This window comes from Pelophylax lessonae, assembly GCF_965119305.1.
Source record: "Pelophylax lessonae genome assembly, chromosome: 9".
NCBI classification, from domain to species: domain Eukaryota; kingdom Metazoa; phylum Chordata; class Amphibia; order Anura; family Ranidae; genus Pelophylax; species Pelophylax lessonae.
The window spans coordinates 80,689,326-81,755,582 of NC_138776.1; the positions used below are offsets into that span (position 1 = coordinate 80,689,326).

General features: G+C 43.6%; 5 protein-coding genes and 1 pseudogene across 9 annotated transcripts in view; 5 read left to right on the top strand and 1 right to left on the bottom strand.

The window, feature by feature from the left end:
* Positions 1-90,778, bottom strand: part of LOC309563305 (alpha-2-macroglobulin-like) — a 233,640-nt gene extending 142,862 nt beyond the window's left edge. The window contains exons 1-9 of the mRNA XM_082267704.1: positions 90,626-90,778; positions 89,204-89,288; positions 88,695-88,815; positions 83,590-83,704; positions 82,352-82,461; positions 81,413-81,580; positions 70,196-70,426; positions 67,059-67,125; positions 39,533-39,678 (exon numbers count right to left, since the gene is read on the bottom strand). Coding sequence (XP_082123830.1) covers positions 39,533-39,678; positions 67,059-67,125; positions 70,196-70,426; positions 81,413-81,541 — 573 coding nt within the window. The 5' untranslated portion in view covers positions 81,542-81,580; positions 82,352-82,461; positions 83,590-83,704; ... (1 more) ...; positions 89,204-89,288; positions 90,626-90,778. The remainder of the gene's footprint in view (positions 1-39,532; positions 39,679-67,058; positions 67,126-70,195; positions 70,427-81,412; positions 81,581-82,351; positions 82,462-83,589; positions 83,705-88,694; positions 88,816-89,203; positions 89,289-90,625) is intronic.
* A 135,380-nt stretch (positions 90,779-226,158) lies between these two features.
* Positions 226,159-373,389, top strand: LOC309564232 (alpha-1-inhibitor 3-like; the record flags this gene model as incomplete). The annotated part of the gene is made up of 25 exons (XM_082268859.1): positions 226,159-226,267; positions 237,262-237,407; positions 238,785-238,940; positions 239,076-239,144; positions 244,195-244,332; positions 251,839-251,950; positions 280,748-280,826; positions 282,690-282,915; positions 293,123-293,243; positions 296,453-296,574; positions 298,999-299,050; positions 301,322-301,405; positions 301,492-301,668; positions 309,017-309,092; positions 314,218-314,368; positions 317,423-317,485; positions 322,219-322,384; positions 329,858-330,039; positions 334,458-334,673; positions 342,103-342,227; positions 342,827-342,917; positions 347,571-347,639; positions 368,209-368,311; positions 371,298-371,339; positions 373,264-373,389. 25 exons carry the CDS (start codon positions 226,159-226,161, stop codon positions 373,311-373,313), a joined length of 2,925 nt encoding a protein of 974 aa, XP_082124985.1. The 3' UTR covers positions 373,314-373,389.
* Positions 373,390-392,528: 19,139 nt separating this feature from the next.
* LOC309563584 (alpha-2-macroglobulin-like protein 1) lies at positions 392,529-955,044 on the top strand. 4 transcript variants are annotated; one of them, XM_082268048.1, is made up of 37 exons: positions 392,529-392,653; positions 394,523-394,706; positions 410,514-410,673; positions 420,464-420,516; positions 448,984-449,004; positions 453,229-453,385; positions 836,457-836,541; positions 840,471-840,624; positions 842,361-842,475; positions 842,551-842,657; positions 848,508-848,669; positions 851,057-851,299; positions 859,556-859,628; positions 868,283-868,428; positions 873,152-873,307; positions 876,594-876,722; positions 880,888-881,005; positions 883,380-883,449; positions 887,750-887,975; positions 889,440-889,560; positions 893,210-893,331; positions 894,461-894,512; positions 898,311-898,394; positions 898,480-898,656; positions 909,145-909,220; positions 916,214-916,370; positions 918,734-918,799; positions 920,253-920,415; positions 924,182-924,363; positions 928,426-928,641; positions 930,853-930,977; positions 934,697-934,787; positions 940,583-940,651; positions 951,756-951,858; positions 952,792-952,833; positions 952,984-953,112; positions 954,929-955,044. In XM_082268048.1, exons 1-37 carry the CDS (start codon positions 392,586-392,588, stop codon positions 954,997-954,999), a joined length of 4,473 nt encoding a protein of 1,490 aa, XP_082124174.1. In that variant the 5' UTR covers positions 392,529-392,585; the 3' UTR covers positions 955,000-955,044. The 4 variants fall into 4 exon arrangements, with proteins under 4 accessions (XP_082124174.1, XP_082124176.1, XP_082124177.1 ...); XM_082268050.1 differs by having other exon boundaries at positions 880,888-880,996; XM_082268049.1 differs by having other exon boundaries at positions 392,530-392,653; positions 880,888-880,996; positions 883,377-883,449.
* On the top strand, positions 557,331-714,044 carry LOC309563586 (alpha-2-macroglobulin-like). Its single transcript, XM_082268053.1, has 20 exons — positions 557,331-557,464; positions 563,715-563,826; positions 568,879-568,957; positions 571,930-572,155; positions 580,950-581,070; positions 583,254-583,375; positions 619,628-619,679; positions 643,632-643,715; positions 643,802-643,978; positions 645,848-645,920; positions 654,733-654,883; positions 655,656-655,715; positions 668,325-668,490; positions 678,460-678,644; positions 680,508-680,723; positions 694,336-694,460; positions 695,765-695,855; positions 707,636-707,704; positions 709,745-709,847; positions 713,951-714,044. Exons 1-20 carry the CDS (start codon positions 557,456-557,458, stop codon positions 714,019-714,021), a joined length of 2,292 nt encoding a protein of 763 aa, XP_082124179.1. The 5' UTR covers positions 557,331-557,455; the 3' UTR covers positions 714,022-714,044.
* LOC309563307 (alpha-2-macroglobulin-like protein 1) lies at positions 813,897-833,836 on the top strand (the record flags this gene model as incomplete). Its single annotated transcript, XM_082267709.1, has 6 exons — positions 813,897-814,055; positions 818,572-818,755; positions 823,612-823,771; positions 825,291-825,343; positions 827,334-827,354; positions 833,666-833,836. Exons 1-6 carry the CDS (start codon positions 813,988-813,990, stop codon positions 833,834-833,836), a joined length of 657 nt encoding a protein of 218 aa, XP_082123835.1. The 5' UTR covers positions 813,897-813,987.
* A 50,182-nt stretch (positions 955,045-1,005,226) lies between the features above and the next one.
* Positions 1,005,227-1,066,257, top strand: part of LOC309564233 — an 83,409-nt pseudogene continuing 22,378 nt past the window's right edge. The window contains exons 1-2 of the transcript in view: positions 1,005,227-1,005,333; positions 1,052,897-1,053,080. The product of the transcript in view is annotated as an uncharacterized misc_RNA (transcript). The remainder of the gene's footprint in view (positions 1,005,334-1,052,896; positions 1,053,081-1,066,257) is intronic.

Below are 1,066,257 nucleotides of genomic sequence, written 5' to 3' on the forward strand. Positions count from 1 at the left end.
ATTTAATTGATCCCCAAAGGTTTTAATTGAATAGCGGAATAGAAAATATGATCAAAAAGAAAGTGTATGTATCTCACACGTACACCACCACACTAGGCCCCAATTATTATTGTTTGTACCCCTAAAAGGATGGTTGAGGAGTAGGAGGAGGAGTATGGAACAGGCAGCACCCTCAAATCTTCAGAAGTATGAGATAAACCCCAAAAACTTGGAAAGGTGGATCTCACACGTACCGACACAGACTATCACGCAATTTAATTGATCCCCAAAGGTTTTAATTGAATAGCGGAATAGAAAATATGATCAAAAAGAAAGTGTATGTATCTCACACGTACACCACCACACTAGGCCCCAATTACTATTGTTTGTACCCCTAAAAGGATGGTTGAGGAGTAGGAGGAGGAGTATGGAACAGGCAGCACCCTCAAATCTTCAGAAGTATGAGATGAACCCCAAAAACTTGGAAAGGTGGATCTCACACGTACCGACACAGACTATCACGCAATTTAATTGATTCCCAAAGGTTTTAATTGAATAGCGGAATAGAAAATATGATCAAAAAGAAAGTGTATGTATCTCACACGTACACCACCACACTAGGCCCTAATTACTATTGTTTGTACCCCTAAAAGGATGGTTGAGCAGTAGGAGGAGGAGTATGGAACAGGCAGCACCCTCAAATCTTCAGAAGTATGAGATGAACCCCAAAAACTTGGAAAGGTGGATCTCACACGTACCGACACAGACTATCACGCAATTTAATTGATCCCCAAAGGTTTTAATTGAATAGCGGAATAGAAAATATGATCAAAAAGAAAGTGTATGTATCTCACACGTACACCACCACACTAGGCCCCAATTACTATTGTTTGTACCCCTAAAAGGATGGTTGAGCAGTAGGAGGAGGAGTATGGAACAGGCAGCACCCTCAAATCTTCAGAAGTATGAGATGAACCCCAAAAACTTGGAAAGGTGGATCTCACACGTACCGACACAGACTATCACGCAATTTAATTGATCCCCAAAGGTTTTAATTGAATAGCGGAATAGAAAATATGATCAAAAAGAAAGTGTATGTATCTCACACGTACACCACCACACTAGGCCCCAATTACTATTGTTTGTACCCCTAAAAGGATGGTTGAGGAGTAGGAGGAGGAGTATGGAACAGGCAGCACCCTCAAATCTTCAGAAGTATGAGATGAACCCCAAAAACTTGGAAAGGTGGATCTCACACGTACCGACACAGACTATCACGCAATTTAATTGATCCCCAAAGGTTTTAATTGAATAGCGGAATAAAAAATATGATCAAAAAGAAAGTGTATGTATCTCACACGTACACCACCACACTAGGCCCCAATTACTATTGTTTGTACCCCTAAAAGGATGGTTGAGCAGTAGGAGGAGGAGTATGGAACAGGCAGCACCCTCAAATCTTCAGAAGTATGAGATGAACCCCAAAAACTTGGAAAGGTGGATCTCACACGTACCGACACAGACTATCACGCAATTTAATTGATCCCCAAAGGTTTTAATTGAATAGCGGAATAGAAAATATGATCAAAAAGAAAGTGTATGTATCTCACACGTACACCAACACACTAGGCCCCAATTACTATTGTTTGTACCCCTAAAAGGATGGTTGAGGAGTAGGAGGAGGAGTATGGAAAAGGCAGCACCCTCAAATCTTCAGAAGTATGAGATGAACCCCAAAAACGTGGAAAGGTGGATCTCACACGTACCGACACAGACTATCACGCAATTTAATTGATCCCCAAAGGTTTTAATTAAATAGCGGAATAGAAAATATGATCAAAAAGAAAGTGTATGTATCTCACGCGTACACCACCACACTAGGCCCCAATTACTATTGTTTGTACCCCTAAAAGGATGGTTGAGGAGTAGGAGGAGGAGTATGGAACAGGCAGCACCCTCAAATCTTCAGAAGTATGAGATGAACCCCAAAAACTTGGAAAGGTGGATCTCACACGTACCGACACAGACTATCACGCAATTTAATTGATCCCCAAAGGTTTTAATTGAATAGCGGAATAGAAAATATGATCAAAAAGAAAGTGTATGTATCTCACACGTACACCACCACACTAGGCCCCAATTACTATTGTTTGTACCCCTAAAAGGATGGTTGAGGAGTAGGAGGAGGAGTATGGAACAGGCAGCACCCTCAAATCTTCAGAAGTATGAGATGAACCCCAAAAACTTGGAAAGGTGGATCTCACACGTACCGACACAGACTATCACGCAATTTAATTGATCCCCAAAGGATTTAATTGAATAGCGGAATAGAAAATATGATCAAAAAGAAAGTGTATGTATCTCACACGTACACCACCACACTAGGCCCCAATTACTATTGTTTGTACCCCTAAAAGGATGGTTGAGGAGTAGGAGGAGGAGTATGGAACAGGCAGCACCCTCAAATCTTCAGAAGTATGAGATGAACCCCAAAAACTTGGAAAGGTGGATCTCACACGTACCGACACAGACTATCACGCAATTTAATTGATCCCCAAAGGATTTAATTGAATAGCGGAATAGAAAATATGATCAAAAAGAAAGTGTATGTATCTCACACGTACACCACCACACTAGGCCCCAATTACTATTGTTTGTACCCCTAAAAGGATGGTTGAGCAGTAGGAGGAGGAGTATGGAACAGGCAGCACCCTCAAATCTTCAGAAGTATGAGATGAACCCCAAAAACTTGGAAAGGTGGATCTCACACGTACCGACACAGACTATCACGCAATTTAATTGATCCCCAAAGGTTTTAATTGAATAGCGGAATAGAAAATATGATCAAAAAGAAAGTGTATGTATCTCACACGTACACCACCATACTAGGCCCCAATTACTATTGTTTGTACCCCTAAAAGGATGGTTGAGCAGTAGGAGGAGGAGTATGGAACAGGCAGCACCCTCAAATCTTCAGAAGTATGAGATGAACCCCAAAAACTTGGAAAGGTGGATCTCACACGTACCGACACAGACTATCACGCAATTTAATTGATCCCCAAAGGTTTTAATTGAATAGCGGAATAGAAAATATGATCAAAAAGAAAGTGTATGTATCTCACACGTACACCACCACACTAGGCCCCAATTACTATTGTTTGTACCCCTAAAAGGATGGTTGAGCAGCAGGAGGAGGAGTATGGAACAGGCAGCACCCTCAAATCTTCAGAAGTATGAGATGAACCCCAAAAACTTGGAAAGGTGGATCTCACACGTACCGACACAGACTATCACGCAATTTAATTGATCCCCAAAGGTTTTAATTGAATAGCGGAATAGAAAATATGATCAAAAAGAAAGTGTATGTATCTCACACGTACACCACCACACTAGGCCCCAATTACTATTGTTTGTACCCCTAAAAGGAAAGTTGAGGAGTAGGAGGAGGAGTATGGAACAGGCAGCACCCTCAAATCTTCAGAAGTATGAGATGAACCCCAAAAACTTGGAAAGGTGGATCTCACACGTACCGACACAGACTATCACGCAATTTAATTGATTCCCAAAGGTTTTAATTGAATAGCGGAATAGAAAATATGATCAAAAAGAAAGTGTATGTATCTCACACGTACACCACCACACTAGGCCCCAATTACTATTGTTTGTACCCCTAAAAGGATGGTTGAGCAGTAGGAGGAGGAGTATGGAACAGGCAGCACCCTCAAATCTTCAGAAGTATGAGATGAACCCCAAAAACTTGGAAAGGTGGATCTCACACGTACCGACACAGACTATCACGCAATTTAATTGATCCCCAAAGGATTTAATTGAATAGCGGAATAGAAAATATGATCAAAAAGAAAGTGTATGTATCTCACACGTACACCACCACACTAGGCCCCAATTACTATTGTTTGTACCCCTAAAAGGATGGTTGAGCAGTAGGAGGAGGAGTATGGAACAGGCAGCACCCTCAAATCTTCAGAAGTATGAGATGAACCCCAAAAACTTGGAAAGGTGGATCTCACACGTACCGACACAGACTATCACGCAATTTAATTGATCCCCAAAGGTTTTAATTGAATAGCGGAATAGAAAATATGATCAAAAAGAAAGTGTATGTATCTCACACGTACACCACCACACTAGGCCCCAATTACTATTGTTTGTACCCCTAAAAGGATGGTTGAGGAGTAGGAGGAGGAGTATGGAACAGGCAGCACCCTCAAATCTTCAGAAGTATGAGATGAACCCCAAAAACTTGGAAAGGTGGATCTCACACGTACCGACACAGACTATCACGCAATTTAATTGATCCCCAAAGGTTTTAATTGAATAGCGGAATAGAAAATATGATCAAAAAGAAAGTGTATGTATCTCACACGTACACCACCACACTAGGCCCCAATTACTATTGTTTGTACCCCTAAAAGGATGGTTGAGCAGTAGGAGGAGGAGTATGGAACAGGCAGCACCCTCAAATCTTCAGAAGCATGAGATGAACCCCAAAAACTTGGAAAGGTGGATCTTACACGTACCGACACAGACTATCACGCAATTTAATTGATCCCCAAAGGTTTTAATTGAATAGCGGAATAGAAAATATGATCAAAAAGAAAGTGTATGTATCTCACACGTACACCAACACACTAGGCCCCAATTACTATTGTTTGTACCCCTAAAAGGATGGTTGAGGAGTAGGAGGAGGAGTATGGAACAGGCAGCACCCTCAAATCTTCAGAAGTATGAGATGAACCCCAAAAACTTGGAAAGGTGGATCTCACACGTACCGACACAGACTATCACGCAATTTAATTGATCCCCAAAGGTTTTAATTGAATAGCGGAATAGAAAATATGATCAAAAAGAAAGTGTATGTATCTCACACGTACACCACCACACTAGGCCCCAATTACTATTGTTTGTACCCCTAAAAGGATGGTTGAGGAGTAGGAGGAGGAGTATGGAACAGGCAGCACCCTCAAATCTTCAGAAGTATGAGATGAACCCCAAAAACTTGGAAAGGTGGATCTCACACGTACCGACACAGACTATCACGCAATTTAATTGATCCCCAAAGGTTTTAATTGAATAGCGGAATAGAAAATATGATCAAAAAGAAAGTGTATGTATCTCACACGTACACCACCACACTAGGCCCCAATTACTATTGTTTGTACCCCTAAAAGGATGGTTGAGGAGTAGGAGGAGGAGTATGGAACAGGCAGCACCCTCAAATCTTCAGAAGTATGAGATAAACCCCAAAAACTTGGAAAGGTGGATCTCACACGTACCGACAAAGACTATCACGCAATTTAATTGATCCCCAAAGGTTTTAATTGAATAGCGGAATAGAAAATATGATCAAAAAGAAAGTGTATGTATCTCACACGTACACCACCACACTAGGCCCCAATTATTATTGTTTGTACCCCTAAAAGGATGGTTGAGGAGTAGGAGGAGGAGTATGGAACAGGCAGCACCCTCAAATCTTCAGAAGTATGAGATAAACCCCAAAAACTTGGAAAGGTGGATCTCACACGTACCGACACAGACTATCACGCAATTTAATTGATCCCCAAAGGTTTTAATTGAATAGCGGAATAGAAAATATGATCAAAAAGAAAGTGTATGTATCTCACACGTACACCACCACACTAGGCCCCAATTACTATTGTTTGTACCCCTAAAAGGATGGTTGAGGAGTAGGAGGAGGAGTATGGAACAGGCAGCACCCTCAAATCTTCAGAAGTATGAGATGAACCCCAAAAACTTGGAAAGGTGGATCTCACACGTACCGACACAGACTATCACGCAATTTAATTGATTCCCAAAGGTTTTAATTGAATAGCGGAATAGAAAATATGATCAAAAAGAAAGTGTATGTATCTCACACGTACACCACCACACTAGGCCCTAATTACTATTGTTTGTACCCCTAAAAGGATGGTTGAGCAGTAGGAGGAGGAGTATGGAACAGGCAGCACCCTCAAATCTTCAGAAGTATGAGATGAACCCCAAAAACTTGGAAAGGTGGATCTCACACGTACCGACACAGACTATCACGCAATTTAATTGATCCCCAAAGGATTTAATTGAATAGCGGAATAGAAAATATGATCAAAAAGAAAGTGTATGTATCTCACACGTACACCACCACACTAGGCCCCAATTACTATTGTTTGTACCCCTAAAAGGATGGTTGAGCAGTAGGAGGAGGAGTATGGAACAGGCAGCACCCTCAAATCTTCAGAAGTATGAGATGAACCCCAAAAACTTGGAAAGGTGGATCTCACACGTACCGACACAGACTATCACGCAATTTAATTGATCCCCAAAGGTTTTAATTGAATAGCGGAATAGAAAATATGATCAAAAAGAAAGTGTATGTATCTCACACGTACACCACCACACTAGGCCCCAATTACTATTGTTTGTACCCCTAAAAGGATGGTTGAGGAGTAGGAGGAGGAGTATGGAACAGGCAGCACCCTCAAATCTTCAGAAGTATGAGATGAACCCCAAAAACTTGGAAAGGTGGATCTCACACGTACCGACACAGACTATCACGCAATTTAATTGATCCCCAAAGGTTTTAATTGAATAGCGGAATAGAAAATATGATCAAAAAGAAAGTGTATGTATCTCACACGTACACCACCACACTAGGCCCCAATTACTATTGTTTGTACCCCTAAAAGGATGGTTGAGCAGTAGGAGGAGGAGTATGGAACAGGCAGCACCCTCAAATCTTCAGAAGTATGAGATGAACCCCAAAAACTTGGAAAGGTGGATCTCACACGTACCGACACAGACTATCACGCAATTTAATTGATCCCCAAAGGTTTTAATTGAATAGCGGAATAGAAAATATGATCAAAAAGAAAGTGTATGTATCTCACACGTACACCACCACACTAGGCCCCAATTACTATTGTTTGTACCCCTAAAAGGATGGTTGAGCAGTAGGAGGAGGAGTATGGAACAGGCAGCACCCTCAAATCTTCAGAAGTATGAGATGAACCCCAAAAACTTGGAAAGGTGGATCTCACACGTACCGACACAGACTATCACGCAATTTAATTGATCCCCAAAGGTTTTAATTGAATAGCGGAATAGAAAATATGATCAAAAAGAAAGTGTATGTATCTCACACGTACACCACCACACTAGGCCCCAATTACTATTGTTTGTACCCCTAAAAGGATGGTTGAGCAGTAGGAGGAGGAGTATGGAACAGGCAGCACCCTCAAATCTTCAGAAGTATGAGATGAACCCCAAAAACTTGGAAAGGTGGATCTCACACGTACCGACACAGACTATCACGCAATTTAATTGATCCCCAAAGGTTTTAATTGAATAGCGGAATAGAAAATATGATCAAAAAGAAAGTGTATGTATCTCACACGTACACCACCACACTAGGCCCCAATTACTATTGTTTGTACCCCTAAAAGGATGGTTGAGCAGTAGGAGGAGGAGTATGGAACAGGCAGCACCCTCAAATCTTCAGAAGTATGAGATGAACCCCAAAAACTTGGAAAGGTGGATCTCACACGTACCGACACAGACTATCACGCAATTTAATTGATCCCCAAAGGTTTTAATTGAATAGCGGAATAGAAAATATGATCAAAAAGAAAGTGTATGTATCTCACACGTACACCACCACACTAGGCCCCAATTACTATTGTTTGTACCCCTAAAAGGATGGTTGAGCAGTAGGAGGAGGAGTATGGAACAGGCAGCACCCTCAAATCTTCAGAAGTATGAGATGAACCCCAAAAACTTGGAAAGGTGGATCTCACACGTACCGACACAGACTATCACGCAATTTAATTGATCCCCAAAGGTTTTAATTGAATAGCGGAATAGAAAATATGATCAAAAAGAAAGTGTATGTATCTCACACGTACACCACCACACTAGGCCCCAATTACTATTGTTTGTACCCCTAAAAGGATGGTTGAGGAGTAGGAGGAGGAGTATGGAACAGGCAGCACCCTCAAATCTTCAGAAGTATGAGATGAACCCCAAAAACTTGGAAAGGTGGATCTCACACGTACCGACACAGACTATCACGCAATTTAATTGATCCCCAAAGGTTTTAATTGAATAGCGGAATAAAAAATATGATCAAAAAGAAAGTGTATGTATCTCACACGTACACCACCACACTAGGCCCCAATTACTATTGTTTGTACCCCTAAAAGGATGGTTGAGCAGTAGGAGGAGGAGTATGGAACAGGCAGCACCCTCAAATCTTCAGAAGTATGAGATGAACCCCAAAAACTTGGAAAGGTGGATCTCACACGTACCGACACAGACTATCACGCAATTTAATTGATCCCCAAAGGTTTTAATTGAATAGCGGAATAGAAAATATGATCAAAAAGAAAGTGTATGTATCTCACACGTACACCAACACACTAGGCCCCAATTACTATTGTTTGTACCCCTAAAAGGATGGTTGAGGAGTAGGAGGAGGAGTATGGAAAAGGCAGCACCCTCAAATCTTCAGAAGTATGAGATGAACCCCAAAAACGTGGAAAGGTGGATCTCACACGTACCGACACAGACTATCACGCAATTTAATTGATCCCCAAAGGTTTTAATTAAATAGCGGAATAGAAAATATGATCAAAAAGAAAGTGTATGTATCTCACACGTACACCACCACACTAGGCCCCAATTACTATTGTTTGTACCCCTAAAAGGATGGTTGAGGAGTAGGAGGAGGAGTATGGAACAGGCAGCACCCTCAAATCTTCAGAAGTATGAGATGAACCCCAAAAACTTGGAAAGGTGGATCTCACACGTACCGACACAGACTATCACGCAATTTAATTGATCCCCAAAGGTTTTAATTGAATAGCGGAATAGAAAATATGATCAAAAAGAAAGTGTATGTATCTCACACGTACACCACCACACTAGGCCCCAATTACTATTGTTTGTACCCCTAAAAGGATGGTTGAGGAGTAGGAGGAGGAGTATGGAACAGGCAGCACCCTCAAATCTTCAGAAGTATGAGATGAACCCCAAAAACTTGGAAAGGTGGATCTCACACGTACCGACACAGACTATCACGCAATTTAATTGATCCCCAAAGGATTTAATTGAATAGCGGAATAGAAAATATGATCAAAAAGAAAGTGTATGTATCTCACACGTACACCACCACACTAGGCCCCAATTACTATTGTTTGTACCCCTAAAAGGATGGTTGAGGAGTAGGAGGAGGAGTATGGAACAGGCAGCACCCTCAAATCTTCAGAAGTATGAGATGAACCCCAAAAACTTAAAAAGGTGGATCTCACACGTACCGACACAGACTATCACGCAATTTAATTGATCCCCAAAGGATTTAATTGAATAGCGGAATAGAAAATATGATCAAAAAGAAAGTGTATGTATCTCACACGTACACCACCACACTAGGCCCCAATTACTATTGTTTGTACCCCTAAAAGGATGGTTGAGCAGTAGGAGGAGGAGTATGGAACAGGCAGCACCCTCAAATCTTCAGAAGTATGAGATGAACCCCAAAAACTTGGAAAGGTGGATCTCACACGTACCGACACAGACTATCACGCAATTTAATTGATCCCCAAAGGTTTTAATTGAATAGCGGAATAGAAAATATGATCAAAAAGAAAGTGTATGTATCTCACACGTACACCACCATACTAGGCCCCAATTACTATTGTTTGTACCCCTAAAAGGATGGTTGAGCAGTAGGAGGAGGAGTATGGAACAGGCAGCACCCTCAAATCTTCAGAAGTATGAGATGAACCCCAAAAACTTGGAAAGGTGGATCTCACACGTACCGACACAGACTATCACGCAATTTAATTGATCCCCAAAGGTTTTAATTGAATAGCGGAATAGAAAATATGATCAAAAAGAAAGTGTATGTATCTCACACGTACACCACCACACTAGGCCCCAATTACTATTGTTTGTACCCCTAAAAGGATGGTTGAGCAGTAGGAGGAGGAGTATGGAACAGGCAGCACCCTCAAATCTTCAGAAGTATGAGATGAACCCCAAAAACTTGGAAAGGTGGATCTCACACGTACCGACACAGACTATCACGCAATTTAATTGATCCCCAAAGGTTTTAATTGAATAGCGGAATAGAAAATATGATCAAAAAGAAAGTGTATGTATCTCACACGTACACCACCACACTAGGCCCCAATTACTATTGTTTGTACCCCTAAAAGGATGGTTGAGGAGTAGGAGGAGGAGTATGGAACAGGCAGCACCCTCAAATCTTCAGAAGTATGAGATGAACCCCAAAAACTTGGAAAGGTGGATCTCACACGTACCGACACAGACTATCACGCAATTTAATTGATCCCCAAAGGATTTAATTGAATAGCGGAATAGAAAATATGATCAAAAAGAAAGTGTATGTATCTCACACGTACACCACCACACTAGGCCCCAATTACTATTGTTTGTACCCCTAAAAGGATGGTTGAGCAGTAGGAGGAGGAGTATGGAACAGGCAGCACCCTCAAATCTTCAGAAGTATGAGATGAACCCCAAAAACTTGGAAAGGTGGATCTCACACGTACCGACACAGACTATCACGCAATTTAATTGATCCCCAAAGGTTTTAATTGAATAGCGGAATAGAAAATATGATCAAAAAGAAAGTGTATGTATCTCACACGTACACCACCATACTAGGCCCCAATTACTATTGTTTGTACCCCTAAAAGGATGGTTGAGCAGTAGGAGGAGGAGTATGGAACAGGCAGCACCCTCAAATCTTCAGAAGTATGAGATGAACCCCAAAAACTTGGAAAGGTGGATCTCACACGTACCGACACAGACTATCACGCAATTTAATTGATCCCCAAAGGTTTTAATTGAATAGCGGAATAGAAAATATGATCAAAAAGAAAGTGTATGTATCTCACACGTACACCACCACACTAGGCCCCAATTACTATTGTTTGTACCCCTAAAAGGATGGTTGAGCAGTAGGAGGAGGAGTATGGAACAGGCAGCACCCTCAAATCTTCAGAAGTATGAGATGAACCCCAAAAACTTGGAAAGGTGGATCTCACACGTACCGACACAGACTATCACGCAATTTAATTGATCCCCAAAGGTTTTAATTGAATAGCGGAATAGAAAATATGATCAAAAAGAAAGTGTATGTATCTCACACGTACACCACCACACTAGGCCCCAATTACTATTGTTTGTACCCCTAAAAGGATGGTTGAGGAGTAGGAGGAGGAGTATGGAACAGGCAGCACCCTCAAATCTTCAGAAGTATGAGATGAACCCCAAAAACTTGGAAAGGTGGATCTCACACGTACCGACACAGACTATCACGCAATTTAATTGATCCCCAAAGGTTTTAATTGAATAGCGGAATAGAAAATATGATCAAAAAGAAAGTGTATGTATCTCACACGTACACCACCACACTAGGCCCCAATTACTATTGTTTGTACCCCTAAAAGGATGGTTGAGCAGTAGGAGGAGGAGTATGGAACAGGCAGCACCCTCAAATCTTCAGAAGTATGAGATGAACCCCAAAAACTTGGAAAGGTGGATCTCACACGTACCGACACAGACTATCACGCAATTTAATTGATCCCCAAAGGTTTTAATTGAATAGCGGAATAGAAAATATGATCAAAAAGAAAGTGTATGTATCTCACACGTACACCAACACACTAGGCCCCAATTACTATTGTTTGTACCCCTAAAAGGATGGTTGAGGAGTAGGAGGAGGAGTATGGAAAAGGCAGCACCCTCAAATCTTCAGAAGTATGAGATGAACCCCAAAAACGTGGAAAGGTGGATCTCACACGTACCGACACAGACTATCACGCAATTTAATTGATCCCCAAAGGTTTTAATTGAATAGCGGAATAGAAAATATGATCAAAAAGAAAGTGTATGTATCTCACACGTACACCACCACACTAGGCCCCAATTACTATTGTTTGTACCCCTAAAAGGATGGTTGAGGAGTAGGAGGAGGAGTATGGAACAGGCAGCACCCTCAAATCTTCAGAAGTATGAGATGAACCCCAAAAACTTGGAAAGGTGGATCTCACACGTACCGACACAGACTATCACGCAATTTAATTGATCCCCAAAGGTTTTAATTGAATAGCGGAATAGAAAATATGATCAAAAAGAAAGTGTATGTATCTCACACGTACACCACCACACTAGGCCCCAATTACTATTGTTTGTACCCCTAAAAGGATGGTTGAGGAGTAGGAGGAGGAGTATGGAACAGGCAGCACCCTCAAATCTTCAGAAGTATGAGATGAACCCCAAAAACTTGGAAAGGTGGATCTCACACGTACCGACACAGACTATCACGCAATTTAATTGATTCCCAAAGGTTTTAATTGAATAGCGGAATAGAAAATATGATCAAAAAGAAAGTGTATGTATCTCACACGTACACCACCACACTAGGCCCCAATTACTATTGTTTGTACCCCTAAAAGGATGGTTGAGCAGTAGGAGGAGGAGTATGGAACAGGCAGCACCCTCAAATCTTCAGAAGTATGAGATGAACCCCAAAAACTTGGAAAGGTGGATCTCACACGTACCGACACAGACTATCACGCAATTTAATTGATCCCCAAAGGATTTAATTGAATAGCGGAATAGAAAATATGATCAAAAAGAAAGTGTATGTATCTCACACGTACACCACCACACTAGGCCCCAATTACTATTGTTTGTACCCCTAAAAGGATGGTTGAGCAGTAGGAGGAGGAGTATGGAACAGGCAGCACCCTCAAATCTTCAGAAGTATGAGATGAACCCCAAAAACTTGGAAAGGTGGATCTCACACGTACCGACACAGACTATCACGCAATTTAATTGATCCCCAAAGGTTTTAATTGAATAGCGGAATAGAAAATATGATCAAAAAGAAAGTATATGTATCTCACACGTACACCACCACACTAGGCCCCAATTACTATTGTTTGTACCCCTAAAAGGATGGTTGAGGAGTAGGAGGAGGAGTATGGAACAGGCAGCACCCTCAAATCTTCAGAAGTATGAGATGAACCCCAAAAACTTGGAAAGGTGGATCTCACACGTACCGACACAGACTATCACGCAATTTAATTGATCCCCAAAGGTTTTAATTGAATAGCGGTATAGAAAATATGATCAAAAAGAAAGTGTATGTATCTCACACGTACACCACCACACTAGGCCCCAATTACTATTGTTTGTACTGCTAAAAGGATGGTTGAGCAGTAGGAGGAGGAGTATGGAACAGGCAGCACCCTCAAATCTTCAGAAGTATGAGATGAACCCCAAAAACTTGGAAAGGTGGATCTCACACGTACCGACACAGACTATCACGCAATTTAATTGATCCCCAAAGGTTTTAATTGAATAGCGGAATAGAAAATATGATCAAAAAGAAAGTGTATGTATCTCACACGTACACCACCACACTAGGCCCCAATTACTATTGTTTGTACCCCTAAAAGGATGGTTGAGCAGTAGGAGGAGGAGTATGGAACAGGCAGCACCCTCAAATCTTCAGAAGTATGAGATGAACCCCAAAAACTTGGAAAGGTGGATCTCACACGTACCGACACAGACTATCACGCAATTTAATTGATCCCCAAAGGTTTTAATTGAATAGCGGAATAGAAAATATGATCAAAAAGAAAGTGTATGTATCTCACACGTACACCACCACACTAGGCCCCAATTACTATTGTTTGTACCCCTAAAAGGATGGTTGAGCAGTAGGAGGAGGAGTATGGAACAGGCAGCACCCTCAAATCTTCAGAAGTATGAGATGAACCCCAAAAACTTGGAAAGGTGGATCTCACACGTACTGACACAGACTATCACGCAATTTAATTGATCCCCAAAGGTTTTAATTGAATAGCGGAATAGAAAATATGATCAAAAAGAAAGTGTATGTATCTCACACGTACACCACCACACTAGGCCCCAATTACTATTGTTTGTACCCCTAAAAGGATGGTTGAGCAGTAGGAGGAGGAGTATGGAACAGGCAGCACCCTCAAATCTTCAGAAGTATGAGATGAACCCCAAAAACTTGGAAAGGTGGATCTCACACGTACCGACACAGACTATCACGCAATTTAATTGATCCCCAAAGGTTTTAATTGAATAGCGGAATAGAAAATATGATCAAAAAGAAAGTGTATGTATCTCACACGTACACCACCACACTAGGCCCCAATTACTATTGTTTGTACCCCTAAAAGGATGGTTGAGGAGTAGGAGGAGGAGTATGGAACAGGCAGCACCCTCAAATCTTCAGAAGTATGAGATGAACCCCAAAAACTTGGAAAGGTGGATCTCACACGTACCGACACAGACTATCACGCAATTTAATTGATCCCCAAAGGTTTTAATTGAATAGCGGAATAGAAAATATGATCAAAAAGAAAGTGTATGTATCTCACACGTACACCACCACACTAGGCCCCAATTACTATTGTTTGTACCCCTAAAAGGATGGTTGAGGAGTAGGAGGAGGAGTATGGAACAGGCAGCACCCTCAAATCTTCAGAAGTATGAGATGAACCCCAAAAACTTGGAAAGGTGGATCTCACACGTACCGACACAGACTATCACGCAATTTAATTGATCCCCAAAGGTTTTAATTGAATAGCGGAATAGAAAATATGATCAAAAAGAAAGTGTATGTATCTCACACGTACACCACCACACTAGGCCCCAATTACTATTGTTTGTACCCCTAAAAGGATGGTTGAGCAGTAGGAGGAGGAGTATGGAACAGGCAGCACCCTCAAATCTTCAGAAGTATGAGATGAACCCCAAAAACTTGGAAAGGTGGATCTCACACGTACCGACACAGACTATCACGCAATTTAATTGATCCCCAAAGGTTTTAATTGAATAGCGGAATAGAAAATATGATCAAAAAGAAAGTGTATGTATCTCACACGTACACCACCACACTAGGCCCCAATTACTATTGTTTGTACCCCTAAAAGGATGGTTGAGCAGTAGGAGGAGGAGTATGGAACAGGCAGCACCCTCAAATCTTCAGAAGTATGAGATGAACCCCAAAAACTTGGAAAGGTGGATCTCACACGTACCGACACAGACTATCACGCAATTTAATTGATCCCCAAAGGTTTTAATTGAATAGCGGAATAGAAAATATGATCAAAAAGAAAGTGTATGTATCTCACACGTACACCACCACACTAGGCCCCAATTACTATTGTTTGTACCCCTAAAAGGATGGTTGAGCAGTAGGAGGAGGAGTATGGAACAGGCAGCACCCTCAAATCTTCAGAAGTATGAGATGAACCCCAAAAACTTGGAAAGGTGGATCTCACACGTACCGACACAGACTATCACGCAATTTAATTGATCCCCAAAGGTTTTAATTGAATAGCGGAATAGAAAATATGATCAAAAAGAAAGTGTATGTATCTCACACGTACACCACCACACTAGGCCCCAATTACTATTGTTTGTACCCCTAAAAGGATGGTTGAGGAGTAGGAGGAGGAGTATGGAACAGGCAGCACCCTCAAATCTTCAGAAGTATGAGATGAACCCCAAAAACTTGGAAAGGTGGATCTCACACGTACCGACACAGACTATCACGCAATTTAATTGATCCCCAAAGGTTTTAATTGAATAGCGGAATAGAAAATATGATCAAAAAGAAAGTGTATGTATCTCACACGTACACCACCACACTAGGCCCCAATTACTATTGTTTGTACCCCTAAAAGGATGGTTGAGGAGTAGGAGGAGGAGTATGGAACAGGCAGCACCCTCAAATCTTCAGAAGTATGAGATGAACCCCAAAAACTTGGAAAGGTGGATCTCACACGTACCGACACAGACTATCACGCAATTTAATTGATCCCCAAAGGTTTTAATTGAATAGCGGAATAGAAAATATGATCAAAAAGAAAGTGTATGTATCTCACACGTACACCACCACACTAGGCCCCAATTACTATTGTTTGTACCCCTAAAAGGATGGTTGAGGAGTAGGAGGAGGAGTATGGAACAGGCAGCACCCTCAAATCTTCAGAAGTATGAGATGAACCCCAAAAACTTGGAAAGGTGGATCTCACACGTACCGACACAGACTATCACGCAATTTAATTGATCCCCAAAGGTTTTAATTGAATAGCGGAATAGAAAATATGATCAAAAAGAAAGTGTATGTATCTCACACGTACACCACCACACTAGGCCCCAATTACTATTGTTTGTACCCCTAAAAGGATGGTTGAGGAGTAGGAGGAGGAGTATGGAACAGGCAGCACCCTCAAATCTTCAGAAGTATGAGATGAACCCCAAAAACTTGGAAAGGTGGATCTCACACGTACCGACACAGACTATCACGCAATTTAATTGATCCCCAAAGGTTTTAATTGAATAGCGGAATAGAAAATATGATCAAAAAGAAAGTGTATGTATCTCACACGTACACCACCACACTAGGCCCCAATTACTATTGTTTGTACCCCTAAAAGGATGGTTGAGCAGTAGGAGGAGGAGTATGGAACAGGCAGCACCCTCAAATCTTCAGAAGTATGAGATGAACCCCAAAAACTTGGAAAGGTGGATCTCACACGTACCGACACAGACTATCACGCAATTTAATTGATCCCCAAAGGTTTTAATTGAATAGCGGAATAGAAAATATGATCAAAAAGAAAGTGTATGTATCTCACACGTACACCACCACACTAGGCCCCAATTACTATTGTTTGTACCCCTAAAAGGATGGTTGAGCAGTAGGAGGAGGAGTATGGAACAGGCAGCACCCTCAAATCTTCAGAAGTATGAGATGAACCCCAAAAACTTGGAAAGGTGGATCTCACACGTACCGACACAGACTATCACGCAATTTAATTGATCCCCAAAGGTTTTAATTGAATAGCGGAATAGAAAATATGATCAAAAAGAAAGTGTATGTATCTCACACGTACACCACCACACTAGGCCCCAATTACTATTGTTTGTACCCCTAAAAGGATGGTTGAGCAGTAGGAGGAGGAGTATGGAACAGGCAGCACCCTCAAATCTTCAGAAGTATGAGATGAACCCCAAAAACTTGGAAAGGTGGATCTCACACGTACCGACACAGACTATCACGCAATTTAATTGATCCCCAAAGGTTTTAATTGAATAGCGGAATAGAAAATATGATCAAAAAGAAAGTGTATGTATCTCACACGTACACCACCACACTAGGCCCCAATTACTATTGTTTGTACCCCTAAAAGGATGGTTGAGGAGTAGGAGGAGGAGTATGGAACAGGCAGCACCCTCAAATCTTCAGAAGTATGAGATGAACCCCAAAAACTTGGAAAGGTGGATCTCACACGTACCGACACAGACTATCACGCAATTTAATTGATCCCCAAAGGTTTTAATTGAATAGCGGAATAGAAAATATGATCAAAAAGAAAGTGTATGTATCTCACACATACACCACCACACTAGGCCCCAATTACTATTGTTTGTACCCCTAAAAGGATGGTTGAGCAGTAGGAGGAGGAGTATGGAACAGGCAGCACCCTCAAATCTTCAGAAGTATGAGATGAACCCCAAAAACTTGGAAAGGTGGATCTCACACGTACCGACACAGACTATCACGCAATTTAATTGATCCCCAAAGGTTTTAATTGAATAGCGGAATAGAAAATATGATCAAAAAGAAAGTGTATGTATCTCACACGTACACCAACACACTAGGCCCCAATTACTATTGTTTGTACCCCTAAAAGGATGGTTGAGGAGTAGGAGGAGGAGTATGGAAAAGGCAGCACCCTCAAATCTTCAGAAGTATGAGATGAACCCCAAAAACGTGGAAAGGTGGATCTCACACGTACCGACACAGACTATCACGCAATTTAATTGATCCCCAAAGGTTTTAATTGAATAGCGGAATAGAAAATATGATCAAAAAGAAAGTGTATGTATCTCACACGTACACCACCACACTAGGCCCCAATTACTATTGTTTGTACCCCTAAAAGGATGGTTGAGGAGTAGGAGGAGGAGTATGGAACAGGCAGCACCCTCAAATCTTCAGAAGTATGAGATGAACCCCAAAAACTTGGAAAGGTGGATCTCACACGTACCGACACAGACTATCACGCAATTTAATTGATCCCCAAAGGTTTTAATTGAATAGCGGAATAGAAAATATGATCAAAAAGAAAGTGTATGTATCTCACACGTACACCACCACACTAGGCCCCAATTACTATTGTTTGTACCCCTAAAAGGATGGTTGAGGAGTAGGAGGAGGAGTATGGAACAGGCAGCACCCTCAAATCTTCAGAAGTATGAGATGAACCCCAAAAACTTGGAAAGGTGGATCTCACACGTACCGACACAGACTATCACGCAATTTAATTGATTCCCAAAGGTTTTAATTGAATAGCGGAATAGAAAATATGATCAAAAAGAAAGTGTATGTATCTCACACGTACACCACCACACTAGGCCCCAATTACTATTGTTTGTACCCCTAAAAGGATGGTTGAGCAGTAGGAGGAGGAGTATGGAACAGGCAGCACCCTCAAATCTTCAGAAGTATGAGATGAACCCCAAAAACTTGGAAAGGTGGATCTCACACGTACCGACACAGACTATCACGCAATTTAATTGATCCCCAAAGGATTTAATTGAATAGCGGAATAGAAAATATGATCAAAAAGAAAGTGTATGTATCTCACACGTACACCACCACACTAGGCCCCAATTACTATTGTTTGTACCCCTAAAAGGATGGTTGAGCAGTAGGAGGAGGAGTATGGAACAGGCAGCACCCTCAAATCTTCAGAAGTATGAGATGAACCCCAAAAACTTGGAAAGGTGGATCTCACACGTACCGACACAGACTATCACGCAATTTAATTGATCCCCAAAGGTTTTAATTGAATAGCGGAATAGAAAATATGATCAAAAAGAAAGTGTATGTATCTCACACGTACACCACCATACTAGGCCCCAATTACTATTGTTTGTACCCCTAAAAGGATGGTTGAGCAGTAGGAGGAGGAGTATGGAACAGGCAGCACCCTCAAATCTTCAGAAGTATGAGATGAACCCCAAAAACTTGGAAAGGTGGATCTCACACGTACCGACACAGACTATCACGCAATTTAATTGATCCCCAAAGGTTTTAATTGAATAGCGGAATAGAAAATATGATCAAAAAGAAAGTGTATGTATCTCACACGTACACCACCACACTAGGCCCCAATTACTATTGTTTGTACCCCTAAAAGGATGGTTGAGGAGTAGGAGGAGGAGTATGGAACAGGCAGCACCCTCAAATCTTCAGAAGTATGAGATGAACCCCAAAAACTTGGAAAGGTGGATCTCACACGTACCGACACAGACTATCACGCAATTTAATTGATCCCCAAAGGTTTTAATTGAATAGCAGTATAGAAAATATGATCAAAAAGAAAGTGTATGTATCTCACACGTACACCACCACACTAGGCCCCAATTACTATTGTTTGTACTGCTAAAAGGATGGTTGAGCAGTAGGAGGAGGAGTATGGAACAGGCAGCACCCTCAAATCTTCAGAAGTATGAGATGAACCCCAAAAACTTGGAAAGGTGGATCTCACACGTACCGACACAGACTATCACGCAATTTAATTGATCCCCAAAGGTTTTAATTGAATAGCGGAATAGAAAATATGATCAAAAAGAAAGTGTATGTATCTCACACGTACACCACCACACTAGGCCCCAATTACTATTGTTTGTACCCCTAAAAGGATGGTTGAGCAGTAGGAGGAGGAGTATGGAACAGGCAGCACCCTCAAATCTTCAGAAGTATGAGATGAACCCCAAAAACTTGGAAAGGTGGATCTCACACGTACCGACACAGACTATCACGCAATTTAATTGATCCCCAAAGGTTTTAATTGAATAGCGGAATAGAAAATATGATCAAAAAGAAAGTGTATGTATCTCACACGTACACCACCACACTAGGCCCCAATTACTATTGTTTGTACCCCTAAAAGGATGGTTGAGCAGTAGGAGGAGGAGTATGGAACAGGCAGCACCCTCAAATCTTCAGAAGTATGAGATGAACCCCAAAAACTTGGAAAGGTGGATCTCACACGTACTGACACAGACTATCACGCAATTTAATTGATCCCCAAAGGTTTTAATTGAATAGCGGAATAGAAAATATGATCAAAAAGAAAGTGTATGTATCTCACACGTACACCACCACACTAGGCCCCAATTACTATTGTTTGTACCCCTAAAAGGATGGTTGAGCAGTAGGAGGAGGAGTATGGAACAGGCAGCACCCTCAAATCTTCAGAAGTATGAGATGAACCCCAAAAACTTGGAAAGGTGGATCTCACACGTACCGACACAGACTATCACGCAATTTAATTGATCCCCAAAGGATTTAATTGAATAGCGGAATAGAAAATATGATCAAAAAGAAAGTGTATGTATCTCACACGTACACCACCACACTAGGCCCCAATTACTATTGTTTGTACCCCTAAAAGGATGGTTGAGCAGTAGGAGGAGGAGTATGGAACAGGCAGCACCCTCAAATCTTCAGAAGTATGAGATGAACCCCAAAAACTTGGAAAGGTGGATCTCACACGTACCGACACAGACTATCACGCAATTTAATTGATCCCCAAAGGTTTTAATTGAATAGCGGAATAGAAAATATGATCAAAAAGAAAGTGTATGTATCTCACACGTACACCACCACACTAGGCCCCAATTACTATTGTTTGTACCCCTAAAAGGATGGTTGAGGAGTAGGAGGAGGAGTATGGAACAGGCAGCACCCTCAAATCTTCAGAAGTATGAGATGAACCCCAAAAACTTGGAAAGGTGGATCTCACACGTACCGACACAGACTATCACGCAATTTAATTGATCCCCAAAGGTTTTAATTGAATAGCGGAATAGAAAATATGATCAAAAAGAAAGTGTATGTATCTCACACGTACACCACCACACTAGGCCCCAATTACTATTGTTTGTACCCCTAATAGGATGGTTGAGGAGTAGGAGGAGGAGTATGGAACAGGCAGCACCCTCAAATCTTCATAAGTATGAGATGAACCCCAAAAACTTGGAAAGGTGGATCTCACACGTACAGACACAGACTATCACGCAATTTAATTGATCCCCAAAGGTTTTAATTGAATAGCGGAATAGAAAATATGATCAAAAAGAAAGTGTATGTATCTCACACGTACACCACCACACTAGGCCCCAATTACTATTGTTTGTACCCCTAAAAGGATGGTTGAGCAGTAGGAGGAGGAGTATGGAACAGGCAGCACCCTCAAATCTTCAGAAGTATGAGATTGTGTTCACTGTACCCCACAAAGATTGTGTTCACTGCACCCCACAAAGATTGTGTTCACTGCACCTCAAAAAGGATTTTGTTCACTGCACCCCACAAAGATTGTGTTCACTGCACCCTAAAAGGATTTTGTTCACTGCACCCCAAAAAGATTGTGTTCACTGTACCCCCCAAAGATTGTGTTCACTGCACCCCACAAAGATTCTGTTCCCTGTACCCCACAAAGATTGTGTTCACTGCACCCCACAAAGGATTTTGTTCACTGCACCACAAAAAGATTGTGTTCACTGCACCCCAAAAAGGATGTTGTTCACTGCACCCCAAAAAGGATTTTGTTCACTGCACCCCAAAAAGATTGTGTTCACTGCACCCCACAAAGATTGTGTTCACTGCACCCCACAAAGGATTTTGTTCACTGCACCCCAAAAAGATTGTGTTCACTGTACCCCCCAAAGATTGTGTTCACTGCACCCCACAAAGGATTTTGTTCACTGCACCCCAAAAAGATTGTGTTCACTGTACCCCCCAAAGATTGTGTTCACTGCACCCCACAAAGATTCTGTTCACTGTACCCCACAAAGATTGTGTTCACTGCACCCCACAAAGGATTTTGTTCACTGCACCCCAAAAAGATTGTGTTCACTGCACCCCAAAAAGGATGTTGTTCACTGCACCCCAAAAAGGATTGTGTTCACTGCACCCCAAAAAGATTGTGTTCACTGCACCCAACAAAGATTGTGTTCACTGCACCCCACAAAGGATTTTGTTCACTGCACCCCAAAAAGATTGTGTTCACTGTACCCCCCAAAGATTGTGTTCACTGCACCCCACAAAGGATTTTGTTCACTGCACCCCAAAAAGATTGTGTTCACTGTACCCCCCAAAGATTGTGTTCACTGCACCCCACAAAGATTCTGTTCACTGTACCCCACACAGATTGTGTTCACTGCACCCCACAAAGGATTTTGTTCACTGCACCCCAAAAAGATTGTGTTCACTGCACCCCAAAAAGGATTTTGTTCACTGCACCCCAAAAAGGATGTTGTTCACTGCACCCCAAAAAGGATTTTGTTCACTGCACCCCAAAAAGATTGTGTTCACTGCACCCCACAAAGATTGTGTTCACTGCACCCCACAAAGGATTTTGTTCACTGCACCCCAAAAAGATTGTGTTCACTGCACCCCGAAAAGGATTTTGTTCACTGCACCCCAAAAAGGATGTTGTTCACTGCACCCCAAAAAGGATTTTGTTCACTCCACCCCAAAAAGATTGTGTTCACTGCACCCCACAAAGATTGTGTTCACTGCACCCCAAAAAGGATTTTGTTCACTGCACCCCAAAAAGATTGTGTTCACTGCACCCCACAAAGATTGTGTTCACTGCACCCCAAAAAGGATGTTGTTCACTGCACCCCAAAAATATTGTGTTCACTGCACCCCACAAAGATTGTGTTCACTGCACCCCACAAAGGATTTTGTTCACTGCACCCCAAAAAGATTGTGTTCACTGCACCCCAAAAAGGATGTTGTTCACTGCACCCCAAAAAGGATTTTGTTCACTGCACCCCAAAAAGATTTTGTTCACTGCACCCCAAAAAGGACGCTGTTCACTGCACCCCAAAAAGATTGTGTTCACTGCAGCCCAAAAAGATTGTGTTCACTGCAGCTCACACACAGAAAAATGGATGTGGATCACTGACACCTGCCTATCTCCTATCCCACACCACACAGCAATATCGATTGTAGTTTGTAGAACACAGTTTCCCTAAAATTCAGCAGCAGCAGCCTCTCCCTAACAGGATTGAGAAGAGATCGTAGATCAGGATTGAGTGCAGAGTCACCCCACCCCCCACACAGCAATATCGATTGTACTTTGTAGAAGACACTGACCCTATAATTCAGCAGACTCTATCCCTAAAATGCCTACAACTCGCCCTGCCTAAACACTCCGACCTGTCCCTCAATTCTATCCGGACACAAATGGTTTTTTCCTGCCTGTCTTTCCCTAATCAGCAGCCAGCACGTTGATGTGTGCTCTGTCCCTGATCTAAGCAGCAGAATGAAGACGCTGCGGCTGCCTGGAACTTATAAAGACTTGGTCACATGCTTCAGACGGCCAATCACAGCTACTGAGACATTTGCAGGCATGGCTGGGATGGCTTAAGGCACACCAGTTAATGTTGATTGGCTGTTGAAAGCCCGCCATGAAAAGAGCGCCAAAGCATGCAAAACTCTGAAATAAAACGACCGAACACGGATTTGTACCCGAACATACAGTAAAGTGTCCGTGTCCGGGTACAAAAAATCCAATTATTCGGTACGAACACGAATAATACAGTCCGTGTTCGCTCAACACTACTGACGAATCCACTTAGAAATAGTGGAAGAAGTTGTATTGACCTGGTTAAATAGACTTTAACTGCACGTACAATGTCAAGAGAATGTAACCTTTTCTCAGTAGACTGAGGATTAGGAAAAAAGAAAGGACATTGTCCTGGTTTAAGTGAAAACCAGAAACTACCTTAGGGAGAAAAGAAGGATGAGGACAAAAAACTACCTTATCCCTTTGCAGAATTAGAAAGGGTTCAGAATTAGAAAGGGTTCTTTACACAAAAGAGCCGCTACTTCCAACACCCTTCTAGCTGAGGTTATAGCAACCAAAAAGACCAGCTTCCTTAACAACAGTAGTAAGGGAATATGTCTGATAGGCTCAAAAGGCCACTTCTGCAAGGCCGAGAGAACCAGATTCAAGTTCCAAGGACATAGGGGTGGTTTAACTGGCACAACCATGTGAACCACACCTTGCAAAAAAGTTTGAACCAAAGAGTGCGTAGCCATTGGTCTCTGTAAAAAAATTGACAAGGCAGAGACTTGTCCTTTAATGGTTCCTAAGGCCAATTTTAAGTCCACCCCTAACTGAAGAAAGGCAAGAATTCTCCCAATAGCATTGGATTCACACCAAGAAATATAGGCCTTCCAAACTCTGTAATAGATGTTCCTAGATATGGTTTCTTCGCATTAATCAATGTGGCCAGAACTGAAGCCGAGACCCCCCAGTCTTTTGATATTCTGGTTTCAATAGCCAGACCATTAAATTCAACGACTGTAATGCAGGGTTAATATGGGACCTTGAGATTGCTCATCCGGACGGCATGGCAGCAACCATGGCTTCCCCACTGCTAACCTTGTGATTTCTGTGTACCAAGACCTCCTGGGCCACGCTGGGGCCACCAGGATTACCGGTTTCCCCTCCACCTGTATCCTGTTCAGCAGCCGAGGTAGAAGCTGAACTGGTGGAAATGCATAAATCAGGTTGAACCATGACCAAGGAGTCACCAAAGCATCTATTTAGATTGCGAAAAAGTTGTCCAGATTATTGTTGAACCTGGATGCCAATAGATCAACATCAGGAGTACCTCAATGTTGACAGATCAGCAGAAAAACTTTGGGGTGTATGGACCATTCCCCTGGACACAGCTGCTGGCGACTTAAAAAAAAGTCTGCCTGCCAGTTGTCCACCCCTGGAATGAATACTGCTGACAGACATGGAACATACCACTCTACCCAGGATAGGATATGGTTCACCTCTTTCTGAACCAACTGGCTTCTGGTGCCACCCTGATGGTTGATATAAGCCACTAGGGTCGAGTTGTCAGGCTGAATCCTTACAGGACATCCCTGTAGTCTGGATGTCTAATAATTTAGTGCCAAACGGGCAGCTTGGGTTTCCAAAATGTTGATGGGTAAAATCTTTTCCGTCCGAGACCATGTTCCCTGGGCAGACAGATCCTCCAGGACAGAACCCCAGCCAAGCACGCTGGCGTCTGTAGTTACCACCTTCCAGGCTACCGGCAGAAAAGATTTCCCCTTGATTAAATTGGTGGGAACCAACCACCAAACCAGATCCCGCCTTACTCTTGGGGGAAGGAACATTGGGCAATCCAAGGCTTGGACTTTCTTGTTCCAAGCCGAAAGAATACTGTTCTGAAACAGTCTGGAGTGGAACTGCGCATAAGGAATTGCCTTAAAGGAGGACACCATCTTGCCTAGCAACCTCATGCACAGCCGAATGGAGGGAAACTTTCCCCCCTTACGAACCGAATTAGCTTCTTTAGGGCCAGAACCTTCTCTGATGGCAAGAAAATCTTCGTCTGAGCGGTGTCTAAAACCAGACCTAGATATTCCAGGACCTGAACAGACCTTAAGGCTGACTTTACTCTGTTGATAATCCAACCCAGACTTTCTAAGAACTGGATTGTAAGAGACACATCTTGTGTCAGACCTGGGTTTGAATGGTTCTTGAGCAGCAGGTCGTCAAGGTATCCTATTACTGAGATGGCTTGAGCCCTTAGGAAGGCCAATACCGGTGCCAAAACCTTTGTGAACACTCAAGGAGCTGTAGCAAGGCCGAAGGGCAGAGACACAAACTGGAAATGTCACTGCCCCACTGCAAAATGCAGAAACCTTTGATGGGGCCTGAAGATTGGCAAATGAAGGTGTGCATCCCTGATATATATGGAGGCCATAAAGTTTCCTCTTCCTAGAGAGGCTACTATCAAGCTGATTGATTCCATGTGAAATGACCGAACGGTCAAATATTGATTTAGAGCCTTGAGATCCAGAATGGGTCTCACCTCGCCATTTGGTTTTGGCACTGTAAAAAGGGTTGAATAAAACCCTGTGAATCTTTCACTGACTGGAACCTCCACACTTACACCCTGGATCCACAGGTGCTCTAGGGCCTGGAACAGGGACCTCCTTTTTTCTGGGAATGTAGGAATATTTGAACCCAGAAACCGATAGGGAGGAAACTCTCGAAACTCTATGTTCAGTGGGGATCGAAAGTTTGGGCACCCCAGTTCAAAATTTGTATTAAAGAGGAAGTAAACCCTCCTCTGCAACTTTTACCTATAGGTAAGCCTATAGGTACTGTAAATATCTCCTAAACATGTACCGTTTAGGAGATATTTACCTTACATGCAGCCAGTGACATCACTGGCGCATGCGCTCTGAAGGAACGGCCGCTGGTGCCGTTCCTTCAGAGCCCCGTGCCGTGACCGTTGTGACCGTCGCCCGCGTGCACGGGAGTGACGTCACCGCGGCTCCGGCCAATCAGATGGCCAGATGCCGAGATCCCGGAAGACGATGCATACTACCTCATTGTGTGTTTCTCTTTCAGGTTGAAAAAAAAAAATGTTAATGGGTTTACAACCTCTGTAATGTGCATAAAGAAGCCAAGGAAAGATGGAATAATATAAAAAAGGCATCAAATTACAGATTAGACATTCTTATAATATGTCAAAAACAAAAGTTAGATTTTATTTCCTTTCAAAATTACAGAAAACAAAAAAATGGCATCTACAAAAGTTTGGGCACCCTGCACATGCACTGCCCCCTTTGCAAGGCTGAGACCTGCCAGTGTCATGGATTGTTCTCAATCATCATCTGGGAAGACCAGGTGATGTCAATATCAAAGGTTTTAAATGCCCAGACTCATCTGACCTTGCCCCAACAATCAGCACAATGGGATCTTCTAAGCAGTTGTCTAGAAAACTGAAACTGAAAATAGTTGACGCTCACAAAGCTGGAGAAGGCTATAAGAAGATAGCAAAGCATCTTCAGATGTCAATATCCTCTGTTCGGAATGTAATTAAGAAATGGCAGTCATCAGGAACAGTGGAAGTTAAAGCAAGATCTGGAAGACTAAGAAAAATATCAGGCAGAACAGCTCGCAGGATTGTGAGAAAAACAATTCAAAACCCACGTTTGACTGCACAATCCCTCCAGAAAGATCTGGCAGACACTGGAGTTGTGGTACACTATTCCACTATAAAGAGATACTTGTACAAATATGGTCTTCATGGAAGAGTCATCAGAAGAAAACCTCTTCTACGTCCTCACCACAAAAATCAGCGTTTGAACTTTGCAGATGAACATATAGACAAGCCTGATGCATTTTGGAAACAAGTTCTGTGGACCGATGAGGTTAAAATTGAACTTTTTGTCCGGAATTAGCAAAGGTACGTTTGGAGAAGAAGGGGCACAGAATTTAATGAAAAGAACCTCTGTCCAAGCATGGGGGTGGATTAATCATAGAAACATAGAATGTGTCGGCAGATAAGAACCATTTGGCCCATCTAGTCTGCCCAATATATCTGAATCCTATGAATAGTCCCTGGCAGTATCTTATATGAAGGATAGCCTTATGCCTATCCCATGCATGCTTAAACTCCTTCACTGTATTTGCAGCTACCACTTCTGCAGGAAGGTTATTCCATGCATCCACTACTCTCTCAGTAAAGTAATACTTCCTCATATTAATTTTAAACCTTTGCCCCTCTAATTTAAAACTGTGTCCTCTTGTGGTAGTTTTTCTTCTTTTAAATCATGCTTTGGGGTTGTATTGCAGCAAATTTTGGATGGTAACTTGATGCCATCTGTGAAAAAGCTGAAGTTAAAGAGAGGATGGCTTCTACAAATGGATAATGATCCTAAACAGACCTCGAAATCCACGGGGGATTACATCAAGAGGCGTAAACTGAAGGTTTTGCCATGGCCTTCACAATCTCATGACCTCAACATAATTGAAAATCTATGGATAGACCTTAAAAGAGCAGTGCCTGACAGACAGCCCAGAAATCTCAAAGAACTGGAAGACTTTTGTAAGGAAGAATGGGCAAAGATACCTCAAACAAGAATTGAAAGACTCTTGGCTGGCTACAAAAAGCGTTTACAAGCTGTGATACTTGCCAAAGGGGGCAGTACAAGATATTAACTCTGCAGGGTGCCCAAACTTTTGCAGGCGCCAGTTTTTTTTTCTGTTATTTTGAAAGTGTAAATGATGGAAATAAAATCTAACTTTTGTTGATATATTATAAGAATGTCTAATCTGTAATTTGATGCCTTTTGGAGATTTTTCCATCTTTCCTTGGCTTCTTTATGCACATTAATACAAATTTTTACCTGGGGTGCCCAAACTTTTGATCCCCACTGTAGCCCCGAGCCAGAGTGGATAAGACCCATTTGTCTTGAACCACTTGTTCCCACGTTTTTGAAAACTGTAAAAATCTTTCCCCCCCCCGAGTGAGTGGGGGGGGGCTTCATAAGGCAGACTTAGAACCTGCTTTACCAGGCTTTTGGACCCAAGGCTTCTTTTGACCTTTAGGCTTTTTGAAACCTGACGCCTGAGTCCATTGAAACTGCTTCGATGATGCTACATTGGTAGGAACAGTGACACTCGGAGCCTTAAAAGACCAGTTTTTATTCTTTCTCTTAACAGGCAATAATGCACTATCCCCCCCCCCCCCCCGAGATTTTCTGGATATATTTATCCAGATCCTCCCCAAAAAGACGCTCACCATGAAAGGGGAAAGCTGTCAACATTTTTTTCAAAGGCATTTCTGCCGACAAATTTTTTAGCCACAGAAATCTCTGCTAAATCATCCGCAGATTCACTACGAATAGGTAGATCCTTAGATAGCCTCTTAAAACAGCCCTTCAAGGACTGACAGACCCCTATAGCTGCAATAGCCGGTTGAACAGCAGAGCCAGAAACAACAAAGGAAGCCTTAAATAAGGATTCCAGCTTCTTAACCGCTGGATCCTTAAACACTTGGGCATTATCAACTGGACAGGTTAAATTCTTATTCACAGAAGAGATAGCCGCATAAACAGACGGCATAGCCCACTTTTTATTGAATCTCTCCTCCATAGGATATAGCAAAGAAAATCTCTTTGGAGGTATGAACAACCTTTCAAGATAATAACAATCCGCATACACCAACTGCTACAGGGGGTGAAAAGGAAAGGCCTGAACCCCTTGTTGAGGGCGTAAAGAGCCTAGGGAGGAGACCTCAGATACCTTCGAAGGATGCAATTTAAACCCAACCCGCACCATCCCAGTGAGGGATTGAGTCAGCAATCTCTGGGAGTGAGATGCTGTAAATGGTTCCTCAGACTCAGAAACATCTGAAGAAGAAATATGATCAGCCTGTGACTCCTCCATGTCACCAATGGCTACCTCCTCATCATCTTCAACTGCCCAATCTGGTTCTGGACCAGAAGCCCCCGTAGGACCTAGGGCTATAGGCCCCACCTCTTTGCTGGGCCCAGGTGCAGGAGAAGGGGATCTAACCCTTTTCTTCCCACCCTTAGAAACAGAAGAAATTATCCCAGCTATTTTACCCTCTAGGCTAGCCAGGGCAGATGCCAAGTCATCCTTCGTAACAAAGGGAGAAACAGAAGCATCAGAGGTAGCAATACTACCTGATAGACCTAAAGGCTTGGATTGGCCAGTAGCTTCAGGTCTTTCTGGGGAAGAAAAAGCATTGGGAATGGGACTAGGAGAATTTAATCCTGGTGCGGGGGTACTTGACCGTTTCCCTGCTGCGCCCCCCACTTCTTTTTCTGGAAGACATTGCTTTAAACATAAAGAAGACCCAGAATTAAAAGTTTGCACCCAATGTAGATCTACTGCGCTCCAGCATTAACAGCTATCACAGAAAAGCAACCACCTTTTTTTCCTTTGCCAAGTACTGTAACACATGCCCAAACAGATATTATTAAACTTGCACCGCTTCCCCCGATCAGCTGACCATCCAGCCAGAGATCCTGAGCTTCCCTGCTTTAGCAGCGTTCAGATGAATTAGCCGGCGTTTCCTCATGCTGGCCTGTGACGTCATTCACGTGCACATGGATTTAAGCTGACAGAGATCTGCAATGCAGACAAAAAAAAACTGCCGAACAGCGCCATCTTGTGGAGGAAAAAAACAGTACTGCGGCCAAGAAATGTTTTTTATTGCTATTCCTTTCTCTTGCAAACGAACAAGGAACACTTACCAGTCTCAATGAAGGATCCTGAATAGGACCCAAACTTCACCCATCACGGCGGGCTTCATCTATGACCATCAAGGACCAGGTCCCCCTGTTATACAGGGTCCACACCCTTGGACCTGTAGAGCACCCTGCTGGAATCACCTTGGGTAAGAAATTTAACCAGGGTTCTATTTCCCAGGGTCCAGCGCCCAGAGGGTCACATTACAGGCTGAACTTTGGGTCTTCAGCTGCCGAGGCTCTAGTACCATCCTTTTAGCGCTTAGCCATTTGAATGGATCTGATTAGACCTCCTCCTTTTTCTGGGACAACACAAAACTTGGAGAGCCATGACCACCACCTTCAAGTCACTGGCGAAAAAATGGATGTTCTTCCTGTATAGGAAGGGTTATATAGGAGGAACTTCCTGTCTATTGATTGCCAGTGTCCATTCACCTATAGGTGGCGTATAACCAAACAGTTATTATTACCAGCTCTGTACGATAAAGAAAGGAAGTTTATGCTTCAAAATCTAAGTGAGTGTCCAGAGAGAAAACAGTGAAAGAACACAACACCTAGAGATCAACAAACAGCAGCTACAGGCCTGGTATTCCTCCACGCCTTTATCCAGATCCTTTGCTGCCATCTGTCTGTCGAGAACCAAAATTTTCCCTACCTCACCAAGAATCTCACACACCACCACCGCAACAGGAAGGACTTTCTGCCGAAGGGATACCTGATTCTAGAAAAGAGTGTCCAAATCAAATCCTTTGCGATTCTGCAATTCTCTATATACCCACTTAGCATAAGACATGCTAGGTAAGAAAGGAAAATTCAGAGCCTTCCCCACCTTTTTATAGACTTCTACATTAAAAGGGCACTGAAGCAAGAAGTGGTCCATGGTTTTGACTTCACCCTGATACTCTGCTCTGCACGGTTGTCCAAAAAACTGCACTTCACATTCCCCCTCGCATAGAGACTACCGTGGAAAGCGAGCCAGGCCTGGTCCCTAAACTTCATAATATAATATAATATTCCCTCATAATATGACCTGGGCAATCCCTTAAGGCCAGTGGCCCATGAAAGACAGTACCCATTATCTTCTCACCCAGGAGTCTCCTAAGGAGGGACCTGATATCCTCCGCTGTCACATGACACCATCTAAGAATTTTCAAGCATGGGGCAACATAAGCCAGGAGCTTACCATGCTTGACCCTTAAGCTTTTCACTGGCCAACCACTCTCCCAAAAGCCTAGAAAAGGCCCAAACCCAGATCTGGAAAATACCTACCCATCCAGGCGGTCTCTCTGCTAGCATATTACCAAAATTATGTTTTAAAAATAGAGAGAAGAACACAACTGGGTTGACCGTCCCTAGGCCACCCTTCCGCCTAGATAGGCATGTCACATTCCGCTTCACAAGATTCAGACTGTTCCCCCCATAACAATTGGAAGAAACAACTATAAATCCTGGTATAGAAGGACTCAGCGATAAAGACAGATATGTCATCAGCATAGGCTACAACCCTCAAGGGCGGCTCACCAGTAATGCCCACAGGCACCCCACACAACGGTCCGCTCTCTAGCCTTCTGACAAAGGGGTCAATTGCGACCATGTATAGCAAATGGCTCAGTGGACACCCCTGGCACACCCCCAAACTAACCCCGAAGGGCTGTCTAACCAAACACAGAATGGAGCATGGATTAGGGAGCAGACATAAGAGGGACCACATCTTCAGACCTGGAAACTGACACCTGGGAGCTCCCCTCAAGACTAGCTAAAGCATACCCACCAACAACCCCTTGCTGCCCCCTACATTCCTCCTCTTCCATCCTCTACAGCTCTTCCACTACCTCTGGCTTATTATGGAGGGCTTCAGGGTAAAGGCTATAGGGATGGCCCAGCTTGTCACATGGATTACAATGAATACGGTTACAATATTTTGTCACATGCCCTGGGAACATCTCTGCACAGAACATGATCTTGAAAAATGTCCTTTTTCACAACAGCGATGGCAAAGCTTTGGTTGTCCAGCATAGAAAGTGATGATCCTATCCCGACAAAAGAAAGCTGACGAAGGGATGTGCTGAACTACATTGCCCGTAGCATACAATTTCACTAGCATTTTCCAACCCCCTGTCCATATCCCCCTATCATCTAAAACTTTTCTCAGAGGGGCTTGGACATGTGCTTATCTCCCCAACCACTGCCAGATCTGCAGAGGGAATGGACTCATTACGTACTAATATAGTGAAATTTTTGTATAGTGGCTGGCAAGATACTCCCTTAGGAGATAATCCTGCCCATCTTGGGGACTCTTTCCACCTTTGCTCATACCTCTCCCAAAAGATGTTCACCCAACTGGGCTGATAAGGGCAAAAATCTCCTGTGCTTTAAACCTCATTCCCAAAATTCAGTCCTGTTTGGGGGGGCCTTCTCCAATCCTCAATTGAACTACATTGTGGCGCTTAAAGGAGTTACCGGACGGTGCCACATTGGCTTGGCCTCCACTGACATCACCCCTTGTGATTGCAGAATAGCTGGCACTACTTATCCTAGGAACAGGTGCAGTCACCTCTGCAACATAAGAAATTACAGCATTCCTTGCTCCATCCAGCACACCAATTTAAGTCACGACTCCCTCTTTAAAAAGCATAGAAACAGCATTATTATTAGAGATAGATGGAGCAGAGGCTCCTGACACAGAAAAAGCATTTCCATTACTATTGTCAAATCTTGCTTCATTGCCAGCAACTAAGGAGTTACCAACAATAGAAATGTCCTCTTTAGCACTCTTCACAGCAGAGTCCGCACACCCTTCACTGGCTGGCTGTACAGGGCCGTGTTTAATAATGATTGGACCCTGGGCAAACATTTTCCTGCCCCCCCCCCCCTGGCCCAACGACACCACCCCTCGGCCCCCCCCACTATGCACTTTATCTCTCCACCTGAGACATGCAATAAATAGCAGATGGACTCAAAATCACTTTACTGCAGCAGATTAGACAGAAAATGCAATTTGATGTCAGAGGTTACAGCATATCATTACAGCTCACTGATTGATGTCTAGAGGTTACAATGCATCATTTCTACTTGCTGATTGGTTGCTAGAGGTTACTGCACATCATAATCCCTCATCCATTGGTTGCTAGAAGGTACTGCACATCCTTGCCACACACCGATTGCTTGCTAGAGGTTACTGCACATTATTACCATTGACCCATTGGTTGCTAGAACTTACTGCACATCATTACCGCTCACCCACTGATTGCTAAAGGTTACATTACAATATTACTGCTCACTGGTTGGTTGCTAGAGCTTACTGCGCATCATTATCACTCTCCCATTGGTTGCTAGAGGGTACTGCACAACATTATTGCTAACTGATTGCCAGATGTTACTGCACATCACTGCTCACTGATTGGTTGCTAGAGATTACTGCACAGCATTACTGTTCACTGCTTGGTTGCTAAAGGTTACTGCACATCATTACTTCTGACTGATTAGTTAATAGAAAGATTATGCTACAAATGCAAAGAAATCCTCTTGCTAGATTAAAAGTGTTGTCTTGCATTGCAGCAGAATTTGGGCAGAAAAGATGGGGTTAATAAAGCCGAGCAGGATTATATTCAAAAACAGTACTGTCAATGATCATAGCAAGCAGAGAGGCAGAGAGCAGTGATCATTTAGTGGCTAAAGAAGTTAAAGTTCAACTCAGCAAGGCAAATGAGCTAATTCCGATTGTTAATCAGTGATCACACAACATACCATCTGCACGCTCATCTATGCCGACCAGTGTTACATACAGCAAAATACATACAAAAATCAGAGAGGAGAGAAGCATGCTAACAGATAAGCGGTTCAAACAGATGCAACTCTCATCGCCCACCGGCTTTCCTTATCCATGCTGCCTTAGGACTGTCACTGTCTCCTCTCTGCGATCCTCTTTCACTCCTCGGACCCCTGCCACTGCTCATTAGTGTGTCTCTCCACTCGGCCAGTTCTGCTGTCAGGCAATGACACCGCTGGTTAGTGCTTCCCTTTCCCTGCAGCTGCATGTGAGAGGGAGCGATTGTGAGGATGTTGGGCCCCTCAACAATGACAGGGCCCAGGGCAGGTGCCCCTTTAGCCCCTCCTTAAAGACGGCCCTGTGGCTGTACACAGGTGAGATTAACAGCCTCAGCCAGGCAATGCTCTCCAATGCCCTCTGCTGCACCATCCATAGGAATTACACCTCCATTTTGCAGCACAGGTAAATTGTAAACAAAAACAGCTTTTTCTTTCATTTGGCTTTATTGGGTTTGGGGAGGGGGCATCATTATCCTCTTCTTCATCCTCAGAGACATCCAACAGGGAAAACTTGTGACCATGTAAACGTGATTCCATCTAATTAATTTATTTTAGCACATCATCCCTTTAAACCAGGACACATTAATTATGCCAGGACCACATACAAGACTTTAGTAATGAAAACGGTATCATAAGTAGTAATCAGCATGGATTCATGAAAAATCGTTCGTGCCAAACCAATCTATTAACCTTCTACGATGAAGTGAGCTGCCACTTAGATAAAGGTAAGCCTGTGGATGTGGTGTATCTGGACTTTGCAAAGGCCTTTGACACCGCTCCCCACAAACGCTTACTGTACAAACTAAGGAAGGTAGGTATGGACCATAAGGTGAGTACCTGGATAGAGAACTGGCTCCAGGGGAGAGTACAGAGGGTGGTGATTAATGGGGAGTACTCGGATTGGGCGGGTGTGGAAAGTGGGGTCCCCCAGGGTTCTGTCCTGGGACCAATCCTGTTTAATTTATTCATAAATGATCTAGAGGATCTAGTACAATCTCAGTATTTGCAGATGATACTAAATTAGGCATGCCAATATCTTCTATGCAGGATGTGGAAATCTTGCAAGCAGACCTGAACAAAATAACGGGGTGGGCAACTACATGGCAGATGAGATTTAATGTAGAAAAATGTAAAGTAATGCACTTGGGGGCCAGAAACCAGAAAGCAAGCTACTCACTAGGGGGGGAACCTCTGGGTGAGTCTAGGATGGAAAGGGACCTGGGGGTACTGGTAGACAACAGGCTTGGCAGTGGCATGCAATGCCAAGCCGCCGCAAGCAAAGCCAACAGAATACTGGGTTGTATAAAAAAGAGGATTCACTCCAGAAATAAAGAGATTATTCTTCCACTCTACAAGACTCTGTTCCGGCCACATCTGGAGTATGCTGTCCAGTTCTGGGCACCGGTCCTCAGGAAGGATGTGCTGGAACTGGAGAAAGTCCAGAGAAGGGCAACAAAAATAATTAGGGGAATGGAGGACATCAGCTATGAGGAAAGACTACAAGCACTGAACCTATTCTCTCTGGAGAAGAGACGATTGAGGGGGGATATGATATCAATGTACAAATACTGTACTGGCGACCCTAGCATAAGGAACAAACTATTCAGAGAAAGGAGATACAATAAGACACGTGGCCACTCACTAAAACTTGAGGAAAGGCGGTTTAACCTTAAAGTGCGTAAGGGGTTCTTCACTGTAAGAGCGGTAAGGATGTGAAATTCTCTTCCACAAGCAGTCGTATTAGCGGGGAGCATTGATAGTTTCAAAAAACTATTGGATGGACACCTTAAAGACCACAACATACAGGGGTATACAATGTACGGTTAAAAGCAAACACACACACACACATCATAGGTTGAACTGGATGGACTGATGTCTTTTTTCAACCTCACTAACTATGTAACTATGTAACTATGTAACTATGTAATTAATGACTGTACTCCACTGCCCTCCATGGGCCCTCTGCGCATTGTACGGAACCAATCCTCATTGCTATATTTTTCTTTGAACCCCCTCACTGGTTTCCTTAAGCATGGACACCAGCAGACTCTGCCCCTTCACTTTAGCCTCCAAAACTATTAACTCAGGCCGCATCTGCTTTCTCTTAGAACTGTGAAGCCAATCACTAGCAAGTTTTTTATGTTTAAAGCGGAGTACCGTCCTCAAAAACAACCCCATCCACCCATCCGCTTGCTGTAAATAACCTTAAAAACAATTGGATAATCCCAATTTTTTTTTGCTTTACTTACCTTGTTTTTGAAGAAAATATACTTACCTTCCTTCTACTTCCTCTGTGGCCACGGCCTGCGCCATTACTTACTGCTTGCATTGACTCCTGGGAGCTGAACGTCATCACTCCCAGGAGTCAATGCGCCTGCACCGGTCCTGCTCGTCACTTCCGGTGAAGGCACGTAATTTACTGCTAAATAGCTTCTGGGCATGGTGCGCCTGCACCGGAAGTGACGAGCCGGTGAAGGGCATTCTTGGACCGAAGAGGACACCGAAGAGGACGCGCTGGCTTCAGCTGCCCACACCTGAGATGGCAGTGCTGGACAGGACATTTTCAAGGTAAGTATTTCTTCTAAAAGGTAAGTGAAACCTGGGACAGTTCAGAGGCTATCATTGCTGAAATGCACTAGCCCTGACTGTCCCGGGTTCATTTTTATTGAAAACATTTTTTTGAGGCTGGAACTCTGCTTTAAAGTCAAACCTTAACTTTGCCAGTACCTCCTCCTACTTGGCAACTCTCACAATCCTCACACAAACTTTCTTCCTGTAGGTTGCCAAGCTGTTGCCTTTAGCTTGGCCATTTCCCAGGTCCTCAAACACTGGTATGGGAGGAACGGAACTATAGCCATCCGGGGGATATTCCCCTAGGTCCAACCCAGGCTCCTGCATCCACTCTGGATATAGAAAACAATCAAGCTCCCTTGAATCAGTAGACCTCACTGGAGCTCAGGAGAGAAACAGTAGTGCAGCCTCACCCTTTGCAGCTATAACAGCTTCAACTCTTCTGGGAAGGCTGCCCACAAGGTTTAAGAGTGTGTCAATGGGAACGTTTGACCATTCTTCCAGAGGCGCATTTGTAAAGTCAGGCACTGATGTGGACGAGAAGACCTGGCTCGCAGTCTTCGCTCAAATTCATCCCAAAGGTGTTCTACCAAGTTGAGGTCAGGAATCTGTACAGGCCAGTCAAGTTCCTCCACCCCAAACTCATCCATGTCTTTATGGACTTTGCTTTGTTCACTGGTCCAAATCATTTGGTGAAGGAGGGATTATGGTGTGGGGATGGACTTGGCCCCTTAGTTCCAGTGAAGAGAACTCTTAGGGCGTCGGCATAACAAGACATTTTGGACAATGTCATGCTCCTAACTTTATGGGAACAGTTTGGGGCTGGCCCCTTCCTGTTCCAACATGACTGTGCACCAGTGCACAAAGCAAGAAGAAGATGCTAGAAGAATGGTCAAGCATTCCCATAGACAGCCTTCCCAGAAGAGTTGAAATTGGTATAGCTGCAAAGGGTGGGCCAACTCAACATTAAACCCTACGGATTAAGACTGGAAATGCTATTAAGGTTCATGTGCGTGTAAAGGCAGGCGACTCAATATTTTTGGTGATGTAGTGTCGATTTGAGTGTACGTAAGTTGATTCTATGTAAGTATATGTATCATGTTTTACAACATTTCAACCAGAGTTTTCCCTAAAGTGAACCTGAGCCTAGATCATGTACGCTATAATATTTATTCTAAACATGCAGTAAAGGCAACTTAAAGCAACTTAAAACCAGCACTCATTCATCTCTGCAGCTATTCATTTTGTGGAGAAATTTAATTTTAAATGTCCACAACACAGGAACTGAAATCTCTGCCTTTTTTTTTTTTTTAATGGGTGCAGATCTTGGCAGGTTGCCAGCCCTCTAATGTAAACAAACGGTGAACAATTCTAAGGCTCCATTCACAACTGAGCGTATCTTTTTTGGGCATTTTCAGGCGTTTTTTGGGTGTTTTTCAGGTGTTTTTTGGGCATTTTTCAGGCATTTTTTAGGCATTTTTTTGCAGGTGTTTGGAGGCAGGCATTGACATCTAACAAAAATGCCTGTAATCTGCCAAAAAAGCAGCTCATGTACTTTTTTGCACTTCAGGCATTTTGCTTCAGATGACAAAACGTTGATATGTGAACAGCGACCATTGAAATGCATGGGATTTTGCTTGTTGGTTTGTGAACAGGGCCTAAGCTGTTAGAAAGCGTCTAAAACCCGACTAGAGTATTTGTTATCTTTGAAGGTCTTTGAGGAGCATTTAAGCCGCTAAAGACATCATAAAATCTTGTTTTAACTCACTTTTACCGCCTGCAAACTATTAGCAAATATTTAATTGTCCAAAGTCTTGGCACAGGTACAAGTTAATTATAACTTTTGAATAAGTCATTAGATGAAACGCTGCATCAGGGCACAGCCACACGGTGACTATTGGTGATGTCACACGCCATCCCAGCAGTGATCTGGACTGGAGTCTGCAGGTGTCTAGTGTTGGGTGAGATGCCGATACTGGCCCATGGGGAAGCACGGGGACGATTGATGTTAAGGAGTGTTGCGTAATCTTGTGATAAGACATGCCTGTATTTTTAACTCGCTTGTGAGCAGATTTTTAATAATACATTTAAAATTTTTATCACGGTAATGCACTATGGGAGCATTTTTATATTTGAGGAATATATATATTTGAGGAGTGTTGGGAATACTCGGACCATCCAGTAGCCAGATAAAACATTGTGACTAGTCTACACCCAAGTGTTGTTTGCAATGCATTTTTGTAAGGCAAATCCCTCTGTGGAATTTGACACACAAATGGGATCTGGTGAAGCACATTTATTGGTGATTTGTGAAGAGATTGATTTGCAAGTGGGACTTTCTGTGATACCAACTTTATCACACTTTGGTTTCCAGTAGGACTGTTTCTTTTTAATTGAGGCTTTAAGTGCCTCTGGAATCTATATATTTTAAAGATTTCTCAATGTATTACAAGTTAAAGCGGAGTTCCACCCAAAAGTGGAACTTCCGCTTTAGGGAGTTCTGACCCCCCGACATGCCACATTTGGCATGTCATTTTTTGGGGGGGGGGGAGCGGGTACCTAGTTTTGACAGGTACCCGCTCCCACTTCCGCTCGGAGCGCCGCGGCGCCCTGAGCGGAAGTTCTCCTCTCCCCCTCCCTCCCTGCAATCTTCTGGGACACGTCAGAGGTCCCAGAAGATTGCCGGCCAATCACGGTGCGCAGCGCGACTCGCGCATGCGCAGTGGGTACCCGGCTGTGAAGCCGCAAACTGTAACAGCCGGGTGCCCACAGCAGTGATGCCGGCGCCGAGGGAGAGGATCGAGGCTTCCGGCGGCTGCATCGCTGGACCGTTGGACAGGTGAGTCAAATGGCTGGAACTCCGCTTTAAGTATACCCTAGCTAGAATCATAATAATGCTCACCACATGCCTTTGTTGACATCCATATTTAGGAAACTTACTTTATTCTTGAAACATTTTTGCACATTGTATTTTGCTGAGTCTGCCAAAATCTCTCCATCAGGTAATAAAATGTAGACAAGGGCACGAAGGGTAGAAGATTTTCCTCTACTTACAGGAAGCTTAAAATTAATCTTGCCATGTTGATCTGAGAGAGATAGAGAATACATTGATGTTGTTCAGCATATATGTTATATGTAAGCATATAAACAATTTGCTATGAGAAAGAAAAGCTTCAGAGGAAAAAGTTAGTCTCTTCCTGTTCAGGCCTGTATCAACGTGCTCTGGGCATCGTTTGATAGCATCCATTCGACATCAGTTTCGGACACTGCTGGCAACATTTAAAACTCACTGACAGATGCATTTGATATGTAGATGACCTCCTTCTGAACTGCATTTGACAAGCTTCAAGCAGATTTAGCATTTCCAAAAAATTATAACTTCCTGTCAATATCTGGCTTCAAAACTTTCTTAGTCACTATGCTTCAAAATGTGAAGTTCAAGCTCTTCGTAGCTGACATGTACATGACAACCAGGCAACCAGTATTTTCAGTTTCTTTGCTTGGCAGTCATTCAGCAAGTATATGTACTGCACTCTGATGCCCCACTTGCTGAAGACACCACAAGAAAAACCTTTATGAAAATGTGTATAGCACTGCCCCCGCAGGGATTACTTAATACTGTCATTATGGGCTCCCCTGGTTACCGGCACATATTTACTTGGGGAAATCTCCGAATCCCTCCTTATTCCCAATGGCTCGACACACGAATGAACAGTCTAGGGTTTTATTTGGTTTTGTTGTTTATTTGATAATTTGGGATAGGAGAAGGGAATATTGGGATATTCCAATTGAACTATTCACAACATTTGAGGACTTCTATCTTCAAATCTCTGCTGGTACTGTAGATATGAAACAGCCAAGTCTGTTAATTCACCCTGCCACTGAGATGAATGGGGTTCAGTCTTTTGTTCTCTTTGCTCTCTCTAACAAGGTGACTTGATGGACGATAATCTATTTTCGGGACACTCTCACCAGCATCCTCTTGCTGCTGACACCTGTCCACTGACTATCCTATGAGCAGGGGTGTCCCCCCTAAGGTCAGGACCCTTGATATGAGTTCCTGTACTCAGTGGCGTAGCGTGGGTTGTCAGCACCCGGGGCAAGGCAAGTAATTTGCGCCCCCTAACCTGCGGACTTTTAGTACTCCCCGAGTCCCTTCCTACAATAGCATTGACCAGCCTGATTCCTATACTGACCTACCAGTCCACTAACCTAACATACCTGATTCCTGTACTGGCCACTACACTGACCTACCTGTCAACGACACTGACCCTTACAATGACCTACCTGATTCCTACCTGACCACTACACTGCCCACTACACTACACTGCCCACTACACAGAGGACACCACCGCGTCATCGAGCCCTTACAGGGGGCGGGTCGGGGAGGATTGTGAGAGCTTAGAGGAGGCGGGACGGAGGCACATGCAGGGCTGACTTAGAAGACGGCGAGGCAGGCTCCAGAAGCGAGGCGGGGCTCTGACAGTGGCCAACCCCGCTGCCGCACATGACAATGTTGGCCCAATCACAGGGTGCCGACCGGCCATCGTTTAGCCTGAAGATGGCGGCTGAAGTGACACGCTAGGAAGAATATTTAAAGTTTGCTAGAGTGACACTGGCGTGGGATGCGCCCCCCCCAAATGTTGCGCCCGGTGCGGCCGGCCCCCCCTGCACCCCCCACGCTACGCCACTGCCTGTACTCATGATCCTGTAGAAAAAGGTCCTCCAGCTTCCCTGGACCTCTGAGTACAGCTCCTCACTGCTACTCCTCCGGCCCTCAGGATGCCCTCCTGAGGTCGCATTGCACCTCTACAGAGGAGAAGGCAGCCATCTCCTCCCTCCAGGACTCCGCTCTCCAATAAAAGACCTTGAACACATGCGCTCCTTGCTTTTATACAGTATCCCAACATGCACCAAGGTGTCCTGCCATGTGCCAATCATCAGAACTGTATAAAAAGCCCATGCACCCATTCGTCGGGTTTCCTTCCACTGTCCAATATGCCTCCCTATTGGACCAGTGTGAAACACTCTCTATACTGAATGAATTGCATACTGACCACAATGAGCAGACCTCACTAACATATCCTGCTCTCTGGTAGGCAGAGAACAATATAGATTTACATGCAGCCCCTCTGGTAAGCAGAAAGAGCTCAAAACTATACTTTCTCACTAGCACCTACCTAGGAGGGTGCTACATGTGGAACAGGAAACAGGTCAAATCAAAAATAAGTCAAATCAAAAATTACTTTACAGTAATAACTCACAGGATGAAGTAGCATTTCCTTTAACAATCTATATCTATTGCCTGAAAAGCCAAGAAAATTCAGTTTTTAAATAAAAATGTGGAGTACATTTGCATACTTGCCAACTGTCCCGTTTTGCTGGGACAGTCCCGGCAAATAGGAGCCTGTCCCGGGTAATTTACATTGTCCCGGCAATGTATTTATTTACACTTTGCACCTTAATGTACTTATTTACATCTTGCACTTTATTTATATTTACATATTACATTTTTTGTATGGTCACACCTGAGCACATTTGACACTTTAGAATTTCAGGGAATGTGTGATTAGAATTTTAAACTTTAGGCAGAAGTAGTGCAGCTGAATGGGAGAATTATTCCAACTCTGCTACTTTGGCCTCAAGTTTAAAATTCCCTTTTGCATTTCCTATAATTATTTCTTTATTGAGTAGACCCTAAAATCTGATAAGTAGGCCAAGATTAATTATGTGGAGTGGGCGGAGCTTCAGGAAAGTGGGTGTGGTAAGTAATTGATAGCTGTGCTGCAAAGTGTTCCTGGAAATTTTTTTCAAATGTTGGCAACTATGCATTTGCATGTAGCAATCCCAAAATACTATGGTTAGGGTGTTATTCTTATGTGCAGAGCAAAGGACTTATTTATAGTAAATAAGGAAACTGCTAGACTGTTGTAGTTTCTTTTTTACCCAATAGATGGCGTTGTAAGGAAGTATGTGTGTCTCTGGGTTCCTGAAGGCTGGATTTCTAGTATTTTGGCCTGAAAGGAGAAAGGTTGAACCTAATGCCCCACACATACGTGCAGATTATCTGAAGACTTTTGTCTGCAGACTTACCTTTTCTATGTAGTGCAAGGGCCTGCCGGATTGCATACAAATTGAAAGTGTTTAGGTTTGACCTCATATTATATGGTTTTGGTAAGTCTGCAGACAAAAGTCTTCAGATAATCTGCACGTGTGTATGGGGCATAAGGACATGGATTCGCAACAGAGCCAGCTGAATCCTGTCAAACTGTGAGTTGTGCACTGACAGTAGGAGATGGTATTCAAACCCGCCCCTGCACTATTATACAGAAAGGCTTTGCATTTTTTACAGAGACTCGGGTCTATACTTGTTCCCGCCCTACAGATAAACATCTAATCACCGACCACAGTTGATAGAGATAATTACCTGGCCAGTAAAAGTGTTTAAATCCATTCGCTTCAAACAGTGAATTTAAATAAACTGATCTCTGCAATAGAAGGAAGGAGGAAACCTATCATCCACAAGGGTTTTGATACATGATCATTTTCCTGTTGCTAGACTGTCTGGATCTTTTTCTCTTAAATGATTTTCTCTTGCAATGATTACTAACTGACTGCTGCCTCAACTTAGTGTTATTGCGGAGGACCAAAATCAAAAGGAGAAGGGTTCTGCTTTTCACTGGATTACAAAACTATTATTTGAGTAGTTGCATGAGCTCCAATGGGCCCCAACTCCTGCCGGTCTAACATGGGACTATACAGAATAGACTATAGGAATTAAATTATAGGTTAAGCAGGGTTAGAGGTACTAGACTATTACAAGTTTTAGAGAGTTACGTATTTTTGTGTAAATATATATTTGTCTATCTCATTCCATTTAACCGCTATGAGGAGTCCTGTTAAAGTTTATTAAGGATATAAGGAAGGAGTTGTTTCTGTTTATTCTTTTTTAAGCCTAGTGAAATTAAACACTCTTGATTAGGGTTGAGCGAACACCTAGATGTCCGTGTTCGACGGGTTCGGCCGAACTTTAAAAAAAAGTCCGGGTCCGTGTCCCGGACTTTTACCGAACTTTTCCCGGACACCGAACCCCATTGAAGTCAATGGGGACCCGAACTTTAAGGCACTAAAATGGCTCTAAAACACCAAAGGAAAGGGCTAGAGTGCTGCAAATGGCAGCAAAACGTAATTAAGAGCATGGCAAGTGCTCTGCAAACAAATGTGGATAGGGAAATAACTTAAAACAACAAAAAAAAACAGAAAAATAAAACAATGTTCTTCTTCATCTCTGAAGGACGAGGCCCATATGGAGTAGGAGGGAGGTTGAGGTGGTGGTGGATGTGGCGGTGACTAGACATATGCCGGTTTTCGGTAATTCGATATATCGCGGTATTGCATAGCCACGGTATTGTTATTGTGGCATTTTTAAAATACCGAGTTTCTCTGTCAAGTCTGCCTGACTTGTGAATTGATACATTTCAGTGAGCTGGATGACTCATTCACTCACTCAGCTAACACCTTTCAGCATTAAGTCTCCTAACTATAAACAAAAATGATTACATTTGTATCTTTTCCTTCCCTCTGCCAGGGAGAAAGGAAGTTTAACCTCTTAAAGACTGGATCTTTTTCTGACACTTGCTGCTTGCAAGTTAAAATCAGTTTTTTTTTTGCTAGAAAAGTACTTAGAACCCCCAAACATTTTATATATTTTTTTAGCAGAGACCCTACAGAATAAAATGGCGATTGTTGTAATATTTTATGTCACACTGTATTTGCGCAGCAGTCTTTCAAACGCAATGATTAGACTTTAATGAATAAAAAAAAAAAAAAAAACGTAACAGTAAAGTTATCCCAATTTTTTTTTTTTTTGTTACACAGAGAATCGTGAGAGAATCGTGATCTTTATTCCAAGCTAAAAAATCGTGATTCTCATTTTGGCCAGAATCGTGCAGCTCTAATAAATATATATATACACACACACACGCCTAGCAGCCCACATTACATTATTATATAGCCATCAAGCAGTGTCTGGCCTACCTGGTGATGACTGGTCCTGGCGCTCTGATCCGATGGCCTGGTCTTTAAAGGGGCAAATCCTTGCGATCCAGAAGTGGTTAAACCTGCAGGAGGACCGGTGTTTTTATCTATTAATGACTTTACTATTGCTTTAGGCCTGGTTCACATGTATGCGGGTTGGTGGTTCACATGTATGCGGGTTGGCGGTTCACATGTATGAGGGTTGGCGGCCCACATTTGCACAGGCACAGCAGCCCATTGATTTGAACGGGCTGCTATGCCCTCATTTTCCGCAGAAAAAAGGTGCATGCAGCATTTTTTTTTAATTCAGTGGCCTTGAAATCCATCCTGCTTTTGCACCATGCGACTAACCTGCAGTTCCTGCTCTGGCAAGCTTTCTGCATTTTTTGTATACGTGGGCACGGCATTTAAAACTAAACAGTTTGCGTGTGCAGCAACGGCAGGTAAGTCGCATGGTGCAAAAGAAGGATGGATTTCATGGCCACAGCATTTTTTTAAATTCTGCATGCACCTTTTTTCAGCTGAAAAACGCAGGCATAGCAGCTCAAGCCCATTCACATCAATGGGCTGCTATGCCTGTGCAAATGTGGGCCCCCAACCCGCATACATGTGAACCAGGCCTAAAGCAATAGTAAAGTCATTAATAGATAAAAACACCGGTCCTCCTGCAGGTTTAACCAATTAATGACTTTACTATTGCTTTAGGCCTGGTTCACATGTATGCGGGTTGGGGGCCCACATTTGCACAGGCATAGCAGCCCATTGATGTGAATGGGCTTGAGCTGCTATGCCTGCGTTTTCAGCTGAAAAAAGGTGCATGCAGAATTTAAAAAAATGCAGTGGCCATGAAATCCATCCTTCTTTTGCACCATGCGACTTACCTGCCGTTGCTGCACACGCAAACTGTTTATTTTTAAATGCCATGCCCACGTATACAAAAAATGCAGAAAGCTTGCCAGAGCAGGAACTGCAGGTTAGTCGCATGGTGCAAAAGCAGGATGGATTTCAAGGCCACTGAATTTTAAAAAAATGCTGCATGCACCTTTTTTCTGCGGAAAATGAGGGCATAGCAGCCCATTCAAATCAATGGGCTGCTATGCCTGTGCAAATGTGAACCACCAACCCGCATACATGTGAACCAGGCCTAAAGCAATAGTAAAGTAATTTATAAACAACACCTCCTTCAGGTTTAACCACTTCTTGACCACAAGGATTTGCCCTCTTAATGACCAGGCCATCGGATCGGAGCCGAGCGCCAGAACCAGTTATCACCAGTTAGGCCAGACACTGCTTGATGACCTATTTTAGGCCTGGTTCACAGAGTCTGTACTGACTGACTATATAATAATGTGCATAAGTGAACCAAAGCCCCTAAATTCAGCAATGAAATTGAAGTGAGGTGGAAATTTAATAATTTAAATTTAATAATAGAATACCGTGATAATACCGTATACCGTGGCAAAACCTTAATCAATTAATCGCAGCATGAAAATCTGATACCGTCACAAGCCTAGCGGTGACATAGGCGTGCGCACAGGGTGTGCTGGGTGTGCCTGGGCACACCCTAATCACCTAGGGCACATAGCATTGCCAGTGAGGAGATGGGAAAGATCTCCCTGGGACCTGCTCTGCTCTATTTCTCCTTGCCTACAGGTACATGGCCCCGATACATTACTCTCCCTGCTGGCAAACACATGCATGTGTATTTCAACTTTGGGGTGCACACCTTAATGCAATAGGCTGCGCACACCTATGGGCGGTGTAGGTGGAAGCGGCGGTGGAGGAGGACCAGGGCCGGATTAACAGCATCATGGGCTTGGTGCTGAGGATTTTGAAGGGCCTTAAGGGCCGTGCCTTGCCATGCACCCAGAGGAGGAAGGGTGCAGCCATGCATGCCTAATTCAACATGGGATGCTGTCTCTGAAGCCCATAAACACATCCATGCATCGCCAACTGTCCCTCCTTGTCCGGCCTTCACGCTGTGTGGGGAGGTTCTGAGGGTGCTGCCTGGGGAAGCGAGCATAGAAGCCAGACTTCTGTGTTTACAAGTGACAGAAGAGCGGTAACAGTGAATATGGCCAACCCGGGGCCTATATAAAAGGTAGGGGCCTGGAGCTGCAGCTCCAATAGCCCCTACATTAATCTGGCCCTGAGGAGGAGGACGAGGTAGCCAACACTGCTTCTTTTCAAAAATTTTAAATGAGGGTACACCCCAAAAGAGTGAGAAAGAGCAAAAATGGAACAATGGGTGGGTAAGGTCGGTATCCATTGCTATTCTGCATAAGGTACGGAAAAGTCCCGTGGGATCCATGCCTGGTTCATTTTAATGAACGTGAGCTTGTCCACATTGTCTCTGGACAGGCGGCTGCGCTTGTCTGTTATAACGCCCCCAGCCGTGCTAAATACCCGTTCAGATAATACACTGGCTGCAGGGCACGCCAGCACCTCCAAGGCGTAAAGGGCAAGCTCAAGCCATGTGCCCAATTTGGAGACCCAGAAGTTGAAGGGGGCAGACCCGTCATTCACTACATGTAGGCGTGTGCACACATACTGCTCCACCATGTTGGTAAAATGCTGCCTCCTGCTAAGACGTTCCATCTGAGCTGCTGGTGCTGCTGTTTGTTGTGGCGTGCTGACAAAGCTTTTCCACATTTCGGCCATGCTAACCCTGCCTTCTGAGGTGCTGGCGGTGCCCTGCTTGCGTTGGCGACCTCCTCCTCCTCCTCCTCTGCCTTGTGCTTCCACTGTGGCCCCGCTGTCAGATGGGAATGCCAGCAGCATGGCGTCTACCAGCGTGCGCTTGTACTCGCGCATCTTGCGATCGCGCTCCAGTGAGTGAATTAAGGACGGTACGTTGTCCTTGTAACGGGGATCCAGCAGCGTGGCCACCCAGTAATCAGCACAAGTTAGAATGTGGGCAACTCGGCGGTCGTTGTGGAGACACTGCAGCATGTAATCGCTCATGTGTGCCAGGCTGCCCAGAGGCAACGAAAGGCTGTCCTCTGTGGGAGGTGTATCGTCCGTGTCCTCTGTATCCCCCCAGCCACGCACCAGTGATGGCCATGAGCTGGCCTGGGTGCCACCCTGCTGTGAACATGGTTCCATCTCCTCCTCCAGCTCCTCCTCCTCCTCATCCTCCTCATCCTCCAGAACTGTGCCCCTGCTGGACAATTGCGTCCCTGGCGTTTGCGTGTGCAGGAACCCACCCTCGGAGCCCCTTGCGAATGACTGCCCTGAAAGCCTTGGAAATGTTACCTCTTCATCCTCCTCCTCCTCCTCATCCTGTGCCACATCCTCTTCCATCATCGCCCGAATTGTTTTTTCAAGGAGGCATAGAAGTGGGATAGTTAAGCTGAGAACGGCGTCATTGCCACTGGCCATGTTGGTGGAGTACTCAAAACAGCGCAACAAGGCACACAGGTCTCGCATGGAGGCCCAGTTAAATTAAATAGCGGAATAGAAAATATGATCCAAAAAAAGTGTATGTATATCACACGTACACAACCACACTGGGCCCCAATTACTATTGTTTGTACCCCTAAAAGGCTAGATGAGGAGTAGGGGGAGTATGGAACAGGCAGCACCCTCAAACCTTCAGAAGTATGAGATGAACCCCAACAACTTGGAAAGGTGGATCTCTCTCACACGTACCGACACAGACTATCCCGCAATTCAATTGATCCTCAAAGGTTTTTATTGAATAGCGGAATAGGAAATATGATCAAAAAAAGTGTATGTATCTCGCACGTACACAACCACACTAGGCCCCAATTACTATTGTTTGTACCCCTAAAAGGCTAGATGAGGAGTAGGGGGGGTATGGAACAGGCAGCACCCTCAAACCTTCAGAAGTATGAGATGAACCCCAACAACTTGGAAAGGTGGATCTCTCTCACACGTACCGACACAGACTATCCCCCAATTTAACTGATCCCCAAAGGTTTTTGATTAAATAGCGGAATAGAAAATATGATCCAAAAAAAGTGTATGTATATCACACGTACACAACCACACTAGGCCCCAATTACTATTGTTTGTACCCCTAAAAGGCTAGATGAGGAGTAGGGGGGGTATGGAACAGGCAGCACCCTCAAACCTTCAGAAGTATGAGATGAACCCCAACAACTTGGAAAGGTGGATCTCTCTCACACGTACCGACACAGACTATCCCCCAATTTAACTGATCCCCAAAGGTTTTTGATTAAATAGCGGAATAGAAAATATGATCCCAAAAAAGTGTATGTATATCACACGTACACAACCACACTGGGCCCCAATTACTATTGTTTGTACCCCTAAAAGGCTAGATGAGGAGTAGGGGGAGTATGGAACAGGCAGCACCCTCAAACCTTCAGAAGTATGAGATGAACCCCAACAACTTGGAAAGGTGGATCTCTCTCACACGTACCAACACAGACTATCCCCCAATTTAACTGATCCCCAAAGGTTTTTGATTAAATAGCGGAATAGAAAATATGATCCAAAAAAAGTGTATGTATATCACACGTACACAACCACACTAGGCCCCAATTACTATTGTTTGTACCCCTAAAAGGCTAGATGAGGAGTAGGGGGAGTATGGAACAGGCAGCACCCTCAAACCTTCAGAAGTATGAGATGAACCCCAACAACTTGGAAAGGTGGATCTCTCTCACACGTACCGACACAGACTATCCCGCAATTCAATTGATCCTCAAAGGTTTTTATTGAATAGCGGAATAGGAAATATGATCAAAAAAAGTGTATGTATCTCGCACGTACACAACCACACTAGGCCCCAATTACTATTGTTTGTACCCCTAAAAGGCTAGATGAGGAGTAGGGGGGGTATGGAACAGGCAGCACCCTCAAACCTTCAGAAGTATGAGATGAACCCCAACAACTTGGAAAGGTGGATCTCTCTCACACGTACCGACACAGACTATCCCCCAATTTAACTGATCCCCAAAGGTTTTTGATTAAATAGCGGAATAGAAAATATGATCCCAAAAAAGTGTATGTATATCACACGTACACAACCACACTGGGCCCCAATTACTATTGTTTGTACCCCTAAAAGGCTAGATGAGGAGTAGGGGGAGTATGGAACAGGCAGCACCCTCAAACCTTCAGAAGTATGAGATGAACCCCAACAACTTGGAAAGGTGGATCTCTCTCACACGTACCAACACAGACTATCCCCCAATTTAACTGATCCCCAAAGGTTTTAGATTAAATAGCGGAATAGAAAATATGATCCCAAAAAAGTGTATGTATATCACACGTACACAACCACACTAGGCCCCAATTACTATTGTTTGTACCCCTAAAAGGCTAGGAGTAGGGGGAGTATGGAACAGGCAGCACCCTCAAACCTTCAGAAGTATGAGATGAACCCCAACAACTTGGAAAGGTGGATCTCTCTCACACGTACCAACACAGACTATCCCCCAATTTAACTGATCCCCAAAGGTTTTTGATTAAATAGCGGAATAGAAAATATGATCCCAAAAAAGTGTATGTATATCACACGTACACAACCACACTAGGCCCCAATTACTATTGTTTGTACCCCTAAAAGGCTAGGAGTAGGGGGGAGTATGGAACAGGCAGCACCCTCAAACCTTCAGAAGTATGAGATGAACCCCAACAACTTGGAAAGGTGGATCTCTCTCACACGTACCAACACAGACTATCCCCCAATTTAACTGATCCCCAAAGGTTTTTGATTAAATAGCGGAATAGAAAATATGATCCCAAAAAAGTGTATGTATATCACACGTACACAACCACACTAGGCCCCAATTACTATTGTTTGTACCCCTAAAAGGCTAGGAGTAGGGGGAGTATGGAACAGGCAGCACCCTCAAACCTTCAGAAGTATGAGATGAACCCCAACAACTTGGAAAGGTGGATCTCTCTCACACGTACCAACACAGACTATCCCCCAATTTAACTGATCCCCAAAGGTTTTTGATTAAATAGCGGAATAGAAAATATGATCCCAAAAAAGTGTATGTATATCACACGTACACAACCACACTAGGCCCCAATTACTATTGTTTGTACCCCTAAAAGGCTAGGAGTAGGGGGAGTATGGAACAGGCAGCACCCTCAAACCTTCAGAAGTATGAGATGAACCCCAACAACTTGGAAAGGTGGATCTCTCTCACACGTACCAACACAGACTATCCCCCAATTTAACTGATCCCCAAAGGTTTTTGATTAAATAGCGGAATAGAAAATATGATCCCAAAAAAGTGTATGTATATCACACGTACACAACCACACTAGGCCCCAATTACTATTGTTTGTACCCCTAAAAGGCTAGATGAGGAGTAGGGGGAGTATGGAACAGGCAGCACCCTCAAACCTTCAGAAGTATGAGATTGTGTTCACTGTACCCCACAAAGATTGAGTTCACTGCACCCCACAATGATTGTGTTCACTGCACCCCACAAAGATTGTGTTCACTGCACCTCACAAAGATTGTGTTCACTGTACCCCCCAAAGATTGTGTTCACTGCACCCCACAAAGATTCTGTTCACTGTACCCCACAAAGATTGTGTTCACTGCACCCCAAAAAGATTGTGTTCACTGCACCCCAAAAAGGATGTTGTTCACTGCACCCCAAAAAGGATGTTGTTCACTCCACCCCAAAAAGATTGTGTTCACTGCACCCCACAAAGATTGTGTTCACTGCACCCCAAAAAGATTGTGTTCACTGCACCCCAAAAATGATTTTGTTCACTGCACCCCAAAAAGGATTTTGTTCACTGCACCCCAAATTGGATGTTGTTCACTCCACCCCAAAAAGATTGTGTTCACTGCACCCCAAAAAGATTGTGTTCACTGCACCCCACAAAGGATTTTGTTCACTGCACCCCAAAAAGATTGTGTTCACTGCACCCCAAAAAGGATGTTGTTCACTGCACCCCAAAAAGGATTTTGTTCACTGCACCCCAAAAAGATTGTGTTCACTGCACCCCACAAAGGATTTTGTTCACTGCACCCCACAAAGATTGTGTTCACTGCACACCAAAAAGGATTGTGTTCACTGCACCCCAAAAAGATTTTGTTCACTGCACCCCAAAAAGATTGTGTTCACTGCAGCCCAAAAAGATTGTGTTCACTGCAGCCCAAAAAGATTGTGTTCACTGCAGCCCAAAAAGATTGTGTTCACTGCAGCCCAAAAAGATTGTGTTCACTGCAGCCCAAAAAGATTGTGTTCACTGCAGCTCACACACAGAAAAATGGATGTGGATCACTGACACCTGCCTATCTCCAATCCCACACCACACAGCAATATCGATTGTAGTTTGTAGAACACAGTTTCCCTAAAATTCAGCAGACTCTGTCCCTAACAGGATTGAGAAGAGATCGTAGATCAGGATTGAGTGCAGACCCCACCCCCCACACAGCAATATCGATTGTAGTTTGTAGAAGACACTGACCCTATAATTCAGCAGACTCTATCCCTAAAATGCCTACAACTCGCCCTGCCTAAACACTCCGACCTGTCCCTCAATTCTATCCGGACACAAATGGTTTTTTTCCTGCCTATCTTTCCCTAATCAGCAGCCAGCACTTTGATGTGTGCTCTGTCCCTGAATCTAAGCAGCATAATGACGCCGCTGCGGCTGCCTCGAACTTATAAAGACTTGGTCACATGCTTCAGACGGCCAATCACAGCTACTGAGACATTTGCAGGCATGGCTGGGATGGCTTAAGGCACACCAGTTAAACGATTGTTGATTGGCTGTTGAAAGCCCGCCATGAAAAGAGCGCCAAAGCATGCAAAACCCGGAAATAAAACGACCGAACACGGATTTTTACCCGAACATACAGTAAAGTGTCCGTGTCCGTGTTCGGGTACAAAAAATCCAATTATTCGGTACGAACACGAATAATACAGTCCGTGTTCGCTCAACACTACTCTTGATATACTTTATCCTAAGTTTGTGTGGTCGGAGTATGGTTCTGAGGTGTCGCCAGATACAGGTAAGAGTGAACCATACTATTGCAACAGCCAGCAGGGTGGGCTACATGCACATAGTTCCCAACTGTCCCTGATTATGAGGGACTGTCCCTGTTTTGAAACAAATTCCCCCTGTCTCTCTGCCCTCCTCATTTGTCCCTCATTTTGGTCTGATCTATATAGTTGTATATAAAATGCACGTTTTATCTTTCAAAAACTGTTCCCAGTGCTAAACCTTCCAAATCCTAAATTGCTGCGTTTGTAAATGTCAAAGCCAATATAAAGGAATAAAATCCTTCATCAGGTTATTCTGAAAGGCGGCAGGGAGCTGACTCAAGCAAGCAAAGCCTTGTTGGATCAAGTTCTTAAAGGGGCACTCCCCCTAGATCCCATAGTGTTGAAACTTCGAATTCGAGACCAGAATGAACCATTGACTTATTCCAAGTTGGTCAAAGATATACGAGAAGAAGAGGCTTTAGTTAGAGCCAAGAAAACTGCTAATGAGTTACACACAGCCTCCACCGCCAAAGTAGGAACAGTGGGAATAATGGACATTAAGTCTGAAGTAGCTACTTTGAAAACTCAGATGTCTCAGATGATGGAGCTGATGACATTACTGTCCACCAGAAGTACCACAGCCGAGAGAGAGAGGGCAGTGGAACCCAGTGGGGTACATACAATACAGAATGTTTCGGTAGGAAAATCCCCTCATCACTTAGTATACTTTGCTATAATTGTGGAGGCCTCGGTCATTATAGAGCTGCCCAAGCTCTCTACAGGAGAGAAGATAAGAGAACCACAACTGTAGTAGTTTCAGATTCACTCAAATGGGTGAAAGACAGAAGAAAAGCAGATCAGAGAGAAGGACAACTTCCAGTTCCGGCGCCTGATGAGTTAGGAGGACAGAGCGGCGGCTTCGGGAACACCAGCATAAAAGACCGTTCTACTGCTCCCCCCGGCCAGCGGTAACAATCAGGTCTGCTCCCATTCCACCCAGGAAAGATACTACATGGACCGGTACGTGATCCACGCTACACAGGGACTGGGAGAGACCCGCTCGGAAGCCGAGCACCCCGCCACCTGTCCACCCAATATTTCCGCCGCTTCTCTCACACAGCCAGTGGGGAATGCCGTCACTCCACAGCCATTCTCTGCAATTGCTGCCTCCCCCAGAGAAGATGAGCAATATGCCCGAATTGCACAAGCCGTCGCTGTCCTCCTCTCTCCAACAATTACAGCAGCTGTAGACAGTGCAGTGACGGCGGGAATAGCACAGCTCCGCAGGGAGCTGGGAGAGCAGGGGAAGAGACTATCAGACTTAGAGCATAGATTGTCAGACGTTGAAGATGAGGTACAATCTAACCTGACTAATGATCAGAGACATGCCCAGACCCAGCAGTACATTCTTGATAAACTTGAGGACCTGGAAAATAGCTCCTGCAGGAACCTTCTTGACCCGCATGGTTACCCGCTACAGGTTATGTTGTTCTCTCCATCTAGACATACTAGATCCTTGGTAGTCAATATGGCGTAGCCTTCTACTAATTATTAGTTAAGCTACTTTCCTCATGTTCTACTGATGTCATCTATTCTGGCTATCGACTGATATGCTGCTCTAATGCTTTCCTATCTGCTGTTCCCACCCCCACAGCTTTACTGGAGTTATCTGGTTTGCCTTCCTGGGGTCTACAAAACTGGGGTACCTGTATACACTCACGAGATTTTTTACTTCTTCGATGAACCTCCATAACTGAGGTGCCTGACACTTCCCCAGCGAAACTCCGCCCTGGTGTGGGAGCTAGGCACTCAGCTACTCCGGTAACGCCGTGATGGGCACAGGATACTCCTCAGGAAAAAAGTAAAGTCCAGCACTTCAATGGTATGTGTTCTTATGTTTCTTTTTGTTTTATCAAATTTTTGTTATGTTACACGGAATACCTATTCATACCTATCCCTACAGACGGCATGCTCCACAGGGTCTAAGGGCACTCAGGGCTCTGATCCCCATTTTATACTCTTAATATACACTCCAATATTGCACGTTAGCACCCTTTTAATAACCCTCCCCTATGACCCTCCTTGACATCAAGCAAGTATCGTGGAACGTAAAAGGTTTGCGGTCCCCCCACAAACGGATGGCAGTCATCCGCCACTTGGAACGACTTAAAGCGGACATTGCGCTTCTGCAAGAGATGCATCTGACAAGTCATGACTAGAATGCATAAATTATGGGTGGGTCAGGCACTTGGTTCGGCCTCGATTAAGCACAAGGCCAGTGTCATTATACTGATTAATAAAGCTATACCTTGCGAGCTTATTTCCATTTACCCAGACGATGACGGGAGGTTAATCGTAGTAACGCTTAAAATTCAGGATACCACCATGGTCATTACAAATGTATATGTCCCCAACTCCCCTCCTAAATCATACTTTCACACATTGACCTCCAAATTAGCCCCATATGTACATCTCCCCCTCTTGGTAGGTGGGGATTTCAACACCATGATGAACCCGTTAAAGGATAAATCTAGAGACGCTTTCTCTCTGAACCCCGTTGTCAGTCCCCATTCCTTTCTTTCGGAATTCGCCCAATCCCTTAATCTAACTGACGCATGGAGGCTAGCTAACCCACTTGGCAGGGACTATACGCCCCACACAACAGCCTGTCCAGAATTGATTATATGCTTTGAAACCATAACTTCCTAAAGTTTACATCCATCCCTGATATAGGGGAAATAGCGATATCTGATCACGCTCCTAATTCATTGGTCTTCCCGGACCAATCCATGTTGCAATCACCGAAAGTTTGGTATTTCCCTTCATACTTAGCTGGCAATAAGGACCTTCTAACAGTGCTAACAGACACGTGGAGCAATTTCCAACACGACAACGCACAGCATGCTGATGATCTCCTTCTCCTCTGGGAGAAAGGGGAAAGCAGTCCTGCGAGGAAGGATAAAAGCGTTTGCTGCAGCCCACAGCGAACGCTATTATAATGCCAATGCCCAATACAAATCGGCCAGTTACAACCTCTGCCAAGCCCAATCCAATCTCTCCCTAGATAATTCCCCTGCTAATAGGAAGGCTTGGAAGGAGGTCAAGCTTATTTTTGACCACTGGGCAGAGACCAGAGAGCACTTCCACCAATCGCGACTTGATTTCCGCTTACATAAATATGGCAACAAATCAGGGTAACTTTTGGCTCACCTCTGCAGGGGCCCACGCACACCAACCCACATCATGGGCATCAAAGCCCCAGACGGTGTCATTCACACCACGCCACAGGGAATTTCAGAGGTGATGAGATATTTTAACTCGTCCCCCAACTCCAGAGGTTGAATCAGTTATACCATCTCTTCCCACGGGAAAGGCACCGTGACCTGACGGTTACACGTCCGATTTCTTCAAGCTCACTTCTGATATGCTGACACCCACTCTGACAATGGTATTTCAACATATTCTCAATGGTGGCAACTAATTACCTACTGGGTTTCAAGCCCATATCAAATTGTTTCCGAAACCAGGTAAAGATCTATTGGAACCAGGGTCTTACCACTCTATATCTCTATTAAACTTGGATTCAAAAATCCTTACTAAGATAGTAGCCAATAGGCTTTCCAAACTCATGCCTGAAATTATTCACCAAGCCCTAGCTGGATTCACGAAGGGCAGTTCCGCCACCTCCAATATCAGAAAGGTCTTAGCAGTATTCGAACAGGCCAAGGCGGATCCATCGAGTGATATGGCTATTATCACGCTTGATGCAGAAAAGGCATTTTATAATGTCAGTTTCTCTTAGCCTAATTTAGTGCTCCAGAGATTCAGATTCGAATGCCCTTTTCTGCATCTAATCACGACCATGTACTCTTAACTGCGTGCGAATGTAGATACTAATGGTCACACATCTCGGCATCGTTCCCACTCTTCAAAGGCACCAGGCAGGGATGCCCCCTATCCCCCCTCTTGTTCAATATTGTGATAGAACCCCTGTCCCGTTTTCTGACAGCTCATCCTCATCTACATGGAGTACAGGTTGGAAACCAGGAGATACGTACTGCTTCATTTGCAGATGATATCCTCATCTTCACTTCCCACCCCTCCTCAGACATTCCCTTGATCCATGATATATTCTCCGCGTTCCGCCACTGCTCCGGGCTCAGGATCAACTTCTCAAAAAGTGAGATACTTCCCCTTTATCACTTTAGGCCCCCATCATGGACAAATAGTTCTGTCTTCTCAACTGCCAAATCCCATATTAAATACCTAGGTATAAAAATAGGAAAATCCCCTTCTTCCATATACACCCTAAACTTTCCCCCGACCATATTGGACATCACGAAACAACTGGACGCCTGGTCGGAACTCCCCTTTGCCTTCCTTGGAAGGTGTCATTTGTTTAAAATGGTTAGTTTCCCCAAACTCCTCACCCTTTGCAGACTATTCCCTTGCTGGTAAGAAATAAAGACGCCCAAATGTTGTATTAAGTGCTACAAACTTTTCTTTGGAGAAAGAAACGCCCCCGCACTGCACTTAAACAATTGTTTCTGCCAAAACGAGAAGGAGGGATCAATTTGCCAAACATAAGACTGTACAATCTTGCATGCCTTCTGAGGATAGGTCTGGACTGGTTATCCGGTCAATCCCACTTCTCTAACTATGACATTGAATCTCAGATGGTGGTACCCTACTCCCTGGGAGCCCTTTTACATTGCTCCCTGGCATCTCTCCCTACTCACCTCAAATCTAACCAACTACTGAGAGATACTATTATAACATGGTGGGAAACCTGTAAGATACTAAATCTATCTCACCTGATCACTAAACATCTGCCTATGGAGGGCCACCCTTTGTTTGAACACACGCGACAGTACACTGCCTTCTCCCTGTGGCCCTAAAAGGGGTTGAGAACGTTTTCACAACTTGTTGATGCTTTCTCAGGACTCCCATAACCACTGCAGGTCATATGCTCAAACCACCTGTTACCAACTGGCCAATTCATCCACTTACAACAAGCCATGACCTTTGCATCACAACTCTGCCAGGACAAGCTCAAACGTTTTCGTCCGTAACTACTGGACACATTGCTGGTCCTTAATAATCCCAGGATCTCTGATATATACAAGCCCCTAAGCTCATACCGTTTATTGCGGAAACACTCAAGTCACCCATCTTCTTGGGAAAAGGACTTTCACTTTAAATGTTACAACAGCGTATTCTCCAGGCCTATAACGCTACTCGCACCTTTGTCACCAACAAATTTTGGAGAGAGCAACAACTGTAGATTGTACACAGGGCTTACGCCCCCTTTACTATGTCCAAAGGCTCTCCATTGCCACAACATTGCTCCTGGTGTAACTCTCACAGACCTACCTTATCCCATAGACTATGGTCATGTCCGGTAATTGCAAAGTTCTGGCATCGTATTGACACGTTCTCTTCTTCGGTCACAGGACTCAATCCCATAGGTAACCCGCTCATTCTATTGTTTGGCTTCCTTGACGGTCGTGTCTTAGGTCTGGATAGAACCCAATCATCAATCCTCACCACCCATAAAGCCTGGATCTCAACATGCTTTATGCTGGCCAGAAGAGCCATTCTCAGGAAGTGGACAGTCTCCTCCCCACCCACAATCAAGGATGTTCAACAGGAACTGACCAAGCTGCTCAGCAGAGATCTGATTGATCTTCACTTTTCCTCGAGGCCTACCTCTTGGTTTTCCTCCAAATGGGACTGCTACGTTGTCAAATTTCCTTTACCGGAAGCTAAGCCATTCAGTTTCGGACATTATACGCTTCCTAGGGGCGTGCAAGCAATTCCTTCCTCATCATCATCCCATCTATCTTCACCCTGTTTCTATCATTAGGTCTCCAAGTAGGTATTGGCCGCAAACCTTCCACAATCCTAGGCACAAGTCCACTACTTTCTCTTCTTCGGACAGCTCAAAAAATCCTGGTTCGCCCACAGTCCCCCATAACTCGCCTCTCCCCAGTTAGAGGTCTTCCGTATAGGCCTCAATGTTTACTTTTGAATTAGTTGGAGTCTACACCCCATTAAACCATATTCCTTAACTTAAGCTACTTTAGGAATATGCCGGTTAATGTTATGTATTCTATCTCTTTCTCCTATGATGGTATTCCTTTCCTCCCTTCCTATTCCCCCCCCCCTTCCTTCAATATTTATATCCCCCTACTTCTCCCCCCCCCCTTCCTTCTCTCCTTCCTTCCTACCAGGTCATCAACAATGCTGTCACGATGTATAAGCCTCTCTACAATGAGGAGCCTGGTTTGTATTGATGACATGCACATGGTCGATGTGAGTTTGTTCTATGATGTATTTGCTACAATTTTACTTTGTTCTTTATTTTGTTCTTTATATCTCTGTTTTACTTGAAAAAAATTCAATAACATTTTGTTTAAAAAAAAAAAAAGAGAGAGAGAAGGACAAAAGGTAGAGAGGTTACAAAAGAGAATATCTGGGGCCAGAAGACAGGTAACTGTACAGCATGGGAACACAGATTGGCAAACTACAGACGTTAACAACCCAAAAGCTCTACCAAGTGGCTTAGTTGGACCTACCCCTGTAGAGTCAGTGAAGATTGAGGGGGTATACGGAAGAGCAGTGCTTGACACGGGTGCTCATATTACCATATTGTACAGAGATTTCTACCAGACGTATCTGAAACATTGAATAAATTGGAAGACTTAGAAATTTGGGGATTGAGTGACACAAAGTTTCCATACGATGGATACATTTCTGTCTATTTGGAGTTTCCTGCTACAGTTGTTGGATCTACAGAAGCTGTTGAGACCCTTGTAGTGGGATACCCTAGACCTCGAGACAATACCGGGGCTGCAATTCTGGTGGGACAAATACAGATTTTGTTAGGTGGATGCTACAACCTCAACTAAGTCAGAACAATCCGAAATTACACCCAGCATTAAAACCTGTGTTTCGGGAGTTGCAACAAGGAAAAAGTTGGGCATGTGTGGTTGTTAAACAAAAGAGAGCAAGTAATTCCTCCGGGACGGCTACTTGTCTTCGGGCTAAGGTGAAAATCTGTGGAAAACAGTCTAGCTCACATTTCATGATGGAAAAGGATCCCAAAGTAGACTTGCCACCAGGACTAAGGTGCTTGACAGACTTGAGACAGAAAGGCTGAAATTATCATTTGACAAGTGCAAGTTCTTCCAGCTATTTGTGACGTATGTTGGACATGTAGTGTCAGCTGAAAGAATTGCTACTGACCCTGGGAAAATTTCGGCAGTTACCACCTGGCCTTGACCTAGGACCATCACAGAAGTGCGCTCTTTCCTTTGGTTTTGTGGATACTACAGACGGTTTGTTGATGGATTTTCCAAAATTGCAAGACCCCTTAACCAGTTGTTGCAGAATGACCCAGATGGTGAAGAAATTGATGAGGAGCAGTTGTTAAAAAAAAACAAGGGACTCAGGGGTTTAAAGGAAAGTATTGAAGACCGTTGGACTCCCGACTGTAACCAGGCATTTGAGTAACTCAAACATTGTCTCATTCATGCGCCAGTGCTAGCCTATGCAGATTCTACCAAGCCTTACATCCTCCATGTTGATGCAAGCCGAGATGGTCTAGGAGGGGTTTTGTATCAAGATGAGAAGAGGCTAAAACCAGTAGCATTTGTTAGCAGGAGTTTGTCACCAATGGAGAAGAATTACCCAGCACACAAACTTGAATTCCTCGCTTTAAAGTGGGCTGTGGTAGATAAATTGCACGATTATCTTTATGGAGCAGAATTCGAAGTGCAGACTGATAACAATCTTCTGACTTACATACAGGCGACAGCTAAGCTGGATGCCACAGGATACCGATGGATGGCTGCTCTATCCAATTATAATTTCAGATTGAAGTATCGACCAGGAAAACAAAATGGAGATGCAGATGGTCTATCATGAAGGCCCCATGAGACACTTCACCCAGATGATGAGTCGGTAGAAATTCTGGCTCCTGGAGTTAGAACTATGTGTCAGTTCGTGAATTGTTATTAACATAAAGGATGTTGGGCCAGAAGTGTCTTCCAGAAAGCAGCCCACCATCAGTATATTGCAACCTTATCACTTTGCAAGCATCACCTTTACCAGATTTGAATGGTCAAGAGCTAATTAAAGATCAGGAAGAAGATCCTCTTTGCATGCTAGCCGTGAAGGCTTTGAAGACCAAACAAGTTGATGTCCTGCATACAGACATTCATCCATTAGCAAAATTGTTGGCAAAAGAGTGGGATAGACTACACCCGAGAGATGGGTTAGTCTACCGAGAGCTCCAAATGCTTTGAACAGTGAGAAATGGCAGTCATTACTTCCTCGGAAACATTGAGATGCAGAGCTTCAATCCCTTCACGACGAGCATGGTCATTTTGGGTTATGACAAGACTCTTGGACTTGTTAGAGACAGATTTTACTGGTCTTGCTTGAAGCAGGACGTAGAAGACTATTGTCGCTCATGTTTTCGCTGACTGCAGAGAAAGACGTTACCTACTAGGGTCACTTCTCTAGGAAAGTTGGAGCGTTCGGGAGTCGGACCCATGGAGTTGGTCTGTATAGACTTCCTGTGCATTGAGCCAGATAAAGAGGGAATTGGCAATGTGTTAGTAGTAACAGATCACTACACCAGATATGCTCAAGCCTTTCCTACTCGAGATCAGAGAGCTATCACAGTAGTGAAGATCCTTGTTGAAAAGTTCTTTGTGCATTATGGCTTGCCAAAGAGAATTCATTCAGGTCAAGGATGTGATTTTGAGAATAAACTCGTCCACGAGCTGTTAACCACTCTTGGAGTGAAGAAGAGTCGGACCACTCCATATCATCCTCAAGGAGACCCACAGCCTGAGCGTTTCAATAGGACATTGTTGGACATGTTGGGAACTTTGTCAGTTGAGAAGAAAGCTCATTGGAGTAGGTAAGTAGCCACTGTTGTACATGCCTATAACAGCACTAAGAATGATGCTACTGGATTCTCGCCTTACTACTTGATGTTCGGAAGAGAAGCTCGGCTTCCGGTTGATCTAGCTTTTGGAGTCACAGCTGATGATACTCCAGTTCGGTCTCATGCCAGTTACCATGAAAGACTAAAAAGAGATCTTAAACAGGCCTTTGAGAGTGCTGAAGCTGCCACCGGACAAAGACATCAATGGAGTAAAAGGCATTATGGCGAGAAGCTTAAACGACATGATCTTCAACCAGGAGACAAAGTTATTCTCAGGAACTTAGGCCTTCATGGGAAAAACAAGCTAGCTGACCGTTGGGGGTCAGAAATGTATGTAATTTGCGATCAACTTCCAAACATTCCAGTCTATCAAGTCCGCCCTGAGGGAAAGGATGTACCCATTAAAACCTGGCATTGAAACAACTTAATGCTTATGCCAGAAACAATGAGGAAGATAGATTTCCAACCTCATCCCATGCAGTGAAAGCCAACTTTCCGGAGGTCAAGGAAACTAAGATATAGAGGAGAACCCATTTGAATTGAGGGGAGGCAGCCAACCTTCTTTGAGGATACAAGTGAAGATGAGACTGGATGGGGTTTGGACTACATCTTCTATGACAAAAACATTGGACAACTGGAGGAGAGACCCCTTAATGTTCACGCTCCTGAGTTTGTTCCTTGTTCTGCCAAGATTCCCATTGATGTTCTAAAAGAGGAGGAGAACCTTTTCCAAGAGTCTGAGCCAGTTTTTTTTAGAGATCTCTAGTGAAAGTGAGTCAAAGAACTGTGCTCATGAAAATTTTGATGCTGTGTCAATGCCATCAGATCAGGTTGATGTGGAGCCACTCTTATGACTCGCTGGGACAAAGCACTCAAGAAGCTGTGATCGATCACCACTCACCGAACAGCTAATGCCTTTTGTCCCTCCCAAGAAAGCTCAGCTGCCTGTATTCTTGGTGACACCTCACCCCAGACTCAAGTTAATGTTAATCCAAAGTGGTGGAAAGTACCATTTAAATGGGATACTCCTGTTCAGTTAGCTACATGTCAACAATCTCTTGAAGTTTGAGTATTGTGTTACTTATATAGATTACTTCACTTGGCAGGACCCAAGTATTAAGTGTGTGTGTGTGTGTGTGGGGGGGGGGGGGCGGATGTAGCAATCCCAAAATACTACGGTTAGGGTGTTATTCTTATGTGCAGAGCAAAGGACTTATTTATAGTAAATAAGGAAACTGCTAGACTGTTGTAACTCCTGTTTTACCCACAAGATGGCGCTGTGTTTCAAGGACATTTGCATGGATCAGAGAGAAGAAAAAAGGGCGAGGGGAACGAGGCAGGAAAAGGAAGTGTGTGTGTCTCTGGCTTCCTGAAGAGATGGAAGGGCTGGATTTCTAGTACTTCGGCCTGAAAGGAGAAAGACTGAACCTGAGGACATGGAACCCCAACAGAGCCAGCTGACCCCTTTTAAATTGTGTGTTGTGTGCACTGACAGTAGGAGATGGTATTCAAACCCGCCCCTGCACTATTATACAGAAAGGCTTTCCATTTTTTACAGAGACTCTGGAGTATACTCGTTCCCGCCCTCCAGATAAATATCTAATCACCGACCACAGTTGATAGAGATAATTACCTGGCCAGTAAAAGTGTTTAAATCCATTCGCTTCAAACAGTGCATTTAAATAAACTGATCTCTGCAGTAGAAGGAAGGAGGAAACCTATCATCCATGAGGGTTTTGATACATGATCATTTTCCTTTTCGCACCAAACAGGGGAAATGTTCTAGCGAACATACGAACACGAACATGAAAAATCACAAGTTCTCATTTTAAAGGCTTAAATGTAAGCAACTATTAATCACCTGCTGGCCAGGGATTCAAACCCATGTACTCTCAGCCTCTCACTTGCAAGCCTATTATTCTAACAGCTACGCCACCAAGGCAGCTGAGTAACCTAAAGCCCCGTACACGTGCAGATCGTCGGCCGAACGATCGGCCGTCTTTTGTCCCCAGGCTGTCGTGTCTGTTGAAAAGTGCAAAAGACTGCACAAGAATTTTGTCCGCCGACTACAGAAGTGATTTCATGTGATGGTTAACTTTCCCTGTGTTTTTTCTTTTCTGAGCATGCCCAGTCTTGCAAATCTGCTGTCTGTCGGCCGAATTCTGTATTGACTGGCGAACAATCGGCCGATCGGTCGTCGGCCAAACTTTTCGGCCGACAATCTGCACGTGTGTACGGGCCTTAAGACTCTCTCTGCCTAACAATTCTCTATCTGAGTTTGACAGCTCTTTTATAAGGCTCTGACATCACCAGTGCCCCATAATCCACTGCTCAGGTGCAGTGAATAAATTACTGATGTCACTTCAGAAGGGGCGGGGGCAATTAATAGGTTTTAATTAAAATCCATAATTAATATTAATCAACTGCTGGCCTGGGAATTCAAACTTGCAGCCTCTCGTTCGAGCCCGTTATTCTACCAGCTAAGCCACCAAACCAGCTGATTAACCTTGGACTCTCTCTGGCTAACTAACTTCTATCTGAGTTTGACAGCTCTTTTATAGGGCTCTGACGTCACCAGCGTCCCATAATCCATTGCATAGGTGCAGTGAATAAATTACTGATGTCAGTAATTTATTCACTGAACCTGAGCAGTGCATTGTGGGGGCAGCTTGTGACATCAGGTCACTATATAAGAGCTGTCACAATCAAAACAGCTCATTCCGCAGGAAGCGTTCGTAGAAGCAGTAGCTTATTTTTTTTTTTTTTTTGGTTCAGTAAGGGGGGGGGTGCGCTCGCTCGCCCTCTCCCCCATCCTGGCCAGCCAGGCTGTGTGCTTGGATAAGGGTCTGCTATGGATTTTAGGGGGAACCCCACACCGTTTTTTTTTTTAATTTTGGAGCCGTTTTTTTTTAACAATACTGACATAAACTGAAGTGCCTATATATATTTATATATATACAATATAACTGTGTGGTATACACTGCACTATCTGATCTCAACAAACTAAAAATCTCTCTCCCTGCTAGAAATGTATTATTAATTATAAAATTCCACTTAGAAATCACCCGCTGGCAAAGGTATTTGATCTCACAACCATCACAATTGCAGGACTGGTATTCTACCAGCTATGCCACCGTGAAGTACAGCAAGATCAAATACACTTTGCCTGCCTGCCTGCCTGCCTGCCTGCCTGCCTGCCTGCCTGCCTGCCTGACTCCTATCTCACCCTACACACAGTGGATGAGAAAAAAGTTAGGGAGAGAGCATGTTCAACATAAGCAGGCTTGGTGGCAAAATACCAGGCTTGCAATGATGAGAGCTGTGAGTTCACTTCCCCCTGCCAGCTAGTGATTTTTTTATTGGAATTCAGAAGTCAGAGAGTCCATGATAATGCGGGAACAAACGAAGAAGCCCATTTGTTCGTCATTCGACGAACAAGCGAACAGCCAATGTTCAAGTCGAACTCGAAGCTCATCCCTAGTAGACTGTCTGGATCTTTTTCTCTTAAAGGAGACAGCAACCATTTTTTTTTGTCTTTTACATTGCAATGATTACTAATTGACTGCTGCCTCGACTTTGTGTTATTGCGGAGGACCAAAATTCAAAGGAGAAGGGTTCTGCTTTTAAGTGGATTACAAAACTATTACTTGAGTAGTTGCAAGAGCTCCAACGGGCCCCAATGCCTGCCTGTCTAACACGGGACTATACAGAATAAGACTATAGGAATTTAAATATAGGTTAAGCAGGGTTAGGGGTACTAGACTATTACAAGTTTTAGAGAGTTACGTATTTTTGTGTAAATATATATTTGTCTATCTCATTCCATTTAACCGCTGTGAGGAGTCCTGTTAAAGTTTATTGAGGATATAAGGAGTAGGGATGATCGAACTTTTGAAAAGTTCGGTTCGATCAGAACACCCGAACTTTCCAAAAGTTCGGGTCCGGATTCCAGAACCCCATTGAAATCAATGGGACCCAAACTTCGGTAATCAAAAAACACCATTTTGAAGCCCTAAAACCCAATAAATGCCCATAAAAAGTGCCTATGGTTCTGGGTCATGCCCAAGGGACTATTAATCACACAAAAAAAGTTCTTAAAAATTGTCGTTTTTGATAGAGAGCCAATTATTGAAAAAATGATTGGGAAAAAAAAAAATGAGATTTCTTTGGATTTAGTGTCTGGGGGGGTCTAAAAAGTGTATCTGTGAAGTTTCAGCTCTGTAGCATGTCCAGAACCAGAAAAAAAATATAATTTTTATTAGCGCAGGGATGGGGTTCCGCTCCTATCACACCTATATGTGTGTATGTGTATATATACATATATGTGTGTGTGTGTGTATATATACCCCTATACAGAAGTTCAGATGTTATGCCTGCCTCCAAAGACGCCCAAAAAATGCCCAATAAACTCCTGCAACAACACACCTGGGCGTTTTTGTTGCAGGCGTTTATTGGGCATTTTTTGGGCATCTTTGGAGGCAGGCATGACATCTGAACTTCTGTATAGGGGTATATATACACACACACATATATGTAAATATACACATACACACATACAGGTGTGATAGGAGCGGAACCCCATCCCTGCAAATAATTTAATTAGCGCAGGGATGAGGTTCCGCTACTTTTACACCTATATGTGTGTATGTGTATATATACATATATGTGTGTGTGTATATATACGCCTACACAGAAGTTCAGATGTCATGCCTGCCTGCAAAGACGTCCACAAAAAAGCCCAATAAACGCCTAAAACAAAAACGCCCAGGTGTGAAAGTAGCAGAGCCCCATCCCTGCTCTACTGCAATTCTAAGACAAACAATCTTTTTCTTATGGCAGTCACCCTGACATGGATGAATTCGGTCACCCTGGCATACAAGGAGCGGAGCCCCATCCCTGCTCTACTGCAATTCTAAGACAAACGATCTTTTTCTTATGGTGGTCACCCTGACATGGATGATTTCAGTCACCCTGGCATACAAGGAGCGGAGCCCCATCCCTGCTCTACTATTAATTCTAAGAAAAATGATCTTTTTCTTATGGCGGTCACCCTACAGAAACTAAATTATTGAATCTAACTATAGTGGTATATAGTACCCCAACTACACTAGATATCCCTTTCCTCACACTAATAATTGCTAAATGACACTTTTGCAGCAGGAGTAACAGAACTGCTTCCACTCTCTTCCACAGCCCCTGTATTACAGTGCTAGAGATTTGGCGGGGCTATGTTATATACTGGGGGGCGTATTCACTACTGATTGGCCTCTGGACCCCCTAGTCAATCCAATCACATTCCTAGCATCCTCAAAATTTTCCTCACTTCCTGCTTGCTGAAAATGTGGTCTGTAGGACAAAAAAGAAATTATACATCTCTCGAATGAAGTCCCATGGCAGGAAAAACCCAACAGAGTTTCTAACCCTTCCCCATTCTTCCTAAAACTAGAAAAAAAGTTTTTGACTTGACGCACACTTTAAATATAAGGAGAGCTGGTCATACAATTATTTATCTCACCTTTGTCTGTTTTTTTAAGATTGATTTTTAAAGAGCCAACATCTTGTATAGATCCCATATAAGTCACCTGTGCAAGAAAATGGTATTAGTTAACTGTGAATAAAAAACAATAAAAGAACATCCACCATTTCTATTGTGCGTGGTACACGTATGTCTATCTATTGGAGTAAAGATATGTAGCATTTACAGTATAACTCCACCAGGGAATACCAGGGTCGTCAGTTTGAATCCCAACCACGGCACAACCTAAACAAAGTTTGCATGTTCTCCCAGTGTCTCCTTTGGTTTCCTCCCACTTTCCAAAGACATGCTGGTGGGTTAATTGGCTGTAGTATGTATGAATGTGAATTTAGGGACTTTAGATTGTAAGATCCTTGAGGGCAGAGACTGAAGTGAATGTATGATATAGGAGTAAAGTGCTGAGTAAATTGACAGTGCCATATACGGGGCATCTAGAAAGTATTTACAGCACTCCACTTTTTTCTACATTTTGTTATGTTACAGCTTTATTTCAAAATTGATGAAAAGCGTTATTTTCCTCAAAATTCTACAAACAATACCCTATAATGACACTGTGAAAGAAGTTTGTTTGAAATATTTGCAAATTTATAAAAAAAAAAAATCACATGTACATAAGTATTCACAGCCTTTGCCATGACACCCAAAATTGAGCTCAAGTGTATCCTTTTACCACTGATCATCCTTGAGATGTTTCTACAACTTAAATGGAGTCTACCTGTTGTAAATTCAGTTGATTGGATATAATTTAGAAAGGCATACACCTGTCTTTATAAGGTCCCATAGTCAACAGTGCATGTCAGAGCACAAACCAAGCCATGAAGTCCAAGGAATTGTCTGTAGACCTTCGAGACAGGACTGTATCGAGGCACAGATCTGGGGAAGGGTACAGAAAGAATTCTGCAGCATTGAAGGTCCCAATGAGTACAGTGGCCTTCATCATCCGTAAATGGAAGACATTTGGAACCACCAGAACGCTTCCTAGAGAGGGCCGCCCGGCCAAACTAAAAGATCAGGGGAGAAGGCCCTTAGTCAAGAAAGTAACCAAGAACCCGATGGCCACTCTGACGGAGCTCCAGCGTTTCTCTTTGGAGAGAGGAGAACCTTCTAGAAGGACAACCATCTCTGCAGCACTCTCCCAATCAGGCCTGTATAGTAGAGTGGCCAGACAGAAGCCACTCCTCAGTTAAAGACACATGACAGCCCACCTGGAGTTTGCCAAAAAGCACCTGAAGGATTCTCAGACCATGAGAAACAAAATTCTCTGGTCTGATGAAACAAAGATTAAACTCTTTGGCCTGAATGGCTAGCGTCATGTCTGGAGGAAACCAGGCACTGCTCATCACCTGGCCAATACCATCCCTGCAAGGAAGCATAGTGGTGGCAGCATCATGCTGTGGGGATGTTTTTCAGGAACTGGAAGGCTAGTCAGAATCGAAGGAAAGATGAATGCAGCAATGTACAGAGACATCCTTAAAAAAAAAACCTGCTCCAGAGCACTCTGGACCTCAGACTGGGTAAAGTTTCATCTTCCAACAGGAAAATTACCCATAGCAAACAGCCAAGATAACAAAGGAGTTGCTACGGGACAACTCTGTGAATGTCCTTGAGTGGCCCAGCCAGAACCCAGACCTGAACCCGATAGAACATCTCTGGAGAGATCTGAAAATGGCTGTACACCGATGCTCCCCATGCAACCTGATGGAGCTTGAGAGGTCCTGCAAAGAAGAATGGGGGAAAATGCTCAAAAATAGGTGTGCCAAGCTTGTAGCATCATACTCAAAAAGACTTGAGGCTGTAAATAACGCCAAAGGTGCTTCAACAAAGTATTGAGAAAAGGCTGTAAATATTTACAAGTAGTTTTTTTTTTTGTTTTTTACTTTTTTTAAATTTGCAAAGATTTCAAACAAACTTCTTTCATGTTGTTATATTGTAAAATAATTCATTTAATCCATTGTGGAATAAGGCTGTAACATAACAAAATGTGGAAAAAGTGAAGAGCTGTGAACACTTTCCGGATGCACTGTAAGTGCCTGTAATAAATAATCACTGCCAAATAAAAATTAGGGGTAGCTTTGGGCATCTCATTTCTAAAAGAAAAACAACAAAATATAGAAAGAGTTCAAAAGTAGAAAGGGGTCATTATTTTGGTAGACTTAGAGGTGGTTTCCCACCGTTGTAGAAACTAGAAATCTCTTTTCAAAATGAACTATTTTTCTTTACAAATAATGGTATATTTAGGTATTATTAACACTAACTATAGACGTACAGGCTGACATTTCCATCCAGCATGGAGATTGGCGCCTCTTCCTGCTGCCCAAGTTGTTGGACCATTTTTGGTTAATCTATCTATGCCCAGGACACTGGTGTGGTACCGTTGGCTTTTTATTCAATTCATTTTATATTATGAACAATAAAAGTAACTATTTTTTGGTTCCAATTGCCATTGATTACCCAAGACTACTGAGCGCTGTCTTCTTGCCCTGGTTGTCTACTTTTGCCGATTTGGGGGGGGGGGGGGGGTTGGGGTCGATTTCCATAGACATCTGTGCATGAAACCGCCCCCGAAGTCGGACTGAAATGCTGACTTGAAATCGTGCGAGTTCAGCTGAACTCACACAATTTCAAAAAGGCCTCAGTGTGAGCCTGGGCTTAAAATCAAATACATTTTCAGTTTAGAACCACTTTAAGTCTTCTGTATCAAATGGGGTAGCAATAAATCTGTTTTTGTGGGAACCCAGTTCTTGATTATATCTGGAGAAAACCTGTACTCAGAGAAGCAGGGGAATTATTTTTGGCCCCTTCCTGACTGGCTGTCCCTGATTTCAATAGATGATTAATTGGCCTGGAACAAGCATATACATAGTGAACTCAGAACTCCAGGTCTGCATACTTGGGTCAGTAATTTCGTTAATTCAAAGTAGCATACTGTACATGTTTTCTCACTAAAGGTTTTTAGAAATGAGAATCATTTCTGGAAAAATGAAAAATTAGGAATAATCCCTCTTGGTTGCTACAGGCAAAAGCTTCCCTTTTCTTCTCTCTTTTATTCAGTATATCCTGGCTGGTGAAAATGAGTGTATTCCTTTGAGCACAGTACATGATAACAAGACTCTCACCAAGTAATGGATATCTAGGTGTTCATACTCCTCCTTCAGTTCTGTGTGTTTGATGATGTATTCCACCTGCACCTCCTCTTCTCCTCCACATGGCAGGACCTTATCCACAGTGTGCAGCTTCAGGAAGCTCTTGCTTTTGGAGTAGAAGGGATAAAGTGATAGGTACCCTTGTCCATAGTCAGGCTTATAGAAGCCGGCCACAAATTGTGGATACTCCAGTCTTGTTTTTGTCTGTTGAAAAATGTTTATATAAGAGATTAGAAACTACGAGAAAAAAACTTTTTTAAACAGTTGCTTTTAACCACTTGAAGACTAGGCCTTTTTCTGATATTTGTTGCTTATAAGAAAAACAATCTGTATTTTTTGCTAGAAAATTACTTAGAACCCCCAAACATTTTAAATATATTTTTTTAGCAGAGACCCTAGAGAATTAAATGGTGGTCGTTGCAATATTTGATGTCACACAGTATTTGCGCATGGGTCTTTCAAATGCAATTTTTTTGGGGAAAAAATACACTTTAAAGAATTAAAAAAAAAACAGTAAAGTTAGCCCAATTTTTTAAAATAATGTGAAAGATAATGATACACCAAGTAAATACATACCTAACATATCATGCTTTAAAATTGGGCACGCTCCTGGAATGGTGACAAACTACGCTTCTTAAAACGCTTAAAAAACTATGCTACAGAAGACTAAAATCTTCATAGGCGATGATTTAAACATTTTTACAGGTTACCTGTTTAGAGTTACAGAGGAGGTCTACTGCTAGAATTATTGCTCTCGCTCTAATCATCGTGGCGATACCTCACTATACGTCTGTGAAAACGCCCGGAAGAGGAGGGCGAAACGCGTCGACGCAATTCCGGTCTACGTCTTAGCGATACGTTACTTCCGGTGCGGTGGAACGCACGCCGAAACCACGGGGCGTTCTAGCGGCACCAGCTACTAGGAAGGACGAGATTTTTTACCATATACGCCTTTAATACAGCAACGAAATGTGAGTTTGTTTTTACTATTTGCACAAATAAACATCCTTTTATCGGATTTACACTATGTGAGCATCCTTTTCTTCAATACATGTATCGGGGTATTTACATCTGTGGAGATACATTCGCCTTGGAGGAGTTGTGATAGTCGGTTCCTTACTAGGACATAAGCCCTGTCGATCTCTATAGCTATACAGCATAGGGGTCATCATTGTCCGGTAAGTGAACACCCAAAGGGGGAGGACCGGCACTTGCTCACTGCACCGCAAAAGATTGCATGTTTGTGCACTTTCTTCCTGGCACTCCAGCACTTTCGTGGGACACATTTTTGGGACTGTATATATCTTATCATCTACTGAGATCTTAAAGAACTATTTTATCTGGACTGGCACTTTATTTACTTAGCATATGTTTACATGGTATCTACACTCCAGCCCTTTTTGCACATATTTGCATGGTGCACTTTATGAATTTTTTGAGTAGAACCTTAATTATTTTGTATATGATCCACTATTGTTTGCGCTGTGATATATTTTTCTTGCATTTGTGAATTTTGGGTTACCACTATTTATGAACAGCTGCATTCTAGAATTTTAATATTTAAAAATAGTTTTTCCACTGATCTTTGCGCTGTATTTGCACTGCACTGTTTTGAACATTGTTTACATTTGTGGGCATGACTTACGTATGCGTTTGCTTCTGCGCATGAGCACGGAGGGATAGGGCACTTTGATTAATTTTTTTTTCTTATTTATTTTCCTTTTTATTTTTTTACTGTCCCTTTTATTTTTTTTATCACTTTTATTGCTGTCACAAGAAATGTAAACATAACTTGTGACAGTAATAGGCAGTGACAGGTACTCTTTATGGAGGGATCTGGGGTCTATAAGACCCCCAAACTCCTCCTCTGCACTTGCAAATATTCAAAACTCAAGATCTGCATTTTTGAATACTTTCAAATATTTAAAACTGGCACCTTTAGGATTCCAGTAAACCGGAAGTGATGTTGCTTCCGGGTTACTATATCGGAGACCCAATCAAAGCCGATTTTGGCTTTGTTTGGGTTTCTGGCCAGCTGGCAGACATGCCAGCTGGTCCCTCCGGTCTCCCAGTGGGACAGGAGATCCCGGACAGAGTGCCGAAAGGTGGCAGGAGGGGGGTTGGAAGTTCCCTTCCACTGCTTGTAATAACAGCCGAGAGGCTGCTTAGCTGCATCGGTTGTCATTACAAGAAAGCCAACCGTCGACTCTAAAAAAATAGTACCGGGGAGGTGATGCTTGCACCTGCAGACATCTCTCTGGTACACCCACATGAAGCAGAATGATGTACAGGTACGTGATTTTGTGGCAAGCGGTTAAAGAGTAACTACCCTTTTATGGGTGATCTATGTACATTGCACGGATTTTAATAAACTTTATTGCAGATTCCTATGTTTTGTTATTCTGAAGAAATAGCTGTTTTTCTATGTCCATGTGCAGAGTGAATGTGAATGACAGTAATTTTCTCATTATCAATTAGCTGCTGCACTAGCAGGGTTTTAATAAGGAAAGTGGCATGGTCTGCATCCATTTAGATGTGATTTGCTTTTGGGAGTATCGCACCAAAAATGACATTTTTGTTGCAGGGGATGCCTAAAATCTGACTTGTATCTTAGTACATGATCCTGCACTTCCGGGTCTGGGGCGCTCATGTGCGCCGCTGGTGACCCTCTCCTGCTGTGATTAGAAACAGCAGGAGCTGATCTGCGGGTACCACAGACTCAATGTCTGGCAATTATTAGGCAGAGAGCCAGAACGGCTATCTGCTTATGAAAACAAGGCAGATTACCATTCTGTCAGCAAAGCAGGAACATGGATCAATGCCTTTCCCACAGTGATTAGTGTCACTGATCCCCAAACAGTGTCAAAAGTGTCAGTTAGTATGCCATTTGACTGCCGCAATATTGCAGTCCCACTAAAAGTCGCTGATTGCCGCCATTACTAGTAAAAATTAAAAAATAATTTTAAAATTCCACAAATATATCCCATAGTTTGTAGATGCTATAGCTTTTGCGCAAACCAATTCATATACGCTTATTGGAATTTTTTTAACCAAAAGTATGTAGCAGAATACATAATGGACTAAATGTATGAAGAAATTTAATTTTTTACAATTTTTTATTGGATATGATTTATAGCAGAAAGTAAAAAATATTGGCTTTTTTTTTAATTGTTGGTCTTTTTTTTGTTTATAGCTTATAGTTACACCATTTGTATGGAACGCCTCCAGGTTGCCATATTCCATTGCTTTTTAAAAAAAAATTGTAGCACTGCCTATTGAAAAGGAATGTTAATTTTTAATACCATTCAATTACAATAAAATGTTCTCTACCCAAACTATAAATCCATTCTGAATTATATGATTCTAAAATGGATTAAATAAAAAAAAAAATGAACAAATAAATTGAAAAAAGACCAAAAATTAATCGAGAATAAACTAAAATCAATTGTTCTTTAAGATGAGAGGACAGCACTGGCAGTCTATATATTTTTCATTATAGATAAGGCATTTACAATGATTATAGAGAAGAAGCAGAGGAAGCTTTCAGAAGTAGCTAAAGGGTATCTGTAAACATTTAAAATAAAAGGACAGGCAACTACATGGCCAATGAGTAGGGTTGAGCGAACCCGGACTGTATTGTTCGTGTTCGTATTGGACTTTTGGGTATTCGGTACCCGGACCCGAACATTTCACTGTAAGTTCGGGTACTGTCCGTTGTTCGGTAACGTTATTTGATGTTTTGGCACGGTTTTAATGGCGCGCTTTCAACAGGCGCAAGGCAGCCAATCAGCAAGCGTTTAACTAGTGTGCCCTAGAAGCCATCACAGCCATGTCTACTAATGGCATGGCTGTGATAGGCCAGTGCAGCATGTGACCCAGACTCTATATAAGCTGGAGTCACACAGCGCCACGCGTCACTCTGCTATAACTACTGTAGGGAGAGGTTCCTTACTGCTGCTGCTGAGGGAGAGATAGGAGTTTACTATAGGGCGAGGCTAGAGAGATTGCTTGTAGGGAAAGCATAGGAGGAACAATCTGCTTTATCATACAGCGATCTACATTGATTTGATTTTGTGGTGTGCAGTGCACAATGTTTTTGCCCGGAGGGAGAGATAGGAGTTTACTATAGGGCCAGGCTGGAGAGATTGCTTGTAGGGAAAGCATAGGATAGGAACAATCTGCTTTAATCAGACAGCGATCTACATTGATTGTATTGTGCGGGGGTGCAGTGAACGATCTTTATGCCCTGACCTGAGCCAAGTGAGGAGGAGAAGGGAGAAACAAAAAATTTTATCAGTCTGTTAGGCGTGCGGTGCTGCACATTTCATGCAACCCCAGTGCATATATGTGTGCTTAATCTGCATTTAAAATGGAAAAAAAAAATTTCCTTCATATTTAACTTTAAAGACTGTATGTCAGACAGACATTGCTTTTCTAACCTGCTCTTCAAAAAGAACCAATGTGAGGGGAAAAAAAAATATTTTACAGTATTTAGGGTAAAAAAATTATTTTTCAGTTTTTCATTCAAATGTTTTTTTTTTTTTTTATTCAATGGCAGAATAGAACAACAACAGTATCCAAACCTGTTAGGCGTGCGGTGCTGCACATTTCATGCAACCTCAGTGCATATGTGTCTGCTTAATCTGCATTTTAATAAGAAAAAAACTGTTTTCCTTCATATTTTACTGTGACTTACAGCGTTTAGACAGAAACTGCATTTCAAATCTGCTATTCAACAAGCACCAATTAAGGGGACAATTATTTTTCAGTTGTTCATTCATACATTACAGTGCGATACACCCATTGAATACTGTTGTATTGTGCCTTGCAATAAAAAAAAAAAACATTTAGGGGCAAAAAAAGTTGATTGCGGCCCTGTCCGCATATGTTACAGTGAGATACACCCATTGCATACTATTGTATTGCGCCTTGCAATAACAAAAAAAAATTTAGGGGCAAAAAAAGTTGATTGCTGCCCTGTCTGCTTATGTTACAGTGAGATACACCCATTGCATATTGTTGTATTGTGCCTTGCAATAAAAAAAAAAAAACATTTAGGGGCAAAAAAAGTTTATTGCGGCCCTGTCTGCTTATGTTACAGTGAGATACACCCATTGCATATTGTTGTATTGCGCCTTGCAATAAAAAAAACGATTAAAGGGACAAAATAGTTTATTCCGGCCCTGTCCGCGTATGTTACAGTAAAATACACCCATTGCATACTGTTATATTGCGCCTTGCAATAAAAAAAAAATATTTAAGGGCAAAAAAAGTTGATTGCGGCCCTGTCCGCATATGTTACAGTGAAATACACCCATTGCATACTGTTGTATTGCGCCTTGCAACAAAAAAACTATTTAGGGGACAAAAGAGTTTATTGCTGCCCTGTCTGCGTATGTTACAGTGAGATACACCCATTGCATACTGTTGTATTGCGCCTTGCAACAAAAAAACTATTTAGGGGACAAAAGAGTTTATTGCTGCCCTGTCCGCATATGTTACAGTGAGATACACTCATTGCATACTGTTGTATTGCGCCTTGCAATAAAAAAAACTATTTAGGGGAAAAAAAAAGTTGATTGCGGCCCTGTCCGCATATGTTACAATGAGATACACCCATTGCATACTGTTGTATTGCGCCTTGCAATAAAAAAAACATTTAGGGGCAAAAAAAGTTGATTTCGGCCCTGTCCGCATATGTTACAGTGAGATACACCCATTGCATACTGTTGTATTGCGCCTTGCAATGAAAAAAACTATTTAGGGGACAGAAAGATATTAAAGTTTGGCTTAGTCTGTATCTGTACGTGTTGGATACTGTTGTTCTAGTCCGCTATTCAATAAACACCCATTTAGGGAAAAAATATTAAATTGCAGCCTAGTCTGCATATTTTACTGTGAGATACACTCGTTGGATACTGTTGTTCTATTTCGCTATTCAATAAACACCCATTTAGGGAAAAAAGATTACATTGCGGCCTAATCTACATATGTTACAGTGCAACAAGGCACACAGGCATGGAGGCCCAGTTACTGGTGGTGAAGTGGTGCTGTTCCGCAGAGCAACTCATGCGTGCGTGCTGCTCGCACAGTCTGGCCAGCATGTCCAAGGAGGAGTTCCACCTTGTGGGCACGTCACATATGAGGCCGTGAGTGGGAAGGCCGAAGTTACGCTGCAGCGCTGACAGGCGAGCAGCAGCAGGGTGAGAACGCTGAAAGTGCACACAGACGGCCTGCACTTTGTGCAGCAGCTCTGACATATCGGGGTCATTTTTAAGAAACCTCTGCACCACCAAATTCAGCACATGCGCCAGGAAAGGGATGTGTGTCAAACCGGCTAGGCCCACTTGCCTGGAAAAGTAGTGGCAGCTGGGCACGACATACTGTGGGACAGCCACTGCCATAAGGCTTTTAAAACTCTGCGTCTCCACCAGACGGAATGACAGCATTTCAAAGGCCAGGAATTTTGAAATGCTAACATTCAGGGCCAGGGATCGCGGGTGGGTAGGGGGGTACTTCCTTTTCCGCTCCAGTGCTTGGGAGATAGAAATGGGACATTGTGGAGATGGTTGTTGGTGACCCAGGTGGTGGTGTTCTCTGTTTGCGGGGTGGCAGGTGCCACTGTCACTACAGAGGTGGATGAAGAGGCCGAGACTGCAGCAGAAGAGGAAGCAGGAGAAGCCAGAGATCTTTCTTAGTTTTTGAGGTGTCTACTTAGATGCCTGGTCATGCAGGTTGTGCTCAGGTTGAGAAGGTTTATGTCTCGCTTCAGGCTCTGATTGCACAGCGTGCAAACCACTCGTGTCCTGTCAGCAGCACATTGTCTGAAAAACTGCCATGCTAGGGAACTCCTGTGAGCTGGCTTTGGTGTGCTCGGTCCCTTGCTGCATTGGGCAGTAGCAGACGTAGTGTCCAGGGCACGGCCGCTCCGCATTATACCCTGCTCCCTCTTCTGCTGTGCTGGTGGCTCTGTGCGACCACCACCTCTTCCTCCAAACTACTCAGGTCACCTGCATGACATTCATTCCATGTGGGGTCAAGGACCTCATCGTCCTCCACATCATCTTCCATGCAGTCTTCACCCCTGCAACCCTTGTCGGTCTCCACAATTCGGAATTCCGCAGCAGTTGGCACCTGTGTTTCGTCATCATCCGAGACGTGCTGCGATGGTCCTCCCATGTACTCATCTTGAGACATAAGTGATTGGGCATCGGTGCACTCAATCTCTTCCACTTCTGGGGCAGGGCTAGGTGGATGGCCCTGCGAAACCATGCTATTAGAGTCATCAAAAAGAAGAAGACACTGCTGCATGACTTGGGGCTCAGACTGCTTGGCTGATTTGCAGGTGAAAAGATTGATGGCCATCGGCTGCAGGTGGCAACTCTGACCTTTCAGGAGAAGACTGGGTGGGAGACAATGTGAAGGAACTGGAGGCACTGTCAGCAACCCAATCTACTATCGCCTGTACTTGTTCTGGCCTCAACATTTGTAGAGGCGCATTAGGCCCTGCCAAAAACTGCTGTAAGGTTCTGTCACCTACTCACAGCTGAGAAAGGTGTTTCACTTGTGCGTGTAACTGCCACAGATCGACCACGTCCTCTGCTTGCAACAGGAGCTCCACCAGCAGCACCACCACCCAGCACTAACATGGTGGAGCAGTATGTGTGCACACGCCTAGACATACTGAATGACAGGTCTGCCCAATTCAACTTCTGGGTCTCCAAATTGGGCACATGGCCTGAGCTTGCCCTTTACGCCTTGGAGGTGCTGGCGTGCCCTGCAGCCAGTGTATTATCTGAACGTGTATTTAGCACGGCTGGGGGCGTTATCACAGACAAGCGCAGCCGCCTGTCCAGAGCCAATGTGGGCAAGCTCACATTCATTAAAATTAACCAGGCATGGATCCCACAGGACTTGTCCATACCTTGTGCAGAATAGACATGTATACCGGCCTTACCCAGCCATTGTTGTATTTGATCTTTCTAACTCTTTTGGGGTGTACCCTAATTTAAAAATAAATAAAATTAAAAACAAAAACCAGTGTTGGCTACCTTGTCCTCCTCCACTGCCGCTTCCACCTACACCGCCACATCTACCTCCACCTCAACCTCCTACTCCATATGGGCCTTGTCCTCCTCCTCCACCGCTGCTGCTGCTTCCACCTACACCGCCATATCCTCCGCCACCCCAACCTCCTACTCCATATGGGCCTCGTCCTCCTCCTAGATCATTCAAGATGATTATTTTTTATTTTTATGTTTTTATGTTATTTTAAGTTATTTCCCTATCCACATTTGTTTGCAGAGCACTTGTCATGCTCTTATGATGATTTTGCTGCCATTTGCAGCCCTCTAGCCCTTTCAATGTTTGTTTTGGAGGCATTTTAGTGCTCAAAAGTTTGTGTCTCCATTGACTTCAATGGGGTTCGGGATCGGGACAAAGTTCGGGTTAAGTCCGGGTCACGAACCCAGACTTTTTTTTCAAGTTCGGTCGAACCCACCGAACCTGAACATCCAGGTGTTCGCTCAACTCTACCAATGAGGTCTTGTATTGGAAAATGTAAAGTAAATGACACTCTATTTTGTTTGGAAAGCCAATTAGCTGCGCAAATTTTCATGGCCACCAATCTCACTATAGCTAGGGCCAGGAAAACCCCTACCCTCAGCTTTGAGGAGGTGAAGAACCAAATGAATGATAATATGATTAATGAAAAGCTAACAGATATAGTGGCAAACTCCCATGACACCTGTGGATTGAATATGCCCAGCGTTTCTAGATTTTACAACCTCCTCCTAATAATTTAACTTTTTAGTGATCAAGATTTTCTTCCTTTCCTTTCTCTTCTTCTCTTTTCCTTTTCCTTTTTCCTTTTCTTTTTTCTTTTCTTTTTCTTTTCCTTTTTCCTTTTCTTTTCTCTTTTCTTTTTCCTTTTCTTTTCTTTTCTTTTCTTTTCTTTCCTTCTTTCCTTTTCTTTTCCTTCTTTCCTTGGCAGTTTCCAGCTGACTTGGCTCCCCTTCCTAAAACAATCCTTTTTCTACATTTATGTCTGAGTTCATATGTGCCTATAAATATCTTTGTTGGAAGTTTGGAAATGACTGCCTTCTTATGCCATGTTTTGTCCTTTTTATATGTTTGTTATAAGCTCTTTTGGGCTGTTTCTCTGCATTTAATGTGGTTTTCTGCCATGTTACTCATTGTACATTTTATTCCTATTTCAATGGCAAATTACACCTTTGTAATGCGAAAACTGTCAATAAACCTTTTGTTAAAGAAAAATGTAATGCACCTGAGGATAAAAATATGAATGCAAGTTACTCATTAGGGAGAGAATCTTGGTGGAATTGAGGATTGAAAAGGATCTGGGAGTCCTAATAGATCACGGGCTCAGCAACAGCATGAAATGCCAAGCATAGAGCAGCCCCGATTCTCTTATTTTCTGGCTCCCCCGCCGGCGCTCCTTCCCCTCGAGTAATGCCCCCAGAGAAAGCTACTTGCCCTGGGGGCACCACTGCATACTCACTCCTGAGCCACTGCTCTATGCGTTCATAAGACATATAGAGCTGCGGTTCAGCCCTGCCCCCACTCTCTCCTTATTGGCTCACTGGCTGTGGTTGATAGCAGTTGGAGCTAATGGGCTCCTGAGGCTGTCTCAGCCAATGAGGAGGGAGAGTCCCCATATAGCCAAGGCTATCATGAACATTGCTGGATTAGAGGGGGTTCAGGTAAGGATTGGGGGGGGCTACGGAGACCGCTGCACACAGAAGGTTTTTTACCTTCATGCATTCTATGGCTTTAGAACCACTTTAATTGTCTCATCTCCAGGGAGAATAAGAAGAGATATGATCACAACATTTAAATATCTAAATGATGATTCTAGCATAGGGAGAAACTATTCAGTCTTAGGTCTCCTAACAAGACACACAGCCACTCAATGAATTGGTTTAACCTTAAAGTGCATAAGGTGTTCTTTACTGTTACTGTAAGATTGTGGTGCCAGCCACGAGTGTCAATAGTAAAAAAAAAAACTTTTAGATGTGTTTTTTAGCGACTGCATTATACAGGGATATAGAAAATTATTGTGACAAACACACACACTCATTGTACTGAATAGACTAGTGTCTTTTGAAAACCAACTATTTAACTATGAAGTTAGGGAAAAAGCATGTTGGGAGGTGCAGTCTACTTTCTCCATTGTAGGTGGTGCTCATCTGCAGTGCCATTGCAGTTGGAGAGTAAGTCAAGAGGAACATGGTTACTCTGTGGTTTCCTGGGTCACTGGAGAAGCTAGCCGATTAGATTCTGCCACCCCATGTGACTAGCAGCCATCTTGGCTTAGGCAGAGCCTATTTAAGGCCCTGGCTCTTAGGCTTGGCATGCATTTAATGTGTGGTTAGTGTAGGAACAGGTCACCCATCTGACAGGGACAGTGATTAGTGGCTGCAAGAGGTTACAGTTGAATAGGGAAAGCATAGGAATACTCCATCCTTCCTGCACACATTCCTTTTTGGGTATGGACCAGGCAGGCAGCATTCCACCTATTAAGGCAGATGCTGCAGGCATGTCCAAAACCTTCTCTGCTACACATTGCTGTTAACCCATTCTGTGAGTGTTCATGGTCGGGCACCTTCCCACCATGCTTGTTGTGAATTGCTGAACTTTTACATTAATACAAGTTCTACTCCCTGCAACTGGACTTTGGTTTTTACTGCCGCCTCACCACGCTGCACCTCCCCACAAGCAGACCAGGGGGACAATGCTATCCATAGATACAGTGCCATGAGTCAGCCTTGTCACCCTGGGGCAGGAATCGTGTTACTGGCAGGATTGCTAGGTGAAAATAAAGGGAGAAAAGCCTAAAAACAGACATATAATGCAGCCACCACATCTATGGTCTAGTAAGAAAATATATTATATTATATTATATTATATTATATTATATTATATCATATCATATCATATCATATCATATTATATTATATTATATTATATTATATTATATTATATTATATATACTTTGTTTTATTTGTTTAAATACACATTTTTCCCCAGCCTTTGGTTATTAGGGATGTTGACCACATTGCCTGTTATACAGTAAATGTGATTATGATCTTCCTAAGCAGAAAGGTTGCTCTCTGCAAAAATGGAAAGCTTCTAGACCAACACATAAGTATACATATGAGATTCCCATACCACAAAGTTTTTTGTGCTATTCCAGTCGGCCGTATTCAAGACGAAAACAGCAATGCCATCTTTGTCTGTCACTGAGGTATCAACAAGCACTTCCTCTATGCCGTCTCTACTATAGAAATAAAGTTTCATGTCTTTTTTAGGAATATCATCAGCATCTGTCACTTTAACCTGGAATGAAACACAATGAGATGTAGCTGGGTACAATAGAAAGAAAGGTAAAAAGTCCATCAATGTCAACCCTCTGCTATCCCAACACTGGTGTAATGCTGCACAGTGCCTTAAGCCTCGTACACACGATCAGATTATCAAACGATCTGTCGTCCGTTTTTTTGTTGCATGCTAGTCTCATATGGAAAGTGAAGAGGTTACTTTTATACGAAAATTCCCGTACGACAGAATTCAACTTCAGAAGTGATGTCATGTGTTGAATTATTTATATGTTCTTTCGTTTCTGAGCATGCCTAATCTTGGTCTTACGATTTTTTTTGGAGGAAATCTGTACTAATTAAACGAAAATCGGACATTGTGTTGACATACGACAAAAATTATATAGCCTGCACATCAGGATTTTTTCGGCCGAAAAGTCGAAGTCGACTGTCGAAAGCACCATACTAACAATCCGAAAATCGGCAGATCGTTCGTCGGACAAAATTTCCCTTCAGAGTTTCGTATCGTGTGTACGGGCCTTTAGACCTCACACTGCAGATACACAGGTATGAGGCTGCAAACACAGGAGTGCCTAGGCACCCTCTCATAAAAGTAAGTGCACTGCTATTTTTCTGACTCAAGTCAAAAAGTACATTTTTCAGGTTACTCCTTAGGCACAATTACATTTCTGAATTTTCCCTCATATTACAGTAAACGTTTTGAATTCACTCTCCCCCTGTAAGAAAATAAATGAATAAAGAAAATAAAAGCACAGGGCTCTATACAACTCACCACAACTTCGCATGGGATCCCAGCTTTGTAGGTGTAGTCTTGATCCACATAAGACACCTTGTTGATCACATTGGTTACAAGGGTTTTACTAGATGTAGATAACTGAATTCCTGCAAGGAAAGTGAAATTAATCACTTCTGGACCAGACCAGAAGGTTTTACCCCCTTAATGACCAGGCCATTTTTTTGCCACACGGCACTACGTTACTTTAACTGACAATTGCACATTGCGATGCTGTACCCAAATAAAATTAATGTATTTTTTTCCCCACAAATATAACTTTCTTTCAATGGAATTTGATCACCTCTGTGGCTTTTTATTTTTTCCGCTATAACTGAAAAAAGAGCAATAATTTTGAAAAAAAAATGATATATATATATATACATATATATATATATAGTTTACTTTCTGCTAAAAAACAAAGCCACTAAAAAAAATTAAAAAACATTTTTTTTCATCATTTTAGGTCAATATGTATTCTGCTACATATTTTTGGTAAACAAAAATCCCAATAAGTGTATATTGATTGATTTGCGCAAAATATATTGCGTCTACTAACTAGGGGATAGATTAATGGCATTTTTATTTATTTTAGTTTTTTTTTACTAGTAATGGCGACGATCAGCAATTTTTAGTGGGATTGCGTAATTGCGGTGGACAGATCGGACACCTAACTGACACTTTTGACACTTTTGAGGGGACCAGTGATATTAGTAATATCATATCAATTAGTAAATATCATATTACTACAGTTATCAGTGCTAAAAATATGCACTGTTACTGTCGTAATGACACTGGCAGGGAAGGGGTTAACACAAGGGGCGATCAAAGGGTTAAGTGTATCCCTAGGGGGTGCTTTCTAACCATGTGGCGGATGGAGTCACTAGATGAACATAAAGATCTGTGTTCCTAAATAGCAGGAACACAAGATCACTGTGTTCATCTGTGACAAAACGACAGTCTGTCTTGTTTACATACCGCCACTCTGTCTCTCTGGGGAGGAAACGCAGGTGGCCTGTGGACCTCACATCCGCCGAACCCGCTGATTGGTGCGCGCCCCCACTGGCTAATGCATGAAATGACATACAGGTTGTTTCACGCAGTAGAGTCAACTTGCCGCAGTGTATTTACTGCTGGCGGTCGGCAAGTGGTTAAACATGCAAAGAATTGAGAGCAGATGGGATTAACAGATCATTATTGTACCGGTGTGCTGGAAAGTAGTATGGAATGAAACTTACCTGTTCCTTGTTCTGTGATCAGGGCTTCTGCCTTCAGATAATTTTCTAGGCCAGTGCGGTTTAATTTATAGTCTTCTGTCTCTACTTCAATAGAGTGGCATCCTGATTTATCCAGCTGAGGGGAAAAAAGGCACACACTTTAAACAATACAATAATAGGCATTGCTTTTCAGAGAATAAGGCCTCATTCACGTCATAAGTGCAGAAAAACAGATGGAAACTGATGCGCAGATATATTTGCAGAGACACGAGTTTACATCAGTTTTCATGCATGTTTCAGGTAATTTTTTACATATTGCAGATTCCTGCGCAGAAAAAATCTGCACGTGATACTAGTGTTGTGGTGTGAACAGGGCACTTAGAGAACAATTGTTTTCTTTGTGGCCTTGTAGAACGTGTGCAGAAAAGATGACGTCTCTGCACATGGTGTGAATGAAGCCTTAAAGAGTAGAAAAAAGTCATAAGGTTTTTTATCTTCATGCATTCTATGCATGAAGATAAAAAAAACTTTCTGTGTGCAGCAGCCCCCTAACACTTACCTGAGGTCCCTCTTCATCCAGCGATGTCCAGGAGTGTCTCAGCTGTCCGAGATTCTCCCTCTTGATTGGCTGAGACACAGCAGCGGCACCATTGGCTGCCGCTGATGTCAATCAAAGTCAGCTAGCCAATCTGGAGAGAGGGGGTCGGGGCTGGGTTGGGGCTCCGTGTCTGAATGGATACACGGAGCTGTGACTCCGCTCAGGGGCCCCCATAACAAACTGCTTGCAGTGGGGGCACTGAACAGGAGGGAACGGCCAGGACAGCAGAAGAGGGACCTGAGAAGAGGAGGATCTGGGCTGTTCAGTGCAAAACCAACTACACAGAGGAGGTAATTATTTTTATAAGGAAAAATAATTGACTTTACAATCACTTTAAAATCATCTTTTATTCAGCAACTTCTGATGTCAATTGGCTGTTTATCATCTGACAACCTCCCCCCTGGCAGAAATACAATTTCCAAAGTCATAAAAGTCATAGCTCAGTTAACAATTACAGGTCTCTGGGAAATCACAGACCTGTAACTAGCAAAAACATTAAAGTGAATGTAAACCCTCACATATACCCAGTGAAGTGAACAGCCTCAGATGATACACAGAGATGAAACAAATCTCCCTACATAAATTTTATTTGTATATCTGCTGTTTTTCATTCTACATTGTTTAGAAAGTGAACATCGTGTTAGAATTTTTTTCTCCTTTTCCAGCACTGGGTGTGGAGTCTTGGCATACACTGTGAGACAGCTGATTGGAGGAAAAGCGCACCCCCCCCCCTTCACATAGGCAGAGGATAGAAGAAACATGCAGAGCTGTGCTGTAAATAGACCAGCTCTCTGCTAATTTATCTCTATGGACCCAGCCTGATATACATTTCCAGCTGCTTTTTTTTCCTGTGTCGGGAACTTGCTAGAAGTTATCATGCTGATAACAGAGGAACGGAGCAGCAGAAAGACACAGGACTTAGGGCTTTAGAGACAGATAAGTAAACACTACAGATATATGTGCTCAGGTCAAATTTCATGAATGGGGTTTACATCCACTTTAAGATAATGTTTACTATTTCTGCTTTTCCAGGTCAGCTAGACACCTTACCTATCATTTTATAGAAGGCATGAATAAAGAAAGAGGCCACTTTCAGTGTAAACTATACCAGAAAACTCTGCAGTTCAACACAAAACTATGACTTACAAAGCCTTTTTTTATGGCCATTTCCCACTACAAAACCAAAGTAGCATTCTAATGTAACCTTTTTCTTAAAAAAAAAAAAAAAAACCTAGCCGTTCTCAACCTTTTAACCATGGATGACCCCTTGAAATAACCTTGCGGTCTTAGGGAACCCCTGCTAATAATTACTATATTTAGAGCGCATAGTACATTAGCACGATGGTCACAGGGAATAATGCTCATATAACTTGTTTTCATTGGGAAGCATGTCCTCCTTGCAGATAACTAAATATATTATTGATGTCAGCAGTTACTTATCTAAAAGGCTGAAACTATTCACTGCTCAATAAACCCCTAGCAACCTCTTGTAACGCTCCTGCGTTTTTGTAGTAGGCTGGATATGCAGCTGCAAAATCTCCACTCAGTAGTCATGTAGAGATGTGTTGAATAACCAGATCCAACTCTCCAGACTCATCACTGTGGGCCTGTCAGCTTCAACATACAGAAATATACACACTCAATAAGATGTTCCTGGAGTGGTGGAATGTATATGACAGTATGAAGGTGTTGTGCTGAAGGGACAGGTGTGAACAGTGATAGAGATGGTACGTACTTGATAGGTTTGTTCAGGAGAGTACTAGATGGTATTAGGTAGAGTGCAGATAAGTTAGTAATCGAGTATGGTGACAGGTGGTAAGGACAGCAGATGACAATTACAGGATAGACTAACCCAGTGCAAGGATAGATGGTAGTAGACTTAAGAACAAGCAATCTATGTAACAGTGCAGATGATAGATGGTAGTAGGCTCAAGAGCTAGCAATCTATGTAACAGTGCAGATAGTAGATGGTAGTAGGCTCAAGAGCTAGCAATCTATGCAACAGTGCAGATGATAGATAGTGTAAGTAGGTTATGGAGGATTCCCCTGTGGGGTACTTATCACTAGTAAATGTTAGTAGTAGAGGGGTCCAGTAGAGAGGGGAAGATCCGGTAGCGAGATACAGGGATCAGTAGCGAGGTTCCGGTCTGCTCCAGGTAGAAGCAACCAGCTGGAGGTTCCGACAGCAAGACAGGCTTGAAAGCATGTGGATACACAAGGCAGGTTGAACGAACGATGTGAGTGAGAACGCCGGCGGTTGAAATAGCCGCTCTGCGGCGCTCAGCGATGACATCATCTGTCTTAAAGGTGTATGCGTACCACCTAGTAAGAAAGGTGGGACGCATATTTGGAAGGAAATAGATTATTAAGGGTACCAGAGGTACCAGAATCTTACACCTCTGGAGGAACCCGAGGGTTCCACGAAACCCTGGCTGAGAAACTCTGTCTTAAATATAACTTTAAATTGACTTCAAAATGTCCCAAAGTCCTAATTATTTTTTCAAAAATATTTTAAAGATTCATTGAAAATAAATACAATTAACTAATATATATATATATATATATATATATATATATGTGTATATATATATATATATATATATATATATATATATATATATATATATAGTATAATAATAGTATTATACAGGTTTATATAGCGCCAACAGTTTGTGTGGCACTATATACAGTATCTCACAAAAGTGAGTACAGCCCTTACATTTTTGTAAATATTTTATTATATCTTTTCATGTGACAACACTGAAGAAATGACACTTTGCTACAATGTCAAGTAGTGAGTGTACAGCTTGTATAACAGTGTAAATTTGCTGTCCCCTCAAAATAACTCAACACACAGTCATTAATGTCTAAGCCACTGGCAAAAAAAGTGAGTAATGAGAAAATGTCCAAATTGGGCCCAAAGTGTCAATATTTTGTGTGGCCACCAATATTTTCCAGGACTGCCTTAACCCTCTTGGGCATGGAGTTCACCAGAGCTTCACAGGTTGCCACTGGAGTCCTCTTCCACTCCTCCATGACAACATCACGGAGCTGATGTTAGAGACCTTACGCTCCTCCAACTTCCATTTGAGGATGCCCCACAGATGCTCAATAGGGTTTAGGTCTAGAGACATGCTTGGCCAATCCATCACCTTTACCCTCAGCTTCTTTAGCAAGGCAGTGGTCGTCTTGGAGGTGTGTTTGTGGTCGTTATCATGTTGGAATACTGCCCAGTCTCCAAAGGGAGGGGATCATGTTCTGCTTCAGTATGTCACAGTACATGGTGGCATCCATAGTTCCCTCAATGAACTGTAGCTCCCCAGTGCCAGCAGCACTCATGCAGCCCCAGACCATGACACTACCACCACCATGCTTGACTGTAGACAAGACACACTTGTCTTTGTACTCCTCATCTGGTTTCCCCCACACGTGCTTGATACCATCTGAACAAACTAAGTTTATCTTGGTCTCATCAGACCACAGGATATGGTTCCACTGTTTGCGGGCTTTCTTGTGCATCATCTTTAGAAGAGGCTTCTTTCTGGGTCAACAGCCATGCAGACCAATTTGATGCAGTGTGCAGCGTATGGTCTGAGCACTGACAGGCTGACCCCTCACCCCTTCAACCTATGCATCAATGTTGGCAGCACTCATATGTCTATTTCCCAAAGACAACCTCTGGATTTGACGCTGAGCACGTGCCTCAACTTCTTTGGTCAACCATGCCAAGGCCTGTTCTGAGTGGAACCTGTCCTGTTAATCTGCTGCATGGTCTTGGCCACCGTGCTGCAGCTCAGTTTCATGGTCTTGCCAATCTTCTTATAGCCTAGGCCATCTTTATGTAGAGCAACAATTCTTTTTTTTCAGATCCTCAGAGAATTCTTTGCCATGAGGTGCCATGTTGAACTTCCAGTGACCAGTATGAGAGAGTGAGAGCGATAACACCAAATTTAACACACCTGATCCCCATTCACACCTGAGACTTTGTAACACTAACGAGTCACATGACACTGGGGAGGAAAAATGGCTAATTGGGCCCAATTTGGACATTTTCACTTAGGGGTGTACTCACTTTTGTTGCCAGAGGTTTAGACATTAATGGCTGTGTGTGGAGTTATTTTGAGTGGACAGCAAATTTACACTGTTATACAAGCTGTACACTCACTACTTTACATTGTAGGAAAGTGTCATTTCTTCGGTGTTGTCACATGAAAAGATAGAATAAAATATTTACAAAAATGTGAGAGGTGTACTCACTTTTGTGAGATATTGTATATATATATATATATATGCTGCCTCCTTAATGTCAGCACTGAAATGGTGGTCATAAAGCTTTGTTAGAAAACAACGCCACGTGAGTTTTTTTTTTTTTTTATCAGGCAAATTACGCCCGCATGGCAAAATTTGAGACTAGATTGATTACATTTTTAGAGGGTAAAATAATTATTCTCTTGATAAAGCCCATTTATGCAAAATAATTTCAACTAATTCTTCAGATTTACCTATCATTCAATTACTTTGATCTTACCTCTCCGGTGAATGCATGACAAATATTGGATTTTGTGCCAATGTCTCTTGCATACCATCTAAGATATGATCTACATATGGAAACTGAATATTGACCATGAACTGGCTTTCCATATGTGTACCTAAAGATATACAAGGGAAAAAATGTAAATAGGATGTAACAGAGCCATTTTAGTGGCAAGACAACTTAAATAAACAGCCACAGCCAAATCTGAACTCAAACCCTCATTATACGCCATCTTGTGGCTACTTTATTTTATTGCAGCTCTCTTCCCCTATTGCTGTCATCTGCTGGAGACTCTACATACGGCATTCACCAAACCGCAAGACATTCGTATGGGGGCAGATGGCAGTTATGTATGATTATTTGTGTTATACTGTGTTCTGCTATGTTACTTTATTTATAGGATATAGTCTCTTTAAATTTAGTCTAACTCAAGCCAGAACACTTCTAAACTTCTTCAATTATCAGAATTATCAGAAACAATTATGTTTTAAAGTTAAACTCACCTGCCACATATCTGAACAGTGAAGCTTTTACTGTCAATCCCTACAGACTTGGGGTGCACAAGATTGACCTCAAATTTTGGAAGCACTGTGGAGATAGAATAGATAAATATCAGACTTGACTATTCCATTTTTGCTGGAATCTGATTTTGCCAATTCAAGAAAAATTTGAAACTATGGACCTTGCATCAACAAATTCTCTATAAGAAATGTTTTTCCACAGCCACCACTCAGCAAATTTAGGCAAAACTGGTATTTGTAAAAAGGTGTGCATATACACTCAACCGACTATTCCATGTATGATCCAACGTTTCGAGGTGGAGACCTCTTCTTCAGGGATTGTACTGGAAATAGTTATTTCTGCAAGTATTGAAGAAAGTAGATGTATCATAACAGACAACTGTATAATCATTATGTCAAATAAGACAATTGTCTTATTTGACATAATGATTATATGTATGTACGCAAAATATGATATATTTATATTTCGCTGTTGTATTTTATAAACTGACAGTTGTCTGTTATGATACATCTACTTTCTTCAATACTTGCAGAAATAACTATTTCCAGTACAATCCCTGAAGAAGAGGTCTCCACCTCGAAACGTTGGATCATACATGGAATAGTCGGTTGAGTGTATATGCACACCTTTTTACAAATACCAGTTTTGCCTAAATTTTAATTGTATCCTTGAACATATTTTGTATGTGTATTTTTTTCTATATATATTTTCATGTGTATTAATAAAACCTAACATTATATTCAAATAATTATACTCTCAATACAACTTTTTTGAGTGACCTATAAAGTCCCACCCCTAGGGGAATTTCCACAAACATGCTCGTCTTTGAATTTGTACTTGTCGGAGTATCCCATGCCCTACACCCTTCTTCAGTTATGAGTTTATTCAGCATTAAACCTTAAAAAAGTCATACCCTAGACTGGTCACTGGGTCAGTGTGCATGGAGACAGCAAAGTGCATGTATAGAAGAACTCTTATTATCGTCTTGACCTATATGACGGTATTTTATTCACCTTTTGTCATCATCAGTCAGCCTCCCCTTTGAGGGTACAGCTACATAGATATTCCATGATTTTCAGGATGACCAGGGTGCACATTCTAAGACAGTGTTAACAATGGTTGATTGGTTAACTAAAGGTAACTAACTCTTACTTCAGAGTTTAACTAGTCAAGAATATATTGCTATTAAATTGCTGTCCTTTGAATGAATAGTTTATGATGTTCAATTTAATCTGCAAAATGTCTTTCATGGTGAAAATAAAAAATCACGTTATGATTTTCTCACACCTCTAACCTCTTCTGTTCCTAAACATACACAGTTGTATAAGTTATTACTTATTGTACAATGCCTTTCTTATATAACCATGTCTTTCAGAAAGAAAACATATATGATAGTTCCTCACCGTATTCTTCCACAGTAAAGGCTTGGACTGTATCCCCCACCCGAATTGAGTATTCCCCCAGTGGAGGCTCAGCGGAGAGCGGAAAAGAAAACTCAGCAATTCTTTGATTGGTATTCACGTTCAGCCACTGACGAATTCGGTTCTTTCCTGGATCCTAAAAGGTCTCAAAATGCTTAAAAAGACAGCTACCCAATACAATTATGAATCATTTTCTGATTAGTCAAAATAATGTTAACAAATTATATTTTTAAATTTTAAAAAATGTATTTTAAATTAATCAAGGTTTTATTATCAGGTTTCCATATCTCCCAACTCTCTTTCATTTAGAGAGATTTTCCCTGTTTTGGAACCATTTTGCCCCCTCTTTCCCCATCTGTTGTTAACATTTTGAATCTGATGCATAGCGCTTCATAAAAACGTACTATTTAAAGTCACAGTCCACCTTTGGGATTATGTTTCATGTTATACCCTCAACCCCCCCCTATTTGAAATTTAGTATGCTTTTGGCTCCACACACACAAACATGGCATCCATTCACAGGGATCTGCAAATGGGAAGACTACACATACTATCTGCCACAGAGGCAAGGACATTTACAGATCACGCCAGCACAAGTGTGGTTAAGTCACCACATTTTTAATTTACATAAGGACATAGGCCTGGGGGACACATTGCAGAATAATGTGAATTTCACTCGTGATGCACTAAATTGGGTTGCCATGTTCTGCAGGTTTGAATGTAAAATTTTAATAAATGCACATTTATTTACTTTATTAATATGGTTGTGAATAATATATTTTTGCAAAAGGTCATTTATTCATTTAACTACCAAAAGGGTTATGCTACACTAAACATTTAATTTGCCACCTAAACTATTGAATTTGTCATTTGTAAAAAGCCAAATTAAAAAAAAATAGTAGGGAAAAACAAAAACGTTTTTTGGGATTAACCAGTCTTTTTTGTTATTCTTTGTAGTCTGCGTAACTGAAGGTATGGCAGGGGTCTGTTCTTTGCCTACATAATTTGAACTAAAAGGCAACCCTTATTTTCATCTCAGAAAATTGGGAGATATGAGTTTCATTTTTACACAACAGCATGATAATTAAGCATAGCCTCAGTCATTACAGATTATATTTTATCTCTGCACCCAAATAAAGAACCCACATGGAGATAAGAAAAAACGGAGGTGCTGCTCGCCCCAATAAACACACAAAAATAATTAATTTGATTTCCCTAGGGGCTTTCATGCAGCAAAAGGTAAGTCAGACAGATACAAAGGTATTAAAAAATCAATGAGAATTTTATTACTACAAAAATTAAAATCAACATATTGCCAACCAGCAACAATAAAACTCTCATTCATTTTTTGACACCTGGTTTGTATCTGTCTAACTTACTTTTTGCTGCATGGGGGGAATCTAATTATTTATTTTTGTTTATCTCTGCACCCATCCTCCACTCTTGCCACTCCACATCACTGTCCTAATTTGAAAGGTTCTCATGTACTTTTTCCTTAAGGCCCTTTCACACCTGTCGGTTCCACCGACGGACTCCGTTCTGCTCAGCGGGGGATCAATCCACCGATCCCGGATGAGCAGGAGGATGACAGCTCTGTGTGCAGAGACGGAGCTGTCAGTTCCCCGCTGTCCTCTATGGGGGAATTGGATAAGAACGAACCGCCTGTCCGTTCTCCTCCGATCCCATCCGATCTGATGTGCCAGACGGATGGAAAATAGGGTTTCCAATCGGTCCAGATTTGACAGACAGGATTGGATCGCATGGCAGCGGGTGTCAGCGTAGATGTCTCCGCTGACATCCGCTGCCCCATAGGGATGCATGGGGCATCTGATCAGGTCCCCCTGAAAAACTGACTGCAGTCACTGACAGGCTTTCAGCAGGCGACCCTGCCTTTTATTTTTTGCCAAACAGCTGATTTTAGTGGGACTAACGTGCCGCAACCGCGACTTGGGTGTTTGGCTTGCAGTTGCAGTGTGCCTTCAATGACTTTAATGGGTAAGTTTGACAGGTGGTGCCACCTGCTAACTCAACAAGCCATGGTAAATTTGCAACAGCTGCAAAGGTTTGCATATTTACAGTTACCTTTGACTGTATGGTAGCTTTTACGTGGCCTAATAAAAGGGCAGTACAGCTCAACTGACTGTCCTACTGCCCCCTTGCTGCCAGTGTCAAAGAGCCCTTACAATGGAACTCCATTAATAGTAGCCTTGTCCAATATTGACTCAGAAACAAATTCAAGTTAAAAAATGGGCAAGGCCAAGGCTTTATTGAAGTGTTGCAATGTAACATGAAGCAAAAAACTTTGCAAGCAGGAATACCATTGCCAGTCACAGGTATACTTTGGCTACTTGTACAATGCCTAAACCACAGTCTTATTGCCTATTCTTACCAGAAAAGCATTCAATCACCCCAACACCCACTTTCAGGCAAAACCAGTAAACAACAACACAGCTACTGGCAAGCCTAACAACTTGAAAAAAAAAAAATTTGTTGACCAAATAACTTCATGTGGGGAGGGTGGGAACTTCAAGGTCAGTGAATATATACCCCAGGACTACAATAAAAAAGTTAATTTACCTTGGAAGTAGCTGGTGCTTTATCCAGTGGTGGGTGGGACCTAAATTAGCCCAGAAACCCTTGAATACAGTCCTTATAAAAAAACTGCTTTTGAGATGAGAGCCTATGCTATTTCTAAGTATAGATTATACAGGGAGTGCCATATACATTTCATTCAGATGGTGAATGAATGAATGATAGTAATTTACATGTAGCCACTAATCACACATTACTAGTATTTTAGTCAAGTCACCATAATTAACAGCATGTTGCTAAAAGACTTGTTATATTTTTTTTACCTGTACTTCTACAAGCGGAAGCTGAAAATGAAAAAGGGGAATATGTTTTATTTCCAGTTAAGTTGAACTCTAGGCAGATATAAAGACACAAATTATTGAAGTGCTGTAATCTTAGATATACCATTAAATTTATTTTTTACCCACGAGAACAAAAGAAAAATGTTTTATGCCACACGATATTTATGCAATGGATTATCAAGTGCAATTTTTCAGTAAAAAACACATTTAAATTCATTTTGGTGCACACAAACACAATATTTACTCTATTTTTGGTAAGAAATAAAAGAGGAGGTTGCGCTAAGTAAAAAGATACTCAAAATGTCAAACTATAAAGTAGTATGCTCCTGTATATTTTCTATAGGCAACATTTTAAAAGCACCTACAGGTCATCAGAATAAAGTTAACTGTTAAATGTGATTATTGCTTTCCCTCTGGCCTGCAATATGTAACATGTGCAGCATAAGCATCTTTTTCCTGCGTAGGCGTCTTCAACAGGTGTGTTTAAGTTCATGTGTATTTGGGTATGGGGCAAAGTTTTTTGGGAGGATTTTAATTGCAGGAGTGTAGTTTTTTTTTTTACTTTTTTTTTCCACAAAACTTTCTTTATATCACATAATCTAGTCTTTAAAAAGATTGTAAAGTCTTGTGTTTTTTTTTTTTTTTTAAATAACAAACATGTTATACTTACCTGCTCTGTGCTGTTGGTTTTGCACAGAGCAGCCTGGATCCTCCTCTTCTCAGGTCCTTCTTCGGCTCGCCTGGTCCCTCCCTCCTGCTGAGTGCCCCCACAGCAAGCAGCATGCTATGGGAGCACCCAAACCAAGTCACAGCCTCCTGTGTCCATTCAGACACAGAGCCTTGACCGGGCCCATCCCCTCTCTCTCCTGATTGGCTGACTTACTTTGATTGACAGTGCTGCTCTCAGCCAATAAGGAGGTGAGTCCCAGGCAGCGGAGAAACTCCTGCAACATCGCTGGATAAAGATGGGCTCAGGTAAGTATTGGGGGGGGGGGAGCTGCATACAGAAGGTTTTTGTTTATCTCAATGCAAAGAATGCATTAAGATAAAAATAGGCTGCCTTTACAATCCCCTTAAGACTCCTAATGTCTCATCTAATGGCGCACAGATCATGCTCTTAGATTCTTTCCTTGACACAACAGCCAGGGAAAGTGACCCCTGAAACTGGAAATTACATTTTACAGGTCTCAAGCTGTAGAGCCTCCCAATCACTTTTAACAAACATACACACACTCATAACATATTACACACTACAGTTTGTGCAAAACACATGTGTGCCATGGATGTATGACACATGTCGATGGCAGTAAAGGGGTTAATAAGTATTGTAGTGTCCAGGAAGTTTATTTTTGGTTGTTATTGGATTAAAGTGGTTGTAAACCTCAGAAATGAAATATGAACAAAGCATATACTTCTATAGTGGGTACTTGTCTCAAGAGCACTAAGTATCATTTCTGTCAGCTGCCCTGTTCCACTGCTCTCTGCATGAGTTGCTTCTGACAAGTTTTCCTGACACCAAGAGAAAAAAGAGGACAGGGGAGGGAGCTCCAGCCCACAGCCTGTGATTGACAGCCTCAGCTCTGTTCCTGTGTGAAGGAGGATGTGTCCCTTCCCTCCAATCTGGTCTCAGAGCTCTCCTCACTGAGCTCTGCAGTGTGTAATTTAATTTGTCTGCCCCCCCCCCTATTTTGAACTGCTGTAGAGAAGAGAAAACTGCAAATAAACAAGTACAACTTATTAATGTTTCATCTCTGTGTATCAGGTCAGTCACTTCACTGGGTGTATGGAAGAGTTTTACGACAGCAACTTCCACTTCATTCGTTTATTTTAATTTGAGCCGTGTATTGCCAGCAATGATCTCCTAGCCAATTAGCCCAATAGCACTCTGATAACTATAGATATATCCTAATTATTTACAATAACCATTACTATTCAAGTGTGTCAAGAAAAATAGTTGTGTTTCATTAAGGGTTGGGATTCATTACTTTTGTGATATATAAACATTTCAAAAGAACTCTCACTTAAAGATGATCTTACGGAACTTTTAAAAACATTAAAAGTCAGCAGCTACAAGTACTGTGGCTGCTGACATTTAATAAAGAGACACATACAAGTTCAGGGATCCAGCGCTGTCCTAACTAAGGCCAGTTCTTGGTCTTCAGGTCCCCGGCACTTCCGTGGTGACTGTGGGAAGCCGGCTGTGACTCCCGGCTCCCCACTTTAAACTCCAAACTTTCTGCAACAATTTCTAAAGGCGGCACCCCTACAAGTCCTCAGAATGCAGCTGCATTACATATACTTTGGGAGGTGCTGAAATTGGATGAAACATTACCTTTTTTTCTTGCCTTGAGGTGCAATTCTTTAAAGGATTTGCCTAATGAAAAGCATCTCATTGCATGAAAATTTCATGAATGGGCCCTTAGCCTAGGTTCACCCTGAGGGTGGGTTTGAAATTGTGTGAGTTCAGCTGAACTTGCTCGATTTCAGTCTGACTAGGGGGACGATTTGACAGACATCTATGCAGGTTCCTGTATTTACATTGCTACTTTGATGTTGAATGTAGGAGTTATGGCAGATAGCTGCCATAACCCCGGTATTTTCCTACAGAACGGGTGGTCTTGTTTCAAATAAAAGTGGTCCCAGCGGCACATTCGCTGTGGGATCACTTTTATGGGCAGCGGGAGAGGTGCCTACCCCCCTCCCATCGCTTCCCGGTCATTTTCCCCATTTACCAGAGCCATCGGTAGCGGGGAAAAGAATCCAAGCCTTTCTGGTCCTGGGCAGGACATCCCCTATTCGACTCTATGGCCTTGGAGGACCGGAGCAATGTCATAAGTCACTTCATCCAAATGGCCTAAAAGGGCCTATTTTTTTTTTTCCTGCTTATTTCTATTACAAGGGATGTTTACATTCCATGTATTAGGAATAATATTGATCAATTTTTTTTTTAAAGGGACAGTGTAAAAAGAAAAAATGTAAATTAAAATAAGTTAAAAAGTTTAAAGCGCTCCGTTTCCCCTGAGCTCGCGCACAGAAGCGAATGCATACGCAAGTCACGCCCACATATGTAAACGGTGTTCAAACCACACACGTGAGGTATCCCCACGATTGTTAGAGTAAGAGCAAAAATTCTAGCCCTGACCTCCTCTGTAACTCTAAACCCGTAACCTGTAGAAATTTTTCAAATGTTGCCTATAGAGATTTTTAAGTACCAACGTTTGTCTCCATTCCACAAGTGTGCACTTTTTTGAAGCATGACATGTTAGGTATCAATTTACTCGGCTTAACGTTATCTTCCACATTATAGAAAAAAGTTGGACTAACTTTACTGTTTTCCTATAATTTTCTGTTTCAAGTATTTTATTGAATAATGCAAGTGAGTAACAACGTTTGACATACAGAATAATGCAAGGTAATGTAAACAAAGCTTGGTAACAGAGCATGATCAATAACTGTAACTACAGCAAATCGTGAGGGTTAGTAGACAAGGGGCAGTAAAATGGGTGGTCACGAGAGAGTAGTGATTGGCATCACCAACACACCGGCACCCCATATAGGGAGCACACTATGCCTAGGTGGGGAGGCAAAACCAACCAATTGTTAAACTAAAAGGGAACAGTACCCAAGTCTACCGTATCGTGTGGGAAGAGGCAGGGGGATGAGAGGAACCTCACGGGTATCTACCTAACAGGAAAAACATGGGCTACAGTCAGCCAGAATGAGGGAACAAGTTGAACGGGCAACCTGTAAACTGAAGTTAAACTGACAAGTTAGAACAAACTCAGACGTTGTAGGCGCTACAACATATGTATGCAGAAGGAAGGAAGCAGGCCGGGGGGGGGGGGGGGTTTCCTATAATTTAATTCAAAAAAGTATATTTTAAAATAAGAAAAAATGTGTTTGTAAGACTGCTGTGCAAATACGGTGTGACATAAAGTATTACAACTATCTCTATTTTATTCTTTAGGGTCTCTTCTAAAAAAAAAAAAAAATGGATAATATTTGAGGGTTCTAAGTAATTTTATATAAAAAAATACTGATTTTAACTTGTAAACAACAAGTGTCAGAAATAGGCCTGGTCCTTGAGTGGTTAAAGTAACGCAGTGCCAAATCGCAAAAAAAAAAAAAAAGCCTGTCATGAAGGAGATAAACCTTCCGGAGGGCAAGTGGATATAAGAACATGTGCCTTATATTTGACTTTCTTAATCTAATACTAGTTCCAGGTAAGTGACTCTAAGAACTGATTCTGCATAGCAACCAGGCAGCTAACATTTTCAAGAGGGTAACAATAACAGCTCCATTATTTTTCTTACGACTGGTTGGTTTTAACATGAAAACTTACAATTCTGATTTCTGGTTGGTAATCTTCATTGATGGCGAGAATTCTAAAGTGAACTGCAAACATAAATAAAGTATTAATATTATTCCTCCACTTTAGAGAAGCTTGGCTGCAATTAATTTACAGACACATATGAATGCTGTTTGAGTTTAGAAAAGTCATAATAGTTCTGTAAGAAAAAATCATACTAATTTAACATATTAAGACATTTTGACAGATGAAGAGTAAAGCAGAGGAAAATCAAAAAGCTAAAGTTTTATATATTCCCATTAATCCACCTTGTTATGGAGATTAACCTTTACTGAACCGGAAGGATTTGCCCCCTTAATGACCAGGCCATTTCTTTATGATTCGGCACTGCGTTATTTTAAAGGACAATTGCGTGGTCGTGCTACGCTGTACTTAAAATAAAATTGATGTCTTTTTTTCCCACAAATAGAGCTTTCTTTTGGTGGTATTTGATCAACTGTGCGATTTATTTATTTTTTGCGCTATAAACAAAAAAAGAGCGATAATTCTGAAAAAAAAAATATTCTTCACATTCTACTATATAACATTCCCAAAAAAAATTAAAAATCTAAATTTTTTAATATTTTAGGCCAATTTGTTTCCTGCTACATATTTTTGGTAAAAAAAAAAAATCACAATAAGCGTATTTTGATTGGTTTGAGCAAAAGTTATCGCGTCTACTAACTACGGGAAAGATTTATGTCATTTTTATTGTTTTTTTTTTACTAGTAATGGCGGCGATCTGCGATTTCTTGCGAAACTGCAACATTGGGGCAGACAGATTGGACCTCTGACTGACATTTTTGACACTTTTGGGGGGAACAGAGACATTACAGTAATCAGTGCTAAAAATATGCTCTGTTACTGTAATAATGACACTGGCAGGGAAGAGGTTAACATTGTGGGGGATCAAGGGGTTAAATGTGAGCCTAGGAGAGTGATTCTAACTGTGGGGGGTGTGGCTTGTGAAATGACCATAGAGACATGTGATCCTATATAGAAGGATCACATGGGGTCTATGATATTTTCAGGGAGAAGAACGTTCAGCTGTGTTTATACAGCGGGGAGCAATAGTGGGTGCCAGGCGGCAATCCTACCTGCCTGCCCTGTGCATCGGAGTCCCCTAGCTGCCTGCGCGCGTCCGACGTATACCTACGGCGGTTTGCGCAGGAGCGGCTGCTTATCTTGTAAAACACTTGCAGACCAATTTACTCGCAATCCAAGGTTTTACTGTACATTGCAACACAAGGATGGGAGCAGGAGGCTTGGGATTACTAGTACTTTCTTTATTTTATTACCTGTTTGTCCTGGTTTGTACACAGCTTTGTCTGTCTGGATAAGAAGACCAGATTTTGCCTTCTTTAAGAGGACTTTTGTACTCTTTCTTATGGTTTCCCCTGCATTCTCAATCACAGCTACCAATGTGGCAACCACCCCTCGTTCCTCATGTTTAAAATCTGGAACCTGTAAAATAAGAGAAAAAAATAATGAGTTGATCATAAATTATTCCAAGTACTAAAAATGAACTTTAAGTACAGATGTGAAGAAAAAAAAGGATTGCTCACATCTTTTCCATAATAGTAGCAAAGGTACAGAAGGTAACGAGTTACAGCTTTTACAAGCTGTAAAATAATAATAATAGATAAAGAGGAAATTGCTGTGCTTGCACAGTTGTACATAAACTGTATTGAAATTGCTTACTCTGATTCCAAGTAAGCTTCCCACAGTTTCCATTAGAAGATGCCTAATTTTTTGGCATGAGGATGCCCAGCTAAATCCAACCCTTTCCGCATAAAATTTGCTGTCTATGACCCCACTGAAATCTAACATTCATTCTAAGATTCCATTTTTGTAAGCTTGGAGGCTTAGCATCACATATGGCCTTTATCTAGAGGGATTTACGTTAAAAATTCAGCCTTTCTAATGCCTCGTACACACGATCGGATTATCGTACGGAAAAAATCGCTTTCAAATTGATCGCATGATAATCCGATTGTTAGTACACAGCTTTTGACAGCCAATCACGACATTTCGTCCAACAAAATCTGAAGGGACAAACACAAAAACTTTTGTCGTACGATAGCCTAGCGAACGACAATCGTTTAATCAGTACATTATGCGTCCGCTAAAAATCCATAGACAAAGGCCGCACATGATCAGAAACACGAAAATAACCTGGAAAAAGCTATCCGATACGTAGCTACGCAACCAGGAAGCTTTTCCAGAACCGTACGAAAAAAAATCATATGTTTAGTACACATTGTTGAATTTGATACTATTATCATGCAACAAAATGTGAACGATTTGTTGCATGCTAGTCTCCTATCGAAAGTGAAGAGGTTACTTTCATACAAAAATTCTCGTACGACAGAATTAAACTCCAGAAGTGATGTAATGTGTTCAATTGTTTTGTATGTGTTCTTTAGTTTCCGAGCATACATAGTCTTGCTCTTACAATTTTTTTCGGACGAAAACTGTATTAATTAAATGTAAATCAGACGTTGTGTTGACGTACGATAAAAATTTTATAGCCTGCACAGCCAGTTTTTGTCGTACAAAAATTCGTAAATCCCCTGTCGAAAGCAGTATACTAACAACCCGAAAATCGTCAGATCGTTCGTCGGATGAAAGTTTACTTCCGATTTTCTTATGCATACGGGCTTTTAGAATGCCCACTCCTCCAGACTGACATCCACTCATTAAGGCATTTTCTTATTTGCATAACCCCTCCTGAAAGCCAGTCCACTGTTTGCATCAGGGCTGAGGGCTCTAGCGAGAAGTATTGAGGCAGGGGCTGTGATGTTTTCATCAAATATGTCTGCATTGCATAGAGAAGCTATGTATTAAAAATTAAACATTTTATTCAAAAGCTTTTTTTTTTTTATCACATTGATGAGTGGGGAAAAGAAGAAACCAGGAAAGGTGAAGTCTAAGCAGATTAAACTTCATCTTTAAACGCACATAGCTCCATAGGTCGCAAGTGTTTTTACTCACCCAAATCCCTGTGTTCCTTTTTCCTCAACAGCTTATGCTCATTTAGGTCAAATTTATAGATCTGCATATTTAAGTTTGCAAAATATTTTGAATTACAAAATGGTCTGGCCACCTGACCTTGAAGTGACTAGCCTCGGAGATAAAAAAAAGAAATTCTGCATACATTGTACCTGTGTATCTGCAGCGTTCTCTCCTCTACATCCTCCTAAAACACACAGACCAACGGCTATTTCTCAACTACAGCAGGCAAGGGGCAACGGATCTGATGTTACACACTACATAGCATAGTGAGGAGAGCTCTGTGTAACCTGAGACCTGAGTTGCGGAAATGGACACACCCCTTGTACACATTCTCATAGGAAAACAAACACAGCTGAGGCTGTCAATCACTTGCTGTTTACTGAAGGGGAGGCGGGCCATTACCAGTATTCGTTGGTGATGAGTTAGGCTGACTTGACATAGATAAATTTTTGATCAGCTGGCAGGCTAATAAGAAAACAAATTCCACCATCCACACAATCAAGGTAAAAGGAGGAATGCTCACCACTTTGCTGTTGCATTCTGACAGCATTGACTCCTACACTCTCTGAATACACTCATCAGCACTGCAACAAATTGTCTACAATGCTGATGGAATAAATATTTTCCAAAAGTCCCATGCTAAAAAAGTTGATTATTAGCCTTAGAGGGATTGACAATTGCCGGTCTCTGCCGGACCAGCCACATTTTGATCCATCTCTGGCAAGGTTTAGCCTGACAGAAGTAACTCATGCAGATAGCAGAGAAAGGAGAGATCTGACAGAAACAACACTTGAGAAAGTCATTTTTCATGTCAAAGGTTTACAACCACTATAAAAGTGGAGTGCAGGACCTGGCAGGGAAAAGGCTTAAAGAGGACCTCTGGCTGACCATTTAATTTTTCTTTTTTATATGAGCCTGCTTACCTGAAGGTGGTATCGGCACATTTTAGATACTCATACATCCAGTGGATTCAGCTTTGTCCCACCAATATCCTCTCACACCCGGCGGCCACAGCTCAAGTCCTGCGCTGTCATTTTCAGTCTGTCGTTAACGAGAGGCCGACTGGCTCTTCCGGGTTCAGCAGGCATGCCCCTCCTCTTTTCTTTGGATGGACGGCTGAGCCAGGCAGGAGGAGGGGCCAGACTTTTTTTTTTTTAGAAAGTTCACGAAGAAAAAAAAAAAAGCCCAATACCTCTGCAGGATGGGAGGAGGAATAGAATAAAAGGACCTTAAGGAATAGGGTGAAGGTCAGCTTTAGGGGAGCCTCTCATTTTCATTTAAAATTGGGGATTTGTGTACCTTAGGATTCAAAACAATGGTAAGGCTTTGGCATCCTAAATAAATTATTTTGCCTCCATAAAACCAAAGGAGATGAGCAGACAAGACAGAAGAAATTGCCACTCGCCATCTTACTGAACACCCAATAAGACATAAACACATGGTTTACATTATTCTCTTTGCAGGGGATTTTACCTGTATTTGGATGCAGGTAAATGTGGAGTCTTGGAAAGTCTTCTCTGAAAGGGTGGTGTTCTTATCTTCCAGATTTAGTAAAATCTCTACTCGGCTCTCTCCCTGAGCTCCTTCCAGTTGTATACAGACCTCCTCAGGATGGTCAGAGCGCAACTCTGAGGGGAAGATGACTGCATAGTGTCTAAGGAGAACCATAGAAATTAGGTGTCTATATACTAAATATACTGGATTCAGGTTTAACAGCCTTAAAGCCCAACTTAGCTTTGGACATTATATCAAAATGCAGCCTGGACATAGCCATGCTCAGGAGCCAAGTGTTTTCTTACAAACTATGAGGTTTATTTATAAAGCATTTGCATAGCCATTCACCCAGTAAAAGAACATGTGCATTCATTATCTGTGAATGAGGCAAATAAACAGAAATAATAGGATACATTCTGTGTTCTTTAAATGTAAATAATACACAGAAAATGCTGCATTTGGTCACTGGGTGAAGCCAGTTATCACAGGAATTTCGTACAATATTTGAATCCATCTAGTTGCCAAATGTGGTATTTTCCGTTGTAAATTGATTATTTGCATTTGAACAGCTCAGGATATAGCCTATTGACATTGTTTTTTTGGCCTATTTGTACAGAACACATGTACATGCACTTTAACGGGGTGGATCCTTTTTATAGACCTCTTTATCTTTACCTGTAGGCACTGTGGGCTCCTTTTAACAATGTTTTTCTCTTCCGTTCATGTTCCATCCCTACACTTAATGCCATATGTGCAAAACCAAACTAAGTTCTCTTTTTTACAGTAACGAATAGCCAGAACGCCAAATGTCTTCTACTTGTCAAATATTATTGTTAGCTTTTATTTACAGTAAATAACACAGTTATATCACATATCACTTTATAGCAGGACACATAGAAAGCCTGCATATATTTATTAATATATATATTACACATAACAGGAAAAAATATACTTGAGAGTTGCCAGTTGGAGCATACAACCTAATGGAGAACATGGGCTGGTACAAAAGGCATTTACAGTAGTAATCAATCTGGTATACAGTTCCATACTTGGTATATTCGCATATACTGCACTCAGTATGTAAGATTGGATCCACCATGTACTTAGTATATTACGTAGATCAGTGTGAGTGTATATCTTATCATGACTTCAGAACATTGGTTGTTTTTATTGAGACATGTCCTGTCTGGTAGAATTTCTTTTACGATGGGAAGATTAGTAAGGCACCAGTATTTTAGAGTAAGTAGTAATTAAGTAATGAATAAATATGGCAGTCAACATGAACATCTATGTTTACACAGGAAAAACAAAAGACTGAAGCCATGGGATCAACAAATGGCACGTCACATAGCTCCCATCTGTCCCTGATTTTGAGGGACTGTCCCTGATTTGGAGCAATGGCCCTCTGTTCCTCTTTCCTCATCCTTTGTCCCTCATTTTGGTCTGAGCTATATAATTGTAAATAAAATACACTTTCTATCTTTCAAAAGGTGTTTCCCAGTGCTAAACCTTTCATTCAATTTCCTAATTTGCTGCATTTGTAAATTCTAAAACCCAGTATAAAAGAATAGTCATGGTAAATAAAGCACCAATTATTATTTTTTGTATAACTCTCCTTAAAGTCGGTGTGGCAGGGGGTGTGTCCTATGCATACATACTTTTGCTAATAGGTGTCCCTCTTTCCAATCTCAAAAGGTGGGGAGGTATGCAGCATATACTGTATATTTCTCTCAGCAGAGGTTTCCTTTTATGAATTAGTAAACCATCGTCTAGATTGTTTAGTGACATTTGAACTTCTAGGCCACCTTTATCACTTGAAGGGGAGCTATTGTCCTTTCTGCCATGTTTACAAGCAGGTGCAGTTGGCCTTCCCATCTGTAGGTGACCTAATGCCAGTATTGCATGGGAAGGGGAGCCTCAGAAGGAAATTGGTCCATTAAGGCCCTTTCACACAGCCTTTCCAATCAGGTCTATTTTTCTGGTGGACCTAATCAGAAGCTCCATGCAGCTTTATGGGCAAGCTGATGTGAACTGACTTGTGTTCATTTACATCCACCTGTAAGCAGGTGCTTCCAAGAGGATTTTAAAGTGTTAAAAGTTTTCTTTTTGCTGTGTTCATGCTCTGAGGTTAATCAGGTCAACTATGTTACGAAAGTGTTAAAATGTATAAATGTTGCACTATGTCCTTAGGTTGGCCTGCTGAGTTAGTGGTTTCTGAGAAGGAAGGGTTAACACTGCTGGCCAGGTTTTCCTGATCTTTTCATCAGGAAAATTACTGCCTCCTGCAGGTCATACCATATAAAAAGGGGCTCATTAGTATCCCTGAGGGAGTTTGGGAAAAGTCTGTCAAAATGTACCTATTACTCTAAACTATCCCCTCTGGGAAAGGGGGGGGGGGGGTATCAGCCAGGCTTCGCAGTAGGGAACCTATGGATCTTTATGAACTTATAGCTGCCAGTCATGGACTTACTGCCTATTGTGAATTAATAAAATGATATGAAGAACATAAGTCTGGCTGAGTATATAAGCGCCAAATCTCTAAAAACCGCAAAGAACCAAGTAAGAAAGTGGGGCTTTATAATTGCTGAAAACCCCTCTCAGAATCAATATAAATACATATATGAAGATATGGATACAATCATTTTTTGATTTTAATGAAGTTCACTTTCCCCAATTTTTCTTTTTTTATAACTATATTTGTAATGAAATTTATTTTATCTTCTTCTGTATTGGTATTTATTCTGAGAGGGGGGTTTTCAATACTAATAAAGTCCCACTTTCTTACTTGGTTCTTATTGTGGATTATTACTGGATCATAGACTTTTAAAGAATTACTTGCTACCTCTTGTGGATTTACTGTCAAAGATAAACTCTTGCCTGGGAAGCACTCTTTGTGGATTTAGCCATCTGCCTAAGGTATGACTATCTCATAGAGCACTACTTTGGTGCATTAGAGAGTGTCTGGAAGATGTCTTTAATAATGGTTTACTTGTTATCTGCAAGTACTTGAGTAAAAGATACAGTATTTATTGTTAATCTAATTTGCCTTGTCTGTAGTCTCTAAAGGGTTACATTTAGGGCGTTTTAAAAGAACAGGGCTTACAACAGGGGACTGAAGAGGTTAATAAAGATACTGTACAACAGTCTAGCGAGCTGAATGCTGTCCCAAGGAAGTTAGATCGCTATTGCTGATGACTACCATATTTGTGTCACTTGTTAAAGCAGCCAACCAGCCAGGAACTAGTGACATGAGAAGGGTGACAAATGCTCTTCTAGTGGGGTGTTTTGTTTGGCCCCTTCACTAGTAGCCGATTCCCCAAATACTGGGACCAACCTTGCAGCACATAATACTTAGGGACCTAGCCTGGAATCACAAGAAAGAGATATAGAGGGGCCCCAGGAAGGAAAGCAAGCATGATGTTATGAAGAAGTGTGTCCTTTGTCCAATAATAACATATGGACATTATCACTGGGAGTGAAGTGACGGGACTGCTGAGTTGGAGGAGACCGGTACAAGCTCCATAGTATCAGCTCAGAAATGCTGAACACCAGGAGGGAGGGATGTTCTCTAACATAAGTTATGTCTGAAGTGCTTAGTGTTAACAGTGTAAGTAATGTTGCCATGGATTACAAGGAGTTAACTGTGCAAGTGTATTGTTTGCTTCTATGTCTGGAGTTCTGCCCTAAGGTTTAGCCACTAGGGAGTGAGTACAGTTCTACAGTGTCCCTTAAGTCCTGTCCACACCTCGCCTACCTCTGAGTCAGTCCAGGTACAAAAAAAAAAAAAGAAAACGGAAAACGACTACAGACTCCAGGTCTAAATCTAACAGAGCGAAGATAGCCTGATGTAAACAGACACAAGCCTGTTTACATCCAGCCACCCATAGAGTGATCACGGGTCTGCCCATGTCTGCCAGACACAAACTGAACAGGCACGAATGTAAAAAACTGACATCTGTCCTGTTCAGCTGTGATTCAGTAGGGGGTCCATAAGCAGATCAGAGCGGCTCTGTGTGAAAGAGCCCTTAGAGCCTCTGTTCAGTGCCTTGAGAGAGGAAAGTTGTCTGACTGGACATGGAAATCACAAGAAACTTTAGTGGCCATCTTGAGTGAGTGAACCTTTTAAATAAGGGACCCAATGTAATTTTGATGTGCTTCTGGTGAATGGATGAACAGGAATAGGAACCTGCTTGTGAGGGAAAGTATCTACCATAAGGAGGGGCTCCAGGAGAGGAAGAACAGTTTAGGGCAGACTCTTTCTTGACAAACTACATTCCGGTAATTGGTACAGAGGCATTGACATAATGCAGGCTGCCAAAATGATCCTGGTATCTAAGGAAAGGACACAGTCTCCGCTAAGTGAAGCTGTCCTACGGTAATGCACCTGACTATGTATTGAGACGGTAGTTGCTCTGTATCGCTATATAAAACAAAACCAAAGAAAATTCCCAGCTCAACTCACCAACCAACTTGCAACCAACCAAATTATCTGGATCGCTATATAACTGCACCAGGAACAGTGTGTTTGTCACATTAATCCAGCTTCCTCAAAACGTATACATACAGTATATGCTATTGGTCTACTATGTACTGTGTACGAGGGATTCCTCCCAAACAAGGTACCTAAAATACTCCCCACCTACATGTTGATCCAATACCTTCAGTCATTATGTGTTCCTGCCCTGGAACATCTATGCAAGTCAGGAGTCCTGAAGTGTACTTGTTTTGGGTCAGGATAGGAACACAGAAATACCTGAAGCCAGAAATTGCCAGGTAAATAGTATTTTGGAAGGTATTCTGCAGGCTACCCACTGCTCCCAGTTATACGAAGACAAACACAAATACACCTTGGATTTTTTGCCTGCACATAGACCTAAATGATTAAATGAAACATAAAGGTACTCACAGTTTATCTTCTAAAGACCAAGAGCAGTGCAGAAGGAGAAGACCCACACAGAGCACCCAGGACACCATCATACAGGAGCTCCGGGCAGCGTATGGCTCTGTGCTCTGTGTGCAGCCTTTTCAATGTGTCTTAGAATTTCCACACACCCCTTTCTGGATTGTCTGGGACAGGTAAGATGGACATTAAACACAGCACAACAAACATTAAGCAATGGTTGGCCAACACAAGACTTGCACAATAAAGCTAATAAATAAATGCAAAAAAAAAGTGCTTTAACGTTAGTGGCTGATTTAAAGGGCAAGTTCACTTTTAAATAAAAACAAAAAATCTATATTAGTTTTTTATCCCTAATTATCCCCCAACCTTGGAACTCATGATTACAGTTGTGGCCTCCTCCCCTTTTTATATTTTTTAGGCTAGTAAGGCCCCTTTCACATGGGCTTTCTGATTGGATCCCCCATGTACCTCTACGGAGTCAGTAGAGTCAGTGGTGACACCCTCTGATCTCCAATACAATGTGGTCTATGAAATCCAGACGGATGGAAACCCTATTTTCCATCTGTCTAGAGGATCGGATTGGATGAAAATGGACAGGCGGTCCGTTTTCAACCGATCTCCCATAGAGGCTATTTGGACATCTTTAGTGCAGTGTATGGAAACTATAGCTTCTATGAAGTAGGGCTTGGGACCCAATGAGAAACTATAACCATACAGGTTATGTTGTGAAGAGACTAAATCTTTTAAAGCCCTTACTCAAATCAGTAGAGTGAGGGCTTTTTGATTGCTTTAGTTCTTTCTCAATAAAAACTGTATAATACCATATTCTAGACTAAATTTTTTTAGGAGCTGAACACACCTGTGGCGGCAAGCCATCAAAAACTTGTAATAGGTCAGTACTCCATACAATAGAAATTCAGTGTATATTCCACACTGATATCGAACAATGGGCTCTATCTAACTGCACACACTGGGAATTGTACAGCAGTGTGTGTCATCACTTATGAACTGATATCATATGATATCGTATTATAGGAATTACCCTTCCTTGGCTGGATCATGGCTCTTTTTGTCTATAACTGCATAAGATACTTTATAGATCTGCCAATAGGCTTGTGCCAGACAGCTTCCTTTGGGTAAGTGTCTGAGAAACCTTTTAATTGTTAATTGTTAATTGTTAAATGCCCCTACTTTCTGTATTGTCTAAAGCTCACAGACCTCTGGAAATGGGGGAAATGTTGTCACATATGAACTGAGTCAGTGGTCCCACTTTCCTCTCCCTAATTAATTATTTTTTTGTTGTTTAAATATTTAATCTATATATGTGACGTGTTAGAAGCTAGCATACACACCTGGGATCTAATTTCCAGGGAATATTTTATTTCAATCTTTTTTGGGTCCAACCATGCTCTACCTATCCCACCACCTAAAAGCCAGCACTGATATTTAACTTTTTTTATTAAACACCACTGTGGTGTGTATGTGTTCTGATTGTATGACTATTATGAGAGATATGAGTTACAATAGACTTCATATATCTACATAAATATATATACAGAGTAACGCCAGTGGCCTGTTTATGCCTGCTACCATGCTCACCCAGTAACATATGCCTTGATGCTACCATGATGGTTTCTGACTAGCTATAGGCTTGACTATTGTGTTTTCCAGATTATTGCTCTTTTCATATACATAAAGTGTATAGACACTATGGAATTTACAGAAACTGTTTTTGTAACCAGTGGTATTAATAGGCTGTATGTATGCTTATATTCTTTATATTTCATCTTCCAATGTTCAATTTCCTCTGCTTTCTCCCCTGAAGAAGTGAGTGACTGCGGAACATGTCGGGTTAAGAATGCCTACACATATCTTCTCTGGAGTAGTTTCCCTGGTAGAAGTGACCCCAATATTGGGGATGCAGCAACCTTCAAGTTGGAGAAAATATGTAAAAGATTATTGTTGTAAGATTATTTGTACACAATAAAATTATTTGGTTTTAAAAAAATCCTTGTTGTAATGTCCTAGGATGGTACTGCCACTTGATCTATTTTTTTCTGGATTATTTAGGATGTGGATTCAAGAAGAAAATCCTTTTCTGAGCAGTCTCTCTAATCTATATCCCAATAAAGTCTGTGGGGCCTCACTGTAAAGGCATGACCAGTAGTGAATAAGATCTCAGCCTGGAGGATGTAAACAGCAAAGGAGTCTCCAACTTGTTATAGTAGGACCCAGCAATCAGTTTGACAGCCTGGTCCTGCTCTATGTTCAGGAACACTTGCAGTAGCTTATGTTTGAATAAAAATTGCAAACTTCTTTGTAGAGTTAATTCATAAATACAGTAAAACCTTGGATTTATTAGCATAATTCATACCGGAAACATGCTTCTAATCCAAAGCACTCATATATCAAAGTGAATTTCCCCATAAGAACAAATGGAAACTCAGAGGATTCGTTCCACAACCACAACCACAAAAAATGTTAATAAGTAATACATAAAAGAGAATCCAGCAGGAGCTACTGAGTTTAAAAGAGAAGAGAGGCATCTCTAAGTGTAGCAATATGGTTACATTTAATGAAGGTACAACATTTAGTAACTCACATGGTTGATGGTTAAAACAGGCACATCTAAGTATGTAGAGATCCGGGTAAAGCTGTCCACATAAACAGTCCTCCGCACTGCTATCGACGTCATCCCTTCCACCTGCGCTCCACAAACGCTTTAAGCCTCACTTTCAGATCACTCTACTGCAGGGTAGTCTTCCCATTTAAGATTGCAGACCGACAGCGGTGAGAGCCAGCGGTGCGGAGGACGGTTTATGTGGACAGCTTTACCCCAGATGCTTGCATACTTTGATGTGCCTGTTTTAATCATCAACCATGTGATTTCCTAAATGTTATACCTTCATTAAATGTAACCATATTGCTAGCCCCAGGTCAATCCGGTACGACTTCAGGTACCTCATGCGATTTACAAATCGTATCTGAAGTAGCATCTAATGTGTTTCTATGGCAGTGTCTTAATAGGTCATTTCAAGTAGTGCGATTTGAGTAGTTCATGTATTACTTTTTCAGGACTTCAGCACGATTTCACTGCCATAGATTAATGTAAATTGTGCTGCAAATCATACCTGTGTTTATATCTGCATTACTTGAGCCTGAACGAAGTTAAATATTAACCCTTTGCTAGCCAAACTTTTGTTCATAACATCACTGTTCCTCCCTGTGACGTGGACAGCCCCTCTCACTGAAGTTGTATCAAATCATTACAAATCTCACAGAAGAAGGGCTGAAGTAGTGCTGAAATGATATTGTTACAATGTACTTTGTTCTTTTGGTATGTGCAGAACAAAAACGTATATCCACATTTGCAAATAAAGTTTGTAGCACCCTTCCAGGTAGGTGCTAGGTAAAAGTATAGTGGGACTTGGCTGCCTAACAGCAGGGCCATGATTTCAGCTAGGCTGTCATGTCTCCCAGGTGTGGTTACTGAGAGGGGAGTCTTCCCACTGGTTATATGAGAGGATTCTCATTGGGCAGTGGAGGAAACCCAATCAGAGGCTCATTCTGGCTTGTATCTACACCAGATGGCAGATTCTGCCGCAGAGGATTCTGGGAGTGGGTATAAGTTTGAGGGGAAGGCATGGCGCAGCATCTTTGGCGGGAAGCAGAGTCCCAGGGGGGAGAGCACGGCTGTCTCTCCTCCTGTCAGAAGGATCGGGAGTCTCGGGTGGCTACCTGAGGGTTGCAGAGTGTGAGCTGCGCTGCAGAGGGGATCCGGTGTGCCGAGAACCAGCAGAGAGAGAGAGAGGGGTCCAGTTCCAGGAAAGTCTTCCAAGGTCGTGAGTACTGTGAACTGCCCCTGGGGGTCTGCCTAGTGTAGAGGGGACCACTCTGGGGAAGGTTCCAGGGATCCAGGAGTCAGATAGCGGTAAAGGGGGTGCCTAGTCAGAGGACCCTGAAGTGTTAGAGAGGGGGTGCCTAGTCAGAGGACCCTGAAGTGTTAAAGGGGGCGCCAGCAGTTGGGCCCTGAAGAGTTAATGTGTACAGTGTAAAGTGTAAAGTATTAAGAGTTGCAGCAGCACAAGCAGTTACAAGGAGCTACCTCAGTCAGTAAAGGGCTGGAGGGAGTTGTTCACTGGACTTCAGAGCTAAACAGAGTGTCAGGAGTCAAGTGTACTATAGTCCTGGATCTTCTGAGTTAACAAGCAAGGTAAAGTCGAAGTTCTAGCACTTTTGAGCAGATTAGTATCTTCAAGCGCCAGGAAGCATTGGCCGGCATTCAGCTGGCTTTCAAGACAGCGCCAACAGGCATTTTTTTTGTACAGTGTCCCAGTTAAACCTAGTTGAGCCAGAGGAGTATCCCCCTCATTCCCTTTTCCCATCCCCAATATAAAATAAACAAAACAAAACCAAGATGCCAGAATGGTCATTGTCTCAGTTCTCAAACTTGGGTTCACAACTTAAATGTGTTAGAAATGTCTCCGGTAACAATGGCAGACCCACATTAGGCTCAGGGCCTAGAAATATTGCTACACATCAATGGTACAAAAAAAATGGTGTGAAGCCAACTATAATGTTTCCTATAACAACCGGGGAAATTTATTTTTCAACTATTTCGCAGTTTTGAAACAATGATAGGCAGTTTCTGGTTGCTTACTATGGGATATTTGACTTACTGTAAACTATTACTCAATCTTTTGGGTTTTAACAAACAGTGGGTTGTGCAGTAAGTGTTTATCTGTTTAATAATTTAACTGTTTCCAAACAAACACCAACACAGGTTACCCAACCAATGTTGCAAAATAGTAAATGAATAATATTCATACAAAGTACTAGATTCCTGATGATATCCGAGGAGGGGTAGAATCCATGATGTCTAGTTTATGGAATCAATATACCTAAAATGTATGTTTGCATGTTGGGACAATTATGAGTGAGCTGTAGAATTGATCATCATATCTTTCTAGGACTCTACCACTGAGATCTTTGAACCTGTATCCCAGAGTCTCCCAAACCATTGGTATTATTGAAGAGAAATTTCATTCTACCTGTTGATTGTAGAATTGAGTACTCCACTGGGGAAAACTTGTCATTGGTGTCTTTAAAAATGATCAGAAATCATTGAAGATTAAAACTATCAACGTCCAACCATCTAAGATATCACTCTTGATTGCTCAGTGGTCTAGTAAGGGGAAATATCCATCAATTAGTTGTATCAGAAGAATTCAGTGCAGCCCCAGGTAAGGAATGTTTTTACATAGTTACATTGGTCCAGTTTGGTCCAATGTATCAATGTATATACCATTCCTGGTTGATTACTCTGTCCTGGTGACTACACAGAAAGTAAAGAGTTCTACTTAAAGGGGACAGAGATGGCAGTAACACCTTGACACAGGTTCTCACTCTTTCTAATCATATATTCATATTACTGCCTGTCCCTTCATTTAAGAAGAGACCATACAGAAGAGTTAGATTAAGAGACCATACAGAACATGAAAAAAAATGTGTTAGAGGTTTCAACTCTTTCCTCTCATCTAATAAAAGCGCTTTTTACTCAGTTCTTGACCACTTGCTGACCACACACTGTAGTTTTCCTAGCACAGTACCGGTCGGCTGCGCAGTATTTAAGTATATACTGTATAAGTGATTCCGCATCTACGGGTTGGGGGCTCTACATAAAGATGGCCTAGACTAAAAGAAGATTGCCAATACCCTGAAACTGAGCTGCTGCACGGTGGCCAAGACTATACAGTGGTTTAACAGGACAGGTTCCACTCAGAACAGGGCTCGCCATGGTCGACCAAAGAAGTTGAGTGCACATGCTCTGCATCATTGTCAGAGGTTGTCTTTGGAAAAGTTTGCTGAAGACAAGCAGACTACTGGAACTATGTCCAGTAGCCTTTGGCTATGCATGAGTGCTGCCGGCACTGGGGAGCTACAGTTCATTGAGGGAACCATAAATGCCAACATGTACTGTGACATACTGAAGCAGAGCATGATCCCCTCTCTTCGAAGACTGTGCCGCAGGGCAGTATTCCAACATGATAACGACCCCAAACACACCTCCAAGACGACCACTACCTTGCTAAAGAAGCTGAGGGTAAAGGTGATGGACTGGCCAAACATGTCTCCAGACCTAAACCCTATTGAGCATCTGTGGGGCATCATCAAATGGAAGGTGTAGGAGCGCAAGGTCTCTAACATCCACTAGCTCCGTGATGTCATCATGGAGGAGTGGAAGAGGACTCCAGTGGCAACCTGTGAAGCTCTGGTTAACTCCATGCCCAAGAGGGTTAAGGCAGTGCTGGAAAATAATGATGGCCACACAAAATATTGACACTTTGGACATTTTCACTTAGGGGTGTACTCACTTTTGTTGCCAGCGGTTTAGACATTAATGGCTGTGTGTTGAGTTATTTTGAGGGGACAGCAAAATTACACTGTTATATAGGCTATGCACTCACTACTTTACATTGTAGCAAAGAGTCATTTCTTCAGTGTTGTCACATAAAAAGATATAGTAAAATATTTCCAGAAATGTGAGGGGTGTACTGATTTTTGTGAGATACAGTATCTCACAAAAGTGAGTACATCCCTAACACTTTTTTAAATATTTTATTATATCTTTTATATCTTTTCATGTGACAACACTGAAGTAATGACACTTAGTAATCCATGTCCTTAGTCTGCTTGTCTGCATCAAACTGTTTGCGGGCTTTCTTGTGCATCATCTTTGGAAGAGGCTTCCTTCTGGGATGACAGCCATGCAGAACAATTTGATGCAGTGTGCGGTGTATGGTCTGAGCACTGACAGGCTGACCCCCCACCCCTTCAACCTCTTCAGCAATGCTGGCAGCAGTCATACTTCCATTTCCAACCTCTGGATATGACGCTGAGCATGTGCACTCAACTTCTTTGGTCGACCATAGTGAGGCCTGTTCTGAGTGGAACCTGCCCTGTTAAACCGCTGTATGGTCTTGGCCACGCAGCTCAGTTTCAGGGTCTTGGCAATCTTCTTATAGCCTAGCCCATCTTTATGTAGAGCAACAATTCTTTTTTTCAGATCCTCAGAGAGTTCTTTGCCAAGAGGTGTCATATTGAACTTCCAGTGACCAGTATGAGAGAGTGAGAGCAATAACACCAAATTTAACACACCTGCTCCTCATTCACACCTGAGAACTTGTATCACCAATGAGTCACATGACACCGGGGAGGGAAAATGGCTAATTGGGCCCAATTTTGACATTTTCACTTAGGGGTGTACTCACTTTTGTTGCCAGTACTTTAAACATTAATGCCTGTGTGTTGAGTTATTTTGAGGGGACAGAAAATGTACACTGTTATACAAGCTGTACACTCACTACTTTACATTGTAGCAAAGTGTCATTTCTTCAGTGTTGTCACATGAAAAGATAGAATAAAATATTTACAAAAATGAGTGGGTGTACCCACTTTTGTGAGATACTGAATATATATACATATATATCATTTTTTTTTTCATTGACACTGCTGCCTGTCTTCAATTGCAGACAAAGGTCAACTGTCTCAAATGTTGGAATACTTATAAATGAAATCTAGATAACCTAAAGGGCCATACACACTATAAGATTTTCTGAAGACTTTTTCCTTCAGATTTACCTTTTCTATGTAGTGCAAGGGCCTGCCAGATTGCATACAAATTGAAAGTGTTCAGGTTTGACCTCATATTATATGGTTTTGGTAAATCTAGAGGAAAAAGTCTTCAGAAAATCTTATAGTGTGTATGGCCCATTAGCATTGATGTTGAAATATTAAGCCACTTTCAACTAAAACATTTTTATGCTTTGAATAGCATGGGGAAAGGGTTAAAACCTTTGCTTTATTATTTGTCACTCGTTTTATATCTGCTGTAACACTTCCTGACATCCCTGTAAATTGGCAAAGAAATTAGATGAAATTCCTCAAATAGGTTTAACCACTTCAGCTCTGGAATATTTTACCCCCTTCACGACCAGGCCATTTTTTTCTATTCGACACTGTTCGGTCATGCAATACTGTACGCAACAACATTTATGTAATCCCCCCCCCCCCCCCAAATTGAGCTTTCTTTTGGTGGTAGTTGATCACCACTGGATTTTTTTTACTGTAAACGAAAAAAGAGCATACATTAAACAAAAAAAAAAAAAAAAATTATATGTATATGCTCTTTTTCCGTTTATAGTTAAAAAAAAAACACCCCAGTGGTGATCAAATACCACCAAAAGAAAGCTCAATTTGTGGGAAAGAAATTACATAAATGTTGCTGCGTACAGCCAGTCCTTTAAAAACTTGCTTTTATTTTATTAACAACAAACTTAAAAACAACACCTAAACTGGGATAAATGGACTCCCTACAAGAGTGCACTCTAATACACTAATATATATGAATAGTAAATAAAGTAGTCTTCATATGAGTTTTAAACTTTGCTTACAGGTAAAGACATATATAGAAGCATGGCTAGGAGAGTAGTTATCTTTAATTTCCCCAACCACTAATCCAGGAAAACAAGGGAAAAAAGGGGGGATACATTAATAATAATGGGTAACATCCCATGCAAAATTCAAGCCTGTGGGCATGCGGGTGTCTTACTTAAAAATCCAATATACCCCTCTCCTACAAAGGTGGGAGAAACGATCCCCACTTTGAGTGGGATGATCAATTTTTTTTTTTTTTTTAACAAATTGAACCCTTAGTGATTGTGAGTTGCGATCATGAAACTGATTAAAATGTCTGGCCAAGTTAGTATTTTTATTAGTCCTTATGTGTGAAAAGTGCTCTGATTCTATCACAAAGGCGTCTGGTGGTTCTGCCTATATATTGAATTCTACATGTAATGCATGTAACCAAATATACAACATATATAGTCTGGACAGTTGACAAGTTGTGTAATAGTGGTAGTATAACCATTGGAACATGAGGTGAATCACACAAATGTTTGCAACTTAAGCTCCACACTTAAACCTTCCAGTGGTGTGTAGCCATGTATGCAGGGATGGATTTGAGATATACAAGCTTGGGGAAACTATATTTCCAATGGTGCATGCTTTTCTTGCAACATACCTCACCCCTTTACCTAACACCACTCTATACCTGGGTTCACTGTGTAAAATGGGAACATATCTAGATATAATGCAATTTATCTCATGGAACTGTGAGTTATAGCACGTGGAAACTACAAGGAGGTCATCTGAGTCATCTCTATTGGATAATTGATGTTTCAATATGTCTGTCTTAGACAAATTCCTAGCATGTGAATGGGTCAGTTTAATGTCAGATTTACTTTATCCATGTTAACGGAATCTCTGCTCCAAAGAGATGGCTTCTTTGTCAAAATTCGTCATATTTGAACAGTTACATATAGCTCTAATGATTCCATTGTTTCCATGAAATGGCCCTAACTGTATGAGGTTGGCAGCTGCATGCATGTAACAGTGCATTTTTTTCAGTGGGTTTTCTATATGGACTCATAATTAGGGACGATCGATCGGTTCGGGTCCACCATCGGTTCGGCCCGAACATTGGGTGTTCGAGGTTCGGCCGAATTTAGAACTTTTTGCCCAAAAAGTTCGGAATTCGGCAACCAGAACCGACCAAAATGCAATGCTTCAGGAAATGGGCTTTAAAAGCCCGTGATTGGACCAGAACCATTAGCAAAAGCCAATTGAGGGGGCAGGAGAATGCTAGGAATGTGATTGGAGTGACTAGGGGGTCCCTAGACCAATCATTAGTGAATACGCCCCCCAGTATATAAGATAGTCCCCGCCATATTCCTAGCATTGTTATACTGGACATGGAAGAGAGTGGAAGCAGTTCTGTTAATTTTACTTTAAAAGTGTCATTTAGCATTTATTAGTGTGAGGAAAGGGATATCTAGTGTAGTTAGAGTGCTCCTTTACACTTAAGTTAGCTTCCAAAAATTTAGTTTCTGTAGGGAAAGTGTTAAGTGTAAGGGGACCGTAGTGTAGTGTAGGGTTAACTGGCAGTGACTGCTATGGCAGGGTGACAAAACCCTTCCATAGCAGGGTGACCGCTATAGAGAAATGATCATTTCTCTGAGTTGCTTCGGGACAGGAATATGGCTTCTCACCAGCAAGCATTTTTCATGCTGCAGGGGTTGCCACTGCCAGTGCTTTTTTGAGGACATGTTTGATGTCAGACATGACATCTGAACATGTGTATAGGGGGTATATATACACATATATGTCTGTATATATACCCCTAGACATATATAGGTGTGATAGTAGCAGAAATATATGCTTGCGCTAATGAAATCATTCACAGTAATATATTTCTGCTACTATCACACCTATATATGGCTAGGTGTCTATATACATATAATTATGTGTGTATATATACCACTATACACAAGTTCAGATGTTTTGCCTGCCTCAAAAGAACCCAAAAAAATGCCAAAAAAACGCTAGCGTCAAAAAAAAATGCCCAGGTGTGTTTTTGCTGGCATTTTTTGGGGGGTTTTGGAGGCAGGCAAAACATCTGAACTTGTGTATAGTGGTGTATATACACACATACATATATTTATATACACACTTAGACATATATAGGTGTGATAGTAGCAGAAATATATGCTTGCGCTAATGAAATCATTTACAGTAATATATTTCTGCTACTATCACACCTATATACGGCTAGGTGTCTATATACATATAATTATGTGTGTATATATACCACTATACACAAGTTCAGATGTTTTGCCTGCCTCAAAAGAACCCCAAAAAATGCCAAAAAAACGCTAGCGTCAAAAAAAAAAATGCCCAGGTGTGTTTTTGCTGGCATTTTTTGGGGGTTTTTGGAGGCAGGCAAAACATCAGAACTTGTGCACAGTACCACTATACACAAGTTCAGATGTTTTTCCTGACTGCAAAGAACCCAAAAAAATGCCTGCTATTAAACCGGCAAGGTGTGAAAACCCGAGAAGAGAAGCCAACCCCCTGAGCTGAAAGTGTTCTAATACAAACAATCTTTTTTTTATGGTTCTGGACGTGCTACAGAGCTGAAACTCCACATGTACACTTTTTAGACCCCCCAGATACGAAATCCAAAGTAAAAATAAAAAAATCTCTTTTTTTTTTTTAATTTTTCAATAATTGGCTTTTTTTTTTATCAAAAATGACAATTTTTAAGATTTTTTTTTGTGTGATTTTGTGTCTGGGGGGTCTAAAAGGTGTACCTGTGAAGTTTCAGCTCTGTAGCATGTCCAGAACCAGAAAAAAAAAGATCATATAGGTGTAAAAGGAGGGTCCCACATCCCTGTTCTACTGAAAAATTATCCTTTTTTTTTCATGGTTCTGGACATGCTACAGAGCTGAAACTTCACATGTACACTTTTTAGACCCCCCAGATACTAAATCCAAAGTCAAAATAAAAAAATCTCTCTTTTTTTTTCAATAATTGGCTTTTTTTATCAAAAATGACAATTTTTAAGAACTTTTTTTGTGTGATTAATAGTTAATGGGGCATGACCCAGAACCCTAGGGACTTTTTAGGGGCATTTATTGGGTTTTAGGGCTTAAAAATGGTGTTTTTTGATTACCGAAGTTCGGGTCCCATTGATTTCAATGGGGTTCTGAAATCCGGGCCGAACTTTCGGTAAGTTCGGATGTTCTGGCCGAACCGAACTTTTCAAAAGTTCGATCATCCCTACTCATAATTAGTTTAGTCCCAGATAGAGCCAAACAGGGTGAGATCTAAATACTTGATTTCAGTAAGATGTTCCTCTGCTTTAAATCTCAAATTCAAAGTATTGTTGTTCAGATAATCCAAGAACTCAGTAGTGAATAAAGTGTGGTCAACAATAAAGATCAAATCATCAATGTATTTGGAGTAAGCAATGATCTTGTCCCTATATGGGGTACATGCATTGTAAACAAATTGCTCCTCCAACCACCCCATATACAAGTTGGCGTAAGTAGGTGAAAATCTTGCGCACATGGAGGCCCCCAGTTTCTACCATCGTCCATCAAAAGGGAAGTATTCGTGTTGCAGAAGGAAGGATTTACCTTCCAAGATTAACTATTTTAAATCAGGGGAATATTCAGTGCAGAAAATGATGTGATGTTTGAGTGACTGTAAGTCTAATGTGTGTGGTATCCTGGAAAAGAGAGATCTAACATTACAAGTTAGCCATTTCCTATTCTCACTCATGGTGTGTTTAGTATCCCTTTTTTTTTTTTTTTTTTTTTAATTCTTGTGTCCCACCTTTCCTTTGGGGGCACCTGACTTTTTTGATTGCTGGAAGTCACTGTCATCCGTAAAAAAGGGTATCTAAGTTTGAGTTTCTGATTATGGGCACTTTCTATGGAGGATGACATTGAAGGGGTAGAGGTTTCTCCCTCAGTGTCAGAAAAGCGGACTCTCTTCGGTGTACTGGTGGTAGTCGACAGTGTTCTCAGTATGGAGTGTCTCAATTCTCCAAATCTGTTTTTCTTGTTGACCATAATTTCTCCACCTGTAGACAACTCATTCTGTATAATCTGAATTGTCCCTCAAAAACTTGGATCTCTTAGGGTGATGTCATTTTAAAAAAATGCTCCTCCAATGCTGGCTCGCGCCATTCTGTCAGCTCCAGTGTCTGACAGTTCTTATAAAGCTATGGGTCATGGCCATGTCACCCATAGACCTCACCCCCTTGTGACATCACTGCCCCATCATGCCTGGGTCAGTGACATCACAAGGGGGCATGGGTCTCAGGGTGATGTCACAACATGGCCATGCCCCATGATGGAGGAAGCAGAGAAAGAAGACATCGGTGGAGAAAGCGGAGAGAGAAGACATTGGCGGAGGAAGCGGAGAAAGCAGACATTGTGACTGACGTTGGAATTACAACGAGGGACATTCTTCATTTAAAAAAAAAGGAACTTGTCAAAAATGATCTTTCTTTTTTATTGGTGAATGGGTAGGGGTACAATATACCCCATACTCATTCACATAGGGGGGCTGGGATTCCAGATTCTTATAAGCCCCCTGCCCGCAGACCCCTACAACCACTGGTCAGGATTGTGGGGAAGAAGCCCCTGTCCCCATCAATATGGGGGCGAGGTGCTTTGGGGTGGGGGGCAGAGGGTGGGCCCCAAAGCACCCCCCATATTGAGGGCATGTGGCTTGGTATGGTTCAGGAGGGGGGGCCTCTTGTTCATCCTTTCCCTTTCCTGACCAGCCGGGCTGCATGCTCTGATAAAGGTCTGGTATGGATTTGGGGAAGACCCCATATAATTTATTTTTTTATTTTGGTGTGGAGGTCCCCTCCAAATCGATTCCAGACCCAAAGGTCCAGGTATGAACTTGAGGGGGGGGCCCACACCCTTTTCTTCTCTAATTTTGTTAGGCAGCGATCTTTTTTTTTTACATTCAGCTGTCTGCAGGGAACCCCATTGACACCTGATGACTCATCGGTTGTTAAGGACCCGATGGTCGGCTTCTTAGCAGCCAGCTATATACAGTGTTCTTAAAGAAGAAATAAAAAAAAAACCCGAAATGCAAAACACATTGAAAAATGCATCAAAAACACAAAACTTGCATTTCTGGTGCAACTTCATTGAAGTTTATGAAGTCTATTAAGTGCAAAGCGCTAAAAAAAGTCTCCGACCCTTTCCAAAAATGCACTGGTTGAAAAACACATAGATGTGAACGTGTACCATAGGAAACCATATTAAATTAATTGTAGTGCATCTCTACAAAATGGAAAACGCACAAAAAAGGTGTGAATGTAGGGTCAAGGTACTCCACTTTCCTCCCATATTGGCTCCTGTCTAAATTGACATTAGTATGTGTGCAAATTGCTTTGAACATGTGCTAATATATTCTGCATGCTGGTTCTAACCCTGTGTAAATAAGGAGGGTTACGGAAAGACCTGGTAAATTAGATCCTAAAAAATTGTCAAGGATATTCTATGTGAAAGACTTTCAGATGTACTGTACAGTATTAGATGTATCAGACATGGTGGCCAGATAACTGGTCCATAAAATTGGCAAGTGTGAGATACAACTGAATAATTATTACACAGGAAAGGACTAAGGGCCCTTTCACACGGGCACTCCGTATGTCCGCAAATCATCCTATTTTTTTGCGGATGATTTACGGACATAATGTAAGTCAATGGCATTGCGGATGTCAGCGGAATACCATCCGCTGACATCCGATTTTCTTCCTTTCAGTTCTGTTCCGTTTTTTGGAACGGAACAGAACCCTATTTTTCCTCCGTTCAAAAAACGTAAAGGAAGGAAAATCGGATGTCAGCGGTGTCATCCGCTGACATCCGCAATGCCCATAGACTTACATTATGTCCGCATATCATCCGCAAACGGATGGGATGATATGCGGACATACGGAGCGGATGACATAAATGTCATCCGCTCCGTGAAAAAAAAAAAAAAGTGCCGGAGCGGATCGCAATGCGGTCCCCTCCGTGTGAAAAAGCCCTTAAATTCAGTTCCGTTTCCTATACATTCTAATACCAACATTTTAGAAAGAAAATACTAGCTTTTACTTTTCAGCTATATTATTTGGCTTTAAAAAAAATGTTGTTGTATTTTACCTTGCATGCATCAGAACACAGAAAGCTCCATTAATATAAATATACATAGATTTACATATCAAAATCCCAGTAAAATTGGCAGTATTTCTGAGTAAAAACGACAAAACTGTGCCACAGGAGGTTCAGAATATGTTGTTAGGTTACACTCCGTTATACTGCTACATTTAAAATGCACAGATATTTTAAAAAAGAAAACGTATGTAGAAATAACGCCTAACAACCTCATACCTCTCTTTGTCCTCATTGCTGTATATTGGAAAAATATGAATTGAGCTTTCAATATCATCATGAGTGCTCTCAATAGATGCATGTAGACATCTTTCTCCATACCTTCACACAGTTACACCTGAAGTGTGTATGTTTCAAGAAGCCCTAAAAGTCTTACCATTGATCAGTCAGCTTGAGGGAAAGCTTCAGTGACCAACAGTAAAGTGTGGAAGACCTGTGCCTGTGTGCACTTTCTTTGCAAATTTTGAATTTGAAATATGAAAGACCACTGAGTTTCAGGGCCTTCATAGAGAAAAGAATGACCCCAGTGTGACATTTGTTTGTAGAGTTCCCCAGTTTGCCCAGTTATGTTAGTTGAAGGGTTCCAAGAATGGGCTCATTGACAAAAATGGACGAAATTCTAATGACATGGACCATTTATATGGAGGGTGATTTCACTGCATGGCCTTACAGGGAATCAAAGTTATTTTGCAACCCATTTAAGCGTTTGGTGGAAACATGGGGTTGTAAAACAAAAAATATTTACCCAGCCACTGCTTTTCCCTTCTTAAGGCCCCGTTCACACTGGGCGATCCGACTTGTCAGGGCGACCTCATAGGTCGCGGCGCGCTGCTCGCACCGCGACCTCGGAGCGGCCGGCACGGACTTCATATCATTGAAGTCAATGCAGGTCGCTCCGGGTTGCCCCAAAGAAGCTCCGGACCCTTTTTCTAAGTCGGAGCGACTTGTGTCGCTCCTATTAGAGCGGGTCCATAGCTTCTCTATGGCGAGCGACCTACGGCGACCTGTCAGGCGACCAGGTCGCCTGACAGGTCGCCCCAGTGTGAACGGGGTCTAAATCAACTTTTAAATGAGAAACAGAAATGTAGCGCTACTCCCTTGGGAGCTGCTTAAAGTGGGTTCCCCTGGGTTACCTATAGCAACGACTTGTAAATCCTTAGTACTTTAGGTTCTTGGCTCAGTCAATAAACAGTCCAGGGGATTTGGTTTTTGTTGTTTTTATTTTATGATGGGATGGGAGGAGGGATGAGTGGGATACTCCAATTTATCAAACTATGCACAATCTTGAGGACTCTATCTATGTTGAATGCGGAAAGGTCGCTGCTTCACCTTGCCACTGAAGTGAAGTATTGAAAATTAAACTATTTAGTAGATTACTCTTCAGGGTCTAACTTTGTACCCCCTTTCTCACTGACTGTGTGAGCTGACCTTCCGTCCACTGACCTCACTGGAGTGGTCCCCTTTCCTGGGCAGACCCCTTGGCAAGCCCCCTGGTACTCACAGACACTGTTTTTCCTAGGCAGCTCTGCCTTCAGCTCCACTGTCAGTTTCTCCAGGACTTTCAAGGCTCAGCTCCACACCTGGCTCACTAGACCGACTGCCTGTGACTACTTTCCTCTGCATACAGGAGGAGAGACAGCCATCACCCTCCTCCTGGGACTCTGCTTCCCGCCAAAGACCCCTTTCACATGCGCCCTCGGCTTTTATGATCAATCCCAGGATGCACTGCGGTTGTACCCTCCCACTGGGACTGTCACAAAAGCCTGTGTGTCACTGGCTGGGTTTCCTCCACTGTCCAACATGCTCCCCTATTGGATACAGTGGGGACACTCCCTCAGACCAAGCGAATTACACATGGACACATGCAACAGACAAAACTAACAATCCTGCTCCCTGATAAGCAGAAGAGCAAAACAATGCTTTTATTCTAGCACCTATCTAGAAGGGTGCTACAGAAACAATAGCAAATCCTTGCACCCATTCTACTCTTTTCCACAATAAAAGCAACATTAACAGCATAGTGACAGCTTTACTGGTAATGTCTTCCTTCCTCACTCCAGGCATCTAAACAACCTAAAAAGAAACCCATGAAACCTAACTGGCTAACTAAGATGGTTTGTCCAGCATGCTTATTTTCATCTTAAACAAAATACTGTTTATGAAACCTTGCTCCTGCGCTCAGAATCCAAGCTCCCTGACCACTCTTTCCATGGGACTCACACTTGGCATTTCAAATGGCTATGGTCTTGCTGCCCTACAGGACTGGGGTAGTCCAACAGGTAATGAAAACAAAGAACAAAGAAGGGCGCACCAACCTAGCGTATAATCCTCAATGTAGGCTTTATTAATAAAACATAAAAATGACTACTCACAAACATGGATGTATATCAGTCATATCAAAACCATTTGTGTGGATAACACTGAGTCACGCTCTGAGGAAGAGGCGAAGCCTCGAAACGCGGCAGCTATCATCCGTTAAGGACAGTGGACTTTCGTATGGACTGCTCCTGATATCCACACAGTGGTTTTGATATGTCTGATATACATCCATGTTTGTGTGTAGTCATTTTTATGTTTTATTAATAAAGCCTACATTGAGGATAATGTGCTAGGTCGGTGCGCCCTTCTTTGTTCTTTATTTTCATCTTAATTCCAGAGAATGACTAAATACCTAAAGTATTATTTTATACATTAAACTGGTATTAAAGATTTGGCTAAAAAACGAAACATGTTATACTTACCTGCTCTTTGCAGTGGTTTTGCATAGAGTAGCCCCGATCCTCATCTTCTCGAGTCCCCACCCAGCGCTCCTGGCTCCTCCCCATTGACCAGTGCCCCCAAAAGCAAGCTGCCTGCTAGGGAGTTTCTGGTGCATGCTTGCCCCAAAACCCTGCTCTATGCGTCCATAAGACATATAGAGCCACGGCACGTTCCTGCCCCGCGCTGTCTCCTCTCCATTGGCTAACTGGCTGTAAATAACAGCTTCTGCTGCTGTCTCAGCCAATGGGGAGAGAGAGTCCCGGGACAACGAAGGCTCTCGTGCACATCGCTGGATCGAGAGGGGCTCAGGTGAGTATTAGGGGAGGCTGTGGGAGGAGCAGCACACAGAAGGTTTTTTAAAAAATCTTCAGCCTTTACGACCACTTTAACAATTTTACTAAAAAAAAGCAACTTAATAATTCTGCTAATAAGTCACAAAACGAATCTGAAAAGTATTTTTTGGCCATGACAAAGTGATATTAAAGGAAAATTAAAATAAATAAATAAATAACAAACATGTCATACTTACCTGCTCTGTACAGTGGTTTTGCACAGAGCCGCCCTGATCCTCCTTTTTTGGGTTCCCAGGTGGTGCCCCTGGCCCCTCCCTCCTGTCAAGTGCCCCAGAGCATAACAGGTTGCTATGGGGGCATCCTAGCAGGCTCACTCCCGAGCAGCTGTTCTCTGTGGCCATTCACACACAAAGTGCAGCTTGGCCCTGCCCCTTACTCTTCTCATTGGCTCACTGGCTGTGATTGACAGCAGATTGAGCCATTGTTTGACCACTTCATTCTCAGCCAATGGGAAAAGAGAGTCCCTGGAGAGCCAAGGCTCTCATGCACATCGCTGGATCGGACTCAGGTAAGGATTGGGGGGGGCTGCCATAGAATGCATGAAGGTAAAAAACATTGAGCCTTTACAATCATTTTAATAAAAATTGGGAATTGAGCTGAACACGTAGAATACACTTGGCAAGTCATACACGTGGGTTGTGTTCAGTGAGACAACAAACATTTCAAAATAATACAAGATCATCAACCCGTAGGAAAAACTTTGTTGTCATATTTGCTTTTGTATTATTTGTATATTGGCACACATTGTTAGCAAATTTGTTGTCTGTGTCAGGAAGCGTTCAATAAAAGCGCAATTTCTTAATTATTCTAAAGAGTTAAAGCCCAGCTCCAGACAAAGTGCATTTTTAGTTTTGGACAGAGTAGGGAATGATTAAAACCTTTTAAAACCTGCCAATGTCTTATATGCGCTTATAACGGAATAACAATATATAGAGACATTTATTCCATTTTTCCATTGGATAAAGATGAAACCTCACTGGATGCTATGAGCTACAGCTCCTCTTATGTTTCTGTCCTCTTTTGTAGGATTCTTTTTATGTTTGAAGATATGAGAAGTATAGTAATCCATAACAACCATTCATAAAAAATCTGCTCATTGCTCATTAGTTTACAGTTTACTTAATGAATTGCTACTGCATACTTTATGAATTTCATTACTCTTTTACTTAATGATCCCACCATGTTTATTTTCCTAGGGCTAGTTTACATCATTGCATTTTCCTGTAATAATATAGAAAAGTTGCTCAATCAACGGGTTGCAGTGCACTTAAAAAAAAATACTTAATTTGAACATATTTGTTATGATACGCCTCTTTCTCCCAAATGGATATCCAATATCTTCTCCCAATTAAATCATTCTAATAGCTACAACAACCACACTTATGTCTAAATGAGAGAAAGACCTTTGAAGCATCAAAACCAGGGAAGTTTGAATACAAATCTGGTCTACAATGGCCTCCTGTTCTTTTAACATAACCACAACTAATCTGCATTCAACATAGTCCCATCTCAGCTTGCACATCTTCACTCCTCCCTTTCTGGCACATGCTCCCATGGTAGTACTGTATCAGGAGAAGTCCTACTAATTTGGTGGACTTGTTTCATGCTCACAAGGCTTTGGTCCAAAGTTCTCAAACTTCTGCAGAATCTGTTTCATTGCCCCTTTCCTAGAGATCCCTGGTGTCTTTTGCTCCATCTTAAATCCTCAGGTCTCACTAAACCCCAATTCAAACTAATGACAAACAAACTACAGTACAGCAAAAACCTTGAAGAAAAAATTCAATCCTTATAAGGATGTTTTTTTTTTTTTAAATCAATGAAAACCTTACCAGTGTTCTTTTAGACGAACATAAGAATTTTCTTGTTCCCGAGATACAAACATCCGACTTACATACGACTCCTACTTACAAACGGAGGGAGACAACAGGAAGTGAGAGGAAATCTACCCCTAGAAAGGGAAATTCACTCCTGTAAGAGGTACCATGGGAAAAAGGTGTCTCCACTGAAGCTTTATCACCAATCCCTGTTTCCACGACAACCCAAAATCTTCAGAATTCATTTGTCACAGGAACAGAAAGTGAGGCAAAACCTTCTGAACAGGGGAACAGACAGCAAAACAAATGTTACAGGGGTGTTAACCCTTCCCTATGCTATCCAAAAAAATTAAAAATTATTTTTTACACTTAAAAAAATGTACCTGTCCCAGCTTACATACTAATTCAACATAAGACAAAACCTACAGAATCTATCTGGTTTGTAACCCTGGGACTGCCTGTACACCCATCCCTCGATGTCCATGGCAAGTTGTTCGTCCTTGTAGAGGTTGGGCCTTAGGGTCCTGACTTGGGTGTCTCCAATGTCCTCCTTCCACTCCCCCTTTTTCACTCTTCCTTTCTCATTATTCCTTTTTCTTCGAGAATACCTTACTTCGTTCCCCTCTCTGATACTTCTTACTTCTCCATTATAGGGGTTCTTTTTTTTATTATTATTTTTCTTTTCCTCTTCAAAGCAGACAAATCAGATCTAGCTGCACATCCTAGCTAGTGTCTCACCAACCACCTGAAACCTTTCCATATACTTTTGAACTACCTCTGCAGTTTTTGACTTATGGTCCTGCACTTCTACAGAACTTTATTATGCTCCAAAATGACTTTATGTTATTGGTAGCTATGGTTCTGTAACAATCCTGATAATCTGTATGCTTTTTCATGTTATCAGTTGTACTCTGGAAAACTTTAATAAAATCTATTGAAAGTAAAAAAAATACTTCATGCAGCTTGATTGGCCAAAGCATAAAGGTCAGGTGCATGCTTTGGCCAATCATCAGCAATCAATGCACTGCAACAACGCAGTGCATTATGGGGCACTCATCTGCGTGCTAGCTTCCCACTGAGCACCCCATTCTGTGAACACACGCACAGCTGATGTTTGAGTCGAACTTACGTTTGATTCAAACACAGAGCCCATCCCTAATTTTCAGATGCATAAAAAACCCCAAAAGCCTCACATGCCAGTTCATTCAACATGGACAAGACAGCTTTATGAATAGTTAAGGACACACTCATTTAATCAATTTTTTACTTGTTGAAAGGATTATATAATATATGGACTTACTGTACCTGTCCACATGGCCTCCTATATAGTCTGCATAAAAAATGTTTGCATCAAAGAATAGGCGAACACCGTAGATACAGTACATTGAAAATGGTTCTCTTGAACTTAGCATTTCTCGGCACCTTGCTTATAAACACAATTAAAGTGCAGAGGATCTCAAAGTGATTGTCATAGTGACCACTTACCCTAACCAGGAAACATACTGGTTCTATAAATAAAATGATCTGGTGCCCAATGGCCTAAATGAGGAATTAGATGTACACACTACTTTATACTTATCCTGACAACTAATATACAATCCCCAGTTTACAGTTCCTACATTTCATTTACATTTTAATTCCCATGTTTTCCTTGTTTAGGGACATGACTTTAGGTGGTAACAACATTGCTAGTATGTAACAATCCTAATAGTTGTAGTCAGTCACCTAGAATCATGTTTGACTGCTCCATCTAGAGGTCTAGGATATATGCAGTAATATTCACTACATTCCCAAATGTAATGATTTATTTATATATAAAATGCAGAAATTACTTAGTAGTCAATATATGTATATTATATAGGTTATTTTCTAATAATTCTATTTATTTTCATGGTCTTTAATATCATTGTTTTTTATGTTTAGAATATTTATTTGCAAGAATTTTTTTTTTTAATTATTGAATGTATTTATACATTATTATTATTATTATTATTATTATTATTATTATTATTACTTTTAATTGCATATGTATTTGCATACAACTAGCTAACCTGCTATAATGCCCCCTGTCAGGGAAGAACTTGATCAAGAATGGCAGATATGCCAATTTCCAAAATGGCCACGCGGGACGTCCTAATTAGTGCCAATTATCAACATCCACTTCCTATATAAACTCAGCACTGGCTGCCATTCATTGCTGGATTATCTTCAGCTAGTACCTGATTTCCTTGTGCCTTGAAACCCCTGCTTGATTGATTACTAGTTACCGACCGGGCTATCATTAACCTGCTCTGACTTTCTCCTGCTCTGAACCCGGCTTGCCTTATGGACTTCTCCCTCCGTGCTCCTGATTGTCTCCTGTGTTTGACCTTGGCTTGACCCCTGCCTCCGCTTCCTGGTTGATTACCTGTGTATGACCCTCGGCCTGGCTTCTGACCTTGATTGCACTAACCTGCCTGCACTTCCAGTGATCCAAGTGACTGTCTTATCTACTGCGGATAAGATTCCTGAAACAGCTACACCTGCAGGCAACCGTGTACCTATGGGCACAGCACCCTCTGTCACCATCTCCAGGGGTGCTCTGCACTCAGCCGCAAGGGGAGCCCTCTCGTCACCTCAGCCTCCAACCAGATTCATGACACCCCCATAGAGCTATATCCAATTCTTAGTTCTGGGATCTCTCTCCTCTTTCCCGTATTAGAGAGTACTATAAAATGCTGGCATCAATCTTTTAGACTTGATAAAGAGGACTGGTTCCTTGAAACTCATTGTCCAGAAGACTGTACCCAGAAGTAGACACTGTGCTGGCAGGCTAAGCCATCACTCAGCAATGTGGATTCCTGCTGTTACCATCTCCGAGTGGGTCCTTGTTCATTCAGCCCCAGCCGGTGCATCGCTCAATGCTTGCCGTAGAACACAGGAGGACAACTGTTCATTCATTTGGGCTGGTTCCCATCACAACTTCCAGGTTTTTATTGTGGGTTGATATTGCTTTTTAATAAATTTGTCTTGGTTTGATATTACTTTGGTGCCATGCACTGTCTGTTTGTTATTTCCAAACCCCCCACCCCCCAGAGTCTATAAGTGTGTGAAATATTTGCCATCTCTATATCAAGCAGCCTCTCCAGGAGTGACATGTTCTATTGTGCCTATCTATCAGTTCACAGTGGACATACCGGACCAGAATTCACTGGACTATTATTCCACTTATTTGAGCCCCTGTTGATTGTATTATGAAGGAGGAATTTGTGCTCTATTACAAATATTTTTCTTTGGTCTCTGTCATCCACTCCACAGGTGAACAGGGCCACCATTGGAATTCATACAGCCCATACAGCCTACATGTCAAGGGCCCCCTTAGACCCACTGCCCTGCCCCACTTGGATGCTGCTGTATAGCTATTGCATGTAAATGAAGCAATGACTTGTTACTAGTGCTGTGTGTGCCAGCAGTTTTGCTTATATCTAAGCTGGCTGTAGAGTAGTAGAATTTATGTTATTAAAAAGTTAGTTTGATTTTCTAATTATTTGTGCAGTCAAATCAACATTCATTTTTTACTGCAGTGACAAGAAAATTTAAAGGAGCAGGATGGAAATTTTTCCTCAAATTAACACATTTCTAGTGTGATTTTCACTTGAGTACACAAGTCCATATGATTTCAATATCAAATGTTAAAAGCAAAACAATTTTGTAGTACTTTTAAACAACATGTACTGATAATTGTATCTGAATTTTTTTTACAAAGGGTTGTATAAACAATTGTTCCAAAATTTCTTAGTGCATAATCAGCTTTGCTGAGAAGTCTGTAGCACAAAAAGTGGACTGGTACTATACAATTATATGTAGTCAGGAGCTGGCTAATGCTGCTGAGGACACTGTGCAGCATCGCTGCTGTAGAGCTGTTCCCTCCTAGTGTTCAGCTCAGATTCTGCATTGTCATATCCTGAATATAGAGTGACTAAGTTCTAGGAGTAAAAACAAAGCATCTTGGAACGTGTAGTCCATAGAGTCCCGATTTGCATTCAGCTGGACTGTTTTGAACTAGAAATACCAGCTGGCTGGGGAAGAAATACAAGATGCTGGGAGGGGTGTTAAAAGGCCTGTGTGTGGGCGGGATCTTCCTCTTGGGACCCTGGCCTGGAGACTGCTATCAAGTGACTCTGTGTTGGTGTGCTGTCATCAAGTTGTGGCCTGTGATGCAGAGAGAGAGAGAGAGTTATTGCATGCGGGTGCAGGAGCATCCATTACCTGGTACCTCTGACTGACCAGCGGCAGCCTAAAAAAGTGGCTCTTCGCACGTCCACACTAGATCTATTTGAACTGAAGAACAGTGTGTCACCAGACCGCTGTACCTTTTGAGCAGAGCTCCACCAAGGCCTATCACTGAGGCCCACGGCACTTCCATTACCAAGAGTCATTGGGACTTGTGAGCGGGCACTTGCACTTTTACCACAGGAGACATTGCATGAGGACATCACTGTTTGTTCCTTTTTCCTTTTTCACTTAAATTGTGTGTGTATCTCCAACTCTTTGATCATCACTGAAAAAAATGTCTGAATCCAGGTTGTCAGAGGTGTCGGAGGACTCGCATGGTCGGGGCAACCAGTGGGGTAGAGATTCAGCAAACGGCCCTCATGGGGCTACATATAAATTAATTCAAATAATGATGAAGGAAAGGTTCATACATTTCCTGTGATCATAAGAAATAAGTCCAAGAGTATCATTTGGGAGACGAAAAGACCCCCATGGAAATCTTTTTGTGTGTATGTAAGCTGTTATTATTATTATACAAGATTTGTATACCCAACAGTTTGTACAGCACTTTACAATAAAAAGGGAAACAGTACAATTACAATACAATAACATATGAGAGGGTTAAGAGGGCCCTGCACATAAGAGCTAACAATCCAAGTGGTACAAAAGGTAAGTTTAGTCGTTAGGTGAAGATGTGATTTCAGGGTTTGCCAGAGGTGGCCAGAGTAGGAGATAGCAAGACAGATTGAGATAGAGAGTTCCAGAGGATGGCAGAAGCTCTGGGGAAGTCCTGCAGATGAGCATAGGAGGAGAAAAGAGAGCTTGAGAGCAGGAGGTCTTGGGAAGAGCAGAGAGGACGGTTTGGGTGATATTTTGAGACAAGATTGGTGATGTAGCTTGGGGCAGAGTTGTGAATGGCTTTGCATGTTGTTGTTAGTACAGTATATTGAATTTAATTTGCTGGGCAATTGGAAGCCAGTGGAGGGAATGGCAGTGAGGGATGGCAGACACTGAGTGGTTGGTTTAGTAAATAAGTCTGGCAGCAGCATTTATAATATATTGAAGGGGGCAGCCTGCATAGAGGTAGGCCTAAAAGAAGGGAGTTACAATAGTCTAGGTGAGAGACAACAAGAGAGTGAATGAGTAGTTTGGTGGTTTCAGTAGATAAAAAGGGGCCAATTATGGAGATGTTACAGAAGTGAAATCTACAAGCTTTTGACAGCGATATGAATTGGGGCTGAAAGGACAGGTCAGAGTTTGGATTACACCTGGTACCATGGCGTGAGGGGAGGGACTGATAATTGTATTATTGATCTTGATAGAGAAGTCAGGGGAGGGGACATGGGCAGGAGACAATATTACTTGCTCAGCTTTAGAAAGATTTGGTTTGAAGAAGTATTGTGACAACCATGTTGGTGTAGCAGGTGCTCCGTGGCCCCGAACTTCTCACCAGCCACCGCCGGGACTGACACAAACAGTGGTAGGCTCTTTACAGGGAGAGTGTGCCTGTCAGTAGCTGCAATGTGCTTCCTTATTGGCAGGGGGAGGGAACCAATGGGACTTCAGCACTGGAGGAAAAAAGCATCATGGAACATGTAATCCCCAACACAAATGGACCCATAGAAGTTCCTGGGGACAAAAACTTCACAGACTAGCTGCCTTTAGGAGAAAAGAAAGAAAGGACACCAGTGGCTGACTGGGAGCGAGTGAGACACCACAAGGCAAGGGAGAAGACTGGACCCAGGGGAGAGGTGCTGCCTCCCGGATCGGTGTACCGTTCCTCCCACATATTCACGGCCGGTCGGGGACATCCTGTCTGAGAGGGGGAATGCAGGTGAAATCACCCCTCCTTCCTTTACATGTTTTTATATAGTTTAGAATAGGCGGGTTATCACATGTCACTGTGATAATATTAATCACACATTACATTACTTTTCTGTATGTGGTTTACATAATGGAATTTTTAATTTATATTTTAATTATTATTTATGTTTTATTATTTATAAATACCAGTCATGGATTATATGTAAATAATAGACTGCTGGCTCTAAGCTTTTTATTTGATTCTTTAATTTAATAAAAATAGACGGTCCGGTAACACTTATAGTGATAACGCCTCCATCCCTAAATCATTTACATACAGAAAGGGAAGATTGCCCTGGGACTTTAGATGAGGCGAACACAGGTGGCCACTCAATGAAGTAAATGTAATCTCAATTTAATGATTAGTATCAAAAAAATTATACATCATGTAACATGGTACATAAAACGTTAACCAAGCCAAGCAAGGTATAGGCACAAATATACTACATGCTTGAAGTTAGTAACTGTATTGTAGCATGGTTGTGAACAGGCATCTTAATAACTTTGACGCGTTTCCCGAGCAAACTGCTCGCTTCTTCAGGAATGAATGCACACATGAAAAAACATATGCAGAAATAGTATTGTAACAACAATCCAAAAATTAGTTATTGATGATGTTTTCAGGGTACAAAACCCATGAAGGGTCCCAAGTCAGGGACCCATACTTACCAGTTGGCCGGGCTTGGACAGCGAAGAGACACTGAACTCCAGTGGCAGCATGAATGCCTGATCCGGGAGCTGATGGAAAGGGACCCTAAAACCACCCAGCCGGGAGAGGATGAGGGACAGGGAAATGGTGTACGTGTGTAGAACGAAGTGCCAGATGTCCATAATCACTAACTAAAATAAATATATGTAGGTTCTTTAATTTGTCATATGGATTCTAACCACTACATGGAGCAGAACCTTTTGTACACTTAAAGCTGAGTTCCGGCCTCAAAAACAACTTTGGGCCATCCGCTTGCTGACATTCACGTGAAAAAGAAAAGGATAGTCCTGATTACCTTGTTATTGAAGAAAATATACTTACCTTTCTTCCACTTCCTCCCTCTGAGGCCGCGGCCCGCACCGTCACTTCCTGCTTGCATTGACTCCTGGGAGCTGAACATCATTGCTCCCAGGAATCAATGCGCCTGCACCGGCCCCGCTCATCAGTTCCGGTGCAGGCGAGTCATTCCCTGCTAAACAGCTTCTGGGCATGCCCAGAAGCTGTGCAGGGATGTATGTGCAGGGATGCAGTGCGGTGCATATAGTATAGTGTGTATAGTAAAGTGTATATAGTATAGTGTATATAGTGTATAGTATACTATATATAGTATAGTGTATAGTGTGAATATTATAGTGTGTACTTTAAAGTGTGTACACACAATACAGGGGGCAGAGTGGGTGGAGTCTGTAAGGGGTGGGGCTTATGAGAAGTGGGGGTCAAAAAGGAAGGGCGGAGTCTAGCGCCCCACCATCTTAAAACTTCTCTTCCTGCCACTGGCGGCTATAGATGCTATACTGTATTGATGGTGATCAGCGACCTATAGTGTGACTGTGATAGGGTGGCGGGCAATCTGATGCTAAGAGACACTATCTGGGAGGGTCACTAACTGACACTGAAATTGCTAGTGAGACTAATACAGTGATCAGTTATAATACTGTACACTGACACTGTACTAATGATACTAGCTGGAAAGGGGATAACATTTGGGGGAATAAAGAAATTATTTTTATGAGGAGGTAGGTAAAACCTTGGACAGAGGGGTGGCTGTGGATGTAGTATACTTGGAATTTGTAAAACTGTTTGACACAGTTCCCCGTACACGGCTAATGTGGAAGGTAAAGTCTGCAGACTTGAAAAGATCAGTTTGTAAATGGAAAAAATAAATAGAAAACGGGCTAAAAGATAGAATTCAGAGAGTAGTGGTTAATGATTCTTACTCTGAAATGCCTAAGGTTATCAGTAGTGGGACCCTTACTTTTTAATATCTTTATAAATTATATAGGGTCCGGGATTAAACATACTATTTCAGTCTTTGCACATGACACCAAACTACGCAGTGGAATAATGTCTTTACAGGATGTCTCCAACTTACAAGGCAACCTCAATGCCCTGTTTAACTGGGCAACCAGGTGGCAAATGAGGTTTAATGTTGATAAATGTAAAGTTATGCACTTGGGGGCTAAGAATATGCATGCATCATACATACTGGGGGTGGGGGGTGTACAGCAAGGGGAATCAATGGAGGAGAAGGATCTGAGAGTTTTGGTAGGTCATCAGCTTAATGATAACATGCAATGCCAACTTTTGGTTTCCAAAGTGAGCAAGGTCCTTTCTTGTATAATTTTGCCCCTGTACAAATCATTAGTAAGACCTCATCTGGAATACGCAGTTCAGTTTTGGGCACCACAAAAAAGTTAATGGGGAACTGGAGAAAGTACAGAGAAGGGCAACCAAATTGATAAGAGGCATGGAGCAGCTCAGCTCAGAAGAACTGAATATATTCTCTCTTGAGAAAAGGAGATTAAGAGGGGATATGATCAACATGTATAAATACATATGGAGTCCATATAGTGAACTTGGAGTTGAGTTATTCACTTTAAGATCATCACAGAGGACAAGGGGGCACTCTAGAGGAAAAGAGATTTCATCTCCAAATACAAAAAGGTTTCTTCACAGTAAAAGCTGTAAAAATGTGGAATAGACTGCTTTTTAAAAAAAAAGGCCTGGATTCTTTCCTAGATGTACATAATGTCATATACCTGGGTACTAACATTTATAGGTAAAGTTGATCCAGGGAATATCCAATTGCCTCTCAGGGGGTCAGGAAGGAATTTTCTCCCCTGCTGTAGCAAATTGGATCATGCTTTGCTGGGGTTTTTCGCCTTCCTCTGGATCAACTGTGGGTATAGGATTGTGTATATGAGATTCTATGATTTTGTTTCCTCTTTTATTAGTTATGGTTAAACTATATGGACTTGTGTCTTTTTTCAACCTGATTAACTATGTAAGAGTCTGTAGCCATTTCAGGCCATCATTCATAGCCAGTGCTCGGTTGGCTGAAATTCAGCAGGAATTCAACCTGCCTGTAAACTGCCTCATTTGTAACATGCCCACCAGGTGGAACTCAACTTTGGCAATGCTGCAGTGGCTGCACATGCAGCAGAGGGTCATCAATGAGTACCAGTGTCAGTATGGCACAACCACAGGCTTAGGCCGGCTCTGCTTTTTTTCCCTAAGCCAATGGCTTCTGATAAAGGATGCATGCACTGTACTATCAACATTTGAGGAGGTGACATGGATAGTGATCCGTGACAATTAATGCATCAGTGGTGCAATCCCTTTTGTGTTCCTGCTGTAGCAGACTCTGCATTGCATTATGGACAGGGCACTTGCGGCAGGGCAGTGGGAGGAAGAGGTTGACTATCTTACCTCTCAAGGCCCGCTTTATGCAGACACCATTCTTGCAATGCCACAGAAAACCCAAGAGGAAGCTGGTGATCAAGCTGATAATGGCACAGTGCTGTAGGCTTTACCCATGGGTAGATCTGGATCAGGTTGATTAAGGAGCCTTGGAAGCTGCAATATTGCCACGCTACTGTGATCAAGTGTTGGTGTATGGTCATTTGCCCGCCTGCTACCCACCCACAGTGAGGAGGGATCTGATATCAAAGGCTTTACTACCCCTTTCTTTCCTGGTTAGTAGGGGACTGAGAGGGGAGCACGCAGAGGAGGCACCAGGCACTGAGCACTTTGTGTGGACCTGTCAGCAACATATGCTATTTTGAGCACAATTACCAGCAATTGAGTTTAAGAGCACTGAGGACTGGAAACATAGAAACATAGAATGTGTCGGCAGATAAGAACCATTTGGCCCATCTAGTCTGCCCAATATATCTGAATCCTATGAATAGTCCCTGGCCCTATCTTATATGAAGGATAGCTTTATGCCTATCCCATGCATGCTTAAACTCCTTCACTGTATTTGCAGCTACCACTTCTGCAGGAAGGTTATTCCATGCATCCACTACTCTCTCAGTAAAGTAATAATTCCTCATATTACTTTTAAACCTTTGCCCCTCTAATTTAAAACTGTGTCCTCTTGTGGTAGTTTTTCTTCTTTTAAATATGGTCTCCTCGTTTACCGAGTTGATTCCCTTTATGTATTTAAAAGTTTCTATCATATCCCCTCTGTCTCTTCTTTCTTCCAAGCTATACATGTTAAGGCCCTTTCCTGCAATTTTACTGTACTTATATATATATATATATATATATATATATATATATATATATATATATATATATATATATATATATATATATAGATATATATATCTATATATATATCTATATATATATATACAAACCCGATTCCAAAAAAGGTGGGACACTGTACAAATTGTGAATAAAAACAGAATGAAATGATGTGGATATTTCACATTTCAATATTATATTCAGAATACAACATAGATGGCATATTACATGTTTAAACTGAGAAAATGTATAATTTTAAGGGAAAAATTAAATGATTTTAAATTTTATGGCATCAACACATCTCAAAAAAGTTGGGACAAGGCCATGTGTACCACTGTGTGGCATCCCCTCTTAATTTTTTAACAGTCTGCAGATGTCTGGGGACTGAGGAGACAAGTTGCCCAAGTTTAGGAATAGGAATGTTGTCCCATTCTTGTCTAATACAGGCTTCTAGTTGCTCAACTGTCTTAGGTCTTCTTTGTGGCATCTTAATCTTTATGATGCGCCAAATTTTTCTATGGGTGAAAGATCTGGACTGCAGGCTGGCCATTTCAGTACCCGGATCCTTCTTCTACGCAGCCATGATGTTGTAATTGATGCAGTATGTGGTCTGGCATTGTCATGTTGGAAAATGCAAGATCTTCCCTGCAAGAGACAACATCTGGATGGGAGCATATGTTGTTCTAGATTTTGGATATACCTTTCAGCATTGATGGTGCCTTTCCAGATGTGTAAGCTGCCCATGCCACACGCACTCATGCAACCCCATACCATCAGAGATGCAGGCTTCTGAACTGAGCACTGAGAACAACTTGGGTTGTCCTTGTCCTCTTTAGTCCGGATGACATGGCGTCCCAGTTTTCCAAAAAGAACTTCAAATTCTGATTCGTCTGACCGCAGAACAGTTTTCCACTTTGCTAAAAACAATCTAAAGCAGCGCTAACAGGCATATACGATAATAATAAAAAGATGAAGTGAACCAGTGTTAAATAAATAATCAATTCATACAATGATGCTAATTAGATAGTTAATAATAAAAGTGCATAGATGAATTAAAGTGCATTCATAAAATATTCATGGTGCAAAAATGCAAATAGTGCAAAAGTGCTGGATAAGGTGCAGTCCAAAATAAGTGGTCCACTTAAAGTAGAACTAAAGTGCTGGAAAAGGTGCTTGAAGTGTTCCAAGTGCCAAGGTGCTCTCAGAACAGAAACCCTTTTGGGGATGCACTCACCAGACCTAGAATGTGATCAAGCCTCAAAACGCGTTTCTATGGGAGTTATCGAAAAGGTCTTTTGATGACGCCCATAGTAGGTGGGCGAAAGGCGTCTACGTACTTCCGGGAAGAGGATCATCACACATCTCCCAGGTGGCTTGTGGCAAACTTTAAACAACACTTTTTATGGATATCTTTAAGAAATGGCTTTCTTCTTGCCACTCTTCCATAAAGGCCAGATTTGTGCAGTATACGACTGATTGTTGTCCTATGGACAGAGTCTCCCACCTCAGCTGTAGATCTCTGCAGTTCATCCAGAGTGATCATGGGCCTCTTGGCTGCATCTCTGATCAGTCCTCTCCTTGTATGAGCTGAACGTTTAGAGGGAATGCCAGGTCTTCGTAGATTTGCAGTGGTCTGATACTCCTTCCATTTCAATATTATCGCTTGCACAGTGCTCCTTGGGATGTTTAAAGCTTGGGAAATCTTTTTTGTATCCAAATCCAGCTTTAAACTTCTCCACAACAGTATCTGACACTAAGAGCTCATGTGACGTCACGACGTGCGTTCCCACTAACGCGTTTCGTCATTGGCTAGACGTCTTCAGAGGTCAGACCTCTGAAGATGTCTAGCCAATGATGAAACACGTTAGATGGAACGCACGTCGTGACGTCACATGAGCTCAGTGGAATGCAAGCTGGAAGAGCCGCTCTCCACATCGTAGCTCACACATGTGACGGCGTTTTATCATTTTTTTTCTCTTGTTTCTACTTGCTTTATTTTATATTAGGACCTTGTTATGGATTATCTGGATTTTGTGCAATAAATATATCTGTTGGAAAAACGGTACTGCACTATCTGGACCTTCCCTTTCTTTTATACATCCCTTATTGGAGGTGGATGACAGGAGGAGCGTTGCTGCAGCAAAAGGTTACCTGTCTGGAGGGAACGCATCCCGGCCCTGGGGGGTCACCAAAGCTCTTATGGTCTTAGTGTCATAAGGCACATAGGACCCACGTAATTCGGTGAGTGTGAAATTGATCTATCTTGTCACGGTGGAGCACAAGGAGGGACACCAGGGATAAAGTGGAAAACCTATCACGAAGCACCAAGCACTATTCACTGTGCACTTTATTTTTGAAATTCATCACCAAGAAGTCACATTATTATAAACTTTTTGCACATGAGCTTATTTTGCACATGAACTTTAAGGAAATTTTATGAGAATACTTATATATATATGTTTTGCACTATATATGAACTTACACTATCTTTTTATTATATTTATATTTATTATCATATTTATTAATTATTGCAAATTTCATTTAAGTACATTTATATATAATTTTATATACCATCTGCATCAGATCACGGGGTTTATACGCACTTTACATTTTTTCTAAATATTGTAATTATATAAATTAAGCAAGCGCTATAGGTAATCCTATATAAACAGATTACTTCACATTTGATCACTTCTGGTTTACCTGGCTGTTATCTGCATCATTTCTTCAAAATCAAAGGTATTAAAAAACGTCAATCCTGTCGTTTTGAATGCTTTTAAGTGCAAATTAGGAATTTAGGGTCTTATTGACCCCAGATCCCTCCCTAAAGAGTACCTGCCTGGTCCCTATTGCTGTCACAAGGATGTTTACATTCCTTGTGACAGCAATAAAAGTGTTAAAATTCTTTTTAAAGCAATGGTGTAAAAACAAAATAAGAATACATCACCCCCCATGCTTGCTAGCAAATGTGTGTGTCGGCCCGCATTCCATCAAACAGCGATCATCCTAGACATGTGAGGTATTGCCACAAACGCCAGATTATGGGCAGCGATTCTAATACTAGACCTCCTCTTTAGATCTTAAGTGGTAACCTGTAAAGGCTTTTAAAGCATTGCCTATGGATAGTAAAATGTAAATCGTTTGTCGTTGCTGCGCGGGTGTGTGCAATTTTAAAACGTGATGTGTTTGGTATCTATTTTCTTGGCATGACATCATCTTTTATATTTTACAAAAAGAAACCTGTGTTATATATTGTTTTTTTTTTTTGCATTAAAATAACAAAAAAAAATTCCCCCAAAAATTGCTTTTGAAAAAAAGTGTAACAACCACCAATTTATTATCTAGGGTCTTTGCAAGAAATATATATATACTGTATATATATATATATATATATATATATATATATATATATATATATATATATATAATGTTTGGGGGTTTCAAGTAATTGTCTAGCAAAAAATACTGGATTTTTATTTGTAAAACAACAAATGTAAAAAAAAAAGGGTAGGTTCTTAAGTGGTTAATCGTTACAACATCCTGACAGCCTACACCACTGCTCTACCTGTCAGCCACCCACCCTCTCACTAAATACTGCTTCAGTAATGTAAGTAATATTAGAATGTCTTCTCAAATGCTGCAAAGTGTGTTAAAGTGCAACCAGCGTTGCTGAGAACTGTTGTGCCTGAGTTGCCTGGGGCTCTGTTGCCATATTGCTTGGGACTGCTGAGTAAGCACCTTGCTGCTGTCTTCCACATAATTTTTGTTACTTCTGATTAACCAAATAATATCAGTGCCACTTTCCTTGGTCTCTGTGTGCCATTACCCCATCTTGGGTACCAAACCACTGGCGCCACCCACAGATTTCCCATTTGTTGCACGCACATTGTAACAACTGTTTTTTGCCTGCTATTGTGTATATTTACCCACTTGTATCCAATGGATTGTAATTTTCTGCACACATTTTGTCAAGTCAATACTGATTAGAGGGTCATATTGCTTTAATGTAATCTTTGAAAAGGCCTGTCATTATCTAACTACGCATGTATTGTCCCAAAGTTCCCAATAGCACATTTTAAATTGTTCTTTTTGAACTTACTGGCATGTACAATTTATATACTGTAGAATGTTCAGAGAAAGAAAATGTTTGCTATCTCTGTTTCTTTTCTGGCCATTTTTAACATTTGCTTAATTACATGTCTATAGAAGTTAAATTTTTACAGACATTGCACGTGTGTATATAGGCTTACTGCCAATGTTAAACTAACAAATTGGGAAAGTTTCCATAGAACACATTCACTTACCATAAGTCCAATATTCTTGTTTGTCAATAGTGAAGATAAGAGTAGGTGGAATTGAGACTCCCAATAAAAGAGAAGGGAGATTTCTCAGTCATATTGAAGGTGCGACCCAACATGAAGTTTCTCCTTGTGTCCGTCTGCCTGGCCATCTGCAGATTAACACTTGTATCAGCCACAGATCCGTAAGACAATTACTATGGCAATTTACCTTTCTAAATAGGAAACTATTATTTTGTGCAATTTTGTGTGTAGATATGATCCACACACAAATGCAAATAATCATAACAATCTTTATTCTTTTTTCCAAAACCTTGTTTCTGAGAATAGTGTGTAAATGTATTTGTGCATGCATATACTTATTAATATGCTATACTTTCTAATTACCTGCACAGGTTCTGCTTTATGTGTGGTAGTTCTACAACAGGAAAGGACTGAGCTTGAGGGGCAGGCGGGCATTTGACTTCCTCCTGACTATTACTAATGAGATACACTAAATTACCAAAAGTATTGGGCCGTCTCCCTTTACACGCACATGAACTTTAACGGCATCCCAGTCTTAGTCCATAGGGTTCAATATTGAGCTGGCCCACCCTTTGCAGCCATAACAGCTTCAACTCTTCTGGGAAGGCTGTCCACAAGATTTAGGAGTGTGTCGATGGGAATGTTTGACCATTCTTACAGAAGCGTATTTGTGAGGTCAGGTATTGATGTGGACAAGAAGGTCTGGCTCGCAGTCTCTGCTCTAATTCATCCCAAAGGTGTTCTTTCGGGTTGAGATCAATATTCTGTGCAGGCCAGTCAAGTTCCTTCACCCCGAATTTGCTCATCCATGTCTTTATGGACCTTGTTTGTACACTGGTGCAGAGTCATGTTGAAACGGGAAGGGGCCTTCCCCAAACTGTTCCCACAATGTTGGGAGCATGAAATTGTCCAAAATGTATTGGTATGCTCATGCCTTAAGAGTTCCAATCACTGGAACTAAGGGGCCAAGCCCAACCCCTGGAAAAAAAACCCACACCATAAGCCCCCCTCTACCAAATGATTTGGACCAGTGCACAAAGCAAAGTCCATAAAGACATAGATGAGAGAGTTTGGGGTGAAGAAACTTGACTGGCCTGACCTCAACCCGACAGAACACCTTTGGGGTGAATTAGAGCGGAGACTGTGAGCCAGTTTCTGCCGCTTCTCCTGAGTATGAGGATACCCCATGTGTGAGACTTTTTGAGAGCCTAGCTGTGTACGGGACCCGGAAAATCAATCCCCATCTTCAGGTTTTCTAATGGCGTAAATTTTTGATTTTACTCCACACTACCCATCACAGTTTCAGAGGCCCTGAAATTTCAAGATAGCACAAAACCCCCCCAAATGACCCCATTTTGCAAAGTAGACACCCCAAGCTATTTGCTGAGAGGCATGGTGAGTCCATGGAATATTTTATATTTTGCCACAAGTTCCAGGAAATATATTATTATTTTTTTTATTTGTTTTTTTTACACAAAGTTGTCACTAAATGATATATATTCTCACACATGCCATGGGTATATGTGAAATGACACCCCAAAATACATTCTCCTGCTTCTCCTGAGTACAGGGATACCCCATGTGTGAGACTTTTTTGCAGTCTGGCCGAGTACAGGACCCCGAAAATCAAACACCACTTTCAGGCTTTCCAAGGGCGTAAATTGTTGATTTTACTCCTGACTACCTATCATAGTTTCGGAGGCCATGAAATGCCAAGGCAGCACGACCCCCGCCCAAATGACCCCTTTTCGTAAAGTAGACACCCTAAGCTATTTGCAGAGAGGCATGTTGAGTGTTTTGCAGATCTCCCTTTTTGTCAAAAAGTTTTGGAAATTGAAAAAAGAGGAAAAAAAATGCATTCTCCTGTTTTTTCTTCATTTTCCAAAAAAAAATGAGAGCTGCAAAATACTCACCATGCCTCTCAGAAAATAGCTTGGAGTGTCTACTTTGCAAAATGGGGTCATTTGGGGGGATTTTGTGCCATCTTGGCATTTCATGGCCTTCAAAAGTGTGATAGGTAGTAAGGAGTGAGATCAATAATTTACACCCTTAGAAAGCCAGAAGGTGCGGATTGGTTTTCCGGGTCCTGTACGTGGCTAGACTGCCAAAAAGTCTCACACATGGGGTATCCCTGTACTCAGGAGAAGCAGCAGAATGTATTTTGGGGTGTCATTTCACATATACCCATGGCATGTGTGAGCATTATATCATTTACTGACAACTTTGTGTAAAAAAACAAAAAAAAAATAATAATATTCCCGAAACTTGTGGCAAAATATAAACTATTCCATGGACTCATCATGCCTCTCAGCCAGGGCCGGTGCAAGGATTTTTGACGCCCTAGGCGAAACCTAATTTTGCCGTCCCCTTGGCTCCGCCCCCTTGTCACCGCCCCCTTGACTACACTCAGGGCCGGTGCTAGACTATGTTGCGCCTAGGCAAGATCAGCTGCTTGCACCCCCCCAAAGAAAAAAACAGTAAAACTAAATGATCTAAATTAGGCATAAATGGGGAGGGCAACCTGTTAGTCTGTTTTTTTTGTTTTGTTTTTCTAAAGGCACTTTTTTTTGTATTATTTTACTGTGTGCCATCAGAAAGAGGGGGGTGAGACTTGGTGAGGAGAGCCAGTCAGTGAGCAGTGTGCCGTGAGGACAGCCAGTCAGTGAGCAGTGTACGGTGAGGACAGCCAGTCAGTGAGCAGTGTGCCGTGAGGACAGCCAGTCAGTGAGCATTGTATGGTAAGGACAGCCAGTGAGTGTGAGCAGTGTACGTGTGAGGACAGCCAGTCAGTGAGCATTGTATGGTGAGGACAGCCAGTCAGTGAGCAGTGTACGGTGAGGACAGCCAGTCAGTGAGCAGTGAACGGTGAGGACAGCCAGTCAGTGAGCAGTGTACGGTGAGGACAGCCAGTCAGTGAGCAGTGTGCCGTGAGGACAGCCAGTCAGTGAGCATTGTATGGTAAGGACAGCCAGTGAGTGTGAGCAGTGTTCGTGTGAGGACAGCCAGTCAGTGAGCATTGTATGGTGAGGACAGCCAGTCAGTGAGCATTGTATGGTGAGGACAGCCAGTCAGTGAGCATTGTATGGTCAGGACAACCAGTCAGTGAGCATTGTATGGTGAGGACAGCCAGTCAGTGAGCATCGTATGGCAAGGACAGCCAGTCAGTGTGAGCAGTGTACGGTGAGGACAGCCAGTCAGTGAGCATTGTATGGCAAGGACAGCCAGTCAGTGTGAGCAGTGTACGGGGAGGACAGCCAGTCAGTGAGCATTGTATGGTGAGGACAGCCAGTCAGTGAGCATTGTATGGTGAGGACAGCCAGTCAGTGAGCATTGTATGGTGAGGACAGCCAGTCAGTGAGCATTGTATGGTGATTCAGTAATGAGCAGGCGTGATGTCATTACTGAGCAGCCAATCAGATGGCTGCAGCATGTGAACCTGAAAAGAACACTGGCGGAAGAGCTTTGTTCTAAGGTAAGTATATATTAATGTGCTAGTATCAGTATGCAATGCATACTAGCACATTATGCATGGTCTTGCAGGGGATTTAAAAAAAAATAAAAAGTATGGTTTACTAATGCTTTAAGATTTCAGAAAAGGTAATAACTACAAAAAAAAAATTCCTAACATGCATCAAGGGATTCCTGGGTGAATGGAAGAGATCTCTACATGAAGTGTTGGATATCACTGGAGGAGCTCCTTACTTTACATCTGAAGTTCTAAAACTTAGTCCAGTTCTTCTTCTAATTACAGTAGACAATTTCTTCAGGCAGCAACTCTGCAGCCTCCTGAATGCCCCTTTTTCTTGTGCTGAACAGCAGGCTGCTCTTCTTATCTCCCATCTGCTCTGCCAGACTGTCACAACTCACAAGCAGGCGATCGGTCGGGAGCAGAGGAGACACAGCCCCCACCTGCAGAGAGGCGGGACTCTACAGACTGCGATCACCAATAGGCTAGCCCCACTGCCTGCACATGACCCCTACCACACATGACCATAAATCATGATGATCACAGGACGCTCGCCGAGTCGCCGCCCATTGCTGAGCTCAGATAACCGAGCCAGCTTAGAGAGCGGCGATCGGAGCACAGAGGCAGGAGATGGTGTGATTGGTGTCATGTCCAGTGTGTATGTAAGAACGGGCAGACGGGCGGCCAGTTAGCCGCCCCTGACTGATGGGCGCTCTAGGCAGGCGCCTAACTCGCCTATAGGTAGCGCCGGCCCTGCTCTCAGCTAATAGCTTGGAGTGTCTACTTTGCAAACAGGGCAGCCATCAGAAATTTTGGGGCCCCTTACACAGTTTTTGGCCTGGGGACCCCCTCCCCCCGGGCCTGACCACCAACATTCCACAGGGCTCACCTACCGTGTCGTTGTCCTCCTACAGCCCCATGTCCTCCTGCATTCCATGTCTTCTTCCTCCTCCAGTCCCATCTTCTCCATCCCAGGAAAATAAAAGTGAATGGTTCTAGTAAATGCCGCCCCTCCTGTCCAGGGGTGAACAACTGGAGAACAGGGGAGGGCAGGGCCTACAGCTGTGTGTGAGGGCTAGTGAGGGACAGGACCCACAACATAGTGCCAGTCTGCAAGGGAATGGTGGAGCATACAATTGAATGGCATTGCGAGGACAGGTGGCAACCATACCCTGTTTGGGGCCCCTCGGGATGCCTGGGCCCCCTACATGTGTATGGGCTGTACCCCCCTGATGGCAGCCCTGTTTGCAAAATGGGGTCATTTGGGGGGGTTTTGTGCTATCTTGGCATTTCATGGCCTTCAAAATTGTGATAGGTAGTAAGGAGTGAGATCAACAATTTACGCCCTTAGAAAGCCTGAAGGTGGGGATTGGTTTTCCGGGTCCTGTACGCGGCTAGACTGCAAAAAAGTCTCACACATGGGGTATCTCTGTACTCAGGAGAAGCAGCAGAATGTATTTTGGGGTGTCATTTCACATATACCCATGGCATGTGTGAGCATTATATCCTTTACTGACAACTTTGTGTAAAAAAAAAAAATAATAATTTTCCCGAAACTTGTGGCAAAATATAAACTATTCCATGGACTCATCATGCCTCTTAGCTAATACCTTGGAGTGTCTACTTTGCAAAATGGGGTCATTTGGGGGGGTTTTGTGCTATCTTAAAATGTCAGGGCCTCTGAAACTGTGACAGGTAGTGCAGAGGTAAAATAAGCAATTTACGCCATTAGAAAACTTGAAGATGAGGATTGGTTTTCGGGGGTCCTGTACGCGGCTAGACTGCCAAAAAGTCTCACACATGGGGTATCCCTGTACTCAGGAGAAGCAGCAGAATGTATTTTGGGGTGTCATTTCACATATACCCATGGCAAGCGTGAGCAATATATTATTTAGTGACAACTTTGTGTAAAAAAAAAACAAAAAAAAAAAAGAAATTGTCATTTTCCTGAAACTTAGGGCAAAATGTAAAATACTCCATGGACTCAATATGCCTCTCAGCAAATAGCTTTGGGTGTCTACTTTCCAAAAAGGGGTCATTTGAGGGGTGTTTGAACAGTCCTGGCATTTTATGCGCAATCTTAGCAACGCATCACCCACTCTTCTAACCACTTGAAAACCAAGCCTTGTCTGTGACTTTTTGTTTACATGAAAAAATATTGTTTTTTTTACAGGAAAATTACTTTGAACCCCCAAACATTATATATTTTTTTAAAGCAGAGGCCCTACAGAACAAAATGGTTGATTTTTTTTGTCACACAGTATTTGCGCACACATTTTCCAAACGCAATTTTTGCGTTAAAAAAGCACTTTTTTATATTTAATGCAGAAATACACTATATAATTCCTAATTGTTTGGTAAAATTTAAAATATGATCTTATGCCGAGTACATAGACACCAAACATGACATGCTTTAAAAATTGCGCACGCCTGTGCAGCGGCAACAAACTACGTACAGTTTTAAAAACCTTTAAAAGTCTTTACAGGTTACCACTTTGGACTTACAGAGGAGGTCTACTGCAAGAATTACTGCCCTCGACCTGGTGTTCGCGGCGATACCTCACATGCATGGTGCAATTGCGGTTTACATATGACACTAGACCAACGCTTGTGTGTGCATTTGCGCGCAAGCATGGGGGGACAGGGGGGCTTGATTTTTTTTATTTGCTTTTTTATGTTATTTTGACACCTTTTCTTTCATTTTTTTTTAAATAATTTTTATTGTTATCACAGTGAATTTAAATGTCCCCTATGATAGCATTCTGTAGTGACAGGCACTCTTTTTTTAAAAAATTGGGGTCTTTTAGACTCTAGATCTTTCCTCTGACCTTAACACATCTGACCACACCAAAATAGGTGTGATAAAATGCTTTCCCAATTTCCCAACGGCGCTATTTATTTCTGGCGAAACAGAAGTCATGAATTGCTCGTAGCTTCCGATATCTTAGGCCATAGACATGATTGAAGCCATTCTCATCTCCAATCAGCTCTATCTTTAGATAACTGAACCACTGCACTCTCGGGTTAACCGATGGGACAGGAGAGCCCGAGAAAAACCGTGGAAGGCGGCGGTGGGGGGAGTCCCCTCCCACTGCATGTAAAAACAGTCTAGCGGCCAATTATCCGCTAGGATTGCTTTTACATGTAAGCCGACAGCTGGCTGCAAAAAACGATACCAAGATGATGCCTAAATCTGCAGGCATCATCCTGGTATAACCACTCAAAGTCCAGCAATGCACCAGTACATTGCTGGTCCTTGTTTGGCATATAGTGTAGGTTTTTTTTTTTTTTCATGCAGCCTGTGGGCTGAACGAAAAAAAAAGAGAACCTATCAGAAATCAGCACAGGAATAATGTGTAGTATTACCCACCATTAACCGCCCAAACATCCACCCACTTAATTTAATGATGGGTATACACGACACTATCCATGTATACCAAAATAGGATTTTAACTGCAGTGCTGAAATCAGAAAATCACAACAGCTGCTGCCAGCAAAGGTATCCATATATGCTGAGCGCAAACGCTGTTTGTGTCAGAATATATAAAATCAATGCCGTGGCAGCCGACGAGTACCTGCAAGAGAAACAGGTCACAAAAGAATGAAAAACAAACAAAGTACATTAAAAGTACAGTAGAAAGTGTAGAAGAACATATAAAATGACTGAGACAACAACTATTTTTGGCTTTTATGTATTTTTTTTTTTCTTCAAACGTCGAGTTCCAGGTTTCGGGTTCGGGTCTCTCAAAATGACGATAGCCATCAATCATCTTTTGAGACCCTGTGTAAATGTGCCCTAAACTGTGCCGTGCTGTACCCTACACTAATAATCCACTAGTGTGTGGTAGCGACGGAGACAGTCACCGTGGCAAAGAACAGGTCGGTCAGGACAGTCGGGACAATAATTCCGGGTGTCATGCCTAAATCCGCGCTTGCTTCAGACACGGCATCTTTTTTGGGGGTATCGTTGGGTAGGGGTACTCGGGAGGTATTGCGGAAAATGCCTCTCATGCAGCCGCCTCACTGCATCTGGTTGGGGAATTTGGGCAGGAGCACCACCTGGATACAGAAGGGCTCTGATTTTCTCTTCTTGGAATTGAAAGAAGGATAATGTTCCGGCAGACACTTTGTATAAGACAAAAGCGTTGTAAAAAGCCAATTGAAAAATGTATACAGACACTTTTTTGTACCAGCGTCTGGCCTTACGGGCAATTAAGTACGGTCCCATCATCTGGTCGTTGAAGTCCACCCCTCCCATTTTACGGTTATAGTCGTGGACACAGAGGGGCTTCTCAACAACAACACCGGCGACCGTAGTAATTTGGACTGCCGTGTCTGGGTGAATGGAGGACAGAACGAAAACGTTCCATTTGTCCCTCCACTTCACTGCAAGCAATTCATCGCACCTCAAGCAGGCTCTCTCCCCCGAGCTCAGTGGGGCATTTACTAGCCATTGGGGGAAGCCCCAGCGATTAGATCGCACGGTGCCACAAGTGCCAATTTGCAATTGAAAGAGGTGTCTAAAAAGTGGCACGCTTGAATAAAAATTGTCCACATACAAGTGGTACCCCTTTCCGAATAAGGGTGACACCAAGTCCCAAACTATCTTGCCGCTGCTCCCTATGTAGTTTGGGCAATCGGGGGGCTCCACAGTGCTATCTTTTCCCTCATAGACACGGAAATTAACTGTATAGCCTTTGGCCCTGTCACACAGCTTATACAACTTGACCCCGTACCTGGTACGCTTGCTGGGGAGGTACCGTTTGATAGCAAGGTGGCCAGTAAACTTAATCAGGGACTAGTCAATGCAGACATCTTGTTGGGGGGTAAACAAGGCTGCGAACCGCTGATTGAAGTGGTCTATGAGGGGCCGAATTTTGTGGAGCCGATCATATTCAGGGTCTCCCCGAGGACGACAGAGTTCATTGTCGTTGAAATGCATGAACCAAAATATTTGTTCGTATCGAATCCTGGACATAACAGCAGAGAACACGTGCATTTGATGAATTGGGTCAGTGGACCAATATAACCGCAATTCATTCTTTTTTGTAATGCCCGTGTTGAGGGAAAGGCCCAGAAATTTTTTTAAATCGAGAATCGTAATAGGATTCCAGCCGAATGGTCTGGCAAGGGATGAATTTGGGTTGGCGGCTATTAATTGTTGAGCGTATAAATTTGATTGGTCCACAATTGGTCCTGAAAAGATCTTCCGTGAAGAACAGTTCAAAAAAGTTAATGGGATTAAAACCAGCTGTCTCCACGTAGATTCCAGGTTGGGCAATGAATGGGGGAAGTACTGGCGCTGTGGAATCTGTGGGCTGCCAATTAGGAAATGGCAGCGCTTCAGGGAGGGCACTATGGGCTCTACGGGCCTGTCTTCAGATACGCAGTGGCTGCGGGCCACTACTCGTGCTAGCCACCGCACCAGCTTCAACTGCACTTAGGTGACTTGCCACGTCACCAGGTGATACTGCAGTGCTGGTTGAAGGTCCAGGGTGTACTAGGCCGCTCATGCTTGCCAGATCACGAGAAGTGTGAGCGGCACTAGTACTGGCACTCTGCTGCATACAAGAAACTCCCGGTTCTTGCATCTCAGCAACTCCAGAGGGGTCGGGTACGCCTGACCTTAGCAGGGACCCCTCTGTCGGAGCTATCTGTCAGGGAGCCACTGCTGTCATCTGGTTCGTATATTGACCCTGATTCTGCCAGTGAGGCTTCCATATCGCTCTCATCTGACATGGCCATTATACTGTAGACCTCTTCACCACTGTACCAACGTTTGGTCATTTTAGTACCTAAATTTACCGGTACAGTAGTGTGACTACTAGGTAATAAAAGCACCTGGTTGTCGAGGACTATTTGGTCGCTACAAAAAAAAAACTGCTAGTGCTAACAGAGATCAGGCCTGACTCTGCTAACGCAGCGGTTTTGTGTGATTTGTGTTTTTTGGAAGTGTCAGTAATCTATTGATTACTACACTTGCCTGGGTAAGGTGGCCTGGGCAGGGGGGCTAAACGCAGGTGCTAGCAGGAATCAGTGCTGATTGTGCAAACACTGCGTTTTGGGAACACTAAATTATGGGGACGCTAGTATAGTTCTGATCAGATATTGATCTGTTCAAACACTATACTAGTAATGGAGGTGTGTGTGTGTATGTGTGTTAGTGTACTTGACTCTAACTGATGCTAAGTAACGGTGGTGTAGTGGGACCCTGACGCTAACTAGCCTAAGTTGTGTCACCCGTGACACTAATACAGTGATCGGCAATCACTGTATATAGTGAACACAGTGACAGGGCAGTGAAGGGGTTAACTGGGGGAGATCAAGGGGTTAAACCTTTATAGGGGATAGATGGGGGGTGGTCTAAACCTCTTTGGGCTTAGCGCAAGCACAAATTAGGGTCACAAGTGACACTAAATACAGTGATCAGCAGTTACCTGATATACTGTATATATTAGTGCACTGTGTGATAGGGAGTGAGGGGGTTAACTGGGGGAGATCAAGGGGTTAAACCTTTATAGGGGATAGATGGCGGGTGGCCTAAACCTATTTGGGCTTAGCGCAAGCGCAAATTAGGGTCACAAGTGACACTAAATACAGTGATCAGTAGTTATCTGATTTACTGTATATGTTAGTGCACTGTGTTATAGGGAGTGAAGGGGTTAACTGGGGGGAGATCAAGGGGTTAAAAGTTTATTAGGGGATAGGTGGCGGGTGCCCTAACCCTATCTGGGCTTAGTGCAAGCGCAAATTAGGGTCACTAGTGACACTAAATACAGTGATCAGTATTTACCTATATACTGTATTTAGTGCACAGAGTAATAGGGAGTAAAGGGGTTAACTGGGGGTGATCAAGGGGTTAAAACTTTATTAGGGGATAGGTGGCGGGTGCCTTAACCCTATTTGGGCCTAGCGCAAGCGCAAACTAGGCTCACAAGTGTCACTTATACAGTGATCAGTAAAAGATCTGTATACCACTGTATATAGTGTTCACTGTGAGGGGTTTGGGGGTGATCAGGGGGTGATCAGAGGTGATCAAGGGGTTAAATGTGCCTATGTGAGGTGTGTCAGTGTAGTGTTGGTGGAAACTCACGTTTTTGAAGTCACGTCTTCTCCTGGAACCGAAAGGGCTCCAGGAGGGACAGTGACATCACTTCCCCTGCCTGTGTTTACATTACACAGGCAGGGGAGAGTTACCCATTGGCTGGAACCGATCGCCAGATACTGACCAAAAATCATTGGTCAGTATCTGGTGACTGATCGGTTCCCTACCCAATCCGATCGGAATCGGCACCCGCGGTAAAGTGGTTAATGTGGCTTAAAGTGGTTGTAAAGGCAGACAGTTTTTTTACCTTCATGAATTCTATGCTTGAAGGTGAAAAAACTTCAGTATGCAGCTTCCACTGCAGCCCACCCCCCCTCCCAAATACATACCTGAGCCTGATCACGATCCAGTGATGTGCACAAGAGCTGCTGCTGTCCCGGCTCTCTGCATCCTGATAGGCTGAGATGCAACAGGGGGAGCAATTTGCCAGTGAGAAGAGATTGAACCCTATTCTGTGTGTCTTGATAGTAAGCATAGGGCTTGATAGTAAGCATACACGAGAGCCCCTACAGCAGAATATTTTAAAGTGCACCTGTGCCTAGACTATAGGCAGTAAAACATTTACAAATTCTTAACAAGCAGTTAAAAGAGCTTTAAAACAATAATCTCAGCTGCTTGTACTGTGAAGTAATTTATTCTTAACCCCTTGATGACACCTTCCGTAGGCACTGAACAAAGGGAGGTGGATATTGGATATATGTGATAATGTGCCACTGTGATTGGCTGTTACAGTGGTCACACCATTGCAAGCCCTTCCAACCAACTACCTATCAATAATGGTGACTTGGAGCTGTGTCTGACAGCTCAATCGATGTGCTGGAAGCAGGCATTGAGGGAGCTCACAGTACAAAACAGCGGTGCATCATGGGCACTGCACATTTGCCTTAAAGCGGAGTTCCGGGCACAAAATCAATCTTTTTTTTTTTGTGCCCGTCCGCTAGTTCTCCATCACCTGAAAAGGAATTGGATAGTTAGGTTCTTTTTTTTTTTTTTACTCACCTTGTAATTGAAGATCGAAAATACTCACCTCAGGGTACTTCCTCCCTCAGCGCCGCGGCTCCGCCGTCAATTCCTGTCTCGCGATGATTCCTGGGAGCTGAACGTCATTGCTCCCAGGAATCAATGCGACGGCACCGGCCCCGCTCGTCACTTCCGGGGCGACCCCGCGTTTTTGTCTGTGCTGTCCCCGCTAAGGAAATTCGCCCTCTTTATTTGTCCTGTTTGCCATTATCATTGAAAGTGAAAGTATAGGAAAATTCCCAGAAAAGTAATTGAAGGGAAATCTTCCAATAGGGACACTAGTTCAGGTCACCTGGGGGTCCCCAAGGAATTCCCTGAGGCTGGATTCACACTTATTCAAATTGGATGTGGGTTTCTACACATCCAATTCGCATGACAGGAGAGTATGCCCGGCTCTCAATGAAGCCGGTTCATACATACAGAAGGGTCCTGTGCGTCTTTGGTTCCATTTAAGATCTGAATTCAGGCAAAAATTGGGGTATGGTTCATCTCTGAAAAAGAGAACAGGGAAGCAACGGACTCCTACTGTGAGCCGCATCCTAATTAGGTGTGAGCCCAGCCTGAATTTACAGGGATTTCTTCTCACTTCCTGTTTGGATATGGGACAAGAAGTGAAGGAAAATCTCTACAATGGGGATACAGATGGCGAAATAAAATTTGACGGGGGTATAACCCTCCCTTACACTAACCAAAATGAAAAGAAAATAGTTTTGCCTTTAGTTCTACTTCAAGTGGAAAGTCCAAAAGGGGTTTGGGTGATCATTTTATATCATGTGGAATGACGGGGTGATGGAGAACACCAAGATAAGCAGGGTCAATCAAAATTTCTAGTTGAACCAGATTTGAAACTATAGGAGAAAAATTTTACTGTTGGAGAATGCAAGAAAGTATGACTTTAGGCCTCATACACACTGGGCGTATAGACTCTGGTGGAAAGCACAGGTACACCTTTACGCTGCTGGCATCCTGTAAAACGCTATGAGATGCTGAAGCTGCTGTGGTTGGAAGGGGTTGGACAGTTCATGCATGAGCACATACTGCCCTAAATTTTGGAACTTTTGGCTTAGTGCCCCATCCATCCATAGTAGCTTTCAGCCTCTCATAAAATTTTACAGCCTGCTGGCATCAGGGCTGGGTGGTACATCTTTGGCTTCATGAAAAAAATATAATCTCATGCATAGGGGCTAAACGCCCAGTGTGTGTGCAGCCTTAGGGTGGATTGACCAATTAACCGATTGCCGACCGCCGCAAGTACATATACTGCGGCGGTCAGCCCCGGCCAGGCAAAGTGACGTACCAGTACGTCACTAGCCTGTCACTGAGGTGAGGCGCGCGCCCGCCCCGGCTCGTTCCCTAACAAGTCAGTGCGTGTGACCGGCGGACCCGATGTCCGCCGGTCACTCGCGATTGTTCGCCGGGAAGGGAGAAAGGCAGGCGGCTAATTTAAACAAGCCGCCTGTCATTCTCCCCTGTGTAAAAATGGAGATCAGACGGTTCTACCGTTGATCTCTGTTTTTACACTAGTAGCCATGTCCAATCACAGTTAGAAACACGCCCCTAGGACACACTTAACCCCTCCCTCTCCAATACAGTTAACCCCTTCCCTGCCAGTGTCATTTTTGCAGTAACAGTGCATATGTATAGCACTGATTATTGCAGTAATGTCACTGGTAACCCCAAAAGTGTCAAAAATGTCATTCAAGGGTCCGATCTGTCCGCCGTAATGTCGCAGTCCCGCAAAAAAAATCGCATATCACCGCCATTACTCGTTAAAAAAAAAAACACCAAAAATGACAAAAATCTTTCCCTTTGTTAGTAAACGTGATAACTTTTGCGCAAACCAATCAAAATACGCTTTTTGCAATTTTTTTACCAAACATATGTAGCATAAAACAAATTGGCCGAAAATGTTAAAAAATTTTGATTTTTACATTTTTTTGGGGAATTTCATATAAAAAAATTTGAAAAATATTGTTATTTTTGCAAAATTGACACTCTTTTTTTGTTTATAGTGCATGATCAAAAAATCGCACAGGTGATCAAATACCACCAGAAGAAATCTCTGTTTGTGGGAAAAAAAGGATGTCAAATTAGTTTAGGTACAGTGTCGCACGACTGCGCAATTGTCCGTTAAAGTCACGCAGTAAAAAATCGCAAAAAAAACCCTGGTCAGGAAGGGGGTAAAATCTTCCGGGGCTTAAGTGGTTAATGGTATTGATCTTCCTTTGTCCTTACAGCCACTATGTGATCACAGTACCTGCTGAAATTATTCAGAGCTCCCAGGAGAAAGCCTGTGTCATCTTCCAGAATCTGGATAGTGAAATTAACTTAAAACTAGAGTTGCAGAAAGATGATCAAGTTCAAGTTATTGCTGAGCAAGATATAAACAGCCATGACTTTTTCCACTGTTATCCTATACAGGTGAGTTGAAATGTTACTTATTGGTTAAACGCCACTTATAAGCATGAATTTAAACCACAGCTGATTATGATAATCTGTCGATCATTTTTTGCACTCCTTTTTCACATTCCACTGCGATTTTCAGCCCATTCAAATGAATGGGCTTTCAAAATCACACCGCATGGGAACACACAGGAATGCACACGTTCCCGTGTGAACCACCCCTGAAAAGCAATCTATAAGAATCTCATTCACAAACGAGGTTGAGAGGGTACAGCAAGTGGTCTCACAATGAAATAGTCCTGTGTACTCCAACCCCGGCTAGATAATGAATCAACATCCCATAGAGTCAACTGCAGAAACCGGGGCTGTGATGGGAGCCGACCTAGCAAGGTTCAGATGTCAAGCCGTCTGCATTCCTCTACACCCCAGTAGTAAATTGGACGTGTTTCAGGAAGAACCTTCACTTCTTCAGCCTGAGTGCCTAAGGCTTTAAAAAATGCTGAATTATCTCCTAAAGTGCCAAGGTATAAATTAATACAGGACATGGTAGAAAAATAACAGGTGGACATCATAAATTCATCCAGAGTGAAAACACATCCGGAAAATTTTTTGCATCCTTAACATCCATTGCAGGATTTAAATGTTAAAAGGATTGATTTTATCATCATCATCATTTTTTGATAATTGTATCTTTAATTGTATTGTTTTGTGCATAAATTATGTATCATTCCTGAATATTTCCTTGTGACAATGATATATTACCATGACATTGTATACAATCTTTGCACTTTATTTCATTTTATTGTATATCTGTATTCACCCAGACAAACCCCCCTCCTCCCCAGCAAAAAAAACAAAGTTACACCTAAACACATAAAATCCCCCCAAAACAATTTTGAAGCCCCTCCACCCCTATATATACGCACGTATGGACATAAACACACTCGTCGAGGGTGCCTACACTTGAAAACGCTGATTGCGATATACATGTTACATATTGCCGCACACGCTGGAGTGAGAGCAATAATTCTAGCACTGGAGCTCCTCTGTAACACTAAACTGATGACCTATAGAAAACTAAGGGTGCCTGAAGCATGCCGTCATTTCACAGGTGCACACAAATTTAAAGTTTGACATGTTAGGCATCTTTTTACTCAGTGTGACCCCATCTTATATTTTGTCAAAGCTTTTGGAATATTGATTGCATTTGTTTGCTCTAAAATTCACTAGTGTGTTCAATCTCTAGAGTGTCTGCTTTCAGAAAATATATAATGTTTGACGGTTTTATGTAATCTCCAGGCCTTAAAGAGGAAGTAAACCCTCCTCTGCAACTTTTACCTATAGGTAAGCCCAGGGCTTATTTTCAGCGGGAACGCGGGGGAACGCAGTTCCGGCACCTCTAGAGCTGAATGTATGTAATGGCAAGGGGTGCTGGGGGTCTGCTGGAGGTTCTATTGATACTCGCTGCTGGGGAATCAACTCTTGGTGGAGTGATCTATTTTTTTGCAGGGGTGTCTATAGTTGCTGGTGGAGGATCAATTGCTGCTGGGGGTGGGTCTTATGTTTGATGGGGGGTTGATCATTGCTTGGAGGGATCTATTGTTGAGGGAGGGGTCTATTGTTGCTGGCTGTTGGAGATCTAATGCTGCTGGGGTGGATCCATTGTTGCTGGCTACAGGGAATCTATTTTACTGTCTTTCTTGTTATAATTAACAAATTCCATACAAATGACTTAGCACCACAAACGATACTTGGTTGTGTATTCTCTAAAAGGGGCGGGTCTGGGAGGTTGGGTGGGGGTGGAACCAAGGAACAGAGGTGGGTACCGGCAGAGACAAGGGTTGACTCTGAAGGGGGGAGTTCCTGCACCTTTTCTCTGAGAAAAAAAGCCCTGGGTAAGCCTATGATAAGGCTTACCTATAGGTACTGTAAATATCTCCTAAACATGTACCGTTTAGGAGATATTTACCTTACATGCAGCCAGTGACGTCACTGGCGCATGCGCTCTGAAGGAAAGGCCACTGGTGCCGTTCCTTAAGAGCCCCGTGCCGTGACCGTCGGCTTCCGCATGCGTGCGCGGGAGTGACGTCAGCGCGGCTCCGGCCAATCAGATGGCCGGATGCCGCGATCCCGAAAGACGGGCGACTGAACATGTCGCCCGTCATAGAGGTAAGCGGGTGGCACGGCAGGGGCTCGTTCTAACGTATTTCATAATGAGCTAGTATGCGATGCATACTAGCTCATTATGTGTTTCTCTTTCAGGTTGAAAAAAAAAACAAACATTTTAATGAGTTTACAACCTCTTTAAATTATTTTTTATTTTTTCACATTTTATTTTTTTATTATTAAATGGACAATTTACACACATTAAATCAGTTACAATCAAGAAGCTGACATGAAAGGTAATTATACAAAAATGAACAACCTAACTAAATGTTTCCTCCTCTTTATTTAACACTCTAATAAGAGCCATATAGGATGAATACTTCATGCTTCTTGTAGGACCAACATACCATTAGTCTTACTTATCCATTTTCTTTTTTTTTTTTTAAATAATAACAGAACCAAAATAAGACAACAAAAAAAAAAAAAGGGGGAAAGGAAAAAGAGGGAGATGGAGGAGGGTCCAAAAAAGAAGGTTGGATCCATGTAGACCCCAGGTTTCTCAACTAACAATTTCCAACATTTTCAGGCTCTTGATCTATAATTAAAGATTGACATTCCTCCGAGCTGACAAACATATTCCACCGTTGCCATTTCATATTGTATTTATCAAATTGCTGGCATGCAGACAGCACTAGATTTTCCAATTTGTTTATCTCTTCAACTTTCTCAGTCCACATGCCCACATTGGGTTCAGACACCTTTTTCCATAAAACTATTTTTTAAATATGTGTGCAAAAAAAATGCAAAAACGGTTCTGGCAGCAAAACGGTTAAAGTTGATTTGATTTGAAAAAAAAACAATGTGGAGGTCATATGTTTCCTGTGGAGAGTGGAGTTCAAGTCTGCAGCCAGATACCTTTGGGAAATGCAGATGTGACAGAAAACATGTGACCTCCACTTCCACGAGTTGTGTCCATTGGTTGATTGTTACATTAAAGTTAATTTAAAAAAGAAAAAGGTTGAATGAAGGTCACATGTTTCCTGTCAAAAGTGGAGCTCCAGTCTGAAGCCAGACCCCTCTCAAAATACAGGAACTCACAATGAAGAAGTAAGGACATTGCATCATTTGAGAGGAAGGATAAACAGAAAATTGAGTCTAAGTAAAACAATGACAGAATAATCATAAACAATTAAATTGGGGTATACACTATAAGAAAATCAAGCGAGTATTTGTATGATTTTTCACTTTTTTTCACAGCAAGTCGCAAGCGAGGAAAAAAATAATGTACGAAAATTCTCGTACGACAAAGGCTTTTTTTTGTTGTTGTTCATTGTTTCTGATCATGCGCAGTCTTTCTTTTCTGATTTTTCTTGTTCGAAAATCATATGAAAACGGTAAACATTAAACGAAAATCATTCATTCTGTTCCCATATGAGAAAAATTTTGGCGTTTGTTCCTTCGGAAAAAAGTCTGAATCGGATGTCAAAAGTTGTGTACACACTATACGAAAATCGAACGATCGTGCCTCATACGGAATTTTGCTTCTGATTTTCTCATAGTGTGTAAGGGGCTTACCAGTGAAACAACATAAAATATAAATAGAGATGCAATTGCAGCGCCCATATGACTGCTGGAGGCAGCACAGCATGACTACAGTAAAGATTCTATTCAAATACACTTTAGTCAAAAGCAAAGTATTAGCAGCTGACTCACATTGCAGCATCAAACAACAACAAATATTGTTTTACATTTTGGAATAGGTTCCTGTATTAAAAGAAACTCGAGGAGTTTGGTTGTTCCATGTCTCTGCACAAGGAGAACATCTTAAAATCAATGAGACCAAGAAGATTATTATCGTCAGGACACGTGACATGTGTGCCATCCAAACAGATAAAGACACATACAAGCCGGGTGATATAGGTATGACTGGAGTTTCAGAAGTTATAGATGCTCTTCAAAGCAATGCAATACAAAGTGGGGATTTTCCTATCACTGAAGCAGACAGAATCTAAAGCAGCAGCACCTAGAAACAAATCAGTTTGTAGCCACATCTTGTTCAGTTAGGCTTTGAAAAAAAAAAGCTAGAAGCTGATTGGTTACCATGCACAGCTGCTTCAGATTCTGGCTGCTCCAGTCTTAGTAAATCCCCCTCAAAGAATTATCTGTTTTTGCAGCCTTACCTTAAGACTGGATTAAAATGTATTTAGGGGAGTACACATTCTGGAAACATTGCACCTGATTTTTAATCGCAGAAAAATGTATAACGTAGTCAGGTGTGTTTTTTTAGTGTGTCCAAGCTTATTTAGGCTGAACGCCAGCATTAGCACTTTCTAATCACATACTTGTAGAGGGTTCTTTCTATCGTTTACAGCAAACTTGTGAGATAGTTGTTACATGTTTTCCATATTACATCTGCTTTCTCAGACAGAATGAAAGTATCTAGAGTCAAGGTTACCATGAGTCATACTAGTAGTAATCAGTCAAAATAGTCATTGACAATGAATGATATTCATCATCACAGTTGCAATATTGTACAATTTTAATAATAAATTTGTATTATGTACTTACATTAGTTATATCATCTAGTGGATATTCCCAAATCATCTAGGGAGGAACTGCAGGGGACATAAAGAGACTGGCAAACTGTGCCCCCCACATTATGGCATGGAACAGGTACATAGATGATGTGCTTGTTTTTTTAGACAGGGATATCATTATGATGATAATGGTTACTCACAAGAGAAAAAAAACTTTAGCTTGGAAAAGAAAATACTGCCAACTGGCATCGGCCCCTGATAAGATCCCTTTGTGATGAAATGCGTCTGGTAGAGCTTAGCAGGCTGACTTCAACACACACGCCAGTGGGTGATGTTTTCTATTCCTTGCTGATGTCTTTTGTGAGTACCCATAGGTTTTAATAATAATATTATACATTTTTATGGAATTATGCTATGTGCCTTGGTTTCCTTCTTTCTATAGCCCATATGTGACATCTATGTGTAGGTGATCAATGTTTACTATGTGGTCACTGATTAAACAGTTTTCCATGATGACTCGCATGGGCTTATGACCTCAGTGTTTGGAGATCCTGTACTTCTGGTAAGAGGTTTGGACTTCTATTGGCGGTAGATCACTGAAGTTGGCATGTGTGAATATTGCTTACACAGAACCTTGAATGGAGATAGAATTTTTTGCTGTGTGATTTTTCACTGTATAAGTACCAGTTCTCACCAAAACACAGTGTGGGAAAGGTGCATTCCGCGTGCGTTTCCGGCACAGCATTCAAAACGCACTGCCATTTGCGATCTTCTGCAAATGCCGATACATTGTTAACAGCACCCACAACCAGGATAGCAAACGCAGTGCATTTGCAGTTACCAGGTTTGGTGCTCCAAGTTTTTCAAAAGTAGTGCATGCACTACATTTTCTGCCTTCCGGTGTGATTTGCAGTCCATTAATTTGAATGGACAGCAAAATCACTCAGCAGAGGAATGAGCAGGAATCGCAGGAACGTGGACTGCATTCCTGTGTGATTTTGGTGTGAACTGGCCCTTAAGGTTATCACTTCTCACTTCTTTTTTTATTCTGATTGTCAATGTTTCTACTGATGTTATAACAGAGTGACACTGTTGACTAGTGACAGCTATTTTCCTGTCAAATGCTCACCTTCTGAAAGTTGCCCGAAGTGTATCTATTTAAGCACTCAGTGTGAAATATGAGGCCATCAGAGCTCTATTTAACCAAAAGACAAGACTAAAGTGCACTCTCATCTCCCCTCTCATTTCTGCTGGGAGTATGGGCACTTTCATTGTGTGGGGCTTTCCATTTCCTTTGAAATGTATCCAGTTTGCAATGGATGGTGGGAATTTGCTGGTTCTACTTTTTTCTGCAATTCATTAGGCATTGTTAAACAATATATTTGTTGTGCTATTCATTGGATGAATGTACTATTATTGCTGACATGCATTTCATTATTTTTAGTGAAATTCCGTGTGCTGTCTATGGATCAGAATTTCCGAGCTTTAAACAAAAAGGTGAGAACTGTGACTGATGAGTACATTGCTGTTGAGTATAAAGAAACATAAAGATTTGGAACTCTGAGCAAAATAATAGATTTTCTATTCCACAAAGAAAAAGAAGGACTGTGACTTGAAGTTTTAACCAATTCAGCCCCAGAAGGTTTTACCCCTGAATGACCAGGCCATTTTTTGTGATATGGCCCTGCGTTACTTTAACCGACAATTGCGCAGACGTGTGACGCTGTACCCAAATAAAATTGATGTCCTTTTTTCCCCACAAATAGAGCTTTCTTTCAGTGGCATTTAATCACCTATGCGGGTTTTATTTTTGCGCTATAAGCAAAAAAAGCCTGACAGATTTGAAAAAAAATATATATTTTTTTTACTTTATGCTATAAAACATATCAAATAAAAAATGTAAATAAAATATATTCATCAATTTAGGCCAATATGTATTCTGATACATATTTTTGGTAAAATAAATCCCAATAACCGTATATTGGTTGGTTTGCGCAAAGGTTATATCGTCTACAAACTAGAGGATAGATTTATGGAATTTTTATTTTTTTTACTAGTAATGGCAGCAGTTTTTAGCGGGACTGCGACGTGGCGGACAAATCTGACACTGTCCCGTGACACTTTTTGGGGACCAGTGACACCAGTTCATTGATCACTGCTAAAAAAAAATGCACTGTCACTGTACTAATGACACTGGAAGGGAAGGGGTTAACATCAGGGGCGATCAAAGGGTTAAGTGTTCTCCTAGGGAGAGCTTTCTAACTGTGTGGGGGTTGGCCTAACTGGAAGATGGCAGAGATCAGTGTTTCTGCTTATCGGAAACACAAGATCTCCATCTTTCTCTCTGACAGAACGGTAGTCTGCCTTGTTTACATAAGCAGACCGCCATTCTGCCTCTCCAGTGAATGATCGGTGGGTCCCGGCGGAAATCGCATCCACCAGACCCACTTATTGGCTCCCACTGTGTCCAATCCAGTGTCCAATCCAGACCCAGAGCACAAGCCAGGATACAGGTACATCGTTTCATGTAGGAGGGCCATCCTGCTGCAGTATATCTGCTTGGGGCGGTCCTTAGGTGGTTATTTAATTGCTACTATCTGCTCCCATTCACACTACTGTAGTGCGTAGCGTTTTCATGTATTCACTTCAATGGCCTACCCTACACTCTCCACTCGTGGCAAAGAAGTTTAAGTATCTTTTTGAGCTTTACAAATTTTTTTAATCACACGTTTTGTGCACAAAACTGCTTGTCTTGTTTGCCACATTTGGGGTGCCATTACCTATAAAGTGTGGGGTGTTTTTCACACATGGTATGATTTTGCATGCATTCACGCTGTATACAAATGTGAATGCAAGTTTACAGTAACTAAACCTCTCTAGTCACACATTACGTTAGGAATAGGTCATACACCTTGTGCAATAAAGCTGTTGCATTTCGTCAAAAAATGATCAAAGTTTTAATGGTCTACAGTGGGGATCAAAAGTTTGGGCACCCCAGGTAAAAATTTGTATTAATGTGCATAAAGAAGCAAAGGAAAGATGGAAAAATCTCCAAAAGGCATCAAATTACAGATTAGACATTCTTACAATATGTCAACAAAAGTTAGATTTTATTTCCATCATTGACACTTTCAAAATACAGAAAACAAAAAAATGGCATCTGCAAAAGTTTGGGCACCCTGCAGAATTTATAGAATGCACTGCCCCCTTTGCAAGGCTGAGACCTGCCAGTGTCATTGATTGTTCTCAATATTTGAAGTTTTTTTGCAGTACTTTAATTACAAAAGATTTGTGATAAGCATAAGTTGCCACCTCACTTATTTTCGTCTGTTTATTTCTTTTTAGTATGAAACTGTAGAGATAAAGGTAAGCACTATCAAACAAAAAAGTAAACTTTGTATTTTACTACAATCTATTTACTGTATTTTATCAAAAGTGCAGCCATTTGTACAAACAGGCAATGAGTACGTTATGCCAAAGTAAAGGGTTGGTTTACACAGAATTGTTACTTTTCATGGGGTAGATCCTGATGGGTTAAATCACCAAGTAGCTTTTTTGTAGGTCTCAGGTTCATGGGTGATGAGACTAGGGCCAGGACAAGGGGTGGGCAGGAGAGGCGGCAATGTGAAGAATGCACAGGAGTAAACATTTGAGGTGGGGAGGTACTAGTGCAAGTTGTGATTTGGAAGGATTTGTGTTGAGAGGGAGATTGGGGAAGAGGATTTAGATGGGGGACTGGGGGGGTTGTACTATAAGAGGGATATGGTGGAGGGGGGTAGGGGATTTCAGCTAGGAGAGGATTTTTTTTGGGGGGGGGGTAGTGGAGGATTTGTGCTAGTAGGGATGGTTGGGGGTGTTCATAATAGGAGGGGAAATTTGTGCTAGGATGGTGTATGGGGGAATTTTTTTCTGGGAGGGGGGATGTTGACTGGGGGGGGGGGGATTTGAGGGGTAGAGTATTTGCGCTGCTAAGAGGAGTGATTTTTTTTGAGGAGTTTTATTCGTGCAGGGGGGGGGAGGGGGGATGCGGAAAGGGAGAATTTGTTCAGAATATGCTGGGAAGGGAGAATTCCAGAAGGGGAGGTGGATTTACGCTAGGGGTAAGCATGCAGATTAGTGCTGCTAACACATAATGCTCATACATCTTGGGATGGGGGGGGGCACAGTTTGGAATGTTTGCCCTTGGCTCAAGAAGACCTTGTCCCGGCACTGGATGAGACCTCCTAGCTTTCAGTGTGGATGAAACCTAAAATATTTTTTCCTGTCTTTCCATAATAATATCTTGTTTTCTATAAAAAAAAAAAAAAACATCCTGTATTTACTGTCAAGCTTTCAGATTGTTGTATATCTCTATTTCTCATGCTTTAAACCTCTTTGAAAATGTCATCATTTGTCTTTTTCACAGGATCCAAATAATAACTGCATTGGACAGTGGCTTGATGTCACTCCTGATCACGGATTTGCTGATTTTACTTTTCCTTTGTCAAAAGAACTAAAACTTGGAACATACAAAATTAACATAGATGGTGAATTATGCAAATACTTTACTGTGGATAAATATGGTGAGTTCTGTTCAAAATAATCTTCCACACTCAGACAAGATTGTACATCCCAACATGACCTGACCACTGCACATGGTTATATTAGTATTTCTCTCCAGACATAAAACATCCAATCCCTTACATAACCTGACTCTTGCATACAATCAATGCTTCTCACAGCATGCCAAGACAACAGGACATGATTACAATCCAGTTCTCTTACTCTCTATCCAGCCATGTTTTCTTTAGTGTTGCTGAAAAAAAATAGAAAATATATAGAAGTATGACTTCACATTAAATATATGACCTGGCATCTAAAAAAAAAAAAAAAAAAAAAATGTGCTGCGGCACTTAGTTTGAAAAGCTTCTGCTCTTACAGTTTTCTATTAGGCACTTTGTAAAGTCTGAAAAATACCTAACAAGTCTGCCAGTGAAGTCCACCTAATGTGGCTTCCTGTGACGGTGTGGCAACTATGCTGCACTGCTCCTGAATTCAGAGTAGATTGTACCACTCCCATGCAGGCCTCGCCTTCTTTCATTACAGTAGGATGAGTGTAACGTTCATGCGTTTTTGTTTGCGGATGGATTTACAGCTGCAGAATTATTACACTCAGTAGCCTTGTAGAGAATGTGTTGAACAACATATCCAACTCTCAGGACTTCATCACCGTGTACAGCCTGTTATATACTATATATATATTAATAGATGTTTAATGGAGGGACAGAGTATATGAGGATATATAGATGAGAGACAGGCTATTGTATGGTGAGCACTAGAAGTAGTATAGGAGAGTTGCAGGTGATGGTAAGCAGATCTGTAAGTTCTGATGTCAAGTATAGTGCAGATGGTAAGAGGACACAGATGGAGTATACTTTAGACAGAGTAACCTAGTGCAAGGATAGTTCAAGGTAGTCCCAAGAGCTAACAGTCTTATGCAGATGATAGTGAATAGATAGATACAGATAGTCTTGGTAGTTGCAGTAGATGACAGTAGGAGATTGGTTAGTAAGAATCCCCTGCGGGGTACTTATCACTTAGATAGGTTAGGAAATACAATGTCCAGAGGAGAGGGGTGATCCCGTAGCGGGATACGGATCACCAGCGAGGTTTCCGGCTTAGTTCAGCAAGGAAGGTATGTCAGCAGCTCCGACTTCTCAGGCGTAGGTGCGATGAACATGTGGGTTTGAACGAGCGATGAGTGAGAGCAAACCGGCGATTGAAATAGCCGCTCATAGCGGCGCTCGGCAGTGATGTCATCTGGTCTTAAAGGTGTATGCATCCTTTGTATATACAAGATGGGACGCAAAGAGAGGAGAAATATAGGAACAAGGGTACCATAGGTACCCGAACATTACAGTACCCCCCCCCTTAAGGCCGGCTCCGGAAGGCCTCTAGAACTGGTTTTTCCGGATATTTCGAGTGGAAATTGCGAATCAGTCTAGGGGCATGGATATCGGAGGTATCCAGCCAGGTGTCATCTTGGGGCCCATAATTCTTCCATCGTACAAGATACTGGAGTCTTCTTCTATTGAAACGGGAATCCAAAATTTCTTTTATCTCAAATTCTTCTCCACCCTCCACTTGTACAGGAGGTGGAGGTGAGATAGTAGGCCTTATTCCTTGGTTAGGAACATGGGGCTTCAGTAGAGACACATGGAAGACAGGATGTATCTTGAGGTCTACTGGCAATGTGAGTTGTACTGCAGCTTTTCCAATAAGCTTCTCTATTGGAAAAGGTCCTAGAAATAGAGGTCCAAGTTTTTTACTAGGGATCTTTAGTCTTAGATTTTTTGTAGAAAGCCAAACAAGATCCCCAATGGCATATTGGGGAGAGGGTTTCCTACGGAGGTCGTAGTATTTTTTTTGTTGGCTATGAGCATGAGATATTGTATTGTTGAGTAATCCCAGAGAATACTTTATCTGGGCAAGATAATCAGATGCTACTGGATTACTTGATGGTAAGATACGTGGAGGAAGGAGTGTGGGATGAAACCCATAATTCAGGTAAAACGGACTTTGCTTAGTAGTGCTATGAGTAGCGTTGTTATAGGCGAATTCCGCCAGTGGGAGGAGATCTGCCCAATCGTCCTGTAGATACGAAGTATAGCAACGCAGGTACTGTTCAATGCACTGGTTAACTCTCTCTGTCTGTCCGTTGGTCTGAGGGTGGTAGGCAGAAGTAAGGTTACGCTCTATTCGCAGTATCTGACATAGAGCTAGCCAAAATTTTGAGATGAATTGTGAACCACGGTCAGACAGCAGTGTTTTTGGAATACCATGTAACTTAAAGACATGTTTCACAAGTAATTCTGCTGTTTGTTTGGATGAAGGCAGTTTTCGGATAGGGGTGAAATGTGCCATCTTGGTCAGATGGTCCACTGATACCAAGATGGTGTTGAATCCTTTGGAAGGTGGTAGTTCCACTATGAAATCCAAGGATACCACTTCCCACGGAACCTGGGGTATCGGTAAACTACAAAGTAATCCTGATGGTTTCGTGTTGTCAATTTTAGACCTTGCACAGATATCACAAGATGAAACGAACTTTTTTACGGTTGTCTTCGTGTCTGGCCACCAAAATTGCCTAGTGAGTAGATTGAGAGTTTTAGTCATACCCATATGTCCTGCCATAGGTACATCATGCGACAATTCTAAGATCTTGGTTCGCATAGTAGGGGGTATGTATAATTTATCGTTGTAGTAGAGGAAGCCTTCTGTGTCAGTAGTTAGTTGTGGTGGAGGTGAATCCAACCCTATGCTGTGCAAAATCTCCTCCTTCAGTGAGCGAACGACTCCGATAATACGTTCAAGTGGTATTATAGGAACTGAGGGAACCTCAGTGCAATCTTTCTCGGCTAGTCGTGAAAGTGCATCCGCTTTTTTATTTTTGTCTGCGGGCGTGTAAGTTACTAAAAAATTAAATCTCAGAAAGAATAACGACCACCGTACCTGCCGGTGGGAAAGAGTTCTATTAGTCTGAAGGTATTGAAGGTTTTTGTGATCAGTATATATCAGAATTGGCAATTGAGTGCCCTCAAGTAGATGTCTCCAATTCTCTAATGCCAGTTTTATGGCTAATAACTCCTTCTCACCTACTGGGTAGTTCACCTCGGGGCTACTTAATGACTTTGAAAAGAAAGCAACTGGGTGAAGAGGTGAGGTGTTTGTTGGTCGTTGTGAGAGAACTGCTCCTACTGCCATATTAGACGCATCTACCTCCAAGATGTATTGAAGGGATGGGTCTGGATGGCATAGTATGGGGGCAGTAGTAAAGCTTGATTTCAGCAGAGAGAATGCTCCATTTGCTTCCTTTGACCAATTAAATGGTCTCTTCGTGCTTGTAAGTTGTGTGAGAGGTTTCACAATCGCAGAGAAGTTTTTAATTAATTTCCTATAGTAATTAGAGAATCCTAGGAACCTTTGTAATGCTTTGCGAGTGGTTGGCACAGGCCAATCCAGAATGCAGGATATTTTGCTCATGTCCATTTTGATTCCACTTTTAGATATAATATATCCTAGGAATAGTATCTCCTCTTTATGAAAGAGACATTTCTTTGATTTAACATATAAGTTATGTGCAAGTAGTCTTGACAACACAAGTCTCACATGTTTTATGTGCTCAGGTAAGGAATGAGAATAGATAAGTATATCGTCCAAATATACTACCACACAAACATCAAGCAAGTCTCGGAATATCTCGTTTATAAAACGTTGGAAGGCTGCGGGGGCATTACATAGCCTAAATGGCATTACAAGGTACTCAAACAGTCCGTATCTGGTTCTGAATGCCGTCTTCCATTCATCCCCTTTACGGATTCGAATTAAATTGTATGCCCCTTTTAGGTCCAATTTTGAAAAGAAAGAAGCCCCACGCACCTGTTCGATAAGTTCAGGAATAAGAGGTAAAGGATAACGATCCTTTATTGTGATGGCATTTAATTGTCTGAAATCAATGATAGGCCTAAGGCTAGAGTCCTTATTGCGGACAAAGAAAAGCCCAGCAGCAGTGGAGGAAGTAGAAGGTCGGATGAATCCTTTTGCCAAGTTTTCATCCAGATACTCTTTAAGGTGAGAGAGTTCATCCTGTGAGAGAGGATATACATGTCCGTAAGGCAACTTGCTATTAGGGAGCAGATCGATACAACAATCATAGTCCCTGTGAGGAGGTAACATTTGAGCGTTTTTCTCGAGGAAAACCTCCGATAAATCTTGATAACACTTAGGAATAATGTCATCTGGCAGTACAGACAGGATCCTATCATGTGTGGGGAGGTTACACGTCGTCTCGCAATAGTGAGAAGAGAAGGCTAACGTTCTTGTTTTCCAATCGATGATTGGTTGATGTATGTGTAACCAGGGAAGTCCCAAAATGATTGGAAAATGTGGCGAAGTTAATACATCAAAGGTGGTGGTCTCCACATGAGACTCGCCAGCAGTTACAAGAAGTGCCTGTGTCTGACTGGTGATAGGACCAGAGGATAAAGGTGTACCGTTAATAAAACTAACGGAGACAGGTTTGGGTTTTGAAACAATAGGTATTTTATTAAGGGAGACAAAGCAAATGTCAATGTAGTTTCCACAAGATCCTGTGTCAATCATAGCCTAGGTGGTGATCCTAGTTTGGTCCCACTGCAATGTTAATTGAACAAAAAGATAAGGATTAGGAAAGGAAGTTGTGAGTCCCCCTAGCAAGACATTTGAACACTCACCCTCTTTTCTGCGGACAAGAGGACAGTCGTTTACCAGATGATTCGGGGATGCGCAGTACATGCAAAGATGTTCGGTTTTCCTCCTGGCACGTTCAGAAAGGGTCAGAGGTGAACGTATCATTCCTACTTCCATAGGAGTAGGGTCAGCAGGCAACATCCGAGAAGGACTGGAAAATGGTGAGCCCATCTTCTCAGCCTTTCTTTCTCGTAGTCGTCTGTCAATATTGATACTGGTCTGGATCAGTCCCTCTAGAGTGCCAGGTAAATCCGCTCGGGCGAGCTCGTCTTTAACGGCCTCAGATAGGCAGAGTCTAAACTGTGTTCGCAAAGATGTGTCGTTCCACCCTGAATCAGGGGACCATCTTTTAAAATTCGCCACGAAATCTTCAACAGGTCTCCTTCCTTGTTTTAGGGCCCGTAACTGGGTGTCAGCGGTACTCTGCTTGTTGGGGTCTTCATATAAAGTAGCAAGTTGTGCTAGAAATAAGGGATAAGAATTAAGGAGTGGATCATCCTTTTCAAAGAGAGCATCTGCCCAGGCCCGGGATTCACCCGTTAAATAGGAGATGATGGTACCAACCTTAATTTGGTCAGTGGTGTAGGTTAGAGGTTTTAACAAAAAAAACAATTGACATGCGTTTTTAAATTCACGGAATTTGCTCCGATCACCAGAAAACACTATAGCAGGGTTTATCTTAGGCTCACGGGGCTGAGCAGCAGGAGGCTGTGTGAGAAGGCCAAGCTGCTGTCTCAAGGTTTGATTGTCATTTTTTACCTCTGTAAGTGCATGGATCAATGCATCTACTTGTTGTTTTAATTGTAGTACATGAGTGGATAATTCTGCTGAATCCATATTTTTTTTAATGGCTCGTTCAATCTGTAACGTTCATGCGTTTTTGTTTGCGGATGGATTTACAGCTGCAGAATTATTACACTCAGTAGCCTTGTAGAGAATGTGTTGAACAACATATCCAACTCTCAGGACTTCATCACCGTGTACAGCCTGTTATATACTATATATATATTAATAGATGTTTAATGGAGGGACAGAGTATATGAGGATATATAGATGAGAGACAGGCTATTGTATGGTGAGCACTAGAAGTAGTATAGGAGAGTTGCAGGTGATGGTAAGCAGATAGGTTCTGATGTCAAGTATAGTGCAGATGGTAAGAGGACACAGATGGAGTATACTTTAGACAGAGTAACCTAGTGCAAGGATAGTTCAAGGTAGTCCCAAGAGCTAACAGTCTTATGCAGATGATAGTGAATAGATAGATACAGATAGTCTTGGTAGTTGCAGTAGATGACAGTAGGAGATTGGTTAGTAAGAATCCCCTGCGGGGTACTTATCACTTAGATAGGTTAGGAAATACAATGTCCAGAGGAGAGGGGTGATCCCGTAGCGGGATACGGATCACCAGCGAGGTTTCCGGCTTAGTTCAGCAAGGAAGGTATGTCAGCAGCTCCGACTTCTCAGGCGTAGGTGCGATGAACATGTGGGTTTGAACGAGCGATGAGTGAGAGCAAACCGGCGATTGAAATAGCCGCTCATAGCGGCGCTCGGCAGTGATGTCATCCGGTCTTAAAGGTGTATGCGTCCTTTGTATATACAAGATGGGACGCAAAGAGAGGAGAAATATAGGAACAAGGGTACCATAGGTACCGGAACATTACAATGAGAAGATGTTGCATGGAGGTGTGGCTGTCAGCATTGCTAATGCTAATTCAGTCTGTAGTAGTCTGTAGCTTATCAGTCAGCACCTGGCCACACTCAGTCCTGCCCACTGCTTTCTGGAGTGACAACACTGCCTCTGCTGCTAAAACCCTCCCACTGTGAGCTGCAGTGTCTGGGTGTGGGATTATATGAGACACAAATAAAGGCAAATTTGTCTCAATCATTGAAGGTATATACGTTTTTTGTTTACTTCTTTGAGGATTGTGTATCCCTTACTAACTAGATTTGGTACTGCCTATAAAGATAAGGGATGACTGTAGATAAAAACAAACTGTGCAGCTTTCACCATAGTTGAATAATACCCTTCCTATAGGTGTATACTATTTATGTACTGTCTGACTGTAAAACTCCTAGGCCATTGCTAAGACACATATCTGTTACTGTTCCCCTTCACCATCACAGGAGTGAGCTCTTTCTCTTATTCAGACCCCCTCACATGCTCTTTCACTCCTCTGATGCAGTGGCTCTGAGCTCAGCATTTGAGAGGTCACTCTTGTGATGGTGGAGGTCAACAGTAACAGCTGAGCCACTCTTAGCAATGTCCTGGGAGTTTTCCAGTCAAACTCCATGAGGTATGTAAATGGCCTCCACCTATAGCAGTACAACAGTACTGCTCCTTCATAGATATAGTACAGTTAGCGACCATTGTCCCCCTATGACAGTAACTCTATTCTTGTCCAGGTCTGACAGTACTGCTCCTTCATAGATACAGTACAGTTAGCGACCATTGTCACCCTAGGACAGTAACTAATTTCTTGTCCGGGGCCGACAGTACTGCTCCTCCATAGATACAGTACAGTAAGTGACCATTGTCCCCCTAGGACAGTAACTCATTTCTTGTCCGGGGCTGACAGTACTGCTCCTCCATAGATACAGTACAGTAAGTGACCATTGTCCCCATAGGACAGTAACTCATTTCTTGTACAGGGCTGACAGTACTGCTCCTTCATAGATACAGTATAGTTAGTGAGAGTTGTCACCCTAGGACAGTAACTCATTTCTTGTCCGGGGCCGACAGTACTGCTCCTCCATAGATACAGTACAGTAAGTGACCATTGTCACCCTAGGACAGTAACTAATCTCTTGTCTAGGGCTGACAGTACTGCTCCTCCATAGATACAGTACAGTAAGTGACCGTTGTCACTATGACAGTTACTCATTTTTTGTTTTTTACCTAGCGCAGATATATATATATATATATATATATATATATATATATATATATATATATATATATATATAGATGTAGCACCCTCCTAGGTAGGTGCTAGGAAAACTATAAGGGAGGCCCTGTCTGCTTATCAGAGGGGTCTTGATTGTTCAGCTAGGCTGTCATGTGTTTCCAGGTGTGTCTGTTTTGCTTGGGGAGTCTCCCCACTGTATCCAATAAGGGCTCTTGTTGGACAGTGGAGGAAACCTAACCAATAGCACACCAGGGCTCATATCAGTCCCAGTGGGCGGAACTGGCCGCAATGCATCCTGGGATAAGATATAAGTCTGAGGGGAGCATATGACAGAGTGTCTTTGGCGGGAAGCAGAATCCCAGGAGGAGGGTGACAGCTGTCTCTCCTACTGTCAGTGTCAGGAAAGTGTCCTTGGCGGTCGGCCTAAAGGACAGAAGGTTGAGCTGAGCTGCAGAGAGGGATCCAGTGGGCTGTGGACCGAGTGGAGCTGCTGGGGCAGAAGTTTCCAGGAAAGCAGTGTCATGAGTACTGTAAACTGCCCAGAGGTCTGCCTAGGATAGGGGACCACTCCAGAAGGTCAGAGGGATCCAGGAGCCAGCTAACCAGTAGAGAAGACTTAGAAAGGGAGTGCCAGTGTTGAAGCCCTGAAGATAATCGTATGAAAGAGGGTGCCGGTGTGGACCCTGAAGTGTTAAGCAATGCAGCAGACTTACAAGTAGCTACCTCAGCAAGGAGTGCTAAAGGAAGCTTTAAACAGGACTTTGTCTACAGGAAGGTGTCAGAAGTCAGTTCAGCATTAACAGACAGCAAGTCAGCGTTAACCAGCGTTAACCGGCGTTAACCGGCGTTAACCGGCATCAAGCCAGCGTCAAGTCAGCGCCAATAGGCATTTTTCAGTTGTCCCACTCAAATTTTGCATAGTTGAGCCAAAGGAGTATCCCACTCATCCCTTCTCCCATACAAGTTCTAATTAATATAAAAACCCAAAGATACTGGACTGTTTCTTGTCTCAGTGCTCACACTTGGAGAACATGCTTAAATGTGCTGTTGTTGCTAGCGGTAAACCAGGCGGACCCATATCCAGCAAAATGGCTGAGAATCCTGCTACATATATATATATATATATATATATATATATATATATATATATATACACAGTATCTCAAAAAAATGATTACACTCCTCACATTTTTGTAAATATGTTATTCTATCTTTTCATGTGACAACACTGAAGAAATGAAACTTTGCTAGAATGTAAAGTAGTGAGTGTACAGCTTGTATAACAGTGTAAATTTGCTGTTCCCTCAAAACAACTTAACACACAGCCATTAATGTCTAAACTGCTGGCAACAAAAGTGAGTACACCCCTAAATTAAAATGCCCAAATTGGGCCCAAAGTGTCGATATTTTGTGTAGCTACAATTATTTTCCAGCACTGCCTAAACCCTCTTGGGCATGGAGTTCACCAGAGCTTCACAGGTTGCCACTGGAGTCCTCTTCCACTCCTCAATGATGATATCACGGAGCTGGAGGATGTTAGAGACCTTGCGATCCTGCACCTCCTATTTGAGGATGCCCCACATATGCTCAATAGGGTTTAAGTCTGGAGACATGCTTGGCTAGTCCATCATCTATACTTTCAGCTTCTTTAACAAGGCAGTGGTCATCTTGGAGGTGTGTTTTGGGTCATTATCATGCTGGAATACTGCCCTGCTGCCCAGTCTCTGAAGGGAGGGGATCATGCTCTGCTTGAGTATGTCACAGTACATGTTGGCAATTATGGTTCCCTCAATGAACTGTAGCTCCCCAGTGCCGGCAGCACTCATGCAGCCCCAGACCATGACACTCCCACCAACATGCTTGAATGTAGGCAAGACACACTTGTCTTTGTGCTTCTCACCTGGTTGCTGCCACACACACTTGACACCATCTGAACCAAAAAAGTTTATCTTGGTCTCATCAGATCACAGGACATGATTCCAGTCCTTAGTCTGCTTGTCTTTAGCAAACTTTTTGTGGGCTTTCTTGTGCATCATCTTTAGAAGAGGCTTCCTTCTGGGATGACAGCCATGCAGACCAATTTGATGCAGTGTGAGGCTTATGGTCTGAGCACTGACAGGCTGACCCCCCACCCCTTCAACCTCTGCAGCAATGCTGGCAGCCCTCATACATCTATTTTCCAAAGACAACCTCTGTATATTACGCTGAACATGTGAACTCAACTTCTTTGGTAGACCATGGCAAGGCCATTTCTGAGTGGAACCTGTCCTGTTAAACCACTGTATGGTCTTTGGCCACTGTACTGCAGCTTAAGGTCTTGGCAATCTTCTTAAAGCCTAGGCCATCTTATGTAGAGCAACAAATCTTTTTTTCAGAGTTTTTTTTACCATGAGGTGCCATGTTGAACTTCCAGTGACCAGTATGAGAGAGTGAGAGTGATAACAGCAAATTTAACACACTTGCTCTCGATTCACACCTGAGACCTTGTAATACTAATGAGTCACATGACACCAGGGAGGGAAAATGGCTAATTGGGCCCAATTTGGACATTTTAGCTTAGGGGTGTACTCACTTTTGTTTCTAGCGTGTTAGACATTAATGTCTGTGTGTTGAGTTATTTTGAGAAGACAGCACATTTACACTGTTATACAAGCTGTACACTCACTTCCTTTTTATTATTTATTCATCAATACGAAGGAAAGCCATTTTAGGATGGTTGTTAGGGTTATTGTTTAATTTAGGCCCCTATATGGCATTGCAGTTTCCATTGTATATATTTTTTTAAGGTTTAGGTTTGTTTTCTAACCATTTCTCTGTATTTCCAATTTTCTTGTGTCTGGTAATTAACTTGATAAGGAGGTCTAGTTTCAAGCTTTGCATATTGTGAAGTATATCCAGTGACATTAAATATAAACCAATGCATGAGTGTACGAAGGGTTAAATTGAATCTGGTATAAATAGAAGAATAAATATGGTGTCCATTGAGCTCCCTGAAGACGTCCACACAGGAGGAAACACGTAGAGATGGGACTGTTTGATGCTGACATCACTTCTAGTGATGTAATTTCCTTTCCTTGGAGCACAGGGTGGTTTCAGCTATCCGGAATAGTGGTGGCTCTAGACACAATGAGCATTGGATATACAAGGTGCTGCACAGCACCAAAAAATTGTAAGTTCTAGAAAGGTTCATTTGGGATTCTGTTATTTGCTGTTTCTCTATTCCTGCATTTGAATAACTTTGCTTGAGCCTGTTGGAAGTGTGGGGGTCCTTTTTACCCGAGATCGAATTGTCAGTGGCAAATGATGGCACTATGGTGGCAAATAAAGCAAGTTTTGACCCATTCATATTATAAGGATCATAACCTTTTGGTAAATGCATATCTGTGTAGGGCAGGGATCATTGCGGCACTGATGTTTGGTGGAGTGAAGTGACACCTCTGTTGTAATTGACAACACAAACTTTGTATGGGTGTGGATTAATATACAGTAGTTGCGAAACTGAAGCACCATTGAAGGACACATGGACAATTTTTTTGATGTTTATGCACCTTGTTTATTGCACGATTTAAGAGCATATTTGTATTTTTCTTCAAGCACATTTGTGGCACTTTAATGTGTCATTTTAAATAGTGGCATCTTTGTTTGTTTTTGATTTAGAATTTTTGTGTTATTGGCCTCTAAGAAGGGCTGCCATACATTTTCATTTTTTTTTCAATGAATTGTGTGCCAAAAATAAGGGTGAGCACATTTTAGCATCTACTGGGATTGTAGTGTAAGACTTGAACACATAGTGCAGGTAACCTTCGGTATAAATTGATTCCGCATACACTACTACTTCATTGTACATTTAGTAGTTTTTAATATATTCCTTAATATTTTGTGTTTTAGCACTAATATACCAAAAGCTGCAAATTATTTAAATTTACATTAAAAACCAGACACACTTTACACAGTTAGGATTAGAAGTGGAATTGTTCTTTAAATAAAAGTAAGAATTGTTCTTCAAATAAACCATATTTATTGCATATCTCTTATTTGATGTTTTCATACTATGCAGTTCTGAAAAGGTTTGAGGTTCTCATCAACCTGCCATCCAATGTAGTTTTTACAGAAAAATCCTTTAACCTGGAGGTTTGTGGCAGGTGAGATCTTTTGTCTTCTGAAATTTACTGCACAGATGGGATGACCATCATTCTTCAGAAATCAATCCAATCATTTACAGTGTAATTATTATTGAAGCTGAAGGAAAACTGTTTAAGAAATATGACAGTTCTCACATTTGACTTGTTTTTAAAGGTGCAAGTGCTGTTATCCTTATCCTTCCTTTACTGCCTAGTAAGCCACTGACTGGCACAACTGTAAAGTTAGTGAAGGAGGCCCCACATCTCACGTTCTTAACCACTGAAGCCCCAAGCCTATTTTTGACACTTTTTGTTTACAATTTAAAATCAGCATTTTTTGCTAGAAAACTACTTAAAACCCCCAAACATCATATATATATATATATATATATATATATTTTTTTTAGCAAAGACTCTAGAGAATAAAATGGCGGTCATTGCAATATTTTTTGTCACGTGGTATTTGCGCAGCGGTCTTTCAAACCCCATTTTTTGGGAAAAATTAAGAAAATCACATTTCACTGCATTTAAAAAAAACTAAACAGTAAAGTTAGCCCATTTTTTTTTGTATATTGTGAAAGATGATGTCACGCCGAGTAAATAGATACCCAACATGTTACAGTTTAAAATTGCGCACACCCGCGGAATAGCGACAAACTATGGTCAATAAAATTCTCCATAGGCGACGCTTTAAACATTTTAACGGTTACCAGTTTAGAGTTAGAGTGTAGCTCTTTTTTTAAATTATTGCTCACGCTCTGGCGATCGCGGCGATACCTCACATGTGTGGTTTGAACAGCGATTTAATTTGTGGCGCAACTTCAGTATACGTTTTCTTTCGTGCGCGAGCTAACGGCAACGGGCGGCTAATTTTTTTTTTTTTTCCTATTTACTTTTTTTCTTTTAATTTTAACACAGGTTTAAAAAAAAAAAAAAAAAAATCTTATCACTTTTATTGCTGTCACAAGCAATGTAAACATCCCTTGTGACAGCAATATGCAGTGACAGGTACTCTTTATGGAGGGATCAAGGGTCTAAAAGACCCTCTCCACTGAACTTCCATGTATTCAAAACGCCGAAAATCAGGTAAGCTGGACTGCAAAGTGGTGTACTGCAAACATGTGTAAATCTCTGAACTGGATGGAAAGAATTACACATAATGTGGCAGGTAAAAAAGCTCCCTTATATGTACAACCCCTGGCAAAAAGAATGAAATCACCACTCTTATAAAATGTTCATTCAATTGTTTAATTGTGTAGAAAAAAATATAATCACAGACATGCCTCAAAACTATTTTCATTTAACATTCCACCCTTCTGGCTTTAGAAAACACTTACAAAAAAAAAAAAAAAAGAAGAAGAAAAAAAAAAAAGAAAACTGTAGTCAATTAAAACTGTTTTTTCAGATCAAGCAGAGGAAAAAAATATGAAATCACTCAATTCTGAGAAAAATATTATGGAATCACCATGTACTTTGCAGGTCTAAAACAAACATCTGCATCAGATTACATCTGCTAATTATTCTGCAGTTAAAAAAGAGTGCTTGCACACCTTCGTGAGCTGCTGCACACACCTGATTGACATGAATCATGGTTCCAACATGAGAGATGTCAGTTGAAACAAAGGAGAGGTTTATAAAACTTCTTCAAGAAGGTAAATCATTAAAGAATGTTGCAAAAGATGTTCATTGCTCCCAGTCAGCTGTGTCCAAAATCTGGACCAAGTACAATTTAAATGGGAAGGTTGTTAAAGGGAAGCGTACTGGTAGACCAAGGAAGACATCAAAGCGTCAAGATAGAAAACTTAAAGCAATATGCCTTGAAAGCGGACAATTTACTATCAAATACTTACCATAATTTTCCTTTCCTGATGGACTCGATGGCAGCATACGTTTGGGTAGCCCCGTCCTCGCTCCTACCACATAGGACCCCACTCCCATAAATTTTAAGGCTGAGCCAGAGGCCATAGAGTCCATCGGAAAAGAAAAATTACAGGAAGTATTTGATAGTAAATTTTCCATTTTCGTGACAGACTTCCATGGCAGCATACATTTGGGAACAAACTAGCCCAAAAAACAAGGGTGGGATGTTGGAAAAGTAGGGTTTCAATCTTAGACAACCAAAACCCTATGGATAGATATAAACAGTATAATGAAGTTAGCTACACCCAACAATGAGCCAGAAAAGCTTTAATGGAAGACACGTCATCCTCCTACAACTATTCCTGCCACCCTTTCACAGGGAGCCCTTGAAGCCTACACACTTCTGGATGAGTGTGTGGTGACTGCTTGCCCTGAGCTTTATAAGCCTAAAAAACTAGCTGGAATGACCCATTTCTGGGTGACATCTCTGCTCCCGCTGATTCTGCTAGAGCAGTGGTTCTCAACTTCTGTCCTCAGGACCCACTAACGGGTCAGATTTTAAGTATTACCTTGGAAAGATGCAGATTAGAATATTGCAATCACTGAGCAGCAAATTATATCCCCTGTGATGTATTTCAGTTATCTTGCAAACCTGGCCTGTTAGTGGGTCCTGAGGATAGGGGTTTAGAACCACTGTGCTAGAGAGAGTGACAAATATGTCCTAAAACTCTGAGCAAAGCTGTAGCTCGAGAGCATGCTTGAAGTTTTCCAATATCCATGGCATCAAACCAGTTATTCTTGGTGGTCCTGCATATGGTAGAAACAAATCCTTTGTTCTCATAGAAGGACAAAGCCACCTCAGATTGCCACCCAGTACCATGTGGGCAGAAAGCCACAAGGATCCCTCTTGGCACAAGGCCCAGATCGCAGCAAACCTCCTGACTGAGGAAAAAGAGCCCATAGAAAGGCTGCCTTCTTGACAGACATTACTCAAAACTGGACTAAAAGAGATTCCATCTAGAGCAGAAAGTTGTAAATGGGCCTTAAAGGCCCTGATTCTGGCCAAGCTTCCTGCTGAGGATGTAGCCCTAGAGAGATTGACATAATGCCTCAATCTGTACTCCAACTGAAGTGGAGGGGATCCCACCTGGAGCTGTAAGTCACCAAAGGATCATTCCTAGACTAAAGCTTTGATCTTGGCAAACTTCCTTACTGAAGAGATAGCCCTTAGAGTGCATGTGTCTTCATAACTTAGTCTTTACCCAGGCTGGACTGCAAAAAGATCTCATCTGGTGACGGCAAGGAAGTCCAGAGCAAGTAGTAAACCCCACCTAGAAATTCTTGGCTCTCCTTCGAGTCCCAGATGCAGCCCCCCATCAAATTACTGAATGAGTAAGGGATAGTCTACCCAAGAGATATTGGATATGACAGAGGTTGCAGAGACCTGCCCTCTAAGAGAGCTTTAGGATCAGTTGAAGTCCACAATGCACCTGACCAGAGGACTGAAGCAAAGAAAACAAAGCAGTCCAAACTGAACAAGCTCTATTCAGATCTAGTTGTAGGATTTTATAGATATTAGCTTAAAGAAACAACAGCCAAGTCTGATCAGTCTCCTCCTGTCAGGATAAAAAACTGGAAGAGATGAACCAGGGTGGAATATTGCTCTCTATGACAGAAGATCTCATCCGAGAGAAAGAACTTCAATCCGATACTCCGGTATCAAAGGCAGGAACTAAGGCCTGTTTGGCCAATAGAGAATCACTGCAAAAATTGCCACGGTCTTTAGCAACAGACCCCCCAAAAAAACTGTATATGGATCAAACTGGAAGCATATGGGTTATGAAACCCTTTCTGATCTGACACAGCATCCGCACCCAGGGCTTGGCTCAGGCCCCTAGGGAAAAGCTTTCAAGCTTGTAACAGTAATGAGATGCTATCAGATCTAACTCTGAAATCTTATCCAGAGATACAATCCACTTGGAGGGACCTGAATGTAGGAACCACTTATTTCCCAATATGGATTATTTCCAGACATTCTATGTAGACTCAAAAGAGATCATAAGGAAGATTCTACTTCACCCAGATCACTATCTCTTCTCAGTGGACTAACCTTGCAGGTTCTGAGCTGTCCCCTGATGTAGGACACCACTATGTTGTTGTTCAGCCTAACTGGAGACTAAAAAGCCTGCTGTCAGGTGACAAAAGGCGAAGGGAGCATGAAAGAGCTGACCAGAAAACCAGAATGTAACTTCCCAACCGGGGAGTTCTACTGGCAAAACAACTTCCCGAGAGGGGAGGTCCACTGGCAATAACTCAGCAGCACAGAAGATTTATTATTGTGCCAGCACCCAAGGCTTCATCTGCCTGTTTGTGAGACATAAATCGCTGGACTTTTTGACTTTTTGCATGATCAAAAATGGGGAAAAAAAACCCATTTCAGGACAGGAGGCCATTTCCATTGAGCACACTTCAATATAGGGATGGGGAGACCATGGTCCTGATCATCAGGTATTGAGAAGCTGAAGAGAGGAAAGCCAGGATTACCCAGCATCCTACCACCAGTATTCTCTAGTGGCAAAAACTATGCATCCTGAACCGTGATGGATTAGTCTCTCAGATACAGAAGGAGTCACATGACCCTTTCTTGAAAGACTAGCCAGGCAATCTCTTGTAGGGTTCGGAGAACTTTCCCCATATACTTGACAGGAATCCCTATCTAGAGGAGGAGTGAATCGAGAACCCAACCAGCAGACATATATGCAGCATGACATCTTAATCCATATAGAAACAGAGGTATGTCAGGACTCAGAAGACAGCTCTGTGAGTTGGAAATAGGTATCCCTAAAATATTGAAATATAGCTGTCCCTAGAGACGGTAAGAACCACGTTGGCTACCAGAACTTGCTTATTGTTGCTGGAACAAATAATTCCTCCTGGCACAATCAGAGGCTTGATGATAACTGATTGACTTATATGACGTAAAGTGCTTCACCTGAGGGTCCAACCGTCCGAGACCAAAACTGTATCTTCCTTTCAGAAGAAGAGCAAACAGGTACCCATAAGATATGTATGGGTGGCACAAATATGGAAAAGGCCAGTAAGCAACCTCTCCCCCAGAAGTTACAAAAGTGAAAATATATCAGCGCATACACCTCCACTAAAGACAAAAGCAGCTGACACTCAAAGTTAATCTAAATAATCACAAAAAAACAATGATAGGAAATTAGTGCAGCGCTAAAACTAAAATGAATCAATTGAATAGGAAATATAGTCCATGCAAAGGAGGAAGGGCCCCGTGTGGATAAAAATGCACTCAGAGCCAATGCTGTGGTCTTGAAACTACAAATCTACCACCAGATAGAATGGCCTCTCACCTCAAAGCACTGACCACAAAGGGTTGCCATTAGACAAGCCGCTGAGGAAGTCCCTTCCCTTATGGGATGTCACGCGTGCGGAAGGGAGGAGCCGTGAAATCACCCGCTGTCTCACAGAGTCGCTCGAGGAAGTGTATGACTGTTCAGCAAGAGAGGATGTGATGTGCCTGCTGTATGCTGTTAAGTAAGAGGCTTACTTATGTTTTAATTAATAAATGTGTTAGACATACTTCACTATGTACGATCCCTTGCCTTTCTTTGAGTCACACCACTAAGAGAGCAAGCTTTTGGATTGTCTAATCGGTATCCCCTGGAGGTATTTGGAGCAACTGGGATCATCCCATCCATCCACTCTGCCAAAGGTGTTAACGTCAGTGTTCAGTTGCAAGTGGAATCTGTCCTGGTGTTTTTGACCCTTTGTGGTCAGTGCTTTGAGGTGAGAGGCCATTCTATCTGGTGGTGGATTTGTAGTTTCAAGACCACAGCATTGGCTCTGAGTGCATCTTTATCCACACGGGGCCCTTCCTCCTTTGCATGGACTATATTTCCTATTCAATGGATTCATTTTAGTTTTAGCGCTGCACTAATTTCCTATCATCATTCTCCCCCAGAAGTGGAGCTGTTTGCTGACTACATTGTTGAGGACTCTTTCTCTCTTCAATTCTTTTTGGACTCCAATCCAGAACTGCAGGAGCAAACCCTTTGGAGTTAAACACTGACTCTTGAATCGCAGTCCTCTTTCATTTAGCAGACATGTACTCTGAGGCAGGAGGACAGACTAAACACAGCTCTTAGCTGTCAAATGAAGCTAGCCCTTGAATGGGACTGTTTGACTGTTTGACAAGATTGTCCCACTTGTAGAATTATTCCCAGCTATTTGTATCAAATAAAGCTAATCCTTGAATTGGACTGTTTAGACTCTCACAATACAGACAAGATTGTCCCACTTGTAGGATTATTCCCAGATATTTGCTATAAAAAAAAAACAAGCCCTTGAATGGGACTGCAAGACTCTCGCAATGCCGACATGATTTCCCCACTTGTAGAATTATTCCCAGCTATTTGCTATCAAATGAAGCTAGCCCTTTAAGGGGACTGCTATACTCTCGTAATGATTGTCTCTCTTGTAGAATTACTCCCAGTTATTTACCATTAAGATAAAGCTAGCCCTTGAAGGGGGCAGTTTAAACTCTTACAATGCAGGCAAGATTGTTCTACTTGTCAGAATTATTCTTTAAGATAGTATATTCTTCATCCCAACCTCCTTTGCATTGGAAGAGAGGCAAAGGTTAAAACAGGCTCCCAGGCTGCAACTGCAGACAGATATACTTCTCAGGGACAACACAAGACTACCACCAGTAGATGCTACACCCCCCAAGGACACACCCAATCATCCTGATTGAGTATACCCCTGAAGGACACAGCATTCTCCAATGACAACTCCATGTATACGGCTAAACTGATGAAGGCCACATCAACCAAACAGCTGGCTCATTATGCTGGAAAACCTTGTCCACATAAGTGCCTTAATCTGACATCCTGCAGTGCAGGTACAAGTGTCCTGCTTGGGTTTTGAACTTGAGCAACCCAGTACTACACGGTGCTGACCACTAAGACATTCGGCTTCTCTGTCCTTCTGTTCAATTTGCACCCCTCTTCAAGAATAAGCTTCTAGCTTAAACATCATAGGAAAAAAAAGTAATGCACGCTGTGGTCAGTCTGCATTAAAAGGGGGCACGCAGTGGTCAGTCTGCATTGAAAGGGGGCACGCTGTGGTCAGTCTGCATTAAAAGGGGGCACGCTGTGGTCAGTCTGCATTTAAAGGGGGCACGCTGTGGTCAGTCTGCATTAAACGGGGGCACACTGTGGTCAGTCTGCATTAAAAGGGGGCACACAGTGGTCAGTCTGCATTGAAAGGGGGCATGCTGTGGTCAGTCTGCATTAAAAGGGGGCACGCTGTGGTCAGTCTGCATTGAAAGGGGGCAAGCTGTGCTCAGTGTGCATTGAAAGGGGGCACACTGTGGTCAGTGTGCATTGAATGGGGGCACGCTGTGTTCAGTGTGCATTGAAAGGGGGAATGCTGTGGTCAGTCTGCATTGAAAGGGGGCATGCTGTGGTCAGTCTGCATTAAAAGGGGGCACGCTGTGGTCAGTCTACATTGAAAGGGGGCACGCTGTGGTCAGTCTGCATTGAAAGGGGGCAGGCTGTGGTCAGTGTGCATTGAAAGGGGGCACGCTGTGGTCAGTCTGCATTGAAAGGGGGCACAATGTGGTCTCTCTGCATTGAAAGGGGGCACACTGTGGTCTCTCTGCATTGAAAGGGGGCACGCTGTGGTCAGTCTGCATTGAAAGGGGGCCCATTGTGGTCAGTCTGCATTGAAAGGGGGCCCACTGTGGTCAGTCTGCATTGAAAGGGGGCACGCTGTAGTCAGTCTGCATTGAAAGAGGGCAACGCTGTGGTCAGTCTGCATTGAAAGAGGGCAACGCTGTGGTCAGTCTGCATTGAAAGGGGGCACGCTGTGGTCTCTCTGCATTAAAAGGGGACACGCTGTGGTCAGCCTGCATTAAAAGGGGGCACACTGTGGTCAGTCTGCATTGAAAGGGGGCACGCTGTGGTCAGTCTGCATTAAACAGGGGCACACTGTGGTCAGTCTGCATTGAAAGGGGGCACGCTGTGGTCAGTCCGCATTGAAAGGGGCACGCTGTGGTCAGTCTGCATTAAAAGGGGGCATTGAAAGGGGGCACACTATACCTTGATTACTGAAGGCCCCTTTCACACTTTTGTGACCTCAAAGTCACGCAATTTTTTACAGCGTTTTTTGATGCAAAGCAATGCCTATTACATTTATGCATACATATTGTACGCCCCCGAATGATGTTACAAAAATCCAAATGGCCCTTGGGAGAAAAAAGGTTCCCCACCCCTGTCGTAGATAAAGGTGGTTCATTGTTTATTTCACAGATAATTATATCAACACAGCCTTTTTCTCACCTTATTTTTTTAGTTACACCTATGGAAAGCCTGTACAAGGCACCCTAGATGTTCAAATTTGCTATACTCCACCCCAACACGATTATATTGAAGATGAAGAGTATTATGACTACAGTGAAGAAAATTTATACCAGGACTCTAAAACATGCATCCAAATACCAGACACAAAGGTAAATGGCTTTTCTTCAAGGGGCTTTTCATAATTTAAAGTTATTGTAAATTATCACCTTGTAAAACAACCCATTCAGTTTAAAATAGAAATAAAAGGTAAAACATTTGTATATAGATATACAGTGCCTTATAAAAGTATTCATATCCCTTTGAAATATTCCACATTTTTGTCACGTTACAACTAGAGTTGAGCGGACACCTGGATGTCCGTGTTCGGCGGGTTCGGCCGAACTTGAAAAAAAAGTCCCAGTCCGTGTCCCGGACTTTTTCCAAACTTTACCCGGACACCGAACCCCATTGAAGTCAATGGGGACCCGAACTTTCAGGCACTAAAATGGCTCTAAAAAACCAATGGAAAGGGCTAGAGTGCTGCAAATGGCAGCAAAACGTAGTTAAGAGCATGGCAAGTGTTCTGCAAACAAATGTGGATAGGGAAATAACTTAAAACAACAAAAAAAAAACAGAAAGATAAAACAATTTTCTTCATCTGTGACGGACGAGGCCCATATGGAGTAGGAGGGAGGTTGAGGTGGCGGTGGATGTGGCGGTGTAGGTGGAAGCGGCGGTGGAGGGGGACGAGGTAGCCAACACTGCTTTTTTTTTTAGTCATTTTAAATTAGGGTACACCCCAAAAGAGTGAGAAAGATCCAAAATATAACAATGGCTGGGTAAGGTCGGTATCCATCTCTATTCTGCACAAGGTACGGAAAAGTCCTGTGGGATCCATGCCTGGTTCATTTTAATGAACGTGAGCTTGTCCACATTGTCTCTGGACAGGCGGCTGCGCTTGTCTGTGATAACGCCCCCAGCCGTGCTAAATACACGTTCAGATAATACACTGGCTGCAGGGCACGCCAGCACCTCCAAGGCATAAAGGGCAAGCTCAGGCCATGTGCTCAATTTGGAGACCCAGAAGTTGAAGGGGGCAGACCCGTCATTCACTACATGTAGGCGTGTGCACACATACTGCTCCACCATGTTGGTGAAATGCTGCCTCCTGCTAAGAAGTTCCATATGAGCTGCTGGTGCTGCTGTTTGTTGTGGCGTGCTGACAAAGCTTTTCCACATTTCGGCCATGCTAACCCTGCCTTCTGAGGTGCTGGCGGTGCCCTGGTTGCGTTGGCGACCTCTTCCTCCTCCTCTTCCTCTGCCTTGGCCATGTGCTTCCACTGTGGCCCCGCTGTCAGGTGGGAATGCCAGCAGCATCGCGTCTACCAGCGTGCGCTTGTACTCGCGCAATCCTGCGATCACGCTCCAGTGAGTGAATTAAGGACGGTACGTTGTCCTTGTAACGGGCATCCAGCAGCGTGGCCACCCAGTAATCAGCACAAGTTAGAATGTGGGCAACTCGGCGGTCGTTGTGGAGACACTGCAGCATGTAATCGCTCATGTTTGCCAGGCTGCCCAGAGGCAACAAAAAGCTGTCCTCTGTGGGAGGTGTATCATCTGTGTCCTCTGTATCCCCCCCAGCCACGCACCAGTGATGGCCATGAGCTGGCCTGGGTGCCACCCTGCTGTGAACATGGTTCCATCTCCTCTTTCATCTCCTCCTCCTCATCCTCCTCATCCTCCAGAACTGTGCCCCTGCTGGACAATTGTGTACCTGGCGTTTGTGGGTGAAGGAACCCACCCTCGGAGCCACTTGTGAATGACTGCCCTGAAAGCCTTGGAAATGATCCCTCTTCCTCCTCCTCCTGTGCCACATCCTCTTCCATCATCGCCCAAATTGTTTTTTGAAGGAGGCATAGAAGTGGGATAGTTAAGCTGACAACGGCGTCATCGGCACTGGCCATGTTGGTGGAGTACTCAAAACAGCGCAACAAGGCACACAGGTCTCGCATGGAGGCCCAGTTATTGGTGGTGAAGTGGTGCTGTTCCGCAGAGCGACTCACGCGTGCGTGCTGCAGCTGAAACTCCACTATGGCCTGCTGCTGCTCGCACAGTCTTTCCAGCATGTGCAAGGTGGAGTTCCACCTTGTGGGCACGTCACATATGAGGCGGTGAGCGGGAAGGCCGAAGTTACGCTGCAGCGCTGCCAGGCAAGAAGCAGCAGGGTGAGAACGCCGAAAGTGCGCACATACGGCCCGCACTTTCTGCAGCAGCTCTGACATATCGGGGGAATTTTTAAGGAACCTCTGCACCACCAAATTCAGCACATGCGCCAGGCAAGGGATGTGCGTCAAACCGGCTAGGCCCAGAGCTGCTATGAGATTTCGCCCGTTATCGCACACCACCAGGCCGGGCTTGAGGCTCGCTGGCAGTAACCACTCATCGGTCTGCTGTTCCATGCTCCTCCACAACTCCTGCGCGGTGTGTGATTTTTTCCCCCAAACAGGCAAGTTTTAAAACTGCCTGCTGTCGTTTACCCCAGGCTGCGCTGAAGTTGGTGGTGAAGGTGTTACGCTGACCAGATGAGGAGGCGGTAGAGGATGAGGAAGCGGAGTAGGAGGAGTTAGGAACAGGAGGCAAACTGAAGCGCCCTGCAATCCTCGGTGGTGGAAGGACAATTGCTATCCGCCTCAGGCCCATCCGCCACTGCATTTACCCAGTGTGCCGTTAGGGAGATATAACGCCCCTGACCGTGCTTACTGGTCCACGTATTGGTAGTTAGGTGGACCTTGCCACAGATGGCGTTGCGCAGTGCACACCTGATTTTTTCCCCCACTTGGTTGTGCAGGGAACGGATGGCTTGCCTGGAAAAGTTGTGGCGGCTGGGCACGACGTACTGTGGAACAGCCACCGACATAAGGCTTTTAAAACTGTGCGTCTCCACCAGACGGAATGACAGCATTTCAAAGGCCAAGAATTTTGAAATGCTGGCATTCAGGGCCAGGGATCGCGGGTGTGTAGGGGGGTACTTCCTCTTCCTCTGAAGTGTTTGGGAGATCCACTTCCACGGGAAATTGTGGAGATGGTTGGTGACCCAGGTGGTGGCGTTGCTGACAGATCGTCTGTTTGCGGGGTGGCAGGGGTTGCCGGTATCACTACAGAGGTGGATGGAGAGGCCGAGACTGCAGCAGAAGAGGAAGCAGGAGGAGCCAGAGACCTTTCTTGGTTTTGAAGGTGTCTACTCCACTGCAGCTCGTGCTTTGCACTTAGATGCCTGATCATGCAGGTTGTGCTCAGGTTGAGAAGGTTTATGCCTTGCTTCAGGCTCTGATTGCACAGGGTGCAAACAACTCATGTCCTGTCATCAGCACATTGTCTGAAGAACTTCCACGCTAGAGAACTCCTTTGAGCTGGCTTTGGTGCGCTCGGTCCCTTGCTGTGTTGGGCAGTAGCAGGTGTAGTGTCTAGGGCACGGCCGCTCCGCTTCTGCACCCTGCTCCCTCTTCTGCTGTGCTGGTGGCTCTGTGCGACAACCGCCTCTTCCTCCAAACTACTCAGGTCACCTGCATGACCTTCATTCCATGTGAGGTCGAGGACCTCATCGTCCTCCACATCATCTTCCACCCAGTCTTCACCCCTGCCCTCCTTGTCGGTCTCCACAATTCTGAGTGCCGCAGCAGTTGGTACCTGCGTTTCGTCATCATCGGAGACGTGCTGCGATGGTCCTTCCATGTACTCATCTTGAGAAATAAGTGGTTGGGCATCGCTGCACTCAATCTCTTCCACTTCTGGGGCAGGGCTAGGTGGATGGCCCTGGGAAACCCTGCTGACAGAGTCATCAAAAAGAAGAAGAGACTGCTGCATGACTTGGGGCTCAGACTGCTTGCCTGATTTGCAAGGGGGTGAGGTGAAAGACGGTTGGACATCGGCTGCAGGTGCCAACTCTGACCTTTCTGCAGTAGACTGGGTGGGAGACAATGTGAAGAAACTGGAGGCACTGATGCCCTACCAAATACTGCTGCAGGTTCTGTCGCCTACTTACACTTGAGGAAGGTGTTTCACTTGTGCGTGTAGCTGGCACAGATCGACCACATCCTCTCCTTGCAACAGGAGCTCTACCAGCAGCACCACGACCCAGGCCACGGGCCCTATTTGACGGTCTCCTCATATTTCTGTAATTTATGATCTTGCCCTAGAAAGGGGTTTATTGAATAGCGGAACAAAACAACAACAGTATGGCACGGGTGTATCTCACAGTCAAATATGCAAACTATGCCGCAATTTAATTTTTTTTACCCCAAAAGGGTGTTTATTAAATAGCGGAATAGAAAAACAGTATACAAATACAACGGGTGTATCTCACAGTCAAATATGCAAAGTATGCCGCAATTTAATTTTTTTCACCCCAAAAGGGTGTATATTGAATAGCGGAATAGAAAAAAGGATATAAAACATTGTATCTCACACGTACAAACAGACTAGGCCCCGATTACAATTTTTTGTACCCTAAAGGGAGGATGAGGAAGAGGAGTAGGAGGAGTTCGGAACAGGAGGCAAACTGAAGCGCCCTGCAATCCTTGGCGGTGGAAGGAGATGCGCCAAACAAATTTAAAAGGTGTATCTCACACGTACCGATACAGACAATGCCGTAATTTAATTATTTTTACCCCAAAGGGTGTAGATTGAATAGCGGAATAGAAAATATGATATAAAAAGGTGTATCTCACACGTACAAACCCAGACTAGGCCCCCGATTACAATTTTTTGTACCCTAAAGGCAGGATGAGGAGTAGGAGGAATTCGGAACAGGAGGCAAACTGAAGCACCCTGCAATCCTCGGCGGTGGAAGATGCGCCCAAAAATTTGGAAGGTGTATCTCACACGTACCGATACAGACTATGCCGCAATTTAATTCTTTTTACCCCAAAGGGTGTAGATTGAATAGCGGAATAGAAAATATGATATAAAAAGGTGTATCTCACACGTACAAACCCAGACTAGGCCCCGATTACAATTTTTTGTACCCTAAAGGCAGGATGAGGAGTAGGAGGAGTTCGGAACAGGAGGCAAACTGAAGCACCCTGCAATCCTCTGCGGTGGAAGATGAGCCCAAAAAATTTGGAAGGTGTATCTCACACGTACCGATACAGACTATGTCGCAATTTAATTTTTTTTACCCCAAAAGGGTGTAGATTGAATAGCGGAATAGAAAATATGATATAAAAAGGTGTATCTCACACGTACAAACACAGACTAGGCCCCGATTACAATTTTTTGTACCCTAAAGGCAGGATGAGGAGTAGGAGGAGTTCGGAACAGGAGGCAAACTAAAGTACCCTGCAATCCTCGGCGGTGGAAGATGCGCCCCAAAAATTTGGAAGGTGTATCTCACACGTACCGATACAGACTATGCCGCAATTTAATTTTTTTTAGCCCAAAAGGGTGTAGATTGAATAGCGGAATAGAAAAAAGTATATAGAATTGGTGATTTTTCAATAGCACATGTGAACACAGCAGTGTCTTATGTTTTATGTCACGGTCAGCTCAGCAGCAGGCTATGAAGGGAAAAAAAAAAATTCCCCTTTAACTTTGTCATTTTTAAATAGCAGATTAGAACAGCAATCTGTAGTAAAATATAGCTGAACGCTGCACACAACAGACTGATAAAAATATATTTTTTTCTCCCTCCTCCTCCTCAGTGGGCTCAAGTGAGGGCAAAAAGATCGTTCACTGCACCACCCCCCACACAGCAAAATCGATGTAGATCGCTAACGGACGATTGTTCTGTCCCTGCCTAGTCTCTCCAGCCTGTCCCTAAAATGCTCAAATATCTTTCCCTGCCTACACTCCGACCTGTCCCCGCATTCTTTTCGGGCACAATTTTTCACTGTCTGTCCCTAATCAGCAGCAGCCAGCACGTATGATGTGTGCTCTCTCCCTACACTACAGCAGAATGACGCACCGCGCTGTGTCTCTCGAACTTATAAAGACATGGGTCACATGCTTCAGATGGCCAATCACAGCTACTAATACATTTGTAGGCATGGCTGGGATGGCTTAAGGCACACCAGTTAAACGCTTGTTGATTGGCTGTTGAAAGCCCGCCATTAAAAGCGTGCCATTACATACAAAACAGGAAATAAAATTACCGAACACGGATTTTAAACCCGAACATACAGTAAAGTTTTCGGGTCCGTGTCCGGGTAGCAAAAATCCAATTATCCGGTACGGACCTGAATAATACAGTCTGTGTTCGCTCAACACTAGTTGCAACCAAAAACATTAATGGATTTTATTAGGATTTTATGTGTAAGTGTCACATAATTGCGAAGTGGAAGGAAAATATTAAATGGTTTTCAAAATTATTTCCATATAAATATGTGAAAAGTGTTGCGTGCATTTGTATTCAGCCCCCCCTGAGTGAATACTTTGTTATTCTGACTTTTACTGCAACTACAGCTGCAAGTCTTTTTGGGGATGTCTCTACCAGTTTTGCACATCTAGAGAGTGAAATATTTGCCCATTCTTCTTTGAAAAATAGCTCAAACTGTCAGATTGGATGAAGAGCATCTGTGAACAGCAATTTTCAAGTCTTGCCACAGATTCTCAATTGGATTTAGGTCAGGACTTTGACTGGAACATTCTAATACATGTATATGCTTGATCTAATACATTCCATTGTAGCTCTGGCTGTATTGTAAAAAAGATACCGCGATATGGTCAGTAACTGGCTGCAGCCTCCCTCAAATATAACCAAAGGGTTATACAGATATGAATAAAAAAGGTGAGAGGGATAGGTGGCGCTGCCTAGGGGGAGAGTGGTGAGTTATGATTCGGTCTGGTGAACCTCAACCAGAAAAAATATTTTTCATTATAAAAAGAGAAATGTGTAATTATAAGCGATAGTTGTTACATGAATAAATATATACAGTATACCTCATATAAAAATTTAATTAATAAATGATTAGTGTTTATATTATTCAAAGTGGCATGTGCTAAGAATTAAAAGTATGTTAGTGACACTGTGAAAAACAATGTAATACACCATAATCATGAAAAATGTACATACGAATAAATAAATAAATAGCTACAATCCATAAAAATCCTCCGTTAACAATACGCCAGAAAGTGACTAAGTGCTAAAAAGTTATAAGTGCTGTGGACCATTGCACAGAATTTATTTAATAATGATATGCACCAAACACAATAACTTGAAAAAATGCTGCAATATATGAATAAATAGGACACTTTTAGAAAATTAGTGAATACATATAAAGTCCATAGAAATACTGTATCAGTCCTAGGCAAACTTGAAAGTGGATAGTGAAAATAAAAATGTTCGTGCTCCCCGCTCTCCCAGGACCGTACTCACCGGACCGAAAAACCCCTACAGGGGTGTCACGTCCCAATCACTGGATGAATCTGGTTGGTACAGGTGTGCCTGAGGTCCTCACAGGGATATCACGTCCCAATTAGGGATGATAGAACGGTTCGGGTCGACCATCAGTTCGACCCGAACATTGGCTGTTCGAGGTTCAGCCGAATTCCGAACTTTTTGCTGAAAAAGTTCGGAATTCGGCAACCAGAACCGACCAAAATGCAATGGGACAGGAAATGGGCTTTAAAAGCCCGTGATTGTACCAGAACCATTAGTAAAAGCCAATTGAGGGGGCAGGAGAATGCTAGGAATGTGATTGGAGTAACTAGGGGGTCCATAGGCCAATCATTAGTGAATACGCCCCCCAGTATATAAGATAGCCCCGGCAAATTCCTAGCATTGTAATACAGGGACATGGAAGAGAGTGGAAGCAGTTCTGTTACTTCTGCTTCAAAAGTGTCATTTAGCATTTATTAGTGTGAGGAAAGGGATATCTAGTGTAGTTAGGGTGCTATTTTCTACTTTAGTTAGATGCAAAAATTTAGTTTCTGTAGGGAAAGTGTTAAGTGCCAGGGTGACCGTAGTGTAGTGTAGGGTGAACTGACTCTGACTGCTATGGCAGGGTGACCAAACCTTTCCATGTCAGGGTGACCGCTATAGAGAAAACATTGTTTCTCTTAGATCACTAACAGAGCAGCGATATGGCTTCTCACCAGTCAGCCTGCTTTTTGCTGCAGGCGTTTATAGGGATTTTTTGAGGACAAGTTTGGAGTCAGGCATGACATTTGAACTTGTGTATAGGGGTATATATACACACACATGTCTGTATATATACACCTGCACATATATAGGTGTGAAAGTAGCAGAACACTATACTTGCGCTAATTAAATAATTAACACCAATATGTCTCCGCTCCTATCACACCTATATATGTGTATGTGTAAAATACATATAAGTATGTGTGTATATATACCCCTATACAGAAGTTCAGATGTTTTGCCTGCCTCCAAAGAACCCAAAAAAATGCCCAAATAAACACCTGCGTAAAAAAAAAACGCCCAGGTGTGTTTTTGCAGCAGGCGTTTTTTTGGGCATTTTTTTGGGGTCTTTGGAGGCAGGCAAAACCTCTGAACTTCTGTATAGGGGTATATATACACACACACTTATATGTATTTTACACTTACACATATATAGGTGTGATAGGAGCGGAGCCATATTGGTGTTAATTATTTCATTAGAGCAAGTATAGTGTTCTGCTACTTTCACACCTATATATGTGTATGGGTATATATACATATAAGTGTGTGTGTATATATACCACTATACAGAAGTTCAGATGTTTTGCATGCCTCCAAAGACCCCAAAAAAATGCCCAAAGAAACGCCCGCGCAAAAAAAAAAAAAAAAAAGCCCAGGTGTGTTATTGCAGGGTTTTTTTTGGGCATTTTTTTGGGGTCTTTGGAGGCATGCAAAACATCTGAACTTGTGTATAGGGGTATATATACACACACACTTATATGTATTTTACACATACACATATATAGGTGTGATAGGAGCGGAGACATATTGGTGTTAATTATTTCATTAGTGCAAGTATAGTGTTCTGCTACCATTCAGCCAGTCCATGCCCACTCTGAGGAGACTAGATAAATTGTAGAGCTGGGTGTATGGAAGGTTGGCCCCGCCTTCACGTTTTGGCAGAAATAGTTTGGGCAGGGAGATTCAGGGTCTCTTTTTGTTCCAGAGGAAGTGCGTGAGAGATTTATGTAAGGAGGTAATATCAGTGTGTTTCAAGAGAAGTGGGATCGTCTGAAGGGGATAGAGCAGTTTAGGAAAAGCCACCATTTTATATAGGTGGCACCTGCCCAGCAGCGAGAGGGTGAGGTTCGTCCAGCTTTCAAGTTGTTTATTTATTTTGGTCAGTACTGGAGGGAAGTTCAGCCGATAAAGAGAGGAGGGGGTTTTACCGATTTTTATGCCCAGGTAGGTGATGTAGTAGGTCGCGACCAAGAAGAGGGAAGTGGAGGTCCACGGTGGGTTTCTGGCACGGAACAGAGGCAGTATTTCGCTTTTAGAATAATTTATTCGTAGGCCGGAACATTTACGAAAAAATAATCAAATATGTCCTTGATAAGCGGCATGTCTGAAGCGGGGTCAGCGGTGAAGAGTAGAATATCGTCAGTTAAGAGGACCAAACGGACCTCTTCCTGACCTATTTGGACTCCGTGAAAAAGGAGGTTATGAAGAAGGGAACGTGAGAGAGGCTCTAGGGCAAGGTTGAAGAGTACTGGGGGACAGGGGGCACCCCTGTCTGGTACCCTTTGTGAGGGGGATATTGTTGGAGATGTAGCGGGAAGTGATCACCCGTGCACTTGGGGAGGAGTACATTGCTTCGACTAGGTGGAAGAAGGGGCCAGAGAAACCAAAGGTGGAAAGGACCATGCGGAAACCATTGGAAGCTAACGTTGTCGAAAGCTTTTTCCGCATCTAGGGATATAACTGCCAAATCTGCTGTGGGGTTGGCCTTCGCGTGTTTGAGTACCGTGAGAACTTTACGTATGTTGGAAGTGGCTGAGCGGCCCTGGGTAAACCCTGCCTGAGATGGGTGGAGGAGGGAGGGCATTAACATGGCCAGTCTGTTGGCCATAATTTTTGACAGGATTTTCTAATTTAAATTCAGGAGTGATATGGGGCGGTAGGAGCCCGGGTCAGTGGTATCTTTGTTGGGTTTCAGGATAAGTTTGATATGTGCCTGGAGGCCAGACTGCATATAGTTGCCACCCGACAATATTGCGTGGTATGTAGCAGTCAAGGTGGGGGAGAGCAAGGAGGACATCAGCTTGTTAAAGTCTGCTGTATATCCATCGGGGCCAGGGACTTTACCCGTGGGAAGGGATTTGATCACGGACTCTACTTCTTCCTGTGACACCGGGGCATTAAGAGTGGAGAGTTGAGTGTGGTTCAACTTAGGGAGCTGGAGTCTCGCTAGGAAGGATTGTGCTTTGTTAGGATCAATAGGGTCAGGACCATATAGTTTGGTGTAGAATTGTTCCATAATGTGGTTAATTATCTGGGGATCAGTGGATACCTGTCCGGAGGAATCTTTCAGGGCTAAGATGTGCGACAGGGTGTAGGGTCCTTTGCACATACGAGCAAGAAGTTTGCCTGCTTTATTGCCAAATTTAAAATATTGGAAATAGGTTAAAGATGAGCGGATATTCTCCTGTGTTTTGGCCCATAAGTCGAAGGCAGTTTTTGCCTCCTTCCAGGCAGTTCTATGGTTGGGCGGTTTGCATTTCGCTTATAGGCTGCTGAGAAGGCAATAATTTTACCCCTGAGTACTGCTTTGCCCGTCTCCCACAGCAGATTAGGGTCGTCAGTGTGTGTGGAGTTGTCCTCCAGGAAATTTGACCAGGTCTCTGCCAGGGCTTGTTTAAGTTCTGAGTTATTAGCCAGATATGCTGGGAAGTGCCACGGGGCTGTGGAGGTTCCGGTGGGCAGATACATCAGGTAGGTGGATATGGGGGAATGGTCCGAGAAAACCATGTCCTCTATGACAGGGTCACGGGTGTAGGGAAGCACTAAAGAGTTGGCCAAGAAGTAGTCGATACGCAAAAAGGAATCATGAGGCGGGGAATAGAATGTGAAATCTCTGGCTATGGGGTGGGCAGTCCGCCAGACATCTGTTTGTGTAAGGAGGTGTAAGGAGTCCGCGAATTGGGCTAGCAGGGTAGACGACGGACGCGAGGGCAAGACAGGATTGGACTGAGCTGGCGATTTATCCTCTAGTGGGCTGATGACCGCGTTAAAATCTCCACCCACTAAAAGTGTGAGGTGCATGTAAGGGGCCAGTTTCGAAGTGAGGTAATGAAAGAAGGTTTTAGTAGGTGGTGTAGGGGCATAGACAACCGATAGAACCAGTTAGTTCACGTGTATTCACATTTTGACAATGAGGAGCCGGCCTTCGTCATCAGTATCAATGGAGAGTACGTCACAAGGGAGGTTTTTGTGTATGAGGAGGAGCACACCTGCCTTCCCCTTAGGAGCGACTGAGCCATAAACTTGGCCCACCCACAATTTACGAATGCGAGGGAAGTCACAGTAAGGAAGGTGTGTCTCCTGAAGTATAGCAATGTCTGCTTTAAGGCGTTTCAAGTGGCGTAGAATGGCCATTCGTTTGTTCGGGGACCTAAGACCCTTGACATTCCATGAAGTGATTTTCAAATCAAGGGGGGGCTTCATAGACGGCATTATAACGTCGGGTAGTGATTTTATCAGGGACACCAAAGCATCACACCTACAGATGGGAATGTAGGTGGGACTGGGGGTGTAGCCTATCAGGGTGGGCGTGCAGTGGACAGTGTACCTACAACCTAAACAAGTCAACCACAAAAGAAACAATAGGAACATACCAAAGTAGAGGAGGACTTCACTTTTTTCCCCATAAGTAACTCCACTAACGACAGGGCTACCGGAGAGTTGCCTGATCCGCTCACGGGGTAGATCAATGATTATCGTCCCAGCAGGAAGGAGTCACAAGTAAGCAGCGACTCGAGGACTAGGGAGCGAGGTATTCCCAGACATGGAGTGTGTCATGCAGTCTCCGGTAAAGTTGTGGGCGAAACAGAATAAGCAATAATACTGTTAAGACACGCATCATAATACATAAACAATAAACAACAGAGACATCATAGTCTGAGGCCACACAGAAGCGTGGAACGGGCCTGGAAATTTGCCAGATTTAGGAGGGGGTGAGTGAACACCTAAACATAGGCATCACATGCAGCGTGAATAAAGCATGATAAGGAGAGTATGCCTCTGAGAGTGATGGAACAGGTCATGTAGTGTATACAGCAGGACTGGCAGATCCTGATGAGAAAAAAGAAAAGGCTGAATTTTGAGGGGCCTGGCTCATCTGGATTTACCAGAAAAGCGAGCTCTTTTTGGGGAACCCTTCCTGGGGCTGCGGAGGTCCCTAGATCCAGGGGAGAGGGAGGGTGCAGCAGGAGGGTTAGTGTCCATGGACAGGTGGAGAAGCGATTGAACATAGTCAGCGGCTTCATCTGGATGAGAAAAGGTTTTGGATTCGCCAGATGGGTCCGTGAAGTGGAGTACAGCAGGATACGCTAAGGTGAATTTAATTCATTTCTGGAACAGAGCATCGCAGGAGGGTTGAAACACTTTACGCCTGCGGGCGACTTCCTGCGAGTAATCAGCGAATAGAAGCAGGCAGTGGCCATCAAGATGAAGGGACTTTGCGTTGCGGAAAGATTTTAAAATTGCAGTTCTGTCAGTATAATTCAAATAACGCACAATCACAGGGCGAGGGGTGCGTCGGTCATTTGAAGGAGATCCGGTGCGCCCTTTCTATAATAAAGTGATACCCAGAGCCTGCGGAATGCGAGCAGTGCAGACATCAGTGAGGGTGCCTGTGCCCGATGATCCTCAAATTGTTCCTGAGGGACATATTTTCTAGGTCATCAAGTTTCTCAAGGATATATTGCTGAGTCTGCTTCAGTTTACTGTCAGTGGAAAAAGAACACTGTATCTCATCCTCCATTTAAGAAAGCCTGTGCTCTACATCATTCAGACGTTTTGCATGTTCTCCCAACTCCTTGCGGAGCTGGGATATCCCCGCCATCACAGCCCTCTCCACCGTGGCTGATATGGTGGGGGACAGAAGTGCAGCCACTGCCTGTGCCAGGCGCTGGCATTGTTCATCAGGAGGCTCTGCGGATGTATCAGCGGGAGGCGCGGTGTTAATAGATTCCACCACGTGTATGGCGGCGGCCATATTACCTGCCTGGGGTGCAGGGAACGGTCCGTCCTGGCGGGTTGCGGAATGGGCTCCCGCGGCAGCGTGAACCACAAATCGGTCCATGGAGGGGTGGCCAGCAACGGTGAGTGCAGCGGGAGGCCGAGAAGTGTCCGTGAGCGGGAGTGAGCCGGCCTTATGTGCTGATGTCTCCGGAGCCGCTTCGCTGCACTACCTACTCATAGGGCGCTGGAACCGGAAGTATTTTGTGGTCTTTAAGGTGACTTTCTAATAATTTTTTGAAGCTATTAATGCTCCCCGCTGATACCACTGCTTGTGGAAGAGAATTCCACATCCCCCACAGCTCTGACAGTAAAAAAACCCCTACGTATTTTAAGGTTAAACTGTTTTTCCTCTAGTTTTAGTGAGTGGCCACATGTCTTATTGTATTTCCTTTCTCTGAAAAGTTTGTTCCTTATGCTAGAGTCACGAGTACAGTATTTGTACATTGATATCATATCCCCTCTCAAGCGTCTCTTTTCCAGAGAGAATAAGTTCAATGCTTGTAGTCTTTCCTCATAGCTTAGATCCTCCATTCCCCAAATTATTTTTGTTGCCCTTCTCTGGACTCTCTCCAGTTCCAGCACATCCTTTCTGAGGACTGGTGCCCAGAACTGGACGACATACTCCAGATGTGGCCGAACCAGAGTCTTGTAGAGTGGGAGAATAATGTCTTTATTTCTGCAGTGAATCCCCTTTTTTATACATGCCAGTATTCTATTGGCTTTGCTTGCACTGCCAAGCCAGTTGTCCACTAGGACCCCCAGGTCCTTTTCCATCTTACATTCACCCAGAGGTTCCCCCCCTAGTGAGTAGCTTGTGTTTGTGTTTCTGATGCCCAAGTGTATTTTTCAACATTAAACCTCATCTGCCATGTAGTTGCCCACCCCATTATTTTGTTCAGGTCTGCTTGTAAGGTTACCACATCCTGCATATAAGTTATTGCCCTACTTTGTTTAGTATCATCCGCAAATACCGAGATTGTGCTAGATATCCCCTCCTCTATATCATTTATGAATAAATTAAACAGGATTGGTCCCAGGACAGATCCTTGGGGGACCCCACTTTCCACACCCGCCCAATCCGAGTACTCCCCATTTATCACCACCCTCTGGACTCTCCCCTGGAGCCAGTTCTCTATCCAGGTACTCACCCTATGGTCCATACCTACGTACCTTAGTTTGTACAATAAGCCTTTGTTGGGAACTGTGTCAAGTGCCTTTGCAAAGTCCAGATACACCACATCCACAGGCCTTCCTTTATCTAGTTGGCAACTCACTTCATCGTAGAAGGTTAATAGATTGGTCTGGCAAGAACGATTTTTCATGAATCTAAGCTGATTACTACTGATAATACTGTTTCATTACTAAAGTCTTGTATATAGTCCCTTAACAACCCCTCCAAAATCAGACTACTGATGTTAGGCTGACAGGCCCATAGTTACCCGGGATATATCTCGGCCCTTTATTAAATATTGGTACAACGTTGGGTTTTTTTCAATCAGCTGGCACCATTCCAATCTGTAGACTATCTGAAAAGATAAATTAATAAATGTCTGACTGAGTTCTTTAAGAACCCTCGGGTGCAAGCCATCCGGTCCCGGTGATTTATTTGTGGTAAGTTTCTCTAGTTTAGTTCTAAGTCTATTTTCTGTTAACCATGGGGGTACTTCCTGAGGTGTATTATTTAATTTATCATTACAAGCTGCGTTAGTGTAGCCCCCCAAATCTTTTGTGAAGACCGAAGAGAAGAAATTATTTAGCACTTTTGCCTTCTCTCTGTCCTCTGTGGCCAGATTCCCTTCATCATCTTTTATGGGGCAATGTGTTTTGGTCTTGCTTTCTTACTATTTATATACTTAACCACTTAAGCCCCGGAGGATTTGGCTGCTAAACGACCAGGGGGTATTTTGCGATTCGGCACTGCGTGAATTTAACGGACAATTGCGCGGTCGTGCGACGCTGTACCTAAACGAATTTGGCGTCCTTTTTTTCCCACAAACAGAGATTTCTTTTGGCAGTATTTGATCACCTGTGCGATTTTTTGATCACGCGCTATAAACAAAAAAAGAGCGTCAATTTTGCAAAAATAGCAATATTTTTCCCTTTTTTTTATATGAAATTCCCCCCACGCGCGGGGGGGTCCGTGACCACGCGGGAGCGGGAGCGCGCCTCCGGCGGCGCGCGCTCGCTCCCTAGACCCTCACAAGCTAGTGACGTAGCCCTACGTCACTTTGCCTGTGAGGGGCTGACCGCCGATGTAGATCGTGGTTAAAGAATTTCTTGGGTTTTTTTTTTTTACTCTCTTCCACTATGTGTCTCTCGTGTTCTATTTTAACCACCTTGATTTCACCTTTACATTTTTTTATTGCACTCTTTCTATTGTTGGAATGCTGCCAATGACCCCTCAGCCTTGTATTTTTTGAATGCCGTTTCTTTAGTATTAACATGCCTTTTTATGTTGAATTTTAGCCACCCAGGGTTTGCTTTTGCTCTTTTAAATTTTAAAAAAAGTTAAATTTACAAGGCAATAGTATGACATTTGGTATAAATACATAAAATTGTATTCAAATAGCCAAATGTATATTAAATGCCACTAAGGGGGATATACAGTATCTCACAAAAGTGAGTACACCCCTCACATTTTTTTACATTTTTTATTATATCTTTTCATGTGACAACACTGAAGAAATGACACTTTGCTACAATGTAAAGAAGTGAGTGTACAGCTTGTATAACAGTGTAAATGAGCTGTCCTCTCAAATTAACTCAACACACAGCTATTAATGTCTAAACCACTGGCAACAAAAGTGAGTACATCCCTAAGTGAAAACATCCAAATTGGACCCAAAGTGTCAACATTTTGTGTGGCCACCATTATTTTCCAGCACTGCCTTAACCCTCTTGGGCATGAAGTTCACCAGAGCTTCACAGGTTGCCACTGGAGTCCTCTTCCATTCCTCCATGGTGACATCACTGAGCTGGTGGATGTTAAAGACCTTGCACTCCTCCACCTTCCATTTGAGGATGCCCCACAGATGCTCAATAGGGTTTAGGTCTGGAGACATGCTTGGCCAGTTCATCACCTTTACCTTCAGCTTCTTTAGCGAGGCAGAGGTCGTCTTGGAGGTGTGTTTGGGGTCAGAATCATGTTGAAATACTGCCCTGCGGCCCAGTCTCTGAAGAGAGGGGATTATGCTCTGCTTCAGTATGTCACAGTACATGCTGGCATTCATTATTCCATCAATGAACTGTAGCTCCCCAGTGACGGCAGCACTCATGCAGTCCCAGACCATGACACTCCTACCACCATGCTTGACTGTAGAGACACACTTGTCTTTGTACTCCTTACCTTGTTGCCGCCACACGCGCTTGACATCATCTGAACCAAATAAATTTACCTTAGCCTCATCAGACCACAGGACATGGTTCTAGTAATCCATGTCCTTACTCTGCTTGTCTTCAGCAAACTGTTTGCCAGCTTTTTTGTGCATCATCTTAAGAAGAGTCTTCCTTCTTGGACAATGGCCATGCAGACCAATTTGATGCAGTGTGCGGCTTATGGTCTGAGCACTGACAGGCTGACCCCCCTCACCCCTTCAACCTCTGCAGCAATGCTGGCAGCACTCATATGTCTATTTACCAAAGAGATCCTCTGGATATGACGCTGAGCACGTGCACTCAACTTATTTGGTCGACCATGGTGAGACCTGTTCTGAGTGGAAGCTGTCCTGGTAAACTGCTGTATGGTCTTGGCTATCGTGCTGCAGCTCAGTTTCAGGGTCTTGGCAATCTTCTTATAGCCTAGGCCATCTTTATGTAGAGCAACAATTCTTTTTTTCAGATCCTCAGAGAGTTCTTTGCCATGAGGTGCCATGTTGAACTTCCAGTGACCAGTATGAGACCTTGTAACACTAACGAGTCACATGACGCCGGGTAGGGAAAAAGGCTAATTGGGCCCAATTTGGAAATTTTCACTTAGGGGGTGTAATCACTTTTGTTGCCAGCAGTTTAGACAATAATGGCTGTGTGTTGAGTTATTTTGAGGGGACAGCACATTGACATTGTTATACAAGTTGTACACTCACTACTTTACATTGTAGCAAAGTGTCAGTTCTTCAGTGTTGTCACATGAAAAGATATAATAAAATATTTACAAAAATGTGAGGGGTGTACTCACTTTTGTGAGATACTGTATATGAAGCCCTGTGATCTGGATTATGTATATACTGTAGGGTCAACAGGAATACCATAAACATTATATTGAATAAAATACCATATATAAAAACAAAGTAAAAATGTAATATATATAGTTGAAATAGTGTAGAATATTACAAGGACCCAAAACCAGATGTATATAAATAAATAATAAGTAAATATATTTGATGAATGATGAATAATACTGTAAAAAAATGTATTAAACAATTACTAGAAAATGTACACATATATGCACATATACATATATATAAAAACATATGTACACACATATATGCACAAACTGTCTATATAAATATATATAAAATGAGAAATTCAGTCAAAGAGGGAAGAATAAACCCAGCGGAAGGAGAGGGTCAAACCGCAGGTCAGATGGGCAGAAAGAATCACAAATTTATATACTAGAAAAGGACAATACTCAGAGGATGTGTATATTTCATATAATCAACCCATATTGGAAATTAACTGAACATACATAAAGGGATAGAAAACTTTGGACTAAAAGGGAGAACATTTGATCTCTAACCAAAAAAAAGGGGAAACTACAAAAAAATTATAAAGAAATTATATATGTAAATTTATTTATAGAAATAAACGTTAAAAAGCCAAATTACTAATTAAAAGTACCCAAATTTCTTACCGGAGAGGAGATGAATAGATCCTATAAACAAAAAAGAGGATGTGTGTATTTTGTCAGTCTGAGATGAGAAGTAACTTACCGTATACATGTATGAAAACAAGGAACAAAGGACATGGGCTACGAGTTGTGGATGGGGAATTAATAACTAGCCATAGAAAGGGGTTAAAAATTAGAAATAAACAGATCAAATGTATATCAATATTTAACCCTTTGGGTTGCAAAGGTCCCCACCTATGTGTCCAATGATCTATGGTGACAAGTAATACACCTAAACAAAGAACAAGGGACATGGGCCGTAAGCTAAATCCATCTTCCCATCAACTCTGACCAGCTTCCCTGCCCCTGCTGAAGAAAAGCATTCCCAAAGCATGATGCTGCAACCACCATGTTTCATAGTTGGGATGGTGTGTTCAGGGTGGTGTGCAGTGTTAGTTTTCCACCACACATAACGTTTTGTTTTTAGGCCAAAAAGTAAAATTTTGGTCTCATCTGACCAGAACACCTTCTTCCACATGTTTGCTGTGTCCCCCACATGGCTTCTGGCAAAGTGAGAAGCCATTTCGTATCAGTGGCGGAGCCAGAGGGTTAGCTGGGGTGGCAATTGCCACCCCAGAAAAAGTCCCTGCCACCCCTGTTGCCACCCCGATCCTGGACAGGTGCATGGCTGGCAGCGGAGGAATCACAGGCAGTGGTGGAACCGGCTGATCCCTCTAAGCTGGCGGCCAGGGTCAGGGAGCAGCAGAGCAGTGCGTCCCGAGGCCGAGCCCGCCCATTCTGTGACAATAGCGAATGAAAATTCGCTATTGTCACATGGATCCTCCTTCGGCCAATCAGGGAGCGGGTCCTCCCTCTTCCTGATTGGCCGAATGGCAAACGCCGTGATGACCGTCCGTGAGGTAAGTAAGCCGGTCTCGCGGGGGGACGGACGCTGGCACTCTGCAATGATTGCGGGCAAATGCTGTGTCTGTGGCACTCTGCAATAATCATTGGGGGCATTGCTGTGGCACTCTCCAATAATCATTGGGGGCAAGGCTGTGGCACTCTGCAATAATAATTGGGGGCATTACTGTGGCACTCTGCAATAATCATTGGGGGCAAGGCTGTGGCACTCTGCAATAATCATTGGGGGCATTACTGTGGCACTCTGCAATAATCATTGGGGGCAAGGCTGTGGCACTCTGCAATAATCATTGGGGGCATTGCTGTGGCACTCTGCAATAATAATTGGGGGCATTGCTGTGGCACTCTGCAATAATCATTGGGGGCAAGGCTGTGGCACTCTGCAATAATCATTGGGGGCATTGCTGTGGCACTCTGCAATAATCATTGGGGGCAATGCTGTGGCACTCTGCAATAATCATTGGGGGCAAGGCTGTGGCACTCTGCAATAATCATTGGGGGCAAGGCTGTGGCACTCTGCAATAATCATTGGGGGCATTGCTGTGGCACTCTGCAATAATCATTGGGGGCAAGGCTGTGGCACTCTGCAATAATCATTGGGGGCATTGCTGTGGCACTCTGCAATAATCATTGGGGGCAAACCTGTATCCTGTCTGTATCCTCTGATCGCCACCTGTATCCTGTCTGTATCCTCTGATCACCACCTGTATCCTGTCTGTATCCTCTGATCACCACCACCTGTATCCTGTCTTTACTAGTAATGGCAGCGATCAGCGATTATTAGAGGGATTCTTCCTGATTGGCCGAATGGCAAACGCCGTGATGACCGTCCGTGAGGTAAGTAAGCCGGTCTCGCGGGGGGACGGACGCTGGCACTCTGCAATGATTGCGGGCAAATGCTGTGGCTGTGGCACTCTGCAATAATCATTGGGGGCATTGCTGTGGCACTCTCCAATAATCATTGGGGGCAAGGCTGTGGCACTCTGCAATAATAATTGGGGGCATTACTGTGGCACTCTGCAATAATCATTGGGGGCAAGGCTGTGGCACTCTGCAATAATCATTGGGGGCATTACTGTGGCACTCTGCAATAATCATTGGGGGCAAGGCTGTGGCACTCTGCAATAATCATTGGGGGCATTGCTGTGGCACTCTGCAATAATCATTGGGGGCATTACTGTGGCACTCTGCAATAATCATTGGGGGCAAGGCTGTGGCACTCTGCAATAATCATTGGGGGGCATTGCTGTGGCACTCTGCAATAATAATTGGGGGCAAGGCTGTGGCACTCTGCAATAATCATTGGGGGCATTACTGTGGCACTCTGCAATAATCATTGGGGGCAAGGCTGTGGCACTCTGCAATAATCATTGGGGGCATTGCTGTGGCACTCTGCAATAATAATTGGGGGCATTGCTGTGGCACTCTGCAATAATCATTGGGGGCAAGGCTGTGGCACTCTGCAATAATCATTGGGGGCATTGCTGTGGCACTCTGCAATAATCATTGGGGGCAATGCTGTGGCACTCTGCAATAATCATTGGGGGCAAGGCTGTGGCACTCTGCAATAATCATTGGGGGCAAGGCTGTGGCACTCTGCAATAATCATTGGGGGCATTGCTGTGGCACTCTGCAATAATCATTGGGGGCAAGGCTGTGGCACTCTGCAATAATCATTGGGGGCATTGCTGTGGCACTCTGCAATAATCATTGGGGGCAAACCTGTATCCTGTCTGTATCCTCTGATCGCCACCTGTATCCTGTCTGTATCCTCTGATCACCACCTGTATCCTGTCTGTATCCTCTGATCACCACCACCTGTATCCTGTCTTTACTAGTAATGGCAGCGATCAGCGATTATTAGAGGGACTGCGACATTGCGGTGGACGAATCTGACACTAAATGACACTTTGTATATTGACCCCCCAAAATAATACCTAGCCACCCCTTTGCCACCCCTGTTTTAAAAGTCTAGCTCCGCCACTGTTTCATATGGCTTTCTTTCAACAATGGCTTTCTTCTAGCCACTCCACAAAAGGCCAGATTTGTGGAGTGCACAACTAATGGACAGATTCTCCCACCTGAACTAAGTATCACTGCAGCTCCTCTAGAGCTACCATGGGCCTCTTGGCTTCTTCTCTGATTAATGATCTCCTTGCCTGGCCTCTCAGTTTAGATTGACAGCCATGTCTTGGTAGCTTTGCAGTTATGCCATACTATTTCCATTTTTGGATGATGGATTGAACAGTGCTCCATGAGATTTTCAATGCTTGGGATTTTTTATAACATAACTCTGCTCTAAACTTCTCCACGTTTTTATCCCTGACCTGTCTGGTGTGTTCCTTGGCCTTCATGATGTTGTTTGTTCACTAAGGTTCTCTAACAAACCGCTGAGGGCTTCACATTACAGCTGTATTTATACTGAGATTAAATTACACACAGGTGGACTCTTTTTACTAATTAGGCGACTTCTGAAGGCAATTGGTTCCACTAGACTTTAGTTAGGGGTATCAGAGTAAAGGGGGCTGAATACAAATGCACGCCACAATTTTCAGATATTTATGTGTAAAAAATGTGGAAAACCATTTAATCTTTTTCTTCCACTTCACAATTATGTGCCTCTTTCTCTTGGTTTATCACATAAAATTTCACTAAAATACATTTATGTTTTTGTTGTAACATGACAAAATGTGGAAAATGTCAAAAGGTACAAATACTTTTTCAAGGCACTGTAAAAAAACATTATAAATACCTTTTTTCCTTTTTTATATGTAATCACATTCCCTACGTTCTCAGCTGCATAATAGTTGGGGGGAGAAAAACAGCAGTACACTGATCTTTCTAAGTAAAGGCTATGAGTATGTGGGGGATATCAGGACAAGTCTGATCATTGGAGGAGAGCAGGCTGAGTTCCTAGCACAGCTAGAGAACTGACCATGCTGTGTTCTCCTGCTTAGTGTGGTAATATTTTAATAGGAAAGCAGAGGGACTGGCAGTAACACCATGGATTTCACACAGGAAGTTACACAAAGAGAACAGGATACTTTTTCATACAAGTACATGGTACAGTAGGCACAGATCAGGAATATGAAATGTTGGGTTTACATATTCTTTAATGACACCTATAATTGATGGCTCTTACACTCCAGGCTTTGTTTTATTTGCAAGACTACCACTCATCGAGAATGCATTAAAAGATACTGAATTATCTGCACTCTGGCAGACACTTCATAGGTATACATGGAGATATTGCTTACATTGATAAGACTATTAGCTTTGCTGACAAGCTTAGACTATGATAGTTAAAATAATTTACCCACATATATTTTATCTGAGATATCAAACAATCTATACTACAATTTAGTAATAGAGATATAAACTATTTACATCAGTTTGATTATGTCTGTGAGATTCCATTCCCTTTCCCATTCTTAAATTTTATAGTATGTTTTATAAAATATGTGTTGCTCTCTCAATTAAATTACATTTTTATATAATATAGACACTTTGTTGTCTCTTCTTCTGTAGACTGACAGTAAAGGGTGCCTGTCCAAAGAGATTGACCTTCATTATTTCAGTATCAAAGTGCAGAATAGGCATCTAGAAATTAAAGCTTCACTAAAAGAGGATGGTACAGGTAAGAATTTACAAGGTGTCTATTAGCATGTCTCCTAATTTCATCCCTAAGGACATCTCTAGTGGCAGCTTTACATCGGGTGAGAGCAAGCTTCTTCTAGTCCAGGGAGCCCATGCCCCCAACACACTGGTCCCCCACTTCCTAATTAAAGTAGAGTTCCACCCCCCAGCAAAAGAATAAAAGTCAGCAGCTACACACACTGTAGCTGCTGACTTTTAATATTAGGATATTTACCTGTCCTGGAATTCAGCGATGTCGGCACCCCAGTCAATGTTTCCATCGGCTCTCTAGTGCTGCCACCGCCATTGCCCTTAAGGTTAACTTGAAGCCACAGCCGGTTCCCTACTGTGCTTCCAGAATGGCCCGGCAGCGGGGGAAGGAGGAGGGGGGCCTAACTTCTTAGTGATCTTGCCGCTGCAAGATCTCTCAGTGGTGGGGACGGGCACCTGTCAAAAACAGGTACCCGCTCCCCCCTGAAAGGTGCCAAATGTGGCACTGGAGGGGGGGGGAGGCAGATAAGAAGAGCATCCACTTTTGGGTGGAACTCCGCTATAAAGTCTCTTTGCATAATACTTAGAAATAGCAAGAGCTGACAGGACATTTGCTTATATAAGGGGCCTTTATTATGTTAATCATTGATGGGGCAGTTTAATTTTTAGTAGCTGGCACTTAGATGGTAAGAAAGTCAGAAGGGGAGCAGCAGAGACTAGAATGAGGAGATGAGGGGAGATAGGTTTAAGGGGTGGAAGGAGAAAAGTTTTTTACCTAGTGACATCCCCCCTTCCCTGCATCTGGTCTGGCATTTCACTCTGGGGTTGTGACTGTTCCTTTGATAGTTGGGCACCCATCAATCTTTCAGGCACCTGCTGTAATACGGTAGCCTGAAAAGACTGTATGCAGGTTTCATTAAAAAAATATATGATATCACAAAGTTGTTAATAAAATAAATAATGCACTGAGATTTAGACCTTGGGGGACCTAGGGCACTTCAGGTTAGAGGGGCCCCTTATACAGAGTTTGTTTACATTCTCATTGACAGTCACATAGTTTCAAAATGCATGACAAAACGTTATGCACACACACATGCAGTCAAAGGTTACCTTTTTTAAGATTGTAAGCACTCTTATGTGCGGTTCGCTTGAGCTGGCAAAATTTGTTTTTAAAAATGATACAGTGTACCACTTCAGAGGGAAAACTTTTACAGATGATGACCAGGAAAATATTACTTCCCAAGATATGTTTAATAAAGGAAATACATTTTTATTATTATATAGTTTACATTATTTTATTATTTTTATATAACTGTATATTTTTATAGAGGGGGCCCCTTCTGTCAAGGGGGGCCAGGGGAGTTTATCCTTTTGCCCCCTTAAAAATCTGGCACTACATGCAGTATTTATCTCAAAAGTAGCCAATTCACTAAATTCAAAGTAGAACTAAAACTTTTTTTTTTTTTTTTTTGGATGGATTAAGGGAGGGGTATAATCCTGTCACGTTTTTTTTTTTTTATGGTGAGTGTTCCCTTTGCTTTCTGTGCCATAGTCAAAACAGGAAGTGAAGGAATCAATTGACACACCCGAAAAGGTACATGAGTGTTTTGCTTACTTCTATCTAGTAAGGTTACTTTGCAGTAAAGGCAAGGAAGCTCAGATCTCTGCAGTGTTTAAATGTGCTTTTATTATACAAAAAATGCTGTACATACAAAACTATTACAATTATAGGAATACAATACAAAACTGAAAGGTATACCTATAACAAACAAAAATGCTGCCTACTTCTAGCAAATAAGCAGCCTATGGTCTATAAACAGTAGAAATATGCTTAAAATTTACCTGACTCCGATTACAGTGGGTTCATGATCTCTGTTGACAACGAGGACCCCAAGCTTCTATAAGCAGTTACTGGAGATCAGGCAAAAGCGTCTTCAGGTAAAGCTTCTTCTGGCTGGCACAGACCTTCCTTGGTGTTAAGGCATTATGGAGTCATCTCTATCAGTCCCTGTTGTTGGCTTTTATTTGGGAAGTTTCAGGTTGTCAAGCTATTGTTGATGATGGTTACAAAACAATAGATTGATCCAGCTTTAAGTTCCCATCGTTTGAGGACAGCCTGTGTAATTGTTACCAAGGCGTTGGTTTGCCAAGTATCCTAAAACAAACTCAACAGTAACCTGATTTCTGTTTCTATCTAAACAGATTGTTTTTAAAAGCAGTCTGATCATTTATATATATATATCTCTATATCTATAGATATATATATATATATATATATATATATATATATATATATATATATATATATATATATACATATATAGATATATCAAACGCAACACAGTGAGTTTCTTTGGCTCATTTGTCCTGCATAGCTTGTGAATGATCAAGCCAAACTATGACATACAGTATAAGGATTGATTTACTAAGGGCATGCATGGTGCTCATTTTGCAAGGAAATTTTTCCCCAGAGCTCAATGAATGTTTGTGAAATTTCACTTTGCAAAGAATACCCAATCACATCCAAGGAAAAGAAAAAACACAGCATTTTGTTAGAACATGATTGGATAATGGAAGGCAGCAGAGTTTCACCTCATTCAATTGCAAAGAAAACAGTCTGTCTGCTTTTAAGTAAATCAACCACATACACTGCTCAAAAAAATTAAAGGAACACTTTGAAAACCCATTAGATCTCAATGGGGAAAAATCTCATGCTGGATATTTATACTCATATATGGACTGGGTAATGTGTTAGGAATGAAAGGATGCCACATCGTTTGATGAAAATGAAAACTATCAACCTACATAGGGCTGAGTTCAAATACACCCCGAAAATCAAAGTGAAAAAATGATGCAACTGGCTAGTCCATTTTCCTGAAATTTCATTTCAGCAACTCAAAATGGTACTCACTAGTTTATATGGCCCCCATGTGTTTGTATGCATACCTGTCAATGTTGGGGCAGGCTCCTACTGAGAATGACAGATGGTGTCCTGGGGAATTTACTCCCAGATCTGGACCAGGACATTACTGAGCTCCTGAACTGACTGAGGTGCAACCTGGAGATGTTGGATGGACCAAAACACAATGTCCCAGCGGTGTTCTATTGGATTTAGGTCAGGCGAGCATGGGGTTCATTCAATGATATAAATTCCTTTGTCCTTAGGTAACTGGCTGCATACTCTCGCCACATGAGGCCGGGCATTGTCGTGCACCAGGAGGAACCCACTGCACCAGCATAGGGTCTAACAATGGGTTCAAGTAGTTCATCCCGATACCTAATGGCAGTTAGGGTTCCATTCGCTAGCCTGTAGAGGTCAGTGCGTCCCTCCATGGATATGCCTCCCCAGACCATCACTGACCCACCACCAAACCTGTCATGCTGAACAATTTTTACAGGCAGCATAATGTTCTCCACACTTCTCCAGACCCTTTCCCATCTTTCACATGTCATGTGCTCAGGGTGAACCTGCTCTCATCTGTGAAAAGCACAGGACCTACGAATTCTGGTGTTCAATGGAAAATGCCAATCAAGGTCCGTGGTGCCGGGAAATGAGCACAGGGCCCACTAGAGGATGTTGGAGGCTTACGCCACCTTCCTGAAGTCTGTTTCTGATTGTTTGGTGAGAGACATTCACACCAGTGGCCCTGCTGGAGGTCATTTTGTAGGGCTCTGGCAGTGCTCATCCTGTTCTTCCTTGCACAAAGGAGCAGATACCGGTCCTGCTGATGGGTTAAGGACCTTCTATGACCCTGTCCAGCTCTTCTAGAGTAACTGCCTGTCTTCTGGAATCTCCTCCATGCTTTTGAGACTGTTTTGGGAGACACAGCAAACCTTCTGGCAATTGCAAGTATTGATGTGCCATCCTGGAAGGTTGGACTGCCTGTGCAACCTCTATAGGGTCCAGGTATCGCCTCATGCTACCAGTAGTGACACTGACCCTAGCCAAATGCAAAACTAGTGAAAAACAGTCAGAAAAAATAAGTAGGGAAAAAAATGTCAGTGGCCTCCACCTGTAAAACCATTCCTGTTTTGGAGGTTGTCTCATTGTTGCCCATCTAGTTCACCTGTTGTTAATTGAATTAACACCGAAGCAATTGAAACTGATTACCAACCCTCTCTACTACCGAACTAACCAGATCAATATCCCAGGAGTTTATTTTTTTTTTTTACTTGATGCTATACTCTGATTAAAAAGCGTTCCTTTAATTTTTTTGAGCAGTGTATATTTAAATAGGAATAAGGAAGAATCAGTTTTACCAGAATGTTGAAATATAAAGTGTCTCATTTCATTTTTCCTCCCTGGGTGCCCCTCTGTTGAATTGTATTAGAAAAAAAGGTGCTTCTCGGCCATGATTGTCACTTCTTTTATTAAAATTATATATAATTTGTGTCATTTACTTTTCAAAATTATAGGAATATGCCATAACTTGCATCAAACTGACTTATGAATGCTACTTTTAAAGTGACAGGAAATCTTTACAGTTCCTACTTGGGCTTAAAATAAGACAGGTACTTTTAAGGCTAGGTTCACATCTATACGAACTGAATGCCGTTTTCCCGCATGAAACTCACGTGAAATGTGAGTGTGATCGGCTCTCAATGGATCACACATGTACGGGGCAGACGCGGTCTGCATTCCAAAAGGGCCCTGTGGGTGTTTGGGTCTGGTTCAGGTGTGAATTCAGGCAAAAATTCGGACCTGATTCACACCTGAACCGGTGAACAGGAAAACACCAGACCCCATGCTGGGACCGGCGGCCGCACATGTGTGAACCTGCCCTAACAGTCCTATTTCAGGCAGTATTGATAATATACTGTTAAAGAATGTGACAGCAAATTTATTTCTTACAGGTCATACAGAAAAAGCAACAGCTAAACTTTTGCTCAGAAAAAGCCAGGAAATTAAGTTGGTAGATACTGGAAACAGATACCACAGAGGACATCCGTTTACTGGGAAGGTATGGAGAGAATAGATGGTGAAAAAAATGGCTTATGTGCCAGGGCATTTAATATTTCTCTCACTATTTATGAACTGACAGATTTGTGAATTTTTTTTTCATATACAGTGGTGAAAATAATTATTTGATCCCCTGCAGATTTTGTAGGTTTGCCCACTTACAAAGAAATAAAGGGTCTATAATTGTTTTCATAGGTGTATTTTAAATGATAGAGACAGAATATCAACATAAAATCCAGAAAAAACACAATGCAAATGTTATAAATTGAGTTCCAGTTCAGTGAGTAAAATAAGTAATTGATCCCCTACCAAGCAGCAATAGTTCTGGCTTCCATAGACTGGCTACAGCATGTGCTCATGGGGTACACAGATTAGTTAATTGAGCTCTTTGGCATTAACTCGACTCACTGTGTTTGGAGGAAGAAAAATGCTGACTATGACCCTAAGAACACCATCCCTATAGTCATGCAGGGAGGTGGAAACATTACGCTTTGGGGCTGTTTCTCTACTAAAGGTATAGGCCAACTTTGCTGCATTGAGGGGCTATGTATTGTAAGATTTTGGATGAGAACCTTCTTCCCTCAGCCAGAACAGTGAAGATGGGTCGTGGATCGGTCTTTCAGCATGACAATGACCCAAAACATACCGCCAAGGCAACAAAGGAGTGGCTCAAGAAGAAGCACATGAGGGTCATGGGGTCTCCAGTCTAGCCAGTCTCCAGACCTTAATCCTATAGAAAATGTATGGAGGGAGCTGAAACTTTGAGTTGCCAAGCAACAGCCAAGAAACCTTAAGGATTTAGAGAAGATATGTAAAGAAGAGCGGTCCAACACTTGTATCATGTATTTTTTTCTGCATTTTTGTTGTTATTCTGTCTCTGTCATTTAAAATACACCTATATTAACAAATATAGACCCGTCATTTCCTTGTAAGTGGGCAAACTTACAAAATATGCAGGGGAGCAAATAATTATTTCCGCCACTGTATCAATGAATTTAGCACATATGCAAATTTTACTTTCAATAGATTTTTATTGAAATATACATAACACAGGAAAAGAAACAAAATCGTGGTACAACATGAAGTAACCATACCAAGAATGAAGAAAAGAAAATATGCACATATGCAAACAAGAAATGTAGAGCATTACATGTACAAGTGAAATAACGTTTCAAACAGTGTCACACATATGCACATTTTATAGGCAACACTGAAGAATTCCAACCAGCTGCTGCCTTCAGTACAAGACACATAAAAATCCAGTTTAAGTATAAACTCAAACTCGCACTTTTAACCAAGCATGGTTAACCCCTTGGTCTGGATGTTTGTGTAGTGTAAATGTTCTGTACTGTGCCCAGGAACAGTTAACAGTTACGCTTACTGTGATTGGAACCACATGGAGAAGGTGGTCCTGGGCAAAGTTCACTTATGGTCTGTCACAGGTGAGTAGGTAAGCATGCCCAGGAGTACTTGCTTAAAGCCCACAGTAAGTGCAGACCAGCAGGGGAGTGAGGAAAAATGACCCTGGGCATGGTTTAGTTCAATTGTGCCAAGTGGGACTGCACTTTAAATCTACTTACAGCAGGTTTTTACCTAATGAAGAGTCTTTAATCCGGATGTCATACTTGTAAGTCCATGAAAATGCATGATTGTTCATAGCCCATGTAAAAACTAATCAAAACAAGAGGTGTGAACCCATCTTCAATGAGCCAGCTTGAGATGCATTAATGGACAAAAATGCAGCATGCCTTATTTTTCATATGGGCACTGAGCTGCAATACACAAATATAAACTAGCCTCACAGGAATAGATGGAATTTCTACATTAATTTTCAGATGCATTTTACTGCAAGAACAACAGTATGTTTGCCGTTTTGCTGCACAGATTTATGTTAGGCTGGCTTATCCCATTTGTGTTTGCATGCGGAGGAAAATATGACTTCTATGGGCCCCATGGACATTGGCACACTAAAAAAAAAAAAAGTAATAACTTTTTCCTACAGTCGAATGCCTACATTAACAAATAGGTGTAAATGGCTTGTTAAAAGCCTCTCCTAGTGTGAACTCATCAAGCTCTGGCCACTCCATGAGACTCCAGTTTTTTTTTAGCAAGCAATAAGTATTTATCAAAACACAGAGAGTAGGGGACTGGGCCCTTTACTGTACTCAAACATAAGGAAATGTATTGGAGATCCACCACGTCAGGGAGGGTTTTGTCTGGCTGGACAGAAGAGTTGAGCCATCCAAGGATTGGACTTGCTCGTTCAATGATGTGAGTATATTGGAATGAAGAGGTCTGAAGTAAAACTGAACAAAAAGAACTGCCTTGAAGGAGGTTACCATTAGGCCTAGAACCTTCATGCATAAAAAATTTAGGGGCGCCACAGCAAAATGCAGAAGGTGCTGATGTGAGGGAAAGATGAGGATGTGTCAACAGGCAAATTGTATGTCTTGGACAGAAATTCCCCTTGTCCAAGAGAAGCAATGACAGATCTCATTGATTTCATCTGTTCCTTGGTACACAAAGAAATCTGTAGGTTTTAGTATTGGGCGGCTGCCCCCATTTGGCTTTGGAACTGTAAATAGAACCCTTGAAACCTATTCTTCCGATACAACTACTCCTTGTGTCTGAAGGTGGTGCAAGGTAATCATTAAACCTCCATACTTTTGTTCTGAAGTTAGCAGATTTAAAGGTAAAAAGTGAGGAGGGGCAGAAATAGAAACTCTATTTTGTACATCTTTGAAATAACAGACAGGTTCCTCTATCCACTGATCACCAATTGGCTGCAGACACTGAATGACATCTAATGGTCTTCTGTTGAACAGGGACAGCCAAATACTGATTGAAATGTAGCCAGTCCATTCTGAACCAGCCACGTTTTGATCCATCTAAGACCAGCCTTAGGCTTTTTCATGGGGGGTAGGATTACCTTTCCCCCAGTAACTTCCTTGATGAATTTGTCAAGGGATTTGCCAAATAGATGTTTACTGTCAAAAGGCATGTGAAAAATAAATGTTTTACAAGCAGATCCAGCAGACCCAGCCTTTAACCAAAAAGTCACATGCATATGCACAGATAGAAGGGACATTATAGAGACTTAGTGAATTACATTCTCTGGAGCATCAACACAGAACAATAATAAGGCTGATGGCATGAGCATGGTCATCAAAGACAGGTTTGTGATCTCAATGTATTTTTTCTTGTCCAGTTAGCAATAGTCTGACAAATAGTCAGGGCAAAAAATTTTTTGGGGGAGCATGCCCATGTATTTCTAAAGCTGCTGCAGCTATGAACCAAAAGACATGTATATTAAAAAAGAATAGCGCGCAAATGAAAAAAAAATTACTACCAAATCTGAAGACAATCCATAAATAAAAATGGGGGTTTGGTCCCACCATATGGCCATATCGTGCTCAAGCCCACTACTGCGTCAAAGTACCCCATTATCAGTGGGTCCTACACTATCCATGAAAAAGAGATGAATCCAGCCTTTCTAACCCTTGGAGATAATACTCCTTGCTGGGAAAGAAGGGCTGGACTTGCCATGGCAATAAGGTCCTTTATGGGGGGCTTCAAAACGCTTATCAACAGAATCCTTAAAGGAGGGAACATTCTCAATAGGAGCTGTAATGTGTTTGTTGAGAACTGAAATGGCATAACCCACTACCAGAACAGCTCATTTCTTGTTAAAATTCTTTCTGAGAAGATAAACTTGAGTAAAAACCTTAGGATGGGGTATAAGCCCTTTAAGGATTGGGCCAGTCCTCAGAAAGTGCACAACAATAATAAAGTGCCTCTTAGTGCCCCAGATTGTATTGGCTGTAGATAATTAGGTGCTGCTAGGTATTAGGTATTAATTAATGTGTCTACAGTAAAGAGCATTTGGCTCAAGGCTGTTCCTCCCCTGATTCCTGAACAAGGTCAATGGGAAAAAAGAAAGTGTAGCATTTCGGCCTCTAGAAAACAACTGCCAAAGGTTTTTCAAAGAATTCAAAGATAATTGCAGAGAAATGTGCTTTTATCAGACAAGCTGCATGGTGCATACCTAAGAGGGGGCTAGAGTCAGTAGAGGGGAGCAGTGTCATAATAGAACATTGCTCTGGGACAAGGGAACAGTTGTTAACCAGAGCAGTGTTTTGAGTTTTTTGTAGGACGTCTGTAGAACACATTATTAGGTCCCTTTGTCCCAGCTCCCTTGCACCTGTGATTTGCCATTGCTAAGTAAGGAAATCCCTATAGGGTACAATGGAGTGTGGAATGGACAGGGTTTTGCATGTCCAGATACAGCAGCCGCTATAACCCAGACATTGACCATGTTCTTGTGGCTCTCTGTAGAAAACGTGGGCAGAAATGAATCATCCAGGAGGTTTGATGGAATTATATTATCCTCCTGAAAGGAGAGCATAAGGAAAACCACCAATTTTCAATTGCTAGCCTTGAGAAACATTAAAGACAAAATGGCAGGGTTACCACAATAAAGTGAATAAAGTGAATAACTCTCAAAGTCTCTGCCTAAAAAATGCATACTGTTCTGCACAGTGCAGATTGTCTGCAGGAACCACTGTCAACATACAGGAAAATCCTGCCTTACCTTATCTATGATGCTGTGCCTATTAGAGGTCCAAGTTATGCCCATCATGGTGGACTTACCCCCAAAAGGGTCTTGGAATCAGAGAAATTGACCACTGCCCTAAGCCTGTATAGCACCCTGTGACTAACTACACAGGTTTCACTACATGCCAAGATGACCGAATTAACGCAGGATCCAGTGCCTGAAGAAATCATTATAGGCCGGCCCCACCTAGTGACATAACGGGGCTTGGATATGGTCCCTAAGGTACATGTTGAATGCAACCTATTCTGAAACTGCTAAGCAGGTCAGGGAAATAGGTAGTTACATCCTGATAGACGCTTCAAAGAAAATAAAAGAATGGTTTAAAAAGAAAAATACTTTTCCAGAGGAGAAGAGATCCATCACCGTAGGACCCTAGCAAAAAGCTGGAATCTCACAGAGTGGGCAGGGTTATATGAGTGTGCTCTAGGTGCATCCATAGCAAGTTTTTTGTAATCGTCTGAAGGTGACCTGCAAATAACTTATTGTCTATGAATACAAGTCTTGTGTCCTGTACTGTATAATTAGGATTACACTGTATTGGGTGCGTCATAAAGGTTTATTAACATCCTGATACATTTTAACCCTTTCTCTTTCTCAGATTACCGTTGTTGATGGCAAAAAGCAGCCCTTGGTAAATGTGTCTGTTGTGCTGCAAATAGCTGATCACAATAATGATATTAAAACGTTGATGACAGTAAAGACCAGCGAAGATAGACTGACTCATTTTGCACTCAATACTGATTCTTGGAAAGATACTGTAATATTAAGGGTAAGTTACCATTACCACCATAGAAATGTAGATAGGCTAAAGTTACCTTCAATGCAAACTAATTATCTTTTTTTTTTTTTAATCTAAAAGAGTATGTAACCTAAGAACAAAATGATTACAGCTTACCAGTCCTTATATGTGATGGATACATTACTTTCATTTTCCAGGCTTAAAGCAGTATTAAATCCACAACCAAAAATATCTAATATTGCAGCTTACCTATCATTAGATGTGGTGGCTGCATCAGTTTTCTTTGGCATTTCCCCTCTGTTTTAACTGGATCTGGCCAGTTACACACCTCCTGTATTAGTGAGACACAACTCTGAAGAAATAAGAATAGGGGGCACAGCAGTCAGCAACCATTCAAATCAAAATAAAGTGCCCCTCTCTAACAATAAAGAAAAAATTAATACTCAGTGAATACATGCAATGAGTAGATAAGCGGATACAAACAAATTGCAAGTAATACTATTATGTAAAAATATATATATATGCACATGCATTAATAAAAGTTCATATATGTTTGTGAAAGAGTGAGTCCATCAACAAAACAAAAAATCAAAAATCCAAATAGATGTAGCAGTATTTTCAGGCATTGGGCCCGATATGGGTGCCATTTTACCAGTAACACTTCGAACACATTTAAGTTGTGAACCCAAGTGTGAGAGCTGGGACAATGACCATTCTGGCATCTTTGGTTTGTTTTGTTTATTTTATAATGGGGATGGGAGAAAAGAATGAGTGGGATACTCCTCTGGCTCAACTAGGCTTAACTGGGACACTGTACAGAAAAATGCCCATTAGCACTGTCTTGACGCCAGCTGAATGCTGACCAACGCTTCCTGGCCCTTGAAGATACTATTTTGCTGAACTGTGCTAGAACTTCGACTTTAACACACAGGTTAACTCAGAAGATACAGGACTGTAGTACACTTGACTCCTGACACTCTGTTTAGCTCAAAAGTTCTGTGAACAGCTCCCTCCAGCCCTTCACTGACTGAGGTAGCTCCTTGTAACTGCTTGTACTGCTGCAACGCTTAACACTGTACACTGCACGCTGTACACTTAACTCTTCAGGGCCCATCTGCTGGCACCCCCTTTACACTTCAGGGTCCTCTGACTAGGCAATCTTTAACACTAGCTGGCTCCTGGATGCCTGGGACCTTCACCAGAGCGGTCCCCTCTACGCTAGGCAGACCCCCAGTACTCACGACCTTGGAAGGCTTTCCTGGAACTGAACCCCTCTTCCTCCGCTGGTCCTCGGCACACCGGATCCTCTCTGCAGCTCAGCTCAGCTCTCTCTGTACTCTCAGACAGCCGTACTCTCCCTCCTGGGACTCTGCTTCCCGCCACAGATGCTGCGTCATGCATTCCCCTCAAATTTATAGCCGCTCCCAGAATCCTCATATAAAAATATGTAGCAGAAAACAAATTGGCCTAAGATGTTAAAAAAATGTCGATTTTGAAATAAAAATCGCACAGGTGATAAAATGGCACCAAAAGAAATCTCTATTTGTGGGAAAAAAAGGACGTAAATTTTGTTTGGGTACAGCATCGCACGACTGCGCAATTGTCAGTTAAATTCACGCAGTGCCAAGTTGAAAAAAGTGGCCTGGTCATTAAAGGGGCAAATCCTTCCAGTCTTAAAGTGGTTAATAATTACCTGTCCTGCCACCGATCTTTGCGCTGTTTAAGAATTATTACAGTAGAAAAATCATCTGCATCCATCTGCACCTAAAACCCTTCCACACTGTTATTTATTACTAAGGTTTAGCTTAAACATGATCGCAGGCTGCCGTGGAATTTCCTGGCACAAAGCCGCACTTAACAAAAGAGCGGGGATAGTTGTGACCCATGCCCATATTAAGTCAATGATGTTGCCATGATGTTTTGTTTGTTACATGCAGCTGCGGGTTGGGGAATTCAACCTCTGCAACTGATTGGGCTGCTATCATGTAACAGTCCCCCATGGGTTCAAGCTGGACCTTCACTTATCCTTATTTACTACCTGTTGATCCTGCCAGCTGATTTGTTGATTTTACACTTCCTGTAATTGGGGGGGGGACAGCACTGTTCAGTTTTGGTTTGTGATTAAGAATTTATTGAAGCCAGAGGCTTACCTTAATGGCAAGGCATCTAGCATATGCAGAATGATTGTTAAGCAATATCAGCATCCATTTATTTCTTAGGGCAGACTTCTTTAGGCTATTATAGATTCCTATTAAGTACACTGTATTTAAAATGTATGAACATATTTCCCGTGGTATACCATTTTAATCTGCCTGACAACTTTTACCTTTGCTAACATGAAGTTTTTCTTTTTTTTCTTTCACAGGCAAAAATTAAATTGAATGATGTTAATGATTCTGAGGAAGATTTTGAAGCATTTCTGAATTCAGAAGCTGTGTTGTGGATCAGTCCCTACTACTCTGAGAGCAACAGCCTCCTGAAAGTGGAAACTATAACAGACACCCTACCATGTGATTATGATCAGTTGGTGAAAGTGAATTATCACATCAGTAAAGATCATCTGGATTCAAAAATGGACCACATCTCATTCTTCTACATGGTGAGTTTCATTTCTGGCGCAAATGTAGCACTACCCTCGCAAGGGCTGTGGGTAACTTGCTCCCCTATTCCTGCACAGCCAGGCAACACGTATTTAAAACTATGCCAAACTTGACTGAAACAATAAATGGGAACAACGTTTCCCCTATGTACAGAGAAAAGATCCTGGACTGCTCTCCTTTCTAGAAACACCAAGTCTCTTGGATCAGTGGCAAAGTCCCTTACAGACCAGGAGCTCTTAGCCCCCCCCCCCCTTTGGAAAATAGCACAACAATTTTGCAAAACTGCATCTCTTCCCCTCTTGTAGAACTGCTCCCAGCTCCACTGCCTGCAGGAACTACTAGCTCTCCTGGCTGCTTGTCTCCCTGCCCACCTGGCTGCTCTGAAGATCTCCCAGGACAAGGGATAAAGTGTTAAGCACAATTCTGTCCTTTGAAAGCTGGCTACATATGGCAGTCTCTCCCCTTGTGACTCTTTGGGTGTGCTGATGTACTCATTTTGTCCTCCTTGCTCCCTGTTGTTCTTTGGCAAGATCTCTTAAGCACTCCATCTACCACCTGACTTCCCTGCTAGCATGACTCTCTCCCATATTTAAGGGCTGACCAAGCCATCCTGCCAGGCCCTCTACCTGATTCCCTCAAGTATGCAGATCAGGACCTCTTGGCCTCTGCCCATTAACTTCCAGAAGCTTCTCCAAGCCTCTAGACCCAGGGGGAGGTACCAGAGACCTGCACTGTAGAGCCATCTGAAGGCTCTGAAGAAGAGGCTAAGCCTCGAAACGCATAAGCCTTCACGACTTCGGGGGACGGTACACCCTTGGATCTCGATGCTGAGGACTGCGTACCTTGTTTGATATGCCTCTATCAAGAACTCGTTTGTGAGTATTTTAACATTTCTTTTTAATAAACCTTCTAAAGGATAATGCACTAGGCCGGTGCGCCCTTGTGTTTGCTTGTCATTTTGTAGAGCCATCCAGCCTGACCTGTAGTAGCTCGACCTGATTACAGACGCACACAGTTACCATGAGTCAAACAAATACATTTATCTACACTAACACTAGTAGCACACTAGAGGGTGCTACTAGAGATGCACTGATATTTCGGCAGCCGAAACATATCTGCCGAAAAATGTGTTATCAGCATTTTATCAAAAAGAGAAAAAGGTGCCAAAAATGGCGTGATTTTACTGTGCTTGTTGTGTGTTTTTCATAGGTCATGTGACTCATAAACCATATAAAAAAAGGTAACACAGGTGCGTCATTGATGCGCTTTTGCTTCCTTTTCAATGCATTTCAAGGGGAGGTGAGTTTTAGGTGCGGTTTTTTTAACTGACCAAAAATGCAGCATGCAAGATTTTTAACACCACAACGGAAGCACAACATTCCAGTATAAAGACATACATAGAATTTAAAGGAATACATTTTTCTTGAGCTTTTCTTTTGTTCAAGGTGCCAATACAGGGAGTGCAGAATTATTAGGCAAATTAGTATTTTTGAGGATTAATTTTATTATTGAACAACAACCATGTTCTCAATGAACCCAAAAAACTCATTAATATTAAAGCTGACTATTTTTGGAAGTAGTTTTTAGTTTGTTTTTAGTTTTAGCTATTTTAGGGGGATATCTGTGTGTGCAGGTGACTATTACTGTGCATAATTATTAGGCAATTTAACAAAAATCAAATATACAGTATACCCATTTCAATTATTTATTTTTACCAGTGAAACCAATATAACATCTCAACATTCACAAATATACATTTCTGACATTCAAAAACAAAACAAAAACAAATCAGTGACCAATATAGCCACCTTAATTTGCAAGGACACTGAAAAGCCTGCCATCCATGGATTCTGTCAGTGTTTTGATCTGTTCACCATCAACATTGCGTGCAGCAGCAACCACAGCCTCCCAGACACTGTTCAGAGAGGTGTACTGTTTTTCCTCCTTGTAAATCTCACATTTGATGATGGACCACAGGTTCTCAATGGGGTTCAGATCAGGTGAACAAGGAGGCCATGTCATTAGCTTTTCTTCTTTTATACCCTTTCTTGCCAGCCACGCTGTGGAGTACTTGGACGCGTGTGATGGAGCATTGTCCTGCATGAAAATCATGTTTTTCTTGAAGGATGCAGACTTCTTCCTGTAGCACTGCTTGAAGAAGGTGTCTTCCAGAAACTGGCAGTAGGACTGGGAGTTGAGCTTGACTCCATCCTCAACCCGAAAAGGCCCCACAAGCTCATCTTTGATGATACCAGCCAAAACCAGTACTCCACCTCCACCTTGCTGGCGTCTGAGTCGGACTGGAGCTCTCTGCCCTTTACCAATCCAGCCACGGGCCCATCCATCTGGCCCATCAAGACTCACTCTCATTTCATCAGTCCATAAAACCTTTGAAAAATCAGTCTTGAGATATTTCTTGGCCCAGTCTTGACGTTTCAGCTTGTGTGTCTTGTTCAGTGGTGGTCGTCTTTCAGTCTTTCTTACCTTGGCCATGTCTCTGAGTATTGCACACCTTGTGCTTTTGGGCACTCCAGTGATGTTGCAGCTCTGAAATATGGCCAAACTGGTGGCAAGTGGCATCTTGGCAGCTGCACGCTTGACTTTTCTCAGTTCATGGGCTGTTATTTTGCGCCTTGGTTTTTCCACACGCTTCTTGCGACCCTCTTGACTATTTTGAATGAAATGCTTGATTGTTCGATGATCACGCTTCAGAAGCTTTGCAATTTTAAGAGTGCTGCATCCCTCTGCAAGATATCTCACTATTTTTGACTTTTCTGAGCCTGTCAAGTCCTTCTTTTGACCCATTTTGCCCAAGGAAAGGAAGTTGCCTAATAATTATGCACACCTGATATAGGGTGTTGATGTCATTAGACCACACCCCTTCTCATTACAGAGATGCACATCACCTAATATGCTTAATTGGTAGTAGGCTTTGGAGCCTATACAGCTTGGAGTAAGACAACATGCATAAAGAGGATGATGTGGTCAAAATACTCATTTGCCTAATAATTCTGCACTCCCTGTAATGGGCGAAAATAAATTCATATTCATTTAAATTAATGATATTAATTAATGATATTAATTATAAAGTTAAACACAATACAGTTTTATATATATATATTATATATACTGTATATATAGAGTACAAGTGCCTGCTGCATTTTCAGTTTCAGTTTTAGCACCAAAATTTCCATTCAGTGCACCTCTAGGTGCTACACAAATAAAAAAAGTAAGATGAAAAGATGCAAGGCAGTTTGTGTTTTTTAAACCCTTTTAAACCAAAGAAAAACTAAAATATGTGTTTTAAAATTTGTGTTAGTGCACAGCATCATAACTTCAACATGTTCATTGTTAATTTTCCTGGAACATATTCTCACTTCAGGGCTGCTGTAAAACAATAACATAACACCACCCTACTGATTCCTTATAGTGGAACTTTACCCATAACAACATAAAAAAAAATGTTCTTTAGCAAGAAACATACTTTCCACATTTATAATTATGCTACCAAAATGAGTGTGTGCTGTAAATTGCCTCCAGCATTGATCCTGTCTTACCTTGCAGGAGACTACCATTTTGCTGAAGCCCAGAGCGACAGTAAATCTTTAGGTTGTTAGCAGATCACCTCTACATTTTTGGCAGTGCCAAAGTAGGATGGCAGAGTAGGATGAGACTGTAATACTGGATTTTAAACAGTATAAGCACTTATTTTTAATTGACCATTTATTTATTGTATCACGATTTATTTCATGTCAGTTTCACTATATCACCTACAATTAATTAATAATAATTTTCTACATTTGATTTTTATAATTGATATTATCCAGTGACCACTTTAAGTCATTACACCTTGGCACTTTATATGTGTATATATTCACTGTAGCACTGTCTATATATATATATTTATAATATTTATTATATACATTTTAATTTATTTATTTATTTATTGATTTTTATATATTCTTTGGCTTACTTAGCTTTATTTAATCCTGGTTTTCTTCCTATAAACCAGTGAATCACTTTCACTTTTGCACTTTATATTTATTCACATTTCTTCTTTCTTATCACCCATATTGGTTTCCATTGCATATATATTTTTTGTACTGTTATTTGATATTTGAATATGCACACTAGCACTTTAGTATTTTAATTATATATAGTTCAGTGAGAAGACACATTCCTTCCCATATTTATTCCATATTTATTCATCACCTATAGGCAGCGCCACCTACCTCACCTTATCCTATATTTACTGATATAGTCCTTTTGGACTATATTTTGAGGTTGGCTGCAGCCAATTCCTTGTCCATAAGCACAGAATTTTCTATCTTCACTTATTTTTAATGTTTTACACAGCTTTACCTACAAAAGGGGCCAGCCTGAAGTTATCTATCAGAACTTCATTTTCTAGCTAAAATTCCACTTTAAAGCAATATTAAAGTGTTACTAAACCCACAACAGTAAAATCAGTCTGTATATGCAGTAAAGCATGCTTGTTATACTCACTGTGGAATCTAAGGGGTTAATCATCTGCATTGTGTAAAAAGGCTGTTTGAGCCTGTCTCCTCTGATCCTTCTCTTCTTCCACTGTGGTTTGGCCATATATTCAGGCGTTTTAAATTAACTGCAGGCAACTCTAGGTTATCCCGTGTGCAGACAACTCTATAGGTGCAGTATTGTTTTTGTTCTAGAGACAGAGCCTCTTTAACCGGTTCGGACCACCCACTGCAAATTTTCTGCAGCAGGCTGGCCCTCCTGCGCGAACCGACGTAGGTCTACGTCGGTCACGCGCCTGCAGCTAGGGGGCGAGTGCGCGCCGCCGGCGGTGTGCTCAAGCCCCCACTCGGCAGAGGGGACTCCGATGCATGGGGCAGGCAGCTCTCCCCGGCCGCTTAGAGAGAAGAACGGTCAGCTGTTGTAAACACAGCTGACTGTTCTTCTCTCTGGAATGATCAAAGAGTGCCTGTGATCCTTCTATATAGGATCACAGGTCTCTATGTTCATTTCACAAGCCATGCCCCTCACAGTTAGAATCACTCCCCTAGGCTCACATTTAACCCCTTGATCACCCACAGTGTTAACCCCTTCCCTGCCAGAGTCATTATTACAGTAACGGTGCATATTTTTATCACTGATTACTGTATTAATGTCACTGGTCCTCCCAAAAGTGTCAAAAATTTCAGTTAGGGGTCCGATCTGTCCGCCGCAATGTTGCAGCCCTGCTAAAAATCGCAGATCGCCGCCATTACTAGTAAAAAAAAAAACAATAAAAATGGCATAAATCTTTCCCGTAGTTAGTAAAAGCAATAACTTTTGTGCAAACCAATCAAAATAGGCTTATTGTGATTTTTTTTACCAAAAATATGTAGAACAAAACAAATTGGCCTAAAATGTTATATAGCAGAAAGTGAAAAATATTGTTTTTTTTTTTTTTCAGAATTGTCGCTTATTTTTTTGTTTATAGCGCAAAAAATAAAAATTACAGAGGTGATGAAATACCACCAAAAGAAAGCTCTATTTGTGGGGAAAAAGGGCATCAATTTTATTTGGGTACAGTGGTGCAGGACCGCACAATTGACCATTAAAGTAACGCAGTGCCGAATCGCAAAATATGGCCTGGTCAATAAGGGGTCAAATATTCCGGTCCAGAAGTGGTTAAGGTACCTTTTCTATGGGCTCATTCCAAAGTGCAGTTATTATCACAGCTTAGGCACATAGGAAACAATTGTTTTCTATGTCCCCCATTCATGGTGCAACACAGTTAGGAGGTGTGGTGTGTTGAGCTCCACTAAAATACTAATATGTAGCATTGTACCGCAGTGCACTAGGAGGCACTCCATGTCACCACAGAGACATGAATGAAGCTGCCTTGGGGCAGCTCACTGAAACTAGAAATTGGTAACTGTCCAGATGCTAAACAGAGCATTTAACATGCCAGAAGTGTGATCGGGCCCTAGTGTAATGCAATTTCAAACTGCAACTAGAAATATAGATATGCAGTCAGCCAAAACAATCAGTTAGGCTATATATTTCATCAGCGTAAGACAAGATGAAGAAGCCGAAGTATGTCAATGCTTTATCATTGCTTTTACAGGTACGATCTGGCATTGGAAGCCATACTCATAAAGAATATCAATTAGATGTCACCAAGCAATCAGGTAAGTTTCATATTAATAATACCTTGAGAAGAAGCATTAACAGTGTTGTATAAAGTTCCTTATAAATAACTCTGCTTCCCATCAGGAATAGCATAGAATCAGTGGCGGCTGGTGTTTAAAATTTTTGGGGGGACGCAAACAGAAAAATGTAATAGGCATTGCTTTGCGGCAAAAAACGCTGTAAAAAATTGCGTGACTTTGAGGTCACAAAAGTGTGAAAGGAGCCTTCAGTAATCAAGGTATGACCAGCGTAGCGTGCCCCCCAGACCAGCACTTACCTGATGCAGCGGCGGCTTCTCGTCAGTCCCCCGGCATCTCCTCGAGTCCTCCCGCCTCCTCCTCGGCCAATGGCATGGTTTTTGCCTTTCGGCCAATCAGGAAGTGGGTGTCGGACCCGCTTCCTGATTGGCCAGGAGAAGGATCCAAGTGACAATAACGAATTTTCATTCGCTATTGTCACACAATGGGTGGGCTCGGGCGCACTGCTCTGCGTCCTGGGTCCTCCCTTTTCTAAAGCCTATTAGAGCCTCTGGCTCTAATCAGGTGACTCAAAAAAAAAAAAAAGCCCCATTGAACTCCATGTGTCCGGGGCCCCGCATGCAGATTAGGGGGCCGGACGCATGGATAGGGGGGGTGGCGCCCCTGCGCCCCCAACACACCGGCCACCACTGCATAGAATAGATTATATAGATTGTAAAGAAAAGTAGCCAAATTCAGGGATAGACAACCTAAGACACATGGTCCAGGATGGGCATGCAATGTAATTTTCAGTTGCATCTGGAAGATTGTCAAATAGCATGTGCACAGGGTTGGACTGGCATGCTCCTTGTAAACACAGCACCATTGTCACAGCTGTATTTGGTCAGTAGGCTGTCATTTACAAAGCCTAGCCTGCCCCTCTGTGTCCGTAGTCTGCCTATCTTCATGGTATTTCACAGAGGCCCACCTGATGTCACTGTTGTTGGGTTGCTGGCCCTCCTCTCAGTACAAGCTAGGGTCTTTACAAGAAGAAGCTGCCCGCTTACCCACTTCTTCCTTCTAGAGGAACCGCCAGTTGTAGCTAGTATGAATGAAAACTCCCTGTTCTAATGGTGTAGGAATTGTGGCAAATCTGAGGTCTATGGGTGCTGAATTTGGGGCTAATCTTAGATTTAAATGTTCTGGAATTGGGGTTGATCTGAGGTCTGAAGGTGCAGGAATTGGGTCTGATCTGAGGTCTATAGGTACTGTAAGTAGGACTGATATGAGGTCTGCAGGTGCAGAAACTGAGGCTAATCAGGTATTTATAAATAGAGTTTGGTGAACAATTCAGGCCCAGCAAAAGCAACGCCTGTTCCCCCATTCGTCAAACACCTGAATTTACCAGGCGCTCAGGATGTTGGCCCACTGAGCGCCCCATAATGCACTGCGCGCTGCACAGTGCATTCTAGGCCCCTTATTGGTCAGCTGCAGGGCTTTGCCCAATCAGGGTACAGAGCACTGTCAGAGTCATGATTGGACAAAGTCATGATGACTTTTCCCTAACATGGCTCAGTATTCATTGTCCCACCCCACACTTTAAAAGGTTCCTTCCCACCGGAACATTTTGCAGTGTGTTGTGGGTGATAGAGCAGGGCTCAGTTTGCTACTAGCTAGTTAGTGTCTTATTCAAGTAGTAAAACAAATCTCCTGCGCTCAATTAGAATCTGGCGGAGTAGAGAGAGGTGCACTTCAGACTCAGGTGGTAAAAAAGCTAATGGTCTTGCTGCCCCCTCAGGATCAAGGGTATCCAGAACCAACTGGGAGAAACGACAAAAAAAGAAAAGAGGGCGCACCGACCTAGTGCATCACCACTAAAACCATTTATTAAAATATTAAAAAGCATACAGAATACTCACAAGGCAGGTGTGATAATACACACATCAACATTGCATATACAATCTCCAAGGTAGCCAAGGTCCCATATGTAGCAAATAGGCATGCAGATTGTCGCATGGGGCTGCTGTGGCTGGGCTGACGCGTTTCAGGGGCGAACCCCCTTCCTCTGAGCCAGACAAATTGCTGCTGAGCCACAATCCGGATGGCCAAAGGATAAATGGGAGCTAGCCACACCTCTTCCTGCTCCGCCCCAACCCTGGGAGTGGGGCAGGGGAGGATTGGGGAGGGGGGAAAGGGGTGGGGGGAGTGGGGGAGGGAAAATGGAAAGGGTTGGATTGGAAGGGGGGAGGGGGGTGAGGAGAGGGGAAAGAGGAGGGAACATGGAAGGGGGGGTACATATCCCACCTGGACCAGAACCCCCACCCTCCGAGGCCAAACCAAACTGTGTAATCAGCAGCATAAAAAACAGCAAGTGAAACACTTGATTTAAAAACACAGAGGGGAGAAATAAAAAACCAAATGCAACAATTGATAATTAGACATTGCAAATAAAAAGTTCACATTCAATACCATAAGTGCATGTGGATTCAAAGGGATGTTCTAAAAGCTCATTTTCATACTTTCCATACAACAGCAAGTCTAATGTTGACAGTGCCCATATCCACTGACCTAAGATGCTGCAGAGATTACGCTATCCATAAAGATGGAATACTGAGAAACAATGAGTATAGTGTACAAATGTCCTATTTGAATCTATGTATGGTGGTACCTGATTCCACTTTTTAGGCGGCGAGGTGCTGTAATATGTCCGCTATACAGCACAAGAGTGCTGTGATGTTTTACCGATCATTTCCCTTGATACTACGGGCGTGTCGTTCCTTTGGAACGCACGCCGACCCGCACCCAGAAGTAAAAAACCGAAAGTGCGGGTGGATGCGTTCCACTGCGTCTTTCGTCACTTCCGCTGCTCCGCTACGGGGCCCTACATGGTCCAACAAACGTCAGGCTGCTGACACCGCAGACCAGCCGAGATCATGAACAGGACGGCACTCGCCCGAAACCGCCCACCTCCCTAAACTTGTATATCAGATACATACAGTATGTATATAATCCGTAGCACAACGGCTCAGGGATATGGGCTAAGATGAAAAAAATAATAATAAATAAAAAATAATAATAATAAAATAATAATAAAACATATATATTTTCATCTCGCAAAATTACCAGTGATAGCAATCATTAAATGGTAAAGGCAAAAAGTGGTCATAATATCATTGTTATCCGCAAGTGACCAAGGGGGGAGGGGGCGGGCTATCAACAAAGGATAGAGGTGTGGGACTTACATGACTGACCTATGTGCACATGCACACATGATCAGAACACAAAGTGGCCATGGGTGGAAAAGATGTCACTATATAGACGTATGTGATATGGGAAAATGTGTTAAAGACAAATACTGTCTCTTTTGTAAAAAGTATGCATATACTGATGGCTAAGGAAGACCTAGAAGAGCTGAGCTCATGCATCCACACTGCCCCCCTTGGTCACTTGCGAATGAAATTCCTTTTTTCATTCAATAAAGTGCATCCAATCACTCATTTCACAGTTTCTACTGAATTTGGGTAATAAGGCAGACATTCCCATGGCACCATGAGGGGGCCAGCAGCATCTGTGTCCACAGGCAAAGGTGGACGTTGACCATCCTCAGGCAGGGCACGTTTGTCTCTGTTTAGTGAGGTTACCAATGCTTTCCAGCCACAGCATGCAGAGGAGGTGGTAGACTGGCCTACTAAACCATCCTCATCCTCCTCATCCTTTATCACAGCTACTCCTGCCATAGCCCCAGCATCATGCATGGAGGAGTCAGCTGAGTTATTTGAACACAGCATTAGCAACTTGCTTCTTGAGGATGCACAGCCATTACTTGATTCTGATGTTGGTTCTGAGGTACAGGAAGGGATTCGAGTTGGGCCGAACACCCCCTAGTTTGGTTCGCACCAGAGCTCTCGACCAAGAAAAAGGTTTGGATCCGAGCCACGAACACTATAAAAGTCTATGGGACCTGAACTTCCCTGGGGGACATGTATCAATGCTAACAGTTTTTTAAAGATGCTTAACCACTTACCGCAAACTGACGTTAATTAACGTCAGCAGACTTTGCGGGGTTATACCGGCATGATGCCTCTAGCTAGAGGCACCATCCCGGTACCGTGGTTTAGAGCCGACGGTCGGCTTTCCGTCGGTAATGACCGATGCGGCTCGGGAGCCGCTCGATCGTTACCCGGGGGACGGGAGGGGACGTCCCCCCCCTCCCGCCGCCTTCCGTGGCTTTTACCGGGGCTCCCGTCCCACCGGGAGCCCCGAGCACCCAGCCGGCACGTCCGTCGGCTGGATGGAGTCCCGATTAATGCCGGAAACGGCATAGATCGGGTCCCCGATGACGTAACCTGGAGGCGGCATCCATGACGTCACTTCCGGGTTACTGTGCTGCAAAAGGCGGCAGTTTTGAAAAACGGCTGTATGCAAAAATGCAGTTTTCGGCGTTTTGCATACAGGGAAGTGTAGTGGAGGGGTCTAGGGTCTTTTAGACCCTCGATCCCTCCATAAAGTGTACCTGTCACTACATATTGGTGTCACAAGGGATGTTTACATTGCTTGTGACAGCAATAAAAGTGATCAGATTTTTTTTTTTTTTTAAAACTGTAATAAAGTTTAATAAAAATAAAAAATAAATAGGAAAAAAAAATAAAAATTTAGCCGCCCCCGTCACCGTTAGCTCACGCACGAAAAAAAACGTATGCCCAAGTCGAGCCGCGAATGAAATCGCTGTTCAAACCCCACATGTGAGGTATCGCAGCGATCGCCAGAGCGTGGGCAATAATTAAAAAAAAAAAAGAGCAACACTCTAACTCTAAACTGGTAACCATTAAATAAATTTAAAGCGTCGCAGATTGAGATCTCTATTGACCGTAGTTTGTCGCCATCCCACGGGGGGGCGCAATTTTAAACCGTAACATGTTGGGTATCTATTTACTCGGCGTGACATCATCTTTCACAATATACAAAAAAAATGGGCTAACTTTACTGTTTAGTATTTTTTAAATGCAGTGAAATGTGATTTTTAAAATTTTTTCCAAAAAAATTGCGTTTTAAAGACCGCTGCACAAATACCGCCTGACAAAAAATTTTGCAATGACCGACATTTTATTCTCCAGAGTCTTTGCTAAAAAAATATATATGTTCTAAGTGGTTTTCTAGGAAAAAATACTAGTTTTAACTAGTAAACAAAAAGTGTCCGAAATAGGGCTGGGCCTTAAGTGGTTAAAATGATACAATAAAAATGAAAAATACCTTTAAATATAGTGTCTGGGGGTCCTCTTAGTCTGCCTGTAAATTGGCGCACCTATATTGTGCTTAGAACCTACTGCTGCAAGGCTGACATTTATAAAGAAAAAAAATGAATACAATACAATACCGTTACAAGCATAACAAAAATGTTAAAAAAAAAATGCTGAGGCCCCCCCCCCATTCACACTAAAGCCCTTTGAGTCTGGTATGGATTTTAAGGGGAACCCCAAGCCAAAAAAAAAAAAAACATTGTGGGGTCCCCCCCAAATCCATACCAGGCCCTTATCCGAGCATGCAGCCTGGCAGGTCAGGAAAGGGTGAGCGAGTGAGCGCCCCCACTGAACCATACCCGGCCATGTGCCCTCAACATAGGGGGGTGCTTTGGGGTGGGGGGGGCTCTGCCCCCCACCCCAAAGCACCCTGTCCCCAGGTTAATCGGGACAAGAGCTTCTTTCCAACAACCCTGGGCTGTGGTTGTGAGGGTCTGTGTGCAGGGGGCTTATCAGAATCTGGAAGCCTTCTTTAACAAGAAGGCCCCCAGATCCCACTCCCATGTGAATGAATACCCCTATCCATTCACCAAAAAGGTGTAAAAAAGAAATAAGCACACAAAGTTTTTGACAATTCCTTTATTTAAAAAAAAAAAAAAGTACCCTGATGAAGATCCATCGTCAATCACAACGCTCGCTGCCACACCAGAAAAAAGAAAAAAAAAAATACTCCGGCCATGATGAAGGCTAACTGCTGACTGCGTGCTCCGTCATTTGACAGTTCTTATATAGGTAAAGGGCAGGGCCACCTGGCAAACCACCTGGTGGCACCTCCCCAATGTGAAGTCACTGACCAGTGTATTTTGTTTCAGTGATGTCACAAAGGGGCGGTGCCACATGTCAAATGGCGGAGCAGGCATTCAGCAGTTAGCATGTGTCTCGGACTGAGCTTTTCTTTCTTTTTTTGGGTACGGTGATGGGGATGGAGGAGGGTGTCGTTATTAATGATGAATCTACATCGGGGGACTTTTTTTTTTTAATAAAGGAAATGTGTCTGTGTTATTTTTTTTTACACTTTTTTTGGTTAATGAATGGGGGTACAATGTACCCCATACTCATCCACATAGAGGGGGGCTGGAATCTTGGGGCCCTCTTGTTAAAGTGGTCTTTCAGTTTCTGACAAGCCCCCTGCCCGCAGACCCCTACAACCACAGCCCAGGGTTTTGAGGAAGAGGCACTTGTCCCCATCAACAAGGGGACAAGGTATGGGGACAACATGTGGCCTGGTATGGTTCAAAAGGGGGGGGGGGCGCTCGCTCGACCCCCCCCCCACTCCCCCTTTTCTGACCTGCCAGGCTGCATGCTCGGATAAGGGTCTGGAATGGATTATGGGGGGGGGGGGATCCCACGCCATTTTTTTTTTACATTATTGCGGGCCTGGTAAGGACTGGGGGGGGGGGAACCCCACGCCATTTTTTTAAATACTTTTCTATTGCTGGCCATGTTTTTTTTTTCATTCAGCTGTCACTGGGAAGCCCGTTGACAGCTGATGACTCATCGGTTTTAAAGGACACCACAGCCGGCTTCCCAGCCTGCTCCTTAACAACCAGCTATTTACTGCACTCTGATTGGGAAAAGCCTTAACCAATCAGGGCTTAGAATGCACTGTGCAGTGCGCAGTGTATTGTGGGGCACTCAGCGGGTAAACATCCCACCCAGCTCCCCACAAATTCAGGTGTTTGCCAAACAGACGATGTTCAGACCAAACATTTGCTTGGCCCGCACTGCTAACCCAACACTAGAAGGGAGTAACATGAGCCTACAGAGAGGGCATAACACTGAAAACAAACAAATTGGCAGTCATGAACTCATGTTCCCCCATAAACTTGAGTGTACTATAATTTGGCTTGTTCACATAAGGCTTGCTCACTGTGGTGCAAAACTTTGTTATTTCTATTCAAAGTCTACCAGAGACACCAGAGCTTATCCAAAAAATTCTCTAATCTTATTCCAAGTGCACTAAATTGTGTCCGTATCATACAGACTGGATCCCCAAGCCATTGTTTATGAAATAAAGTAAGCTTGCAGGGCAAATCAATTTAAATGTCATTTTTTTTTCTTTTGCTGCAACATGTTCTATACATGCTACAGATGCATCACTTTACCGGCAGACTAAGGGGACCCCCCAGGCACTATATTTAAAGGAATTTTTCAATTTTATTGTTTCATTTTAAGCTATAATAAAATCACTTTTCCTTTAAAACCAAATTTTCCTTAAAAAAAAAAAAAGTTTGTTTTGATACATGTCCCCCAGGACAGTATTACAGTATATGCAGCTTGATTCATTGCAGTAATAAATACTGAGGCTTCATTTGGTATTTAAAGCCAGGGCAACACAGGTAATTACATAGTAAGTGAGGTTGAAAAAAGACACCAGTCTATACATTTGCTTAACAAAATCTGAAGCAGATGGAATCAATGGTCCCTATGGTATAATCTATACTAAAAAGCTGAACTGCCCTGCTTTCAGTTCGGTGTTGGATGCTGAAATCAAACCCCATTGTAATCAATAGAAGCCACATATGTCAAAAAATGCCCATTTTTTGGGCTAATAAGCAAAAAGGGTGTCAAAATATAGCAATCCAAAAAAATAAGTAATTATAAAAATTAAATGCAGCTGGGAGCAGCATTTTTTTAGCACTGACATTTTACATAGGAAAAAAGTTTGAACATTACCATTATTATTGGGCAAACGGTTCAGCTTGAGTATGAGTTTGGCCTGGACATTGGCTGTGCACTTTGTTCAGCGAAAAACCAAATTTGCAGGGTGTTTGGCGGATGTTCGCGCTGCACAGTGCATTCTAAGCCCTTATTGGGCAAAGCTTTGCCCAATCAGGGTGCAGTAAAAGCTGGTTGTTAAGAAGCAGGGTCGAGAAGCCGGCCACGGCATCATTAACAACCGATGAGTCATCAGCTGTCAAAAAGGTTCCCTACTGACAGGTGAAAAAAAAAAAAATTGCAGGTAAAAAAATAATAAATAGAAAATGGCTTGGGGGTCCCCCATAAAATCCATACCAAACCCTTATCCGAGCATGCAGCCTGGCAGGTCAGGAAAGGGAGGGGACGAGTGAGTGCCCCCCTCCTTTACCAAACTAGGCCCCGTACCCTCAACATAGGTGGTGCTTTGGGGCAGGGGGCTCTATCCCCACCCCAAAGCACCTTGTCCCTTTGTTGATGGGGACAAAGGTCTCTTCCCCACAACCCCGGGGCCCCCAGATCCTGCCCCCCCAATGTAAATGAGTATGGGGTACATAGCACATAGCACCCCTACCCATTCTTCAAAAAAGTGTAAAAATAAATTTAAAAAAGTACACAGGTTTTGACAATACCTTTATAAAAAAAACAATGTGCCCATCGTCAATCACATCACCGCTGCCACCGCCGGACCTGAAAAAAAAACGCTGAATGGCTGGCTTGCCGTTTGACAGTTCTTATATAGGTAACGGCCAGGGTCACCTGGTGATGTCAGCTAGTGGAACTACTCCCTTGTGATGTCAATAACTAGTACATGCTGGTTCGGTGATGTCACAAGGAGGCAGTGTCTTCCCTGCCCCGAAGAACCCCCCCCCCATGTTGAGAGCATGAGGGTGCTCACTCATCCCACCACCTTTCCTGACTTGCCAGGCTGCATGCTCGGACCCTTCAGGTCTGGTATGGACTGCATACATGTCCCTCAGGGCAGTACCCGGACCCCCATACCCTTTTATTGCCAATTGTTTGACTATAAGCCTTCAAAATAGGCTTTTGATTTCTCATGTTCGGCTCCCCTAGACTTCACTGGAGTTTGTAGTTTGGGGCAGATCTTTTCCCCTGTTCGGGAGTTCTGCTACGAACTCTAATCTCTAATTACCATAAAACTACTTTGAGAGCTATCATTGACAGCTTCTTTGCTTAAAAAAACAGCACACAGACCCCCTATGGGGTCTGCTGTGTATTTTGGGGGTCATTTGGAGGGGTCTGTGTATGTTTTTTTTTAAAGCAGCTGACAATGAATGTTATTTGACAGCAATTTAAACTATTTCTTTTTTTTCTTTGTAAATGTCCTTTTTGCTGTAGCAAATGCGAAAGCAAGAATAAAAAAAATGTGTAGGGTCCCCACAAAATGCATGCCAGACCCTTTGGATGAGAACAAGGATCTCTTTTCCATAACCCTTGCTCAGTGATTGTGGAAGTCTGTGGGCAGGGGGTTTATTAGAATCTGGGAGCCTCTTTGACATAAAAGAGTCCCCAGATATTCCCCATGTGGAAAAGTATGGAGTACCCCTACTATTTTATAAAAAAAAGTTAAAAATTGAAATAAAGACACCAAACACATGACAAGACCTTTACTAAAAAAGTAAGAACAAAAGTTCTTCATTGTAAATCCATTGGCAATCACATCTTCACGATTCCCAGCCATGGATGGACTGATGAATGGGACTTGTGACATCACTGGTTGTTAAGGACTCAGCTTCCAGCGTCCTTAATAACCATTGACAGTGGAAAGCTGTCATGTATAATAGTGGTAGTAACTACGGAAAACAGTAGTAGTAATACTCATAATACTAATACCACTAGTACTAATACCACTACTATACATGGTGTTCAGTGCCCGCCAAACAGGTAAATGTTCGGGGATTAGTCTGAACACCTAAACAGCCAAAGTTTGGTCCAAACCTGTGTTCAAACCAAACCTTAAGCTCATATCTAATTTATGCAAGTAGCATCAGAGCAAGTTTGTCAGTTATAGGAAAAAATTAAATTAAACTCAGCCTGTGAAAGAGGAAAGTAATTACTTACCTTTTTCTGAGTCCCGTATCCTAAAACTCCTCCATATTGCAGAGCTGTGGGTGCTGCAAGTATGCAACATTTCTGGATGTGTTAAACACCTGCACCCTTGCCTTTTACTGTGGTTCTTTTCAGTACTTGTGTCCCACTACAGGCTGGGCTTAGTTTAATATGTTTAACTTACTAATATGTTCACTTTAAAGGTAGAATCAATAGTATAATCAGGGCTTTTATTCTCAGAAAATAGGCGAACTCCCTTCTGAGTCCCCTCAGGTCTCCACCCCCTACCCACCTCCGAGCACCATCCCTTGGTTCCACCCCCATTCACCTCCCAGTACCGGCCCTTTTAGAGAATACAGAAACCAGTATAATTTTGTGGTGCTAATTCATTTGTATAGAATTTGGTAATGATAACAAGAAAAGCAGTATAATAGATCCTTGCAGCCTGCAACAATAGACCCCTCAGCAATCATAGATTCCATTTCACAAAAACAGTCCCCAGCAGCGAAAGATAGATCCCCCACAACAATAGACTCCACCAAAAACAATAGGCCCTGTCAGCAACAACAGATCTCCCAGCAGCCTGCATCAATAGACCCCCCAGCAGCCAGAAACAATAGACCTACCCCTCATCAGTAGATCCCTCTCAGCAACAATTCACCCCCAGCAACAATAGATCCCCCACCAGCGACAGTAGACCCCCCATGCAAAAATAGATTCCCTCGAACACCAAAAGATCCTCCAGCAGCCAGTATCAATAGACCCTCGAGCATACTCCAGCACCCCTTTACATACATTCAGTTCTGGAGGTGCCAGAACTGTATGTTTCCCTGCATTCCTGCTGAAAAAAGCCTTGGTTATAGTCATTATCTACGCTGACGCTTTCTTTACAGAAGACTATTATTATTTGTTTTATTGGTTATTTGTATGCAACCAGTTTTCAGTCTTATATACAATTTATTTTTTATCTAGTGCTCCATGGGTCTTTCACAATAAAGATTCATATAGATGCCGATGTGTCCCCAGACTTTTCTGTTCTTGTTTACACTATATTACCAAAAGGGGAAACTCTTTCTGCCCTCAGCACATTCCATGTCTCGCCATGTTTTAAGAATAAGGTGAGTATTATATTCCAGTTTATTTATAAAGCACCAAATACAACACTATATACAATATTAGGAAACCCATAGAACACAACATTAGCATACCTTACAACAAATGTAGTATTTATTATCCCTAATTGCTTAAAAAAAAAAAGTATTTTATTATCTGTTTTTAAATAAAATCTGATTTCTGAGAGTTAGGAAATCCCACACAAATTTGAACAATCAGCATTTGAATCCAAATGGGAATAAACTCCACACTGCATGTAGGGTTGCCACCTCTTCGGGATTCACCTGGACAGTCCGGGTTTTGAATCAGGTGTCCGAATTTCAATCCACCTGAAACCTGGACACATTATGTACCGGGACTGTGGCTCCCCAGATGTATTTTCTGTGAGGGATGTTTGTTGGGTGCCTCTGCTTGAAAAACCAGTCCTTCAATTTTGTCTTGGTGGGGGAAGGAAAACCAGACGGGTGGGTGGAATTCTGGTGATGTGCAAGTGTACCACACTAACACTGAGGGCAGCTCTTGGCAATGGAAGAAGCAATTCCAACTGGTAGACAAGGAAGAAGGAGAAAAGGCCCCTCTGAGTGTAGCAGATAACACTTTATTACACGAACAATGAGCAGACTTACACTGGGGATGACATGGGTACTCACGACTCGGGGTCTCTTTCTGATCCTGCGGCTTGTCCCACCTCCTGACTGTCCAGCAGAAGGGAGATGACGCCAATGGGGGAGCCCAATCAGAAGCGGGAGTAGAAAATCGGACGTCTGTTGACGGAGGACAAAAATTTTATAGCCTGCACATCAGGATTTTGTCAGCCGAAAAGTCGGAGTTGGCTGTCGAAAGCACCACACTAACAATCTGAAAATCGGCAGATCGGTCGTCGGACTAAATTTCCCTTCTGAATTTCTTATCGTGTGTACGGGCCTTTAGACCTCATCAAATGCAGGTTTTATTCTGTTGTGGTACTGCTAATATACACCTTGATGGTTGGCTCACACCACAGAAATGCAGTCCGGATGCATTCCAGGTGTGTTTCTGCATGCACGTTTTTAATGCATTTTTTGCTGAATTCCACTGCATTTTTATGCAATTTTCCCCCCTTTTTTTTCCATCAAACTTTCCTTGAGGGAGGTTTCTGTAATGCATGTTTTTATGTGTTCCGGGATGTTTTGCCGTGTTCGAGTACAGTTCTGTGCATAAAAACACTGGAGCGCACTGGAACTGACCACACCAGTGTAAACTAGACCATTTGAACCCAAATAATCTACTGTTCATGCGTTTGTGATGCAGAAAAAAGCACACTGGATTGCATCTGGTGTAAACCGGCCCTAAAGGGAGCAAGTTCAAAAATGTAAGCTTCACTTTTGTAACTTTTCATTCAGGTACAGCTCAAGTTCTCTAAAGAAGAGATCCATCCTGGAGGAAAGGTGAATCTGGAGGTCTTAGCAGATTCCGGGTCATTGTGCAGCGTGCGCTCTGTTGATAAAGGATACTATCTTCAATATCCCTATCTGGATTACTCATTCGCTTATGAAGTTGTAAGTTACGATTTTGGTTTTAAATGGTTGTTGAAAATCCTTATATATACCCAGTGAAGTGACTAGAATCAGGTGATACATGGACACAGATATTAAATAAATCCTTCTTTATAAGTTATATCTGTTTATCTGTAGCTTTCACTTCTCTATAGTCTTCCAAAACACAGATTTTACACAGCATCTCTCAGCTCTGAAAAGCATAGGGTGAGATCTGAAGTCTCACACTGCAGAGCTCAGTAAGGAGAGCTGTGAGCCCTGAATAGAGGGAAGGGACACCCCCTCCTCACAGTACACAGGAACATGCACTGCTATGACCGTCAATCACAGGCGGTGTGCTGGAGCTCTCTTCCCAATCACCAATGATTTATTGGAGTCAGGAAAAGCTGTCAGATGTGACTTGTACAGATAACAGAGGAATGAGGCAGCAGAAAGAAAGCAGTATTAAACCCAAATACAAAAATGTTATATGTTGCAGTGGTGGCTGCATTTGTTTTCTTTTTGGGCTTTTTTCCTTTATTTTCACCTAGTGATCTGGTCATTAAGCTGTCCAGCAAAGGTGAGGGTTGAGAGAAACCATTTAACACTTACAGGGTGATTACAATGGTCAAATCCCAAAAGGAAACAAAGAAATGGATTAAAACATATTAGCTGAAGTTCAACTTTATTAATCAAGTCTCCTTGATCTACTGGTGCCTCTTAACACTACCCTCTTCCCAGATTGACAATGCTGCTGTCCAAAGATGCTTCCATTGACCCTCCATGCAGGGTGGAAACACCCTAAGACAGGCCGGATCCAGGGCTAATGCAAGGATTTTTTACACCCTAGGTGAAACCTCATTTTGCTGCCCCCCCTTGGCTCTGCCCCTAACTCCAACCCCTTCCCTTGTATACCCCACCTTTTTAATGACTGGTACCATTAGCTGCGTGGGACAGATGCCACAAGGGATTAAAATTTATGTTTTTACCCTTTATTGCCAGCAGAGAAGGCACTGTGGTATGCATTCCTTTATTATAGGTATCAGGAATGCACATGTTTATATTTCTGACCCTATAGTGTTACTTAATGAAATTGGCGCTCTCTGTGAGTGCCAATACCAATATAATTCATTATTGAAATAATGATTTTAAACAAATAATAGAGAGAGAGGGGATTGGGGATGAGGGTGAGAGATAGAGGGGATTGAGAGTGAGAGAGAGAGGGGGGATTGAGAGTGAGAGAGAGAGAGGAAATTGGGGATGAGAGAGAGGGGGGATTGGGGATGAGAGAGAGAGAGAGAGAGCGCAGGGTTGAAAGGTGCACTACATGAAGAGTGATGGGTGGGCTATGTACTGAGTGCAGGGTTTAAGAGTGTGCTTCATACAGAATGTAGGGTTGAGGGGTGGGCTACGTACCGAGTGCAGGGTTGAAGAGTGCGCTATGTACAGAGTGCAGGGTTGAGGGGTGCACTACATACAGAGTGCAGGGTTAAGGGGTACACTACATAAAGAGTTCAGGTTTGAGGGGTGGGCTACGTGGAGTGCTGAGTTGAGGGGTGTGCTACACACAGAGTGCAGGGTTGAAGGTTGCACTACTCAAAGAGTGCAGGGTTGAGGGGTGGGCTATGTACTGAATGCAGGGTTGAAGATTGCGCTACATACATAATGAAGGGTTGAGGGGTGTGCTATGTATAGTGTGCAGGGTTAAGGGGTATGGTACATAAAGAGTGCAAGTTTGAGGGGTGGGCAATGTAGAGTGCTGGGTTGAGGGATGTGCTACATACAGAGTGCAGGGTTAAGGGGTGCTCTACTCAAAGAGTGCAGGGTTGAAGGGTTGGCTATGTACTGAAGGCAGGGTTGAAGAGTGTGCAACATACAGAATGTAGAGTTGTGGGGTGCGCTATGTATAGAGTGCAGGATTTAAGAGTGCGCTATATATATATATATATATATATAGAGTGCAGGGATGAGGAGTGCAGGGATGTCCTGTGTACACAGTGCATGTTGAAGAGTGCACTACCTACAGAGTGTAGGGGTGAGGGGTGTGCTACTTGCAGAGTGCAGGGTTGAAGAGTGCGCTATGTACAGAGTGCAGGGTTGAGGGATGCACTACATACAGAGTGCAGGGTTGAAGAGTGCGCTATGTACTGAGTGCAGAGTTGAGAGGTGCACTACTTACTGAGTGCAGGGTTCAGGGGTGCACTGTTTACAGAGTGAAGGGTTGAAGAGTGGGCTACCTTCTGAGTGCAAGGCTGACAAGTGCGCTACGTACTGAGTGCAGGGTTGAGGCGTGAGCTACGTACTGAGTGCAGTGTTCAGGGGTGTGCTACATACTGAGTGCAGGGTTGAGGGGTGCGCTGTGTACAGAGTGCAGGGTTAAATTGTATGTTTTATTATGGTGATAATATCTCACTTTAGTAGTGCCGCTTCATTTCATATATTTTTTTATCTTTAATTTTTGTTCTTTATCACAAGCGTAATATTTATTTGTTTTATAATTTTATGTGTTGTATACCTGTTAGCCAGGGTATGCCCCAAGGCTGTATTTTGTACTATATTTTTTAAACCTTTCAATAAAGAGAAGTTTAAAAAAAAAAGAAAGTGTCTATAGATAGATGCACACATCCCGGCTAAGGATCAATTCTGTATGAATGCCCCTATAGCAAGCAGCTTGGAAAACAGGAGGAGCAAGGAGCACTGGCGGGGGACCCCAGAAAAGGAGGATTAAGGCTGATCTGTGCAAAACCATTACACAGAGCAGGTAAGTATAATGTGTATTATTATTTTTTTTTAAATGTTCCTTTCCAATCCCTTTAACCTCTTTCCGCTGACAGTACGCATATATGCGGCCTCACTGAACTGGGCTTTTTTTTGTGGAGCTGCATATATGTGTATCTGTCTTTTCACAACGCGCTGCCAGCACAGAGACTGGGCTCTCACTGGGAGCCCCAAGTCCCGTACTAGCGATTGGGACCTGGAACTACCGATTTTGGGTCACCTGACCATTGTGATAGTCTCTGATTGGCTACCACAGTGATTGGTCACCGTGCACCGTGCCCCTTTGTTTTTCTCTCTATCTGAATGGAGGGAGAGATACAATGTATCTCTCTCTCCTTGCAGGAAGAAAGAAATAAACAGATGTGTGCAAGAAAAAAAAAGTATCGCTAGATCAAGGTTTTTAAGCCAGGGTTAGTGTTTGAGCCAAAGGTCAAGATCAGGGTCAAAGCTTGGGGCCAAGAATCATAGTCAGAGTGTTTTGGGCAAGATTTATTTTATTAAAAAAACATTTTTTCGATTAGTATCAGTGTCAGATAGTGTCAGTGCGTTTTCGGTGGAATAAAAAAAAAGCAAAATGCGCACTATTGTTTCTGGGCTGTACTACCGGTACAAACAACAACTAACATACACATATGGGGTATCGCTGCAATCGTTGGGAACAGGAGAATTTTCTTTGGGTTGGTCTTTGGTGGTAGGTTTTGGTAGTATGAAGAAATATACAGATTCTTTGATAATAAAAAACAAATCAGGAGATATCCATTACCATTTACCACCAAGTGAAGGCCCAATTTGTCCTGAAAAAAACACAGTATAATCCACCTGGATGCACCAGGTGTTTTGCGATGATATGTACGGTTTTGCTAACACATGTCAAAGTTGCAAAACTGTGTTCAGGCATTAACATTTGTTTTACCCTTATTACAGTGTGAACTGTCAATTCAGACAGCAATCGTATCTGTGTGAATACCCATGCGATCCAACTCCGGTGTGGACCAAAGAAAGGGTTCTGCATGACTTTGGTCCAAATTCGATGCAAATGCAGGCATACAATCTGTATGTCTAAATTTGCATTGCACAGACATCGCATTTAATTTGCACATCAATGCAAAGTTTTTCATTGCACCAATGTGAATCAAGCCTAAAACAGATGGTGAGGAGTAGAGATGGGCTTGGGCGTGTTCGAGTTCCCACCAGGAAGCCGCCACTGCACTCGCAGTGAGACATTTCTGGATCTGTGAATAAAAGCAAATTTATGCAGCGCTAGCAACAAATTAGTGATAAAAATATGTAAATTATACCCATCAATATTAAATATATAATGATAATTCAATCACATTTGAAGTGCATACATTTCTGTGATAATTAAATATAGTGCATGATTAAGCTAAACAAATTAATATATATAATTTGCAAAAGAAAATAAAAAAGTTAAAGTGCATAAATGGTGAAATATAGTCCTTATTGATCCAAAGGTGCCAAAGTGCCAAATGTATAAAGGTGCTTGTATGGTGAAGGTGCCCTCTTGGTTCCCCACTCACCGGATTAAAATTGTAAGAAAGCCCTTGGTTTTATTGCACATTTGCCCAGGATCTGATATGGGATTCCTCCGATGTGACCTCCGTGTTGAAATCGTCTCAGATATCACCGTTAAAAGAAGAGAGGGCCATACATCGTGAAGTACATAAGGTAAGTTTTATTTCCCCAAAGCAATAATTGGATACTTACAGGATAAAAAAGTTAATTGGGCATGTAGCAAACAAAAACGAGTGGCGCCGCTGTATGTGACGGCGAAACGCGTTGACGCACTTCCGGTTGCGGACGTAACGTCATTTCCGGTCGGGAACTTCCTGTATGTGGAACGCACGCTAAATAGCGACGCCACTCAAGGGCTTTCTTACAATTTTAATCCGGTGAGTGGGGAACCAAGAGGGCACCTTCACCATACAAGCACCTTTATTCACTTGGCACTGTGGCACCTTTGGATCAATAAGGACTATATTTCACCATTTATGCACTTTAACTTTTTTATTTTCTTTTGCAAATTATATATATTAATTTGTTTAGCTTAATCATGCACTATATTTAATTATCACAGAAATTTATGCACTTCAAATGTGATTGAATTATCATTATATATTTAATATTGATGGGTATAATTTACATATTTTTATCACTAATTTGTTGCTAGCGCTGCATAAATTTGCTTTTATTCATTTATTCTAAGTTTTTCTTAGTGTTTGCAGCAGCTGCACACCTTCACAGTTTTCTCACTGAATAATCATCACAATTGTGCAGCGTGGGTTTAAATTTGTATTTTCATTTCTGGATCTGTGCAGCTACGGATCGTGAAATAGAATGCATGAAGGTAAAAAACCTTGTGCCTTTACAATCACATTAAAAATGTACAGAAGGCTTGTGCCCTATTTTTTATTAATATCAATTTACTTTTCCCCTGGGCGTGGATATGAATGAATATGTAACTTGTATTTTGTTGTTTCAGATAAACAGAGTATCAAGGGCAATACCCAGATCCAGGGGGTATGACTATCTTATATGGGATTCTGCGCGTCCTGAGTGCCCAGAAAATCAGATGGAACTTGTGGATAGAAATACACTGGATTCTGCATCTATGTTTGAGGTATGGCTTTGGATACACACACTGCGATTCTCTTTCCTAAACTGTACCAACAGCTCGGAATAATAATTATATGCATTTACAGAATACAATGTAAATTTTTTTAAACACACTATTTTATTTAAAGCCTGTATACAACCAAAAACAAAAAATGTTTTAATATTTTGCAGCCTACCATGCCTTGGATGTGGTGGCTGCAGTAGTTTTCTTTTTCAGGCTACAAACCTTTTCAGAAAGTACAGTAAAAACTTGTTGATCCTGCCAGAAATGCCATGTCAGTTTTTGTTTCCTTGTTTTTTTGTTGAGCTTAAAAAATAGTAAAAACACCCTTCTCTAATCACACCAACTACCATGTAAACCATGTAATGGGGATAAACAAAGGCAGATGTATTTATTTGAAGTCCAGCCTGTGTGATAACTATGACTGTCTCCATAGATACAGTGGAGAATGAGTGTAGACATTAAGGGACAAGAAGTGTGTTATTCTGACAATCATCACGTGAAAATAATTTTTAAAAAGGCCTGAAAAAAAAAGAAAACAAATGTGCCCACCATGTTAAAAGTGATCTGAAAGTCATGTTTTTTTTTTTTGTTTAACCACTTGCCGACCGCCCTATAGCAGTTTCCCTGCCACAGGGCAGGCACGCTGTGCAGGATTTCGTATATATATATATATATATATATATATATATATATATATATATATATATATATATATGTGATCCTGCACTTCCGGGTAGCGGGCATGAGTGTGAGAGTGTGCTTATGTAAACAAGTACAAAAGGCATGGATCCTCTATTCCTGTAAAGCAGGAACACCAATCCCTGTCTATCACTAGTAAAAGCACCTCCCCTCCTGAGGAAGAAAAGCAGCGTTATAGGTTGATACCGCAGACCTTTGCCAACTGGTTGTAGGGGTTCAGTAGCTTGGCGAGTGTGATAGGGGAGAAATCGCCGGAGCAGTGCTCGGTGCTCTTTTGCTACCTTGATTCAATTGGGGAGACACACCGGGTTTATGGTGGCCTCGTGTGGTTGCGTTATGATGAACAATTTTGTCAGCGCAAGGCGGTGCGGCCGGCTTTGTGATGGGATCACACGGACATCAGCTTGCGGATCAGCTTGTGCTGATGTCCTAAGCGAAGGGCGTGACGCCCTTTCAGGGTGGGGTCGGGGGAGGGTCTTCCTCGACTCCTCCGGCCGCCAAATGGAAGGGGTGTTGCTGACAGTACAATAAAGGCACAAGCAAGTTTGGGAGTTCCTGTCGCTTTCGCCATGAATGTTCCGGTTGCGGAGGGAGCCATCCGTCCTCCACGTGTTTCAAGCAAGATTTCCGACGCTGGAAAAAGGGATGACGCCAGTGAAGGTGCAAAAGCTGGCGCGGTTCCTAAGTAGGTATCCTAATAGACAAGCGGCCCGGTTGTTGCTCGCCGGTTTTACTGCCGGGTTCCAAATTCCTTGTTCGTTGCATGTGGTCCCCCCAATTTGTGATAATTTGCGGTCTGCTAAGAGGCATCCTGAGGTCGTGTCTGTGGTTGTTGTGGTTCTGGGGTTTTTGGTTGAAACGCTTTCCCGAATTGGGGAAGTTGGTCCTGGGGCACGCTCTGTTTGGCCTGGGGGGGGGGCGCGTGTGGCCTGGAATGGTTGGCTGGTGAGTTCTTGCCAAAGCAGTGGGCAGAGGACTTAGGGTCTTGGAAGGCTGTAACGGTGTTTTAAAAGGTGTAAATGAAAGGGTGGGGCCCATCTCAGGTATGGGTGTACCTACCTTGGTAACGCTTTAAGGCGGTAATGGCGTCAATGGAGTCATCGAGGGTATCTTAATAGTAATAGTCCTTGAGCTGATGCAGTTGCGGCTAAGGGGCCTCCGAGTCTGTTTTGATGGGAGATACAGTCAGTTGGTTAATAACTTAATAACTTGCCTTCTAAGACTCTAGGCGTTGACGAGGTTAGTTTACAAGGTTAGTCACTGTACTGAGTTTGGGTCATTACTGTTCAGTTAAATTAAACAATTTATTATGTAACAAAATTTGTATTTGGTTCAATAAATGACTGCTATGGCCTCTCTAACCCAGGAAGTTGTGGTGTAGTTTGTCTTACTGGGTAAATGGGGGATGGGTTGTTGGGTACGGTAGCCGTAATATCGTCTATACCTCAGTCAAGTAAACCAGCTGGAGTATTCCACTTCTAGGGCTCTGTGAAAAGCAATCCTTCCTGGTAAGGTGTCAGCTTCAATCAAATATTGCTCAAAAATCCCAGATTCATTGAATCATCCTGCCATAGGTATTCTCCAGCATTGGGGTTTAGAAAGGAGGAGACTTAATAGTGCAGTGTGTATACAAAAGAAAAGAGCAAGAAAACTAGCATACACCACAAGGGGAAGCCTATCTGTCTCACCCATCCGGCGCTAAGGAGCTAAAGTGGTAGGATCCCAGCTAAGAAACCGCATAAAAATCACCTGATTGATATAAAATCAATAACCACAAATAATTGATATGAATCCATACATCATCAGCTGCTGTTATAAATCAATAAAATAGTAAAAAGGTGTGTACATCCAATTTTAAATAAAGATTACATGTATACACTAACAGCGCTACAGCATAATTGCAACATTATTGAGCATGCTTCTCAATGAATAATATCAGTGTGAGTGAAGGTCCAGCCCAATTGGCGCAATTTTCCCCTGATTGAGGTACGTGGGCACTTCTTGGGGGACATGCCGGTGAGGTGGTGGTGCATGACAACATCTATGGACTTAATGGATATATCACTTTGAGACTATTGCTACTGATGTTGTGGATATAGTACTTTGGGACCACTGCCACTGATGCTGTAGTGGGCTGGACCTTCACTCACACTGATATTATTCATTGAGAAGCATGCTCAATAATGTTGCAATTATGCAGTAGCGCTGTTAGTGTATACATGTAATCTTTATTTAAAATTGGATGTACACACCTTTTTAGTAGTGCAGTGTGTATAATTACCATTTATTAAAAGGTGATTATTGCACTTATTTGAACAAAAACATTAAAAGGCAAAAACGTACAGCCACAAACCTCGTCTGCAGGCTGGTGCGTGGTGGCGTCACAGACTTCGACCCCATCCAATGCGTTTCCCCATAAGAGGCATCGACTGGGAACGGAGCACCAGTATCAGTGCAACCCTAATGTGAATGGAGTTGAAGGTCTCTGTACAGTAAAACTACCCAGTGGTCCAATTCTCCATGGTTGTTATCTAACTTGTTATGGCAGAATGACTGAGCTTCCAATACTGATTCCCTTTGCAGATACTGCAAATTCTCTGGTTTTCATGCTAATAACTTTACTGATCCTGATCACTACCTCAGAATAGTACAGTGTTATTATGGTAACAGTATGTAAAAAACAAAATCGCAAAAAAAAAAAAGAAAATGTAGAAAAAAAGAGAGAATTTTAAAAATTAAAAAAAACATGGTGTCACCAGTCAGTGTCCCTAATCACTGCCACACCAGTTATATGATGACACTGTACCGGTGACGACATGTAAAAAAAAAAAAGTAAAACGTGGAAATAACTTTTTTTTTAATTTCTTCATTTTCCAAAATATTAGAAGAAAAAAAAAATGCTGTGCCTCTTTCTAAATACCGTTGACTGTCTGCTTTCCATAAATGGGTAATTTGTTTGACATCTCTACTGTCCTGGCATCTTCAGACCTCAAGCAATGAGACAGGCCATCAGTACATCAGGAAGGATTGATCAATTTTCAGATATTTATAACAGTTTGTGGACCCCATTGCTTTCCTACAGACTAAATATTATACACTAACATGGGCTGTTTTCACCAAGGAAATGTAGCAGTGAACATTTTGCCCTAAATTTATAAAAAAAAAAAAAAAAAAAGATCATTTATTTGCAAAATTTTATTACAGAAACAAATAATTTTTTTTGTCAAAATCCTTTTTTCATGCTTCCGGCGGAGTGAATGGACGTGTGAGAGTCCCGCTCCGCTGGCCATCGGGAACACCGCCGCTACATCAGCCCCAGCAGAGCCGCTGAAACCTAGCTGACACACCACCATCCTCCACCCGATCACGGACTGACGATGGCCCGCCGCAAAAAGAACCCCGGTCAACTCAACAAGCTGTCTGGGTTCTTCCTTCCGCAAGGCCCCGGACCACGGCAAGATGGCGTCGGCGGACCGCGCCATCACAGCTCTGCATCAGCCGCACAGAATCCGGCTCCATCCGCAGCACACCACGGCAGGATGATTGCGAACCCGGACAGTGGGACATCCTCGGGATCCGCCTCGCCCCCATCGCCACCGCTTTCTCCAACCTCCAGAAGCCCGGTGAAAAACAGGCCCAGAACGACATCTCCTCCCAGGCATTCATCAACCGCAAGTATGACTGCTCAACTGTCCCCGCACACTGGGGCCACTGTATCCCACCCTCTCTCTGACCCCTTTGGCTCCTTTCCATCCGGTGACCACCCTGTATCAGTGTCACTTATCAAGGACATGCTGTTCACATTGAAAACATCCATGCATGCGGATATGATGGCATGCATGCAGCAATACAAGACAGAAGTCAAGTCCTTAGGCCACAGGGTGGATAATGTTGAGCAAGCAGTGACTGCCCAGGCTTCCTCCCACAACACTATGGTAGATGCTGTCAATGCCCAAGGGGAGGAAATTCAATGGCTGAGGGACAAAGTGGCTGATCTGGAGGACCGCTCCAGGCGAAACAACATTAAGATTAGGGGCATCCCAGAGACGGTTCCTCCGGATCAGCTACTACCTCATGTCACCAACCTCTTCCGCCTGCTGTTACCCACAGCAACGGCGTCAGACCTCCTAATTGATCGGATACATAGACTCCCTAAGCCTTCCTTCATAGCGGGTGAACTGCCAAGAGATACGTTGCTGAGAGTCCATTTTTTTCATATCAAAGACCAAATCATGCGCGCTTCTCGCAATATCCCCTCACTACCTGCGGAGTATGGCGGCCTCCAGCTACTGCCGGACCTGTCTCGGCACACCCTGCAGAGCCACAAAGGCCCTGCGAAATCATAGTGTACCCCACAAATGGCGATACCCTGCTACCCTTATCGTCACTCACGGTGGCTCCACGGTCACTATCCGCACTTTGGAGGAAGGACTATCTGCTCTACGCTCCTGGAACATTATCCCCCCCTCTGAACCGGGTCCCTCCAGACCACCACAACTAGAATACCAGGAAGAACCGTGGCAGGTGGTCTCTCGCAAGCGTTCCGCGAAGTCCAAATGACACCTACAATGGGGCACCCCTATTACTCTACTCCACGATTTTCTGGTGTTCCCGGCCTAAGGAAGTTATCCTTATATGGCCCTCGTTCGCTCTCCTGACAGTTTTCACTGTCCCCGGACTGCTGAGACAGTCCCCTTCTTAAAGTTTTACCCCTTTTTTTCCTCCCTTATCTTCCCCGGTCATCCTCCAACTGACTTTCCGTCATCCCAGTGGTCACGACTGGACGCCTTTTCTTATGCTCAATTGCTCATCGTTGTGAGAACTGTTTTTCCTAACCAAACATGACTATTAAGTGCCTGACGATAAATGCCAACGGTCTAAACCACCCGGCTAAAATCCTTTTTTCATTTATTTTTCAAAAAAATATAAAATCTAGTGGCAATTAAATACCACCAAAAAGCTCTATTTGAGTGAAAAAAATGATAAAATTGTCATATGGGAACAGTGTTGCATGACTGTGCAATTGTCATTCAAAGTGCGACAGCGCTGAAAGTTGAAAATTGGCCTGGGCAGGAAGGGGGTGAAAGTGCCCGGTATTGAAGTTGTTAAAGCTCTATCAATTGAAGCTGGTTCTCACACTAAGTAAACTTTGTTGGGCCAGATTCATTAGTAATTTTCACTGCAGTGGATATTCAGCCTCTGAGAAGATAATCCCTAAGAGCGTAAATAAACAGCTAGGGGGATTGAAATAAATGTGGGGTGGTTTTGTACCTCCCCTATTTATTATAAATTTGTATTCTCTTGTCTATTCCTATAATAGTCTATCAAAACTCTAATAAGATTAATGGAGGGTACAATGACAATGCTAGCTGTAAAAATAAAAACACTGCTTAAATAAGCAAGGATCTAATTTATTATAAAGAAAGAAAAAAATGCTAACATAAAACTCCAAAAGGATACTACAGAGCATATAAGACAAAGCAATCACAGATAATACTATACATAATCGTCCTCGGGGTTCGATATCTTTTAGCTGGTCTCAAGTGCATAAATAGGACAAAAAGGGCAGCACAAGAGCCATGGGAGCAAACAGCCAAGAGACAGAATTCCACTGTCTGGTTGTCCAATGACAATTCATAAGATGCCACCTTTCCTAACCAACAGGAAGTATCTCATCTTACCAGAAAGCATGTTATATTCTCCCACTAGGGGCGCCATCCATCCACGTATCACTGTTTTTGATCTGGGTCATCTTCCAGTAATAGCAGGCCTTTGATGTTGGTATAATCTCCCCAGGAGGTCTCATCTGAGGCTCCTCTACCTCATACCTCACAACAGGAGGCCTATGCGAGAACATCCTGTGAGGATATGAATTCCCATTTAAGACTCCTTGTCAGGAATATCCTGCTGGGTAACTTTGCGCTGCTGGCATTCCAGGCCAGGTGAAATCAGGTTTCAACCATCCAGAAACATCTGATATTAGAACACGTAAAACTACATACTGCCTCCAACAGGCAGGGCCGGTGCAAGGATCTTTGCCGCCCCAGGCAAAATAAAAATTGCCGCCCCCATCCCAAGTTGCTGTAGGGGTTTTAACCAGTGGCGGCTGGTGCTCCATTGGTCAGGGGGGGGGGGGGAAGACGGACCTGGCCACAGGCATAGTGCTCTGTGCCCCAAGCCCACCCTTTTTTGAAGCCTATTAGAGCCTCTGGCTCTAATCACGTGCTTCAAAAAAAACAAACAACCGTCATTGGAATCCATGTGCAACCGGCGCCTTGCATGTTGATTAGGGGGCTGGACGCATGGATAGGGGGGAGCAGCACCCCTGTGCCCCTAATGGATGGGCTGGCTGCCACTAGTTAAAATCCCTTCAGTGACTTACGTTAAGTCACTTACCTCGGGTCTGGCTCCACTGGCGCCCCCTGCTAAGTTGCGCCCTAGGCGGCTGCCTAGGTCACCTTACTGGTAGGGCCGGCCCTGCCAACAGGCATATTAGAAGGTTATTTCTATTTTACAATGGTTGCTTATTTTGAAAAGTGTCAGCAAGTACCATAACCCTTGTCTAGTACCCTTATGAAAAAAAAAGCTTGCTAAAGTGTGTGCATAGGTGTGCATAGGTGAATGCATTTTTTATCTTTTGCTAATAAACCTTAAAGTTCTTCTTATAAGAGAATATCAAATAGCCCACTAGAACATAATGACTGATTATTTAGTTTTCAGAGTTATATGTGAGAGTTGAGATGTATAATAACTGACTTTTTTCCTTTTCCTTTTTTTTTTCCATAATAACTGACTTTTACTACACAGACAAGCAATGTAAAGATAATAACCAACACTCTCATCAAGAAACCAGTGAAATGTATTGACACAGGAGTCAGCTCTCGTTCCTCAACCATAAAGAAAAAAAGTGGTCACAAAGGTAATTCCATGTATGTTTATGCTATGTTATAGTAGAATAGTAGAATTAAAGGCAACACTTTTATTTTCTTTTGTATAGAATGAGGGAGGGTTATAAGTCTTTTTTTTTTGGCCAACTAAGCCCTAATAGGGATATTTTCCTTACTTCCTGTACAATTGACAAAACAGGAAGTGGGAGGAAATTCCTCCAAACTGAGAGAATCCCTGGTTGTCAGCATAGTTACATAGTTACATAGTAGGTGAGGTTGAATAAAGACAACAGTCCATCCAGTTCAACCTGTGTAGGTGTGCGTGACTGTAATCATCTCACATAGCCCTTAATGTCCTGATCCTTGAGATGTAAGTCTAAGAGTCTTTGGAAAGCCACCATACTACCCGCAGAAACCACCTCTTGTGGTAGAGAATTCCACAATCTTGTAGCCCTAACAGTAAAGAACCCTCCTCGTTGCCTGAGGTTAAAACGCTTCTCCTCTAATCGCATTGTATGTCCTCGAGTTCCCATGCAATTCCTTCGAATGAACAGTTTTTTTTCTAAGCTGAGATCCCCATTAAGATATTTATAAATTGCTATCATGTCCCCCCTCAGACGTCTCTTCGCCAGGGGAGAATAAATCGAGCGATTGCAGCCGCTCTTCATAGTTAAGGTCCTCCAACCCCCTAATCAGTTTAGTTGCCCTTCTCTGGATTCTCTCCAGCTCCCACACATCTCTCCTGAGGACTGGCGACCAGAACTGGACAGAATACTCCAGATGCGGTCGGACCAGAGTTTTATAAAGTGGAAGGATTATAGTCTTATCTCTGGAATACATCCCTTTCTTTATGCATGCTAATATTCTGCTGGCTTTGGCAGCTGCCGCTTGACATTGCATGCTGTTGCCTAATCTATCATCAACCAAGACTCCCAGATCTTTCTCCATTTTTGATTCCCCCAAGGGTTCCCCTCCTAACGTGTATTGTGTTTTTATGTTTTTAGTCCCCAAGTGCAAAACCGTACACTTCTCCACATTAAACCTCATTTGCCATGTCGTTGCCCACTCCGTTATTTTGTCCAGGTCATTCTGTAGGATATCTGCTTCATGCTGTGCAGTTATTGCCCTGCCCAATTTTGTGTCATCTGCAAAAACTGATATCGAACTACTGATCCCGTCCTCAATGCTGTTTATGAATAAATTGAACAAGGTTGGTCCCAGGACTGAGCCCTGGGGCATCCCGCTTACTACCTCAGACCAGTCTGAGTAAGCGCTGTTTATTACCACCCTTTGGACATGGCCTTTTAGCCAGTTCCGTATCCAAGAGCAAACCCTGCTGTCGATACCTGCAGACTTATTTTATAAATTAAGCGCTTGTGGGGAACTGTATCAAATGCAGGGTCACCAAAACGAATATCTCCATTGGAAGATATCCTCTATATTCTTTTTCTGATGATAACCCAACATTCTGGATTTTCTTTCAGTTTCGCTCTCAGTGATAATGATAAAAAGGACAAATAGAAAGGGTGAATCTTTCTAACAGGAGCACAGACAACAACAAAAAAAAAACATGATAGGTCTTCTAATTCCTTTCCACTTTATCCAAAACTAAATAAAACATTCGCCTTTGATTCTACTTCAATGGTATGAATAAAGATAAACTATGACAATGTACACTGCTCAAAAAAAAATAAAGGAACACTTTTTTTAATCAGAGTATAGCATCAAGTCAATTAAACTCCTGGGATATTGATCTGGTCAGTTAAGTAGCAGAGGGATTTGTTAATCAGTTTCAGCTACTTTGGTGTTAATAAAGTTAACAACAGGTGCACTAGATGGGCAACAGTGAGACAACCTCAAAAACAGGAATGATTTTACAGGTGGAGGCCATTGACATTTTTTCCCTACCCATCTTTTCTGTTTTTCACTAGTTTTGCATTTGGCTAGGCTCACTGCCACTACTGGTAGCATGAGGTAACCTGGACCCTATAGAGGTTGCAAAGGCAGTCCAACTCCTCCAGGGTGGCACATCAATACGTGCCATTGCCAGAAGGTTTGCTGTGTCTCCCACCACAGTCTCAAGAGCATGGAGCAGAGTCCAGGAGTAGGACAGTTAAGGCCCGTACACACGATAAGAAAATCTGTAGGGAAAATTCGTCCGACGACCGATCTGCCGATTTTCGGATTGTTAGTATGGTGTTTTCGACAACCAACTCCGACTTTTCGGCTGACAAAATCCTGATGTGCAGGATATAAAATTTTTGTCGCCCGTAATACAACGTCCGATTTTCGTCCCATTAGTACAGATTTCGACGGAAAAAAATCTTAAGAGCAAGACTAGGCATGTTCAGAGACGAATGAACACATACAAAGCAATCCAACACATGACATCACTTCTGAAGTAGAATTCTGTCATACGGGAAAATTCGTATGAAAATAACCTCTTCACTTTCCACATGAGACTAGCACACAAAAAACGGACGACAGATCGTTCGATAATCTGATCATGTGTACGGGGCTTTACTCTAGGAGAGCTGGACAGGGCTGTAGAAGGTCTTTAACCCTTTAGCGGGACCGGTATCTGCTCCTTTGTGCAAGAAAAGTACAGGATAAGCACTGCCAGAGCCCTACAAAATGACCTCCAGCAGGCCACTGGTGTGAATGTCTCTGACCAAACAATCAGAAACAGACTTCATAAAGGTGGCCTGAGCGCCCAATGTTAAGGTGACCAAAATGTTTAAAATGAAATCCGGGGACATTTTTTTTTTATTGGCAAATAGTAAACTATTTTATAAGCATATTTTCCTCAAATGATATATGCAGTGTATGTGGTATGTGTTTATGGAATGATTGTATGATAGATACGTTATTTCTCACATTTCGTTCATCATACTTCTTAGAATTTTTTGGCATATCAGTACCAAATGTTAAGAAGAGAAAAAAACTTTATAAAGTTTGAGGGGTGTGGAGGGTATGGTCATGGGAAGTATGTACAGGAGAGGGGTGTGGAGCGTATGCTGGCTGAGACTATGTGCAGGAGAGTGGTGTGGCATGTATGGAGGTGGGTAGTATGTGCAGGGAGAGGGGTATGGAGTGTATGGCTGTGGGTAGTATTTGCAGGGAGAGGGGCATGGAGTGTATGGCGATGGGTAGTATGTGCTGGGAGAGGGGTATGGAGTGTATGGCGGTGTGTAGTATGTGCTAGGAGAGGGGTATGGAGTGTATGGTGGTGGGTAGTATGTGCTGGGAGAGGGGTATGGAGTGTATGGCGGTGGGTAGTTTGTGAAGGTAGAGGGGTATGGAGTGTATGGCGTCGGGTAGTATGTGCAGGGAGAGGGGTATGGAGTGTATGGCGGTGGGTAGTATGTGCAGGGAGAGGGGTAGGGAGTGTATGGCGGTGGGTAGTATGTGCAGGGAGAGGGGTATGGAGTGTATAGGGGTGGGTAGTATGTACAGGGAGAGGAGTATGGAGTGTATGGTGGTGGGTAGTATGTGCTGGGAGAGGGGTATGGAGTGTATGGCGGTGGGTAGTTTGTGAAGGTAGAGGTGTATGGAGTGTATGGCGGTGGGTAGTATGTACAGGGAGAGGAGTATGGAGTGTATGGCGGTGGGTAGTTTGTGAAGGTAGAGGTGTATGGAGTGTATGGCGGTGGGTAGTATGTGCAGGAGAGGGGTATGGAGTGTATGGTGGTGGGTAGTTTGTGACGGTAGAGGGGTATGGAGTGTATTGGTGGTGGTTAATATGTACAGGGAGAGGAGTATGGAGTGTATGGTGGTGGGTAGTATGTGCAGGGAGAGGAGTATGGAGTGTATGGTGGTGGGTAGTATGTGTAGGGAGAGGAGTATGGAGTGTATGGTGGTGGGTAGTATGTGCAGGAGAGGGGTATAGAGTGTATGGTGGTGGGTAGTTTGTGTAGGTAGAGGGGTATGGAGTGTATGGCGGTGGCTAATATGTACAGGGAGAGGAGTATGGAGTGTATGGTGGTGGGTAGTATGTGTAGGGAGAGGAGTATGGAGTGTATGATGGTGGGTAGTATGTGCTGGGAGAGGGGTATGGAGTGTATGGCGGTGGGTAGTATGTGCAGGGAGAGGGGTATGGAGTGTATGGTGGTGGGTAGTATGTGCTGGGAGAGGGGTATGGAGTGTATGGTGGTGGGTAGTATGTGCAGGGAGAGGGGTATGGAGTGTATGGCGGTGGGTAGTATGTGCAGGGAGAGGGGTATGGAATATATGGTGGTGGGAAGTATGTACAGGAGAGGAAGAAAAAGTGCTGCGCTGCTAAACAACTACAGATAAAAAACCAACAAACCCTCCCCAACCTATCCAACACACTAGAAAAAGTGCCTGAATACCAAATGGATAATAAATGAACCCCATGAGGGTAAATGAGGATTCGTTTAAATCCACAAGTACATATTTAAATAAATTACATTAAAAAGAAAATATATAAACACCCGCCAGCCCTTCTAGTCAGCAGGCAGTTAGATAAATGATAATCAAATATATTGATGTAACAATAAATATAAGAACAATCACAATATAAATAAATCCCAAATAAAGGTGTAAACAATGAAAACCCGGGTGTTGTATGTATGTATGTATGTAGCACTGTTCCCGTAGGGCTTGCTATGTGATGACTTCCCTCTGATTACCTGCAGACAGTCAGGGGATTTTTCACTCATCCATCCCTACTCCTGTTTGCTCGTTACTCAATAAACAGTCCTGGGTATTTGGTTTTGTATCTATTGTTGGAACTTGATGGGAGAAAGGATTAGTGGGATACTCCAACAGAACTTTTCACAGTAGATGAGGATAACTCTCACTTGACCTCACCAGATTATTTGTGGAAGCAGTCACACTGCTTCTACCATACTGCTACTTGTATGGAAGGATTATGTTTTCTTACTCTCTCTAGCAGCAGACTTGATACAAAGACTTTATCTTCAGGACACTCTCTAGCATCCCCTTGACTGACACCCATCCACTGACTCTTCTAGTTGAAGGGATGGCCCTCACAGGATGGGCCCCATGACACAGATCTGTACTCACTTTATGCAGAATTAGATCCTTCCTGGTGTCTCCCTACAGTCAGCTCTGCAGGACCTCTGGGATCAGCTTCTCTCTCTGAATTTCAGGCCCTCAGGTCGACTACTCAAGGCCACATGGCAACTTCTACAGAGGAGGGGCAGCTAAAGACCCCAAGCACATGTGCCCCTAGCATTTATACAGTCACTCAGTATGCATTGAGGCACTTTCCTCTGCCAATAGCCAGGACTGTAACAATGCCTGTGCCCCCACTTGTCAGGTTTCCTCCCACTGTCCAATATGCCTCCCTATTAGACCTGTGTGAAACATTCAGACAAGCTGAGCTGCACCGGAGCACCATGAGCAGACCGTATTAATAGAGCCTGCTCCCTGGTAGGTAGAGAGCACTATACTCTCTTCTAAAACCTACCTAGGGGGGTGCTACATTTAAATATGCACTTGTGGATTTGATATAATTCTCATTTACCTTTATTGGGGGTTAATGTATTATCCATTTGGTATTCAGGCACTTTTTCTAGTGTGTTGGATAGGTTGGGGAGGGTTTGTTCATTTTTCTTTTATCTTTAGTTTTTTAGCAGCACAGCACTTTTTCTTTTTTCATTTACTTTTAGGATTTCAGGTAGCACATGAGACTTTACTTATGTGCAGGAAATGGGTGCAGAATATATGGCAGTGGGTGGTACATGTAGGAGAGGGGTCCGGAGTGTATGGCGGTGGGTGGTACGTGTAGGAGAGGAGTGCTAAGTGTATGGGGTGGGTGCTATGTTTAGGAGAGGAGTGTGGAATGTATGGCAGTTGGTGATATGTTTAGTAGAGGAGTGCGGAATGTATGGCAGTGGGTGATACGTCTAGGAGAGGGGTGCGGAGTGTATGGCGGTAGGTGGTACGTGTAGGAGAGAGATTCAGAGTGTATGGAGGTGGGTGGTAAGTGTAGAAAAGGAGTGCTGAGTTTATGGGGTGGGTGGTATGTTTAGGAGAGGAGTGCGGAATGTATGGTGATGGGTGATACATGTAGGAGAGGGGTGCAGAATGTATGGCGGTAGGTGGTAAGTGTAGGAAAGGGGTGCGGAGTATATAGCGGTGGGTAGTATGTGTAGGAGAGGGGTGCGGAGTGTATTGCGGTGGGTTGTATGTGCAGGAGAGGAGTGCGAACTGTATGGCGGTGGGTGGTACGTGTAGGAGAGGGGTGTGGAATTTGGAATGTATGGCGGTGGGTAGTATGTGCGTAAGAGGGGTGCATATGGTGTGAATGAGTCTCAATTCATTGCTCCAGCACTGCAGAGGCCACTTGGCAGTGGCATGCATGGAGCAATTAAAGTTAGCTATACAGCACTAGCACTGGCCTCCTACCCTGCTGCAGACACTGCTGTCACTGCCCCACCCCCATCTCGAGCCCCTTCCTCTAGCCCCTGCACACAAGTCTCAACATCTTGCAAAATCTGCCATTCAGCTCCCTCCACACATCCCGCAGAACAAACTCCTGCAGGCATCCTTCCAGCATGACCATTAGCAACCGGAAGCTCCGACCCATATCTCTATTGTCTTTCTGAAAGCAGGACTGGAGGACACTGAATGGGGACACTGGGGGAGGGCCGAGGGAGGCGGAGGGAGGAGACTTCAGGTCGGCGATGTAGTCACATAGCAGCGCTGTATTCATATGGCAGTGCAGTACATTTACTTAGCAGCATTGGCGCTGCTGCAGAGGGAAACAGTCAGGGCTGGACTGTCAATAAAAACCAGCCCTGGAAATAATTTCATACCAGCCCCATAGCATTATTATACCAGCCCAAGAGAATAAGGTCATTATTTTCTTGTTCATGAAAGAAAAAAAACATGCTTTTTAAAGCATTTGAAGAGTGTATTATACTCACCAGTAAGGATGATCAAACTTTTGAAAAGTTCGGTTCGACCAGAACACCCGAACTTCCCGAAAGTTTGGGTCCGGATTCCAGAACCCTATTGAAATCAATGGGACTCGAACTTTGGTAATCAATAAACACCATTTTGAAGCTCTAAAACCCAATAAATGCCCCTAAAAAGTGCCTAGGGTTCTGGGTCATGCCCCAGGGACTATTAATAACACAAAAAAGTTCTTAAAAATTGGAGTTTTTGATAGAAAGCCAATTATTGAAAAAATTATTGAAAAAAAAAAATGAGATTTCTTTGGATTTAGTGTGTGGGGGGTCTAAAAGGTGTACCTGTGAAGTTTCAGCTCTGTAGCATGTCCAGAACCAGAAAAAAAAAGATAGTTTGTCTTAGAATTGCAGTAGAGCAGGGATATGGCTCCGCTATTTTCACACCTGGCCGTTTTTGTTGCAGGCGCTTATTGGGCTTTTTTGTGGACGTCTTTGGAGGCAGGCATGACATCTGAACTTCTGTGTAGGGGTATATATACACACATACATATATGTATATATACACATACACACATATAGGTGTGAAAGTAGCAGAACCCTATGCCTGCGCTAATGAAATTATTTGCAGGCATAGGGCTCAGCTCCTATCACAGCTATATGTGTGTATGTGTATAAATACATATATGTGTGTGTGTGTATATACCCTTATACAGAAGTTCAGATGTTATGCCTGCCTCCAAAGACGCCTAAAAAATGCTCAAAAAACGCCTGCAACAACACACCTGGGTGTTTTTGTTGCAGGCGTTTTTTTGGGCATTTTTTGGGCGTCTTTGGAGGCAGGCATAACATCTGAACTTCTGTATAGGGGTATATATATACACACACATATATATGTATATATACACATACACACATATAGGTGTGAAAGTAGCAGAACCCTATGCCTGCGCTAATGAAATTAATTCTAGGCATAGGGCTCCGCTCCTATCACACCTGTATGTGTATGTGTATAAATACATATATGTGTGTGTGTGTGTGTGTGTATATATACCCCTATACAGAAGTTCAGATGTCATGCCTGCCTCCAAAGACGTCCACAAAAAAGCCCAATAAACGCCTGCAACAAAAACGGCCATGTGTGAAAGGAGCGGAGCCATATGCCTGCTCCACTGCAATTCTAAGACAAACAATCTTTTTTCTATGGCGGTCACCCTGACATGGAAGAGTTTGGTCACCCTGCCATAGCAGTCAGACACAGTTCACCCTACACTACACTACGGTCACCCTGACACTTAACACTTTCCCTACAGAAACTAGATTATTGAATCTAACTATAGTGGTATATAGTACCCCAACTACACTAGATATCCCTTTTCTCACACTAATAATTGCTAAATGACACTTTTGAAGCAAGAGTAACAGAACTGCTTCCACTCTCTTCCACAGCCCCTGTATTACAGTGCTAGAGATTTGGCGGGGCTATGTTATATACTGGGGGGGCGTATTCACTACTGATTGGCCTCTGGACCCCCTAGTCACTCCAATCACATTCCTAGCATCCTCCTGCCCCCTCAATTGGTTTTTACTGATGGTTCTGGTCCAATCACGGGCTTTTAAAGCCAAGTTCCTGTCCCATTGTATTTTGGTCGGTTCTGGTTGCCGAATTCTGAACTTTTTCCGCTAAAAGTTCGGAATTCGGCCGGATTTCGAACAGTCAATGTTCGGGTCGAACCGATGGTCGACCCGAACCGTTCGATCATCCCTACTCACCAGTGCCCATCAGCGGAGCCTCATCAGTGCCCATCAGCGGAGCCTCACCAGTGCCCATCAGCCCAGCCTCACCGGTGCCCATCAGCCAAGCCTCACCAGTGCCCATCAGCCCAGCCTCACCATTTCCCATCAATGCAGCCTCACCAGTGCCCCATCAATGCAGCCTCACCAGTGCATGGGGATTAGTGAGCTGCCGGATTACACAGAACAGGAATATCCCACTTATCCGATAGGGCCACTGTCATACAAAGTCCCGCCTCCTGGACAGGCTCCTATGATAAATGTCACAAGTGTGCTGTCTATCATAGGAGCCGGTCCAGGAGCAGTTTCACCCTGAGCACATGTGACAGAAATGAAAGGGTCTGGAGAAGCCGTGGAGAATGTTATGCTGCATGTAACATCGTTCAGCATGACCGGTTCGGTGGTGGGTCAGTGATGGTCTAGGGAGGCATATCCATGAAGGGACAAACAGATCTCCACAGGCTAGACAATGGCACCCTGACTGCATTAGGTATCGGGAAAAAATCCTTGGACCCATTGCCAGTCCCTATGCTGGTGCAGTGGGTCCTGGGTTTCTCCTGGTGCACAACAATGCCTGACCTCCTGTGGAAAGAATATGCAGCAAGTTTCAGGAGAATGAAGGAATTAATAACATCGAATGGCCCCCACGCTCGCCTGACCTAAATCCAATAGAACATCTTTGGGACATTATGTTTCAGTTTATCCGACAGGGCCAGGTTGCACATCAGTCTGTTCAGGAGCTCAGTGATACCCTGGTCCAGATCTGGGAGGAAATACCCCAGCACACCATCTGTCGTCCCATTAGGAACATGCCCCGATGTTGTCAGGCATGAATACAAGCACGTGGGGGGGGGGGGGGCCATACAAACTACTGAGTACCATTTTGAGTTGCTGCAAAAAAATTTCAGCAAAGTGGACAAGCCTGCTGCATCATTTTTTCACTTTGACTTTTGAGCTGTCTTTGAAATCTTCAGCCCTCTGTAGGTTGATCATTTTCATTTCCATCAAACAATGTGGCATCCTTTCGTTCCTAACATATTATCCAGTCCATATCAGTATAGATATCCAGAATGAGATTTTTGCTATTGAGATCTGATGTGTTTTCAAAGTGTTCCTTTAATTTTTTTGAGCAGTGTAGATTATTATAATCTTTTCTCTTCATGTATATTTTTTATGAATTCTCTTCCAGTTCAGCTTTCCCTGACACCTGGTGCCTTCATCTGCATACAGGGAATGTAGAGTGGTCATGTACATATGTATTTCAGTTTTATGTAGATATTACAAGATTAAATCACCTGCATCCAACTTACTGTACATACGACTCAGACTTAGTGATACTAAAGTCTAATTTTTTTTTCAATAAAAATAACAAACATGTTATATTTACCTGCACTGTGCAGTGGTTTTGAACAGAGTGGCCCAGATTCTCCTCCTCTTGGGTCCCTCTTCTGTGCCACTCCCTCCTGTTGAGTGCCCCCACAGCAAGCAGAGTGTTATGAGGACACCCGAGCCTAGCCACAGCTCCCTTTGTCTATTGAGACACTGAGTCGCCCTCTTCTCTCCTCATTGGCTTATTGACTTTGATTGACAGCAGCGGGAGCCAATGGGGCTGCTCTGCTGTCTTAGCCAATGAGGAGGGGAGTCCTGGGCAGCTGATGTACTCCTGCAACATCGCTGAATCTAGATGGGGCTACGGTAAGTATTAGGGGGGCTATTGCACACAGAAGGCTTTTTATCCTAATATATGCAATAGAATGCATTAAGATAAAAAACCTTCTGCCTTTACAATCACTTTAAACTGGTAGTAAACAATTTTTTTACCACTTATACCTGCAGGTAAGCCTATAATAAGGCTTACCTGTAGGTACTGTGAATATCTCCTAAACTTGCACCATTTAGGAGATATTCAGAGTGTGTGCAGCTATTGACATCAACGGCACATGGGCTTTGAAGGTCCGGCAAACCATGCCGGACCTTCAGAGCCCATGCCATAAATGGCAGCTCCTCCATGCATGCATGGGAATTACTTCATCGTATGCCTGGCCACTCATGTGGCTTGAGGCCGTGAACCCAGAAGGAAGACTGGGTGAAGATGGAAGCCCTCTAAGTGGTGACAGTGTGCCGCTTTTAGGTTAAGTCTTGCATAATGTGCTAGTATGCGATGTATACTAGCACATTATGACATTGCATTGCAGGGGAATTTTTTTTTTTTCTTTTAACTGCGGTTTCCTACTGATTTAAAAAACAGAGGGAGACAACAGGAAGTGAGAGGAAATCTACCCCTAGGAAGGGAAATTCACACCTGTAGGAGTTATCATGGGAAAAAGATGTCTCCACTGAATCGTTATCACCAATCCTTGTTTCCATGACAACCCAAAATGTTCAAAATCGTATTGTCACAGGGACGGAAAGTGAGGTGAAATCTTCTGAACAGGGGCATAAACAGCAAAACAAAAGATACAGGGGTGTTAAACCTTCCCTATGCTATCCCAAAAACGTAAAAATAATCTTATGGCCTGGAGTTACACTTAAAATATGTTCCTGTTCCAATTTACATAAAAATTCAACTTAAAGGAGTTGTAAAGTCTCAAGGTTTTTCACCTTAATGCATTTTATGCATTAAGGTGCAAAACCTTATTGTTTGCAGCTGCCCCCCAGACCCCCCTGTTATTCTTACCTGAACCCAATCATTCCAGTGACAAGCACAAGCCCAGCAGCTCCAGCCCCTTTCTCAAGTCCTCATTGGATAGATTGATAGCAGCAGGAGTCATTGGCTTCCACTGCTGTCAATCAAATCCAGTAACACGAGAGCGGGGGGTGGGGCCGAGTCCTGCTGTCTGTGTCAATAAATGCAGTAGCAGGACTCCGGAGCGCGCCCGTACAGGTGCCCCCAGGGAAAGTGGCTCTCCGTGGAGGCACCCAATAAAGAGAAGGAGCCAGAAGTGGCACTGGGGCACCCCAGAAGAGGAGGATCGGGGCTGCTCTGTGCAAAGCCCTTGCACAGAGCAGGTAAGTATAACATGTTTCTTATAAAAAAAAGTGAATGTAAACCCCATTAATGAAATTAATGTCTAAACCGCTGGCAACAAAAGTGAGTACACCCATAAGTGAAAATGTGAAAATTGGGTCCCATTAGCCATTTTCTCTCTCTGGTGTCATGTGACTCGTTAGTGTTACAAGGTCTCAAGTGTGAATGGGGAGCAGGTACGTTAAATTTGGTGTTATCGCTCTCAATCTCTCATACTGGTCACTGGAAGTTCAACATGGCACCTCATGGTAAAGAACTCTCTGAGGATCTGAAAAAAAGAATTGTTGCTCTACATAAATATGGCCTAGGCCATAAGAAGATTGCCAAGAGCCTGAAACTGAGCTGCAGCACGGTGGCCAAGACCATACAGCGGTCAACAGGACAGGTTCCACTCAGAACAGGCCTCACCATCCTCACCGGGTATGATCTGCTGTTCTGCTCATCTGCCCGCTGTTCAGCATGGACTGCAACCCACATAAGCAAGGGAAGGTCCCCAGCATCTCTGGGTACTTCCCACCTGCCCGGCAGATCACACGCTGCCGGAAGGGAGAAAGGGGCCTTGCAGTGTCACAGATCTCACAGCAGATTTGTCTTAAAGCAACAATGTCCCACAATACACAAATACAAGTAAAATGGAAAGCTGCGCTAAAAAATGATACACTGGAAAATATAAATGAACAATGATTCTGATATTCTTAAAGTCATGCAAATAGTCCAGGCAGATAACACAGATTATGCCTATAAGATCAAATAGGATAGTCCAAAATAGAAGATTCCAAAGTGCAGATGCAGAGTTGATAAATCCGCCACCAGAGATTACTCTATCAGTCGCAGTGAAGCATGCTAGGGATATGCGCTTACCAGATGGAAAAGAGTTAATCGCATTGTACACACTCTAGATAGCCTAGAAGCCAATTCCAATGAAAGACTCCTCTCCTGACCGGGTCCTGTTGGATACAGGAATCCGCAGCGTCCAGCAAGCAAAACACCAGCCACCTCGTCCAAATCAATGATCAAGCAAGTATATGCAAGAAAAGAAGGGGCCACAATAGTGCAGATGGTCTATACAATTTTAATTAGGTAAACGGAAAGAAATACACTCACAATTTCATGGTAAATTAAGCGCCTGTCAAACACATACAAAGCCGCCGCCGCCCGACTTCCGGATACACAGTAGTGACGTCAGCACGCCTTCCCTACGCACGTTTCATCACAACCGACGTCTTCCTGGGGAGGACGTCTTGTATAATAAAAGCCTGCCAACTTAATATCAGCCGAATCTAACAGCTAGGCTATATATATATATATATATACAGTAAAACCTTGGATTGCGAGCATAATTAGTTCCGGAAACATGCTTGTAATCCAAAGCACTCTTATATCAAAGCGAATTTCTCCATAAGAAATAATGGAAACTCAGATGATTCGTTCCACAACCATGTATTCATAAGTCCTTCAGTTTATAGTCCATAAAAAAAAAAAAAAAAAAAAGATTATAGCATTGCGATAGGTTGTGTAACCATAAAATGTCCATCCACAAATAGCCGCTTCCACAAGGGGATTAGAAGCAAAATCCAGCAGGAGCTACAGAGTATCAAAGAGAAGAGAGGCGCCTCCAAGTGTAGCAATATGGTTCCATTTAATGAAGGTACAACATTTAGCAACTCACATGGTTGATGAATAAGACAGGCACATCTTAGTATGCAGGCATCCGGGGTAAAGCTGTCCACATAGACTATCTTCTGCACTGCCAGTCTGTAATCCTGACCGGGAAGACCACCCTGGAGTAAAGCGATCTGAAAGCGAGGGGCAGCATGGAAGGGATGGCGTAGATGGCAGTGTGGAGGATAGTCTATGTGGACAGCTTTACCCCAGATGCCTGCATCTTTAGATGTGCCTGTTCCAGTCATCAACCATGTGAGTTTCTAAATGTTGTACCTTCATTACATTTAATTTAAGAGGTGCCTCTCTTCTCTTTTATACTCAGCTGTGACTTGAGGCTACTTGTATATCAAGACATCGCTTGTATATCAAGTCAAAATTTATTTGAAAAATTTGCTTGTCTTGCAAAGCGCTCTTAAACCAAGTTACTCTCAAACCAAGGTTTTACTGTATATATATATATATATATATATATATTGTGAGGGATTAGCTCGGTGGTAGGCGTGGATGACCCCTTTGGGGGTGCGTTTTCACAGAGATAGCCGATTAGAGGTTGAAAAACAAGACTGATTTATTCATGCAATTTACTTAACACAATTGCAAGCATCAAAACAGCCAAAATAAAATAAAAGACAAAATAAATCCTTGCCTCTGTGGGCGGCTACCTTCTCACAGCTGGAACCTACCTAAGAAGTCTTTCCAACCTACTGTTGGGCCGACACTGCTGATCCTACAGCAGACACTCAAATGTCCATTTGTTTGCTTTTCACACAGCACAAACATTGTCCATTGAACATGTCCCTTTGTTTTCTTTCACACAGCACATGTTCATTTATGACAGGATCCTTTACTCTTCAGATTCTTCACATGGAACACAGTTCATTTAACAGGTCCCTTTACTCTTCACACTCTTCACATGGAACACTTCTCTTCACACTCTTCACATGGAACACTTTGTCTTCTCACCTTTGAGACGTCTTCACTCGTGGTTACCCTCCTTAGCTTCACATCGCTTTAGGGGGTCTTCTCCCATGCTCACCAGCTTGTCGGGAGGCACACATCCGACTGTCCCCCTCTCCCAGCCCACACGGCGACAGGCGGCAGCAGTCCTTCTCCCATGCCCACACGGCGTCGGGAGGTACACGTATGTCTGTCCTCCTCTCCCAGCCTACACGGCGACAGGAGGCAGCACTCAATAGATTTTCTCTGGACAAATTATAGAGTCCTTGATCTCCTCATTCTGAACAGCTGAATGGTTTTCAACTTCCTGCTGGCTCTTTTTGCAGCCAACACCCTATAGTATCAGTGAATTTTTCAAAGCAGGTGGGAATGTATCTCCTTCCTGTGACTACATTCCCAGATTTACCTGACTTCCTGTCACATACCCCCCCCTCTTGTTTCAACCCTAGGGTTGGGACACATATTTCCAGGCACGCATGTGTCAGGCACTGCTGACTCACTGATAAGCCTCCTATTATCCTCAAGCTTCCGGATGAAACTGTTTCTGTCATCTTCACTGACAGATTTCTCATAAATGCCACACAGTTTGTCTCTCATCTCATATACACATTCTTCAACTGCATTTTTGGCATCATTTTGCTCCTTCTCGTTTCTGTCATCTTCATTGACAGCTTTCTCATAAATGTCAGACGGCTTGTCCCTCATAACCGTCTGTCCAATCCACCATGGAGGACCGTGATCCATAGGCAACTCAATTGGGCTAGTCTTAATGTCTTCAACATTCTTAAGACGCCTCTCTCTGCAATCCATAAATGTTTTCCACAAAACTTTGAGAACCTTTGCTTCACTAAGGTTTGTTCCAAGTAGGGACTCTTGACATCCCTCTGTGACTTGAGTTGCCTCTCCATACAGCTGTACACAATCATTGACTTTTTGTTGTAAAAGGGAATGATCTTCCTTCTTGAGCTTTGCTTGCTCTAAGATGCTGTGCAGAGGATTTTCCAATTGAGACAACAGGCTGTCACACATTTCTTCAAAGTGACCCCTGTTCCTTTTCCCAGAGATATCAATATCATTCACCAAACATTTCATATTCATAGGCAGATCGGAAGCATTTGCACTCATCAACTTCTTAAACTTTTCGCCCTCCTGAGCGAGTCGCAGTAAAGGCCTACTATTTGATTTGATATTCAGTTTATATTTCTTGCCAAACTCTTCACAGAAGTAGTCAACCAGAACATCATCAACTTTCCTTACACCAACATAGGGGTTAAAGGCAACAACACAGTTGAACCCAGCGATCTGGGTGGTATCCATTATAGACCTCCTCTCTGCATCAGTGAAGAAGCATGGAACTGCAACACATTCTTTTACAGGTTTCTTCAATGCACTTTCTGCTGAACTATTTGACCGCTCAAGGTCACCTAGTTCTTTTTCTCTATCTGAATTCCACATGGAATGCATCTCAAGATCACGATCAAACTTCTGCCACCCGTCTTTCACCAGTTCCATTTTGGAAACACTCCCTGAAAGGCACTTATTCATTTGCTTCACGTTTTCACCAACAGCCTTAGTTTTCCCCACTAGGTTTTCAGCCTGAACTGAGAAATCATCACATTTCTTACTCAGCTCCTTTGTTTGCTGAAGCTCTAATGATACATTTTCCAATGCTTGAAGTTTTTGAAGGAACGGTTTATTCCAAAGGGGTGATTCAAGCCACATGTCATCACATTTCTGAGGCTCACTCAGGACAGACCCCAAAACACTGATCCTTTTAAAAACTGCATCAGGCACACTATCCCCTCTTTGGGACAGATCCTCTGTTGCCTGGAATTCCTCTTCCAGTTCCTGCAACGGAATCTTCATCTCTTCTACTTGCTGTTCTAAGGCTCGCTTAGACTTTTCTAGCTCCTGAACTCTTTTCACAACATCATCCTTGGAGCTGACCAATTCTTCCATTTCTGTACGCAGCTGTTTGTTAACACTTTCTAGTTCAGCCTTACACTCTAGAGCTTCCTCCAAAGAGCGAGCCAAGAACAGGGCTTTGCTCTCGTTATCACGCACCTCCGTTTCTGCACGGGCGCGTTCTTCTGCATATTTTGCAGACACAGTCTTCTCTTCACCAAGCATCTGATCAAACTTCTTTTTCACATCTTCAACACACTGTAATGAACCAACGCTTTCTTCCATGCGTTTTTTCATATCCGCTATCTGAGCTTGCAATGTTGCGACTTGCTCTGATAGGTTTTTCTTTGCTTCCGCCTCCTCTTTTAATTGTTCCAGGAAGCCATTTTTCTCATCTTCCATTTGTTTGAGCTTTGTGCTAAAACTCAGCCTTTGACACCTCTCTTCCTGTAAGAGTTCCTGCGTGTCTTGCAGCTGCGATTCCAAGATAGAAAAATCTTCCGCAATTTCTCTAGATTTGCTGTCTGCTTGAGAAAGCTGATTTGTAACATTGTCCAACTCAACCTGCAGTCGGTTTGCCTTCTCTGACAGCTTAGCACACAATCGGTCACCTTCTGACACCTTGACTTGCGATTCCAGAAGCTGTGCCTCTACTTTTTCCCTCTTATGTTCACAATCTTCTTTTCCCTGCATAAGAGCCTTCACCTCATTGGCTAGCATCTGGGAATAAGAATGTAATTCTGCCACACAGGCTTCTTTCTCCTTTAACTGCTGCTGGACACGTTGGGCTTCCCCTTTCCAACTTTCACAGTCCGCACGCCATTCATTTACCACATTGCTTAAAGTAGTGAGCTCATACACAGTACTCAGTAATTTAGCCTCTCTTTCACTTTTCTCTTTGTCGCTGAGAGACAATGTCGCTTTCAGAGCAACATTCTGTTCCTGCGACTCCTGCAGGTCTATTTTTGTAACTTCCAAACACTGAAGACTTTTTTCCAGCTGATTACGCAACTCCAACATATCAGCCATACTTTGCTTCTGCAAAGTCTGAATTTCACTTTCCTTTTCCATGAGGATGGTATCTTTCTCCATTATAGTCTCTCTGCGTTTTTGCAACTCGACCAAAAGAAGAGCAGTGGATTCTTCCCACTGTAACACATGAGACTTGAGTAGTTCATTCATTTCCTGCAAGTTTCTATGCTCCATTTTAAGCAATTCCAAGGCTTGTTCCTTTTCTTCCATTTTCCGTTGCAAGGCATCCAATTCAGCCCTGCACACATACTCGGTTTCTTCCAAACCGATGGCCTCCATTGGCTGCTGGCGTCTCTGTTTCCAGCCTGCCATGCTCTCTTGGTGAGCCTTTTGCTGAGCTGCAAAGCTCCGCTGAAAATCCGCATTTGCCTGCTGTTGAGCTGCATTTGCTTGCTGTTGAGCTGCATTTGATATAATCAGATGTTTCAACATCTCCTCCATTTTGAGTTTACTTTTCATCTGAGCACACTGCGTCTCCATAGCAGTTTCATCAGTGTTGCTAGGGACAACAACCTTCCTCTTTAGTAGACTCTCTTTAGGCATGGATGGGGCTGGTTCAGACGGCAACATCCCCTCCATCCAAAGAATCCGGTCTCTCATTTCATCTATCTTTGCATTTTTCAGGCGTTTGGACCGCCCCATCTTCAATAACTCCACAAACAAATTTTTCACAGTCCAGCAAACAATTTTCAGACCACTGTCTCTTCAACACATGTAGTTTTTCTCTATCTTGCAGGATCTCTTTTCCTGCGCACACAGTTTGTGCAGTCACTTGCACCAGACACAACAAAGTTCATCAAAAAATTTTGAGACCCCTGTCTCTTTAAAACACTTTTTTTTTTTTTTTTTTTTTTTTTCTGTCAGGATCTTTTCTCCTGCACACATAGATTGTGCAATCTCATGCACCAGACAAAGTTCATCAAACATTTGCACTTCCTTGCAGGGATCTTGCTGCTTCTGCCCACTGCATACCTCCACCATATGTGAGGGATTAGCTCGGTGGTAGGCGTGGATGACCCCTTTGGGGGTGCGTTTTCACAGAGATAGCCGATTAGAGGTTGAAAAACAAGACTGATTTATTCATGCAATTTACTTAACACAATTGCAAGCATCAAAACAGCCAAAATAAAATAAAAGACAAAATAAATCCTTGCCTCTGTGGGCGGCTACCTTCTCACAGCTGGAACCTACCTAAGAAGTCTTTCCAACCTACTGTTGGGCCGACACTGCTGATCCTACAGCAGACACTCAAATGTCCATTTGTTTGCTTTTCACACAGCACAAACATTGTCCATTGAACATGTCCCTTTGTTTTCTTTCACACAGCACATGTTCATTTATGACAGGATCCTTTACTCTTCAGATTCTTCACATGGAACACAGTTCATTTAACAGGTCCCTTTACTCTTCACACTCTTCACATGGAACACTTCTCTTCACACTCTTCACATGGAACACTTTGTCTTCTCACCTTTGAGACGTCTTCACTCGTGGTTACCCTCCTTAGCTTCACATCGCTTTAGGGGGTCTTCTCCCATGCTCACCAGCTTGTCGGGAGGCACACATCCGACTGTCCCCCTCTCCCAGCCCACACGGCGACAGGCGGCAGCAGTCCTTCTCCCATGCCCACACGGCGTCGGGAGGTACACGTATGTCTGTCCTCCTCTCCCAGCCTACACGGCGACAGGAGGCAGCACTCAATAGATTTTCTCTGGACAAATTATAGAGTCCTTGATCTCCTCATTCTGAACAGCTGAATGGTTTTCAACTTCCTGCTGGCTCTTTTTGCAGCCAACACCCTATAGTATCAGTGAATTTTTCAAAGCAGGTGGGAATGTATCTCCTTCCTGTGACTACATTCCCAGATTTACCTGACTTCCTGTCACAATATATATATATATATATATATATATATGTAATAGGTATCTGTGGAAAAAATGAAGGTAATCCACCCATATTACTTGATCTATGATGCAGACTAAAAATTGGTAAATGAATGTTAAATTACCACAACACAATGTTGCAAATAGTCTCAAAAAGATTATAAAAAAATATAATAAATATAAAAAATATATATGCAACTTGACCACCAAAAGTGGCTCTAAATATCAAATAGGTCACAGAGCCTGAATGGATACAACTCACTCTGGATAAGGGTGTAAAAACACTAGCAAATATGAAATTATTTCAGAAATCACAAATATGGATATAAAAATATAGTAAAAAATAGCAGCAAAGACACAGATTAAGAGTTATCTATAAAGGCATTTACATCCGTGTCTATATTCAAACCAAATGGGCTAAAACATTTGTTCCTGTAAATCCAGGACATTTCTAACTTGGAGAGTCCCCTAACAAAGGGTTCTCCCCTCCAATGCGGAACGAACTTATCGATCCCCATAAATATAGTGTTATGGGGGTCGTTATTGTGTTTTAACCGATAATGGTTAGACACAGAATGTTTTCTAAACCCTTTTTTGATGTTAGCTATGTGCTCGTTACACCTAATATATAGGGGTCTTTTAGTCCTCCCTATATATATTGCAAGCCACAAGGGCATTGCAAAAGATAAACTACACCAGTCGTGGAGCAGGAAATAAAGGGTTTGATTTCAAATGTAATGCCTGTACTCGTGGACAAAAATTCCTTAATGTTTCTCTTTTTGCACTTATTAACCGAACAGGTCTGGCAGCGGTTGCATCTGTAATAACCTGTAAGTTGGTTAAAAAAGTAGGTTTAGGCCCAGGGGGATTCAGGACATTAGGAGCTAGTCTATCCCTTAAGGTGGGAGCCCCTCTAAATAATACTCGAGGTTGCTCAGGTAACACATCAGATAAAGGACCAGTAGCGGAACTATCAGGGTCGCAGCGGTCGCGCTTGCGACCGGGCCCTGGAGTTCTGCTACCTGAGGGGGGGCCCGCCAGCCCCCGTTCTCTTACCGCGGCCGCGGCGTGAGGGGGCCCGTCCGTCCGCCTGACTGTTCCGTGTCCGCTAGTGGCTGTCTGGCTGAGACTGAGAGACGATCGTTGTGCGGGCGGGCGGGTGAGGGGGGGGGAGAGGTGTCTAAAGCAGCCAGTTTTCTGTGTAAAGCTGCAATCTGCTGCTGTGCTGCCTGCACCGCCCCCAGCCCTGCCGATCCTCCAATCAGAGCTGATGCAGTGAGGCAGTGACACCAATAGTGTGCAGGGGGAGGAGGAGTTCTCCCCTCTGCGAGTGCGAAGAGACTACATGCTGTGCCTGCTAGAAGTGTGCCTGCCTGGCTGGAGTTGCTGAGTGACTGAGGGGGAAGCTGACTGACTGCTAAGTGCTAATTGTAAGTGAACTAACTTGCCTTTTTGATCCCAAACTCCACCCTTGCTGGAATGCTGCCTCTTAATGATCCCAGACCCATGTCTGGCACAGAACAGATCTCATCCCTATCTACAACAGAGGTGTTGGGGGGTGTAGGGATGAGATCTGTGGTGGTGGGGGGATGGGATCAGTAAGACAGGGGTGGTGGTGGTGGGGGAGGATGACACCACATCCCACCCCTCCTCCACCCCCCCCCCACCATCACCCCCACTGATCCCTCTCCACCATCACCTCTTCACCACCGCCATTGATCTCAACCCCCTCCCAACCATCACCCCCCCTCACAACCATCACCCCCCCTCACCACCGCCATTGATCCCACCCCCTTCACCATTACCGCCACTAATCTCACCCCCCTTCACCACCATCACCACCTCTGATCACACCCCCCTCCCCACCACCGCCACCACTGATCACACCCCCCTCCCCACCACCGCCACCACTGATCAAACCCCCTCCCCACCACCGCCGCCACTGATCACACCCCCCTCCCCACCACCGCCACCACTGATCAAACCCCCCTCCCCACCACGGCGCAACTGATCACCCCCCCTCCCCACCACCGCCACCACTGATCAAACCCCCTCCCCACCACCACCGCCACTGATCACACCCCCCTCCCCACCACCACCGCCACTGATCACACCCCCCTCCCCACCACCGCCACCACTGATCAAACCCCCTCCCCACCACCGCCGCCACTGATCACACCCCCCTCCCCACCACCGCCACCACTGATCAAACCCCCTCCCCACCACCGCCGCCACTGATCACACCCCCCTCCCCACCACCGCCACCACTGATCAAACCCCCCTCCCCACCACGGCGCAACTGATCACCCCCCCCCCACCATCACCCCCACTGATCCCTCTCCACCATCACCTCTTCACCACCGCCATTGATCCCACCCCCCTCCCAACCATCACCCCCCCTCACAACCATCACCCCCCTCACCACCACCATTGATCCCACCCCCTTCACCATTACCGCCACTAATCTCACCCCCCTTCACCACCATCACCACCTCTGATCACACCCCCCTCCCCACCACCGCCACCACTGATCAACCCCCCTCCCCACCACCGCCGCCACTGATCACACCACCCTCCTCACCACCGCCACCACTGATCAAACCCCCTCCCCACCACCGCCGCCACTGATCACACCCCCCTCCCCACCACCGCCACCACTGATCAAACCCCCCTCCCCACCACGGCGCAACTGATCACCCCCCCTCCCCACCACCGCCACCACTGATCAAACCCCCTCCCCACCACCGCCGCCACTGATCACACCCCCCTCCCCACCACCGCCACCACTGATCAAACCCCCTCCCCACCACCGCCGCCACTGATCACACCCCCCTCCCCACCACCGCCACCACTGATCAAACCCCCCTCCCCACCACGGCGCAACTGATCACCCCCCCTCCCCACCACCGCCGCCACTTATCACACCCCCCTCCCCACCACGGTGCAACTGATCACCCCCCCTCCCCACCACCGCCGCCACTTATCACACCCCCTCCCCACCACGGCGCCACTGATCACACCCCCCTCCCCACCACCGCCGCCACTGATCACACCCCCCTCCCCACCATTGCCGCCGTTGAACCCAGAAACAGAAATGTTTTACTTTGTTATACGTTGGAAAAAAAAAAGTGTCAAAAATATGCTTTTTCGGGGGGGGGGGGCCTTCATGATTTCTTGCACCGGGGCCCTGAGAAATCTAGTTACGCCCCTGTAAAGGACGGTCACTCTTGAGAATGTGCCAATGCCTGCGAATAATATTTTTAATGCTCTTATGCTGCGTTGAGAAAGTAGTAATAAAAGGGGCATTGAAAGAGGCGTTCATAGTTTTAATGCGAACTGCGGTGGAAAGCATACTAGATCTGTCCATCTTGTCGACTTCCTCAAGCGTGCTCATAAGGAAAGAGCTATCATAGCCCTTATCAATGAACCTACTAGTAAGGACTTTGGCCTGTCTCTCAAAATCCACTTCTTTAGTACAGTTTCTCTTGATTCTCATATATTGTTCCTTAGGGACAGCGCGAAGCCATGGGGCATGATGGCAGCTGTCAGTAGGGATATATGAGTTCCGATCCGTCACTTTAAAATAAGTATTAGTGATAAACTTATTTTCGTCACGCATAATAGTCAGATCGAGAAAATTGAGGGATTCTTGGCTGGCTTCAAAACTCAACTGTATACCTCTGTAATTCCGGTTGAGTTCTTCCATGAAGAGCTCCAAGTCAGGCCTAGACCCATTCCAAAGAAGGAGGACGTCATCAATGCATAATCTGGGGCCTAGCACAACCATAGATGACGTCCTCCTCCCACTGGGCCATGAAAAGGTTGGCCAATGAGGGGGCATACTTAGCCCCCATTGCCACTCCTCTGTCCTGGCGAAAATACTGTCCCTCAAACCAGAAATAGTTAGATCTGGTCGCGAACTGCAAAAGTTCCATAATGAATTGAACTTGGCATCCAGGGACCTTTGAATCGCGAACCAGTGAATGCTCCACAGCTTTGAGGCCCAAATCATGGGGGATGACAGAATATAAGGATGCCACATCTGCAGTGACCATCCATAATCCCTCAACTGGAACGAGAGAAGCCAGTGTATTTATAACATGCCGCGTATCTTTGATATACGAGGGAGTTAACTGCACCAAAGGCTGGAGGTATGAGTCAATATACTTCCCCACCCGGGACGTCACAGAGTCAATGCCACTCACAATGGGACGCCCCGGGGGAGAGGTAAGACTCTTGTGCACCTTTGGCAGATAGTATATAATTGGTGTCCTAGGACACTTTGGTATTAGAAAGGCCTTCTCTTTCTTATTTATGATGTTTAGAGCAAAGCCATTAGAGACAATCCTGTCCAGTTCCACTTTATATTGGGACACTGGATCTCGAGGGAGAGGGGTATAGGTGTGCACCCGGAGGATTAAACAGAGATGCGTTTGAGAGATTAGAATGTTGAAAGCGTGTAGATACAACACCACTATTGCTAATGGGGTTGCTCAACAAATATTTCTGTATATTGATTTTTCTCACAAATTTGTGTATGTCCATGTATGTTTGAAATTTGTTGAGACATCTGGGAGGGGCAAATTTGAGGCCCTTGTCCAGTATATTCTGTTCCGACTCAGAGAGGACCTTATGACTTAAATTGAAAATTCCTGCTCCACCTAAGTTCTTTTTCTGTCTCTTAGATTGTAGCCGCCTCCCCCCTCTAATTCCTCTGGGTTTTCTAATGGTCGTTTTAGCCCTTGTTTGGCTGACGGAAAACCCCAACCTGGGTAACCAGATTGTGAGGTCTCAGCTTGGGGTGGCACCTCTGTTATTGCTGAGCTTCTCGATTCCAAAGGGCCCTGGGAAGGGAGGGGTCTTGAATTTGGCAGGGTCCCTGGATGATTATCCCTTGGGTGTTGGTTATCCCTGAGTGGAAAGAACTGGTTACTTGTGGGAATGTTATATTGATAATCAGACCTTGGTCCATCTCGCATACCAGGTCCATTGCGTACAAAGCTGTTTTCGGAACCTCGATTCCAATCATCACTATGTTGTGGACCGGATCTCCATTGTGGAGTTCGCCCACCTCTCTGACCATTCCGCTGATAAAAGGTAAAGGTTTATACCAATAGAGCAGCTACTTAAACAAATATAGGGTATATTTGGTAACACTGTAGAAAAGAATAATAGTAGCGCTTGAAACAATATAAAAAAGTCTCTTAAAATAAACCATAGAGATCCCCCAAAATGCCAGTCTGGTTAGTGATGCAATCCTCCCAGCATTTGGAAAATAGTCCCACAAGCTTATTGAGGACGGTATAAATGAACATCAGTCCCTTTAGACTCCAAAACTTCCACAATTTACAAAAACGCAAATCATTTGTGTAGTCCGGAAGGGTCACCGCTAATCCACCACCAAGTGCAGGGGGACAGTAAGAAACGGCCACTCATCAGATCACGATGCTCACTTACTCTCATAAATGAGCACACCTCACATGTGTACCTATTACATGTATATATATAGCCTAGCTGTTAGATTCGGCTGATATTAAGTTGGCAGGCTTTTATTATATAAGCAGATCCCTTTGGAGGCAACTCTGGCTGGATTTTTATCTTTATTTTAATTTTATTTCCATCTCCGTGTATTGTGTATATTAAATGGTTTTTAGTTGATTGGGCATTTCCATGATTAAAGATGGCGCCCGCGGTTTCTATTGATTTAGATGCTGCGGCCGCTATGTGAATGCTCCTTTTATCCGATGAGTTAGGGCCTTCCAGGGTCCAATATGGTGCCGATCGCCTCTGTAGCTTCCGGAAGGGGTGGATGCCTCTTACGATACATAAGTGGTGACTCGGCACACCGCCCGCATCCCCAGGAAGACGTCAGTTGTGACAAAACGTGCGTAGGGAAGGCGTGCTGACGTCACTACTGTGTATCCGGAAGTCGGGCGGCGGCGGCTTTGTATGTGTTTGACAGGCGCTTAATTTACCATGAAATTGTGAGTGTATTTCTTTCCGTTTACCTAATTAAAATTGTATAGACCATCTGCACTATTGTGGCCCCTTCTTTTCTTGCATATACTTGCTTGATCATTGATTTGGACGAGGTGGCTGGTGTTTTGCTTGCTGGACGCTGCGGATTCCTGTATCCAACAGGACCCGGTCAGGAGAGGAGTCTTTCATTGGAATTGGCTTCTAGGCTATCTAGAGTGTGTACAATGCGATTAACTCTTTTCCATCTGGTAAGCGCATATCCCTAGCATGCTTCACTGCGGCTGATAGAGTGATCTCTGGTGGCGGATTTATCAACTCTGCATCTGCACTTTGGAATCTTCTATTTTGGACTATATTATTTGATCTTATAGGCATAATCTGTGTTATCTGCCTGGACTATTTGCATGACTTTAAGAATATCAGAATCATTGTTCATTTATATTTTCCAGTGTATTATTTTTTAGCGCAGCTTTCCATTTGACATTTCTTCCCATAGTGTTTCCCACTACAGCTGCTGCTCTGATTTGTTTTTGCTCAGCGCGGTTATTTACATTTTAACAAATACAAGTAAACCAATGCACATAAAACAAACAGCCACATTTAATGAAATGAATTATATATTTAAACAATATATCAATTGACAAATGAAGAAACATCAATAATCATAAAGAATCACAACTACAAAATGTTTAGTACTAAGGGCCTGTACACACGATAAGAAAATCAGAAGTAAAATTTTGTCCGACGAACGATCTGCTGATTTTCAGATTGTTAGTATAGTGCTTTTGACAGCCGATTACGGATTTTCTTAGGACAAAAACTGGATGTGCAGGCTATAAAATTTTTATAGTACGTGAACACAGCGTCCAATTTTCAATTAATTAGTACAGTTTTCGTCTGAAAAAAATCGTAAGAACAAGACTAGGCATGTTTGGAAACAAAAGAATACATACAAAACAATTCAACACATGACATCACTTCTGAAGTTGAATTCTGTTGTACAAGAATTTTCTTATGAAAGTAATCTCCTCCCTTTCAAAATGAGACTAGTATGCAACAAAAAACTATAGAAAATGTGTCCGATAATCTGATCGCGTGTACGAGGCTTTAGGCTAGATTTATACTGATGCAATCAGATTTTAATCCAACTTTTAGTGTGACTGAAGTCAAGCATCCAATCACGTGAAGAAGCTTCCTTTTCTAAATTTCTTTCTGAGTGATTGGATGTTGAATGTGACCACATGTTTACTTACTGTATACTAATTGTGAAGTTTAGTAAATCAAGCCCACTAGCGTACACAGTTCATTTCCTTCATTCCCCACTAGTCAGCTCTGCTGTCAAGGGCAAAGAAGAAAAGGGGCCAATCATCAGCACTGTTTAATGAGAGAAAGGGGCATTAGTCATGCGCTCTCCATACCCAGATGCACCAAGTGTCACTTAGGGACAAGTAGAGAGTAGCCTGGATCAGAGCAACCTGGGACTTAGACAGAATTTTCTTAATTTGGTCTGGGTTAGGGATAAGCCAATGGTTCAGACCTAACCCTGGATGTTGGGGCATTTGTGGCATCTACATTATGGTCACACCCCAACTTAGAAGCAAGTCGTACACCACGATGTCACTGATCATTACCTGAAGCTGTCATACATGTGCCTCCCATTCCCACGATACACCTGCTCGGGATGTGACATTTTGAAGGAGACACCACAGAGCAGTGTCCTGTTCCACCAGTCCAGCTAGACTCCACCACCCAGTGACAGAGTGGGCCCCACCAGGAACCAGCACGGGCCCCATGCGCGCGCATATTAAACTAGGTACCTAGGGTCTCCACCACCCAGATCTGGCTCTCGTTGCTGGTGCACCAACTGCTTCCCTCACTATACATGAGACCCGCCACCCCTGCTTGTACCGCTCTCCCGCTGTCTGGCTGTCATATCAGCCTTCCATTGTGCTGGTTGCCCCTAGCAATGGCTTGTCACTACTTCACCCCTGGTGTGAACTGCATCCCTGTGCTTCTATACACTATTACAACCATGCACCTCTTTGAGTAACTTGAGACAAGGCATGAACAAAGCTTCACATGTTTTACCTGAATCATGATGCATAAAAGGAAACACCAGATAACAGTTCAACAATAAGTTCAGTCTTTCCCTAACATCCCTAATCCCTAAATACAGGTTTGTGTCTGTGCCTGGCATACCTGCTTAAAAAATAGTCCATTGCTGACCACTATCCCTGCCTTTTCCCTTACATAGCTGAGGACCACTTGGGGACCTTTTCTTCGGCTACATGGACCATTGGGTACATTTTGGGAGTTTTTTTCTTTTAAAGTACTTGTCAAACATTTAGGTGTCACAATTTCTAGGTTACACCCTTTTTTTCCTGTGAATGAGTAGGTAAGTATTCCATATTCATTCACATGAGGGCAGGCAGGATCTGGAGGCCCTCTTATTATTAAAGGAGGCTTCCAGATTCATATAAGTCTCCTGCCCGCAGACCTTTACAACAACGAGTCAGGGTTGTAGGGTTGAGACCCTTGTCCTCATCAACATGGGGACAAGGTAGCAAGGAACCCTGCCATTTTGAAAGCATGTGGCCTGTATGGTTCAGGGTGGGGAAGCATGCTGGCCCCCCTTTTCCTGACAAGGCAGGCTGCATATTTGGATTAAAAGTTCTGGTGTGTATTTTTAGGGAGACTTTTTTGCATAGAGTTCATCTTAAAATCCATACCAGACCTAAATGTGGTTCAGATCGTGTGAAGCATCTGTGGCGGCAACAGGTGAGGAGTACAAAGACAAGTGTGTCTTGCCTACAGCCAAATATGGTGGTGGAAGTGTCATGGTCTGAGGCTGGGTAAGTGCTGCCGGCACTGGGGAGCTACAGTTCATTGGGGGAACCATGAATGCCAACATGTAATGTGACATACTGAAGCAGAGCATGACCCCCTTCATTCAGGGACTGGCCGCAGGGCAGTATTCCAACATAACGACCCCAAACACACCTCAAAGACAACCACTGCCTTGCTAAAGAAGCTGAGGGTAAAGGTGGGGGACTGGCCAAGCATGTTTCCTGACCTAAACCCTATTGAGCATCTGTGGGCATCTTCAAATGGAAGGTGGAGGAGCGCAAGGTCTCTAACATCCACCAGCTCTGTGATGTTGTCATGTCGGAGTGGGAGAGGACTCCTGTGAATCTCTGGTGAACTCCATGCCCAAGAGGGTTAAGGCAGTGTTGGAAAATAATGGTGGCCACACAAAATATTGACACTTTGGGCCCAATTTGGACATGTTCTCTTAGGGGTGTACTCACTTTTGTTGCCAGTGGTTTAGACATTAATGGCTATGTGTTGAATTATTTTGAATGGACAGCAAATTTGCAGTTATGCAAGCTGTACACTCACTACTTTACATTGTAGCAAAGTGCTATTTCTTCAGTGTTGTCACACGAAAAGATATAATAAAATATTTAAAAAAATGTGAGGGGTGTACTCACTTTTGTGAGAAACAGTATGTGAACAAAGGGCAGTTTAGCATATCACTACTCCTGGTAGTAAAACAGAGTGGCAGAGGAGTGAAGCAAAACTTAGGTATGTGTTGTTACTGAATTTTGTTCCAATATAAATCACATTTTATTCTGAAGTAGCTTCTTGTACTATTCCACTGTTTACGTTTCATTCTTTTTTATCAAGCCAAAGCAGAAGACAAAAGTAAGCGCACTACAAGGAGGTTCTTTCCAGACATCTGGCTATTTGACTTAGTGCTAGTGGGGTAAGTACCATATGCTTTGAAGCATTGCCATTTGTGGACTATATGTACTCCTGTGTTTATTAGAGAATGTATTTTATGTAAAATTATAATTTAAAAAAGTGTTTATAATTTTTTTTTTATAATGAAACAAAGTATTAATAATAGACTAAGGATGGGCGAACAGTTTGGCCCGACCATGAGTTTGGGCCAAACATTTGCCTATTCCGTCGTTCACCCAACACCCGTAATTGCAGGGTGTTTACCGGGTGTTTGCCCTGACGAACACCCTGCAATGCACTGCAAAGTGCGTTCTGCGCCCTGACTAGGCAAAGCTTTGCCCAATCATGGCGCAGTGTAAGCTGGTTGTTAAGGGAAGCGGGCTGCGTCATCCCTAAAGGGGTTGTAAAGGCAGAAGGTTTTTTTATCTTAATGCATTCTATGCATTAGGATAAAAAATGTCTGTGTGAAGCAGTCCCCCTCAGTCCCCCCTAATGCTTACCTGAACCCCCTCTCGTCCCAGCGATATCCACGACTCGGCCATCCCGGACTCCCCTCCTCATTGCCTAAGACACAGCAGCGGCACCATTGGCTCCCACTGCTGTCAATCAGCCAATGAGGAGAGAGAGGGGCGGGCTGAACAAAAGCTCCATGTCTGAATGGATACACGGAGCTGTGACTTGGCTCTGGTGCCCCCATAGCAAGCTGCTTGATGTAGGGGCACTCAAAGGGAGGTAAGGGCCAGGAGAGGCAAAGAGGGACCCAAGAAGAGGAGGATCCAGGCTGCTCTGTGCAAAACCAACTGCAGAAAGTATAACACAATTGTTATTTTTATTGAAATAAAAACCGAGACTTTACAATCACTTTAACAACTGATGAGTCTTCAGCTGTCAATAGGTTTCCCCACTGACAGCTGAATAAAAAATAAAAAAAAGTACCAGTAAAAAAAAATGAAAGAAAAAAACGGGGCTGGTATGGATTTTAAGGGAAACCCCATGCCAAAATGTATAAAAAATGGCATGAGGTCCCCCCCCCAAAATTTGTACCAGACCCTTATCCGAGCATGCAGCCTAGTAGGTCAGGAAAGGTGAGGGGACCAGTGAGCACCCCCCTCCTGAACCATACCAGGCCAAATGCCCTCAACATAAGGGGTGGGTGCTTTTGGGTGGGGGGGCTCTGCCCCCCCAAAGCACCTTGTCCCCATGTTGATGGGGGCAAGAGCCTCTTCCCCACAAACCTGGGCTGTGGTTGTCGGGGTCTGCGGACAGGAGGCAAGGGTCAGGGGTCAGGATTAAAACTGCACATAAATCCACATCTACAAAGCACATTAGGCACTAGCTTTTAAAGCCCAGCGTGAAACAAATAGATAGCAGATAAGTAGAGGAAATACAAGCGCATAATCAAACGTATGCTAAAGATGAAAAAAAAAGTGCTATAAGGGGAGTCGACTCACAATTCTGAATGCCAACCCACTGCTCTTGCTTAAGGACCTTACTGAACTATACAAAAAGGTGGAAGGTGACATTTTGATCCATGGATCAGACACATACTTTAAGGCAGTAAAACATACTTTCACCATGATTTCCATCAACAGGCTACCTAGAGTCCCTTGTTGGTTCAAACACTGCAATGTAGCTTCTCCTGCATTCTCTCATGCTCTTCTTCTTTCATCCATCAGACACCACTAGGGAACATGGTTCCAGGAGGGGACCTCGCTGAATTGTTGGTGGCCTGGTAGTTTCACAGCCCCAGAAAATAGGTCCTTTCCCTGTGCAGAACAACTTCTCCACACACCAACACAGAACCTTCATATAATTCCTAGAAGTGTATATAACACTTCCTGTATCTCTATTTCAGCTGTGTATTTATTGGTTCTTTTTCCTATAGCCCAGAAGGCCGCACTGTGCTAAACTTGACTACACCAGACAGTATCACCAAATGGGAAACGGACGCTGTGTGCCTTGGAAATTCTGGTATTGGGGAGATCAGAAATGTTCAGCTTGTCAACTTCCAGCCTTACTTCATTGAAATAATTATGCCTTACTCTGTGGTAACAGGAGAGAAATTTCAGATTGAAGCCCAGGTCTTCAGCTATGAGAAGAAATGTATTCTGGTAATACTAATTATTAGTCAATAATATCTAACTGGATGACACTTAGTTTGCTAAAGCACTATGTAAAATACTGGTTTTTGCTAAACTGCAGGAATTCAGCCACTTTCTAAAATGTGCTGTCTTAAAATGAGTTAAGTCCAGCAGGGTGCATGCCGCCTACTCTACTTATCTTTTTTATTTAACAATAACAGTTTTAATGGGTGCCAGTACTACACCTATTCCTATATTTCTGGTGTTCTGGAAGGAGAGATATTGCTTTCTGTAACAGTAGCAGCTCTGTCCACCCCTTTTCTTGACTATCCATTTACAGAAAGCTTTGGTTTTTGTGAATGGGTTCACATACTACAAAGCACTTTGTTATTGGATAAGAGGAGGAGAGGGATGGGCAGAGCGTCTATGTGCGACTCAGTATGGGATTTATAGGGAAAGCTGTGCTCCCTGCTTTCAGTAGGAAGGTATATTGAAAATGAAATCAATAAGTCCACGAGGAGACATGTACCTCATTGAACTTAACCTTTAGTAAACCAGCACATTTTAGAAAGTGGCTGAATTCCTGGAGTTCAGCTTTAAAGAAGAATTCCAAACTTGAGTATTTTTTACATACTGTAGTTACATTATTTCAGCTTGGACCAATGTAACTGTTTATACTATACCTGGCCGATGCGCCTGTAGACATTGCTACTTCAGGGATTTCCACTTGCTTCCAGGTCCTGCAGCAAGTGGTTGTACATCTGCCTAATGAACCCAGGAGGGTCAGCCACTCATCACAGGCACCATTCAGAGAATGGTACACTGTTTATTTAGATTAAACTTAAGCAAATCAACTAAACCCTGGTAAGATACACTCCCAAGTGCTCCTGTATGAAAAAAGGTTTGGCTGTGCAACATAAATCACAACTCTATTAAATAAATTAAATTCAAACAGTTCAAGCATGTATTACATGTCACCAATCTGCCCAAAAAAAAAAAAAAACTGTGCTCAAAGAAAATGTGCTCCAGTCCCTAAAGACCTAAACTCAATAGGACATTTGCACTTTTGGAGATTGATCTGTGTGATTCCACCTCCAACTCTTAGCCACTACTTCTTGTCCCTTTAAGAGATCTGTCTTCACCCTCTCCAATGCAGTTGTGGCTCAAAAATAATGGGAAAGTTCTCGTAGTGCACCCCATGTTATCAATAAAAGTTTTTTGATGCATAAAAATATGCCCTTATAGAAATAACATAGCATAAAGCAGAGTTGAAGTCTCTCGCCAAACTTCTGGTCTGCGCATGACCGGAAGTTACGTCACCGGCTCCGTCCGAAGCGTTGCGCCACACATCCACGAGACTTCTTCAGGGAGCCTGAAGTCCTGGGCAAGGGGAAACCTTTGAATTTGTTGTTGGTAATGAAGCCCTGAAGTGGTCCATCTGTAAACGAGATAAAGCAGCGATGTTGTTTTATTTTCTAGGGATTTATTTTGCATTACCATTACCCATGTATTGAATTTGAATTTCAATATTTTTTATTGAAAGTTTTAACACATACAAAGTTGAACAGAGCAATGTTCTCAGGTAGATATCCTGAGAGTGTATACAATACTCAAATTTTACAAGAGTACAATACGTAAGATTGGCTCCATACATATTTAAATCATTCAAATTAAAGACAAAAACGTAACATAAAGCAAGAACATTGTGTCTCCTCATTGCTGCTCATAAAGGTAACTTTGTCGAGTAGGAATGTAAAATGAACCAGTAATCTCTGTGACCATTTAGTTGAGGGATATATTCATTTTCTTTACCATGCTTCCTACACCCTATAGCAGGCCAATGGGCTTGGTGCATCCATTATGTTATCACATGTATTGAATTATACGGCTGCAGCGCGGACTCGAATTTTCGGGAGGCCGTTTTTAAACGGCCTCCCAGTGACACGCTGCGGGGAAAATCTGTGTCGGCCGTGTCCCTTGGACACGGCCGATCACAGATCGTGGTGAATGGCCAATCACAGCGGCCATTCACCACGTGATCTGGCCATCCAATGAGCGATGATCTCATATGTAAACATATGAGATCATCTCTCATCGCCGTCGCTCCTTCCTCACACGGAGCCTGCAGTGTGAGGAAGGAGGGGGAGCCGTTAGCCGTCGGGGACACAGAGACATGTAATAAGGGCACTGATCACCAGTGCCCTGATTACACAAGGTAAAAAACACACACACAGTGCCCTCCCATCAGTGCCCACAGTGCCCGCCATCAGTGCCCCCCATCAATGCCCACAATCAGTGCCCATAGTGCTGCTAGTCAGTGACCATCAGTGCCTGCTCATCTAGGCACTGATGAGCACTGACTGGCAGCACTATGGGCACTGAGTGTGGGCACTGATGGTGCTGCCCATCAGTGCCGCTCATCAGTGCCACCCGTCGGTGTCCAGTGCCATCCGCCAGTGCCCATCAGTGCCGCCTATCAGTGCCCATCAGTGCCGCCTCTCAGTGCCGCCTCTCAGTGCCCAGCAGTGCCACCTGTCAGTGCCCAGCAGTGCCACCTCTCAGTGCCCAGCAGTGCCACCTCTCAGTGCCCAGCAGTGCCGCCTATCAGTGCCCAGCAGTGCCGCCTATCAGTGCTCATCAGTGCCGCCTCTCAGTGCCGCCTCTCAGTGCCACCTATCAGTGCTCATCAGTGCGGCATATTAGTACCTCCTCATCAGTGCCCATAAGTGCCACCTCATCAGTGCCCATAAGTGCCACCTCATCAGTGCCCATCAGTGCAGCCTATCAGTGCCCATCAGTGCCGCCTCATCAGCGCACATCAGTGAAGGAGAAAAATTTATTTTCAAAATTTACTCGCAGAAAATAAGAAAAACTTTTTTTTTTTTTACATTTTTTGTCTTTATTCTTTTTTTTTTGTAAAAAATAAAAAACCCAGAGATGATTAAATACCACCAAAAGAAAGCTCTATTTGTGTGAAAAAAATGATAAAAATTTCAAATGGGTACAGTGTAGCATGACCGCGCAATTGTCATTCAAAGTGTGACAGCGCTGAAAGCTGAAAATTGGCCTGGATGGGAAGGGTGTTTAAGTGCACAGAAGGCAAGTGGTTAAAGAACCATAACTACAGCCAGAAACAACAACGCCAATGACTACCCCATAAAACTATAAGACCCAAAGCTCCAGCCACATTTATGTATAACTTAACCACTTCTGGACCGGAAGATTTTCCCCCTTAATGACCAGGCCATATTTTGTGATTTGGCATTGTATTACTTTAACGGATAATTGCGCGGTCATGCAACACTGTACCCAAATAAAATTGATGTCCTTTTTCCCCACAAATAGAGCTTTCTTTTGGTGGTATTTGATCACCTGTGCATTTTTTATTGTTTGCGCTATAAACAAAAAAAGAGCGACAATTCTGAAAAAAAAAAAACAATATTTTTCACTTTCATCTATATAACATTCTCAAAAAAAAAAAAATCAAAATTCTTTAACATTTTAGGCCAATTTGTTTTCTGCTACATATTTTTGGTAAAAAAAAATTGCAATAAGCATATTTTGAGCAGTTTGCGCAAAATGTATTGTGTCTACTAACTACGAGAAAGATTTATGTCATTTTTAATGTTTTTTTTTTTTACTTGTTGCGGGACTGCAACATTGCGGTGGACAGATCAGACCCCTAACTGACATTTTTGACACTTTTGGGGGGACCAGTGACATTACTACAGTAATCAGTGCTAAAAATATGCATTGTTACTATAATAATGCCATTGGCAGGGAAGGGGTTAACCCTGTGGGTGATCAAGGGGTTAAATGTGAGCCTAGGGGAGTGATTCTAACTGTGGGGGGTGTGGCTTCTGAAATAACCATAGAGACATGTGACCCTATATAGAAGGATCACATGGGCTCTATGATCATTCCAGGGAGAAGAACGGTCAGCTGTGTTTACAACAGCTCACCGTTCTTCTCTCTCAGCGGGGATCGATTGCGGGTTTCAGGCAGCAATCCGAGCCGCCTGACCCGTGAATCGGCTTCCCCGCTGCCGAGTGGGGGTGGGAGCGTGCCGCCGGCAGCGCGCGCTCGCCGCCTAGCTTTTTGCGTGCGACTGACGAAGGTCTATGTTGGTTTGCGCAGGAGAGCCACCTTGCCGCAGTAAAAAGGGTTTAAAATCTTTATCCAAATAAATTTGTGTTGCCACATAGATCTACCTTTAAAAAAATCTAAAAATTTTAACTAAAAGATTGTCACATAATTTGTTGGTAACTCTAATCTGGTCATACAGAGATTTTAAACCGGATAAAGTGAGGGAAAGACAACGCAAGAAAGTCCACGCTACCTGCATAAACCAGCAGAGTATGACGACAAACCTAGAAGGGATTAGGGATGATCGAACGGTTTGGGTCGACCATCGGTTCGACCCGAACATTGACTGTTCGAAATTTGGCCAAATTCCGAACATTTTGCGGAAAAAGTTCGGAATTCGACAACCAGAACCGACCAAAATGCAATGGGACAGGAACTGGGCTTTAAAATCCCGTGATTGGACCAGAACCATCAGTAAAAGCCAATTGAGGGGACAGGAGGATGCTAGGAATGTGATTGGAGTGACTAGGGGGTCCAGAAGCCAATGAGTAGTGAATACGCCCCCCAGTATATAACATAGCCCCGCCAAATCTCTAGCACTGTAATACAGGGGCTGTGGAAGAGAGTGGAAGCAGGTCTGTTACTCCTGCTGCAAAAGTGTCATTTAGCAATTATTAGTGTGAGGAAAGGGATATCTAGTGTAGTTAGGGTACTATTTTCCACTATAGTTAGATTCAATAATCTAGTTTCTGTAGGGAAAGTGTTAAGTGTCAGGGTGACCGTAGTGTAGTGTAGGGGGAACTGACTCTGACTGCTATGGCAGGGTTACCAAACTCTTCCATGTCAGGGTGACCGCCATAGAAAAAAGATCTTTTGTCTTAGAATTGCAGTAGAGCAGGGATATGGCTCCGCTACTTTCACACCTGGCTGTTTTTGTTGCAGGCGTTTATTGGGCTTTTTTGTGGACGTCTTTGGAGGCAGGCATGACATCTGAACTTCTGTGTAGGGGTATATACACACACACACACACACACATATATGTATATATACACATACACACATATAGGTGTGAACGTAGCGGAACCCTATGCCTGCGCTCCAAAGACGCCCAAAAAATGCCCAAAAAAACACCTGCAACAAAAACACCCAGGTGTGTTGTTGCAGGCGTTTTTTTGGGCATTTTTTAGGCGTCTTTGGAGGCAGGCATAAAATCTGAACTTCTGTATAGGGGTATATATATACACACACACACACATATATGTATTTATACACATACACACATATAGGTGTGATAGGAGCAGAGCCCTATGCCTGCAAATAATTTCATTAGTGCAGGCATAGGGTTCCGCTACTTTCACACCTATATGTGTGTATGTGTATATATACATATATTTGTGTGTGTGTATATATACCCCTACACAGAATTTCAGATGTCATGCCTGCCTCCAAAGACGTCCACAAAAAAGCCCAATAAACGCCTGCAACATAAACGGCCAGGTGTGAAAATAGCAGAGCCATATCCCTGCTCTACTGCAATTCTAAGACAAACAATCTTTTTTTTTCTGGTTCTGGACATGCTACAGAGCTGAAACTTCACAGGTACACCTTTTAGACCCCCCAGACACTAAATCCAAAGAAATCTCTTTTTTTTTTTTTTCAATAATTTTTTCAATAATTGGCTCTCTATCAAAAACGACAATTTTTAAAACTTTTTTTGTGTGATTAATAGTCCCTGGGGCATGACCCACAACCCTAGGCACTTTTTAGGGGCATTTATTGGGTTTTAGGGCTTCAAAATGTTTTTTTTTGATTACCGAAGTTCGGGTCCCATTGATTTCAATGGGGTTCTGGAATCCGGACCCAAACTTTCGGGAAGTTCGGGTGTTCTGGTCGAACCAAACTTTTCAAAAGTTCGATCATCCCTAGAAGGGATTACAATTCTTTCAGCAAATGTAGAAAAATTACAATTGCAGTGTTCAGTATATCGATTTTTTGCAATTTGCAACCTAAATTTTATGAGGAATCTTTGAGGAATTACTACAGATACAAAGAAATTCCAAACAGTTTGCCAAAAGCACACCAAAACTGTGAAAATACAAAATAATAACAAACTACACTGAGAGAAATCAGAAGAGCCAATAAGTAAAAAAGCGTCCAGATCATGTATGACCGCATCAAAACCTTATTCAAAATGGACAGGCCTTTCTAAACACTGTAAAATGCTTCAAAACAGGAATGAGCCAACAAGCACCCCATGGGCATACATACAGTATTGTTAAAAAAAAACACTCAAAGCCAAGAGATCAAAAAAATCTAGACAAATCAGCAATAATCTAAAAGCTGATTTTATATCGACTGATTTCATATTTGGAGAGCAAAGCAAGTTGGCCACAATGTCTAATTTTCAATAATGCTTCCTCAAACACGGTGTAAGAGACAGAGGAAAATAATTGTCAATCTTATTAGGTGACCCCCCCTCTAGGAAAACATGGATGCTATATCAGCTGAATAGTACCTGATTCTTACTTGGGAATAATTTTATGGGAGACAAATAAAAATTGCTGAAAGGAGGCGTGACAAAAAGAAACGGTATCCAACCCTTAGCAGCTTCTTGTACACGCTTCTTCAAAATCATCTGCCAATTTAAGGTTATAAACAGGACAACAGCCCAAACTTTATAAAAATAGTAAAATAAAAATTGAGAAAACCTCAATAAGCAGAAAAGCCTTCTTCTAATTTCGATAGATTAACAGTCAAGGGAGCATTTGTTCCAGCATTTAGAGAAGTGCATGCTCTTTGGAAAAATATCTTTCTGACCTGACCAGGCTGACAAAACTGTTTTTTTTTTTAAACATCTCATAATTGAGCGCACACCATCAAACAATGCACACTCATGTCTGTGCTTGCAAGAAACTGCCCAGTTACATTGGGTATCATTAAAAAGGAAACAAATAGGTTTTTTTTAAGTGACAGAACTGGAATTTTTTAAACCCATGGGTTGTTTACAATTGATAAGCAGCCACTGGCGCAGTAAAAGGTTCAACCACAAACCGATATCCCTCGTACCCCATTAAATGCTTTTGTTGAAAGGCATAATTGTAGAAAAACAGTCTCATACCACTAAAATCTTTAAAGGGTTTGGCTTCCAGGATTACCTCTACATGTTGAGACGTGCTGTCTCTTCTTTCAGGATATTTCTCACATATTACACTGGAAAAAATACAAGAAGCCTACAACCAATTATTGATTTTTTTTGTGACTAATAAGCGATTTGGAAGGAAAATCATTTGACAGGGGAAGAGGCGAAAAAAACTATATAGGTATAATTACCCTTCCAAATATTTTCTTTTAATAAATTAACTAGAAAGGCCTAACTATGTAGTAAGAAAAACATAGAAAAATTTAATAAAACAAATGTCACTGTAAAAATATACAATTACCCTACCTTAAAAGTGGACGGTATCAGTCAGTAGAGCAGTGGACAGTGTCAGTAGGGCAGTGGATGGTGTGTGGACAGGGTCAGTAGGGGAGTGGATGGTGTGTGGACAGTGTCAGTAGTAGACATGTGTAGTTCGTTTTGTTCCGAATCAAAATTTGGACACATTTTTTGTTATTTGGAAATTTTAATGTATCCGAATTACCAAATTACAATAATAACTAATTTAAAAGAATCTGAAATAACGAACAGAAATTCGCATGAAAACAAATTCAAAATGAACTAAAAAAAAAATTATAAATCGATTTTCTAAAAAGAATAAAATAAAATAGAATAAAAAAATAAAAAGCAATAGCATAAAAAAGAAAGAATAGTAAAGGACAGAATAGAATTTAAAAAAATAGAATAAAATAGAACATGACCGTCTTCTAAATTTGAATTTGAATAGAATAGATTAGAAAAGAATTCAAAACAATGGATTCCAAAATAAATTAAAATAATAGAATTGAAAATAAGAGAATAGAATAGAAAAACAATAGAATAGAATAAAATAGGAAGAATATAACCATCTTCAGAAATTTGAATTTCCAATAGAATGAATTTGAAAAGAAAAGAACAGAAAATAGAAACAAATAGAATATAAAATCAATATAATAGAAAGAATAAGAATCCAAAACAATATAACCCAAAACAATAAAATCCAAAATATTGGAAAAATAATAAAATAGAAAATAAGAGAATAGAAAAAATAGAATAGAATAAAATATAAAGAATACAACCATCTTCAGAAATTCAAAATTTGAATAGAAAAGATTAGAATAGAAAATAATAGAAAAGAATAGAATAGAAAAACAATTAATATAGAATAACATAAAATAGAAAGAATATAACTGTTAAATTTCTATTTTATTTTTTTCTATTCTGATGATTTTCTATTCTATTCTTTTCTATTCTGTTCTTTTATATTCTTTTCTATTCTAGTCTTTTCTATTTGGAATTAGATTTTTGGAAGATGGTTATATATTCTATTTTAATCTATTCTATTCTATTGTTTTTCTATTCTGTTCTATTATTTTCTGTTCTATTCTATTCTTTTCTATTCAAATTTGAATTCACTCTATTCAAAATTCGAATGTAGAAAGATGATTATATATTATTTCTATTTTATTGTAATTTGTACTAATTTTTGAATTGTCAGACAGTCAGTATCAATAGCCTAATGTAACAAGCCTGAAAAAATGAAAGCATGAAAAAAAAAAAATTAATTTGAATGCGCTTTTGAATTCAAATACTGATTAGAAATTTTTGTTTTCAAATTTTTTTTCGAATGCAGTCAGATTTTTTCGAATTCGGGTTGAACCTTTCCAATTCGAATACAAAACTAACAAAACCAATTCTAAAAATGAAGGAAACAAATGTAACAAATTGACCTAAGCAAATTTATTTAAATACCGAATCAAAATGAAACGAAGCAAAAACAATTTTTTTTCGTCCTGCACATGTCTAGTGCAGGGGATGGTGTCAGTAGGGCAGAGGATGGTGTCAGTAGTGCAGAGGATGATGTCAGTAGGGCAGAGAATGATGTCAGTAGGGCAGAGGATGGCGTCAGTAGGGCAGAGGATTTTGTCAGATTAGTGGACAGTGTCAGTAGGGCAGAGGATGGTGTCAGTAGGGCAGAGGATTTTGTCAGAGTAGTGGATAGCGTCAGTAGGGCAGTGGTTGGTGTCAGTTCGACAGTGTATGGTGTCAGTCAGTAGAGCAGTTGACAGTGTCTGAAGGGCAGAGGATGGTTGATATGGAAAGGGGATATTTCAGATCTGATAGCCATTGGGTCTGCAGGTTCATATTGCTGGGAATCCACTCTCTTATTAATCACACTGTGTTCAGAACCATTATGAACAGGGCAGTGCTTCAACCACCCCATTTGTCCCAGCTTCTTCAGCCCATTTACGGAAACCATAAATGAAAGGCTTCATAATGGTACAACCAGACAGAAGACAAGCAATGGAGCTGGTTGCTATTGAAAAGAGAAACTATCATTTACCTAATTGCAAGAGGAACAATAGTCACTGCTCCAATTTTCAGAACACATTGAAGGTAAGTACCCCAGCCATAACTAACAGTAATAAATATACATATATAATTTTCTATGTTAAGGAAGTAAATGTATAAAATATAAAAGTGGAAATTCAGGCTATCAACTATTGTATGCTTAAACCCCACACCCTTCTAAATCCTATTCTAACTCAGCTGTGAAAGGAAGCTGCTTCACTTACTTATTTTTGGGACAGTCCATTCCGGTCACATGATCGGCTCTCAACAGCAGCTTCAGTAGGAGAGAGGAGGGACTGCTAACATTGGATGTCCCATAGAAAGCCCATGGGTGACATCACCGTCCAGACATTTCAACTGATGTTGGTGATCTCTCTTCTACCCTAAAGCTAACTGCCGGGGAAATCGCGTAACCGTACTGGGGCACCCTCTGAATAGGTAATTATAAGCATTCTTCTTCCACAGGGTAGTTAGAATTGGATTTAGAAGGTATGTGAGCAGGTTTAGGCATAGTTAGAAATCGTCTGGAATTTTTACTTTAAAAATTTAACCTGATTTTGGATTGATTATTTTGGATCACTACTGAGCATTGTTCTTCAAACGACTAAATCCAAATAAATAATTTTGTTCACTTGTTTCTTATTTGTTATCTTGTTCTAACAGGTGGTAGTTTCTTTATCAGATACCGATGGTATCCAAACTTTCCAAAGCAAAGAGCAAGCCAAATGTCTCTGTGATGGTCATGCCACCTACTTCAGCTGGAATGCCACAGCTTCAAAACCAAGTACGACAACAAATTATTTCTACAATACTTCCAAATATTGATGCCTTTAAAAAAAAAAAAAAAAAAACATTTTCTGCTTAGCTGGGAGGGAAATTTAACAGCTGAGTAGGTATTAGTTACTACATCTCACATACAATTTTGCCATGCTTGATTTAGAGCTCAACTAGAATTTGACGGGGATGCGCTTCCCTACGCACCAAAAGGCCACTTAACTAAAATGTAACCTTTATTGTAAATCAAAAAAGGTATGTAATTAATCATAACAGGTACAGTATATCTATAGGATGAGGTCAATGCCATTATATTTGAATCAATGTTCTATCTCTATGTGGTAATATTAACATCTACCAAGTTTAAATGGTGAAATTCACCCAAATAGACATTCCTGTACGTCCTTGGGGTTCAGTGGTAATATCAGGATGATGCTTGCATCATCCCGGTATAATTTTTTTGCAGCCAGCGATTTTCTACAATGCAGAAGTGATCTGAGTGGCTAATTAGCCACTCGATCCCTTCTGCAGGTGGCGGAAGGGGTTCCCACCCCCACTCCTGCCGCCACCTCTCCCAGGCTCTCCGGTCTCATGGCGGAGGGCGGGAGCGATGTGGCCAGTAGTGATGGCTGCCTGGTACAGAGAGATGAACTGACATATTCGAGTATTTGTCACTTTCGGTTCCCCTTTTTTACCTAGCCACCAGCTGCCAGAGAAGCAGTCAATCGGACCGATCTTGGTGTGATCAGCTGCATGGGGGGCCAGAGGAGAGATTTGGGGTCATGGGGGGCCAGAGGAGAGATTTGGGGTCTATCAATAAAGAGGACCTGTCACGGCCCATGCGGTCACAAGGGATGTTGTTCATCCCTTGTGATAGCAATAAAGTTATTACAATTTTTTTAAAAAAAAGTGTACAAAAAAATTTAAAGCGCCCCTGCACCACCGTGCTTACGCGCAAATGTAATTGCATACGTTACTCTCAAAAAAAACTGCTTTTAATAACTGCTGCACACACACCATTTTATTCTCTAGGGTCTCTGCTAAAAAAACAAACAAAAAATAACATATATATATATATATATATATATATATATATATATATATAATTTTTGGGCATTCTAAGTAATTTTCTAGCTAAAAAAAGTAGATTTTTACATGTATGAGCGAAGTGTCAGAATAGGCTTGGGAAGGAGGTGATTAAAAATCTTGTGTTTTTATAGATATATATAGTAACAATTAAGCTCTTGTACTTTTTTTTTTTCCATATTCCTGCTTTAATTTCACTGAATCAGAGCAGAGTCCCAATCAGAAAGTCTTTCCCATTGTTCCTATACTTAGTTCTCACTAAAAGTGCTAACCGTGCATCAGTAATAGTAAGCAGGTACTTTAGGTTGTCTACAGTATATATGTGCTCACATACCCTGTATATGTAGTGATCCAACAACCCTTAGGATATGCAAATAGTAACATCTGGAAATAAAGTTGGGCTTTGTCCTGCTCTTCCCTTCCAAAAAAAAAATTGTGTTTTTTCCCACTATTTTGGGCCAGTTTTATTCTTAGTCACGAAGGAGTTAAAATACATGTCTTCTGTTTCCTAGAAGTTTTTTCTTTTCCCCAGCTGCCTGTAGCCAATGAAGGGAAGCAGGGAATGCATAACCTCGCCCCCTTATTGCACACTGTAATTTAGTGACAGTTCAGCACAGTTCAAATTTTTAACGCTGCACCTAATCACATTACAGGTGCAATGTGAAGGAGATACCAGCACAGCTGTAGACAGTGAGGGGATGTGGGGAGTGAATAAACCCGTTCCCCCTCATTACACATGCCATTGAAAGGCAGTTTGATTAAAATTTGAAATGCAGCATAGCTTACTGGAGAGCAAATAAAGTGTCTGCCATATGGGGATGAGGGTTGCATTGTGGAGGAGAGGGGACTTGCGAGAGAATGGTGGAAGGGGCAGCAAAATGCATCTGTGTAGACAAAAATCTTTGCACCAGCCCTGTCCGCAAGCAACAGTATCCTCAGAACTTTATTCTTTATTCTATGACTTCACAGCACTCCTTGGCTTCAGGGCAGAAGTGTGTTCCTACAGTATGGTGTACTTTTATGAACGGGTGAATTTTTTTCTCTGTTGGCTTCTCTACAGTTCTCCGGGGAAAATGATCACATCTGGCACCCTTTTTATGAATCGGAGAACTTCAGTTCGCCCAGGGTGATCAGAGGAGAACGGTTTTCTCTGAGATCTGTGTAGAAGTCAATGGGGCGTCTGTAATCTCGTGAGACAAAGCGAGATTACAGTAGTATGAAAATCCCTGGCACGCTTTAACAAGCAGTGATAAATTATCACTGCTGAGTACACGAGGTTAATAAATAATAGTCCCCTTACATAAATATATATATACACTGAATACACACACACATACATTGTATATATATATACACATTAAATATATATCTACATGTATGTGTGTATATATATATACATGTATATATATACAGAAATATGGCAGGGGGACATGATTACTGTGTTGGGGGGTCTGAACGAGGAAGAAGGAAGTCCATAATCTTCCTTTTTCCCCCTCAGTTCTCCCCCGATTCTGTCTTCACTCCCCGCTTCACAAGCTCCAGGCTGGTGAACCCGGGAGTGTGAATTCTGGCACAGATCGCCAGTGAAGTGCGGAGATCGCAGCTTCATAGCCTGGCTGTTTCTGTGTCAGACAATGACAGATTCCCATGTGAAGAGATGATCAGCGGAGAACATGTTCTCCTGCGATCATTTCTGTTTCATAAACTGAGAATGATCGGAAATGAGCTGTGATCAGCAGGATCACTGCTCATCTCCATTTCATAAATGGACACCTATATCTTATGAGGAAACTCATAAACAGAGTGCTTCCTCACCCCACTGCCTCCTATGTTCCTGAGCGCCAGATAATTCAAGACAGCCGAAACAAATAGCTGCACTGCTCATGGTAGGCCCATGATGCCCAATCTAGCAATCCTAACGTCAGGTGCAATCTAAGTCTTGAGATGAAATATCCAGCATATTCTGCATAAGAGTCAGAAAACATCTCCAACTCTCTTGGAAGCCCATACCTTTTCCACTACCTGTATAGAAATTGCTAACATATCAGCTGCATAGTGGGTAATAATTTAGAAATGTGTATTTAAGTATGAGGGACCTATTTAGCCAATAAAGCTGCACTATTTTCTTTTCAGATGAAATTAAGATTCATGTAGACAGCGGATCTCTGCTTGTGGAAGGGGACTGTATTGAAAATTCTCTTTTAATAAGTGAGGAACACAGAACAGATGCTGTTGAGAAAACCATTTTGGTGCAGGTGAGCCCTTATTTTTTTATTGTTAACTGAAATGTAGAGATTTGAAGAGTAAATGTATTAATTGTTGTAGATGTAAAGTTTGATCACTAATGGTTTTCTCAAGATAGGACGTAGAGCCAAATGTGTGTATTTTGGGATGTGATGGTTGATGAGTGAGGGCAGTCAAATTGTCCAGTTTTATCTCCCAGAATCTAGTTCCTATGACCAGCTCCAGCATTTAATACTCCAGCATCGAAAAGCCTACTCTCCTTTCATAGAAGAAAAAAAAAAAAAGAAATAGAATAAAATTTTAGTATAGCAAACTAACTTTGAATAGGAAAAAATATATCTTTTTAATTATTTTTTCTATGTGTTTACCCTTTCTATGGCAGTGTATTTTCGTATGTATTAATACAACATTTTGCTTCACATAAAAGAAAATGAAAAGTCTTTCCTGTAAAAACAATGGCTTACTTTTGTAGATCCACCAAGTTGCAGATAGCAAATACATAAAAATCATTAATGAATAGTCTTACACACCAACACCGCATTATGACCACTACTTTAATAAAGGCAATTTCCAGCTCAGCAGAAAAAGCAACTTTTTGCTTCTCTTTTACAAAACTTTTCCAAATGGGTTCTGCTATACTGGAGTCATGCCATGGCTAAAGGCCCGTACACACGATAAGAAAATCTGAAGGGAAAATTCGTCCGAAGAACGATCTGCCGATTTTCGGATTGTTAGTATGGTGCTTTCGACAGCCAACTCCGACTTTTCGGCTGAAAAAATCCTGATGTGCAGGCTATATAATTTTTGTGAACCGTAATACAACATCTGATTTTCATCTCATTAGTAAAAATTTTGACGGAAAAAAAATCTTAAGAGCAAGACTAGGCATGCTCAGAGACGAAAGAACACATACAAAGCAATCCAACACATGACATCACTTCTGAAGTAGAATTCTGTCGTACGGGAAAATTCATATGAAAATAACCTCTTCACTTTCCACATCAGACTAGCATGCCACAAAAAACGGACAACAGATCGTTCAATAATCTTATCGTATGTACGGGGCTTAAGAGGGGGAGTGTCTACAGCACTTTGCCTTCCCTTTTCCCCAGCTGACGGTTCTGAAACAATTAATTTCTTCTCTCAAGCATCTGGAGACATGGGCAACTACTGCCCACCCACTGCATTTGTGGTTGTTTCTCTTTTGATTCTGATAGTATCACTTTAAAGTTCTCTAGTTGAGAATAGCAGGATGTGTGAACCATATCAGAAATCAATAGGTATCAGGGGCCAGAGTTGTCTGGACTTTCAGATTAAATTGTTATCCAGTTCAAAGCTGTTTAGTGAAAATAGATACCTGGCTAGCAGACATCAAGGAAGGTTCTACCACTGAATATTACTAAAAAGAGATGTAAAGCCAAAGCTCATTTGGCTTTGCATCTCCTATGGATCACAGGAGGAATTTGTTCTGCACTCCTGTAACCCATTTCCAGCGGAGAGCGGGCTAAAGTACTCTCTCTGCTGACGTCACAGAAGTCGGTCCAGGCACTGCGTCATTGTGACCACTGAGTCGGGATTCGCCAGGTGCCTGGATGGACACCCGGCTCAGCCTCTCAGTGAAGGACCCCTGCTGACAAAGTTGTTTGGTCGAAGTAACATGTACTGGGGCGGAGCCTGTTCACACACGCCGCATCGCATCCCTGCCTGTCATGCCCGCACTGGCTGAGTGCTTTGTAATGTGAGTTGTTTCACTGTCATTTCATACTCTTTAATTAATTGTAAAACGGAGAGCACTAGGAGCTTGTGTCTTTACTTTTACATATGGTACCCTTGCCCTGAGAGAGGAGAAGGAGGAGGTGATGTTTTCTGAAAGTGCAATGCAATATGGCTAACTAGAGCTGTTCTGTACACAGAATGTATACTGACTACACCCCAGACACATAATTTCCTGCTTGTGTGATTGGCTCACCAATTTTCCACTGAAGTCTGCCTAAGATACAAGTCAGATTTCAGGCATCCCTTGCAACAAAAATGTCATTTTGGTGAGATATTCCCAATAGGAACACGTCTAGAGGGATGCAGACCCAGCAGCTTTCCTCATTAGAGCCCTGCAGCTGCCACAGCTGATAGATAATTATGAAACCACTCCCATTAGACCCACTCAGCACAGAGAAACAAACAATGATTTCTTCAGAATAACAAAAGGAAGGAATCTGCAACAAAGTTTGTTAAAATCGCTGCAATGTACAGAGATCACCCAGAGGGGAATGTTTTTTCTGAACAAAAGTGGAGTTACGCTTTAAGTTTCAAATAGTCTTCTGTATTCTTTGAACTAAGAAAATATTTGTTTTTCTGGAATATGAAATTAACATTTTTTGTTTTCTGTCTGCTGAATCCAAAAGCACTGTATTTATTGTTTCTATATTTCCTTTCAGGCTAGAGGACATAAAAAGCAAACCACACAGACACATCTTGTATGCCCTTCAGGTAAATGAAAGATACTGGTTGTGTATGATTAGAGCTTAATATACACTGGGGATATGCAGGGCTTTTCTTTCATTATAATAAGATTGTCAGGCTATTGGAAATAAAAAAAAAAAAAAAGAGGAAAATATCTCACCTACAGCTAACATAGTGTGTAGCACCCCCCCTGGCCCCTGGAGTGATGTGAGGCACCCCAAAGACAGGGTGAGCTAGCATTTTCCAAGGTCTGAGTCTATGGCTACAAGGTTGGGAGTATAACAATTAGGGTCCAATCACTTTAAGGACTTTTTACAGATTTTGCTTGCTGCAGCAACACATGGGAGAGAGGGTTAGGGGATTCAGAACACCCTTACTGACTTGCACATTCATAGACTCCATCTACAATCCTCAGTAAAGGCAAAAGGACCATCAAGCTTAAACCAGCAACCTGTACCATTTCCAGAAGTCGTAGTATCTCTGACAGTAGCAGCAGCAGCATCAGTGTTCCTCTTGATGCTTGCACTTAGACTCTTGCACTTAGACTCTCCAGCAGCAGAGTCTCCTCTGGTACTCCATCCCAGGAATCACTTCCTCCAGACTCCTGTCCTATGTGAGGCTCCCTGACCCCAGGTCCTCCAGCAGCAGGACCACACTGGGTAAGCTTTTTCTGCTCCCAGGCATCTGCACTGAGCACATGCAAGGGTCTTCAGCAACATTAAATTTAGGGGAAAGCTGAATTAGTAAATAGACTATAAATAAGCCTGGACTGTCTATCACTCAGCAAAACTAAATTTAGATATGCATCTCTGTTTCGAGCAGGGTGGCTATCTGTGCCATGGAATGCCTGGCTTATGTTTTCAAGTTGTACAATAAGTGTTATCGAGAAAACTGAATGTACTTTGGACAGACACTCCATGAAAAAGACCAACTTTTAAAAAGTACAATTCCTGGGGCTAAGGACAAGAGCTCAAAATGTGCAAGCATGGTGTAATCGCATAAAAAGGTTTAAGTGGTTCTAAAGACTTAAGATTTTCACCTTATTGCATTATATGCATTAGGGTGAAAAACCTTCTGTGCTGCAGCTACCCCCAAAACCCCCCTTTTCTTACCTGAGCCCGATCCGATCCAGTGATGTGCACAAGTGCAGCAGCTCCAGCCACTGTCTTGCTCCTCATTAAACAGATTGATAGTAGTGGGAGCCTTTGGTGTCATTCAAATTCTGTGACAAGGGAGCGGGGGGTGGTGGTCAATGGATGCAGCAGTGGCGCTCGGGAGAGAGCTTTCCCTGGGGGCACCCGACACAGAGGAGAGGCCTGGAGCGCCGGCGGGGGATCCCAGAAAAAGAGGATCAGGGCTGCTCTGTGCAAAAGCATTGCACAGAGCAGGTAGGTATAATATGTTTGTTATTTTAATACATTAAAAAATAAAAAAAAAAATAAATAAAAAGCTTTAGAACCACTTTAAATAACGTTGGATTTTTTTCTAAAGAGCAGCTGTTTTACACAGACTGATTTCACTGTCAAGACATTGATGGAGCATGTGCTATCCGTTGCACATTGGTTAAAGCTTAACTCCAGGTTTCAGTTGGACCAGCTTGGTCCAAACAAACTATTTAAAGTTAAATGAAACAGGACATTTGGCTTTAAGCCCCACATATACAGCAGAGTGCATGCTATTATGCACTACTGGCCTCCTGGACTAATTTCATTGCAACTAAATGCCTTGATACAAACACGTGCTTTGTGAAAAATGTACTTCTTGCTGAATTTTTCTTCATGTACCAGCCTTCTGCATGAGGTACTGATGAGTTGCCGAGTAAGGTTTACAAATTTAAAACATGCATTGGCTGTATGAAAGTGCTCAGTTCTTATTTATCCATTATCTACAAAAACGGTATAAATAGTGGAAGCCTATCTTGGGTGTGGCATGATCTGGTACCCATAACATCATGTTTGACACAGATATACCAGCAGGCACAGCAATTGACACTCTTTGACTCGGCATCTATATTATTACATTGAGCAGATACCCAATGGCATGAACACCCCAACCCTAAAAAAGAACACATTTGTGACATTACTTTATGTCAGCTGCCATCTTGCTCCATACAAATATGTCTGGCCATTTAGAACATATCAATCACATCAAAATATCTTTGTTATTCATCACTATAATGCAGAAAGAATATAAGAAAAAAATCAAGCAATAGTATATACACTTTCAAGGAGTCTCCTTGTTTATACTTTCTGATTGTTTTTCTTTTTGTTAATCCTACTTTATTATCTTTCCTACCAGATACTCCTGAAAAAGTTGCATTCACTTTAAAAACTCCACATAGGCTGGTTCCAGGTTCTGAACGTGCCCACATAATTGTTTCAGGTAAGAACCAAATACTGTTATTTCATTTTGACAGTACACATATTTCCTTTTGATTTCTATCAACTATTATAATCCTATTTTGACAGGTGACCTCATGGCCAACCCAATCAAAAATCTGAAAGATCTAACTACATTACCAGATGGATGTGCGGAGCAGAGCATATCCAAATTTTCTAGATATGTTTCTGTCCTAAGTTATCTACAGAGTATCAATGAACTCACACCTAAAACTAAAGAAGAGCTTCTGCAAGGACTAGTTGAAGGTAAGCTGGTCTTTAAAAAAAAAAAATAAGAAAAATTGAGGGTAGCGGGGACTGGACAGCTGCTCTGTTTCAAATGTCACTGTATACAAAATACATATCTTTGAGACTCAATCTGCATAGACAGCGTGGCAACCTGACAAATTTTCTTTGCAAATGATATTGTATTGAAGTTTTACAATAATTAGAAATATTCACAACAGTGTTAAAGAAAAGTTACCAACCTGCAGTAGCAGAATACAAAACCATTACAAAATGAAAACATAAAACAAAAGTAGACATTTGCCCCATAGAACATGCACCTATGATAATCTCAGGCTGGAGGGAATAATTGTCAAGCCAGTGAGATGGTACCCCATCACATCAAGAGTATAAGGACAAGTAGAAGAGTTCCTATGTTCCCCTCCCCACCAGGAGAGGATAACCCCAGAAAAAAAAAAAAAACATTCATTTAGGTAACATCAATAGGAGGTAGTACTGGTTGGCAACCTGATAACTTGACAAGATCCACTGCCAGTCCAACCAAATGTAGTTTCATTGTATCTCGTTTCATTGTATCTATATTGTGCAGTGAGAGGATGCTATTCCAGTCTTTTTAAGAAGACAATGGGGTTGATTCACTATTGGATGGCAAATAAACTGTGTGCTTTGAAAGGGCAGTTGCTCCAGCACTTAATCAATGAGATGAAGCTTCTCATTGCAAAGAATACTCAATCACATGCAAAAAAACAAAAAGCATATTTGCTTACATATGATTGGACGATGGAAGTCAATCAAAGCTGTTCCTCATTTACTAAGCTTTGGAGCAACTGAACTTTCAAAGTGCACAGTTTACTTGCCTTTAGTAAATCAACCCAATGAGTTTGCTGAGCCAAACTACAGGTAAAGCAGAACTAAAATGAACAGAATTGTGAGGCTTGGAGTGTCCAGTTATTGGCTGAACTAACAATAAACAGAATGGGGGAAACATGGTATATACCAATACATGAAATTCAAATAATAAACAGACTGCTGCAGCAGCACAAAAGCCAAATAAAACAGCTTCTCTCAACAAATGCATTACAGTGGCCTTTGTTTCCCTTTCTTGCCTTTTAAGGCATCGTTCACATAGGCTGTGTCAATGCATACCACATAAAAAGTTATTTTTTACCCACATGGGGATACACATGTGTTCCGTGCATCCCCAATGCAGGAAGTCTCATTCATGTCAATTGTAACATGTCGGCTGCACAGACATGACCGCTGCTCCCAATATGACATATACGTGGGTGTGGGTGCACGCCCCGAATGTAGACAATGCGAGGGACATGTATTATCTCTTCTGACAAAATTGTACTGACACAATGCATGGGACAGAGCTTCTAGTGACATCAGAATACCACCAGCAGCACCTTTAGGAAGGGATTCCAGAGAGTGGAGGCAGTGAGTGGTATACCGGTGAAAGATAACACACAGAAACATGGGAGAATGGTGTTTGATGTATTAAGTAATTTACTTGGATTTTTAACGTGAGTGAATTTTTAATGGAGTGTGAATAAATATGATCGAACCACCTGCCCTACCGGTTGTGGGGTGCAGGGGGAACTTATGAGAATCTGGAAGCCCCCTTTAACAATAAAGTGACCTCAAGATCCTGCCCCCCCCCCCCCATGTGAATAATCATGGTAGGGCAGTTACCTACAGAAGGGTTAATGTTTTTTTTCTGTGATGATTCGTGTTCTGCAGTTATCTTGGTCAAGTCTTCTATCCTTCTTGTAAAACTGTTACAATGTTGATGTGTGGTGGATCTTAGAGATTGATGGGCTAGATTTTCCTGCCAATTTTCCACAGATCCACATAAAAAGGGGCCCTTCAGTGCCCCAGTACAGAGCTGCTGAGAATACTGACAATATGTAGGCTGGGAGGGAGGAGGACTCCCTGAGGGTCAGGGAACCTGAGGACTCTTTACCTATCAATATTAGACTTAAGGACCTTAAAGGATCTTTGCCAAACATGGACTATATTGACTTTATGCTACCTCAGGAGGAATTATTTACCAATCATGGACTCTGTCTCTAATGGACACTAAGGACTGCTGTTTTTCATGTATCATTACCCTATGGGCACCAAAGCGCCTCGTACAGGAATTCATTCATGTGATAAGCTGCCTGATAAGGAGTGTTCCTGTATGTTGCTTTTCTTCAGTAAAGTTATCATTACCTGTTTCTTGCCTGGTCTGAAGTTTGTCTCTTAGGTGGTGCATTGCATGGCATATCCAAAGAACAGGGCTTGTAACAAGGGGATTGTAGGTTAAGGTAGATACAGTACACTTTAGTTTGCTGTCTAGTGTAGGCTATATTGCTGTTTGTTAGGGACAACTGTACATGTATCATTTGTTTTAACCAACCAGCCAGCCAGGGAATGGGTGACTTGGCGTAGGTTGACAGTTACTCTGGTAGTGAAGGGGTGTTGTGCTTGTCCCCTTCACTAGCAGCCGGTTCCCACATTTTGGGAATCACACCTATGACACAGAGTACCTAGGGACCTAGTCTGAGAAGTCACAGATGAGAGGTGTAGAGGGGGCCCTGAGAGAAAGAGAGATAGTAAGCATGGAGGTACAGAGTGAGGTTCATTCCTGTATCCACTGTTAACTGTGGACATATCACTGGGAGTGAGGTGACTGGTATTGCTGAGTTTGTGGATGCCCGTGCAGACTCTGTAGCACCAGTGTCTAAATGCTGCGCACCTTGGAGTTGGTGATCTCTAACTATGGCAGTGTGTGTACTGCTTAGTGCAACAGTCAGTTAGCCTGGGTTTGCTAGAGGGTTAACTGTGTTCATTGTGGCTCTCTTCTAAGTCTCGAGTTATTCCTAATGTTGATTTTTTCATGGAAGCAAATGCCTGCGCATAACCTAGGCAATTAGCGAGTGTATTTCTAATGTCCCCCACTAGGGCTTCTAAGCCCTATCCACATATTTCCTGCTCCAACCCCTCCTCCTATCACTTACAGCTATTTAAGCAGAAATTCAATAACATTTTATTAAAATAGCAATACATAGAACTGAACAAATACAAAAAATGCCCCCCTCCTTTGTTACACTTCAAAACTTGATTGCATTATAAAGTATATAGTCAGTCAGGTGTCTAGGTAAAGATATGATGCATTTTGAACTCCGCCAAGTTAAATTTTCCAGCTCATAAGAGTGAAAGTCATTGTCCGGGCTTTCAGATGTTTGTGGCAGGGCTAGATGCATCATCCCAAGTAAGCCAATTAGGAGTGCAGGTAGTGTCCTGCCTGACCAAAGCATCTTAAACAGGTATTAACCTGCTCAAATGCCATGTTAATACACCCTCCAGCCTATGGGTGAGTATTGGCTCTGGATCCGCCCAGGATTAGATAGACGCGAGTTAAACTTTGAATTGGTAGTGTCAAAGTTTGTTCCTTATCCCTACCTTCTGGTCAGCAATTATGGTAGATGTCTCAATGTTTCTTTTTGCGCCACTGTAAGTTTTTCACCTAATACTTCACTTTAGCTCACATGTTTAGAGGTTCCGCTACTTTATTTGCTGGCTTCAAACTTGTGAGTGGGGTTTGTAGATCACAACCTATCATCAGTTTTGCAGATGATTTCCCAGTGGTGCTATGAGGTGCTGACTTGTAGTGTTGTAGATCAGTAGTTACAGCTTTTTTGAAGAGTAGTCCCTCCTGCATGTGTGATTTAGGCAGAGATGTATAGTAACTAAGTAGAACTACTTCACTACTGTACTTAAGTACCGAAAGGCGGTATCTGTACTTTCCTAGAGTAGAATTTTTTTCTCCTACTTCCACTTTTACTTCACTACATTTTTTCGATGATTTCAATACTTCTACTCCGATATTTTTTTTTTGTGCTGCATAGTTACTCGTTACTATTATAAAAATTACCACTGCCAGAACAGTAGATGGCAGGTTTCATGAAGCTCAAAACATGTGTATTATCAGCGCATACGAAAATAAATGCTACTGTATGTATAAATAAAAGCTGCATTTGAAATAATAAAAAGTATGATGTTCAAACTTTTGACTTCTTTCTTCAATAACTACATAACACAGTACTTGTACTTTTACTTTCAGTACTTGAGTAGCAATTTTTTTTTCAAAACTACTGGTACTTTTACTTTCAGTACTTGAGTAGCAAAATTTAAAAAAAAAACTACTTGCAATACTTAAGTACAAAAAATGTTGAATACTTTAGTACTTCTACTCAAGTCACTTTTTGATCGAGCACTTCCACTTCTACTCAAGTCACTTTTTGATCGAGCACTTCCACTTCTACTCAAGTCACTTTTTGATCGAGCACTTGTACTTTTACTCAAGTATGGGTTTCGAGTACTTTATACAACTCTGGATTTAGGCCATTTTTAAAGGTCTGGTTAAAATTTTCCAGACCTCTATTGGCCTGTGGATGGTCTATGTATTATCATGGTGTTAAGATATGCTTTAATACCTTTGAGTTAAGGAAAGTTTCAAACTCTTTCGAAATAAATTGTGGACCATTGTTAGTAATGATTTCCAATGGTAGTCCCCACCTTGAGAACCATCTCTCTAAAGTGGTGATGACAATGTTTGTGGTCATGACTTCTGCTGTAGCCACCTCTGGCCCTTTCAAGTATGAACCATAAGTTACCAAACAATATGTTTGGTGTGTTGGTGCTAGTATAATTTCTTCACATACATCCAATTGGAAATGTATTCCATGGGTAGGGAAGGGCGAACATTTCGGCCCGAGTATGAGTTCGGGCAAATATTTGCCTGTTCGGCCCTAATTTCCAGGGTGTTCGCCGTGACAAACACCCTGCAATGCACTGAGCGCTGCACAGTGCATTCTGCGCTGTTAATGGGCAAAGTGTAAACTGGTTGTTAAGGAGCAGGGCCAGGAAGCCAGCCACAGCATTCTTAACAACCGATGAGTCAACAGCTGTCAATGAGTTTTCCCGCTGACAGCTGAATAATAATAAAAAAAAAGCGCTGGTTAAAAAATAAAGAAAAAAACAATGTGGGCCCCCCCCCCAGTCCATAATAGGCCCAACAGGTCTGGTATGGATGTGAAGGGGAACCAAGCAAGCACCCCCTCTCCTGAACCATACCAGACCACACGCCCTCAACATGGGGGGGTGGTTTGATGGGGACAAGGGCCTCATCCCCACAACTGTGGCTGGGGGTTGTTAGGGTCTGCGGGTGGGGGGGCTTATCCGAATCTGGAAGCCCCCTTTAACAAGGGGGTCCCCAGATTCCGGCCCACCCCCATGCGAATGAGTATTGGGTACACTGTTTTGACAATTCCTTTATTAAAAAATAAAAAAATAGTGTCCCTCGATGTTAATTCATCATCAATCACGCTGCCCACTGACCCGATAAATTAAAAAAATCAAAAATGCTCTGCCTCCTGGGAAGGCCTCCTGCTGAGTGCCTGCTCTGCGCTGCTAAAAAATATGCACTGTCACTGTACTAATGACACTGGCTGGGAAGGGGTTAAACATCTAGGGTGATTAAAGGTTAAATGTGTGCCTAACCAGTGTTTTTGTGTAATATGTGTGCTGTTTGCACTAAGGGATGTGATGGAATTTATTCCCTGCATGTTTTACACCGCTCCTCTCCCTCTCTGCCTAAGGATGCCTGCGGACATCAGGTACAGTGCACCCACTGATCGAAAATAAATAGGAAAAAAAAAAATTTAAAGCGCCCCCGTCCCCGTGTGCTCGTGCACCAAAGAAAACACTTACGTAAGTCGTGCCCGCAAATGTAAACGGTGTTCAAACAACACATGTGAGGTATCTCCACGATTGTCAGATTGTCTCTGTAATTCCAAACTGGTAACCCTTAAAAATTTTGAAAGCGTCACCTTTGGAGATTTTTAAGTACCGTAGTATGTCGCCATTCCACGAGTGTGCGCAATTTTAAACCATAACATGTTAGGTATCTATTTACTAAGTGTGACATCATCTTTCACAATATACAAAAACAATTGGGCAAACTTTACTGTTTAGTTTTTTTTTTAATTCAGTGAAGTGGATGTAGCACCCTCCTAGATAGGTGCGAGGCAGGGGAAATATAGTTTGCTCTGTCTGCTTATCAGGGGAGCCTGATTATTAGTTATGTCTGTTGCATGTGTCCATGTGTGATTCATCTGGTCTGAGGGAGTGTCTCCACTGTGTCCAATAGGGAGGCCTGTTGGGCAGTGGAAGAAACCAAGCCAGTGACACACAGGCTTTTGTAGCTGTCCCAGTGGGTTGGCACAGACTGTGGTGCATCCTGGGATAGGCTATAAAAGCCAAGGGTACATGTGGCACCTTTGGGGTGCTATTAGCAATTAATAGAAACGCAAGCGCAACAGGCAATTTCCATGTGATTTGTAACTAGTGCATGAAATTGTGCAAGCTTACTTATGTTCACAAAATGCTAAACTGCGAATGCAGCCTAATTGATGATTGATCACCTGACTTGCAGAGTTTGTCTGCTTATTTTCTCTGTTTTATTGTGTTCTTTGAATAAACATAATAAACCTAATAAAATATTTTTTTGACAATAGTTAAAGTGATTGTAAACTCTTGTTTTTTGTTTTTTTTAAATAACAATCATGTTATACTTACCTGCTCTGTCAAGTTTGTTTTACACAGAGCAGCCCCGGTCCTCCTCTTCTCGGTTCCCTCTTTTGTTCTTTTGTGCTCCTGGCCCCTTCCTCCTGTTGAGTGCTCCAACAGAAAGCAGCTTGCTATGGGGGCACCTGAGCCGCACCCCTGCCCTACCCCCCCTCTCTCCTTATTTGCAAAATTTGAAATTTGAAAGATTTTGATTGACAGCAACAGGAGCCAATCGAAGTGGAGTCACAGGCACCTTAGACACTCCTGCACCATCGCTGGATAGAGACGGGCTCAGGTAGGTATTAGGGGGGCTGAAGGAGGCTGCTACACACAGAAGGTTTTTTTAATCTTAAAGGAGTTGTAAAATCAGAAGGTATTTTATCTTAATGCATTTTATGCAGCCTCCCTCAGCTTCCCTAATACTAACCTTAGACCCTTTTCTGTTCAGCGATGTCCACAAGTCCCTTAGCTGTCCAGGACTCTCTCTCCTGATTGACTAAGGCACAGCTGCGGCGCCATTGGCTCCTGCGGCTGTCAATCAAAGTCAGTTAGCCAATCAGGAGAGAGAGGGTGGGGCTGAATGGCAGCTCCGTGTCTGAATGGACACACAGAGCTGCAGCTCGGCTCAGGTGCCCCCATAGCAAGCTGCTTGCTATGGGGGCACTCAACAGGAGGGAGGGGCTAGGAGCAGTATTGTCAATATTAGCTTATAAATAACAGAAAATATAAGCATATTCTTTTCTCTTTGCAGGTTACCAAAAACAGCTAATCTATAAACAGGAAAATGTCACCTATGGCTTCTTTGTAAGAGCTATGCCTATGTTATGGTATGTAACAAATGATAATGCTTCAACCATTGATGAAAAAATTTCGATTTTTTTTTTTTTTTGAGAATCCATTTCCAAGAGATATGTACTACTAAAATTCATACATTTTGTGCTGAAACCTAACGTGTATCTGATCTCATAAAAGGTAAAATGTGTTAAAGGATAAGTTCAATTTAAAAAAATAAATAAATAAATGCACATTTTTGTGCAAGTAAAAAAAATTTGCATGTATTATTTTTTATAAAAACCAAAAATGAGAAGTTAGCGCTAAATGAAAAAGAATGCAGCTGCTAGCACACAAGAGTGATCATACAACTCCCTAAATGACATTCAAAGCCAAGTAAGTGCAGCGCTATTCAATTTAATTGATTAATAAACAAAAACATGTGTAAAAAATCCTAATAATTGTGATACAGTCCCAAAATAAGGATGTAAAAAAACAGTCCTTTAGATGAAGTAGATATCCTCCATGTGCATAAATTATCATCCGATGATTCACTATGATTCAATTATGCACTCACCAGAGGTGTATAAATAAACAGCCTAAGGCCCCTTTCACACGATCCAACCGATCAGATCCGCCTGTCAGTTTTTCAGGCGGACCTGTTTGGGCCACCCATTCTCCTCTATGGGGAGGCGGATGTCAGCAAACACGTGCCCACTGACACCCGCCCTGGCATCCGATCCAACAAGATCCGCTGAAAACAGACAGATATGTTCCCCATTCATCCAGCAGGTCGGATCGGATGGGATCGGATGAAAACGGACAGGCTGTCTATTTTTCATCCGATCTTCCCATAGAGATCAGTACTCTGACAGGTCCATCTCTGCATAGTGAGTGGAGTCGGACCTGTCATCCGCCTGCTCAACAGGGATCAAGTGAGCTAGCAGAGTCCGTCCAAACGTATCCGCCCGTTTGAAAGGGGCTTTAAACCCACAATAATATTCCACCTGGTACTGCAAAAAAAAACACCCGTCCGTGAGCCTCCAGCAGCTTATATATTCACCAGAAATCAACTGGAAGTAAGCCCTTATCCCTTGATAATGTGCTTGAGCACAAACCGCGTCGGGAGGGGCATATGTGCTAACGTCATAGCTGCTGCATCCTTGTGCTGGGAGCGGCAGTCATTGCTGTAAGTTTGGCCAGCTTGTTTACGATCTTAATACTAATGCTGAATGTACTTGTTTTTACGCCTATTTTAAATAAATACTACACTATATTAGCACTATGTGGGCTTCCAGTGGTGAGCTTTTTTATATACAGCTTAAGTGCTTTCCTAATTCATTCCTCCATCTGGTCAGCAGGAGAAGCTGGGAAGACCTCACTCTATCTGAGTTGATTAGGACTTACTTCTGGTTGATCTCTGGTGAGTGTATATGCTGGTAAAGGCTCACGGACGGGTGTTTTTGTATTACAATACCAGGTGGAATATTATTGCGATTTAAGTCTGTTTATTTATACACCTCTAGTGAGTGCATGATTGAATTGTATTGAATCACTGGATGATAATTTATGCACATGGTGGATATCTACTTCATCTAAAGGATTGTTTTTTACATCCTTATTTTGGGACTGTATCACAATTTTTGGATTTATTATTTTTTTTTGCAGAAGCCTGTAAAGAATTGCACCAGCGATTAGCAGATTTTTGACACTTTTGGGGAGACCAGGGACATGTAATAATGTAATAATGTAATAATGACATTGGCAGGGAAGGGGTTAACCTAGTTGGTGATCAAGGGGTTAAATGTAAGCCTAGGGGCATTTTTACTAACTGGGGGGTTGGGCTTTTGAAATGACCATAGAGACCTGTGATCCTATTCTCTCTAAGCGGGGAGCGATCGTGGGTGCCTGGTAGCAATTGCGGCCGCTGGCCCCGTGCATCTGCATCTCCGCTGCCGAGTGGGGGTGTAAGTGCCGGTGGCGACGCATGCTCGCCACCCAGCACCAGGCTTGCGACCGACGTACCCCTACATTCAGGAGGGATATAGGGCGATACGAGGAGCAAAGCTCTAAATCCTTACCCAGTTTTGGCACTACCACTATAATAGCTCGCTGCATTGATGAAGAAAGATTGGAGGTCTCCAGAGATGTCAACAACATCTCTCACAATTTCTTTGCGAGTGGGTCACGATCGCATTTATAAAACTCTGAAGGGAGACCGTCATCACCTGGTGTTTTCCCTGTCTGTAAGAAGCTCAGGGCCTTTTGGACTTCTTTCAGAGTAATTGGAGCATCAAGCATCTGTCGAGCCTGAATTGGGAGAACTGGGAAATCAACACTTTTCAGAAAAGATTCCAGCCCTTCAGAGTCAAAAGCAGAGGTAGAGGAGTACAGAGCTGCATAATACTTTGCAAAGCAGGCATTTATGTCCTTTGGATCTGTCAACAGTGAAAATCCGCAGTACTTTCACCCAGCCTAAACCTAGGCTGGGGGCACATACCTAAAAGTTGCCAAAAAACAATCAAAAAATAAATGAAATGCAGGTAAATCAAAATTATAACACCAATTTCTAGCCGGAATAGGGCTCCACGGTATCTGCAAAGTGCAAAGATTGATAACTCAGAAACTCATTGTGAGAAGAGTGCTTGGGCATCTGTAACCAGAGCCTAAGCCATCTGTGTAAGTCACCAAGGAAATGTCCTCCTCCACAAGAACAGCAGGACTCCTCAGCCTACCCGGACAAGCAGAAGTTATAATCCAACTCCCACATGAGTCCCTTAGAGTTTAGCAGACAAAGGTATGTAGAGGAGTTTTACACTATGGTCTCAAGGAGCCATGTGTCTAAAGGAAAAATAAATAAACTTTCCCCCTACAGCCCAAGGCATATTCTGCAGGCATCCTCATAGTTTACCCCACTGGGCAGATTGGAGCAAGAGGTAGGTCATAGCTTCGGTAATGTGTTGGACCAATGGAAGGCTTCATCTGGCGATGCAAAAAGCAGAACTGATTTACCATCCTTGACTCGCAGACATGCCAGGAACTACATGCTATACTTCATTCCTCTTTGGCGAAAAGATTGTTTTACCATGTTGAAGGATTTGCATAGCTTTTGGGCATCTACAGAAAAATCTGGGAAGAACATCAACTTGGCAGCGTCAAAGCGGATGACATCCACTTTGCGCACCTCGTGTAGTATCAGATCTCTATCCCAAAAATTCAGGAGGCGAAATATAAATGTGCATGGAGGTTTCCCAACAGGGCCTCTATTGGACGGCATTTTGTGGGCCCTCTCCACCGCAAAAAATGAGGAGAAAGCAGCCTTCGGGGATAGGGAACGCAGGAGTTGTTCAGTGAACTCCGCCGGGGCACTACTCTCAGCCTTCTCAGGCAATCCAACAATCCGGAGGTTATTGCGATGGTTGCGGTTTTCAGCATCCTCTACTTTAGATTCAAGGGCCTTTACTTTTATCTGGAGAGTGTGTAGCCGAGCCGTGTGATCTTCAGGGTTTCTTCATTACCTCCTATCCTATACTCCTCTTCTGTGAGGCGGCCCGGGACCTTATCCATGTCTCTCCTCAACAGACCCACATCCATCTGAAGTGATTCTAGTTTAGCCGTGAAATCATTCTGACAGCCCGTTATTGCCTGCATAATTGCGTGGAAGTTCGCCTGTTCTGTCAGAGCCGACTCAGGGTCCTCTGTCTGAATCTTAATGTTGCCTACCTCTGCCATGTGTGCAGCCACTCCGTCAGGCTTGGTAGGTGCTGAACTGTGCTTCCGAGGCTCGGATTGATTCCTACCCCGTGTTATCTCCCATAGGATAGTGCCAGCTAGCAGAAACAGGGGTTAATTAATGGGACAGGTCAATAGACAGGATAAAATATTCCCCTAGGCAGCAGGGCTCCTCCCTTATGCATTCGTCCCGGTCGCCATCTTGGAAACGCCCCCCACACGCACATGAAATTTAATGGCATCTCAGTCTTAGCCCGTTGGGATCAAGATTGAGGTGGCCCACCCTTTGCAGCTATAACACCTTCAACTCTTCTGGGAAAGTTGTCCACAAGATTTAGGAGGGTGTCTATGGGAATGTTTGACCATTCTTCCAGAAGTGCATTTGTGAGGTCAGACACTGATATTAGAGAGAAGGCCAGGCTCGCAGTCTGTGCTCTAAATCATCCCAAAGGTGTTCTATTGGGTTGAGGTCAGGACTCTGTGCAGGCCAGTCAAGTTCCTCCACCTCAAACTCACTCATCCATGTCTTTATAGACTTTGATTGTGTACTGGTGTGCAGTCATGTTTGAAAGGGAAGGGCCAACCCCAAACTGTTCCCACAAAGTTGGGAGCATGAAATTGTCCAAAATGACTTGGTATGCTGACACCTTAAGAGTTACCTTCACTGGAACTAAGGGGCCAAGCCCAACCCCTGAAAAACAACCCACACTATAATCCCCCCTCCACCAAATGATTTGGACCAGTGCAAAAAGGAAGGTCCATAAAGACATGGATGAGTGAGTTTGGGGTGGAGGAAATTGACTGGCCTGCACAGAGTCCTGACCTCAACCCGATAGAACACCTTTGGGATGAATTAGAGCGGAGACTGTGAGCCAGGCCATCTCATCCACATAAGTGCCTGTCCTCACAAATGCGCTTCTGGAACAATGGTCAAACATTCCCATAGACACATTCCTTGCGAACAGCCTTCCCAGAAGAGTTGAAGCTGTTATAGCTGCGAAGGGTGGGCCAACTCAATATTGAACCCTACAGACTAAGACTGGGATGCCAATAAAGTTCATGTGCGTCTAAAGGCAGGTGTTCCAATACTTTTGGTAATATAATGTATGCTAGCACTTTACTGCTTTTCAAATGAGAAACAATGACAATTATAGTTCAATGGAAACTGGCTGTACTGTTTGTGTTTATTTGTACATACAGCCATTTTTACTTTATTGTTTCTTTTTGTAGTGTAGCTGTCATTTTGGTAATAATTCACAACTTAGATCTCAGTACAGTAATACTTGTATATGGTTTTAAAAAATGTTATAATGTATAACTAAAGGTAAACCTTTTATTTTTAGATTTGGATAGAGTGGTAAGAAGTTAAAACCACTGACAGCTTTTTATGCCTGTCTATGTCTCTATTTTTTTTTTTTAATGCTCTCTTAAAACTATATTCTCTTGCAGGATAACGTCTTCAGTAATAAGGGGTTTTAGTAGTGCCCGACAATTTATCTATATAGATGAGAAGCAAATTCTGGATTCTATTAAGTGGTTGGAAAGTGAACAATTGCCCAATGGATGTTTTCATGAGTTTTCCTTTTATAATGCAGAAGAGGTGAGTAGTATAGATTTATTTCACTAAAATACTGGCACTGATTAGTCATGAAGTCAAATTTTCTATAATTTAGGCCCCTTTCACACATAAGGTCCGTTCAGTTCATCAGTTCAGTCACGTCAAAATGTATCAGTTTTCCATCCGTTTTCCATCCGTTTTCCATCCGTTTTCCATCCGTTTTCCATCCGTTTTTCATCCGTTTTTCGTCAGTTGTTATCCGTTTTTCATCCGTTTTTCATCCGCTTTTCCTCAGTTGTTATCCGTTTTTCACCCGTTTTTCGTCAGTTATCTGTTTTTCATCCGTTGTCATCCGTTTTTCATCCGTTGTCATCCGTTTTTCGTCCGATCCGTTTTTTTGACGGATGAAAAATAGGACATTCATACGTTCAAAAAAACGGACATTGGCGGAAGCGGATGAAAACGGATGTTAACTGATGATCATCAGTTGTCATTTGTTTTTACATAAAGATACATTGATGTCCGTTTTTCATCCGTCAACGGATGGATGAAAAACGGACAAACGGACAGCATGTGTGAAAGGGGCCTTAGTAATACATTCAACATATTCACTTACATGTTCAGTGACTATAGTATGGAGCTCTTCCTGTAGTCTTGTACTAGGAGAAGCACATAGACAGACACCAAAGACTCTTACCAGATTGTTGAACCTCAGAATTCAGGAGGTCAAGCTACTCTTATGTATGGAAATCATCCTCATACAGGATTGAGACCGCCAGCAGCACCTCCACTCATAATCAAGCATAAAAGATCCAAGCCGTAAGCTCCCTTTTTCATGCAAACTGAAGAGCCGGTGTGCCTTATTGTGAGTGAAGGTGTTACTGGCGGTCTCAATCCTGTATGAGGATGATTTCCATACATGAGTGGCTTGACCTCTTGATGTCTGAGGTCCGACAATCTGGTAAGAGTCTTTGGTGCTTTTGGTGTCTGTCTATGTGCTTCTACTAGTGCAAGCCAACATGAAGAGCTCCATACTCTTACCATATTCAATGATCTGGTATAAGTCTTTGCTGCTTTTCTTAGTGGAGAGTTTATCATGGAGGAATTTCACTTGTGAAGCTGAACCAAGGCACTATGCAGAGGAAAATTTTGCACTTTATTGAACTTTATTTTTGCACATTTTATTTAATGAAATTTTGATGGACTCTAGTCTTTGGGTGGAAGCAATCCATGTTTTGTAAATACTTTCTAATGCCTCGTTTCCACTGAGCGGATCAGTTCGGGTCAGTTCGGTACGGTACGCTATTTTGAGTGTTTCCATTATGAAAGTGGCCCATACAACCGAACCAAACCGCACCATTCCTGGTCCTCCTTCAGATGTAGGGCCATAGGAAATGGTACAGTACGGTTGGGGCGGAGCTACTGGCATCACACGATACATTCCACTGATTGGCGGACAGGAAAACCTCAATGCTCACGTCAAAAGGCATTTGGTGTAGACCCCACATGGCCCTTGGCGGTCCCACTTGCAGTGGAAACGCTCACCTGAATAGGCCGGACCATTCTAACCCTTCCAAACTGTACCAACCCAAACCGTTCTGCTCAGTGGAAATGAGGCATTAGTGTCTGACCCGTTAAGTCACAAAAATGCACTTGTTCTTTATAGTTGTTCTAGGTCAGCGATTTAGAAAACATTGAAACTATTGGATCAGCAATACAGCAAGGCACTGGTTTCTTTAAAACTGAACTATAGATTGATATAAAAGGCACATTAACCGCTTGCTGACCATATACTGTTTATATACGTCAGCAAAGCAGCTCTCCTGCGCAGGATCATGTATTTAGTATGTGATCCGGCACTTCCGGGTCTGGGGCATGCACGCGCGCCGCCGGAAACCTGCTTCCACTGTGATTGGACATCCAGGGACCCGCCAATCGTTCAGGACAAAAGCAGAACGGAGGTCTGCCTATGTAAACAAGTCAGACTGCCATTCTATCAGTAGGAAAGGTATTGATCCTGTGTTTCTGAAAAGCAAGAACATGGATCAATGCCTTCTCCTAGTACAAGCACCTTTCATACAGTAATCGAGCACTGGTTAAGCACGTAGTTAACCCTTTGACCGCCCCTGATGTTAACCCCTTCCCAGACAGTTTTAGTAGTACAGTGATCACTGTATTAGTGTCACTGGTTCCCAAAAAAGTGTCAAAAGTGTTACTTAGTGTCCGATTTGCCAGCCACAGTGTCGCATTCCTGCTACAAGTTCACCGCTATTATTGGTAAAAATAAATAATTTTAAAAAATTCCATAATTAAATCCCATAGTTTGCTATAACTTTTTTGTAAACCAATCGATATACTCCTATTGGGATTTTTTTTTACCAAAAATATGTAGCAGAATACATATTGGCCTAAAATGGTGAAGAAATTATATTTTTTTTAACATTTTTGTATTGGATATGTTTTACATCAGAAAGTAAAAAATATTGTTTTCTTATTTTTTTTTTCAAAATTGTTGGTCTTTTTTTTGTTTATAGAGAAAAAAATAAAAACCACAGAAATGATCAAATGCCACCAAAAGAAAGCTCTGTTTGTGGGAAAAAAAGACACCAATTTTTTTTTTAGCTCCCCACGACCGCATATTTGTCAGTTAAAGTACCGCAGTGCCGTATTGCAAAAATGGATTGGCCATGAAGGACGGTAAATCTTCCGGAGCTTAATGTGTGCAAATATGTTTAGCTCTAATGCAGGAGGCAAGGCTTAGCCCTAAAAAATGTATCGGCTTTGTGCACAGTCTTTCATCTGTTTTCAGTTTTCATGATGTGGAGCTTCAGATTTGATTTACCCATTTCAGTCACAGCCCAAGGTGAATGTGAAAGCCTTTTGTGTACAGAAGTAATAACCCCCCCCCCCCCTACCCCTGGCAACAGGGAAAGTAGAAATGGCTATCTTGTAGTACCATGCATGAGACAATATATGAGTTGAGTATGAGATATGAGACTCCTAAGTTGATGAGAATAGACCTGGGAACTATAATAGGCAGGCATACATCCCTTTTAGGAGCTTCCCTTTTAAACTTTTGTCACTGTCTTGTTTTAGGAGGAGTTAAAAAGTACTGCCGATATTCTTATCTCTCTGCTGGAGCATCCGATTGTCCACAATGTAAGTTCTTTAATTGTATCAGTTTTCATGTTGCCATTTTTTTGATGTGTTCGACAGCCAAGAACATTACATACTTTAAAATGACATTAAAGTGTTACTAAACCCACAACAGTAAAATCAGTCTGTATGTGCAGTGAAGCATGCTTGTAATACTCACTGTGGAATCTAAGGGGTTAATCCTCTGCATTCTGCAAAATAGCTGCTTAATCTTTTTATGCGCAGATCCTTCTCTTCTTCCCCTGTCCCCAAACTATCTCCTGATAGAACAGAGCCTTGGGGACAAGCTGCACATTCTCAGTTTGGTGTGTATTGCTAGAGAGGTTTTTTGTTTTCTTGTGAGGATGATCAGCACAGGGCCAATCAGCACTGTCCAGACATGTCCAGACAGAGGGTCAAGGATCCTGCAGCCTTATGGACAGCTCAGTGCAGTATGAAAACTCCTCCTACAAGCTTCACCAGGAACTGATAGAAGTCACAAGACTGCTATATAGTTCTGATAAATCAAAGTATTTAGCTGTTTATATTTACTAAAATAATTCAATTTCCATGTTCTGTGTACAGTGGGAGACTAGATATAGTGCCTGCAGGGGCCTGGGTTTAGTAACACTTTAAAGTCTGGGCGCACAGCTTTTTAATTGCATATTTCTTTATTTTATTTTTTTTTTAAATGAGAAAGGAAGTTTATAATCTATGTTAAAGCATTGTACTTTTTTTTTACTTTAAAGATAAACTCTGGGACAGGCAAATATTGTTTTAGGGCCCATTTCCAACTTGTCCATTGTTATGCAGCAAAAATTAAGCATTTTGCTGCATGAAAATGCATTATCCCATTTTATCCCATAGGGCTGGTTCAATTCTATACACTGAAGTTTACTGTGAAATGTGAAGGGATTTATATGGGCCCATAGGTAACCTACAATGCTGTAATGTACATGGAACAGTTTGAATCCAGCCTTAATGTAAGAGGCATGTGTTTATTTACTTGAATTTGGGTATTCTTTGTGTATTTCTTTCAGATCTGTGCAATAATCCAACACAAAACTTTGCCTATGTGCCGTAGCTTCCTTTAATACAGACCGGTCACTACTGGCCTCTCGCTTTATTCAGGGTGATGGGTCTTGTAGTGGTTGGGCCTGCTGGGTCCCTCCCACAGCTCCTCTTCCTGCAAACACTTTGTGCAGCACAGTTATGATATTATTGATACCTTTGCAAGATAATACCTAGGAGTGCACTGGCATTTGGTACCCACAAAACTGGATGTATACCCATTGTGGCTATTGAGGAATATACAATATCTCACAAACTTGAGTACACCCCTCACATTTTTGTAAACATTTTAGTATATCTTTTCATGGGACAACACTGAAGAAATTACACTTTGTTACAATGTAAAGCAGTGAGTGTACAGCTTGTATAACAGTGTCCATTTTCTGTCTCCTCAAAATAACTCAACACACAGCCCTTAATGTCTAAAACTGCTGGCAACAAAGGTGAGTACACCCCTAAGAAAAAATTTCCAAATTGGGCCCAATTAGCCATTTTTCCTCCCCGGTGTCATGTGACTCATTAGTGTTACAAGGTCTCAGGTATGAATGGGGAGCAGTTGTGTTAAATTTGGTGTTATCGCTCTTAATCTCTCAAACTGGTCACTAGAAGTTCAACATGGCACCTCATGGCAAAGAACTTTCTGAGGATTTGAAAAAAATCGAATTGTTGCTCTACATAAAGATGGACTAGGCTTTAAGAATATTGCCAAGACCCAGAAACTGAGCTGCAGCATGGTGGCCAAGACCATACAGCAGTTTAACAGGACAGGTTCCACTCAAAACAGGCCTAGCCATGGTCTACCAAAGAAGTTGAGTGCACGTGCTCAGCATCATATCCAGAGGTTGTCTTTGGGAAATAGACGTATGAGTGCTTCAAGCATTGCTGCAGAGGTTGAAGGGGTGGGGGGGGTCAGCCTGTCAGTGCTCAGACCATACGCCGCACACTGCATCAAATTGGTCTGCATGGCTGTCATCCCAGAAGGAAGCCTCTTCTAAACATGATGCATGAGAAAGCCCGCAGTTAGCTGAAAACAAGCGGACTAAGGACATGGATTACTGGAACCATGTCCTGTGGTCTGATGAGACCAAGATAAACTTATTTGGTTCAGATGGTGTCAAGCTTGTGTGGCAGTAACCCGGTGAGGAGTACAAAGACAAGTGTGTCTTGCCTACAGGCAAGCATGGTGGTGGGAGTGTCATGGTCTAGGGCTGCATAAGTGCTGCCGGCACTGGGGAACTACAGTTCATTGAGGGAACCATGAATGTCAACATTTACTGTGACCTACTGAAGCAGAGCATGATCCCCTCCTTTCAGAGACTGGGCCACAGGGCAGTATTCCAACATAATGACCACAAACACACCTCCAAGACGAACACTGTCTTGCTAAAGAAGCTGAGGGTATAGGTGATGGACTGGCCAACCATGTCTCTAGACCTAAACCCTATTGAGCATCTGTGGGGCATCCTCAAACGGAAGATGGAGGAGCGCATCCACCAGCTCTGTGATGTCATCATGGAAGAATGTAAGAGGACTCCAGTGGCAACCTGTGAAGTTCTGGGGAACTGCATGCACAAGACTGTTAGGGCAGTGCTGGAAAATAATGGTGGCCACACAAAATATTGACACTTTGGGCCCAATTTTAACATTTTCACTTAGGGGTGTACTCACTTTTGTTTCCAGCGCTTTAGACATTAAGGGCTGTGTGTTGAATTATTTTGAGGGGACAGCAAATTTACACTGCAAGCTGTACACTCACTACTTTACATTGTAGCAAAGTGTCATTTCTTCAGTGCTGTCACATGAAAAGATATAATAAAAATGTTTACAAAAATGTGAGGGGTGTACTCACTTTTGTGAGATACTGTGTGTGTATATATATATATATATATATATATATATATATATATATATATATATAAGACCACTACATTAACCATAATATTATGCGTAGTGTAATTTAGATCACATTAGAAAATCACGTAGTGTCCTGCCTCACATAAGGCGTGAAAGGTGTTAGTATTGTTTTTTCTATTTCTCTAAATGCATTCTTTTGTTCAAGACAATAACATTTTAAGTGTCATTAAGCCCCCGTTCACACTAATGCGACCTGTGAGGAGACCTGGTCGCCTCACAGGTCGCCTCCCATAGGGAAGCTGCGGACCCGTTCTAATAGGAGCGACACAAGTCGCTCCGACTTAGAAAAAGGGTCCGGAGCTTCTTTGGGGCAACCAGGAGGCGACCGCCATAGACTTCAATGTTATGAAGTCCGTGGCGGCCGCTCCGAGGTTGCGGCGCGCTGCTCGCACCGCGATCTCGGAGGTCGCCCCGGGAAGTAGCGTCGCGTGTATGTGAACCGGCGCTAATAGTGTTGGGCGAGCTGTTCAGGCCTGGCTGCCGTTCCGCAAACACCTGAATTTGCCGGGAGCCGCACAGTATATTCTTTCTATTGGATTGAGGCGGCACTTTGAGAGAGGCGGCAAATTGACACCCAAGATATTCTTTCCAGCAGTTTTGTGTGACACCCAGGAGAGGTCTGGGCAGAGGGGCAGGGTGACAACTGCCCTGTAAAAAGGCCACCCTGTTGCCCTCAACACGCATACTCATAGTCTAACACTGGCTGTTAAACACCCGAGCACACATAAAGAGCTCGGGTGTGTTTGCTTCTGGGGGCGGGGTACCTACAGGAGACAGGAAGTAATGAAAGGTCCCTTTACCACCTGCGCTTTTAGCAGCCAGCTTGCGAGGCTTGCATTTCTATTGGGTGGAACTGAAGAAGGGGGTGCGGCTGTCCTCATGCTCGGCCAACCTTCTTCTGCTCTGGTGCATGCACTGAAGATTGTGGAAGCACTGAGAGAGAGCAACAGGGAGGTAATATACGTTGGTTATGTGTGACAGAACACAAAGGGTGTCCATCATTTTTTCTAGTAGTGGCTGGTGATCTGCTGGATGGCCAAACATTGCATAACTTGTCTAGCTCAAAAATCACTATACAGCCCTAGCTTGCCTTTATACTACCCTAGCCTGCCCCTATATTACCCTAGACTGCTCCTTTACTGCCCTTGCCTGTCTATATACTATTCTAGCCTGTCTATATACTACCCTAGCCTGTCTATATTCTACCCTTGCCTGCCCCTATACTGCCCTAGCCTACCACTATACTGCCCTAGCCCGCCCCTATACTACCCTAGTCTGCCCCTATACAGCCCTATCCCAGTGGCATATCATCCATGGTTGCAACATGTTCACTGCATGAGGGCCCTGAGGGGTGGGGGCCAAAGATAAGATAATACTTCCCACTTTATGGTCTTCATGGTGTCATGAGGGACAGGTAGGAGGGTGGGGTCCACAGAGATAGGAAGGGGTGACATTTGCCTGGTCCTTAGTGCAGAAAATCTTGACTCAGAATACAGGAAACTGTCACTTTGGATGAATAAAATGCAGGTTGTTCTGGGTGGATGTACAATATTTGCAAAGACCGCAAATGGGCAAGATATTCATAACATAATGTGCAGTTCAAAATTGCATGAGCTGGGCATTTAATTTGTTTTTGTGTCTGCAGCCTTAATTCTGCAAGGTGGGTTATCTTGTCTTCTTTTTTCTCTTTACCATTTGTTTGTTCATTATTAATTCATTTATATGTTCATTCTTCCCATTATGCAAGTTTATGACCTTTGTTCTGTGTCTAGGAAAGCATTGTGGAGAATGCCAAATCCTGCATAAGGAAAGGAGTGGATAATGCTATGACACCCTATACACAGGCACTCCTGGCTTATGCCTTCACCTTATCAGGAGAAAGTGAACTGAGAGCGCTCATGCTCAAGCGCCTGGAGGAGCAAGCTGAGGAGGATGAAAGTGAGTAGTATGATCCTTCATATACTAGGCTTGGACTACAGGACAATTATTTCCTATCATGGAGATGAGGACTAGTGATTCAGTATTTTAGCAAAACAAAAATTTGGGCAGGGCTGACACCATTCACTCCACAAATGTTGAATGTTTTCAGCCCACAATAGATGCTGAGTGCATTTCTGGCAAATCAACAGGTATTTTTTTGTTATAAGATCCACTTAATAGATTATACCAGGGGTTTACAACCCTTATAAACAAAGGGCCAGTTTATTGTCCTTCAGACTTTAGGGGGGCCAGACTGTGGCCAGCGAAAGTGGGCATTTTCCTGGCATCAGTGGGAGTAAACATCATCACATGTGTTATAAATTTGATATAAAGTGGAGGAAAAGTGCCCCTATTGGTGGTTTCATTGGGAGAAATGGTGCCCCATTGTTGATGTCAGTTGCTAGAATAATCTTGGATAAAGGCAAGCAAAGGGCCGCAATTTGGAGAACACTAGATTATACCATAATTAGGGCACTCTACTGCAGATAACAGAAATACCTGGTGCTTTTAAATATGGGGGAGAATGTGACCTTCTCTTCATTTTAGGATGCATTACTAAAGCCTGAGCAGCTCATCACTGTAACATGAGAGAAGGAAGCATTCTATTAACCCCGTGTAATGCTTATCCCCAAAAAAGCCACTATTTTCTCAGGTCCTCTTTTCACAGAGCGCATTATTCTGTAAATAGCGCCATGCACTCTGACACACCCAGGCTAAAGAGGGGATATATATAGTGACAAAAATTATAAATATACAGTTATTTAAACACTGCTAAAAAAGTTAACACTTTGAAAACACATAACCTCAATAGGGAGAAATATGCTGGATATCTAGACTGATATGGACTGGGTAAGGTGTTAGGAACAAAAGGATGCTACATCGATGGAAATGAAAATTATTAAACTACAAAGGGCAGAATTCAATAACACTCCAAAAATCAAAGTGAAAAAATGATGGAGCAGGCTAGTCCATTTTGCTGAAATTCCATTGCAGCAACTCAAAATGGTACTCAGTAGTTTGTATGGCCCCAACATGCTTGTATGCATTCCTGGCAACATCTTGGCATGCTCCTAATGAGACGACGGATGGTGTCCTGGGGTATTTTCTCCCAGATCTGGACCAGGGCATCACTGAGCACCTGAACAGAGGTGCAACCTGGCGGCATTGGATGGCCTGAAACATAATGTCCCCGAGGTGCTCTATTGGATTTAAGTCAGGCAAGTGCAGGGGACATTCAATGGTATTAATTCCTTCATCCTCTCATTTTGTAGGGGGCTGGCAGTGTTCATCCTGTTCCTCCATGCACAAAGGAACAGATACCAGTCCTGCTGATGGGTTAAGGACCTTATACAGCCCTGTCCATTTCTCTTAGAGTAACTTCCTGTCTCCTGGAATCTCATCCATACTCTTGCGACTGTGCTGGATGACACAGCAAACCTTCTGGCAATGGCACGTATTGATGTTACATCCTTGAGGAGTTGGACTGCCTGTGCAACTTCTATAGCAGTGGTTATCAACTCCTGTCCTCAGGACCCACTAACAGGACAGGTTTGCAAGATAACTGATGGTGATATAATTTGCTGCTCAATGATTGCAGTATTCTAGTCTGCATCTCCCCAAGGTAATACTTAAAATCTAGCCTGTTAGTGGGTCCTGGGGACAGGAGGTGAGAACAAGTGCTCTACAGGGTCCAGGTATCGCCTCATGCTACCAGTAGTGACACTGACCCCAGCCAAATGCAAAACTATTGAAAAAACAGTCAGAAAAGATGAGTGGGGAAAAATGTCAGTGGCCTTGTCAGAGAACAATCCACAGAAGAACTGGCATATCTATCAATAGCCATTACAATTGCGCATTGGAGAACAGAAATTAGCAAATGTTAATGCGCATGTGCACACAGACGAGAACGGTAAAGAACATTCTATGTGCCAGTGCGCATGTGCATTCGCCTAAGTGCACGCAATGCATGAAAGATCCTGGTGCCCAGTGGCCTATTTAAAGCCAGCAGCAGCAACCACTAATTGCTGGATGATCACAAGCCCGCTGTGTTTCCTGTGCCCTGTGTATCCTGATTTTGGACCTCCTGTTACCGACCCGGATTGCCTTTGACCGAATTCACCTTGATTCCTGGCTCTGACCCTTGGCTTGAACTTCTGACTTGCTTCTGTTTGAGCCACTGTGTTTGACCTCGGCTTGGCTCACCGACTCTGCTATTACCAGCTTACCCATGTATGACCCCAGCTTCTTACAGTTCTGCTTCCTGCCTATGCTCCTAACTGATCCACCATGTATGACCGTTGGCCCGGCTTCTGGTTCTGCTTCCTGCTTGCCCTGCTGCCAAGCACGCTCGTAAACTGCTAAGGACACCTGCCCTACAGAGCATCCTGTCTGTTCCTGCTACCATTCGGTGCTCAGCTCTGCAAACTATAACAACTGGAAACCTAGTTGCAAGGGAAGCCCTCTCAGCACTCTGGCCTCTGACCAGGTACGTGACAGGCCTCCACCTGTAAAATCATTTCTGTTTTGGAGGTTGTCTCATTGTTACCCATCTAGTGCACCTTTTGTTAATTTAGCACCAAAGTAGCTGAAACTGATTAACGACCCCCTCTGCTACTTAACAGATCCGATCAATATCCCAGGAGTTTAACCACCTCTTTGCCAAGCCTATTCTGGCACTTTCTTCCTACATGTAAAAATCAACTTTTTTTTGCTAGAAAATTACTTAGAATCCCCAAACATTATATTTATTTTTTTAGCAGAGACCCTATAGATGAAATGGTGTGTATTGCAATTTTTTCACACAGTATTTGCACAGTGGTTTTTCAAACACAATTTTTGTTGGGGGAGAAAAACACTTTCATGAATACAAAAAAAACAATAAAACCGTAAAGTTAGCCAAATTTTTTGTATAATGTGAAAGACGATGTTACACTGAGTAAATAGATGCCTAACATGTTTAAAATTGCGTCTGCCCATGGGATGGCAGTAACGATGGTGTTTAAAATTCTGCATAGGCGACGCTTTAACTGCCTTTATAGGTTACCAGTTTAGAGGTGCACAAGAAGTGTGGTGCTAGAATTATTGCTCTCGCTCTGACACTTGCAACAATACCTCACATGTGTGGAGTGATCACATTTACATTTGCAGGAGTAACGTATGCGTTCGCATTTGCACATAAGCAAAATTTTTTTTTTTTACACTTTTTTTTTAACTTTATTGCTATCACAAGGGATGAACAACATCCCTTGTGACAGCATGGGCCATGACAGGTCCTCTTTATAGAGAGATTCAGGGTCTATTAGACCCCAAATCTCTCCTCCGGCCCCACATGCAGCCGATCAGACTGAGATTGGTCCGATCAGCTGCTTATCTGGCCGCTGGTGGCCAGGTAAACCAAGGGACGGGACCGGAAGTGACTATACTTGTCGCTCCTGGTTTCCAGGGTTACAGAGAGAGGGAAACAACATCAGTCCCTCTCTCTCTGTACCAGGCACACACCACACACTCTGTGTAATGCATCTATATAAAATATATTGAATTTAATTACTGAAATAAATTAACTTTTTGATGATATTCTAATTTTATGAGAAGCACCTGTGTATATGTGTGTGTGTGTATGTATATATATATATATATATATATATATATATATATATATATATACATATACACACAGTATCTCACAAAAGTGAGTACACACCTCACATTTTTGTAAATATTTTATTATATCTTTTCATGTAACAACACTGAAGAAATGAAACTTTGCTACAATGTAAAGTAGTGAGCGTACAGCTTGTATTTCAGTGAAAATCAGCTGTCCCCTCAAAATAACTCAACACACAGCCATTAATGTCTAAACCGCTGGCAACCAAAGTGAGTACACCCCTAAGTTAAAAAGTCAAAATTTGGCCCAATGTGTCAAAATGTTGTGTGGCCACCATTATTTTCCAGCGCTGCCTTAACCCTCTTGGGCATGGAGTTCACCAGAGCTTCACAGTTTACCATTGGAGTCCTCCTCCAGTCCTCCATGATGACATGTTGATGTTACAGACCTTACGCTCCTCCAACTTCCGTTTGAGGATGCCGCACAGATGCTCAATAGGGTTTAGTATTTGAGAGATGCTTGGCCAGTCCATCACCAGGCAGTGGTCGTCTTGGAGGTGTGTTTGGGGTCATTATCATGTTGGAAAACTGCCCTGCGGCCCAGTCTCCGAAGGGAGGGGATCATGCTCTGCTTCACTATGTCACAGTACATGTTGGCATTCATGATTCCCTCAATGAACTGTAGCTCCCCAGTGCCCGCAGCACTCATGCAGCCCCAGACCATGACCCTTCCACCACCATGCTTGACTGTAGGCAAAACACACTTGTCTTTGTACTCCTCTCCTGGTTGCCATTACACGTGTTTGACACCATCTGAAACAAATAAGTTGTTCTTGGTCTCATCAGACCACAGAACATAGTTCCAGTAATCCCTGTCCTTAGCCTGCTTGTCTTTAGCGAACTGTTTGCTGGCTTTCTTGTGCATCATCTTTAGAAGAGGCTTCCTTCTGGGACGACTGCCATGCAGACCAATTTGATGCAGTGACCAGTATGAGAGAGTGAAAGCAATAACACCAAATTTAACACACCAGCTCCCCATTCACACCTGAGACCTTGTAACACTAACGAGTCACATGACAATGGGGAGGTAAAATGGCTAATTGTGCCCAATTTGGACATTGTCACTTAGGGGTGTACTCACTTTTGTTGCCAGCGGTTTAGACATTAATGGCTGTGTGTTGAGTTATTTTGAGGGTACAGCAAATTTACATTGCTATACAAGCTGTACACTCTCAATACTTTACATTGTAGCAAAGTGTCATTTCTTCATTGTTGTCATTGTCACTTAGGGGTGTACTCACTTTTGTTGCCAGCGGTTTAGACATTAATGGCTGTGTGTTGAGTTATTTTGAGGGTACAGCAAATTTACATTGCTATACAAGCTGTACACTCTCAATACTTTACATTGTAGCAAAGTGTCATTTCTTCATTGTTGTCATATGAAAATATTTAATAAAATATTTACAAAAATGTGAAGGGTGTACTCACTTTTGTGAGATACTGTGTAATATATATATATATATATATATATATATATATATATATATATATATATATATGGAAAAATGTCATGCTGTATATATATACTGATATGGGCTGGGTATTATGTTAGCATTACCCTGTCCAAATCAGTATAAATATTCAGCATGATATTTTTCCCCATTGAGATCTGGTGTGTTTTCAAAGTGTTCCTTTATTTTTTTTTGAGCAGTGTGTATATGCAGTGCCTTGAAAAAGTAATAATACCCCTTGAAATTTACCACATTTTGTCATGTTACAACCAAAAACATAAATGTATTAATTACCGTAATATAATTATTAATGTATGTGTTTGAATGGCCCAGTCAAAGTCCAGACCTATATCCATTTCGGAATTTGTGGCAAGACTTAAAAGTTGCTGTTCACAGACACTCTCCATCCAATCTGACAGAGCTTAAGCTATTTCGCAAAGAAAGATGGGCAAGATTTTCACTCTCTCAGCTATAATTGCAGCGAGAGGTGGTTCTACAAAGTAATGACTCAGAGGGGCTAATTACCAATACACGCCACACTTTTCAGATATTTCTTTGTAAAACATTTTGAAAACCATTTATCATTTTCCTCCCACTTCACAACCATATGCCACTTTGTGTTGGTCTATCACATAAAATCCCAATAAAATACATTTATGTTTTTGGTTGTAACCTGACAAAATCAGGAAAATTTAAAGGGGTGTAAATACTTTTTCAAGACACTGTATATACACTCACACACATACAATACATACATACAGGGAAGAGATGCAGGTACTCCCCCCTACCAGGTCAACCCTTGACTCCACCTCTGAGCACCATCCCTTGGTTCCACCTACCACACGTCCCAGTTCCGCCTCTTATAGAGAATACGTAGCCAAGTATAATTTTGTGGTGCTAGGTAATCTGTATGGAATTTGTTAAAGGTAACGAAAAAAGAAGTACAGCAGATCGCCTGGTGCCAAAAAAATGGGCTCCTAAAAGACCCCCAACAACAATAAACTCCCCACCAACAGTACGTCTCCACTAGCAACAATAGATCCCCCAGCAACAATAGACTAACAACAGCCAGCAACAATAGATCCCTCTCAGAAACAATTGACCCCCCCAACAACATAAGACAACCTCCCCCAGCAACAATTAACCCCTCCCTTAACAATAGATCCCTTAAGTGACAATTGTTCCCCCAGCATCTAGCATCAATAGACCCTCAAGCACACCCCAGCACCCCTTGACAGTGCATACATTTAGTGCTGGTGGAGCTGAAACTGCATTCCCCCATATTTCTACTGAAATATAGAACCAATTAGGGTATATATTCGGTAAGAGGACTATGATCCAGTGAATGACCCCCTAAACTCTAAACTAGGCAGGGCCCTGCCTAAGAGACAATGTTACAAAAGCAGTCTGTCAGTCTGTATTAAACCCTTTCCCTGCTGGCTAGCACTTTGGGGTCCAGGTCTGGCGCTGGAGCACTAAAGATGAGTTCCTTCTAACCCAGATATCTGTGCTTGCACTGTGTCCCAAACAAACAATACTGTTCCTCTTGAATTGGGTGAATTAGGGTTTGACCAGTAGCTTCTTATCAACACCCGGGGTGACAGCTGATCTCCGTCAGTTCTCATTCGACAGCTCAGCAAAGTCAGCATCAGCAGTCTTCGCCCAACGATAAAGTGGCAGCACTGGTCAATAACAATGATGTTCTTATGTACCAGGAGATGTCTACCTTTCCGTCGCTCCCTCAAGACTAAGAACAGGCCTTCCTTTTCCTCTCCATAGAACCCAGTCTGCTGATATGTGTAGTTCCATTGCCAATCTGTAATACAGGCTCAGTCTGAGGACTATATCTCCCACAAGTCACAGTGGCACCCTGAAAGCTCTGTCCCTTCCACAATCCACAGCAGCTCAGTTTCCTCTGGCTCTCTGCGATCCAAGGTAGTTGGGATTTTCCCCCAGTTCTCCCTGTGGCTGCATACAGTCTTGAAGCTTGATGGTGCTCTGTCCTTCTCTGTGACTGTATACAGTCCTTAAGAACTTGCGAGAAGGAGAGAAAGCGCAGGACAGCAGCAGTGATAGTAACCCAGTCCTTGCTGCCAGATAGAGCAGCAATGTGGACTGGGTGCTACACCTGTATAAGCTGCAACACCATTCATCTCAGAGCTTACACTCAGCTTTAGATGTAGGGAATTGAGGGAGTGTAGTAAATATGAGTATCATTGTAGGGAGGGGAGCCAAGGCTAGCATAAAAAACTGAAGAGACAAAATGGCAGTGTTCTTTAGGAAAATATACTAATTTTTACCATAAATCTTCTTTTAGGTGGACTGAAGTATTGGGAAGGTGATGGCTATCGTAGCAAACGTGTTGAAACATCTGCATATGTGATCCTGGCTCTGCTTTCTGACAAGATAATCACCAAGAAAGATCTTAATGAATGTGCTGATGCTATCCGTTGGCTTCTAAAACAACAAAACCCATGGGGTGGCTTCTCATCTTCTCAGGTTACATCTCTTTTTCTACCCCACATTTCCTTTCACTATACCTATTAAATTTGTACAAACGTGTATTTGAGGATTCCTGACCTTAGTACAGAAATGTTCCTTCCTGCCATGATGATGTCCTTATGTTAAATATGCTGCAACATTTGAAAACTAACAACTTGCCCCTAGACACCAATTAGCGGGTGTTGCTGGTTGGTGCTCTGTAGTACGGTACCGACATCGCCACTCTCACACAGACAGCAGCAGTACTTCAACGTAGCCTATTCTCCTACCTTTGGTCTTCCTGCTCCAGCTTCCAGCTAATCTTTCCCCGATATTGGCTTAACATGCCTTGTTCTGCAGTATAGGGTTGATTTACTAAAACTGTAGAGTGCAAAATCTGGTGCAGCCCTGCATAGAAACCAAATAGCTTCCAGGTTTGTTTTGTCAAAGCTTAATTAAGCTGAAGTTAGAAGCTAATTGGCTACCATGCACAGCTTCACCAAATTTTGCACCCTCCAGTTTTAGCAAATCAACCCCTTTGATTCTATGTAGGGGTGGCCATCTTGGTAGAGACTCCTTCATGTCCCAAGGAGAAGAGTGAGTAAAAAAGTAGTGACATCACTAAAACTAACTCAAAATCTCCTGAGACTAGCAGACAGAGATGTGCAGGACGAAAAAATTTATTTTGTTTCAGATTCATTTAATCATTTTGTCTCATCATATTTGCTATGTTAGAATGATTCGTTTTCTGAATTTGTGTCATATAGTTAAAATATCAAATCAATTTGAAATTAGAAATTTATTTAGAATTCAGAAGACGGCTATATTCCTTTTATTTTATTCTATTCTTTTATTTTCTATTCTATTCTGTTTTTTCTTTTCCTTTTCATTTCTTTTCTTTTCTTCTCTATAAAGCAGCCTAAGTAGGAATCATCATATTATTTCACAGATATACCTTACTGTATTTATTGCAATATGTTTCCATTTCTAATTCAAATATAGGATAATTCGTTTCGCTATAAAATATTTCAGATTCGCTGAAATTTATAACTATTGTGATATATAAATTTGGATACATCTGAATCTCGGAATAACTAAAATTTGTCCTAATTTTGATTTGTAATGAGACGAATCACACATGTGTACTAGCAGACAGGTGCAGCAGTGGCAGAATACACAGCAGTTAGTCCATAGGCACAGAGTGCCACACTAACATATATGGAATAGGGATGGGCCAAACACCCCCTTATTCAGTTCTCACCAGAACATCTCGAACCGGGAAAACGTTTTAGCGAACATGCAAACTCTCATAAAGTCTATGGGACACGAACATGAAAAATGTAAAGTCCTCATTATAAAGGCTTATATGCAAGTTATTGCTATAAAAAAGTGTATGGGGACCTGGGTACTTCCCTGCAGGGCATGCATAAATGCAAAAAAATGTTGTTAAAAGGATCATTTATATATTAGCAGTGATTTTAATGATGCTTAAGGTGAAACAATAAAAATGAAAAAATATCGTGCCGGGGGGGGGGGGGGGGGGGTCCCATTAGTCTGCCTGTAAAGTGGTGCATCTGTAAGATGTATAGAGCCTGCTTTAGCAATACTTACATTTCTAAAGGAAAAAATGTAATTGAAACTTGCTTGTGGCTGTCGGGAAGAGGCCCTTTTCCCTATCAACATGGGAGGACATCCCAAAGCACCCTCCCCATGTTGAGGGCAAGCGGCCTGGTATGGTTTGGGGGGGGTGCTCACTCATCCCCCCCTTTTCTGGCCTGCCTGGCTGCATGCTCAGGTAAGGGTCTGGTATGGATATTGGGGGGGGGGGGCATAAAATCTATACCAGGCCCTTGGTGTCGATTTTGGGGGGGGGGGGGCCCACCTCATTTTTTTTTTTATTTTGGTGTAGAGTGACTGCACGCCAATTTTTCTTTCCTAATTCTGTCATGGGGTTCCCCTTATAAGCCATACCAGACCCAAATGGCCCCCCAAACTGTTTTTACCCCAATTTTTTTTAATTTACATTTTCTTTTATAATTATTTTTTTTAATTAATCTCACAGCAGTGAAGCCTTAACAACCTATTGACTGTGCGCTCGGTGGGCGAACATCCTGCTAAGTGCCCAGAAAGTTCAGGTTCAAGTTCAGGTTTAGGCGAGTACCTAAATGGGCAATGTTCAGGCCAAACTTATGCTCTGACCAAACCATTCGCCCATCCCTAGTGGTGCCTGAACACTGTAACTCCTCACAGTTAAGGCCCGTACACACAATATGAAAATCAGTAAAATTTTGCCCACTGAACGATCTGCCGATTTTCCGATCACTAGTATAGTGCTTTCGACAGCCAATTTACGAATTTTCGGATGACAAAAACTGGATGTGCAGGCTATAAAATTTTTATCGTACGTGAACACAACGTCCAATTTTCATTTAATTAGTACAGTTTTCATCCGAAAAAAATCATAAGAGCAAGACTAGGCATGCTCAGAAACAAAAGAACACATACAAAACAATAAAACACATGACATCACTTCTGGAGTTGAATTCTGTCGTACGAGAATTCTTGTATGAAAGTAACCTCTTCATTTTCCATATGAGACTAGCATGCAACAAAAAAACGGACAAAAGATCGTCCGATAATCTGATCGTGTGTAGGAGGCTTTACTCTTGCTGGGCGCAGGAACGGGCCCTGCTGTTAAAAATTAGAAACAAAAAATGAAATTACAAACAGGTGCAGAAAAATTGGGTGTTGGTGAAGCCTGAACACTGAAACCTATTTTAATATTGTTTTTTTTTTTTATGGCGGGATTTTTATAACTTTTTATTATAGAGTGTGGAATGAAAATATGGTTCTTGGGTGCAATACTTTTGTGCTTGGTGCACTATAAACCGTTTTATGTTTTTTTATTTATTGGGGGGGGGATTTTTTAACTTTTTATTATAAAGTGTGGGAAGGGAATATGGTGCTTGGGTGCAATACTGTTGTGTTGCACCCATAAATCGTTTTATTATAGTTTTTTTTTATAAAAAAATAAATAAAGCCCAAAAAAAAAAAAAAAGAAAAGGAAACCACTGCTGACACAGAGGAGGAATGCCTGCAATGCAGAATGGAGGAACAGCAGTTATGCCCTAAATATTTTTAGTGCTGCTGCGTAAAAAAAAAAAAAAGAAACCACTGCTGACCCAGGAGGAACACCTGCGATGCCGAAGGGGGGTGGGGGGCAGCAAATATGCCCTAAATATTATTAGTGCTGTACCACAAAAAAAATTAAAAGAAAATCACTCCTGACGTAGAAGGAATAGCACCTGCAATGCAGAAGGGGGGACAGCAACTATGCCCTAAATATTATTAGTGCTGCTGCGCCACAAAAAAAAGCCACTGCTGACGCAGAAGGAATAGCACCTGTGACACAGATGGTGGGGGGAACTAATAATGCAGCAACAGAACCTTATTTTGCAAAAAAAAAAATTTAAAAAGAAGAAAAAAATATAAATGAAAAATAAAATGGAATCAGTGGGGTGACACAGACGTGTAGTATACACCAACACTTCAGTGGCACCACTATACTGTGTAATATACAAGAATCACAACACTACACTACACTGACTGCACTAAACTGACTGAACACACAATCCACTGCCTACCCTGACTAATCTCCACTAACACACTACACAGGGCTGCCGTGTAATCAGCCTTACATAGTGTGGGGCGTGGACTCAGCCCTTGAGCCATGATTGGCCAAAGTTGGCCTGACTTTGACCAATCATGGCTATCACAGTACATTGTGCTGTGATTGGCCAAAGCATACAGGTTAGGTGCATGCTTTGGCCAATCATTAGAAGTCAATGCACTGCGAGATGGCAGTGCATTATGGGGCGCTCGTCGGCGGGCGAACTTCCCGCCGAGCGTTCCATTTGTTCAGCGAACACAAAAACACCCGATGTGCACTGCTATTTTTCCGGAGAAGTTCCAAACAAAAATGTACACTTCTTAGGCAAAATTACCATTTCTAATATTTACTTTGTTTATTACAGTTCTACTTTAACATACATTACTGTACTACCTACTACCTTTCACTGCTATACTTTATATTCCTATACTACATATTACTGCCATTTCAATAGAGAGATTTTTACTTAGGCTATAAAATGATTATTATGGGGCAGAGAGGTGGTGTGCCAAAGCTCTGAGTAGGAGCATAGATGAGGATTGTGGAAGTCTTATGTCCGGGGACTCCTGGGATGCACGGAGGAGGATTTCATTTATAACAAAAGTACATATGATGCATGTAGTTAGACTGCTTGTTAAGGTTTGTTAGGTTTGTTAAGCCAACAAATATTGAATACAAACATGTTAAATGACTGCATTTCTTTATTTTACTATACATATACTGCACTTATTGTATAGACAAATTACAATGTGGCTAATTCTTACAGGACACTACCTTAGCACTTCAAGCTCTTGCTAAATATGCCAAAGCCAGCGGCCACAAGCGGGGAGACTCAACTGTGACTATTGATGGAGTTTCAGGATTTCACAAAGAGATTCATATAGACAAGCGTAAAAGCTTGCTCCTACAAACGGTGGACCTACCAGGAGTCCCTGGGATTTACACAGTCTCTGTCAAAGGAAGTGGCTGCGTTTACATACAAGTGAGTAGAATGCTGTCCTTTCCCTCAGCCTTGACCCACATGTTTTTAATATACTTTACGAGATAAGCAGCACTTAGTGAACCTTTGAAGAAGAGAAGAAAAAGGCATGCATATGCTTACAGTTATCCTGATAGAATATAATGCAGAACAGATGTGACTTATTAGAATGGCATATCCATTGGGATGCAATTATGGTTTTCCCCAGCACCAACTTACAGGGAAAACCTATATTTCCATACAGCGCTTTCCTGCTTTGTGCAGAAAGGCCATATTGTAAGTACCCAGTAATATGAAGTAGTACCTGGTGGTTAAAGTGGTTGTAAAGGCTGGAGGTTTTGTGTGCTGCTCCCCCCACAGCCCCCTAATACTCACCTGAGCCCCCTCTCGATCAAACAATGTGCATGGGAGCCTCAGATGTCCTGAGACTCCCTCTCCTCACTGGCCAAAACAGCAACAGAAGCCACTGGCTCCCACTGCTGTCAATCACAGACAGTGAGTTAATTAGTAGGGAGCAAGGGTTGGGGGAAAGCCATGGCTCTGTGTCTCACAGATGCATAGAACAGGGCTCGGGAGTGAGCACGCACCAGTGTTATTGGGGACACTGGTCAAGGAGGAGGAGCCAGGAGCCGGGGGACCCGAGATGAGGAAGATTGGGGCTGTTCTGTGCAAAACCACTGTACAGAGCAGGTAAGTATAAAATGTTTATTTTTTGTTTTGTTTTTTAAAGCCGAACCTTTTTTTTTTCTTTAAAGATCTGTTTAATTGGTTTATCTGCATATTATGAAACTACAGACAAACAAGGGCTGGTGCCCAGGCAGGAGGCGCCACCCGAGACAGAACATGTAACAAAAAAGTAGAAGGGTAAAAAAATTAGTACAGTACAGACAGTACTACAGCTAAACAAAAATAAAAAAAAAAGTAACAGCAAGGCAGGTACAGCGCTCAGGCACAATTGGTTGGTACATATAGGGGCTATTCCCCATCAGAAACTACATCATCTCAGGTGTTGAAAAGCAATTTTAAGAATCTATATAAGTAGCTGTTGAATGGTTGAAGGAACCTAGTCGGGCACCCTCTGTTGTGATATGTGTCCTGATATAATGCTAGAATGGAGTTAACTAGCTTCTTTCAGAAGTGAACACAAATGGAGGATAGGACTTTTTCAAATGAAGGGGTATAGCTTTCTGAGCATAAAACAAAAGAAGGTTTAAAAGGATTCTTGTTGTCAGCTTAGGGGCTATTTTTTTAACCAAGGTACTTGATGACAGAGGGACAGGAATATGTACCACTGACAGGTGCTTGGTGACAGAGGGACAGGAATATGTACCACTGACAGGTGCTTGGTGACAGAGGGACAGGAATATGTACCACTGATTTAATAAGATCCAGGACCAAATAAGATTTGGTCCTGCCCCGCCAATACACTGCATGTGCGGGGCAGGACTAAAAGACATGTATAAAATCACCAGTTGAATGTGAGCATCCCCAGCAAGTTGGGGAGATATTGGAATCCTTCCTATAAAGCCGATGCGGGGTAATATACGCTCTGTTTGCAATCTTGAATTGGATTAACTTGTCCCTGATGGACACCAGATGCTTAAAAGAAAAGTCCCATATCCCAGATCAATCACCCTCATTCAGATCAGGAACATCTGCACTCCACTTCTGTTTAAGCAAGGACAGTTCAGGTAGAACAGCTGAGGCAAGGTAACTGTAGGGCTCCGAGGTGGGCTTCTACAACCCGCGTGCACGTAGATTAGACTCTTATTCAGAATATTTAAGTTCCAAATGGTGACCAAGAAATTAAGCATTAAAGGCATGGGCAATTTGATAGTATCTAAATGTATATTGGGGAGGGATATTAAATTTGGCTCAAGGGAAGGGAAAAGGACGCAATTTTGGGTTCTCAACAATGTGTTCCAATGTTTTGATTTTGTATTTGGCCCAGACCTGTGGGTCCCGAAGAGTATACAAGTGGGGGAGAGAGGTATTGAGCCACAGAGGGGTATGGGGGGAAGCTGAATTTGACCGAATAGATTCATAACGGAGTCCAAGGCGCCAAGCCTTCAAGGTGGTGCACATAGATGGAGTTAAATTAGAAGGGGATTTTAAACCTCTGAATAATAAACATTGGAGCTCCTATACAGAATTGAGAATGGCATCCTCTAACAGGGTAGCAGAGTTAGTGCTGTCAGGTTGTAACAACCAATGTGGTGTGACCAATTGTATCCAAATCCGGGCATAAGCCCCCAAGTCGCAGAGCTCAGTGACTGCCAAATCAAACTCGTGGCGACTCCAAAGCGATCTTCCACAGATGCCGCGGACAAGGTAGCCCATGTTGCTCTGCATCCGGCACCAACACGCGAAACTCGGCCCACTGGAAACGAGACAAAGCATCCGCCACTTTGTTACAAACACCAGGAATGTGTACAGCATAAATAAACACATTGCAGCGCAGACACAACAGAACCAGATGGTGTAAAAGCCGAACCACTGGCGGGGAAGAGGCCGAGATGTTATTGATCGCCTCCACCACACCCATGTTATCACAATGAAAGCGAACTTTACTGTCCTGAAAGGCCACCCCCCACAGTGCTACTGACACCACAATGGGAAACAACTGCAAAAGCATGAGGTTACGAAGAAAACCCACCGTGCCCCACTCCTCCGGCCACGGCTCAGCGATCCATTGACCCTGAAAAAATGCCGCATAACCAGCGGAACCAGCCGCATCCGTAAAGAGGACCAAATCCTTGTTGCTAAGCAGACCATCCATTCACAATGAGCAGCCGTTATTGGATTCCGCAAAAATATCCCAAATCTGAAGACCTGCCCTAAGCTCCCTAGTCAGCCTCACCGAGCGCCCGGGGGCCCTAACGCCTGACGTAGCCGCAGCCAAACGTTGACAAAAAATCCGCCCCATAGGAATAACCCTACAGGCAAAGTTTAACTCACCGAGCGAAGACTGTAACTCCCGCAGCGTGATCCTGCAACGTCCAGACGCATTCTTGACCTCCGCCCTCAAGAGCACCAACTTGTCCATCGGCAATCTGCATTTCATGGCCACAGAATCTATTGTAATGCCCAGGAAAACCAATTCCGTCACCGGTCCCTCCGTCTTGTCGGGAGCCAAGGGGACCCTGAAGCGGTCCGTGATGTGTTTCAATGTCCCCAGGAGAACCGCACAGGTCCCAGATCCTGGAGGTCCAATGCACAAAAAATCATCCAAGAAAGAACTAAAGGTTATCGAACAAGGCACGCGATATGGAGCATCCCATCGGTAGGCAGTGATCCACAAAATAAGAACCCTGCCAACGGCACCCCAACAAATGCAGAGTTTGGGGATTGATGGGAAGCAAGCAAAATGCAGCTTCAATGCATGGCCAGCAGCGCACCCTTGCCATACTTACGAACCCGAGAAATGGCCGCTTTAAAAGATGTATAGGTAACCGCACACTCCCCGGGTCAATACCATCATTGACGGAGCCACTTCAGCTCCACCCCCTCACCCCGTACAACTGACCAATAAGGTAAGGGTCAAGCACTGACCACCTACTATTTCCCAATTAACCCCTGCGGCTCGGTTCACCCTCCACCCAGTCATGTATGCCCTCTACTTAGTTTGTTCCTCCTAGCGCCGGGCATGTCTTAAAGGTTGTTTTAACTGAAATTGCATGCAGATAATTTAATCTGCATATGAATAAAACTAAGTAACTACCATGTAACAATAATGTTGCTACAGCTGCTGCGATACAGGGCAAGTTGAGACATGGTGATAGCTGGGATCTGACAATAGCAGTTTGGGGAGCAGCAGTGGAATGGAGAGGAACAGGGTGCACCAGGTAGAAAGCATTGCAGTTACATTTAGGGTGTGCCAAATTCTTGACTGGTTAAGTCAAGAACAAAATAGTTTTTCCCTTTGATGGGAACAATGGTCTCTTCCCCACAACTTGGGCTGTGGTTGTGGGGGGTCTGCTGGTGGGGGGCTTATCTGAATATGGAAGCCTCCTTTAACAAGTACCCCAACACATTCAACATAAAAGTTTTAAGATGTAATAAAACTAGTTTTTGACAATTCCTTTATTAAAAAATAAAAAAAAACTGTGTCCCCCAAAGTAAATCCATCATCAACCATGCCTCCACTGCACCGCCAACCCGAAAACGAAAAAAAAAAACAAAAAAAAAATGCTCCACCCGTTTTTTATAAGGAAAATCGCAGAATGGCTGGCTTGCAGTTTGACAGTTCTTATATAGGTAAGGGCGGGGCCACCTGGAGACGTCACCTGGTGGCACCGCCCCACTGGTAACATCACCAACCAGTGCATGCTGGGTCTGTGATGTCACAAGGGGGCAGTGCCACATACTCATTCATATGGGGGAGCAGGATCTGGGGGCCCCCTTCTTAAAGAGAGCTTCCAGATTCCGATACGCCACCCCCCCCGCCCACAGCCCGTTACAACCACAGCCCAGGGTTGTGGGGAAGAGACCCTTTTCACTATCAACAATCAAAGCATGTGGCCTGGGGGCATGTGGCCTGGTATGGCTCGGTGATCCACCCCCCTTTCCTGACCTGCTAGGCTGCGTGCTTGGATAAGGGTCTGGTATGGAATGGGGGGAGGAACCCATGCGTTTTTTTTTTGTTTTTTTTTTTCATTTTGTGATTTTACTCTTTTTTTTTTCTTTATAAAGGTCATTATTACTGCATGTTCTATATATGCTACAGATGCGCCACTACAGGCAGACTAAGGGACCCCTCCCCCCACTACTATATTTAGGGGAATTTTTCATTTTTATTGTTGCACTTTAAGCAACAAAAAAAAAATCCTTAAAAAAAACTATTGTTTTTAAAAATAAAAGCATTGATATATTTCCCCCAGGGCAGTACGTGGACCCCCATACCCCTTTTATGGCCAATTACTTGCATAAGCCTTCAAAATGGGCACTTTTGTTTTCTCATGTTCAGCTCCCAATTACTTCAATTTGCTGTTCGGGGCAGGACTTTTCTCCTGTTCAGGAGTTTTGCTGGAAACCATACAGCTCTACTGATCACTATACCGGCCCGCTGCCAGCAGATCATGACAATGTAAACAATGAATGGCTTCCTTTCATGCCATCCATTGTATACAATTGTGTTGCTAGCTGGGATTGGTCACAGTGATCACATGGTACAGACAGGGCCAATCCCAGCCCATCTGTACCATGTGATTAACTTTGACCAATCACAGCTAATCACAACAAAAGACACTGAATGGATCAGTTTCATTCCATACAAATGGTTGCTTATACCAATTAAATTTGTTGGTATAAGCAATTATAATGTGTAAGAAAAAAAAATCCTGATTACTTCCGCAGGATAGTACAATGTTATTATAGAAATGGTATTGATCTGGTCACAGTGTATCAAAAAAAATCAAAAAATCAAAAAAATCATAAAAATAAAAAAAACTAAATAAATGTAATAAAAAAAATTGAAAGAAAATGTGCAATTTTGTTTTGTTTTTATTTTTATTTTTTGTGTTTTTTTTTACATACTATACCTACCACACCAGTTATATAATAACACTGCATTGCACTGGTGACAGTATATAAAAAAGAACACATTTTGACATTTTTTTAAAATTTCCTTATTTTCCAAAAAAGTGTGACAAAAAAATACAACTTCATAAAACTCGCCTTGTAATGTCTGTCTACTTTCCAAAACGGGGTCATTTTGGTGTATAGTACTGTCCTGGCATTTTTGGACTTCAAGAATTTAGATAAGGTGTCAATACATCAGGACTGATCAATTTTCAAATATACATATTACCATACTTTGTGGACTATACCTTTCCTACAGACTAAAGCCCCGTACACACGTACCGATCGTCGGCCGAACGATCGGCCGTCTTTTGTCCAGGGCTGTCGGTGTCTGTTGAAAAGTGCAAAAGACTGCACAAGAATTTTGTCCGCTGACTACAGCCGACTGCAGAAGTGATGTCATGTGATGGTTAACTTTCCCTGTGTTTTTTCTTTTCTGAGCATGCCCAGTCTTGCAAATCTGCTGTCTGTCGGCCGAATTCTGTACTGACTGACGAACAATCGGCCGCTCTGGTGTCGGCATACAAAAATTTTAATGCTTGCAAGACAGATTCTTTTCGGCCGAAAGTGCGCTGTCGGCTGTCGGAAGCATCATAGTAACAAGCCTACAATCGGCAGATCGGTCGTCGGCCGAAGCTTTTCGGCCGACAATCTGCACGTGTGTACGGGGCATTAATAAACATTGATTTGGGTTTTTTTTTTTTTTCACCAGCGAAATGTAACAGAATTCATTTTGACCTAAATGTATGAAAAAAGATTATTTATTTGCAATTTTTTTAAACAGAAACTAAGAAAAACCTTAACAATGTTGGTCTTTTTTGTTTATTTGGCAAAATATAAAAAATCCAGTTGTGATTAAATACCACAAAAAGAAAGCTCTATTTGTGTGTGAATTTTTTTTAAAAAAATGTCTTATGTGCACAGTGTTGCATGAGCACGCAATTCTATTAAAGCACTGAAAGCTGAAAATTTGCCTGGGTAGCAAGAGGGTAAAATTGCCCAATATTGAAATGGTTAGCGTTTTGTGGGGGAGAACACTTTCATATAAAAAAAAAAAACAGCAAATTAAGTTAAACCAACTCTTCTATCTTAGTGAATTGATCCCTGTGCATCTACTTTTTTCTCTACATTTGAAAAAGAAAAACCCCAAAAATATTTGGGATTTGTTATAGCGCTTGCTAGTGCTAGCCAGGGATGGACAATTGCTTATCAGCAACCTGGGTAGAATTATGGGCAAATTAAAGTGATATATTAATCATATGTATTATAATAAAATAAATATACTCAATAATTAAGCAAGTATGTGCGTGTAACACGTGACTGAATAATGATATCACAGTGATAATCACAATATAATGATCACAATATGAACTTAATAAATAAATAAATAAATAAATAAATCACAATAAAATTAATTCACAGTAAAAACCACATGTGTGCCATAAAGTGCAAAATGGTGCCAAAAAAGAGTCCAAATAAAAAGTTAATGAGTGACTTTGGTGCATAGATAAAAACTTCAGTGCCAAGTTAGGGAAAGTGCAGGTGCTTTGTGCTGGGTCCTCCAGTAGTCCGACTGCTGGTACTTATGGTGTTGGCCTTGTGGAATAATGGGGGGTATGCACTCACCAGCAGATCCCAAATATTTTTGGGGTTTTTCTTTTTCATCTACTATTCACCCTATAGCAGCTTCTATCACCACTATTATATTTATTAACCCCCCCCCCCCAATAGGACATCCATAGGCGCGAGGGATATACACCAATTGGAGTATATATTTTCACCACTTTCTCTACATTTGATGAGCTTTGAAAAACACTTGTAGAATATTTTTGATTTTTGTATCTCCTTGTAGTCACATCTGCATTACAACATTCCTCCTGATGACCACGAAGACCACTTTTCTGTCAATGTAACCACCCAACCGGCAGTGTGTAGCGATGAGGCACAAACAATGTTTGAAGTCCATTTGGCTGTCAGGTGAGATGAATTTTCGCTGCATAATTTATCTCTACTCACTGTTTGCAGCATAGTTCGAACCAACGACCCTGGTGCTGCTAGGCAGAAGTTCTAACCTCTGTGACTTTGTTATAAATAAGCCTGGGCACAGTATGGATAGGTGTTTGATATAGTCTATATATCCTTTTTTTGATTAAGAGTGTGTAAAATGTCGCCCTTTACCTGATGAACTCACTAAATAAAGTTTACCATACCTCATGGTCCTGTGTCAGATGCCACTTTGTTCCTCCCACACTTGAATGTGGGCAGCATTCCTACATCAAGTACAATGCAGGACCAATGGTGGCTGCTGATCCTGCATTGTACATGATGATGTCAGTGAGAGGGTAGAAACAAGACTGGTCAAAGATCAGCAAAAAAAGCAGCTTTGTAACATCCAGAAATGGTGGGCAATCCTTAACATTTTCTTGTCTTTTTATTACAGGAAGGTATTATACTTATTATTCTGGCACAACCTTTACCTATTATTGTGTTACTCTTATATTATGTATTTATTTCCCTGATATATGATTATAGACCCTGCAGCTGACTCACCTTAAAATAATTTTCTTTTTTTGTAGATACTTGGGAAAACAACCCAAAACCAACATGGTTGTGATTAAAGTAGAACATTTATCAGGGCATGTTCCTGATAGAAAGAGTATTAATAAGGTAGGTGTCACATACACATCCATTATTAGTGTGAAACGCTACATTTTGAAGCAATACATTCTTAAGTGGATTAGCAAGCTCAGGCCATGCAATTCAAATATGCAAACCTATAATAATGACAAGGTCATGACAGGCAGAGCAGGTTCATTATAATTGATTGCAAGCTCAGGGTAACGAGGTTCACTTTTTTATTATTTCATTTGGAAGTGAAATAGAAGATGTATAGTGGGGGTAATTGACAAAATAAAATGTTTTTTTTTTTTTTTTTTGCAGCTTTTATGTTGGTGCACTTTCAGAAGTGTGTTGCAGGAGACACAAATACATATAGTTACATAGTTACATAGTAGGTGAGGTTGAATAAAGACAATAGTCCATCCAGTTCAACCTGTGTAGGTGTGTGTGGCCGTAAACATCTTGCATACCCCTGAATGTTCTGATCCTTGAGATGTACGTCTAAGAGTCTTTTGAAAGCCACCATACTTCCCGCAGAAACCACCTCTTGTGGTAGAGAATTCCACAATCTTGTAGCTCTAACAGTAAAGAACCCCCCTCGTTGCCTGAGGTTAAAACGCTTCTCCTCCAGACGCATTGTATGCCCTCGAGTCCTCATACAATCCTTCCGACTGAATAGCTTTTTTTCTATGCTGAGATCACTATTGAGATATTTATAAATTGCTATCATGTCCCCTCTCAGGCGTCTCTTCTCCAGGGAGAATAAATCAAGCGATTGCAGACGCTCTTCATAATTAAGGTCCTTCAATTCCCTAATTAGTTTAGTTGCCCTTCTCTGGACCTTCTCCAACTCCAACACTTCCCTCCTGAGGACCGGCGACCAGAACTGGACAGAATACTCCAGATGTGGTCGGATCAGAGTTTTATAAAGTGGTAGGATTATAGTTTTATCTCTGGAATACATCCCTTTCTTTATGCATGCTAATATTCTGCTGGCTTTGGCAGCTGTCGCTTGACATTGCATGCTATTGCTTAGTCTATCCTCTACCAGGACTCCCAGATCCTTCTCCATTTTTGATTCCCCCAAAGGTTCCCCCCCTAATGTGTATTGTGCTTTTATGTTTTTAGTCCCCAAGAGCAAAACCTTACACTTCTCCACATTAAACCTCATTTGCCATGTCGTTGCCCACTCTGTTATTTTGTCCAGGTCATTCTGTAGGATATCTGCTTCATGCTGTGCAGTTATTGCCCTGCCCAATTTTGTGTCGTCTGCAAAAACTGATATAGAGCTACTGATCCCGTCTTCAATGCTATTTATGAATAAATTGAACAGGGTTGGTACCAGGACTGAGCCTTGGGGGACCCCACTTACCACCTCAGACCAGTCTGAGTATGCGCTATTTATTACCACCCTTTGGACACGACCTTTTAGCCAGTTCTGTATCCAAGAGCAAACTTTGCGGTCGATGCCTGCAGACCTTATTTTATAAATTAAGCGCTTGTGGGGAACTGTATCAAACGCCTTAGCGAAATCCAGGTACACCACATCCACTGGTCTCCCCCTATCTAGCTCACAGCTCACCTCCTCGTAGAATGTTAAGAGATTGGTTTGACAAGAACGCCCATTTGTAAACCCGTGCTGGTTATTGCTGATGATGTTGTTGTCGTTAGCAAACTCTACGATATAGTCCCTTATCATCCCCTCCAGAAGTTTACATACTATCGATGTCAGACTGACAGGCCTATAATTTCCCGGGACATGCCTCTGCCCTTTTTTGAATATCGGTATCATGTTAGCTTTCCTGCAATCCCCTGGTACATTTCCTGTCATAATACTGTCAGCAAAGATCAGGAACAGTGGTCTAGATATAGACTTACTAAGTTCTTTGAGTACTCTCGGATGTACGCCATCCGGGCCTGGTGATTTATTTGTGTTAATTTTATCCAGCCTTTCCCTAATTTCAAATACAGTAGGTACAATACATAATTGCTGCAAACATGTTTTTGTGCTTTAGGCCCCTTTTACAGGGGAGCCTCCATGAAGTGGGATCTACTCAGTGGGGGATCTCTCTGCTGAACAGGCAGATGACAGGTCTGTGTTGGCTTCGCTATGAAGAGCAGACATGGACATAGCCTGCTCTCCTCTATGGGGCTATCGGATGAAAACCTGTCCATTTCCACCCGATGCCATCCGATCCGCCCGACGGATGGGGAATAGGTCCCCCATCTGTCTGTTTTTGTCAGACAGGATCAGATCGCCTGTTTGAAAGGGGCCTTAGGGTGCATTGTAAAAGGCAACCTATTCACAAATGGGCTGTCAGTGCACTTAACTGCCCAAATAAAAGTCCTGCAATATTTTTTTTAGTGTATGGCAGAATTTTTCAACCGGGGTGCCGCAAAGAGTCCTCAGGGGTGCTGCGGACACATCCTGGCCTCAGCGCTACTCCCATGTGTTGGATCCCATGCACTGCCACTCTGCAAGGTGAGAGAGAGCACAGCCCACACCACTTTCTCCTCCTTCCTGCAGATATGTGAATTATTGCTGGAAAATCAGAAAGCTGTAGTAGCACCTGCCCTCGTCCTACCTACCAATGTGGCACGTCAGGTGGCAATAAAGCTTTCTGCTTTTCCGGCAATAGTTTGTATAGCTGTAGGGAGGAGGAGAGAGCTGTGTGGGCTGTGCTCTCTCTCTCCTCTCAAAGTTGCACTGCACGGGAGTTAGGGATTTGACTACTACCCCTATCACCTCCCCACACTGCTCCTGTACAGGCTGCAGGAGTTGTGGGTGGGGGCAGAGTGTGCACACAAGTTCTTAATGTCATACTGATACCTGGTTTAGCATTGTAGAAAGGTTAAGTGTTGGGCTGGCCATGCATTATTAGCACAGATATTCTTTCTGAATGGACAGTTGGTGTCCAATATTAAACTTAGGTCCTCCTACTGTTCTGCATCATAAGACAAGCCTTAGGTGACTTAAGCTGCCATACACTGTTAGGGGTTTTTTTTTTTCATTCACCCAGCATGCTGAATGAAAAAAAAAAAAAAAAAACGACAAGATTCCTCCTTACTCGCAAATGGAGTGGATTAAGAAATGCTCCCTTGCGGGACATTCAGTTCTGGCAGCAGCACCTGTAGATCAGAGGCCGCAGCCACTGCGTCCTTCTGTCTTGCTCTGATGATGACTAATGACACTGCAACAAACCTTGTTGAGTACAATGGCTTTTAATGAAAAGCAAAGTAGCCCTTCACTAACAATTCTCCATTTCACATGGGGAAATCAATAATCCATTGAGCCAAAGATCAAGGTACTGTATGTTTTAAATATACTTCACATGTACTTATTACCCTCCAATCTGCACATTACTTACTTCTGACCTCTGCTCTCTGTGTGTTATTTACTCTGCTGTGGGCTATCCGATCAGGTCTATCTGTCAGTTTTTCAGGTAGACCTGAGCGGACCCTGCAGTCTCCTCTATGGAGCGGTGGATGTCAGCGGACATATGTTCGCTGACAACCCGCCGCCATCCGATCCTGCCCACAAAAACCAGACAGATGGTAGGCCTATTTTCCATCCATCTGGTGGAGCAGATCAGATTGGATGGGATGGAAAGAGACAAGCGGTCTGTTTACATCTGATTTCCCCATAAAGGAGAGCAGGACTGTGTCCATGTCCGCTCTGTGAGCAGACACAGACTTGTCATGCGCCTGCCCAGCAGGGATCAGCCCGTGGAAAAGGACCCTTACTTCTGACCTTACCTCTACTATCTCTGCCTTACTTACTCCTGACCTCTTCTCTTCATGTGTTACTTGTGTCTGACTGCTGCAAATATGTGTGTTACTTACTCCTGACATCTGCACTATGTATGTTACTTCTCTTGACCCTTGTATCTCTATGAGATACTTACTCTTGACACCTGCTCTCTGTGGTTACTTACTCCTTTTCTTGTATTTAATTGATGTAAATATAGGATGGTATGCACTTTGGTGTGTTTTCTACTCTTCTTAATATAAAACAGGAGGTGGAGTTTTGGAAGTCGCAGCCAGGTTCTTAGACATTTTTGTGTTATTGGTACAAAGATAGCCTTAAAATTCTCCAAAATTCCCAACTGCAGACCCCAGAGTCCCTCTCTGAGTCTCTATACTACTGGCCAGTAGCATCACCTAAAGTCCTGTTGGCATTGGGGCACTAATATTTGTTGAATCATTATATAACTAAGGCCAGCATTGGCAATATCTGCTCATCAACGTATGCACATTATGCACATTGGAACAAAATGACCACACAATTTTTTTTTGACAAAAACATTATCTTTGGAGAACTGTGTAATGTCTGTGGTCCCCCAAGCTACCATGGAATTTAAATATGTTTTACAAAAACAGGACATTTGCAAAATAGAAAAAATATTCTGGCCCCATGGTTGAAAAGGAGGATCCTGAAACGGTAAAGTGATAAGATTGGGAGGCTGCAGACCATAATGTGGACCTTGTGTATGACATTCGAAAGAAGGGCTGAAAGAGTTGGCTAAAAAGCAATAGCAGCCATTCAGATTCTCCAATACATAATTTCACTGCATTATGGTATAACAGGAGTAATCTAATAGGGTGCCATGGGCAATGAGAATTGCTCTTCCTATAGGTAACAATTGCTCCTTCTGATCCTTTGGATGGAATTGATGCTTGTAACACTCTTATTTTCTTTAGCTGGAGAAACAGCCCGATGTGGAAAGAGTAGACATTTTACCTGGATACATTGAAATATACCTGCTTTCGGTAAGTAGAGGTAAAACATGGGGAAATGTGCATGTAGCACTCATTGGCAAACACTTAAAAGAGAAATGTATTTTCATTCTGACTATCATATAAATAATAATGTTTGCTGGTGCCTTATAATGTTATGCCTCCATCCCATATTTGCATATACAAAGAACTAAAAACATTTTTCATGGGACTTTAAATGAAGTACAACATTTGCATAAAAGATTTATTGAGCAATAAGTGAAAATCCGAACATTTTTAAAACCGCAAGCTTATTTGTAAGTACTACTGTGTATCGGCATACAGTCAACATAGTATTCATATAATAATAATAATCGCATGCAAATAACTGCGCTAAATAAACAACCAGAAACATCTGCAAGGGAGATAAACACTATACAGAAAAATACAAAAACAAAAGCTGCGCTATAATAAAAATGAATAATAAATATTAATGAAGGATAAGGTATAAATATATAAAGTGACAAATAGAAATGAAATTCACCATATAAAAGTCCAAAAGACCTTATGTGAAAAAATATAAATGTGAAAAATTAGTATATTCAAAGTCCAAAATAAGTGAAGAGTTCATTAAAATCCAACCATAGATGAAGTCGGTATATAAAATGAGCGAGTGAACATCCACCACCCACCCTGTGTATCCACCACCAGACAGAGAACCTGCTTACTAGAAAGAGAGACCCCAAAGGTTTAAAAACACAGGGGATAGTAATGCTGTAGTGGCAAAACGGACCTCTATCTATCTCTTCAGATGGTAAATGACTTGGCACTGAATGTTGTTCTCTAAAAAACACAATGTAGATGCACCATTTTGTAAAATTGTATGATCATTTATTAAAGGAAGAAAGTATTGCACTTACGACAAGTATAAGATCCTCAAGCATGAATAAAACGCCGTCCGGCTACATTTAACACTAGTGTTGAGCGAACACGGACTGTATTATTCGTGTTCGTACCGAATAATTGGATTTTTTTTACCCGAACACGGACACGGACACTTTACTGTATGTTCGGGTAAAAATCCGTGTTCGGTCGTTTTATTTCCGGGTTTTGCATGCTTTGGCGCTCTTTTCATGGCGGGCTTTCAACAGCCAATCAACAATCGTTTAACTGGTGTGCCTTAAGCCATCCCAGCCATGCCTGCAAATGTCTTAGTAGCTGTGATTGGCCGTCTGAAGCATGTGACCAAGTCTTTATAAGTTCGAGGCAGCCGCCGCAGCAGCGTCATTCTGCTGCTTAGCTAAGGGACAGAGCACACATCAATGTGCTGGCTGCTGATTAGGGAAAGATAGGCAGGAAAAAACCATTTGTGTCCAGATAGAATTGAGGGACAGGTCGGAGTGTTTAGGCAGGGCGAGTTGTAGGCATTTTAGGGATAGAGTCTGCTGAATTATAGGGTCAGTGTCTTCTACAAACTACAATCGATATTGCTGTGTGGGGGGTGGGGTGAATCTGCACTCAATCCTGATCTACGATCTCTTCTCAATCCTGTTAGGGACAGAGTCTGCTGAATTTTAGGGAAACTGTGTTCTACAAACTACAATCGATATTGCTGTGTGGTGTGGGATTGGAGATAGGCAGGTGTCAGTGATCCACATCCATTTTTCTGTGTGTGAGCTGCAGTGAACACAATCTTTTTGGGCTGCAGTGAACACAATCTTTTTGGGCTGCAGTGAACACAATCTTTTTGGGCTGCAGTGAACACAATCTTTTTGGGGTGCAGTGAACAAAATCTTTTTGGGGTGCAGTGAACACAATCCTTTTTGGTGTGCAGTGAACACAATCTTTGTGGGGTGCAGTGAACAAAATCCTTTGTGGGGTGCAGTGAACACAATCTTTTTGGGGTGCAGTGAACAAAATCCTTTTTGGGGTGCAGTGAACAACATCCTTTTTGGGGTGCAGTGAACACAATCTTTTTGGGGTGCAGTGAACAAAATCCTTTGTGGGGTGCAGTGAACACAATCTTTTTGGGGTGCAGTGAACACAATCTTTTTGGGGTGGAGTGAACAACATCCTTTTTGGGGTGCAGTGAACAAAATCCTTTTTGGGGTGCAGTGAACAAAATCATTTTTGGGGTGCAGTGAACACAATCTTTTTGGGGTGCAGTGAACACAATCTTTGTGGGGTGCAGTGAACACAATCTTTTTGGGGTGGAGTGAACAACATCCTTTTTGGGGTGCAGTGAACACAATCTTTTTGGGGTGCAGTGAACACAATCTTTGTGGGGTACAGTGAACAGAATCTTTGTGGGGTGCAGTGAACACAATCTTTGGGGGGTACAGTGAACACAATCTTTTTGGGGTGCAGTGAACACAATCTTTGTGGGGTGCAGTGAACACAATCTTTTTGGGGTGGAGTGAACAAAATCATTTTTGGGGTGCAGTGAACAACATCCTTTTTGGGGTGCAGTGATCAAAATCCTTTTTGGGGTGCAGTGAACACAATCTTTTTGGGGTGCAGTGAACAAAATCCTTTGTGGGGTGCAGTGAATAGAATCTTTGTGGGGTGCAGTGAACACAATCTTTGGGGGGGTACAGTGAACACAATCTTTTTGGGGTGCAGTGAACACAATCTTTGTGGGGTACAGTGAACAGAATCTTTGTGGGGTGCAGTGAACACAATCTTTGGGGGGTACAGTGAACACAATCTTTTTGGGGTGCAGTGAACACAATCTTTGGGGGGTACAGTGAACACAATCTTTTTGGGGTGCAGTGAACACAATCTTTGTGGGGTGCAGTGAACACAATCTTTGGGGGGGTACAGTGAACACAATCTTTTTGGGGTGCAGTGAACAACATCCTTTTAGGGTGCAGTGAACACAATCTTTGTGGGGTGCAGTGAACAACATCCTTTTAGGGTGCAGTGAACACAATCTTTGTGGGGTACAGTGAACAGAATCTTTGTGGGGTGCAGTGAACGCAATCTTTGGGGGGTACAGTGAACACAATCTTTGTGAGGTGCAGTGAACACAATCTTTGTGGGGTGCAGTGAACACAATCATTGTGGGGTGCAGTGAACTCAATCTTTGTGGGGTACAGTGAACACAATCTCATACTTCTGAAGATTTGAGGGTGCTGCCTGTTCCATACTCCCCCTACTCCTCATCTAGCCTTTTAGGGGTACAAACAATAGTAATTGGGGCCTAGTGTGGTTGTGTACGTGTGATATACATACACTTTTTTTGGATCATATTTTCTATTCCGCTATTTAATCAAAAACCTTTGGGGATCAGTTAAATTGGGGGATAGTCTGTGTTGGTACGTGTGAGAGAGATCCACCTTTCCAAGTTGTTGGGGTTCATCTCATACTTCTGAAGGTTTGAGGGTGCTGCCTGTTCCATACCCCCCCTACTCCTCATCTAGCCTTTTAGGGGTACAAACAATAGTAATTGGGGCCTAGTGTGGTTGTGTACGTGTGATATACATACACTTTTTTTGGATCATATTTTCTATTCCGCTATTTAATCAAAAACCTTTGGGGATCAGTTAAATTGGGGGATAGTCTGTGTTGGTACGTGTGAGAGAGATCCACCTTTCCAAGTTGTTGGGGTTCATCTCATACTTCTGAAGGTTTGAGGGTGCTGCCTGTTCCATACCCCCCCTACTCCTCATCTAGCCTTTTAGGGGTACAAACAATAGTAATTGGGGCCTAGTGTGGTTGTGTACGTGTGATATACATACACTTTTTTTGGATCATATTTTCTATTCCGCTATTTAATCAAAAACCTTTGGGGATCAGTTAAATTGGGGGATAGTCTGTGTTGGTACGTGTGAGAGAGATCCACCTTTCCAAGTTGTTGGGGTTCATCTCATACTTCTGAAGGTTTGAGGGTGCTGCCTGTTCCATACCCCCCCTACTCCTCATCTAGCCTTTTAGGGGTACAAACAATAGTAATTGGGGCCTAGTGTGGTTGTGTACGTGTGATATACATACACTTTTTTTGGATCATATTTTCTATTCCGCTATTTAATCAAAAACCTTTGGGGATCAGTTAAATTGGGGGATAGTCTGTGTTGGTACGTGTGAGAGAGATCCACCTTTCCAAGTTGTTGGGGTTCATCTCATACTTCTGAAGGTTTGAGGGTGCTGCCTGTTCCATACCCCCCCTACTCCTCATCTAGCCTTTTAGGGGTACAAACAATAGTAATTGGGGCCTAGTGTGGTTGTGTACGTGTGATATACATACACTTTTTTTGGATCATATTTTCTATTCCGCTATTTAATCAAAAACCTTTGGGGATCAGTTAAATTGGGGGATAGTCTGTGTTGGTACGTGTGAGAGAGATCCACCTTTCCAAGTTGTTGGGGTTCATCTCATACTTCTGAAGGTTTGAGGGTGCTGCCTGTTCCATACCCCCCCTACTCCTCATCTAGCCTTTTAGGGGTACAAACAATAGTAATTGGGGCCTAGTGTGGTTGTGTACGTGTGATATACATACACTTTTTTTGGATCATATTTTCTATTCCGCTATTTAATCAAAAACCTTTGGGGATCAGTTAAATTGGGGGATAGTCTGTGTTGGTACGTGTGAGAGAGATCCACCTTTCCAAGTTTTTGGGGTTCATCTCATACTTCTGAAGATTTGAGGGTGCTGCCTGTTCCATACCCCCCCTACTCCTCATCTAGCCTTTTAGGGGTACAAACAATAGTAATTGGGGCCTAGTGTGGTTGTGTACGTGTGATATACATACACTTTTTTTGGATCATATTTTCTATTCCGCTATTTAATCAAAAACCTTTGGGGATCAGTTAAATTGGGGGATAGTCTGTGTTGGTACGTGTGAGAGAGATCCACCTTTCCAAGTTGTTGGGGTTCATCTCATACTTCTGAAGGTTTGAGGGTGCTGCCTGTTCCATACCCCCCCTACTCCTCATCTAGCCTTTTAGGGGTACAAACAATAGTAATTGGGGCCTAGTGTGGTTGTGTACGTGTGATATACATACACTTTTTTTGGATCATATTTTCTATTCCGCTATTTAATCAAAAACCTTTGGGGATCAGTTAAATTGGGGGATAGTCTGTGTTGGTACGTGTGAGAGAGATCCACCTTTCCAAGTTGTTGGGGTTCATCTCATACTTCTGAAGGTTTGAGGGTGCTGCCTGTTCCATACCCCCCCTACTCCTCATCTAGCCTTTTAGGGGTACAAACAATAGTAATTGGGGCCTAGTGTGGTTGTGTACGTGTGATATACATACACTTTTTTTGGATCATATTTTCTATTCCGCTATTTAATCAAAAACCTTTGGGGATCAGTTAAATTGGGGGATAGTCTGTGTTGGTACGTGTGAGAGAGATCCACCTTTCCAAGTTGTTGGGGTTCATCTCATACTTCTGAAGGTTTGAGGGTGCTGCCTGTTCCATACCCCCCCTACTCCTCATCTAGCCTTTTAGGGGTACAAACAATAGTAATTGGGGCCTAGTGTGGTTGTGTACGTGTGATATACATACACTTTTTTTGGATCATATTTTCTATTCCGCTATTTAATCAAAAACCTTTGGGGATCAGTTAAATTGGGGGATAGTCTGTGTTGGTACGTGTGAGAGAGATCCACCTTTCCAAGTTTTTGGGGTTCATCTCATACTTCTGAAGATTTGAGGGTGCTGCCTGTTCCATACCCCCCCTACTCCTCATCTAGCCTTTTAGGGGTACAAACAATAGTAATTGGGGCCTAGTGTGGTTGTGTACGTGTGATATACATACACTTTTTTTGGATCATATTTTCTATTCCGCTATTTAATCAAAAACCTTTGGGGATCAGTTAAATTGGGGGATAGTCTGTGTTGGTACGTGTGAGAGAGATCCACCTTTCCAAGTTGTTGGGGTTCATCTCATACTTCTGAAGGTTTGAGGGTGCTGCCTGTTCCATACTCCCCCTACTCCTAGCCTTTTAGGGGTACAAACAATAGTAATTGGGGCCTAGTGTGGTTGTGTACGTGTGATATACATACACTTTTTTTGGATCATATTTTCTATTCCGCTATTTAATCAAAAACCTTTGGGGATCAGTTAAATTTGGGGATAGTCTGTGTTGGTACGTGTGAGAGAGATCCACCTTTCCAAGTTGTTGGGGTTCATCTCATACTTCTGAAGGTTTGAGGGTGCTGCCTGTTCCATACCCCCCCTACTCCTCATCTAGCCTTTTAGGGGTACAAACAATAGTAATTGGGGCCTAGTGTGGTTGTGTACGTGTGATATACATACACTTTTTTTGGATCATATTTTCTATTCCGCTATTTAATCAAAAACCTTTGGGGATCAGTTAAATTGGGGGATAGTCTGTGTTGGTACGTGTGAGAGAGATCCACCTTTCCAAGTTGTTGGGGTTCATCTCATACTTCTGAAGGTTTGAGGGTGCTGCCTGTTCCATACTCCCCCTACTCCTCATCTAGCCTTTTAGGGGTACAAACAATAGTAATTGGGGCCCAGTGTGGTTGTGTACGTGTGATATACATACACTTTTTTTGGATCATATTTTCTATTCCGCTATTTAATCAAAAACCTTTGGGGATCAGTTAAATTGGGGGATAGTCTGTGTTGGTACGTGTGAGAGAGATCCACCTTTCCAAGTTGTTGGGGTTCATCTCATACTTCTGAAGGTTTGAGGGTGCTGCCTGTTCCATACTCCTCCTCCTACTGCTCAACCATCCTTTTAGGGGTACAAACAATAGTAGTTGGGGCCTAGTGTGGTGGTGTACGTGCGAGATACATACACTTTCTTTTTGATCATATTTTCTATTCCGCTATTCAATTAAAACCTTTGGGGATCAATTCAATTGCGAGATAGTCTGTGTCGGTACGTGTGAGATCCACCTTTCCAAGTTGTTGGGGTTCATCTCATACTTCTGAAGATTTGAGGGTGCTGCCTGTTCCATACTCCTGCTCCTACTGCTCAACCATCCTTTTAGGGGTACAAACAATAGTAATTGGGGCCTAGTGTGGTTGTGTACGTGCGAGATACATACACTTTTTTTGATCATATTTCCTATTCCGCTATTCAATAAAAACCTTTGAGGATCAATTGAATTGCGGGATAGTCTGTGTCGGTACGTGTGAGATCCACCTTTCCAAGTTTTTGGGGTTCATCTCATACTTCTGAAGATTTGAGGGTGCTGCCTGTTCCATACTCCTCCTCCTACTCCTCATCCATCCTTTTAGGGGTACAAACAATAGTAATTGGGGCCTAGTGTGGTTGTGTACGTGCGAGATACATACACTTTTTTTGATCATATTTCCTATTCCGCTATTCAATAAAAACCTTTGAGGATCAATTGAATTGCGGGATAGTCTGTGTCGGTACGTGTGAGATCCACCTTTCCAAGTTTTTGGGGTTCATCTCATACTTCTGAAGATTTGAGGGTGCTGTCTGTTCCATACTCCTCCTACTCCTCATCCATCCTTTTAGGGGTAGAAACAATAGTAATTGGGGCCTAGTGTGGTTTTGTACGTGCGAGATACATACACTTTTTTGGATCATATTTCCTATTCCGCTATTCAATAAAAACCTTTCTAGGGCAAGATCTTAAATTACAGAAATATGAGGAGACCGTCAAATAAGGGCCGTGGCCTGGGTCGTGGTGCTGCTGGTAGAGCTCCTGTTGCAAGGAGAGGACGTGGTCGATCTGTGCCAGCTACACGCACAAGTGAAACACCTTCCTCAAGTGTGAGTAGGCGACAGAACCTGCATCAGTATTTGGTAGGGCATCAAACACCCCTAGAAGTGATGAGGCCAGAACAAGTTGAGGCGATAGTAGATTGGTTTGCTGCTGACAGTGCCTCCAGTTCCTTCACATTGTCTCCCACCCAGTCTACTGCAGAAAGGTCAGAGTTGGCACCTGCAGCCAATGTCCAACCGTCTTTCACCTCACCCCCTTGCAAATCAGGCCAGCAGTCTGAGCCCCAAGCCATACAGCAGTCTCTTATTCTTTTTGAGGACTCTGTCAGCAGGGTTTCCCAGGGCCATCCACCTAGCCCTGCCCCAGAAGTGGAAGAGATTGAGTGCAGCGATGCCCAACCACTTATTTCTCAAGATGAGTACATGCAAGGATCATCGCAGCACGTCTCCGATGATGACGAAACGCAGGTGCCAACTGCTGCGGCGTTCAGCATTGTGGAGACCGACAAGGAGGGCAGGGGTGAAGACTGGGTGGAAGATGATGTGGAGGACGATGAGGTCCTCGACCCCACATGGAATGAACGTCATGCAGGTGACCTGAGTAGTTTGGAGGAAGAGGCGGTGGTCGCACAGAGCCACCAGCACAGCAGAAGAGGGAGCAGGGTGCAGAAGCGGAGCGGCCGTGCCCTAGACACTACGCCCGCTACTGCCCAACGCAGCAAGGGAACGAGCGCACCAAAGTCAGCTCAAAGGAGTTCTCTAGCGTGGAAGTTCTTTAGAAAATGTGCTGATGACAGGACACGAGTGGTTTGCACCCTGTGCAATCAGAGCTTGAAGCGAGGCATAAACCTTCTCAACCTGAGCACAACCTGCATGATCAGGCATCTAAGTGCAAAGCACGAGCTGCAGTGGAGTACACACCTTCAAAACCAAGAAACGTCTCTGGCTCATCCTGCTTCCTCTTCTGCTGCAGTCTCGGCCGCTCCAGCCACATCTGTAGTGATACCGGCACCTGCCACCCCGCAAACAGACGATCTGTCAGCAACACCACCACCTGGGTCACCAACAACCATCTCCACAATGTCCCGTGGAAGCGTTCAGCTTTCCATCTCCCAAACACTTGAGAGGAAGAGGAAGTACCCCCCTACCCACCCGCGATCCCTGGCCCTGAATGCCAGCATTTCAAAATTATTGGCCTTTGAAATGCTGTCATTCCGTCTGGTGGAGACGCACAGTTTTAAAAACCTTATGTCGGTGGCTGTCCCACAGTACGTCGTGCCCAGCCGCCACTACTTTTCCAGGCAAGCCATCCCTTCCCTGCACAACCAAGTGGGGGAAAATATCAGGTGTGCACTGCGCAACGCCATCTGTGCCAAGGTCCACCTAACTACCGATACGTGGACCAGTAAGCACGGTCAGGGGCGTTATATCTCCCTAACGGCACACTGGGTAAATGCAGTGGCGGATGGGCCTGAGGCGGATAGCAATTTGGCGCATGTCCTTCCACCACCGAGGATTGCAGGGCGCTTCAGTTTGCCTCCTGTTCCTAACTCCTCCTACTCCGCTTCCTCATCCTCTACCGCCTCCTCATCCGGACAGCGTAACACCTTCACCACCAACTTCAGCACGGCCAGGGGTAAACGACAGCAGGCAGTTTTACAACTTGCCTGTTTGGGGGACAAACCACACACCGCGCAGGAGTTGTGGAGGAGCATGGAACAGCAGACAAATGAGTGGTTGCTGCCAGCGAGCCTCAAGCCCGGCCTGGTGGTGTGCGATAACGGGCGAAATCTCATAGCAGCTCTGGGCCTAGCCGGTTTGACGCACATCCCTTGCCTGGCGCATGTGCTGAATTTGGTGGTGCAGAGGTTCCTTAAAAACTACCCCGATATGTCAGAGCTGCTGCAGAAAGTGCGGGCCGTTTGTGCGCACTTTCGGCGTTCTCACCCTGCTGCTGCTCGCCTGGCAGCGCTGCAGCGTAACTTCGGCCTTCCCGCTCACCGCCTCATATGTGACGTGCCCACAAGGTGGAACTCCACCTTGCACATGCTGGAAAGACTGTGCGAGCAGCAGCAGGCCATAGTGGAGTTTCAGCTGCAGCACGCACGCGTGAGTCGCTCTGCGGAACAGCACCACTTCACCACCAATAACTGGGCCTCCATGCGAGACCTGTGTGCCTTGTTGCGCTGTTTTGAGTACTCCACCAACATGGCCAGTGGCAATGACGCCGTTCTCAGCTTAACTATCCCACTTCTATGCCTCCTTGAAAAAACAATTCGGGCGATGATGGAAGAGGATGTGGCACAGGATGAGGAGGAGGAGGAGGATGAAGAGGTAACATTTCCAAGGCTTTCAGGGCAGTCATTCGCAAGGGGCTCCGAGGGTGGGTTCCTGCACACGCAAACGCCAGGGACGCAATTGTCCAGCAGGGGCACAGTTCTGGAGGATGAGGAGGATGAGGAGGAGGAGGAGCTGGAGGAGGAGATGGAACCATGTTCACAGCAGGGTGGCACCCAGGCCAGCTCATGGCCATCACTGGTGCGTGGCTGGGGGGATACAGAGGACACGGACGATACACCTCCCACAGAGGACAGCCTTTCGTTGCCTCTGGGCAGCCTGGCACACATGAGCGATTACATGCTGCAGTGTCTCCACAACGACCGCCGAGTTGCCCACATTCTAACTTGTGCTGATTACTGGGTGGCCACGCTGCTGGATCCCCGTTACAAGGACAACGTACCGTCCTTAATTCACTCACTGGAGCGCGATCGCAAGATGCACGAGTACAAGCGCACGCTGGTAGACGCCATGCTGCTGGCATTCCCATCTGACAGCGGGGCCACAGTGGAAGCACAAGGCAGAGGAGGAGGAGGAGGAGGTCGCCAACGCAACCAGGGCACCGCCAGCACCTCAGAAGGCAGGGTTAGCATGGCCGAAATGTGGAAAAGCTTTGTCAGCACGCCACAACAAACAGCAGCACCAGCAGCTCAGATGGAACGTCTTAGCAGGAGGCAGCATTTTACCAACATGGTGGAGCAGTATGTGTGCACACGCCTACATGTAGTGAATGACGGGTCTGCCCCCTTCAACTTCTGGGTCTCCAAATTGGGCACATGGCCTGAGCTTGCCCTTTACGCCTTGGAGGTGCTGGCGTGCCCTGCAGCCAGTGTATTATCTGAACGGGTATTTAGCACGGCTGGGGGCGTTATAACAGACAAGCGCAGCCGCCTGTCCAGAGACAATGTGGACAAGCTCACGTTCATTAAAATGAACCAGGCATGGATCCCACGGGACTTTTCCGTACCTTATGCAGAATAGCAATGGATACCGACCTTACCCACCCATTGTTCCATTTTTGCTCTTTCTCACTCTTTTGGGGTGTACCCTCATTTAAAATTTTTGAAAAGAAGCAGTGTTGGCTACCTCGTCCTCCTCCTCAGGGCCAGATTAATGTAGGGGCTATTGGAGCTGCAGCTCCAGGCCCCTACCTTTTATATAGGCCCCGGGTTGGCCATATTCACTGTTACCGCTCTTCTGTCACTTGTAAACACAGAAGTCTGGCTTCTATGCTCGCTTCCCCAGGCAGCACCCTCAGAACCTCCCCACACAGCGTGAAGGCCGGACAAGGAGGGACAGTTGGCGATGCATGGATGTGTTTATGGGCTTCAGAGACAGCATCCCATGTTGAATTAGGCATGCATGGCTGCACCCTTCCTCCTCTGGGTGCATGGCAAGGCACGGCCCTTAAGGCCCTTCAAAATCCTCAGCACCAAGCCCATGATGCTGTTAATCCGGCCCTGGTCCTCCTCCACCGCCGCTTCCACCTACACCGCCCATAGGTGTGCGCAGCCTATTGCATTAAGGTGTGCACCCCAAAGTTGAAATACACATGCATGTGTTTGCCAGCAGGGAGAGTAATGTATCGGGGCCATGTACCTGTAGGCAAGGAGAAATAGAGCAGAGCAGGTCCCAGGGAGATCTTTCCCATCTCCTCACTGGCAATGCTATGTGCCCTAGGTGATTAGGGTGTGCCCAGGCACACCCAGCACACCCTGTGCGCACGCCTATGTCACCGCCACATCCACCACCACCTCAACCTCCCTCCTACTCCATATGGGCCTCGTCCTTCAGAGATGAAGAAGAACATTGTTTTATTTTTCTGTTTTTTTTTGTTGTTTTAAGTTATTTCCCTATCCACATTTGTTTGCAGAGCACTTGCCATGCTCTTAATTACGTTTTGCTGCCATTTGCAGCACTCTAGCCCTTTCCTTTGGTGTTTTAGAGCCATTTTAGTGCCTTAAAGTTCGGGTCCCCATTGACTTCAATGGGGTTCGGTGTCCGGGAAAAGTTCGGTAAAAGTCCGGGACACGGACCCGGACTTTTTTTTAAAGTTCGGCCGAACCCGTCGAACACGGACATCTAGGTGTCCGCTCAACCCTATTTAACACCCATCCTTCCGGGATCTCTACACATTCAGTGACGTTAGCACATCGCGAACCCGGCGCATTTTGTCACAGATGACGTCGTCCTGGGGCACAGGCGGCGTGCTGAATCACAGCATTAAATAGCAAACCATTAACAAGTAACCACACCTCGATCTGAACCGTGAGACCTCACAAGCCCGATCGCCATCTTGAATGAGGGAAAGATGCCCGTTCTCCCAATCATTTCATAGCAATCAGAACCTTAAATATGAATTGTGAATCTTTAATATCATAAGCATAATTTATACATAACAATTAATAAATAAAGGCCATAATGAATGGTAAATATATTTAAACTATACCCATAAACCGGCCGAAACCATCACTATCGATCAGGACCGCAACCGCAAAACGTCACCAAGAGACATCACCAGCCCAGCTGCCATGTTGGATGAGGGAAAATAGCCCGTCCACTTCCCCTTCGGCCGTTATCTATAATAAAAATTGTATATGAAAAATGAATTAAAAAATATAAACTCTATTGTCAATATGATTTGTACATAAAGATTAATACATAAAATTACTAGGAATGGAACTATGATAATAATACTAATAATAATAATAATAATAATAATACAGCTAAAAAAACTTTATAAAAGCCAACCCAGCTAATTATACCATAGCTGAGAGCTGAATATAATTTAAACTGAATAGTAACCAAATAAATGGATCTATTTACTATATAATAAATCCTATAATGGGTACATTTTTTTTTTTGGTATTGAGACCTATGATATAATAAGCAAAAGATATATTAAAATGGGCCCTACTGAGTCCAATAAACAATACTAAAGAGATATATGGCCAAAACCTACAGTGCCTTGCGAAAGTATTCGGCCCCCTTGAACTTTTCAACCTTTTGCCACATTTCAGGCTTCAAACATAAAGATATAAAACTGTAATTTTTTGTGAAGAATCAACAACAAGTGGGACACAATCATGAAGTGGAACGAAATTTATTGGATATTTCAAACTTTTTTAACAAATAAAAAACTGAAAAATTGAGCGTGCAAAATTATTCAGCCCCCTTAACCGCTTGCCGCCCGCCCGCCGTCATATGAGGGCGGAGCGGAGCGACCATTATCCTGGGCCGCCGTCATATGACGGCGGCACTTTAAGCAGGGCAGGCGCGTGATCGCGTGCGCGCCGCCCTGCACTGCCGGTGTCGGGGTGTCCCCGGGACACCCCCCGTCACCGGCAGGGGGGAAACAGCCAATGGGCGTGGCTGTTTCCCACGTGATCGGCTGTGTTCCAATGACACAGCCGATCACAATGAAGGCGCCCACCAGATGACCGCGCATGCGCGATCGGGAGCGCGCAGCGCGGTCATGTCGGTAGCACTGTGTTCCGTAGGAACACAGCTGTCACCGGCGGTAGTAAACAGTCACTGACAGTGACTGTTTACTATGTGATCGGCTGTGAATCCATTCACAGCCGATCAGAAAATGTAAACAAAGAGCAGTAACTCACTGTTACTAGCTCTTCTCTCCTCATACAGTTTCCAGTATGAGGAGAGCAGAGCTAGAAATAGTGAGTTACTGCTCTGTGTACCTGCAAAAAGTAAAATCACAGTAATAAATGTCCCCACACAGTCCTCAGCCCCCCCCCAATGTCACCTGTCACCCAACAGTCACCTCATCAGTGCCCAGAAATTGACACCCATAACGTTCACATGTGAGCGCAGCGATCGCGGGCAGAATCACTGCGATTCTGCCCGCGATCCGGAAATCATTGCAAATCGCGGGACGCCTGTGCGTTGCCCCTGATTTGCAATAGCACCCCAAACGCTGTGCGATGTTGCCGCCATTTCCGCCTGCCGAATCGCGGTAACATCGCGCAAACATCGCATGACGCCCAAAAAAGGTACAAGAGTTTTTATTTGGAGCGTCATGCGTTGTTTGCGCGATGTTACCGCGATTCGGCAGGCAGAAATCGCAGCAACATCGCACAGCATTTGGGGTGCTATTGCAAATCACGGGCAACGCACAGGCGCCCCGCAATTTGCAATGATTTCTGGATCACGGGCAGAATCGCAGTGATTCTGCCCGCGATCGCTACGCTCACATGTGAACATAGCCTAAAGTTCACCGGTCACCAGAGACTGCCATCAGTACCGCCGTGCACCATCGCCGTCACCTGTCACCCATCAGTGACCATCGCCCGTCACCTGTCACCCATCAGTGACCATCGCCCGTCACCTGTCACCCCATCAATCACCGTCACCTGTCACCCCATCAGTCATCGTCACCTGTCACCCCATCAGTCATCGTCACTTGACACCCCATCAGTGATCGTCACTTGTCACCCCATCAATCATCGTCATATGTCACCCCGTCAGTGACTGTCATCTGTCACCCCATCAATCATCGTCACCTGTCACCCCATCAATCATCGTCACCTGTCACCTCATCAATTATCATCACCTGTCACCTCATCAATCATCGTCACCTGTCACCCCATCAGTCATCGTCACCTGTCACCCCATCAGTCATCGTCACCTGTCACCCCATCAGTCATCGTCACCTGTCACCCCGTCAGTCATCGTCACCTGTTTGCCATATACATGCAATCACTTTCTGACCGCCTAACGACTATATGCGTCGGCCATTAAAAGCTAAATACTGGGGTTATGGCAGCAGATAGCCCCCATAACCCCGGTATTTTTTGAAACGGCAGGTGGTCGGCTTTCAGATAAGGGTGGTCCCAGTGGCGGATTCGCCGCAGAATTACCCTTACGGTGCAGGGGAAGAGGTGCCCCCCCCCCTCCTGCCGCGTCCCAGACGTTTTCCCAGCTTACCGGACCCGCCGGCAGCGGGGAAAACTATCCGGTCCCGGATCCTCAGAGACAGGAAGTCGAGTGAGGGCAAGATGGCCCTCACTCAACTCTATGGTCTTGGAGGACCGGAGCTACGTCAAAAGACGTTGCCTAGCAACCGGTTTAAAGGGCCGCTTTTTTTTTTTGCTTTTTTTTTTTTCCTCTTTCAACAATTTTTTTTTTTTTTTTTTTCTTTTTTAGTGTAGTTGTGAGGTGTGAGGTCTTTTTGACCCCAGATCTCACAATAAAGAGGACCTGTCATGCCTATTTCTATTACAAGGGATGTTTACATTCCTTGTAATAGGAATAAAAATGATCAAAACATTTTTTTTTTAAACTGTGTAAAAATAAAAAAATAATAAATAAAATAAATAGGAAAAAAAAAAAAAAATAAAAAAATTAAAGCGCCCTGTCCCCGTTAGCTCGCGCGCAGAAGCAAACGCATACGCAAGTCCCGCCCACATATGTAAACGGTGTTCAAACCATACATGTGAGGTATCGCCGCGATCGTTAGAGCGAGTGCAATAATTTGAGCCCTAGACCTCCTCTGTAACTCTAAGCTAGTAACCTGCAGAAATTTTTAAAATGTTGCCTATGGGGATTTTTAGGTACCAATGTTTGGCGCCATTCTGTGAGCATGCGCAATTTTGAAGCATGACATGTTGGGTATCTAATTACTCAGCGTAACATTATCTTTCACATTATGGAAAAAAATTGGGCTAAATTTACTGTTTTCTTATTTTTTAGTTAAAAAAAGTGAATTTTTTTCAAAATAATCACATTTGGAAGACTGCTGCGCAAATATGGTGTGATAAAAAATATTGCAACGATCTCCATTTTATTCTCTAGGGTCTCTGCTAAAAAAAAATATATAATGTTTGGGGGTTCAAAGTAGTTTTCTAGCAAAAAAAATGATTTTAGCTTGTAAACACCAAGTGTCAAAAATAGGCCCAGTCTTAAAGTGGATAAATGGACAACTTTGTGTAAAGCGCTACTTGGATGTTAGGCCTATGTATGTGGCCAGGCTGTGAAAAAGTGTTACACATGTGGTATCGCCATACTCAGGAGGAATAGCAGAATGTATTTTGGGGTGCAAGTTTTGCTATGTACATGCGATGTGTTAGAAATATTGCATAAATGGACAGCTTTGTGTAAAAAAAATGTGTTTTCATTTTCTTTCCACATTTTCCAAAAACTTGTGGAAAAAAATGACATATTCAAAAGACCCATTATGCCTCAAAAATTATACGTTGGGCTGTTTGCTTTCCAAAATGGGGTCATTTTATGGGGGTTTCCATTGTCCTGGTGCTCCAGGGCCTTCAAAAGTGCGATAGGTTGTCAGGAAATGATATGTGTAATTTGTGCTCCTAGAATGCCGGACGCTGCTACTCGGATGTTAGGCCTCTGTATGTGGCCAGGCTGTGAAAAAGTCTCACAAATGTGGTATCGCCATACTCAGGAGGAGTAGTAGAATGTGTTTTGGGGTGTAGTTGCAAGTATACATGTGCTGTGTGAGAGAAATAACCTGTTAATACGGCAATTTGTAAAAAATAAAAAATAAAAAAAAATAAATCTTCATTTTGCAAAGCATTGTGGGAAAAAATTACAACTTCAAAAAACTCATCATGCCCCTTATTAAATACCTTGGAATGTCTACTTTCCAAAAAGGGATCATTTGGGGGGTATTTGTACTTTCCTGACCTTTTAGTGTCTCAAGAAATGAGATAGGCCTTCAGTACATAGGGTGTGATCAAGTGTGATCAATTTTCAATGAATAGCACCATAACTTGTGGACTCTATAACTTTCACAAAGACCAAATAACATACACTTATTTGGGTTTTTTTTACCAAAGATAAGTAGCAGTATAAATTTTGGCCAAAATTTGTGAAGAAAAATGACTAATTTGCAAAATTTTATGACAGAAACAAAGAAAAATGCGTTTTTTTCACGATATTTTCAGTCTTTTTTTATTTATAGCACAAAAAATAAAAAACCCAGTATCGATCAAATACCATCAAAAGAAAGCTCTATTTGTGTGAAAAAAAGGACACAATTTTTGTATGGGTACAGTGTTGCATGACTGAGTAATTCTCAGTCAAAGTGTGAGAGCGCTGAAAGCTGAAAATCGGTCAGGGCAGGAAGGGGGTGAAAGTGCACTGTAGGCAAGTGGTTAAGTTAATACTTTGTAGCGCCACCTTTTGCTGCGATTACAGCTGTAAGTCACTTGGGGTATGTCTCTATCAGTTTTGCACATCGAGAGACTGAAATTTTTGCCCATTCCTCCTTGCAAAACAGCTCCAGCTCAGTGAGGTTGGATGGAGAGCGTTTGTGAACAGCAGTTTTGAGTTCTTTCCACAGATTCTCTATTGGATTCAGGTCTGGATTTTGACTTGGCCATTCTAACACCTGGATATGTTTATTTGTGAACCATTCCATTTTACATTTTGCTTTATGTTTTGGATCATTGTCTTGTTGGAAGACAAATCTCCGTCCCAGTCTCAAGTCTTTTGCAGACTCCATCAGGTTTTCTTCCAGAATGGTCCTGTATTTGGCTCCATCCATCTTCCCATCAATTTTAACCATCTTCCCTGTTCCTGCTGAAGAAAAGCAGGCCAAAACCATGATGCTGCCACCACCATGTTTGACAGTGGGTATGGTGTGTTCAGGGTGATGAGCTGTGTTGCTTTTACGCCAAACATAACGTTTTGCATTGTTGCCAAAAAGTTCGATTTTGGTTTCATCTGACCAGAGCACCTTCTTCCACATGTTTGGTGTGTCTCCCAGGTGGCTTCCATAAAGGCCAGATTTGTGCAGTATACAACTGATTGTTGTCCTATGGACAGAGTCTCCCACCTCAGCTGTAGATCTCTGCAGTTCATCCAGAGTGATCATGGGCCTCTTGGCTGCATCTCTAATCAGTCTTCTCCTTGTATGAGCTGAAAGTTTAGAGGGACGGCCAGGTCTTCGTAGATTTGCAGTGGTCTGATACTCCTTCCATTTCAATAGTGCTCCTTGGGATGTTTAAAGCTTGGGAAATCTTTTTGTATCCAAATCCAGCTTTAAACTTCTCCACAACAGTATCTCGGACCTGCCTGGTGTGTTCCTTGTTCTTCATGATGCTCTCTGCGCTTTAAATGGACCTCTGAGACTATCACAGTGCAGGTGCATTTATACGGAGACTTGATTACACACAGGTGGATTCTATTTATCATCATTAGTGATTTAGGTCAACATTGGATCATTCAGAGATCCTCACTGAACTTCTGGAGAGAGTTTGTTGCACTGAAAGTAAAGGGGCTGAATAATTTTGCACCCCCAATTTTTCAGTTTTTTATTTGTTAACAAAGTTTGAAAAATCCAATAAATTTCGTTCCACTTCATGATTGTGTCCCACTTGTTGTTGATTCTTCACAAAAAATTACAGTTTTATATCTTTACGTTTTAAGCCTGAAATGTGGCAAAAGGTCGAAAAGTTCAAGGGGGCTGAATACTTTCGCAAGGCACTGTACATATAACAGTGGGGGAAAGGGCAAGGGAATCCAAATCACTAAGTTAAGCTAAGCTTGCTGTTGTAAAAATGTTCTTATGTAAAAGATTTTCATCTATTGATCAATAAATCTTTTTATGCAAAAGTACCTATTTAAAGTCCTATGAAATATCTTTTTAGTTCTTTTTGATTCTGACTAGAAAGGGCATGCCTGTGCATTCAATGGTATAACGTGAAATGTAGAAAAACTATTTTACTGTATGGAGTTAGCCATTTTCAATAGAATCATTACTCCATACTTCTACAGCTACCATAATAAAAAAAACTGTGCTCATATAAGTATGTGGGTTGAAATCCTCCTTAAAATGCTATTTGCTTGGCTGTCTTTGAGTCACTGACAGGAAAGAGCCTGCAGATCAGGAAGATTAGAGTGAAGTCAGAACACCGTATCTACAATTGTCAGGGACTTGGAAAGTTCTGAAGCATGTTAACTGAAACCCGAAAGGATAGTCCAGAAGTGGCAGCCTCAACACTTCCTCAATATACAGTTTATTTAAAGTCTATTTCTGGTGTACTCTTTCACTGTCATTGAGGCTTACACTGTGGCAGAAATGGGTATTACACACACTCCCAATGGCTGTGGCACGCATGTGTAATTTACAGGCATACTGTTGGCTTTCTCCTAGGAGTGATTTATTTCCCCTGTCATGTATTCCTGGTTCTGCTGTCCCACCTGACACCAGCATGGCGGGTGTAGCTGGGTAGAGCTGGGTAGAGCAGAGGGAGCTCAGTGAACATCTGCTCGCTGATCCTCCCTCCGGCGAATAAACCAGAAAGCAATGTGTATTATATTACTGCCTGGGTCATTACCCAGAAGCACTGGCTGGGGAAGGAGCTATTGAAGTATGGTCTGTGCACCATTAGCATCATTGGACCCCTGATGTCTCAGCAAAGAGAACCTGTCCCTATGGCCCCCTATGCGATAGCAATAAAGTTATGTGGGAAAAAAAATTAAAAAAATTAATGTGACATATCAAAAAAATAAAAAAAATGTAAGCCCCTCTACGTATACGCATTTGCATACATACACACACATTTGTCAGGTTCAGCTGCATAAGAAAACAGAATTTGTTCTACACATTATATATCACTGGCTGCACATGCCAGAGTGAGAATATATGTAGAACCATTATTCATGGCTACCTGTAAGCTGATGACCTGTAAAGCGGCCCCTAGGAATATTTTGGATTATTGAAGTTTTTCACCATTTCCCGGTTGTGTACAATTGTGAGGGATAACATGTTTGGTATCTTTTTTTCGACACAACCTCATCCTTTTTTATTTAACCCAAAAATTATATTATATTGCGTTTGCGTGTACTAAAAATAACTTTATATTTATTAATAAAAAAAAAATAATAAATTTGCTAGACCGCTGCACTAATAACATATAACATACACATTTGGAACTACAACCCTTTAATTTTCCAGGGTCTCTACTAAAAATATTTGTTTGAGGTTTTAACTAATATTCAGGCCAAATTTTTTTTCATATGTGTGCAAAAAATAAACTGGTTTGGCAGCGAAATTGTTAAACTTTTTTCCATTTTTTGACAGAACAGATTTAGAAAATGTTTTGATGTTTTCCCCTGACTTCATATCCTTTTGTCACAACAGGACAGGAGATGAGGAGATCTCTCCACTGGAGACAGATAGTAAAAAAAAAAAAAAAAAATGCAACAGAAGTTCTAACCTATTCCCAGGTTGTAAAAAAAAAACCAAAAAAAAAAAAAAACAAATCCTGATATTATTTTGTTTAAGTCTCGGTTCACACTATGTCGCTCCGACTTCGGGGGCGACCTGTGAAGTCGCATGCACCGCGACTTCGGCGCGACTTGCACGGACTTCATATAATGAATGTCTATGCAAGGCGCTCCGAGGTCGCCCCGAAGTAGTACAGGACCTTTTTTCTAATTTGGAGCGACTTGTGTCGCTCCTATTAGAACGGGTCCTGTAGCACTGCATGGACTGCGACGGACCGCGACTTGTCAGGCTGACAAGTCGCCTGACAAGTCGCGGTAGTGTGAATCGACACTTAGACCCTATTGCTGACAATTTGTTGCTACTTTATTACTAATCTTTGTGTATTCTTCTTTTGCAGCTTGATCATAAAACTCATAGTTTTGCTTTTGCTACAAAGAAAGAAACACATGTGGACAATCTGCATCCTGCAAACATCATAGTGTATGACTACTACAGCCCAGGTGCGTGAAACTATGAAGTGATATCATCTGATGTGCTATCTAAATATCAAGGATTGTTATGGAAAAATTCTGCCATCTATTGTGAAAATGGCTACAAAGAGTTTGGCATACAATTACGGAATCCCTACATTTATATATGTAGCACTACTCCCTTGGGAGCTGCTGGTTACGGGTTCCCCTGGGTTACCATTAGCAGCAGCACAACATTTTCCAAGTGATTTTGGCTCAGTCAGGAAACAGTCTAGGAGCTTTGGTTTTGTGTTTTTTTTTTTTGAGAACTTGGATGGGAGAAGGGAATGAGTGGGATACTCCAACTTGTATACCTACTCACAATTGGCTGGGATGACTGAATAATCCTGAGTGCGGCTAGGCCGCTGCTTCACCTTGTCAGTACAGTAGCATAACCCTTTATTCCTATTCTTCAGGGTCAACTACACGCCACCCTTTTTACTGTTACACTTCCTGTGAGAGCTAGCTCCTTAATCCCCTTGACTTCTCTGGAGTGGTCCCCCCTTCCTGGGAAGACCCTTTGGCAAGTCCCTGAGTACTCACGACACTGTTTTTCCAAAGAGACTCTGCCACCAACTGCATTGTCAGCTCTCTGGATCCTCTGCAGCTCAAGTCCACACCTGGTTCACAAGGCCGACTGTCTGAACCACCTTCCTCACACCTGCAGGAGGAGAGACAGCCGTACACCTCCTCCTGGACTTTGCTTCCTGCCAAAGATGCCCTGTCACATGCCCCCCCCCCCCAGATTTATTGCCAATCCCAAGATGCATTGCAACAATGCCTACCCACTGAGACAGCCATAAACCCTGATGTGCTACTGGTTAGGTTTCCTCCACTGTCCAACAAGCTCCCTCATTAGACACAGTGTGGACACTCCCTCAGACCCAGTGAATCACACCTGGAAGCATGTGACAGGCAAAACTGACAGATCTGGCTCCCCTGATAAGCAGAAGGAACCACTTGATGCTTTTTCCTAGCACCTACCTAGGAGGGTGCTACATCAATATAAATTCTGATAAACTACTTTTTTTTAAAGTTGAAATTATTGTTGCAAACTGGGGATATACAATGATTAAAAAATTGTCTAATAATGTTATGTAATACTGCATTTGCATATTATTTATCACCTGCAGCTTCTCTCCACCACATATACAGAATCATTTACTACTGTGCTGTGAATGCCCTGAAAACCTCAACCAATCCCATATCCTTCTATCTAGGTCTATTGACAACGCATATACTAACAGTTAATTGAGTTAGAGGAGGGGAACACTGTTTCTAGGTCACAGGGCTCAGTATGAATTCTAATTGACGATAGGTTCACACTAGTGCAGCTGCAGCACAATCAGGTTTTCTGTATGATTCTTTACTGTTTTTTTCTGTGTTATTCATGCTTCATGTGTTTTTTTTGTAAGATAAGGAGACTCGATCTTGTACACAAAACTCGGCTAAAAATGCACTATAAATGCATGCACATGCAGTTTATTTGAGTTTCACATGCATTTTCAGTGCATTTCCATTTATGTCTATGAGGCTAAAATTGTGCTGCAACTTCACCAAAGTAGCACCTGTATTATCAACTGTGCTGCATTGATGTGATTGGGCACCATTGAAAATAATGTAATTTCCATCGTCATGCGATTTTATGTGACTGAAGCGGCATCTGAAATCATACTAGTATGAGGCAGATTATAGAATGAGCACTCAGTCCACTATGGAAGCACCCTGTAAATGTTTACTTGTAAAATGTAGATTTACTCAAATAATAAAACATTTCAACAAAAGGTTGATTAAACGTGTAAAAATAAACTTGATTTAAAATTAATAAATACTCTTTTAAGATGTTGAGTAGATAAGATATAAAAATAGTATCAAGAAATGGCTGGTACCAACTTTCACACGGTATAAACACCTTTTCAGACCTCATATCATTCTAGCCTCCACATGGGCAATAATTTATTTGGGGAGTAGTGAGAGGCTATAAAAAGTAGTGCAGTCTATAGAAAGAGATAAGGTGCATAAAAATATTAAATAACTTTCTAGTTATTAACATTATAGCTATTATATATATTTTTATTTTGGTGGGGGGCATTTTTGACTTTGTGACTGTGGACAAATCTGCTTAGGGGAAAGTATATAAAGAAAATCCAGAGCTCCAAACCACCCTTCTTCCTTTATAGAATCCATGCAGAATTTATAAGGGGGTAAAAGGGGGCAACTGCCCCCAGCCCCCCTGCCAGAGCGAGCCCCAGACTTCCTTTTAAAAAAAATGAAATAATTACAAATTAATTTCATTATTTAAAAAAAATTAACAAAGTGTGTGGGTGTCAGGATACGGAACAGTTAAGCTTGACTTTAGAGGCAAAAAAAGAGGTGAGGGCTTCTGGGAGATGTTTTAGGTTTTAACTTCTCATATAATTTTTGTATTCAAGATGTTTGTTTTAACATGATTGTGTCATGGAATTTATTGCCTAGTTTACGAGAGAAAAGTGGGTGGGACAATTAAAAAGTTAGAAAACTGTTGGAAAGTGCCAGGCAAGAGCCCTGACACCATCGAGTGGGAGTGAAGATAATGAACAACATTGATTTATTGTAGTGAGAAACACGAGAGAGAAGCTCACTCTCCCTCTTGACTCTGATTTAATCAAGGGGTGAATCCAACACTCTGCAAACTTAAATAAAACTTTGTTAGCAAGTTTTACTCAAAATTACGAGATTGGTCAAATTCGGGAAAGGCGTTGGATTTATCATTCATTTCAGTTCACTTTTTAATTTGTCATATAATTTAACTACTATGTTGAAGGGCCCCCCATCTTTAAGTGCCCTAGGCCCCCAAGGTCTAAATCCGGCTCTGCATAGAATAAAACTGCATAATCAAAAAGCATTATTGATTTGTTGCTTATTCTTTTTATTGCAATGTAGCAATAATCATATACTGTATATAAGGATAATTAACCAGTTGTACTTTTTTCCACAGAGGTCATTGCTTATGTTGAATATAAAGCCCCTTGCAGTTCAGGTAAGGAATGTACAGTGTCACCATATTAATTGGTGTAGCTTTTCTCTCTTTTTTTTTTTTAAGTTTCCTCTTCTCTCCTGCTTAAGATTCAAAACTGTATTAAACTCCAAAGCAAAAAGTAATATATTGCAGCTTACCAATGCAGCAGACAGCTGCATTAATTTTCTTTTTTATCACCTGGTGATCCAGCTAGTAACACGCTTTCTGATTTAGGGTCCTTTCACACGGGCGGTCCGTATGTCCGTTTTTCATCCGTTTTTTTGCGGATGAAAAATGGACATAATGCATGTCAATGGGACTGCGGATGTCAGCGGATGACCATCCGTTGACATCCGATTTCCGTCCTTTCATATCAGTTCCGTTTTTTTGGAACGGAAGAGAACCCTATTTTTCTTCCGTTTAAAAAAACGGAACGGACGCAAAAACGAAAGTCAGCGGTGTCATCCGCTGACATCCGCAATCCCATTGACATACATTATCTCCATTTATCATCCGCAAATGGATGGGATGATAAACGGGCATACGGACTGGATGACACAAGTGTCATCTGTGTCCGTAAAAAAAAAAAGTGCCGGAGCGGATCGAAAAACGGTCCGCTCCATGGCAAAGGACCCTTAGGGTGTCTTCACATCATTGGAGGAGTCAGAGGCGTAAATAGAACCTTCAGGGCCCCGGTGCAAGAAACCATGAAGGGCCAACCAGACCCCTGGCCGAACCCTTCCCTTCAAGCCTGGGGCTCTTCCCACTGATCCTGGGGCCCTTTACTCTCATCGCGGGGCCCTTTATTACAGTTCCCTATGGAAGCTTCATCATACCCTTCCATAGGGAACTTTATTGTGTGACACAACACAAAGGCAGAGTGGTGGGAGGAGGTCTAACCCCTGGGAATAGGCAGTGCGTCCATTCAATCACCACCAGCAAAGACTTTGATTCGATTGCCAGATTCACTTTCACCAGCTCAAGACTTATTTTCTATCATGGATTTTCTATTCCAAGATGAGAATGCATCTCTGTCTCTGTCATACTTTACTTTACTAAAGACAAATAGCCTGAGCACTTTGCAAATGCAGTTGCACTAATTTTCCCCAGGGCTTAGTGAAGGTGATGAAGCGCTGCTGATTTCCACCATTGCTACATGCGAAAGCAAAATGCAGTTTTTTTTTTCTTTCTTTTCCTTGCACCTGATTGGGTATTTTTTACAAAGTAAAGCTTCACCACTTTTACTAAGTTCTGGGGGAAAAAAACTGTGCACTTTGCAAGGGCAGTTGCACTCAATTTGGCTTTAGTATATCAACCGTTTTAAGATGGCAAAGCATAGATTTTATGTCATTCACCATTGAATCCTGTAGAAGGTTGTCACTGCCCTCAATGCTGCTTTATTAGCACACATTTGTCACTTGTCCCATTCTCTTAGGAAATCACACAGCTAAGTGCCCTCCTCTAACAGTGAACCACTCAAGTTAATGCCTCTTGCACACTGTGCTGATGTATGAGCATCAGCCATTCCTGGCAGAAAAAAAGGCGATGGGCTGTATATCACTTGTGCGTTTAATGTTTCTAGCTTTATTTTAATGTAGGAATTGTGGCATATGCGCATATTTGTGCATATTTGCATGTATACATGCAAAAATACTGACCGACACCTCATATTTCTGTAAAAAATTTTTTTTAAATGATATACATGCAGCGCATGTTTATCCACCTATGTGTACAGGCACATTGAAAACAATGGTCTGCATTTACATCAGTAAGAAAATATCTGTATGCCTAAAAGCATTGTGTTTTTAGGCAGCAGGGTGCAAGAGCCTTAAGAGTAAACCAATAGTAACTTGCTCATTTTTGCATGTACAAATGCATTTTTATTTTTATTTTGGGTGGAAGAGAGCTGGGTTAAAATAATTTTTTTACATTATCCTTGTCACAGGAATTGACGTTGCAGAAGGCCATGATAGCAATGAAGTTCAACAAACTTAAGAAGCTCACTAATGAGAAAATAGTATCCATGAAGAACGTAATGCGCTAGAATCTATTACACTTTACATATTGACCTGTACTCTATGTAAAAGAAAGAAAAGAAAAGAAAATGATTTTACTCGTCAGTAATGCAAACTTGAATAAAGACATGAACACTGTCCAAATTTTGTATTGTGTTTTTACGTTAGTTTCATTTTCATTCTTGTCTTTTTTGTCTATACTTTACACTTCCAGTTTTCATTAAAATGTTTGTCCTAGTGAGGAAATGAGGGGGGATCTCTCCAGTGGGGTCAAAACAGCAATGAAGACATTTCCTCAATTACAAGAAAATGTTTATTTATCCTTAGGTAAATTTCCATCTCTGGTGGCCTGAATGTCACTCTTCCCAGCAGAAAAATGAATTGTTAATATGCAGTTATCTTGGTCTCTGGTCTCCAGCCAAGACTACTCTACCTCCCCTTGTTCTCCATCCTTAAATTCTCTTTTATGTGCGCACTCCAGCTACAGAACGGATCTGGGATAAGATGAATGTTAGATTGAATATACTATTTTTCTTTTTTTTGGAGGGGGGGCATTCAGACTGATGTAATGCACTTTGCAACTTCTCCCTATTATACAAAGGTTCCATTCATTTGGAGCACACAACCAGAGTGTAAGCAGGTCATTGTGGGGTGCCATTGAATGTATTCCTGCTGTTGTATTATTTGCACTGTGTAGCTACAGTTTGCAAACAATTACAGGCTTCCCAGGATGGGAAGGGGTTACCTGTGTCTAGACTCTTTTCTGGGCTTCCTGAGTCTGCTGTAAGCCACATGAATGTAGAGGAGAGCTCAGAGCTACCACTCGCTCTTCCACATGAGATTTACATAGGAAAAACGGCTGCAACATGTAGTCTTAGCGGGGCACATGCCACCCCCCCTTCCTCTAGGGCACCCTGCTGGGATTCTTTCTGGACTAGGAACCTACCATTACTGGACTTTTGCTAAATGGACTTTGCTTCTCTGGAAAATAAGAACCTGAGCATCCTGCATTAGTTAGTTAGAGCTGGACACTGTTTCATGTGTGCTGTGCTGCTGAACTGCGCTGCTGAATGCTCAGTAAAGTTTAATTAACTGTTTTATGCCTGGTCTTAAGTTATTCAAGCTGATACATGATGTATCTAAAGAACAGGGCCTGTAAAGCAAATATAGGGCATGAAGCAAGGCTACTACTAAAAGGTTAACTCGGCAGGAAAGTTGAAGAGAAGTTGCCATGGGTAACCATGAACTGGTGAGAAGTGCATAGCAGCTGGTCATGAAGTGTGGTACCTGATGAAGGTGACAGGTCCTCCGGAAGTGAGGGGTTCAATGTTTTGTCTACACAAACACACAGCTGACTTTTTAGCGCAAGAGGAGTGGGAGCAGCCCAAAATGTCTCTAAGCTTTCTCACAGCAGTATGTAATCACAAATGTCCTTGGAAAGTTGGTTGCCTCCTTCCAACATCCATGGGACACCTTTCTCCTGTGATACCAGACTACATCTTCATATGACAGCCCCTTAGCCAGCTCTCTGTAACTTTAGCAAAGCAGGCCCTGTGGTCACCCACCTGAAGCCCCAGCACTTCACAAGCACATGGCAGGATAGCCTAAGGACGCAGCCAATCCCCCTTAGGCTGTGTTCCTCTTCAGAAGGGAAAGACTTGGAAGCTCTGTGTCTCGGGTTATTTATACAGATTCCCAGCAGGCTTCATGACCACCCTCCCTAGGATTGGCCAAGACTGTACAAATATTCATGCTGCTCATTTGCCTTGCTTCATACTTTTGGTTTAGAGAGATCCACAGTTCTCCAGAAAGCATAGGAGACAATCAAACCAGCAACACTGAACTGACCAGACTAATAATCTCAGCCTCACTGATTACAATGAGCAACAATAAATTTACCTAACAAAATAGCAGCTCCACTGGAGGAGCATTGACATGTGTTGTGTATGCTTTTGGAGGATCATCTCATTCATTTCTAATGGCCCTCTAGGCACCCAACACCTTTTGATGCACCACAACACATTTATGTAAATAAACGGCTATTTAAAGTTTAAGGCTGGCAAATGTCAAAAAAACTAAAAAAAACTAAAACCCATGGGAACCTGTCTAAAATGCTCATAACACAGGGAAAACGCCCTTTGAAAATTATAATTGCAAACTAACATACAAAAAAGTTGTTGATTTTAAAAATAAAGGCAGTCTGAACTAAACAGAGAAATGTCTTCACCAAATCTTAAGCCGGCCATACACTATACAATCTGAATTGTACAATCTCCTTCATATTCATCATCAACTATGTGGAGCAAGGTCCTTCCTGCTTTGTTACAAATTGAAGGGCTTGTTAATGTTTGTCTTTAATCACTTCAATACTGGGGACTTTCACCCCCTTCCTGCCTGGGCCAATTTTAATCTTTCAGCGCTGTCGCACTTTGAATGACAATTACTCGGTCATGAAACAATGTATCCATATGAAATTTTTATCATTTTTTTCACACAAATAGAGCTTTCTTCTGGTAGTATTTAATCACCACTGTGTTTTTTTTTTATTGTTTGCTAAGTAAATGAAAAAAGACAGAAAATGTTAAAAAAAAACCTTGTTTTCTTTTTTTTCTGTTATAAAATTTAGCAAATAAATAATTGTTCTTTATAAATTTAGGCCAAAATGTATTCTGCTACAATTCTTTGGTGAAAATAACCCAAATCAGTGTATATTATTTATTCTGTGGGAAAGTTATAGAGTCCACAAACTATGGTATATACAGTATATCTGAAATGTAATCAATCCTGATGTACCGATCTAATTTCTTGAGCCCTGAAAATGCCAGGACAGTACAAATACCCCCCAAATGATAGTATACAATTCAAGGTATTTAGTAAGAGGCATGGCAAATGTTTTCACATACTGTCACCAGTGCAGTACAAGGTCAACAACTGGTGTGGCGGTGATCAGGGATACTGACTGGTGACAGTATGTATTGACATCACACACACACCCATCATAGGTTGAACTGGATGGACTGGTATCTTTTTTCAACCTAACTAAGTAATAATTGCTTTTCAATTTTTTATGTTCCGATAGCCTTTATTGAAAAGTATTGAAAGATAACAAAACATAAGTCAAACAGTATTGCCATCATTAGTAATGAATAAGCCATAGTGAGACAATGAAAACACATTAGGTAATAATCCGTTGCACAACGCGTGTCAATCTCAGAACCCATTACAGCAGACAGAAATTAATAATTAGTTATGTGCTCAAGCACTATTGCACTGTGACAATACTAATACTAAGAGCAAAACAGAGAAACCGGTTAGCAGGATAAAAAAGAGTGGGGAAAAAAATAAAATGGGTTAGGAAATAAAACAAACACGTTTCCGTGCACCATAGAAATGACACTCTTTTACACTCTAGTAACCGGTCCTGTCAAACAAACATGCGAGACCATGTAGACCACTTGTAGTCAAATGATGTTAGGCTATCAGTATTAGGGGCAATAATGCGTTCGTAGTGAAAGTGAATATTAACCATATGTACCACTTCAGAGATTGTAGGGGCATTGGTAGTTTTCCATTTTTTGGTAATTCTCAATCGAACAGCTATGAGAATATGTGCCACAAAGGTCCTGTATTTGCGAAGATATCTATTTAGGACAAATTTAATAATTCTAACTGTCTGGTAGGTTTTGTCAAAATGCCAGTTATTTTTGAGATTATTATTATTATTATAAAAATGGCATTCCAGAAACTTCTCACACCTCTGCAATCCCAAAGGATATGAAAGAGGTTGCCAATGGAACCACAGTGTAGCCAGCAAAGTGGGGTGTGGTCTGGGTATATCTTGGACAATCTGTAGGGCGTGAAGTAGCCTCTATGTAAGAGTTTAAAGCGGAGTTCCGGGCACAGAAACCATTTTTCAACAAACATTCCCCCGGGACAGTCAGGGCTAGTACATTCCACAATGGCTAGCCTCTGATCTGTCCCGGTTCGCACTTACCTTTTAGAAGAAATACTCACTTTTAAAACTTCTTCTCCAGCGTTGCCATCTCTGTTGTGGGCAGCTGAAGCCAGCGCGATCCTCTTCGGCGTCCTCTTCCGCGTCTTCTTGTCCCAGAATGCGCCTGCACCGGCCCCTCTTGTCACTTCCGGTGCGGCGCCGCATTCCTCCACAGCTTCTAGGCATGCCCAGAAGCTGTTTAGCAGGGAATGCGGCGTCGCACCAGAAGTGACGAGCGAGGCCGGTGCCGTCGCATTGATTCCTGGGAGCGATGACGTTCAGCTCCCAGGAATCATCGCAAGACAGGAAGTGACGGCGGAGCCGCGGCACAGAGGGAGGAAGTACACTGAGGTGAGTATTTTCAATCTGCAAATACAAGGTAAGTGGAAAAAAAAAAAAAAAAAGCCTAACTATCCAATTCCTTTTCAGGTGAAGGAGACCAAGCGGATGGGCACTTAAAAAAAAAGTTCTATTTTGTGCCCGGAACTCCGCTTTAAGGGCATTATCCTAATAGTCCGTACAAGGAGACACCGTAAAGTTATTGTTTTTTGCGGAGTGCCACATATCAATGGAGAATTGTTTACCCATGTCTTTTCCCAGGCAAATATAGCAACAGACTTACATTCTTCCTTATGATAACACAGAAGGCTATAGAACCATGGGACACCTCCTTTCTTGTTAAACAAAGACTGCAGATAATCCCACAGAAGGGAGTTTATTTGTAAGGTAGAGAAGGAATGCTGTCTATCAAATGCTGTTATTTGCATCAGAGCAATGCTTCCTTTTGATTTTTGCTCAAGCAGGAGGTCATTCAGGATCCTATAGCCCTGTGAAAGCCACTGTTTAATGTTCAATAATGGGATTACGTGTTGATATACTGAGAGTGCTATAGTAATAGTTTTTAAAGGGTGAATCCTAGAGTCTTGGTGAAATACATTCGACCCGGGTTTGTTTCCCTAGTAGCTCTCCTCATCTGTGCTGTGGGTAATAGAGGAGGTTGTGTAGATTAGTAGGGCTTTCCCTGTCGCTGTAGGAGTGGATGTGTGCAAGGCTGGCTCCAGAGCTCTCTCAGACTGCGGCCATCTTCTCGCGTTAATCAGCTCATGTTTTCAATTTTTTAAATGTTTTTTTCTTTTTTACTTTTTTTTTAAATGTACATACTGTGACTAGAGTAGTCCAGTGTTTACATAGTAACACTTGACTACTCTGAGGAGGTGATCAGGATTTTATTTTATTTATTTTTTTACACACTATGATTGATAAACACAATGGTGCAGAATGAATAGCATGAATGGAAACCATCCATTGTTTGCCATTCGTACAATATGCAAATAGCTTAATGGTGATTGTAGCATAGGAAAAAAAACCTTTTAGAGGGAGGGAGTTTAAAAAGATGTGTAACCATTCATTGAAACCGGAAGAGAAGCAGTTCCTTCATTGAAACTGGAAGAGAAGCAATTTAACCTTAAACTGCATAGAGGATTCTTTACTGTCAGAGCGGTAAGGACGTGGAACTCCCTTCCACAAGCAGTGATATCAGTGGGGAGTTTCAGTAGTTTCAACAAGCTATTAGATGGGCATCTTAATGATTGGAACATACAGGGGTATGGGATTTATTATTGACATAAACTCACACACACGCACCACACAAGTTGAGCAGGAAGGACTGGTGTCTTTATTCAACCTTACCAGCTATGTATATGTTTATGTATGTTTTAGGCGTTCTTCCTCACAATCACCATTAACCTAAAAGTACACATATGCAAATAACAAAAAATACCAAAAACACAAGTGTTGGATAATTTATGTAGGATATTTTATATACATATAAACAGTTTTTTAAAATATGTACATAGTGTAGGCTATGATTTATGGCCTAACACAGCTGGCAGGCAAGTTGCATTTTACATATTAAAAGGGCCAGAAGAGTTACTTACAGGGGATTGTAAAATGTAAATCAGACTTGAAAAGAATAGTAAAAAAGTCCATGGGGGTGGTTAATGCAATTTGGTTAGAAGGCATTCATTTTTTCACTTACATTCTTTCTCCATCAAGATGAGAGCACAGGTCTAGATTATAACGCACATTATTGCATGCATGTAAGCTATAAAGGTGCATATTGTGCTGGATTGTAGTGTCTCTATGCTTGCTAATATATGCTAGGACAAATGGGACTCAGAAGTTTGCTGTTCATTGTAATATTTACTCTGTTGGATTTTGTCATCTGTCGCAAGTACAGTATCTTGTGAACTTTGTTCTGTGCTGGGATTCAATAACTGCATCTCTCTGGAAGAACCGATTGCTGCGGGAGTAACTAGAATTATAATAATAAATGATTCTCATTCTACTACTGCATCACTACATTCATCCACCCACAACTACATCACTACAACAAGGTCAAAAGCGAATCACTCGTTAGTGACTGCAAAAGTGCCAGTGCTTAAATTACATAAGAAAAAAGTTCATAAGAAATCAAGACTAAAAATGTATAGGTAAATGTCCATAGTGGTAACAAAGTTCTTCTAGAAAAAAAGTGTCAGTGCTTAGAAATGTGCTGAAAGTGATATTCAGTCTTCTAAAACAAGTGACAATCCACTCCGTGTGAGTTTGTGCCCCAACCCCAGTGGGTTTAAACTCACCAGATGTAACTGACTCTCTTCTCTTGATAACTTCTCGCATATGAGATTGGTTCAAGAAAAATCCATATGATTATGAGGCCTTTCAGCTGCTCCTGAGTCACGTGTCACCCCTCATAACGAAAAAGGACACATTCTTAAGACCAAGCATCATGGCAGAGCAGAGACTGGTAGCAACACTTCATTTCCTGGCAACTGGATGAAATTTTGAAGACCTTAAGTTCACCACTGGAATCTCTGCCCAGTTGCTAGGCTTCATCATACCTGAGACCAGTGAAGCCATCATCAAAATAATGCAAGAGGAATATTTAAAGGTAATGACACTGCTTTTACTTTTAACTGTCAAACAATGTACAACAGAGCTTTCTGTGGTAAGGTTGGAGCTCTAAACATATGAGAAAACTCAAACTAGTTTATAACATGTCAAACTGGCAAACATAAAATGTCATAACCAAAATGTTGGAAATTTACAAAGATGTGTAATGATAATCATGTCCCCCGATGTTTTGTGGACAATCCTGTTGTATGAATGGTACATACCACCGATGCATTTGTTGAGGTTGTTGAGATGAATGGTTGTGTGTGGTTTTGTGCTCAGCTAAGTGTATATTTGTGGTGAGCTCCCCTCTTAAGCTTCGCTCAGGGAGTAATGGTTCCAGTAATTGTTTTTAGTCTCCAGACATCTGGCGTATTTTCTTGGCAGTAAAGAGGATTGTAAAGTCACGTTTTTTTCTTTTCTATTAAAATAACAAACATGTCATACTTACCTCCTCTGTGCAGTGGTTTTGTACAGGGCATCCCAGATCCTCAGCTTCACGGGTCCCTCTTCGATGTTCCTGGCCCCTCCCTCCTATTGAGTGCCCCCCACAGCAAGCAGCCGAACTGCAGCTCCATGTGTTAATTTAGACTTGGAGCTGCCATTTCGCCCAGCCCCATCTCTCTTCTGATTGGCTAACTGAGTTTGATTGACAACAGCAGGAGCCAATGGCACCGCTACTGTGTCTCAGCCAATCAGGAGAGAGAGTGATGGGTGGCTGGACATTGCTGAATAGAGAAGGGGCTCAGGTAAGTATTAGGGAGGCTGAGGGGGGCTGCTGCACACAGGAGGCTTTTTATCTTAATGCATAGAATACATTAAGATAAAAAAAAACTTCTGACTTCACAACCACTTAAAAGGCACCCAGCTAGTGTTGAGCCGAACAGTTTCAGTTCATACCAAAACACCACGAACAGGGGAAAAGTTTGTTCGAACAAACAAACTCCATTGAAGTCTATGGGACTCGAATGTGAAAAATCAAAAGTCCTCATTTAAAAGGCTTAAATGCAAGTTATTGCCCAAAAAAATGTATGGGGGTCCGGGTACTGACCTGGGGAACATGTACCAATGCAAAACCTTTTTTTTTTAAAACAATCGTTTTTTAAGGAGCAGTGATTTACTGATTTTAATGAGGCTTAAAGTGAAACTATAAAAATGAAAAAGTCCTTTAAATATCGTGCCTGGGGGGTCCCCTGAATGTGCCTGTAAAGTTGTGCATCTCTACAATGTATGTAGCCTGCTGCAGCAATACTGACATTTCTAAAGGAAAAATGCCATATACAAATATACATAAAAATTTCAAATTGCATGTACTTGTCATACAGGTGCAGAAAAATTGGGCCTTGGGTGTTGGTGGTGCCTGAACACCGTAACCCCTCACAGTTACTCTTGCTGGGCACAGGGAGAGGCCCTGCCATTAAAATATTAGATACGAAACTGAAATCGCATGGAACTTGTCATACAGGTGCAGAAAATTGGGCCTTGGTTGTTGGTGGTGCCTGAACACCGTAATCCCTCACGTACCGATTGTCGGCCGTAAATATTCGGCCGATGACCAATCGGCCGATTGTAGGCTTGTTGGTATGATGCTTCCGACAGCGCACTTTCGTCGTGTAGGCATTAAAATTTTTGTTGGCCAACACCAGAACGGCCGATTGTTCGCCAGTCAGTACAGAATTCGGCCGACAATCAGCAGATTTGCAAGACTGGGCATGCTCAGAAAAGAAAAAACACACGGAAAGTTAACCATCACATGACATCACTTCTGCAGTCGGCTGTTGTTGGCCAACAAAATTCGTGTGCAGTCTTTTGCAGTTTTCAACAGACACGACAGCCCTGGACAAAAGACGGCCGAACGTTCGGCCGACGATCGGTACGTGTGTAGGAGGCATTACTCTTGCTGGGCACAGGGAGAGGCTCTGCCGTTAGAAATTAGATACGTAATTGAAATCACATGAACTTGTCGTACAGGTGCAGAAAAATTGGGCCTTGGTTGTTGGTGGTGCCTGAACACCGTAACCCCTCACAGTTTCTCTTGCTGGGCACAGGAACGGGCCCTGCTGCTTAAAATTCCATACAAATTTGAAATCGCATGAACTTGTCATACAGGTGCATAAAAATTGGGCCTTGGTTGTTGGTGGTGCCTGAACACCGCAACCCCTCGCAGTTACTCTTGCTGGGTGCAGGATCGGACCTTGCTGTTAAAAATTTTATACAGATTTGAAAACGCATGTACTTGTCATACAGGTGCATAAAAATTGGGCCTTGGTTGTTGGTGGTGCCTGAACACCGCAACCCACAGTTTTTCTTGTTGGGCACAGGAATGGGCCCTGCTGCTTAAAATTCCATACAAATTTGAAATCGCATGTACTTGTCATACAGGTGCATAAAAATTGGGCCTTGGTTGTTGGTGGTGCCTGAACACCGAAAACCCCTCGCAGTTACTCTTGCTGGGTCAAGGAATGGGACCTGCTGGTAAGAATTCCATACGAATTTGAAATCGCATGACCTTGTCATAGAGCTGCAGGAAAATTGGGCCTTGGGTGTTGGTGATGTCTGGACACGGCAACCCCTCGCAGTTACTCTTACTGGGCACAGGAACGGGCCCTGCTGGTAAAAATTCCGAACGAATTTGAAATTGGCAAAGATCAAGTGTTGTATGTGTTCTTATCAGTGATCTACTGGGGGGCGCTGTGCTGTCATCTGACCCGGCCAAGGTTGGGTGTCGTCTATGCAAACCTGCGGGAACGATGGGGACCTGGAAGGTTAGTATCTTCAGGAACTGAAACTGAAATTGGGCCTTGGTTGTTGGTGGTGCCTTAACACCGTAATCCCTCGCAGTTACTCTTGTTGGACGCATTAAAGGGACCTGCTGGTAAGAATTCCATACAAATTTGAAATCGCATGTACTTGTCATAGAGGTGCAGAAAAGTTGGGCCTTGGGTGTTGGCAGTGCTTGAACACCGTAACCCCTCAGAGTTACTCTTGCTGGGCACAGGGACAGGCCCTGCCATTAGAAATTAGATACCAAATTGAAATCGCATGAACTTGTCGTACAGGTGCATAAAAATTGGGCCTTGGTTTTCGGTGGTGCCTGAACACCGTAACCCCTCACAGTTACTCTTGCTGGGCTCAGGAATGGGCCCTGCTGGTAAAAAATTCCATACAAATTTGAAATCACATGTACTTGTTTTATAGGTGCAGCAAAATTGGGCCTTGGTTGTTGGTGGTGCCTGAACACCGCAACCCCTTACAGTTACTCTTGCTGGGCACAGGAACGGACCCTGCTGGTAAAAATTTCATACAAAAATCACATGTACTTGTCATACAGGTGCAGAAAAATTGGGCCTTGGTTGTTGGTGGTGCCTGAACTCCGTAACCCCTCGCAGTTACTCTTGCTGGGTGCAAGAAAGGGACCTGCTAATAAAAATTCCATACAAGTTTAAAAATCGCAAGTACTTGTCATACAGGTGCAGAAAAATTGGGCCTTGGGTGTTGGTGGTGTCTGGACACCACAACCCCTCACAGTTACTCTTGCTGGGCGCAGGAAACCGCCCTACTGGTAACAATTCCATACGAATTTGAAATTGGCAAAGATCAAGTGTTGTATGTGTTCTTATCAGTGATCTAGTGGGGGCGCTGTGCTGTAATTTGACCTGGCCAAGGTTGGGTGTCGGCTATGCAAACCTGCTGGAGTGATGGGGACCTGGAAGGTTAGTATCGACAGGAACTGAAAATGAAATTGGGCCTTTGGTGTTGGTTTGGGCGCAGGAACGGGACTTCCTGGTAAGAATTCCATACAAATTTGAAAATGCATGTACTTGTCATACAGGTGCAGAAATATTGGGCTTTTAGTGTTGATGGTGCCTGAACACCTTAACCCCTCACAGTCACTCCTGCTGGGCGCAGGAACGGGACCTGCTGGTAAGAATTCCATACACATTTGAAATTGCATGTACTTGTCATACAGGTGCAAAAAAATGGGCCTTTGTTGTTGGTGGTGCCTTAACATTGTAACCCCTCACAGTTACTCTTGCTGGGCACAGGGACAGGCCCTGCCGTTAGAAATTAGATACGTAATTGAAATCACATGTACTTGTCATACAGGTGCATAAAAATTGGGCCTTGGTTGTTGGTGGCGCCTGAACATCGCAACCCCTCACAGTTTGATGGGCGCAGGGAACAAGAACTGGCCTGCTGTTAAAAATTACATACGAAATTTAAATTGTATGCACCTGTTATACAAGTGCATAAAAATTGGGCTTTGGGTGTTGGTGGTGACCTAAACCAAAAACATTGCTGGAAGCTAGCAGAATCAAGGTTGAGGAATAGGATGGGCAGCATATGCAGTCTATAAGGGATGGCAGACCCCTAGCAAATTCAATCAGTTACATCAGCATCAGAGGCTTGATAGCTGCTGTTGATCCAGTACTGATTAATTTTGATAAAAATCAGCTGGTCAACAGAGTCTGTGGATAGACGCACTCTTTTGTCCGTCACAAAACCTCCAGCAGCACTGAATCTCCGTTCGGAAAGCACGCTGGAAGCAGGACAGGCCAGTAGCTCCATTGGATATTGAGCAAGTTCTGGCCAGTGGTCCATCCTCAAGACCCAGTAACCCAGTGTATTCTCACTTGGAAAGGTCTTCAAGTCTGCTCTTACCCCTAGATAATCATGCACCATATGATGGAGATGCTGCCAATGGTTGCTTAAACCTAACAGCCCTGGGTGCTGCTTAGGACAAAAGAATTGTTTAAAGGCATCGGTCAGCCGGCCGCCTTCTCCACCGCTCCTCCTTTGGCTGAACGATGCCTCAGAAACACGTCCAGAGAATGTTAACCTCCAGTATCTGGAAAGGTGTTACACAAATTTTTTTTCAAGGCCTCTTCAAGATGTTTTATCCTCTGCTCCCTCTGCGAAGGCAGGATGAGCCCTGCAACTTTACCCTTGTCAACCAGTAATGGTTGCCAACCAGTAATTATCCCTCTCCTTGATAGCACGAATCCTCATGTCCTTTCGCAGGCTTTGCAGAATCAGGGAGCCCATACAACGTAAGTTTGAGGAGGCATGAGCTTCTGAGTCCTCTGGGTCACTAAGGATGACATTGTCAGTAGGAGCAACCTCTCCCCAACCACGTACAGCTCCTGGGGTTTCTGGGGAAAGAAAACCATCCCATGAAGACTGCTGTATGCTATCCTCTACATCCATGCTTCCACAATCCTCCTCCTCCTCTTCCTCCTGTGTGTTTTGTGTCTCTGCAGGCATGATATCTGCATAAAAAGGGGCCTTGTGAGGAAAGGAAGTCCTCCTCTTCCTCCCGCTGTTCTGCCTCAAGAGCCCTGTCCATGATTCCACAAAGTGTGTGCTCCAGAAGGTAGACTAGAGGGATAGTGTCAGTGATGCATGCATCGTCCCGGCTCACCACCCTTGTGGCCTCCTCAAATGGTGACAGGACGGTGCATGCATCCTTTATCGAAAGCCACTGGCATGGCAAAAAAAAAGCCAAGCTCCTCTGAGCCTGTCCTTGTGCCATACTCACACGGGTACTCATTGATGGTCCTCTGCTGTGTGTGCAGCCACTGCAGCATTGCCAATGTTGAGTTCCACCTGGTAAGCATGTCACAAATGAGGCGGTTGGTGAGCAGGTTGAATTCCTGTTGAATGTCAGATAAACGAGCACTGGCTTTGTATGAATGCCGGAAATAGCCACAGACTTTTCTGGGCTACCTCAGGAGATCTTGAAAGGTCGGGTATCTGGTCAATAAACACTGCACCGCCAGATTTAGGACATTTGCCAACCATGGAACATGTATCAAGTGTCCCTGTCGGAGGGCGGAGAGAAGGTTGGTGCCATTGTCGCATACAACCATCCTTGAGCCTGCCCCTGCAGAGCTGACAGGATCTCTGCCCCGGTGTGGCTCTTATCCCCTAGACAGACCAACTGAAACATGGCATGGCATCTTTTAGCCTGACTGCTTGCATAGCCCCTTGAACGCTTAGGGAGCACTGCTGCTTCAGAGGACAATTGAGCAGAAGAGGACATGGAGGAAAAAGAAGAGGAGGAGGAGGAGCCAGATGTGACAGAACCAGCACCAGCTTTTTGGAGGCATGATGGCAAAACAAGATGAAACACTTAACCCTGTCCTGCATCCTTCCCAGCTGCCAGCAGAGTTACCCAGTGTGCCGTGAAGGAAATGTAACATCCCTGGCCATGCCTGCTGGACCAAGAGTCAGCAGTAATGTGAAAATTCCCTTCTGTCCAACGAGGCCAAAACACTACCTTCCACATGGCGGTAGAGAGCCCGGAATGACCTTACGCAAAAAAAAAATATTTTTGGTACCTGCCACTGTGGAAGAGCACATTCCACAAATTTGCGAAAGGGAGCAGAGTCTACCAGATGAAAAGGCAGCAATTGTAGTGCTAGCAATTTGGCCAAGCTAGCATTTAGACACTGAGCATGTGGATGGCTGGGACGGTATTTCTTTCTACGGTTCAGCAACTGGCAGTGAAATTTGCCTGCTGCTCAAATCAAGCAGTTGTGTACTGCTAGCAGATTGGGTGCAAGGGTGCAAGTCTTTGTGGCACTCATTGCTATACCATCATCCATCTCAATGCAGGTTTTTGAGAAGACATAAAGTATAGTAGGGTTAGAGATCCTAGATGAGGAGCAAGGTGAAGTATGCTTGTTTTTATCTTGTGGCTCTTTCAGGTGCTGTAACCAACGGACTGCATGGCAGGTCGTCATATGTCTTGTCAAGCATGTGGTGCCCAAGTGGCTGGTGTTCTGGCCACGCTTGATCCGCTTCAGACAGATGTTGCAAACAGCAATGCTGCAGTCTACCTCATATGTTGAAAAATGTCCACACTAATGAACTTTTGGAAGTCCGTGGGGAGTTTGCAGCACCCTGCACCTGTGGAGCTCTGTGGTGTGGCGCAAAAGGTTGGCTACTCCTATGGCGGCCCCTGGAGACATTCATGCCTCGTTGGAGTTGTGCCTTATCCTCCTCCTCCCCCTCACTTTCCTCCTCTATCCTGTCAGGCACCCAAGTACAGTCAGTGACCTCATCATTCCCTCCCTCCTCGTCACTGGAGCAAACTTGGCAGTATGCTGTAGCTGTGGGGACATGACTGCTAGTTTCTTGTCTGTCATTGTCACCCCCTCCCTCTAGGCTCACGTTATTCCCTTCATCAACCTGGGAACCAACATCACAGCATTCAAATTGCTGTGCATCCTCCAGCAGCATGTCACTAACACTATGATTGAATAGTTCAGGTGACTCCTCTGTGCATGATGGTGGGGTGACAGAAGGAGTAGCTGTGGAGAAGGAGCCTGTGGAATGGGCCGCTTTGGCAGCTGCGGTGGAAGGCAAACTAGTATGAGCGTGGGTTTCAGAGGACGAGGAGGATGAGGATGGCTTATTTAGCCACTCCACCAACTCTTCTACATGTTGTAGCTGAAAAACATGTCCAGCGCCGGAAAAAAAGGACGGGCGTGCCCCGCCTGCAGAGGATGCACCATGTCTGTGACCACCACTTTTCACTGTTGACACAGAGGCTGCATGCCCTCTTTCCGTGGCCGGTGAGTGTCTGCCTCTCCTTGTCGTCTTTCGGACATGATGTGGATTTTGGGGGGGTGTTATTACTGGTTGATCAATTTATAATCTATAAATAATGCACTGCTGATATGTACTGAACTGACCGATAGATACTGAATGGCCTGATATATGCTCAAGTGGCCTATATATTAGATATCAATGTATGGTCTATACTGAACTGACCGATAGATACTCAATGACCTAATATACTCAACTGTCCTATATATAGAGAGAGATCAATGTATGCTCTATACTGAACTGACCGATAGATACTCAATGGCCTAATATATAATCAATTGTCATATATATATATATATATATATATATATATATATATATATATATATATATATATATATATATATATATATATATATATATATAGATTAGGGATGATCGAACGGTTCGGGTCGACCATCGGTTCAACCCGAACATTGGGTTTTCGAAATTTGGCCGAATTCCAAACTTTTTGCAGTAAAAGTTCGGAATTCGGCCACCAAAACCGCCCAAAATGCAATAGGACAGGAGCTGGGCTTTAAGAGCCCGTGATTGGCCCAGAAACATCAGTAAAGGCTAATTGAGGGGGAAGGAGTTTGCTAGGAATGTGATTGGAGTGACTACGGGGTCCAGAGGCCAATCAGGAGTGAATACGCCCCCCCATACACCCCCCAGTATATAACATAGCCCCGCCAAACCTCTAGCACTGTAATACAGAGGCTGTGGAAGAGAGTGGAAGCATTTGTGTTTCTCCTGCTGCTTGTAAAGCTCCAGTGTCATTTTGCAATTATTAGTGTGAGGAAAGTGATATGGAGTATAGTTAGGGTACTATATACCACTATAGTTAGATTCAAAAATCTAGTTTTTGTAGGGATAGTTTTAAGTGTCAGGGTGTCCGTAGTGTAGTTTAGGTGACCTGACTCTGCCATGTCAGGGTGACCGTAGTGTAGTTTAGGTGACCTGACTCTGCCATGTCAGGGTGACCGTAGTGTAGTTTAGGGTGAAGTGACTCTGCCATAACAATGTATGGTATATGGTCTATGGCAGCCTTTTTCAACCAGGGTGCCCAGGCACCCTGGGGTTCCTTGAGGTTTCTTCAGGTGTGCCTTGGCAAAATGCCAAAAAATTGATCAAAAATGATAAACAAATCAGCAGGTGGATCAAGGCTGCCATATAGTTACACAAAGCCACAGGTTTTCATTGTGCACTATTAAAACTTTCTAGACACTGGCATCCTAACAACCAATAATGTCATCAGTTAATAAGGAGGATGTCTGTCGCGTACATAGCATCCTTGTTTGACCCTCCTGTGCCCCTCTCCCCCCCAACACTGGGGTGACATTAGATGACTGATGGAAAGAATTTGAGGGAGGAGAGAAACATTAGAATACTAGTCAGTTCCAGTGTGCAAAAGTGTATTTGCTTTGAAAGAATAAACCACCTCTAACATTGGGTGTCCTACGTGTGGAAGTTGTTGCATTAGGTAAAGCTATTAGAATAGTTTTTTTACATTTTAGAATGGGGTGCCTCGAGACTGTCCTTAATTTTAAAGGGTGCCTTGAGATTGTCTATAATTTTTAAAGGGTGCCTTGACTGAAAAAAGGTTGAGAAATACTGGTCTATGGCATATACTGCACTGTGCTGAATATACTTCACTATCTGATCTCTTAAATTGTAAAAAGCACAAATCTCTCTCCCTTCCTAACTTACTGCTACTAGCAATGTCTTTCTTCTTAATTAAACTACACTGCACTGTCTGATGAACTGCAAGTAACTTTCCTCTCCCTGCCTCAATCACGATCCTCTCCCTGCCTAACTCACTGCTAGCAATGTCTCAAATTCAGTGGCGGCTGGTGAAGTTTTAAGATAGGGGGGGCGCAAGACCCCACCCTTCTATTTTGACCCCTCCCATTTCCCAGAAGACCCACCCCTTATAGACTCCACCCATTTTGTCCCCTGTATTTTGCTTGCGTGAACAAATTCTCCCAATATATCACATATTAAGGGGTCTCTCAGTACTAGTATATCCTATAATAGGGAGCAGGGGCCCTATTATGGGATACACGGAGAGTGGCACAAACCCCACAGTACAGACCCCCTAGCACAAACCCCACAGTACAGACCCCCTAGCACAAACCCCACAGTACAGGCACCCTAGCACAAACCCCACAGTACAGACCCCCTAGCACAAACCCCACAGTACAGACCCCCTAGCACAAACCCCACAGTACAGGCCCCCTAGCACAAACCCCAGTACAGGCCCCCTAGCACAAACCCCACAGTACAGGCCCCCTAGCACTAATCCAACAGTGCAGGCCCCCTAGCACTAATCCCACAGTACAGGCCCCCTAGCACTAATCCCACAGTACAGGCCCCCTAGCACAAAACCCAGTACAGGCCCCCTAGCACAAACCCCACAGTACAGACCCCCTAGTACAAACACCACAGTACAGACCCCCTAGCACAAACCCCACAGTACAGGCCCCCTAGCACAAACCCCACAGTACAGGCCCCCTAGCACTAATCCAACAGTGCAGGCCCCCTAGCACTAATACCACAGTACAGGCCCCCTAGCACTAATCCCACAGTACAGGCCCCCTAGCACAAACCCCACAGTACAGGCCGCCTTTCAATGCAGTGACTAGCGTACATGCCTCCTTTCAATGCAGTGACCAGCATATATGATCCCTTTCAATGTAGTGACCAGCATACATGCCCCTTTCAATGTAGTGACCAGTATACATGCCCCTTTCAATGCAGTGACCAGCGTACATGCCCCCAATGCAGTGACCAGCGTACATGCCCCCTTCAATGCAGTGACCAGCGTACATGCCCCCAATGCAGTGACCAGCGTACCATGCCCCCAATGCAGTGACCAGCGTACATGCCCCCAATGCAGTGACCAGCGTACATGCCCCCAATGCAGTGACCAGCATACCATGCCCCCCAATGCAGTGACCAGCATACCATGCCCCCCAATGCAGTGACCAGCGTACATGCCCCCAATGCAGTGATCAGTGTACATGTCCCCAATGCAGAGTTTAGCGTGCGTGCCCCCTTCAATGCATTTAACAGTGTAGATGTCATGATGTCCCCAATGCAGAGTTTAGCGTGCGTGCCCCCTTCAATGCATTTAACAGTGTACATGTCATGATGTCCCCAATGCAGAGTTTAGCGTGCGTGCCCCCTTCAATGCATTTAACAGTGTATATGCCATGATGTCCCCAATGCAGAGTTTAGCATGCATGCCCCCTTCAATGCATTTAACAGTGTACATGTCATGATGTCCCCAATGCAGAGTTTAGCGTGCGTGCCCGACTGAGAGCAGTGCACTTACCTGGAGGCTGTAGCCCTAAGAGTCACGGCGGCTTCTCCTCTCTCTTACTCCGTCCTCTTCGTTCTGCGGGAGCCGGCGGGAAGGTGAGAGGTGTCTCGGCCTCTCCTCTTCTTCGTTCGGCGGCGGGTGGCTGGAAGGTGAGCGGTGCTTCTCCCTCTCTGCCTCTCCTCTTCTGTGGCGGGTGGTGGGAAGGTGAGCGGCGCCGGCTCCTTCTCGACTCCTCTTCAGCGGCGGGAAGGTGACCGGGCGATGACGGTGAGTGACTGATGCACGCACCGGCACCGCCCCAACGAGGTCAGCAGGGATGTCCTGAATCATGATTGGTCCAGGCTGGAGTCTGGACCAATCATGATCCAAGACATCACAAAAGGGGGGTGGTGTAGCGCAGTGCTCTGCGCCACAGTTATGCCCCAAACTTCCAACAATCGGCACCTCTTTCGGGTGGAAAACCCCAGCCCCCTATAGCCACCAATGAGTCTGGCGCCCCTAGTGGGCAAAAAAATTGATTTTTTTTTTCTTTTTCTTTTTGGGGGGGGGGCGGCGCCCTTGCGCCCCCTATCGGCCGGCCGCCACTGCTCAAATTAGACTACACTGCACTGTCTGATAAACTGAAAATCACGTTCCTCTCCCTGCCTCAACCACTTTCTATCTCACAGTCACATTACACGTGGCTGCTGTGTGAGCAGCCTTTATATAGTGTGGGGTATGTAATCAGCCCCTGGGCCATGATTGGCTAAAGGCAGCCTGCATTTGTCCAATCGTGGCAGAGATGATTTGATTTGCCAAAGCATGGAGGTCAGGGTGCATGCTTTGGCCAATCACATAATGCACTGTACGTGCGCGCGCAGTGCATTATGGATGTGGGTGCTCGAATTTCCTGCAAAGAAGCACTTTGTTTGTCATTCGACGAATGAGCGAACAGCCAGTGTTCGAGTCAAACTTATGTTCAACTCAAACTCGAAGCGAATCCCTATGCTAATCCCTAAGATAATATGTGTGAGAGCCCCCGAGTACTCAACATTACCTTCAAACTATACTCTTTAAAGGGAACACAACCCAAATAGTAGGGAATATACAGTACCTGCTGTCCAGGACCTATCCCTGGCATCCCATACAGCAGATATTATCCCAATGTTTAAATTGGCACACATGCTGCTAAACCTTTACATTTTAAAATGTTCTTTTATTTTTTTACTGGCATGCATACAGGTAAACTAACAAATTGTGAAAGTGTCCTCTGATAATATTGACCAACATGAGTTAAAAATTCTTGTTTGTAGATAAGGATGAGAGTGGGTGGAACTGAATCTTCTCTGTCTCCCAATATATGAGACAAGAGATTTCTCGGTCTCATTGGTGTTGATGTGTGACCCAACATGCAGCTTTTCATAGAGTTTATCTGCCTGGCCATTTGTATCTCAACACTTGTATCAGCCAAGGATCCGTAAGACAATTACTATGGCATTTTACCTTTTCTAATTTAATAGGAGCCTTTTAACTTTTACAGTTGTGTGTGTGGATATGATCCAAATAATCTTAACAACCTTTTTTCCAAAATCTTGTTTCTGAGAATAGTTTGTAAATTTATTGTAAATGTTTAGCTCCTGAGTCAAAGAGCTAACTACAGCGCTTGCTGAATACTAGGCGCTGTGAGCAAAGAAGAGTTAGTAAAATATGTGCCCCAATATTTAAATTAATAACTTCATAAATTAAATAAATAACAAATAAATAAATACAATAAATGTTCAAAAGCAGACAAATAATATATCGTGACAAAGCACATATAAAGTCCAAAAGAATTAAGTGACTGTAGTGCTCAAAATAATCAAGGGAGTCCTTTGTGACTGTAAAATATATTATTTGTCTGCTTTTGAACATTTATTGTATTTATTTATTGCTCACAGCACCTATTATTCAGCAATCGCTGTAGTTAGCTCTTTGACTCAGGAGCTAAACATTTGCATTTCCGTTTATAACCTATAGCTGCTGCTGCACCATTCACTTTACTTATTTTAATTACTCTCTTACACAACAGTATCTATTTATAACATTGTTACGAATATCCTTGGCGCGGGGAATATACCTTGGTATATTATTCTACATGTAAAATTTATTGTGCATGCATATAATTATTTATATGTGCAGCCATACTTGCTAATTGCTTGCATAGGTTCTGCTTTATGCTTAGTGGTGCTGCACCATGGGAGCACTGGGCTTGGGGGGGGGGGTGTTGCATTTGACTAACAGGCTAGTACTACTGCTCAGTGCACCATCCAGCCATAGCAGCTTTCAGCCTCTAGAGTTTTATAGGCTACTGTGAAGTGGAAGTGTGCCTTTGTCTTCTGCCCACACAAAAACACTGGAAACTCATGCATAGGGGCTAAACACCTAGTTTACATGAGATCATAGAGTTATGTGGCTCCAATAAACAGTCTAGGGATTGTCTTTTTATGATATTATGCTTGTAGAACTTGTAACAGGAGAGAGGTTAGGGTGGTATTGGATACTCCATGAGTGCTGAATAGTAACAGAAGGACACACTTTGCTAGACTAAGCTTCTCTGAACATTCATTATGCTCAGGAATTGCCAGAAGACTCTGTAAGTCCCATCTCTGTAAGACCCATTTCAGTGAGAGCTACCACTGGCACTTATCACCCAAAACAGCACACAGTCATGTGATCTTGAGCTCAGGTCAGTACTCACAATGTCACAGAACTGAACACTTCCCTGCTTTCACCAGACATCTCTATGTCACAGAAAAACTTCACTGTTCCTAGCTTCCACCAGCCACTCTTCAATGAGGGAGAGGTTAATACAATGCCACAGGACAGCTATACACTTTTCAGCTTCCACCAGACACTCTTCAGTGAGTTCTCCAGACCAGATCTTTAGGTGAAGTCTGCCACCTCAATAAAGATCAGCAAAACTCCAGCAGAACTGCCTCAAAGGGGCAGTAGCCCCTGAGGATATGCAACGTCTTCAGCAGGACAAGAAGCTGGCTGCTCCCAAACTATTTATGTTCTCCCCAGCCACCTACTGGGTACACCTCCCCAGGGATTAGATGCAAAACAATATTCAAGCTGCTCGTTTGACTATCACAGTCCCTATGTTGTGGAAGCCTTCAGAAGGCAGGGGAAAACAGTCAAACCTCCAATCTGTGTGATCTAGAACAGCACAAAGAAATCAATAGCCGCTCTGATGATTACAGAGAAGTCAAGCACTAAATATGCCTAATATCCTAGCAGCCTATTTAGGAGGGTTCTGCAGGTGGATTGACCAATTCATTTTATTGATCTTCCTTTTTCCTTACAGCCACTATGTGATCACAGTACCTGCTGAAATAGAGCAGAGCTTGCAGGAGAAAGCCTGTGTCGTCTTCCAGAATCTAGATGGTGATATTCACTTAAAACTAGAGCTTCAGAAAGATGATCAAGTTCAAGTTATTGCTGAGCAAGATATAAAAAGCTCTGACTTTTTCCACTGTTATCCTATACAGGTGAATAAAAATGTTACTTATTGGTTAAATGTCACTTATAAGCATCAATTTAAATCACAGCTGTCTATGATGAATTGTTGATCTTTTTTTTTTTTTTACCTAATGTTAGCCACTTGTCTATTATTCACCACTGTTAGTGGGCAGCACAGCCAAGCCAGGTGATGTTCTGGTATGTCACCTGGCACATGCGCTCCCCTAATCTGTGACCGCTGTGTTCCGTGGACACAGTGGATCACAGTGATCGATACATGGCTGGGGTATTATGTGATTGCTATGATTGGTTACAGAGCTCACATGAATACAATGTAAACAAAACAGTCATAAATAGTTTATTAACATTTACTTAGTGTTGTGAAGCTGTGATTGGCCCAAAGCGATCGCATGGTACCTGACACCCTGTACCATGTGGTTAGCTGTAGCCAATCACAGCATATCAACAGAAAGCAAGCTGTTATGAATGGAAAGCCATTCATGACAGCCCTCCCTGGTCAGGAAGGGGTAAAACCTTCTGGAGGTCAAGTGATTAAAGTGTAAGTTCACCCTAACTCTAAAATCCCTGCATCCACAGACATCCACCATCTAACACTAACCTATCTAGCCCTGTAAAGAAGAAATTAGTATAATTACCTTTTTTGAAGCCGATCTAACCTGGTCTCCAGCGGGGGAAGCTCTGCAGAGGACACGGCCGACAACGGCTGTGAAATGAATGGGAAATTACGACACCCATAGACTTACTAAGGGGCTTCCCGTTGTCGCCTGCCTCTTCTGCACCCGCCTCCACAGCGAAGCCGCAGATGACAGCTCGGCGTGGGGTCGGGTCGGATCAGCTTCAAAAAAAGGATTTATACTAATTTCTTCTTTACAGGGCTAGATAGGATAGTGTTTGATCGTGGATGTCTGTAGATGCAGGGATTTTAGTGTTAGGGTGGACTTACACACAAGAAAATAAAGAAAATTTGCCCTAATGGTGCTCAGGAATATAGAAAAAATGCAGTTATATGGTGAAACAGAAATAACCAGTAATTGATGAACATACATATTAGTCCATCTTGAAAGGGTAGCTTATTATCTGTTTAATGAATGACTAGCACTAAATCAGGTTTAGATTTTGCTGACTTGAGGGATGAGCTGGGAGACTCGTGCACATGTGAAAAAAAACATTAGAAATTTAGCCCTGCTCCCAGGGGAGTGGCTTAATGCAGGTATATCCTCTTCACTTTGGTTGCCCTGAACCTGCTCCAACCCAACTGACACTATTAGTTCGGTCATGTTAAATGATCAAGACCACAAGGATTGCAACAAAAGATCAAGTTTACTGCTCTTTGATTTGAAGTTAAAGAATGTACAAACAGAATCAATGGTAATGCACGAATGTCAATAATAATGTGGATCCTGAATCCCCAACCAATAACTTGACTGGGGTTCAGCACTCAGGATTTGGAATACAAGCCACACATATATATTGTATATACATACATATATATGCTAGAGGATTGTATTCTGAAACACTATAAACAAACTGAATATTTAAGTTGATGGAGAGTGACCACAAATTAAGGTTAACGGTACTTAAAGAATAACTGTACCATAAACAGTATACCAATACTAACCAGACATCAGAGTGCACTCTGTGTACTAATGGGGGGCCCCCCTTACACTAGATTGCAAGAGTCTCCTGGAGAGTGAGACCTCACTAGTCTTCACCCACAAGAAATCCTCAGGCAATCCAAGGAAAGTAATTGTAATCCAAGTAAAGGTGATCAATAACTGAAATCCCCAAGGTAGTTAGTAATTGTAATCCACAAGGATGAACAAGAAACAGTTCTTGATGCTTTCTAATAGACAACAACCTGGTACTGTAAAAGGGCTTGAGGCCTTGTTCGCTCACCACGCACTATGTATAACTGCAGTGTCCAGTGGAGATTTCAGAACTCAATATGGCCTGCTACTCAAATAGTTCAACAGTTGGCCCTGATTCAGTCTAGAGATATGATATATTCAGATGTAGATGCTGGATGTCTCTCACCCAATACCGGGAGCTCTGCTCCGTGCTGCAACCAGGCCCCGCTCTGCTCAGTGACTCTCCCTCGGCCTGTTAGGCGTCCTTCCGCTCAGTCACACTACCGAGCCTCTGGCACACACACCGCTCGTTTCAGCTTCGGTGTCCACTACTAGGCCTCCGGCCTACTCCTCTGCTATCCGCAGCAGCTCTTCCCCTTCTCCACAGCACGCTGTCCTCGAGGCAAGAGAGCGAAAGTTGATCCCGCCTCCCTTTATATAGACACTCCCAGCAGGCTCCGCGAGTCACTTCACTCCCTGGGAGAAGAGTCCTCTCGCATAGCAGTCTATGGTCCTGGCTCCTCCCAGAACTATATCTCCCATAATTCAAGGGTTACTGTCTTTGCAGAGCATTAATAACAAATAACAGTCTGAACAATACTAGCCGTGTGACCAGGCTACAGAAAAGTAGCACAAAAAAAAGGATCTGTTAGTGCAGCTTAATAAAACATTTATTAGATACAAAATCAGGGCCAGGTCACACCAAAACATGGAGCAGGAAAGGTTCTCTCTGTAAAGGTGCTGCTCTCCAGTGCAATTTGCAGCCTATTCAAATGAATGTGTTGTCAAAATTGCACCACAAGGGAACTCACAGGAATGCGCATGTTACGATAACTATAAGCAAAGAATTACACTCACAAACGGGCCAGGGAATGAATTAGAATCTCACAGAGTCACCTGCAGAAACAGTGCCTGTGACGGGAGCCGCCTGCCTCTGGACCGAGCAAGAATCAAAGGGCAAGCCACCTGTACTCTTCTACCCCCCCCCCCCAGTAGTAAATATGACATATTTCATGAAGAATATCCACTCCCTCAGCCTGAATGCCTAAACTACCTCTGAGATTTAATAAGTGCTAGATTATCTTCAGTGCTCAGGTATAAATCACCACAGGACATGCTAGTAAAACAACAGGTAGATCTAACAAATTCATTAAGAGTAGAGTTGAGCGGACACCTGGATGTCCGTGTTCGACGGGTTTGGCCGAACTTGAAAAAAAAGTCCGGGTCCGTGTCTCGGACTTTTTCCGAACTTTACCCGGACACCGAACCCCATTGAAGTCAATGGGGACCCGAACTTTCAGGCACTAAAATGGCTCTAAAACACCAATGGAAAGGGCTAGAGTGCTGCAAATGGCAGCAAAACATAGTTAAGAGCATGGCGAATGCTCTGAAAACAAATGAGGATAGGGAAATAACTTAAAACAACAAAAAAAAACAGAAAAATAAAACAATGTTCTTCATCTGTGAAGGACGAGGCCCATATGGAGTAGGAGGGAGGTTGAGGTGGTGGTGGATGTGGCGGTGTCATAGGCGTGCGCACAGGGTGTGCCGGGTGTGCCTGGGCACACCCTAATCACCTAGGGCACATTAGCATTATCGCTCTGTTTGCCAGTGAGGAGATGGGAAAGATCTCCCTCGGACCTGCTCTGCCAGAAGAGAAGTGCCACACACTTCTATTTCACTTTGCCAGCAGGGAGAGTAATGTACCGGGGCCATATACATGTAGGCAAACACATGCATGTGTATTTAAACTTTGGGGTGCACACCCTAATGCAATAGGCTGCGCACACCTATGGGCGGTGTAGGTGGAAGCGGCGGTGGAGGAGGACGAGGTAGCCAACACTGCTTTTTTTCAGTCATTTTAAATGAGGGTACACCCCAAAAGAGTGAGAAAGATCAAAAATAGAACAATGGCTGGGTAAGGTCGGTATCCATCTCTATTCTGCACAAGGTACGGAAAAGTCCTGTGGGATCCATGCCTGGTTCATTTTAATGAACGTGAGCTTGTCCACATTGTCTCTGGACAGGCGGCTGCGCTTGTCTGTGATAACGCCCCCAGCCGTGCTAAATACACGTTCAGATAATACACTGGCTGCAGGGCACGCCAGCACCTCCAAGGCGTAAAGGGCAAGCTCAGGCCATGTGCCCAATTTGGAGACCCAGAAGTTGAAGGGGGCAGACCCGTCATTCACTACATGTAGGCGTGTGCACACATACTGCTCCACCATGTTGGTGAAATGCTGCCTCCTGCTAAGACGTTCCATATGAGCTGCTGGTGCTGCTGTTTGTTGTGGCGTGCTGACAAAGCTTTTACACATTTCGGCCATGCTAACCCTGCCTTCTGAGGTGCTGGCGGTGCCCTGGTTGCGTTGGCGACCTCTTCCTCCTCCTCCTCTGCCTTGGCCTTGTGCTTCCACTGTGGCCCCGCTGTCAGGTGGGAATGCCAGCAGCATCGCGTCTACCAGCGTGCGCTTGTACTCGCGCATCTTGCGATCGCGCTCCAGTGAGTGAATTAAGGACGGTACGTTGTCCTTGTAACGGGGATCCAGCAGCGTGGCCACCCAGTAATCAGCACAAGTTAGAATGTGGGCAACTCGGCGGTCGTTGTGGAGACACTGCAGCATGTAATCGCTCATGTATGCTAGGCTGCCCAGAGGCAATGAAAGGCTGTCTTCTGTGGGAGGTGTATCGTCTGTGTCCTCTGTATCCCCCCAGCCACGCAGCAGTGATGGCCATGAGCTGGCCTGGGTGCCACCCTGCTGTGAACATGGTTCCATCTCCTCCTCCATCTCCTCCTCCTCATCCTCCTCATCCTCCAGAACTGTGCCCCTGCTGGACAATTGTGTCCCTGGAGTTTGTGGGTGCAGGAACCCACTCTCGGAGCCCCTTGCGAATGACTGCCCTGAAAGCCTTGGAAATGTTACCTCTTCATCCTCCTCCTCCTCCTCATCCTGTGCCACATCCTCTTCCATCATCGCCCGAATCGTTTTTTGAAGGAGGCATAGAAGTGGGATAGTTAAGCTGACAACGGCGTCATCGGCACTGGCCATGTTGGTGGAGTACTCAAAACAGCGCAACAAGGCACACAGGTCACGCATGGAGGCCCAGTTATTGGTGGTGAAGTGGTGCTGTTCCGCAGAGCGACTCACACGTGCGTGCTGCAGCTGAAACTCCACTATGGCCTGCTGCTGCTCGCACAGTCTTTCCAGCATGTGCAAGGTGGAGTTCCACCTTGTGGGCACGTCACATATGAGGCGGTGAGCGGGAAGGCCGAAGTTACGCTGCAGCGCTGACAGGCGAGCAGCAGCAGGGTGAGAACGCCGAATGTGCGCACAGACGGCCCGCACTTTCTACAGCAGCTCTGACATATCGGGGTAATTTTTAAGGAACCTCTGCACCACCAAATTCAGCACATGCGCCAGGCAAGGGATGTGCGTCAAACCGGCTAGGCCCAGAGCTGCTATGAGATTTTGCCCGTTATCGCACACCACCAGGCCGGGCTTGAGACTCGCTGGCAGCAACCACTCATTTGTCTGCTGTTCCATGCTCCTCCACAACTCCTGCGCGGTGTGTGGTTTTTCCCCCAAACAGGCAAGTATTAAAACTGCCTGCTGTCGTTTACCCCTGGCCATGCTGAAGTTGGTGGTGAAGGTGTTACGCTGACCGGATGAGGAGGCGGTAGAGGATGAGGAAGCGGAGTAGGAGGAGTTAGGAACAGGAGGCAAACTGAAGCGCCCTGCAATCCTCGGTGGTGGAAGGATGTGCGCCAAATTGCTATCCGCCTCAGGCCCATCCACCACTGCATTTACCCAGTGTGCCGTTAGGGAGATATAACGCCCCTGACCGTGCTTACTGGTCCACGTATTGGTAGTTAGGTGGACCTTGCCACAGATGGCGTTGCGCAGTGCACACCTGATTTTTTCCCCCACTTGGTTGTGCAGGGAAGGGATGGCTTGCCTGGAAAAGTAGTAGCGGCTGGGCACGACGTACTGTGGGACAGCCACCGACATAAGGCTTTTAAAACTGTGTGTCTCCACCAGACGGAATGACAGCATTTCAAAGGCCAAGAATTTTGAAATGCTGGCATTCAGGGCCAGGGATCGCGGGTGGGTAGGGGGGTACTTCCTCTTCCTCTCAAGTGTTTGGGAGATGGAAAGCTGAACGCTTCCACGGGACATTGTGGAGATGGTTGGTGACCCAGGTGGTGGTGTTGCTGACAGATCGTCTGTTTGCGGGGTGGCAGGTGCCGGTATCACTACAGATGTGGATGGAGAGGCTGAGACTGCAGCAGAAGAGGAAGCAGGAGGAGCCAGAGACCTTTCTTGGTTTTGAAGGTGTCTACTCCACTGCAGCTCGTGCTTTGCACTTAGATGCCTGATCATGCAGGTTGTGCTCAGGTTGAGAAGGTTTATGCCTCGCTTCAGGCTCTGATTGCACAGGGTGCAAACCACTCATGTCCTGTCATCAGCACATTTTCTGAAGAACTTCCACGCCAGAGAACTCCTTTGAGCTGGCTTTGGTGCGCTCGTTCCCTTGCTGCATTGGGCAGTAAGGATGATCGAACTTTTGAAAAGTTCGGTTCGGCCAGAACATCTGAACTTCCCGAAAGTTCGGCCCGGATTTCAGAACCCCATTGAAATCAATGGGACCCGAACTTCGGTAATCAAAAAACACAATTTTTAAGCCCTAAAACCCAATAAATGCCCCTAAAAAGTGCCTAGGGTTCTGGGTCATGCCCCATTAACTATTAATCACACAAAAAAAGTTCTTAAAAATTGTCATTTTTGATAAAAAAGCCAATTATTGAAAAAAAAAAAAAAGAGAGATTTTTTGATTTTTACTTTGAATTTAGTAGTATCTGGGGGGTCTAAAGGGTGTGCATGTGAAGTTTCAGCTCTGTAGCATGTCCAGAACCATGAAAAAAAAAGATAATTTTTCAGTAGAACAGGGATGTGGGACCCTCCTTTAACTTTAACACCTATATGATCTTTTTATCTGGTTCTGGACATGCTACAGAGCTGAAACTTCACAGGTACACATTTTAGACCCCCCAGACACAAAATCACACAAAAAAAAAGTTCTTAAAAATTGTCATTTTTGATAAAAAAGCCAATTATTGAAAAATTAAAAAAAAAAAAAAAAAAAGAGAGATTTGTTGATTTTTACTTTGGATTTAGTATCTGGGGGGGGGGGGGGGTCTAAAAAGTGTACATGTGAAGTTTCAGCTCTGTAGCATGTCCAGAACCATAAAAAAAAAGATTGTTTGTATTAGAAAACTTTCAGCACAGGAGGTTGGCTTCGCTGCTGTAACACCTTGCCGGTTTAATAGAAGGCATTTTTTTGGGTTCTTTGCAGTCAGGAAAAACATCTGAACTTGTGTATAGTGGTACTGTGCACAAGTTTAGATGTTTTGCCTGCCTCCAAAACCCCCCAAAAAAATGCCAGCAAAAACACACCTGGGCATTTTTTTTTTTTGACGCTAGCGTTTTTTTGGCATTTTTTTGGGTTCTTTTGAGGCAGGCAAAACATCTGAACTTGTGTATAGTGGTATATATACACACATAATTATATTTATATAGACACCTAGCCATATATAGGTGTGATAGTAGCAGAAATATATTACTGTAAATGATTTCATTAGCGCAAGCATTTATTTCTGCTATCACACCTATATATGTCTAGGGGTATATATACAGACATATATGTCTATATATACCCCTTATACACATGTTCAGATGTCATGTCTGACATCAAACATGTCCTCAAAAAAGCACTGGCAGTGGCAGCCCCTGCAGCATTAAAAATGCTTGGCTGGTGAGAAGCCATATGGGTGTGCCGAAGCAATTCAGAGAAATGATCATTTCTCTATAGAGGTCACCCCGATATGGAAGGGTTTTGTCACCCTTCCATAGCAGTCACTGCCAGTTAACCCTACACTACACTACGGTCCCCTTACACTTAACACTTTCCCTACAGAAACTAATTTTTTGAAGCTAACTAAAGTGTAAAGGAGCACTCTAACTACACTAGATATCCCTTTCCTCACACTAATAAATAGCTAAATGACACTTTTAAAGTAAAATTAACAGAACTGCTTCCACTCTCTTCCATGTCCAGTATAACAATGCTAGGAATATGGCGGGGGCGATCTTATATACTGGGGGCGTATTCACTAATGATTGGTCTAGGGACCCCCTAGTCACTCCAATCACATTCCTAGCATTCTCCTGCCCCCTCAATTGGCTTTTGCTAATGGTTCTGGTCCAATCACGGGCTTTTAAAGCCCATTTCCTGAAGCATTGCATTTTGGTCGGTTCTGGTTGCCTAATTCCGAACTTTTTGGGCAAAAAGTTCTAAATTCGGCCGAACCTTGAACACCCAATGTTCGGGCCGAACCGATGGTGGACCCGAACCGTTCGATCATCCCTATTGGGCAGTAGCAGGCGTAGTGTCTAGGGCACGGCCGCTCCGCTTCTGCACCCTGCTCCCTCTTCTGCTGTGCTGGTGGCTCTGTGCGACCACCGCCTCTTCCTCCAAACTACTCAGGTCACGTGCATGACCTTCATTCCATGTGGGGTCGAGGACCTCATCGTCCTCCACATCATCTTCCACCCAGTCTTCACCCCTGCCCTCCTTGTCGGTCTCCACAATTCTGAATGCCGCAGCAGTTGGCACCTGCGTTTCGTCATCATCGGAGACGTGCTGCGATGGTCCTTCCATGTACTCATCTTGAGAAATAAGTGGTTGGGCATCGCTGCACTCAATCTCTTCCACTTCTGGGGCAGGGCTAGGTGGCTGGCCCTGGAAAACCCTGCTGACAGAGTCATCAAAAAGAAGAAGAGACTGCTGCATGACTTGGGGCTCAGACTGCTTGCCTGATTTGCAAGGGGGTGAGGTGAAAGACGGTTGGACATTGGCTGCAGGTGCCAACTCTGACCTTTCTGCAGTAGACTGGGTGGGAGACAATGTGAAGGAACTGGAGGCACTGTCAGCAACCCAATCTACTATCGCCTGTACTTCTTCTGTCCTCATCACTTCTAGAGGCGCATGATGCCCTACCAAATACTGCTGCAGGTTCTGTCGCCTACTCACACTTGAGGAAGGTGTTTCACTTGTGCGTGTAGCTGGCACAGATCGACCACGTCCTCTCCTTGCAACAGGAGCTCTACCAGCAGCACCACGACCCAGGCCACGGCCCCTATTTGATGGTCTCCTCATATTTCTGTAATTTATGATCTTGCCCTAGAAAGGTGTTTATTGAATAGCGGAACAAAACAACAACAGTATCGCACGGGTGTATCCCACAGTCAAATATGCAAACTATGCCGCAATTTAATTTTTTTTACCCCAAAAGGGTGTATATTGAATAGCGGAATAGAAAAAAGGATAAAAAACGGTGTATCTCACACGTACAAACACAGACTAGGCCCCGATTAAAATTTTTTGTACCCTAAAGGGAGGATGAGGAAGAGGAGTAGGAGGAGTTCGGAACAGGAGGCAAACTGAAGCGCCCTGCAATCCTTAGCGGTGGAAGGAGATGCGCCAAACAAATTTAAAAGGTGTATCTCACACGCGCCGATACAGACTATGCCGTAATTTAATTTTTTACACTCCAAAAGTGGTGTATATTGAATAGCGGAACAGGAAAAATTTTATAATACGGTGTATCTCACACGTACAAACACAGACTAGGCCCCGATTACAATTTTTTGTACCCTAAAGGCAGGATGAGGAAGAGGAGTAGGAGGAGTTGGGAACAGGAGGCAAACTGAAGCGCCCTGCAATCCTCGGCGGTGGAAGGAGATGCGCCAAACAAATTTAAAAAGGTGTATCTCACACGTACCGATACAGACTATGCCGTAATTTAATTTTTTTACACCAAAGGTGTAGATTGAATAGCGGAATATAAAATATGATATCAAAAGGTGTACAGTGGGTACGAAAAGTATTCAGACCCCCTTAAATTTTTCACTCTTTGTTATATTGCAGCCATTTGCTAAAATCATTTAAGTTCATTCTTCTTCCTCATGAATGTACACATAGCACCCCATACTGACAGAAAAACACAGAATTGTTGACATTGTTGCAGATTTATTAAAAAAGAAAAACTGAAATATCACATGGTCCTAAGTATTCAGACCCTTTGCTCAGTATTTAGTAGAAGCCCCCTTTTGATCTAATACAGCCCGGAGTCTATTTGGGAAAGATGCAACAAGTGTTTCACACCTGGATTTGGGGATCCTCTGCCATTCCTCCTTGCAGATCCTCTCCAGTTCTGTCAGGTTGGATGGTAAACGTTGGTGGACAGCCATTTTTAGGTCTCTCCAGAGATGCTCAATTGGGTTTAAGTCAGGGCTCTGGCTGGGCCATTCAAGAACAGTCACGAAGTTGTTGTGATTGTGAAGCCACTCCTTCGTTATTTTAGCTGTGTGCTTAGGGTCATTGTCTTGTTGGAAGGTAAACCTTCGGCCCAGTCTGAGGTCCAGAGCACTCTGGAGAAGGTTTTTGTCCAGGATATCCCTGTACTTGGCCGCATTCATCTTTCCATCGATTGCAACCAGTTGTCCTGTCCCTGCAGCTGAAAAACACCCCCACAGCATGATGCTGCCACCACCATGCTTCACTGTTGGAACTGTATTGGACAGGTGATGAGCAGTGCCTGGTTTTCTCCACACATACCGCTTAGAATTAAGGCCAAAAAGTTCTATTTTGGTCTCATCAGACCAGAGAATCTTATTTCTCACCATCTTGGAGTCCTTCAGGTGTTTTTTTTTAGCAAACTCCATGCGGGCTTTCATGTGTCTTACACTAAGGAGAGGCTTCCATCGGGCCACTCTGCCATAAAGCCCCGACTGGTGGAGGGCTGCAGTGATGGTTGACTTTCTACAACTTTCTCCCATCTCCTGACTGCATCTCTGGAGCTCAGCCACAGTGATCTTTGGGTTCTTCTTTACCTCTCTCACCAAGGCTCTTCTCCCCCGATACCTCAGTTTGGCCGGACGGCCAGCTCTAGGAAGGGTTCTGGTCGTCCCAAACGTCTTCCATTTGAGGATTATGGAGGCCACTGTGCTCTTAGGTACCTTAAGTGCACCAGAATTCTTTTTGTAACCTTGGCCAGATCTGTGCCTTGCCACAATTCTGTCTCTGAGCTCTTCAGGCAGTTCCTTTGACCTCATGATTCTCATTTGCTCTGACATGCATTGTGATCTGGAAGGTCTTATATAGACAGGTGTGAGGCTTTCCTAATCAAGTCCAATCAGTATATTTAAACACAGCTGGACTCAAATGAAGGTGTAGAACCATCTCAAGGATGATCAGAAGAAATGGAAAGCACCTGAGTTAAATATATGAGTGTCACAGCAAAGGGTCTGAATACTTAGGACCATGTGATATTTCAGTTTTTCTTTTTTAATAAATCTGCAACAATGTCAACAATTCTGTGTTTTTCTGTCAGTATGGGGTGCTATGTGTACATTCATGAGGAAGAAGAATGAACTTAAATGATTTTAGCAAATGGCTGCAATATAACAAAGAGTGAAAAATTTAAGGGGGTCTGAATACTTTCCGTACCCACTGTATGTATCTCACACGTACAGACCCAGACTAGGCCCAAATTACTATTTTTTGTACCCACAAAGGCAGGATGAGGAGTAGGAAGAGTTTGGAACAGGCAGGAGGCAGACTGAAGCACCCTGCAATCCTCGGCGGTATGAGATGTGCCCCAAAAATTGGAAAGGTGTATCTCACACGTACCGATACAGACTATCCCGCAATTTAATTGTTTTTACCCCAAAGGTGTAGATTGAATAGCGGAATAGAAAATATGATATCAAAAGGTGTATGTATCTCACACGTACAGACCCAGACTAGGCCTAAATTACTATTTTTTGTACCCCCAAAGGCTGGATGAGGAGTAGGAGGAGTTCGGAACAGGCAGGAGGCAGACTGAAGCACCCTGCAATCCTCGGCGGTATGAGATGCGCCCCAAAAATTGGAAAGGTGTATCTCACACGTACCGATACAGACTATCCTGCAATTTAATTGTTTTTACCCCAAAGGTGTAGATTGAATAGCGGAATAGAAAATATGATATAAAATCGGTGATTTTTCAATAGCACATGTGAACAGCAGTGTCTTATATCAGTCAGCTCTGCTGCAGGCTATGGAGGGAAAAAAAAAAAGAAAATTCCCCTTTTAAATTTGTAATTTTTAAATAGATTAGTACAGACTATGCCACAATTTCATTTTTTTAACCCAAAAGGGTGTATATTGAATAGTGGAATAGAAAAAAGTGTATAACTTTTGAAATCACTCAATAATAGCACATGTGAACACAGCAGTGTATTATCACAGTCAGCAGCACTGAAGGAAAAACGCTGCACACAACTGACTGATAAAAATTCTTTTTTCTCCCTCCTCCTCAGCGGGCAAAAAGATTGTGTTCACACCACCCCACACACAGCAAAATCGATTGTAGAACACTGACCCTGCCTATCTCCAGCCTGGCCCTAAAAGGATTGATAAGATCGGTCACTGCAAACCCCGCCCCACACAGCAAAATCGATTGTAGAACACTGACCCTGCCTATCTCCAGCCTCGCCCTAAAATGCCCTAATATCTCACCCTGCCTGCACTCCGACCTGTCCCTGAATTCTTTTTGGACACAATATAATTTTTGACTGTCTGTCCCTAATCAGCAGCCAGCACGTATGATGTGTGCTCTGTCCCTGTACTACAGCAGAATGACGCAGCGGCGCTCGGTCTCGAACTTATAAAGACTTGGTCACATGCTTCAGATGGCCAATCACAGCTACTAATACATTTGTAGGCATGGCTGGGATGGCTTAAGGTACACCAGTTAAACGCTTGTTGATTGGCTGTTGAAAGCCCGCCATTAATTGGAGTCGCCTGCCCCGTGCACAGGATTCCCCGCTGACGAGAGGGGGCGCGCGACCGACGTAGGTCTAAATTGGACCTGCCTGACATAGTAAATCGGTGGCGGGCGGTCCTGAACTAGTTAAAGGAATCCCTTGGGCCCCCCGGGTCACCAGAACTAGTTTCTCCAATGGAAGATTTCCCCTCTATTACTTTTCTGGGGACAACCCAAATTTCTGATTTTTTTTGCATTCACTTTCAAAGATAATGGTAAACAGGACAAACAGAGAGGTTTACTCTCTCTAAGAGGAACACAGACATCAATAAAAACCTGACAGGTGTTCTAATCCAGTGGTCTCCAATCTTTCCGACCTCACAGACCACTAAACTCACAATTTTGAATCCCCCGGACCACTAACATGAATTTTACATGCCTTATACACACAATTCTTTGGCTCTCTGTCCTCACACTGCTGCCTTATGCACACAATGCTCCAGTTCTCTGCCCCTCCTCCCCCATACTCTGCATCTCGCTGCTGCCTTACACACTCATCATTGGATTTCACCTCCTTATCCAGCCATGTGCTCGAGCTCCGTGCTCCCTCAAACAGTCTGTGATCAGCGCTGCCATTGGAAGTCCCCTCCCTCTTTACCTCCTGCTCTGTGCACTACTCCCAGTGCCTCCCTCTGAGTTCACAGGAGCCAGAACTACAGAGGACTCTTCGGTATCAATGCGCTCTGACAACAATGGAAACCACATTGGACCATCAGTGGTCCACGGACAACAGGTTGGCGACTGCTGTTCGAATCCATCTCCATTCTATCCAAAACAAAGTATAAAAAAAGGCAAAACGTTTTTCTTTAAAGTTTTGTAGCCAGAAGAGGATTTGCCCTTCCCTCTTGTTCTGGTGGCAATTTACAGCCAAACATTATACCTACTGATTTTCAGTACAGCAAGTTGGAACTGCAGATTGCAGCATGCCAGGCCAACAGAATGAGTTTTAGGGCATGTATTCTGTCTCAAATACTTGTTGTAATAGTTATGTATCTGTTCCTGCGACCTCTATGCCTGGCTTAAATGTAGCAGAGACAATCGCTGCAGAACATCTTCATCAAATAGCTGAATTCACCAAACACCTGGCATCCAAGAATATCTTTATTACTTGCAGAAAAATTGAGGCAAACATTATGATGCAGTAGATGTAGGCATTTGCAGTGTTTGACTAAAAAGGAATACTTTTTTCCAAACCTTAAAGCGAAGTTCCACCCTGGATTTTTTTTTTTTTTAAATACCCCCGGGACAGTCAGGGCTAGTGCATTCCACAATGGCTAGCCTCTGATCTGTTCCGGGTTGCACTTACCTGTTAGGACAAATACTTACCTTTAAAACGTCTTGTCCAGCGCTGCCATCTCAGATGTGGGCAGCTTGAAGCCAGCGAGGTCCCCTTCGGCGTCTTCTTCCGCCTTCTTCGGTCCCACGATGCCCTGCGCCGGCCCCGCCGTCACTTCCGGTGCGCGCGCGTCATCCCTCCACAGCTTCTGGGCATGCCCAGAAGCTGTTTAGAAGGGGATGACGCGCGCGACCCGGAACTGACGTCGGGGCCGGTGCAGGCGCAATGATTCCTGGGAGCGATGACGTTCAGCTCCCAGGAATCATTGCAGAGCCAGGAAGTGACGACGGGCCGTGGCCGAGGAAGGAGGAAGAAGGAAGTAAGGTAAGTATATTTTCTTCGCTACGAGGTAAGTAAAAAAAAAAAAAAAATATGCGATTATCCATTTCTTTTTCAGGTGACCCGGAGCGAGAAGATGGAGGTAAGTATTAAATTAGGGTGGAACTCCACTTTAATGTGCGTCTTACAGGAACAATACAGGAACTCACAATGAAGATGGAAGGAAGTTATATAATTTGAGAGGGAGGATGCACAGAAAATTGAGTGTAATTAACCATTTGCCGACCAGCCACCGCAGTTATACGGCGACAGGTCGGCAGGCTCCCGACAATCGGTGTACTTGTACGGCGGTTCACGGGAGCGATCCCTGCTGGCGATCGCCCACTCGCCAGCAGGGAAGCCGATCCACGGGGCCGGCAGGCCGAGATTTCTGCCGGGCACCCGCAATTGCTCCCCGTGTGTTGATTTCACAAGCCCACCCCCCCCCCCACAGTTAGAAAACACCCCCTAGGCTGACATTTATCCCTTTGATCGCCTCAGGGTTAACCCCTTTCCTGCCAGGGCCTGGACAAGGGGTGGGCAGGAGGATCGGCAATGGTTTATTGCCGATCCCTGATCCTAACCCTATGGGAAGGGGGTTCACAATTTGGCATCTTTGCCCTGGGCGCTGGATGACTTTGTCCTGGCATTGCCTATCAGTGTCATTATTACAGTAACAGTGCATATTTTTAGCACTGATTTTTGTAGTAATGTCACTGGTCCCCCCAAAAATGTCAAAAAAGTCAGTCAGGGGTCCGATCTGTCTGCCGCAATGTCGCAGTCCCGCTAAAAATCGCTAATCGCCGCCATTACTAGTAAAAAAAAAAAACAAATAAATAAAAATGAAAAAAATCCCCTAGTTTGTAGGCACGATAACTTTTGCGCAAACCAATCTAAATACACTTATTGGGATTTATTTTTTTTACAAAAAATATGTAGCAGAATACAAATTGATTTTATTTTTTTTTTTATTATTGGGAATGATATATAGCAGAAAGTGAAAAAAAAAAAAAAAAATATATATATATATATATATATATATATATATATATATATATATATATATATTTTTTTTTCCAGAATTGTTGCTCTTTTTTTGTTTATAGATCAAATACCACCAAAAGAAAGCCCTATTTGTGGGAAAAAAAGTTTTATTGGGTACAGCATCGCACAACTGCACAATTGTCCATTAAAGTAATGCAATGCCGAATCGCGAAAAATGGCCTGGTCATTGAGGGGGAAAATCTTTCGGTCCAGAATGGGTTAAACGATGGCCACAGGGTGGCAGCATAATCTTAAACAATTGGAAACAATAAAAAATAAACAGAGATGCAGTTGGAGCGCCCATATGACTTAAACACACTTGTTTTACATTTTGGAATAGGTTCCTGCATTGAAAGAAAGTTTGGAAGTTTGGTTGTTCCATGTCTCTGCACAAGGAGATCATCTTAAAATCAATGAGACCAAGAAGATTGTTATCATCAAGAAACGTGACGTGTGTGCCATCCAAACAGATAAAGACACATACAAGCCGGGTGATATAGGTATGATTGGAATTTCAGAAGTGATAGGTGCTCATCAAAGCAATGTAATTCAAAGGGGGAATCTAAAGCAGCTGTGCCTAGTAATCAATTTGTTTCTAGCCTCAACTTGTTCAGTGAGGCTCCGTTCACATCTAGGCGTTTTGGGGCGTTTTTGGGGCGTTTTTCTGCTCTAGGATCAGCTCTCAAAACGCCCAACAAGACAAATCCTATTCATTTCAATGGCCCCTGTTCACATCTGAGCGTTTTGACGCTGTATACAAAACGCCCAACGCTCAAAAAAGTACATGAGCTTCTTTTTGGGCAGATTACAGGCGTTTTCCATTGATCTCTATTCAATCTAAAAACGCCTGCACAAAAATCGCGGTAAAAATCGCGGTAAAATCGCGGTAAAAAACGCCGCAAAAATCGCGGTAAAATCGCGGTAAAAAACGCGCGAAAAACGCTACGCTCAGGTGTGAATGTAGCCTTAAGCTTTGCAAATGAAAGCTAGAAGCTGATCGGTTACCATGCACAGTTGCTCCAGATTGTGGCTGCTCAAATATTATTAACCACTATTGTTGCTTACAAGTTAAAATCAGTATTTTTTTTGCTAGACAAATACTAAAAACCTCCAAACATTATATATTTTTGTTTTTGAGACCCTAGAGCAGTCATCACTAAATGGCAGCCTGCGGTCCGCGTCCGGCCCGAGTCACTGTTCCATTAGGACAGGCCGCGGTCCTGCCATTTAGAAGCCCGCTCAGCCATCCACACTGCTGTCATCCTCATCAAGCTCCGCATGGACGGCGGGAGGCATGAGGCTGATATCGGAGGCAGTACAGCTCCGGATGGAGGGCGGGACTTCAAGTTAACTAGCAGGTGATTGGTTGCTAGCAACCAATCGCAAGCTGGTTACCAGGAAAAGTTGTGCAGATCCCACCCTCCTTCCAGAGTTGTCCTGCTTCCGATGTCAGCCTCATGCCTCCGGCCGCCCATGCAGAGCTGTCCTGCTGCCAATGTCTGCTCTAGACTAATGTGTCTTCAGCCTTGTGTAGGTAGGACATTCAAGAAAACTGTTACTGCTGTGAATGATGTGGGGGAAGCCAAAGGCGCTGGGAAGGGGGGCCAAGGATAGGAATCTGAAGATGGGGGGGAGCTGAGGACAGGAATGTAAATGGGGAGGGTTGAGGACAGAAATGTAAAGGGGGGATGAGGACAGGAATGTAAAGGGGGGCTGAGGACAGAAATGTAGTGGGGGTGAGGACAGGAATGTAAAGAGGTAGGGGAAGGGGTGAGGACAGGAATGTAAAGGGGTAGGGAAGGTGAGGACAGGAATGTACAGGGGTAGGGGGGTGAGGGCAGGAATATAAAGGGGGGAGGAGGACAGGAATGTAGTGGGGGGGGAGGACAGGAATGTAAAGGGGAAGGAGGTGAAGACAGGAATGTAAAGGGGTGGGGGGTGGGGGTGAGGACAGGAATGTAAAGGGGTAGGGGGGCGAGGACAGGAATGTAAAGGGGTAGGGGGGCGAGGACAGGAATGTAAAGGAGTAAGGGGGGTGAGGACAGGAATGTAAAGGGGTAGGGGGGGTGAGGACAGGAAAGTAAAGGGGTAGGGGGGGCTGAGAACACAGTTGTAATGACAGGATTGTGATGTGAAGGATCTGAGACTAGGTTTATAAACATTGCTACCTGTGTTCTGCATGTAGGCAGCCCATCCATTTCAATGACAAAACCAAGGGAAGGGGGGTAAAGGGGGACACCAGGAAATCAACTCAGAATCCCCAATAGGGGTATGAGGATGTGACAGAAATCTAGAAATCTAACACCTGTAACCCAATGGTATATAACCTGTGAGCCAAGCAACTGAGCCAATTATCAAGAAAAAGGAAAAAGAAGTTGCAAATATGGCTCCAACAAGGGTATGGTGTAAAAAAGATTAGATACTTTATTGAGGCAAAAAAAGTTAACGTATGAGAATCAACAACAATCAAAAATACATAATAAAAGGTGTGCTTATAGACACTGGGATAAAAACATTAGAGGTCCTGTCTCATGATAACCACTGCATACGCTTCACTTAAACTCCGCCCACCACCCCTCCTGTGCTGAATGGATGGATAGTATAAGGATCTGCCACTGGGAGCATGGATAGACCAAGTAGGGTAAAGTTCCAAGGGGCTCCAAAAATAGAATGAACTTCCAATGGTAGATGATAAGAATTTATGGCTAGGCTTGATGCAGGTTGGTTTGGCTGGGGCGATGAAGATACAGCCCTTATTGAAAACTCAATGAGTAATTTTCATACCCACAGTTGACATGAATAACAGCTATCACTCGACCACTGTGGACTCTGGCATACGGACATACAGTTCATTTAGAAACACCTCCACTTAGAAATTATCCTGTATGGGCAAGGGTAGCAGAAGTATGGCAAGGCACAGCAGCAGTAGCAGATTCAAAGCAAAGCAGAGAAAGCAGCATTAAGCGACAGGCAGCGGTGAAAATGCATGTAGGCTGGCAAGATAGACTATTCACAGTCCAGGTCACTATCGGGTCGGTGTAAATGATATTTGAACCACAGGGAAATTGTTGGGGCTTTGGACTGGTGCAGCCAGCAGTAAGAAAATAAGTTGCAGGCAATATGGTAGCTGACAAACCGGTATGATCATATATATGTAGTAGCCGGTTACTAACCGTGAAAGTCCTGTAGGCTAGTGTTCCATATAGGTAGTCAGGGACCATAGAGTGTCGGTCCTACTGTAGTGCCGGGTGCCGCTTCCAGTAATGAGGGTTATCGAGATATCTGCCAATGGATGTGGGACCATAGAATGTCGGTCCTACCGTAGTGCCGAATGCCGCTTCCAGTAGTGGGGGTAGCGAAGTGTCTGCCAGTAGATGTGGGAGCTTCCTGTTGGTCAATGTGGGTTGTCGCCAAACAGCCGTCAAGCGCTAGGGCGATCTTTTCCTACAGCGTGAGGTGCAGGGTAGCGAGCGGAGTCAGTGGCGTAGGCAGCGTGTGACGTCGACGCGTTTCGCGTGATGCAGCACGCTTCTTCAGGACGTACTTAGTGTTCGTCACGTCAGTCTTTAAATACCGGAAGCTCAAGAGCAATTGGACAGAGCTTGTCTCGCTTCCTTCTGACGTGTAGTATTGAGGCTGGCGACCCCTAGTGGACACAGGAGAGCTCAACAAGAAAAGAACACATTATTAAATACGATGGAAACGATGAAGTCAATACACTATATAATTGAAAAAATTTGACCAATAAATAATAATACTCCAAAAAGGGAATTATAATTCCCCATTGGAGTACAAGGGACCAATTAGTGTCCCTGAACATTTGGTTTATAGAGAACTTTTGTTGTAAAGAGAGGACAACCTTTCATTTAAAACATGGCAAACGTGTTGGGGGTAGGAGGAACAGAATGGGCCATAGAGAGTTTAAGGAGCCATATAATCGAAACATTGGGTTAGATTTATTTTACTGGAGAGGGACTACCTACAGAAGTACACATGATGATAAATTATCACCTGGATAACCACCTTGGGGGAATTTAAAGGATATACATCACAATTAATAAAACCAATGTAAAATATAAAAGTTGGATATATAATTCAGTTGCAAGAAATAGATGACTGATGTAGACAAAGATATACTAAGTTACTTTTGAGCAAGGAAAACTTTTAAACTGCATTCAGTGTTAAGGCCCTTTGGGACAAGGGTACCAAGGCGGAAAATCCAGGCCTTTTCCCTTTGGAGGAGGATTTTATCATAATCACCACGCCTAGGTGGGAGGTCTAATACAAAGAAGCCCTTGACTTTTAGACCTTTTGGGTCCCCATTGTGTAACTCCTCAAAGTGAAGCGCCAACGGTGTGTCTTCTTTTAGTCTAATGCTCTTTATGTGTTCATTGATTCTCACGCGGAGCTGCCTCTTTGTTTTGCCTATGTAGAGTTTTTTACACGGGCATTGGATGGAATAGAGGACTCTTGTTGTCCCGCAATTTATGAAGCGCTGTATGAGGAAGGTTCTGGTACCTGCTGAGTTTGTGAAAATGTTGGTTTTTTCCACAAACCCGCAAATACCGCAGTGGCCACAGGGGAACATCCCCTTTAAAGGGGGAAGGTCTGTAAGCCAAGAGTGTTTGGTTATCTTTTGAAACTCCGAATGTACCAAATAGTCACCCAGATTACTAGCTCTTTTGGCCACCATTAGGGGCCTCGGGCCGACTATGTCACCTATTTTATCCGCCCTTTGCAGAATATGCCAGTGATTTTCTAAGATGTGTTTTACCTCATTCCATTGGCCACCAAATTTTGTAATTAGTCTTGGGTGATTATTTTGTTTAGATTGTTGTTTACGAGTGGAGTTAAGAATTTCATGGCGAGTACGTTTACCAGCTAAACTTTTGGCGCGTTTTAGAGTTCTGTGAGAATAACCTCTCTCACGAAATCTAGAATAAAGTTTAGCAGCCTCCTGTTGGTATTCAGCTGGATCGGAGCAGTTGCGCCTAACTCTGATGAACTGCCCTACGGGGATCCCGCAAATCAGGGACTTAGGATGGCAGCTGTCTGCCCGTAGTAAGGTATTTGCGGCAGTCTCCTTTCTGAATGTAGAGGCCGATAAACGACCGTGATCAATCTTAATTTTAAGATCGAGAAAGGGGGGAGGAGGACAGGAATGTAGTGGGGGTGAGGACAGGAATGTAATGGGGAAGGAGGTGAAGACAGGAATGTAAAGGGGTGGGGGGTGGGGGTGAGGACAGGAATGTAAAGGGGTAGGGGGGTGAGGACAGGAATGTAAAGGAGTAGGGGGCGAGGACAGGAATGTAAAGGAGTAAGGGGGGTGAGGACAGGAATGTAAAGGGGTAGGGGGGGGGGGTGAGGACAGGAAAGTAAAGGGGTAGTGGAGGACAGGAATGTAAAGGGGTAGTGGGGGTAAAGACAGGAATACAATGGGGGGGGGGGGCAAGATGTGAGAACAGGAATGTAAAGGGGGGCTGAGGACAGGAATGTAAAGGGTTAGGGGGAGGTGAGGACAGTAATGTAAAGGGGTAGTGGGGGTGAGGACAGGAATGTAAAGATTGGGGTGTGATGACAGGAATGTGATGGGTGGCTGAGGGCAGGAATGTGAAGGAGGAAGGGAGGTGATATAAAGGGGCTAGGGACAGGAATGCAAAGGGGGGCTGAGGACAGAAATGTGAAGGAGGAGGGGTGGGTGTGATATAAAGGGGCATAAGGATAGGAAATGTGAAGGGGGGTTGTGATGTGCAGGGGGGGCTGAGAACACAGTTGTAATGACAGGATTGTGATGTGAAGGATCTGAGACTAGGTTTATAAACATTGCTACCTGTGTTCTGCATGTAGGCATCCCATCCATTTCAATGGCATGTCTTACATGCAGGAACACATAAAAAATAGTCCCTAACCCTTTTACATTGCGCTGCACCAAGCTGGTTTGGCGCTCACAAAAACGTGCAGCGTTTGCCAATGCTTCAAGGTGCCATTAAGAATTAAGCATACGATTCGTGCCCCTGCTTTAAAAAAAACTTTAGTGACTGGACCTCCGTGAATTTTAACTCAATACCCCTGCTCTAGAGAATAAAATGGCAGTCATTGACAATTTTTATGTCAAATGGTTTTTGTGCAGCGTTTTTTTCAATCGCAATTTTTGGGAAAAAAATACACTTTAATGAATTTTAAAAAAAAAACATTATATATATATACCCCATTTTTTTTTTTAATAATACCAAAGATGTTATGCCGAGTAAATAGATACCTAACACGTCATTCTTTAAAACTGCACACGCTCGTTGAAAGGCGCCAAACTATGGTACTTAAAAATGTCCATAGGAAATGCTTTAACAATTTCTACAGATTACCTGTTTAGAGTTACAGAGGAGGTCTAGTGCTAGAATTATTGCTCTCGCTCACCACACATCACACAAATGTGTGGTGCAAATATTATTATTATTATACAGGATTTATATAGCGCCAACAGTTTGCGCAGCGCTTAACAAAATGAAGGCAGACATTACAGTTACAATGCAATTTTGAACAAAAGGAATCAGAGGGCACTGCTCGTTAGAGCTTACAATCTAAAAGGGAGATTTACAAAAGGCAATAGCTGTGGGGGATGGGCTGATGGAGCAAGTGAAACAGTGTTATTAGTTAGTAGTCGGGTAGGCTTCTTTAAAGAGAAGGGTTTTCAGGGATCGTCTTTAGATGGATAGATTAGGGGACAGTCGGACAGATTGGGGTAGAGAGTTCCAAAGAATGGGAGAAATTCTGGAGAAATCCTGGAGGCGAGCATGGGAAGAGGTGACAAGAGAGATAGAGAGCAGGAGGTCTTGGGAGGACCAAAGAGAGCGGCTTGGTTGATATTTTAATATTAGGTTAGTGATGTTGCTGGGGGCAGAGTTGTGGATGGCTTTGTAAACTATTGTTAGCACTTTGAATTTTATTCGTTGGGTGAGTGGAAGCCAGTGAAGGGATTGGCAGAGAGGGCTGGAGGACACTGAACTGTTGGTAAGGTGGATAAGTCTTTCAGCAGCATTCATTATGGATTGAAGGGGGGATAATCTATGTAAGGGTAATCAAATGAGGAGGGAGTTGCAATAGTCGAGGCGAGAGATAACCAGGGCGTGAATTAAAAGCTTGGTGGTGTCATTGGTTAAAAAGGGCCGTATTCTAGCGATGTTGCGGAGGTTAAGGCGGCATGATTTGGACAGGGATTGGATGTGAGCCTGAAAGGACAGTGCAGAGTCCAGAGTTGCCCCTAGCACCCTGGCATGTGTGGAAGGACTGATAGTTGTTCCATTGATCTTGACAGAGAATTCCGGGGAAGGGACACGTGGCGGAGGAAATATTATGAGCTCAGTTTTAGATAGATTCAGTTTGAGGAAGTGGTGAGACATCCAGGCTGATATGTCTGTTAGTAGATCAGTAATGAGGGAGGAGACTGATGGGGTGAGCTGAGGGGTAGAGAAGTAGATTTGGGTGTCATCAGCATAGAAATGGTAGTGGAAGCCATGGGAGGCTATTAGCTGACCCAGGGAGGAGGTATAGATTGAGAATAGTAGCGGCCTAAGGACAAAATACCGTTTATATGTGGTCGTGACTTATATATGCGTTCACTACTGCACGTGAGCACGCAGGGATGGGGGCTTTAAAACTTTTTTATTTCGTTTTTTATATTTTTTTGATTATCCTTATTTTTTTGATTACTTTTATTGCTATCGCAAGGAATGTAAACATCCCTTACGATAACAATACAGCATGACAGGTCCTCTTTATGGAGAGATCTGGGTTATAAAAGTCCCTAAATCTCTCCTCTATCCTTTAAAGCAAAGGATCTTTTGCTTTTAGAAAAATAAAAATCATGTTTATAAGGCCAGAGAACCAGAAGTTGGTCCTCCAAGGGCATAGAGATGAGCAGTGGCCATCTAGCCATCGCTTATCTCTATGGAAAAATCCTGCCAACGCTGGATGTTTCCCAGAGCTACCGATCGTTAATGTTAGCCCGGGAACTACTGGGAAGCGGCGGAAAGGGGGGGGGGGGCACCTCTCCTGCCGCTTCTAAAAGTGATCTCGCAGCAAATCTTAATCAAAATCACGACATACATTTACAGTTGGGCGGTCGTGTCCCCTTAAAGAATTATCTTTTTGTTGCAGCCTCACCTTAAAACTGGTTTAACATGCATTTTGTTCAGCTTTTCCACCTCCTCCTTCCTCCTCTCCCACTTTTGGAAACTTTTTTTTTTGGGGGCGGGTACTTCCTTTGGACAGGTACCCCTTCCACTTCTGCCCGAATTGCCTAACCGATCCGAGCGGAAGTCCACCCCTCCGTTTCACCCAGCCTTCTGGGACACATCACAGGTCCTGGAAGACTGCGGGACCATTCACAAAGCACTGCATGGCTCGATATTGTGTAGTGGGAAGCCGGCTGTGAAGCCTTGTGGTTTCGCTTGGTAAATACGCTGGTGCCAAGGACCCAAAGCCTGGTGAAGAACCAGCCCAGGTGAGGATGGCCCTGGATCCCTAGACAGATAGGTGTTCTTGTATTAAAAGTCAGCTGCTACAGTATTTAAAATTATTATTTAATAGTATTTTTTTGAGGGGAGCCTGAAGATCCCCTTTAAGTCTGAACTCCAGTATTGCCTACATTCTCGCACAGTTATAGAGGGTTATTTATTTTTTCTGATTACAGCGGACTTGTGAGATGGCAGTTAAATGTCTTTAAGATGACATCTGCTTCCTCAGACTGAATAAAAGTATCTAGAATTGTATAAGGATACCATGATTCACACTAGTAATAATCATTACAGTCATTATAATGACATTACCCATATAGGGGTATGTTAAAGGGGTATGTAGTACATTCAATGATAACTTTGTATTACAGTATCAAGGCACTGTATGTACTTACAGGAACTGCAGGGGACATAAAGAGGCTAGGCAGACTGTGCCGCTCATATTTTGGCAGAGCACAGGTACATTGATGATGTGCTTGTTATTTGGAAAATAATTATGATGACTATAATGATTATGGGTACTCACAAGAGAAAAATTAACATAAGCATGGAATAGAAAACGCCACCCACTAGCACCAGCCCCTGACAATGTCCCTTTGTGACAAAATGTGTCTGGAAGAGCTTAGCAGGCTGACATCACGCAAGCCAGCGGGCAGAGTTATCTATTCTATGCTGATGTTATTTCTTCTCTTTTGTGTATCCTTTTGTTTTATTATAAAATGTTATGTTCTATATAGGATTATGCTATGTGTCTTGCCTTCCTTCTTTCCATGGCCCATATGTGGCATCTATGTGGAGGAGATCAATGGTCACTGACTGGTTTCCCGGGATGATGCACATGGGCTTACAGTAAGACCTCAGCATTTGGAGGTCCTGTACTTCTGGTAAGAGGTTTGGACTTGTATTGGTGGTGGATTTCTAAAGTTGGCACATGTGAATACTGCTCACACAGTACCTTCAATGGGTATAGATTTTTTTTGTTGTATGATTTTCACTGTATAAGGGCCAGTTCATACCAGAACAGGCTGCCGGGTAAGGCACGTTGCATTCACTTTTCCTGAATTACTTTCAAAATGCACTGCCCTTGCAATCTGCTGCAGGTGCCGATACATTGTTAACAGCACCCCAAATGCAGATGTGGGCACTAGATCGCACGGTACCGCAGTGCTATGCTATTGTGTGCCATGTTTCTCAAAAGTGCTGCATGCACTACTTTTTGTGCTTTCCAGTGTGATTTTCAGCCCTTTCAAATGAATACGTTGCAGAATCGCACAGGAACGTGGACCGCGCTCCTGTGTGTTTCTAATTTAAACCGGTCCATATGGTTGTCACTTGTTATTTTATTTTGATTGTTAATGTTTTTACTATTGTTACCCTTGAGTGCACATTTAAAGGCTCAGCAAAACTTTTCTGATACTATAACATATTGTATATTGACACTGTTGCCTAGTGACAGCTATTTTCCTGTCAAATACTCACCTTCTGAAAGGTGCCTGAAGTGTATCTATCTAAGCACCCAGTGTGAAACGTGAGGCCGTCAGAGCTGTATTTAACCAAAAGACAAGACTAAAGTGCACACTAAAGTTGTCCCTGTTCCCACACTCTCTCATTTCTGCTGGGAGTGTGGGCACTTTCATTGTGTAGGGCATTCCATTTACTTTGAAATGTATACAGTTTCTTTTCTTGTTACTCGTTAGGTATTGTTAAACAATATATTTTTCCACTATACATAGGATGAATGTACTATTATTGCTGACATGCATTTCATTATTTTTAGTGAAATTCCGTGTGTTGTGTATGAATCAGAATTTCAGAGCTTCAAACAAAAAGGTGAGAACTATGACTGATGAGTACATAGGAAAACGTTAAAGGTGCTGTTGAGTATACAGTATGAAAACCTATATACCTTGAAATGGAAAGATGTGAAAATCTGAGTAAAATGATGTTTTCTTTTTCACAAAGAAAAAGAAAAGGACTGTGACTCAAAGTTTAATTTCACACCCACTATTAGCCCCCATTCACACAACTGTAGGACATCATGCATATGTAGCGCTAACCCCGTAGGAGCTGCTGAATGATGCTTGCCCTCTTGTTTTACTTTGACCCTGTAAACTCCTTAGCCTTTCTGATGCTCTAGGTTCTGACATAATGAATACCCATTTAAATGATTAGCAAACACAATTTGGATTTAGCACTGTAGATTTTGTATTAACAGAGGTTAAGCAACAGTTTCAAAATTACAGTCAAATTCCTGGAACAGCTTTCAAGGATAGTTTGGATAGGATGCCAAATAAACAGTTAGATTGACCCAAGTAAACCAATCCTGAACAGGCAAATCTAAATGCAGTGTATATCTGGCTATGAATATACAGAGCAATTAGGAAAAAAAGCAGACAAATGTACTAAAAAAAATGGAAAGAGATTGTGAACAAATGAAACACTGGTTTAGCGGGAGGGATTTAGCAGGAAAGTCAGCTCCTTCTGGATCACTGCGCAAATACTCTTGCTTTCATAAAGTAAGAAAACGTAATCCCCCTTACTTTGGGCAAGCTCACACACAAAATAATATGTGGACAGTTTCGATTTTAAGTGCTGACAGTATCTTCACCGCCACTTTTGAGCTCTGCAATCCAGCTGAATGGAAGAATCGATTCTTGGTCAACTGGCCAAATAGTGGAGTCAGTGGTCAACACCCGTAATACTGCTCTCAGGCTTGATTAACAGGAATAATACTTAGCCTCCCAAATAGTGCAGATCCACCGTTAGAAGCATGGCTGTGGTAGGCAAAGCTGCAACAGTGTGCTATCACCGTAGGCAGGACAGCAGTCCCACCACTCTGTAGAGGATCTCAGAAAGAGAGAGTGAGCCTGCAAACAGCAGTTTAATACATAGCCTCTCCCACAGTCCTTTTTTCTGGCAGTTCTTCTGGTGTGTGTAGTCTAGAAGGGATTCAGAAATACAGTACAGGGATAGTTGACTGTGAGACTAAAAGTCCTAAGTAGGGTTGAGCGGACACCTAGATGTCCGTGTTCGACGGGTTCGGCCGAACTTTAAAAAAAAGTCCGGGTCCGTGTCCCGGACTTTTACCGAACTTTTCCCGGACACCGAACCCCATTGAAGTCAATGGGGACCCGAACTTTAAGGCACTAAAATGGCTCTAAAACACCAAAGGAAAGGGCTAGAGTGCTGCAAATGGCAGCAAAACGTAATTAAGAGCATGGCAAGTGCTCTGCAAACAAATGTGGATAGGGAAATAACTTAAAACAACAAAAAAAAACAGAAAAATAAAACAATGTTCTTCTTCATCTCTGAAGGACGAGGCCCATATGGAGTAGGAGGGAGGTTGAGGTGGTGGTGGATGTGGCGGTGACATAGGCGTGCGCACAGGGTGTGCTGGGTGTGCCTGGGCACACCCTAATCACCTAGGGCACATAGCATTGCCAGTGAGGAGATGGGAAAGATCTCCCTGGGACCTGCTCTGCTCTATTTCTCCTTGCCTACAGGTACATGGCCCCGATACATTACTCTCCCTGCTGGCAAACACATGCATGTGTATTTCAACTTTGGGGTGCACACCTTAATGCAATAGGCTGCGCACACCTATGGGCGGTGTAGGTGGAAGCGGCGGTGGAGGAGGACCAGGGCCGGATTAACAGCATCATGGGCTTGGTGCTGAGGATTTTGAAGGGCCTTAAGGGCCGTGCCTTGCCATGCACCCAGAGGAGGAAGGGTGCAGCCATGCATGCCTAATTCAACATGGGATGCTGTCTCTGAAGCCCATAAACACATCCATGCATCGCCAACTGTCCCTCCTTGTCCGGCCTTCACGCTGTGTGGGGAGGTTCTGAGGGTGCTGCCTGGGGAAGCGAGCATAGAAGCCAGACTTCTGTGTTTACAAGTGACAGAAGAGCGGTAACAGTGAATATGGCCAACCCGGGGCCTATATAAAAGGTAGGGGCCTGGAGCTGCAGCTCCAATAGCCCCTACATTAATCTGGCCCTGAGGAGGAGGACGAGGTAGCCAACACTGCTTCTTTTCAAAAATTTTAAATGAGGGTACACCCCAAAAGAGTGAGAAAGAGCAAAAATGGAACAATGGGTGGGTAAGGTCGGTATCCATTGCTATTCTGCATAAGGTACGGAAAAGTCCCGTGGGATCCATGCCTGGTTCATTTTAATGAACGTGAGCTTGTCCACATTGTCTCTGGACAGGCGGCTGCGCTTGTCTGTTATAACGCCCCCAGCCGTGCTAAATACCCGTTCAGATAATACACTGGCTGCAGGGCACGCCAGCACCTCCAAGGCGTAAAGGGCAAGCTCAGGCCATGTGCCCAATTTGGAGACCCAGAAGTTGAAGGGGGCAGACCCGTCATTCACTACATGTAGGCGTGTGCACACATACTGCTCCACCATGTTGGTAAAATGCTGCCTCCTGCTAAGACGTTCCATCTGAGCTGCTGGTGCTGCTGTTTGTTGTGGCGTGCTGACAAAGCTTTTCCACATTTCGGCCATGCTAACCCTGCCTTCTGAGGTGCTGGCGGTGCCCTGGTTGCGTTGGCGACCTCCTCCTCCTCCTCCTCTGCCTTGTGCTTCCACTGTGGCCCCGCTGTCAGATGGGAATGCCAGCAGCATGGCGTCTACCAGCGTGCGCTTGTACTCGCGCATCTTGCGATCGCGCTCCAGTGAGTGAATTAAGGACGGTACGTTGTCCTTGTAACGGGGATCCAGCAGCGTGGCCACCCAGTAATCAGCACAAGTTAGAATGTGGGCAACTCGGCGGTCGTTGTGGAGACACTGCAGCATGTAATCGCTCATGTGTGCCAGGCTGCCCAGAGGCGACGAAAGGCTGTCCTCTGTGGGAGGTGTATCGTCCGTGTCCTCTGTATCCCCCCAGCCACGCACCAGTGATGGCCATGAGCTGGCCTGGGTGCCACCCTGCTGTGAACATGGTTCCATCTCCTCCTCCAGCTCCTCCTCCTCCTCATCCTCCTCATCCTCCAGAACTGTGCCCCTGCTGGACAATTGTGTCCCTGGCGTTTGTGTGTGCAGGAACCCACCCTCGGAGCCCCTTGCGAATGACTGCCCTGAAAGCCTTTGAAATGTTACCTCTTCATCCTCCTCCTCCTCCTCCTCATCCTGTGCCACATCCTCTTCCATCATCGCCCAAATTGTTTTTTCAAGGAGGCATAGAAGTGGGATAGTTAAGCTGAGAATGGCGTCATTGCCACTGGCCATGTTGGTGGAGTACCCAAAACAGCGCAACAAGGCACAATATATGCAAATGTCAAATATGCAAACTATGCCGCAATTTAATGTTTTTTACACCAAAAGGGTGTGTATTGAATAGCGGAATAGGATAAAAAACTGTGTATCTCACACGTACAAACACAGACTAGGCCCGATTAAATTTTTTCCTACCCTAAAGGGAGGATGAGGAAGAGGAGTATGGAACATGCAGCACCCTCAAATCTTCAGAAGTATGAGATGAACCCCAAAAACTTGGAAAGGTGGATCTCTCTCACACGTACCAACACAGACTATCCCCCAATTTAACTGATCCCCAAAGGTTTTTGATTAAATAGCGGAATAGAAAATATGATCCAAAAAAAGTGTATGTATATCACACGTACACAACCACACTAGGCCCCAATTACTATTGTTTGTACCCCTAAAAGGCTAGATGAGGAGTAGGGGGGGTATGGAACAGGCAGCACCCTCAAACCTTCAGAAGTATGAGATGAACCCCAACAACTTGGAAAGGTGGATCTCTCTCACACGTACCAACACAGACTATCCCCCAATTTAACTGATCCCCAAAGGTTTTTGATTAAATAGCGGAATAGAAAATATGATCCAAAAAAAGTGTATGTATATCACACGTACACAACCACACTAGGCCCCAATTACTATTGTTTGTACCCCTAAAAGGCTAGATGAGGAGTAGGGGGGGTATGGAACAGGCAGCACCCTCAAACCTTCAGAAGTATGAGATGAACCCCAACAACTTGGAAAGGTGGATCTCTCTCACACGTACCAACACAGACTATCCCCCAATTTAACTGATCCCCAAAGGTTTTTGATTAAATAGCGGAATAGAAAATATGATCCAAAAAAAGTGTATGTATATCACACGTACACAACCACACTAGGCCCCAATTACTATTGTTTGTACCCCTAAAAGGCTAGATGAGGAGTAGGGGGGGTATGGAACAGGCAGCACCCTCAAACCTTCAGAAGTATGAGATGAACCCCAACAACTTGGAAAGGTGGATCTCTCTCACACGTACCAACACAGACTATCCCCCAATTTAACTGATCCCCAAAGGTTTTTGATTAAATAGCGGAATAGAAAATATGATCCAAAAAAAGTGTATGTATATCACACGTACACAACCACACTGGGCCCCAATTACTATTGTTTGTACCCCTAAAAGGCTAGATGAGGAGTAGGGGGAGTATGGAACAGGCAGCACCCTCAAACCTTCAGAAGTATGAGATGAACCCCAACAACTTGGAAAGGTGGATCTCTCTCACACGTACCAACACAGACTATCCCCCAATTTAACTGATCCCCAAAGGTTTTTGATTAAATAGCGGAATAGAAAATATGATCCAAAAAAAGTGTATGTATATCACACGTACACAACCACACTGGGCCCCAATTACTATTGTTTGTACCCCTAAAAGGCTAGATGAGGAGTAGGGGGAGTATGGAACAGGCAGCACCCTCAAACCTTCAGAAGTATGAGATGAACCCCAACAACTTGGAAAGGTGGATCTCTCTCACACGTACCAACACAGACTATCCCCCAATTTAACTGATCCCCAAAGGTTTTTGATTAAATAGCGGAATAGAAAATATGATCCAAAAAAAGTGTATGTATATCACACGTACACAACCACACTAGGCCCCAATTACTATTGTTTGTACCCCTAAAAGGCTAGATGAGGAGTAGGGGGGGTATGGAACAGGCAGCACCCTCAAACCTTCAGAAGTATGAGATGAACCCCAACAACTTGGAAAGGTGGATCTCTCTCACACGTACCAACACAGACTATCCCCCAATTTAACTGATCCCCAAAGGTTTTTGATTAAATAGCGGAATAGAAAATATGATCCAAAAAAAGTGTATGTATATCACACGTACACAACCACACTAGGCCCCAATTACTATTGTTTGTACCCCTAAAAGGCTAGGAGTAGGGGGAGTATGGAACAGGCAGCACCCTCAAACCTTCAGAAGTATGAGATGAACCCCAACAACTTGGAAAGGTGGATCTCTCTCACACGTACCAACACAGACTATCCCCCAATTTAACTGATCCCCAAAGGTTTTTGATTAAATAGCGGAATAGAAAATATGATCCAAAAAAAGTGTATGTATATCACACGTACACAACCACACTAGGCCCCAATTACTATTGTTTGTACCCCTAAAAGGCTAGATGAAGAGTAGGGGGAGTATGGAACAGGCAGCACCCTCAAATCTTCAGAAGTATGAGATTGTGTTCACTGTACCCCACAAAGATTGAGTTCACTGCACCCCACAATGATTGTGTTCACTGCACCCCACAAAGATTGTGTTCACTGCACCTCACAAAGATTGTGTTCACTGTACCCCCCAAAGATTGTGTTCACTGCACCCCACAAAGATTCTGTTCACTGTACCCCACAAAGATTGTGTTCACTGCACCCTAAAAGGATGTTGTTCACTGCACCCCACAAAGATTGTGTTCACTGCACCCTAAAAGGATGTTGTTCACTGCACCCCAAAAAGATTGTGTTCACTGTACCCCCCCAAAGATTGTGTTCACTGCACCCCACAAAGATTGTGTTCACTGCACCCCAAAAAGATTGTGTTCACTGTACCCCCCAAAGATTGTGTTCACTGCACCCCAAAAAGATTGTGTTCACTGTACCCCCCAAAGATTGTGTTCACTGCACCCCACAAAGATTCTGTTCACTGTACCCCACAAAGATTGTGTTCACTGCACCCCAAAAAGATTGTGTTCACTGTACCCCCCCAAAGATTGTGTTCACTGCACCCCACAAAGATTCTGTTCACTGCACCCCACAAAGGATTTTGTTCACTGCACCCCAAAAAGATTGTGTTCACTGCACCCCAAAAAGGATTTTGATCACTGCACCCCAAAAAGGATGTTGTTCACTGCACCCCAAAAATGATTTTGTTCACTCCACCCCAAAAAGATTGTGTTCACTGCACCCCACAAAGATTGTGTTCACTGCACCCCAAAAAGATTGTGTTCACTGTACCCCCCAAAGATTGTGTTCACTGCACCCCACAAAGATTCTGTTCACTGTACCCCACAAAGATTGTGTTCACTGCACCCCAAAAAGATTGTGTTCACTGCACCCCAAAAAGGATGTTGTTCACTGCACCCCAAAAAGGATGTTGTTCACTCCACCCCAAAAAGATTGTGTTCACTGCACCCCACAAAGATTGTGTTCACTGCACCCCAAAAAGATTGTGTTCACTGCACCCCAAAAATGATTTTGTTCACTGCACCCCAAAAAGGATTTTGTTCACTGCACCCCAAAAAGGATGTTGTTCACTCCACCCCAAAAAGATTGTGTTCACTGCACCCCAAAAAGATTGTGTTCACTGCACCCCACAAAGGATTTTGTTCACTGCACCCCAAAAAGATTGTGTTCACTGCACCCCAAAAAGGATGTTGTTCACTGCACCCCAAAAAGGATTTTGTTCACTGCACCCCAAAAAGATTGTGTTCACTGCACCCCACAAAGATTGTGTTCACTGCACACCAAAAAGGATTGTGTTCACTGCACCCCAAAAAGATTTTGTTCACTGCACCCCAAAAAGATTGTGTTCACTGCAGCCCAAAAAGATTGTGTTCACTGCAGCCCAAAAAGATTGTGTTCACTGCAGCCCAAAAAGATTGTGTTCACTGCAGCCCAAAAAGATTGTGTTCACTGCAGCTCACACACAGAAAAATGGATGTGGATCACTGACACCTGCCTATCTCCAATCCCACACCACACAGCAATATCGATTGTAGTTTGTAGAACACAGTTTCCCTAAAATTCAGCAGACTCTGTCCCTAACAGGATTGAGAAGAGATCGTAGATCAGGATTGAGTGCAGATTCACCCCACCCCCCACACAGCAATATCGATTGTAGTTTGTAGAAGACACTGACCCTATAATTCAGCAGACTCTATCCCTAAAATGCCTACAACTCGCCCTGCCTAAACACTCCGACCTGTCCCTCAATTCTATCCGGACACAAATGGTTTTTTCCTGCCTATCTTTCCCTAATCAGCAGCCAGCACATTGATGTGTGCTCTGTCCCTTAGCTAAGCAGCAGAATGACGCTGCTGCGGCGGCTGCCTCGAACTTATAAAGACTTGGTCACATGCTTCAGACGGCCAATCACAGCTACTAAGACATTTGCAGGCATGGCTGGGATGGCTTAAGGCACACCAGTTAAACGATTGTTGATTGGCTGTTGAAAGCCCGCCATGAAAAGAGCGCCAAAGCATGCAAAACCCGGAAATAAAACGACCGAACACGGATTTTTACCCGAACATACAGTAAAGTGTCCGTGTCCGTGTTCGGGTAACAAAAATCCAATTATTCGGTACGAACACGAATAATACAGTCCGTGTTCGCTCAACACTAGTCCTAAGGTCATCTGCTCTGGCCCAGGAAGATGAACTCCCCTGCTCTATAATCAGAAAGTGAGATAATGGTCGGAGTGCAAGCACTAGAGGGGAACTAGTTAGTCTGTGGTCTCGAAGATTATGTCTTCTGTAATCAGCTTGCAGTAGCTGCCACCTTGCTAGACATATGTCTGTTTTTAAATGTTCATTTTATTGGGCTGACATGGGCAGTACATGCAACAATTGTGGCAAAGAGGTTCGGGTTTCTTTTTGAGCTTTACACATGTTTTAAATGTGTGTTTTTTGTATAAAACCACATTATCTTGCTTGCTGAATTTGGGGTGCCAGTAACAATAAAGTGTGCAATGTCTTTTTTGCACATTTTGTGAACCTGCACAAAGTGGCATGATTTCTCTTACGTCCTCTGACAGTCGCCGCCCATTCATACAGTCTTCACGATTGGGTATAGGCCTTCTCCTCAGGAGCAAGCTAGGCAGTAATTTTGTTAATACAAACTATATCCTCCAACCAGTACCACTCAAATCCAGTTCTTGGCTGCCTAGCGTCAGGAGTAGAGCTAGGTCTTTCCTGCTGGGACCTAGTGTCTCGTTTTTTTTCTTGTTTTATTTCTGAAAAGTGTTTTTTTCTTTTAAAAATATCTTTTTACTTTTTTCTCACCTACGCTAGTTTGTCAGAATTTGAAGGACTAAAAGCGTCAGCAGAACTGGGCCTCGGACTGGTTAATATAGAACCTTATGGAGTCCCAGTCTGCCATCGAGCGTCGCAGACTTTTGGTACGCCCAGGCCTCGCAACGACAGTGCCCCTGCAAAGGGGATGAGCCTGCAAAGTTTTCCTATCTGCGCTGGGATGTCTCAACTTCGGGTTGCTAGCATCCTTCCTGGCTGATTGCACCCCCACCCAGGGTGGGAGGTATCCCGTGTCTGAGCGGTGCCCACGTTCGCAGTATGGTGAGTACTACTACCCCTCTGTCCCTGGAAACAGGTTTGGAGGGGGGATTGAGTGGGTCCACTCTGGGGATGGCTGTACATGTAAAGTTTGCTGTAATATCCCCCTTATGGCCGTGGGATGGCCCCCTGTGTCATACCTTCCTTGTCCCTGCGGAGGCGCTCCTGCGGTGCAGACCGCCATATGGGGGAGTGTGGGGGCTTCCTTCTCCCCGGGGATGCTCTGTGCAGATCCCGGTGGGGGCCAGTGCGGGCATTTTCTGTGTTTTTTGGGCGCTGTTCTCCCGGCCGCCATATTTGGTAAGGGCTGGCTGTTTGGCCTCAAAGTGAGGGCAGCAGCCATTTTCCATCATCATTGCCAGCGCCGATCGGGCGCCATCTTTAGTGTGTGTGGATGTCCTGTCTAAGCAGCGGCCATTTTCTAAGTGTTTTTCCTCCATTGACTCTATCGGGCACCATTTTCTTGTGGCTCAGGGCTGGCTTTTGTCTCTAGGGGTGTGAGGTCACTTCCTCTTTTTAAACAGACTTCTCAATAGCAGCATGGCAAGTATAGGGACACTGTGGGGGGATATTTTGCTGGCTTTCTCTGGCTATATTTCTGCTAGCACTCTTTTGTCAGTTTAGCTTTAGTTAAGGGAAGGGTCTCCACCTGTAGTGCAGTTTGCGATAAGGGTCCGCGGGAACCGCCGTTTTAAAGGTCCAGTGTCATTTTTTTGCACTTTGCTAACATGGAGTCCCAGGATAACAAATTACCCAGAGACTTAGTTGGTGGTTCGGATACTTCTGATCCCACTTGCTTAGCCTCTTTATCTGCTGCACTTGCGACTTTAGCATCAAAAGTTGATCTGCTGGTGTCTGACCGAAATACAAAGTATTTTGGTCAGAGTCTTCTGACTCAGAGCCTGAATTGGTTGCCACGGGCGACGTCCCCCTGGTGGGATCCCCGTCTTCTCAGTCGGTTGTGGAGGAGGGGGATTCATCCTCTGGAACAGCACGTGAACGCGCTGTGGTAAACGCACTTATTAGCTCCGTTAAGGAGACTTTAAATGTTGATGATGAGCCCTCCATGGCAGGTAAGCGTGTTTCCTTCAGGACCCGCAAGACCCTGAAGTCGGGTCAAGTTTTTCCTTGTCCCCAGGAGTTTCAGGAAACAGTAAATGACCATTGGCGTCACATTAAGCAGACGCTGGTAGTACCTAAGAGATTTCAGTACCGTTATCCCTTTGCGGATTCGGTTGATAATCGCTGGACTGTGGTTCCTAAAATAGACCACACTGTTTCCAGACTGAATAAATCCACCCTGATGCCTGTGGAAGACATCCCTTATGCGGGGGATCGCATTTTTGGTGACTCTCTGGATGAGCTGATCAAGGGGCTTACTGTGGGTAAGAGTACTCTCTTGCCTCAAGTCTTGAAGGGGAAACCTCCCTACGCTAAGGGGGTCCCTCCTTTAAGACTAACCAGGGGTCCTTTCGTGCCTTCAGGGCACGGGAAAAAGGTAAGTCCTTCAAGGCCTCCGGTGGTCACAACAAATTTTGGGCGGGTAAGCCCAAAACGGGTCAAGCTGGGAAGGCAACCCAGTCCACCCCTTCCTGAAGGGAAGCCCTCACCCGACATCCAGGACAGATGGGTTCGCGAGCTCATTCGTCCAGGGTACAAGATCGAGTTCCAATCTCGCCCCACAGACAGATTCTTTCCATCAAATCTCCATCTGACTCCCGATCAACAATCGCAGAGGAGCATTACCAGTTTGTGGCGTTACCCTTCGGGCTCGCTTCGGCTCCAAGGGTGTTCACCAAGGTTTTGGCTCCTATGTTGGCTCTGCTACGGGGCCAAGATTCTTGCCAGGTGGGACTAGCATCCTCAGTCTTGGACAGGAGGTTTTTTCTAAACCACCAAGTGAGATTGGATCTTTTGTGGTGGCTCCAGTCACCGATTCTGACACAAGGCAAGTCCTTCCGGACGTTATTGTGGATTCTAGGTGTGAAAAACTGGAGTCGCCAGACCCTGGACCAGTGGGAATGGTCCTTACACCCAGAGGTGTTTTACCTTCTGTGTATCCAGTGGGGGCCTCCGGGTGTGGATCTGTTCACATTCCCGTCTCAACAAAAAAGTGGAAAGGTTCGTGGCTCGACCTTGCGATCCTCTGGCGGACGTCTCAGACGCGTTAGTGGTGCCTCCCTGGTGGCTTCCACTAAGAAACGATCTTCTCTCTTAAAGACTGATCTTCCATCCTGCTTTACAGTAGCTGGCTTTGACGGCTTGGCTGTTGAAAGCCAAGTGTTGAGAGACAGGGGTACCCCGTTGGCTGCCATTCCTACCTTGCTAAAAGCTAGAAAAACTTCCTCTGGGAAGATTTATCATCGCACCTGGAGGGCATATTTTGCCTGGTGTGAGTCACAAGGTCTTCACCTCCACTCCTTTTCAGTGGCGAGAGTTTTGGCCTTCCTACAGACTAAGGTGGATCAGCGCCTGGCGCTGGCCACGATCAAAGGTCTATTATCGGCCTTGGCCATTCTTTTTCAGCGCCCTTTGGCATCAAATTCTTCGATTCACACCTTTATTCAGGGGGTGCGTCATCTGGCTCCCCCCAAGGAAGGCTCCCTTATCTCCCTGGGACCTGAATCTGGTTCTGTCAATTTTACAACGACCTCCCTTTGGGAAAATCAGAGAGATCCCTCTGCCTGTGTTGTCACAGAAAGTTGCCTTTCTAGTGGCTATTACATCTGCTCGCAGAATGTTGGAGTTGGCGGCTCTGTCTTGCGGCTCCCCCTATCTGGTTGTTCATAGGGATAAAGTGGTCCTGTGATCAAATCAATCTTTTCTTCCTATGGTGGTTTCAGCCTTCCACCTCAATGATGATATTGTGTTGCCTTTGCTTTGTGCGAAGCCTTAGCATCACAAGGAATTTGCCTTGCATTCTTTGGACATGGTCCGAGCGATCAAGGTTTACCTTTCCACCACGGATTCTTTCCAGAAGTCGGATTGTCTGTTTGTCCTGCCTGAGGGACCTCGGAAGGGTACAGCGGCGTCTGCGGCAACCATTTCCAAATGGATCAGACAGACGATTGTGCAGGCTTATTCGATTAAGGGTCGGGTTCCTCTCTTCCCTGTTAAGGCGCACTCTACTAGAGCGGTTAGTGCGTCTTGGGCTTTTCGACACCAGGCGTCGGTGGCTCAGGTGTGCAAAGCGGTGACCTGGTCGTCTGTACACACCTTTTCTAAGTTTTATAAACTTGATGTGTTGGCATCCTCGGATGCTTCTTTTGGCCGCAAAGTTTTGAGTGCGGCAGTGGTTTAAAGAGACATGCTATTTTTTAATGTCTCTTGCTCATGGGGTTTATTTCATTTTTTTCCTGGGTTAGCTCCTGTTGAGCTTTACTTACCCCATTGGTTCAGTTCAGTTTTTTTCTCTGACCTGGGTGCTGCGTTGCCTATTTTAAGGTTGTGTCTTCCCACCCCTCACATCTACACTGCTTTGGGACGTCCCAATCGTGAAGACTGTATGAATGGGCGGCGACTGTCAGAGGTCGTAAGAGAAAATATAATTTTTGTAAAATCTTACTGTAAAATTCATTTCTCTGAGTCCTCTGACTGTCGCCGGCCCCACCCCTCTCTTTTTGGGGTTGACGGTTTTTCATGGACTGCTTACTACATAACTGGATTAGAGTGGTACTGGCTGGAGGATATAGGCCAGAGGGACAGCCCCCTGTGGGTGTGTCTATAGGTTAATGTTTGTTGTATTAACAAAATTACTGCCTAGCTTGCTCCTGCGGAGAAGGCCTATACCCAATCGTGAAGACTGTATGAATGGGCGGCGACTGCCAGAGGACTCAGAGAAATGAATTTTACGGTAAGATTTTACAAAAATTTAATTTTTGCATGCATTCATGCTGTATACAAATGTGAATGTAAGTTCATGTAGATCTTTCTACTCATATGTTAAGTTAGGAATGGACCTTACACCTTGTGCAATAAACTGTTGCATTTTGTTAGAGAAAGTGATCAAAGTTTGAATGGTCTAGACTACAATAGGGGTTGCTAAATCTGCATTTCAGATTCTCAAACTGATCTACTCCAGTAGGTACAGAAGACTCTGCTACTCATCATCTGTCTACTTTTCTTATTATATTCACCTTGGCTTAGCCTTACTCAATTAACTCATGTGAAGAGTTTGTCAGGTGAAAGGAATCAGAAAAGGCAAAGAGATAGGATGTTTTATATTTTCTCTAGTGGGCCATTTTGAAGATCGTCCCTTTGTATCAAGGAAATCCATCATATTAAAGAGAAACATTTTACAGTGGACAGATGTATTAGTTTGAATCCCTCATCTTAAATTGGTATGCTTCATTCATATTGGCATCCTGTGCAGTATTAGTCATTTATTTATGTGGCTGGAGTCACCTGAAGCTGCATACAGGCAGCCTATATTGCTATGGGGACAAAACAGCTGTATGGACAAAGCCACATGTCCTAATTTGTCCGGTGTGCAGGGGCAGGTGCAAGGCCCTGAAAATAGACAGTGTGTAGTTGATTTACTAAAACTGGAGGGTGTAAAATCTGGTGCAGATGTGCAGAAAAACCAGTCAGCTTCCAGTTTTTGTTTTGTCAAAGCTTAATTGAACAAGCTGAAGTTAGAAGCCGATTGGCTACCATGCAGAGCTGCACCAGATTCTGAGTGCCCCAATTTTAGTAAATCAGCTACTGTGTGTCAGGGCCATGCCCCCGCCCATACATGCCTGACTATTAGTGAGCTTCAGCTGCATAAACAAATAAGCATAGCACCCATGTGAATGAGGCCTTATAGCAGCAGGATCTATCTCTTATAGATTTCTATTTGTAAAATATGCTCTCATTTTCTGAACATATGTATTTTCGTTAAACCCAGGAGCGGATTAACATAGGGCTATTGGAGCTGCAGCTCCAGGCCCCTTCCACTGTAGGGCAGCCCCTCCCACTCTTACAGCAATGTGGCTCTGCCCACAGTTCACCAGGACGCGCTGTGCAAGCCACAATACAACCCTACTAAAGCTACCCAAAGGCACCCTCTCTCTCTTTCTCTCACCCTCTCCCTCTCTTTCTCTAACCTCCTCTCTTTCTCTCTGACCCCCCATTTTATCCCTTTCACCCCCTCTCTCACCCCCCCTCACCCTTCCTCTTTCTCTCCCCCCCCCCATATTCCCCCTCTCCCTCACCCGTCCTCTCTCTCACCCTTCCTCTTTCTCTCTCACCCCCCTCCTCTCACCCCCCCTTCTCTCACCCCTTACCCCCTCTCTCTTTTAACCCCCCCCCCCCCCATTTAATTTAATTTGTTTTAATAAAATTTTTTAGCATTTTCATTTTGTTTATTTACATAAAAAAGCACACCAAAATCCTCAGCACTAGGCCCATGAGGTTCTTATTCCGGCCCAGCTTTAGATCTATGTTGCTGGTGGCAACTCACCTGTGACACAATCGCTAGCAGAGACCACTTACCTGCATCTATGCTGTTTCTATTGCCCTCATGTAACAAGCATAACTCTGCAATTCTCCCTTGCCTAAGAGTAAGACTATGCAGCATTTCAAGCGGCATCATAGATACAGATGACTGTTCTATTTAGTTATATTGTTGCTAGCAAATTGCTATCAGCAACAGGATCACCAACATGACATGTCACTTAGGGGTTCATTTATTAAAAGGGCAATAGGCTTACTTGCATCATCCAATCATGGCAAGAAAAAAATGCTGGGTTTTTTTGTCTTTTTTTTTAACAATACATTTTTGTTTATAATGAACATCGTTACAAAAATTAAGTAACATAGATTATAACCATAAAAGATTGGTCTTAATGGTAGAAATAACACATATAGTAAGAACCGTTTGCAACAAAGGAAGGATTAACACATGTTGATATAATTCTTGATAACCAAATTCTGCCTACCCCTTTTGGGTTCAAGCTGTAAGCAAGAGGTTGATCATCAAACTAATTAAATTTACAAAGAACAGAGAATGTAGTGTTAGGTAATGAATCACACTGAAAATTCAGACTTAAGAGAGATGTTAGGGGATGTTCTTTTAAGTATTTAGAGGTTCTAGGGGTAAGATAGCCAAGCTATCTTTTTCTGTTTCAAGTAGTTTATTAAATAATGCAAGTGAGTAACAACGTTTGACATACAGAATAATGCAAGGTAATGTAATCAAAGCTCGGTAACAGAGCATGACCAATAACTGTAACTACAGCAAATCGTGAGGGTTAGTAGACAAGGGGTGGTAAATGGGTTGTCACGAGAGAGTAGTGATTGGCATTACCAACCCACCGGCACCCCATATAGGGATCACACTGTGCCTAGGTGGGGAGGCAAAACCAACCAATTGTTAAACTAAAAGGGAACAGTACCCAAGTCTACCGTATCGTGTGGGAAAAGGCAGGGGGATGAGAGGATCCTCACGGGTATCTACCAAACAGGGAAAACATAGGCTACAGTAAGCCAGAATGAGGGAACAAGTCGAACGGGTAACCTGTAAACTGTAGTTAAAATGACAAGGTAGAACAAACTCAGACGTTGTAGGAGCTACAACATATGTATGCAGAAGGAAGGAAGCAGGGCGTGGGGGGGACAGGGAGAAGGGGGTAACAAGAGGGGACAAGGAGAAAAGGGGAAGGGGTAGAATGAGGGGGAAGAAAAAAGGATCGCCGGGGGGGGCCAGTACATAAGGAGTGGGGGTTTTGGGTCCCCAGGTTTGGTTCAGGGCATGTCAGGGATACCACATGCAGGCATCCAGCAAGGGTGATCAGATCAGTTGGCTGCACCAAGGAATCAGGACCCAGATGGATAAAGATGTAAATAAGTTTATTAAGCAAAATGACACACTCCAATACCAACACCAGTGACCATAAACAAGTAAACAAAATATAAATGATAACAGTACAAAACCCCAATAGAACCTAACAAACTATATACAAAGGGATGGAGCAAACAATAGCAGGACAGGACAGGGACAGGAGACAAGGAAAGCAGGGAGCCAGGTACAGGAAGCAGGATGCAGGGAACAGGACTCAGGATCAGGATACAGGTTTCAGGATACAGGTTTCAGGATACAGGTTCAGACAGGGACACGGCTAGCAGAGAAAATACTGAAGCACTGAGCCTCAGTGAAGGGCGGGCTTATATTCCCTCAGCAGTCCTCCTCAGGTGCAGCTTAATTAAAAGAACAGTCCAGCTGCTGGGAGACACCCGCTGGTGGGCCCTGGAACTGCGCCCCTCAGTTCCAGGAACAACAGTGCCACCAGCAGGTGACCCATGTAATGACACAGATCCTGACAGTTCCCCCCCTTTAAGGAGCGGCCTCCGGACGCTCCATTGTGCTTCTACCCCAAAAGTCCAAAAAGGTCTCCCCTCCATGTCTGCGGGTCTTCTAGCACTCTCTAGGCCAAAGTCCTTTAACTTGCCGGAAGGCGTGCCACCAGAGTCCAGCAATTGATCATGCGCCCCACCACCAGGGTCTGGAAGCCGTCTTGGCACCCCACAGGTCAAGTTCCTGAAGAGGCGTAACATTAGGGATACACCTGCCCTCATTGCAACACATGTCCCAACACTGGGACTGAAGGCAAGCTGGACATCAAGCAGGGGAGCGCCAGCAGCATGCAGGATATCCGGCAGTGGCACACCAGGCTGGGCAACAGACAGTGGCACATCAAACAGGGCGGCAGACCGTGGCTCAGCAGGCACTGGATCAGCAAACACTGGGTCAGCAGGCACCGGAACAGCAAGCACTGGGTCAGCGGGCACTGGAACAGCAAGCACTGGGTCAGCAGGCAAAGGATCAGCAGGCACAGGATCAGCAGACACATGATCAGCAGGCACAGGATCAGCAGGCACAGGATCAGCAGGCACAGTAGTGGTCACCAGAACAGCGGGCACGGGATCAGCTGGCACCGGATCAGCGGGCTGAGTAAGAGACACTGGATCAGCAGGCACCGGAACAGCAGGCACTGGGTCAGCGGGCACTGGAACAGCAAGCACTGGGTCAGCAGACTGGGTAGTGGTCACCAGAACAGCGGGCACCAGAACAGCGGGCACTGGATCAGCAGGCTCAGTAGGAGGCACCGGATCAGCGGGCACTGGACCAGCAGGCATTAGAACAGCAGGCACTGGATCAGCAGGCTCAGTAGGAGGCACCGGATCAGTGGGCACTGGATCAGCAGGCTCAGTAGAAGGCACCAGATCAGCGGGCAATGTAACAGCAGGCACTGGATCAGCAGGCTCAGTAGGAGGCACCGGATCAGTGGGCACTGGAACAACAGGCATCAGAACAGCGGGCACTGGATCAGCAGGCTCAGTAGAAGGCACCGGATCAAAGGGCACTGGATCAGCAGGCTCAGTAGGAGGCACTGGATCAGAGGGCACCGGAATAGAAGGCACTGGATCAGCGGGCTCAGTAGGAGGCACCAGATCAGCGGGCACTGGAACAGCAGGCATCAGAACAGTGGGCACTGGATCAGCAGGCTCAGTAGGAGGCACCGGATCAGTGGGCACTGGATCAGCGGGCACTGGAACAACAGGCATCAGAACAGCGAGCACTGGATCAGCAGGCTCAGTAGGAGGCACCGGATCAGTGGGCACTGGATCAACAGGCTCATTAAGAGGCACCAGATCAGCGGGCACTGGATCAGCAGGCATCAGAACAGCAGGCACTGGATCAGCAGGCTCAGTCGGAGGCACCAGACAAGCGGGCACTGTAACAGCAGGCATCAGAACAGTGGGCACTGGATCAGCAGGCTCAGTAGGAGGCACCGGATCAGTGGGCACTGGAACAACAGGCGTCAGAACAGCGGGCACTGGATCAGCAGGCTCAGTAGAAGGTACCGGATCAGTGGGCACTGGGTCAGCAGGCTCAGTAGGAGGCACTGGATCAGCGGGCACCGGAACAGCAGGCACTGGATCAGCGGGCTCAGTAGGAGGCACCAGATCAGCGGGCACTGGAACAGCAGGCATCAGAACAGTGGGCACTGGATCAGCAGGCTCAGTAAGAGGCACCGGATCAGTGGGCACTGGATCAGCAGGCACTGGAACAACAGGCATCAGAACAGCGGGCACTGGATCAGCAGGCTCAGTAGGAGGCACCGGATCAGTGGGCACTGGATCAACAGGCTCAGTAAGAGGCACCAGATCAGCGGGCACTGGATCAGCAGGCATCAGAACAGCAGGCACTGGATCAACAGGCTCAGTAAGAGGCACCAGATCAGCGGGCACTGGATCAGAAGGCATCAGAACAGCAGGCACTGGATCAGCAGGCTCAGTAGGAGGCACCAGATCAGCGGGCACTGTAACAGCAGGCATCAGAACAGTGGGCACTGGATCAGCAGGCTCAGTAGGAGGCACCAGATCAGTGGGCACTGGATCAGCGGGCACTGGAACAACAGGCATCAGAACAGCGGGCACTGGATCAGCAGGCTCAGTAGAAGGCAATGGATCAGTGGGCACTGGATCAGCAGGCTCAGTAGGAGGCACCGGATCAGCGGGCACCGGAACAGCAGGTACTGGATCAGCGGGCTCAGTAGGAGGCACCAGATCAGCGGGCACTGGAACAGCAGGCATCAGAACAGTGGGCACTGGATCAGCAGGCTCAGTAGGAGGCACCGGATCAGTGGGCACTGGATCAGCAGGCACTGGAACAACAGGCATCAGAACAGCGGGCACTGGATCAGCAGGCTCAGTAGGAGGCACCGGATCAGTGGGCACTGGATCAACAGGCTCAGTAGGAGGCACCAGATCAGCGGGCACTGGATCAGCAGGCTGGGTAACAGGTATAATTGTATGTGTTGGGAAAAATCTCCTTTTCTTTTTAGGTTTAGATACAGAAATCTTGCTAGTGGTTGCAGGGCTATGAATAGATTGTGAAGTAGATGGAAGCGAAATGGCAGTATTGGGAGATGGTGGAAAAGGAGAGACAGTTACAGAGGAGAATTTCTGAGAGGTTGCTAGAGGCAACAGAGTAGTAGAGGAAGTTTTCACAGAGTTAAATGCAGGAAAAGTGCAACTCGTTAAGCCAGGATATGAACAAGCAGTGGAAAGCAAACCATACCTAACTGCAGCTGTGGTTGCTACGGGTAACGGAGAGGATAAACTTTGAGAAAACTGGTGTCCAGAGGCAGAAGTGGATTGGTGTGAGTTAGCTGATGCTAAATTGGAAAGATCTGACCAGGTTAGCAATAAGGCCTGAACAAAACTCAATTTACAACCCCCTTGTCTGATTAGAGAATATACAGCATTCATGCAATCCAACAGGGCCTCTGGAGAATACACTGAATAATGTTCAATAAAATAGGGTTTATCATCTTCCAAGAGCCACACAAGAGATACCACCTGAGAGACACTAAAAGGAGGAGAATAATCATCACCACCCTTAGGGGTATTAGATAAAGCCAACTCTGCACAGAGCTGAATAAGTGGCTGAATCTCTTTGAACAAAACTCTGCCTTTGTCAACAAACGAGTGGGCCAGACGGATGCATTCCAACAACTGCTCGCTAGTGTAAGTTTTCAAAATTTGGCGACAATATTCCCTGTCTTCTGTTACAAGCAAAGAAAAATAAAAGACCTCCTCTGACTGCATCTTGCAACAACCAGAAAATTCCTAATTCCCAGGTGCAACCGATCTGATCGTTAGTGGCTTCAGTATTCTGTCAGGGATACCACATGCAGGCATCCAGCAAGGGTGATCAGATCAGTTGGCTGCACCAAGGAATCAGGACCCAGATGGATAAAGATGTAAATAAGTTTATTAAGCAAAATGACACACTCCAATACCAACACCAGTGACCATAAACAAGTAAACAAAATATAAATGATAACAGTACAAAACCCCAATAGAACCTAACAAACTATATACAAAGGGATGGAGCAAACAATAGCAGGACAGGACAGGGACAGGAGACAAGGAAAGCAGGGAGCCAGGTACAGGAAGCAGGATGCAGGGAACAGGACTCAGGATCAGGATACAGGTTTCAGGATACAGGTTTCAGGATACAGGTTCAGACAGGGACACGGCTAGCAGAGAAAATACTGAAGCACTGAGCCTCAGTGAAGGGCGGGCTTATATTCCCTCAGCAGTCCTCCTCAGGTGCAGCTTAATTAAAAGAACAGTCCAGCTGCTGGGAGACACCCGCTGGTGGGCCCTGGAACTGCGCCCCTCAGTTCCAGGAACAACAGTGCCACCAGCAGGTGACCCATGTAATGACACAGATCCTGACAGGGCAGCAGTAGGGAGCTATCAAAATTGGGGTCAAGCTATCTTTTTAAGCCATTTTTTTTTCTTTTTTTTTGTAAGTGATGATAGAATATTTCCTATAAACTAACATCATTTCATATTGTGCTTGGATATTTACTCTAGCAATGACATTTGATAGATTAGGTGCGTCATTAGATTTCCATAAACTGGTTATATTCAGCCTTGCCGCTATTATTATATGAACTACAATCATTCTATATATTGAGGGATAGTTGTTGAGATTAATTCCTAGTAGGGCCATAGCAGTGGTAAGCTTTTTTAGGTTTCCCTGTAAAGGTAGCTATGAAGGAGGATACGGACTTCCAGAAACGATGTAGATTTTTATAGCTCCATACAGTGTGTTAAAGGTTACCAATTTGTTAGTTACATCTTCAACAAATAGGAGATGTGGAAGGGTATATTTTTGATAGTTTGTATGGGGTCAAATACCATCTATTTAATATTTTTTGTGAGTTGTCCCAGTGTTCATTACATGAGGTGGCTTTACTGGATATCTTTATAGTATTTTGCCATTGTGTTCAGGAAAACTCTTGATCTAAGTCTTTCTCCCATTTGATCATACTGTATGTCAGTTTTTATTTTTACTAGATTGGGAGGCTAATATTCCATAAAAAAAGATTCCTTTCTTATTTACTTCATTATTTTTAGTAAAATATTGCCAGATTCCAATATGGAATTTCTATGGTATTATGGGGGTTAAACTCTTTTAAGCGGGAGTGTTTGGTAATTGTATTTATTACTGTTCTCTTTCGTTGTATTGGTAACCTTTAAAAAATAAATGATCTTGTTGAATCCAGTTTCCCACTGATAAGTGAATTTTGCAGTACTGTAGTCTATAATTTTTGTTGGTACTGATACCTTGGCTCCGTTTTTTTTGGTTTTAGATAGTATCTGTTTCCATGCTAATAATGTGGAACTGATGCTATGTAAATTAGGTGTGCTAATTTTGGAAAGTACATAACTAGCAATAGATAAGGCAAATAGGTCATGGCCTATGATTACTTTTTTTTCAATGTTTAGACAAAGTTTATCCTCGGGAGAGGAAAACCAGAATTTTATCTGGTCCAATAAAGATGCATAATAATAATTTTTAATATCTGGTAATCCCATGCCTCCTGAGGGTTTAGTGGTAGTTAGTACATAAAATGCCACCCTAGGTTTTTTCCCATTTTGAATGAAATTTTTAAGTTTTGAGTTTATCTGCATGAATAATTTGACAGGGATAGGAATAGGAAGGAATCTGAAGTAATACAGAATTTTTGGGAGGGTGTTCATCTTAAATGCCGCAATTTTACCAACCCATGATAGTTGGGCCTTTTGCATATTTTGTAAATCTTTGCTGACTTGCTCTAATAGATTGAGAAATTTAGCTTCATTCAATTTGGACTGTGGGTTAGCTAGTTGTATGACTAGGAATGATATAGAATTTTCATCCCAATAGTAGTCAAATTTCAAACATAAATTGTTAGTGAGTTCCTTAGAAAGATTCATACAAAGATTCATAGGGCATACATTTGTTTTGGTTGATCTTGTAGTATGCTACATTTCCATAACTTTCCTATAGTTTTTGGACTGTGGGTACCAAAGATGTAAGATTAGTTAGTATAAGTATAATGTCATTGGCAAACAATCCAATTTTATGTTCATATTTGCCTTATTTGTATACCTTTGACATCCTATGTTTGCTCATATAGTCTCTGCTAATGGTTCTATTGCTAATGAAAAAATGATAGGGGATAGAGGGCATCCTTGTCTGGTTCCATCAGGTAAATTGAAGCTCCTGGATATTATTCCTGATGTAAATACTTTAGCCAAGGGTTGTGTATAGAGTGCCATTATGGCTGAGTAGATAAAACCCTTAAAACCAAATTTTGTTAGTGAACTGGATATGTATTCCCAGTGCATTCTATCGAATGTGTATCGAATGTTATCTAAAGCTAGAAAAAGAGAAGGCTTTCGATTATTATCTATATGGTTAATCAGATTCACCAACCGTCTGGTGTTGAATAAAAAGACACACACTGACCTAAGTCAGTGAATCAGCGCTCACTGGACCACTCTGGAGGGGACCACATGACCAGTGGTGCCACAGATGAAATCACAAATAAATGTAAATAACATTAAATGGATAAATGAATAAATTAAATAAATAAATAAAAAAATATATATATAAATTGAATTAAGTGACAATGGAAATATTACAGGGCAAACAAGATACAAGAACCTCAAATGTATAGAAGTCCTATTCAATCATGCGATGATCCAGAGTGGATGGATCCTTGCTGATGAAAGAGTACAAAAAGTCCAAATCAGAGTACTGGGGTGAATATTAGACAGGCAGCTATATAATTACTAATACTCAGGTTTTTTTAATAGAGTCCCATATTTATATCTACATTTATATGTACATACACATCCTCTATATGTGACACGTTCACATAAGATAGGTTACACCACTTTTGCAGTTGGGGTTCTATAAATTGAATGTTTTAATTATATTCCATGTATTTATATTTTTAAATGAATCCAATGGGGAGGTGTCTTTTCTATGTTCCACACTGAGTTAGTCACTCCGCTCTTATATAGGGTTTTATATATGCTAACTAATGTGATGTTCCTTTAATATGTATTGCCTCTGTTACTGCTGGGAGGTGTTTGTCCCTCCCCTCTCTCTCTTTTTTCCTCTTTGTTAATTTCTCTTCCGTTTTTATTGGTGTCACCTGAGGTTTGTTCAATCCTCAGCAGTGTAATTGTTTCCTATGATTATAAATACTTTCCATGGTGGAGGGGCAGGCCTGCCTGATGAAGGAGGAGGTCCTCCGAAACGACGTTGCAGCCCGCCCTCCACTCTTGGTTCAGTCTTCGTTCCTGTCGGCTTCCGTGGAGGAACCGACAGACTTGTCCTTTCTACTTCCGGTTTCCGGGTCATTACCTCCCTGCTGCACAGCGGATTGCGGTGAGGCTGCCCAGCCAGGGAGCCCACACCATTTGCGGCATCACCCGGTATTGCCGGTATCCAGCACTGCCTTCACCATTATACAGGACCCAGATGCAATTATCCTTCATCTTGCATCTTCCATCGGATTCACTGTGGGGACTGTCCTTTTGCACCATGCATGCTGTCTTATTGGAATACCTGTTTTTAACATGTAAGTTACTACATTAAATTATATAGCTGTTCATCTACCTTTATGACTTGGCGCCCTTGTTCTTTTTCTTTTTAACTGTCTGGTGTTATCAGGGGCTTTTTGCTTTTGACAAAGCCTACTTGGTCAGGGCCTATAAGAGAAGAGGTAATGGTTATTAACTGATCAACTAAAATTTTTGCATTCATTTTAAGGTCAGAGTTTAGAAGTGATATGGGCCTATAGTTCAAAGGGGATGAGGAGTCTTTACCTGATTTTGGTAACGTTATAATTATAGCTTACAGTAGTTCCTTGGCGCAAAGTCCATCATTTGCTACTTGGTTGAACATATCTGTCAGATAAGGACTTAGGATATCAGCTAAGGCTTTATAATATTCCCCTGAGAGGCCATCAATGCCTTGAGACCTATTCTTCTGTAGTGCTTTGATGACCTTTAGGGTTTCCTCCAGTGCTATTGGCTTATTGAGTTGTTCTAAGGTACTGGGATCAATTTATGGTAGTTTTATGTTGTTTAAAAATTCTGATATATTGTTATAGGAAGGTTGGGGAGTATATTTATCATCTTTGAGTTTGTACAGAGACTCATAGTAGTCAGAGAATGTGTCTGCAATCTCTTGAGGGTTGTAAATTACCTTCCCAGAAGAATGGTGTGTTATTTGTGAATTTTATTTTTATTTTAGTGTTAACATAGTTGGGAGGCCAGTAGCTTACCAGCTCCGTTGCCCTGAGAATAGTAGTTTTGTTTTTTCAGGTATTTATCGTGATCTGCTATTAATACTGAATGTAACTCAGATCCTATGTTGATAAGTTGTTGAGTTAGATTTGTGTCATGAGAATTTTTGAAAGTACTTCTTCCAATTTAGTTATGTCTTTTATTAGTATGTTTATGGCAGGGTTCGACAAACCCCAGGCGCCAGGTCGCTATTGCGACCAGAAACTGCGTCCTGGTGCCTGATTTGCCGCCAGCCCACTCTCTGCAACTCCTGACTGACTGTCCGGACATGCAGCTCAGAGTGCCGGGCGGCTGATCCTTGGACCCCCCCCCCCCCCTGCCTGGTCTCCTTGTTTTCCCTGGAGGCGTGCAGTAATCTGATGTTTGGCTGAGAGTGATATGGGAGGGGAGGGGGCTGGCCTCCTTTCCTCTGCCCGGGCAAGGTCAGAGGATGAACGGTGTTCTGTCAGCTCTTTTCTGCTGCCTGTGTCGCGTCGCCGTCAAGCTGGCCTTCCTCCCTCCAGAGCCCAAGGTCAGACCTTGCTGAAGGGTGAGGAGGAGGGGGACCCGGCAGCCTGTGTAGCCTTTACCTGACCTAGCAGGCGGACTGTCACTACTCTGGGGCGGGGGTTTCTGGAGGAGGATGGAGCATCGGGGCTGCCTTGGCTGTGTGTTCCTGTGTCCATGCTGTGACACGCTGAGCCAGTGTTCTAATAGTGCAGTTCTTGGAAAGTTGTTTGCAGTGTGCTGTGAGGTGGAGGAGGGGAGATGAGGCAGGTATGCTTTAGAAGAATATTTTTATGTCCTCTGATAAAGCCCTGTGTATTATCAACAATCACTACAGGGTGACACACATGTAGGCAGGAAGTAGCTGCAAAGAGACAACAGAAGATCAGCAGCACTGGGATACTTCTTTCATCCTTTTCTGCATTTTATTTAAAGTGTCACAAAGGCTTTATTTAGATGTGCAGTTGGGTGGTAAAAATGTGCATTAGAGACATGTTTTTGCCACCCACCAACAGCCACCCTTAAGCTACAATAGACAGCAGATGAGGGTGTTTTACATGCCACAGTCACGATGCATTCGCATAAAAAGGAGTTTCCCCTATAACGGGTTTTTAGTGTCATTCTTTCCGGCCAGACTATAACCTTGATGTAAGGCATTACATTGGAGTTATTTCCATTTCCATTTACTGGCCGCTCTGTTGTAAGTTAGAGTTAGGGGGCACAAATTACTTGCCCTTCTGTGGGGCGCTGACAACCCGCGCTCAAAAAAAAAAAAAAACTGGCTCCAAACTTTTTTAGCTGGCTCCTAGATTCAAAGCAAATTTGTCAAGCCCTGGTTTATGGTACTCTCTCTCCTTTTTTTTTTTCTTTAGCGGCTGCTTGTATAAGCAGACCTCTAGCATAGGCTTTGTGCGTGCACCAAAGGGTAGCGCTATTAACATTTTTCGTGTTTTTGTTATGATTTTACAGATATACTGATGCAGATTTTTGTTGGGGGAATAAATATTAACAATTTTGTATGTTATATTGTCAATAGATGCTACAAGAATTATGTATCTTCCTTGAGTGTCTGTTTTTAGGTCTATCAGTTGAAAGGAGACCGTATCTTTGATTGCTGTAATTACTCCTTTTTTTTTTTTATTTTGTTGGAAACAAATATTTGTGGGAACTTATGGTGAGCAAATTTAGGTGATTTTTCCTTTGCAAAGTGGGATTCGTAGATACAGATGATGTAACTTCCAAATTTTCAATACATCCGACCATAGAGCTCTATGCTTAAAATGGCTGTTTAGGCCCTTTACAGTTAAAAAAAAAAATGCAGTTTTTTTCATTCTCCTTGCAAGAGATTGGGCCTTTTTTGCTAAATTAATTTTTCCACTTCACTAAGTCAAGGGAAAATTATTTTGTAAAGTAAACAGCCTATTTGCCTTTAGTAAATTAGTATAGAGGAAGTTGGCTCTTGCTGGAAGCATGGACTTTCCCGGCACAGCAATATGACACTTATGTCGTAAAAAATTGATACATTTTATTTAGAATTGGTTAAAAAGGTTTAGAAAATTATAACAATAAACATACAATCAGAACATTATTAAAATATATATAGATCATACATATAGCATCACAGTCATGAGATGTGGGTAACCCTCAACTACCTCTAAGGTGTATCAATACCATAGAGACCTGTTGCTTATACAGAGGTAATAATATGATGTCGGTATGTATCCGGTGATGAGGGGACCACTGAAGAATAACTTTTCTCTACATGTTTTGCGTTTTTTGTATAACTCTTCTTCAGGAGAATATAATGAACTATAGTATCAACATGAGATCAATACGTGATGTATACACATAGGTAACAACAGATCCCAATACGGAACTAGTTTGGACAGTTTATATTGCAGTGCAGAGTAGCCAAGCGCCAAAGCCGAGATAGGCTCATTAATGGGGACGGCTGTGCCGAATAGGATGACGATGGGCCCAAGACAGATGAATGTCTGTGGTGCATCAGAGTGTATTTAGCACTTCATAGTGCGCAGGGTCCAAATGCTGTCAGAGAATGGAGAATCATTTCTCCATCGCCCTGGAAATACAGGTTGAATGCCAAAAAGATTTATGGATTTCCTGCTGAATGTGCCCTTTATTCCGTAAAGTGTATGAGGCCTAGGAGCAGGACTGGGGTCGCACCTCGCATGGGTCACCTTTTGGGTAATCTGTTCCCTTAAAGCCTCGGGTAGGAAGTACCCCTGGTTTTAGTAGATTAGCCCCAATAGTGTTAGTCTGACAGGATGCATGATCTATTGCCTAAATACGGTTGTGATAAGAGATACACTGCAATGTCATCAGGATTGACAGATTTACCCATCTTCTGCAGCAAAGGTTCAAACGGAACTCTGCTTTAAGGACATCATTCAAATTAATAATAGGACACATACAAACCCTCCACCATAAACTGCTCTAATTACAAAACACTTTGCTCTGCTCCTTCTCTCTGCTTTTCAGATTACACTTACCTGCACAAGTGTACATTGATTAAACTCCAATAAAGAGGTGTTTAGGAACAGAGTGCTTCATACCTGCAAAAATGGGTCATGTTTGAGGGTCTGCAAAAAGCTCTCTCTGAGAGGCAAGACTGAGCTAATATAACAACTTTTACATGAAAGGGAATATACAGTATATTTAAGAGATAAATCTAAAATTTTACCCCTTTACAAAACACAATAATGATTGGCAGTTTAGTAAGGGGGAACAAAATGAATAAGTGACTGGAGGACTTCAGCTAGAAAGGTCGATTACATCTATTAGAGTCATTCACTCTGGAGAAGAGGTTCTTAAAAGGGGATATGATTACAATGTACATATGTATTAAAGGTGACTCCAGTAACTGTAATAAACTGTTTACTCTAAGGTTTATGAAGAGGACATGTAGTTACAAGTTGAGGTTAGAAAAAAAGGTTTACACCTAAGGTCCCTTTCACACGGGCTTTCCGATCCAGGCCCCCTGTCAGTTTTTCAGGCGGACCTGATCAGATGCTCCATGCAGCCCTATGGAGCAGCAGATGTCAGCGGAGACATGTCCGCTGACACCCGCCGCTATCCGATCCGATCCTGTCCGTGAAATTCTATTTTCCATCCGTCTGGGTAATCGGATCGGATAAGATCAGATGAAAACGGACAGGTCGATTTTTATCATCCGATCTCCCATAGAGGAGAGCGGAGCTCTGACAGCTCCGTCTCTGCACACAGAACGGAGACGGAGCTATCATCCGCCTGCTCAGCGGGGATCGGCAGATCGATCCGCGCTGAGCAAAACGGAGTCCACCGCCCGTGTGATTGCAGAGTTGGTTCTTAACTGTTAGAGCAGTAAAAATGCGGAACTCACCCCCCAGAAAGTAGTACTAGCTGAGAGTGTCGGCAAATTCCAAAAATGTTTGGATGTCTTCCTCATGAAACATAACATTTAGGGCTATGGGGTATTGTTAAAATAAAAAACACACAAATACATACTCATGGGTTAAACTAGATGGATCTGTGTCTTTTTTCAACATGAATAACTATGTAACTTTGTAACAAATTCCCACTCTTAACTTATTCATATTAAAGTAGAATTTCAGCTTTCCATAGAAAATAGTGTGTGGTGGATTTGGCCAGGAAAAAATGATCAGAACTCTGCAAAAAGAGTTCTATATGTGGAATTTTTAGGTGCCCCAAAGAGTAACACACAAAAAAACATAGCTTTAAAATTAGCAGAGAGAATACCTCCCAAATTACACATCATACCATAAGTAATCATTCATTTTCATAAGTTAAAAAAAACAGTATTCGGGTAAAAATGCATACAAAATAGTAGCAAATATCATCATATAAGACATTTGAATCAAACATAGTAGTGTTAAAAAATATAGGAGCAATATCTCTTAAAGGAGTTGTAAATTCAGGAAGTTTTTTTATCTTAATGCATTCAAAAGTTTGTTTGCAGAACGTTAATTACAAATATATATGTGATAAGCATTAATTGTAGTAACCTTCATGCTTACTTCTGTTTATTTCTTTTCAGCATGAAACTGTAGAGATAAAGGTAAGCACTATCAAATAAAAAGTAAACTGTTTGTATTTTACAAGTGTAGAAAAATCATTTTTTTTCTTTGGTCAGTTGGAAAAAGCATCTACTTTAATCTTTTTACCAAAACTGTATCTATTTGAATAAACAGGCAGTGAGTAGGACAGATAATACCAAAGTGTACATCCTGGTGGGTTAAATCACCAACTAGCTTTATGTAGGTCTCAGATTCATGGGGGAGACCTCATAGCATTCAGTGTGGATAAATCCGAAAATAATTTTTTTCTTCCTGTCTTTCTATAATAATATCTTGTTTTCTATCAAAAACACATTTAATGTTGAACTTTCAGACTGCTGAAAATCTTATCTTCTTCTTATGCTTTAACCCCTTCACTGCCAGGTCCGTATGTCATACAGACCTGACAGCGGGGGGTTCTACACAAATTCCTTGTGTGTAACTGACAAGCAGACTGCTGCCTGTCAGATGGAACTATCAAGAAAAAGAGATCAAGCACCCGGGCAATAAATGGTTAAATAGCCAAAAAAGAAAGGGGAATCAGAACAAACTGCTGCTGATCTACTGTACGTGTTCCACATAAAGATGAAAAAAAAAAATATATTAAAAAAATCAGCGCACGTTTGTATCCCTCTTTTGTTGACTAAAAACTATATTCTATATATGGAAAGTGCTAATGCACTACAAAATCTAAGATCAATATTCCCATAGACATCATAATAATAAATATTGAAAAATCCTACACAAAAGTGCTATATGCAATGAATACTGTGCAAAAGGAAAAAGTGCTAGTGCCAAAATAAAGACCAAAAACTTAAATGCCACACAAATATACAATATATGAAAAAAGATTATTCTATAGAAAAAAACAATAAATTCATACGGTGATAAAAAATATATACAGTATAGTGATATTTAAAGTAAATATTTCTTAAAAGCAATCAATGAATAAAATCCCAATAGAAAAAATGCCAAAGTGTATACAATTTCTGTAAAAAACAGTTATTTCATATAGTGATAAAATATTCTGAACAACAGTCTGTGAATAAGTCCCAAGTTAAAAAAAGTGTCAAAATATATAAAAAGTTCCTAAAAATGTATAATTCAATCGATACAATATCTTCGGTGACAATTCGTGCAAAACACCCAGTGTGCTTCTTCCACCGTATCCACCAAACTGACTTGCCAGATGGGAAGCTGGTCAATTTATAAACCAGGAATTGAGTTTAACTATTATATATAATCTCCAGCAGGTCGGTCTAAATTCCAACAGTGGACCTTCCCACATTATATTCTCAGGGACTAGGGATGATTGAACGGTTCGGGTCGACCATCGGTTCGACCCGAACATTGACTGCTTCGAAATTCGGCCGAATTCCGAACTTTTTGCGGAAAAAGTTCGGAATTCGGCAACCAGAACCGACCAAAATGCAATGGGACAGGAAATGGGCTTTAAAAGCCTGTGATTGGACCAGAACCATGAGTAAAAGCGAATTGAGAGGGCAGGAGGATGCTAGGAATGTGATTAGAGTGACTAGGGGGTCCAGAGGCCAATCAGTAGTGAATACGCCCCCCAGTATATAACGTAGCCACACCAAATCTCTAGCACTGTAATACAGGGGCTGTGGAAGAGAGATGAAGCAGTTCTGTTACTCCTGCTGCAAAAGTGTCATTTAGCAATTATTAGTGTGAGGAAAGGGATATCTAGTGTAGTTAGGGTGCTATTTTCCACTATAGTTATATTCAATAATCTAGTTTCTGTAGGGAAAGTGTTAAGTGTCAGGGTGACCGTAGTGTAGTGTAGGGTGAACTGACTCTGACTGCTATGGCTGGGTGACCAAACTCTTCCATGTCAGGGTGACCGCCATAGAAAAAATATTGTTTGTCTTAGAATTGCAGTAGAGCAGACATAGGGCTCGGCTACTTTCACACCTGGCCGTTTTTGTTGCAGGCGTTTTTTTGGGCATTTTTTGGGCGTCTTTGGAGGCAGGCATAACTTCTGAACTTCTGTATAGGGGTATATATACACACACACATATATGTATTTATACACATACACATATATAGGTGTGATAGGAGCGGAGCCCTATGCCTGCAAATAATTTAATTAGCGCAGGCATAGGGTTCTGCTACTTTCACACCTATATGTGTGTATGTGTATATATATACATATATGTGTGTGTGTGTATATATACCCCTATACAGAAGTTCAGGTGTTATGCCTGCCTCTAAAGACGCCCAAAAAATGCCCAAAAAAACGTCTGCAACAAAAACACCCATGTGTGTTGTTGCAGGCGTTTTTTGGTCGTTTTTTAGGCGTCTTTGGAGGCAGGAATAACATCTGAACTTCTGTATAGGGGTATATATATATACACACACATATATGTATTTATACACATACACACATATAGGTGTGATAGGAGCGGAGCCCTATGCCTGCAAAAAAATTTCATTAGCGCTACTTTCACACCTATATGTGTGTATGTGTATATATACATATATGTGTGTGTGTATATATACCCCTACACAGAAGTTCAGATGTCATGCCTGCCTCCAAAGACGTCCACAAAAAAGCCCAATAAACGCCTGCAACAAAAACGGCCAGGTGTGGAAATAGCGGAGCCATATCCCTGCTCTACTGCAATTCTAAGACAAACAATCTTTTTTTTTTCTGGTTCTGGACATGCTACAGAGCTTAAACTTCAAAAGGTACACTTTTTAGACCCCCCCCAGACACTAAATCCAAAGAAATCTAATTTTTTTTTCAATAATTTTTTCAATAATTGGCTCTCTATCAAAAACGACAATTTTTAAGAACTTTTTTTGTGTGATTAATAGTCCCTGGGGCATGACCCAGAACCCTAGGCACTTTTTAGGGGCATTTATTGGGTTTTAGGGCTTCAAAATTGTGTTTTTTGATTACCGAAGTTCGGGTCCCATTGATTTCAATGGGGTTCTGGAATCCGAACTCTGGGAAGTTCGGGTGTTCTGGTCGAACCAAAGTTCGGGTGTTCTGGTCGAACCAAACTTTTCAAAAGTTCGATCATCCCTATCAGGGATCTGCAAGGTAGGGGTTTGAAAAAGAGAGGGAGGAATCCCAATAGTGTATTTCCATAAAGTTTCAATAGTTTATTAAAACCTAATAAAATACACTCACATTTCTGTGTGTCAGCCCGACACTGGGATAACTAGCATGTACATACTTCACTCTGCCTGCGTCTCCAAGCCGTGAGTGTCAAGTAAGGCCCCTTTTACACATACAGTCCGTTCAGATCCACCTGCCAGTTTTTCAGGCGGATCTGAACGGATGCCCCATGCCTCTCTATGGGGCAGCGGATGTCATCGGAGACATGTCCGTTGACATCCGATCCGTCAAATCCGGACAGATGGAAACCCTTTTTTCTATCCATCTGGCGGATTGTATCGAATGAGAATGGACAGGCGGTCCGTTCTCATCTGATTCCCCCATAGAAGACAGCGGGGATCTCACACCTCCATCTCCGCACACATCTACCTACTCTGCGGGAATCCGCGGATCGATCCCCGCTGAATAAAACAGAGTCCGTCGGCGGAACGGACATGTGTGAAAAGGGCCTTAAACTATGTTGCGTTATTGATCGGCGTCCTGGCCCCACCCTACTAGATTCGTCACACTACATCCTCACGGAGTGGAAGCATTCAGGCAGCTGCGCTGCCGTCTGATTGCTTCCACATATCCCCTGTATTGCCCCCCCCCCCACCACATATCCTCTTGCCCATTTGTGGGCCAGGAACAGAGGGGAGGGAGAAGAGCACACATATTTGCCTCGCAGTGTGAGCAATATTTATAACATCAGACCTCCTCCGTAAGACTAAATTGATGACCTATAGGGAGCTTTTAAGGTGTCATCTATGGAAAATATAAGGTACTGAAGTTGGTTGCAATTTTACGGGCACATTCAAATTTAAGGTTTGACATATTGGGTATCTATCTATATGGTGCAACCTCATCTTTTAGAATTTACGTTTGTGTGCCCTTTGAGGTAATATTGTGTGACATAAAAAATTGGAACTATCACTATTTTATTTTCTAGGGTGTCTGCTTTCAGAAAATATATAATATTTGGTGAGTTTTATGTGATCTTTAGGGCTAAAATGTTTTTGAGCATGTGTGCAAAAAATGCCAACACGGCACTGGCAGCAAAAGGGTTAAACCTCTTTAAAAAAATGTCATCTATTTTTCACAGGATGAAAATAATAACTGCATTGGACAGTGGCTTGATGCAACTCCTGATCACGGATTTGCTGATTTTACTTTTCCTTTGTCAAAAGAATTAAAACTTGGAACATACAGAATTTACTTAGATGGGGAATTTACCAGATCCTTTACTGTGGCTGAATATGGTGAGTTGCATTCATAATAATCTTTCACACTCAAACAAAACTGTACATCCCAACTAGAGCTGCACGATTAATCGTTAAAAGTTTGCAATCCGAATTCGATCCTCCACACGATCTTAATCCAGCATTTCTACGAATCTTCAAAAAACAAAACAAGAGAGCGCACACTGTCATTCGCCCTAGTATAATACCATTTATTCAGACAGGAATAAAAACACTTCTTGCAGCTAATACACTTACATTTAAAAGGCAATAAAACAGCGTGTTTATATGTGAATCCTCCTCTACTGGGCTGTCTTTGTAAGATGTAAAGGAAATCTGTGAACCGAGGGAAAGACCTGATAACCATGGTAAACTGCCAGGACACAGCTTCATATTTCCCGCTCAACTGCGCATGTGCCCTGACCAGCCGGTGCTGCGCGGTGATGAAAGCAGATTGTGACACAGGGGTAGGTAGATGGCGAAGCTTGGTGTCTGCTTGCTGTGGTTGCTATGACACTGAATTTTGAAGGCGTGGCCTCCTTTATCAAGTCACGCCTACACCATAAGGGAATGGCTCTTTATATAGAGTTTTACCAATTAACTAATTAATCCTCTATAATTCAGATTTCTATGATTCTTCAGCCAATGATGTTCTCAAGGACAGTCCCAGGAGAGAAGCATAACTCTCGTCTGTTCTCGAAATAACACACAATCACTCACAGCAGGCACAATGACGCCTTGACGTCACATCGGGTATTGCGTGAGCTAGATGTGCTTGTGGTATCTGCAACAAAACCGTAGATGCAACAGTCAAAAAGTTAGAAACAAACAGAAACTAAACAGAGTAGAAAAATGGGTGAGGCAGAGCAATGCGCAAGTAAGTCTGATAAAAACCCGGATGTTGTTTTAGTACCGAAAAAAGGATCTTATTCCGAAGTGTGGGCTTATTTTGGTTTCAAAGCAGATGATGATGACTCAGCAAACCATATACTCCAAGTAATGTCTAGGCATTGTTTCTGCACCAAAGGGAAATACCACCAATCTGTTTAATCACCTGAAATGTAGTCATATACAACAATATGGGATGGCACAGAAAAACAAAACCACTCAAGCACAAAGTACCTGACAAAAGCAGACAAAACAAACATAATTTAAAACAACATTATTCAATGCAACACTGTACCCAACTACCTCTTTTAGGCACAAGGAAATAACAGACGCAATCACATTTCATCTGGCTAAAGAAATGGCACCAGTGACCACTGTTGAAAAAGACAGGTTTAAAAAACTCATTCAAACCCTTGATAAGCGCTATTGCGTGCCCTTTCGTAATTATTTTTCACACATTGCAATTACTGCTCTGTACCACATATGTCGTGAAATGGAATTGCGAGATGTACACAATTTTGCAGCAACTTCAGGTTTATGGTCCCGCAGAGCAATGGGACCATACATGAGCATAACGATCCATTTCATTACTGATGATTTTGAGATGAAAAGTCCACGCTTACAAACTGGGTTTTTAGCTGAGGACTACACTGGTGAAGCTTTGGCGCAGGGATTAAAGGATGCTCTTCTAAACTGGAGATTGGAGGAGTAAAATCTTGTGTGCATCACTAAAGACAAGCGGAATCAACATTGTAAAGGCCACATCCATAAATGACTGGACACACCTGCAGTGTTTTGGCTATAGGCTTCATCTCGCAATAGAGAATGCAATGAAGGATCCACAAATTGAGCGTGCTATGCGTTTGTGCAAAAAGCTTGTCGGGTGTTTCAGCTACAGTTGGAAGAGGGAGCTTTCTGAGGCACAAAAAAAACTGTTTACCAGACCACAAGCTCAAGACAGAGTGTCCGACAAGTTGGGGATCTAGGCAGGAAATGGTGAGGAGGATACTTGAGCACCAAGCTGCCATCACCCATGTCCTCTCTTCTGACTCTTGGCACCTCTTGCCAACATTGCAAGACCTAAAGGTCCTGGAGGCTGTGGACAAGGCTCTCACCTCACTGGCAGACTTTACAGATGCTCTTTCAGAGCAGCATGTCAGTGTCTCTTCTGTGAAACCTGCTCTCCAACTTTTTCAGTCTTCTGTTTTGACTGTTAAGGAAGATGACTTATTTGCACAATCAAACCAATGATCATGGGGTATCTGGAGAAAAAATATCATGACCAAAAAACAAAAGACCTCCTCGACATAGCCACACCCTCAAACCCAGGTTTTATAGAAATATATATATTTTAATTATACTCACAAACATCTCCTTGCACCATTGGTGCATCCCAGCAGTCTTGGATGCGATTGATTCGACTTCTTTGACATTTATCATGCATTTGTGAGTATAATGTATGCTATTTTTCTGATTTTAATAAAACATTTTTAGTGGTAATGCACTAGGTAAGTGCTCCCTTCTCCTGTTGTTTTGCAGTATTTTCGGATACCCATGGTCTTGAGGGGGCAGCAGGACCTCAGGTTGTGATAATAAGGATCACATAGACCACTCACATTTCCGCTTACAGCTTGAGCGCAGGAGAGATAGTGTCTTGAAGATGACTTACATGAATGAGGATAAGAAAACTACTGTCTAGAACAGACTAAAAGATGAGATGTCAAAGCTAACAACAGTTAAGGAAAGTCTCCCGACATCTACAAGTAAAGAAGACTCAAAAGACCTTAGATAGCTTTTTCAAAGCAGCACAAAGAAACAAAGGGCCACCAGATCCAGACCTAGACGCACAGCAACAACAGGAGCAGTATCTGAGATTGTCTGCACTGGCCAGAAAATACCTTTACATTCCTGCAACCAGTTCCCCTTCTGAAAGGGTTTTTAGCACAGAGGACAACATTGTCTCTTGCCACCGTTCTGCACTGAAGCCACAAAATGTTGATAGGCTAGTGTTTCTGGCTAAGAATCTTTAATCTGACATAATACCTGAATGTTTTTTTGAATGTAATGGTAATCTCTTTTTATTTCACATTACATTTTTTTTTTATTATATTTCTTTAAATTTAATTTAAGCAAAGAAGAGTACTATTTCTTATTTTATTGCCATCTTGTTTGATAACCTAATGTTCAGGGGTTGTAAATCTTTAAATTAAAAAAGTTCTTCAGAATCTTGAGAGAATCGTGATCTCTATTCCAAGCAAAAAAATAGTGATTCTCAATTTATCCAAAATGGTACAGCTCTAATCTCAACATGACCTTACCACTGCACATGGTTATGGTAGCACTTTTCTCTTTACATACATAAAATGGCTCATCCCATACATAACCTGACCCTTGCATATCATCATCGCTTCTCTCAGCATAACTAGACAACAGGACATGATAACAATCCAGTTCTCTTACTCTCTATCCAGCAATGTTTTCTTTAGATGTATTATAAAAATTGAAAATATATAGAACTACGACATTGCAATAAATATATGATCTCGCATTTAAAGTGATAATAAAGTTAGTGCTACCACTTGTACTTACAGGCAAGCCTATAGTAAGGTTTACCTGTAGGTACTGTGAATATTCCCTACACTTGTACAGTTTAAGAGATATTCAGAGTGCATGCAGTGACGTTACCGATGCATGCACTCTGAAGGTCAGGATGGAATACAGTGTGGGACCTTCAGAGCCCATACTGTAAATAGCGGCCCCCCCGTGCATGTGCGGGAGCGACATCATCGCGCCCCTGGCGACTCATGTAGCCAGAGGACGCAAACCCAGAAGGAAAACCGGAGGAAGATGTCAGCTCTCTCAGCAGTGACAGTGCGGCACTGGAGGGCTTCGTTCTAAGGTAAGTCTCTCATAATTTGATAATATGTAAGAACTGCAGTGGGGGTTCCCACAATTACCTGGAAGAGGCAGCCCTATTGAAGGCAAAGGGAGGCTGCTGGCTGCCATGCCCACTCACGCTATGAAAATCCCATAATTTCCCAATCCTTTCCAAGTTGTTATCCCCTAATAAAATAACAAAAGCAAGCTCAAGGACTGTTTTCTGTGTCTGGATGCAAGTTGAAGATGCTATGTGCCTGGCTGTGCAGCAGTGGGGAACCCCGTCATTTGCAGCCCCTACGGGGGTAGTGCTACAAATGTATAAAATAAAACACATAAATAACTGTATGAGAGAAATAATAGAAAGTGATTCATACTCAGTTGTGATTACACTACTAGATGTACGCTTCGACATACACTACTCGTTATTGTACATTTAACAGCTTTTAATATATTACTTAATATTTTGCGTTCTAGCCCTAAGATCGTAAGAGTAACAAATTATTAAAATTTACATTAAAACAGACTCACCTTGCAAAGGTAAGGTTGAAGGTAAAATTGTTCTTTAAATAAACCATATTTATTGAATATGTTTTCATTGCTGTTTTTCATCCCATGCAGTCCTGAAGAGGTTTGAGGTTCTCATCAATCTGCCGTCCAATGTGGGTTTTACAGAAAAATCCTTTAACCTGGAGGTTTGTGGCAGGTGAGATCTTTTGTCTTCTGAAAGTCACTGCAGACATGGGATGACCATCATTCTTCAGAAATCAATCCAATCATTTACAGTTTAATTAATATTGAAGTTAGAGAGAACCTGTTTAATTTAACCACTTAAGGACCAACTGCCCAAATGTACTGTGGATGGGCGGCCGCTTTAGGGAAAGCGACGTACCAGTACATCACTGCCTATTTCCGAGTATGAAGAGCATGCATGTACGTCCCCCCGTCCAGCACCTGCTGTGATTGTACACAGCAGGAGCCTGTCAGCAAGTCCAGGCCAATGATTCACAGCCAGGGCCTTCTGATCATCTGTGTACAATCACAGCCCAGAGCTCTGTGTTGACACTCAACAAAGAGCTCTGTATACAGTGAACAATCTCTGTTTTGATTTGCTTTGCAGGGATGAGAAACATAGAGATCTATTAGTATAAGTAGCACACTTTACACACATTACACATAGTTAGGCACACAATTACCCCTTGATTGCCCTAGATGTTAGCCCCTTCCCCAGGGCCGGTGCTAGACTATTTAACACCCTAGGCAAGACCAGCTACTTGCGCCCCCCCCAAAAAAAGGGAAGGGGACAAAAACTTCTCTATGTCGTACCCAGTGACCCTGATCTGATGGTTCCTCAATGTTATGCTGTCGTACCCAGTAACCCCCATATTCCTCTATGTCACACCTGGGGCCCTGATGTCCCTCTATGTCACACCCAGGGACCCTGATGTTTTTCCATGTCACATTCTGGGACCCCAATATTCCTCCATGTCTTGCTGTCATACCCAGTGACCCCAATGTTCCTATATGTCACCCCAGGGGCCCCTGATGTTCCTCCATGTCATACCCGGAGAGACCCTGATGTTTTTCCATGTCACGCCTGGGGACCTCAATCCCCCATGGCACACCCAGGGACCCCAATTCCTAATGGCACACCTGATGACCCCGAACCCCTGTTACACCCGGTGACCCCTATCCCCCATGTCACACCTGGGGACTCTGATTCCCCATGGCACACCTGGTGACCCCAATTGCCTTTCACACCAGTGATCCTCCATGTCACACCCAGGGACACGGATCCCCTGTTCTGGGGACACTCACTGGGCGATATGAAGAGAGTGGCCTGCACTCTCCCCTTCTTCACTGTGATTCCTTTTCCCAGGATGCTCCTCTCCTGGACCACAGTGCTCACCACAGCTCCAACAGGCTCCTGGTGGAGGAAGAAGCAGCAGTCATAAAGCTCCGCACGTCCTTCATCACCAACCTCCTCAGACCATTCCGGTGCCTCGATGCTTCTGCCCCAGTAAAGGTTCCGCCCTCCAGTGCCGAGCTCCGGCTCAGGTTCATCTCTCCTCTGCTCCCTGCTAAGTACCGACCCAGGGAAATGACGGCTGCCCATCAGCTCAGTGCAGAGAGTCACTTCCTGCCCGGGGTTTAGGCCGCTCAGCTCCAGCCGAAGAGGATCATCATGCAGGCAGCACTCTGGTTGGCTCCCTTCCTGCCTTCTGGGGCCCCCCCAAAGCCAAGGCTTGGTGGTTCCGCCACTGCCCCAGACACCTGGCATCTTCCTCTGTCCCTTCTTCCTCCCCCACTGCCGCCCCTCCCCTCCCCTCAGCTCACAAGGATCATTAATAAAGGAGAGAGAGTGCCAACTCCTGGCTGCGCCCCTAGGTGGCAATGCGCCCTAGGCGACTGCCTAGTTTGCCTAGTGGGAGCACTGGCCCTGCCCTTCCCAGCTACTGTCATTAGTACAGTCACAGTGTAAAGAATTATCACTGATTACTGTATTAGTATCACTGCTGATGTCAGTGGCAATTAGTCAGTTCCCACTCAGTGTCAGTAACTGTCAAATTGTCCACCAAAGTATCGCAGTCCCATTATAAGTAGCTTATCATCTCCATAAGTAGTATAAACAAAATATATACATTTCACTATATATATATATGTAGCAGTGCCCCCATGGGAGCTGCTGAAAGTGGGTTCCTCTGGGTTACCCATAGCAACGGTCTGTAAAATATTCCTCAGTTTACACTTGGCTCAGTCAATGAACAGTCCAGGGGATTTTTTTTTTTTTTTGTGTTTTTATTTTATAGTGGGAAGGGAGAAGGAATGAGTGGGATACGCTGCTTCACTTTGCCCCTGAGGTAAAGATTTAACTGATGAACTGTACTTTAGCTTCTCTTCAGGGTCTAACTTGGCACCCCCTTTCTGACCCATTGTGTGTGCTGATTCTTGTCCACTGACTTTCCCTGGAGTGGTCCCCTTCCTGGACAGACCCCTGGCAAGCTCCCTGGTACTCACGGACACTGTTTTTCACAGGGACCTCTGCTGCTGCTCCACCGTCAGTTTCTCCTAGGCCTCACAGTTCAGCTCCACACTCTGGTCCACGAGGCCAACTGCCTGTGACCGCTTTCCACTCTGACAGGAGGAGAGACAGCCGTCACCCTACTCCTGGGACCTGGCTTTCCACCCAAAGATGCCTTGTCACATGTGTCCTTGGCTTTTATGATCAATCCAGAATGCACTGCGGTTGTGCCCTCCCACTGGGACTGTCACAAAAGCCTATGTGTCGCTGGCTGGGTTTCCTCCACTGTCCAACTGGCTCCCCTATTGGATACAGTGGGGACATTCCCTCAGACCAAGTGAATCACACATGGACACATGTAACAGACCTAACTAGAAATCCTGCTCCCTGATAAGCAGAAGAACAATCAAATGCTTTTACCTAGCAACTGACTAGGAGGGTGCTACATATACTATAGTTTGCAGGTGTTATAAATTTCATGCAAACCAATCAATATACACTTATTTGGATTCTTTTATTACCAAAGACATGTAGCAGAATACATTTTGGCCAAAATTTTTTGAAGAAATTACATTTTTTTTTACATTTCTTATTGGATATTTTTTATAGCAGAAAGTAAAAAGTATTGTTTTTTTTTTTTTTGTGTGTTTCTATAGCAAAAAATTAAAAATACAGTGGTAATCAAATATCACTGAAATAAAGCTCTATTTGTGTAAAAACAAAAACAAAAAAAAAAAATTGTTTGGTTACAGTGTTGCATAACTGCGCAATTACCAGTTAAATTAGCACAGTGCGGTATAGCAAAAAAATGGCCTGGTCATAAAAGGGGGTAAAATCTTCAGGAGCTGAAGTGGTTAAGAAATATGACAGGTTTTACAACTGACTTGTTTTTAAAAGTATTGAGTGTTGTAATCCTCATCCTTGCTTCACTACCTGGAACAAGTATGAAGTCAGTGAAGGAGGTTCCATATCTTAGGGCTCTTTCAAGCAGGTGTAGAATTCTAAAGCAGCCTTAAAGCATATTAATGCACCTAAAGTGTTAATGAGCATTTTGGATGTGTTGTTCAGGCATTTATGTTGTGCCAAGCAGCACTTCTCAAACGCCTTCTGAGATGTTTTTTTTTTTATTTTGTACAAGGCTAAAATGGGAAATTATCACTTTTGATGCTTTGCAACTGAACCTTAAAGCGGATTTCCACCCTGTAATTTTTTTTTTTTTTTAAATACCCCCGGGACAGTCAGGGCTAGTGCATTCCACAATGGCTAGCCTCTGATCTGTCCCGGGTTGCACTTATCTGTTAGGACAAATACTTACCTTGAAAACGTCTTGTCCAGAGCTGCCATCTCAGATGTGGGCAGCTTGAAGCCAGCGAGATCCTCTTCTGCGTCCTCTTCCGTCTTCTTCGGTCCCTCGATGCCCTGCGCCGGCCCCGACGTCACTTCCGGTGCGCGCGCGTCATCCCTCCACAGCTTCTGGGCATGCCCAGAAGCTGTTTAGAAGGGGATGACGCGCGCGCCCCGGAACTGACGTCGGGGCCGGTGCAGGCGCAATGATTCCTGGGAGCGATGACGTTCAGCTCCCAGGAATCATTGCAGAGCCAGGAAGTGACGACGGGCCGCGGCCGAGGAAGGAGGAAGAAGGAAGCAAGGTAAGTATATTTTCTTCGCTACGAGGTGAGTAAAAAAAAAAAAAAAAATGCGATTATCCATTTCTTTTTCAGGTGACCCGGAGCGAGAAGATGGAGGTAAGTATTAAAATAGGGTGGACTTACAAAAACACAAAATAATGCAGCTGTTTCTATTATTGTAGCACCATCTAATGTTCTGCTAGTGTTAGTGCAGGCAAATTCATGTTTTGTTTTGTTTTTTGAGAAAACTTTTTATTGAAAATTTCACAGAATAAAGAGAAATCATAACATTGTGAACATAGCCAAAAAGGAACAATCAAGAATCACAGAATATAACTCTAGGCTGTTTGGAATTCATATAGGAAACAATAAGGTACACTTAAACATATGGTGGGATGAAGAGACAAACAGTAGGTGTAATCCAGCCACAGATGAAATTTAGGGCACTGCTAACAAAGGCTGAAGAAAGCAAATTTATCTTAGGACTCATGGTTAGCTTGTGAGTCTGAAATTAGATCAGGGTTTACTGCAGGTCAGGCTGGATGACTCACAGAGGAAGGTCTCTGGTACCCCCCCTGAATCTTTAAGTATAGAGAAACTTTTAGAAGTTAGTGGGTGGAGGCCAGGAGGGCTAATCTGCATATTTGAGGGAACTTGGCCAATCCCCATGCAGAATGTCCTGGTACAGTGGCTGAGTCAGCCCCTAAATATGCAGGGGCCATGCCAGCGAGGGAGTCAGTGGAGTGCTGAGGAGTCTGTTGGTGGCCTAGGAGGGATCCCCTGGGTCTGGGGGGGGGGGGGCTCTGCCTTCAGGTTGGGCTCAGACTGGCTTGAGAAGATCCTGACAGCATTAAGGATTGGAAAGGAATCTTGCCTAAGGAGCAGCAGGGAGCAAAGAGGACAGAGTGAGTACACCAGCACACCCAGGGATTCACAAGGGGAGAGACTGCCATATAGCAAGCTTTTCAGGAGCACGTAGCAAGCTTTTCAGGAGCACAGCACTGTGTTTAACCCTATTAATCCCTTGACCTGGGAGATCTTTGAAGCAGCCAGGTGGGCTGGTGGACAAGCAGCCAGGAGGATTGGTAGTTCCTGCAGTCAGTAGAGCTGGGAGCTACTTTAAGTGGAAATTGCTTGGTCATGCAACACTGTACCCAAATGAAAGTTATATCTTTTTTTTTTACAGAAATAGAGCTTTCTTTTGGAGTTATTTAATCACTTGCCTACAGGGCACTTTTACCCCCTTCCTGCCCAGGCCAATGTTCAGCTTTCAGAGCTGAAATCCGAAGGAGCACCCCCCCTGAACCATACCAGTCCATACCAGGCCACATGCCTTCAACATGGGGGGTGCTTTGGGGCAGGGGGGCTCAGCCCCCCCCAAAGCACCTTGTCCCTATGGGGACAAGAACCTCTTCCCCACAAAAGGTGGTGGTGGGGGTCTGCGAGCGGGAGTCTTAGTTTTCCAAAAACCGGAAATATGGCCCCCGCTATGTGAATGAGTATGGGGTAGACAGTACTTCTACTCATTCACCAAAAAAAGGTGTAGTGTAAGAAATGACAGTAGATCGTTTTTGACAAGTCCTTTATTTAAAAAAATAAATAAATAAATAAAAAAGCCTGCCACCACTACCCACCCGAAAAAAGAAAGAAAAAAAAAGGTTTGCTCCCACCGTCTGACAGTTCTTAAATAACAAGGGGCTGGGTTCACCCGGTGATGTCAGTGGGTGACTCCACCCCCTTGTGACATTATCGGCCAGGGACATGCTGGGTCAATGATGTCACAATGGGCAGGGCCACCGTTATTTAGGAGCTGTTAGATGAAGGAGCTGTCAGACAGTAGGAGCAGACTTTTTTTTAAAGGGGGCTTCCTCCTGCCCCAAAGTACCCCCACATGTTGAGGGCATGTGGCCTGGTATGGTTCAGCAGGCGGGGCACTCGCTTGTCCCATCCCTTTCCTGACCTGCCAGGCTTCATGCTCGAATAAAGGTCTGTATGGATTTTGGGGGGCCCCACGCCATTTAAAAAAAAAAAAAACATTTGGCGTGGGGGTTCCTCTCAAAATCTATACCAGACCTGAAGGGCTGCCCGCTCCTTAATAACCATGTTGTTTACTGGTTGTTAAGGATAGCTGTGACTGCCAGTTTCTTAAAAAATCACATGCTGGGTTCGCTACTTATTTACTGCATACATTTCTGTTTTCTTTTTGTGAATCTGGTGGACATATTGGTTGTAGATTGTGCCATTGCGCACACCAGGGGATGTACTGGTACGTCGCGGCACCTGGGGAAGCTGCTGGCCAGCAGTAAAATTACCGTTGGCCGGTCAGCATGTGGGCAAAATGCAGCCTGCTGCTTCTGTTTTTTCATTGATCGATTCTCTAAGGTCATAAAAAGTGCACATTGCAGGACAGCTGTCTTCTGATGCTCTATGCTGGTTCGACACCTCCTGTACCAAGCAGAACTGTGCAGGACAGGAACAATCTGACCCAGTGCTTTGGACAGAATTGAAAAGGTTGTTTCCTGATGCTCCTGATTACTGTGCAGGCAAATGGAATAAAGCAGATTGTTGCAGGACAGATCCACATAACCCTGAGATTTGGGGGGAAATATGGGACAGTCCCAGGCAATCAGGGACTGTTGAAGAGTATGCTTTGTGTAGCGCCTTCCTAGATAGGTGCTAGGGAGAAAGTATAGTTTTTTTTTTGCTCAGTCTGCCTATCAGAGGAGCAGCAGGAAAATCTATATTTCTTTCTGCCTACCAGAGAGCAGGATCTGTTAGTGAGGTCTGCTCAGTGTGTTCAGTATGTGATTCATTGGGTCTAGAGAGTTTTTCACACTGGTCCAATAGGGAGGCATGTTGGACAGTGGGAGGAAACCTGACCAATGGATACATAGGCTTTGGTGCATTTTGGGATACTGTATAAATGCCAGGAGCACATGTGCTGCGGGGTCTTTGGCTGGTGAGCAGAGTCCTGGAGGGAGGGTGGCAGCTGCCTCCTCCTCTGTTGCAGGGGCAAATGGCCTCCTGAGGGCCAGAGGAATGGAGCTGAACTCAGAGGTCCATGAGAGCTGACTGAGGGGGAGACACTGGAGACCCTAGAAAAACAGTATCATGAGAACAGGGGATAGTGTCAAGGGGCCTGACCTGAGGGGGGCCACCCCAAGAGTAGGATAGTCAGTGGACAGGTGTCGGCAAGCAAGAGAGAAGATACTAGGAGAGTGTCCTCAAGATAATTTAGTTCATCAAGTCATCTAGAAAGAGACTTAACCCAGAAGGTGGATTAACAGCCTGGCTGTACAGAGAATTAGAAGTCCTACATTTTATGAATAGTTAATCTGGAGTATCCCACTATTCCCTTCTCCCATCTCTAATTTATAAAATAAAATAAAAAACAACTGCATACCCCTGGATGGATTATTGACTGAGCCAAGAAGTAAAATGACAGACTGTGAATGTCAAAGTTGCTTTTGGTAACAAAGGGGGACTCGTAAGTGTGAAATCCAGCAGTCCTCAAGGGGGCAGTGCTTCATTTGTATTATATAATTGAAATGCTGGTTCCCCTCTGGGTTGTGAGAGCACAGTGGGGCCCACACCCCTTGGGGCCCATGTGCCTAGAACACATTGCACCCATAGAGAAAATGCTACTGCTTTTGACCTAATACATTCCTACTAACTCTGATGGTAATTCCCTTGCATTTTTATTCTCCTACCTCTGCAGTTCTCCTTTGTAGTACCACGAAATCTGGTTGCAGTGCATTTTTAAAAGTAATGCATGCACTACCTTTGGTGTGATCCACTACGATTTCAGCCCGTTCAAATGAATTTGGTGTGAACCAACACTAAAAGTCCTCTTTTTGCTTAATAGAAAACCAAAGATGATAAACATGGTTCATTGTTGATTATTTCACAGAAAATCATATTAACAAAGCCTTTTCCTCACCTTCTTTTTTCAGTTACACCTACGGAAAACCCGTACATGGCACCCTAGATGTTGAAGTCTGCTATACTTCAGGCTGGCCTGATTATTATGAATATGAATATAATCATGAAAGTACATCTACAAAATGCTTTAAAATAACAGACACAAAGGTAATTAACTTTTCTTCAAGAGACTTTCCCCAATTTAAGAAAAAATAAAATTGCACCTGAAATGAATGTACCTATCTAGGGTGGAGAAAAGCAGGGTGGGGTTTTTTCATTTTAAGCACCTGTTCACCCCAAATCTGACTTTGAAATTGTGCACATTGCACGATTTCAAAGCAACAGGTTAGTGCAGCTTCAGGTGTGAATTGCCTGACATCTGTGCGACTTCGTGCCAGAAATTGCAAAAAATAGTGCAGGAACCTTTTCTTCAAATCAGTGCGCCACCGCAAAGTAGGCGTCCCACCGATTTTTAACAGTTCCATTCCTGATAATAGGGTGCGATTTGTCATGCAATTTGGAAATGTCAAATTGCATGACAAGGCACAACGGTGTGAATGGAGGCTGAATCTTAATCTCATTCTGTGGCCTCAACTTGGATCTCTTCTTTCACATTTGGCAAGGCTCTTACATTCTAGGTAGTGTTGAGCGAACACGGACTGTAATTCGTGTTCGTACCGAATAATTGGATTTTTGTTACCCGAACACGGACACGGACACTTTACTGTATGTTCGGGTAAAAATCCGTGTTCGGTCGTTTTATTTCCGGGTTTTGCATGTTTTGGCGCTCTTTTCATGGCGGGCTTTCAACAGCCAATCAACAATCGTTTAACTGGTGTGCCTTAAGCTATCCCAGCCATGCCTGCAAATGTATGAGTAGCTGTGATTGGCCGTCTGAAGCATGTGACCAAGTCTTTATAAGTTCGAGGCAGCCGCAGCGGCGTCATTCTGTTGCTTAGCTCAGGGACAGAGCACACATACGTGCTGGCTGCTGATTAGGGAAAGACAGGCAGGAAAAACAAATTGGTGTCCGGATAGAATTGAGGGACAGGTCGGAGTGTTTAGGCAGGGCGAGTTGTAGGAATTTTAGGGATAGAGTCTGCTGAATTATAGGGTCAGTGTGTTCTACAAACTACAATCGATATTGCTGTGTGGGGTGGGGTCTGCACTTAATCCTGATCTACGATCTCTTCTCAATCCTGTTAGGGAGAGGCTGCTGCTGAATTATAGGGTCAGAGTGTTCTACAAACTACAATCGATATTGCTGTGTGGGGTGGGGTCTGCACTTAGTCCCGATCTACGATCTCTTCTCAATGCTGTTAGGGAGAGGCTGCTGCTGAATTATAGGGTCAGAGTGTTCTACAAACTACAATCGATATTGCTGTGTGGGGTGGGGTCTGCACTTAGTCCCGATCTACGATCTCTTCTCAATTCTGATAGGGAGAGGCAGCTGCTGAATTTTAGAGAAAGTGTGTTCTACAAACTACAATCGATATTGCTGTGTGGTGTGGGATAGGAGATAGGCAGGTGTCAGTGATCCACATCCATTTTTCTGTGTGTGGGCTGCAGTGAACACAATCTTTTTGGGGTGCAGTGAACACAATCCTTTTGGGGTGCAGTGAACAAAATCTTTGTGGGGTACAGTGAACACAATCTTTGTGGGGTGCAGTGAAGACAATCCTTGTGGGGTGCAGTGAAGACAATCCTTGTGGGGTACAGTGAACACAATCTTTGTGGGGTGCCGTGAAGACAATCCTTTTGGGGTGCAGTGAACACAATCTTTGTGGGGTGCAGTGAACAAAATCTTTGTGGGGTACAGTGAACACAATCTTTGTGGGGTACAGTGAACACAATCTTTGTGGGGTGCAGTGAAGACAATCCTTGTGGGGTGCAGTGAAGACATCCTTGTGGGGTGCAGTGAACAAAATCTTTGTGGGGTACAGTGAACAAAATCTTTGTGGGGTACAGTGAACACAATCTTTGTGGGGTGCAGTGAAGACAATCCTTGTGGGGTGCAGTGAAGACAATCCTTGTGGGGTGCAGTGAACAAAATCTTTGGGGGGTACAGTGAACACAATCTTTGTGGGGTACAGTGAACACAATCTTTGTGGGGTGCAGTGAAGACAATCCTTTTGGGGTGCAGTGAACACAATCTTTGTGGGGTGCAGTGAACACAATCTTTGTGGGGTGCAGTGAAGACAATCCTTTTGGGGTGCAGTGAACACAATTTTTGTGGGGTACAGTGAACACAATCTTTGTGGGGTACAGTGAACACAATCTTTGTGGGGTGCAGTGAAGACAATCCTTTGTGGGGTACAGTGAACACAATCTTTGTGGGGAACAGTGAACACAATCTTTGTGGGGTGCAGTGAAGACAATCCTTGTGGGGTGCAGTGAAGACAATCCTTGTGGGGTACAGTGAACACAATATTTGTGGGGTGCAGTGAAGACAATCCTTTTGGGTTGCAGTGAACACAATCTTTGTGGGGTACAGTGAACACAATCTTTGTGGGGTGCAGTGAAGACAATCCTTGTGGGGTGCAGTGAAGACAATCCTTGTGGGGTACAGTGAACACAATCTTTGTGGGGTGCAGTGAAGACAATCATTTTGGGGTGCAGTGAACACAATCTTTGTGGGGTGCAGTGAACACAATCTTTGTGGGGTGCAGTGAAGACAATCCTTTTGGGGTGCAGTGAACACAATCTTTGTGGGGTTCAGTGAACAGAATCTTTGTTGGGTACAGTGAACACAATCTTTGTGGGGTACAGTGAACACAATCTTTGTGGGGTGCAGTGAAGAAAATCCTTTTGGGGTGCAGTGAACACAATCTTTGTGGGGTACAGTGAACACAATCTTTGTGGGGTGCAGTGAAGACAATCCTTGTGGGGTACAGTGAACACAATCTTTGTGGGGTGCAGTTAAGACAATCCTTGTGGGGTGCAGTGAAGACAATCCTTGTGGGGTGCAGTGAACAAAATCTTTGGGGGGTACAGTGAACACAATCTTTGTGGATTACAGTGAACACAATCTTTGTGGGGTGCAGTGAAGACAATCCTTTTGGGGTGCAGTGAAGACAATCCTTGTGGGGTGCAGTGAAAAAAATCTTTGGGGGGTACAGTGAACACAATCTTTGTGGGGTACAGTGAACACAATCTTTGTGGGGTGCAGTGAAGACAATCCTTTTGGGGTGCAGTGAACACAATCTTTGTGGGGTACAGTGAACACAATCTTTGTGGGGTGCAGTGAAGACAATCCTTGTGGGGTGCAGTGAACACAATCTTTGTGGGGTACAGTGAACACAATCTTTGTGGGGTGCAGTGAAGACAATCCTTGTGGGGTGCAGTGAAGACAATCCTTGTGGGGTACAGTGAACACAATCTTTGTGGGCTGCAGTAAAGACAATCCTTTTGGGGTGCAGTGAACACAATCTTTGTGGGGTACAGTGAACACAATCTTTGTGGGGTGCAGTGAAGACAATCCTTTTGGGGTGCAGTGAACACAATCTTTGTGGGGTACAGTGAACAGAATCTTTGTGGGGTACAGTGAACACAATCTTTGTGGGGTGCAGTGAAGAAAATCCTTTTGGGGTGCAGTGAACACAATCTTTGTGGGGTACAGTGAACACAATCTTTGTGGGGTGCAGTGAAGACAATCCTTGTGGGGTACAGTGAACACAATCTTTGTGGGGTGCAGTGAAGACAATCCTTGTGGGGTGCAGTGAAGACAATCCTTGTGGGGTGCAGTGAACAAAATCTTTGGGGGGAACAGTGAACACAATCTTTGTGGATTACAGTGAACACAATCTTTGTGGGGTGCAGTGAAGACAATCCTTTTGGGGTGCAGTGAAGACAATCCTTGTGGGGTGCAGTGAACAAAATCTTTGGGGGGTACAGTGAACACAATCTTTGTGGGGTACAGTGAACACAATCTTTGTGGGGTGCAGTGAAGACAATCCTTTTGGGGTGCAGTGAACACAATCTTTGTGGGGTACAGTGAACACAATCTTTGTGGGGTGCAGTGAAGACAATCCTTGTGGGGTGCAGTGAACAAAATCTTTGGGGAGTACAGTGAACACAATCTTTGTGGGGTACAGTGAACACAATCTTTGTGGGGTGCAGTGAAGACAATCCTTGTGGGGTGCAGTGAAGACAATCCTTGTGGGGTGCAGTGAACAAAATCTTTGTGGGGTACAGTGAAGACAATCCTTTTGGGGTGCAGTGAACACAATCTTTGTGGGGTACAGTAAACACAATCCTTGTGGGGTGCAGTGAACACAATCTTTGTGGGGTGCAGTGAAGACAATCCTTTTGGGGTGCAGTGAACACAATCTTTGTGGGGTACAGTGAACACAATCTTTGTGGGGTGCAGTGAAGACAATCCTTGTGGGGTACAGTGAACACAATCTTTGTGGGGTACAGTGAACACAATCTTTGTGGGGTGCAGTGAAGACAATCCTTGTGGGGTGCAGTGAACAAAATCTTTGGGGGGAACAGTGAACACAATCTTTGTGGATTACAGTGAACACAATCTTTGTGGGGTGCAGTGAAGTCAATCCTTTTGGGGTGCAGTGAAGACAATCCTTGTGGGGTGCAGTGAACAAAATCTTTGGGGGGTACAGTGAACACAATCTTTGTGGGGTACAGTGAACACAATCTTTGTGGGGTGCAGTGAAGACAATCCTTGTGGGGTGCAGTGAAGACAATCCTTGTGGGGTGCAGTGAACAAAATCTTTGGGGGGTACAGTGAACACAATCTTTGTGGGGTACAGTGAACACAATCTTTGTGGGGTGCAGTGAAGACAATCCTTTTGGGGTGCAGTGAACACAATCTTTGTGGGGTACAGTGAACAAAATCTTTGTGGGGTGCAGTGAAGACAATCCTTGTGGGGTGCAGTGAAGACAATCCTTGTGGGGTACAGTGAACACAATCTTTGTGGGGTGCAGTGAAGACAATCCTTTTGGGGTGCAGTGAACACAATCTTTGTGGGGTGCAGTGAACAAAATCTTTGTGGGGTACAGTGAAGACAATCCTTGTGGGGTACAGTGAACACAATCTTTGTGGGGTGCAGTGAAGACAATCCTTTTGGGGTGCAGTGAACACAATCTTTGTGGGGTGCAGTGAACAAAATCTTTGTGGGGTACAGTGAACACAATCTTTGTGGGGTACAGTGAACACAATCTTTGTGGGGTGCAGTGAAGACAATCCTTGTGGGGTGCAGTGAAGACAATCCTTGTGGGGTGCAGTGATCAAAATCTTTGTGGGGTACAGTGAACACAATCTTTGTGGGGTACAGTGAACACAATCTTTTTGGGGTGCAGTGAAGACAATCCTTTTGTGGTGCAGTGAACACAATCTTTGTGGGGTACAGTGAACACAATCTTTGTGGGGAGCAGTGAAGACAATCCTTGTGGGGTGCAGTGAAGACAATCCTTGTGGGGTACAGTGAACACAATCTTTGTGGGGTGCAGTGAAGACAATCCTTTTGGGGTGCAGTGAACACAATCTTTGTGGGGTACAGTGAACACAATCTTTGTGGGGTGCAGTGAAGACAATCCTTGTGGGGTGCAGTGAAGACAATCCTTGTGGGGTACAGTGAACACAATCTTTGTGGGGTGCAGTGAAGACAATCCTTTTGGGGTGCAGTGAACACAATCTTTGTGGGGTACAGTGAACACAATCTTTGTGGGGTGCAGTGAAGACAATCCTTGTGGGGTGCAGTGAAGACAATCCTTGTGGGGTGCAGTGAACAAAATCTTTGGGGGGTACAGTGAGCACAATCTTTGTGGGGTGCAGTGAACACAATCTTTGTGGGGTACAGTGAACACAATCTTTGTGGGGTGCAGTGAAGACAATCCTTGTGGGGTGCAGTGAACAAAATCTTTGTGGGGTACAGTGAACACAATCTTTGTGGGGTGCAGTGAACAAAATCTTTGGGGGGTACAGTGAACACAATCTTTGTGGATTACAGTGAACACAATCTTTGTGGGGTGCAGTGAAGACAATCCTTTTGGGGTGCAGTGAACACAATCTTTGTGGGGTACAATGAACACAATCTCATACTTCTGAAGATTTGAGGGTGCTGCCTGTTCCATACTCCTCCTCCTCCTCATCCATCCTTTTAGGTGTACAAACAATAGTAATTGGGGCCTAGTGTGCTTCTGTACGTGTGAGATACATACACTTTTTTTGATCATATTTCCCATTCCGCTATTCAATAAAAACCTTTGGGGATCAATTAAATTGCGGAATAGTCTGTGTCGGTACGTGTGAGATCCACCTTTCCAAGTTTTTGGGGTTCATCTCATACTTCTGAAGCTTTGGGGGTGCTGCCTGTTCCATACTCCTCCTCCTCCTCCTCCATCCTTTTAGGTGTACAAACAATAGTAATTGGGGCCTAGTGTGCTTCTGTACGTGTGAGATACATACACTTTTTTTGATCATATTTCCTATTCCGCTATTCAATAAAAACCTTTGGGGAACAATTAAATTGCAGAATAGTCTGTGTCGGTACGTGTGAGATCCACCTTTCCAAGTTTTTGAGGTTCATCTCATACTTCTGAAGATTTGAGGGTGCTGCCTGTTCCATACTCCTCCTCCTCCTCATCCATCCTTTTAGGTGTACAAACAATAGTAATTGGGGCCTAGTGTGCTTCTGTACGTGTGAGATACATACACTTTTTTTGATCATATTTCCCATTCCGCTATTCAATAAAAACCTTTGGGGATCAATTAAATTGCGGAATAGTCTGTGTCGGTACGTGTGAGATCCACCTTTCCAAGTTTTTGGGGTTCATCTCATACTTCTGAAGCTTTGAGGGTGCTGCCTGTTCCATACTCCTCCTCCTCCTCCTCCATCCTTTTAGGTGTACAAATAATAGTAATTGGGGCCTAGTGTGCTTCTGTACGTGTGAGATACATACACTTTTTTTGATCATATTTCCTATTCCGCTATTCAATAAAAACCTTTGGGGATCAATTAAATTGCGGAATAGTCTGTGTCGGTACGTGTGAGATCCACCTTTCCAAGTTTTTGAGGTTCATCTCATACTTCTGAAGATTTGAGGGTGCTGCCTGTTCCATACTCCTCCTCCTCCTCATCCATCCTTTTAGGTGTACAAACAATAGTAATTGGGGCCTAGTGTGCTTCTGTACGTGTGAGATACATACACTTTTTTTGATCATATTTCCCATTCCGCTATTCAATAAAAACCTTTGGGGATCAATTAAATTGCGGAATAGTCTGTGTCGGTACGTGTGAGATCCACCTTTCCAAGTTTTTGAAGTTCATCTCATACTTCTGAAGATTTGAGGGTGCTGCCTGTTCCATACTCCTCTTCCTCATCCTCCCTTTAGGGTAGGAAAAAATTTAATCGGGCCTAGTCTGTGTTTGTACGTGTGAGATACACAGTTTTTTATCCTATTCCGCTATTCAATACACACCCTTTTGGTGTAAAAAACTTTAAATTGCGGCATAGTTTGCATATTTGACTGTGAGATACACCCGTGCGATACTGTTGTTCTTTTGTTCTGCTATTCAATAAATACCTTTCTAGGGCAAGATCTTAAATTTCAGAAATATGAGGAGAGCGTCAAATAGGGGCCGTGGCCGGGGTCGTGGTGCTGCTGCTAGAGCTCCTGTTGCAAGGAGAGGACGTGGTCGATCTGTGCCAGCTACACGCACAAGTGAAACACCTTCCTCAAGTGTGAGTAGGCGACAGAACCTGCAGCAGTATTTGGTAGGGCATCATACGCCTCTAGAAGTGATGAGGCCAGAACACAGAGAGGCGATAGTAGATTGGTTTGCTGCTGACAGTGCCTCCAGTTCCTTCACATTGTCTCCCACCCAGTCTACTGCAGAAAGGTCAGAGTTGGCACCTGCAGCCAATGTCCAACCGTCTTTCACCTCACCCCCTTGCAAATCAGGCAAGCAGTCTGAGCCCCAAGCCATACAGCAGTCTCTTATTCTTTTTGAGGACTCTGTCAGCAGGGTTTCCCAGGGCCATCCACCTAGCCCTGCCCCAGAAGTGGAAGAGATTGAGTGCAGCGATGCCCAACCACTTATTTCTCAAGATGAGTACATGGAAGGACCATCACAGCACGTCTCCGATGATGACGAAACGCAGGTGCCAACTGCTGCGGCGTTCAGCATTGTGGAGACCGACAGGGAGGGCAGGGGTGAAGACTGGGTGGAAGATGATATGGAGGACGATGAGGTCCTCGACCCCACATGGAATGAAGGTCATGCAGGTGACCTGAGTATTTTGGAGGAAGAGGCGGTGGTCGCACAGAGCCACCAGCACAGCAGAAGAGGGAGCAGGGTGCAGAAGCGGAGCGGCCGTGCCCTAGACACTACGCCTGCTACTGCCCAACGCAGCAAGGGAACGAGCGCACCAAAGTCAGCTCAAAAGAGTTCTCTAGCGTGGAAGTTCTTTAGAAAATGTGCTGATGACAGGACACGAGTGGTTTGCACCCTGTGCAATCAGAGCCTGAAGCGAGGCATAAACCTTCTCAACCTGAGCACAACCTGCATGATCAGGCATCTAAGTGCAAAGCACGAGCTGCATTGGAGTACACACCTTCAAAACCAAGAAACGTCTCTGGCTCATCCTGCTTCCTCTTCTGCTGCAGTCTCGGCCGCTCCAGCCACCTCTGTAGTCATACCGGCACCTGCCACCCCGCAAACAGACGATCTGTCAGCAACATCACCACCTGGGTCACCAACAACCATCTCCACAATGTCCCGTGGAAGTGTTCAGCTTTCCATCTCCCAAACACTTGAGAGGAAGAGGAAGTACCCCCCTACCCACCCGCGATCCCTGGCCCTGAATGCCAGCATTTCACAATTAATGCCTTTGAAATGCTGTCATTCCGTCTGGTGGAGACGCCCAGTTTTAAAAAGCTTATGTCGGTGGCTGTCCCACAGTACGTCGTGCCCAGCCGCCACTACTTTTCCAGGCAAGCCATCCCTTCCCTGCACAACCAAGTGGGGGAAAAAATCAGGTGTGCACTGCGCAACGCCATCTGTGCCAAGGTCCACCTAACTACCGATACGTGGACCAGTAAGCACGGTCAGGGGCGTTATATCTCCCTAACGGCACACTGGGTAAATGCAGTGGCGGATGGGCCTGAGGCGGATAGCAATTTGGCGCATGTCCTTCCACCACCGAGGATTGCAGGGCGCTTCAGTTTGCCTCCTGTTCCTAACTCATCCTACTCCGCTACCTCATCCTCTACCGCCTCCTCATCCGGACAGCGTAATACCTTCACCACCAACTTCAGCACGGCCAGGGCTAAACGACAGCAGGCAGTTTTACAACTTGCCTGTTTGGGGGACAAACCACACACCGCGCAGGAGTTGTGGAGGAGCATGGAACAGCAGACAAATGAGTGGTTGCTGCCAGCGAGCCTCAAGCCCGGCCTGGTGGTGTGCGATAACGGGCGAAATCTCATAGCAGCTCTGGACCTAGCCGGTTTGACGCACATCCCTTGCCTGGCGCATGTGCTGAATTTGGTGGTGCAGAGGTTCCTTAAAAACTACCCCGATATGTCAGAGCTGCTGCAGAAAGTGCGGGTTGTCTGTGCGCACTTTCGGCGTTCTCACCCTGCTGCTGCTCGCCTGGCAGCGCTGCAGCGTAACTTCGGCCTTCCCGCTCACCGCCTCATATGTGACGTGCCCACAAGGTGGAACTCCACCTTGCACATGCTGCAAAGACTGTGCGAGCAGCAGCAGGCCATAGTGGAGTTTCAGCTGCAGCACGCACGCGTGAGTCGCTCTGCGGAACAGCACCACTTCACCACCAATTACTGGGCCTCCATGCGAGACCTGTGTGCCTTGTTACGCTGTTTTGAGTACTCCACCAACATGGCCAGTGGCAATGACGCTGTTCTCAGCTTAACTATCCCACTTCTATGCCTCCTTGAAAAAACAATTCGGGCGATGATGGAAGAGGATGTGGCACAGGATGAGGAGGAGGAGGAGGAGGATGAAGAGGTAACATTTCAAAGGCTTTCAGGGCAGTCATTCGCAAGGGGCTCCGAGGGTGGGTTCCTGCACACACAAATGCCAGGGACACAATTGTCCAGCAGGGGCACAGTTCTGGAGGATGAGGAGGAGGAGGAGCTGGAGGAGGAGCTGGAGGTGGAGCTGGAGGAGGAGATAGAACCATGTTCACAGCAGGGTGGCACCCAGGCCAGCTGATGGCCATCACTGGTGCGTGGCTGGGGGGATACAGAGGACACGGACGATACACCTCCCACAGAGGACAGCCTTTCGTCGCCTCTGGGCAGCCTGGCACACATGAGCGATTACATGCTGCAGTGTCTCCACAACGACCGCCGAGTTGCCCACATTCTAACTTGTGCTGATTACTGGGTGGCCACGCTGCTGGATCCCCGTTACAAGGACAACGTACCGTCCTTAATTCACTCACTGGAGCGCAATCGCAAGATGCGCGAGTACAAGCGCACGCTGGTAGATGCAATGATGCTGGCATTCCCATCTGACAGCGGGGCCACAGTGGAAGCACAAGGCAGAGGAGGAGGAGGAAGAGGAGGAGGAGGAGGAGGTCGCCAACGCAACCAGGGCACCGCCAGCACCTCAGAAGGCAGGGTTAGCATGGCCGAAATGTGGAAAAGCTTTGTCAGCACGCCACAACAAACAGCAGCACCAGCAGCTCAGATGGAACGTCTTAGCAGGAGGCAGCATTTTACCAACATGGTGGAGCAGTATGTGTGCACACGCCTACATGTAGTGAATGACGGGTCTGCCCCCTTCAACTTCTGGGTCTCCAAATTGGGCACATGGCCTGAGCTTGCCCTTTACGCCTTGGAGGTGCTGGCGTGCCCTGCAGCCAGTGTATTATCTGAACGGGTATTTAGCACGGCTGGGGGCATTATAACAGACAAGCGCAGCCGCCTGTCCAGAGACAATGTGGACAAGCTCACGTTCATTAAAATGAACCAGGCATGGATCCCACGGGACTTTTCCGTACCTTGTGCAGAATAGCAATGGATACCGACCTTACCCACCCATTGTTCCATTTTTGCTCTTTCTCACTCTTTTGGGGTGTACCCTCATTTAAAATTTGTGAAAAGAAGCAGTGTTGGCTACCTCGTCCTCCTCCTCAGGGCCAGATTAACGTAGGGGCTATTGGAGCTGCAGCTCCAGGCCCCTACCTTTTATATAGGCCCCGGGTTGGCCATATTCACTGTGACCGCTCTTCTGTCACTTGTAAACACAGAAGTCTGGCTTCTATGCTCTCTTCCCCAGGCAGCACCCTCAGAACCTCCCCACACAGCGCGAAGGCCTGACAAGGAGGGACAGTTGCCGATGCATGGATGTGTTTATGGGCTTCAGAGACAGCATCCCATGTTGAATTAGGCATGCATGGCTGCACCCTTCCTCCTCTGGGTGCATGCCAAGGCACGGCCCTTAAGGCCCTTCAAAATCCTCAGCACCAAGACCATGATGCTCTTAATCCGGCCCTGGTCCTCCTCCACCGCCGCTTCCACCTACACCGCCCATAGGTGTGCGCAGCCTATTGCATTAGGGTGTGCACCCCAAAGTTGAAATACACATGCATGTGTTTGCCTACATGTACATGGCCCCGATACATTACTCTCCCTGCTGGCAAAGAGAAATAGAGCAGAGCAGGTCCGAGGGAGATCTTTCCCATCTCCTCACTGGCAAACAGAGCGATAATGCTATGTGCCCTAGGTGATTAGGGTGTGCCCAGGTACACCCGGCACACCCTGTGCGCATGCCTATGACACCGCCACATCCACCACCACCTCAACCTCCCTCCTACTCCATATGGGCCTCGTCCTTCAGAGATGAAGAACATTATTTTATTTTTCTGTTTTTTTTTTGTTGTTTTAAGTTATTTCCCTATCCACATTTGTTTGCAGAGCACTTGCCATGCTCTTAACTTCGTTTTGCTGCCATTTGCAGCACTCTAGCCCTTTCCATTGGTGTTTTAGAGCCATTTTAGTGCCTTAAAGTTCGGGTCCCTATTGACTTCAATGGGGTTCGGTGTCCGGGAAAAGTTCGGTAAAAGTTTGGGACTTTTTAAAGTTCGGCCGAACCCGTAGAACACGGACATCTAGGTGTCCGCTCAACCCTAATTCTAGGCTTTGCTTTTTTGCATGACTACCACTCACTGAGAATGCATTCAAACATACTGAATCATCTGCACTCTGGTGGACTTTTCATAGGCATACATGGAGATTTTACTTACACTGATGAGAATATTCGATTTGCTAACAAGCTTGAACTATCAGATAAAATAATTTAGTTATATATATTTTATTTGAGATGTCAAACCATTCATACCACCATTTGGTAAAAGAGATATAAATTATTTACATCAGTGTGATTATGTCTGTGTGGTTCCTTTCCCTTTCCCCTTCTCTAATTTTTGTAGTATGTCTTTTAACACCTTTAAGACCGCCCGCCGCACATTTACTGCGGCAGGCTGGCTCTCCTGTGTGAACCAACGTAGCCCTAAATTGGTCACGCACGTGGTGCTAGAGGGGGAGGGAAGGTAGCGGGGAAGTCGATCCACAGGGCCGGCGGCCACGATTGCCGCCAGGCACCTGCGTTCATTCCCCGCTGAGAGAGAAGAACGGTCAGCTGTTGTAAACACAGCTGACCGTTCTTCTCTCTGAAATGATCACAGAGTGCCTGTGATCCTTCTATATAGGATCACAGGTCTCGGTGGTCATTTCACAAGCCCACCCCCCAAAGTTAGAAAACACTCCCCTAGACTCACACTTAACCCTTTGATCACTCCTAGGTTAACCCCTCCCCTGCCAATGTCATTATTACAGTAACAGTGCATATTTTTAGCACTGATTACTGTAGTAATGTCACTGGTCCTCCCAAAAGTGTCAAAAATGTCAGTTAGGGGTCTGATTTGTCCGCCGCAATGTCGCAGTCCCACTAAAAACTGCAGATCACTGCCATTACTAATAAAAAATAAAAAATAAATAAAAATGACATAAATATTTCCCCTAGTTTGTAGACGCGATAACTTTTGCGCAAACCAATCGAAATACGCTTATTGCTATTTTTTTTTTTTACCAAAAATATGTAGCAGAATACAAATTGGCTTAAAAGGATGAAAAAAATGATTTTAAAATTTATTTTTTGGGGAATGTTATATTGCAGAATGTGAAAATATATTTTTTCAGAAATGTTGCTCTTTTTTTATAGCGCAATAAATAAAAATTGCACAGGTGATCAAATACCACCAAAAAAAAAAAAAAATGGCTTGGTCATTAAGGGGGCAAATCCTTTCGGTCCAAAAGTTGTTAAAATACTTTTCCTGACAAACTTCATGGCAGCATACATTAGAGTAGCCCCGCCTCCTCTCCTACCCTTTAGGACCCCATTCCCATAAATCTTGACTCCCTTTCAGCATCCATGTTCCTTTTTTGTCCTCCTCTGGAAGCACACAGAGGTGCTTTCCTACCATACTGGATGTGAAGTATTGGGTTGGCATGGAGCGGCCGCAGTCGTGGGTCGCTGTAAAGGGCTTCGCTCCTCCGGAGGCAGTGACGGCGCATTCGACCCAAAGCGTCTCTATGTCATGGGCAGTCTCTAGACACATCGCCTCTTGAAGTAATCTGAAGAGCAGCTTTCTGGTCGTCTATTAACAACTTCCTGTCTCCTTATTCTGTTGAACCGCTGCCTTATCTTCTGTTAACTTTGGTGTTCAATTACTGTTGCTTGATGGTACCAATTAAGTGTTTCTGTTCAGCATCTGCCCACCCATCAGTTTTTTCCCAAATGTATGCTGCCATGGAGTCTGTCAGGAAAATGGAAAATTGTCTATCAAATACTTACCGTGATTTCTCTTTCCTGATGGACTCCATGGCAGCAGGAGTCCTCTCCCAGTTCCTGAGTAGGCTAGTTACAGAACATGGATGCTGAAAGGAAGCAAAGATTTATGGGAGTGGGGTCCTATAGGGTAGGCGAAGAGGCGGGGCTACCCAAATGTAAAAAAGAAACAGGAAGAGTGCCTCTAAGTGCAGTCGTTTAATAAATACAATGCGCACAATAGTAAACTCACATTGAAGTAAAGGTAGAAGCTCATCTGATGGAATCAGTGTCCAGTGGTGGTCGTGGTGCGGTGTAACCAGGAACCGAGACTGCCGGACCAAGATGTCAGCGGGAGACGAGACAGGTGCCGGCACTCTGAGTCTTCCGGATAGGTTGGTGTATGAATTCCATACACTTGACAAAGGAGTGCGCATGCCCTGTGTGGCCATCATGCATGCTCTGAAACGCGTTGTGTTTCTCTTCTTCCCTGTGGTGATTCCACATGCCCCAACGCTGCGGCACAAGCCTCTCCCTGACACCAACCTTTCCGGAAGACTCGGAGTGCTGGCACCCGCCTGGTCTCCCGCTGACATCCTTGTCCGGCAGTCTCGGTTCCTGGCTACACAGCACCACGACCACTACTGGACACTGATTGCATCAGATGAGCTTCTACCTTCAATGTGAGTTTACTATTGTGCGCATTGTATTTATAAACTACTGCACTTACAGTAGAGGCGCTCTTCCTGTTTCTTTTTTACCCTTATACATAGAGTTGACTTCACTCTCCTGAAGAGCTTTGCCCTTTGTTGCTGATCCACCATCAGCCCGCTTGGAACTGTTTTATGGACCCATTATATGGACTCCTTATATTGTATTGTGATACATGCTCTTAACTTGTCCCTATACACCTATATACCTGGAGCGCCAACATTTTCCATGTTTACCCGAACATATGCTGCCATGGAGTCCATCAGGAAAGGAAAATGACAGTAAGTATTTGATAGACAATTTTCAGTTTTTGCTCTCTCAACTAAATAAGTAATGTTTTTATATAATATTGGCACTTTGTTGTCTTTTCTCCTTTAGACTGACAGTAAAGGGTGCCTGTCCAAAGAGATTGACCTTCATTATTTCAGTATCAAAAAGCAGGATAGATATCTAGAAATTAAAGCTTCACTAACAGAGGATGGTACAGGTAAGAATTTACGAGGTACCTAATAGCATGTGTACAATCTGTAGTCTCCTATTTCCATCCCTAAATCCATCTCTACTGGCAACTTTACATCGGGTGAGAGCAAGCTTCTTCTAGGGGCTTATGGATTCCAGGGAGCCCATGTCCTCATACACTGGTCCCCCACTTCCTAATTAAAGTCTCTTTGCATAATGCTTAGAAATAGCAAGAGCTGACAGGACATTTGCTTATATTAGGTAGCTTTAAAGTGGAAGTCGAGTCTAAAACTAAAATCTCTAAATCTATGGGCAGCCACAATCTAAGACTAACCTACCTAGCCCTGTAAAGCAAAACTCTGGTCCCATACTGAACTGTCAGCGGCGGCTTCTCTGTGTAGAGGGGTGCAGAAGAGGCAGCAGAAGCTTCATTGTAATTCTATGGGTGACATCACTTCCTGTTGTCAGTTGTGTCTTGCACAGAGCCTCCGCCGCTGGAGACTGGACCGAAGCGGCTTCAGAAAAGGTACGTATAGCGAGTTTTGCTTTACAGGGTTAGATAGGTTAGTCTTAAGCTGGGTTCACACTACAGTTTTTTGCACTTAAAACACAGTCCGCTCCAGTCGGAGTCGCTGTACTAATGATTAGGGGGACACTCGAATTAGTGCTCTCTGCTATTGGCTAAGAGCGCTAATCGGTAGTCGGTCGGCTGCTGGTTTTTCAGCATGCACGTCTGACAGAAACCAGCCAGATCGACATACACATGGGCCGAATGTTGGCTGTTTTTTTTTCTTTCAGCCTGTGTATACCCGGCTTTAGATTGTGCCTGCAAGTAGATTTAAAGATTTTCATTTTAGGCTGGACTTCCACTTTAATACATTAATCATTAATAGGGACATTTTTTAAATTAATTGGCACGTAGATGGTGAGGAAGAGGGAGCAGCAAAAACTAGAAGATGTTGGGGAGGTTGGTAAGTAGGTGCTACCTAATTACATTTCCACCTTCCCTGCACCTGGTCTGGCATTTCACTTTGTGGGATTGGCTAACCCTTTGATAGTTGGGGCACCCATTGATCTTAAAGGGACCTGCTGTAATGCAGTAGCCTAAAAACCCTATTTGCAGAATTCATTAAAAAATATACAGTATAACAAAACTAGTATTAAAATAAATAATGCCTAAAATCTGCCTTTATGCTATCTTTTGTGTTTTTATTACCATTATTGTCATTGCATTGTCGACTCCCATAAATAAAGAATTAAAATAAATAAATAAATAATAATGCATTCAGGGCCAAATTTAGACTTTGCCGGGCCTTTTTTTTTATAGAAATAGATATACTTTATGTGTCATTTGTTTTTCAAAATTATATTATATATTATAATACATCAAACTGACTCATGAATGATTCTTTAAAAGCAACAGGTAATCTTTACTTTTCTTATTTGAACTTGAAATAAGTCTTATTTCAGGGAGTATTGATAATATATGGGTAGAAAACATGATAGCAATTTTCTGTCTTCTAGGTCACAAAGAAAAAGCAAAAGCTAACCTTTTGCTCAGCGAAAGCCATGAAATTAAATTTGTAGATACTGGAGACATTTACCACAGAGGACATCCATTTACTGGGAAGGTATGGAGAGAATATATTTGCAAAAAAATTTAGTGCTTGACCCACTCTCTTAGATTGTAAGCTCTAATGAGCAGGGCCCTTTGATTCCTCTTGCAGTAAAGATTGGATCCAAACTGGGGAGACCGCTCTAGGTGAGGTGGTATCAGGTGCTGGTCGGATCCGTAATCCAAATGTCGTATAAGCGAAAAGAGATGACCGCACTCCGATGTAAAATCAAACAGGAGTGTATTTATTCCACATCAAAAAATAGGCATAACTTCAAACATCAAACTGTGAGTGCAAGGACAAAAAAGGTAGACGCGTTTCCCGACTGGAAATGTCGCTTACTCATTACAGTAAACTTCTTGCAGTAACCTGTATTGTAACTGCAATGTCTGCCTTCATTATGTAAAACGCAGCTTTATAATTTAGGTGCCAGGGTATTTACCATTTCTCTCAATATTTATGAACTGACAGATTTGTAATTTTTTTTTTTTTCTTTTACCCATGAATTTAGCACAAATACATATGCAAAATTTTATAGGCAACACTGAAGAATTCTATCCAGTTGCTGCCTCCAACATACCTACTAACTGTCCCTGATTTTGAGGGACTGTCCCTCATTCAAAATAATGTCCCTTTGTCCCTCTTTCCTCCTCGTTTGTCTCTCATTTTGGTTTAAACGATATATTTGTATGTAAAATGCACTACTTATCCATCAAAAAGTATTTCCTACTGCTAAACCTTTCATCCAATTTCTAAATTGCTGCACTTGTAAATTCCAAAAGCCAGTATAAAAGTAGTTGTAAAAAAGCACTTGTGGATTTAACCTATCATTTTTTTTCTACAATTCTCCCTTAAGGGGGGTGTGTCCTATGTCTACATAATTTTGATAATAGGTGTCCCTCATTACCATTTTAGAAAGTTAGGAGGTATGCTTTCAATATAAGACAGACGAAATTCCAGTTTAAAGGTAAACTCACAGTGGCGGTTTTAACCAGGCACGGCTAACCCGTTGCTAATGCACACATTTTTACACACACCCAAACCACATGATGCCACAGCACTGTGTAATGTGACACGTTTTTAGAAAAGGGTCATGGACTTATTTTCCAAATTTCTCACCTGTAGGTCAGCCTATCAATCAAAATATTTTGGGATGCATAACATCAACGCTGCATCATGGGCTTACCCCACACAGCTGACTTTGAAGCTTAAAGGGGTGGAGACAGTAAAACTGCAACTCAACCCTATTATTTTATGACCCTCCCCCCACCAGCACGTGTAAGCAAGGCCATAGGGCTTATTCACACAGGTTAGAGGGAGGTAAAAATAGGCAGTTGAGCTGCATTTTAAGTGCCCCAACCACCCACCTGAACAAGGAGCTACTGCCAGTCAGGGCTCTGCACATGGCAAAAGTGAAATGGCATGTACTGCACACTATAGAGGCTCAGTAGGTCAGCATTTTTAGGGATAAAACAGATGGTAGCAACTTATAGCCCCCTCACCACCTGTCAAACAACAGCAATGATAGTAGCATGTTTGAATGAGCCCTTAGAGACCTTTCACCCCCCTTCCTCCCTCAGAGCCCTCTTGGAGCCCTTTAGGTCTATGCACCCGTCAGAGTCCACCTACCCTCTCTCATCCCACTGACCTAGAGGCCAATCAGTTCTCCTCAGATTGACACAAACAACATACTGTAGCAGTGTCATTTGCTCCCAGTCATACTGTTTCCACAGGGAAATGTTTTCCTTCTGGTGACCACTACCCTATTTGTGTGCACCAATTTTAAACTCTTCGGGTCGCTGCAGTGTAACACTAAGTACTTTTTCAGTGCATGTCGCAAACATTACAGACCTTACACCACTATTAGTCCAATCCCAGGGGGGGGGCACAGTTTACCATCTTTGCCATGGGCGCTGGATGACCTTGTCCCAGCACTGGACTGTCACTTAGACACGGCACTGTCAGTCGGGCAGCAGGCTGATGCTGAGCCCAGCTCTGCGGCGCGGCCAATCAATGCTGCACTGCCAGCCTCAGGGGGTGGTACTGGTAACGAAGAGGGTGGAGCAGAGCAGAGGGACCCCCTTCTGCCTGATATCGTGACGTGACGTGAAGAAGCGGGGAACACTTACTTGACTGTTGACTTGACTTCCCTCACTGCGGCCGGCTCCGCGGACAATCAGCCTTCTGCTCAGGGGGGGGGGGGGGGGGGGGGTGTGAGTCACTCCCCCCTGAGCAGAAGGCTGATTGGCAGCGGAGCTGGACAAGTCAACAGTCAAATGTTCCCGCTTCTTTCACGTCAATATCAAGCAGAAGTGGGTCCTCTCTAGCTCGCTCGCTCCACCCCCTTCCCAGTGTTTCCATTCAAACCAGCCAATCCAAGTAATGTGTGAAGCTCAGGGGGGGTGGAAAAGGGGGTCAGGTGACTCTGCAGAGGAGCCCGCCTTGTGGTTTTATAAGAGTGCAGCCACACCGCACAGCACACCCAAGGTAAGTGGAGGACTGGAGAGAGGAGTGACTTCTACTTAGGGATTTCTTTTGCAGATAGGCTGGGCTGGCACTGGCAGCAACAATTTTATTCAAAGAAATCAGGATTTCTTCTGCAAATAGGCTGGCACTGGCAGCAACAATTTAATTCAAATCAGGATTTCTTTTGCAAATAGGCTGGCCTGGCACTGGTGGCAGGCATAGTACTACTCTAGTTGCAGAAAAAATCCTGATTTGAATAAAATTGTTGCTGCCAGTGCCAGCTTATTTGCAGAAGAAATCCTGATTTGAATTGGTCATGTCATGTGTCTGATGAGATTGCTTTTTATTAATTGTCTGATCTGATGCCACTGCCAGGCCTATTTGCAGAAGAAAACCTTATTTTTCCTAATTTTTTTGATCATGTGTCTGATATGATTGGTTTTGGTAATTGTCTGATCTGATGATGTCACTGCCAGGCTATTTGCAGAAGAAATCCTTATTTTTCCTCATTTTTTGATCATGTGTCATGATGACATTGGTTTTGGTAATTGTCTGACTCTGATGCCAGCCTATTTGCAGAAGAAATCCTGATTTGAATAAAAAATTTGCTGCCAGTGCCAGCCTGCCAGGCCAGGCTATTTGCAGAATAAATCCTGATTTGAATAAAATTGTTGCTTCCAGTGCCAGCCTACCAGGGGCTGATCTGATGTGTGAAGGTACAGGAATTGGGGCTGATCTGAGGTGTGAAGGTGCAGGAATTGGGGTGATCTGAGGTGTGAAAGTGCATGAATTGGGGTGATCTGTGGTGTGATAGTGCAGGAATTGGGGCTGATCTGAGGTGTGAAGGTGCAGGAATTGGGGTGATCTGAGGTGTGAAGGTGCAGGAATTGGGACTGATCTGAGGTGTGATAGTGCAGGAATTGGGACTGATCTGATGTGTGAAGGTGCAGGAATTGGGGTGATCTGTGGTGTGATAGTGCAGGAATTGGGGCTGATCTGAGGTGTGAAGGTGCAGGAATTGGGGTGCTCTGAGGTGTGAAGGTGCAGGAATTGGGACTGATCTGAGGTGTGATAGTGCAGGAATTGGGACTGATCTGATGTGTGAAGGTGCAGGAATTGGGACTGATCTGAGGTGTGATGGTGCAGGAATTGGGGTGATCTGATGTGTGAAGGTGCAGGAATTGGGGCTGATCTGATTTGTGAAGGTGCAAAGCTCACTTGATTTCTTTCAATTATTCAAGCGGTTTACAGCAGTTACTTTATATGAAGTTGACAGTTGTTTTTTATGTATCTGGCACTCCCAATTTCTTTGAAAACATTTTTCGGCACACTGTGCCCAAAAAGGTTGTCTACCCCTTGATTAGAGTAACTCTCATCTTGTGCTGCTTCATACTATTTTTCAGACTCAACCATCAAAACAGGATTTAAAGTAAGACAAAAAAAACAGCATCATATGGCAGCTCTGATCTAAATTGGTCTGTCAGATTAAACTAAAAAAGGTACCGTAATCGAATCCACACATCCTGGAACATTAAATCCTGTCATCAACCATCCCGACGAACGCCACGCCCCGCCACGCCCCACCACGCCCCTGTCACGCCCCCGTCACACCGCCCCCTCCCAGGCTGCTCAGTCCAAAATGCCCGGGCCTATTTCTTGTCCCAGTCCAGGCATGCTGGGATCAGTCCAGTAGTCTGCGTTGCAGCAGTCAGCAGGTGGATGTGGCAGCAGAGCAGGCTGGTGACAGATGAGCTGACATGGAGCTTGACTGGTGGCAGACTGTGGTAAGCAGCTGGAAGCAGGAGCCAGATGAGAGCTTTCTGGACTGAAGAGTTGTAGCAGGCTGGATGAGCAAGATGCAGGGTCTGATGAGCCGGATTGGTAACAGTCGGGCAGATCAGGTATAGGTGGCAGACAGCAGTATTGTCAAGTCACAAGCAATGCCAAAAACTGGAGGTCGATCGAGCAGAGACAAGCTGAGGTCGGGGCAGGTAGCAGACAAACGCATGTTAGAAGTAAGTCGGGTCAGGATCAGAGCTCAAACACAGCAATCAGGAAACAACACACAGAAGCTGCAGACCAAATAGCAATGAGCCCATACTGAAAGCCTGTTTAAATAGCCCATTTGGCGCCAGCATTAGTGACAAGTGCAAGCATAGATGTGTAAGTGCCTATGCGCGTGCCTACGACTATGCAAATTTATTAAGAAAAATAGTGCAGCGCTAAAAATGTGTGAGTAAATGTGCACGAAGTAAAACGTGAACAATCAAACCAAAATGCAAAAAAATGCAAAAAATCAAAGTTCAGAATGTCCATAAAGTGTAAACTGTGACGTGAAAAGGTGTTGACTCTAGCATGTGAAATAACTGCAACAAACGATAAATCCCACACCAAAGGAATAAAGGAATCAAGATGCGCTCACCAGATGGTATGGACCCAAAGTACTGTACAGCAAATGGGTCATACACGCTGTATATGTAGATGTCCTCGGTACCGAATAGGCAGGAACCTCAGCAGCAGCAATTTATTGGAAGATAAAGGAATACACTTACAATTTCACAGGTGGTAAGAAGCATTCAGAAAAAATAGGCACTCATGATACTTCTAACGCGTTTCCTTAAAAAAGAGGCTAATTCCTTTGAGGATTTTTAAGGAAACGCGTTAGGAGTATCATGAGTGCCTATCTTTTCTGAATGCTTCTTACCACCTGTGAAATTGTAAGTGTATTCCTTTATCTTCCAATAAATTGCCCATACGGTATTATGCTATGGTGTCCTTTTGGTTTATCCCTCTCCACAATCCCATGAGTGGGGACTCCTAGGCATTCCCATGCGGACCGGTTTGGAAGATATTCATCACCACCTGTGATCCAGAGACGCTGTTAAGGTTCCTGCCTATTCGGTACCGAGGACATCTACATATACAGCGTGTATGACCCATTTGCTGTACAGTACTTTGGGTCCATACCATCTGGTGAGCGCATCTTGATTCCTTTATTCCTTTGGTGTGGGATTTATCGTTTGTTGCAGTTATTTCACATGCTGGAGTCAACACCTTTTCAAGTCACAGTTTACACTTTATGGACATTCTGGACTTTGATTTTTTGCATTTTTTTGCATTTTGGTTTGATTGTTCACGTCTTACTTCGTGCACATTTACTCACACCTTTTTAGCACTGCACTATTTTTCTTAATATTTTGATCACCATCACTGTCGGTTGGAGTGTTAGCAGCTTTATATTGTGTTTTACTTTACAGATTAGTTTTAAGTTAACGCAATTTATTCACTTTTTTTCGACTATGCACATTTGCCTGGCCGGTTGCTGGTCTGCGCATGCAAATATGTATGTGCTGAGAAACTCCATCTGCGCTATGGACATGCTATCTCTGACACTTACTGTGATTGGGACCACTTAGAAGAGGTAGTCCTGGGCACGGTTCACTAGTGGTCTGGTACAGATGAAGTGCGTATTATTATTATTATTATTTCAGGTTCTTATATAGCGCTGTCAATTTACGCAGCGCTTTACATATACATTGCACATTCACATCAGTACCCTGCCCTCAAGGAGCTTACAATCTAAGGTCCCTAACTCACATTCATACATACATAGTAGGGCCAATTTTATACAGGATCCAATTAACCTACCAGCATGTCTTTGGAGTGTGGGAGGAAACCGGAGTACCCGGAGGAAACCCACGCAGGCACAGGGAGAACATGCAAGCTCCAGGCAGGTAGTGTCGTTGTTGGGATTCGAACCAGGGACCCTCTTGCTGCTAGGTGAAAGTGCTAACCAATACACCACTGTGCTGCCCGCGTATGTAAGCATGCCCCAGAATACTTGCTTAAAGACCACAGTAAATGTAGACCATAGCCAGTGGCACGCACGTGCACTGATTGGCCAGAAGGGGAGCCAATCAGCAGGTCCAGTGGACACGATCTCCGCCGGCCACCTGCGATCACTCCCCGGAGAGACAGAACAGAGGTCTTCCTATGTAAACAACGCCGACCACCGTTCTGTCACGGATGAACACAGTGAGCTTGTGTTCCTTCTATTTAGGAACACGGATCTCTATGTTCATCTAGTGAGTCCATCCCCCACTCAGTTAGAAAGCATCCCCCTAGGGACACACTTAACCCTTTGATCGCCCCTGATGTTAACCCTTTCCCTGCCAGTGTCATTAGTACAGTTACAGTGCATATTTTAAGCACTGATTACTGTAGTAATGTCACTGGTCCCCTCAAAAGTGTTAGTTAGGTGTCCCATCTGTCCGCCACAATGTCGCAGTCCCGCTAAAAATCACTGATTGCCGCCATTACTAGTAAAAAAAATAAAAATGGCATAAATCTATCCCCTAGTTTGTAGACGCGATAACTTTTGCGAAAACCAATCAATATACACTTGGGATTGGGATTTTTTTCCAAAGATATGTAGCAGAATACATATTTGTGGGAAAAAAAGGACATCAATTTTATTTGGGTACAGCATCGCACGCCTGCACAATTTTCAGTTAAAGTAACGCAGCGTCGTATAAAAAAAAAAAAAAATGGCCTGGTCATTCAGGGGGTAAAACCTTCCGGTCCAGAAGTGATTAAGAGGATCAAAAGAATCCTTAAAAGAGGAAATTTCCTCAATAGGAACTGAAGGGTGTATATTGAGAAATGAAATGGCAGTATCCACTACCAGAACAGCTCATTTCATCTTCATCTTTTTAAAAAAATATTTTTAAAATTATAAAGCTCAGCAAAAAGCTTAGAAGGGGTATAAACTAGTGATCAACCGATTGTCGGCAAAGCCGATATATTGAGGGCCGAAATGCACTTTCCCAGATATATCGGAATCGGCCCCAGAGGTTACCGATATTGCCGATATGATGCCTGCAGCTAGAGGAATCACCCCGGTACCAGCGTCCATAGCCAAGGGTCAGCTGTCTTGTAATGACAACCGATGTGGCTAAGAAGCCGCTCGGCTGTCATTACAAGGAGCGGGAGGGGACGTCCCCTCCTCTCCCGCCACCTTCCACGGCTCACCAGGGTCTCCTGTCCCAATCAGACCCGATCAAAGCCGCATTCGGTTCAGTTCAAGTCTCCATGCAAAAACCCGGAAGTGATGTCATGACATCACTTCCGAGTACTGGTGCCAGATTAAAAAAAATTACAGCATTCAAAACAGCCAAACTTGGCGTTTTGAATGCTTTTAAGTGCAGAGGAGGGGTTTGGGGTCTTTTAGACCCCCAGATCCCTCCACAAGAGTACCTGTCAAGAAAAAAAAATGTTTTTTAAATGTACGAAAATATCAGCGCATATCGGCCGATACCGATATGCATTGGCCAAAATATCGGTATCGGCAACGAAAAATCGATATCGGTCGATCACTAGTATAAACCCTTTCAACAAACAAAGTGCCTCTCAGTGACCTTAGCAGATTGTTTGGCTGTGGATAGTCAGGTGCTTCTAGATAAGGATTAGTAGGCACCGCATCCGGTAAAGTGTTTGTAAAGCTTGAAATTAAAAAAAAAAACAACAAACATGTCATACTTACTTGCTCTGTGCAATGGTTTTGCACAGAGCAGCCTAAATCCTCCTCTTCTTGGGTCTTCTGCCGGCACTTCTGGTTCCTCCCCCTGTCGAGTACCGTGGTAAGAAGCTTCTTTTCATAGGGGCACTAGTGCAAGCTTAATCCCAAGCCGGGCTGTTGCATCTATTCAGACACACAGCCCGGCTTGATTACACCCCCCACTCTGTACTAGGTTTTGACTGACAGCAGCAGGAGCCAATAGTTCCCACTGCTCTCAGCCATTCCTGTCAGAGTCAGGAGAGGAGAGAGAAGCAGCTGCAGATATACAAAGAGCTGGACCGAGATCGGGTTCAGGTGAGTATTGAGGGGGGCTTGGGGGGAAGCTGTTATTAAAAGATTTTTTACCTTAATGCAGAGAAAGTGTCTACAGTAGAGAGCATTTGGCACAAGGCCGTTCCTCCTCTGATTCCTTAACAAGGTCAATCAGAATAGAGAAAGTGTTGCATTTCTAGCCTCTGAAAACCAAGTGCCAAAAGTTTTTCAAAGAATTCAGAGATAGTTGTAGAGAAATGTGCTTTTGTCAGACAGACTGCATGGTGCATACCTAAGAGGAAGCCAGAGTCAGAGGAGGGGAGCGGTGTCATAATAGAACATTGCTCTGGGACAAGGGGAACAGCTGTCAACCAGAGCAGTGTTTTGAGTTTTCTGTAGGCCGCCTGCAAAAACACATTATTTGGTCCTTTTGTCCCAGCTCCCTTGCACCTGTGATTTGCCATTTCTAAGTAAGGGGATCCCCAAAGGGTACTATGGAGTGTGGAATGGATGGGGTTTTCTGTATCCAGATACAGGAGCCGCTATAACCCAGGCACTGATCATGTTCTTGTGACCGTGTCTCTGTAGAAAAGGTGGACAGAAATGCATCTTCCAGGAGGCGTGACAAAGTTATCTTATCCTCCTGAAAGGAGAGCCTGAGGAAAACCACCAATTTTAAATGGCTAGTGTTGAGAAACAATACAAACCAAATGGCAGGGTTACCACAATAAAATGGACTCTCCAATCCTCTGCCTAAAAAATGCATAATGTTCTGCTCAGTGCAGGTTGTATTATTAAATGTCAGGAACCACTGTCAACATACTGGAAAACCTCGCCATAGCTTATCTATGCTGCTGTGCCTATTAGATCTTTACCCTTAAAGGGGTTTTTAGGATCTGAGAATCAGAGGATTGGACCATAGCCCTAAGCCTGTATAGCACCATGTGGCTAACTACACACAGTGTATTTCATGCCAAGGTGACCGCCTAATGCAGGATCCAGTGTCAGTGCAGCCGATTTGGAAACTGCTAAACAGCCCAGGGAAATAAGCAGTCATTTTAATGAGTGTGGTCTAGGGCACGGGTGTCAAACTCAATTTAATTGCATGCCGCCTCAGCAGTATGGTTACCCTTAAAGGGCCGGTTTTATCTGTAAAATACAGTGCCTTGCAAAAGTATTCGGCCCCCTAGAACTTTGCGACCTTTTGCCACATTTCAGGCTTCAAACATAAAGATATAAAACTGTAATTTTTTGTGAAGAATCATCAACAAGTGGGACACAATCATGAAGTGGAACAAAATTTATTGGATATTTCAAACTTTGTTAACAAATAAAAAACTGAAAAATTGGGCGTGCAAAATTATTCAGCCCCTTTACTTTCAGTGCAGCAAACTCTCCCCAGAAGTTCAGTGAGGATCTCTGAATGATCCAATGTTGACCTAAATGACTAATGATGATGAATAGAATCCACCTGTGTGGATCAAGTCTCCGTATAAATGCACCTGCACTGTGATAGTCTCAGAGGTCCGTTTAAAGCACAAAGAGCATCATGAAGAAAAAGGAACACACCAGGCAGGTCCAAGATACTGTTGTGGAGAAGTTTAAAGCTGGATTTGGATACAAAAAGATTTCCCAAGCTTTAAACATCCCAAGGAGCACTCTGCAAGCGATAATATTGAAATGGAAGGAGTATCCGACCACTGCAAATCTACGAAGACCTGGCCGTCCCTCTAAACTTTCAGCTCATACAAGGAGAAGACTGATCAGAGATGCAGCCAAGAGGCCCATGATCACTCTGGATGAACTGCAGAGATCTACAGCTGAGGTGGGAGACTCTGTCCATAGGACAACAATCAGTCGTATTCTGCACAAATCTGGCCTTTATGGAAGAGTGGCAAGAAGAAAGCCATTTCTTAAAGATATCCATAAAAAGTGTTGTTTAAAGTTTGCCACAAGCCACCTGGGAGACACACCAAACATGTGGAAGAAGGTGCTCTGGTCAGATGAAACCAAAATCGAACTTTTTGGCAACAATGCAAAACGTTATTATCACGTACCTGGTGCTAGAGGCCAATGGAGAGAGAGGGCTTCCCTTGCGGCTAAGTTCCAGACCCCCCTGAGGATGAGAACAGGAGAGGTCAGGCCCAAAGTAGCACGGGTCGCCTGCTGGATTGTGTGCACGAGGATCCAGAGTACAGCTGGAGTGCTGGAGTGGAATCAGCAGACAGGTGGCGCCCGTGAGGTGTTTACAGGACTTGGATAATGCTGAGACTGGAACGTGGTCGGGTGGATAGCCAAGATCAGGAGCCAGGTGGATATTAGAGCAAGCGTGGTCAGGTGGATAGCCGAGGTCAAACACAGGAAGCAATCAGGAGACAGGTCAAGGACAAGCCGGGTTGGTAACAGGAGACAGGAACTGGAATATCACAGGGATAACACACTGGAGGAGCTGAAGATCAACCAGCAACTAAAATCACTGGCAGGTTTCCTTAAATAGGCCCAGGTAAATTGCTGGTAGTGCTGCTGGGTCCTAAAGTCCTTCTCCTGCCAAAGTGCTGATAGCGCTGCTGGGTCCTAGAGCCCTTCTCCTGGTGTTTGTGCCCTGACAGTGCCCCCCCCTGACGGGCAGCCTCCGGATGCCTATTTGAGAAATTTTCTCTGGGTATTTGTCCTTAAACTCTTGGAGGAGTCTGGGGGCATGTACATTGGCTTCGGGTTCCCATGAGCTTTCTTCGGGTGGATACCCTTTCCATTTAATTAAGAATTGGGTTTGTCTCCCTCTCTTCCTGCAGTCCAGGATTGCTTCCACCTCGAATTCTGTGTCCTCACCAATCGTCACTGGCGGTGGAGGTGGCTCCACTCTCCCTGGAAATGGATCTGGAACAGTTGGTTTAAGCAAGGAGGTGTGAAAAACCGGATGGATCCTATATGAGTCAGGCAAAGATAGTTCGTAAGCCACTGGGTTAATTTCCCGTTTGATCTGAAAAGGCCCAATATACCTTGGCCCTAGCTTCCGTGAAGGGCAGGCCAATTTCAGGTTGGCAGTAGACAGCCACACTTTGTCCCCAACCTTGAAGGAAAGATTTCCCCTCCGTTTCCGATCAAAGTGTTTTTTGTAATCCACTTGGGCTTTCTGTATGGACTCCCGGAGGACCTGATAATTGTTTTGAATTAAAACAAGTCTGTCCTGCAAGGTAGGTACAGAAGTTTCAGGCATAATTTCAGGCAGGGCAGCAGGGTGGAATCCATAATTAGCCCAGAATGGGGACTGATTTGTAGCTGAATGGACAGAGTTATTATAGGCAAATTCCGCCAGCGGAAGCAGGGATGCCCAGTCATCTTGGGAAAAAGCTGAAAAGCAGCGGAGGTATTGCTCGAGGGTTTGGTTAGTACGCTCCGTTTGCCCATTACTTTGGGGATGGTAGGCAGATGATAAGCAGAGTTCCACTTCCAAGGCTTTACAAAGGGCTCTCCAAAACCTAGAGGTGAATTGCACCCCCCGATCCGAAACAATGTTCTTTGGTAGTCCATGAAGTCTTATGATCTCCTTGATAAACATGTGAGCGGTTTCCGCTGCAGAGGGAGTACCAATCATTGGTATGAAGTGGGCCATTTTTGATAATCGGTCTACCACAACAAGGATGGTCGTGAATCTTTCAGAGGGAGGAAGATCAACAATAAAATCCATAGAAATCATTTCCCAGGGGCGATTAGGGATAGGCAAGGGTCTTAATAACCCCCAGGCTTTGACTTTGTCACTTTTGCTACGTAGACATATGGTGCATGACTTGACGTAGGATCTACAGTCCCGACTGAGGTTAGGCCACCAAAAGGACCGCTGAATGAGCTCGTTAGTTTTACGGGCCCCAAAGTGCCCTGCAAGTCGGTGGTCGTGGAATGCCCTGAGAACCAGAGACCTAGCTTCTTGAGGTACAAAGATTTTGTCCTGGTGCCAAAGTAATCCACCCTGCCTCCTTAACGAGTCATGTTCGGATTCGGGGCACGATACAGAAGCTTGTTCAATGGATGCCTTTAGGTTAGGTTGAATCAGCAAAAAATTTTGGGCAGATAAGATAGTGCTTGGAGGAGCACATTCAGCAGATTCGGGGAACATCCTGGACAGGGCATCGGCTTTCCCATTTTTGGAACCTGGGCGGTATGTCAAGTGGAAATTAAATCTCGAAAAGAATAAGGCCCACCTGGCTTGTCGAGGTCTTAGGCGTTTTGCAGATCTTAAATATTCCAAATTTTTGTGATCTGTGAAGATCATAATTGGATGGTTAGCGCCCTCCAGGAGGTACCTCCATTCTTCGAGAGCGACTTTAATTGCCAGGAGTTCTCTGTCACCCACGTCATAGTTTCTTTCGGCCTGATTCAGCTTCCTGGAGCAATAGGCTACTGGGTGGAGCAGGGCCTTTGGGCCCTGACGCTGCGAGAGCACGGCTCCCGTAGCTACTTCGGATGCGTCCACCTCAAGGACAAAGGGAAGAGCTGGGTCAGGGTGTTGCAACACTGGAGCAGAGGTGAAGAGAGCCTTCAGTTTTTCGAAAGCCGCTTGAGAATCTTGGTTCCAGGAGAAGCGTGAGTGCAGGCGAGTGAGCTGGGTGATCGGGGCAATAATAGTTGAGAAATTCCGAATAAATTTCCTATAAAAATTAGCGAAGCCCACAAACCTCTGGACCCCTTTCTTGTCAGAAGGTGCAGGCCACTCCAAGATTGCTGATACCTTCTGAGGATCCATGGAAATCCCTTTCGTGGAGATTATGAGTCCTAAGAACTGGATAGATTGTTTCTCGAACTCACACTTTTCTGCTTTAGCATATAAGCCATGGGTTCTTAAGGTCTTTAACACTTTTCTGACGTGCTCTCGATGGAGTTCAAGCGAGGCTGAGAAAATTAGTATGTCGTCCAGATAGACGATTAAGAACAGGTCAAGGTATTCTCTGAAAATATCATTCACAAAATGTTGGAATGTGGCGGGGGCATTACATAGCCCGAAGGGCATCACAAGGTACTCAAAGTGACCAAAGCGTGTTCGGAAGGCGGTCTTCCACTCATCACCTTCCCTAATACGAACCAGGTTATAGGCCCCCCGCAAGTCCAACTTCGTGAAAACCTGGGCTGTTCGGAATCTTTGGAATAACTCAGGGACGAGAGGGAGTGGGTATCTGTTCTTGATAGTAATTTTATTAAGGTCCCTATAGTCAATGCATGGTCTGAGAGAACGATCCTTCTTCTCGACGAAGAAAATGCCAGCTCCAGCAGGTGACGATGAAGGGCGGATGAATCCTTTGGCAAGGTTTTCATCTATATATTGTCGGAGGGCCTCCAGCTCCACTTCGGATAACGGAAAGATGCGCCCAAAGGGGACTTCAGCTCCAGGTAGCAACTCAATTGGGCAGTCGTAGGACCGATGTGGGGGCAAGGCATCGGCACCTTTTTTGTCAAACACATCAAGGAAGTCAAGGTAGGCTGAAGGAACAGCATGACAGGGATCCGGTGTAGGTTGAACGGAGAGACACACTGAAGAGTTGACAGGCGTAGGGACGCCACAGTGTTGCTGACAATAGGAAGATGAGAAGATGATTTCTCCCTTGGGCCAGTCAATTTGCGGGTTGTGGGCCCGTAGCCAGGGTATCCCTAGGATGGCTGGGAAAATAGGAGACCTGATGACATCAAAGCGGAGAAATTCCCGATGGCCTGCTTCTGTTGTGGCAAGGACAGGGATAGTCTCCTGAGTGACTGGTCCAGAGCTAGGAGCAGTGCCATCTGCTAAATGTACATCAAGTCTTTGTTCCTTCAGTTTCAGGGGTATGCGCAAGTTCTTGGCTAGGTTGATATCCAGGAAGCAACTACAGGCTCCAGAGTCAATGATCGCCTGCAGCTTTACTTCCTTTCCATCCACCTGCAGAGAGATGGGGAGAATTAAATGAGTGGATATAGTCCCAGACAACTGAAGGTAAGAGGGGCGTGGAAGGCTGGACTTCCTTGGGCGGACAGGACAACTGCGAAGGAAGTGGCCCGAAGTCCCACAGTAGAGACACAAGTTATCCTGTCGTCTGCGTGCTCTCTCTTCAGGGGTTAAAGCAGGGCGGAGTAGGCCAGTTTGCATGGGTTCCCCATCGGACATATTCATGGACTGGGGAATAGAGGCTGGGAGTGTTGGTCCTGGGACCTTTGGCATTATCCATGTGGGTCGAAGGGTCTGAGTGCGTTCGGACCTTCGCTCCCGCAGCCGTCGGTCTAGTTGGATAGAGACTTGGATGAGACTCTCTAGTGAGGCGGGAGCCTCAATCCTAGCCAACTCGTCCTTGAGAGACTCAGATAAGCCTTGCCGGAACTGGTATTTTAGGGCGGCATCATTCCACCCAGTATCAGCTGACCACTTGCGAAATTTCACAATGTAATCCTCCACAGGTCGTCTGCCTTGTACAAGAGCATGAAGGGCCGACTCTGCGGTGGCCGTCCGTTGTGGATCATCATATAAGGTAGCCATAGCTTCAAAGAAGGTGAAAACTGAATCCAGGACTGAGTTCTTTTGCTCAATGAGATTATGAGCCCAGGACTGTGGCTCATCAGATAAGAGTGAAATGATGAAACCCACCTTGACAGTCTCAAGAGAAAAAGTCCTTGGTTGCAGGGCAAAGTAAAGGTCACAAGCATTTTTGAAAGCTCTGAATTTCCGTCGGTCACCTGAAAAGCGATCGGGAGTGGGAACTCTGGGCTCCGGAGGGGGTAAACCCATAGCAGGTGCGGCTGTAGCAGAACAACTGAGAGGGTGAAGGCGTCCTTCCAGCTGAAAGTAGCCATCTTGTAAGCTCTGGACTGTTTGTGTAAGAACTGTAATCTGCTGACCTAGGGGATCTAATGCGGAAGCACCTCTCTCGGCCTCAGACATCTTGGCTGGTTGATACTATCACGTACCTGGTGCTAGAGGCCAATGGAGAGAGAGGGCTTCCCTTGCGGCTAAGTTCCAGACCCCCCTGAGGATGAGAACAGGAGAGGTCAGGCCCAAAGTAGCACGGGTCGCCTGCTGGATTGTGTGCACGAGGATCCAGAGTACAGCTGGAGTGCTGGAGTGGAATCAGCAGACAGGTGGCGCCCGTGAGGTGTTTACAGGACTTGGATAATGCTGAGACTGGAACGTGGTCGGGTGGATAGCCAAGATCAGGAGCCAGGTGGATATTAGAGCAAGCGTGGTCAGGTGGATAGCCGAGGTCAAACACAGGAAGCAATCAGGAGACAGGTCAAGGACAAGCCGGGTTGGTAACAGGAGACAGGAACTGGAATATCACAGGGATAACACACTGGAGGAGCTGAAGATCAACCAGCAACTAAAATCACTGGCAGGTTTCCTTAAATAGGCCCAGGTAAATTGCTGGTAGTGCTGCTGGGTCCTAAAGTCCTTCTCCTGCCAAAGTGCTGATAGCGCTGCTGGGTCCTAGAGCCCTTCTCCTGGTGTTTGTGCCCTGACAGTTATGTTTGGCATAAAAGCAACACAGCTCATCACCCTGAACACACCATCCCCACTGTCAAACATGGTGGTGGCAGCATCATGGTTTGGGCCTGCTTTTCTTCAGCAGGAACCAGGAAGATGGTTAAAATTGATGGGAAGATGGATGGAGCCAAATACAGGACCATTCTGGAAGAAAACCTGATGGAGTCTGCAAAAGACCTGAGACTGGGATGGAGATTTGTCTTCCAACAAGACAATGATCCAAAACATAAAGCAAAATCTACAATGGAATGGTTCACAAATAAACATATCCAGGTGTTAGAATGGCCAAGTCAAAGTCCAGACCTGAATCCAATCGAGAATCTGGAAAGAACTGAAAACTGCTGTTCACAAACGCTCTCCGTCCAACCTCACTGAGCTCGAGCTGTTTTGCAAGGAGGAATGGGATAAAAATTCCAGTCTCTCGATGTGCAACACTGATAGAGACATACCCCAAGTGACTTACAGCTGTAATCGCAGCAAAAGGTGGTGCTACAAAGTATTTACTTAAAGGGGCTGAATAATTTTGCACGCCCAATTTTTCAGTTTTTTATTTGTTAAAAAAGTTTGAAATATCCAATAAATTTTGTTCCACTTCATCATTGTGTCCCATTTGTTGTTGATTCTTCACAAAAAATTACGGTTTTATATCTTTATGTTTGAAGCCTGAAATGTGGCAAAAGGTTGCAAAGTTCAAGGGGGCCGAATACTTTCGCAAAGCACTGTATGTATCTACACTTTTTAAAGGTGCAGTGCAGTGTTCAGGAGTGCGTTATGTACATAGCACAGTGCTCAGGAGTGCGTTATTTACAGAGTGCAGGGTTCAGAGGTTCTCTGCGTACAGAGCAAAGAGTTCAGTAGGGCTCAGTATACAGTGTGCAGAGTTCAAGGGTGCGCTGTGTACAGAGTGCAGAGTTCAAGCGTGCGCTGTGTACAGAGTGCAGAGTTCAGTGGTGCACTGTGCACAGAATGCGCTATGCATAGTGTACAACACCAACCCCCCCTCAAAGCTTTGTTGCATCTCTAGTCATTCCTTCCTCTCCTTATATAGGCGGCTCTAGTACTGCCCTGTATAGGTGGCTCTCTCTACCACCCGTGTATTTGGCTCTGTCATACCTCCCAGAGCAGGTGATGCTGCCTTGCAGGGATATCGTTCTCCCTCTCACATTCAGGAGAGCTGTCCCCACTGGGCCCCTCTGTGAGGGATCTGATACATCCAGAAGCCACTGAAAACAAAGCTCACTTGTGTACAAGTGACAGCAAGAAGAGGGAGCGGAGGGTGAGAGCCGGAGGTGGAGGAATAGAGTTGATCTGGCTACAAAACTGGGCGAGAGGCCCACATGACAAGGCCTGGTGGGTCGGTTCAGCCTCCCAAGCCTTCAGGTTCCAGGCCTTGTGTTTGAAAAATGTCTTCTATGATATCTATAGCAAGTTTTTTTTTTTTAATCGCTTGTAGGTAACCTGCATATAAGCCATGGTCTACGAATACAATCAAATTGAAAAGCAAGGAGGATTAAAGAAGGTTTGTGGAAAACAGCCAGTCCCTAGTTTGAGATACTTACCCGCCAGTCTGCTAACAAACCAAATAAGCCTGTCTAACAATATAGGTTAAAAACAGGGGTTTAATTAACACACATTTGCAAACGCATGTATAAGCTGCAAGGCCAACAACAAGGCACCCTGTGTATCTTGCAGTCCTAACACTAAATAACACTGCTCAACCTGAGTGTCTGAGTGTCTTCACAACGGAAGGACATGATGCTAATGGATGGATGGGAAACAGATGGGATTAGAGATAAGTATCTCAAAATAGAAACCGGCTGTTTTCCACACACCTTCTTTAATCCCCCTTGCTTTTCAATTTTATTATATACAGGGATGGAGACGCTGAGCAGTGCTCGCCAGTTTCTCATCTCAAGTCCCAAAACTGCCCATTTTTTGTATCTGTTAGGGATGGAGATGCTTGCTTTACAGGCGGGTGTCTCACTCAAAGTCCCCTTTTGCCTTTACCATCTATACTAAAGGGATGGGGGTGTGTGTTTCCCATCTGATCACATTTAGTGTGCACCCTATGGCTATTACATAGCCATTAGCTTTTCATTGCCAGTCATGGATTGGAGCAGGTTGGGGGAGGATTGGGTGATCTCCAATCCCATCTATTTCCCATCCATCCATTAGCATCATGTCCTTCCTTTGTGAAGACACTCAGACACTCAGGTTGAGCAGTGTTATTTAGTGTTAGGACTGCAAGATACACAGGATACCTTGTTGTTGGCCTTGCAGCTTATACATGCGTTTGCAAATGTGTGTTAACTAAACTCCTGTTTTTAACCTATATTGTTAGACAGGCTTATTTGGTTTGTTAGCAGACTGGTGGGTAAGTATCTCAGACTAGGGACCGGCTGTTTTCCACACACCTTCATTTATCCCCCTTGCTTTTCAATTTGATTATATACAGGGATGGAGACGCTGAGCAGTGCTCACCAGTTTCTCATCTAAAGTCCCAAAATTTCCAATTTTTTGGTCTATGAATACAAGTCTTGTGTACTGCACTGTATAATTACACTGCAATGGGTTTCAAACAGGTCTATTAACATTATGATACATTTTTCCCCTTTCTTTTTTCAGATTACTGTTGTTGATGGCAAAAAGCAGCCCTTGGCTAATGTTTCTGTTGTGCTGCAAATACTTGATGACAATAATGATATTAATACATTGATGACTGTAGAGACCAGGGAAGATAGACTGACTCATTTTGCACTCAATACTGATTCTTGGAACGATATTGTAGTAATAAGGGTAAGTTACCATTACCACCATAGAGATGTAGATAGCCTTTAGATGGGCTAAAGTTACTTTTAAAGCAAACAAATCAGTTTTTTTTTTTTTTAATATTTAACAGAACAGCTAACAGTAAAGCTGGCTTTGCACTGATCAAAATGTGGCTGGTTCATTAGGGACTGGATGAATTTCGATCAGTGTGTGGACATTCTTCCTTGACACAAGTTGATTGCTAGATCAAATTATGCTGAAGGGATATGCTGGAAAACCTTTTTAGACCAATGGTTGCACTTGCTGATCAGTCTATTCTGACAGTGGTGAGTCCCGCTGTCAGAGTACAGCATCCCTGCAGGGGCATTCCTCCATCAACTTCATTTGTGTGGATGGAGGAACTTGTTAATTTTTTTCGTTCAGCCTCGTGGTTAAATAAAAACCCAAAAAACTACTCATCCATGCCCAGCTTAAAGTGATTCTTTAGGTTGTCATGTTATACTTAACTGCTCTATGCGATGGTTTTGCACAGAGCATCCCCGATCCTCGTCTTTTTGGGTCCCCTGCTGGTGGTCCTGGCACCTTCCCCCTACCGAATGCCCCCAATAGCAAGGCTCTTGCTATGGGAGAACTTGAGCAGGCTGGCTCCCGGGCTGCGCTCCAGTGAATTAACATTGTTAATTCACACACACAGCATGGATCAACCCCATTCCCCACTCTCTCCTCATTGGCCAACTTGCTGTGATTGACAGCAGCAAGATATTTGTACTGTTAAAGAACTAATACAGCAGAAGAATCACCTGCATCCAAAATACTTCCACACTGTTACATACAGGTTATTACTAAGGCTCAGGCTGAACCCACGGGAGACTGTTACATGATAGCAGGCTGCTGTGGAATTCCCTGGCCCACAGCCACATGTAACAAAGGAGCAGGGATTGTTGTGACACGTGGCCATATTACAGTAGGTCAATAATGTCACCAGTGCTTCCTTTTGGTTCATTCAGCTGCAGCTAATTGGGCTGTTATCATGTCACAGTTTCCTATGGGTTCCGGGCCGGCTGAGCTGAGTTCATGCCAGACCTTAGCTTATCCTTATTTACTACCTGTTGACTCTGCTAGCAAATCTGTGGATTTTACACTTCTTATAATTGGTAATTGTTCAGTTTTGGTTTGTGATTAGGAAATGATTAAAGCCAGAGGCTTACCATGATGGCAAGGCATCTTGCATTTCCAAAATGATTGTTTGGCAATAGCAGCCTCCGTGTGTTCCTCATGGAAGACATCTTTAGTCCATTATAGATTTAGAATGTATGAACATATTTACAATATTATACCCTTTTAACAGCTGACAACTTTTCCCTTTGTTTTTTTTTTTTCTTCCACAGGCAAAATTGAAATCAGATAATGTTTATGAATCTGAGGAAGATTTTGAAGAATTTCTGAATTCAGAAGCTGTGTTGTGGATCAGTCCCTACTACTCTGAGAGCAACAGCCTCCTGAAAGTGGAAACTATAACAGACACCCTACCATGTGATTCTGATCAGTTGGTGAAAGTGAATTATCACATCAGTAAAGATCAACTGGATTTAAAAATGGACCGCATCTCATTCTTCTACGTGGTGAGTTTCATTTTTGTTGCACATAAAAAAGTCAGATGAAAAGATGTAAGGCAGTTTTTAAATACTTTTAAAACCTCATTAAACTAAAGAAAAGCTAAAATATGTGCCGTAAAACTTGTATAAGTGGATAATGTCTTAACTTCCACGTGTTCATTGTTGATTTCCCCGGAACACAATCTCACTTCAGGGCTGCTGTAAAACAATATCAGTTAGCAGGTCCTGGCTAATGATTTAGGCCCTGTTCAGAGCAGAGCATTTTTCAGCTTGTATAATGCTCAGCTCTAAAGCCTCGTACACACGCAACGAATTTCCGCCGGTCGTCCGTCTTTTGTCCAGAGTGGTGTCTGTTGGTTGGAATGTGCTCTAAACTGCACATGAATTTTCCTGCACGACAGAATTCTACTTCATAAGCACACTTGTATAAAGTACTCGAAACCCATACTTGAGTAAAAGTACAAGTGCTCTATCAAAAAATGACTTGAGTAGAAGTACTAAAGTATTCAACATTTTTTGTACTTAAGTATTGCAAGTAGTTTTTTAAAAAATTTTGCTACTCAGGTACTGAAAGTAAAAGTACCAGTAGTTTTTTTTTAAAAAAATTGCTACTCAAGTACTGAAAGTTTAAGTACAAATACTGTGTTATGTAGTTATTAAAGAAGTCAAAAGTTGGAACATTATATTGTTTTTTATTATTTCAAATGATTAACCTAAAGGACAATCACAATTCCTTTGGCTGTAACTTTTTGTAAACAAAAACAGATAAAGTATGTTCCTCCCTTTCCCCTTTAAAGCATCCCTCCTTCTCTTCCCTGCATGCTTTTTTTTTCCCCACAGCTTATTGGTGCGCAAAATCATATATAAACCAATGTGATATACAACAATATATTCCAATAATGAAATAAAGGAAGAGTGTATGAAATCAAAGTCAATAATAAGTCCATATATATAATGTCATAATACCATATATATGTGACAAAACAAGATGAATATATTTTCAAAGGTGCAGGAATCAAACAGGTGCTATTCCAAATAATAGGTGCAGACTCCCACCACCTTGTGGATTTCCCCCTTACCCGGCGGATGAAGGTAAGTGCAAAATAATATCCAAATAGACTCTTCCAGTGAAACAAAACCTGGGCTCTCAACTTCCAGTGAAAAAAGCAAAATCAGCCTCTTACCAGAAAAAAGGTCTATGTACGCTTGTGACTCTCCTTGGTTGGGGGAGGTTCTCTTTCCCATTAACAGCAGATATGTAGACCATTTTATTTATACATACAGTAGCATTTATTTTCGTATGCGCTGATTTACACATGACATTATACACATTTTTTTGAACTTCATGAAACCTGCCATCTACTGTTCTGGCAGTGGTAATTGTTATAATTGTAACGAGTAACTATGCAGCACAAAAAAAAAAAAAATATTGGAGTAGAAGTATTGAAATCATCGAAAAAAATGTAGTGAAGTAAAAGTGGAAGTAGGAGAAAAAAATTCTACTCCAGGAAAGTACAGATACCGCCTTTCGGTACTTAAGTACAGTAGTGAAGTAGTTCTACTTAGTTACTATACATCTCTGTTCAGAAGTGATGTCATGTGTTGGTTTGCTTTCTTTGTGTTCTTTCATCTCTGAGCATGCCTAGTCTTGCTCATAAGATTTTTCCCCATCGAAATCTGTACTAATGAGACGAAAATCGGACGTGTTTTGACGGTCGACAAAAATGATATAGCCTGTACACCAGGATTTTTTCTGCCGAAAAGTTGGAGGCGGTTGTCGGAAGCACCATACTAACAAGCCAAAAATCAGCAGATCGGTAATCGGACAAAATTGCTAAATGTGCCTAAATGCTATTACAATATAGCATTTGCCCCATAGGGGCTGCTGGAAACTGGCTCCCCTACTCCTGCACAGCCAGGCAACATGCATTGTCCACTTTCATACAAACACAAGTAGTCAGTCCCTTGGCTTTGTTTTGATGTTTTATTAGGGGTAACAACTTGGACAGGTTGAAGGGATTTATGGGATCCCCAACTTGAATCAGGGAACAACAAAGAAATACTTCCTTCCTGTGTACAAAAGATCTTGGTCTGCTTTCCTTCCTCTGTACAACAGTCTTTTTTTAGATCAATAGAAAAAGGCCATTACAGACTAGAAGATCTCAGCCCCTCTTGAAAATAGCACAAAAGTGAGGCATACTGCATGTAGGAGTGTATACTCCTCTAATGTAGAACTGTTCCTAGCTCCATTGCTTGCAGGCACTACCAGCCCTCCCGTCCCTCCCGGCCCTCCCGAGTGCTCTGAAGATCTCCCAGGGAAAAAAGGTTAAGCACAATGCTATCCTTTTAGAAAACGTGCTACATATGCCAGCCTCTCCCCTTGAAAATCTCTTGGTGTGCTGATGTACTCACTCTGTCCTCCTTGCGCCAACTGCTTTTTAGGCGAGACTCCTACACACACCGTAATGCTGTAAAGGTCTTCCTAACCTAAGCCAGCCCAAGCCTAGCCTGGAGGTAGAGACCCCCCCCCCCCCCCAAGACCTAGAGCACAGGTGTCAAACACAAGGCCCGCGGGCCCAATCTGGCCCTCCAGGCCATTTTATGTGGCCCTCGCACCTCTCCTGTAGCTGCAGGAGAGCTTCAGTCCTCCTCCAGACCTTATACTTTCTGCTTTCCAGCAATGCCTCCAGCTTCTTCCCAGCAGCACCACAAGGTAAGGGAGGTGCACTGTGATGTAAGGGAGGGTGGGGGACTCAACTTTTGATGGTTGAGAGGCTCTTGACGTCTTATGTAAGGGTAGGGGATGCTCTTGACTTCTAGTCTTACAGATACAACCGGCCCCTTTGAGGGCAATCATAATGCTGATGCGGCCCGCGATTAAATTGAGTTTGACACCCCTGACCTAGAGGATCCCTCAGCACTCCATCTTCCAACCGATTCCTCTGCTAGCATGACTTCTCCATATTTAAGGGCTGACTCAGCCACCCTGCAAGGACATTCTGCCTGGGGATTGGCCAGGTTTTCTCAAGTATACAAATCAGAACTCCTGGCCTCCCCCCACTAAATACTAGAAGTGTCTAAAACTTCCGGATACAGGGGGAGATACCAGAGACCTGCCTGTAAGAGTCATCCAACCTGACCTGCAATAAACCCTGACCCAAATCCAGACTCACTACAATAAGTCAATAAGTTTGCCTGCACTGAACTAGTAGCACACTAGAAGGTGCTACAACACTAATTGCTCAAAATTAGCATTCTAAGCTCTGTGTTTAGAAGGTTGCTCTTGTGATAGTGGGAGTGAACAGTAACAACTGGGAGCAATGTCTTCAAGGTCATCCAGTGCCCAGGGTAAGGGTGGCAAATGGTACCCCCCCACCCCCCCCCCCACCCCAGCTGGAGGAGAGGATTAGGGCTAATCACAGAAATGTATGTTTGCATGTGCTGAAATGGTACCACTAGCTGTGGTACACTGCAGCTAACTGAAGAGTTTAAAATCGCTGCACGGTCCCAACCTGTTCCTTTGTCAGTGGTGTCACTGAAAGGAAAATATCCTTACATTGGTGGTGTCACTGGAAGGAAAAAGTTTCCCTGCATTGGTGGCGTTACTGGAAGGAAAAAACATCCCTGCATCAGTGGTGTCCCTGGAAGGAAAAAATGTCCTTATGCCATCACGGTAAAATTTCGTTTCATCACTGCTGTCAGTCTAAAGAGAACTGATTGACATCTATACTATCTATAATACTAATCCTCTAACCCTCCCAAATCTTCCCTCTTAGCACTAATTCTCCCACCCCCACTCCAAATCCCCCCTCTTATAACTAATCCTCTCAGTCCAATTTCTACCTCTTAGCACTAATCCTCTCACCTCTTACCTATTCCCCCCCCCCGGTTAATCTGTCCCTCAGTACACTCCCCCCCCCCTGCAATTCCGCCCAAGCTCCTCCTCATGTATGTCATATGACACATCAGAGCCGAAGAGGAGCATAGGGGAAGGTACCCTCAGTCTTCCCTTTGACAGGCAGACAGCGAAGGTGGCTGCAGCAGTGCTGGTGGGTAATTGTGGCATTGGGCACTCCGGGGCACCCCTCAAGAGATGCAGGACATGTACTCTGGGTGCCTTGCATTCCTGTAGACCTGAATGAAAATGCAAACCAACCCTGCTTGAAGAGAACAAAAGCCCTTTTAGAGGATAAGAAGGACACTTAAAATGTAATTTCAATACCTACATCTACAGTGTCCAATGACTTGAAATAGAAAACTTTGCACCAATAGTTAATATTTCTTTTGCACTTTCTGTCAAGGAGCTACAACAGGAAGGGAGAGGAAATCTCTGTAAAGTGAGAGGTAATCTCTATCTTTACAGAGCTGCAACCTGAACAGCTTTCCCCTGGGCCTGAGATTTGACCATATATTCAGGTTTTTTTTTTAATCAACTGCATGCAATTCTAGGCTATCAAGCGTACAGTCAACTCTAGGTACAGCATTGCTTTGTTCTAGAGAGTGTACAATGGCCGTCAGGCTTATTTTTACGACCTTCAGATAGATATTTTTACATTATTACTGCCAGATGCTAAAACTGAGCATTTAATGTGTAAGCAATGTGATGGATGCCTAATGCAATACTATTTCAAAGGGCAACTAGCAATATAGATATGTAAAGTGCAGTAAGCTAAAACAATCAGTTGGGCTATATAGTTCATAACTGTAAGCTGAAGAAGCCGAAATATGTCAATGCTTTATCATTGCTTTTACAGGTACGATCTGGCTTTAGAAACCATATTCATAAAGAATATAAACTGGATGTCAAAAAGCAATCAAGTAAGTTTAATATTATTAATAGCTTGAAAAAAACCATAAACAGTGTTGTATGCTGTTCCTCATAAATGGCCCTGTTTCCCATTAGGGCTAGCATAGAATAGATTATACAGTGCCTTAAAAACGTATTCATACCCCTTGAAATTTTCCATATTTTGTCATGTTACAACCAAAATCGTAAATGTATTTTATTGGGATTTGATGTGATAGGCCAACACAAGGTGGCACATAATTGTGAAGTGGAAGGAAAATGATAAAAGGTTTTCAAAATTGTTTACATATGAATATCTGAAAAGTGTGGCGTGCATTTGTATTCAGCCCCCTTTTACTCTGATACCCCTAACTAAAATCTAGTGGAACCAATGGCCTTCAGAAGTCACCTAATTAATAAACAGAGTCCATCGGTGTGTAATTTAATCTTAGTATAAATACAGCTGTTCTGTGAAGCCCCAAGAGGTTTTTTAGAGCAGTGTTTCTCAAACTCCTGGCCTCAGGGCACACTAACAGGCCAGATTTTAAGTATTACCTTGGGGAGACGCAGACTAGGATACTGCAATCACTGAGCAGCAAATGATATCACCTGTGATGTATTTCAGTTTTCTTGCAAACCTGGCCTGTTAAGCCCCGTACACACACGCAGATCGTCGTCATACAAATGTTCGTCTTTTCTCCCCGGGATGTCGGTGTCTGTTGAAAAGTGCAAAGACAGCACAAGGACAGCACAAGAATTTTGTCTGCAGACTTCAGCTGACTGCAGAAGTGATGTCATGTAATGGTTAACTTTCCCTGTGTTTTTTATTTTCTGAGCATGCCCAGTCTTGCAAATCTGCGGTCTGTCGGCCGAATTCTGTACTGACAGGCGAACAATCGTCCGTTCTGGTGTCCGCAGACAAAAATTTTCATGTTTGCAAGAAAGACTTTTGTCCGCGGATTGTGCGCAGACATCTGTCGGAGGCACCATACTAACACGCGTACAATCGGCAGATCTTTCGTCCGCCGACATTTGTATGCCGACGATCGGTACGTGTGTACGGGCCTTCAGTGTACCCTGAGGACCAGAGTTGAGAAACCCTGTGTTAGAGAACCTTAATGAACAAACAGCATCATCAAGGCCAAGGAACACACCAGACAGGTCAGGGATAAAGTCGTGGAGAAGTTTAAAGCAGGGTTAGGTTATAAAAAAATATCCCAAGCTTTGAACATCTCACGGAGCTCTGCTTAATCCATCATCTGAAAATGGAAAGAGTAACGCACAACTACAAACCTACCAAGACATGGCTATCCACCTAAACTGACAGGCTGGGCAAGGAGAGCATTAATCAGAGAAGCAGCCATAAGGCCCATGGTAACTCTGGAGTAGCTGCAGAGAACCACAGCTCAGGTGGGAGAATCTGTCCACAAGGCAACTTTAAGTTTTGCACTCCACAAATCTGGTCTTTATGGAAGAGTGGCAAGAAGAAGAAAGCCATTGTTGAAAGAAAGCCAAAAAAAGTCCAGTTTGCGGGAAGCCATGTGGGGGACACAAAAAACATGTAGAAGAAGGTGATCTGAACAGATGAGACCAAAATTGAACTTTTTGGCCTTAAAGCAAAACGCTATGTGTGGCAGAAAACTAACACAGCACATCACCCTGAACACACCATCCCAACTGTGAAATGTGGTGGCAGCATCATGTTGTGGGGATGCTTTTCTTCAGCAGGGACAAGGAAGCTGGTCAGAGTTGATGGAAAGATGGATGGAGCTAATCTTAGAAGAAAACCTTAGAGTTTTAGAGAGCCTTAGAGTCTGCAAAAGACTTGAGACTGGGGCGGAGGTTCACCTTCTAGCAGGAAAATGACTACGGATGGGTGAACTGTTCGTCCCGAGCATGAGTTTGGGCCGAACATTTGCCTGTTCAGCTGTTCGCCGAACACCTGAATTTGCAGGCTGTTCTCCCCTTCAAACACCCTGCGAGTGCTGCACAGTGCATTCTGCGCTCTGATTGGGCAAAGCTTAGTATTGTAAGCTGGTTGTTAAGGAGCATGGCCAGGAAGCCGGCCGCGGCGTCCAAAACAACCGATGAGTCATCAGCTGTCAATGGGTTTCCACGTTGACAGCTGAATAAAAAAAAGTGCTGTTAAAAAATAATAAAGAAAAAATGGCGTGGTTCTCTCCCCCCCCCTCCCCCCCCCCAGTCCATACAGACCCTTCGTATCTGGTATGGATTTGAAGGGGAACCCCACGCCAAAAGAAAAAAAAACGGCGTGGGGTCCCCCCAAAATCCAAACCAGGCCCTTATCCAAGCATGCAGGTCAGGAAAGATGTGGAGACGAGTGTGCAGCCCCCCCCCCCCCATCCTGAACCATACCAGGCCACATATGCCTATATGGGGGTGTTTTAGAAGCCCCCTCACATGATGTTAGAAGGGGGCAATGCCATCAGGTGACATAGCCGGGTGGCTCCACCCCTTGCCTATATAAGAAATGTCAAAGGGCAGAGCAGGCAGATGAAGGCAGGCCTCCCAATAGGCGAATCGTTGTTTATTTTTTCTATTTTTCGAGTCTGGCGGGCGGCATGATTGACGATAGATTTACATCGAGGGACAACTTTTTTTTTCTAGTAAGGGACTTGTCAAAAACTGTTTCTCGTGGTTATTCCTTTTTGACACTTTTTTAGTGAATGGGTAGGGGAACAATGTACCTGATACCCATTCACATGGGGGGCGGGATCTGGGGGCCAGCTTTCAGATTTTTATAAGACCCTGCAGACCCCCGCAGACCCCGTCAACCACAGCCCAGGGTTGTCGGGTAGAGGCCCTTGTCCCCATCAACATGGAGGCAAGGTGCGTAGGGGTGAGGGCCCCCCCCCCCAAAGCACCCACGCCCCATGTTGAGGGCATGTGACTTGGCATAGTTCAGGAGGGGGGGGCGCTCTCTCGACCCCTCCCTTTTTATGACCTGCCGGGCTGCATGCTCAGATAAGGGTCTGGGATGGATTTCTGCCGGGACCCGACGCCATTTTTTTTTTTTTATTTTGGAGTGGGGTTCACCTTAAAATCCATACTAGACCTGAAGTGCATGGTATGGACTGGGGGGGGGGGGCAATGCCATTTTTTTTTCTGTAAAAATTTAATTTATGCTGTAGCATGTTTTATGCATGCTACAGATGTGCCACTACAGGTACATTAAGGAGACCCCCTAAGGTACTATATTTAAAGGAATTTTTCATTTTTATTGTTTCACTTTAAAGCGGAGTTCCATCCTGGATTTTTTTTTTTTTTTTTTTTAAATACCCCCGGGACAGTCAGGGCTAGTGCATTCCACAATGGCTAGCCTCTGATCTGTCATGGGTTGTACTTACCTGTTAGGACAAATACTTACCTTGAAAACGTCTTGTCCAGCGCTGCCATCTCAGATGTGGGCAGCTGGAAGCCAGCGAGATCCCCTTCGGCGTCTTCTTCCGCCTTCTTCGGTCCCACGATGCCCTGCGCCGGCCCCGCCATCACTTCTGGTGCGCACGCGTCATCCCTCCACAGCTTCTGGGCATGCCCAGAAGCTGTTTAGAAGGGGATGACGCGCGCGACCCGGAACTGACGTCGGGGCCGGTGCAGGCGCAATGATTCCTGGGAGCGATGACGTTCAGCTCCCAGGAATCATTGCAGAGCCAGGAAGTGATGACGGGCCGCGGCCGAGGAAGGAGGAAGAAGGAAGTAAGGTAAGTATATTTTCTTCGCTACGAGGTAAGTAAAAAAAAAAAAATATGCGATTATCCATTTCTTTTTCAGGTGACCTGGAGCGAGAAGATGGAGGTAAGTATTAAATTAGGGTGGAACTCCACTTTAAGCATAATTAAGATTTATGCTCCTGAAAAAACGATTGTTTAAAAAAAAAATGTTATTGATACATGTCTCCCTGGGCAGTACCTGGATCCCTATACCCCTTTTTTGGCAGATTACTTGCTCTTATAGGCTTCAATGGGGTTCGTTGTTCGGATTAGAACATTTCCCCTATTCTGAATTTCTGCTTCAAACCGAACAAGGGGATGTTCAGCCCATCCCTAACAATGACCCTAAACATACAGCCAGAGCTCCTTAGATCAAAATATGGCCCTCCAGTTGTTCAGAAACTACAATTCCCATCATGCCTAGTCATGTCTGTAAATGTCAGAGTTTTACAATGCCTCATGGGATGTGTAGTTCCACAACAGCTGGAGGGTTTGAGGATCCCTGGTTTAGAGCAAAGCATATTCATGTGCTGTTCTGCTTTACACTCACTGCCTCCTGCTCTGCTCTCCTGGGTCAATGTTCAGCGGAGGCAGGCTGGAACCCCCAATGTGTGACACCCATGGTGAACCCCGCCCCCCCTGTTGGTACGCCACTGTTGTGCACTATTGTTGACTCAAGCTAGTTGTCTAACACTTGAAAAATTGATGCTTAAAGGATAAATTCACCTTTACTAACATGTTACACTCATGTTCAGGGTGCAACTTGTAACATGCTACAAGAACAACTGCCAGGCCTGCCAACCTGATTCCCCATTGTGACAATGGCCAGGGGATCTTCTTCCCACACCCACTGTCACAAATCTGAAATACAACGCAGACATGTGGGGCTCCACCCACATGGCCACATCATTTATTCACAGTTTCCTATGAATGAACAGACTACAAGTACCATCTACCATTGCAGCAGATGGCCTGTAGTTCTCAGCAAACTGCAACCGCGCTAGTGAGCACTCTCCTAGTTTATTGATCTTCCTGAATTTCAGTAATTGCCTACCTGTACAGAAGCCACTGTGATTGTACACAGTGTGAGCATTTCAGCAAGTCCTGGCCAATGATTCACGGCCAGGATCTGTTGATCAGCTATGTACAATCAGAGCCCAGTGCTTGGTGTTGACAATCCACACAGAGCTCTGTACAGAGAGAACCATCTCTCTGTTTCTTATCCCTGCAAAGAAGGGAAGAGAAACTTAGAGATCTATTAGTAAAAGCAGCCCACATATTACACATAGTTAGGCACACATTTAATCACTCGATTGCCCCAGATGTTAACTCCTTCCCAGCCAGCGTCATTAGTACAGTGACAGTGTATAATATTATTCAGAGATTTTTTTCTCATAAAATAGGTGCTGGAACTCCCCCTTTCCGAGTCTCCCCTTTTCTCCTCCTTTACCTACCTCTGAGCACCATTCCTTGGTTCCATCCCCTACCCACCTGCCAGTACTGCCCTTTTAGACAATACAGAACCAAGTATCATTTTGTGGTGATTTGTATGGAATTTGGTAATGATTACAAGAAAAGCCAAAAAAGCAGTAAAATAGATCCCCTGCAGCCAGTAATATTAAGGGCGCCCCCCTTCCATTCCCTGCCAGCAACAGTAGATCCCCATAACAACAATGGATCACCCACAACATTTCCCCTCAGCATCAATAGACTCTCCATCAGCCAGCAACCATAGACCCCTCCCTCAACAGTAGATCTCACCTCAACTGACCCCACAGCAATATTAGAACCCACCCCCAGCAACAGTAGGCCCCCCAAAAGGAAAAATTAGACCTCTTCAGCAAAAATAGACCCCTCCCTCAACAGTAGATCTCACCTAAAACTGACCCCCCAGCAATATCAGACCCACCCCCAGCAACAGTAGGCCCCCCAAAAGGCAAAATTAGACCTCTTCAGCAACACTAGACCCCCTGCAAAAATAGATCCCCAATAGCTAGAATAGATTCCCCAGCAGTGAGTGTCAATAGAACCTGCAGAATACCATAGCACCCCTTGCTATTACATACAGCCAGTCCTGGAGGCGCCGGAACTGCGTTCCCCCACGTTCCCACTGAAAAAAAGCCCTGATATTATTCAATGTAATAATGTAATTGGTGATGTCAGTGGCAGTTAGTCACTTCCCCCCAGTGTCAGTTAGTGTCAGATTATGTATGTGTAAAAGTGCCCTGATAGATATATGTGAGCTGCAACCAAAGATCCAATTGGAATGAATAGTGATGAAAAAAGTCTGGTGCGCTAAAATTGTACCATCATGACCAGGTGATTTGTGATAACAAAAACTTTACCTTAATAAACAATGCTGATTGGCTACAAAAACATAAATAAATTCAAAGTGAATAAATATTTCCCTAAAAGGAATAGTGCAATTTTCACAAAGAAAAATAAAAGTCCAAGTGTGAATGGTGCAATAAATCCTACAAAAAGTCCAACTAAAGGTCCACAGGTGCTGGATATTAGGACGTGAAGAAATGGTGAACTGGTATCAGAAGTAACAGCAATCGTGGTCCAATTGGGATGTGACAGTTTCCCACCACCTCACAAGTTTGCTTCTTACCAGAAATTGGTTGTAAAGGGCAGATAAGCCGAAATCAGTCCGAAGGAGAACCTCTGTGATAAAACCAAGAGGGAGTGCTGTAACCCACACCTATATATAAAAGGGCTATTTACCAGATTCCAATTATTTCAGGCTTGTAGTTAATTTTCCAGTCTCTCCTAAGGTAATGTGCAAAGAGGGACTCCTGGCACCCTTCCATGCTGCTCTTGGAATTGATTTTAAGCAGGCTGCTGGCGGTGGCTGCATGGATTGGCTAAGGCTGCAGTGTGCAAAAACACACATAAATACCCACTGCATGGGCTTCTGTAGCACACCCCCTTAAGGACTGCAATTTACTGGGATCCCCCACCCGGCAGCCAGGCACACCAAATTTACACAGGCACCAGAGTCAGAGAACAAACCGTGACTTTGCTTTTGTGGTTTATTGAGGGTTAATAAACTTGGCTGGGGATGGAAAAGTATGGGATTCCTACTCAACTTAAGAACAATTTCAGGGACAACTTTTCCTATATACAGTCTCTATATACAGATCCTCTTCTTCCTCACAGGGCCCTTGATTGTGTCACAAAAAGTTCAGTGTCCGGCTTGCATTACTTCAGAGGCTACTGATCCCAGGACCTCCTCTTCGGGCACTGCCACCCCTCTTGGCTGCAGCTGCCCCTTTCACTAGCCCTCGAGGCTATCTTCTCCACAGTCCTCCAGACTGACACTCAACAACCCACCCATCTGACTCTCAGTAGATCTCTGAGAATTGCTGACCTGCTCTTGCTGTCCTCTCCTTACTCCTGCACCTCCAGGAAGGGTTTCTTTCCTGTGTTTTAGGGGGAATGTTTCAGCACCGAGCCCCAGGCCCAAGGCAACCCCCCCTCCATACAAGGGGGCACCCTCAAGGGCCACTGACAGCCTCCTCAACACCCCAGCTCCAATCTTCCACCCATCTGCCCTGCTGGCGTGACTCATGCCTATTAGTGGTGAGCCAAACACCCCCCAATTCGGTTCGCACCAGAACACCACGAACAGAGGAAAAGTTTGTTCGAACAAACAAACTCCATTGAAGTCTACTCAAACGTCAAAAATCAAAAGTCCTCATTTTAAAGGCTTAAATGCAAGTTATTGCCCAAAAAAAGTGTATGAGGTCCGGGTACTGACCTGGGGAACATGTAGCATTGCAAAAATATTTTTTGAAAATTATTGATTTTAAAGAAGCAGTGATTTACTGATTTTAATGATGCTTAAAGTGAAACTATAAAAATGAAAAATTCCTTTAAACTCTTGTCGACCGCTCACCGCATATATACTGCGGCAGGCTGGCTCGACTGCGCGAATCGCCGTACGGCGATCGACCGGAGCACTCCTGCGTGCGCGGGGCCGGCGGCTCCAAATGCCACTGGGCACCCACAATTGCTCCCAACCGATATCGATATTTTGTTGCCGATACCGATATCGATATTTTGCCCATGAACGTCGGTATCGGCCGATATGCGCCGATATTTTGAACATTTAAAGTTTTACAAAAGATACCACAAATTTCGACACAAATCTGTTACTGAACATGTTCATGTTTACTTATTAACATTTTTAACATTAGGGGCTCATTCTTCACACCTTAAGTGAATGAAAACTGATAGGAAAACTGCACTTGCAGGGACATCATCTGATTGTGAATGATGCATAAACTGCTACAGTAGTGCACTCACTCACTGCAATAATTTTAAATCACTACTGCAGTGCAGTCAGTGTCAAACTGGTAGAAAAAAAGCTAGACAAACAGCTAGACAGTGGATTGGAGTCAGTGGACTACCGCTGCAGTAGTGCACTCATTGCAATGATTTTAAATCACTACTGCAGTCAATCCAAAACTGCTAGAAAAAAAAGCTAGACAACAGCTAGAGAGTGGATTGGACTGGAGTCAGTGGACTACTGCTGCAGTAGTGCACTCATTGTAATGATTTACTGCAGTCAGTGCAAAACTGCTAGAAAAAAAGCTAGAAAACAGCTAGACAGTGGATTGGACTGGAGTCAGTGGACTACTGCTGGAGTAGTGCACTCACTGCAACTACTGCAGTCAGTGCAAAACTGCTAGAAAAAAAGCTAGACAGTGGATTGGAGTGGACAACTGGACACTAGTACTACACTTTTCAATACTCCCAGTTAAGTATAACAATATTATACTGCAGAAAGCAGAACATTTCAGCATGTTCATGTTCACTTGTTAAACGGCTTCTGTTTTTTTCATATAATGCTGCCACTTCATTAACATGCTCACTTGGTAAAGAAGGAGAGGAGGACAGAGGAACAGAGAGAGAGAGGTATCTTCGAGCATGGGAAACAAGTCTTTTGTAGCGTGCCTCATTTTCTTTCCACCACTGAACAGGATCACCACTTCTTCTGTCAATAACTGGTTCCTTAAATTGAAAAAGTAGTGCGCTAAACAAGAACCTATTACATAAAATTGAATAGGATAATGAACCAATACATATATATGTAAAAATGATGTATAAATAAAGTGCAACACGGTGACAATAATAATACACAGTGACAATGGAGATTTAACCGGTTGCCGACCGCCGCAAGTACATATACTGCGGCGGTCAGCCCCGGCCAGGCAAAGTGATGTACCGGTACGTCACTAGCCTGTCACTGGCTTGTGAGCCAATAGCGGGTGAGCCCCAGCTCGTTCCCTAACAAGTCAGTGCGTGTGACCGGTGGACCCAATGTCCGCCGGTCACTCGCGATCGTTCGCTGGGAAGGGAGAAAGGCAGGCGGCTAATGGAAACAAGCCGTCTGTCATTCTCCCCTGTGTAAAAATGGAGATCAGACGGTTCTACTATCTAGAACCATTGATCCCTGTTTTTACAGTAGTAGCCATGTCCAATCACAGTTAGAAACACGCCCCTAGGACACACTTAACCCCTCCCTCTCCAATACAGTTAACCCCTAGTTAAGTTAACAAAATACGCTTTTTGTGATTTTTTTTTACCAAACATATGTAGCATAAAACAAATTGGCTGAAATTTTAAAAAATTTTGATTTTTACATTTTTTTGGGGGGAAATTTCATATAAAAAAATGTGAAAAATATTGTTATTTTTGCAAAATTGACACTCTTTTTTTGTTTATAGCGCATGATCAAAAAATTGCACGGCGATCAAATACCACCAAAAGAAAGCTCTGTTTGTGGGAAAAAAAGGCGTCAAATTCGTTTAGGTACAGCGTCGCACGACCGCGCAATTGTCCGCCAAAGTCACACAGTAAAAAATCGCAAAAAACCCCCTGGTCACGAAGGGGGTAAAATCTTCCGGGGCTTGGAACCAATTGTCACGTGTATCTACCGTTTCCATGTAAGTGCATTTCTTGTTCTTAATAAATAGCGTTTGTCATAGTTAATGCACTACTGGCGGTCTTTCTTCCTACCTTTTGGGGTAGTTGCATATGTGATAGGCACAATCGGATGTACATGTGAGCCTCACATTCCATTGTGGAAGGAAGCACATCATACACCTTTAAAGTTGGAGCCGACTCCGTATACCATCTCCATCTAGGAAGTCATATACCTATCTTTGGTCCAACTTTGCCCTCCACCACTATCTGGTAAGAATCCCATATACCACCGGTTGACACCAGGCACCTTTACTACTGAAAGTGAGAGCTCTGATCACTACATCCTATATCTTAAGTGCATCTGGTAAGGGTCTAATCTATTCCCCAAGCATTTTTTGGATCACGTGGTGTTGGTTTGCAGTTACAAGATTGTAAGATTGAAAGATGTCACTATAATATTAACATTTCACCTATACCAGGACTTTTTTTTGTTGTGTGCACCATCACACTGTTTATTCACATAGATATTTTCCGTTCAGTATTTTTTTGCACTGGTTTTATCATAGTTGTTTATTTGATGGTGTTATACCATCATTAAATCTCCATTGTCACTGTGTACTATTATTGTCACAGTGTTGCACTTTATTTTTTTGACCTTTTTGTCCATCCGCTGTCAATGAAGTGGCATGTAAGAATCATTAGTGACTCTGTTTTGCCTTTACTATCTGAACGACCTTTTGGTGAATCTTTCCCAGCATTTTGGTTCGATAATACTTCTCACTCTTCAGTTGGCTCAAGTATGGACATCAACCGCTTAAATCCTGAGTCAGACAACATTGTAAATGGCTGGTTATCAGTGACCATCATCTTTGTGATTATTCTGTCCAGCAGTTGGGATCTTACATGTGAATCTAGACAGTGACACCTGTTTTTTATCTGAAACATATCTATTATTGTTGCCTTGGATAGTGGAGGAGGTATTTCAAAATCACATTGATATTCATTTTGTTTTGTCTGTGCTGCATGATATAATTCAATATGATGAACTCTTAGATGGGCCCAAAGATTTGACGTATTTTTGTTTTTTGCAGTTACTGATCCCATGCTTATATTGTTTGTGCATGTGTTGCACACTGCTGCTTTTCCTGGTGATGGTTGAGATAAGAAATAGTCCCAGACCACACTTTTACTTTTTCTGTCTTCATCCATCTCCACTGCAATTTGAAAGAGACAAAGGTTAAAAAAATGACTGGCTGGCTGCTGGCACCCTGCCCTGCTGTGGGTGGCTTGCTGGCATCCTGTTGTGGGTCGGTGGCTGACACCTGGCAGTGTGGGTGGCTGGCTATCCCCCTATTGTGGGTCAGTGGCTGACGCCTGGCAGCGTGAGTGGCTTGCTGGCACCCTGTTGTGGGGTGGCTGGCTGCTGTCATCCTGTTGTGGGTCGGTGGCTGACGCCTGGCAGTGTGGGTGGCTGACGCCTGGCAGTGTGGGTGGCTGGCTGGCACCCTGTTGTGGGTCAGTGGATGATGCCTGGCAGTGTGGGTGGCTGACTGGCACCCTGTTGTGGGTCAGTGGCTGATGCCTGGCAGTGTGGGTGGCTGGCTGGCACCCTGTTGTGGGGTGGCTGGCTGCTGTCACCCTGTTGTGGGTTGGTGGCTGACGCCTGACAGTGTGGCTGACTTGGTGTCACCCTGTTGTGGGTGACTGGCTTGCTGGAACACTGTGGTGGGTGGGTGGTTGGCTGGCTTGGTGTCACCCTGTTGTGTGTGACTGGCTTGCTGGGACACTGTGGTGGGTGGGTGGCTGGCTTGGTGACACTCTGTTGTGGGTGGCTGGCTTGCTGGAACACTGTGGTGGGTGGCTGGCTGGCTTGGTGTCACCCTGTTGTGGGTGGCTGGCTTGCTGGAACACTGTGGTGGGTGGCTGGCTGACTTGGTGTCACCCTGTTGTGGGTGGCTGGCTTGCTGGAACACTGTGATGGGTGGCTGGCTGTCTGGCCTTGTGTCACCCTGTTGTGGGTGGCTGGCTTGCTGGAACACTGTGATGGGTGGGTGGCTGGCTTGGTGTCACCCTGTTGTGGGTGGTGTGCTTGGTGTCACTCACCCTGGCCTGTTGTGGGTGGCTGGTGTCACCCTGTGGGTGGCTGACTTGCTTGAACCCTATTGTGGGTCGATGGCTGGCAACTGGCACCCTGCTGAGGCTGGCTGGCTGGCACCCTGTGGCTGGCTGGATGGCACCCTGTGGTGGGTGGCTGGTTGGCACTCTATGGTGGGTGGATGAGGCCAGGGCCTGTGGGTGGCTTGCTGGCACTGTGACCGGACTACAGCTGGCTGCACACGAGGCTGTCCGAGGCGTGGGAGGCAGTCTTAGAAGGCAGAACTTGTGCAGCGCGCCGGAGAATGACGTCACATGTGCGCCACACACAATATTGGAAGTATTGGTAACTTGTGGGTGGGTGGCTGGCTTGGCGTCACCCTGTTGTGGGTGGCTGGCTTGCTGAAACACTGTGATGGGTGGCTGGCTGACTTGGTGTCACCCTGTTGTGGGTGACTGGCTTGCTGGAACACTATGGTGGGTGGCTGGCTGGCTTGGTGTCACCCTGTTGTGGGTGGCTGGCTTGCTGGAACACTGTGGTGGGTGGGTGCTTGGCTGGCTTGGTGTCACCCTGTTGTGGGTGACTGGCTTGCTGGGACACTGTGGTGGGTGGGTGGCTGGCTTGGTGACACTCTGTTGTGGGTGGCTGGCTTGCTGGAACACTGTGGTGGGTGGCTGGCTGGCTTGGTGTCACCCTGTTGTGGGTAGCTGGCTTGCTGGAACACTGTGGTGGGTGGCTGGCTGACTTGGTGTCACCCTGTTGTGGGTGGCTGGCTTGCTGGAACACTGTGATGGGTGGCTGGCTGGCTGTCTGGCTTTGTGTCACCCTGTTGTGGGTGGCTGGCTTGCTGGAACACTGTGATGGGTGGGTGGTTGGCTTGGTGTCACCCTGTTGTGGGTGGTGTGCTTGGTGTCACTCACCCTGGCCTGTTGTGGGTGGCTGGTGTCACCCTGTGGGTGGCTGACTTGCTTGAACCCTATTGTGGGTTGATGGCTGTCAACTGGCACCCTGCTGAGGCTGGCTGGCTGGCTGGCACCCTGTGGCTGGCTGGCTGGCACCCTGTGGTGGGTGGCTGGTTGGCACTCTATGGTGGGTGGATGAGGCCAGGGCCTGTGGGTGGCTTGCTGGCACTGTGACCGGACGCCAGCTGGCTGCACACGAGGCTGTCCGAGGCGTGGGTGGCAGTCTTAGAAGGCAGAACTTGTGCAGCGCGCCGGAAAATGACGTCACATGTGCGCCACACACAATATTGGAAGTATTGGTAACTTGTGGGTGGGTGGCTGGCTTGGCGTCACCCTGTTGTGGGTGGCTGGCTTGCTGAAACACTGTGATGGGTGGCTGGCTGACTTGGTGTCACCCTGTTGTGGGTGACTGGCTTGCTGGAACACTATGGTGGGTGGCTGGCTGGCTTGGTGTCACCCTGTTGTGGGTGGCTGGCTTGCTGGAACACTGTGGTGGGTGGGTGGGTGGCTGGCTTGGTGTCACCCTGTTATGGGTGGCTGGCTTGGTGTCACTCACCCTGGCCTGTTGTGGGTGGCTGACTTGCTTGAACCCTGTTGTGGGTCAATGGCTGGTGGCTGGCACCCTGCTGTGGCTGGCTGGCACCCTGTGGTGGGTGGCTGGTTTGCACCCTGTGGTGGGTGGCTGAGGCCAGGGCCTGTGGGTGGCTGGCTGGCACCGTGACCGATCTGCAGCTGGCTGCACACACCGAGATGTGGGAGGCGGTCTTAGAAGGCAGAACGCGTGCAGCATGCCGGAGAATGCTGTGGGAGGTTGTCTTAGACGGCAGAACTTGTGCAGCTCGCCAGAGAATGACCTCATCTGTGTGCCGCGCACAATATTGGCAATATCGGTAACTTCCGGGGCCGATTCCGATATATTTGGGAAAGAGCATATGGGCCCTCGATATATCGGTGTTGCCGATAATCGGTCAACCTCTACTCCCCGCTGAGCGAGGACGGTCAGCTATTGTAAAGCTGATCTTTCTTCTCTCTGGAATGATCACAGAGTGCCTGTGATCCTTCTATATATGATCACAGGTCTCTGTGATCATTTTAAAAGGCCAACCCCCATACAGTTAGAAACACTCCCCTAGGCTTACATTTAACCCCTTGATCACCCACTGTGTTAATCACTTCCTGTCAGGGTCATTATTACAGTAACAGTGCATATGTTTAGCACTGATTACTATAGTAATGTCACTGGTCCCTCCAAAAGTGTCACAAATGTCTGTTAGGGGTCCGATCTGTCCGCTGCAATGTTGCAGTCTTGCTAAAAATCGCAGATTGCCGCCATTACTAGTAAAAAAAAAATAAACAATAAAAATGACAAAATCTTTCCCATAGTTAGTAAACGAGATAACTTTTGCGCAAACCAATCAAAATACGCTTATTGTGATTTTTTTTACCAAAAATATGTAGCAGAAAACAAATTGGCCTAAAATGTTAAAAAATTTGGATTTTTTAATTTTTTTGGGGGGGAATGTTATATAGCAAAAAGTGAAAAATATAGTTTTTTTTCCCAGAATTGTCGCTCTTTTTTTGTTTATAGCGCAAAAAATAAAAATTCGCAGAGGTGATAAAATACCACCAAAAGAAAGCTCTATTTGTGGGGGGAAAAAGGACATCAATCTTATTTAGGTACAGCGTCACAAAACCGCGCAATTGTCCATTAAAGTAACAAAGTGCAGAATCGCAAAAAATGGCCTGGTCCTTAAAGCGGTTGTAAACCCAAAGAACAAAAAAAAAAAAAAACCTGCAAGACAAAGGCATAATGAGCTTGTATGCATCGCATACTAGCCCATTATGTGTAACTTACCTTAGAACGAAGCCCCGACACGGACCCCCGGACATCGCTGCGGGCTCTGCCATGATCCCTCGCCGTCTCTTCTGGGTTCGGCGGCTCCGGCGCGGTGATTGGCTGGAAGAGACGGCTCCGGCGCGGTGATTGGCCGGAGCCGCGATGACGTCACTCCCGCGCATGCGCGCGGGAGTGATTTTCCGGCAAGCTCCCGGCAAATAGATTGAAGGTCCCCCCGGACCTTCAGAGCGCATGCGCCGCTCGCGCGAGCGGCTGCGTGCACTGTAAATATCTCCTAAACCATGCCGGTTTAGGAGATATTATTTGTACCTACAGGTAAGCCTTATTATAGGCTTACCTGTAGGTAAAAGTGTAAAAAAGCGGGATACTACCGCTTTAAGGGATCAAATCCTTTCGGTCCAGAAGTGGTTGACCACTTCTCAACCGTCATATTGTTAAATGAGGGCCGCAAAGTGGTTTCACTATCCTGACTGGGCATCATATGACATCCAGCATCTCCGATCCCGGTAAAGAGCCTATGACGTAGGCTCTTTACCATGTGACCAGCCGTCACATAGTAAATAGGAAATGTCGTTGATTGGCTTTCCTCAGTTTGCTCAAGTAGAGGAGGGCTGATCACTGGCTGTCCTGACTGGGGGGGGGGGGGGTCTGTGCTGGTAATCAGAACATTTCTTACCAGTGCAGACCCTTGGGGGATGCCACTAGAACCACCAGGGATTGCCCACCCATGACCACCAGGGATGCCCACCCATGGCCACCAGGGATACCCACCCATGCCCACAATGGATGTCAAACAGTGCCCAGGGAGCCTACCAGTGCCCTCATCATCAGTGCTGCCCACCAGTGCCCATCATTGCCATATATCAGTGCCGACCACCAGTGCCCATCATTGCCATCTATCAGTGCCACCCACCAGTGCTCATTATTGCCTATCAGTGCCGCCTATCAGTGCCACCTATCATTGCCCATCAGTTCTGCCTATTAGTGCCCATCAGTGCCGCCTATCAGTGCCCATCAGTGCCCCCTATCAGTGCCCATCAGTGCTGCTTATCAGTGCCGGTCAATGCTGCATATCAGTGCTACCGATCAGTTCCACATATCAGTGACCATCAGTGCTGCATATCAGTGCCGCCTATCAGTGCCCATCAGTGTTGCATATTAGTGCCACCCCATCAGTGCCTCCTCATGTCAATACGGCCTCATCGGTGCTCGTCAGTGCAGGAAAAAACGTTTTATTTATTTACAAACTTTTATAACAAACAAAAAAACGTTTTTTTTCCAAACTTTTCGGTCATTTTTTATTTGTTTAGAAAAAAAAGAAAAAACCCAGAGGTGATCAAATACCATCAAAAGAAAGCTTTATTTGTAGGAAAAAATTACCTAAATTTGGTTTAGGTACAGTGTTGCATGACCGTGCAACTGTCATTCAAAATGCAACAGCGCTAAAATCTGAAAGTGCCCTGTATTGAAGTGGTTGAATATTGTGCATGGGGGGGGGGGGGGTCCCCTAATGTACCTGTAAAGTAGCACATCTGTACGATGTATGTAGCCTGCTGCAGCAATACTAACATTTCTAAAGGAATAATGTCATATACAAATATACATACAAAATTTTAAATCGCATGTACTTGTCATACAGGTGCAGAAAAATTGGGCCTTTGGTGTTGGTGGTGCCTGAACACCATAACCCCTTACAGTTACTCTTGCTGGGCACAGGGACAGTCCCTGCTGTTAGAAATTAGATACGAAATTGAAATCGCATGAACTTGTCATACAGGTGCAGAAAAATTGGGCCTTGGTTGTTGGTGGTGCCTGAACACCATAACCCCTAACAGTTACTCTTGCTGGGCACTAGGACAGGCCCTGCCATTAGAAATTAGACAAAATTGAAATTGCATGACCTTTTCATACAAGTGCAGAAAAAATGGTCCTTGGTGTTGGTGATGCCTGAACACCGCAACCCCTTGCAGTTACTCTTACTGGGCACATTAACGGAACCTGCTGGTAAAAATTCCATACAAATTTGAAATTGGCTAAGATCAAGTGTAGTATCTGTTCTAATTAGTGATCTAGTGGGGGCGCTTTGCTTTCATCTGACCTGGCCAAGGTTGGGTGTCGGCTATGCAAACCTGGTGGAGTGATGGGGACCTGGAAGGTTAGTATCGGCAGGAACTGAAACTGAAATTGGGCCTTTGGTGTTGGCGGTGCCTGAACACTGTAACCTCTCACAGTTACTCTTGCTGGGCACAGGGACAGGCCCTGCCATTAAAAAGTAGATAAGGAATTGAAATCGCATGAACTTGTCATACAGGTGCAGAAAAATTGGGCCTTGGTTGTTGGTGGTGCCTGAACACTGCTACCCCTCACAGTTACTCTTGCTGGGCACAGGGACAGGCCCTGCCATTAGAAATTAGATACGAAATTGAAATCGCTTGAACTTGTCATACAGGTGCACAAAAATTGGGCCTTGGGTATTGGTGGTGCCTGAACACCACAACCCCTCACAGTTACTTTTGCTTGGCACAGGGACAGGCCATGCCATTAGAAATTAGATATGAGATTGAAATTGCATGTACTTGTCATACAGGTGTAAAACATTGGGCCTTTGGTGTTGTTGGTGCCTGAACACCGTAACCCCTCACAGTTACTTTTGCAGGGCACAGGGACAAGGCCTGCTGTTAAAAATGACATATGAAATTTAAATTGTATGCACCTGTCATACAAGTGCAGAAAAATTAGGCCTTGGGTTTTGGTGGTGACCTAAACCAACAACATTGGTGGAAGCTAGCAGAATCAAGGTTGAGAAATAGGATAGGCAGCATATGCAGTCTTCAAGGGATGGCAGACCCTTAGCAAATTCAATCAGTTACATCAGCATCAGGGGCTTGATAGCTGCTGTTGATCCAGGACTGATTTATTTTGATAAAAGTCAGCTGGTCAACAGTGTCTGTGGATAGATGCACTCTTTTGACCATCACAAAACCTCCAGCAGCACTGAATGTCCTTTTGGAAAGCATGCTGGAAGCAGGACAGGCCAGTAGCTCGATTGCATATTGAGCAAGTTCTGGCCAGTGGTCCATCCTCAAGACCCAGTAACCCAGTGGATGCTCAGTTGGAAAGGTCTCCATGTCTGCTCTTGCCCCTAGGTAATCATGCACCATATGATGGAGACGCTGGGGATGGTTGCTTAAACCTAACAGCCCTGGGTGCTACTGAGGACTAAAGAACTGTTTAAAGGCAAAAGTCAGCTGGCCGCCTTCTCCACTGCTTCTCCTTTGGCTGAACGATGCCTCAGAAACACGTCCGGAGAATTTTGACCTCCCACTGTCTGGAAAGGTGTTACACAAATCTTTCTTCAAGGCGTCCTCAAGATGTTTCATATCTGCTCCCTCTGCAAAGGCAGGGTGAACTCTGAAACTTTACCCTTGTAACGTGGATCAAGAAGGGTTGCCAACCAGTAATTATCCCTCTCCTTGATAGCACAAGGCTTTTCAGAGTCAGGGAGCCCATGCAATGTAAGTTTGAAGAGACATGAGCTTCTGAGTCCTCTGGGTCACTAAGGATGACATTGACAGCAGGAGCAACCTCTCCCCAACCACGTACAACTCCTGGGGTTTCTGAGGAATGAAAACCATCCCTTGAATACTTCTGTATGCTATCCTTTACATCCATGCTGCCACAATCCTCCTCCTACTCTTCCTCTTCCTCCTGTGTATTTTGTGTCCCCGCAGGAATGATATCTGCATAAAGGGTACCTTGTGAGGAAAGGAAGTCTTCCTCTGGCTGTTCTGCCCTAAGGGCCCTGTCCATGATTCCATGAAGCGTGTGCTCCAGCAGGTAGACTAGAGGGATAGTGTCACTGATGCATTCATTGTCCCGGCTCACCATCCTTGTGGCCTCCTCAAATGGTGACAGGCATCCTTTATCAAAAGCCACTGGTGTGGCGAAAAAAAAGCCAAGCTCCCCTGAGCCTGTCCTTGTGCCATACTCACACAGGTACTCACTGATGTCCCTCTGCTGCGTGTGCAGCTGCTGCAGCATTGCCAATGTTGAGTTCCACCTGGTGGACATATCACAAATGAGGCGGTTGGTGGGCAGGTTGAATTCCCGTTGAATGTCAGATATCCGAGCACTGGAATTGTATGAACGCCAGAAATGGCCACAGACTTTTCTGATCTGCCTCAGGAGATCTTGTAAGCCTGGGTATCTGTTCAAGAAACGCTGCACCACCAAAATTCAGGACATGTGCCAAGCATGGAACATGCGTCAAGTTTCTTTGTCAGAGGGCTGAGAGAAGGTTGGTGCTATTGTCGCATACAACCATTCCTGGCTCATGCTGTCATGGCGTCAACCATCTCTGAGCCTGCCCCTGCCCCTGCAGAGCTGACAGAATCTCTGCCCTGTTGTGACTCGTATCCCCTAGACAGACCAACTGAAGCACTGCATGACATCTTTTAGCCTGACTGCTTGCGTAGCCCCTTAAACGCTTAGGGAGCACTGGTGCTTCAGAGGACAATTCAGCAGAAGAGGACATAGAGGAAGAAGAAGAGGAGGTGGTGGTGGAGTAGCCAGATGTGGCAGACCAGCACCAGCTTTTTGGAGGCGTGGTAGCAAAACAAGCTGCAGCACTGAACCCTGTCCTGCATCTTTCCCAGCTGCCAACAGAGTTACCCAGTGCACCATGAAGGAAATGTAACGTCCCTGTTCATGCCTGCAGGACCAAGAGTCAGCAGTAATGTTGTGAACCTTCCTGCTGACTGCTCTGTCCGAGGAGGCCAAAACACTCCCCCTTCACATGATATTAGAGAGCCGGAATGGCCTTACGCGAAAATAAATGTCTTTTTGGAACCTGCCACCTTGGTACAGCAAATTCCACAAATTCACGGAATGGAGCGGAGTCTACCAGATGAAAAGGCAGCAATTGTAGTGCTAGCAATTTGGCCAAGCTAGCATTAAGGCGCTGAGCATGTGAATGGCTGGGACAGTATTTTTTTCTACGGTTCAGCAACTGGGGTAGTGAAATTTGCCTGCTGGTCAAATCAAGCGGTGGTGTACTGCTAGCAGATTGGGTGCAAGTATCTGTGGCACTCATGGCTATACTATCATCCCTCTCAATGCAGGTATTTGAGATAACATGAGGTATAGTAGGGTTAGAAATCCCAGATGAGGAGCAAGGTGAAGTATGCTTGTTTTTATCTTGTGGCTCTTTCAGGTGCTGTTGCCAACGGAAGCATGCGGTGCCCAAGTGGCTGGTGTTCTGGCCACGCTTGATCCGCTTCAGACAGATATTGTAAACAGCAATGCTGTGGTCTACTGAATGGTAGAATATCTACTCAAGTGCCATATATATATATATATATATATATATATATATATATATATATATATATATATATTTATATATATATATCAATGTATGGTCTATATTGAACTGACTGATAGATACTGAATTGCCTGATATAAACAAACTGAAGTGCCTCTATATATATATATATATATATATATATATATATATATATATATATTCTGCACTGCTGAATACACTTCACTATCTGATCTCTTAAATTGTAAAAAGCACAAATCTCTCTCCCTGCCTAACTGACTGCTAGCAATGTCTTAACTAGACTACTCTACTGACTACACTGCACTGTCTGATAAACTGTAAATCACGTTCCTCTCCCTGCCTCAACCACTTCCTATCTCGCCCACACAGTCACAAACTACATGTCGCTGCTGTGTCAGCAGCCTAATTTATAGTGTGGGGCGTGTACTTAGCCCCTGAGCCATGATTGGCTAAAGGCATCCTGCCTTTGTCCAATCATGGCAGAGATGATTTGATTGGCCAAAGCATGGAGGTCAGGGTGCATGCTTTGGCCAATCACATAATGCACTGCAAGCGCACGCGTGCAGTGCATTATGGATGCGGACGCTCAAATTTCCCACGAACAAGCCCATTTGTTCGTCATTCAATGAACGGGCGAACAGCCATTGTTCGAGTCAAACTAACTTTCACCTCGAACTTGAAGCTCGTCCCTAATGCCTGTCTATGAGGTGGCCTGCCCCCTTCCAGTTCCTCTGGGGATTGGCTTTGGACCTCATAAATATGCCAAGCAGCTACTCCTAGTCTCCACCCACCATGTCCAGAACATTCTCCAATGTTCCAGAGAACAGGGGGAGGCACCAGAGAGGCTGATTGCTGAGTTATCCAGCCCCCTGAGTCACTGAACCCCTACCCAGATTTACAGTCCAGGCTTGGCTCTCAGCCAAGCCAACTTGCCTATGCTAACAACTCAACCGATTTACACTAGCTCACTAGCTAGAGGGTGCTACACTTCTAATGAGCCCTAAATAAGATGTTACAAAAAAAATAATAATAATAATAATAATAAAACAAGGAGCCACTGGAAGTATTGGGTTCCCTGTTCCTGTTCTAATAAGTAGCCCCATGCACAACTACACACTACGCTGGGTGCGGAATGTTTATTGCTAATTCAGTATCTGTACAGTATATACACCCCAAAGGCTCAAGGTTGAATAGACACCAGGAATGACACAGCAATTTGTTAGGTAGTAGCAAGATTTAGAAATGTACTGTAATAAATAAACAGTAGGAGAAATGTACTGCAATGGTTAACCTTTTAAGGTACTGCGTTGTTCTGGGAGGTGGTAACTTAAGGGAACACAACAATGCAATCTATGCCCGCTGCATTCACTGGACACAGAGGATCACGGATAGGGATACAGGGTTCCTGTGACCAATCACAGCGATCAAATTAGCAGTAGTAAACAAGGGCTGTCATTCATGACGCCATTGTTTACTACTGTGATACAGCGGTCACAAATTGCACTGCTGTGTGTCCTTAAGGTACCGCATCCCAAAACAGCATGGTACTTCAAGTGGTTAACCATTGCAGTACATTTTTCCTACTGTTTATTCATTTCAGCAAATCTCTCCTTTGTTTACCTTATTACTACTACCTAAAGTGGTTCTAAAGGCTGAAGGCTGTTCCTGTTCTAATAAGTAGCCCCATGCACAACTACACACTACGCTGGGTGCTGAATGTTTATTGCTAATTCAGTATCTGTACAGAATATACACCCCAAAGGCTCAAGGTTGCATAGACACCAGGAATGACACAGCAATTTGTTAGGTAGTAGCAAGATTTAGAAATGTACTGTAATAAATAAACAGTAGGAGAAATGTACTGCAATGGTTAACCTTTTAAGGTACTGCGTTGTTATGGGAGGTGGTAACTTAAGGGCACACAACAATGCAATCTATGCCCGCTGCATCCACTGGACACAGAGGATCACGGATAGGGATACAGGGTCCCTGTGACCAATCACAGCGATCACATTAGCAGTAGTAAACAAGGGCTGTCATTCATGACGCCATTGTTTACTACTGTGATACAGCGGTCACAAATTGCACTGCTGTGTGTCCCTAAGGTACCGCATCCCAAAACAGCATGGTACTTCAAGTGGTTAACCATTGCAGTACATTTTTCCTACTGTTTATTCATTTCAACTAATCTCTCCTTTGTTTACCTTATTACTACTACCTAAAGTGGTTCTAAAGGCTGAAGGTTTTTTTAACCCCCCCCCCCCAGCCCCCCAGCCCCTCAATCCTTACCTTCGCAGCTAGAAGACTGGGGGGGGGGGGGTGGCTCTATGCAGGGCTTTTTTTTCTCTGAAAATTGGTGCAGGAACTCAACCCCGCCCCCATACACATACACCCTCCAAACTGTGTCAAATAGTGGGTGTGGTCACATTTTACTAACAGTGAGAGGGTCATATAGGGGCATTAAATACTAGGAGTGCATAATGTGCAGAGTTTGTAGGGGTTGGTGTGTGTTACACACAGAGTGAAGATTTTAGGGGTGTGCTGCATACAGTGTGTAGATTTCAGGGTGCGCTACACACAGAGCTGCCCTCCACAGCTACCTACTTCTGCATCCCCCATCATCAGATCAGATATCAGCTCACACCTCTGCATGCAATTCCCCCTCCAGTGCCCCCATCTCCCCCAGCCTCCTTAAAAGCTCCACCATCTCCCACATGTCTTACTTTTGTTGCTGTATTAATCCCATACACTGTAGGTGGTTCCGTCTCTTTCACTTGCAGGGAGATCATCCAACGGGGGGTGTCGGCATCAACGCTCCACCCTGGGCACCTGCATCTCCCTTGTTCCCATCCTGAACCCAGTAGGAGACCCTGAGGAGATCAGATCTGTGCAGGGCCGGACTGGCCTATCGGGATATCGGGAGATCTCCCGGGGGGGCCGCCGGCCCTGGGGCCGCTTTGAGACAAGACCGTCCGCAGCGCCGCTTCAAGCATTGGCGGCCGCTACATTGATTGGGGCCGCTCGCCGGTCGCTGCTGGTGATGGTTGGCCGCTGCAGGCCTACACTGCCCCGCCCCCGCTGGGCTCCGTCTCTTCTACGTCAGCCGCTGTGAGCGGCGTGACGTCACGAGGCGGCTGCCCCTGCGCGGCGGATCGCCGGGCGGTGCTAGTGCGGTGCGCGAGCTGACTGACTGTGTCTGGCGCGGCTGCTGAGGAATGTCTGTCACGGCGCCAACAAGGATGGTCCCTCCTCCTGTGAAACAGACAAGACGTCATGTGCCAGCATGTGATGAGATCGCAGGTGAGGGGGCTTACCGAGGGATCTGTCTGTACTGGGAGGGGGGGCTTACTAAGGGGTCTGTAGTGGGAGGGGGGCTTACTAAGGGGTCTGTAGTGGGAGGGGCTTACTAAGGGGTCTGTAGTGGGAGGGGGGCTTACTGGGGGATCTGTACTGGTAGGGGGGCTTACTAAGGGGTCTGTACTGGGAGGGGGGCTTACTGAGGGGTCTGTAGTGGGAGGGGCTTACTAAGGGGTCTGTAGTGGGAGGGGGGCTTACTGGGGGATCTGTACTGGTAGGGGGGCTTACTAAGGGGTCTGTACTGGGAGGGGGGCTTACTGAGGGGTCCGTACTGGGGGGGCTTACTGGGGGGTCTGTACTGGGAGGGGGGCTTACTAAGGGGTCTGTACTGGGAGGGGGGCTTACTAAGGGGACTGTCTGTCTGTACTGGGAGGGGGGCTTACTAAGGGGTCTGTAGTGGGGGGGGGCTTACTAAGGGGTCTGTAATGGGAGGGGGGCTTACTGAGGGGTCTGTACTGGGGGGGCTTACTGAGGGGTCTGTACTGGTAGGGGGGCTTACTAAGGGGTCTGTACTGGGAGGGGGGCTTACTAAGGGGTCTGTACTGGGAGGGGGGCTTACTGAGGGGTCTGTACTGGGGGGGCGGCTTACTAAGGGGTCTGTACTGGGGAGGGGGGCTTACTAAGGGGTCTGTACTGGGGGGGCTTACTGAGGGGTCTGTACTGGGAGGGGGGCTTACTAAGGGGTCTGTACTGGGAGGGGGGCGTGCTGAGGGGTCTGTACTGGGAGGGGGGCTTGCTGAGGGGTCTGTACTGTGAGGGGGGCTTGCTGGGGGGTCTGTACTGGGAGGGGGGCTTACTAGGGGGTCTGTACTGGGAGGGGGGCTTACTGAGGGGTCTGTAGTGGGAGGGGCTTACTAAGGGGTCTGTAGTGGGAGGGGGGCTTACTAAGGGGTCTGTACTGAGAGGGGGGCTTACTGAGGGGTCTGTACTGGGAGGGGGGCTTACTGAGGGGTCTGTACTGAGAGGGGGGCTTGCTGGGGGGTCTGTACTGAGAGGGGGGCTTGCTGGGGGGTCTGTACTGGGAGGGGGCTTGCTGGGGGGTCTGTACTGAGAGGGGGGCTTGCTGGGGGGTCTGTACTGAGAGGGGGCTTGCTGGGGGGTCTGTACTGAGAGGGGGGCTTGCTGGGGGGGTCTGTACTGAGAGGGGGGCTTGCTGAGGGGTCTGTACTGAGAGGGGGGCTTGCTGAGGGCTCTGTACTGGGAGGGGGGCTTACTGATTGGTCTGTACTGGGAGGGGGGCTTACTGATGGGTCTGTACTGGTAGGGGGGCTTACTGATGGGTCTGTACTGGTATGGGGGGCTTACTGGGGGGTCTGTACTGGGAGGGGGGCTTACTGGGGGGTCTGTACTGGGAGGGGGGCTTACTGAGGGGTCTGTATTGTATTAGGGCTAGGGGGGAAACAGCATTGTATTAGGGGGAGGGGGGTCAGCATTTTATAAGGGGGAGGGGCCGGGGGAACAGCATTGTATTAGGGGGAGGGACGTTGCGCTGAAAATGATGTTGCCCTGGTATAATGACGCAATGCTATGGGGCTGGTATGTCATTTTTCCAGGGCTGGTTTTCACACCCAGCCCGGCCCTGGATCTGTGGGAGTCGTTGGTAGACAAGCTGTCACTTGTAAACACAGAATCCGTACCTCTGTCTTTACAAATGATAGTGGTGAGCAGGGAGCAGAGGACCTGAGCCAGAGGTGGTGGAACTGAGTTCCACCACGTTCCAGCTGAAAAAAAGCCCTGACTTTATGTATCTTATGCACGCATAGAGCAGCAGCTCGGGAGCATGTATACAGCAGTGCCCCCAGGGCAAGCAGCTTTCTCTGGGGGCCCTGCTCAAGGGGGAGGAGCCAAAAACCACTGCACAGAGTAGGAAAGTATAACACGTTTGTTATTTAAAAAAAACAAAGCTTTAATATCATGTTAACCAATTGCGGTGTCATTCCTGGTGTTTTTGCACCTTTGGGGTGCATATGCAGATACTGAATCTGCAATAAACATTGCACACTTAGCCAGGTGTGTAAGTGTGCATGGTGCTATTAGAGTATCTCAATTTTTTTGTATCTCTGCATTGTGTGTGAGAGCAGTGGTCTGGCTCTCCAGCGTGATGCTATTACAGTGTATTTTACGTGTATGGTGTGAAAAATCGGCGCTAATTCAAATCATAAATAAATGTGAAATGTTCAAAGGAAAGCAATCGGCTTGTTTGGATTACACACATGTGCAGATAGTGTGTATGGGAGGTAAGCGGCCACTACACACCTGTTTGTTGGAGATTGGATCAATATCCAGATTATTGATGTTATATTTTACGATTGGTTGATCCTTTGAAGATTTATTTCATTCATCTTTGATTGTATATTGGACACTGTGGGATTTTCTCAGACACTTATATTTTTATACACAACTTTTTTGTTTTATGAAATATTTTTAGGAATTTTTTCATCACATATCGGTCATCAACGATTATATTGATCATCACCCTTTTTCATCTATTGCATTGATTTTGTGATTGCATTATATATATATATATTTCCTTGGGATTGACACACTATTTTTTTGAGGACTTTATTTATGCACAGTCTTTTCAGAGTCATCCACTGAAGATCTTTTGTGTATAGGCTCGCTTTTACAGTTTTACATTGAGGATTGATTTTACTTCGACATTTTTGCATCAGGTTTTATCATATAGAGCACTATCCACAGTGGTGGACATCGTTATTGTCACAGAGTGTATCACATTTATTTATGATTTGAATTAGCGCCGATTTTTCACACCATACACGTACCAATTCACGGTGGGGACACCGATTTAGATTGGCAGCTTTTTCTACATTTTTTTTTTTTTTATTTATTTGATATTTTGGAATTGATTTACTCCTATCAAACCCCTCTGGGTAGCGCATTGATCCTCTTATTTATTTACAGTGTATTTTAACCTTTGCTGCCACATTAAAAAATTCTGAATAATATATTTACTACAGTAAGGGCCAGTTCACACCATAGAAACGCAGATGTGTTCTGTATGCTTTTATGCATGCGCGTTTTTGATGTGCTCCAGTGCATTCTTGATGCGTTTTTAATGCAGTTCATTGCATTTTTCCCCCTCTTTTTTCTTACCCTTAAGTGGTTGTAAGAGCAGAAGTTTTTTTATCTTAATGCATTCTACATATTAAGATAAAAAGCCTTCTGTGTGCAGCAGCCCTCCTCAGCCCCCCTCATATTTACTTGAGCCCATCTCTATCCAGCGATGTTGCAGGATTGTCTCAGCTGCCCGAGACTCCCCTCCTCATTGGCTGAGATGGCAGTGCAGCGCCATTGGCTCCCGCTGTTGTCAATCAAATTCAGTGAACCAATGATGAGAGAGAGGGGGCAGGGCTGGGTTTTGAAACAGAGCTGCAGCTCGGCTCGGGTGCCCCCATAGCAAGCTGCTTGCTGTGGAGGCATTTAACAGGAGGGAGGGACCAGGAGAGCCAAAGAGAGACCCGAGAATAGGAGGATCGGGGCCTCTGTGCAAAACGATTGCACAGGGCAGGTAAGTTTGACATGTTTGTTATTTTTAACCAAAAAAAAAAAAATAGACTTTAGAATCACTTTGAATAAGGACATGTGTGTTCCAGTGCATTTAGGTGCATTCCGGTGCATTTAGACCAGCAACAATAGACCTCTCCCTCATCTATAGCCAGAAACAATAGACCTTTACCTTAACAGTAGCCAGCAACAATAGACCTCTCCCTCAACAGCAGCCAGCAACAATAGACTTCTCCCTCAACAGTAGCCAGCAACAATAGACCTCCTCCTCAACAGTAGCCAGCAACAATAGACCTCCTCCTCAACAGTAGCCAGCAACAATAGACCTCTCCCTCAACAGTAGCCAGCAACAATAGACCTCATCCTCAACAGTAGCCAGCAACAATAGACCTCTCCCTCAACAGTAGCCAGCAACAATAGACCTCCTCCTCAACAGTAGCCAGCAACAATAGACCTCTCCCTCAACAGTAGCCAGCAACAATAGACCTCCTCCTCAACAGTAGCCAGCAACAATAAACCTCTTCCCCAACAGTAGCCAGAAACAATAGACCTCTCTCTCAACAGTAGCCAGCAATAATAAACCTCTCCCCCACAGTAGCCAGCAACAATAAACCTCTCCCTCAACAGTAGCCAGCAACAATAGACCTCTGCCTCAACAGTAGCCAGCAACAATAGCCCTCTGCCTCAACAGTAGACCCCTCTCGGCAACAATTGACCCCCAGCAACAATAAATCCTCTACCTGCAATAACAGACCCCCATGCAAACCTAGATCCCCTTGAACGCCAAAAGATCCCCCAGCAGCCAGTATGGAGGTGCCAGAACTGTGTGTTCCCCCCGCACTGCCGATAAAAAAAAGCCGTGGGAATAGTTATTATCTGCACTGAGGCTTTCTATACAGAAGACTGTGTCATTTGCATGCAACCATTTTTCTGTCTAATATACAATTTATTTTTTATCTAGCGCTCCATGGGTCTTTCACAATAAAGCTTCATATAGATGCCGATGTGTCCCCAAACTTTTCTCTTCTTGTTTACACTATATTACCAAAAGGTGAAACTCTTTCTGGCCGCAGCATATTCAGAGTCCCGCCATGTTTTAAAAATAAGGTGAGTATAATATTCCACTTTATTTATAGAGCACAAATGCAATACTATGTACAATATTAGGTAACCCATGGGACACAAAATGAACATTTATTACAAAAAATGTAATGGTAATGGCAAATAGACTGTGCACTTTGCAATGGCATTTGCTTCAGAGCTTAGTAAATGGAGTGAAGCTTCATTTTGCCACAAATACCCAATTACATGCAAGGAAAATTTAAAAAAATCTGCATTTTTGCTTGCATATTCTTGGATGATGAAAGTACACAGTGCTTCCCCCCATTTACTAAGCTCTGGGGTAAATGCCTATACCTGCACAATGCATAGTCTATTTGCCTTTAGGAAAATAACCCCATTTTAAAAATAGCCAGCAGAACCATGGCGTGAAATGCTGCTGGTATAATTGACATATTGCGCAAAGTCGATATCATAAGTGAGAACAGTCCTGGCTGTTTTTCTATCTTCTGCATCCATGCGTTTAGAATGCTGGAATACAGAACTTGAAATATAGCTTTTCTAAGGACTTATTCATACTAGCACTGTCAAACATGCATGTTTATGCATTTAGAAGACATTTCTAAATGCATAGAAATGCATATAATGGTTTTTCGATGGTGTAATTCGCACTATGCTTTACCTGCATTTAGGTACAATCAGTTAAGCTGAATTTAGAGAAAATTGAATTCTCCTCTGTCTAGGATCCTATTAGACACTACAAATGCAGGTAAATCTGCAGAAACATCTAAATGTAGCAAAAGGCTATCTAGGAATCAGACAAGTTGTTTATACTTTTCAGGTCACTTCTGCTGCCTCATGAACATCCAAACACAGGAGTGCCAGTGTTAATGAGCCCTTAAATCACATGTGTCAAACAAAAGGCTTGCAGGCCATATCTGGCCCTCCAGGCTATTTTATGTGGCCCTCACACCTCTCCTGCAGCTGCAGCAACCCTTCGTCTCTACTCCCTCCTTGTCTCAGTAGTCGGCAACAGAGAGGAGGACAGAACTCCTCCACCAGATCCTGTGGTTCTCCATTCAGCAATGGACCAGCTTGTTTCTGCCTCCTCCTATCTCAGCAGTCAGAAGTATAGAGAAGGACAGAACTCTTTCTACAGATCCTGCTCCTCTCTGTGCAGCCACAGGACCCCCTCATCTCAGTCTCCCTTAGTCTCTGCATTTAGCGGACTCCAGCAACTGATTCCAGGCCTCATCTGGTCCTCCTCCAGACCCTGCACATGCTGCCTCCCTGTTACCAAAACTAATTTTACAAAATAATGTACAGGAGCTGTACACTTGAATATCTGCTTGCTGTTATTTTTCGTAGACTTCTACTTTCAGAGCTATTTAATACTTACGTTATTACTAAAACTAGTAATAATTAAATGCAGAGGCAGTTATTAGTAGAGTAGATACATTTATACAATTTTACAGATACAACCGACCCTCTGAAGGCAACTATAACGCTGATGTGGCCCGCAATGAAATTGAGTTTGACACCCCTGCCTTAGAGTGACAGAATTTGGCATCAGGCTTAGTCACCAAAGTATGAGAACAGTTTTTACCACCCACCTCATATATTACGGCCCAAACAGTTGGTTGGTGGGATCCTGCCATCTTTGGGGGAGAATTACTAAAACTGGTGCACAGAGAATCTGGCGCAGCTGTGTATAGTAACCAATCAGCTTCTAACTTTAGCTTGTTCAATTAAGCTATGACAATAAAAGCTAGATGCTGATTGGTTATTGTGCACAGTTCTGTGTGACCAGTTTTAGTAAATCCCCCGCAGAGCCATATAGTGAGTCTCCTATCCATTTTAACTATAGCCCTCCCTATAGGTTTGGTTATTGGTCATCAACATTTTTGCAAGTTAATGATAAATGTATTGAGTTGCCACCATTTTTCACTTCAAATGGGAGCACACTTATACCTAGGGCCTTGGCAAAGGCAGGTTTTATTCTGGTGCAGTACTGCTAATATACACATTGAAGGAAGGGGGACTTTACCTCTGCAACTTTTCATTCAGGTACAACTCAAGTTCTCTAAAGAAGAGATCCATCCTGGAGAAAATGTGAATCTGGAGATCTTAGCAGATTCAGGGTCATTGTGCAGCGTGCGCTCTGTGGATAAAGGATACTATCTTCAATATCCTTATGAGGAATACTCAATCTCTTCTGAAGTTGTAAGTTACATTTTTAATATTAAGTGGTTGAAAACCTTTATATATACCCAGTGAAGTGACTAACATCAGGTGATACACAGAGATGAAACAAAGTACCCAGGAACATGCACAGCTGTGACTGTCAATCACAGGCCGTGCGCTGTAGCTCTAGTAACAATTAATAATTATCTTTTGGAGTCAGGAAAAATTGTCAGATTTGACTCATGCAGGTAACAGAGGAATAAGGCAGCAGGGAGAAATCACGCCCAAGCAGTAATAACCTTTGCTCTTTCGTTTCGTTCATCCTCCTAGAACCATACCCCCGGGCGCCCCCTGGGGAGCACATGTTTCGCACTCTGTGATCAGTGTTTCCTTTGGGGGCAGCTGATCATAGATCACGGTAAAGAACCAATCGCAGTGGCCCTTTACTATGTAATCACAGCCGTTCTCATATAAACAAATGCCGGTTATCAGCATTGCCTTTCCTCAGCCCTGTCACTGTGTGAGGAAAGGAAAGTCAATAACCAGCAATCCTGTGGCGGCACACATTTACACTCATAATCAGGGCACTGATCCTCAGAGCCCTAATTATCAGTGCAGCCCCATCAGTGCCACCTATCATTGCCTCCTCATCAGTGCAGCCTCATCACTGCCTCCTTATCATTGCAGCCTAATTACTGCCTCCTCATCAGTGCCGCCTATCAGTGCTGCCTATCATTGCCTCCTCATCAGTGCCGCCTATCAGTGCAGCCTATCATTGCCTCCTCATCAGTGCCTTATCATCTGTGCCCATCAGTGCAGCCTAGCAGTGCCCAACAGTGCAAATCAGTGAAGGAGAAACATTTCTTATTTGCAACATTTTTAACAGAAACTAAAAAAAAAAAAAAACTTTGTGATTAAATACCACCAAAAGAATGCCCTATATGTCTAAAAAAAAAAAAAAAGATAAAAAATGTCATATGGGTACAGTGTTGCATTACCACGCAATTTTCATTCAACATGCAACAGCACTGAAAGCTGAATATTTGGCTGGGCAAAAGTGGATGAAAGCGTCCAGTATTGAAGTTGTTAAAACCAAATACAAAAATGTATTATATTGCAGCTTACTAATTCTTAGATGTGGTGGCTTGATTAGTTTTCTTTTTTTGAGGCTTTTTCCCTTTATTTTCACCTGGTGATCTGGGCAGTAAATATGTCATTTTTCAACTTTCTAACAGACCAAGCTGTCCCGCAAAAATGACAGAGGGTTGAGTCAAACTATTTAACACTGATTGGGTGCTTATGGTCAGCTTTTATTCATGTTTGTAAAACCTTTATCCAAAACGGGAAAGAAAACTGTTGCTGGAACTGATTAAAACATGCTAGCTGGAGTTCAACTTTATTTGTTAGTCAAGTGTCTCCTAACAGTACCCTCTCCCCAGATTGACAATGCTCTTGTGGTGCCAGATCACCAGGTTAAAATAAAGGAAAAAAGCAGAAAAGAAACTAAACCAGCCACCATGTTTAAGTACATGTAACCTACAATACATTACAGCACTATTTTTGGAAAACCATAGAGAGAAAAAAGTGGGGTTTTAAGGGCCCAAATGAGATGGTCAAAATATATAATGCAACACAGTAATAAAATTAAAAATACATGTTTATTAATGAATTCTATGCACATAAAAAGCATATATGGACATGCTCTGAAGACACACATACATATAACATATACATATAATAAAATTGAGAACACAAAGTGGGTAACTGGGTGGTGGGGTCTCAATCAGAAAAGATGGACATGGTCCCTGTGTAACCAACACGTTTCGCTTGACTTCGCTTCTTCAGGGCTTAAGAGACTATATTCAAAGGCAGGCCATGCGGTTGGAGGGAGACACTTAGGATGGTCCCCCTACAAAAGGAAGTCTGTTACTACTGAGTAAAACATCCTCTGGCGTCTCCTCCTCAATATGATCAGGAGAGTATATGTCTGTTTGGGAATACTAAATAAATAATTACCTGCCTATCCACCGCATATACACTAGTAGAAGGATGATACATATCCTCTCTCCATGGCAGTATATGAATATCTAATACAATAGTGCATTGGGGTCTATACGACATAATAAGATAGCATTTGTACCATATAGGCACGTATAGATACCCCTACTCTAAATGCACGTATATGCTTTACAAAATGATTATTGCTGCAATATTGATGTGCGGTCTACGCCTGCCATGTAATTGGAATCCATCAATTCCTGTCTGTCCTGTGAGTCTGCACTTCTGGGGGAACACTAGCTGGTTTTCTGGTCTCTTAAGCCCTGAAGAAGTGAAGTCACGCAAAACGCGTTGGCTGCACAGGGACCATGTCCATCTTTTCTGATTGAGACCCCACCACCCGGTTACCCACTTTGTGTTCTCAATTTTATTATATGTATATGTTATATGTATGTGTGTCTTCAGAGCATGTCCATACATGCTTTTTATATGAATAGAATTCATTAATAAACATGTATTTTTAATTTTATTACCGTGTTGCATTATATATTTTGACCATCTCATTTGGGCCTTTAAAACCCCACTTCTTTCTCTCTATGGTTTTGTATTATATAGGGGTGTGGCCCACCCTTTACGGCAACATTTTTTCTTTATAGCATTATTTTTGAGTTTAATGCCTGTTTAATTATTCGGAATAGTTATGAGCCGAACACCCCCCGGTTCGGTTCGCACCAGAACACCGCAAACAGAGGAAAAGTTTGCTCGAACAAACAAACTCCATTGAAGTCAAGGGACACGAACTTTAAAAAAAAAAAAAAAAATGGCCTAATTTCGAAGGCTTAAATGCTAGTTATAGCCCAAAAAAAGTGTATGGGCGTCCGGGTACTGACCTGGGGAACATGTAGTAATGCAAAAAAAAGTTTTTAAAAGTGATCATTTTTAAAGGAGCACTAACTTACTGATTTTAATGAGGCTTAAAGTGAAACTATGAAAATGAAAAATGCCTTCAATTATCGTGCCTGGGGGGTCCCCTGAATGTGCCTTGATAGCTATTGTTGATTCAGGACTGATTAATTTTGATAAAAGTCAGCTGGTCAACAGAGTCTGTGGACAGACGCACTCTTTTGTCCATCACAAAACCTCCAGCAGCACTGAACGGCAGTTTGGAAAGCACGCTGGAAGCAGGACAGGCCAGTAGCTCGATTGCATATTGAGTAAGTTCTGGCCAGTGGTCCATCCTCAAGACCCAGTAGCCCAGTGGATGCTCAGCTGGAAAGGTCTCCAAGTCTGCTCTTGCGCCTAGATAATCATGCACCATATGATGGAGATGCTGCCGATGGTTGCTTAAACCTAACAACCCTGGGTGCTGCTGAGGACTAAAGGACTGTTTAAAGGCATTGGTCAGCTGGCCGCCTTCTCCGGTGCTCCACCTTTGGCTGAACGATGCCTCAGAAACACGTCCAGAGAATGTTAACCTCCCAGTGTCTGGAAAGGTGGCACACAAATTTTTTTTCAAGGCCTCCTCAAGATGGTTCATACTCTGCTTCCTCTGCGAAGGCAGGATGGGCTCTGCAACTTTACCCTTGTAACGTGGATCAAGAAGGGTTGCCAACCAGTATTTATCCCTCTCCTTGATAGGACGAATCCTCGGGTCCTTTCACAGGCTTTGCAGAATCAGGGAGCTGACGTAAGTTGGAGGAGGCATGAGCTTATGAGCCCTCTGGGCAACCTCTCCCCAACCACGTACAACTCCTGGGGTTTCTGGGGAATCAAAACCATATCTTGAAGACTGCTGTATACTATCCTTTACATCCTTGCTGCCACAATCCTCCTCTTCCTCCTGTGTCTTTCTTGTCCCTGCAGGCATGATATCTGCATAATGGGGGCCTTGTGAGGAAAGGAAGTCTTCCTCTTCCTCCCGCTGTTCTGCCTCAAGTGCCCTGTCCATGATTCCACGAAGCGTGTGCTCCAGCAGGTAGACTAGAGGGATAGTGTCACTGATGTATGCATCGTCCTGGCTCACCATCCTTGTGGCCTACTCACATGTTGACAAGACGATGCATGCATCCTTTATAAAAAGCCACTAGTGTGCGAAAAAAAAGCCAAGCCCCCTTGAGCCTGTCCTTGTGCCATACTCACACAGGTACTCATTGATTGCCCTCTACTGCATGTGCAGCCGATTGAAGCCGGCAGATTGAATTCCCATTGAATATCAGATAAGCGAGCACTGGCATTGTATGAATGCTGGAAATGCCTCAGGAGATCTTGGAAGCCTGGATATCTGGTCAAGAAATACTGCACCACTAGATTCAGGACACGTGCCAAGCATGGAACATGTGTCAAGTGTCCCTGACGGAGGGCAGAGAGAAGGTTGGTTCCATTGTCGAATACAACCATTCCTGGGTCAAGCTGTTGTGGCATCATTCATCTCTGAGCCTGCCCCTGCAGAGCTGACAGAATCTCTTCCCAGGTGTGACTCCTATCCCCTAGACAGACCAACTGAAGCATGGAGTGTCATCTTTTAGCCTGACTGCTTGCATAGCCCCTTGAACGCTTAGGGAGCACTGGTGCTTCACAGGACAACTGAGCAGAAGAGGACATGGAGGAGGAAGAAGAGGAGGAGGTGATGGAGTAGCCAGATGTGGCAGAACCAGCAACAACTATTTGGAGGCATGGTGGCAAAACAAGCTGCAACACGGAACCCTGTCCTGCCTCCTTCCCAGCTGCCAGCAGAGTTACCCAGTGTGCCTTGAAAGAAATGTAATGTCCCTGTCCATGCCTGCTGGACCAAGAGTTAGCAGTAATGTGAACCTTTCTGCTGATGGCTCTGTCCTAAGAGGCCAAAACACTACCTTCCACATGATGGTAGAGAGCCGGAATGGCCTTACTGTAATGTTCTGGTACCTTTGGTACCCTAATTTCACTTTCCTTAAGTGTATGCGCCCCACCATTCCCTTTTGGTAAGGTGCGCATACACCTTTAAGACCGATGCTGTCATCATTGAGCGCCGCAGGAGCGGCTATTTCAACCACCGGCGGTCTCACTAGCATTGTTCGTTCAACGCCGCATAACCTGCCTTGAAGCTCACATGCTTGCAAGCATACCTCGCTGTCGGAACCTCGCTACTGATCCCTGCATCCCGCTACCGGATCACCCGCTAATGCCGAACCTCTCTGCTTCTGCTTGCTACTAGTGATAAGTACCCCACAGGGGAATCCTCCATAACCTTCATACTAAAGCTTACACTAACTAGCTCTGTATACTAAAGACTGTTACTATCATCTGCACTATCTAGATTGCTAGCTCTTGAGCCTACTAACATCTATCCTTGCACTGGGTTAGGCTCTCCTGTATGTTATCTGCTATCCTATCATCTACTACCATACATGATTGCTAACCTATCTGCATCCTACCTGTTACCATCTCATTCTCAAGAGCATTCCTCTCAAGTGTCTGTCAACTATTGTCTATACTTAAACCTGTCTCTTCAGCCTATCACCACTATACTACTATATACATAGATCACTCCAGGAACATCTTATTGAGTGTGTATATTTGTATGCTGAATAGGAGACTATCCACAGTGATGAGTCTTGGGAGTTGGGATTGGTATCTCAGCGTTTCTCTACATGACTACTGAGTGGAATAATTCTGCAGCTGCAAATCCACATCTTTCAGAAAACGCAGGAGCGTTACAGATTGAACGAACCATAAAATGGATTCAGCAGAATTAACCACTCAGGTGACACAATTAAAACAACAAGTAACTGCGTTAATACACGCACTTACTGAATTAAAAGAAGACAATCAGGCTCTGAAGCAGCAGGTAACCAGGCTGTCACAACTTGCCACTGCTCAGTACCCTGAACCCAAAATAAATCCTCCTTTAGTATTTACAGGCGATCGCAAAAAATTTTGTGAATTCAAAAACGCATGTGAGTTACTTTTCTTGCTAAAACCTCGTACCTACCTTACTGATCATATCAAGGTTTGCACTATTATTTCTTACCTAACAGGCGATCCACGGGCCTGGGCAGACTCTCTCTTTGAGAAAAACGATCAGCTTCTCAACTCCTACGCTTTATTTCTAGCGGAGCTTGCTAGTCTGTATGATGACCCCAATAGGCAGAGTACTGCCGATCTTCAATTGAGGTCCTTAAAACAAGGTAGGAGACCTGTGGAGGACTTTGTGGCGGAGTTCAAGAGATGGACCCTTGATTCAGGGGGGAATGATGCATCTCTGAGAACTCAATTTAGACTTGGCCTATCAGAGGCCGTTAAAGACGAGCTCGCCCGAGCGGATCTGCCGAAAACCCTGGATGCTTTGATACAACTCAGTATCACCATAGATAGAAGGCTACGAGAAAGAAAGGCTGAAAAAATGGGAATGCCATTATCCAGTTCTTCTCGGATTTCGGCCATTGACCCTACTCCTATGGAGGTAGGAACCATACGCCCACCTCTATCAACTACTGAAAGAGCCAGGAGACGATCTAGTAATCTCTGCTTGTACTGTGCATCCCCGGATCACATGATAAACGTCTGTCCCCTTGTCTACAAAAAAAAGGGTGAGTGTTCATATGTCCTCCTAGGGGGATTGACAACTTCAATTACTAACCCTTACCTTTTTGTTCGCTTGACATTGCAGTGTGATCAGATCAGGATTACTACTAAGGCCATGATCGACACAGGATCTTGTGGAAATTATATCGACATACGTTTTGCTGTTTTAAATAAAGTCCCTATTATTTCTAAACCTAAACCCGTCTCAGTGAGTCTTATTAACGGTATTCCTTTATCTTCTGGCCCGATCACTGATCAGACACAAGCACTCCTAGTCACCACTAATGAGTCTCATATGGAGACCACTACCTTCGACCTAATACCTTCACCCCACTTTCCCATTGTTTTACGACTTCCCTGGTTACACACACATCAACCAACCATAGATTGGAAGAAACGGACCCTGGCCTTCCTCTCTTGCTATTGCGAGGGTACGTGTAACCTCCCGTCTTATGGTAAGATCCTGTCTGTGGTGTCAGATGAGATTGCACCACTATGCTATCAGGATCTGTCCGAGGTTTTTCTTGAGAAAAATGCTCAAGTACTGCCTCCCCATAGGGATTATGATTGTGCTATTGATCTACTCCCAAATAGCAAATTGTCGTTTGGTCATGTCTATCCTCTTTCGCAGGATGAACTTTCCCATCTCAAGGAATACTTGGATGAGAATTTAAAAAAGGGTTTTATTAGACCTTCCACTTCTTCCACAGCAGCAGGACTCTTCTTTGTCCGCAATAAGGACTCAAGTCTCAGGCCTATTATCGACTATAGGCAATTGAACGCCATTACAATAAAAGATCGCTATCCTCTACCGCTTATCCCTGAGCTCATTGAGCAAGTGCGTGGAGCTACCTATTTTTCAAAATTGGACCTGAAAGGGGCATACAATCTAATCCGAATCCGTGATGGAGATGAGTGGAAAACAGCATTCAGAACCAGATATGGTTTGTTCGAATATCTTGTAATGCCATTCGGGCTATGCAACGCTCCCGCAGCCTTCCAACGATTTATAAACGATATCTTTAGAGACTTACTTGATGTCTGTGTTGTGGTATATCTGGACGATATACTTATTTATTCACGATCCTTGTCTGAACATATAAAACATGTAAGACTTGTGTTATCCAGATTGCTTGCATACAACCTATACGTGAAACAAAAAAAATGCTTATTCCATAAAGAGGAAGTGCTGTTCCTAGGATTCATCATATCCAAAACAGGAATCAAGATGGATATGAGTAAGATATCCTGTATTCAGGATTGGCCTATACCAACCACCCGCAAGGCACTACAGCGATTCCTTGGATTTTCAAACTTCTATAGGAAGTTCATTAAGAACTTCTCTGCCATTGTGAGACCCCTCACACAACTCACGAGTATTAAGAAACCATTCAAATGGTCAGATGAAGCAAATGAAGCTTTTCACTTGTTAAAGACAAGTTTTACCTCTGCTCCCATACTACACAATCCAGACCCATCCCTCCAATACATTCTGGAAGTAGATGCGTCAAACATGGCAGTAGGAGCAATACTCTCCCAACGACCAACTAATACTTCACCACTCCATCCAGTCGCCTTCTTCTCTAAATCTTTAAGCAGTCCAGAGGTAAATTACCCAGTGGGTGAAAAGGAACTGCTTGCTATAAAACTGGCTCTGGAAAATTGGCGACATCTACTTGAAGGCACCCGATTACCAATACTCATATATACAGATCATAAAAATCTTCAATATCTTCAGACTAACAAAACCCTCTCCCACCGGCAGGTACGATGGTCACTATTCTTCCTAAGGTTTAACTTTCTAGTGACCTATACACCTGCAGACAAAAATAAAAAAGCGGATGCGCTATCACGACTAACTGAAGATAATTACTTCTAAATCCCTTCCGTTCCTATAATACCCTACAAGCGTATTATTGGGGTTGTCCGTTCCTTGAAGGAAGAGGTTCTGCACAGTATAGGTTTGGATTCACCCCCACCACAACTAAGTACTGATGCAGAAGGCTTCCTCTACTACAACGACAAACTTTACATACCCCCTACCATGCGCACCAAGATCTTGGAATTGTCGCATGATGTGCTTATGGCAGGACATATGGGTATGACAAAGACTCTTAATTTGCTTACCAGGCAGTTCTGGTGGCCTGACATGAAGACATCTATACAGAAGTTTGTCTCTTCATGCAACGTCTGTGCCAGGTCCAAAATAGACACTACAAAACCATCCGGTCTACTATGCAGTCTACCAATACCCCAGACTCCATGGGAAGTTGTGTCCTTGGATTTTATAGTAGAACTACCTCCTTCAAAAGGATTTAATACCATTTTAGTGTCAGTGGACCATCTGACAAAAATGGCGCATTTCGTTGCTATTCGCAGACTACCTTCGTCCAAACAAACAGCGTAACTACTGATGAAACATGTCTTTAAGTTACATGGTATTCCGAAAACTCTTTTGTCTGACCGTGGATCGCAATTCATCTCTAAATTCTGGCAAGAACTATGTCACATACTACGAATTGAGTGGAAGCTCACCTCTCCCTACCATCCTCAGACCAACGGACAGACTGAAAGAGTCAATCAGTGCATCGAGCAATATTTACGTTGTTACACATCATACCAACAGGATGATTGGGTGGATCTCCTCCCTCTGGCAGAATTTGCCTACAACAACGCAACACACAGTACGACCAAACAGAGTCCGTTCTACTTGAACTATGGGTTTCATCCCACTATTCTTCCACCACGCATCCTTCCTTCAAATAACCCAGTAGCCTCAGACTATCTTACCCAAATAAAGGACTCTCTGGGTTTACTTAATACTACCATATCACATGCTCATAGTCAACAAAAGAAGTACTATGATCTTCGTAGAAGACCTTCTCCTCAGTATGCTATTGGGGACCTCGTTTGGCTCTCAACAAAAAACTTAAGATTAAGGATCCCTAGCAAAAAGCTTGGGCCTCTGTTCTTGGGACCTTTCCCTATCAGGAAACTTATTGGAAAAGCTGCAGTACAGCTCACATTACCAACAGACCTCAAAATACATCCTATCTTCCATGTGTCGTTACTGAAGCCCCATGTTCCTGACCAAGGAATAAGGCCTACTATCCCACCTCCACCTCCTGTACAAGTTGAAGGTGAAGAAGAATATGAGATAAAAGAGATTCTGGATTCTCGTATCCACAGAAGAAGACACCAATATCTAGTCCGATGGAAGAACTATGGGCCCCAAGACGACACCTGGCTAAATACCTCTGACATACATGCCCCTAGACTAATTCTCAATTTTCACGTGAAATACCCGGAAAAACCAGCTCCAGAGGCCTTCAGGAGCCGGCCTTAAGGGGGGGGGGGGGTACTGTAATGTTCTGGTACCTTTGGTACCCTAATTTCACTTTCCTTAAGTGTATGCGCCCCACCATTCCCTTTTGGTAAGGTGTGCATACACCTTTAAGACCGATGCTGTCATCATTGAGCGCCGCAGGAGCGGCTATTTCAACCGCCGGCGGTCTCACTAGCATTGTTCGTTCAACGCCGCATAACATGCCTTGAAGCTCACATGCTTGCAAGCATACCTCGCTGTCGGAACCTCGCTACTGATCCCTGCTTCCCGCTACCGGATCACCCGCTAATGCCGAACCTCTCTGCTTCTGCTTGCTACTAGTGATAAGTACCCCACAGGGGAATCCTCCATAACCTTCATACTAAAGCTTACACTAACTAGCTCTGTATACTAAAGACTGTTACTATCATCTGCACTATCTAGATTGCTAGCTCTTGAGCCTACTAACATCTATCCTTGCACTGGGTTAGGCTCTCCTGTATGTTATCTGCTATCCTATCATCTACTACCATACATGATTGCTAACCTATCTGCATCCTACCTGTTACCATCTCATTCTCAAGAGCATTCCTCTCAAGTGTCTGTCAACTATTGTCTATACTTAAACCTGTCTCTTCAGCCTATCACCACTATACTACTATATACATAGATCACTCCAGGAACATCTTATTGAGTGTGTATATTTGTATGCTGAATAGGAGACTATCCACAGTGATGAGTCTTGGGAGTTGGGATTGGTATCTCAGCGTTTCTCTACATGACTACTGAGTGGAATAATTCTGCAGCTGCAAATCCACATCTTTCAGAAAACGCAAGAGCGTTACATTTACGCAAAAAGAAATGCCTTTTTGGTACCTGCCACTGTGGTACAGCACATTCCACAAATTTGCTAAAGGGAGCAGAGTCTACCAGATGAAAAGGCAGCAATTGTAATGCTAGCAATTTGGCCAAGCTAGCATTAAGACGCTGAGCAATTGAATGGATGGCACAGTATTTCTTTCTACGGTTCAGCAACTGGGGTAATGAAATTTGCCTGAATGGAATAAATAAATCAACCCTAATCTATCACATATGTGAATCTCCCATGGTAGCAATTTTATCTCGAATAATGGGGGATAGAGTGCAAATAAATAAAGCAAAAATAAATATACTAATCAGATCCACAGTAGATAATAATAAATAACAAAATAACATTCACCCACAAATGAGAAATTGCATCATAAACAAATGACGAAAAAGTGGGGATAGCAGCTAAAAGGTGAGTGTGAATCTTAAAGTGCACTGTGCTGAGATGATCACATAAATAAGTTCATCAAACAAAGAAATATATCATCACAAAAAATGATTTATCACAAAAAAGGGTGAATGTGAGTCTTAAAGTGCACTGTGCTATGATAGGAATACATTTACCAAAAATAGTAAAAAAAAACATGAATGGTAAATGGTGCTTCTTAGGCTCCATGTACACGGGACGCTGGAAATGGCCGTTTAGGAGCAGTTGGGCGTTTTTTTCAGAAGTCCCTGAACGCAGCTCCATGTTATCTTATCTGTCCATGTACACATGGTCGTTTACAGTCATTTGCAGGCAGTTGCGTTCAGGGACTTTTTTTAGAACGCAATTATATTGCGTTCGAACGTGTGTTTCCCGACGTTTCAAATGCAGAAACGCAGCCGAACATGACTAAATGTGACTAAACGTGATGAACCTACGTTCAGCCACGTTATACGTTTTTTTTCTTCCATTCAAAATCAATGGTTCCCTATGGGAGCCTATTGATTTGAATGGAAGTCGCACCGCAAGTCGGATCCGACTTGCGGCGTGACCTGCACTGTGAGAATCTTGAGGGGGAACTCCACACCAAAAATGGGAAAAAAACTGCGTGAGGTTCCCCCCCAGGTTCCAAACCAGGCCCTTCGGGTCCGGCATGGAATTTGAGGGTAGCCCCACGCCGAAAAAACGGAGTGGCTACTGAAAGCACGTTTAACAGCTGCTTTTTCCCGGCGTCAGAAATAGCTTTGCAGGACGTTTTTTCTAACGTCCCGTGTACATGGAGCCTTAATCCGAAAAAAAAAAGAAGGGGAGTAGAAATAGATAAATAAATACAAAGTGTCCTTTGTGCATATAAATAAATGCATTAAAGTTCATGTGCTCCAAAAGTGAAATATATTAGTGATAGGTGATGGTGTCTTCACAAGTTGTCCGTGGTGGGAGGAAGTATATCACCAGGGTGTGAGCATTTATCCACAAATAAGTGTAATGGCCGCTCACCTCCAAAATACTCAAAAAGAGTGTTTTTATATAGATATCACGGTAAGCTCTGCTGCAGGTACTTTCTCCACATCAGAGGTCTGGATAATGGGGTCACTATTACTTTTCTCCTTATCTCCTAGGAAGGTAATGATCCTCCAGTGGGTAGGTAGTACTTTATGAGGGGGGCAGATCCTGGTGGGGTTTGAACTTTCTTCACGATCAGTGACGTATGGTTGTTTTTTTTTTCTTACACTGCTAAAATCGGTGGGTGGCGCAGCTGGGCTTGATCTGCCCCCGTTTTCTCCGATCCTCTAGTAAAAATGTCCGACTCGGCTTCAGTAAATGCCGCCCCCTCTCTCTCTGTAATGCTCTAGTGATAATCTCCGCCCTCTGAGAGTCCAGCTGTGATTCTGTAGGAGGGCATTAAGCTGGGTGTGACAGAACAGCCGAATCAGTCTGCTCCTCTAGCTGGTCAATCACACGTTCCTCTGTCAAGGGCATCTCCTTTTTCTACAATCCCCTTAATGGTAAGCTAATTTTCCTCAAAACCACACCCATGCTTAAATGAGAAGAGGAGTTTCAGAAGTCTTTCTCTGATGCCCAATGGAAAACGGCGATACACAGTTGTGTTACCCACTGGGAACAAACCCAGAAAATACTTATAAGGTGGTATCTAACACCATACCTTCTTTCAAAATTCTACAAAAATCACGACCCCTCATGTTGGAGAAACTGTGGCCACACTGGTAGCATATTCCACATTTTCTGGTCCTGTAAGAGCCTCACCTGCTTTTGGAGGAACATTTTTGAAATCCTCTCTGAAACGACAGGTTTTATTCACGCCCCGGACCCAGCCCTGGCTCTCCTCTCCCTGGGTATTGACACTATCCACCCAAGTATGAGAACAGTGAGGACGCACATCTTGATAGCGGCCAAAACTGTCCTGGCCAGACACTGGAAGCAACCTGATCCTCCCTCCCATTTAGAAGTACTCCACCTTATTAACACCCAATTCTTACATGAAAAGGCATATTCCTACTCTACCTCTAGAAGTACCCAATTTCACACCCACTGGCAACCCTGGATCACTAGCAAATATTATTCAGCTCCTTCTGACACGCATAACCCTTAACCGTTACTTTACCGTTTTTCAATTGAGTTTCTTAACTGCTCTGTTTGCATTTGTCCAACCGGAATATCGTTTTGTTTTGCTGTGCTCAATTTAATTGTTTCAATATTCTGTAACCACCCAATGCTGTTGAATTAATACATCTGTACTGATACTTACAGTGGGTACGGAAAGTATTCAGACCCCCTTAAATTTTTCACTCTTTGTTATATTGCAGCCATTTGCTAAAATCATTTAAGTTCATTCTTCTTCCTCATGAATGTACACATAGCACCCCATACTGACAGAAAAACACAGAATTGTTGACATTGTTGCAGATTTATTAAAAAAGAAAAACTGAAATAACACATGGTCCTGAGTATTCAGACCCTTTGCTGTGACACTCATATATTTAACTCAGGTGCTTTCCATTTCTTCTGATCATCCTTGAGATGGTTCTACACCTTCATTTGAATCCAGCTGTGTTTGATTATACTGATTGGACTTGATTAGGAAAGCCACACACCTGTCTATATAAGACCTTCCAGATCACAATGCATGTCAGAGCAAATGAGAATCATGAGGTCAAAGGAACTGCCTGAAGAGCTCAGAGACAGAATTGTGGCAAGGCACAGATCTGGCCAAGGTTACAAAAAGATTTCTGCTGCACTTAAGGTTCCTAAGAGCACAGTGGCCTCCATAATACTCAAATGGAAGACGTTTGGGATGACCAGAACCCTTCCTAGAGCTGGCCGTCCGGCCAAACTGAGCTATCGGGGGAGAAGAGCCTTGGTGAGAGAGGTAAAGAATAACCCAAAGATCACTGTGGCTGAGCTCCAGAGATGCAGTCAGGAGATGGGAGAAAGTTGTAGAAAGTCAACCATCACTGCAGCCCTCCACCAGTCGGGGCTTTATGGCAGAGTGGCCCGACGGAAGCCTCTCCTCAGTGTAAGACACATGAAAGCCCGCATGGAGTTTGCTAAAAAACACCTGAAGGACTCCAAGATGGTGAGAAATAAGATTCTCTGGTCTGATGAGACCAAAATAGAATATAATAGAATATATATAATAGAATAGAATTTGGCCTTAATTCTAAGCGGTATGTGTGGAGAAAACCAGGCACTGCTCATCACCTGTCCAATACCGTCCCAACAGTGAAGCATGGTGGTGGCAGCATCATGCTGTGGGGGTGTTTTTCACCTGCAGGGACAGGACGACTGGTTGCAATCGAGGGAAAGATGAATGCGGCCAAGTACAGGCATATCCTGGACAAAAACCTTCTCCAGAGTGCTCTGGACCTCAGACTGGGCCGAAGGTTTACCTTCCAACAAGACAATGACCCTAAGCACACAGCTAAAATAACGAAGGAGTGGCTTCACAACAACTCCGTGACTGTTTTTGAATGGCCCAGCCAGAGCCCTGACTTAAACCCAATTGAGCATCTCTGGAGAGACCTAAAAATGGCTGTCCACCAACGTTTACCATCCAACCTGACAGAACTGGAGAGGATCTGCAAGGAGGAATGGCAGAGGATCCCCAAATCCAGGTGTGAAACACTTGTTGCATCTTTCCCAAAAAGACTCCTGGCTGTATTAGATCAAAAGGGGGCTTCTACTAAATACTGAGCAAAGGGTCTGAATACTTAGGACCATGTGATATTTCAGTTTTTCTTTTTTAATAAATCTGCAACAATGTCAACAATTCTGTGTTTTTCTGTCAGTATGGGGTGCTATGTGTACATTCATGAGGAAGAAGAATGAACTTAAATGATTTTAGCAAATGGCTGCAATATACCAAAGAGTGAAAAATTTAACCACTTAAGCCCCGGAGGATTTGGCTGCTAAACGACCAGGGGTTATTTTGCGATTCGGCACTGCATGACTTTAACGGACAATTGCGCGGTCGTGCGACGCTGTACCTAAACGAATTTGGCGTCCTTTTTTTCCCACAAACAGAGCTTTCTTTTGGCGGTATTTGATCACCTGTGCGATTTTTTGATCAAGCGCTATAAACAAAAAAAGAGCGTCAATTTTGCAAAAATAACAATATTTTTCCCTTTTTTTTATATGAAATTCCCCCCAAAAAAAATGTAAAAATCAAAATTTTTTAACATTTTTTGGCCAATTTGTTTTATGCTACCTATGTTTGGTAAAAAAAATCGCAAAAAGCGTATTTTGATTGGTTTGCGCAAAAGTTATTGCGTTTACTGACTAAGGGAAAGATTTTTGTCATTTTTGTTGTTTTTTTTTTTAACGCGTAATGGCGGCGATCTGCGATTTTTTTTGCGGTACTGCGACATTGCGGCGGACAGATCGGACCCTTGACTGACATTTTTGACACTTTTGGGGTTACCAGTGACATTTCTACAGTAATCAGTGCTATATATATGCACTGTTACTGTAAAAATACACTGGTAGTGAAGGGGTTAACTTTATTTGAGAGGGAGGGGCTGTGTGTGTCCCTAGGGGCGTGATTCTAACTGTGATTGGCTGTGGCTTCAGCTGTATGCAGAGTGATCAACGGATCTACATAGTAGATCCATATGATCAGCTCTCATACAGAGGGGAGAATGACAGGCAGCTTGTTTACACAAGCTGCCTGACTTTCTCCCTCTCCCCCGCCGATCGCAGAGTGGCCGGCGGACATCGGGTCCGCCGGTCACACGCGCGGGGGGGGGTCCGTGACCGCGCGGGAGCGCGCCTCCGGCGGCGCGCGCTCGCTCCCTAGACCCTCACAAGCTAGTGACGTAGCCCTACGTCACTTTGCCTGTGAGGGGCTGACCGCCGACGTAGATCGGCGTGCGGCGGTCGGCAAGTGGTTAAGGGGGTCTGAATACTTTCCGTACCCACTGTATGTTTTCATTCCATACTCCAATGGAACAACTTTGCTTATTTTTTGTATTTCTCTTTCAAAAACCAATAAAATATTAAGATGAAATGTTATTTCAGCAGCAAGAGGGAAAGGAGCAGGCCTTGACACAGGAGCTGACAGACAGGGAGGGGAGGGGAGGTGAGAGAGGACAGGAGAAACAGGAGAGCTGTGGATGACAGAGGCACGTAAACTGACTACGATGTCAGGGCTCAGCAGCCATGGTACAGCGTGGTTAGTTTACAGAGGGAAGGGTATAGCCAGGCAGGGTCAGTCAGGTGTTTCAGGTGATACAGGGAGCCAAATTACACAGCACAAGCACTGTGCTGTATAACACGCTTTAAAGGAACAGGATCCAATTTTTTTTTTTTGTTATTTTTTTAGGTTAACAAACACTTTAATACATTCTGTAACCACTTGACCTCCGGACGGTTTTACCCCTTTCATGGCTAGGGCATTGTTTGCTATTTAGCACTGCACTACAATAACTGGCAATTGAGTTGTCATACAACACTATACCCTAATGGAATTTATATCATTTTTTTCACAAAAATAGAGCTTTCCTTTGATGGTATTTGATCATCACCACTGGGTTTTATGTTTTATAAATGAAAAAAGACCAAAAAATTTTGAAAAAAAATATCTTTAACTTTCTGCTATAAAACATATCCAAAAAAAAAAAAAATGTAAAAAAAAATCAAATCTCTTCCTAAATTTAGACCAAAATGTATTCTGCTATATGTCTTTGGTTAAAAAATCCCAATAAGCATATAATAATTGGTTTGCCTGAAAGTTATAGTGTCTACAAACTAATTTTTATTTATTCTTTTTCTACTGGTAATGGTGGTGATCAACAATTTATAGTGGGCAGTGATAGTGTTGCAGGCAATTGAGACTATGTGGGAACTAAAGCCCTGTACACACGTAGCGAATGTCGGCCGAACGATCGGCCGTCTTTTGTCCGTTGCTGTCCTGTCGGTTGAAAAGTGCTAAAGACTGCACACTAATTTTGTCGGCCAACAACAGCCGACTGCAGAAGTGATGTCATGTGATGGTTAACTTTCCGTGTGTTTTTTCTTCTCTGAGCATGCCCAGTCTTGCTAATCTGCTGTTTGTCGGCCGAATTCTGTACTGACTGGCGAACAATCGGCCGTTCTGGTGATGGACAACAACATTTTTAAAGTCTGCACGACGGATTCTGTTCGGCCAAAAATGCGCTGTCGGCTGTCGGAAGCATCATACTAACAAGCCTACAATCGGCCGATCGGTCGTCGGCCGAATATTTACGGCCGACAATCGGTACGTGTGTACGGGGCTTTACTCACACTGACATCTCCAGCAATACTGGCCAGCAATACTGGCCAGTAATACTAATACAGTGATCAGTGCTAATAATATGCACTGTCACTGTACTAATGATACTGGCTGGAAAGGGGTTAACATCTAGGGGCGATAAAATGGTTTACTGTGTGCCTAAAAATTGTAAAGTGTTTACTGTGTGCTGCTTTTACTAAGCAATGTGACTGTTTTTAATCCTTGCTTTGCAGGGAGAAAAAAAATGGCACATCGCTGCTGTTTGTAGAGAGCCATGTGTTGTTCGCTTAGTCAATCAGTGGGTCCCAGCCATACATTATTGGACGGGATCTGCTGATCAGCTTGTGCTGCAGCAAGTTGAAAGAGTGGGTTTACTACCACTTTAGGCAGAGGACAAGGGTGTTTGCATGCCGCAGTTGCAATGCTTCCTTTTCCGCCTGCTACAAAAACTACCCAGCATGTCACAATCAGCAGGTAGCAAGCCTACAGAATACAACCCATTTTGCGGGGAAGAGCTGCAAATGGCCCACATCTGTGTGCAATACATGCGGTTGAGGCGCATTTGTAGCAAAAAAGTAGGTTAAGGCCGGGTTCACAGCATAGGGCCCGGTGCGTTCCTGTTCACCGATTCAGGTGCGAATCAGGTCTTCATTTTTCCCTAATATCGCACCTAAATTGGAATTCAAGATCAAAGACACATAGGACCCTTTTTAACCACTTCTGGACCGGGCCTTTTTCTGACAGTTGTTTTTACAAGTTAGGGCTCTTTCACACGGGCGGTCCGATCAGATCCGCCTGTCAGTTTTTTAGGCGGATCTGATCGGATCCTCCATGCAGCTCTATGGGGCAGCGCTGACACCCGCTGCCATCCGCATCCGATCCTGTGCTGAAATCTGGACGGATGGAAACCCTATTTTTCCATCCGTTCAGTAATCGGAGCGGAGCGGATCTGATGAGAGCGGACAAGCGGTCCGCTCTCCTCCGATCCCCAATAGAGGGCAGCGGGTGCTGAGACACCTCCCTCTCCGCTCTGCAAGCGGAGACGGAGCTGTCATCCGCCCGGCTCAGCGGGGATCGCGGATCGATCCCCGCTGAGCAACACGGATCCGCCTGCGGAGGCGGACCGTGTGAAAGAAGCCTTAAAATACATTTTTTTTGCTAGAAAATTACTTAGAAATCCCAAATATTTTATATATATATATATATATATATATATATATATATATATATATATATTTTAGCAGAGACCCTAGAGAATAAAATGGAGATCATTGCAGTATTTTTTATCACACCATATTTGCGCAGCGGTCTTACAAACTCAATTTTTGTGGAAAAAATTCACTTTTTTAATTAAAAAATAAGAAAACAGTAAAGTCAGGCCAATTTTTTTCTTTAATGTAAAAGATAATGTTACGCCGAGTAAATAGATACCAAACATGTCATGCTTCAAAATTGCACACGCTCGTGGAATGGCGACAAACATTGGTACTTAGAAATCCCCATAGGCAACATTTTAAAACTTTCTGTTTGGAGTTACAGAGGAGGTCTAGGGCTCAAATTATTGCTCTCCCCCTAACGATCGCGGCGATACCTCACATGTGTGGTTTGAACACAGTTTACAAATGTGGGTGCGACTTGCTTCTGCACGCAAGCAAACGGCGATGGGTCACTTTAATTTTTTTTTCCTATTTATTTTATGTCTTATTTTTACAGTTTTTAAAAAAAATAAAAATTTGATCACTTTTATTCCTATTGCAAGGAATGTAAACATCCCTTGTAATAGAATTAAGCATGACAGGATCTCTTTATTGTGAGATCTGGGGTCAAAAAGACCTCAGATCTCACATCTACACTAAAAAAAAAAAAAAATACTTTTTTCATCTTGGAAAAAAAATGGACTCTTTAAATCCGTTGCTAGGAAGCCATCTTGCCTTTACTCGACTTCCTGCCTGAGGGGACAGCAGACCCCCTGTTACCCGCGGGTCAGGTAAGCGGGGAAAACGACCTGGAAGCGGTGGGAGGGGGTCAAATCCGGCACTGGGACTACCTTTATGTTAAAGCGCTCGCAGTTTAAAAAAATACCAGGGTTATGGCAGCTATCTCCTGCCATAACTCCGGTATTTAACGTCAAAGTACCGAGTAAACATGATAGCTAAAACAGCTCCCTGATATTTATTGTCTTTGTGTTTAGCTGTTTGTCTAGAGTTTAAACAAACGTAAACTGATTTTAAAGGGTTTTTTTGTTTTTTAAATTAAAATAATAAACATGGTATACTTACCTGCTCCGTGCAATGGTATTGCGCAGAGCAAACCTGAACCTCCTCTTCTAGGGTCTCCCACAGGTGCTCCTGGCTCCTCCTCTTAGTGTGTGGGGTGGGGGGTAAATGCACCAAGAGATAAAGGTTCTTTACCTTAATGCAGATAATGCATTACAACCACTTTAATCTTATGAATGGTATACTTAAGACAATTAAAGAGGACATGGCCTTTGTGCCTGCTTTTCTATTATTATTTATTTACTTTTCCCTGGGAGTGAATATGAATGAATATGTGTAACTTGTATTTTGTTGTCACAGATAAAAAGTCTACGGAGTGCAGAACCCAGAAAATCCATTCCTAATTTGGATTCTGAGTGCCCAGAAAATCAGACAGAACTTGTGGATAGCCATACACTGGCTTCTGCATCTATGTTTGAGGTATGGCTATGGATACACACACTGCGATTCTCTTTCTTAAAATGTAACAACAGTTTGGCTAAATATCTATATGTATTTATACAATGTAAATTATTTCATACACACTATTTATTTTAGGCTACATTCACACCTGAGCGTAGCGTTTTTCGCGCGTTTTTTACCGCGATTTTACCGCGATTTTTGCGGCGTTTTTTACCGCGATTTTACCGCGATTTTTACCGCGATTTTTGTGCAGGCGTTTTTAGATTGAATAGAGATCAATGGAAAAGGCCTGTAATCTGCCCAAAAAGAAGCTCATGTACTTTTTTGAGCGTTGGGCGTTTTGTATACAGCGTCAAAACGCTCAGATGTGAACAGGGGCCATTGAAATGAATAGGATTTGTCTTGTTGGGCGTTTTGAGAGCTGATCCTAGAGCAGAAAAACGCCCCAAAAACGCCCCAAAACGCCTAGATGTGAACGGAGCCTTAAAGTCTGTGTGCAAACAAAAACAAAAATGTTTTAATATATTGCATAAAGAAAAAAGTAAAAAATGGGATGGGTCTTTCACAGATGATCGGTCAGTATAAGAATAGTACATATCACCAAGTTTTTTTAAAAAAATACATATTTTTTTATTACAAAAAAAATTTAAAATGTAAGTAACCATAAGGGTAATAACCCCAAGCATAATGATGATTTTATTTTTAATCATCATTATGCTTGGGGTTATTACTAGGGATAGACCCATATGGTTTTTTCATGGCCGATACCGATACCAATATTTTGGTCACAACATATCGGTATCGGCCGATGTGGGCCGATATTTTGTATATTTAAAGTTTTGAAAAATAAAGACAATTTTTGACACAAATTTGGTACTGAACATGTTAATTTTTGTTTAAAGCTTAATGGCTGGCTTACTGGCACCCTGTGGTGAGTGGGTGTCTGGCTGGCTGGCACCCTGTGGTAGGTGGGTGGCTGGCTGGCACCCTGTGGTAGGTGGGTGGCTGGCACAGGGGCTGTGGGGGGCTGGCTGGTACAGGGCCTGTGGGGGGCTAGCTGTCTGGTACCCTGTCTGTGGGTGGCTGGCTGGCACCCTGTGGTGGGTGGCTGGTTGGCACAGGGGCTGTGGGTGGCTGGTACAGGGCCTGTGGGTGGCTGGCTGGTAAAGAGCCTGTTGGTGGCTGGCTGTCTCGCTGGTACAGTGCCTTTGGCTGGCTGGCTGGCTGGTACAGGGCCTGTGGATGTGGGTGGGTGGGTGGCTGGCTGGCACCGGACTGCTGTGGGTGGGTGTATGGCTGTGATACACTCCTGCGAGACTAGTCCTGACTCCAGACGAGGCTGTCCAAGGTGAGGGAGGCAGCATGACGTCACAAAAATATCGGCACTATCAGCCAGTTTCCGGGGCTGATACCGATATATCAGGGAAAGTGAATATCGGCCTTGCCGATAATCGGTCTATCCCTAGTTATTACCCTTATGGTTACTTACATTTTAAATAATTTTTTTGTAAAAAAAAAAAAAATATTTTTTTTATAAACATGGTGTAATATACTACTCTTATACCGACTGGTCATCCGTGGAAGACCCATCCCATTTTTTACTTTTTTTCTTAATGACATTTTTTCTGGGTTGATGACTCATCAGTATATGACTAAATTATCATTTTTTATGGTATGATCCTTCCAAATATGTAATTTTTTTTGTTTGTTTGTTTTAATGTATTGCAGCTTACCATGTCTTGTATGTGGTGGCTGCATTTGTTTTAGTTTTCAGGCCAAGAACATTTTCAGCAAGTACAGAAAACACTTGTTGATCCTGGCAGAAATGTCATGTCAGTTTTGATTCCTGTGAGATTAAATGATAGTAAAAACACCCTTATCGTTCTTGTGAAGACTACTAATCACATCAACTACTATGTAATAGTGATGAACAAAGGCAGGCCCGTTTGAATTCCAGCCTGTGTGATAACTATGACTGACTTCTTAGATACAGTGGAGCAGGGGCATAACTAGAACTTCAGAGCTCCGGTGCTAGAAACCATGAAGGGCCTCCGCCCCCCAAGAGGGAGGAGGGGGTGTATGACAGGTAGTGGGGCATGTTACAGGAGGGGGCAGTATGACAGGAGGGGAGACAGTGTGACAGGAAGGGGGGCAGAGTAGGCATTTGTACACTCAGACAGGAAGTAAGACTTTCCCGGCAGGAGCTGCCTGGAGGAGCGGGAACCGGAGTCGGGGGGGGGGGTACGAAGAGCTGAGAGGCAGACTGATGACCCGGGTACCAGGCTGGATAGGAGGGGTGGTGCAGCTGAGCTGCTTATAGAAAAAATGATGCCCTCCATTATCCTCCTGGTTCTTGCAGCCGCTGAATGCATGCTTCTCCTCCTCTCCCTCCTGCAGGCATACAGTGGCTGCAGGAGCCAGGAGGATAATGGAGGACTTTGGTTCTTCTATAAGCCATTCTGTGGCTCTACTCCTCCTATGCAGGAGCAGTCAAGTCAGACAGGGGAGCCGCAGAAGCCCCCTAAAGCATGGGGGGCGGGTCACAATTGCAACCTCTGTGACCCCTATAGTTATGCCCATGCAGTGGAGAATGAGTGTAGACATGAAGGGACAGGAAGTGTGTTCTTGTCAGGATGGTCACATGAAAATCATTTTAAAAAAGACCTGAAAAAGGGAAAACAAAGGCAGCCACTACGTTTAAGGGTTTGTAAGATGCAATATATTACATTTTTTGTTTTGGATTTAGAGATGCTTTATGTAACTAGACATTAATGTTTTCTTTCAACCTGCAGCCCTTCTTTTGTTATGGAAGCTGCCTCACTTATTTAGGTCTGAACTGAGTGGTCTGAGTTTCACTGGTTAAAATTAACTTGTTTTGGCAGAATGACTGAACTTCCAATGCTGATTTCCTATGCAGATTTTGCTAATTCTCTGGTTTTCATGCTAATCACTTCACTATTTATGCAGTCCAAACATGGGTCGAATTCTGAAATAATTTTCTTTCAAAAATCAGAAATTTTGTGTGTTTTGTAATTCCATGGTGCCACCTTTGATTTCAAAATTTGACGAACCAAGCTTTCAATTTTACTTCACGTTTCTACAGAAAATAATTTTAGTGACTGGGAATCTTCTTTTTTTCCCAAGTCACAGCTCATTTGCATTTCTTTTTCTATTATATTTATCACACGATTCTCCCATCATTCACCACTTCCCGCCCGTCATATAGCAGAATGACGGCCACAAGGTGGTTGCGCTATCCTGACTGGCCGTCATATGATGTCCAGCAGGATATCCCACTCTGCTCCCCCCCCCCCCCCGGGGGCGCGCAGAGCGGCGATTGGTGGTGCGGTGTGTCACTCTGACACACCACAACTCCGATCCCAGTAAAGCGCCTATGACGTAGGCTCTATACCATAGGACCAGCTGTGTCCAATCACAACTGGTCACATAGTAAATAGGAAATGCCGTTGATCGGCTTCCCTCAGTTGCGCGAGTAGAGGAGAGCCGATCGCCGGCTCTCCTGACAGGGAGGGGTGTCTGTGCTGGTAATCAGAGCATTGATTACCAGTGCAGACCCTTAGGGGATGCCACTAGAACCACCAGGGATTGCCCACCCATGGCCACCAGGGATGCCCACCCATGCCACCAGGGATGCCCACCTATGCCACCAGGGATGCCAATCTGTGCCCAGGGAGCCTGCCAGTGCCCTCATCAGTGCTGCGCACCAGTGCCCATCATTGCCATCTATCAGTGCCACCTACCAGTGTCCATCATTGCCCATTAGTGCTGCCTATCAGTGCCCATCAGTGCTGCATATTAGTGCCCATCAGTGCCACCTATCAATGCCCATCAATGCTGCATATTAGTGCTACCTATCAGTTCCACATATCAGTGCCCATCAGTGCTGCATATCAGTGCCACCTATCAGTGCCCATCAGTGCTGCATATTAGTGCCACCCCATTAATGCCACCCCATCAGGGCCTCCTCATCAGTGCCTGTCAGTGCGGCCTCATCAGTGCTCATCAGTGCAGAAAAAAACGTATTTATTTACACAATTTTATAACATAAACAAAAAACTTTTTTTTTTTAACTTTTCGGTCATTTTTTATTTGTTTAGCAAAAAAGAAAAACCTTATGGTGATCAAAAGAAAGCTCTATTTGTGGGAAAAAAATGACATACATTTGGTTTAGGTACAGCGTTGCATGACTGCGCAATTGTCATTAAAAATGCAACCGCGCTAAAAGCCGAAAATTGACCTGGGCAGGAAGGGGGTGAAAGTGCCCTGTATTGAAGTGGTTAATTAGAAATTAATTTTTTTTTTTAAATTTCCATCATTCCTGATCACTCAAATTTGATGGCCGCATGAAAATCGGCCATTGCTGCGGCCCACAAATGGTGCAAAATTTGAACAAAAATTCTTAGTTCGTTTTGGAAAGAAAATTCTTTCAGAAATTGACCCATGTATAACCGGCTTATTTGAGTCATTGATCCGGATTGACCTATACCAATTATTCAAAGTGATTGTAAGCCTAAAAATATAAAATATCCTGATCTTTTAATGCATGATACACAGCACAGTGCTTGTGCTGTGTCATTTACCCCTCTCTATGTTCTAAAAAATCTGGTTGATCCTGCCAGTCCATGTGTCTTCCTGTCTGTGCTGAGCACAGTAATCATGGCTGTTGATCCGTGAATACCGTGGTCAGGTTATGCCTCCATCAGCCAGCTACTCTCCTCTCTCCCCCTCCCTGCCTGCCTGTCAGCTCAGGAGTCTATAACAATAATATTAGGAAATCCTGTAATCTGCTCTGTTACAGGATTGTATAATGTAAAGTATGTGTGTTTTTTTTTTTAATTATTGTGCAAAATACCTTATATACAGCACCTCTGGGCACTCACGTGACCTTCCACTGCTCTTCTACGGCTGATGCCACATCAGGGGTGAATCTTGGCCCCTCTCACTGCAGTGCTCGGAGCAGAGAAGGAGAGCTCCGGCAGGTCACGTGAGCGCCCAGCGGCGCTGTACATAAGGTGTTTTGCACAACAATTTTAAACAAACACACACACTGCACATTATGTTATCATGTAACAGAGCAGATTACAGGATTTCTATGCTGACTTTACAACCACTTTAGCCCAAACATGCTTAGGTCAGCAGCTCAACAAGTAACAAAGCTAAGCAACTAGGAACCAGCAACTTCTGAAGGAAGTCTGCTGTGGCATTTTTTGAAAAGTATCCTGCTCTCTGAACCCTTATGTGTGCTGAGGTCATTGATTCTGCTATGCCCATGAAAAATTAGCTTTTAGACTGGAGGAGTGGAGGAGACATACAAAGGGTACGAAGTATGAGTGAAAGCACATTTTGTTTTGTGCTAGAGAAATCCTGAAAGAACCCCTGTGAGGGAAAACCATGCAATTTGCTGGAACTTTGTTTTTTAGTAAAAGTGGCTAAGAAAAGCCCATAAAAGAAGAAAAAAGCAATGTTGCATCCTTGAAGCAGAAGTACACTGTATTTGAGCACGTGGTTGGGTGCAGCAGTAATAACTCACACACAGTCTGGGTGCAATCAGAGGAACCCTCACCCCCCCAGCATTTCTGGCCATGGACATCTTGAGTAAAGGCAGATGATCCATGTAGCATTTACTTCCTGGAATCCATCTGCCTTTAGCTCGGGCATGCAGACAGAAGGGGTGTGCTTAGCTGATAAAACCACCTACCCTCCTGAAGACTCCTGGGATATATGACATCATTTGATTAGGCCTGGAAACCAGAAACTAACGGAAGAAATGTAAAAAAAAAGTTTAACACAAGTAAATATACCTTCCTATTTACTAATGCAAGCAGCATAAGGATTAAAAATAGTTAATGTTGATTGAGAGAGTGACGTTCTACGATTTAAAGCTCTACCGCTTTGTTTGGCCAGGTTCATTAGTAACTTTTACTGAAGTGGGTATTCAGCCACTGATGTGATAATCCCTATGAGTGTAAGCTAAGGGGATGCCAGGAGGTATTAGTTCTTACATTTTTACAATGGTCACTCTTTTTGAAAAGTGTCAGCAAGTACCATAATGCATGTCTAGTACCCTTACAAAAAAAACTTGCTAAAGTATGTGCATAGGTAAATGGATTTTTTATCTTTTGCTAATGAAATTAAAAGGTATTAGGAGAATATCAAATGGCCCACTAGAACCTAATGACTAATTACTTAGTTTTACAGAGTTATATATGATAGTTGAGGTGTATAATAAATGACTTTTACTACACAGAAAACCAATCTAAAGATAATAACCAACACTCTCATCAAGAAACCAGTGAAATGTGCTGAAAACGAGGTCAGCGCTCGTTCTTTAACCACAAAGAAAAAAAGTGGTCACAAAGGTACTTCCATGTATGTTCATGCTATGTTATAGTACAGTGTTCTCCAAACTGCAGCCCTTTGCTTGCCTTTATCTTTATGCATTATTACTGCCACTGACACTAACAATGGTGCACTATTTCTTCTGCTGACACCAGCGATGGTGCATTATTTCTTACACTGACACCAACAATGGGGCACTATTCCTCCCACTGGAACCAACTAATTCTCCTCCTAATACCAAAAATCAGGCATTGTTTATGCCCACTGGGCCCCCTAAAGTCTGAAGGACAGAAAACTGGCCCTTTCTGTTAAAGCTTTGGAGACCGCTGTTGTAGTAGAACTAAAGGCAAAACTTTTTTTTTTTTCATTTTGTGTAGAGTGAGGGAAGGCTATACGTCATTTTTTTGCCAACTGTGTCCGATTCAGGATATTTTCTTTCACTTCCTGCCTCAAAGCCAAAACAGGAAGTGATAACAGTAAACAGGATAAATAGAGAGGGTTGAATCTTCCTAACAGGGTCAGAGGCAACAACATAAACCTGACAGGCTGTCTAATTCCTCTCCACTCTATCCAAAACTAAAAAAAAGAAGGTTTGCCTATTATTCTACTTTAGTTGTTTAAACACTTAAGCCCCGGAAGATTTTACCCCCTTCCTGACCAGGGGGTATTTTGCGATTAGGCACTGCGTGACTTTAACGGACAATTGCGCGGTCGTGCGACGCTGTATCTAAACGAATTTGGCGTCCTTTTTTTCCCACAAACAGAGCTTTCTTTTGGTGGTATTTGATCACCTGTGCGATTTTTTGATCATGCGCTATAAACAAAAAAAGAGCGTAAATTTTGCAAAAATAGCAATATTTTTCACATTTTTTTATATGAAATTCCCCCCCAAAAAAATGTAAAAATCTAAATTTTTTAACATTTTCGGCCAATTTGTTTTATGCTACCTATGTTTGGTAAAAAAAATCGCAAAAAGCGTATTTTGATTGGTTTGTTATCGCGTTTACTAACAAAGGGAAAGATTTTTGTAATTTTTGTTGTTTTTTTTTTTAACGCGTAATGGCGGCGATCTGCGATTTTTTTTTTGCGGTACTGCGACATTACGGCGGACACATCGGACCCTTGACTGACATTTTTGACACTTTTTGGGGCTACCAGTGACATTTCTACAGTAATCAGTGCTATACATATGCACTGTTACTGTAAAAATACACTGGCAGTGAAGGGGTTAACTTTTTTTGAAAGAGCGGGGCTATATGTGTCCCTAGGGGCGTGCTTTCTACTGTGATTGGCTGTGGCTACTAGTGTATGAACAGTGATCAACGGTTCTACATAGTAGAACCGTATGATCATCTGTCATACACAGGGGAGAATGACAAGCAGCTTGTTTACACAAGCTGCCTGCCTTTCTCCCTCTCCCCCGACGATCGCCGAGTGACCGGCGGACATCGGGTCCGCCGGTCACATGCGCGGGGGGGTTCGTGACCGCGCGGGAGCGGGAGCGCGCCTCCGGGGGCGCGCGCTCGCTCCCTAAACCCTCACAGGCTAGCGACGTAGACCTACGTCACTTTGCCTGGGAGGGGCTGACTGCCAACGTAGATCGGCGTTAGGCAGTCGGCAAGTGGTTAAATAATGATAAACTATGATAATGTATATTATTCAAATAATTTCTCTTGTGCGATTTTTTTAAAATTCTCTTCCAGTTGTCTTTAGCTCTACTAGACACCTGGCACTTTCTTCTGCACACAGTGAAGGTTCAGTTATCATGTACATATCTTATTTCAGTTTTATGTAGATATTACTAGAGGCTTTATACAGATTAATTGAACTACCACAAAATGCTTAGCACTAAGGCTAGGTTCACACCACTGCGATCAGATTTTGATACGACTTTCAGTGCAATTATGCAGTTCAACTTGGATGTGGTTTGCATATTCCATGGGGCCAAAATCATGCTAGAATCACACCAAATTAGTTGCAAAATTCTGCCGTACTGAGTCACAGTGATGTGAATGGGCACCATTGAAAACAATGTGATTTCCATTGACATGCGATTCTGTGTGACTGAAGTCACAACTGAAATAACACAAGTGATTAAAGCATAAAGGTAAAAATAAGTAGTGGTCACAAGCATCCAATTATGTGAGGAAGCTTCCCTTTCTAATTTCCTCTCTGAATGATTGGATGTTGAATGTGGCCACAGGTTCGCTTATACTAATTGTGAAGTTTAATAAATCCAGCCCAGTGTGCACAGTTCATTTCCTTTTTCTTCATTCTCCACCACTCCACTCTGCTGTCAAGTGTAAAGAAGAAAATGTGCTTCTTGGTATAGAGAGCAAGTGACTAAAAGGTAGGCTGACTGCCTGGCACTACCTTTTGAAAAAAGCATTTATGCTGAAACGCGTCAAGGCCACGCTGCTGACAGCCTACCTTTGCATCTGTATTCGCTCTTTACCACGAGATGTTTGTAAGTGCAATTTAGTGTTTTTTTATTTAATTCATATTTTAGCAGTGTTACACTATTTTGTGCTCCCTTGTTATTTGGTTCATTTCTGGCCATTTGACGGAGAGCCTCAAAAGAGCCTCTCTGGTGTGACGGTTCATATCTGCTATCACCTCTTCACCTCAACATCAGTGACCTCAGTCATCCCTTCAGATTATCCATCCATTGTACAACAAGCTGATTTGACTCATATGCTATATGGCATTTGAGTCCTATCGTTCTGGTGAGCACATTATATCTCTATATCTTGTTGTTGTTGGGATCCAGTGAGCACTTCAATTATCACCGTTGTGGACTGTTTTTTTTTTTCACTTCACATATGGGACTGTTGATTTGATGTTCACTTTTATTTATTTTGCAATTTATTTGTATTTACCTTTCTTGGTTTATATATACATGTTTATATTGCTAGTATTTATTAGCGTTGCGCTTTTTTCCACATTGTATACCCCTGTATTTTGTGGTCTTTAAGGTGCCCATCTAATAGTTTTTTTAAACTATCGATGCTCCCTGCTGATACGACTGCTTGTGGAAGCAAATTCCACATCCTTACTGCTCTGACAGTAAAGAACCCCTTACGTATTTTATGGTTAAACCATTTTTCCTCTAGTTTTAGTGAGTGGACACGTGTCTTATTGTATCCCCTTTCCCTAAAAAGTTTGTTCCTTATGCTAGGGTTATCCCCAGTACAGTATTTGTACATTGATATCATATCCCCCTCAAGAGTCTCTTCTCCAGAGAGAATAAGTTCAGTGCCTGTAGTCTTTCCTCATAGCTGATGTCCTCCATTCCCCTAATTATTTTTGTTGCCCTTCTCTGGACTCTCTCCAATTCCAGCACATCCTTCCTGAGGACCGGTGCCCAGAACTGGACAACATACTCCAGATGTGGCCAGACCCGAGTCTGGTAGAGTGGGAGAATAATCTCTTTATTTCTGGAGTGAATCCCCTTTTTTATACATCCCAGTATTCTGTTGGCTTTGCTTGCAGTGGCTTGGCATTGCATGCCACTGCCAAGCCTGTTGTCCACTAATACCCCCAAGTACTTTTCCATCTTAGATTCACCTAATTAGTAGTCTTGATCAGAGCAACTTGTAGCTTAGGCTGGCAATAAATGGGTCAAATTTTGAAAGAATTTTCCTTTGAAAATCTTATCTAAGAATTCTCGTTTGAATTTCGCACCATTAGTGGGCTGCAGCAATGGACGATTTTTGTGTAGTCATCGAATTTGAGTGATCGGGTATGTTGGAATTTTTTTTAAAAATGAACAATTTTCTAATCAATGCTGGGAGATTTAGTGCGAGAAATATAATCAAAAATGATATGCGCATGAGTGCAAGAAAAGGAAAATTCACAGTCACGAAAATTCTTTTCTGTTGCAATACGAGTTGAAATTGAAGGCTTGATTGGTCAAATTTCAAAATCAATGGTGGCATCATGGAATCCACAAAATGCACGAAATTTCTGATTTTCAAAAGAAAATTCTTTTGAAGCTCAACCCATGTATGGCCAGCCTTAGGCATTTGCTTCTGCTAGGGATAAGCCGACGGTTCCGACCTAATTTTGGATGTTGAGGCATTTGGACAAAAGCCAGAACTTTAGCCCAATCGGCCTCCTGTTTGGCAGGAGCTGAAAACTATATATGTATAGAATCAATGTTTCTACCACTTCTATATATGGCAGCATCCAGCTGTTACTTGTTGCTAAGGAATCTGTGGTGCATGCACCTGTGGCTTTCTTAGGAACCAAAAAATGTACTTTGTTGTAAATCCATCATCAATCATGATGCCAAAAGAAAAAAAAAAGCCAACCCAGCGCACAGGACTGATCCCAATGGCACACGTACTCAAATGCCATTTTGTTAATGATGTCACTACCATCCCTGCCCCTTCCCATTTTTTTTTTTTGCTTGAAGGTTACTCCAAAATCTATAAAGTGCTACAGCAAAAATCACATTGACAAAGAGAAGAAATTATAGAGTTTAATTTACTGGCAAACGAACATTTATTGGCAGCTTCTTTTTGTATAAGCTGTCAATGACATGTCATTTGTGCCAATTTTAAATACTTTTTTGCTGCAGCACTTTCTGTACACCATAGGAATGTGTTCCTTCACGGGCATGATTAAGGCGCCTTCAGACATTTTATTTAAAGGAACTAGACATTTTTATTGGGCAAATAGTGGACAGTTGTTCACTATAAGCATTTAAAAAAATCACTGCCCCTGGCCAGATGCATTTTGTTTGCATTGGAACATGTGCCCCAGGGCAGTGTCTGCATTCCCCAGGCATTTTTTGACATCTCTTGCCTATTAGCAAAAATGGGAATTTTTAATTTGACATATTTGGCTTCCATTGATCTCAGTGAGGCTCAGCATGCCTACCCTGCTCAATTGGAACCCAGGGCAGTTTGGCTCATCACTAATCCTGGTAGTAGACCACAGTGCCAGGAGAGTGAAGGAAAAGTGAGTATGTGTTGCTGCTGGATTTTGTTCCAAAATAAATAACATTTTATTATGAGGCAGCTTCATGTACTACTCCACTGTTTATTTTCCTTTCTTTTTTTATCAAGCTAAAGGAGAAGGGAAAAGGAAGCGTGCCGCAAGGAAGTTCTTTCCAGACACCTGGCTGTTTGACTTAGTGCTAGTGGGGTAAGTACCGAATGCTTTAGGGCAGTGGTCTCCAAACTGTGGCCCAAGGGCCAGATGCAGCCCTTTGCTAGGCTTTATCCGGCCCATGGAGCACTAGTCCTCCCATTGACACCTACAGTGGGGCATAATTCCTCCCACTGACACCAACAATAAGGCACTATTCCTCTCACTGACACTAATTGTCAGGCACTATTCCTCCCTCTGAAACCAGTAATGGGGCGCTATTCCTCCCACTGATACAAATAATGGGGCACTATTCTTCCCATTAATACCAATGACGGGGCACTATACCTCCCACTAATAGCAATGTTGGGGCACTATTCCTCCCTAATACCATTAATGGAACACTATTCCTTGCAATAATACCAATGATGGGTCACTATTCCTCCCACTGACCACAGAGCATTGTCATTTTGTGGACTATATAAAGTCCTATGTTTATTTCATAAAATGTCAGGTTTAGAGACTGTATTTTATGTAACATTTTAATTTAAAAAAGTGTTTACAATTCTTCAATTTTTCATTATAAAAATAGAATCAATAATTGAGCACTTTACAAAAATTACAATCAGTGAAAAAGTAAATACACCCCAAGGAAATTGTTGACTTTTTCAACATGTCAGAACTGGCCAACTTTAGATCTTGATTAAAATACTGTCTATAGAGATGGGCTCAGGCATGTTTGGATCTGAGCCCCAACCCACTTGCCCGATCCTGCAAGGAAGACGACACTGCACACCGCTAATCACAGGCAGTGAGACATTTCCCAGTCCGTAGCTGCACAGACTGGGAAATGTCTCACTGCCTGTGATTGGCGGTGTACAGTGTTGGCTTCCTGGCGTGATCAGGCAGGCGGGTTGGGACTCGAATCCCAAACACGACAGAGCTCATCTCTAAGAGCCGGTTCACACTACTCCGACTTGGGACATGACTTGTGTGCCCTCAAATCGCCCCAAGTCTCTTGTCATCACAAATTCAATGTAAATGAATGAGAGCCATCTTAATATGCACTACAGAAGTCGCTCCGACTTCAGAAAAGGTTCCTGTACTACTTCAAGGCAACCTCTATCCGACTTGTGCACATAGACTTCAATGGGAGTCGCCTCTAAGTCGGATCCTTATCTATTTTGAAGTGACTTGTTATCAGACTTTCCAGGAAGAAGAAAAAGATTAGCCAGGCATTCCCCACAGATAAAGTCACCTATCATTTAAGTCTCTTCAAAGTAATGCACAAGTCTCTTCCAAGTCTCTAAACAAGTCGCTCCTTCATGGGGCGACTTTCTGGTCGCGGTAGTGTGAATCGGCTCTTAACTGTCTATGGATAAAGGTGATACATTTGAATAAATGGCTCAGAAAACTGACATTGTATATTCCTGTTCATGAACTAATTTAACAAAACTGTACAAACACCCCTACATTCAAATCCATGAAATTAGAATCAGGAGTTCCACCTAAGGTGCCCCTGATTAGAACCTGCTAAAGAAACATGCAGGTGGAACTGCATCCCCATATCAGCCAGTCCTGATGAAAACTATACTCAGTTCACACTCCTGCGACTTAGGATCCGACTTGTGAGACCAAAAGTTGAAGGACGTGAAATGTTATGTTTCTCTATAAGAGGCTTTCCAACTGACACTACTAAAGTCATTGCAACTTTTGAAAGGGTTCCTGCGCTACTTTGATCCGACTTTGACACGGTTTCAATGCCAGAGAGTGTAAAAGTGTTATCAAAGTCACCTCAAAGTCGTATTAAAGTCTAACTCCAAAAATGCAAAACTTTGGAGTCGGCTAGTATGTTAGGGTTAGGGGTTGGGGTTAGGGTTGCCTATTGCCGGTACAGACACAGAGGATGGTTTTGACACAGGAAATGGTTCATGGACCCACCACTAAGGTCAAATGTCAGGAGGTGTGGCCTCAGAGGTCAAAGGTCACAGCTCCACCCATTTTTGTCACAGAGGTCAAAGGCCACAGCTCCACCTAGTGTTGGACACAGGTGGTGGCGTGGCGGCCGCTCTGCGCCCACAAGCTCCACCTAATGTTGGAAAGTGGAGTAGGCGTGGACACAGGGGTTTAGGGTTGCCTATTGCCGGTACAGACACAGGGGATGGTTTTGACACAAGGAATGGTTCATTGACCCACCCCTAAGGTCAAAAGGTCAGGAGGTGTGGTCTCAGAGGTCAAAGGTCACAACTCCACCAATTTTTGTCAAGGAGGTCAAAGGTCACAGCTCCACCTAGTGTTGGACACAGGTGGTGGCGTGGCAGGCTTTAAAAAGCACAGCAGATAATTAGCTTCTAAAGCATAGCAGATAAGCATAGAAAATACAAACACATAAACCTACATATGCTGAAGATGAAAATAAATTAGTGTCACAAGACACTTCAATAATCTAAGGATCCATTCTAATACAGCAGCTGCATAATGATGTGCCCCTCTATTTGTTGATAAATAGAAGTGCTATGGAGGGGACTCAAGATTCTGATGGTCCCCCCCCCCCCCCCCCCCACATGGAACACACCACTGTTCTTGCTAAGAGACCTTACTGAACTGTGCAAACAGGTGGAAGGTGACATTATAATCAATAGATCAGAAACGCACTTTAATTCTGTAAAATAAAACTTCACCATGATTGCCATCTACAGACTGGCATGAGTCTAGTTGGTGTAAACACTGCAATGTAGCTTCTCTTGCAATCTCTCATGACCTTCTTCTTTCATCCATCAAACACCACTGGGGGAACACAGTCCCTGGTTCTCCATGAGCAGAACTCTCTGAATTGTTCACATGCTGTAGGTGACCTGGTAGCTTCATAGCCCCAGAAAATAGGTCCTTTCCCTGTGCAGAACAACTTCTCCACACACCAACAAGCAACCTTCTTATAATTCCTAGAATTGTATATACCGCATTCTGTATCTCTATTTTACCTGTGTTTTTATTGGTCTGGTTCAAAAATACCCTTCTTTTTCCTATAGCCCAGAAGGCCACACTGTGCTAAACTTGACTACACCAGACAGTATCACCAAATGGGAGACGGATGCTGTGTGCCTTGGAAATTCTGGTATTGGGGAGATCAGAAATGTTGGGCTTGTCACCCTGCAGTCTTACTTCATTGAAATAATTATGCCTTACTCTGTGGTACAAGGAGAGACATTTCAAATCGAAGCCCAGGTCTTCAGCTATGAGAAGAAATGTATTCTGGTAAAATTAATTATTAGTCCATAATCTCTAACTGGTTGACACTAAGTTTGCTAAAGCACATGGGGTCAATTCACTAAAGATTACCGCAGAGCCCCCCCTACCCCAAAGCACACCCCATGTTAAGGGCATATGGCCTGGTATGGTTCAGAAGGGGGGAGGCTGCATGCTCGGATAAAGGTCTGTTATAGATCTTGGGGGGGGGGGGGGCCCACACCATTTTTTTAAATTTTTTTTTTTATTATTTTTTTTAACTTTGGCATGGAGTTCCCCTAGAAATCCTTATCAGACCCGAAGGGCCCACGCTGTTTTTTAAAGAATTTTTAATTTACGGTATGTTTTTTTTACATTCAGCGCATTCAGTCATCCATTGTCAAGAACGTGGCAGCTGGCTTCCCGGTCTGCTCCTTAACAATCAGCTACCCTGCAATAAATTACTACTTGAAAATATGCTGTAATTACTGTATTACAGTTATTTTACCGCATGACGAATCTACTGCCAAATTCTTAGCAAATTGAACATTTGTACAATTGTTTCTGCATGTTTTATTTTACCACATTTTTTCAGTCATTATTTAACTCTTAGAGAATTGACCTCTATGTATCATAAACAATTGTCTTTTTAAATAAAATACTGCTTAATGCTGAACTCCAGGAATCTATCCACTTTCTAAAATTTGCTGTCTTAAAACAGGGTAAGTTCAACAGGGCACATGCCGCCTCCTGAATTTCTCTTTTATTTATGACTAACAGTTTTAATGAGCACTAGTAGTACAGCTATTCCCATACTCCACTAGTAGTACAGCTATTCCCTATTCCGCAAGCGTGTACCTGCGTTTTCTAGGCTTTGTTTTAATGTGGTATGTGTCCAACTTTGCTTGCAACCATCCAACATTGAAAGCGTGTACCTGCGTTTTCTAGGCTTTGTTTTAATGTGGTATGTTTATTTGTTTTTCCAGCTGTAAACTGGAGCTGCTATATGCTTTCTTACCTTAAATTTATAACCATTACAGCCTTTAACCTTTAGAGGTATCCCCCGGTTATCTGTAGATCTTTCTGAAGTGAAACCCAGTGCCAGCTAACCAGCCCTAATTTATCAATTCCTGATTGCTTAATTGGATAAGCCCCCACCCCAGGTCTAAAAGTATATAAGTGCAGCATCACTTGGGGACAGCACATTTGCAGGGGGGCACATTTGCTTTTGGGGGGCTCTCTTCTCTAAGTGGGGGGGACGATTTCTACAAGTGGCATTGCACTTCTGATTCTGCACTTCAGAGAATGCACAAAGTGAATGAACACAGGAAAGGCTGAGATATACACCACATAGACTGCAGGTGATCTCCATCAGATTTTTTTTTTTTTTTTTTTTGTCTCACCTCTTCAGCTCTATCCTGGTAAAATGCACTCTCTGCCACTTCTTCTGACTGCCCTATCCTCCATCCTTAAATTCTCTCTACTTCACCCCTCTTCTCCACCCCACAGCTTATATATATCATCCTCACTTCTGTCCTCACCTTATTACTGCACTCACCATCTCCTGCTATTTCTAAATCCACATGCACACAAATCTTCAAGGACACTGAGGCATGTCCCCTCATATAAATCACACTCTCATATTACCACCCTCACCTTTTTGCTTCTCCTGGCCTCTGGAGACATATCCCCAAACCCTGGGCCTCCATCTACCCATGCTCAATACACCACCTACCCTACACCCTCTGGCTGCATTCGCAGTCAGCACAATCTAGTTCCTATCTCTCTTCTTCCCAAGACTGGACTCCCTTTCTCTTGCGCCCTTTGGAACGCCCGCTCTGTCTGTAACAAACTCACCTCTCTCCATGACCTTTTCATCGCTAATTCATTTAATCTACTCGCCATCACCGAAACCTGGCTTCACAAATCCGACACTGCGTCTTCTGCTGCCCTATCCCAAGGTGGTCTTCTATGGACTCACTCTCCTAGACCCAACGGACGCAAGGGAGGGGGTGTCGGGATCCTTCTAGCCCCACATAGCTCCTTTCAGGTACTTCAGCCGCCTCCCTCTCTGTCACTCTCCTCATTTGAGGTACACTGCATTCGTCTTTTCTCCCCTGTCTCTCTAAGGATAGCTGTGATCTACCGCCCCCCTGGACCAGTATCAACCTTTCTTGATGACTTCTCCGCCTGGCTACCCTACTTTCTCTCTTTTGAAATCCCCACAATCATTCTTGGCGACTTCAACATCCCTACTAATACTAACACTCCTACCACTTCCAAACTTCTCAATCTAACCTCCTCCTTTGACCTGCAGCAATGGATACATGCTTCTACTCACTCTGAAGGCAATATCCTTGACCTTGTTTTCTCCCACCTATGCACCCCGCACAACTTTTCCAACAATCCTTTCCCTCTCTCTGAACACTACCTTATTAGTTTCACTCTTTCCCTCTACTCCACCTCCTCTCCCTCCAGCTACCGTACAGTTACCCGCAGAAACCTACGCCATCTCAACCCTTCTCTTCTCTACTCTGCTACCGACCACCTCTATGACAAAATCGCACCCCTGTCCTGCACCAACCTAGCCACTTCTGTCTACAACACTTCACTCTTAGCCTCCCTGGACACATTGGCCCCCCTCACCACACACCGAATCAGGCCCAGACCCCTTCAACCTTGGCAAACCGATAACACTAGAAGTCTGAAAAAGCATAGCCGTGCTCTTGAGCGCCTATGGCGTAAGACTCGGTCTCAGAATGATTTCAACCAATATAAATCCGCCCTCCAAAAATACAATTCCAGTCTCCACACTGCCAAACAGACCTATTTTATCACTCTCATTAACAGCCTGTCATCACGCCCCCGGCAACTCTTCGCTACCTTTAACTCTCTACTCCGTCCTCCACTACCCCCTCCCACCGACTCACTCACTGCCCAGGAGATTGCCAACCACTTCAAACAGAAGATTGACACAATTCGTAAGGAGATCGTTGCTGTTCAGATACCTTCCTCCATGCCTTATGCTTCACGCCCACAAGTGCGATCATTACTTCCCTCATTCAACCCCGCCACTACAGACGAGGTTGCTAAACTACTTGCTAACGTCCACATAACAACCTGCCCTCTGGATCCTGTTCCCTCGCAAATGCTACGTTCACCTTCTGGCCCTATTCTACACTCTCTAACCCACATCTTCAATCTCTCTCTCTCTTCTGGCATCTTCCCCAACTCTCTAAAACATGCACTAGTCAGCCCCATGCTTAAAAAGCCCTCACTGGACCCAACCGATCTGAACAACCTACGCCCTATTTCCTTGCTCCCCTTTTCATCCAAACTCCTCGAACGTCTAGTCTACAACCGACTGTGCGACCACCTTGCTGAGAATAGCCTCCTTGATCCCCTTCAGTCTGGATTTCGGCCTCAACACTCCACTGAAACTGCACTCCTAAAGCTGACAAACGATCTGCTAACGGCCAAAACCAATGGACAGTATTCTGTACTCCTACTTCTGGACCTTTCTGCTGCCTTTGATACGGTTGACCATCCCCTCCTCCTCAAAAAACTCCATGCCTTTGGTCTCCGTGACTGTACTCTTAACTGGTTATCTTCCTACTTATCTAACCGCACCTTTAGCGTTACCTACAATTCTACTTCCTCCTCTCCTCTTCCCTTCTCTGTTGGAGTTCCCCAAGGCTCTGTTCTTGGACCCCTCCTATTTTCAATCTACACCTCCTCTCTAGGTCAGTTGATAGCCTCCCACGGCTTCCAATACCACCTCTACGCTGACGATACCCAAATCTACCTATCCACTCCTCAGCTCTCTCCCTCAGTCTCCTCACGTATCACTAATTTACTATCAGATATATCGGTCTGGATGTCTCACCACTTCCTCAAACTCAATCCATCCAAAACCGAGCTTATAATTTTTCCTCCACCTCGTGCCCCTTCCCCTGATTTCTCCGTCAATATCAATGGCATTACCATCAGCCCATCCCCACATGCCAAGGTCTTAGGTGTTGTCCTGGACTCTGAACTCTCCTTCAAACCCCACATCCAATCGCTGTCCAAATCTTGCCGCCTCAGCCTCCGCAACATCTCCAAAATAAGCCCCTTTCTAACCAAAGACACAACAAAACTCCTAGTTCACTCCCTGGTCATCTTGCGCTTCGACTACTACAATTCCCTTCTCATTGGCTTACCTTTACACAGGCTATCCCCCCTTCAATCCATCATGAATGCTGCCGCCAGACTCATCCACCTCACCAATCGCTCAGTGTCCGCTGCTCCTCTCTGTCAAGCCCTCCACTGGCTTCCGCTCACCCAACGAATTAAATTCAAAATACTTACAACATCTTACAAAGCAATCCACAGCCTAGCCCCCAGCTACATCACCAGCCTCATCTCAAAATACCAACCTAATCGCTCTCTTCGTTCCTCTCAAAACCTCCTGCTCTCTAGCTCACTCATCACCTCCTCCCATGCTCGCCTCCAGGACTTTTCCAGAGCCTCTCCAATCCTATGGAACTCCTTACCCTTATCTGTCCGATTATCCCCCACTCTATTAGCTTTTAGGCGATCTCTGAAAACCCTCCTTTTCAGAGACGCCTATCCTACCAACCCCTAACAAATGTACCTCCTTTTTCTCCATCAACCCATCCCCCACGGTTATTGCCTTTTGTTTCACTTGACCCTCCCTTCTAGATTGTAAGCTCTAACGAGCAGGGCCCTCTAGTTCCTCCTGTTTTGAACTGTATTGTAACTGTATTGTCTTCCTTCACATTGTAAAGCGCTGCGCAAACTGTTGGCGCTATATAAATCCTGTATAATAATAATAATAATAATAATAATAATACTCTTGGTGTTCTAACAAGAGAGATGTTGCTTTCTATAACAGTAGCAGCTCTGCCCGCCTCTTCCCTCTGCTGTCCATTTACAGAAAAATTCATATTTTGTGAATGGGTTCACATACTACAAAGTACTTTGTGATTGGGCAGGAAGAGGAGAGGCGCAGGGAGAGCAGCTACATGCGACTCTGCAGCTTCTGGAGCTGAGACCAGAAGCTCCGGCATCAAAGTGTGGGAATTATCATGAAAGCTGTGCTCACTGCTCTCAGTAAGAATGTATATTGTGAATGAAAGCTATAAGTCCATGAGGTGACATACATCTCATTGGACCTAATCTTTAGTTACCCAGCACATTTTAGAAAGTGTCTAAATTCCTGCAGTTCAGCTTTAAAGAATAATTCCAGGCTTGGGTATTTTTTACATAGTTACAGTACATTCGTCGTTCCATACCTGGCCGATTCCCCTGGAAACAACTTTACATAGACACTGCTACTTCAATGATTTCCACTTGCTTCCAGGTCCTGCAGCAAGTGGCTGCACATCTTCTTTTTTTTTTTTTAAGTTTTTCTTTATTGATTTTTACAATTACAAAGAAACACAGAAACAACAACATAATACCAACCAAACAAGTGTAATAAAATAAAAAATAAAAAAATAACCCCCCCCCCTTATTTCCTCCCGCGTTCCCCCAGAGCACCCAGTCTAGCCCCTACCGACATCCTACAGCCTTAATATTGAAAGTGTGGCGACTATATTACCTGTTTTTAAGTTCACCCAATATAATTTCATCAGTCAATCAAAAACAGTATACATAGGATCAACCCGTCCACCCAATACTTGTCAAATTTCATGGGCATTCCTTTATTTAAATAGGTTGCTTTGTACAACGGAAGAACCCTATTTACCAATGCCTTCCACGCATCAACCTTGGGCACAGCTGTTTTTTTCCAGGATAATATAATCAACTTTTTAGCGTAAAATAATAGACGAGTGAGAAGAAGGCTGCACATCTTCTTACTGAACACAGGGGGTCAGCCACTCAGCACGAGTGCCATTCAGGGAATGCTTTGTATGTTCTGAAATAATGTAAGCATTCTCTGATTGGATGAGGTGTCGAGCATGACATCACCACCCCACCTTTCCACAAAGTCCAATCAAAGAATGCTTAGCACTCATTTCTAAAATACAAAGCATTCTCTGAATGATAACCGGGCCAAGCTGCTGACCTCCTGTGCTCAGAATGTAGCAGGCCAGCCACTCAGTATGGGACCTGAAAGCAAGTGGAGATCCCTGAAGTAGCAGTGATTCCAGTATACAGGGGCATCAGCCAGGTATGGTATATACAAATTTATATTGGTCCATGCTGGACCAATGTAAAAATGTATAAAATACCAATGCCTGGAATTACTATTTAACTTTTTCTTCAGCTTTTGTTGCATATCAGCACAGCTGATTTTTTGAAGCCTCTTTGCAACCATTCTCTGTCTACTTGCATGAGCCATAGCAGCAGCAACATATAAATACTTAGGGTTTGTTTGTTGATGGCGACAACAACATGCCTGTGCAATGTGTGCATAGAGGCTTGTAATTTCTAGAAAAGTTTGTAAGAGAGCGTCAACACAGAAGAACCGTTAGAGGAGGGGGGACTTATAACTGTCACCCTATAACAGGAAGTGTGTGCACATGAACGTCATGGTAGAGCGATAGCCTCACCTCTCTATTAAGGCTGTAATGTTCATTTAGTTCAGGGGGATTAACAGAAGGGAATACTTACTTTTATTCTTGTTCCTCAAGCAACTAGTGCTGTTGGCCATTTCCATTCCATTCCCAAAAAATGTGGGCAGTTTCTCAGTGTTTTCATGTATATGATGTTGCCAGCAAGGGGCAGGCTCACAATCAGAGAAGTGGCTTAGTGGGATTGGCGGTCTGGTGAGAAAGAAACCTGCGGGAGGGAGTAATAAAGTAAGGAATTCCGCCTAATCCATGACCCCTGGAGTAATCGAATATGGAGATGCTAGTGGCAAACCAGTCCAAAAAACAAATAAATAAACATAACAAACATATTTAAAGTTGTGCTAAAAAACAACCATAACAATTTTTTTTCAAAAGAAATGGCTAGCAGGGCCAGATCTAGCCTGTCGGATCAAGGGGTGCAGTAAAAAAGAAGGGCATGCTGTTAACATACTGTCCTTTTAATCTCTACAGCTAACTCTCCCTTTTTTCCTAACTCTCCAGCGCTCTCCTCATTGGCACTGCCTGTGTGTGAGTCACTGGTAATCTGTCACATAGTGTGACAAAGGTGCAGGGAACCAGTATTCCCTGTTCACTTTGCACACTTACAGTATGCACCAAGAGTCATGACCTGAAAGTAGCATCTAACATTACTTCTGGGTAGTGCAGGAGTGAACACTAGTTCCCCACATCTCCACATGGGTGCAATGAACAGTGCATGTATTAGGACAGCATTTCTCAACATTTTTTTAGCCACTGCACCCTTTAAAATATGCAGAATCACAGGGCACCCTAGTCCGGAACTGTATTTACCTGGCTTGAGGACTGTCCTTCATGCTTATCACAGCCTATTATTATATTGTGATCAGGGCCATCAAAATGTATGTGCCAACCTGGGCACCGACCAGGGGCCCCAGGTGCATTGGGGACCCCTGCAATCCCCCTCCCCCTGAACTCTTAAGCATTCATCTAGCACTTCAAAGGGGTTAAGGAACCCCCCCCCCCCATGGCGGAGAATTTTCTGCTTGTGTGGGCGGGATTTGTTGGCAGGTAGCCCCCTTATACTGTGTCCTCTCGCCCCCTGTACTATCCTTCCACCCACCCCTCCTTCCTACCTTGTACTGTGCCCTCCTGCCCACCCTGTACTGTGTACAGACATACATATATACAAGCCACTGATCCATTCTCCAGTCTGGGAGAGGCATTTATGACAGGGCAGCAGTGTGTACAGCGAGGGGGGATAAAGAAAAAAGGAGTGGGAGCAGTGTGTACAAAGGAAAAGAGGTTTAGTGTATACAGGGGTACAGTGTGTAAGAGGGTGGGACAGTGTGTACATGGCATGAATTAAATTTATTACTTTGCCCAGGGGCCCATGATTCTTTTAAGATGGCACTGATTATAATCGGCCCATTTCACATCAGAGTCAACTCATTTCCCATTAGAGTGTCCCCATAAAATTAGGCTCAGTCCCCATCACATTATAGCAATCCTTCTTCATAACAAAGTCCTCAGTAACCCTTTGCACAAAGAGTCAAACCTTCAAATCCTCACTATGACTGCAGCATCATGACGGGGGGGGGGGGGGGGGGAGCTCTGTCCAGCAGCTCTGGACAGAAGCTGGACTTCCATCCACTTCTGAATCTCCATCCTGGATTAATGTAATCTGTTTTCATGGTGTGGGCAGGCCATTTACAAGAGCAACAGCAACAAATTACGCCATGTGTCCTGTTTCATCTCCCATGGAAATGAACAATCATGCTAATTTAGCATCGATGGGCTTGCGTGTTGACCCTCTGGCCCCTCTACTTCCTGGGACCAACATCATTGGCCCTATGGGGTCCTGTATAAGGGGCCAGCCAAATATGTAACAAACTTGATAGATTAGAAGTCCATATTGTCCCAACACATATGGGTGACATCACAGCCAAGGCTTTTCTGCCATTATTGGTGATCTCTACTCTCCCATAAAGCTAGCCACTGAGGAAATTGCGTAACTAGACTGGAGCCCCCTCAGAATAGGTAAGCATAGGCATCTTTCTTTTGCATGGATTATATGGGATTTATAGGATTTAGAAAGGGTGGGGAGCAAGTTTAAACTTAGAAATGGCCTGGAATTGAATTTTAAATATTGAGCATGATTTTGGATTGATTGTTTTAGATCACTACTGAGTATTGTTCTTTAAACTATTAAATCCACATGAATAAGTTTGTTCGCTTGTCTCTTATTTGTTATCTTATTCTAACAGGTGGTGGTTTCCTTGTCACATGCCGATGGTATCCAAACAGTCCAAGGCAAAGAACAAGCCAAATGTGTCTGTGATGATCATGCCACCTACTTCAGCTGGAATGCCACAGCTTTAAAACCAAGTACAATGCAAATTTATTTCTACAATACTTCCAATTTTTAACAAAATTATAAAAAAAAAACTACTTTTGCTTAGTTGGAAGGGGAATTGTTTTTGTCAGCGTTGTCCAAACAAACTATTTAAAGTCATAGTATTCCTGGAGTTAAGCTTTAAAGAGGTTGTAAACCCCTTTTGTTTACATTTACCTATAGGTAAGACTACATTAAGGCTTACCTCTAGGTGCTATAAATTTCTCCTAAACTTGCACTGTTTAGGCGATATTTACAGTGCATGCAGCAGATGACGTCATCGGCGCATGCGCTCTGACGGAACGGCAACCCGTGCCGTTCCTTCAGATCCCAGTGGCGTGAACGGCGGCTCCTGCGCGCATGTGCGGGAGTGATGTAATCGCGCCCCCGGCCAATCAGATGGCCGGAGGGCGAGATCCAGGAAACCAGACATGGCGGCCGTCCTGTCGGCACTGCGGGGGCTTCATTTTTAGGTAAGTACTTCATAATGAGCTAGTATGCGATGCATACTAGCTCATTATGCCTTTGTCTTAACAGGTTTTTTTTTTTCACATTTTATAAACGGGTTTACTTCCTCTTTAATTATGAGGTTAATTCTTATATGGCCCCTATAAAACAATAGCTAACGTTTTGTAAACATTGGCAAGCAGGGACCACACTAGAATAAGGATGCCATGATGAGGGGGTGGTAACATTTAAATCACAAGCCACTTGCTGGGGATTCAGATTTTTAAACCCTTGACGCTTCCTATAGTATATGCGTACCTGTGTCTGTGCTGGGAGTGTGGCAGTACAGGGAAAGGGCTCTTACCAAGAGCCCCAGGTTTTGTACTAATAATCAGGACCTGGGACTCCCAGTTCCCAGTCACCTGATCACTGTGATAGCCTCTGAAAGGCAGCGATCAGTCACTCAGCAGCTCACCCCTGTGTTTTCCTTCTCCTCTGAATAGAGAGAAGCATACATTGGATCTTTCTCTCCTTACAGGGGAGAAAAATGTCAACAAACTAAAGTGTAAAAAAAAAAAAAAATACTAATAAAAAAAAAAATTTAAATAGCTAGATCAAGATTTGAACTAGATCTGTGCCAGCATTATAGTGTAAGGGTCAATGGTCAAGGTAAGGTTTAAATGTCAGGGTCAGTATATTTTGGGTAGTTAGTGTCAGCTTGTTTTAGGTAGGATAAAAAAAGCAAAATGTGCACCATTGTTTCTGGGCCCCACTATGGGCACAAACAACAAAAACCGTACACATATGTGGTATCGCTACAATCTTCAGAAGCAGGAGAATTTGCAAAATGCACCTGTGTAGAGAAACATTCTTACACCAGCCTGTCTGCAAGCAACAGATTGCTCAGCACTTTATTCCTAATGCCTTTACAGAACTCCTTGGCACCAGGGCAGAAGTGTGTTCCTACAGTGTACAAGGAGGAGACTCATGAACAGAGTGCATCCTCACCCCACTGCCTCCTATGCAGTGTTGGGGTAGTTACTCAAAAAATGTAACTAGTTACTAGTTACTTCTGTAAATTGTAATGAGATTACTTTACTAGTTACTGCATTTGAAAAGTAACTTCACTACTTATTACTTTACTTTCCTCTTTCTTAATTGACCGTTTAGAAGAAGATACATGACACTCTTTCTGCATAGAGTTTATTGTATAAACACAGGCTTTGGGAAACATGAGAACAAAACCTGAAAAAACAGAATAAAAGATAAAGTGCAACAAAAAGTCATAAACTTCATCCCTCTCTATTCTTCGAAATAACGATTGTATCGCACGGCTTGGGTAATGCAGGAAAGCGCGTTCCTATAGCCTAGTAAAGTAGTGTAGTTACCTCCTATAGCCTAGTAAAGTAGTGTAGTTACTTCCTATAGCCTAGTAAAGTAGTGTAGTTACCAATATTAGTATTGTAACTAGTTACTTTACTTAGTTACCAAAAAAAGTAATGTAGTTACTGTAATCAGTTACTTTGTAACTAGTTACCCCCAACGCTGCTCCTATGTTCCTAAACCCCAGAGCTTTCAAATGATCTTCATGTCCATGGTCACTGTTTACATTCTCAGTGTCATTCCTACCTATGAAACAATAAAGTTTAGTGTTAACAAGAAATTACCAAAGGCTATTCAAATATGAGGGACCTGTTTAGCCAATAAAGTTGCCCTATTTTATTTTCAGATGAAATTAAGATTCATGTAGACAGCGGATCTCTGCTTGTGGAAGGGGACTGTATTGAAAATACTCTTCTAATAACTGAGGAACACAGAACAGATTCTGTTGAGAAAACCATCCTGGTCAAGGTGGGCCCCTATTTCTTTATTGTTAATTGAAATGTAGAGAGTTGAAGAGTAAATGTATTAATAGTTGTAGACAGAAACTTTGTTTGATCATTAATGGTTTTCTCAAGATAAGTCCTTACCAGAAATGTCTACAGAGCATCTACCCCACCCCTGTTCATAGGCCAGATACAAAATACAGGAGACCCAATTGTGTGTTTTTTGGAATGTGATGGTAGATGAGTGAGGGCAGTCAAATTGCATCAGCTAGTCCAATTATCCTTGAGTGTCTTTATCCGGCTTTATCTTCCAGAATTTGGTTGCCTATAGCAAGCTCCAACATCTATTAAGAGACTCTCTTTTTAGAGATGTAGCACCCTCTTGTGTGCTACTATTGTGATTGTAGCCTTATTTATGTTTTGACTCATAGTTAACTTGGTGGTTTTAAATGGGTGCTTCACCCTGGTCCTGAAAGTTTGGAGAAATTTGTAGAAGTTAGTGGGCGGAAGCCAGGAGGGTTGATCTGCATACTTAGGGGAACTTGGACAATCCCCAGGCAGTGGGCCTGGCAGGGTAGCTGAGCCAGCCCTTAAATATGGATGGGTGAAGCCAGCAGGGGAATCAAGGGGAGATGGAGTGCAGAGGAGACTGTCGGTGCCCTTGGAGGGAAACCCGTAGTCTGGGGGGAGCTCTGCCTTGAGCTGGAGCTTGGAATGGATTGGGAGGATTCTGACAGCATTAGGGTTTGAAAGGAATCTTACCTTAAGGTGCAGCGGGAGCAAGGAGGATAGTGTGAGTACATCAGTACACCTAGGGTTTCACAGGGGGGAAAGCCTGCAACATGCAGCAAGCCTTTCTGGAAGACAGATTTGTGCTTAATCTTTCTTTTCCCTTGCCCTGGGAGATCTTCAGAGCAGCCGGGTGGGCTGGTGAAGAAGTCAGGTGGGTTGGTAGTTCTTGCAGCCAAGTACAGCTGGGATTAGTGCCTACAGTGGATTTGGGGATACTCCAATTTGCAGCCTTCAATACTTTTTGCTACTTTTTAAGGGACTGAGTTTCTAGTCCTTAAAGAGTTTCTTACCCCAATACTTCATATTCCTAAAATGTGCCTACTGTACCATGTATTTGTAAGAGAAAGTATCTTGTTCTGTTTGTATTGCTTCCTTTATGTAAAATCCCTGGTGTTCTTGCCAGTCCCTTTGCTTTCCTATTAAAAACTGACCACACTAAGCAGGAAAACACATCATGGTCAGTTCTCTAGCTATGCTGTGTATTCTCCTTCAACATACAGATTTGTCCTGACACACCCCTGCTGCACAGCCATTCACTGGGAAGCTCAGTGTGCTGCTGCTTCTCCTCCCCCCAGCTCTTATGCAGCTGAGAACAGAGGGAATGTGATCACTTATAAAATAGGGAGAAAAGTATTTTATCTTTTTTTTTTTTTATATCTATATCTATACACAAATGTTTGCCTTTCATTTCTATTTTAAATTAAAGGAGTTGTTTTACATGGTGATCGTTTAAAATCACTTTAAGGGGCTTTTGCATTTTTGATCATCAGAGACTGTCAGCAGCGCTGAGTGAATTGTTAACTCAAAACAGTCCAAAATCCTTAAAAACAGATCCCGTCACCAGAAAAACACACCACCCAACTAGGTGCTCTAAAGAGGCTGCTTACCAGACTTCCATAGCCATGGAGCATGTAGTACAAATCAGAGAGCAGGGAGGAGACAGCTGTGTGAGGATAAATTCCTAATCTCTCAGGCACTTCTCACATGAACTACCAGGGATAGGTGTCTGTAGCTCAATTTTTTAGGGTACAGGGAACTGTCATGCATAAAACATGATGAAATGAGGGGCTGCTGGTTATCCATCATGACATCCTTGTACAGATCTTGCTGTCCTTCTAAATCCTCTAAATGTATAGATTAAAAATTTGGAATCCAAGATTAACTACTCAGGCCTTCATCCCAGGTTAGCAGTGGACCAGCTGACCAAGACTCAGGATACTTCTGAAAACAGCCTGAATTGTCTTATTCTGGACATGACATGAGAAGAACCAACTCATGAACCACTTAAGAGTAGGGATGATCGAACTTTTCAAAAGTTCAGTTCGACCAGAACACCAGAACTTTCAGAAAGTTCGGCCCGGATTTCAGAACCCCATTGAAATCAATGGGACCCGAACTTCGGTAATCAAAAAAACCCATTTTGAAGCCCTAAAACCCAATAAATGCCCCTAAAAAGTGCCTAGGGTTCTGGGTCATGCCCCAGAGACTATTAATCACATAAAAAAAAAGTTCTTAAAAAGTGTCATTTTTGATAGAGAGCCAACTATTGAAAAAATTATTGAAAAAAAAAATGAGATTTTTTGATTTTGACTTTGGATTTAGTGTCTGGGGGTCTAAAAAGTGTACCTGTGAAGTTTCAGCTCTGTAGCATGTCCAGAACCAGAAAAAAAAGATCGTTTCTATTAGGTCACTTATAGTACAGGGATATGGCTTCGCTATTTTCACACCTTGCCGGTTTTGTAGCAGGCGTTTTTTTGGGCATTTTTTGGGGGTTATTGGAGCAGGCATAACATCAGAACTTCTGTGTAGGGGTATATATACACACACACTTATATGTATGTATCATGGGTAAAAAGGCGCTGGTAATCTTTTTCTGGATGTAAATACTAAGATGTCACGTATTTTATAAATATATAAAAAAATATTAAAATGATATAACAATATAAAATTTTAAAATTATACGTGCTTATATAATGTGCAAAATGTGATTCATATATATCAAGGTGCTTGCTAGTGCTACAATTGTATATGCTGACTTCTAATAAGTGCATATACTATTAACCAATTAGTGCAACAAACAACAAAGTGCTTACAAGTGCATATTCTATTTAAAGTGCAAGTGCTGACCTTGATTTTATAAAAACCTTTTATAATAAATAAATCCACAAAGTGCTTTAGTGTGTCCACCAATAAATTAAATCATATATAATAATGATAAGTGCTCCAAAATAGTGTCTCTAAATATCCGGGCAATTCGTGCAACCAGATTGTGCTTTTTTTAATTTTTCCTTTTCACAGTGCTCCAGGTGCTGGGGTGTGTCACACGTGGCCTCTTACCAGCTTCCAACAGGTCACAAGGACCCCCAACGCCTGTGATCTCTTTAACTGGGTGGATCAGACCTCTCCTCGATTCCTTGAATATCCTGCTCCTATATTACTCGAAATGGACCATATAGTCCCCACATATAAAGATATAGAAGAGAAATAGCCTCCAATAGTGAAATATTGTTTATTCCAAAAAGACATACACTAAAGGGTGACAATTAGCCTCTTATTATTTGTTGTGCCCTCCTGGCACTGGGCAATTCGGCAGTACAAATTGTTTTTGGGTATTAGGAAGATAGCCTCCGGGGATCTGCAGCACCCTCCTGTATCTCCTTTCCCTCCTTTGTATTGCGGCGGTCGGCTTGCGTCCCAGCCACTGCTATGAATGCCTGTGTTCCTGTTTCCGGGTTTAGCAATGACCACAATGCATTTCGCTCTTGTGCGTCATCAGGCGGTCTATGCTAGCCCGGATTGTCATGCACTAAATATCGCTGTCTTTGTTTTGATTGGCTGATATCCGATTTCACTCTCACATCGCCATTCCTTTTGATTTTTTTTTTAGCTGACACTAAATACCGATGTTTTCACTTTTCAAACAGTATCGGTTTTTATGTGATCCCTTTATTTTATCTCTTACAGTAGGATTTTGCTGCAAATTGCCTAGGTATGTTCCCATTACCCGCATCGACCATACAGCATGATTATCAAACATAATTTTTATACATACATATATCTAAAATCCATTTATATTTATTCATAAAAACTTTATTAATATTATATTATTAAAATTATATATTTTATATTTTAAATTCCTTTCGGTGCTAATTCGGCAGATATCGCAATCTAGTGGACATATATAGAAACGTATTTTTCTTGTTATTCTTAAGAACGGGAATGTTTTTATTATTCCATTAGGACAATCTATACCTTATATTAAAAATATAATAAAAATCGTCAATATTAAATATTAAAATATTAAAATCATAGAAATTTAATTATTCACTTTTTTAAAAAAATTGTTCACTTTTTTTAAAAAATATTAAAATGCAAGGGATATTATTTTTATTAGTAATCACTTAAAAATATATAATCTTTTAAAAGTGATTAAGAAAGCAATTAAGATCTATGTCTGCATTTAACCCCATAGGTTTTAATGTTTTTAATCTATGTATCCATACGGTTTCATTCTGTGATATCATTTTCCTCATATCTGAGCCTCTCCAATGTTTAAATATTTTGTCTATTCCACAAAACCAAAGGAGGGATGGGTCCTGGCTGTGGTGTATTCTAAAATGATTGGATAAGCTATGCTTTTTAAACCTCTCTTTATATTATCGACATGCTCTCCTATTCTTATTGCTAAGGTGCGAGTAGTGCGTCCGATGTATTTTAGCCCACAGGGCAGTGGCGGCTGGTGCTCAAAATTTTTGGGGGGGCGCAAAAAGAAAAATGTAATAGGTATTGCTTCGCGTCACAAAACGCAGTAAAAAATTGCGTGACTTTGAAGTCATGGTATAGGCATGGCACAGGTGATGGTATAGGCATGGCATAGGTGATGGTACAGGCATGGCACAAGTGATGGTACAGGAGATGGTATAGGCATGGCACAGATATGGTATAGGCATGTCACGGGTCATGGTACAGGAGATGGTATATGCCCCCTTTCAATGCAGAGACCAGCGTACATGCCCCCTTCAATGCAGAGTTCAGCGTGCGTGCCCCCTTCAATGCAATGAACATTGTGCTGTGCCCCCTTCAATGCAATGAACACTGTGCTATGCCCCCTTCAATGCAATAAACACTGTGCTGTGCCCCCCCAATGCAGAGTTCAGCGTGCATGCCCCCTTCAATACAACTGTGCTGTGCCCCCTTCAATGCAATGAACAATGTGCTGTGCCCCCTTCAATGTAATGAACAATGTGCTGTGCCCCCTTCAATGCAATAAACACTGTGCTGTGCCCCCCTCAGTGCAATAAACACTGTGCTGTGCCCCCTTCAGTGCAATAAACACTGTGCTGTGCCCACTTCAATGCAATAAACACTGTGCTGTGCCCCCCCAATGCAGAGTTCAGCGTGCATGCCCCCTTCAATACAACTGTGCTGTGCCCCCTTCAATGCAATGAACAATGTGCTGTGCCCCCTTCAATGTAATGAACAATGTGCTGTGCCCCCTTCAATGCAATAAACACTGTGCTGTGCCCCCTTCAGTGCAATAAACACTGTGCTGTGCCCCCTTCAATGCAATAAACACTGTGCTGTGCCCCCTTCAATGCAATGAACACTGTGCTGTGCCCCCACAATGCAGAGTTAGCGTGCATGCCCCCTTCAATGCAACTGTGCTGTGCCCCCTTCAATGCAATGAACAATGTGCTGTGCCCCCTTCAATGCAATAAACACTGTGCTGTGCCCCCTTCAATGCAATAAACACTGTGCTGTGCCCCCTTCAATGCAATAAACACTGTTCTGTGCCCCCTTCAATGCAATAAACACTGTTCTGTGCCCCCTTCAATGCAATAAACACTGTTCTGTGCCCCCTTCAATGCAATGAACACTGTGCTGTGCCCCAACAATGCAGAGTTCAGCGTGCATGCCCCCTTCAATGCAATAAACACTGTGCTGTGCCCCCTTCAATGCAATAAACACTGTTCTGTGCCCCCTTCAATGCAATTAACACTGTGATATGCCCCCTTCAATGCAATTAACACTGTGCTGTGCCCCCTTCAATGCAATAAACACTGTGCTGTGCCCCCTTCAATGCAATAAACACTGTGCTGTGCCCCCTTCAATGCAATAAACACTGTGCTGTGCCCCCTTCAATGCAATGAACACTGTGCTGTGCCCCCACAATGCAATAAACACTGTGCTATGCCCCCTTCAATGCAATAAACACTGTGCTGTGCCCCCTTCAATGCAATAAACACTGTGCTGTGCCCCCACAATGCAGAGTTCAGCGTGCATGCCCCCTTCAATGCAACTGTGCTGTGCCCCCTTCAATGCAATGAACAATGTGCTGTGCCCCCTTCAATGCAATAAACACTGTGCTGTGCCCCCTTCAATGCAATAAACACTGTGCTGTGCCCCCTTCAATGCAATAAACACTGTGCTGTGCCCCCTTCAATGCAATGAACACTGTGCTGTGCCCCCACAATGCAGAGTTAGAGTGCATGCCCCCTTCAATGCAACTGTGCTGTGCCCCCTTCAATGCAATGAACAATGTGCTGTGCCCCCTTCAATGCCACTGTGCTGTGCCCCCTTCAATGCAATGAACAATGTGCTGTGCCCCCTTCAATGCAATAAACACTGTGCTGTGCCCCCACAATGCAGAGTTCAGCGTGTGTGCCCCCTTCAATGCAACTGTGCTGTGCCCCCTTCAATGCAATAAACACTGTGCTGTGCCCCCTTCAATGCAATAAACACTGTTCTGTGCCCCCTTCAATGCAATGAACACTGTGCTGTGCCCCAACAATGCAGAGTTCAGCGTGCATGCCCCCTTCAATGCAACTGTGCTGTGCCCCCTTCAATGCAATGAACAATGTGCTGTGCCCCCTTCAATGCAACTGTGCTGTGCCCCCTTCAATGCAATGAACACTGTGCTGTGCCCCCTTCAATGCAATAAACACTGTTCTGTGCCCCCTTCAATGCAATAAACACTGTTCTGTGCCCCCTTCAATGCAATAAACACTGTTCTGTGCCCCCTTCAATGCAATGAACACTGTGCTGTGCCCCAACAATGCAGAGTTCAGCGTGCATGCCCCCTTCAATGCAATAAACACTGTGCTGTGCCCCCTTCAATGCAATAAACACTGTTCTGTGCCCCCTTCAATGCAATTAACACTGTGATATGCCCCCTTCAATGCAATTAACACTGTGCTGTGCCCCCTTCAATGCAATAAACACTGTGCTGTGCCCCCTTCAATGCAATAAACACTGTGCTGTGCCCCCTTCAATGCAATAAACACTGTGCTGTGCCCCCTTCAATGCAATAAACACTGTGCTGTGCCCCCTTCAATGCAATGAACACTGTGCTGTGCCCCCACAATGCAATAAACACTGTGCTATGCCCCCTTCAATGCAATAAACACTGTGCTGTGCCCCCTTCAATGCAATAAACACTGTGCTGTGCCCCCACAATGCAGAGTTCAGCGTGCATGCCCCCTTCAATGCAACTGTGCTGTGCCCCCTTCAATGCAATGAACAATGTGCTGTGCCCCCTTCAATGCAATAAACACTGTGCTGTGCCCCCTTCAATGCAATAAACACTGTGCTGTGCCCCCTTCAATGCAATAAACACTGTGCTGTGCCCCCTTCAATGCAATGAACACTGTGCTGTGCCCCCACAATGCAGAGTTAGCGTGCATGCCCCCTTCAATGCAACTGTGCTGTGCCCCCTTCAATGCAATGAACAATGTGCTGTGCCCCCTTCAATGCCACTGTGCTGTGCCCCCTTCAATGCAATGAACAATGTGCTGTGCCCCCTTCAATGCAATAAACACTGTGCTGTGCCCCCACAATGCAGAGTTCAGCGTGTGTGCCCCCTTCAATGCAACTGTGCTGTGCCCCCTTCAATGCAATAAACACTGTGCTGTGCCCCCTTCAATGCAATAAACACTGTTCTGTGCCCCCTTCAATGCAATGAACACTGTGCTGTGCCCCAACAATGCAGAGTTCAGCGTGCATGCCCCCTTCAATGCAACTGTGCTGTGCCCCCTTCAATGCAATGAACAATGTGCTGTGCCCCCTTCAATGCAACTGTGCTGTGCCCCCTTCAATTCAATGAACACTGTGCTGTGCCCCCTTCAATGCAATAAACACTGTTCTGTGCCCCCTTCAATGCAATAAACACTGTTCTGTGCCCCCTTCAATGCAATGAACACTGTGCTGTGCCCCCTTCAATGCAATAAACACTGTTCTGTGCCCCCTTCAATGCAATGAACACTGTGCTGTGCCCCAACAATGCAGAGTTCAGCGTGCATGCCCCCTTCAATGCAATAAACACTGTGCTGTGCCCCCTTCAATGCAATAAACACTGCTGTGCCCCCTTCAATGCAATAAACACTGTGCTGTGCCCCCTTCAATGCAATAAACACTGTGCTGTGCCCCCTTCAATGCAATAAACACTGTGCTGTGCCCCCTTCAATGCAATGAACACTGTGCTATGCCCCCTTCAATGCAATAAACACTGTGCTGTGCCCCCTTCAATGCAATAAACACTGTGCTGTGCCCCCTTCAATGCAATGAACACTGTGCTGTGCCCCCACAATGCAATAAACACTGTGCTATGCCCCCTTCAATGCAATAAACACTGTGCTGTGCCCCCCTTCAATGCAATAAACACTGTGCTGTGCCCCCACAATGCAGAGTTCAGCGTGCATGCCCCCTTCAATGCAACTGTGCTGTGCCCCCTTCAATGCAATAAACACTGTGTTGTGCCCCCTTCAATGCAATAAACACTGTGCTGTGCCCCCTTCAATGCAATGAACACTGTGCTGTGCCCCCACAATGCAGAATTCAGCGTGCATGCCCCTTCAATGCAACTGTGCTGTGCCCCCTTCAATGCAACTGTGCTGTGCCCCCTTCAATGCAATGAACAATGTGCTGTGCCCCCTTCAATGCAATAAACACTGTGCTGTGCCCCCTTCAATGCAATAAACACTGTTCTGTGCCCCCACAATGCAGAGTTCAGCGTGCGTGCCCCCTTCAATGCAACTGTTCCGTGCCCCCATCAATGCAGAGTTAAGCGTGCGAGCCCCTTTCAATGCAGAGCGCCACAGCATTGTTCCCAATCACTGCAGAGCGCCACAGCATTGTCCCCAATCACTGCAGAGCGCCACAGTATTGTACCCCAATCACTGCAGAGTGCCACAGCATTGTCCCCCAATGATTGCAGAACGCCACAGCATTGTCCCCCAATGGTTGCAGAGCGCCACAGCATTGTCCCCCAATGATTGCAGAGTGCCACAGCATTGTCCCCCAATGATTGCAGAGTGCCACAGCATTGTCCCCCAATGATTGCAGAGCGCCACAGCATTGTCCCCCAATGATTGCAGAGCACCACAGCATTGTCCCCCAATGATTGCAGAGCGCCACAGCATTGTACCCCAATGATTGCAGAGCGCCACAGCATTGTCCCCCATTTATTGCAGAGTGCCACAGCATTGTCCCCCAATTATTGCAGAGCGCCACAGCATTGTCCCCCAATGATTGCAGAGCGCCACAGCATTGTCCCCCAATGATTGCAGAGCGCCACAGCATTGTCCCCCAATGATTGCAGAGCGCCACAGCATTGTCCCCCAATGATTGCAGAGCGCCACAGCATTGTCCCCCAATGATTGCAGAGCGCCACAACATTGTCCCCCAATGATTGCAGAGTGCCAGCATTGTCCCCCAATTATTGCAGAGCGCCACAGCATTGTACCCCAATGATTGCAGAGCGCCACAGCATTGTCCCCCAATGATTGCAGAGTGCCACAGCATTGTACCCCAATGATTGCAGAGCGCCACAGCTTTGTCCCCCAATGATTGCAGAGTGCCACAGCATTGTCCCCCAATGATTGCAGAGTGCCAGCATTGTCCCCCAATGATTGCAGAGTGCCACAGCATTGTCCCCCAATTATTGCAGAGTGCCACAGCATTGTACCCCAATGATTGCAGAGCGCCACAGCATTGTCCCCCAATGATTGCAGAGTGCCACAGCATTGTCCCCCAATGATTGCAGAGTGCCAGCATTGTACCCCAATGATTGCAGAGCGCCACAGCATTGTCCCCCAATGATTGCAGAGTGCCACAGCATTGTCCCCCAATGATTGCAGAGTGCCACAGCATTGTCCCCCAATGATTGCAGAGTGCCAGCATTGTCCCCCAATGATTGCAGAGTGCCACAGCATTGTCCCCCAATTATTGCAGAGCGCCACAGCATTGTACCCCAATGATTGCAGAGCGCCACAGCATTGTCCCCCAATGATTGCAGAGTGCCACAGCATTGTCCCCCAATGATTGCAGAGTGCCACAGCATTGTCCCCCAATGATTGCAGAGTGCCACAGCATTGTACCCCAATGATTGCAGAGCGCCACAGCTTTGTCCCCCAATGATTGCAGAGTGCCACAGCTTTGTCCCCCAATGATTGCAGAGTGCCAGCATTGTCCCCCAATGATTGCAGAGTGCCAGCATTGTCCCCCAATGATTGCAGAGTGCCAGCATTGTCCCCCAATGATTGCAGAGTGCCAGCATTGTACCCCAATGATTGCAGAGCGCCACAGCTTTGTCCCCCAATGATTGCAGAGTGCCAGCATTGTACCCCAATGATTGCAGAGCGCCACAGCTCACTTACCGGTGGTGATCGAGTCTTCTCTTCCAGTCCAGATGACCTCCACTCCTCTGGAGACGCTGCGCGGCTGCGGCCTGGTGAGGTGACTGCCTGGTCGGGTCGTCCGTCTCTCTGAAGCCGATTCCGGTGTCCGGTCTGCTCTCCGAGTCTCCGCTGAGTCCGCTCCGCTCTGCTGTGCCCATCTGTCCACCGCACTGACTCGTGACTGACGTACGCGACGTCAGCGGGGTCACGGGTCAGCATCGGATGTCCTGGATGATGATTGGTCCAGGCTGGAGACTGGACCAATCACAGCCAGGACATTCCGAAAGTGGGGGTTTCCTAGCACTGTACCCTGCGCCCAGGTTACGCCCCAGAAGGCAGCCAATCGGCGCCTCTTCTGGGTCGTAAACCCCACCCCCCCACAGCCTCCAGCCGGCGAACACAATTTTTTTTTTTTTTGAAAACTTTATCGATTTTTTGTAATTTTTTTTTTTTTTTTTTTTAATTTTTTTTTCTTTTCTTTTTTTAGGGGGGGGGGGGGGCGGCGCCCTGGCGCCCCCTATGCACAGGCCGCCACTGCCACAGGGGCAGGTACACATGTATGTAACAAATCTGGTATCACAAGTAATAAATTGTTTGATCTCAAATAGGGTTGAGCGAACACCTAGATGTCCGTGTTCGACGGGTTCGGCCGAACTTTAAAAAAAAGTCCGGGTCCGTGTCCCGGACTTTTACCGAACTTTTCCCGGACACCGAACCCCATTGAAGTCAATGGGGACCCGAACTTTAAGGCACTAAAATGGCTCTAAAACACCAAAGGAAAGGGCTAGAGTGCTGCAAATGGCAGCAAAACGTAATTAAGAGCATGGCAAGTGCTCTGCAAACAAATGTGGATAGGGAAATAACTTAAAACAACAAAAAAAAACAGAAAAATAAAACAATGTTCTTCTTCATCTCTGAAGGACGAGGCCCATATGGAGTAGGAGGGAGGTTGAGGTGGTGGTGGATGTGGCGGTGACATAGGCGTGCGCACAGGGTGTGCTGGGTGTGCCTGGGCACACCCTAATCACCTAGGGCACATAGCATTGCCAGTGAGGAGATGGGAAAGATCTCCCTGGGACCTGCTCTGCTCTATTTCTCCTTGCCTACAGGTACATGGCCCCGATACATTACTCTCCCTGCTGGCAAACACATGCATGTGTATTTCAACTTTGGGGTGCACACCTTAATGCAATAGGCTGCGCACACCTATGGGCGGTGTAGGTGGAAGCGGCGGTGGAGGAGGACCAGGGCCGGATTAACAGCATCATGGGCTTGGTGCTGAGGATTTTGAAGGGCCTTAAGGGCCGTGCCTTGCCATGCACCCAGAGGAGGAAGGGTGCAGCCATGCATGCCTAATTCAACATGGGATGCTGTCTCTGAAGCCCATAAACACATCCATGCATCGCCAACTGTCCCTCCTTGTCAGGCCTTCACGCTGTGTGGGGAGGTTCTGAGGGTGCTGCCTGGGGAAGCGAGCATAGAAGCCAGACTTCTGTGTTTACAAGTGACAGAAGAGCGGTAACAGTGAATATGGCCAACCCGGGGCCTATATAAAAGGTAGGGGCCTGGAGCTGCAGCTCCAATAGCCCCTACATTAATCTGGCCCTGAGGAGGAGGACGAGGTAGCCAACACTGCTTCTTTTCAAAAATTTTAAATGAGGGTACACCCCAAAAGAGTGAGAAAGAGCAAAAATGGAACAATGGGTGGGTAAGGTCGGTATCCATTGCTATTCTGCATAAGGTACGGAAAAGTCCCGTGGGATCCATGCCTGGTTCATTTTAATGAACGTGAGCTTGTCCACATTGTCTCTGGACAGGCGGCTGCGCTTGTCTGTTATAACGCCCCCAGCCGTGCTAAATACCCGTTCAGATAATACACTGGCTGCAGGGCACGCCAGCACCTCCAAGGCGTAAAGGGCAAGCTCAAGCCATGTGCCCAATTTGGAGACCCAGAAGTTGAAGGGGGCAGACCCGTCATTCACTACATGTAGGCGTGTGCACACATACTGCTCCACCATGTTGGTAAAATGCTGCCTCCTGCTAAGACGTTCCATCTGAGCTGCTGGTGCTGCTGTTTGTTGTGGCGTGCTGACAAAGCTTTTCCACATTTCGGCCATGCTAACCCTGCCTTCTGAGGTGCTGGCGGTGCCCTGGTTGCGTTGGCGACCTCCTCCTCCTCCTCCTCTGCCTTGTGCTTCCACTGTGGCCCCGCTGTCAGATGGGAATGCCAGCAGCATGGCGTCTACCAGCGTGCGCTTGTACTCGCGCATCTTGCGATCGCGCTCCAGTGAGTGAATTAAGGACGGTACGTTGTCCTTGTAACGGGGATCCAGCAGCGTGGCCACCCAGTAATCAGCACAAGTTAGAATGTGGGCAACTCGGCGGTCGTTGTGGAGACACTGCAGCATGTAATCGCTCATGTGTGCCAGGCTGCCCAGAGGCAACGAAAGGCTGTCCTCTGTGGGAGGTGTATCGTCCGTGTCCTCTGTATCCCCCCAGCCACGCACCAGTGATGGCCATGAGCTGGCCTGGGTGCCACCCTGCTGTGAACATGGTTTCATCTCCTCCTCCAGCTCCTCCTCCTCCTCATCCTCCTCATCCTCCAGAACTGTGCCCCTGCTGGACAATTGCGTCCCTGGCGTTTGCGTGTGCAGGAACCCACCCTCGGAGCCCCTTGCGAATGACTGCCCTGAAAGCCTTGGAAATGTTACCTCTTCATCCTCCTCCTCCTCCTCATCCTGTGCCACATCCTCTTCCATCATCGCCCGAATTGTTTTTTCAAGGAGGCATGGAAGTGGGATAGTTAAGCTGAGAACGGCGTCATTGCCACTGGCCATGTTGGTGGAGTACTCAAAACAGCGCAACAAGGCACACAGGTCTCGCATGGAGGCCCAGTTAAATTAAATAGCGGAATAGAAAATATGATCCAAAAAAAGTGTATGTATATCACACGTACACAACCACACTGGGCCCCAATTACTATTGTTTGTACCCCTAAAAGGCTAGATGAGGAGTAGGGGGAGTATGGAACAGGCAGCACCCTCAAACCTTCAGAAGTATGAGATGAACCCCAACAACTTGGAAAGGTGGATCTCTCTCACACGTACCGACACAGACTATCCCGCAATTCAATTGATCCTCAAAGGTTTTTATTGAATAGCGGAATAGGAAATATGATCAAAAAAAGTGTATGTATCTCGCACGTACACAACCACACTAGGCCCCAATTACTATTGTTTGTACCCCTAAAAGGCTAGATGAGGAGTAGGGGGGGTATGGAACAGGCAGCACCCTCAAACCTTCAGAAGTATGAGATGAACCCCAACAACTTGGAAAGGTGGATCTCTCTCACACGTACCGACACAGACTATCCCGCAATTCAATTGATCCTCAAAGGTTTTTATTGAATAGCGGAATAGGAAATATGATCAAAAAAAGTGTATGTATCTCGCACGTACACAACCACACTAGGCCCCAATTACTATTGTTTGTACCCCTAAAAGGCTAGATGAGGAGTAGGGGGGGTATGGAACAGGCAGCACCCTCAAACCTTCAGAAGTATGAGATGAACCCCAACAACTTGGAAAGGTGGATCTCTCTCACACGTACCGACACAGACTATCCCCCAATTTAACTGATCCCCAAAGGTTTTTGATTAAATAGCGGAATAGAAAATATGATCCCAAAAAAGTGTATGTATATCACACGTACACAACCACACTGGGCCCCAATTACTATTGTTTGTACCCCTAAAAGGCTAGATGAGGAGTAGGGGGAGTATGGAACAGGCAGCACCCTCAAACCTTCAGAAGTATGAGATGAACCCCAACAACTTGGAAAGGTGGATCTCTCTCACACGTACCGACACAGACTATCCCGCAATTCAATTGATCCTCAAAGGTTTTTATTGAATAGCGGAGTAGGAAATATGATCAAAAAAAGTGTATGTATCTCGCACGTACACAACCACACTAGGCCCCAATTACTATTGTTTGTACCCCTAAAAGGCTAGATGAGGAGTAGGGGGGGTATGGAACAGGCAGCACCCTCAAACCTTCAGAAGTATGAGATGAACCCCAACAACTTGGAAAGGTGGATCTCTCTCACACGTACCGACACAGACTATCCCCCAATTTAACTGATCCCCAAAGGTTTTTGATTAAATAGCGGAATAGAAAATATGATCCCAAAAAAGTGTATGTATATCACACGTACACAACCACACTGGGCCCCAATTACTATTGTTTGTACCCCTAAAAGGCTAGATGAGGAGTAGGGGGAGTATGGAACAGGCAGCACCCTCAAACCTTCAGAAGTATGAGATGAACCCCAACAACTTGGAAAGGTGGATCTCTCTCACACGTACCAACACAGACTATCCCCCAATTTAACTGATCCCCAAAGGTTTTTGATTAAATAGCGGAATAGAAAATATGATCCAAAAAAAGTGTATGTATATCACACGTACACAACCACACTAGGCCCCAATTACTATTGTTTGTACCCCTAAAAGGCTAGATGAGGAGTAGGGGGAGTATGGAACAGGCAGCACCCTCAAACCTTCAGAAGTATGAGATGAACCCCAACAACTTGGAAAGGTGGATCTCTCTCACACGTACCGACACAGACTATCCCCCAATTTAACTGATCCCCAAAGGTTTTTGATTAAATAGCGGAATAGAAAATATGATCCAAAAAAAGTGTATGTATATCACACGTACACAACCACACTAGGCCCCAATTACTATTGTTTGTACCCCTAAACGGCTAGATGAGGAGTAGGGGGGGTATGGAACAGGCAGCACCCTCAAACCTTCAGAAGTATGAGATGAACCCCAACAACTTGGAAAGGTGGATCTCTCTCACACGTACCAACACAGACTATCCCCCAATTTAACTGATCCCCAAAGGTTTTTGATTAAATAGCGGAATAGAAAATATGATCCCAAAAAAGTGTATGTATATCACACGTACACAACCACACTAGGCCCCAATTACTATTGTTTGTACCCCTAAAAGGCTAGGAGTAGGGGGAGTATGGAACAGGCAGCACCCTCAAACCTTCAGAAGTATGAGATGAACCCCAACAACTTGGAAAGGTGGATCTCTCTCACACGTACCAACACAGACTATCCCCCAATTTAACTGATCCCCAAAGGTTTTTGATTAAATAGCGGAATAGAAAATATGATCCAAAAAAAGTGTATGTATATCACACGTACACAACCACACTAGGCCCCAATTACTATTGTTTGTACCCCTAAAAGGCTAGGAGTAGGGGGAGTATGGAACAGGCAGCACCCTCAAACCTTCAGAAGTATGAGATGAACCCCAACAACTTGGAAAGGTGGATCTCTCTCACACGTACCAACACAGACTATCCCCCAATTTAACTGATCCCCAAAGGTTTTTGATTAAATAGCGGAATAGAAAATATGATCCCAAAAAAGTGTATGTATATCACACGTACACAACCACACTAGGCCCCAATTACTATTGTTTGTACCCCTAAAAGGCTATGAGTAGGGGGAGTATGGAACAGGCAGCACCCTCAAACCTTCAGAAGTATGAGATGAACCCCAACAACTTGGAAAGGTGGATCTCTCTCACACGTACCAACACAGACTATCCCCCAATTTAACTGATCCCCAGAGGTTTTTGATTAAATAGCGGAATAGAAAATATGATCCCAAAAAAGTGTATGTATATCACACGTACACAACCACACTAGGCCCCAATTACTATTGTTTGTACCCCTAAAAGGCTAGGAGTAGGGGGAGTATGGAACAGGCAGCACCCTCAAACCTTCAGAAGTATGAGATGAACCTCAACAACTTGGAAAGGTGGATCTCTCTCACACGTACCAACACAGACTATCCCCCAATTTAACTGATCCCCAAAGGTTTTTGATTAAATAGCGGAATAGAAAATATGATCCAAAAAAAGTGTATGTATATCACACGTACACAACCACACTAGGCCCCAATTACTATTGTTTGTACCCCTAAAAGGCTAGATGAGGAGTAGGGGGAGTATGGAACAGGCAGCACCCTCAAACCTTCAGAAGTATGAGATGAACCCCAACAACTTGGAAAGGTGGATCTCTCTCACACGTACCGACACAGACTATCCCCCAATTTAACTGATCCCCAAAGGTTTTTGATTAAATAGCGGAATAGAAAATATGATCCAAAAAAAGTGTATGTATATCACACGTACACAACCACACTAGGCCCCAATTACTATTGTTTGTACCCCTAAAAGGCTAGATGAGGAGTAGGGGGGGTATGGAACAGGCAGCACCCTCAAACCTTCAGAAGTATGAGATGAACCCCAACAACTTGGAAAGGTGGATCTCTCTCACACGTACCAACACAGACTATCCCCCAATTTAACTGATCCCCAAAGGTTTTTGATTAAATAGCGGAATAGAAAATATGATCCCAAAAAAGTGTATGTATATCACACGTACACAACCACACTAGGCCCCAATTACTATTGTTTGTACCCCTAAAAGGCTAGGAGTAGGGGGAGTATGGAACAGGCAGCACCCTCAAACCTTCAGAAGTATGAGATGAACCCCAACAACTTGGAAAGGTGGATCTCTCTCACACGTACCAACACAGACTATCCCCCAATTTAACTGATCCCCAAAGGTTTTTGATTAAATAGCGGAATAGAAAATATGATCCAAAAAAAGTGTATGTATATCACACGTACACAACCACACTAGGCCCCAATTACTATTGTTTGTACCCCTAAAAGGCTAGGAGTAGGGGGAGTATGGAACAGGCAGCACCCTCAAACCTTCAGAAGTATGAGATGAACCCCAACAACTTGGAAAGGTGGATCTCTCTCACACGTACCAACACAGACTATCCCCCAATTTAACTGATCCCCAAAGGTTTTTGATTAAATAGCGGAATAGAAAATATGATCCCAAAAAAGTGTATGTATATCACACGTACACAACCACACTAGGCCCCAATTACTATTGTTTGTACCCCTAAAAGGCTAGGAGTAGGGGGAGTATGGAACAGGCAGCACCCTCAAACCTTCAGAAGTATGAGATGAACCCCAACAACTTGGAAAGGTGGATCTCTCTCACACGTACCAACACAGACTATCCCCCAATTTAACTGATCCCCAGAGGTTTTTGATTAAATAGCGGAATAGAAAATATGATCCCAAAAAAGTGTATGTATATCACACGTACACAACCACACTAGGCCCCAATTACTATTGTTTGTACCCCTAAAAGGCTAGGAGTAGGGGGAGTATGGAACAGGCAGCACCCTCAAACCTTCAGAAGTATGAGATGAACCTCAACAACTTGGAAAGGTGGATCTCTCTCACACGTACCAACACAGACTATCCCCCAATTTAACTGATCCCCAAAGGTTTTTGATTAAATAGCGGAATAGAAAATATGATCCCAAAAAAGTGTATGTATATCACACGTACACAACCACACTAGGCCCCAATTACTATTGTTTGTACCCCTAAAAGGCTAGGAGTAGGGGGAGTATGGAACAGGCAGCACCCTCAAACCTTCAGAAGTATGAGATGAACCCCAACAACTTGGAAAGGTGGATCTCTCTCACACGTACCAACACAGACTATCCCCCAATTTAACTGATCCCCAAAGGTTTTTGATTAAATAGCGGAATAGAAAATATGATCCCAAAAAAGTGTATGTATATCACACGTACACAACCACACTAGGCCCCAATTACTATTGTTTGTACCCCTAAAAGGCTAGATGAGGAGTAGGGGGAGTATGGAACAGGCAGCACCCTCAAACCTTCAGTATGAGATTGTGTTCACTGTACCCCACAAAGATTGAGTTCACTGCACCCCACAATGATTGTGTTCACTGCACCCCACAAAGATTGTGTTCACTGCACCTCACAAAGATTGTGTTCACTGTACCCCCCAAAGATTGTGTTCACTGCACCCCACAAAGATTCTGTTCACTGTACCCCACAAAGATTGTGTTCACTGCACCCCAAAAAGATTGTGTTCACTGCACCCCAAAAAGGATGTTGTTCACTGCACCCCAAAAAGGATGTTGTTCACTCCACCCCAAAAAGATTGTGTTCACTGCACCCCACAAAGATTGTGTTCACTGCACCCCAAAAAGATTGTGTTCACTGCACCCCAAAAATGATTTTGTTCACTGCACCCCAAAAAGGATTTTGTTCACTGCACCCCAAAAAGGATGTTGTTCACTCCACCCCAAAAAGATTGTGTTCACTGCACCCCAAAAAGATTGTGTTCACTGCACCCCACAAAGGATTTTGTTCACTGCACCCCAAAAAGATTGTGTTCACTGCACCCCAAAAAGGATGTTGTTCACTGCACCCCAAAAAGGATTTTGTTCACTGCACCCCAAAAAGATTGTGTTCACTGCACCCCACAAAGGATTTTGTTCACTGCACCCCACAAAGATTGTGTTCACTGCACACCAAAAAGGATTGTGTTCACTGCACCCCAAAAAGATTTTGTTCACTGCACCCCAAAAAGATTGTGTTCACTGCAGCCCAAAAAGATTGTGTTCACTGCAGCCCAAAAAGATTGTGTTCACTGCAGCCCAAAAAGATTGTGTTCACTGCAGCCCAAAAAGATTGTGTTCACTGCAGCCCAAAAAGATTGTGTTCACTGCAGCTCACACACAGAAAAATGGATGTGGATCACTGACACCTGCCTATCTCCAATCCCACACCACACAGCAATATCGATTGTAGTTTGTAGAACACAGTTTCCCTAAAATTCAGCAGACTCTGTCCCTAACAGGATTGAGAAGAGATCGTAGATCAGGATTGAGTGCAGACCCCACCCCCCACACAGCAATATCGATTGTAGTTTGTAGAAGACACTGACCCTATATAATTCAGCAGACTCTATCCCTAAAATGCCTACAACTCGCCCTGCCTAAACACTCCGACCTGTCCCTCAATTCTATCCGGACACAAATGGTTTTTTCCTGCCTATCTTTCCCTAATCAGCAGCCAGCACGTTGATGTGTGCTCTGTCCCTGAATCTAAGCAGCATAATGACGCCGCTGCGGCTGCCTCGAACTTATAAAGACTTGGTCACATGCTTCAGACGGCCAATCACAGCTACTGAGACATTTGCAGGCATGGCTGGGATGGCTTAAGGCACACCAGTTAAACGATTGTTGATTGGCTGTTGAAAGCCCGCCATGAAAAGAGCGCCAAAGCATGCAAAACCCGGAAATAAAACGACCGAACACGGATTTTTACCCGAACATACAGTAAAGTGTCCGTGTCCGTGTTCGGGTACAAAAAATCCAATTATTCGGTACGAACACGAATAATACAGTCCGTGTTCGCTCAACACTAATCTCAAACTCTCGATTATCTGAGGAAAAGAACTTGTGCTCAATCCTTTTCTTAAATTTGCTCGTCCTGCAGGCTTTGCATCTTCTGCACCTGTAAAAGCCATTTTTTGCAAAGAACATCTGTGGTCTTTTTGGTGGGTCTGGTACATTTTTTGATATAATATTGCGTAATCCCGGGGCCCTTTTATATATAAATTTCGGATTTTTTGGGAGGAGTGTTTTCAATGTGTCATCTCTTAGCAAAATGTGCCAGTTTTTCTTTATACAGTTTTCAACTTCTTTATATTGTATATTAAACCCCGTAATGAAAGCCAATTCAAACTTAGAATTTCTTTTTTCTTTTTCTTTTTATTCTTTAGGAGGTCTTCTCTCTTCACTTCGGATATTTTCTTTTGGGTAATTTTCAGGTCCTTTTCTTTATATCCTTTTTCTTTAAATCTTTCTATTAATTTATCTGTCTGTGTATTGTAGTCTTTCAGGTCCGTACAATTTCTTCTTATCCGGGTAAATTGTCCTTTTGGTATTGCTTGTATCCACGCCGGATGATGGCAACTTCTTTTGGAAATATATCCATTTGTATCCACCTTTTTAAAGAAGGTTCTTGTATTTAAAGTGCCGTTGTGCTTGTAAATCTCCAAATCTAAAAATTGTACCATATTTTTATCCATGTTACCTGTGAATTTTATCTGGTATTTGTTTTTATTCATTTTTTTGAAGAATTGTTCCAGGGATTCTTGGGATCCTTCCCACACAACCAAGATATCATCGAGATAACGACGGTAATATCTCAGTTGTTGTGGGAATTTTGAATAAATCTCTTCCTCTTCCCATTTGGCTAAAAATATGTTCGCTACACTGGGAGCATAACGTGCTCCCATGGCTACACCCTTTATTTGGTTATAGTATTCATTCTTATACCAAAAATGGTGATTTGACATAGCCATATTCAAGCCTTCCAATAAAAATTCTCTTTGGGGTTCTTTTAAATTTGTATAGTTCTCTAAAGCCCATTTAGTTGCATTTAATGCGTCCTTCTGTCTGATGTTGGTATATAAGGATTCCACATCGATCGATGCCAATATTGTGTGTTCGGTGATATTTATATTCTCTAGTGAAGTTATTGTTTCCTTGGTGTCCTTTAAAAAGGATCTTCCAATAGCAGCTATAGGCTGAAAAAATGTATCCAAATATTCACCAATCCTAGCATATAGCGATTCTATGCCACTGATTATTGGTCTTCCCGGTGGCTGCTGTAAATTTTTGTGAATCTTCGGGATTTGATATATCACCGGCATATGCGGGCCTTTTATATTCAAATATTTAGCTTCTTTTTTATTTAAGAGGCCCTTTTTTAACCCTTTATTAATCCACTGTATCATTTTTGCTTTCAATTTGTTAGTTGGATTTCCAGATAATTTCACGTACGTATCTTGATCGTTAACAATACGATCTAATTCCTTGATGTATTTCTCTTTTTTAAGGATCACTAGACCACCTCCTTTATCAGCTGATCTGATAATAATATTTTTTCTTTTTTCCAGACTTCTAATGGCTTCCCAAACTTCTTTTGTGTTTTTTGTTGGTTTTCTTTTCAACATTTGAACTTCTTTTTGAACAATATTCCTGAACACTTGGATATATTGATATATACTAGATTTGGGGTTAAAAACTGATTTATTTCGAAGTTGGGTATGTTGGTATTCTACTTCTTCCTCTCTTTCTATCCCTTTCTTTTGTTGTTCCGCAAAAAATTTCGTGTGAATTTTTCTAGATCAATAAAAGTCTCAAAATGATCTAGAGATTTAGCAGGGGCAAATTTCAGGCCTTCTTGTAATATTTTCAATTCAGATGTTGTAAGTTCCACCCCTGCTATGTTAAAAATCCCTTGCTCTAGACGTTCCTTTTCCATTTTCTTTTTCCCTCCTCTGCATCCTCTTTTCTTGCGTTTTCTCTCATATTGGCCCAATAATTGTCTTTCCAGGATTTCTCTTCCCCCTGTTGCTTAAATTGTCCCGAGGGACCCGGTTTTTGTCCGTCCTGGGGGTGGGGATATATATATTGTCCTGAAGATCCTGGTTTTTGGCCATCGGAGGGGTGTGGATAACTGTATTGATTGTTCCTATATTCTTGATGTGAGGGGAGTCGTTCTCTCTCTCTATATGCTCCCGAGGGTTCCTGTCTCGGTCTGTCTGGAGGATAGTTATAGTGGTCTTGATCATTTCTATATACTGGCGATCTTTCTCCTCCTCTATGTTGTTGATAATTATTATAATTATCATATTGATAGTTGTTATTTTTCCTATATCCTCTCCCTCTTCCACGTCCTCTTCCTCTCCCCCTCCCTCTTCCTCTCACAGGTTTATATTGGGGTTGTTGGAAGGTATGTTGAGGAGCATAAGGTGTAGAGTTAGAATTCCTCCGTTCATAGTTGTGGTTCTCCCTTGTTTTTGGGTATTCCATATATCTAGGAGTAGAGAATTCTTCTCTATTTCTTAAGGGTGAAAATCTAGTACTGGTAGGGACCAGAATAGTATTTACTGTGGTATCACCCTCATCATCTTCACATATGGTAGGAGTCATCTCCTCTCTCCTTAGGTTACTATGCGGTGTTACCCTAAAATCTTTCATAAGGTTATGTCTTACTTCCAAACTATTATGTTCCCTTTCTGGGGATGATTCCCTTGAATTAGCACCAATTACTTCCTGCCATTTGTAGGCTAAACCTTTCTTATAGTCTTCAATGTCACGCTGGTATTTTTTTATTTATAAAGAGAGGTTTCAAAAAGCATAGCTTATCCAATAATTTTAGAATACACCACAACCAGAACCCATCCCTCCTTTGGTTTTGTGGAATAGACAAAATATTTAAACATTGGAGAGGCTCAGATATGAGGAAAATGATATCACAGAATGAAACCGTATGGATACATAGATTAAAAACATTAAAACCTATGGGGTTAAATGCAGACATAGATCTTAATTGCTTTCTTAATAACTTTTAAAAGATTATATATTTTTAAATGATTATTAATAAAAATAATATCCCTTGCATTTTAATATTTTTTAAAAAAAGTGAACAATTTTTTCAAAAAAAGTGAATAATTAAATGTCTATGATATTAATATTTTAATATTTAATATTGACGATTTTTATTATATTTTTAATATAAGGTATAGATTGTCCTATTGGAATAATAAAAACATTCCCGTTCTTAAGAATAACAAGAAAAATAAGTTTCTATATGTCCACTAGATGGCGATATCTGCCGAATTAGCACCGAAAGGAATTTAAAATATAAAATATATAATTTTAATAATATAATATTAATAAAGTTTTTATGAATAAATATAAATGGATTTTAGATATATGTATGTATAAAAATTATGTTTGATAATCATGCTGTATGGTCGATGCGGGTAATGGGAACATACCCAGGCAATTTGCAGCAAAATCCTACTGTAAGAGATAAAATAAAGGGATCACATAAAAACCGATACTGTTTGAAAAGTGAAAACATCGGTATTTAGTGTCAGCTATAAAAAATCAAAAGGAATGGCTATGTGAGATTGAAATCGAATATCAGCCAATCAAAACAAAGACAGCGATATTTAGTGCATGACAATCCGGGCTAGCATAGACCGCCTGATGACGCACAAGAGCGAAATGCATTGTGGTCATTGCTAAACCCGGAAACAGGAACACAGGCATTCGTAGCAGTGGCTGGGACACAAGCCGACCGCCGCAATACAAAGGAGGGAAAGGAGATACAGGAGGGTGCTGCAGATCCCCGGAGGCTATCTTCCTAATACCCAAAAACAATTTGTACTGCCGAATTGCCCAGTGCCAGGAGGGCACGACAAATAGTAAGAGGCTAATTGTCACCCTTTAGTGTATGTCTTTTTGGAATAAACAATATTTCACTATTGGAGGCTATTTCTCTTCTATATCTTTATATGTGGGGACTATATGGCCCATTTCGAGTAATATAGGAGCAGGATATTCAAGGAATCGAGGAGAGGTCTGATCCACCCAGTTAAAGGGATCACAGGCGTTGGGGGTCCTTGTGACCTGTTGGAAGCTGGTAAGAGGCCACGTGTGACACACCCCAGCACCTGGAGCACTGTGAAAAGGAAAAATTAAAGATTTAAAAAGCACAATCTGGTTGCTCGAATTGCCCGGATCTTTAGAGACACTATTTTGGAGCACTTATCATTATTATATATGATTTAATTTATTGGTGGACACACTAAAGCACTTTGTGGATTTATTTATTATAAAAGGTTTTTATAAAATCAAGGTCAGCACTTGCACTTTAAATAGAATATGCACTTGTAAGCACTTTGTTGTTTGTTGCACTAACTGGTTAATAGTATATGCACTTATTAGAAGTCAGCATATACAATTGTAGCACTAGCAAGCACCTTGATATATATGAATCACATTTTGCACTTTATATAAGCACGTATAATTTTAAAATTTTATATTGTTATATCATTTTAATATTTTTTTATATATTTATAAAATACGTGACATCTTAGTATTTACATCCAGAAAAAGATTACCAGTGCCTTTTTACCCATGATACATACCTATTTATTGTTTTAAACAATTAAAGGGGCAGCAGGTTATAATATCTTCTCTTAAAAGAGCCAGGCGCCTTCGCCAATTTTTTATTTTAACACTTATATGTATATATACACATACACATATATAGGTGTGAAAGTAGCAGAACACTATACTTGCGCTAATAAAATCATTAACACCAATATGTCTCCGCTCCTTTCACACCTATATGTGTGTATGTGTATAATACATATAGTTGTGTGTATATATATACCCCTATACACAAGTTCAGATGTTTGGCCTCCCTCCAAAGACCCCCAAAAAATGCCCAAAAAAACGCCTGCGCCAAAAAAAACACACCCAGGTGTTTTATTGCAGGCTTTTTTGGGGGGTCTTTGGAGTCAGGCAAAACATCTGAACTTGTGTATAGGGGTATATATAGACACACATGTATGTATATATACACCTACACACATATAGGTGTGAAAGGAGCCATATGGGTTTTAATTATTTTATTAGCGCAAGCATAGTGTTCTGCTACTTTCACACCTATATATGCCTATATATGTGTATGTGTATATGAGTATGTGGGTAAAAAAATGCCCCAAAAAAAAGCCTGCAATAAAACACCTGGGCGTTTTTTTTTATTGCAGGCGTTTTTTTGGGGTCTTTGGAGGCAGGCAAAACATCTGAACTTGTGTATAGGGGTATATATATACACACACTTATATGTATTATACACATACACACATATAGGTGTGATAGGAGCGGAGCCATATGCCTGTTAATTATTTCATTAGCGCAAGCATAGTGTTCTGCTATTTTCACACCTATATATGTGTAGGTGTATATATACATACATGTGTGTGTATATATTCCCCTATACACAAGTTCAGATGTCATGCCTGACTCCAAACTTGTCCTCAAAAAAGCTCTATAAACGCCTGCAGCAAAAAGCAGGCTGACAGGGGAGAAGCCATATCGCTGCTCTGAAAGTCACCTAAGAGAAACAATCTTTTCTCTATAGCGGTCACCCTGAAATGGAAGGGTTTGGTCATCCTGCCATAGCAGTCAGTTTCAGTTTACCCTACACTACACTACGGTCACCCTGGCACTTAACACTTTCCCTACAGAAACTTGATTTTTGAAGCTAACTAAAGTGGAAAATAGCACCCTAACTACACTAGATATCCCTTTCCTCACACTAATAATTGCTAAATTACACTTTGAAGCAAAAGTAACAGAACTGCTTCCACTCTCTTCCATGTCCCTTTATTACAATGCTAGGAATTTGGCGGGGGCTATCTTATATACTGGGGGGCGTATTCACTAATGATTGGCCTCTGGACCCCCTAGTCACTCCAATCACATTCCTAGCATTCTCCTGCCCCCTCAATTGGCTTTTACTGATGGTTCTGGTCCAATCACAGGCTTTTAAAGCCCATTTCCTGGCCCATTGCATTTTGGTCGGTTCTGGTTGCCGAATTCCGAACTTTTTCAGCAAAAAGTTCTAAATTCGGCCGAACCTCGAACAGTCAATGTTCGGGTCGAGCCGATGGTCAACCCGAACCGTTCAATCATCCCTACTTAAGAGTAGGGATGATCGAACGGTTCGGGTCCACCATCGGTTCGGCCCGAACATTGGGTGTTCGAGGTTCGGCCGAATTTAGAACTTTTTGCCCAAAAAGTTCGGAATTCGGCAACCAGAACCGCCCAAAATGCAATGCTTCAGGAAATGGGCTTTAAAAGCCCGTGATTGGACCAGAACCATTAGCAAAAGCCAATTGAGGGGGCAGGAGAATGCTAGGAATGTGATTGGAGTGACTAGGGGGTCCCTAGACCAATCATTAGTGAATACGCCCCCCAGTATATAAGATCGCCCCCGCCATATTCCCAGCATTGTTATACTGGACATGGAAGAGAGTGGAAGCAGTTCTGTTAATTTTACTTTAAAAGTGTCATTTAGCTATTTTTAGTGTGAGGAAAGGGATATCTAGTGTAGTTAGAGTGCTCCTTTACACTTAAGTTAGCTTCAAAAATTTAGTTTCTGTAGGGAAAGTGTTAAGTGTCAGGGGACCGTAGTGTAGTGTAGGGTTAACTGACAGTGACTGCTATGGCAGGGTGACAAAACCCTTCCATAGCAGGGTGACCGCTATAGAGAAATGATCATTTCTCTGCTTCGGGACAGGTATGTGGCTTCTCACCAGCAAGCATTTTTTAATGCTGCAGGGGCTGCCACTGCCAGTGCTTTTTTGAGGACATGTTTGATGTCAGACATGACATCTGAATATGTGTATAGGGGGTATATATAGACATATATGTCTGAATATATACCCCTAGACATATATAGGTGTGATAGTAGCAGAAATAAATGCTTGCGCTAATGAAATCATTTACAGTAATATATTTCTGCTACTATCACACCTATATATGTCTAGGGGTATATATTCAGACATATATGCCTATATATACCCCCTATACACATGTTCAGATGTTTTGCCTGCCTCAAAAGACCCCCAAAAAATGCCCAAAAAAACGCCTGCGCCAAAAAAAACACACCCAGGTGTTTTATTGCAGGCTTTTTTGGGGGGTCTTTGGAGTCAGGCAAAACATCTGAACTTGTGTATAGGGGTATATATAGACACACATGTATGTATATATACACCTACACACATATAGGTGTGAAAGGAGCCATATGGGTTTTAGTTATTTTATTAGCGCAAGCATAGTGTTCTGCTACTTTCACACCTATATATGCCTATATATGTGTATGTGTATATGAGTATGTGGGTAAAAAAATGCCCCAAAAAAAAGCCTGCAATAAAACACCTGGGCGTTTTTTTTTATTGCAGGCGTTTTTTTTGGGCATTTTTTTGGGGTCTTTGGAGGCAGGCAAAACATCTGAACTTGTGTATAGGGGTATATATATACACACACTTATATGTATTATACACATACACACATATAGGTGTGATAGGAGCGGAGCCATATGCCTGTTAATTATTTCATTAGCGCAAGCATAGTGTTCTGCTATTTTCACACCTATATATGTGTAGGTGTATATATACATACATGTGTGTGTATATATTCCCCTATACACAAGTTCAGATGTCATGCCTGACTCCAAACTTGTCCTCAAAAAAGCTCTATAAACGCCTGCAGCAAAAAGCAGGCTGACAGGGGAGAAGCCATATCGCTGCTCTGAAAGTCACCTAAGAGAAACAATCTTTTCTCTATAGCGGTCACCCTGAAATGGAAGGGTTTGGTCATCCTGCCATAGCAGTCAGTGTCAGTTTACCCTACACTACACTACGGTCACCCTGGCACTTAACACTTTCCCTACAGAAACTTGATTTTTGAAGCTAACTAAAGTGGAAAATAGCACCCTAACTACACTAGATATCCCTTTCCTCACACTAATAATTGCTAAATTACACTTTGAAGCAAAAGTAACAGAACTGCTTCCACTCTCTTCCATGTCCCTTTATTACAATGCTAGGAATTTGGCGGGGGCTATCTTATATACTGGGGGGCGTATTCACTAATGATTGGCCTCTGGACCCCCTAGTCACTCCAATCACATTCCTAGCATTCTCCTGCCCCCTCAATTGGCTTTTACTGATGGTTCTGGTCCAATCACAGGCTTTTAAAGCCCATTTCCTGGCCCATTGCATTTTGGTCGGTTCTGGTTGCCGAATTCCGAACTTTTTCAGCAAAAAGTTCTAAATTCGGCCGAACCTCGAACAGTCAATGTTCGGGTCGAGCCGATGGTCAACCCGAACCGTTCAATCATCCCTACTTAAGAGTAGGGATGATCGAACGGTTCGGGTCCACCATCGGTTCGGCCCGAACATTGGGTGTTCGAGGTTCGGCCGAATTTAGAACTTTTTGCCCAAAAAGTTCGGAATTCGGCAACCAGAACCGCCCAAAATGCAATGCTTCAGGAAATGGGCTTTAAAAGCCCGTGATTGGACCAGAACCATTAGCAAAAGCCAATTGAGGGGGCAGGAGAATGCTAGGAATGTGATTGGAGTGACTAGGGGGTCCCTAGACCAATCATTAGTGAATACGCCCCCCAGTATATAAGATCGCCCCCGCCATATTCCCAGCATTGTTATACTGGACATGGAAGAGAGTGGAAGCAGTTCTGTTAATTTTACTTTAAAAGTGTCATTTAGCTATTTTTAGTGTGAGGAAAGGGATATCTAGTGTAGTTAGAGTGCTCCTTTACACTTAAGTTAGCTTCAAAAATTTAGTTTCTGTAGGGAAAGTGTTAAGTGTCAGGGGACCGTAGTGTAGTGTAGGGTTAACTGACAGTGACTGCTATGGCAGGGTGACAAAACCCTTCCATAGCAGGGTGACCGCTATAGAGAATTGATCATTTCTCTGCTTCGGGACAGGTATGTGGCTTCTCACCAGCAAGCATTTTTTAATGCTGCAGGGGCTGCCACTGCCAGTGCTTTTTTGAGGACATGTTTGATGTCAGACATGACATCTGAATATGTGTATAGGGGGTATATATAGACATATATGTCTGAATATATACCCCTAGACATATATAGGTGTGATAGTAGCAGAAATAAATGCTTGCGCTAATGAAATCATTTACAGTAATATATTTCTGCTACTATCACACCTATATATGTCTAGGGGTATATATTCAGACATATATGCCTATATATACCCCCTATACACATGTTCAGATGTTTTGCCTGCCTCAAAAGAACCCCAAAAAATGCCAAAAAAACGCTAGTGTCAAAAAAAAAAATGCCCAGGTGTGTTTTTGCTGGCATTTTTTGGGGGGTTTTGGAGGCAGGCAAAACATCAGAACTTGTGCACAGTACCACTATACACAAGTTCAGATGTTTTGCCTGCCTCAAAAGAACCCCAAAAAATGCCAAAAAAAACGCTAGCGTCAAAAAAAAAAATGCCCAGGTGTGTTTTTGCTGGCATTTTTTGGGGGGTTTTGGAGGCAGGCAAAACATCAGAACTTGTGCACAGTACCACTATACACAAGTTCAGATGTTTTTCCTGACTGCAAAGAACCCAAAAAAATGCCTGCTATTAAACCGGCAAGGTGTTACAGCAGAGAAGCCATATTCCTGTGCTTAAAGTTTTCTAATACAAACAATCTTTTTTTTTATGGTTCTGGACATGCTACAGAGCTGAAACTTCACAGGTACACCTTTTAGACCCCCCAGACACAAAATCACACAAAAAAAAGTTCTTAAAAATTGTCATTTTTGATAAAAAAAAGCCAATTATTGAAAAATTTAAAAAAAAAAAAGAGATTTTTTGATTTTTACTTTGGATTTAGTATCTGGGGGGTCTAAAAAGTGTACATGTGAAGTTTCAGCTCTGTAGCATGTCCAGAACCCCCCAAAAATTAGCATTTTCTTATAATTTTTATTAGAACAGGAATACGGCTTCTCTACGGCGCTTTTTCTTGCATTTATCGGGCATTTTTGGAGGCAGGCATGACTTTTTTTGGATTTAGTGTCTGGGGGGTCTAAAAAGTGTACCTGTGAAGTTTCAGCTCTGTAGCATGTCCAGAACCAGAAAAAAAGATAATTTTTCAGTAGAGCAGGGATGGTGGGACCCCTCTTTTACACTTATATGATCTTTTTTTGGGGTTCTGGACATGCTACAGAGCTGAAACTTCACAGGTACACCTTTTAGACCCCCCAGACACAAAATCACACAAAAAAAGTTCTTAAAAATTGTCATTTTTGATAAAAAAGCCAATTATTGAAAAATTAAAAAAAAAAAAAAAAAAAGAGATTTTTTGATTTTTACTTTGGATTTAGTATCTGGGGGGTCTAAAAAGTGTACATGTGAAGTTTCAGCTCTGTAGCATGTCCAGAACCATAAAAAAAAAAGATCATTTGTATTAGAAAACTTTAAGCACAGGAATATGGCTTCTCTGCTGTAACACCTTGCCGGTTTAATAGCAGGCATTTTTTTGGGTTCTTTGCAGTCAGGAAAAACATCTGAACTTGTGTATAGTGGTACTGTGCACAAGTTCTGATGTTTTGCCTGCCTCCAAAATCCCCAAAAAATGCCAGCAAAAACACACCTGGGCATTTTTTTTTTTGACGCTAGCGTTTTTTTTGGCATTTTTTGGGGTTCTTTTGAGGCAGGCAAAACATCTGAACATGTGTATAGGGTGTATATATAGGCATATATGTCTGAATATATACCCCTAGACATATATAGGTGTGATAGTAGCAGAAATATATTACTGTAAATGATTTCATTAGCGCAAGCATTTATTTCTGCTACTATCACACCTATATATGTCTAGGGGTATATATTCAGACATATATGTCTATATATCCCCCCTATACACATGTTCAGATGTTTTGCCTGCCTCAAAAGAACCCCAAAAAATGCCAAAAAAAAAACGCTAGCGTCAAAAAAAAAAATGCCCAGGTGTGTTTTTGCTGGCATTTTTTGGGGAATTTTGGAGGCAGGCAAAACATCAGAACTTGTGCACAGTACTACTATACACAAGTTCAGATGTTTTTCCTGACTGCAAAGAACCCAAAAAAATGCCTGCTATTAAACCGGCAAGGTGTTACAGCAGAGAAGCCATATTCCTGTGCTTAAAGTTTTCTAATACAAACAATCTTTTTTTTTCTGGTTCTGGACATGCTACAGACCTGAAACTTCACATGCACACCTTTTAGACCCCCCAGATACTAAATCCAAAGTAAAAATCAAAAAATCTCTTTTTTTTTTTTTTAATTTTTCAATAATTGGCTTTTTTATCAAAAATGACAATTTTTAAGAACTTTTTTTGTGTGATTTTGTGTCTGGGGGGTCTAAAAGGTGTACCTGTGAAGTTTCAGCTCTGTAGCATGTCCAGAACCAGAAAAAAAGATCATATAGGTGTTAAAGTTAAAGGAGGCTCCCGAACCACATCCCTGTTCTACTGAAAAATTATCTTTTTTTTTTTCATGGTTCTGGACATGCTACAGAGCTGAAACTTCACATGCACACCTTTTAGACCCCCCAGATACTAAATCCAAAGTAAAAATCAAAAAAATCTCTTTTTTTTTTTTTTTTTAATTTTTCAATAATTGGCTTTTTTATCAAAAATGACAATTTTTAAGAACTTTTTTTTGTGTGATTAATAGTTAATGGGGCATGACCCAGAACCCTAGGCACTTTTTAGGGGCATTTATTGGGTTTTAGGGCTTAAAAATGGTGTTTTTTGATTACAGAAGTTCGGGTCCCATTGATTTCAATGGGGTTCTGAAATCCGGGCCGAACTTTCGTGAAGTTCGGGTGTTCTGGTCGAACCGAACTTTTCAAAAGTTCGATCATCCCTACTTAAGAGTAGATACTATGAGATACCAGTATCAAATGTAAAAAGCATCCAAACATCATGCCCTTGGCACAGTCCATGTACTCCAGACTCCTTCCTAGCCTGACCACTTGCCAGGAAACTGCAGCTCACACGATGGCTTCAATATGCTCAACTAAATAATGCACATTTAGCATTACTTAATCTCCTCCTCACTGGGTACCAGCTCCCGAGACTGACTCCCCCTCCCTACATCGAGGGGGAGTCAGTCTGGGGAGCCAGTGTGTGCAGAGGAATGAAGAAACATGCAGAGCTGTAGTCTGAATAAGCAAGCTCCCTCCTAATCTCCTTCTAAGCTCCCTCCCACCTGCAAATTTATCACCTTCCTAGCCACCTTCTGCACATCTCCTTCTAGAGATTGGCTTTGGCATGATAAATATTCAAGTGATCATTTGAGTCTCTCTGCCCCAGACTCCCAGCTCAGGAAACCCTGAACAGACTAAAACAATCAATACTGATCCACTCACTACAGTGGACTTAAAATCTAATTGAACCTAGTAGCCTAACTAAAGGAGGGTGCTACATGTGTAATATAAATAACTGTGTAAGCCTATGGGGAGAAGAAGAACAGATAGGAAGAGATGGTAGATAACTCTCTCCCATAACTCATCCAAAATGGGATCCAAATCTTTCTCCCAACCCTCTTTAGCCAGTATTTTGGTCCTTTCCTGTGGTTTATCATGTAGTATGTCATATATTTGCAAGATAAGTCCTTTCTTTGTCTTTCACTGTAATAGAGTTGTCATTATCAAGTAATGTCATAGTATGAGTATGTGCGCCTGCTTGAATGCTGTACCTTAATTGTTCGTATTGAAATAAACCTACATTTGTAATTCTGTGGGAGGTTAAACTCTTCATGCAGTGTTTGAAACATTTAAGGCCCTGTTCACACCTGAGCATTTTTCAGCTTGTAAAACGCTCATCTCTGAAGCTCCAAAATGCCCAACAAGCCAAATCCCATTCATTTCAATGACCTCTGTTCATATATGAGTATTTTGTCTCCTGAAGCAAAATGCCTGAAGCTCAAAAAAGTACAAGAGCTTCTTTTTTGGCAGATTACAAGCGTTTTTGGTCAGATGTCAATGCCTGCCTTCAAACACCAGCAAAAAAACGCCCGAAAATGCCTGAAAAATGCCAAAAAAAAAAAAAAAAGGCCTAAAAACGATACACTCAGGTGTGGATGGAGCTTTAGGCTCCCTTCACATATTAGCCCTCATATTGGCCCACGATCCTAAACAAGAACTTCTTTTGGGTGACAGGCGTCCCATGATTCTGTTTGCATGATTTTTCAGCAATTTGTCGGGCGACAAGTGCAGGAAAATCACACTGCGTTTGGGGTGCCATTGGAAGTGACGGGAATCACACCAGCGTCCTGAAATTTGCTGTAATTCGGAATCATGGGCAGAGGACGCCAATATGTGAACAGAGCCTAAAAGGTATTTCCTGTATGCGATTGCCAAATATATTTGATTCCTTTAGCACACCAAAAGTAAAATTCTGCTAACTTATATAGCTCTCCACATGTTGAGCTATTAGGCTGTATTGCACAAATCCTTCATCGCCCATTTTCTTTTTCAAAAGTTTGCAATATTTTATCAAACAATAAATAGGTGGGATATTGTATATATTTTCTCATAACTCAGCTTTCCAAGTGTGCAAGAAGAAGTTAGCCTACAAACTGTGTTAATAGTACTCCTTTTATTGGGTCCTTCAGATTTTCTGTATACCATCCTATTAACTATGGAAGCTGCAAAGCTTTTAATTAAATACATCTTAGCATCTGGGATAGCCAGACCTCCTGCGTCTTTAGCCAATTGCAATGTAGATAATTTTTAATGTGGGTTTTTTCTTCTGTATTTATTCCCTAAATAAAGACTAAATTAACTTTTACCACGTTAGCTTTATCTATATGGGGAATTATAATTATTGGGCGCAAACCTTTAAAATTTGCTCTGCTTATTACTTTTAAGGGTAGTCTACATTAACTGGAGCATTTACAGTATCTCACAAAAGTGAGTACACCCCTCACATTTTTGTAAATATTTTACCTTTTCATGTGACAACACTGAAGAAATGACACTTTGCTACAATGTAAAGCACTAAGTGTACAGCTTGTATAACAGTGTAAATTTTCTGCAAACACACAGACATTAATGTCTAAACTACTGACAACAAAAGTGAGTACACCCTTAAGTCCAAATTGGGCCCAAAGTGTCAATATTTTGTGTGGCCACCATTATTTTCCAGCACTGCCTTAACCTTTTTGGTTGAGTTCATCAGAGCTTCACAGGTTGCCACTGGAGTCCTCTTCCACTCCTCCATGACGACATCATGGAGCTAGTGGATGTTAGAGACCTTGCGCTCCTCCACCTTCCGTTTGAGGATGCCCCACAGATGCTCAATAGGGTTTAGGTCTGAAGACATGCTTGGACCTTTACCCCCAGCTTCTTTAGCAAGGCAATGGTTGTCTTGGAGGTGTGGTTGGGGTTGTTATCATGTTGGAATAATGCATAAGCCCAGTTCCTGAAGGGAGGGGATCATGCTCTGCTTCAGTATGTACATGTTGGCATCCATGGTCCCCTTAATGAACTGTAGCTCCCCAGTGCCGACAGCACTCATGCAGCCCCAGATCATGACTCTCCCACCACCATGCTTGACTGTAGGCAAGACACACTTGTCTTTGTACTTCTCACCTGAATGCTGCTACACAGGCTTGACACCATCTGAACCAAATAAGTTTATCTTGGTCTCATCAGACCACAGGACATGGTTCCAGTAATCCATGTCTTTAGTTTGCTTGTCTTCTGCAAACTGTTTGCATCATTTTTAGGAAAGGTTTCCTTCTGGGACGACAGCCATGCAGACCAATTTGATGTAGTGTGCAGTGTATGGTCTTAGCACTGACAGGCTGAACTCCACCCCCACCCCTTAAACCTCTGCAGCAATGCTGGCAGCCTACATACAGGAGGTGCCATGTTGAACTTCCAGTGACCAGTATGAGAGAGTGAAAGCGATAACACTAAATTTAACACACCTGCTCCCCAGTCACACCTGAGACCTTGTAACACTAATGAGTCACATGACACCGGGGAGGGAAAATGGCTAATTGGGCCCAATTCAGACATTTTCACTTAGGGGTGTACAGTACTCACTTTTGTTGCCAGAGGTTTAGACATTAACCGGTTGCCGACCGCCGCACGACTATATACTGCGGCGGTCAGCCCCGGCCAGGCAGAGTGACGTACCGGTACGTCACTCGCCTGTCACTGACTTGAGAGCCAATTGCGGGCATGCGCGCGCAAGCCGCGGCTCGTTCACTGACAAGTCAGTGAGTGTGACCGGCGGACCCGATGTCCGCCGGTCACACTACGATCGCTCCGGTGAAGAGAGAAAGGCGGAGCGGCTTATGTAAACAAGCCGCCCGTCATTCTCCCTGGTGTAAAAATGAAGATCAGACGGTTCTACTATGTAGGACCGTTGATCTTTGTTTTTACACCAATAGCCATGTCCCTATACAGTTAGAATCACGCCCCTAGGACACACTTAACCCCTCCCTCTCCAATACAGTTAACCCCTTCCCTGCCAGTGTCATTTTTGCAGTAACAGTGCATATATATAGCACTGATTACTGCAGTAATGTCACTGGTAACCCCAAAAGTGTCAAAAATGTCAGTCAAGGGTCCAATCTGTCCGCCGCAATGTCGCAGTACCGCAAAAAAATCGCAGATAGCCGCCATTACGCGTTAAAAAAAAAACAACAAAAATTACAAAAATCTTTCCCTTTGTTAGTAAATGCGATAACTTTTGCGCAAACCAATCAAAATACGCTTTTTGCGATTTTTTTTTACCAACCATTTGTAGCATAAAACAAATTGGCCGAAATTGTTAAAAAATTTTGATTTTTACATTTTTTTGGGGGGGAATTTCATATAAAAAAATGTGAAAAATATTGTTATTTTTGCAAAATTGACGCTCTTTTTTTGTTTATAGCGCATGATCAAAAAATTGCACAGGTGATCAAATACCACCAAAAGAAAGCTCTGTTTGTGGGAAAAAAAGGACGTCAAATTCGTTTAGATACAGCGTCGCACGACCGTGCAATTGTCCGTTAAAGTCACGCAGTAAAAAAATAGCAAAAAAAACCCTGGTCTTTTAGCAGCCAAATCCTCCGGGGCTTAAGTGGTTAATGGCTGTATGTTGAGTTATTATTTACACTGTTATATAGCTGTACACTCACTACTTTACATTGCAGCAAAGTGTCATTTCTTCAGTGTTGTCACATAAAAAGATATAATACAATATTCACAAAAATGTGAGGGATGTACTCACTTTTGTGAGATACTGTATGTTTAAGCCTATCCAGAAGAGATGTTAGATTAATTTTCAAATAGCCCTGTGTATTCTGTTAATTAAAAAAAATATATTTTACGTCTGGAATATGACATTAACATTTTTTGGTTTCTAACTGTTGAATACAATAGCATTGTATTCATGTTTTCTATATTTCCTTTTCAGGCCAAAGGACATAAAAAGCAAACCACCCAGGCACAACACGTATGCCCTTCAGGTAAAGGAAAAATACTGATTGTGTATGATGAGAGCTTGATATACACAGAGGATATGTGCTTTCCTTTCCTAATGATAAGACTGTCAGGTTTCCAGAAGAAAAGGTAGCCAGCAACTCCAGAATCCAGTAAAATGTATAATCTTTATTGCTACATATAGGTGGATAAAAACAGCTTACATGTTTCAGCACAAAGCCTTGGTCACAGCATATTTTTACAAATGAAAGATAAACATATATAGACACTACACACCTCATTTGAGGGTCGATACTACAATAAAACAATTATTCAATAACATAAAATTGAGTCTAATCAGTAGACAGAGAAATAAAGAAGCACTAGAAAGTAATCACATTATTATTATTATTATTATTATTATTATTATTATTATTATTATTATTATACAGGATTTATATAGTGCCAACAGTTTGTGCAGCGCTTAACAAAATGAAGGCAGACATCACAGTTACAATACAATTTGGAACAAGAGGATTCAGAGGGCCTTGCTCGTTAGAGCTTACAATCTAAAAAGGGAGGGTCAATTGATACAAAAGGTAATAGCTGTGGGGAATGAGCTGATGGAGTAAGTGAAACAGTGTATTCGTTAGAAGCCAGATAGGCTTCTTTAAAGAGAAGGGTTTTCAGGGATCGTCTAAAGATTGATAGATTAGGGGACAGTCGGACAGATTGGGGTAGAGAGTTCCAAAGAATGGGAGAAGCTCTTGAGAAATCCTGGAAGCAAGCATGGGAAGAGGTGACAAGGCAGCTAGAGAGCAGGAGGTCTTGGGAGGACCGAAGAGAGCGGCTTGGTTGATATTTTGAGATCAGGTTAGTGATGTAGCTGGGGGCAGAGTTGTGCATGGCATTGTAAACTATTGTTAGCACTTTGAATTTTATTCGTTGGGTGAGTGGAAGCCAGTGAAGGGATTGGCAGAGAGGGGTGGAGGACACTGAACGGTTGGTAAGGTGGATAAGTCTTGCAGCAGCATTCATTATGGATTGAAGGGGGGATAATCTATGTAAAGGTAATCCAATGAGGAGGGAGTTGCAGTAGTCGAGGCGAGAGATAACCAGGGCATGAATCAAAAGCTTGGTGGTGTCGTTGGTTAAAAAGGGCCGTATTCTAGCGATGTTACGGAGGTTAAGGTGGCATGATTTGGACAGGGATTGGATGTGAGCTTGAAAGGACAGTGCAGAGTCCATGGTATGTGACCCATTCTGGGGAAAGGAAGTATCAAAAAATGTGAGATGTTGTCACTAGTGTTGAGCGAACACGGACTGTATTATTCGGGTCCGTACCGGATAATTGGATTTTTGCTACCCGGACACGGACCCGAATACTTTACTGTTTGTTCGGGTTTAAAATCCGTGTTCCGTAATTTTATTTCCTGTTTTGTATGTAATGGCGCTCTTTTAATGGCGGGCTTTCAACAGCCAATCAACAAGCGTTTAACTGGTGTGGCTTAAGCCATCCCAGCCATGCCTACAAATGTATTGGTAGCCATCTGAAGCATGTGACCCATATCTTTATAAGTTCGAGAGGCACAGCGGGGTGCGTCATTCTGCTGTTGTGTAGGGAGAGAGCACAGATCATAGGTGCTGGCTGCTGCTGTTTAGGGACAGACAGTGAAAAATTGTGCCCGAAAAGAATGCAGGGACAGGTCGGAGTGTAGGCAGGGGAAGATATTTGTGCATTTTAGGGACAGGCTGGAGAGATTAGGCAGGGACAGAACAATTGTCCGTTAGCGATCTACATCGATTTTGCTGTGTGGGGGGTGGTGCAGTGAACAATCTTTTTGCCCTCACTTGAGCCCACTGAGGAGGAGGAGGGAGAAAAAAATATATTTTTATCAGTCTGTTGTGTGCAGCGTTCAGCTATATTTTACTACAGATTGATGTTCTAATCTGCTATTTAAAAATTATAAAGTTAAAGGGGAATTTTTTTTTTTCCCTTCATAGCCTGCTGCTCAGCTGACCGTGACATAAAACATAAGACACTGCTGTGTTCACATGTGTTATTGAGTGATTTTCAATTTTATATACTTTTTTCTATTCCAAAATTTGTTTGGCGCATCTCCTTCCACCATCGAGGATTGCAGGGCGCTTCAGTTTGCCTCCTTTTCCGAACTCCTCCTACTCCTCTTCCTCATCCTCATCCTGCCTTTAGGGTACAAAAAATTGTAATCGGGGCCTAGTCTGTGTTTGTACGTGTGAGATACACCGTTTTATAAATTTTTTTCTATTCCACTATTCAATATACACCCTTTTGGGGTGAAAAAAATTAAATTGCTGCATACTTTGCATATTTGACTGTGAGATACACCCGTTGTATTTGTATAATGTTTTTCTATACCGCTATTTAATAAACACCCTTTTGGGGTAAAAAAAAATTAAAATTGCGGCATAGTTTGCATATTTGACTGTGAGATACACCCGTGCGATACTGTTGTTGTTTTGTTCCGCTATTCAATAAATAGATCAAGATCATAAATTACAGAACTATGAGGAGACCGTCAAATAGGGGCCGTGGCCTGGCTCGTGGTGCTGCTGGTAGAGCTCTTGTTGCAAGGAGAGGACGTGGTCGATCTGTGCCAGCTACATGCACAAGTGAAACACCTTCCTCAAGTGTGAGTAGGCGACAGAACCTGCAGCAGTATTTGGTAGGGCATCATGCGCCTCTACAAATGTTGAGGCCAGAAAAGTAGAGGCGATAGTAGATTGGTTTGCTGCTGACAGTGCCTCCAGTTCCTTCACATTGTCTCCCACCCAGTCTACTACAGAAAGGTCAGAGTTGGCACCTGCAGCCGATGTCCAACCGTCTTTCACCTCACCCCCTTGCAAATCAGGCAAGCAGTCTGAGCTCCAAGTCATGCAGCAGTCTCTTCTTCTTTTTGATGACTCTGTTAGCAGGGTTTCCCAGGGCCATCCACCTAGCCCTGCCCCAGAAGTGGAAGAGATTGAGTGCAGCGATGCCCAACCACTTATTTCTCAAGATGAGTACATGGAAGGACCATCGCAGCACGTCTCCGATGATGACGAAACGCAGGTGCCAACTGCTGCAGCACTCAGAATTGTGGAGACTGACAAGGAGGGCAGGGGTGAAGACTGGGTGGAAGATGATGTGGAGGACGATGAGGTCCTTGACCCCACATGGAATGAAGGTCATGCAGATGACCTGAGTAGTTTGGAGGAAGAGGCGGTGGTCGCACAGAGCCACCAGCACAGCAGAAGAGGGAGCAGGGTGCAAAAGCGGAGCGGCCGTGCCCTAGACACTACGCCTGCTACTGCCCAACGCAGCAAGGGACCGAGCGCACCAAAGCCAGCTCAAAGGAGTTCTCTAGCGTGGAAGTTCTTCAGAAAATGTGCTGATGACAGGACATGAGTGGTTTGCACCCTGTGCAATCAGAGCCTGAAGCGAGGCATAAACCTTCTCAACCTGAGCACAACCTGCATGATCAGGCATCTAAGTGCAAAGCACGAGCTGCAGTGGAGTAGACACCTTCAAAACCAAGAAAGGTCTCTGGCTCCTCCTGCTTCCTCTTCTGCTGCAGTCTCGGCCTCTTCATCCACCTCTGTAGTGATACCGACACCTGCCACCCCGTAAACAGACGATCTGTTAGCAACACCACCACCTGGGTCACCAACCATCTCCACAATGTCCTGTGGAAGCGTTCAGCTGTCCCGTGGAAGCGTTCAGCTTTTCATCTCCCAAACACTTCAGAGGAAGTACCCCCCTACCCACCCGCAATCCCTGGCCCTGAATGCCAGCATTTCAAAGTTCTTGGCCTTTGAAATGCTGTCATTCCGTCTGGTGGAGACGCACAGTTTTAAAAGCCTTATGTCGGTGGCTGTCCCACAGTACGTCGTGCCCAGCCGCCACTACTTTTCCAGGCAAGCCATCCCTTCCCTGCACAACCAAGTGGGGGAAAAAATCAGGTGTGCACTGCGCAACGCCATCTGTGGCAAGGTCCACCTAACTACCGATACATGGACCAGTAAGCACGGTCAGGGGCGTTATATCTCCCTAACGGCACACTGGGTAAATGCAGTGGCGGATGGGCCTGAGGCGGATTGCAATTTGGCGCATGTCCTTCCACCACCGAGGATTGCAGGGCGCTTCAGTTTGCCTCCTGTTCCTAACTCCTCCTACTCCGCTTCCTCATCCTCTACCTCCTCCTCATCCGGTCAGCGTAACACCTTCACCACGCACATACTTAAAATGTTTATAAACATTTGACAGATTTTTGTTACTGGAGTATGATGAAGCACCATTGTAGTGTTCGCTTATTCTAACCCTAGGGGCTCTAGATGTATAGCCAACATACTGTAGGGCACATGTGGTGCATTCTACCACATACACTACATATTTTATGCTTCAGTTGATAAAGCCATGAATGTTGAACTCCTTACCTGTAGAACAAGAGACAACAGACTTATTATTCGTGCCATGTTTATTACAATACCGGCATGTCTTTAAACCACATTGAAAGGAGCCATACGTATTTAACCAAATATTTTTAGGGTTCATTGACTGAAATACATAGAATTTTCCCAAGTGTCCCAGCATGCCTGCTGGAAAACCTCCACTTATTCAAAGGGATAGGAACCAAAGCTTTATCAGCATTAAGAACAGGTAAGTATTTAGATATAAGTCTCCTAAATTGGCTATATTCCTGAGAAAACGAGGTTACAAATGTAACCAAGTTACTACCATTATTCTTATGCTGATTAGGGTTGAGCGGACACCTAGATGTCCGTGTTCGACGGGTTCGGCCGAACTTTAAAAAAAAGTCCGGGTCCGTGTCCCGGACTTTTACCGAACTTTTCCCGGACACCGAACCCCATTGAAGTCAATGGGGACCCGAACTTTAAGGCACTAAAATGGCTCTAAAACACCAAAGGAAAGGGCTAGAGTGCTGCAAATGGCAGCAAAACGTAATTAAGAGCATGGCAAGTGCTCTGCAAACAAATGTGGATAGGGAAATAACTTAAAACAACAAAAAAAAACAGAAAAATAAAACAATGTTCTTCTTCATCTCTGAAGGACGAGGCCCATATGGAGTAGGAGGGAGGTTGAGGTGGTGGTGGATGTGGCGGTGACATAGGCGTGCGCACAGGGTGTGCTGGGTGTGCCTGGGCACACCCTAATCACCTAGGGCACATAGCATTGCCAGTGAGGAGATGGGAAAGATCTCCCTGGGACCTGCTCTGCTCTATTTCTCCTTGCCTACAGGTACATGGCCCCGATACATTACTCTCCCTGCTGGCAAACACATGCATGTGTATTTCAACTTTGGGGTGCACACCTTAATGCAATAGGCTGCGCACACCTATGGGCGGTGTAGGTGGAAGCGGCGGTGGAGGAGGACCAGGGCCGGATTAACAGCATCATGGGCTTGGTGCTGAGGATTTTGAAGGGCCTTAAGGGCCGTGCCTTGCCATGCACCCAGAGGAGGAAGGGTGCAGCCATGCATGCCTAATTCAACATGGGATGCTGTCTCTGAAGCCCATAAACACATCCATGCATCGCCAACTGTCCCTCCTTGTCCGGCCTTCACGCTGTGTGGGGAGGTTCTGAGGGTGCTGCCTGGGGAAGCGAGCATAGAAGCCAGACTTCTGTGTTTACAAGTGACAGAAGAGCGGTAACAGTGAATATGGCCAACCCGGGGCCTATATAAAAGGTAGGGGCCTGGAGCTGCAGCTCCAATAGCCCCTACATTAATCTGGCCCTGAGGAGGAGGACGAGGTAGCCAACACTGCTTCTTTTCAAAAATTTTAAATGAGGGTACACCCCAAAAGAGTGAGAAAGAGCAAAAATGGAACAATGGGTGGGTAAGGTCGGTATCCATTGCTATTCTGCATAAGGTACGGAAAAGTCCCGTGGGATCCATGCCTGGTTCATTTTAATGAACGTGAGCTTGTCCACATTGTCTCTGGACAGGCGGCTGCGCTTGTCTGTTATAACGCCCCCAGCCGTGCTAAATACCCGTTCAGATAATACACTGGCTGCAGGGCACGCCAGCACCTCCAAGGCGTAAAGGGCAAGCTCAGGCCATGTGCCCAATTTGGAGACCCAGAAGTTGAAGGGGGCAGACCCGTCATTCACTACATGTAGGCGTGTGCACACATACTGCTCCACCATGTTGGTAAAATGCTGCCTCCTGCTAAGACGTTCCATCTGAGCTGCTGGTGCTGCTGTTTGTTGTGGCGTGCTGACAAAGCTTTTCCACATTTCGGCCATGCTAACCCTGCCTTCTGAGGTGCTGGCGGTGCCCTGGTTGCGTTGGCGACCTCCTCCTCCTCCTCCTCTGCCTTGTGCTTCCACTGTGGCCCCGCTGTCAGATGGGAATGCCAGCAGCATGGCGTCTACCAGCGTGCGCTTGTACTCGCGCATCTTGCGATCGCGCTCCAGTGAGTGAATTAAGGACGGTACGTTGTCCTTGTAACGGGGATCCAGCAGCGTGGCCACCCAGTAATCAGCACAAGTTAGAATGTGGGCAACTCGGCGGTCGTTGTGGAGACACTGCAGCATGTAATCGCTCATGTGTGCCAGGCTGCCCAGAGGCAACGAAAGGCTGTCCTCTGTGGGAGGTGTATCGTCCGTGTCCTCTGTATCCCCCCAGCCACGCACCAGTGATGGCCATGAGCTGGCCTGGGTGCCACCCTGCTGTGAACATGGTTCCATCTCCTCCTCCAGCTCCTCCTCCTCCTCATCCTCCTCATCCTCCAGAACTGTGCCCCTGCTGGACAATTGCGTCCCTGGCGTTTGCGTGTGCAGGAACCCACCCTCGGAGCCCCTTGCGAATGACTGCCCTGAAAGCCTTGGAAATGTTACCTCTTCATCCTCCTCCTCCTCCTCATCCTGTGCCACATCCTCTTCCATCATCGCCCGAATTGTTTTTTCAAGGAGGCATAGAAGTGGGATAGTTAAGCTGAGAACGGCGTCATTGCCACTGGCCATGTTGGTGGAGTACTCAAAACAGCGCAACAAGGCACACAGGTCTCGCATGGAGGCCCAGTTATTGGTGGTGAAGTGGTGCTGTTCCGCAGAGCGACTCACGCGTGCGTGCTGCAGCTGAAACTCCACTATGGCCTGCTGCTGCTCGCACAGTCTTTCCAGCATGTGCAAGGTGGAGTTCCACCTTGTGGGCACGTCACATATGAGGCGGTGAGCGGGAAGGCCGAAGTTACGCTGCAGCGCTGCCAGGCGAGCAGCAGCAGGGTGAGAACGCCGAAAGTGCGCACAAACGGCCCGCACTTTCTGCAGCAGCTCTGACATATCGGGGTAGTTTTTAAGGAACCTCTGCACCACCAAATTCAGCACATGCGCCAGGCAAGGGATGTGCGTCAAACCGGCTAGGCCCAGAGCTGCTATGAGATTTCGCCCGTTATCGCACACCACCAGGCCGGGCTTGAGGCTCGCTGGCAGCAACCACTCATTTGTCTGCTGTTCCATGCTCCTCCACAACTCCTGCGCGGTGTGTGGTTTGTCCCCCAAACAGGCAAGTTGTAAAACTGCCTGCTGTCGTTTACCCCTGGCCGTGCTGAAGTTGGTGGTGAAGGTGTTACGCTGTCCGGATGAGGAGGCGGTAGAGGATGAGGAAGCGGAGTAGGAGGAGTTAGGAACAGGAGGCAAACTGAAGCGCCCTGCAATCCTCGGTGGTGGAAGGACATGCGCCAAATTGCTATCCGCCTCAGGCCCATCCGCCACTGCATTTACCCAGTGTGCCGTTAGGGAGATATAACGCCCCTGACCGTGCTTACTGGTCCACGTATCCGTAGTTAGGTGGACCTTGGCACAGATGGCGTTGCGCAGTGCACACCTGATATTTTCCCCCACTTGGTTGTGCAGGGAAGGGATGGCTTGCCTGGAAAAGTAGTGGCGGCTGGGCACGACGTACTGTGGGACAGCCACCGACATAAGGTTTTTAAAACTGTGCGTCTCCACCAGACGGAATGACAGCATTTCAAAAGCCAATAATTTTGAAATGCTGGCATTCAGGGCCAGGGATCGCGGGTGGGTAGGGGGGTACTTCCTCTTCCTCTCAAGTGTTTGGGAGATGGAAAGCTGAACGCTTCCACGGGACATTGTGGAGATGGTTGTTGGTGACCCAGGTGGTGGTGTTGCTGACAGATCGTCTGTTTGCGGGGTGGCAGGTGCCGGTATCACTACAGATGTGGCTGGAGCGGCCGAGACTGCAGCAGAAGAGGAAGCAGGATGAGCCAGAGACGTTTCTTGGTTTTGAAGGTGTGTACTCCACTGCAGCTCGTGCTTTGCACTTAGATGCCTGATCATGCAGGTTGTGCTCAGGTTGAGAAGGTTTATGCCTCGCTTCAAGCTCTGATTGCACAGGGTGCAAACCACTCGTGTCCTGTCATCAGCACATTTTCTAAAGAACTTCCACGCTAGAGAACTCCTTTGAGCTGACTTTGGTGCGCTCGTTCCCTTGCTGCGTTGGGCAGTAGCGGGCGTAGTGTCTAGGGCACGGCCGCTCCGCTTCTGCACCCTGCTCCCTCTTCTGCTGTGCTGGTGGCTCTGTGCGACCACCGCCTCTTCCTCCAAACTACTCAGGTCACCTGCATGACGTTCATTCCATGTGGGGTCGAGGACCTCATCGTCCTCCACATCATCTTCCACCCAGTCTTCACCCCTGCCCTCCTTGTCGGTCTCCACAATGCTGAACGCCGCAGCAGTTGGCACCTGCGTTTCGTCATCATCGGAGACGTGCTTCGATGATCCTTGCATGTACTCATCTTGAGAAATAAGTGGTTGGGCATCGCTGCACTCAATCTCTTCCACTTCTGGGGCAGGGCTAGGTGGATGGCCCTGGGAAACCCTGCTGACAGAGTCCTCAAAAAGAATAAGAGACTGCTGTATGGCTTGGGGCTCAGACTGCTGGCCTGATTTGCAAGGGGGTGAGGTGAAAGACGGTTGGACATTGGCTGCAGGTGCCAACTCTGACCTTTCTGCAGTAGACTGGGTGGGAGACAATGTGAAGGAACTGGAGGCACTGTCAGCAGCAAACCAATCTACTATCGCCTCAACTTGTTCTGGCCTCATCACTTCTAGGGGCGTTTGATGCCCTACCAAATACTGATGCAGGTTCTGTCGCCTACTCACACTTGAGGAAGGTGTTTCACTTGTGCGTGTAGCTGGCACAGATCGACCACGTCCTCTCCTTGCAACAGGAGCTCTACCAGCAGCACCACGACCCAGGCCACGGCCCTTATTTGACGGTCTCCTCATATTTCTGTAATTTAAGATCTTGCCCTAGAAAGGTTTTTATTGAATAGCGGAATAGGAAATATGATCCAAAAAAGTGTATGTATCTCGCACGTACAAAACCACACTAGGCCCCAATTACTATTGTTTCTACCCCTAAAAGGATGGATGAGGAGTAGGAGGAGTATGGAACAGACAGCACCCTCAAATCTTCAGAAGTATGAGATGAACCCCAAAAACTTGGAAAGGTGGATCTCACACGTACCGACACAGACTATCCCGCAATTCAATTGATCCTCAAAGGTTTTTATTGAATAGCGGAATAGGAAATATGATCAAAAAAAGTGTATGTATCTCGCACGTACACAGCCACACTAGGCCCCAATTACTATTGTTTGTACCCCTAAAAGGATGGATGAGGAGTAGGAGGAGGAGTATGGAACAGGCAGCACCCTCAAATCTTCAGAAGTATGAGATGAACCCCAAAAACTTGGAAAGGTGGATCTCACACGTACCGACACAGACTATCCCGCAATTCAATTGATCCTCAAAGGTTTTTATTGAATAGCGGAATAGGAAATATGATCAAAAAAAGTGTATGTATCTCGCACGTACACAACCACACTAGGCCCCAATTACTATTGTTTGTACCCCTAAAAGGATGGTTGAGCAGTAGGAGCAGGAGTATGGAACAGGCAGCACCCTCAAATCTTCAGAAGTATGAGATGAACCCCAACAACTTGGAAAGGTGGATCTCACACGTACCGACACAGACTATCTCGCAATTGAATTGATCCCCAAAGGTTTTAATTGAATAGCGGAATAGAAAATATGATCAAAAAGAAAGTGTATGTATCTCGCACGTACACCACCACACTAGGCCCCAACTACTATTGTTTGTACCCCTAAAAGGATGGTTGAGCAGTAGGAGGAGGAGTATGGAACAGGCAGCACCCTCAAATCTTCAGAAGTATGAGATGAACCCCAAAAACTTGGAAAGGTGGATCTCTCTCACACGTACCAACACAGACTATCCCCCAATTTAACTGATCCCCAAAGGTTTTTGATTAAATAGCGGAATAGAAAATATGATCCAAAAAAAGTGTATGTATATCACACGTACACAACCACACTAGGCCCCAATTACTATTGTTTGTACCCCTAAAAGGCTAGATGAGGAGTAGGGGGGGTATGGAACAGGCAGCACCCTCAAACCTTCAGAAGTATGAGATGAACCCCAACAACTTGGAAAGGTGGATCTCTCTCACACGTACCAACACAGACTATCCCCCAATTTAACTGATCCCCAAAGGTTTTTGATTAAATAGCGGAATAGAAAATATGATCCAAAAAAAGTGTATGTATATCACACGTACACAACCACACTAGGCCCCAATTACTATTGTTTGTACCCCTAAAAGGCTAGATGAGGAGTAGGGGGAGTATGGAACAGGCAGCACCCTCAAACCTTCAGAAGTATGAGATGAACCCCAACAACTTGGAAAGGTGGATCTCTCTCACACGTACCAACACAGACTATCCCCCAATTTAACTGATCCCCAAAGGTTTTTGATTAAATAGCGGAATAGAAAATATGATCCAAAAAAAGTGTATGTATATCACACGTACACAACCACACTAGGCCCCAATTACTATTGTTTGTACCCCTAAAAGGCTAGATGAGGAGTAGGGGGGGTATGGAACAGGCAGCACCCTCAAACCTTCAGAAGTATGAGATGAACCCCAACAACTTGGAAAGGTGGATCTCTCTCACACGTACCAACACAGACTATCCCCCAATTTAACTGATCCCCAAAGGTTTTTGATTAAATAGCGGAATAGAAAATATGATCCAAAAAAAGTGTATGTATATCACACGTACACAACCACACTAGGCCCCAATTACTATTGTTTGTACCCCTAAAAGGCTAGATGAGGAGTAGGGGGGGTATGGAACAGGCAGCACCCTCAAACCTTCAGAAGTATGAGATGAACCCCAAAAACTTGGAAAGGTGGATCTCTCTCACACGTACCAACACAGACTATCCCCCAATTTAACTGATCCCCAAAGGTTTTTGATTAAATAGCGGAATAGAAAATATGATCCAAAAAAAGTGTATGTATATCACACGTACACAACCACACTAGGCCCCAATTACTATTGTTTGTACCCCTAAAAGGCTAGGAGTAGGGGGAGTATGGAACAGGCAGCACCCTCAAACCTTCAGAAGTATGAGATGAACCCCAACAACTTGGAAAGGTGGATCTCTCTCACACGTACCAACACAGACTATCCCCCAATTTAACTGATCCCCAAAGGTTTTTGATTAAATAGCGGAATAGAAAATATGATCCAAAAAAAGTGTATGTATATCACACGTACACAACCACACTGGGCCCCAATTACTATTGTTTGTACCCCTAAAAGGCTAGATGAGGAGTAGGGGGAGTATGGAACAGGCAGCACCCTCAAACCTTCAGAAGTATGAGATGAACCCCAACAACTTGGAAAGGTGGATCTCTCTCACACGTACCAACACAGACTATGCCCCAATTTAACTGATCCCCAAAGGTTTTTGATTAAATAGCGGAATAGAAAATATGATCCAAAAAAAGTGTATGTATATCACACGTACACAACCACACTAGGCCCCAATTACTATTGTTTGTACCCCTAAAAGGCTAGATGAGGAGTAGGGGGGGTATGGAACAGGCAGCACCCTCAAACCTTCAGAAGTATGAGATGAACCCCAACAACTTGGAAAGGTGGATCTCTCTCACACGTACCAACACAGACTATCCCCCAATTTAACTGATCCCCAAAGGTTTTTGATTAAATAGCGGAATAGAAAATATGATCCAAAAAAAGTGTATGTATATCACACGTACACAACCACACTAGGCCCCAATTACTATTGTTTGTACCCCTAAAAGGCTAGGAGTAGGGGGAGTATGGAACAGGCAGCACCCTCAAACCTTCAGAAGTATGAGATGAACCCCAACAACTTGGAAAGGTGGATCTCTCTCACACGTACCAACACAGACTATCCCCCAATTTAACTGATCCCCAAAGGTTTTTGATTAAATAGCGGAATAGAAAATATGATCCAAAAAAAGTGTATGTATATCACACGTACACAACCACACTAGGCCCCAATTACTATTGTTTGTACCCCTAAAAGGCTAGATGAGGAGTAGGGGGAGTATGGAACAGGCAGCACCCTCAAACCTTCAGAAGTATGAGATGAACCCCAACAACTTGGAAAGGTGGATCTCTCTCACACGTACCAACACAGACTATCCCCCAATTTAACTGATCCCCAAAGGTTTTTGATTAAATAGCGGAATAGAAAATATGATCCAAAAAAAGTGTATGTATATCACACGTACACAACCACACTAGGCCCCAATTACTATTGTTTGTACCCCTAAAAGGCTAGATGAGGAGTAGGGGGAGTATGGAACAGGCAGCACCCTCAAACCTTCAGAAGTATGAGATGAACCCCAACAACTTGGAAAGGTGGATCTCTCTCACACGTACCAACACAGACTATCCCCCAATTTAACTGATCCCCAAAGGTTTTTGATTAAATAGCGGAATAGAAAATATGATCCAAAAAAAGTGTATGTATATCACACGTACACAACCACACTGGGCCCCAATTACTATTGTTTGTACCCCTAAAAGGCTAGATGAGGAGTAGGGGGAGTATGGAACAGGCAGCACCCTCAAACCTTCAGAAGTATGAGATGAACCCCAACAACTTGGAAAGGTGGATCTCTCTCACACGTACCAACACAGACTATCCCCCAATTTAACTGATCCCCAAAGGTTTTTGATTAAATAGCGGAATAGAAAATATGATCCAAAAAAAGTGTATGTATATCACACGTACACAACCACACTGGGCCCCAATTACTATTGTTTGTACCCCTAAAAGGCTAGATGAGGAGTAGGGGGAGTATGGAACAGGCAGCACCCTCAAACCTTCAGAAGTATGAGATGAACCCCAACAACTTGGAAAGGTGGATCTCTCTCACACGTACCAACACAGACTATCCCCCAATTTAACTGATCCCCAAAGGTTTTTGATTAAATAGCGGAATAGAAAATATGATCCAAAAAAAGTGTATGTATATCACACGTACACAACCACACTAGGCCCCAATTACTATTGTTTGTACCCCTAAAAGGCTAGATGAGGAGTAGGGGGAGTATGGAACAGGCAGCACCCTCAAACCTTCAGAAGTATGAGATGAACCCCAACAACTTGGAAAGGTGGATCTCTCTCACACGTACCAACACAGACTATCCCCCAATTTAACTGATCCCCAAAGGTTTTTGATTAAATAGCGGAATAGAAAATATGATCCAAAAAAAGTGTATGTATATCACACGTACACAACCACACTAGGCCCCAATTACTATTGTTTGTACCCCTAAAAGGCTAGATGAGGAGTAGGGGGGGTATGGCACAGGCAGCACCCTCAAACCTTCAGAAGTATGAGATGAACCCCAACAACTTGGAAAGGTGGATCTCTCTCACACGTACCAACACAGACTATCCCCCAATTTAACTGATCCCCAAAGGTTTTTGATTAAATAGCGGAATAGAAAATATGATCCAAAAAAAGTGTATGTATATCACACGTACACAACCACACTAGGCCCCAATTACTATTGTTTGTACCCCTAAAAGGCTAGATGAGGAGTAGGGGGAGTATGGAACAGGCAGCACCCTCAAACCTTCAGAAGTATGAGATGAACCCCAACAACTTGGAAAGGTGGATCTCTCTCACACGTACCAACACAGACTATCCCCCAATTTAACTGATCCCCAAAGGTTTTTGATTAAATAGCGGAATAGAAAATATGATCCAAAAAAAGTGTATGTATATCACACGTACACAACCACACTGGGCCCCAATTACTATTGTTTGTACCCCTAAAAGGCTAGATGAGGAGTAGGGGGAGTATGGAACAGGCAGCACCCTCAAACCTTCAGAAGTATGAGATGAACCCCAACAACTTGGAAAGGTGGATCTCTCTCACACGTACCAACACAGACTATCCCCCAATTTAACTGATCCCCAAAGGTTTTTGATTAAATAGCGGAATAGAAAATATGATCCAAAAAAAGTGTATGTATATCACACGTACACAACCACACTAGGCCCCAATTACTATTGTTTGTACCCCTAAAAGGCTAGATGAGGAGTAGGGGGAGTATGGAACAGGCAGCACCCTCAAACCTTCAGAAGTATGAGATGAACCCCAACAACTTGGAAAGGTGGATCTCTCTCACACGTACCAACACAGACTATCCCCCAATTTAACTGATCCCCAAAGGTTTTTGATTAAATAGCGGAATAGAAAATATGATCCAAAAAAAGTGTATGTATATCACACGTACACAACCACACTAGGCCCCAATTACTATTGTTTGTACCCCTAAAAGGCTAGATGAGGAGTAGGGGGGGTATGGAACAGGCAGCACCCTCAAACCTTCAGAAGTATGAGATGAACCCCAACAACTTGGAAAGGTGGATCTCTCTCACACGTACCAACACAGACTATCCCCCAATTTAACTGATCCCCAAAGGTTTTTGATTAAATAGCGGAATAGAAAATATGATCCAAAAAAAGTGTATGTATATCACACGTACACAACCACACTAGGCCCCAATTACTATTGTTTGTACCCCTAAAAGGCTAGATGAGGAGTAGGGGGAGTATGGAACAGGCAGCACCCTCAAACCTTCAGAAGTATGAGATGAACCCCAACAACTTGGAAAGGTGGATCTCTCTCACACGTACCAACACAGACTATCCCCCAATTTAACTGATCCCCAAAGGTTTTTGATTAAATAGCGGAATAGAAAATATGATCCAAAAAAAGTGTATGTATATCACACGTACACAACCACACTAGGCCCCCATTACTATTGTTTGTACCCCTAAAAGGCTAGATGAGGAGTAGGGGGGGTATGGAATAGGCAGCACCCTCAAACCTTCAGAAGTATGAGATGAACCCCAACAACTTGGAAAGGTGGATCTCTCTCACACGTACCAACACAGACTATCCCCCAATTTAACTGATCCCCAAAGGTTTTTGATTAAATAGCGGAATAGAAAATATGATCCAAAAAAAGTGTATGTATATCACACGTACACAACCACACTAGGCCCCAATTACTATTGTTTGTACCCCTAAAAGGCTAGATGAGGAGTAGGGGGGGTATGGAACAGGCAGCACCCTCAAACCTTCAGAAGTATGAGATGAACCCCAACAACTTGGAAAGGTGGATCTCTCTCACACGTACCAACACAGACTATCCCCCAATTTAACTGATCCCCAAAGGTTTTTGATTAAATAGCGGAATAGAAAATATGATCCAAAAAAAGTGTATGTATATCACACGTACACAACCACACTAGGCCCCAATTACTATTGTTTGTACCCCTAAAAGGCTAGATGAGGAGTAGGGGGAGTATGGAACAGGCAGCACCCTCAAACCTTCAGAAGTATGAGATGAACCCCAACAACTTGGAAAGGTGGATCTCTCTCACACGTACCAACACAGACTATCCCCCAATTTAACTGATCCCCAAAGGTTTTTGATTAAATAGCGGAATAGAAAATATGATCCAAAAAAAGTGTATGTATATCACACGTACACAACCACACTGGGCCCCAATTACTATTGTTTGTACCCCTAAAAGGCTAGATGAGGAGTAGGGGGAGTATGGAACAGGCAGCACCCTCAAACCTTCAGAAGTATGAGATGAACCCCAACAACTTGGAAAGGTGGATCTCTCTCACACGTACCAACACAGACTATCCCCCAATTTAACTGATCCCCAAAGGTTTTTGATTAAATAGCGGAATAGAAAATATGATCCAAAAAAAGTGTATGTATATCACACGTACACAACCACACTAGGCCCCAATTACTATTGTTTGTACCCCTAAAAGGCTAGGAGTAGGGGGAGTATGGAACAGGCAGCACCCTCAAACCTTCAGAAGTATGAGATGAACCCCAACAACTTGGAAAGGTGGATCTCTCTCACACGTACCAACACAGACTATCCCCCAATTTAACTGATCCCCAAAGGTTTTTGATTAAATAGCGGAATAGAAAATATGATCCAAAAAAAGTGTATGTATATCACACGTACACAACCACACTGGGCCCCAATTACTATTGTTTGTACCCCTAAAAGGCTAGATGAGGAGTAGGGGGAGTATGGAACAGGCAGCACCCTCAAACCTTCAGAAGTATGAGATGAACCCCAACAACTTGGAAAGGTGGATCTCTCTCACACGTACCAACACAGACTATCCCCCAATTTAACTGATCCCCAAAGGTTTTTGATTAAATAGCGGAATAGAAAATATGATCCAAAAAAAGTGTATGTATATCACACGTACACAACCACACTGGGCCCCAATTACTATTGTTTGTACCCCTAAAAGGCTAGATGAGGAGTAGGGGGAGTATGGAACAGGCAGCACCCTCAAACCTTCAGAAGTATGAGATGAACCCCAACAACTTGGAAAGGTGGATCTCTCTCACACGTACCAACACAGACTATCCCCCAATTTAACTGATCCCCAAAGGTTTTTGATTAAATAGCGGAATAGAAAATATGATCCAAAAAAAGTGTATGTATATCACACGTACACAACCACACTGGGCCCCAATTACTATTGTTTGTACCCCTAAAAGGCTAGATGAGGAGTAGGGGGAGTATGGAACAGGCAGCACCCTCAAACCTTCAGAAGTATGAGATGAACCCCAACAACTTGGAAAGGTGGATCTCTCTCACACGTACCAACACAGACTATCCCCCAATTTAACTGATCCCCAAAGGTTTTTGATTAAATAGCGGAATAGAAAATATGATCCAAAAAAAGTGTATGTATATCACACGTACACAACCACACTAGGCCCCAATTACTATTGTTTGTACCCCTAAAAGGCTAGATGAGGAGTAGGGGGGGTATGGAACAGGCAGCACCCTCAAACCTTCAGAAGTATGAGATGAACCCCAACAACTTGGAAAGGTGGATCTCTCTCACACGTACCAACACAGACTATCCCCCAATTTAACTGATCCCCAAAGGTTTTTGATTAAATAGCGGAATAGAAAATATGATCCAAAAAAAGTGTATGTATATCACACGTACACAACCACACTAGGCCCCAATTACTATTGTTTGTACCCCTAAAAGGCTAGGAGTAGGGGGAGTATGGAACAGGCAGCACCCTCAAACCTTCAGAAGTATGAGATGAACCCCAACAACTTGGAAAGGTGGATCTCTCTCACACGTACCAACACAGACTATCCCACAATTTAACTGATCCCCAAAGGTTTTTGATTAAATAGCGGAATAGAAAATATGATCCAAAAAAAGTGTATGTATATCACACTTACACAACCACACTAGGCCCCAATTACTATTGTTTGTACCCCTAAAAGGCTAGATGAGGAGTAGGGGGAGTATGGAACAGGCAGCACCCTCAAATCTTCAGAAGTATGAGATTGTGTTCACTGTACCCCACAAAGATTGAGTTCACTGCACCCCACAATGATTGTGTTCACTGCACCCCACAAAGATTGTGTTCACTGCACCTCACAAAGATTGTGTTCACTGTACCCCCCAAAGATTGTGTTCACTGCACCCCACAAAGATTCTGTTCACTGTACCCCACAAAGATTGTGTTCACTGCACCCTAAAAGGATGTTGTTCACTGCACCCCACAAAGATTGTGTTCACTGCACCCTAAAAGGATGTTGTTCACTGCACCCCAAAAAGATTGTGTTCACTGTACCCCCCCAAAGATTGTGTTCACTGCACCCCACAAAGATTGTGTTCACTGCACCCCAAAAAGATTGTGTTCACTGTACCCCCCAAAGATTGTGTTCACTGCACCCCAAAAAGATTGTGTTCACTGTACCCCCCAAAGATTGTGTTCACTGCACCCCACAAAGATTCTGTTCACTGTACCCCACAAAGATTGTGTTCACTGCACCCCAAAAAGATTGTGTTCACTGTACCCCCCCAAAGATTGTGTTCACTGCACCCCACAAAGATTCTGTTCACTGCACCCCACAAAGGATTTTGTTCACTGCACCCCAAAAAGATTGTGTTCACTGCACCCCAAAAAGGATTTTGATCACTGCACCCCAAAAAGGATGTTGTTCACTGCACCCCAAAAATGATTTTGTTCACTCCACCCCAAAAAGATTGTGTTCACTGCACCCCACAAAGATTGTGTTCACTGCACCCCAAAAAGATTGTGTTCACTGTACCCCCCAAAGATTGTGTTCACTGCACCCCACAAAGATTCTGTTCACTGTACCCCACAAAGATTGTGTTCACTGCACCCCAAAAAGATTGTGTTCACTGCACCCAAAAAGGATGTTGTTCACTGCACCCCAAAAAGGATGTTGTTCACTCCACCCCAAAAAGATTGTGTTCACTGCACCCCACAAAGATTGTGTTCACTGCACCCCAAAAAGATTGTGTTCACTGCACCCCAAAAATGATTTTGTTCACTGCACCCCAAAAAGGATTTTGTTCACTGCACCCCAAAAAGGATGTTGTTCACTCCACCCCAAAAAGATTGTGTTCACTGCACCCCAAAAAGATTGTGTTCACTGCACCCCACAAAGGATTTTGTTCACTGCACCCCAAAAAGATTGTGTTCACTGCACCCCAAAAAGGATGTTGTTCACTGCACCCCAAAAAGGATTTTGTTCACTGCACCCCAAAAAGATTGTGTTCACTGCACCCCACAAAGGATTTTGTTCACTGCACCCCACAAAGATTGTGTTCACTGCACACCAAAAAGGATTGTGTTCACTGCACCCCAAAAAGATTTTGTTCACTGCACCCCAAAAAGATTGTGTTCACTGCAGCCCAAAAAGATTGTGTTCACTGCAGCCCAAAAAGATTGTGTTCACTGCAGCCCAAAAAGATTGTGTTCACTGCAGCTCACACACAGAAAAATGGATGTGGATCACTGACACCTGCCTATCTCCAATCCCACACCACACAGCAATATCGATTGTAGTTTGTAGAACACAGTTTCCCTAAAATTCAGCAGACTCTGTCCCTAACAGGATTGAGAAGAGATCGTAGATCAGGATTGAGTGCAGATTCACCCCACCCCCCACACAGCAATATCGATTGTAGTTTGTAGAAGACACTGACCCTATAATTCAGCAGACTCTATCCCTAAAATGCCTACAACTCGCCCTGCCTAAACACTCCGACCTGTCCCTCAATTCTATCCGGACACAAATGGTTTTTTCCTGCCTATCTTTCCCTAATCAGCAGCCAGCACATTGATGTGTGCTCTGTCCCTTAGCTAAGCAGCAGAATGACGCTGCTGCGGCGGCTGCCTCGAACTTATAAAGACTTGGTCACATGCTTCAGACGGCCAATCACAGCTACTAAGACATTTGCAGGCATGGCTGGGATGGCTTAAGGCACACCAGTTAAACGATTGTTGATTGGCTGTTGAAAGCCCGCCATGAAAAGAGCGCCAAAGCATGCAAAACCCGGAAATAAAACGACCGAACACGGATTTTTACCCGAACATACAGTAAAGTGTCCGTGTCCGTGTTCGGGTACAAAAAATCCAATTATTCGGTACGAACACGAATAATACAGTCCGTGTTCGCTCAACACTAATGCTGATGTTTGTTAGCAGTTGTTTTATTGAGGAGTGTATTTCTACTCCTTCTAGAGGCTATAGCAATACCTCTATTAATATGCCAATCCTGGTATCCTCTCTCTTTAAGTCAGAAATAGGGATGATCGAACTTTTTAAAAGTTCGGTTCGACCAGAACACCAGAACTTCAAGAAAGTTCGGCCCGGATTTCAGAACCATATTGAAATCAATGGGACCCGAACTTCGGTAATCAAAAAACCCATTTTGAAGCCCTAAAACCCAATAAATGCCCCTAAAAAGTGCCTAGGGTTCTGGGTCATGCCCCAGAAACTATTAATCACACAAAAAAAGTTCTTAGAAATTGTCATTTTTGATAGAGAGCCAGTTATTGAAAAAATTATATAAAAAAAAAAAATTAGATTTCTTTGGATTTAGTGTCTGGGGGGTCTAAAAAGTGTACCTGTGAAGTTTCAGCACTGTAGCATGTCCAGAACCAGAAAAAAAAGATTGTTTCTCTTGGCTCACTTATAGAACAGGTATATGGCTCCACTATTTTCACACCTTGCAGGTTTTGTAGCAAGCGTTTTTTTGGGCATTTTTTGGGGGTTATTGGAGGCAGGCATAACATCAGAACTTCTGTGTAAGGGTATATATACACACACACTTATATGTATATATACACATACACATATATAGGTGTAAAAGTAGCAGAACACTATACTTGCGCTAATGAAATAATTTACATCCATGTGGCTTCTCTCCTTTCACACCTATATGTGTATGTGTATAAATACATATAAGTGTGTGTGTATATATACCCCTATACAGAAGTTCAGATGTTTTGCACTTATATGTATTTATACACATACACATATATAGGTGTGATAGGAGTGGAGCCATATGCCTGTTAATTATTTCATTAGCGCAAGCATAGTGTTCTGCTATTTTCACACCTATATATGTGTAGGTGTATATATACATACGTGTGTGTATATATACCCCTATACAGAAGTTCAGATGTTTTTGCCTGCCTCCAAAGACCCCAAAAAAATGCCCAAAAAAACGCCTGCAATAACACACCTGGGCGTTTTTTTTTTTTTGGCGCAGGCGTTTTTTTGGGCATTTTTTTGGGGTCTTTGGAGGCAGGCAAAACATCTGAACTTCTGTATAGGGGTATATATACACACACACTTATATGTATTATACACTGACACACATATAGGTGTGATAGGTGCGGAGCCATATGCCTGTTAATTATTTCATTAGCGCAAGCATAGTATTCTGCTATTTTCACACCTATATATGTGTATATATACATACATGTGTGTGTATATATACCCTTATACAGAAGTTCAGATGTCATGCCTGAATCCAAACATGTCCTCAAAAAAGACCTATAAACGCCTGCAGCAAAAAGCAGGCTGACCGGAGAGAAGCCATATCCCTGTTCTATAAGTCACCTAAAAGAAACTATCTTTTCTCTATAGTGGTCACCCTGAAATGGAAGGGTTTGGTCACCCTGCCATAGCAGTCAGAGTCAGTTCACCCTACACTACACTACGGTCACCTGGGCACTTAACACTTTCCCTACAGAAACTAGATTTTTGAAGCTAACTAAAGTGGAAAATAGGACCCTAACTACACTAGATATCCCTTTCCTCACACTAATAATTGCTAAATGACACTTTTGAAGCAGAAGTAACAGAACTGCTTCCACTCTCTTCCACAGCCCTGTATTAAAATGGTAGCGATTTGGCGAAGCTATCTTATAGACTGGGGGCGTATTCACTAATGATTGGCCTCTGGACCCCCTAGTCACTCCAATCACATTCCTAGCATTCTCCTGCCCCCTCAATTGGCTTTTTCTAATGGTTCCGGTCCAATCACAGGCTTTTAAAGCCCAGTTCCTGTCCCATTGCATTTTGGTTGGTTCTGGTTTTCAGCAAAAAGTTCGGAATTCGTCCGAATTTCGAACACCCAATGTTCGGGTCGAACCGATGGTCGACCCGAACCGTTCGATCATCCCTAGTCAGGAAGCAATAATGTTGCATTCCTTTTTGAAGCTTTCTGCATTGGAGCATTTGCACCACCGTGCTCTGATGAATTCGCTTAACAGAATCTATTGAATTGTGTGTGTAGAGTGACAGCTTGTAGCAACCAGTTACCAGCACACTCTTTCCAAAAGGTGCAGGTTTGTACACTGCCCGTGATGTGATCACCAACCAATGTGACATCAAGATAGTTGATTGTGTTACTGTAATCAAAAGACAAACACAAGGGCGCATCGGCCTAGTGCATTATCCTCCATAAAAGACTTTATTAAATACAGGAATAAAAATTCCTCCACTTCAGATTTGTTGGGAGTCTCCTTTGCTGAGAGCTCTGCTCTTGTGTGTCGTTTGCCTATACACCGTAAGGTTTTCAGGTTATTGGAAAAATATATTGAGGGAGATATCTCACCTACATCTAACATTGTGTGTAGTACCCTTATGACCCTTGGAGGCATGTGAGGCATCCCCAAAGACAGGGTAGGCTAGCATTTTCAAAGGGCTGAGTCAATGGTTGAAAGGTGGGGGATGTGTAACAACTAGGCACCAATCACTTTAAAGTCTATCTTCACTGCATCTGAGCAACACAAGCCCAAACACTATTTAATTCATTTTAATATTCAAAACAGACTCTCCTATCCATCCATGTCTCTATGTATTCCAGTAGATCTCCCAGTAGTGCTGACCTGCTCCTGCTGTCCTCTCCCTCTGCTCCCCTGCCTCCACGATGGGCTTCCCCTGTGTGTTGTGGCGGGATCCTTCCAGCACCCAAGCCCCGGCCTGGGGTCACCTCCCCCAAACTAGGGGGCACCCTCAAGGGCCACCGACAGCCTCCTCAGCACTCTATCTCCATCTTCCATCCGAATGCCCCTGCTGGCATGACCCATGCCTATTTATGAGGTGGCCTGCCTCCTGCCAGCCTTTTAGTGAGGATTGGCTTAGGTCCTCATAAATATTACAAACAACTCATCCTAACTTCCACACAGAGCCCCCCGCCCCAAAGCACCCCCCCCCCATGTTGAGGGCATGTGGCCTGATATGGTTGGAGGGGGGGGCGCTCGCTCGTTTCCCCTCCTTTCCTTGCCTGCCAGGTTGCATGCTCAGATAAGGGTCTAGTATGGATTTTGGAGGGGGTACCCCACACCATTCCTTTTTATTTTGGTGTTGGGTTCTTCTTAAAATCCATATCAAACCGGATGGGGGGGGGGGGCCCCACACCGTTTTTTTGTTTTTTTTATTCAGCTGTCAGCGGGGAAACCCATTTACAGCTGATGACTCATCAGTTATAAAGGACGCTGCGGCTGGCTTCCCTGCCCCCTAACAACCAGCTTACACTGCGCCCCGATGGGACAAAGCTTTGTAAAATGCACTGTGCCGCACACACAATTCACGCACACCGTTCGCCCAACACTATGTCAATGTATCTAAATGTTTTCATACAGACCAGTACTTAGTGAAAAATGTACTTTCTGCTTAATTTTTCTTTGTTATGGGCCAATCTTCTGGATGGGGGACTGAGAAATTTAAAACCTACATTGGCTGTGTTAAAATGCTCAGCTCTTATTTATGCGTCCTCTACAGAAAGGTATGAACAGTGGAAGCCTATGTTGGATGAGGCATGATCTAGCACCCAGGTTGATACAGATATACAAGTACCTTTGACTCAGCATCCATATCAATGCACTGAACAGATACCCAACAGCACTCAACCTAATATTTCTTCAGATCCTAGTTGTATGCATGCCCTCAACCCTATGACATCACACAAATATGACATTACTTTTTTTCAGTTACCATCTTTTCCCATACTAATATGCTTGACCACTTAAAACAAATAATTAGATCAAAATATATTTGTTAATCATCACTATAAGTTAATAACAATAGGAGTAAAATCAGGCACTAGTATATACACATTTAAGCTGTCTCCTAGTTTATACTTTCTGATTGTTTTTCTTTTTGTTAATCCTACTTTTTTATCTTTATTTCTTACCAGATACTGCTGAAAAATTTGCATTCACTTTAAAAACTCCACAAAAGCTGATCCCAGGTTCTGAACGTGCCCACATCATTGTTTCAGGTAAGAACCAAATACTGTTATTTCATTTTGTAAATACACTTATTTCCTTTTGATTTCTATCAGCTATTATAATCCTCGTTTGACAGGTGACCTCATGGCCAACCCAGTGAAAAATCTGGAAGATCTAACTACATTACCAGATGGATGTGCTGAGCAGAGCATATCCAAATTTTCTAGATATGTTTCTGTCCTAGATTATCTACAGAGTATCAATGAACTCACACCTAAAACTAAAGAAGAACTTCTGAAAGGACTAGTTGAAGGTAAGCCAGTTTTTAAAAAAACGGGAAAAAAAAAATTATAGCAGTAGTGACTGTAAAGCTGCTGGGTTTCAAATGCAAAAGACATACCTTTGAGACTCAGTCTGCATGAACAGTATGGCAACTCGATAACTTGAAAAGATCCACTGCCAGCCCATTTCAATGTAGTTGTATTTTAGCTCAGTATAGTGGAGAGGATGCTATTCCAGTCTTTTTGTTTCCTCCATCCTGTTTATTGTTCAGCTATTAACTAGATACTCACAGACACACAATGCTGTTCATTTTATTTGTGCTATATTTGTAGAATTTGGCTCACCAAACTCATTGGGGATTTAATAAAGGCAAATAGACTGTGAACTTTGCAAAGGCCATTGTTCCAGAGCTTAGTCAATGAGGTGAAGCTTCACTTTGCAAAGAATACCCAATCACATGAAAGGGGAAAAAAAGCATTTTTGCTTACACATGATTGGTTGATGGAAGTCAGCAGAGCTTTTCCTCACTTATGAAGCTCTCTAGGGCAACTGCACTTGCAAAGTGAACAGTCTACTTGCCTTTAGTAAACCAACCCCAATGAGTTTGGTGAGTCAAATTCTGCACATATAGCACAAATAAAATGAACAGCATTGTGAGGCTGTGAGTATACATTTAATAGCCAAACAATAAACAGGATGGAGGAAACAGGGGATATACCAATACATGAAATGCAGAGGAATAAAGTCAGAGTGTGTGCAGTCGGAGAGAGAAATAATGAGCTTCTTTGCAGTTAGTAATCAGTGAGTACAGGGAAAAAGCAGGAGCTTTGGTGGGCACACCTGATGTAAGATGGAGCTTGGGTGGGCATACCTGATCTAAGGCGGATCTCTGTTGGGTACACCTGATGTAAGAGTGAGCTCTGGTGGGCAAACCTGATGTAAGATGGAGCTCTGGTGTGCATCCCTGATGTAAGAGCGAGCTCTGGTGGGGGCACCTGATGTAAGATGGAGCTCTGGTGGGCACACCTGATGTAAGATGGAGCTTGGGTGGGCATACCTGATGTAAGGGGGGTCTCTGTTGGGTACACCTCATGTAAGGGGGAGCTTTGGTGGGCACACCTGATGTTAAAGCGAGCTCTGGTGGGGACACCTGATGTAAGATGCTGCTCTGGTGGGCACCCCAGATGTAAGAGGAAACTCTGATGGGGACACCTGATGTAAGGGTGTTCTCTGGTGGGGACAATTTTTTAAAAAGGTTTTACATCTATTTGTACTAAAATAGGACAAACTTATTGGCGCAAAAAAGGAAGATATGACTGAGCCCCACTGGTAACAATCGGGATAATAAATAGTAAAAACTATTAAGTCCATAGAGAATCCATAGTACAAGTCCATATACCTTTAAGGTGGCAGCTCAGTGGGCACACCTGTTGTAAGATGGCACTGTGGTGTGCATTCCTGATGTAAGAGCGAGCTCTGGTGGGGACACCTGATGTAAGATGGAGCTCTGGTGGGCACACCTGATGTAAGTTGGAGCTCTGGTGGGCACTCCTGATGCAACAGAGAACTCTAAAGGAGACACCTGATGTAAGGGGGAGCTCTGGTGGGGACAATTTTACATCTATTTGTTCTACATTTTATTCTTCGTTTTTGTTTTGTATACTACAAAAAATTGAAATAAATACATTTGTGTGCCACTAAAGTGTTGGGTTTGCCTTGAAGAAAAGGTGGCAAGCCTAGGCTGTCTCCTTGAAACGATTTTATTTAATGCGTTCATAAACAATAGAGAGAGATTAAAATAACCTGATGATAAAATCTTTTTTGATAATTGTTACTTTGTAGTGTTTATTTGTTGTCAACATTAACTTACAAATGTAAGCATATTTATTTCTCCGTGCAGGTTACCAAAAACAGCTAACCTATGAAGCAAATTCTAGCTATGGCTACTTTTACAGTGATATGCGTAGCATATGGTATGTAATAAATTACAATGCTTCAACCATTGCTAGGAACTTTAGATGTTTTTGGAGGGTTTTTTTTGACAATCTGTTGAAAAGGGATACGTGTTACTAAAAATTAATAAATGTTTTTACTGCAACTTATCGTGGACCTAAACTAATAAACTAAAAATGTGTTACATTATAGAGAATACCTGGACATGTTATTTGGCATAAACTGTATGCTGAAAAAAATCTACCTTTTGTCCAGAATTCTTCCTGAAAAATATCAGTGCTTTTCCTGGTAAGGGAGGCTGCCTACAGAGGCCTAAAGTGTAAGATTTAAAGTGGCAATAAACTCACTTTTATAAATTAAATAAATGCACTTTAACATATCAGGGGAATGTACCTTCTGTCTCTCGCTTCATTTGTTTTACCTCTCAAATGCAAGCTTTTTTCTGCTATTTTCAGACTTCTTGTTCTAGGGTGGCTACCTTAGTTCTCCTTGATCCCCTTTTGTATGCTGGTATCAGTCTGCAAACTTGCTGCTCCCTTGCTATGGGGATACCAACCTGCAGGGTACATTATCCTGCAGAAAGATGCCACTGCCATCAGGTAATACCATTTCTATGGAGCAGTGTACTTGGTCAACAACAATGCTTGAGTAGATGGTACATTTCAAAGTAACATCCACATGAATGGCATTGCCCAAGGTTTCCATGCAGAACATTGCCTAAAGAAGCATACTGCCTCTGCTGACTTGTTATCTTCCCATAATGCATCCTAATGCCATTTCTTTTCCAGATAAACAACTCACATGCACATGGCAATCGATGTAAAAACATTATTTACCAAACCAGGCCACCTTCTACTGTTGCTCCTGTGGTCCCGTTCTGATGCTCACATGCCCATTGTAGGTGTTTTTAAATGTGAAAACGAGTCAATATGGGCACCCTGACTGGTCTGTGGCTACCTAGACCCATACTTAACAAACTTCAATGCACTGTGTGTTCTGACACCTTTCTTTTTTAAGAACCAGCATTACCTTTTTTCAACAATTTGAGCTACAGTAGCTCTTATATTGGATTGGCCAGCCTTCAATCCCCATGTGAGCCTTGTCTGCCTATGACTCTGTCTCCAGTTCACCAGTTTTCATTCTATGGACCAGTTTTGATAGCTCCTGACTACTGCAGAAAGGGAACAACCCACACGAACTGTAGTTTTGGAGTTGCTCTTACCCAGTCATCTAGCCATTACAATTTGGCCCTTATCAAAGTCACTTAAATACTTTTGCTTGCCCATTTTACTGCTTTCAACACATAAACTTCAGGAATAGCATGCTCACTAGAGAGAGGGCAGGAAGAGAGAGAACACAGAGAGATAGAGGGGGAAGGGAGAGAGCGAGTTCAGGGAGAGAGAGAGAGGAGGCAGGGAGAGAGAGGGGGGGCAGGGAGAGAGAGAGGGGGGCAGGGGGAGAGAGAGGGGGCAGGGAGAGTGAGAGAGAGGGGAGGAGCAGGGAGAGAGAAGAGGCAGAGAGAGAGGGAGCAGGAAGAGAGAGAGAGAATGTGGTGGACAGGGAGAGAGAGGGGGTGGACAGGGAGAGAGAGGGGTTTGGGGAGAGAGGGAGAGGAGGAAGGGAGAAAGAGGGGGAAGGGAGAGAGAGAGAGAGATGGGGCAGGGTCTAGTTAGTGCTCACTCACTTGGATGGTTCCAGGGGGCTCACTGGCTCAGTCAGTGGCTTCTCTTTCAATGTGGCTGTCAGCTTCACCACCACGCACACAGGCAGGGAGAGAGGGCCGGGAGAAGGGATGTGTGTCATGCTCAGGCATGCTGCAGGTGGATGGAGCAGTGTGGAGATCCCTTCCTTCCAGGACAGCTGCAGCTCCCAAGCTGGCTGTCACCCACACCCACAGAGGATGGAGCGGTCATTGGAGGGGGAGGAGAGAAGCAGGTGGATGAAGCTGCAGGTTTTCTGCTGGCCCTGCATGTCTGAAGCGGAAGTGGTTTAGCCTTTCAGGGGGCATCAGAGCAGCCCGGTTTTCTATCAAATTGTGACAAGGGTAGGGAATTCTCACGGGTAGGAGATTTGAAAGGAACACCTGCTTAATCTGCCCCTGGTTTCATCCCTCTGGCTGGTGTCACTTGGGTCCGGTCCACACTCACCGCACACCCCTAGCAACACCACTGCTGCCCATTCCACAATCCACAGCAACTGATTCCTCTTCCTGTGAATCTAAGGGGTTGACAGAGTTTTCCCCAGCTCTCTCTGTGGCTGCATACAGTCCTACAGCCTGACAGTGCTCTGCCTCTCTCTGTGGCTGAATACAGTTCCTAAAGAGAAACGTCAGCAAAACAATTAAAACAGGTACAAATACTGTAGTTGCTGACTTTGTAATAAACAGGTACTCACCAGTCCAGGGATCCAGCATTGTTATCACCTAAGCTGATTTTTCAATGGTCCCTTGCACCACCATCTTGAGTGTGGAAAGACAGCTGTAACTTCCTATTGGCTCACAGCCTCATTGTGCATGTGCAAGTCACGGTGAGCTTTCTGAAGGGATCCACAGCGTCCAGCCTCCGAGCCCCTGTGACGTTTCTTAGGAGGTTGTGGGGTGGCGGGGGGCGAACTGTCAAACCAAGGTATCTTCTCCCTTGCAGCTGACTGTAACGCTCCTGCGTTTCATGTATGGTGTGGATTTTCAGCTGCAGAAATATTCCACTTCAGTAGTCATGTAAGAGAGATGCTGAGATACCATTCCCAACCTCAATGACTCATCATGTGTGGAAGGTCTTAATTCAGCTAGTAAATACACACACTCAACAAGCTGGTTCCTAGAGTGACTTTATGTATGTAGTAACACAGTGATGAAGATTTAAGAGACAGGTTGAGTGGAGGTGGTAGGTGACAGACACTTGAAGGTAAGACAGTAGCAGATGGATGCAGGTAGGTTTAGCAATCATGTATGGTAGCAGATGACAGAGTAGCAGGTGGACATACAAGAGTGATCAACCCAGTGCAGGAATAAGTAGCAGTAGTCTTAAGAGCTAGCAATCTAGATATGCAGATGTGATAAATAGTCTTTACTATGCAGAGCTAGATAGTGTAAGCTTAGTATAAGTTTATAGAGGGTTCCCCTGCGGGGTACTTAGCACTAATAGCAATACAGCCGAGGGTTGGTTCAGGAGGAGCGGATGATCCGGAAGCGGGATGCAGGGATCAGCGCAGCGAGGTTCCGTCAGCGAGGTATGCTTGCAAGCACGAAAGCTTCAAGCCAAGTTAGCATCCAGGTAAGGGTGTTTGAACGAACACATGTGAGTGAGAACCGACGATTTAAATAGCCATCTAGTCCGGCGCTGAGTGATGACAGCTTCAGTCTTAAAGGTGTATGCGCACCTTTCCAAAAGAGAATGGTGGGGCGCATACACTTGTGAAAAGAGTAATTTAGGGTACCAAAGGTACCGGAACATTACAATACCCCCCCCTTAAGGCCGGCTCCTGAAGGCCTCTGGAGCTGGTTTGTCTGGGTATCTCGCATGAAAATTGCGGATTAATCTAGGGGCATGTATTTCAGAGGTGTTTAGCCAGGTGTCGTCTTGGGGCCCATAGTTCTTCCATCTAACCAAGTATTGAAGTCTTCTTCTGTAGATACGAGAATCCAGAATCTCTTTTATCTCGTATTCTTCTCCACCTTCAACTTGTACAGGAGGCGGAGGTGGAATATTAGGCCTTATTCCTTGGTCCGGAACATGGGGCTTCAGTAGCGACACATGGAAAATGGGATGGATTTTTAGGTCTATTGGCAATGTAAGCTGTACTGCAGCTTTTCCAATAAGTTTTTTGATTGGGAAAGGTCCCAAGAACAGAGGTCCAAGCTTTTTGCTAGGGATCTTCAGTCTTAAATTTTTTGTTGAGAGCCAAACGAGGTCCCCGATAGTGTACTGTGGAGAAGGTCTTCTGCGAAGAACATAGTACTTCTTTTGTTGACTGTGAGCGTGTGCAATGGTAGTATTTAATAAACCCAGAGAATCCTTTATTTGGGTAAGATAGTCTGAGGCTACTGGGTTGTTTGAAGGAAGGATGCGTGGTGGAAGAATAGAGGGATGAAACCCATAGTTCAAGTAGAACGGACTCTGCTTGGTTGTACTGTGGGTTGCGTTGTTGTAGGCAAATTCTGCCAGAGGGAGAAGATCCACCCAATCATCCTGTTGGTAAGAAGTGTAACAACGTAAATACTGCTCGATGCATTGGTTGACTCTTTCAGTCTGTCCGTTGGTCTGCGGATGGTAAGGAGAAGTGAGCTTCCGCTCGATCCGTAGTATGTGACATAGTTCTTGCCAGAACTTAGAAATAAATTGGGATCCACGGTCAGACAGAAGAGTTTTTGGGATACCATGTAATCTAAAGACATGTTTCATCAGGAGTTCTGCTGTTTGTTTGGACGAAGGTAGTCTGCGAATAGCAATGAAATGTGCCATCTTTGTCAGATGGTCCACTGACACCAAGATGGTATTAAATCCTTTGGAAAGAGGCAATTCTACGATGAAGTCCAAGGACAAAACTTCCCATGGAGTTTGGGGTATTGGTAGACTGCATAGTAGACCGGATGGTCTCGTAGTGTCAATTTTGGACCTGGCACAGACATTGCATGAAGAGACGAATTTTTGTATAGATGTTTTCATGTCAGGCCACCAGAATTGCCGGGAAATCAAATTAAGAGTCTTTGTCATACCCATATGTCCTGCCATAGGCACATCATGAGATAATTCCAAGATCTTGGTGCGTAGGGTAGGTGGTATGTAAAGTTTGTCGTTGTAGTAGAGGAAGCCTTCTGCATCAGTATTTAGTTGTGGTGGGGGTGAATCCAAACTTATACCATGCAAAACCTCTTCCTTGAAGGAACGGACAACTCCAATAATGCGTTTGTGAGGTATTATAGGAACGGAAGGGATTTCAAAGTAGTTTTCTTCAGTTAGTCGTGATAGTGCATCCGCCTTTTTGTTCTTATCTGCAGGTGTGTAAGTCACTAGGAAGTTAAACCTTAGAAAGAATAGTGACCATCGTTCCTGTCGGTGCGAGAGAGTTTTGCTAGTCTGAAGATATTGGAGGTTTTTATGGTCCGTGTATATAATTATTGGTAATTGGGCGCCTTCGAGTAAATGTCGCCAATTCTCCAGAGCCAATTTTATAGCAAGCAGTTCCTTTTCACCCACGGGGTAATTTATCTCGGGACTGCTTAGGGATTTAGAAAAAAGGGCGACTGGATGAAGTGGTGAAGTGTGGGTTGGTCGTTGGGAGAGTATTGCTCCTACTGCCATGTTTGACGCATCTACCTCCAGAATGTATTGGAGGGATGGGTCTGGATGGCGTAATATGGGAGCGGAAGTAAACCTTGTCTTTAACAAGTGAAAAGCTTTATTGGCTTCTTCTGACCATTTGAATGGTTTTTTTATGCTAGTGAGCTGTGTGAGGGGTCTCACAATAGCAGAAAAGTTTTTAATGAACTTCCTGTAGAAATTTGAAAATCCCAGGAATCGCTGTAGCGCCTTGCGTGTGGTTGGTGTAGGCCAATCCTGAATGCAGGATATTTTACTCATGTCCACCTCGATTCCTGTTTTGGATATGATGTAGCCTAGAAAGAGTACCTCATCTTTATGAAACAAGCATTTCTTCAGTTTCACATAAAGGTTATGTGCAAGCAATCTCGATAGTACAAGTCTTACATGTCTTATGTGTTCAGACAGGGATCGTGAATATATAAGTATATCGTCCAAATATACCACAACACAGACATCTAGTAAGTCTTTAAAAATATCGTTTATAAATCGTTGGAAAACTGCAGGGGCGTTGCATAGCCCGAATGGCATCACAAGATATTCGAACAATCCGTATCTGGTTCTGAATGCAGTCTTCCACTCGTCTCCATCACGGATTCGAATGAGATTGTATGCTCCTTTCAGGTCCAATTTTGAAAAATAGGTAGCTCCACGCACCTGCTCAATGAGCTCAGGGATAAGCGGTAGAGGATAGCGATCTTTTATTGTGATAGCATTCAATTTCCTGTAGTCGATGATAGGTCTGAGACTTGAGTCCTTATTGCGAACAAAAAAGAGTCCTGCTGCTGTGGAAGAAGTGGAAGGTCTAATAAAACCTTTTTCCAAGTTCTCATCCAAATAGGTTTTGAGGTGGGAAAGTTCATCCTGTGAAAGAGGATAAACATGACCGAACGGCAATTTGCTATTTGGGAGTAGATCAATGCTACAATCATAGTCTCGATGAGGAGGTAATGCTTGAGCATTTTTCTCAAGAAAAACCTCAGAAAGATCCTGATAACATAGTGGTGCAATCTCATCTGTCACCATAGACAGAATCTTCCCGGAAGACGGGAGGTTACACGTATCCTCGCAATAGCAAGAGAGGAAGGCCAAGGACCGTTCCTTCCAATCTATGATTGGTTGGTGTGTGTGTAACCAGGGAAGTCCCAACACAATGGGAAAGTGGGGTGAAGATATTAAATCGAAGGAAGTAGTCTCCCTATGAGACTCGTTAATAGTGACTAGAAGTGCTTGTGTCTGATCGGTGATCGGACCAGAGGATAACGGAACACCAGTAATAAGACTTACTGAGACAGGTTTAAGTTTAGAAATAATAGGAATTTTATTTGAAGCAGCAAAACATATATCAATATAATTTCCACAAGATCCTGTGTCAATCATGGCCTTAGTAGTAATCCTGTTCTGGTCCCACTGTAATGTCAAACAAACAAAAATGTAAGGGTTAGTGAATGAAGTTGTCAATCCCCCTAGGAGGACATGTGAACACTCACCCTTCTTTTTGTTGACTAGGGGACAGACATTTATCTTGTGATCCGGGGATGCACAGTACAAGCAGAGATTTTCATATCGTCTTTTGGCTTTTTCCATAGTTGATAGCGGTGGGCGTATGGTTCCTACCTCCATAGGAATGGGGTTAACGGCCGGAATCCGAGAGGAAACGGATAATGGCATTCCCATTTTCTCAGCCTTTCTTTCTCGTAGTCTTCTATCTATGGTAATACTGAGTTGTATTAATGCATCCAGGGTTTTTGGTAGATCCGCTTGGGCGAGCTCGTCCTTAATGGCTTCTGATAGGCCAAGCCTAAATTGGGTTTTCAGAGATGCACCATTCCATTCTGAATCAAGGGTCCATCTCTTGAATTCCGCGACAAAGTCTTCTACAGGCCTCCTTCCTTGTTTCAAGGATCTTAATTGAAGATCGGCAGTACTCTGTCTATTGGGGTCATCATATAGGCTAGTGAGTTCTGCTAGGAACAAGGCATAGGAGTTGAGAAGCTGGTCGTTTTTCTCAAAAAGAGAGTCTGCCCAGGCTCGAGGATCGCCTGTTAGGTAAGAAATAATAGTACAAACCTTAATGTGATCAGTAAGGTAGGTACGAGGTTTTAGCAAAAAAAGTAACTCACATGCGTTTTTAAATTCGCGAAATTTTTTGCGATCGCCTGTAAATACCAAAGGGGGATTTATCTTGGGTTCAGGGGACTGAGCAGAGGTAAGTTGTGTCAGTCTAATTATCTGCTGCGACAGAGCCTGATTGTCTTCTTTTAATTCAACAAGTGCGTGTATTAACGCAGTTACTTGCTGTTTTAATTGTGTCACCTGAGTGGTTATTTCTGCTGAATCCATTTGTGGGTTCGTTCAATCTGTAACGCTCCTGCGTTTCATGTATGGTGTGGATTTTCAGCTGCAGAAATATTCCACTTCAGTAGTCATGTAAGAGAGATGCTGAGATACCATTCCCAACCTCAATGACTCATCATGTGTGGAAGGTCTTAATTCAGCTAGTAAATACACACACTCAACAAGCTGGTTCCTAGAGTGACTTTATGTATGTAGTAACACAGTGATGAAGATTTAAGAGACAGGTTGAGTGGAGGTGGTAGGTGACAGACACTTGAAGATAAGACAGTAGCAGATGGATGCAGGTAGGTTTAGCAATCATGTATGGTAGCAGATGACAGAGTAGCAGGTGGACATACAAGAGTGATCAACCCAGTGCAGGAATAAGTAGCAGTAGTCTTAAGAGCTAGCAATCTAGATATGCAGATGTGATAAATAGTCTTTACTATGCAGAGCTAGATAGTGTAAGCTTAGTATAAGTTTATAGAGGGTTCCCCTGCGGGGTACTTAGCACTAATAGCAATACAGCCGAAGGTTGGTTCAGGAGGAGCGGATGATCCGGAAGCGGGATGCAGGGATCAGCGCAGCGAGGTTCCGTCAGCGAGGTATGCTTGCAAGCACGAAAGCTTCAAGCCAAGTTAGCATCCAGGTAAGGGTGTTTGAACGAACACATGTGAGTGAGAACCGGCAATTTAAATAGCCATCTAGTCCGGCGCTGAGTGATGACAGCTTCAGTCTTAAAGGTGTATGCGCACCTTTCCAAAAGAGAATGGTGGGGCGCATACACTTGTGAAAAGAGTAATTTAGGGTACCAAAGGTACCGGAACATTACACTGACATCATTCAGCCAGTCAAGGCTCTGCAGGGATCCTGACAATAATGTGAGGATCTGTCCAGAGATACCTGAGCGTCAGCTGGCTCGGCCTCTCAGCAGCCGTTAGCACTTTGCTACATTTCAAATGAAAAACAAAGAAAACTATATTTCAATTTACATAATGAGACACAGATGGCAAAAAAAGTCAATTCAACCCTCCCCACATTTATTCATAATGAAAAAAAATGTCTTTACATATACCTTAAGAACCTTTGGCTAAGTGGACAACTATAAACCCAAGTAATAAAATCTGTTTTTTTTTATTGAATGCTCTCTTTTTTTCAAAACGATATTCTTTTGCAGGGTAACATCTTCAGTAATAAGGGGTTTTAGTAGTGCTCGGCAGTTTATCTATATAGATGAGAAAAAATTTCTGGATTCTATTAAGTGGCTGGAAGGTGAACAATTGCCCAATGGATGTTTTAATGACCCCGACGACTTTAATTTAGATGAGGTGAGTAGTAAAGATCTGTTTCACCAAAATACTGACACTGATTAATCATCATGTCAACATTTTTAAAAATTAGGTAATACATTCAACACATTCTCATGCATGATCTGTAACTATAGTATGGAGCTCTTCATTTAGGCTTGTACTAGGAGAAGCACATAGTCAAACACCAAAAGCACCAAAGACTTACCAGATTGTTGGACCTCAGAATTCGGGAGGTCAAGCCACTCCTATTGGACTAATGATTATAGGATTTTGCACAGTATTGGACTTTATTTTTGGACATTTTTTACTGAAAGTTCGATGGGCTTTAGTTGTTGGGAGGAATCACTGCATGTATTGTTGCAAATCATTTCTAAGTGCCTGACCTTTATAAGCATTTAATCCATAAAGATACAAAAAGTGTTGATCTTCATAGTTGTTCCAGGTCAGCGATTCAGAAAACATTGAAGCTATTGGATCAGCATTATAGCAAGGCATGATTCTCTCAGCACTGGTTTCTTCAAAACTGTACTATAGATTCAAATAAAGGGCGCAATAATGTGTGCAATTTGTTTAGCCCTAATTCAGGGGGCAAGGCTTAGCCCCAAAAATGCATTGGCTTTGTGCAGTCTTCCTTTTTTGCTTTGGAATAAACCTGTATCTGAACTTTAGCATCATGATGTGGCCCTTCAGATTTAGCCTGGGAACTATAACAGATAGACCTCTATATGTAAGTGATACATCCCATTTGATAGCTTACCTTTTAAACATTTGTCGCTGTCTTTTTTAGGAGGAGGTCAAAAATACTGCCTATATTCTTATCTCTCTGCTGGAGCATCCAATTGTCCACAGTGTAAGTTTTTTAATTGTATCAGTTTTCATGTTTCGATTTCTTGATGAGTTGGACAACAAAGAACAGTTCATACTTTAAATTACATGAAAGTGATTGTTGTAAACCCTCATATATATATATACCTAGTGAAGCTGAACAGCCTCAGAGATTAAACAAATCATTCTACATAAGGTTTGCTTTTGTATCGGCTGTCTTCCCCTTTTCTACACTCTTTGAAAAGTGCAGTTAAAAATCTTTCTTCATTGTTCAGCAGTACATAGGGGTGGGTGGAGAGACTGTATTTGCACTGTATGAGAGCTGATTGGAGGAAAGGGACACACCCCCCTCCACATGAATTAAAGTGGAGTTCCACCCTAAATTGATACTTACCTCCATCTTCTCGCTCCGGGTCACCTGAAAAACAAATGGAAAATCGCAATTTTTTTTTTTTTTACTTACCTTGTAGAGAACATATACTTACCTTATTTCCTTCTTCCTCTCCTCCGCGGCCACGGCGATTCGTCACTTCCTGGCTTTTGCAATGATTCCTGGGAGCTGAACGTCATCGCTCCCAGGAATCATTGCGCCTGCACCGGCCCCCGACGTCAGTTCCGGGGCGCGCGCGTCATTCCTTTCTAAACAGCTTCTGGGCATGCCCAGAAGCTGTGAAGGGATGACGCGCGCACACCGGAAGTGACGGCGGGGCCGGTGCAGTGCATCGTGGGACCGAAGAAGAAGGAAGAGGACTCCGAAGAGGATCGCGCTGGCTTCAAGCTGCCCACACCTGAGATGGCAGCGCTGGAGAATACTTTTTCAAGGTAAGTATTTCTCCTAAAAGGTAAGTGCAACCCGGGACAGATCAGAGGCTAGCCATTGTGGAATGTACTAGCCTGACTGTCCCGGGGGTATTTTTATTAAAAAAAGTATCCCCTGGGTGGAACTCCGCTTTAAGGAACATGCAGAGCTATATTCTGAATAGACAAACTCCCTGCATATCTCCCTCTAAGCTCATTCCCTAACACAAGTTTTCAGCTAATGTTGTCTCATGTGTCAGAGAACTTGTCTCATGCTGACAGAGGAAGGGAGCGCCAAAAAGAGATGGCACTTTAGAGAGAGATAAATAAACACTACAGATATACAGATATATGTGCTTAGATCAAATTTCATGAATGGGTTTACAACCACTTTAGGGTCTGGGTACACAGCTTTTTAAATGCATATTTTTTAAATTTCCTTTAAAAAAATTGATAAATGAAGTTTATAATCTGTTAAACCATTTTATTTATTTTTTACTTTAACCATTTAAAGACCGGAAGGTTTTACCCCCTTAATTTCCAGGCCATTTTTTGTGATACAGCACTGCGTTACTTTAACTGATAATTGCAACGCTGTACCCAAATGAAATTGATGTCCTTTTTTCCCCCCACAAATAGAGCTTTCTTTTGGTGGTATTTGATCACCTCTGTGGCTTTAGGTCCTCTAACACTAACACTAACAGGCCAGGTTTGCAAGAAAACTGAAATACATCACAGGTGATATAATTTGCTGCTCAGTAACTGCAGTATTCTAGTCTGTATCTCCTCAAGGTAATACCTAAAATCTGGCCTGTTATTGTGCCCTGAGAACCGGAGTTGAGAAACACTGATTTAGACCAATATGTATTCTGCCACATATTTTTAGTAAAAAAAAAATCCCAATAAGTGTATATTGATTGGTTTGCGCAAAAGTTATCGCATATACAAACTAGGGGATAGATTTAGGTCATTTTTATTTATTTTATTATGTTTTGCTAGTAATAGCAGCGATCAGCGGTTTTTAGTGGGACTGCGACATTGCGTCGGACAGATCGGACACCTATCTGACACTTTTAAGGGGACCAGTGACAAGGCTACAGTAATGCTTTAGTAGTGCTAAAAATATGCACTGTTACTGTACTAATGACACTGGCAGAGAAGGGGTTAACACCAGGGGCAATCAAAGAGTTGAGTCTGTCCCTAAGGGATGCTTTCTAACTGTGTGGGGGATTGACTCACTAGATGAACATAGAGATCCATGTTCCTAAATAGCAGGAACACAAGATCCCTGTGTTTATCTGTGGCAGAACGACGGTCTGCCTTGTTTACATAGGCAGACCGCTGTTCTGTCTCGATGGGGAGCGATCGCGGGTGGCCGCCGGACATTGCGTCTGCCGGACCCACTGTTTGGCTCCGCCTCTGGCCAATCGGTGTGTGTTCGTGTCTCCGGCGGCGTGCACGTGCCCCCACTATCTATTACACGAATCTACGTTCAGGTACGTCGTTCCGCGTAATAGAGCCGACCTGCCGCCGTAAAATTACGGCGGCTGGTCAGCAAGTGGATAAAGAAGAACTCTTGGATAGCTAAATATTGTTTTAAGGCCCATTTCCAGCTTGTTTAGTGTCATACAGCAAAGCTCAAGCATTTTTCTGCGTGAAAATGCATTATAAGAGTAAAGCCCATTTCTTTCCATAGATCTATGCATTGAAGTTTATTGTGAAATGTAAAGGGATTTATATGAGCCCATGCATAACCTACACTTGTCTGCTATCACATGTGCTGTAATGTACATGGAAAAGTTTGAATACAACCTTAATGTAAGAGACATGTGTACTTTTACTAGGTTTTTGGTATGCTTTATATATTGCTTTCAGATCTGTGCAGTAATCTTACATGACACTTTGCCTATGTGCAGGAGCTTCTTGTAACAAAGACCGTTCCCTACTGCCCTTTCTCTTTATGCAGGGTGCTTTAACTCAGAAATTCCATTCACCTCACTTCCAGTGACTGGTCCAATTATGGCTACTAGATACAGGAAACAAACTTTTCATACTCTATGCTTGTTCTGTTCCCGAGGGCCCTTTACATCTCTCTCTTTCTTCCATGACTCCATGCTAGGTCCCTAGGCACTCTGTGCTGCAAGGTCCGTCCCAGGCACAGGGAACCAGTTGCTAGTAATTGGACTAAGCATAAAACCCCTTTACTACCCAAGTGTCCATCACCCTTGCCATATCACCTGTCTACTGGCTGGTTGGCTGCTTTAGTAATTGATGCAAATATGGTAGACCTTAGCAACAGCAATATAGCCACTTCTCAAACAGCTTCTGCTCATTAAACACTTTACTGTATTTTCTCTAACCTTCAGTTCCCTGATGTAAGCCATGTTCTTTAATATGCCATGCACGCACCCCTTTAAAAATACTTTAGACCAGGCAATTCAGGTGAACAACTAAGATCTTTTACTGAAGTAGTTAATGGCAACAAACAGACAGTTCTCAATGACATCTTGCACGCTCCCACAAGGCAAGAGTCCATGTAGGTAGCAAATCTACAAAAACAGCAATGAAGCATTTAGAGTTCATGATTTGGCAGTAATTCACAAGAGGCTAGAAGTCCATAACTGGTAGCAACAAGTTCATGTAAGTCCTCATGTTTCAGGCCCTACAGGTAACCCTGACTGGGCTATACAGGTGTGGCACAGACTGACAGAGTAATGGCTATATCTTGCAGGACAGACTCCCTAGGCTCCCCTGGGGCACTAATGAGCCCCCTATTTGTATAGTATGACCTGGGGGGGTGCAGTAACCTATTGGAAGAGTTAACCTTTATTTCCCAGACCCACCAACCTAGCAGGTCAACCTAAGGACAGATGTTGCAAACAGATTGTAGCATTCAGTCTGAACACATAGTTGACCTGAGTAACTCCAGACCATGAACACAAACTTAGAGAATCACTTAACCCTTTGGAAGCACCTGCTTACAGGTACTGTCATCTGTCCTGCGTTGTCACGGAACCATGAACCAGACGTACAACAACAGATAAGTGAAAATAAGAAGGCTTTATTGAAAATCAAGCTGTAAAGCAAAAGTCCAAACGGATGGCGAAACCGAAGCAGAGTCCTTGCGAAGCCAGGATCAGGAACCAGCAGGGTAGTCAGACAAAGCCAGGATCAGGAACCAGCAGGGTAGTCAGACGAAGCCAGGATCAGGAACCAGCAGGGTAGTCAGACGAAGCCAGGATCAGGAACCAGCAGGGTAGTCAGACGAAGCCAGGATCAGGAACCAGAAGCAGCAGCAGTCTTAGAAGCATGTGAACACAGGAGGACCAAGCAGGGAACTGAAGCCACAGACCTCCTATATATATGAGCTAGGCATCCAGCTCCTCCCAGTGGGAAGGAGGAGCCGCAGGGTGGGAGGCTACAAGAAACCCAGAAACCAAGATGGCCGCCAGCACATGTCAAACGAAGGAGAGCAGCAAGAAGGTAAGACCATGACAGTACCTCCCCCTCAAGGGCCCCTCCTCCGCGGAGTAAAGAACGGTTTCTGAGGGAAGCGTGCGTGGAAGGCTCGGAGCAAGGCAGGAGCATGGACATCTGCGGAGGGAACCCAGGAACGCTCCTCTGGACCATAACCACGCCAATGAACCAAAAACTGCACCCGACCGCGGACCAGGCGTGAGTCCAGGATATTGCTCACCTCATACTCCTCACGATTGCCCACTTGGACCGGACGAGGCCGAGGAACCGAGGAAGTGAAACGATTACACACCAGTGGCTTCAACAGGGAGACATGAAACACGTTGGAGATCCGCATGCCAGGAGGAAGCGCAAGGGCATAGGCTACCGGGTTTACCCTGCGAAGCACTCGGAAGGGACCAACAAAGCGAGGCGCCAGCTTGGGAGTGGGCACTCGAAGGTTGAGGTTGCGGGTGGACAACCATACACGGTCTCTGACCTGGTAGGAAGGAGCAGGCGCTCGTCTGCGATCAGCCTGGAGTCTCTGGCGCTGCGCAGAGACCTCAAGAGACCTCTGGATCTGTACCCAAGAAGCACGTAGGATGGAAAGGTGATCCTCCACAGCCGGAATATCCTGGGGAGAGAATACCTCCGGTAACACGGCAGGTTGGAACCCATAGTTGGCCATGAAGGGAGACGTCCCAGAGGAAGAGTTCACCGCCGTGTTCCTGGCAAACTCAGCCCAAGGCAGGAGGTCAACCCAATTGTCTTGGTGATCGGAGACATAGCAACGAAGGAATTGCTCCAAGGCCTGATTGGATCGTTCTGCGGCCCCATTGGACTGAGGGTGGTAGGCCGAGGAGAAGGAGAGATGAATCCCCAACTGGGAGCAAAAGGCGCGCCAGAACCTGGACACAAACTGACTCCCCCGATCCGACACAATCTCCTTGGGCAAACCGTGCAACCGGAAGACCTCCCTGGCAAAAATCGTGGCCAACTCCTGTGCAGAGGGTAACTTCTTGAGAGGAACACAGTGGCACATTTTGGAAAACCGATCCACAATCATGAGAATGACCGTATGGCCTCGGGATGCAGGGAGGTCCACAATGAAATCCATCCCCAGGTGTGACCATGGGCGCTCTCCGGTGGCTAAGGGCTGCAGAAGGCCCAACGGAAGGTGCCGAGGGGACTTACTCTGGGCACAAACGGAGCATGCCGCTACATATGCGGCGATGTCGGAACGTAGGGAAGGCCACCAGAACAGACGTGAAACAGCCCAGGACAGCTGATTCTTTCCAGGATGCCCCGCGGTCTTGGAGTTATGGTAGGTTCGCAACAACCGAGTGCGCAACTCCTCAGGCACAAAACATCTGCCGTTGGGTCTCCCAGAGGGAGCACCAGATTGAGCCGCCAAAATCTGCTCACCCAGGGGAGAGGTCAGGCTGGTGCGAATGGCGGCCAGGATCTGATTCGGAGGTATGACCGAAGTCGGAATCGACTCCTCCCTGGACAGGTCGGAGTACTGCCGTGATAAGGCATCCGCCCTGATGTTCTTGGAACCGGGTAGGTAGGAGACCACGTAATTAAAACGTGACAAGAACAGAGCCCATCTGGCCTGACGTGGTGTCAATCTCTTGGCCTCAGAAAGGTAGGTCAGATTCTTGTGGTCCGTCAGGATGAGGACCGGAACCACCGAACCCTCGAGCAAGTGCCTCCATTCTTTAAGAGCCTGCACGATGGCCAATAACTCCCTGTCACCAATCCGGTAGTTGCACTCCGCGGAAGACAGTTTCCGGGAGTAAAACCCACAAGGAAGCAGAGGACCCTCTGGTGTTCTACGCTGAGACAGAAGGGCGCCTACTCCCGTCTCAGACGCGTCCACCTCGAGGACAAAGGGCAACCCAGGGTTGGGATGCGACAGAATCTGAGCCGACACAAAGGCGGACTTTAGAGCCTCAAAAGCTCGGATGGCCTCGGGCGGCCAGACCTGGGAATTACTGCCCTTCCTGGTCAGATCCGTGAGAGGCTTGGCTAGCATGGAAAAGTCCCTGATGAACTTCCGATAATAATTGGCGAAGCCCAAGAAGCGCTGCAGGGAGCGAAGACCACTGGGCTGGGGCCACTGTAAGACAGCCGAAACCTTCTCAGGATCCATGGAGAACCCCTCAGCGGAAATGATGTAACCTAAGAAGGTTACCTGGGATCGGTGAAATTCGCATTTCTCAAGCTTACCGAACAGCTTGTTCTCTCGTAACCGTTGCAACACTCGTCTGACATCCAGAATGTGGGTCTCCTTGGACTCAGAATATACCAAGATGTCATCCAAATAGACCACCACACACTGCTGCAACAGGTCACGGAAAACATCGTTGATGAATTCCTGAAAGACTGCGGGCGCATTGCACAGCCCAAAGGGCATAACCAAGGATTCATAATGACCGGTCCTGGTGTTAAACGCGGTCTTCCACTCATCGCCCGCCTTGATCCTTACGAGGTTATATGCCGCCCTCAGGTCGAGTTTGGTAAAGACCGTGGCCCCTTTAAGGCGATCGAACAGCTCGGAAATCAAGGGTATCGGGTAAGCGTTCTTGATCGTGATGCGATTGAGACCCCTGTAATCGATGCAAGGCCTCAACTCACCGCCCTTCTTTTTCACAAAGAAAAATCCAGCCCCTGCCGGGGACGAGGATTTGCGAATGTGTCCGCGTGAAAGCGCCTCCCTCACGTACTCCTCCATGGCCTCATTCTCCGCTACCGACAGTGGATAGACTTTGCCACGAGGAGGAACGGCACCAGATTGTAACTCGATGGCACAATCGTATGGGCGGTGCGGAGGTAGGGCAACTGTGCGCACCTTATCGAATACATCCCGGTACTCCTCGTATTCAGGAGGCAACAGAGAGTCCGAGGAAGTACACAGCAACTTGACAGGCCCATGGATGCAACTAGCCCCACACTGCGGTGACCACGAGAGGATCTCGGCCGATCTCCAATCGAAAATCGGATTATGCTTCTGGAGCCAGGGGTACCCCAAGACCACCGAGTAGTGTGGAGACGAAATAACCTGGAAGCAGACCGACTCTCTGTGGAAGGCACCAATGGCTAACCCCACTGGAAGGGTCTCATGAGTCACGTGTGGCGGCAGAAGGGGTCTGCCGTCTATCGCCTCAAGAGCCAGAGGAGAACCTCGAGCCTGCAGAGGAATGGAATTGGCGGCAGCGAACACACTATCAATGAACAAACCACCAGCACCAGAGTCCACCAACGCCTGGGTCGTCACCGAGCCCCCGACCCAAGAGAGGACAACAGTGATCAGTGGTTTGTCAACACGGGAAACCGGGGACGAGGAGACTCCACCCAAGATCTGCCCCCGACAGGATCTCAGGTGCGAGCGTTTCCCGGACGGTTCGGACATGCCAACCGAAAATGCCCACCGAGACCACAGTACATGCATCGGCCCTCGCGTCTCCGGAGTACCCTCTCCCCCTCGGACAGGCGAGCAAACCCCAGCTGCATGGGTTCACCCCCAGACAAGTCATCCCCAGGAGGCGTGGGAGGAGAGGGAGGCACGGGTGGGACAGCAAAGGTAGGCGCCAATCTGTTAGGAGGCCTCCGCAGACTCTCCTTAAAGGAAGGTCTCTCCCTGAGTCTGGTGTCAATCAAAATCAGGAAAGAAATAAGAGACTCGAGCTCCACTGGTAGGTCCTTAGCTGCAACCTCATCCTTCAAGGCATCCGAGAGACCATGAGAGAAAGCAGCGACCAGAGCCTCATTATTCCAGCCCACCTCTGCTGCCAGGGTACGAAACTCAATGGGGTATTCAGCTACGGATCGTGAACCCTGTCTGATGGACATAAGGAGCTTCGCAGCAGAGGCAGCACGAGCCGGCACATCAAATACCTTGAAAAAACTTTTTTTTTTAAATTTTCTCCTGGTTTTGGTATTTCATGATTGGGTTCCAGAGTTTGGAGACTTTGAATAGCTTTGGGAGGAAAGAAGTCTCCAACCCAATGTCCAGGTCTTGCTGAAGACCCCCAAGGTATGTGTCCACATCCTTTAAAAATGACAGGCATGGGCATAGCTCAGGGCTCACCTTAGGAGACAGCTGTGCTTTACTCAGGAGACAGTACTCCATGCTTAAATCAGAAGGTTCATTGTCTACAGGACTGAGAGGGTCAAGACAACTATGCAAGTCTAGAAGATCACAACTCTAACCACAGAAGTGGGGCCATCCTGGTACAGGCAGGCTCTCGTAATGCGGGGAAGGTGAAGGATGGCCCCACTTCTGTGGTCAGGTGGGGTGTACCCATGATATTTGCCCTGTAAGGTACCGTGGATCCTTTGGGATTGCCTGCCTCATATGGACAGCCTATTATGACAAGGCTGATTTATCATTGCTGCAGAATTTAAGAGTGATGTCCCCACAATTTGAATATAATGAGCTGTATGCTAGCTATTAATATCCAAAGAATTAGTGGAACGCTAAAGTGGGTTCATATCGGTGTAGCTATCCCGGTCTGGAGCTGCTTCAGCCTATTGGCCTCTGGTGTCTGCCCTTCTACACATGTGGTTGATCTGGTCTCTGGTGCAGTGGAATATCAGTCTTTTTTGGTCTCTCTGGCCCTGAGGAAGCCTTTCATGCAAAACGCGTCAGCTTGCTGGGGACCCCTAGACCGTGCAATTATAGAGACCACTACCATCTATTGATACACAAGTATTGGCACTCCCAACTGGGAGTATATTTCTACAAATGCAATTCTTTCTTGTGTGCTTTTTTATTATATGTTCATGTGATTTTATCATCTTTTTGATTAATAAACATGTTTTATTTTATAAAATAAGAGTTAGAGTTGTGATCCCCCCCTTCCCCACCGGCCCCTCAAAAGCCCCATCTTTTTTCTTTTCTCTTTTCTTTTACAATATATGCGATTAGGGGTTTGGGCCATTTTTCACGGTAATTTTTTGTTTCCGAGAGCAGGGGATATCTGTACAGCCCTGGCCAATTTTCATGTGAGGTGCCCTGGTGCCTGCTGGGTGACTGTACTTATATCTGAGGTGCACATGGGGATACTAGTCTTCAGCTGAGGCCAAGTGAGAGTTGTCCTAAGTCTTAACCTGTAGAAAGTTGAATTTGGAGTATCCCACTTATCCCTTCTCCTATCCAAGTTCTCCAAATAAAACACCACAAACAAATCCCTGGATTGGTCATTGGAGACAACGAGCGAAAGTGTGTGTGTGCACCTTGCGGTGTTTGAAAATACCCAGTATCTGGCAACAGGATAATCAGAGGGAGACCCAAGTTAGATCCATACTCAGCAGCCCCTATGGTAGTGCTACACATGTATTTAGTAGCAATGACCAGAACACTGCTGCTGTGCCCTTGTCCCTGATTCCAGGACACAGGCCAGAAAATGGCCATTACAGTATGGCTTACTAAAAAGTGTGAATGTCCCAGCAAATCTGGGACAGTTGGCAAGTATGCAACTGCCATTTGAATGTGCTGCACAGGGGACTTTCTTTTTCTCTGTTGTGGGATACAGTAGCTTCTAGGTCACCTCACTATCAAACCTTTAGTTCAATCCAGAGTATACAGATGATATTCTGGGGGTGGGGGGGGGGAGCTCTGATCTTAAGGGTGGGTGGTGATTTTTTATTGAGAGCTGCAGGTGTTTTTTTTTTTTTTTCATTGAAAAAAGGAATACATTTACATTTAGATATACATTTACATTTAGATAAAAAGAATAGTTTTCCAGGCCGGTTTTGAACCTATGGCAACAAAAGAGACAATAGGTTTATGAATATAGAAGCCTGTGGTATATTGGAAGACTATCGTACCAGCATCCCGAAAAATATGAGTTTAATGGGGTTATGGGATACCCAAGACCAACCTCCCAGATGGTCAATGGGGGGAAAAAGGAAAGGGGAATGAAGGAGCTGAAACAATTGTGGTGTGGGACTTTCCAGGTACCGTAATCAAAATTCAAGTAGGATAAAATCAAACTTTTTTATTAAAGAAACATAGTTTTAAAATTACATCACAATGATGTAAACATGATCCATGTTTACATGTACTCCAAACAAAGTTTACAAACACAGCAATCCTATGATGGATCTCTCAAACTTTTAAATGTGTAAACCTCGACATGTTTTATGGAGTGACCACTTCTTCAGGAGGATGCTATACACATTTATGCTTTCATCTGATGATAACAATCAAACAGTTAGTAGTCATATTTAACAAATATAGCATAAGTGACACAGAACCAATATGGGAGGAGCCATCTTAGCCAGTGTTTGGAGCCACGGAGGATCACAGATCTAAGAGCACGGCCATCAAATAACTCTCACCGGCAAACATGGGAGACACTATATAAAAGGACAAGAGAACGGGTAAGTAAAGGAGGATTGAAATACAATTAAAACCTTCTTGCCATGGTGCCTTTTGTATCGGTGATTGGTGGTTTTTTCTATCCACCCTTTGTGACTAGTTCACATATCAACCCCTCTTTCCCTTTTTCCTTTTTCCCTTTTATCCCCTTCCTTGTCTCTCCCTCCCTTTTTCCCTCCTTTCCCCTCCCCCCCTCCTCCTTTTTCCTTCTTCCCCCTCCCCTGCCCCTCTCCCCCTTGGAGTCTTGGTCTCCCCCTTCTCTTTTCTCTCTTCCCCTCTTTTTCTTCCTTTCTTCCACTTTGTTCTTTTTTTCAATCCTCCTTTACTTACCACCCGTTCTCTTGTCCTGAAGTCACATGGTTTTATGAGGATAAGGTGTTTGACCGCACCCTCTCTGTACTCACCACCTCGGAGTTTCCTCACCCCCGACTTTCTGTATGGGATGTGGGGTGTAACTCTTCCGAATTATACATTTGATAATTAAAGATATATACCCTCTACTACTGACTTTTATATAGTGTCTCCCATGTCCGCCGGTGGGAGTTATTTGATGGCCGTGCTCTTAGATCTGTGATCCTCCGTGGCTCCAAACACTGGGTAAGATGGCTCCTCCCATATTGGTTCTGTGTCACTTATGCTATATTTGTCAAATATGACTACTAACTGTTTGATTGCTATCATCAGATGAAAGCATAAATGTGTATAGCATCCTCCTGAAGAAGTGGTCACACCACGAAACATGTCGAGGTTTATGCATTTAAAAGTTTGAGAGATCTATCATAGGATTGCTAGAACTTATACTGTGTTTGTAAACTTTGTTTGGAGTACATGTAAACACGGATCATGTTTACATCATTGTGATGTCATTTTAAAACTATGTTTCTTTAATAAAGATTACGATACCTGGAAAGTCCCACACCACAATTGTTTCCCCTCCTTCATTCCTTTTCCCCCCATTGACCATCTGGGAGGTTGGTCTTGGGTATCCCATAACCCCATTAAAGACAATAGGTTTAATCATTGCATTACTTTTAGCAAAGGAGAAATTGGGCTGGAACAGGAAACCTGGACAGGGAAGCAACATTAACGTGGCTGTAAACCCTCACATATACCCAGTAAAGTGAACAGTCTCAGATGATACAGAGAGATTAAATAAATCTCCCTACATAAGTTTTACTTGTATACAGTATGTGCTGTCTTTAGCTTTCTAGACTGTTTAGAAAGTGTACATCCTGTTAGAATTTTCTCTTCCTGATTCACCTGTGGGAGGGACCTTTGGCTATACACTGTGGGACAGCTAACTGGAGGAAAGGCACACACCCCACATAGGCAGAATCATGCAGAGCTGGGCTGTAAATAGACCAGCTCTCTGCTAGTCTATTTATAGCATCCACCCCGACACAAAACTTATCTTGGTTTTATCTCACTTGACGGAGAACTTGTCACAAGTTATCATGCTGATAACAGAAGAACGGAGCAGGGAAAAACCACTGGACTTAGGGCTTTGAAGAAAGATAAGAAAACACTACAGATATGTGTGCCCAGGTCAAATTTAATGAATGCATCCAGTCTTCATTGTGCCGAGCTTACCTCATCTCCAGCATCATAAGAACTACAGAAGGATGGTAAGGGGACCAGTGGGCTCTACATAGATAGGAGGCGGTGACATTCATCTGGTCCTTAGTGCAGGAAATCATGATTTAGAATACAGGAAACTATCACTTTGAATAAGAAGCAGTTTGTTCTGAAGGGATGTCTTTGCAAAGACCACAGATGGGAAAGATTTGCATAACATAATGCACAGTTCAAAATTGATTTTTCTGTGAAGTTGGGCATTAAATTTGTTTTTGTAACTGGAGATCAGCTTTAATTCTGTAAGGTGGGTTACCTTGTCTTCTTTTTTTTCTCTTTCACATTTTTTTGTTATCATTGATTCATTTATCTGTTCATTCTATGCATTAAGACCATTTATGACTTGTGTTCTGTGTCTAGGGAAGCATTGTGGAGAATGCCAAATCCTGCATAAGGAAAGGAGTGGATAATGCTATGACACCCTATACACAGGCTCTCCTGGCTTATGCCTTCACCTTATCAGGAGAAAGTGAGCTGAGAGCGCTCATGCTCAAGCGCCTTGAAGAGCAAGCTGAGAAGGATGAAAGTGAGTAGTATGATCCTTCCATATACTAATCGGGATTGGGACGAATCAGAGCAGCAAACGAGCAGCTGTCCTAAAAAAATTTGACAAGGTGTGGAAGATATGGTTAGATAATCCTGTCTCAACCACATGCTTGCTGATTAGGGAATCACAACTCCTGAAATGCACTTTTGATACGAAGTTGTGGAAGGAGCTTAATTACATTGCTTAGTCATCAACGTTGTCTTAGCTGTACATATGTCTGAATTGTTGTAGGGTGTACAAGTCTCTCTCTCTGAGAGACCCACATCTGGCGATAGAGGTGTACCTGAGGGGTGGTGAGCCTGGGTAGTTGGGTAGAGGAGGTTGTGGTTTGTGTGGAGGGGCTTTTTATTGTTATGCGTGTTGTTTGTAATTTGCCCAGTGTGGCAAAATGTTGTGTTATGTTTTTTTTTCTTTTGTTCAAAAGCAATAAACAGAAATTAAAAGAAAAAAAAAAAAGGGGGGAGCAGAGAAGCAGGCTGACTGAGGGGAAAAGAAGCCGCTGACAAGGCCTGCAAGGGTCAGTGTCAGTTTACAGGGGTGGCTGAGCAGGAGCACAGAGACACAAACTAGTAGAAAAGACTGTAACTGTGATTGTGAATACTGACTGTGTGTAGTGGGGACGCTGGCTGAGGAGGGTGTGGTGTGAGTATCTGAGTAGTGTGAGGAGCTGAGTACTGTGAGTATCTGAGCAGTGTGAGTATCTGACCAGTAGGGATGATCGAACTTTTGAAAAGCTTGGTTCGACCAGAACACCTGAATTTCCCGAAAGTTCGGTTCGGATTCCAGAACCCCATTGAAATCAATGGGACTCGAACTTCAGGAATCAAAAAACACCATTTTGAAGCCCTAAAACCAAATAAATACCCCTAAAAAGTGCCTAGGCTTCTGGGTCATGCCCCAGGGACTATGAATCAGGCAAAAAAAAGTTCTTAAAAATTGTCGTTTTTGATAGAGAGACAATTATTGAAAATTGGGGGGTCTAAAAAGTGTACCTATGAAGTTTCAGCTCTGTAGCATGTCCAGAACCAGAAAAAAAAAAACAGATTATTTTCTTAGAATTTCAGTAGCGCAGGGATGGTGTTACCCCCCCCCCCCTTTCACACCTGGGCGTTTTAGTTTTAGGCGTTTTTCAGGTGTTTTTTGAAGTCGTTTGGAGGCAGGCATGACATCTGAACTTCTGTATAGGGGTATATATATATATATATATATATGTATATATATATATATATATAGTGACAGGAAGTCAGGTAAATCTGTGGATGTAGTCACAGACAGAAGATACATTTCCACCTGGTTTAGAAAATTCACCAATTACTATAGGGTGTCGGCTGCAGAGGTAGCCAGAACTGTCTAAGGACGTTGAACAGACTTCAGCTATTCAGAATGAGGCAATTAAGGCCTCTATAATTTGTCCAGAGGAAGTCTATTGATTGCTGCCTCCTGATGCTGTGTGAGTAGAGGAGGTTAGTCAGATGGGTCCCTCCTGACGCTGTGTGAGCACGGGAGAGGAAATGCCTCCTGAAGCGATGTGCGCTGAGGAGGGTAAAAAGTGTGAAGACTACTCAAGGTGAGGTCTTGGATTGTTTCTATGTGAAAAGAAACCAATGGACATTTCCTGTGTGAAGGGAAAATAAATTAAGACTGAAGACTACTCAAGGTGAGGTCTGGGATTGTTTCTATGTGAAAAGAAATAAATGAACTATTTCTATGTGAAGAGAAAATGGACATTTGCTGGGTGAAGAGAAAAACAAAGGAATGTGTTCTATGTGAAGAGAAAAGGGACATGTTCAATGGACATTTGTTGGGTGAAGAGAAAAAACATGGACTATTGAGTGTCTGCTGTAGGATCAGCAAAGTCTGCCCAACAGTAGGTTGGGGACAGACTCCCTAGGTAGGTTCCTGTGTGTGAGAAGGTAGCCGCCCACAGTGGCAAGGATTTATTTTATTTATGTTTATTTTGAATTATGCTGTTTTCCAAGCTTGCACTTTTGTGAAGAAAATTGCAAGAATAAAACCTTACACTGTTGTTTTCAACCACTTCTCGGCTATCTCCCTGTGTAAAGAACCCCCCAAGGGGTCATCCATACCCGCCACCGAGCTAATGCCCCACAATATATATATGTGTGTGTGTGTGTGTGTATATATATATATATATATATATATATATATATGTATGTGTGTGTATATATACATACACATATATATATATATATATATATGTATACCCCTAACCCAGAATCTGCATAGTGGGGTCACCCTGACATGGCAGAGTCCGGTCACCCTGGCATGGCAGAGTCAGGTCACCCTAAACTACACTACGGTCACCCTGACATGGCAGAGTTCGGTCACCCTGGCATGACAGAGTCAGGTCACCCTAAACTACACTACGGTCACCTTGACATGGCAGAGTCAGGTCACCCTGACATGGCAGAGTCAGGTCACCCTAAACTACACTACGGTCACCCTGACATGGGAGAGTCAGGTCACTCTAAACTACACTACGGTCACCCTGACATGGCAGAGTCAGGTCACTCTAAACTACACTACGGTCCCCCTGACATGGTAGAGTCAGGTCACCTAAACTACACTACGGTCACCCTGACTAGGCAGAGTCAGGTCACCCTAAACTACACTACGGTCACCCTGACACTTAATACTATCCCTACAAAAACTAGATTATTGAATCTAACTATAGTGGTATATAGTACCCTAACTACACTGCATATTCCTTTCCTCACACTAAAAGAACAGCTCCATACAGCAGAAGATAATTGCAAAATGACACCGGAGCTTTACAAGCAGCAGGAGAAACACAAATGCTTCCACTCTCTTCCACAGCCTCTGTATTACAGTGCTAGAGGTTTGGCGGGGCTATGTTATATACTGGGGAGCGTATTCACTCCTGATTGGCCTCTGGACCATGTAGTCACTCCAATCACATTCCTAGCAGACTCCTGCCCCCTTAATTGGCTTTTACTGACGTTTCTGGGCCAATCACGGGCTTTTAAAGCCCAGTCCCTGTCCCATTGCATTTTGGGCAGTTCTGGTGACTGAATTCCGAACTTTTACCGCAAAAAGTTCGGAATTCGGCCAAATTTCGAACACCCAATGTTCGGGTCGAACCGATGGTCGACCCGAACCGTTCGATCATCTCTACTGAGTAGGGGTGATCGAAGGGTTCGGGTCCACCATCGGTTCGGCCCGAACATTGGGTGTTCGAGGTTAGGCCGAATTTAGAACTTTTTGCCCAAAAAGTTCGGAATTCGGCAACCAGAACCACCCAAAATGCAATGCTTCAGGAAATGGGCTTTAAAAGCCCGTGATTGGACCAGAACCATTAGCAAAAGCCAATTGAGGGGGCAGGAGAATGCTAGGAATGTGATTGGAGTGACTAGGGGGTCCCTAGACCAATCATTAGTGAATACGCCCCCCAGTATATAAGATCGCCATATTCCTAGCATTGTTATACTGGACATGGAAGAGAGTGGAAGCAGTTCTGTTAATTTTACTTTAAAAGTGTCATTTAGCTATTTTTAGTGTGAGGAAAGGGATATCTAGTGTAGTTAGAGTGCTCCTTTACACTTAAGTTAGCTTCAAAAATTTTGTTTCTGTAGGGAAAGTGTTAAGTGTCAGGGGACCGTAGTGTAGTGTAGGGTTAACTGGCAGTGACTGCTATGGCAGGGTGACAAAACCCTTCCATAGCAGGGTGACCGCTATAGAGAAATGATCATTTCTCTGAATAGCTTCGGGACAGGCATATGGCTTCTCACCAGCCAAGCATTTTTTATGCTGCAGGGGCTGCCACTGCCAGTGCTTTTTTGAGGACATGTTTGATGTCAGACATGACATCTGAACATGTGTATAGGGGGTATATATAGACATATATGTCTGTATATATACCCCTAGACATATATAGGTGTGATAGTAGCAGAAATAAATGCTTGCGCTAATGAAATCATTTACAGTAATATATTTCTGCTACTATCACACCTATATATGTCTAGGGGTATATTATATATATTATATTATATTATATTATATATTATATTCAGACATATATGTCTATATATACCCCCTATACACATGTTCAGATGTTTTGCCTGCCTCAAAAGAACCCAAAAAAATGGCAAAAAAACGCTAGCATTAAAAAATAAAATGCCCAGGTGTGTTTTTGCTGGCATTTTTTGGGGGGTTTTGGAGGCAGGCAAAACATCAGAACTTGTGTATAGTGGTGTATATACACACATCCATATATTTATATACACACCTAGACATATATAGGTGTGATAGTAGCAGAAATATATGCTTGCGCTAATGAAATCATTTACAGTAATATATTTCTGCTACTATCACACCTATATATGTCTAGGTGTGTATATAAATATATGTATGTGTGTATATATACCACTATACACAAGTTCAGATGTTTTGCCTGCCTCAAAAAAACCCCAAAAAATGCCAAAAAAACGCTAGCGTCAAAAAAAAATGCCCAGGTGTGTTTTTGCTGGCATTTTTTGGGGGGTTTTGGAGGCAGGCAAAACATCAGAACTTGTGCACAGTACCACTATACACAAGTTCAGATGTTTTTCCTGACTGCAAAGATCCCAAAAAAATGCCTTCTATTAAACCGGCAAGGTGTTACAGGAGCGGAGCCAACTCCCTGTCAGAAAGTTTTCTAATACATACAATCTTTTTCTGGTTCTGGACATGAAACGTCACAGGTACACTTTTTAGACCCCCCAGATCTGAAATCCAAAGTAAAAATAAAAAAATCTCTTTTTTTTTTTTCCAATAATTGGCTTTTTTATCAAAAATGACAATTTTTAAGAACTTTTTTTGTGTGATTTTGTGTCTGGGGGGTCTAAAAGGTGTACCTGTGAAGTTTCAGCTATGTAGCATGTCCAGAACCAGAAAAAAAGATCATATAGGTGTTCAAGTTAAAGGAGGGTCCCACATCCCTGTTCTACTGAAAAATTATCTTTTTTTTTTTTCATGGTTCTGGACATGCTACAGAGCTGAAACTTCACATGCACACATTTTAGACCCCCAGATACTAAATCCAAAGTCAAAATCAAAAAATCTCTCTTTTTTTTTTAATTTTTTCAATAATTGGCTTTTTTATCAAAAATGACAATTTTTAAGAACTTTTTTTTGTGTGATTAATAGTTAATGGGGCATGACCCAGAACCCTAGGCACTTTTTAGGGGCATTTATTGGGTTTTGGGGCTTCAAAATGGTGTTTTTTGATTACCGAAGTTCGGGTCCCATTGATTTCAATAGGGTTCTGAAATCCGGGCCGAACTTTCGGGAAGTTCGGATGTTCTGGCCGAACCAAACTTTTCAAAAGTTCGATCATCCTTACTACTGAGCAGTGTGAGCACCTCAGTAGTATGAGTATCTGGGTATTGTGAGTACCTGAGTATTTGGAGGACCTGAGTAGTGGGAGTACCTGAGTATTGTAAGTACCTGAGTGGAGTGACTGTGTAGTGTTGAATACTGCTGAGTAACTATGTACAACTGAGGAGTAACTGTGCGCTGAGAATATAGAGTGAGGAAACTAGTAAACAGTTAATTGGACAGAATTAAATTCACAATCCCCATTAAATTAGTAGGTACGATGCCCGTCAGGTGTGGAGATACGACTCGGTGTACATCTTGTGGCATGTATATGTTCCTTGATCATGCGATCAAGGGCGAATACAGCTGCGCAAAATGTAAGCACGTTGCTTCCCTGGAAGCTCAGGTCCTGAGTCTACTGGCAACACTGAGAAAAATCTCCATACTTAAGGAGAGCTGGGAATGTACCTGGCAACATTACAAAGAATGCAATAGGAAATGTAATAGCGCAATCAAGGCAGCTAAGATAGAACATGAAAAGCACATATCGAAAGAGAGCAAAAAAGAAACCCGAGAAATTCTTTAGGTATATAATTAGTAAGAAAGTGAGGCCAGAACACATTGGCTCCATAAAGGATGATGAAGAGAAACTGACCACAGAGGACAAAGAGAAGGCGAAGGTGCTAAATGTATTCTTCTCCTCAGTCTTCACAAAAGAATTGGGGGGATACAGTAACCTAGACTGTAATGTTAAAGTTAATAACACGTCACAGGATGCACCCTCTTGGTTAACAGAAGACAGAGGTGTACGTTTATGAAACTGTGATTTTTTTTTTTTCTCCGTGACCCTAGCACCCTTTTTATGAAGCGGAGAACTTCACTTCTCACAAGGTGAACAGAGGAGAAGTGTTTCCTCTCTGAGAACGGCCGAGATCTGTGTACAAGTGAATGGGCCACCCGTAATCTCGTGAGACAAAGCGAGATTACAGTACGAGAAAATCACTGGTGCCCGTTTAATAAGCAGTGATAGATTATCACTGCTGAGTACACATGCATTCGACCCCCACTAATGTTAATAAAATAATTAGTCTCCCTACATAAATATATATATATATATATATATATATATATATATACTGCATATACAAACACACACACACATACATTTTATATATATATATATATATATATATATATATATATATATACTGCATATACAAACACACACACACATACATTTTATATATATATATATATATATATATATATATATATATATATACATACACCCTTTAAATATATATATTGTGTATATATATATATATATATATATATATATATATATTATATATATATATATATATATATATATATATATATATATATATGGCAGGGGGACATGATTAATGTGTTGGGGGGTCTGCACGAGGAAGAAGGAAGTCCATAATCTTCCTTCTTCCCCCTCAGTTCTCCCCGATTTGGTCTTCTCTCCCCGATTCACCACCTCCAGGCTGGTGAATCTGGGAGTGTGAATCCTGGCACAGATCGCCAGTGAAGTGCGGAGATCGTAGCTTCATAAACTGGCCATTTCTGTGTCAGTCAATGACAGATTCTTCATGTGTAGAGATCATCAGCGGAGAACATGTTCTCCCCCGATCATCTCTGTTTCATAAACCGATAATGATCAGAAATGAGCTACGATCAGCAGGATCACTGCTCATCTCCGTTTCATAAAAGGACACCAGACTCAGAACTAGACTTGAAAAACTTAACATAAATAAGCAGAGGTGGGGGACTCAAGTCACATGACTTGACTTGAGTCAGACTCAAGTGACCAGTTTGAGGACTTGAGACTTGCTTGACTAAAATTAATAAAAGACTAGACTTGACTTTGACTTGGTATTCATGACTTGAGACTTGACTTTGACTTGAGACATATGACTCAAAATGACTTTACTTTTTTAAGTTATTAAATATTTGCATTTTCTCAAGATGTGTTAAAGCAAAATTAATGTGCCTGTTATGTTTCTGACACCACAGTCCCTTAAAACACCTCAGTGTGTTCTAATTTTTAGGACACTGGCTGTTTAACAATGGAAATACTTAACATGTTTTTAGTGACTGTGGTGTTGAAACATGACCGGACGAAGGATTTTGAGCTGTTTGGGCTTTCAAAGTGTTTCTTTAATATGCCAAGAAAAAGGCACCAAGCTGTTTTGTTAATGTTGAAAATAAAACAAAACCTTTCCTGACCACTGACTTTTAACTAATTTAAAGGTGAAAATTGGGGTAGATCAGTATTTTGACTTGATTTGTGACTTGACCAAAATAAATGACTTGACTTGACTTGCTTGCTTTTTGCCACAGTAACTTGGGACTTGCTTGAGACTTGAAGGTTAAGACTTGAGACTTGCTTGTGTCTTGCACATGTGTGACTTACTCCCATGTCTGTAAATAAGTCACCGGAACCAGATGGCTCACACCCGAGGGTCCTTAAAGAACTCAGACCATTGTTCCTAATTTTTATGGCTAATCTACTGATGGGAAATGGTACCAGCTGATTGGAAATAAAACAACGTTGTACCAATATTTTAAAAAAGGGCTGAGATATATCCCTGGGGAATTACAGGCCAGTCAGCCTAACATCAAAAGTCTGTAAGATATTGGAGGGGATGATAAGGGACTATATACAAGACTTTAGTATTGAAAACGGTATCATTAGTAGTAATCAGCATGGATTCATGAAAAATCCCTCTTGCTAGACCAATCTTTTAACCTTCTATGAAGAAATGAGCTGCCATCTAGATAAAGGAAGGCCCATGGATGTGGTGTATCTGGATTTTGCAAAGGCATTTGATACAGTTCCCCACAAACGTTTTCTGTAAAACTAAGGTACGTAGGTATGGTATAACTGCCTATCTCCTGGAATTTCTTCCATGCTCTTGAGACGGGAGATACAGCAAACCTTCTAGCAAGGGCACCTATTGATGTGCCATCCTGGAGGAGTTGGACTGCCTGTGCAACCTCTATAGGGTCCATGTATCGCCTCATGCTACCAGTAGTGACACTGAACCTAGCCAAATGCAAAATCATTGAAAAATAGTCAGAAAAGATGAGTAGGGAAAAAAAATGTCAGTGGCCTCTACCTGTAAAACCATTCCTGTTTTGGAGGTTGTCTCATTGTTGCCCATCTAGGGCATCTGTTGTTTATTTCATTAACACCAAAGCAGCTGAAACTGATTAACAACCCCCTCTGCTACTTAACTGGCCAGATCAATATTCATATACATATATACACACACGGGTACTTCCCCCCCCCCCCCACGAGTTACCCCTTGCCTCCATCCTCTACAACAATACACTCCCCAGCAACAATAGGTCCCCACTAGCAACAATAGATCCCCCCAGCAACAATAGACCCCCCCACCAGCAAAAAAAGATCTTCCAGCAGCCAGCCACCATAGACCACTCCCCAAATGGTAGATCCCTACCAGCAACATTTGACCCCCCCAACAACCTAAGACAACTCCCCAGCAACAATAGACCCCTCCCTTAAAAATAGATCCCACAGCGACAATGGATTCCCCAGCAGCTAGTATCAACAGACCCTCAAGCACACCCCAGCACCTCCTGTCAGTACAGACCTTTAGTGCTGGAGGAGCAAGAACTGCATTTTCTTGTGTTCCTGCTGAAAAAAAGCCCTATAGAAGCAATTAGGGCATATATTTGGTAATAAGACTATGATCCAGTAAATTACCCCTAAACTCTATACTAGGCAGGGCTCTGCCTAATTCACAATGTTACAATAACAGTCTGTCACTCTGTATTAAACCCTTTCCCTGCTGGAGCGAGATACATTCCTCCTAACCCAGGTATACGTGCTTGCACTGTGTCCCACGTAAACAATACTGTTCCTTTTTAATTGTCTCAGTTCTCCTCCAGTGGCTCAGCAAAGTTAGCATCATTCATCCAACTATCAAGCGGCAGCACCGGTCAATGACACTGGGGTTCTCATGTACCATGTTCTCATGTACTTCCTTTTCCTCTCCATAGAGCCAAATCATGCTGGTAATTGTGTTTCTATTGCCAATCTGTAATACAGGCTCAGTCTGTCTGGGGACTACATCTCCCAGAAGTCACAGTGGCACCCAGCAGGCTCTGTCCTTCTTAGAGTCCGTAGCAGCTCAGTTTCCCTTTGGCTCTCTGTGATCCAGGGTAGTTGGTGAGGCTTTCCCCCAGTTCTCCCTGTGGCTGCATACAGTTTTTCAGCTGGCTGGTTCTCTGTCTTTCTCTGTGACTGTATACAGTCCTTAAGAGCTTGCAAGAAGGAGAGAAAGTGCAGGACAGCAGCAGTGATAGTAGCTCAGTCCTTGCTGCCAGATAGAGCAGCACTGTGGACTGGGTGCAACACCCATATAAGCATATAAGGTGCAACACCATCCACCTCGGAGATTACACTCATTTTTTGATGTAGGGCAATGGGGGGGGGGGGGGGGGTTGTGAATATGAGTATCATTGTGGGGAGCCAGGGCTAGCATAAGAAACTGAAGAGACAAAGTGGAAGTGCCATTTTAGCAAATGTACTAATTTTCACCATAAATCTTCATTTAGATGGACTGAATCATTGGAAAGGTGATGCTGGCTATTATCACATACCTATTGAAACATCTGCATATGTGATCCTGGCTCTGCTTTCTGACAAGATAATCACCAAGAAAGATCTTACTGAATGTGCTGATGCTAGCCGTTGGCTTATAAAACAACAAAACCCACAGGGTGGCTTCTCCTCTTCTCAGGTTACATCTCTTTTTCTACCCCACATTTCCTTTAAATATAACTATTACATTCATACAAAAGTGTACTCTGAGGATTCCTGACCTTAGTACATGCTTGAGGTCATTGTAGCCATACTGTACTGCTTGGATCTTGAAGAAGGGGACATACCCCAAAAGCTTGTCCTGAAAAATTGTATGTTAGTGCAAATAAAAAAAGTATCACGGACAGTACTCAATTGTCTCTGACCTTAGTACAGAAATGTTCCTTCCTAGCATGATGATGTCCTCATGTTTGGCCCCTTTCACACATGTGGACCGTTCATTTCATGAGTTCAGTCGCATTTTTTCAAAGAAAAAAACAGATGAAGTTTACATCAGTTATTCACCAGTTGCTTATCAGTTTTTACATCAGTTTCTACATCCACTACAAAGGCAAAAATGGACGCAAAAATGGCCCATTTGTCAGTTGACATCCGTTTTTCATCTATTCTGTTTTTTAAATTAACAAAAATAGAACTTTGATCTGTTTCAAAAAACAGATGTTAATGGATGCAGATGTAAACTGATGTAAACTATGATCATCCATTTACATCTGTTTTTCCCTAGAGATGCAATAATGTCCGCTTTTTCATCCATCAACGGATGGATGAAAAACAGATAAACGGTCCGCATGTGTGCAATGGGCTTTAAACATGCTGCATCATTTGACAGCCTGCCCCTAGACACCAATCATCAGTGTTGATGATTGGTGCGCTGTAGTACCTGTCGCCGCTCTCACAAAGACAGCAGCAATACTTCAACGTAGCCTATTCTCCTACATGTGGTCTTCCTGCTCCAGCTTCCAGCTTCCAGCTGATCTTTCCCCATTAATGACTTAAAGCAGAGCTCCACCCAAAAGGGGATGTTTCGCTTTAAGGACTTGTCCCCTGCTTCTCTTGCACAATTGGCACTTTTGAGGAGTGTGGGTGGGGGGGGGGGGTTGAGCAGGTACCTGATTTTGACAGGTACCTGCGTACAACTTCCGTTCCAAGCACCGCAAGTTCTCCTTCCTCCTTCCCCCTGCGGTCTTCTGGGACACTGACAAGTCCCTGAAGACTGCATCTACCATTCACAATGCGCAGTGTGGCTCGCGCATGCGCAGTGGGCACCTGGATGTGAAGCCACAAGCTGTCACAGCCGGGTGTCCATAGTGAAGATGTCGGCGCCGCCGAGGGAGGACAGAGGATGAAGACTGCTGGGTTGAGTGCACCGCTGGATCCTGGGACAGGTGAGTGGCTGTTTTTTTAAATGTCAGCAGCTACAGTTTTTGTAGCTGCTGACTTTTATTTTTTTTTGACAGGTAGCTGGAAATCCTCTTTAACATGCCTTGTTCTGCACTATGCGGTTGATTTACTAAATAATATAATTTCTATTCCCGGGGACTCCTGGAATGCACAGAGGATGATTTGATTTAAAACAGAGGTACATATGATGCATGTAGTTTGAGAATACTGTTAGACAGTTTGGTTGGTTAAGGCAACATTGAGCCCCCGTTCACACTGGGGCGACCTGTCAGGCGACCACCGTAGGTCGCCTTCCACAGAGAAGCTGTGGACCCGTTCTAATAGGAGCGACACAAGTCGCCCCGACTTAGAAAAAGGGTCCGGAGCTTCTTTGGGGCAACCCGGAGCGACCTGCATTGACTTCAATGTTATGAAGTCCGTGCCGGCCGCTGTGACGTCGCCCGGCGAAGTAGCGTCGCCCCAGTGTGAACGGGGCCTTAAAAATCAGTTTACAAATTTACATGTTTGAAAATAAACATTTTAAAATGACTGTGTTTCTTTATTTTACTATACATATACTGCTTATTGTATAGACAAATTACAATGTGGCTAATTCTTACAGGACACTACCATAGCACTTCAAGCTCTTGCTAAATATGCCAAAGCCAGCGGCCACAAGCGAGGAGACTCAACTGTGACTATTGATGGAGATTCAGGATTTCACAAAGAGATTCATATAGACAAGCGTAAAAGCTTGCTCCTACAAATGGTGGACCTACCAGGAGTCCCTGGGATTTACACAGTCTCTGTCAAAGGAAGTGGCTGCATTTACATACAAGTGAGTAGAATGCTGTCCTTTCCCTCAGCCCTGACCCACATGTTTAAAATATACTATACCAGATAAACAGCACTTGGTGAACCTTTATAAAGAGAAGAGAAAGGTGCCTATATGTTTACAATTATCCTGACAGGGTATAATGCAGAGCAGATGTGACTTATGAGAGTGGCATAGCAATTGGGATGCAGTGGTGGTATGCCATAGCACCAACTTACAGGAAAAGCCAGTATTTGCATAATGCGCTCTCCTCTGGTTCTCCAGAAAGTGCCACATTTTATGAAGCCAGTAATACGAAATGGTACCTGGTGGTTAATTCAGAAAGTTTATCCTAATGACATGTTTGTAGGAACCTCCGGTGGTTGTACCTGCTTTATAATGTCTTCTGTATCCCCCTATGTTCATGATAACCAAACTTTTATGAGAGTACAATAGAGGCTACCATTACTGACCTCCTTTTGGAAATACTAGTTCCCCGGCAGTCAAGCTCATGCTTTGTTTTCAATACTGTTTTCAAGTCTATGGCCTGAAACAATTATGGCAATAAAAAAACACAACACCTATTTACAGAATGCTTGTCCTGGGTCTCTAACTCAAAAGTACTAGACATGGACACTGAGACAGGGAACTTACAGTTTCAGAAAGAGAACTGCAATGGCAGCCCCCATACTTCCCTCACAACTGAGTAACTTTATTAACACCCCAGCAGCTTTATACCCCTTATGGACCAGAGCAATTTTTAGGGCCCTTTTACCATTGATAACAATATTGTTACCTTAGACAACAAAATGATAAAAATATTACATTTTGGGACAAACAATTCTTTCTTTTGTAGAGAGTGAGTAGGTGTCCCAGGAACCACATATCAAGTCAAGATCTGCTGTATGATAATGAATGGCAGTCCCAGCCTGGACCCTAATGTGATTTACTCTGCCCACCGGAGAGTGAGGGAAAGAGATCTGGAAGGGGGAGGGGGGGGGAGTACCAGCATATTTCTCAGAAGTGTAAATTTCATCAAGAACCATTCCGCAAGAACTATTCAACAAGAGAAATTAAACTTGTACAGTACATATAGGGTGTGACAGCCAAGAGGACTACTTGAAAAGAAATTTGTCTGTGGCTAGGTTTTTCCTGACTACTATTTTTTTCATTTCACATTGGAGATTAGGATCTGCAAATATAGACCTTAGAGAGGGGGGTTCTGTGGTTTTCCACTGTCTGGTAAGGTTTACTTTTGCTGCAAGTAAAAGGTGTAATATTACAACTCTTGATCTGGGAGAAAAAAAAATGTATGTCCAATTGGAGTAAAGCTAGTGATGGGGAAGGTGCTGTAGAGATTTGTGATATGGAGGAGATTAGGGAAAAGATTTGTCTCCAGAAGTAGCTAAGAAATCTACAAAACCAAAGAAGGTGTGCAATAGTACCTATACTGCCCCCATTTTGATAGGGTATTAATTTGGGAAAAGGGTCGCTGATCAACTAAAGCTGCATATATTGTGGCTATGCCATGTTTAGGGTATGTGGGTTGGAAGTAAAAACTGTGCAGTGTTTCAGGGATAGGCGTTACCGATGGGAGTTTAGAGACTTTAAGGAGGTGGCTGATCCTTACATGTGTATAGGCTTCAGAGTCTGGGAGATGAAATTCCTTTTGAAGGTCCTTGAAAGTTTTCAGTGTCTTTTGAGATGTAAGGTCTAAAAGGGAGTTAATTCCATAAATATGCCAATGCTGGATCCTGAGATCTGGAATTTGATCTGCTAGTGCTCTAAGAGGGATGAAGCAGGCATGAGTGGGTTGGTTAGGAGGAGTGTTATGTGTATACTTCTTCCATGCTAGAAGTGATGCTTTCACTGGCAAGGAGGAAGATGTCGTAGATAAGGGGGAGACCGCAGTAGTGAGAAAGAGAGTGTCCAGTGGGGTGTTGGTTGTGTGATGTGGGGATTCCATACTTGACCGAATTTTGTTGGAAGAGGGTTGCCACCAATTTTTCTTTTTTTTTAAAGCCCGTAGCGTGTGAAACACACTCAAAAGACTTCACCCGGTGCATAAAAAAGTGCACACACACAAACGTGAGGAACACAAAAAGTGCACAGGGTGTGCGAACAAATGGTCTTCCCTCCGAAGAGGTAGGACCCGAACCTCGATCCCCCGGGGCGCAAGACTCCTGACAGGGATTTGAGGTACTCATGGTCTGTCTGGCCGGAACCAGACTGACCCCGTTCTTCAGGGGGACTGCCGAAACAGCCCCCACCGAGTACTAAGTGGGGCTCCCCCGAAGGGAGACCCCATGAGAGAGGGAGGACCAAGCCAAAAGGCCATATCCACCCCCTCCCAAGACTCAAGGTAGGGCCCGAGGACCCACACCCTACAAGTCGTGCCAAGTGAAAAAAGGTGATAGAAAAGTGACAAACCACAAAGAAAAAGCACACACAAACAAAAAGGTGGGGGAGGGGAAGTGGAGAGGTGAATTAGTAGTGCCCTTGTGAAAATACAAAGGCAGGCCTTCCGGCCGGAATAAAAATTCCTCTGGTCGAAGCCAAAAGGCCTTGCCCAAGAGGCAGGTGCTTAAAAAAGTATGCGTAGGTGCAGTGACCATGGTGCCGAAAAACTCAAGGCGAGCTGCCCCTCACCAGTGAGAATTAAGGCACCCCTGGGCTGCCACCCCAGGGGCACATACACTACGGGCTTTTTCTACCCCGGCCCAATAGCCAGACCGAGTGTAGCCCTTGCCCACCAGGAGGTTTGGAACGTGGACAGCTTAGGGTGAGCCTGCCTTCAACTGGGGACAAGCCTTTTGCAAGGCCAGATTCAACCCAGGAGGAAAGGCCCTCCCACCGCCATCCTAATTCCTCACCAATTACATCCAGGAGCAATACAGACCGGCCTCCATGACGAACCAGCCCTCTTGCTCCCTTCAAACTGGTAGGGGCGGACCCATTCAAATCAGAAGGCAACGGACCCATCCGGCTTTCTCTGACAGTGCCTACTTCCCGGTCCCCCAGTGACGTCTGGAGCGCCCCGGTTCATTTCAGCCCCTGCCGATACTAACCATCAGGGTCCATACCAACTGATAAGAACAGATACTACACTTGATCTTAGCCAAAAGGCCGAGAAGCGATTGAGAGGGTTGCCACCAATAGTTTAATTGGTCCAAGATAGAGGCTTAGTAATAGGTACGAATGTGGGGAAGCCCTACCCTGCCCTAGTTAAGGTGTCTTATTAAGATATGGTGAGCACACCTAGGTGGTTTCCTTTTCCATATGAATTTTGTAATTTGTCCTTGCACTGAAGAGAAAAAGGCTAGAGGAACTGGTAACACTACTGTGTGAAATAGATATATAAGTTTGGGCAGGGCTATCATTTTGAATGATGTTATTCTTCCCAGTGTAGATAGACCAGAGACTCGCATTTGGATGAGTATTTGGGGAAGTTGTTTTTTGAGAGTTCTGTAGTTTAGGTCGTATAATTGGTGTGGGAATGGAGCTTAATTCCTACATACGGAATAGCCTGAGTGGCCTAGGTGAAGGGAAGACTCTTTTTTTAGTAGCGATTCATCCTTTTCAGAGAGGTTCATTGGGAGAATTAGGGATTTATTGGCATTGAGTTTGTAGAAAGACACTGAGCTGAACTCGTGGAGAGTTTCTTGAATCGCCTGTAATGATTGATTTTGGTTGGAGATCATGAGAATGATATTGTCTGCGGACAGACTGATTTTGTGGTCTGTACCATTACAGGAAAGTCCAGAAATCCGTTGGTCATTTCTAATTTTGGATGCTAGGGGTTCCATCAGGAGGGCAAATATGATAGGGGAGAGAGGGCAACCTTGGCGTGTGCCATTGGAGATCCCTAAGGGTTTGGACAGCATTCCTTCAGTTAGTACTCTAGCTGAGAGGTTGGAGTATAAAGAGAGTATTGCTGCCTGAAACCAGCCCGTTATGCCAAATTTGGAGAGCACTGCCTTCAGGAATGCCCAATGCACCCTGTTGAATGCTTTTTCTGCATCTAGGAATAGAAGCAGAAAAGGCATTCTTGACCAGATGGCCTGGTGGATTAAATTAATAACTCTTCTTGTTGCATCAGGAGCTTCTCTATCAGATACAAATCCAACTTGGTCCAGGTGGACCAGAGTTGGTAAGTAGGGGATTATTCTGGATGCTTTAACTTAGGCAAATAGCTTGACATCAGTGTTAAGAAGAGATATAGGTCTATAGTTGGTTGTGGAGGTGGGGTCCTTATCAGGTTTAGAGATAGTTGTGATGATCGAGAATAACATGTCCAGTGGGAAGAAGCCAAAGGAGGCAGCAGAATTGAAGAGATTGGTAAGATGGGGAGAAAGAATGTTGGCTAATAGTTTGTAATATTCACTGATGAATCCGTCCTCACCGGGGGATGAATTGCAGAAGAGCGTTTTAAATTGCGCTAAGAATTTTAACTCCTGTAAAGGGTTGCCGCAGCTGCTGTAGTTGATCAGAGGTGACAGATGGAAGAATAACTGTCGACAGGAATTCTGGGATGAGAAGGTCATTGGGCTGTGGGGTAGTGGGGTCTGTAGCTAGCTTATAGAGAGATAAAAAATACTCACTGAAGGTGTTTGCAATATCCTGAGGATTGGTCAGTAGTTTCCTTGTGGTAGGGTGGTGTAGGAATGCAATTTTACTTTTACCTCTTTGGGCCTTAACTTGGCAGGCAAATAGGGCATTGGCTTTGTTACCCAGTGCATAGAAATTTGCTTTGCTAAGTTTAAGGTTAGTTTCAAATTTGTTAGGTATTATGGAACGGAGTTTTGTTCTGTGATCGAGAAGCTCATTAGCAATGCTATGGGAGGGGGATTTTTGTTAATTTTTTCTAGTTGGTCAATTTGGGACAGTATCTCTTCAATTTGCTGCATCCTCTGTTTTTTAATCTTACTGTGCAATTTGATAAGGACACTTGCATGTATGTACGCTTTGTGAGTAGAGCAATGAACAATTGGGTCAGTATCCGTCTGATCGTTTAGTTAAAAAAACAAACATTGTCCATCAGCAATATTTTGGATAATACTCTAATCTGCCAGAAGAGAAACGATGATTCTCCAGATGCGAGATGGTCCCGTTGTTCGTTCTCCCACAGTGATGGTAACGGGTGCGTGATCTGACCACGCGATGGTTTCGATTTTTGAGCCTGTGATATCTTGAAGAGATATCTTGGTATCTGCTGTGAAGCAGTAACAAGGGTAGGGTAGGAGGGTAAGTAAAAATTGGGAGCTCAAAAAAAAAAAAAAAAAAAAAGAGGAGGGAAACTTCTTAGCTCAATCAGCAGTAACCGCTGCAAACAAACAAAAAAAAAAACCTGCAGGAGGGCAGGTAGACTACCTCGAATCAGTTAAATCTACGAGTAATAGTCCAGGCAGGCAGTTACGAATGAGTGGTACTGCAGGTACCCAGTAACCTTGGTGAAAGAGTGACAGGGATCGTGAAGCAGTTTCAGACATGTTGGTAGGCTCCTCCAGTCTCCATTTGGAAGGCAGTCTGGTCTTGAGGATCTGGAGTGTCTTCTGGTATAACGCGCCAGGCTTTCAGGGGATGGAGGCCTGTAGAGAGTGTTCTCACTACATAGGTCTTGTTCTGGTGGGTGATAAGTAGTTTGGTGGGGAAACCCCATTTGTAGGGGATTTTCTGGTTCTGAAGGGCCTTAGTAAATGTTGTGAGCTATCAGCGATTTTCCATAGTCGCTTTGGAGAGGTCAGTATAGAGATTGATGGAGGAAAAAGGTTCAGGGAGCCTAGCTGTGGGTTTTGCTGCATACATAATGCACTCCTTGACTGTGAAGAAATGGATGCAAGCTAGGTCATCTCTGGGTGCAGATGCTGGCAGATGAGGATGTTTAGGAAGTCTGTGTGCTCTGTCAATTTCCAGATCATGATTAGTCAGTTCATATATTAGTGTGCGCATAATTGACTGTAGGAACTTCGTTAGGTCAGATCAGGGGACCAATTCCGTTTATATTCCAGAATTGAATGTTGTTCCTACAGAAACGGTCCTCCAGGTCTGCAAGCTTGAGTCAGATTTACTGGAGTTCACCTTCATGGTCCGTGACTGCATCTACCATTTCATTGTGAGCAGTGTACAAATCACCCACTCTGGCTTCTATAGTGTTAATACCAGGGCTGGCCCAAGACATTGTGCTAACTGGGTCCAAGAATGAAATGCTGTATCCCCCCCCCCCAAAAAAAAAGAAAATCACGCCAACCAAAAGGCCCCTACATCCATTATTTTATATAAATATAACATTTTGAAATAATTATATATACTGTTATCTTTTTCCATAACTCGCCACTGGACTGGTCCACCAAACACTCGCTGTCTGTCCCCAGTCCTCATGTCACTCCTGGGTCTGCCGCGCCCCTGCCCTAAAAGATCCAGCCTGCCCTACGTGAGATGGAGTGAGCTAATGTCTGACGTCATTGCGCACACCACAATCACGCGAGGGATGTTCCCCAGAGGAGACGCTCCCCCTCATACTCATCAGTTTGCACTACGGTCAGCAGTATGAGATGGGGAAATGTCTCTCATAAAGCGCTGCAAACTGATGACACACAAAACTGCTGGAAAAAAAATCTTGGGAAGCAATTTGCTGCCCCTCTCCAAGTGCTGCCTGGGTCCAATGGACCCAGTGGGACCCATGGGGCCGGCCCTGGTTAATATGCTGGTCATGCTGCTGTACAGAGACAGATAATGATGATACAACTATGGAAAGATCTGTGTACATAGTCTGGCCTGGGGATAAGAGCATATTCTTCCTTGCTTGTTCTGACAGTGGTTGGTCTGATGCAGGAAACAAATCCAACAATGATGATTGCTGAGGAGGGGAGAGAGAGAATTGGCAGGGAGCTGTGCTGGCCTGAGTGTGATCTGGCTCTTCTGTTCTGTTCTGTTCTGTTCTTAGTTAGGGGGAGAAGACTCGCCATTGATTGTGGGAGAGAAACATAGAAACATAGAAACATAGAATGTGTCGGCAGATAAGAACCATTTGGCCCATCTAGTCTGCCCAATATATCTGAATCCTATGAATAGTCCCTGGCCCTATCTTATATGAAGGATAGCCTTATGCCTATCCCATGCATGCTTAAACTCCTTCACTGTATTTGCAGCTACCACTTCTGCAGGAAGGTTATTCCATGCATCCACTACTCTCTCAGTAAAGTAATACTTCCTCATATTACTTTTAAACCTTTGCCCCTCTAATTTAAAACTGTGTCCTCTTGTGGTAGTTTTTCTTCTTTTAAATATGCTCTCCTCCTTTACCGAGTTGATTCCCTTTATGTATTTAAAAGTTTCTATCATATCACCTCTGTCTCTTCTTTCTTCCAAGCTATACATGTTAAGGTCCTTTAACCTTTCCTGGTAAGTTTTTTCCTGCAATCCATGTACTAGTTTAGTAGCTCTTCTCTGAACTATCTCTAGAGTATCTATATCCTTCTGGAGATATGGCCTCCAGTACTGCGCACAATACTCCAAGTGAGGTCTCACCAGTGTTCTGTACAGCGGTATAAGCACTTCTCTCTTTCTACTGCTTATACCTCTCCCTATACATCCAAGCATTCTGCTGGCATTTCGTGCTGCTCTATTACATTGTCTTCCCACCTTTAAGTCTTCTGAAATAATTACTCCTAAATCCCTTTCCTCAGATACTGAGGTCAGGACTGTGTCAAATATTCTATATTCTGCCCTTGGGTTTTTACGTCCCAGGTGCATTATCTTGCACTTATCCACATTAAATTTCAGTTGCCAGAGTTCTGACCATTCTTCTAGTTTTCCTAAATCCTTTTCCATTTGGCGTTTCCCTCCAGGAACATCAACCCTGTTACATATCTTTGTGTCATCAGCAAAAAGACAAACCTTACCATCAAGGCCTTTTGCAATATCACTTATGAAGATATTAAACAAAATTGGTCCCAGTACAGATCCCTGAGGTACCCCACTGGTAACATGACCTTGTTCTGAATGTTCTCCATTGACTACAACCCTCTGTTGTCTGTCACTCAGCCACTGCCTAATCCACTGGCAGTGGCTGAGTGAGAGTTGGTGGAGTGCTGGTCCAGGAGGAGGAGATGAGAGCCACGCTGTATTTTTCTCGGTGCCGCCGGCGCCATCTTGGCTGCTGATTAGGCCAGGAGAGGAGAAGACTGCTGTGAGCTTTTTCAGCTATTTGAACTCTTTTCCCTGCTTGAACATCGTGGTCGGATGGTGCTGGGGTGCTGTAGGAGAAAGGGAGGTCGGTTGTGACCCTGTTTGGGGTAGCTGAATAGTCGCTAGAGCTGGGTTTTCTGCAGAGCTGTGAGTTCAGGCAACAATTCACATGCGCCACGAAGCTTGCCCCCCCCCCCCTAATTTACTTATTACTGTTATTATACAGGATTTATATAGCGCCAACAGTCGTGCAGCGCTTTACAACATGAGGGCAGATAGTACAGTTACAATACAATTAAATGCAGGAGGAATCAAATTGCCCTGCTCGTTAGAGCTTACAATCTAGAAGGGAGGGTCAAATGGTACAAACGGTATTAACTGTGGGGGATGAGCTGATGGAGAAAATAAAAGCAGAGTTTTTATGTAGGAGCAGAATAGCCTTCTCTGAAGAGAGGGGTTTTCAGGGATCGTCTAAAAGCAAACAGAGTAGGAGATAGTCAGATAGATTGAGGTAGGGAGTTCCAGAAGATGGGAGAGGCTTGGGAAAAGTTGTGGTGGTGATCATGGGAGGAGGTGACACCTTAAGGAGAGTTCAGAGTCTAGGATTATACCTAGAACCTTAGCATGTGGGGAGGGGCTGATAGTAGTGCTGTTGATCTTGTCGAAGAAATCAGGGGAAGAGGCGTGTGGGGGAGGAATTAAGAGCTCGGCTTTGGATAGATTGAGTTTGAGGAAGTGGTGTGACATCCAGTGTGATATGTGTGTTAGTAAGTTAGTGATACAGTACGTGTGGAGACTGAAGGAGTGAGCTGAGGGGTAGAGAGATAGGTTTGGGTGTTGTCAGCATAGAAATGGTATTGGTATAATTGGTATTGGTATCAACTGACCCAGGGAGGAGGTGTAGATGGAGAATAAGAGGGGTTCAAGGACAGAACCTTGGGGGACCCCAACAGAGAAAGGCAGAGGAGAGGATGAAGTGGAATTGTAACTCTAAAGGTGTGGTTGTATAAAAAAAAAAAAAGATATGAAAAGCATGTAAAATAAATAAAAAATATATACAAAAAGTATATGAAAAATAAATAATTTTAATAAGAAAATAAATGGTCAATAATGGTTACATTAGTTCTCAAGACTAAGCTTTACTATTTTATAATAACTCACACTGCATGTCTACTTTGTTAAAGCGGGGCTCCACCCAAAATGGGAAGTTCCACTTTAACCACTTAAGCCCCGAAAGATTTTACCCCCTTCCTGACCAGGGGGTATTTTGCGATTCGGCACTGCGTGACTTTAACGGACAATTGCGCGGTCGTGCGAAGCTGTATCTAAACGAATTTGGCGTCCTTTTTTTCCCACAAACAGAGCTTTCTTTTGGTGGTATTTGATCACCTGTGCGATTTTTTGATCATGCGCTATAAACAAAAAAAGAGCGTAAATTTTGCAAAAATAGCAATATTTTTCAAATTTTTTTATATGAAATTCCCCCCCAAAAAAAATGTAAAAATCAAAATTTTTTAACATTTTCAGCCAATTTGTTTTATGCTACCTATGTTTGGTAAAAAAAATCACAAAAAGCGTATTTTGATTGGTTTGCGCAAAAGTTATCGCGTTTACTAACAAAGGGAAAGATTTTTGTCATTTTTGTTGTTTTTTTTTTTTAATGCGTAATGGCGGCGATCTGCGATTTTTTTTTTGCGACATTGCGGCGGACAGATCGGACCCTTGACTGACATTTTTGACACTTTTGGGGTTACCAGTGACATTTCTACAGTAATCAGTGCTATACATATGCACTGTTACTGTAAAAATACACTGGCAGTGAAGGGGTTAACTTTTTTTGAAAGGGAGGGGCTATGTGTGTCCCTAGGGGCGTGCTTTCTACTGTGATTAGCTGTGGCTTCAGATGTATGAACAGTGATCAACGGTTCTACTTAGTAGAACCGTATGATCATCCTTCATACACAGGGGAGAATGACAGGCAGCTTGTTTACACATCGGGTCCGCCAGTCAAATGCGCGGGGGGTGCGTGACCGCACGGGAGCGGGAGCGTGCCTCCGGCGGCGCGCGCTCGCTCCCTAGACCCTCACAGGCTAGCGACGTAGACCTACGTTGCTTTGCCTGTGAGGGGCTGACTGCCGACGTAGATCGGCGTTAGGCAGTCGGCAAGTGGTTAAGGACTCGTCCCTGGCTCCTCTTGGCCTTGGCCTTTTTGAGGAGTGGGGGGGGAGTGGTAATTCGATTTTGACAGGCACCTGCTCCCACTTCTGCTCCGACCGCCTAGGCAATTGGAAGCGGATGTTCTCCTCCCTTCCTCCCACCTGCCTGTCACGTCCCAGAAGACTGCTTGACCATTCAGAATGTGCAGCACTGCTCTTGCATGCGCAGTGGGCACCCAGCTATGAAGCTGCAAGCTGTCACAGCCAGGTGGCCATAGTTAAGATGCCAGCTCCAAGGGAAGAAGACAGTGGGTAAAACCTGCTGGGGTGAGAACACCACTGGATTGTGGGACAGGGGAGGTTTTTTTATTCACAGGAGACTGGAACTCTTCTTTAATATGCTTCTGTTATTTGTCCACAAATATCCAGCTAAAGATTCTCTCTAGATAAGGTATTGTAGTCTAGTCTAGTCCCCTACCTTTGCTTTGTTACAGCAATGAAGCCCCTGCATTGTAGACTCTTTCCCCAGCCCCTACTTCTCTGCTGGCCCCTACTTTACCATCTATGATAAGAACAATTTTGAACTCAACTTGTATTTACGGTATATATTTATTCTGCCTGTGCTGAAAAGCCATGCAGTTGCAAAATGTAAGTGTTGGCCATTGTACACAGTTCCATTTTCCCATAGCCTTTTAGTTTATTTATCATTCCTAAATTATACCTGTTCCAATGATATTTGAGTTAGTGGATGGAAGTTGAAATTTAAACACGCAGTCCATGGATCCCTCTATCACGGTGACCACCCCCCAAGCCCGCCATAAGCATAATGCTGCAGAGAACATTCTAGGATGTAAGTGCCCTGTCATTTGACCTGTTAAAGTCATGTGACCAGTTTCCTACTCCCTGAATTTTTTACCTCCATTCATTCAAATATATGGGGCTTTAGTTTCATGCAAGCCAAAGAAAAGCCAAAGAAAAGCAAAATATTGCAGCTTACTGATTCTTAAATGTGATGACTGCATTTGTTTTCTTTTTTGGGCTTTCTTTCAGTCATTAAAGTAGAACTTTAGGCAAAACTTTTTTTTTTTTTTCATTTTGGATAGACTAAGGGAGGGTAATAACCCCTGCCAGATTTTTTTTTCCCATCTGTGTCCAATTGCAGGGATTTCCCTTCACTTCCTGTCCAATAACCAAACAGGAAGTGAGAGGAAATACCTGCAAATGAGAGGATATTCCTTGGGGACCCCCTATGGGAAGATTTCCCCTCTATTACTTTTCTGGGAACAACCCAAAATTTGGGATTTTCTTTTACTTTCACTTTCAATGATAATGGTAAACAGGACAAATAGAGAGGTTGAATCTCCTTAACTGTGGTACAGACTGCAAAAAAAAACTGACAAGCGGTCTAATCCTTCTCCACTTCATCCAAAACTGAAAAAAAAAGTTTTGCCTTTAGTTATACTTTAAGTCTGTTGCTCTTCTGCAAATGTAGCAGTTAGTGTGATAAAACCGATGATAAAGAGGGGTGACCAGCGCTACGGATTTCAAAATATGAAAAAAAGGGGGTGGAAAAACGCAAAACAAATAAATAAAATAATAAGGTGTAAGCTGCCCCAATCAAAACCTTAGACGAAGGTGAAAGTGATAAATAAAAATGTGACGATTGGTGTTGGCGCTACCTTTATAAATGCCCCAAATAACGTGAGTGGGGATAAAAGGGTATAAAAACCCACAAATGGTGAAATGTGCCAAATGGTGTTATAAAATGATAGTCAGAAATGCAAGTCTGGGTGTTTATTACAAATTAAATTTAAACAGTGCTATAAACAAATAACGTGAGTGTAATAAACCCACTACCATGCATAGGGTGAAAAGAACTTGGTGATTGGTAAATAAAACGTGCCACACAAAGTGTGATGATAAACTGAAAAAAACTTTGATGTGTAAAATCCGTAGTGGCCACTAGGTGGCGTTTCTTCGGAATACAACCTGTATGATGATGAAGGGTTCCCTTTCGGAAAATGATGCAATCAATGGCCGCTGGCGGGAGGCCTAGATGCTCATAGAAAAAGAAACCCCATGGTGAATAGTCGAATCATACATAGCATAAAGCAAGGCGTAGATAACTCACTCTTAAGATGATCGAGATCAGAGTACAGTGTGCGCCGGGATGCTTCCGCGTTGGAACAGCATTTCTGACTATCATTTTATAACACCATTTGGCACATTTCACCATTTGTGGGTTTTTATACCCTTTTATCCCCACTCACGTTATTTGGGGCATTTATAAAGGTAGCGCCAACACCAATCGTCACATTTTTATTTATCAGTGTGATAAAACCATTTACCACTGGCAGGAGTGCTTGCAATTATCAGCTTTTATGTATGCATGTAAAATCTTTATTTCAAAAGAAAAAAAAATGCTGTAACTGCGTGTGTAACTGCAGTGCGAGGCTTCAATTTATGTGTATCTAAATATGCTAGTCAACTCTCCCCCCAATGATGTAAGCAAAGAAAACCAAATCTTCTGCGCTTGAGAGAAATATGCAGCTAAAGACAGTCTGAGGACTTCACTGTCTATGTTGCCACTCATAACAAGCCAGGGAAAGCCAAAAGAAAACTGTAAAAGATAAGGAACAGAGGGTGCACTAGCCTAGCGCATTTCCGACACAACTAGACAAGCCCCAAAAGTGAGATGAACTTCCAAAAAAGCTCACATGTTTGGAGGGGGGGTCCCCTCATTCTTAAAGCTATTTTTTTAATAATAAATGATTACAAAGGTAATGCGCTAGGCTCGTGCGCCCTCTCTTCTTTATTTTTTACAACCCCCCCCCCCCCAAGGCTGACAATGCTGCTGTCCAAAGGTGCCCCCTGTGCTCCTTTATCCGGAGTGACGGCTCTAATACAGGAGGCATGTCATTGGTCAAATCACCAAGAGAAAATGGGGAAAAAGTCTAAAAAAAGAAAAGAAAACCAGTAAGGCCACCATATCTAGTGATTGTAAGCTGCAATATATTACATATTGGTTTTAGGTTTAATACCATTTTATTGTAGTGTCTACAGAGAAAAGCCTATGAGGAGTTAACAGTTTTAAAAAAAAATAATGCTTAAAAATAAATAAGATTTTTGATCTTTAGAAATGTGTATTCTGCAAAAAAAGTAACAAAAAAGTTAAGTTAAACCAACTCTTCTATCGTGGTAAATTGATCCTCGTGTATCTACTTATTTCTCTACATTTGATGAGCTTTGAAAAACACTTGTAGAATATTTTTGATTTTTGTATCTCCTTGTAGTCACATCTGCATTACAACATTCCTCCCGATGACCACGAAGACCACTTTTCTGTCAATGTAACCACCCAACCGGCAGTGTGTAGCGATGAGGCACAAACAATGTTTGAAGTCCATTTGGCTGTCAGGTGAGAATAATTTTCGCTGCATAATTTATCTCTACTCGCTGTTTATAGCTTATGTAACCATACAGTATACTGCAATGTGTTTGATGTCAGGTTGCTTTAAGACAAAAGTGGCTGTAGGAAAAAGACTGCACTGGTGGGCACATGGTTATGATTGCAAAGCAGGATCTAAAAATTTAGAATCAATTGCAACTAATACAATAATTAGTATCAAAGGGAAGATTTAGAAATGTGTGCAAATCTACCTCTGCCAACAAATGAGCTGCAACCTAGTGCATTGCACATGGTTGACTGGCATTTGCAGTGTTTCTCCATTCACTTGAACAGGTTGTGTAGTTTTTGCCAGGGAACAAAGCATCACGACTGTGGCATGTAGACACCCTGTCCTCTGCCATCTGCAGCTCAACCAAACATTTTTACTGCTCCCAACTATGTGTCTAAATGAGGCTTTAGGATGGAATGTTGACTTTATTTATTACAGGTACTTATAAACACATATATTGTACATTCACATAACTCCCTAACTCTCAAGATGCTTAAAATCTAAGGTTCCTAATTCACATTCATACACACTAGGGCCAATTTAGACAGGAGCCAATAAACCATGTCTTTGGAGTTTGAGAGGAAACGCACAAAGGCGCAGGTAGAACATGCAAACTCCATGCAGGTAGTGCTATGGTTGGGATTCGAACCAAGGACCCTAGTGTCCAGGGCCAGCCCTAATATGGGTCTTACTGGGTTCATTGGACCCAGGCAGCACTTAGAGGGGGGGAGCAGATTGACTCCCAATAATTATTTTTCAGCAGTTTTGTGTGTCATCATGTTTGTTATAGCCTATATCCTTTTTTGATTTGTGTAAAATGTTGCCCCTCACCCGATGAAGGATTCATTGCTCATTTTGTCAGGGGTGATCTTACTAAATAAGGCTTTTCTTGCCTCATGGTCCTGTGTCAGATGCCACTTTGGTCATCCCACACTGGAATGTGGGCAGCATTCCTACACCAAGTACAATGCAGGACCAGTGGGGGCTGCTGATCCTTCATTGTACATGATGATGTCAGCGAAAGAGTAGAAACAAGACTGGTAAGAGATCAGCAAAAAGAGCAGATTTGTAACATCCAGAAATGGTGGGCAATCTTCAACTATTTTATTTTTTTTTTTTTATCACAGGAAGGTATTAAACAAATTTTTCTGGGACAACCTTTAACTATTAATGTGTTGCTCTTATATGATGTATTTATTTCCCTGATTCATGCTTACAGACCCTGCAGTTGGCTCACCTTAAAATCATTTGTTTTCTTTTGTAGATACTTAGGAAAACGACCCAAAACCGACATGGTTGTGATTAAAGTGGAACATTTATCAGGGCATATTCCTGACAAAAAGAGTATTAATAAGGTAGGTGTCACATACACATCCATCATTGGTGTGAAGCACTACATTTTGTAACAATACATTGTTCAGTGAATGAGCATGCTCAGACCAAGCAATACAAATATGCAAACCTAAAATAAGGCCAAGGTCATAACAGGAGAGGAGGTAATTATAATTTTTTGCAATGTCAGGGTAATGAGGCTCACTTTTTGATTTGATCTGCAGCTTTCTTGTTGGAGCACTTGCAGCAGTATGTTGCAGGAGACAAAAAAAACAGTATGTAGAATACATAATGCAATTTTATGGCCAGTTCACACTATAACGCTGTTTGCTGCAACAAATTTTTTTTTGCTTTAGTGTGCATTGTGTAAGTGAGACTATTTCCAAATGGGCTGTCAGTGCACTCAAATGCACAAAAAAGTAATACATTTTTTTATATAAAAATAAGTCCTGCATGATTTTTATTTATTTTTTAAGTGTAGGGCAATGTACAGTGCATATGCATATGTGCACTGCGGCTAAAATGCAGGTTGCAGTGTACTGTAGATGTTTGTTGAAGTGCATTTAACTTTACATTAAAACACATCACAATGCACATCCATAATTGTGTTATAATAATGTGTGTTATAAGACGGGTAGAGTTGAGTGGACACCTGGATGTCCGTGTTCGGCGGGTTCGGCCGAACTTGAAAAAAAAGTCCGGGTCCGTGCCCCGGACTTTTGCCGAACTTTTCCCGGACACCGAACTCCATTGAAGTCAATGGGGACCCGAACTTTCAGGCACTAAAATGGCTCTAAAACACCAATGGAAAGGGCTAGAATGCTGCAAATGGCAGCAAAACGTAGTTAAGAGCATGGCAAGTGCTCTGCAAACAAATGTGGATAGGGAAATAACTTAAAACAGAAAAATAAAGCAATGTTCTTCATCTCTGAAGGACGAGGCCCATATGGAGTAGGAGGGAGGTTGAGGTGGTGGTGGATGTGGCGGTGTCATAGGCGTGCGCACAGGGTGTGCCGGGTGTACCTGGGCACACCCTAATCACCTAGGGCACATAGCATTATCGCTCTGTTTGCAAGTGAGGAGATGGGAAAGATCTCCCTCGGACCTGCTCTGCTCTATTTCACTTTGCCAGCAGGGAGAGTAATGTATCGGGGCCATGTACATGTAGGCAAACACATGCATGTGTATTTAAACTTTGGGGTGCACACCCTAATGCAATAGCGGCGGTGGAGGAGGACCAGGGCCGGATTAAGAGCATCATGGTCTTGGTGCTGAGGATTTTGAAGGGCCTTAAGGGCCGTGCCTTGGCATGCACCCAGAGGAGGAAGGGTGCAGCCATGCATGCCTAATTCAACATGGGATGCTGTCTCTGAAGCCCATAAACACATCCATGCATCGGCAACTGTCGCTCCTTGTCTGGCCTTCGTGCTGTGTGGGGAGGTTCTGAGGGAGCTGTCTGGGGAAGCGAGCATAGAAGCCAGACTTCTGTGTTTACAAGTGACAGAAGAGCGGTAACAGTAAATATGGCCAACCCGGGGCCTATATTAAGGTAGGGGCCTGGAGCTGCAGCTCCAATAGCCCCTATGTTAATCTGGCCCTGAGGAGGACGAGGTAGCCAACACTGCTTTTTTTCAGAAATTTTAAATGAGGGTACACCCCAAAAGAGTGAGAAAGAGCAAAAATAGAACAATGGCTGGGTAAGGTCGGTATCCATCGCTATTCTGCATAAGGTACGGAAAAGTCCCGTGGGATCCATGCCTGGTTCATTTTAATGAACGTGAGCTTGTCCACATTGTCTCTGGACAGGCGGCTGCGCTTGTCTGTGATAACGCCCCCAGCCATGCTAAATACCCGTTCAGATAATACACTGGCTGCAGGGCACGCCAGCACCTCCAAGGCGTAAAGGGCAAGCTCAGGCCATGTGCCCAATTTGGAGACCCAGAAGTTGAAGGGGGCAGACCCGTCATTCACTACATGTAGGCGTGGGCACACATACTGCTCCACCATGTTGGTGAAATGCTGCCTCCTGCTAAGACGTTCCATATGAGCTGCTGGTGCTGCTGTTTGTTGTGGCGTGCTGACAAAGCTTTTCCACATTTCGGCCATGCTAACCTTCTGCCTTCTGAGGTGCTGGCGGTGCCCTGGTTGCATTGGTGACCTCTTCCTCCTCCTCCTCCTCCTCCTCCTCCTCCTCCTCCTCCCCCTCCTCTGCCTTGTGCTTCCACTGTGGCCCCGCTGTCAGGTGGGAATACCAGCAGCATGGCGTCTACCAGCGTGCGCTTGTACTCGCGCATCTTGCGATCGCGCTCCAGTGAGTGAATTAAGGACGGTACGTTGTCCTTGTAACGGGGATCCAGCAGCGTGGCCACCCAGTAATCAGCACAAGTTAGAATGTGGGAAACTCGGCGGTCGTTGTGGAGACACTGCAGCATGTAATCGCTCATGTGTGCCAGGCAGCCCAGAGGCAACGAAAGGCTGTCCTCTGTGGGAGGTGTATTGTCTGTGTCCTCTGTATCCCCCCAGCCACGCACCAGTGATGGCCATGAGCTGGCCTGGGTGCCACCCTGCTGTGAACATGGTTCCATCTCCTCCTCCATCTCCTCCTCCTCATCCTCCTCATCCTCCAGAACTGTGCCCCTGCTAGACAATTGTGTCCCTGGCGTTTGTGTGTGCAGGAACCCACTCTCGGAGCCCCTTGCGAATGACTGCCCTGAAAGCCTTGGAAATGTTACCTCTTCATCCTCCTCCTCCTCCTCATCCTGTGCCACATCCTCTTCCATCATCGCCCGAACTGTTTTTTCAAGGAGGAATAGAAGTGGGATAGTTAAGCTGACAACGACGTCATCGGCACTGGCCATGTTGGTGGAGTACTCAAAACAGCGCAACAAGGCACACAGGTCTCGCATGGAGGCCCAGTTATTGGTGGTGAAGTGGTGCTGTTCCGCAGATCGACTCACGCATACGTGCTGCAGCTGAAAGTCCACTATGGCCTGCTGCTGCTCGCACAGTCTTTCCAGCATGTGCAAGGTGGAGTTCCACCTTGTGGGCACGTCACATATGAGGCGGTGAGTGGGAAGGCCGAAGTTACGCTGCAGCGCTGACAGGCGAGCAGCAGCAGGGTGAGAACGCCGAAAGTGCGCACAAACGGCCCGCACTTTCTGCAGCAGCTCTGACATATCGGGGTAGTTTTTAAGGAACCTCTGCACCACCAAATACATGCGCCAGGCAAGGGATGTGCGTCAAACCGGCTAGGCCCAGAGCTGCTATGAGATTTCGCCCATTATCACACACCACCAGGCCGGGCTTGAGGCTCGCTGGCAGCAACCACTCATTTGTCTGCTGTTCCATGCTCCTCCACAACTCCTGCGCGGTGTGTGGTTTTTCCCCCAAACAGGCAAGTTTTAAAACTGCCTGCTGTTGTTAACCCCTGGCCATGCTGAAGTTGGTGGTGAAGGTGTTACGCTGACCGGATGAGGAGGCGGTAGAGGATGAGGAGGCGGAGTAGGAGAAGTTAGGAACAGGAGGCAAACTGAAGCGCCCTGCAATCCTCGGTGGTGGAAGGACATGCGCCAAATTGCTATCCGCCTCAGGCCCATCCGACACTGCATTTGCCCAGTGTGCCGTTAGGGAGATATAACGCCCCTGACCGTGCTTACTGGTCCACGTATCGGTAGTTAGTTGGACCTTGCCACAGATGGCGTTGCGCAGTGCACACCTGATTTTTTCCCCCACTTGGTTGTGCAGGGAAGGGATGGCTTGCCTGGAAAAGTAGTGGCGGCTGGGCACGACGTACTGTGGGACAGCCACCGACATAAGGTTTTTAAAACTGTGCGTCTCCACCAGACGGAATGACAGCATTTCAAAGGCCAAGAATTTTGAAATTCTGGCATTCAGGGCCAGGGATCGTGGGTGGGTAGGGGGGTACTTCCTCTTCCTCTCAAGTGTTTGGGAGATGGAAAGCTGAACGCTTCCACGGGACATTGTGGAGATGGTTGGTGAACCAGGTGGTGGTGTTGCTGACAGATCGTCTGTTTGCGGGGTGGCAGGTGCTGGTATCACTACAGATGTGGATGGAGCGGCCGAGACTGCAGCAGAAGAGGAAGCAGGATGAGCCAGAGACGTTTCTTGGTTTTGAAGGTGTCTACTCCACTGCAGCTTGTGCTTTGCACTTAGATGCCTGATCATGAAGGTTGTGCTCAGGTTGAGAAGGTTTATGCCTCGCTTCAGGCTCTGATTGCACAGGGTGCAAACCACTCGTGTCCTGTCATCAGCACATTTTCTAAAGAACTTCCACGCTAGAGAACTCCTTTGAGCTGGCTTTGCTGCGCTCGTTCCCTTGCTGCGTTGGGCAGTAGCAGGCGTAGTGTCTAGGGCATGACCGCTCCGCTTCTGCACCCTGCTCCCTCTTCTGCTGTGCTGGTGGCTCTGTGCAACCTCCGCCTCTTCCTCCAAACTACTCAGATCACCTGCATGACCTTCATTCCATGTGGGGTCGAGGACCTCATCGTCCTCCACATCATCTTCCACCCAGTCTTCACCCCTACCCTCCTTGTCGGTCTCCACAATTCTGAACACCGCAGCAGTTGGCACCTGCGTTTCGTCATCATCTGAGACGTGCTGCGATGGTCCTTGCATGTACTCATCTTGAGAAATAAGTGGTTGGGCATCGCTGCACTCAATCTCTTCCACTTCTGGGGCAGGGCTAGGTGGATGGCCCTGGGAAACCCTGCTGACCCTGCTTGGGGCTCAGACTGCTTGCCTGATTTGCAAGGGGGTGAGGTGAAAGACGGTTGGACATCGGCTGCAGGTGCCAACTCTGACCTTTCTGCAGTAGACTGGGTGGGAGACAATGTGAAGGAATTGGAGGCACTGTCAGCAGCAAACCAATCTACTATTGCCTCTACTTGTTCTGGCCTCATCACTTCTAGAGGCGTATGATGCCCTACCAAATACTGATGCAGGTTCTGTCGCCTACTCACACTTGAGGAAGGTGTTTCACTTGTGCGTGTAGCTGGCACAGATCGACCACGTCCTCTCCTTGCAACAGGAGCTCTACCAGCAGCACCACGACCCAGGCCATGGAACCTATTTGATGGTCTCCTCATATTTCTGTAATTTATGATCTTGCCCTAGAAAGGTGTTTATTGAATAGCGGAACAAAACAACAACAGTATCGCACGGGTGTATCTCACAGTCAAATATGCAAACTATGCCGCAATTTAATGTTTTTTACCCCCAAAAGGGTGTATATTGAATAGCGGAATAGAAAAAAGGATAAACGGTGTATCTCACACGTACAAACACAGACTATGCCCCGATTAAAATTTTTTGTACCCTAAAGGGAGGATGAGGAAGAGGAGTAGGAGGAGTTGGGAACAGGAGGCAAACTGAAGCGCCCTGCAATCCTTGGCGGTGGAAGGAGATGCGCCAAACAAATTTAAAAGGTGTATCTCACACGTACCGATACAGACTATGCCGTAATTTAATTTTTTACACTCCAAAAGGGTTTATATTGAATAGCGGAATAGGAAAATTTTTATAATACGGTGTATCTCACACGTACAAACACAGACTAGGCCCCGATTACAATTTTTTGTACCCTAAAGGCAGGATGAGGAAGAGGAGTAGGAGGAGTTGGGAACAGGAGGCAAACTGAAGCGCCCTGCAATCCTCGGCGGTAGAAGGAGATGCGCCAAACAAATTTAAAAAAGTGTATCTCACATGTACCGATACAGACTATCCCGCAATTTAATTTTTTACACTCAAACAGGGTGTATATTGAAAAGCGGAAAAGGACAAATTTTACAAAACGGTGTATCTCACACGTACAAACACAAACTAGGCCCCGATTACAATTTTTTGTACCCTAAAGGCAGGATGAGGAAGAGGAGTAGGAGGAGTTGGGAACAGGAGGCAAACTGAAGCGCCCTGCAATCCTCGGCGGTAGAAGGAGATGCGCCAAACAAATTTAAAAAGGTGTATCTCACATGTACCGATACAGACTATCCCGCAATTTAATTTTTTACACTCAAACAGGGTGTATATTGAATAGCGGAATAGGACAAATTTTACAAAACGGTGTATCTCACACGTACAAACACAAACTAGGCCCAGATTACAATTTTTTGTACCCTAAAGGCAGGATGAGGAAGAGGAGGAGTTCGGAACAGGCAGGAGGCAGACTGAAGCACCCTCAAATCCTCGGCAGTATGAGATGCGCCCCAAAAATTGGAAAGGTGTATCTCATACGTATCGACACAGACTATCCCGCAATTTAATTGTTTTTACCCAAAGGTGTAGATTGAATAGCGGAATAGAAAAAATGATATCAAAAGGTGTATGTATCTCACACATACCGACACAGACTATCCCGCAATTTAATTGTTTTTACCCAAAGGTGTAGATTAAATAGTGGAATAGAAAATATTATCAAAAAAAAGGTGTATGTATCTCACACCTACAGAACCAGACTAGGCCCCAATTACTATTTTTTGTACCCCCCCCAAAGGCAGGATGAGGAGTAGGAGGAGTTCGGAACAGGCAGCACCCTCAAATCCTCAGAAGTATGAGATGCACCCCAAAAATTGGAAAGGTGTATCTCACACGTACCAACACAGACTATCCCGCAATTTAATTGTTTATACCCAAAGGTTTTTATTGAATAGCGGAATAGAAAATATTATCAAAAAAAGGTGTATGTATCTCACACGTACAGAACCAGACTAGGCCCCAATTACTATTTTTTGTACCCCCAAAGGCAGGATGAGGAGTAGGAGGAGTTTGGAACAGGCAGCACCCTCAAATCCTTGGAAGTATGAGATGCACCCCAAAAATTGAAAAGGTGTATCTCACACGTACCAACGCAGACTATCCCGCAATTTAATTGTTTATACCAAAAGGTTTTTATTGAATAGCGGAATAGAAAATATTATCAAAAAAAAGGTGTATGTATCTCACACGTACAGAACCAGACTAGGCCCCAATTACTATTTTTTGTACCCCTAAAGGCAGGATGAGGAGTAGGAGGAGTTCGGAACAGGCAGCACCCTCAAATGTTCGGAAGTATGAGATGCACCCCAAAAATTGGAAAGGTGTATCTCACACGTACCAACACAGACTATCCCGCAATTTAATTGTTTATACCCAAAGGTTTTTATTGAATAGCGGAATAGAAAATATTATCAAAAAAAGGTGTATGTATCTCTCACGTACAGAACCAGACTAGGCCCCAATTACAATTTTTTGTACCCCTAAAGGCAGGATGAGGAGTAGGAGGAGTTCGGAACAGGCAGCACCCTCAAATCTTCAGAAGTATGAGATGCACCCCAAAAATTGGAAAGGTGTATCTCACACGTACCAACACAGACTATCCCGCAATTTAATTGTTTATACCCAAAGGTTTTTATTGAATAGCGGAATAGAAAATATTATCAAAAAAAGGTGTATGTATCTCACACGTACAGAACCAGACTAGGCCCCAATTACTATTTTTTGTACTCCCAAAGGCAGGATGAGGAGTAGGAGGAGTTCGGAACAGGCAGCACCCTCTAATCTTCAAAAGTATGAGATGCACCCCAAAAATTGGAAAGGTGTATCTCACACGTACCAACACAGACTATCCCGCAATTTAATTGTTTATACCCAAAGGTTTTTATTGAATAGCGGAATAGAAAATATTATCAGAAAAAGGTGTATGTATCTCACACGTACAGAACCAGACTAGGCCCCAATTACTATTTTTTGTACCCCCAAAGGCAGAATGAGGAGTAGGAGGAGTTCGGAACAGGCAGCACCCTCAAATCTTCAGAAGTATGAGATGCACCCCAAAAATTGGAAAGGTGTATCTCACACGTACCAACACAAACTATCCCGCAATTTAATTGTTTATACCCAAAGGTTTTTATTGAATAGCGGAATAGAAAATATTATCAGAAAAAGGTGTATGTATCTCACACGTACAGAACCAGACTAGGCCCCAATTACTATTTTTTGTACCCCCAAAGGCAGGATGAGGAGTAGGAGGAGTTCAGGAACAGGCGGCACCCTCAAATCTTCAGAAGTATGAGATGCACCCCAAAAATTGGAAAGGTGTATCTCACACGTACCAACACAGACTATCCCGCAATTTAATTGTTTATACCCAAAGGTTTTTATTGAATAGCGGAATAGAAAATATGATATAAAATTGGTGTGATTTATCAATAGCACATGTGAACAGCAGTGTCTTATATCAGTCAGCTCTGCTGCAGGCTATGGAGGGAAGAAAAAAAAAATACCCCTTTTAAGTTTGTAATTTTTAACTAGATTAGTACAGACTATGCCACAATTTATTACACCCAAGGGTGTATATTGAATAGTGGAATAGAAAAAAGTGTATAATTTTTGAAATCACTCAATAATAGCACATGTGAACACAGCAGTGTATTATCACAGTCAGCACAGCAGCACTGAAGGAAAAACGCTGCACACAGTGACTGATAGAAAAAGACTTTTCTCCCTCCTCCTCAGTGGGCAAAAAATATTGTGTTCACTGCACCCCACACACAGCAAAATCGATGTGGACCACTGACACCTGCCTATCTCCAGCCTCTCCCTAAAAGGATTGATAAGATCGGTCACTGCAACCCCCCCCCCCCACACAGCAAAATCGATTGTAGAACACTGACCCTAAAAATCAGCAGCCTCGCCCTAAAATGCCCTACAACTCACCCTGCCTAAAACACTCCGACCTGTCCCTCAATTCTATCCGGACACAAATGATTTTTGCCTGTCTGTCCCTAATCAGCAGCCAGCACGATGTGTGCTCTGTCCCTGAACTACACAGCATAATGACGCAGCGGCGCTGGCTCGAACTCATAAAGACTTGGTCACATGCTTCAGATGGCCAATCACAGCTACTAATACATTTGTAGGCATGGCTGGGATGGCTTAAGGCACACCAGTTAAACGCTTGTTGATTGGCTGTTGAAAGCCCGCCATGAAAAGCGCGCCAATGCATACAAAACCCGGAAATAAAATGACCGAACACGGATTTTTACCCGAATATACAGTAAAGTTTTCGGGTCCGTGTTCGGGTAACAAAAATCCAATTATTCGGTACGAACACGAATAATACAGTCCGCGTTCGCTCAACCCTAAAGACGGGTCATGATATGTGTTATAATATAACTAATGCACTAGTCCTTAAAGGAGTTGTAAAGACAGAATGTTTTTTATCCTAATGCTATCTAAAGCATTCTATTTGTTCGGTCTCTAATACAGGTGATTAATGCAGAATTGAGGAAATTTAAAATTTGGTTTGATAGAAATAATTTATTATTAAACCAGAACTAAACAAGGGTAATTCCTTTAGGCAACTGCAGAATTAACACACAAATAGATATTCAGATGGAAGGGGTAAATATTGAAAGAGTTATCTAAAGTTTTTTCTACCCCTGTAAACTGACCACGGTTTATCATGGCTGCTACAATAGCTTGTTCATTTTCAGGCAATCCCCCTCTCTTCCATAATGCTAAGTCTCCACTGTATATGCTTTATTTAAAAATATGCCACTCTATACCTTATTTCCTAGAGCCACTTGATGCTCACGTGACTGGCCGCCTCTCTCCACCTCTCCTCCTGACTGTTGTCAGCAGATGATTCTCGACCCCCTCACTGTAGCTATCAGATCAAGAGAGTAGAGAGGTGGCCAGTAAGGTGAGCGCTGATCGGCACTAGGAAAAGGTATATAGACTGGCATTTTTTTAAATAAAGCACATACAGTGGAGACATAGCATTATGTAAGACAGGGAAGTGCCTGAAAATTAACAAGCGGGTTTACAACCACTTTAAATTAAATTTCTCAGTGATAATAGATGATCAAATCTGTTGGAAATCACATATTAAGCATGTGCAGTCCAAAGTGTCCAAAAGCATACAGTAGCAGTTTCAAACAAAGTAAGACATGTTCTGGATTATAAATCACTTTGTATTATATATTGTTCAATAGTTCTTCCATATCCTAAATATTGTGCAGAGGTTTGGTGCAATTACAGACTGCATAAATAATAGTTAAAGCAAAAACAATCATCAGGAAATATAGCAAAAGTATTAGGCCTCATGCACACGGAGCGTCAGAAAAAAACGAGCTGCAGAGCCACTTCTAACGCCAGGAAAAAGAATCTGTAAAAACGTGCTTTTAGTAGCTTTTTCCATTTGCGTTATTGCACGTTTGGCCACGTCACTTTTGACAGTGTTTTTTCTGCCTCCATTCAAAATCAAAGGTTCCCTATGGGAGCCTATTGATTTGAATGGAAGGTGCATCGCAAGTCGGATCATGATGATCCGACTTGCAGTGCGACTTTCGCTCTGAGAATCTTGAGGGGGAACTCCACGCCAAAATGGTAAAAAAAAAACCGCGTGGGGTTCCCCCCAGGTTCCAAACCAGACCCTTGAGTCTGGTGTGGATTTAGAGGGGAGCCCCAGACCAGAAAAAAAACTGTGTGGGGTTCCCCCCAAATCAATACCAGACCCTTATCCGAGCATGCAGCCCGGTAGGGCAGGAAGGGGGAGGGGACGAGCGAGCGGCCCCATCCCCCTGGACCATACCAGGCCACATGCCCTCAACATGGGGGGTGTTGGTGCTTTGGGGCAGGGGGAGCTCTGCACCCCCCACCCCAAAGCACCTTGCCCCCATGTTGATGAGGACAAGGGCCTCATCCCCACAACCCTGGCCGGTGGTTGTGGGGGTCTGTGGGCAGGGTATCGGTATCTGGAAGCCCCCTTTAACAAGGGGGGCCCCCCAGATCCCAGACCCCCTCCCTATGTGAATGGGTAGGGGTACATTGTACCCCTACCCATAAAAGGCAGTGCATGTAAATAACGACAGGAGACGTTTTGAAAAGTTTATTAAAAATCTTCATCCGTGACATCAAGGGGTGGGGTCTCCCGATGACATCACCAGGATGCCACGCCCACAATGGCTATATAACAAGCTGCAGAGACCGGAGACCTGCATAATCACCGGAGACATCGTCGGAGGAGCAAAAGAGCAATAATCATGTTGTTTAATCAGCATCTCGATATGCCACACTTGTGAGGTGGATGGATTATGATGGCTAAGGAGAAGTGCTCACTTACACAGATTTAGAGAGATTTGTGAACAATATTTGAGAAAAATAGGCCTTTTGTGTACATAGAAAAAGTCTTAGATTTTTGAGTTCAGCTCATAAGAAATGGGGGCAAAAACTAAAGTGTTGTGTTTTATAATTTTGTTCAGTGTAGTTGTTTTGTGATTGTCTACTACTGAATAATTACTACTTTTATTTTTACATGTTTGAAATAAACTAAAACCAACTAACTAAAAAGGCCAGCATATGCAGTGTCTGCTAATCAAAGTATGCACAATATGCATTTGAAACAGCATGACCACACTTTTTTTTTTTTTTGCCAAAAATATTATCCTAGGAGAACTGTGTAATTTCTTTGCCCCCCCCCAAATATACTGGGGCATGGTTAAAAAGGAGGAGATCCTGAAGTGGTGAAGTGGCAAGACTGGGAGGTTGCAGACCATATTGTGAACCTGTATGAGATCAGAAAGAAGGGCTGAAAGAGTCAGCTGAAAAGCAATAGAAGCCATTCAGATTCTCCATTTCATAATTCCACTGCATTATGGTAGAACAGGAGGAATCCAATAGGGTTCTATGGGCAATGAGAATTGCTCTCCCTTCATACTCTTTTTATTCCTGAGGCCCTATGGGTAACAATTGTGCCTACTAATCCTTCTGAAGGAACTAATGTTTGTAACACTCTTATTTTTTCTAGCTGGAGAAACAGCCTGATGTGGAAAGAGTAGACATTTCACCTGGATACATTGAAATATACTTGCTTTCGGTAAGCAGGGATAAAACATGGACAAATGGGCGTGTAGTACACTGATGTTCTGCATTTTTAAAATTCTTTTTATTGCCAAACATTTTAGCAAAAACATGCCTGTGCCTTCAGTGGTATAACATGAAATGTAGAACGATTTCTTCTGTATGGAGTTATCCATTCTCAGTAGAATCATTGCTCCATACTAAAATTGCAAATGGAATGAAACATTCCAAAATAAAACCATGGGGGCTTTAATAGCTTTGTACTTAAGGCAATAGCACAATAATATTCATAAATCTACTTCTATTTAGACTACCATAATTATAAAGAGATCCGGTCTAGTTGATCATAAATATTTCCACAATGTAAATAATTAAAAACATATAAGGGTTCTGCAACAATATAAATACTGGATGCTTGTATATTCCCATTGTTGTATTCCAACGCGTTTCACAGTGAAAAAACTGCTTCCTTTAGAACATCAGTGGAGCATCTAAAAGGATAGAAAACCTATTATAATGCAAAGTAATCTCAACAAATTACATGAGCATAAAGATTTTACATATAAAAAGGTCTATTCCATAAAAAATATGAACTACTACAGCAGATTATTATGCTGGGCATGTATGAACCCTACATTACTCCATACAACTCTGGCTACCATAACAAAAAACTGACTTGGATACTTTGAGTCACTGACAGTAAGGAGCCTGAAGATCAGGAAAATAAGAGTGAAGTCAGAACACTGGATCTACATTTGTCAGTGACTTAGTACTAAAGCATTTCAACTGAAAACCAGAAGAAGGATAGTCCAGCAGTGGCAGCTCCAAAACTGCCTCAATTTACATTTTCTTTCCAGCTTACAACTTCACTGCTATGAAGACTTACACTGTGGGAGTAGTGGGTTTTGCCCACACTCCCAGTGACTGCAGCATGTGTGTGCCACTTCCACTGGCACCGTAACACCCCCCCCCCAATGTATTCGCGGTTCTGCTGTCCCACCTGTAAGCTTGAGACTAGCATGGCGGGTGTAGCTGGGTTGAGCAGAGGGAGCTCAGTGAAAATCTACTTGCTGATCCTCCCTCTGGCAAATAAACCAGGAAGCAATGCATATTACATCACTTCCTGGTTCAGAGCTGGTATTCCCGAGAACCACTGGTTTGGGAAGTAGCTATTGAAGCATGATCTGTGCTCCATTAGCTTCAGTGAACCCCTGATGTCTCATTTAAGAGCACCTGTCACTAGGGCTATCCTTTCTGTAATAGCAATAAAGTTATGCGAAAAAAAAATGACATGACATATAACAAAAAAAAAATTTAAAGCCCCTCCATGTATACTCACATATATACTGTACATAAACACATTTGTCAGGTGCAGCTACATAGGAAAACAATGATTGTGCTACACATTATATATCACTGCACATGCCACAGTGAGAACAATAATTCTAGAACCATTATTCTGTAAGTTGATGACCTGAAAGACCTTTTAAAGCGTCCCCTAGGAATATTTTGGATTACTAAAGATTGGCACCATTTTTTGGTTGTGCACAATTTTAAGGCATACCATGTTGGGTATCTTGTTTCGATAACCTTATCCTCATGTGACCAAAAAATGATATTATATTATGTTTGTGTGCACTAGAGTTAATTATATTTATTACTAAAAATACACATTTGATAAACTGCTTCACCAATTATGTGTAACATTAACATTTGGAACTACAAACCTTTAAGGGTCTCTGTTTTCAAAAAATATTGTTTGAGGTTTCAGCTAATATCCAGGCCTACATTTTTTTACAGATTTAGAACTTTTTTTGCTCTCTCCTTTTTGATGTTTTCTCCTCACTTTGTATCCTGTTGATATGACAGGACAGGAAATGAGGAGATCTCTCCACTGCAGACACAGATAGTTAAAAAAAATGCAACAGAAGTTCTAACTTGTCCCCAGGTTGTAAAAAAAAAAAAAAAAAATTTCTTATAATATTTTGTTTTAGGCCCTATTGCTGACAGTTTGCTGCTACTTTATTACTAATCTTTATGTATTCTTCTTCCGCAGCTTAATCATGAAACTCATAGTTTTGCTTTTGCTACAAAGAAAGAAACACATGTGAGCAATCTGCACCCTGCAAACATCATAGTGTATGACTACTACAGCCCAGGTGCGTGGAACTATGAAGTGATATCATCTGATGTGCTATCTAAATATCAATGATTTTTATAGGAACATTTTGCGATCTATTGTGAGCTTACCATGTAATTACAGAAACCCTATATTTATATTAATAAACTCTGATAAGCTACTTTTTTTTAGCAGTTGAAGTTATTGTGAACTGGGAATATTAAGATGTAGCATCCTCTAGTGTGTACTACTAAAAGTGAGAGCAGGAAAACATTTTTCTGACCAGGGAAAAAACTAAATCACTAAATCTGGGTCAGGGATACTAGAGGGAAGGGCTAGATGACTCATCCTGGCAGCTCTCTGGTGCCTCCCTCTGGTATCCTGGAAATTTGAGAATTTTCTAGAAATAGTGGGCAGTGGTGAGAAGGAGCCTTGAATATTTAGGGGCCTTTAACCCCAGGTTGGGGGCCTGGCAGGGAGCTAAAGAAGCCTTTAAATAGACATGGGCCATGACAGCAAGTGGAAGATGGAGAAGCAGTGCTGGGGAGAGGCTGTCGGTGGCCCTTGAGAGACCCCTGCCGGAGAGGGGGTTTACCTCAGGCTGGGAGCTTAGGAAAGCTGGCCTGGAAGGATCCTAACACAGGAGGCAGTAGAAGGATTCATGCCGGAGAGGCAGTGGGAAGGAGCAAGCAGAGACAGTGAGTAGATCAGCACGGTGCAGGGAAAAGACAAGGGGAAAGACTGCCAGCTGTAGCAGTGCTTTCTTGAAGATCACATTGTGCAAACTCTTAATCTTAGGGCTCTTTCACACAGGCGTTCAGTTTTTTTTGCCCGATCAGGTCCTTTTTAATTTTTTTGAAATGGACACGGATGACACTTGTGTCATCCGGTCTGTCTGTCCGTTTTTCATCCCATCTGTTTGCGGACGAAAAACGGACATAATATATCTCTATGTAAATACGGATGTCAGCGAATGACACCACTGACATCCGTTTTTGCGTCCGTTCCGTTTTTTTGAACGGAAGAAAAAAAAGGTTTCTTTTCCGTTCCAAAAAACTGAACTAAACGGAAAGGACGAAAAATGGATATCAGCGGATGATCATCCGCTGACATCCGTATTTACATAGAGATACATTATGTCCGTTTTTCATCCGCAAACGGATGGGATGAAAAACGGACATACAGAACGGCCCGTGTGAAAGAGCCCTAACTTTGCCCTGAGAGGTCTCTGTGTGTGTGCCAGTTGGGCAGTACTGGGGCAAACAGTCAGTCGAGAGAACAGGGGGGGGGGGGGAGATCATGCAGAAGGCCTAGCATTCTGCAGGCAAGTGAAGCTGGGATCAGTGGCCACAGGAATGCAGAAGGAGAGATGTTATGCTGTTGACCTTATCTGTGCTATTTTGTCAAGGGGCTGCGAGTTTCTGCCTGTAATGGGACTTTACTGAACTAGCAATATACTGTTAGTTCCATCAGGAGTACGCAGCAGGTGCTGTACATAGGAAACCAAGTTTGTGCAGGTGGAAGGAAGAAGAGGACTTTTTGTAAATAGGGTGGAAGTTTTCTCTGGTGGAAGGGTGGAAGTGTTTTGGACTTTTTCAAGTTGGTCATCCCATAATTCCCTACCCCATCCATGTATCATCCCCTAATAAAAAAACAAGCTATTGACTGTTTTCTGAGTTATACCTGATCCTGCACTTCTGGGTAGCGGGCCCGAGTGTGTGGTAGCTGATCACTGGGTCTGCCGGCACCCGACGATCATTCTGCACACAGGCAGAATGGTGATCTACCTATCTAAACAAGGCAGATTGCTGTTCTGTCAGTAAAGAAGGCCTGGATCCTGTGTTCCTGCAAAGCAGGAACATGGATCTATGTCTTCCGCTAGTAAAAGCACCTCCCCCACACTGATTACTGTATTAGAGTGACTGGTCCCCAAAAAAATGTCAGTTAGTGTCCAATTTGTCCAGCACAATATAGCAGTCCCACTAGAGGTTGCTGATCACCGCCATTACTAGTAAAAAATAAATAAATAAAAATTACATAAATATATCCCACAGCTTGTAGACGCTATAACTTTTGCGCAAACCAATCAATATACGCGTATTGGGATTTTTTTTTTTACCAAAAATATGTAGCAGAATATATATTGGCCAAAATTGATAAATAAATTCAGTTTTTTACATTTTTTTCTTATTAGATGTTTCTTATTAGATGTTTTATAGCAGAAATTAAAAAGAATGTTTTTTTTTTTCAAAATTGCCAGTCTTTTTTTGTTTATAACTCAAAAAACAAAAACCGCAGAGGTGATCAAATACCACCAAGAGAAATCTGTATTGTAGTAAATGTATTTGGGTACAGCATTCCATGACCAGAAAATTGTCAGTTAAAGAAACGCAGTGTCGTATGGCAAAAATTGGCCTGGTCAGGAAGAGGGGTAAATCTTCCGGAGCTGATGTGGTTAAATGAGTTAGAAAAAGGAAACACTGAGGCTGGTTTCCCTAAAATTGGATAGCGCAAAATCTGGTGCAACTCTACATGAAAACCAATCACCTTCCAGTTTTTTTTGTCAAAGAATAATTGAACAAGCTGAAGTTAAAAGCTAATTGGTTTTCATGCACAGCTGCACCAGATTTTGCACTCTCAAGTTCACAGGCCTCTGTATGAATGTTTGACGCTAGGTTCACACTAGTGCAGCTGTGGCACGATCTGATTTCCTGTGTGAATTTGTGGTGCGTTTTTGATACTGTTGTCATGTTTCATGTTTTTTTTTGTAAGAGGAGAATGCTGGATTTCATACAAAAAACTCTGTCAAAAACGCACTAAAAATGCATGTACATGCAGTTCGAGTTTCATATGCATTTCTAGTGAGTTTCCATTCAGGTCTATGTGGCTAAAATCATGCTGCAGCTGCACCAAAGTAGAACCTGTACCTTTTTCAAAAAACTGCACTGCATTGCTGTTAACGGGCACCATTGAAAATAATGTGATTTCCATTCTCGTATGATTCTGTGCATCTGAAATAGTACAAGTGTAAACCAGGTCTTAGAGGCAAAAAATATTATAGAATGAGCACTGAGCCCAATATGGAAGCACCCTGTAAATGTTTATTTATAAAATGTAGATTTGCTCAAATAATAAAACCTCTCTACACAGGGTCTGTTAGACATGTATAAATAAACTTGATTTAAAATGAATACTCTTTTAAAAGTGCTGAGTAGATAAGATATAAAAATACTATCAAGAGATAGCTGGTACCCATTTTCACACGGTATTATATTTTTTTTGGGGGGGGTCTTTATGACTTTGTGACCCTGGCAAAATCTGCTTAGGAAAAAGTATATCAAGAAGCTCCAAACACTCCCACCCTTTATCCTTCATAGAATCAGTGCAGGATTCATAGGGGGGCAAAAGGGAGAGGCCCCCCTGCCAGAGTGAGATTTCCTTTATTAAAAAAAAAAAAAAAAGATAATTATACAATTAGATTTATAATTAAAAACAATTACCAGAGTATGTGGGTGTCGGGATACGGAGCAGTTAAGCTTAACTTCAAAGGCAAAGAAAGGGATGAGGACTTCTGGGAGATGTTTTACATTTAAACTTCTCATATCATTTTACTATTCAAGATGTTTGTTTTAACATGACTGTGTGATGGAATTTATTGCCTAGTTTAAAGACAAGTGAGTGGGACAATGGAAAAGTTAGAAAAATGTTGGAAAGTGCCAGGCAAGAGCCCTGACACCATAGAGTGGAAGTGAAGTTAATGATGAACAGCATTGATTTATTATAGTAAAGAATATGAGAGAGAAGCTCACTCTATGGCTTGACTCTGATTTAATCAAGGGGCAAATCCGCCACCTTGAATAAAACTTTAACACATTTTAAATTTGGTTAAATTCAGGACAGGCGTTGGATTTATCAATCATTTCAGTTACCATTTTTATTTGTCATATAATTCAATTTCTATATTGAACGGCCCTCCATCTTGAAGTGCCCTGGGCCCCCCAAGGTCTAAATCTGGCACTGCATAGAATAAACCTGCTTACTTAAAAAGCATTAAAGATTTGTTGCTTATTCTGTTTATTCTAATGCAGCAATAATCATATACTGTATATAAGGATGATAAACCAGTTGTCTTTTTTTCCACAGAGGTCATTGCTTATGTTGAATATAAAGCCCCTTGCAGTTCAGGTAAGGAATGTACAGTGTCACCATATTAATTGGTGTAGCTTTTCTCTTTTTTTTTATATTCCTCTTATCTCCTGCTTAAGATTCAACACTGTAAGGTGTTTAAAAATGTATTAAACTCAAAACCAAAATGTAATATATTGCAGATTACCTATACAGCTGGTGGCTGCATTCCTTTTCTTTTTTTGTTCACACTTTCTGCTTTAAGGCTCGTACACACTATTAGAATGATTTAATTTTCGTCCAAAGAACTTTCATATGATTTTCGTATAGTGTGTTCACAACTTTCTACAGAAGATTCTGAATTTTCATACGAAACTTCTCGAAGGGTCAAACACCAAAGTTTTTCACGTACGGAAAAAAACAAAAATTTTTGTTCAATGTGTACCGTTTTCATACGATTTTTGTACAAGAAAAATCAGAAAAGAAAGACTGCGCATGATCCGAAACCATAAACAACAAAAAAAAAGCCTTTGTCGTAGGAGAATGTTTGAATTTTCGTTCATTTGTTCCGATTTGCTGTGAAACAACGAGGAAAATCGGATGATCGTTCGCCCGATTTTCTTATAGTGTGTACCCCACTTTAGGGTGTCTCCACATCATTGGAGGAGTAACAGACACTTTTGGACAGCAGCATTGTCAATCTGGGGAAAGGGTAGTTGTAGATGCACTAACAGATTTAAATTGACTCCAGCTCACAATTTTTAGGCAGTTACAGCAACAGTTTTTTTTTTTTTTTCTTTTGGGATAATGGTCTTGCATAAAGGAATAAACGCTGACCATTGTAAGCACCCCATCCATGTTAAATGGTTTGTTTCAACCCTCTAAATGCCACATTCGCTGTACAGATTGGTCATTTAACCACTTAAGCCCCGGAAGATTTTACCCCCTTCCTGACGAGGGTTTTTTTTGCGATTTTTTACTGCGTGAATTTAACGGACAATTGCGCGGTCGTGCGACGCTGTACCTAAACGAATTTCACGTCCTTTTTTTTCCCACAAACAGAGCTTTCTTTTGGTGGTATTTGATCACCTGTGCGATTTTTTGATCATGCGCTATAAACAAAAAAGAGCGTAAATTTTGCAAAAATAACAATATTTTTCACTTTTTTTTTATATGAAATTCCCCCCCAAAAAAATGTAAAAATCAAAATTTTTTAACATTTTCGGCCAATTTGTTTTATGCTACATATGTTTGGTAAAAAAAAAAATCGCAAAAAGCGTATTTTAATTGGTTTGTGCAAAAGTTATCGCGTTTACTAACAAAGGGAAAGATTTTTGTCATTTTTGGTGTTTTTTTTTTAAACGAGTAATGGCGGCGATCTGCGATTTTTTTTGCGGTACTGCGACATTGCGGCGGACAGATCGGACCCTTGACTGACATTTTTGACACTTTTGGGGGTACCAGTGACATTACTGCAGTAATCAGTGCTATACATATGCACTGTTACTGTAAAAATTACACTGGCAGGGAAGGAGTTAACTGTATTCGGTTAAGTGTATCCTAGCGTGTTTCTAACTGTGATGGGACATGTCTCCTATTGTAAAAACAGAGATCAACGGTTCTACATAGTAGAACCGTCTGATCTCCATTTTTACACAGGGGAGAATGACAGGCGGCTTGTTTACATAAGGCGCCCGCCTTTCTCCCGCTCTACCGACGATCGTAGTGTGACCGGCGGACATCGGGTCCGCCGGTCACACGCCCGGACTCCTCTGTGAACGAGCCGAGGCCGCTATTGGCTCAAAACCCGGTGACAGGCTAGCGACGTAGATCTACGTCACTCTGCCTGGCCGGGGCTGACTGCCGCAGTAAATATACTGTGCGCAGTCGGCAAGCGGTTAAAGGAAGTTGAAACATAACAGACTTACTAGATAGATCACCTGGTATAGAAAAAAAAACGAACGGAACAAAACATAAAAATGAAAACTAATGCAGCCAATGCATCTAAGAATTGCTAAGCTGCAATATAATGTTTATTTTTCAGTTTATTACAGCTTAGAGACTCTTGGCAAGGGAGTAGCAATGGCGTAGGGACTGAATTTCAATGACGTTTCTAGGTCTGCTATAAAGACCTTTAAAATAGGTACTATTGCAAGATATACAGCTGATTTCTGGGTATGACAGAATAGGTGTGGATGTGTTTTTGAAGACCAACACACGTTTTTTAGTTCCTCAGCAAGTTGCTGTCTACACCTTGGCTAATGCTTACAAAGCTTCATCATAGCCTTTTATAGGGAACTTCATTGTGTGACTCAACACAAAGCCAGAGTGGTGGGAGGAGGACTAACCCTGGGAATGGCCAATACATCCATGCAATCACCACCAGTAAACACTTTGATTTGATTGCCAGATTCACTTTAACCAGCTCAAGATTTATTTTCTATCATAGATTTTGGCCCTTTTCACAGGGGCGATCCAATCTGCCTGTCAGTTTTTCAGGCGGACCTGATCGGATCCTCCATGCATCCCTATGGGGCAGCGGGTGTCAGCAGTGACATTTTCGCTGACACCCGCTGCTATTTGATTCCGATCCTGTCCATGAAATCCGGACAGATGGAAACCCTATTTTCCATCCGTCTGGAGGATCGGATCGGATGAGAACGGACAGGTGGTCCGTTCTCATCCGATCTCCCCATAGAGGACAGCGGGGATCTGACAGCTTCATCTCTGCACACAGAGCAGAGATGGAGCTGTCATCCACCTGCTTAGCGGCGGATCGATCCCCTGCTGAGCAGAACGGACTCCGTCGGGCGCACCGCCCGTGTGAAAGGGGCCTTTCTCTTTCAGAATAGGAAATGCCGGTCTCAGTCATACTTTACATTACTAAAGACAAAGACTGTGCACTTTGCAATTTTCCCCAGAGCTTAGTGAATGTGGTAATGGTTTGCTGATTTCCATTATTCAAACATGCGCAGCAAAATGCATTTTTTTTTCCCCCCTTGCGCCTGATTGAGTATTTTTTTTACAAAAGGAAGCTTCACCACATTTACTAAGCTCTGGGGAAAATGAGTGCACAGTCTATTTGCCTTTTGTAAATCAACAGTTTTACAGTGGCAAAACGTAGATTTCATCAGTCATTTACCATTGAACCCTGTAGAAAGTTGTCACTGCTCTCAATGCTACTTCATTAGCGCACACATTTGTCACCTGTCCCATTCTCTTAGGAAATCACACAGCTAAGTGCCCTCCCCTAACAGTGACAAACTCAAGTTAAAAGGTTACTCCACTTTTGTGGGGGAAAAAATAGCAAATAAAGAAAAAATAATATAGCATATACAATTGCGACACAAGTCATATTGTAATTGAATGATTATTAAAAAAATATATTTCCTTTTCAGTCTGAAGCTGCTGTAATTTTCTGAAAACACAATGCAATATGGATACCTGGAGTTATTCTGTTCACAGAATGTATACTGACCACACCCCTGATTGTGTGATTGGCTCACCAATTTTCCCAGAAGTCTGCCTAAGATACAAGTCAGATTTCTGGCATCCTCTGCAACAAAAATGTAATTTTTGATGAGATACTCCCAATAGAAACATGTCTCAGCCTGGGTTCACTCTATTGGGAACAGAGACGTCGCATGTGATTCACACAGCATTGCTGTGCAGATCGCATGCAATGTCTGTGCGATGCAAATTCAACCATACAGTTTGTATGTCTGAACTCGCATTGCATTTGCATAAAAATGCTGCAGGATCCTTTTTTTTTCCGCACTGGAATCGGATTGCATGGGTGTTCACACCCATGTGATCTGATTCCTGTCCAAATTCACAGTTCACACTGTGATCTGCGAACTGAACTGGGGGTTTCAATAACCTTGTATTAACACCCGCAGCGGTTCTGAAGAGGGCACTGTGAACTGCCTGCAAGGGAGATGCGATGCTGGAATTGCGCTGGTTTCCGCATCGCAATAGTGTGAACCCAGGCTAAAGGGATGCAGGCCCAGCAGATTTCCTTATAAGTGCTCTGCAGCTGCACAGCTGGTTGAAAATTATGAAACCATTCCCATTAAGGCTCATACACGCTATAAGGAAATCGGGCAAACATTTTTATCCTAGAAACTTTCCTATGATTTTCTTATAGTGTGTACACAACTTTCGACAGCTGATTCCGACTTTTCGTACAAAAATTCCCATAGGGAAAAACTCCAAAATTTTTCTCGTATGGGAACAGAACAAACGATTTTCGTTTAATGTGTACCATTTTTATACGATTTTCGTACAGGAAAAAAACAAAAAAATCAAAACTGCGCATGATCAGAAGCAATAAACAAACAAAAAAAGCCTTTGTCGTACAAGAATTTTTGTACGAATTCCCATTCATCGATTCCGATTTGCTGTGACACAACGAGGAGGGAAATCGGACGATCATTTGCCCGATTTTCTTATAATATGTACCCCACATTAGACTCACTTCGCACAGGGGCACAGAAGGACAAACAATGATTTCTTCAGAATAACAAAAGGTAGGAATCTACAACAAAGGTTGTTATGCACACACAAACAAAAAAAATGTTTCTAGCTTTATTTTAATGAAGGAAATGTGTCAGATGTGTGTATTTGCATGTATTCACGCAAAAATACTGACAGACAACTCGTATTTCTATGTTTGTTTTTTTGTTACTGATCAATATGCAGGGCTTTTTATGCACCTATGTGTACAGGCACATTGAAAACAATGGTCTGCATTTACATCAGTAAAAAAATTCCTGTATGCCTAAAAGCATTGCGTTTTAAGCAGCGGTGTGCAGGAAGCTTAAGGCCCCTTTCACACATACAGTCCGTTCAGTTCAGTCATGTCAAATGTATCAGTTTGTCATCCGTTTGTCATCCGTTTGTCATCCGTTTTTCGTCAGTTGTCATCCGTTTTTCATCAGTTGTTATCCGTTTTTCATCCGTTGTCATCCGTTGACATCCGTTGTCATCCGTTTTTCGTCCGATCCGTTTTTTTGACAGATGCAAAATAGGGCATTCATCCGTTCAAAAAAACGGACATTGACGGAAGCGGATGAAAATGGATGTTAACTGATGATCATTCATTGTCGTCCGTTTTTACATAGAGATACATTGATGTCCGTTTTTCATCCGTCAACGGATGGATGAAAAACGGACAAACGGACAGCATGTGTGAAAGGGGCCTAAGGGTAAACCTTGCTCATTATTGCATGTACAAATGCATTTTCTTTTTTCATTTTGGGTGGCACAATAATGTTTGGTTGAAAAAAAAAGTTGGCTTTAGATAGTCTGTTACTAATATCTAATTTACATTATCCTTGTCACAGGAATTCAACAATCTGAAGAAGCTCACTAATGAGGAAAAAGTATCCATGAAGAACGTAGAGCGATAGAATCTATTACACTTTACATATTGACCTGTACTCTATGTAAATGGGAGAAAAGAAAAATAATTTTAATTGTCTGTAATGTAAACTTTAATAAAGTCATGAACACTCTGCCCAAATTTTGGATTCTGTTTTTCTAGTTCTTTTTTGTCTATACTTTATACTTTCAGTCTTCATTAAAATGTTTGTCCAAGTGAGGAAATGAGGGGGAATCTATCCAGTGGGGTCCAAACAGCAATGAAAACATTTCCTCAATTACAAGAAAATGTTTAATTATCCTTAGTTAAAATTCCATCTGCAGTGGTCTGAATGTTACTCCTCCCCAGCAGAAAAATAAATTGTTAATTTTCACTCATCTTGTTCCCTAATCTCCAGCCAAGACTACTCTACCTCCCCTTGTTCTCCATCTTTAAATTCTCTTCTATGTGTGCACTCCGACTAAGGAACAGATCTGGGCTAGGATGAATATTAGATAGGGTATGCTATTTTTTTTTTTTTTTGACTGATGTAATGCACTCTGCCACTTGTCACTATTATACAAAGGTTCTATTCATTTTGAGCACACAGCAATAGTGTAAGCAGGTACTTGTGGGGTGCCATTGAATGTATTCCTACTGATGTATTATTTGCACTGTGTAGCTACAGTATGCAAACAATTACAGGCTTCCTAAGATTTGAAGGGGTTACCTGTGTGTGGACTCTTTCCTGGGCTTTCTGAGTCCTGCCCTCTGCTGTAAGTCACATAAATAGAGAAGGGCTCAGAGCTCTTGCACATGGGATTTATAGGAAGAATTGCTGCAACATGTAGTCCTACTGGAGCACATGGTATCCTGCTGGGATTCTCTCTGGACTAGGAACCTATCGTTACTGGACTTTTGCTGAATGGACTTTGCTTCTCTGTAAAGTAAGAACCTGGGCAGCCTGCATTAGTTAGTTAGGGCTGGACACTGTTTCATGTGTGCTGTGCTGTTGAACTGTGCTGCTGAATGCTCAGTAAAGTTTAAATAACTATTCTAAGCTTGGTCTTAAGTTATTCAAAGTGGCACATGGTGTATCCAAAGAACAGGGCCTGTAAAGCACACATAGGGTAGAAAGCGAGGCTACTACTAAAACGTTAATTTGGCAGGAGAAATTAAGTTGGAGAGCAGTTGCTATAGGTAACCATGACCTGGTGGGAAGTGTATAGGAGCCGGTCATGAAGTGCGGTACCTGACGAAGGTGACAGGTCCTCCGGTAGCGAGGGGCTACACGGCTGACTCTCTAGCATAAGACGTGTGGCAGCTGCCCAAAAAGTCTCTCACAGCAGTTTGTACTCAAAAATGTCCTTGGAAAGTTGGTTGCCTCCTTCCAACATCCACGCGACACCTTTCTTCTGTGATACCAGACTACATCTTCAGATGACAGCACCTCAGTCCTCTCCTTGTAAATTCAGCAAAGCAGGCCCTGTGGTAGCCCACCTGAAGCTCCAGCACCTTACAAGCACATGGCAGGATAGCCTAAGGAGACAGCCAGTACCCCTTAGGCTGCGTTCCTCTCCAGAAGAAAAAGACTTGGAAGCTCTGTGTCTCAGAGTATTTATACAGACTCCCAGCAGCCTTTAGAGCTTCCATTCCTGGGATTGGCCAGGACTATATAAATATTCATGCTGCTCATTTGCCTTGCTCCACACTTCACTGAACAGACGAGAATACTCTACTCATCCTCACTGATTAAAGTGAGCAACACTACATTTACCTAACAAGAAAACAGCAGCTCCAATGTTAATTTTTTAGATCCAACTAAATTTACCTAAACCTAAAACCTTTCTAGGAGGGTGCTGCATGAAGATAAAACAGAGGCCAGGATGGCAGTTTTCCTGGCTGAGTAAGATCGGAGGGTTTAGTTCTGCCATATGACTCAGTAAAAGGGCTGCCGGGAGCGGCGGGAAAATGGTTAAGTAGAAGGTCAGTCAGTTTTTGTAATAGAGTGGGAAAAGGTTAGAACCCCTCTTGGGGTTTTTATTGCTGTCAGTGTGAGATTCGTGGATGTGGATTGTGATGTCTAAAAACAGGATCCCTGAATGAAATAGTAGGGGGTCCCTGACCACTTTACTAGTTCATGGATTAGATCAATTCAACCAGCAGATTAATGAGCTGCACTCTACAATCCATGTCAGAGATCTGTTTACATGATTTGTTCTAATTTCAGCATACAAGAAGTGGAAATACATTCCTCTGAATTCACCCCTATGAGTGCACATTAAATGGAGCATTGATGTGTGTTGTGTATGTTTTTGGAGGGTCATCCCATTAATTTCTAATGACCCCCTAGCAGATGCATGTCAGCGCCCCATACCTTTTGATGCACCACAACACATATATGTGAATAAACAGACATTAGTCAAAAACACACCTAAACCCCATGGCACCATGGCTAAAATGCTCATACCACAGGGAAAAGGCTCTCTTCAGATCATGATTGCAAACTAACATACAAAAAAATGTGACTATCTGAACTAAACAACAGGGATATTTCTACACCAAATCTAAAAAGGGATATATGGGTTTAAATGTTTTTCCACTATTATACTTACCTAGGTGGTCCGATGCTGGATCTGTCCCCCGCAGTGTTAATTTCGTAGACTAAAATACGACTAAAACTAAAACAATTCAGATGACTAAAATACGACTAAAACTAAAATGGCATTTTAGTCAAAAGACTATAACTAAAACTAAATCGAAATTTGCTGCCAAAATTAACACTGGTGCATGCTCAAAGCTTAATACTATAAATAATAACATATTCAATTTTTCACTCCAGGACCAGCAGTAGTATATAGTTTGGAAATTGTAGAGAAATGCTTAAATAATGCATTACAAATTACAATTGAACTACACCCATTCGATTATAGATGACTAAAATGAGTTTTAGTCGACTAAAATGTACTGGAGTTTTAGTCGACTAAATAAGACTAAAACTAAAACACTTGCAGAAGACTAAAATGGGACTAAAACTAAAATGCCATTTTAGTCCTAAGACTAAGACTAAAACTAAATTGAAATTTGCTGCCAAAATTAACACTGGTCCCCCGGCGCCTCTACACTGAGAACCAATCGATCAAACACTGCTGATCACTTGGTTCTGAAAGCTCCCCGAGCAGAGAGCTGCTGACTGTCAGTCACAGCTCTCGGCTCTGCCCCCTCCTCGCTCACTGGAGCGCTGGGCTGTGAAGGGGACGGGAGCGGCCGGCTCAGGCTCTCAGCGGCTCTCTGGAAGGCAGAGCTGGCTGTTGGTCCAGGCACCTGGTGGATCCTAACTTTCTGACGCGGTGCCTAGACTGACTTCTGTGACGTCAGTGAAGAGCTTCAGCTCACTCTCTGCTGAAAATGGTTCACAGGGGTGCAGAACAAACTGCACTCCTGTGATCCATAGATGTACAGCCAAACAAACTTTGGATGTACATCCCCTTTAAGCCTGCCATACACTATAAAACCTGATTGTACAATCTCCTTCATATCCATCATCAACTATGTAGTGCAAGGTCCTTCCTGCTTGGTTACAAATTGAATTGTTTGTTAAGGTTTGTCTTTAACCACTTCAATACCGGGGACTTTCTCCCCCTTCCTGCCCAGGCCAATTTTTCGGCTTTCAGCGTTATCGCACTTTGAATGACAATTGCGCGGTCTTGCAATTTCGGTGATATTTAATCACCACTGGGTTTTTATTGTCTAAATAAACGAAAAAAGACCGAAAATTTTGATAAAATAAAACCTCTTAATTTCGGTTATAAATTATTTTTTATTACATTATTTTCTTCATTATCTTTTTTATGATTTTTGTTTTTTTACATACTGTGACCAGAGCAATACAGTGTTTAGTAACACTACTACTCTGAGGAGGTGATTAGGATTTTTTTTTTTTTTTTTTTGTTAATGTGCACAGCACACTATGATTGATCAATACAATAGTGCACTATGAATGGAAGACATTAATTGTGTACAATTTGTACAATATACAAATACCTTATAAGTGATTGTAACATAGGGAAAAATCTTTTAAGTAGTAGGGAGTTTAAAAAGACACGCGGCTAGGGTTGAGCGAACACCTAGATGTCCGTGTTCGACGGGTTCGGCCGAACTTTAAAAAAAAGTCCGGGTCCGTGTCCCGGACTTTTACCGAACTTTTCCCGGACACCGAACCCCATTGAAGTCAATGGGGACCCGAACTTTAAGGCACTAAAATGGCTCTAAAACACCAAAGGAAAGGGCTAGCAAATGGCAGCAAAACGTAATTAAGAGCATGGCAAGTGCTCTGCAAACAAATGTGGATAGGGAAATAACTTAAAACAACAAAAAAAAACAGAAAAATAAAACAATGTTCTTCTTCATCTCTGAAGGACGAGGCCCATATGGAGTAGGAGGGAGGTTGAGGTGGTGGTGGATGTGGCGGTGACTAGACATATGCCGGTTTTCGGTAATTCGATATATCGCGGTATTGCATAGCCACGGTATTGTTATTGTGGCATTTTTAAAATACCGAGTTTCTCTGTCAAGTCTGCCTGACTTGTGAATTGATACATTTCAGTGAGCTGGATGACTCATTCACTCACTCAGCTAACACCTTTCAGCATTAAGTCTCCTAACTATAAACAAAAATGATTACATTTGTATCTTTTCCTTCCCTCTGCCAGGGAGAAAGGAAGTTTAACCTCTTAAAGACTGGATCTTTTTCTGACACTTGCTGTTTGCAAGTTAAAATCAGTTTTTTTTTTGCTAGAAAAGTACTTAGAACCCCCAAACATTTTATATATTTTTTTAGCAGAGACCCTACAGAATAAAATGGCGATTGTTGTAATATTTTATGTCACACTGTATTTGCGCAGCAGTCTTTCAAACGCAATGATTAGACTTTAATGAATAAAAAAAAAAAAAAAAACGTAACAGTAAAGTTATCCCAATTTTTTTTTTTTTTGTTACACAGAGAATCGTGAGAGAATCGTGATCTTTATTCCAAGCTAAAAAATCGTGATTCTCATTTTGGCCAGAATCGTGCAGCTCTAATAAATATATATATACACACACACACGCCTAGCAGCCCACATTACATTATTATATAGCCATCAAGCAGTGTCTGGCCTACCTGGTGATGACTGGTCCTGGCGCTCTGATCCGATGGCCTGGTCTTTAAAGGGGCAAATCCTTGCGATCCAGAAGTGGTTAAACCTGCAGGAGGACCGGTGTTTTTATCTATTAATGACTTTACTATTGCTTTAGGCCTGGTTCACATGTATGCGGGTTGGTGGTTCACATGTATGCGGGTTGGCGGTTCACATGTATGCGGGTTGGCGGCCCACATTTGCACAGGCATAGCAGCCCATTGATTTGAACGGGCTGCTATGCCCTCATTTTCCGCAGAAAAAAGGTGCATGCAGCATTTTTTTTAAATTCAGTGGCCTTGAAATCCATCCTGCTTTTGCACCATGCGACTAACCTGCAGTTCCTGCTCTGGCAAGCTTTCTGCATTTTTTGTATACGTGGGCACGGCATTTAAAAATAAACAGTTTGCGTGTGCAGCAACGGCAGGTAAGTCGCATGGTGCAAAAGAAGGATGGATTTCATGGCCACTGCATTTTTTTAAATTCTGCATGCACCTTTTTTCAGCTGAAAACGCAGGCATAGCAGCTCAAGCCCATTCACATCAATGGGCTGCTATGCCTGTGCAAATGTGGGCCCCCAACCCGCATACATGTGAACCAGGCCTAAAGCAATAGTAAAGTCATTAATAGATAAAAACACCGGTCCTCCTGCAGGTTTAACCAATTAATGACTTTACTATTGCTTTAGGCCTGGTTCACATGTATGCGGGTTGGGGGCCCACATTTGCACAGGCATAGCAGCCCATTGATGTGAATGGGCTTGAGCTGCTATGCCTGCGTTTTCAGCTGAAAAAAGGTGCATGCAGAATTTAAAAAAATGCAGTGGCCATGAAATCCATCCTTCTTTTGCACCATGCGACTTACCTGCCGTTGCTGCACACGCAAACTGTTTATTTTTAAATGCCGTGCCCACGTATACAAAAAATGCAGAAAGCTTGCCAGAGCAGGAACTGCAGGTTAGTCGCATGGTGCAAAAGCAGGATGGATTTCAAGGCCACTGAATTTTAAAAAAATGCTGCATGCACCTTTTTTCTGCGGAAAATGAGGGCATAGCAGCCCATTCAAATCAATGGGCTGCTATGCCTGTGCAAATGTGAACCACCAACCCGCATACATGTGAACCAGGCCTAAAGCAATAGTAAAGTAATTTATAAACAACACCTCCTTCAGGTTTAACCACTTCTTGACCACAAGGATTTGCCCTCTTAATGACCAGGCCATCGGATCGGAGCCGAGCGCCAGAACCAGTTATCACCAGTTAGGCCAGACACTGCTTGATGACCTATTTTAGGCCTGGTTCACAGAGTCTGTACTGACTGACTATATAATAATGTGCATAAGTGAACCAAAGCCCCTAAATTCAGCAATGAAATTGAAGTGAGGTGGAAATTTAATAATTTAAATTTAATAATAGAATACCGTGATAATACCGTATACCGTGGCAAAACCTTAATCAATTAATCGCAGCATGAAAATCTGATACCGTCACAAGCCTAGCGGTGACATAGGCGTGCGCACAGGGTGTGCTGGGTGTGCCTGGGCACACCCTAATCACCTAGGGCACATAGCATTGCCAGTGAGGAGATGGGAAAGATCTCCCTGGGACCTGCTCTGCTCTATTTCTCCTTGCCTACAGGTACATGGCCCCGATACATTACTCTCCCTGCTGGCAAACACATGCATGTGTATTTCAACTTTGGGGTGCACACCTTAATGCAATAGGCTGCGCACACCTATGGGCGGTGTAGGTGGAAGCGGCGGTGGAGGAGGACCAGGGCCGGATTAACAGCATCATGGGCTTGGTGCTGAGGATTTTGAAGGGCCTTAAGGGCCGTGCCTTGCCATGCACCCAGAGGAGGAAGGGTGCAGCCATGCATGCCTAATTCAACATGGGATGCTGTCTCTGAAGCCCATAAACACATCCATGCATCGCCAACTGTCCCTCCTTGTCCGGCCTTCACGCTGTGTGGGGAGGTTCTGAGGGTGCTGCCTGGGGAAGCGAGCATAGAAGCCAGACTTCTGTGTTTACAAGTGACAGAAGAGCGGTAACAGTGAATATGGCCAACCCGGGGCCTATATAAAAGGTAGGGGCCTGGAGCTGCAGCTCCAATAGCCCCTACATTAATCTGGCCCTGAGGAGGAGGACGAGGTAGCCAACACTGCTTCTTTTCAAAAATTTTAAATGAGGGTACACCCCAAAAGAGTGAGAAAGAGCAAAAATGGAACAATGGGTGGGTAAGGTCGGTATCCATTGCTATTCTGCATAAGGTACGGAAAAGTCCCGTGGGATCCATGCCTGGTTCATTTTAATGAACGTGAGCTTGTCCACATTGTCTCTGGACAGGCGGCTGCGCTTGTCTGTTATAACGCCCCCAGCCGTGCTAAATACCCGTTCAGATAATACACTGGCTGCAGGGCACGCCAGCACCTCCAAGGCGTAAAGGGCAAGCTCAAGCCATGTGCCCAATTTGGAGACCCAGAAGTTGAAGGGGGCAGACCCGTCATTCACTACATGTAGGCGTGTGCACACATACTGCTCCACCATGTTGGTAAAATGCTGCCTCCTGCTAAGACGTTCCATCTGAGCTGCTGGTGCTGCTGTTTGTTGTGGCGTGCTGACAAAGCTTTTCCACATTTCGGCCATGCTAACCCTGCCTTCTGAGGTGCTGGCGGTGCCCTGGTTGCGTTGGCGACCTCCTCCTCCTCCTCCTCTGCCTTGTGCTTCCACTGTGGCCCCGCTGTCAGATGGGAATGCCAGCAGCATGGCGTCTACCAGCGTGCGCTTGTACTCGCGCATCTTGCGATCGCGCTCCAGTGAGTGAATTAAGGACGGTACGTTGTCCTTGTAACGGGGATCCAGCAGCGTGGCCACCCAGTAATCAGCACAAGTTAGAATGTGGGCAACTCGGCGGTCGTTGTGGAGACACTGCAGCATGTAATCGCTCATGTGTGCCAGGCTGCCCAGAGGCAACGAAAGGCTGTCCTCTGTGGGAGGTGTATCGTCCGTGTCCTCTGTATCCCCCCAGCCACGCACCAGTGATGGCCATGAGCTGGCCTGGGTGCCACCCTGCTGTGAACATGGTTCCATCTCCTCCTCCAGCTCCTCCTCCTCCTCATCCTCCTCATCCTCCAGAACTGTGCCCCTGCTGGACAATTGCGTCCCTGGCGTTTGCGTGTGCAGGAACCCACCCTCGGAGCCCCTTGCGAATGACTGCCCTGAAAGCCTTGGAAATGTTACCTCTTCATCCTCCTCCTCCTCCTCATCCTGTGCCACATCCTCTTCCATCATCGCCCGAATTGTTTTTTCAAGGAGGCATGGAAGTGGGATAGTTAAGCTGAGAACGGCGTCATTGCCACTGGCCATGTTGGTGGAGTACTCAAAACAGCGCAACAAGGCACACAGGTCTCGCATGGAGGCCCAGTTAAATTAAATAGCGGAATAGAAAATATGATCCAAAAAAAGTGTATGTATATCACACGTACACAACCACACTGGGCCCCAATTACTATTGTTTGTACCCCTAAAAGGCTAGATGAGGAGTAGGGGGAGTATGGAACAGGCAGCACCCTCAAACCTTCAGAAGTATGAGATGAACCCCAACAACTTGGAAAGGTGGATCTCTCTCACACGTACCGACACAGACTATCCCGCAATTCAATTGATCCTCAAAGGTTTTTATTGAATAGCGGAATAGGAAATATGATCAAAAAAAGTGTATGTATCTCGCACGTACACAACCACACTAGGCCCCAATTACTATTGTTTGTACCCCTAAAAGGCTAGATGAGGAGTAGGGGGGGTATGGAACAGGCAGCACCCTCAAACCTTCAGAAGTATGAGATGAACCCCAACAACTTGGAAAGGTGGATCTCTCTCACACGTACCGACACAGACTATCCCGCAATTCAATTGATCCTCAAAGGTTTTTATTGAATAGCGGAATAGGAAATATGATCAAAAAAAGTGTATGTATCTCGCACGTACACAACCACACTAGGCCCCAATTACTATTGTTTGTACCCCTAAAAGGCTAGATGAGGAGTAGGGGGGGTATGGAACAGGCAGCACCCTCAAACCTTCAGAAGTATGAGATGAACCCCAACAACTTGGAAAGGTGGATCTCTCTCACACGTACCAACACAGACTATCCCCCAATTTAACTGATCCCCAAAGGTTTTTGATTAAATAGCGGAATAGAAAATATGATCCCAAAAAAGTGTATGTATATCACACGTACACAACCACACTGGGCCCCAATTACTATTGTTTGTACCCCTAAAAGGCTAGGAGTAGGGGGAGTATGGAACAGGCAGCACCCTCAAACCTTCAGAAGTATGAGATGAACCCCAACAACTTGGAAAGGTGGATCTCTCTCACACGTACCAACACAGACTATCCCCCAATTTAACTGATCCCCAAAGGTTTTTGATTAAATAGCGGAATAGAAAATATGATCCAAAAAAAGTGTATGTATATCACACGTACACAACCACACTAGGCCCCAATTACTATTGTTTGTACCCCTAAAAGGCTAGGAGTAGGGGGAGTATGGAACAGGCAGCACCCTCAAACCTTCAGAAGTATGAGATGAACCCCAACAACTTGGAAAGGTGGATCTCTCTCACACGTACCGACACAGACTATCCCCCAATTTAACTGATCCCCAAAGGTTTTTGATTAAATAGCGGAATAGAAAATATGATCCAAAAAAAGTGTATGTATATCACACGTACACAACCACACTAGGCCCCAATTACTATTGTTTGTACCCCTAAAAGGCTAGATGAGGAGTAGGGGGGGTATGGAACAGGCAGCACCCTCAAACCTTCAGAAGTATGAGATGAACCCCAACAACTTGGAAAGGTGGATCTCTCTCACACGTACCGACACAGACTATCCCCCAATTTAACTGATCCCCAAAGGTTTTTGATTAAATAGCGGAATAGAAAATATGATCCAAAAAAAGTGTATGTATATCACACGTACACAACCACACTAGGCCCCAATTACTATTGTTTGTACCCCTAAAAGGCTAGATGAGGAGTAGGGGGGGTATGGAACAGGCAGCACCCTCAAACCTTCAGAAGTATGAGATGAACCCCAACAACTTGGAAAGGTGGATCTCTCTCACACGTACCAACACAGACTATCCCCCAATTTAACTGATCCCCAAAGGTTTTTGATTAAATAGCGGAATAGAAAATATGATCCCAAAAAAGTGTATGTATATCACACGTACACAACCACACTAGGCCCCAATTACTATTGTTTGTACCCCTAAAAGGCTAGGAGTAGGGGGAGTATGGAACAGGCAGCACCCTCAAACCTTCAGAAGTATGAGATGAACCCCAACAACTTGGAAAGGTGGATCTCTCTCACACGTACCAACACAGACTATCCCCCAATTTAACTGATCCCCAAAGGTTTTTGATTAAATAGCGGAATAGAAAATATGATCCAAAAAAAGTGTATGTATATCACACGTACACAACCACACTAGGCCCCAATTACTATTGTTTGTACCCCTAAAAGGCTAGGAGTAGGGGGAGTATGGAACAGGCAGCACCCTCAAACCTTCAGAAGTATGAGATGAACCCCAACAACTTGGAAAGGTGGATCTCTCTCACACGTACCAACACAGACTATCCCCCAATTTAACTGATCCCCAAAGGTTTTTGATTAAATAGCGGAATAGAAAATATGATCCCAAAAAAGTGTATGTATATCACACGTACACAACCACACTAGGCCCCAATTACTATTGTTTGTACCCCTAAAAGGCTAGGAGTAGGGGGAGTATGGAACAGGCAGCACCCTCAAACCTTCAGAAGTATGAGATGAACCCCAACAACTTGGAAAGGTGGATCTCTCTCACACGTACCAACACAGACTATCCCCCAATTTAACTGATCCCCAGAGGTTTTTGATTAAATAGCGGAATAGAAAATATGATCCCAAAAAAGTGTATGTATATCACACGTACACAACCACACTAGGCCCCAATTACTATTGTTTGTACCCCTAAAAGGCTAGGAGTAGGGGGAGTATGGAACAGGCAGCACCCTCAAACCTTCAGAAGTATGAGATGAACCTCAACAACTTGGAAAGGTGGATCTCTCTCACACGTACCAACACAGACTATCCCCCAATTTAACTGATCCCCAAAGGTTTTTGATTAAATAGCGGAATAGAAAATATGATCCCAAAAAAGTGTATGTATATCACACGTACACAACCACACTAGGCCCCAATTACTATTGTTTGTACCCCTAAAAGGCTAGGAGTAGGGGGAGTATGGAACAGGCAGCACCCTCAAACCTTCAGAAGTATGAGATGAACCCCAACAACTTGGAAAGGTGGATCTCTCTCACACGTACCAACACAGACTATCCCCCAATTTAACTGATCCCCAAAGGTTTTTGATTAAATAGCGGAATAGAAAATATGATCCCAAAAAAGTGTATGTATATCACACGTACACAACCACACTAGGCCCCAATTACTATTGTTTGTACCCCTAAAAGGCTAGATGAGGAGTAGGGGGAGTATGGAACAGGCAGCACCCTCAAACCTTCAGTATGAGATTGTGTTCACTGTACCCCACAAAGATTGAGTTCACTGCACCCCACAATGATTGTGTTCACTGCACCCCACAAAGATTGTGTTCACTGCACCTCACAAAGATTGTGTTCACTGTACCCCCCAAAGATTGTGTTCACTGCACCCCACAAAGATTCTGTTCACTGTACCCCACAAAGATTGTGTTCACTGCACCCCAAAAAGATTGTGTTCACTGCACCCCAAAAAGGATGTTGTTCACTGCACCCCAAAAAGGATGTTGTTCACTCCACCCCAAAAAGATTGTGTTCACTGCACCCCACAAAGATTGTGTTCACTGCACCCCAAAAAGATTGTGTTCACTGCACCCCAAAAATGATTTTGTTCACTGCACCCCAAAAAGGATTTTGTTCACTGCACCCCAAAAAGGATGTTGTTCACTCCACCCCAAAAAGATTGTGTTCACTGCACCCCAAAAAGATTGTGTTCACTGCACCCCACAAAGGATTTTGTTCACTGCACCCCAAAAAGATTGTGTTCACTGCACCCCAAAAAGGATGTTCACTGCACCCCAAAAAGGATTTTGTTCACTGCACCCCAAAAAGATTGTGTTCACTGCACCCCACAAAGGATTTTGTTCACTGCACCCCACAAAGATTGTGTTCACTGCACACCAAAAAGGATTGTGTTCACTGCACCCCAAAAAGATTTTGTTCACTGCACCCCAAAAAGATTGTGTTCACTGCAGCCCAAAAAGATTGTGTTCACTGCAGCCCAAAAAGATTGTGTTCACTGCAGCCCAAAAAGATTGTGTTCACTGCAGCCCAAAAAGATTGTGTTCACTGCAGCCCAAAAAGATTGTGTTCACTGCAGCTCACACACAGAAAAATGGATGTGGATCACTGACACCTGCCTATCTCCAATCCCACACCACACAGCAATATCGATTGTAGTTTGTAGAACACAGTTTCCCTAAAATTCAGCAGACTCTGTCCCTAACAGGATTGAGAAGAGATCGTAGATCAGGATTGAGTGCAGACCCCACCCCCCACACAGCAATATCGATTGTAGTTTGTAGAAGACACTGACCCTATATAATTCAGCAGACTCTATCCCTAAAATGCCTACAACTCGCCCTGCCTAAACACTCCGACCTGTCCCTCAATTCTATCCGGACACAAATGGTTTTTTCCTGCCTATCTTTCCCTAATCAGCAGCCAGCACGTTGATGTGTGCTCTGTCCCTGAATCTAAGCAGCATAATGACGCCGCTGCGGCTGCCTCGAACTTATAAAGACTTGGTCACATGCTTCAGACGGCCAATCACAGCTACTGAGACATTTGCAGGCATGGCTGGGATGGCTTAAGGCACACCAGTTAAACGATTGTTGATTGGCTGTTGAAAGCCCGCCATGAAAAGAGCGCCAAAGCATGCAAAACCCGGAAATAAAACGACCGAACACGGATTTTTACCCGAACATACAGTCAAGTGTCCGTGTCCGTGTTCGGGTACAAAAAATCCAATTATTCGGTACGAACACGAATAATACAGTCCGTGTTCGCTCAACACTACACGCGGCCATTCATTGAAATTGGAAGAGAAGCAGTTTAACCTTAAACTGCGAAGAGGGTTCTTTACTGTCAAGGCAGTAAGGATGTGGTATCAGCAGGGAGGTTTGTTAGTTTAAAAAAAAAAATATTAGATGGGCATCTTAAATATATACAGGGATATGGGATTATTGACATAAATGCACAAACACACACACGTAACTATATGTGATCTGCTGTGATTGGTCACAGTGATCACATGATACCAGCAAAGGGCCGGTACACTGATCCGTTATCTGCTGTGTCCAGCGGACAAAGCAGGTGATAGATCACGCCGCATCGTGGCCCATTCCAGGGAGGACATCATGACGTCTACCCTGAATGACAAATGTTCCCTATAGTAAAATGACGGCCAGGCTGGAAGGTGTTGCACCTGATTTCCATGTTTTATGTCACTTTAACCACTTTACGTCTGCTCACAGTAATACTACTGCGGCAGAGTGGCTCTTTATCGTCTGACGACGTAGTATTAACGTCGTCAGACACTCCCCCTTCTGGGCGGCGCTTGCGCGCCGCCGGAGGCTCGCTCCCGCTGTTTTCATTCACAGCGGGAGTCGGGCCAGGGGAGGAGCAGCAGCGGTCTTACCCGATCGCCGGGGATCTAGTGTGGAGATCCACCCGCCTGTGTAAACACAAGCGGACGGATCTCCATAGTGACAGGGAGTGACAGATCGGACTGTTCAGCATAGCTGGACATCCGATCTGTCCATGACTCACTCAGTCACCTCCCCCCCTACACGTCAGTAAGCACCAGGCATACATTAACCCCTCCCTCTCCAATAAAATTAACCCCTTCCCTGCCAGTGTCATTTTTACAGTAACAGTGCATATATATAGCACTGATTACTGCAGTAATGTCACTGGTACCCCCAAAAGTGTCAAAAATGTCAGTCAAGGGTCCGATCAGTCCACCATAATGTCGCAGTCCCGCAAAAAAAATCGCAGATCGCCGCCATTACGAGTTAAAAAAAAAACACCAAAAATGACAGAAATCTTTCCCTTTGTTAGTAAACGCAATAACTTTTGCGCAAACCAATCAAAATACGCTTATTGCGATTTTTTTTACCAAACATAGGTAGCAGAAAACAAATTGGCCAAAAATTTTTTAAAAAATTGTTTTTTACATCTTTTTTGGGGGGAATTTCATATAAAAAAAATGTTAAAAATATTGTTATTTTTTCAAAATAAACGCTCTTTTTTTGTTTATAGCGCAAAAAGTAAAAATCGCACAGATGATCAAATACCACCAAAAGAAAGCTCTGTTTGTGGGAAAAAAAGGACGTAAATTTCGTTTGGGTACGGCGTCGCACGACCGCGCAATTTTCAGTTGAAGTCGCACAGCGCCGAATCGCAAAAAGTGGCCTGGACGGAAGACAGCAAAATCCTCCGGTGGTAAAGTGGTTAAATAGCTCATTTAGACCAAGCTAATCCAAACTATTTCCTTCACTAACTGCAGCAGTGTCTCCAAGCGTTTGCAGCCCATTCTAATGAATATGCTGTGAAAACGCACTGCATGAGGACACACACTTTCCTGTGCGATCTCGGAGTGAACTGGCTCTGAAAAGCAATCCACAGTGGAGGGTGGAAAGGGCTACTGCACATGTGAATGAGAAATGAGACTGTCCCTAGAAATTCTATAACAAGCTGCCATAGCAGCAACACACACCTGTGTATCAAGGTTAGCACAACTGTGTCTCATTAATAGACAATTAAAAAAGAAAAAGCTGACTGCAAAGGATGCTGGGAATTTCTGTAGTGAGGAGGCTGTGTATGCTTGGGGTGAAATGGTATATTGAGCTTCAAACACCTGAGTGCTACAGTTTTAGGGCTCATTTACACTTTCAGTTGAGGGGTGGTAAAAATGCAACTCAACAAGATTTTCCCTTTTGAACAAGCTAAATTTCGATCTGTGTATGACCAGCTTTACTGTTCCCCCTTATAGTTCATCCCACTAGGTTGACCATTAAAACATCTCCCACATTCCAGTCAAGTGAGCCATATATTCTCAAATATTGGGAGCCAATTTATATCTGTGTATTACCACAACACTCCATACATGCATTGGCACATTGTGGTGATGTTCATTTTAAATAGCACTCCAACGCAGAGCAGCAATGCACATGCTTTGCAATGCATCATAGGTCATTGCAGCATACATTTTGTGACAGGTCTGATTTTCTGGGCCTTTTGGTGCATCAGAAGCTCTTTGATTTCAATTGGCTGCCTAAAAGCAGTTGTATACCCGGTCACCGCTAAGGGGGCTGACATGTTCCCTTGGCGTTTAATCCGGGTTTGCGGGCTTCTGTGCTGTAAGTGGTCAGAGCCACAATGTCACGTCACTCCCGTACATGAGTGTGGGAGCCCTCGGTTCCAGCAAGAAGCTCTGAAGTTATAGGGTTGCCACCTCATCCCTTTAACCACTTAAGCCCCAGAAGATTTTACCCCCTTCCTGACCAGGGCCTATTTTGCGATTCGGCACTACGTGACTTTAACAGACAATTGCACGGTCGTGCGACGCTGTACCTAAACGAATTTGACGTCCTTTTTTTCCCACAAACAGAGATTTCTTGTGGTGGTATTTGATCACCTGTGCAATTTTTTGATCATGCGCTATAAACAAAAAAAGAGCATAAATTTTGCAAAAATAACAATATTTTTCACATTTTTTTATATGAAATTCCCCCCCCCCCCCAAAAAATGTAAAAATCTAAATTTCTTAACATTTTAGGCCAATTTGTTTTATGCTACCTAAGTTTGGTAAAAAAAAATTGCAAAAAGCATATTTCTCTAGCGCTCATCGACAGACGTAGTCCTCGGTGATACACCACCTTCGGGTTATGTTACCTCCGCAGGAGCAGGACTAGACAGGAAATTAAAAAGCTCTGGCCACACCCTAGGGGCAGTCCCAGAGGGTATATCCTCTCTCTCTCTGCCTCAGCAAATCAGTTATTTTCTGTCTAGTTAGGAGTAAGGACCTAGACACCTTGCTGGGATCTTAGGTCCTGGCAAGAATTTTTTCTTAAAGGATTTTTTTAGACAGCTTTTTTCTCCAGTGTTCCTGTGAGATCTTCAAGCAAGAAAGCTGAACTGGGCGACGGGCTGGATGTTGAGATCCGGTGGTCACCCCAGTTCAGCCTACGAGCGCGTGCAGGCCATAGCTCCGCGCTGGGTCGGCCGCGACAAAGTCCCATTAAAGGACTGTCCACGCGAGTTAAACGTCTCGCCGAAACGCCAAAGACCATGAGTCACGGCGTCCGTATCGGTCGACAGCCCTCCCGCCCCGGTGGAGAGGGGTACTGTCAGGAGTTGGTGCCCGCCTGGTTCCGGTATGGTGAGTAGTATGTTCCCCCTTTTTCCCTGACGGGTTTTGTGGTGAACGCGGGCCCCTCTCTGTATGGTAAGAAAGAGTCCTTTCTATCCTATAGCATGTCACAAATCCTCCTACTTTGAGTGTGATTTATGTGTGCAAAAGCCAGGAGGCTTGGCTTGGGAGCTAACAATCTATTGTATACATGTTTTAAAGATGTAATCTGTGGCATTCTGGGAATCTTATGGGTTAAGTATAAGCTACCTACCAGTCAGAAGCCACGGACATGTAGACTGCCTTCCAAATCAGATCTCCAGCTATTAGCAGGCCTCCCGAACGGCCACGCGGTCCGCCAGGGCCGGTACCGCCAACCACGCCATATCCCCATGCAGAGAGAGTGTTGTGTGCCCTGCAGCACACCGCTATTCAGTTTAGGCCGCCGCCATTTTTTTTGCTGGATCGCACGAGCCGCCATTTTGGCGTAGCCTCGTGTCTCCAGCATGGGGGCGGCCATGTTTGAGGTGATCTTACACCTCGTGGAGCTTGGGGGAGGCACCGGAAGGCGTGCAGAGGGGCGGAGCCGCCTCCTTTCTTCCTGGGCAGCCAGCCAAAAGACTTCCTGTTTGTCAAGACAGCGCTGTAAGCTGTTGCAGTTTAACTCTGAGCATCAAGTGGTGAGCCTGGGGGTCTATCTCTCTCTCTCTCGATCGATAGGGATCCCTAAGCAGGTAACACTAAGGGGCTTTTTTGTGGCGCTGGGGGTCAGAAAAAAAAAAAAAAAAAAAAATTTTTTTTTCTTTACTTTTGAATTATATTATCCAGGAAGTAACTGGAGTTATTATGGACCCTGCCACACATATTCCCCCACCTGTTTCCCTCGAGGGGGCCTCGGGACCCGCCGGTGCACAGAGTATAGAGTCATTTACAGCAATTTTGGAGTCTATGGTGGCTCGGGTGGAGGCGGCCTGTCAGGGACAGGGGTCAAGGAAGCGACCCCCGCCTACCCCTATACCATCTGACACCTCTGACTCAGATTCAGAGATGGTCACGGCAGTTGCAGGTTCCTCTGCAAGGGCTGTTATCCCAGGTAAAGCCCCCTCAGACAGTGAGGAGGACGCTTCTTCTCTTGCTATAATTCAGGAAGAAGCATTGGTGGACGCACTAGTTGTGGCAGTGCAAGAAACCTTAAAACTTGAGGCTTTACCGGCAGAGGCAACTGAAACAGAGAGGCCTTTTGGGACTAATTAGCCCATCAAGACGGCGAAGGCTTTTCCTGTACCTAAATGTTTTGGTAATCAGATTAAAGGAGAATGGGAGCATTCTAAACGTACCTTTACTATTTCCAAGCGTATTGCTAGACGCTATCCGTTTGAGGAATCCATCATTAAGAAATGGACGGTACCACCAGTCGTGGATCCGCCTATTTCCAGGCTGAATAAAGCCACGGTTATTCCAGTGGAGGACACTTCGTCCTTTAAGGATCCGGTGGATCGAAAGATAGAAGCAGAGTCCCGCACTATCTTTTCTCTGATAGGGTCAGCATTTAGACCAGTAATCGTTATTGGTCTAGTTTCCCAGACACTTACGGAATGGGCGAAAATGGTACGCCAAGATCTTAGGGGAAAAGATATTCCCCAGGAGACATCTGATTTGATGGAACAGATCATACAAGGGCTACGGTTTATCTGTGACGCAGCCTTGGACACTACTCCCCTATTAGGGCATGCATCTAAGTTAGCAGTGATCCTCAGACGTGTGCTGTGGTTAAAATGCTGGTCAGCTGACCTAGGTTCCAAAAAGACCTTGACCAATCTCCCCTTTCAGGGGAATCGTCTATTTGGAGCCAACCTAGATGAAATCATTAAGGATGCCACTGGGGGCAAGAGCACTTTTTTGCCACAGGCTGCAAAAGCTAAGGGACCTCGCAACTAGCGAGGACCTTTCTTTACCGCCCATAAAGGGCGCCCGGCTGGTACTAGCGGGAAAGGCAAGACTCCTCCAGGAGGGTTCAAGAAGGGGACCAACCCAGCCAAACCCGAAGCAAAGGAGTACACAGCCTGAAGGTGCGCCCCCACCCGGTTTCAGGGTGGGGGGACGTTTTCACCGGTATTCAGGACATTAGATCGAGCATCAACCACTACTACCGGTGCGATTCTTCCCTTCCAACATTTAAGTACCACAGGAAGCGGTAGTTACCGTTCCCTGAAAAGATCTTTTCCTTTACCTTTTCCTAAGATTAGTCCCGATACCTCACAGGAATCGGATCTGGTTGACCAGATAGGCCAAGTAGCCTCTAGTCGGGTGACTTCGGTCCCTGAGGTTCAACCAGAAAAGATCACCTTTCCTGATAACTATCAGGTATCTGATAAATGTGTGGGAACAGAAAACGACCAGACTTTCTCGGATGGTCGGGGCCAGATAGCTCTAGGGACGCCTGGTTCAGATCCAATCAGCGCCAGTGGTCCTAGAAATTCTAGGCTGGCCTCCTCAAGCCGGCCTGGCCGACTTGGACATGTTAGTCGCAGACGTTCCGTGGGAACTTCGTCTCAGGGAGTGTCTGTGGTCTCAAGGACCAATTTACCTTCGTGCTTTACAGTCGCTGGTTTTAATGGCCTGGCCATTGAGACCCAAGTACTGAAGGACAGAGGTTTGTCTACTTCAGTCATTCCTACCCTTATTAAAGCAAGGAAAGCGACTTCCAGCAAAGTCTATTATCACACATGGAAGACTTATATTGCGTGGTGCGAATCTTTAGGATTTCCTCCACGTACCTATTCGGTGACTCGAATATTGGCCTTTTTGCAACAAGGGGTTGAGCAGAAGCTAGCCTTGAGCACCATCAAGGGTCAAGTTTCAGCATTAGCAATCTTCTTTCAGAAGCCTTTAGCTACCAAATCCTTGGTGCGGAATTTCATCCAGGGGGTGCGGCACCTGGCTCCTCCAGCCCGCGCGCCCTTACCGCCCTGGGATCTTAATTTGGTTTTGTCGGTTCTACAGAAACCTCCCTTTGAAAACATCAGGGAGATTCCCTTGCTTACTCTATCCCAGAAGGTGGCCTTCTTGGTGGCTATTACTTCTGCTCGCAGGGTGTCAGAACTGGCTGCATTATCATGCCAGTCACCATACCTAGTGATTCATAGGGATAAGGTAGTACTTCATCCTAAGCCATCTTTTCTTCCCAAGGTGGTTTCAGATTTTCATCTGAATGAAGATATTGTACTACCTTCCTTGTGTCCTCAGCCCAAGCATCATCGGGAACATGCGTTGCATTCCTTAGATGTGGTTCGGGCAATCAGGGTATACCTGAAAGCTACGGAATCATTCCGTAAGACGGATTCACTTTTTGTGATCACGGATGGCCCCAGAAAGGGTTTGCCTGCATCTGCCGCGACCATTGCCAAATGGATTAGACAAACGGTGGTACAGGCTTATTCTATTAAGGGTCAGAGTCCTCCGTTCCCTGTTAGGGCGCACTCCACTCGAGCGCTCAGTACTTCCTGGGCCTTTCGCCATCAGGCGTCAGTGGTCCAGGTATGTAAGGCGGCCACCTGGTCGTCGGTACATACCTTTACAAAATTCTATAAAATTGATGTGACGGCATCGGCGGATGCCTCATTTGGCCGCAAGGTTTTGCAGGCCGCAATTTGAGGAGACCGGTGGTCTACCTCGAGGGTTTTTTTCTGTTTGGAAAAAAAAAAAAAAATTGTTTTCTCTTTTTTTGGTTGAGTCTCATCATTAAGGATGAGCATTGTAAACGTCTAGTTGGCACCGGTTGGGCCTTCTAGATTGGGATTTGATTTCCATTTTCCCACCCCTCAGTTGTGATACTGCTCTGGGACGTCCCGAAGGTGGTGTATCACCGAGGACTACGTCTGTCGATGAGCGCTAGAGAAAAATGGATTTTTGTAAAATCTTACCGTAAAATCCTTTTCTCTTAGCTCATCGACAGACGTAGTCCCCGCCCCTCTGTTTTGGAGTTGGGTTGGGTTAAATTCTCTAAGCACTGCTTTTTCACATAACTGATTTGCTGAGGCAGAGAGAGAGAGAGGATATACCCTCTGGGACTGCCCCTAGGGTGTGGCCAGAGCTTTTTAATTTCCTGTCTAGTCCTGCTCCTGCGGAGGTAACATAACCCGAAGGTGGTGTATCACCGAGGACTACGTCTGTCGATGAGCTAAGAGAAAAGGATTTTACGGTAAGATTTTACAAAAATCCATTTTTTGATTGGTTTGTGCAAAAGTTATTGCGTTTACTAACTAAGGGAAAGATTTTTGTCATTTTTGTTGTTTTGTGTCCGCCAGGCACACGCGCGGGGGGGGGGTCCGTGACCGCGTGGGAGCGCTCGCTCCCTAGACCCTCACAGGCTAGCGATGTAGCCCTACGTCGCTTTGCCTGTGAGGGGCTGACTGTCGACGTAAACCGTCGTGCGGCAGTCGGCAAGCGGTTAAACCTAGGGCACATATTAATTACACTGAGGCGGATATAATGCACATAAGGCACCAAGTGAGTTTAATCACCACCTTAATCAGAAACAGAACCTGTGTAATTAATGTGTGTCCTGGTTTAAAGGGATGAGGTGGCAACCCTAATGCCGGACCTTCAGAGCGCATGTGCCGTTAATATCAGTGGCTGCATACAGGGTAAATATCCCCTAAAGGTGCAAATTTAGGAGATATTCCTTTTACCTACAGGCAAGCCCTGTTATAGAAAATTTGTTATATAAAAATAACAAAGTGGGGTATACAACTGCTTTAATACATAGGTGACATAATGCACATTTATACACAGGTAAATAGGCCCTCATTGCTCTGAAGTAAATCCCTGTTCACACCATTATGCTGTAATGCAGTAAAGCGCATTGTAATGTGCTGCAAAAAATGCAACATGTGCTCATTTTTTTGTACATTTGAAGTATGTTGCCGTTAATTGAAGGGTTGCATTTTGGTGTGATTAGATCCTAAGGCCCCATTCACATCTGAGAATAGCAGAAAAGCTGGAAGAAACTAACATTTCTGCAAATGTGAAAAAAAACGTACAACGCACTTGTGGTTTGATTATTTCTTAATAGCATCCCAGACAATGGCGCCCCAGACACTGCTAGCAGTTGTGTGATGCAAAATGAACATGGTGCTAAAACTAGGTACATGAGCTTCTTTAGTGCATTTATGGAGCAGAGGAAGAGCCGTTCAAATAGGGTTGCCACCTCGTCCCTTTAAAACCAAACACATATTAATTACACAGTGAATTTAAATATCACCTTAATCAGCCACAGAACCTGTGTAAAAATGATGTGTTCAGTTTTAAAAGGATGAGGTGGCAACCGTATATTCAAATGCATGGTGCCACTCCAAAAATACGCTAAAAAAATTCAAACAATGCACCAAAAACACCACACAGCAGCGTTGCTCAAGTGTGAATGGGGCCTTAGGGCACAGTACATGCATTGTCTGTCATTTTTGACTGCCATTCTAACATACAAGGTAACACAGGTTGATTTACTAAAATGTACTTTGCACTGCAAGTGCAGCTATTAAGGAAAGATCTGCTGATTTCTATCATCCAATCATGTGCAAGCAAAAATGCTGTTTTTTTATTTTCCCCTGCATGTTTCCCTCAGATTTAGAGCAACTGCAGTTTCTGGTGCACAAACTATTTGCTTCTCACATCACACAGCTGTCTATGTGCACCTCAGTAGGAGGCAGGGGTTGGCAGGTCCTCCACAGTTCTGGCAAGGAAAAAAACTTTGAGGAAGACAATCACACTGCATTCACCTCATGTATGTAAGAAGAATGTAACAATGCTCATTGTAACTGAAATGTACGGGTTTACTAATGCATTATCATAGTTAACCTCCTTAGTGGTATTCCCGAGTGTGACTCGGGTTAACTTTCAGTACCAAAAGCAGTAACCCCGAGCCACACTTGGGATTACCCCGCAATGTTACTCACCTTCCCTGCAATCCCCCGCTGTCCTCACAGTCTCTCCCCGCTCTGTGCACAGCCGATTGCCAGCACTTGCCTTCCGGTTTCCTCCCTGCGAGCATTGCGACGCAGGGGGGTGGAACCGGCGGCAAATTCAAAAGTATAAATACACTAAATGACATGATACAAACCTGTGATCCTAACGGATTACACTGTATCATGCCATTTCACCACAGGATTGCACCTGGTGACTTTTCCAGTGCCCTGCCTGTGCTTTTCCAGTGCTTTGTGCCTGGAAAATTTTGAGCGTCCATAGCGCCCAAAAAGCGTTCTTTTTGTGCAAAAGCGCTTTTAGACGAACTGGAAAACTGCGACAGCTAAAAGCGCTTTTGCGCAAAAAGAACGCTTTTTGGACGCCATGGTTGTTCTTAATTTTCCAGGCACAAAGAACCGGAAAAGCACAGGCAGAGCACTGGAAAAGTCACCAGGTGCAATCCTGTGATGAAATGGCATGATACAGTGTAATCCGTTAAGATCACAACTTTGTATCATGTCATTTAGTGTATTTCATTTTTGAAATTGCCGCCAGTTTCACCCCCCTGTGTCACAACGCTCGCAGGGAAGGGAACCAGAAGACAGGTGCCAGCATCAGCTCGGAGGACGGCAGGGGATCACAGGAGAAGGTGAGTTTTTAAATATCAAACAACAGATTTCCATGCAAAAGAAAGTACCGCTTTTAGCACAGAAATCTGGACATAATCAGACCGCCAGGGAGGTTAATCTTTATTGCAAGTTCCTTTTTTCTGCCACAAAATGGAGTTTTATGAACTGGAGGATTTATGAATTTATGGAGGATTTTGCTGTCTTACGTCTGGGCCACTTTTTGCGATTCTGCGCTGTGCGACTTTAACTGACAATTGCGCGGTCGTGCGACGCCGTACCCAAAGGAAATTTACGTCCTTTTTTTTCCCACAAACAGAGCTTTCTTTTGGTGGTATTTGATCACCTGTGCGATTTTTACTTTTTGCGCTATAAACAAAAAAATAGCGTTTATTTTGAAAAAATAACAATATTTTTAACATTTTTTTATATGAAATCCCCCCCCCCCCCCCCAAAATGTAAAAATCTAATTTTTTTTTACATTTTTGGCCAATTTGTTTTCTGCTACCTATGTTTGGTAAAAAAAATCACAATAAGTGTATTTTGATTGGTTTGCGCAAAAGTTATTGCGTTTACTAACTAATGGAAAGATTTCTGTCATTTTTGGTGTTTTTTTCTTTAACGAGTAATGGCGGCGATCTGCGATTTTGCGGCGGACATATCGGACCCTTGACTGACATTACTGCAGTAATCAGTGTTATACATATGCACTGTTACTGTAAAAATGACACTGGCAGGGAAGGGGTTAATTTTATTGGAGAGGGAGGGGTTAATGTATGCCTGGTGCTTACTAACGTGTGTGGGGGAAGGTGACTGAGTGAGTCAGGGACAGATCGCATGTTCAGCTATGCTGAACCCTGCTATCTGTCCCTGCCTGTCACTTGGGAGATCCGCCCGCTTTGTTTACACAAGCGGGCGGATCTCCACACTCGATTCCCTGACGATCGGGGAAGAGCAGCGGCGATCACCACCTCTCCTCCCCTGGCCCGACTCCCGCTGTGACTGAAAACAGCGGGAGCACACCGCCTACAGGGGGAGGAGTCCAGCGACGTAGTACTACGTCGCTGGACGATAACGAGCCACATTGCCGCAGTAGCAGCAATGTGAGCAGACCTAAAGTTGTTAATCATCAGTTAAGAGGATTGCATTTTGGGAGTTGTGGTTTCAGCCAGAAAGAACTCCAATGTTAAACCAACCCAAAAGGACTTCTAAGACCAGCCTGCTTTCGTATGGGAGGGGATATACAAATTAGAAAACCCAGGAAGCCAGAGGGGAGTCTGGGAAAGGTGACTGGTATGTGAGAAAGTGCAGGCCCTGCCTGGGAGAGAGACAGGAGGAAAGATACAGTAGAAGACTGTGCTTTACAGTAGAGACAGTGCCTGTCAGTTCCAGAGAACAGTTAAAGCTGCTGCCATCTGCAAGACTAGTCTGCGTCTATTTCACCGTGTGCAGGAGCCTGCGATCATCCTGTAGTCTAGTGCTGGAGATCAAGACCTGCTAATTTCTGCCGTGACGCTACTAAGTCTAACTAAAGGCTGTTGCTGTATCACAGAGGTACCCCTGGAATCATTTAATCTTAACCACTTCAATACAAGCCACTTTCACCCCCTTCCTGCCTAGGCCAATTTTTAGCTTTTAGAGTTGTCACACTTTGAATGACAGTTGCGTGGCATGCAACACTGTACCCAAATGAAATTTTTATCATTTTTTTCACACAAATAGAGCTTTCTTTTGGTGGTGTTTAATCACCACTGGGTTTTTTTTTTTTTTAAAGACAGAAAAAAAAAGTTTCTTAGTTTCTGTCAGTAAATTTTGTAAAGTAATTTTTCTCCTTCACTGATGGGCACTGATAGGCTGCACTGATGGGTACTGATGAGGTGGCACTGATGAGGAGGCACTAATATGCCGCAGTAATAGGTGGCACTGATATGCGACACTGATGAGCACTAATAGGTGGCACTGACAGCCAATGATGGGCATTGATTGGTGTCACTGATGGGCATTTATTGGTGTCACTAATGGGCACTGTTTTTGCTTTACTGTAATCAGGGCATAATCAGGGCAGGGGATAATCGGTGCCCTAATTACTTGTCCTGGACTCCCCTTTGAGGAGGAGCTGCTGATCGGCTCTCCTCACCACACACTCTGAGCCACGTCATTGGCTCTTTACCAAGATCGGGGTCGTGCCGTGTCCTAGGAACATGGCGCGACCATGATTGCCACGCTGCTCGCCCCTGCGGGCCTGCAAAAGTGGCTGTTCTGGGGTGTCATCATATGACGTCCTCCCAGAACAAGAGCTGCACTGCTCCGCCATCATTTGACAGTGGGTGGGCTGCAAGTAGTTAAAGGGGGCTCCAGTTCACCACTGAAGGAGACCTGCTGCTACAAATACTGTGCTGTTGGTGAGTGGAATATTAATCATTTTGTGTCACACTGACTGACTCTGTAGTGAAATGAATTGCAAGACAAAGTGCACTATCCCTCCTAAAGGCACCACCAACTATCCTTTGATGTTCTGCAACAATCCTGCTGTTTAACCCTGAACATTCGAGAAACATCTCATAATTTACTCCTGATAACCCCTAGCTGGACATTTTGCCACTCAGTGCCCTTGGGAACTCAATGTTCTACAACCATTTCTTAATTACAGAAAACATTTTCTTTATTTCTGAAACTTATTCAAGAGCTCCAACCTGGCTGGCTGAAGATTTACTTTGAAGACTGCATTGGAGTGCTTGTTACCCTGTTTAGTCAAGAGTTTATAGTTATTTTACCGTTATTGCATTGTAGCCTAGGCCCTAGCCTCCTCACTGTAAGTGACTCTAGGCGACTTAGTCATTGTTCTATTGATACCAAATTCACCGTTGCCTTATGTTGTTCATTTCCAGTGGGGAAAGCTACAGATAATGCAGCTTTATCAAAACCTAAGGAGGAACTCCTACTGCATTGATTGTACATGCTAAAACATGTACTGCATTGTGATGGTTGGTTAAGCCTCAGGGTAACTTAACTTATTGGCAACATTTGTTGATGTTGAATAGGGAAAGTTCAATTGAGGCTGCTGAACCTAAGGCCCATTTCACACTGCCCCGCAGCTAACCCGCGGTTTTCTTGTGCTTCCCATACACTTCTCTGAGATCCTTTTGGTTTTGGTGCAATTTCAGAAAGTGTGCCAAAACTCCTGCATGCTGCATCTTTGGTGGGCTCTCTGAAACTGCACCAAAACCATGGGACATCATAGAAGTCTATATAAAGTGCAGCTAAATTGCGTGTGAAGCCTCCACATCTCATACAGGCTTGTTCCATAGTTCACATGGGACTGTAGACAGAACCTTATAACAAAACAATTAAAATTTAACATTTAAATTAAAAACACAAACACCAATAATTGTTTTAAACTGGCCATGGCCCTTTATTGTTGGCAATAAAATATTAATCCAAAAATGTATGTAACATATTTATTAAAACCTTAAAATAACAGCTTTTACCAGGAAAAAAACAATTTTAACTCAGCCATTACAGCACGAGTTAATACCATTAACAATAAAAACCGTCTCCTGTCAATAGAATGGGGGAAGCAGGGGTATGCCTGTCTTAGGGCCCCCCTTCCTCCATGGGATTGTGGCGCTTGGGAAGTTTCAAGTCCCCCCTTTGATTAAATATAAAGGGGGGGTCTTGTGATAGGTAAGGAAAGGTCACATGTTAAAGAACCTGATAGGTCAAGTGAGGTCAGCTGACCCTTTGGAAGTTTCCAGAAGAGGGTGAGCCCTCTTTAAGAGGAGAAATTAAGAGATTCGGGGCCAGTCGCCAGAGGATCCAGAGGAGCTCAGCATTAGAGCTATAATACACTCTCCCTCTGACGACATAAAGACACTAATAAGGCAGCTGCTGGAGCAGGCAGAGACGGCAGGAGGAGAAGACTGGCCGCGGCAGTGTCTGGCCTCACAGATCGATGTAGAGGGAGCAGAGGAACCGGGCGTCAGCAGAAGTGGGATGGAGGACAGCGGTGGAGGAAAAGAGGCATTTCAAGTATGCCATCAGCCTTGAAGCAAGGAAATCGGCAGTGAAGTGGATCCAGGATGACCAAGGAATGATGCAGGAATTTATTGGTCTGTGTAAACCATCTAAAAACATTTCTTTGCCCATTGCTCAATCCAGTTAAGTTTCAGCAAGTGTATTGTCTGCAGCAATTCCAGAAAGTGCAGGTGCAGCAGGGATTACATTGCCAGGCATTTTAATATTGGGTACAGAAATGCCAGGAATTTAAAAAAAATCCTTCTGATATGATAGAGAACGGCTGTAAAGAAGTGATGCCATGTATTTTGATTCCTCTTTCTCCTCTATCCCTTTCGGCGGAGCTCTGCTCGTGGACTGCCTTGCTTCTTCAGGCCGGCCCACCCCGCTGCCCCTCCCCCTGTCTCCTGGGGTGTCACGCTGTCCCCGTGCTCTATCTCCCCTATGGGGGTCAAGAAGATTACCTCCCTCAATGCGAGGGGCCTGAATGTCCCAGAGAAACGCTTCCATCTCCTGGCAGACTTGCGCCGTTCCGGGACACAGGTTGCCTTCCTCCAAGAAACGCATTTTTGCACCAACAATGTCCCCAGGTTTTCTAATAGAGACTTTCCGGTGGTGTAACACAGTTTCTCTCCCATTTCAAAAGCGAAGGGTGTCAGTATCCTTATAGCCAAGTCGGTCCCCTGGGCCTTGGGTGCGGTGCGCTTGGACGACCAAGGTCGCTTTCTTTTTCTTAGAGGACAGATCCTGGATGTCCAGGTCATGTTGGCAAATGTCTACTTTCCCAGTTCAGGCCATGTGCCGTTTCTAAGGGACATCATCCTGATTCTACTAGATTTTACCGAGGGGCTGCTTATCTTCGGGGGAGATCTCAATTTTGCGATGGAACCCCACCTAGACTTATCGAGAGGTGCCTCCCATCTATGCTATGCCTGTCTCAGGGGACTGAAGTCCGAACTAGCTCTCCTCCACTTGACTGACCCATGGTGACTACTACATCCGCAAGACCGTGATTATACCTACTTTTCTCCGGTCCACCAGATCTACTCCCGCCCGACTATCTTTTACTCCCGCACAAGGACCTCCACAGGGTAGTGTCTGCCCATATCGACTCGGTCTACCTGTCTGACCACGCTCCAACACATCTAACTATCCACTTAGACCCATCTCACCCAAGTCCCCCTTCTTGGTGCCTCAACAAATCTCTATTACAGTCAGCAGATACCTGTACCGCCCTCGGGTCGGCGCTCTCTGATTTCTTTGCCACCAATTCTGGCTCCATGGATAATCCCTTGGTGGTATGGGAGGCACACAAGACAGTGGCTAGGGGTATACTCATACGTGTGGAAGCCCATCTAAAACGGGAATGCACCAAGCTTATGGAAGACCTGTTCTCTCGACTGCGGGTGCTGGAGTGTTCCCACAAAGCCTCCTTGGCTTGCTCTAGGTATCAGGAACTGGTGAAGGTGCGGGAGGAGCTCTGCTCCCACTTGTTCAACAAAACTAAGCGCAAATTGGCCTGGGCTCTTAGGGGCACCAGCTCGAGGACCTTAATTTTCTTTCTCGTTTCGGCGGGTAGCAGGTAGCTGACCTCCTCACGGGACATGGCTGCAGAATTCTGTGGCTTTTTTCAACGACTTTATGATCTGGGGGTGGGAGCAGATGTGGAGGCTGCCTCCCCGTGTCAAGGCTTACCTTTGTTGGGAGTCATTCAGGCAGAGATTTATGCTCACCCTTGCAAACAAACACAGACCAGGGTGACCAGGTAAGAAGCCACCTGGCCTGTGAGTTTGTGCACGGGGGCTGTTCAGGATAACCAGGTCCAAATACAGGCAAGGACTAGAGCAGGAGAACCGTCAGGTGAAGCCAGGGGTCAGATGCCGGAAACAAACAGGAATGCAGGAACTCAAACAACAGGAACCAAACCAGGAAACCAGAATCAATGAACTGACACTGCCCTTAGGGAAGGGCAGTGTCTTATACCTTGTTAATTAGGTATCAAATACAGCTGGAGAGTTACTGACAGGTCTGAGCCTCTGGTGAAATCCAGCCCCCTAGTGCTGCAGGCAATACAGGAATAAACAGGAGTTCTCCAAAGTCCTGAAGTGGCTCAGAGGCTAGTTTGCAGACTGGGAAGCCAGAAGGACACAGGCTCAATACCTCTGAAAGGCACCAGTGGGGTGGCCACGCCTAGCCGTCTGGCGGGTACGACTAGAACCCTGACACCCCGACTGCAACCGCTATTCATTCCTATATCTCAGAGTCGGGCATGCCATCCCTGCCTCTGGAGATATTGGAGGAACTGGAGCCCCCATCATGGTATAGGACCTGGACTTTGCACTGGCCCAATCTAAAGCTAGAAAGGCATGATTGGGGCCAGGTGGCTTCACCCCGTCCTACTACAAGACCTTCCATGACGTTCTCTCCCCCCACTGGCTTGCTGCTGTTAATGCAGTTAAAGACGGCCACCCTTTCCCGGCTGACTCGCTGCAGGCTCATATCTCCCTGATCCCCAAGGAGGGTAAGGACCTGTCCCTATGCTGTAACTATCGCCCTATAGCACTTCTCAATGCGGACCTGAAATTATTCGCTAAAATCTTGGCCAACAGACTTATACAACATATCCTGTCTTTGGTCCATACTGACCAGGCAGGCTTTGTCCCCCTCAGGGAACTGCGGGATAAAACCATCCAGGTCCTCAATTTGATTCATGCTGCCAGGTCTACCAAGACCCCCCTTCTCCTGCTATCTACAGATGCGGAAAAGGCTTTTGACAGGGTCAACTGGCAGTTCATTCAGGCAGTCCTGGCCCAAATTGGCCTTGGGCCCTCCATGATGTCATAGATTTTGTCCCTCTATTTGTGTCCCTCGGCTGCGGTCCGGGTCAATGACACTCGTTCTGACTTTTTCCCCATCACCAATGGGACTCGTCGGGGGTGCCCCCCTATCGCCCCTAATCTTTAGCCTTACCTTGGAACCATTTCTCTGTATGGTCAGGAAGGAGTTGGAAATCGCAGGATACCGCAAACCCTCCGTGATCCATAAGGTTGCGGCTTTTGCCGACGACCTGATCTTTTTTCTCACCAACCCCTGCACGTCACTCCTGGCCATTCGTTGTTACGGTGACCTATCCTTTTTCAGCATCAACTTCACAAAGTCCTTTGCCCTGCCTATTACCGTCCCGGCTGCTGTTGTGGAGGGCTTGCACCTTGTTAGATTTTTCCGCTGGGCCGCTGACTCTATCAGGTACCTTGGCGTCAACATCACGCCTTACCCTGTGACCCTCTATGAGGCTAACTTTACTCCTCTCCTTGCTCAAATCAAAGCTGACCTGGCACATTGGCACTCTCTCACCCTGACTTGGTTTGGCAGACGTAGTGCCCTGAAAATGACTACTCTGCCTATAATCCTCTTATCACGTACCTGGAGATGAGCCTGACACTGTGAGGAAGGCCTCCCTTGCGCCTCCGACTCGGGATCCCTGATAGTGCAGACAGGGGACACCTGAGTGTAGAGTAGCACGAGCGCCTGGAGACTTGCTTGGAGCGGACGATGGCTACTGGTGAAGGTTGCCAGAGAAGTCCGATGAGCAGGGTGTTGAGCAGGTAGCAGGTGCTGGAAGCAGGGGTTCCTGGGTAACAGGAGGAGCTTCCTATGCAGGATGGATGGATCTGGAAATGACAGAAGCGTGGTAAGACAAGCCGGGTCAGGAGCCAATCGGTAACGTAGAAGCCAGTAGGAGTAGACAGAAAGAGAGGTCACGGGACAAGCCAAGGTCGGTGCAGGTGGAGATCAGAGAATCGTCAGGACAAGCCGGGTCTGGAACTTAGGAACAAGATGCAGGTAAACAGGTAACAGGTATCCAAGGCTGAAGACAAAGCAGCACTAGAGCAGTGCAATGGCTGGGTTTAAATAGTCCCTTTGGCGCCAATGTCTAACGTACGTTCGTGTACTTGCGAACGTGCGTGCGCGGTTGCACGAGTTCGCGCATGCGCATTGGCCATTGTCCGGTTTCTGACAGGAACATGTCTTTGTACAGCAAACGTTCGCTTACACCTCTACATGCTGCAGGCCCTCCCGGTGCGCCTCCCTGCTGGCTTCTTCCGTCGAGTGGACGCTCTGTTCCGGGAATTTGTCTGGTCCCACCATTGGCCGCGCATTAAACTCCAGCTCCTATATCTCCCCAAGATTTGTGGTGGTGTGGGTTTGCCCAACATTAAGGCTTACTTCAGGGCGGCTCACCTGACCAGATTGATTGATTGGCATTGTCGCTCAACGACGAAGCGTTGGGTGGCCAAGGAATTGGAGGACTTGAGTGGCACTGCTAGGATTTCGCCATGGATCTCTGCGCCTCTCCCCTGGGAGTTGCAGGATCATCCCACTTTACGGTGTACACTCTCCGTTGTCAGGGACACGTTTCCCCGCTCCCCTCACCGATGGTGCCTGTGGTAGGCAACCCGGATTTCCCTCCCTTGTGGACTTTTTGGGGAGTGATGGTGGTCTCTCCATGGGGGCCTTGTCGGGGACTGTGGACCCTCCACTGGACTTTTGGAGTGGTCTCCAGCTTCAGCATTTCCTCCGGGGGGGTCCTCCGCCTCCCCGGTATCTCTCGACCTCTGACCGACCTGGAACGGATCTGCCACAGACGGGAACCGATGCGGCACACCCTTTCTGTTGCCTATGCGGCGCTGAACAGTCCCCCCGCTAACTTTTCCCCTCCTTTTCTTGCCCACTGGGAATCTGACTTCCATACCACTTTTACGAAAATCCAAAGAGACAAGATCCTCCTCTTTGCGCAAAAATCCTCTATCGCCACTAAGACCCAGGAAACAGGACACAAGGTTCTCACGCATTGGTATAGGGTGCCATCCTTATTGCATCATTGTTTCCCTCTGGTATTGGATAAATGCTGGCGTTGTAATGACTCCACGGGGACAATGTTTCATTTTTTTGGGAATGCCCGATGGTCCGAACATTTTTGGCGAGCGGTGGCTGGCGTTATCAAACAGCTTACTAATGTGGATGTGGCGGACGATCCTGCGGTGTGCTTGCTGCATCTCACCCGACGTCCTGTTAAAAAATACAAATCCTCTCTGACTATTCAGCTTTTTACCCCTCTGTTGGAGATCAATTGCTACGCCCATGAGGTCTCTATGATTTTCCAAGGTTAAGGAGCTTTGGGACATGGAGGACTTGTCGGCTACTTTGTACAATCGGGAACAAGCTTTTCAGGACAAATGGGGACCGTGGGACTACTTCACATGTACGGATGCTTACCTGCGGGAGCTCCCTGTCTCTGACTAGGGCTCTGGGGGTGCGGGGGTGGGGGGTAAGACCCTGGGGTCCCGGGTCTCACCGGCCCCTTCAGCTTCCTTCCTGCTCCCTCTCTTCCTCCTGCCCTCCTTTGCTTTTTCCTTTTCACCCTGTGTTTCCTGCTCCCTTCCTCTCACTCTCCCACCTGCACTTTCTCTCCATGACTGGGGTCTTCTGTAGCTTCTCTTTCTACTACTTATTCATTCCTTGACTAACTCCATGGTTTGGAGTTATTGTTTCCTGCTCTGCACAGGAGCCAGTCCGTCGGTACTACCCTGGTACCTGACACCCATACGTTTTCTATAATTGAGGATGTTTACCTGTTACTCAATCTGCCAATCTTTGCAACATTTGATATATCTGTTACTTTGCACTCCCAGGAGGGGACTGATCCCACCTTTCTGTTCCAGTCAGCTGTACCCATTTCACCGCTACTGTAACCTTTTGGTGGAGCGCTGTTTATGGCGCTGTTGTCAGATTGTACTGTTTCATTTTTACCTGATGTGCTTTTTGTATTGCAACCTCTTACTAAATAAAGAAATTGAAAAAAAAAAAAAAAAACCTAAATTCTCATGTCAGAGTAACTGCTGAGATTCTTGGAAAATTTTAATGGAAAAGCAGTGTGTCCGTTAGAATTTTTTTTAAACAGCGATTTCTGGCTTTTTACATATTCTGCTGGTTCAGTGGGTTTTGGTACAATTTGGAGGACTCTTTGGTGCTTCAATTTCTGGCCTCAGAAATTGTTAAAAAATTACTTTTGCAAAAATATTGTTTTGTTAAAGCTGTTTCCTATTATTGTATCTTTAGAGATTTGGGGGCAGCAATTTGTAAATAGGAGGATTCTCTTTAGTATTGACAACAGAGGTGTTCTATTTGCGATAAATTGCCTGTCTTCAAAGTATCCACCAGTAACCTGTCTATTGTGTTACATGTTTTTTCAGTGTCTTCATTATAATATTTGGATTTAGGCTCAATATATTCTGGGGAAGTCAAATGTAATTGCAGATGCTCTTTCTCTTCCACAGCAAATTTTCCATTTGTTGCCCAACGCGGATCAGTTAGGCAAGCCATGCCCGCAGCATTTATGGAATTTGAACTGACTTATGAGCATATTAAACATTATTTAGCCCCATCAACATGGAAAAATTTGCTCTTCGGCTTGGCTGTTATGGAGGTCTTATTTATACTTAGTAAACATGCCAAGTTGGGAATTTTCAGAACATTTAATGTTGGGATTCCTAAATTGGTTGATGAGAAAACATTATTCATGGTCGCACATCCATAAATTGTTAGCAGGGGTTTAATTTTTCTTGAAGTTAAACAATTTTCCTCGCTGCTTGAGTTTTTTTCTCTGTGTGGCAGGGTTTGAAAGGTTATCGCAAGGTAAATTTCGCAACTGACAGTAGAAAACCTGTTACATTGTTTTTGTTAAAACAGTTATGTCAGATTGTTCAATTTGTCAGATAAGTGGTCTTGTTTAAGGCAGTTTTTGCATTAACATTTTTCACTGCTTTACGACTATGGGAAGTTTTACCTGCTTCAAAACATAAGGGCACAGGTATTTTGCTGCAGAATATAAAAATCTTGAAAAGCCATTTAGGTCTTTTTGACTGACCAGTTGGGTAAAGGAATTTAGGTGTGTTTGAATAGTTGTGAGGAGGCTTCCATATGCCCAGTTCGCAGTATTCATTGCTATTTAGAAAGAAGGTACCTAAGGTACATACAAATTTATTTATCCACGTTGATGGAAAACCTGTAACCAAATACCAGTTTTCCATGGTATTTAATAAAATGTTTAGTTGCTTTGAACATACATGATGTGCATTTTTTTCTCACATTCTTTTCGTATTGACAGAAGCTGCGCAAATAGGTCACAGTGAGAGCAAAAATTAAGAACATAGGTAGGTGGAAGTCAAGTGCTTACAAAATGTACATTCGTCCTAACATTGTTATTTGATTTGTTATAGGAATAAGAGTGATGGGGATCCTGGGCAATTCATTTGTTTTTTGAGCACAGAGAAGGGCTGCGGACAAGATGTTATTGTGTTAATTTAGGCTTAGATCCTGCCAAATGTAAAAAGTTTTCTAGAGAGGTTGTTGGGGTATGGTGTGAGAGGAGTTAATTTTCGAAATTAATAGAATATATATGTTTATATTTTGAACATATAACAGAATGTATATGTTCTGTTAATACACTTGGGGGGTAATGATATTGGCCAGCTCAGAACATTGGATTGATTTGTCAATATACAAACTACTATCAGAATTATTAAGGCATCATCACTAGGGTTGAGCGGACACCTAGATGTCCGTGTTCGACGGGTTCGGCCGAACTTTAAAAAAAAGTCCGGGTCCGTGTCCCGGACTTTTACCGAACTTTTCCCGGACACCGAACCCCATTGAAGTCAATGGGGACCCGAACTTTAAGGCACTAAAATGGCTCTAAAACACCAAAGGAAAGGGCTAGAGTGCTGCAAATGGCAGCAAAACGTAATTAAGAGCATGGCAAGTGCTCTGCAAACAAATGTGGATAGGGAAATAACTTAAAACAACAAAAAAAAACAGAAAAATAAAACAATGTTCTTCTTCATCTCTGAAGGACGAGGCCCATATGGAGTAGGAGGGAGGTTGAGGTGGTGGTGGATGTGGCGGTGACATAGGCGTGCGCACAGGGTGTGCTGGGTGTGCCTGGGCACACCCTAATCACCTAGGGCACATAGCATTGCCAGTGAGGAGATGGGAAAGATCTCCCTGGGACCTGCTCTGCTCTATTTCTCCTTGCCTACAGGTACATGGCCCCGATACATTACTCTCCCTGCTGGCAAACACATGCATGTGTATTTCAACTTTGGGGTGCACACCTTAATGCAATAGGCTGCGCACACCTATGGGCGGTGTAGGTGGAAGCGGCGGTGGAGGAGGACCAGGGCCGGATTAACAGCATCATGGGCTTGGTGCTGAGGATTTTGAAGGGCCTTAAGGGCCGTGCCTTGCCATGCACCCAGAGGAGGAAGGGTGCAGCCATGCATGCCTAATTCAACATGGGATGCTGTCTCTGAAGCCCATAAACACATCCATGCATCGCCAACTGTCCCTCCTTGTCCGGCCTTCACGCTGTGTGGGGAGGTTCTGAGGGTGCTGCCTGGGGAAGCGAGCATAGAAGCCAGACTTCTGTGTTTACAAGTGAGGGAGAGCGGTAACAGTGAATATGGCCAACCCGGGGCCTATATAAAAGGTAGGGGCCTGGAGCTGCAGCTCCAATAGCCCCTACATTAATCTGGCCCTGAGGAGGAGGACGAGGTAGCCAACACTGCTTCTTTTCAAAAATTTTAAATGAGGGTACACCCCAAAAGAGTGAGAAAGAGCAAAAATGGAACAATGGGTGGGTAAGGTCGGTATCCATTGCTATTCTGCATAAGGTACGGAAAAGTCCCGTGGGATCCATGCCTGGTTCATTTTAATGAACGTGAGCTTGTCCACATTGTCTCTGGACAGGCGGCTGCGCTTGTCTGTTATAACGCCCCCAGCCGTGCTAAATACCCGTTCAGATAATACACTGGCTGCAGGGCACGCCAGCACCTCCAAGGCGTAAAGGGCAAGCTCAGGCCATGTGCCCAATTTGGAGACCCAGAAGTTGAAGGGGGCAGACCCGTCATTCACTACATGTAGGCGTGTGCACACATACTGCTCCACCATGTTGGTAAAATGCTGCCTCCTGCTAAGACGTTCCATCTGAGCTGCTGGTGCTGCTGTTTGTTGTGGCATGCTGACAAAGCTTTTCCACATTTCGGCCATGCTAACCCTGCCTTCTGAGGTGCTGGCGGTGCCCTGGTTGCGTTGGCGACCTCCTCCTCCTCCTCCTCTGCCTTGTGCTTCCACTGTGGCCCCGCTGTCAGATGGGAATGCCAGCAGCATGGCGTCTACCAGCGTGCGCTTGTACTCGCGCATCTTGCGATCGCGCTCCAGTGAGTGAATTAAGGACGGTACGTTGTCCTTGTAACGGGGATCCAGCAGCGTGGCCACCCAGTAATCAGCACAAGTTAGAATGTGGGCGGTCGTTGTGGAGACACTGCAGCATGTAATCGCTCATGTGTGCCAGGCTGCCCAGAGGCAACGAAAGGCTGTCCTCTGTGGGAGGTGTATCGTCCGTGTCCTCTGTATCCCCCCAGCCACGCACCAGTGATGGCCATGAGCTGGCCTGGGTGCCACCCTGCTGTGAACATGGTTCCATCTCCTCCTCCAGCTCCTCCTCCTCCTCATCCTCCTCATCCTCCAGAACTGTGCCCCTGCTGGACAATTGCGTCCCTGGCGTTTGCGTGTGCAGGAACCCACCCTCGGAGCCCCTTGCGAATGACTGCCCTGAAAGCCTTGGAAATGTTACCTCTTCATCCTCCTCCTCCTCCTCATCCTGTGCCACATCCTCTTCCATCATCGCCCGAATTGTTTTTTCAAGGAGGCATAGAAGTGGGATAGTTAAGCTGAGAACGGCGTCATTGCCACTGGCCATGTTGGTGGAGTACTCAAAACAGCGCAACAAGGCACACAGGTCTCGCATGGAGGCCCAGTTAAATTAAATAGCGGAATAGAAAATATGATCCAAAAAAAGTGTATGTATATCACACGTACACAACCACACTGGGCCCCAATTACTATTGTTTGTACCCCTAAAAGGCTAGATGAGGAGTAGGGGGAGTATGGAACAGGCAGCACCCTCAAACCTTCAGAAGTATGAGATGAACCCCAACAACTTGGAAAGGTGGATCTCTCTCACACGTACCAACACAGACTATCCCCCAATTTAACTGATCCCCAAAGGTTTTTGATTAAATAGCGGAATAGAAAATATGATCCAAAAAAAGTGTATGTATATCACACGTACACAACCACACTAGGCCCCAATTACTATTGTTTGTACCCCTAAAAGGCTAGGAGTAGGGGGAGTATGGAACAGGCAGCACCCTCAAACCTTCAGAAGTATGAGATGAACCCCAACAACTTGGAAAGGTGGATCTCTCTCACACGTACCAACACAGACTATCCCCCAATTTAACTGATCCCCAAAGGTTTTTGATTAAATAGCGGAATAGAAAATATGATCCAAAAAAAGTGTATGTATATCACACGTACACAACCACACTAGGCCCCAATTACTATTGTTTGTACCCCTAAAAGGCTAGATGAGGAGTAGGGGGGGTATGGAACAGGCAGCACCCTCAAACCTTCAGAAGTATGAGATGAACCCCAACAACTTGGAAAGGTGGATCTCTCTCACACGTACCAACACAGACTATCCCCCAATTTAACTGATCCCCAAAGGTTTTTGATTAAATAGCGGAATAGAAAATATGATCCAAAAAAAGTGTATGTATATCACACGTACACAACCACACTGGGCCCCAATTACTATTGTTTGTACCCCTAAAAGGCTAGATGAGGAGTAGGGGGAGTATGGAACAGGCAGCACCCTCAAACCTTCAGAAGTATGAGATGAACCCCAACAACTTGGAAAGGTGGATCTCTCTCACACGTACCAACACAGACTATCCCCCAATTTAACTGATCCCCAAAGGTTTTTGATTAAATAGCGGAATAGAAAATATGATCCAAAAAAAGTGTATGTATATCACACGTACACAACCACACTAGGCCCCAATTACTATTGTTTGTACCCCTAAAAGGCTAGATGAGGAGTAGGGGGGGTATGGAACAGGCAGCACCCTCAAATCTTCAGAAGTATGAGATGAACCCCAAAAACTTGGAAAGGTGGATCTCTCTCACACGTACCAACACAGACTATCCCCCAATTTAACTGATCCCCAAAGGTTTTTGATTAAATAGCGGAATAGAAAATATGATCCAAAAAAAGTGTATGTATATCACACGTACACAACCACACTAGGCCCCAATTACTATTGTTTGTACCCCAAAAGGCTAGATGAGGAGTAGGGGGGGGTATGGAACAGGCAGCACCCTCAAACCTTCAGAAGTATGAGATGAACCCCAACAACTTGGAAAGGTGGATCTCTCTCACACGTACCAACACAGACTATCCCCCAATTTAACTGATCCCCAAAGGTTTTTGATTAAATAGCGGAATAGAAAATATGATCCAAAAAAAGTGTATGTATATCACACGTACACAACCACACTAGGCCCCAATTACTATTGTTTGTACCCCTAAAAGGCTAGGAGTAGGGGGAGTATGGAACAGGCAGCACCCTCAAACCTTCAGAAGTATGAGATGAACCCCAACAACTTGGAAAGGTGGATCTCTCTCACACGTACCAACACAGACTATCCCCCAATTTAACTGATCCCCAAAGGTTTTTGATTAAATAGCGGAATAGAAAATATGATCCAAAAAAAGTGTATGTATATCACACGTACACAACCACACTAGGCCCCAATTACTATTGTTTGTACCCCTAAAAGGCTAGATGAGGAGTAGGGGGAGTATGGAACAGGCAGCACCCTCAAATCTTCAGAAGTATGAGATTGTGTTCACTGTACCCCACAAAGATTGAGTTCACTGCACCCCACAATGATTGTGTTCACTGCACCCCACAAAGATTGTGTTCACTGCACCTCACAAAGATTGTGTTCACTGTACCCCCCAAAGATTGTGTTCACTGCACCCCACAAAGATTCTGTTCACTGTACCCCACAAAGATTGTGTTCACTGCACCCTAAAAGGATGTTGTTCACTGCACCCCACAAAGATTGTGTTCACTGCACCCTAAAAGGATGTTGTTCACTGCACCCCAAAAAGATTGTGTTCACTGTACCCCCCCAAAGATTGTGTTCACTGCACCCCACAAAGATTGTGTTCACTGCACCCCAAAAAGATTGTGTTCACTGTACCCCCCAAAGATTGTGTTCACTGCACCCCAAAAAGATTGTGTTCACTGTACCCCCCAAAGATTGTGTTCACTGCACCCCACAAAGATTCTGTTCACTGCACCCCACAAAGGATTTTGTTCACTGCACCCCAAAAAGATTGTGTTCACTGCACCCCAAAAAGGATTTTGATCACTGCACCCCAAAAAGGATGTTGTTCACTGCACCCCAAAAATGATTTTGTTCACTCCACCCCAAAAAGATTGTGTTCACTGCACCCCACAAAGATTGTGTTCACTGCACCCCAAAAAGATTGTGTTCACTGTACCCCCCAAAGATTGTGTTCACTGCACCCCACAAAGATTCTGTTCACTGTACCCCACAAAGATTGTGTTCACTGCACCCCAAAAAGATTGTGTTCACTGCACCCCAAAAAGGATGTTGTTCACTGCACCCCAAAAAGGATGTTGTTCACTCCACCCCAAAAAGATTGTGTTCACTGCACCCCACAAAGATTGTGTTCACTGCACCCCAAAAAGATTGTGTTCACTGCACCCCAAAAATGATTTTGTTCACTGCACCCCAAAAAGGATTTTGTTCACTGCACCCCAAAAAGGATGTTGTTCACTCCACCCCAAAAAGATTGTGTTCACTGCACCCCAAAAAGATTGTGTTCACTGCACCCCACAAAGGATTTTGTTCACTGCACCCCAAAAAGATTGTGTTCACTGCACCCCAAAAAGGATGTTGTTCACTGCACCCCAAAAAGGATTTTGTTCACTGCACCCCAAAAAGATTGTGTTCACTGCACCCCACAAAGGATTTTGTTCACTGCACCCCACAAAGATTGTGTTCACTGCACACCAAAAAGGATTGTGTTCACTGCACCCCAAAAAGATTTTGTTCACTGCACCCCAAAAAGATTGTGTTCACTGCAGCCCAAAAAGATTGTGTTCACTGCAGCCCAAAAAGATTGTGTTCACTGCAGCCCAAAAAGATTGTGTTCACTGCAGCCCAAAAAGATTGTGTTCACTGCAGCTCACACACAGAAAAATGGATGTGGATCACTGACACCTGCCTATCTCCAATCCCACACCACACAGCAATATCGATTGTAGTTTGTAGAACACAGTTTCCCTAAAATTCAGCAGACTCTGTCCCTAACAGGATTGAGAAGAGATCGTAGATCAGGATTGAGTGCAGATTCACCCCACCCCCCACACAGCAATATCGATTGTAGTTTGTAGAAGACACTGACCCTATAATTCAGCAGACTCTATCCCTAAAATGCCTACAACTCGCCCTGCCTAAACACTCCGACCTGTCCCTCAATTCTATCCGGACACAAATGGTTTTTTCCTGCCTATCTTTCCCTAATCAGCAGCCAGCACATTGATGTGTGCTCTGTCCCTTAGCTAAGCAGCAGAATGACGCTGCTGCGGCGGCTGCCTCGAACTTATAAAGACTTGGTCACATGCTTCAGACGGCCAATCACAGCTACTAAGACATTTGCAGGCATGGCTGGGATGGCTTAAGGCACACCAGTTAAACGATTGTTGATTGGCTGTTGAAAGCCCGCCATGAAAAGAGCGCCAAAGCATGCAAAACCCGGAAATAAAACGACCGAACACGGATTTTTACCCGAACATACAGTAAAGTGTCCGTGTCCGTGTTCGGGTAAAAAAAATCCAATTATTCGGTACGAACACGAATAATACAGTCCGTGTTCGCTCAACACTAATCATCACCAAAGATGACAATAGTTTTTTCAGAAATCATTGCCCGACTAAGGTGGCTAGAGTCTTTCGTTTTTAAACCCTTCGATAAGGTTCATAAGAGGGTGAACAGAGCTATTCAAAAGTTTCTGATTCCTTCTATGGGCATCTCGTTCAGGCATTTTTAATCTTGAGGGTAGAATCCCAGGTTTGTATCGTGGGGACGGGATTAATTTGTCTGAAATTGGTTTGAACATTTCAACTTGAGCCTCCAGACATGCCGCGGCCCATACATGTCGGTTGGCGACAGTTAATTGAGCTGGAGTTGATTGTATTGTGCAGCTCGAGTCTTAGTGGTTGAGCTGGGGATTTTGTTGTTTTAACAGTTTTAAAATATTTCAAGTTATAAAGTGAACAAAGATATATGATGAATTGAATATTAAAGTTTTATATAAAAGTTTTATATAATTTGTGAAAAACAATTAATAAGGCCGTGGCCATTTGAAATCCAATAGTTGTCCATTGTTTTATTATGCACGTCTAGAGTTTATGCAGGGCCAGCGCCAGCATTGAGCAGCCACGCTGACCCGGGCCCAGGATCGGCGTCATGACGCACGGCCGCGCTAGTGCGCATGCGCCGAGGGGTATATATAGCCGGGGATTTCTAACAGGGCGCCACTTCCCTCCAGCTGAGGGACGGTACGGACGCCCCAGGATACGCTTCTTTGGATTCAGATTATACCAACCCAGCCCTACTAACCGTAAGTTTATCATCCAACAATGCTTTATTTTGCATTGTTGGATGTACTTTCTCCACAAGTGCCTAAAATGCCTTTTTTCAAGGCTGACCAGCACAAACTCTCTCACCAGGGAATTACCAGGATCCATGACCAGGGCTCCCCCTGCTGTTCTGAATCTGGAACTCCCCTCAATGTAAGTTCCTAACATGTTTACACACCAGTACTAATTAAAATAATTATATCTGCATCAACACAAACTACAATCTGTTCCACCACGCAGGCTTAATGTAAAGCAAGAATACACTCCCCACAGGCCTCCTAATTAACAATTGGATCACAATCAAGACTTCAATCACCAACTGTAAGTGACCAGCACTATTCACCACAGTGCTCTCAAAATAAATAAATTATCAAACCAATTATTTTGATCCAATATGTTATACTTTTAGGCCAATGAGAAGGATCCCCTCCCTCCTCACACACATCAAGTGATCTTTATGGCATGTAAGTCTGCTCAATATATATTTCCTCCTCTACTCATACCAAGTTGGCAATATTATCACTGCCTCAATCATATCTTGACAGACAGCTATTCCTCTACAAATCCTGTGTGAATAGTTTTGGAAAAGCAATGGGAATACCAAAGCCTGGGACCTGACCGCTTAGTCACATGTATGTGCTTACCTCATTATTCACTATTTTTGTAAATAGTGCTATACTATATATCTCAATATATATTCACTATATATTTTTCAGATATGGTGAACTCTCCCCGCTTCCTTGATAAAGGCAATATACCTATATGCCGAAACGCGTCGGAAGTTCGACAAGATACTCTCTCTCAACAAGCTCATACCTCTGAGCCCAAATAGACAGAGTTTCAAAAAGTCACCATTTTCACTTTGTCACTTTTCGTTCCATTCTCACTTCCTCACATGGGTCTATAGCCCATTGGCACTTATTCTGTTATTTTGTTTGTATTATAATTTTTGCTAACAGCAAATCAATATATATTTTTAATAAACACACCATTTTACTGAGCCCTTAAAGTCCCATTTCCTTTGACCTGAGGCACCAAAAATTGTTTCAAAATGTTTTCCCGGGACGGTGGCCACACCTACTAATTCAGGGATCGAACCCTTTCTCTTGAGCAGCCCAGGTGGCCGCCTGAGGGCTCAAGGAGATGGGGGGAGCAAAAGCTAGGGGTTCCCCAAGAGGTGCTTATCTGGGATTGGCGCTGTTAACTTCGCCTCTGCTAACTCCAGTCCTGGCCCTGCCTACTTCCCTCCCCCTCCACCAGATGCAGGGCCGAGAGACACCCTTAGCTAGAAGACTCCGCCCCCTCTCGTACTTCAGCCATCAAAGCGTGGATAGCTGGATCCTGTAAAAAAAAAAAAAATTCCTCCTTCCATCTGGGCGGTGGCAGAGAGAGCCTCAGGAACGCCTCCAGTTCAGCAGCACACGTGTGAGATGAGGGGGAGCCCAAGAAGGAGCCTGGAGCCAAGTGACATGAGTGGGAGGAGCCTGGGGATGGGTGGGAGGAGCCTGGAGCCAGGCGAGGGGCGCAGTGGCACTGGTACCACAGATGAAGATCTCGCCATACTATCTCTGGAAGGTAAGGCATACAAGCTGCTTTTATCGTTATAGTGTCAGAATCTGGCTGTGAATATTATTGTACCAGCCATTCCTTGTGCCATGCCCGCAGTCTCTGACTGCCCCTTGTGTTATGCCCGCAGTCCCTGACCGCCCGTTGTGTCATACCCGCAGTCACTGACCGCTCGTTGTGTCATACCCGCAGTCACTGACCACCCCTGGTGTCATGCCTGCAGTCTCTGACCACCCCTTGTGCAATGCTCGCAGTCTCTGACCACCCATTGTGCCATGCCTGCAGTTTCTGACCACCCCTTTTGCCATGCCCGCAGTTTCTGACTGCCCTATGTGCCATGCCCACAGTTGCTGACTGCCCCTTGTGCCATGCCAGCAGTCTCTGACTGCCTCTAGCACCATGCACGCAGTTTCTGACCACCCCTTGTGCCATGCCTGCAGTCTCTGACTGCCCCTTGTGCCATGCCCGCAGTCTCTGACTGCCCCTTGTGCCATGCCCGAAGTCTCTGACTGCCCCTTGTGCCATGCTCACGGTTGCTGACTGCCCCATGTGCCATGCCAGCAGTCTCTGACTGCCTCTAGCACCATGCACGCAGTTTCTGACCACCCCTTGTGCCATGCCTGCAGTCTCTGACTGCGCCTTGTGCCATGCCCGCAGTCTCTGACTGCCCCTTGTGCCATGCCCGCAGTCTCTGACTGCCCCTTGTGCCATGCCTGCAGTCTCTGACTGCCCCTTGTGCCTTGCCTGCAGTCTCTGACTGCCCCTTGTGCCATGACTGCAGTCTCTGACTGCCCCTTGTGCCATGCCTGCAGTCTCTGACTGCCCCCTTTGCCATGCCCGCAGTCTCTGTCCACCCCTTGTGCCAGTTTCTGATCGCCCCTTGTGCCATGCCCGCAGTTTCTGATTGCCCCTTGTGCCATGCCCGCAGTTTCTGACCACCCATTGTGCCATGCCTGCAGTCTCTGACTGCCCTTTGCGCAATGCCTGCAGTCTCTGACCGCCCCTTGTGCCATACCCGCAGTCTCTGACCGCTCCTTTTGCCAGTTTCTGACTGCCCCTTGTGCCATGCCTGCAGTTTCTGACCACCCCTTATGCCATGCCCGCCCCCTTGTGCCATGCCCGCAGTCTCTGACCGCCCCCTTGTGCCATATCCGCAGTCTCTGACCGCTCCCTTTGCCATGCCCGCAGTCTCTGTCCACCCCTTGTGCCAGTTTCTGACTGCCCCTTGTGCCATGCCCGCAGTTTCTGACCGCCCCTTGTGCCATGCCCGCAGTTTCTGACCGCCCCTTGTGCCATGCCCGCAGTTTCTGACCACCCATTGTGCCATGCCTGCAGTCTCTGACTGCCCTTTGCGCAATGCCTGCAGTCTCTGACTTCCCCTTGTGCCATACCCGCAGTCTCTGACCGCTCCTATGCCAGTTTCTGACTGCCCCTTGTGCCATGCCTGCAGTTTCTGACCACCCCTCATGCCATGCCCGCCCCCTTGTGCCATGCCCAAAGTCTCTGACCGCCCCCTTGTGCCATGTATGCAGTCTCTGACCATCTCTTGTGCCATGTATGCAGTCTCTGTCCATCTCTTGTTCCATATATGCAGTCTCTGACCATCTCTTGTGCCATGTATGCAGTCTCTGACCATACCTGGTTCCATGTATGCAGTCTCTGACCATCCCTTGTGCCATGTCCCCAGTCTCTCACCATCTCTTGTGCAATGTATGCAGTCCCTGTGGACAGTAACGTAAGGGGGAGCTCTATGGACTCTTGTGTAAAGGGGGCTGTGGTAACCAGCAGCGACTCTTTTTACATCAGAGTTTCCCTTTACACCAGAGGCCGCAGCAAAGCCTCTTACATCAGGGTCCACAATGTTCTCTTTTGTGTAAGAGTTCCCACCTCCACTGTAAAGGAAAACCCTGTGTTGAGTTATATTAACCACTTTACCACCGGAGGATTTTGCTGTCCTACGTCCAGGCCACTTTTTGCGATTCGGCACTGTGCGAATTTAACTGACAATTGCGCGGTCATGCAACACCGTACCCAAACGAAATTTACTTCCTTTTTTTCCCCCAAACAGAGCTTTCTTTTGGTGGTATTTGATCACCTCTGCGCTTTTTATTTTTTGCGATATTAATAAAAAAAATGCGAAAAATTAAAAAAAAATAACAATATTTTTCTACTTTGACAGTTAAAAAATATCCAATATATTAATTTTTTGTCATATATTTAGGCCAAAATGTATTTAGCTACATGTCTTTGACAAAAAAATTCTCAATGAGCATATTTTTAACCGCTTTAAGACCGGAAGATTTTACCCCATTCCTGACCAGGCTATATTTTGTGATTCGGCACTGCGTTACTTTAATGGACAATTGTGCGGTCGTGCGATGCTGTACCCAAATTAAATTTATGTCCTTTTTTTTCCCCACAAATAGAGCTTTCTTTTGGTGGTATTTGATCATCTGTGCGATTTTAAATTTTTGCGCTATAAACAAAAAAAGAGCGACAATTTTGAAAAAATAACAATATTTTTCAAATTTTTTTTATATGAAATTCCCCCCAAAAAAATGTAAAAATCAAAATTTTTTAACATTTTAGGCCAATTTATTTTCTGCTACATATTTTTGGTAAAAAAAATCCCAATAAGCGTATTTTGATTGGTTTGCACAAAAGTTATCGCAGCTACTAACTACGGGAAATTTATGTCATTTTTATTGCTTTTTTTTTTTAACTAGTAATGGCGGCGGTCTGGCGGCGATCTGCAATTTTTTTTGCGGGACTGCGACATTGCGGCAGACAGATCGGACCCTTGACTAGTGATGTCGCGAACCTAAAATTCGCCGTTCGGGAACGGCGAACGCGAACATCGGCAAATGTTCGCGAACCGGCGAACCGGGCGAACCGCCATAGACTTCAATAGGCAGGCGAATTTTAAAACACACAGGGACTCTTTCTGGCCACAATAGTGATGGAAAAGTTGTTTCAAGGGGACTAACACCTGGACTGTGGCATGCCGGAGAGGGATCACGCAAAAAAAAGTTCTTAAAAATTATAATTTTTTGATAGAGAGCCAATTATTGGAAAAATTAAAAAAAATAAATAAAAATAAAACATTTCTTTGGATTTAGCATCTGGGGGGTCTAAAAAGTGTACCTGTGAAGTTTCAGCTCTGTAGCATGTCCAGAACCCCTAAAAAACAGCATTTGTCTTATATTTTCAGGAATATGGCTTCTCTGCGGCTGGCTTTTTCTCTTGCAGGCATTTATCGGGCATTTTTTTAGGCAGGCATGTCATTTTTTGTATTTAGTGTCTGGGGGGTCTAAAAAGTGTACCTGTCAAGTTTCAGCTCTGTAGCATGTCCAGAACCCCTAAAAAACAGCATTTTTATTATATTTTCAGGAATATGGCTTCTCTGCGGCTGGCTTTTTCTCTTGCAGGCATTTATCGGGCATTTTTTTAGGCAGGCATGTCATTTTTTGTATTTAGTGTCTGGGGGGTCTAAAAAGTGTACCTGTCAAGTTTCAGCTCTGTAGCATGTCCAGAACCCCTAAAAAACAGCATTTTTCTTATATTTTCAGGAATATGGCTTCTCTGCGGCTGGCTTTTTCTCTTGCAGGCATTTAGCGGGCATTTTTTTAGGCAGGCATGTCATTTTTTGTATTTAGTGTCTGGGGGGTCTAAAAAGTGTACCTGTCAAGTTTCAGCTCTGTAGCATGTCCAGAACCCCTAAAAAACAGCATTTTTCTTATATTTTCAGGAATACGGCTTCTCTGCGGCTGGCTTTTTTTCTTGCAGGCATTTAGCGGGCATTTTTTTAGGCAGGCATGTCATTTTTTGTATTTAGTGTCTGGGGGGTCTAAAAAGTGTACCTGTCAAGTTTCAGCTCTGTAGCATGTCCAGAACCCCTAAAAAACAGCATTTTTCTTATATTTTCAGGAATACGGCTTCTCTGCGGCTGGCTTTTTTTCTTGCAGGCATTTAGCGGGCATTTTTTTAGGCAGGCATGTCATTTTTTGTATTTAGTGTCTGGGGGGTCTAAAAAGTGTACCTGTCAAGTTTCAGCTCTGTAGCATGTCCAGAACCCCTAAAAAACAGCATTTTTCTTATATTTTCAGGAATATGGCTTCTCTGCGGCTGGCTTTTTCTCTTGCAGGCATTTAGCGGGCATTTTTTTAGGCAGGCATGTAATTTTTTGTATTTAGTGTCTGGGGGGTCTAAAAAGTGTACCTGTCAAGTTTCAGCTCTGTAGCATGTCCAGAACCCCTAAAAAACAGCATTTTTCTTATATTTTCAGGAATACGGCTTCTCTGCGGCTGGCTTTTTTTCTTGCAGGCATTTAGCGGGCATTTTTTTAGGCAGGCATGTCATTTTTTGTATTTAGTGTCTGGGGGGTCTAAAAAGTGTACCTGTCAAGTTTCAGCTCTGTAGCATGTCCAGAACCCCTAAAAAACAGCATTTTTCTTATATTTTCAGGAATACGGCTTCTCTGCGGCTGGCTTTTTCTCTTGCAGGCATTTAGCGGGCATTTTTTTAGGCAGGCATGTCATTTTTTGTATTTAGTGTCTGGGGGGTCTAAAAAGTGTACCTGTCAAGTTTCAGCTCTGTAGCATGTCCAGAACCCCTAAAAAACAGCATTTTTCTTATATTTTCAGGAATACGGCTTCTCTGCGGCTGGCTTTTTCTCTTGCAGGCATATATATCAGTGGTGGGTGGGCAGTGGCACAGTACACTCTCTGTGGACCTGACAGCAGTCACTGGCACCCAGGCAACTGCAATTTAAAAAATATATATATATTTTTTTACTTTGCAAGCTGCTGTGCCACTTTATATATCAGTGGTGGGTGGGCAGTGGCACAGTACACTCTCTGTGGACCTGACAGCAGTCACTGGCACCCAGGCAACTGCAATTTAAAAAATATATATATATTTTTTTTACTTTGCAAGCTGCTGTGCCACTTTATATATCAGTGGTGGGTGGGCAGTGGCACAGTACACTCTCTGTGGACCTGACAGCAGTCACTGGCACCCAGGCAACTGCAATTTTAAAAAATATATATTTTATTTTACTTTGCAAGCTGCTGTGCCACCTTATATATCAGTGGTGGGTGGGCAGTGGCACAGTACACTCTCTGTGGACCTGACAGCAGTCACTGGCACCCAGGCAACTGCAATTTTAAAAAAATATATTTTATTTTACTTTGCAAGCTGCTGTGCCACCTTATATATCAGTGGTGGGTGGGCAGTGGCACAGTACACTCTCTGTGGACCTGACAGCAGTCACTGGCACCCAGGCAACTGCAATTTTAAAAAAATATATTTTTTTTTACTTTGCAAGCTGCTGTGCCACCTTATATATCAGTGGTGGGTGGGCACACAGTGGCACTGCAGTGGGCACAGTACACTCTGTGGACCTGACAGTAACTGGCAGCCCAGGCAACTGCAATAATAAAAAATATTTTTTTTTTTTCAATTTATTGCAACAAGATGCTGTGCCACCGTATATATATCAGTGGTGGGCAGTGCACTGCAGTGGGTACAGTGCACTCTGTGGACCTGACACAGCACTCACTGCAATTATAACAGAGGAAAAAAAAAATATTTTTTAAAATGCAAGGTACTGTGCCTGTGCCACCCGAAATGAGTGTGGTGTGCACACAGTACAGTCTGTGGTAGGTCTGTGGCCTCTCACACACAGCGGGCAGGCAACTGCAGTGTACAATAGATATATATAGATATATATATAAAGAAAAAACTCTATTACCTTACCAGCCCTTAAAAGGGCTTTTGGGGACACTATATATATATATATATATGTATATATATAAATAAAAAAAATCCTCAATTACCAGCCCTTAAAAGGGCTTTTGGGGACACTAGATAGATATAGATATATATATATATATATATATATATAAGAAGAAACAACTCAATTACCAGCCCTTAACCGGTTGCCGACCGCCGCACGACTATATACTGCGGCGGTCAGCCCCGGCCAGGCAGAGTGACGTATCGGTACGTCACTCGCCTGTCACTGACTTGCGAGCCTATCGCGGGCGGGCGCGCGCCCGCCGAGGCGCGCGCCCGCCGCGGCTCGTTCACAGGCAAGTCAGTGCGTGTGACCGGCGGACTCGATGTCCGCCAGTCACACTGCGATCGCTCCTGTGAAGGGAGAAAGACAGAGCAGCTTGTGTAAACAAGCTGCCTGTCAGTTCTCCCTGTGTAAAAGTGAAGATCTGTCCGTTCTACTATGTAGAACGGTGGATCTTTGCTTTTACACCAATAGGAATGTCCCTACACAGTTAGAAGCACGCCCCTAGGACACACTTAACCCCTCCCTGTCCAATAAAGTTAACCCCTTCCCTGCCAGTGTCATTTTTGCAGTAACAGTGCATATGTATAGCACTGATTACTGCAGTAATGTCACTGGTAACCCCAAAAGTGTCAAAAATGTCAGTCAAGGGTCCGATCTGTCCGCCGCAATGTCGCAGTACCGAAAAAAAAATCGCAGATCGCCGCCATTACGCGTTTAAAAAAAAAACACCAAAAATGACAAAAATCTTTCCCTTTGTTAGTAAACGCGATAACTTTTGCGCAAACCAATCAAAATACGCTTTTTGGGATTTTTTTTACCAAACATAGGTAGCATAAAACAAATTGGCCGAAAAATGTTAAAAAATTTTGATTTTTACTTTTTTTTTGGGGGAATTTCATATAAAAAAATTTGAAAAATATTGTTATTTTTGCAAAATTTACGCTCTTTTTTTGTTTATAGCGCGTGATCAAAAAATCGCACAGGTGATCAAATACCACCAAAAGAAAGCTCTGTTTGTGGGAAAAAAAGGACGTCAAATTCGTTTAGGTACAGCGTCGCACGACCGCGCAATTGTCCATTAAAGTCACGCAGTAAAAAATCGCAAAAAAACCCCTGGTCCTTTAGCAGCCAAATCCTCCGGGGCTTAAGTGGTTAAAAGGGCTTTTGGGGACGCTAGGTATATATATATATATATATATATATATATATATATATATATATAAAAAAAAAACCACAAATACCAGCCCTTAGAAGGGCTTTTTGGGGTGCTGATATTACAGCAGTAGTGGACCAAGAACACTGCAAGACCAGGAACACTGACTAACTGTCCCTAGCTTAACAGCAGCAGCAGCAGCAGCTCTCTCCCTACTCTCACTACACACACTGCTTCAGAATGATCTAAGATGGATGCTGCCCTTGCTTATTTATAGGAGGTGGGAGGGTGTGGGAGGGAGGTATGCTGATTGGCTGGAAATGTGTCTGCTGACTGTAAAGTTCAGGGTCAAAGTTTGCATCAATGATGTCTTATGGGGGGCGGACCGAACATCGCATATGTTCGCCGGCAGCGGCGAACGCGAACATGCTAAGTTCGCCGGTAACTGTTCGCCGGCAAACAGTTCTATACATCTCTACCCTTGACTGACATTTTTGAAACTTTTGGGGGTACCAGTGACATTATTACAGTAATCAGTGCTATATATATGCACTGTTACTGTAAAAAATACACTGGCAGGGAAGGGGTTAATGTATGCCTGGTGCTTAGTAACGTGTGTGGGGGGAGGGGACTGTGTGACACAGGCACAGATCGCAGGTTCAGCTATGCTGAATCCTGCAATCTGTCCCTGCCTGCCACTTAGGAGATCCGCCCGTTTTGTTTACACAAGCGGGCGGATTTCAACACTCGATCCCCGACGATCGGGGAAGAGCGGCAGGGATCACCGCTGCTCATCCCCTGGCCCGACTCCCGCTGTGACTGAATACAGTGGGAGGGAGCCTCCGGCGGCGCGCGCGAGCCGCCCACAAGGGGAGGAGTCCAGCGACGTAGGTCTACGTCGCTGGACGATATCAAGCCGCTTTGACGCAGTACAGTCAACGTGACCGGTTGGCAAGTGGTTAATCTTACTTTCATATACATGGAGAAATATGTTTTTGTCCTTTTGTTACTGTATACCTAAACACATTGCTAATCACACTAATTACATGTGCGATTAGCACAATATATTGCAGAAATATTGATTTTTTTTTTTTAACTTTTTTCCACTGAAATTAGCCATTTTATGTAATTTTTTTAGTTGTCTGTACAAAATGTGGCTCTATTAGTAAATTTCATGATTTTAAATAAAAAATGGGTTCTGTTTGTAAATTTTGGACACCCTCTCAGTAAATTTCACTTAAGGGGGTTGGCAACACTGCACCCCATTAAAGTGCCCCCTCCTTCCATTTTGTATCCTGGGCACTGCTTGCCCATCTCCGGCATCTGGGCCTGGCATAGCAGGTCCTGCCAGACAGAGGGGACGCAGAAGATCAGACACAGGTCCGCTCTCCTCCCTTTCTTCTTTCTGACTTGGAAGCAATAAATATTGACAGTTTCACGACCATTAAGGCCAGGAAAGAATGTAATGCAATGTGATCTACACTGCATTACATTAAAGCAGAGTTCTGGCCTCAAATACCTTTTTTAACTAAAAATTCCCCTATAATACTAATCCATCGCCCTTTACAGAACAGCTATTCTCATACTTACAAGGTGTACAGTATTGGATTTTAGTCAAAATCTTACTTTTAAAAATGCTGTCTGAGTGAGGCCATCTTGAATGTGGGCATCTGAAGCCGCAGTGTAATCTGCTGTGTCCTTCTTCCTGATTCCAGGGAATGTTCTGGGAGTTCTTCCTGATTCCAGCCTCCTGGGAGTGATGACAAACAGCTCCCAGGATGCAATGCAAAGGCGGAAGTGATGTCGGCAGTCGTGGCCAGAGAGGGGGGAGAAGGAGGAAGTACATTCAAAAACGCCCTAAAAATAAGGTAAAGGACCCCCGAAAAAAATTGAAAATGCCCAATTGTTGGTCAGCATAGCGAGCACTCCAGGAATCACTAAAGTTGCAAAATAGGCCGGAACTCCGCTTGAATGACTGAATGCGTGATAACATTGATGATGTAACATCTGCAGGCAAATAAAGTGTATGCCACATAGGGGGTGGGTATTTGCATCGTGGAGGGGAGGGGTGACAGGAGGACGGTTGGTGCGGAAGGGTGGGGGGGGCACTATAATGCACCTTTGCCTAAGTAGACAAAAATCCTTGCACCCGCCCTGAGTTTATACCGCCTGCGATCCCAAAGGAACTTATTGCACTACATGGGTGGGGGGGCAGGAGGATCTTTTTTCCTTGCGGTCCCCGCCGACAGCCAAAACTGATGACGCATTTTTGCCCTTTGTGCGTGCAAAACCATTAACATTTTGACAGTTACTTATTTTAACCAATTAAAAAACACATATGCAAATTAGGAGTACTTTATCTCCTCAGGTCTGTCACTGAGTGTCACAGTCCCATAGGTGTGGGTTGTGCAAATTGCTTGCCCTCTCCCACCTTATATTAGTGGAGTCATATCATTCATTTACAGTAGGCTCCTTTCACACAGGCAGCTGATTCATATTTTTTTTTACAGTCCACCTACAAGTGGACAAAGTGCTGCTCAGATGAGTACACATTGGGGTTTATTTACTAAAGGCAAAACCACTGTGCACTACAAGTGCACTTGGATGTGCAGTTTGGTGACCAGATTTTTAAAATCAAATCTGGGGACATTTTGTTTATTTTTATTGGCAAATGACACAGGACTGCATAATACACAGAGTGCAGGGCACAGGACTACATAGTACACAGAGCACTGGACATAGGACTACATAATAGACCGAGCACTAGGTACAGGACTACATAATACACAGAGCGCTGGGTACAGGACTGCATAATACACAAAGTGCTGGGTACATGACTGCATAATACACGGAGTGCTGGAGATAGGACTGCATAATACACTGAACGCTGGGCACAGGACTACATAATACACAGGAGGGTGTTAGGCATAGAGTACAGGGTTCAGAGGTTTGCTATTCACAGAGGAAACTTCTGCCGCCACATCCATAGCTCACCTATGCACCCTTCTCTAACAGATTATCTCTGCCGCCACCTCTTAGCCCTTCCCCCACAACAGCTAAACTCTCCATCTCTCCATGCAGCTGCATCAGCTCTGACCCCCGCTCCCCCACTGCCCTCACCTGTGTACAAACAGACCCCCCCATTTACCAGTGTTGCCAACAGCCCGTAGATTTACAGACAGCCCGTAAATTTTAGCCCATTTTCGGGCTGCCCGTAAACGCCCGTAAAAAAGATGGCAGAACGGCCGCCACGCAACTGCGCATGCGCCGTTCTGAAGCCTGAAAAGCTTGCCTATTTCCGGCTGGGCGGGCGCATGCGCAGTGACGAACTAGCGACGGTTGGCGCCATTTTTAAAAGACAGTGACACTGTCTTGCTGGCACTGCGGCCAGAGAAGAAGAGGAGACTCGTGTGAGAACTGGGGACAGAAAAGGACAGTGCTGTAGGGGCTGAATTGGGGACAGAAAAGGACAGTGCTGTGGGGGCTAAAGGCAGAGGGCAGAGAAGGACAGTGCTCAGTGCTGGGGGGGCTAAAGGCGGGGGGCAGAGGAGGACAGTGCTGTGGGGGCTAAAGGCAGGGGGCAGAGAAGGACAGTGCTGTGGGGGCAGAAAAGGACAGTGCTGTGGGGGCAGAGAAGGACACTGTGCTGTGGGGGGCTAAAGGCAAGGGGCAGAGAAGAACAGTGCTGTGGGGGGCTAAAGGCAGGGGGCGGAGGATGACAGTGCTGTGGGGGGCTAAAGGCAGGGGGCAGAGAAGGACAGTGCTGTGGGGGCAGAAATGGACAGTGCTGTGGGGGCAGAGAAGGACACTGTGCTATGGGGGGCTAAAAGCAGGGGGCAGAGAAGGACAGAGCTGTGGGGGCTGAAGTGGGGCAGAGAAGGACACTGTGCTGTGGGGGGCTAAAGGCAGGGAAAAGAGAAGGACAGTGCTTTGGGGGCAGAGAAGGACAGTGCTGTGGGGGCTGAAGTGGGGGCAGAGAAGGACAGTGCTGTAGAGGGTATATGAAGGTGGGCAGAGGAGGACTCAGCTGTGGGAGGGTGATGTAAAGGGTGGCAGAGGTGGACACTGATGTGGAGGGTGAAGGGGGGAAGATTAGGACACTACTGTTGGGGGGGGGGTGGGGGTGTCTGCAGCCTCTGAATACCTCCTGTACCATGTCCGCGCACCCTCTGACCACCTCCTGTACCATGTCCACATCCTCTGACCACCTCTGGTATCATGTCCACAGCCTCTAACCAGCTCCTGTATGATGTCCGCAGCCTCTGACCACCCTCAGGTAAGTGACAGCGCCGCCTGGCCAGTCTAACGGGGGGTCGCTAATGTAAGGGCTGGCTGAATATAACAATGTAAGGGGGAACTGATATAAAGGTTTCCCTCTTATAACAGGGAATCCCTCCCCCCTTACCTTAGTGTAATTAATCTGTGGAAGGTGGTCTCTGGTCACCAGATTCCCCCTCCCCCCCACCACTTTAGAGTTTCTGATATTCTTTTCTACATCTTTTCTACATCAGAGTCTGCAGGATTCTCCCCTTACAGTGCAAGGGGGAACTCTGTGGACCCTGATGTAAAAGGGAGCTCTGATGTAAAGGGCAATGCTGCAGACCCTGATGTAAGTGGGAACACTGATGTAAAGTAGATTGCAGTGGACTCTGATATAAGGTGGTTTCTGGTCACCAGAGCACCCACTTACATCAGAGTTCCCCCTTAAATCAAGATTTGCAGCATTCCTCTTTACGTCAGAGTTGCACTGTAAGGGGGAATCCTGCACACTCTGATATATGGGGGAACTCTGTGCTGGCTGGGTTATATTAATCTGACCTTCATGTAAATGGAGAAATATGGTTTATGACTTTTGTTTAACTTAAACACATTGCTAATAGCACTATAATTCATGTTTATAGTTTAATTATTCATATTTGCATGGTTTAGCACTGAAAACGGCTATTTTATGTACATTTTTGCAGTGCCAGTAAAAAATTGGTGCCGTCCGTAAATGTTGACGTTCTGCCAGTAAATTTCACTCCGGGGGGTTGGCAACACTGATTCAATGCAATAAGATAAAAAAAATCTGCGCTTCACAGTGCAGATGGACAATGACCCGAAGCATACTGCGAAAGCAACCAAAGAGTTTTTTGAGAGAAAAAAGTGGAATGTTATGCAATTGCCAAGTCAGTCACCTGACCTGAATCCGATTGAGCATGCATTTCACTTGCTGAAGACAAAACTGAAGGGAAAATGCCCCAAGAACAAGCAGGAACTGAAGACAGTTGCAGTAGAGACCTGGCAGAGCATCACCAGGGATGAAACCCAGCGTCTGGTGATGTCTATGCGTTCCAGGCTTCAGGCTGTTATTGACTGCAAAGGATTGGCAACCAAGTATTAAAAAGTGAAAGTTTTGATTTATGATTGTTAATCTGTCCCATTACTTTTGGTCCCTTAAAAAGTGGGAGGCACATATACAAACTGTTATAATTCCTACACCGTTCACCTGATTTGGATGTAAATACCATCAAATTAAAGCTGAAAGCCTGCAGTTAAATCACATCTTGTTTGTTTCATTTCAAATCAATTGCGGTGGTGTATAGAGCCAAAAAGATTAGAAATATGTTGATGTCCCAATATTTATGGACTTGACTGTAGATCCAGCATTGTTGCAGAAGAGGACTGGCTGTCCGGGACTCTCCCTCCTCATTGGCTGAGACAGCAGCGGGTGCCATTGGCTCCTGTCAGTGAGCCAATGAGGAGAGGGGGTGGGTGGATCTGGGCCATGGCTTCATGTCTGAATTGACACACAGCGGCTCAGCTCGGGTGCCCCATAGCACGCAGCTTGCTGTGGGGGCATTGGGCAGGAGGGAGGGTTCAGAAGCGCTGGTGAGGACCCGAGATGAGGGGGATCTGAGATGCTCTGTGCAAAACCACTGCGCAGAGCAGGTAAGTATAATATGTTTGTTATTTGTACACAAAAAAAAAACTAGACTTTAGTACCACTTTAACCGGTTGCCGACCGCCGCAAGTACATATACTGCGGCGGTCAGCCCCGGCCAGGCAAAGTGACGTACCGCTACGTCATTAGCCTGTCACTTGCTTGTGAGCCAATAGCGGGCGAGCGGGCGCCCGCGGAGGCGCGCTCCCGCCTCGGCTCGTTCCCTGGGAAGTCCGTGCGTGTGACCGGCGGACCCGATGTCCGCCGGTCACTCGCGATCGTCCGCCATGAAGGGAGAAAGGCAGGCGGCTAATGTAAACAAGCCGCCTGTCATTCTCCCCTGTGTATGAATAGTGATCATATGGTTCTACTATGTAGGACCGTTGATCACTGTTCCTACACCAGTAGCCATGTCCAATCACAGTTAGAATCACGCCCCTAGGGACACACTTAACCCCTCCTTCCCCAATAAAGTTAACCCCTTCCCTGCCAGTGTCATTTTGCAGTAACAGTGCATATGTATAGCACTGATTACTGTAATAATGTCACTGGTAACCCCAAAAGTGTCAAAAATGCCAGTCAAGGGTCCGATCTGTCCATCGCAATGTCGCAGTACCGCAAAAAAAATCGCAGATCACCACCATTACGCGTTAAAAAAAAAAAACACCAAAAATGACAAAAATCTTTCCCTTAGTTAGTAAACGCAATAACTTTTGCGCAAACCAATCAAAATACGCTTTTTGTGATTTTTTTTTTTTTTACCAAACATATGTAGCATAAAAGAAATTGGCCTAAAATGTTAAAAAATTTTGATTTTTACATTTTTTTTTTGGGAATTTGATATAAAAAAATTTAAAAAAATATTGTTATTTTTGCAAAATTGACGCTCTTTTTTTGTTTATAGCGCAAAAAGTAAAAATCACACAGGTGATCAAATACCACCAAAAGAAAGCTCTGTTTGTGGGAAAAAAAGGACGTCAAGTTTGTTTAGGTACAGGGTCGCATGACCGCGCAATTGTCCGTTAAAGTCACGCAGTGCCGAATCGCAAAATAGGCCCTGGTCAGGAAGGGGGTAAAATCTTCCGGGGCTTAAGTGGTTAAGGTTAGCCAAAGTAAAATTTCTCCTACATACTGTATATATTTGTGTAAATAAACCTAGTAGCCCTGGCCAAAAGGCAGAAATATGCTGTTATATACTGTTGACAACTCACATATCCTAATGACTTTTCTGATAAGTTACTTCTGCTGAATCATTCTCCTGTGGTTGAGAACATATTGGAAGAGTACTGCAATCAGTGATAAAGCGATCAATGAACTCTCCCCAGCCCACACTGTCAATATCTTTCCCAACTTGGTCAAGGCAAAAGTCAGTTTGGCAGTAGAACTTAGAAATAGAAGCAAGATTGCAGAGGTCAGTTTTAGAGATTACAACTGGTGTTGCAGCTGGGACTACTAAAGTAAAAGCTTAAAGCATAACTGAGAAAAAAAAACATTCCCCTCTGGTTGATCTCTGTACATTGCAGGATTTTAACAAACTTTGTTGCAGATTCCTACCTTTTGTTATTCTGAAGAAATCATTGATTGTTCCTCTGTGCTGAGTTGGTCAAATGGGAGTGGTTTCTTAATTATCTATTAGCTGTGGCAGCTGCAGGGCTCTAATGAGGAAAGCTGCTGGGCCTGCATCCCTTTAGACATGTTCCTATTGGGAGTATCTCACCAAAAATGACATTTTTGCTGCAGGGGATGCCAGAAATCTGACTTGTATCTTAGTGCAGACTTCAGTGGAAAAATGGTGAACCAATCACACAAGCAGGAAATGATGTTTCTTGGGTGTGGTCAGTACACATTGTGTGTACAGAACAGCTAGCCATATTGCATTGCATTCTCAGAAAATTACAACAGCTGCAGATTTAACCACTTGCCGACTGCCTAACGCCGATCTACGTCGGCAGTCAGCCCCTCACAGGCAAAGTGACGTAGGTCTACGTCGCTAGCCTGTGAGGGTCTAGGGAGCGAGCGCGCACCCCGGAGGCGCGCTCCCGCTCCCGCGCGGTCACGCACCCCCCCGCGCGTGTGACCGGCGGACCCGATGTCCGCCGGTCACTCTGCGATCGTCGGGGGAGAGGGAGAAAGTCAGGCGGCTTGTGTAAACAAGCTGCCTGTCATTCTCCCCGGTGTATGAAGGATGATCATACGGTTCTACTATGTAGAACCGTTGATCACTCTTCATACATCTGAAGCCACAGCCAATCACAGTAGAAAGCACGCCCCTAGGGACACACACAGCCCCTCCCTCTCAAATAAAGTTAACCCCTTCACTACCAGTGTATTTTTACAGTAACAGTGCATATGTATAGCACTGATTACTGTAGTAATGTCACTGATAACCCCAAAAGTGTCAAAAATGTCAGTCAAGGGTCCGATCTGTCCGCCGCAATGTCGCAGTACCGCAAACAAAAATCGCACATCGCCGCCATTACGCGTTAAAAAAAAAAACAACAAAAATGACAAAAATCTTTCCCTTTGTTAGTAAACGCGATAACTTTTGCGCAAACCAATCAAAATACGCTTTTTGCGATTTTTTTTTTTACCAAACATAGGTAGCATAAAACAAATTGGCCGAAAATGTTAAAAAATTTTGATTTTTACATTTTTTTGGGGGGGAATTTCATATAAAAAAATGTGAAAAATATTGCTATTTTTGCAAAATTGACGCTCTTTTTTTGTTTATAGCGCGTGATCAAAAAATCACACAGGTGATCAAATACCACCAAAAGAAAGCTCTGTTTGTGGGAAAAAAAGGACGCCAAATTTGTTTAGATACAGCGTCGTACGACCGCGCAATTGCCGTTAAAGTCACGCAGTGCCAAATCGCAAAATACCCCCTGGTCGGAATGGGGGTAAAATCTTCCGGGGCTTAAGTGGTTAAAAGGAAAGGTAATTATTAATACCATTCAATCACAATATGATTTGTGTCGCAATTGTATACGCTGTAATGTTTTTTTCTTTACTTGCTGATTTTATTTCCCCACGAAAGTGGAGTTACCCTTTAATACATTGAAGATCATGTGAAACAACCACTAAAATATGTTTTAGCCCTCGTTCACACATTGAAATTGTGCCAGTTCATCTGAACTTTCACGATTTCCAGGCCGCATTTTAGTCCGACTTTGGGGGCGACTTCAAAGACATCTGCCCAGCTTCATGCACATGTGTCTATTGAAATCGCCCCCGAAGTTGCCAAAGGTAGTGCAGGAATTATTTTTAGAAATTGAGACTCTCCCATTAACAATAAGCTGCGATTTTACATGCAATTTGACATGTCAAATCGCATATTAAATTGCGGAGATGTGAACAGGGGCTTAGAGTACTGTATCTGATATATATATTTTAGAGTATCTGTAAATTGATGACCTCTTCCCAGCCCACACTGTCACTATCTTTCCCAGGTTGGTCCAGGCAAAAGTCAGGTTGGCAATAGAACTAGAAAAGTGAAACAAAATCGCAGAGGTAATTTTTAGAGATTACAGAAAAAGGGGGGTGTACCTGCGCTTAGGAATGTGTACTTTCTTGAACTCAATATACTAAATGGTAAAAAAACATATTAGGCTGCTGCTGATAAAAAGGAATAGATTCCCTTAAAGTGACTATGTGCAAATAAATCAGCGCTGCTCTAAAATGTGAATTATAAATGCAATATATGTGGTGTGGAGTGTGTTGCCATTTCACTCACACTCTAATAAATGAATAAATAACCCGTGCAAATAATGTGATCATAAAACTATTGATACCTTTGATGCAATTATATGTGATATATATGCAATAACTTATAAAGTGTAAAAAATATTGCTACTTATGCTATATCCATTACTAAATACAGTGACAATTTAAATTTCATAAAAAATCTCTCATGCAGTGAGTTAATCAATAAAGTGACAAGTGCTGGTGCTTTATTTATATGGCGCTGGTACGTGGAGGTGAGGAGAACTGAGCCCCGGAAGTAAGAGGAATATTAAGAGGCTATGCTGGAGTGACCCCCATCCCCAGAGGAGGTGTTTACCATTAGTGGAGACTTATAAGGCTCACATCCAACCTACTTCTGGTGAGTAGGGAGGAAAGAGGGGAGCACGGCACATAGCACTGGGCACAGTGTGAATTTTTACGCGTGTGATTATATCTGCACAGTGGACACTGGTCATTTTCTTGATTTATTTATGAACTGTTTAATCAAAGGACCATAAAGCATTAGGAGGAGTCAACTGACGTTTTCCACCAGCACTTGTCACTTAATTGATTAATTCACTGCATGAGAGATTTTTTATGAAATTTAAAAAATTGTCACTGTATTTATTTATGGATATAGCATAAGTAGCAATATTATTTACACTTTATAAGTTATTGCATATATATCACATATAATTGCATCACAGGTATCAATAATTTTATGATTGCATTATATACACGGGTTATTAGAGGGTGAGTGAAGTGGTAACACACTCCACACCACATATATTATTATTATACAGGATTTATATAGCGCCAACAGTTTGCACAGCGCTTAACAAAATGAAGGCAGACATTACAGTTACAATACAATTTGGAACAAAAAGAATCAGAGGGCCCTGCATCGTTAGAGCTATTGCATTTATAATTCACATTTTAGAGCAGCGCTGATTTATTTGCACACAGTCAATTTTTAGAGATTACAATCAAAGTGATAGAAAAGTGCAAAAGCTTTTTTTTTTTTTTCTTTTTTTTTTTTCAATTGCCCTCCTGCATACTTGTGCTATAATATGCTAGTATGCCCCTGACTTGCCTGTCGAACAGAGCACTCAAATTCTGAGCTATTACCACTCTCAACACTTCCATCTTCGCCTAGTCCTCCTTCTGGGTTCACGCTGTCTGAACTTTTGAATTGAAGGACCGTTATGAAATCACTCTCACTCATGCACAGGATTCACCATCGCGGCACAGTGCTCTCTGCATTCATAGCACACTCAGTGTTCCCTGAATGCAGAACACACTGCTCATGTGCCAGTGATGACATCAGCTGGTGCTGCAAGTTTAATATATATTCATGGCACCTACAGGTAAGGCTTACCTGTAGGGCAAAGTTTCACTTCAGAGTTTGCTGACTGTAACGCTCCTGCGTTTTTATAGTAAGCTGGATTTGCAGCTGCAGAATCTCCACTCAGTAGTCATGTAGAGATGTGTTGGAATACCAGATCCAACTCTCCAGACTCATCACTGTGGGCCTGTCTGCTTCAGCATACAGATATACACACACTCAATAAGATGTTCCTGGAGTGATAGGATGTATATGACAGTATGGAGGTGATGTGCTGAAGGGACAGGTGTGAGCAGTGACAGTAATGATAAGCACTTGATAGTAATGTTCAGGAGAGTAGTAGATGGTAATAGGTAGAATGCAGATAGGTTAGTAATCATGTATGGTAACAGATGGTAAGGACAGCAGATGACATATACAGGATAGACTAACCCAGTGCAAGGATAGATGGTAGTAGACTCAAGAGCTAGCACTCTATGTAACAGTGCAGATGATAGAATTAGTATGCATAGATAGTAACAGTCCTTAATGTGCAGAAGTAGATAGTGTAAGTTAGTTATGGAGGATTCCCCTGTGGGGTACTTATCACTAGTAAGGTTAGTAAGTAGAGGGGTCCAGTAGTGAGGGAGTGATCCGGTAGCGAGATACGGGATCAGTAGCAAGGTTCCGGTCTGTTCCAGGTAAAGGAGAGTAGCTGGAGGTTCCGGCAGCATAAGTCAAAGCTTGTAAGCATGCGGGTTGAACGAACAATGTGAGAGAGAAAGCCGGCGATTGAAATAGCCGCTCAGAGCGGCGCTCAGCGATGACGTCATCCGGCTTAAAGGTATATGCGTTCCACCCAACTAAAAAGGTGGAACGCAATATAGAAAGGAAAATAGGCAATAAGGGTACCAAAGGTACCAGAATCTTACAGTACCCCCCCCCCCCTTAAGGCCGGCTCCGGAAGGCCTATAGCACTGGTTTTTCCGGGTATTTCGAGTGAAACCTTCGTATAAGCCTAGGTGCGTGAACATCCGAAGTATCCAACCAGGTGTCGTCTTGGGGTCCATAGTTCTTCCATCTAATGAGATATTGGAGTCTTCCTCTGTGGATACGAGAATCCAAAATCTCCTTAATCTCATATTCTTCTCCGCCTTCAACTTGTACTGGAGGTGGAGGCAAGATGGTAGGCCTTATTCCTTGGTTAGGAACAAGTGGTTTCAGTAGCGACACATGAAAGATGGGATGTATTTTGAGATCTGCCGGTAAGGTGAGTTGCACTGCAGCTTTTCCAATGAGTTTCTTAATTGGGAAGGGTCCCAGAAATAAAGGTCCAAGCTTTTTGCTAGGGATCTTTAACCTTAAATTTTTTGTCGATAGCCAAATGAGGTCCCCAATAGCATATTGCGGAGAAGGTCTTCTACGAAGGTCGTAGTACCTTTTTTGTTGACTATGAGCGTGTGAGATGGTGGTATTAAGTAAACCCAGAGAGTCTTTTATTTGGGTAAGATAATCCGAGGCTACTGGGTTACTTGATGGTAGGATGCGTGGTGGAAGAAGTGTGGGATGAAACCCATAGTTCAAGTAGAACGGACTTTGCTTAGTAGTACTGTGGGTTGCGTTGTTATAAGCAAATTCCGCCAGAGGGAGGAGGTCCACCCAATCATCCTGTAGGTATGATGTGTAGTAACGCAGATATTGTTCTATACACTGGTTGACTCTTTCAGTCTGTCCGTTGGTCTGAGGGTGGTAGGGAGAAGTGAGCTTTCGCTCAATCCGTAGTATTTGACATAGAGCTTGCCAAAATTTGGAGATGAACTGTGAACCACGATCGGATAAAAGAGTCTTTTCCATGTAACTTGAACACATGTTTCATTAGTAGTTCCGCTGTTTGTTTAGATGAAGGTAGTCTACGAATAGCAATGAAATGTGCCATCTTTGTCAGATGGTCCACTGACACTAAAATGGTATTAAATCCTTTGGAAGGTGGTAGTTCTACTATAAAGTCTAAGGACACAACTTCCCATGGAACCTGGGGTATTGGTAGACTGCAGAGTAGACCAGATGGTTTTGCAGTGTCAATTTTGGACCTTGCACAGATGTCACATGAAGAAACAAATTTTTGTACAGACGTCTTCATATCAGGCCACCAAAACTGCCTGGTAAGCAAATTAAGGGTTTTCGTCATACCCATATGTCCTGCCATAGGCACATCATGTGATAAATCCAAGATCTTGGTGCGCATAGTAGGGGGTATGTAGAGTTTGTCGTTGTAATAGAGGAAGCCTTCTGCATCAGTACTTAGTTGTGGTGGAGGTGAATCCAATCCTATACTGTGCAAAATCTCTTCCTTCAGGGAACGAACAACACCAATAATACGTTCATAGGGTATTATAGGAATAGAAGGGATTTCGGCGCAGTTATCTTCGGTTAATCGTGATAGCGCATCCGCTTTTTTATTTTTGTCTGCAGGCGTGTAGGTCACTAGGAAGTTGAATCTTAGGAAGAATAATGACCATCGTACCTGCCGGTGGGAAAGAGTTTTGTTAGTCTGGAGGTATTGAAGGTTTTTATGATCTGTATATATGAGTATTGGTAATCGGGTACCTTCAAGTAGATGTCGCCAATTCTCCAGTGCCAGTTTTATGGCAAGCAACTCCTTTTCACCCACTGGGTAATTCACCTCTGGGCTGCTTAGTGATTTAGAGAAGAAAGCAACTGGGTGGAGTGGTGAAGTATTTGTTGGTCGTTGGGAGAGAACTGCTCCTACTGCCATGTTTGATGCATCTACCTCCAGAATATATTGGAGGATGGGTCTGGATGGCGTAGTATGGGAGCAGAAGTAAAGCTTGATTTTAACAAGCGGAAAGCTCCATTTGCTTCTTCTGACCATTTGAATGGTTTCTTTATACTTGTAAGTTGTGTGAGAGGTCTCACAATAGCAGAGAAGTTCTTGATGAACTTCCTATAGAAGTTTGAAAATCCAAGGAATCGCTGTAATGCCTTACGAGTTGTTGGTATAGGCCAATCCAGAATACAGGATATCTTGCTCATATCCATCTTGATTCCGGTTTTGGATATGATGTATCCTAGGAATAATATTTCTTCTTTATGAAATAGGCATTTTTTTAATTTCACGTATAGATTGTGTGCGAATAATCTGGATAACACAAGTCTTACATGTTTTATATGTTCAGACAAAGATCGAGAATAGATAAGTATATCGTCCAGTTATACCACAACACAGACATCAAGTAAGTCTCCAAAGATGTCGTTTATGAACCGTTGAAAAGCTGCGGGAGCATTACACAACCCGAATGGCATCACAAGATATTCGAATAATCCGTATCTGGTTCTGAATGCTGTCTTCCACTCATCTCCGTCGCGGATTCGGATTAGGTTGTATGCCCCTTTTAGGTCCAATTTAGAGAAGTAGGTAGCCCCACGCACTTGTTCAATGAGTTCAGGGATGAGCGGTAAAGGATAGCGATCCTTTATTGTAATGGTATTTAATTGCCTATAATCGATAATAGGCCTAAGACTTGAATCCTTATTGCGGACAAAGAAAAGCCCTGCAGCTGTGGAAGAAGTAGAGGGTCTGATGAACCCTTTTGTCAAATTCTCATCCATTCACTCTCACACTCTATTCCTTGAGATGAGAGAGTTCATCCTGTGAAAGAGGATAAACATGACCGAAAGGCAATTTGCTGTTAGGGAGTAGATCGATAGTGCAATCATAATCCCTATGGGGAGGCAACACTTGAGCATTTTTCTCAAGGAACACTTCGGACAGATCCTGATAGCATAGTGGTGCAATCTCATCTGACACCACAGACAGGATCTTTCCATAAGATGGGAGGTTACACGTAATCTCGCAATAGTGAGAAGGGAAAGTTAAAGTCCGTCTTTTCCAATCTATGATTGGTTGATGTGTGTGTAACCAGGGAAGTCCCAAAATAATGGGAAAATGGGGTGAAGATAGTATATCAAAAGTGGTGGTCTCCATATGAGACTCGTTAGCAGTGACAAGGAGTGCTTGTGTCTGATTGGTGATTGGACCAGAAGATAGCGGAATACCGTTAATGAAACTAACAGAGACAGGTTTAGGTTTTAAAATAATAGGTATTTTATTTAAAGTAACAAAACCTGTATCGATATAGTTCCCACAAGATCCTGTGTCGATCATAGCCTTGGTGGTAATCCTAGTCTGGTCCCACTGTAGTGTTAAATGAACAAAGAGATAGGGATTAGAAAAGGAAGTCGTTAATCCCCCTAGCAAGACATGTGAACACTCACCCTCTTTTTTACGGACAAGGGGACAGACGCTTATCAAATGATCCGGGGATGCGCAGTACATGCAGAGGTTTCTGGATCTTCTCCTGGCTCGTTCAGTAGTTGATAAAGGTGGGCGTATGGTTCCTACCTCCATAGGAGTAGGGTCAACGGCCGAAATCCGAGAAGTACTAGACAATGGCATTCCCATTTTCTCAGCCTTTCTTTCTCGCAGTCGCCTGTCAATGTTGATACTGAGTTGTATTAAGGCATCCAGAGTGCCAGGTAAATCCGCTCGGGCGAGCTCGTCTTTAACGGCTTCTGACAACCCGAGTCTGAACTGAGTTCGCAGAGATGTATCATTCCACCCTGAATCAAGGGTCCATCTTTTGAACTCTGCTACAAAGTCTTCTACAGGTCTCCTTCCTTGTTTTAAAGCCCTCAATTGGATATCAGCAGTACTCTGCCTATTGGGGTCTTCATATAAACTAGCGAGTTCCGCTAGGAATAAAGGATAGGAGTTGAGAAGCTGATCATTTTTCTCAAAGAGAGAGTCTGCCCAGGCCCGTGGATCACCCGTTAAGTATGAAATAACGGTACAGACTTTAATTTGATCAGTAGTATAAGTACGAGGTTTTAGCAAAAAAAGCAATTGACATGCGTTTTTGAATTCACTAAATTTTTTCCGATCACCTGTAAACACTAGAGGAGGGTTTATTTTAGGTTCAGGGGGCTGAGCAGCAGTAAGCTGTGAAAGATGGGTTACCTGCTGTCTCAGAGTCTGATTTTCTTCTTTTACTTCAGTAAGAGCAAGTATTAATGCATTTACTTGTTGTGTTAATTGTGTCACTTGAGTGGGTAATTCTGCTGAATCCATTTTTTAAGGTTCGTTCAATCTGTAACGCTCCTGCATTTTTATAGTAAGCTGGATTTGCAGCTGCAGAATCTCCACTCAGTAGTTATGTAGACATGTGTTGGAATACCAGATCCAACTCTCCAGACTCATCACTGTGGGCCTGTCTGCTTCAGCATACAGATATACACACACTCAATAAGATGTTCCTGGAGTGATAGGATGTATATGACAGTATGGAGGTGATGTGCTGAAGGGACAGGTGTGAGCAGTGACAGTAATGATAAGCACTTGATAGTAATGTTCAGGAGAGTAGTAGATGGTAATAGGTAGAATGCAGATAGGTTAGTAATCATGTATGGTAACAGATGATAAGGACAGCAGATGACAAATACAGGATAGACTAACCCAGTGCAAGGATAGATGGTAGTAGACTCAAGAGCTAGCACTCTATGTAACAGTGCAGATGATAGAATTAGTATGCATAGATAGTAACAGTCCTTAATGTGCAGAAGTAGATAGTGTAAGTTAGTTATGGAGGATTCCCCTGTGGGGTACTTATCACTAGTAAGGTTAGTAAGTAGAGGGGTCCAGTAGTGAGGGAGTGATCCGGTAGCGAGATACGGGATCAGTAGCGAGGTTCCGGTCTGTTCCAGGTAAAGGAGAGTAGCTGGAGGTTCCGGCAGCATAAGTCAAAGCTTGTAAGCATGCGGGTTGAACGAACAATGTGAGAGAGAAAGCCGGCGATTGAAATAGCCGCTCAGAGCGGCGCTCAGCGATGACGTCATCCGGCTTAAAGGTATATGCGTTCCACCTAACTAAAAAGGTGGGACGCAATATAGAAAGGAAAATAGGCAATAAGGGTACCAAAGGTACCAGAATCTTACACTGACGCTTGAAAGCAGAACTTTACTTTCTCATTCAACATTGACTATTTTTATTCCTTATGCTTCTAGCACCAGTAAATACAGTATTTCACAAAGTGTACACCCCTCACATCTTTGTAAATATTTTATTATATCTTTTCATGTGACAACACTGAAGAAATGACACTTTGCTACAATGTAAAGTAGTGAGTAGGGATGGCCTTGCGGTTCGCCCGGCGGTCGGTTCGCGGGAAATTTTGCTTGTTCGCTACCCGCCAATTTTGGAAACACATAGCGTTGTTCGCGGCGGCCATATTAGTTTACATTGGGGAGAACTTTGACCCATGACACAGCCGTGAGGTGGAACGGGACAGACAATTGAAACATTTCAGCACATGGACATGCCCCCTACCTTATAAATAGACCAGAGCTGGCAGCCATTTCACATTCTGCTTTTTGTCAGCATAGGGAGAGGTTGGCTGTGCGCATCAGGGACAGATTGCCAGACACAAAAAGCTCTGTTAAGATCCACAAAAGTATTTTTAAGGGCTGGTATTTGGAATAGGTCTACTACACTTTCTTTTTAGTTTAGGGACAGATATGCTGTGTTCATCAGGGACAGATCGAGATCAGCAGTGACACAAATCACTCTGTTAATGTCCACAAAAGTCATGTTAAGGGCTGCTATATATTTGGTATAGGTGTGCAGTTTTTCAGTTTAGGGACAGGTATCCAGTGTGCTCCAGGGACAGAGATCAGCAGTGACACAAATCGTTCTGTTAATGTCCACAAAAGTCATTTCAAGGGCTGCTATTTATTTGGTATAGGTGTGCAGTGCACTATATATTATGTATTTGTGTCCTGCAACAATATTGCCTCTTTTTCTGCGTTAAGTCTGATACACACAGTGCCAAACTCACTGGCCAATTTTTTGAACAAACTCTGCGGCAGGAAAGGTTCTGGGGAGCTTGGGTGATAAACCAGTGGCCCCGCCAATACCACAGATTGAAGCGGGGTGTTATATACCTTTTTCCAGATATACTGCGATTCTCTAGAGACTTTTGTCACAGGGTAATTTAAAAACATGACAGGCAGAGGCAGAGAAAGAGGAAGACACTTACGCAGGGGTGGTAGGGGTAGGGCAGGAGCAGTAGGCCGTAGCCAAAGTGTGAAGTTTCAGAAGGTACGTTCGATTACGTCAAAGGATGCACCAGACTTGGTTGAGTGGCTCACTCAGCCTTCCTCTTCTGCACCCTCCTCATCCTCTCTATCTGCATCCTCTTCGCTCTCTGCTGGGTGCACCCCCAAAGACACCCCCACAAACACCACCACCACCACATACCCTCCGCTTGAGTCACTGGAATTATTTTCCGATCCATCACAAGACATTTGCGATGCGCAGCCATTCTTGGCATCGGATCAGAAAGAGGAGGTAGCAACAGCCGCCACTCAGCAGTCTGATGACAGTACCCAGATCAGCCCAAGGAGGTTGGTCCCCGCTGTTGCTGCCTACTCCGAGATCTCGAATGTTAGTGGTGGGGAAAGTGACATGGATGATGACGTGTCTATGGACGTCACATGGGTGGCCACAAGAGAGGAAGAGGAGGGGAGTTCAGAGGGAGAGACGGCCCGGCGTATAGGGAGGAGAGGGAGGCAGAACTTGCATTGCACATGAGGTACAAAGCAGACTGCAAATGTATCAAGGGCGATCCATCAACCATGTACAGTCACATCTGGCACTCCCAGGGCACCGGCACATGGCTCCGCAGTGTGGGCTTTTTTCAATGTGTCCGTTGCTGACAACAGTGTTGCCATCTGCAGCCTTTGCAGTCAACGCATAAGTCGCGGTAAGCAAAACACTCACCTAGGGACAACTGCCTTAAGAAGGCACTTAAACTCCCATCACCGAGCCCAGTGGGAGCAACACCGTCAGAACCCACAAAGCCACACTCCAGGCTCTCACCGTCCAGCCTCTTCTTCTTCTCCTCTCTCCTCACAATTGTCCTCCACTCCACCTTCCATCATGCCGTTGTCACGTTGTTCTGGAAAAAGGCAGGCTTCTGTGGCCCAAATGTTGGAGCGGAATAAAATGATGACGCCGGATAACCCTCTTGCCCAACGTTTGACTGTTGGCTTGTCGGAACTGATAGCCCGCCAACTACTGCCATATCAACTGGTGGACTCGGAGGCCTTTCGTAAATTTGTGGCCATTGGAACACCACAATGGAAGGTCCCAGGCAGGAAATATTTCTCGCAGAAGGGCATTCCAGAGCTGTATGGCCATGTTCAGCGGCAAGTGAATATATCTCTGTCACACAGTGTTGGTGCCAAGATACATCTGACCACAGACACATGGTCTAGCAAACACGGGCAGGGAAGGTATATCACTTTTACTGCCTACTGGGTGAACCTTCTGACGGCCGTCAAGCATGTAACCCATGGCACCCGTGTAGATTTGGTTGTGCCGCCACGAATTGCATGCAGGCCTGCCTCTTTTTCTCCTCCTCCTCCTCCTCCTCCATCCTCCCTCTCCTCCTCGGCTGACTCATCCTTTTCCGCTGCTACCGTCTCTTCCGCTGCGCCGCCCAAGATCCCCAAAACCTATTTCACATGCCAAGTGAGACATTGCCATGCTGTGCTGCATCTGTTGTGCCTGGAAGCCAAGAGCCACACTGGTCCTACACTCCTTTCAGCTTTGCGTTCACAAGCAGATCAGTGGCTGACACCGCTGAATTTGACAGTTGGTAAAGTGGTGTGCGACAACGGTGCCAATCTGCGCTGAAACAGGGCAAAATAACACACGTGCCATGCATGGCACACGTCCTGAACTTGGTCGTGCAGCGATTCGTTGCCAAATACCCTGGGGTCCAGGACGTCTTGTGGCAGGCCAGGAAAATCTCGGACCATTTCAGAAGATCTTACACAGCCATGGCTCGCCTTGCTGACATTCAGCGGCGACACAACCTGCCCGTCAGGTGTCTTATTTGTGACTGTCCGACGCGATGGAACTCAATGTTGCATATGCTTGATAGGCTGCTCCAGCAGAAACGTGCAGTTAACGACTACCTGTACGAACTCTGCGGCAGGAAAGGTTCTGGGGAGCTTGGGTTTTTTTCACCTCGCCAGTGGCTGCTCATGCGAGACGCATGCAGTCTTCTGTGGCCATTCGATGAGATAACCAAACTGGTCAGTCACGGCCAGGACGCCATCAGTGACATCGTACCTTACGCCTTGTTTCTGGAGAGTGCATTGCGTCGTTTCATTGATCAAGCCATCAAGGAGCAGGAGCAGGAAGGTGAGGAAGTCGCAATGTTGGATAAATTGTGGGTGCTACTCCATCTGAGGCAAGTCAACAACAGGAGTCTGAAGAGGAGTCAGAGGAGGATGGTGCCGGGGGGATGAGGAGGAGCAAGAAGAGCATGCTTTAAACCTTTCTGGGATCCCTGGTGTTATCTGTGGATGGGGGGAGGAGAACGAGGATGACATTATCTTGGATGATGAGCTGGATGCAGGCCACTACACCGCTTCCAGTTTAGTGCGAATGGGGGCCTTCATGCGCCAGTGTTCCAGGGGGACCCCCGTATAAAAAGCATAAAGGCCAATGACCAGTACTGGGTGGCAACGTACTTAGACCCCCGGTACAAACAAAAAATGGCGGAAATGTTACCACAATCACAGAGGGCGGTCAGAATGCAGCACTTCCAGGCCTTGCTGCGGGAAATGCTGCATTCTGCTTTTGTGTGCGCTGGCAGAGGAATTTCCAGTCACAGAGAGACCGTTGCGGGTAGCAATCCAACAGCACATGCACTTCAAATATGAGATCCTTCTTTCAGCTGAACCATCGACAGCTGTACTCCGGATCCAGCATCAGGGAATGCCTAGACTGACAGATTTCCGACTACATCGGGTTAACGGCTGATGTGGACGCTCTGAGGAGTGATGAACCCCTGGACTACTGGGTAGGCAGGCTTGACCTCTGGCCAGAGCTTGCACAATTTGCAATGGAACTGTTGGCTTGCCCCCCATCCAGTGTCCTGTCCGGAAAGGACGTTCAGCGCAGCAGGGGGGATCATGACCGATATGCGCACTCGCCTAGCTCATGACAGTGTAGACTACCTCACATTTATAAAAATGAATGAGGCATGGATTTCTGAGGAATTCAACACATGTAACCACCAGTAGACAATGTTTCATTGAAATTCCTCATGACAAGCCACAAATATCTGCCAGACCGCCATCCACCCACAACAATTCCTGGTCCTTGTCTTCACTAAATACAGCGGCATAAAAGGCATTTCATGTCCATTGAATGGCTAATTTTTGGAGCCTATACAGGCCGACACTTACTGTTCTGTGTACTGTGAATGCCTAATGTACCTCTAGCCATCATATACTACGTTCTTTGCTGTCAGTTTAACCCATGTGAGCTAATTTTTGGAGGCATGGATCTCTGAGGAATTCAACACATGTGACCAGTAGACCATGTTTCATTGAAATTCCTCATGACAGGCCACAAATATCCGCCAGACCGCCATCCACCCACCCGGTTCGCTGACTTTTGAGAAAATTTGTGGCTGACCTTCGCGAACCGCCCCGGCCGATGTTCGTCCATCAATAGTAGTGAGTGTACAGCTTGTATAACAGTGTAAATTTGCTGTCCCCTCAAAATAACTCAACACACAGTGATTCATGTCTGGAAACAAAAGTGAGTACTCCCCTAAGTGAAAATGTCAAATTGGGCCCAAAGTGTCAATATTTTGTGTGGCCACTATTATTTCCAGCACTGCCTTAACCCTTTTGGGCATGGAGTTCAACAGAGCTTCATAGGTTGCCACTGGAGTCCTCCATAACGACATCACAGGGCTGGTGGATGTTAGAGACCTTAAGCTCCTCCACCTTCCATTTGAGGATGCCCCACAGATGCTTAATAGGGTTTAGGTCTGGAGACATGCTTGGCCAGTCCATCACCTTTACCTTCAGCTTCTTTAGCAAGGCAGTGGTCATCTTGGAGGTGTGTTTGGGGTCGACAACGCCTAGTGGGAGGGCAAAACGCGTCTAGCGATACCAGAGCGTACTGCATCACTTCCGGACGGTGGAACGCACGCCGGAACTACACCAGAACCACCATACCACACACAATTAGGAGGAAGCAAGTCATTTTTAATGTGAGTGCATATTTTATTTTTAATAAACTTCAACTTTATACTTCACCATGGAGATTCCTTCTTTTTTATTTGAGTCACGGAGACCATCTAACAGCCTAAACAGCCTATATCGGGCTACTATACCTCCTTACACCATCAATGGGACTAGGACCAACACTAAAATCCCAGGCTTATGATCATTACCTTTCTGGTGAGTAGGGTCACCATAGGGGAGCACTATTGAAGCACGTTTGCAGCACCCGAAGAAGTATATATTAAGCACCTAGAGCACTGAGATCACTTTATATGGACTCTAATATTTTGTATATGGACTCTAATATCTGTGCATAGTATTTATGATTTATATATGTACCTACGGATTGATTATTTTTGGTATATTTATTTAACTATCTACTGGATTGCACTGATTACTACACTACACAGATAAGGCACAGTTAGCACTTTATTTACATTTTGTCATATGCATATACAGCAGCGCTGACATCTTTGTGTATTTCAGTTTAAAGGCACAGGCACTTTTATGTTAGCAGCAGCTTAATTAATTAAATTTATTTTCTGCCACACATGCACTTTATTTATTCATCCATAAGCGCTAGGTTTCTTTGCTGCATTTCTTCAGTGTTGTCACATGAAAAGATATAAATAAATATTTACAAAAATGTGAGGGGTGCACTCACTTTTGTGAGATACTCTTGTGTATGTATGTATGTATGTATGTATGTATGTATGTATGTATGTGTGTGTGTGTATATATATATATATATATATCTATATATATATATCTATATATATATATATATATATATATATATATATATATATATATATATATATATATATATATATATATATATACACACACACACACAGTATCTCACATTAGGCCCAAAGTGTCAAAATTATGTGTGGCCACCATTACTTTCCAGCACTGCCTTAACCCTCTTGGGCATGGAGTTCATCAGAGCTTCACAGGTTGCCTCTGTAGTCCTCTTCCACCCCTCCATGATGACATCACGGAGCTGGCGGATGTTAGAGACCTTGCGCTCCTCCACCTTCCATTTGAGGATGTCCCACAGATGCTCAATAGGGTTTAGGTCTGAAGACCTGCTTGGCCAGTCCATCACCTTTACCCTCAGCTTCTTTAGCAAGGCAGTGGTCATCTTGGAGGTGTGTTTGGGGTCGTTATGTTGGAATACTGCCCTGCGGCCCAGTCTCTTAAGGGAGGGGATCATGCTCTGCTTCAGTATGTCACAGTTCATGTTGGCATTCATGGTTCCCTCAATAAACTGTAGCTCCCCAGTGTCGGCAGCACTCATGCAGCCCCAGACCATGACACTCCCACCATTATGCTTGATTGTAGGCAAGACACACTTGTCTTTGTACTCCTCACCTGGTTGCCGCCACACATGCTTGACACCATCTGAACCAAATAAGTTTATCTTGGTCTCATCAGACCACAGAACATGGTTCCAGTAATCCATGTCCTTAGTCTACTTGTCTTCAGCAAACTGTTTGCGGGCTTTCTTGTGCATCATCTTTAGAAGAGGCTTCCTTCTGGGACAACAGCCATGCAGACCAATTTGATGCAGTGTCCAGCGTATGGTCTGAATACTGATAGGCTGTCCCCCCACCCCTTCACCCTCTGCAGCAATGCTGGCAGCACTCATATGTCTATTTCACAAAGACAACCTCTGGATATGATGCTGAGTACGTGCACTCAGCTTCTTTGGTCGACCATGGCGAGGCCTGTTCTGATTGGACCTGTCCTGCTAAACCACTGTATGGTCTTGGTCACTGTGCTGCAGCTCAGTTTCAGGGTCTTGGCAATCTTCTTATAGCCTAGGCCAGTGATGGCGAACCTTGGCACCCCAGATGTTTTGGAACTACATTTTCCATGATGTTTATGCACTCTGCAGTGTAGATGAGCATCATGGGAAATGTAGTTCCAAAACATCTGGGGTGCCAAGGTTCACCATCACTGGCCTAGGCCATCTTTATGTAGAGCAACAATTCTTTTTTTCAGATCCTCAGAGAGTTCTTTGCCATGAGGTGCCATGTTGAACTTCTAGTGACCAGTATGAGAGAATGAGAGTGATAACACCAAATTTCACACACCTGCTCCCTATTCACACCTAAGACATTGTAACACTAACGAGTCACATGATACCTTGGAGGGAAAATGGCTAATTGGGCCCAATTTGGACATTTTGACTTAGGGGTATACTCACTTTTGTTGCCAGGCGTTTAGACGTTAATGGCTGTGTGTTGAGTTATTTTGAGGGTACAGCGGATTTACACTGTTATACAAGCTGTACACTCACTACTTTACATTGTACCAAAGTGTAATTTCTTCAGTGTTATCACATGAAAAGATTTAAGAAAATATTTACAAAAATGTGAGGGGTGTACTAACTTTTGTGAGATACTGTGCGTGTGTGTGTATATATATATATATATATATATATATATATATATATATATATACAGTGGGTACGGAAAGTATTCAGACCCCCTTAAATTTTTCACTCTTTGTTATATTGCAGCCATTTGCTAAAATCGTTTAAGTTCATTCTTCTTCCTCATGAATGTACACATAGCACCCCATACTGACAGAAAAACACAGAATTGTTGACATTGTTGCAGATTTATTGAAAAAGAAAAACTGAAATATCACATGGTCCTAAGTAGGGATGATCGAACGGTTCGGGTCGACCATCGGTTCGGCCCGAACATTGGGTGTTCGAGGTTCGGCCGAATTTAGAACTTTTTGCCCAAAAAGTTCGGAATTCGGCAACCAGAACCGCCCAAAATGCAATGCTTCAGGAAATGGGCTTTAAAAACCCATGATTGGACCAGAACCATTAGCAAAAGCCAATTGAGGGGGCAGGAGAATGCTAGGAATGTGATTGGAGTGACTAGGGGGTCCCTAGACCAATCATTAGTGAATACGCCCCCCAGTATATAAGATCGCCCCCGCCATATTCCTAGCATTGTTATACTGGACATGGAAGAGAGTGGAAGCAGTTCTGTTAATTTTACTTTAAAAGTGTCATATAGCTATTTATTAGTGTGAGGAAAGGGATATCTAGTGTAGTTAGAGTGCTCCTTTACACTTAAGTTAGCTTCAAAAATTTAGTTTCTGTAGGGAAAGTGTTAAGTGTAAGGGGACCGTAGTGTAGTGTAGGGTTAACTGGCAGTGACTGCTATGGCAGGGTGACAAAACCCTTCCATAGCAGGGTGACCGCTATAGAGAAATGATCATTTCTCTGAATTGCTTCGGCACACCCATATGGCTTCTCACCAGCCAAGCATTTTTTATGCTGCAGGGGCTGCCACTGCCAGTGCTTTTTTGAGGACATGTTTGATGTCAGACATGACATCTGAACATGTGTATAGGGGGTATATATATACACATATATTTCTGTATATATACCCCTAGACATATATAGGTGTGATAGTAGCAGAAATAAATGCTTGCGCTAATGAAATCATTTACAGTAATATATTTCTGCTACTATCACACCTATATATGGCTAGGTGTCTATATACATATAATTATGTGTGTATATATACCACTATACACAAGTTCAGATGTTTTGCCTGCCTCAAAAGAACCCAAAAAAATGCCAAAAAAACGCTAGCGTCAAAAAAAAAAATGCCCAGGTGTGTTTTTGCTGGCATTTTTGGGGGTTTTTGGAGGCAGGCAAAACATCAGAACTTGTGCACAGTACCACTATACACAAGTTCAAATGTTTTTCCTGACTGCAAAGAACCCAAAAAAATGCCTTCTATTAAACCAGCAAGGTGTTACAGCAGCGAAGCCAACCCCCTGAGCTGAAAGTTTTCTAATACAAACAATCTTTTTTTTAATGGTTCTGGACATGCTACAGAGCTGAAACTTCACATGTACACTTTTTAGACCCCCCAGATACTAAATCCAAAATCAAAAAATCTCTCTTTTTTTTTTTTTTTTTTTCAATAATTGGCTTTTTTATCAAAAATGACAATTTTTAAGAACTTTTTTTTTGTGTGATTAATAGTTAATGGGACATGACCCAGAACCCTAGGCACTTTTTAGGGGCATTTATTGGGTTTTAGGGCTTAAAAATGGTGTTTTTTGATTACCGAAGTTCGGGTCCCATTGATTTCAATGGGGTTCTGAAATCCAAACCAAACTTTTGGGAAATTCGGGTGTTCTGGTCAAACCGAACTTTTCAAAAGTTCAATCATCCCTAGTCCTAAGTATTCAGACCCTTTGCTCAGTATTTAGTAGAAGCCCCCTTTTGATCTAATACATCCAGGAGTCTTTTTGGGAAAGATGCAACAAGTCTTTCACACCTGGATTTGGGGATGCTCTGCCATTCCTCCTTGCAGATCCTCTCCAGTTCTGTCAGGTTGGATGGTAAACGTTGGTGGACAGCCATTTTTAGGTCTCTCCAGAGATGCTCAATTGGGTTTAAGTCAGGGCTCTGGCTGGGCCATTCAAGAACAGTCACGGAGTTGTTGTGAAGCCACTCCTTCGTTATTTTAGCTGTGTGCTTAGGGACATTGTCTTGTTGGAAGGTAAACCTTCGGCCCAGTCTGAGGTCCAGAGCACTCTTGAGAAGGTTTTTGTCCAGGATATCCCTGTACTTGGCCACATTCATCTTTCCCTCGATTGCAACCAGTCGTCCTGTCCCTGCAGCTGAAAAACACCCCCACAACATGATGCTGCCACCACCATGCTTCACTGTTGGGACTGTATTGGACAGGTGATGAGCAGTGCCTGGTTTTCTCCACACATACCGCTTAGAATTAAGGCCAAAAAGTTCTATTTTGGTCTCATCAGACCAGAGAATCTTATTTCTCACCATCTTGGAGTCCTTCAGGTGTTTTTTTAGCAAACTCCATGCGGGCTTTCATGTGTCTTACACTGAGGAGAGGCTTCCGTCGGGCCACTCTGCCATAAAGCCCCGACTGGTGGAGGGCTGCAGTGATGGTTGACTTTCTACAACTTTCTCCCATCTCCTGACTGCATCTCTGGAGCTCAGCCACAGTGATCTTTGGGTTCTTCTTTACCTTTCTCACCAAGGCTCTTCTCCCCCAATAGCTCAGTTTGGCCGGACGGCCGGCTCTAGGAAGGGTTCTGGTTGTCCCAAACGTCTTCCATTTGAGGATTATGGAGGCCACTGTGCTCTTAGGAACCTCAAGTGCAGCAGAAATCTTTTTGTACCCTTGGCCAGATCTGTGCCTTGCCACAATTCTGTCTCTGAGCACTTCAGGCAGTTCCTTTGACCTCATGATTCTCATTTGCTCTGACATGCATTGTGATCTGGAAGGTCTTAAATAGACAGGTGTGTGGCTTTCCTAATCAAGTCCAATCAGTATAATCAAACACAGCTGGACTCAAATGAAGGTGTAGAACCATCTCAAGGATGATCAGAAGAAATGGAAAGCACCTGAGTGTCACAGCAAAGGGTCTGAATACTTAGGACCATGTGATATTTCAGTTTTTCTTTTTTAATAAATCTGCAACAATGTCAACAATTCTGTGTTTATCTGTCAGTATGGGGTGCTATGTGTACATTTATGAGGAAGAAGAATGAACTTAAATGATTTTAGCAAATGGCTGCAATATAACAAAGAGTGAAAAATTTAATATATATATATATATATATATATATATATATATATATAAAATTTGTTTTTAAATAAAGTTAAAATAACAGTAAACACTAATGAAAATGGTTTTATTTTGGGTCTAAAACGGGAGAAAAAGATAAGAGGGACTAGGATGGCGATAGATTAACATTGAAGAATCCTCTGCACCAGTAATGAGATCTATACTTACCTGGAAGGACACACACTAAAGAGCATAATAACCCTATGTAAAAGGGCAAAAGCATGTTTGACCTGATATATAATAGGTCCATCTTGTGAGATGAGAGGAGTACTATAATGTGGACTGTGGAGGGACAAGTACACTACAAATACAAGTAAGCCCATGTTTTCATATATGCACACACGTTTGTTTACTATCGTCTGCTGCTAAAGTATAGCATACTAATGAAAATGGACACTGGACCTGATATACCATGTATATACAATGGACTGTTTGATTTTATTTTAATTATATTATTTTTTGGTGTGGCACACATTTATTATGAATTGCTCATCTTGGATTTATCGCACAGAAAGCACTTTGATGAACGTGTAAAATTTGTTGGTATTTTTCACTAATTACACTTTATTGATTACACATTGTGAGGATTATAGTAAATCCCTTATTGCGCAGGCACAGTTTTTCTATCTTTAAAGTTGTAACATATAGGGGAGGTGTGAATCCTATTTTTGTACCAGCAGCAGTATTTTATGGTTATATAATTTCAGTGGGGGAATACTTGTTAGCACTGGAGTATTTTATATAGTTATGTACATGATCAATGCTGTCAGGTCTACAGTGTTCTCTGTGTAAATCATTATCCTCGCTTGTGTCTGACCACCTGTTATTTACCTGACCTGCCGTTTACTACTTCTAAACTGTAACCGTACTCACCCCCGTAGGAGATGCTGGAATATTTCCCATGTTCTTTCCAAAGTAGTGCAGAGGCAGCCAGGTACACTGCAACGTGACTCCAATTGGCTCAATGAACAGTCTAGGGGTATCCTTTTTTTTTTGTTTATCTTTTGGTAATAATTTGCTATATACTAACAGGAGGCACTCTTCAATATAGCTGAACTTCAGAAGCAAATATTTTCTGACAGACTCCGAACAAAATCCACTGTGAAAGATTAAAAGAACAATGACACTGAAAAGGGCAGACTGTATGATTCTATCAGAATAGAAACTACTTAGCACAGGCCTAGCAAACAGCCTCTTACAAACTAGAGGGGGGCTGATTGATGTGTACTTCTCAGGAGAGGAACTACAACCCCAGCAATCCCAATAGTGCACAGTCCCAAGAGCTGGAGCCAAAACAGTGAAGCCAGGGATGAAACTCTGTAAGAGCAGTCTCCACTTAGGACAGCTACTGGCTTCTACTATGGAACAGTTCTCTGCTAACAGACAGAAGACCCCTAGGTCAGATCAGTGCTCACCAATGTCCTTTAGGTAATTGTAAGCCTCCTTCCAGTACCACAGATATATATCACTGAGGGGGAGGTTTACCAGGCTCATAATACTCTCCAGAACTCCTCTGATGGGATGACTGAGCCGAGATCTAAGTATCTCCAAAGCAGGACTGAAGTACAGCCCCCAACTCCACCAGCTAGCCCCACCTGGGACCTTGATAAACAGTGGCTTAAGCTGAGGGCTAGCCACCCCCGAACAGGTGGAATCCATTCCAGGAAGACAATGCTGCCCCTCAGACTATTTACTCATTTTCCCAGGAACCATCTGTGCAGTCTCCCACAGGGATTGGCTGAGACAGTATCATTTTTAATGCTGCCTGTTTGCCATGCTCCACACTAGGGATGGGCTCAGGCATGTTTGGATCGTCCCTGCTGTCACTGCACACTCTCAATCATAGGCAGTGAAGCATTTCCCAGCCTGCAGCTGCACATACACACACTGCCTATGATCGGCGGGGTGCAGTGACGGCTTCCTGGCAGGTATGATCCCAACACCCCTGAGCCCAACAAGCCTGAGTCCACAACTATGTCCCAGAACAACCCAGAATATTCTGGAAGCATATTTGGGGGATCCCCTTGGGGTGGGACTTTGAAGGCCACTCAAAAATGTACAAAAAAGAGTATTAGAAATAAATGGATTTTATTACAAAAAATAGTAAAAAGTAAACATACAAAAATATACAGTGGAAACTGGTAAAATTTGGCAAAACTGATGTTTATAAAAAGGTGTACAAATCACTCAACCAACTATTCCGTGCAAGATCCGACGTTTCAAGGTGAGAACCTCTTCTTCAGGGATTTTTGTGGGAATAATTTTTCTGTAAGCATTGGAAAAATATATATCAAAGCAAACAATTGTCGATGCAAAAATACAGTGGCAAAATATTGATATAAACATGTTTTAGAGTATAAACAAACACTCATTGTAGCAAGACATTACAAATATATATATATATATATGTATACACTTACATGGTTGAAGGACGCATGAACACCAAGATGTTTTGCCACAAATTAAAAACATGGAGCATTAACAACACCCACAGAGATCATCGTCAGCCTTGTCTGTGAAAGGAAGGTTTGGTGCTTGGAGCAGGTCCAAATAAAGATGTCACTAAGCATGTGATAGCGGAAAATGTGCAGACCAGGGGGGGGGGGGGGCGCCCACAGTGCTCCAGCTGGAGTCCAAAATAGCCCAATCAGAGGGGCGGGGGCCAGTCTCAAAAATGCTGTAGATAGCAAGGAAATACATACAATAAGCAACAAAAGTGAAAAAAAGCAAAAGAGCAAACCACTTGTTTCATATACATGTGGTGTATAGATAGTGCAATGACGCAACAGAACCAAATATATGCATATGTGAAAACACTACACATATATAAGGCGATAGCCTAATGGGTGTGCATCAAATATATAAGCATGTATACATCTAACCAGGGTCAAGCATGGTTTATACTGCTATAAAACACTGCTACAGAAATAAGGGTAGTGAAGGGGATATATTGGAGCCTCTGCTCTACAGGTATATAAATATATAGTAAATAACCAGTAATGTTGGATATATAAAGGATAGAGGTTATATCCAAAACATGAACTAAGTGTGCATGTCTGCATATAAACAATTTTTGTAGTGCAGAGGATTACCATGAGAGTAAACCCCGCTAGAGTGATGAAAACTGACCTTAAGACAGAAAGCTCCAAAGTATACCTTCCTCCCAGCAGTGGATGTACACAGTGCTCCATGCTGGGAGTGGTGCCCAAATAGGAGCTCTGTCAGGTGAAGGCAATCATCCTGATTGCATCTCCACCCCCTGACAGCCGTGGGCTCCCCGAGCGGCGCTCGCCAGACCCGCCCACAACACCGCCCCGACGTGCACAGGAAGTGCGTCATCGGAGGGGGCGGAGGCGTAGCCGGCGGGCGTCTCTCGCCGGCACGGGATATGACGCCGCTGCAACGCAAGGATACGTGCAGAGGCGTGTCCCGGAAGTGAGGAAGACATCCGGAGATGTCAGCAGGGAAGGTCCCCACCGCCGGGAATCGCTGGGCCCTATATGAAAGCCCGGACCCCGTGCCGGGTTGGAGCAAGGGGCCCCCAAAGGTGCACAAATCCATATGTATGTGAAAAAAATATAATAAAGACATCAATCAGAGAATGTATGCACTACATGTAATGCATACATAACCAAGCTAACCGTTTGTAGAAACAGAGACAATTAGATATTGTAACCGCGATGCCACCAATCTTCACATTCTTGGGATATTGTGTATTGTAGTGGTGCCATAGACACTCACTTAAAAGTAGCCATGCAAGAAGACAGCTACTCTGGCAGTCACAGAAAATGTATATAGCGTATAAACAACAAGGCTGCACAAAGAGACTGAGGGTGGTGTCAATTCCATGTTCTTTTACAAAATAGTTCAAACAAAAAAACACATTTCATTGCGTAGACATCAAGATCAAAAATGTGTGGGTAGTCAAATGGAAATGCAAGGTATCAAGACAGCTTAGTGGGGAAGATATACTATACACAGAGACACTGGGAGGGAAAGAATATCACCTTTCAATGCCTCCAGAGGCAAAACCCTCCAAAAAAGGCCTAAACGACACCATATCGTTGAGGCCTGGGGGCTCCGTTGCCTTTAGGAAATGGATCCATCTCAGCTCCATTTGGAGGAGGCGCTTGTCGCCTCAAGGGCCAAAAACTTGATTTTAGGAAACTTTCCCCCATGTACACTAGATACATGGCGGCCCAAAGGTAAATCGGGGTCGCGCTTATGCATGCTTCTGATATGCTTGTACATGCGTTTCCAAAATTCTAACTTAGTCTTGCCAACATAAAAGCATTTACATTTGCAAATCAGAAGATATACGATTCCGATGGTCCTACAATTTACAAAGTGCTTAGCTTTGAACTTTTGACCATTGGGGAGGATAGGGTTCTGCATAGTGTGCATATAACTGCAATAATGGCATGCACCACATGAAAAAGTACCTTTGTACTTGCATGGATCAAAGGTGGACTGGCTTTTCAGTTCACTACGTACTAGTTTGTCCTTCAAAGCTGGTGCCCGTCTGTATGTGATTGACGGTTTGTGAGGTAAATGTGGGCTTAAAGCTGGATCTAAAGCTAAAATATGCCAATATTTTTCAATGATTTTTCTTAAGTCCTGATGTTGCTGAGAGAAAGTGGTGATAATTCTCAGGGTATTGTCGTTTTTTCGAACTCTGGGGATAAGGAGTGAATCTCTGTCACTCAATAATGCTTTTTTATATGCAGATTTTAACAGCTTGCGAGAGTATCCTCTCGCAAGCAGTCTATCCCTCAAGCCAATGGCAGCTGTTTTGAAAGTGTCTACGTTGGTACAATTGCGACGCAAACGCAGATACTGGCCCATCGGAATCGAGCGAATGAGCGGTTGGGGATGAAAGCTCGTAGCGTGGAGGATGGTGTTCCCAGCAGTGGGCTTGCGAAAGAGCCCACTGCGGAGAACACCATCCCCATCACAAAAGACCTCAATGTCCAAAAAGGTTATCTTGGTGGCATCGGCATGCATTGTGAATTTTAGATTAAATTCATTACGGTTCAATCTCTCCATGCATCTATTCAGCAACTCTCTAGGTCCATCCCAAATTACAAAAACATCATCAATGTATCGCATCCATATATATATATATATATATATATATATATATATATATATATATATATATATGGATGCGATATATATATATATTTATATATTTGTAATGTCTTGCTACAATGAGTGTTTGTTTATACTCTAAAACATGTTTATATCAATATTTTGCCACTGTATTTTTGCATCGACAATTGTTTGCTTTGATATATATTTTTCCAATGCTTACAGAAAAATTATTCCCACAAAAATCCCTGAAGAAGAGGTTCTCACCTTGAAACGTCGGATCTTGCACGGAATAGTTGGTTGAGTGATTTGTACACCTTTTTATAAACATCAGTTTTGCCAAATTTTACCAGTTTCCACTGTATATTTTTGTATGTTTACTTTTTACTATTTTTTGTAATAAAATCCATTTATTTCTAATACTCTTTTTTGTACATTTTTGAGTGGCCTTCAAAGTCCCACCCCAAGGGGATCCCCCAAATATGCTTCTCATATCGGGATTTGGCACTCATATCTAGGAACACAGCGGGAGCACACCTATATACTGTCTATTTTTGGCAGCAAATACCGTATCCCCGCTCGCTCCCACTGTTGTTCCTTTTTGAAGCTTTTTTAGGGCATGTGATGCTGCTTGTTCTACATCTCCTGCCCTCTGCTTCATCGTAATTTTGATTTATCTTTTTTGTGATTTTCTATACTACTTGTTTGTTATACTTAACATTACAGTGTTATTTCGTTGCATAAGACATTAATCTAGTGGGCGTCTATAATGTCAGGGTTTGTAGGAGACGATTGGGAGACACTTATGTCTCAATATACAGATGAGTACAATCAAAAGGAATACATAGATATCGAGATTTTTTCATGTTTCTTTCAGTTAACAAAACTATTAGAAAAGAAATCTTCTTTTTTTTGGCATGTAAAATCTTTTGGCGATTACCTCAGAGATAATATCAATCCCTTTGGACTTAGAGTCCAAATTTTCCCCACACTGGACGATGTAAGTCCATCTTTCAAATTGAAGTGGGAACAGTCACTTCGGGATTGTTCGACTTCTTTAATGAAACACCTTATTGAAGAGTATACCCTGAGATCAAAAAACTTGGATATAGAAATTTCCTCACTTTGTGAAAAAATTCAAAACTTTAAAACTCACAAGACATTTAAGGATCGTGAGTCCAAATTAAAACAACACTTAGATTTATTCAACAAAAACATCATGAGTAAAAAACAAAAAAAGTTTAATCGTGACAAAAACACATTCAAGCTAGGGAAAGCCTACGATTGGACAACACGCAAACATAACCTTAACATCAATAGAAAAACCGATCCACCCATGCCATCGAGCGTCCAACATCCTCACTCCAATCAAAAAACATTTAATAATGATCGCTCCAAAAGACCCTTCCCAGGTGACCTACATGTGAATCAATCTTCCTCAAAAAAACCAAACACAAAATCCACTTCCAAAAACGTATATCTTTTGTTCAAATCACCTGCTATAAATCAACCAGCCGAGAATAATCTCCAATCATCACCACATCATCAGATTTCATTAGTCACCAACTCTATGCCCACTCAACCTCCTTCCACCCTCACTAGCACTATTGATTTACAACACGCTTCTTTTTTAGAGATTCTTCACCAACAAGCTCACCAGCTATCCCCACAGCCCCCCACTCCAACACAACCCGTCTAGCCACTCCCCCTTTACTTCCCACAGAGTCTACTATTATTAATATTTCAAGTCACACTCTAACGGAAGATGAATCCATGGCCCTTCGGAAAGGGATTAAGTTTTTGCCCAAATGCAGGCCTTGACAAATTCGATTTTGTCAAGGACCTGCATCTATTTGCGCGCAAGTTGAACTTTAAAGTTTTATTCAACAAAGAATCCAAGGTTACATCTCTGAATACCCCTGACAATCCCGCTCTCGAAACTTTGATATCGCTTTTAGAAGAGAATGAGGACCTCATTGATCGCGTTGATCTTCCCTCGCTACTAGCGAGTGTTGATCAAGCACCCAATGAACCTCCATGCCCTCATCCTATTGTGAAGAAAAAATCCGACAAATGTCCCCCGATACAGAACTCAAACATAAACGCCTTCTTAAAAATGGTTTCTAATGATGTGGATAAGTTAAGAATTAAGTCTTCATATACATCTAACATCACGCCCCAACAGCGACAAGCTGTAAACTCCCTTGCTAAGAACCAATCAATTGTAATCAAGCCATCGGACAAGGGGGGCAACATCGTCCTAATGGACGATGCCCAGTACATCCATATGTGTCAAAAAATTTTACGAAATCGTGAATGGTATAGACCCATCACAAATGACATCATTAACAAATACAATATTGCCTTTTATGAGTTGGTAGATACAGCTTATCTGCACAACATCATCACTAAAGACACTTGGGAGTACATTCGCCCAGCTTTTCCGGTGACTCCAACCTTCTATGCCCTCCCCAAGGTCCACAAGAACCTTGGGGACCCCCCAGGGAGACCCATCATCTCCGGGTGCGGATCTATTACGGACAGCGCAAGCAAAGTCCTTGATAAATTTTTGAAACCCTTTGTCGTAAAACTTCCATCCCATATACGCGACACCATACATTTTTTACAAAAGATTAGTGATCTCACCCTACCCCCTGGGTGTCTTCTGGTGGCGATCGATGTTGAGGCCTTGTACAGCTCGATCCCCCACTCCAGGGGGGTCGCAGCTGTACGCCACACGATCGCCACCAGCATTGGCCTGGACGCATATGGGGAGTTCATGTTGTCTATGTTGGAATTCATTCTAACACACAATGTGTTTTCGTTCCAGGGCTCCCACTTCCTCCAGGTGCAGGGCGTAGCGATGGGCACATGTTGTGCCCCATCCTACGCCAATCTGTACCTGGGGGAGTGGGAGAAAACAGTTTTGGCAGATGAAGATCTGACGATATACGCAGACTGCATCCGCACATGGATGCGATACATTGATGATGTTTTTGTAATTTGGGATGGACCTAGAGAGTTGCTGAATAGATGCATGGAGAGATTGAACCGTAATGAATTTAATCTAAAATTCACAATGCATGCCGATGCCACCAAGATAACCTTTTTGGACGTTGAGGTCTTTTGTGATGGGGATGGTGTTCTCCGCAGTGGGCTCTTTTGCAAGCCCACTGCTGGGAACACCATCCTCCACGCTACGAGCTTTCATCCCCAACCGCTCATTCGCTCGATTCCGATGGGCCAGTATCTGCGTTTGCGTCGCAATTGTACCAACGTAGACACTTTCAAAACAGCTGCCATTGGCTTGAGGGATAGACTGCTTGCGAGAGGATACTCTCGCAAGCTGTTAAAATCTGCATATAAAAAAGCATTATTGAGTGACAGAGATTCACTCCTTATCCCCAGAGTTTGAAAAAACGACAATACCCTGAGAATTATCACCACTTTCTCTCAGCAACATCAGGACTTAAGAAAAATCATTGAAAAATATTGGCATATTTTAGCTTTAGATCCAGCTTTAAGCCCACATTTACCTCACAAACCGTCAATCACATACAGACGGGCACCAGCTTTGAAGGACAAACTAGTACGTAGTGAACTGAAAAGCCAGTCCACCTTTGATCCATGCAAGTACAAAGGTACTTTTTCATGTGGTGCATGCCATTATTGCAGTTATATGCACACTATGCAGAACCCTATCCTCCCCAATGGTCAAAAGTTCAAAGCTAAGCACTTTGTAAATTGTAGGACCATCGGAATCGTATATCTTCTGATTTGCGAATGTAAATGCTTTTATGTTGGCAAGACTAAGTTAGAATTTTGGAAACGCGTGTACAAGCATATCAGAAGCATGCGTAAGCGCGACCCCGATTTACCTTTGGGCCGCCATGTATCTAGTGTACATGGGGGAAAGTTTCCTAAAATCAAGTTTTTGGCCCTTGACCGGATCCATCCCAGCCCCAGAGGAGGCGACTGGAACAAGCGCCTCCTCCAAATGGAGCTGAGATGGATCCATTTCCTAAAGGCAACGGAGCCCCCAGGCCTCAACGATATGGTGTCGTTTAGGCCTTTTTTGGAGGGTTTTGCCTCTGGAGGCATTGAAAGGTGATACTCTTTCCCTCCCAGTGTCTCTGTGTATAGTATATCTTCCCCACTAAGCTGTCTTGATACCTTGCATTTCCATTTGACTACCCACACATTTTTGATCTTGATGTCTACGCAATGAAATGTGTTTTTTTGTTTGAACTATTTTGTAAAAGAACATGGAATTGACACCACCCTCAGTCTCTTTGTGCAGCCTTGTTGTTTATACGCTATATACATTTTCTGTGACTGCCAGAGTAGCTGCCTTCTTGCATGGCTACTTATAAGTGAGTGTCTATGGCACCACTACAATACACAATATCCCAAGAATGTGAAGATTGGTGGCATCGCGGTTACAATATCTAATTGTCTCTGTTTCTACAAACGGTTAGCTTGGTTATGTATGCATTACATGTAGTGCATACATTCTCTGATTGATGTCTTTATTATATTTTTTTCACATACATATGGATTTGTGCACCTTTGGGGGCCCCTTGCTCCAACCCGGCACGGGGTCCGGGCTTTCATATAGGGCCCAGCGATTCCCGGCGGTGGGGACCTTCCCTGCTGACATCTCCGGATGTCTTCCTCACTTCCGGGACACGCCTCTGCACGTATCCTTGCGTTGCAGCGGCGTCATATCCCGTGCCGGCGAGAGACGCCCGCCGGCTACGCCTCCGCCCCCTCCGATGACGCACTTCCTGTGCACGTCGGGGCGGTGTTGTGGGCGGGTCTGGCGAGCGCCGCTCGGGGAGCCCACGGCTGTCAGGGGGTGGAGATGCAATCAGGATGATTGCCTTCACCTGACAGAGCTCCTATTTGGGCACCACTCCCAGCATGGAGCACTGTGTACATCCACTGCTGGGAGGAAGGTATACTTTGGAGCTTTCTGTCTTAAGGTCAGTTTTCATCACTCTAGCGGGGTTTACTCTCATGGTAATCCTCTGCACTACAAAAATTGTTTATATGCAGACATGCACACTTAGTTCATGTTTTGGATATAACCTCTATCCTTTATATATCCAACATTACTGGTTATTTACTATATATTTATATACCTGTAGAGCAGAGGCTCCAATATATCCCCTTCACTACCCTTATTTCTGTAGCAGTGTTTTATAGCAGTATAAACCATGCTTGACCCTGGTTAGATGTATACATGCTTATATATTTGATGCACACCCATTAGGCTATCGCCTTATATATGTGTAGTGTTTTCACATATGCATATATTTGGTTCTGTTGCGTCATTGCACTATCTATACACCACATGTATATGAAACAAGTGGTTTGCTCTTTTGCTTTTTTTCACTTTTGTTGCTTATTGTATGTATTTCCTTGCTATCTACAGCATTTTTGAGACTGGCCCCCGCCCCTCTGATTGGGCTATTTTGGACTCCAGCTGGAGCACTGTGGGCGCCCCCCCCCCCTGGTCTGCACATTTTCCGCTATCACATGCTTAGTGACATCTTTATTTGGACCTGCTCCAAGCACCAAACCTTCCTTTCACAGACAAGGCTGACGATGATCTCTGTGGGTGTTGTTAATGCTCCATGTTTTTAATTTGTGGCAAAACATCTTGGTGTTCATGCGTCCTTCAACCATGTAAGTGTATACATATATATATATATATATTTGTAATGTCTTGCTACAATGAGTGTTTGTTTATACTCTAAAACATGTTTATATCAATATTTTGCCACTGTATTTTTGCATCGACAATTGTTTGCTTTGATATATATTTTTCCAATGCTTACAGAAAAATTATTCCCACAAAAATCCCTGAAGAAGAGGTTCTCACCTTGAAACGTCGGATCTTGCACGGAATAGTTGGTTGAGTGATTTGTACACCTTTTTATAAACATCAGTTTTGCCAAATTTTACCAGTTTCCACTGTATATTTTTGTATGTTTACTTTTTACTATTTTTTGTAATAAAATCCATTTATTTCTAATACTCTTTTTTGTACATTTTTGAGTGGCCTTCAAAGTCCCACCCCAAGGGGATCCCCCAAATATGCTTCTCATATCGGGATGTGGCACTCATATCTAGGAACACAGCGGGAGCACACCTATATACAGAATATTCTGGAATGCAGAGAAGAGCAATCAAACCTTCAACCTGTGAAATACAGAGCAGACCAAAATAATCACATACAGCTCAACTTGTTTACAGTGGAGCTAAGACCTAAATTGACATAACCTAGAACCTACCTAGGAGGGTGCTTCACCGGAATATGGCACTGCCTACTCCTTGCTTCTGATTTGCTCTACCATTTTTAACTCTGGCCTGAACCCTCAGGAAGGATGTGCTGGAACTGGAAAGAGTCCACAGAAGGGCAACAAAAATAATTAGGGGAATGGAGGACATCAGCTATGAGGAGAGGCTACAGGCACTAAACCTGTTCTCTCTGGAGAAGAGAAGATTGAGGGGGGATATGATATCCATATACGAATACTGTACTGGTGACCCTAGCATAAGGAACAAACTATTCAGAGTAAGGGAATACAATAAGACACGTGGCCACTCACTAAAACTAGAGGAAAGGCGGTTTAACCTTAAAATGCGTAAGGGGTTCTTCACTGTGAGAGCAGTAAGGATGTGGAATTCTCTTCCACAAGCAGTCGTATCAGCAGGGAGCACTGGTAGTTTCAAAAAACTATTAGATGGGCACCTTAGAGACCACAACATACAGGGGTATACAATGTACGGTTAAAAGCAAACATACATCATAGGTTGAACTGGATGGACTGTTGTCTTTTTTCAACCTCACTAACTATGTAACTATGTAACTATGTAACCCTGACTATTATTCTGTCTTCATGCTTATACCCGATCTGTCCAACAGTTACCAATTTAGCATGCCTGACTCTGCTGATCAACTACCTGCTGCCAGTCAATTCAATACCTGCTGATCATATACCTGCTGTCTAGCCAATGCCTGCTGATTAACAACCTGCTGCCTGGTTATTTCCTGCTAATTATTTACTTGCTGCCCAGCCAGTACCTGCTAATCAACTATCTGCTGTCTGGCCAGGGCCTGTTTATCATCTACCTGCCGCTCAGCCAAGTGTCTGCTGAGAAACTACCTACTATCCAGTCAGTGCCTAATGATCCATTGCCTGCTACCCAGCCAGTTCCCGTCAGGCACCAGCCTGCCGTCAGCCATCTCTGCTGTTCTCCTATCTGCAGTCAAGTTTGATCCCATGGACACACAGACGGCCTACCTGCATCAGCTGATGGAAGAACAACCAAGCGCTCATGCCACTCCGTGGTCATGAATGTGAAAAATTCAGTTTGATAATAAGGAGACTATAATATGGAAAGGAGGGAGGGGGGTGTGTATGCCAAGTCACGACATGCGTTACAGGGACTAACCCGGTTCGGTGTCACTTTGATAGCTTGTACCAAGGCACAAGAACGCCAGATGATAAAACTTGGTTCAATCTCTGTAACTGGAGCCTAATCATTGGTTATTCACTGGTGAGTGTAATCAACCTCATACAGATTGGTTTTCTCTGTAAGTCCAGGTCAGAGTGCTTGTATCACTCGTGGCTTACTTGAATCAGATAATCCCATACGCTGCTACAAAGACAGGTAGTCGTCATCTCATCTAGAGTGTGCTTTTCCGTGCTAACACATGTGTAGTGGCTTCCATCTGTCTTACATGTCAGCCCAACACAGCCATCGCTAGCCTAGTTGTAGTGATAATTCAATTCAGGAATTGGCATTGGGTCAAGTCATGAGTCCAGGCCTCCCGACAGAGAGGACTAGTACAGCAATCTCCCCCACTGAGATATTGTGTTTGATAGTGTATTAATTAGTTTCTGTGATAAAACAAGAGGAACATATGTAATAATTAAAACCATACTGCTACTGTACAGCACAGGTAAAGAATGTAGCACGCCCCTTACAGGGGCTGCTGAGTATATTTGTTTCCTCCTCACTTCCTTGACCCTGAGACACCTCCAGCCCGCTTGACACTATGGGTTCTGACATAATGGTTCAGAAAACACAACAATGACACCTAGATATAGTTATATCCGTTTTACTGAGTTTAAATGAAAAAGGAACAAATGCGATTTCAACACAACAGAAATTGTGACAGTCTAGGACCAGAGTGAGATTCCGAGTCTTGAAGTCCCATAAAGCACAAGGTAACCCAAGACTCAGAACCCTTTACTGCAATAATATCAGAAACAAATAGAAATAATAATATCTAACTGAAGAAACATATAACTATGGTTGCAAGAACAGTGCAATTCTGCTTATAAGAGTGTAAGAGTGACAAATCAGATATCTGACTCTATATTAATTGATAATAAGACAGTCAAATCTAACTAATTCAGCTGCATGAATAACTCTTAACCTCCTAGGCGGTAATCCCGAGCGTGACTCGGGGTTGATTTTTCATTGCAGGATCGGTAACCCCGAGTCACGCTCGGGGTGGATTGCAGAGAGCGCAGCGGTGTTCTCTTACCTTATCCTGGCGATCCAGCGATGATCTCTCATTGCTGAGATCGCCAGCCGAGAGTCCCGCCGCTCCTCCGTCCCTCCGTCGGGCTGATCACTTCCTAGTTCTATTCCCTGCAGCAGCAATGCTGCATGGGAGCGGAACTAGGGAGGGAAATTCAAAAAAAAAAAAACGTTACACAAAACACATTTTATATATATATATATATATATATATATATATATATATATATGCATATATATATATATATGCATATATATATATATATATATATATGCATATATATATATATATATACCGGTGTGTGTGTGTGTATATATATATATATATATATATATATATATATATATATATATATATATATATGCGCATATATATATATATATATACACACACACACACACCGGTATATATATATATATGCATATATATATATATATATATATATGTGTATATATATATATATGTATGTATGTATGTATATATATATATATATGCACACACACACATATACATATATATAAAATTATATTATTGATTCAATTATAATTAATGCGTTATATATTATATATATATATATATATATATATACACACATATATCTATATATAATATATAATGCATGAATTATAATCTAATCAATAATATAATTTTATTATATATATTATATATTAAATAATAAAATAATATTATTGATTCGATTATAATTCATGCGTTTGTGTTTCAAATTTATCACATCTGGGATGTCTACTAGAGTCTTGTTTTGGTCAGGTTTAAGTCAGTAATTACTAAGAATTTTAGGCCTATAATACATAACGCCAAATTTCCATGAAAAGAATTGTACCGCTTTTGGTATGTAATTCCTGACATAATCATACCGCCAGGGAGGTTAATGGAATATTCTTCAATAACAAGTGTAACTTGACAGAGTGCACTCTATCACCTATAGGGGGCCCCCTTTGTCCCTGAATTAGGTGAGTCTCTTCCTGAACAAGGCCTTGCTGGTCTTCGCCGGCAGAGCTCGAATCATTCCAAGAATGATATTTGTAATCCAAAGGGGAAAAGGGTACTTGTATCCAGGTTCTGACTAAAATAAACAGTATGATTGTCTGTATGTATGTAGAGGCGGTGTAAGAAGAAGCTTGCTATTCAAAAATGTGTTTCTGTTAAATCCCGCAGAGACTTGGCTAATGCGCATGCGCGAATGTGCACACGAAACATGACAGATGCTGGCGCCAAATGGGCTTTTTAAACCCATCCTTTGCTCAGCTCCAGTGCTGCTTTGTCTTTATTGACCTATACCTGAAAACCTGTATCCTCTTTACCAGTTCCAGACCCGGCTTGTCCTAAACCATCCTCTGCTCTCCGCCTGTACCGACCCCGGCTTGTCCTTTGCCCTCCGCTCCAGTCTGCTCCTTCTGGCTCCTGCATTACCGTTTGGCTTCTGACCCCGGCTTGTCTCACTAAGCTCCTGTCTTCTCCAAATCTGATCACCTGGCCAGTGAGGATTCTGCCAATCTACCCTGCTATCCTGACTCCTGCCTCCAGCACTAGTTGCCTGCACACCTGCTTATCTACTGGATCTACCTGGCTATCCCTGTTCGTGGACACCGGCCTGCTTCCAGCTTATATCAGGCACTCGTGCTATTCTACACTTCGGCGCCTCCTCTCTGCACTATCAGGGGCCCTGAGTCAGAGGCGTAAGAGAGGCCTTCCTCATTGTTTCAGGCTCACCTTCAGGTATGTGATAGGCGGTCTCTTGGTTCACCACGCACTAGGCAGACTCAGCAGTGTCCCATGGCAACTGCTCCGCTAACTCCTAGTTCTCACTGTAACTACACTGCGTCACAGGCCCTCTCTCTGTGTGTGAGCTGCTGTGCCCACTACAATGGGATATCTCTCACCCGACTCCTGAGTACTCCTCTCCAGCAGTCCTCTGCACTGGGCCGGTCACTCCTCCGCAATGCTCGCTACCACTCACAGGTGTTGTCACTCTCGATCAATCACTTCTCAGTGACATTCACCACCTCTCGCTAGTGCCTCTGCACTAGGCATCAGTCTCAGTCCCTCTGCTCCCTGCAGCAGGTCTCTGGCTCTGTCCACCTCGCATGCGGTCCCTGAGGCAAGAGAGCGAATCTCTGACCACGCCCCTTATTTATAGAACTCCCCACAATCCCCTGCGGGACCCGCGGCTCCCTGGGAGTATAGTTCCATCTGGCCATCTCACACAGTCTTCATCCTCTTCTAGACCACATATCCCATAATCCAATATGCCATTCTTCAGGAGAACCTCAGAACAAACAGCGAACTTTAAAGGAACAGTACGTCAGCCTTAATTATGCTGGTAATGATTTCACTTGGCTACACACAGAAGTGATGGATTTCCTGCATTGGAAGTACCTGAGGGCACACAAACATGTAAACAATTCATCTCATTCTGGTACTCTAATGCATCACGTGAGACAAAACTCTGACTATATACAGCACAGAGAAAATATATCCTCATCTGTTTTTGTGAATACATGATACAATGTATAGCTTTGTATATGCAATTCTTTCTGGATTGCCTAACATGGACAAATCTATTTTTGTAGATTTCCATCAAAAGTACAGGTGTGTACACTGGCTTATTTCCAATTAATCTTACAAACAGTTTAAAAGTCCAAAGATAAGAGGTCATATGTCAGTGTTGAAATTGTTTTATTCAGCCAATATTTGCAATTGGACTTGTTTGCCCCTAGATGGGGAGGGTAATAGTGGGAGGTATTGGCTCATTCTATGTCTACCATTGCTATAAGAATCTGTAGATTTCTCAGGCTCATTGAAGGTGACGTGTCCCAACATGCAGCTTCTCCTAGTGTCCATCTGCCTGGTCATCTGCAGCTCAGCACTTGTATCAGCAACAGATCCGTAAGACAATTACTATGGCAATTTAATGCTTTTTACTTTCAAGCAAAACTTTAGGGATATATTTTTAAAGCAGATAATTTGACATGCACCGATCCATAAGTGTAGGTGAATCTTCCTGCTTTATGTATTCTCAGTTACAATGATTACCCTGTAGTAAATGTAAATAGGGCATTCGCTGCTAAATAAGCCCTATCTGTCTTTTTTAACTATGTATGTATTGTGTGCGTGTGTGTATATGTATGTATGTACGTGTGTATATATATATATATATATATATATATAGTTCCAAGGGTAGCCACGACACTCTGTACCTGCAGTAAATGCCCAGATGCTCACCCACAAGGAAATCCATATGAATTCAAAACTGATCTACAGGCACTTACGAGTCTTGCAGAGGAAGAAGATAAAAAATAGCACTGTTTTTATTGTCAACATTTCGATGAAGCTCCGTCCATTTTTCCCAAGAGGGTCTTGAGAAAGATGGACTGAGCTTTAACAAAAAACACTGACATTACTAAAACACTGCTATATTGTGTACGTATATGTGTATATTTTTATATATATATATATATATATATATATATATATATATATATATATATAAAAGCTAATATATAATATACATACATATATTTATATGCTCTATTAAAGTGGTAGTAAAGCCTGCTTTGTGATTTTTACCTACAGGTAAGCCTATAATAAGCCTTACTTGTAGGTATAATGAATATCTCCTAGACATGCACCATTTAGTAGATGTTCACCCTGGATGCAGCCAGTGATGTCATCAGCACATGTGTTTTGAAGGGCTCCCGCATGCATGTGACGACATGGTGGCTCTGGCCACTTACACAGCCGAAGTCCACGAACCCGGAAGGAAGACCAGGGGAAGATGGAAGCCCTCTCAGTGGTGACAGCACGCCGCTGGAGGGCTTCATTTTAGGGGAAGTATTTTATAATGTGCTAATATGTGATGAATACTAGCACATTATGCTATTGTTTTGCAGGAAAGGGTTTTTTTTTTTTTTTTTTATTGCAGCGATATACTACTGCTTTAAAAGGAAAGTCCTTTGGTAATACAATGAAATACTGCAATGGCCCATAGAGCTACAAGGCCATATAGCACAGTGTGAGAATCAATCATAGATCAATGGCTAAAATTATTTAAGGCTCTAACTAAACAGATGGCCAGTGTAGTTACAAATCTACCAGGGTTGGAGCCTTTGGGTTTCACATCAGAGTGTTCAACCCACAACAAGGAGTTTTTGTAATCCTGGGGTAAAAAATAAAGGTATTAGTTCCCTTTGGCAGATCAGACTCTGTAAGCAGATAGTAAGAGATAGCAACAAGAACAATTAGGGACTTCTAGTTGTTCAACCTCTTACTCTTGTAAAGATCTTAAGATGGCCACCTAAATGGTGGCAACTATGGAACAGCACATCTGGAACAAATTTCTGAACCAGTAGCACAATCTTTGGTTGGCATTAGACAGTAGCACTATTCATATCTCGCAGCACAAGATGGCTCTCCTCCTTCTGGTCACTACAGTCAGCAGCTTTCAGCAAGAAGCTGACACACAACAGTTCAACAGTCCCTTATGTGCAGGTTCGTTGGCAGCTCAGCCCACTCTGGCTTCCCCAGGCTCCTAGCACACTCAACACACATGGGTACTGTACTTGTTATGTGGGCCCTGGCCAAAACTCCTCCAGCAGCCCTTAGAGGAGTGACAATAGGAATCCTCCTAACCACATTGCCAGGGGCAGGCCTCCTCTTTGGTTGCTTCAGCAGCAGCCAATCCAAGTCCTCTTCCTCTCCCTGCACTGTCAAGCAGGGAGGGAGTAATATCCTGCTGGTCAGGGTGCAGTACTCTGCCGGTTCGCTTAAAGTAGATGCTGGCTGGGGCTACACATTTACTACAACAATATAACTGTAGAAATTTCAAGCTTGGCCCTGCATATGTATATTTAAATGTTTGGCTGAATGAGGTTGGACTGCCACCTCCATTCAAGACAGAGTGATTGTTGCTTCTGATATACATTATATTGTCTATCCAGTCTTAGTCCGTAGGGTTCAATATTGAGTTGTCCCACCCTTTCCAGCTATAGCAGCTTCAACTCTTCTGGTAAGGCTGTTCACTAGGTTTAGGAGTGTGTCTATGGGAATGTTTGACCATTATTCCAGAAGCGCATTTGTGAGGTCAGGCACTGATGTGGACGAGAAGGCCTGGCTTGCAGTCCCTGCTCAAATACAAACGTGTTCTATCAGGTTGAGGTCAGGACTCATTGCAGGCCAGCCAAGTTCCTCCACCCCAAACTCGCTCATCCATGTCTTTATGGCTCTTGCTTTGAGCACTGGTCCAAATCATTTGGTGGAGGGGGGATTATGGTGTGGGGTTGTTTTTCAGGGGTTAGGCTTGGCCCTTTAGATCCAGTGACTGAAACTCTTAAGGCATCGGCATACCAAGACATTTTGGACATTTTCATGCTGCCAACTTTGTGGGAACAGTTTGGGGATGACCCCTTCCTGTTCCAACATGACTGTGCACCAGTGCAGAAAGCAAGGTCCATAAAGACATGGATAAGCGAGTTTGGGGTGGAGGAATTTGAGTGGTCTGCACAGAGTCCTGACCTCAACCCGATAAAACACCTTTTGGATGAATTCGAGTGGAAACTGCAAGCCAGGCCTGCTCGTCCACATCAGTGCCTGACCTCACAAATGCGCTTCTGGAAGAATGGTCAAAAATTCCTATAGAAAACTTGTGGACAGCCTTCCCGGAAAAGCTGAAGCTGTTATAGCTGCAAAGGGTGGGCCAACTCAATATTGTACCCTATGGACTAAGACTGGGATGACATTAAAGTTCATGTGCATGTAAAGGCAAGCGTCCAAATATTTCGGACAATATAGCTTAGCAAGGTATACTAGCATATCAATCCTCCCTCACTGCCTCCCTGTTTTAGAAGCTTGCCCTGAGTAAGCTCCAGTATTAGAACTTACCTGTGTGGTTGCCATCACTGTATCCGTGTGACAATGTCTGGCAACTGTCTGTTAAGACTGAACACTGTCATATGAAGAGGTCATGTGTCCCACTATTCAAAAGTGCAGCTCCTTTGAAACAACAAAAAATGTCTCTGATGGAGCAGGTAGGTGGTAAGGTAATGAAGATGACTGAACATTTCTTTTTGGGGAGGGAGGGCAATCGCTTTTGCCATAAATGGACAAAGTGAGAGTGTTTTTTTAAATGCCCCATCCAGATGTCTCACCATTGCCAGTTCCGGTGAGAGGGATCACTAATCAAAAGCTGCAATGGTCCCGGAGCTCGCCAATCCCCTGCTGCCCCCCTGTGATAACATCAGTCCTCTTCTTTCTCCTGAGAGAACCCTATCACTGGGCATCCAGTAGGAAATGTCCACATCAAGCAGGCAGTGACATGGACAACCAAATAAGTACCCTTCCAGGAGGTAAACAAAAGCAGAGCAGGGTTGAGCCAGTGAAGTCAAGTGATGAAGGCTTCTGAAAAGTAGAATTGGGCATTAATTTTTTTTTCTCTTTTTTTTCTAAAGCAATTAGTTAGAATGGGAAAGACAATATATGTATCCTTGAGAGAAATCTTAAATATGTCTTCTGTGTTTGAATTTCACATTTTGGACCTTATTTCCCAAACTTTCATGGAAAGAGGAAAATTTTAAATAAATACAATAAATTCAGCACCTCAGTAGTAAGCAGTTCTCATGTGCACCCATCTGTTTGCACGCAACACTGCAAAGGATTGCGGTGGATACTGAAAACTAAAAATAACCAGCGTAGTTATTATGTTTCCTAGTGGTTATCACTGTAACTGGGCAATTATGTTGGTCCAATAGCTTTTGCTGTAAAAAAAAAAAGAAAAGAAAAAATAGCCTCTCCACATTCCTTGCGCGTCTATTGCATATTGCAGCTGGAACTAATTTTACATTTTAGTGCCCAGTCACACCACAAGTGTTGGGCTGTGTTGCTCATTACAGGCCTTCTATTGTTTTCAATTACCCAAGTTCACACAAATGCACTCTGTTACTAATTTAAACACAGTGCAAGGCATTCTAATACTGTACAGTGCCAAACTTTGCTGGCTGCAACTTTGACAAAGTGGGAAATTTGGCGTGGAAGTGATGAGCTGAAAACAGGAGATTGAAAATGGAGTCTCCTAACCTGTAAGTAGCAAGTAAGATGGATTAATGTAGTCAGAGGGAGTGATAGAGGCTCACAGAAAAGAAGTTGGATGAAGATGTGAAGGTGGCAAACTCATAGGTGGCAGCCCTAGATTTCATTGCTACCCCTTGAGAGCAGTCCACCTAGTAGAGGCGGTGAGGGTAGTGCCGGAAGGCCTAGACAGTTGGTGGTAATAGTAGATTCTATAATCAGAGGGACTAAGAAGGACTTGGATAGACTGACCATTTAAAGAAAAAAAATAATACAAAATACAAAGCAGCTTTCCTGTAAAATATGCAATAACTATGTGATTGACCTTTCTGTCTACCTATAGCCACTATGTGATCATTGTACCTCAGACTTTAGAGGAGGGATCTCAGGAGAAAGCTTGTGTCACCATTCAAGGTCTAGAAAATGGGCTTCACTTAAAACTAGAGCTTCGAAAAGATGATCACATCCATGAAATAGCAGAGGAAGATATAAAAACAGCTGAGTTTAGCCACTGCTACTCTTTCCTGGTAAGTAGAAATCTAATACTAAAAGAGGAATGGGCATTACCTAACAAACTCTAAAGCACCTGTGTACCTTTAAATTTTTTTCAATCACAATAGTTTATTGCCCAACTGAATAAACAACACAACAGTGATTTTGTATTGGGACTTTGCAGGCATTTCAACTACTAGATTATAGGTAAAGTACACATACTAATTTGTCACAATACAAAAAACATTCAAATTATACAAAACTTTTAAAACATCTAGTGATCACAGTACAACTTGGGTAACAAGTCTCATATTCTGAAACTTTAAGATTTCCCTTTTCTTCAAGGGAAACCCAATGGATCACATGATATACAACTGATAAAAACACATCACACTAGATGCATGCATCATCATCACTCCCCAGTGGTACCCGGAATGTCTCGCTCAGTCTTAAGCCTCATACACACAATCAGATTAGCAGACGAATTTTCATCTATTTTTTGTTGCATGCTAGTCTCATATCAAAAGGGAAGAAGTTACTTTTATACGAAAATTCTCATACAACAGAATTCAACATTTAGAAGTGATGTCATGTGTTGAATTGTTTTGTATGCGTTCTTTCGTTTCCTGTATCTCTTTTTTTCGGATGAAAACTGTACTAATTAAATGAAAATCGGACATTGTGTTCCCATACGATAACATTTTTTATAGGCTGCACATTCAGTTTTTGTTGTCTGAAAATTCGTAACTGGCTGTCGAAAACACCATACTAATAATCTGAAAATCAGCAGATCGTTCGGACTAAATTTTACTTCCGATTTTCTTAGCGTGTGTAAGGGCCTTTAGTATAATAAGGATGGTGGAATACAGATCCTCCTAGTCAACACAAGGCACCCTCTTGCTCCATCCAACTGGGGGGAGGTTAGCCCACATGCTCTCATTTGTCAGCAGCACTTTATTGAAGTCTAACTCTATAATATGCTATTTGGGCTCCTAGTTCCCATTGGAGAGGGTAACCCTAGTCCAAGATTCTATAAGTTGGGGGTATATATGCCTTAGCTTGCTGTATATTCCATCTTGGGCCCCCATACGGTTTTCTGACTAGGACCCACTGACTGACCCCAGATAGTTTAAATCTGAAAAACGAAAAATAATGAGAAAAGACTTCCATACTTTATAGATTTGCTTGTGTTGGAGGTATTCATTAAAGAAATAATAAAAAATTGGTGTTAAAATGTATGTAAACCCTAACAACGAACTTCTATTATTTACCTCTTTTGTCTGTATGATATACAATTGAACAAATTTTGTTATATCTGGTTGACAAGTGAACAAAAAAACACTGTCAACTCGGCAAGAAATCTAAGGCTGTCTAATGTCATGTGCCCTCTGCAGTGTTATCCCAATAAGTGTTATAAACCCTGCCCAGTTCACTTCTGTGAATTATAGAACACCTCCGCTATACTAAAAAGATGAGAAAAGGGGGAGTTGTTCTGTACTAACACCCTTTCGTTCCTAGGGTGATAAAACTGCAGTTTATAAATACAGTATAGTGAGTGAGTGTTGTCACCCTAGGGCAGTCAAAACATCCTGAAAAGGGAAACATAATGTAGCCACCACATCTAAGTACTAGTAAGCTGTAATATATTATACTTTTGTTGCTGAGTTTAAAAAAAACTTAATACATGTATCATGAGTGATATAGGAATATCAAAACAAAGACAGAAATGTAGCAGGAAGGCAGGCACAAAATTATTTTGCCCTTATCCAGTTTCCGACCACCCACTGCAGATTTACTGCGGCAAGGTGGCTCAGCTGCGCAAACTGACGTAACTGTACGTTGGTCATGCGCGGGGCTAGGGGGGCTAGCCATCCCCGCGATGTGCTCATTCGCTTTAGAACTGATCAGTCATCAGGTCCAGGCCAAAAATCATCATCATCATCAACCTGGTGATCAGTTCTGCCCAATTGCAGAGTCTCCCGAGCCTTTGTAAATGTATGTAAACACAGGCACAGGAAATTATGCAATCTTCTCTCCTGGAGCCCTTTTCGGTTCCAGCCCGAGAGAAGTGAGCATTAGACAGTGAGTACACAAGCACTACACTGGCACCAGTACGCATAGGCACACATTTAACCCCCTGATAATCCCCCAGTTAACCCTTTCATTCCCTATCACAGTGTCACTATATACAGTATACAGATCATTTCCTGATCACTGTATTAGTGTCACTTCAGTTAGTGTGAGAGATAGTTAGTGGTAGTTAGAGGCAGTCCCAGATAGGTTTAGGGTACCCACCATACATCCCCTAATAAAGATTTAACCCCATGATCAACCTCAGTTAACCCCTTCATTGTCCTGTCACAGCATCACTAATATAGTGTACAGATCTTTTTTTCTGATCACTGTATTAGTGTCACAGGTGACATCAGTTAGCGTTAACGCTAGTAAGCGTCAATCCAGGGCCATGTCAGATTGCCCGCTGCGTATTTAGTAATACATTTTAACCCTTTGATTGCCAGTGACACACACACACTAAACAACTCCATTACTAGTATAGTGTCTGAACGGATCAATATCTTTAAGCAGATCAGAACTATACTAGCGTCCCCAATAGTTAAGTATAGTGTTCCCAAAACACAGCGTTACCAGGATCATCACCAACACCTGCCAGCACCTGTGTTTAGCCCCTCTGCCCAGCCCCCAAGAAGGGCAGTATCAGCAGATTACTGTCACTTCCAATACACAGCACACAAAGCCGCAGTGTTGGCAGAGTCAGGCCTGATCTCTGCTAGCACTAGCAGTTACATTTTTTGGTAGAAGTTCAAACAGTCCTTGACAACCAGGTGTTTTTTTTACCTGTGAGTCGCACTAGGTACCTACAAATTTATTGGCCAAAATGTCCAAACAGAGGTACACTAGTGAAGAGACCTACACGATGCTGAGCATGACAGATGAGAGCGATGAGGAAGCCTCACTGTCAGAATCAGGCTCAGTATTTGACCTGGAATACAGCAGCGGCACCCTGACAGATAACTCTGATGAGGGAATAGTGGTCCCTGTTAAGGTCAGGCGTACCAGACCCCATTCTTCTGTCACTGAGGTGCAACAATCGCAGGGTTCTCGTATGCAGCAGAGGGTCCGTACTAGTGCCGCTCAACCTTCTGGCGAACTGGCAAGCACCAGCAGCCTAGTACATCCTGGTCATAGTCAAACCAGCACTGCAGTAACACTTGGTGACGTGGCGAGTCCGCTAAGTGCAGTTCAAGCTTATGCGGTGGCTAGCACAAGTAGTGTCCCGCAGCCACCAAGAATTCGAAGACAGGCCCATAGAGCCCATAGTGTCCTTCCTGATGTGTTGGCAATTCCTGATTGGGAGCCCACCACTTCTGAAGTGCCCATACTTCCCCCCATTCATTGGCCAATCTGGAATTCAGGTGGAAACAGATGATTTTACTCCCCTTGGTTTTTATGAGCTGTTTTTCATGTAGAGATCTATTGTGGACCAAAGCAAATTATATGCCAATCAATTAATCGCCGCAAATCCAAATGTGACCCTTGCCAGGGAACTTGGATGGAAACGTATTACTGTTTCTGAATTTAAAACCTTTCTGGGCCAATCCCTCCTTATGGGCATTACTAAAAAGAGTAAGTTGCGGTTATTTTGGTCCACTGACCGAATTCATCATATGCCCATATTCTCTGCTGCAATGGCCAGGACTTGATACGAGCAAATCATGCGGTTCATGCACTTCAGTGACAATGAACTCTGTTGTTCTCGGGGTGACCCTGGATATGACTGGCTCCACAAAATTTGGCCTCTCATAAATCACTTCAATCAAAAGTTTGCAGCCTTGTATATGCCCCAAAAAGCTGTCTGCGTTGATGAGTTCCTGATTCAGTTTTCTTGCTGCCTTGCTTTCAAAAAGATAGCAATGTGGAGCCCTCAAACTGCCCAGACTAAATGGGGAGCAGTGGCAAGATTGTTTGGGACTTGGTGTCACCTTTTTCCAGAAAGGGGTACCGTTTTTATGTGGACAATTATTACACTTTTTAGTCACCTTTTTGATTCTGGAATTGGAGCATGTGGCACCGTGCAACCTAATTGCCGGGTCGTCCCCCAACGGCTTGTAAATTCCCAACTTAGACAGAGGGAGAGAGCTTGCTTGAAGTGTAATAAATTGCTTGCAGTGAAGTGGAGGGACACATGGAATGTTTTTGTTCTGTTCTCCATTCACGCAGATACGACAGTAAAAATTGCAACAGCGACTGGTGTTGTTGAGAAGCCCCTCTTTGTTCACGAATACAACCTTAACATGGGAGGGACTTCAACGACCAGATGATGGCACCTTACTTAATTGCCCATAAGGCCAGATGCTGGTACAAGAAAGTGTCTGTATACTTATTCCAATTGGCTCTGCTGAACGATTATGTGCTATACAAAAGTGTCAGGAAGAAGTGGATCCTTCCTAAAATTCCAGGAAGAGATTATCACAGCTCTTCTGTATCCAGAAGGTGCTGTGGCCCAAATTCACAATCCAGATGCAGTGAGCCGGCTGCATAAGAGGCATTTAATGGATGTCCTCCTTAGTACCCCCACCCAAAGAGCACCTGCTTTATATTATTCCTTTATTTACATTTTGTATGGTCCAAAATGTTTTTAACTAATTTTACTGTCCTTTTTTTAAAAAAATTCCGGGGACCATTTCTTGTGATTTAGAGTGTTGTGTGCCAAGTGTCATTATTGGCATTAGACTTTTTTCTATTGACATAAGGAATACAGCATGTAACTACGATTTATGTTTTCAATAACCATAAACAGTGGCCTACAGACCTAAATTACAAAGTCTCATGCTGAAAGTAACAACAAAAACTGTTCAATTTTTCGGAATAGGTTCCTTCAGTTGAGCATGATAGCAAAGACTGGTCATTCCATGTCTCTGGGCAAGGAGAGGACCTGAAATTCGATGAGACCAGGAAGGTTCATATAGCCAAGAAACATTACTCCTGTGTCATACAGACAGACAAATCTACATACAAGCCCAATGATATAGGTAAGACTGATCTAAAGTTCCAATTTAATGCAAATGATTTCTGTCCCATGTAGTCCTGACTTTGAAAGGACCTACTATAAATACAGCTACTTTTTCTGTGTGGCCAGCCCTTGCTCTTTTCACTGCTGTGCAAGAAACTTGTGAAGGATTTGGATCAAGTTAATTTTATATTAAGTTTATTAGTGTTTAAACTATTGTTTTTATATTTTGTACCATTTGTATAAAAAAATGTTTTGTTTTTTTTTTACAAATAAGCATTTAATGCAGCGTGCATTCATGAGACTGGTGGTGAAAGAACATTTCTTAATGATTGAGGCCATCAAAGGCTGTTTGCCTTGAGATTCTTTTGACTAAAGCTCCATTTAGACTATTCTGGACAAAGAAGGGAGGAGGAGAGGGGAGAAGTGACTTCCCTCAATCATTTAGTTGTTGCGCACAAATTTAGAGAGCACATTAAAATGTATGCAAAACTTTTTTTTTTTATTTTTAAGCATGGAATGGAATTCTTGTCCTGGAGGTGCAATAAGCAATAAGAAGAAATTTGTGAATAAAACATTTATCTTAGATAGTTGTCATATTAAAATTTGTCCCTTTAAGAGGGCTTTGCTTCACCTCTGTTTTTGGTACAACTCAATCTTTTTTGATTTCCCTTAACTATGGGCAGTTATCCACAGTTTTTTTGTGACCACCCAGCTAAATGCAGGTATTGCTGCTGCATGGGCTGTACACATGTTGGCCCCACCTGTCAAACATATCCATTAAAGTATTACCCAGAATACACTGTAACCACAATCCAAACTTTTGGCTTGTGGTCGTTGTGCCGTCTTTAATACAAAATTCCCTTTAAAAAAAAACAAAAAAAACAACATATTCAGGCGGTATCAAATGCTGCTATACTGCCTTCTGAAAAGTGATCCACCATAGGTCACTTTTTAGAGAGTGGTAGCCACTGCCTTCTGTCTGAAAAAAACCTTGGTGTCTCAGTAGCAATGGTCCCCAGAAAAAATAGAAGGCTGAATCTATCCAAAGAGGACAGCAATAAAAACTTGACAAAGGGTTTAACCCATGCCCACTCACTACAGAACAAAAAAAAAGCCTTTACACACATCTTTTAATAGAGCAGTTAAGTATAGATAGGTAAAATAGAAAAGGAGTGTACAGCTTTGTCTGTTGATTGTAAATCATAAATCATTTTCATCTGCAATTGTTTATATATATATATATATCTATATATATATACACACACACGACATGAAAAAAAAATAATATATTTATAGCCCTTAAGCAAACATATGCCAAAACAGTACATTCACTTTAACCCCATCAATCACTCACTGTGCCTGAGTGCGAGTGTTTCCATTTTGGATCTGATTTGAAACAAAATACATGCAGGGGATGACAAAAGCTTGCTATTATTTTCAGTTGATTTGTATTGTTAGAGAACACATTCATTTACAAAACCCAAGAAATTCAAGGTGTTAACTTATTATAAATACTAAAACCTTTTTCATTATTTCAGTGAAATTGCGACTGGTGTCACTTGACCACGATTTCCACATTTCAGATGAGAATGTAAGTTAATATTTTACAGAGTATAAACTAATAAAAGGCTGTATAGACATTATATTTCTGTGGATTATGAATATACAATTTAAAGAAAGCAAAAAAGGGCTGGCAATCAGGTAGGCAGTTGCTCTATATACTTGTTGGTAAATCTGGTAGGGGTTGTAAATAAACCAATAAGATATGTGGCCAGATTTAAATGAAATATAGGTAGCATGCTCACACCGGGATACTGCCAACTGTGTAAATGTGAGGACCAAGACTATAAAAAGCAATCCATAATCAGAGACTTCCTTGGGCACTGGATAAATGTGTTCTACTTTAAAAGGAAACAGTATATTGTTAGGTAGTACTTGGCCTGGGAGGTAATGTTGCACCCTTGTCCTAAACAGGGCTGCTAATAAATTTAGCTGTGCTAGGTGGTGGCTAGCCTGGCTAATTTGTAGTCTTTGTGATCATTGGATTTTCCTCCAAAGCCTGGTTTAGCTGTGGTTTCTCCCTTTTGCAAATAGGTAGCACTGTTACCTTTGGCATTAGTGTGATGAATTACAGTGAGTCCAGGTTAAGGATATGTATACTTTTCCCAGACAATCATACTGGTCGCTGAGCATGGTGGGAGAAGGTATTTATTTGGAAGAAGTCAGGTGATCTGGGTCCTTTTCACCCAGACTCCTGTCTGGGTGGGTGTGTGAGGAATAGCTACTGCTGAGTAGGCCTGAAGCCTGAGGCCTAGCTATGTGCTCAGGGCTCTACAAGGGGGAGCCCTGCTTGCGCCAAAGGATCCCGTCTGGCAGTTCTTAAATAACTAAAGGGCGGGGTCAATGGCGTCACCGATTGGCCCCGCAACTTGGGTATTTAAGAACCGTCAGAAGGTGAAGCTGGCAGACAGCGTGAGCTGAGTTTTTTTTTTTTGTGTCAGCAGTGGCAGGCGTCATAGTTAATAATGAATCTACACCGGTAGACATTTTGTTTTTTAAATAAAGGACTTCTCAAAAACTTGTTTCGTGTTTTTATTTACTTTCTGGTGAACAAGTAGGGGTATTGTGTATCCCTACTCATTCACATGGGGGGGGGGCAGGATCTGGGGGCCTCCTTGTTAAATGGGGATTCCAGATTCCGATAAGCCCCCACCCACAGACCCCCCACAACCACTGGCCAGGGTTGTGGGGAAGAGGCCCTTGTCCCCATCAACATGTGGAATAGGTGTTTTGGGGGGGGCGGATCCCCCCTGACCCAAAACCTCCCTATGTTGAGGGCATGGGGCCTGGTATGGTTCAGGAGTGGGGGAGCGCTCACTTGTCCCCTCCCTTTCCTGACCTGTCAGGCTGCATGCTTAGATAAAGTCTGATATGGATTTTGGAGGGACCCATGCCATTTTTTAAAAAAGTTGGGCATGGGAGTTTACCTCAAAATCCATACCAGACCCAAAGGTATTTTTCTGCATTTTTTTTACTTTCAGCTGTCAGTGGGGAAGCCCGTTGACAGCTGATGACTTATCGGTTGTTAAGGACATGGCGCTCCTTAACAACCAGCTGGTGACAGCCTGTGGTAAGAATGCCAGCAACTTCCAGAAGTACATTACCACAGGCTTTCACTACTAAAATACCACATGACTTTATAAAATAACTCATGCTGTATTTTAGTAGTGTTTTTTAGTGAATACAAAAAAACTTTTTGAAAAACACCGTGCGGTATCTTACCGCATACTCAGATGTGGTAAGATAGCACTTTATAAATGGAGTCTATTGACTTTAACCTTCTATCTGAATGAGTATCAGTATTTCCATGTCATTTTATATCGCAGGAGATCTTTTGAAAATTGTCATTTTTTAATTGTGTTCTGGGGAGGAAGGGTTTTTTATTGTGTAGGTAGCACACCCCACTAGATTAGGTGGTTATATGGAGAGATGTAGCGAATGCCTTTTTTTTCCTTTTTTTTCTTTTTTTTTTTCATAGTTTATAATATGTTTAATTTTTTTTTTTCACTTTTGCATTTTAGTATGAAAAAATCCTGCTGCTGGTAAGTACTTTTAAAAATTTGTTACGGAATTATTTGTATCTTGCAGCTAATATTTTTCTTGTTAGTGTAGTCAAACGGGTCCAGCCCTATTCTCTAATAAACTATAGTAAAATACAGAAAAGGTGTTAATATGTTATTTGCATTATACTGTACATGTGACAGTACATCATCCACATCATCTAAGTCTCTGCAGATCACACTGTATGACATGCTAATTAGTCATGATGCTTTAACGAATCCGGTACAAGTGAGTTTATGTAAGAATCTGTTATATTTATACAGGCTTTTGTTTTAAGCTTTTTATAGTTTGTTTGAGGATGGTACTTGGCGCTAAGATTCAAATGTGAGATGCCCACTGAGATGCGACATTGGCTGCCTGCAATAATCCTTCAAAGAATGAGTCTTACATTTTAGGGCAAAATTACATTGACTCTGGAAGGGGCTCCCCCTGATTACCTTTTTGCTTACTTTACCTGGGCTCCCTCAAAGCTTGCACCTTTTGAGATGTTGAGTATACCCAGCACATCTGGGTATAGGGGAACATGTGACAGTGTCCAGTCCTAACAACCAATCTTTAGGCTGAGCACTATCACATGACTGGGGGAGGTACATCTTTGCTCGCCAATTCACCAACACAGCTAACTTTGCCAACTTTGAAGGAGCAGGGAATGATGAGGAAGTGTAGGGACGGTCAGTAAACGTTGGCCAGGGAACTTCCTTTGCAGGGGCACTTTTCCCTGCATAAGCAATGTGGCAATGTTTACGGAAGAAAAAGATTTGGGGGTACTTATTTCAGATGATTGCAAAATGAGCAAACAGTGTGACCAGGCAGTGAGAAAAGTTAATAGAATTCTAGGATGCATCAGTAGAGGGGTCACCCTTGCCGCCTCCATTGTCTGTGAGAGAAACTGGCAGTGAAGCCTTGCAGCTTCACAGCCAGATCACTACTGTGCAGGTGAAAAGCATGCTGTACTTTCTGAATGGCCCGGCAGTGGGGTAAGGAGGAGGGGGCCGAACTTCCCAGTGATTGCGCTATGGCGCGATTTCCCAGAAGTGGGGATAGGTACCTTTCCAAAACAGGTACTCACTCCCCCCTCCCCCCGAAAGGTGTCAAATGTGGCACCGGAGGGGGGAGGATTAAGATAAGCGGAGCTTCCACTTTTGGGTGGAACTCTGTTTTATTAAACCCCAACCTTATGAACATTCAGGAGATGGAGCATGTAATCAGCATGGAGTCAAGAAGATTGAAGCTCAGCACATGTGATGACCTCTCACACTGGGCCTAAAATCCTCCTCAGACAGAGAATATTAGGTTAAATCAGAACAAGCATTTTTGGTATTCCAAGAGTGGGAACATCAAGGAACTATGCATTTTGCTGCAATTTGTGAACAGAGCAAAATACATGGAGATGAGAAAACAAATCTTTTTTAATAGGATGTTCTTTAACACTGTGTTGAGGTACCTGAAAAAGTCCTGTATGCAGATCTGCATTCAGCCAATGTCATGTAACAGCATGTCATCATGTGGCCATAAGTCACATGATGCAGAGTCTGACAAGTAGTTCTGTGTGGGGCATCTAATCAGACATTGTAAGGCATATCTAAAATCCTTATACATTATCCAATGGCAGTGTTGTAGAAATGAATCACTTTAAGGGGGGATTGGGAAGCATGCACCAGCTGCCCAGAATTAAAGTAAAACCTTGCTTTAAAAAAAAAAAAAAAGTGGTCAGGATGGCTTTTCGTTGCAGAAGAGACGTACTACGGGGATGATTTTTAGTTTTTTTTTTTTAAAGCTAAATAAATCGTTTATTCTGCATAGAAAGGTTTCCTTAGCTTAGTGAACAAGGTGAAGCGCTGTTGATTTCCATCATCCAATTATGTGCAAGCAAAATAACTATTTCTTGTTTTTCCTTAAGTCCCGGTTCACACTTATGCGATGCGGGAACCCTGCGAATCTACTGCGGGTTCCCGCATCGCATTCCCAGCACAGGCAGTTCACACTGCCATATGCGAATCGCTGGGGGTGTCAATTCAAAGTTAATGACACCCCCAGATCAGTTCACATATCGCAGTGCGATCTGACATTCGGACATGAATCAGATCGCATTGGTGTGAACCACCAAGCGATCCGATTCTGCTGCGGACCCAAAAAAAGGGTCCTGTGCGTGTTCAGTCTGAATCAGATGCAAATTTAGCCATACTATCTGTATGGCTGAATTTGCATCTCACAGACATCGCATGTGATTTTCAGAGCAGTGCTCTCCGAATCACATGCGATGTCTGTCATCGCAGATGTGTGAACCGAGCCTCAATGTGGTTGGGGGTTTTCTTTTTTTTTTCCCTTTAGTAAATAAACCCCAGAGTCTTTTTCCAATAAAACCATTTTACCTTTAATTCTGGGCATGGATCAGTGTTATACCTAATCAGTTCTCATGCACATATGTGGTATTTACATAATCCTGGAATGGCCTGTCAAAATGGCCAAACCTGAAAGAAGACCAAGAAAACATGTCAGAGAGAGAGCTTGCAGATGTTGCATCACTGGAAGGGAAGAGAGTATTGTGGACTTTGATTCCACTCTATAAAGACATAAGTAATTCAGACCCTCTACCATGACCCTGTTTATAAGGGTCAAAATACCCTGCTGCCAAGTGTCTTTCAGTGAACCCCTATAAAGAGTCTGTTTCACTGTTCTGTGATTTAAATCAGGAAGCTAGAGATAATCCTAGGAGTGGAATATTCTGTACCTTACATAATGGTAATAATTTATGTTGGTGGGCCTGCTAAATAAGGGGGGGGGGGGGAGAATATGAATCCTTCATTGGGAACCATCTGCGTGTTGTGTTGCATTGAACAAAAAAAGGTACAGGTGCCTTTTTAGGTCTATTGTGGTGTGTTGCCTTATTGCAATGCATGTTGCCATGCATGTAATGATGCATTGTAAATAGGGAACCTGGCCTAAAGGACTTTTCTTGTCCAATCCATTTTATTGTTTTACAAATGCCAGTTTGAAATATATCTACAAAGGATTAGGTCTGGGATCCTAAGGCCCGGGCCCACATATTTGCGTTGTGGTAACACGTTAATTTGTCTTATCCACTTCACTCCATCAGTTTGTTTTCAGTAAAAAAAAAAAACACTAATATGGTGGGTGGACTACTGAAGTGAAGTTTTGGTCATGTTTTAAAGGGAAAGTATGCCATTGAGCATATTTTAAGTTTAAGTTTTATTAAATAACCACTAGGGGGGAGTGTTTAGTTGCTTAGTGCATTGCTTTGTTTCTCTCTTAACTTTTGTGAGTTAACAAAATTAACACTGCGCTATGAGGAAAGCTGCCAGCACTTGGAATGACATACACAATTCTAAAACAAATATCAGAACAGAATAGTGCAGCACAAATCACAAAAAAGATAATGGATGTGGCAATAAAAAAATCAAAAAAAGAAGTCTGTATATGAATGGTCAAATCCAAGGGGAAAACAGTAAATGACACCAATGTTCCCAGAGAGAGCCACACACAGATAGAGATGAGAATAGTGAATGGAAATTCAGAAGAGGAATTCACACCCTATGTGATAAGGTAGTCCTCTTACCAGATCCAGATGACCACTAAATTATAGGTGGTCAGAACTGACAGTAAATCAATCAGATAGCCCAGGGCAATGCTGCATCCAGGAACTGATAACATCCGACAGGACAGGATGGCCACTCAATCATAAGGGGTCAGATAGCAAAGGAAACATCCAACTCGGTATTCATAGAATAAAAATATAAAATGAATAAAATGTAAATAAAAGGACCCAAATCAATAGTCCCTAAGCAATCTTAATAACAGGATCCCTTAAAATATAAAGTATATAAAACACAATTAAAAATTGAATTGAAACCCGCAAGAACACCGCAACTTACAAAACAGGCACAATATATATATATATATATATATGATAGATAGATATATCATGAAATAATAATATATAAAAAAAATTTATAAGATTTCAATTAAATTTTTAATTGTGCTTTATTTACTTTATATGTTAAGGGATCCTGTTACTGGGATCACGTAGGGACTGTTAATGTGGGTCATTTTATTTAAATTGTATTCATTTTATCATTTAAGGATACTGGCCTTTATCTTTATTCATAATTAAGTATGTGTGGTTGGTATTGGTCTTAACGGAGTTTTTTGTCTTGCCATTATTGCATTGACCACTGGAGGACCAGATTTGTGTACCTTATATTATTGTTCCTGCTTCCAGTTTGTTTCCATCTATGATAAGGGCGTGTGCCAGAAGTCAATATGGCGCTTGTGGCCTATTTAAGAAAGTGGGTGTGACGTCGTGCCATTAGGACCAACTCCCAGACGACGTCACGTGTGACGAAACATGTAGGGCGCGGTCTTCTGATGGCAACGACATCACGCCTCTCAGCTCTTGGCTCTGATTTGAGGCTTACGAGTTCCTTCCCTGTAACACCGCAGCACAAATCCCATACCTGTTCTCATTGAATTACATGTGAGTGTCACACCTTTTAAATTTTATAAAGTGACATCTTTTAATGCACTATGGGAGCATTTTTATCTTTACTCTTATGAATACCGAGTTGGATGTTTCCTATGAAATTGCTATCTGACCCCTTATGATTGAGTGGCCATCCTGTCCTGTCAGATGTTATCGGTTCCTGGATGCAGCATTGCCCTGGCCTATCTGATTGATTTAATGTCAGTTCTGACCACCTATAATTTAGTGGTCATCTGGATCCCGTAATGGGACTACCTTATCACATAGGGTGCGAGTTCCTCTTCTGAATTTGCAGTCACCATTCTCATCTCTATCTGTGTGTGGATCTCTCTGTCAGGGCTTACCTTTGTTGGAGTTTGTAACGCAGAGATGTACGCTCACCCTTGTAGATATCCACAGTCCAAGGTGACCAGGTAAGGAACCCACCTGGGTTTTGAATCTGTGCATGGGGGCTTGGCAGGAAAGGTGCTCCAATAAGCAGGACCGGCAGGAATACAATGGAAGGGAAGTCCAGGAATAACTGTAGTCACTGGATGACACGAGTCCAGATAAGGTTTAGAAGATAGGAGGAAGATAAGGTCGCAGGATCAACACAAGAGCGAAGGTACGGACAGAAGCCGGAGTCAGTCTGGAACACAGGCACTAAGTCTGTCAAACAGGAACAACCAGGAACAATGTTCAGTGAACTGATCTTGCTCTCAGGGAGAGGCAGTGTTTTATACCTTGCTTAAACGAGCAATTCACTTCAGGTGGACAATGAGAGACAGGAGCATACACAGGTAAAGTCCAGCCCCCTAGTGCTGCAGGCAATGTCAGATAAACAAGACTGGATCCATATGAGCTGAAGTGTGGCTCAGAGGCAGGATAACAGGACAGAACATCAAGGTACGCAGATTCAAATCCCCCGCTAGGTACTTAGCGGCAGCCACGCCTGGCAGTCTGCAAGGCAAGGCGAGAACCGTGACACTCTGTGGGAACATTGGTGTCATCTACTGTTTCCCCTGGATTTGATCATTGATATACGGACTTCTTTTTGTGTTTTTTTTTTTTTTATTGCCACACCTATTATCTGATGTGTATATGAGTTGCCTTGCAATCACTGTATTTTTGTCTGACACTTGCCTGCCTTGGCCTCTACTGCCATGGAGTCTAACGCAAGCTTGCAATAAGAAAAGACAAAAAAGTTTAAAAAAAAAACAGGCAGATTCAGTGGACCCCTTGACTTTTTTTCTGCTGTCACCATTCTATGTTTCAAACCACTTTCCAAGATTGCTTCTCTCTGATTCTCTTCTAACTGCTGATTCAAAAAGCAGAAAAATGCACAGACTATTATCAGGCCCTACAGCAGTAGGCTAAAATGTTCATATAATAGCTACCCATTAAATGTTTGCTTTGTTCTTAGATTTAAGAACTGATCAGTAGTTTAAAACAGACTGTCCGCTTCAAATTGGGACAGTAGAAAACTATAAAAAGAGAGTCCATTGCTTGCAAAGAGCAGGCTAACCCATAAACTTGCTTGCATTTTAGGAAAAGCATAAAAACACAACCATTCTGAAGCACTGCACACCAAACACCTAACGCCTGCAGGTTGTATGAGAAAATATAGCTGCACCCATATATACTGTATTTAATACCATAAACATAGCAACAGAGCTTCTAATACTTTAACATATATTGATAAGATTATTAATATTAAGCAAATTTCCTAAATGTGGTTAACTAAAGACACTGAAGTGACTGTTCATTCCTTTTAAGCCATTTTGTCAGTTTAAGTATTTTTCTTTTTCACAGGATCCAAAGGGACACAACATTGGACAGTGGTTGAATGTTACCACTGATCACGGGTTTGCTGATTTGAATTACCATTTGTCGAAAGAAATAATTCTTGGAGACTACAAATTTACTGTACCTAATAAATGCCAGCAAACCTTTACTGTGGCTCAATATGGTGAGTTTTGCTGATCTGAGATATACAAATAAATAATAAATACAGTGCTACTAGCTATCCAAACTAACCAATTCCCCAAAACTAAAGCAAATAACTTTGTTATATCTAACATGCAAAATAAATCATATCATTCAATAAAGCTGAATTCCAGCCTAATCTTTAGTCTTGCTTAGTTGTACAGGCTACTCTCCTGTACTGAAATTGCTTACTCACAGTGTGCATTAGAAACTGCAGCATAACTCTAGACATGTGCAGAAAGGAATAATTTGTTTAGTTTAGTTTCGGATAGATTAATTATATTACTAATTTTGTTTAGTTGATTCACTTTATAATTTCCTTCGTTTTGTTTATTAATTTTCTAACAAATTCCACATTTTTGGAACAATTTGAATCAATCAAAAAATGATCGACCGATCCAAAATCTGTGTGAAGAATAGTTGGTTATTAAGGAGCGACCAGGAAGCTAGCCACCACGTCCTTAACAACCAATGACTCCTCAGCTGTCAGTGGGTTTCAATGTCAATGTAAAAAACATTGGTGGCAATGAAAACTTCAGAAAAAAAACAGCACTGGGGTCCCCCCATCCATACCAGCCCCTTTGGTTCTGGTATGGGTTTCAAGGGAAATCCCATGCCAAATGTTTTTTTTTAAATGGCGTACGGTCCCTTAATGACGCTCACCCAATGAAAGGTAGACATGGTCACCCAGGTTATGTCACTGTATAAACCCTGCCCCTATATTTAACTGTCATTTGGCTGTGTCTCTGAATGGGAACAGTTGTGTTCGGCAGACGGTGTATTTTTTCGGTCGGGTCGGCGTTTTTATGTGATTTTTTTTTAAATAAAGGACTGTTGTTGTGTTTTTATTAACTTGACTTTTTTGGTGAATAAGTAGGGGTACTGTGTATCTGTTTTTTTTTTTTAAAGGGGTTTGCAGTTTCTGATAAGACACCCCCACAACCACTAGGGTTCTCCATCAACATGGGGACAAGGTGCTTTGTGGGGGAGCCCCCCTTCCCAAAAACACCACCTCTTGTTTAGGGCATGTGGCCTGGTATGGTTCAGGAGGGGGGGTGCTCACTCTCCCCCCCTCCTCTTTCCCGGCCTGCCCAGCTGCATGGTCGGATAAGGGTCTGGATTTGGGTGGATGGATATTAGTTGTTAAGGGGGTGGTAGCTGACTTTCCGACCCGCTCCTTAACAAGCAGCTATTCTGCACACAGAATTCAGGTTGGTCAATCATATTTCAATCGATCTGAAAATTTGGAATGTATTACAAAACGAATACATGAAATAAAATTTGTGAAATTCGTTACTATTGTCCTTCAGGGAGTTTCGCATACATCAGAATCTCCTAATAACCAAAAATGTGTCTGAATTTACATTCGGACTGAAAGGAGTTGCACATGTCTACATAACTTCTCTGAACATGCAGTCCACTGCTTGCATTATGGCTGAGGACTCTTGAGAGGGGTACTGTGACTGGCCACTATAATACTATTATTATACAGGGGCATTATATAGCACTGACAGTTTGCACAGTGCTTTTCAAAGCTCAAAGGACTGTAAAGTTACAATACATTTCAAGACAAGAAGATTAGGGGCCTCAGTTTTCAAAGGCTTAGTGTTAGTGGTGCATAAGCAGACTTAAGGGGTGAGTTTAGGAGTAGAAAAAGAAATGTTGGTGTCGTTAGCATATAGGTGCTTTGGTAGCCATGCAAGATTATCAACTGACCAAGGGAAAAGGTGGAGATAGAGAACAGAAGGGGTCCCGAGGATAGAGCCTTGTTGGGGACCACTACAGAAAGAAAAAGACGAGATGATGAGGTAGAGTTGTAGGTGACACTGAAGCAGTTTTTGGATAGTTAGTGGGAGAACCAGGAGAAAAGTCTGGGAACCTGGGCTGTCATACACTGGCTGCTGCTATAAAATACCAGTAAGGGGTCATTTTAGACCCTTTACTTGACTACCTTAATGCAAGCAAGAGTAAAATAAAATAAAGAAAAAAGACTTGCCACCATGATTGATGGGAAAAAACTTAATGACAATTGAGCTTTCCAGTTACAAATTCTTTGGCAGGTAAAATAGTTCCAATGAATTTGTTGGCCTATTTAGCAGTTTCAGCTTAAATGAGTTAACCCCCTACTCCCTAAAATTAGCTTCACACCATTTTTTCCCCTAAAATGAGACTTGTTGTAGGATGAGGAAGATTGTAGGGTGAGAAAGATAAAGGTGGCAAATTAAATATGTGCTCCCTCTTCCATATCCTACATCTTGCATTTCCTATTATTTCATCAGTGGTAAGAGTGACAACCCATTACAGTCGCAATATGTTTCCCTCTGAATTGTCTGCCAGTTCTTTCCAACATTGCACTGATTTAGAAGCTAAAGTTTTTTATTCATTCAGGTCGTGTTTTAGCTAGTAGTAGTTTGTCACACTCAACTAGGCTTGTTCTATAATGAACTATAATGAATCCTAAAGTTATTTCAGCTCTTGTCCAAGCAGCTTCCTCAGGACAACTTTGAATGCTGAATGTAGATGTTGTACTAGCTTAGTTCCTCATTCTGTAAAGTTGTTATTTAAATAAAACATGTTTTATTTTCCTATGTGTACATTTTTATTTATTTTTTTTCAGTTTTGAAGAGGTTTGAGATACACATCAACTTGCCAACCACTGTGGCTTCTACAGCTAAATCCTTTAATCTGGAGGTTTGTAGCAGGTAAGATCAATGGCAGCACTGATTTTAATCCCTGAAACCCAAGGGTCATGCTGCACTTACAGTCCTATTCCTGGCAGCTAGCTAACCAGACCTGCATCCAATAAAGTAGGTTGCAGGCACTCACAAAATGGTGATGGGTAAATGTGATTGCCGAAAGAAAGTGAGATTTCTGTTCAGCCTTCCTTTGCTGATCTAGACCAGGGTTTCTCAACCTTTTTGCAGTCAAGGCACCCTTTAAAATTCTGCACAGTCTCAAGGCACCCCATTCTAAAATGTAAAAAAACGAACCTAATATGTTTATGTATTACAACAGCATCCATACACATAATACTTTGACAAACAAAATGATCTGGCGCTAGTAGGAAACCAATTCAAGCACAAAGACAAAGTCCAAGCATGTAAATTATTGTCCTTTTATATAGCTCCTTATAGGATGGCTAGACAAGTCCACAGATTCAGGGCTAGCCTTTGAGGGGAGTGGAAGCTGTCTCCAGTACATGCAAAGAAAGAAAGAGAACAGGCACCTCTGAGTGTAGACTGTAATACAATTTATTGAAAGCTTATAGGAATATAACTCACATAGAGGTGATTAAAAACAGGCATATCACAGGAGAGGTACATCCAAGGGATGTCAGGGGGTGTAGGGCCTTTGTAAGCCTGCCCTGCAGCAGTCCACTGCTTGCAAAGGCTGTTCCGGCTGGAGCCCTTACTGCGCATGCTCCAAAACCCGTCACAGCTTAGTGAACTCATATGGGTCGAAGCTATGTTCCAGCCCTCGTTTTAAGCTCTTCCCTCTATACCATCTAGCCGCTTGGAACAGGCTTTGCAAGCGGCAGACTGCTGTAGCGCCGGCTTTACAAAGCCCCTACACCCGCTGACATCCCTTGGATGTACCTCTCCTGTGATATGCCTGTTTATAATCCCCTCCATGTGAGTTATATTCCTATAAGCTTTTGATAAATTGTATTACAGTCTACAATCAGAGGAGCCCTGTTCTCTTTCTATCTTTGCATACACATAATACTGACTAGAATTCTAGCTTTTCTTATTCTAATTTTCCCTGCCCCACACAGCTAACGTGACCCCAGTGCTGACATAGAGGAGCCATTGGGGGATAGGGGGTGGGTTGGGGAGGTTTTTTAAACAAGAATGGTGTGCCAGTGCCCAATGTACTTCTTTTCAACCAATGATGTTAGCACAATGCCTAAGGTTGTAATGCTGCACAATGAAAATCTGTGGCTTTGTGTATCAAAAGGCTGATCCACTTGCTGGTACAGACTTTTGGAGCAATATAGGTCAATTTAAAGCATTTTACCAAGGCACCCCTGAAGAATCCAGAAGGCATCCTGATTGAAAAAGGCTGATCCAGACCAAGAAAAATAGGCAAGAATGAAAAATATTTAAAAAATGTATTCAGATCCAACATGCAAACCAAAGGCTGACAGGCCTGAAGGATCAGTGCAGACAAATTGGGTTTCCTAAAGCATAAGTGCAATTTTAGTGTTCCTTGCCTTTTCCACCTCTTCCCCTCGCAGTTATAAGTCATACATACATACATACATACATAGAACATCATTGTCCAGAGATCACCACTGTATGACAGCCGCAGTAATGTACCGCCATGGTTGAAAACATCTGCAAGGGTACATGCCCTGGTGCCTGTGTATCAGAATTTCTATTTGTATCAGTCCAAGGCCCATATGTCAGCTTTGTTTGAGACTACTCCTACTCCACCAAAAAAAATTATGATTTTTTGTTTTTAATGTTGTTGGAGATTTTTCTTCACCTCCTGTCTGGTAAAAAAACATTTGTTGATGTAGGGATGTCTTTATAAGAAATTCACTGAGCTATTTATTCTGTGAAACTGCTTGTACATTTGTTCTGTATGATCCAGGGCAAAAATTTATGTTATCAGGCTTTTATTTCTCTAGGTCAAAATTTTCATTTTTTTTTTATTATTATGAAGTAGAGTGAGTACCACATTAAGGCCACTAGATAGAGCTGATGATCATAAGAAATACATTTTGTTGTTTAAACACTTCAGCTCTAGAAAGTTTTACCCTCTTCATGACCAGGCCATTTTGTACTGTGCTACTTTAACTACTTTAGGACCGAGCCCATTTTTGACACATTTTGTTCACAAGTTAAAATCAGTATTTTTTGCTAGAAAACTACTTAGAACCCCCAAACATTATATATATATATATATATATATATATATATATTTTTTTTTTTTTTAGCAAAGACTCCTGGAGAATAAAATGGCAGTCATTGCAATATTTTTGTCATGCGGTATTTGCGTAGCGCTCTTTCAAACCCCAATATTTTTGGAAAAATTACGAAAAATTCCATTTCACTGCAGTTAGAAAAAAACTAAACAGTAAAGTTAGCCCATTTTTTTGTATATTGGGAAAGATGATGTCACGCCGAGTAAATAGATACTCAACGTGTTACAGATTAAAATTGCGTACTCCCGCGGAATGGCGACAAACTACGGTCAATAAAAATCTCCATAGGCGAAAACATTTTTTAACGGTTACCAGTTCAGAGATAGAGTGTAGCTCTTTTCTTTTTTAATTATTGCTCTCGCTCTGGGGATCGTGGTGATACCTCACATGTGTGGTTTGAACCGCGATTTCATTTGCGGGCGCGACTTCTGTATAGGTTTTCTTTCGTGCGTGAGCACACGGCGATGGGGGCGGCTAAATTTTTTTTTTAATTTTAGCACAGGTTTTAAAAAAAAAAAAATCTGATCACTTTTATTGCTGTCACAAGCAATGTAAACATCCCTTGTGACAGCAATAGGCAGTGACAAATACTCTTTATGGAGAGATCGGGGATCTAAAAGACCCTAGACCTCTCCACTACACTTCAATGTTTTCAAAACGCTGAAAACTGCATTTTTGAATACATTCACTTTTTAAATCCGGCGCCTTTAGCAGCCGAGTAACCCGGAAGTGACGTCATGGACGCCGCCTCCGGGTTACGTCATCGGAGACCCGATCGAAGCCACATCCGGCTTTGTTCGGGACTCCAACCAGCCAGCGGAAGCGCCGGCTGGTTGCTCGAGTCTTCACACTTATGTACATATCCATCACCAGATGAAAACCTGATAACCTTGATTAAATAAGGGACATGCATTTGCCCTATATTCCCCAGTGCAGCAAATCCACAGAGAACACCTCAATTCTCCTCACTTTGCTCAGGATGGCCACCTCCTCTGCTCTCCAATATGCTCATACATCCCCCATACATGGTTCATATAAGACATAAAGGCACAAACATAGTGTACTCCGTTTCACAAATTTATTCCCCCACAAAAAAATAAACTTACAAGAAACAAGACATTAGAGCGCTAAACGATCACCACCACGGCAAAAGAGCGATGTGATGTCACGGGCTCAGCTCCTCCCTGCTAGATGCATTGCGTCTCATGATTAGGCTTCTTTAGTAACTATTCTGACACTTTTCTTGCAATCGTTAATAAAATCAGATACATCAAGGCAACTAGCATATCAGCAGGAGGTCAGCAATTGCAGTCACCATATTTCCCTTATACTTTAAATATCTGCATTAACAGATTATGAAAAAAAACAAACACTCAAGTGTCACACATTTGCTCTGTATTCCCCAGTGCAGCAAATCCTCAGAGAAGACTTCCTCAATCCTCCTCAGTTTACTCAGGATGGCCGCCTCCTCTGCTCTCCAATATGCTCATACATCCCCCATACACATATAGTTCATATAAGACATAGCACAAGCATAGTGTACTACGTTTCACAACGTAGTAAGGATACTAGCATATTAGAAGTAGGTCAGCAATTGAAGTCACCATTTTTTTCTCATACTTTAAATTTCTGCATTAGTTAATAGATTTATTTATATAAAAATTACATAAACACAGCTTATTCTTCATCTTCAATTTCTAGTTACACCTACGGAAAGCCAGTACAAGGTAACCTAGACATTGAAATCTGTCCAGAAATTCATCCTGTGTGCAATGCATATTTCGGTTCCTGCGGTTACTTTGATGATGATGATGAACATGATTCAGAAAAATGTATAAAAATAAAACACGCTAAGGTAAATGGCTTTTCTTAGAGGATTTTTGTTTTTACAATTAGAAAAAAATACACCTAAAATCAAACTCAATGTTTTGGGAGAAGTGACGCAAGATGTGGTCAAAGTCTTCATTTCTTTCTGTGATATCTCCCTCAACCTTTGTCATAACTATGAAAATCCAAGGTTGTCTTTTCAGTTGAACAACCACTATTACCAGCATTACATAATTGTAAATATTCATGTGGCATATTCCCTTGGGAGTGCACAAAAACAAGCATGCTGAATTACCCACACTATACCTATATGTTTTTCCTATGTACAGTCAGGTCCATAAATATTGGGACATCGACACAATTCTAATCTTTTTGGCTCTATACACCACCACCACAATGGATTTGAAATGACCGAAGAATTCTTTCCCTGGTGAAGAAAACACCCTTCACAACAGTTAGTCAGATAAAGAACACTCTCTAGGAGGTAGGTGTATGTGTCAAAAGTCAATAGAAGACTTCACCACAGTGAATACAGAGGGTTCACCACAAGATGTAAACCATTGGTGAGCCTCAAAAACAGGAAGGCCAGATTAGAGTTTGCGAAACATCTAAAAAAGCCTTAACAGTTCTGGAACAACATACTATGGACACATGAAGGGAAGAGTGAAGGGAAGAGAAGAGTATGGAGAAGGAAAGGAACTGCTCATGATTCAAAGCATACAACCTCATTAGTGAAGCATGGTGGTGGTAGTGTCATGGCTTGGGCATGTATGGCTGCCAATGGAACTGGTTCTCTTGTATTTATTGATGATGTGACTGCTGACAAAAGCAGCAGGATGAATTCTGAAGTGTTTCGGGCAATATTACCTGCTCACATTCAGCAAAATGCTTCAGAACTCATTGGACGGTGCTTCACAGTGCAGATCGACAATGACCCAAAGCATACTGCAAAAGCATCCAAAGAGTTTTTTTAAGGGAAAGAAGTGGAATGTTATGCAATGGCCAAGTCAATCACCTGACCTGAATCCGATTGAGCATGCATTTCACTTGCTGAAGACAAAACTGAAGGGAAAATGCCCCAAGAACAAGCAGGAACTCAAGACAGTTGCAGTAGAGGCCCGGCAGAGCATCAAACCCAGCGTCTGGTGATGTCTATGCATTCCAGACTCCAGGCTGTAATTGACTGGAAATGATTTGCAACCAAGTATTAAAAAGTGAAAGTTTGATTTATGATTGTTAATCTGTCACATAACTTTTGGTCCCTTAAAAAGTAGGAGGCACATATACAAACTGTTGTAATTCCTACACCGTTCACCTGATTAGGATGTAAATACCTTCACATTAAAGCTTAAAGTATGCAGTTAAAGCACATCTTGTTTGTTTCATTTCAAATCCATTGTGGTGGTGTATAGAGCCAAAAAGATTAGAATTGTGTCGATGTCCCAATATTTATGGACCTGACTGTATATGAAGAGATATTAGGTATGTGACAATTGCAGCTTGACTGAAATGTTAATCTTGGCCTATGATCTATAAAAGGATTTAGCCACTTTTTTAAAAAAAAATTTGTAATAGTGAGTGGATACAGTATGAAGTTTATATCTATATGATAAATCTGTAAGCTTATTTCCTCTTTCCCCTTTCACTTCTCCTCCATTCCTCACTAAAATGTTGCACTTTATCTTTTTAAAAGCATTTGCTTATTGGTAATTGTGTCCATTACTTTATACACTATTGACACTTTCAGCATGTCCTTTTCTTTAGACTGACAGTAAGGGGTGTCTATCCAAGGAGATCGACCTACATGCTTTCAACTTCTCAGCTGAAGGTCAAAACCGGCAATTACAAATTGTATCCACACTGACAGAGGATGGTACAGGTAAGAATTTAGAAAATAACTATCAGCTTAAAAATATACCAGCAAAGAATGTGACAGTAAATCTGTGTTTTCCAGGCCATAAGGAGGAAGCATCAGCTGAGCTAAAACTCACTAGCTATCAGAAAATTAAATTTGAGAATACTGGATTGTTATACCAAAGAGGAGTTCCATTCAGTGGCAAGGTATAGAGGAAAAAAAAGTTGCAAGAAATAAAGAGTTGTTCTCTTGTTAAAATCTGTTTACCACAAATGTAACTACTATTGATTAGGAAAATATTCAAATCATTATTATAATAGGTTTAATTTATTTTTTAGTACTGTAGAGACCTTGCTTCAGACAGCAATGCAGGGATAGTCAATCATGGCTTTCCAGCTGTGATAAAATTACAAATGTTATCATGCATCTACCTCTGGGAGTCATGCTTGTGGCTGTCAGTCTTACCATGCCTCATGGGACTTCACAGCTGGAGTACTGAGGTTGCATACCCCCTGCAGTAATGAATTGTTTTGCTTCTGTGCTTACAGGGATCAACATAAAACAAGTCTCTATTTCCTTAAGCACCCCCTGGACACCCCCACCACCGCAACCACCACAACACCTGCACCCATTTTTCCAAAATTCACTTTACACATTCTTTCCTCTTCTTGTAGCAAAGCAATACAATTTAATTTTCACAGAGAATGGCACTGATGTTATTGTGGCAGAGCTGCCCTCTGTGATATTGTACTGTAAGCCCAATTCCAAGCCAATGTGGTGGCATACCCCCAGGAGGTGTGTCCATTGAAGGCTAGGCTCACAATAAGTTGGTTGGATGACTGACTATATTTTAATCCAGAATAAGCTTGGCAGCAAAGTTTCTGCAGTGGCCAGTTTTGGTGACAAGGCGGGTATTACAGCTGGGCATATTTTTTATTTAAAACTGGAGTTATAGCCAACCAAGAAGCTCTTTTCTTTTGGGTATATGTAATTGCTCTTATAGCTGACCTTATTAGCTTCCTCCATCCACACAATGGGGGTGGATTGAGGATCCCCCTCTGGCAGTGCATTGCATTCTGACAACAGCAACCAATGCTGTCAGAATACACTGATCAATAGTTGTAGTTGATTAGCTGCAGCCCCTAATTAACTAAAAATTTTCAACATGTCCCTTTGACAGAAGTGAGTTATACAATCAACTTGTGTTGATCAGAGGAGCCCACACACTGATTGAAAGTCCATGCTGGACTAACAGAATTTTAATTACTATTGCAAGCTATTGTTATAACTATAGTTTTATCCTTGGCATTTCCTGAGGAATAAAATTCAATCACGTTATCGTATGCAAAGAAAACTGTATACGGGAATATAATTAACATAATTTAGGAACAGCCAACATAAACTAAGATAATCCACAGCTAGCAACTAATAGCTGACAGTGATAAAATTAACATGAGCTAATTAGTCAGTTAAACCAGCCTAGGTGGAGTGCACACAATTAAGCCTAGGTGGAGTGCACACAATTCTAGCAGACAGACAGAAACTATAGGTGACCCATATAACAATGGCAGTATTCTGTCTACTGGGCATGTCATCAGAAGACATACAATGTCCCAGCAGTCTGATAGAGTGTGGAATTATTTTATCTTCATAGATCTCCTGAGGATTATAGTTGATATTTATTTTCCAAGTGAAGGAGCCTCTCCAACCCAGTCTGCAGGAGGGCCACCATATTCCCTCTTAGCATTAGCCTATACAAGATTAATATTACATTTTTTCATCCCTTCCAGAAGGTAAGCTTTATCGTCCTTATTCAGGGAAGTAATCCGAGCCTTGCGATAAGCTTCAATTACGTGGCTGTCCATTATTAGAGAATGATCTGCTCTCTCCATGAGCACTAATTAGTGGCTAGGAGGCTTGCCCGTACTCCTCTCCAAAAGCCCTTGTTCTGGTTGGGTCTGTCACATTATCCAATACAGTATTGTATAATTTTCCTGCGTGGGTGGCTGGAAATAGACTGCCCGGCTGCATGGTATATGAAGGATTGCCAAAGCTAGAACTAGACTCTATAGCTGCAAACACAGGGGTGCACATTAAAACATACTATTAATATTATTCAATAAACTATTTGACAATCCAATATAGCCTCTGTAATGCCTTGCTTCTCATTGGAAGAATATCTAATGATTGCGGCACTCTCCCTCTCTCTACTACAATATAGGCAAGTCCAGATATACTATTACACTGCTTTTCAACTATGCAGCTCAAAGATGTAGTCCAAAAGCAACTGTTCTCTTAATAGTAAAAATTCATAGACATATATAGTATATTTGTGTGTGTGTGTATAATATATATATATATATATATATATATATATATATATATATATATATATATATATACACACACACATCCATATACGTATACATGCACATACCCATAAAAAACATGAGAATGAACTACCTAGCACCAAGGATTTAGCTGATTATAGTGCACACTGAGGAGAAGCACACAATAGCTACAAACTTTTGCAACTATTGAGGCAGCATAGGATTGGGGGATAAGTGTATATGAGCCACTGCAGTGGGCTTACCCTCAGTGTAATAGTATATCTGGGCTCTGCTTGTTATTGTAGTCTAGAGAGGGAGAGTGCTGCAATTGTGAGATATTCTTCCGGTGAGAAGTAAGGCACTACAGAGGCTATATTGGATTGTGAAGAGGTGTATTAAATAGTTACTACCCTGGCAGTCTAAGAAGTGCTGGCTTTTTTTTTTTTTTTTTTTCTTTTTGGTTGTAAGTAACATTTTGGATTTGCATTTGCTGGCTGCATCCCTGAGAGAAAGCACAGTTTACCATTAGTTTATCATACACATATTATTTTACAGAATTTATTTTAATCCAACAGTTTGTGTTGTGTAGTTACAATGCAAATCATGAAAAGAGGGGCCTACTTCTGAGAGCATACAATCTAAAAAAATGAAGGGGTAATGTTAAAAAAGGTAGCAAGCAACTGTGTGGGAATGAATTGTTCGAGAAAGTAAGATTTAGTTGTTAACTATAGGAGTGGGATAGGCTTACCTGAAGAGATGTTTTTCATGGAAAACCTAAAGACAGACTGAGTAGGAGACAGCTGTACAGGTTGAGGTAGGGAGTTCTGCAGGATGGGTTCTAAAGGTGTCTTGGACATGAGCATAGGAGGCGTTAACAAGGGAGCTAGAGAACAGGTCTTGGAAGGAGTGAAATGGATGACCTGGTTTATATTTTGAGATAAGGTTAGTGATGTAGCTCCAGGCACAGTTGCGAATGACTTTTTGTAAGTAGTAGTTGTTCATTGGGTGATAAGAAGGCAGTGGATTGGGAGAGAAGGGTGGCAGGCACTAAATTGATAGTAGGGTGGATGTGTCTGGCAGGAGCATTTATGACAGACTGAAGAGAGGATAGTCTGTGTGGAGGTAGACAAACATGGAGGGAGTTTAGTTAGTTAACCAGAGAGGAAAATCAGTAGCTTGGTGGTGGAAACCGATATAGAGGTTAAGACTGCAAAATGTGAATGTGGATAGTGATTGGATGTGCGGCTGTAGGGAGATGTTACAGACTATTATTACACCTAGCACCCTGGTAGGATGTGAGGAAAGGTTATTTGTGCCCAGTAAAAAAGTCTAGGGATAGGGGCATATATTAACCAAAGGGGAATAAATTTAAAAGAGCAAAAATAAACCCTGGGTGGCTAAACTCCAACATAAAAAGGCATATAAATACTAAAGAAAAGGCATTCAAGAAATACAAGGCTGGGGGGGGGGGGGGGGGGTCATTGGCAGCATCCCAACTGTACAAGAGTGCAATAAGAAATGTAAAGGCAAAATCAAGGTAGCTAAAATAGAACACGAGAGACATATAGCGGAAGAGAGTAAAAAAAAACCCCAAAAATTCTTTAATTATATAAATAGTAAGAAAGCAGGACCAGAACATATTGGCCCCATAAAAGACGATGAAAGGAATCTGGCCACAGAGGACAGTGAGAAGGCGACAGTGCTAAATCATTTTTTCTCTTCAGTCTTCACAAAAATAATAAACCTCAGGAAGTACCCCCATGGTTAACAGAAGATAGACTTAGAACTAAACTAGAGAAACTTAACATAAATAAATCACCGGGACCGGATGGCTTGCACCCGAGGGTTCTTAAAGAACTCAGCCAGGTAATAGCCAGACCGTTATTCTTGATCTTTACGGATAGTCTAGAGATGGGAATGGTGCCAGCTGATTGGAAAAAAGCCAACCTGGTACCAATATTTAAAAAAAAGGGCCGAGATATATCCCGGGTAACTATAGACCTGTCAGCCTAACATCAGTAGTCTGCAAGATTTTGGAGGGGATGTAAGGGACTACATACAAGACTTTAGTAATGAAAACTGTATAATTAGTAGTAATCATCATGGATTCATGAAAAATCATTCCTGCCAGACCAACTTATTAACCTTCTATGATGAAGTGAGATGAAGGAGGGCCTGTAGATGTGGTGTATCTGGACTTTGCAAGGGCATTTGACACAGTTCCCCACAAACGCTTACTGTACAAACTAAGGTACGTAGGTATGGACCATAGGGTGGGTACCTGGATAGAGTCCAGAGGGTGGTGATAAATGGAGAGTACTCGGATTGGGTGGGTGTGAAAAGTGGGGTCCCCCAAGGATTCATAAATGATCTAGCGGGGGGGGGGGATATCTAGCACAATCTCGGTATTTGCGGATGATACTAAATTAAGCAGGACAATAACTTCTATGCAGGATGTGGAAATCTTACAAGCGGACCTGAACAAAATAATGGGGTGGGTAACTACATGGCAGATGAGGTTTAATGTTGAAAAATGAAAGGTAATGCCCTTGGGCGTCAGAAACACGAACGCAAGCTACTCGCTAGGGGGGAACCTCTGGTGGAATCTAAGATGGAAAAGGACCTGGGGGTCCTAGTGGACAACAGGCTTGGCAGTGGCATGCAATGCCAAGCTGCTGCAAGCAAAGCCAACAGAATACTGGCATGTATAAAAAAGGGTATTCACTCCAGAAATAAAGAGATTATTCTCCCACTCTACAAGACTCTGGTCCGGACACATCTGGAGTATGCCGTCCAGTTCTGGGCAGCGGTCCTCAGAAAGGATCTGCTGGAACTGGAGAGAGTCCAGAGAAGGGCAACAAAAATAATTAGGGGAATGGAGGATCTCAGCTATGAGGAACGACTACAAGCATTGAACTTATTCTCTCTGGAGAAGAGACGCTTGAGAGGGGATATGATATTAATGTACAAATACTGTACTGGTGGTGACCCTAGCATAAGGAACAAACTTTTCAGAGAAAGGGAATACAATAAGACATGTGGCCACTCAAGAAGAAAATTGGATAATGTAATGTAATGTATGACCAGCTTTAGCTTTCCTTGACAGTAGTTTTGGAGGGGCATATAGAGTAGCATTGCTCATCATGCTAGCCATTGCACTGTTTACATATCCTGTGGCCTCCTCATATGTTCATGCTCAACAGAGCCATGATCATCCTGGACAAGTGGTGGGATGTACAAGAATATGTCAGACCAAAACGTTTTTTTTTTTTCTGTTTTAGACAGAGAAAGGATTAGAACCCATGTCTTGTTTTCACTGCTATCCAATCCCTGGTTACAGAAATCATTCCTCATTTTTGGTCCCTCCAATGACCATTTCATTACAGGAAGTGGGAAAAAATCTGCAACAATGAGACAAACAGAAAAAAGTCTAAAAGGGCTTTCTGTTTTTCTCTACTCTAAAACCTATTTCTGTCTGTATTGCTTTTGGATAGGTCCCTTCTAAAATGTCAGTAGGACAGGAAGTGAGGGTAAATCTTTGTAACCCTGTATCAGATAGCTGTAAACACATGACAGAGGTTTTAACCCTTCCCTACTCAAGTCAAAACTGAAAATGTTTTGGCTCCAGGTGAAGACTGAAGCAAAGGAATGGGTACAAAATATTGTATGAGCAAGTTTGGATATTTGTCAACTTTCTGATCAAAAATATCCTTTTCTCTCCCTCAGATTAAAGCAACTGATAAGGATAATCAACCCATGGCTAATGCGGCAGTGGCATTAGTATCGAATGAAGATTCTAAGAAGCTTGCAACACTAGAGACCGACCAAGATGGAGTGGCTCATTTTACTCTTAACACTGATTCATGGAGTGATGCCTATTCATTTACTGTGAGTTACTACTACAGTCATGCAAATTTTTACAGTTTATATTGTATTCATAAGCAGATGTTTAGGCTGCATTCATGAGTGATTTTTAGGCATTTTATTTGAAATGTATACAAAAATTGTAGAAGTGTATTACCAGCATTATTCTCATGTATTCAAGCATTTTTGTTTTAGCTGTTTGAAAGCACTAGCGATAAGAGAACAGTTCTTACAAGTAAGAAAAAAAAAAGGCTGCAATATTCCTGTAAAAACATTTTTCGATTTCATCATATATGTGTTTCTATTAAATTCTATGGGGCCAAAAGCGCCCAAATCTGCCTCAAAATAGTATAATTTTGTGTGTAGCTATTGGAGTGTCAAATTTTGAGCTAGAAGCATCTTGGTCTTCATATGTGAACAGCCATCATTGAAATATATGGGACGTAGGATGTTGAGAATTTTGGAGCATGGGATGCTGGGATTGTGTTTAACCTCTAAAGTACCAGCCTGTAATAACCCTTCATGGCCAGGCTAGTTTCAATTTCCAGTTCTGTGATACTTTGACTGACAATTACTGGGTCATGCAACATTGTACCCAAATTTATATTTTTTATCTTTTTTTTAAACAGAGCTTTGTTTTGGTAGTATTTAATAACTATTTTTTAACGTTTTCACTATATAAAGGAAAAAAGACCAAACATTTTTAGAAAAAAAAAAAAACAGTTTACCTTTACTTTCTGTTAAAATACAAATGCCAGGACAGTATGAACACTACAAAAGGCTGTGATCTCTATAACTGATCCAGTAAGTCACTGGATAGGAAGGGTGATATCTTGGTCATCGCTGCAGCTGCAAGGATGACCAAGATCATTTTTTACAGCTGGCGATTCCCTTGACTGTAAAAGTTAAATCCTAGGCGGCTATGGAGCCACTGGATTACTTTTACAGGTGGTGGAAAGGGGTCACGGGTCCCACTCCCTCTGCCTGCCACTCTCTCAAGCCATTGGGGAGCCTGGTAAGGATGTGACCAGTGGCATAGAGTTCCTGGGACACAGTGAGAGGAACTATTGTTGACGTCAGAAACTGGAAGCGACAAGGATTTTGTCACTTCGGTTTTGTTTTTTTGTTTATCTGGCCATTAGCAGCTAGTGAAGCAACTAATCAGACCAAACTGTGTTTGATTGGCTGCATTGGAGGCCAGAGAAGGCATCTGGGGGTCTAAATCACCCCAGATCACTCCAAAATAAGGACCTGTCATGGCCCATGCTGTCACAAAGGATGTTGTTCATCCCTTGGGATAGCAATAAAAGTGCCAAAAAAAAGAGACAGTGTAATTTTTATTTTTTTATAAAAATAAATTTTTTTTAATTAAAGCACACCTCCCCCCATGCTCATGTGCAAATGCGACACTTGCGTTGGTCCCACATGCATATGTAAACAACAACTGTACCACAAATGTGAGGTATCACCGTGAATGTCAGAGTGACAGCAATAAGTCTAGCTGAAGACCTCCTGTGTAGCTGTAAACTGGTAGCCTGTAAAGGCTTTTAAAGTGTTGTCTATGGAGATTTTTAGGTACAGTAATTTGGCACCATTCCACGGGTGTACAAAATTTTAAAGCGTGACATGTTTGGTATCTATTTCCTTTGCCAAACATCATCTTTCATATGCTATCAAAATTAGGTATTATACTGTGTTTTTGTGCATTAAAATTCATTAAAAAAGTGTACTTTCTCCAAACAAAATCTCATTTGAAAAACCTATGAGCAATTATCGTGTGCTTAAAATATGTAACACTCACCATTTTATTCTCTAGGGTCTCTGCTTAAAAAATGTATAAAATGTGTGGATTCTAAGTAGTTTTCTAGCAAAAAATTATATATATTTTACATGTTGGAGAGGGATGTCAAAATTGGCCTGGTTTGGAAGTGAGGTAACTGGTTTAAATGTTTCAAAAGCTCCTCATTAGTATATAGTCTGCTTTTAAATCGTTATGTTATGTGCAATGCAGGCAGATTATGGCTGCTGGGAGAGGCCAGCAGGGTGCATACATAGCTTCTAAACAAGCCGTAGGCTGGCTCTTGAGAGGAGTTATGCAAATATCAAAATACCATTAAGGGTGGATGTCATTCTGGAGGAATTGGTTTTGCTCATCCATACTAAAAATGACGTGACTGCCCCATGTCCAAGTATGCAGATTATTTACATTAGGTATTATTTCCAGGAGGAGAGGGAGAGAGTACAGTACTGTCTTCCTCATAGCTGTCTCCTCCTTGGCCTTGACATGATGTGTAATTCATATTGATTGTCTTCAGGCAGAATGTCAGAAGGTTCCCAGGCCTGAAATACATTTCAAATAATTCACCCTGGTAACTGAATCAAAGCCTAAAACCATTTATTTTCTACCACAGGCAGTATTTCTATCGAAAGATGATAATGATGATGAGGAAGACCTGCATATTGGACACTTAATGTTTTCAGAGGCTACGGTATGGGTTCATCACTACTACTCTGAAAGTCAAAGCTTCCTGAATTTGGAAATTAAAGGAAGAGGAGAACTGCCATGTGACTCTGATCTGTCAGTGAAAGCGGATTATCACATCAATAAGGATCAGCTGGATAGTACAACAGACCACATTTCATTCTTCTACTTTGTAAGTTTCATTTTGCTATCAGTACAGTATGTAAAGACATTATATTATACCTCTAATACAAGTTTATACAGTACATGTACAGAGACTGGTGTACCTTCTGTGCATGTCAATTTTCATATATACAGCCAAACTGAAATATGGCCAGGTCATTTTTTACAAATGTCCTTTTTTTTTTCCCTTACAACCTTCAGAGTTAGTAAAAGACGCCACAGCCATATATTTTCTTAAAGCAAAGGACCGGTAAAATAAAAAGAAGGTGCCACTGGTTTTCTTAGGTCCCACAATAGTTCTGCAAATGTTTATCAAAGTGATATTTTGGCCATCATTATTAGTCGACACAAACACAGCAAAACTGACAGAATTTAGGCTAAATCCCTACTAAATCTAAAGAATAAAATTGTATTGAGTTAATAAATAACACATATTTGCACATTTAAGTTGTAGCTTTTACGAAATGGTGAAAATCAAAGGTACAAAAAACTGTAAAACCATCTGGAGGTTGGCTTACACCCATGCATTTTGCTATAGACCAATTGTACTTCCATTTGCATGTTGTGATAAAATGATGCTGGCATACATTTTATTGCAATGCAGTGTGTTACAGTGTGTTACAACAAGCAGCAACGCATGTTAGTGTTGTGTTTTAGGCCTCATTTGTATGGCCACAAAGGGGTGTACATCATCAGGAAGGTGCATATTTATGTGCCCAAGAAGAGTCTAATGGCGCTTTTTCACTGCATGGAACTGAACGGTTCGGCTCGCTTTGGTGCTTTTCCACTGCTGGTATGACATGGTACGGTGTAGGAACGGTACGGTACGGTACGGCGGCGCTTTTCCACTGCATGGAACCGAACGGTACGGCTCTCAAAAACAGTACCACCTCGATTGTGGTTCCAAGAGGTACCATACCCGGTACCATATCCCACAATCCTTTGTATACAGTCACTACTAGCCACTGATTGGTCAGAGAATCGTTGTTATCCCACCCACGTAACTTTAGTACTACTTTAGTGGAAAAGCAAACCATACCATACCGAACCGTTCCAACACCGTACCATGCGGTACCAGCAGTGGAAAAGCAAACCGGGCCGAGTAGAGCCAAGCCGGTACTTGCAGTGGAAAAGTGCCATAAGTTGTTTGCATACAGCTGTGGGCAGCAGCCTGTACAAATCAATTATAGAATGACAGACACCATGGCTGTACACATGTAACCACAAATCTGAATGGTTACATGCATATAGTGAATTATGAGCAGCACAATTTGCATCCAGGATGTGAGATTGCATGTGTGCAGCTGCAGTATCTCTTAGCCTGTCATTTATTCATACATGCAGTTGTTGCTTCTGGCTGTACGCAAACACTTGTGACTCCTGTGCTCTGTATGTAGCTGAGGTCCTGGGACTGATTCACATGGGGGCTGTGGCCTGTACATCATGATGAGTGGTTTGTTTATGTGGCTGGAGCTGCATACATGCTCTTTTGGAATGCTTTGGCTGAACAAACACAGCTTCAGGTCCTAATTTCACAGCGTGGGGGTGTGCCTAGCCCTGAATACAGACAGTCTGCATTCAGAGTCGCTCATCTGCACCTTCACACCTGTCAAATTTGGATTTGGGGCAGTATTCACACAGCCACTTCAGGCGACTCTAGCCACATCAACAAACCACTCATGCTGTATAGGCAAGAGTGTCCATATGAATAAGCCCTTAGGCTTTATTTACATGGGAATACATCAGTGAAATTGCCTTTTTTTTTTTTTTTTGGCTTTGGTGAAACATCAGGGGTCTAAACAGACCCCTGATGTTTCACTTTTGAGACACAGAAGGGATTTAATGAATGAACAGGAAGCACTCTGTACAGAGGCTTTCTATTCATTCACAAACTCAAGCATAGAAAACACAGCCTACTATGGTTCTGTTATAAATTAACACAGTGAGTGATTGATACTGATCGCTTGCTGTGTTCATTCAGGCATGGAAGGAGTCAGTAAATATGACATGTTTACCCACCCCCCTGCTTTCCATTCTGAAACCGATCTTTTGTGTTCCCTGGAAGCAGCTGGCATGTGGTGGGAGTGAGAGGAGAAACAGCTGGCAGCACCCAGGGGGAACGGGATATCCGTGCTGCAGGAGGGGGGATTGGAGACAGAGTGGGAATTGGAATGCTAGGGGGTTTCAGCTGCTGATCACATAGTTACATAGTTACATAGTTAGTGAGGTTGAAAAAAGATATCAGTCCATCCAGTTCAACCTATGATGTGTGTGTGTGTTTGCTTTTAACCGTACATTGTATACCCCTGTATGTTGTGGTCTCTAAGGTGTCCATCTAATAGTTTTTTGAAACTATCAATGCTCCCTGCTGATACGACTGCTTGTGGAAGAGAATTCCACATCCTTACCGCTCTTACAGTGAAAAACCCCTTACGCACTTTAAGGTTAAACCGCCTTTCCTCAAGTTTTAGTGAGTGGCCACGTGTCTTATTGTATCTCCTTTCTCTGAATAGTTTGTTCCTTATGCTAGGGTCACCAGTACAGTATTTGTACATTGATATCATATCCCCCCTCAATCGTCTCTTCTCCAGAGAGAATAGGTTCAGTGCTTGTAGCCTCTCCTCATAGCTGATGTCCTCCATTCCCCTAATTATTTTTGTTGCCCTTCTCTGGACTTACTCCAGTTCCAGCACATCCTTTCTGAGGACCGGTGCCCAGAACTGGACAGCATACTCCAGATGTGGCCGGACCAGAGTCTTGTAGAGCGGGAGAATAATCTCTTTATTTCTGGAGTGAATCCCCTTTTTTATACAACCCAGTATTCTGTTGGCTTTGCTTGCGGCGGCTTGGCATTGCATGCCACTGCCAAGCCTGTTGTCTACCAGTACCCCCAAGTCCTTTTCCATCCTAGACTCACCCAGAGGTTCCCCCCCTAGTGAGTAGCTTGCTTTCTGGTTTTTGGCCCCCAAGTGCATTACTTTACATTTTTCAACATTAAATCTCATCTGCCATGTAGTTGCCCACCCCGTTATTTTGTTCAGGTCCGCTTGCAAGGTTTCCACATCCTGCATAGAAGATATTGGCATGCCTAATTTAGTATCATCAGCAAATACTGAGATTGTACTCGATATCCCCTCCTCCAGATCATTTATGAATAAATTAAACAGGATTGGTCCTAGGACAGAACCCTGGGGGACCCCACTTTCCACACCCGCCCAATCCGAGTACTCCCCATTAATCACCACCCTCTGTACTCTCCCCTGGAGCCAGTTCTCTATCCAGGTACTCACCTTATGGTCCATACCTACCTTCCTTAGTTTGTACAGTAAGCGTTTGTGGGGAACGGTGTCAAAGGCCTTTGCAAAGTCCAGATACACCACATCCACTGGCTTACCTTTATCTAGGTGGCAGCTCACTTCATCATGGAAGGTTAATAGATTGGTTTGGCACGAACGATTTTTCATGAATCCATGCTGATTACTACTTATAATACCATTACTAAAGTCTTGTATGTGGTCCCTTAACATCCCCTCCAAAATTTTGCAGACTACTGATGTTAGGCTGACCGGCCTATAGTTACCCGGGATATATCTCGGCCCCTTTTTAAATATTGGTACCACGTTGGCTTTTTTCCAATCAGCTGGCACCATACCCGTCTGTAAACTATCCTTAAAGATCAAGAATAATGGTCTGGCAATCGCCTGGCTGAGCTCATTAAGAACCCTCGGGTGCAAGCCATCCGGTCCCGGGGATTTATTTATGTTAAGTTTCTCTAGTTTAGCTCTAAGTCTATCCTCTGTTAGCCATGGCGGCACTTCCTGAGGTGTATTATTTAATTCGGCCTTACAAGCTGGGTTCGTGTAGCCCCCCGATTCCTTTGTGAAGACTGAAGAAAAGAAATTATTTAACACTTCCGCCTTTTCTCTGTCCTCAGTGGCCATTTTTCCTTTATCATCTTTTATGGGGCCAATGTGCTCTGACCTCACTTTCTTACTGTTTATATATCTTGGGGTTCTTTTTACTCTCCTCCGCTATATGTCTCTCGTGTTCTATTTTAGCCGCCCTGATTTCGTCTTTACATTTCTTATTACACTCTTTATAATGCTTAAATGCTGCCAATGACCCCTCAGTCTTGTATTTTTTGAAGGCCTTTTCTTTAGCTCTAATATACATTTTTATGTTGGAGTTTAGCCACCCAGGGTTTAGTTTTGCTCTTTTAAATTTATTTCCCTGTGGAATGCACTGGCCCACTCCCTTGTTAAGTATGCTCTTGAAGCACTCCCATTTTTCCTCCGTGTTCTTTGTTCCCAGGGTTCTATCCCATTTGATATTTTCTAGCAGCGAGCGCAGTTTAGGGAAATTGGCTCTTTTGAAATTCAGTGTTCTTATATTACCCTTGTGTTTCCTATTACTGTAATTAATACTGAAACCAATTGACCTATGGTCACTGCTCCCTAAGTTTTCCCGTATTTCTATATCCGTGAGCAGGTCTGTATTGTTGGTAATCAGTAGGTCAAGTACCGCATTGTTTCTTGTCGGTGCATTCACCATCTGACCCATGAAATTGTCCTGCAAAACATTTAGGAACTGCCGAGCCTTGGCTGAGTGCGCGGTTCCTTCTGCCCAGTCTATATCCGGATAATTAAAGTCCCCCATTGTAATGACATTTCCCATCCTTGCTGCCAATCCTATCTGTAACATGAGGTCCGCCTCACCCTCCTCCCTCTGGTTGGGGGGCCTATAGCATACGCCCAATATTACCTTCCCCACCGTGCCTTCCCTTTGAAGCTCTACCCATAGGGATTCTGCCTCGTCCTTAGCTCCATTATTAATATCATCCCTCATATTTACCTGTATACTGTTCTTAATATACAGACATATCCCTCCCCCTTTTTTACCCTCTCTATCTCTGCGATAAAGGGAATACCCCTGAATGGTCGCCATCCAGTCATGAGAGCTGTCAAACCAAGTCTCAGTTATCCCCACAAAATCTAAGTCCTCCTCAAACATCAGCAGCTCCAGCTCTCCCATCTTGTTGGCCAGGCTTCTGGCATTGGTATACAAACCTCGTAATTTTGATCGGTTACATTTATCCTCATTTGATGTTTTTAGGCTGCTCTCTTGATTTTTCCCCATACCCACCCTGGGTATAGGAGCTCCGAACACCCTACCGCTAATGCCCCCATTTCTGCCCTCTGAAACTTGCTTTCCACTGGCTAATTCTACATCTGTACCCTCCCCCCCATTCCCTAGTTTAAAATCCCCTCTAACTTTTTGGCCATCCTTGCACCCAGTACGGCTGCACCCTCCCCATTTAGGTGCAATCCGTCCCTACCAAAGAGCCGGTGGCCGACTGAGAAGTCGGCCCAGTTCTCCAGGAACCCGAAAACCCTCCTTACTACACCAGCTCCTCAGCCACTCGTTAACTTCCCTAATCTCCCGCTGCCTCTCTGGTGTGGCTCGAGGTACAGGTAGTATTTCGGAAAATACTACCTTGGAGGTCCTAGTCCTCAACTTAGCGCCTAAGTCCCTGAAATCGTTTAGGACTCTCCGTCTTCCTCTGCCTATGTCATTGGTACCCACGTGTACCATGACAGCTGGGTCTTCCCCAGCCCCACCCAGTAATCTGTCCACCCGATCCGCGATGTGCCGAACCCGAGCGCCCGGCAAGCAACAGACTGTTCGGCACACACGGTCTTTGTCACAGATTACACTGTCTGTCCTTCTAATAATTAAGTCCCCTACCACCAGCACCTGTCTTTCCTTTCCCTTTCTCCCGGCCTCACTGGAGGAGTTCTTCCCCTGGCAGCTAGGGGCGTCACTCTGCTCCAGCAATGCTGGTCCCTGACTGGTTTCCCCAAAATCACACAACGGGGCGTATCTATTGGGGTGCTTCAGCCCAGGATCAGCCTCCTTGCCTTGTCCCCTTCTACCCCTCCTAACTGTCACCCCTCTAAACTGCTCTGATGCCTGCACCTCCAATACTCCGCCCACCTCTGTGCAGACCCCTGCCTGCACCTGACTGGTACGATCCTGGCACTCCTCCGGTATGGACATTCGTCTCAGTGTTGCCAGCTGCTTCCCTAGATTCAGGACCTGAGCTTCCAGCGAAGCAACGTGCTTACATTTTGCGCATTTGTATTCGCCCTCGATCACATGTCCGAGGAACGCATACATATCACAAGATGTACACCGAGTCGCATCTCCACACCCGCCGGGCATTGTACCTACTATCTAATCTAATGGGGATTCAGCGATTTAAGTCTATCCTATGTGGCTATTTCCTGACTTCCTAACTCTACCTTCTCACCCTCTGGTGTTCCGCTACACTCGCTTGACACTCAGTTGCACAAAACTCACAGCCCGGTCAGACGCACAACACTCAGTCTCACAGCCCGGTCAGACGCACAGTACTCAGTCGCACAGCCCGGTCAGATGCACAGTACTCAGTCGCACAGCCCGGTCAGTCGCACAACACTAAGTCGCACAGCCCGGTCAGACGCACAACGCTCAGTCGCACAGCCCGGTCAGATGCCCAACGCTCAGTCGCACAACACTCAGTCGCACAGCCCGGTCAGACGCACAACACTCAGTCGCACAGCCCGGTCAGACGCACAACACTCAGTCGCACAACACTCAGTCGCACAGCCCGGTCAGACGCACAACACTCAGTCGCACAGCCCGGTCAGACGCACAACACTCAGTCGCACAGCCCGGTCAGACGCACAACACTCAGTCGCACAGCCCGGTCAGACGCACAACACTCAGTTCGCACAGCCCGGTCAGACGCACAACACTCAGTCGCACAGCCCGGTCAGACGCACAACACTGAGTCGCACAGCCCGGTCAGACGCACAGCCCGGTCAGACGCACAACACTCAGTCGCACAGCCCGGTCAGACGCACAACACTCAGTCGCACAGCCCGGTCAGACGCACAACACTCAGTTCGCACAGCCCGGTCAGACGCACAACACTCAGTCGCACAGCCCGGTCAGACGCACAACTCTCAGTCGCACAGCCCGGTCAGACACACAACTCTCAGTCGCACAGCCCGGTCAGACGCGCAACACTCTCAGTCGCACAGCCCGGTCAGACGCGCAACACTCTCAGTCGCACAGCCCGGTCAGACGCACAACACTCTCAGTCGCACAGCCCGGTCAGACGCACAACACTCTCAGTCGTACAGCCCGGTCAGACGCACAACACTCAGTCGCACAGCCCGGTCAGATGCACAACACTCTCAGTCGCACAGCCCGGTCAGACGCACAACACTCTCAGTCGCACAGCCCGGTCACAACTATTTTTTGTCCAGCAAAGTCTGCTGAACAATTCTACTAAAAGTTCATTGTCGCTGAACTGACAATGAGCTTATAGCAGAATGGGAAATTCAGCAGATGTAGGACCTACTGATCTGACCAGCTGGAAATGGTTCTGTGTCTCTGTATGCCTTACATGCATGTCATTGAAAAGGTTAAAAGCTAAGTTCATCTTTGGCATAACTTTTCAGACAAGCTTCCCTCATAGGTTAAAACAAGCTGATGTACATTTAAAAATATGGATTACTGTAGTTCTCATGGCTGTAGTCCATTTTCTATCGCCCTGAAGGCTAGCTAAAATACTCCCATCTTTGTATACATTCCTATCCTGGCTAGTTCCGAGGATGCTGCTGACATTGGACACTCATCCCCTGAATTACAGGAGTGAGTATCTCCCTGTTTTAAAAGCATATGCAAAGTGAATAGCCTATTTGCCTTAAGTACACCAACCCATATGTCTGATTGCTACAATGCAATGTGCTTTTGTAATGGCTAGAAAGGACATATAGATCTCACTTTATACAATTAGCTAAACTCTGTCCATCTTCCATCCCATGTGTTTCCAGGGAGCCAGTTTAGGAAAAATATATTTATTGATCCCTTACAACTTCCTATGTTTTCTGTCCTGGTCTGCAGACTTGGGTATAGTCTCCAAAATATCAGGTCAGCTGCTTACCTGGCATTCTGCCATTCAGCTTTAAATAGAACCAACAAGAAAAGTCAGATCTCCTTGTTAAATGCTGACCACTGTCACTGAGCAACACAGGAAACCATGACATGATCTTTTCAGCATTAACTACAAACTGGACATTGTGTTTTATATTAGGGTGAGCATAGGTTACTCCATTTTTTTTTTTTTTTCAAATTTTACAATAAATGTCAGGACAGTAATCCTGCTATTGATAACAATAATAATGATATTAATATTATTTCCTATCCTGTTTTATAGATAGCCAACGAAGATGGAATTTATTCTCATGAAGAACATAAAGTGCAAATCACGGAGCAATTAAGTGGTTCATGTAAGTATAGCAGTTAAGACAAATTTAAACATAAAGAGAGTTGTATTTACCCACATGGAAGAAAAATATATTTAAAATATATTTAAAAAAAAAAAAAAATCATTTTTTATTTTTCCCAAATATATTGGAAATATATTTGAAATGCTACAATTTTGGCCATATTCAATATATTTCAAAATATTTTTTTCCCTAAATATATTGGAAATACATTTTTCTTCCATATGGGTAGTCCTTTATATTATAAATGGCCCTTTGCTTGGAATAAATGGATAGAACAATTTGGGTTTAATTTAAGGGCAAAATATTATTTTAGACTTTTAGGCCCATAAATTAGGCAGTCTTTTTTTTTTTTTTTTAACCAGCAGGTTGAACAAAAAAAAATGACTCGATTCCCCCATCCATACACTTAATGTGGATGGGGGAATCCTCCCTGCTGAGTTGTATTCTGACAGTGGAGAGAATTCAAGCAGGGAAAATCTGAGAGGGCTGTAGTACAGATGTCAATTGGTAAATCGATATTAGGCCAGCTTGTGTAGGAGACAGCTATGGCTTTCTGAGGAACTAGAGACGGCTCTCCACTGCACATGTGTAAGCTCTCAGGGCACTCTGTGAACGGTCCTGCAGCCTTCTGAGACATATCACATGTCCTGCATGACTGCGAGAGAAGAGGAGGTAGGGCAGGCAGAGTCAGCCTTGCCTAGATGAGGATTGCAGAGCTGGGAGGAGGTATTGATACAAATTGGTATCTGCCCCCCTCCCCAAAAACTTTAACTCTGTTACAGGCTGAGAGGAGTGAGCAAACCACTTTCTGATTGAAGTTAACTTTACCGTGCTGTATTCCTCGCATTAAAGTGCATTGTGTTAAAGTGAGATTAAAACCACAACACACCTTCCATCCAGCAATGTAACATCAGCAAGATCCCTCAAAGACCATGTATGGACAGTTCAGTGTACATTCTAAAGCAGTTTATCAGCAGGCTGGTAAGAGTTTATTGCAGAAGAGACATATTAAGGTCGAATTTCTAAAGGCAAATAGGCTGTTTAGCAAGGGGAGTTGCACATTGCAAAGGGAATAGCCCCAGAACTTAGTGTATGTGAGGAAATGTCACTCTGCAAATCATTCTCAATCACGTGCAGGGGAAATAAATAAAAAAAACTGTATTTTTGCTTGCATGTATTGGTGATGAAAGTCAGCCGAGTTTATCTCATTCAGCCCTTGCAAAGTACAAATTCACTTGCAAAAGTGTACCCTCTATTTGCTTTTAGTATATAAACTCCTTAAAGTCCGTTGGAAACATAGCCCACAGCAACCACCTATGCAAAAGCGCTATATACCATCAAAACCACCCTGCTGTTTTTGTAAGGGTCTAAGACCCCAAAGAATGCTGTTGACATGTAACCTGTTCTATATGATCAAAATATAGGAGGGAAGGGGAAGCGAGACAACCTTTCAATGCTGCAAAACTCTGTGGAATGACCTTTGCCCAACCTGACCCCTGGAAGCAATACCTGCAGAGCCTCCCTTCTTCTTACAAGATTAGCCTATCTATGTACATTCCATACCCCTTTCTTAGACCCAATTTCCCAACCATTCTGTGATGTGAGACTTTGCAGTCCTGATGCCCAACCTGCAGCCCTTTGACACTTACTGTGCAACCCTCAGAGAGAGTCCTTGCAGTCTGTTTTCCTTTCCTTGATGACTACTTAACCAGTTGCCGCCTGGCCTATGGCAGAATGAACCCGGAGCCGGTCTCTCGTCCCTCCCGGGGGGATGTCATATTAAATCCTCCCAGATTGCGCTATGCGCGCACCCACGGGGTCATGCTATCTGTCATCGACTGTGACCATCAGACACAGGCAATGACTGATTACTGTACAGGCCCGCTGCCGGTACCATGTGACCGCTGTAACCAATCACAGCAGGTCATATGTAGGTTGTAAATAGTGGATGGCTTCCTTTCAAGCCATCTATCATGTTCAATTGTGTTGCTAGCTGTGTGACCAATCACTGTTTGTGCTTGGTCACCGTGATCACATGGTACAAACTGGGCCAATCACAGCCCATCTGAGCTCAGTTGTCAGCTGTGGCAAATCACAGCTAACCACAACAAAACAAACTGAATGGATATATTTCATTCAGTAAAATGCTTGCAAACATACTGATCACTTCCCCAGAGTAGTACAATGTTACTATAGTAACATTATGTTGCTCTAGTCAAAGTGTGTTAAAAAAAAATCTAAACACATATATATATATATATATATATATATATATATATATATATATATATATATAATTATACACACACAGTATCTCACAAAAGTGAGTACACCCCTCACATTTTTGTAAATATTTTTATTATATCTTCTCTAAATATTTTATTATAACTTTTCATGTGACAACACTGAAGAAATTACACTTTGCTACAATGTAAAGTAGTGAGTGTACAGCTTCTATAACAGTGTAAATTTGCTGTCCCCTCAACTCAACTCAACACACAGCCATTAATGTCTAAACCGCTGGCAACAAAAGTACACCCCTAAGTGAAAATGTCCAAATTACCCCCCAAGTGTCAATATTTTGTGTGGCCACTATTATTTCCAGCACTTCCCTCTTGGGCATGGAGTTCACCAGAGCTTCACAGGTTGCCAATGGAGTGCTCTTCTGCTCCTCTATGATGACATCACAGAGCTGGTGGATGTTAGAGACCTTGCACTCCACCACATTTCGTTTGAGGATGCCCCACAGATCAATAGGGTTTAGGCCTGGAGACATGCTTGGCCAGTCCATCACCTTTACCCTCAACTTCTTTATCAAGGCAGGGGTAGTCTTGGAGATGTGTTTGGGGTCGATATTATGTTGAAATACTGCCCTGCGGCTCATGCTGTGCTTCAGTATGTCACAGTACATGTTGGCATTCATGGTCCCCTCAATGAACTGTAGCTCCCCAGTGCTGGCAGCACTCATGCAGCCCCAGACCTTGACACTCCCACCACCATGCTTGACTGTAGGCAAGACACATTTGTCTTTGTACTCCCCTCCCGGTTGCCACCACACACGCTTGAAATCATCTGAACCAAATAAGTTTATCTTGGTCTCATCAGACCACAGGATTTGGTTCCAGTAATCCATGTCCTTAGTCTACTTGTCTTTAGCAAACTGTTTGCGGCTTTCTTTTGCATCATCTTTAGGAGAGGCTTCCTTCTGGGACGACAGGCATGCAGACCAATTTGATGCAGTGTTTGGCATATGGTCTAAGCACTGACAGGCTGACCCCCCACCCCTTAAAGCAATGCAAGCAGCACTCATTAATCTATTTCACAATGAAATCCTCTGAATATGACGCTGAGCACGTGCACTCAACTTCCTTGGTCGACCATGACGAGGCCTGTTCTGAGTGGAACCTGTCTTGTTAAACCTCTGTATGGTCTTGGCCACCATGCTACAGCTCTACTTCATGGTCTAGGCAGTCTTCTTATAGCTTAGGCCATCTTTATGTAGAGCAACAATTCTTTTTTTCAGATCCTTAGAGTGTTCTTTGCCATGTTGAACTTCCAGTGATCAGTATGAGACCAAATTTAACACACCTGCTCCCATTCACACCTGAGACCTTGTAACACTAACGAGTCACATGACAGGGAGGGAAAATGGCAAATTGGGCCCAATTTGGACATTTTCACTTAGGGGTGTACTCACTTTTGTTGCCATCGGTTTAGACATTAACCACTTTAGCTCCGGAGGATTTTGCTGCTTAATGACCAGGCCCTATTTTACGATTCGGAACTTTAACGGACAATTGCTGTACCCAAATAAAATTGACATCCCTTTTTCCCCACAAATAGAGCTTTCTTTTGGTGGTATTTGGTCACCTGTGCGATTTTTATTTTTTGCGCTATAAACAAAAAAAGAGCGACAATTTTGAAAAAAAAAAAAAAAACAATATTTTTCACATTCTGCTATATAACATTACCAAAAAAAAAATTTTAAATCAAAATTTTTTAACATTTTAGGCCAATTTGTTTTCTGCTACATATTTTTGGTAAAAAAAAATCGCAATAAGCATATTTTGATTGGTTTGCACAAAAGTTATTGCGTCTACTAACTACGGGAAAGATTTATGTCATTTTTATTTATTTATTTTTTTACTAGTAATGGCGGCGATCTGCGATTTTTTTGCGGGACTGTGACATTGCGGCGGACAGATCGGACCCCTAACTGACATTTTTTATCAGTGCCAAAAATATGCACTGTTACTGTAATAATGCCATTGGCAGGAAAGGGGTTAATACTATTAGTGATCAAGGGGTTAAATGTAAGCCTAGGGGAGTGATTCTAACTGTGGGGTGGCGTGGCTTGTGAGATCATCACAGAGACATGTGATCTTATATAGCAGGATCACATAGCCTCTGTGATCACTTCAGGGAGAAGGACAGATGGCTGTGTTTACATCAGCCGTCCGTCCTTCTCTGTCAGCGGGCGGAGATTGAGAGTGGCCGGCGGCCATTGGCGCCACCTGCAGAGGCGGACTGGGCCGGGGGGAAAGGAGGCATTCTCCCCCCAGGCCGCTGTAATTCCCATTAAAAAGGCCGCTCTGCCGCCAGCTGGAACTGCGCATGTGCAGTTCCGGAGCTGGCCGAGTCTACTGTCAGAGAGGAGCAGCCAGGAACGCTCGTGCTGCGAGTTTCTTTGTGTCCTGTGACAGGGAGTCACAGGGCTGAGTCTGTGTTCCATACACTGCACAGCACAGCCCCCTCCAGAAAAGCTCTGCCTCCTCCCGCCCCTCTCTCAATGTGCCCGCCCACACTCGGGGAAGCCTGTGTGTCCGAGGTCTGTGAAGAGGATTGTGTGGGCGGGAAGTTTGAACTGACAGCCACATCGTAAGCCTGAAGCCGTGCATTGCATTCAAGTAAGTGAGCTGTGACCGATCTCTCCTCCCCTCCTGCTCTCTCCCAAACCCCTCTCCCTTCTCCTATTTCCTTATTTGCAGCTAAGGAGTTCTATTTCACCAGCCTGTGCAGTATCTGCTCCTGTGTAGTATGATTTGGCTGCAGTGCTGCTGGTGTCCCCACAGTCTTCCTGCATGTTACCCCCAGTCTCATAGACTTCTAGTAGGCTGTACATTTAACTGCTTGCTTACCAGCCACCGCAGTTTTTCTCTATTACACGAAACGACATACCTGTATGTTGTTTAGTGTAATAGACAGCAGGGGCGTGTGCCGATTGGCCAGAGAGGAAGCCAATCAGCAGGTACGGCGGACGCAATGTCCGCCGGCAACCCGCGATTGCCCCCCCCCCATGCAGACAGAACTGCGGGCTGCCTATGTAAGCAAGGCAGTATGCCATTCTGTCAGTAATGAACACCGGGATCTTGTGTTCCTGCTATTTAGGAACACAGGTCTCTGTGTTCATCTAGTGAGTCCATCCCCCACACAGGTAGAAAGCACTTCCTGGGGAAACACTTAACCCTTTGATTGCCCCTGGTGTTAGCCCCTTCCCTGCCAGTGTCATTATTATAGTAACAGTGCATATTTATAGCACTGATTACTGTAGTAATGTCACTGGTAACCCCAAAAGTGTCAAAAATGTCAGTTAGGGGCCCGATCTGTCCACCGCAATGTCGCAGTCCCGCAAAAAAATCACAGATTGCCACCTTTACTAGTAAAAAAAACTAAAATAAATACAAATTACAAATCTATCCCCTTGTAGATGCGATAACTGTTGCGCAAACCAATCAAAATACACTTATTGGGATTTTTTTTAACAAAAATATATAGCAGAATACAAATTGGCCTAAAATGATGAAAAAATTTAGATTTTTTAATTTTTTTTATTGGGAATGTTTTACAGCAGAAAGTAAAAAATATTGTTGTTTTTTTGCAGAATGGTCGCTCTTTTTTGTGTGTTTATATCGCAAAAAAAAAAAAAAAAAACCTGCACAGGTGATCAAATACCACCAAAAGAAAGCTCTATTTGTGGGGGGGGGGGGGGGGGGAAGGACATAAATTTTATTTGGGGACTGCGCAATTGTCAGGTAAAGTAGCACAGTGCCATATTGCAAAAAAATGGCCTGGTCCTTAAGGGGGTAAAACTGTCTTTAAGTGGTTAAAATGAACAAAAAGAGCTGTAACTTTGATGCACTTTCTAAAAAGAACAGCAGGAAAAACGCACAACCTAAAATAAATCTATGGGACTGCAGCTAAGGAAAACTGAGTACACCAGCACTGCAGCCAAACTACAGCGCACCGTGCCCAAAGGATTATATGCATCTGTAGCAGGCACTGCCACTCCACTGAAAAGAACCATGCTCGGGTCACTTTTCAGAGGCATTTGGCAGTCAGTGAGGAGGGGATATCACATTTCCTCACTGCCTGTTTTAACCTCCTAAATGTTAATCTCCCCAGGCAATGACGTGGTTCACTTCCAACTCACACCTTATTTCCATAATTTTCTGTAGGTATTAGATGTGCTCTTGCCCTATTTTGTGCACATATAATACATAAAGAGAGTTCTGGATATAAGGTGGAGTTCAAAGTGACATTCTACACCTAATTGGAGCACATAACAGAAGATTTGGGGATTTTGTTAAAGGGGTTGTAAAGGTTCCAATTGTTAATAAAAACCTACTGGCTCCTTCATCGGGTGCCACCATGGAGAGCCGATTTCCGTGGGGGTACACCTTGCCGGCGCGTTCCCAAGTCCCACTGCTGCATCCATTGACACAGACTCGGCCCCGCCCCCCGCTCCCATGTCACTGGTTTTGATTGACAGCAGCGGGAGCCAATGGTTTCAGTCAATGGCTATCAATCTATCCAATGAGGACAGAAACAGCCGCTGGAGCCACTGGGCTTGTGCACATCACTGGATTGGCTCAGAAAAAGGAGAGGCTCTGGGGGCAACTGTAGCAAACAAGGGTTTCACCTTATTGCATAGAATGTGTAAGGCAGCTGGTCTGACAGAAGCTGGCTTTTTGGCCGGCCTCTGTCAGACGAGCATACTGCAAAACCAGCAGCCAACAAGCTCCCGATCAGCGGGCGCTCTCCTCCAATGGGTGAGAGCGCTGACCGGAGTGATCTGGCGGGGGGTGGGCTGTCCTCCTGTTGGAACACAAATGAACATCAGGGGTGATCACTGTACTAACATTGGATAGTTAGTACAGCGGCTGCGACTCTGATAGGAGCTGACAAATTTTTTTAGTTCAACTTGCTGGGTTGAATGAAAAAAACTATGTAGCTCCGCAGGAGGGAAGAGACCCAGAGGTCGAGGCTGCAGCAGGCTAATTGCCACCTTATCAGTGAGGTAAGGTCCTCACTATTATTTGTTTGCTTTATAATGTCTGGGATGGGAGCCGAGTCGCTGCACAATGGGCCTCTGGGTTGTATTTGCCCCCTGGGCCAAAAGTTGCCAGTCCTCCCCTGGCCACCTGTCACATGCACTGGCTCCCCAGCTGACCAGCAGGGGCGGGAGCTCACTGCCGGCGGCACGCGCTCGCCCCCTAGAGTCTGCTGAGCGAGCGATGCAGTAAATCTGCGGTGGGCGGTCGTCAAGTAGTTAATGGCTGTGTGATGAGTTATTTTGAGGGGACAGCAAATTTACACTGTTATACAAGCTGTACACTCACTACTTTACATTGCAGCAAAGTGTCATTTCTTCAGTGTTGTCACATGAAAAGATATAATAAAATATTTCCAAAAATGTTAGGGGTGTACTCACTTTTGTGAGATACTGTGTATATGTATGTGTGTGTATATATATATATATATCTATATATATATATATATATATATATATATATATATATATATATATATATATATGTATAAATATATACAAAATGTTTCTGTACTGTCACCAGTCAGTGTCCCTGATCACCGCCGCCACACTAGTTATGTGATGACGCTGTACTGCTGCCCTGGTGACAGCATTTAAGAAAAAAATAAATAAATATATATATATATATATATATATATATATATATATATATATATTTTTTTTTTTTGCTTCCTCTTAATTTTCCCCAAAATTTGGGAAAAAAACGACAACTCACCATGCCTCTTACTAAACACCTTTGGACTGTCTACATTCCAAAAAGGGGCCATTGGGGGATATCTATATTGTCCTGACCATTGGTGTTCCGAGGTAATCGCACAGGGAGCAATTACATGTGGTTAGTGACAGATGATCACCCCTGGACAGAAGCAGGCCTGATCATCTGTCCCTAACTGCAGGCAATTGATCGTGTTGCAGCCACTGTCAGCCTGTCATTACTTAGTACAGGCTTCCTGGCCATGGCTACCTGCACACACCTGGGCTTCCGGGTCGCACCTTTTCACTAGATACTTGCCGCACCACGGGCCGCGTGAGTGAGGCTTTAACTGTGTGTATGGTTCACTGTATCTGTATAAGTTGGTAGTTGTGAGAATAAGCAATGACAACTTTTGTAAAAAAAAAAAAAGGGTCTCACATTGTGTTTTAAACTGGTTAACTATGCAAAAGACTGTGCAGACTGTCTGTAAATAAGAAGTATCTTTTTTTTTCCCCTCTATTCTGTCCCCTATGGAACAAAGTACATGTAATATTTTGTCTCATGTTATTAGGTGTTACTAGATGGTAACCATTTTCTCCCTAATTTACACTATGTATGTTTTCTGTCTAGCTGTCGATGGTTCTTTCCCTATAAAGATTCACCTAGATGCCAAATTATCCCCACACTTTTCTTTGACTGTCTACACTATTCTGCCAAAAGGTGAAACTGTCAGCGGTCTCAGCTTTTTTGAAGTTTCGGCATGCTTTGCAAACAAGGTGAGTAAAAATTGAATCATATTTAAAGCAATAAAATGCAATTACTGTACCGTTTGTAAAATGCAATAACCCGTGGAAGAGACACCCCACGTTATCTACAACAAAGGTTTATTTTTTTTTTTAATTCAAGTATTTTTAAAGTATCTGTTTTCTCTGTGTTCGCATGGTATGCATATAGTCATTGAATTATTTTGTTAAATAGGAAAAGTTGAGGTTAATTCAACTTGCCGACCCCCTAACTGTAAATATTCGTCAAATTTTTTACATTAAATACCGGGGTTATGTCAGCAGCTAGATGCCATAACCTCAGTAGCCTCTGTCATTCACTGTGTTCTGAGTGTCTCTTCTTCTCCCCTCTCCCTCCTCCTTGCCTGTTAGCTTCAGTCTATGTCTGCAGAGCCGATCTCCTCCCTGCTCCTCCTCTCCCCTCCTTCCTCTATTCCAATGCATCACATGCATCACATGCCTTGTATCCTCTCTGTTTTAGTAAAGATATTCAGTACAGTATGTCACCTTTCTATTAACCACTTTAGAACCGCTCACAGTAATACTACTGCGGCAGAGTGGTTCGTTATCGTCCAGCGACGTAGTATTAACGTCGTTGGACACTCCCCCTTCTGGGCGGCGCTTGCGCGCCGCCGGAGGCTCGCTCCCGCTGTTTTCATTCACAGCGGGAGTCGGGCCAGGGGAGGAGCAGCGGCGATCGCCGCTGCTCTTACCCGATCGTCGGGGATCAAGTCTGGAGATCCGCCCGCTGTGTGTAAACACAGCGGGCGGATCTCCATAGTGACAGGGAGTGACAGCGTGCGGCTCCAATTCTGGAGCCCTGTGTCCACTCCAGGCGGCAGTGCGGGCTCTCCGGAACTCTGTCCGCCAACACATCCTCTCTCTCTCTGTCACCCCCTCTCTCTCTGTCACCTCCCTCTCTCTCTGTCACCCCCCTCTCTCTGTCACCCCCTCTCTCTCTCAACCCCCCCCCTCTCTCTCTCTCCGTCACCCCCTCTCTGTTTCTCTGTCACCCCCCTCTCTCTCTCTCTGTCAACCCCCCCCTCTCTCTCTCCGTCACCCCCTCTCTGTTTCTCTGTCACCCCCCTCTCTCTGTTTCTCTGTCACCCCCCTCTCTCTCTCTCTCTGTCAACCCCCCCCCCTCTCTCTCTGTCAAACCCTCTCTCTCTGTAAACCCCCCTCTCTGTCTTCTTGGGGGGGCGCCGATACAGCTCCTCGCCAAGGACCCTAGGTACGCCTCTGCTCATGTGATAGTTTCATTTAATATAATTGGCTGATAAAAGAGCAGAAGAGAGGGAGGATTGGGTGAAGATAAAAAACCCCTGTACTACAGAGAACTTCTTTTTAGGGAATGGTTACATCTCTTCCCTGAGATATTACCGCCCCCTTCATCACATTCCACTAAATCTAATTAACAGACTAGGCAAAACGATATATGTATAATAAGAAATATAGATAATGCAAAAAGGTAACAGATTTTCATTAATGCAGAATTTGTAATTTGCAATGTCAGCATATTTACATTCCAAAAAGATACTTAGTGTATGTATAGATGAAACTTTACATTTTGGGTGGAGTGGGAGAAGGGTTAGAATCCCTGTCATGTTCTTATTGCTGTCTGTGACCTCACTAGAGAGATTCCATCTCTCGATTTGTCCTGTTATCTATTTTCATAGAAATAGAAAAAGATGGGAAATTTTAAAAATTTACAGTTGTCCAAAGAAAAGGAATAGAAGGGAAATCTTCCATTTGTTCTGGAAACAATGGCGTGAGAGAGGAATTCCTCCATTTTGTAGAGATTTTGGCCCACTGCAGCTGCTAAACAGACATTTAGGAGCAGTTGGCCATTTTTATTAGCAGCCCCTGAACTCTTCTCTGTTATCTTATGTATACATGTACACTCAGAAGTTTAGAGGCAGTTGAGGCTACTGGCATTTTTTTGGAAGTAGAAAAATCACGTTCGGGACTGTAGTTTAGTTTATTGGCATTTCAAAAGCCAAATGCTTGTAATTGCGGTAAACGGCATTTAAAAATTTCAGATAATGGGAAAAAATTGTAGATAATTTTAAAACATATAAAAATGTTGAAAAAACACAAATTTCACCACATGCAGTTGGCTGCGTCAATGGACGAGTCCAGAAGCAACAAACTCTGGTCCTCTCACGCAAATTTCTACGTCTTTGGAGCCTCAGCAACAGCAACATCAGGAGCATTTCCTCACACATGTTCATGATGGGATCCATAATGAAAACACAAAAAAAAAAGACAGCTATCTACAAGCACACAGCTCACTCTTCTCTCACAGAATGGCTTAAGTAGTTAAGAATTTACTTGTATTTCATGCCTTCTGGGCATTTGGGAGGGTCTCCTGAGGTCTTTAAAAAACGCTTCTTACCTCAAATGCTCATAACCACTGCTAAACTCACATAAACTCGGTATGTAAAAGCTGTAAAACTGACGTTTTTCACTGTCGGTTTCTAGCTATCAAATTCCCAGTGTTCAGAAAAGGTTTTCAGCTGACCTGTGTATATGAGTCCTTACTGTCACTTCCTGTTCTGTCTCGATGGGTGAAGAGAAATCTCCCCAATGGAACACAGGCAACACAAATTAACTGACAGTGGTTTTATCCCTTCCCTACTCTCTTCAAAACTGAAATATTTCAAGCTCTAACCTTCTTAGCGGTATTCCCGTGCGTGGCTCGGGGTTAAATTTCAGAGCCAAAAGCAGTAACCCCGAGCCACACTCGGGGTACCGCCAGAAGCATCGCTGGATCCTGTAAGAGAGGTTTCTTACCTTGTCACCGGGATCCAGCGATGTGTCCCGCCAGTGTCTTGCGGCGGATCTTCCTCCAGATCCTCTCCGTGCCCCAGTTTCCGTCTCCTGCGACGTGACGTTCGCAGGGGGGTGGAACCGGTGGCAAATTCAAATGTAAAAACACACCAAACCCACTGATACAATTCAAAATAAAAAAAAATCACATTAGTTTGCCCCCCAGTGCCTTTTCCTGCAGTTTTACTGTACTTTTTATGTATATATGTGTGTGTGTGTGTGTGTGTGTGTGTGTGTGTGTTTGTGTTTGTGTGTGTGTATATATATATATATACTGTGTATATATTTATATATATATATATATATATATATATATATATATATATATATATATTGTATACATATATATATATATATATATATATATATATATATATATATATATATATATATATATATATATATATATATATATAATGTATACAGTTTGGGCTGCTCATTCACAAGAATTACATGCAAAATAATGGTACCGCTTTCAGCACCTAAAATCCAAAAGAATCATACCGCCAGGGAGGTTAAAGTAACTATACAGGAATATTCCTTTTACCTGTTAGGACATTCATTTAGAGCATGTTATTTATAGCCATTGTGCTGCATATATACAAGGGGTTATTAGAGGCCTGGAAAGCACATAGATACCAGTAAAAGGGCCCCAGGTCCTCCCTAGTATTACAAGTGAAGGCAGCCAGTTGGGTCTCATGTACCTGCAGAGACCTGGCTGTGACTACACCCTCTACATCATCTCCAAACTATGGCCCTCTAGTTGTTGTGGAACTACACTTCCCATGAGACATTGTAAAACATTGATATTCACAGACATAACCAGGCATGATGGAAATTGTAGTTCCTGAACAACTGGAGGGCCATAGTTTGGAGACCCCTGTTCTACATCCTTGGTAATGTTATCACTGAAGGCATAATGTGATTTACAGATAACTGTAAAGCAAATACTGAATTATTTCCATTTTTAATGGTAAATAGGGATAAGCCAAATTATGAAGTTTAATTTTCTTAAATATTCCATGAAATTCAAGAGATTTTGAAGAAATTTTGCCAAAATGTCAAAAGGAAAGGTGAAATTAAATTGTTTTTTTTTTTTTTTTTTTATGGGTTTGGGCTATTAAATAGTTTCTGAGGGTTACAGAAGCGTCATTCAGCTATTCTAGACCTGTTCTTCTACCAAACAAATTGCCTCATTATTAGTCCTTATTATTTTTACTTTTACAAAAAAAAAGAAAATACAAAAAATACATAGGGGTCTATTTTATAAAAGTTTTTACACATTTTTCTGATTGGTTCGGTTGCAAAAACATGTGAATCCTGGGTTAAAGTTTTGTACATCTTGTGTACATCTTAATATTTAATATAATACTTGTAAATTGACTCCTAGATAAAATAAATTCACTATCCTAAATACCCCCCTTCAAAAATCTACCCTCAGAATATAAAAAAGAATTAAGAAATCTTTATTTTGTCCGAGGCAGATTTTGTTTAAGCAGCTGTCTCAGAAAAAGTGAGGGTTTCTGCCTGGTGAAATTTCTCTAATGGCAGAATCAGTAATTTTGTGACAAAATCTGTTTCTCCAAAATAGAAATCTACGCATCCCAATAGTGACAGTCACTATTTGTGCATTATCTGCATAAAAAAAAAAAAAAATTATCAGATGCAGCCCCAGTGTAGAGCCTGTTTTTGCCTATATATATGCCTGTTATTCATGTATAATATTTTTGCAATTAGTAAAAGATTGTTTAGTTTAGTTTTTTTTCACTTTAAACATACACATCTTATTCCAAGTCAAAGGCAGGTTTTGAGTTGGTGGAGTACTACATATGACCAGTAGAGGAGAATTAGGAAAATTTAGACTTCTGTTCTGCAATTTTTCATTTAGGTTCAGCTCAAGTTCTCTGAAGAACAAGTTCATCCTGGAGGGAAGGTGAATCTGGACGTGTCGGCAGAGGCTGGGTCACTATGCAGCGTGCGCTCTGTGGATAAAGGATACCTTCTTCAATATCCACATGATGATGTCTCATTTGCAACTCAAGTTGTAAGTGAAATTATATGTTTGGCCTGAATGGACAACTGTCACTTTTAATCTGATGAATAAATTACATTTACACCTGATACCTGTTACTACATAAGTGGCTACCATTTAAAAAAAAAGCCCCATTGAAGGAGCTCAGAGAAGGCCTCTGGAAATAACATCGGATCTCTTGTAGATCTAGAGTACAAAAAGATCTTAGTGACAATCTGGGGAATTCATAAATGATGTCTATGATGCTCTTTAGAATTCCATTGTGCCTCATGCCGCATGAGCAATGTCAGTGGAGGTGACAGATGCATGTACCTGTTAAAACAGGTGCATTATTTGGGGTACCACATGCATAGGCACTGACACCAGCGTGTCCATAAGGAAACTGAACTCCTTTTCTGTTCTGCAGTCACACAGACAGAAGTTTTGTAGCTGAGTGGGCAGAGCCCAATGGGGATTCAGAGACACTAGTTCCCCATCAGGTCCACTCTCCTTGTGATTAAGAGCAGGTAGTAAGTGGATTCCTAAGCCAGAAGACAGCCTGCAGATTACATTCAGCTCTTTGGGCTGTGCTGTGCTATGTATTTCATCTGATCCCCCTTGCCTTCTGAAGCCCAGAAATGCTGCAGAAACTGGGCACTTTGAACTGCTGTAGAGGAGAGAGGGCTACAGATAAACAGGTGCAATTTTTTTAAGAAGAGTTTCGTCTCTGTGTATCACCTGGGGCTATCCAACCCTCTCACTCTATTTTTTACTTAAAGTGTTACTAAACCCAGAACCTGCAATAACTATATCTGGTCTTCCACAGTACACAGAGCATGGAAATACAATTTTTTTAGTAAATATAAACTGATAAATACCTTTTCTCATCAGCAGTATAAAGCAGCGTTGTGACTTGTATCAGTTCCTAGTAAAGCTTGTAGGAGGAGATTTTATTCTCTCCTGATCCTGGCCCTGTGTTGATCACGTGCACTCTCCTAAGAAAAAAAAAAACCCTCTAGCAATACACACTAAACTGAGCATGTGCAGCCCGTCCCCTGGCTCTGTAAATATCAGGTTATTTTTGTGAGACCGAGAATGAAGAGGAGGATCAGAGAGACATGATCAAACAGCCTTTTATACACATTGCAAAGGATTAAACCTTTAGGTTCCACAGTGAGTATAACAAGCATCAGTGGCGTAACTAGAACCTTCAGGGCCCCGATGCAAGAAACCATAAAGGGCCCCTAATTGACGCCCTTCCCTCCCAGCCTGGTGGCGGAACGCCAGGGCCGGTCGCAAGTGCAATGTTTGTGTGGTAGTTCTGCCATTGGTGTCAGTAGTTTTTTTTTTTTTTAATTACATTTTTCTACCATTAGCTTTATTAATTTTTTTTTTACAATATTATTCTAACAGACTGACCACAGCGTGCCCCCTTTCAATGCAGACTGACCACAGCGTGCCCCCTTTCAATGCAGACTGACCACAGCGTGCCCCCTCTCAATGCAGACTGACCACAGCGTGCCCCCTTTCAATGCAGACTGACCACAGCGTGCCCCCTTTCAATACAGACTGACCACAGCGTGCCCCCTTTCAATGCAGACTGACCACAGCGTGCCGCCTTTCAATGCAGACTGACCGCAGCGTGCCCCCTTTCAATGCAGACTGACCACAGCGTGCCCCCTTTCAATGCAGACTGACCACAGCGTGCCCCCTTTCAATACAGACTGACCACAGCGTACCCCCTTTCAATGCAGACTGACCACAGCGTGCCCCCTTTCAATGCAGACTGACCACAGCGTGCCCCCCTTTCAATGCAGACTGACCACAGCGTGCCCCCTTTCAATGCAGACTGACCACAGCGTGCCCCCTTTCAATGCAGACTGACCACAGCGTGCCCCCTTTATATATATATATATATATATATATATTAGCATACACGTACATATATCCACACACATATACACACACACACATACATACATGCACACACATACATATATAGACGCACATATGCACACACATACAGTACATATATAGATACATATAAACACACACATACATACACATACATACATACACATACAGTACAAATACATACATACACACACATACAGTACATATATAGATACATATAAACACACACATACATACAAACACATACAGTACAAACACATACATACATACACACACATACATACACACACACACATACAGTACACACATACATACATGCATACATATACATACATACATAAATGCACATAGAAAGCCTTTTTTTTAAACGGAGAGAGAGAGGACAGTACCTTCTTCCTGTAACTTCCTGCCGGGTATTGCACTGTAGGGGGAGGCAGAGAGCACAGCACACACTGCTTTCACTTTCCTAAGGGAGACCAGCTTCCTCGATGCCGATTTACAGTTCGGCTGAGGAACAAGGAGCTCTGGTCTCAGCTGCGGTTGCCGCTCCTCATATCTATACATACAGGGGGCCCTCTCAGGCCCCCTGCAGCATGGGGCCCGGTCGCCATGGCGACCCCTGCGACCCCTGTAGGTCCGCCCCTGACAAGCATGCTTTACTGCATATACAGACTGATTTTACTGTTGTGGTTTTAGTAACACTTTAATGGCTTGGTATACCTGTCCAGTAGTCAGATGATTTATAATTGACGCTCTTAGCTTTGGTTAATCAGATGTCTTCCCTGAACTGATGGTTAAGGCAGGCCTTTAACTTAAAGTTACGCTTGGTATCCTCAGTTCTGTGGCTGGGACTGATTTGTTGTCAACTGTTAGTTTGAAATTATTGATTGACAACTATGATTTAGAGTCAACATAGATGTGACCTTCCAACCACACAAATTCAGTACTTTTATCTGGGTGGGCAATGGGCGAAGTGTATTTGTTGGAATGGATGTAGTTGATAATGATTATGCTTTTCAATAGTAACCTACAGCTGCTACTGGATTATAAAGAAAGCCATCATCCAGTTTGGCATGAATCTATGACTGCCTTCTTGAGTGTCCACCGATAACTTCCTGTTGGCCTCTAAAACTGTCCATCACTGTTTAGGGTGAAAGTTTTTCATGTGGGAGCTGCTGTAATGTCTCTGAAGATCACTAGTTGCCAGGGACTTTTTCAAAGGAAATAAAATCAGACCTATGAATAAACACATACGGTCATACACGGTCATACACTAATTTATCTTAAAACCCCATAATCCCTGCTATCCTTTAGCAGTGTTTCCTGGATCCTATCAGAAATGTACTTTTATTTTTTAACTGGAACTACAAGTACTTATATATGTGTGACCTGCTTTATGTTACAGCAAAGGAGTCTGTCAAGACCGCATGGATTTTTTAGGGAAGATTATGAACAGGAAGTTCACCATTGCCCAGAAAATCAGACAGTTGAACGTAGATGGGATCCTGTATTTGATACTTCATTTCTATTTCAGGTATGTCTATTTAAACACATGCATTTTTCACTTGCATTATAACAGTTTATCTGTAATCTATAATATGTACAGTACATGCTCATTCTATTTATATATATTCCATGTGCTAGTGAAGGGCTGCTGAGAATATAGCCATGTCTGCTGGCTTCCAGTCACAGGCACAGATCTATGCACTCCAAAAATGTAGGCTATATTAAGGGCAATGATGGTGAACCTTGGCATCCCAGATGTTTGGAACTACATTTCCCATGGTGCTCAACTACACTGCAGAGTGCATGAGCATCATGGGAAATGTAATTCCAAAACATCTGTGGTGCCAAGGTTTGCCATCACTGGTTTAGGAGATGCATTTTTAAAATCTATTGCTGAATAACTAGTACAGGAGAGGGGTTTGGGGTCACAGAATGCTCCAAAATGTTAATAGCAGTCAATGAGAGGACAGACTTTATTAGGAAATCCTTACAGGAGCAGCACACACTACAGAACCAAACCAGGTCATACTCGCAATTCCCCAAGAGTTGTCTGCCACCTAGATTCCACAGTTAGATCTTCAGTGGGAAAATAAAAGATCCTTCTCCAGACCAGAACTTATGGACAGTGCCCTCACAAACAGTCTATCAGCAAACTCCTCCAGGCCCTCAGCCCAGTTCCCACTGAGGCCCGGATGGCAATCTCTTGTCTCAGTAGCCCTCTCCTAGGGGCAGCAGCCCCAAGAGAATTGGAACCCTCCGCGGAGAGTAAAGAACACTCTGCTCAGGCCTCCTAAAGATTTTTGTCACATCCTTAGCCTCCTTCTGGACATCTCCCTTCAAGGATTGGCTGGGGCATGATAAATATTTATACCAGGTATCTGATTCTCCCTGTCCTGTATTATGGAAGCTTCTCCAGAAGCAGGTGAGGAAAATCATACACCCAGCTCAGAAAACAACGACCAGACAAAGCCACTCACTACAGTGAAGTCTAAAACTAGATTTAACCTAGCAGCTTACCTAGAGGGCGCTACACCTAAAAACTATTTTGCAGTTAAATTGTGCCTACAAGTATCTGTTTGTTTTCATCTCTGTGATCCTTATAGAGCCCTTTTGCCTCCTAGAAGACCACTATGCGGTGACTATAAATAAGCACCTAAAGTTCAACTCCGCAAAGGTATCGGTAATTGGTATTGAGTACTTGAGCACAAGTATCGGTACTCGCGCTCGCCGGTAAAAAAACAGGTATTGGTGCACCCCTAACAGACAGCAATAAAAACCTGACAGGGGTTGTTATCTTTGTCCACAATATTTAAAACAAATAAAGGGCTTTTAGTTACACCTTAAAGCAAAAAAACCTTTTCCCATACAGTGGGGTTGTGCCCACACTGCACAGGTCAACTGCTTGTTTTTGTCTAGGGGAATGTAGAATGGAGGTATACCTACCTAATCCTCCTCTCCACACAAGATTGGTCCCTCTGGCTCCTGCCCCCGCACTCTAGCAGTCTTGTACGGTGGACTTTTCCTGACGTCATCACATCCAAAGACCTGTTCTGGACGAGAGGACGTCAGGAACAGTCCACCGCTGGATCAGAGGTGAGCGTCGCTTGCAGGTGGAGCAGAGGATTGACTGAGTATAAGCTTTCTTCGATCCCTTGACAAAAACAAGCAGTTGACCCGTGTAGTGCGGGCACAATCCCACTGCATGTGAAAACTTTTTTTTTTGCTTTAAGGTGTAACTAAAAGCAAATTATTGGTTTTAAATTGAGTGGAGAGAGATAAGAACCCCTTTCATGTTTTATTTCTGTCTGTTAGGGGTGCACCAATACCTGTTTTTTTACTGGTGAGCCCGAGTACCGATACTTGTGCTCAAGTGCTCAGTACCAATTGCCGATACCCTTGCAGTGCAATTTGAGCCCATACAAAATGAATGGGCTCAAATCACACTGCAAAGAATCACATGAAATTTGAACAGGAATGCAGTGTGATTCCTGTCCAAATCATATGCGGTTTCCTGCACTGCAAGAGAGGAGAGAGGGAGAGAGAGGTGCTAAGCTGCCAATAGTAGCAATTTTAATTCAATAAAAGTGTTAAAATGAAACAGTATTGCACTCGCAGACGTTGCTGATGACAGGCAAAACACAAGCTCAGTGTGGAGCCCCCAGCCCAATAATGTGGCCAATCAAGGCTGATGAAGGAGGTGTGGTTTGACCTCCAAACTGCATCTTGATTGGCCTCCCAGCATCCTGGACATCTGACAGCTCCTTTGACAAATTTAGTCTCCCATGGCATCTGGAATCCTGCTTCCTGGATCCCTGCTTAGGCTTCACAACGTTTTCTCCAGCGGTTCTAGTAGGGACCGAACTTTGGATTTGGGTCTCCACACTGAGCTTGTTTTATGCCTGGCATCAGTGATGTCTGAGTGCAATATTCTTTCATTTTAACCCTGCCTCTCTCTCCCCCTCCCTCTCTTCTCTCGCAGTGTGGGAAACCGCATATGATTCGGACAAGAATCACACCGTATTCCTGTTCAAATCGCATGCGATTCCTTGCAGCTCAGTTTGAGCCCATTCATTTTATATAGGCTCAAATCGCACCGCAAAGTTATCAGTTTTAGGTATTGGAGCATTTGCACGAGTACAAGTACTCATGCAAATTTTTAGTATCGGCACTGATACCAGCATCAGTATCAGTGCAACCCTACTTTCTGTGCCTTTATTAGGGAAATTCACCCTTTCTATTTGTCCAGTTTACGATCATCACCAACAGTGTAAGTAAAAGAAAATCCCAAATTTACAGTTGTCGCCAGAACAGGAATATAGAGAAAATCTTCCAGTGGGAACACTAATTATTTTGGAACCTGGTGAAACCAGGAATTTCCTCACTTTGGTGGGATTTCCAATCGCTACCTGTTTTGGCAATGGAATAGAGCGTGAAGGTAAATTTCATCAATGGAACACAGATGGTAAAAAAAAAAAAAAAACAGACAGGGGTTATAACCTTCTCTTACCTAAAAAAACTAACTCTTATTCAAAATGCAAAAATTGCCCTTATTTTCTGCTTTAATTAACTTCATGAAAAATAAAAAAATTGACATTCTGTAAATAGGCAAGGGAAGAGGGGACTGGACAAATGAAATTGTGGCTTCTGTCTATGATAGCCACAGCCGCAGAAGTATAATAATAGCTATTTTATTTGACATCAGCAAATCCTTAAATACAAAACAACACTGATGGTGGAGGTGACATACACCTCATGTGATTTTACCTAGTTGTTATCCAGCACACCTTAAGAAAAAACCTTTTTTAAAGTTCTGCTTTAAGGCCATCTCAGGTTCAATTGCTTGTCAAAACCGTTATGCCTACAATAATGAATTTCTTCCGAATTTGCTAGTTCTCTAGTTGTCCTCTAGCTTTTATTACTTAGTGATTTAATAGCCTGATGCCAATTATACAGTTTATAATTCCCGGGCTCCTAATCTGCTCAGTATCAGTTACTCACCAAGCAGTGAAGCTGAGGAACTAGCAATTTATAGAGATAGTTACTAATGGAAGCCTATGCATTCCTTCCCCTTTAACACAGGGCTATTAATTCCCAAAATTTTATTATTTTTTTTTTTTTTTTTTACATTTAGCAACTGCCAAAGCCATAGCCAATGCAAATTATATTCAGAAAACGTTTGCTGAAACCTTTAGGCAGCTTACACACGATACTCCTGTTAGAGCATCCTCATTTTCTGGCGTAATTGTAATGCGCGCATTTTCGCGCTTGCTTGCGCAAATGCTCGCAATTGCGTGTAAATTCATTCTAGCGTTCTTGATATTCAATTGGCATTTTGGGTCATTTGAGCATATTCGCGCGCATCAGGCGTAAATTACTGACCAAAAATGCAGATTTTTCTATTTTGTTCTTACTGAAGAAAACGCGGCGCTCATTTACGCGGCTGTGTGCATAGGCACATTAAGAATGAATGGGCTCTATTTTAGATCAGAAAAAAAAAAAGCTGTACTGAGCATTTTTACGCTGCAGTGTGCAAGAGGCCTTACAATAAGTGTATAGGTGATGTTTTTCTAAATAAAACTATAGGTTCACCTGAGAAGAACATATTATTAAATTAAAAACTGGAACAATTTATGTTTAATTCTTTGTTTTTCATAGTTATTCACGAAACTTAATAACTACCTTTGACTATCTAGGTAAGCCATCTAAGGTTAATCACCAACACCCATGTCAAGAAGCCAGTGAAATGTGTTGATAATGAGATCGCTCCTCGTTATACAGCCAAGAAAAAACATGGCCAGAAAGGTACTGCAAGTCCTTTACTTCATGTTAACTTTAAATGCAGGTTACAACATAAACTATGTACAATATTCAGGTAATTCCTTCCAGTTCGTTGTATGTCTTGTCTGAAATTCTCTTTAATCTGACCCCTCGCACCTTACTCTGCAAAATTAAAACATATCACTATAAGCAGATATCATGACCTAACATATTCTCTTTAGTCTCTGATCTGATATTTACTGCTCTGCTGTCTAAAAGGGCACCATTTTATTTAGTCTCCTAATAGCTAAAAACTAGTAAAAACAAAAAAAGGTAATACACAGTTAAAATGCTTTTAAGGGAGTTCTTTTCCAACTAAAGAAAAACAATTGTCCGAGATTAAGGGCCGGTTCACATTGGTGCGATGCATGAAACCCTGCGATTCAGTGCCAGTGGCCGCATTTCACCTGAATCGCACAGTGGTTCACACTGAGATCTGGGAACCGCTGTGGGTGTCAATGTAAAGTTAATGGCACCCCCAGATTGGTTCACAGATTGCAGTACGAACTATAAAATGGTGCAGAAATCGTATTGCATAGGTGTGAACACCAATGCAAACCAATTCCAGTGCGGACCAAAAAAAAGGATCCTGCACCATTTTGGTGTGAACGCAATGCAATTTCAGCCATACAGTTTGTATGGCTGGAATCGCATCGCACGTGATCTGCACAGCAATGCGGTGAAAATCACATATGATGTCTGGCATCACACTAGTGTGAACCAGCCCTTACAAAGCACTGCCACACAACAGAATTATGCCTCGTACACACGTACCGATTGTCTGCCGACCGATCGGCCGTCTTTTGTCCCCGGGCTGTCGTGTCCGCTGAAAAGTGCAAAAGACTGCACACAAATTTTGTCCGCCGACTACAGCCGACTGCAGAAGTAATGTCATGTGATGGTTAACTTTCCGTGTGTTTTTTCTTTTCTGAGCATGCCCAGTCTTGCAAATCTGCTGTCTGTCGGCCGAATTCTGTATTGACTGGCGAACAATCGGCCGCTCTGGTGTTGGCATACAAAAATTTTAATGCTTGCACGACAGATTCTTTTCGGCCGAAAGTGCGCTGTCGGCTGTCGGAAGCATCATACTAACAAGCCAAAAATCGGCCGATCTTTTCGGCCGACAATCTGCACGTGTGTACGGGGCATTAGACTGGCTCTCTGTCCTGTAATCAATTGACACTGTTTGATCACCTCCCTATCCCCAGCCTGGACAGCAAGGGGGCAGGAGCAGTCTGTTGGGCCCATCCTTCTCCTTCTATTAGCATGTGTTCACTGTAATGAGCCTAATTGGCCCCAACTTCTGCTATTCCCTCCCCAAGTCAGTGGTGCTGTGCATGGGATTGGAAGAGGCTGTTGTCAAGTCAAATTTAGGTACTTAAACAGACTTTGCATGAAAATACAATGAACAGCCCTCTGTCCCTGCATAAAAAAAAAAAAAAGCCCCAAAAAAAATTTAAAAAAGTGGCATGAAGCGCCATAAGATGAAAAAATATTACCTCGCACCCCAGTTCTTGCAGGCACTAGTGGCATCAGCATGCTTCTCTTGGACTTCTCTTATTTGTTTCCTTGTGGTCTATTACATTTTATAGAATTTAGAATTTAGACATAGAATGCATTAAGATAAAAAAAAAAAAAACCTTTTGACTTTACAACCCCTGTAATGGTACAAATATCTAATTTTTTACTCTACAAGAGAATTTTCCTTTAGCTTAGTAAATATGGTAAAATTTCACTTTGCAAAGAATTCCCAATCACATGCAGGGAAAATTTTTAAAAATCAGTACTTGCACAAGATTGGATAAAAAAATTCAGTTTAACTCCACCTCATTTACTTAACGAAGAGAAAATTCCTTTGCAAAGTTTGGCTCCTTTCACACAGGGAGTCTGTCAGGCAGATTCCGTTTTTCTCAGCGGTAGATCGATCCACCGATCCCCCGCTGAGCAGGCGGATGGCAGCTCTGTCTCCGCGCTGTGTGCGGAGATAGAGCTGCCAGGTCCCCATTCTTCTCTATGAGGGAACCATCTGTCCTTTCTAATCCGATCCGACAGACAGATGGAAAATAGGGTTTCCATCCGGATTTGACGGATCGGATCGGATGTCAGCGGACATGTCTCCGCTGACATCCGATGCCACATAGAGATGCATGGGGCATCCGTTCAGATCCGCCTGAAAAACGGACAGGTGGATCTGAACGGTCTGCCTGTGTGAAAGGGGCCTTAATGAACAAATTGTTAATCAATCCCAATGTGTGTGCCTTCTGCATTTTGTTTTATCGCAGATTCTATTTTATTCCATATAAGCTTCTTGTACCGTATCACTACTACTTTATGACTCCATTTTTTTTTTTTTTTTAAACCAAAGAAGAAGAGGTCAGGAGGCATTCCCCAAGAAGTTTCTTCCCAGATACCTGGCTGTTTAAATTAGTGAAGGTTGGGTGAGTACATTATTGCTCAGTAGGGATGAGCAAAGTTATTTCTGCAAGTTGTCACTAAAGGGACATCTCGCTCAATGAGCTGCTTGGGTGATATTTGCTTGAAAGAAAACATCCTTATTTTATTTAGACAGTGTATTCTTGGGAGGGAGGTGTGTATTTAGGGTAGTTTGGTTTGTTTCATAAAATATTATTTGTATTTGCATTTTTTTAGGAGTTGCTCATAGGAGGTTTTGCATTTTTCGTGTAAATGTTTATGTACCACCCTCCTAGTCAGGTGCTAGATAGACAGAATAGTTTTTGTCTCTGTCTGCTTAACAGCAGAGCAGCAGGCTAAATCTATGTGATCCCTGCTTCACAGGGAGCAGGATCTGTTAGTTAGGCCTGTTACACGTGTTCATGTGTGATTCATCTGGGCTGAGGGAGTGTCCCCACTGTGTCTAATGAGGAGGCCTGTTCAACAGTGGAGGAAACCCAGCCAGTGACACACAGGCTTTTGTAGCTGTCTCAGTGAGTTGGCACAGACAAGTGGTGCCACCCTGGGATATGCTATAAAAGCCAAGGACACATGTGACAGGGCAGGAAGTCAAGTCTCAGAAGGAGGGTGACGGCTGTCTCCTTTTCTGAAGCTGTGGATGGTGGTCGCAGGCAGTCGGCCTGGTTAACCAGAAAGTGTGGCTGAACCCAGAGGTCCGGTGGAGGCTGACTGGTGGATTTTGGAGGCAATGGTGACTCTGAAAAAACAGTGTCCATGAGTAAAGAGGAACTTGCCCAGGGGTCTGCCAGGAAGGGGACCACTCCAGAGTCTAGAGCCAGCGGATGGGTGTCAACACACAGGCAGTGAGAGTAAAGGGGGTGCCAAGTTTAGAACCCTGAGGAGAATGTTCAAGCAGGAACATTGAAAGCATCTTCACTTCAGTGACAGAGTGAAGCAGCGGCCTTGCCACATTCTACAGTTTGCTGTCCTCAAGACTGTGAATAGTTAATAGTTGGAGTATCCCACTCATCCCTTCTCCTGTCCAAGTTCTCAATAAAAACACAAAAACAACTTCTCCTGGATTGATTATTGACTGAGCCAAGAACTTTCATTACTGTTCATCTGCTGTCAGTTGCTAAAGGTAACCCAGGGGAATCCAGAAAGTGTAATTCTCAGCAGTCCTCTAGGGGGCAGTGCTACATTTAAAAAAAATATTTTAGGCCTGAATATTACATATGATCCCAAAACATTATATATTTTTTGAAAGCAGGCACAAAACAGTTGTTTCATGTCACACAAGGTTAGCACTTTTTATGAAACGCAAACATTCAGTAAAAAAATACACTAATGTAAATTTTAGGACACACAAATTTAATAAATTGTCCATTTTTAAATATAAAAGATAAGGTTGTACTAATTAAATATGACACCTGTGGTTTAGAGCTAAAGAGGATCTCCAGGCACTTGTCAAAAAAATCTAAGTCAGCAGCTACAAAAAAGGGTAGCTGCTGAATTTTAAAAAACAGCCACTCACCTGTCCTACGTTCCAGCAGTGAGCTCACTACAGTCGTCTTCATCCTCCGCCCTCCCTTGGCCGTGCCATCTTTACTATGGGCACCCGGCTGTGACAGCTTGCAGCTTCACAGACAGGTGCCCACTGTGCATGCGAGAGTTGCACTGCGCATCCTGACTGGTGGATGCATTCTTCTGGGACCAGTCATTGTCCCAGAAGACTGCAGGGGAAAGGGAGAGAGGAGAACTTTCGTTGCCGAGTGCTGTGGTGCTTGGAACCGAAGTGGGAGCAGGTACCTGTCAAAATCGGATACCTGCTCTCCCCCCTCCCCGCTCCTCAAAAGGGCCAATTGTGCAAGAGGAGCGGGGGACGAGTCCTTAAAGCGGAACTTCCCCTTTTGGGTGGAGTTCCACTTTAACTGTGAATAATAGGCCTAGAATTATTGCCCTCACTGTGGCACGTGTGATGACATGTAATGTGTATTGTTTATGAGGAAATTTTTATCAGTGCTAGGGTGTAAGATTTACACTTTAAAACATTTTTACTGAACCTTTTTTTTAATCACATATAGAGGACAGAAAGTCTATGCGATGCATTTTTAGTGACAGGTTCTCTTTAATAAGACTTTAAGGATGTAAAAGCTCCCTGATGTCTCACCTGTCCTCCAATGAATGTCCTGGACTGTAGGTCACACTCCTTTACATTGTTCCCCAGCCATACTGGCGAGGGACATTGACAAGACCCAGAAGTTTACTTTTAATACATTGCATCCATGTCAGTCAAAGGAAGTGAAGATCAGCAAATTAACTGCACTGACTTCCCTCCCCTCTACCTGGAGGCACCTGCCTTGCTCATCCCAGGTCCACCAATGGGCATCCAGGGGGGGTGCAGAAGTAATGGGGGCATGTGGATGCGATTCAGTAGATGCACAGCCTCCAGATTGCTTTAATCTGACAGCTGACAGTCCGCTTGTCGGATTTACACACACTGTGACAGTGACCCATACTGGGACTGTATGTAAAACATCCCAAAGCCACCGATGCAGTTTCTGCTTTGGTTGCAGTAAACTGGGTAAATGTGTTATTTTTCTCTGTCTTTTATTGTCTGTTTTTCCTAAAAGAAAAAAAATAATCTATTGATCTATATCTATCTATATCTATCTGTATCTATATATATATATATATATATATATATATATATATATATTATTGACACTAACAGGAGGCTGTTTTTGGCACAAGAATAGGTGCATAATTATCTGTATCTGAGCTTCTGTAGCCATCAGGAGCCATTTAAAGCCTATTGCACCCTTTAAACCCCATCCAAAAACAAAAAAATATATCACCCTAAAGGAAACATTTGGGGGTAATAAAAAGTAAGCATCCATACTCCCCTCAATGCAGCTGTCCCCTGCCGGCTCTAAGACAAAGAATTGAGCAATCACATTACTGTTGATCGGTCAGCACTTGTTATTCTCAGAGCCGAGATGTCAGTCACCACTCTCAGCCCTGTTGCTCCAGTTCTTACTAGAGCACCAATCTGAGGAGAGGGTGGGGGCAGTTGGTTTTGGTTCTCAGCCATGCACTGAGAGCCAGAGCCAGTTATCAATCAGGCAGCTAAGTGGATCCTGAGAATATGTTCACCATCCTTCCAAACCTGGAGCAGCTCTGTGACATCAGCCAACAGTGGGCTTTAGCCCGATGTCAGCTATTTCTGGGTCAAACTAGAGCAAAAGTAAGTGAACCCCCATGGAAAAAAAAAAACGTACTACTCTTTTAATTCCACATTTCCTATGGACTCCAAAGCATTTTATCAGAATGGTAATATTTTGCCAAAATCTCTGATTTTGGGGAACAAAACCTGTTAATTTTCCTCATTGCTCAGCTTTATTAAGTGAATATTAAAATAACTAATACAATGAAACAAAAAATGTATGTGATTTAAAGGTTTTAATAATAACAGATTAAAATAGAATAAGTCAGAGTGATTTACAGCATCAAGGAGCTGATCTGTGTAAAAAAACAATGTGTGCCAAGAACATATAGTAGAATTACCAGGCATAGGGATCTACATTGCATCACCCCTGATGCACCCGCTATCATTTGGCATGGCTGTTCGGGGCTCTGCCCACACAGCCACATCATTCATTCACAGTTTCCTGAATGATCTAAAAGTACTGGCAGATGGCTTGTAGTTCTACAACAATGATTGCCCTATAGTTCATAAACAATCCCTGCAGGTTTCAAACTGACAACCTGTATGGAGGTACAGACTGAGACCTGCAGGGCTTGTCTGCGGAAGCCTGCCTTTGCAATCGTGATCTACTGATCATGGGTACTGTGGTTTCCAGGAAAAATAAATAAATGCACATTTTTTTCTGCAAAAATATGTACATTTTTTTCTAGAAAGGTGAGTTTATCCTTTAAACATGTGTGCAAAAAATGCAATAATGACTCTGGCATTGAAAGGATATAACAAACAAAAAGTTATTTGAAAAAGAGGAGATTCTGGGAGACAGGTGTAACTTTCGGTACCAAAAGTGTTGTGCCTGCAGGCTCATGAATGGAAATCCATCATTAATGTGGTCATCATATGTTCATTAATACCCCAACTTGCAGAAAGGAGACAGTAGTGGCACTTGCGGACTTGCAGATTCTGAGAGATGTTGTCACCCTCCTTGTAGCACTGCAGGTTTAGGTGGATCATACAAGTATTTATGGCACTTTAGTAATTTATTGGCAGATGAAACTGTTCTATATAAAATTGTTTATTCTGTACATTTAGCTTCATCAGCCCTATCTTCTGTCTTACAGCTCAGACGGCCACACTGTACTAAACCTGGTTACACCAGACAGTATCACCAAATGGGAGACGGACGCCGTGTGCCTGGGAAAATCTGGTATTGGGGAGATCAGAAATGTTGGGCTCGTCGCCTTCCAGACTTACTTCATTGACCTAGTTATACCTTACTCTGTGGTGCAAGGAGAGAAATTTAAAATTGATGCCCAGATCTTCAGCTATGAGAAGAAATGTATTTTGGTGAGACTAATCAGTCAGTAGTTCCATCTAATCACATACTCCAATGCGTAGTATCTAGCAGTAACCCATAGCAACCAATCAAAAATAATATTTAAGCAGCTTAGAAAGGATGTACCATGGAACATCTGCTTTGTTGTTGATGGCTGCTTTGGGTTTTGAGCTGCACTTTGCATAAGTACGACATTAAAACGTAAAAGTGCTTCATGTATTCAAACGTCAAGCCTTGCAAACTTGGACCTCAATCAAGCAGCTTTGAGATGCGCCAGAAGAGCTTGTGTGTCTCAATATACAGTGATAGTAAGGGAGGTATAAGCTCTTGTGGGGAGTCAAGCCCTGAAATATTTTCGTAGCCTGCACACATTCTGCACTTGATCTTCAGTTCTATACCAAATTATCAGTCAAGGCAGTGAGAAAATACACAGATAATACTGGTGTATTTTGTACTTCAGGGGTCAATATTTTAGCTCCCATCCAGAGCTTCAAAAGACATAACATGAACAAATAAGTGTACATAAAGCCAAAACTTGTTTCCCCTTAAATGTGTGTAGAGGATGGTTAAGACTCCTTTCCTTTTTAATTTTCCTCTCTATGCCCATGAAAGAGAATTCCGTTCTCCATCAGTGTAGAGAGAGCTGGAAACAAGAGGAGATTCAAAGTGAGACGATATCCCCTCTTAGAGAGTTGTCACCAGGACAAGTTTGCCCTTTGAAAATTTTTCCTTTACTTCCTGTTTCTGTGACAACTCAAACATTTTGGATTTCCCTTAGCTTTCTGTATCATAATCAATGGACACCAAGACTAATAAGTGGAAGTGAAACTACTCCAGCGGTAACACAGATAATAATAAAAAGACAGAGGCTCTAACTCTCCTTAATTCTATCCAAAACTAGAAAAAATTGTTCTGCTTTTGCCTACCCATAAATGTAATACAGTGCTTCATTGGACTGCAACTAACAGTACTCGTACTGCAGAAGTATGGCAATCTTAGCCTAAAGGATAATGGCAATCTTAGTCTTATCTCATAGTACAGAACAAAGAGCAGTGGAATGTAGTCAACAACATAATTTGGAACGCAAGCTGGCCATAGACAGTGCAATTTCCTTTCCTGCAATCGCTCGATTTCCCCATCAGCACAGTCAGTGTTGATGGGGGAATCCCTCCCATGAAGCTACTGTGCTCTCCTGGCTTTAACAGCTGGCAATATTTGCATGAAATTCCAACAGGCTGATCGTACCCATGTTGATCGATCCATTAACTTGGGGGCAATCAGCCTGCCCATTGATGGTTTGAATCTCAGCTGGTGCATACTGAACCGGCCAAGATTCAAACCATCTATGGCCGGCTTCAGTTTCAGCAGCCTGCAGTGGGAAGATAATTTTTTGATGCTGAAATTTGAATCATTAAGTTAAATTAAATAGATACGTTTGTCAAATCTCTTTCTAAATTGTTCTCTCATTCCTATAGGTGGTAGTGTCTCTATCCGAAGTTGATGGTATCCAAACAGTCCAAGGCAAAGATCAAGCCCGATGTGTCTGTGATAGTCACGTCAGCCACTTCAGCTGGGATGCCACAGCTACAAAAATAAGTATGGTTCACATTTTTTACAATAATATGCTTTCCTTTTACCCAGGAAAGGAAGTTGGCAGCCCTGGCTGTGGGATGTAATTTTTTGTTTTAAAGATCTCATCTACTTTTGACTAAAGCTATACTAATTAAAATTGGATGATAGGGCAGATCCTAATACATTTACTGATAGGAATGTATTAGTGAAAGATTGATTTTATATAAAAGCTCAGAATTCATGTGGTCAGCTTTAGCATGAAACTTAAAGCCTAATTTCACCTCTCTGAACATTTTATATGTTACACCCATACTTAAGGTGTGACATGTAACATATTCAGCATGCACCCCTGGTGACAGCAGTCAGAGGATCTTCTCCCGCACCATGAATCCCCATGGCCATGTGGGCCTCTGCCCCTTCAGCCACGAATAGACTGCAAGTAAGTTATTGTGGCTGATGGTTTAAAATTCTCAATGAAATGTGAGGGTGCTGGTGAGCGCTCAAAAAGTTCATTGACCTCCCAGCTCTCAAGCAACTTCCTGTCCGTCCGTACGGAAGGTATGGGCAGACAGCTATCCTGAGAGTCTGCAGAAGTCTGACATTGCACCTGTGATATGCTCCTCACAGGTGTAATGCTCTGTAGGCTCCTTAGAAAAAAAAAAAATAAATGCACATTTTTTTACCTGCAAAAAAATGTGCATTTATAATTTTTTTTAAAAGTTGAACGAATCCTTTAAGGAGATGTGGGCTGAGAATCCCTAAGCTTCCTCAGTAATTAAGCTAAAGGCTAAAATCTGAAACCTAAAATTGTGCAAGACATGGACGCCATGTGGTTGATTTACTTAAAGCAGATTACTAAAGTGGAAGCTCTGCTTATCTGCTTAACTCCCCCCCCCCCCCCCCCCCCCCAGTGCCACATTTAGCATCTTTCGGGGAGCGGATACCTGCCAAAAACAGGTACCCGCTCACACTTCTGTGAAGGATGTCGTGGTGACCTACATCATTTGCGGCCCCTCTTCCTTCCCCCTGCTGCCTTCTGGGTGACACACACATGTCCCAGAAGGCAACAGGACCATTCAGAAAGCGCAGCGCAATCCGCGCTGTGAAGCCGCAAAGAAAGAAGGCCGGGCCTGCACCCGGTGCTGATGAACCGGTTTGCTTTGGGTACCGACATTGTGGACTCCCTGGACAGGTAAGTGTCTTTATATTAAAAGTCAGCAGCTACAGTATTTGTAGCTGCTGACTTTATTTTTATTTGTTTATATAGGCTGGAACTCTGCTTTAAAGAATTGAGTACCTTCATTTGGCATGGTAATTTATCCATAGCTTAGTGAATGTGGTAAAAATTTACTTTTCAAAGAATACCCAATCACAGGCAACAAACATGAAGAAACATTTTTTTTTTGCTTGGATACAAATGAATGATGGAAGTCATCAGAGCTTCATTTTATGAAATTTTATTGCAATGTGATAATTCATTTTGCTAAGTGAACAACTTAATTGTCTTTAGTAAATTAATCCGAATGACTTGTATGGTGTGGAATTTAGAAAGAAAAAAATTAAATAGATGGTGCCAATATTGTTAATTTAGTACTGCACCAACATCCCCATAAAGAATATCAAAAAGAGAAGGGAAATGTCCTTGGGACTTTATCCACTTCCCGCCCGCCCTATAGGGAATTGACGGTGGGAAGGTGGTTGTATTATCCTGATATGCCGTCACATGCCTGTAACATCCTGTCTGGGCTGTGTCCACTTGTCTCTTGGACACAGCCCAGACAAGATATTATAGGCACAATCTGCAGTGAAAGGTGAATAACTTGCTGTTCGTATTGTTTTGTCTGTACAAGCATTGGACCTCTCTTGACTACCTTGCATAAGAAATTTCTAGTCCACACTGCTTTGTGCCTTGATCCTGCCTTGGTCTCCGGGGGTTGTTTTGTTACCTTTTTCCCCCTGTCTCTCCAATCATTATTTGATTAATTAATACTCTTTTCTTTTGGATCTGGAAAATTTCTTGCGTTTTTTTTCCTCCTTTTTTTGGCGGATGCATCTCCCACCTTAATTGGAGAGTCAGATCTGTGTCCATTTTTTGGCAGAGATACTCACTTACCTTCATGTCTTTTCAATTTCAACCCATGCGATGCTAAATATGTTCCTATGTTAAGGCTAAGTATAAATTATATGACCTTGGCCCCTTTATCCCCCTCTGTGGGAGACCATTAGCGGTGGGATTCGCACAGCCTCTGAGTGTTCGTGGCCCTCGGGCCCTGGCTCACACACCATCTCATACAATACCTGCTCCACACCTCAGTGGGATCCATACTTACGCACATTTTCAAAAGAAGCCATCTCGGCGAAACCGGTCAAAATGTTTTAGCGTAAAGGACCAATTCATATATCATGTTTGTACTTGGCATATACAATCAGCTCATTTTGTCTACATGTCTGTGTATCTAATTTTAAATGTGATACGTTAATAAAATTTATACGTATTTTAAAATGATTTATCCATTATTTGATGTATTATTACAAAGGGTAAATATGCACCTTTAAAGTCCCAAGAACATTTCCCTTCTCTTTGTGAAATTTAGAAAGTAATGATTATCTTATATATACCAGAGGTTCCGGGTAAAAAGTTTACCAATAATGTATCAAGAAAAAGTTTGACCAGCTCCACCCCCTAGTCTTAACTCAAACTCAGTAACAAACTAAATAAACTTTTTATCTTTTGGATTGCAATGAACTGAACCTGCAAGTCTACTACTAATTATATAGTATTAAATAACCATTATGTGGCCACCATTAAACAATACCTAAGGCTGGCCATACATTAGAGTATCTTCTTTTACAATTTACCTTTAGATTTACCAAAACCATATAATATGAGGTCAAACCTAAACCTTTTCAATTTGTATGCAGTCAGGTAGGCCTTTGCACTACATAGTTGAAGATAATTCTAAAGGAAGTTGAAAAAGAAAAATGTATATTGTATGGCCAGCTTTAAGCTCAGTTAGCATGGATATAAAATAGAGCATTCAAAATATATTCCCTAATGTTTCAAAGCACTTCCTGATGCCCGGGAAGGAAAATGTTTTTTGTGGGCTGTAAAAAAAGCTAAACATATGAACTGTTTATGCATATGTCATTTTTTAACCCCTTGGCGCCAACTCCCGCCAGCTCTTTAAAGGGTCTGGATTGCTGGGAAGTGGAGCAGAGCTAATGGCAATGTGACCACCATGATTGGCCTGAAAACTCTTGAACGCAAGCAGCACATACACTCAGCACAGCTCTGTTGGCGCTATTGCACGCAAATATAGGGCTGCTCGGCGCCAAGGCCTGGCTGCTGAGAGGCTGCATATTTGCGTGTGCTCAGTGCCAAGAGGTTAAGAAGTTGTTATTTTATATGGTTTACTTGAAAAAAAAAATGAAGCTGCCAGACTATCCTGTGCCTCTTATGTTGCTGAGCCCCACCCCATTGGCGTGATCTGATATAGCTTTAGCTATGAACATGATCAATGAAATCACAATACTGTACACTGATGCTGTGTGATTAAAAAGGAATACCCATATTAAGATAAATAATAAATAATAATAATAAATAATTAAGATTTTTGTATTTTATAATAAGGTATCTGGCCGGAAGATTAAGCCGCCCTGTTTTATTTTTCAGATGAAATCAAGATTCATATAGAAAGTGGATCTCTGGAAATTGAAGGGGACTGCAAAGAAGACCCTCTTCTGATATCAAAGGAACACAGAGTGGACTCCGTTGAAAAAACCATAATAGTCAAGGTGAGGACTCAACATAAAGGTTAAAGTAGAACTAAGTGCAAAACTGTTTTTATAAAACAGAAGTTAAGTCAGAACAAGTCCCCACAAAGTGAAGGAATCCCTGATTGTCACAAGGGTTACCAGAGATAGTATCCCCTTTGTACGATTTCCCCTCTATTAGGTCCCTTTCACGTGAAGGCAGACCTGCTTGGCGGATTCCACTAGCTCAGCGGGGATCACTCAATCACTCTGTCATAGCCATGTGGGAGCTGTAGTCCATCCCTTGTCATCCTCTATGGGCTGCCTGTCTCTGAGGACTATATGTCCTATAATGCTCCTGTCTGCCTTTGCTTCCTCCTCTATGCCTTCCTGGGGAGGGACAGAACGTGCAGCGAGCAGAATTATACAGAGCCCGCAGCAACCATTTTTTGGCTGTAGATAAAGGAAAGCTGGCAGCTCGATCTTTCCACAATGAATACATTTATTAATCCAGGTGTGGTACAAAATAATCCAGGGCTTACGCGTTTCGGCATGTAGCCTTAGTCAAAGCCAATGGCACAGCTGCTCCGTCTCTCTAGTGCAGCGGCCATGGGGGCCGGGCGGGGGGGAGAAAAGGAAAGGAAGGAAACGGCATGGTCCTACCTCTCCTGGTCCACTCCTGTCATTCTCCCAGCAGGTAAGCGAATGGGAGGAAATCCATGACACCCGCTACATTTAGAAGGGGACCATAAATGGCATTTTAAATGTTTAGTGATCCAGACAAAAGCTTTATTTTTAACAGCATGTTTTGTCACATGAATGGGAATAAGGAAAATATCTTCAACAGGGACACAATTAGCAATAAAGGCTTTTCTATTACTATAGTGACAGTAATTGGTGCATAATCTACACAACTGGCACACAAACTGTGATAAAGAGTGGTGCCAACCTTTCCCACTCTATCAACATTTTTCATCTCTTAAATCCACATTACTATTAAATTAGCTGGTAAATAATCTCACCATTGAATGTAGTATTAGGTGTATAAAAGTCACGATTGCCTTTTTTTACATGCAATTGACCAATTGACCATATCACACATTGCTGTCTCAATATCAGCCTTCAGTAATCACATTACTTTAACACTTTAATCATGATTTTTTCTTTTAAGCCCATGGGATATGAAGAGCAAATCACGGAGACACATCTTCTATATCCTTCAGGTAAAGTAAAGATATGTATAAACAGAGCTAAATATGGATACATAGGAGATGAGTTCTAAAATTTTTTAAATACTGTAATCAGACGCTGAAGACATTCGGTGCACATTCTCGGCATGCCTTGGCGCCAAGATAAGTTAACTCTCTTGCACATGCATAGGAGTTTTTTTCCATTCTGGGCTGGCCAGTCAAGATGGCCAAATTCACAGAACCCAGAAAAAAGACCATTCAAACATGTCCGCTGCAACACTAGGGAAGATTTGGTCCTTTGCAACTCTGACGTGGTCCATTCCACAGATAAATATATCATAATGTATAAATATGCTGTGCATTTATTATTTCACTTCTTTTTATTTCATTATTGCTAGAGTTTGCCCACCACTATGCAGATTTACAACTGCTTTCAACTACCCAGTAGATACAATAGCAAATTTACATAAAAAATACTTTTAACCACTTGACCACCGGTAGATTTACCCCCCACTTCATGACCAGGCCAGCACTGCATTATTTTGCTTGACAATTGCAAAGCTGTACCCAAATAAAATGTATATATATTTTTTCCCCACAAACAGAGCTTTCTTTTGGTGGTATTTAATCACCATTAAGTTTTTTTTTTATTTTCTGCGCTATAAACAAATAAAGACCAACAATTTTGAAAAAAAAAAAATGTAATGTTCTGCTATAAAAAATATTCAAGAAAGAAATTGAAAAAATCAAATTTCTTCAGAAATTTAGGCTAATATGTATTCTGCTACTTATTTTTGGTAAAAAAAAACAAAAAAAAAAACCAATAAGCGTATATTGATTGGTTTGCGCAAAAGTTATAGTGTCTACAAGCTATGGTAATATACTAGATTTTTTTTTTTTTTTATACTAGTAATGGCGGCGATAAGCGACTTAAAGCAGGACTGCAATATTGCTGAGGGTAGTCGGACACTAACTGAAAGTTTTGACACTTTGTGGGAACCAGTGATACTAAAACAATAATCAATGCTAAAAATATGCACTGTCACTGTTCTAATGACACTGGCTAGATTAAACATCAAGGGTAATCAAAGGGTTAACTGTGTGCCTAGCCATTGTTTTACTGTACTATGTGTGCTGCTTTTACTAAGGGAAGTGATGGATTTTCATCCCTTCCCACTTCAAAGCAGAGCTCTGCCTTGTTTACATAGGCGGAGGCGGAAGTGCAGAATCACATATATACGTGATTCTGCACATGAGGGCCTCTCTGTAGCAGGATATCTGCTATTGGGCAGTACTAATGGCTCATGCACACTGGACATTTTAAAAATGTCTGTAGCTAATGAGTTGTTCAATGTTTTTTAGCTTTTTTGCATTGGCATTTTTGAGCATTTTTTTTAAGTTTTATTAGCGGTTTTTGGCGTTTTTGGCTAAAAATCACCTCTCTGCTATTTTAGTACTTCTGACTTTCCCAATGCAATGCTTGCCACAATTGCATGTGAACACCCATGCGATAAGATTTAGGTGCAGGGAAAAAAGGGTCCTAAACATTTTGGAGCAAATGTGGACCTTTTTTCCCTGCATCAAAATCGCGATGTGATTCTGTCAAGCACACTGCATTTTGCAATCTGTTTCAGGGTGTCGTCCATGGCACCTTTCGGGGGGAGCAGGTATCTGTTTTTGACAGGTACCCTGTCCCCACTTCTGTCGGACCTCGTTAATGTTGATTGAAGGAGTTTAGTTCCACTTTAACAATAAATTCCAATTTTTTTAAAGGGTCACCCACTATTCTCATAAAACAAGGTAGGAAAGTATTTACCAAAACCCCCCCAACCCCCCCCCCCCCCCACTCTGATTTTGCTGATTAATCTGAAAAGTTGAATGTAAGTGCTAGTATTGTAAGTGTATTTGTACAATACAATAAGTGCTAGTTGTACAATACAAATAAAGAAAAAAACTTGAAGAGCCACCAACCACGCCCATATTGCACAACTTCTAATTAAACATTTTTGGCAAAGCTAAAGTGGAAAAAAGTGGACTGATGTTTCTATTGAATACACTTCTAAACATTTCCAAAATGAATAAAAAATGTCCCTCTATGTATATGACTTTTAAAGCCAGCATTTTTAGGTAGCCTGGTTATGTAAAATAAATACTATGTAAATATTGAGTCTGCATGGGTTTACCTCTAGAAAATGTTACTATATCAGCAAATTAGCTTTTTACTTCTTTCCAACCATACTTCGACAGGAAATGTCTTTCAACCCTTACTTATCAAGTGGGGGAAGGCTCTGTGTTCAATTGCAGGGACCAATTCGACAAGGTTTACTTAAAGCCCATGTATGTACCATAGCTTTTTCTATAGGAGTATTGGAATAAGTCACCTACCTGAACCTGTATATTTTCCTGCAGCATACCATAATCTCAAAGTGACTCCATCATTTTTTTTAAATATTGGCTTTAAAGGCCTCTCTGCAATAAAAATGAATATGTACCCCTCCCGGTTGCTAATTGTCACTGTCAATACCAGCTACACTGGCTAAAACATTTTCAACATGTAACACTTCCTGGAGTGTCAGATTCCTAGCTTACGCTGCATGCTGTGATTCCTTCCTGTGACCCCACAGGAAACAGCGCAGCAGACGGCCATGCATCCAGAACACATGGGGAGTTCCAACTATGAGCTGTTTTAGCCAGCTCATGAAGAGGTCAGTGCATGGAAAGGATATTTATTACCCTTTTTTTTTGCAAAGATGTCTTGATGTGATAAAAAAAAAACACTAAAGTCATTTTGAGGCACGCACTTATATTACCCATAAAACATAAAAGATTAGGGCTGCATCGAGTAAATAGCTATCCAACATGTCCAACCTTAAAACTGCATGTGCTGTGGAATGGTGACATATTTCTGTACCAAAATTTGCCATAGGAGATGTTTAAAAGCCCTTACATCAGTTTGGGGTTAACAATGAATAATGGCCCTAGAATTACTGAGAATTCTCATTCCAGCTTGTGTGATGATCTGCAACATGTGTAGTGCAAATATGCATACATGTCAAAAAGGAACATGCTGATAGGAGGAGAATGAAGTGACAGAGAGTTGAGCTCATTAGTGTGCTGCTTTTCCTTTCATTGCCCCATGATAAGTTGGGGGGAGGAACAAACCATGTAGGTGTTAGCAAACTGCAGTAAATAAATCCGCTCCTGTGTATGCATTTCATCTGTGTAATTAGTTATTTGCCTGAAGTTTATCTTTAATATATATTGTCTGCTCCTATGTAGTGTTAAGGCCCGTACACACGATAAGAAAATCTGTAGGGAAGATTCATCCGACGACCGATCTGTCGATTTTTGGATTGTTAGTATGGTGCTTTCGACAGCCAACTCCAACTTTTCGGCTGACAAAATCCTGATGTGCAGGCTATAAAATTTTTGTCGTCCGTAATACAACGTCCGATTTTTGTCTCATTAGTACAGATTTAGACGGAAAAAAATCTTAAGAGCAAGACTGGGCATGCTCAGAGACGAAAGAACACATACAAAGCAATCCAACACATGACATCACTTCTGAAGTAGAATTCTGTTGTATGGGAAAATTCGTATGAAAATAACCTCTTCACTTTCCACATCAGACTAGCATGCCACAAAAAACAGACGACAGATCGTTCGATAATCTGATTGTGTGTGTGGGCTTTAGACATCAATATTTTTTTCTAGACGTTTTTGTAACCTTGCAGCTGGAAATAACCAATCTGTCTGCCTTCAAAATGGGTTCTAGTGTTTTTATTGTTTTCTTTTGTTTACCCTATCTTCCTTTCTCTCATTTCAAACCAGATACCACCCAAAAAGTATCGTTCACCTTAAATATTCCAAACAGGCTGATTCCAGGAACTGAACGTGCCCACATCATTGTTGTAGGTGAGGACCAAGTACTGTAATATCATTTTGTTAGAACATTTATTTTCCTTTCTTTTCTCTAACTATTACAATTCTATTTTGGCAGGTGATATCATGGGCAACATCGTCGTTAATTTGGAGAATTTAATTGGTTTACCTGATGGATGTGGGGAGCAAAGCGTATCCAAACTTGCCAGATATTGCTATTCCCTTGAATATCTGCAGAGTGCCAATGAACTCACACCTGAAACCAAAGAGAAGTTTTTGGAACACATGGTTGAAGGTAAGTTGGGCTTGAGAAAACAAGAACTGACTAACAAGGACTGCAAAACACTGGAAAGCCAAAAGAAGCATCTTCATTGGGACTACAGTAAATCACAATACAATTGCCTTTATCCTTGGGGGTAGGTGATAGTGCCCTTATTAATGGCAGCTGTAGGTGGGGCCCAGTAGAATGGGATATGGGAACCACTCACTCTTAACTGCATGATGTAGCCCACTGTCCAGAAGGTGAGAATCATAGTTCCTGGGCAGAATTTTTTGGGAGGGATTTCAAAATAACTTCAAAGGAATGCAGCTTGTGGACCTCGCCACCCCTGACCGTCTTTTGCTGATTTGTGGCTTGGTCCAGAAAGGCCTCATAGCCTGGATTATAGGGTATCTCTTGTGAATGGTGTCATCAAGAAGGTACCTGGTATGTGACAGAGGGTAGATGGTTGTAATAACAATAGTTTGAATTTAAAGAGTTACTGTTTAGAAGGTCTTATCAAGTCAAAATACTCTGCACAGTGGACCTCTTACATAGAGCAATGTATTGGTGCGTACTGAGGAATGCCTGTAACTTTAAGAACTGTGCTCCAGTGGAGTAGAGCAGTGATTAAAATGCAATGGTCTGGACATTCTTTTATTTAATATGAATGCAGGCCTGGGATATAGTTTGTGGGCCAGGATAAATGTTACACGACATGGCAGAACCAAGATGGCAGAGAAAGTTCTTAAAAAGACAGGCATGTGAGTGTTCTATCCAAGATTATTGGGGCAGAACCCAGAGCTAGATGGCGCAAACTCCACACCCAATTAAGGAGAAAAAGGACAAATGCCTGAATATCAAGTGTGGCACTACCCCAGAAGGAACCACTGATGTATTTGGGTCCTCTGCTCTTTCCTTGGATCTGAGAAGAGCCCCACCCCTGCTGACACCCCCAGAATACCTTGGCTGGGCGGGGTCTCCTGGCAGTCACACAAGAAGGATACACACCAGCTGTGATAGAATAAACAGGTTGTATTGGTAGAAAAAACATGGTAAGGCAATGCAACAGTTGTTGAACGTTAGACACAGTGAGTCACAGTAACAATACAATACAGTCAAATGCCTTTTAAAGTGTGGCCACCTATGGCCTGCAGGACCAAGAGCATGAACAATAGCCCTCTGACTGGGAGACATATATGAATAGCAAGGAAACAATTGGCTAGCTCACTTGTAGCCCCTAGTCAGGAGAGTCTATGTTTAAGCCTAAAAATCTGTTAGACCTGCTAAGAGATAAAACCCTGGGGGTCCCTTTAAACTACTTCAATACAGGGCACTTTCACCCCCTTCCTGCCCAGGCCAATTTTCAGCTTTCAGCACTGTCACACTTTGAATGACAATTGTGCGGTCATGCAACACTGTACCCAAATGACATTTTCTTCATTTTTTTCACACAAATCGAGATTTTTTTTGGTAGTATTTATTCACTGCTGGGTTTTTTATTTTTTGCTTAAAAAAAACGGAAAAAGACTGAAAATTTTGGAAAAAAAAGTTTTTTCTTGGTTTCTGTTGGTAAATTTTGTAAATAAGTAGTTTTTCTCCTTCATGGATGTGCGCTGATGAGTCGGCACTTTGGGCACTGATGAGGCAGCATTGAAGGGCACTGATGAGGAGGAGGCACTAATATGCCACACTGATGGGCACTGATAGGTGGTACTGATATGCGGCACTGGTGAGCCCTGATAGGTGGCACTGGTGGGCAATGATAGGACGGCAACTGATGGGCAGTACTGATGGGCACTGAAAGGCAGCACTGACTGGCATCACTAATGGGCAATGATTGGTGTCACTAATGGGCACTAATTGGTGACACTGATGGGCACTGCTGAGACTGTACTATAATAAGGACACTGATGATTAGTGCCCTGATTACCTGTACAAGTCTCCCCTGTGATGAGATGCCGCTGATTGGCTCTCCTCGGTCGGCTCACACAGACAGATTGTGTAAACGGCACTTCCACATTTACATGTGATCGGCTGTGATAGGACACAGCCGATCACATGGGTAAAAAGCTGCATCATTACCGATATTGGGGTTGCGCCAATGCGCTGCGTGTGCCCGTGGGCATGTGAGGCCGGTGCGACTTTGATGCCACTTGAAGCAATGCCTGTGTAATCTTGAAGTCTATGAACCTCAAGTCGCATCAACGTTGGACCAAAGTGCAGGGACTACTTTGAAGTCGCTGCGACTTGAAGTTGCACAGATATGAATGTTACTCATTGGAAATCATGAGGTATGACTTGTCATGCGACTTTGCAGTCCCAAGTCACAGGACAAGTCGCACAAGTGTGAAAGGGGCTCTAGCCTTTGTGATATATAACACCTTCATAAATTAGACCAAGTTTCATAAACAAACAAAAATATTGCTTTTTGACAAACAAAAGTGCAAATGTAATCTATATATATATATAAAAAAAAAAAAAAAAAAAAAACAGTATAAACTCCATTGGCTGTATTACAGTATTCTAATGCAAAAATCAATCAGCGCAGACAGATGATGTAAAATTAAATAAAATATTGCAGCTGAACACAAAAAATAAATCGCTGTTATCTCATAAAATATTCCATAAACAATAAAGTGCAGCGCAAGATAAAAAGATAGTCCATAGACAGCAAGATCCCAATCCAATTCGGGTTGTGCAGGAAATAAGGAAACAACTCAGTCCCCTCCACCAGTGAATACACCGCGAATTGGATTGGGATCTTGCTGTCTATGGACTATCTTTTTATCTTTTTATCTTGTATTACAGTATTACCAACAACAAATTTTAAGAAAAAAGCCTTTTTACTTTCAGCAGCTTAGTAGATGCTCCCTACATATTCTTATGTGGTAGTGTAGCGCTAATATTGATGTCATATTTCGATTTAGTTTTAGTCATTGTCTTTTTTTTTTTTCCAAATAATTTTTATTGAATTATGCATCAAAACAAAACATACAAACAGTATACAATATACAGTCGCTCACTCAATAACAGACACTACAGTGTGTGAAAATAATCATTAGGGGATTAGAGCTGCATTGTCTAAGGAGAGCATGAACAACGTTACCATGATGGGTGCCAGAAGATACATCAAACATTAGGTCTACTGCGTGGGGTACCATGAAGCCCATGCCGCCCATTTGCTATCAAAGGATGTTAGGGACGAGGCTGCCCTAGCATGTAGTAAACGTTCATATTGGTAATTGAGATTTACTTGGATCAGTACTTCCCTGTGGCTGGGGGCCAAGTCATCCTTCCAGTGTCTCGCTATGACGAGCTTGGCCGCCAGTAACAGGTGGGTCACTATAGTTCGGTACTCTATGGGGTAATCGTGGCTTCCTATGTGCAGGATTGCAAGAGCGGGGTCTGTTTTTTTAAGGATGCCAGTGATCTCCGCCATGACGTGGAAGATTTTCTTCCAGAAGCTCCATATGCCAATGCAAGCCCAGAATACATGTGAAATGTTTGCCACTTGCCCACAGTTTCTCCAGCATTGGGGAGAGTAAGTTGGAATGAACTTAGCTAGGATAACTGGTGTCTTGTACCACCTTGCCACTATTTTCTGGGAGAGGTCCTAGTCATTGTCTTTTAACTAACATGCCATATTAGTTTTAGTCATATTTTAATCATCTAAATTATTTTCGTTTTAGTCGTATTTTAGTTTTAGTCGTATTTTAGTAGACTAAAATCATGTTAATTTAGACGGCGAAAATATTTTCAAAATTTCCACTGCTGTCTATGTGCCTGAGCTAAGGGCACATAATTCCAGGGAGTAGGAAGTTACATGAATTACAAGAATCATCTGCCCTTACCCAAGATGGGCACAGCCAAGAATGATAGGGGGTATTTTATTAAAGTGATTTCTCAGCAAAATATACCATGGAGACATGGATAGATGGAGGAGTTTGCTTTGAATATTAACAATGAATTAAATAGATTTTTTGGTTTATAATGTTCAGATGCAGTGTAGTTCTGCTTTAATGAATACTAGGAAAAAAACTTTCTCTTTTTAATTTTTTTTTTTTTTACTAAATCAGATACGTGGTAACAATTTTTAAACTCAAAATAGTGACTCAAAAAAGATGTATACAAATGTGAGCAGGATCTAGATTAATTTGGCAGTTCACGCTGGTGGCTTAAAGTATAACTAAAGGCTTAATCTGACTTTTGGATACAGTGATGAGGGATGAGAACCCCTGTTTCAGTTGTATTGCTGTCCATGCCATTGTTAGGGAGATTCGTTATCTCTATTTGTCCTGTTAACTGTTATCACCAGGAGTAAAAGTGAATGAAAATCCCACATTTTGGCTTGTCTCAAAACAAGAATAGATGGAAAATCTCCAAATGGGGACACTAGCTCTGGTGATAAGTGTTCGGCCGCAGGCCGGTATTTGTGGGAGGAGCTAGCGGGCTATATAGCGCTGCCCCTCCGCTATGCCGGCCTGCTGCTGCGCTGTACGTCATTCGGCTGGTCAGGTGTGTTTTGGTGGTCACCTGACGTCGGCCGGATATCGCGGTATCGTGGACCGGACTTCCGGGCAGGACGTGAGAGTCACCGCTGCTGGCACCGAGCCCCGCTGGTCCTGCGGCATCCCAGCTATTCCTCGCCTGTACTGTGGTCAGCCTTCTCGGGCATCCGCCCCATCTCCTCTGCCTCCGGCCGCCGCCTGCTCGTCCAGCTGCCAGCTCTGCGTGGCTGCTTCTCCCCGCTGTTCAGCAGGGGATCAGGTACCTGTAGGGCATGGGGGGGAAAAGGGGGGGGGAAGTCTTCTGCACACACTGCCTGCCTCCTGTAGGCCACGGCTAATTCACAGGCTCTCTTGCACACACTGCCTGCCTCCCTGTAGGCCACGGCTGAACCACGCAGACTCTCTTGCACACACTGCCTGCCTCCCTGTAGGCCACGGCTAAACCACACAGGCTCTTTGCACACACTGCCTGCCTCCATGTAGGCCACGGCTATTCCACCTTCTGGCTCACGCACACGCTGCCTGCCTCTCTGTCAGGCCACGGCTACCCCCTTTTTAAGTATTCATGTTCTGTGCACTCACTGCCTCCTGCCAGCTTCGGTACCTCTTCCCACGTCCTCCTGCATTTTCTGTGCCCACTTTTGTCACTCAGGTACCCGGCGTGGGGGGGGGGTTGGTGCTCGGGGGTTGGGGGGGGCCTCATTAGCATGGCAGGGTTGTGTTGTTCCTGGTTCCATGTCATGTTCTGGTGGGGGGTATGGGTGACCCCCCCTTGACCGTTGCCTTTTCTCCTGCAGGTTCTCATCATGTCCTTCAATGCCGGCATCAGGTACTATGTCAGGTCCAGGTTCCTTTGTGTACCACACGGTTCCGGTTATCTAGTCTTCACAGACGCCGCTGGCGTCACCCATAGACACCGTTAGGCTACTTCTTCCCTTTCCTCCACTCACTTAGTCTTCGGTCTGGCTTGCGCCCGGTGGTTAGGCCCCTGCCGGTTGCTCTTCAGGCTCATTCCACTCTTCTGTGATCCACCTGGTGATGCATCGGTGCCTGGGCACCGTCACGGCTTCATCACCACTGTGCATACCGCACTTCATGTCGTTGTCCTCTTTGTAAGCACTGTCGTTGTTGCACTCCACTGTGTTGTTCTTGTCTCGTGTTGTCCCCCCCCCCTCCCCCGCAGGGCGAGTTCATACTGGCTGTCAGGGTTCAGGTGCTGGCCCCATAGCCCCCCCCTTCATAGCCGGTCCCGCGAGGCCAACTCCCCATCTCGTCGGAGATTCCCCGCCCCTCGGGCCAAATCAAAGCTAGCGCCTCGCTCCACCCTTCTCATGGGTTTATAGCTAGGGCCTCACCTGTCACGGCCACTCGTTTTGATTCTGTACTGTCACCGAGAGGCCAACGTTCCCGCCACCACGTCAGTGGCTCATGCCCCTCGGCCAGAATCATAGGTAGAGCCTCTCATCAGCCGCTTGGCATCTAGCAGGGCCTCACCTGTCACGGGGTAGTTAAGTTCTTCGCCTTTGGGCTTTAGCTAGCCAGCCAGTGATTCTTCCAGCACGTTACGGTATTAATCGGACTTGGGCTTTTTTTTTTTTGTTCTTTGTTTTCTTCAACAGCGGGCCTCAAGGAGCCATCCTGGAAGAAGGATCTTCATCCCCCTCCACGCCAGCCAGGCCCTGCACCCCCGCCAGATCTGGTACCCCCAGGGGTCGTCGGGTTCCATCTTCGCTGGGTTCATATGGGTCTTGGACTATTCCGAGAATTTCGGCGGTGCTACGCCAGAAGGGGATCCCGTTCCCAGCCACGGCAAGGAAAGCGGAACTTTTTAAGTTGATGACGGAACATCCAGAAGATCCGGGATTGGGCACAAGCTCTCAGGGCTGTACGTTAGCTATGCAAGGGACCCTGGACTCTATCCTGTCTTCCCTGCAGTCCATCGGAGACAGGCTGACTAAGCTGGAGGACGCCAGTCCAGCTCAGAGGGGTCCTCCTCCTCCCTTGCCGGTGTTGTCCCCAGTTCCCGCCAGTGATCAGGGTAGGCCCCCAGTTTCCCTTTTCCCCTCTTCTACGGTTTCTCCTATAATCACCCCGGCCCACATGGTCCCCCCAGCTCTCCGCAAGGATATCTTGGAAGGGAAGGATGTAAACTTGGTGGCTCTCCTTATCGCCTCCCAGGATATGGTGGAGAATAAAATCTATAATTACGGGGATTTGTCCGTTGTTATGAAGGCCAGGGACCCCAGGCTCAATAAGAAACTCACGATCCCAGAGTTTGTCCTGGCCTTCGGTATCTACAGGGACGTATTGTGTTCCGTATACCCACATCGGCGGGAGGAGTTAGATCTTTACCTGCATAAAATCGTGGATCTAGGGCACAAATACGGAGGTTTCACCTTCTTTGACTTTCACAAGTCAGTCTCGGCCAAGGCGGCAGCGGCCTTGGCTCAATTTAACATACGGGTCGATTGGAGTCTTTTGGACACCGAGCTGTTCTGCAGGCACTTTGCAGGCTTGGCACCTCCCTCCTGTGCCACATGCTCCTCCACTTCACACTCTGCCAGCCTGTGTCCCGTGGAGGCGGAATCCTCCCCGGCCGGGGTTCCGGGGGGGGGGGGGAGCTGGCAGGTCAGAACAGCGTGGCCTTAGGGATAAGCTGGGTCGTCCTATCGTTTTCTTAGGTAAGGCCCAGGTTTGTAACAATTTTAACGGGGGTGCATGCAGCTTCAGTGCCTGCAGGCTGCTCCATGTTTGTTCCATCTGTTTTAGGGCCCACACTAAATCCATGTGCCCGTCCAGGATCAACCCTAAACAATGACTAGCCGGGGTCAAGGTTGAGGTGTTGGAATTTTACCTGCAGGCTCATCCATCTCCTCACCTGGTGGAGTATCTGGTTCAGGGGTTCTCGGGAGGGTTCCACACGGGGCTGGTGTCTCTTCCTTCTGGGACATTGGAATGTCCCAACTTGCTGTCGGCCAGGGAGGACCCGCAGTCGGTGGACCTTTTGCTCGAGAAGGAAGTGCAGGAGGGGTTCATGTTAGGTCCCTTCCCGGCCCCCCCCTTCTCCTCCTGGCGTACCAACCCCATCGGGATCTCTACGAGCAAATACACTAATAAAAAACGTTTGATAATCGATATGTCGGCTCCTCATTCTTCCGCCAACCCTAGCCTTAATTCCCTTATTCCATCAGCCGAGTTCTCTCTCCACTATACCACCGTGGACAACGCCATCCAGGCCATTCTAGGGGCAGGTAGGGCCGCTTGGCTTAGCAAGACGGATATCGCCAATGCCTTCAAGCTCCTGCCCATTCACCCCTCCTTATGGCATGTCCACGGTGTTAAGTGGAGGGAGAAATATTATTTTGCTATCAGGCTGACTTTTGGGTCCAAAAGCAGCCCGAGGATTTTCGATACATTTGCAGAGGCACTCTGCTGGCTCCTTCTGAACATATCCAGGTGCCCCACGGTGTTGCATTACTTGGACGATTTCCTATTGGTCGAGCGAAGTCAATGCACGCCGGTCAGTTTGAGGAGCACCATGGCCTTGTTTTCCACCTTGGGGGTCCCTCTGTCGCCAGGCAAGACGGTCGGTCCTGTCACCAGGTTGGATTTCTTGGGGATCACCCTGGATTCCGTGTCCATGCAGTCTAGCCTCCCTGAGGACAAACTTAATCGCATTCGTGAGGTAGTTGGCAGGTTTTTGGAACTAGGGTCGTTTTCGAGAAAAGAGTTGCAGTCCTTGATCGGGTCATTGAACTTTGCCATGCGCATCATCCCCCAGGGCAGGTCCTTCATCTCCCGGTTGCTGCGGCTGTTGCCAGGTCTTCCGGAGGGCGTCATTTCCCACTTGGATCCTCCTGCCAGGGCGGACCTGGGTATGTGGGTTGAGTTCCTGGAAAGCTGGAACGGCATCTCCATGTTCATACCGCCCATCTCCTCCCAGTCCCCCGTGTTTTGGACGGATGCGGCTGCCAATTCCGGGTTCGCGGCCATCTTTGGGGACTCATGGTTCAGGGCTAGTTGGCCGGCTGAATCACTTGCCTTACCAGCTTTCCAGGAAACCTCAGCTTTGTTTGAGTTATACCCTATTGTGGCGGCTGCTGTCACCTGGGGTAGGTGCTGGTCAGGGATGGCAGTCAAATGTTTTAGTGACAACATGGCGGCCTGTGACATTGTCAATAGGGGCCGGTCATCATCCCTGACCATCATGAGGCTGGTTCGCAGGCTGACCTTGATAGCTGCCACTTACCAGTTTTTTCTGTACTGTGTGCATATCCCGGGCCACTCTAACTCAGCCGCTGATGCGCTTTCCCAGTCCAAATTGCAGGTGTTTTTCGCCCTTCACCCGACGGCCGACAGATGCCCCTACGCGGACCCCAGAGTTCGAGGAACTGGTCCTGGACTAGCCCGGATCGTGGCGCATGGACGGGAGCTGGCCCGCATGGCTCTGTCAGCCAACACCAGGAAGGCCTATGACCGGGCCTGGTCAATCTTCCAAAGGTTCTTAGGGGAATTCGGGTTGGACGACCATTCGGTACAGACGATGGTCGCCTTTGCTGCCTTTTGCCACCTCCAGCTCAAATTGTCCGCCAGTACTGTCAAGCTGTATCTGGCGGGTGTCCAACATTATGTCCTGACGCACCAGCCAAACTCCTTACCTTTTCTCAGGGCATATCCCCTAAAGAGCCTCCTGAAGGGTATTGGCAAGGTGGATCGCCATACCTCGGTCAGGCGGTTGCCGATTGATGGGGAGAAATTCCGGGCTCTCTCCAACTTGCTGGACTCGGCCCCTTTTGAGCCATTTACTAATACGGTTGTGAAAGCTGCCATGTACCTAGCCTTCTACGGCTTTCTCAGGCCCGGGGAGTTTACGGTTACTTCCTCAGCAGAGGGGCGCTCTTGTCTCCACAAACGAGATCTGGTCAAGCGGGGGGATCATTATGTTTTGACGCTCCAGTGCACCAAGACCAGGCAGGTGGGCTGCCCCGTTACCATCCCGCTTTACCCATCAGGGAATCTTTGGTGTCCGGTCAAAGTGTTGGATGAGTTCATGGCCCAGTCCCGGAGCTCTCCCAGCCATGCTCCACTTTTTACGTTACTGGGCGTTCCCCTCACCACGTCCAAGTTCATTTTCTACATCCGAACTCTTTGTATCAGACTGGGTTGGGACCCTGCAGCGCACTCTGGTCACTCCTTCCGGATAGGTGCGGCTTCGGCTGCCTCCGGGAATAACACGCCAGGCCATATCATTAAAAGGCTTGGTCGGTGGGAGTCAGACGCCTTCCAGGTCTATATTCCTCACCCAGAGAAGGAGTTGAGACTGGCATTTCATAGGCTTGTGACTTAAGTTGTATTGAATAAAGTGTGTTGTTTGCTTCCTCTTTTGCCCTCTTTATTTACAGGCTACCCCCCTTACGTCGGTTCAGGCACACCACTCCGACTTTCCACACTAGGGACTCGACTTTAAGTGTTGACCACAAGTGTTCGGCCGCAGGCCGGTATTTGTGGGAGGAGCTAGCGGGCTATATAGCGCCGCCCCTCCGCTATGCCGGCCTGCTGCTGCGCTGTACGTCATCCCACCCACCTTCACCCCTTTTTTCTCAACCTCTTACCTTTGGGGTGCCCTCTTTATTTACAGGCTACCCCCCTTACGTCGGTTCAGGCACACCACTCCGACTTTCCACACTAGGGACTCGACTTTAAGTGTTGACCACAACCAGGGATTCCCTCTTGGAGGGAATTTCCTCTCACTTCCTGTTTTACTGTGGAACAGGAAGTAAAGGGAAGTGAAGGGAAATTTCCCCTCAATTGACCTAGATGGCAAAAATTAAAAATAACAGGGATATTATAACCCTCACTTACTCAACACAAGATGCAAAAGAAACGTTTTCAATTTGTATTATTAGGAGGAATATACGTGTTAATGCTTTCATGGAGTGTGGTGTTATCTCTGACTTGTCAGCATGAAGTTTTGTATAGACTACAATACAAACCTATCACTTTCTCTCTGCAGGTTACCAAAAACAACTAACATTCAAAAATGAGAATGGGGGATTTGCTACCTTTTCTGGCGGTTCTTCTGACCAATGGTATGTATTTAAAGAGCAAGTAAAGACAGAAATTGCATCTTTAGCTCTACATTTTTGCCCAAAAGAAAATATGCTAAAGAAAATATCTTCAGTTGTTTTTGTATTAAACTTATATGTGCCATAAATTATAATATTTACAATATGCATTTTTAATTCATAAGGATTTTACATTGAATTGGAAATTTACCTTCATGAATTTCTTTTGTATAATAGCAAATGTTGGCTTAGAATTTTTGCTTTTTAAATGAGGTCAAGGATTCTTGAACCTGTGGTGTCCCTAGGGACCACTGATGTCACTGGGAATCCCTGCCACTTATGCAGCGGGACAGGGATAGCAACAACATCCCCCACACTTTCCCTTATATACTGTAGCTAATAACAACACAGGGAGCTGTCAAATGGCCATTAGTAGTGTTGGGATGGGTCAAGTGCACCAGGTCATCAGTTTTTCTTTTGGCAAATCAGCAGGTGGCGGGCACTGATATTAGCAATGGATTTACTATGAGGGACTTTTTTGGAGGACATTTTATTTTATTATTATGGGATTATTTATAGGTTACAATTCTTTTTTGTTTGTGAATGAGTAGTGATACTTTGGACCAATATTCATTCATAAAGGAGGGGGGCCGGTGTCTGGGGGCTCCCCCATTATTAACCACTTGCCGACCGCTCACATTGAGCCTACTGCGGCAAAGTGGTTCGTTATTGTCCAGCGACGTAGACCTACGTCGCTGGACTCCTCCCCTTGTGGGCGACGCGCGCACGCCGCTGGAGGCTCACTCTCGCTGTATTCAGTCACAGTCGGGCCAGGGGAGGAGCGGCGGTTATCACCGCCGCTCTTCCCCGATCATCGGGGATCGAGTGTGGAGATTCGCCCGCTTGTGTAAACAAAGCGGGCGATCTCCTAAGTGACAGGCAGGGACAGATTGCAGGATTCAGCATAGCTGAACCTGAGATCTGTGCCTGTGTCACATAGTCCCCTCCCCCCACACACGTAGTAAGCACCAGGCATATATTAACCCCTTGATCACCAATAAAAGTTAACCCCTTCCCTGTCAGTGTCATTTTTACAGTAACAGTGCATATTTATAGCACTGATTACTGTAGTAATGTCACTGGTACCCCCAAAAGTGTCAAAAATGTCAGTCAAGGGACCAATCCGTCCGCCGCAATGTCGCAGTCCCGCAAAAAAATCGCAGAGCGCCGCCATTAATAGTTTAAAAAAAAACAATAAAAATGACATAAATTTCCCGTAGTTAGTAGCTGCGATAACTTTTGCGCAAACCAATCAAAATACATTTATTGCAATTATTTTTACCAAAAATATGTAGCAGAAAACAAATTGTTCTAAAATGTTAAAAAAATTTAGATTTTTACGTTTTTTCGGGGGGATTTCATATAAAAAAATGTGAAAAATATTGTTATTTTTTCAAAATTGTTGCTCTTTTTTTGTTTATGGCGCAAAAAGTAAAAATCGCACAGGCGATCAAATACCACCAAAAGAAAGCTCTATTTGTGGGGGAAAAAAGGACATACATTTAATTTGGGTACAGCCTCGCACGACCACGCAATTGTCTGTTAAAATAACGCAGTGCCGAATTGCAAAATATGGCCTGGTCAGGAATGGGGTAAAATCTTCCGGTCTTAAAGCGGTTAAAAATACGCTCATTGTTTTGTCAAAGACATGTAGTTAAATACATTTTGGCCTAAATATATGACAAAAATTGAATATATTGGATATTTTTTAACTGTCAAAGTAGAAAATATTGTTATTTTTTCAAAATTGTTGCATTTTTTTATTAATATAACAAAAAATAAAAATCGTACAGGTGATCAAATACCACCAAAAGAAAGCTCTATTTGTGAGAAAAAAAGTACGTAAATTTTGTTTGGGTATGTCATTGCATGACCGCGCAATTGTCAGTTAAAGTCGCACAGTGCCGAATCGTAAAAAGTGGCCTGGACGTACAGCAGGAAAATCCTCCGGTGGTAAAGTGGTTAATGGGGGCTTCCAGATTCCAAAAAGCCTCCCACTTGCAGAGCTCCACAACCACTGGTCAGGGTTTTAGGGAAGAGGCCTTTGTCCTCCTTAACATGGCACTCCCCCATGTTGAGGGCATGAGGACAGGTATGGTTTAGGAAAGAGGGTACATGCTCATCCCCCATTTCCTGGTTTAAGGGTCTGGATTTTAGGGGGATCTCACTTTTTTTTTCTATGTGTGAGGTACCCTCCTAAAATTCATACCAGATTCATAGGGATTGGTATGTATTGGGGGGGAGGGGTTCTACGCACTTTTTTAAAATATTTTTTGTCGGATATGCTACAGCAAAAGTGACCACTACAAAGAAAAAAATTTAATTTAATTTGCCAGCAATTTTAAACACCTTTTCATTTGTAAATGTCAGGACTGCTACAAAGAAATGTGCATTCCCACACATATTATTTAAAGGAATTAGACATTTTTAATATTTTACTTTAGGCATTTACAAAGTCTCTGCTCCACACTAAATAGAATTTAAACAAATTGGCATTTGTACGTTTCCCAAAACAGTGCCCACCTCTCCATGCTATTTTTTGACACCTTTTGCCTATTAGTGCAGAAAATCTGCATTTTTAATTTGACAGACTCCTCTTCCATTGATTTCTTTGGGGTTTGGGTTCGGCATTCGAACTTCTTCGATTTATAAAATAAGGTCTGCAAGCATCGACCGCAAGGTTTTCTCTTGGATATGGAACTGGCTAAAAGGGCGTGTCCAAAGGGTGGTAATAAATAGCGCATACTCAGACTGGTATGGGGTGGTAAGTGGGGTCCCCCACGGCTCAGTCCTGGGACCAACCCTGTTCAATTTATTCATAAACAGCATTGAGGATGGGATCAGCAGTTCTATATCAGTTTTTGCAGATGACACAAAATTGGGCAGGACAATAACTGCACAGCATGAAGCAGATATCCTACAGAATGACCTGGGCAAAACTACAGGGTGGGCAATGACATGGCAAATGAGGTTTAATGTGGAGAAGTGTAAGGTTTTGCACTTAGGGCCTAAAACATAAAAGCACAATACACTTTAGGGGGGAACCTTTGGGGGAATCAAAAAGGGAGAAAGATCTGGGAGTCTTAGTAGAGGATAGACTAGGCAATAGCATGCAATGTCAAGCGGCAGCTACCGAAGCAGGCAGAATATTGGCATGCATAAAGAAAGGGATGTATTCCAGAGATAAGACTATAATCCTTCCACTTTATAAAACTCTGGTCTGACCGCATCTGGAGTATTCTGTCCAGTTCTGGTCGCCAGTCCTCAGGAGGGATGTGTAGGAGCTGGAGAGAGTCCAGAGAAGGGCAACTAAACTAATTAGGGTACGGTATCTTTCTTGGCATTTTTTGTTCTATTGTTCTATTTTCGGGGTACTCCCATTGTATTTCCTACATACTTTCTAGGTAGTCTCTTGGGCCCTGAATGTATACAATATTGGCCTTCTTTGTCTCCTGTTCTTGCTATATACAATGTCATAATGTACTGTGATCAACATATTACATCAATAGTTTTTCTTTTTTTTTTTTTTTTTTTTTTTTCTCTCTCTCCTTTTCCTCTTTTTTTTTTTTTTTTTTTTCTTCTCTTCTTTTCTCCCTTTCTTTTATTATTAATTTGCGTTAATCTATTGTGTTTCCCATGTGCTTGTTTCCTTTTTGTGAAAACCAAATAAAAATCAATTGAAGTATAAACTAATTAGGGGATTGGAGGACCTTAATTATGAAGAGCGTCTGCAATCGCTTTATTTATTCTCCCTGGAGAAGAGACTCCTGAGAGGGGACATGATAGCAATTTATAAATATCTCAATGGTGATCTCAGCATAGAAAAAATGCTATTCAGTTGAAAGGACTGGATGGGGACTCAAGGGCATACAATTAGATTAGAGGAGAAGCGTTTTAACCTCAGGCAACGCAGGGGGTTCTTTACTGTTAGGGCTACAAGATTGTGGAATTCTCTACCACAAGAGGTGGTTTCTGCGGGAAGTATGGCTACTTTCAAAAGACTCTTAGACTTACATCTCAAGGATCAGAACATTCAGGGGTATGAGAAATGATTACGGCCACACATACCTACACAGGTTGAACTGGATGGACTATTGTCTTTATTCAACCTCAAAAACTATGTAACTATGTAAGTTCACTGAGCCCTGCTTGAACCAAACCCAAGGCAGTTTAACTTAGCCCTAGGCAGGACTTGTAAAACAATATTACTGCTTGGTGGCTATATTGCCCATTCAATTCCATACAATGTTATCAGAGTCACTGACCACTAGAAGAAACACATTATAGAAATGTATAATAGCAAATATAACCATGAAAGATTTTTGATGTTAAACCCAAAACCAAAAATATAAGATATTACAGTTTACCAATCATTCGATGTGGTGGCTGCATTCATTTTCTTTTTAACGTTTTTTTTTTCCTTCTGTTTTTACTGGGTGATCTGGCCAGTAACACATCTCCCGTATTAGAGTTCCCCCACTCAGGATGAAGGAGCATGGAGGCACCTTTAGGCAGCAGAATTATTAATCTGGAGGAGGGGATGGTGGATGTACTGGTGGATTTAGATACACTAACAAATTGAAGCTGGCCTCCAGCTAACACTTCTTAGGCAGTTGCAGCAAACAATGTAACCAGCGCTATGAACCCTAATATACTCAGCTTCTGCTCTCAATCTGTACTCTCCCTAATAAGCATTCTAAAATTGTGAAATGCATATATATATATAAAAACTCACATATATATACAGGAGAGCTGTGCTACTTGACGCAATACTGTGCCACATAAACCTCAAAACCAGTAAGTAAGTGCAGTCACTTATAATCATAATCTTTATAGTAGTGTGACGCTTCAATTATGTTCAAAATCCATGGCTCAATAATAATAATCAAAACCAATAAATATATGCAGTCACTTATAATCATAAGCATAAACCAAATAGGTAGGGAAAAAAAACAAACAATCTGTATAGTAGTGTGAGACTTTAATTATGTTCACAATCCAGGTCTCAGCAATATGAGATTGATTTACTAAAACCGGAGAGTGCAAAATCTGGTGCAACTCTGCATTGAAACCAATCAGCTTTCAGGTTTTATTGTCAAAGCTTAATTGAACAAGCTGAAGTTAGAAGCTTATTGGCTATCATGCACAGCAGCAGATTTTGCACTCCTCAGTTTTAGTAAATGAACCCCTATGTCACCATACAAAACACCCTTCAATTTTCCTAATTCAAGTCCCATCCACCTACCTAAAAGAATTGTTCAGCCAGTGGAAGGCACGTGTACTCCACACAGATAAAAAACTCACCATAGCTTAAGACCCCCAAAAAAACCTGGGTCATTAAATATTTAAGATTAAATGGATCTTTCCTTTGGAATATATTTTTAACATATATACATTTCACAGTTGCAGCAGTTTTGTTCCTTTTAGGATAAAGATTTACATAAATAAAAGCTGATCATTTTAAGCACCCCTGTCAGTAGTAAATAGTTTGACTCAACCCTTTAACTGCTACATCTGCAGAATAGCATGTTATTGGAAATCAACAGACTTACTAGCCAGAGTAAGTGAAAACAAAGGAAAGAAAGCCTAAAAAAGAAAATGAATGCAACCATCCCTTCTAAGAACTGGTAAACTGCAATATAATAAGAGTTTTCTTTTGGGTTTAATATCACTTTAGGAGGGGATTACCTAAGGCCAAAGCAAAGTAAAATCAATTGCCTATCCATTGTGATTCTAAATAAAACAAATCTGTTTATTTTATATAGAATTTCCTAAACCATGGTTTGGAAACAAACTCTGTTTTCAACGTTCTCATTATTAATATATCCATATTATGTTTTCAATTTCTACATTTTACTTGCAAGGACTTTTTTATTCATTATGGCTATTGTTCTCTCATTTAGATGATGTTGTATACACTATGTTGTCAAAAATATTGGGACGCCTGCCTTTACATGCACTTGTACTTTAATGGCATCCCAGTCTTAGTAGGGCTCAGTGTTTAGTTGGCCCTCTCTTTGCAGCTATAACAGCTTCAACTCCCCTGGAAAGGCTGTCCACAAGGTTTAGGAGTGTGTTTAACCATTCTTCTAGAAGCACATTTGTGAGGTCAGGCACTGATGTTGGACGAGAAGGCCTGGCTCATAGTCTCCGCTCCGCTTTCTTCTTTTGATCTATATTGGGATGTGGCACCATCATTAGTACCCAACACAGGCAAACCCTTTTTGAATAATTCACCCCAAAGGTTTTCTATCAGGTTGAGGTGCAGGCCAGTCAAGTTCCTATACCCCAAACTCGCTCATTCATGTCTTTATAGACCTTGCTCTATGCACTGGTGCACAGTTGGAACAGGAAGGGTCCATCCCCAAACTGTTCCTACAAAGTGGGAGCATGAAATTGTCCAAAATGTCTTGATATGCTGACGCCTTAAGAGTTCCCTTCAATGGAACTAAGGGGTCGAGCCCAACCCCTGAAAAGCAACCCCACACCATAATCCCCCCCTCCACCAATTAATTTGGACCAGTGCACAAAACAAGGTCCATAAAGACATGGATGAGAGGGTTTAGGGTGGAGCTGCCCGACAGTTTGACATTCTTCTGGACCAGCACTCTTTCCTGCCAATCTCTGCAGTGACTAGAGCGGCACATCATACGATCCCTGCACCAAGCCCAACTTCTGCCTGACAGACTCTGCATAGTGAGGCTAGAGCCCCAGAACTTCTCCTTACCACTGATATGCCTTTAATCCTAATCATGCAGTAAGTGCATTTTGTACTATTTTTATTGCTTTCCTTCATTAAACAGTTTGCATTTAGATGGGTGTGCCCCTCTGTCTCTTTTTTCAATAAAGTTTAGTGCCCTGGCAAAACCAAGGACTGGCTATGGAAATTGTAACTGTTTTTAGAAATTATTTTATTTTTTAAAAATGGAGCCTATTCTAACCATTATTCTCTTGCAGGATCACAGCCTTGGTAGTTAAGGCTCTTACTTGTGTCCAGCAGTTTATCTACGTAGATGAGAAGGACATTCAGGAAGCTATCCACTGGCTGGAAAGTATACAGTTGCCCAATGGATGTTTTAATGGTTCTGATTCCTATTTCTACAATGACATAGATGTGAGTAATTCAGATCTTCTATATTAATATATTGACACATACTGTATCTTATATATTTGGAATTTTCTCACCATGTGGGAAATATGTATGCGCTTACGGCCAATCTCTACCAGTTGCCGGCTGTCTCTGGTGTCTATAAATTCCCTTCACTGATAAGGAATGAATATTCAACCAGCAAAATCAAAACCAGAACACCTAATTCTCATACTTTTTTCAAGCCATGAAGTACTGAATCCAATAGATTGACATTGAAAAAACTAGGCTTAGGCATCAGGAGTAGAAATCAGTGATAGTAGTCTCCATATTTCTGTCATCTCAGATTTTTTAAAAATCCTTCCTACTTGTAATATGTATATTAATATTCTGATAGTAAGTGCCACTGATCTGCCAGAACATGTGAGAAGCAAGTTAAAAGTATGAAGGCAAAGCTCCCAACTGTCCCTGATTTCGAGAGTCTGTCCCTGATTTGGAGTCCCTCTGTCCCGCTTTCCTCCTCACTTGTACTGATCTATATATTTAAATACAAAATGCACTATTTATCTTTCAAAAAGTGTTTCCCGGTGCTAAACCTTTCACCCAGTTTCTAAATTTCTGCATTGGTAAATTTTCCAAACCAGTATAAAGCAATAGAGGCAGTCCCCGAGTTACATACATCTGATTTACACATGACTCATACTCATACAAACGGAAAAAGACAACAGGAAGTGAGAGGAAACCTACCCCTACTCACTCTTATAAGAGTTTACCATGGGAAAAAGATGTCTCCACCAAAGCTTTATCACCAATCCTTGTTTCCATGTCAACCCCAAATTTTCAAAATCCAATTGTCACAGGGACAGAAAGCAAGATGAACTTTTGAACAGGGGCACAGACAGCAAAACATACGTTACAGGGGTGTTAACCCTTCCCTATGCTATCCAAAAAAACTTAAAAATGATTTTTTTGGCTGGAGCTAAACTTAAAAAATTAACCTGTTCCAACTTACTTGCAAATTCAATATAAGAACAAACCTACAGAACTTATCTTGTTTGTAACCTAGGGATTGCCTGTAGTAGTGATAAAAAAAAGGACTTGTGGGTATAACTAATCGTTTTTTATATAACTCTCCTTTAACCTCCCTAGCGGTATTCCCGAGTGTGGCTCAGGGTGGAATTTCAGTGCCATTAGCTGTAACCCCCGAGCCACACTCGGGGTACCGCCAGGGAGCATCGCTGGATCCTGGTAGAGGTTACTTACCTTGTCCCCAGGATCCCACGATGTGTCACTGCAGCATACGGCGGCCGGATCTTCCGCCCGATGCTGTGAGCCCCGGCTTCCGTCTCCTGCGATGTGACGCTCGCAGGGGGGTGGAACCGGCGGCAAATTTGAAAAGTAAAACACACTGATATATTGTAATCCTATTGGATTACATTACAAAATAAAATAAAATGACATTAGTTTTCCCTCCCAGTGCCCTTTCCTGCAGTTTTACTGTACTTAATATATATATATATATATATATATATATATTATGTGTGTGTATATGTATATATGTATGTGTGTATATATATATATATATATATATATATATATATATATATATATATATATACATACACTTTAACTTATTTATAGTTATTTATATATTATAATTTATGATTTTGTGTTTCAAACTTTATCATACCCAAGATGTTATAAAGAAGAACGCACAGTAAAAAAAAAAAACCATATGTGAATAGTTGGTTTGGGCTGCTCGTCCTTAAGAATTACTAGCAAAACAATCATACCGCCAGGGAGGTTAAAGGGACGTGACAGGGGGTGTGTACTATGCCTACGTACTTTTGCTAATAGGTGTCCCTTGTTCCCATCTCAAAAAGTTGGGAGTTATGTGAAGGGTAAACATGACTTACAACATCCAGACATTTGACAAGTTCTTTATTAAAACAAAATTAAAAATCCCCAAAAATGTTTCAGTGTAAAACCCAGTGCTTCATTAGCAATTGTTGTCTTTTTCATCAATTAAAAATAGAAAGCACAACCTAATACACGTTATTACATTACACAGGACATATTTTATTTAAAATCACCCATACCCACAATAGGACAAGCATAAAACAATTAGAAAAGTCATAATTACCAATCCAACCCCTAATCGGGACATGGTCAGCATTAAATCTGACAGGAGTTGTAATTTCATTATTCTGCTACTGTTATTTATCAGGAGGAGTGAGACTCCATACATACAGGATGTAAATAGAGCTGGGAATTATGATCGGGAGATCTCACCTCTAGAGACCCATGAAATGTAGGGATTTACTCAAGTTGTCTCTATAACTGGTAATATCATTGTTGAAATGCTGACCCTTTAAATGTATTTTTTTCAGGATGATGAGGTCACACAAACTGCTTTTATTCTCATCTCTCTGCTGGAACACCGGATTGTCTATGAGGTAAGTTCTTTTATCTTATCAGTCTTCATATTTTCTTGACAAGTCAGGCAACCAAAAGCAGCACAAAAAGTGACATGAAAGAAAATCTTGACGTGAGAGTAAACTCCCATGCATGACTTTTACCTATAGGTAAGCCTATAGTAAGGCTTACCTATAGGTACAGTAAATATCTCCTAAACATGCACTGTTTAGGAGATATTCACTTTTTATGCAGCCGATTATGTCACTGGAGCATACGCTCTGAAAAAAACGGTATACCGTGCCATGCCTTCAAAATCCTGTGTGCAGTCCATGCACAGGAGTGACATCATCGCAGCTCCGGCCACTCATACAGCCGGAGTCCACAAACCCGGAAGAAAGACCGGGTGAAGATGGAAGCTCCTTCCAACGGTGATGCGATGCATACTAGCACATTATGGCATTGCACTGCAGGATTTAAAAAACAAAAACAGCGGTTTACTACCACTTTAATTCTTAATTCTGTTTAGGACTAAAAAAAATGGATTACACAAAACTCATAGACCTGGTTCACACCATGAATCAGCCGTAACGTGCTCACATTGCTGTGTGATTCCTGTGTGATTTGAGTGCAGTGCATTTTCAGCCCATTCATTTGAATAGTGCTGAAATTGCACTGCATTACACCAAAAATAGTAGCACATGCACTGTTTTTTGAAATGCACTATAACTGAATTGCATGGTACTGTGGTGCAGGCAAATGCACTGCGTTTGCTATCTCATTAACTTTACACTTGCACCAGCTGCAGATTGCAGACACAGAGAGCGGTAAGAACAGCTAGGTGCAGCTGCCACTCCCATTCACCAAAATGGCAGGTTGCTGGCGGCTGCAGCCACTATTTGGGGGGTCTCCACACAGCCAGCAACCTGCGGTGATCGCTGCTGGACACATACACTGTGCACCCAGCAACGATCACAGCAAGTAGTCACTGGCTGCACAGAGAGATACGAATAGCTGCCGGCGACCTGTCATTAAACTAAATGATACCGGTAACTACCTACCCGCTCTCACATCAGCTGTAAACAGAGGATTCTTGCTACTACAATTCGCACAGGCCTTAATTGCTAGTGGGAATGTAGCCTACAGAATTTCTTTTATGTTAAAAAAAGATGATGGATGTGCAGAAATGCAATTAAAGAAATGGCAGTTAAAGAACTTTCATGTATGTATTTCATCTGTGTATTTAGCTATTTGTCTAGAGTTCGGCTTTAAAAAGTATGGAGCAGTTAAAAACCATCCTAATTCTGACAAACCCCACTTTGATCCACCATACCACCTGAAGTCTTCTGCAGATATGATATTGGATTAATACCATGAAAATAGGAAATAGGCACGTGGTGGCAATTTCTTTGGCTTAATATTAATATACTCCAGTTTTACTTAGGATTTTTCTTTTATTCATTTTATTGCTTATGGCCCATTTTTTGTGTCTAGGGAAGTATTGTGGAGAATGCCACATCCTGCATAAGGAAAGGAGCGGAAACTGCTAAAACATCACACACACTGGCTCTCCTGGCATATGCCTTCACCTTGTTGGGAGACCTTGAACTGAAAGCGCTCATGCTAAAACAACTGGATGACCATGCTAAGATAGAGGGTAAGTAGTACTGAGCAAAAAACAAAGTTTAACTGCTTAAGTTGTTAAAGCCTAGCAATAGCCAACCTTTTTCAGTTTTTTTTTGATAGAGGGGGCAAGGGTTAGAATCTATGTGTGTGAATTTCTGTTGGGCAGATTGCTCCTGCGTATTCGAAGGGCGTCAGACAAAAAGTGACAAAGTAAGTGAGGAGAATTTACCCAATGATACAGAGAGAGAGACAGCACTTCATAAATCTTAATGTGCCTCAGAAACCATCACAAACATCCAAACAAAAACACAGACAGCAATACTTCACAGGTTCCAACCATCGGTATTTCCCATTCTATTTAAACCTAAAGCCAAAAAATGTTGCATATAACAAATTTTAAGCAAAACCTTTTATTCTTTTATCCAGAAAATAGGTACAGTTACCTTATACTGCTGCCTACAGGTTTGGAAACTGGCATACATAAAAATTGTAAATCGGCCCTTGTATAGCCCCTCCTCTATTCAGCAGGCCTCAGTGTTTTGCTAGTGTCCTAGGAGCCTGGACACTTTTTCCTCAGCTCTGTTGAAAAAATAATATTTTTTGGTAGCCTTCTTTTCTTCATGGATTTCTTTCCTATACATCTCCAATCGAGTTTCCTTGTTGCATGATGCTTGAGCTGGTCTCTGTATTGCACCTATCTGGAGTGACATTTCCTTAAGGTAACTTTGGGGGCCATACCCATGCCCTGTGGGAAAGGATGTAAAAAGTTAGCCTGAAATTTGACCTTTAGGAACTGGTGCTTTCCAGACGTGAGTGTACTGTGTTAGTTGCAGAGGTCTTTTTGGGTCCAGAGTCATGGCATAGCCTCTAAAACTGTGTCTGATGACTCACTCTGTAAAGAAAGGCTGTTCAGGCTAAAACATTGGAGCTACCTCATTGGTTTACCATGGCAGAGGTTCAAGCTGGAGATCTGATGTTATCCGCTTGGTGGAAAGAAACATGCACTCTTTCCTGCCATTCATCCTACAGGAATCACCATCCGGTGGCTGCTCCTTCTCATGAAGCACTATGTATAACCCTGGTCTCAATTCTGTTTACACTGCCTGCCTATATCAATCTGGTAGATTTGTGAGTACTGAGGCCTTGCCACACATTTGGGCCTAGCTGCATTACCATCATGTGGATGCAGCATGTCTTTGCTAAGGCAAAAAGAGTCAGCCCTACTGCAACAGGTGACCCAAACAGCTTATACTCTCCAAACAGTTCTTCAGGTGTTTACTCAGTATCCTCATTAGAAGTTGACACCTGTGATCTTGAACCTGAGACCCCTATTGTTAGTCACCACCAGAGTCTTCCTCCGCTCCATCAGGTGAACCGGAGTTATTCCCTATGTCCACAATTAACTCCATGCTCAGGAATATTTGTGTTCAGTTATTGGGTCATCCTATCTGCAAAGGCTCTATATGTATTGCACAACCTTCCTCCACAAAGCCTGTTTCTGACCCTCCTGAATCCTTAGATCAGGCTGTGCCTTTGGTTCCTGTCACCACTTCTAACTCAGATTCAGAATCCCAACTGTCATGTCTGTTAAGAGACTGTTTTTGAGTCATTAAAGTCTCCTGCCATCTCCTCAGATTTACAGGAGGTTGTTTCAGACCTTATCTACTCTGCACAAAGATGATTAGCCTGCTGTTCCAGGCTCTCTTAGGGATGCAAAGATCTTTCCACTACACTCCCTATTTGAGCCATTCCTCATTCTCTTCCAGACTGGGAGTACCCTAAATGGTCCTGGCCCCAACTGAGAGTGTGTCTAAACTTTTCTGTTATGAGGGGGAATTTTTTAAACTGATGGTCTGTTCCCAACATAAATACATAGTGACCCACCTATGTATGTAGATAGGTTGAGGGTGTGCTCACCTTTCAGGGTTTCACTTTTTTTGTATTTTTTGGCATTTTTGTTTTTGCATTTAGATGTCAATGCTATCCAATTTTATAGGTCCCTGTGGTCTGATTAGGTGGATTACAAACTTATTCTGGCTCTCACACAATTCTATAATAGATCCACACACACCTGACACTTCTTTTTCGCTAAATGTGACAGCCGATGATGCATAAAAACTCCCCCACATGCCTGGGATCTCAATCCCCATGACTAAGCTCCGAGTCCCGGAGCAAAATGCATTGGGGGCATTGCCTAGCCTGAATTTGAGGCTGAGGTTGCCATCATACCTTGGCATGACATGGATGTGTGAGGGGCATCTTCCTTCATACTGCGCTATCTTAGGAGCCGGGACAAGCTCCCTCCCGACCAGCTCTACCGGTGGTGGATGTAAAGGATTGGTACCCCCTTCAGTTAGCCTAAGTGGCACACAATACAGGTGTCATGGGTCACACCTTTCAGGGTTCCACAGAAAAGCAGCTAGAAGCAGTTCCTAGATCCCAAATTCAGTTGGCTGGTCTGTGCTGTATTGTCGGCACCTTTAATTTGTTAAACTGTTCCAGAATGATGGATCCCTTTAATAGGGGGGTCTCTCCACTGCCAGGGTAAGCCCCTATTTCCTGTATTGGAGGGAACACATGTCTAGGGATTTGTGCTTCAACTATATTGTTTGTACAATATGGACAAAGGTTAGAACCTGAGTCTAGTTATTTCGCTGCTTATTTCATCAGTAAGAAGATTTTTTCCTCACTTCCTCTCATAGTGACCGGGTGTCACAAGAGAAGGGAGTGATGGGATAAAGCCAACACAATATAACAATATTTTTTTTTTTTTAGCAGAGTGGGGAGGAGTTAAAATCTGTCAGATTATTTTCATTATTTTCTGTTTCTCACTGTCCAGGTGACAGCAGAGTACTCATTTCTTGATGGTCATCCGGACAGAAATTGAGTGGATATATCCCCAGTGATGACACAGACAGGTGTTCTAAGGGCATATCCAAAAAGTAAAAAAAAAAAAAATGTTTGGCTCTGATTGGGCTTTAAGGAATGTGCAGAGATCATGACTATACTATTTAGTACATGTCATAAAAGTATGAGGCTGTCATTGCAGGCCTTCTAGAAACAAATCAGTGTCTGGCTTCATACATTTTAGGTCAAAATCCAGAAGAAAACATGCTGTAAACAGGTTCAAAAGCCAGAATTTCTTATCTCTATACCAATTCAGTGGTGTAGCTGGGGCAAGGCAAGTATTGCACCCACTAATCTATGGATCATTAGCACTCTTTGAGTCCCTTCCACCAGAATATACAAGATATGTCTTGTCTCCATTGACTGAGAAGTATATGTGCATACGTTGCAGTGCTTTAAGTGGCCCAAAAGAGGTGCCGGTACTCTATTATAGCCTATAAATGTTGTCGCCCCCCCCCCCCCCCCGGCCTGGGCTGGGACTCCGGAGCAGGGGGACTCACTGGTGGTGACTTGTCTGGCTCTGGAGTGGGAAATATTCTTGGGGGGGGGGGCAATTGAGGGTGCAGATGTCCAAAATGAGCATACTGGTATGCTAAGGTGCACGGAGAGGTGGCGGTATGCTCAAGAGCCATATTTGGAAGTGGCGGTACTGAGTACCAGTGCATATCGGCCCACTTAAAGCACTAAATACGTTGATCCAGAAGGTAACAGCACCAGCTCCTCCTCCTCCACTACTTCCTTATTCTTAGGACACAGCTCTATCATAACCATGCTAAACCACTATAGAGGTCAGCAATGGCAGCCTATACATGTCTCTCACAACATATCTATGTACTTTAATATATTGCTTGAAGCAGATATTTTAATTTGTATTGTACATTTTAATTTAGGTGAAACCAAGCACTGGCTAGGTACTGACTATCGTCATGGAGATATCGAAATATCCTCATACGCCATCTTGGCTCTGCTTTCTGACAAGATAATCACCCACAAAGATATTGAGCAAAGTGCTTATTCTGTCCATTGGCTTGCATCACAACAAAACCCATGGGGTGGCTTCTCCTCTTCTCAGGTTAAATATTTACTTTACAATACTATTTCTTCTGAATATAACTGTTAAAGTGATTTTAAAGTCTGTTTTTTTTTTTTTAAATAACAAACATGTTCTACTTACCTGCTCTGTGAAGTTGGTTTTGCACACAGAAGCCCAGATCCTCCTCTTCTTGGGTCCCTCTTTGGCTCTCCTGGCCCCTCCCTCCTGTCGAGTGCCCCCACAAGAGTGTGAGCAACTGGCAATTAGGGCAACCGAGCCGAGCTGCAGCTCCGTGTGTCCATTTAGACACAGAGCTGCCATTTGGCCCCACCCCCTCTCTCAACTGATTGGCTGACTGACTTTGATTGACAGCCATGGGAGCCAATGGCGCTGAGGCTGTGTCTCAGTCAGTCAGGAAGAAGAGTCCCGGATGGCCGAGGGACTTGTGGACACCGCTGGAGAGAGATGGGACTCAGGTAAGTATTAGGGGTCCTGGGGGGGCTCCTACACACAGAAGGCTTTTTATCTTAATGCATAGAATGCATTAGGGTAAAGTAACCTTCTGACTTTACAACTCCTTTAAATAAGTGCACCTTGGGGATCTCAGATGGGTTCAGAAATCTTGATTCGGGTAGTTCAGATCCCACCTGTTTAACCATATTACCTGGATCAGTACCCGACACCACTCCCCTTTACTGTTAAATGACAACACTAAATCAGCACTAGGATTAAATGGCCGGTTCGGCCTTTTGTTAAACAAAACTATAAATAACAGAAAAACATAAAACAGTTAAACCAATCCAGATCAAAGAATGGTTACAGATCCCTGAGGATACCATCTGCCACAACTTTGGAGTCTGTGGTACCATTAAGTTAGGTTCTGTCCCTAGCCGCCAAAACACCGCCTTGAGGACTATCCTAACAGACCACAGACCCCTACTACCTTACACTACCGGGTCGGTCTAGATTGAACCAGACCAATCATAGAACTCCAGACCTGAGATGGGTCCCACCATTTTATCGTTCAACACCATGTTTTGGACTCTCGTCAAGGACCCCAAACTCCACAGCGGCACAAGTGTAAAACCTTACACTTGTGCCCGCCACCACACCCGGAAAGCCCTCTGGATACCATCCTGTAATCCCAAGGCCCACAGGTCAATAACCACCCAAGTATTCCAAGCCTGTGTGGTGGCAGGCCCTGGCTGAGGGGGGTCCTGTCTGAACCCTTGGCAGTGAAGCTGCTACCTGGCTCTGTACCTATTCAGGGCCATGTGCAGCAGCAGCAGCAGCAGCAGCAGCAGCTCTGAGCTGATTTAATAGCAGCTCCAGCTCAAAAGTCTTGACCTCTTATATCCCAACAACTAATTTAACCCCCTACTCCCTGGTTTATCTTCCACCCTGTTTTGTATGCCCTAAGCTTATCATTTCCTTCAAGCTCTGGGAATGTCTTTCTCCCTGTTAAAGCAGAACTTAACTATATCTGAGCACCACAATCTGAAAATTATGTTTAATTCATGTTTAATATTCAAAGCAAGCTCACCCATCCATCATCCATGTCCCCATGCTTTATTGTGTTGATAAATTACTTGAAAAGCACCCCCTAGCATTTCTAGTCACATTCATCTAGAGTAAGGGCAGAAGTTTCATGTAGCATTTACTTCCTGAATCCATCTGCCCTTAGCTCCAGCATACAAGCAAAGGTTGTATGTAGCTGAGAAAGCACCTTCCCCCTCCTCTAAATCAGTGGTCTCCAAAAGGGGTTTTATCCAGCCTTTTGAGGCACTATTTCATTCACTGTTAGCAATAATGGAGAATACTTCCCCCACTGACAACGAAGAATGGGCACAAATCCCTCCACTGACTCCAATGAATGGACACAATTCCTCCCAATCACACCAACAATGGGGCACAATTCCTCCCAACTACACCAACGATGGGGCACAATTCCTCCCAACTACACCAGCGATGGGGCACAATTCCTCCCAATGACACCAATGATGGGGCACAATTCCTATGCTGAGCATTTCCTTCCTATCATATCTGAGCAGCCTATGTGACTATAGGGTCACACATGTGGGTGTATACACAGTAGTAAATGACAGCCCACTCCCTCCCTCCTCTTCCTTGCCCACTAACCAGCTAAACCCAATGGGGTGGGATATTACATGTAGATTAATAGAGGCTTTGCCTCCCTCTTATTCTAAGACACACTATTTCATTCACTGTACGAGTGTGATACAGCCTGTGACTGGCAGAAATCTGCCCACACTATGTTATTGCATAAAAAATAATAAAGGGTTGATTTCAATTATATATTTGTATTGGGATTTAAAACAGTTTATTGAAATTAATGATTTATTTTTACTTTGTATTCCAAATGTTTGTATTTTTTGAACATCAGCAGCAGAGGACTAGAAGCTCCTCCTATGTTTCCCTGCAGACAGGCTGGGAAAGAGCTGAGTCATCTGACTTATTGATCTTTTAATTAAAATAATTACATCTACACAGACTTGTATAAAGTACTCGAAATTTCTACTTGAGTAAAAGTACAAGTGCTCGATCAAAAAATTACTTGAGTAGAAGTGGAAGTGCTCGCAGAAAAAGTTACTTAAGTAGAAGTACTAAAGTATTCAACATTTTTTTTACTTAAGTATTGCAAGTAGTTTTTTCAAAAAATTTGCTACTTAAGTACTAAAAGTAAAAAGTACCAGTAGTTTTGAAAAAAAATTTCTACTCAAGTACTGAAAGTAGAAGTACAAGTACTGTGTTATGTAGTTATTAAAGAAAGAAGTCAAAAGTATGAACATCATATTGTTTTTATTATTTCAAATGATTTATTCAAATGATTAACCTGTGTTTGTTAGTAGTTTCTTGATGCACTTTAAGCGCTGTAGCACCATTTATTTGTTTGTTTCATATTTTCTTTTTATTGGAAAGATTTGGTATAGCAGCTTTTATTATACACAGCCTTTATTTTCGTATGCGCTGATTTACAAATGACATTATACACATTTTTTTGAGCTTTATGCAACCTGCCATCTACTGTTCTGGCAGTGGTAATTTTTTTAAAAGTAACGAGTAACTATGCAGCACAAAAAAAAAATACTTGAGTAGAAGTATCAAAATCATCGAAAAAATGTAGTGAAGTAAAAGTAGAAGTAGGAGAAAAAAATTCTACTCTAGGAAAGTACAGATACCGCATTTCGGTACTTAAGTACAGTACTTAAGTAGTTCTACTTCGTTACTATACATCTCTGCATCTACATACAGAAAGAGAAGGGACAATGTAAATTAAACAGTGTGTGTTTAGTATCACTTTAAATATCCAATTATTAATGTGTTGAAAGGGTAACTCCACTTTAGTGGGGAAAAAATTGCAAATAAAGAAAAAACAATATAGTGTATACAATTGTGACACAAATCACATTGCAATTGAATGTTATTTAAAAACTACCTTTCCTTTTCAATCTGCAACTACTGTCATTTTCTGAAAATGCAATGCAATATGGCAACCTGGAGCTGTTCTGTACACAGAATGTATACTGACCACATCCCAGAAACATAATTTCCTGCTTGTGTGATTGGCTCACCAATTTTCCTAGAAATCTGCCTAAGATACAAGCCAGATTTCTGGCATCCCCTGCAACAAAAATGTCATTTTTGGTGAGATACTCCCAATAGGAACACGTCTAAAGGTAGAAATGCTCAGCAGCTTTCCTCATTAATGCTCTGCAGCTGCCACAGCTGATAGATAATTATGAAACCACTCCCATTTGACCCACTCAGCACAGAGGAACAAACAATGATTTCTTCAGAATGACAAAAGGTAGAATTCTGCAACAACGTTTGTTAAAATCCTTGTAATATACAGAGATCACCCAGAGGGGAATGTTTTTTCTCAACAAAAGAGGAGTTACACTTTAAAAACTGAAGGGAGCATGTTTTTCTGTACAGCTTTAGTTGCATTACTGATTGCACTATCTGTAACATGATCTGAGAGTAGGAGGGAGAATGTGCTGTATATGATATACAAAGTTGTGTAAATCGATGGATATGGATTTAAGTGACATTGTTTATTATTGATTTTATATGTTACAGGACACTACATTAGCTCTTCATGCTCTTGCTAAATATGCCAAGGCCACCGCGCACAAGAAGGGAGACTCAACTGTTATTATTGAAGATGATTCAGGATTTCACAAAGAGATTCACGTAGACAAGCAGAACAGCCTCCTTGTCCAAACAGTGGATCTGCCTAAAATCCCAGGAACTTACACAGCCTCCATCAAAGGAGAAGGCTGCGTTTATGCACAAGTGAGTAGAATGCTGTTATTTCAATCTACCTTGAGCTGTCTAATGTCTCCAGAATGTGCAGATAGTAAATCTTATTGCACCTTTTAGGTGGGCAGAAAGATCACCTATAAACCTGTGGCTCCCTACATCTGAGTAAAGTGACAAAAAGGAAAAATAGGTTGACGTTATATAACTTATGCACTTAAACACTAAGTTTGCTTTTTTTTTTTGCTAATTTCCAGTTGCCTAATGTACCAATATTCCATTAACCACGTGACCTCCGGAAGATTTACCCCCTTCATGACCAGGCCATCTTTTGAGATACGGCACTGCGTTACTTTAACTGACAACTGCGCAGTCATGCGATGATGTACTAAATAAAATATATGTCCTTTTCTCCCACAAATAGAACTTTCTTTTGGTGGAAATTGATCACCTCTGTGTTTTCTATTTTGCGCTATAAACAAAAAAAACAACAATTTGGAAAAATAAAAAAACAATATATTTTACTTCATGCTATAGAATGTATCCAGTAAAAAAATGTAAAACATCTAATTTCTTCATCAATTTAGGCCAGTATGTATTCTGTTACTTATTTTTGGTAAAAAAAATCAAACACCAATAAGCGTATATTATTCGGTTTGCCCAAAAGTGTTTGTGTCTACAAACTATGGGATATTTTTATTTATTTATTTTTTTACTAGTAATGGCAGCAATCAGCGACTTATTGCAGGACTGCGATATTGCGGCGGACATTCTGACACATTTGTCACTTTTTGGGAACCAGTGACACTAATACAGTGATCAGTGCTAAAAATATACACTGTCGCTGTTCTAATGACACTGGTTGGGAAGGGATTAACATCGGAAGCGATCAAAGGGTTAACTGTGTGCCTAGCCAGTGTTTTTGTACAGTGTGGGAGGTTCTTTTACTAGGGGAAGTCATGAATCCACGTCCCTGCTTTGCAGAGACACAGGATCCATACCTTCCCTCCTGTCAGAACGGCAATCTGCCTTGTTTACATAGGCAGATTGCAGTTCTGTTTCTGTGGCTGCGGTACTCACTGATCGGCTCTCGCTGTGTGCCACCAGCAGTGCGCATTCACATCTCCTACCTGGAAGTGCAGGATTATGTATATATATATATATATATATATATATATATATATATATATATATATACTGTATATACGTGATTCTGTACACAGCAGCTGCCCTGTAGCAGTAAAACTGCTATAGAGCAGTCAGGAAGTGGTTAATGTACTTTCAGTTGCAGAAAATATATAGCTTTCTTGTTATTTTAGGATATCCTTACCTGTCCAGCTCCAGTTTGCGTCATAGAAAAGTTCATGACTTCCTGGTATGTAGATTTGGGAAATTAAAACTGTTAAGACCGAGGAAATAATTCACCAGCTCGCCTCAGTAGCACACATCCTGCACCTGTTCTCCACCAGAAAATTGTTCCCACCTACCTCTGTACGTATGTAGAGATGGGCTCAGGCATGTTCGGAATCCTAGCTCCAACCCACCTGCCCGATCCCACCAGGAAGCCGACACTGCACACTACTAATCAAAGGCAGTGAGACATTTCCCAGTCTGCAGCTGCAGACCGGGAAATGTCTCACTGCCTGTAGTTAGCAGTGTACTGTGTCGGGTTCCTGGGGGGATCGGGCAGGTGGGTTGGGACTTAGATCTCCAACACGCCTGCGCCCATCTCTACTCACATGCGGGGAGCACGAAGAAAGAACCTGGTCAAATTTCTATTGGCTCGGCTCAACCTTCCGTCCTCTAGGCCGACTGCCAAGGACACTTTCCTGATGCTGGCAGGAGGAGAGACAGCTGTCACCCTCCTCCTGGGACTCTGCTTCCTGCCAAAGACAACCGGTCATGTGCTCCCCTCAGACTTATATCTCCTCCCAGGATGCATTGCGGCAGGTTCTACCCACTGAGACTGATATGAGCCCTGGTGTGCTATTGGTCAGATTTCCTCCATTGTCCAACAAGAGCCCTTATTGGATACAGTGGGGAGACTCCCCAAGCTCAACAGACACACCTGGAAACACATGACAGCCTAGCTGAACAATCAGGCCCCCCTTATAAGAAGGTGGCCCTAAAAAGTGGCAACTAAATACCACCAAAAGAAAGTTCCATTTGTTGAAAAAAAATTATAAATGTAAGATTGAAAAAAAAAAAACACAAATGTAAATGCTTTGATTGCATATCTTCCTGCAGTCACACCTACATTATTCTGAGGTTCCTGACGAACATGATGTCCACTTTGCTGTTAATGCAACCACTGAGCCAGCTGTCTGCACCCGGGAAGCACAGACAAAGTTTGATGTCCATGTAGAAGCCAGGTGAGATCAAACATCCAATGTATACAATGTATAAGGTAAAGTTGACTAAAAGGTGCCTTCTGTAACAACAGTGCTGATGTGCAGGCATCAGGTTATCTGTGTTTGTTTTTAAATCAACCCCCATGTCCCTCTGGAGTCCCTTAGATCCTAAGGCCAGGCTTAATATGGGGCTTTGAAATGCTTCTTAAGGGCCGTACACACTTGACGAAAATCGGACGAAATATCCTCCTATTTTTCTCTGTCTTCTCAGTGTTCATTACCTTTTCTAGTCCACAGTGCATAAATGTTCACAAAATTTCTCGTCCGATTTTTCTTTTTTTTGGCACATATGTTCCTAGACTTCCGGGTTGTCAGCAACTTCAGATCATGCGCAGTCTTTCGTATCCGATTTTTCACGGACGTACTGCGTACACATTAAACGAAAATCGGTTGTCTGGGGATGGACGAAAAAAATTTTGGTGTTTGTCCCTCCGTTTTTTTTCGTTAAAAATGTTGTCATCGGCTGCTGAAAGTTGTGTACACACTAGGCGAAAATCGGACGATTTCACATCGGGCGGGAATTTTTGGCAGATTTTCTACTAGTGTGTACCCTGCTTTAGTCAGGTTTACACCATGTATCCTGAAAGGAAGCCCTACTACCCCTTTCATTTATCTGTCCAAAAGCCAAATCCCCAGTGAGCTGTACTGACTGTCATTTCAATTTTTAATGATCGGCATAGCATTTGGAAGGGGTAGGCTTTATTATCAACTTGGGAAGGAAAAGCCCTGAGTACAGCTTGGGCCAAGGATCCAAGGGTCTCAACAGCTGTAGATTAGCTAATTTTTAGGTCAGGTAAATATTAGTTTATTACTATTCAAAAGTGTTGCACTTAGTTAACCCCATAAAACAATATTTTTGAATTATTGCTGCTGTACCAGATTTGGGTCCCAAACAGAGTTCAGCCACATTTGGAAAACTAAGATTTCTAACCAGTTTTAAAAACTGTACTTTTTAAATGTTTAATTTTGTAGAGTTTCAAATGAGGACATTTCAAAGCTCTTTTAAAGCTGGTAGTGTTAATTTAGGTACACGAGCAGTTGATGGGGAAAAACATTACTCCTATTTGTTTTTTGTTTTTTTTAAATCACCAAAGATCATGTTGATTTTTAACCACTTGCCGACCGCCGCACGACTATCTACGTCGGCGGTCAGCCCCTCACAGGCAAACTAACGTAGGGCTACGTTGCTTGCTTGTGAGGGTCTAGGGAGCGAGCGCGCGCCCCGGAGGCGCGCTCCCGCTCCCGCGTGGTCACGGACCCCCCCGCGCGTGTGACCAGCGGACCCGATGTCCGCCGGCCACTCGGCGATCGGCGGGGGAGAGGGAGAATGTCAGGCAGCTTGTGTAAACAAACTGCCTGTCATTCTCCTCGCTGCAAAGACACTGATAAAACGGATCTGGTATGTAGATCCGTTGATCAGTGTCCTTACAGCTAGAGCCACAGCCAATCACAGTAGAAACCACGCCCCTAGGGACACACACAGCCCCTCCCTTCCAAATAAAGTTAACCCCTTCACTACCAGTGTATTTTTACAGTAACAGTGCATATATATAGCACTGATTACTGTAGAAATGTCACCGGTAACCCCAAAAGTGTCAAAAATGTCAGTCAAGGGTCCGATCTGTCCGCCCCAATGTCGCAGTACCGCAAAAAAAATCGCAGATCGCCGCCATTACGCGTTAAAAAAAAAAAACAACAAAAATGACAAAAATCTTTCCCTTTGTTAGTAAACGCGATAACTTTTGCGCAAACCAATCAAAATACGCTTTTTGCGATTTTTTTTACCAAACATAGGTAGCATAAAACAAATTGGCCGAAAATTTTTAAAAATTTTGATTTTTACATTTTTTTTGGGGGGAATTTCATATAAAAAAAATGTGAAAAATATTGCTATTTTTGCAAAATTGACGCTCTTTTTTTGTTTATAGCGCGTGATCAAAAAATCGCACAGGTGATCAAATACCACCAAAAGAAAGCTCTGTTTGTGGGAAAAAAAGGACGTCAAATTCGTTTAGGTACAGCGTCGCACGACCGCGCAATTGTGCGTTAAATTCACGCAGTGCCGAATCGCAAAATACCCCCTGGTCGGAATGGGGGTAAAATCTTCCGGGGCTTAAGTGGTTAACTGAAAGAAATGTTTTTCTTATTTTAGGACACTTTTAGATCCCTAAGGTACATATAAGGTTCTCTACAGCTTCACAGCCTTAGATTCTTCGTATGGTTATGTTGTAAGCCTGGCTCCAAATACATTTTACTCCTTTTTAAAATGGCCCAAGTTTAAATATTTCATAGCAAACTCAGTCAGAACATAAAAAGGGTCTTTAACCACTTTACTACTCCAGTATGTTTTGAAATCGTGGAATGGAGGACATGTATTTCTAGGATGCCTTTAATAAACATCCCTTCAGAAAACACAATAGGCTGCCCAAGTGCCCATAAAGGGCTGTGATCTGAGTCATCATCAGACCTCTCACTCCACAGACACAATAGGGTTGATTTATGAAAGGCAAATAGGCTGTTTACTTTGCAAAGTTATTTTTCTAGCTTAGTTAATATTGTGGATTTTCGCTTTGCAAAGCATACTCAATCACAAGGAAAAAATAAAATAGCATTTTTGCTTGCACATGGTTGGATGATGAAAGTCAGCAGAGCTTCACTAAGCTCAGGGTAAAATTTTCTTTAAAGTGCAACTTCCATAGCAAGTGCACACTCTTTTTGCCTTTAGTAAAGCAATACCAATGCAAAGAGCTGATCAGAGTGGCTCCGCACATTGTGATTGCTGTGATAACCAGTCACAATGATTACAAATGTAAACACTCTTACATTGGAGGAAGGGGAGGAAGTAGTATTTAGCCCGCAGCAGATTATTGGTAAGATTTTTACATTGATTGTGGGTTTTATTTTTTTTAACCTTTTACCTCCCCTCCTTTTCTGTACATCTCAACACCATCACATCTCTATGTGACTTGTATATCAATATTAACCATTTGCCTCCCTTATCCTGCACATTAACCCTCTTATCTCCATGCCGGAATTTGGACCTGTACATTAAGCCCGTCACCTCCTCCTCCCTCTGTGTATGACCTATATCAGGGGTCTTCAAACTATGGCCCTCCAGTTGTTCAGGAACTACAATTCCCATCATGCCCTAGTCATGTCTGTGAATGTGAGAGTTTTACAATGCCTCATGGGATGTGTAGTTCCATAACAGCTGGAGGGCCGTAGTTTGAGGATCCCTGACCTATATACTGTATTAATGATGTTCTGTATTTAGTGCACCATTGACAAGCTCCATGTTTTAACCACTTCATTACTAACTTGTTTGTTCATTTCCAAAATGTATAGCGTTTTTATTTGATATGTTCTGTGAAAACAGAAAAAACAACCCATTGATTGTCAATCACACTATCACAGTATTGAAAAATGGCCTTGCAATGAAAGGGTATTACAGGCTGGTAAAAAAATGGGTAAACTAAGTCATATTTGATTACCATGCATCAGAACCTATCTACATACTGTACATTGTTCAAAAAGAAGCAAGCTACAAAAATAATTTAAAAAAAATTGTAATGACACCTGTAATGTGGTTGAGTTATATTATTGTTTCTTGTTTCTGATTGGAAGAATGTTAAATGAGAACCTAGAGCTGATTTATCTTAAATTAATTTGTTCTTTTGTAGATACTTAGGAAAACGATCTAGAACCAACATGATTATTATTGATGCAGAACTTTTATCAGGATTTGTTCCAGATGCTAAAAGCATTAGGAAGGTAGGTGTCATATACTTGTAGTTCATAGATGAGAAGCTCAAGGTGGGTAAGATCAAGGTGGGCATTTATTACATTATGATTTGCTGGTAGACCAAGGTCAGGAAAAGGATATAAACATTGACTTTGGTACAGTACATAGGGAAGAGAAGATGTTCTACTGGGGTGACTGTAAAACACAGCATACCTTATGTGCATCTAGTTTACATACAGCTTGAGATGTTAAAGAGGAACTTCATCATTCCAAAGCAGAAACTTTGTTTTTATTCCTTGGGAACCACATGGGAACCACAGCGTATTCCTGTTCAATTCACCACATGCAATTCAGTGTAGTACTATTTGAGCCTATTCATTTTGAAAGGACCCAAATCGAACTGCATTGCACCAAAGCCTTGATTACATTCATTTTGGCATCTGCAAATGGATTGTATGGTTGTTTTGTACTAGGCGATTCAGTGCTAGCAAACACACTGTGTTTCCGACCTGCGTTTGGGGTTACATAGTTAGTCAGGTTGAAAAAAGACACAAGTCCATCTAGCTCAACTAATAAAAAACAAAAAAGGAAACACAACCATACAATCCCATATACACAATCCTATACCCACAGTTAATCCAGAGGAAGGCGAAAAACCCCTGCAAAGCATGATCCAATTTGCTACAGCAGGGGAAAAAAATTCCTTCTTAATCCCACAAGAGGCAATCAGATATTCCCTGGATCAACTTTTGCTAGAATATTTTAGTACCCAGTTATATCTTATTCACCTAGGAAAGAATCCAGGCCTTTTTTAAAGCAATCTACTTAGCTGGCCAGAACCACCTCTGGAGGGAGTCTATTTCACATTTTCACAGCTCTTACTGTGAAAAATTGTTTCCGTATTTTGAGATTAATTCTATTTCCTCTAGACATAAAGTGTGCCCCTTGTCTTCCGTGATGACCTTAAAGTGAATAATTCAACCCCAAGTTTGCTGTATGGACCCATTATGTATTTATACATGTTGATCAAATCCCCCCTTAATCTTCTCTTCTTAAGAGAGAATAAATTCAGTTCCTCTAATCTTTCCATAGTTGAGCTCCTCCATGCCTCTTATCAGTTTGGTTGCCCTTCTCTGCACTTTCTCCAGTTATGATATCCTTTTTGAGAACTGGTGCCCAAAACTGAACTGCATATTCAAGATGAAGTCTTAATTATGATTTGTACAGGGGCAAAATTTAATCTTTCTCTCTTGAGTCCATACCTCTCTTAATACAGGACAAATGAACTTTGCTTGCTTTTGGAAGCCACAGCTTGGCATTGCATGCTATTATTAAGCTTATGATCTACCAGAACACCCAGATCCTTAGGTAGTCAGGCTCCTCTCGGCGCGCCACTTGAATAGAGTTATATGACAAGTGGCAGATGCTGTATTGCCTTGAGTTCACCACCTATAGGATTCTCAGTATCTGCTGCCTGCTTGTCTCTATTGCTCTGTTAAGGCACGGTCCAGTCCACACCAACTACAAATATCCCTATGGTGGGTGTATTATTACGCCTCCTGTGGGGATGATTTGGAGACTATGACTTCCTTATGGGCGGTTGGAGTACACCTGACTAAATTACTACTTTATATATGCTTTTACGTCTAAAGTATGACGATATAGCCGTTTTTCCTTGTGGTTCCTGACGAAGCCACCATTGGTTATACCAATTTGCGAAACGCGTTGAACCGGCTTTTTTTGCAACTATTTCCAGTCTATACAGTTTCCACTTATGATGTCATTTCTAATGTCTTTGATGTATACTGCTTTTAAGCAATTTGTACTTCAATAAAATTCTATTTTTTTATATATATATATGCTCACTTATACCTCATACCCTTAAAAGTCCTCACCACTGGGCAGTATCATGACTAGGTCTTGGACCCATGTGATTGTACGCCTGTGTCATTTTTTCTAGTTCTTAAGCATAATTGGATGTGGGTATGGGAACTGTCTCCAGACTTGATATCCTCAAGCTTCCAGAACATCCAGATCCTTCTCCACTATGGATTCCCCCAGTTGTACCCCCCCCCCCACTCGTATGTATGATGCATGCATGTTCTTAGCCCCCAAGTGCATAACTTTACATTTATCAACATTAAACCTCATTTGTCACCTAGTTGCCCAATAAAACAGTGCATTGAGATCGGCTTGTAAGTTGGAGACATCCTGTAAGGAAGTCATTCCACAGCAAAGCTTGGTGTCATCTGCAAAGACTGAAATTGTACTTTTAATCCCAGACCCTATATAATTTATAAAGGTATTAAAAAGTAAGGGTCCCAACCCTGAACCTTGGGGTACACCACTGATAACCTTAGACTATTCAGAGTAAGAATCATTAACCACTACTCTCTGAATTCTATCTTTTAGCCAGTTTTCTATCTATTTACAAACTGTTCTTTCCAAGCCTGTAGACTTTTCCTTATACATTAGCCGTGTATGGGGAACTGTGTCAAACCCTTTTGCAAAATCCAAGAATACTATGTCCACAGCCACCCCTCTGTCCAAGGTTTTACTTACCTCCTCATAAAAATAAATCAGGCTTGTCTGACAACTTCTGTCTTTCATGAATCCATGCTGTCTGTTACTTAAAATATTTTTTTTCCAGCAAGAACCATTCTATGTGGTCTTTTATTAAACTCTCCAGTATCTTCCTGACTATAGATGTTAAACTAACAGGTCTAGAGTTACTTGACAAAGACGTTGATCCTTTTATAAATATAGGCACTACATTCGCCCTACGACAATCCAGCAGAGCCTATGCCAGTCATTAACAAGTCCCTAAAAATTAGAAACAAAGGCTTTGAAATGACAGAGCTCAATTCTTTTAGGATCCATGGGTGGATGCCATCTGGTCCAGGTGCTTTATCCACCTTTATTCTGTCTAAATATTTCTGGACCATATCACTTTTGAGCCATTGTGGATCATTTGGGGCTGTGTCAATAACATCCCCATTATTACAGAGCTGAAGAAACCCTTTAATAAATTTGTCTTCTCTTTGTCCCCAGTCACCCTCTCCAGATTATTTTGTAAAGGGCCTACATGCTCAGACCTGACCTTTTTACTATTAATATATTTTAATAATTTTTTGGGGTTTGTCTTACTATTTTAAATAGTGTTCCTTCATTTTTATATTTTTTAAAAGCACTTTTCTTATTATTTATAGCTTTTTTAACTTTGGCCGTGAGCCACATAGGTTTTATTTTTAGCTTTAAGGTCCCTTTCACACATACTGTCCGTTCAGTTCATCAGTTCAGTCACATCAAAATGTATCAGTTTTTCATCCATTTATTTATCCATTTATTCATCCATTTTTTCATCCGTTTTTTCATTAGTTTTTTTTTACATCCACTACCAATGTAAAAACGGATGAAAAACGGACCATTTGTCCGTTTTACATCCGTTTTTCATCCGATCCGTTTTTTTAAAAATGGCATTTGAAAGACCGCTGCGCAAATACCGCGTGACAAAAAATATTGCAATGACCGCCATTTTATTCTGGGGGTTCTAAGTAGTTTTCTAGCAAAAAATACTGATTTTTAACACGTAAACAAAAAGTGTCAAAAATAGGCCCGGTCTTAAAGTGGTTAATAGCTAAGTCTTGTAAAGAATGAGGCCAAGATTCAGCTATACCAATTAAATCATAGTTCTCCTCGTGCACCAGAGCTTCCAACTCTCCTATTTTGCTTGGCAGACTTCTGGCATTGGTGAACAAACACTTTAATTCATTGTCTCATTTTGCACATTTAACTTGCATATTTTTAATTTAGTACAAATAGTACCAATTTCAATGGTTGTTTGTAACATGGAAAACTTATTATCCTCTGCCATAGCTCTCCCCCCCATTTTTCCCCAATTTCACCCACTAATAGGGTCTGACCCCTGTCTGATCTGTCTGCTCCATTATAATTTAAATCACCCTCCCACCTCAATCCTAGTTTAAATACTCCTCCAGCCTTCCCATAAACCTCTTCCCCAGCACAGCAGACCCCCTTTCATTTAGGTGCAAACCATCTTTAGCATGTAGGTTGCACCCCAATGAAAAATCAGCCCAGTGCTCTAAAAACCCAAATCTCTCCTTACACCAGGTCTTTAGCCATGCATTCAACTATCTAATCTCCCCCTTTCCTGTGTTGCGCATGGCACAGGCAATATTTCAGAGAATATCACCTTGGAGATCCTTCCCTTCAACTTGCAGCCTAGTTCATTAAATTGATTCTTAAGGAGCCGCCACCTTCCACATTTTCTGTCATTGGTTCCTACATGGACCAAGACAGCTGGATCATGCCCAGCTCCTCCCAGTAATTTATCAACCCGGTCCACCACATGTCAAACCCTGGCACCAGGGAGACAGCCACGATTGTGGCGATCATGGTGACAAATTATTCTATCAGTCTTTCTGATTTTAGAATCCCCTATTACCACCAGCTGTCTAGGCATATCTGCACTACCCTCACCACCTCTACTAGATGGGTTGCTCTCCTGGCTGTTAGTGATAGTAGTGACATCTAGGACTGCCACCTCTGAGCTTGCCACCCCCGCATCTTCACCTAACTTGGCAAATCTGTTAGCGCTCAAACCCAAGGCTGGCTTTCCTTTTCTGTGAGCCCCTACCACTCCCTCTGACTGTATTAACCCATTTTCCTACCTTATAATCCTGAGTTATCCCTCCATCCTCCCCATTAACCGCACTAGCCACTTGCTCAGCGAGCAGAGGAACTGTTTCAAGGTTGTCAGTTCTGCCCAATGTTGTAACTTGCTCCTCCAGATCTCTAATGTGAGGACAACCCGCTCACATCTGTCGCAGTGGTATCCATCCTGGAGCAGTTGCTCTGTTATTGTATACATGCGGCACACTGTGCACTGCACAAAACCTTTAATCTTGCTAGCACACATTTTCACGGTTACAACAATAGTACTAATAACAGAAAATATGAGATGTTAATTACAGTTTTAAAGACTTCTGTTATAATCTTCTGTTTTATACTGTTTTTTAACTTCTAGCAAGCAAAAAGGTGGCTAGCTCAAGAATGAGCAAGCTCAGAAATGAGTCCTACAGAAAGTTATAGAGGGCCTGGAGCACCTGTGACCGATTAACCACTCCCCTTAATTAGTAGTCTAAAGGAAGGAAAGAAAGAGGGGAAAAAAGGCTCTTTAAAAAGTGACAGAAAAGGTGTAAAAATAACTACAAGGAAAGACCCCCTGAAAAAAACACCTAAAATGCAAACACAACAATCACCAGTAGTCAAAAGCAAACAGTTTATCACTCTCCACTCAAATGACTCACTCTTCAGCTTCCAACCAGCAAATCTGGCAATCTGGGTGTTAGGATTGCACTGACACCTGCTGCGGATCACAAGGGCAGTGCAACTTGAATTTGGTGCAGGAGACGCGCATCAATCGTGGCGTTTTCTGCACTGCATTAGTGTGCCCGTTCAGATGAGGTTCAACAGCCTCACTCAAAACATGTAATACATACATTATTTAATTTTAGTTTTACAGTGTTTAAGTCAGATTTCAGTTGCCGAGTCCCACCACAATGTGCGCTTACTTTATGAAAGTCCTTCTAAATCAGAAGGAAGAAATTTTTTTAACAGCCATTCATATTCTAAATTTCATGCTTATAAAGCAGTATTAGAAAATGAAAAATAATCTGATTGGTTGCTATGAGCAATTAGAACTGCTCTTCCATTAGACTTTAAAAATTATCCCCTATAGGTCACAATCGTTCTTACATTTCTTTGACAGGAACTCATGCTTGTAATATGCTTTTTATTCCAGCTGAAGAGGAGTCACAATGTGAGAAGAGTAGATGTCTTACCTGAAAAGGTCCAAATCTACTTGGATTATGTAAGAGCTATATCATTTTTTTTTATATGTGTGTTATATTGTAGGCACAATACATGCCGATTGCATTATTTTTAATGAGTATTCATTCAGTAAGTGTATGTTTGTTTTTTCTATTAAAATTCTTCTGCACCTCCCAATATTTTGATGCCATTTCATCTTTATGTCTGTCTGGCCCTGCTAATTCGTCAGGGGGGGGGGGGGCTAGCAGTAGAGAGAAAGTCTGACTGACCCTTTTTAGGCCCCCCTCGCTCTGCTGCTATTTAAAAAAAAAAAAAAAAAAAAAACTTTCAAGGTCCCATTGTTCAGCTAAGGAGCTGGGGCAGTAAAGGGACTATTTAACCACTTTAAGGTGCAGGCAGATAGATCTACTGCACTGTGGTTCTGATAATTGAATTAAAGTCCCGGCCTCTTCTATATCAATCAGCCTTGCAGACTAGGGCTTTATTTACCTGTCTGAACAGTAGTGCAGTAGGTCACTCCACCTGTACCCATAAGGTTAAATAGTCCACTTTCTGCTAAGGAATTCATTGCACAGCTCGGTTCCCAGGTGGAAGGGACACTACCGTAGCCTAGCTCAGGAGGATCCAGCAGAAAAAGAGCTGCACTTGGTCCCTGGGACCCACGTAAATTAAGCCTACAGGACCAGGTGCTGGTAGAGACAGCAGCTTGTCGATTGTCCGGCACTTACCCATGACAACTCACCGCAGCACTGCCAGCTGCTCTCCTCTCCTCTCCTTCTAGCTGCTGCAGGGAAGGGGGGGGGGAATCGTTTCAGGATGGAGAGCGGGTAAGGGTCCGGTAAATATGTAATTTACCAGCCCCTTCCTTTTCTGAAAGAGCAGAGGGATCAGGACCGGGAACGATCACTTACTCTGTTCATTCATACCTTAACATAGTAAACTTTGTTTACTATGCTTCAGTTTTTGAATGAACAAGAGCCTCTGTCTCCTGTTCATTCATCCTGCAGTGCAGCTGAGGCTACAGAAAAAGGGACTGGGGAATGTTTCCTCAGTCCCTTTCTCTGTCTCAAGGTGAAACATCAGCGTTCTCATTAGACCCCTGATATTTCATCAAAGCACCCCAAGGGGGCTTCTAAAAAATAAAAATAAAAAAAAATAATATTGTAAAAACTACAAATAAAAAAAATTGAAAAAAATAAGAACAATAAAAATCTACTGACACTGTCCTCTGCCCTAGTGACCCTGTTCACTACCCTACCGACATCGTCCACTCCACTACTGACACCCACTGCTCTACTGACTAACACCATCCACTGCTCTACCGACACCAACCCCTGCCCTACTGACCCCATCCACTGCTCTACTGACTAACACTGTCCACTGCTCTACTCACACCAACCTTTGCCCTACTGACCCCTACTCTGCCCTACTGACCCCTGTCCAGTGCTTATTGACAAAATCCACTACTCTACTGACACCATAAACTGAACTACTGACACTACTATTGTGCTGCCACGCAGCTTTAACTGTCTAGCAGTTGTTATTACATGTTATGTTATGCTATGATATTGGTATCTTCCTAGCACCCCTGCTGTTTCTGGCTAGATGGTTTCTCCCATCTCCATTTTCCTGCTGTAACTGCCATTTTGTTTTGTTGTTATGAGGAGACTGCAGAGTGAGGAAGCTGTGTAACTTCATTGTAAATTTACCTATGGAAAAGTCTCTATGTTTATGCCTTTGCTAACTTGAAGCATAAAGAAGCATTGGAGAACACCTCTGGAGCCTTTATTCATTGAGTAAACTATCTGTTAAAGCCATCATTCAACCTGCTGCACACACTTAGAGACTGGGGGTCTACAAGAAGGTCACAGGTACAATCGATGCTGAGACAGAACAGTAAATTTACATGAAGAATCCATCATAGGTATCTCTGCAGCTTAAGAAAAGTAAATTTACAGGAGTACACAGCTTCAAAAAGTAAATTTCCAGGAATACACAGCTTCAGAGAGTACAGTTCCAAAAAGTACTTGAAGTAAATGTCCATGGTAATATACAGCTTCAGAACTGTAAAGCCCCGTACACACGTACCGATGGTCGGCATACAAATGTTCCTCTTTTCTCCCCGGGATGTCGGTGTCTGTTGAAAAGTGCAAAGACAGCACAAGGACAGCACAAGAATTTTGTCTGCAGACTTCAGCTGACTGCAGAAGTGATGTCATGTAATGGTTAACTTTCCCTGTGTTTTTAATTTTCTGAGCATGCCCAGTCTTGCAAATCTGCGGTCTGTCGGCCGAATTGTGTACTGACAGGCGAACAATCGTCCGTTCTGGTGTCGGCATACAAAAATTTTCATGTTTGCAAGAAAGACTCTTGTCTGCGGATTGTGCGCAGACATCTGTCGGAGGCACCATACTAACACGCGTACAATCGGCAGATCCTTCGTCCACCGACGTTTGTATGCCGACGATCGGTACGTGTGTACGGGCCTTAAGTACCAAACTTGTCTGTGAGTCACCAGAAGCATTACTCTGCATATGAAACCAGCCACCTATTACTGCTTCATTACTGTTACAGCCTTCTGAGGTGATCCAGTTTGAACTAGTTCCAGCACTAGCCACTATTGTAACAAAAAATACCTCAGCCAGCCTGCTTAATAACAGAAGTTACTACTTACAGAGCTGAGCTCTGGCAGATTTCTAACAAGACACCAGAAATACAGTACTTATTATGTCTGACAGAGATCTCACAGAGTTACCTGCATTTAGTCAAGATAAAGCAGACTCCTTACTTCATTCTGCTTGTCCTGTCAGAGCCCCTCACCCATCCTTGAAGGCAAGGGAGGTTTATGAAGCAAGTAAGGAAGAAACCTCTAGTAACCTGACTGCATTATGGGAAAAGACTTTAAGTTGTATAACAGCCACTAATGTAACTAGCAACAATTCTGAGCAATTGAACACTGCTCTCTCAAGGGTTAAGAAGGCATTTGAGAATTATAAAAGACTTTCTGAGAAGTACTATTCCCTATTGTCACATTCCAACATAGAGGAAGCTGCATTGGAATTAAAGGACTTTACTTCTAATGACCAGCAGAGGCATAGTACATATCTTGAAGCAAAGGCACAGATAGAAGGGAGATTGGCACAGCTATATGAGACTATATCCTGTAACTCTGCTTCTTCAAGACACTCAGGAAAATCTTCTAGGTCTGCCCACTCATATCATAAATCTTCTTCTAAGTCATTGCGGTCCTGCTCTATAAGGTCAATACTGAGCGACCAAATTCTCAAAGCTCGCCAAAAGGTTGCAGTAGCCCAGGTTCAAGCCGCCTGCTCTGAAAAAGAAGCAGCCATCAAGGCAGAAGCTAAATGCAAGGAAGAAGAAGCTAAATGCAAGGAAGCAGAAGCTAAATGCAAGGAAGCAGAAGCTAAACGCATTCAGGCAAGAATATAAGCAGAAACAGAGGCTCAGCTAGAAATTCTTCAGAAGAATAGAGAAAAGGAAGTAGCTTTAGCAGAGTTATCTGTCTTGGAACAAGCCCTATTGGAAGAAGAAGGAGCAGCTTGTACCAGCTTGGCTGCTTTTCAAGACCCTGTGGAAAGGACCCTACAGTTTGTCTTAACTCAGAACCACGACAATACAGTCCCACCTACAGTTGGAGATTCTTCTCATAATCATCAAGCAAGTGGATCAGAAGGCAATGTGTCGCCAAAGCAAGCTGGTCAACTAGACACACCTACTAACAGAGACCCTCCACAACTACCGCACGTCACAAAATCAAGTGAATCAACCTACGCAGCTCATGTGCCACCACAACCCTATGTGCATAGAGATTACAAGGACACAGCAGAAGACTACAGAATGAACTCTATACCCCCTTTGATACAGCTCTCTTTGACTTCAAATGCTCAGAGACCTTCAGATGACAGACCCTTACCTAGATTAAACCCGTATGCAACACCTTTCTCTCTACCTACCAGCCAACATCATATACCAACCATGGTCCAAGACAGCGCACCATCAGTAGACCCTGTGGCTATAAAAACTGAAAGCACTGACATTGCAGAGTTCAGCAAGTATATGATTCGACGAGAGTTGATTACAGCTGGACTGTCTAGATTTGATGACCGCCCAGAGAACTACAGGAGTTGGAGATCTACATTTAAGGCGGTAACCAAGAACTTGGACATTGAACCTCAAGCAGAACTTGACTTACTAATAAAGTGGTTGGGGCGTCAATCTTCAGAACAAGTAAAGAGACTTAAATCTGTCTACATTTATAACTTTAAAGCAGGCCTTGATGCTGCCTGGGAACGTCTAGAACAAGACTATGGGAGCCCCGAAGTCATTGAATCTGCCTTATTCCAGAGACTAAACAAATTTCCTAAAATCTCTGTTAAGGACAATCATAAGCTTAGAGAGTTAGGTGACCTCCTTCAAGAACTTGAAATTGCTAAGTTAGATCCTAGTTTACCAGGTCTTAGCTATTTAGACACTGCTCAGGGCGTAAATCCTATTGTAGCAAAGTTGCCTAGTTATCTTCAGGGAAAGTGGACTAGTGTAGGATCAAAGTATAAGTATGAGCATCGTGTTTCCTTCCCTCCCTTTTCTTATTTTTCAGAGTTCGTGCGGAAGGTTGCAAGATCCAAGAATGACCCAAGCTTCTTCTATCCAGATACAACCACCATTCCTTTAAGTACTTCAAGGGGTATTGCCACCAACGGTAAATTCAAGGATTTAAGGCATCCTATTGCAGCGGGGAAGACCGCGATAGCATCCAACGTCTTAGCTACAGATATCAAAGCTAGCAATCTTAATCAACAGTGTCCTATTCATAATGCGCCACACTCTCTCTCCAAATGTCGTGCATTTAAGGACAAGCCTATTGAAGAACGCAAGTCATTTCTCAAAGAGCATAATATCTGTTTTAAGTGTTGTGCATCCTCCGATCATTTAGCTAGAGACTGTAAGATCGCCATCAGATGTTCTCTCTGCAACAGTGACAAACATGTGGACGCTCTTCATTCAAATCTGTTCAAAAGGAAACCTTCACTCGGCAGCAACCCCAAGACTACATCAGATGATGGCGGGGAGAGAACTGAGCAATATGCCGACCCCGTAACCACAAGGTGTACAGAGGTATGTGGAGAAGGGCTTCATAGCAAGTCTTGTAGCAAGATATGTCTTATAAGAGTTTTTCCTGAAGGATGTCCACAAAAATCCATAAAAATGTATGCCATACTCGATGATCAGAGCAATCGCTCATTGGCCAGTACAGAATTCTTTGACCTATTCAACATTCAAGGAGAGACCTGGTCCTATACCTTGCAGACATGTGCAGGAAAGGTCAATACTTCTGGAAGAAGAGCCCATGGCTTCGTAGTTGCATCAGAATATGAGGACACAGAGTTTCCTCTTCCAACTCTAATCGAATGTGATCAGCTACCGAACAACAGAGAAGAAATCCCCACACCAGAGGTTGCACGTCATCACCCTCATTTGAGTCACATTGCTAACTACATTCCACCACTTAACAAGGATGTTAAGATTTTGATTCTACTAGGGAGAGACATTCCTAGAGTTCATAAAATAAGAGAGTTATGTAACGGTCCAGATGATGCTCCTCAAGCCCAGAAACTCGATCTTGGATGGGTGATAATAGGAGAAGTCTGTTTAGACCAATCTCACAAGCTCTTGGATGTAGCTTCCTACAAAACTAATGTTACCTGTCAATTGATGAAATGTCCATCGCATTATTATGTGAAGGAAAGACTTGATTTCAAAAACGAAGTTCCATATCAAGCCCTCCAAAGCATTAACTGCAAGCTCACTTCTCAAAAGGACTTTGGTGATTCAGTGTACCAGACTACTTGCGATGACAACAAGATTGCTCCTTCAGTTGAAGACAAGGAGCTCATTAAGATTACGGATGAAGAGTTCTTCAAGGACAATTCCAACAATTGGGTAGCTCCAGTACCCTTCCGAGTACCAAGGCTTACTCTCCCTAACAACCGAGAACAAGCTTTAACCAGATTTGCTGCACTGAAGAAAACTCTCCGTAACAAACCTGAGAAGCGAGAGCACTTTCTAGCATTCATGCAGAAGATTTTAGTGCCAGCAGTTGTCCTCACACAAACCATTTGGTTTTCAGAACCCAAGTTTTTAATGGACCAGTCTTCTACAAACTCAGAAGAAGATATCGATTTCCACCTGGAGGATCCAGATACTGATCCGGAAATCCGGCCTGAAGTTGTAGCATTGAGTTCCAACATCTGCTCAAGAAGAAATTTGGAGGATGAAGATGACTCCACAGATATGGGGGATGGAGCTGATGAATGGATGCAGGCCAAGACTCTGGTTAAGCCTCCGGACCAGCTGGAACTCAGCGACGCTGAACTTAAGGAGGAATTCACTCGTATCCTGACAGCAAACAACCCTCATGCCCCCCAGAACATTGTGAGGTACAGTTTTAAGGAACGGGCCTACAAAACCATTAGCATCGTGGATCAGCTGGCCGTACACTTCTCCCTGGATGGAAACATGTCACACAAAAACTCTGATGAAGCGCGGCGACAGGGGGCGAAGTTGGGAGTCATTGAAGAGACTCAGACCAACGACTCCACAGAGCCGGGAGACAAAGATACAGATGGGAAGTCTGACGCTCAGGCTAGTGAAGAATGGACAGAAGGTGAGGAAATACCATCCAGTAACAAGAAGGAGAGAAAACTGACCAACCAGTTCAATTATAGCGAGAGAGCGTCCCAGAGCATTAACAAATCCCTGCGGGAGCGAGCTTCTCAGACAGAGCCACCTCCAAGGGCCACCTTCTCCGCCACTGCATACCATTGGAGATTCAGCCCACCATACGCTTCACACATGGGCGGAGCATGGGAACGTATGATTGGGATAGCAAGGCGCATACTGGATTCTATGTTGCTTGATGTGAGTTCTTCACGTCCTACCCATGAAGTACTTACTACATTCCTTGCTGAGGTCGCAGCAATAATCAACTCAAGACCGCTGACAGCTGTATCCACAGACCCAGAATGTCCAACTGTTTTAACTCCAGCTGCATTATTGAGCCGGAAAATTGGACAGATCCCAGCGCCAAAGAGCATCTTTGATGAAAAGGACATATATAAACGTCAATGGAGATATGCTCAATACCTTGCAGATTGTTTCTGGGACAGATGGAGGAGGGAATACCTCACACTTCTTCAAGGACGTAAAAAGTGGCAAACCCAGAAGCCTAACTTAAAGGAAGGGGACCTGGTTCTTCTAAAAGAAAAGCAAACCAATCGGATCCAGTGGCCAGTTGGAGTTATTTCAAAGGCCATTGCTAGTGATGATGGAAAGGTCCGAAGTGTGGAAGTCAGGATTGTAAAGGACGGGAGCCCAAAAACCTTCCTGAGACCAGTCACTGAGACAGTCCTAATTATGCCTGCTTCCAAAAATTCTGATTCAGTGTTATGTGAAGGAGTCACTTAGATCTCTAGCATAGTTAGCTTAGAGGAGAGGGCTACATAGCATTCTACTGTATGCAATGTTAATTGTATGTTTATGGAAAATAATTGTGTAGTGGTATCTCACGATACCAGGCGGGGAGTGTGCTGCCACGCAGCTTTAACTGTCTAGCAGTTGTTATTACATGTTATGTTATGCTATGATATTGGTATCTTCCTAGCACCCCTGCTGTTTCTGGCTAGATGGTTTCTCCCATCTCCATTTTCCTGCTGTAACTGCCATTTTGTTTTGTTGTTATGAGGAGACTGCAGAGTGAGGAAGCTGTGTAATTTCATTGTAAATTTACCTATGGAAAAGTCTCTATGTTTATGCCTTTGCTAACTTGAAGCATAAAGAAGCATTGGAGAACACCTCTGGAGTCTTTATTCATTGAGTAAACTATCTGTTAAAGCCATCATTCAACCTGCTGCACACACTTAGAGACTGGGGGTCTACAAGAAGGTCACAGGTACAATCGATGCTGAGACAGAACAACTATGTTTTAATACATTTTAACCACTTCCCGCCCAAGGACGTCACATGACATCCTGGACTTTGAGTGGGTTTATCTGAATGATGCCTGTAGCTGCAGGTATCATTCATATATCTTCTTTTTCTGCCAGCGATTCCCTGTCATGTAGCCCTCTGATGCTTCTACTACCGGCTTGACCATGCAGTCGGCAAGCTGAAGAATGAATCGGCCAGTGGCAGCCATTTATAATAGAGAATACCGTGGACCAGATGGTCCCTAGCAATCTCTATGACCTTCGGAGGTTGGGCGCGAGATTATGACGTCACTTCTGGCCTCAGCAGATGTAAGCACTGCCGTTTCTTTAGCTGGGAAGCCGCAATGTTTTTTTTTAATCTCAGGCTTTCCAGTCTAGAGGCAAGATCTGGGGACTTATAGACCCAAGATCTTGCTGTAAAGAAGACCTCTCATGCCCTATTCCTATTACAAGGGATGTTTACATTCCTTGTAATATGATTAAAAGTGATTAAAAAAAAAAAATTAAAAGGCAAAAGTGTCAAAATAAAAAAATAAAATAAACAATAAAGAAAAAAAAAATTAAGTGCCCCTGTCCCTGCGTGCTCCCACGCAGCAGGGAACACATATGTAAACGGCACATGTGAGGTATCACCGCGAATGTTAGAGCGAGAGCAATAATTCTTGCCCAAGACCTCCTCTGTTACTCTAAACCGGTAACCTGCAAAAAATTGTAAAATGTCGGCTATGGAGTTTTTAGGTACGGAAATTTGGCGCCATTTCACGAGTGTGTGCAATTTTAAAGCCTTACATGTTGGGTATCTATTTACTCGGCGTAACATCATCTTTCACATTATACAAAAAAATTGGGCTAACTTTACTGTTTTTTTTTTTTTTAATTCATGAAACAGTTTAAAAAACAGGTTTAAAAAATTGCTGCGCAAATACTGTGTGACATAATACGTTACAACGACCAAAAATTTTATTTCCATGGGTCTCTGCTAAAAAAAAAACTATATAATTCTGGGGGTTCTGAGTGATTTTCTAGTAACAAAATGATGATTTTTATATGTAGGAGAGGAGTGCCTGCATAGGCTTGGTCTGGAAGAGGTTAAATTGTGTGTTTACAGTCAGGTCCATAAATATTGGGACATCGACACAATTACAATCTTTTTGGCTCTATACACTACCACAATGGATTTGAAATGAAACAAACAAGATGTGCTTTAACTGCAGACTTTTAGCTTTAATTTGAGGGTATTTACATCCAAATCAGGTGAAAGGTGTAGGAATTACAAATGTTTGTATATGTGCCTCCCACTTTTTAAGGGACCAAAAGTAATGGGACAGATTAACAATCATAAATCAAACTTTCACTTTTTAATACTTGGTTACAAATCCTTTGCAGTCAATTACAGCCTGAAGTCTGGAATGCATAGTTTCATCCCTGGTGATGCTCTGGCAGGCCTCTACCGCAACTGTCTTCAGTTCCTGCTTGTTCTTGGGGCATTTTCCCTTCAGTTTTGTCTTCAGCAAGTGAAATGCATGCTCAATCGGATTCAGGTCAGGTGATTGACTTGGCCATTTCATAACATTCCACTTCTTTCCCTTAAAAAACTCTTTGGTTGCTTTCGCACTATGCTTCGGGTCATTGTCCATCTGCACTGTGAAGCGCCGTCCAATGAGTTCTGAAGCATTTGGCTGAATGTGAGCAGATAATATGTTGCTTTTGTCAGCAGTCACATCATCAATAAATACAAGAGAACTAGTTGATCTTGATCTCATCTGTCCATAGGATGTTGTTCCAGAACTGTGAAGGCTTTTTTAAATGTTGTTTGGCAAACTCTAATCTGGCCCTTCCTGTTGTTGAGGCTCACCAATGGTTTACATCTTGTGGTGAACCCTCTGTATTCACTCTGGTGAAGTCTTCTCTTGATTGTTGACATTGACACACATACACCTACCTTCTTGAGATTGATCTGGCCAACTGTTGTGAAGGGTGTTTTCTTCATCAGGGAAAGAATTCTTCGGTCATCCACCAAAGTTGTTTTCCGTGGTCTTCCGGGTCTTTTGGTGTTGCTGGGCTCACCGGTGCGTTCTTTCTTTTTAAGGATGTTCCAAACAGTTGATTTGGCCACACCTAATGTTTTGCTATCTTTTTGATGGGTTTGTTTTGTTTTTTTCAGCCTAATGATGGCTTGCTTCACTGATAGTGACAGCTCTTTGGATCTCATATTGAGAGTTGACAGCAACAGATTCCAAATGCAAATAGCACACTTGAAATGAACTCTGGGCCTTTTATCTGCTCCTTGTAAATGGGATAATGAGGGAATAACACACACCTGGTCATGGAACAGCTGAGCAGCCAATTGTCCTATTACTTTTGGTCCCTTAAAATGTGGGAGGCGCATATACAAACTGTTGTAATTCCTGATTTGGATGTAAATACCCTCAAATTAAAGCTGAAAGTCTGCAGTTAAAGCACATCTTGTATGTTTCATTTCAAATCCATTGTGGTGGTGTATAGAGCCAGAAAGATTATAATTGTGTCGATGTCCCAATATTTATGGACCTGACTGTATATTGGTTAATAAGAGTGTGTGTGTTTGCACACCCTAATGCAATAGGCTCCCCACCAGTGCTGTCAGGAAACATTTCAGAAGAAAAGTTCAGTTGTGGGAGCCTTTATACTTTCCCAAAAACAAGTGTAATTTGAGAAAGAACCCTTCATATCTTTGGGGTGTATTCTGGTGCATTACTACATACATGTTAATGTGCTTTGCATTAATTCAAACCATCATTTTCAATGGCCTGCCAGTGGACCTCAGCACAACTAAAACCAGACATGACCTTTTTTGGCCACTCAGTGTTGGGGTGCTCTTTAGAATGACTGGCACCGCAAGGCTATAATGAGTACATGCTGTTACCAAAATACTAAGCTGTGAAGGGACCCTAATGTATAGATAACTGGACTACATTTTTAAAAAAAATATTTGCATGATGTTTCACTTTAAGAACTCAGCCTGCTCCCAAATCCCCCCCCCCCCCACCTCCCTTTTGCATCCATGCTTTGTTCTTCTTCTGTTTTTTAGTTTTAGATACTGATGCTGACCACAGGTTGTTACTTTATTCTTACGCACTGTCACTGTTTCTCCTAAAGCTTGATCATCATAACGCAGAGTTTGCTTTCACTATTGAACAAGAAACACATGTGGAGAACCTGCATCCTGCCAATGTTGAGGTGTATGATTACTATGTTCCAGGTATGTGAGAATATACAGGAAAATGTTATCCGGTCATAAATGGTTATTTAGAGGAAATAATACCGCATTCATCGTAAAGACCTCTACACAAAAACTAGCATGGTATCAATATACTAAACCTACTATTGCTAAGCTCTGATAAATACAATATTTTATTATAACTGATATTTAGTATCTAACTGGCATAAAGTATTCATGGAACAAAAAATATTTGCAGTAAATCAAGATTTAGGTTTTAGGCTGGAGATGTTTGCATTGCTCAGTAGTGTCTACTTGTATACTGTTGCACAGCTGTCTACCTTTGTCAGTTACCTTGTATACTTTTAGCCTTGCCATGGGAAAAAAAAACAGTTATAAAAATCTTTAAGCTGAAGTTTAGCTAAAACTCTCTCTCTATTTCTGCCAGGGCTCCATAGTATTTTCTTTCTTATCCTTGGCGTTATGCTGGAACTCATTGTCAGATAAAAACACAATTACAATTCTGTACCCATTATCAATTTGAAAGGATACCTGTCATAATAGAAATATAAGGGCTTCAATACTCTCCAAAATATTCATCATTCCTGTGATAGGATATCCCTTAAAACGTACCCCCTGCTTTCCCTGCTGTTCCCTTTATCTCCGTGTTATTGGTCACTTATCATGGTTCAGACCCTTACCTTTCCCTTGCATTTACTCCTCCTTTTCCTTTCCTTCCATTACTTTCCCTTCTTCCCCCACTCACTGCTTCACTCCCCCCCCCCCAAATAGCTATGTGCCTACCCCCCAAACATCTTACTCTTTCTTATTAATTCTTGCCCACCCTTCCCCTCACTACCACCCTCTACCAGTTTTAAAGTCTAGGTATTTTTAAGAGGAAATGTTGGCCATCGGAAAAATCAGTGTTTACAATGCCTCTCCTGTTGCCCTAACTTAATGTTCTTTTTTCCCCAGTGATCAAAGGTCACGCTACATATAATACCCCTTGCAGTAAAGGTAAGACATTTCTTTTCTTCTTTTGTTTGTGTTAGTCTTATCTATCTTATCTGCTTTGTAACAGCTAAATCTTCATATAATATTGGCCTTCAGGAGATCCCCCAACCTTAACCTTGCTAGTGACCTTTACATTTTTCCCCCTGTTAATAGGTCACTGTAATGTACGTGCCTCTGAGAGGAGGGACTGTGGTAAACCAGGAGTCACCAAGGAAGAGTGTGAGCAGAAAAATTGCTGCTATGATACCAGCGTTGTGAATGCCAAATGGTGCTTCTTCCATGGTGAGTATAATTCATAAATATTTCAACATTTCCTCTTATGTAAAACCAAATCTCAGCCTTATCTCTAGTCTTGCACAGTTGTACAGGCTCCTTTCTTGAACTGAAATTATTGATTTCACTGCACACTGGGAGCTTTTCATTAGAGCAAGTCAATACAGCCTGTCTCATCTCTTAGCTGGAGGACACCAAGCTCTATCTAGCACTTTCCTCCCAAACCTGATTGGCCCTGCCCCACTCATTTTATTCTTGGATTTAAGTCCTTTCAAATGTGGAGGCTCAGTGTTACTCAGAGCAGCCTGCCTAGGGAAGCCCACTACCCCAGACTGACATTCAGTACATAGTTGCATAAGTCCCCCCTAGAGCTAGCCTATAGCTTGCATCCGGGCTAAAGGCCTTGGAACGTGTAATAAAGCAGGGTGCTGAGATGCGTTCAGGAAGCTATGTGTAGAACCCTGCTTTCCCCTCCCACCAGTCATAATCTGCCAGTGAAGCACAGAAACCTGATGATGTCAGTGGATTTAAAGACAGGTATATAAGGAAAGGGTTTTGTTTAAAATTTTCATTAGCATGTAAATGAAGGGGAAAAGGAACCAGGGAAGACGTATATTAGCAGAGTAAATTTCAGCTTTAATACAAATACAATTTAAGTAATAATGTTGTATCTGGTAAATATTGGCTTCACCAAGCCTGAGAAATATAATTAACGGCTCCTAACCAGTTCCGGACCACCCACCGCAGATATACTGCAGCAGGTCAGCCTGGTTGTGCAAAATCACGTACATGTACGTGATTTTGTGCACACGATGAAGGGGGCACGTGTGGCGCCCAATCACAGCGGTATCCAATCAGCGGGTCTGATGGCCGCCAGGACCCGCTGATCGTTCGGAGGAAAGGCAGAATGGCGGTCTGCCTATGTAAACAAGGCAGACCGCTGTTCTGTCAAGAAGTAAAAGAGAGATCTTGTTTTTCAGCTAAGCTAATATAAACTATTACAATTATAGGAATATAGTATAAGATTGACAGATTTTACAAAACATGGCTACAATGTACACATGCCCAACCTATCCTTCTAAGCTAATGAGCATGGGCAAAGAATGCAATAAGTATACAATACCACTATTTAACTTGTTTTTTTCTTTTGATGGAGTTGTCTTCCAAGATCTTCCAGACTGCTTGTTTCTCCAAAGTCATCCAGAACAGCTGTTTCTAGGGCTCTTTTGTCTTGAGCACATGGCTTGTTCAAGTCTTTTTCCTCCCCCTATTTCCTCTAGCATCATTTCCTGCCCTGAGCTGCATAAACCAGCTCATTAGGTTCATCAGCATTTAAGTAGAGGAGGCCATAAAAACCTAAATTTAATCTGGTGTGGAGTTATTTAAGTGGCCTGCACTCAACCCCACTTAACACCTTTGGAATGAAATGGAATTTCATTTTCAATTTAGGTCTTTTCATCCAATATCAGTACTTGACCCCACATATGTTCATTTGACTGATTGGGCACAAATTCCCACATACACACTAATCTCCTGGGGAAAGAGTGGTGACTGATATACCTGCATCCTAAAGCCCATGGTTTTGGAAAGGGATGTCCAGGAAGCCCATATTGGTATGTTAACATTTGGCCGTGTAATGTACCGCACAGGAAGTGTGGCAAAAGGAGGCAGAGAAAATAAATACCAGCTGTATACTTGTCTTCAAAGTATTTCGATGGATATCTCTTCTATTAGTGGCTAATTTATTACTTTTCATTTATCATGTTTCACTAACTTACCGATTAAGCTCTTAACAACATCTAATGCACATTCTCTTTTTTAACAGATTACAATATCATAGAAGCCAAAGAAGAAGATCACAGTAGCGAGGAAACCCACCAAACACAAGGTCACTAATCAGAAAATAGTGTCTATAAAGAACATACAGCACAATAATCCTCTTTTCTTTACATCTACAGTATGCCAGTAGAAAACAGTGAGGAAAATCTTGCACAAACTGCTGTTATTTGAATTCTGTTGCTTACCTGTAATGGAAAACTTAATAAAACTATAGACACTCTGTCCAGAAGTTGTATATTCATTTGGAGGTTATTAACACATCTCATCCTAGTTTCTTATCTTTGTGTGGTTACCTTTACCTTTGCCCTTGTGTGGTTATCTTTGCCAATAGTTCACTTGTAGTGTGTGTTAAACTGGTTAACTTGAGTTTTGCCTGTGGTATTATGAATGAGATTTCCAGGAAAAAACTTGAGAGGTAAGAATAAAGTTTATAGGCACTTTATACCTGTGCTGTCCTTTCAAGACTCGTCATACTGAAAATTCTGCCGGGATTCAGCAGCACTGTTATCCTAATGTTTCCAGTCCATATATTTTCACTGTTATTTCCTGAATGGAATTTATCACTTCCATTGCAATGGCTAATACCATTTATAAAATAGGAGTGACATTAAGTAGAGAGCACGCATACTGTATTGGAAGAATTGAGCTAATGCAACTGCTGACAGATAGAAATCTAGATTTTTAAGTTATCAACAAACGTACAGAACGTGGAGCCAAGGTTTTCACTTTACACTTTTAGAATGCATGTGAGACACATTCACAAAATCTGCTTGAGATTTTTTTTGAGAGTTTTTCTCTCTGTACACCCCAAGAGTCCAATGTTAATATTTGGAGCATTTAATGCGAAACAATGAAAAGTGGCACATTTTAGAACCATCTGGTTTTGGTGCACAAGCCGCTGTAAGAACCAAAAGTGGTCCAAATCCTTTATAAATTTGGTTTAATACATTAACAAGAGAGTTTGATGCCAGAAAAGTGGCACAGCAGCTTTTTTGAATTTCCTGTTTTCATGCAAAGTACACTTTACTATGCTAAATTCTAGCTGTCGTGCTTATATCCTGAAAGACTCTGTCAATGCCTTTAGCCACTGATCCCAAACAAGGATCTGGATCTTTTTTCTAGGTCACGGATTCAAAGTATTATTTAACACAATAGACAAGTGTGCAGACATATATTTCAGTCTCTTAGCTGCAGGCATCAAATTGCACCAAATAATTACTGCTGATTTTCATATAAACACATTAAGGCTCCAGAGAGTCAAAACCCAGTTTCCTAAAGTGATTGTAAAGTCTTGTTTTTTCTTTTCTATAAAAATAAAAAACCTTACTTACCTCCTCTGTGCAGTGGTTTTGCACAGGGCAGCCCAGATCCTCCTCTTCTCAGGTCCCTCATCAGTGCTAATGGCTCCTCCCTCCTATTGAGTGCCCCCACAGCAAGCAGCTTACTATGGGGGCACCAGAGCCGCACTGCAGCTCCATTTTTACTGACACTAAAACAGAGGTCAGAAATATTGGATTTTTTATTTTATTTTATAGAACTGACAATCTCTAATCCAGATGCAGTGTGTAACAAAGTCAACTTATCTGCATAATTTGGTTTGTGAGCTCCTGTGTCCTCACAGGGGTAGGATATAAGGCTGCCCTCATTAGGAAGCACATAAATTATTGTATCCTGCTTGAGGATAGAGGCAGATGCCTCGGCATAGGGAGGTGTGTGGCTGAATTCAAGATACCCTAAAAAACAATGAAGGGGGGCAGAGCTTACGTCACTGATGGACAGAGGAGCTCAATGCTGCAAGTCTTCTTAGGACACTAGAAAATGCATGGAAATGCTGAGAGAGACTTTTCTTTCTGCAGTGCTGGGCCTTGTAGTTCTGTGTGACTTTTTGGACACTGGGACTTTACTCTACTTTCTTCTTTTCCTTCAACTGCGGCTTGTGTGGCCCTGAAGCTGAGGCCAGGACACACAGCCTTCAGTGGACCCGTGAAGGACATCTGCCCTCTGGACCTCCTTTTCCCTGCCACTCTGCCTGGACTTTCAGGCCACTGTTGACTGGTGAGGTCAACTTACCAAAGATGTAAGAACCCCTCATTTTCCACTTTTTGATTAGAGTTTGAACACTGCTGATTGGCATTCCCAATTCCTTGGATATCTTTTTATATCCCGTTCCTGTTTTATACAGTTCAACTATCTTTTCCCACAGATCCTTTGACAATTCTTTTACTTTACCCATGACTCAAAATCCAGAAACCTCAGTGCAGCACTGGATGAAAGATGTAAGGGTCTGTCAGAAATTCAGAAACTCATTGACCTTTTATACATACACTTTACAAGCAAACAGATCACATGTGTGGATAGTTACCTTTAATAGCCATTCAAACCCCTTTGTGTCAACTTGTGTGCATGTTAACAGGCCAAAATCACCAGGGTGTGTAAACTTTTGATCAGGGTCATTTGGGTAGTTTCTGTTGTCATTATGATTTAAAAAAAGTAAACACGGTTGATTGATAATAAATGGCTTCAGCCAAACACTAAACATGAGTGAAAGAAAAGTTTTTGTGTTATCTGAGAAAGGGCCAAGAAATCATAAATTCTGCCAGGGTATGTAAACCTTTGAGCACAAGTGTATCTGTACGGAGAGCTCTAGCTTCAGTCTTCACTATTCACCATTCTCTTATTTCTCTGTCCCTCCATACATGCGCCATGTCCTTCTTTTACACTCTATGTATATACACTCTGGTACAATTACACTGGATTTATATTTGCATTTATGCAGATATTAGCATCATCTGGTATTTGTGATAATGTATGGATTAGTTCAATGCAATGCACACTTAAATCCATACAGGGATTCACAGACAAATTGTGATGTCCATTTAGAAGCCAGATGAGATCAAACATCAAATGTATACTTGAAGGTGAAGTTGACTAAAAGTTGCCTTATTTAACAATAGTGCTGACATGCAAGCATTAGGTTATCTTTGTTAGTTTTGCCATCAGCTCCCATGTCCTTCTGGAGTCCCTTAGAACCTAAGCCCAGGCTTTATATGGGGCTCTGAACTGTATTGAAGTCAGGATTACACTATGAAACCTGACAGGAACCCCCCCCCCCCCCCTTTCACTTTGCTGTGTAACAGCCAAATCCCCAGTGGGGTGTAGGGACTTTGCCATTTGACGTTTTAATGATGAGGCATAGCATTTGGAAGCGGTAGGCCTTATTATCAACTTGGATGGAAGGAAAAGCCCAGAGTACAGCCTGGGCCAAGGAGAGGGGGTCTCAACAGCTAAACAGAAATTAATTTCATGACTGTACTTTAAGGCACTACATGTTTTAATTTTTTTCAGTGCTGTAGTTTGGCTATTTTTTTTTTTTTAGGTCAGATCAAGATCAGTTTAGTACTCTTTGGAAGTGTTGCACATATGTAAACATAAAATACAATGTTTTTGAATTATTGCTGCTGTGACAGATTTGGGTCCCAAACAGAATTCAGCCTAACTTGCACCTGCCACCTTTGGAAAACTAAGATTTATATTCTCTCTCTGCCTAAAAGCAAGTGCCGTGGGACTTTTAAAGAGTCATGCCTAGAAAAAGTACCAATTTTACAACATGTAGTTAAAAAAAAATCTTTATTATTCACATTCTACTAAAAGCAGACAATAAACATTTTAAAAAATATATGTGTATTAGTATCAAATACAGTACACTACATATATATATATATACAGTATCTCACAAAAGTGAGTACACCCCTCACATTTTTGTAAATATTTTTTTATATCTTTTCATGTGACAACACTGAAGAAATGACATTTTGCTACATTGAGTGTACAGCTTGTATAACAGTGTAAATTTGCTGTCTCCTCAAAATAACTCAACACACAGCCATTAATGTCTAAACCACTGGCGACATAAATTGAGTACACCCCCTAAGTGAAAATTTTAAAATTGGGCCCAAAGTATCAATATTTTGTGTGGCCACCATTATTTTCCAGAACTGCCTTAACCCTCTTGGGTATGAAGTACACCAGAGCTTCACAGGTTGCCACTGGAGTCCTCTTCCACTCCTCCATGACGACATTACGGAGCTGGTGGATCTTGCGTCATCCACTTTCCATTTGAGGATGCCCCACAGATGCTCAATAGGGTTTAGGTCTAGAGACATGCTTGGCCAGTCCATCACCTATACCCTCAACTTCTTTAGCAAGGCAGTGGTCATCTTGGAGATGTGTTTGGGGTCGTTATCATGTTGGAATACTGCCCTGCAGCACAGTCTCTGAAGGGAGGGGATCATGCTCTGCTTCAGTATGTCACAATACATGTTGGCATTCATGGTTCCCTCAATGAACTGTAGCTCCCCAGTGCCGGCAGCACTCATGCCGCCCCAGACCATGACACTCCCACCACCATGCTTGACTGTAGGCAAGACACACTTGTCTTTGTACTCCTCACCTGGTTGCTGCCACACATGCTTGACACCATCTGAACCAAATAAGTTTATCTTGGTCTTGGTTCCAGTAATCCATGTCCTTAGTCTGCTTGTCTTCACCAAACTGTTTTCAGGCTTTCTTGTGCATGATATTTAGAAGAGGCTTCCTTCGGGGACGACAGGCATGCAGGCCAATTTGATGCAGTGTGTGGAATATAGTCTGAGCCCTGACAGGCTGACCCCCACCCTTCAACCTCTGCAGCAATGCTGGCAGCACTCATATGTTTATTTCCCGAAGACAACCTCTGGATAGGATGCTGAGCACATGCACTTAACTTCTTTGGTCGACCATGTCGAGGCCTGTTCTGAGTGGAACCTGTCCTGTTAAACTGCTATATGGTCTTGGCCACTGTGCTGCAGCTCAGTTTCAGGGTCTTGGCAATCTTCTTATAGCCTAGGCAATCTTTGTGTAGAGAAACAATTCTTTTTCAGATCCTCAAATATTTCTTTGCCATAAGGTGCCATGTTGAACTTCCAGTGACCAATATGAGAGAGTGAGAGTGATAACACCAAATTTACCACACCTGCTCCCCATTCACACCTGAGACCTTGTAACACTAACGAGTCAAATGACACCAGGGAGGAAAAATGGCTAATTGGGCCTCAGTTTGGACATTTTGTTGCCAGCGGTTTAGACATTAATGGCTGTGTGTTGAGTTATTTTTAGGGGACAGAAAATTTACACTGTTATACAAGCTGTACACTCACTACTTTACATTGTAGCAAAGTGTAATTTCTTCAGTGTTGTCACAGGAAAAGATATAAGAAAATATTTACAAAAATGTGAGGGGTGTACTCACTTTTGTGAGATACTATATATATATACTGTATACAGAACAACAAACATATATGATGTGAACCTGGTACGGATTCCTTCTTGACAAGGTTCACTTCTTCAGGAGATATGAGTTTCAAGCTGATAAGCAGCAGCTGTAGAGAGACTATGTCATTAAAGAAAATTATCTTAAAACAAAAAAGCCCACAGAGGAGGGACAAAAAAAACATATGCTAGCCCAAAAATATATGTATACACAGAACTAACCCTAACCAAAAAAATATGTGTAATTATACTTACACATTAAACTTAAGCCCAGTCAAAAAAAATGGGATGAAATCATCTCTCACAAAAAAGCAGATGCCTGGACATGATGAGACCCCAATGAGACTGTCTTGCCTGGGAGCCGTGGGTATAGCATGCCACCAAATAGAGGGCGCACCAAAGAATAATAGAATGCATTAATAAAGGATGGTGACCTATATGTAAATTGATTGGCAAAGGAAAGTCTTTTATATAATGTACCCGCAAAGATCCACAAAAAAATACGATAAACAAAAAACAATAGGAAGTAGAAAAATGAGAATTGTAAATGTGAAAAAGATAAGAGCATGCATTAGGAAGAAGCCAAATACATTACCTATTGTCACTAGAACATAGGGATCGGTATACAAACACCCCTTGCCCCCAAAGTACCAGATGCCATCTATTACAAATTCTATAAAAAAATAGTGAAGTACATAAGATGGGAAGTGGCTAACATAGTAAACTGTACCCTAGAAACCAGTGGGGAAGTGTGCAGTCACCCATAAGGCCATTGAAAAATATGGAGAAAAAGGTGATAGCCATATAGTTAGCTGTTCATAAAACCCATAAAAGGGAAAAAAATGTGCAGCCGCCTGTGAGCACAGACAACATGTAGAGAGTGAAGGGACCTCACAAGACATGCTTGAATATACCCCCCAGAGGTGGGAAACAAATGCTGTAGCTGCTGACTTTAAGGACACTTACCTGTCCAGGGATCCCCGAATGTCCTCACCCAAGCCAATGTTGGACATTTTGGTGGCTCTGTGTGTAGTAATGACATAGTAGGAGTTCATGAGGTGTTCTATAAAGTCTCCTCAGAGAATTTTGCTGTCAGACAGAGGATCCTGTGAGGAAGGACAGACACACACACACACACACGTACCTCAGAGGGGAGGACATTGTGAGAAGGACACACTGCCTTATAAAATATCTGTCACCTCTGAGGAGCCTCTATCTCCTTATAGGCAGCATCTGTCACCTCAAGCGCAGCCTCCATCTCTTATTTTACCTCAAAGGGAGCCTCCAACTACTCACACTCCTTTCCCCTGACAGAAAATTTCCCTGCCGTTTCTGAGCAGGGTTGCTGCTCTCCCATCAGACATACTTCATGAGATTGTCAGAGACTGCAGATATACAGTATTATAGGTGATGGTCAGAGACTGAAGACACACTACAGGAGACATTCAGGGACTGCAGACACACTACAGGAGACATTCAGGGACTGCAGACACACTACAGGAGACATTCAGGGACTGCAGACACACTACAGGGGACAGTCAGAGACTGCACATATACTACAGAAAACGGTCAGAGGCTGCACATATACTACAGGAGATAGTCAGAGACTGCACATATACTACAGGAGATGGTCAGAAACTGTACATATACCACAGGAGACGATCAGAGACTGCACATATACTGCAGGAGACAGTCAGAGACTGCACATATGCTAAGGGAGAAGGTCAGAGACTGCAGACACACTACAGGAGATGGTCAGAGACTGCACATATACTACGGGAGACAGTCAGAGACTGCAGACACACTACAGGAGACGGTCAGAGACTGCAGCCATGCTACAGAAGATGGCCAGAGACACACTACAGGGGACAGTCTACAGAAAACGGTCAGAGGCTGCACATATACTACAGGAGATGGTCAGAGACTGCACATATACTACGGGAGACAGTCAGAGACTGCAGACACACTACAGGAGATGGGCAGACACTGCCCATATACTACAGGAGACGGTCAGAAACTGCACATATATTACAGGAGACTGTCTACAGGTAAGTATGATATCTTTTTTATTTTAAAGAAAAAATAATAATAATACCCTGTACTATCACTTTACCAAATCATTGGTGAGTCTTTTGGCCGCAACTTCACTGCAACAACTTCACTGCAACTAAAAAAAAAAGAAAAAAGGAAGGCATTCCAATCATCAAGAAGTAAAGTGCTTCCAGATAAGTGGATGTCTGCAGAGGGGAAATCTAAGGAAGAAACTAGACAGAAAAAAAGGAGTGCAGCCCCCAATATGATAGGCACACAGCACACACAGACTGAATGGGTGCAGCAGAGGTGGGGGATGTGCCACTTCTATACACTCTCCGGTCACTTACATAAGGATGACAGACTCTGGTCTCTCTTCATGTAAACCTCCAGAGCACTCCTACCTTTCCCCAACCCCCCCCCCCCCCCCCCACAGCTCACCGCCTGAAACAGACTCTGTGCCTCATCCTGGGATGTGATGACTGCTGCAGCTGTGCTCTTATTAGTATTGCCCAGTAGACTGGATGAACAGTCAGGACAGACTCCAGGTCAGGACAGCAGCCAGTTCTAGTGCTGGTAAATGCCGGGGCCTCCCTACACCTAATTGGTTGTTAGGACACTAGCAACCAATATTTTTCACACAGAGGTGGACAGTGGGGAGGGAGCTGGTGCATGGGAGACACCTAAACCTATAGGGGGTAGCCAGCCTCGGGATTTTTACAGTTTGTGTCCTTTGAATGCCAAATGGTCAGTCTGCTCCTGGCAGCAACAACTTGTCTCCTTAGTTTGGGCCCCAGGGGCTAGGCCCCTCGTAACGACGGGGCCCCTTACATGTGTACTGGTTGTCGCCCCCCCTAATGGTGGCCCTGGTCTTACAGTATTATCACATGTCTTTTTTATTTTTAAACAATAGAGCCTTACGTGACTTAGAATTAGTGCGGTTATAAGCTCTCTTTTTTTTTACATACGTTTTTCCACGTTTTTAAAAAAGTAAAAGGTACAAAAATAGAGCCTTTGAGCATACCCCGGCTCACAAAACAAAAGAGAAAAAAACACATAACAAGAAAACAACTAGCTAGAACTAATCATCCCAAAACTACCTGCTAAGGAAGAAGAGTGAAAAGAAGAGTGAAAAGTAGATGAAAGGTATGATAAATGAAGATGATGACTAGGTCAGCAACACTATCAATGGTCACCTGTCCCTACAATAACATTAACCACGAGCATTTAAGGAGCCTAAATAAACTTGACATGCAATACATTAACCATGTTAACACCATTTAGCTGACTAAAACCGGTTGGAAATAAAATATTAAGATGGGCTATCCACAGGATTATTCTGTTCTGTAGAAGTAATATCAGACTCTAACCAGACATCCCACGCTTTGTAAAAAATTTTAGGGCAGCCCCTGTGAAAATAAACTTCTTTGAACAGGTAGATGACCAAGTCGACCAGCGACTTCCATATATTCAAGGTACTGTAGGTGCAGAAGAAACTCTCCACTTCAGTATGATACTTTTTCGGGCATAAAACAGGAGTTGACCCAGCTTTAGAGGGTGCCAAAGTATTTACCAGCCCTAAGATACAAACATCTACCTTCTGGGGTATAGGGATAGTGGTTAAACAAATATTGAAATTGAGTACACTAGACCAAAAGACCTGTAAAGGAGAGCAGAACTAAATCATATGTAAGTTTTTGGCCGGGTCAGCCTGGCAACATCAACAGAATAATGGGAAGTGTGGGTAAATTTTAGGCAAACTATTTGGCCTAAAATTATACTTATGTAGAATATTAAACTGGATCAGACCATCCCTGGAGGATATGAGGTAAGCAAAGGGAAGTTCCCACAGATCCACCCAGTCCTCACTGTCCAGCTCTAGAAGCTCCCCCACCCAAAATTAGCGCAAGTTATCCACCTCATGGTGCACAGTCCGTTGTAATGCCTTATAAATTGATGATAATGGTTTTGTAAGGGATTCCTCCCAAAGGAGCAACTCCATATCAGACTGATGTATGAGCAATAGAGATATTCCAAATTGTGCAGTAAAGGCGTGTCGAAACTGGAGGAACCGTGAAAAAGTAGTAGTTGGGTAATTCAAATTTATGTTTAAGTTGCTCAAACGTCTGCAATGTGCCACCCTCACAAATTTGGGACAAGTAATGGACACCAAGACCAGCCCACATAGAAGAGTCTGGGATGGAGTAACAGTCTGGTAGAGAGGGGTTAAGCCATAAAGCAGTATTTAGCGAGTAATGTCTTGAATCATTTCTACCATAGGGAATTACTGACACCCATGATCTATGATCACCATCCCCGTGGAGATTTTTAAAGGATGGGGGGCTTTGCCACCCCTAAAAAGTGTATTCCGTAGAGCTTCGTAGGAGCCCACTAAAGAGGCTTCTGAAGCAATTGCAGAATTAGAGGTGTCTGATATAATCCAGTTATGGGTGTGCGAAAGCAGCTAAAAAGTACAAAAATAATTCAGGACAGGCTAGGCCTCCCTGAGTCCAGGGCCATTATAGTACAAATAACCAAAATCTAGGGGGGAAATAAGCCCATAAAAAACTAGTAACATGAGAATTGATTTCCTTGAAAATGGATTTGGGGATCCACATTGGAGAGTGGTGCAGAACATATAACAATGGAGGCAACAGTTTAAATTTGAGCAAATACATTTTCTCAATTAATGTTAAAGGGAGGTTAGCCCAGGCTTTCAGTCTAGTCTTGAAGGCCTGGAGGATGGAAAAAAGATTAAGGGCTCTTTCACACTATCCGCTCTGTCGGCGGACTCCGTTTATCTCAGCGGGGGATCGATCCGCCAATCCCCCGCTGAGCAGGAGAATGACAGCTGTTCTCTGCACTGTGTGCAGAGACACAGCTGTCAGAGCCCCATACATCTCTATGGGGGAATCGGATGGAAACGGACCGTCGGTCCGTTCTCATCCGATCCCATCCAATCCGATCCGCTGGATGGATGGAAAATAGGGTTTCCTTCCAGATTTGACGGATCGGATGTCAGCGGACATGTCTCCGCTGACATCCGATGCCCCATAGGGATGCATGGGGGGACCGTTCAGATCCGCCAGAAAACACGGTCCGCCTATGTGAAAGGGGCCTAAGTGTGCAAAAGTCTTTATCCATAAATATTGGCTATATGGAATTGATTGTATTGAAGGCATCGGATGTGCGTTTTTAGTGTGCTAAATCGTGTTGCCCGCTGTAGGTTTATAATATAGTGCACTAGGGATGTTGCCTTCACTGTTCTTCTTAATTGGGATGTCTAAGAAGAGCACTTTCTCTTGATGACATGACATAGTAAACTCAAGATTCCAGTAGTTACTTTTAAGACTTGCTAGAAATTGGTCCAAAAGAGCCCTATCACTGAAGATGTCCTCAATGTAACTGTGCCATGATAATACATGGCACAAGTACATTGCGAGACGAGATCATCATTAGAAAAAAGGTTGTGCTCCCAGCCCCCAGGTACAAGTTTGCGTAGGATGGAGCGCAGCAAGTAGCCATTGCCACACCGTGTACCTTGGGGTAGTTAAAGCCAACAGAACTAAACACATTATTCCATGAAACTAAATCCAGCCGACAGGGCTGCCCCTTGTCCCCTCTCCTTTTTGTCCTAGCACTGGAACCTTTAGCCATTAAAATTCGTGCTTCACCGGACGTGCGGGGGGTGGTGTGCGGGGGCGTCGAACACAAGTGCGCCCTTTTTGCGGACGATATTTTAGCCATTGTCTCCTCGCCCGTCACGACTTTACCCAACTTTTTTGCGCTATTGGATGCGTTTGCGCTTGTATCAGGATTGCATGTAAGCCAAACGAAATCCCAGGCACTGAACATCTCCCTGGAGGGTCGCACTGTGGACACACTTAGGAAATCTTTCAAATTTGCATGGTGCACGGACTCTATGCCCTACTTAGGCATTAATTTAACCCCATCCTTGTCTACACTCTACACAAAGAATTATCCTCCTCTGTTTACACGCCTGAAGGGTGACATGGATAAATGGTTGATTCAGCCCCCTTCGTGGTTTGGCAGACTATACTCCATCAAGATGAATGTCCTTCCGAGGGTGTTATATCTGTTCCGCACTCTGCCAGTCGCACTAAGGCGGTCTGACCTGCTCAAATTTCAGGGTCACGTCCTTTCCTTTATCTGGGGGAACAAGAGGCCTAGGGTGAACAAGAGGATGCTGTACACCCCTAAAGTCAGGGGTGGTCTGGGGGTACCGGATCTGCTGAACTATTATTATGCTGCACAGTTATCCCAGTTGGTGAGATTCCACTCTGAGGGGGCCCGGATGCCCTGGATGGAATTGGAGGCTAGCTCGGTTCCGGGCCTGGCAGTCTCCCATGCAATGTGGTTATCGCCTAGGGATCGTCCCCCCATCCTGTGCCCAGCCTTGTCTCATTCTATGGCCATTTGGGATCGTTTGACCAGAACGCATGGCTTTAGGTCCCCACATACCCCATTGGCCACTATTCTTAACAACAGCGGGTTCCCCCCGGGTCTCTCCCCCAGATCTTTTCAGTGGTGGACGAACAAAGGGCGGCTTCGCATAGCGGACTTTTGTGATCATAGGGGTATCCTCAAACGTCAGCAGCTGATAGAAAAACATGCCCTGCCTGACACTGAGTATTATAGGTACGCACAGATTGATCATTACCTGCGATCCCTGTCTCGCCTGTCCGATCTGACTACCATGACCTCCATGGAATTTTTGTGCCGCAAATACGATAAATTACGGGGGTATATTTCCATGATTTATAATATGCTTATGGACTCGCCCCTGAAGCTTCCATACATGGAACGATGGGAGGCGGATGTCGGGGAGGTTGTGGAGTTGGCGGACTGGCACGACATGGCTCGAGAGGCTTCCAGGTCTCTAATTAACACTTCAATCATCGAGGCCAACTACAAAGTGCTCCTGCGCTGGTACATGGTACCAGTCAGGATAGCATCCTTTGTGCCAGGAGCATCCTCGCGGTGTTTCCGGGGGTGTGGCCAAGAGGGTACGATGTTTCATGTTTGGTGGCAATGCCCGAAGGCCCGACGCTTTTGGATTAGAATGTACAATTTCATCTACACCCTCACGCAAATAAACCTACTCAAGTCCCCTCAGCAGGCACTATTGGGCAAAAAGGTGGATACAGCCAATAGAGCGCAGAGGCGGCTCATAACGTTCATATTTACTGCAGCAAAAACAACAATAGCGAGATCCTGGAAGTCTCCTACGATACCATTTAAGCTGCTTAGGCACAAACTGAATTGGATTATGGTTAATGAGCGCCTGACGGCTCAACTGGAGGACAAATTGCGTGTGTTTGACAAGGTATGGGGATCGTGGATTAACTACCTCACTGGGGGTGCCTGATGGACTCGGGAAGGTCTGGGGGTGGGGTGCGGGGGCGGGGTCGGGTCCAATCTTACAAATCTTTCCTCTTCTCTCTTTTCCCTTTTCTCTTCTTTTCTTGTGGCTCTATTGTCCTTTCTCTTTCTCTCTTTCTACGATTTGTCTCAGTTTACGATATGAGGTTAACAGTGGTACTGTATTCTAAGGGCTTAGTACCCCATGTCCCCAGCCCAGGCTGGGGCAAGGTTCTGTGGGATCACGATCTAGCCACTTATCCTGTGTAGTACGCACAGTGTGATTAAATGCTCGGGGTGGTTGGCCCTGTTTACCCTCGGTGAAGGTCCCTCTAGATACATTGAGGCTCCTGTTTATTGTGTTTTGAGGTGCTAGCCCTTGCCACGTTATAGTTTCGACCTTTTATAGAAGTATTACCTAATGTTTGCTATGGTTATACCACTGTTTACGTTTATTATGCACTGATTTTTTATTATGTGTGTATATTTTGCACTATTTTTGTGAAAACTTTCAATAAAAATCATTAAAAAGAAACTAAATCCAGTAAGTTGATGACAAAGTTATCATGATCCCTATTCTGAAAGCTCCTTTGGGACAGGAAGGAGCGTACAACCTCAAGGTTATGGTTATGAGTAGTGATAAGCCTAACACCCCCTGTTCGATTCGCACCAGAACACCGCGAACAGGGGAAAACTTTGTTTGAACAAACGAACTCTATTGAAGTCTATGGGACTCGAAAATCAAAAATAAAAAGTCCTCATTTTAAAGGCTTAAATGCAAGTTATTGCCCAACTAAAGTGTATGGGGGTCCGGGTACTGACCTGGGGAACATGTAGCAATGCAAGCATTTTTTTATAAAAAAAGATCCTTTTTAAAGGAGCAGTGATTTACTGATTTTAATGATGCTTAAAGTGAAACAATAAAAATGAAAAATTCATTTAAATATCGTGCCTGGGGGTCCCCTTAATGTGCCTGTAAAGTAGCACATCTGTACGATGTATGTAGCCTGCTGCAGCAATACTGACATTTGTAAAGAAAAAAATGTCATATACAAATATACATACAAAATTTCAAATCGCATGTACTTGTCATACAGGTGCAGAAAATTGGGCCTTGGTTGATGGTGGTGCCTGAACACCGCAACCCCTCATAGTTACTCTTGCTGGGCACAGGGACAGGCCCTGCTGTCATAAAGTAGATACGACATTGAAATCGCATGAACTTGTCATACACGTGCAGAAAAATTGGGCCTTGGTTGTTGGTGGTGCCTGAACACCGCAACCCCTCGCATTTACTCTTACTGGGCGCAGGAACGGGTTCTGCAGGTAAAAATTCCATACAAATTTGAAATCGCATGTACTTGTCATATAGGTGCAGAAAAATTTGGCCTTTGGTGTTTGTGGTGCCTGAACACCGTAACCCCTCACAGTTACTTTTGCTGGGTGCAGGGCACAGGGACAGGGCCTGCTGTTAAAAATGACATACACAATTTAAATTCTATGCACCTCTCATACAAGTGCAGAAAAATTAGGCTTTGGGTGTTGGTGGTGACCTAAACCAAAAACATTGTTGGAAGCTAGCAGAATCAAGATTGAGGAATAGGTTAGGCAGCATATGCAGTCTTCAAGGGATGGCAGACCCCTAGCAAATTCAATCAGTTACATCAGCATCAGGGGCTTGATAGCTACTGTTGATCTAGGACTGATTCATTTTGATAAAAGTCAGCTGGTCAACTGAGTCTGTGGACAGACGCACTCTTTTGTCCATCACAAAACCTCCAGCAGCACTGAATGTCCATTCGGAAAGCACGCTGGAAGCAGGACAGGCCAGTAGCTTCATGGCATATTGAGCGAGTTCTGGCCAGTGGTCCATTCTCAAGACCCATAACCCAGTGGATGCTCAGTTGGAAAGGTCTCCAAGTCTGCTCTTGCCCCTAGATAATCATGCACCATATGATGGAGATGCTGCCGATGGTTGCTTAACCCTAACAGCCCTTGGTGCTGCTGAGGACAAAAGAACTGTTTAAAGGCATCGGTCAGCCAGCCGCCTTCTCCACCACTCCTCCTTTGGCTGAATGATGGCTCAGAAACACGTCCAGAGAATGTTAACCTCCCAGTGTCTGGAAAGGTGTTACACAAATTTTTCTTCAAGGCGTCATCAAGATGTTTCATCCTCTGCTCCTTCTGCGAAGGCAGGATGAGCTTTGCAACTTTACCCTTGTAACGTGGATCAACCAGTAATTATCCCTCTCCTTGATGGCACGAATCCTCAGGTCCTTTCGCAGGCTTTGCAGAATCAGGGAGCCCATGCAATGTAAGTTGGAGGAGGCATAAGCTTCTGAGTCCTCTGGGTCACTATGGATGACATTGTCAGGCGGAACCTCTCCCAAACCACATAGAAATCCTGGGGATTCTGGGGAATGAAAACCATCTTTTGAAGACTGCTGTATGCGATTCTCTACATCCATGCTGCCACAATCCTCCTCCTCCTCTTCCTGCTGTGTGCTTTGTGTCCCGGCAGCAATGATATCTGCATAAAGGGTGACTTGTGAGGAAAGGAAATCCTCCTCTTCCTCCCGCTGTTCTGCCTCAAGTGCCCTGTCCATGATTCCACGAAGCGTGTGCTCCAGCAGGTAGACTAGAGGGATTGTGTCACTGATGCATGCATCGTCCCGGCTCACCATCCTTGTGGCCTCCTCAAATGGTGACAGGACAGTGCATGCATCCTTTATCAAAAGCCACGGGCGTGGAGAAAAAGAGACAAGCTCCCCTGAGCCTGTCCTTGTGCCATACTCACACAAGTCCTCATTGATGGCCCTCTGCTGCGTGTGCAGCCGCTGCAGCATTGCCAATGTTGAGTTCCACCTGGTGGGCATGTCACAAATGTTGGTGGGCAGGATGAATTCCCGTTGAATGTCAGATAGCCGAGCACTGGCATTGTATGAACGCTGGAAATGGCCACAGACTTTTCTGGCCTGTCTCAGGAGATCTTGTAAGCCTGGGTATCTGTTCAAGAAATGCTGCACCACCAAATTTAGGACATGTGCCAAGCATTGAACATGTGTCAAGTGTTCCTGTCGGAGGGCGTAGAGAAGTTTGGTGCCATTGTCCCATACAACCATTCCTGGCTCAAGCTGTCATGGCTTCAACCCTCTCTGAGCCTGCCCCTGCAGAGCTGACAGAATCTCTGCCCCGCTGGGACTCCTATCCCCGAGACAGACCAACTGAAGCACTGGCACTGCATGGCATCTTTTAGCCTTACTGCTTGCATAGCCCCTTGAATGCTTAGAAGTGGAGGAGGAGGTGGTGGAGTAGCCAGATGTGGCAGAACCAGAACCAGCTTTTTGGAGGCGTGGTGGCAAAACAAGCTCCAGCACCGAACCCAGTCCTGCATCCTTCCCAGCTGCCAGCAGAGTTACCCAGTGCGCCGTGAAGGAAATGTAACATCCCTGTCTATGCCTGCTGGACCAAGAGTCAGCAGTAATGTGAACCTTCCTGCTGACTGCTCCATCCAATGAGGCCAAAACACTACCTTCCACATGATGGTAGAGAGCCGGAATGGCTGTGCGTGAAAAGAAATGTCTTTTTGGAACCTGCCACTGTGGTACAGCACATTCCACAAATTCACTAAAAGGGAGCAGAGTCTACGAGATGAAAAGGCAGCAATTGTAGTGCTAGCAATTTGGCCAAGCTAGCATTAAGACTCTGAGCATGCGGATGGCTGGGACATTTTTTTTTTCTACGGTTCAGCAACTGGGGTAGTGAAATTTGCCTGCTAGTGAAATCAAGCAGTGGTGTACTGCTAGCAGATCGGGTGCAAGTATCTGTGGCACTCATTGCTATACCATCATCCCTCTCAATGCAGGTTTTTGAGAAGACATGAGGTATAGTTGGGTTAGAGATCCCAGATGAGGAGCGAGGTGAAGTATGTTTGTTTTTATCTTGTGGCTCTGTGGATCTCTGGCAGGTTGTCATATGTCTTGTCAAGCATGTGGTGACCAAGCGGCTGCTGTTCTGGCCACACTTGATCTGCTTCAGACAGATATTGCAAACAGCAACGCTGCGGTCTACTACACATGTGTTGAAAAAAAGCCCACACTAATGAACTTTTGGAAGTCTGCGGGGAGTTTGCAGCACCCGGCACCTGTGGAGCTCTGTGGTGTGATGCAATAGGTTGGCTACTCCTATGGTGGCCCCTGGAGCACATCTTTCCTCGTTGGAGTTGTGCTAACTCCTCCTCCTCCCCCTCACTTTCCTCCTCTATTCTCTCAAGCACCCAAGAACAGTCAGTGACCTCCTCATCCCCTCCCTCCTCGTCACTGGAGCAAACTTGGCAGTATGCTGCAGCTGTGGCAACATGACTGCTAGTTTCTTGTCCGTCATTGTCACCCCCCCCCCCTCGCCAGGCTCACGTTATTCCCTTCATCAACCTGGGAACCAATATCACAGCATTCAAATTGCTGTGCATCCTCCAGCAGCATGTCACTGACACTATGATCGAATAGTTCAGGTGACTCTTCCATGCATGATGGTGGGGCAACAGAAGGAGTAGCTGTGGAGAAGGAGCCTGTGGAACAGGCCGCTTTGGCACCTGTGGTGGAAGGCAAACTAGTATGAGCCTGAGTGACAGAGGGCGAGGAGGATGAGGACAGCTTAGTTATCCACTCCACCAACTCTTCTGCATGTTGTGGCTGAATAGCACTGCCAGCACCGGAAAAAAAAGGACGGGTGTGCTCCACCTGCAGAGGTTGCACCGTGTCTGTAACCACAACTTTTCCCTGTGGACACAGAGGCTGCTTGCCCTCTTTCCGTGGCCTGTGAGCGTCTGCCTCTCCTTGTCGGCCTTTCGGACATGATGTGGATCTGGGGGGGGGGGGGTTTATTACTGGTTGATAAATATATAATATATTATATATATATATATATATATATATATATACACACATATATATATATATTGCACTGCTGATATATACTGCACTGCTGGTATGTAATGAACTGACCGATAGATACTGAATGGCCTGATATATACTCAAGTGGCCTATATATCTAAAGAGATATCAATGTATGGTCTATAATGAAACGACCAATAGATTTTCAATGGCCTGATATGTACTCAAGTGTCCTATATATATTTAGATATCAATATATGGTCTATACTGAAACCACCAATAGATACTGAATGGCCCGATATATACTCAAGTGGCCTATTTATCTATAGAGATATCAATGTATGGTCTATACTGCTGAAACGACCAATAGATACTGAATTGCCTGATACAGTATATATATATATAGGAGGAAGTAAAGAGGAGACATTGCTGGAAGTGAAAGCAGAAGAGGAGCTGCTGGCACAGTGATTGCATAGGCCGGTCTGTAAATTTCCAAGCAGGAGGGGGAGAAAGAAGCCACATATGATGCAGACTTCTGTGCAAAGCACCGGCGGTATATATCGGAAGGTGATTCCATTGAACAGGGTCTGATTGGAAGTAAAGAAAGCTGACCTCCAGGAGTAACCATTGTCTGCAATTTGGGTCTTATTATTCTTTATATGAGGTGAGCGCCCAATCACAAGGGGATGCACGGTGTGACAAGCATCTGTGACACATTGGTCACGCACTTTGGTCGGGAACACTGCCACACACTGGGTGGCCCGAGCACATATATAGTGGACATTTCATAATCACTTGGCACTAATTATTCATCACGGACTTATTTTTAATATATTACGTTTTAAGCACTTTGTGGATTGTTTCTGGTATTTTAAAGCTGATAGCACTTGTTTATTTATGGATTGTCACATTGTATGAGAGAAAATATTCAACACAATTTTTAGTATAATAATTTATGGAAGATTGATATAATAACCATTTAGCACTCAGCACTTTCTTAATTTATTTAATTGATGATTGATGTTTCAAGATGGTATGCACTTTAGGATTTATGTTTCAATAACTGGGAAACCAAACACATCACCTATATTAGCATTAGGGTGGACAAAATACATTTACATTACATTCACATTGATATAGATTTTAATTTTTGCGCAACACTATATATATAAAATGTTGGCACTGTGCACTTTCTGAGAAGTGAAATGTTTGCAGCACTATATAAAAATCTAAGATAGGGAGGTTGCTCGCAGGACTTATCTTAGAACTGAAACCTTCTCCTGTGCCACCGTGCCCAAGGCACTGCCGGGATACAGGCCGTCAGGAGACCTAAAAAACTCATGCCCCGACGAACCGTGATTTCCTTTGAGGACCTAATCCCCTTGGTCTCCGCACAGACTCGATTGATCTTCTCTCTTCACAGGAAAATCTTGTATTGGACTGTACTGAAACCCCTGCCCAGGTAGGTTAGGCATTGGGACGGAACAAGTTGGCTCTTCTGCACATTCACCATCCACCCAAATTCTGATAGAGTCTGCAAGACTTGATCCCAGTGGTCTCTGAGAAAATCCCTGGAGTGAGCCAACACCAGGATATAGTCCAGATAATGCTCAGGATCCCAGGCCCCAGAAAGATGGGCATGACCTTAACTAGCACTGAACAGCGTTCTAGGAGTAAGTAGACTGAATTCAATTCTACTAAAACTTGACAAGATGAAAGCTCTGGAGAGTCCTGCAGGCTAAGGCGCTAACTAGCAGCAGTGCTCCTACGTAGCTCTAAGCAGGATATCACTGAGGAAACGAATGCCCTAAGGATAGATAGTACCTCCAGAAGGGTTCTGGGGCGGGTGCCGTGACCAAAAACATACCCGGACCCAGAAGGATGGACATGACCTTCGCTTGCAATGAACAGCGATCCAGGACTTAAGTAGACTGAATTTGAATCTACTAAAAATTGACAAGATACTCCAAGATCTAGAGGGTCCTGCAGGCTAAAACGTTACTTAGCTGCAGCACCTCTACTTCGCTATCAGCAAGATATCACTCGAGGAAATAAATGCCATAAAGATTGATAGTACCCTCAAGAGGGTTCTGGGGAGAATGTCAACCAAAAAACATACCATGACCTAGGCCAAGTCATCGTCTGCTAGAAAACCTGAGAAGTGCTGGCGAACCCAGACTATAGGAATATGTAGACCAGCGTTTGCCAAGTCCAGAAAAGGGCACCAGTCTCCCTTCCTTACCACCAGAATAATGGTTTTCCAGGATTCTGTCATAAAGACAGGACCCTTCATAAATACCTGCACACGCTTAGCACTAAGATAAATCCAAAGGCCATCTGATATTTGCGACCCAAGAGAGGGGATGAATATTCGTGCTCCACCTCTGCATCCGTATCGAAAGAATGCCCTAAGCCACAAATCACTCCTTAAAACTGTTGACAGATTGGTGGAGCATGGGAGCTATGGTAAGGAAGCATGAAAACTGCTGCAGGGATGAGAACATTAGCTATCATTGATCCTCAAACATTTAAAAAGGCCTTCCAGGGTATGGGAGGTAATGCAAACATTGTACACTGCTTTCTTTTTAAAACCCGCATCTGACCATAGCTCTAGAGCAGTGATGGCGAACCTCGGAAACCCCAGAACCACACCTCCCACAATGCCCAACTATGCTTCAGAGTGCATGAGCATCATGGGAAATGCAGCCCCAAAACATCCGGGGCGCCAAGGCTTCCGAAACCACAAACCCCCTGTTGCCTCTGCTTTGAGGAGGCATGCCTATGGCTGTTAGACTTTGCAAAGCCTCAGAATCAGGGCTCGAGTCCTGGGGGAACGCATGGGAACGACGTTCCTGGACTATTTTTACAGCAGGAACGCCGTTCCCGTTAGCAGCTGCGTCCCCCCAACACGATCCCAGCGCCTGGCACGATCTCCTGCTCTGGGATGGCGGGTTAGTAAGCCCAGATTGCGGTTCCCGACCTGCCATCCCCTAGCACAGTGTGAAGAAAGGAGCTGCACTGCAGGAAGCAGAGCCGATGCTTCCTGTATAGTGCAGGCTCCTGTGACAGGCAGAGGGATACCAAATGTACTCCGCCTGTGACAGGAGTAAAACAGAAGCATTGCCTCTGCAGATGAGAAAGGGAGGCAGGGCAGCTGCCAAGTAAGCCCGCGCTGCCTGAAAATCAGGAGCCCCATCAGTCTTGTCCAGTCCCCAGATGTGACAGCCGAGGAAGCAGCAGGAGGGGCCGTGAGCTCCAATGACAGTCTGACCCCGCCCCCTGCTCTGCCTGTACATCGGGACCTGAGAGGCCTCTGGTAGGAACTGATTTCAGATTGCTAGTGGCAGCCAGAAGCACTGTGTGAGCTCACAGATCAGATTGGAGCAGACCAGGGTCCAGGTAGGTCCTTCTCCTCCCCTGGCTCCCCATATATAGGTACCAGACTAGTTCTAAACTCTGACCTGGCTGTGGCTGTTCATTAGAGAGCAGCATGGCCCAGAAGACCCGTGGCACTGTGCTGACATCTTCTACACTGTGACACTCAGCACTGCTTGATGGGCTTCTGTTAGACCTGGTTCTCATGTATGCAGGTTTGTGCAGGCACAACAGCTTATTTATTTAAATGGGCTGCCGTGTCAACATTTCCCACAAAAAAAGGTGCATGCAGCATTTTAAAAATGCAGTGGCCTTGAAATCACATCATGCTTTTGTGACTTACATGCGGTTCCTGCACCCGCAAACATGCTGCATTTTTAGATGCGTGGGCCACATGAGTCATATGGTGCAAAAGAATGATGCGATTTCAAGGCCACAGCTTTTTTTAAATGCTGCATGCACTTTTTTTTCAGTGGGAAATGCAGGCATGGCAGCCCATTCACATGAATAAGCTGTTGTGTCTGCACAAACCCGCATACATGTGAATCAGGCCCAAAGCGGTAGTAAAGTCATTAAAAAAAAAACTCATTCCCCTGCAGATTTAAGTCATAATGCACTGGTGTGCACTGCATACTAGCACATTATGACAGACGTATCTGCAAACTGAGCCCCTCACGGCTCCCCTTGGCCTTCAGCACAACCCTCTTCTCCCAGTCTTCTTTCTGGGTTCTCAACCTTTAAACACTGGAATGGACAGGCTGCAGTGACATCATTCCTGCACATGTGCACAGGAGTCACATCGCTGCAGCACACAGAGTGGGCTCTAAATGCAATGTGATCTGCGCATGCATGGCTCAAATGACATTATTGCTGACAGGTATTTATAACAGAATAGACCACTAGGGTCTCTAACCACTGCAGTGCAAGACACTTTTACCCCCTTCCTGAACAGGCCAATTTTCAGGGCTGTCAAAATAAATCACCGCCTGCTTTTTTTTTTTTATACTAAATAAACAAAAAAGACTGAATATTTTGAAAACAAAATGTGTTTCTATTTATTTCAGTTATACAATTTTGCAAAAAAAATAATCTTTCTTCATATATTTATGCCAAAATATATTCTACTACATTTTTAGTTGGAAAAAAATAACCCAAATGAGTGTATATTATTTAAACTATAGGAAAGGTAGGGAAGACCCTGTGGTCTTCTGCTGCAGTAGCCCATCTGCTTCAAGGTTTGATGTGTTGTGTGCTCAGAGATGGTATTCTCCATACCTTAGTTATAACGAGTGGTTATTTCAGTTACTGTTGCCTTTCTATCATCTGGAACCAGTCTGCCCATTCTCCTCTGACATCAACAAGGCATTTTCCTCCACACAACTGCCGCTTACTGGATATTTTCTCTTTTCCCCCCCATTCTCTGTAATCCCGAGAGATGGTTGTGCGTGAAAATCCCAGAAATACTCAGACCAGCCCTTCTGGCGCCAACAACAATGCCGCGTTCAAAGTCACTTCAATCCCTTTCTTCCCCATTCTTTTTTTTTTTTTCATTAAAGTTTTTTATTAAGTATTAAGGTAATACAAAACATAATCACATACAGCATAAGAAAAGTGCAGTGTGTCACATGGACATGGACATCAAGTTGCGGTATTATACAAGGTGATACATTCAATAAACTCAGGTACTGCAAGCATGGAGTAAGTCAGTTGATATAACAATGGTCTTCAAAAAGGAGAACAGAAAAGGAGGAGGGGGACAAGGGGAGGGGAGAGGAGTGGGGAACTGTGGGACGGAGGGGAGTGGAAGGGAGAGAGTAGCAGGAATAGGGAAATGAGGGAAGTGTTGATAGTGGGTGGAAAGGTGAAGGGGGGGAGGAGGGGAGGAGGTAAGGGGGGGGAGGGGGGAGGAGAAGAAGAAGGAAGGGGAGGAGGGGGGAGGGAAGTGAAGAGGAGGAGAGGGCGAGGGAGGGGGAAGGGGGGGAGGAAAGGAGGGAGAAGGGGAAGGAAGAGGGCAAGGGGGGGATGGGGGAAAAGAGAGAGAGAGGAGGGAAGTGAGAGGGGGGAAAGTTAAGGGGGGGAGGGAATAGGAGGAGAGGATGGAAGGGGGGGGAGGGGGAAGAAGGACTGGGGGGAGAGGGGGGGAGGAGGAAGGTGAGAAAATGGGGGGGGGAGAGGGAGGGGAGGAAGAGGAGGGAGGAGTGAGAGGGGAGGTGGAAGGGGGGGAGGGAAGGGAGGAAGGGGAGAAGAAAAGGGAGGGGGGGCGGGGTGAGGGAGGGGGGGAGAGAAAGGGAGGAAGGAGGGAACAGCACTGAATGAGGGGAATGGGAGAAGGGATGGGAAGAGCATTGCAAAAATGTTAGAGGGAGTGGAGAAACATGTCAATAGCCATATCCAGTATTACCAAAAAGGGGTGGTAGGTAAGTAGGAAAGAAAAGTATAACAACTAAACAACATAACAACAACTGGTAAGCTGATTAGTCAATAAATCCATTTTATAATATTCAGTGTTAAATTCTACCCTTGAGCCAAGAGGACCACCTGGACCATGCCTTATCAAACCCGACACCACGGCCCTCTTTATGGGCGAGTAGGTGCTCATAAGTAGGGTTGAGCGGACACCTAGATGTCCGTGTTCGACGGGTTCGGCCAAACTTTAAAAAAAAGTCCGGGTCCGTGTCCCGGACTTTTACCAAACTTTTCCCGGACACCGAACCCCATTGAAGTCAATGGGGACCCGAACTTTAAGGCACTAAAATGGCTCTAAAACACCAAAGGAAAGGGCTAGAGTGCTGCAAATGGCAGCAAAACGTAATTAAGAGCATGGCAAGTGCTCTGCAAACAAATGTGGATAGGGAAATAACTTAAAACAACAAAAAAAAACAGAAAAATAAAACAATGTTCTTCTTCATCTCTGAAGGACGAGGCCCATATGGAGTAGGAGGGAGGTTGAGGTGGTGGTGGATGTGGCGGTGACATAGGCGTGCGCACAGGGTGTGCTGGGTGTGCCTGGGCACACCCTAATCACCTAGGGCACATAGCATTGCCAGTGAGGAGATGGGAAAGATCTCCCTGGGACCTGCTCTGCTCTATTTCTCCTTGCCTACAGGTACATGGCCCCGATACATTACTCTCCCTGCTGGCAAACACATGCATGTGTATTTCAACTTTGGGGTGCACACCTTAATGCAATAGGCTGCGCACACCTATGGGCGGTGTAGGTGGAAGCGGCGGTGGAGGAGGACCAGGGCCGGATTAACAGCATCATGGGCTTGGTGCTGAGGATTTTGAAGGGCCTTAAGGGCCGTGCCTTGCCATGCACCCAGAGGAGGAAGGGTGCAGCCATGCATGCCTAATTCAACATGGGATGCTGTCTCTGAAGCCCATAAACACATCCATGCATCGCCAACTGTCCCTCCTTGTCCGGCCTTCACGCTGTGTGGGGAGGTTCTGAGGGTGCTGCCTGGGGAAGCGAGCATAGAAGCCAGACTTCTGTGTTTACAAGTGACAGAAGAGCGGTAACAGTGAATATGGCCAACCCGGGGCCTATATAAAAGGTAGGGGCCTGGAGCTGCAGCTCCAATAGCCCCTACATTAATCTGGCCCTGAGGAGGAGGACGAGGTAGCCAACACTGCTTCTTTTCAAAAATTTTAAATGAGGGTACACCCCAAAAGAGTGAGAAAGAGCAAAAATGGAACAATGGGTGGGTAAGGTCGGTATCCATTGCTATTCTGCATAAGGTACGGAAAAGTCCCGTGGGATCCATGCCTGGTTCATTTTAATGAACGTGAGCTTGTCCACATTGTCTCTGGACAGGCGGCTGCGCTTGTCTGTTATAACGCCCCCAGCCGTGCTAAATACCCGTTCAGATAATACACTGGCTGCAGGGCACGCCAGCACCTCCAAGGCGTAAAGGGCAAGCTCAGGCCATGTGCCCAATTTGGAGACCCAGAAGTTGAAGGGGGCAGACCCGTCATTCACTACATGTAGGCGTGTGCACACATACTGCTCCACCATGTTGGTAAAATGCTGCCTCCTGCTAAGACGTTCCATCTGAGCTGCTGGTGCTGCTGTTTGTTGTGGCGTGCTGACAAAGCTTTTCCACATTTCGGCCATGCTAACCCTGCCTTCTGAGGTGCTGGCGGTGCCCTGGTTGCGTTGGCGACCTCCTCCTCCTCCTCCTCTGCCTTGTGCTTCCACTGTGGCCCCGCTGTCAGATGGGAATGCCAGCAGCATGGCGTCTACCAGCGTGCGCTTGTACTCGCGCATCTTGCGATCGCGCTCCAGTGAGTGAATTAAGGACGGTACGTTGTCCTTGTAACGGGGATCCAGCAGCGTGGCCACCCAGTAATCAGCACAAGTTAGAATGTGGGCAACTCGGCGGTCGTTGTGGAGACACTGCAGCATGTAATCGCTCATGTGTGCCAGGCTGCCCAGAGGCAACGAAAGGCTGTCCTCTGTGGGAGGTGTATCGTCCGTGTCCTCTGTATCCCCCCAGCCACGCACCAGTGATGGCCATGAGCTGGCCTGGGTGCCACCCTGCTGTGAACATGGTTCCATCTCCTCCTCCAGCTCCTCCTCCTCCTCATCCTCCTCATCCTCCAGAACTGTGCCCCTGCTGGACAATTGCGTCCCTGGCGTTTGCGTGTGCAGGAACCCACCCTCGGAGCCCCTTGCGAATGACTGCCCTGAAAGCCTTGGAAATGTTACCTCTTCATCCTCCTCCTCCTCCTCATCCTGTGCCACATCCTCTTCCATCATCGCCCGAATTGTTTTTTCAAGGAGGCATAGAAGTGGGATAGTTAAGCTGAGAACGGCGTCATTGCCACTGGCCATGTTGGTGGAGTACTCAAAACAGCGCAACAAGGCACACAGGTCTCGCATGGAGGCCCAGTTAAATTAAATAGCGGAATAGAAAATATGATCCAAAAAAAGTGTATGTATATCACACGTACACAACCACACTGGGCCCCAATTACTATTGTTTGTACCCCTAAAAGGCTAGATGAGGAGTAGGGGGAGTATGGAACAGGCAGCACCCTCAAACCTTCAGAAGTATGAGATGAACCCCAACAACTTGGAAAGGTGGATCTCTCTCACACGTACCAACACAGACTATCCCCCAATTTAACTGATCCCCAAAGGTTTTTGATTAAATAGCGGAATAGAAAATATGATCCAAAAAAAGTGTATGTATATCACACGTACACAACCACACTAGGCCCCAATTACTATTGTTTGTACCCCTAAAAGGCTAGATGAGGAGTAGGGGGGGTATGGAACAGGCAGCACCCTCAAACCTTCAGAAGTATGAGATGAACCCCAACAACTTGGAAAGGTGGATCTCTCTCACACGTACCAACACAGACTATCCCCCAATTTAACTGATCCCCAAAGGTTTTTGATTAAATAGCGGAATAGAAAATATGATCCAAAAAAAGTGTATGTATATCACACGTACACAACCACACTGGGCCCCAATTACTATTGTTTGTACCCCTAAAAGGCTAGATGAGGAGTAGGGGGAGTATGGAACAGGCAGCACCCTCAAACCTTCAGAAGTATGAGATGAACCCCAACAACTTGGAAAGGTGGATCTCTCTCACACGTACCAACACAGACTATCCCCCAATTTAACTGATCCCCAAAGGTTTTTGATTAAATAGCGGAATAGAAAATATGATCCAAAAAAAGTGTATGTATATCACACGTACACAACCACACTGGGCCCCAATTACTATTGTTTGTACCCCTAAAAGGCTAGATGAGGAGTAGGGGGAGTATGGAACAGGCAGCACCCTCAAACCTTCAGAAGTATGAGATGAACCCCAACAACTTGGAAAGGTGGATCTCTCTCACACGTACCAACACAGACTATCCCCCAATTTAACTGATCCCCAAAGGTTTTTGATTAAATAGCGGAATAGAAAATATGATCCAAAAAAAGTGTATGTATATCACACGTACACAACCACACTAGGCCCCAATTACTATTGTTTGTACCCCTAAAAGGCTAGATGAGGAGTAGGGGGGGTATGGAACAGGCAGCACCCTCAAATCTTCAGAAGTATGAGATGAACCCCAAAAACTTGGAAAGGTGGATCTCTCTCACACGTACCAACACAGACTATCCCCCAATTTAACTGATCCCCAAAGGTTTTTGATTAAATAGCGGAATAGAAAATATGATCCAAAAAAAGTGTATGTATATCACACGTACACAACCACACTAGGCCCCAATTACTATTGTTTGTACCCCTAAAAGGCTAGATGAGGAGTAGGGGGGGTATGGAACAGGCAGCACCCTCAAACCTTCAGAAGTATGAGATGAACCCCAACAACTTGGAAAGGTGGATCTCTCTCACACGTACCAACACAGACTATCCCCCAATTTAACTGATCCCCAAAGGTTTTTGATTAAATAGCGGAATAGAAAATATGATCCAAAAAAAGTGTATGTATATCACACGTACACAACCACACTAGGCCCCAATTACTATTGTTTGTACCCCTAAAAGGCTAGGAGTAGGGGGAGTATGGAACAGGCAGCACCCTCAAACCTTCAGAAGTATGAGATGAACCCCAACAACTTGGAAAGGTGGATCTCTCTCACACGTACCAACACAGACTATCCCCCAATTTAACTGATCCCCAAAGGTTTTTGATTAAATAGCGGAATAGAAAATATGATCCAAAAAAAGTGTATGTATATCACACGTACACAACCACACTGGGCCCCAATTACTATTGTTTGTACCCCTAAAAGGCTAGATGAGGAGTAGGGGGAGTATGGAACAGGCAGCACCCTCAAACCTTCAGAAGTATGAGATGAACCCCAACAACTTGGAAAGGTGGATCTCTCTCACATGTACCAACACAGACTATCCCCCAATTTAACTGATCCCCAAAGGTTTTTGATTAAATAGCGGAATAGAAAATATGATCCAAAAAAAGTGTATGTATATCACACGTACACAACCACACTAGGCCCCAATTACTATTGTTTGTACCCCTAAAAGGCTAGATGAGGAGTAGGGGGGGTATGGAACAGGCAGCACCCTCAAACCTTCAGAAGTATGAGATGAACCCCAACAACTTGGAAAGGTGGATCTCTCTCACACGTACCAACACAGACTATCCCCCAATTTAACTGATCCCCAAAGGTTTTTGATTAAATAGCGGAATAGAAAATATGATCCAAAAAAAGTGTATGTATATCACACGTACACAACCACACTAGGCCCCAATTACTATTGTTTGTACCCCTAAAAGGCTAGATGAGGAGTAGGGGGGGGTATGGAACAGGCAGCACCCTCAAACCTTCAGAAGTATGAGATGAACCCCAACAACTTGGAAAGGTGGATCTCTCTCACACGTACCAACACAGACTATCCCCCAATTTAACTGATCCCCAAAGGTTTTTGATTAAATAGCGGAATAGAAAATATGATCCAAAAAAAGTGTATGTATATCACACGTACACAACCACACTAGGCCCCAATTACTATTGTTTGTACCCCTAAAAGGCTAGATGAGGAGTAGGGGGGGTATGGAACAGGCAGCACCCTCAAACCTTCAGAAGTATGAGATGAACCCCAACAACTTGGAAAGGTGGATCTCTCTCACACGTACCAACACAGACTATCCCCCAATTTAACTGATCCCCAAAGGTTTTTGATTAAATAGCGGAATAGAAAATATGATCCAAAAAAAGTGTATGTATATCACACGTACACAACCACACTAGGCCCCAATTACTATTGTTTGTACCCCTAAAAGGCTAGGAGTAGGGGGAGTATGGAACAGGCAGCACCCTCAAACCTTCAGAAGTACGAGATGAACCCCAACAACTTGGAAAGGTGGATCTCTCTCACACGTACCAACACAGACTATCCCCCAATTTAACTGATCCCCAAAGGTTTTTGATTAAATAGCGGAATAGAAAATATGATCCAAAAAAAGTGTATGTATATCACACGTACACAACCACACTAGGCCCCAATTACTATTGTTTGTACCCCTAAAAGGCTAGATGAGGAGTAGGGGGAGTATGGAACAGGCAGCACCCTCAAATCTTCAGAAGTATGAGATTGTGTTCACTGTACCCCACAAAGATTGAGTTCACTGCACCCCACAATGATTGTGTTCACTGCACCCCACAAAGATTGTGTTCACTGCACCCCACAAAGATTGTGTTCACTGCACCCCACAAAGATTGTGTTCACTGCACCCCACAAAGATTCTGTTCACTGTACCCCACAAAGATTGTGTTCACTGCACCCTAAAAGGATGTTGTTCACTGCACCCCACAAAGATTGTGTTCACTGCACCCTAAAAGGATGTTGTTCACTGCACCCCAAAAAGATTGTGTTCACTGTACCCCCCCAAAGATTGTGTTCACTGCACCCCACAAAGATTGTGTTCACTGCACCCCAAAAAGATTGTGTTCACTGTACCCCCCAAAGATTGTGTTCACTGCACCCCAAAAAGATTGTGTTCACTGTACCCCCCAAAGATTGTGTTCACTGCACCCCACAAAGATTCTGTTCACTGTACCCCACAAAGATTGTGTTCACTGCACCCCAAAAAGATTGTGTTCACTGTACCCCCCCAAAGATTGTGTTCACTGCACCCCACAAAGATTCTGTTCACTGCACCCCACAAAGGATTTTGTTCACTGCACCCCAAAAAGATTGTGTTCACTGCACCCCAAAAAGGATTTTGATCACTGCACCCCAAAAAGGATGTTGTTCACTGCACCCCAAAAATGATTTTGTTCACTCCACCCCAAAAAGATTGTGTTCACTGCACCCCACAAAGATTGTGTTCACTGCACCCCAAAAAGATTGTGTTCACTGTACCCCCCAAAGATTGTGTTCACTGCACCCCACAAAGATTCTGTTCACTGTACCCCACAAAGATTGTGTTCACTGCACCCCAAAAAGATTGTGTTCACTGCACCCCAAAAAGGATGTTGTTCACTGCACCCCAAAAAGGATGTTGTTCACTCCACCCCAAAAAGATTGTGTTCACTGCACCCCACAAAGATTGTGTTCACTGCACCCCAAAAAGATTGTGTTCACTGCACCCCAAAAATGATTTTGTTCACTGCACCCCAAAAAGGATGTTGTTCACTCCACCCCAAAAAGGATGTTGTTCACTCCACCCCAAAAAGATTGTGTTCACTGCACCCCAAAAAGATTGTGTTCACTGCACCCCACAAAGGATTTTGTTCACTGCACCCCAAAAAGATTGTGTTCACTGCACCCCAAAAAGGATGTTGTTCACTGCACCCCAAAAAGGATTTTGTTCACTGCACCCCAAAAAGATTGTGTTCACTGCACCCCACAAAGGATTTTGTTCACTGCACCCCACAAAGATTGTGTTCACTGCACACCAAAAAGGATTGTGTTCACTGCACCCCAAAAAGATTTTGTTCACTGCACCCCAAAAAGATTGTGTTCACTGCAGCCCAAAAAGATTGTGTTCACTGCAGCCCAAAAAGATTGTGTTCACTGCAGCCCAAAAAGATTGTGTTCACTGCTAGGGTTGAGCGGACACCTAGATGTCCGTGTTCGACGGGTTCGGCCGAACTTTAAAAAAAAGTCCGGGTCCGTGTCCCGGACTTTTACCGAACTTTTCCCGGACACCGAACCCCATTGAAGTCAATGGGGACCCGAACTTTAAGGCACTAAAATGGCTCTAAAACACCAAAGGAAAGGGCTAGAGTGCTGCAAATGGCAGCAAAACGTAATTAAGAGCATGGCAAGTGCTCTGCAAACAAATGTGGATAGGGAAATAACTTAAAACAACAAAAAAAAACAGAAAAATAAAACAATGTTCTTCTTCATCTCTGAAGGACGAGGCCCATATGGAGTAGGAGGGAGGTTGAGGTGGTGGTGGATGTGGCGGTGACATAGGCGTGCGCACAGGGTGTGCTGGGTGTGCCTGGGCACACCCTTATCACCTAGGGCACATAGCATTGCCAGTGAGGAGATGGGAAAGATCTCCCTGGGACCTGCTCTGCTCTATTTCTCCTTGCCTACAGGTACATGGCCCCGATACATTACTCTCCCTGCTGGCAAACACATGCATGTGTATTTCAACTTTGGGGTGCACACCTTAATGCAATAGGCTGCGCACACCTATGGGCGGTGTAGGTGGAAGCGGCGGTGGAGGAGGACCAGGGCCGGATTAACAGCATCATGGGCTTGGTGCTGAGGATTTTGAAGGGCCTTAAGGGCCGTGCCTTGCCATGCACCCAGAGGAGGAAGGGTGCAGCCATGCATGCCTAATTCAACATGGGATGCTGTCTCTGAAGCCCATAAACACATCCATGCATCGCCAACTGTCCCTCCTTGTCCGGCCTTCACGCTGTGTGGGGAGGTTCTGAGGGTGCTGCCTGGGGAAGCGAGCATAGAAGCCAGACTTCTGTGTTTACAAGTGACAGAAGAGCGGTAACAGTGAATATGGCCAACCCGGGGCCTATATAAAAGGTAGGGGCCTGGAGCTGCAGCTCCAATAGCCCCTACATTAATCTGGCCCTGAGGAGGAGGACGAGGTAGCCAACACTGCTTCTTTTCAAAAATTTTAAATGAGGGTACACCCCAAAAGAGTGAGAAAGAGCAAAAATGGAACAATGGGTGGGTAAGGTCGGTATCCATTGCTATTCTGCATAAGGTACGGAAAAGTCCCGTGGGATCCATGCCTGGTTCATTTTAATGAACGTGAGCTTGTCCACATTGTCTCTGGACAGGCGGCTGCGCTTGTCTGTTATAACGCCCCCAGCCGTGCTAAATACCCGTTCAGATAATACACTGGCTGCAGGGCACGCCAGCACCTCCAAGGCGTAAAGGGCAAGCTCAGGCCATGTGCCCAATTTGGAGACCCAGAAGTTGAAGGGGGCAGACCCGTCATTCACTACATGTAGGCGTGTGCACACATACTGCTCCACCATGTTGGTAAAATGCTGCCTCCTGCTAAGACGTTCCATCTGAGCTGCTGGTGCTGCTGTTTGTTGTGGCGTGCTGACAAAGCTTTTCCACATTTCGGCCATGCTAACCCTGCCTTCTGAGGTGCTGGCGGTGCCCTGGTTGCGTTGGCGACCTCCTCCTCCTCCTCCTCTGCCTTGTGCTTCCACTGTGGCCCCGCTGTCAGATGGGAATGCCAGCAGCATGGCGTCTACCAGCGTGCGCTTGTACTCGCGCATCTTGCGATCGCGCTCCAGTGAGTGAATTAAGGACGGTACGTTGTCCTTGTAACGGGGATCCAGCAGCGTGGCCACCCAGTAATCAGCACAAGTTAGAATGTGGGCAACTCGGCGGTCGTTGTGGAGACACTGCAGCATGTAATCGCTCATGTGTGCCAGGCTGCCCAGAGGCGACGAAAGGCTGTCCTCTGTGGGAGGTGTATCGTCCGTGTCCTCTGTATCCCCCCAGCCACGCACCAGTGATGGCCATGAGCTGGCCTGGGTGCCACCCTGCTGTGAACATGGTTCCATCTCCTCCTCCAGCTCCTCCTCCTCCTCATCCTCCTCATCCTCCAGAACTGTGCCCCTGCTGGACAATTGTGTCCCTGGCGTTTGTGTGTGCAGGAACCCACCCTCGGAGCCCCTTGCGAATGACTGCCCTGAAAGCCTTTGAAATGTTACCTCTTCATCCTCCTCCTCCTCCTCCTCATCCTGTGCCACATCCTCTTCCATCATCGCCCAAATTGTTTTTTCAAGGAGGCATAGAAGTGGGATAGTTCAGCTGAGAATGGCGTCATTGCCACTGGCCATGTTGGTGGAGTACCCAAAACAGCGCAACAAGGCACAATATATGCAAATGTCAAATATGCAAACTATGCCGCAATTTAATGTTTTTTACACCAAAAGGGTGTGTATTGAATAGCGGAATAGGATAAAAAACTGTGTATCTCACACGTACAAACACAGACTAGGCCCGATTAAATTTTTTCCTACCCTAAAGGGAGGATGAGGAAGAGGAGTATGGAACATGCAGCACCCTCAAATCTTCAGAAGTATGAGATGAACCCCAAAAACTTGGAAAGGTGGATCTCTCTCACACGTACCAACACAGACTATCCCCCAATTTAACTGATCCCCAAAGGTTTTTGATTAAATAGCGGAATAGAAAATATGATCCCAAAAAAGTGTATGTATATCACACGTACACAACCACACTAGGCCCCAATTACTATTGTTTGTACCCCTAAAAGGCTAGGAGTAGGGGGAGTATGGAACAGGCAGCACCCTCAAACCTTCAGAAGTATGAGATGAACCCCAACAACTTGGAAAGGTGGATCTCTCTCACACGTACCAACACAGACTATCCCCCAATTTAACTGATCCCCAGAGGTTTTTGATTAAATAGCGGAATAGAAAATATGATCCCAAAAAAGTGTATGTATATCACACGTACACAACCACACTAGGCCCCAATTACTATTGTTTGTACCCCTAAAAGGCTAGGAGTAGGGGGAGTATGGAACAGGCAGCACCCTCAAACCTTCAGAAGTATGAGATGAACCCCAACAACTTGGAAAGGTGGATCTCTCTCACACGTACCAACACAGACTATCCCCCAATTTAACTGATCCCCAAAGGTTTTTGATTAAATAGCGGAATAGAAAATATGATCCCAAAAAAGTGTATGTATATCACACGTACACAACCACACTAGGCCCCAATTACTATTGTTTGTACCCCTAAAAGGCTAGGAGTAGGGGGAGTATGGAACAGGCAGCACCCTCAAACCTTCAGAAGTATGAGATGAACCCCAACAACTTGGAAAGGTGGATCTCTCTCACACGTACCAACACAGACTATCCCCCAATTTAACTGATCCCCAAAGGTTTTTGATTAAATAGCGGAATAGAAAATATGATCCCAAAAAAGTGTATGTATATCACACGTACACAACCACACTAGGCCCCAATTACTATTGTTTGTACCCCTAAAAGGCTAGGAGTAGGGGGAGTATGGAACAGGCAGCACCCTCAAACCTTCAGAAGTATGAGATGAACCCCAACAACTTGGAAAGGTGGATCTCTCTCACACGTACCAACACAGACTATCCCCCAATTTAACTGATCCCCAGAGGTTTTTGATTAAATAGCGGAATAGAAAATATGATCCCAAAAAAGTGTATGTATATCACACGTACACAACCACACTAGGCCCCAATTACTATTGTTTGTACCCCTAAAAGGCTAGGAGTAGGGGGAGTATGGAACAGGCAGCACCCTCAAACCTTCAGAAGTATGAGATGAACCCCAACAACTTGGAAAGGTGGATCTCTCTCACACGTACCAACACAGACTATCCCCCAATTTAACTGATCCCCAAAGGTTTTTGATTAAATAGCGGAATAGAAAATATGATCCCAAAAAAGTGTATGTATATCACACGTACACAACCACACTAGGCCCCAATTACTATTGTTTGTACCCCTAAAAGGCTAGGAGTAGGGGGAGTATGGAACAGGCAGCACCCTCAAACCTTCAGAAGTATGAGATGAACCCCAACAACTTGGAAAGGTGGATCTCTCTCACACGTACCAACACAGACTATCCCCCAATTTAACTGATCCCCAAAGGTTTTTGATTAAATAGCGGAATAGAAAATATGATCCCAAAAAAGTGTATGTATATCACACGTACACAACCACACTAGGCCCCAATTACTATTGTTTGTACCCCTAAAAGGCTAGGAGTAGGGGGAGTATGGAACAGGCAGCACCCTCAAACCTTCAGAAGTATGAGATGAACCCCAACAACTTGGAAAGGTGGATCTCTCTCACACGTACCAACACAGACTATCCCCCAATTTAACTGATCCCCAGAGGTTTTTGATTAAATAGCGGAATAGAAAATATGATCCCAAAAAAGTGTATGTATATCACACGTACACAACCACACTAGGCCCCAATTACTATTGTTTGTACCCCTAAAAGGCTAGGAGTAGGGGGAGTATGGAACAGGCAGCACCCTCAAACCTTCAGAAGTATGAGATGAACCCCAACAACTTGGAAAGGTGGATCTCTCTCACACGTACCAACACAGACTATCCCCCAATTTAACTGATCCCCAAAGGTTTTTGATTAAATAGCGGAATAGAAAATATGATCCCAAAAAAGTGTATGTATATCACACGTACACAACCACACTAGGCCCCAATTACTATTGTTTGTACCCCTAAAAGGCTAGGAGTAGGGGGAGTATGGAACAGGCAGCACCCTCAAACCTTCAGAAGTATGAGATGAACCCCAACAACTTGGAAAGGTGGATCTCTCTCACACGTACCAACACAGACTATCCCCCAATTTAACTGATCCCCAAAGGTTTTTGATTAAATAGCGGAATAGAAAATATGATCCCAAAAAAGTGTATGTATATCACACGTACACAACCACACTAGGCCCCAATTACTATTGTTTGTACCCCTAAAAGGCTAGATGAGGAGTAGGGGGAGTATGGAACAGGCAGCACCCTCAAACCTTCAGTATGAGATTGTGTTCACTGTACCCCACAAAGATTGAGTTCACTGCACCCCACAATGATTGTGTTCACTGCACCCCACAAAGATTGTGTTCACTGCACCTCACAAAGATTGTGTTCACTGTACCCCCCAAAGATTGTGTTCACTGCACCCCACAAAGATTCTGTTCACTGTACCCCACAAAGATTGTGTTCACTGCACCCCAAAAAGATTGTGTTCACTGCACCCCAAAAAGGATGTTCACTGCACCCCAAAAAGGATGTTGTTCACTCCACCCCAAAAAGATTGTGTTCACTGCACCCCACAAAGATTGTGTTCACTGCACCCCAAAAAGATTGTGTTCACTGCACCCCAAAAATGATTTTGTTCACTGCACCCCAAAAAGGATTTTGTTCACTGCACCCCAAAAAGGATGTTGTTCACTCCACCCCAAAAAGATTGTGTTCACTGCACCCCAAAAAGATTGTGTTCACTGCACCCCACAAAGGATTTTGTTCACTGCACCCCAAAAAGATTGTGTTCACTGCACCCCAAAAAGGATGTTGTTCACTGCACCCCAAAAAGGATTTTGTTCACTGCACCCCAAAAAGATTGTGTTCACTGCACCCCACAAAGGATTTTGTTCACTGCACCCCACAAAGATTGTGTTCACTGCACACCAAAAAGGATTGTGTTCACTGCACCCCAAAAAGATTTTGTTCACTGCACCCCAAAAAGATTGTGTTCACTGCAGCCCAAAAAGATTGTGTTCACTGCAGCCCAAAAAGATTGTGTTCACTGCAGCCCAAAAAGATTGTGTTCACTGCAGCCCAAAAAGATTGTGTTCACTGCAGCTCACACACAGAAAAATGGATGTGGATCACTGACACCTGCCTATCTCCAATCCCACACCACACAGCAATATCGATTGTAGTTTGTAGAACACAGTTTCCCTAAAATTCAGCAGACTCTGTCCCTAACAGGATTGAGAAGAGATCGTAGATCAGGATTGAGTGCAGACCCCACCCCCCACACAGCAATATCGATTGTAGTTTGTAGAAGACACTGACCCTATATAATTCAGCAGACTCTATCCCTAAAATGCCTACAACTCGCCCTGCCTAAACACTCCGACCTGTCCCTCAATTCTATCCGGACACAAATGGTTTTTTCCTGCCTATCTTTCCCTAATCAGCAGCCAGCACGTTGATGTGTGCTCTGTCCCTGAATCTAAGCAGCATAATGACGCCGCTGCGGCTGCCTCGAACTTATAAAGACTTGGTCACATGCTTCAGACGGCCAATCACAGCTACTGAGACATTTGCAGGCATGGCTGGGATGGCTTAAGGCACACCAGTTAAACGATTGTTGATTGGCTGTTGAAAGCCCGCCATGAAAAGAGCGCCAAAGCATGCAAAACCCGGAAATAAAACGACCGAACACGGATTTTTACCCGAACATACAGTAAAGTGTCCGTGTCCGTGTTCGGGTACAAAAAATCCAATTATTCGGTACGAACACGAATAATACAGTCCGTGTTCGCTCAACACTATTCACTGCAGCTCACACACAGAAAAATGGATGTGGATCACTGACACCTGCCTATCTCCAATCCCACACCACACAGCAATATCGATTGTAGTTTGTAGAACACAGTTTCCCTAAAATTCAGCAGACTCTGTCCCTAACAGGATTGAGAAGAGATCGTAGATCAGGATTGAGTGCAGATTCACCCCACCCCCCACACAGCAATATCGATTGTAGTTTGTAGAAGACACTGACCCTATAATTCAGCAGACTCTATCCCTAAAATGCCTACAACTCGCCCTGCCTAAACACTCCGACCTGTCCCTCAATTCTATCCGGACACAAATGGTTTTTTCCTGCCTATCTTTCCCTAATCAGCAGCCAGCACATTGATGTGTGCTCTGTCCCTTAGCTAAGCAGCAGAATGACGCTGCTGCGGCGGCTGCCTCGAACTTATAAAGACTTGGTCACATGCTTCAGACGGCCAATCACAGCTACTAAGACATTTGCAGGCATGGCTGGGATGGCTTAAGGCACACCAGTTAAACGATTGTTGATTGGCTGTTGAAAGCCCGCCATGAAAAGAGCGCCAAAGCATGCAAAACCCGGAAATAAAACGACCGAACACGGATTTTTACCCGAACATACAGTAAAGTGTCCGTGTCCGTGTTCGGGTAAAAAAAATCCAATTATTCGGTACGAACACGAATAATACAGTCCGTGTTCGCTCAACACTACTCATAAGCGAAATTGGTTTTAACCATAACAATAACTTCCGATGTATTAGGCACAACATTAGACTTCCATTGCTTAGCTACTCGGCCGCGAGCGGCCAGAAGGATATGGGTAACTATGGAGCTGCTTTCGGTGGAAAACTTTTCGATCCCTATATTCAATATTGCCAGTGCTGGAGAGGGGCGGGTCAGCACCCTGGAAATGTCCAAGATTATAGAAAAGAGTGTGTTCCAGAAGCTGATAAGATGTCTGCAAGACCAAAAGACATGTGTGAGATGGGCCACTTCACCACACCCCCTCCAGCATAAAGGCGAGTGATCAGGCACAAACTTGGATAGTCTGTAGGGTGTAAGGTACCAGCGCAAATTGATCTTCTAGGACCCTTTCTTCCCCATTCTGATGCTCGGTTTTAACTTCAGCAAATCGCCTTCACCACATCTAGATGCCTAAATGCATTCAGTTGCTGCCATGTGATTGGCTGATTAGCAGTTTGTGTTACCAAGTAATTGAACAGGTGTACCTAATAAAGTGGGTGTATATTCTTAGCTCAAAAAAAGTTAATTATCTTGCTCTCAGCTTTTTCCAAATTACCGCTTTTATTTTTTATTTTTTGCTGCTGTGATCTGACTTTCTGTTACAGCGTGGATAAGTTCCCACTTCATGGTCCTACTGTAGGTAGGAATGTAGCCACCCTCTCTTGCTCACTTCTGAGTTGGACTACTGGATGTGTTGTGTGCATAGAGCAGTGTACATGGCTGCAAATATATGAGAATGAATAGCAACGATTTTTTGGGGTGTTGGGGTGGAGAGCAAAATTGCATGGGAGCCCCAAGAAAATGTTTGCCCAGCGTCTAATCCATATTAAAGATTGCCCTGGAGGGAGGTAGAGAGAGAGAGAGAGAGAGAGAGAGAGAGAGAGAGAGAGAGAGAGAGAAAAGAGAGAGAGAGAGAGAGAAAAGAGAAAGAGAGAGAAAAGAGAAAGAGAAAAAAAAAGAGAAAGAGAGAAGAGAGAGAGAGAGAGAGAGAGAAGAGAGAGAGAGAGAGAGAAAAGAGAGAGAGAGAGAAAAGAGAGAGAGAGAAAAGAGAGAGAGAGAAAAGGGAGAAAGAGAGAAAAGGGAGAGAGAGAGAAAAGGGAGAGAGAGAGAAAAGGGAGAGAGAGAGAGAAAAGGGAGAGAGAGAGAGAAAAGGGAGAGAGAGAGAAAAGGGAGAGAGAGAGAGAAAAGGGAGAGAGAGAGAAAAGGGAGAGAGAGAAAAGGGAGAGAGAGAAAAGGGAGAGAGAGAAAAGGGAGAGAGAGAAAAGGGAGAGAGAGAAAAGGGAGAGAGAGAGAGAGAAGGGAGAGAGAGAGAGAGAGAAGGGAGAGAGAGAGAGAAGGGAGAGAGAGAAGGGATAAAGAGAGAGAGAGAGAGAGAGAGAAGAAAGAAAGAATAGAGAGGGGCGAGAGATAGAGGAGAACTAGGGAAATTTGCTACTTAAAGTATACGTAACCCACCAGCAGTACACACCAGCAGTACCAGCCCTGGAGAACAGCCAGTTAGCAGCCACCAGCCATACCCACTTGGGGGACAGCAGCAGCCAGCAATACCTGCAGGAACCCAATTCAATCCATGTAACAAAACAGAAGGGGATCTGTCCCCTTCTGTCTGGGCAGATCAGATTGGAGGGCCCATAGAGTAGAACGGGCTGTGTCCGTGTCTGCTCTGCATATGCTGACATGGACCTATCATCTTATCTGCCTGCTCTGTTCATTGTGGCACACGACCGGTTACCAAGTCGCTAAAGTGGCCCTCGCTCCTCAAAAGGTGTATATATACACAAACACACACTTTTTTAAATTATTGAGGTGGGGGGTGGTAATGTTGGGTGAGTTCCCACACTTTTTTTCCCAGGACTTGACCCCTGCTCAGAATGCAGAACATGTAAGGGCCCCCATGGACTTAGAGTGGTGAACTGTCCCCCACAGCACCGGGGCAGCTTGACTCGGAACCCTAGAGAAGCTAAGTGCACCATTATCAGTATTACTGCCCTCTTCTGGTTAAGAGGCATATGTGCTGCTGTACAGAACCCAGTGTTCCCAGGTGGTCCCCCATTCATCCGCTAACCAGGTCTAAACCTGCTTAACTTCTGAGATCAAGCACATACAGGGTGGGGTGGTGTGGTGTGGTGTGGTGTGGACATAGGCTATCTCCACTAAGGCAACTCTGATGCTGTAGTCCTGGGCCATCTCCAAGAGCCAGGCAAACAAGCCTTTACCTGAACTGAGAAAACTTAACACAAGCTTCCCAACCAGAGCCCTTTCTCCTCCACTCATGGAGAACCTTATCTGCTCTAAGCAATAAGGACTAATAGGATAGCCACAGGCTGCACAAAGTGCCAGCTTATGCTGTTGTCTGTCGCCTACAAACAGAAGTAACCTTGTTTTTGTCTCTGCAGCAGGTAGCAACAGTATTGTAAAGCAGTGCAAGCTATATGCAAACACTTGGGAATGGTAACTACATCCAGTGTTCTTTTGAGGCTATAAATAGTGGACAGGAGAACCTCTGACTACCCCATTAAGGCATAGACACATTCTCCTTCAAGGCAACGTATCCTCCCTGCACCTTATTGTGCTAAGCATAATGAGAGGAAGATCCTTGGACTACCTCCTTAAGGTATTGCTGAAATATCCTCCAAATTAGTGATAAGATGATGTGAAGCATTCACAGCCGTGTCACTATTTCAGTATGTGATCTCCTGGGGAATTAAAATCAAGGTTGCAGGGTGCTTAGTTCGCATTCATCCCCACTCCCCACTACACTGTGGCTCCACACTCGATCAGGTCGATTCGGAGTGACCAACTGACGAAAATTTATTCCATCCTGGCCACATGCATTGCCCTCTTTTTTTTTTTTCCCCAAAAAAGATAAAGAAAAACAAAAACGCATTCCTTCCCAAAAAATCTTCAGTGCTTTGAGGCTGGCGGCAGCTTTAGACAAAAATACCCCAAGCTTCAACACAGGCAAAGTAGACCAGGATGTGCATGTACTCACAGTGAGGGCAGCAGAGACCCAGTTACACACAGTGTATTGGCCGCAGAGGAAAAGGAAGCCATCCACACCTGCAGACTGCCTCCACTGATTAACCAACAGCTCCATAGTAATCAGAGGAAGCCTGGGCTGGCCCCCTCCCCCCACACTGGAGCATACAAAACCATCATCTCTAGCGAACTACAAGAGCCAGCAAGCATGTTTAAGGGGAGAAAAATACAGCAAAAACAAAATCGCCAGCCAGCTTCATCATTCATACTGTAACAAAAGCGAGGAAAGAACCTCCACTGGAATACGGCATCTGTGGCAGTTTTAACTGTCAAGTAATGGTACCAGTATGAAATGCAGCAATTTATACTGCAATGTAACTTACCCCCAGCACCAAGGGGAACCCACCATCGAGGGAGATTTACAGCCCATAAGAGGGGGTCTTCTTGCCCAGGAGAGAGGCTGAACCTGGAAAGGCCACAAGGAAGGATAACACCTCCACCAGGTACTGCCTGCCTTTTATGCTATTTCAGGGATGCCCTATGGGGGTCAGAGGGGCGGAGTTGACCCGTAGTCTGATGGCATGACGCAGAGCCAGGAAATATATATAAATAGATAATATAAAACAAGAGTCGCGCTAAATGTGCAGAACTGTGAACTCATATAGAGAACTAAAGTCCATAAACCATGCGTAACACCAAAGGCTAAGACAGAGGGATAAGACCATCAATACAGTTCCAAAGAGATAACAAGTAGATGAAATGAAGTTCATATGGTTGTCCACCCAGGTGTATGTATATAAACACAGACAATCAGTGAAACCTCCACCACATGAAGCCTCTTACCAGAGGAAGGAAGGGTTAAAGCAGTAAGTAGTTATGGGACTACTACCACCCATATCCTGCAAGGCAGCTCCTAGAAAGTCCTCCTGAACTTGTTCAAAAGAAGCGAACCATCTGGGATGAATTCCAAATCCACTGGAATGGGCTGGATCCACTTTTAGCAAAGTATGCATATAATACAAAACGGAAACAAGCCCATAGCGTGATAACGTTTAAAACATTTAATGAAAGATAAAAGACATGCACTCACCCTGAGGTGAACGTAATACAGCAAAAGTGTAAATGGATGACACCAAGGCACAGGGCGGGCAACTCCGGTATTCGGGCGTGATAAGGAGTGTAGACTCAGCACCTCCCAAAGCTTTTCGTCCACCGACGTTGTCAAGGGGGTATGGAAAACACTCATCACGCCAATCAATATAAAGTAAATCTAGGAGGAAATGATATGGAACAGCTGGTACTTCCTGTCGTGACCACTCGGCAGGAAGTGATGTCAGCATCACATGCCCAGGATTCGGCCAATGCAAAAGGCCAAGGAGCTGGGTCACTTCCTGTCGTGACCACTCGGCAGAAAGTGATGTCAGCATCACATGCCCAGGATTTGGCCAATGCAAAAGGCCAAGGAGCTGGGTCACTTCCTGTCGTGACCACTCGGCAGGAAGTGATGTCAGCGTCACATGCCCAGGCTTCACATGCCCTGAATAACTAAAAGAGACCAAACGGCCTAATTCAGCAAATATAAAACAAAGATTAATAATAACACACCCGATAAACAGAATTGCCGCTGTGATTTGGTGTCCTCTGCACAATAATAAAAGAAATAAAATGTACAGGATCACATAAAACTTATATAAAACATTCACAATGACACAGTAATATAAAATTAAAAAATTATGTAACCCCAACAGGGTCACTTCTAAAAGGAAAAAGGAAAAGGGAGAAACTAGCACAGGCAAATCAGCAGAAAGAAATGAATTTTTAAATATAAACTTTGAATTGAAGGGCTCATGAGACCGAGAATATAGTAAACAAATAGGGGACAATATGAACATTGACCCAATCAGCTATTGTTGATAAAGGCGTTCACGTCCCACTCTATATTGAGACCAAAGGGCCGATAGGCCTTAAGTAAATAAATCCACTTGGTCTCAAGTCTCGAGACCTCTCTTCTAACGTGGCAGCCTCTCCAGTGGGGTTGTAACACATCTATGATCATAAATGAGGTTCCTCCAGGGTCCCTGGCATGTTTATGGTCAAAATGCTTGGACAAAGAATGTTTAGGAAACCCTCTTCTAATGTTCCCTACGTGTTCATTCATGCGCACCTGAAAAGGGCGAATGGTGCGGCCCACATAATGAAAACCACAAGAACATGTGATAAGGTACATCACGTTTTTTGTGCTACAAGTGGCAAAATGTTCGATGTCATAAGATTTGCCCGTAACATTTGAAGAAAAGCTGGTATATTTTCTACCCTTTAGGCTATTCAGTTTACAGACTGCACAGCGTCTGCAAGGGTAGTAACCCTTCATTTGAAAAAAGGGGATAGGTTTACGGGGAGGGTCCACAATATTAGGAGCAATAGAAAGCCTCAATGGGGGCAAGCCCTTGTATGTGATGGCAGGGATTTCAGGCAAATGCGGACCCAAAACCCTATCACTCCTAAGGACATCCCAATGTTTTCTCAGGAGTTTCTTCACCAAAAAATGCTGAGACGAAAAGTTGGTGAAAAAGGTAAACTTAGGAGGAGCCCTAGGCTTTCTAGAGGGGTCTTCAGGGATCACAGGTTTGGAGGAAGGATTCAAAATATGTTCACGATCCAAAGAGCCTACTTCAGCGGCAATGGTATCCAATTCCTCCAAACTGTAACCTCTAGAAGAAAATCGTGATTTCAATAATTCCACCTCACTCCAGTAATCATCCAATTTGGTACAATTTCTCCTGATGCGCCTAAATTGGCTCTTAGGCACCCCCTTGAGCCAAGGGCGATGATGACAGCTGTCCAAATCAATATAGCCGTTACGATCGGTCTCCTTGAAGTGGGTGGAAGTGATCAGATTACTTCCCTCCACTCTAATGCGTAAGTCCAAAAAACTGATCTCCATCTCGCTGGACTCATATTTTAGTTCTATACCCTTATTGTTGGAATTAAGGGTACACATGAAGGAATCCAAAGAGGAAAGGTCGCCCTTCCATAGGAGGAAGACGTCGTCTATATAACGCCTCCATAGGAGGAGCTCGGGAAAACTTCCCGAATAGACGATGTCATCCTCCCATTTGGCCATGAAAAGGTTGGCCATGGAGGGCGCAAATTTGGCCCCCATGGCCACACCCCTCTGTTGGAGGTAATACTGGCCCCCATACCAGCAATAATTGTGTTTCATGGCAAAATTTAACAAACATAAAATGAAATCCTGCTGTATGCCTGGTAAAAAAGAATCCCTAGATAAATAGTGGCTAACGGCTTCCATACCGTCCGAGTGGGAAATGATAGTATACAGGGATGTCACATCGGCAGTGACCAAAAGACATCCCTGTTCCCATACCACCTCCTTCAGAATGTTAATTACTTGTGTTGTGTCCTTCAGATATGAGGGCATATTGGACACAAGTGGTTGAAGGAAAAAATCCACATATTTCCCCACACGGGAAGTCACCGAGTCCAGGCCACTGATTATAGGCCTACCAGGAGGCTGGACTGGATTCTTATGAATCTTGGGTAAAATGTACATGATTGGTACCCTGGGAGCCACAGGGACCAAAAATGCCTTCTCCTTTTTATTTAAAATACCCCTCTTAAAGCCGTCCTCCACCAATGTTACCAAGGTGGATTTAAACTTCCGTGTGGGATTTCCTCGTAAGGGAGTGTAGGTGGCGGTATCAGAGAGGATGTTCACCATTTCACTGTGATAAGCATCCTTACCCATAACCACTATCCCACCTCCCTTATCGGCGGGACGTACAACTATATCACGCCTGTTTTTCAGAGAATCAAGACCTGTATTGAAATCCTTATCCAACTGGGGTCTGGGAATAAGCATCCGATCTAAATCGGCACTTACTACCTCTTTAAACACTCCCAAAGAAGGGGCGAGAGCCCCAGGGGGGTTAAAGAGAGAGGCGTTCCTAAGTGATGTATGCTGGTAATCACTAGAACTAGAGGCTCCTGATTGCATAGGATTGGAAATGAGATGACGCTGGACATTCAGCTTACGGACAAATTTCTGCACATCAACAAATAAATCAAACTTGTTGAGAGAGCGAGGAGGGACGAACTTGAGTCCCTTACTAAGTACCAGCTTCTCTTCACTAGAAAGAGGAGCCCCACTCAAGTTGAAAATTCCAGCGTCATCTACACTTTTCGCCTTTTTGGGTCGAAGTTTCCTCCCCCCTCTGCACCCTCGTTTGGCTCTATGGCCCTTTTTGGTCTGGGCTGGTCCCTCGGAAAAAAATTTCGATTCTCGCTACTGTACCCACTAGTGGAGGGACCTTCAAAGGTATCAGGACCCCTATCCCTCCAATTGGGTGAGTCACGGTATTCAGAACCCCTCCCCCCTCGGGGATAGTTGTTATAGCCCCTTTGAGAAGGTTCATTCGGATAGTGGGTAATATATCTATTATCCACCTGGTCCTCATAACCATACAAAGGTTCAGATTGGTTATGATTGTAAGTTTGAGAGACATACGGAGGACGGCCACCACCACGTCTACCACGGCCCGATTTTCCACGGCCAGGTTTCCCCTTTCCCCGAGGTCTACTTCCCTCAAAGGCCCCTCCACGAGCCACGGAGTCATAGGGTCTCGGGGTAAGAGGGAGACGGGAATTAGATGCAGTGGCCGGAGTCTGACTCAAAAGGGGCAGAGGCTCAACTCTGTTAGACTCCAATCTGGACTGCCACTTAAAAACTTTTTTGGTTTTATAGTCCTCCAGATCTCTCAAATACTTTTTACGCTTTTTGTTTCTTTGGTCAGACTCCTCCTTTTCCAAATATTTCTTTAAATCTTCAGATTTCAATCTGTAGTTTTCTTGTTTACTAAAAGGGTCTAGTTTTGTTTTGAGAGTAGTGACCTCCGCATCTATACCCTCTAGTTTCTTTTTCTTTCTGGCCAAAAGAAATCTCAAAAGGGAAACACCAGCTTCATTGAAAAAAGTGTACCAGTCATCCGTTTCGGAATCCTCATAATAAGGGGCCAATTCCCAACGGAGACTTCTAGGTACCATTTGTTCAGATACATATTTTTCCAATAAAATGATATCCCATTTGGCATGCATTTCAGTGGTCAATATGTTTTTCAGTCTTAGGAAGATGCCATCCATATCGTTACGGGGTTCCCCTATAGAGGTAAAGATATCATCTACTAAGATACTATGGGAGGATCTATACTCAAAGATATCCATTTCTAGTCAAAGAGCTGGTCTTAAAGGTGAAAGAAAAAAGAAAAACAAAAGATGGTATAGGGGGCCAGTATTACCTCCAACAGAGGGGTGTGGCCATGGGGGCCAAATTTGCGCCCCCCATGGCCAACCTTTTCATGGCCAAATGGGAGGATGACATCGTCTATTCGGGAAGTTTTCCCGAGCTCCTCCTATGGAGGCGTTATATAGACGACGTCTTCCTCCTATGGAAGGGCGACCTTTCCTCTTTGGATTCCTTCATGTGTACCCTTAATTCCAACAATAAGGGTATAGAACTAAAATATGAGTCCAGCGAGATGGAGATCAGTTTTTTGGACTTACGCATTAGAGTGGAGGGAAGTAATCTGATCACTTCCACCCACTTCAAGGAGACCGATCGTAACGGCTATATTGATTTGGACAGCTGTCATCATCGCCCTTGGCTCAAGGGGGTGCCTAAGAGCCAATTTAGGCGCATCAGGAGAAATTGTACCAAATTGGATGATTACTGGAGTGAGGTGGAATTATTGAAATCACGATTTTCTTCTAGAGGTTACAGTTTGGAGGAATTGGATACCATTGCCGCTGAAGTAGGCTCTTTGGATCGTGAACATATTTTGAATCCTTCCTCCAAACCTGTGATCCCTGAAGACCCCTCTAGAAAGCCTAGGGCTCCTCCTAAGTTTACCTTTTTCACCAACTTTTCGTCTCAGCATTTTTTGGTGAAGAAACTCCTGAGAAAACATTGGGATGTCCTTAGGAGTGATAGGGTTTTGGGTCCGCATTTGCCTGAAATCCCTGCCATCACATACAAGGGCTTGCCCCCATTGAGGCTTTCTATTGCTCCTAATATTGTGGACCCTCCCCGTAAACCTATCCCCTTTTTTCAAATGAAGGGTTACTACCCTTGCAGACGCTGTGCAGTCTGTAAACTGAATAGCCTAAAGGGTAGAAAATATACCAGCTTTTCTTCAAATGTTACGGGCAAATCTTATGACATCGAACATTTTGCCACTTGTAGCACAAAAAACGTGGTGTACCTTATCACATGTTCTTGTGGTTTTCATTATGTGGGCCGCACCATTCGCCCTTTTCAGGTGCGCATGAATGAACACGTAGGGAACATTAGAAGAGGGTTTCCTAAACATTCTTTGTCCAAGCATTTTGACCATAAACATGCCAGGGACCCTGGAGGAACCTCATTTATGGTCATAGATGTGTTACAACCCCACTGGAGAGGCTGCCACGTTAGAAGAGAGGTCTCGAGACTTGAGACCAAGTGGATTTATTTACTTAAGGCCTATCGGCCCTTTGGTCTCAATATAGAGTGGGACGTGAACGCCTTTATCAACAATAGCTGATTGGGTCAATGTTCATATTGTCCCCTATTTGTTTACTATATTCTCGGTCTCATGAGCCCTTCAATTCAAAGTTTATATTTAAAAATTCATTTCTTTCTGCTGATTTGCCTGTGCTAGTTTCTCCCTTTTCCTTTTTCCTTTTAGAAGTGACCCTGTTGGGGTTACATAATTTTTTAATTTTATATTACTGTGTCATTGTGAATGTTTTATATAAGTTTTATGTGATCCTGTACATTTTATTTCTTTTATTATTGTGCAGAGGACACCAAATCACAGCGGCAATTCTGTTTATCGGGTGTGTTATTATTAATCTTTGTTTTATATTTGCTGAATTAGGCCGTTTGGTCTCTTTTAGTTATTCAGGGCATGTGAAGCCTGGGCATGTGACGCTGACATCACTTCCTGCCGAGTGGTCACGACAGGAAGTGACCCAGCTCCTTGGCCTTTTGCATTGGCCAAATCCTGGGCATGTGATGCTGACATCACTTTCTGCCGAGTGGTCACGACAGGAAGTGACCCAGCTCCTTGGCCTTTTGCATTGGCCGAATCCTGGGCATGTGATGCTGACATCACTTCCTGCCGAGTGGTCACGACAGGAAGTACCAGCTGTTCCATATCATTTCCTCCTAGATTTACTTTATATTGATTGGCGTGATGAGTGTTTTCCATACCCCCTTGACAACGTCGGTGGACGAAAAGCTTCGGGAGGTGCTGAGTCTACACTCCTTATCACGCCCGAATACCGGAGTTGCCCGCCCTGTGCCTTGGTGTCATCCATTTACACTTTTGCTGTATTACGTTCACCTCAGGGTGAGTGCATGTCTTTTATCTTTCATTAAATGTTTTAAACGTTATCACGCTATGGGCTTGTTTCCGTTTTGTATTATATGCATACTTTGCTAAAAGTGGATCCAGCCCATTCCAGTGGATTTGGAATTCATCCCAGATGGTTCGCTTCTTTTGAACAAGTTCAGGAGGACTTTCTAGGAGCTGCCTTGCAGGATATGGGTGGTAGTAGTCCCATAACTACTTACTGCTTTAACCCTTCCTTCCTCTGGTAAGAGGCTTCATGTGGTGGAGGTTTCACTGATTGTCTGTGTTTATATACATACACCTGGGTGGACAACCATATGAACTTCATTTCATCTACTTGTTATCTCTTTGGAACTGTATTGATGGTCTTATCCCTCTGTCTTAGCCTTTGGTGTTACGCATGGTTTATGGACTTTAGTTCTCTATATGAGTTCACAGTTCTGCACATTTAGCGCGACTCTTGTTTTATATTATTTGTTCCAGCATTCCAGGTGTTCAGAGTTCGCTGCTATAAAGGCGCAGGTTTCAATTTTTCAATATATATATAAATAGATAGATATAGATATACGGAGAGAGAGAGATCAATGTATGGTCTATACTGAACTGGCCGATAGATACTGAATGGCCTAATATCTACGCAAGTGTAATATATATATATAGATAGCGCGAGAGAGAGAGAGAGAGAGAGAGAGAGAGAGAGATCAATGTATGGTCTATACTGAACTGACTGATAGATACTGAATTGTCTGATATAAACAAACTGAAGTGCCTATATATATATATATATATATATATAGTACTTTGTGGTATATACTGCACTGCTGAATACACTTTACTATCTGATCTCTTAAATTGTAAAAAACACAAATCTCTCTCCCTGCCTAACTGACGCTAGCAATGTCTTAACTGGTGTACTCTGCTGACTACACTGCACTGCCTGATAGAGTGTAAGAATCAGGTTCCTCTCCCTGCCTAACTGACTGCTAGCAATGTCATAACTAAACTACACTGCTGACTACACTGCACTGTCTGATAAACTACAATCACTTCCTATCTCGCCCTCACACTGTACACACTGTTGCTGTGTGAGCAGCCTTATTTATAGTGTGGGGCGTGTACTTAGCCCCTGAGCCATGATTAGCTAAGGGCAGCCTGCCTTTGTCCAATCATGGCAGAGATGATTTGATTGGCCAAAGCATGGAGGTCAGGGTGCATGCTTTGGCCAATCACATAAGGCACTGCAAGCGCGTGCGCAGTGCATTAAGGATGCGGGCGCTCTAATTTCCCGCGAAGAAGCACATTTGTTCATCATTCAATGAACGGGCGAACAGCCAATGTTCGAGTCGAACACGAAGCTCATCCCTATTCGAGACCTTTTGCATCATCATCCCATGTGTAATGTAATCGTCCACTTTGGAGCAGTTTCTCCTCAATCTGTTGAACTGCCCTCTGGGGATGGTTTTCTTCCATGTTGCATGATGACAACTTGAGAAGTGGAGATATGAATTCCCACTGGTGGGTTTGGCCACCAGCCATGGCCTCACAAAATGCATCCACCGAAATAAAAATGGGATTCTTCTGCTCCAGCAAATGATGGGCCCAAGACTGAGGTTCATCAGACAGCAGAGAGATGGCGAACCCCACTTTACCAGTCTCTAAGAAAAAAATTCTGGGCTTAAGGACCAGGTATAGCAAGCAGGCATTCAAGGGTGAGTACTCTTGGTTCAGGGGGTGGAACCACCACAGTAGGATTGGAGGCCGAACGTTCTTGGACAGGTGAAGCGGATGTGGTGACTGCAGCAAGTGGATTAAAACTTGATGTAGTGGAAGACACTGTCAGGTTTTGTAGGCGACCTTCCAACTGGAAGTACCCTTCCTTAAAATTCTTCAAGGCTGGAGTCAGCTCTGCAACTTGCTGGCACAAAGCCTTGAGCAGGGAAGCACCTCTGTCGGCCTCAGACATACTGGCTGGACAATATTGTAACGTACCTGGTCAGAGGCTGAAGTGCTGAGAGGGCTTCTCTTGTCTCTAGGCTAAGTGCAGAGGGCCCCTGAAGGTGGTAACAGGGAGTGCTATGCTCAGAAAAGCAGGGGTTGCCAGCTGCGACAGGCTGAGGTGAAGAGATGTCCGTTGGATGGTGGCTGACAAGCAGGATGCACTATTGGGCAGGAATCATGCACAGATAAACAGCCGGGAGAAGGGTAACAAGCAGAGTCAGGACTCAGCCGGGGTCAGACACTGGTAATCAGGCAACAGCGGAGTCAGAAGAGCAAGACAGAGGTAATACATGGATCAGCAGGCAGAAACAGAGTCACTGGAACAAGCCAGGGATCAAAGTCAGGAATGGAGACAAGACAGGTCAAAAGCAAGCCGAGTCGGTAATAGGAAATCCAATATTAGTAGGAACAGGAACTCAGGAACACATGGGGGAGCTGAAGATCATCCAGCAACTAGTAGCTGATGCTGCTGGGCATTAGCAGATATGCCAGTTCTTCTGTAGACTATTCTCTGGCAGTTTATTTGCCAAACATGAGAACGTATGAGGCAAACCCATCTAGGGGGCGTAACCTTAATGGGACAGGTGGCACACTCTCACGTGGTGTGGTGTGGTGTGAAGATTGTTTAATGCTACCAAACTGGAGTACTATTGATTTGTACCTCTGGTGAACACTGGAATTTTGAGGTCTATATTGACTTTCTATTTGAACTTGATATAGTTTGATTTTTCTTTTTCCACAAAGATCACACCGTGTTTTATAAGTGTGTAAAATTTGATTTAAGGCACGTGTAGGATTATTTAACAATTTACTTGTGCACTGTATGATTTTCATGCACTTAGCACCAATATTTACCTATTAGGGATCCTTTTAGGTGAATTTTATTGTTTACATATATATTTGAGTGAATAAACCTAGTAGCCCTGGCCAAATGGCAGCAATAAGTCCTTATGTACTGTTGACAACACTCATATCCCAAGCAATAGCATTTCTGGTAAGTTACATTTGCTCAGTCTTTCTCTTGTGGTTGAGAACATGTTGGAAGAGAACTGAAAGCAGTGATGTGGCAATCAAGGGCCTCTCTCCAGCCCACATTTTCAATCTTTTTTCCAGCTCGGTCCAGGCCAAAGTCAGGTTGGCCATAGAATTAGGAGTGAATTGCAAAGGTCAGGTTTAGAGATTAAAGTTGATGATGCAGCTGGGTCTCTTTACTAAACCACCACACCAAAAACGAATTACATTATAAGGATCATGTGCAACAATCACTAAAAGATTTGTTTAGAGTACTCAATTCTGAAGATTGATAACCTCTATCAAGCCCACACTGTCAATATCTTTCACAACTCCGTTCAGGACAAATTGAAGTTGGCAGTAGAACTATAAAGGTGAAATGTAGCCAGGTGCTTGGCTAAGAATGCAAAGTAAGAGAAACACTAGCTGTAGCTACTCACTGCTGCCCTGCAGTGCTAAACTGGTTAACTGCTGTATCAGTAAGAGGACGCAGCCACTGCTAGGAAAGCAGTTTTTTTTTTTTTTTTTTTTTTAATGTGTATATTGGAGTATGCGTACTATTTTCATCTTTTCCTTTTAAAGGATTTGATGCCCACCCTGTGTTGCCCTTACTTCTCTGTTTTTCCGGCAGTAGCCTCTACTCAGAAACTGTATAGATGATCTATCTACATCCTTTCTGTAAAATCATTTGATGATTTGACTCAGAATCAACATATACACTATGTACTGCAATAACCCTCAAAGGGATATATCTATAAGTAGTACAATGCTGTAATGTGTAGTTGAGCTGCCTCGTCTCATTTGGTCATTATTAGTGTTGAGTGAACACAGACTGTATTATTCAGGTTTGTACCGAATAAATGGATTTTTGTTACCCGAACAAATTTTATTTCCTGTTTTGTATGTAATGGCGCGCTTTTAATGGCGTGCTTTCAACAGCCAATCAACAAGCATTTAACTGGTGTGCCTTAAGCCATCCCAGCCATGCCTACTAATGTATTAGTAGCTGTGATTGGCCATCTGAAGCATGTGACCCATGTCTTTATAAGTTCGAGAGTCACAGCGCGGTGCGTCATTCTGCTGTAGTATAGGGAGAGAGCACACATCATACGTGCTGGCTGCTGATTAGGGACAGAAAGTGAAAAATTGTGTCCGAAAAGAATGCAGGGACAGGTCGGAGTGTAGGCAGGGAAAGTTATTTGAGCATTTTAGGGACAGGCTGGAGAGATTAGGCAGGGACAGTCTACATCGATTTTGCTGTGTGGGGGGTGGTGCAGTGAACGATCTTTTTGAGCATTTTAGGGACAGGCTAGAGAGATTAGGCAGGGACAGTCTACATCGATTTTGCTGTGTGGGGGGTGGTGCAGTGAACGATCATTTGAGCATTTTAGGGACAGGCTGGAGAGATTAGGCAGGGACAGTCTACATTGATTTTGCTATGTGGGGGGTGGTGCAGTGAACAATCTTTTTGCCCTCACTTGAGCCCACTGAGGAGGAGGGAGAAAAAAAATCTATTTTTATCAATCTGTTGTGTGCAGCGTTCAGCTATATTTCACTACAGATTGCTGTCCTAATCTGCTATTAAAAAATCAAGTTAAAGGGGAATTTTTTTTTTCCCCCCTTCATAGCCTGCTTGCTGCTGAGCTGAGCTGACCGTGACATAAGACACTGCTGTGCTCACATGTGCTATTGAGTGATTTTCAATTTTATACACTTTTTTCTATTCCACTATTCAATATAAAATCTTTTGGGTTAAAAAAAATTAAATTGTGGCATAGTCTGTACTAATCTGCTATTTAAAAATTACAAACTTAAAGGGGAATTTTTTTTTTTTCCCTTCATAGCCTGCTGCAGAGCTGACCGTGACATAAAACATAAGACACTGCTGTGTTCACATGTGCTATTGAAAAATCACCAATTTTATATCATATTTTCCGCTATTCAATCTATACCCTTTGGGGTAAAAAGAATTAAATTGCGGCATAGTCTGTATCGGTACGTGTGAGATACACCTTTCCAATTTTTTGGGCGCATCTTACACCGGCGAGGATTGCAGGGTGCTTCAGTTTGCCTCCTGCCTGTTCCGAACTCCTCCTACTCCTCATCCTGCCTTTAGGGTACAAAAAATAGTAATCGGGGCCTAGTCTGGGTCTGTACGTGTGAGATACACCTTTTGATATCATATTTTCTATTCCGCTATTCAATCTACACCCTTTGGGATAAAAAGAATTAAATTGCGGCATAGTCTGTATCGGTACATGTGAGATACACCTTCCAAATTTTTGGGGCGCATCTTCCACCACCGAGGATTGCAGGGTGCTGCAGTTTTCCTCCTGTTCCGAACTCTTCCTACTCCTCATCCTGCCTTTAGGGTACAAAAAATAGTAATCAGGGCCTAGTCTGGGTCTGTACGTGTGAGATACACCTTTTGATATCATATTTTCTATTCCACTATTCAATCTACACCCTTTGGGGTAAAAAGAATTAAATTGCGGCATAGTCTGTATCGGTACGTGTGAGATACACCTTCCAAATTTTTGGGGCGCATCTTCCACCGCCGAGAATTGCAGGGTGCTTCTGTTTGCCTCCTGTTCCGAACTCCTACTCCTCATCCTGCCTTTAGGGTACAAAAAATTGTAATCGGGGTCTAGTCTGGGTCTGTACATGTGAGATACACCTTTTGATATCATATTTTCTATTCCGCTATTCAATCTACACCCTTTGGGGTAAAAAGAATTAAATTGCGGCATAGTCTGTATCGGTACGTGTGAGATACACCTTTCCAATTTTTTGGGCCCATCTTACACCGCCAAGGATTGCAGGGTGTTTCAGTTTTCCTCCTGCCTGTTCCGAACTCCTACTACTCCTCATCCTCATCCTGCCTTTAGGGTACAAAAAATTGTAATTGGGGCCTAGTCTGGGTCTGTACGTGTGAGATACACCTTTTGATATCATATTTTCTATTCCGCTATTCAATCTACACCCTTTGGGGTAAAAAGAATTAAATTGCGGCATAGTCTGTATCGGTACATGTGAGATACACCTTCCAAATTTTTGGGGCGCATCTTCCACCACCGAGGATTGCAGGGTGCTGCAGTTTGCCTCCTGTTCCGAACTCTTCCTACTCCTCATCCTGCCTTTAGGGTACAAAAAATAGTAATCAGGGCCTAGTCTGGGTCTGTACGTGTGAGATACACCTTTTGATATCATATTTTCTATTCCACTATTCAATCTACACCCTTTGGGGTAAAAAGAATTAAATTGCGGCATAGTCTGTATCAGTACGTGTGAGATACACCTTCCAAATTTTTGGGGCGCATCTTCCACCACCGAGGATTGCAGGGTGCTGCAGTTTGCCTCCTGTTCCGAACTCTTCCTACTCCTCATCCTGCCTTTAGGGTACAAAAAATAGTAATCAGGGCCTAGTCTGGGTCTGTACGTGTGAGATACACCTTTTGATAACATATTTTCTATTCCATTATTCAATCTACACCCTTTGGGGTAAAAAGAATTAAATTGCGGCATAGTCTGTATCGGTACGTGTGAGATACACCTTTCCAATTTTTTGGGCCCATCTTACACTGCCAAGGATTGCAGGGTGTTTCAGTTTTCCTCCTGCCTGTTCCGAACTCCTACTACTCCTCATCCTCATCCTGCCTTTAGGGTACAAAAAATTGTAATCGGGGTCTAGTCTGGGTCTGTACATGTGAGATACACCTTTTGATATCATATTTTCTATTCCGCTATTCAATCTACACCCTTTGGGGTAAAAAGAATTAAATTGCGGCATAGTCTGTATCGGTACGTGTGAGATACACCTTTCCAATTTTTTGGGCCCATCTTACACCGCCAAGGATTGCAGGGTGTTTCAGTTTTCCTCCTGCCTGTTCCGAACTCCTACTACTCCTCATCCTCATCCTGCCTTTAGGGTACAAAAAATTGTAATTGGGGCCTAGTCTGGGTCTGTACGTGTGAGATACACCTTTTGATATCATATTTTCTATTCCGCTATTCAATCTACACCCTTTGGGGTAAAAAGAATTAAATTGCGGCATAGTCTGTATCGGTACATGTGAGATACACCTTCCAAATTTTTGGGGCGCATCTTCCACCACCGAGGATTGCAGGGTGCTGCAGTTTGCCTCCTGTTCCGAACTCTTCCTACTCCTCATCCTGCCTTTAGGGTACAAAAAATAGTAATCAGGGCCTAGTCTGGGTCTGTACGTGTGAGATACACCTTTTGATATCATATTTTCTATTCCACTATTCAATCTACACCCTTTGGGGTAAAAAGAATTAAATTGCGGCATAGTCTGTATCAGTACGTGTGAGATACACCTTCCAAATTTTTGGGGCGCATCTTCCACCACCGAGGATTGCAGGGTGCTGCAGTTTGCCTCCTGTTCCGAACTCTTCCTACTCCTCATCCTGCCTTTAGGGTACAAAAAATAGTAATCAGGGCCTAGTCTGGGTCTGTACGTGTGAGATACACCTTTTGATAACATATTTTCTATTCCATTATTCAATCTACACCCTTTGGGGTAAAAAGAATTAAATTGCGGCATAGTCTGTATCGGTACGTGTGAGATACACCTTTCCAATTTTTTGGGCCCATCTTACACTGCCAAGGATTGCAGGGTGTTTCAGTTTTCCTCCTGCCTGTTCCGAACTCCTACTACTCCTCATCCTCATCCTGCCTTTAGGGTACAAAAAATTGTAATTGGGGCCTAGTCTGGGTCTGTACGTGGGAGATACACCTTTTGATATCATATTTTCTATTCCACTATTCAATCTACACCCTTTGGGGTAAAAAGAATTAAATTGCGGTAAAGTCTGTATCGGTACGTGTGAGATACACCTTTCAAATTTTTGGGGCGCATCTTCCACCACCGAGGATTGCAGGGTGCTTCAGTTTGCCTCCTGTTCCGAACTCCTCCTACTCCTCATCCTGCCTTTAGGGTACAAAAATTGTAATCGGGGCCTTGTCTGTGTCTGTACGTGTGAGATACACCTTTTGATATCATATTTTATATTCCGCTATTCAATCTACACCTTTTGGGGTAAAAAGAATTAAATTGCGGCATAGTCTGTATCGGTACGTGTGAGATACACCTTTCCAATTTTTCGGGCGCATCTTACACCGCCGAGGATTGCAGGGTGTTTCAGTTTGCCTCCTCTTTCCGAACTCCTTGTAACGCTCCTGCGTTTTATGTATAATGTGGATTTACAGCTGCAGAAATATTCCACTTCAGTAGTCATGTAGAGAAACGCTGAGACACCAATCCCAACTCCCAAGACTCATCATGTGTGGATAGTCTCAATTCAGCAAGTAGATACACACACTCAATAAGATGTTCCTAGAGTGACTTATATGTATAGTAATATAGTGATGATAGGCTGAAGAGACAGGTTGGGTAGAGATGGTAGATGACAGACACTTGAAAGGAATGTTCTTGAAAGTAAGATAGTAGCAGATGGGATGCAGATAGGTTTAGCAATCATGTATGGTAGCAGATGATAGAGTAGCAGGTGAACATACAGGATAGACCAACCCAGTGCAAGAGCAGATGGTATTAGGCTCAAGAGCTAGCAATCTTAGTTAATGCAGATGTAGTAATAGTCCTTAGTATGCAGAGCTAGATAGTGTAAGCTTTAGTATGAAGGTTATAGAGGTTTCCCCTGTGGGGTACTTATCACTAGTAGCAATGTAGTAGAGGAGAGGTTCGGCAAGAGCGGATGATCCGGTAGCGGGATACAGGGATCAGCAGCGTGGTTCCGATAGCGAGGTATGCTTGCAAGCATGAGAGCTTCAAGGCAGATTATGCGGCGTTGAACGAACATGTGAGTGAGACCGCCGGAGGTTGAAATAGCTGCTCCAGCGGCGCTCAGTGATGACAGCATCTGTCTTAAAGGTGTATGCGCACCTTACCAAAAGCGAATGGTGGGGCGCATACACTTAGGAAAAGTGGAATTAGGGTACCAAAGGTACCAGAACATTACAGTACCCCCCCCCCCCTTAAGGCCGGCTCCTGAAGGCCTCTGGAGCTGGTTTGTCTGGGTACTTCGCATGAAAGTTGCGGATTAATCTAGGGGCATGTATGTCAGAGGTGTTTAGCCAGGTGTCGTCTTGGGGCCCATAGTTCTTCCATCGAACTAAGTATTGAAGTTTTCTTCTGTGGATACGAGAATCCAGAATCTCTTTTATCTCATATTCTTCTCCACCTTCAACTTGTACAGGAGGATGAAGTGGGATAGTAGGCCTTATTCCTTGGTCAGGAACATGGGGCTTCAGTAGCGACACATGGAAAATGGGATGTATTTTGAGGTCTATTGGCAATGTAAGCTGTACTGCAGCTTTTCCAATAAGTTTCTTGATTGGGAAAGGTCCCAAGAAGAGAGGTCCAAGCTTTTTGCTAGGGATTTTCAGTCTTAAATTTTTTGTTGAGAGCCAAACGAGGTCCCCAATAGCATACTGAGGAGAAGGTCTTCTGCGAAGATCATAGTACTTCTTTTGTTGACTATGAGCGTGTGCAATGGTAGTATTATGCAAACCCAGATAGTCCTTTATTTGGGTAAGATAGTCTGAGGCTACTGGGTTATTTGAAGGAAGGATGCGTGGTGGAAGAATAGAGGGATGAAACCCATAGTTCAAGTAGAACGGACTCTGCTTGGTCGTACTGTGGGTTGCGTTGTTGTTGGCAAATTCTGCCAGAGGGAGAAGATCCACCCAATCATCCTGTTGGTAAGAAGTGTAACAACGTAAATATTGCTCGATGCATTGGTTGACTCTTTCAGTCTGTCCGTTGGTCTGCGGATGGTAAGGAGAAGTTAGCTTCCGCTCAATTCGTAGTATGTGACATAGTTCTTGCCAGAACTTGGAAATAAATTGTGATCCACGGTCAGACAGAAGAGTTTTTGGGATACCATGTAACTTAAAGACATGTTTCATCAGGAGTTCTGCCGTTTGTTTGGACGAAGGTAGTCTGCGAATAGCAATGAAATGTGCCATCTTTGTCAGATGGTCCACTGACACCAAGATGGTATTAAATCCTTTGGAAGGAGGTAGTTCTACTATAAAGTCCAAGGACACAACTTCCCATGGAGTTTGGGGTATTGGTAGACTGCATAGTAGACCGGATGGTCTCGTAGTGTCAATTTTGGACCTGGCACAGACATTGCATGAAGAGACGAATTTTTGTATAGATGTTTTCATGTCAGGCCACCAGAATTGTCTGGTAATCAGATTAAGAGTCTTTGTCATACCCATATGTCCTGCCATAGGCACATCATGCGATAATTCCAAGATCTTGGTGCGCATGGTAGGTGGTATGTAAAGTTTGTCGTTGTAGTAGAGGAAGCCTTCTGCATCGGTATTTAGTTGTGGTGGGGGTGAATCCAAACTTATACCATGCAGAACCTCTTCCTTCAAAGAACGGACAACTCCAATAATACGCTTGTGAGGTATTATAGGAACGGAAGGGATTTCAAAGTAATTTTCTTCAGTTAGTCGTGATAGTGCATCCGCCTTTTTGTTCTTATCTGCAGGTGTGTAGGTCACTGTAACGCTCCTTGCGTTTCTTATACGAGAATCGGATAAGACTGGTCTCCAATATGAAAATCGGAAAAAAAAAAAAAAAAGGTTGCCGATATGAGAATCGGATCAGGTTGGTAACCGATCTGAGAATCGGATCCCTTGTTGCCGATATGAAAATCGGATCAGGTTGGTAGCCGATGAGAATCGGATCCCTTGTTGCCAATATAAAAATCGGATCAGGTTGGTAACCAATAAGAATCGGATCACTTGTTGTTAGGGTGTCTGCTACATGGACCCCTCACTAGAATCGGACGCATAACCATCCGAAGTAATCCTAGTAGACCTAGCAACCAATGCTTCTTCAAACATCCTCAGATCCTTCCTACATACCACCATGCCATTAGAAGCACGTACGCAGTCAGGTGCAAGAATCTCTGTATTTTCATCGGAAGCCAGAAATGTGCTTGCAAAAATAGGAGTATCCTCAGGAGGTGGTACAGGAGGGTTTTTTGAACGTGGTATAAAGTTCACTGGAGTTGAAGGAATATCTATTCCAATATTTGTTAATTTCTGGGTGTCCTTCACTGATATAGAACGGGGACAGGGCTGGCAACAGCCTTGATAATTTCCAGGCTGTTTTTCAGGGAAGACCCTTCGGATTCGCCTGGCCTCCATTGGGAGAGCCTTAGGCCTATGGGGTCTGGTTGGGCAGAATGTAATGAAATGTCCCCCTTCACCACAATAAAAACAAAGGCCACAGATTCTCCTGTGATCTCTTTTTTCTTGTGAGGACAACCTAGCATGTATGGCACCAATCTCCATAGGCTCCTCATCCATCTCTGTAGGATCAGGGTCCAAATGGGATGTGTCAGAGTGACAAGGTCGACTGTTTGAGGCAGGCTCGGACCATGACCAGGCAGGATCACCATATCTACTAGGTCTCCTTTTTTCCTTAGGTAGCCGGGGTCTGTGGTTACCTGGAGCGGGTTTAGGAGTGGGGTCAATAGCTGAATTCTGAGAAGAACTGGATAATGGCATTTCCATTTTTTCAGACTTCCTTTCTCGTAGTCTTCTATCTATGGTGATACTGAGTTGTATCAATGTATCCAGGGTTTTTGGCATCTCTGCTCGGGCGAGCTCGTCCTTGACGGCTTCTGATAGGCCAAGCCTAAATTGGGTTTTCAGAGATGCATCATTCCATCCTGAATCAAGGGTCCATCTCTTGAATTCTGCGACAAAGTCTTCTACAGGCCTTTTTCCTTGTTTCAAGGATCTTAACTGAAGATCGGCAGTACTCTGCCTATTGGGGTCATCATATAGGCTAGTGAGCTCTGCCAGGAACAAGGCATAGGAGTTGAGAAGCTGGTCGTTTTTTTCAAAAAGAGAATCTGCCCAGGCTCGAGGATCGCCTGATAGGTAAGAAATAATAGTACAAACCTTAATGTGATCAGTAAGGTAGGTACGAGGTTTTAGCAAAAAAAGTAACTCACATGCGTTTTTAAATTCGCGAAATTTTTTGCGATCGCCTGTAAATACCAAAGGGGGATTTATCTTGGGTTCAGGAGACTGTGCAGAGGTAAGTTGTGTCAGTCTAATTACCTGCTGCGACAGAGCCTGATTGTCGTTTTTCAATTCAGCAAGTGCGTGTATTAACGCAGATACCTGCTGTTTTAATTGTGTCACCTGAGTGGCTACTTCTGCTGAATCCATTTTTTGGGTTCGTTCAATCTGTAACGCTCCTTGCGTTTCTTATAAGGTGTGGATTTTCAGCTGCAGAAGTAGTTCCACGTCAGTAGTCATGTAGGAGATATGCTGAGATACCAATCCCAACCTCAATGACTCATCTTGTATGGAAGGTCTTATTTCAGCAAGTAAATACACACAGTAATTAAGCTGGTTCCTAGTGTGACTTTATATACATGTGGTAAGACAATGATAAAGGTCTTAGGGATAGGTTTGAGTGGAAGTGGTAGGTGACAGACACTTGAGGTGAGACAGTGCAGATGGATGCCGGAAGGGTTAGCGATCATGTATGATAACAGATGACAGAGTAGCAGGTGCATACAGGAGAGATCAACCCAGTGCAGGAAATAGTAGCAGTAGCCTCAAGAGCTAGCAATCTAGTTATGCAGATGTAAAAGACAGTCCTTGCTATGCAGAGCTAAATAGTGTAAGCCTAGTACAAGTCTATAGAGATTTCCCCTGTGGGGTACTTAGCACTAATAGCGATAGCCGAAGGATCGCTCAGGAGATGCGGATGATCCAGTAGCAGGATGCAGGGATCAGCGCAGCGAGGTTCGTCAGCGAGGAGAGCTTGCAAGCATGGAAGCTTCAAGCAAGATTAGTATCCAGGTACTGGTGTTTGAACGAACACATGTGAGTGAGAACCGACGCCCTAAATAGCCATCTAGTCCGGCGCTGGGTGATGACAGCTTCAGCCTTAAAGGGAAACACACCTATATGTGTTTATTCTGTCTAGGTAGATGGAAATCACCCGGAATAAATGTGATAGGAGGCACTGAGAGTGCCAGAACCTTACAGTCACTAGGAAGTTAAACCTTAGAAAGAATAGTGACCATCGTACCTGCCGGTGAGAGAGAGTTTTGTTAGTCTGAAGATATTGAAGATTTTTATGGTCCGTGTATATAAGTATTGGTAATCGGGTGCCTTCGAGTAGATGTCGCCAATTCTCCAGAGCCAATTTTATAGCAAGCAGTTCCTTTTCACCCACGGGGTAATTTACCTCTGGACTGCTTAAGGATTTAGAAAAGAAGGCGACTGGATGGAGTGGTGAAGTGTTAGTTGGTCGTTGGGAGAGTATTGCTCCTACTGCCATGTTTGACGCATCTACTTCCAGAATGTATTGGAGGGATGGGTCTGGATGGCGTAGTATGGGAGCAGAAGTAAACCTTGTCTTTAACAGATGAAAAGCTTTATTTGCTTCATCTGACCATTTGAATGGTCTCTTAATGCTAGTGAGCTGTGTGAGGGGTCTCACAATGGCAGAGAAGTTCCTGATGAATTTCCTGTAGAAATTAGAAAATCCAAGGAATCGCTGTAGCGCCTTGCGGGTGGTTGGTGTAGGCCAATCCTGAATGCAGGATATCTTACTCATGTCCATCTTGATTCCTGTTTTGGATATGATGTAGCCTAGAAACAGTACCTCTTCTTTATGAAACAAGCATTTTTTCAGTTTCACGTATAGGTTGTGTGTAGGGTTGAGCGGACACCTAGATGTCCGTGTTCGACGGGTTCGGCCGAACTTTAAAAAAAAGTCCGGGTCCGTGTCCCGGACTTTTACCGAACTTTTCCCGGACACCGAACCCCATTGAAGTCAATGGGGACCCGAACTTTAAGGCACTAAAATGGCTCTAAAACACCAAAGGAAAGGGCTAGAGTGCTGCAAATGGCAGCAAAACGTAATTAAGAGCATGGCAAGTGCTCTGCAAACAAATGTGGATAGGGAAATAACTTAAAACAACAAAAAAAAACAGAAAAATAAAACAATGTTCTTCTTCATCTCTGAAGGACGAGGCCCATATGGAGTAGGAGGGAGGTTGAGGTGGTGGTGGATGTGGCGGTGACATAGGCGTGCGCACAGGGTGTGCTGGGTGTGCCTGGGCACACCCTAATCACCTAGGGCACATAGCATTGCCAGTGAGGAGATGGGAAAGATCTCCCTGGGACCTGCTCTGCTCTATTTCTCCTTGCCTACAGGTACATGGCCCCGATACATTACTCTCCCTGCTGGCAAACACATGCATGTGTATTTCAACTTTGGGGTGCACACCTTAATGCAATAGGCTGCGCACACCTATGGGCGGTATAGGTGGAAGCGGCGGTGGAGGAGGACCAGGGCCGGATTAACAGCATCATGGGCTTGGTGCTGAGGATTTTGAAGGGCCTTAAGGGCCGTGCCTTGCCATGCACCCAGAGGAGGAAGGGTGCAGCCATGCATGCCTAATTCAACATGGGATGCTGTCTCTGAAGCCCATAAACACATCCATGCATCGCCAACTGTCCCTCCTTGTCCGGCCTTCACGCTGTGTGGGGAGGTTCTGAGGGTGCTGCCTGGGGAAGCGAGCATAGAAGCCAGACTTCTGTGTTTACAAGTGACAGAAGAGCGGTAACAGTGAATATGGCCAACCCGGGGCCTATATAAAAGGTAGGGGCCTGGAGCTGCAGCTCCAATAGCCCCTACATTAATCTGGCCCTGAGGAGGAGGACGAGGTAGCCAACACTGCTTCTTTTCAAAAATTTTAAATGAGGGTACACCCCAAAAGAGTGAGAAAGAGCAAAAATGGAACAATGGGTGGGTAAGGTCGGTATCCATTGCTATTCTGCATAAGGTACGGAAAAGTCCCGTGGGATCCATGCCTGGTTCATTTTAATGAACGTGAGCTTGTCCACATTGTCTCTGGACAGGCGGCTGCGCTTGTCTGTTATAACGCCCCCAGCCGTGCTAAATACCCGTTCAGATAATACACTGGCTGCAGGGCACGCCAGCACCTCCAAGGCGTAAAGGGCAAGCTCAGGCCATGTGCCCAATTTGGAGACCCAGAAGTTGAAGGGGGCAGACCCGTCATTCACTACATGTAGGCGTGTGCACACATACTGCTCCACCATGTTGGTAAAATGCTGCCTCCTGCTAAGACGTTCCATCTGAGCTGCTGGTGCTGCTGTTTGTTGTGGCGTGCTGACAAAGCTTTTCCACATTTCGGCCATGCTAACCCTGCCTTCTGAGGTGCTGGCGGTGCCCTGGTTGCGTTGGCGACCTCCTCCTCCTCCTCCTCTGCCTTGTGCTTCCACTGTGGCCCCGCTGTCAGATGGGAATGCCAGCAGCATGGCGTCTACCAGCGTGCGCTTGTACTCGCGCATCTTGCGATCGCGCTCCAGTGAGTGAATTAAGGACGGTACGTTGTCCTTGTAACGGGGATCCAGCAGCGTGGCCACCCAGTAATCAGCACAAGTTAGAATGTGGGCAACTCGGCGGTCGTTGTGGAGACACTGCAGCATGTAATCGCTCATGTGTGCCAGGCTGCCCAGAGGCGACGAAAGGCTGTCCTCTGTGGGAGGTGTATCGTCCGTGTCCTCTGTATCCCCCCAGCCACGCACCAGTGATGGCCATGAGCTGGCCTGGGTGCCACCCTGCTGTGAACATGGTTCCATCTCCTCCTCCAGCTCCTCCTCCTCCTCATCCTCCTCATCCTCCAGAACTGTGCCCCTGCTGGACAATTGTGTCCCTGGCGTTTGTGTGTGCAGGAACCCACCCTCGGAGCCCCTTGCGAATGACTGCCCTGAAAGCCTTTGAAATGTTACCTCTTCATCCTCCTCCTCCTCCTCCTCATCCTGTGCCACATCCTCTTCCATCATCGCCCAAATTGTTTTTTCAAGGAGGCATAGAAGTGGGATAGTTAAGCTGAGAATGGCGTCATTGCCACTGGCCATGTTGGTGGAGTACCCAAAACAGCGCAACAAGGCACAATATATGCAAATGTCAAATATGCAAACTATGCCGCAATTTAATGTTTTTTACACCAAAAGGGTGTGTATTGAATAGCGGAATAGGATAAAAAACTGTGTATCTCACACGTACAAACACAGACTAGGCCCGATTAAATTTTTTCCTACCCTAAAGGGAGGATGAGGAAGAGGAGTATGGAACATGCAGCACCCTCAAATCTTCAGAAGTATGAGATGAACCCCAAAAACTTGGAAAGGTGGATTTCTCTCACACGTACCAACACAGACTATCCCCCAATTTAACTGATCCCCAAAGGTTTTTGATTAAATAGCGGAATAGAAAATATGATCCAAAAAAAGTGTATGTATATCACACGTACACAACCACACTAGGCCCCAATTACTATTGTTTGTACCCCTAAAAGGCTAGATGAGGAGTAGGGGGGGTATGGAACAGGCAGCACCCTCAAACCTTCAGAAGTATGAGATGAACCCCAACAACTTGGAAAGGTGGATCTCTCTCACACGTACCAACACAGACTATCCCCCAATTTAACTGATCCCCAAAGGTTTTTGATTAAATAGCGGAATAGAAAATATGATCCAAAAAAAGTGTATGTATATCACACGTACACAACCACACTAGGCCCCAATTACTATTGTTTGTACCCCTAAAAGGCTAGATGAGGAGTAGGGGGGGTATGGAACAGGCAGCACCCTCAAACCTTCAGAAGTATGAGATGAACCCCAACAACTTGGAAAGGTGGATCTCTCTCACACGTACCAACACAGACTATCCCCCAATTTAACTGATCCCCAAAGGTTTTTGATTAAATAGCGGAATAGAAAATATGATCCAAAAAAAGTGTATGTATATCACACGTACACAACCACACTGGGCCCCAATTACTATTGTTTGTACCCCTAAAAGGCTAGATGAGGAGTAGGGGGAGTATGGAACAGGCAGCACCCTCAAACCTTCAGAAGTATGAGATGAACCCCAACAACTTGGAAAGGTGGATCTCTCTCACACGTACCAACACAGACTATCCCCCAATTTAACTGATCCCCAAAGGTTTTTGATTAAATAGCGGAATAGAAAATATGATCCAAAAAAAGTGTATGTATATCACACGTACACAACCACACTAGGCCCCAATTACTATTGTTTGTACCCCTAAAAGGCTAGATGAGGAGTAGGGGGGGTATGGAACAGGCAGCACCCTCAAACCTTCAGAAGTATGAGATGAACCCCAACAACTTGGAAAGGTGGATCTCTCTCACACGTACCAACACAGACTATCCCCCAATTTAACTGATCCCCAAAGGTTTTTGATTAAATAGCGGAATAGAAAATATGATCCAAAAAAAGTGTATGTATATCACACGTACACAACCACACTAGGCCCCAATTACTATTGTTTGTACCCCTAAAAGGCTAGGAGTAGGGGGAGTATGGAACAGGCAGCACCCTCAAACCTTCAGAAGTATGAGATGAACCCCAACAACTTGGAAAGGTGGATCTCTCTCACACGTACCAACACAGACTATCCCCCAATTTAACTGATCCCCAAAGGTTTTTGATTAAATAGCGGAATAGAAAATATGATCCAAAAAAAGTGTATGTATATCACACGTACACAACCACACTAGGCCCCAATTACTATTGTTTGTACCCCTAAAAGGCTAGATGAGGAGTAGGGGGGGTATGGAACAGGCAGCACCCTCAAACCTTCAGAAGTATGAGATGAACCCCAACAACTTGGAAAGGTGGATCTCTCTCACACGTACCAACACAGACTATCCCCCAATTTAACTGATCCCCAAAGGTTTTTGATTAAATAGCGGAATAGAAAATATGATCCAAAAAAAGTGTATGTATATCACACGTACACAACCACACTAGGCCCCAATTACTATTGTTTGTACCCCTAAAAGGCTAGGAGTAGGGGGAGTATGGAACAGGCAGCACCCTCAAACCTTCAGAAGTATGAGATGAACCCCAACAACTTGGAAAGGTGGATCTCTCTCACACGTACCAACACAGACTATCCCCCAATTTAACTGATCCCCAAAGGTTTTTGATTAAATAGCGGAATAGAAAATATGATCCAAAAAAAGTGTATGTATATCACACGTACACAACCACACTAGGCCCCAATTACTATTGTTTGTACCCCTAAAAGGCTAGATGAGGAGTAGGGGGAGTATGGAACAGGCAGCACCCTCAAATCTTCAGAAGTATGAGATTGTGTTCACTGTACCCCACAAAGATTGAGTTCACTGCACCCCACAATGATTGTGTTCACTGCACCCCACAAAGATTGTGTTCACTGCACCTCACAAAGATTGTGTTCACTGTACCCCCCAAAGATTGTGTTCACTGCACCCCACAAAGATTCTGTTCACTGTACCCCACAAAGATTGTGTTCACTGCACCCTAAAAGGATGTTGTTCACTGCACCCCACAAAGATTGTGTTCACTGCACCCTAAAAGGATGTTGTTCACTGCACCCCAAAAAGATTGTGTTCACTGTACCCCCCCAAAGATTGTGTTCACTGCACCCCACAAAGATTGTGTTCACTGCACCCCAAAAAGATTGTGTTCACTGTACCCCCCAAAGATTGTGTTCACTGCACCCCAAAAAGATTGTGTTCACTGTACCCCCCAAAGATTGTGTTCACTGCACCCCACAAAGATTCTGTTCACTGTACCCCACAAAGATTGTGTTCACTGCACCCCAAAAAGATTGTGTTCACTGTACCCCCCCAAAGATTGTGTTCACTGCACCCCACAAAGATTCTGTTCACTGCACCCCACAAAGGATTTTGTTCACTGCACCCCAAAAAGATTGTGTTCACTGCACCCCAAAAAGGATTTTGATCACTGCACCCCAAAAAGGATGTTGTTCACTGCACCCCAAAAATGATTTTGTTCATTCCACCCCAAAAAGATTGTGTTCACTGCACCCCACAAAGATTGTGTTCACTGCACCCCAAAAAGATTGTGTTCACTGTACCCCCCAAAGATTGTGTTCACTGCACCCCACAAAGATTCTGTTCACTGTACCCCACAAAGATTGTGTTCACTGCACCCCAAAAAGATTGTGTTCACTGCACCCCAAAAAGGATGTTGTTCACTGCACCCCAAAAAGGATGTTGTTCACTCCACCCCAAAAAGATTGTGTTCACTGCACCCCACAAAGATTGTGTTCACTGCACCCCAAAAAGATTGTGTTCACTGCACCCCAAAAATGATTTTGTTCACTGCACCCCAAAAAGGATTTTGTTCACTGCACCCCAAAAAGGATGTTGTTCACTCCACCCCAAAAAGATTGTGTTCACTGCACCCCAAAAAGATTGTGTTCACTGCACCCCACAAAGGATTTTGTTCACTGCACCCCAAAAAGATTGTGTTCACTGCACCCCAAAAAGGATGTTGTTCACTGCACCCCAAAAAGGATTTTGTTCACTGCACCCCAAAAAGATTGTGTTCACTGCACCCCACAAAGGATTTTGTTCACTGCACCCCACAAAGATTGTGTTCACTGCACACCAAAAAGGATTGTGTTCACTGCACCCCAAAAAGATTTTGTTCACTGCAGCCCAAAAAGATTGTGTTCACTGCAGCCCAAAAAGATTGTGTTCACTGCAGCCCAAAAAGATTGTGTTCACTGCAGCCCAAAAAGATTGTGTTCACTGCAGCTCACACACAGAAAAATGGATGTGGATCACTGACACCTGCCTATCTCCAATCCCACACCACACAGCAATATCGATTGTAGTTTGTAGAACACAGTTTCCCTAAAATTCAGCAGACTCTGTCCCTAACAGGATTGAGAAGAGATCGTAGATCAGGATTGAGTGCAGATTCACCCCACCCCCCACACAGCAATATCGATTGTAGTTTGTAGAAGACACTGACCCTATAATTCAGCAGACTCTATCCCTAAAATGCCTACAACTCGCCCTGCCTAAACACTCCGACCTGTCCCTCAATTCTATCTGGACACAAATGGTTTTTTCCTGCCTATCTTTCCCTAATCAGCAGCCAGCACATTGATGTGTGCTCTATCCCTTAGCTAAGCAGCAGAATGACGCTGCTGCGGCGGCTGCCTCGAACTTATAAAGACTTGGTCACATGCTTCAGACGGCCAATCACAGCTACTAAGACATTTGCAGGCATGGCTGGGATGGCTTAAGGCACACCAGTTAAACGATTGTTGATTGGCTGTTGAAAGCCCGCCATGAAAAGAGCGCCAAAGCATGCAAAACCCGGAAATAAAACGACCGAACACGGATTTTTACCCGAACATACAGTAAAGTGTCCGTGTCCGTGTTCGGGTAAAAAAAATCCAATTATTCGGTACGAACACGAATAATACAGTCCGTGTTCGCTCAACACTAGTTGTGTGCAAGCAATCTCGATAATACTAGCCTTACATGTCTTATGTGTTCAGACAAGGATCGTGAATAGTGTTGAGCGAACACGGACTGTATTATTCGTGTTCGTACCGAATAATTGGATTTTTTTTACCCGAACACGGACACGGACACTTTACTGTATGTTCGGGTAAAAATCCGTGTTCGGTCGTTTTATTTCCGGGTTTTGCATGCTTTGGCGCTCTTTTCATGGCGGGCTTTCAACAGCCAATCAACAATCGTTTAACTGGTGTGCCTTAAGCCATCCCAGCCATGCCTGCAAATGTCTTAGTAGCTGTGATTGGCCGTCTGAAGCATGTGACCAAGTCTTTATAAGTTCGAGGCAGCCGCCGCAGCAGCGTCATTCTGCTGCTTAGCTAAGGGACAGAGCACACATCAATGTGCTGGCTGCTGATTAGGGAAAGATAGGCAGGAAAAAACCATTTGTGTCCGGATAGAATTGAGGGACAGGTCGGAGTGTTTAGGCAGGGCGAGTTGTAGGCATTTTAGGGATAGAGTCTGCTGAATTATAGGGTCAGTGTCTTCTACAAACTACAATCGATATTGCTGTGTGGGGGGTGGGGTGAATCTGCACTCAATCCTGATCTACGATCTCTTCTCAATCCTGTTAGGGACAGAGTCTGCTGAATTTTAGGGAAACTGTGTTCTACAAACTACAATCGATATTGCTGTGTGGTGTGGGATTGGAGATAGGCAGGTGTCAGTGATCCACATCCATTTTTCTGTGTGTGAGCTGCAGTGAACACAATCTTTTTGGGCTGCAGTGAACACAATCTTTTTGGGCTGCAGTGAACACAATCTTTTTGGGCTGCAGTGAACACAATCTTTTTGGGCTGCAGTGAACACAATCTTTTTGGGGTGCAGTGAACAAAATCTTTTTGGGGTGCAGTGAACACAATCCTTTTTGGTGTGCAGTGAACACAATCTTTGTGGGGTGCAGTGAACAAAATCCTTTGTGGGGTGCAGTGAACACAATCTTTTTGGGGTGCAGTGAACAAAATCCTTTTTGGGGTGCAGTGAACAACATCCTTTTTGGGGTGCAGTGAACACAATCTTTTTGGGGTGCAGTGAACAAAATCCTTTGTGGGGTGCAGTGAACACAATCTTTTTGGGGTGCAGTGAACACAATCTTTTTGGGGTGGAGTGAACAACATCCTTTTTGGGGTGCAGTGAACAAAATCCTTTTTGGGGTGCAGTGAACAAAATCATTTTTGGGGTGCAGTGAACACAATCTTTTTGGGGTGCAGTGAACACAATCTTTGTGGGGTGCAGTGAACACAATCTTTTTGGGGTGGAGTGAACAACATCCTTTTTGGGGTGCAGTGAACAACATCCTTTTTGGGGTGCAGTGAACACAATCTTTTTGGGGTGCAGTGAACACAATCTTTGTGGGGTACAGTGAACAGAATCTTTGTGGGGTGCAGTGAACACAATCTTTGGGGGGTACAGTGAACACAATCTTTTTGGGGTGCAGTGAACACAATCTTTGTGGGGTGCAGTGAACACAATCTTTTTGGGGTGGAGTGAACAAAATCATTTTTGGGGTGCAGTGAACAACATCCTTTTTGGGGTGCAGTGATCAAAATCCTTTTTGGGGTGCAGTGAACACAATCTTTTTGGGGTGCAGTGAACAAAATCCTTTGTGGGGTGCAGTGAACAGAATCTTTGTGGGGTGCAGTGAACACAATCTTTGGGGGGGTACAGTGAACACAATCTTTTTGGGGTGCAGTGAACACAATCTTTGTGGGGTACAGTGAACAGAATCTTTGTGGGGTGCAGTGAACACAATCTTTGGGGGGTACAGTGAACACAATCTTTTTGGGGTGCAGTGAACACAATCTTTGGGGGGTACAGTGAACACAATCTTTTTGGGGTGCAGTGAACACAATCTTTGTGGGGTGCAGTGAACACAATCTTTGGGGGGGTACAGTGAACACAATCTTTTTGGGGTGCAGTGAACAACATCCTTTTAGGGTGCAGTGAACACAATCTTTGTGGGGTGCAGTGAACAACATCCTTTTAGGGTGCAGTGAACACAATCTTTGTGGGGTACAGTGAACAGAATCTTTGTGGGGTGCAGTGAACACAATCTTTGGGGGGTACAGTGAACACAATCTTTGTGAGGTGCAGTGAACACAATCTTTGTGGGGTGCAGTGAACACAATCATTGTGGGGTGCAGTGAACTCAATCTTTGTGGGGTACAGTGAACACAATCTCATACTTCTGAAGATTTGAGGGTGCTGCCTGTTCCATACTCCCCCTACTCCTCATCTAGCCTTTTAGGGGTACAAACAATAGTAATTGGGGCCTAGTGTGGTTGTGTACGTGTGATATACATACACTTTTTTTGGATCATATTTTCTATTCCGCTATTTAATCAAAAACCTTTGGGGATCAGTTAAATTGGGGGATAGTCTGTGTTGGTACGTGTGAGAGAGATCCACCTTTCCAAGTTGTTGGGGTTCATCTCATACTTCTGAAGGTTTGAGGGTGCTGCCTGTTCCATACTCCCCCTACTCCTAGCCTTTTAGGGGTACAAACAATAGTAATTGGGGCCTAGTGTGGTTGTGTACGTGTGATATACATACACTTTTTTTGGATCATATTTTCTATTCCGCTATTTAATCAAAAACCTTTGGGGATCAGTTAAATTGGGGGATAGTCTGTGTTGGTACGTGTGAGAGAGATCCACCTTTCCAAGTTGTTGGGGTTCATCTCATACTTCTGAAGGTTTGAGGGTGCTGCCTGTTCCATACCCCCCCTACTCCTCATCTAGCCTTTTAGGGGTACAAACAATAGTAATTGGGGCCTAGTGTGGTTGTGTACGTGTGATATACATACACTTTTTTTGGATCATATTTTCTATTCCGCTATTTAATCAAAAACCTTTGGGGATCAGTTAAATTGGGGGATAGTCTGTGTTGGTACGTGTGAGAGAGATCCACCTTTCCAAGTTGTTGGGGTTCATCTCATACTTCTGAAGGTTTGAGGGTGCTGCCTGTTCCATACTCCCCCTACTCCTAGCCTTTTAGGGGTACAAACAATAGTAATTGGGGCCTAGTGTGGTTGTGTACGTGTGATATACATACACTTTTTTTGGATCATATTTTCTATTCCGCTATTTAATCAAAAACCTTTGGGGATCAGTTAAATTGGGGGATAGTCTGTGTTGGTACGTGTGAGAGAGATCCACCTTTCCAAGTTGTTGGGGTTCATCTCATACTTCTGAAGGTTTGAGGGTGCTGCCTGTTCCATACCCCCCCTACTCCTCATCTAGCCTTTTAGGGGTACAAACAATAGTAATTGGGGCCTAGTGTGGTTGTGTACGTGTGATATACATACACTTTTTTTGGATCATATTTTCTATTCCGCTATTTAATCAAAAACCTTTGGGGATCAGTTAAATTGGGGGATAGTCTGTGTTGGTACGTGTGAGAGAGATCCACCTTTCCAAGTTGTTGGGGTTCATCTCATACTTCTGAAGGTTTGAGGGTGCTGCCTGTTCCATACTCCCCCTACTCCTCATCTAGCCTTTTAGGGGTACAAACAATAGTAATTGGGGCCCAGTGTGGTTGTGTACGTGTGATATACATACACTTTTTTTGGATCATATTTTCTATTCCGCTATTTAATCAAAAACCTTTGGGGATCAGTTAAATTGGGGGATAGTCTGTGTTGGTACGTGTGAGAGAGATCCACCTTTCCAAGTTGTTGGGGTTCATCTCATACTTCTGAAGGTTTGAGGGTGCTGCCTGTTCCATACCCCCCCTACTCCTCATCTAGCCTTTTAGGGGTACAAACAATAGTAATTGGGGCCTAGTGTGGTTGTGTACGTGTGATATACATACACTTTTTTTGGATCATATTTTCTATTCCGCTATTTAATCAAAAACCTTTGGGGATCAGTTAAATTGGGGGATAGTCTGTGTTGGTACGTGTGAGAGAGATCCACCTTTCCAAGTTGTTGGGGTTCATCTCATACTTCTGAAGGTTTGAGGGTGCTGCCTGTTCCATACCCCCCCTACTCCTCATCTAGCCTTTTAGGGGTACAAACAATAGTAATTGGGGCCTAGTGTGGTTGTGTACGTGTGATATACATACACTTTTTTTGGATCATATTTTCTATTCCGCTATTTAATCAAAAACCTTTGGGGATCAGTTAAATTGGGGGATAGTCTGTGTTGGTACGTGTGAGAGAGATCCACCTTTCCAAGTTTTTGGGGTTCATCTCATACTTCTGAAGATTTGAGGGTGCTGCATGTTCCATACTCCTCTTCCTCATCCTCCCTTTAGGGTAGGAAAAAATTTAATCGGGCCTAGTCTGTGTTTGTACGTGTGAGAGAGATCCACCTTTCCAAGTTGTTGGGGTTCATCTCATACTTCTGAAGGTTTGAGGGTGCTGCCTGTTCCATACCCCCCCTACTCCTCATCTAGCCTTTTAGGGGTACAAACAATAGTAATTGGGGCCTAGTGTGGTTGTGTACGTGTGATATACATACACTTTTTTTGGATCATATTTTCTATTCCGCTATTTAATCAAAAACCTTTGGGGATCAGTTAAATTGGGGGATAGTCTGTGTTGGTACGTGTGAGAGAGATCCACCTTTCCAAGTTGTTGGGGTTCATCTCATACTTCTGAAGGTTTGAGGGTGCTGCCTGTTCCATACTCCCCCTACTCCTAGCCTTTTAGGGGTACAAACAATAGTAATTGGGGCCTAGTGTGGTTGTGTACGTGTGATATACATACACTTTTTTTGGATCATATTTTCTATTCCGCTATTTAATCAAAAACCTTTGGGGATCAGTTAAATTGGGGGATAGTCTGTGTTGGTACGTGTGAGAGAGATCCACCTTTCCAAGTTGTTGGGGTTCATCTCATACTTCTGAAGGTTTGAGGGTGCTGCCTGTTCCATACCCCCCCTACTCCTCATCTAGCCTTTTAGGGGTACAAACAATAGTAATTGGGGCCTAGTGTGGTTGTGTACGTGTGATATACATACACTTTTTTTGGATCATATTTTCTATTCCGCTATTTAATCAAAAACCTTTGGGGATCAGTTAAATTGGGGGATAGTCTGTGTTGGTACGTGTGAGAGAGATCCACCTTTCCAAGTTGTTGGGATTCATCTCATACTTCTGAAGGTTTGAGGGTGCTGCCTGTTCCATACTCCCCCTACTCCTCATCTAGCCTTTTAGGGGTACAAACAATAGTAATTGGGGCCCAGTGTGGTTGTGTACGTGTGATATACATACACTTTTTTTGGATCATATTTTCTATTCCGCTATTTAATCAAAAACCTTTGGGGATCAGTTAAATTGGGGGATAGTCTGTGTTGGTACATGTGAGAGAGATCCACCTTTCCAAGTTGTTGGGGTTCATCTCATACTTCTGAAGGTTTGAGGGTGCTGCCTGTTCCATACCCCCCCTACTCCTCATCTAGCCTTTTAGGGGTACAAACAATAGTAATTGGGGCCTAGTGTGGTTGTGTACGTGTGATATACATACACTTTTTTTGGATCATATTTTCTATTCCGCTATTTAATCAAAAACCTTTGGGGATCAGTTAAATTGGGGGATAGTCTGTGTTGGTACGTGTGAGAGAGATCCACCTTTCCAAGTTGTTGGGGTTCATCTCATACTTCTGAAGGTTTGAGGGTGCTGCCTGTTCCATACCCCCCCTACTCCTCATCTAGCCTTTTAGGGGTACAAACAATAGTAATTGGGGCCTAGTGTGGTTGTGTACGTGTGATATACATACACTTTTTTTGGATCATATTTTCTATTCCGCTATTTAATCAAAAACCTTTGGGGATCAGTTAAATTGGGGGATAGTCTGTGTTGGTACGTGTGAGAGAAATCCACCTTTCCAAGTTTTTGGGGTTCATCTCATACTTCTGAAGATTTGAGGGTGCTGCATGTTCCATACTCCTCTTCCTCATCCTCCCTTTAGGGTAGGAAAAAATTTAATCGGGCCTAGTCTGTGTTTGTACGTGTGAGATACACAGTTTTTTATCCTATTCCGCTATTCAATACACACCCTTTTGGTGTAAAAAACATTAAATTGCGGCATAGTTTGCATATTTGACATTTGCATATATTGTGCCTTGTTGCGCTGTTTTGGGTACTCCACCAACATGGCCAGTGGCAATGACGCCATTCTCAGCTTAACTATCCCACTTCTATGCCTCCTTGAAAAAACAATTTGGGCGATGATGGAAGAGGATGTGGCACAGGATGAGGAGGAGGAGGAGGAGGATGAAGAGGTAACATTTCAAAGGCTTTCAGGGCAGTCATTCGCAAGGGGCTCCGAGGGTGGGTTCCTGCACACACAAACGCCAGGGACACAATTGTCCAGCAGGGGCACAGTTCTGGAGGATGAGGAGGATGAGGAGGAGGAGGAGCTGGAGGAGGAGATGGAACCATGTTCACAGCAGGGTGGCACCCAGGCCAGCTCATGGCCATCACTGGTGCGTGGCTGGGGGGATACAGAGGACACGGACGATACACCTCCCACAGAGGACAGCATTTCGTCGCCTCTGGGCAGCCTGGCACACATGAGCGATTACATGCTGCAGTGTCTCCACAACGACCGCCGAGTTGCCCACATTCTAACTTGTGCTGATTACTGGGTGGCCACGCTGCTGGATCCCCGTTACAAGGACAACGTACCGTCCTTAATTCACTCACTGGAGCGCGATCGCAAGATGCGCGAGTACAAGCGCACGCTGGTAGACGCCATGCTGCTGGCATTCCCATCTGACAGCGGGGCCACAGTGGAAGCACAAGGCAGAGGAGGAGGAGGAGGAGGTCGCCAACGCAACCAGGGCACCGCCAGCACCTCAGAAGGCAGGGTTAGCATGGCCGAAATGTGGAAAAGCTTTGTCAGCACGCCACAACAAACAGCAGCACCAGCAGCTCAGATGGAACGTCTTAGCAGGAGGCAGCATTTTACCAACATGGTGGAGCAGTATGTGTGCACACGCCTACATGTAGTGAATGACGGGTCTGCCCCCTTCAACTTCTGGGTCTCCAAATTGGGCACATGGCCTGAGCTTGCCCTTTACGCCTTGGAGGTGCTGGCGTGCCCTGCAGCCAGTGTATTATCTGAACGGGTATTTAGCACGGCTGGGGGCGTTATAACAGACAAGCGCAGCCGCCTGTCCAGAGACAATGTGGACAAGCTCACGTTCATTAAAATGAACCAGGCATGGATCCCACGGGACTTTTCCGTACCTTATGCAGAATAGCAATGGATACCGACCTTACCCACCCATTGTTCCATTTTTGCTCTTTCTCACTCTTTTGGGGTGTACCCTCATTTAAAATTTTTGAAAAGAAGCAGTGTTGGCTACCTCGTCCTCCTCCTCAGGGCCAGATTAATGTAGGGGCTATTGGAGCTGCAGCTCCAGGCCCCTACCTTTTATATAGGCCCCGGGTTGGCCATATTCACTGTTACCGCTCTTCTGTCACTTGTAAACACAGAAGTCTGGCTTCTATGCTCGCTTCCCCAGGCAGCACCCTCAGAACCTCCCCACACAGCGTGAAGGCCGGACAAGGAGGGACAGTTGGCGATGCATGGATGTGTTTATGGGCTTCAGAGACAGCATCCCATGTTGAATTAGGCATGCATGGCTGCAGCCTTCCTCCTCTGGGTGCATGGCAAGGCACGGCCCTTAAGGCCCTTCAAAATCCTCAGCACCAAGCCCATGATGCTGTTAATCCGGCCCTGGTCCTCCTCCACCGCCGCTTCCACCTACACCGCCCATAGGTGTGCGCAGCCTATTGCATTAAGGTGTGCACCCCAAAGTTGAAATACACATGCATGTGTTTGCCAGCAGGGAGAGTAATGTATCGGGGCCATGTACCTGTAGGCAAGGAGAAATAGAGCAGAGCAGGTCCCAGGGAGATCTTTCCCATCTCCTCACTGGCAATGCTATGTGCCCTAGGTGATTAGGGTGTGCCCAGGCACACCCAGCACACCCTGTGCGCACGCCTATGTCACCGCCACATCCACCACCACCTCAACCTCCCTCCTACTCCATATGGGCCTCGTCCTTCAGAGATGAAGAAGAACATTGTTTTATTTTTCTGTTTTTTTTTGTTGTTTTAAGTTATTTCCCTATCCACATTTGTTTGCAGAGCACTTGCCATGCTCTTAATTACGTTTTGCTGCCATTTGCAGCACTCTAGCCCTTTCCTTTGGTGTTTTAGAGCCATTTTAGTGCCTTAAAGTTCGGGTCCCCATTGACTTCAATGGGGTTCGGTGTCCGGGAAAAGTTCGGTAAAAGTCCGGGACACGGACCCGGACTTTTTTTTAAAGTTCGGCCGAACCCGTCGAACACGGACATCTAGGTGTCCGCTCAACCCTAATCGTGAATATATAAGTATATCGTCCAGATATACCACAACACAGACATCTAGTAAGTCTCTGAAAATATAGTTTATAAATCGTTGAAAGGCTGCAGGGGCGTTGCATAGCCCGAATGGCATTACAAGATATTCGAACAATCCGTATCTGGTTCTGAATGCAGTCTTCCACTCGTGTCCATCGCGGATTCAAATGAGATTGTATGCCCCTTTCAGGTCCAATTTTGAAAAATAGGTAGCTCCACGCACCTGCTCAATGAGTTCAGGGATAAGCGGTAGAGGATAGCGATCTTTTATTGTAATAGCATTCAATTGCCTATAGTCGATGATAGGCCTGAGACTTGAGTCCTTACTGCGGACAAAAAAGAATCCTGCTGCTGTGGAAGAAGTGGAAGGTCTAATAAAACCTTTTTTCAAATTCTCATCCAAATATTCTTTGAGATGGGAAAGTTCATCCTGTGAAAGAGGATAAACATGACCAAACGGCAATTTGCTATTTGGGAGTAGATCAATACTACAATCATAGTCTCGATGGGGAGGTAGTGCTTGAGCATTTTTCTCAAGAAAAACCTCAGAGAGATCCTGATAACATAGTGGTGCAATCTCATCTGTCACCACAGACAGGATCTTCCCGGAAGACGGGAGGTTACACGTACCCTCGCAATAGCAAGAGAGGAAGGCCAGGGCCTGTTCCTTCCAATCTATGGTTGGTTGAGGTGTGTGTAACCAGGGAAGTCCCAAAACAATGGGAAAGTGGGGTGAAGGTATTAGATCGAAGGTAGTGGTCTCCATATGAGACCCGTTAGTAGTGACTAGGAGTGCCTGTGTCTGATCAGTGATCGGACCAGAGGATAAAGGAACACCGTTAATAAGACTCACTGAGACAGGTTTAGGTTTAGAAATAATAGGGACTTTATTTAAAGCAGCAAAACGTATGTCAATATAATTTCCACAAGATCCTGTGTCAATCATGGCCTTAGTAGTAATCCTGTTCTGGTCCCACTGTAATGTTAAGCAAACAAAAAGGTAAGGGTTAGTAATTGAAGTTGTCAATCCCCCTAGGAGGACATGTGAACACTCACCCTTCTTTTTGTAGACTAGGGGACAGACGTTTATCTTGTGATCCGGGGATGCACAGTACAAGCAGAGATTACCAGATCGTCTTCTGGCTCTTTCCATAGTTGATAGAGGTGGGCGTATGGTTCCTACCTCCATAGGAGTGGGGTCATCGGCTGAAATCCGAGAAGAACTGGATAATGGCATTCCCATTTTTTCAGCCTTTCTTTCTCGTAGTCTTCTATCTATGGTGATACTGAGCTGTATCAATGCATCCAGGGTTTTTGGCAGATCCGCTCGGGCGAGCTCGTCTTTAACGGCCTCTGATAGGCCAAGCCTAAATTGAGTTTTCAGAGATGCATCATTCCATTCTGAATCAAGGGTCCATCTCTTGAATTCTGCGACAAAGTCTTCCACAGGTCTCCTACCTTGTTTCAAGGACCTTAATTGAAGATCGGCAGTACTCTGCCTATTGGGATCATCATATAGGCTAGTAAGCTCTGCTAGAAATAAGGTATAGGATTTGAGAAGCTGATCGTTTTCCTCAAAAAGAGAGTCTGCCCAGGCCAGAGGATCGCCTGTTAGGTAAGAAATAATAGTACAAACCTTAATGTGATCAGTAAGGTAGGTACGGGGTTTTAGCAAGAAAAGTAACTCACATGCGTTTTTAAATTCGCGAAATTTTTTGCGATCGCCTGTAAATACCAAAGGGGGATTTATCTTGGGTTCAGGGGACTGAGCAGAGGTAAGTTGTGTCAGTCTAATTACCTGCTGCGACAGAGCCTGATTGTCTTCTTTTAATTCAGCAAGTGCGTGTATTTACGCAGATACTTGCTGTTTTAATTGTGTCACCTGAGTGGTTATTTCTGCTGAATCCATTTTTTGGTTCGTTCAATCTGTAACGCTCCTGCGTTTCTTATATGGTGTGGATTTTCAGCTGCAGAAATAGTCCCACGTCAGTAGTCATGTAAGAGATATGCTGAGATACCATTCCCAACCTCAATGACTCATCATGTGTGGAAGGTCTTATTTCAGCCAGTAAATACACACAATTAGCAAGCTGGTTCCTAGAATGACTTTATGTATGTGGTAACACAATGATGAAGGTTGAGGGATAGGTTGAGTGGAGGTGGTAGGTGATAGACACTTGAAGGTGAGACAGTAGCAGATGGATGCAGGAAGGTTTAGCAATGTTGTATGGTAGCAGATGACAGAATAGCAGGTGGACATACAAAAGAGATCAACCCAGTGCAGAAAAGTAGCAGTAGTCTCAAGAGCTAGCAATCTAGTTATGCAGATGTGATAAACAGTCTTTACTATGCAGAGCTAGATAGTGTAAGCTTAGTATAAGTTTATAGAGAATTCCCCTGCGGGGTACTTAGCACTATTAGCGATACAGCCGAAGGGTGGTTCAGGAGAGGCGGATGATCCAGTAGCGGGATACAGGGATCAGCGCGGCGAGGTTCCGTCAGCGAGGTAAGCTTGCAAGCATGGAAGCTTCAAGCAAGGTTAGCATCCAGGTAAGGGTGTTTGAACGAACACATGTGAGTGAGAACCGGCGCTTTAAATAGCCATCTAGTCCGGCGCTGGGTGATGACAGCTCCAGTCTTAAAGGTGTATGCGCACCTTTTCCAAAAGTAAATGGTGGGGCGCATACACTTGTGGAAAGTGTAATTTAGGGTACCAAAGGTACCGGAACATTACACAATCCCAACTCCCAAGACTCATCATGTGTGGATAGTCTCAATTCAGCAAGTAGATACACACACTCAATAAGATGTTCCTAGAGTGACTTATATGTATAGTAATATAGTGATGATAGGCTGAAGAGACAGGTTGGGTAGAGATGGTAGATGACAGACACTTGAAAGGAATGTTCTTGAAAGTAAGATAGTAGCAGATGGGATGCAGATAGGTTTAGCAATCATGTATGGTAGCAGATGATAGAGTAGCAGGTGAACATACAGGATAGACCAACCCAGTGCAAGAGCAGATGGTATTAGGCTCAAGAGCTAGCAATCTTAGTTAATGCAGATGTAGTAATAGTCCTTAGTATGCAGAGCTAGATAGTGTAAGCTTTAGTATGAAGGTTATAGAGGTTTCCCCTGTGGGGTACTTATCACTAGTAGCAATGTAGTAGAGGAGAGGTTCGGCAAGAGCGGATGATCCGGTAGCGGGATACAGGGATCAGCAGCGTGGTTCCGATAGCGAGGTATGCTTGCAAGCATGAGAGCTTCAAGGCAGATTATGCGGCATTGAACGAACATGTGAGTGAGACCGCCGGAGGTTGAAATAGCCGCTCCAGCGGCGCTCAGTGATGACAGCGTCGGTCTTAAAGGTGTATGCGCACCTTACCAAAAGCGAATGGTGGGGCGCATACACTTAGGAAAAGTGGAATTAGGGTACCAAAGGTACCAGAACATTACACTCCTCCTACTCCTCATCCTGCCTTTAGGGTACAAAAAATTGTAATCGGGGCCTAGTCTGGGTCTGTACGTGTGAGATACACCTTTTGATATCATATTTTCTATTCCGCTATTCAATCTACACCCTTTGGGGTAAAAAAATTAAATTGCGGCATAGTCTGTATCGGTACGTGTGAGATACACCTTCCAAATTTTTGGGGCGCATCTTCCACCGCCGAGGATTGCAGGGTGCTTCAGTTTGCCTCCTGTTCCGAACTCCTCCTACTCCTCATCCTGCCTTTAGGGTACAAAAAATAGTAATCGGGCCTAGTCTGGGTCTGTACGTGTGAGATACACCTTTTGATATCATATTTTCTATTCCGCTATTCAATCTACACCCTTTGGGGTAAAAAGAATTAAATTGCGGCATAGTCTGTATCGGTACGTGTGAGATACACCTTTCCAATTTTTTGGGCGCATGTTACACCTCCGAGGATTGCAGGGTGTTTCAGTTTGCCTCCTGCCTGTTCCGAACGCCTCCTACTCCTCATCCTCATCCTGCCTTTAGGGTACAAAAAATTGTAATCGGGTCCTAGTCTGGGTTTGTATGTGTAAGATGCACCTTTTGATATCATATTTTCTATTCCTCTATTCAATCTACACCCTTTGGGGTAAAAAGAATTAAATTGCAGCATAGTCTGTATCGGTACATGTGAGATACACCTTCCAAATTTTTGGGGCGCATCTTCCACCGCTGAGGATTGCAGGGTGCTTCAGTTTGCCTCCTGTTCCGAACTCCTCCTACTCCTCATCCTGCCTTTAGGGTACAAAAAATAGTAATCGGGGCCTAGTCTGGGTCTGTACATGTGAGATACACCTTTTGATATCATATTTTCTATTCCGCTATTCAATCTACACCCTTTGGGGTAAAAAGAATTAAATTGCAGCATAGTCTGTATCGGTACGTGTGAGATACACCTTTCCAATTTTTTGGGCGCATCTTACACCACCGAGGATTGCAGGGTGCTTCAGTTTGCCTCCTGCCTGTTCCGAACTTCTACTACTCCTCATCCTCATCCTGCCTTTAGGGTACAAAAAATTGTAATCGGGGCCTAGTCTGGGTTTGTACGTGTGAGATACACCTTTTGATATCATATTTTCTATTCCGCTATTCAATCTACACCCTTTGGGGTAAAAAGAATTAAATTGCGGCATAGTCTGTATCGGTACGTGTGAGATACACCTTTTAAATTTGTTTGGCGCATCTCCTTCCACCGCCGAGGACTGCAGGGCGCTTCAGTTTGCCTCCTGTTCCGAACTCCTCCTACTCCTCATCCTGCCTTTAGGCTACAAAAAATTGTAACTGGGGCCTAGTCTGGGTCTGTACATGTGAGATACACCTTTTGATATCATATTTTCTATTCCGCTATTCAATCTACACCCTTTGGGGTAAAAATAATTAAATTACGGCATAATCTGTATCGGTACGTGTGAGATACACCTTTTAAATTTGTTTGGCGCATCTCCTTCCACCGCTCAGGATTGCAGGGCGCTTCAGTTTGCCTCCTGTTCCGAACTCCTCCTACTCGTCTTCCTCATCCTCATCCTGCCTTTAGGGTAATAAAAAATTGTAATCGGGGCCTAGTCTGTGTTTGTACGTGTGAGATACGCCGTTTTATAAAATTTTTCCTATTCCGCTATTCAATATACACCCTTTTGGAGTGTAAAAAATTAAATTACGGCATAGTCTGTATCGGTACGTGTGAGATACACCTTTTAAATTTGTTTGGCGCATCTCCTTCCACCGCCGAGGATTGCAGGGCGCTTCAGTTTGCCTCCTGTTCCGAACTCCTCTTACTCCTCTTCCTCATCCTCCCTTTAGGGTACAAAAAATTGTAATCGGGGCCTAGTCTGTGTTTGTATGTGTGAGATACACCGTTCTATATCCTTTTTTCTATTCCGCTATTCAATATACACCCTTTTGGGGTGAAAAAAATTAAATTGCGGCATACTTTGCATATTTCATGGTGAGATACACCCGTTGTATTTGTATACTGTTTTTCTATTCCGCTATTTAATAAACACCCTTTTGGGGTAAAAAAATTAAATTGTGGCATAGTTTGCATATTTGACTGTGAGAGACACCCGTGCGATACTGTTGTTGTTTTGTTCCGCTATTCAATAAACACCTTTCTAGGGCAAGATCATAAATTACAGAAATATGAGGAGACCGTCAAATAGGGGCTGTGGCCTGGGTCGTGGTGCTGCTGGTAGAGCTCCTGTTGCAAGGAGACGATGTGGTCGATCTGTGCCAGCTACACGCACAAGTGAAACACCTTCCTCAAGTGTCAGTAGGCGACAGAACCTGCAGCAGTATTTGGTAGGGCATCATGCGCCTCTACAAGTGTTGAGGCCAGAACAAGTAGAGGCGATAGTAGATTGGTTTGCTGCTGACAGTGCCTCCAGTTCCTTCACATTGTCTCCCACCCAGTCTACTGCAGAAAGGTCAGAGTTGGCACCTGCAGCCGATGTCCAACCGTCTTTCACCTCACCCCCTTGCAAATCAGGCAAGCAGTCTGAGCCCCAAGTCATGCAGCAGTCTCTTCTTCTTTTTGATGACTCTGTCAGCAGGGTTTCCCAGGGCCATCCACCTAGCCCTGCCCCAGAAGTGGAAGAGATTGAGTGCAGCGATGCCCAACCACTTATTTCTCAAGATGAGTACATGGAAGGACCATCGCAGCACGTCTCCGATGATGACGAAACGCAGGTGCCAACTGCTGCTGCACTCAGAATTGTGGAGACCAACAAGGAGGGCAGGGGTGAAGACTGGGTGGAAGATGATGTGGAGGACGATGAGGTCCTCGACCCCACATGGAATGAAGGTCATGCAGGTGACCTGAGTAGTTTGGAGGAAGAGGCGGTGGTCGCACAGAGCCACCAGCACAGCAGAAGAGGGAGCAGGGTGCGGAAGCAGAGCGGCTGTGCCCTAGACACTACGCCTGCTACTGCCCAATGCAGCAAGGGACCGAGTGCACCAAAGCCAGCTCAAAGGAGTTCTCTAGCGTGGAAGTTCTTCAGAAAATGTGCTGATGACAGGACACGAGTGGTTTGCACCCTGTGCAATCAGAGCCTGAAGCGAGGCATAAACCTTCTCAACCTGAGCACAACCTGCATGATCAGGCATCTAAGTGCAAAGCACGAGCTGCAGTGGAGTAGACACCTTCAAACCCAAGAAAGGTCTCTGGCTCCTCCTGCTTCCTCTTCTGCTGCAGTCTCGGCCTCTTCATCCACCTCTGTAGTGATACCGGCACCTGCCACCCCGCAAACAGAGGATCTGTCAGCAACACCACCACCTGGGTCACCAACCATCTCCACAATGTCCCGTGGAAGCGTTCAGCTTTCCATCTCCCAAACACTTCAGAGGAAGTACCCCCCTACCCACCCGCGATCCCTGGCCCTGAATGCAAGCATTTCAAAATTCTTGGCCTTTGAAATGCTGTCATTCCGTCTGGTGGAGACGCCCAGTTTTAAAAAGCTTATGTCGGTGGCTGTCCCACAGTACGTCGTGCCCAGCCGCCACTACTTTTCCAGGCAAGCCATCCCTTCCCTGCACAACCAAGTGGGGGAAAAAATCAGGTGTGCACTGCGCAACGCCATCTGTGCCAAGGTCCACCTAACTACCGATACGTGGACCAGTAAGCACGGTCAGGGGCGTTATATCTCCCTAACGGCACACTGGGTAAATGCAGTGGCGGATGGGCCTGAGGCGGATAGCAATTTGGCGCATGTCCTTCCACCACCGAGGATTGCAGGGCGCTTCAGTTTGCCTCCTGTTCCTAACTCATCCTACTCCGCTACCTCATCCTCTACCGCCTCCTCATCCGGACAGCGTAATACCTTCACCACCAACTTCAGCACGGCCAGGGCTAAACGACAGCAGGCAGTTTTACAACTTGCCTGTTTGGGGGACAAACCACACACCGCGCAGGAGTTGTGGAGGAGCATGGAACAGCAGACAAATGAGTGGTTGCTGCCAGCGAGCCTCAAGCCCGGCCTGGTGGTGTGCGATAACGGGCGAAATCTCATAGCAGCTCTGGACCTAGCCGGTTTGACGCACATCCCTTGCCTGGCGCATGTGCTGAATTTGGTGGTGCAGAGGTTCCTTAAAAACTACCCCGATATGTCAGAGCTGCTGCAGAAAGTGCGGGTTGTCTGTGCGCACTTTCGGCGTTCTCACCCTGCTGCTGCTCGCCTGGCAGCGCTGCAGCGTAACTTCGGCCTTCCCGCTCACCGCCTCATATGTGACGTGCCCACAAGGTGGAACTCCACCTTGCACATGCTGCAAAGACTGTGCGAGCAGCAGCAGGCCATAGTGGAGTTTCAGCTGCAGCACGCACGCGTGAGTCGCTCTGCGGAACAGCACCACTTCACCACCAATAACTGGGCCTCCATGCGAGACCTGTGTGCCTTGTTGCGCTGTTTTGAGTACTCCACCAACATGGCCAGTGCCGATGACGCCATTGTCAGCTTAACTATCCCACTTCTATGCCTCCTTCAAAAAACAATTTGGGCGATGATGGAAGAGGATGTGGCACAGGATGAGGAGGAGGAGGAGGATGAAGAGGTAACATTTCCAAGGCTTTCAGGGCAGTCATTCGCAAGTGGCTCCGAGGGTGGATTCCTGCACACACAAACGCCAGGGACACAATTGTCCAGCAGGGGCACAGTTCTGGAGGATGAGGAGGATGAGGAGGAGGAGATGCAGGAGGAGATGGAACCATGTTCACAGCAGGGTGGCACCCAGGCCAGCTCATGGCCATCACTGGTGCGTGGCTGGGGGGATACAGAGGACACAGACGATACACCTCCCACAGAGGACAGCCTTTCGTTGCCTCTGGGCAGCCTGGCACACATGAGCGATTACATGCTGCAGTGTCTCCACAACGTCCGCCGAGTTGCCCACATTCTAACTTGTGCTGATTACTGGGTGGCCACGCTGCTGGATCCCCGTTACAAGGACAACGTACCATCCTTAATTCACTCACTGGTGCGTGATCGCAAGATGCGCGAGTACAAGCGCACGCTGGTAGACGCGATGCTGCTGGCATTCCCACCTGACAGCAGGGCCACAGTGGAAGCACAAGGCCAAGGCAGAGGAGGAAGAGGTCACCAACGCAACCAGGGCACCGCCAGCACCTCAGAAGGCAGAGTTAGCATGGCCGAAATGTGGAAAAGCTTTGTCAGCACGCCACAACAAACAGCAGCACCAGCAGCTCATATGGAACGTCTTAGCAGGAGGCAGCATTTCACCAACATGGTGGAGCAGTATGTGTGCACACGCCTACATGTAGTGAATGACGGGTCTGCCCCCTTCAACTTCTGGGTCTCCAAATTGGGCACATGGCCTGAGCTTTCACTTTACGCCTTGGAGGTGCTGGCGTGCCCTGCAGCCAATGTATTATCTGAACGTGTATTTAGCACGGCTGGGGGCGTTATCACAGACAAGCGCAGCCGCCTGTCCAGAGACAATGTGGACAAGCTCACATTCATTAAAATGAACCAGGCTTGGATCCCACAGGACTTTTCCGTACCTTGTGCAGAATAGAGATGGATACCGACCTTACCCAGCCATTGTTATATTTTTGATCTTTCTCACTCTTTTGGGGTGTACCCTCATTTAAAATGACTGAAAAAAAGCAGTGTTGGCTACCTCATCCCCCTCCACCGCCGCTTCCACCTACACCGCCACATCCACCACCACCTCAACCTCCCTCCTACTCCATATGGACCTCGTCCTTCACAGATGAAGAAAATTGTTTTATTTTTCTGTTTTTTTTTTTGTTTTTTTAAGTTATTTCCCTATCCACATTTGTTTGCAGAGCACTTGCCATGCTCTTAACTACGTTTTGCTGCCATTTGCAGCACTCTAGTCCTTTTCATTGGTGTTTTAGAGCCATTTTAGTGCCTGAAAGTTAGGGTCCCCATTGACTTCAATGGGGTTCGGTGTCCGGGTAAAGTTCGGAAAAAGTCCGGGACACGGACCCGGACTTTTTTTTCCAGTTCGGCCGAACCCGCCGAACACGGACATCCAGGTTTCCGCTCAACTCTAATTGTAAATCTTGCTATAAATTATTGTAAATACTCAAAGTATATATTTTCTGGATGCAGAGACCTTGGATAATTACATGGTGGTAGTTGCAATTTTTATGTCACACAGTTATTTATCAAAGGCATATTTTTCACGAAAAAAAACAATTTTTTTGCTCTCACACTGACATTTCTGACAATTTCTCACATGTGAGGTGTAATTGATGTTAAATATATTTTTATATTGTGTATGCGCGAGGGTGATTAGGAGCTTTTTTAACTTATTTATTTATTTTTTTTTTATTTTATAACAATTTATTTATTTTTTTTACATTTTTTTTACTTCATTGCTGTTACAAGGTGGCTAACAAGTTCCCTATGTGATAGCATGGGCCCCCAATGTCTCCCCTGCCCTCCAATAGAACTATATAGACACAGATCATGTTTAAATGGCATTGGCTGCAACCTCATCTGCACTAGCTGAGGAATGACAACTGTGACACTAAACGTGATATAATCCATTAGTCGCAGGAGGGTTCAGGGAACAGATGTTCCCCAAGTTCCTCCTGCACCCACCAGGAAAGGAGTTTCCCACAGCCTTGGGATCCCCAGTGTAATTGGAGAGCTCGGGAACCATCGCAGGTGCTGCCAGCAGGAAGGTGTCCTTTTGAGAGCCCCGTAAAAGTGATTAGGTTGCTCAGAGGAATTAAGTTACAATGCTATGTAAACACCTTGAGGAAAAAATAATAAATGTACATATTTTCAGCAAAAATTTGTGCATTTATTATTTTTTCCTAGCCTTTAACTTAAACCTGTCATTATTGTCTGGTTTGGGAAAAAAGGAGATTCTTTATAAACAACAATTTTTTCCTCATCCTGCTCTAATGTGCAAGCCCACATTGTAAACCTTTGGTGTTGGCCAGGGCCATATTTACAAATCCTTCTGACCTAGGCAGTATATGTAACAACCTTTTTTAATCAGTTGCTGCTCCAAAGACAATTACGGTATTAACTACAGCTATGAGAATTTGCAGTAGGTCCAAGCAACTTAAAAGTATATTATTTAATTTCTGGGAGGAATCTAGAGAGTAATGTACTAAGAAGGAGAGGCTAAGTCACTCCAAGATCATATTGCTGTGTGGAGTACAATGATAAAGTTTAAAGTAGGGATCAGCTGAGTTTCCTCTCGCAGTGAGGGTCCAGCTCAGGTATACAATGTCAAACAAACAGCCATGAGAAGTCCCTCAGGGATGGATGGATGGGCTGAGCTGCATCAAGTACAGGAAGACCTAGTGTGGAGTGGGACCGCGCCAAGGCAGGGGAGTAGGGCAATTAAGTACTCACTGATCCATAGATGTAGACCCCACAGATGACGGGGTCGTTCTGGCTGGAGCTGCATGGTACAGCTCAAAAGTCTTTCAGTCCAAACTGGCCGGCATCACTATGGGATGATGGGATTACTTGGGCAGGAGTTGCATCAGGAGGCTCAGACATCTCTTCAATTGGTGAAGGTGCTGGGTTAGAGAGATGGCGTAAAGCGCACACTGTCAGCCCAGGAGAGCTGCTCTCATGGAAAGAATGCTTGGAATGTAGGAGCCTCAGGGCAGCCAGTGGTAGCTTCAGTAAGTGCTGTAGCATGTGGAGCTTGCCGTTCACTGGATCATCTGAGTTGAATCCCGCTGAGGGGATGTTCCAGAGAGGCACTCATCCTTCAGAGCAGGGTGATCTTGATTATGTTGATGGACTTCACAAGGGCCCAAGGTGACTCCCTTAGCAATATCCCGTCAAGTGGATACGAGAGCTACAAAGGGCAGATCCGGGGAAAGGGTGGCAAAGAGGTGCAGGAGTGAGCCGGGAGGTGCAGGTGCACATGCAGCAATGTGTTTCATCCACTAGGTGGCGTAGACTTCCTCAGGGTATTGTGTTCACCTGTCTATCAGGCTTTTAAGTCCTCCAGGCAGAATAGTTGGTCAAACCCGCCCAGATTGTGAGTTATTGGGATGTTAACCCCTTCATGGGACACGGGTAAAGGAAGTGTGTGAGAAGGGGGGGGGGGATTTTGTATGTTACTATCTTGTGTACAAAAATAAGAATACAATTATACAAATAAAGATAAATAGATTGAAGTCAACTCTGGAATTAATAAGTACACATTGATAGATTACAGCATCTTTTGGTATTGAGTGTACTTAGTACAATACCCGATAAATTCTAGTATATCTGGTTCATTAGATTGGGCACGTATAGATTAGCCTTGTATGGGCATGAGCCGGAGAGTGAGGAAGAGGGAGAGGTTTGGGGCTAATTTGTTCTTGGCTAAGGTGCCAAGAATACCTGAAGGTTTAGTTCATTGTTAAGTCCCTTTGGTGCCATTGTTCCAAGGTGGAAAATCCATTCCTTTTCTTTCTGGAGAAGGATGGTATTGAAGTCTCCTCTTCTGTTTGAGAGTTTGAGGGCATAAAAGCCTTTCACTTTCAAGCTGTTTGGTCTCTTGTCATGGTACTTTGCAAAATGCTGTGCAATCGGGGTTTCTTCATCTTTTTTTCCCCCGATGCTCACTAAATGCTCCCCGATATGAACTTCCAAGGGGCGTTTAGTTTTGCCCACATATAGTTTGTGGCATGGGCATTCTAACGTGTAAAGTACCCCGTGGTATTGCAGTTGATGAATTGCTTCATCCGATAGATATTCTGTCCATCGGCATCAGTAAAGCTAGCTGTTTTATTTACAAATTTGCAGATATGGCATTTTCCACAAGGGAACATTCCATAAAGTTGGAGAAGGTCATTAAGCCAGTTAGGAGGTGTGGACTTAGTGAATTCAGATCGTACAAATTCATTCAAGAGTTTTTTAGCTCTCCTGGCTACTAATAGGGGTCTGGGACCAACTACATCCACCAGTTGGGGTGAGCGAGTCAGGAGGTGCCAGTGCTTGGTGAGAGTATTGGGCACCTCCTCCCATTGGGAGCCAAAGGGGGCAAAAATTCTAACCGGGTCTGGATGATCATGCGTAGTTATGTCCATGGTAGATATCACTTTAAGGAGGTCAGTTCTAGTTCTTTGGGCTGCCCTTTTCCTAGACCTTGTAAGGATTCTGTGAGGGTAGAATCTTTCTCTGAACCTTGCATATAACTGTGTTGCTTCAGTTTGATAGTCCGAGTCCAATATACTATTCTGGCGTATCTGAAAGAATTGTCCCGTCGGGATGCTAAGGACTCTCCTCGGATACTCGGGACTTAGGATGGTGGCTGCTAGACTCAAGTAGGTTGTTTGCCGCCGTTTCTTTTCTGTATGTTTTGGTGGTTAGTTTCCCTTGTTCAATTTGGATCAAGAGGTCAAGGAAGGAGATCTGGTAGGTTTAATGATTGAAGGTGAGGCAGATATTTCTGCTATTAGAATTGAACACTTCAATTAAGTATTCTAGAGTCTCGGGACCACCTCTCCAGATCACTAGCACATCATTTATCTACCTTAGCCATAGGAGGACATGGTCATAGTACAGCTCTGAGCAGTAGACAACCTCCTCCTTTCACAATCTTAGATGTAGACAGGCATACACCGGTGCCCAGGGAGCTCCCATAGCGGTACCTCTATGCTGGTGTTGGTCCACTGTGTTTTATCAAGTCCTAAGTCAGTGCAGCCCTCTACCAGGAAATTCTAGAGCACTTCATGCTTCCCTCTGCTAACCAGCTTTATGGAAATGCTGGATACGCTGATTTATTTTCCCAGCAGGACTGTCCACACTGAAAAAAGTCCAATACCTGGTTTACTGATTATGGTATTAATGTGCTTGATTGGCCAGCAAACTCGCCTGACCTAAACCCCATAGAGAATCTGTGGGGTATTGTCAAGAGAAAGGTGAGAGACATCAGACCCAACAATGCAGATGAGCTGAAAGCCACTATCAAAGAAACCTGGGCTTCCATAACACCTCAGGAGTGCCATAGGCTGATTGCCTCCTTGACATGCCGCATTGATGCAGTAATTCATGCAAAAGGGGCCCTGACAGTGGCGTAGAGTGGGGGTGCAGCCGGTCATCTCGCACCGGGCGCAACATTTAGGGGGGCACAAAATGATTACCTTGCCATCCCGAGGGTCTGTGCTGCAGCTTGTTGCCTCCCCCAGACCCCTACACCTCCGGTGAGGCATTAGGGCATTCCTCTCAGCGGCACCCTATTCCAGCTCCCCTGCCCCAGGGCTCCTTTGGTCCAGTCTGTCCCTCTGGCGCGGGCTGTGAAACAGCAGAGGGGGAGGGGCAGTGCTCAGAGCAGTTATGGCCATGGGAGAGGTGCAGTGGCTGCAAGCTGACCTCCCGGTGGCAGGGATACCAACGAGTGGCTGGATGGTGGGGGCTCCTACAATACTGCCCACCCGCTGCTGAGGAGAGCTGTGATAAAATAGACGATGAGGCAGTAGAGAGGTAAGGAGAATGATGGATCCACCATCTGCATCGTACTGTGTGTGGAGGATGGGGGGTGAGTAGTGCAGGAAGTAGGTGTGTAAGGTATGTCAGTGTATGGGTCAGGTAGGTCAGTGTATGGGTCAGGTAGGTTAGTGTATGGGTAAGGTATGTCAGTGTATGGGTCAGGTAGGTCAGTGTATGGGTAAGGTATGTCAGTGTATGTGTCAGGTAGGTCAGTGTATGTGTCAGGTAGGTTAGTGTAGGGGTCAGGTAGGTTAGTGTATGTGTCAGGTAGGTTAGTGTAGGGGTCAGGTAGGTCAGTGTATGTGTCAGGTAGGTTAGTGTATGGGTCAGGTAGGTTAGTGTATGGGTCAGGTAGGTTAGTGTATGGGGCAGGTAGGTTAGTGTATGGGGCAGGTAGGTCAGTGTATGAGTCAGGTAGGTTAGTGTATGGGTAAGGTATGTCAGTGTATGGGTCAGGTAGGTCAGTGTATGGGTCAGGTAGGTTAGTGTATGGGTCAGGTAGGTCAGTGTATGTGTCAGGTAGGTTAGTGTATGGGTGAGGTAGGTTAGTGTATGGGTCAGGTCGGTTAGTGTATGGGTAAGGTATGTCAGTGTATGGGTCAGGTAGGTCAGTGTATTGGTCAGGTAGGTTAGTGTATGGGTAAGGTATGTCAGTGTATGGGTCAGGTAGGTCAGTGTATGTGTCAGGTAGGTTAGTGTAGGGGTCAGGTAGGTTAGTGTATGTGTCAGGTAGGTTAGTGTAGGGGTCAGGTAGGTCAGTGTATGTGTCAGGTAGGTTAGTGTATGGGTCAGGTAGGTTAGTGTATGGGTCAGGTAGGTTAGTGTATGGGGCAGGTAGGTTAGTGTATGGGGCCGGTAGGTTAGTGTATGAGTCAGGTAGTTTAGTGTATGGGTAAGGTATGTCAGTGTATGGGTCAGGTAGGTCAGTGTATGGGTCAGGTAGGTTAGTGTATGGGTCAGGTAGGTCAGTGTATGTGTCAGGTAGGTTAGTGTATGGGTCAGGTATGTTAGTGTATGGGTAAGGTAGGTTAGTGTATGGGTAAGGTATGTCAGTGTATGGGTCAGGTAGGTCAGTGTATGGGTCAGGTAGGTCGGTGTATGGGTCAGGTAGGTTAGTGTATGGGTCAGGTAGGTTAGTGTATGGGGCAGGTAGGTTAGTGTATGGGTCAGGTAGGTTAGTGTATGGGGCAGGTAGGTTAGTGTATGGGTAAGGTATGTCAGTGTATGGGTAAGGTAGGTCAGTGTATGGGTAAGGTAGGTCAGTGTATGGGTCAGGTAGGTTAGTGCATGGGTCAGGTAGGTCAGTGTATGGGTCAGGTAGGTCAGTGTATGGGTCAGGTAGGTTAGTGTATGGGTCAGGTAGGTCAGTGTATGTGTCAGGTAGGTTAGTGTATGGGTCAGGTATGTTAGTGTATGGGTCAGGTAGGTTAGTGTATGGGTAAGGTATGTCAGTGTATGGGTCAGGTAGGTCAGTGTATGGGTCAGGTAGGTCAGTGTATGGGTCAGGTAGGTTAGTGTATGGGGCAGGTAGGTTAGTGTATGGGGCAGGTAGGTTAGTGTATGGGTCAGGTAGGTTAGTGTATGGGGCAGGTAGGTTAGTGTATGGGTAAGGTATGTCAGTGTATGGGTAAGGTAGGTCAGTGTATGGGTAAGGTAGGTCAGTGTATGGGTCAGGTAGGTTAGTGCATGGGTCAGGTAGGTCAGTGTATGGGTCAGGTAGGTCAGTGTATGGGTAAGGTAGGTCAGTGTATGGGTAAGGTTGGTCAGTGTATGTGTCAGGTAGGTTAGTGTATGGGTCAGGTAGGTTAGTGTATGGGTCAGGTAGGTTAGTGTATGGGTCAGGTAGGTTAGTGTAGGGGTCAGGTAAGTCAGTGTAATGGTCAGGTAGGTTAGTGTAGGGTTCAGGTAGGTTTGTGTAGGGGGCAGGTAGGTTAGTGTAGGGGTCAGTGTAGGTAGGTTAGTGTAGAGGTCAGGTAGGTCAGTGTAGGTAGGTCAGTGTATGGGTCAGGTAGGTCAGCGCAGGGGTCAGGAATGTCAGTGTAGGAATCAAGTAGGTAGAACTACTATACTACTGGAAGGGAGTGCTAATACCCAGGTTAGGGGGCGCAAATGACTTACCTTGCCCCTGGTGCTGACAACCCACACTACGCCACTGAGCCCTGACCAAGTATTAAGTACATACTATACTGTACATGGACATACTTTTCAGTAAGCCAACATTTCTGTATTAAAAATCTTTTTTTTTTTTTTATTGGTCTTATGTAATATTCTAATATTCTGAGATACTGAATTTTAGGTCTTCACTAGCTGTGAGCCATAATCACTCTGTGTGTAACCCATCTATATAAAATATGTGAGTTTCAATTTTTGAATTGAATTACTGAAATAAATTAACTTTTTGATGATATTCTAATTTTATGAAATGCACCTGTATATGCAAGTTTTTTTGGATTATCTAAATGGAAAAAGCTATTTTGGTAGATTTCCATCAAAAGTACAGGTTTTTGTACTGGCTTATTTCCAAAACTTGCAAACAGTATAAAGGTCCACAGATAAAGGTTATATGTCAATGATTAAATCTTTTTATTCAGTCAATATTTGCCACTGGACTTGTTTGCCCCTAGATGGGGAGGGTAATAGTGGGAGGTATTGGCTCATTCTATGTCTGCCATTACTATAAGAACCCATAGATTTCTCAGGCTCATTGAAGGTGACGTGTCCCAACATGCAGCTTCTCCTAGTTTCCATCTGCCTGGTCATCTGCAGCTCAGCACTTGTATCAGCCACAGATCCGTAAGACAATTACTATGGCAAATAATCTTTTCTACTTTCAAGCAAAACTTTAGGGGTATATTTATAATGGAAGAAATGTGACATGCACCGATCTGTATTTGTAGGTGAATCTTGCTGGTTTATGTGTTTTAAATTACAATGCTTATCCTGTAGTAAATGTAAATGGGGCATTCACTGTTTTTTACATATCCCCTATAGTCTTTTTTTAACTTGTGTGTGTGTGTGTGTGTGTGTGTGTGTGTGTGTGTGTGTGTGTATATATATATATATATATAGTGTGTGTGTGTATTTGTGGATATATATATATATATATGGAGACAAGGCCAAAGCACAGTGTGAGAGACAGACATAGATCAATGGCACCTGTAGGGCCTATCTGGAATGCAGAAGTCTCATCTAATAGTCTTTAAGGCCCTACCTAAACAGATGGCCAATGTAGTTACAAGTCTACTAGGGTGGAGCCTTTGGGTTTCACGTCAAAGTGTTCAACCCCCAACAGGGATTATTTGTAATCCCCGGGTAGAAATTAAAGGTAGAAAAAAAGTGATCCCTGTATCAAGGACAGGGAAGAAAATAGGCTATTTTTATGACAAAAAATAAAGGCAATTGGGGTACACATTTTGAATAATGTGTCAAATAAATAATTCTTGTTGTCTTGTTTTTAGTTTTTATGTAAGCATGCATGACATGCACAGTGAATGGGGTTCTGTGTATTTCCCTATTCAGGGAAACAAATTCCTGTTAATCAGTTTTATCAAGAATTAATTAAAGGACACAATAAATTATTAAAAATGTGTACCCCAATTTCCTTTATTTTTTGTCATAAAAAAAATGCTTCTTTTCTTCCCTGTCCTTAAAACAGAGATCACTTTTTTCTGTATGCTTGGTGACAACACCACAGAGGTGAAGGCAAGATTGGGAATATTATTTCTAAATTAAGGCCTTTATTTTCTGGTTTCTTATAGAAATTAAAGATAACAGTCCCTTTGGCAGTCTAGACTTTGTAGGCAGAAACTAACAGCAACAAATACAATTAAGGACTTCAAGGTGGTCAACAGGCCTCTTACCCTTGTGAAGTTCCTAACATAACCACCAGAATAGTGGCACCTAAGGAACAGCAGCTCAAGAACAATAGCATTTCTGAAACAGTAGCTCAGTCTTTGGTGGGCATTGGACAGTAGTGCTACTCACATCTCACAGCACCAGATGGCTCTCCTTTTACTGGTCACCACAGCCAGCAGCTCTCAGCAAAGCAGCTGACACTCAACAGTTCAACAGTCCTTTTTATGTGGGCTCTATGACAGCTCAGTCCACTCTGGCTTCCCCAAGCTCCTGGTACATTCGAAACACATGTAGACGCTGCTTGCAGACCCATTATGTGAAGCCTATGGGGGTATACTACACCCTTAACAGTATATACAATTGGGTCAGCCATCACATTTAGCAAGCACGTCACCACTGACTGGAAAGCCTCTTCCTGCTAAAGCCATATTAAACCTGAAAAAAATGTATTATATTGTAGCCTACCAGTTCTTGTGGTGGTCATCAGCTGTCAGTGGGTTTCCCCGCTGACAGCTGAACAATAAAAAAAAAAAATTTCGGTACAAAAATTAAGAAAAAAAATGGAGTAGGTTCCCCCCCCCCCCCAGTCCATACCAGGCCCTTCGGGTTTGTGGGGGTCTGCGGGCATGGGGCTTGTCAGGATCTGGAAGCCCCCAGATCCCGGTCCCCCCATGTGAATAAGTATCGGGTACATAGTACCCCTACCCATTCACTAAAAAAGCGGATTTACATCGGGGAACACTATTTTTTAATTTTTTAATAGAGGAATTGTCAAAAACATGTCCCCCCCCCACCCGCAGACCCCACAACCACTGGCCACAGCTGTGGGGATGAGGTCCTTGTCCCCATCAACATGGTGACAAGGTGCTTTTGGGTGGGACAGCCCCCCTGCCCCAAAGCACCCACCCCCCATGTTGAGGGCATGTGGCCTGGTATGGTCCAGGAGGGGGGCACTCGCTTGTCCCCCCCCCTTTCCCGACCTGCCAGGCTGCATGCCAAAATGGGTCTGGTATGGATTTTGGGGGGATCCCACGCCGGTTTTTTTTTTAATGTAAGTTTTGGTGTGGAATTTCCCTCGAAATCCATATCAGACCCTTAGGGTCTGGTATGGACTGGGGGGGACCCCACGTGATTTTTTTCTTTATTTTTTCAATAGCCAGGTGCCAGCAATTGTAACTGCGAGTCAGTTTAAATGTGATTTGCCTTTTTTTTTTTTTTCTTTAGAAATCTCATGTTTGCTGCAGCATGTTTTATGCATGCTATATATATGCCACTTTATACAAAAAGTGTCCTGTATAGACACGGGCATAAGTAGCTATATTTCTGCCAAAAAATAGGGTCAAGGGATGTGTTAAGGAGTGTAATAAAAATGTGCTTTGTTACTATTTAATAAAGTCATTTTTATTACATTCCTTAACACATCCCTTGACCTATACAGGACACTTTTTTTTGTAAGCACGTTTTAAGCTATGTTGGTAAACACACATTAGTAACGGTCATGCATGGATGATTAATCATTTGATTGGCCCAATCATTACACTATTTTTCTATATACACCACTTTACAGGCACATTAAGAGGACCCCCCAGGCACTATATTTAAAGGAATTTTTAATTTTTATTGTTGCACTTAAAGCATAATTAACTGGTTGCCGACCACCCACCGCAGTTATACAGCGGCAGGCAGCCGCTCCCAGGCAAATCGCTTTAGGTGTATGTCGCTCGCGTACACGACGCTAGGGGGCCAGCGCAGCCGATGCAGCGAGCAAGCGGCTCCCTTTGCCGCCTGACACCCGCGATCAATCCCCGCTGAGAGAAAAGAATGGTCAGCTGTTGTAAACACAGCTGACCGTTCTTCTCCCTGCAATGATCATAGAGCCCATGTGATCCTTCTATATAGTATCACATTTCTCTATGGTCATTTCAGAAGCCACGCTGCCCCACAGTTAGAATCACTCCCCTAGGCTCACATTTAAACCCTTGATCACCCATAATGTTAACCCCTTCCCTGCCAGTGTTATTATTACAGTAACAGTGCATATTTTTAGCACTGATTACTGTAGTAATGTCACTGGTCCCCCCAAAAGTGTCAAAAATGTCAGTCAGGGGTCTGATCTGTCCGCCGCAATGTCGCAGTCCCGCAAAAAATTTACCATTACTAGTAAAAAAAAACCAAAAAAAATGACATAAATTTTAACCAAAAATGTGTAGCAGAAAACAAATTGGATTTTTACTTTTTTTTCCTGAGAATATCATATAGCAGAATGTGAAAAATATATATTTTCTTTTTTAAATTGTCACTCTTTTTTTGTTTATAGCGCAAAAAATAAAAATCGCACAGGTGATCAAATACCACCAAAAGAAAGCTCTATGTGTGGGGAAAAAAAGACTTCAATTTTATTTGGGTACAGCGTCGCACGACCGTGCAATTGTCCCTTAAAGTAATGCAGTGCCGAATCGCAAAATAGGGCCTGGTCAGGAAGGGGGCAAATCCTTCCGGTCTTAAAGTGGTTAAAATCACTGCTCCTGTATCAAAAGAAAACAAATGCTAGGTAACACAATTTGTACCGTAATGCAAAATTAATATTTGTATCCTTATTCTGTTATAGAACATGACAAAATAATTATACAATTAAATTGGGACCACGGTCAAAAGACCCCTGAAGAAGAGCGACATTGAAACGCGTAGGGTCTTCCAAACCATACTTCAGGTTCCTCCACGTCAAAAATGATCATTTGATCTAATATTGAAAAGAGTCGCCCGAATTTTTAATGTATTTTTACAATTGTGCAACCGTGTAAAATATTTGCTCTCTTGCCAATTTTTGTACACTTTATCTATACAAAAAATAAATTATTTTCTTTTCTATACCTACCTGTGTCGTTACCCGTTACAGTCCCAAACAGGGGGATTTTTTTCCATATGTATGCTTTTTATATAATAAAATGTAAAAACATAAAAAAACTCACTTGGTTTAAATAGCCCACCAGCTAGTTATGTTTATTGAGGAATTGAGCATTACACTTTGCCTATTTAGCTCTACATAGCCCAGACTATGGACTTGAGTAGACTGACCATTTAAAGAAAAAAATATATAAAAAGCAGCTTTCCTTTAACATTTGCAATAATTATGTGATTGACCTTTCTGTCTACCTACAGCCACTATGTGATTTTTGTACCTCAGACGTTAGAGGAGGGAACTCAGGAAAAAGCTTGCGTCACCATACAAGGTCTAGAAAATGGGCTTCATCTTAAACTAGAGCTTCGAAAAGATGATCATATCCATGAAATAGCCGAGCAAGATATAAAAACAGCTGAGTTTAGCCACTGCTACTCTTTTCTGGTAAGTATAAATATAATACTGCAAAAGGCATGGCCATTAACTATCAAATTCTAAAGCACATTGTTTAGCGTGTGTACCTATAAAATGATTTAAACCACAATAGTTTATTGCCGAACTGAATAAACAACACAACAGTAATTTTGGATGGGGACTTTGCAGGCATTTCAACTACTAGATTATACATAAATACACACATTCATTTGTCAAATAATATAAAAAAAACATTAAAATGTATACATAGCTATTAAAACAAATAGTGATCACAGTACCACTTGGGTAACAATATCTGACGTTTTGACTAGGGATGATCGAACGGTTCGGGTCGACCATCGGTTCGGCCCGAACATTGGCTGTTCGAGGTTCGGCCGAATTTAGAACTTTTTGCCCAAAAAGTTCGGAATTCGGCAACCAGAACCGACCAAAATGCAATGGGACAGGAAATGGGCTTTAAAAGTCCGTGATTGGACCAGAACCATTAGTAAAAGCCAATTGAGGGGGCAGGAGAATGCTAGGAATGTGATTGGAGTGACTAGGGGGTCCCTAGACCAATCATTAGTGAATACGCCCCCCAGTATATAAGATAGCCCCGGCAAATTCCTAGCATTGTAATACAGGGACATGGAAGAGAATGGAAGCAGTTCTGTTAAATTGGCTTCAAAAGTGTCATTTAGCATTTATTAGTGTGAGGAAAGGGATATCTAGTTTAGTTAGAGTGCTCCTTTACACTTTAGTTAGATGCAAAAATTTTGTTTCTGTAGGGAAAGTGTTAAGTGCCAGGGTGACCGTAATGTAGTGTAGGGTGAACTGACAGTGACTGCTATGGCAGGGTGACCAAACCCTTCCATAGCAGGGTGACCGCTATAGAGAAAAGCTAGTTTCTCTGAAGTCACATTCAGATCACCAATATGGCTTCTCACATGTCAGCATTCTTTATGCTGCAGGCGTTGCTAGTGCTTTTTTGAGGACATGTTTGGAGTCAGACATGACATCTGAACATGTGTATAGGGGGTATATATGCACACCCATGTCTGTATATATACACCTAGACATATATAGGTGTGAAAGGAGCAGAAAAAACTACTTGCGCTAATGAAATAATTAACACCAATATAGTTACGCTCCTATCACACCTATATATGTCTAAGTGTAATATACATATAAGTATGTGTGTATATATACCACTATACACAAGTTCAGATGTTTTGCCTGCCTCCAAAAACCCCCAAAAAATGCCTGCAACAACACACCTGGGAGTTTTTTTTTTTTTTTTGACGCTAGCGTTTTTTTTGGGCATTTTTTGGGGTTCTTTGGAGGCAGGCAAAACATCTGAACTTCTGTATAGTGGTATATATACACACACCCTGATATGTATTTTACATTTACACATATATAGGTGTTAGGAGCCTAGCCATATTAGTTCAAATTATTTAATTAGCGCAAGTATAGTGTTCTGCTCCTTTAACACCTATATATGTGCAGGTGTATATATACAGACATAGGTGTATGTATATATATACCCCTATAGACATGTTCAGATGTCATGCCTGACTCCAAACATGTCCTCAAAAAAGCACTATTAGCGCCTGCAGCAAAAAAAAATGCTGACGGCAGCGAAGCCATATTGATGATCTGAAAGTGACAAAATACAAATGATCTCTCTTTTTCTGGTTCTGGACATGCTACAGAGCTGAAACTTCACATGTACACTTTTTAGACCCCCCAGATACTAAATCCAAAGTCAAAATCAAAAAATCTATTTTTTTTTTTCAATAATTGGCTCTCTATCAAAAATGACAATTTTTTAGAAACTTTTTTTTGTGTGATTAATAGTCCCTGGGGCGTGACCCAGAACCCTAGGCACTTTTTAGGGGCATTTATTGGGTTTTAGGGCTTCAAAATTGTGTTTTTTGATTACCGAAGTTCGGGTCCCATTGATTTCAATGGGGTTCTGAAATCCGGGCCGAACTTTCGGGTAGTTCGGATGTTCTGGCCGAACCGAACTTTTCAAAAGTTTGATCATCCCTAGTTTTGACACGTTTCGAGATATTCTCTTCAAGGGAAATGAGAAGGTACAGACAAAACCCAACAGATTACATAGATGACATACAACTTATAAAAAACACACCACGCTAGAGGGGTGCATCACCATCTCTCCCCAGTGGGACCCCGAGTGTCTCCCTCAGCAAGGTCCACAGAGGGCAATCTTAGTATAATAAAGATGTTGGAACACAGATCGTCCTAGTCAAAAACGAGGTACCCTCTTGCTGGGGGAGGTTAACCTACATGCTCTTATCTGTCAGCAGCACTTTCTTGCAGTCTAACACTCTATAATATGCTATTTGGGCTCCTAATTCCCATTGGAGAGGATGGCCCTAGTCCAAGATTCTATAAGTTGGGGGTATATATGTCTTAGCCTGCTGTATATTCCACCTTAGGCCCACATTGGGTTTTCTGAGTAGGGCCCACTGACTGACCCTAAATAGTTAAAACCCGAAAAACCAAAAAAAAATGAGAAAATATTTCCTCACTTTATGGATTAGCTTGTGTTGGAGGTATACGCTGATGAATATTAAAGTGTCATTATTAAAATGTATGTAAACCCTAAAAATGAACTTCTGTTATTTATCTCTTTGGTCTGTTTAATTATGCAATTGAACACATTTTGTTATATCTGGTTGATAAGTGAAAACTAAATAACTGTTAACCCTGCAAGAAATCTAAGGCTGTCTTATGTCATGTGCACACTGCAGTGTTATCCCAACAAGTGTTAAAAACCATGCCCAGTACACTTCTGTGAATTAAAGAACACTTCCACAATACCAAGGAGATGAGAAGAGGGGGAGTTGTTCTGTACTTAAAACACGCTTCCATTCCTAGGTTGATAACACAGCACTTTTAAAGATACAGTATAGTGAGTGAATGTTGGCATTCCAAACATCCTGAAAAGAGAAAACTAATGTAGCCAGCCACCACATCTAAGGACTACTAAGTTGCAATATATTTTACTTCTGTTACTGAATTTAAAAATATTGTATACATGTATCATGAGTGATATAAGTATATCAAAACAAAGACAGAAATGGAGTCTGGTCATGGAATTGGATGCAAACTGGTTGTGGGTAGAAAGTAATTTGCCTTTAAAGAAGAATTCCAGTCATGGTATACTTTTACCTAGTTACATTGGTCCAGCTTGGACAAATATAACTATGCATATTTCATACCTGGCGAAGGCCCCTGGACGCTGAAAATCAATGAAATAGACAGCACTACTTCAGTGGTCTCTATTTGCTTCTGGGTCCTGTGCTGAGCGGGTGGCCTTTGCTACAATGTAGTTAGTGTACATTGAGGGAACCATGAATGCCAGCATGTACTGTGACATACTGAATCAGAGCATGATCCCTTCCCTTCAGAGATTGGGCCGCAATTCAGTATTCCAACATGATATTGATGCCAAACAGTGGCGGCTGGTGCTCAAATTTTTTTTTTGGGGGGGGGGGGGGGCGCAAAAAGAAAAATGTAATAGGTATTGCTTCACGGCAAAAAACGCGGTAAAAAAATTGCGTGACTTTGAGGTCATGGTACAGGCATGGCACAGGTGATAGTATAGACATGGCACAGGTGATGGTATAGGCATGGCACAGGCATGGCACAGGTGATGGTATAGGCATGGCACAGGTGATGGTACAGGCATGGCACAGGTGATGGCACAGGTGATGGTATAGGCATGGCACAGGTGATGGTATAGGCATGGCACAGGTGATGGCACAGGCATGGCTCAGGTGATGGTATAGGCATGGCACAGGTGATGGTATAGGCATGGCACAGGTGACGGTATAGGCATTGCACAGGTGTTGGTACAGGCATGGCACAGGCATGGCACAGGTGATGGTATAGGCATGGCACAGGTGATGGTACAGGCATGGCACAGGCATGGCACAGGTGATGGTATAGGCATGGCACAGGTGACGGTATAGGCATGGCACAGGTGACGGTATAGGCATGGCACAGGCATGGCACAGGTGATGGTACAGGCATGGCACAGGTGATGGTATAGGCATGGCACAGGCATGGCAAAGGTGATGGTATAGGCATGGCACAGGTGATGGTATAGGCATGGCAGAGGTGATGGTACAGGCATGGCACAGGTGATGGCATAGGCATGGCACAGGTGATGGCACAGGTGATGGTATAGGCATGGCACAGGTGATGGTATAGGCATGGCAGAGGTGATGGTACAGGCATGGCACAGGTGATGGCATAGGCATGGCACAGGTGATGGCACAGGTGATGGTATAGGCATGGCACAGGTGATGGTATAGGCATGGCACAGGTGATGGCAAAGGCATGGCACAGGTGATGGCACAAGTGATGGCATAGGCATGGCACAGGCATGGCACAGGTGATGGCATAGGCATGGCACAGGCATGGCACAGGTGATGGCACAGGTGATGGCATAGGCATGGCACAGGTCATGGTACAGGTGATGACACAGGCATGGCACAGGTCGGCTTCAATCACTTACCTTCTGACGGCGGTGGGATGGCGGGATTCCGGGAACCGTCCACGGCGCTGCTCGTCTCGTCCTCTTCAGTCTTCTGTCTTTTCCGATCGGTCCGGGCGGCGGGAAGCGGTGACGGTGCGTGACTGACGCATGCACCGGCACCGCCCCCATTGTGACGTCGGCGATCGGATGTCCTGGATGATGATTGGTCCAGGCTGGAGACTGGACCAATCACAGCCAGGATATCACGAAGGTGGGGGTGGCCAAGCGCTCTTTCCTGCGCCCAGGTTACGCCCCCAGAAGGCAGCCAATCGGCGCCTCTTCTGGGTCGTAAACCCACCCCCCTTTAGCCACCACATAGGCCGGCGAACCGATTTTTTTTTTTTCATAACCTATGCACGGGCCGCCACTGATGCCAAACACAACTCCATGATGACCACTGCCTTGCTAAAGAAGCTAAGGATAAAGGTGATGGACTGATCAAGCATGTCTCCAGGCCTAAACCCTATTGAGCATCTGTGGGGCATCTTCAAACCTAAGGTGGAGGAGCGCAAGGTCTCTAACATCTACCAGCTTCGTGATGTCGGCATGGAGGAGTGGAAGTGGACTCCAGTGGCAACCTGTGAAGCTCTGGTGAACTCCATGCCCAAGAGGGTTAAGGCAGTGCTGGAAAATAATGGTGGCCGCACAAAATATTGACACTTTGGGCCCAATTTGGACGTTTTGACTTAGGGGTGTACTCACTTTTGTTGCCAGCGGTTTAGACATTGATGGCTGTGTGTTGAGTTATTTTGAGGGGACAGAAAATTTACACTGTTATGCAAGCTATACACTCACTACTTTACATTTACAGCAAAGTGTCATTTCTTCAGTGTTGTCACATGAAAAGATATACAGTATTAAAATATCTACAAAAATGTGAGGAGTGTACTCACTTTTGTGAGATACTGTATATATTTTTTTGTCTGTGGGGGTGAAATCCATTACAGAGACACAGCAGAAAGTAATAGAAGATCTTCAAAGTGAGTAGATATCACCAGACCTGTTTCATCCCAACCTCTTGTTCCTGTAACAACTCAAATATACAGGTATTTAATTTCCTTTAACTACACTGAAGACTGTGGTCCTTGAGAAAATGTATTTATGTTTTTTAATTAAAATTGAAAAAAGAAAAGGTCGTTGAAAAGTAACATGAGTATATGCCATTCAGGGCATGTCAAGGACCTCAAACAGAAAATAGAAAATAAATAAGAAACGGAACAGTACACGGCACATTCTTAAGGTATAAAAAAATGTATACATGAATATTAAAACAAACCAACTTATGTTGTACCAAGCAATGTTGTATAGAGGTACAGGTAGCAGGTTTTTTTATCTCAAGAGCTTCTGAATAATTAGGATCTAAGTTATTCTTCCAATGCCTTGTGGTGGTAAGGCAAACTGCAAATAAGATATGCGTAACTATACAGCGGCTTTGTTCAGGACAGCCACATCTGGTGATGGTGATGTGAATATTGCCGATATATCCGATATAATTTTAAATATTTTTGTCCAGAAGCACATGTAATAAATGCCCTACAGACCCACAACCTCTCTAACAAAGCTGAGAATAGGAATTGGAGATTTTACTCTATACAGTGTGAGATACCATCTCAAGGCAATCGTTTGGTTCCCATCCCAATGGTTGATACAATTGGAGTTTTTATAGACTGTTTTTAATGATTATAGACAAAATAAAAATCTTATACGCAAACCAACACACTAACAAAATAAAGTAAAATGAGAAAATGTGAGAAAAAGGGGCAGCAGCCAACACTCAAGTATCCCCACATATATCACTGATAAAATTAAAATAAATGTGGCGCTACCTCCCAAAGTGCTTAATAATTGTGCTAAAAGATAGGCGCACACAGCAGTTGAATAAGTGGCATAACATAAAAAAAATTGGAAAAGTAGACACTACTGGGCAGTACTCCCAAATCTCCATTGCTGTAAAAAAATGTATGAATTTTCTAATAATAATAAAAATAGTTGGATATAAATAGCTTGCCTTTCTATATGTGAAATCCACACAGCCCTTTAGTGAATATAAAACATAATGAAAATAAAAAACAGTGTCCATAGACATAATAAAAAAAAACACAGTCCATTTAGCAGAAAAGCATGCCGAAGATCCATTCCAAAGAAAGTGCATGTACAAGAATAATGATAAAATGATTGATAGAAGAATGTGAAGTATATACAAAATCCAAGTACAAATAGGCATCAGCTCATGAAGTATTGTGGTCACACTCCCTTCCACCATCCAGAATCCACCACAAGTGTGTCCTAGCAGCTCACCTTGATTGAAAACTACAAGGGTCTAACAGCACTTTCAGTATGTAAAAGCGTCACGACAGATCAATATCTAGTCTCCTCTCCTCAGATCACAAACCAGGGATGAGATGAGTGAGGCAGTGTTTTGATGGTTAATGTTAGTATCTCTCCCAATATTCTGCACTACTCCTCCTCTCTTTAAAGAGATCTCCTTTTAATGTCTGCTTTGTCTTGAGCACAGGGGTCCAGCACAGGGGCACAGGGGACTCGGCTACTTCCAGAGCCTTACCCTTCACCATGTTGATAACGCTTTGCTAAAAATTCCCCAGGCAGAACCCCTGTGAGGGGGGATGAGAGTGTTATCTTGTAACACTATTATTAAGCACTTTGGAAGTAGCACCATGTCTATTTTATTTTTATCATTTTAAATGATTGTTTTCATTGAGTTTTTGTGTAGGAGGTACCCAATTCTAACTCCCATTCAAGGAAGGGTGGCGATTTGGAGAAGGAGAGTTTGTCCTGAAGAATATTATAGAAGAGTGAGATTTCCTTACAGAGAGGGTTATGTGCAGTATAGTAGCCCCTTCGCTTATCATGAACATAAACAGTGTCAATGGTGTTAGAGCGAAGGAAGTAGTAGAGCTATAAGTATTTAAAGTGATCAATAGGGAGTAGTTGGAATTCCTGTCGGTCAAAAGATTTAGGTGTGTTTCCATCATACAAGTCAGAAATGTTAAAAGTACTATTCTTATACCAGTTGGTTTGAGAGATATGGGGAGTTAATGTTTCAAAAACTGTAAAAGCTACAGAGACTGGGGTTTTATTAGCAGAAGTTTGAGAAAGAAAATAGAAGGATTTTCAGGCCTGTAGTAGCACTTGCATAGTAGGATATAGGTGCTTTAGAGGACTAGGTTGCCAGATATCAGCCAACAGGAATAGAAATAGGGATTAGGTAGGAAACCATGTTACTCCATAGGAGATCAGAATTAGGTGTGATCCAATATTTTAATTGCTCAAGAAGTGTGGCTAAATTATAATCTTTAATGTCTACCAATCCTATGCCATCTGCAGATCTATGCCTAAAAAGGTGTCAGGGGGAACTCCTAGATCTTCACTTCTGCTATATAAATGTTTTCAGCAGGGAATTTAAACCTTGTAGATGAGTATGTTTGAGTGGGGCAGGCAATGTTTGACATAAAATTTGAGGTAACAGTAACATTTTAAAGGATGCAAGCTGTCCAGACCAATAAAGTTTACATTTCACCAGTTGATGGGATTCTTTAGCTAGTTTTTCTATATGTAAGGTATACTTTGTGTCTGCAAATTTATAATATCAGCTGTCAGCACAATGCCTAAATATGGTGCCCCAGAGTCATGTCAAGTATAAGGATAGGTGTTTTGGAGATCATGCTTAGTAGAGGAGTTTAATTCTAAGCTGAGATTTAAAGACTTAGGGAAATTGATTTTGTAATGAGAAATTTGACTAAACTAAGGATATAATGTGCAGTGCTGAGAGAAGTTGATTGGGTAGCCATGAAGAGTATAACTTTGTCTGCAAATAGATTGATGATGTGTGATCTATTGTTGAATGTAAACCCTCCTCCTCTTCCCAAAATCAGCCTCTCCTTCTCCTGTGCCCTCTGGAATGCCCACTCTGTCTGCAACAAACTCACCTCTGTTCATGACCTCTTTGTCACAAACTCCTTTAATCTACTTGCTGTCACTGAAACCTGGCTTCATGAATCTGACACTGCTTCTCTTGCTTCCCTCTCCCATAGTAGCCTTCTTCTAGACCCAGTGGATGCAAGGGAGGTGGAGTGGGAATCCTCCTATCCCCACAGAGCACCTTATGTTCAACTCAAATATCAAGCCAATCTCTAGCATTTAGACTGTGAGGTGGAATCCATAGGGTGATCCACTGTAATATTGAAGTCTACGCAGACAATTAGGGAACCTTCCTTGTTAGCAGAAAGCTTGAAAACAGTATTTCAAGAATCAAAGTTGATGAGAGTTTAGTGCATATAAGTTCACTAAGGTGTACGACTTGTTGCTAAGATCACAAATAGGAATAAGATATCTGCCATCTAGATCAGAAATAGTCATGGAGTGTGAAAATGAAAGAATTTTAAATAGCAATGAGGGCACCTTTCCATTTCGCGGAAGCAGATGCCGAAAAAATATATGGGGGAATTAAGATATATAGACTGAGGTACTCACTTTTTTAAAAATTACACATGTATTGTATTCACGAGCAGCAAGCTCGTTCTTACATCACTTCTGGTATACCGTGGCCACTTTTTATAAAAGTGAGTAAATCAGTCTATATATCCTAATAAACAATGTAAAACGGAATCACTGCATGTGCTCACCTGTGAATTATTTGAACCCGATGACATGCAAGATTTAGATTTTGCAGGGCTTCCTGAGAGCAGTGTAGAGGCTGTAGGTGAGAGTGTCCTGGTCTGAGCTCCTGCAAAGCATGGGCTGTGAGAGGTTGAAGAAGAGCCACTGAAGGAGGAAGAAGAGCGGCTACCTCCATCATCTTGGAGATTTCCCTGGGCCACCAGAAGGTAAAAATGTGATAGCTTCCTCTGTTGGAAGCCTCCTTTCTCTTGCGAGTCATCCCCCAGGCTGTATTAGCACAGCAGGGTGAGGATGGAGCAGCAGGTGATGAGAAGAGGCAATTTTGTTTAATGGAGATTCCAGGCACTGGAGCCTTGAGACATGTTTTGAGGGTAAATCACAGACTGCAATAAAACCTGACAGGGGTTCTAATTCTTAAATCTAAAACTGGAGAAAAATATCTCTGGTTTACTACACTAATAGACATCGCCTTGCTGATTCGTTCTATAACTTTTTGTCTAACATCTTATGGAATTACACATGCAAGAATGAGCTATAGGAAGTTCATGATGCCATGTACATTATATATCCCACTCATGATGATGGGGAGGCATTGTGTATTGGGTTCCTTATTTCCTATACACAGTTACTAAAAGTAAGGACAAAGTGGAACAGGGATGCATCCATAAGGAGAACTTATTTGTTATACAGGAACACATCTCAGCTGTGACTACCTGTTAGAGGTTGGCTTCATTCATACACCATGGTCCCACTGTTGTATGTGTGCATAGAGCAGTGCACATGATTGAATTAATGAGCACTGCTCGTTCCAAGTAAACAAAGTGATGGGGAAAGAAGAGGTTTGGGAGCTCACGAAGGATGTCTCAAGGAGGCAGAAAAACACAATTACACAATGAAACAATTTCATGCAAATAGATTACAGAGCCATTTAAGTAGTGAATGTGCATGGGAGATATTTGGAGAATACAAATATTATTTAGAGCAAATTATGGATAATTACCCAAAGTCTTGAAGAAAACAGCCCTACAGCCACATCCCAAAAATGAAACTATAGAAAGAGAAAAAGGGGAAAAAAGAGCCCTTAATACTATATACGGGACTTTAACGAGTACCTCAGTCTATATATCCTAATAAACAATGTAAAACAGAATCACGCTATGGAGTTTATTTACCCTCTCACCCACACATACAAAATCGAGTAACTCCTACATTCAAAAAGAAAGGAATCCAGGCGCCATTATACATTACTTCGGGAGTATCAAGCACCCAGGATCAACAGTTAAAGAGCCTCTTTCTGTTTTACAGCAGTAAGGTGAGCAGCCTGCACACTTATAGGTGACACCTGCACTGATGATTCACATATTTCTTTCATCACTTGAAGATCACATCATTTTTAGTTTTTATGTTTACTTTGATATTCACTTGGTGTAGGACACCATTCATGGTTTGACCCCGCAGTCACCCCGTTCCTTCACCATATGTTTATTAACTTATTGATTATTGGTTATTGATTGTTTTTTAATATATATTTCTTTTCATTATTTATGTGACATATTGATCACCTCACAGTGCAGCACTTAATTTGCATTTCTATTTTGATTATAGCTCTGGTATTGGCTTCATTGTGTTTGCCAGCTGTTTTGAGGACATATAGATTACTATCCAAAATAGTGCGAGAGTTTTACACTTTACATAAGTGAAAATGTGTTTTCCTAGACACACAGGACGTCACGGTCAAGCTTGAGAGTCCATTTCCATAATGTTGCTCTTTTGGGTGGGTGATTAAGGCCATGGGCATTTAGAGAGATGTATTTAATCAGCATTTGAAAGGTTCAAGTAAAAAGATGATGATGTTACCTTTAGTAGCCTTAAGGATGTTGTAGGTCCATGGAGGTAGGAATGGTTGGTTTGGGTCTTCATAGACAGAGAACTGCCTGGGTGTGGTCGACATACAGTAGTTTCGTATTCAACAGACAAGAGAGTACTACCCGATCAAGACCTTCAGAGAACATAGGAGAAAAAACATGTAGCACCCTCTTAGGTAGGTGCTAGAATAGTTAGATAAGTGTTAGTGTGTGTTTCCGTTAGGTAAATTTGGTCTTATCCCAGAGTGGAGGAGTCCAGCCTGAAGGGGGCACCCTGCCCTCTCTGGTAGACGCTAGAGTGAGAAGGCCTCAGGTATGAAAACTTTTGTGATCTTACTGGTGGTAATTTTGTTAAACTTTACCTTATTGTGTTTAACTATGTTTTTGTTTGTTTGTTTGTTTATTTTCCTTTCAAGTCGTCTATCTGGCTCTCACATACACTCGCTTGTACATAAATGATAGTGCTCCCTCTCTTCTCTTATGTTAATCTCATACGGGGGGGGGGGGCAGGGTGGGTCCGGACACAGTTTGAGCTCCCATTGGGGTTGTCTGGATCTGTGGCACACCATCACCCGGAGACCTGGGTGCACTCAATATATCAAATGTTGCTGACTGTTTCTCATGGCACTGTCATCAGTGAAGAGGATCTTATTTTCTTGCTAGTTGTGAGCTGGTATACCTAAATATGAAGATACACCATTGTACCTCTATTTTCTTGTTAATTCTTTTATATATGTACTGTTTGCTCGCTCTGTATGCCTTTGAAATTTTCAATAAAAAAACAATTTAATAGAGAAGGCCTCAGGTGGGTGACCTGAGGGAGGATTGCTGAGACCCTGGTTCTTGGAAGAAGCTGACTGGAGGGCATCACTTGGAAGATTGTAAGGAAGCTCCATCTGTCCTTTGGCCTTGGGAGTACAGACATTGAAAGATTTTGGGGACCTTTTTTTCTCTTTAGCTACCCCTCTGGTGCCTTATTATAGTCAGCTGTGGGTCTAATAAAGGGGACACCAGCTGGTGTCCTGAAGAGCTCTATCCACTTTCCTATTAAAAGGGACTTTGCTCTAATGGTTCCACTACTACTTAAAGTGTTTGTAAAGTCACACTGTGACTTTACTGGCATCCCCTCTGGATTATGCAGTTACTAACTATAGAGTGTGTGTTTTTATAATGAAAAGGCTAAATACCTTTTCTCACACCGCAGCTGTGCGGTCACTTGATTCCCCCTCCAAACTTCTTTCTCGGTCTATGCATAGCAGTGGGAGGGGATGAAATTCCCCTGTGATGTCAGCCAACCAGCAGAGGAAAGTCACGTGACCACTCAACGGCGGTGGGGGAAAAGGGGTTTAGCCTTTTCTTTAAAAAAAAACAAAACACACACACTATAATTAATAACTGCACAATCCAGAGGGGATACAAGTATTTTTGATACAGATCCACTCTCATGCTGACAGGCAGAGGGAGATGAAGAGACTCACAGCAGAGACAGGATGACGGAGGCACGTAAACTGACCACGGTATCATGGCAGCCATGACTACTCTGGTCAGCACAGACAGGGGGAAACAATAACAGGCAGGATCAACCAGGTATATTGCAACATAGAAAGGTGCAAGCACCGTGCTATAGATCATGCCTTAAAGGAATAGGATTTTTTTTTCTTTAAGGTTACAACCACTGTAAGCTGAAGTCTACTCCATTTTGTGTTCTACGTGATCCATTCTGCCTCCCAGTTCCTGAACTTCAGCCTTAAGTTTTTGGACACAGAACATCATGTCAGCATGAGGAGAGCTACTTAAAAAAATCAGCATGTCCTTTAATGTAGTGTTCAGTATTAGCTAGTTACAGGTTGCGAAGGAGTTAATAGTATGTGCAAGCTCTTTAGTATCATTTAAGGAGATACTGCATGTGCTCACCTGTGAATTATTTGAACCCGATGACATGCAAGATTTAGATTTTGCAGGGCTTCCTGAGAGCAGTGTAGAGGCTGTAGGTGAGAGTGTCCTGGTCTGAGCTCCTGCAAAGCATGGGCTGTGAGATGTTGAAGGAGAGCTGCTGAAGGAGGAAGAAGAGTGGCTACCTCCATCATCTTGGAGATTTCCCTGGGCCACCAGAAGGTAAAAATGTGATAGC

Coding starts and splice junctions, on each gene's coding strand:
- LOC309563584 (XM_082268048.1), top strand. CDS start 392,586: ATGCAGCTTTTCATAGAGTTTATCTGCCTGGCCATTTGTATCTCAACA. Junction 868,429..873,151: donor CGGCATGCTTTGCAAACAAG/GTGAGTAAAAAT, acceptor TTTTTCATTTAG/GTTCAGCTCAAGTTCTCTGA. Junction 883,450..887,749: donor TTTAAATTAGTGAAGGTTGG/GTGAGTACATTA, acceptor TCTGTCTTACAG/CTCAGACGGCCACACTGTAC.
- LOC309563586 (XM_082268053.1), top strand. Junction 563,827..568,878: donor GAAAAAAAGTGGTCACAAAG/GTACTTCCATGT, acceptor TTTTTTATCAAG/CTAAAGGAGAAGGGAAAAGG. Junction 581,071..583,253: donor TGCCACAGCTTTAAAACCAA/GTACAATGCAAA, acceptor TTTTATTTTCAG/ATGAAATTAAGATTCATGTA.